The 1012923-nt window shown below is 40.7% G+C and overlaps 1 protein-coding gene and 2 long non-coding RNA genes across 8 annotated transcripts; 2 read left to right on the top strand and 1 right to left on the bottom strand.

Moving 5' to 3' along the window:
- Positions 1-68032: 68032 nt before the first annotated feature.
- On the bottom strand, positions 68033-1002190 carry GALNTL6 (polypeptide N-acetylgalactosaminyltransferase like 6). 5 transcript variants are annotated; one of them, XM_038398387.2, is made up of 13 exons: positions 1001198-1002190; positions 1000578-1000884; positions 649883-649991; positions 577974-578112; positions 517988-518154; positions 208803-208988; positions 202351-202534; positions 162877-162994; positions 147340-147447; positions 119595-119816; positions 106598-106714; positions 80959-81108; positions 68033-75537 (listed from the first exon to the last, which is right to left on the bottom strand). In XM_038398387.2, the coding sequence occupies exons 2-13, from the start codon at positions 1000728-1000730 to the stop codon at positions 75388-75390; spliced, it is 1803 nt and encodes a 600-aa protein (XP_038254315.1). In that variant the 5' UTR covers positions 1000731-1000884; positions 1001198-1002190; the 3' UTR covers positions 68033-75387. The 5 variants fall into 5 exon arrangements, with proteins under 5 accessions (XP_038254315.1, XP_043369351.1, XP_038254313.1 ...); XM_043513416.1 differs by having other exon boundaries at positions 1001493-1002190; XM_038398385.2 differs by having other exon boundaries at positions 1001539-1002190.
- On the top strand, positions 81011-99807 carry LOC119854319. 2 transcript variants are annotated; one of them, XR_006280887.1, is made up of 4 exons: positions 81011-81100; positions 88777-88929; positions 92018-92137; positions 96990-99759. It is a non-coding gene; the product is annotated as an uncharacterized LOC119854319 (long non-coding RNA). The 2 variants fall into 2 exon arrangements; XR_006280886.1 differs by lacking the exon at positions 81011-81100 and having other exon boundaries at positions 87685-88929; positions 96990-99807.
- Positions 801120-822085, top strand: LOC122459910. Its single transcript, XR_006280888.1, has 4 exons — positions 801120-801255; positions 806061-806116; positions 808455-808503; positions 821873-822085. It is a non-coding gene; the product is annotated as an uncharacterized LOC122459910 (long non-coding RNA).
- Positions 1002191-1012923: the final 10733 nt, after the last annotated feature.

The following is a 1012923-nucleotide window of genomic DNA, read 5'->3' as shown; positions in this document are numbered from 1 at the left end:
GCATAAGCTTTCGTGAGCTACAGCTCACTTCATCAGATGCATTCGGTGGAAAATACAGTGGGCTTTTTGTTGTTCAATTGCTAGTGTAGACATAGCCTAAGAGGTTACAGATAGTGACTTACCCCCCTCCATATATTGCATAAACCTCAAGGGCTCAGTCCGATTGTCCTTATTCAGAGAAGAGTCCTAGTGAATTTAGTTAGGAAACTAACTTCTTTGTCAACATACCTCAGCCTAGGTAAGCCACATCCAGTATTTCTATGCAAACATTTCTAAGAAAGCTGCCAAACATCTTCATTTTCTTTTTTAAGCATTGATACATGTCTACTAAGCATTGTATTAAGATCACCAATGCATTTCACATAGGCCTCCAAATAGCTGTCAGATAGTATTATTTTTAGTCATTACTAGCCTATGCTGTACTTGAACCAATGACCTACAGTGACCTAAAGGTGAAGTATCCAATTACCAATCCTTTAAGCCACTCTATCACCTTCTTTCTAAGCACTTGAGGGGACAGTATCAGCCTCCAAGGCTGCTAGAAAATGTCAGTCTCATGCATTTTGCTAGCATCTGACAAAGCAATATTTGGATACACTTGTTAACTGTTGTCCCAAATATTTTCCTCACAGTAAAGCACTTTAGATTTACATGACCACAATTATTGAAAGAAGATTTTAATGAAGTTTAATGACCATAAAAACAAAACCCCTAGTCTACTAATAAGAGGTAAACATAAGGTGCTATAAAAGCTTCCCTGTACGTAAAATTGCAAAGGTGCCTCACTGTGATCCTCTTCAGAGGAACTGATAGGTTTTTTTGTTTACAGCCTTTCATGCCTGACCAGTGCTTTTGGTTGTACCAGGACTTGTTTAAACTCCTGTTTTTATTTATTTAATATATATTAAATATGCCATTTTAATTCAGCACAGGTCAAAACCAAGTTTTTCCCCCCAATGAACTGCCACCACCTCACCTTCCCAAGAACTTCAAAACAGCAATGAATTGTAGGAATTCATCAGAATAATTTTATCTTAAGCACAACATTATACCTAAGAATTTTTGAAATTCAGCTGCCAGAATTTTCATTTACTCTCATTTCACTATGAGATACTGGGGCTTTAGTATATGTGCAACCTTGGAGTTGATGTCTTTTTAAAAAGAAAAGTTGGTAAGTGTCAACTAGTAGACACTGACTTATTTATTTAAATATCCTGTATACCGATTAATGTTTTTCATTATTTTATTATTGTTTCCTGAAATAAGATTTATAAACATTTTAGCCTTTAGTAAGTGAACTGAACGTTTATCTAGCTTCATTTTAACTCTGATTGATATCAATACTGCTATCTTTTGTTGAGATATTATAATTTACACTTCAATAGCACCTTCTACCTGAGGAGTTCAAAGTACTTTTAAAAGTACGAATTAAATCTCACATGTAGAAAGATAACGTGGTTATCCTCATTTTACAAATGGGGAAGGAGGGAAAAAGGTTGTGTCACACAAGGAGTATATGGAACAGAATACATATCTCCTGACTCCCAGTGGTATATTTCAATCATTTGGCTATGCCTTCCACTAATGCTGTTTTGAATCTTATTACAAATCAGCCATCACCCTTGAAAACACACACAAAAACAATCTGACTTTTTTTGGGCAGCATTGGTTCTCAGTGAGTCTTATTACATATTGGTATGAGTCTTCCATCGATTAGAGAGTGGGAATGAAGCTATTTGTGTGAAGAGAGCTATTTGCATTTTTAATTATTGTCTGTGAGCCAGGTCTACAAAGTTATTCATCTACTACACTCAATCCACAGCAAATCTCCCACTGAAAATAACAGATTTACCTGGCCAAGAGGAAATCCATATGTCAGTGCCACTAACACCAAGGAAGATTCCATAACCTTGACAGTATTGATGCAGAGTTGGAGGCAACCCTTGGTGAGTTTCTCAATTACACAAGGTTGTGAGGTTAGATACTAGAGGCAATAGATGGAAAAATTGTTGTATCAAGAGATGATTTCTTAAATACTGGCCAAATTGCGACTTGCTTTAGAGAGAGTGGTAAATTTCCCTAAAGTTTGATGATCTCAGTTATTAGGGTCCCAGTTGCTCTCAATTCACTTTAATTAGCGAAGAGGAGAATGGATTGGTCAAGGTTGGAGCTCAGTTTTTCTGCAGTGCTTCTCAGACTTCCTATTGTGTAAATGGGCTTGAGTTCAGAGAAGGGAAAGTATCATGTTATCAGGCCTAGGATCGTTGCATGATTTCTGCTGTGCAGAGAGGCCTTCTTATATGCAAGTGATTTTCTTTGAGAAAAATGCTGATAGTTCCTTGTAAGAGCAGACGCTGGGTTCTAGAGTTGTGTGAAGGTATTGCAGATTAATAAAGCAGTTCATGGTTTGGAATAATTCAGCAGGCTTCACGTTGGCACATGGAATGATGGAGGAGAGGTAGAATGTCTGTGTCCATAAAAAAATAATAAAAAAGTCTAACATTAACTGAGCTACAGGCTTTTAATTTCATATTACTTTGAATGGTAAATGGTTTTCTGTCTCATTCATACAGATAAAATTGACTGGAAGATACCTTGGTAATATCAGGAGCTCCAGGTCTTGACATTTTATCTAATTCACAAGCACTTCATCTTACCTACCCCGTCTTCCTGATTTAATAGTCTGTAGCAGACACTAACTTAATTCTCATTTACTAGTCTCTCATTCTAATCTATAGAATTTGCATTGCAACTCCTACCAAAATTATCCATTTGTATTTCACTGCTTATATGAATGTTCTTGACATATTCGTCTTGCTACCTTCCTGTCACTTCTATAATAATAACTTTCCGTGTTGACACTTGTCATGAAATTTAGCCCAACATACTCCTGTTGTGCCTAAATCATAATTTCCCTCCTGCAGCACCACCGCTAACATCTTATATTTCAATCCATCACAACAGAAAGTGAGCTGAATATATTGTGTAGAGCCTTGCTTTATACTACAGTACAGTCTTTAGGATGTACAGGAAAAAGACTTAAATTACTCCTAGGTATGATTTTGCTTGTATTGAAGTATCCTCATTATTGCTCATTAATTATCAAGTACTGATGGCTAATACATAGTTTGTAGCACCTATTACATTCCTTTCTGATAAGGAAAGTTTCTGATCCTCTCAACTTTATTTTGTTGGGCCCCCTCTTTGAAAATATTTCAGGCTGTGATGAACTCCCTCCCCCTCAGAAATGCCACCCTTAATATTGTGCTGATACTGGTGGCAGCGCTGCCTTCAGAGCAGGGCACCCAGCCAGCAGTCATTGCTACTCTCCAGCTGCCCAGCTTTGAAGGCAGTGCAGCCACCAGCAGCACAGAAGTAAAGGTAATACCACAAACCCCCTACCATAACCTTGTGACCCCCTTTTGGGTCTGGATCACCAGTTTGAGAAACACTGCTTAAAACACATTATGATGTTTATAGAATGCCAATCTATTTCTAGGTTCTGTTTCACCTATTAAGACTAGCCTGTGTACTTTGATAATTCATTATCCTGTTTTTCAGCCTAATGGCTGTTGGGATAATTGTTAGCCTTTTAATTTTTAAATTTAAAATTACATTAACAGAATACATTGCTGAAATATTATTTCCCTCTTATCATACTTACTGTTATTCAGTCTTAGAATAACATTTGCAACAAGTGATGCATAACTCCTTATTTTGTTGGCATAGTATTAACTTTTGAATACACTTTTAAAATCAGTCTGACTTCAATTTTTGAGCTTCCACCCCTAAACGTGCACTGCGTGTGTTCCAGGAGCAATGGTTTCACCATCTTCGTTTCATAGGACCTGTTCTTGGCAGCACTCTTGTAGGGTAGGGTTGTCCTATTTCAGGTTGCCAAAAAGGACACTGTGGGGGAAGGGAATAGAAGAGCTGGGGGGGAAAAATGGAGAGGGGGTACAGTTAGGGTGTTGGAGGAGGTAACTGCAGCGGGGGCACTCACTGGAGGTGCTGGGCAGTGTCACTCCCTGTCACAGTGGCAGGTGCAAGCCCAGAATGTGACAGTCAGCACCTTCATTCAGGACCCTCTCCCCAGGGCTAGGAGCTGTGGCCTGGGATCTGGTAGGTGTAACTGCAAATGAATGGGCCAATTAGCTGTAGATGCATGGGAGGGACCAATCATGAAGCAGACGAATCAGGGCTCTTTCTGAGCTATAGCATTTGGTCTTTAAAAAATCCATTTCCTGTTTAAGAAATCCGCCAGGACAGAGGATGTAGGTGCTGGTGCTGGCACTGGCACGCTCTCTCTCTCTCTCTCAAAAGGCGATGTCCTGGAAAACTAGGATGTAACCCTAATGTAGCGTCATTCATGAGTTTACACATACATCTAAGCTTTAATGGGACTGTCAAGGTTCCTTCCCCACTCTGAACTCTAGGATACAGATGTGGGGACCTGCATGAAAACCCCCTAAGCTTATTTTTACCAGCTTAGGTTAAAACTTCCCCAAGGTACAAGCTATTTTACCTTTTGTCCTTGGACTTTATTGCTGCATCTAATATATATAACAGGGAAAGAGCCTGCTTGGAAATGTCTTTCCCCCCAAAATCCTCCCCAAACCCTACACCCCCTTTCCTGGGGAAGGCTTGATAAAAATCCTCACCAATTTGCATAGGTGAACACAGACCCAAACCCTTGGATCTTAAGAACAATGAAAAAGCAATAAAAAAAGAATTTTAATTGAAGAAAAAAAGTAAAAGAATCACCTCTGTAAAATCAGGATGGTAAATACCTTACAGGATAATCAGATTCAAAACATAGAGAATCCCTCTAGGCAAAACCTTAAGTTACAAAAAGACGCAAACACAGGAATCTACATTCAATTCAGCACAGCTTATTTTCTCAGCCATTTAAACAAAACAGAATCTAATGCATATCTAGCTAGATTACTTACTAAGTTCTAAGGCTCCATTCCTGTTCTGTTCCCAGCAAAAGCATCACACAGACAGAGAGAGCCTTTGTTTCTCCCCCCCTCCAGCTTTGAAAGTATCTTTATTTATTTAATATATATTAAATATGCCATTTTAATTCAGCACAGGTCAAAACCAAGTTTTTCCCCCCCAATGAACTGCCACCACCCCACCTTCCCAAGAACTTCAAAACAGCAATGAATTGTAGGAATTCATCAGAATAATTTTATCTTAAGCACAACATTATACCTAAGAATTTTTGAAATTCAGCTGCCAGAATTTTCATTTACTCTCATATTTCACTATGTGAGATACTGGGGCTTGTCATTGTGGTCAGGTGCCAGCGAGGTTATCCTAGCTTCTTAACCCTTTACAGGTGAAAGGATTTTTCCTCTGGCCAGGAGGGATTTTAAAGGGATTTTCCCTTCCCTTTATTATTTGACAGGGACTGCTCACATAATTTGTTTTCACAATGGGGCCAAAACATTGTTTTTCCACAAATACCCAGGTACAGATTGGAGGACAGAAGCAAATCTTTATTTTGTACTAATATATACACTGCATAGTATAACTTAACTGTTTTACTTTGAGTTTATCAATCAACAGGGGAACCTTCCTTTAGAAAAAGAGGATTTACAGTGACTAGATATTAAGCTATAGCCTAACTAATTTTTCCCACTTTGTAAAATCCTTGCTCTTGAAACCAGTTTAATTTTTCATCTACTTGTAAGAGAAAAAGAACTGGGAAAGAAGTTACTTGTATTTGCATGACTTCAAATAACAGTAGCAATTAGATATTCATTCTCAAATCTATCCTAAATACTCGAGGGGCTACTCAATGGGAACTGCCCCAATATAACTGATCCCCTTACTGTTTTTAATTTCACTACATTCTTCAAACATAATGGAAAATATGCCTAATTGTTTGTAGAGCAAACCCAATATTGTTGAAATTGGTGAAAGAAGCATTTTTGTTTGAAAATTAGGCCCCTGATAACAAACAAGAGGGCTAAGGGCAAACTGGGGGTTACAGAAAACCATGCATAATGTTAAACAGCCTTCTTCCTCCTTGGGAGATGCATTCTGAACCACTGTTTGATTCACAGCCAGGCCAAGTAAAAAAATTGGTTGGCTCCATATCAGCTAACAAAATACACCAAGAGAAGGCTCAGGTTTTAAATTATTTTTTTGGGGGGGGGGTCTTTTATCTTCAGGCCATCAAACAAGCAGGTTTATCATATAAATAAAAAGGAAAGCAATAAGTTACCTTTCTCTCAGGCTTATATCCCAAAGCCCCTTCTCTTCTGACTCATAGGGCTCAGCTTTGGGTGTCAGAGTTGATTATTACAACAGAGAGCGCCTCCCTCTCTAATATTTAGGTCAGCTCTGACACTCTCCTTAAGTATATCTGGGCCACATCTTTAATTAATCCCAGAAGATTCCATCATTGCTGGGTTACCTCAGTCAGCCTCGCCTAGAGGAACACCTATCTTCATTCCTGGCAGAGATTTTATCTCAGGGAATAGACAACTTCTTTTCTTTACCCCAGGGAAGAATTTTAACTTCCTCACCACCATAAACAATGTATCCTTTATGCAACTCTTCATATAAGCCATACGCAATCCACCTAGCACCTCTGACTGAGAACAAACTCAGATGGTGGGGAGCATTGTGGGGGACACAATAACCCTTGGGGAGCCCCCTTCCATTTGGCCATGTCACTGGTATCCTTGGCTCCAGCACCTCTGGCTCCAGGTTGTCTGTAACTCAGCCCTCTGACCAAGTCAAAGTTCAAACCTCTTCCATGGTATTGCAAACATGTCCAAATTAATCTGAATAAATCTTCTGCTCCTTTGGCTGTTGAGGTCTTCTCCTTCTACTTGCAAAACTCTATCTCAGGGTTTCTCTTTCACTACACCTGTAGTATACTACATCGTTATATCTGGCTGTTACCCTAACCCTGGGTTTTCAGCCAGAGAAACCTGTTTCCTCTACAGTCTCTCTGTCAACTGAGCTCCTTCAATCTATTTATTATGGCTGAGCTCTGCCCCCTCTGGCTGGGAGCCAATTAGCCGCTCACCCCACTTGTGCAGAACATGACTAATTGGGTATGTTTGCTAGCCTAGTAGGTGATGAGGGTTAAGCCCCATTGCACACACACCCCTTCAAGGTAGTACCCATCAGGTTACTCTCTCCCCGTCACTCTACAGGGCCCTGCAGTTGCTCCAGCTCGTCCTCTAAGTCATATACTTGGGTGAACTAACATCTAGCACATCAACATAACATAACATTCCTTCCAGTATTCTCCATCTTGGGTGCGTATATGCAGGGCCTCCTCTACAGCAGTTAAAACTCCTTGATTCGTGTACTCTCTATAACTGGTCTGGCCTCCTGTGGTCACCCTTGGAGTGGCAGGTCAGGGTCTATGATCAAGGTATCTTCTCCTGTCTCCTCACTCAGGATATCCATTCCCTATGAATTCACTCAATTAGTTTCCTCTCCCACCGGGGCCTGTTCTTGGCTTCTAGAGGTCAGGGCCCCCTTGTCACATTTCCATGGTTTGCAGTGCAGTTTGCTCCCCTTCAAGTTGCTTCTGACAGTTCTTTTCATAGACCAGATCTAGTCTCGTCTGAATCAATTCTTGTTTTGTAGCCTTCTCTGTTGTTTTCTGTTGTGAGGTTTTTGCTTCCCCCAGCTATTGGTTTGCTTCTGTAACTGTCTCCCAGGTCTGTAGTTGACCTGGCATCTCTTGTTTGACTCTCGAGTAACTTCCCCCAGTCGACTGAGTTTGCGCACGTTGATCTCACCTCTGGGCTGCCTGGCTCAACAATGCGTGTCCAGGCGAGGGCCACCTTTCAGTCAGTTTGTCCACACAGTACCATTTCTTGAAATAGGGCTGGGAAATTAGGCCAGTCTGTGTCTATAATTATGGGCCAGGGGAAGTTTCTTACCATTTATTTCCACAGTTCCTAGACCACTGTCTCAAACTAGCATCTGCCCACATCAGGAGTCAATCAGTCCTCTCATTTCATCCAGCCATTTTAGCAGTTATCTGGCAGGCTGGAGTGTGACCTCTACTGAGAGAGCATCCCAAGCCCCAGACTAGGCTGTAGTAGCAGTCCAAATATTCTCACTCCATAAATGGGCAATCCTTTCTTATATGACCCAGTTGGCCACAATGGAAGCACACTACAGTATTCTTCCGATTGATTACCAGATTGCTTAAGAATATATCTCCCTGTATGTCCCTCTTCCTGTCCCAGGGTCAGGGCTTCTGTATCAGATTGCTTTCCTTGAAATAGTCCCCTTGAACTAAGCCCTCGTTTGGGTGATCAACATTATCAGCCTCCATATAGGCCTCCACTCTCGCCATGGCTGATCAATAGAAGCCAATTTTGGGCTCCAGCAAGCAAGACCCTTAGGAATTATTCTAAGACTACAAAATCCACCACCTTGTCTAAGGAATTTGTGTCAGGCTGCAACCATCATGTTGCCAGATCCTGTAAATGTGCTGCCTCTCTAGGGAGCACCCTCCCCACAACATAGGAAAGACTCTAATAAATTTGTTAGTCTCTAAGGTGCCACAAGTACTCCTTTTCTTTTTGCGAATACAGACTAACAGGGCTGCTACTCTGAAACCTATCCTAAACCAGTGATGGTATGCTTCAGAGGTCAGTCCCAAACTATCCAGAATGGCTCCTTTTCCAATTTTGTAAGGCTGTGCCTGCTCATCGGACAAAGCTCCATGGACCACTTGAGCTGCTCCTAAGAGGAATGGGGCCACTCAGGCTGCCCAAGAGGACTCGGCCCACCCTTCTGCTGTTGCTATCCTATTGAAAGTGCGCACAAACACCTCTGGCTTATCACCTGGACCCAAGTTTGCCAGGGTGGGTATTGGTCTGGCAGAATTTTCTTCTCCCAAAATTACCCAGGTCCTTAGGGTCCATTTTCTAGGCATTGCAGGAAATGTTCTTGATATCCTTGTAATAGATACAATAAAGAGCATGCAGCTGCTCCTGTTGGGCTGCCAGCATGTGGACTACATCCTCCATGTTCCCCAAAGGAAAAAAAAGTCTTAGTGTGTCCAACTGCTCCTGCCCCTAAAGTAGTTGGTATCTTCCCTTCTTCCTTGGGGTCCCCAGAATCCTACTTCTGGTACCAATATGAGGGGACACATTCACCCTTGAACTGCCACCTTGCATCCAGGTGCAATGTCAGTGGAATCCAGTTCTCTTGCTGGCCATCTGCTCTGGCTCCAGGTCTTCTGTGGCTCAGCACTCAGTCCAAGTCACAAAGTTCAAACTCCTTGCAGAGTATCACAAACAAATCCAAATGAATCTGGATAATTATTCTGCCCCCTTGTGCTATTGAAATCTCCTTCTACTGGCAAAACCCTATCTTGGGACTTCTCTTGCAGGAGCTATGCTGCCCCTATGTGTGCTACCCTTGTTATCTATTATCCTAATCCTGGACTTCTCTCAGCTGTAGAGACCTGTCTCTTCTGTTCCTTCAGTATACTAATTATGACTTAGCTCTGCCCCCTCTGGCTCAGAGCCAATTAGCTGTTCACCTCTCCACATGCAGAGGCTAGTTGGGTGCATTTGCTAGCCTTGACAGTGATGGGGATGGGGGCGAGGTTAAACCCCATCACAAGTCTGCTTTCCATCCTGAGGACCCGGGTCATTCTGCCAATGTGGGTCTCCCTGCTGAATTCATGACTCTCCCCACTGGAGATCTGCGGAAATCAAACTGCTACTCTAATGCTGGTGTCTCTTGGGGAAATAATGAGTAATCCACCCTAACAGTTGATACTGTACTCCCTTCATAAATAAGTACACAATTCTTAAATAACCAAACAATTCCAATAATATTTATTTAAACAATGGAAATTATAAACACAACAAATGCAAGAACTAGTTGTACTCTCTCTCTCCCCACCCTGGAGATGAGTCCTTCAAATGAATTTCTCCCATCAGTTGAGTTTGCAGCTCAGAGCAAAACGGGGATAGGGGAATTAAAATCTCTAATAAGAAGGAACAGGATCTTTATGCTGCTTGCACACTGAGGGGTTTTCTAGGCATAAGCAAGAGAACCAGAGTGCTTACCTGGATTTACCCTAAAGGACATATAGCATTTGCTTATTAAAGAAACTTCTATTACCTTTTGAAACTTAAGATTGTAACTCATTTGCATATGTATGTTTACCTGCTTTTACCTTGTAAATAACTCTTGTTTCCTTTTCCTAGTTAATAAATTCTTAGATAGTTTACTATAGGATTCACTATAAGTATTGTCTTTGGTATAGATTTAAAATGAAATTGACCTGGAGTATGTCACTGGCCCATTGGGACTGGGACTAACCTGAATATTGCTGTGATTTGTGCTGTAAGGGACCATTTATCACAAAGGTAGGCTTACCTGCGTGGCAAGACACATTGGAGTGTTAAAGCTGTTATATTTGCCTGGGGAGTTTACACTTAATAAATGGTTCATGAAATGTAGAACTCTCACAACCCATTTGGGGTTTATGCCCTGATTCTTAACATACTGTCATGAAGTTAATATTCATGCTCTGAAGTCATGGCAGACAGCTTGACAAATATATACAAATATGGCTAGATTTTTAAAATATATGTACATGCCATAACTCTTTGTTTTATTTTTCTGTTCTGATCACTTTACACAATCACCAAGTCCAGGTACTGGTTGGTGTTGCACTTGTAGACGTTGCAGGCACTGTGTGGTCCAGCGTCCATCTTGTCAGGGGGGTCCAGAGCAGTCTGGATTTCAAAATAGCTTCTTAGTTCCAAGGGGTAATCTGACCCCTGCTCATGCTGGGGTAACAAGCTTAGCTATAAGCTTTCTGCTTTCTTCCTGGCTGAGGTAGCTGTCAATGAATCGGCTGTAGAAGGTAGCTGGCTGAACTAGCCATTGGGCAGTCACTCCCTTCAAAAGGGTGTTTCCAAACTCAATGGATTAGAGTTCCAAACTCAATGGTTTCCCAGTTGAGAATTGGGAAAACTGAAAAAACTGTCAATCACTCTGTGAGAGGAACTGGATGTCCCCTGCCCCCCCTCCCTTTTCAACTGACACCCCAGAGGGAGGAACTAAATCCTCTCTCCCAGCCATATGGTCCATGGGGTAAAGAACCAATCAGAGCTCCTCTCTTTTGGGAAATCTGGGACTGCTGCTTTAGTTCCCTCCCTCCAGCCTCCTCTCCGCTTAAATGAGGGTCTCCTAGCAATGGAACAGCAATGCTTCTGGGATACAATCTTTGGCCCTGGCAGTGCCCCGGTAAATTTCACCCCCCCCCCTTAGGATAAGGGATGTGTATATGTTTATAATATATTGCAATTACAATTACATAGACAATCAAGTCAAATGTAATAGTCTAACTGTCTCGGTGACGGGGTTTGCTACTCACGGCTGGGGCCGCCTCCTAGTAATCATCTGGGGATTAGCTCTCAGCTAGTCTGACAGCCCTTCCTTCAGTTGCTTGCCCCATCTCTCTCCGTCTTTCTCTCTGGACGTGGTTGCTCCCTCTTTGTAACTCAGGATCCGTATAATGCAAAGTAGACACTGGAAACTTAGGTTGGGACCCAAGGTTCAGCAACCTGGGGTTGCAAATGAGCACCGACACTCAAGCCCTAAAATAATAAACCCAGCGTCTGCTAACTTGAGTTTTACTAATCCTGGCCTTATGTTGCAATGTAAACATATCCACAGTGTCTGTACATTGGCTTCCCAGATAGAATCAACTAATTTGCTGATCAGGTTGATTCTTGTCTTTATTTTCAGCAAGGTTTTGGTAAGATGTTCCATGAAAATCAAGGTGCACTCCAGTGTAACATCTAGATACACAGCATTGGGGTGTGATCCAGCCTGTGTCCATTCAAAAAGATGTTGAGCTGCTTATTGGCCTTCGTGTGATATAGATGGAGCAGCTGGAAACTGTCTTTTTGATACAAGGTTTTAGTATCCATCTTTTGTAGTAGGGGGACATCTCGTTCATGTCAGCATTCAGGACTTCTTCTAGGTGACTGAAATCCTGGTCCTGTACTGCCAGACAGATGTAATCTGCATAAATTAAACACCTGGCAGTGGTCTTGAGAAGGTCATTTTTGAAGAGGTTGAAAAGTGTTCGTGTTAGAAATGAGCCCTGAGATAGACCATTGTTTTGGGACCTCCAGGAGCTGTTTCTTTGTCCAAGTAAAACATGGAATCAGTGGCTGTAACAGATATGGCAATTTCCTGATTTATCCTTGGGAGCCCTTATTTAATTAAGTTTAAGTATCTTTGGGGTCCATTGTATTAAATGTAAAGTTTATGTATTATTGTAGGCTAGAATTGTATGTAACCTCTCCAGGTGAGGTGATGTGATTCAAAAGACAATACTGAAAATGTGCCAGGCAAGAATGGACTTTTGGGACAATAAGTGTGAAGTTGATTTTGATTTTCTGGGGCATACCTAGGGAGATGTAAATGCAAATTCCCCACCTCCAGTTATGCAAAAAACCTCACCTTTTCAAAGTATGTCCTGAGGAGTGAGTCATTGTCTGCTGATCACCTGTTCCTTGAGATTTGAGATTCAAGGCCTGAGCTGTATAAAGAAAGAGCTGATCTGTTGATCTGTTCAGCCACTGTTCTGGTTCTGAATCTGAGACAGTGATGAACTTGTAACCATGCGGAAAACCCAGTTGTGGGTTTTGAAGGACTGATACCCTACCAGAGCCCAAGGATGGAGTTGGGCTGATCTCACGTACGCACTGTAGCATATGTGTAGGTTCTTTTATTGTTTTTAATATGTTTTCCCTGTAATGCTTGTAGAATACAGGTACTTGTTTAGAAAGAGCTGTGGTAAATATACTGATCATAGCCCTTGGAGAGAAAGCAAAGCTGTCTCCCACTGCCAGAGCCCTCCTCACTGCCAGAGTCTTTCCCTATTTGGGGAAAGGCTCCAGCAATGGGGAGCTGCCAGAACCTTTGCCTGTTGCTGGAGCCTTTCACTTCAGCAGGGAATGGCTCGAATTGTGGGGAGCTGACAGAGCCTTTCCCCACAGCCAGAATCTTTACCTGTGGCTAGAAAAGGTTCTGGTGTGGGGAGGCAGCGTGAAAGGTGAGGCTTTCTCAGATGCCTCCTCCCTGCCAGATTCTTTCCCCGCTGAGGAAGTCTTTTTCAGCAGCAGCAAAAGTCTCCAGCAACAGGGAAGCAGTGGGACGCTACACTGCTAAAAATAGCAGTGTAAACAGGAAGACATAACTTGGGCAAGTAGAGAGCATGTGGGTATGTACTCACATACATACCCATGCCCTTCAAGCATGCCTTAACTTTACTTGCCTAAGCCCTGCCTCACCATTCACACTGCTATTTATACTAGTACTGGGGTTATGCAGGTATGTACTCTACATGCCGCCAAAAGAAACATGGAGTCCAGTGTGGCTTGCTGGAGCTATCACAGTGTAGACAGGGAACTGTGCAGCCTTAAAGAATCTTAAAGAACCCAGTCAGGAGCTAGTGAGACAAAGGTCTCTCCTCAATAGAAGTGATAGCTGGGAGCCAGAAAGCTTTAAGCATGTGTCCTCAAAGGACCACGTAAAAGAAAAACAGACACAGTTACCCTGAAACTGTGAGAGTGGTTTCTCAGTAACAGCTGCACAGCCAGGATATCCCACGTCGATAAGATCAATGATAGCTTGTATGTGGGTCTGTATGCCAGATTGTGTAATATGAAGCAGTAAGATCTAGAAACATTGCGCCTGTCTTCTGCCTGGGCATGGAAGCCATTCTTGATGTAGTTGCTGAGTGCCAGCATTTGGTGAGACTTACTGGGGTTTGGCTGAAATCTGCTTGATCCACACTCAGGACATCATCAGCGATGGGGCAATTCTTTGAAGGATAAGCCTTTCAAGTAACTTATACATTCAACTTAACAAAGAGATGAGGAGGTAAATTATTGCAAGCTGAGGTCTTTCTCAGGTTTTGGCAGGGCTATTACTTTGCTTCTGCACAAGATCTTAGGTATTAGATGATCTAGTGGCCCCTTCAGGCATCAGAGTCCTAGAGTTTATTTTATTCCCCTGGATGACTCTAGAAGAAAGATGGCTAGCATTTGCTAGTTATTCCAAGGTGCTTCAGGAATTTGGGACAGATGTTATCAAGTCCATAGGCTTTACCTATTTTCAGTGTTTAGAATGACCTTTCTATTTCATATGTGGTGAAAGGCTGGAAGTCTTCTGTTTCAGGTATGCACTCTTTATATTGCTGCCATTTCTTCTTCACTTATCCGTCAAACTTTTTGAACTTGTCTGTCTTTGCAACATTTATTAGGTGGGTAGCAATACTGTTTGGAGAAAATGGTGCTGTGCTGGAGGCTTCTGAGCAGCACAGAGTTTTCTGATTATGCCCAAGCTTTGCGGCTGGATCTTTACATGTTTATTTCCACTATGGCCTGCTCTCATCATGTTCTTCTAAAAGCATTCAAGCTGTCAAAAAGATATGTGGCGATGCCTGGATCACCACTCTCTTAATATTGCTTGAGCAGTTCTGCACACTCCTCAACTAGGCAAAGGAATATAGGTCTGATGATAACCTTCTGGAATTGACTTATTGGCAGCTTCATAAATGGCTATTGTGAATTGTATGTAAGCTTCTTCCACAGGGATGTGTGGGATACAGTGATGTAGTGGTCAGTGAATTGTGCAAAACTGGGCCAGTTTGCTTTCTGATAGTTCCAGTGAGTTTTATTACTGCTCGCAATAGGTATAGTTACTCCAACTTCAGTAAGGATTGGATGATGTTGACTATGCGGGAAGTTTTTCAGTACACTGTTTGTAGCTTGAAGTAGATGATTGCCTTTGCTGGTGATCCAGGTGAGGTCAGGGGAGCATCACAGAGGTCTGAGTTAGATGGGAATGGTTCTATGTCAGCAAGATGTACTCTAACATAAGTAGCACAGCCATATTTACTATGCAGAGAATAACTCACAACTCACCTTTGATGTTAAGGCAGTGGGCAGAAAAGGAGTTAATATGCATTTCCTGAAGGCAGATAATATCCATGTTACGTTTGGAGGCTATGAACTGAAGAATGGAGCATTTAGTAGCTGAGAAACCTTCAATGTTTAGCTGAAGTATTTTCAGGAATGGGCCAATGTCCAAAGTTTCTTGATCATGGTTAAGATCACTGAGATCACTTGAAAGTCCATGCTGACTAGGATCTGAAAGATTTGGCCTGCTTGTTGCAGCTTTGGCATATACGATAGGAATGCAGCTGCTTTATACCCCACACAACCCATAGGATATGAAGTATATATGAGGGGTGGAATCCTGACCCATTGAAGTCAATGGGAGTTTTTCCACTGACCATAATAGAGTCAGGATTTCATTTCAGCTTTTATTGGGATGTATTACATCAAAGATGATGCAAAACCGTTGATAGTGGGGTGGGGGGGGACAAGGTTCTGGTGGTCTGCAGAGGGGTTCAAGGCAGGGCATATCATCCCTGGCAGTAATCTGGGGGAGCACATGACTCTGTGTGCCTTCCTCCCCACGCATCACATCTGGATTCCATTAGGTATCCCCAAATCAAAGTTTTTTCTGTTCTTTTTATAAACAGACCTGGTATACAGGATAAAATGTTTAATCAAAATATAGGCCAGAAGATTTCCAAATATACAAGTCATCTAACTCCCATTGAAAGTCAATGGGCACTGGGGGCCTAAATCCCATCTGTGCTTTTTAAAATCTACCTCATAGTTTTCTCTGTTCACTTACTAGAATTATGTAAACATTCTGTTTTGGGGAATAAGTTGATCTGCTCTGTTCTGTGACGTGCCTGAATCAAGCGTGCAAGTTCCCACAGCTGCTATGAAACAGTGGATACACAAAAGGTTAGCGGAGATGCAAAAAATGAAGTCTTGTCTCCAGATCAAAAGTGACCAAGCATGTTTTGGAATGGGATTGAACTAGGAAAATAATATATCAATAATCAGTTACCCACAGTCCATACATGTACTTGAAATCATAACACTAAAAGCAGCTCTAGGAAATGCTCTGAGCGGTACCATGTCTCCACACAGCAACTCTCTCTAGATTGTGTCCAAAAACATAGCAATATGTTGCAACAAACTCTTTTTCAATCTTTGATTTATGAACTCAGTCCTGTAATGAACTGTACATACACATGACTATTTGACACAGAAGTATTCTGTTTAAAGATATGCCACATTTTATAACCTATGAGGAACAAGAAATACCTGTTTTTAATTCTTACTAATAATCTATTAAAATAACAAAAACAACAGTCTGGGCATTTTTCTAGCTAATGGGATTTTCATTTTTTTACCTCACCCTTAGTTTTGAAATTTAAGTCCTTGAAATCTCAAGTTCTCATACATCAAAGATCTTTGTTGTATTTTATACAACACAATTGTCAAGAAAACTTTTAAATAGCTTCAGCTAATAGCTTATTGAATTTCATATTATAAATGTAAATAGGATGCAAATTGTTTTACATAATACTTATATTTTCTCCACGTGACTACAGAGACAGGACATTCTATGAATAAATGCTCAACACCTGCATATTAAAAATATTCATTTTGAAAACATGCATTTTTAAAACTAGTACACTGTTAAAAGCCAGGAGGGATGAATAAAAGAAAGATTAATCATACTGTATATTCAGAAGAGTTTTGCCTGAGTAAGTGGAGAAGTATTTTTTGATCTGCAGGATCTTCCCTCACTGATTTTTTTCATTAGAAAATTACTCTATTATTCATATCATAGTCAGTTTCTTTGGAAACCTTCATTCAGTGACCATCATCCATATTTAAAGCGTTGCACAATTCTTGTGACAATTAATTTTTGCCTTTGATAAGCCAGGCTTCACAGCAAACTGTTTATAGCTCCCATTACTGTTAAATCACTTAGTTCTCCAAGAGCCCTAAGAATTGAATACATACAACTGCTCACTACTATTTATTTTCTATTATTATTTAGTTTCAAGTTCAAAAATGCAAGTATTTTTGGCACATGAAACATTGAACTGTACCTTTTTCTGTGTTTTTTTTTTTAAAATAAGCTTTCACCACTTTTTATTTGTATCCATTCAGACTTAAGCATCATGGGCTCAGCTGGTATAAATCGAGTCACTCCAGTAAAGCCAAAGGAGCTATATTGATTGATACCAGAATCTGGCGCTCTTACATTACTGTCAGTTTTACCAGATTTCACTCCAACTAATCTCCCAGCCGCCTTAACCACATCCACATCCTACTGTACCCCCCTGAATCACTTTCAATGACCTCCTCCTTAATACATAACTCTCAGTAATTCTTTCGTTCCAAAGCCTTCTAAATCCTTTTAGTATTTTTTTTAAACTTAACTGATTGTTAGAAGCATTTGTAGCTCTTTAAAATCATACTTCAGAATGTATTGTGATATGTTGACTCTGAGGGCTAGAGTTTCTAAGCAGCTTTCCAAATAATGAGATTTGTGTGCAAGGCTCCCATAGACTGCTTTGAAGATTTACTTTTTATAGTTAAAAACTTTTTAAAGAATCAGTTTCTTTGTGGTGATCTCTTGTAAACAATGTGCCAAAGCATGCAGTCTTTACAGTGAAGGTTTCCCCCAAGATATTCCACTTTTTTGTCATATATGCTGTACTGTTACAACAATTCTGCTTTTTAACATAAGGATGTAGTACCTTTTCATCTGATATACTGTGTAGTTTTGATGCCAGACTTGCCTGAAGCCTGTTTTCAGCCTTGTTGTATACACATTCCAAACAGAAGTCTGATTCTGCTTTCTCTGCACACCCAAAGTCCCCAATATCTTTGATAAGAATTTGGGCTATACAAGGAATATGTGAGATATACGATGTATTTCACATTGGCAAGCACTTGGATGGTGCAGGTTTTTATTGTTTTAACACTGGAAACAAATGTTGTGGTACTTGCACTATGATATTTTACATGTATAGTGTTTCTTTCATTTGCTGATCTTAAGATGTTTTACAAAGATTAAGTATCTCTCCCATTTTAAAGATGGGGGAAAACTGAAGCACAGAGGGGTTAAGTGATTTGCCCAAAGATAGAACAAGTCAGTGGAAGAGTTGGGAACAGAATCTATTTTCCAGACCCCCCGCTGAAGGTACTAGACTTGCTCACTCAGTTGAAAGTTGCATAGTAAAGTTGAATGTCATGCCTGTCATGAGTCACGTGATTTTCATGTTTGATTTATTTTATACAGTATTTCCATGACTTTTGACATTGTGGAATTTTCAGATGATGATGATGATGAGCAAGAACAAATTGTAATAGTACAAACTTTGGGCCACATTCTGCCAGTGTTACTCCAGTTCATAAATATCTTACTTTACAAAACAGTCCCACTGACTTCAATGAACTACTTATGAAATATGGTACTGCTCAGAGTAAGAGTAGCAGAATCTACCCTTTTCAGAGAACAGCCAATAAGACTAAATGGATGTCTAATAGGGCCAGATTATGTAAAGTGCTAAACATCTCATGAGATATGCTTAGCACTTCAGCTACCATTAAATGTCAATAGATATTGAAGAGACCAAGCATTTCATAGGGGCATTTGATGGGTTACAGGATCAGATCCTTGGAGAGCAAAAGATCAACAATAAAAGTGCAGTGACACAAGGTAAGACTGGTAGAATCTAGACACAAACGCTAGAGTAATAGAGCTTTACAGGACAAGGAGGTGGCAGAAAGACAGCTTTAATAAACACACACAGATGGAAAAGTGACCATCTACTTATATATCAACATACATCTACATATATGCTACACACACAGAGTTACAATATTGGTAAGAGACAGTAGCTAGGTACCCAAGAGCTAACAATGTGGAAACAAATAATTTAGGGGAAAAAATACATGTAGAGGCCTGATTCTGTGGTTTGGTACCCACAAGATGCATTTGTGATGTTTCAGAATTTCTGCCCTGACTTGAGGAGGGTTGTGAGGCCAACCATACGTGACACTGTGATGGGTTGGATCACAGAAACCCCCTTGGGGCTACCAACTGATGTGCCAAGACTACTTCTGTCCCTGCCTTCCCTGCCAGTTTGGGACTCCAGAGCCCTGCCTGGTTGTGCCAGACATGCTTGCTGGCTACAAACACAGACCCAGTCTGAACCACAAACTGTGGCTTAACTGAAAGCAGCGTAAGAAGTGTTCCTAACACTCAGATGCCTAACTCCCAATGGGGTCCAGACTCCAAATAAATCTGTTTTACCCTGTATAAAGCTTATACAGAGTAAACTCATAAATTGTTTGCCCTCTATAACACTGACAGAGAGCTATGCACAGCTGTTTGCCCCCCCCCCCAGGTATTAATACATACTCTGGGTTAATTAATAAGTAAAAAGTGATTTTATTTAATACAAAGAGTAGGATTTGAGTGGTTCCAAGTGATAACAGACAGAACAAAGTAAAATAAAACATGCAAGTCTAAGCATAATACAGTAATAAAACTGAATACAGATAAAATCTCACCCTCAGAGACGTTTCAATAAGTTTCTTTCACAGACTGGACGCCTACCTAGTCTGGGCACAATCCTTTCTCTGGTACAGCCCTTGTTCCAGCTCTGGTGATAGCTAGGGGATTTCTCATGTCTGCAGCCCCCTTTGTTCTGTTCCACCCTCTTATGTAGCTTTGGCACAAGGCAGGAATCTTTTGTCTCTCTGGTTCCCCACCCCCCCCATTCTAAATGGAAAAGCAACAGGTTTAAGATGGATTTCAGTACCAGGTGACATGGTCACATGTCCTGTGAGAGCCCAAGCCATCATTCCTCCCAGCCTGACTCATAAGAAGGCCTGTCTGCCAACAGAGCCATTCACAGTCAATTGTCCTGGTTGATGGGAGCCAACAAGATTCCAAACCACCACTAATGGCCCACACTTTGCATAATTACAATAGGCCCTCAGAGTTATATTTCATATTTCTAGTTTCAGATACAAGAATGATACATACATACAAATGACCACACTCAGTAGATTATAAGCCTTGTAATGATACCTTACAAAAGACCTTTTGCATGAAGCATATCCCAGTTACATTATATTCACACTCATTAGCATATTTTCATAAAATCATATAGAGTACAACGTCACACGCACTTCCAAATATTTGATATGACAGAACAATACCCATCACAATTAACTGTCTGCTAGATCTAGCAGTTTGCACTTGAGTTTTGGAGCTTTTGTGTTTGGCTAATATTGTTTTGCTTGCTTTATTAATTTTTCACCTTTTTATCCAGGCTTTAGCAAGGCTATTTGTTCAACCTTGAAGTCACACTGGCTTATTATGCCAAACAAGGTTTGTTATTGCTGTTGGTGGCTAGTTACTTGAATAGATTTAACTAACAAATGATGACTCCGCCATCCCATGGCTGCTGCTGTGTGTGCACCAGCAAATTACTGCAGGCAAGACTTGAAACTTAAATCCCCGAGGCAAATCAGAAAGGCACCTCTTTATTTGTTTCATGACTTTGGCTCTTGTTCTTTTTTGAAAGTGCTTGTGGTTGTAACAGGACCACGTGCCCCTTTAAGAGGCAGGAGGCCTTGGGCCAGCCAGCCCTGTTTTGAGGAAGAGCCCCTTAAAGAACAGATGTCTTGAGCCAGACCCAGTGAGGAAGGGATAAGGTGATTACAAGTGAGAAGCACCTGATTTCTATAAAGGCTAGAAGAGTTCACTCAAAGTGGAGAGTTACAGGAAGAAGGTTGGAGCCTATGGAAGAGTGACTGCCAGAAAGGCATGCATGAGCTGCAGAGAGCAGAAGAGCCAGGCTGGGCCAGTTCTAAGGGCAGGGGTTTGCCTTTGGTCACTGTGCTGTGCTGCCTTTTTTTCCCTGTCCTCCTCAAGTAGCATTGTCCACCCTAGATGGCAAAACTGGCTAGTGCTGCTCAAGCAGGCTGTGGGGAAAGAAGGGAAGTAACGGACGAGTGATGTGCTGAGTTTGTGTTATTTGGAAGAAATAAAGTTGAAGAGCTGCAACAGAAGGCCTGAACCAGACTCCGGGTGGGGTGTCAGTCCTTGAGCTGTGGGGACAGGTCTACGGTACTCTGACCTCTTATAGCTTTGGGGGAAAATAATCAGAAAAAGAGCTAATCAAGGTGTATGTCAAAGCAATTTGCATGCAGACTATTACTTTCCTTTGCAATTTCACACCTAAAACTGTACACTCCTGTCTACTTAGCAGTTCTAATGTGAAATTATCAATCCTCTTACAGCTAGATTTCTGAAGGGGACGTAGGTGCCACTGGCATTCATAAAACCACAACTCTGCTGCTAGCTATCCCTTTAGGTGTCAAAAGTCCTCATGACACCTGAATTTGTGCTGGTGAGTACATGCACAGCCACATAAGTCCTGACCCCATTGAACAGCTTAGCACCTAACTTAACTTAAACCTGAGTCCTGGTGGAATTCATAAACGAGTCATTCCCCCAGCTATCTCACCAGTGGAACCTGATGCAGTAGATGTGCTCAGAGGCTGCCTAAAAGCCCACCTACCAGATAGGGTCCTGTGTGAAACAAAGCTGGGGAGGTGGTGAACTCCTTGTACATTATAGCCCAGTGATAGTCACCCAGGTTCAAATCCTGACTCCGTCTGACTGAGAGCAGAGACTTGAACTGGGGGTCTCCCAGGTGAGTATGCTAAGCACTGTGTTATTGGGTATTCTAGGGTACGTCACACTCAGTCTCTCCTGTTGAATCTGTTCCACTCTGTATGAAATACGTAAATATTTATTGGAGCATGGACTGGAACCTGTGCACTAGCCACTAGACTACAGAGTCAGTCTCTGGCTCAATGAATATTTAAGTATTCTTACAAAGTGGAACAGCTTCAACAGGACTGATTGAGAGCCCCACCTACAATAACCTCTAGCCCAGTGTTTGGGGGACTCTTTTTCAAAGTGGGAGACTGATTCAAGTTCCTGCTCTGAATCAGGTAGAACAAGGATTTAAATCCAGGTCTTCCACATCCTGGGTGAGTGCTCTAACCATTGGGCTATTGCAGGGGAGGCACCTCTTCTTTGACTGAAACTGTTCTTGAGAAAGGACTGATCTGCTTTAGGCGCCTGTTTCCAGGTGAGGGTTCACAGTTGTGAATCCTGAGCAGAGACAGGTCCAGGATTAGGCATCTAACTCCCTTTGAGGGGCAGGGTTTAGGCTACACCCCTCTCTTAGGCACTGTTTATTGGCTCTCTTAGGCAGCTCCCTGCTCAGCACGATTGCTTCTGTGAATTTTTTTAGGTGCCTAACTCTCACCAGGCATTTTATAGAGAGCTTGGGAGCCTAATTTGGGGTTATGATTTCCACGACTGCAGGATGACTAAAAGTCAGACATTGCCTGCTTAATTCCCCCTTGTGAATGTAGCCATTTTTTTCACTCGGTTTGATTACTGACTTTAAAGGGGTAACTTTGAATTTCCCTTCTCCCCTATTTGATATGAATATAAATCCAGGAGCTTGGAGGAAAGTAGAAAGAGGGTATGAAATTTACGGGAAAAGAGGTTGTCTACAGGAGATATCTTCTTATAGCTCTTCCTCCAGGGCCTGAATAAAAAACAAACAAACAATGAGACAACTTTATCTCACCCTCAGCAAAGAAGTGAATCCCATCAGTGACCACGCAAACTAGAATGACTTACTTTTAATTGTACATTGTTTGCATTGACTCCAGCCTCCTTTAGAACTATATACTATATGAAGAAAAATCCTTTAAAAAAATTCCTTGTTGGATAACTAGATTACTGAAGGCAAGTATTCTCTACTCTCCATTAAGACTCCAGGGGCCACCAATTATACAAAGAATATTAAGGATAATGCTAGTGTAACTATATATACATACTTCCTAGATCCTGAAATTATAGCGCTTACATGTAAAGGGTATTGGAGTGACTAAGTATTACACTTAATAATGGAGACATATATGTCTGGAACCAGTTATAAAAATCAGTGCACTGTGGGGCACATTTTCAATACCACCCCCTACAAGCAGTTCCAGTACATTGTCTCCTCCACATTTAAAATGTCTGTAACCATTTCTTTCAACCTTAATGATCTTCTCATGGGAGGGAGAGACAGTGAAGGAAAATGGGAGGATAGCAGTGGTACAATCACTCTGCTAGTACAATTGCTTCTGTAAACACTTTTTAAATTTTTTGTAAGATGTATTATTTTTGGATCAAGAGCATTTTCCAAAGTAGATATTACAGGAACAAAGGAAAGATGGGAAACTGGAGTTTCTGAGGGCAGATTTAAGATTGTTTGGGTGACCTTAACTGTGCATTTTCATGCTTTAAAATGTTTAGGGTTTTTTAAAGTTTAATCATTAGTCAGAATTGCAGGGTTCTAATGCTTGGGTTTTGGTTTTTTTTAATCGTGACAATATTCTCGTAAGGTTTGTTTTGTTTTTTATCCTTAAATTACTGTAATGTAACTTCTTAAAGATTTTGGCTTGGAATTTAATAATCTTAGTCTTCTTTGATTTCATTTAAAAGACCTGCCGTACTCAGATATATCTGCTTCCTTATATTCACAAGGAGTAGAGGATTCTGCAACATTGCATTGTTATATTCTCACAATCCAAATCCCCATCAGGTTTCTGTCATTTAATTCTCTTCAAATGCTGAGAAGCAGTCTTTGTTGCAACATCTGAGAGCTCGGTAAATAGTTAAGTTAATTGGCACATCCCTTTAACAGAGATGAGCCAGCAGGGACCTAGAAACAGGCTTTTGTTCTTGTGAATAGTTCCATGGTATAGTTCAGTAAGCAAGGGTGTGTCTATTTGATGTATGCCTAGAGCCTCTTGTATATGTATTAACCTCAGCAATCTTAACACACGTCTCAAAAAAAAATAGCATTCTCCCTAGAAAATGGAACTTAAGTTAGCATACATTCAAAGGTAATTTCTACACTCTTAAAGAAATATACCGTACGTAGATGCTTTACATTATTATGGCTGTCCAGAACACCAACCCCCTCAGGTGTCAGCAGCAATGTCAGGTGTACTGCAACTTGGAGACAAGCACAGCAGGTGCTTTACCAGGGTGGCCTTGTAGACACTAGCCTTGGTGCTTCCCCATAACTACTGAGACAGATGGCTAAGGGAAAGGGTGTTTTCCTAGGGCTGGCAGGAAAAGGAAAATTTGTAGATACTCTAGGTACAGAGGTTAATGGTATGTCTTCACTAGCAACATTAAAGTGCTGTTGTGGCAGCGCTTTTACATGGCTGTCTAGTCATGGCACTGGCGCTGGGAGAGAGCTCTCCCAGTGCTGTAAAAAACCCACCCCTCCATGAGGGGAGTAGATGGGAGCGTGTGTTTTTTCACATCCCTGAGCGAGAAATTTTCAGGGCTGTAAAGTGGCAGTGTAGACGAGGCCTAAGACAGTTACAGTTCAAAATGAAAAGAACGAGGAGTATTTGTGGCAACTTAGAGACTAAAAAATTTAATTGAGCATAAGCTGCCGTGGGCTGAAACCCACTTCATCGGATGCATAGTGGAAAATACAGTAGGAAGATAGATATATACACAGAGAATATGAAAAAATGGGTGTTGCCCTACCCACTATAACGAGAGTGATCAGTTGAGGTGAGCTATTATCAGCAGGAAAAGAAAAACCCTTTTGTAGTGATAATCAGGATGGCCAATTTCCAACAGTTGACAAGAAGGTGTGAGTAACAGTAGGGGGAAAAATAAGCATGGGGAAATAGTTTTACTTTGTGTAATGACCCATCCACTCCCAGTTTTTATTCAAGCCTAATTTAATGGTGTCCAGTTTGCAAATTAATTCCAATTCAGCAGTCTCTCGTTGGAGTCTGTTTTTGAAGTTTTTTTGTTGAAGAATTGCAACTTTTAGGTTTGTAATTGAGTGTCCAGGGAGGTTAAAGTATTCTCCGACTGATTTTTGAATGTTATAATTCTTGACGTCTGATTTGTGTCCATTTATTCTTTTACATAGAGACTGTCCAGTTTGGCAATAACAGTTATTGTTTGAGCTCCTGGCACTGTCCAAAGCAAGAGTCAGGGCTCTTCAGGCCTAGTGCCTGGGGTGCCCTCTGCAGTCCAGGCTCTATTTCAGCAAGTCAGTACTTGCAGTGTTCCAGGCCAGGTTCTGTTAGTGTCTCTCATTGGACTCCCTATCCAGCTGCTGCTGCTTCCCAGTAAGTCCCATAAAGACCTGCATCCAGCTATATCATCTGACAGCCACAGCCTGCTCCAGATGTGGCTCTGTCCTCTTCCTCGGGCTTCTCTCCAGCTTCTTGCTGCCACGAGTCTCCCACTCAGAGGTGAAGGTAAGCCAGTACACCCCGGTACGGCATACCGTCAAGAGCCGGTGCGCTGTCCCGGACCAGCTTTCCTAGACGGCAATTTAAAGCCCTGGGATAGTGGCCAAAGCACTGGGGTAGCAGTGGCGGGGCTCCGGAGGGGATTTAAAGGGCCAGGGCGGTAGCTGCGACTGGAGCCTCAGGGCCCTTTAAATTCCCAACGGAGCCCGGCCACTGATACTCCAGGGCTTGGGCAGCAGGGTTCAGGTGGGGATTTAAAGGGATCAGGGCTCCAGCAGATGCTACCACAGCGGAGCCCCAGGCCCTTTAAAGCTCTGCCAGAGCCCAGAGCCCCGTGGTAGCCGTGGCAGCCAGGAGCCCCCAGGGCTCTGGCAGTGAGTTAAAGGGCCCGGGGCTCCACTGCGGTAGCGGCAGCTGGAGCCCTGGGCCCTTTAAATCGCCCCAGAGCCCCGGGGCTCCCAGCTGCCTCTGCAGCTGGTAGCTCGGGGGTGATTTAAAGGGCCCGGGGCTCCCAGCTGCCACTACCGCAGCTGGAGCCCCGGGCCCTTTAAGATTTAAAGGGCCCGGGGATTTAAGGCCCTGCCTCTTCCGGTTCAGGCCACGCCTCTTTTAGTTGAGGCCACGTCCCCTCCTCAGGACTCCAGCGTACCAGTAAGTCCTTTAAATTACTTTCACCCCTGCTCCCACTCCACTCCCATCCCAAATGCAGCCAGCCATGTCCTGTTTCAGAACCTTTCTCCTTACTCGGCCAAGGGAAGTGCAGTTGGGATGGGGCTGATGGGAACTGTAGTTCTCTGCTTTATTTATCATCACAATTCACAAAAGTGCCCAAGAATTTAACTTTTGTAATCATACACAACTCTCACCATTACAAGGGTTGTCATCAGCATTCACATATTTAAAGGCTTTATAACTAAGCAGGGGTTCCTTCTTTGACCTGGGAGGCTGTCAGGGTACCTTCGCCACTCTGAACTCTAGGGTACAGATGTGGGCCCGCATGAAAGACCCCCTAAATTTCTTCTTACCAGCTTAGGTTGAAAACTTCCTCAAGGTACAAACTTTGCCTTGACCTTGAACAGTATGCTGCCACCACCAAGCATTTTTTAAACAAAAAACAGGGAAAGAGCCCACTTGGAGACGTCTTCCCCCCAAATATCACCCCAAGCCCTACACCCCCTTTCCTGGGGAAGGCTTGATAATAATCCTCACCAATTTGTTACAAAATCATCAAAGACCCAAACCCCTGGATCTTGGAACAATGGAAAAATCAGTCAGGTTCTTAAAAGAAGGATTTTATTTTTTTTAAAAAAAAAAAGAAAGGTAAAAATCACCTCTGTAAAATCAGGATGGAAAATACTTTACAGGGTATTCAGATTCAAAACACAGAGGATCCCCCTCTGGGCAAAACCTTAAAGTTACAGAAAACAGGAATAAACCTCTCTCTTAACACAGGGGAAATTCACATAAAACAAAAGATAAACTAATCCACCTTGCCTGGCTTACCTATAGTGGTTGCAATATAGGAGACTTGGATTAGGATGGGTTGGAGAAGATGGATTTCTGTCTGGCCTCTTTCAGTCCCAAGAGAAAATTAACACGTAAACAAAGAGCACAAACCAAAGCCTTTCCCCCCCAAGATTTGAAAGTATCTTGTTCTCTTATTGGTCCTTTGGGTGAGATGCCAGCCAGGTTAGCTGAGCTTCTTAACCCTTTACAGGTAACAGGATGTTGCCTCTGGCCAGGAAGGATTTTATAGCACTGTATACAGAAAGGTGGTTACCCTTCCCTTTATATTTATAAATCACAGATAGGATGAAACACTGGCTGTGATATCTTCTAGGAGTTCTAGGATAAAACAGAGTTAATAAGACACATGCATCTCTAAATATACTACTAACTGTATAAAGAGTAACAATATTTCCCACATTTTAAGGACCATTTGAACCAGTTGATTCTGGGAAACTTTCACGGGAGAGTGCATCAGCCACTTTGTTCAAAGCTCCTGAAATAGTGTTGTATGTCGAAATCAAAATCTTGGAGAGCTAAACTCCATCGAATAAGTTTTTTGTTATTTATTTTTTATATTGACAGTATGAAGCTACTCTAGCGCAACATGGTAGTTTGCAGGTGGAAACACCGTCCCCAAACGTATGGGTGTAGCTTTTCCAGAGCATAGACAATAGCATAACATTCCTTTGCACTGATTGACCAGTGGCTTTCCCTCTCAGACCGCTTCTTGCTGAGAAACACTACAGGATGGAACTCTTGATTCGGTCCTTCCTGCATTAAGACTGCTCCCACACCACACTTGGACGCATCTGTGGTTACTAGGAACGGTTTGTCAAAATCTGGGGCCCTTAGCACAGGGTCAGACATGAGTGTCACTTTAAGTTGGTTAAAGGCCTTCTGACACACTTCGGTCCACTGAACGGCATTTGGCTGTTTCTTTTTGGTTAGGTCTGTCAGTGGGCGGTGATTTGGCTGTATTGCAGTACAAATAGCCTGTAATATCCGGCCAAGGCTAAGAAATATTGGACCTGTTTCTTTGACTTTGGGACAGGCCACTTTTGGATAGCATCCACTTTGGCCTGTAGGGGGTTGATCATTTCTTGACCCACCTGGTGTCCAAGGTAAGTCACTCTGTTGAGGCCTATTTGACACTTCTTAGCCTTAACAGTTAGTCCTGCCTCCCTTATGCACTCCAAGACTTTTTGTAGATGTTCCAGGTATTCTGTCTAGGAATCTGAAAATATGGCCACACCTGTCAAGGTAGGTAACTGCATATTCTCCCAATCCTGCAAGGAGACTATCTACAAGTTTTTGGAAGGTGGCGGATGCATTCCGCAGCCTGAAAGGGAGCACATTAAATTTATACAGCCTACATGTGTGATGAAGGCTGACCTTTCCTTGGCAGATTCACCTGCCAGTACCCCTTGGTTAAGTCCAAGGTAGAGATGAACTGGGCCCGTCTCAGTTTCTCCACTAGTTCATTTGTGCGTGGCATTGGATAGTTGTCTGGGTGAGTTACAGCATTTAGCTTACAGTTGTCCACGCAAAAACATATCCCACGCACTACGGGAGGGGTGGATTACACCCATCTGTAGCATATTCTGGATCTTCCTTTCTATAGCAGTTTTATCTTGAGGAGACACCTGGTAAGGTTGGGCTCTAATTGGATGAGCATTAGCTGTGTCAATGGTGTGGTATGCCCGTTCAGTCAGTCCTGGGGTGGCTGAGAACGCTGGTGCGTAGCTCCTTGATCTGCTGTCGCTGCATATACCTAACGGTCATGGAGAGGTTCACTTCTTCCTTGCCACCATCACTTTTCCCTTCATAGTAGACACCTTCAGGCCACTCAGCGTCATCTCCTCCCTGGGCTGTAAACTGACAAACCTTTAATTCTCTGGAACAAAAGGGCTTTAGAGAATTAATATGGTACACCTTAGGCTTTTGGTTGGAGGTGGAGAATGCTATCAGATAATTAACAGCTCCCAGGCGCTCTTGGACTGTGGAATGGCCCTTTCCAGGACACTTCAATTTTATGGGCCTGGAGCGCCTTTAAGACCATGACCTGGTCCCCTACTTTGAAGGACCGCTCTCTGGCATGTTTATCATACCAGGCTTTTTGCTCTCTTTGAGCATCCTGTAGGTTTTCTTTAGCAAGGGCTAAAGAGGTTTGGAGGGTGTTTTGTAGGTTGGTTACAAAGTCCAGAATGTTAGTTCCTGGAGAAGGTGTAAACCCCTCCCATTGCTGCTTCACCAACTGTAATGGCCCCTTAACCTCGCGGCCATATACAAGTTCAAATGGTGAAAACCCTAAACTGGGATGTGGTACAGCTCTGTAGGCAAAGAGCAATTGCTGCAACACTAGGTCCCAATCAGTGGAGTGCTCATTTACGAATTTACCAAACATGACCCCCAAAGTTCCATTAAACTTCTCCACCAGGCCATTTGTTTGATGGTGGTAAGGGGTGGCAACCAAGTGATTTACCCCATGAGCTTCCCAAAGGCTTTCCATAGTTCCTGCCAGGAAATTAGTTCCTGCATCTGTAAGGATGTCGGAGGGCAACCTACCCTGTCAAAAATGTCTGTTAGTGCCTGGTACACACTTTTAGCCCTGGTGTTGCTTACAGCTACTGCTTCTGGCCATCGGGTGGCAAAATCCATGAAAGTCAGTATGTCCTGTTTTCCTCTGGGTGTCTCTTTTGGAAAAGGACTCAGAATATCCACAGCTACTAGTGGAAATGGAACCTCAGTAATGGGGGGTGGCTGGAGAGGGGCTTTGACCTGGTCTTGGGGTTTTCCCACTCTTTGGTATACCTCACAAGATCGGACATAGGTAGAAACATCCTTGCCCATTCCCTCCCAGTGGAATGACCTCCCCAAATGGTCTTTGGTCCTGTTCACCCCAGCATGGCCACTAGGATGATCGTGGGCTAAGCTCAAGAGCTTTTCCCAGTACTTAGTTGGAACTACCAACTGTCTCTGAGGATGCCAGTTTTCCTGCCCACCAGAAAGAGTTTCCTTGTATAAAAGTCCTCTTTCTACAACAAACCTGGATCTATTAGAAGAGTTGAGAGGCGGTGGGTTGCTCCATGCCTCTGTCCAAGCTCTCTGGAGGTTTTCATCTGCTTCCTGTTTGGCCTGGAACTGTTCCCTTGATGCTGGAGACATCAGTTCCTCACTGGATTGTGGACGTGGGCTTCCATCCTCTGGAAGCGATGCAGGTGATGGGGCTGTTTCCTGATAGTGAACCGCTCTCCACTGGTGCACTATGGGGTATTTCAGGCTCTGGCTGAGCCTCTTGTGTAGGGTCATCTACGGCTGCTGCAAGTGCAGGCTCGGTGGTGCCCTCTGGTGCTGGAGCTGTAGACGGGGTTGCAAGAGCTGGACTCAGTCTGGCAATGGTTCTGGTGCTGGTTGTTTCGCCAGTTTCGGTTCGGGCACTGGCTTTGGCTGGGTCTCTGGGACTGGATCCACTGCGGCCGTTGCAGTCGTTGGCAGGGGATCCGGTTCCACCACCTCCATCTGGGTCTCTGGTAGCACAGACGGGGCCCTGGTGGAAGGCTCAGGAACAGGGATAGGTGTGGAAGCTTGCTTAGTCTGGCTGCAGGTGATCATTCCTACCCTCTTGGCCAGCTTTACCTGGTTGGCCAAGTCTTCCCCCAGCAGCATGGGAATGGGATAATCATCATAGACTGCAAAAGTCCACATTACTGACCAGCCTTTGTACTGGACAGGCAACTTGGCAGTAGGCAAATTGAAAGAGTTGGACTTGAAGGGTTGAATTGTCACTTGGTCCTCTGGGTTGATTAAGTTGGGGTCCACTAAGGATTGATGAATAGCTGACACCTGCACTTCATTCTCCGTCCATGCTGTAACCTTCCTTCCTACCTACACTCACAGTTTCCCTTCGCTCTAAGGGTATTTGGGAGGCATCTGGGCCTGAGGACCTTTGGTGTGACCCCAGGGCAATGAACTGTAATCTGTTGGGATTCTTGGGGCAGTTGGCCTTCACATGCCTCAGCTCATTACATTTAAAACACTGCCCAGTTGACTGGTCACTGGGGCGAGGTGGGTTGCTGGAGAAGGGTGTGGTGGAACGATAAGGTGTCTAGGGTTTTCCTTGGGATGTAGGTGGAGCCTTGGGTTGCCCCAGGTGATAGGGTTTTGTTTCGGGTTGTCCCTTCTGATATTCGCCCCAACTGCTACTAGGTTTTTTCTTTTCTGCCACTTCCACGCATTTGGCTCCAATCTCCCCTGCCTCGATTACAGTTTTGGGCTTCCCATCTAGGATGTACCTTTCTATTTCCTCAGGAACATCCTCTAAGAACTGCGCCATTTGCATTAGGAAGGGCAACTCTTCCAGAGATTTAACACTTGCTCCTGATATCCAAGCATCCCAACTTTTCACAATGTGGTAGGCATGTCGAGTAAATGACACGTCTGGTTTCTACCTTAGGGCTCTGAACCACCGATGGGAATGCTCGGGTGTTAGCCCCATTCTGACTCTCGCCTGGGTTTTAAAAAGTTCATAACTGTTCATGTGTTCCTTAGAAGAGGTGGCAGCTGAAATGCTAAGGGTCCACTGAGCTGTGGCCTCAGCTCTACCATGTATTGGTCTGTAGAGATGCTGTACCCAAGGCAGGCCCTTTCGAAGTTTTCTAAGAAGGCTTCGGTATTATTGCCTGCCTTGTAGGAGGGGAACTTTCTGGGATGGGAAGTGGTACCTGGAAAAGGATTGCTAGGGTTGGTTGGTACATTCTGCTGACCCCCTGCCTTCTCCATCTCCAGTGCATGCTTCCTCCCTTTTTCTTTCTCCTCCATAGCTCTCTTGTGGGCAGCTTCCTCTGCCTCCACCTGGCTTTTTCGGCCTCCATCTCCAAGCGCTTTAAGGCCATCTGTGTATCATGCCCTTTTTGTTTCTCTTCAGCTTTGAATCTGGCTAGCTCTAGTTTATTAGTTGCTTCACTGGTAGTCATTTTCCTGCTTTCTTGTGCTTAACTCTAGCTATACCCGAGAGTTTTGGGGGTGGGGGAACTTGTGAATTTCCCTGCAGGAGGTTAACTACACTGCCTTTAGGTAGAAAAAACTCTAGCTCAAAAAAGAAAAATCCCTTTGTAAAAAAATTAACACCTCTGTCTCCAGGTAAATAGACAGAAAACACTCTAGCTGCTCTCAGCTTTAAAAAAAAAAACTTTTCAGGTCTGTGCTTTTGGTTCAAAATGATCTCTGGTTCAAAATGATCCAACCATGCTACCACCATGTCAGGGTTCCTTCGCCACTCTGAACTCTAGGGTACAGATGTGGGGACCCGCATGAAAGACTCCCTAAGCTTATTCTTACCAGCTTAGGTTAAAAACTTCCCGAAGGTACAAACTTTGCCTTGTTCTTGAACAGTATACTGCCACCACCAAGCGTTTTAAACAAAGAACAGGGAAAGAGCCCACTTGGAGACGTCTTCCCCCCAAATATCCCCCCAAGCCCTACACCCCCTTTCCTGGGGAAGGCTTGATAATAATCCTCATCAATTTGTTACAAAATCATCAAAGACCCAAACCCCTGGATCTTGGAACAATGGAAAAATCAGTCAGGTTCTTAAAAGAAGGATTTTATTAAAAAAAAAAAAAAGAAAGGTAAAAATCACCTCTGTAAAATCAGGATGGAAAATACTTTACAGGGTATTCAGATTCAAAACACAGAGGATCCCCCTCTGGGCAAAACCTTAAAGTTACAGAAAACAGGAATAAACCTCTCTCTTAACACAGGGAAAATTCACATAAAATTTACATATTGGAGACTTGGATTAGGATGGGTTGGAGAAAATGGATTTTTGTCTGGCCTCTCTCAGTCCCAAGAGAAAACTAATACATAAACAAAGAGCACAAACCAAAGCCTTTCCCCCACCCCCAAGATTTGAAAGTATCTTGTTCCCTTATGGGTCCTTTGGGTCAGATGCCAGCCAGGTTAGCTGAGCTTCTTAATCCTTTACAGGTAACAGGATATTGCCTCTGGCCAGGAGGGGTTTTATAGCACTGTATAAAGAAAGGTGGTTACCCTTCCCTTTATATTTATGACAGAGGCAGACTCAATTTGGAAAAAAAAATCTCTTTAAAACAGAGTGTAACACTAGCTTGGTCTCATTCTTTCCCTATACAATACACAACCCCAACTTTTGTCTCTCTCTGCCATTCTATAAGTCACTGCCGTGGGATGCCATGTCACCTCTTTGCCAGTGCAGGTGTGCCATTTTATGGGCAACAGTACAAGGACGTTAAGCAGGAGACGTGGTTCTACTAGCCAGGAGGATAAGTATGGCACAAGAATAAAAAAGGGATTCCTCCAACTCGGGAAACAACCTTCACCCCATGAGCACAGCCTTTAGTCCTTACTAGGAAACTTAGCAGGCAAACCCAGCGTAACTCACTTAACTAATGGGAGCAATGCTTACAATCCAAGGGGGTCCATGAAGCACAGAATAGTAAAATCACAGACTGGGGGCAGTCCACCCTAAATGGCTTCATTTAAACTAACAAAGGAGTAGAAAAGCTGAAGAAAAAGTCTGATTAAATAACTCTATTGGAAATAGTCTAATACTATAAAATCCCACCATCAGACCTTTCCCACAGAGACCTCCCAACACTTCATTCAAGGACTAATTTCGAACACACACGAGGTGGTGGGCTCATTGCAACAGGCAATGGACTCCAGCGATAGGATGGAAGGGAGAGAGACAGAGCAGTGATAGGGAGCAGATACCTCTGCAATCATTAAGGCTGAGTGTGAGGCTGAGGCTGTAGCACCTACTCTAACCCTGGCAGGCTACTTTCAAAAAGGTGAGCTCTTGTTGCTATGGCAATTGGAGCTAAAGCCTGTACTCCAATCAGAAGGCCTGGGGCTGGGGTAGTGGTCCAGGAGTCACTGTTGCAAGTTGGACTGCAATTATATGAACCCCTGAACTCTACAGAACTCACAGAAATATGAAATAAATTCCACCCTGGTTACATGACATAGTGCTTCCGCTATGAGTTTTGCTTATTTAGGTCATATAGAAATGTTACATATAGCACTTTCTGTCATCTTTAATTTCCAGGTTCAGAAACTCAAGTAGTAATTTTTTCCATGCTTGTAATAGTATCCATGGCTTCCTTGTGAGACCTAATTCCTAGTGCTCCCCTATGCCTCATCCATTCACGGTTCTCTAGAATCCCATGCTTCTACTCCACAAAGCTGCTATTTATTTACAGCTATTTTAGAATAAAGTTTCTGATCCTAAATAGATGGTGCTTTTCTGCACTACAGTATGCCCACTCAGCATCCCCACCCTTTCATATTGCTTACATTTGATGCTAGACTATGAAATCTCTCTCTCTTGCTCTTACTTTAGCTGATGCTAAAATTGTCAGTAATTGATCTCTCTTTGTGTTTATGGTTTTCACAAACTCACATTGATCCTTGGTGCTCGAATCTTCAAAGAAGTGAACTGTCAGCAGTAGAGCAGATGTCTCCATCTGTCAAGCTTAAGTATTTTGTTTTTACTCTTTGGCACCTTGGGAACCTCCTCTGCATGCCTTTTTTTATGCAACCAGAGGAACTGAAGGCCCCTCCCAATTTGCCTGTAAAGTTACAAAAGTTTTAAATAAAAATCAATGCACCCTGTTATGTTGTTTACCTGTACTTGTATTTCCCTTGATACAGGAGCTCAACCAAAATTTTTCTATTCATGAAGAATAAAATCATATACTGTAGTTGATTAGTTTTGCCTTCTCCTTACAGTAACCGTATGTGGTAGAGAGAGAGCCTCCATTGTTCAGTTTCTGTTTCATGATCCTGCACTCTACATGTGGCCTTTTTGTCACACTTTGCGCAGCGCTCCCCCTTGTCCATATCTATGTTCTTCACTAGCAATTATTGCTGATAAGCTGCTGCATAAAGGTGGATTTTGTATCAGACTTTGTGAATATTCAGGCTAGGGTTCTTTCTGATCTCCTCTAGGTTGTGTTCAATAATAAAAACCGATCTGCAAGAATGTTGCATTCTGGTTCCTGAAAGTTTCACACTTAACAATGAAGGTTTCTAATGTATCTTCCAAAGGACCTAACTCTGTCTCTGTCCCCAACTATTCAAATTTGGGGAGACTTATACTTATCTATACATGTGTTGGGTGGCCCCATCTAGGTAGTAGCAAAAAACAAAAACAAAAAATCAACCTGTTAGTTTCACAAGATTTTGCATTCAAAGTATTTAGTTGTTAACCTTAGCTTCATTTAATTGCATCTTGACTAGTTGGGCTAATGTTTTATTGCTTAAAAACCTCTTCTTGAGGTATTTATATATGTCATGCATATAACATGTTTCTGTGGATTTTTACAGTAACAATAAATGGAAAACAGGCATAGAAAGGAATCTAAAGAAATTAAAACAACATGTTAACAGTTGTAATGACTGTGCAATTAGGCTCTAAATTCCTGGCCCAGATATGTTGTTATTCAAAGGCCCCTGGAGTAAGGTAACTTTATTATTCAGCTGCCAACCTGAATCCCTGATTACACTGCTATGTAACTGGAAATGTTCAGTTGTCTTCTGTTAGGGTATTTCTAGGGATTTTGCTAGTGTAAGGTTTAACTTCTGTAGAAAGCTTAGGAAGGTTATTATTATTTTTAATGAATGTGTGGCTTACCTACCTATTTTTGTACAGCGACTCAAAGGGTTAACTCCTGCTCAGAGTTCTCCACCCAGGAGACCAGAAAGAGAGGCAATGATCTAAAGTAGGGCCTGCTTAACTAAGCATGGAGAAGCTAAAAGGTAAGGTAAGATTCATGTGTACAGCCTTATGTACAACCCATATCTGACTTCTGTATTCCTGTTGACACATCCTACATTGTTTTTGAAAAGCCTGAAGTGTGTCACTGCATACATTTTCTGGTTACTAAGATCCCAAATACTTAGTCCTGCCATGAGTGCAGGGGACTGGACTAGATGACCTCTTGAGGTCCCCTCTAGTCCTACAATTCTATGATTCTAAAGAAAGAAGACTCTTTCAGGGAACCAAACCTGGCCCTGCTGCAGGAGCCGCAGTGTGAAACAGGGATGCTAAAGCCTAGGGACCCAGTCTGAAAATGGCAGAGTCACAGGACTCCCCCTTTAATGAAGCAGAGGCCCAGGACTTATCACCAGGAAGGGTGCACTCATGAGAGATTGCAGAAGAGTACAAAGAGTATTGTGTTCTGTGATCTGTGACCATTTTTGATTGGTTTCAGAGTAGCAGCCGTGTTAGTCTGTATTCACAAAAAGAAAAGGAGGACTTGTGGCACCTTAGAGACTAACAAATTTATTTGAGCATAAGCTTTCGTGAGCTACAGTTCACTTCATCGGATGCCACAACTACTCCTTTCCTTTTTGATTGGAATTTCTCAAACTGGATTTGTTTTAACTCATGATACCATATACTACTTGCATAATCTTTCTAATCCCTTTTCTTAGCTCTCCTGCAAGAATTAGCCATGTTGATGGTATGAAAAATACTTCTTAATACTCTCAGAAGAGATAAAATGTAACTCCTTTTAAAAAATTGTTAGACTGTTCTATTTTACACATCATGCCAAAATCACTGATGACAGAAGTTAAGTGCCAATAAGATTTTACTTGCATCTTTCTTTTATTTTGTTTTTAAAATCCCCAACAAATTGGAGAAAATTTCTGTCCCACAGACTCTGGTCTTGATTTCATTAAAGCCTGTGTTTAAGCCTTTGTTTTCACTGTTTAAAAATTATGTTCTGGCATTAACTAATAGCCAAGATGTTATCACTGGTTCTGGATGTAATAAAAACAGTGACAAGATAAAAGACTCTTGACTTTAGTAAAATAAACTGTAAAATGTTACAAAACAAATTCAGTTGAAAAGTGGGTAAGGCTTGAAATATAGATCACTTCCCCAACACTCAGCGCAGTGTGTCAAGTTCAGAGAGAGACAAGGTGTGTGAGATAATATCTTTTATTGGACCAACTTCTTTTGGTGAGACAGACCAGCTTTCAAGCTTACACAGAGCTCTTCCTCAGGTCAGGGAAATGTACTCAGAGTGTCACAGCTAAATATAATATGGAACAGACTGTTTAGCATAAATAGTTAACACAGACAGGCCCCCAACCTGAAGCAAATACTCACCAGCAACCACACACCACACAACAGAACCACTAACCCAGGAACCTATCCTTGCAACAAAGCCCCTTGCCAACTGTGTCCACATATCTATTCAGGGGACACCATCATAGGGCCTAATCACATCAGCCACACTATCAGAGGCTCATTCACCTGCGCATTGACCAATGTGATATATGCCATCATGTGCCAGCAATGGCTCTCTGCCATGTACATTGGTCAAACTGGACAGTCTCTACATAAAAGAATGAATGGACACAAATCAGACGTCAAGAATTATAACATTCAAAAACCAGTTGGAGAACACTTCAATCTCTCTGGTCACTCGATTACAGACCTAAAAGTGGCAATTCTTCAACAAAAAAACTTCAAAAACAGACTCCCGTGAGAGACTGCTGAATTGGAATTATTTGCAAACTGGATACAATTAATTTAGGCTTGAATAAAGACTAGGAGTTGATGTGTCATTACACAAAGTAAAACTATTTCCCCTTGTTTATTTCCCCTCCTACTGTTCTTGTAAAGTGCTGGAAATAGCCCACCTTGATTATCACTATAAAAGGTTCCCCCCACCACCACCCCCGCTTTCCTTCTGGTATGTCTGTATGGTAACACCCATTGTTTCATGTTCTCTGTGTATATAAAATTTCCCCACTCTATTTTCCACTGTACGCATCCGATAAAGTGAGCTGTAGCTCACGAAAGCTTATGCTCTAATAAATTTGTTAGTCTCTAAGGTGCCACAAGTACTCCTTTTCTTTTCACATATTTCAAGGGACCATTGAAGTGGAAGTGGCCTGTTAACACCCCTCCAGCCATGGGGGTTGGGAGGGGATGGTGGGGAGGAAAGGAAGGGTAAAAAAGGTTCAGAAAGTAATACTTTTCAGCTCCCAAGCAATTTTTAATCTCTTTAAACTAGTCATGCTCTACCTCTCCCACTTAAGCCATAGCTACGCTCGAGATTCCTTACAGTGGCACAGCTGTACTGATGCAGCTGCACCACTTTAAGATGTCCCATTTAGCTGTTCTGGGCCAACAGGAGAGAGCTCTCCCATCAACATAATTAAACCACACCAACATAGCGCTTCCACAGTGGTGCTTCTGTTGGTGTAAATTATGTCTCTCGGGGTTGTTTTTTTCACACTCCTGAGTGACATAATTTATTCTGACAAAAGTGCTTGTTGTAGATATAGCCTTAGATTTGAGAAACAAATACTGCCTTTATACTTTAAAGCCTACCTGATAACAAGGTCCCGTTATTGAGTCTCTCTATATTAAACATGGAACATATTGCAGCTAATGTGTGTTCTGGAGACATTTTTAAAAAACATCGATCTCCTTGAAGAATTTAAACACAGATAAGTTTGTTACAATAGAATTTCCACTTAGCTTTTTTAGCTGCTCTAATTGCAGGAAGATGGAGAACGTCGCTTACTCAGATATGGCTAGCATCTTCAGACCAGACCATGTTACTGTAAAGGATCACCAAGCTCTGTTTTTCAGTTTTCCCAATTTCTTCCTTATCAATTGAATCTAATGTCAAGTTGACCCGTCCAAGAGCAGCAACTATCTGGATTTCCTCCTGTAAGTGAAATACACCACTCATTGGCCCCTCTGTGGCCCTTTCACAGAATGAAATGTAATGTTTCTTGACCTGCCAAACAGAGAAAGAAGAACGCAAATCAGCCTGCCTGTTGAATTGTGGACCCTGTTGTCTCATGACAGGCTGCTTTGCCTTACCGTATAAGGGGCAAATAGTATGCACTAAGACAATTCTTTCAAATAACCTAAAACAGCCTCTGACAAGTCCAAACCAATATTAGGCATGAGATACCTGTTGCTGTCCATAAAAAATCTTAGTTAATTCAGTAAACATATTGTTTCATTTCACACCAGAAGGGAAATCCAACTGTTTAACAATTCTTTACTACTTTCTCTGATGAAAACAGCAGGCAAATCTACACTACGGTGCTACATTGGTGCAGCTGCACTGATGCAACTGCGCTGCTGTAGGGTGTCTGGTGAAAACCTGCTATGCTGACGGGAGAGCACTCTCTGGTTGGCATAATTACGCCATCTCAGTGAAAAAGAAAAGGAGTACTTGTGGCACCTTAGAGACTAACAAATTTATTTGAGCATAAGCTTTCGTGAGCTACAGCTCACTTCATCGGATGCATTCAGTGGAAAATACAGTGGGGAGATTTATATACACACACAGAGAACATGAAACAATGGGTTTTCTCATACACACTGTAAGGAGAGTGATCACTTAAGATAAGCTATTACCAGCAGGAAGGAGTGAGGGAAGGAGGAAAACCCCTTGTAGTGATAATCAAGGTGGGCCATTTCCAGCAGTTAACAAGAACGTCTGAGGAACAGTGGAGGGTGGGGTGGGGGGAAAAATAACATGGGGAAATAGTTTTACTTTATGTAAAGACTCATCCACTCCCAGTCTCTATTCAAGCCTAAGTTAATTGTATCCAGTTTGCAAATTAATTCCAATTCCGCAGTCTCTCGTTGGAGTCTGGTTTTGAAGTTTTTTTGTTGAAGGATAGCCACTCTCAGGTCTGTAATCGTGTGACTGAAGAGATTGAAGTGTTCTCCAACTGGTTTTGGAATGTTATAATTCTTGAGGTCTGATTTGTGTCCATTTGTTCTTTTATGTAGAGATTGTCCAGTTTGACCAATGTACATGGCAGAGGGGCATTGCTGGCACATGATGGCATATATCACATTGGTAGATGCGCAGGTGAATGAGCCTCTGATAGTGTGGCTGATGTGATTAGGCCATCTCAGTGAGAAGCAGAAGCTATGCTGGCCGGAGAGCATCTCCAGTTGACACCGTGCTGGTGTGGACAGCACAAAACTTGCATCGCTTGCAGGGGAGGGGGGACTTTTTCACACCTCTGAGTGACGTAAGTTAGAATGACTTAAGCAATAGTATAGACCTACTCTAAGTAACACATACCTACATACCTCAGCTGTTTGTTTTGTCCAACCAGCTTTACTTACTGACACATTCTTTTGTGTAATGTGTTATAACTTCCTATTTCCCTTCCTCAATAGGTCCCACCTTTATTGAATGGAGGCCTTCTGTTAGTGAGTGTTGTCCTGTAACTGATATGTTTTTTTAAAAAAAAAAACAAAAAACGTTTCAGTTGTGTGAGCAGCTGCTGTTCTCAACCAGTTCTACAAACATAGTGCGTACACTTCAAAGTTCAAGTTCCCTTAGTAGGTTTAGTGACCCCCACCCCACTCTGCCCTGCCCATAAAAGTTACTCTTAGGAGTCATAAATCTTTGAGACAGCAATCTTTGCTGTCAGACTTTGCCCAATTGCTGCCTCTTAACCTGAATCTTCCCATTCTCGCATCCAGCTTTCCAGACACCTTTTCTCCTCTCAATCTCTGCTTGGTGTCCCCTTCAGGTTCCCTACTTTTGACCCTTTGACCTTCACACTTGTCCTTGCTTTCTCTTTTGTTGTCTCCCGTACTTATTTGAGTCCTGGGCTCAATCGCCCCTCCCCTTAGGCTGGGGGAGGAGCCTTTAGCTGTGGGCAGGCTTGTGGCTGTCCATTTCCTGGAACCCAACAGGACCTTTTCGCTCCTCAAACTGTGTTGATCAAATCATCATCCGTTCATTCTATTCAATTTTCATAAACTTTCAGGTTTTGAACCTCAGATTCTTTGAAAAATTTGAGCTAGATGCCTGGGGCATGGGCCTCCTGCTACGTTTAAGTATAGTTCCTACTCTGTAGGCATCTTTATAACCTTTTCCTGCCCATATAATTCATAGCTTCAGTTTTGGTTTCATTCATTGTATGATTTCAGATAATCCCTTTTGGGACCAAGTAAACTTGGTATAGAGACAGTTGTTTGTAAAATAGGATAAAATATAACCTGTAGAGAGGGATTTTTTGTGTGTCATCAGTGATCCCATGGATGTCTTATTCTTTGTGGATTTTGTTAGCCAATAGTTATAAGGCCATGCAAATAACAAAGGTGAGAGACATTAGCCTACGCTTGTAACATGCTGTAAACTGAAAACATGTGAGCTTGAGTTATTAACCCAACTTAACAAAATGGAAGATAACAAAGAATCTGTTTATTGCAAACCCTTATAGTCTATGGTCTGTAAAAGACCATGCACATTTACAGAATGGTATGCTTCAACTGCTCAATAATAGTGAGATATTTCACATATTTTGTATACATCTAGTCTCATCCATCAACAGATATTATGAAATCTAATCACAGCTACACATTTGAAACTGCTCAAATGGTCAAAACCTAATCTGTGTACTAAAAATGTTGTTTGGTGAGCATATTAATAAAAAGCTACACTAAAAATTTAGCTGAAAACTTTCAGTATATGTATACAGCATAAGCAAGGATCTCAAACTGCTGGAACACTGTTCATATTAATTGCTACTCTTTTGGTACCAGTAATGATTGTTTGTGATTACTTGTAGTGGCTTGTTGCTTCACCATTTGAAATGCAAACCCTGTTTCCATATTAATAATGTTGTTTAACCTCGGTCTATTGCTTTTCTTTATCATTTAATTAGATAGTTTTCTAAGACCTGAAAAATACTACTGTGCCATCAGCTTATGCATTTTTTCATTGGTTGTATGGTAGTCTCATTTCCATATGCATAAGTATGCAATTAAATATTACACTGATGAGTGCCATACAAGAACCCTATGTAGTTCACCTTGTTCTGGATCTGTGATAGAAAATCAAATATTTGACTCTGTATCTCCACCTTGATGGTGTCTCTCAGGGTAACAAAGTGGATATTCTTAATTTTAGCCAAGCCTGGACTTTCTTTTTTTGTTTCACTTCATCCTCCATCCATTTTTGACAATCCAGTATTTCCCATGAGGGAATTGTTACATCTTCAATCCTTTGAAAAAGATCTCGGGGAGGAAAATCTTGATAAATGGTTCAATGAATCACCAGTTCAGAAAGGAGAGGGGTTCTTGAAGGGAGCAGAGACTCAGCAGCAGCATGAGGGAAGAAGATAATTGGACCCTATCTGTTCCCCAACCACATGTAGCATGTACTTTAGGGACACATGGCCCCAGGAGCATCCCTGTCCCTTCCCTGAGCACTATATTGTTGACTGGTTTCAGAGTAGCAGCCGTGTTAGTCTGTATTCACAAAAAGAAAAGGAGTACTTGTAGCACCTTAGAGACTAACAAATTTATTTGAGCATAAGCTTTCGTGAGCTACAGCTCACTTCATCGGATGCATCCGATGAAGTGAGCTGTAGCTCACGAAAGCTTATGCTCAAATAAATTTGTTAATCTCTAAGGTGCCACAAGTACTCCTTTTCTTATATTGTTGACTGGAGCCCTTTGTGGAACTCATGGGAGGGTGACTATTTAAGGATAAACTCATTTGTAGTAACAGCACAGGGAGGGAGCTAGCTGAACACCTTCTTTCCACTATCCCACCTGCAGAGACAGGAATTTGGAGGCACATGGAGTTGGCATCTTTACAGTATAGGAGTCCTGATGATGTCAGCAGTTCTGTGTGCTCTCTCTCAGTGTTGGGAGACAGACTTTGGTGTGATAAGGGATATAATTGAGAGGGGTTAGGTTATGGGCTGACCAGGGTGACACCTCCAACAGCCTTGCAGTGACATTAGATATATGTTTCAGGATCAATGTGCCCTCTTATACCTGACACCTGCAAGGATCTACCCTTGCCCCCTGGGTGCTGGAAGTGGCCTGGGAGAAACCTGAGGACAAGGTGGCTTTCCAGCCTCCCTGTGGAAGCAGAATCTTAAGGGAGGGAGCATAAGGCAGAGTGGGTGGGTGGGGTGGGTGGTACGATCACCTCAGAGTGTTATTGATATAGTTGTTTCTTTGGTAAAGCAATCTAGACTATAAACTCTTCAGGATAGAGGCTGCCTCATAGTGTGTTTTTGTGAAGTGCCCAACACCATAGGGACCTGATTTGACTGGGGTTTCTAGCTTGCACTGTGATATGACTAGTAATCACTACTTGCTAGGTAAAGAAGTGATTGGGGATAGTCTACATGGAAAGGAGAGAGCAATCAAATGCAACATTGTAATTGAGCCTACCTGGTGGGGATGCTGTGAGTATCATGGTGCACCAAACTCTTTCAGGTATGTGGTAGTATGCCAGGTGTACAAGGAGCTCAGATGTAAACATGGAGGCACTTCAGATGCTAGACACTTGGAGGCCCTACAACTTGGTGGGTCCCCTCCCCACTACGCACTCACCTGCATTGCTAGAAGGAAACAGTAGATCAGTTCCTGAAGGGCACAAAAGGAGAAAAGGATAACTCTGCCCCATGGTAGCTCCTCAGACCTAGTTCCTATAGTGCACTCCCTAGCTTAGTCCTTCCCTTCATTGAGGACAACTTACTAGTGGGGTAGATTCCAGTACCAGGGTTCAGTTCCATTAGCTGTGCTTTCTTTGTGAGTTCCTCTGCATTGTCCTTCAGTTATCTCTTTATAAACTCATTCCTGCACGCTTGCAGGTGGCTTCCCTGTATCCTTCTTCAGCTCCTGCTGGCCCTCTGCCAGAATGAATGCAAACCTCATCTCTTTGTCTTGGTGTTCTCTCAATCTACACATACTTACAAACAAACTAATTTCTGCAGGTTGTGAAGGAAGAAAGAGAGAGATTGTGATTTCTGTTTTTAATGCAGGAAAGGTGCTCAGAGATACTGCAGCGATGGGAGCTATATAAGGATTGAGTTAGGCAGCTACAAAACTAAAACCAGCAGTTTCACCCCGTCTCCAAACGAGAAAATAACTAATCAAAGATAAACCAAAGACAAATAAACCCTGCTTCCCCCATGGACACCATCACTATTGTATCCCTCACTCCCTAAGAGGGTAGGCATGCAGTCTGCCTTGAAGGGTCATGGTATTTCAGACCAAGGGGAGGAGTCCCTCTGTGAGAATACCCTGGTGGCAGCATCCTCCCTTTTATATGAAGGGGATTCCATTGTGAATACCTCTGTTGACTAAAGCTGTGGTATTAGCAAATGGGACAGAGAGGGTGATCCCTCAAGAGAGATGACGTTTCAGGTGTGGGGGGGGTCCAACAGATTTAGGTTGATTTTTGAGCTATAATTCCCTATCAGCCAATGCGGAGCATGGAGCAGTGGTTCCCTATGTACCTAGCGCCATATACTGTCTACCATGTGTACTGTTGCCTTCTTGACCAGCTCAGTTTCTAGATTTGTTTAATGCACACACATTGAGCATGTAGACTCATAGACTTTAAGGTCCATCATGATCATCACATTGCAGGTTATCTAGATGGGAGGTGCTAAAGAGAGCTGATTGGAATTTTTTGGTCAAAACTGAGGTTTTCCACTAAATCAAAATATTTTGAAAAACGTGTCTAATTTTGATTAATATTCAGGAAAAAATATTTTTAAATGAACAAATTTATTTTGGAAAATTTTTGTTTCAGAATTCCAAAGTTGCCTTTTAACTTTTTCTTCATTTTTATATTATTTTTACATCATTTCATCATATACACTACTACTGACAAGTCATTATAGGACAGAATAATGATTTAAAAAATAATAGAGTATTTCAACTGAAGAGCAGCTGCTGCTTAGTAATGATTTAAACATTTTGTCTTATTTTCTAGATCAAAGTGTCTTCAGTTCATGTTGCAATGGAACCATTTAATACATTGACACAAAAGTTTCGGAATTCTGAAATGAAATTTTTCTGGAACTGGAATTTTTTCAGAAATTCTATTTTTGCAGGAAAATTTGAAAAGATTTGGCTTTGGGCTACACAGTGTGGGATAAAAAGAAAAGCTGAAATTCCAAGGTTCAATCAGCTGCATTGCCAACATAATGGATTATAGTAATAAGGTCCTCATTATAAAGAAATGCTTGCAAACTCAGGAAACACAAATGCTCTCTGGCATATCATTTCTTGGTATGCTGCAGTTTGCTCCTATCACCTCCCATGGCCTGTCTCCCCACCACCCCTTTGAAGTGGATTCCACAACTGAGATACCAGAAGGAGCACAGAGACTGTCCTGAGTGCAGAGACTATAGCTGTCCTTAATACTTGTATGGGAAGCCCGGTGATGGTAGTGGTAGTGCTCCTTGAAACTCCCCACCATTAATCTCTAGCATCTCTGAAAGGGCTAGGAATATTCTGGACCACTGCGTTTAATATTGTTGCTCCTTTGAACCTGAGTGGCTAGTCAATTTTCAGAATCCTGGGGATGTTCCAGCTGGAAGTAGAAATTGATGGAGTCAGTTATTTTTCTTTAATGCAGTTTTGTTTATTTACAAAGAATGTACAAAGTCCCATGTCTTCAAATGCAGAAGGAACCAAGAACAAAAGGAGGAGTTTCTTAGCTGACAGCCCCAAGCTTCTTTTGACAACAGACCAAAAGCTCTCTGCCTCTCTAGCTTTTTCCAGGGTCAAACTGTACCCAGAGACTACTCCTAAGCTTTCTTGGTTTTTTTCCTCTGCCTCTTCTCTGTGCTGTCTGTGTCCTCAGTTTTTGTATGTTCTTTCACATACCCCTACCCAAAACAATACCCAGTCCAAAAGCTCCTGGGCGGCTTCGCTCATACCTTTTGTCTTAGGTGGGGTTGTGACCAAAAGCACCCCTGTATTCACACCCTACACGCCATTCTAATAATCTTTGTACAAAGCATGCCTTGTGAGGTATCATTTGAAAACTAGTCACTCTCTGGTCAATAATACTATGGTGAAATGTATGTAGCAATACTATATATAAAGTTATGAATTCCCCCTCTGTGATGTTATTAGCACATGTTCAGCAACTTTTGCCTAGGCAGGACTATCTGGTTTTGAAAGGTCCATACTAAACACAGGAAAGTGTGTTTACTTCAGTTTTCATATATGTAGTAAACAGGTGTGATGTTCCCCTGGTGTTATCTGGACTGGTGATCTAGTAGGTCACTCCAATCCTCAACTCTGGGAGCCAGCCTTACCCTGCTCTTCTGTGAGAACCCCCACTCCCGGGCTGTTCACACACAGCCTCTAGCATGTAAGCTGCTCCCAGCTACGTGAGTGAGCATTTTTGGACAGCTGCAGCTTGGATTGTGCAACCGGATGACACTAACCAATATCTCCAGTCCCAGACACAACCCTAGGAACCTCTTCTTGCAGTGTCCAGTTATGCCCACTGGACACTGTAAGCTTATATGAGTTTGTCAATTTAACAAAGAAATTGATAAGTACCAGGCTTGTTATCGCAAGGGGAGTCTCTGACATGCTTCAAACCAAATGCACTGCTTCAGGTAGAACAAACAAACAAATTTATTAACTACAAAAGATAGATTTTAAGTGATTATATGTCAAAGCACAAGAAGTCAGATTTGGTCAAATAAAATCAAAGCAAAACCCATTCTAAGCTGATTTAACACTTTTAGTGCTCTTACAAACTTATATGCTTCTCACCACAGGCTGGCTGGTTGCTCTTCAGCCAGGCTTTCCCCCTTGATCACTGCTTCAGCCACTTGGTGGTGATGTCTATAGATGGAAGAGAGAGAGCATGGCAAAGTCTCTCCCTTTTATCATGTTCTTTCTTCCCCCTTGGCTTTGCCCCCCGCTTCAGAGTCAGGTGAGCATTACCTCACCATCACCGTAGTCCCAAACTGACCAGGGGAAGGGGGGTGACTCGCTCGAGAGTCCAACAGATCCTTTGTCACTGCCTAGGCCAGTGTCCTTTGTTCCTGTGAGGTTGGGCTGGGTTTGTCCCATACATGCCCTGATGCAGTGTGAACTGCCCCTCTGCTCCTAGACAGTTTTGCCTCAGCTTGTTTTAAGCCATGAGGACACATTTGAACTATATACATGAAATTACAACCTAAAACATTACTATAACAACAATGCTCAGTGCATCATGAGCCTTCTGAAGACACCCAACATGATAAACTTTGTATTGTGTACCTCACAATCATATTATAAGGATGAACATGGGGCTGCAGGGTATTCCCCCGAGGTGCAGAGTGTCACAACAGGGTCCTCAAGACTGCAAGGGGAGGAGATGGCAGGAAAGAGAACAATTTGCATTTTAGCAAATACAAGTGGAGGAAGAAAGTACATGGATCTTCCTTTATCACTAGATGCCATATTGCCTTCCTCACTGTTTGGATAAACTTTATTTGGAGGGGCAATCTTCAGAAGAATCCACTTCACAGGGTCACCGGACTATTAAAAAAAGGGGCAGAAAAAAACGGTTATTCACCTCTCGTAACTGTTGTTCTTCGAGGTGTGTTGCTCATGTCCATTCCAATAGGTGTGTGTACGCGCCACATGCACGATCACCGGAAGCTTTTCCCAGTGGTACCTGTCGGGTCAGCAGTGGAGACCTCATGGCGACGTATATATGACCCTGCTGACCCATTGCCCGTTCAGTTCCTTCTTGCTGGAAGACTCCAACAGTGTGGAGGCAGGCGGGATTTGGAATGGACACGAGCAACATATCTCAAAGAACAACAGTTACGAGAGATAAGTAACCATTTTTTCTTCTTTGAGTGACTGCTCATGTGCATTCCAACAGGTGACTTCCAAGTGGTTACCCCGGAGGAGGGGTCGGAGTTCACCTGACTGTCGATTGGAGGACTGCCAAACCAAAAGCAGCAGCATACCTCGCCTGCTGGGTAATGGCGTAATGGGAAGTGAAGGTGTGGACTGAAGACCATGTTGCTGCCTTGCAGATGTCCAGGATAGGGACTAGTGCCAGGAAAACTGCAAACATCACTTGTGCTCTGGTGGAATGTGCTGTAATAGGTGGAGCTGGAATTTTAGCCACATCATAGCATGTCCTGATGCAGGACGTGATCCATGATGAGATTCTCTGTGATGAAATAGGAAACCCCTCATCCTTTCTGCAATTGCAATAAAAAGCTGTGGTGATTTACAGAACGGTTTTGTGCGTTCAATGTAAAAGGCGAAGGCCCATCTGACATCTAAGGTGTGAAACATATGCTCCCTGCTGGTGGCATGGGGTTTAGGGAAGAATACAGGCAAGAATATGTCCTGGTTCACATGAAACTGGGAGGCCACTTTGGGCAAAGATGCAGGGTGGGGGCGTAGCTGCACCTTGTTTTTATAAAATACTGTGTATGGGGGTTCGGAAGTCAGGGCTTTGAGCTTGGACACCCTCCTCACAGAGGTTATAGCTACTAGGAAGGCCATCTTCCAGGACAGATAGGAAAGAGGGCAGGTAGCCATAGGCTCAAAGAGGGTCCACATGAGAGAGGATAGGACCAGGTTTAGGTCCCAGGGAGGGAACGGGCTGACGTACATGTAAGTAAAGTCTGTCAAGGCCCTTAAGGAACCTGCCCACCATAGGGTTACTGAATACTGATCCCCCGCAGCATTCCCAGGTGGAAGGCTGAAATGGCCACCAGGTGTACCTTTAGGGATGATATCGCCAACCCTTGGCTCCTGAGGTCCAAGAGGTAGCCTAGGACAAGGGGAACAGGGGCTGATCGTGGTTCAGATCCTCTTTGTTGGGACCAAATGGAGAAACGCTTCCACTTGGCCAGGTACGTGGCTCAAGTGGAGGGTTTTCTGCTTCCCAACAGGACTTCCCTGACTGAGTTCGAGCACTGAAGTTCCAAAGGGTTCAATTGTGGAGTTTCCACACTGTGAGGTGGAGACACTCCAGGTTGGGGTGCTGCGGCCAGCAGTGATCCTGCAAAATTAGGGATGGGAAGATGGGGAGCACTATTGGTGTGACCACTGAAAGGTTCAGCAATACGGTGAACCAGTGCTGACGGGGCCACACTGGTGCTATCAGGATCAATGAGGCCCTGTCCTGGCGAACCTTGAGGAGCACTCTGTGTATGAGGGGGAACGATGGGAATGCATAAACCAGGTGTCCTGCCCAAGATAGGTGAAAGGCGTCTGCAATGGAGTCCGGGCTGTGGTTCAGGAAGCAGCAGAACTTCTGGCACTTCCTGTTGCCCCGCATGGCGAACAGGTCTTTATGGGATAAGCCCCACTTCTGGAAAATTGAGTGGGTCATATCCGATCTGAGGGACCACTCGTGTCCCTGGAACGAGTGGCTGAGGCAATCTGCCAGCTTGTTCTGCACCCCAGGAAGGTATGATGCCGGCAGGTGTACGGTGTGTGTGATGTAAAAATCCCACAGGGCAAGGGCTTCCCAACAGAGGGGAGAGGAGCGAGCACCACCCTGTTTATATAAAACATCGCTGCAGTTTTGTCTGTGAGTACTGATATGTACCTGTCCCAAAGACAGCTCTGGAATGTCTGGAATGCAGGCGAACTGCTCTCAACTCTCGGACATTGATGTGCAGCTTTGATTGATGGGCATTGATGTGATGTGATGTCTGGGACCAGAGGCTTGGGTTCTGACATTGCCCAGATGAGCTCCCCAACTGAGTGCCGAAGTGTCCGTAACCAGGACCATCGTCGGTTGGGGCTTTGCAAAAGGTACTCCCGCACAGACCATCTAAGGTTGGAGCCAACAGTGGAGGGAGCTGGAGTATTCGTGGGGGGAGAGTCACTATTGAGTCCAATGGATCCCTGCCCTGCCTGTGCACCTGTGCTAGCCACGCTTGTAGAGGTCAAAGGTAGAGTCTGGCGTGTTGCACCACAAATGTGCAGGCAACCATATATCCCAGAAGCCCCACACAGTTTCTGGCTGTGGTGGTTGGAAAACGAAGGAGGGTATGAATAATGTCCATGATTCCTTTGAAGCGTAGCTCTGGGAGAAACGCCCTCACGACCGTAGAGTCCAGGAGGACTACAATGAACTCTATCCTTTGAGTGGGGGGTCAGGATAGACTTGGGTTCATTCAGTATAAGGCCCAGCCTGAGGAATGTGTCTCTGACCAGGGATATGTGCTGCGCTACCCTTGTTTGGGATTCTGCCTTGAGAAGCCAGTCATCCAGGTATGGGAAAACCTGGACCTGGCGCCTGCAGAGCAACACTGCCACTACCGCCAGACACTTGGTGAATACCCGAGGAGCAGTGGAAAGGCCGAATGGAAGCACCCTGAACTGGTAGTTCTGGCCACTTACTACAAACCTGAGAAAACGCCTGTGGGAAGGGATAATTGAAATATGGATTTCAGAGTAGCAGCCGTGTTAGTCTGTATTCGCAAAAAGAAAAGGAGTACTTGTGGCACCTTAGAGACTAACAAATTTATTAGAGCATAAGCTTTCGTGAGCTACAGCTCACTTCATCGGATGCATTTGGTGGAAAAAAACAGAGGAGAGATTTATATACACACACACAGAGAACATGAAACAATGGGTTTATCATACACACTGTAAGGAGAGTGATCACTTAAGATAAGCCATCACCAACAGCAGGGGGGGGAGGGAGGAAAACCTTTCATGGTGACAAGCAGGTAGGCTAATTCCAGCAGTTAACAAGAATATCAGAGGAACAGTGGGGGGTGGGGTGGGAGGGAGAAATACCATGGGGAAATAGTTTTACTTTGTGTAATGACTCATCCATTCCCAGTCTCTATTCAAGCCTAAGTTAATTGTATCCAGTTTGCAAATTAATTCCAATTCAGCAGTCTCTCGTTGGAGTCTGTTTTTGAAGCTTTTTTGTTGAAGTATAGCCACTCTTAGGTCTGTGATCGAGTGACCAGAGAGATTGAAGTGTTCTCCAACTGGTTTTTGGATGTTATAATTCTTGACGTCTGATTTGTGTCCATTCATTCTTTTACGTAGAGACTGTCCAGTTTGGCCAATGTACATGGCAGAGGGGCATTGCTGGCACATGATGGCATATATCACATTGGTAGATGCGCAGGTGAACGAGCCTCTGATAGTGTGGCTGATGTGATTAGGTCCTATGATGGTATCCCCTGAATAGATATGTGGACAGAGTTGGCAACGGGCTTTGTTGCAAGGATAGGTTCCTGGGTTAGTGGTTCTGTTTTGTGGTGTGTGGTTGCTGGTGAGTATTTGCTTCAGATTGGGGGGCTGTCTGTAAGCAAGGACTGGTCTGTCTCCCAAGATCTGAGAGAGCGATGGCTCGTCCTTCAGGATAGGTTGTAGATCCTTGATGATGCGTTGGAGAGGTTTTAGTTGGGGGCTGAAGGTGATGGCTAGTGGCGTTCTGTTGTTTTCTTTGTTGGGCCTGTCCTGTAGTAGGTGACTTCTGGGTACTCTTCTGGCTCTGTCAATCTATTTCTTCACTTCAGCAGGTGGGTATTGTAGTTGTAGGAATGCATGATAGAGATCTTGTAGGTGTTTGTCTCTGTCTAAGGGGTTGGAGCAAATGCGGTTATATCGTAGCGCTTGGCTGTAGACAATGGATCGAGTGGTATGATCTGGATGAAAGCTAGAGGCATGTAGGTAGGAATAGCGGTCAGTAGGTTTCCGATATAGGGTGGTGTTTATGTGACCATCGCTTATTAGCACCGTAGTGTCCAGGAAGTGGATCTCTTGTGTGGACTGGTCCAGGCTGAGGTTGATGGTGGGATGGAAATTGTTGAAATCATGGTGGAATTCCTCAAGAGCTTCTTTTCCATGGGTCCAGATGATGAAGATGTCATCAATGTAACGCAAGTAGAGTAGGGGCATTAGGGGACGAGAGCTGAGGAAGCGTTGTTCTAAGTCAGCCATAAAAATGTTGGCATACTGTGGGGCCATGCGGGTACCCATCGCAGTGCCGCTGATTTGAAGGTATACATTGTCACCAAATGTGCAATAGTTATGGGTCAGGACAAAGTCACAAAGTTCTGCCACCAGGTTAGCCGTGACAGTATCGGGGATACTGTTCCTGATGGCTTGTAGTCCATCTTTGTGTGGAATGTTGGTGTAGAGGGCTTCTACATCCATAGTGGCTAGGATGGTGTTTTTAGGAAGATCACCAATGGACTGTAGTTTCCTCAGGAAATCGGTGGTGTCTCGAAGATAGCTGGGAGTGCTGGTAACGAAGGGCCTGAGGAGGGAGTCTACATAGCCAGACAATCCTGCTGTCAGGGTGCCAATGCCTGAGATGATGGGGCGTCCAGGATTTCCAGGTTTATGGATCTTGGGTAGCAGATAGAATACCCCAGGTCGGGGCTCCAGGGGTGTGTCTGTGCGGATTTGTTCTTGTGCTTTTTCAGGGAGTTTCTTGAGCAAATGCTGTAGTTTCTTTTGGTAACTCTCAGTGGGATCAGAGGGTAATGGCTTGTAGAAAGTGGTGTTGGAGAGCTGCCTAGTAGCCTCTTGTTCATACTCCGACCTGTTCATGATGACGACAGCACCTCCTTTGTCAGCCTTTTTGATTATGATGTCAGAGTTGTTTCTGAGGCTGTGGATGGCACTGTGTTCTGCATGGCTGAGGTTATGGGGTAAGCGATGCTGCTTTTCCACAATTTCAGCTCGTGCACGTCGGCGGAAGCAGTCTATGTAGAAATCCAGGCTGCTGTTTCGACCTTCAGGAGGAGTCCACCCAGAATCCTTCTTTTTGTAGTGTTGGCAGGAAGGTCTCTGTGGGTTAATATGTTGGTCAGAGGTGTGTTGGAAATATTCCTTGAGTCTGAGACGTCGAAAATAGGATTCTAGGTCACCACAGAACTGTATCATGTTCGTGGGGGTGGAGGGGCAAAAGGAGAGGCCCCGAGATAGGACATATTCTTCCGCTGGGCTAAGAGTATAGTTGGATAGATTAACAATATTGCTGGGTGGGTTACGGGAACCATTGTTGTGGCCCCTTGTGGCATCAAAAAGGCTGACAAAGGAGGTGCTGTCGTCATCATGAACAGGTCGGAGTATGAACAAGAGGCTACTAGGCAGCTCTCCAACACCACTTTCTACAAGCCATTACCCTCTGATCCCACTGAGAGTTACCAAAAGAAACTACAGCATTTGCTCAAGAAACTCCCTGAAAAAGCACAAGAACAAATCCGCACAGACACACCCCTGGAGCCCCGACCTGGGGTATTCTATCTGCTACCCAAGATCCATAAACCTGGAAATCCTGGACGCCCCATCATCTCAGGCATTGGCACCCTGACAGCAGGATTGTCTGGCTATGTAGACTCCCTCCTCAGGCCCTTCGTTACCAGCACTCCCAGCTATCTTCGAGACACCACCGATTTCCTGAGGAAACTACAGTCCATTGGTGATCTTCCTAAAAACACCATCCTAGCCACTATGGATGTAGAAGCCCTCTACACCAACATTCCACACAAAGATGGACTACAAGCCGTCAGGAACAGTATCCCCGATACTGTCACGGCTAACCTGGTGGCAGAACTTTGTGACTTTGTCCTGACCCATAACTATTTCACATTGGTGACAATGTATACCTTCAAATCAGCGGCACTGCGATGGGTACCCGCATGGCCCCACAGTATGCCAACATTTTTATGGCTGACTTAGAACAACGCTTCCTCAGCTCTCGTCCCCTAATGCCCCTACTCTACTTGCGCTACATTGATGACATCTTCATCATCTGGACCCATGGAAAAGAAGCTCTTGAGGAATTCCACCATGATTTCAACAATTTCCATCCCACCATCAACCTCAGCCTGGACCAGTCCACACAAGAGATCCACTTCCTGGACACTACGGTGCTAATAAGCGATGGTCACATAAACACCACCCTATATCGGAAACCTACTGACCGCTATTCCTACCTACATGCCTCTAGCTTTCATCCAGATCATACCACTCGATCCATTGTCTACAGCCAAGCGCTACGATATAACCGCATTTGCTCCAACCCCTCAGACAGAGACAAACACCTACAAGATCTCTATCATGCATTCCTACAACTACAATACCCACCTGCTGAAGTGAAGAAACAGATTGACAGAGCCAGAAGAGTACCCAGAAGTCACCTACTACAGGACAGGCCCAACAAAGAAAACAACAGAACGCCACTAGCCATCACCTTCAGCCCCCAACTAAAACCTCTCCAACGCATCATCAAGGATCTACAACCTATCCTGAAGGACGAGCCATCGCTCTCTCAGATCTTGGGAGACAGACCAGTCCTTGCTTACAGACAGCCCCCCAATCTGAAGCAAATACTCACCAGCAACCACACACCACAAAACAGAACCACTAACCCAGGAACCTATCCTTGCAACAAAGCCCGTTGCCAACTCTGTCCACATATCTATTCAGGGGATACCATCATAGGACCTAATCACATCAGCCACACTATCAGAGGCTCGTTCACCTGCGCATCTACCAATGTGATATATGCCATCATGTGCCAGCAATGCCCCTCTGCCATGTACATTGGCCAAACTGGACAGTCTCTACGTAAAAGAATGAATGGACACAAATCAGACGTCAAGAATTATAACATTCAAAAACCAGTTGGAGAACACTTCAATCTCTCTGGTCACTCGATCACAGACCTAAGAGTGGCTATACTTCAACAAAAAAGCTTCAAAAACAGACTCCAACGAGAGACTGCTGAATTGGAATTAATTTGCAAACTGCATACAATTAACTTAGGCTTGAATAGAGACTGGGAATGGATGAGTCATTACACAAAGTAAAACTATTTCCCCATGGTATTTCTCCCTCCCACCCCACCCCCCACTGTTCCTCTGATATTCTTGTTAACTGCTGGAATTAGCCTACCTGCTTGTCACCATGAAAGGTTTTCCTCCCTCCCCCCCCTGCTGTTGGTGATGGCTTATCTTAAGTGATCACTCTCCTTACAGTGTGTATGATAAACCCATTGTTTCATGTTCTCTGTGTGTGTGTATATAAATCTCTCTTCTGTTTTTTCCACCAAATGCATCCGATGAAGTGAGCTGTAGCTCACGAAAGCTTATGCTCTAATAAATTTGTTAGTCTCTAAGGTGCCACAAGTACTCCTTTTCTTTTTGAAATATGGAAATACTCGTTCTTCAAGTCGAGGATGGCATACCAGTCTCCCAGCTCCATTGAGGGAATGATGGTGGCCAGAGAGACCATGTGAAACTTCACCATTTTTTATGTACGAGTTGAGGTCTCACTGGTCCAGGATAGGCCGAAGCCCCCCTTTGGCCTTGAGGATAAGGAAATAACGGGAGTAGAACTCCTTGCCCCTGAATTCCTGAGGGACCTTCTCTATCACCCCTAGTGCTAGGAGTGACTGAACCTCCTGTAAAAGAAGTTGCTTGTGAGAAGGGTCCTGAAGAGGGGTGGGAGAGCGGTAGGGAGCAGAATTGGATAGAATATCCTGCCCCTACTCTGCTGAGGACCCAGCGATCTGACCTGATTTGAGCCCAAGCCCGGTAGAAGCGGGAGAGTCGGTTCACAAAGGGACAGGAAGGATCCGGTAAGGCGGCTGGTGCGCCATCCCCATGTGTAACTTCAAAAGTTAGGCTAGGGCCAGGGGGCTGTTTAGTCGAACCCTGGCCTTGGCCCGCAGAAGACTGTGGGCACCTCCTTCAAGATGGATTCCATCTAGGGAGTCCTTGGTAGAAGTGAGATGGGGGCTGAGGCCTAAAAGGTCTTCTCTGAGGTGCAGGGGTATGCCGCCTCAAGGACTCACAGGCCACGCTGAGTAAACGTTAGTCCATATTTTGGGCAAACAGGCCCTTACGATCAAAGGGAAGGCCCTGTATGGTATTTTAGACCTCGGGAGGGATACCCGAGATCTGGAGCCATGCATTACGTCTCATAGTGATGGCGGTGGCCATAGTTCTAGCTGCCGAATCCGCTGCATTGAGGGCTATTTGAAGAGGAGTTCTAGAGACCACCCTGCCTTCCTCCAGGAGGGCTCCAAACTCCCTATTGAATCAGTCGGGATAAACTCCTGGAACTTGGCCAACACTGACCAGGAATTAAAGGCCTAGCGCTGCCTGTTGGTTAGCTATTGGAAGCTGAAGACCCACAGTTGAATAGACTTTATGGCCGAAGAGGTCCAGCTTCTTTGCATCACATGACTTAGGAGTGGGACCCGGTTGACCCTTCCGCTCCTTATGATTTACTGCGTCTACGACCAATGTACCCGGTTGGGGGTGTGTAAAAAGGTGCTCACAGCCCTTTTGTGGCAGAAAGTAGTGTCTCTCCAAACCCTTGGCCATCGGTGATATAGAGGCTGGAGTCTACCAAAGCACGTTGGTGGTGGTCTGGATAGAGACTTTATGAGGGGCAATGCAACCCTGGAGGGACCCTCCAGGGCGAGGATATCTACTGTGGGGTCTAAATCCTTGGCAACTTCCTCCGCCTCCTAAGTAGGTCCTGGTGGCCCTTGACATCCATTGGTGGTAAAGCGGTGGATGTGCCTGCCACAGCCTCATCAGGCGAAGAGGAGGAAGATGTTCCCGGAACCAGGTCCTCCTGCCCTTCCGGTTTTCTAGAGGCTGGACATGTTAACTCAGGAGACCTAACAATGATCGGCTGAGTGGCCTCTACCATCGGTGGAGTGGGAGCTGTGGCCGACTGCAGCTGATCAATAGTCACATCCCGTGTCGGGTCCTCCGGTGCCCTAGAGCGGCATGCCATCGATGATGCTGATGGAGGGGCACAGGGCCCCAGTACCACTGACACAGGTCTAGAACCTTGGCCTTGCACCTGATGATAGGCTCAGGGGATCCAAAAGAGACATTGTACTGGGCCCTGCCACTGGGGTGGCCAAGTGGCTACCGGCGCCGCTTGCTCCCCTGGCCGATGGTACCAGAAACGATGTTGGGACCGAGATCAGTAATGACTGCATCGGGACTGTGAAGATTTGGCCTCTGACTCTGACGAGTACTCTGACGCTGACCACGGTGAAGCGGAGCCCAACGGTGCTGGAAAACAGTAGCGAGGGGATGGAGACTGGCACCATCGCATCATGGCTTTATAACAGTGCTGGATTAATGGCGTGCCGGCATCAGTGCTGGCATCGCTGTCCCTGACGGTGGCGTAGCCATCATCATCGCTGCCGCTGTTATTGGTGCTGCCGCCATCATCGGTGCTGCTGCCATCATCGGTACCAACATCATGCTGAAGTCATTGGTGGTATAGTGGCGCCCCTCGGTGCTGGGCATGCTACTACAGTTGGTACCAATGCTAGTAGCTGAATTTGCAGGTCCAGGTCTCGCACATGCGGGGCTGGGTACTGCGACGTTATATCAATGAGGTCGCGGGCCGCCTCATAGATGTCCAGAGTGGAGGGGAGGTCGAGCTCTTCTTCCAATTCCCCACGGGTAGGAGACTCCATTCCCGCCGGACTCAAGGTCTCTGCAGCCGGGGCTGAGGCTGATGGCATTGGCTCTTGAGGGCCTTGACAGGAGTGTCTAACCAGAGGACTCACCCCACTGTGATCGCCCTTCGGCTTCCTGACAGGGGAACAACCTCTGTCCGGCTTCCTTTTGCTATGTGGCACCGGAGACTGGGGTCGGTGCTGATGCGAGGCACTGGCCTTGCCTGCCAGGAAACAGTGCCGGTGGCTCCCTGCTGGGTCCTTCCTTGGTGCTGGGACATCCCGCATTGAGGTCAGCACACTTCGTACCAAGGAGACCGGCGCCGGTTCCATCTGTGGCTGAAGGGCCGACTCCCTCAAAAGGAATTTCAGGCGGTAGTCCCGCTCTTTCTTTGCTCTGGGTTTAAAGCCCCATGCAAATAGGGCACTTATCTGTTTGATGATCCTCGCCGAGACACTCGAGACAATCGGCGCACGGATCACTTGTGGGCATAGGCTTCCCACACCTCTCGCACGGTTTAAACCCCTGTGGCCAAGGCATGCCCCAGTAGAGCAAAGGCGGGGAACACCCTGGGAGAATAATAACTACAACTATTAACTTGAATAACTATCTACACTGAAGACAAACGTAATCATTAGGCTAAGTAACTTGCCTAGAGCAAACACTAAACTGTTCCAATGACCATCATGGGCGGTAAGAAGGACCTGAACGGGTGGCAGGTCGGCAGGGTCATATATATGTTGCCATGATGGCACCACTCTAGGGGTCTCCACTGCCAACCCAACGGGTACCACAAGGGAAAAGCTTCCAGTGATCGTGCATGTGGTGTGCGCACACACCTATTGGAATGCACATGAGCAATCACTCGAAGAAGAACCCCAAGATTCATACGTGCTGGTACTAGGGGTGCTGGGGATGCGGTAGTATCCCTCTGGCTTGAAGTGGTTTCCATCATATACACAGTTTACAGTTTGGTTCAATGGTTCTTAGCACCCTCACTATACAAGCTGTTCCAGCACCCCGGCAAAGATCTCTGTCCTTCACCTAAGAAGACAAAGGCACCAGCATCTTTAGGCCTCTAGGAGTGACCCTGAACATGGAAAGGGTCAGTCACCATCTTGCTGGAAGACTGGATGAGAAAAGCCATATTAGACAAAGACTTGAATGAAAGCTTTGCCAGAAGCTGGGAATGGGCAACAGGGGATGGATCTCTTGATGATTACCTTTTCTGTTCATTCCCTCTGGGGTACCTGGAAGAAGACAGGATACTAGGCTAGATGGACCTTTGGTCTGACTCAGTATGGCCATTCTTATGTTCTTATTAACTTTTAGACTTTGACAAGTGTTTTCACTTTTATTGTCTTATAACCATTTCTAACTTTTGTCTCTTATACTTGAAGTCACTTAAAATCCTGTCTTCTTTTGTGAATAATCTCATTTTATTTTTAATCTAAACCAATCCAGAGCTGTATTTAAACTGAACTGTTTAGTAACTACAGTTAAAATAACAAACAAACAGTTGAATATTGACTCCATATTGGGGAAATTAACCTTAATATATGAACTGACTGGGCGAGGGCTGGACAGTGCAGAACACACATTTTTGGGAAAACCGGGGTTTGGGAGGGTGTTGGAGTCACCCTGCAAGTAGTAACCATGTCTGGTGGAAGCCTGTGTGTGACTAGTGTATTGTTGGCAAGCTGCTGGACAAGGACTGCAGCTATACACACTCAAGATGTGATCTTCGTGCTGTAGGCTGTTTGTGAGTGGCCTAGGCTGGGAGCTTCAGCAGCAAAGCATTACGAGGCACCCACGGTTACTCACCACGGCTTGATGTTTAGTGTTATGTTAATTGAACAGTAAGGTCACACCTACCAACCTCAAAACCCATGAAAATGTTTCACCCAGCTAATAACAATATATAATATTGCTTTCAACATAGCTTATCTTAAAGACACCAAGCAAGGCTAAAAAAAATGAAATTGGAAACCTTTTTAATGTTCTTGTCCTACTGCCTATATTTGCATTCTGCATCCTGACCTGATAACGACATATAAGGTAACAAATAGAAAACCAAGAACTTTTGAATTATGTCAGTCAACGTACACTTTAGTCTTACTGAAAATGACACTCTGGCTTCCAAAATGACAGCTGTTTGAATTTTGGGCTGTACCTGCACTTGAAGCTAGTAGTGTGATTCCTAACTCACATAGACATATCTGTTCTAACTCTTATCAAGCTAGTGCACTAAAAGTAGTAGTGTAGCTGTGGTAGCCTAGGCAGAGGTTAGCTGCCCCAAATACAAGCCTATCTGGACTCTGTGGCTAGGCTATTTATTTTAGCATGCTAGCTTGATGAGAACTAGCAAGTATGTCTACACAAGCTGGGAATTATACCTCTAGCTTCAAGTGTAGACATAGTCATATTGCTAATAATGTTATAATGGAAAGTTTACAGTATAGCAATTTCTAGCCCCGTATCTAATAAGATTCTAGTTGACTTCAGTGGGTTTTGGACCAGGCCCCATGCTACCTATATTTTCAGTGACCACACACTCACTTTGTGTCTTACTGCACAGTGGTTTTTAGCCTACGAAGTTGTGCAAAGAGGGACTGACCAACTTCATTTCTCATGTGGTCCAGAAGTTTGGTGACAAGCGGGGCATGTGTTCCTCTTCCCTCCATCTTCAGACAGCCATATGTTCCTCTTCCCACTCCAACTCTCATCACATTCCCCACATATGCCCTGGCCTGCAAAATGCTTTCAAAAGCCTTTTTCGTAGAGTGTCTGCATCTGATACAATGTTCAGATAAGCCTGTCTTGTTTTTTTATACAAGTCCTTTCCTCAGGCTGGGAGTTCCTGACAATACTGAGGATAGAAACTTTAGCTATTCTATGTTCTACTTCAGGCTATGTTGTTTATCTTAAAACTGATGTCTAATTGTTTGGTGGTGGTTGGGTTTTTTTGAGGTGTCTAAAATGGCTTCATGTTCTTTTAATAACTGTCCTTTGTTGCCAGTTGTTCTCTCTGATCTTAACAACTCCCGCCTCCTTTGGGATTCAGAGCTAATTTTTGCAGCTGTCTTGCTATTCAGGAATTCTCTTCATTTAAAGCAGTGATTCAGGGATATTTGTTAAGTATTACACAATTGAACTCCCTATAAAGGCTTAGGCCCAGATAACTTAGTTATTGGATTGGCTAAAATGACAGTTAAGATAATCAATTTTTTCCTCCTCAGCTGGCTGCTAATATTTTTAGTTGGGTTTTGATTACAGGCACCTTTTGTGCCTGTTAGAGAAGCAGCAATCAGTTATTTTAATGGGCACTTGTAGTCTTTCTTGTCACCTATTATTTTTAAAGGGCTTGAAAACCAAAGCTTGCTTAATTGAAGCTTCAGAAGAGTGCTACAATAAACAAATGCTACCCAAAACAAATGGTGCCAAATTAATCCCTGGTGAAACTCCACTGACTTCAGTGGAATGTCAAGTATTAATTCATTGAGAATAATTTTTTAACCACAGCCTATGCAAGTGAAATGTGTGTGAGGATATACATATAAAAGAATAAAAAATGGTAAAGAAACAAAAAATATCATTCCGTGCCTGCCTGAAAGAAAATGAACATACATTAGCAAAAAATACCTTGAAAAGATGATTGACTATTGTCATCTACACAGCACGAGCAATCAATTGCTGCATTGCATGTTCAGATTCGTTCAGTAGGCAAAAAATTCTATTACCAACAAAATGGATACAGTTTCTATTTCATAGATAGAAGTTGGAACTATTTACTGTCTGTTGAGGTGATTTCTGTTGTTATTCATCTTCAGTTGCAAGGGAGTTGAATAAGCATGTTTCAACCAATCTAATGAAGTAATGACATTACAAGAAGAATCATCTCTGATGTACTTAAATAGACAAGTCAAGCAAAAATAATAAAAACACTGGGTAAAATCTCAGCTCTGTTGAAATCAATGGGAGCTTTGCCATTGACTTCAGAAGGGCCAGGAATTCACCTACAGAGCCAGTCTCAGCTTTCACATAGGTGCGACACCATTACTTCAGTGAAGATACTCCCAATTTACACCATTGTTAGATCAGAATCAGACCTCTACTTTCTTTTTCAGCTCCTTTGTTTCTACTTTATAATGTGTTGGCTAGTGTGTATGTATACAACTGCCCTCTATAAAATGTCAGATATATTGAAATGTGTATGTCCATATCTCCTTCTAGTGGGTGAGCCACTGTGGATATCAGCCCTAACATTGCCATTGCTAACAGATTCTCTTTCCGTGATAGAGGCTTGTGTTTTTTGGAGAAGAAGATTCTGAGTTTTGTCCCTGCTGATGATCACAAAGTCCATGGGTTCATGGTGTGTGGAACTGCAAACAGTTATGAATTCCTATGAAGCCACATAATTGTTATACCTGTTATACCTCATGAAAAAAAACTTTTCACATTCTCCATCCACTTGACAGAGCAGGTCATTCTAGTACAGTTTCTTACCATCTTGCAAGTCTTAGGGCAGGGAAAAAAGCACAGCCAAAAAAGCAAAAGAAACAACAACAAAAAGACAGGAACATGCAAAGCACCTTATTTGTGTTTCTGTTCTGTTTAGGTCCAGTAAAGAATAGAGACAACTGTAAATTATTTTTATTACTAAATCTGAAAACCCCCCTATATAAATAAATTACAATGATTTGGATGTGTATATGTGAATATTTATTTGTTTTTCCTAAAGTTAATTAAGTATTTTAGGAAAAATTGTCAGTGTGGCCACCAGCAATAGTTGGTGGCCACACTCCGAGGCTACCAAAAAATTTGTTGTTAGAACCCCTGTAGCAATGTATACAAGGCAAATTGAAAAAAATAAATACTGTGATTTCTGAGAGGTATTTATTCATTCAAATCAAGGTAATTTTTTGGAGACAGTACTTTAACAATCTTTTCCTTTTGTGTCCCATAACTTAATACAATTGAATATAAAACAGGACAGGTGAACAATTTTTATTCCGTATTTCAAGATCTGCATTACAGTCTAGTAATTTACAGGCATGTGCTCTCTGTAAATCCTTTAGGATTGTCACTGAAATGTTATTTTAATGCATTAAGTTTATCAAAGCTTCTACAGCCATGATTAATTAAGATCTAAGCCAACTATTTTAGTTTAGTCAGCACAGAATGTATGCTTACATTTTATTCATTATAAAGTATATATTATTGATCATAGTCCAGTATATAATACCTTAAATGCACACATCTGAAAAATAACATTTTCCCACAATTTCAGGAAGATTTAACAAATTACAGTAATCATTTATTGTACTGTGAACTCCCATGGAATTAGACAACTTTGTCTTACCTGTTAATTAGTCATAATCGATGTAGATTGCCAGTGGCTGGCATTGCCTATTTGCTGACTGGAGTAGGAATATGCAAATTTCTCTCACTGAGCACAAGTGGCTCCTTGTGAATGTCTTGGCACCTTTCAAATTTTCCCCTGTGGAGGGAACAGGGGGAGCGATCCAAAAAAAAAAAAAGGCACCACATGCTGCAGCGCTTTTACTCACCTGGTGGCTCTCCAGGTCTACGGCAGGACCTACACTCACTCACTCGCTCTGGGTCTTCGGCAGCACCTTCACTCACTCGCTCTGGGTCTTCAGCAGCACGTCGGTGGCGGGAACTTCAGTGCCAAAGACACCCGGAGCAGGTGGTGCCTTTTTTTTTTTGAATTGCTCCCCCGTTCCCTCCACCTGGCTACGCGGCTGCAGAGAATATCTGTTTTGGGTAATGTGAAATAGTAAACCTTGTGGGTACACTCAGGAGCAGAGTGGTGGACAGTCCTAGAAGAATGGAAGAAAAGGATCCTTGCAGGAAAGGGTGTCTAACTCACTGATATGTCTGGAAGAGGAGATGGCTGTTACGTAGGTCACTTTGATTGTAAGAAAGTAAATGAAGCTTTTGAGAGGTTCAAAGAGGGCTTTAAACCCGACACTGAGGCTCCATTTTGTCACTAGATACCTGGTAAATTCAGTGTAGGTGTGTCATAAATATAAAGGGAAGGGTAACCACCTTTCTGTATACAGAACTATAAAATCCCTCCTGGCCAGAGGCAAAACCCTTTCACCTGTAAAGGGCTAAGAAGCTAGGATAACCTCACTGGCACTTGACCAAAATGACCAATGAGGAGACAAGTTACTTTCAAAGCTGGAGCGGGGGCAGGGGGGAACAAAGGGTATGTCTGTCTGTGTGATGCTTTTGCCGGGAAAAGATCAGGAATGCTCTTCAGAACTCCTGTAAAAAGTTAGTAAGCAATCTAGCTAAAAATGTGTTCGATTTTCTTTTGTTTAATGGCTGGTAAAATAGCTGTGCTGAATCGAATGTATATTCCTGTTTTTGTGTCTTTTTGTAACTTAAGGTTTTGCCTAGAGGAATGCTCTATGTTTTGAATCTGATTACCCTGTAAGGTATTTACCATCCTGATTTTAGAGAGGTGATTCTTTTACTTTTTCTTTAATTACAATTCTTCTTTTAAGAACCTGATTGTTTTTTCATTGTTCTTAAGATCCAAAGGTTTGGGTCTGTATTCACCTATGCAAATTGGTGAGGATTTTTATCAAGCCTTCCCCAGGAAAGGTGGTGTAGGGCTTGGGGGATATTTTGCGGGGGAAGACGTCTCCAAGTGTGTTCTTTCCCTGCTTTTTGTTTAACACGCTTGGTGGTGGCAGCATAGGGTTCAAGGACAAGGCAAAGTTTGTACCTTGAGGAAGTTTTTAACCTAGAGTTCAGAGTGGGGAAGGAACCTTGACAAGGTGCTAGACTATTTTAAGTAATTAAGGAATGGGATTGCCAAATCATCCAGATATCTGGTTAAGAGATAGATAGAGCTTTGAGGGCTGATGTTTGTATCCAAAGATGAACCCATCCTAAAGGAAATAATGAAAGGAATTTGTAGAAGTTTTAAGAGGATAGAGACCCATGGACTCGAACCACTGGAAAACAACTCCCCACACTGATCAATAGGTTCATATGGTCAAACCTGTATTGGATGTGAAGATAATCTCTATAATAATGGGGGAGTAGCCAAAAGAATCCCAATTAAACTCTGCCAACCTCTTAGTTATAAAGACTACATTGGCAGGAGATAGATAGAGAACGGGACCCTTGTGGAGATACATGATTATAACTTGGAGGGTTACTTGGTAAGAAGGCAAGAAACTAAGATCTTGGAGGCCAGCCCTTGAAGTTAGTCTGTGAGATCTGTTAACCTCCTGTGGGGAATCTTTCTTTCTTGGCCATCCTATGAGATTTTTTAGTGGACAATGTTCATGTATGGCAGTTAGACATAACAGACTTTGTAGAAATGGCATTGTGAAGTTCCATGTTGGCTGTATTTCAGTGATTTAGCTGCCAGCTCTGCAAATTCAGCTTGAGTTCTGGGAGTCTAGCTGAGTTCTTTCTTTTCTGTCATCTGTGACAGCCACCATCTTGGCAGACAACTTGGGACATCCAGAGCTAAAATCATAAGCAGCTACATCTTGAGCTAAGGACCTGTAAGTGGCGTTGTGACAGATTCCTATCCTCTGAAGATCAGCACACAGCGGTACTTATAACACACTCTTTAGTGCATTATACATAGTCATTTCCATTACACTTATATAGCACTTCAATATATTTTCACAGGTGTGTCTTACTGGAATTTAGTACAATTCTGTTTAGAATACACAAGATGGAAAAGCATTCAACTCAGTCTCGCATAACTCAGACTCTGCAGGGTTAATTTTGTCACCAAATTAAGCAAATTCATATTACTCTGAATACACATAAGAAGCAGACCTGTTATGATGCTTTTTTTTTTTAAACACACAGTCCCTTTTCAGAGTAGAACTGTATTTTATAGAGGCAAGAGCAGATACTTGCTTCTAGATGGTGCTGGGCCTATGGAATCTTCCCCCTCCCTCAGTGAAGATATAATGCCACCTGTCCTGCTAGGCTGGGAACTTTTACTTTGTCAGAGACAGACTCTGCAGAAAGATTGAGTTGGAAGGATGGGAGCCCTGAGCTCAACCGCTGTGGTGGGTCACTGGCTAGTGTAGCAAGTGCGTGAAGACTGGGAGACAAAGAAGGCAAAGGCAAAGCAGGGAAGAGGGAAAAAAAGAAAATAGTTGGCGGGGGGAAATATCTACAGTGCAAATGCTGGAAGTTTTGATGCTGGAGAAGGAAGACTGGGGATGAAGGCATCAGCTGACTTTTAAAGGGCTAAAGAGAATGCCTAGAGAGAAACTTGCATAATCTTGCCTCTGGACAGCAAATGGCAGAGCTACTTGGTAGTGATCTGGATTGGCGGCTCCTGGAACACCTGGGTACCGTTTTTTCTCCATTTAGAAAAGCCTGCGATGCAAACTGCTTTCAGAGATAAACCTTTTTATTTTAAGTTGAGATAAGAGCATTGATCCCAGTGTTCTGCTTCAGCCTATTTGATTTGCAACACATATCCACAAAGTTAAAACTCAGTGCTGACTTGGTCACCCAACAAATCACTACTTTAGTTTTACATTTTGTCATTAGTGGATTTTGGACTCTGCAGTTGTTCTCGTCATTCTAAAAATGAACCTGTTGGAAAATATTGGTTACTCATCTGTTCCTGCAGATTAGTGATGGACTAGTTATTAAAAGGTTTGACATGAATAAGCACCCAAAGTTTCCAGTGGTTGACCTTTGAAATAAAGGGAGGTCCTTCTCCCTATATTTCAAAGGTTAGCCTATCTATAATGTGAAGGGGAGAAAAGCTGTGAGATCATGGTGGACTTCAATTTGAATGTCATATGCTGGAGGTCTCATGCTCCCAGTAGTAAAATATCCTTGGAATTTCTAAATATTATAGATGACAATCTTCAAGTTCAAAAGAGTGTTTCACCCAACACAGGGAAATTCTATACAAGACTTCATTTTGACAGATAAAGAGGAACTGATCACAGAACTAAAAATGAATGGTAACTTAGGTACAAGTGATCATGACTTGATCACATTTATAACGAATAAATTCTAGGCCAGTGAGAAAGAGAGATACTTGGTGCTTTAAAAGGAACAATTTCACAAAGTTGAAAATAATTATGAGCCACATCAGCTGGGAAGAATTTAATCAGAAAAATATGAGTGATAATTGGGAATTGTCTAAGAACTCATTACTTGATACTTAATGGAAGAAAGAGGAAGTTGATATTATTGAATATAAATCAGAAGCTAGGAATTGTAGAAAATTGATAAGGGAAACAAAGGGACACAAGGAGAGATTAATGACCAGAAGTGTTAAGGACAATAAGGAGGAGATTTTTCAGGATATTTGGTATTGGTCCATTACAAGATGGAAATAGTAGAATTATCAATAATGCAGAGAAGGCATTATTGTGTGTAATGAATATTTCTGTTCTGTGTTTGAGAAAAAACAGATGATGTAGTCATATTTTATGATAAAACTCTTTCATTTCTACTAGTATCTCAGGAAGATGTTAAATAGCAGCTATTAAAAGTTAGACATTTTAAAATCAGCCACTCTAGATAACTTGCTTCCAAGAGTTTTAAAAGACCTTGCTAAGGAGCTTGCTGGACCATTAATGTTGATTTTCAATAAGTCTTGGAAAATTGGGGATGTTCTAGAAGACAAGAAGTAAGCTAATGTTATGTCAATATTTTTAAGAAGGGTGAACAGGATGACCCGGGAAATTATAGGCCTGAGCAAACTAATAATAGATGCTGAGCAAGATAATGGAGTAGCAGATACATAACTTGATTGATAAATATAATTAATGCCAATTAACATGGGTTTATGGAAAAATAGATCCTGTCAAACTAACTTGTTTTTTTTCTTCATGATATTACAAGTTTGGTTGATAAAGGTAATAGAGTTGATATAATAGGCTTCTCTAAGACATTTGACTTGGTATTGTGTGATATTTTTATTAAAAACCTAGATGGTTATAAAATTAACATGTCACACTTTAAATGGCTAACTGACATTGTCAACATATGTAACTGTAAACATGGAATCATCATCAAATGGGGGTGTTTATAGTGGTGTCCAACAGAGACTGGTTCTTGGCCATACACTTGTGAACATTTTTATTCTAGAGCTGGAAGAAAACATAAAATCATCATTGATCAAATTTGCAGATGACAAAAAAAAATGGGGGAGTGGTAGATAATGAAGAGGACAGGTCACTGATATAGAGTGATCTGGATCACTTGGTAAACTGGATGCAAGGAAACTAGATCTTTTAATAGGGCTAAATGTAAATCTATACATCTAGGAACAAAGATATAGACCATACTTACATGATGGGGGACTCTATCCTGGGAAGCAGTGACTCTGAAAAGATATGGAGATTGTGGTGAACATGAGCTCCCAGTGCAACGCTGTGGCCAAAATGGTGCAATCCTGGGATGCATAAATGGGGAATCTCAAGTAGGAGTAGAGAGGGTATTTAACCTCTGTATTTGGCACTGATGCAACTGCTTCTGGAATACTCTGTCCATTTCTGGTGCCCACAATTCAAGAAGGATGTTGATAAATTGGAGAGGGTTCAGAGAAGAGCCACAAGAATGATTAAAGGATTAAAAAACATGCCTCACTTTAATAGGCTCAAAGAGCTCAATCTATTTAGTTTAACAAAGACAAGGTTATGGGTTGACTTGATTACAGTCCATAAGTGCCCAGATGAGGAACAATTATTTAATAATGGACTCTTCAATCTAGCAGAAAAAAGATACAACATGATCCAGTGGCTGGAAGTTGAAGTTAGTCAAATTCAGACTGGAAATAAGCTATACATTTTTAACAGTGAGAATAATTTAGCACTGGAACAGTTTACCAAGGGCCTTGGTGGATTCTCCATCACTGACAATTTTTAAATTTTTTGGATGTTTTTCTAAAAAAACCATGCTCTAGGAATTTTTTTTGGGGGGTGGAGTGGGGGGGAGAGTTCTATAATCAGTGTTATACAGGATGTCAAACTAGATGATCACAATGGTCCTTTCTGGCCTCGTAATCCATTAATTTACTCCCTTCACATCCAGGGAGTATACAAAGCTTATGTGATCCATGGTCCTTACCTGTTCCAAGCTATCTGCTTCCTCCCTCCTTTTCCAACAAATTGGCAAGACATAACCTCCTCACCATCCAGCTTCTGTATGTAGGCTTGCGACTCATGATCTTCCTAATTTAGGTTTATTCCTGTAAATCACTTCCCTAGGCTAGCAACCTCAGTTTTACTGAATGAATCATGGGCCTAGCAGATCTCTACTCTCTCTTGTAGCCCAGACCATTGTTTTATTTTAGTTTTAGTTTCATTTGGGATTTCTAAGCAAATTGTATCCAATATCATATTGCGCAAATCAGATGGGGATGCCCAGGGCTCAGAAGCAGACAGAATGGACATTTGTCTGTCTGTGATTCTTTCAAGCCAGGGAGTTATGGGCTCAAATTTTTTAAAAAAAGGTTCAGGGATAGGACTGAAGTTACTGAGAACCAAGTTTTGCCTCCAATTGCAAATGTCTCTTAGATACTGGCATCACTTATCTAACATTGACTCATCACATCTCACTTTACATCTCCTCCATTCTACCTATAATGCCAGCCTCAATATCCAGTCTTGTCTCTGCTTCTCTGACAACCATCACTGTGCCCTTTTCCCATGTCACTTGCAACACATGGAACATCCTTGGCTCAGTCCACAAGACCATTTACCTCTCCTCATTCATATCCCCCCAAAGATCCACTTCTACCAGGATGTCTACAAGTAGTAAATCATTAAACACATTTATTTATGTACATAATTGAAAAAATAACCTGTTTCACTGTGTTCTGCACATACCATTACTAATCACCCCACAGTCCTAGTGCTTAGCTCGTGCTTTCTTCACTATCCCCATCCTATTGTCTTCATTCCATCACTGTTTGAAATTAGATTGTAAGCTCTTTGGGGCAAGAACTGTTTTCTTATCTGCACAGGGAGATGCCAAGTACACTATTGGGCAGTGTAAAATAATACATATATATATATATATATATATCTAAGATAGCTAGACAGATGTCACTAAAGGTCTCTGGCATACCTAACCATCATGGCAGAAAGCTCTTCCTTAAAGTACCATCCATGGAAGGAGATACTTTCTCTATGAAAATCACACTGTCAGCCAATCAGTATGCAGAGCGCTGCCACATAATATTTGAAAGTTCCACTTTACTGGGTGATAGTACTGGTATTATTGATGCCTGGTAAGCTTACTATATGAAAGTAGTGCCAAAATATACACCTTCAACAGTTTCCTCTGAACAACACTGAACTTTGGGAAGCACCTGAAATGTTTTCAATTTATCTCTAGCTAAAAGTTAGTTAGTATTCAGTTTAACATTTTGAATGATAAAGTTGCTTTTTCCTGCTTAATTCATTTTCTTGGGTATTGTGCAGACAGAACACTCACAGAGGTAATACGATAAGGTTACAAATACTCCTCTATGACAGTTAAAAGGAGGACAGAGTTGGTTAAAAATAATGCCATCAACTACAGAGGTACCAAACTCTGATTCAGATCCAGAGTACAACTTGTAATTAGAAAATACTGCATAGGGTAGAACCACTAAAGTAGCCATATTACTTACTCATTCAAAGTTTTTCCAGGTGAGGACTTTTGTTTGGGAACAAGAAATCTGATGAACCTTTGACTGCTGTGTGCAGAGGTGCCAGGTATTTTTCCTGTTAAACTTGTATCTCCACCCAGCAGCCACTACTGTCACTACCTTGAATATTATTGTAACTCCATATTGCAACTCCTCATTGGCCTATACCGTGAGATCATTTATGGAAGCTCATTCTTTGTTTCAGAGAAGATGAGCTCTCAAAAATGATGTACAAAAACAATTCTGGGGTTCTTGTGCTCTTTGAACCAACAGATACAGCACAGATTTGTGGACCAGCTAGGCAAGTCAGGTTTCCTAGTCCAGTCCTAGCCAGCCTCTACTTTGTAAGCAGTACATGAGCTGTATTGTCTAGTATCCATCACAAAATTGCCTCAGTTTCAGTTTGAAGGCTTTGAAGTGGTTTTATAGCCACCTTGACTGATTATTAAAATATATTTTTTCTTTTTAATTTTCTAATTTAATGCAGATTTTGTATGTTCATATAAAATGCTGGATGACAGAGGTATAGCATGGGTGGTAGCAGCTGTGCAAACCTCCTAATACTGCCCTGATCTGACTGGATAAGATGAAAGGGGAATGAAGTCTCCATCTTATTCAGTCTTCAGCTTCTGCTGAGACTGCCAACAAGAATGCAAACTGGCATCAATTGTGATGGGAACACCTATCCTTTGTGAAAAGACTGAGACCACTAAATTCATTTCACTGAGTTAATTTGAACCTTTTGCTACTGGTTTTCCATGGCCCTAGAATTTCACTTAGGTTAATGGAATGTAAGCACATACTGGGTTAAGAAATGCATGCCCATTTTCTTTTAAACTGAGATATCTTTATCATGATGAACAGTTCTGAACACTAAACATTTATTTCAATATTTAAGGAGCATTTTGTCTATAAACTGACCTTATTCAGATACAGAAATATGCATTACATTATGCTATTAAACACCCTTACTCATTGTATCAGAATGGGATTGCTGAAAGTATTGTCTCAAAACAACCTGGCCTTTCTGAAATCAGATCAAGACTAATAAGAAGTGAAATCTTGTCACAATGTCAGGACTTTTTCAGCAAGATTACTTCTCTGACATGTCAATCACTCTGACAGATTAAAGAGCTGCTGATGCTCCTGGAAACATTTGAAAATAATTCTGTTTAGAAATAGCTGTGCTGACATGACTTTATTTTGCCTCCCACCCCACTTTTGCTATTTTATGACTTATTTGCATGAAAACAAGACCTTGCTTTCTTAAGAGTTTTAGATGGACCTGTTGCTTATTTCTCTTTCTCTAGTTAAGGTCCTATCCTTTGTTACATTATAATTTTTGCAACAATTACATTTGATGTCACAAATAGATCTAATAACCTTAAAGTGAAGAATGAATAGCAGGAGCTGACGAACTCTTATAAAATAAAGATTTTATTTTCATGACCATGTAAATAGAATCTCTCCTCCCAAAAAGCCTATGTTTTTAGGAACAGAAAATATAGGGACAGTTCATCAGTTGGTGTAAACTGGCATAGCTCCATTGAAATTCATTATATGTAGAACTAACTCTAAATGGTGCTTTTAAAGAGTTGTTTTATAAGATATGGAGAAATACAACATTTGATGTGATTTTTTAGAAAAAAATTAATTACATGTTTAGTGGGAGTTCTCAAAGGACCCAAGTCAGCCATTTTGGAGAGATGCATGCTGACACTGAACAATTCAGTAGGTTCTCTTGCATGCAATAAAGGAGGCAGAATTTATTTTTCATTCTGCCCTTTGAGCTGTGCAGATTTTGGGGGGGGTGGTGGTGAAGGGGATATGGCTGTGAGAAGACTTGTAGAATTTCTATACATAAAATCACTATGGAACTCTATTGTGATCCATGGGAGGCTTTTCTAAGTATTCAAGGCAGGATTTGACTCTCAGTTTAACTTCATGCCTCAAAATCTCTCAGCTGCAGATGACAATTTATGACTAACTTAAGCTTTTTGGTGAAGGAGCCATTGTTTTGGCAGCCATGACCCATTCTGAAGACCTGTTATCACAAATGAGATTGTCTGAAGTATATCTGAGCTACACTTTTTGAATGAATCTTAACTTAACTGTGGAACTAGCTGTAAGTCTCCTACACTCTTAGACCCTTTTTTCCCTGCTGCACCAGAGTTTTGCTCAGCATAGCAGTAGCCAGTAATGGTGTTGGGGAGCTGGGTATGGTTGCCTGATTCTGTGCTATGACCAGCTGGTGGAAAGCATGCTCCAGCCATTCCTCCTTCCCAGTCCTTCCTGGCTTCAACATGTTCCTCCCTCTTCCACCACAGAGGGTGTGGGGGTGAGAGAGGAGCCAGCTATGTTAACTCTAGATCTTTTAGAATTCCCCAGTACCAAAGGAATCTTCAGTGGGGAGGATGGAGCCAGTTTCTGGCCCCTTTGCGCTGGTTCTGGTTATGCAAAGGGAATAGAAAGAGGAAACAAATCTGGCTTTCAACTTTCACTTGTATGTGGTGGGGAAATGTGGTAGAAGTTTTGTCCCTTAGGACCATGTGCCTGAAATCTGGTCATTGATTTAAGCACTTTTTTTTCCTTTCCCATTTAGGGTGTCTTGTTCAAGTCACACCATATACCATGGGCTCCCTGATAATTTCTCTATGTGAAATTGCACTGACCCTCTTATAGAAACTGAAAACATTGTCTGGAGCACCATTATGTTTTGTTAAAAGATCTTAATTTCAATTATGTGGAAGTTTGTTCATGTCAGCACAGCTATTTCTAAACAGAATTATTTTCAAATGTTTCCAGGGGGAATCAGCAGCTCTTTAATCTGTCAGAGTGATTGACATGACGTTATGTTTTGATAAAAGATCTTAATTTCAATTATGTGGAAGTTTGTTCATTGATAAGATGGATTTTAGAAAAACTGTCAGATTTCCCAAATATTGTCTAATTGAAAATAATGGGAAGTTTTCCTGTGGCAGAGGTTAGTTTAGAGCCAGAACAATATTGAGCATCTGGAAGAGGCATAGAATATCTTTGCCAAAACATCAGTCTAGTGCCCTTTAAATATTTTAAACATCAGATGATTAGGATACATTCATACACTAAATGCTATAAGCCGTGCAATGCATTGTTTAGCCAGGTATGCTGGAGCATTTAGAGCAGTTCTCCTTTGCCCCTTCCACCTCAGACATACACTATTGATACCATGGCTTTGAGGGTTTTGGGAAAGTCCAAATAGATATCCTGGGAATTTCATTTTCACCTTCACACTCCAGACATAATTTTTTCTTCTATTTTCAAATCCCGTTTCCTCACGCTCAAGATGCAAATGAATTGTGCTATGAGTCCTGCAGCTGAGAGGGCTGACAGTCTGTAATGACTCGGTGGGGTCTAACTACTGGTAGCTATATTTAAAAAAAAAAGTCAAACCCTTTCCGATGAAAACTCAGATCATCATCAACCTCTCCTGGGCTCAAGTGTAAGAGACCCTAAGGTTAAAATCTGGGGTTTTGTCTTCCATGCTGCAGTGTGGTGAGTCTTCAAATTAAGTCTGAACAGTAACATATTTAAAGACTTAATGGGAATATGTAACTATACAGACAGATTGCTCCTTCAACATTTGCAATAGATCTTTACTCACTTGCTGCAATTCTCCAACATACTGTTGTATTTCATACAATTTTCAGGATATGCATCCTGAAGACTCTAGATCTGACATGCTCCTCCTAAAATGTCCCTGTGACCTAAGGTTTGGAACCCGTAGCCACAAACAGCGCACAAGTGTGGATAACAGTCATCATCCAGGTACAACCATTGCTCTTCACAGATACAGCTGAAAGAGCAATAAACAAAACAAAATCACCTTCTACTGTCAGGCTGGACAGTTTAAATACAAATATTTTGGTTAGCTGGCCACATTTCTAGCAACATAAGAAAAAGTTTTCAGATTAATTACATACATCTTTTTGAAAGTGACAAGTGCTATTACAGCCATCTCTTGTAAGCTTTAATGTCTGCATTCACGGTGCTTTCATCTGTTGGTTCAGGTTTCAAGTAAACCTGGTTTCAGGCCATTTAAATGTGCTCTTAATTTTAGAAATTCCAGAAACTCTCTACTATGGCCCACATTGGTACTCATTGATTTCCACTGAGGAAGAAGAACAGGCCTCTCTAAACACATTTTTAACCCACTAACTCTCCCCTGACCATGCCAAAAATATGTAAGAGCTGATGGGCACTATATGCCAAAACGATAATCAGTGAAAGAAAATTCTGTGGTGGGTTGAATAGTTTTGTTTATGCTACTAAAAGGTGAAAATATTGAACTTTTTTTGATTTTTATACTTGTTTTCATTTCCTAACTCTCCCATCCAGAAATTTACAATGCCTTAGCTGAAAACTGTGGCTCAGTCATGGTTTTTAAAATGATTTCATTACGTTCTTGCAAAAGAGTTAACTAGTTTTACAGGACTCCCCACCTCCTTGCAAAAAACAAAAACACCCCCTCTCCCTAAAACTCCTATAATTCCTGCAGGATCCTGTAAGCTGCAGTGTAGGGAGCCAACACTTGTTAACTGATGCCAGTGTACCAATGCTTATTTGGCTATAAGTTTCTGTGACTTACAATAAACAATTAGCCTGTCACTCCTGATGCCTCTTATGTCTCTGAATATTTTTCTTTGATTTAAAGCAATTTTAGTTTTAATAAAAATACTGGAAAAGTAAATATAGATTTCCAGGGGAAATCCTTTCTGCAAACCTTGCATTGTGCTGCGATTATTGGTGCATATACCTGCTATTGAATGACTTAAAGATTTGGTAGCCTTGTTAATCTTTTGGCCTTTAATTTAGATGAAGGCTAGATTTGAATCACAGTTGATGAGTGTTAGGTAGGTTATATCATATATGGAAATCTGATTTAATTACTTGGATGGACTTATTTTTTTTCAAATGCTGAGGAGAAATGGGACTTTTGAAACCTTAGAAGTCTATTTCATGCTTCATTACAACACAATTCTAAACCCTTATATTTCCTACCATTCCTATTTTGGTAATGAAAGGAATGTAATGGGGAAGTGTTTAAAATCATCATCTGAGGGTTAATCCCGCTTAACCTAACCTTTATTAAGAGAATGGCACCAGATCATATAGTTTGTCTGGAGTGCTGGGAAACTGTTAACATTCCACCAGTGTAGGTTAGTTCTTAACCTGTGATTTCTGCAGGTTCCCAAAGCAGTCATGCACACCATATACCCACCCCAACTAATAGCGTCCATTCATAACTACTCACTACAGCAGGATTTGACCTGAGAAACTCTAGAATTTTGTTTCAATTTATTAACTCAGAATGTTTTGAAAAGTTTTTTTAAATAATGTTTTCCCTTGGCCAGCAAGGGAATTGTCAGCCTGAAGTTCTCAGCAGCATCTGGTGAGGCTCTCAGCCAAGTTCTTCAGATACTGTACATCCACAATGACAGCCCATTGGCCTTTGCCGTGGCATTTGCTTAATCCTCAGAAAAGACTTCCTGGATCTAGGAAATTTAGATTCCTGACTCCTTCGACCCAGATGCTGGCCAAAATGTAGTTTGCAATCTGTATGTAATCTGTATTTTTCCCTAGGAACTGGCCTTGCTGTTAAATTTTTTCTAAAACAGTCATATTAATATGTTCAAAAATCCACTGCTGAGTTTCAGATAAAGGATCACATCTGTTCATGAAAATCTTCTTCTCAGCTGGGTTGCAATCTATGCAGCTGTTGCTTACTGGATGGAACAAAGTTTTGTCCTATGGGAATGAGAAAAAATAGAATTAAGTAATAAATACCAAGTGATTAAAAGTGTTCTCATTTTCTAGAACTTGGATTAACAAAACCCTAGCTCAGATTAGTTAGTTTTCTGTAGATATTCTTTGAGCAATAATCTGGAGTGAAAAACAAAGCTATTATTGGGGAGATATAGATAGCTGAGTGATTTCTTAGGACAAAAAGTGTTTGTCTTTTACCTCAGAGAATAAAAGCACAGAGACAAATAGCAACAACCAATGATCTAGTTTCCTATCTTCCTATCTTCATGAGACTCTAAGAAAAGTCTGATGTGCTTTCTGTATACATCTGACACAGATTCCATGTGGCATTGGCTGGACAAGTCACTTAAATGTTCTACCTCATTGTCCCCACCTGTAAAAAGGAGATGATAATATTTGTTTCCCTGCCTTATGGAAGTTTTGAGAGTATTAATATTTGTTAAGTTGCTTAGAAAACAAAAATGGATATTTATTATTAACTGGGAGTTTTGGTTAGCTGGAGTTTGGTAAAATCAGGACCGCAAGTTCCGTCTCTTATGATTTGGTTTACATCAGTGTAAATTTCAGTTGCACTGCTTGTTAGAGAACACTGAAGACTAACACATTGAATTTGAATCTTAGGTAAGGAAGAAAATATCCACTGGGTGCTAATATTAGATTGCAAAGCTCTAATGTATTTGGATTTTGTGTGGTGTGGGGCTGATTAGATAGCTGGAAAGTTTCTGATGGCTGTACAATACACTTACTCTAGCTGTTGAAATAACATTTCAGATAATCCCTGGTAAACATATCCAGGTTTCTCCCTCTGTGCCAGGCATGACCCTGCCAACATTTAATATTAATCCAGGATGTGAGCACTTGCAGAGCCACAGAGTAGAAGGCAAGAAAGAGAATAAGAGACCAACAAGAAAAGGTTCCTGTAATTTGGTCTGACCTATTTCTGTTTTCAGCACCTGCAACAGACAGACCAAATTCAAAAGTGCAAGACTCAGTTCTGTCCTTCTGACCTTCTTGAGACGTCTCACCTCACATATCACTCCCCAAAGCTGGCAGCTGAATACAATATACTTTTTCAATATATTTAAAGTAAAAATAATTTACAGAGACTCTGTCAGTGCTGACAGGGCTAAACTGGACCTATAAGCTTTATTTGGATCACTTGTATGCAGGCTCCCACCTCGCTTTCCTTATCTCTGCCTGTCCATTCCATTTGTGTGAGCTGGCAAAATATTTCAATTCGCAAGAATCCTGTTCTTTCAGGGCTAGGCTGTGCTATTAAAGCAATGCCCTAAGGAAGAAAGGATGCAGAGCCATGCTGCCCAATGAGAACATGAGACACCCTTGTGCAGGTGTGCCCTTCTCTTTGTGGCTGACCAGCTCTAGCGGTCAGGGCTAAACGGGTGTGGAGATTGACCCTCCTTGCTCCCTCTGTGGCAGCTAGTGCTAGCGCCAAGCAGTCCCTGCAATTAGGAGAGAGCTGTGACTGTAACTGGCCCCTGCTCTGGGGTCTAGGGAGAGGAAGACTCCTTCCTTCCTTCCTAACCTTTTGCACAAGAGCCAACCACAGTCTGGTCCTCTGAGCTTTGAGATATCAGGATCCCTGGAAACTGAAATACCCATGTTGTGCACAAGCAGAAAGCAACCTGTTCCAGCAGGAGAAATGTGCTATTCAAGAGCACTGCTGCTTTCCCAAAGAAAGCAAGTGCACTTCTGGGTTAGTACCTGCAGTGCAAATTTTTGGATTCATTATGGTTGCTGCTTTCCTTTTACAAGTTTTCGTAATTAGGAAGCAGACAGTGTCCCTTTAAGAACAATTTTTTATTACTCTGAAAAACTTCTTGGTTTCTTAAACAAATGTTTATCCATTGTCATCTCTAGTTTTCTCTGGCCTAAGGTTTAATTATTACTGGGTCATGGATTTCAATGGACATGGAATCAGGACCATAAGGGGTAGCAGTAGTTTGTGCTGTAAAGCATAATTTTCCACTTGCAGCCAGAGGGGCATAGGCATAAATCCTCCTTCACAGCTAGCATAAAAAGCCACAAGAAATCCTCCTGTAGATTTCAGTCCTGTTGGGGAAGAGTAATGAGATTTTTTTTCTCTGCATGTGGGCAAGTCTGAATATTATTTTAGAAAGAAAACCTTTTCCATAAGATAATGGACTTACTAGCAGCCCTGGACTGCTCAAGTAGTTGGTTCGATGACTCATTACCTTTCACTTCTTCTTTAACTACAGCCAAGGTCAGTAGTGACTGAAAGTCATTATCCTTGGATGTCTGCAGTAGTTTATTTAACAGGAGGCGGTAGTCTCAGCACAGTTTCTCCCAGACAGGTGTCCACATGATAAAAACCACCATAAGAATGATACACCCATTAACAGACTCAGAGAAGAAGCTAAGGGCCTAATGTACATGATGAGAAAATTCCTCTGACAGTTTGTCCCTGCATCTCTATCGGGCAGTTGGAGCAAAATTCTCTTTGTACTTGCTTTCTGGATAGAAAACTTTAGTTTCTGATGTTGTAAATCTAGCACCTTTCCTAATGTGTAGCATCTTTCCTAATGTGTAGCACCTCTACACTTAAAGTAAAATTATAGTATCATTAAATTGTTTTTTCACAGCTGGCTTTGTTTTTTAAAATCTACTAAATCTATCCCTACTTTGATACTCATAGAAGCTCTACAAATAAAGGTGTCAGAGTGCATAAATTTAATCATGCTGTATCAGACTCAAACCATCTGGAGTAATGCTAAAATAAAAATTGAGGGCAGGTCCCTTTACTGGGAGAAATGGAAAATGACAGGGATTGGCTAATATGGCAAACATGGCAAAATTTGCTTTATCTGAGCATTTTATAAGATTAATGACAAAAACTAAAGTACTTCACGTGACATGAGAAGAATTAAAAAAGAGAATTCTATGTGATCACTAAGAAGGTGTGGGGGAGGGTTGGGGTGGAGTAGAGCAGAGTAACACATGTGGTCTTTGTTTATGAAAATGGGCTGTTTGTTGCCTCCCTATAGGGTATTATTCTTATGGATACTTTTGCACGATTAGTTTAAAATGAATAGATACTTGTAAAAAAAAAAAAAAAAAAAAGTACAGCCAGATCTATGTTAGGAACATTTGCCAGCATAGTAATGTTGGTTAGAGGTGTGCTTTTTTGAGACATTTACATGCCAGCAAAAACCCTAGTACAGATACAGATATACCAGCATAGAAGTGCTTTTGCTGGTATAACTTATTCCTTCAGGGAACTAGTATAAGCACTTTTTGCTGGTATAACTTGCATCTACATTAGGAGGGGTTTTGCTGGTATACTTACATTGGCAAAAGTGTCTAGTGTATACCTGGCCTATATCTGATGTGAGGCAATCAAAAACTATTTAATATACAGTCAAGCTCAGCTGAGAAATCAGCTTAGACCTGAACAAGGGGAATATATTTAACCATTAATTTTGCAATGTCAGCAGATCCTTGTTTTGAAGTTATGTAGCCAAACCAGAGGCACTTGTGTAGCTATGGCAATTAAAAAGGTAGACTGCTACCAGGTTTGTATTATGGTTAAAATTGTGCCAGCACTTTCATTATAAAAAACATTTTCAAGGAATTTCTAATTCAGATGTAAACATTTGACTTGTCCCGAGAATTTTTATGAGATCTCATCCCTCTAGATAACAAAAACAAAACAGGTTTCATAGTAGCAGCTATGTTAGTCTGTATTCGCAAAAAGAAAAGGAGTACTTGTGGCACCTTAGAGACTAACCAATTTATTAGAGCATAAGCTTTACAACAAAACAGTACAGGGGACTTAAAGGGACACACGCTGCAGTGTTTTTGAAAGTGATATTATTTCATTGGCTGTCTACTGGATTCTGTCCACATCAAAAGTGATGAACCAGGTACAGAAGACAGCTCAGGAGCTGCATTTTGTCACATGTAACTGGTACACTAAGCACTAATGAAGTGTTAAAGTTGTTAAAGCTTCTTGCTAGCAGCTTGGATAGGCACAAAGATAAACTGGAAGTGGATCTGAAGCAGGAAAGAACTATCATAGGGTACAAAGTGAGATATTCAGCTGGTATACTTTGGCATAGCTCCACTGACTTTAATGTGCTCTGCTGATTTACACCAGCTGAGGAGCTATCATAGCTGGTGTAGCTGGATTACAGATGCTACCTCAGTTTCAAAGATATCACATTTCTGGAAAACCCTTTGGCACGTCTCTGCTTGCAATGTAAATACTGGATTAAATGGCGAAGGTCAATAACTAGACACCTGAGAAAAATGTCAGTAGCGCAACTATTTCTAATGGTTATAGTTCAGTTTACTAGAATACATCATCTCAAACTAGAAAGTGCTACTGAGATATGTGCAGTAAAATCCAAATCCTTGCCATTACGCTCAGCTCGAGTAAATGTGGGCACACGGGGGATGGTGATTATGTGGAGGTGATCGATGGGTGGGAAGTGATCCCTCAGTATTTCAAAGAAAACTGCACAGATTGCAACAATGAAAGGGTTAATCAAAGTCAGTAACGTGTTAGGTTTCAGAGTAGCAGCCGTGTTAGTCTGTATTCGCAAAAATAAAAGGAGTACTTGTGGCACCTTAGAGACTAACATATTTATTTGAGCATAAGCAGTTGCATCTGATGAAGTGAGCTGTAGCTCACAAAAGCTTATGCTCAAATAAATTTGTTAGTCTCTAAGGTGCCACAAGTACTCCTTTTCTTTTTTAGTAATGTGTTAATAATATTATTTGAAATCCTGTTAGTATTACTGTGGCACTTTTTGTCCTGAACACAGTTTCCAGCATGACCACATATTTTTAGTGATTTATAAAAATGGGTTGAAACAGCAGATCAAAGGGACACCTAAACTGCTTACCCTTGATTTGTAAACTCCCTCTTTTTTGTGGGCTTACAACAATGCTTTTAATGTTCATTTTTTTTGTGATTTATCTGCCAAATATACTCTTTAAAAGTAAAATATTTTAAAATATTTAATAGTAAAATATTAATATTTAACTCATGAGCAGCATTTCTTGCTGCTGTCACATAGAATAAAAATATTCCCTGTGATGCCTTTGTTAAAATGACACACGTCTTAAAGTGTCAAAATGATAAAGCATCTTTCAAGGATTAAGGGCTCACTCTATGTTGGATCAAATCCGTATTAATTTAACTTTGACCTAACTACCTGCAAATGCACACAATGTGCATAAATGCCCTCTACATATTAAAAGAAACATGCTCTACAGAGATTTTCATTTAAGCTAAATTGGAATAAACCATAATGGTTTTTAAAACCAATGTCTTTTAACTGGACAAACACATTGTTCTCCAAATTCCATACAGACTCAAGATAGTATGAACATCTGAAAATGACCCAAGGTGACTCCAACCTTTCTATAGCTCCAGTGCTGGTTACCCTTCATGCCATGACAGTCATACAGTGTGACAGGGCTACTGTGCGAAACGGAATCGAAGCAGAATTTCCTGGTGTGAAGAGGTTCCCCGGGGCGGATGTCTTCTCTCCAACCAAAGGTAAAGAGCTACAAAAACAACCAAGCAAAATAATAATATATGGCTGCTGAAAGACATTTAAAAACAAAAACCAAACCAGTGTATATGCCCTTTCTTTGCATGTCATGGAAAAGGATTAATTAGATACCAGTTGATGATATAGCATTTTCCTTGTTTGGCCCTCTGCTGTACTTATTTCCTCTTTCCCCCAGAGTATTGTTTTACATTTATCTACAGCGAAGGATAGTGGACAGCTTTAACATGGTTTTAAAACCAATCCTTGCTTTGTAAAAGGTTAAGTCATTTTCTGCTTTTCGTTGTGCTTCTTGAACAAAGACTCCCACACCCCCTGCTGAGGTACCTTTTTATGTCATCAGCAGTGGGAGAAGCAGGAAGCACGTGGCACTGCAGAAGCAAGGCTGCTGCTTCAAAAACGTATAAGTCTTAAAAAAAAAAAATTATCACTGTTAGTCTGCAAGCCAAGTTATAGGCCTGTGGCTCAAAATAACCAACGATAGACAGGAATGCTGAGAATCCCAGCTTTCCAATGGTGTGGAACAGAGGTTCTGAAACTCTCTCACTCTATTGACTACTTTGTAAGAGATGGAGCCTCTCATGGGCCATTTTCTAATCTCTCCCTGCTTAATTCTCAAAATATTTCATTCTGCATATCAGCAGGAAGGGCATCACAGACACTGGTGATCTATGGACCTTGAGAATGCATTGATACTCAAATTACCATACAGACTGCATTGATACTCAAATTACCTGCTTGTGTCCCTCATCTCCCACCATTTCAATTATTGCATGATTTCTCTAGATGATTGCTTGGGGACTGCTAGAGATAAATTTTGTGCACCATGTCTTGTCTGAAACCTGAGAATTCTGATTTTCCAACATACAGCTTTCATTTCCAGCCCTAGTGGTCTGAGCAATATTGGACCTTAAACATCCGGGCTTTTTTATTTTCTTTGTCTTCTCAAATTGTTGCCTTTGAAACAATATCTGCTCTTCTTTTTGCAAGTGCTGCCTCTCCCTGGTGTTGCCATAATAAAAGCAATCTCAGTAGAGACTGTAACTCCCTCTTAGAACTTTTCAGGAAAGGAGAAAATTAGATTGGAGGGAGGAGCAACCGCCCCAAAACAACTATTAAAATCCCGTATTCACAGAGACATTTTAGTGGCATCCATTACTCTTTCAATCTCATCACTTTACACTGGTTCATCGTTTTGTGATTTCAGTCTATCTTCCACTGTCCTGGAAATTCTGCTTAGCTTGATATCAAATCTGGTATTTTATCCCCCAGATAATGTGTGAAGATATTACATGGTAATAGTCCAAGTGATGAGCTCCATGACACTCCACTTGTTATTTTCCTCGTAATCTGATGCTGTTGCCCGTTTGTCTCACACCATTAGCCAATTTTGGGGGATTGCAGGATTGTTTTCATGAGGAGGAGAAATGGCTGATAGAAATCAGTCTTGTTTATTTACAAAGAACAAACACTATTTCCATGAACACAACAGGAACAAACAGGCAGTTTCTTTGTTCACAATTTCCAAGTATGCCCCTCCTGTCAATTCTATGCCACAGGGAGCTCTCTCTCTGTGCTCCTTCTCAGGACCACACTCAACTCAACACACACATACCACACCCTGCCAAACAATCCCTTAACCCATTGTTTAGCTTCCCATCAGGAGTTGTGCCAAGTGCCATGCTTCCAAAATTGCCTCAGGCAGAAGCTTCTATTGTTTCCAGCTGTTCCTTCCATTTAACCTGAAAGAAGGATGCTTCGCACACCCATTGGCTTTAACCAGGTCTATGATCTACTTTAGATCAAAGGCCTGCTCATGGTAGTCATTAACAATTTCCAGCATAACAACATTGTTCTGTTAGTAATTACAGTAATTACACTTGTTTATGGTCTGTCAGTCAGTATTGTGTCCACTCTACAGTATTAGCTTTAGCCAGACAGCACATTTCCAATTTTCTACTAGTTTGTGATATGTGACTGTGTTAAAGTCTAGACAGTTATATCCACTGAATTCTCTGCATTCACTAAAGCTGTAATAGTGTCAAGACAGCTAGAGTTTGTTTGGCACAAATATCCTTTATGAACTCATGTTGCTCATCATTCATTGCCTTTTTCTTAGGCCTTGATCTGGTGTGGTATAGGAAACCTTTGTTGAACGCTTTCAACTCTCACTGAAGTTGGTGAAAACATAGCAAATAACATCGAGGGTCTAGACTGTGACTTGGATTACATGCCTATGTAAGGGATTAAGAGCTCCCCCATCCCAGTTTAAGCTGCTTGGTTGTTTGTTCTGGGTGTTTAGGAGGAAGCAGGTGTAAAGTGCCCACTTTCTGCCTGTCCCTTCTTCCCCAGAGCATATGACCAGGGAGGGCACAGAGCCATGACTTTACTCTACTATTTGCTAACCAGCACAGCTGAGCCTGGACAGGCAGGCTGCTGGCACATCCCAGTTTACTTATGTCTGATCCCTTGCCCAGGGCTCTGCCTGAAGTCAGAATCTAGCCTTTAGAAGTAAGAGATGGAAAAGAGCTATTAACTCATCCAGACTGGCTCACTGCCAGTACAACATACAACATATTCTTTTTATTCCTTTTGTTTTCCTTTCCGTTGAGGTTTCCTGGATCTTCATTTTAAAACTCAAACTACAGAGTTGCACATCTCCATCCCTCTGATCTCTCACTCCTCACCAGGAATTTTAAAAAAAATCACAAGCCTTTTTGTCTTCAGTTTTGCCTTTGGAATCTTGCAATGGAAGGTCATTTTTCAGGCTACTGCAGGCTCCATAAAGCTAGGAGTGCTGCCAAGAGATTCATCTTTATTTCCTGCCCCCAGTTACATGATGTGAGTGAAGTCGTACAAAATGTTATATCACTGTCTCACAGCAGGGTCAGCATACATTAACTCCAGGTTATATAGGTCATAGAATCATAGAATATCAGGGTTGGAAGGGTCCTCAGGAGGTCATCTAGTTCAACCCCCTGCTCAAAGCAGGACCAATCCCCAACTAAGTCATCCCAGCCAGGGCTTTGTCAAGCCTGACCTTAAAAACTTTAAAGGAAGGAGATTCCACCACATCCTTAGGTAACACATTCCAGTGCTTCACCACCCTCCTAGTATCCAACCTAAACCGCCCCCACTGCAACTTAGGACCATTACTCCTTGTTCTATCATCTGCTACCACTGAAAACAGTCTAGATCCATCCTCTTTGAAACCCCCTTTCAGGTAGTTGAAAGCAGCTATCAAATCCCCCTTCATTCGTCTCTTCCACAGACTAAACAATCCCAGTTCCCTTAGCCTCTCCTCATAAGTCATGTGTTCCAGCCCCCTAATCATTTTTGTTGCCCTCCGCTGGACTCTTTCCAATTTTTCCACATCCTTCTTGTAGTGTGGGGCCCAAAACTGGACACAGTATTCCAGATGAGGCCTCACCAATGTCAAATAGAGAGGAACGATAATGTCCCTCAATCTGCTGGCAATGCCCCTACTTATACAGCCTAAAATGCTATTGGCCTTCTTGGCAACAAGGGCACACTGTTGACTCGTATCCAGCTTCTTGTCCACTGTAACCCCTAGATCCTTTTCTGCAGGACTGCTGCCTAGCCATTCGGTCCCTAGTCTGTAGCGGTGCATGGGATTCTTCCGTGCTAAGTGCAGGAGTCTGCACTTGTCCTTGTTGAACCTCATCAGATTTCTTTTGGCCCAATCCTCTAATTTGTCTACGTCCCTCTGTAACCTATCCCTACCCTCCAGCATATCTACCTGTCCTTCCAGTATAGTATCATCTGCAAACTTGCTGAGGGTGCAATCCACGCCATCCTCCAGATCATTAATGAAGATATTGAACAAAACTGGCCCCAGGACCGACCCTTGGAGCACTCCACTTGATACCAGCTGCCAACTAGACATGGAGCCATTGATCACTACCATTGAGCCTGACAATCTAGCCAGCTTTCTATCCACCTTATAGATCATATCTTGCCACTGATTTTTCTACTGAACTCCCCAAAAATTTCTATGGCAAGTTATCAAACTGGATCAGTAGCAAATATGCCATTAAAAAAAGACAGACATAGGTACAGTAATAAAATACTCGATAGCCTAATAAACATCTTTGATTTCTATCGGCAAATACAGAAATCAGGATAAAGAGCTAGCAAAAATTAGAACCATGTATTTACAACCCTGCTGGAGCACCCTTTTAACCAGGCCCATTTTCATGGACATTTTCTGACAAATCTCAAGGGAAATTACACGTTTACATTTTCATTCCTTGTGAGACATTTCACTTGGGATATTTAAACTAGAAAATGTACTTAAAGCCTATTGCAGGTACCATTCCTGCACTGGCAATAAGATAGACTAATGACCTAGCAAGTCTATTTCATCTTACATTTCTGTGATTTTCTGATTCTTTTCTTTCTTTAACTGGCAGCTTTGAACAACTGAGTAAAATAATTCCTACCCCTGTGTCACGGGGTGCAGCCCTCATTGCCAGACTGGTGCCTCCTGCTGGTCGTACTGGGGATTAGCTCGAGGCAGACACCCATGTCCATGGTCTGTACACCGTCATTCTGTCTCTACTCCTGCCTACAGCTCCCATGGGTGGAGGGTGAACCTCCCCTTTGGGGAGGCTCCAGCCCCACCCCTTCCACCCAAGGCCCCATCCCCCCACCCTCTGGAGACCTGAGTTTGAAGCCAGAGGACTCCCCAAGCCGCCCCAGTTGTGCTGGCTGGCCCAACCCCGGGCCGCCCCAAGGCACCCCTGGCCACCGGCTCGACTCAGCCCTCCGGCTAGGTTAGCATCTGTGTTTCTCCCTTCTGGGACGGGTATCTCTGTCCAACAGTCCAACCACTTCCCCAGTGGTGAGTAGGGGGGCCTGGGCTTGCCCACTACTCTGGGACCCAATCCAGGGACCCTGTAAATAGCAGCCTCCTGCTGCTCCTCTGTAACCTCTGTCAATGCTGCTCTATTTCCCTAGGCTACTTCCCATCAAGGCACTCAGCTGATCAGTCCTAGGAGTCAACCACTACTTTGTCCAAGGTGCTTATGTTCTCTCTGCCCTCCAGGGACAGAATCTTTACTCCCTGGACTCCCAGCAGCAACTGACCCTGCTCTTCCCTGCAGCTCTTTTTATATGGGCCTGCTGGGCCCCAATTGGTTGTTCCTCACAGCCCTTCTCCTATTGGCTGCTTCCTGTGCAGCCTCCCCAGGGCTATATTAACCCTTTTTGGCCAGTGGGGGTGAAAGCCCCATCATACCCTGCCACAAACACTATGCAGGGTGGATGACCTTCCATCAAGATTCTCAAGATCTCTTAGAATGTATTTGAATCTTTAGCTTCATATGGTCACTAAAATAATCCAGAAACCAGTATAATGTAAAGAACGACTAAGAATAATCAAATAAAAAGCTGCTCACCATTGCAATGGTAAGCACTAAGCCCCCCACTGCAAATATTTTTGCATAGTGAATCTTCTTTGAATCTTCTTCAAAACTGATTTTTTTTAAGTTTAAAAAGAAGAGGTTACTCACCCTGTGTAGTAATGGTTGTTCTTCAAGACATGTGTCCCCGTCGGTGCTCCACTTCACATGCATGTACACCCCATGCGCTTTTGATGGGCGATTTTCATAAGCAGCATCAGTTTGGTCTGTGCATGCACCCTAGACATCATCACACCCCATATCGAGGGAATATAGGGCTACGTGGGTGAACTGCCCTCACTTTCTTCTCCACTGCCTAGTCTCACAAGAAACTCCAAAGCTGAGGGCAGGGGGAGGGGGCTAGTGGAGCACCCACAGGGACCCACATGTCAAAGAAGAACAGTTCTGCACAGTGTGAGTACATTCTTCTTCTACTTCAAGTAGTGTCCTTATGGGTGCTCCAGTGCAAGTGACTCCCAAGCAGAACCCCCGAACAGAAGAATTAGTTTCAGAATCTAGAATTACATCACCAGCTGCTGCATCCAATCTAGAAGCATTGATTAGGGTGTAGTGTCTTGAGACAGTATGTACAGAGGACCGTGTAGCAGTGCTGCAGATCTCAGTTATAGGGACTGTGATGCTGTATGGAATATGTGGGACACTTTATGATATTGTTGATACCAATATTATAAAATTGCAAGGAATCTGACCAGATATACTGTGTGAGGTCTCTGCAAAAAATGTTACAAATTGCCAAGTATGATAATCATGTTTAAATGTTTGTATTACGAGTTATAGATATGGTATATCTGTATTTCCAAACTTGTGCTGTGTTTCAGGATGATACCCCCAGACAGATTGGCACCAGCACTGCCTAGCCTGTTCGATGGTCCATCAAGGGTCATCAACTATACAATGAACCCACTGAAAAGAACTAGGGGATACACTTTATGAATCAGCAAGGCATGTGGTATCATAGGCACTGACTTCCCCTCTTTCCCGTGGGCACTCGACCCCACCCTTGCCCCCAGCTCCGCCCCCACTCCACCCCTCCCTTTTTGGGTAAGATCCAACCTAATATTGACCTGGCAATGTGGCTGGCCCTTTGGGGTCAAAAGAACATTTTGTATAGTTTTAAAATAACTTCTCATTGTACTGGACCTAGGTGCTGATTGGGGACCAGAGAAATGGAATGCAATAAAGGGGCTGTGTGATTACTCTTTTTTGCTTCTTGATAACCAGTGTGGGAATCAGAAGCACAATTTCTGACTGGTTGGGTAATTTAATTTCTGTGTTACTCACCAATCTTGGGAGTATCCTTTTTGCAGCCTGCCCTGACCCTGGCATTTTCAGTGAGGGGTCTCCTTGGCACCCCTGGGTCACAGGGACATTTGTTAACTATGGCCGTAAATGTAGACTGTGATGAGCTTGTAGAATGAGCTAACACTCTGGGAGGAGGTGGAAAGCTAGCAGCACCATAATATGCAATAATACATCTGGAGATCCATTTTGACAGTCTTTGGGTAGAAATAGTAGATCCTTTAGATCTGTCCGCAAACGGAATGAATTTAGGAGATTTTCTGAATGATTTAGTTCTATCTAGGTAGAAAAATAGTGCCCTCCGGACATCTAGAATGTGGAGATCAGTCTATAAAATGGAATTATGATGGTTTTGGAAAGAAAAATGATAGATGAATAGTCTGATTCAAATGAAATTCAGATGATACTTTAGGAAGGAATCTGGGGTGTGGCATAGGAAACCTTGTCTTTGTAGAATTGTGAAATGAGAGACTGCCATTAAGGCTCCAATTTTGTCCACTCTTTGGGCTGATGAAATAGCCACTAAAAAGGCAGTCTTCATAGATAAGTTATATAATGAGCAGGTTGCCATTGGTTTCATGAGATTGCTAAGAACAAGATTGAGATCCCAAACTGAAGTAGGGGCTTTCACCTGTGGAAAAGTGTTTTCCAAGCTCTTCATGAACCTTATAATTGTAGGATGAGCAAAGAGCGAGAACATCTCAATTGTGGAATGAAAAGCTGCTAATACAGCTAAGTGAACCTTGAAAGAGCTAACCGTCAACAATGTTTTCTTTAAATGCAACAGGTAGTCCAGAACCAGTGGAAGAGGGGCAGATTCAGGAACAATTTTCTGGAGGTCACACCACTCACAAAATCTTTCCCACTTTTGAAGGTAGACTCTTTTCTACTATTTAGTAATATCTGCTGTTCCTCTGCAGAAAAGGCTGACTTTAACTCAATGAACCATTGAAGAAGCATGCCTTGAGGTGGAGAGTTCTCAGATTGGAATGCAGTAGTCAACCAGTGTCCTGCAAGAGGAGTTGAGGAATGATTGGAGGATTTATTTCTGGACAGAGAGCTAGGTGAAGCAGGTAAGGAAATCATGTCCGCCTTGACAATGTCAGGCCACTAGGATAATTCTGGCTTTGTCCTGTCTGATCATCTTCACACCTGAGAATCAGAGGTGTTAGAGAAAATGAATAAAATACCTTCCTGTCCATGGGAGGAATCATAGAATCATAGAATCATAGAATATCAGGGATGGAAGGGACCCCAGAAGGTCATCTAGTCCAACCCCCTGCTCAAAGCAGGACCAAGTCCCAGTTAAATCATCCCAGCTAGGGCTTTGTCAAGCCTGACCTTAAAAACCTCTAAGGAAGGAGATTCTACCACCTCCCTAGGTAACGCATTCCAGTGTTTCACCACCCTCTTAGTGAAAAAGTTTTTCCTAATATCCAATCTAAACCTCCCCCATTGCAACTTGAGACCATTACTCCTCGTTCTGTCATCTGCTACCATTGAGAACAGTCTAGAGCCATCCTCTTTGAAACCCCCCTTTCAGGTAGTTGAAAGCAGCTATCAAATCCCCCCTCATTCTTCTCTTCTGCAGACTAAACAATCCCAGCTCCCTCAGCCTCTCCTCATAAGTCATGTGCTCTAGACCCCTAATCATTTTCGTTGCCCTTCGTTGTACTCTTTCCAATTTATCCACATCCTTCCTGTAGTGTGGGGCCCAAAACTGGACACAGTACTCCAGATGAGGCCTCACCAGTGTCGAATAGAGGGGAACGATCACGTCCCTCGATCTGCTCGCTATGCCCCTACTTATACAACCCAAAATGCCATTGGCCTTCTTGGCAACAAGGGCACACTGCTGACTCATATCCAGCTTCTCGTCCACTGTCACCCCTAGGTCCTTTTCCGCAGAACTGCTGCCGAGCCATTCGGTCCCTAGTCTGTAGCGGTGCATTGGATTCTTCCATCCTAAGTGCAGGACCCTGCATTTATCCTTATTGAACCTCATTAGATTTCTTTTGGCCCAATCTTCCAATTTGTCTAGGTCCTTCTGTATCCTATCCCTCCCCTCCAGCGTATCTACCACTCCTCCCAGTTTAGTATCATCCGCAAATTTGCTGAGAGTGCAATCCACACCATCCTCCAGATCATTTATGAAGATATTGAACAAAACGGGCCCCAGGACCGACCCCTGGGGCACTCCACTTGACACCGGCTGCCAACTAGACATGGAGCCATTGATCACTACCCGTTGAGCCCGAGAATCTAGCCAGCTTTCTACCCACCTTATAGTGCATTCATCCAGCCCATACTTCCTTAACTTGCTGACAAGAATGCTGTGGGAGACCGTGTCAAAAGCTTTGCTAAAGTCAAGAAACAATACATCCACTGCTTTCCCTTCATCCACAGAACCAGTAATCTCATCATAAAAGGCGATTAGATTAGTCAGGCATGACCTTCCCTTGGTGAATCCATGCTGACTGTTCCTGATCACTTTCCTCTCCTCTAAGTGCTTCAGGATTGATTCTTTGAGGACCTGCTCCATGATTTTTCCAGGGACTGAGGTGAGGCTGACCGGCCTGTAGTTCCCAGGATCCTCCTTCTTCCCTTTTTTAAAGATGGGCACTACATTAGCCTTTTTCCAGTCATCCGGGACTTCCCCCGTTCGCCACGAGTTTTCAAAGATAATGGCTAAGGGCTCTGCAATCACAGCCGCCAATTCCTTCAGCACTCTCGGATGCAATTCGTCCGGCCCCATGGACTTGTGCACGTCCAGCTTTTCTAAATAGTCCCTAACCACCTCTATCTCTACAGAGGGCTGGCCATCTCTTCCCCATTTTGTGTTGCCCAGCACAGCAGTCTGGGAGCTGACCTTGTTAGTGAAAACAGAGGCAAAAAAAGCATTGAGTACATTAGCTTTTTCCACATCCTCTGTCACTAGCTTGCCTCCCTCATTCAGTAAGGGGCCCACACTTTCCTTGGCTTTCTTCTTGTTGCCAACATACCTGAAGAAACCCTTCTTGTTACTCTTGACATCTCTTGCTAGCTGCAGCTCCAGGTGCGATTTGGCCCTCCTGATATCTTTCCTACATGCCCGAGCAATATTTTTATACTCTTCCCTGGTCATATGTCCAAGCTTCCACTTCTTGTAAGCTTCTTTTTTATGTTTAAGATCCGCTAGGATTTCACCATTAAGCCAAGCTGGTCGCCTGCCATATTTACTATTCTTTCGACTCATCGGGATGGTTTGTCCCTGTAACCTCAACAGGGATTCCTTGAAATACAGCCAGCTCTCCTGGACTCCCTTCCCTTTCATGTTAGTCCCCCAGGGGATCCTGGCCATCTGTTCCCTGAGGGAGTCAAAGTCTGCTTTCCTGAAGTCCAGGGTCCGTATCCTGCTGCTTACCTTTCTTCCCTGCGTCAGGATCCTGAACTCAACCAACTCATGGTCACTGCCTCCCAGATTCCCATCCACTTTTGCTTCCCCCATTAATTCTACCCGGTTTGTGAGCAGCAGGTCAAGAAAAGCGCTCCCCCTAGTTGGCTCCCCTAGCACTTGCACCAGGAAATTGTCCCCTACGCTTTCCAAAAACTTCCTGGATTGTCTATGCACCGCTGTATTGCTCTCCCAGCAGGAAGAAGGTACTCCACCAAAAAATCACAGCCTAAACCGTCCCTTGAGAAGAAGAGGTAGCATTTTTTGTTTGAGGCTGTGAAGAAGAGGTCCAACTTGTGGGAATCCCCAAGTTTGAAATATGTCAATAAGTATCTGAGAGTCCAACTCCCAATCTTAGTCTTGGGGAAGAGATCTACTCAGAGCATCGGCTGTGATATTTTGCCTGCCAGGGAGATATACTGCCAAATTCTTATGCAATCCCATATACAGCAGTTCCATAACTTTATTGCTTTGGTACAGAATGAAGGAGACCCCTTCCCATCTCCACCAGTTGATGTAAAACAGGCAGGCCATATTGTATATCATGACTCTGATAGACTTATCTTTGATGAGAAGCAGAAAATGAAGGCAGGCATTTCTGACCACCCTTAGCTCAACAGGTTGATGTGGAGGGTGGTTTATTGGGGTGACCATCTGCCCTGTACAGTATGAATGGCAAGGTCTGCCTCCCCATCCTAACAGAGATGCATCTGTCATTGCAGTTATAGTTGGCACCAGTTGGAGGAAATGAACTTCCACACCTACACTGCGATGTTTTCTCCACCAGTCTGGGGAGTGTTTCACGTGTTGGGGAACTGATACCTATTTGTATAAGCTGTGTCTGCTTGGTGAGTAAATTGTTCTGAACCATCCCTGGATGGCATAATCATACATGATCTGTCACAAAAGTGCAAGAACATCGTGGGACCCAGAAGCTGAAGACAGTTGTTGACTGAGGTTTGGGGGCTCATCTGAATAGACCTGCTAACATTTAATAGCCCTCAGCATCTGTCCCTAGGAAGAAATTCACTGGCTATCAGGGGATCCAAACATGTCCCTATAAACTGTATATTTTGTACTGGAGTCAGGGTGAATAGTCCCACATTCAATTGCAGGCCCAAGTTCAGGAAAAGGCAAGTGTCCTCTGTATAGCAGAGAGCACCTCCATGTAAGACCAACTGTTGGGGTATGAAAACAGTATCATTGCCTGTCAATGCAAGGAGGTGGCCATTACCACTATAACCTTTGAGAACACCTTCTGAGCCAAGGAAAGGCCAAACACAGGAACACTCAGTACTGAAAGTGATCCTGACCTATAACAAAATGCATACATCTTCTGTGAGATGGGTGACTTGCTCTGTGGAAGTCTTTGTCTTTGGCACAAAGAAGTATTTTGTGTAGAAACCTCTTCTCTTTGTGCTGAGCAGGAACAGGTTCTGTCGCTCAGCTAGAAATAAGGGAGTTTATTTCCTGTCTTAATAAGAGCTTGTGAGGAGGTCACTGAAGAGAAATGGAGAAGGGAGGTAAAGTGAATGGTGTAGACTGTTATTACTTCTAGCATTAATTTGAGGTGATATATGCCCAAGATGGTTGAAAATAGGAGAGAGGTCTCCAAATAGATATAGGGATAACAGAAACATGGTGGAATAATAGTCATGACTGGCCTACAGGTATTGAAGGGTATGTGCTCTTTAGGAAAGACAGAAACAAAGGTAAAGGGGGTGGAGTAGCATTGTATATCAATGATGAGGTAGAATGTAAAGAAATAAGAAGCGATGGAATGGATAAGACAGAGTCCGTCTGGGCAAAAATTACATTGGGGAAGAAAACTAGTAAAGCCTCTCCTACGATAGTGCTTGGGGTGTGCTATAGACCTCCGGGATCTAATTTGGATATGGATAGAGCCCTTTTTAATGTCTTTAATAAAATAAATATTAATGGAAACTGCATGATCATGGGAGACTTTAACTTCCCAGATATAGACTGGAGGACCAGTGCTAGTAATAATAATAGGGCTCAGATTTTCCTAGATGCGATAGCTGATGGATTCCTTCATCAAGTAGTTGCTGAACCGACTAGAGGGGATGCCATTTTAGATTTAATTTTGGTGAGTAGCGAGGACCTCATAGAAGAAATGGTTGTAGGGGACAATCTTGGCTCAAGTGATCATGAGCTAATTCAGTTCAAACTAAATGGAAGGATTAACAAAAATAAATCTGCAACTAGGGTTTTTGATTTCAAAAGGGCTGACTTTCAAAAATTAAGGAAATTAGTTAGGGAAGCGGATTGGACTGAAGAATTTATGGATCTAAAGGTAGAGGAGGCTTGGGATTACTTTAAATCAAAGCTGCAGAAGCTATCGGAAGCCTGTATCCCAAGAAAGGGGAAAAAATTCATAGGAAGGAGTTGTAGACCAAGCTGGATGAGCAAGCATCTTAGAGAGGTGATTAAGAAGAAGCAGAAAGCATACAAGGAGTGGAAGATGGGAGGGATCAGCAAGGAAAGCTACCTAATTGAGGTCAGAACATGTAGGGATCAAGTGAGACAGGCTAAAAGTCGAGTAGAGTTGGACCTTGCAAAGGGAATTAAAACCAATAGTAAAAGGTTCTATAGCCATATAAATAAGAAGAAAACTAAGAAGGAAGAAGTGGGGCCGCTTAACACTGAGGATGGAGTGGAGGTTAAAGATAATCTAGGCATGGCCCAATATCTAAACAAATACTTTGCCTCAGTCTTTAATAAGGCTAAAGAGGATCTTGGGGATAATGGTAGCATGACAAATGGGAAGGAGGATATAGAGGTAGATATTACCATATCAGAGGTAGAAGCGAAACTGAAACAGCTTAATGGGACTAAATCGGGGGGCCCAGATAATCTTCATCCAAGAATATTAAAGGAATTGGCACCTGAAATTGCAAGCCCATTAGCAAGAATTTTTAATGAATCTGTAAACTCAGGAATAGTACCGAATGATTGGAGAATTGCTAATATAGTTCCTATTTTTAAGAAAGGAAAAAAAAGTGATCCAGTTAAGTACAGGCCAGTTAGTTTGACATCTGTAGTATGCAAGGTCCTGGAAAAAATTTTGAAGGAGAAATTAGTTAAGGACATTGAAGTCAATGGTAAATGGGACAAAATACAACATGGTTTTACAAAAGGTAGATCGTGCCAAACCAACCTAATCTCCTTTTTTGAAAAAGTAACAGACTTTTTAGATAAAGGAAATGCAGTGGATCTAATTTACCTAGATTTCAGTAAGGCATTTGATACCGTGCCACATGGGGAATTATTAGTTAGTTGGAGAAGATGGAGATCAATATGAACATCAAAAGGTGGATAAGGAATTGGTTAAAGGGGAGACTGCAACGGGTCCTACTGAAAGGCGAACTGTCAGGTTGGAGGGAGGTTACCAGTGGAGTTCCTCAGGGATCGGTTTTGGGACCAATCTTATTTAATCTTTTTATTATTGACCTTGGCACAAAAAGTGGGAGTGTGCTAATAAAGTTTGCAGATGATACAAAGCTGGGAGGTATTGCCAATTCGGAGAAGGATCGGGATATTATACAGGAGGATCTGAATGACCTTGTAAACTGGAGTAATAGTAATAGGATGAAATTTAATAGTGAGAAGTGTAAGGTTATGCATTTAGGGATTAATAACAAGAATTTTAGCTATAAGTTGGGGACGCATCAATTAGAAGTAACGGAAGAGGAGAAGGACCTTGGAGTATTGGTTGATCATAGGATGACTATGAGCTGCCAATGTGATATGGCTGTGAAAAAAGCTAATGCGGTTTTGGGATGCATCAGGAGAGGCATTTCCAGTAGGGATAAGGAGGTTTTAGTACCGTTATACAAGGCACTGGTGAGACCTCATCTAGAATACTGTGTGCAGTTCTGGTCTCCCATGTTTAAAAAGGATGAATTCAAACTGGAGCAGGTACAGAGAAGGGCTACTAGGATGATCCGAGGAATGGAAAACCTGTCTTATGAAAGGAGACTTAAGGAGCTTGGCTTGTTTAGCCTAACTAAAAGAAGGTTGAGGGGAGATATGATTGCTCTCTATAAATATATCAGAGGGATAAATATAGGAGAGGGAGAGGAATTATTTCAGCTCAGCACCAATGTGGACACAAGAACAAATGGGTATAAACTGGCCACCAGGAAGTTTAGACTTGAAATCAGACGAAGGTTTTTAACCATCAGAGGAGTGAAGTTTTGGAAAGCCTTCCAAGGGAAGCAGTGGGGGGCAAAAGATCTATCTGGTTTTAAGATTCTACTCGATAAGTTTATGGAGGAGATGGTATGATGGGATAATGGGATTTTGGTAAGTAATTGATCTTTAAATATTCAGGGTAAATAGGCCAAATCCCCTGAGATGGGATATTAGATGGATGGGATCTGAGTTACGATAGAAAATTCTTTCCTGGGTATCTGGCTGGTGAATCTTGCCCATATGCTCAGGGTTTAGCTGATCGCCATATTTGGGGTCGGGAAGGAATTTTCCTCCAGGGCAGATTGGAGAGGCCCTGGAGGTTTTTCGCCTTCCTCTGTAGCATGGGGCATGGTTGACTTGAGGGAGGCTTCTCTGCTCCTTGAAGTCTTTGAACCATGATTTAAGGACTTCAATAGCTCAGACATGGGTGAGGTTTTTCATAGGAGTGGGTGGGTGAGATTCTGTGGCCTGCGCTGTGCAGGAGGTCGGAATAGATGATCAGAATGGTCCCTTCTGACCTTAGTATCTATGAATCTATGAATGGGGTGGGGGTGGGGTGGGCAAATGATTGTAGCTGACAGTCCAGAGAATGGGGAGGGTTTAAACTCTTGACTATCCCATAGAAACTAATGATTAGAAGAAGCAGCAGCCTGCTGTGAACTAGTGTCAGATGGATTAGAGTATTTCTCTCTCTGGAAACTCTCTCTCTTTTTTGGAGGTTCCAGAGGTCTCTGAAACCCAGAGAAATGCATCAGTCAGGATCTTTGGGCTGTTTGGGATCTACTAAATTTCCTTTTGTTCACAGGAGCGTAGGTACCCAATGAATCCAATGGTTTCAGAGTAGCAGCCGTATTAGTCTGTATTCGCAAAAAGAAAAGGAGTACTTGTGGCACCTTGGAGACTAACAAATTTATTTGAGCATAAGCTTTCGTGAGCTACAGCTCACTTCATCGGATGCATCAAATGGGAGATCCTCTATTGTATTCTGGACCTCTCTGGGGAACTCAGATAATTGCAACCATTTAATTGCCTTGTACATCACTTCTGCAGTGGAGACAGAACAAACTGATTTATCTGCAGCATTTACGATCCTTGAAGGGCTGTCTTGGCCAGTAACTGTCCCTCAGCAATAATAGCCTGGAATTGTTTCCTTTGGTCTGGAGGAATGTGTTAAATAAAAGAATTAAACCTCTCATAATTCGTGAAGTTGTATTTGGCTATCAACACCTGGTAACTTACAGTGCAGAATTGTAGGCTTGCATACGAGTAGGATTTTTACCCTAGAAGGTTCAGATGCTTCTGGTTTCTCTCACACGGGTTGCACTTATGTCAGTGGTGTTTACTTCATTCATTCACCACATCAAGCACCAAAGAGTTGGTGGAGGGTAGGAGAACAGGAACTCACAGTTCTAGGAGGGAATACAATATTTTTATTGGCTCTCTTACACATAGGTGATATTAAGGTTTACCAAATTGTTTTTGCAGGTTCCAGGAGAGCCTTATTCAGAGGGCAGGTGACTCTGGATGGAGTTGCAGAGTGGAGAATATCCAACCATTTGGATTGTGATTCTTTGATTTGATTGAGAGGTATCTGTAGGGAGTCTCATCTGTTTGACAAGTTCTTGGAATTGCTGAAAATCATCATCCATAGAAAGAGAAGGATACATTGCCACCTCATCAGGTGATGAGGACAAGATGGTAGTCTGAAGGGTAACTTCTTTGCCTGCCCTAGCTCTTGATCCACAAACGTATCCTCCTGTTGAGTGATGTGTTAGGAAGGATAATTTTGTGCCTCTCTATCATTCTGATGGGACAGGGTTGGGGCCCTGGAGAATTATTCGTGATGACTGCCCCTGAGTCCCAATATGGCCACCTAAGGTTGCTGCCACTAAGCAATATGTGCTCTGCTGAAGTAATCCCTGTCTCTTCCATGGCTCTTGATACTGGCAAGCAATGGAGACTCTGGATCAGCAGTCACCGATAAGTTTATTGGGTACCTCAAGTGTTGCAGTACTGCATGTAGTTGTGGCACTGACTGTAGTTGTGGAGCCGAGCAGACAGTGTGCTTCTCCCTGACAGATGGTACTGAAGTTTTTGAGTGCTCTGAGGTAGCTACTGATGTAGACCGGAGCTTGGTCACATGTGGAACCGAAGAGCCTGTTACAGGAGATACAGGAAGAGTGATTATGTCCGAGAGTACTGCTCTTCTGTGCTTGCTCTGCCCATCTCTTCCAGATGGGACTAGTACCTTCTTGGAACCAGGTTTGCTGTTAGAACTACAGGGTTTCCCTAACCCACCAGTACTGGAGGAACCCTTAGCCTCTGTGGCACTATGCCTCAAGGTGGAGGCTTCCGAGCCCATTGATTTGCTTGGAGAGCAAAGTCTTTTCAAGTGGACTCATTAAAAGTTGAGTTAGAGCTTCTGTTCTTTGGATATTTAGAGGAAGTCTCTGAAGCCTTCCCCTCTCTAGGGGAGTGCTGGGCCGAGGTCAACGGGGCACTAGATACTCCCGGAGACTGATGTACAGGGAGTTCTACTGACCTGGCTCCGCACCAGGTTGAACCATCATTAACAATCATAGCTTGATTTCCTGTTTCTTTCTTGTCCTGGATTTGAGGGCTAAACAGAAGTTATATTTCAGCAGAACATGGGCCTCTCCTAAACAGTGAGTACAGTTAGAGTGTCCGTCACTGAATGAGATGGCCTCATGTTATGTGAGGTACCGTTTAAAACACAGTGAACTGGGCATAACCCTCTCTGGAAGGAAGGTCTCCCATGAAGTCCTCCAAATAAAAGTAATTAACTAACTAATTAACTAACTAGAACTAAATGAATCTAATCTAAAATAAACAAAACTAAAATTACCAAAGGCAAAGTAGCGGACATGCACTTGCTGCAGTCACACTAAGGCACATCGCAGGCAGAGACAGCTGAGAAGGAACAGAGGGCAGTTTGACTGTAAAGACCTATATAGCCTCGGTGTGCGACATGAGGATACATGCATAGGCTGAATGGATATCGCTAATGAAAATCTCTGGTCAAAGGTGCATGCACCTGAAATGGAGCACCCATAGGGACGCTACCTGAAGATGAAAAATAAGTTCCTCTTCAGATGAAAATTAGTCTGCATTTGTGTTGCTTTAATTTTCTTTTAGAGATAATCCTCATAGTATTTATACTTTGAAACATTTATTTTATTTAAGACTTTATATTGAAAGGTGGATACATTAATCACAACTCCATTCCCCACAATTGAAAGAATAACTTTTGGTTACGGTGTAATCTCATCTTGAAGAGAAACCTCCAATTCGTTATTGCAAAATAAAATATAGACTACCATTTTAACCTTAGAATCATATTTACTTTTCACCTGAATTTTAAAAGTGATCAACTTTTCCCCTCTTCTGTTGGCCAAGTTTAATTTCTGAAAAGCTCCATCTTTATTGGTTTGAAGGATTGAAAATCCCCTAGAGTTAAAAATTCATTAACCTTTCTATCTTCCTTCACCCTGTATGGTGCTCTGCTTGTCTAGAGCTGCCCTCTGCTGATAAATGTTTGAACTACATATTTCAAATTTCAGCCAATCTATTGAGTGAGATTCTGTGGCCTGCGCTGTGCAGGAGGTCGGTCTAGATGATCAGAATGGTCCCTTCTGACCTTAGCATCTATGAATCTATGAAAAGCAGAGTGGAATAAATACAAATATAAACAACTCAGAGCTTGATTCTATGAGGTGCTGATCGCCTTCAACACCCAGGAGTCCAAGAGAGTTGAAGGTGCTCAGCACCACGCAAAGTAGCAGTCTGCCACTTGTAGGACCGAGCCCTAAATTATTAAATAAAGGTATTTGTACTATATACTTTATTTGAATTTATGCACATTAAATATTTGCACTAGAACTTACCAGTTTTTTCTGAAGCTGTTAATCAATTACTCTTATCTGTCTGATAAAGTTAGGGCTTCAATAGTCCTTTCCCAATGAAACCATACTGTTATTTTCAAGGACATATTCTCTTGCATTGTTATGCGTAATATTCTGTTGTATGAATGCTTATATGATTATGTATCACCCACACAGGAATAATTCAGATTGTCTGTGACGCATAGATCAGACAGTTTAAAGAGACACCACTGTTCTGATTCTATTCTTACACTGGTTTTACATTGGTTTAACTTCATTTACTTTGATGGAATTACTACTGATCATTAATGTTGGGGAGAATAGAATTAGACACAGTATTTTTTAAAATTAAATCTACTTATAGTCACTGTAATATTCAGAAAATCCTACAGGCATTTATTTCCAACCATCGACTCCTTCCAAAAATTCTCCCACCTTCCTATCCCCTTCCCTCCCTTTCCACACAGGAATTTGATTTCAATGGGAGTTAGGGGCCTAAGGGTATGTCTACACTATGAAATTAGGTTGAATTTATAGAAGTCGGTTTTGTAGAAAGCGTTTTTATACAGTTGATTGTATGTGTCCCCACACAAATGCTCTAAGTGCAGGTAGTCGGCAGTACCACAGTACCAAGGCAACCGTCGACTTCTGGAGCGTTGCACTGTGGGTAGCTATCCCCAGTTCCTACAGTCTCTGCCACCCATTTGAATTCTGGGTAGAAATCCCAGTGCCTGATGGGGCTAAAACATTGTCGCGGGTGGTTCTGGGTACATATCGTCAGGCCCCCCTTCCCTCCCTCCTTCTGTGAAAGCAAGGGCAGACAATCGTTTTGCGCCTTTTTTCTTGAGTTACCTGTGCAGACGCCATACCATGGCAAGCATGGAGCCCACTCAGCTAACTGTCACCGTATGTCTCCTGGGTGCTGGCAGACACAGTACTGCATTGCTACACAGCAGCAGTTTATTGTCTTTTGGCAGCAGACAGTGCAGTATGACTACTAGCTGTTGTCGATGTAGTCCTGGGTGCTCTTTTAACCGACCTTGATGAGGTCGGGGCGCCTGGGCAAACATGGGAGTGACTCAGCCAGGTCATTTCCCTTTTAAGTTTCGTCTCATGGCGATTCAGTCAGTGCACTCTTTTAATCAGCAGCCAGCAGAAGATGATGGCCAGCAGTCATACTACACTGTCTTCTGCCGAGCACCTAGGAAATGACGATGGCTAGCGGTCGTACTGCACAGTCTGCTGCCAGCAAGATGCATAAATATAGATGAAGTGGCTCAAAATAAGAAATAGACCAGATTTGTTTTGTATTCATTTTCTCCTCCCTCTCTCTGTGAAATCAATGGCCTGCTAAACCCAGTTTTGAGTTATATCCTTGAGGTTTTGAGTTCTATCCTTGAGTGGGCCATTCAGTTTCTCGCAAAGTCACCTCCTTTGTTGATTTTAATTTCCTGTAAGCCAACCCTGTAAGCCATGTCATCAGTCGCCCCTCCCTCCATCCGGGCAACGGCAGACAATCGTTCCGCGCCTTTTTTCTGTGCAGATGACATACCACGGCAAGCATGGAGCCCGCTCAGATCACTTTGGCAATTAGGAGCACATTAAACACCACACGCATTATCCAGCAGTATATGCAGCACCAGAACCTGGCAAAGCGAAACTGGGAGAGTAGGCGACGTCAGCGCAGTGACGAGAGTGATGAGGACATGGACACAGACTTCTCTCAAAGCACGGGCCCTGGCAATGTGGGCATCATGGTGCTAATGGGGCAGGTTCAAGCTGTGGAACGCCGATTCTGGGCTTGGGAAACAAGCACAGACTGGTGGGACCGCATAGTGTTGCAGGTCTGGGACGATTCCCAGTGGCTGCGAAACTTTCGCATGCGTAAGGGCACTTTCATGGAACTTTGTGACTTGCTTTTCCCTGCCCTGAGGCGCAAGAATACCAAGATGAGAGCAGCCCTTACAGTTGAGAAGCGAGTGGCAATAGCCCTGTGGAAGCTTGCAATGCCAGACAGCTACCGGTCAGTCGGGAACCAATTTGGAGTGGGCAAATCTACTGTGGGGGCTGCTGTGATGCAAGTAGCCAAAGTAAACAAAGATCTGCTGATATCAAGGGTAGTGACCCTGGGAAATGTGTGGTCATATGGATGGCTTTGTTGCAATGGGATTCCCTAACTGTGATGGGGGCATAGATCGAACCCATATCCCTATCTTGGCATTGGAGCACCAAGCCGGCGAGTACATAAACCGCAAAGGGTACTTTTCAATAGTGCTGTAAGCACTGGTGGATCACAAGAGACATTTCACCAACATCAACGTGGGATGACCAGGAAAGGTACATGACGCTCACATCTTCAGGAACTCTGGTCTGTTTCAAAAGCTGCAGGAAGGGACTTTTTTCCCAGACCAGAAAATAACAGTTGGGGATGTTGAAATGCCTATAGTTATCCTTGGGGACCCAGCCTACCCCTTAATGCCATGACTCATGAAGCCATACACAGGCAGCCTGGAGAGTAGTCAGGAGCTGTTCAACTACAGGCTGAGCAAGTGCAGAATGGTGGTAGAATGTGCATTTAGACATTTAAAAGCGAGCTGGCGCAGTTTACTGACTCGGTTAGACCTCAGCGAAACCAATATTCCCACTGTTATTACTGCTTGCTGTGCGCTCCACAATATCTGTGAGAGTAAGGGGGAGACGTTTATGGTGGGGTGGGAGGTTGAGGCAAATTGCCTGACTGCTGGTTACGCACAGCCAGACACCAGGGCGGTTAGAAGAGAACAGGAGGGTGTGGTGCGCATCAGAGAAGCTTTGAAAACCAGTTTCATGACTGGCCAGGCTGCGGTGTGAAAGTTCTGTTTGTTTCTCCTTGATGAAACCCCCCGCCCTTGGTTCACTCTACTTCCCTGTAAGCTAACCACCCTCCCCTCCTCCCTTCGATCACCGCTTGCAGAGGCAATAAAGTCATTGTTGCTTCACATTCATGCATTCTTTATTAATTTATCACACAAATAGGGGGATAACTACCAAGGTAGCCCAGGAGGGGTGGTGGAGGAGGGAAGGACAAAGCCACACAGCACTTTAAAAGTTTAAAACTTTAAAACGTATTGAATGCCAGCCTTCTGTTGCTTGGGCAATCCTCTGGCGTGGAGTGGCTTGATGCCCCCCCACCGCGTTCTTGGGCATCTGGGTGAGAAGTCTATGGAACTTGGGGAGGAGGGCGGTTGGTTACACAGGGGCTGTAGTGGCGGTCTGTACTCCTGCTGCCTTTCCTGCCGCTCAACCATACGCTGGAGCATATTAGTTTGATCCTCCAGCAGCCTCAGCATTGAATCCCGCCTCCTCTCATCATGCTGCCACCACCTTTCAGCTTCAGCCCTCTCTTCACCTGCCACTTACTCTCTTCAGCCCGCCATCTCTCCTCCCGGTCATTTTGTGCTTTCCTGCACTCTGACATTGTCTGCCTCCATGCATTCATCCATGCTCTTTCAGTGTGGGAGGACAGCATGAGCTCAGAGAACATTTCATCGTGAGTACGCTTTTTTCGCCTTTTAATCTTCGCTAACCTCTGGGAAGGAGAAGATCCTGCGATCCTTGAAACACATGTAGCTGGTGGAGAAAAAAAAAGGGACAGTGGTATTTAAAAAGACATTTTATAGAACAATGGGTACACTCTTTCACGGTAAACCTTGCTGTTAACATTACATACATAGCTTTCATTCCAAGGTCGCATTTTGCCTCCCCCAGCGCGTGGCTAACAGCGGGGAACATTTCTGTTCAGCCACAGGCAAACAGCCCAGCAGGAATGGGCACCTCTGAATGTCCCCTTAAGAAAAGCACCCTATTTCAACCAGGTGACCATGAATGATATCACTCTCCTAAGGATAATACAGAGAGATAAAGAACGGATGATGTTTGAATGCCAGCAAACATACACTGCAATGCTTTGTTCTACAATGATTCCCGAGTACTTGCTACTGGCCTGGAGTGGTAAAGTGTCCTACCATGGTGGATGGAATAAGGCTGCCCTCCCCAGAAACCTTTTGCAAAGGCTTTGGGAGTACATCCAGGAGAGCCGGAATGCCAGGGCAAATTAATCATTAAACATGCTGGCTTTTAAACTATGTATAGTATTTTAAAAGGTACACTCACCAGAGGTCCCTTCTCTGCCTGGCGGGTCCGGGAGGCAGCGTTGGGTGGGTTCAGGGGGTACTGGCTCCAGGTCCAGAGTAAGAAACAGTTCCTGGCTGTCAGGAAAACCAGTTTCTCCACTTGCTTGCTGTGAGCTATCTTCCTCGTCCCTAAAACCTGCTTCCGTGTTGCCTCCATCTCCATTGAAGGAATCAAACAACACGGCTGAGGTAGTGGTGACTGAACCCCCTAAAATGGCATGCAGCTCATCATAGAAGCGGCATGTTTGGGGCTCTGACCCGGAGCGGCCGTTCGCCTCTCTGGTTTTCTGGTAGGCTTGCTTCAGCTCCTTAAGTTTCAAGCGGCACTGCTTCGGGTCCCTGTTATGGCCTCTGTCTTTCATACCCTGGGAGATTTTGACAAATGTTTTGGCATTTTGAAAACTGGAACGTAGTTCTGATAGCATGGTCACCTCTGCTGATGAGCTCTGCATGGTCACCTGCAGCTTGCCACGCTGGCCAAACAGGAAATTGAAATTCAAAAGTTCGTGGGCCTTTTCCTGTCCACCTGGCCAGTGCATCTGAGTTGAGAGTGCTGTCCAGAGCGGTCACAATGGAGCACTCTGGGATAACTCACGGAGCCAATACAGTCTAATTGTGTCCACAGTACCCCAAAATCGACCCAGCAAGGCCGATTTCAGTGCTAATCCCCTTGTCGGGGGTGGAGTAAGGAAATTGATTTTAAGAGCCCTTTAAGTAAAAAAAGAGGGCTTTGTTGTGTGTACGGGTGAAGGGTTAAATCGATTTAACGCTGCTAAATTCGACCTCAACTCCTAGTGTAGACCTGGGCAAAGCACCTCTAGGCCTAGCTGTCTTCTTAAAAGATCAGTTCTATTCTCCTTCTCCAATATTCTTTCCATAGGCACTGACTACATGGGTGCTCTGGGGCTGGAGCACCCATGGAAAAAAACCTGTAGGTGCTCAGCACCCACCGGCAACCCCGTGGATCAGCTTCTCCCCCTCCACCCTCCCATCGGTGGGCCCCACCGATCAGTTCCTCTCCCTCCCCCATAGCGCCTCCCACCTGCCTTTGATCAGCTGTTCAGTGGCATGCAAGGAGGCACTGGCAGGGGGGAGGGAGAGGAGCAGAGGGAGAAAGAGGCGGGGCTGGGGTCCAACACCTCTGGAGAAATCACAAAGTTGGCACCTCTGATTCTTTCCTCCAACAAACTCTCTCCCCTGTCACCAAGTTTCTTGTGTCTTCTCCTGCACCCCCTCTAGCTTCCTAGCCTGACCTTCTTTGATTCATAGATTATAAAGCCAGAAAAGACCATTGTGATCATCTGGTCTGATTTCCTGTATAACACAGGCCATAGGACTTCCCTGCATTAATTCCTGTTTGAACTAGAGCATCTCTTTTAGAAAAATATCCAATCTTAATTTAAAAAAAAAAAATCCAATAATGGAGAATCCACCACAAACCTTGGTAAATTGTTCCAATGGTTAATTCCCTCATTGTTAAAAATGTGCACCCTATTTCTGGCCAAAATTTATCGACTTCAACTTCCAGCCATTGGATTTTTTTTAATACCTTTGTCCACTAGATTGAAGAGCCTTATCAAATGTCTGTTCTCCATATAGATACTTATAAACTGATCAGATCAATCCTTAACCTCCTGTCCTCACTCTCATGTCTCCACTGCTCTCAACTTTCTCTCTCTCCTCTTTGTCTGCCCCCTATTCTCAAAAAGCTGTCCCTTTACCCCAACTCATTCAAGTACCATCCCAGCACCCTTCTTTGCTTCGTTTCCAAACAGTAGGAGCAGAAGCAGCCAAAGAAGGATTACTGCACTGGGATAGGAGAGGACAAAATGGGGCTCTGGCCAGGCCCACCCACAGCATCTCCCTGGATTCAGAACTGTGCAGGGACTATGACCCAAGTGGTACCTCCCCCTTTCCTTCCCCTACGCTCCTCCTCAGCATATGGCCTTGGAGAAAAATAGCAGAGAGCAGCTGGCCAATCAATAATGGTAGTAGTGGAAGCAGCCAAACCAGGGATCTTTCAGTGTTCAGAGAACTTCCTACAGTTTTGACTGCACTCTTTCTGCCCTGTGCTGATTGGCTGTTTGCTCCAACCCTCTGCCTCCCTCACAGACTCTTTACCTCATCCTTATTCCTTTTCACCTGTCCCTTTTACCTCTTTCTCTCCTGATCTGTCCTCCTCATCCTCTTGCCTTCCCTTTCCATTTAGCTTATCCCCTCCTAAGTAAACCCCCTAACCCCCCCAAAATATTGGGAACTAATACAACGTTTGTTGCCATCACATGGTTCATCCTCCTCATGTATTGATACTGTAAACTCTTCAGGCAAGAGACTATCTACTAGTACAGTGCCTAGCACAATTATTGATTGGCTCTTAGGCACTGTCCTAATAAACATGATTGATAATAAATTAATTAATTATCTCTTTTCTTGATTGCCACCTCTTCCTTTCTGGTTACTATTGGAAATACATATTGCTTCCTTCTACCCCAAATTCATTTAAAACACAGCTGCTAAGATCATTTTGTTGGCCATTGATCTGACCCATCTTTGAATCCACCATATTTGAAATCTTTTGATCTCATTTCCAGTCATTAGGGTTGTTCAGCTGAAGGGAGAAGAAGGAGACATGTCTGGTAGGCTCCTCTGCTATTTTATAATACAGATGTGGATGTTTCATGACACACATGTCTACTTTCAGAAATGCAGAGAGCTAAATGAATCAAGTCAACATTTTTGTGTAACTAAGCAAAAATCGGAAGCCGAAAGAACTTCTGGGCATAACTCCTCTTTCCATAAATGAAGCTAGGGGAAAATAGCAAAAAAGATGACTAGCAGAAAACCTAAGGTAATATTAAGGTTTGCTTTCTAAAAGCTATTAAGGCCAACAATAGATTTTTAAAAATTCCACACCGGTGTTTAGACTTAGGAGGAGGAGAAAACCTCAGAAAAGTCTTTAGAATCTGGCAAAGAGAAGCAACAATTTTATGCTGCATTTTTCTTTATGTCATTAAAATACCTGTTCATGTGACCACGTCCGTTCTGAGCCGTCCTTCACACACACGTCTAGCCTAAGCTCTGTCCCTGTGGCCCCATGTTTACTGTCCACACAGAGATTGGCTGCCACATTTCGAATCTGCAAAACCAAGCAGCAACATTTCACATTATACAGCAGGCTGCAGAATAGGACTTGTGAGGATGAGGATATTGAGATTTGACTCTGTCTTGGTTCAGTCAGAAACTAGAGATATGGCTATAAGCACATGGCTTATGTATCATCAATAGGGCTTTCTATGTGGCAGAGAGGCTGAAGAGATGGTATCCAGGAAGTGATCTATTCCTTCCTCTGCACCAGTATTTGAAAAATTCTGTAAAGAAATTGAGGTTACATTTTTTATTAGAATAGTTTGGGGTATAAGGACTGGAATGAAAAAAAAATCTTGGGAGGACAAATTTTAGTTTGATTGTTCCTCTCCTGCCAACAAAGCAAGCGAGATCAAGTTCATTCATTGGAATCTCCTATTTGAACCTCTATCAGAATTCAGGGTGATATTTTTCTAAAACTTAGACACACACAGTTCCAGTGCTTGTGTGTGTGTTTTGGGGGAGTGCTGTCTCTTTAAGCAGAGCACTCATGAGCCTGAACACTTTTTCAGCCAGCAGCAGCTGCTGTCAGCAGCACTCACTTCTGAGCCAGCAGCAGACTGGATCCCCCTGTTCCCTGACCCCCTGCTCAGTGGTGACCACATACATGGGTGGCAGGAAAGGGACATCCCAACATCAGCCCACCTCCCCAACCTCCACTCTGCACAGCAGACAGAAGGCAGGCTCCTGGTCCTAAGCAGCTTGGCTAGGGGTGACTCCATGGGAGGCAGAGGAGCAGCAATTGAGCAAAGCGTCAGGAGGAGGGGCATTCCTGCCCCAGAGGCATGCAACGGTGCAGGGCACCTGGGCGGTGGCTCCCTTTGCCACCCATAGGGCCAGCCCTGTCCAGTGGGGAGGGGATGGTGCAGGCAATGGGGTGCCTCCCTCCCCACCCAGCTGCTGCTGAGCCCCATCTCCAGAGGTGTGTGATTAATGCTCACTAAAAAAAAAATGCATTAATTTATTTTGCGTTAATCATGTGTTAACTGCGATTGACAGCCCTAGTATATATATATTCTCATAGCAAAATGACTGACCAAGTATTATTTTATCAATTACAGTTGGTTAACAACATTGTAAAAGCATCCTGATTGGTTAATAACTTAGATTGGTTAATATTTAAATCATACAGCGTTTTAAAATCATGTGCTGCAAAGAGTTTCAAGAGAGACATTAAAGAGCCACTTGTGGCTCCTGAGCCTCAGCCTGAGTATCACTAAACTAGACACTTAATTCCTCTGTTTCTCCCTCTGTAAAATGGGGATGACAGTAATATTTAGCTACCTTAGAATAGTGTTCTGAGGGTTAATTAGTTATTGTTTGTACAATGCTATATACAATTACTATTTTAGTTTCTAAGATGTCTGCAAGGGAAATAGTTGTCTACTGTTACTGTAATGTGTGACCATATTGGAAATCTGAATTCAGGTTCTGAACACAATTGATGACTCCCCAGGAAGGCAGGAGCTAAGCACCACATTAAGCTCTCTAAGAGGATGGAGGAAATCTCTCTTTTAGAATTCCTGCAGGCAGCTCCAGGAGTAGCACTGATAGACTCTAAAGGGAGTCATGTCTAACATGGAAGGATGATTCAGACCTAGACAAATAATTTGAAGGGAATAAAGAAGAAAATGGGCAGAACTCATCCGTTTAGCCTTCTGTGATTTAAATTAGCAGAACACCTTTGAAAAGAATTTAAAGAGAACAAGATGATACTGGAGAAACTTGATTTCAACAGGTCCCTTCTCCTCCACAAGAAGGAAGATATTAAGGCAGATAGAATTTATGGCACCCCAGCTGGGATCAGGAGTTGTCAACAGAATGCTAGCCATTAGTCAGTCAGTTAGAATCCTGGTAACTGATATGTCTGGCTTCATCTGGTGGTAGGTAGCAATTGTGGAGACAGGGAAATATTCTGCAGCATATGGGAAAGGGTAGCTTCAATAATCACACAGAAATAACCACTGTAAAAGGAGTTTACAAAAACAAATAACTTCCACTTATGAAAAATGCTGCTAAAGCTAAGTGCATGGGAGACAGAGTGCATGTCAAATTTCCTTGAAATTACAATACAGAATTAGAGCCTGTTTTTCAAAGATGCTGAGCACTCATCTCTCCCATTAAAGAGGAAATGTGTGTGCTGATATGTTCAGATATACATATCCATCTTCAAAAATCAACTGTGAGATTCTTGCAAACTTAGAAATGAAAACAACTTTTCCACATTTGCAGAGAATTACCTGGGCAAAATGACCTGACTTGCAACTTTGAATATTTAGCTCAAAGAATCTTAGCGCTCAGTCCCTCACACAGACTGTGGAAGACTGAGCTGAAGGCTTGTTAACTGAAAAAGGGTTCTGCAGTTGAAGTAGTCAGCCAGGTTGTCAAAACTCTGCCTTCATTTCACATGTTCTAGAAAAACACAAACTAGCAAGTTCAGGGAAACATTTTAATTTCAAATTTTCAAGGTTTTAAAACTAAAGTTAAAGATCAATTTTAAATACAGTTTTGATTGCTACAGGGCCTCATTCAGACACCTCTAATGTGATTAATTTCACTTAGTTCAAATAAAGAGTACCTGTCCTATTGGAAAACTATTAGCTGTTTTCTTAATGTTTCGCTCTTCATGTTATATACTCAAAGCATAGACACCAACTAAAACAGAGAGGCTATGAAACTAGTGTTAACAGTAAAATAAATACTATTTCAGTGTTTTGCTTTTAAAGCCTTATGGCTTTAAATTAGTAGGGCTTTCATATTTTGTCTGGTGAGGGAATTTTCTTATCCTATTCTTCTACATTTAAGGGATGGATTCAATCTATCATATACTGTTCTGGAGAGAGTTTTCATTTTTAAAGTTTCCTTTAGCTCACTTCCTATCTGCCCAGTTCTCTCTGTTTCCCCTCTTCTCTTTCTACTAATGAAATACTCTTCAGCATTTGTTTCTCTGTTCTCTGCATTGTTGTGTGTGTCTGTCCCAGTGCCATATCTCATCCTTTCTTCGCCTCTATCTACTCTTCCAGTCAGAGAGTATTGTTTTATCTGGGGTAGAGAGAAGGGTTTGATAATAAAAGCATTTAAATCAAGCTCATACTCCTGCTTTGTGGTACTTCTATGCGGCCTTTGCCATTGTTAGAAACTGAATGGAGCCGTTCAAACTGCTGTCAGAACGACAGGGAATATTCTACTGAGAATCAGCACCATGCTGCTTGCAAATCCTACAAGATTCTTTTGTATAACAGGGTAAGGAAAGCAGGAAGTCTCAGACACCATGTGGCATGTTGTTGTTTTTTCTTGATTAAGGAAGCGTGCATCCGAGTCCCCCATTTCCAATAACAGGCTAATATGCATTTCTAAGTTATTGGGCTTTGAGTTAAAACTACTGAAAAAGGCAAGTCTAAATTTTCAAAAAAGTTTTCCTCATTTGTACATATGCAATTATTGAGCAGCCTTCTAATACACAGGGGCAAATTCTAATACTCATTCATACAAAAGATAGAATGGTTACATGCAAAGCGCATTTGTTCACTCCCAGTTTCTGTTACCTGTACACACATAGCTGAGTATGCTTAAAAAAAAAAAAAAAAAAAAAAAAGGTAAGCACTCAAGGGTTTTGTCTAGGCAAAAACATAGACAGAAAAGTGAATGCCTGATTGAGGCCCCTTTAGAAATCTGGCCCTTAAAATCCTCCATGGTAGAATTTGATGTAGTGGGAAACAATGCTGTCATTCAGAAAACATTGCAAACTTGTATTTATGCCTTAATGTGCATCAAGATTCTGAAACACCATCACACTGCACGCTGGGACACAAACACTAGTGAAGTGTGCAGGAGGGCTTAAAAAGAGTCATGCAGCAAAATCCCACAAAGGATCCCAATGCTAGAGGAATGAAGGAGAGGATACTAGGAGTCAAGGGACTGGCAGGCCCTGGCTCTCCCTGCTTTCCTTGCTGCTCCTGCACTTGGGAAAAAGAAGGTATTGATGGGGAGGAACTTTTGCTGCTGTTGCCTCCAGCTCCTTGTGCTTAAACGGTATATCTACACAGCAATAAAAGACCTGCAGCATGGCTGTGGCTAGGCTGGGTCAGCTGACTAAGGCTCACAGGGCTTTGGCGGTGGGACTAAAAACTGCAGTGTAGACATTTGAGCTGGAGCTTGGGCTCCGAGACCCCATTGGGAAGGAGGGAGAGAGTCACAAAGCTTGAGCTCCAGCCCAAGCCCAAATATCTACACTCAATTTTAGCCCTTCAAGCCAGAGTCAATTGACCTGAGCCCTGACACTCAGTGCGGCAGGTTTTTCATTGCAATATAGACATACTCTAAGTGTGCAGGTCATAAAAAGCAGGCACTGGCTCCTCACGGGCCTAGTGAGGGTCAGGTTTTCCTTGACCCGCAAACATGTTAAAGCTACAACTTGCCTTGTCTACACTAGGATTTTAACAATTGTTAGCTAACACATGTTAACAAGATACCTCTTTCGTAGTGTAGACAATACCTAGGAAGAATTTTGCTGAGATGGAAGGGTCTTGGCACACTGGATTGTGAGGTCATTCAGTACATAGATAGAGTGAATCATGGGAGGAGGGACATGCCATGAAGCAGAATCTGAAACCTGGGCCAAAGTGGGATTGTGGAAGGCTTTAGAGGCAAGATGTTTACGCCGTGGCAGGCCTTAAAAGTGAGGATGACAGGACATCATCCCTTGCTAATCTTCTGCACCCTCACGGTCTGAAGCTAGGGATATTAGTCTGTTAGCTATGCAAAAAACAATATCCTCCACCATAACTGATAAATGTTCCTGCTTCTTGGGCACCTCCATAAAATGGAATTGTAAATACAAAATATTTTTGGCACAAAGTCAAAACTGCCAGCTCAACTACAAACTAGTATTGGGTTATTTATCAAATATTAGAATATTCAATTTTACAATCTAGAGTTTTGAATGTTTAATTAAAGTATTTCTCTATTTCTCTTAATCAGTGGGAGGAATTACAATTACACTTTCCACCAAATCTCTTGGGTAGAGATATTTATAAAAAACCCTGCACTTTGTAGAGAAAGCTGACGCATGGGATCTGAAGCACTGGTGGAAGCCTGTGATTTAAGTAAGCATTGTGCTAGTCAAGGTTTTGAATGGTTAATATGCATAAAGATCTGGCTGACAAACTTTAGGTTGCTAAAAATGTCTAAATATGTTGTAAAAGTTAAAGACATATTTACACCCTGGTTATTGAACAAGCCCAAATGAGTTCTGTAGAAGACTGTTCAATATTAAGGACATTTAAAGGATTTTTTCCCTTTATATTGTAACCACTTTCTTATGCTGAAAATTAAATAAGAACTTCTCTTTTTATCCTGGTTTGGGTGGTGATGTATGGGTTGGAAATGAGTGGATGAGGCAGAGTGTGGAAGCAAACATACATATTTTTCTTACTATGCACATTTTGATGGTCCAGTTAAAACAATGCTGATCTGCAAAAATGCTATTTTTTAAAATAAATTCTTTCCAAGAAGATTTGTTATTAAGGAAACCAAAATCTTGATGAATTTTTAAAATGTGCAGCCCCTTTCATGAAAACCATCAATGTTTTCTAACTGTAATTTTCACAAAATATTTCTCTAAAGGAGGCTGCTTCTTTCTCTGCCTCTTTGCAGGCACCTGTCTGTATTCTGCCATGATTTGATTCACAGTTCTCTCAGGTCCTAGTTGAGTAGTTTCTCTTTGTCACTCCTTACATTCATCAAAGCTTAGGGGAGTTTTAAATGGCTCGTCCACTCTGATAGCAGCCCCTATCAGAAGAGAACAGAAACCGGAAATCACTGTTCTCTGAATCCCTGGGACTGAACTGCAGCTATGAACTAAGTAGCATGCAGGATTCTATGCAGAAATTTAACAGCACAGTCTTCTAAATTGGAGTTGGGGAACTTATTTGGAGAATGGGCTGAGGTACTGAGAGTCAGGGGGAGAACAATGAGACTGCAGAGTTCCACTGCATAGTGCAGACACTTTTAAAAAGTGATCAGGAGAGCAGAGACAAAACTCCCACTGAATATTTGCCACAACATCCAAACGTGGAAAGCAGATTTGTTGAATATTTTTGCTAATTGATTAGCTGTGAAGATAACTCATGTGATGTTATTCATGGAGGGTGTGAGTGACGATGCACAACTGATGAGTTTAACTGGGGACATTACAAGACAGAGTGCATCTTCTGTAACTACTCATCATGAAGACCCAGGTTGCTCCAAAACACAGGCTGACAACCAACAGCTATTGCACATTATGCAAATTGCTGCTGCCACTACTAGTGGCACCAAATTTTCCTGAGAAGACCAAAACTAAGGGAGAGATTTTTTCTAAAAAGTGACTAAGGGATTTAGAAGCACATAATACATAGAAAGCTAATGGGATTTGTGCTCCTAAATCCCCTAAGCCGTTTTGAACATATTTTCTTAAATGCTTTCTCCACACTTGGCAAATTTAGAATTGATAATGTACAAAGTCAGTATCTCTTATGTTTAAAAAAAAATGACAGCATAATGACAGGGTAGTCACACCTTAAATTCCTTTATCTATTTTAAAAAACAACATGAAAACTTTTTTTCCCCTTTGAGAAAATTTGCATTAATTTATGTCAAAAAAGATGGTACTGAGATAAACAGAACTTCCAGTGCTAACATAGTGACAATTCCTGCCGTTGATTAATTAAAAATACAGAAAACTATATTATTAAACTAATATCCCTTTTAGGCATTGAAAGCAATGCTCAGCTTTCAGCTCTGACCGAGTTTCACTTGAGACAGAGTGAATTCCTGGCTTCACTGAAGTCAATGGCAAATTTCCCAGTGACTTCCGAGAGCCATGATTTCACCCAGCATGCTTACATGTTCCTGATGAAGGCAAGTGTTGTGGTGAGTCAGAAAGGGAGAGGCAGTCCCTAAGGCAAGTTGGATCTCACTTTTGTGCACTGAAGGTCACAAAAACATCAACTTCTTTTGCGAATACAGACTAATACGGCTGCTACTCGGAAACTTCAAAATAAATATCAGTACTCTTCGGAACGTGTAACCTTAATCTAAAAATAACTTTATGTGGTACTATTGTATAATACCAGTTTAATGACATTTAATAATTGCAAGTGCATGTCTAGGATTCAGGAAATGACTGAAACAGAGTTCTCAAATGAGGTGTTTAAGTTATCTCCAGTACATGAAATGAATGGCAAATCATGTCAGAATTACTGCTCAATTTAATAATCTGTCCAAATGATGTATTGCCCTCGAATAGCAAAGATGATGCCTTGACTCTGTTGTCAGGGTCACGGCAATTCAATACAGCATCATAAGAGGCTTCCAATTGCTACCAATTTACAGAATGCTTTTCACACAAAGTGGTTTAGTGCCCTGAATACCGTAGTGGCTGTATCTCCAAGAGAGAACATGAGCAGCATTCACTTGGGTGCAAAAATGGAAGTGCCCCTGTTCACCCTCTGCCTTTTAAGTAAGCAGAACTTACATTGGCTTTACTACACTTATTAGTGTGAGAGAACAGTATGTCCTTAGATAATCCTTCAGACATCAGAATCTACAGACTGAATGCCAAGCAATGAGCCTCCTTTCATATTAACTGATATGCAGTAACTTAAAAGGTCCTGTTCTTTGTGTGAAACATTAAAAAGGAAAAGGCCAGGTTAAAAGAAGTCAAGCACAGCCTGAATGAAACATAGAGAAAGCAGGGGACTGTAGATCACAGGTTGACACTAACCTTGATGAGAGAATTTGAGTGGTGCAGAAACTGTGCAGTATGCAATATGGGGCTGGGTGAATGTTATATTGCTTTTGTACAACATAAATATGACAAACTGATGGACTGAGATTGACTCAAAGTCATTAAGGATATGAAACAGACACTTCTAAAAAGACATCTGTCTCTCTTTCAGAGAGAAGAGAGTTACTCAGTCCTAAAACTTTGATGCTTTTTCATATAGGCTATTTAGTTTAATTTCAGAGTGTTTCAATTCTGGGATTTCCCATCACTGTTGTAAAGTGGTTCTATAAAATCCGTGAATTCTCAGTGGGGACCAGAAAGGAGTGGGTTCAGGCCCCATGACTTAGCATGAGCACAATGTCAGACAGACTTACTGAATATTGAATAAGCCCTATAGCAGAACAGAGCCAAACTTTAACATTTAAGTTTTGGATCAGGAAAAGGGATGATTGTCCTGCTTTCAAGATCCTACAGGAAACAAAGTCCAGAACCAATTTACTCATGGTCACCATTTTATGTTTCGTCTTTTAAAAAACACATTCCCACAGACAATGTTAAAAGTTTGAAATGATTGTAAATACACATTGGACCATAAGTATTTTGAATCTAAGTTTTAAAACTATTAAATCATTCTCATGACAAATCTCATCCACCCCAACACCATTTTTTACTTCACTGGACAAGACTTCAAGTACCAGCACTGCATGAAATTACATTTCGTTGAACAGAAAGGAGTGTTTATGCGTCATTTAATGGATAGTAGACATACCCTTCAACTGGTAGCACATACTTGGCAATCCAGGACATAATCAGAAGGATCGAACTAAGTTGTTTTAATTTGCATTTTTCCCATGGTGGCAGTAAAAATGGTGTCTAGATACAAAACTAATAGTAATATACTCAGTATATACTAAGTCTCTCCCACATCTATTATACAACTGCCATTTTGCATGCATTTCAGAGCACAATACCAGATAGATCACATACACTCTTCCAGCTACATAGGACAGTGGCACAATTAATTCCCAAAGATCAGGCAACATCAAGGGTGAAAAGGAGTTTGTTTAATTTACTTCTTTTCTATCATGAATAGAGTTTGCCAAGACATTTACCAGTCAAATTCCCAGCAGATGTGTTTGCAAAAAGAAGGGAGAAGTTGCAAAAAGAAGGCTGCACACATCATTCACTTGTTAGGTATTAATATGTTGGAGCCACAGATTGTCTGAGGACTTCATTGTTTACCTTGTCTCAGACTGGCATAGGGAAGCAAATGTAAATCCCTTCCAAGTGCAAGTGGAGAAGGCAGTGAATGACAGTCCGTCTTGGCACAGATGTCCCAAGATTCTTGATATGCACAGCCAGTGAAGTTTTTCTGGCTGCTCGTTTCTTCTAAAGTAATAAGGAGCAATCTGTTTTCCTCCTTTAAATTTCTAATTATAACAGCCATTGGCCTTTAAGTTTGTTCAAAGTCTCTGCAAGCGCTGACAAATTAATTGAAACTTTCCAGGAATGGGAAAGTCTCAAAAAAAATAGAGAGTAGCAGGAATAAAAAAACTTCAGCTCAGGTTAATTTACAGATGGAACATATTTTTAGGGGAATGGGAGAGCCTTTGGGTCTCGGTTCCATTCTGTGGTGTCTGGGGGTATTTTTAATAGGAAAAAATAGATACACAGTCCCCCTGATTCATTTTAAAAACACCTTAATATCATTGTGACGCTGGCAGACCAGGTGCCAGCTCATGCCAAGGCCCTCACTGAATACTCTCAAATCCATAGCTGGAAACCAGGCTTGCTTACGGGGTTTTAGTATTATCAAAATAGATATTAGATGTTAAGTTGATAAAGATGGGTTTAGATTTTATGAAATGCTGGTAGGCTGCTACAAATATTTATCTCACTTATAATCTCTACAGCCCCTGGTATAAAGTTATACTGAGTGTTTGCACTATAAACCTCTGTTATTTTTTAACTCACCAAACAGGAAAAGAAGCATTGATTAAGGTTAAGTGTTTGTCCATGGCCTACTGAAGGCAAATGATGTATTGTGTAGCATCAAAGGACAGAGACTTTGTTGACTGCATTCCTAACTCCTTCCAGGAAGGAGAGGAGGATGCATAACTCAGCCCATAACTTTTGACTCTGGACCAGAGAGGATAAAAATCCCTGACAGGAGAAACTGAATCTTTCTTTCATGCTGTCTGGACTCTGAGGGGCAAAGATTCCTAAACATAAGCAAAGAGATCCCCATGCTGCCTGGCAAGGGTTAGCCCTGAAAGACATTTAGAATTTACAGATTACTATAACCATCACCTTCTGAAATGTAGACTGAAATTTATTTGCTTGTTGTAAACTATAAATAATTCTCATTTATTTTTCCTAGTTTAATAAATCCTTAGTTAATTTACACTAGAATTGGCTACCAGCATGGTCTTTGGTGGGAGATCCAAGGTCCAAGATCTGGGGTAAGTGAGTGGTCTCCTGGGACTGGGAGCAACCAGAATATTTTATTATTTTTCATGTAAGTGACCATTTATCACTAAATCCAGCTTACCTGGGTGGCAAAATAGACTAGCGAGCTCAAGGGGTCTGTCTGTAACTCCATGGTAAGATTGCTATAGTGATTCAGGAGTTGACATTAATTACTGGGTTGGCAAAATCTAATGATAGAACATACAACCAATTTGGGGTGTCTGCCCTGCTTTTTGACGGTCTGCCCTGAGCTTGGCACGCACAGTCGTGAGCCACTCCAGACAGTGTATCATGTAAAATGTGTATTAATAATTGTGTAAAGCATGAATATCTGAATCTCAAAGGTCTGGATATGGTCCTTTTTGCCTCTCTGGAGCATTGAGTGAGGATTGTACAATAGGGCAAGGTAGGTATATATCACATGTTCAAAGTCCTGCAGTTGCAAAGATGTGTCTGAGTGTGGAGGGACAGGGAAGAGTTACCGAACTTTGGTCTTTCCTGACTTCTTCTATTAATTTTCTATTGCCTCTGGGTATAACCAGTTCAAATGAAGTTTATGAAATAAAATGTTAATGAGAAAAAACAAAAATGAGGGAATTCACTGTGTCAGGAGTTTGCATACGTTAATGCACTGGCACCATCAAGTACTTTGAAGTACTGTAGTTGGGGGCTAAAATAAGAGTGCAAAGGCCCAAGGGACTGTAATCTGAGAGGTTATTTTTAAAATCCTGCTACAAAATGTAAAAAAATTGGTTTATTTTAAAGTGTTCTCAAGAGAAAGGGACCAAAAACTGGCTAGATCTCCCCTCCTGGAGAATATCCTGGCATAACGGGGACCCCTGGAGGTTTAGCGGATTTCACCAAAAACATTTGTTCCAATTTAAACACCTTCATTCCTTCAATTCACGTGTAAAATTTTATAATCTGAGAGCCCCAAGAAGTCCTCTAGCAAAACCAGGGAAGACTAGAATTGACATTACTGATACTTGTAAAGTTCTTAAAAAAATGACAGAAAAATATGTTAAAAAGTCAAGCCTTCTTTACAAATCATAATCAAAAAGAAAAAAAATCTTTTGCATCTCTCTTTTAAGGTGGAAGATGTAAAAGACCAATGCAATTTTTCCAACAAGACATATAAATTATATTCCTTTTCTACAGCCTATGTGTATTAATTTATTTCTAATACATAAAGCAACCTGTCGCCACAAGGTGTGCATTAGTAGGCTATTGGTATGCTCCCTCAATATGTTAAGAGGAAGAAATCTGAAGGCAGAATGCATCTGAGAAGCGCCCCAGCAACCTGCTAACACATACCCCAGCATGGCATAATAATATTAAAGTATGGCTCCTTATTTCCTTTTTGTTTAAACTCCAGCTGTGATACCACTAACCAAAATCAACTAGCAATCAGAACATAGATTGAGGCAAGATGGGCCAATTTTTTTAGAAAAGAACCCCACTCATTGTTGCATATTTACATTTGCATGTGCAAATCTGACCAGACAAAACACTAGATAGTGTGACAAAATTCCTCCTTTACCTTGGTGGGTCTTGCACTTATTGGCCGATTTGCTCACCTTGGAGCTTCACAGCAGCCCTCAGTTTGACCATTTTCATGAACCCACAGTCCAGGACAACTCCTCCTGTGTCTGACCAGGAGTTAGGAGGTTTGGGGGGAACCTGGGCCCGCCCTCTATTCCGGGTTCCAGCCCAGGGCCCTGTGGTATGCAGCTGTTTAGAGTGCCTCCTGGAACAGCTGTGCAACAGCTACAACTCCCTGGACTATTTCCCCATGGCCTCCTCCCAACACCTTCTTTATCCTCACCACAGGACCTTCCTCCTGGTGTCTGATGATGCTTGTACTCCTCAGGCCTCCAACAGTATGTGTTCTCATTCTCAGCTGCTAGTGCCTCTTGTTCCCAGTTCCTCACATGCACACCACAAACTTAAGTGAGCTCCTTTTTAAAACCCAGGTGCCCTGATTAGCCTGCCTTAATTGATTCTATCAGCTTCTTGATTGGCTGCAGGTGTTCTAATCAGCCTGTCTTAATTGTCTCCAGAAGGTTCTTGATTGTTCTGGAACCTTCCTTGTTACCTTACTCACGGAAAAGGGACCCACTTAGCCTGGGGCTAATATATCTGCCTTCTATTACTCTCCTATAGCCATCTGGTCTGACCCTGTCACAATAGATACCTGACTAATACCTAATTTATGCATGCAATTTGTAACAACACATATAAAAATGTGCACTGACCTCAGGCCTCCCTTGTCAAAAATCAGATTCTGAAAGCCATCCTGTAATATGCTGTAATGACTATTTGTTCTTTCTGAACCTCCTGTCCTTGTTGTGCATGCACATCATGGTGCACAGAAGATTATAAGGGATTATACTAGGAACAGCCATAGACATCAGATATGCCAGTTTCTTATTTTAGTGGCTGTTTCATAGATCATTCCAATCACTACAAGCTTAATGACACCACTAGTAATAGGAGCCAAACCTCATTTCATAAGGGCTTTGTTATAATGTAAAAAGTTTCAGTAATTTTATATGAAATTCGGTGTTCTACCAAATTGCTTTGCAATAAAGATGGAACATGCTATTAAATTTGGTCTAGCTTGGGTATTCCTTACCTCCCCCCAGGCAGCAGGTGGGGGCTCCACAGGAGGATAATATTTAGGGACATCCCATGCCACTGCAGCCATGAACCACTTGAAGTCCTTGCACTTAAGGTGCTTGCGTAGCTCCTTCTGGGCTGAGATATCGCCTGTTGAGAGATGCCTGTACTCGGGCCGCCGCTGGTAAACGTACTCTGCAAACTCATCCATCCATGTCTCCACCACACGCTTCAGGTTCTGTGTAGCAGAAAGAAAAAGTTATTAACCTGTCCATGCTTTGGCTAGATGATATAATTGACACAAAGTAAAAAAACAACAATCTTGACTTGGAATCTTATCATGTTTTGGATGGTGGTGTATTAAATAAACGGTAAACCTCTTTGGAATTAAACACAGTTAGGAGCATGATTTAATTAGATGGATGGCTTCATGCAGTTTGTTTTTTTAATACTTCAGTGCAATTGCTGAATGGGCATTTAATTAACCAGATACAGTAAAAATTCAGCTAATTATTTCAACTGGAATCTCACTGTGAAGCTCCCATTTTTTTTTAACTTGATTGCTAATGTTGTTTTTCCATAGTTTTGATGCAGCTGAATTTTGAAATTGGAGTTTTGCTTCATACAGTAAAATATTATACACAGTCCAATTTTTGAACAATGCATCTCCTTCAGGGCCCCAAAATACCCACAGTATTTCAGAAGCCAGAGTGACATATCTGCAAAGACAGGCTTAATAACAAGTCTGGTTAGGCTCTCTAGTTACACACAACTAACTGGGCATTATTAATATATTCAGAAGGTAGGATGAATTCTGAATACACAAAATTACATAAACTACTAATGCCTGTAACCAGCTGCATAGAAGGATGAGCTTAGGATAGTCAACAGAGCAATGAAGCCACTTCCTTTCCTTGCATAGGTGTTTGCTCAGGTAGCTTGGAGGGCGTTGAAGACTGCTATTAGCAAATATCTCCAACGACTGGAGATGGGATACCAGATGGGGAAGGCTCTGAATTATTACAGAGAATTCTTTTCCAGGTGTCTGGTTGGTGAGTCTCATCTACATGTTCATGATCTAACTGATCACCATATTTGGGATTGGAAGAAATTTTCTCCCAGGTCAGATTGGCAGAGACCCTGGGATTTTTCATCTTCCTCTGCAGCATGAGGCATGGATCATTTGCAGGTTTAAAATAGAGTAAATGGTGGATTCTCTGTAACTTGAAGTCTTTGAACCATGATTTGAGGACTTCAGTAACTCAGCCAGAGGTTATGGACTTATTACAGGAGTGGGTGAGTGAGGTTCATTGGCCGGCCATGTGCAGGAGGTCAGACTAGATGATCAGGAGGGTCCCTTCTGGCCTTAAAGTCTCTGAGTGAGTTGCATCCCCATAAAATAAGGGTCTCAAACTCAATTTACCTTAGGGCCAGTGCCAGTCCTCAAATCCTCCCAGCGGGCCAATAATGTCACTGAAGATGATGTTCAGAAAAAAAACACATTTATATTGTATGTTTTATTTCAAATTTCTTAGAAACAATAAAACTGTCAAACAACTTTATACAATTCTTCGCCCGCCAGAGAGTTTTTAGTGTTTGCCAGACACCTGGCAATGCTTCAGTTCTGTCAGTTTGTTGATGTTTGACCTTAGTGACTGAGCAGTTGAAACATTCAGGATTGCAGCAAGGTGTGCAACGGATAGTTGTGTTCGGTATTTTGACTTGTTTATATTCATTGTGGAAAAAAGTGATGCTGCCTCCATGGCTGACTCTGCCCGGCAACTAATGATGATGTCTCAGTCCCTCTTCCACAGCCAATGGGAGCTGCAGGAGGCCACGCCTGCAGCAGACAAAGCCGGCAGCGTGGCTGCATGCGTCTCTCTGCGGGCTGAAGTGGGGAGGTTCTCGGGCCGCAACAAAAGCCATCCAAGTTTAGGTTGCATTACCTTTTTTGGATTGTTTCCACAGAGCTGGTGAGAGGATGATATGGCCCCTCTGGACCTACCCGCACCCCAACTACTCCCTGGTCCAAGCCTGCCACTCCCCTCCCCTTCATCTGCATGGATCACAACTGTGAAATCAACTGTGAATTCACCAGGGCTAGAATGCCACTGCCTATGCAACTGACTCCCCCATCTGTGTGGGGCAACGGAAAATTGCATGTGAATGAGGCTCAGTCCAGATTTTTCTCTTGCCTGTCAAAAAGCAGGACATTCAGAGTAGAGGGTGACCCCTTCAACGTACACAGACACTGCAACATGCATGGGTATATGAGAGACCTTAAAATGTTACTTTAAATATTTTTTGAGTGGTTTGTATCTTTTTTTTTTTTTTTTTGGTATTTCATAAAGCCCTCTGATCATTTTGGTGCATGACACCACTGGTTCCAGTACATTTAGATAGGCAAAGGATTAAGTATGTCCTATTACAGTTCTACAAGGGCTAACAGAAATACTATTATGGCTACACATTATACAGACTTGCAGTCTAACTTTGCATCCTAAAATATATAATAAAAACCATGGACAAAGACTGGTAAGTTGTGGGCCAAACCACTGAGATGTTGAACGTGAGGTTTCTGTGAGGTGCTGAGTGCCCTAAATACACTCCATGGGAGTGTGTCTTTTGCCTATTGAGCACCTTATTTTTCATCCTGTTCTTTCTGTATCTTAAACTTCTGTTTGCTTTTCTGACTGTCATTCCATGTTGAGCAGTAGTCTTCATTCAGCTGTTACCTACGATACCCAGAATTTTTCCTTTGTTAGTGAGTTTAGAACCCAGTAAACCAGAGGTGGACAAACTATGACAGCCTGCAGAACCATCCTGCCCAGCCCTTGAACTCCTGGCCCGGGAGGCTAGCCAGCCCCTGACCCCTTCCCTGCTGCCCCCCTTCACCCGCAGCCTCAGCTTGCCGTGCCACCAGTGCTCTGGGTGGCGGGGCCACGAGCTCCTGCCGGGCAGTGCAGCGGCATGGCTGCCAGTCCTGCTGCTCTGAGTGGCATGGTAAGGGGGCGGGGAGCAGGGGGGTTGGATAAGGAGCAGGGAGCCCTGGGGTGCAGTCAGGGGACAGGGAGCGGTTGAATGGGGCGGAGGTTCGGGGGGGGGGTAGTCAAGGGACGGGGAACAGGTGGGGTTGGATAGGCGTGGGAGTCCTGGGAGGCCTGTCAGAGGTGAGGGTGTGGATGGGGGCAGGGCAGGGACATGGAGCAGGGAGGATTGGATAGGAGGTGGGGTCCCGGGGGGGCAGTTTGGAGTGGGGAGTTCCAGGAGGGGGCGGTCAGGGGACAAGGAGCAGGGGGGTTGGATGGGTCAGGAGTTTTGAGGGGGAAAGTCAGGGGGTGGGAAGTGGGAGGGGGCAGATAGGAGGGCGGAGGCCAGGCTGTTAGGGAAGGCACAGCCTTCCCTACCCGGCCCTCCATACAGTTTCAGAACCCCGATGTGACCCTCAGGCCAAAAAGTTTGCCCACCCCTGCAGTAAACAGTATGAGTAGTACAAATTATTCCTTCCAATGTGCATTATCTTGCATCTGTCAGCATTCATCATGTTGCCAATTAACCTGGCTTTGCTACATGCCTCTTAAATTTATCTCAGTTTTCTTTAATCTTGACTAACTGGAATAATTTTGTCTTCTGCAATTTTCATACCTTTGCCTCCTTTTTCATATAATTAATAATGTTAAACACTAGTCCTAGCATGAAACCTTGTGGTAACGTGGTGCTAACCTCCCATGATGAAAGCTGACCATTTATTCCTATATTTTGCTTAGCCAGTTTCTCAACCTATGGCTATTCAATTTTTTTTAAACAATTTGAGTGATAGACTTTGACAAAGACTTTTGTGAAAGTCCAAATAAATAAGTCACCTGGTTCTCCTTTATCGACTGTTTTGACAGATTCAGAAAGAGGTCTTATAGATTAAGGCGGCAAGAGATAATTGATACAACCAAACCTCACAGAGTTAATATTCTCTGTTCAGCACTGGATATGGACTCAAGACATTCATCTCTCCCCCTCACACACTAATGTGCATCTTCACAGATGCCCCCTTTTCCAGAAGTTTCTCTAATTGGCTTTCATTTTCTTTCTCTGTCAAGTTAAAATCTGCACTTCCACAGCTGTCCAACACAAAACAAAAACACCAAACACACATCACATTGGGTGACATTCTGACACTAAACAAATCTTATAGCCTTGCTTATAAAAACAAGATCCTCAAACCATGTAATGTTCTGTTTATAGAATGCTAGAGCTTCAAAATGCTGATATGTTCTGTAATAAGATAGGAGGACAATATACATCTGAAAATCAGCAACAGAAGGTAATGTAGCCTTTCAGAATTGTCTGTGCATATTTGTGAGCCTGATTCCCATTCTGATTTGTTTTCAAGATTCATTTGAAAACCACTCTCCTGAATTTTATTAATTTAGTTTGCTTCAAACATCTGCACAAACCTAGATATCTCAAAACTAATAAGGCTTATCTGAATACAAAGACAGCGAGATACATCACAAATGAAGTACATTCGGCTGGTGCTGTAAGATAAGTTACTGTGTGCTTTGTCTCTGTGAAGCAAACACATTAAAACCTGAAGAATGGGGGCATGTGCAATTAAGGGAGTTTAAGAAATCACAACACTGAAGTCCCTGTTCTGAATGACTTATGCCCCACACAAGGTTGAATTTTGTTGCTATTTCATCAGAAACAAAACAACACAATTCTTCTGGGTAATTTACATGAAATTAGCCTTCAATAGTAAGGGAATGGGGTGTCGCCATGACAAAAGGAAATATAAATCTGATACAAGAATGACAGCTATAAAAGGCAATATGACTCTCTTTGAGGGAACATTATAACATGGAAATCTCCCAACCATGTGAGAATACTATTTGCCCTTGCCTGTGTAGACAGATGCCTGTGTAGACAAAACTAAACTAGTTTTTAACCACATTAATTGGAAAAGGCAGAACTCTGAGTGCTAGTATTACTTTTACAGTAGCACATCATCCCCTCATGTATTCTGTTTATCCCACGTTTTAACTGAAAACTATTTTAGATGTGTTTTAGAGTTTTAAAAGTATTATGATACTATTTTTTTTAAATTATTCCATCCGATCATTGACTTAGTACCAGGAGTCCTACTATACAGGACACCAAGGAAGAGGAAACTGGTAAACAACTGTAGCAGTGTCTTACCTCTTCAGTAGCAAATGTAGCTACTGCCTCAGTTTCCCCCTTCCTTTGTAGACTAGTCTAGATCTCTGACTTAATGAAATATACTCCATCCCTTCTGAAGAAACGAGTCCAGCAAAATAAAAGTCCAAAAGAAGTCCTTTATACCTCCACTTTTTGGTGCAGGGGCTCACAAATGGTCCTTCACCAAGACAAATCGTCATCCTTCCATGCACGGACTCCCAATCAACCTTTACTGTTCGGCTTTTTCACAGCCTTTTGGTGGAAAACCATAAGCAGTGAATTTCTTAAGAGGATCGCCTAATCTTTTAAGGTCTTTCTCTACCCTCCCACTGAGCCTCTGGCTTTCTAGCCCACAACACCAACCTTTCCTCAGGGTACTTTACCCAACTCTTTGATTGTTGTCTTTTATAAGACTCTTTTAAAACCCCGCCCAGGCACCTTGTCTGGAGAGACCCAACAGCTTGCCCTATTACCTTCCATTCCTACCTCTTTTTGAAATGGCAAAATCATAAATCTCTGTCATCCTTCCCAGTATGCACTGCTTCCCAACCTATCATTCCCCTGCTATAACAATAAACCCCAGAATATCTTGATTTTGGACTGAACCTGAAACAGGGTCAGAGCTAGATCTTAAATGGCCAGAGACACCGATACATTTTAGAAATTTCTAAAAGTGCCTAAAGTAGTTTTTCCTTACATAATAATGTCCAACATTGAGATTGACTAGGCCCAAGATTTGTAGGAGTGGGCACTGGGATTCTTTAGCTGAACAAGCAGGATGGCAAGCTCATCATACTCTTGAAATCTTCCTATGACTCATCAGAACCCCTGAAGAGCCTATCTATGTAGTTATTCATATCACCATCATATCTGAGGACATAACAGGAATTTTAACATTCCTTCTGACATTCCTTGCTTGGTACTTAATAATTTTTAATATATAGTTAAATCCTTTCCTCTTAAATTTTGGAATGTGTAACCAGTGGACAATTTTTGCACCTACTCAAATGTTTTCAGATATCTGTTTTAAAAATCTAGGACATAGAAAATAGGTAGTAATGCTTTCTTATTACCTTTTAGTTATAACGTCTTATCTTCTAAGAGATTTCAAATTATATTAATTGAGGGGAGATTGAAAAGTATATGTTTTAGTGGGGAAGAGGCAACATTGGGCTTACAATGGAAAGTAGAATGCAACATTAACCATGGACCAGTTTTCAGAGTAGTAGCTGTGTTAGTCTGTATTCGCAAAAAGAAAAGGAGTACTTGTGGCACCTTAGAGACTAACAAATTTATTAGAGCATAAGCTTTCGTGAGCTACAGCTCACTTCATCGGATGCATTAGTGAGCTGTAGCTCACGAAAGCTTATGCTCTAATAAATTTGTTAGCCCAAATGCATCCGATGAAGTGAGCTGTAGCTCACGAAAGCTTATGCTCTAATAACTTTGTTAGTCTCTAAGGTGCCACAAGTACTCCTTTTCTTTTCATGGACCAGTTGTTGCTCCACAATATTTGAACCATTTCCCTTTAAATTACACAGAATCTCACAAAATAGTGACTAGCTAGCTACAAAGCTTCAATCTAAGAGGGTCTAGACCTTTTAGTGCAAGTGTAAGGAACTTTATTCCCTGGACTCAGCTATCAGTAGAAAGGTCTTTCTGAAGTAGTCAATTACAATGTTCAAATAATACAAACCAGCTTCCTCATAGTTTGACTGCTCTAAAGGAGGTTTGTTGAATCAAGTCATCTTGAGCTCATTATCCTGGTATCTCTACACATGCAGACAATATAGCCTTAATAATTACCTCTTACACACCTTTTTGTTTAAAGGAGTAAAGTCCAATGCTGAAAAACACATTCAAGAAGCAATCAATCTTAATACGTGACTTGAATGCAGTAATGTTTGTTTGCTCTTATGAAAACTAGAGTAAGCTCCCACCATATATTAAAAAAGTAACACAAATGGTTTATTTGTAAATGTTTATAAGACCCATATTAGGGTCTTATCCAAGCAAAAAATATTTGTGCCCTTCCAAAACGCATGAGCTTTGGAAAGTGGTAGATTCTGGTTCTGTGGCTAATATATTGGAAGGTAAATTAGTCACTGGCAGCTCTCAAAAAACCCCCCACCAAAGCTTTTCTGCAGCAGAGAGCTTTTTAGAGCAGCCCAGCAGGAGGAGAACATACATCAGTGAGTACCCCCCTCCCCCTTCAGTGCTCCACTTCTCTGGACTTTCTGACCCTATGCTTATCTCACCTGCAATGTTAGGCAAGCAGGAAATAATCCAACTCTAAACTGGAACAACACACCTGCATGGCTGCTGCTGGGAAACCATGAAACTTGGTTAAATCAAAATTTTTTTTAAAGAAAAAAAAAGAGAGAGGAGTTAATGGTGGGAGGACTGACTAGAAAAGGGGAGGGCAACAGGTATTTCCTCCTCCCACAGGTTGTAGGGCTGCGTTACTTGGGAATTATTCCCAGCCAATGCACCCATTAAAAATGGGGGGTTTAGGAAGTTTCAATTTTAAGATATGCTAATATTGTAATTAAAAAAAGCCTTGTATTAACATGAGAAGACTCCATGGTTCTAAAACTAAACTGGATATTTTATTAAGAGAACTATCTTAGCCATGTGCATACAAACTGATCACTTGGTGTCTTCTTCCCTCCTGCAACCTGTGCTTCTCCCTCCATATTCCATGCAGGTTTCTACAAGCACAGATCTGGGGTTCAGGGTTTTTGCTGAAAGGGACAACATTTGCTTGTTCTATACCAAATTAAAAACTCATTTACTATTTGTTAGACTCATTAAAAAGTTAAAGTATTTAAAACAAAAAATAAATAAATTCACATAAATCATTACATCTCCCTTAGTCCCTCTCTCCCTATTTATAGAGTCTTTTAAATGGAAACTCTGTGTGACAGTCTCTCAAATGGCATCAAATATCTTTGACAAGAAGAAGAGTTAGTTTTTGGTGGCACGGTAGATCTAAGGTCTTCAACTTCAATTATTACAGTGTGATCCTGTCTCCTACAATACACACCTAGGGCGGAGGGAGTAAAAAATAGCAAAAGAAAGGAAAATGAAGCTTTTGTTTCTGGGTTGTAAGTCAGCTACTGGAAAAGCACAGATACAGCACACAGCACTATTTTCAGCATGCCAAACTGATCACAGCAAAGCATTGCTAGGTTAGATTTGACCTGGCTGGTTAAGCCAGACTCAATAAGGAAAACAAATATAGAAAGATTTAAAAAAAGACATAGGAGAAATAAAACAAGGTTGGGAATTGACACATCAGGTAGGGAAGTGGCAAGAATCTTAGGTTTACATCTCAGGAGTTTCTCAGGGCACAGCCACAAAGATAATAATGTCATCTGGGTCTCTCTCCTTGTCATGTCTGGTCAGAACAACTTTCTGGATAAGGATGAAGAAAGCTTAATGGTGTGATGGTACATGCATATATGCTTGTGTGTGGTGGAGACAGTTGTGATCATGAAGCTGACTGATGTCTCCAAAAGTGTTGGCAGTCTCACTCCAGTGAAACTGAGCAATCGAAGCAAAGTATCCAGTTGTCGCATGCATGAACCTCATCTTGTTTTAATTACACTTTACTTTATTGCTACAACTCTTACCGCACTACGAGCCTTGAAAACCCTTAATCACCAGTTCTTTTAATTTAGGCAAACTCACTTAAAATAATTTTGTGACTCTGTTCTATGCTTTTTTTTTAACAATAATTTTACATCACATGTTCGTTAAATTAAAATTACTTTCCCCCTTTCACTTTCTTTGGACAATTCAGGACTTCAGCACAAGGTAGAGTTCAAAACAGCTACAGAGAGAGATAAATGTGCACTTTCTTACTCAATTGCTATTCTTGTTGGAATGTTTTGGGCCATTTTCGGTTCCTGTTTTTTTTCTTTTGTGGCTGACAGATTAATTTCTCCCACCTAATGCCTTATACCTCTTCATTAAACATGTTCAAGCAAGTCCTGTGTGACATTATGATTATGGTGATTCAGGCAACTCAGCCGAGCAAAAGCAGAGACTTTATTCTTGGGAATGGAATGACTGCTTAACAGCTGGGGGCTGCATAGCACAACTGGCTGGTAAACATTACAGGGAAGCAAAATTTAAATGGATCAATCCCTAACAAGAATATTATAGTTTCCTGTTTTAGAGACAGGGATGGCATGCCAGATTGGAATGATAATATTTATGAGCAATACACAGAACCCTCCATGGTGCATAAAATTGCACGGTTCTATCCTATGGATTTTTTTTCAATTGACTTTTTAGACAGTTGTTAAATCATCATAAAAATACTATTTCTGCTCCCAATTTCTCCAGCAGTTATTAGGCAGAAAATGTTTTTTCCCCTGGCTGTAAAGCAGTACAATGCTTTTATTATTTGTGTCATTCTACCTTCGTAACCCATTTCTTCTCCTTTGTGCCTACCTGACTCTCTGCACATACGCCAGCCTGATCTCCAAACCATGCACTTTGGTTTTGTCAATATTAAGCTATTGTATCATATTTGGGTCCTGTAACCAGTTCCTGTTGCTCTAGTGGCAAGCTGAACATTTTTCAGGAAACTAGCAGTCATAAGCAGGACCTCTTTTAAGTAGATTGCGTATCTTACTTATTACAATAGGTTTTTCTCTCATTGGCTATTTATCCTAGACCCTAGTTTTAGTTTATTGTGTCAACAAAGTGTCAATCACCATAGTACACAGGCACTCCTTCACTCAGGGATTCTCTGCAGCTCTGAAATCAATGCCTTGGAATAGAGTTGGAAGACACAGTGCAGAATGAGAGGTGCTGTATTTCAGATGTGAAATACAACAGAGGCCCTGACTGTTACATTCATTAAAAATCTCATGGCACTTTTTGCAAAAAAACAGATATTAATCCTAAATACTGTGGTAGTGCTACTGTTGCAAAGTAGATGCCATGTTTCTCTCCGGAAATGTTTGTGTTTCATTCAGATAGAATTAGTGATATATATTAATTGCATTACTGGAAGAGTAAGGAGCTAGACACTCAAGCTGCTTTCTGTATGCTGGTGAAAGTCACTTTGCCATGTGGCTTTACTGCCTCTAAACACTGCTATTAATATCCTCTGTTATTTTTATTTACCCTCAGTTGCATGCTGTAACCACATCTTGCAATGGAAGCACTGTGCAGTGCATGCAGAGTTTGGATACAGACTGTTATTTACCCTTTCTATTTCCCGGGCCATGAAGCCCTATGATAGTTTAGCAACACCTCCTTAAAACAGGTAGATATTTTGATGCCCATTTTACAGAAGGGCATAATGAGCCACAATGAGGCTAAATGATTTACCACCGGTCACAGCATGGGATGGCAGAGCTAGAAATATAATCCAGGAGTCCAGACTCCCAATATGTTTCTCTAGCTACTAGACAACATTGCTTTGATAATCCAGCAAATAAATTCCAAATAGTAGTTACTGCCATTGCAAACTACTTATCCTTCTGGATGTAATATATTTATCAGTTTTAGTTTTTCCTTTTCAAATGATTAATAGACCACGAATAAGCAGGTAGTTTCTTTCTCCCCTTAAAAACAAAACATTTTTGTTAGCTTGAAGAAAGCATATAAAACTACTGAGATGCTGATTGTATTGTTTTTCTTGTAATCAAAAATTACCATGCAGATATTTTTTCAAACTTCCTTCTTAAAACAACTGAGACCTTGATTCAGCTATTAATTAATTTTGACTATGGACGTATAAATATGTCTAAATGTTATAAGAGGTACTATAATGAAAACTCAGAACTTAAGAGGGAAAACTGCATTGTTATGTTATATATAATTGTGTTACTGCAAGAGGATAATGCCCCAAATGACCTGCTCATTCCAAGCTGATGTTTCTGCCATTTATGGTGACTGCTGGATCACAATTGAAGTTTATTGCTTCTTGCTGGGTTAAAGGACTGAGTGACTGCAAAGCTACCTGTGCTGTCACCTTACACAGGAGGTGCTTCAGTCTCTTTTGTGAAGACGGCTTTAAAAAAAAATACAAAAGGAGCCATCTGTCAGTTTGCATTGAGATCAATGGATAATGTAACTTTATGGACTTGCTTCGTCTAACTCACTGATTCTACTTTGTCCTATAACATGGCTGGAAACGCACAAAAATGTTCAAGTGCTGTTTTCAGCAAACCCCAAACATTGTTCACAGCTAAAAAAAAAAATCATCACGCCTAATGCTCTGGATTTGGGAATCACAGCACAAGTTGGTATGCCTACAGTATCTCGGTCTATAGAGCCCTTTAAAAAGCCACAGAAAAAGGCTGAGCAAGTGGTTCAGCTGAGAATCTGAACCCACCTTAATTCCTGCCTCTTGAACTGAACCCAAACTCTTGCAAGTTCCAATTCAGCAACATAGTGCAATGAGGGAAATGTCATCATGCTGTGCCTGCTGGGTCAGAGGATCACTGGGCTCTGGGATCGCAAACCCTAGAGTGCAGGGAGGAATTCAAGTTAAGGTTAGGATTCACCACATTTTTGCAAAAAGAAAAGGAGTACTTGTGGCACCTTAGAGACTAACAAATTTATTAGAGCATAAGCTTTCGTGAGCTACAGCTCACTTCATCGGATGCATTTGGTGGAAAAAACAGAGGAGAGATTTATATACACACACACACACACAGAGAACATGAAACAATGGGTTTATCATACACACTGTAAGGAGAGTGATCACTTAAGATAAGCCATCACCAGCAGCAGGGGGGGGAAAGGAGGAAAACCTTTCATGGTGACAAGCAAGGTAGGCTAATTCCAGCAGTTAACAAGAATATCAGAGGAACAGTGGGGGGTGGGGTGGGAGGGAGAAATACCATGGGGAAATAGTTTTACTTTGTGTAATGACTCATCCATTCCCAGTCTCTATTCAAGCCTAAGTTAATTGTATCCAGTTTGCAAATTAATTCCAATTCAGCAGTCTCTCGTTGGAGTCTGTTTTTGAAGCTTTTTTGTTGAAGTATAGCCACTCTTAGGTCTGTGATCGAGTGACCAGAGAGATTGAAGTGTTCTCCAACTGGTTTTTGAATGTTATAATTCTTGACGTCTGATTTGTGTCCATTCATTCTTTTACGTAGAGACTGTCCAGTTTGGCCAATGTACATGGCAGAGGGGCATTGCTGGCACATGATGGCATATATCACATTGGTAGATGCGCAGGTGAACGGGCCTCTGATAGTGTGGCTGATGTGATTAGGCCCAATGATGGTATCCCCTGAATAGATATGTGGACAAAGTTGGCAACGGGCTTTGTTGCAAGGATAGGTTCCTGGGTTAGTGGTTCTGTTGTGTGGTGTGTGGTTGCTGGTGAGTATTTGCTTCAGATTGGGGGGCTGTCTGTAAGCAAGGACTGGCCTGTCTCCCAAGATCTGTGAGAGTGATGGGTCATCCTTCAGGATAGGTTGTAGATCCTTGATGATGCGTGGGAGAGGTTTTAGTTGGGGGCTGAAGGTGATGGCTAGTGGCGTTCTGTTGTTTTCTTTGTTGGGCCTGTCCTGTAGTAGGTGACTTCTGGGTACTCTTCTGGCTCTGTCAATCTGTTTCTTCACTTCAGCAGGTGGGTATTGTAGTTGTAGGAATGCATGATAGAGATCTTGTAGGTGTTTGTCTCTGTCTGAGGGGTTGGAGCAAATGCGGTTATATCGTAGTGCTTGGCTGTAGACAATGGATCGAGTGGTATGATCTGGATGAAAGCTAGAGGCATGTAGGTAGGAATAGCGGTCAGTAGGTTTCCGATATAGGGTGGTGTTTATGTGACCATCACTTATTAGCACCGTAGTGTCCAGGAAGTGGATCTCTTGTGTGGACTGGTCCAGGCTGAGGTTGATGGTGGGATGGAAATTGTTGAAATCATGGTAGAATTCCTCAAGAGCTTCTTTTCCATGGGTCCAGATGAAGAAGATGTCATCAATGTAGCGCAAGTAGAGTAGGGGCATTAGGGGACGAGAGCTGAGGAAGCGTTGTTCTAAGTCAGCCATAAAAATGTTGGCATACTGTGGGGCCATGCGGGTACCCATCGCAGTGCCGCTGATTTGAAGGTATACATTGTCCCCAAATGTGAAATAGTTATGGGTGAGGACAAAGTCACAAAGTTCAGCCACCAGGTTAGCCGTGACAGTATCAGGGATACTGTTCCTGATGGCTTGTAGTCCATCTTTGTGTGGAATGTTGGTGTAGAGGGCTTCTACATCCATAGTGGCTAGGATGGTGTTTTTAGGAAGATCACCAATGGACTGTAGTTTCCTCAGGAAGTCAGTGTTGTCTCGAAGATAGCTGGGAGTGCTGGTAACGAAGGGCCTGAGGAGGGAGTCTACATAGCCAGACAATCCTGCTGTCAGGGTGCCAATGCCTGAGATGATGGGGCGTCCAGGATTTCCAGGTTTATGGATCTTGGGTAGCAGATAGAATACCCCAGGTCGGGGCTCCAGGGGTGTGTCTGTGCGGATTTGTTCTTGTGCTTTTTCAGGGAGTTTCTTGAGCAAATGCTGTAGTTTCTTTTGGTAACTCTCAGTGGGATCAGAGGGTAATGGCTTGTAGAAAGTGGTGTTGGAGAGCTGCCTAGTAGCCTCTTGTTCATACTCCGACCTATTCATGATGACGACAGCACCTCCTTTGTCAGCCTTTTTGATTATGATGTCAGAGTTGTTTCTGAGGCTGTGGATGGCACTGTGTTCTGCATGGCTGAGGTTATGGGGTAAGCGATGCTGCTTTTCCACAATTTCAGCTCGTGCACGTCGGCGGAAGCAGTCTATGTAGAAATCCAGGCTGCTGTTTCGACCTTCAGGAGGAGTCCACCCAGAATCCTTCTTTTTGTAGTGTTGGCAGGAAGGTCTCTGTGGGTTAATATGTTGGTCAGAGGTGTGTTGGAAATATTCCTTGAGTCTGAGACGTCGAAAATAGGATTGTAGGTCACCACAGAACTGTATCATGTTCGTGGGGGTGGAGGGGCAAAAGGAGAGGCCCCGAGATAGGACAGATTCTTCTGCTGGGCTAAGAGTATAGTTGGATAGATTAACAATATTGCTGGGTGGGTTACAGGAACCATTGTTGTGGCCCCTTGTGGCATATAGTAGTTTAGATACCTTAGTGTCCTTTTTCTTTTGTAGAGAAGCAAAGTTTGTTTTGTAAATGGCTTGTCTAGTTTTTGTAAAGTCAGGCCACGAGGAAGTTTGTGTGGAAGGTTGGTTCTTTATGAGAGTATCCAGTTTTGAGAGCTCATTCTTAATCTTTCCCTGTTTGCTGTAGAGGATGTTGATCAGGTGGTTCCGCAGTTTCTTTCAGAGTGTGTGGCACAAGCTGTCAGCATAGTCTGTGTGGTATGTAGATTGTAATGGATTTTTTACCTTCAGTCCTTTCGGTATGATGTCCATCTGTTTGCATTTGGAGAGGAAGATGATGTTTGTCTGTATCTGTGCGAGTTTTTTCATGAAGTTGACAGATTTCCACTCTATACGGCTAAATTCAGTGCCTTGCATAATCATCAAGGATCTACAACCTATCCTGAAGGATGACCCATCACTCTCACAGATCTTGGGAGACAGACCAGTCCTTGCTTACAGACAGCCCCCCAATCTGAAGCAAATACTCACCAGCAACTACACACCACACAACAGAACCACTAACCCAGGAACCTATCCTTGCAAGAAAGCCCGTTGCCAACTCTGTCCACATATTTATTCAGGGGATACCATCATAGGGCCTAATCACATCAACCACACTATCAGAGGCTCGTTCACCTGCGCATCTACCAATGTGATATATGCCATCATGTGCCAGCAATGCCCCTCTGCCATGTACATTGGCCAAACTGGACAGTCTCTACGTAAAAGAATGAATGGACACAAATCAGACGTCAAGAATTATAACATTCAAAAACCAGTTGGAGAACACTTCAATCTCTCTGGTCACTCGATCACAGACCTAAGAGTGGCTATACTTCAACAAAAAAGCTTCAAAAACAGACTCCAGTGAGAGACTGCTGAATTGGAATTAATTTGCAAACTGGATACAATTAACTTAGGCTTGAATAGAGACTGGGAATGGATGAGTCATTACACAAAGTAAAACTATTTCCCCATGGTATTTCTCCCTCCCACCCCACCCCCCACTGTTCCTCGGATATTCTTATTAACTGCTGGAATTAGCCTACCTTGCTTGTCACCATGAAAGGTTTTCCTCCTTTCTCCCCCTGCTGCTGGTGATGGCTTATCTTAAGTGATCACTCTCCTTACAGTGTGTATGATAAACCCATTGTTTCATGTTCTGTGTGTGTGTGTGTGTGTGTGTGTGTGTGTGTGTGTGTGTGTGTGTGTGTGTATATATAAATCTCTCCTCTGTTTTTTCCACCAAATGTATCCGATGAAGTGAGCTGTAGCTCACGAAAGCTTATGCTCTAATAAATTTGTTAGTCTCTAAGGTGCCACAAGTACTCCTTTTCTTTTTGCGAATACAGACTAACACGGCTGCTACTCTGAAACCACATTTTTGGGTTAACATCTAAAGTTGACTTTCACTGGGTTTGCCAATCCCTAGTTCAAAAGACCCACAGTAGTGTAATGCTCTGGAGAAGGTGCTAAAAGTCTGATTTAAAATGTTTGCAAAAGAAAAAGATTGCTGTTGACATGTACTGAAATTTTAAGGTCATGGAACAGTGAGTTTTTATTGATAGAACTCTTATGTTGTTTAGGGAATCATGAAGAGAAAAATCTATTAGTGTGGAGTTTACAAAACCTGTCTAATAAACTGGAATGTACCTATAACAAATTGCTGATCTTATTTTAAAATCCGTTTTACCAGACAACTGGCTAGGAGATGATGGCTTACCTAGAATGTATAAAAATGAAGCAATGTTTCTGAATACCAAAGTAGTTAAAATAATGTAGCAAAAGAATCCAGAACTTGTATATTGGGGCAGTGTCTTGTATGAGGTTTCAAGACTTCTTTTACTGAAAATTATTTCACATAAAACCATCAGACAAAAATAGTTATTAGTAGCTGTGATTTTGTGCTATGATAGTAGGGTTTGGAATAAATGATAATCAGTTGGTGCTTCCTTAGGAAGTGGAATCACTGTTAACATCTGTACACCCGTTAATCTTGCTTTATGTGCAATTACCTGTAAATTGGGGACTGACTGTGTTTGGCAGGCAGCAACATCCTGAGGCATCTACAAAAAAGTCCTTTTCTTTAGTAGTTCTCTCTTATTTTGTTTGTCAGAGTCTGCTTTATAAATGTGGTATTTATTTTTCCAGTTTGTTTTGCTCACTTTTTATGGCACTGAATGTTTTCACTGGCAAAATATTTTTACATGGACATTTCCTTGTTTATAGATCACATTTCAGCAAAAAAAGTACGTCTAGGCCTTGCAGGGCTTGACAGATAGTGTGAGAATGTGTGAAATGTGATCCTAAAAGAAAGAAGACAAATGACACCATGATACATACTAAGGTATATAGTATGATACACTAGTGATGGTTTGCAGTCCTTACTGTCCAGATGGATAGGATTTTGATAGGCCAGTTGTTGTATAGTAGAGACTGTGATCCTCATGCCAGTTTTTGAATGAACATAAGAATGGCCATGCTGGATCCGACCAATGGTCCTGCTAGCTCAGTATCCTGTCTTCTGTCAGTAGCCAGATGTGTCAGAGGGAATGAATGGACCAGAGCAATTATCGAGTGATCCTTCCCCTGTCATCCAGTCCCAGTTTCCGGTAGTTGGAGGTTTAGGAACACCCAGAGGATGAGGTTGCATTCATGACCATCTTGGCTAATAGCCATTGTTGGACACATTCTCCATGAATTTATATAATTATTTTTTGAACTCAGTTATAGTTTTGGCCTTTACAACATCTCCTGGCAATGAGTTTCACAGGTTGACTGTATGTTGTATGAAGAAGTGCTTGCTTGTGTTTGTTTTAAATTTACTGCCTATTAATTTCAGCAGGTGGGTATTGTAGTTGTAAGAATGCATGATAGAGATCTTGTAGGTGTAGATCTGCTGAAGTGAAGAAACAGATTGACAGAGCCAGAAGAGTACCCAGAAGTCACCTACTACAGGACAGGCCCAACAAAGAAAATAACAGAACGCCACTAGCCATCACCTTCAGCCCCCAACTAAAACCTCTCCAACGCATCATCAAGGATCTACAACCTATCCTGAAGGACGACCCATCAATCTCACAGATCTTGGGAGACAGGCCAGTCCTTGCTTCCAGACAGCCCCCCAACCTGAAGCAAATACTCACCAGCAACCACACACCACACAACAGAACCACTAACCCAGGAACCTATCCTTGCAACAAAGCCCATTGCCAACTCTGTCCACATATCTATTCAGGGGACACCATCATAGGGCCTAATCACATCAGCCACACTATCAGAGGCTCATTCACCTGCGCATCTACCAATATGATATATGCCATCATGTGCCAGCAATGCTCCTCTGCCTTGTACATTGGTCAAACTGGACAGTCTCTACATAAAAGAATAAAGAATAAATGGACACAAATCAGACGTCAAGAATTATAACATTGAAAAACCAGTCGGAGAACACTTCAGTCTCTCCGGTCACTCGATTACAGACCTGAGGGTGGCTATCCTTCAACAAAAAAACTTCAAAAACAGACTCCAGTGAGAGACTGCTGAATTGGAATTAATTTGCAAACTGGATACAATTAACTTAGGCTTGAATAGAGACTGGGAATGGATGAGTCATTACACAAAGTAAAACTATTTCCCCATGTTATTTCTCCCCCCCACCCCACCCCCCACTGTTCCTCAGATGTTCTTGTTAACTGCTGGAAATAGCCTACCTTGCTTGTCACCATGAAAGGTTTTCCTCCTTTCCTCCCCCTGCTGCTGGTGATGGCTCATCTTAAGTGATCACTCTCCTTACAGTGTGTATGATAAAACCCATTTGTTTCATGTTCTCTGTGTGTGTATATAAATATCCCCACTGTATTTTCCACCAAATGCATCCGATGAAGTGAGCTGTAGCTTATGCTCAAATAAATTTGTTAGTCTCTAAGGTGCCACAAGTACTCCTTTTCTTTTTGCGAATACAGACTAACACAGCTGCTACTCTGAAACCAGCTAATTTAGATCCCATCATTGTGTATGTATAGTTTGGATTATGTTTTCCAAAGTGCATTACCTTGCACTTATCAACATTGAATTTTATCTGCCATTTTGTTGTCCAGTCACCCAGTTTTATGATATCCCTTTGTAACTCTTTGCAGTCAGCTTTGGACTTAACTATCTTGAGTAATTTTGTATTGTCTGCAAACTTTACCACCTTATTGTTTACCCCCTTTTCCAGATCATTTATGAATATGTGGAACAGCGCAGGTTCTAGTACAGATTCTTGTGGGAGCCCACTATTTACCTCTTTCCGTTGTGAAAACTGACACTTTATTCCTATCCTTTGTTTCCTATCTTTTAACCAGTTACTGATCCATGGGAGGACCTTCCCTCTTATCCCATGACTACTTACTTTGCTTAACAGCCTTTTGGTGTGGCACCTTGTCAAAGGCTTTCTGAAAGTCCAAGTACATTATATTGACTGGATCATTCTTGTCCACATGCTTGTTGACCCGCTCAGAGAAATCTAGTAGATTGGTGAGGTATGATTTCCATTACAAAAGCTGTGCTGACTCTTCCTCAACATACCGTGTTCATCTAGGTGTCTGATAAGTCTGTTCTTTATTATAATTTCAACCAGTTTGCCTGGTACTAAAGTTAGGCTTTACAGACCTGTAATCAGCCCCGTCCCTATAAATTATGGTGCTCTACACAGTCAAAGCACCTGCTTCCCGCTCCCGTGGGGGGTCCAGCCCTTCTGCAGGGGGTGCTCACACTCAAGGGCTGCAGAACTGCAGAGGCAGGAGCTGTGGGGGCTGCTTTGGGGGCCCTGGCACCAGCAGCAGGAAGCAGAGCGACCCAGCCCCAGCCCGTTCCACTCCGCATGCCCCAGCCATGTCGCTAGGGTGAGGGGTAGGGGTGGGGAAAGGAGCACCCCCTGCACTCACTGGTAGCGGGAAGTGGAGCGACCCAGCCCCAGCCATATCGCTTGGGGGAAGGGGAAGTACCACCCCCCACACTCACTGGAAGCAGAGCAACGCAGCTGGGAGCTGGGTTGCTCTGCCTCCCGCCGCTGCTGGTGAGTGCAGGGTTGGGCTCGACCCCGGCTGCAGGCACAGGCCCCCTGCTAATCCTCTGGGCTGCGTCCATCACTGGGGGAAGAGGCGGAATGGGGGCGGGCGGGGGGTGGAGCAGGGTGGAAGACTAAGAGGTGGGGCAGTGAGAGTTGTCCTGGGCCCCACACTCTCCTAGGGATGGCCCTGTCCCTTGCAGTGGGCCAGGCCGCAGCGGGGGCGGTTGGGGGATAGGGCTGGCCACCGGAGCTGGTGCTGCCGCATATGCAGCACGCAGCTGCCTAGGGCACCATGAAATTTGGGGCAATTTGGTGCCCCAAATTTCATGGTGCCCTACGCAGCTGTGTATACTGTGTATGCCTAGGGATGGCCCTTCCTGTAATTGCCAGGATTGCTCTGGAACCTTTTTTAAAAATAGGTATTATGTTAGCTACCCTCCAGTCATCTGATACAGAGGGTGATTTAAGAGATGGGTTACATACCAGAGTTAGTAGTTCTGCAGTTTTATAGCTGATTTCTTTCACAACTTTTGGGTGAACACTATCTGGTCCTGGTGAGTTATTGCTGTTTAATTTATCAATTTGTTCCAAAACCTCCTCTACTGACACCTCAATCTGGGACAGTTCCTTAGATTTGTCACCTAAAAATATATCTAAATTGGTCAGATATCACGTACTTGCAGAGGTGAGGTGCACACAGGTATACTCCCAGAGGAGGAGAGATGACAAAGATGACTTTAAACCACCATTGTGCCTTCAGGATTCTGGGTAGGATTCTTAGGTAGACCACAGAGTTGTACCAAGTTATGGATAAAGCCAGTTGAAAATTTTTCAATAATTTTTTAAAAACGAAAATGGCATATTTGTTGAAATCAAAATATTTAGAAAAACATATCAATTTTGACAAACACCCACAAGGGAAAATATTTTAAAATATCATTTTGGAAAATATTTGTTTTGGATGATTCTGCAATTTTATTTCAAATGTTTTGTTAATTTTGATATTATTTTTACATTATTTCATAACATATCAGTAACGGTAGTACTGCATAGAAAAACACTACTACTTCTGATATGTCTTAACTATAGATTTATAGATTCCAGTGCCAGAAGGGACCATTGTAATCATCTAGTCTGATCGCCTGTATAACACAGGCCATACAACTTCCCCCTTCCCTCAAAAGCATTTCCTAGAGAATGTCATTTAAAAAACACATCACATCTTGATTTAAAAATGGTCAATGATGGCAAATACACACGATCCTTGGTAAATTGTTCCAATCGTTAATTACCCTCACTGACAAAAATTTACACCTTATTTCCAGTATGCATTTGTCTAGCTTCAACTTCAAGACATTGGATTGTGTTATATCTTTCTCTGCCAGATTGAAGAGCCCGTTATCATGTTTATTCCCCACGTAGGTATTTGAAACCTCTAATCAAGTCACCCCTTAACGTTCTCTTTGTTAAGCTAAATAGATTGAGATCTTTGAGTCTATCAGCATAAGGCATGATTTCTAATCCTTAAATCTTCTTGGGGCTCTTCTCTGAACTCTCTCCAATTTATCAACATTCTTCTTGAGTTGTGGGCACCAGAATTGCCACATTATTCCACCAGCCAATTACGGAGGTATAATAACTTCTCGACTCCTACTCAAGAGTCCCCTGCATATGCATCCCAGGATCACATTAGCTGTTTTGATGAAACGATCACATTGGATACTCTCATTCAGCTGATTACGCGCCATGACCCCCAAGTCTTTTTCACGGTCACTGCTTCTGAGGATAGAGTCCCCCATTCTATAAGTATGGCCTAAATTCTTTGCTCCTAGATGTATACATTTACATTTAGCTGTATTAACACACATATTGTTTGCTTTTGTCCAGTTTACCAAGTGATCCAGATCACTTTCAATCAGTGACCTGTCCTCTTCATTATTTACCCACTCCCCTAATTTTTTTTGTCACCTACAAACTTTATCAAGGATGATTTTTTGTTTTCTTCCAGGTCATTGACAGAAACATCAAAAAGTGTAGGGCCAAGAATCAGTGGCAGATTTAGAGTTAGTGGGGCCCTGTGCTCAGTTTTATTTTTGGGGCCCCTCCTTGGGACCCAGCCAAGAAAAAGAACATTCTCTCTTATCTCCCTTCCACCACCATTTTTCATTCTTTTTTTCTTCATCCTCCTCCTATAAGTAATAGGAAGTAAATGAAAATAAAGTGAGGTACCTTGATTGTTTTTGTAGTCTAACTTATTTTTTCATAGACCACCTGAAAATCACTGAGGGTCTTGGCGGACCACTTAATGATCTTTCCAAATACTGTTTGTACCATTAGCTAACTATTGTAAAGCGCTTTGCATAAGATTGCTTTATTAAAAAAAATAAAAAAAACATTGGGGTATGGGATCTGGCCAGGTCTTAGAGTGCGGGAGGGGGCTCAGGGCTGGGGGTGCAAGATCTGGGAGGAAGTTAGTGTGCAGGAGCAGGCTGGTGGTTGGGGTGCAGGGTCTGTCCAGGAGTTAGGATGTGGGCGGGAGTTCAGGGCTGGGGCAGTGGGTTGGGGTGTGAAGCGCTTAACTGGGGCAACTCCTGTTTGGTGCGAGGGGTGCAGGTGAGGATGTGGGGGTGTGTGCATGAGTCAGGGAGGACATGGGGCTGGGTGTGTGTGAGAGGGGTGCAGGAGTCATGGCTGGGAGTGTGTGAGGAGTTGCAGGAGTCAGGGAGGACAGAGGGCTGGGAGTGTGCAGGAGTCAGGGCAGGGGGTGTGGGCTGGGATCATGGGGGTGCTCTCAGCCCCTTGCCCTGAGGGGCTCACACAGGGGGCTGGGGAGGTATGTGTAGGGCTAGTGTGGGGGCCCCACCTTTGCTCCACCCTGCCCCGATTCCAATCCCTTCCCCAAGGCCTTTCCCCCACCTCTTCTCTGCCTCTTCCCCCAAGTGCACTGTGGCCTCGCTCCTGCTCCTCTCCCTCCCTCCCAGAATTACCTGAGCACCCTCAAACAGCTGCTTGGTGGAGGGGGAAGCACTATGGAGGGTGGAGGTGGGGTGGGAATGTGGCACGCTTGGGGGGTGGAGGAGCGGGAGGGGAGAGGAGAGCTTGGCTGCTGGTGAGTGAGGAGCCTGCAGCAGGAGCCCCAGGAGCCGGCAGGACCAAGCTTCTGTCCCCACAGCTGCCTGACCCTGGGGCCCCCTGTCATTGGGGTCCCTGTGCCAGAGCACCCTGTGTTTTACTGTAAATTCACCTCTGCCAAGAACCATTCTCTGTGGGACCCCATTGGAAACATACCTGCTTGGTTATGATCCCTTGTTTACAATTACATTTTGAGACTTATCAGCCAGTTTTTAACCTATACAATGTGTGCCATGTTAATTTTATTTTGTTCTAGCTTTTAATCAAAATATCATATGGTACCAAGTCAAATGCCTTACAGAAGTCTATTACAGCAACACTATTACCTTTATCAATCAAACTTGTAATCAAATCAAAAAAAGATTTCAAGTTAGTTTGACAGGATCTGTTTTCCGTAAACCCATGTTGATTTGCATGAATTACATTACCTTCCTTTAATTCTTTGTTAATCAAATCCTGTATCAGCCTCTCCATTGTCTTGCTCAGGATCAGTGTCAGACTGGCAGGCCTATAATTACCCAGATCATTCCATTTACCCTTTTTAAAAATAAGCAAAACATTAGCTTTCCTCCAGTTTTCTGGAACTTCCTCAGTGTTCAAAGACTTACTGAGAAGTCAACATTAACGGTCCAGTGAGCTCCTCAGACAGCTCTTTTAAAACTCTTGGATAACAGCTGATATTTTATTTTTAAAATCATTAGTGGCCATTGCTACTTAATACTGATTAAAACCTCATCTTTTTTCTAGAACAGAGTCTCCTTTTTGTTTTTTAATGAACGGTTTGACAGTTTGACATATTTTTCAAACATTTTCCAAAACCAATTTTTTTTTTAAATTTGGTTTCATGGAAAATGAAAAAAATTGTTTTCATTTTAATTTGGAAATGAAACAAATTTTGAAACACTGAAGCTTCCCATGCATGGAAATTCTGAGTTTTGACCAGCTTTATTTCATAGAATCATAGAATCATAGAATATCAGGGTTGGAAGGGACCCCAGAAGGTCATCTAGTCCAACCCCCTGCTCAAAGCAGGACCAAGTCCCAGTTAAATCATCCCAGCCAGGGCTTTGTCAAGCCTGACCTTAAAAACCTCTAAGGAAGGAGATTCTACCACCTCCCTAGGTAACGCATTCCAGTGTTTCACCACCCTCTTAGTGAAAAAGTTTTTCCTAATATCCAATCTAAACCTCCCCCATTGCAACTTGAGACCATTACTCCTCGTTCTGTCATCTGCTACCATTGAGAACAGTCTAGAGCCATCCTCTTTGAAACCCCCTTTCAGGTAGTTGAAAGCAGCTATCAAATCCCCCCTCATTCTTCTCTTCTGCAGACTAAACAATCCCAGCTCCCTCAGCCTCTCCTCATAAGTCATGTGCTCTAGACCCCTAATCATTTTTGTTGCCCTTCGCTGTACTCTTTCCAATTTATCCACATCCTTCCTGTAGTGTGGGGCCCAAAACTGGACACAGTACTCCAGATGAGGCCTCACCAGTGTCGAATAGAGGAGAACGATCACGTCCCTCGATCTGCTCGCTATGCCCCTACTTATACATCCCAAAATGCCATTGGCCTTCTTGGCAACAAGGGCACACTGCTGACTCATATCCAGCTTCTCGTCCACTGTCACCCCTAGGTCCTTTTCCGCAGAACTGCTGCCGAGCCATTCGGTCCCTAGTCTGTAGCGGTGCATTGGATTCTTCCATCCTAAGTGCAGGACCCTGCATTTATCCTTATTGAACCTCATTAGATTTCTTTTGGAAATCTTTTGGAAATTAGATTTCTATTTACGGCAGTGCTGCCTATACACCTGTCCAGAATCATGTAATAACATGCAACATGCCTCTGACAAGCCCCCTTTTCCCCTCAAGCTCCAGTCTGCATGTCCTCCATGCTGATGCCTGAGAGATGCTTTTGTTGGGAAGCCTATGGCTGTCCTATGCAATACTTGCACTGGGAGACTTTCACTAGTGGGTCAGGGCTTTTCACTGCGGCATAGTGGGTCAGGGCTATGCCTGTGTTTACTGTGCCTCCAGTATGGGCCATCCAGGGAATAAACCTGTCCAGGCAATAAGTCATTGGGTTCCCCTAAATTGCCAGTCAGCACCCTAGTTACACCTACTTCTGTGGGAGGGAGATGTGACAAACTGACAATTTCCTACAATATCCTGAATGAACTTTATTGAATTAAGTTAAACCTTATTGAATTAGTTTTAACATATCTGGAGTTTGTTGCATTGAAAACAATTGTGGAATTGTATGTATTTCCAGGGGAAGGATAAATAGGAGAGCTTGGAAGGGGATGACAACTAGACCAATTCACTCAGGTTATAACATCTCCAGAGAAGCCACTGGTGCACACATACTAGTTCAAACTGGACTCTCCAGAGACTGACAGACAAAGAAAGGGTTTTTTGATAAATAGTCTTGCTTTAAATTGGGTCAGGGCCTTCTTCCTGACCTAGCAAATGGACAGGACCCAAGTCCTTTGGGTAGGGTAGGAAGGACTGGGCCTGCTAGAATCCATGGGATTAATTCTAGTAAATTTATTAGAAACTATGCAGGTTCTTTTATTGTTTTTAATATGTTTTCTCTATTATGCTTTTTACCTTAAGAATAAAGTAGGCTTGCATAGGAAGTGCTGTGGGGTAACTTATAACTATTGACAATCACTCTGTTATCAGTCGCTGAAGAGAAAGGAAGCAGATGTCCTTGGGCAACCTATCAATGAAGGCAGGGAACTGTGCACCCTGGGAATACCGTATTTAAAAGGTTAAGGGGCACAGGTCTCCATCCAGAAAAGCAATGGCTGGGGAGTGGGAAGCTGGGAGTGGGTGACCTTGCTCAACCACTGTGGGGAAAATACAGGTGCAATTGCCCTGAACTGTGAGACCAATCTCACATGATCTTGAACTGGAGAGCAGTTTTAAATGAAGCATCTGAAGGGAAAACAAAACACACACAAAAACACCTGCAGCATCCAGATCATCTCTGTGTGTGCCCACTTAGTTAATACCTTCATATAAGGCAGTTGATTCAGAATCATAGGGAGACTAGCTCAGTAAGGTGGGGCTTCCCTGTTCCTTAAAAGACTATATATGATCTTGATAACTGCTTTAGTTTTGGACTGTCTCCCCAAACCTTTGTTTATCTTTTGGACTTTGATCAGTCAATGGGGATAAAGTTATGCCCATGCTGAATTGCTTTGCTGGATCAGGGGCTGAATGCTCTTCCTTGATTGACAGATTATTTATTTAGATTGATATGAATGCTAAAAAGGGAGTAGGCCTATCCATATGCTCTAGGTGTCCCTGACTCAAGTTAACATTACACCCTAAGAGCAGCAGTACTATTTAAGATAGCCTACTACAAGTAAGCCTGGAAGCTTAATGACTCAAATTCCCCTTCAAACAAATGTCTACCAAGAGGTTCCCCTAAATATCAAGCAATGTATTAGGACCCATTCGTCAAACAGGAAGGATGGAATGTTCCCCATTAGGGCACCAGCTCTTTCCCCATAACATGCTTATCAATTCTGAATGGTGCCAGGCAATCATCCTGTGCATGGTCAGGAACTCTATTCTGCAGGATATGGAGAATTTTAATGTAATATTTCATAGCTGCCTTATTACAAACAGAAAGGCAGAGGAGAGGACTATTTCGCCTAATGAATCCAGATTAGCCATCATGGCTGCAGGGGTTTTGTAGAAGCTAATTAACGGTTGAACTTATAATACTCAGATAGAAAAGATGGCATTATTAACGTATAGTAGAGAGCTTTCTAGCCATCCAAATATTCTGTTCTGTTTTAGTGCAATAGGGAGAAAAGAAACTCATGTTCAAATCTCCAGTTTTAAGGTGTTTATCTAATGTCTCTCTGGGTTCCAATAGCAAGAGACAAGTCACTACAATGTAAAGAGGACTTCTGGAAAGTCATCTTCCTGGAAAAACTGAGAGAATGAACAAGACGGAATTATTCTTAGTGGAGGCATAGATTTAACAACATTTCCTACAGTATGTTTAAAGCATTTAGAGTGGCTCTTGGTTTATTTGTATACTACCTTATCAACTCACTCATGTTCCGTATTGCATCACATATTAGGGCTCTCACTTGCTGTGCTTACTGTCAGCACGCATGCTCTTCCAGGGCAGGGCTTTCTCTCTTACTTTAACTAGCTGAAAGGCAACTTGACTGCATGCAGTTAGCAGATAGGGTAGATAGGGTAGAATTCATTTCTTGTCTCTCTTATTAGGCTTATGGTCTGCTAGGCTGTGGAATCATTATAGTGGGTGTAATCCTGAAGCACAGATGTCAAGAGCTTCTCCTCCTTAAAGCAAGAGACTTATTTTTCATTCATACATATTTTCATTATTAAGAAAAAATATGATTCATAAGATGTTCCCTATGGTGATAAGCAAACACCAATATTTATGCCATTTTATGTTCTAAAAATGGAAATAAAAATGAACCATCTGGTAACATTTTAAATGAAAAAGATTAAAATTAAGGATTAATAAATACTAATATTTTGCCTGGAAGTCACAGTAGTGCCCTTAATTTCCCATTTTTGACATTTCTTGAACAAGCCCCTCATTTCTCTCAAGAAACTTATAGTTTTCATAGGTCCATTTCCTCTAAAGAAGGAAAACCTCATGGATATAGAGATGCTTAATCTCTTTGAAAGAGTATTGTGATCTCATGGTTCCCTACTCTCTCATGGTAACAAGGTGGTTATAGTCCTTACAGAGGTTATAACCAGTCTTTTAAATCACTGCTGATCAATTCTTTTGTTCCAAAGAATATTCCTTTCACAAGATGTAGGCTGCTGGATTAATTTGCTGACTGATCAAAATCCTGCCTAAAAATCAACCATCAAATTCCCAGTGACTTGTCAGATTTTGCTTATAAAACCATGACTGACAATCACAGTGAGTGTTTAAAAGGCAGTCCTGTGCTTCAGGTAATTCATATATTCTTTTGAATGAATGTGAAAGTAATATGCCTCTGTTCTGAAGTCTCTAAATTTATTTTTTACTGAGCACTGTTTTGTTCTTGGAAGCCTTGCCTTTAGAAGGTCGCAATTACAAAAGTAATAGCACATTATATGCTAGTCAGAGAAATGGAGAATTTGATTGTTTTATTCTAAATAAAGAAATCGATCCACAAGGAGTGAAGTGACTGACAACTTAAAGACCACTTTAAAGAAGGAAAATTTCAACGAGCAGCTACTCACTCGTGCCAGGCTGGTTCCAGATGGAACTTTATAAGGGACGTACTTCCTGTAAATGTGTCCAACTCTAGAACATGGAACATCAAACATGCCACCTCCACACATCCAAACCTGAAAAGGAAACAAACAGTGACAACTGAATGCCAGCAGAGAAGATAAAATCCAGAAATCATTCTGCAATGATCCCTCTTAGTGACAGTCCTATTTCATTCTGAATAGCTAGGAATGAAAGATGAAGGAAAATCCATGTTTTGATACTTCGGATCTCACTACAAAAAGAGATCACATTAAAAAAGAACAACATAAATTATAAAGAATAGTAGCTACTGTGTCTACCAATAATGCTTTTTACAATATAAACAAGATGTCTTTATCCAAGAATTTCCAAATTCTGAATACTCCTAATTAAATTAACTAATTACATTCTTAATTCCAAAAAGGCCAAATTTTCAAAAAGTGGTCTCATATTGGCAATATACAGTTAAACGTACCTATCAGGTGATAATTTAGAAGTTAAACTCAGGACCCTTGGCCTACAATCTACAGTATATAATCAGTACAAGGCTTGGTTCTTTACTAGGATGTACTTTTCTAAAGAAAAACTGAAACAGAAATATCAAAATAGATTATCTACCCAAATTCATATATATACAGAAAGTGGCATAAGTCATTTGTGTGTCATCTTTAGTGCAAGCTTCTGATACGGAAAGAAAGTGCGCCAACTGGAATATTCATTTTCAATGTTTAAGGGCCTGATTTACAAAAGTGCTGAGCAATCAGAAGTCTAATTGAAGTTAGTGGAAGCTGTAAGTGCACAGCACCTCTGAAAATCAAGCCACAGATGCGTGTGCTACAGGATGATGAGCGATGAGCAATTTCACTCTTCACAAGGGCTTCAATATTGCTTGTTTTTAACAGATGATTCTGTCAGAGAGGGAGACTGAATCATGCAATAGTCACAGTGGAAACCAGCCCAGCAACTCTGATAGACATGACTTTATATACTTCGGTGACATGAGAACTGGTGTACTTCAGTTTGTCAGCTAACCAGACTACTAATATGGTAGGCTGGCAAAATGGATCAACATACTTGTAGGATAAACATACTGATGTTAATGAGTGTATTTTGACTTTCTACTAACAAGTCAGTGGGAGCATCAGAGACGACAGTAAATAGGATAGCAAAACATATAAATAGGTTTTAAAACTAATCACACTCTAAGGGTTCAAAATGCACTTGTAGACCTAGTGCTGGGGCTACCACAATCATGCAGCAGTCTGCTGAATATGTCAAATAGTAAAATCACTTTGCTTTTCATAATCCTGGCAAAACAACTTTCTTAGCTCCCTGAGTCTGCAAATTGTTCTGTAAGCAGAACACCTACTATTCCGCACTAGTTCTGTACAGAGCACTTGCAGTCTCAGCTTTTTCAGCCTCCAACCTGTGAGATCATCAGCAAGCAAACCACCCCCATGTGCAGAAAGAGAAGGAGGAAACCATTAGCAACAGAACAACAGAGTCTTACAAACAGAGAACTGCAGCCATGGAGTAATGCTGTTACTCAGTTCTTGGAGGTTTGAAGAGCAAAAGGTTTGTGATTAAGACTCTTTTGTTATCTAGGTTAGTTAGAAAAACTGTTTTTGTACAGTGCAAAATTTCCATGAACCCTCACTTCCTCCCCCACATTTTCATGGTACAGTAACTCCCCACTTAATGTCTTTTCGCTTAACGTTGTTTCGATATTACGTCCCTGCTCCATTACTGAACATGCTCATTTAAAGTTGTGCAATGCTCCCCTATAATGTCTTTTGGCTGCCTGCTTTGTCCATGACTGGCAGCCCCCCCTATCTCCCCGCACCTCCTGCCTGCCGGCGGACCCCATGGATCAGCGCCTTCCCCTGCCCCCCCCCCCGCCTCCTGCCTGTGGCAATCAGCTGGTTTGCGGTGTTCAGGAGGGAGGGGGGAGGAGTGAGGACACGGCATGCAGCCTCCCCCCAGCCTCCTGAACGCCGCAAACCAGCTGATTGCCACAGGCACGAGGCAGGGGAGGGAGGGCCCATTCCCTGTCTCCTGCCCATGACAATCAGCTGGTTTGCGGCGTTCAGGAGGCTGGGGGGATGGGGTAGGAGCTAGGACGTGGCATGCAGAGAAAAGTGGGAGGAGATGGAGCGGAGGCGGGTTAAGTGTGGGGGCTTAGAGGAAGGGGTGGAGGGGCGGGCCGAGGATTGAGCCTCACGGCAAAGTCGATGCCTGTGCTTGCACACTATACCTGTATTAAATTGCTTGTTTAAAATTGTTTAAAATGTATATAATGCCTTTTGTCTGGCAAAAAAAAATTCCCTGAAACCTAACCCCTCCCTTTACATTAATTCTTATGGGGAAATTGGATTCGTTTAATATCGTTTCGCTTAAAGTCACATTTTTCAGGAACATAACTACAACGTTAAGTGAGGAGTTACTGTAGATTATGTGGGGGAAATAGTCAAACTTTGGGAAAAGTTCTAGAGTAGAAGAACTTGACCTTTTAAGAGTTCTCCTATTCCCTAAATGTTACTCTGCAGCATCTGCATTCTGTAATCAACTAGGAAAGCATATAAAGACACCTAGCTTCACTGAGAAGTCAAGCATGGTCACTATGACAGTATGTTCTCTATTGACACTGTGTGGAAGCTGCAATAGTATACTTCATAAACATCTGGAGGGATCGCTCTGGAGACAATGAAGAACTCAGTAAGGAGGCATGAAAGACAAGACATAATATAATTAATATCAGAGTAAAAAAAAAAAAGACATGATGCTACATCTCCCAGAATCTTGTCAGAGCTTCCATGTTGCAAGGTTCAGTCTCTGCATATGCATATCCACATGCAAAAGGCCCAGTTTCTGCATTCAGTGTGTTCTGTACACATGAGGCAGAGAGAAAAATGTGCTTGTGATCTAAGGAAAAGTAGAACACAATACACAGACAACAGCAGTGAGATGCTGGTCCTACTGATCTCAATGGGAATTTTGTCATTATTTCAGTAGAGCCAGGAATTTACCCCAGAGCTGTTATGTTCTCACTGAATAAACAATGTGGGATGTGTGGAAACCAGATAATTAACGATAGGAATATGTAGCATACATCATCAGAAAAGGTAGCATAGTTAAGACACCTGTTGTTATGCCCTTTGGCTATTCTAAATATTCCTCCCAGAGAGCAGATTGCAAAAGTGCTCAGAGGATGTCTAGTAAAACTTCCCCAGCTTACAGTGAACACAACAGCATGCATTCAAATTCATACAAGACCAAAAGGTACAACAAATTAGTGCTGGCAGACTAATGAGACAAATAGAGAACCCAGCATGCTGATCACCTCAGCATCATGGTCACCTTAAGTCAGGACAGTAACAGGAAAAGTGAAGGTCTATGTAGACATGTAGAGCCAAGATATAGGATAATGGTGATTTTGCTGGGTAGGGTGAACTCTGCAATGGGGAACACACATTGTGTGCAGCAGCTGAGTAAGGGAACAGTTACCACCACAGCGCTCTCCCTGATTGGTGTTCAGGGGCACCATCTTCTCTATCAGCCTCCAGCTAGCATGTGCCTAATAAATGTGAAGCCCCACCCACTGAAAATAATAACTTTTGGAACAGAGAAGGAGCATTCCCTCTCTATTCTCACCTCCTATCCTGTAGCCTCCCAGTTGCTATGAAGAGGAGGGTTCTCTTTTACTCAACTGCAACTCTAGCTCTCTCTCTGCTTCCTCAACATTCTGGCTACTGAAATGGAAATATTTCCATTACTCTACAACTCCCCTGTTTGTCATTTCTGAATCCATCTCACCAAACCTTTTTCATTTTCCAGGTCTTCTCTACTGCCTGCTGGCTGTTGTGTCTGTTTTTTTCCCAGCTACAGCAGAAAACAAAAAGTGACTTGATTCTTGTCAGCTTCATGACTGCTCACAAAAGTCTGAAAAAACAATAGTTAAAACTGACAGGTTTTCACTCTGAGGTGGCTCGCAGGTTCACCTTGCTTAAACTGTTCTCCTCCTACAAGCCCTTTCTTAAAACATCTCATCAAGGCCCTTAAACCCTTGTCCATCCACTCTCAACTCTCCTAACTTACTGAAAAACATGTGCACAAACATACAAAAATACATAAAGAAATAATGAAACTAACAAGATGTGGTTAACTTCACCATTCCTTCATGTTCCATTATTCCCCTTCCTGACAATCCTTTGACTGTATGTCATGTTGTCAAACTGTAAGCTCTTTGGAGTAGGGACTATACCTGACTGCAAATAACCTAGCACACTGATGGCACTATACAAGTAAGTTAATATTATTTATTACTGTAATACAGTAGCTGGCCTGAAACTGGGCTCAGATCTCCTGTTTCAGTCCAGATGATCCCAGCTGATCCCAGCCAATTCAAAGCCTGGGGCAGCAGCTGGGGGATCTATAAAATGTCAGTCAGGAGTCAAACCAGAACTGAATCAGATAGGAGAAGAGAGTGGCCAGACACAGAAGATGGCTCCTGGGAGATGGCTGAAGGTAGGAGAGAAGCAAGAGGAGTTTGCCAGCTGGTGTCCCTGAGCCAGGACTGGAGAGGGCTGAAGTTAGGGGGAGCAGCAGAGGGAGGTTCCTGCAAGCTCTAAGATGGAGAGCTGGAGACAAGGGCCAGAGAGTACTGAATGAAGGGGGAGCAGAGGAGGGGCTTACCCGCTGATATCTCCTTGCTGGAGAGCTGGACCCAGAGAAACAGCGAGAGCGCCACAGGAACTGAGGGTTGCTCCCCTGGTAAGGATGCTCCCAGCAGACAGGCTGCAAGACTTCCCACTGGGAAAGGCAGGCTTGCGCACTAGAAGGAACGGTTAGAGTGGTCGGCCTGGCAAAGGACAGATAGGAGCCTAAGCTGTGATGGAAGACACTGGGGTACGGTGAGAACAAGGACCATGTGAACGGAGTGTTATGAACTATGTTTTGGGAGTTTTGTTATAGATGATTTGCACAAGATTTTTGTAATAAACTGGTTCCCAGGAGCAGTATTGGTTAAGTAGGAGCCTGAAGTGGAGTCCTTTGGGTTAGCCAAGAGGGAATGTGAGGCAGCGAGGGGCTGCCCTGAGGCCACAAGGTGGTGCCCGGGAGGAAACCACTCATTTACAATTACTATTAATTTTTATTGCAACAATGTTTCTAGGGCATGGAAAGACAATAAAAGGATTAAGGCTGGTCCCTGGAAAATATGACAGCCTAGCAGATAAACTTAGTGGAAGATCAGCTCCCTTTCATGGAGCACATACATAATGTGAGGAAGCAGAAATCTATCTAGGTGCTTTATTACTGTAACATATGTAATGAGAGTTGAAGTACACATATATTGCATCTTCTTGATGCTGCAGGAGATCAATAAAAAAGAAAAGGAATTAGAAAAAGGCTATCAGATACACTGAGGCAATAACAATTGGGAGGAAATAACACTGCATGTTAGGCTTATATTTGATAGATATAAAACTTAATTCGAAAGTGCTGTGCTGCACCTGAGGTGCATTTTGTAGCATAATTGGAATGAATCTCAGGCTGGCTTGCAGGACACTTAGCAGTTGTTCCTGTTTATCTTTTAGCTTCAGAATGACTAATGGAATTTTTATATTTTCTTGGGAAGATCAATGCTGTGAACCTTGTCTTTAGAATGTGTATTTTTATGTCACCTATGCTAAATGCTGTCAGAAATTGGAGAAACAACTTGAAATCTTATGTGTTAAATATTACAGACCTCTAGTGCACCATAAAAGGAATTCTGCTGTTGTGGATCTCCCAAATGCTATCACAATACTGATGCCTCCATTGGCCTAACTAGCAAAAAATAAAATTCTCAAGATCTCTAATGTCTCGTATAATAGCAATGAATATGAGCTGTAGCCAAGATAAAATAACCCTCCCCCCAACAAAACAAGTCAATTTAATTTAGAAAGCTCAGAACAGGAATATTTTATGATGAATATTTTCAGACTAACACGGCTACCACTCTGAAACCAACAGCATTGTGTCTTTTTGGTAATCTGCCATTATACATATGCACCCTCTACTCTGGCACTGAAACCCTAATCCAGTTTGATGCAGAGAGAAGCCCCTGGTGGGGAGAGGCAGGGTGGGGAGTGTGTTCCAGCCAGACCAAACCTGAGTGGTGCTGTGACCCAACTGAGGGCTGAACGTGGGATGGGCCCGCTTTCAACCTTCCCCCACACCCTGGTAGAAGTGTATTTGCCTAGGGCCCAGTGATGGGTTAATGTGGACCTGGATGTGGCAACCCATCTTGAACCTTCCTGTCATCCATGGGTGGGTTGGCTCCTACCATTTGGGAAACACTGCACTAAATTATAGTTTACCACCTCCTTAAGAACATAAGAACAGCCATACTGGGTCAGACCAAAGGTCCATCCAGTCCAGTATCCTGTCTGCCGACAGTGGCCAATGCCAGGTCCACCAGAGGAAGTGAACCTAACAGGTAATGGTCAAGTGATCTCTCTCCTGCCATCCATCTCCACTCTTTGACAAACAGAGGCTAGGGATACCATTCCTTACCCATCCTGGCTAATAGCCATTAATGGACTTAACCTCTATGAATTTATCCAGTTCTCTTTTAAACTCTATTATAGTCCTAGCCTTCACAACTTCCTCAGGCAAGGAGTTCCACAGGTTGACTGTGCGCTGTGTGAAGAACTTCCTTTTATTTGTTTTAAACCTGCTGCCCATTAATTTCATTTGGTGGACCCTAGTTCGTATATTATGGGAACAAGTAAATAACTTTTCCTTATTCACTTTCTCCACACCATGATTTTATAATATCATAAAATCATGATTTTATATACCTCTATCATATCCCCCCTTAGTCTCCTCTTTTCCAAGCTGAAAAGTCCTAGCCTCTAATCTCTCCTCATCTGGGACCCATTCCAAACCCCTAATCATTTTAGTTGCCCTTTTCGGAACCTTTTCTAATGCCAGTATATCTTTTTTGAGATGACGGGACCACAGCTGTATGCATCTGTACTCCTTCCTATAGAGCATCACAGAGCACTTCATTGAGAGGGTCAAAGAGAAAGGCATAAAGGCAAGCTTGAAAAGAGAGGATGCAGTGGTCTGATGGTTAAGGCACTGGTCTGGGCCTTGGTTGATATGAGTTCATTTCCTGGCTCTGCCACAGACTTTGAGAGACTTGGGCAAGCCCTTAACTTCTTTGTGCCTCACCTCCCACTCTTTGTCTATGTAGATTGTAAGCAATTCAGTTCAGGGACTATCTGCTATGTGTAAGTACAGTGCCTAGCACAATGGGGCCAGAGTTTTGGTTGGGACCCTTAGGTGCTACTGTAGTACAAATAAATATAAAGGAAAGGACTCATGGGCTTGGAGCTGTGAATTGGAAGATGCGGGAGAATGAGTTTGATAGATGTGGTTGTACAAATAAAAGAGCAATCCTTCCAATTGCAGAGTGCCATGGAGAAGGGACAAGGAGGAGCCCAAGACTGGAAGAGCACAGAGGGACAGGGAATTAATGGATGCCCATTTTAAGGGTATGGTGGAGTGACCCCAGAGAGACTTTTGAACATTCAGGAAACGACCAGAATTCTTCCTTGCAGTGTATTTTCTATTGATTTGTGCAGCCCTATTTTTTTTTTTTTTGCAAGAATCATGTTACTTTATGAAAATGGAAGAAAGAAAACGAGAGAAAACTAATAATATAAATTTAATAACTAGGTAGTAAATCGTGGGCCTAAAGGTACATGATTTGCAATTGGTGGGGGTGGGGGAAGGGAAGCGAAGTGATTACTATGTACGTTGCTGAGAGGAGAGGGCCCAGGCATAGCTCACTTACAAAGAAGCAGCGCTGTGCCCACTGCTGTGTGAGGTGGCTCTTTCCTGAGGTAACCTGCATCAACAAGATGCAGCATAAACAACTCTTGTGCCCTGACCATGAATCTCATTAAGCTTAATATTTTACTTAAAAGCCCAGTTCCTGGAGTCCTCTGATTTTGAGAGCCTCTGAATATGTTAATAAAAGGAAGTTTCTACCCCTATTATTGTAGCGAGAAGCTGGAAAACATGACCCATTGAAGGCTCAGAACAAGGAAACCAAATAAAGAGATCCCAATTTTATTATTTTTAAGCCAATATCATATATTTTTGGATCCTGACTCACTATTTTTGAAAGCTCAGGGTTTAGAAATACTGCAGAGGGCTCCAGTAAACACCACCGGGCTGGACACTGCTCTGCTCCTCGCCACCGGCAAAGGACCCATTTCACACAAATGTACACCCCATAGCAACCCCGTCAAGATAACTGCCTTCATTTTCCGTTCTTGGAACCATTGGGATTTTACAGATTTGCCCAACAACTTAACTGTTGAGATGCAAGACTGGCATTTTAGGTTGTTTATTGCATCATGTGTAGTGAAAACATACATTTGCATGGCATTTGTAATTTGCTTTTTATTAAATACCTAACTGGAGTGCTATGAAGGGGTTAATTGACAGTTTCACGTAGAACAGATTACACTGAAGTATTTTTCTGTAGAAAGACCAACCTCTAGTTAAATTTCTGAACATACGGTTTATTGGACAATAGTGGTTCCAACATAAACCTAGCTGTCTTATTTGATCAATGTGGATTATAGGAGTATTCCTTGTATATTTTGCAGCATTTGTGTGCGGTAAAGCCACAGGCATTGAAAACTCTCCAAAATTAACGAATTAGTATCACTAATTGTGACTAATTAGCTGCCTCCCAGGTGATGCCATGGATCAGATAGCCTGCAGACTACCTGGTTCTTGGCTTATAAGACTAAGAAACAGCTCAGAGAGAGAAAGCCCTGCAGAAAGCAAGTCAGTTCCTGCAGGTGAGCCTAGGTCAGGGGAAAGAATGTGGCTAGAGATGTTGCTGGAGCTACTTACAGTGATTGGCAGAAACCTTAAGAGAGGCAGAAGCCTTCGTGGAGGAGGGCTGAGGAAATGCCAGGCAGCAGGACCTGGGATTTGTGAGAGAACTTTACAGTCAGCATGAGGCCAAGAAATTGCAGAGTTAGAGAAAGACTTTAGTTCAGTTGACATTTGGACTGTGAAGTTTTAATAAAGCAGATTCCAGATTACAAGAGTCTCTATGCAATTTTTAAGAAGTCCAAGAAGGGGAAACCAAGTCAGCAGTGAGATTCAATGCTGGATCTGTATGACCCTATTGCAATGCTTGCACAGTGCTAGTCTGAGCTATACCTTAGTCTAAGCAGTGGTGTTAGTTCTTTGCTTTCATGTGCACTAAATTTGCTCACAAACTAAATAAATAGTTCTAAAATAGAGAAGGTATAATCATGAAATGTTAGTTTTATGATGTGTTTCAAATAAAAATCGATGAAAGGATTGTACATATACATTTCCAAGGCTGATTCTGGCCTATTCCAGCTAGTAAGAGAAACAGCTTCCTGGAAGCCCATTCCTAGCTCTATCTATACTAACAAAGGAAACTTTTAAAAAAAAATCCTCTGAATATTCCTAACATTATTTCAGGGGTACCAGAACTGGGATCTCTGCTGTAAATGGCCACTGGCTGCCACCAGCATTTTAAACACTAGGATTGAAAGCCTGGCCTTATTGAAATCAATGGGAGTTTGCAATTTGCTTCAACAGGAGCCAAAATTCACCCAGTGTCACTTAGATCTTTTTAGAAGAATGAGAGAACAGTTCTTAAAACAGCAACAGCAGCCAATGACCAGTGTACACAAGAGCTCCCAATATTGCTTCTGGAGCTGAACCAGTGTTAACTATGTTAGGAAGTTATTGCAAAAATTCCCTAGAATATATGAGGCTTCTGAATGGCAAGACATTACAGTAAAACAGGGAAAAGGAAAGTGAGACAGCATGATATAGTGTACTGAGTGCAGGCTTGGGAACCAGAAATTCCAGAATTCAAATAGCGGATCTATCACCAACTCAGTTCCCTTTTACGGTATCATTTAATTACACTGTGTCTACGGTTTACCATCGATAAAATGATATTATTAAGTATCAGAAGGGTAGCCCTGTTAGTCTGGATCTGTAAAAGTGGCAAAAAGTCCTGTGGCACCTTATAGAGTAACAGACGTATTGGTGCATAAGCTTTCGTGGGTAAATACCCAATTCGTCAGATGCCTGTAGCGGAAATTTCCAGAGGCAGGTAGAAATATGCAAGCAAGAATCAGGCTAGAGATAATGAGGTTAGTTCAATCAGGGAGGATGAGGCCCTCTTCTAGCAGTTGAGGTGTGAACACCGAGGGAGGAGAAACTGCTTTTGTAGTTGGCTAGCCATTCCCAGTCTTTGTTTAATCCTGAGCTGATGGTGTCAAATTTGCAAATGAACTGAAGCTCAGCAGTTTCTCTTTGAAGTCTGGTCCTGAAGTTTTTTTGCTGCAGGATGGCTACCTTTACATCTGCTATTGTGTGTCCAGGGAGGTTGAAGTGTTCTCCTACAGGTTTTTGTATATTGTTATTCCTAATATCTGATTTTTGTCCATTTATCCTTTTACGTAGGGACGTCCAGTTTGGCCGATGTACATAGCAAAGGGGCATTGCTGGCACATGATGGCGTAGATTACATTGGTGGATATGCAGGTGAATGAACCGGTGAGGTGTGGCTGATCTGGTTAGATCCTGTGATGGTATCGCTGGTGTAGATGTGGGCAGAGTTGGCATCGAGGTTTGTTGCATGGATTGGTTCCTGTGTTAGAGTTACTATGCTGTGGTGTATAGTTGCTGGTGAGAATATGCTTCAGGTTGGTGGACCTCCCTGGACACACAATAGCAGATGTAAAGGTAGCCATCCTGCAGCAAAAAAACTTCAGGACCAGACTTCAAAGAGAAACTGCTGAGCTTCAGTTCATTTGCAAATTTGACACCATCAGCTCAGGATTAAACAAAGACTGGGAATGGCTAGCCAACTACAAAAGCAGTTTCTCCTCCCTCGGTGTTCACACCTCAACTGCTAGAAGAGGGCCTCATCCTCCCTGATTGAACTAACCTCATTATCCCTAGCCTGATTCTTGCTTGCATATTTCTACCTGCCTCTGGAAATTTCCGCTACATGCATCTGACGAAGTAGGTATTCACCCACAAAAGCTTATGCTCCAATACATATGAAATTATTTGTACTTATTAGCCTCACAGGGACACTATATGGATTAGTGAGTGGTGGGTTGATTTGTTTGTTTTTTTAAAAAACTCAAATCACCATGGAATAGATTGTGATAGTCTTACTCATTATGAGTAGGATCCAGGGTCACATCTTATTCCACAACTGGTCCCACTGAAATGAATAAAACCATTAGTAAAGTTCTATTTAATATAAACAAGAATATCACAATCTGGTTTTATATATATGCTAGATACCATTATTGGGTCCTATTGCTGAGTTGGGCTAAATGTACAGGCAAAACAGACATGTCTCTTAAAAGACTGAAAATTATTGGGGGAAAGCTTTTAAAACACAAAACACTACCCTGCCACTTGGCAAACAATTTTATGATTGTCTATATCCATGTGTAGTGAGAGTGTTAGCAACTCACAAAGACCAAAATCCTGGCATCATTGAAGTCTGTGAGCACTTTCAATGAGGCCAGTATTTCATACTAAGAATTTTCTTCACTCTATGATTTACAATGTCCATTCGTAGTTTACAGTGTTTTTTTGCAAACACAGGAAATGCATTTCTCTTTTATCTTATGAAGATTTTGGACACTTATTTTGGAAAAGACTACCTCAGGGCTCTGTTCTACTAACAGGTGTAAATATAGGAAACACAGCACTTTCCTACTGGTTTCAGAGTAGCAGCTGTGTTAGTCTGTATTCGCAAAAAACCTACTGTAACCTACAGTAACCTACTGGTTACTGAAAAGAGGCATTGTTAATCTGTCCAGTTCCAGCTGTTCACTAGCGTGAAAAATATTATCACATGATGAAGAGTATCAGCAGGAGTCTCTATCTTTTTAATTAAAAAATGATCTTGGGGTTACACTGTCAGAAAAACAAAATATATTATTTTTTATTAAAAAAATTAATACATCATTGCAGTACGCAAATCTTTTATCCACATGCTGACTGGGCTTGACAATGCTTAGCTGTGAGGAAATCATAAACACAAGATCATAGGTGTAATAGAGGCACAGCAAATCAAATTACTATATCAAGTAGTTTTAGAATTTTTATTTTCACTTGTTGGAATGTCTGAGGTTTGTGTTGTAAAATTCCTATTTATTCCTACCCATAGAACATTTGTGTTGTAATAAATTATCCAATAATTTATTGGCTGGGTATGGGCCGGTGCGGTTCTTACTGGTACGCCATACTGGCCCGTACCAGCTCACTTTCATACCTGACAGTAAGTTAACTTAAGCTACCTCAACTCCAGCTACATTATTCATGTAGCTTCAGTTGTGTAACTTAGATCAACTTACCGTGGTAGTGTAGACATAGCCTGATACTATTGGTACTCGTGACTGGGAACATTAGAAAATAAGCCCCAATTAATCTTGAAAACAAAAATCAGCCTTGGAGTTGGTCAGTTTTTGAGCATTATTGGATAATTAAAAAATTAATCTGGAGACTGTTTTCTAAAGACTTAATATGTATAAGACACAAGGCATGGTTCCCTCTCCCCCAAGAAACACCCATTATGCTGGTACACTCTGATTCTGAAATTTCAGTTAATCAACACGATATCAGAGCTGTGATAACTTCTGCCATTTTTGATGATGTTACATGGAGACTGACACTAACAAAAGGGAACCACGTTGCCGCCTGCAAACCGAGAAACAAGTGTCAGGCAAACTTTAAAAAAATCTGAGTGATTACAAAGCCTTATTCAAACTGATTTATAAATAATACATAGGGATCACTTCATCTGTCACTGAAATTAGAGATGGGCCTGAACCAAACTGCTAGATCTGAACACCCCAAACTATGGGAAAATTCAAATTTGACTCCATATCTTCAACTTTGTGACCTTTAACTAACATGCAGTCAAGTCTGAGGTGAAACCTAACAGTTTAACAACACATAGCAATATTACAGAGCCATTTGGGACAGGAAGTGCAAAGAATGCTATATCTAGTTGACACTTCAAGGAAAACTGTAGGTAGGCTAAATATAATTACTCAAACTGGCATTTGGCCAGGATATTATCTATACTCTCATTAAAGATCCCACAGAACTTTTGTCAGTCACAAATTGTCAGAATGTTAGGCTTAAATCTCATGCAACAGTTGGCATCTGTGGGACACATCACTCCCTGTAACATCATGTTTCGCAGCTATTAGTTCAGTACTGACTTCTTGGGAAAAATATTCCTGATTAAGGACCTGATCCTACAAAATGTCTTTGTGCTGAAGTCAATGAGACAGGTAGGGTCCATACCAGCAGAGCCGCCTACAGGGGAGGCAAAAGGGGCAGGGACATTAAAGCGCGGCAGCACTTTAAGGACTGTCCTTTGCCGCAGCAGCAACATTAAAATCCTGTTGTGGCAAAGGATCCTGCAGAGCTTTAATGTCCCTGCCCCTTTTGCTCCCCCCCCCCACTGCTGATGGCCGGGGGGGGGGGGCAAAGGGAGCGGCTGCCCTGGGGCTGGCGATTTAAAAGGGCATCTATTGCAGCAGCGGCGTCTGGAGCCCTGAGCCCTTTAAATCAACACAGGAGCCCTGGGTAGTGTGGCCCGGGCAGCCTGGAAGGGCTGGCTGGGGGATGCTGACCCCCAGCCCCCACCCCCTCTGCCTGAGGCCCCACCCCGGCCCTGTACCGGTAAGTGTCCTGACTTACTTTCACCCCTGCTTACTGTGGTGCCTACACCGCACTGGGTCGATGGGAAAGCGTCTCCAGTTGACTTATCTTACTCTTCTCATTCGGGGTGGAGTACCAGGGTTGACCGGAGAGTGATCTGCAGTCGATTTGGCAGGTATTCAATTCACTAGACCCGCTAAACTGACCCCCAGTACATTGATCGCTGGAGCGTCGATCCAGCAGTAGTGTAGACATAGCCTCAGTTAATGACCTATATATCAAAAAGTATTTCTCTGTTGCTTTCTCTTTCTCTGCTGATCTTATTTTTCCTTTCACTATTCCATGGAAAGCAGGAACCTTTTTGCTTTTGTTGAACATCCACAAACAGAAAGTTGTTATTCCTTCTAGTCAAATGCTACAAAATCCTGTTTAATGTTTTTTTTAACGCTAATAAGGAGGGACAGGGAACCTAAGGTAAATATACAGTAATGAGATGAATGAGGAGATACGACTGAAATAGGACCCAGTGTGACATAGTTGTTTCCAAAAAATCTGTCGCTTAAACAAAACAGGCTGGGTCAATTTAATATCTGAACTTCCAGTGCCGTTACTATGGTTTCTACACAAAGAGGAATGGACTGCATTCCAATTTTATTCTTCACAATGACAAACAACAGGAATATGGGAAATGGTCAAATAAAATTTTTATGTGAGCCTGGCAGAGATGTGATGGATACTAGTGGCAGTTTACATTTGTTTCTGAAATAACCTGAGTATACAGAATGCAGATTGGTGTATCCTAACAACCCGTCCATCCATTTATCTTGTGAGTTTCTCTTGCCCTCCAATCTTATTTTGCTCTCATATAAAGCTGATTCAAATTAACATGATAGCAACACAGTTATGCAAGTCATTTAGCTGTTCCTAAGAACACCCATTAAAAACAGCCTAGCAGTTGGGAGTACAGACTTGCTAGGTTATCTTCTGTGCATTTCGTTCAATACTTTGTTCTCTCCAGCATTGAAACTCAGATGTAGTTAGGTGTACAATGTAGTCTATGACTTATGTACTATATTTCTTCCGTTGTAAATTGGGGTTGTGCTTTGTGGAAGTTTAGAACTCTGCTGGGAATATCCTGAAGCTAAATGTGAACTGTAATGTTGATGTGTCATTTGACTATTCCCTGAAACTCTAGCTATAAGTAGAAAGTTATTATGGTGAAGAGGCTAAAAGGCGAAGTCTTTAATTCCTTGGTTACCTTATCTTTGAACATAATGCATTACATATTCTAAATTAGGTACATTTCCATACACCTACTTAGTGCATACAGGTACCTGATGTGCTTGTAGAAGTTAATATGGCTGTCAACTAGACATGGGCAAACAAGCAACTTAAGCCATAAAAAATGCATGCACACACTCAAAGGACACTTGTGTACATAAGGTAGGCATATGCAAAAGCAAATATGCAACTAGTGGATCATGGGATATTGAAAAACTGGCCTGAAATATGCAATTATTTGACTTTTGTATGGCCTCAGGGATCTGTGGTATGCATTTTCCACTAAAATTAGTGGAAACTCCTTATAAAACAGAGGAATATTGTAGAGAATGAGGTCTGACTATGGAGCAATACGCAGTATGAATAAAGGCAACACGATGATAAAGCGCATCAAAAATCCAGGTTCGGATAACTAAAACCCAACCCTTTAGAGTCATACCAAACAGAGTAAGTAACTATTAAATGGAAGTGACTTGACTTACCTTAAAGGAGATTTCATACTGCTCTCCTCCCCATATTTCTAAGCCTGGATCATAGCCACCCAGCTCCCAAAACCACTTTCGGTCCACAGCAAACAGACCTCCAGCCATAACAGGAGACCTGAGGAATAATTAAAACAAATTGTAAATGACAGGCACCATCATGTCATGTTTGAAAAACAAAGATGATCAACAATGCACATTGACAGACAATGAGGAGGCTGCTAGCAATTGTCGGTATATGTTTGTGGGGGGGTGAGGATAGATGTCAGGTTGTTTTAAATTTCTGGAGAAAGGTGGATCCTAGATCAAAGTTTAGTGATGAATCTCTCAGAAATCATCATCTAGAGCTACTTTATCCTATGATGCTTAGATACTACTGCAGTTGAGAGCTATTTTATGAAGAAAAATATAGTGTGTGAGAACATGGCAGACATCTTTTACAAATAAGTTTTATTATTAATCAATTCAGCTATATTTGCTAAATCAAGATTTTTTTTTGTTCATAGGAAAAGGACTCAGGAAACATGCAAAAGTGCTTCATGTAATTCCCATATTCCATATGAAGTTATGCACTTTTGAACCTTCCCATCCCTTCCCCCCATTAATATGTGAGCAAAATAGGTTAGTTCATTTCAGTTTCACAGTTGCTCTCTTAAAGAGAACAGAACAGTGAAGGGGGCTGGCTGCAGAGCAGTGGTAGTGGTTAGGAACAAAACATCTGCTTGAAATTTATCCCACATAGATAATTTACCTCTCAGGCGAATACCTCAATTTTTTGGGGGGTGAATATTCACATGAATACATTAACTGAATTTTCATTAACTGTTTTCTCACTCTCCATGTTCACTTTCCATAGATGACAGAGCAAATGAGTTTACAGGAGGGAAGTTTTAAGTTAATATTAGAGAACATACATGGAAAAGTGAGTTTTAAATTCACAAATATGAGTATTTGTACTGGAAATCAGACAGTAAGAGTTATAACTCATCTAGTCAAGGAGCAGAGATCCTGATTCTCCAGTGTGTCTGAGTGCATAGGCAGTCACAGGGAATCAGCAATGACTTCCAGACCCTGGCCACTGAGCCATTGTGGAAGTTAGAGTAGAAGGGGGCCTTACTCTTACTTCTGTTAGATGTGTGAGCTCAGATCATATCCCAGCAGGGCATCACATGTAGTGGAACTCTGATCCATCATAATCCTCTCTTACTTCATTCTTCCCCACAGAGCACTTTCCCTCCCCCTTATGCCATGACAGGAAGAGCTTTACAGTGGCTGAGCATCCCCTTACACATGGTATTCTGAAAGCATAATAGAAAATGATTCTCTCCTCTACGTTAGAGATAATGAACAAAGGGATGGATAGATGTCTTATCTTTTGCTTCCGCTAAACAGTTTGTTTTTGTTTGTGCATGCAGTGTTTAATTCTTAAGATTAAATTACATTGTGTATTAATTATTCTGTAAATGATAAGAAGTTGTAGTGGGAAGCTCTCTTTTTTTAAAAGATAAAAAGTAAGGTATTTCCCCAGACAGCACGTTTTTCAAAGTAGTTAGTAGCTCTTTTTGAAAAAAAGATTCAAATAGTTAGCTGGTGAAGCCACATCCTATAACATACTTTGGATATTAATGGGCTTTTTACTTTTATTGACTTTTTGTACCTCAAATATTGACTGTCTGTCCCACAAACGAATAAATCCAGTGAAATCCTATTAGAAACCTTCCTCTGGGGTTTTTCCCTACTATAATACATTTTCAACTCCAACCAAAAATAATTCTAATTACAAGTCCCTTGTGACTTCATGTTCAAAATAATCAAAACACAATGTCCACTTACAAAGTGGAACTTGCACAAAGGAAGCTTATAACTCGATCTTTACAAGCATGTGAAATGAAGCCTCAGAAATCACTGTGGGGCACACAGGCTCTTTAGTGCTTTTATTCAGGTGTTTTTCATGACCATTCCTCTGGATACAGTGAAAAAGGCAGCCTCCCCTACCCCCGATTCAAAGAAGCCAATTAAATTTCATTTGTCTAATTAGGGACTTCATGTTGGGAAATAATTGGCAGGTATTTACTGTACAAATGATACTGTGCAGCAAGAGCTTATATACAGACTTTACACCTATAACATAGGATAAAACTTGCTTGTTTCGTAGATGCTGGTTCATTAAAGTTCACAACATTTATTATAATTAGGAAAACTACTAAGAAAGAGACTGGAACTGCAACCTTGCACACTCAGTCATTAGAGGGCTGAAGTGATAGTCTGGACAATTTTTTTCCATTCAACTGTAATTCCTGGAGCTGAAGCCAATTAGTATGGTTTCCTCATACTGTTTCCAATCATGACCCCTGGTTGGACAGTTTCATATGTGGTGATGGGTTTGGTATAAACATCTATATAGATTGATAGCTTAGTGTGCTAACTAATTTAGCTATGTGGGCATCTTTTCAGGACATCCCTAACATCATGCATTAGGCTTGCTTTTGTCTCCCATCTCTTCTGGGAATAATTTTGATACACTACACCCCAGGGGAGCAAGCTGCTGAAACCCACTGTTCCATCTAAATATGTACATCATTAATGCATATGAAGTTATGAGAATTGTGTTTTATGATTGTCAATAAAATATGGGAAGTGGGTTTGGGAAGTGCCCAGAGACTAGCTCCCGAAAGACAGGGGGATAACCAACCCCCAGGCGGCTGTCGAACAGTCAACTGCCATTGTCCAGCAAGGGAGTTAAAATTCAATGACTCACTTGCACAAGGCCACGTTATGGGAATTGCTCAACCTTGCCCAGTAATTCAGCAATGCCCACCACATGCCTGGACTTGTGTTCTCCAAGCATATAGACCAGCAGTGGGCAAAATATGGCCTGGAGGCAGGATCCAGCCCATCTAAAATTTGTCTGCCTGCCATGACTAATATTTCTGTCTGGACTCCTCTGCCCCCTTGTGATCTCCAAGTCTGGGCCACTAAAAGTCCCGCGGCATAGTGGGGCATTCAGGCTGGCTGCCTGCCAGCCGTGGCCCCATGCCACACCCACAGCGGCTGCACCCTGTTGCTGCTGGCATGTCTCTGTGTGCCCCTGGCAGGGGGAGGGAGGTGGCTCCACACTTCTGCATCCACTCCCAGCACCATCCTCACAGCTCCCATTGGCCAGAAACTGCTATTGTGCTGAGTGATAACCCTGGAGGGGTTTGCTGCTTGTCACTAGCAAAGCATTGTCAGAGACAGCCCAGGCTGGAGAGATAAGGGAGTGCCATGGTCCCAGGTTGCACCCCAGGGATTCCGTCACAGTAATTATTTCTTATCCTATCTTTTTTGAGACAAATTCCAGTTACCTAACCTCACATTTTAATACTTCATCCAGCAGAATTTGGTCCATCAGCTCTAAGAACCAGACCATTACACACACAAAGGTTTTTCTCTGAATCTGCATCGGAGTCTGTGTCCAACTAGCCACATTCAAGTCCTAAAAAAGTTCTGCCCCTTAATGGTATGAGATAGTGAATGAGTGAGACTCGTCTGAAGTGTGGAGAAATGAGCAGTCCTGTGCTTTTCTCTTTGATTTTGGCCTTTTAGAATATTTGGATGTCTTGTTTTTCTTCATGGTTGAGGAGAAATGGGAGACACTCTTGGCACCTCTTGTGGCTGAAATACGATTTGCATTTGGACTTTGCAATCCTTGCCCTAGTCCAATATAAGGAGAAGGATCTGGAGCCCTAGGATTCATGATATGCCCATTTGGTGGGGGAGCAGGAAGCCATGACTTATGGCTAATAAAGGGAGAGATCCTTGACTGCTTTCCTAGCATGGACAGTAATAATTTAAAAAGCTTATAGAAGAATCTTCCAGACCTGGGGGACTCTGGGGAACCCAGAAGTCTCCCATACTTTGAAAAACATTGCTCCTTCTCTTCTAACTCTGCAGAGATAGACAGGTGCACATTGTGGCTCTCTCTTCTCTTGGTGGAGCCACTTTAGCACACCAAAGCGTATCTCTGTTGACCTCTGCTCTGGGGAGCAGGAGTGGGATGACCTGTTCTCTACATGTGCCCGCTCTCCTGATGGTGCATCACCTTTCCTTGCCTGCAGAAGAGTATCTTATAAATGCAAGATGACTTGTATTACGATTAATAATATTCCTCCTAATTATGCATTAATTTAAGAAGAAACTATGATGATTCTTCTTCATGGAAAAGACCAGAATTATTTACTAAGGTCTTACATACATCAGGCAAAAATCTGCCTCTGGCATCATTCTATGCATTAAGTACCTGTAAAAAATGATGTTTCATTGTGATTAGAATGGAACATAGGGCATTAATATAATACTACATGCCATGTAGCACAGATGTTGGAGTCCAAGATTAGCAATGAAGTGTTTTTCTGAAGCCTGGTATGTTTATAATTGTATCACATTGCATTCATTTAGAGCACTTATTTTTTTTCCTGAGAGAGATTCACCAGTACCAGACATCTAAGTTCTACTTAGGTCTAACCAGAGCCTAAGATCTCATTTTTTTTGTTTTTTTATCATATTTTTATACAAAAAACCCTGCTCACTAAGTTTGCTGATTTAATTTGGTTCTCACTACTGTCAGAGACTCTTGTACAGTAATTCTTATATCCTCACTATGAATCTTTCACTGTTGCTTTAATGTTCATTCTCCCATTCACTCCCTATTTTTGCATTAACAGTATGTGTAATTTATTAGTGAAAGTATTTTAGAGCCACTGTCAAACTTAGACTAACTTTAAAACAATTTATATTTTGTATAAAGCCCATGAAACAATCATGTAGTCTTCATTATTTTATCCCTACCCCTTCCATTGCTAATCAGGCAAATTCTAGTGTACAAACAGGAATTCTTTTCTGATCAGTGACCTGACTCTGTGTGACTCTAGCTATTGCATTAATATATCCCATCACCAGACATAACTAAGACTTACATTTTAACTTAGGCCTAGTAAACCCAAATTGACTACCCAGAATTCTGCTGCTTAAGGTCTCAATTCTGCACTAGGATCTCAAGTTTAAGCATGTGCTTGCTGCATTGAGGCCCTAATGAGGATCCACACACTTCTGCAGGGTCAGGGCCCCATTTATTTTTCCTGGCTGTTTCATTCATGGATACCATATCTGCTGCCAATGACCATTCGTCAATATGGGTGAAATTCTCATGTCACTCTTTGAATTGTGACATCACTGAACACAGTTTTCAGGATGCAATCTATAAAGGAGAGATCTTACTTCTATAAACTTATGATTTGTCATTATAGATGGTGGAAATATGATGAAAATGTAACATGATTTTAAAAATGTAACAACAAATTTTTATATTATCTAACAGTTTCTGTAACACACTAGTGTCTTTCATTATTTATAGCTCCACTCAGTCTGACCATCTTGCATCCTTCCCTCTCATACCATCATCTCAATAATTTGGGTAAATGCATTTTTTTTAAAGCTGCAGCTGTAACATCAATTCCATTTCAAGAATTTGCCTTATGTTTCAACCTGTAGCAAATTTTCAGTCCAATGAACTCTTTCCTCTTATTTCATGACTTTGTTCATTTCACAACAATAAGTTTCAGGGTGGAACATAACAAATATATTCTGAAAGTCAAAGCATGGTGTCAGTGTCTGTTATATCTCCTGAGTGTGTTTTGGAAACAATAACCTCAAAGAATTCTACTACAAGTTAATAGACTGTCACGAAGCATGTCAACTGTGCAAGGTAAGAAGCTGCCATAAGTTCAGCATGCTGCCAAGTCCCATAAATGAGATTGGAAGATGCAATTTTGAGGGATTTAAGCAGCCTAAAACCTCCCATACTGACTCTTGATGAGGGAAGATGACGTGCAAGGGATGAGATGGAAGTCCATTCTACGTGACACACAGCTACATCATAGCCATGGGAAACTGGTGCTGCCAGCGCCGCCAAGTCCCACTCCATAAGTGGCTGCACATCAACTCACCAATTCAGTGTTTTCTGACACCCATAAGTACTACGTACAGTCAAAGCAATAGACAGAGTACATTTCCTGCCCTCCTTTCTCATCTTTTGGATGAGTAAAACTGAGGTCCTGATCACTTGAGGTGATGCAAGGTTCCATAGCAATTTTCACATGAGCAAGTGTATGTGAGGTGGGATGGTGGGATGGGGAGTGGCGGGGGGAGGGGGGGAAAAGCGGTGATAGCCCCTTTTTACTGGACCAAATTCTAATTTCTGTACTTCTGGTTTGTGTGATTGTATTCTATCTACTTAGACTCCCTCTGTAATTTCAGAGGACTTTAATATTCTGCACGGCCTAACCTAAGTTGTGTAATGGTATTGTCACTGTTAAACAGCTGCCATGTTTCAATGCTGCTTATCATTAATAGGGGAAACATTTCCGTTTCTCTCTCTGTTGAATTCATCACATCTATCTATCTTATCTACCTATAATATCAACAGCTTTAAGCTCAAAGCCATCCTCTAGAGGCAAGATACAAAAGATTAGATACCTGAAGATACCAGGGGTGAGATACTCACGTCTGCTCTGGCCTCTAAGAGGCACAGCAGAAAGTCTCACCTTATTTTGCTACTGTTGTTTAAACTGTGTTTTGCTGAGTGTTACCTTCAATTTTTTTAAAATTTTTAAAATGTTTCATGTAGCTTAAATAAAAATAATACTGTTAACATACCATAAAATGGCTATAAATCTGTAGTGTTAAATATCCTTCTAATTATAAATTTGTTTTTTAATTCATCCCTAAAGTAGCAGCATTCCCCATTTTGATATTACATATTAATCACCCTTTCTGTACATGGATGCAATTAGATAAGAAACACAAGGACTGATTCTCATCACACTGATCTTACACTAGTGTAATTCCATCGACCACAATGGAGTTACTGTCATGCCTAACACTGTCTAATTCTAATTTGGACCCTTCAATGCATCCTCATCATTGTTCCCTTCTTCAATTTAATAGCTGAGTTCCATTAATTCTCACTATAAAATAATGCTTTTTTGGTTAATTTCATACTTGTCAAAAGATGCTACTATAATAGCCTTGAAGACTGGATACCTCTAGGAACAGGATCTGGAAGGGATAGACAGCAGCCACACACACTTTCCTATAGTACCCTTGCCACTGTGCCTCAGACTTGACCTGGAAGGTGCACCACAGAGTGGGAAGGTAGCTCAGTTTCCATACCCATGTAATCAATCGTGTCTCTACTATGACTGCCAACAAGAGTTCATACTGGTGCCAGTTGTGGCATAAACTTGCCCACTAGGAGCAGAACTGAACAAACATGATAAAACTCTGCATTTGTACACTGACTTTCATCTAAGACTATTAAAGTACTTTACAAACATCAATTAATTTCACCCATGATAGCTTTGTGAGCTGTTATATCAAACTCACAAGTAAATTTTAAGTAAACATTAAATAAACATTGTGGCCACTTTGGCATTTCAGTAAATACTTTGGTATTATAAACATTAAGAAACTAGGAATTCTCTTACATAACTATCACTTATATTCACTAGAACATTGCTGCAATGTGTAAAAGTCAAGCTTATGTTTCTTTAATTAGAATTTAATGAAAATCTAATTATACATCTAACTCATGTAGACGTGTATATATGATACAGACACAGACACAGACACAGACACACACACACACACAGTAAAAACAATAAAAAGCAAGTTTAAATATATGTACTCGTATTCATATGCTCGTGTGTATATTAATATTTTTAAGGAACTGTAAAAGCAATAACTCAAAAAACTCTAACTGATCTAATATGAATGTCAGTCCATTCTCCTGCTCCACCAAAAGCAGAGTGTGTAAAGAAGAGAAGAAAGTCCTTGAGGTGTGAGTTATAAATATTTTAAAGCCTTGTTTTAATAAGGCTTCTTTGTATATTTTTCCTAGCATGGAGCCCACAGTGGATAAACTTTAAAGTTATACTCTGAGTTGGTATAAAAGATACCTGACAAAATCATACCTTGCAGTTGAACCACAACGAGAAATCTAAATACAAAGTATGGGTGGGGGTTTTTTTTTAAACAGAAATAGTCCTCTAAGTGAAAACTGGACTTGGACTTGGACCCTGGCTCTTCTTAATTTACAACACATTTTTTTTTAATCAATGGAAGTCATTTGTCAGGGTTGTTCTCTGTGAAAGTAATCAGCTTTGAAAATTAAAGAAAATTCCATTCGAGGCAAAATATTGCACACTGTCCAAAGCTGAGAACCTACATTTAGGCCTCTTTTTGAAAGGGTTCAGTGTGAGGCATGTCTGAAACTAAACAGCTCTTTTTGAAAAAGATTTGAAAATTATTTACATTATGAAAGGGGACTCCATAGGTCAATAGGAGGCACAAATGAGGGTCATGGTGCAACTACAAGTCTCTTCTCTATTCCCTGAGAGGTACATTGAGCTGGAATTTTAAAGTTAGGCTAGTGTTCTGCCTTAGTATACATCTCATTTTTTTTTTTTAACAGGAATAAAGCTGTTCTAGCTAACAAGAGAGTCTATAGCTATAACAAGTGGTACTTTACGCCAAACTGACATCTTAATAGAGAATAAACTTCTACCTTCAAGTGAAAAGCAAGGCCAGCTATATATCCTCTAGGTCAGTGTTTCCCAAACTTGGACACCGCTTGTTCAAGGAAAGTCCCTGGCAGGCCAGGCCTGTTTGCTTACCTGCAGCGACGGCAGGTTCGGCCGATCGAGGCTCCCACTGGCTGCAGTTCACCGCTGCAGGCCAATGGGGGCTGCGGCAAGCAGCACGGACCAAGGTTGTACAGTAGTTTTAACACCACCTTACCAGTCCTAAAGAATAATGATAGTTCAATATATTCCATCAATATTTTCAAGCAAATGCACTAAGAATATACAGGGATAGAAGGGCAACAGAATTAATATCCATTCACAATATGTACCCTCTTTGTAGACAGTAAATGAATAAATCAAAGAACTATCTTCCTTGTCCAAGGCCTACTTTTGCTTTGTTTGTGTTCTTAGTAGTTTCATAAGCAAAGCAAAGACACATTTTGAGATTCGCTGTTAAAGATGGCTGTATGCACAGCTGATCTACTTCTGATCCATGAGTATGCTTTAGGTGTGGGCTAGCTTCATATGACTTTTCTCAACTCCCAAGGACTCCATACTTAGTAGTTTTCTCTTTCGCTCCCCTAAAATGTTTGAAGATAAATTATTATAACAGGTTCAATCAGCATGGAGAGTTTATTATTGAGTCATTCTTAATTAGTTTATTCCTTTAAAAATGCTAATACTACAAATGTAATATGTTATGAATTTATCCTTCAGATAAATACATGGACCAGATTCTGAGCTATGCCTCTCAGGGAGGTGCAGCACAAGGGGAACAGCCCAAAAAAGTGACTTTTCACCCCCAGAATTCTAGGCTAAACCCTATTATAAGAAATTCTCTGAAAGACAGAGAGATTTGAATGACAAAACTCAAATACTCAATGAAATAGAAACACTTTCCCCTCACCAACCTCCCCTCCTCCTCAGTTTTCAGATCTAGCGTCTCATTGCAAATCAAGGCTTTATATGTATGACAGTGAATATTGTAGGGTGCAAATGTGTAAAGTCTATACTTAGTTGACCAAAGCAGAAAGATGACAAGGGTTTTATTCCCCCCCCAACAAGATCATCTTGAATAATGAAGATTTTTTAAAAAGAAGCCACACAGTTACAATGCCCTGCTCCTTTTCTTCCAATTCTTTAAATCCTTTCAAACGCTGCTGCTGGGCACACTTTTGGATGGAATCAGCTTTTTCTTCAGGCTCCTTGAACATGCACACAGTGATACTGATTCAAGCAGACAGGGACCTTACACTTTGCTAAGCAGATGAGACACACAGTTAATGATATGGCCTGTGATCTGCCATGGAGCAGAGGATGTGGATGAATATTATTCCTTTGATCAACCCATCCATAGTACTGTCAGCATCTGCACCCACACCCCCCCCCTACTGCCCTAATCTAGGCTTCAGGAATGGGCATAAAAAGTCATTTTAATATTTCATTTACTCTAGTCTTTTGGGATTAATATGGAAGTCTACAGCACGTACATGGTGGCAAGGATAAAGACCAAAGCCTACGTAGCTTCACGTCTGTGCTACATAAAGTAGGTCATCCAGTTACCAGTGGACAGCAATTTCCAGAGAATGCTGTAATTAGGTTGTGAAAAGCCAGCAAACATCATGAACTGAAGAGGCAGATATGTGGTCAAATGTAATTTGGGCTCCTGAAATGTGCTCTTAGCCTCATCCTTGCTATTTATTAAAGCTCTATAATATACTATGTTACACTATAATGGAGGGTAATGGGAAAGCAGGCATACCCTATTATGGAGGGTAACGGGGAGGCAGGCAGTTAACTATAATGAAATTAGATTCCTCCTTGCCTGCACCAGAAGCACGACATTTTCTTGTAAAAGCTGTGAAAGCAGTTTCTCAAAAATGGAATTGACAGAAAAATACTGGAATCCACTTCACAGTGAAGGATGAAGGAGCTGAAAGGTGATGAGATTGAGCACTTTGTTGTCCCATAGTAGTGTCTGCTTTTAATTTGATGTTGTTGTAAAGATGGGCAGGCACTGCTGTGGAAACCAAAGGAAATGAACCTTGCTTTTTATCACTCCACAAAAAGGGGAATTGTTTTCTCATTCCCAGTGAATCAAAAGGAAAAAAAAACCCCAAAACCCAAACAAACAATCCCCCATCTCCATGATAATAAAAATAAAATGAAAGCCAGGCATAGGGACATCTCTCTACACTTGCATAGGCTCATTTGTTATATATTAAGAACCCAGGAAAATGTATCTTACCAATATTATATGTTAGAGAGAGACAGAATCCATATTTTGATCTCTGTATAAGAATACCTCTGAGTTTTAACTTCAGGATCCTGAAGTATTTCTGAAAGGTTTCCATTACCTCATTTGTTCCTTCACTTAAATAACGATAACCAGTGTCTGATTTTTAGAATTCAGATGTGAATTTGTCATTCCCTATAATAATATACAGTAACTGATAACAAAACGTTCTGATGGCAAAACAAAATCTTAAACAGCGGTTGCCATTAGAAAGTAAACATTTACCAGTGGAGATACCACAGTTATCTCCTATTTTAAGTGTAGGGAAATAACACAGTGGCAGAGATATAATTGCTACATTATTTATTGGGAACTGTCACTTTTTAAATGTGACCTTGATGCTGTCTCACAGGTTGCCAGCAGACTAATTCACTCACATGGTAATAGAAATCAAAGGAACATTAAAAGGTCATGGTGTGTTCAAACAGATTCACCTGTAAGACATAACTGTAGTGTGAAGCTTGGTTATCTTCTCTTGTTTATTTGCTATTATGCATGCCCGGTAATAAATAACCCTAGATCAAAAGGTACATTAGTGCGAGAATGAGAATTTACTTAGGGTGCAGAACTTCATGAATACTAATGAAGGATACTTGAATTGTTTCCACTTATCCATCCCTATTGTAATGAATGGCTGGCAATTACATTATATATATTAGTGTAACTGGATTACTTGTGTATGCATATGAAGTAGAATGTTAATTTCAAAGCAAGGTTTGTTTCATGTTCAACACTGGACATTCACAGGTCAATTGGCCGCTGCTACTCAACACTCATCCTGGGTGGAGATACCTGTCAGCTTGTTTGCTGTGAGCAAGATCTATAAATACTGGTTTAAGGGAATAATCCTTCATCTCTGAACTGCTTGGATCCTGATGGGGGAATCCATAGTGATTGATTGAGGTCCTCAAAGCCATTTTGAGAAGCCTTGAGAGACTTATGGAAAACTAGCAGATTATTACAGCACTGCTTACAAACTTTAATTGCTCAGACACTGTGACAGTGACTACTATAGATCTAAAATTCAGAATATAGTGATTCTGATTCCAAACCTAAAGATCTTGGCAAGTTGGGACTTGACCTTCAGATGGTGTATGTGGTACACATGCATACACATGCTTGCTCTCTCTCTCTCTGGTATATATATATTTACACACACACACACACACACACACATATATATATATTGCAAATCTAAGTCAAGTGTGTTAGTCTACATGTCTTTTTAGATGGTAGAAGCTAATGTAGCAAAGTCAAGTCAACAGAGTTATGCTATGGATCTGGCCCTTGAAGACCAGATAATGATGAAGAGGAGTTTGCAATAATTTTCTGGCATGCTGGGTAGCTCTGGCACAGGCTACTATTAAAATGAACTGAAATGAAGCATGTCAGTCTAAGAAATGACAAGAATAGCACCTATATACTGCATCATTGGCATCCACTGAAGAGCTGTAGCTCACGGAAGCTTATGCTCAAATAAATTTGTTAGTCTTTAAGGTGCCACAAGTACTCCTTTTCTTATACTGCATCAAAACTGCCCTATATGTAGTGGAATATCTACAGCACATCCATAGTGAAATCTCTGCAAGGAATGTTGGGAACCGTAAACAATAATTAAGAAACCATACTACAAAATTATTGTAGCTTATTAAACCTCAAAGCTCAATGTGTGTTCCTGTGTAGGAGCACAATGCAATGCTAGACTGCTATATAAATTCAGTAGTATTTGCAGAAAATATAATCTTTTTTGTGATTTAGCTAGACAAATAATATATAGCTAAAATAAATATAGATTTCTTTTAGCAAATGTTTGAAGAGCAGGGAAAATTGTGGGCAACCTGTTATCCTGATTCATTTCCAACTAATCCATTAGTGAAAGCCCCATTACTTGGGACATTTAAAACTAGACTTAAAAAAAAAAGCACTGACAAACATCCTGTACAGAGCAATCAAGCGTTGGCAGGGAAATGGACTGGATGATAATAGATCTTTTAAAACCAGCTTACAAGGTTCTATAACTATCGGAGATACAAAAAGAACAAGAAGAGAAAATGTGTGTGTAGTAACAAATTGGCCAAGGAAACTTCAGTTTCCATCACTGTTAGAACTGGCTTTACAGTCACCAGTGGACTACAGGTCACACACCAGGTCTCCTCCATCAAGGTCAAATCCTACATTATAACTGAGTAGCCCTCAATTTGACTGCCCAGTTGTTGAAAGGTAGGGCTCCGTAAGGAAGGGATACTCAGAGGCAGCAGTTAAGAACATTATTTTATAGAGAACCCCAAATGTGGTAGGTGTTTCTAACAGGGCACCATAAGAAAATCTTTCTGATACTGGTGCAAAGATAGTAGTAATAGCTCTTGTAAAGTCCAGGGATCAGATTTAGAGCTGCACACACTTAAACCAAGTCTGAATGCAACTCCAGCCCTTTCTAATGCTTGACTTCACGCAAGGCTTCAATCTGAGCCTCAGTTACTTCACAGTCTAAAATGGTACCGCAGCCATCACACAGTATAAATGCAGGAAGTACAGACTGGTGTCATAGCTTATATAGTTTAACTCTTCTAAGCAGTCAAACTCCTCAGCCTACCTGACACAATTTAATCCTCCAGGCACTCACATCACCATTTTTACTTTTCTGCACCACATCCTTAGTGTTCCTATTGCTCAAAGTGTAGTAGGTTCTATAGTGACAACTGCATGGATCAGAAGGTGTTGGAGTTAGGAGCAGTTAGCTGAGGAAAAACTATCTTCCAGAAGAGCAAAAGCCTTCTTCGGGACCCTGAAGGATTTCCTCTCTAAGGGGAACAGTAAGTTCCAGGAGCTCATGCTACCCTTGTAATGTCCCATTCCCAAACATCTATGGAATGGCAGTGGTGCAAGCAGATCTTTTTAACTTCTGGATTTTGGAAGGGTTCTACCTTTCTGCACTTTCTCCTATACTTCTGAGGGCCGCAGACACCTCTTGCTTTTTTGATTTTTGCCTGCCACTGAAGACATCTATCTTTCTTTGTCAGGACAGGAGGCATCTAGCTGGCTAGTCTACACTGGCAACCCCTATGGGCTGATCTACACTGGCAATGCTAAAGCACGGCTGTGGCAGTGTAAGAAAACCCATCTCCATGAGGGGCATAGCTCCCAGTGCTGGGGGAGCATTTACACTGGTGCTTTCAGCACTGGAACTTGCTGCACTCAGGGGTATGTTTTTTCACACCCCTGAGCGAGAAAGGTGCAGCACTGTTAATTGGCAGTGTAGACAAGCGCTAGGGCTTCCTTCTCTCTTCCTGGATTGGGCAATACTGCAGGAAGTGAGTGCAGCAAACAACAAGTTCCCCCACTCCTACTCAGGAATATCAAGACCTGGGTGAGTGGGAGGGGAGAGGGTTGCAGCTGGAGAAAGAAAGAGAGCAAGAGCTGTAAGAGGTTTTCAGTAAGTTTCAATAACCATTTTGATAATCATTTTGGGGAAAAACTGAAAATGATAAATTTGAACACATCAAAATTAAGTTCTATACACTTCATATTTTTTCACAAAAATATATTTCTATTTTTGACCAACTCTGGTATCAACTTGTAAATATTGGCTGATTGTTCTTAAATTTTCAGCTTCCTTGTTTTAAAATGTTTTACACATTGCTCATTAGTCAAGATTTGTTGGATCACATGGTATTGATTTTGCTCTCTTAAGCTTATTAAGAAAGAGAGCACAGAATACTGAATGCTAAAAAATGCACGTCTGGTACAAATTCATGCCATTTTTGAAATTAGCAGACATTTTCAAGAATACTAGGTAGGTGTCTATATCCTGTAAAGAACAAATGACCCCACAAATAGCAGCAGATTGAATTTAAGTAATTTATTCATGAACATATTTGCAAAGCATTTATTTCAATATTTAATCAGCTATATATTTTTTCCCCAAGAAAACAAAATCAGTGGAGGATTTTTTTTTTAAAAAAAATCACACACAGACACAGACACACACAACTAAATTCAATGAAACAGATTGAAACGTGAAAAACAAGAGACAAATGTTGTGATAAGTTTTGATAGCATCCCTTTAAAATCTTTTCTAGGATTCTGAAGTTATTTAAAAAAGCTCTTTTATTAAATAAATCAAATAAGATACTCCCCCCGCACACACAAAAAAATCTCCAACCCCCTGAACAAGTTCACTAGCTAGTTTTTTCCCCTCACAGTTGCAATTTACAAGGCAACCTCATAGTACCGCTGTAATTACAGAAGATGCTATTCCATTAACAACTAGTGTTGGGAGAAAGCAGAAAGAAAATAAACTAAGGAAGAAATAACAAAAAAAATCCTGTGTATCATTAAACAACCCCATTCAAAATGGCGTTTGCTGTTTCTGTGATGAGGCTTTATCTCTTATTGGAGCCAGAAAAGCAATACAGTCAAAACGAAGTTGTCTTTTGGGGTCAACTGAAGTGGATCTTGACAAGGTCATTCAATCACTTATGAATGCACCTATTCCTAGAGGGCAAGACCTCCATTGGCAGTAAGATACAATTGCTTGGCAATGAATAAGAAAGAGAAAGAGAGCCTGAGTGCATTTCCTTAAAAAAAAAGGATGAGTCTAGCAGAGGTCAGCATTCTGTCTCTGTCTGTTCTGTTCCCAGAACACAGACAACAACTTCAGGCAAATCTGACACAGCATGCTCTGTACTAGTGATTTGCTTCCCTTGTACATCATCCTTTCTGTACTCATACTCTTTAAATACCCTTCTCTTAGTCTGAGAATGGTTCACATACCTGCATTTCCCAAGGTGGCAACTTGACACAATCCATCTCCCCATTTAGAAAAAGAAAACCTCCCTCTCCCACTATTGAGAAATTAACCTTGAGATTTGATTTCACTTCCTGCCAGACTTAATAGATTAGAAAGCAATGAACCAAAGGGTGCACCTCCTGTTTAGGGTCAGTTGCAGAGAAGAATGCTGTAGGATAAGATTTCAGTAAATGTGGAACACAGTGTTATACAGTAGAAACTTCTTCTGAAATAACTATTGAAGAATAATGAAGGAACAGTGAAAACTGCCATCCATTTTTGGCTGCCCTAACTTCAGGAACACTGCAAGCACAAGGTAAATGCCACTAGAGGTCCACTTTTACAATAGTAGAAAGCTGATATGCTGCAGAAGGAGGTCTGTAGCTTGTGTGTGAGATCATGAGAATTATTTGTTATAAGAAAAGGAGTACTTGTGGCACTAACACATTTATTTGAGCATAAGCATCCGATGAAGTGAGTTGTAGCTCACGAAAGCTTATGCTCAAATAAATTTGTTAGTCTCTAAGGTGCCACAAGTGCCCTTTTCTTTTTGCGAATACAGACTAACATGGCTGCTACTCTGAAATCTGTCATTATTTGTTATGTGCACAAACAATAAGCTGTACAATACTCCAGGATATATAAATGCAACACCTACAATCTCTTGCTACCATGAACGGTGGCATCCCCACAATGAACATTACACAAATGAACCAATAATGATCATTTAATAGGGTCTCCAAAGCTCTTCAGACTGAAGTTCACCACACTACGTTGATGTATTTACGTACGTGTGTGTATGTATGTATTCAGACAAAAGACAAATATGCAGCAATGAGTATGAATCATGTGCTTGACAAATAATGTATGTGAACGAGAAGCTTGTGTTTCTTAGAAAGAAGTGTCAATTTATTTCATTTCCCCCCCACCTCTCTTTTCTGTATGAATAGCTTGAAAGTACAGAAAAATGGTTCATTGATGAAGCATGAAGTAGTGCATACTCTAGGTGGAGATTAATGCAATATCTTTCTAATGTAATATATTTTGCTAAATAAAAAGTAATTATTCACTCTATTGCAGCACTTTTTGGATAGAGAAATAATATATTTTCAGGAAGATCACAGCTAGATTTGCCAATTCAAAGGTTTACTTAAATGTAATTTCCTACACATTAGGCTTGAAAACATTTTACTTAATATTCTTTTTTAATTCTTATTTTTATTTTATTTTATTTATTAAAGTATTTTAATTCTTAATCTTTAAAAATATGGCCATCTTGGTAGCCTGACTGCAACACACAAGGTGTAATTGCTATGCTGGGTTTTTCCCCCCTAGGAGACACATACCTGAGTGATTAAGTGATTCAGGAAGATTCTTTCCCCACATATCATCTACTAAATTATGTTCCTTGATCGTGTTAAAGAGTTTAACAAATTGCTGAAGACTGTTCTTTATTCAGGAAAAGGAAGTTTTCTTAGTACAATAAACTGAAGCCCAGTGTGAATGGATCACAGTATTAAATAAATCAAACCTTCCATGTAAATTTTCAAAATCCTACACATGAGGGCAGGATTGGTACTTACATTCATATCAACGTATCAAATGTTATCTTTTGATCAGTCCTTGTTCAGTCAAACCCGCACCAAAAATATTTTTGGGATATTATCCATCAAAGTTTTCTATTGCTAGTTCCTCATCTCTTCTCTCCCCCGCCTCACAAAGAGAAAAAATATTTGTTCAGGATAATATAGCAGATGCCTCTTTCCCTTATTGAGGAGCCTTCTGGATTAAGTATCCTTCACCCTAACCCATTTCCCATGGGAAAACTGCAGCATTTCTAAGGCTGGGTCCAGAGAGTAGCTTCTAGACTATAGGACCATTACCAAGAAGCTGTATGTTAGAAACTCCACTGCTGCCTTACTCCCTATAGAACTGAAGAAAATTGGAGCATCCCCTTATGCTTTTACTGTTTCCATAGAAGTTAATGCAGAGATTGTCGATTCTGCAGGGCTGCCACAGAGTTTACAATCACTATGTCAGTAGTAAACTCCACATTGCCTGAGGAAGCTGTGGAACATCAGGTTCCGTCAAAACTCTTGGAGGGGTGTGTTGTAAAACCACTTTATGCACTCCTCCCACACAACCACTAAAAAAGAACCTCCCTCCCTCACCACCACGCACTTCTTCCAAGAGACAACCATTCTCTAAAATGAAGAATGTAAACTATCAGTAGAGTATACAGATTCTGAATTAACCACTATGGGACTGTAAATTCTACAGGGATGGCGACTGAAGAAGATGCAGAGCTTCTATGTTCTCTCCCGGTTTCATGGGAGCTTATACTCCATGCAGAGAGCAGTGCAGAGATTAAACTCTGCAGGTGCTAGGATGGATCGTAGAACTTCTGCAAGTACTGGGATGTAAACAGTCAGAAAATCAAGACATTTCATGTGTACAACTGTGTCCATTATGTCACACTGCCATCTTGACAAAAACAGCAGATTTTCCAATTCAACAAAATTAAGAAAACGGCATACTGGCAACCATATTTGTTAATTGCACCTTGACTGAGTCAGTTGTGTAGTATGTCTAAGATTTTGCAAAGTCAATAGTGATCTTGTTTATCACATAACTGAAAATGAGATGCCTTTTATGTAGCTGTTGCACTGACTTCTAGCGCCTGACATTATATTTCACAGAAAGGTACTATACTATTATAAGTATTATAGTTGCATCCAGGCACCCCATTGAGGATTATGGCCCATTATTCTAGATTCTGTACATGCTTCCTGCCTTAAAAAGCAACAGACATGAATGGCTTCCACAACCAAAAAAAGATATAGTGCCCTTCCGCCACTGACAAAAACCCACCAGCGTGAGGAACACCCTTGCTTCTGTGCTATGAATTACACTACATTAGCGCCTCCAAAGGAATATCAGAACACAAATTCCACAAATAGGAAGCAAAAAGAAAAGGAGGACTTGTGGCACTTTAGAGACTAACATTTATTTGAGCACAAGCTTTTGTGAGCTATAGCTCACTTCATCGGATGCAAAAGAGACTGCTGAATTGGCTCTCTCGTTGGAGTCTGTTGCATCCGATGAAGTGAGCTGTAGCTCACGAAAGCTTATGCTCTAATAAATTTGTTAGTCTCTAAGGTGCCACAAGTACTCCTTTTCTCTTTGCGAATACAGACTAACATGGCTGCTATTCTGAAACAAATAGGAAGAACGCTCAACTGCCACTGTTCATCCTTGAAAGTTCAACGAATGCTGCCAAATATCAGAGCACCTAAAATTAAAATCTTATCCACCCCCAGAGGCAAACGAGTGGAAGAGCTGATTAAACATTATGAACTTCCATTGGCTGCTACCATTAACACATTAGCTCCTATATACTTCCTTCCTCTCACTGCCCTTGCAGATCACCAAGGTTCTCTGATGCTATGTACTGGATGAAACAGGAAGGAAACATGATTCAATCTAGATTACCTCCAACACAAAGATTTCCTGAAATTTTACCAAATAATTCAGTGATCACCTTACAATAGACCACAGTGAATGTAGAATCCTGCAGCATTTACTGTGTACCTTATGAGACGTGCAGTAAGGACCTGTCCAAAGCCCACACTGAAGTCAATGCAAGTCTTTACATTGTCTTCAGTGGACTTTGGATCAGGTCTCTAAACTAGGCAAGGACTTCTGTTGAATCCCACTTCATTCCCTGTGCATGTTCACTACATATTTTCACTGCACTACTAAGATAGGAATGCACACATGCACAGCCTATCTTTGTTCAAAACACTGCTACAGAGTGTTAAAAATCAATATGCTGTTCCTGCAAAAAGTGTGATTTTCAAAGGATCATGACTTGATCAAACCAAAAACAATTTTCACCACAAGACTCCAGGACATTTCACTTCAAAGAGAGATATTTCCTTATCCAACTTCAAATTTCTTTCCCAGACACTTTGGCACTGGAATTATTAAAAAAAAACTCACAAAAATTAATACAGTTAAAACTTTCAGTTATAAGGCCAAAATAGAGTGAGAGGGGAATTGGGAGTCAAAGGAAAGGAAGAAAGCATTTTAAGAGGAGATTTGGACAGAAAGGGAGTCAATGAGGCACAGAAGCACAGGTAGGCTGATCAAGAAGGGAATAGTTTCAGAAGGGCAGGCTTTTGATCCTACCAGGGTTAGAGAGGAATTGAGTACTAGAGGAATGAAGGGAGAGAGATTGGGTCTGTGAAGTGGGCAAGGATAATACAATGCGGAGATTTTAAAATAACTAAATGTTCAGATTATAGTATAGTTGCTTGGAACTAAAAGTTAGAGGCCACATCTCTGTAAATTAAGGACTGACATAATTAATGTTATACTTAATGGGTTAAAGTGGATCACTTTCAGCTTGACTTGCACTCAGCCATTTGCTGATATTACAAACAGTAAAAGTACATGAAATTGAAAGCAAGGACACAGGCACACAACCTTTTAAAAAAGGTCTCTCCCCCCAGCTCAGTTTTAATGAATCCAATTAATTACATATTGGTTCTGGAGAAAATTACATTAATCCAAGAAACCATTTCACTCAGGAAATGAATAAGTCAATAGAAGAGTTATACCAAAAATCTATCCAAAATCTCTGCCACTAAATTTTAAAAAGATGAATTAATTCATACTCTGTTTTCTTATGTATATTGTACAAGAGACCAATTGGCTGAGATTTACAGAGGTATTATAGTTACTTCAGGGGGTTTTTTTAATGGCCATAAAGACTTCATAACAAGGGAGTATTTCAGCAGCAAATGGATTTTCTTTTAATGACGTAAAGCATGAAAGAATTAGTAAGAACACGTACATAATACACCACTGCAATAACTCAGTATCTGCCTTTATTAGAGACTCTGGGATTGTGAGGTCAAGGCAGGTTAGAAGACACAGTATAACTGCCCTCCTGACAGTCACAGTTTGATTCTACAGTAGTTTATACAGGTAGTGAATGTTGAGATACAGTATAAGAATATTTGCAGTAGATCATTTAACTTTTATGCAAGTAATAATAAATGTAGGTAACAGGGATGATGCCTGGTGTTCTTTTGGCATTATTCTGACCTTCTGTACAGAAGATGATTATTTTTAATTAAAACTCAATTATGTGCTTTAAGGCTTGATTATAGTGTGCAGTTTTTTTGGTTATGGGAAAATGAGGGGAGACTGAAGTATTACTTTGATAGATTTTCATTCAAAAGCTTTAATTAATATGGTCAAGGTGAGCTTCCCATGTTTGCCACATTTTAATTAGTGTTGGAATAGTAATATGCTGGAGTTGCAACATATAGTGCCAAAAGTTGTGTGTTTCTGTGCAAATGTGGGGCAGTATACTTATTTGTAGGGGTGCTATAACCATGAATTATATTGGCCCAATATTAACAAAGAGCCAGGATCCTACAATTCACTGCATGAGGGTGCACTGGAGAGCTCCACTGACTTCAAAGGGGTCCTACACCCCTGCAGAAATGTGCTCAAAGGTGGCAAATTGCAAGATGAGTGCCAAAGCATGTAAAGTATAAAAAGAACCATGTGTGCAATTCATAATGTTTAATATGTTTGTCAAACCAAGTATATCTGAGTGTCTTTGTTATTTCAAAATTATTCAATTAATATTATTTTAAAATTTATCTCTATGGACTAATAAGTCATATTCAAAATGTGAGTTGTGAGGCTTGTCATTGGTCACATGATATAGAACTGTTTCTGCTCCCCGACTGGATGAGTATGCACATAGGTGTGAGAAGAAAGGGTGTGGGGGTGCTGGTCTTGCACCCACCCCAACTGTGGCCCCAGCTTTGGCCTCCTTACCCCTGTCCGGGTCCCCCGCTCCTAGAGACATGGCCCTGCTCCCGGCCCCAGCTCGGGGCGGGGGGCGTGGACAGGGGTAAGAGGGATGGCTTTCAGCACCCCTACTATTAAAAATTTTTCCAGCGCTACTAAGTATTCACTTCACAGAGCTCAGACCCTCGACACTAAAAGTGGAATGGTGTCTTCTTTAAAAAGTCCAGACCACTCCCTAAGACCACTTCTCCCCCCCGTCAATGACCACATTCCCTGTCCCAGTGGTACTTTTAAGGAGCAAATCTGGAATAGAATAGAGCTAGCTGAGAAGAACTCCCCCACAAGTATTAAAGGGCCTGCACATCCAATAATTAGCCCAACACTGGATCAATTTCCAATTCCAGAATCTCCGTCCTAACTTTATTGATGCAATCAGACTCACAATGCTGAAAAACGATGCACCTGAAAGTGTATAAACTTGGGGTATAACCATGTTAAAAATAAAAAGAGTTGAAGAAGACCCGGAACATGTTGTACAGCACACTGAGGGGGCTATTGGTAGGTTAGTATATAGATCATGTCACCTCTCTCTTCTGTTCCCCACTCCTACTCAACTGGTTGCAGCTATTGTACCAACAAAGACCAACCCAGCACCAGGACATAGAATCCTTAATTCAGACCTCACAGGAAAAGACTGAGGATATTCAACTCCAATTCCAACCAACAATGATATGTAGAAAAAATACTGAAGAATAACTGAAAAAATAACTGAAAAATTTAGCCAATTCACAAAAGTGAGAAACTGAAGTACCTTCAGAATGAGATGTGAGACACACAAGTGCTACTGTTTAGTCTATGCCTCCCTGTTCTTACATCTGTTGGGGTGAAATCTTTGTCCAACTGAAGTCAATGGGAATTTTGTCATTAACTTCAATGACTTTTACCACTGGAGTTTCTCTAATCCTGCCGTACAGTTTTCTCTACTGACCTTTTAAACAACAGTTCCAAGTATTCACAAAATAATTAATAGATAATTGGGAAATTTCTTTCTTCCTCATTTTAGCTGTTTGGCTAATTATCATCCCTGGAGATTCTTTGATTTAGCAGCAGAAGCAATAATGAATAATTTAAGCATATGGAAAAATCAAATGTGCAGAAAGGAAACCTGTCATGAAATTCCCCTGATGTTCTCTTTTGGCCAAACTGTCAGTCACAAATACTGCTATCAGAGTAGCAGCCGTGTTAGTCTGTATTCGCAAAAAGAAAAGGAGTACTTGTGGCACCTTAGAGACTAACAAATTTATTAGAGCATAAGCTTTCGTGAGCTACAGCTCACTTCATCATCCGATCATCCGATGAAGTGAGCTGTAGCTCACGAAAGCTTATGCTCTAATAAATTTGTTAGTCTCTAAGGTGCCACAAGTACTCCTTTTCTTTTTGCAAATACTGCTATGTCACAGTGATGAGCTGTCACAGCTCAAGCTGTGGTTCACAACCATAGATTCACTCTTCCTTTCTCTGTCCCAACAAAAGTATCTCTAAAAGAATAAGTTATTAGGATTAATTATCCATGTTGGAAAAACAGATAAAAGACACCCAAAAGCCCACTCACTCTCTTATCCTCTACTTTAAGTCAGTATAAATCAATTATCTATCTATCTGGCACATTACTGTGGTGCAAGAAATCAATACTTGGAGACAATACAAATAATAGACTGAGGGAGATGAATTTACTATTTAATACAAATGGATTTTGACCTTCTAGATAACATTAAAGTTTACTTAAAATTTACTTTGTTTACTTAAACATGTATCAAATTGACAATGAGGTCAGAAATCTCATAGCATGGTTTCAATATCAAAATCATTTTCACCAGTACTAGTCTCCCTAACTGTCTTCAGAATGATGACAGTGTTATATTTACAAAGCACATTTTAGGATTTGTTTACTTACATTTCTTAATAGTACAACATCTCTACTAAATGGTGAATTCTGTAATATGAAGTCTTTAAACCATGATTTGAGGACTTCAGTAACTCAGCCGGAGGCTAGGGGTCTGTCTCAGAAGTAGTTGAGGTTCTGTGGCCTGCAATGTGCAGGTGGTCAGACTAGGATGATCACGGTGGTCCTTTCTGACCTTAACATCTATGAGGTTAAATGAGAATGATCAACTAGTTTAGGCTCAAAGTTTGTTCTTTCTTAAACATTTGTATGGAGAATATGTTCTGAATTCTAAATATCCTTCTAAATGTAGTGCTGCAAGGCATTGAAATTAAAGGTTAGATACTTCAGAAAGTTTCAAATAGTTCAGAAAACAAAAACATTTGGTTATATGGGACCTACCTAAAAATAGTTTGAGCTCCCATCCAGCAGCTAGCTAAATGCTATTCCCACAGCCGTGCTAATATTATCAATGTTGTTGTAAACAAGGAAGCAAACAAAAAGCTGTGTTAATTTCAAGCTTCATTAGAAACAGAAGGGAAAAAAATCGATGTTTGCTGAATGGAAATGGACACAATCATAGCAGAAGAAATGTTATTTTTAAGCTTCTAAAACAACATTTCAAAGGCTGAATATCTTGACTCACATTGTATATATTGCACTTACATTTCAGCAAGTATAGCCCACTATCATGGGTATCATGGGTAACATATCTGATACACACAGCACTACGGTGCTATGTAATACATTTAATTGCTAAAGAGCAATCAGGATATCTTGCCTACCTTCCTTTTGTCCCTATTGGGAACCAACATCAATATGATTCTATGGATCATCTGTCTGGACATTTTGTTAGAGCAGATGTTTTTCATCATTCTCCTGGAACCAAATGATCATAGAACTGGAAGGAACCTCAGGACGTTATCTAGTCCAGTCCCCTGCACTCATAGCATAACTAAGTATTATCTTAATTATGTCACCTTTGTGACATTGCTAAGTTCCACTGACCAATATAGAAAGAAGCCTTTTGAGACATCCTCTAAATCTGGTTCTCTGACATGTCAGTGCATTCCTGCTGACAAGATTCCCAGTCTAACTCTAAATAGAAACATCCATGTTTCTGCATTAGAATATTTATACCTTTTTCTGTATTAAGCCATGACTAGTCAGTATAGATCAATGAATTTAAGGTCATTGGCTTAATCAGTCTGGATAAAGTCCCACTGAATACCCTATCTAGAGTATCTAGAGGGTAAAATCTCTCCTTGCACTGTGCTTGGATTTTTTAAAAGTAGCATTTGAATTGAGACATTATTCCTTTTACCAGTAGATGGAGATAGAAGTCCAGCAATTTCTCCAGGAAGCAACTTTTTGGTGGTCTTTGCCACATTCCAACATTTGTACATATTATTTAACTATGAGGTTAGATTTCTTAACAATAATTATCTAATAATAATAATCATAGATGAGACAGATGGGATTTGTCTACAATTGAAGCCAATCAATCATCTTACTGGGCACAGCCATTCTTATATACTAGTCAAGTATCTCAGCTTTACCCTGGTATTTTTAAAGCAACTTTCATATTCAGAAAAATATTAACGAACTTCAAATAGTGCCAAGTTAAATAGGGGAGAAAAAAGTAGTTTTGAAAAAACTGGACCTTATACTTCAAATTTCTTAAATGTATGATCAGTATTCTATTAATTTACAGAATTGTGATTAACAAAGGAATGACATCATTATAGGATATACGACACCACTGTCCTCAGCACCGTACTGCTAACAAGTTTCTGGTTTTCTCTGTGCCATTAGGGGAAATGGGTAAAATTTTCAGAAGCGCATAATTCATTTAGGAGCCTGATATTGACTGCAAATGGGAGGTAGGTTTTGAAAGGACTTAGGTGATTTTGAAAATGTTACCCAATACCATCAAGATGATCTCAATGGTCCATTAATCTAGGAAAATGTTAATATTGGGATGAATATAAAAAAGCAGCTATTGTAACAATAATGTATTGCATTTATAGCACCTTCAACTGGGAATCTCAAATCACTTTACAAATGTTAATTAAGCCTCCCAATATACCTGTGTGGTAGCTAAATATTATTATCCCTATGTAACAAACTCAGGGTTTGTCCACATGGGAAATTTCTAAAGATACAAGCTAAGGTGTGAATTTAAGCCAATGCAGTTAACCCAGTATAATCCCCCCTAAAAATGCTCTTATTCTGGTACATTTTTTTGGTTCAGCTTGTGGCTTAAGAAGGGGTTTAAACGTAACCAAAAAAAGGACACTTTTATACTGGAATTAAAGCATTCTTATGGTGGATTATAGTGGTATAACGATACCAGTATAACTGGTAAAACTTTCCTGTGTGGACAAGCTCTTGAAGACAAAAGACCATTCTTCCTCCCCTGAATTTGCTTTAAAACATCATGTAAAACATATTCAAATGCACTTCAAACAGCTCTACCATTGAAATCTGTTATTCTCAGAGATAATCATCACAGAATTCTGCGTACTTAATATCCCCCCACCCCCCAAAAAACCATTGCCTGCGTTTTGTCCTGCTTTTCAGCTTTTTTAACCTTTTCTTTGGGTACCCTGTAAAGCTGCTAAATGGCTTTTTATATATTCTAAATGGTTCAAGTGGAAGAATGTAGGCAACGGTTAAAATCTTCTGTTCTCTCCCTCTATTGCTGGTTTGTCATTGACTCTACAGACCCTAATTTACTACACATGCCCATGTATTTGTACTCACAGGAAAACAAAATTGCTATATGCACTTACACAAAAAAGTCTTGAGTGGGACTTCAAAATCAGCTAAATTGTCTGCTGTGTGGAGCCAAGAGAAAGGTGGGTGATGTGCTCTGCTCATTATTTGCTAGCTCTATTGGTGGCTAATTAACTTTGGTAATTAAAAACAAACAATGCCTTGCCAACATTGGAAGTAACAGTTACAACAATTAGACAATGAAAAAACACCAAAGATACTGATCTCCAAAATCATTCACTTGAAGGAATGATTATACTGCATTTTCCTTATATGCATAGAGCCATACACAGTTTCCACATTGGGTCTGAGTATTTTTGGAAATGGGCAGAACTGAAAGAGCAATCTGATTGACTAATAAAGATCACAGCCCTTGAAATTTATGGAACAGCTACTGGCAAACTCTGTTTAGCCTTACTCTTCTTTGTCACTCAAAAAAGACAATGGTAGCATTTTGTAAATGAAATAATGCACTGTAGTGAATGTTGGGGACTTTCATGATAATTATCAGAGGTGTAGCCGTGTTAGTCTGGATCTGTAAAAGCAGCAAAGAGTCCTCTGGCATCTTATAGACTAACAGATGTACTGGAGCATAAGCTTTCGTGGGTGAATACCCACTTTGTCGGATGCTTGAGGCACCTAGTCTTTGACTCTTGCATCACAATGCCTCTGAAATGTGCAGTTATCTCACAGCCACTATAACTATAGCCTCAAAAATCCTATCTGTCACAGGGATGTATACACTACACACTAGACCAGTGCTTGAGTGTCCACACTGCATTATAAACCAAGGTTTACATCTGGTGGACCTAGGTCTCACAGGCATGCTAATGCAGCCATACTGTGCTATGGAGACCTTCTGATTTGGATCAGTGGCTTGACCTGTATTCACACTGCAAAAAGACAGGACTTGGACCTGAGTCACAGCAGGATGTGGGCTCTGACTGACCCCCTAGCAGGGTCCGAGGTTGCTGATCTAAATCAGACTAATTTGTGTGTGAATGGAAGGGGGACTTGGGTTCAAACCTGAGTCACAGTCTGGGTTTAGTGTGCACTATAGAAACATTGTCTAGGGATACCTCAGAAGTTGATCTTGTCTATCCGTCCATTTTATTTCTAAGGCACCTATCACATTGATATCAAAGTGATATTCTCCAGATATTTTTAACAAATGATTTTCATAAGCTTTCTTTTCTGTAGCCTGAGATAAAACCTTGGTACCGGGGATAGCTGCAGCAGTTAAAGTAAAGGAGAGCAAAGTGGGCACAGCTTTCCTGCCAATGCTAAAAGCAGATGGAGAGATGTCTTGGTTGGATAAAGAGTGCTTCCCTACAGCTCCCCCTTCTTCACTCATGTGATGAGAGCTTTCCCTTCCTGTTTCCATCAACTGTAGCCACTGGATACACATGCTTGTAGGGTGAAATAATGAGGGACTATGGATTGGAATCTAAGTTTAGCTCTCACTCCCCCAAACCCCTTAACCCACTGAAAACATTCCTTGCAAGAGGCACACATGCATAAATGAAAAACACTATTGCACTAACAATGTGAATATTTTACCTCAACCATCAATCACATTGCATTAGTTGGTCCCCCTGCCACTCTCTCATCTTGTTTGATAGGTTATGTAACTAGACTGTAAGCTACTGGGACAGGGACCTTGTCTTCATATCTGTCTATAAAGTGCCAAGCACAAAAGAAACAATAATCTGCATTTGAACAAAAAACCACATGGTTTATCTCAGTCATAGGTAAGAGAGCAGGCAATACCACTTGACAGTATTAAGCTGTACTTTTCTGGAAATATTTATACTTTCCCCCTGAATAATATACTGTCTGTATGTGTATATATTAGATACACATTAGCTATCTAACTGATAGGCTCTATCTACATAATTCATCTACTCACCTATGGAATTATATTGCACCCCATCAACATGTAACACAGGGTTTGATTTCTGTGTACAAGATTTGAGAAGTATTTTAAAAATACCTGACTTCTGAAGGAATTTGTATGCCCCAAAGGTAAAATATTTGTTTAGAAATACAGTATGTTTACTAGTCATTTCTGGCATGGTCATCTCTAAATTTGTTTATAAATCATCAGAAGGAGAGACAAGGTGGGAGACAGTGTAAGTTCATCTCTCTAACAGATGTTGGCTCAGTAAAAGATATTACCTTACCCACCATGTCTTTCTAATATCCTGGAACCAACACAGTTAGAACACTATTGCATACAGGAAGAAGTCATCTATATGTGATATATAGAAATTAACTCCCTGTACATTCATGCCAACACTTTCTTCTGTTCTGTTTTTTCATGTTCTTTTCCTATATTGTCCTCATCTCCTTAGTATGTGAGCGCCTTCCAGTATTGTGTTAAGCAATGTGACTACCATCTGTCACATGTGGTTCATTCTGTTTCTCTACCTTTTCCCAAGAAAACTGTATGTACAGTAATAGAATCATAGAAGATATGGGTTGGAAGAGACCTCAGGAGGTCATCTAGTCCAACCCCAACTAAATCATCCCAGCCAGGACTTTGTCAAGCTGGGCCTTAAAAATCATTACAGAAAGAAATTCCAACAGCTCCCTAGGTAACCCATTCCAGTGCTTCAGCACCCTCTTTGTGAAATAGTTTTTCCTAATATCCAACCTAGACCTCCCCCACTGCAACTTGAGACCATTGCTCCTTGTTCTGTCATCTGCCACCACTGAGAACAGCCTAGTTCCATCCTCTTTGGAACCCCCCTTCAGGTAGTTGAAGGCTGCTATCAAATCCCCCCTTCAGTCTTCTCTTCTGCAGACTAAATAAGCCCAGTTCCCTCAGCCTCTCCTCATAAGTCATGTACCCCAGTCCCCTAATCATTTTCGTTGCCCTCCGTTGGACTCTCTCCAATTTGTCCACATCCTTTCTGTAATGGGGGGGAGAAACTGGATGCAATACTCCAGATGTGGCCTCACCAGTGTCGAATAGAGGGGAATAATCACTTCCCTGGATCTGCTGGCAATGCTCCTACTAATGCAACCCACTATATAGTGCAGCGTTTTGTTTTGTTTTGTTTATTTTTGGTGTTGGACTTTTTGGTTTTATTTTAATTTAATTAATTTCATCCAAATATGTTTTTATATTGGAGAGGGCAAGGTTGAAGAAGCATACCTTGTAGTTGGAGTGGGAAGATGGTGTGGTTTATGATGGTCTTCAATTCCTATGAGAGTTCATTCCACAGTCTTGAATTGGCTTCCAAGAAGGCTCTGTTTCCTGCACAAATGAGCTTGAGCCTTATGGTAGAGAATACTACAGGACTGGAGCTGTTTGATGCAGAGTATTCAATTTATTAGTGGAATTTTATCAAGCAGCTCCTGCTTGTCCCCTCCAGCACGACTGAGGTAATCAAGATGTAAATCAGATATTTGTTATCGGTTCAGTGTTCAGCATTGTAGAAATAAAATGATAATATAGCCAGAGAATGTGTTAGATCTACATCATGTTTGTAGATATTGAAAGAAATGATGATTTTTAGGAAACATGGAAGGCTAGGAGATTTACAAAGCACAGACTGATAACTTCTAGTGACAACACGTTGTGTAGACTCTAAGGAATATAGGTTCATTATGGCCAATATTAGCATTAATTTGCCCCTATAAAACTTGCTAAACAATCTGGTTTGGAGGCTATCTATTCCTTAGTGGGGGTTCTGGCTGACATTGGGTTACATCACTTCTCCTTTTGGGAGCTTCTACCATACAAACACGAATGAGATGAAGATCTGTAAATCTGTAATTTTGCAAGAACGGCATTTTACCTGCACAGCTGGAATTTGGTGCAGAAACTGCTCCCAGGCTCTCATACACCGATGAAGTAAGTTATAGCTCACAAAAGCTTATGCTCAAATAAATTTGTTAGTCTCTAAGGTGCGAATACAGACTAACACGGCTGCTACTCTGAAACCACTAAAAGTGAGAAATCTGCAATGGGATTCTGACATTATCCTATGACCCTTAGAAGCACAGGACTTGCAGACCATTAAAGTCTGGGCCAAAATTCTTGTGTCCCTTGAAAAGTATTTTAAGGAAAAAAATAGCTAATCTTTTCTCTTAAACTGATGATAAGCTTAATTTTCTTCACTGGAATTTTTTCAATGGGATTTTTCTTTTTTTATAATTTTGAAAGCCAAGTCATTTAAATCTATAGGATATTTGTTAGGATATAGATATTCAGGCCTGTCTGTAAAGGCCTATACTCTAAGAATTAAGGTGTATTCTTATCTCTTGGCTAGTTCTAAAGGTATAAAAGAAAGAATCAAAATCACTGTCTGCCGGTGTAAGGGCCTTCTCTTACTGTGACAGGCTGAGGCCCTGTGCTTAGGCTAAGGCCTTTGGCTAAGCAGCAGAAGCAGCCATAAGCTGGGAAGAGACCGGTCACATCCTCACATTCCAAACTAGTCAATATGGGGCTGTTAGGAAGGTGATCCGATCTATCACTTCCAGAGAAAGGGAAGAGCCTAGAAGATGTAAAAGGAAATTTAGGTTGATAGTTTTCTGTCTTTTAAGAACTCACTTATCAATAGACACAGCTGGGAAACCCTTATGTCTTTATAGATGTAGTTGTGAAATCCTCACTTCTGTATTGTTTTGTAATTATAGTTCCCATTTTGCGATTGTTTATTGGCATGGTCTCTGTCTGGTTCTGCAATTGTTTCTGTCTGTTGTATAATTAATTTTGCTGGGTGTAAACTAATTAAGGTGGTGGGATATAATTGGTTAGTTAATCATGTTACAATATGTTAGGATTGGTTAGTTAAATTTCAGTAGAATGGTTAAGGTATAGCTAAGAATATTACTATATAAATTAGGGGCAAACAGGAAGTAAGTTGGGATTCAAAAATAAGGAAAAAGGAACTTGGATTTAAGCTTGCTGGAAGTTCACCCCAATAAACATCGAATTATTTGCACCTTCGGACTTCGGGTATTGTTGCTCTCTGTTCATGCGAGAAGGACCAGGGAAGTGGGAGAGTGAAGGAATAAGCTCTCTAACAATATTGACTGATTCAAATGGTTCACCCTAAGGCAGTAGGTAATCTGGTCTCTTACTGATTTTCTTTTTTCTTTTAGAAGGAAATTAAGGTCCTTAAGAATTTTCCTTTGGACTTCTCCAATTTAAATGCATTTATGATGGTTTAAGTAACCCATTCTATAGATATGCTGCTGTGTATAAGAGGAGCTGTGTAGTGTGGTACTTTGTAAATTAATGACAGGTTTCAGAGTAGCAGCCATGTTAGTCTGTATTCGCAAAAAGAAAAGGAGTACTTGTGGCACCTTAGAGACTAACAAATTTATTAGAGCATAAGCTTTCGTGAGCTCACGAAAGCTTATGCTCTAATAAATTTGTTAGTCTCTAAGGTGCCACAAGTACTCCTTTTCTTTTTGTAAATTAATGCAATACTTGTGGGAGGCAGCAGGTTGACAACTGTAGATATTGGTGATTTCATTTGAGATATCCTTTGAGTTTTTGTGTTAAAATCCAAATCCCAAAGTGAAAGTGATATTTGGAGAATGTCAACTCCCACATATTGAAACCAAAGAAAATGATTGCACAGCTCTAGTCATCTGAGATAGGCCATGAAGTACTTGTGAACAGTTTGATAAGTACTGTTTTGGGAGGGATATGAACTGCTTATTGGTGGTGTATTGAAAACTGCATCAAAATGGTAGGCTCCTTCAAAATTTCAGGGATTTTTCCTGGTCCTGCTTATAGGCTAAGGGAAGCATGTAGGGAAGCATGCGATCTGAACCCAGCAGCAAACCATCAGCACACAGCTGGCCTCGCATAAGGTGGGGTAGTTGTCCTTCTATGATTTAGGGAGCAGCCTGATTTGTTTGTTTCTGTTTTGGGGGGCTTGTGTGTTATTCTGACTTCTAAGAAATAAAGTAGTGTTACATTTCAACCTTCCAACAAGAGTATTTGATGTTTTTATCTAACTTCTCAATCAAAATTGCTTGCTGGGGTAACTCTAGAAAAGTCAGTGAAGTCACACCAGTAGAAGGTTTGGCCTTGATGAACTTTACACCTCAGATTAACACAATGTTAATTAAACACACGCATCTGTCTCTTGTTCACTTATTTTTGGAGAAAATGTATTGGGTTATACAGAAATATTGTTCTTCACTCCCACAGGAGGTAGAGTCACATTAACAGGGGGAGGGAATATGGGTTTGTCATAGGTGTGCCAGTTTTTGCCTGTGGTGAGTCAGTTTTTCCATTTTTCATTGCAAAAATCTTATGATCTTCATAGTACCACAGGATTAGGAGAACACAAAAAGGCATCAAAGTTATTGTTGACTGTCTTTGATCTTCTGCCAACCACAGCTTAACTAAAGCAGAAAATCTGGCCCTTAGTCTATGCAAACTCACATGGTCTGGAGGCTGTCTTTATGCTGTATATCCTGTGAATACCCAGCATGGACTAAAACGCAACCGAATGATGCTCAGATAGAAAAAGAAATACTGGCAACAGTTCCTGGTTGTGAGAGGCTTTATGAATATGTTTATGGGCAGAGATCAGTCATAGAAGACACAGACTATAAAGCAGCGGAAGCCATATTACAGAAATCATTGTCCAAAAGCACTACCTAAACTTCAGAAAATGATCATAAAATTGCAAAAAGCAATTGTCAAATGTGAAATACAGGCCTGGTAAGGAGTTTCTGTGAGCTGACATGCTTTCAAGAGAACATATAAATAGTGAAAGCAAGGAGCTGCAGGAAAAGGGTCGAGAAGTAAATACGACTCCATTTCTAAAATAAAATGTGTCAAGTTCAGACAAGACACAAACCTTACCATAGTTTGCAAAAGTAATTCTAGATGCAATTCAAAGAGAAGGTGACTGGCAATCTGCCAGGCTATCAGCAACGCCATCCACTCCAAATTCATATGTCATAACCATCCTGAAGGTCAGTCCCAGAAGAGGAACCAAAGACATCAATACAAATTCAAGGAAGCTACTGGTTTCCTTTCCTTGTGAACATCCAGAATGCAACTGAAATTCTGTCTCTATATAGATGCCTCACTGCCCCAATAGTATTTGAATGTCTCACAATCTTTAATGTATTTAGCCTCATAACACGCCTGAGAGGCATGGAAGTCTTAATATGCCTATTTTACAGATGGGGAAACTGAGGCATAGAGAGGCTAAACGACCTGCCCAAGGAAGTCTGTAGTGGAGTAAGGACTCACACCCAGATCTCCCAAGTCATAAGCTAATGCCCTAACCACTGAACCATTCTCTCTCTCTCATGATCTGAAAAATAACACACTCTCATCCTGTCCAGTAAAAAATTCCAGGAGCAAACAACAGGTTTGAAGGTGGCATATCTACTTGAGTAGCTGATCAGGGCACTTCAGAAAGAACTATGCTGAGGGCAATACGTAGTTCTAGGGCAAAACTGACATGGACTTTCATAGGTGGAAGTCAGCAGTTCAGAGATCAAAGCTATTGACAGATGTCCATTAAGGAGCAGAATAATCCTCTCAGCTGTCAAGTCATTCCAATAATATATTATTATTATAACTTATTTGTATTCCAATAGCTTCTAGTAGCATCTCCTTCCCCACCTCAATCATGGTTGAGGGCTCCATTGTGCTAGATACTGTACAAATATATAACAAAGAGTACCTGCTCCAAACAGTACCCTATTCTTCCTCCTATATATCTCTGTCTGTTTAATGTATTGGTTTTATTAGTTTGTGATTGGTAACTGGTTGTTTTGAATTGATATTTTAATTTATTTGGATGTGATAAAAATGAATTGTAACAGTATCCACTGGTATCGATGGTTACTAATGCCTGCCACGTGCCAGGGGTATGAACATTTTGTAATATTGGGGGAGGAAGACGTTTCCAAGTGGGCACTTCCCCTGTTCTTTGTGTAGCACTTTGGTGGTGGCACTGTTTAACCTCAGCTGGTAAGAGTAAGCTTAGGGGGTCTTTCATGCAGGTCCTCACATCTGTACCCTAGAGTTCAGAGTGGGGAAGGAACCTTGACAGTTACAGATGAGATTTTAAATTTCATTGGATAAACTGTTTTCTGGGGATGTATACAGCTTTGATGGAAGAATTTAGCTTGTAGGGCTAAATCCTGGTCCAGTGAAATCAATGGAAGTTTTGCCATTGCCTTCAATGGGCTGCACATTCAGGGTACATGCATTGGCATCATAAAATCAACATAGTTTGGGGGATGGGCTGCTGGGTCACTCACACATTTCCAGTCAAGGAGTACTTGTGGCACCTTAGAGACTAACAAATTTATTAGAGCATAAGCTTTCGTGAGCTACAGCTCTACAAATGCATCCGATGAAGTGAGCTGTAGCTCACGAAAGCTTATGCTCTAATAAATTTGTTAGTCTCTAAGGTGCCACAAGTACTCCTTTTCTTTTTGCGAATACAGACTAACACGGCTGCTACTCTGAAACCTGACATTTCCAGTCATAACCTTTATGCAAGTTTTAGTCAAAAACCAATTTGTGATGAGCAAGTTACAAAGGAATGAAAATGGGGGTGCCTGATCGAAAAGCTGTCAGATGCACTGCAGCTATGCTCCCAGTTCTGCTCTAATTAGGAAGGAAGCTGCTGCTTAAATGACAATGTGGATGTATGCATAGTAAGACATACCCACACTTTTGTTTCAAATGGCTAAAAGAATCTAGATTCTTCCCAGTCAAGTGGATTTTATATAGAAATACAGTGTCCAGTAGGAAGATGCAACTGCCACACATAATCAACTGCCAAACTGGATGACAGTAAAAACAAAAACAAAAGTATTTTAATTCCAAAGTTACCAGCTCAGCTGGCTATGGAGTTCAGCAAGCTGCCAAATACAGTCACAGCAAAAGCCTACCTGACAACAGTTCTGATTGTTAGTGTAGGGGCTACTCATACAATTTTCTCTGCTTGTGTCCACTGCAGCAATCTTTTGGATTGTGTGCAGACAGAACGCAAGTCTCTTGTTCAAATAATATAGTAGCTGTGCTTTAGTCTTCAGTATTGTGGTCTGCTTTCTGAGGTGCATCACATCTTAGGCTGAGGTGACCTTCCATGCTAAGACACACACTGTGCCAACATCTTCAATAGGAAGAAAAAACAAACCAAAAAAAAAAAAAAGAAAAAACCACCACCACTATTTTCGAATCCATAGCTATTAACTACTGGTATCTTATTTAAAAAGTTGGCAATTTCTCAGTTCATTAAGAATCTGCCCAGATCGGAAACTGTTGGCAAGAAGTACAGCTACTAGAATACCAAGGGCAAAATATTTACCCTAACAAAAACAAAACAAAATAAAATACATACTGCTTACAAAATAGTAGCATGTTGTTGGTTGAATCTGCCTTTAATGTCAGTACACACATACCTAAAGGAAAACGGCTCAACTTCACTGCTACAAAAACTGTCTAGGTCAATTAACTTTCTGATGGTCTAGGCTTGTAATGTTTACCTTGTTTGTCATATGCTATGTATTAAAAGCATCAGATATTTTTAAGCCTGTGCATATAAGTGGGGTAGAAGTTGAATTTTTTCTGCATAAAGAAAAGTAGTACTGGCTTTGAATGACGAAATAATAATCGCTAGTCAAAGCAAAACCATGCTGCTTTTTAGCAATGCTTTTTAGCAATGCTCCATTTTGTTCTTGGAAAGAAAGTACTTCTGAATGGAAGAAATGACCTAGCACAAAATGCCTAGGGTTGCTACCCACGTTCCCTCTAATTTTTGACAGGCCATGTGCGCAAAAAATTTCTTCTGTGCAAATTTTTGTGCGCATGGTGTTTCGCCATGTGCGTGGAGTTTAGGATCTGTGTGTGCGTGCACACGCGCACAGCTTAGAGGGAACAGGTTTTCCCAAGATTGCCCCTTTTTTGAGATAGCTGCTCCAAGAAATATAGAAGTCTTTCCAGGACATTAAAAGTCTTGGTTTTTGTCAGCAGAGTCACCTCTTGAGCAGCTGCTAGTGGGATCTCGTCTTTCTTTTCCTCCTCTGTGGTGCTGCTGCTTGCTCTCCGTCCTTGCTGCTCCATGGCTTTCTGTCAGGAGCCATTAAATAGCCAGTGCTTCCTACCTGACCAATAAGCTGATGGAGAGCAAAAAGAGCTCATGTCAGAAGCTTCACAGTACCCTGTTCCTCACCATGGGGTGGCTGCTTCTGCTCAACAGTGCCCCGCTCCGCCTCCTGGAGCCACCTCCTGTCTCCCACACTGCTGCCCACTTCTGTACTCCCCTTTCCTAGCTCAGAATGGCCCCTCTTTTGTACCTGAGAAGTGGCAGCCCTATGGCTGCCTTATATTCTGCCTCCCAGTTTGTGATGTAAAGTAGTGGTCCCTGGGAAGTTAACAGAAAGACTCCCATTGCCTTTGGTAAACACTGGATCAAACCTGATATTGTCTACTGCAACCAAGAGAACTCAAATCACCTCAGAGGTGCCAAGTACTACAGGCCTGATTAAATCCTTCCTTGCACCTTGTGTAGTCATTTACATCGGTGATGAATGAAGGCAGTCAGTATCAGATGCTACCATTCCGACTGGGTAACATTTTGTGCAAACTTTGCACAGAGCTCTATAACTACACAGGGTGTAAAACCTTGCTTGCACTGGAAATTTGAACCACTTTAACTATACTGGTACAGCATAGTCCCCTAGTGTGGACAGAGTTGTATTGATTTAAAGAAGTTTATACTGGTATAGCTATTTCCATATGGGAAGGAAAATAAGCTGTACTGTTATAAGACACTTTGTACCCATATAACTGTGTCCATACTTGGGCTTGTACCAATATAACTATATTGGCAAAAAAAACAACCATCCCCCGCCAACCATCATGTCTACACTTGGATACTGTGTAGAGTACACACAGCACAAGTATAAATAGCAATGTAGATGGCAAGGCACTGCTTAGGCAAGTAAAGATACACCTGAACCCTAGGATAGGTACCCCACAAAGGCTGTCTATATACCCAAGATGTGCCTCCTATGTCTACACTGCTATTTTTAACAGTGTAGTGTTCTGCTGTCTCCCCACAGACAGAGCCTTTCCCTCACCACAGTCAAAGGCTCTGGCAGTGGGGAAAGGCTCTGGCAATTTTACAGATTACAGCATCTAAAGAAGCTGCCTGTATATGTATGCTATTGTATTTTACTTGTCTTGTGCCTATGTTACAGGTTGTTTTGACATTACTAGACTATGTATATAATGTAGACTGTCGTTGTTTATGATACCTCTTTATAAAAGACATTATACAAAGATAATATTTTTAAAGATAGTGAATAAACACAAGAGTTGTTTTTCACCCAATGCACTTTCTTTTAGTCTTAAATGCACACACCATTTCTTGTCTTTCTTCAGTTACCAGATTTTACCATTGTTTCGGATATAAACTTTTAAAAAACACATTAACTTTTGCAGAAGCAGACTGCATTTTGTTTAAATCGTATATTTTACCATGGAGAACTTTATTCTAACCCATCCCTTTGGAATCCAAAAAAATTCAAAAGTTTATATAGGACTTATAGGTGTCATTACTCTAAGGGTAATATCTGCTATGCAATATTGTAATGCTTATTTTTGCCATTTTATTGACTACAGAAAAACAGTGAAAACTTCCCTTTGACTTGCTAGTATAAAAGCTAGGGTTGCCTGGAGATGCATTAATTATTTCTTTGTTTAGAATAGAACACACAGATTTTAAATGTTTCCCTTTTAATTCTCTTTTTATCTCTCCTTTGAGAGTTGAGTACTGCAAAACATTAGAAAAATGCAAGTGTTACAAAAAATAGCTCTGAACCAGAGCTGGAGGACTGCAACTGGTGGTAGAAGCTATGCGTAAAGGTGGGGCTCAAAACCTGAACTGGACTATTCAAAGTGCTAGGTGACTGCTGGTCTGGAAGCAGGGAATAGGTATATGGCAAGAAAAGATGACTGTCCAAGGGACATAGGAGGAATTGTGGGAAGGCATCGGAGGACTAGTGGCTCTTGAGCATTGTGTTGCAGCACTAGCCTGAATCCACATTACAGAGTAGTCATGTTAGCAGCTAATAAACTGTGGCCACTCTGACACCATTGCACATGAACAAGGGGACTTTGTGTGCAGACAGGCTCAAGATAACTGGAGCAATCTAGTTATAACACAAGTTAACTTTGCAGTGAAGATAAACCAAAGGAATCAGCATCTCTTCCCCCAGGGACAGAACCTGTTAAATCCATGGAAACGGTGCTGCATTCTGCACAAATCAGACCCAATTTTTTAGGTAGTGCTGGGCTTTGAGACCAGAGAAAGTTTTTTTGATGTTTTTAAACTGTGAAAATCTGAATGACAGGTCTAGATACAATGCTGAGTTTCAGTAATGGACAATGAGAGCATCAGAGCAAATCTCATTGCCAGCCCTGCTGGGTTGTGAGCTGCATGACTGATTCTGAAAGTTTAATGAACTAATCCAGGTTTCTCTCTCTGCTGATGAGGATAAATCCCATGTTGTCCTTACCTGACAAGAATAAAATAAAAACAGATCCAGCTTTGTGGAGACTAGTAGGTCATTACTATGAATTATCTGATCCATACAATACCAGGATCTGACATGGTCTTATCAGAGATTATTTACAAATCAACTTGATATTATTCTGCTTTGATAGGACTGTGTTTAAATTATAGCAATACATAGACAGTAGCAATACCATCCATCATAAACAGACCCTTTTCTAGCAGAATGTGGACTCAGCTATTGGTGCAGCTATTGCATTAATCTTCAGCAAAAGAATCAAACTAAAGTATGTTCAGGAAATATTCTGAGGAATAAGAAGAGAATAACTATAGTCACATTTATTTCTTGTCCTCTCTCAACTCTTCTTTCCTGCTAACTACAAGTATGTGTTTCTGTCTTGGCCTCACTCTTACACACAAAGTCCTCTTCCCTGCCCTCCTCCCCCGCATCCTGCTGACACATGCCAGAGGCAAGGAAATTCTGTGCATCCAAGCACACCCTCTGCTATTTCATAACTTATTACATTGACCATTTCTCACTGTTCTGCCATTTGTGGCTTTTTGCTTTTATTACCTTTAATTAGGGCTAATTGGTCTAGAAAGCCTAGGGCTTGGTGTTTCTGTTATCACAGTTACCTTATTTGCTCTCTCTGCCTCTTGCTCCAACTCTTCCCTTTACTGCTACTTACTCAAAGGGGTCACTGGGATCAGATCTCTGGAGCTCTGGAGGAATCGGTATTCTTTTGTAGTACATTTCCCAGTCGAAGGCTCCTCGCATGGCATCCCCCGCCTGTGCCTCATAGCCAAAGTGATTGTGGTCAATGACATCAATCATGGGACACACAATGGTTTTGTGGTTTAGTGCAATCTGGTCTGAAAGATGAAAGCAGAAAATAGGAAATGGCATGTCTAGTCAAGCCATCTATCATATTACTGCATAGCAAATCCCCCAGGTTTTTTGAAGTTTGAAGATTGCCTGCTTAATTCCCTACGGCCCTCAAATCATTTCACTTTTCAAATCTGCATCAGACCTTTATCTAAAGTGGACTTAATGCAGTTGGGCATTGATTAGAAGCAATTATAATTCTTTAAAGCGAGTCACATCCCAGTGAGACCCAGAGAAGTCCAGTCATCTATATCTCTGTCACTTTACTAATCTGGGCTGTCCCCAATCTGTCAACAAAGGAACTAGCCAGCAAATAAAATATAAAAACACTACTTGTTTAGTGTGAGGTCTATACAGTGGAAACTTGAAGAGGAAATGCTTTCCCATTTATTTGTGTTTCAATGTATGAATACTGGACCTTGCAGTAATTCTGCATCTGCTGTTGTGGCATTTTAGTGTGCACCAGTTTCTAATTCAACCACTGAAAATTAAAGGTGAACTCCAAAGCCAAAAGCAACAACATGCAAAAAAGTATTGCTCATTTCTATGAGGAGCGAAGAAGGCTCCAGCATATTCTTTTTTCTCCCTCTCTTTTGAAAAGTGTCAGTGTGAGACTCAACTTCCCACCTTTCCTCATTTGAGGTTTGAAAAAGGGGCAGCTCTGAGATGTCCAGTAGCGTGAAATGGTTACATCGGGAAGTTGTGTTGTCTTTTCAGACTTACACCTCTAACGGTGAAACACAGTAAAAACATGTTAATTATCTCACAAAAATCTCCAGGCCTCCTCCAAAAAGCTGAAATGAGGTTTCCTATTATTAGGATATAATTACTAAAAGTAACAACATGCACTAGTGCGCCAGGTAGTATTGTACTTAATTACCACCACCATGTCAGTTTCAATACCATCTCTTTTCAATGGCAGTCCTGGTAACAATCAACATGGGATTCTGACACTTTGGCCCTGATGCTCTCCTCTAGTTTCACAGATGGAGGGAAGCTAAAGCATATGGGATTGGGCGCATTGGGCAGGTAGAGAGGTGGCTTACTAACATGAGCCTATCCGTTCCAGAAACCTGCAGAAGCCTCTCCCTGAGAACAGATGGCAGGATTGGAACCCTCTGCATCAGAAAAGGGCACAGATAGGCATAGAGAGAACTGGGTTAGAGTGGTGCTCACTCACCTTGGCATCATCTTCCTTCAAACCTGCAATACTGTCAAATGTTGCACTGATCTTTGGAACTCATTCCTCCCTCAAGAGCATTGTAGTGAGATAGCCTGCCCCTCTAAAGCTTAGTGGTCTGCCCCATACAAGTAGCCCTGCCTACCACACCTGGGATGAGGTGTACAGTTTAATTAGTAGAACCAATTGGATAAGGAAGAGCTGATTCTCCTATAAAGAGGAACAGGACACTTCAGAGAATTGGGGGGATGGAGAGAATAGGGAATGAAACATTATAGAGACTGCTAGGAGTGAGTAAGCTCCAGCAGGAAACCCTGAGTCTTCAGGAAAAAAAGACTCCAGGGAGGGGAGGCCTCAGTGTGAAAGACTGAATGAGAGTGAAAGAGTGAATGAGAAAGAGTTGCTGAAGATTTGGGACTTTTGTTTTGGGATAGATTTTGTTATGTTAATAAACTCAGCTCCAAGGAGGGGTGTGTTGCACCAGAGGAAAGTTTGTCTCGTAGTTTCAGGGGCCCTGAGCTGAAGAAAAGTGGGAAAACTGAGGCAGGACTGCTGAAGAGTGATCTCAAGCTATAAGGGCATGCTCAGGAGGCATGCCAGCCCATTGACAGGGCTCTTTCATGGCAGTATGGCTCTTGATGGAACCATATTATTGCGTGTGCGCGTGAGGAAGTACCGATCTGCCGTTCAAATTGATCAGCCTTTTGCAGAAGGGCTGAGAGTAACTGCTCTCTCTCTCACACACAAAGAGGTACTGTAATGACTGCTGAGCTATGGTTGAAATCCAGTGCAACTCCCTTTTCAACTGCTCATAATTCTCTCAAAATTCCTTTTGGTCTGAAAATTTCTGTGCTCAGCTTTTGCACAGAGGCCATTTCTTTTGTAAAGTTTCAACAAAATCTGTTCATTTTTAAATTGTGCATTTAAAAAAAATGCACCAAAAATACCCCAAAACCAAAAAGCGTATGTGCCAGTAATCAGAACATTTCATTTTTGCTATACTGCTCCTGTGGTGAGAGAGAAGTCCTGGTCTATATGAGAACACTGCACTGCTTTAACTAAAGGTACAAGGTGGGTCTTTGTCTCTCTAATGTTCTGGGACCGACATGGCTCCAACTACACTGCATTAATTAAAGGAGTGACTTTGAACCGATCTGGTTAAACCACAGCAAACAAACCTTGTGTGGACACTCATTTCAGTGTAAGAGTGGCTTATTTCTGATTAGTGTAATCGATTAGGAATCAGTTTAAGCTAACCCAAATAAGCCACTCTTATTTTGTATTAAAAGTTTCCATACATGGGCTTGCACCAGTTAAAACACAATTTGACTTAAAATGTTGCAACTTTCTCATGTTATAAAACCCTAAGTGATTATTCTTTTCTTAGCCCTAGTATTTGTGAGGTCTCAACAGAGGAACTGTTCAGAAATAGGGGCAGGGCAGGCTGATAAACACAGAAAGCCTTCACACTAGGACACAGTTGAGTTTGTCTCACTGTCAGGACTTTTCAACATGCTCTGCAGATCCATTCAGACATAATAAGGGCAGCCTTGCTCACCCTGTGGATGCAGCATCAGAGCAGTAAGTGCCAAATGTGCCATCTGCTTCACTAGAGTTTCATCTAGTATCGTTCAAAAAATGCAGGATGCGTTAAAAGAGCTACGAGGTGCTTCCTTCGCTTAAAAACGTACAAATAGGTATTTAGAACCACTGTCAATAGAGGGCCAGATGCTGCTACCATTTAAGCAACTAGAAATTTTTCATTTACTTTAAAGGGAGTAAGACTGGTCCTGAAATGGTTTATTCCTCTCTTTAGGAAGACATAGTGCAGGCTGCCCTTGAAACTTTTTTTTTGTTCATCTTGTGTTTGCTTTGCTTTATTTTCTGTTTCAAGTTCCAAGTCTAATGGGTGATTCTTGGGTAGGGTTGCCAGGCATCCGTTTTTTAACCGGAATGCCCGGTTGAAAAGGGACCCAGTTGGCTCTGCTGACCAGGCCATTGAAAGTCTGGTGGCCGCCTGCAGTGGGACAGACAGGTTGCCTGCATGACTCCCAGAAAAATACTGGCATCTTCCTCTGGCTTGTAGGCTTAGCGGTGGCCATGAAAGCTCCACGTGCTGCTCCCCCGCTCCAGTACTGGCTCCGCAGCTCCCATTGGCTGTGAACTGTGGCCAATGGGAGCTGCAGAGGCAGCCCCTGCACCTAGGACACAGGAAGATGCTGACAACTTCCTGGGAGCTGCCTGAGGTAAGTGCCACCCAGAGCCTGCACCCCCACACACACCTGCCCCAATCTGAAGCCCCCTCCTAAACCCCAAACACCTCATCTCTTGCCCTGCCCCAGAACCCTCACCCCCAGCCCAGGGCCTTCACCCCCTCTCACACACCAATCCCCTTGCCTCAGCCCGGAGCCCCTCCTGCACCCTGAATCCCTGATTTCTAGCCCCACTCCAGAGCCCACACCCCAACCTCCTGCCCCATCCTGGAGCCCCTTCCCACACTCCGAACCCCTTGGCCCCAGCCCAGAGCCCTCTCCTGCACCCCAAGCCCCTCATCTCCAGCTCCACCCCAGAGCCTGCACCCCCAGCTGGTGAAAATGAGCAAGTGTGGGGGAAAGTGAGTGATGGAGGGAGGGGGATGGAGTGAGCAAGGGGGGGCCTTCAGGGAAGGGGTGGGGCAAGGGTGTTCAGTTTTCTGCAAATAGAAAGTTGGCAACTCTATTCTTGGTTTCTGCAAATAGAAAGTTGGCAACCCTATCCTTTGTAATATTTAAAAACCAGACATACCAGCAGTAGTTCTGCAATCTCTCCTTCCCTTCCCATCTCTCCAAAGCCCCTGACCCTTCCCCTAGGGCCCCGCCCCATTCACTCCTCTTTCCCCATCGCTCATTGCTTTTCCCCTCTCCTTTTCTCCCTGCGTGGGCTGGGAGGGACTCGCCTGCAGAGCTGGAGCTGGGACCTGCAGCCACCCGATCAGGTAGGAGGCAGCACTGGCTGAGTAGTGGCTGGTACAGGTGATGACTCAGTGCCTCCCCCCCACCCGCAGTAACTGGACTTTGGGTGTCCGGTCCAGACAGATCTACACCATCAGGTCCCCTTTTCAACTTTCTGGTCAAAAACCGGACACCTGGACATCATAGCCTTAGGTCTCAGTAGGTCAGAAGCCTAAAGATTTTTGCACTAGTTGAGGGATGCACTGAGCAACATCAAGTTAACCCTTAAACCCCAACAGCAGGCAGAAGACTCCCATCTGTGCTAGATAAGGTGAGCACATCCAGTGGTTTCAGCAGTGACCTGAGTGTAGCTTGTGGAAGTCTACTGGTCTCTCTGCTTCACACAACCAGCAGCTTGAATTTTACATGAAGATGGTGGTGCTACTTAATAAAAGATTAATGCTGATGCTATGAATAAGGAAAAGTGTAACTAGGAAATAGACTGGATACATAATTTGGGTACCCTAACAGGGGTACTATTTCAGATTTCAGGGAGGGGGCAACTTTAACTGTGATTCCAAAGGTTACGTAGGCACCTGAAAGTTATTGGGTTTTTTTTTTCAGATAATCAAAAATTATAACTCAAAGGGTGTGTATGTCTCAACTCAAAAGGTTTGAAAACCGCACAGGGTGCAGGCAGGGGGTAGCTAGGAGCTGGGAGGGGTGTAGCTCAGGGTACGGAGAGGGGCTGTGTCCGAGGGAGGCATGCTGCTCTGTGCGCTCAGTCCCTAGTTGGCACAGTGGCAGCAGCTCCGCAAGGCAGGGACTGTGGTGAGGGGCACGCTTTGCTTGCTTGGCTCCACAATGGGTAGGGGAGAGGGGGACACCACAACATCAAGCCCTGTTGGCTCTGTGCAGGAGATTGGGATTCAGGCTCCCGGTTCCAAGCAGCTCTGCCAGCAGCAGTTCTATGTCAGTGGCAAGGGGCAATGCTGTGGATGCAGATGGCAATGGGAGGAGAAGGGGCTGCATCTTCCCCCCTGCTGAGAACTTCACCCAAATATGGTAAAAAAACCAACTCGGGGTCTCCTCCTGCCTTCCCTAAATGGTGCCCCTGTAATTCTAGTCAGAAAGGGCTTATGGGCTTAAATTTTGTGGATTATGTTGGTACTGATCTGACAGGGATATTTAGGGAGACTGGTTATTGGCCTTCTGGGTTATGTTGCGTAGTTCAGAAACAGAACTAGGCATTTTGCTGCTTGAATATGTTTAATCAGCATGTTTTGCCACAAAACCAGTTCCAGCAGCAAAACTCAAGACATCATGACCATTCACTGAGGACAGGCTAAACTGCAATCCTTATGAGAGATGCTTTTACTGAAAAAAAGTTTCTTGTCTGTACTAAAGTAAGGAAGCACTCATCTTTGTCTGAAGGGGTGAGTAGTCAGGTGTGTAGGGAAGGGAGCATTGTTTCCTGACTTAAATCCTAGACTACTTACAACTGTTTCTTCGCATGCTTTGACTAATGGAGCTTCGCTGGTTCCAGCTAGAATCCAGCACAGCAGTCAATAGCAAATCATCCTTTCTGAGCTTCCTATTGTGAATGTAGTTATTGGGTTTAACTCCAAAATCTGGGATATATTTACAACAAAAGCTGATTTAGTGGACCGTGAAAGACTAAGAGGTACAATAGTGCATACCAAACATTCCTTAATGCTCTTAGGTTTACAGTACATTCCTTACTAGTACTAGATTTAGAAGTCTCTTATTAAAAAAAGAAATTAAACTACAGGAGAGCAGAACTATGTTGCAGAAGTTCTACTAGTCATCTCCGGAATAAAGTAGCTCAGATTCCTGTGTTTTGCCAGACAAACAAGCTCTTTCTCATACTGACTTTTTAATTTCCAGGTAACCAGCATATATGTCTGTCCAATTACTGCAGCAAAAATCAGTGGTGTACTGTATATGAAGGTCTAAAAATCTCATGCTGTGTGTGGGATATCAGAATTGTCACAGGCCACCTGTGGTACAGTACTAACCTTTTTATATAGTGCAAGGATCTGCTTATTTTGGGGCACAAGTTTAATTCTTGGAACTATACCATGTGTTCTGACATTAATGGCCAATTAATGTTCAAGCACTTACTAAGCAATGGAGGTAGCCAATTCACGTTGACTTCACAATGGGAGTCCAGGAACGTCAAGACTTCTCCTTTAGCCATCGAGGCTCCCAGCAATCTGGTCCGAATCAGCCCTTCTCGTTTCTTGGTGCGCACAATCCTCACTTTGGCAAAACGGGCCATGTATTCCTCCAACTTCTCTTTCAAGTGTTCTGGAAAGGAGGGGAAAAGGGTAGAGGTATCAGCTGTGGAGGGCCAAACTAAGAATGGGCATGTGCAGATATTACTATAAGCATTCAGCGTCCTTTTATTTTTTGTAATTTCAAATCCTTCAGTATCTGCTGTAAACCCTTTCTGAGGTTCATAAATTGCAAATGATCTTTGTTCTAATACACAGAGGAAACCACTGACATTCTAGACCTTTTACTGCTACTAAACTGCTACTGGCAAGTTGCCATGCACCATATAATCACAGCCATAACAACTGCAGAATGTTCACCCATTCTCTGGTTCCTGCAGCCCAAGGCCAGATGATCATCCTGACATATGGTTTTACAAACAATGCCCTTTCCAAGCGGGCATTCTACTTTTATTAATTATGTAAGAAGATGCATGGAAAGCAATTTTTAAAAATGAAGTGTTAAATCAGCATGACTAAATTATTTTTTATGAGGAGGGCAAATAAACTTGCAAGTGGCAACTGACTAGCAGTTTAAAGCAAATGGATGGCTGACTTGCAAATAAAATTAGCTGTAGAAGTACAATTGATATATTCTGTACTATTCTGTCTGTTTAACCTGACTGTGTATGCATCACATAACAGCACATTTGGAATATATTTTCTTCTAATTAGAAATAAACAATAGAAGTAAAATCATCTCCTACAGTTTTCCCTCACTGTAAATAAATTACTGAAAATACTACAATAGGAAAAATAATCCACTGCCTATGATGAAACACTTCAGTTTGTCATGTTCATTCCTGCTCTGAATAAATTCAGTAACTATTTGGCAGGGAAAGGAGGAGGGAAAAGCTTAGTCTCCGATACTTAGCACTTTTGAAATGTTGTATTCAGGGCCATCTCTAGGGGAATGCGAGGCCCGGGACCAATCAGCCCCCGCTGGCTTGAGGGCCCCACTCTGCATCGGTGGTTGGGCCGGCGGGATGGATCCAGCATGGTGCTGGGCCACCTGCTGCTGCTGGCAGTTGTCGGTGCCTACCATGGGGCTATTGTTGGCCATAGTGCCATGGCGGCTCAGGGCTCCGGTCAGGTCGGGGGACTTGCTGCACCGAAATGCGGGCGGCCGAGCCGGCTGCTGTCTCCCGCTAACTACCAACAACAGGCCAGGCCCTGTGGAAGTGACAGATTCGTCTTCTGGGACCAACTGCGCTGGCCAATCACACCGGCCAATTTGCCCTATCCAAGGGACGGCTCTGGCTGTATTTACTGATGCTAGTGGATACAACCTAATGCACATCAAAAATGACTAAAACATTCTGATTGTTTGTCTTTGTTATGCTGTGGAATTTGGAATTATTCTGGAATGTTGTTGTTCCCAATAGGCTCATGGACTTTGAATCAGGCCCTATATTATTATAGATTGTAGGAAATTTCCATCAACCAGGATTTCTTTGTTTTGATCTGATGCAGATATCAAGGTGGTGGGAGGGGATAGCTCAGTGGTTTGAGCATTGGCCTGCTAAACCCAGGGTTGTGAGTTCAATCCTTGAGGGGGCCATTTAGGGATCTGGGGCAGAAATTGGGGATTAGTCCTGCTTTGAGCAGGGGGTTGGACTAGATGACCTCCTGAGGTCCCTTCCAACCCTGATATTCCCTGAAAAAGGCCTTTTATTCAGCAGTAACCTCAATCTGAGGATGCTTCCTATTGTTTGAAGAAGCCTACACTGACCATGTACAGGCTGGGTAATTGCATGCACAATGGAGCACTTAGATGCACAGTCATCTTCTTTAAGTTCCATTAGCAAGGGAATAAAATTTGCAGAAGCACATTCTCCAGTACATATCTCCTTTAAGCAATTCCTCACCAGGCTTCTATAAAAAAGGATCTATGGATATTTCCATTCTAAACCACTTTTGGGGGTTTATGATATAGCCTTTACAGTTTGCTTTGGGCATGTAGGATTTTAATCTGAAGAATAGTGCTTTACCAGATGTGGTATAAAAAGAGCATTTTTCTTTATTCCTTATGCTCTAAAAACAGGAAAAAACAGGGACTTCTGAAAAATGAATTTTTTCAGGTGTCTTTTTCCTTTGAACCTCTGTTTCTTGGTAACTAGGTCAACTGAATTAACATTGGAATATTGGCTACAACAAGTCCTGATCTTTTTATTTTACCAATTTTTATGCTGGAGAATGCTCTTAGCATTTAACAGCACTACTATCTCAGTTTTGTAACCATACAGCATTCAGATGTCCCTCTTGTTCTTCAATAAGTGTATTTTGTAGCACAGATACAGCGATAGCAGAAGCATTAACAGCAAAAGCAAGTTCCACGGAGCTTCAGTTGGATATAAACATCATTCTTGGCTTTTAGGCACTAAGCCCCACCAGTATTGTCACAATTCAGTGTGGCAAATATGCAGTACCACCTTGTACCACTAGGAGACTCTTGGTGGACTGTGGAGGCTGCAATACACCTGATGACACCAGAGTCCTTCCTACCCTACAGCACAAGCAGCAGAGAGATGAGAGAGAGCAGGAAATTCAGATGTGTGGCAGTAGCCCCACTTAAGCAAAGTAAACAGCTGTCTCCACATGCTCCCTGCTACCTCTGTTTCTGTCTTTGCAGACCCACAGGTTGGAGCTGGGGACTTCTGAGCCTCAGTGTCAGGAAGGAAGAATTGACTCTGGGGATGAGATGTCTAACTTGGAGGCGTACGAGTCGGGATGAGTGTTTTCTGAGCTTGGGACCATTCATGTTGAGGGGGTAGTTCTGAGCTATGAAGAGGTTAGATAGGAAAAGGAGAGACATTGGCTTGTAGGTGTTTCTGAGCAGGTGGAGGTTGAGTTAGAGCGGTGCTGAACTAGCAAGAGAATGGGTTGAGTGCAGGAGGTAACAGAGTCAAATAGTGAATGACGATGTGGGCAAACTGGTTGTGTGTGTGTGTGTGTGTGTGTGTGTGTGTGTGTGTGTGTGTGTGTGTGTGTGTGTGTGTTGGGGAGGAGGAGATGGTGGGATAAGATCTAGATTGGAGGAAGAAAGACTGGTGCTAGGAAAGGATAATAAAAAGGATGGAAGAAGGATACATACTGTTTTCTCCCATCCAGTCCTTGACTGTAAAGTATCCCAGTTTTTCATTCTGAAAGAGGTGGAAAGAAGCTGCCTCCTTCCCCCTGACTTTGCAGACTGTCCCAATTTTTCACTTTGAAAGTATGATCAGCCTCCATTCATAGAAGCAGGGGTGTGTGTAGATTACTACCTACATCCCTAGCACTTATCTTGGGCACCAGCTGACACTAATCACACCACTGGCAATACTCTCTTTACCTGCTTAAGTAGTACACGCTTATGATTTGTCAGCAAACCACCTGGATTCAGCATCATGACTCCTAAATTCAAAGTTATCATTGAAACATTTTGTTTCCACTTGTAAGACCCTTTAAAGTGTATATTTACCCCTCTCCTTCCTTGGCTTTTAGGAGCTCTCTTCATAGATACTCTTTGAGCATAAGAATACAGGAAAAGGTAACAATACCTAAGAACAAAGACCTGCCTTACAGCAGAGTAAGAGAATTTTTAAAGGGTTTCGAACCAGTTTTCTCTATGTGGTAATTTTAATCACCCTATAGCATTAAGAAATTAAACAGCTTTAATGCTGTTGAGAATTGCAAATTTCCATGGTAAATCAAGCCAAAGTTAGTTGGTACAGTGCTTCTGTGAAATTCTGAAAATTTACCACAACTCAACGATCACTTCACCCCGCACCTCCACCTAGAAGTCTTGTTAAACTTACTATGATTTTTTTGTATGATACTATTGCTTAGGAACCCCAGTCTAGGATCTGGGTCCCACCGTTAGGTACTGTACAGACAAGTAGTAAGATGACAGCCCCGGCCTCAGGGTGCAAACAACCTACATTTCAGACAGGATGAAGTAGACACAAGGTGAGGATAACATTAAAGATGACAGGTTTCAGAGTAGCAGCCATGTTAGTCTGTATTCACAAAAAGAAAAGGAGTACTTGTGGCACCTTAGAGACTAACACATTTATTTGAGCATAAGCTTTCGTGAGCTACAGCTCACTTCATTGTAACAATAAGATAAACAGAACAGCTGTTAGGTGGACTAACAATTTCTATTTGAGGACAATGTAGAATGAACACCTTCTCTTTAATTGGCACAACTGCACTAGTAAGCAGCACAAGCAAATAAATCATTCATGAGTCCTACCATCCCAGAGGAGAAAGGAAAAGATAGAAAGGGCAGTTGGGATTTGGAATAAGAGAGGAAGACCAAGGCATTCTTCCTTGTCCTCTGCAGGATCCTGCTTTAATTCCTCTGAGTTTAAACAAAATTTCTTCTTTTGATTAACCCTGAAATTGTCTCTTGCCTTGGTTAAGTACAAATAGACACCCAGTACAAAGGACTTCATTCTATTCCCCATGTTTTGGTAAACCAGGGTTTCCCAAACTTTTAAGAGGTGCACCTCTCTTCAGGAAAATGAAACCAAATCACATCCTCTCTGCAATGCTGCCATGCATTGTCAGTGCCTAACATCAGAATTTATCCACCTTCCACCCCCCCACATCCTCCAAAAAAACAAAACATCCCAACAAAACTAAATCCAAACACTGTGGGAAATGCTGATGCTTCAGTGTAGACACTATTTACACTGACAGGCAGGGTTCTCCCATCAGCATAGGCAATCCACCTCCCAGAGGCAGTAGCTAGGTCAATGGAAGAATTCTTCCGTTGACCTAGGTTCTGTCTACATGGGGACTTAGGTTGGCTTAATTATGCTACTTGGGGGTATAGATTTTTCACACCCATGAGCAACATAATTACACTGACCTAATTTTTTTTAGTATAGACTAGGCCTAGGTCAACAGAAGAATTCTTCTGACAATCTAGCACTGTCTACATCAGGGTTAGGTTGGCACTGCTATGTCTCTCAATCCTCACCCCCGCCAACCTAAGTTCCCAGTGTAGACCAGCCCTAAGGTACTTCTCCTTTCTCACCCCATTTGCTAAGCAGTGAAAATGTTGGGGTTTATAGTATCTTCATTGACATCTGAGTTAGCAACCACTGAAATGAAATCCCAGAGCTATAGTTTTAGGCTCCCTGCAAACTCATTCAAGCATCTCTGCATCAGTTGTGCTCTTCATATTTTGAAGGTTTCAGAGTAGCAGCCGTGTTAGTCTGTATTCGCAAAAAGAAAAGGAGTACTTGGGGCACCTTTGAGGCTAACAAATTTATTTGAGCATAAGCTTTTGTGAGCTACAGCTCACTTCATAGGATGCATTCAGTGGAAAATACAGTGGGGAGATTTGTATACATAGAGAACATGAAACAATGGGTGTTACCATACACACTGTAAGGAAAGTGATCACTTAAGATGAGCGATTACCAGCAGGAGAGCGGGGGCGGAGGGAGGCAGGGAAGAAAACCTTTTGTAGTGATAATCAGGGTGGGCCATTTCCAGCAGTTGATAAGAATGTCTGAGGAACAGTGTGTGTGTGTGGGGGGGGATGTGGGGGAAATAAACATGGGGAAATAGTTTTACTTTGTGTAATGACCCATCCACTCCCAGTCTCTATTCAAGCCTAAGTGAATTGTATACAGTTTGCAAATTAATTCCAATTCAGCAGTCTCTTGTTGGAGTCTGTTTTTGAAGTTTTTTTTGAAGAATTGCCACTTTTAGTCTGTAATCGAGTGACCAGAGAGATTGAAGTGTTCTCCAACTGGTTTTTGAATGTTATAATTCTTGACGTCTGATTTGTGTCCATTTATTCTTTTACGTAGAGACTGTCCAGTTTGACCAATGTACATGGCAGAGGGGCATTGCTGGCACATGATGGCATATATCACATTGGTGGATGCGCAGGTGAATGAGTCTCTGATAGTGTGGCTGATGTGATTAGGCCCTATGATGGTGTACCCTGAATAGTTATGTGGACACAATTGGCAATGGGCTTTGTTGTAAGGATAGGTTCCTGGGTTAGTGGTTTTGTTGTGTGGTGTGTGGTTGCTGGTGAGTATTTGCTTCAGGTTGGGGGGCTGTCTGGAAGCAAGGACTGGCCTGTCTCCCAAGATTTGTGAGAATGATGGGTCATCCTTCAGGATAGGTTGTAGATCCTTGATGATGCGTTGGAGAGGTTTTAGTTGGGGGCTGAAGGTGATGGCTAGCGGCGTTCTGTTATTTTCTTTGTCGGGCCTGTCCTGTAGTAGGTGACTTCTGGGTACTCTTCTGGCTCTGTCAATTTGTTTCTTCACTTCAGCAGGTGGGTATTGTAGTTGTAAGAAAGGTTGATAGAGTTCTTGTAGGTGTTTGTCTCTGTCAAAGGGTTTGGAGCAAATGCGGTTGTATCGTAGAGCTTGGCTATAGACAATGGATCGCTCAAATAAATTTGTTAGTCTCTAAGGTGCCACAAGTACTCCTTTTCTTTTTGCATATTTTGAAGGTTTTTTTCCACAAACTAACAGCTAGAGACTTAAAGTGAAAGCTGAGACTGGAGAGATCTCGATGGGCCATTCTCCCAAGTAGCCCTTCATGCCTACCAGACAACACAACTCACACTTTGGGAAACACTGTGTTAAATAACTGAGCACATCTTTGAATGTCAGGATCCAGTCTTCCTAAGTTGGGCTTTCAAAAGGATAAAACTATTTTTTGTCCTGTGACTTAGTCGTTTTATTAGATTTATAGTGTGGCACCAGGAGCACAAAAGAGTTAACTATACAAATGTATACTATGTACATAGTATTCTAAGTATATCTTTACTTAGATTTGTACCTACAGAGTCATCCTACTTACTCAGAAAGGAAAAGTACTGGATGTCAGAGAATACTCATGTTTAAAGAGATCAGTTTGACTGATGCCATCAAGACACGGGAGCTGTTTCAAAAATTTGAGAAAATTAGTGATTGCTAAAGGCATGTAAAGTGTCTAGACTGAGTAACCCTTGAGCACATTAGGAAATTAAATCCATATAAGCAACATTCTAATCCTAAACATTAATACAGAAGAAGAGAGTATCAATAACTACATCTAATACATGTCTAATTTTGAGATTTTACAAAGATGAAAGATTTAGTACATAATCCATAATCTCTTTACTATAAAAGATTCATGCAGAACCCAGTTTCAACAATCTACTATAATATGGTTTAGAGAATGAAGATTTCTCAAAACAAAAAAAAATCGGGTTCACAGATAATAACGCTCCTCAAGTTAAATCAGTATGAAAGTGCTTCCATACTGTATTTCCATTTCAAATGTATGTCTCAGGACACTCGGTTCCAGTCCTGCCAATCTCAGACACATAATGAGACCTAACACAACAGATGGCCCCTCTCGGCCACTGCCCCAATATTTTCTAAGGTTATATAAATGCTAAATATAAAATCTTGATTGTCAGTCACCGACATATAAGCAACCAATGCACTTCTCAAAGTGTTGGCAAGACTCTTGGAAAAAATCATGCTGCTGTTTCTGCAAGAGCAGCACTTTGTGGTTTGTTTTCAAGAGTTGCCCCCACATAAAACACCTCACAACCTAGTGGTCATGAAGGTCAGTGCCTAGAAGACAAAACTGTGAAAGCCCCTTTGCCTAAGGATCATTGAAAACTAGATAGTACAAGCATTTGATAATATGCTATAGGAAATAACCCTTTCCTAGCAAGATCTCATCTAGTAGATCTGTTACTGTTTTCTGTTACTAATTTTTATGAGCTTTGGCTTTTAACCTCACATTTATACATGATATCAAAATAAACTGCCCCTTTACCACAGAACTCCAGTTGAGTTTCCCTTCATAGTGAAAGGGCGGGGAGTGGGGTGGGGGAGAGGGAATCTGATTTTTACCACACACATCTCAATTTAATTTTTATCACCAGCCTGATAGTCTATTCTATTGCTGTAGATATCATCTTCCAAGAAAACCTCCTGTATACACATGCCCTCTGCATTATCCATGTATGTTGAGAAGCCAGTAAGCTGCATCTCCAAACACACACACATATCCTTCAGTGTCAAGGCAAAACATAATTTCAGGAGAAATTCTCTAAAGAAATTCCAATGCGATGCACAAAATAGAAAACAAAATGAAATGAAAGGCTTTTATATTTCCAAGAGACAACACATTCAGGCCATTTATTGCCAGCGGAATCAGTTCAAGCAAGCTTGCCATGACAATAAAACACTGAGGTAGGATGGCTTCATTTATATGCGGCAATATTACATAAATTTCACTTTCAGAGGCAGGCATGAGAGAGTATTTAAATTCTTCACTGAGCAATAAATGGGGCACCTCAGATGTAAAAAAAGCCAGCAATCCTGTCACTAAAAATAGGGGGAAGATGCCTAATTTGTAATTTAAAAAGAAAAGATATCACTCTTTCTTTCACAGTGTTGATTAAATGAGGTAATAAATCATATGTCTGATACATGCCAGGCATCTGCCAGGGCAGGAGCTGGCGCAGAAGGTGACAAAGAGTTGTGCAGGAGCAAGAGTTTTATAGGCTGTCACTAGTATGACAAGTGATGATAAAGGGCAGCATTATGTCAGCACTGCTGATAGTCTATAAACAAATTCTCTATTGTAATTCTTTTGTGTGGGTTCTTTATCTTCATTTAAAGCCTGGAAGAGTTTTTCAAAAAGGGCAGCGAAGAGAAAATTGTTTCGTCCTAGTAATTAAAGGTCTGCTCAAACAGAATACCCAATTGCTAATTCAGTGTTCAAAAGTATACACTTTAAATTGATAGGGATGACAGAGGAGGAACTTGTTTTTTTAAACAGAATTGTTGTTCTTCCCTCTTCTTTGTGTGGCTAAAAGGCGTAATTTTTTTTACTGATTCCTCCTGCAGATGTGCTAAGTGAGCAGAACCTTCTTCACCTAGACCCCCTAAGTTTCCCAGGAAGAGCATGGAGAGATTTTAGAAAAGACACCAAAGCCACAGATCGTACAGAACCAGGGATTGATTACATTCTTCTTTTCCGGACTTAGGGACTAGTGCGGCTACAGTGCAGACATATGGTGAGGCCAAGAAAAGAGGAAGTTACTTACTTTGTGCACTTCGAGATGTGTCCCCCAAGGAGTGCTCCACTGTAGGTGTGCTTGTGTCCGTGTGCTTCTGATCAGAGAACTTTGGTAGCAGTATCTGTTTGCCCGCACATGCGCTGTCCCCCCCCCCCCCTTGTGCTCTGCCATGAGGCTAACTAGCACTGCACAGGTTACCCATCCTCAGTTCCTTCTCCACTGAAGTCATTGACATGAACTCCAGTAGAGGGGAGGAGGGTGGGTCGTGGAGCACCCATAGGAACACACGTCTCAAAGAGCCATTGTTACTGCACAAAGTAACTCCCTCTTCTTCTTTGAGTAGTGCCCCTATGGGTCCTCCACTGTAGATGACTCCCAAGCAGTGTTCCCAATGGAGGGCTGGGGCTTTGGAGTTGAGTCTGTTATGGATGATAATACTGAGGTGCCAAAGTTGACGTGGGAAGTCGAGTCACCTGTAACCACACAGTGTTCTGTGAAGGTATGTACAGATGACCAGATGGTTGCTCTGCAGATTTCCAAAATAGGGACATTCTTGAGGAAGGCAACTCAGGTGGAAATTGACCTTGTGAAGCGTGTATGGATTTCAGATGGAAGAATGACTCTGCGAATCTCGTAGCATCGTTTAATGCAGTTCAAGAGTCTTTGTGCACATATTTGTGTACCTTTTGATTTGTCCGCAATGGAAAGAGAGAGCTTAGGAGAGTTTCTAAAGGTCTTTGTCCTGTCCAGGTAAAAGGCCAGAGCCCTTTTAACATCTAATGCGTGTAGAATAGCCTCCCTGTTATATCGGTGAGGCTTGGGTAAAAAGCTGGGAGGTGAAGCAGTTAATTCACGTGAAAAACCAAAGTCAACTTGGGGACGAACTTTGGGTATAGCATGAGAGCAACCTTGTTCCAAAAGAATACTGTAGAAGGGGTGTGTGCCTGACATCATTGCCACTATCTTCTCTATTCTCCTCACCGAGGTGACTGCCACCAATAATGTGGTCTTCATTGACATGTATGTGAGCAAACAAGGAACCATAGGTTCAAAGGGCAGCCTAGTCAGGCTATTTAGTATTAAGTTTAGGTCCCATGTTAGGGTGGGATGTCTGGGTTGGGGGACAATGTTTATTATACCCTTGAGGAGTTGCTTTGTAGTTGGGTGCAAGAACACTGAGTATCCCTCTGTTTGTTGATGGAAGGATGTTATGGCTGCTAGGTGTACTTTGAATAAACTAAGAAATAGTCCTGATTTCTTGATAGTCAGCCTATAGTCTAGGATCACTGGGAGAGTAGCAGATGCCAGGGAAATTTGTCTAGAATTACACCAAACCTGAAACCTGGTCCACTTCTGCAGCTAAGTATGACTTTACTACACAGAAATCAGCTATGCACTTCCTGTACCTCCTCAGAGCAGGATCTTTCTATGTGTTGAAACCATGAAGGAGCCAGGCCTTGAGCCACCGTATCCACAGGTTGTGATTGAGCGTGCATCCTTGGCTGTGCAAGAGGAGTTTGTGAAGAATGATCAGTGGACACTTTGCCAGCTGTGACTGGTAAGGGTACTATGTCTGTCTCGGCCATGTGGGAGCAATCAGTATGACGTTTGCTCTCTCTCTTTATTTTTAAACAGGACTTTTGATAATAGAGGGATTGGAAGAAAGGCATATAGAAGGCCCTTGTCCCACAAGAGAAGGAGAGTGTCCCCTGAGGAGTGTTGTCTGAGGTCTGCCCGGGAGCAGTAGAATAGACATTTCTTGTTCAGGTAGGTGGCGAATAAGTCTATAGTTGGTGTTCCCCACCATCTGAATATCTCATGAAATACTGCTGAGTTTGTCTCCCATTGTGTGGGAACTTGTGGCTGAGACTGTCCACTGTCGTGTTCTGTACTCCTGGAAGGTAGACTGCTGATATTGTGACACTGGGAAATGCACTAGTTCCACAGTTTTAGTGCTTCTGCACAGATCCACCCCGCTCCCCTTCGATTTATGTAGTACATGCACGCTGTGTTGTCTGCGATGACTCTTGTGTGTATACCTCTGATTAGTGGAAGTGACCACAAGCATTCCTGACTGCTCTGAGTTTGAGGAGGATGATGTGACGAGACATCTCCATGAGGTTGTTGAGATGTGCACCCCACACCTTGAAGGATGCATCAATGGTGAGAAGTAACAATGGAAAAGGTTGTGAGAAGGACATCGCCATGCAGACATTTGCTGAGTCTTTCACCAGTCCAGGGAGTGTTTGACTTTGGTGGGCCGTGAGAAAGGTTTGTCTAGTCTGTCTCTGTTTGGCCTGTAAACCAAGCTGAACCATGTCTGGAGCTACCTCATGTAAAGCCTGGCACGAGTTATCATGGACTTGCCCGCAACCACGTGCCCCAGAAGTTAAAGGCAGTGATATTTGTACTGACTCTGAGCATGGACAAGTTGTGAACCTGTGCTGTGGAAGGAGCACCCTTGCCTGTAATGAGTCAAGATCAGCTCCTATGAACTGTAGGTGGTGTACAGGGGTTAACATTGATTTTTGGATGTTGATCTGTTGGCCCAGCTCCACGAACAAGTCCATAGTTATTTGGGTGACCCGAAGGGCCTCAATGAATGACCAGGCTCTGAGGAGACAATTGTCCAGGCACGGGGTAGATCATGATCCCCTGGGAGCACAGGTGAGCTGCCATGTCAGAGAGGACCTTGGAGAATACTCTTGGAACTGATGAGACGCCAAAAGGGAGTACTCTATACTGGTAAGGATTCTGGCCCAGGGTAAATCTGGGGAGTTGCTGTGGAAGTAAGCATCCTGCAGGTCGAGGGCTGAGAACCAATCTTCCTGTTCCAAAGATGGAATAATCATTGCTAGTGTGACCATTTTGAATTTTTGAGCTCTGATAAACTTATTCAGTGCTCCAAGGTCTAGTATGGGACTCCAACTTCCCTTCTTCTTGGGTATCAATGAGAGTAAAAACCTATGTCTCATAGATGCTGAGGCGCAGGTTCTATGGCTCCTAAACAGAGAAGGTGATCTATTTCTTGTTGCAACAGACTCATGAGAAGGATCCCTGAAGAGGAAGGGGGAAGGGTGTTGATGGTGAGGGAGGTGAAGTACCCATTGGATGGAGTATCCATTGCAGATGATTTCCAGAATCCATTTTTTGGAGGTTATTCATTCCCAGTTGTTGTGGAACGAAGTAAAGCAGCACCCAAATGGATATGATGGGTTGATCAGCTGCAGTTGGTGTTGAGAGGAGTGGTCACTTAGTGCCCTGACCAAGGTGTCAAAACTGATGTTTTGAGATGAATGGTTGTGAAGAGGAAGACTGTGGGCCTGATGGTTTGCATTTTGAAAACCTGGATTTTTTACTTTGAGGCTCATAATAGCACTGGAGTGTGGGGCGTGTGGGATTTATGCAGAGGTTGAGGACTAAATTTTCTTTTTTGTCCAGGTATATAAATCCCTAATGACTGAAGAGTAGCTCTGGAAACTTTGAGCGTTTGGAGGGATGTGTCAGTCTTTTTGGCAAACAATTCGGTGTCCTTGAATGGAGGTCCTCTACAGTAGTCTTCACTTCCTTAGGGAAGCCAAACAGGTGCAACCATGATGCTCACTGCATAACAGCTGTGGAGATAGATTGGGCTGCTGTATTGACTGCATCAGGTGCTGACTGGAGTTCTGTCTTGGCCACCAGTTGTCCTTCATTAACAACGGCATGAAACTGTTCTTGATGTGACTTTGGGAGATGATCAATAAATGCGTTGAGCTTAGAGTAACTGATGTAGTTGTATTTTGCTTACAGAGCCTGATAATTTCCAATTCTAAATTGCAGTATAGCAGATGAATAGGGCTTTCTCCCATATAGGTCAAGGTGCTTCCAATCCCTATCATAGTGGGTGGATTTCACCCGGTGTTGGCAACCTCGGGAGTTCAGTGCATCCACAACTATCAAACTAGGGAGGGGATGGGAAAAAAGAAATTCCGTATCCTTAGCCGGGATGTAATATTTTTTATTGGTCCATTTGAAGGGAGGCATGACCGATGCTGGAGTTTGCAAAATAAGCTTGGCTGGGTCCAGAAGGGCCTCGTTGCTAGGGAGAGCTATTCTGGAGGAAAAGGAAGAGTATAAGATGTCCATGAGTTAATGATATGTGTCTTTCCTCTCAATAGGAATCTGCTAGAGACAGCAGAGAAGACATCACTACCTTGTCTGGAGAGGAGGAAGAAATGTTGGTCTATGGTGTGACCTCCTCCTCAAATCCAACCAGTGGTGCTAGAACTGGGAGTGCTCCTGCTTGAAGCAACAACAACAAACGCATGGTTTCCATCATTGGCATTCACCTTGTAAAAATTGTTCCAGCATCCCTGAATCTGATCTCCTGTTCTTCCAGGATTTTTTTGAGAGGTTCAGAGACTCTGGATACCATGGCTGAGGGAGAGCGCCTCAAAGGCTCACGGTGGGCCACGCTAGATGTTTAGTGTGGAGTCTATATGCTGCCTAGGGACCCCAGTAGGGCTACTGGGGTGTTGTAAGGGGTCATGGTGGTTGGGCTCATGGCTGGCCATACCATGGTGGTTGAGGAGCAGAGGAAGGGTCTGACTGAGGGGACCCAGATTGGTAGTGGGCACTATAAGGAAAGTGGGAGGAGTGATGGGAAACAACCTCCTCCTGTTTGCTCTACAATTCTCCACTAGAGGTGCACAACCCAGTAGTGGTGGAGATTCCTGTGTCCGACATAAACTCGGTATCAGGGCCACAGTACAGAGCAGGGGAGACTCTGGTATCTCAGCTACTGTAAGGTCCTTTGAGTGTCTGAACTCTTATGGTGCTGTCATACTCGGTACTGATGGTGGTTGTTGGTGCTGGGTCAATGGCATTGAGGGGATCAGATCTGGGACATACTGAGTGCTCTGAGGCTGGATGGCATGTTGTTGATGGTGCCAATGGTAATGCCTGTACTGGCAGCATCTTCCCAGAGGTGGTGCAGTCTCTATCCTTACCTTTCCTTGTTGGTACTGTTGCTTCGGTGCTGATGCCCATCACATCCTTAGGTGCATCAACGGTACCTGTACACCAGAACCTGGTGAGCTATGGGTACCGTGTTTGGATGGCCTTAGTGCCCTTGACATTGAATGTGCCAGAGATATTTTTTTTTGACTAGCCTGAAGCTGACTCTAAGGACTCATGACTCTCTTTTTTGAAGCCTTATGTGAGGGTTCCGCAGCCGTTTTCTTCGACTCATAGACCTTAGATGTTGAGGACTTTGGGGAAGATTCACACCATCTGGATAGAGGGCTGTCTCCATGAGGAAGAGTTTAGTCTCAGTCCTTCTGAGATCTGGACTTTAATTGTTGGCAGAGACCACACTTTTAGGAAATGTGGCTTTCCCTGAGACAATGGATGCAGCAGGAACATCTGTCCACTACTGGAATGGCCTCTTTGCATGAGAGGCACCTCTTAAACCCCAGTGAATCGGGCATACTTTGCACTAGGGCAAACCCCAGACAAAGGGAAAAAAGGTTCATTTTTTTAAAAAAGAGAAAAAAAACCTAGAGGAACTCCAAGGCTATGTCTACACTACAGCTTATATCAGCAGAACTTATGTCATTCAGGATGTGAATAAACCATCCCCATGAGCAACATAAGTTACAAGGTTGTAAGTGTCACTGTGAACAGCGCTATGTGAACAGATCTTCTCCCGCCACCATAGCTTCTGCTGCTTGTGGAGGTGGTTTTATTATGCCAAAGGGAGAGGTCCCATCAGCCATAGGGTGTCTTCACAGACATGCTGCAGCACTGTATGTGTAGACATGCTCTGACTAACTCTTTGAATTTCAATAGGGATAATAATCTGATAAATGGACTGCTAATGGCTCCGTCTCTTGCTGGGGTGGTTGAAAAGGAACTGAGGTAGGCTCACCTGCGCAGTGCTGGTTAGCCTTGTGGCAGAGCACAAGGTCGGGGGCAGTGCACATACGAGCCTAACAGACACTGCTATCAAAGTTCTCTGATCAGCAGCGCAGGGATGCAAGCACACCTACAGTGGAGCACTCACAGGGACACTACTTAAAGAAGTAAAGGCACGAGACACACACCTGGGAAATCAAGCCCCCTGGCTCTGCAGATTCTGGCTAGTCATACATATGGTATATTGTCTGTGATCTACTCAGCTTCTCCCCCAACCAAACCGCTCTCCAAGACAGCACAGCCAGCTCCCACATTTCCTGTCACGGTATTATTGATAATTGGGTCACCAGCGGACAACTCATCTGAGGGCAGTCACATGCTTGGAGGATTATTTAATGCTCCTCTGCACAACATTAGCTAAATCTGTTAATATGTTGATTTTATTTTAATTGGAAAAGTACAATTTGAACTGATTTGATATTCACCGGGTGTGTTAAATGGATGCTGAGCCAGGGAACACCACTGTGTTGTAAAGTCAATGTAGCCATATATACACCACCGTCTCCGCCTCTAAACAGAGGAACATGTTGGGGGGCACATAGGGACATGACTGAGTGTGTGGTGCTCTGCTGATTTTGGGTCAGAAAATTAATCCCTAGGGGGACTGTTCCATTAGGTGCAAGTTAGAGCAATATTATGGCTGCTCTAACTTGAATATAGAACTGTTTCAGCCCTTGCCCAACCCTAGGATCAGGAAGGCAGAAAGGTGCCTTGAGGACACCTTTTTCTCTTCCATTAGTTGCAGAGATTGTGAGCTCAGAGCAGTTAAAGACTGAGCTCAATATACACAGTAAGGATTGCATACATTTACATAATTTATTGAGCTCCCATTATTGAAAAGAGAATTGGAATACTATGAAAACATAATACAACAGCTAAAATCCTGTTTCACAAGCCAAAGTTAAATACAGAAATCAACAACTGATCATTAAATTTTAAACCCTTTTAGAAAGGTTGCAAAGGGAATGTAAGCTGTTCTTAACTGAAAGTTTATTTCATGTCATCCCTGTAATGAGAAACCTTGCTATTTTGTACTACCCATTTCTGCTAATTGTGCTGACTGGCAGTCTTCTTTCATTGGTGTTCATGATTGACAGCAAAATATGTCCCCAAAAAGAAAGACAGTGATGCGAAGAGACTTGAAAAAATGGTTTTAGCTTGTTCTTTGTTACAGTAACTTAGCAACATTCAAGCATATTATCCTTTAATATACACCCTTAGCCCTGTTTGTGTCTATGCTTAGGGAAAGTCTTTGAAAATGACTGGGAAAATCCTCTCACCTTCTTTACTTTAAGCTTGCCTCTACCTTTCACTGTATATTTCTTGTTATGTATAGCAAACTACAAGTTCTCTTTCTAAAGAGAGATAGTATATAAATATAAAATACTCTTTAGTTCTGTTCATCCAGAAAGATCCAAAATTCCTTACTAACTACTGGTACAGAGGAATCATTTTTCTCACCATAGCAATGGTAAATTGTGAAATGCAGCCACCTCTACTCAGAATGAGGCACACAGGAACACTGCAAAACCACCTAGAACAGGAAGTTAAGAATAAACTAGCTGATAATTTTCTTTGCAATTAAGCATAACAATTACCTTAATTAGATTATGGGCAGGAGACCAGGACTAACCAGTGGTTGAAGCAGACTGGAACAGGAGGGGAACTCTCACCACATAAGGCAGGGGGAAAGGAGAACTGTGCTCCACTCTGTTCCAGTGGTGCTAGAACAATTTGTATAGTATATAGTATAGTATAGTATAGTACAGTATAGTATAGGGTGATGAAAGCGGGAAACCATGCATTTGGGTTACTACTTCTATTTCAAGCCTGGGAGTGTGGCAGCACCCCTAGTTCAAGCACTGAGGCTCGGTGTCCCTCCATGTTTTAACTTCTGGGGCTAATACCCCTGTGACACAGGCAAAACAGGTGCCAGCTCTGGCCAAGGCTGTAGGAGCATGGACAGTTGAGCATGGACAGATTCATAGCTGGAAGCCAGACCAGCTCACCTGAATATGAGTATTGTTCAAGTTAAACTTGTCTTGTTAAACTAGTCTTGTTAAACTTGAAAGAATGTTTTTAGGGTTTAGATTCTATAAAAGCTTGTAAGTTGCTGCATGCATTAATCTTACTTGTAATGTCTGAATCCCATGCTATAAAGGTAATATGAAAATTTCGCATTATAGTTGTAAAAATGTCTGCTCTGAACTTGTGAACTCAGACTGGAGGAGTGGTTTCCCCCATCCATCAAGAAGGACTATCAAAACTAAATTGACCATTGTAGGATAAAAACTTTGTTGATTGCCCCATCCACCCCTGAAGAAGTTATGGGTGCAGGAGCACTCGTCCCATAGGTTTGAATTCTGGGGGAAGGGCATATAAAAATGCTCACCAGAAGAAATAGTTATCTCTTTGTTGTTTGGATTCTTACAAGGACTGCAGCTAAGAAACAAGCAGAGATCCCCAGGGTCAACCTGGGTTAGCCTGAGAAGACATTCCATGGACAGATTACTACTGCTCTGTCACCTTCTGGAACCTAGGATTGTAACTCATTTGTGCATATATGTTGCCCACTTTAACCTGTAAATAACTCATTTCTTTTCTTAATTAATACATCCTTAGTTAGTTTACTATAAGATTGGTTGCCAGCATTGTCTTTGATGTGAGATCAAAGGTACAAATTGATGTGGGGTAAGTGACTGTCTCTTGGGATTGGGAGCAACCTGAATATTTTGTGATTTTTGGTGTAAGTGACCATTTATCACTAAGTCCAGCTTGCCCAGGGGCAACATAGACTGGAGAGCCCAAGGGGACTGTCTGACTCCATAGTAAGATTGGTATAGTGATCCAGGAGTTCACATTGGGTGAACTGGGTTGGTGCAATCTAATTATAGAATGTACCACAGTTTGAGGTATCTGTTCTGCTCTTTGACAATCTGCTCTGAGGTTGGCACTCACTGTGAACCACTCCAGACAGCATGACACTCCCAACAAATGTAACAACAGTACTGAAGACAAACGTATCAAAGCTCATTCAGCAATCCTTGGTCTGCTGTGTGAGTGGCTGGTCCCCTGATTTAAATTAGAATAGCCTAATTTACGTGGGCTGCTAACTGCTTCAAAAGCCCTTGTGCCAGGTGGGGATCAGCAGGGCTTACAGAAACTCTGGCTGTTTGCCTTTTCCCATGTCCATGACCCTCATGTCCCCACAAGGAGGGAAGTGAAATAGAAGAGGTTATAGATTCATAGATAATAAGGTCAGAAGGGACCATTATGATCATCTAGTCTGACCCCCTGCACAACGCAGGCCACAGAATCTCACCTATGTATGAGCTATTGAAGTCCTCAAATCATGGTTTAAAGACTTCAAGGAGCAGAGAATCCTCCAGAAAGTGACCCGTGCCCCATGCTACAGAGGAAGGTGAAAAACCTCCAGGGCCTCTTTCAATCTGTCCTGGAGGAAAATTCCTTCCCAACCCCAAATATGGCGATCAGCCTGAACCCTGAGCATATGGGCAAGATTCACCAGCCAGATACTACAGAAAATTCTTTCCTGGGTAACTCAGATCCCACCCATCTAATATCCCATCACAGGCCATTAGGCCTATTTACCATGAATATTTAAAGATCAATTAATTACCAAAATCATGTTATCCCATCATATCATCTCCTCCGTAAACTTATTGAGTTTAATCTTAAAGTCAGACGGATCTTTTGGCCCAACTGTTTCCCTCCAAAACTTCACTCCTCTGATGGTTAGAAACCTTATTCTAATTTCAAGTCTAAACTTCCTGGTGGCCAGTTTATATCCATTTGTTCTTGTGTCCACATTGGTACTGAGCTTAAATAATTCCTCCCCCTCTCCGGTATTTATCCCTCTGATATATTTATAGAGAGCAATCATATCTCCCCTCAACCTTTTTTTAGTTAAGCTAAACAAGCCAAGCTCCTTAAGTCTCCTTTCATAAGACAAGTTTTCCATTCCTCGGATCATCCTAGTAGCCCTTCTCTGTACCTGCTCCAGTTTGAATTCAACCTTCTTAAACATGGGAGACCAGAACTGCACACAGTATTCCAGGTGAGGTCTCACCAGTGTCTTGTATAACGGTACTAAAACCTTCTTATCCCTACTGGAAATACCTATCCTGACGCATCCCAAGACTGCATTAGCTTTTTTCACAGCCATATCACGTAGGATGACTACGAGCTGCCAATGATCAACCAATACTCCAAGGTCCTTCTCCTCCTCCGTTACTTCTAATTGATGTGTCCCTAACTTATAACTAAAATTCTTGTTATTAATCCCTAAATGCATAACCTTACACTTCTCACTATTAAATTTCATCCTATTACTATTACTCCAGTTTACAAAGTCATCCAGATCCTCCTGTATGATATCCCGGTCCTTCTCTAAATTGGCAATACCTCCCAGCTTTGTATTATCCGCAAACTTTATTAGCACACTCCCACTTTTTGTGCCGAGATCAGTAATAAAAAGATTAAATAAGACTGGTCCCAAAACTGATCCTTGAGGAACTCCACTGGTAACCTCCCTCCAGCCTGACAGTTCACCTTTCAGTAGGACCTGTTGTAGTCTCCCCTTTAACCAATTCCTTATCCGCCTTTCAATGTTCATATTGATCCCCATCTTTTCCAATTTAACTAATAATTCCCCATGTGCCACGGTATCAAACGCCTTACTGAAATCTAGGTAAATTAGATCCACTGCGTTTCCTTTGTCTAAAAAATCTGTTACTTTCTCAAAGAAGGAGATTAGGTTGGTTTGGCATGATCTACCTTTTGTAAAACCATGTTGTATTTTGTCCATTTACCATTGACTTCAATGTACTTAACTACTTTCTCCTTCAAAATTTTTTCTAAGACCTTGCATATTACAGATGTCAAACTAACTGGCCTAAAGTTACCCGGAGCACTTTTTTTTCCCCTTTCTTAAAAATAGGAACTATGTTAGCAATTCTTCAATCATACAGTACAACTCCTGAGTTTACAGATTCATTAAAAATTCTTGCTAATGGGCTTGCAATTTCAGGTGCCAATTCCTTTAATATTCTTGGATGAAGATTATCTGGGCTCCCTGATTTAGTCCCATTAAGCTGTTCGAGTTTCGCTTCTACCTCAGATATGGTAATAGCTACCTCCATTTCCTCATTCCCATTTGTCATGTTACCATTATCCCTAATATCCTCTTTAGCCTTATTAAAGACTGAGGCAAAGTATTTGTTTAGATATTGGGCCATACCTAGATTATCCTTAACCTCCACTCAATCCTCAGTGTTTAGCGGTCCCACTTCTTCTTTCTTTGTTTTCTTATTTATATGGCTATAGAACCTTTTACAATTGGTTTTAATTCCCTTTGCAAGGTCCAACTCTACTTGACTTTTAGCCTGTCTCACATGTAGGGATAATGTTCTGACCTCAATAAGGTAGCTTTCCTTGCTGATCCCTCCCATCTTCCACTCCCTATGTGCTTTCTGCTTTTTCTTAATCACCTCTCTCAGATGCTTGCTCATCCAGCTTGTTCTACAACTCCTGCCTATGAATTTTTTCCCCTTTCTTGGGATGCAGGCTTCCGATAGCTTCTGCAGCTTTGATTTAAAGTAATCCCAGGCCTCCTCTACCTTTAGATCCATAAATTCTTCAGTCCAATCCACTTCCCTAACTAATTTCCTTAATTTTTGAAAGTCAGCCCTTTTGAAATCAAAAACCCTAGTTGCAGATTTATTTTTGTTAATCCTTCCATTCAGTTTGAACTGAATTAGCTCATGATCACTTGAACCAAGATTATCCCCTACAACCATTTCTTCTATGAGGTTCTCACTACTCACCAAAACCGAATCTAAAATGGCATCTCCTCTAGTTGGTTCAGCAACTACTTGATGAAGAAATCCATCAGCTATCGCATCTAGGAAAATTTGAGCCCTATTATTATTACTAGCACTGGTTCTCCAGTCTATATCTGGAAAGTTAAAGTCTCCCATGATCATGTAGTTTCCATTAGTATTTACTTTATTAAAAACTGCACTGGCTCTCAGATTTCCTTACACTGGTAGTGCAAAAGTTTGTCCTTAAGTCAGTGGAGGATTTGGGCTAATATCAGTTACAAGGAAAACTATATATTAAGTGTGCAGTAACAAATAAATCTAAGGCTGCCCTACAGATAATTCTGCTGGGCATAATTATACAGTTCAAACCGGTCAAATGGATGACCTTGTTGCATTAAAATTTGATTCTTTTAACACTTCTGTTCATTACACAGGTATTTATACAGAAAACTATCTCCAAGGAATGAAAGTCTGAGGTTCCTCCTAGGACACAACTAAATGAGGTTACTGAGAACTGAAATAGAGAAAGCATCATTTTCTTTGATAATAGTAAATTAGTCATAAATGCCATCCTTGTATTATCAGTGTAACATGACTGACTAAACTGCATCATGACAGCATTAAATTGTTAACAATTATAAACTATACTTGACAATAACATGTCAACAAGGACAATTTCTAGATATTTATAACACAGTGAAAAGTCTTGCAGATTTGAGACCTGTCATTACACTGACATTTTCTCTGCGTTGCCTGAAACTATCTAACATATTTTTAGTTCTTCCTCCAAAACATACCACTGGCTTCTATACTAGACACTGTCATCTTAGAAAATTGTATTTTCCAGCATTGCTCTTTTTAACCCCTCAAAAGCCCTAGACACAGCATGCTGGAGAACTTTTGTATAAAGGATACGAACACAGGCACTTTCAAGGGTGAAAGGAGGTCATGTAGCTCATGTAATCCCTGCACCTTTTTATTAAAATTAGCGCTAAATTCAGATTCCTTTACTCACACTGAATAGTACCCTAGGTGCTACTAAACGTGGATAAGGGTATCGGAATTTGTCCCTTAGCATTCTGCTAACTTTCTGCCTAACAATGGACATGTATGCTGCCATTTTTGTTGTCCATTCCACATACTAATCATAGTGAGACAAACCCTTAAGTCCTTATTCAGCCTCTAGTCCTTTTACTCAGGCAACGTTTCAGTGGATGTTTTCCCTGAGTAAGGATTGGCTGTCTGTGAGCAAGAAAATTCCTTGCATGTTCTCTTTGAGCCCAGAACGGTCCGAGGTTCAGTTTAAACCATCCCCCATCAATCCTTGTTCTAGAGCAGGGATATTCAGACTGAGGCTCGGGAGCCACATGTGGCTCTTTAATGTCTCTCTTGCAGCTCTTTGCAGCGCATGATATTAAAACACGGTGTGATTTAATTATTAACCAGTCTAAGTTATTAACCAATCAGGATGCTTTTACTATGTTATTAACCAATTGTAGAATATTTGGTCAGTCATTTTGCTGTGAGTATATACAATAATAAATGAAACAATGAATTCACACTACTGTGGCTCTTTTGGGTAATGTTGATCACTAATTTGGCTCCTGAACCACTGAGATCTAAGTATCATTGTTCTAGAGTTTGACATCAGGTCAAGATGTTGCTTTGGCTTTACAATGACATAACAAAATGCGTTTCCTTCTAAGGTAGTTTCTAATACATGATCCAATGCTGCACAGTGCTGAGCCCCTGCTCAAGATACTGTACACCTTCAACAGATCACAAATTGAGGATGCATAATACCTTGCAGCATGGACTCAACACCACACAGCATGGCACCCTGACTTTCTAAGCAATATAAATCCTAGAACTAAACACCACTTTTCAAAGATATTTAAGTGTACGGATATGTTGCATCTTTCTTATTTCTTCAATATCTTTCCTAAAACATAGCTCCCACATTTGAGAATAACACTTTGGTGGTCAGAAGGGGCACAAGCTTTGAGAAATTGTGGTAATTTATTTTATTGCTGAATCTAAGAACCTGGTTAACTTTCTAGATTGCTTCATGCTACTTTCCTGACTTTCTCTTCCTCTCCTTTGTCCGTGTTCCAAATCTTTCTTGATGAACTTCTTGCCATGTGGGATTGCTCAGGGAAGGTGCATTCCCTCTTCTGACACTTTGACTCAGTTCTCATTAGCTAATGTTTTTACAATGCTGTGACTGCATTAGCTACTTGTTTGCTTGCACACCCAGTCTATAGTGGTCTTCCTGTATCCAGTCGCTTCCTTTTTTTGTAATTGTTGAACTTCCCACCATCCTGATTTCTCCCCCTAAGCTTTTCTCCCCTTCACCTCCCCAATTTGAAAATGTTAACTCTGCTTTAGGCATTGCCTTTCAGGATACTGCTATATAATGAACCACAGTGAATGTAGCAGAATCATGGGACACAATGGATTAATGTTGCTGAGAAAGTCTTTCAAAATCTGCAGCTGATGGTATTCCTCTGAAAACCTGCCCTAACTGTAACACAGGAAAGTGATCTGCTCAAGATTAATTCAAGCAATCTTTCTTTCGTCATTTGCCGTGAAGAGTTTGTCTTCTAGGCTAGGTATTTGGGGACGTTACATAGCTACAGAGCTAACCTGTTGTTCAGATTCAATGCTGTGTTTGAGAAGAAGGAAAGGAAGCACAAGGAATAGCTATCAAAAAGGTATCGGTTTCTCAATTCACAAACTAAGCTGCCATCATGTTGATTCACGACATAATGAGGCAAACACTGATGCATAATTAGGCATCAAGTAATGACAGTACGAGCAGTTAATCAAACAATAATTCCATAGTTTTTCCAGGGATGGATGCTCAGCTCTTTTTTGAGAAAACAAGTGAGCTGCTGGGTAAATCAAGCTTGGGAATAAAGGCATTAAGTATTTTTTGTCTTCAGGATCTTTTCTTTCTTGTTTATCCAACTGAACCAACCTGTTCATTCATACTTCTCAGGTGCCAATATTGTTTTGGAGTGTCATTGATGTTCTTCATTCCTCCCTTTAGTCTGGCAGGGACCCTCATTAAGGATGGGAATTTGAGAAGCAGAAAAAACATTGAATTTTAAATTAACAGCTGAGGTCTGGAGTTTAAAAAAAGATTAACTACAGGGTCCAGTTCTGCTCCAAGTGAAGTAAACAGACGTTTGCTGCTGACAACAATGGGAAACAAGATCAGACCCACAGTCATAATTTTCTAAATTTTATACAACTTTTTAAAAATAAAAAGCCCCAGGAGACTGCATCAGGCTGTAGTCTTCCTCTTTTTTGCCATGTCCAAGAACACAGAGTGCTAGAGTACCAGCCACTGGTTTTCATTTTATTTGGTGCAAAGGAAATTTTACTTTTAAATAGAGTTACTAAAGAGCTTAGGCACTGAAAGCAGGGAGTAAGACTAGCATGGAAGATTATTTTGAATTCCTATAGGTAGCTGTCTGTACACTCCCTCTAGAATAGGTCTACAAAAATGGATGACTGCTTCGGCCAAACCAAAACCCTACATCCAAATGCCACAAACATTTCTCAAAGGTCTGACCTTTGCTCTGAACTTTGTCCTACCCCAACAGACTTTTCAAAAAAACTTCCTTTAATAAAGGTTTCACGGAGCTGTGCTGGGAATTGGGGGAATAGATTGTTAGAGGGCAATGCAGCTTCAACACAGCACAAGTGTGGATGCTTAGCTAAATATCAACCAGCAGAGCATGGCTAGCATCGACATGTTGCACCATTGGTTCTTACACCAGCACTAAACCACAGGTTCAATTACCCAAACTAGGAACAGCTCATGTCCCAGGACTATACAATAAACACTGCATCTTTGTGAGAATCTTGTACTCACCTGTATATATTCCCATAAATCACAAAAAGATATTTACAGTCTTATGTTACTGAACCTCCATAAAGCAATCCTATGCACCGCAATACTAAAAGAGTATGACAAACTGGAGAGTTCACAGAACAACCACAAAAATGTTTGGGGCCTGAAAGGATTGACTTAAGAGAAAATGTTAAAAAAGGCAAATGTGGTATTGTTTGGTAACTGACTGCAAAGGGAGGACATGATAATTGTGTACAAACATCTGAAGGATAAAAAACATGGAAACCAAAATGGAGAGGAATTATTTATGATGGTACCTGCCAGCATAAGTAGAAATGAACCGATGATATTAACAAAGGGGAAAAACAGAAGAAAGATCTCTGGACCCATTAGATTACATAACCTGTCAAAATATTAGGAAAATGTTGGAAAAAACATCACTTGGGATATTTGAAACTAAACTTAACAAAACACTAGCAAATGTGCTACAGAACAATCCTGCATAGCCAGAGGGATGGATTAGATGATAAACATATTTTTTCTCTCTTCTTTTAATGATTCTATGAACCTTTAAAGGGTTAAATGACATGCAGTATCAGCATTTACCACCTTTCCTTCCTGAAGACCTGGACTGGGTCATAAGAGATTCAAATATACCATCTCAATTTAATTTCTGCTGGAGATTTGTCCACAAAACATAGCGTTTTAAAAATCTTTGTTCAGAACTGGGCCAGCCTGGATGGATAATAGTATGGATAACACATTGTGAGAACTGCAAGGGGTAGCACGAATCATGTCTGTCTCTGGATAATACAGCTACAGTCCTTCATAGATTCTAAGGCCAGAAGGGACTAGTTTGACCTCCTGCATAGCACAGGCCATAGAACTCCCCCAAAATAATTCCTAGCATAGCTTTTAGAAAAATATGCAATCATAATTTAAAAATGGTCAGTGATGGAGAATCCACCGTGCCCCTTTGTAAATTGTTCCAATCGTTAATTATTCTCATAATTAAAAATGTACACTTTATTTCCCATCTGAATTTTTCTAGCTACAGCTTCCAGCTATTGGGTTGTATTATACCTTTTTCTGCTGGAGTGAAGAACCTATTATTAAATATTTGCTCCCCTCATAGGTACTTGTAGACCAGGGGTTTTCAAACTTCATTGCACTGCGACCCTCTTCTGACAAGAAAAATTACTACACGACCCCAGGAGAGAGGACTGAAGCCTGAGCCTGCCCGAGCCCTGCCACCCAGGTATGGAGCCCAATGCCAAAGCCTAAGCCCCCTCGCTCTGGGTGAGAAGGCCAAAGCTGAAACCAAAGGGCTTCAGACCCAGGCAAGGGGCCCGTAACCTGAGCCTTGCTGCCCAGGGCTGAAGCCCTTAGGCTTTGGGCCCGGGTGGTAGTGCTCAAGCTTCAGCTTTGACCTTGGGCTCCAGCAAGTCTAAGCCAGCCCTGGCGACCCCATTAAAATGGGGTCCTGACCCATAGTTTGAGAACCGCTGTTGTAGACTAATCAAGTCACCCCTTAATCTTCTCTTTAAATTAAATAGATTGAACTCCTTGAATCTAATCATTATAGGGCATGTTTTCTAGTCCTTTAATCATTCTTTTGGCTCTTCTCTGAACCCCCTCCAGCTTATCAGCATCCTTCTTGAATCGTGGGCACCAGAACTGGACACAGTATCCTGGCAGTGGTCACACCAGTACCAAATACAGAGGTAAAATAAGCTCTCTGCTCCTACTCAAGATTCCCCGGTTTATGCATTCCAAGATCGCATTAGCTTTTTAGGCCACAGCGTCTCACTGGGAGCTCATGTTTAGCTGAATATCCACTATGACCCCCAAATCTTTGGGGCCTGCAGTCTTTGTTGCCAGATATATACTGTTACATGAGCCATATTAAAAAGCATATTTTCTTTGTCCCTAGTTTACCAAGTGATCAGCTTGCTCTGAATTAGTGACCTATCTTCTTTATTATTTACCATTCCCCCAATTTTTGTGTGATCTTCAAACTTTATCAGTGATAATTTTATGATTTCCCCCAGATCACTAATGAAAAAAAATGCTGAATAGTGTGGACTGAAGAATCAACCCCTGTGGGACCCCACTGGAATCAATGACGATTCCCCATTTACAGTTACATTTTGAGACCTCTCAGTTAGCCAGATTTTAATCCATTAAATGTGTGCCATGTAAATTTTATATTGTTATAGCTTTTTTAATCAAATGTCATGCTGCACCAAGTCAACTGCCATACAGAAGTCTAAGTATATTAAGTCAACACTATTATCTTTATCAAACAAACTGGTAATCTAATAAAAAAAAAGATATTAAGTTAGCTTGACAGGATACATTTTCCACAAGCCCATGTTGATTTGCATTAATTATATTACCTGTCTTTAGTTTGTTATTAATTGTGTCCCGTATTAGCTGATCCATTATCTTGTCCAGAATCAATGTCAGGCTGACAGGCTTGTAATTACCAGGGTCATTTTGTTTACCCTTTTTAAAAAAATGGCACATTAGCTTTCTTCCAGTCTTCTCAAACTTCCCCAGTGCCTCCAGACTTATTGAAAAGCAACTTAATGGTCCAGTGAGTGACTCAGCCAGCTCTTTTAAAACTCTTGAATGTAAGTTATCTGGACCTGCTGATTTAAATGTGCGCAACTTTAGTAGCTTCTGTTTAACATCCTCCAGAGATATTGTTGGAATGGAAAGAGTTATCTGCAGTTGATGAGACCACATCACCTGTTTTTTTTCCTTAAATAGAGAATAGAAATATTACTAAGCACCTCGGCCTTTATTGCATTATTATTCATAATTCTACCATTTCCATGTAGCAGTGAACCATTGCCAGAATTCATTTGCTCCTAATATATTTTAAAAAACTTCTTATTGTCCTTAACCCTGCTGGCCATAGAGCTCTCCTTCTGTCCCTTGGCTTTCCTTATCAATTTTCTATGATTCCTAATTTCTGGTTTATAGTAATTACTTCCCCTCTCTTCCATATTTGTTGTACATTTTTACAGCTGCCTTCACTTCCCCTTTAAACCAGGTTAGTTTAACTAGTGCAGCCTTCTTTGTGGGACTGTGGCTTTTGAGGCATCTAGTAACGCATTCTTAAATTATCCCAATTATCATTCATATTTTTATGATTAGTGTCTTTCTCCCAGCTGATTTGGCTCAGAATTTTTTTTCAGCTTTGTGAAATTGGCCCTTTTAAAGCAATACATACATACATACATATTATATATATATATATAAAATCTCCACATCACTGGTCATGATCACTTGTATCTAAGTTACCATTAGTTTTTAGTTCTATGATCACTTCTTGTTTATCTGTCAAGATGAGGTCTAATATACAACTCCCCCATGGGCTGCAACACTTTGAGTTAGAAAATGGTCATCTATAATGTATAGAAATTCTAAGAATGTCTTACTATTGGCAGTGTGAGACCTCCAGTATATGTATCACTCAAATTGAAATTCCCAGTGATCAGAGGCTTTCCCCCCCGCCAACCTTTTCTATAAATTGTAGATAGGTGCGTAAGGAAGTGATCATCCTATTCCCTAGTGTAATTTGGTGGCCTATAGCAGACACCAGGTGGTACCCCATTTTGTGCTTTATTTGTTAGGATCCATAAGAATTCAAGATTATTTTCTTCTGAGTTATTCGTGACTTGGAAACAGCTAATGCCATTATTGACAAAGTGTCACTTTCCCTGCCCTTCTGCCCACTCAATCAGTCCTAAATAGGTTATAATTGATTTTAACATTCCAATTGTGCGAATCATCCCACCAGGTTTCAGTAATACTAATTAGATAGAATTTATGCTCATAAATGAGCAATTCCAATTCCTCGTTTGTTACCCTGGCTCCTAGCATTAGGGTATAGATCATTCAAGAATTCAGTCTCTTCATGTCCTTTGATTCCTTGATTAATTTTGTTCTCAAATCTCAAATTTGTGCTGAGTGCTCACATTGTCCCTATTTTTACTCTCTCCTTTTGTTGTTAGTTTTACCCCCTCCTGACTACTCTATCCAGCCTGTCTCCAAGGAGAGTGGTCCCCCTTCTACTGAGGTGGAGGCCATCCAAATTATAGTTACCTCTCCCCATAGAAGATGGACCAATGTTTCACAACACCCAAGTCCTGCACCCTACACCACTTATTTAGCCAATGATTCACTTCCAGAATCTTCTGTCTTCCATCTTCCTTTGCTTGTGGGACAGGAAGGATCTCAGATAATAGCTTGGATATTCTTCTTTGGCATGCTTCCGAGTTCCCTGAATTCCCACAACACAGTGTCAATTAGTGCCAACATGAACTATCACCAATGGATCCTTTCCAGTAGAACTTCAGAAGCCTATCCAATCTTAGAGTGACATCTCTTGTCCCTGCTCTGGGAAGGAAGTGCACGGTCCTATTGTTCGCCTGTCCCTTGCAGAATGTTCTTTGAATTCTTCTGACTATTGACTCTCCACTAAGTATCATCTGTCTACCATGGACAATTGGAGAACTCTTTGAAGGTAAGCTTGATTTTCTTACAGGTTGGTCTAAGCTGTCATCCACATGTCCTGCACATCTCAAGATCCAACGGAAAGGAAAAAGACATCTTCTATAGCTTTCACCCTGAGAACCTGATATCAATTTCAAACTTCTAGCGAGGGGGAATTCCTGTTAGTTCTCCTCTCTCTGATGACCACAGTATGCCTATCATCATTTGTCTCCAGCCACGTAGAATACTGCCATGACATCTTGCTTCTGATGATTATGAAGTGCCAGACCTCCTCTCTGATTTCCTTTCTCACAGATTTATTTGTGACCATTCTTACTTGAACCTGAGGTACAGATAGATTCCCAAACATGAATGTCTAGAAACTCCTCAGCTTCTCTAAGTTTTAGCAGAATCTCAACTTGCCCCTCTAGTCCAAGAATCTTTTCTTTCAGCACAGCCACCAATGCGCACTTCATACAGAGAAAGTCCCTTCTGTCTTCAGGCAGGAAACAACATGGGGCATTCAGTGCAAGTCACCATCTCTGTTCATCTTGATATCACATGTACTGTATAACATTGAAAGGAAGCCTCTCACGTTCCCTCTCTCAACTCCCTCTGTAACTCCCATTAGCTGCCTTTGTTCATGCCTCTCCCATTTGCTTAGCAAGTGACTTTTTATACTACGTCTTAGCTACTTAGCTCAGCTCAGGTTTGCCCTTCACTACCAGGCAGTGATTAACTACTCAGACTTTAAACAGCTGGGCTATCAAAGGCTAGTGCTTTGTGACCTTTACGAAGGCACTGATCAAAGGTCCAAGGGTTTTTTCAGGGCGGTGTCACAGAGGACTGCCCCATTCGCCCAGTGCAGGGTTGGTACCCCCGTCACTGTCTTTGGGACTCCCTATGGAGTCAGGTAATTGCAACAAGGAGGGCCCAGAACCCCTGGTGGGGCTGAACAAACAAGCAATCAGTCCATAGCCTCCAAGCGGGGTGGGGCAGAGCAAACAAAGAGTCTATGGCCCCCGAGCCTCCTGGCTGGGGTTCTGACGCTCTGGGTAGGGCAGAACAAATAGTCAGTCTGTAGCCCCCCAAGATGGGGCAGAGCAAATAAAGAGTAGCCACACCTAGTGGCAAGTGGGGTTAAGGGAACCTGGGACCACCCTACTCCACTGGGTTCCAATCCAGGGCTCTATGAAGCTGGGAAACTCCGCATTAAGGATTTAAGCATCGGCTTCTACAACATTTCCTGGGTCACTTCCTACCATAAGGCCCACCTAGGGAATCTCCTTGGCTGGCAGTGTCTTGGCATCCCAGTCAGTCTCTGCGATCGGCTGGTCATCCACAGCATAGTCTGGGTCCACGGTTCCCACTGCTTGGAGAGTCACAGGCACCTCTGCAGGAGCCTGCAGCACACGTCCTTCCTCCTCCTTAGCCAGCCCAGTGTGACCTGGGCTGCCTCCTTTTACCTGTCTCTTCCACCTGGAGCATGAAGAGCACCAGCAAGGGAGAGTGGCCTCCTAGGCCCACAGTGATTGATCCCTGTTGGTCCAATGTGGGCTTAGTACACCCTGTCACAGGCTCCATGGCCTAGCTACATAGCCTGTATACAGAGAACAAGCAACCAATCCACCAGTGGATGAAATTCACCACTCACCAAGTCCTGCTACCTCCAAGCACAGAGTTTATAGCTGGACCTACTCCAGCTGACAATTCCCAGTTAGCTGCCTCTCTTCACTGCTTTCTACAGTGCAATGCCACACAAACCTATAGTAGGTTTCAGAGTAGCAGCCGTGTTAGTCTGTATTCACAAAAAGAAAAGGAGCACTTGTGGCACCTTAGAGACTAACAAATTTATTTGAGCATAAGCTTTCATGAGCTACAGCTCACTTCATCGGATGCAGTCAGTGGAAAATACAGTGGGGAGATTTATATACATAGAGAACATGAAATAATGGGTGTTACCATACACACTGTAACCAGAGTGATCACTTAAGGTGAGCTGTTACCAGCAGGATGTGGGGGGGGGACCTTTTGTAGTGATAATCAAGGTGGGCCAATTTCCAGCAGTTGACAAGAACATCTGAGGTACAGTGGTGGGGGGGGGGGGGGGAGGAGGGAGGAATAAACATGGGGAAATAGTTTTACTTTGTGTAATGACACATCCACTCCCAGCTCTATTCAAGCCTAAGTTAATTGTATCCAGTTTGCAAATTTATTCCAATTCAGCAGTCTCTCATTGGAGTCTGTTTTTGAAGATTTTTGGTTGAAGGATAGCCACCCTCAGGTCTGTAATCGAGTGACCGGAGAGACTGAAGTGTTCTCCGACTGGTTTTTCAATGTTATAATTCTTGATGTCTGATTTGTGTCCATTTATTCTTTTACATAGGGACTGTCCAGTTTGACCAACGTACATGGCAGAGGGGCATTGCTGGCACATATCACATTGGTAGATGTGCAGGTGAACAAGCCTCTGATATTGTGGTTGATATGATTAGGCCCCTGAATAGATATGTGGACACAGTTGGCAAGGGGCTTTGTTGCAAGGATAAGTTCCTGGGTTAGCGGTTCTGTTGTGTGGTTGCTGGTGAGTATTTGCTTCAGGTTGGGGGGCTGTCTGGAAGCAAGGACTGGCCTATCTCCCAAGATCTGTGGGAGTTATGGGTCGTCCTTGAGGATAGGTTGTAGATCCTTGATGATGCGTTGGAGAGGTGTTTGGGTTTTTGGTTTTTTTTGAGGAATTAAGAGTCTCATAGGAGTAGAAACTGAGAAAGCACATTTATTAAGTTCATGTAGTCACTCGTTATTACTACTTCAGAGAAGAGAGTATAGTGAAATTGGACCAATGGCTCTTTAAAAGGTCTTGTCATATATGAAGTGAAAAATACAAGCATCTGAAAAAACAATGTTAAAGAATAAGCTGCACACTCAATCAAAGAGCAGTTATACATTAGCAGTGATCAGCTGATGGATATATTGCTAGTGTGACACTTTTATTTTGAAGATCTCACATTTTTCATGGTTCTTGAAGAGTAATCAAATCCATTTCAGAATCAGTCTGGTCATGTCTGCTTTAAAGTAACTCAGATGTTCTCTGAGATAGATAATATTGCTTAATTTTAAAAGGATAATCCTTATACCTTTATTAATATAAGGACATGTAAATTAAATTAAGGATACAGATCATAATTTACATTTACAATTAAACAATCTGATAGTATGAAATATACCCTATCCAAGACTGCATATTTTAAGTAGCTGTAGTGGATGTACATTAATTGAACCATGTACATTTATTTTCCTGAAATTTTAACATTATTAGGTAATTGCATCAGGGTGTCCATGTACCTGAAATCCCAGTCTTCACTGCTCCAGGGGCTCCCAATCTGCGGAAACTCAGCCCATCCCACAAGTCCCTGACCTAACGTATCTCTGAAGCCTGCTTCCTCTCTCCCACCTTGTTCCAATCTTGAGATTGTTGGTTGCATTGCAGGGAATGGATAGCTCTAGCCCATTTATAACATACAATTTATAACGCTTCTTGCATTAGTCCAGTGTGCAGTTTTCCAGCCACCAGAGGCTAATCAACAGATGAAGGAAGAAAAAAAAATAAAAATAAAGGGAAGATGATCTTCAGTGCAAGTTATATACCTTAGAGATTTTGGTTTTTACTTCTTGACTTCAAGCTAGTTGGTTTTAGTGCATCAAGGATTATTTGACCTCAGCAAGCTCCTGTCCTGATCACAAACTGTGTGAGCATGTGTGTGGCTCTTGTTAATGCCTTCTGAGGTACTTGTATTTGATGTCCTCCTGGGAAAAGTGGATCTGTTCATAGTGTTGAATAAGAACAAACATTGGCTAAACAGAACTCCCAGGACAGCCTTCACTGTTCCAAGACAGTTCCTCACAGCAGGCATTCTGATTTTGGATAGGGAATTACTAGGGGGCAGAGGGGACCCAAAATAACAATTATTAAAAGTCACATTGAATGACCAAACTATGTGTAGCCATCACCATACTAATTGAAAGATCATATGTATGCATATGATCAGTGGAGCAGCATTGTTTCCTTTTATTTTGTCTGGGAGTGCTTGAATGCACTTTAGAACAAAGCCACTTGTACAACAATACACAACAAGCATAATGACACAGTGGAGCTTATTTCAGTAAATATAGTATTTTTACAGGGAACAAGTCCCTTAAGTGAATAGACTTTCTGAATCAACATGATGGATCCCTTTTCCAGGGATAAAGCACTAAGAGGAATATGTTTTTTTTCAATGCCAAAGCATGACACATTGAAACAAATATTCTAAGAATTCTTTTTCCAAAGACTAAAGCTGGCAAAAGAGCATTTTCTCTGCCTTGTGCTTTTAACTGGTGCCCAGTCCAAGCATTAGAGTGAACAGCAAGAGAAAGATCTGTAGCATTCAGGACTTAAATATGAAAGCAGAAAATATTCTCCAGATGAAGTTTTTTCAACTGAACCACATATGAATAGACAGATTTTATGCATGACCTCTCTTACCATTCACAATCTCACAGGCAACCTCCCCTTCCCATTTGCAATCATGCAACATCCCTGTGGCAACTACAGCAATTGCTTGCATGGAAAAAAAAATACCAAAAAAATTTCCTATTACATCTGTCAATCTGACAAGTGTTTTGTCCTTTCTGAAAATCTCAATCACACTCTGCTTTTTTGCTCTCTCTTTCATCTCTTCCTCCCATTTGATCTGTTCCCCTCATGCCTGTGATCTACCAGCTCTTCCACACCAGCTGGAAGTATTTTTCTGGTACCAGTGGTCTATGGACCACAGTGTAGAACTGCTGCTATAATATAGATTTGTTAAAAAAAAAAAACAAAAATCCTTAGAGTCCAATTTTTAGAAGTGCTAAAACACTCATAGCTTCCACTATCTTTCATGAGAGCTTCAGGTGCTCGGCACCTTTGAAACCAACATTTTTTTACTACATTATTTATGGATCAATTTGTTTTGGTCAATTTCAAACCTTGCTTAACACAGCAGCTTGGAAGTTTGACTCAAGCTCAAATGTTTTTGGGTTCGCATTTTGCTTAGGAGACAGTAAGGAAAAAAAGCAGTGAAGAGAGGACAAAAGAAAATAATAAGGTGACAGTGGAGAATGTAGTGGGTAAAACTGAATAAGAGAAACTAAAAAAGAACAGAAGGGCTTAGAGAAAAAATGTTTAACATACACATAGAATGTACTGTATGCCATATATAGGGCACCTACTCTTACCAGACTAACATTTTACTGTAGAAAATGGAAGTAGAAGGGGACTTTTCTCTCAACTGTATAGTCCAGATTTCCCTTAGTAGTGTTTTTTTTAATTGGTTCTTTTTTGGGGGGAAAACAAACCAGCAACTCATGATATTAAAATATAGGATAAAAGTTTTCAAGTGAACTAGGTTTGCAAAACAAAAACAAAGAAACAAACAAAAATATATTTTTTAAGATGTTCAGAACAAGGAATGCATACATTTCCTACTGATGCATGGGGAATTAATCTGCCCAACTTGCTTTGTACTAACAGGAATTAGTTGTATAAATCCTTTACCCATTAAGAGGAAAGGAGTCCCTCAGGGTGAAATTTATCCCAGCACAGACAGCCACTAATGTGTATTATGCAAGACCTCTTTAAGCCAAGGTCTTTGCACAGGCGTGAATTTCACCTTTGGGGAGTTGCAGTTGTTCATTCATATAGGAATACTGTGTCACAATATTACTTCTGAATATGTGGGAAAAGCTAGAAATTTGTAACATATAACCTTTAAGTCTATTTCAGTTTCCTTGGAACTTATTTCTGAGTTTTCAAAATTGCTTATTCCAATAATCCTACAGTGTTTTTAATGTCTCTGCTATTGTAGGAAAGCTCTGCAGAATATTATGAAAACAACAAAGTCAGCAAGACAGTATTTTACCTAGTCCATCAATGTCAACATTAGCTCCACTCTAAGAGCCTCTATACACCAGTGCTATCTGTTTAATTAGACAATGGTGGGGTGGGATCAGGGTGCTTGTTCGTATCATACCATAAGACTAGGGTAGGTTTATGAAAACAATTTATATATATAAAACTTTAAATTGAAATGAAAATTTACTTTTGTTTCAAACAAGTGTCTTTTTCAAGAATCTTGTAGTGCTTGAATTCAGTGCAGATAATTTGTAAAACATAGTGGGAAAATCTGAATACAAAGAGCTAGATGGTGACATTTATGCCCCTTTCTTGGTGTAGGGGCAGCTTTTCATTGGTGGGGGTGGTGGACAGATGAGCAGCATTAGGATGGAGCAGATCACTCTTCTGGTGTGTTGGTCCTGCTACTTGAGTTGGTGAGGGAGCAGGCCCATTCCTCCTCACTCCCTTTTTCTGGGACTCGCTCCACCAGTAGAGCAGGGAGCACAAGGGCTGCTACTGTGGAAAGCCTTGCAAACCTTATTGATGAGTGGGGAGGAAGGATCTTCTCGCATTGCCCCTCCAGGGCTATTCTAACCCACAGAGTATAGTAGTAAGAGTTGGACATGTAACTAAAAACAATGTCTGCAAATAATTGCTTGAATTAAAAATGGAACCTGCTTTGCCCGATCATGAACAATCTATGAACAATTAACTTTGCAGAAAATGCAAATTTTAAGCAAAAATTAGAGAATCTTCAGAAAAGAATGTTGAACTAGCATTTGCAAGTACATGCACCTGACTAAGTTACATAACAAGTGAACAGAAACAATACCCTCACATCTATATCTTCAGTCAAAGTCAACCAATAAAACTTGACTATCAGGTACTGAGTATTTGCAATGAACTTGCTCATAAACACATCAGAGACAAAACCTGTTCATAAATATTGTTTGGTAAATGATTTTGAATAAGAAATAAATTAGAAATAAATTTAAGTTAAACTTAAATATGTTTAAAAATCTGGCCCTTAGGCACTTTTGAAAATTTTACCTCGTGTAAATTTGTGAATCCTCTTGAAAAACTGGTAAAAATAAGTAAAGCATCAGCACATGATCTAGGATCCATGTTTTTGGTCTCATCGTACATACTTTTCTATTGTCACTGTCATGGGGCAGCTGGTCTTTGTGGATAAACTGAGCCCAGCTCCCCTGGAGAGCCTAATCCAGCTCATTAAAGAGGGCTGAGCTACATCTAGACCTGATAAGGGGCTGCTAGCAGGCAGCTGGAAGGAGGAAGGACTGAGGCAGGTTGAGCCAAGGGAGGAAAAGCTACACTGGAATGGAACTAACTCCTATGGTGGGTCCAGGGGGGAGCAGAGCTGACTGAGGCTGGGAGGCAGCCAGGAGCTGGAGTGCCAGACAACAAGGTGGGAGGGGAGGTAGCCCTGAAGCCTGGGGCCAACAACTGAATTAAAACTAATTTCTGTTTGTTTAGATAAAAAAATAAACCTTCTTGACTGAGACTGGTTGTGGCAGCATAGGCTTTGGACCCATGGAGAAGCAATGGCCTTAGTGACAGTCACTTATGATAACAGCATATAAAGAACAACTCATTTCTTTATAAGTATTGCAGCGTTCTAACATTCAATACCATTTAGCATTTTAAACCATTAGTATGAACTGAATCTATGTTTTGAGGAGTTTTATTTTCTCTGAGTCATTGTATTTGATATTTACTTACTTTTCATGTCATCTGCTACCTGTTCAATGCATTTTTCCTTTAATTGCCACATTAACACCTGCTGTGAAATCAGAACTGTCCACTAGGTAATATACAGTTCAAAACTACAGGTGCTGTTCCCACAAATCAAGGCTCAAGGGAACTATGTAGCACTTCATCCTCTGGTAGCAATTAAACTACTGTGCTAGAGACTAAAAACATCTCTCTAAATATAATCCAGATCCTGAAAATGTTCTCATTGAAGCTAAAGTGTGAAGACTATTTTAAATAAGACCTTCCTGATAGACTCATGAACTTTTCTCTGGTACAGTTCACCCCTGCAAGAATATCTTATGAAAGGCTGGTTAGCTGCAGTTCCTTACATTAACAACTGCAACCAAATGTGAACTGCACCCTAGGCAGAAAGGTTTTTCTAAATAATCTAAAATATTCTTTCACAGTTCACCCGCATTTTTAAGAACATTAGAAATAAATATGCCATTTCATATGATGAAATGATTCCATTTCTTAATAAAAAAAAGCTACTTTGTGTTACTTGTAGAGAGGCTTTTATGTTTTCCCGAGCCCAGTACAAAAACACTCAGGCTTCTTACTTTACAGACAGAGGGATACAAAAGTAGTTTCAATATTTTTTAAACTTGAAAAACTACCACATGGACCAATATTGCCTCATTGTTGACTTGTACTCCCATCAATCTCTAGCCATCTGTTGTCTCTTGTCTTATGCTTAGATTGTAAGCTCCTTTGGGGCAGGGACTATCCTTTTGTTCTGTGTTCAGACAGCACCCAATGGAGTCCTGTCTCGTGACTGGGATTCCTGGGTACATAAAAATTGATAAACATTCCACAAAATACATGATAGTGTGGTGTAGGCTAAAGATTATACTGACACTCATCTGGGATGACCTGCATGATTCAATAGTGGCTTTATCTGTTGTGAGCAATACAGACATGCAAAGTGGAAGCTAGTTAAAGTCTTTATACCCGACTAGTCTTCTGTATACTCCATATTATGTCTTTTTATATGCAGATACAGATACATATGTAACATCCGTGTGTTGCAACTTCAATTAACATCTAAAAGGATTTCTTCAAAACCAGCTGTCAGGGTTCCCTCCCTACTCTGAACTCTAGGGTATAGATGTGGTGACCCGCATGAAAGACCCCCTAAGCTTATTTCTACCAGTTTCGGTTAAAACTTCCCCAAGGCACAAATTCTTTGCCCTTGGACGGTACGCTGCCACCACCAAAGTGATTTAAACAAAGAATCAGGGAAAGGACCACTTGGAGTTCCCATTCCCCCCAAATATCCCCCCAAGCCCTTATGCCCCCTTTCCTAGAGTGGCTTGAGAATAATATCATAACCAATTGGTTACAAAGTGATCACAGACCCAAACCCCTGGGTTTTAGGACAATAGAGAAATCAGTCAGGTTCTTAAAAGAAGGATTTTATTTATTTATTTATTTATTTAAAAGTAAAAATCACATCTGTAAAATCAGGATGGAAAATAACTTTACAGGATAACAAAAGAGTAAAAAACACAGCAGAACTTCCTCTAGGCTTAGTTTCAAAAAGTTACCAAAAACAGGAATAAACCTCCCTCCAGCAAAGGAAAAATTCACAAGCAAAACAAAAGATAATCTAACATGCCTTACCTGGTTTTTACTTACAATTTTTGTAATATGAGAGACTTTTAGGATGGTTTATAGGAAAAGGAGTTTTCTGACCTGATGCTTCTCTTCTTCCCAAGAGAACACACAAAACAAAGCCTCCCTCCACCCCCCAAGATTTGAAAGCATCTTCTTTCCCTATTGGTCCTTTTGGTCAGGTGCAAACCAGGTACCCCCTCACTCCCTGTCCCCGATTTTTCACATTTGTTGCCTGGTCACCCTACTCAAAAGCTCCCGCAATACGTCTGTAAAACAATTTGTAATTTAGTGTATGTATTATTGCACTTAAATGGATTTAAGACATATACAGGGATGTGGATTGCTAATGCTTCTCAAAAGGAAAAGAAATTGGATTTAAGTTCTTACAATAAGTCGAGTGCAAAGTGGTGCTATTGAGTAATAGAAAAATCAAATGTGACCATGCAAAATCGTTCTTTCTACCCACACAAGTTATGGTTATATAGTCAACATGTGGAATTCCTGATTAGACTGTCAACATCAGGAACTCATGTATAGTACCTTACTATTTAATTAAATACTAGAAGCTTCAATTTTATGACATTCAACTTCAAGCACCAAGGAGTGAGATAGCTGCCCTTTGACTCTGTGCTTCCACTGCACATACAAATTTCTTCCTTAATAAATTTCTTCCTTAATGCATCCGATGAAGTGAGCTGTAGCTCACGAAAGCTTATGCTCAAATAAATATGTTAGTCTCTAAGGTGCCACAAATACTCCTTTTCTATTTGCACTAATGAACAACGAAACACTGTTTATTGCACCAGTTGATACAGTTACCCTTCTAGCTGATAAAAGGTATGGATGGTAGTTGGGAATGTTTATGTTTTTCTTCATTATGAGATGTGCTGAGAAAATGGGTTCAAGGCATAACACATTTTTTCCTAATACGGCAGATGGTTGAAGATATAAGCCATAAACGACAAATAAAATCCAGGAGAGGTCAAAGCGTTAGATGATAGTAAAATACATACAGCCACTCCCATGTTCTGAGAGTAACTTCCCTTCCTAAAATAATAATATACTCTCATAATGCAGTTCATGCCAATGGACTCCCAAGTGTTAAAAAAAGTCTGTATGAGAATCTTTTAACCATCTTCAAAATCTCTCTCTCTCTGTGGGAGGTAAAGGTGGAGCACTGCACAGCAGCTTAGAGCATAAAATGGAAAAGAATACTGACTCTGACACTGCAGGGTAAATTTCAGTAGTAGGATGTGGTGGAATTTGACTGGAGCATATTAACAGTCCCAATCTTGTGAAAAGTGCTATGGATCTTTAATGAGAATGAGTTGTCGGGATGTTAATGTTACTTATCTGAGAGAAGGCATTTTCAACAGAATACTGCTCCTATGCATCCAGTCTTTCTGAATGTTTGTGACTGCCATTTGCATCTCTCTATTTTGGAAAAATAAGCTGAACAGTAATTTGGCAGTTACCTTTATGAAGTAATAGACTTATTACTATTTGTTCCAGATTTATCCAGTGTTTTACAAGGAGGAAAAGGGAAGCTTACTACACTTGAACTTTAGTCTTCAGTTCTCTTCAAGTGTTCATTTTCCTTTAGTAGCTTTGTATAATTTCCTAAGTAATGTCTGAATAATCAGATCTAACACTTTGTCTTTTGATGATCATGTCTAAGCAGCTTCCATTCTTCTGTAAGATGAATGTCTGAGTCTTTTGTTAAGTTCTATTCATCTTCCCCCTTCACTCTGAGACCTAGCACTCCTTGCAGACAAAAATTGTACTCTGAAATGTAGTATTCACATTGGTTTCTGTTTGCATTTTCATAAGATCTATTGAAGTAATGCAGATTTTGGTGCCTTACTTAGCACCAATACACTTTCTGAAGAATAAGATGAAATGAATTATTTTTAAATGCTGCAGAAAATATTGAAGAAACTACACCTTGAGTTACTAATAAATATAATTATTCTAAAAAAAAATCACATCATCATCAGGCATTTTTAAAGGTAAGACATGTTCTTATGAGAAACATGCATAGAATTGGCACGTTATGACATTACGGTCAAATTTGTTTCTTTTCTGTTTTTCATATATGTTAAATAAATTAAAGATCAGCACAGAACCCGTCACTGTTGATTGTAATCGGTACAGTTTATATCTATTTAAAATATTGCTTTAATAAGGTAGCTTTAAGGCTTTGATGATCTTGAGCAAGTACAGTCTCCAGTCAAAGACATGTTTCTGAACCTCCTACCTAGTAATGGTGCAGTGTTATGACTACACATCAGTCTCAGTGTAAAGGTGTAAAGTACATGTTGTGTAGATAAGCAGTTACATTATGGCACTGAACTCTAGCATCTAATTCCTGATTCTGTACTCACTGATTATTACCCAATTTCTCTCAGTCTGTGTTGGGTTTGAAAACAAATTAGGAGCTGTCTGTATCTTGCCTCAGTTGTCAGAGCAGCTCAGTCAATGTTTCTGCTCCATGAAGCTCAAAGACAACTCAGAGAAGCATTAAGAAATATAAACTACAGTGGCTCTGTAAACATTTTCCATAGTACTAGGTCAATTAAGAAGAAATAAATACATCTAACTTCCCCGTGACAGAATATACCCCTGCGTTTGCACCCTACAATCTATTGTAATAATGTTCATACAAGGTATGCTTTCTGAAGTATCATTTAAAAACTCAATTTCCTGATAAATATTATCATGGCAAAATGCATGTAGCAGCATTATATGAAGTTAGAAACAAACTGAAATCATGACTAATATTAGACTCTCCAGATAAATCTGGGGAGCGGTCAAACGAGTTCCTCAGAGACAAAGGGCAAGCTGACGCCTCAGCCAGGCATATGGACCATTACCGGGTATTTCTTGTCAGGAAAGAGAGCAGAGGAAAAAAAATATCTACATTTTAGCAAAGAAACAGCATGGAGTTTCCTTTCACACAGATTGCCTGTCACCTTGCTCACAACTGGAAATGCTTCTCAAAGGGGAACCAGGACTATAAAATGAAGGGGCAGACACTCAAGACACCCTCCTCTGTCTGCCAATTACATTATCTACACCTGAGAAGAAAACAGCCGTTGGACTTTGGAGGAGAGCCAACCTGAGAGTTTGGTCAGTAATCTGCTGGAGCATGTGGTGAGAAAGTTTTCTTCACAACAGATAGTTTAAGATACTAGTAAACAGTTTCTTTATTTTTCTTGTAACCATTTCTGACTTTTATGCCTCATTACGTCCACTCAAAATCTATCTCTGTGTAGTTAATAAACTTGTTTTACTGTTTTATGTAATTCAGTGGGTTAAAATTGGAGCATGTGGATACTCTATTTAAAATAATAAAATGGCATATTATTCCCTTAAAGGAATAGTGGACTTAATATATTTGTACAGTTCAGGAAAGGGCTGTGCAGGAAGGACATACATTTCTGGGGAAGACCAGGGACTGAGGGTGTGTCGGTGTCACCCTGCAGCAGAACCAAGATTGGTAAAATTCAAGGTGTGGCCGAGTGGCTGCAGCACACACAGACATAGCTGGGAGTGATTTACATGCTGGAAGCTGTTTGTGAGCAATCCAAGTTGGAGGATACAGCAGCAAGGCATTGTAAAGGTGCAATAGAGAAGCTTTTGGAGTTAAACTCATCTTGGAGAGACTTATCAGAACCAATCCAAATGTTAAAAAGAGTTCATGATTAGTTCGGTTTCATGTGAAGTTTGAACCAATTCTTCTCCCCACCTTTAAAAACAAAACAAATGAACAATTTTGCCAATCTTTATTATTTATCCTAAAAAGGTATTTAGGAACTTATTTCCTGTTGATTTCAGTGGCAGGTAAGAGCCTAAGACTTTGTCTACACTACAAAGTTAGAGTGATGTAAGCTGCCTTGCATCTGCCTAGTTGTGTACAAGTACACGTGTGTACACTTACATCGGTGGGAGACAAATTTAAGTGTCCTGTTATGGTGACATAGTACCACCACCTCCAAGTGGCACTGATTCATGGTCAACATACACAGGTTAATGAAGTGCAAATGTAGGCTCTGTGTTACCTATGTCAACCTCAACAGTCCTCCAGGAGCTGTCCCACAATTCCTGACACTGACCGCTCTAGTCACCATTATGAACTCCACTGCCGAGCGGTCACGAAGACCAGAAACCCCCTCCTTCCTTTTTAAAGCCCCATGGATTTATTAAATTCCTTTTCTTGATTGCCTGGCTTGGCAAACACATCTAGCAGCTCACCATCCTTGAATGCAATTACCCAGCTAACTACATTGGCTGCACACGTTAGACACTCTCCTGCCTGGAGTAGTTGAGATATTGGATCTCCTGGTTCTTGTGGGGCGAAGAGGCTGTGCAGGCACAGCTCTGAATCATCCATAGAAATGTGGACATTGATGAGCGGATTGTTTGGGGGATGCAGGAGAAACGGTACAACAGGGACCAGCAGCAGTGCTGTGTGAAAACCAGGGAACTGAGGCAGATGTACCAGAAGGCCAGGGAGCTAAACTGCAAACTTGCTGTTTTTATAAAGAGCTGCATGCCATACTCAGCGGAGACCCCACCTGCACCAGCACTGGATAACTGTGAGAAGCCTGAGTCACAGGCCCTACTTTGAACAGTGAGGAGGAGAAAAAAATAGAAAGACAATGGGAAAAGGTGATCAGGGGTCCACCTCTGTAGTGAGACAGAACCTCTTTTTGTCTCCACCACAGTCCAGAATAGGCAAGCCTGATGCAGGGGAAGGAATCTCAGGTAAATGTGTAGATAAATTTTCATTACAGGGAAGGCACCCCCAAATTAACTGGACAGAGCATTTGTCTTTTCATTAATTTACTCATGTTAGAAGAGGAGGTAGTGGTACAACCAAGGGAGGTAGGGTTGCCATCTGCTTTTCAGTCACATCTAGATTTAGGTAGGTGGGTGGGCGGTGTGAGGGAGTCCACAGTTATGTCCACAGTGATGTCCCTTGAAAGATCTTGCTGAAACTTTCATGGAGGTACTCTGCAATCCTATCCCAAAGGTTTCTAGGGATGGCTGCCTTATTTCGTCCTCTGTGGTAGAACACTTTCCCATGGCATTCAGTGATTACTGCAATTGTGCTTGTCTAAGTTAACAGGTTAACAGCCTATAGGCCTGGCTGGCTTCAAGACACCACCAGCACCTGTGCTCTCTGCCTTTGTTGCCCTCAGGAGAGAGATATCAGCTTAAAATCACTGCTTGTTGGATACAGTGCAAGTATTCAGTGCCATTGCCTTATATTGGAAGATTCATGCAACTGTGCAATTCTTTCCTTACTTCCCCTAACCCCCAGAGGGATATACTCACCATATCTGGTGCCATGACTGGCATATTGCACAAGAAATCCCAAGCAAAAATGATAGTGTAGTGCTTAAAACTTTAGGGAATCAAGGGGAGTGATTTCTGCATCTTAAGTTTTGCTTTCCATAGTGAATAGACTGACCATGGTACCTCTGTATGTTCTATCTGCAGCTGCTGCCAGTGTGGTCTTCAGGTCTCCCCATTCACACTCCCAGAGCACCTGAGTCAGATGAGGAGAAATAAGAGGACTTGGGATGACATGTCCAATAAGATCCTGCAAGCACTGGGCCATGAGCACAGGGCCTGGAAGATGAACATAGCAGACAGCTTTGACAAGGAAAGAATGGAGATGAGAAAGGCCCAGGATTCCCAGCATCAAAAGGAGAAGGAGATGCATCAGGACATAATAGGGCTTCTCAGGTAGCAAAGAGATGCTGCAGACTCTGGTGGACCTGCAGATTCTGCAAACCCAGGCTCACCTCCCTCTGCAGCCCATTGAGAACTGAATGCCAGACCTCCCCTATACAACCTCCTCATCATCCCACATGGCATCAGGGATCACTGCCCTACCCCTACCAGTTCACCCACTGAGTTCAAACTCAGGAGACAGCCGTTCCACCTCCACCAATGTGGAACTATTCCCTCTTGCTTCACATATATTATACAGGGCACAGCAGACAGCTATAACCATTGGGATATTTTTCTCAGTAAGATCCAATGTTTTGAGTAAACAATGCCAGCATCAACCAAGAGCACATTCAACTGTCATTCTGCACCTGCTGATCCCGTATTTGAATTGTTCCTTGGTGCTGTCGAGGTGGCTGGTGTATGGCTTCATAAGGGAGGAAGAAGGGGTAGGCTGGGTCACCCGGGATCACTATTGGCATTTCAACATTCGCAATGGTAATTTGCCAGTTGGGAAAGTTCTTTCTTTCAGCTTTCTGAAAAGTCCTGTGTTCTTAAAGATCTGAGCATCATGCACCATCCCTGACCAGCCCACATTGATGTTGGTGAAACATCCTCAGTGGTCCACCAGCACTTGCATAACCATAGAAAAGTATCCCTTTCTGTTGATGAACTCTGGAGGAAAGTGGCCTGGTGCCAAAAGAGGGATATGCATGCTGTCTGTTGCCCCACCGCTGTTCAGGAGCCCCATTGCTGTGAATCATAGAATATCAGGGTTGGAAGGGACCTCAGGAGGTCATCTAGTCCAACCCCCTGCTCAAAGCAGGACCAATCCCCAACTAAATCATCCCAGCCATGGCTTTGTCAAGCCTGACCTTAAAAACCTCAAAAGGAAGGAGATTCCACCACCTCCCTAGCTAACGCATTCCAGTGCTTCACCACCCTCCTAGTGAAAAAGTTTTTCCTAACATCCAAGCTAAACCGCCCCCACTGCAACTTGAGACCATTATTCCTTGTTCCGTCATCTGCTACCACTGAGAACAGTCTAGATCCATCCTCTTTGGAACCCCCTTTCAAGCTGAAAGCAGTTATCAAATCCCCCCTCATTCTCCTCTTCTGCAGACTAAACAATCCCAGTTTCCTCAGCCTCTCCTCTTAAGTCATGCATTCCAGCCACCTAATCATTTTTGTTGCCCTCCGCTGGATAATTTCCAGTTTTTCCACATCCTTCTTGTAGTGTGGGGCCCAAAACTGGACACAGTACTCCAGATGAGGCCTCACCAATGTCGAATAGAGGGGAATGATCACGTCCCTCGATCTGCTGGCAATGCCCCTACTTATACATCCCAAAATGCCATTGGCCTTCTTGGCAACAAGGGCACACTGTTGACTCATATCCAGCTTCTCTTCCACTGTAACCCCTAGGTCTTTTTCTGCAGAACTGCTGCCTAGCCATTCGGTCCCTAGTCTGTAGCAGTGCATGGGATTCTTCCGTCCTAATTCCAGGAGTCTGCACTCGTCATTGTTGAACCTCATCAGATTTCTTTTCGCCCAATCCTCTAATTTGTCTAGGGCCCTCTGTATCCTATCCTACCCTCCAGCATATTTACCACTCCTCTCAGTTTAGTGTCATCGGCAAACTTGCTGAGGGTGCAAGTCAATGCAATCCTCCGGATCATTAATGAAGCCAGCTTTCTATCCACCTTATAGTCCATTCATCCAGCCCATACTTCTTTAACTTGCTGGCAAGAATACCGTGGGAGACCGTATCAAAAGCTTTGCTAAAGTCAAGGAATAACACATCCACTGCTTTCCCCTCATCCACAGAGCCAGTTATTTCATCATAGAAGGCAATTAGATTAGTCAGGCATGACTTTCCCTTGGTGAATCCATGCTGACTGTTCTTGATCACTTTCCTTTCCTCTAAGTGCTTCAGAATGGATTCCTTGAGGACCTGCTCCATGATTTTTCCAGGGACTGAGGTGCGGCTGACTGGCCTGTAGTTCCCTGGATCCTCCTTCTTCCCTTTTTTAAAGATGGGCACTACATTAGCCTTTTTCCAGTCTTCTGGGACCTGCCCTGATCGGCATGAGTTTTCCAAGATAATGGCCAATGGCTCTGCAATCACATCTACCAACTCCTTTAGCACTCTTGGATGCAGCGCATCAGGCCCCAGGGCCTCTGTTCACTATTTCCTGCACTTTGCTGAGAATCACAGTCCTGCATAGCAGGAGATGATTAATTGCTCTGCACACTTGAATGACAGCAGCCCTTGTTGTAGATTCCCCAACACCAAATTTATTTCCCACTAACTGGTAGAAATCTGGTGTTGCAAGTTTCCAGAGTTCATTCACCACTTGCTTCTTCATGTCAGTACAGCTTTCATTTTGGTGTCCCTGTGGTGGATGGCTGGGGTGAGCTTGGCGCACAGATCCAGGAATGTGGCCTTGCACATCTGAAAGCCCTGCAGCTACTACTTGTCATCCCAAGCCTGCATTATGATGTGATCTCACCAGTCAGTGCTCTTTTCTCAGTCCCAGAAGCAGCGTTCCACCATCAGCAGCTACTATATGAACACCACCAATAATTTTGAATGCTAAGTCCCAAAGCAATCTGTCCTCCAAGAAATTGTCATGCTCACCATTGATTTGGTTCTTCTTGTGGCTCTGCATATATAGATGGAGAAAGTTGCAAACTGGGAACTTGATTCCATGCTCCCAGTAACCCCAAGAGACTTATTTCAGGCCCATCATCCATTGCCAAAACTTCTCAGACGAGTGCTGGACGGTGGTGAGTTGCACACTGGGATACCTACCCATCATGCACAGCACTGTGCATCAATACAAGCACTTCTGGTGAGTACAGACAGCGCTGACACAAGGAGCAATGTACTAACTGCAGCGGCTCTATGCAGACACAAATTATGTTGGCATAAGTTTGTAATGTACACATGATCTAAATATCTTTGACGATCAGGGTCTTAATCCTTTTTACTAAAAGTCGGTGGGTGAAAAGTTGTAATCCTTACTTAGGCAAAATTCCCATTGACTTCAAAGGGGGCTTTGACTCAGTAAAGGCTGTGCTAAGTGGTATGACCCTGCAATTCTGGTTACGTCTTACTAAAACCTCAAGATTCACAATGCAGTTAAATATATATTGCCACTTTCTCTTCAATATATACGGTCACTTGCTATGATACACCTGTGGGTTAAATCTATACTACTTTGTCCAGAAGGTACCAATATTCTATTTAAGAGTATAGAAACTGCCTTTCATGGGAATTCCCCTTGGGTGAGGGAGCCACAAGGCAAAGTACTGAAAGAGTCAGTTAAAGCAATGGCGATAAATTCAAATCCATTTAAAATCCTAAATATGGAATTGTGTAGGTTAAACTGAGTGTGGATTATAAGATTTTGTACAAACACAAAATCTGTGTCAATTATTGGAACTATTGCTATCTAAAAAATGATCTGCCCCATTCTGAAGCTACTGCATCATTTCTGATAATATAGGCCCCAATTCTGCAATGAGATGCTTGTGTTTGCACCACTGGACCCACAGAGTTCCACAGGCTTCACTGGGGCCTGGGCACATCCCATTGCAGGACTGGGGTCAAAAATAGCCATCTCCTGATTGATAGTAAATTACTTACAGTGTTTCTCATTCCAGTATATTATGACCCCCACTTTGAAGACAGAAAAACAGAAGCCCAGCCTGACTTACCTAAGGTCACATATGAGTAAGAAACAGGATCCTGATCCTGCCAAAATGGATTATAGGTCTTATTAAAAACCTTAAGATTCACAATACAGTTCTCCATGTCCACAGACTGTAGGACAAGCAATGACTAGCTTAATTTGCAATGACAGATTTAGATAGCATATTAGGAAAAAGTTTCTAACTATAAGGGAAGTTAAGCACTGTCACAGGTTACCTATGGAGGCTGTTGAATTCACATCATTGGAGGTTAAGAACAGGTTAGACAAACACCTGTCACAGATAGCGTAGGTATATTTGGTCCTAACACAATCAGGGGAGATACACTCAATGACTTATTGAGGTCCCTTCCAGACCTACATTTCTATAATTCTATGACCTTAAATTAATGCACTCTGGGTAGTCCCAATGACTCCAATGCAGCTACTCATGATGCATAAAGTTAAGCACATTCATAAGTTTTTGCTAGATCAGAGATCATGTTTCTCTGCTCCAGTCACATGAACTAACCATTGTCATTGTCACCTACCTAGTGTAACAAAATACTAGTATCAGAGTAGCAGCCGTGTTAGTTTGTATTTGCAAAAAGAAAAAGAGTACTTGTGGCACCTTAGAGACTAACAAATTTATTTGAGCATAAGCTTTCGTGAGCTACAGCTCACTTCATCAGATGCATTTGGTGGAAAATAGAGGGGAGATTTATATACACACACAGAGAACATGAAACAATGGGTTTTATCATACACACTGTAAGGAGAGTGATCACTTAAGATGAGCCATCACCAGCAGCAGGGGGGAGGGAGGAAAACCTTTCATGGTGACAAGCAAGGTAGGCTATTTCCAGCAGTTAACAAGAACATCTGAGGAACAGTGGGGGGTGGAATGGGGGGGAGAAATAACATGGGGAAATAGATATGTGGACAGATTTGGCAACGGGCTTTGTTGCAAGGATAGGTTCCTGGGTTAGTGGTTCTGTTGTGTGGTGTGTGGTTGCTGGTGAGTATTTGCTTCAGATTGGGGGGCCCCGTTGCCAACTCTGCCCACATATCTATTCAGGGGACACCATCATAGGGCCTAATCACATCAGCCACACTATCAGACTCGTTCACCTGCGCATCTACCAATGTGATATATGCCATCATGTGCCAGCAATGCCCCTCTGCCATGTACATTGGTCAAACTGGACAGTCTCTACGTAAAAGAATAAATGGACACAAATCAGACGTCAAGAATTATAACATTCAAAAACCAATTGGAGAACACTTCAATCTCTCTGGTCACGCGATCACAGACCTGAGGGTGGCTATTCTTCAACAAAAAAGCTTCAAAAACAGACTCCGACGAGAGACTGCTGAATTGGAATTAATTTGCAAACTGGATACGATTAACTTAGGCTTGAATAGAGACTGGGAATGGATGAGTCATTACATGAAGTAAAACTATTTCCCCATGTTATTTCTCCCCCCCCATCCCACCCCCTACTGTTCCTCAGATGTTCTTGTTAACTGCTGGAAATAGCCTACCTTGCTTGTCACCATGAAAGGTTTACACATGTGTGTATATAAATCTCCCCTCTGTATTTTCCACCAAATGCATCCGATGAAATGAGCTGTAGCTCACGAAAGCTTATGCTCAAATAAATTTGTTAGTCTCTAAGGTGCCACAAGTACTCCTTTTCTTTTTGAAAATACTAGTACATTTTTTTTAAAAAAATCTCATCTGGTACCGCTTTTTAGCCATGGGAATCCATTCAAAATACATTTTTTAAATTTAAAATCAAATGCAGGTACAAGTGAAAGAGAAAGAATCACTAAGCCCCATGAGGGGGGAGGTGTGGAAGTTGCCACTTCTTCTTAGACTGTAATGAAGGAGTATGTAAATCCCATCTAAAATGAAGTGGTATAACAGAATGGGAGGTTTTTTCCCATTTGTGGATCTACCAAGGACTCAAAAGCTCAGCACGCTATATTGTCACAAGTGTGTAGTAATATTAATCACAATTCTGTAAATATGCAGCATATGTAGACCAGTAAACTTCTCTAAATAAAGAAATATACTACATCCAGCCTGCTTTCCTAGGCACTCCAACTGCAATATTTTTGTTACCAAGCAACAAAATTATCCCATTATACAAAATCCTAATGCTACTGGCAGAGTATGTTTGAAGTAAGGCTTAATACAACTTTTATTATCTCAGTTGCTGCATTTGCCAAGCATGTGCAACAGCAGATCAGGGATAACTGGAAAGGGAGTGGATGATTCTACAGTGCAGTCACATCCGGAAAAACAAATAAAGTATTGATTTTGATGATTCCACTGACAGCCATTTAATAAGCATAGCTAATATTATTTGAATTGACATGAGTGCAATCGAAATCATTGCTAAATGTGTCCGGGGTTTTGGCTGAGCAACTGATGTTCAGCCTTCATGACTGTGAATCATACATGGTTATGAAACAAAATTAAACAAACAATGTGAAGGAAAATATTATGGTTGATACATCTCACAAGCATGTAATTTTAGGTGTCAAAAGGTACTGAAATATCTGGGAACTAATGTGGCAAATGAAGGAGACTATGGCCAGTTCATATCAGAATGTCTTATACGATGATTTATATAGCACTATTCACACGCATTATGATGTTTTTTTCATAAAGGTTACAAATGCCTTTTCAAACTACCACACACACACACACACACACACACACACACACACACACACACACACACACACAGAGTGAAATTCTGCTCTCAGTTACACCAGTGCAAATACAGAGCAACTCCATTGAATGTAGTGAAGTTACTCTGGATTTACACCGTTGTAAATGAGTAAAGAATTTGTGTCTCACTCTGTAGGAATTGCTTCACTCAAGATGAAGTACAGCTCTCTTTCAAGTGAAAGAATGGCAAATGTTTAACAGCACATTGCATCCTTTTCTGAACTACTGAATAAAGACTACCGCATCCAGTTTAAAGTACAAAGTAGAGTAGAATTACTGCAGATGGAATTTGTCCAAAATAGTAAGTTGAATGCCCTTATTATTGTAAATCTTAAAGAAATGGACCAGATTTTGAAATGATTTACACTGGTGTAAATGCAGATTAATTCCACTGACTTCACATCCTGAAGCCACGTAATTTCTTTGTCTTCAGACAAGAAATTACTTACACTGGCGTCAATAAGATGAGATTTGAGTCCCTGGAACTTCACACCATACCCAAATGACAAAAGAGTGAAGAGAAAAAACAACATCCAAGCACTTGTCAGTCTGTTCCTCAATATTAAGATTATGTAAACAGTTTCACTGGAAATGGGGGTAAAAAGGAAATGAAGGAATTCTGTAGGACAAAAACTATCTGTATTTTATTAACTCTGCCTCCAGACAAAAGAGACTGGACGCGACTCCCTTTAGAGGTCTTATATCAACACATCACACACAATATTCTAAATAGCAATAGTGTAAAATAGTTTTAGAAAGGTCCTTTTCTCTGTAACTTATTTTGGGAATATATGATTATTTGGTAATGCTGGTAGTGAGGAATAATACACACTTGCATAGATGACCAAATTACAGTGGTATACCTACAGGTGGTCTCATATAGGTAGGATGTATAGATTAATTACTGGCTCCAAATAATGCCTACCCAGGATTACATACTCGATTACTGAAGGGGTGGGACAGATACTTCTGTATGCACCCTTTCAGATAACACACACCATGCTATAATGTTTCTGTTTTACGCCATACATAAATCTAGAGGTATTATGGACACTCATTTTTCCATCATCGCAACAGAAACAGACATTAAACAAAAATGAACAGAAAGGCTATATATGTTCAAACAAAGTGGGTCGTGTAGTTCATGACAAGAATTCCATGTATACAAAACAATGAAAATCCATTGTGGCATAGAATCCAAAGCCAGAAGGGACCATTGTGATCATCTAGTGTGACCTCCTGTATAACAGAGGCCGTAGCACTTCCCCCAGAATAGATCCTAGAATGTGTCTGGGCGGGGGGAGAGGGGAACAATGACTCTGGGTAAATTGTTTCTCTGAGTCCTCGCTGTTAAAGAGTATGCCTTATTTCCAGTCTGAATTTGTCTAGTTTTAACTTCCAGCCATTGGATTGTGTTATGCCTTTGTCTGCTATACTGAAAAGCCTGTTATCAAACATTTGTTCCCCATGTAGGTATATATAAAACTGAGATTGAGTTACTTCTTAACCTTCTCTTTGTTAAGATAAATAAATTGAGCTCCTTGAGTCTATCCCTATAAAACGTGTTTTCTAATCCTTTAATCATGTTCATGGCTCTTTTCCTATCCCTGTCCCAATTTATCATCAACATCCTTCCTGAATTGTGGATACCAAAACTGGACACTGTATTCCAATAGTTGTCAGTCCAATGCCAAAATACAGAGATAAAAATAACCTCTCTACGAGATTCAAGATTTCCCTGTTTACACATGGTCTGTAGATTCTACCCCCACTGATTCTTGTATAACCCACTGTCTTCTGTAGGCTTGCAACAGCAACTCATTGGAACTTAGTGAAACAATTCTGTTAATACACAAGGAATAGATTCTAGTTCATTCACTCTTAGGTGTGTTGGCTCAGGAGGGCTAACAGAAGTAAGCAGATATGTGGCCACACAGGAAGCCATTTTTGTTTAGTAACATTTTAGACTACAACAGCAATTTAAGTTCTGTTTTTAAAACTACATTATAAAGCAATGCTTACATTAGTCTGTTATTTACCAATGTCACAAGAAATAATATTGCAATATAGGAAGTACCACATTAACCCTGGCAACTGTTGTCTTGCGCTATTCGTCTGTAGAAGCCAATGTTTCATATCAATTTAATAAAGTCTAAAGATTTGTTGTTTTTAATCCTTTGAGTCATAACCAAATTAAGTCATGTTGAATACTTCAGTTTAGAGAGCCTTTCACAAAGAAGGGAACATTCCTTTATGCATTTCCTCATTCAGCCTCATTTTTCTTGTTTCTGTTTTAATGCCTGTTTTTTAGTTGCCCTCTAATATTCACTTCTGTGATATTAAAATTGGTGCTTTTCTGGACACTTTGCGAATCAAAAGACACACAATGGGTGCTACTAAAGGTACTGGGGCTACCAAGTAGCCTACACAGTGGGAATAGTGCACTACCAGGAGGGATACCCATCCTGAATTCCTATTCTTATTTTCCTAAGGTTGGAAGTTTATGCTATTGCAGTATGTTCACTGGGGGAAAAGAATGATTAGGACTATAATTTGGCTTTCTTGCACATATAGGGGAGCAGATCATAAGCCATTTTAAATGGGCAGAGCTCTGTTGACTCCAGTGGAGTCAACATCAGTTTACACTAGCTGAGGATCTATCCCTATAGCATTTTGAATTAAAGTATATGGTAGTGATTTTTATAGATATAAGAGCTTACGTATACAGGAAGATTGTTCCAGAAGAGCTATTATAGTCAGCTTCCCATGTGGAAACATTTATTCTGGAATAAGAGTGTTCTCACACAGAGCTATTCCAGAATAGCTATTGCATTTTAAATTCATACCATACTTTATTCTAGAGTAACTTCCCCATGTAGACAAGCCCCAATTAGTTATCATGGAAATCTTTTTAAATCTCTCCTCAAATGCAGTCTTTCCATGCCTAGGTTCAGAGTTTGGTTGCCTCTCTCTGGGCCTTTCTACTGTGTCCTTTTTTCAGATGGTCTGACCAAAAACGCTAGCCAAGATGAGGACTGCCATTGGTTTAGATAAAGACCTTATAATACTGGCAGCATTACTCTATTCCAACGGTTCTCAAACTGTGGGTCTGGATCCCAAAGTGGGTCATGATCCCATTTTGATGAGGTTGCCAGGGCCAGCATCAGACTTGCTGGGACCTGGGGCTGAAGTGGAAGCCTGAGTGCTTTAGCCCAGGCAGCGGGGCTCAGGCTCTATCTCCCCTCCCCACCACAAGGGTCATGTAGTAATTTTTGTTGTCAGAAGGAGTCACGGTGCAACAAAGATTGAGAACCACTTCTCTATCCTTTTCTCAATGCAGACTATCATCAGTTTGCTTTTTTGATGGCCACTATTCACTGAGCAAAGTTTTTCCTTAGGTCTTCTTCTTGAGTTATTGTTAATTTAGAACCTATGTGTGAGTATGATTGAGGTCTATAAAATCATGGCTGGTGTGCAGAAAGTAAATAAGGAAGGGTTATTTACTCCTCATAACACAATAACTAGGGGTCACCAAATGAAATTAATAGGCAGCAGGTTTACAACAAACAAAAGGAAGTATTTCTTCACACAATGCACAGTCAACCTCTGGAACTCTTTGCCAGACGATGTTGTGAAGGTCAGGACTATAACAGAGTTCAAAAAAGAACCATCTTAATTCATGGAGGATAGGTCCATCAATGGCTATTAGCTAAGATGGGCAGGGATGGTGTCCCTAGCCTCCCAGAAGCTAGGAATGGACAACAGGGGATGGATCACTTGATGATTAGAATCATAGAAGATTAGGGTTGGAAGAGACCTCAGGAGGTCATCTAGTTCAACTGCCTGCTCAAAGCAGGAGCAACACCAATGCCAAGGCTTTGTCAAGACAGGCCTTAAAAACCTTGAAGGATGGAGATTCCACCACCTCCCTAAGTAACCCATTCCAGTGCTTCATCCTCCTCCTAGTGAAATAGTGTTTCCTAATATACAACCTAGACCTCCCCCGCTGCAACTTGAGGCCATTGCTCCTTGTTCTGACATCTGCCTCCACTGAGAACAGCCTAACTCCATCCTCTTTCGAACCCCCTTTTCAGGTAATTGAAGGATGCTATCAAATCCCCCTTCACTCTTCTCTTCTGCTAAACTAAACTACTAAACAAGCCCAGTTCCCTCAGCCTCTCCTCGTAAGTTGTGCGCCCCAGGCCCCTGATCATTATCATTGCCCGCTGCTGGACTCTCTCCAATTTGTCCACATCCTTTCTGTAGTGGGGGGCCCAAAATTGGACACAGTACTCCAGATGTGGCCTCACCAGTGTTGAATAGAGGGGAATAATCACTTCCCTCAGTCTGCTGGCAATGCTTCTACTAATGCAGCCCAATATGCCATTAGCCTTCCTGGCAACAAGGGCACACAGCTGACTTGTATCCAGCTTCACATCCACTGTAATCCCCAGGTCCTTTTCTGCAGAACTGTTGCTTAGCAAGTCAGTCCCTAGTCTGTAGCAGTGTATGGGATTCTTCCGTCCCAAGTACAGGACTCTGCACTTGTCCTTGTTGAACCTCATCAGATTTCTGTTGGCCCAATCCTCCAATTTGTCTAGTTCACTCTGGACCCTATCCCTACCCTCCATCGTATCTACCTCTCCCCACAGCTTAGTGAACACACCTGCGAACTTGCTGAGGGTGAAATCCATCCCATCATCCTGATCATTAATAAAAATGTTGAACAAAACTGGACCCATTACTTGTTCTGTTCATTCCCTCTGAAGGACCTGGCACTTCAGAAGACAGAATACTGGGCTAGATGGATCTTTGATCTGACCCAGTATGGCCATCCTTATAAGTAAGAATTGTTCTTCCAATGCACATTACTAGTGCTTGTTTACATGTAATTTTATTAGGAATCATGCTGCCCAATTACCTAGCTTGGTCAGCTTCTTTTAAAGAGCCTTATAATACCCTAGATTTGAGTAACGTAAATAAAATTTGTTCCATCTGGAAAGTATGCTGTCTTGCTGTTCAACCCTCTTCCAGATCATTAATATAGTAAATGATACCAGTTCTACTTTGCTCAATTTAATTTCTACATATTACTTCAAAAGTCGAAAAGAAAAATCAAAGTAACAAAACTGCATTTACAAGGAAAAAATAAAGCTGTCATATTTTAAAATAGATTTTTATAGAAGTTCCATATCCCTCATTAGAATGTTTTGTACTATGAAAACAATTTTCTTCCCTGGAAGAAGAGATGACCAATTTCATAGAACTGTTAACATGACCTACACAGAGAGTTATGCTCAAATAAATGTGTTAGTCTCTAAGGTGCCACGAGTACTCCTGTTCTTTTTGAGGATACAGACTAACACGGCTGCTACTCTGAAACCATAGATTATGACAAAGTCTCATGATGGAAGGACCTACCATTTGAAAGGACTGTGCCACCATACTGCCAAAAAAGTATCTTTCATTCTCCCAAAAGGAGGAAGGCGGGTTAAGTGCTTAAGGCCCAAGACAATGGAGACCCAGGTTCAATTCCCTGCTCTCCCATGGACTTCCTGTGTGATCTTGAGCAAGTCACAGTCTCTTTATGTCTCAGTTCCCCATCTGTAAAATGGAGACTGTAGTTTGTCCCTACATCACAGGGAGGATAAATACATTGAAAAGATTGTGAAGCACTTTGAGATTTACTGATGAAAATTGCTATAGGTTCACTATAGGACTGGCTAGAACCTTTGCCTATGGAGTGAGATGTAAGGTACAAACTGACAAAAAGACCTCCTCTCTTGGGACTGGGAGCAACCTGAATATTTTGTGATCTTTACTGTATAGCAACCATCTACCATTAAGTTCATCTTGCTGGGTGGCAAGATGGACTAGAATGTTCAAGGGGGATTGTCTGTGACTCCGCAATAAAACTGTTATAATGCTTTAGGAGTTGACACTTGTTACTGGTGTGATGGGTTGGACCCCCATTCCAGGGTGCCACCTGATGTGCTGGAGTCCCACTGAGCCCACATGTCCACCAGCCTGGGCTCCCCTTACTCTGTGCTGCTGTGACAAGCTCTCAAGCCCGCTTCCAGCACACACACAGGTAGGGACACATCCAGCTGCAGAATCACAGAGTCTGCAATCAGCTCTGTATGGGAGGACTCAGCTCGGAGATTCCCCAGCGCTCAAGTGCACACACCCTCTGAAGTGTAAACCCAAAATGATATTGTCTTGGGCTGTATAGAGATCTATACAGGGTAAACTCATGAAATTCGCCCCCCCCTCCCTCAATGTGGAGGAAGATATGCATAGATTTTTGCTCCCCCCTGCCCTAGTTATGAATTGCACAAATTGGGTTTTAGAACAAAAACCAAGTTTATTAACTATAAAAGGTAAATTTTAAGTGATTATAAGGGACAGCAAACAGAACAAAGCACATTACTGAGCAAATAAAAAACCACACAAACTAGGCTTAATACATTAAAGAAATTGGTTTCAAATAGTACTTTCTCAGCCTAAATGTTGTTTTACGCAGGTTCCAGAGTTTCTTGAAGGTAAACTGTACCACTTGCAGCTTAAATCTCTAGCTATACACTTCACAAACTGACCTTTCTCCCCCAGCTTAGTTCTTTTGTTTCTTCAGGTGTTTTCAGCAGTCTTCTTTCTTGGTGGGGAGGCAGTGGAGAACAGCCATGATTAACTCACTTCACAGCCTTAAACAGGATTTACATATGGCGGGAATCCTTTGTTTCCTTGTTTGACCCACACCCCCTTCCACTGGAAAATACCAAAAGTCCAAAACGATGTCCAGTACCAGGTGACATGATCACTTGACTCTGCAGTGTCAAAACAGCATCCCAGGAAGCTTCTCGGGGAGCGGAGAAGATTAGTACCTTCCAAGTCCCATTGTCCTTCCTAATGGCCCATCCAAGCTGTTTGCCTACTGTCTGGTGGGTGTTCCCTAGCTGCAAGCACTTTTGTAATTGATACATAGTCCATATTCCTGACTTCAGATACAGAAATGATACATGCATACAAACAGGATAATCACATTCAGTAAATCATAACCTTTCAAATGATATCTCACATGACCCATCTTGCATAAAACATATCTTAGTTATACCATATTCATATCATAACAATATTTCTATGAAGACTATGGGGCATAATGTCACAAATGCATGGGTGAAATTTAATTATAGAACATAACACCAGTTTGAGGTATGTTCTAAATCTTGTGGCGGAGAAATTTCAAAAATTTGGAATTATCTGAAATTTATTACTCTCTGGAGAATTAGGTTCCTTTGGCCCTGAGAGACCCTCCAGTTCACATCTGATCGTGGTTACCTTTTGACACATGGCTACTATATGCTTTGTCCCAACTGTGTTAGTATTTCTATAAACATCTTTTATAGCATGTACCTTTTCACTACAACACACACATGCACAGTATGCTTCTAGCGTGATATGCATAAAAATTAGTCCTCAGGGTTCCCAATTCCGATCACTAAAAGAAAGCTTAGATTTCCAGCAAAATGTTTTAGCGTAGAGGGACCAGACAACGCTTGAGGAATTATTCTACTTTAACTAGTGCTAAGTGCCAGCAGAACCCTCAAACTTCAGCAAAATTTTCTTATTGCAAAATTTAGTCATTTTGTCCATTCATACAGCAAGTGTTTGAGAGTAAGAGAAGGAAGGAGAAAGATGCCTAGGGTTATTAGGAAAAATATAGTTTGGAAACTATGACTTCCCTTGAGGTTACAAGATTTTTTATTTTATATACACACACACACACACACACACACACACACACACACTCCACAAGCGCAAGCGAGAAGGAGACAGCAAAAGGGCACAAGTGCACCCACACTAGTTTTTGCAGCTAAGATATGGAGCCCTTTAAAATACTCCCCACACTTTACATATCTTCTTTACAAATCAGTCCTAGGATTCCCCTTCCCTCAGCTTCCTCCCTCAACATTCTAGCTGCAGAAAACTGGGGACAGACTCTGCAGAGTCTGTCATTGTCAGTTGGAACACCAACCAGAGGAAGATGGTAGAATGAGAGAACACAGGACAGAATTTTTTTTTCTTGGATTCATGTTATCCCAAGAATACAATTTAGTACAATTTTAATTGTTATAAATACACTTAACTAAATTGTGCAAAGTGGGTTGAATTATTGCTGTGGCGAGGAGAACATACACTTTATAAGCTTCAATAAAGAATTTCAAAATATGCGGTTGCTGCTGAGTTTAACTTCAACAGTGAGGAAGAGACTGTAAACATTAAATCAGGGGGTGACTGGATTAACACCCAGAGCAATTTGGATGAGAGGGAGGTGACAAGAAACAGTATTAATATTGATTTATTTCACTCTGCACATCAATGAGGTGGAAAAAGGCACTGGCAATAAAGTGATAAAATGTGCTGGCAATACAACATGGGAGGGATGGTCAATGCAAACAAGAGGAGTCAATAAAATAATTACAGATGGATTCTGCAACCCTTATTCATGCAGTAAGACTACTCAACCAAGTAGTCTCATTGACTTCAGTGAGTAAGTGCTGCTCAACAGGAGTAAGATTTGCAGAATCTGTTCCATAATGACTTGGATATAAATGAGAATGGTCAGATAAGTGGCTTATGCAGTTCAGTATATTGAAAACTAAAGTGATGTTACAGTTGTAGCAAAGTATTAGAAGAATGGACTCAATGGTTATAGACCATGAATAGGAGAAGCAGCAAGATTGAAGGGAAGTGAAACTCAAACAGTATATAATAGCAGCAAAAAATAAAAACAGTTCCAGGAGTGCAAAGAGTTAACTAGACTTGAAAAAACACACTTTTTAATATTGTATAAAGGATTCATGTGTGGAGATAGGAAGCATAAAATAGCCAATGCATCAAGAATCTTCCAACAACTGATTTACATGGGGGCACCCTAAACTCCGAAAGTTAAGTCACTTCAAGAAGAACAGCCTTAACAAAAAACCAGTACCTCTGATAGGGGAATTAATAGAATCAACAAGTTGTACCTGCCAGTATTAAAGGCACTCCTGGAAACACTACTTATTTATTTCAACTTTTTGCATCTAATCCAAGCTCTAGACAATTTATAACATTTAAAACTAACAATGTTTTATACAAAAATTAAAAGATCTATAACTCAAAGAGACATAATCCAACCTAGAGATAGTAAGCAGCAATTTGAAATTAAGTCAAGTACTCAGGAATCTATGAAGACCTCTACATTTGCCACTTGATGTCTCAGATCATTCCAGCTTTAGCAGGGCCATATTCTAACTTGTCGTGAACTGATCTTTTTCATTATTAAAAGAATATCTTAGAAATGGGGAAGATGCAGAAAGGGATAATCAGCATAATCTAAAAGGGTGAAAGATCTTTAGTCCAAAGAGTCGGAAAAGATGGGTCTGTATTCCATGGGGGAGGGGGAGAAAAAAAGGAGATTAGGAGGGATCCAAATTAATAAGAAAATAGCTAGTATAGATATCACTGCACAGAGCTATCTGAGCTAGGGTCTAATATGAGAACAGAACAGTGTGAATTTCAGATAAGGCAGGCCTGACCTAAAAGGAAAATATGCCAAATTTCTTTACACCAACACATTAATTTATGAAATAAACCACCGCAGACAGCAATAATAGTATGTGCTTTAGGAAGAAGTCTGAAAATAACTGCCAGGTCAAAGGAGAGAAAGACCTAGATAGGACAGAATCAGGCCATGAAGCCTATGTTCTTACATTCTGTATAGGAAACATGGAGATTTTATTCAGAATAGCAGCAGGTATCTAGAGTTAACTCTCAATAAATAATTAGGATTATACATTTCTTTATGACCCTGACATTTCTGTGAAATGGTGCACCAGCTGAAATGACTTATATCTTTCATAAATTGCATTCACAGTCTGATAAATGCAACCCCCCCCTACTACTATCTAGATTATGGGTAGGTGAACCAGCCCTCACAAAAACTGATTCATACCATATAGCTGAATCAAACTTGAATCCTTTTAAAGGTTTGGAGGAGGGACACTCTCCCCTGACAAACATTCCTGCCTTTGTCTAGATGAAGCATCTAGTCAGTTTTCCTTTCAACAGACTTCTCTTTTTTCATCAGGTGCCTCTTCCACTTACTTTTCCACAGAATTACTCTCCTTTTTTATGATTCCTCCCATTTTCTCTGCAGCAATCTCTTCTATCTTAAGCGCTCTGTGTGGCAATGAGCATCAAGCTATGATTTTGTTAGCATTGATTCAACTATTAAGTGTATTAGGGTAGATGAGTTTGTCTGCATGAGACAAACTGTATTTTACTGGCTAGACTGATAGTTATACTGGTGAAACACCTCATATGTACAGTGGGGGAGGAGGCTGGCTCTACTTCCAGCTGCGAGGAAATAGGGAAAGATCAGAGCTTCATACCTCCTTGATGTAAGAAGTGGACTGCTGAGCTGGCTCTGTGTATGATGGAAGGACCTTGTTTTACTCTCTTCTGCAACAGCAGTATTCCTTCACTTGCTGATGCTTTCTTATTGGTGAAGAGGCTTGATGTGTCCCTTTCTTCCCTTCACCCATCTCTGTCACTAGTTACGTGGGAAAGATACAGTATATGGACATGCGTTTTTAGCAAGCTGAATTTACCACCTCTGAGGCACAAGCTTGGCAAAAGCTTCATCATATATCCAAGGTTTATGAATTGCTCCAGCAAAAAAAAAACTGATTAATGGTAACCTCACCACATTGTTTTTTGCTAAACAAAAGATTGTAACAATTAGTTCAATATAAAATACGGTTCAAAGCAAACGGTATAGGACCTTCCAAGGAACTAGGCAATTGACCATGTATATTACTTATTTCATCAGTCCTCTCAGAGTATTCTGGGCATGATTCTGGTACGTTTTACCCTGGTGCATACCGGGAGTAATTTCACGGTTGTCAAAGGAGTTACACAGATGTGTAAAACCTGGGTGAGGTTTGAATCAGGCTGTTGCTCTTTCAATTCTATCTGATTGCATTACATTTAAACAAGAACTCTTTATAGCCAGTTGACTGGGTGAAAATATCAGATGCAGACAAAACAATGGAAGGGTATTTTGCCCTTAAGAGAGCCATTTCAAAATTTCTATCTAAATATAAATATCAAACAGCATTTTAATTACCACCATTTAATGCCAGATCCAAATGGCTCCCCTCCCCAGATTTGTGCTAAGGAAGGCAATCAGATAAAGCTCCTGCCGTGTGTACTCACAGCTCTGTTTATGGGCCTGAAAAATACATATTTTTTTTTATACTTTACAGAGGAAATCAGGGATTTTAATATTTATGATGCTTTGAATATACCACAGATTATTGCTGTCCCCAAGTGCCTTCACACAACCGTAAGGAAAGAAATATAATATTCCCTTAGTATCAGGCAAATGCTGTAATACACTTTTTTGCATCTTAGCATTCCCACTCTCTCGAGTAGTTTGTACAGCCTGGAGGAGCAACCACAGAATTACAAGCTCAACAAGTTCTCAGCAGAATGTCTGAACCCCTTCTGTGCCTGCCACAAACCTGAGACATACACGACATGGCAAATGAGCATTTAAGCCTTAAAGGTGACCTGCGTGGGGAGGGGAAAGAGGGAAAAAATGGCTTGAGTCTTTGTTTTGCTTCCTTTGATGTTAAAGGCAGCCTGACAGTGATTGTTTTACTTTAAAATTTTAAATAAAAATTAGGGTTTTGCTGATTTTGATTGTTTATATTAGAAATTTAAGTCTTTCTGGCCATGAAAAATTCTATGATGGTGGCAGAACTAGTGAAATAATGTCATAACAAGAGTCAGAAGAGTGAAAGGTGAGTGTCTGAGAGAAGGGATTTGTAATCAGATTTATTAATGTTCTTAAGGTCAGATCCTTGGCCCCATTCTAGCCCCTTTACACTACTCTAAAATTTTCCAGGGACCAAATTGGTTCCTAGCTAACCCCAAATTCCAGGGGCCATAATGGTGGCATACAATCCTTTACTCTTTTTCCACTGAGGGCCTCAGCCTCCACCAGCATGCAGAACAACAGAATGGGATCACAAATAGAAGCATGGATCCTGCTAGGCAAGGCTAGGGTGACCAGACAGCAAATGTGAAAAACTGGGACGGGGGGGGGGGGGGGGGAAATAGGAGCCTATATAAGAAAAAGACCCAAAACTCAGGACTGTTCCTATAAAAATCGGGACATCTGGTCACCCTAGGCAAGGCAGATCACCACCAATTTGGGCCACTGAGAAAAGCCTGTAAATTATATTTTAATCAAAGAATTCCCAGCGAGTTCGAACTGCGTGAGTGTTTAATCAAGAAATAGGAGATGTGATTTTCAAATCACTTCTTTTGGCCAGGCTTCCACCACCGATTCTCACCTTACCCTTCAAACTCCAATACAGAACACACAGACACACATTTTAATTCAAGGAGGTTGAATAAGTGCTAACAAACTGCATTTACAACATGAATCTTTCACTACTGACTCTCTCATCAGCCCATACTGTCTCCTTAATTTGTAATCCCTTGCTGAATTAAATCTAATGTAGCTTCTGTGGGCCAAATTCAGCTCTCAGCTATATTTATGTAAATTTTGGATAATTCCTTTTAGCCCCTCAGGGAACAGACATTTTATTTGTTTGCCAAGCACCATAGCACTGTATAAATGCAACTAATGAGGATATGGATTCACTATAGTAATTAAGAGGTTAGCCAGCATTCTATCTGTAATAATAATAGTAAGTCAATAGGTAATTACTAATAAGTCTGTTGGAGAGGACATTTAGTTTATGGTAATGGCACTGTGTTGGGACTCAGGAGTTCTGTTTCTGGCTATGCCCGACTTCATATATGACCTTCAGCAAGTCGCATGTTCTCTGAGCCTCAATTCACCAGCTCAAAAACAGGACTAGTGATAATATTTTGCTTTCTCACAGGGATGTTGTGTGTATAAATTCATTAATGTCTGAGGTGTTCAGATACAAAAGCGAAGAGACCATAGAAAGCCTGTAAACAGATAAATACAATTCACAGATTTTTAAGGCCAGAAAGGAAAAATACAATCACCTAATCTGATCTTCTGCATAACATAGCCTATATAATTTCACCTAGTAATTCCTGCACTGAGCCCAAATAAGGGTAGGAATATCCTCTTTCCAAGAATTTATAGACAAACCAGTTTGGGATATCAGGCTCTGTAATATAAACTTCTTGCTATTTCCTTTTACTTTCATTATCATCTTAAATTCTAATCATAGTTCAGTTGAATTTAATGGTAAACTGAGTTCCTGTCAATGGTTCAGACTTAGAGACTAAAGACCAAGTGGAGCAGAGTAAGCGGAAGAACGAGTCTCCCCATACTTTTTCACCAATCAACTGAGCTGTGGCATCCACAGCTAGGGGGTCCCTCGGTCTATTCAGACTAGTACCTTGGCACTAGCAACTGGTCATCTGACTTTTGTGATGTGAACATCTGGAGTGAAATCTTAGCCCCAGTGGGAAATCCCCTCCCAATGGGAGTTTTGCCATCAACTTTAATGAGGTCAGGATTCAGACATGTTCACTAGGAATTGGATTGAGAACACCAACTTGTGTCAATTAGGCCAGCAAACTGCCATATCACAGTAACTGCTTTCAGCTGAAAAGCTCCATGTCCCATTATTTCTCAAACACTGAGCATACATGAATGCAAGATGGCCTTCAAAAATTTAAGTGTCAGACCATTAGATCATATAGTCTGACCAACTGTATACCACAGGCTAATACATTTCACCCAAAAATAATGAGGAGTCCTTGTGGCACCTTAGAGACTAACAAATTTATTTGGGCAAAGACTTTCACAGTAAGCAGTATATATATCACAGCACATGAAAATGCTGTAATATATATACACTGCTTACTGTTTTTTTCCCCCACTCCATGCATCTGATGAAGTGGGTTTTAGCCCATGAAAGCTTATGCCCAAATAAATTTGTTAATCTCTAAGGCCTCCCCGTTGTTTTTGCTTATAAAGACTAACATGGCTACCACTCTAAATTTCACCCAGTTACTCATGTATTGATTGAGTCCAATAACTTTAGAGTCAAATTTAAAAACAAATATTTCTGCAATGCACTTTTCTTTCTAAAATAGAGTGGAACACTTTAAACCTAATGTGGAAGTAGAGTCAACTTCACTGCAGAGTCAACTCCACAATTTATTTGATCAAAAATTACAATGAATTTGCCCAACTGTAATGTACAGCACTATTCACTACACAAGATACTGCATAATGGCCCAAGTGTTCACAATTTGCTTAACAGACTAAACTAAAAAAAAATTACAAGAATAAGGCGTTACACTTATCCCATTTCTATTTCTGAATTGAAATAGCTTTGGTTGAAATTAATTGCAGCATCTGTTGCTGTATCAGATGGACAAACAATTAGATCAGTATCTTTTCTATTAAGGGAAAGAAGGATTATTTCCTCCCAAAACTGTCAAAATAGATACAAATTCTCTCTTAGAGACCATGTCAGAAAAGTGAAGATAGGGTTCTGTGAAAAGATTCGGTTACATATATACCATACAAAGTTATAACACAGACAATGTACTGTAACATACTTTGGAGGCGGATGCAGCTCCAAGAGCTAAAGAGTGTGTGGTATGACTTGTATTTTTACTGGCTGAAAAATGTCATAATATTTAATATATTTGACCCAAATGTATAGATTTGTAGATATTACAGTGATGGGGTACAGTACAAATTATGTAGCCAGACAACGTAAGTGTTCTTTGTTAATCTCTTGCAGCATTCTGATAGGCTCAGTCATCCCTTACCTTACCCAGGCCCTCTCCCCACAGCTAGGCTTTCCCATACAGGTATTAAGCCTATAGACATGAGTCCTAGTCTAACAGATTTCTTCAGTTCTATCAGTTTAGATCTATTGGTTTTGCCTAGGTAGTTGCAGGATGTATTACAGAGAGCAGTGGTCTCCAGAGCAGAATTATTAGCTTTTCTTGTGAGGCATCTGGAAGTCACACATCCTGCCATGACCTATTAGGGCATAGGCTGGACGCAGAGAGAGGAGCAGACTTGCAGGTCAAGATGTTTCAAGGAGCAGAACTCTGCTCTGGAGGCAGCTTCTCCAGAAGTTTAGCTTCTTGTGGATTGTCAGACCGGAGTCCCTGTCTGAGGGACCTAAGGGGGCCTTGTCAAGCTTGAAGTCCTACTAGGAAAGGTTAAAACTCCCAGGAAACCTTGAAGGCATGATTGACATTCCCTCAATCCCCCATTTTACTGCTCACCTCATATATAACTGGTCTCTCTCTCTCTCTCACACACACACACACACACACACACGCTTTTCCCTTTCCCCTTGCACCTCCCTTCTTTTTCCTCATCCCTTAGTATACCCATGGCCTAAGAGGAGGAGAAACAGTTCAGATACTCCCCCCACAACAAACCTCCTATGATTCATCAGAAAAAAGTATGGTGTATACTTGTGTTACACTAGAAAGTTTCACCCTAAATATCTAGAAATAATTTTGAGTCAATACAATTAAGAGAGTGTTGAGACTAGAAAATTCATTGTGCTATAGCAGGAAACTATAATTATAACTTCTAAAAGAAGCTGAGCTTACTTGCATAAAAAAAACAAATCAGGTCCAGAGCAATTAGGAGTTAGCAATTATTTTCAGATAACACATGATCTGTGATAACGTATGAGACTGACAACTTCTAAGGCAAGAGACAGAATCTTGGATTATTAAAAGCATATGCTAAATAGTTTACTAATGGTTTAATATTTAGTTTAAGTAATTTACTATAAGATTTTAAGTATTTGGTTTGCAGGTGGTTATACCTATTGTGAATTGCAAGAGAAATCAGAAGCAGTTTTGAATTATTAACTATATACCCTGGGTTTGTGTGAGACATTTGTACGTGTGGGATAAAGAAAAAAGGCTTAATTGTGAATTGTCGTCTTTTGAATTATACTGATATTTCAGTAATTAAGTAATTGTTTAAGCTTATAACTTTAGAATTACTTTTGGTTTAACTTTCACTGACAGTCATGTAATTTTCAGTTGACTGATGCATTGATAAGCATTTGTGTTAAGGATCCAGAGACCCATACTCGTATGTAAATCACTTCCTTAGAGTAGTACGTTGACAAATTTGTGATAAGAATTTATTATGATTGAATCTATTACTACTTAGTAAAAAGTTTTAATAGCCTGTTAAATTCCTTCATTTAAATTCTGTACTCAATAACATGTATCCAACTTTATTTCACTTTCTCTAAATTCCTAATTATCTTTACATTCCATTTTAATTAATAAAAAACTGATACATTTATAAGAATTCTCAATTCTGTAAATTAACAAAACTCAAAATTCAGTCAACTTATGAGAAACCTGATTAATTACAATTACTTAACTATTTCATACATATTTATTTTAATTATCTCACACTTTAAAATACTGCACATTCTAGTATGGTGATTTTATACTAGTATTTAAAATAAACATTCTTCTAATGAACAGATAACCACTCTGGTACTGTTGCTTATAGGTGACGTATGCTATCAGTGAAATAGTTTAGCAATTAATGGAGTGAAGCAAGACCTAGTTTTCATGAATACCACTTTGCAATATCTTTGTAGGTTACAACCTGCAAGCAACATGAGCAAGGCTGGAAACATAGCATTATGGGAATGAGTTAGACTTGTGCAAAGGATCTAAGGAACTGAACAGCTGCATTTCATGTAAGTGATTGTTAAGATTCAAGTCTCTTTCTCAAACAGCATTTGTGCAATAGAACAGAAAACATTTCTGCTTCATTATTTGTCAGAAATTTAAAGCTGATTAGTTATGCTTGAGTACCAGTCATCACTTCCAGAGAAGTAGCCCCAAGAGAATCAGTAGCAGGCTCAAAGGTAGTTTACTGGTACTAGGGAAAGGCCACCTAAGGTTCTCTTCAATCAGAATGGTAACCTGCTGAGTTGGAGCAGACATGCAAGTACCCAACAGTAAAAATAAGATTTATTTTCATTCTCTCTCTTTCTCCTCTTCCTTTTTTTCTTCTGCTATATTTTTAGTGCTTTCCAAAAGAAGTCTAGCAGTTGCCGATTGCAATTTTGGAATGAAATATATTTATTCATTTCAAAGAATCATTCTGCCAATTGATTGTTTTATAATCTCTGAATTCTACTAATTTCTGATGCATTCTTCCCAGGTTGAGTCTCCAGATGGATTACAGCTAGCTCTGCTGGCTCTCTGCCACCCTCCTCACCCCTGTAGAAACCCTCAATGCAAGGGAAATGTGGGCAGCATACCCCAGGAAAAGAGATGTGAGGTGCTCTTCACTGGCAATTCCCAGCAGCCTGACCTATTCCGGGCTGTAGTGAGGTGGGTCCAAATTAGGGCAGCCTTCAGAAAGTAAGGGGTCTGAGAGGAAATAGAGGGGCTGAGGCAGGAGGAGAGGTTGCAGAAAGGAAAGAAGAGACTAAAAACGTTAAGAATAGTTAGTAGTTGTACAGAGTCTGTAGAGCACTGAACATTCTCAACCTTGAGGTAAGTACCTTTGTGGAGAAGAGCTAGTCAGCTTCTTTCAAGTGGGGCAAATCCTTGGTTGCACTGAACTCAAGGTGAGCTTTCCTGTTGATTTCAATGGGACCAGGAAATGGTCCTGTGTGTTCAAAAAGATTTTCTTGTTCTCCAAGCCTGTTCTATCAATTCAAATATTCCCTGAGTTCATGCTAGAGGTGGTTGCAGCAACATATACACGCACCCAAAGAAAAGGAAAAATATATTTCCAGATACCTATATTTAGTAATTGATGTTAAGTTTAGTAAATAGTTTTCACCATCTACAAGTAAAATTACAGTTATGTTTATTGCTCTAAATAATATTTTAGACACCTATAGCAATTTCTGAGGATCTCATAATTTACTAATGCTCGTAAATCACTAAGACTGAACATCCCATGAGGTACAGAAGAATTGTTTTATATATGAGAAAACCAAGGCACAGAGGTCCCAAAAATTAGACTGTAAACTTATGACAGAGTCAATAACAGAACCAAGATCTCCCGACTCCCATTCCTGTGCTTTAATCACAAGACTACCCTTTCGTCCCCATTAGTAATAGCAGCATTTTGTTTATATTAAACTAATTAATTCAGTTACCCATTAACATACTTACTTTATGGCACTTACAGGGGTTTCTTATAGTTTTATTGATTACAATTTACTAAGTAATTTCCTGAAATATCAGAATATTCTAGAGAATATTAGGGTTGGAAGAGACCTCAGGAGGTCAACTAGTCCAATCCCTTGCTCAAAGCAGGGCCAACATCCACTAAATCATCCTAGCCAGGGCTTTGTCAAGCTGGGCCTTAAAAACCTCAAAGGATGGAGATTCCATCACCTCCCTAGGTAACCCATTCCAGTGCTTCACCACCCTCCTAGTGAAATAGTGTTTCCTAATATACAACCTAGACCTCCCCCACTGCAACTTGAGACCATTACTCCTTGTTCGGTCATCTGCCACCACTGAAAATAGCAGAGCTCCATCCCCTTTGGAAGCCCCCTTCAGATAGTTGAAGGCTGCTATCAAATCCCCCCTCACTCTTCTCTTCTGCAGACTAAATAACCCCAGTTCCCTCAGTCTCTCCTCGTAAATCATGTGCCCCAGCCTCCTAATCATTTTCGTTGCCCTCTGCTGGACTCTCTCCAATTTTTCCATATCCCTTCTGTAGTGGGGGGACCAAAACTGGTCGCAATACTCCAGGTGAGGCTTTAGCAGTGTTGAGTAGAGGGGAATAATCACTTCCCTCCATCTGCTGGCAATACTCCTACTAATTCTTAACAAAGAAGTAATTGCTTTACTTTATGTCAGTAGCTAAAAATGACAGATTTTTTTTTCTTTTAGTATAAGCCTGCTGTTCTTTATTGACTTATGCTTGAGTGGCAATATATAACTGAACTGATTTGGATTGAGAGTTCACCTCAGGAGTCTGCGAGGAGAGCAGATATGATGATATAAGCATTTTTAGTTTAGAAACTTTAAGGAAGATTTTTTTTTAAAATCAAATAAAGTTTTTATCTAACATTTGATTTTCAGTGTTTTAATCTGCTTTCCATTTTTTCTAATGCTTAACTCTAGGGTAAGTGGAAAAAATGAAAATATTCATTTTAAGGAGGTTAATTCTGACACGCTACTAGTGATCATTTAAATGTCAATATAGCTTACTAGTTTTGCTAACCAAGCACACGAGAAAGAAGAGGCATGATCTTGTACTGAAGATTATGCATAAGTGACTGAGTTTCATTTCATTTTGGCATCATGTGTAGGCGGAGCTTGGGATAGTACCACCACTTTTCCCTACATATGCTCCTATCTCTCCTCCTCCTAACTACTAATCCCCAGACGGAGTCTTCTCAGGATTGTTGTTCAGTGTCTTGTTTCATCTTATTTATATGGTAAACTGATGCAAAAAGGCAACATGCCCTGAGAATAAAAATTTGAATGATCAGGCATAGATGAAGCATCTAACTTTAGTTGAAGTCAATGGGAATTGTGCAGAGAAGTAGTGACAGCTGCAATTGGTACACAATCCCATGCAGTACTGTTAATGGGCCCGATTGTCCACTGCACTATGCTAGTTTTAGGCTGATGTAATTTCTTGGATTTCAATGAGTTACAGTGTCATGATGTGCAGTTGAGTCAGACTCATCCATCATCTGAGTCGGGGCCCTTCCCTTTGTTTCTTCTACAGCCTTACTTCTCATGTCACTCTGAGGTTTGTGCAGACCACTGAAAAGCGGGGCAGGTTCTGCCTACTCTGGACCAGCTACCTTTGGCAAACAAGACCCACCAAAGTCCACCTGACAGTGGCAAGAAATGTATACTGTGTAATAAGCATACCTGGGATGTTGACTGCACAGAGTTTGAAAAGTATTTGTATTGTACAATTTTCTTTGAAAAAAAAAGAAGTTGGAGGGGGGGATATATTTTTTTGCCCCAAGTTCCAAAACATTTTAAGAAACTGCTCTGGGTGTTACCCACTTTTATCGTCCACAAAACTAATTGCCCAGTTGTGTTTTATGACTAAAATGCATGGACACAGGTAGATGCAAAATCATTAACAAATGCAAACTGAAAATCAGTGATGGTGGTTGAGGCTTAGATAGATGAACTATATAAAGTACACTTCCTCACTGGTTCCCAAAACCTAGGATCTAATGCTCAACTGGGTTTTCACTAGTGTTAGAAGTACAAACCACAGATTTTTTGGCTCACCAGAAAATCTGAAAAAAAAATCATATTGGGTCGAACTAATCATTTTATCTTGACAAAAACAAATTCAATTAAAGGAAACGTTGAAATAGTCATTTTGAACTATTTTTTTTAAATTGGAATTTGTTTTTAACCAAAACAATTCAACAAAACCCACAACAAATTGGTGAAACATTTTGGTGTTGTCTAATCTGCATTTTTCCTTAAACCTTAAGTTTTCTATGAACATTTTCACCCAGCTCTAGACAGACAGAAAGATGTTATGTACTTAATTACTATTAAAAAGTACATTACACATTGAATAATATGTATCCAATGCTTGGTTCATCTGAGATTGCCATAGCATAGAATGCAATTTGATTTATTCAGTCACTTTTGCTGCTAAATTGTTTAGGTACCATGGAGAAAATGAACACAAAATCATATATGCCTCTTTAAACTGAGGAGGGGGCAGTCACATATTTTTCTGCTCTTGGATCACTGCTGTGCAACATCTAATATGTACGGCCAGTGCCATCCATAGAGTGCCTCTAAAATTCAGGTTAGTTGATAAAAGGGTGAATATGCTTTCTGGGGAGGAATAGTAGTGGAAAACCTGAAATTAGTGTTCAACCAAATAAGCATCAAGTTTGCACTGAGTTAATGAAGATTTCACAAAAACACTTTTAGATCAGTGACAATGATGATCTCCAGTTTGACATTTGTCTGTGCTCCTATTCCACTTTATAATGGTCCTTAGGATACTCTCTTTAATTATTGATTATAAAAAGTCATTTAAAAATAAAATATGCTCACATGGCTAAGTAGTACAAGTTTAATTTAAAAGCAGCAGACCATGCCATAATTTTTATTTTAAAATTAACCTCCTGGGCTGAGGCTAATTAAACTAACTTCTGGGTCACAATGTACACACTTCGCTACTTAAAAATACTACTTAAAATTATAAATAGCTTAACACATTTTGCCTTTAGGCTATTATATTTTATATAGAAGAACTCTGTTTATCAGAAGAGATTCACAGCATTCTGTGCTCTATTTTTCAGACAAAGTCCCTAAGACTGGCTAATCTAATCTTTCAGTAACTGTCTGTTTCGGGAAGCCACCTTCTTCTATAGACTGAGCCACAGGGCAGAATGGAGGTGGAGAAATAAGGGGCCCGATTCTCCACGATCTTGCACATTGTGTAATCATTAACACCAGCACAGAGTGAATGCAAAGCAGGTGTAAAATGCTACAAAATTAGAATGCTAATGTTTTATGTCTGCTTTGCACAGGTGTCAGTGATTACACAAGTCAGACACACACAGAAAGGAAATCAGGCCTAGTGTCTCTATTTTTGTTGTTCTTTCCACTGGACTCAACAGGGCCCTTGCATGACTGGGAAAGGAAATGGAAAAAAAAAATCTTAGCCAAATTAAGTGATATAGAGCAACAATAAAATACATCGTGGTGCAATAGTAAAAGTGTATCATTTTTGTGGACTGATATCTTTCAAAACACATTGTTTTTCTGCACAAAAAAAATTGCTCCTCCCCCACTTTACCAGTATCACAACAGCCATACACCACAGAGCACATACTACAGCCAGAACTCTGACTCCCCCTTTACCAAATTACCTTCCACCACCATGCTAAACTCCCACAAAACAAAACTTACTGGCTGGGAGCACAACCATAGGCAAAAATCCAGTAGATATCTAATGTATGTAAAATTTTTATAAAAATGTTACATACATGTATAAATTGAAATATCTAAATCTAGAAATAAAAAGTCAAACCTAAAGGATGAGAGGGCAATGGAGGGAGTGGGAGACTCCAGCATTTCATTTTTTTTCCCCAAAGTATTCCATTATTTTTCCATCCTAGAATCAGCAGTTCATTCCAACCCACCCTGCTTGCAAAACCACCTCTTGTCTACTCCCACTTCATTGCAAAAGAGGGAAACATCCAGCCAACATCTCGGTTGGGATAGAAAGAACTGTATATTTTTGCAGTGGAGTTATTATTAAAATCTACAATAGTGATGCTGCTTTTCTGCTCTAGGGAGTTAGAGGGGAGGAAGGACTACAATAAGGAGATAAAGGGCAGTTTAAAGTTGCTATTTTTCTTCTCCAGCCCTCACTTTGCTCTCCTCTCCCCTAAATTCTTAAGAAACTGACTGAAGATCTTAAATCCAAAAATGTAAGACCCTACAAGCAGCTCTGAGCTTACACTAAAATTTAGATTCAAAGCTGCTCTTCCTGAGTACCAGCTGGGTTTGGAGGTGAAATATGAATCCACCATTTCCAAGTCCTACTCTTAGAATCCCAAACCCTCAGAAATATACCCATTTCTTCCTTCTTCCCCAATCTCCCCCCTGCAAAACCCCCCTCCTTAGCCCTAATCTCTGAAGGAAACATCTGCAACATCCTGGGAGGCCCCAAGTTTTGCCTTCTACCACCCAGTCCCCAGGTATTCAGCTCATCCCCTCCTCAGCACACAGATTCCAGTTTTCTCAGGAACAAAAACCTGGATCCCCAAATCCCTTCTCAAGGGTTGCTTTGCTCCCCTTCTGAGAAAGCTACAGGTATTAGGGAACACATTTTTATAATCAAATACCAACACAAAGTTTCTTTGTAGTACAATTGCCATAATTATGAGCTTCAAGGGCCACAGGGTGGACACCCATGTTCTACAGCATATAGAGTAATAAAATAATGATTCAGGTTAAAATGATCAAATATATTTTCTCCTCCAGAGGCTTTAAAGGTCTGGTGCCCTTGCTGGGATGATTTAGTTAGGGTTGGTCTTGCTTTGAGCAATGGGTTGGACTAGATGACCTCCTGAGGTCTCTTCCAACACTAATCTTCTATGAGTCTATGATATTTTGAAAAGATTATATAACAGAATATAATTAATGGGAACCTCTTGTAGCTAGCAAACAGAGGGAACAATTAGTATAAGTTTCATCCTCCAACAGAATGGGCAAATTCTTTGCCACAACAAACAGCATTATTTATCGTTAAGGCTGAAAATCTTTCACCGATTCCGTGATTTCTGCAGCTGCTGACGCCACCCAAGTCAGTGGCAGCGCCCTGGGCTGTCTCCCTGCCTAGAGCAGCAGCGGCAGGGCCTGGGGCTGCCCCCTCCCCCCCCAGAAGCATCCACTGGAGCACCCCTGCCCCCAGCATCTAAGATTTAGGCACGGGTATTTTTATTAAAATCACAGACAACTCACTAGCCATAACTTTTTGGTTATTGCCCGTGACCTGTTACTTTTACTAAAAATACCTGTATCTAAATTGTAGCCTTATTTATAGTTTAGACATAACTCTGATTTCGTGCCAAATGAAGACTAATCTTTTAGTGTAGTGATGGACAGCAACTCAGTAACTTGGAAGAAGCATTGTGAAAAGCAGATTTCTTCACATTTCAAATAGGATATACAGTAGTAGGCAAAAAATATTTGATCTAGTGCAATGGGACACTACTATGAATATATTTATTAATCTTTGAGCTTGGTAACATCCCTAAGATTTTAAATTCCTGTTAAGTTTAATGCTACAGTATCTGATATCCTTGTTGTATCCAAAGTCTTCCCAAAACTCATCCCTCATTCACTTACTTTATGAATCTTGTGTTGAAATTGATGCCAAACAGCTGGGTTGTAGTCTGAAAGTATTTTGTGGCTGTCTTCTCTATTATAAATTAAAGACACTATATTAATTCATACATTTATAAACTCAAGATTTCATCCATTCCATTCTGTTTTCTGGACTACAATATACCAACTTCAATTAAAGTGGCTTTCTTGAGGTCAGAGTTTTGCACACTTGCTACACTGCTACTTTAAGAGTCAGCTCACTTCATAATGAATTATGTGATGATCCCATTGTAGTGAGACCAGATGAAGGGCAGGGAAGTCATCTTCAAGAGGTAGCTCCTTTTTGTCTTGGAGTGATGTTAACAATCGAGAATTTTGAAAACAAGTAAGAGAGAGAGTGTTAAGTTTCCTTCCCCACTCTGAACAGTAGGGTACAGATATGGGGACCTGCATGAAAACCTCCTAAGCTTACTTTTACCAGTTTAGGTTAAAACTTCCCCAAGGTACAAACTATTTTACCCTTTGCGCTTGGACTTTCGCTGCCACCACCAAACGTCTAACATCAGTTACTGGGAAACAGTTCTTTGGAAACGTCTTTCCCCCCAAAATCCTCCCAAATCTTACCCCTCCTTTTTCTGGGGAAGGTTTGATAAAAATCTTCACCAGTTTGCATAGGTGACCACAGAATCAAACCATTGGATCTTAAGAACAATGAAAAAAGCATTCAGTTTCTTAAAAGAAGAATTTTAATAGAAGAAAAAGTAAAAAGAATCACCTCTGTAAAATCAGGATGGTAAATACCTTACAGGGTAATTAGATTCAAAACATAGAGAATCCCTCTAGGCAGAACATTAAGTTACAAAAAGATACAAAAGCAGGAATATCCATTCCATTCAGCACAGCTTATTTTCTCAGCCATTTAAAGAAATCATAATCTAACGCATATCTAGTTAGATTACTTACTAAATTCTAAGACTCCATTCCTGTTCGGTCTCCAGCAAAAAGCATCACACAGACAGACACAGACTCTTTGTTTCTCCCCCCCTCCAGCTTTTGAAAGTATCTTGTCTCCTCATTGGTCATTTTGGTCAGATGCCAGCAAGGTTATCCTAGCTTCTTAACCCTTTACAGGTGAAAGGGTTTTTCCTGTGGCCAGGAGGGATTTTAAAGGTGTTTACCCTTCCCTTTATATTTATGACAGAGAGGAAGAGACTGAGAATCACAGAAGGGCTCTTTGAGTGAGTGGGAGCTAAGAAGTTTGAAACTAATTGGCAGTACTACTCGCTGATTAGGACTAAAATGAGCAGGGCTACAATGAAAATCTTACCTTTCATCAGGTGATGATTTCTTTTGTAAGTACTTATTGCAAGCTCCCTTTCATTAAAGGGAAATGAGATTAAAGAAATCCCATTGAATTCAACTGTAAAACCTCACTGACTTCAATGAGAGCAAGATCACCTGTCAACCTATGCTCATCTGCCAAATTTTGTGGTTTCTAATTTTATTTTCTGCTCTCTGTGTTGTGATATTCTCAATCTGCACTTCTTTCTACCTACAGATATTACTTGCCATGTGGTAGGGACCCAGTGACCCCAGCTATAGCAGGTTGTCCCTGCAGAGCTAGGACCATGGTGGTGGTGGTAGTAGTGATGCTGGCAGGTGAGCAGGGCACTGAATGCCACTGGCTCCCTGGCCTGGGAAGGGGAAGGGACCTGCGTCCTGGGCCTGTGCCAGCCACCCTAACCCTATGGCAGGGAGTGCGACGCTGCTCCCTCTCCAGTGCCACCTCAAATACCCCCTGCCAGTACACACATACCCCTCCAGTGCTCCCCACACATACCCCATTCAGCACCCCCGTTCAGTTTCCCCTCCCTCTATCCCTTGCAGTGTCCTCTATTTGGGAACTTGAAATATGGTAACCCTAGGGGTTGCTCTATTCTCAGCACCTTAGTTTCCAGAGCTGGCAGGAGTGAGTCCACCCTGGCAGCAGCTACCTGACCCTGGTCTGGGCACTGGGGTTGGGCTGTGTGGCCATGAGCCCAGAAGCCATAGGGCTGGAGCAGGGCAGCCAAGGGGAGTAAGGGGTGGTTCCACTCTGCACACAGGGAGTATGGGAAGAGTGAAAATAGACTGCAATGGCAGGTCCCTGGGCAGAAAGCAGGGTGTGAACAGGCTGCCAATTTTGGTTGGACATACTCCTGGAGGTTTCATCACAAGACATAATCTTTAATTAAAGATTAATCCTTATTTCCTGGAGACTCCAGGACAATCCTGGAGGGTTGCCAACCCTAGCTGAGATGCAGGTGCCCCCAGGGAGATAAGTTCTTCAGGGAGCACCTCGGGGAGCATCTCATGATAGCCAAGCTCCATGGCAGAGCCAGCTCCAGGGGGTATCACTTGGCCAGCACCAGGCTCCTCTGGGGCAGAGGCAAGAGTATGTCAGGGACACAGCTTGGATCTGTACTTCCCTCCCTGCCTGGCTGTGCAGAGGCAGCTGGCTTGGGGAGTAGGGCAGGGAGAGATGCTGGGCAACCAACCAGTGCCCCGGGTCCCATAGCATAGAGAGTCAGGGGCCCGAGCAGCCAAGTAGCTGCCACCAGCTTACAATCCGACGGCTCCTGGCAAGACAACTTTTCAAACAGTGGGGTGCATCCCACAGTTTGAAAGAGCCTGTGCTAAATGGAAGTCAGAAACTGGGTGGGGGAGACAGGACATAATCCTGCATGTCTCCCCACCTGCATGTCCCCACACAAATATGCTTGCTTGCCCCAAGCACTAAAATGTTTAGTTACAGTTCTGCAGACAGATAGCGATGTGGATAGGGGTGGTGAGTAGGAGGCTCAGATATCAGAAAGCGAGCACGAGTTGGATGGTAGGCAGTAGCTCCAGCTTCCCTTGCTTAGCCCTTATACGATACCACTTTTCCCACACACAATACATAAAAATCGATTTCAGCCATCTCTGCCACTTTTCCAAGCTGAAAAGTCCCAGTCTTTTTAATATCTCCTCATATGGAAGCTGTTCCGTACAGCTCATCATTTTTGTTGCCCTTCTCTGTACCTTCTCCAATTTCAACATACCTTTTTTGAGTTAGGGCAACCAGATCTGCGTGCAATATTTAAGATGTGTGTACACCATAGATTTATATAGAGGCAATATGATATTTTCTGTCTTATTGCCCATCCCTTTCCTAATGGTTCTGTTAGCTTTTTTGACTGCCGCTGCACATGGAGTGGATGTTTTCGGAGAATTATCCACAATGACTTCAAGATCTCTGAGTGGTAACAGCTAAATTAGAACCCATCATTTTGGATATATAGTTGGGATTATGTTTTCCAGTGTGTATTACTTTGCATTTAACAACATTGATTTCATCTGCTATTTTGTTGCCCAATCACCCAGTTTTGTGAGATTCCTTTATAACTCTTCGTAGTCTGCTTTGGACTTACAGAATTATTCAAGATAGTTAATGTCTGCAAATTTTGCCACCTCACTGTTAATAAAAATGATCTAGAAAAGTGATAAATACATTGAACAGCACTGGTCCAAGTACAGACCCCTGAGGGACACCAATATTTACCTCTCTCCATTCCAAGAACTGGCATTTATTCCTACCGTTTGTTTCCTATCTCTTAACTAGTTACTGATCCATAAAATGACCTTCCTCCTTATCCCATGACAGCTTAATTTTCCTTAAGAGCCTTTGATGAGCATCTTTGTTAAAGGCTTTCTTGAAAGTCTAAGTACACTGAATCCACTAGATTACCCTTGTCCACATGTTTTTGACCACCCTCTCCCCAAAAGAGTTCTAAAAGATTGGTGAGACATTATTTCCCTTTACAAAAGCTGTGTTGACTTGGTGATCATTTTGGTGCAAACATCTGGACAAAACAATAGAATTTAAGCTTTTGGGAAATGACATATCAGCATGGCCCTCCAGCCAGGTCAAGCTTTATTTAGCATTCCATGAAATGGACAAAAGGGGTGGAGTCCTATCTGATCTTCCTGCTATGACTAAACTGTACCTTGTAGAGATGATGATAGGCCATAGTAGTGAACTCACTGCTGGCTGCTCCGGATTGGCTCCCAGTTTAGCCCTTCTATTGATTTGCTTAGTTCACTATAAATCAATAGAGCCATCATGGGGCAAGGGTTGGACATCTTGTGTCCAGTGGCAGAAATCCCAGATGTAAAGATGAGCTTGCACAAATGAGAGCTCCGAGATTGGTCAATTATTGACAAGAGGTCAATATTATGGCCATATATTTTACGATACTTTTCAGTTATCCCAAAAAAGTACACAATCTGCAGGCACCATCTGCCAACATCAGAGAAGGGTAGAACAACAGTTGAGTAGGGTGCAGAAGGGGAGGGAAAAGAAAAAAGGAACAGAAAAAAATATAAATATATGGAAGGACATGAGGTCACAGGTGACTAAGGTCTTCAAGACATTGTATGAGAGATGGTAGAGTGTTGGTGGTACTTTGGGATCACAATAATGAATGCTGATGCTCCTTTCCCCTCCTCCATGCACCTTCCCTACTACTACCTGTGTATCTGCTGCCCTATTCTGGGAACCACTACATTTGCCTGAATCTATCAAAGGTGATGGGACACTGCCAGTGCTTTACTCCTGTAACTCTGATGTTGCAGAAGTACAACTGCATTGCTGCCTGGAGGACAATGGCTCCACAAGAACCAAAGAGAAGTCACATAACTACCAAGTAGCTGCAAGCGCTCTAGTGGGTTTGACTTCCCTTGCTGCCTGTAGCCAGTTGCAACTCCAAATGCCTTGGCATCTCCATCCTTGTTGGGGATAGTGCATTCAGTGTCTCAATGTGGATGAAATGCTGGGGTATCAATTGTCCTTGGATACATTGAAAAAGTATGGTGACAGGTGTGTGTGTGTATATATTTGTCACATTATCCAACACATGAAACTTCTCCCTAGGCAAACAGTATATTTAATAGCAATGGCACATATAAAAGATGCTAGGGTGTTAATTTTCATCTCCAAGTAGCCCTTTGACTCCAGAAAATAATTGGACTTAATAGTGGCTGGCAAGGATCGCATTCTCACAATCACTTGTCTAGCAACTTATCATGAATGAACACCAATCATTAACATACCCAACTGCCTAAGAATGAGAAGTAGTCCAACAATGAGGACAGTTTCCAAAAAGGGAGGCAATTGCATTGAACATTTCAAGGTGCATGTACCTTACACAGCTGTATATTTAACCTCAAATATAATAAGCCAAGGTCCAACATGGAGCTTCATCATGGTAGAAGACAAAAAGCTAAAATCTTCAGTAAAGTATAGTGCTCGGGACCAGAGGTGGATTAAGGTTTCCTGGGGCCCTGGCCCAGAACAAGCGGGGGGGGCCCTGGCCCAGAACAAGCGGGGGGGGCCCTGGCCCAGAACAAGCGGGGGGGCCTCCCCATCCCTTCTGCCTCTGTCCCTACTCCCCATTCTGCCCACAGCCCTACCTCTTTCTGCCCCTTTCCCGGGGCCTTCCCCTATTCTCCCTGGGGCCTCCCCCATTCTGCCCCACAACCCCCTTTGCTTTCTGCAGCCCCAAGACCAGAGAAGCTCAGTCCCCACACCACGGCCCCGGGGCCGCAGCAGGCAGTAGAAGCTCCTCCAATTCCATGGCCACAGCAGAGGTCCAGGTGCTGGGGCTCCCACCCCCCACATTTCTGCAGGGAACCAAGGGTGGGGCTTCTCCTGCCCTGTCTGTGTATGGGGACTGGGTTGGGAGCCACGGGGGGGGGGGGGAAGGGGGTGGAAGGGCTTCCCTCACCCTGCCTGCCGAGTGGCTGGGGTTCCAAGCTTCCACTGCCTGGAAGCGAATTTTTTTATGAGGCCCCCCCCAGTTGGCCGGGACCTCTGGGCACAGGTCCCGTTGGCCCAGTGGCTAATCCATCATTGCTGGGAACTATCCATGGAACAGCAAAAGGAGGCCAATATTCATTAGGCCTCAGGTCTTATCGGTACCACAGCACTATGCCATATGATCCAGGAGCTAAATGGCGACTGAAAATTTAAGAGGAAGCTTTCATATATCTTGCAAGGCAATTACTTCCATGAGACTACTGCTTTTTGAGTATGGCAAGCAATATTTGGCTCTCTCATGTTCAGCCCTAGTATTATTTCCTTTCTCCCCCATCCCAGAACTATTTGAACTATGCTATCACTTTAATGCAGGATCCAATTCTTACCTTCCATTCCATACTAAAAAGAAATGTATTAATAATTAAGAGTGCTAAGAGAGCTCTTCAAATGGTTCCCTCCCCCCACCCTGATCCATTATCAATTCTGTGAATTATTTCATGAGGCTCTGTATATGATTTTATAAGGGAAAAAATGGAAAGATTGATTGGTAAACAAGAGCTATCATCTATAGACTCATTATTCCTCATGCTCTAACCCTGTACTGCTCTTTAGAAGATAAATTGCCTCTCTGCTGTATAACTGCTGCTCCATGATTAATTACCAGCAGCCACACACAAAATCCACCATGATGGATTGTCTGCAGGCATCAGCATAATTACCCACTATAAGCATTGACAGTTCTTGTCACTTGAGTAGCCAACCATCAGGACACAGAACTAAAAAAATGCCTTGTAAAAGTGGGTAAAGAGAAGCAATTAAAAAAAAAAGCAAGACCCATCCACTGTAGTTGACATAGTCTCTTCGCTGTAGGGATCAACTCTTAGCTGACAGCTAAAGCTGTGCGAGTAATTCATAATGAATAATTTTCTCAAACTTAGTTTCTTTTTCAGCTTGCAGATCATGCAGGAGCAAGCTGAAGTTTCTGCAGCTGTATTAATTTGATAATTAAACAATATTTTACAAGACTTAATTCTGTGATTTGATCATGAACAGTTAGTATCGGATAACAGAAATTTCAAGTATGTCAGTTAATGGTCACAAAAAAAATCGTGTGATATTGTTTCTGTTCCTTGATTGAATGAACAAGTGTAATCTAAGGGAGGGTTTGAATAAGTGCCTGGGCTTCAGAGCTTTCAGAGTGAGCAAGGATAGCAGTTTAAAGATTAGTATTGTTTATAATTCTCTTTCTCCAACAACAAACTGTAAACCCCTCGACTTTGAGTCACACAGGCTTCGTTTAAAGCTTCATTTCTAGAAAAATTAGGGTGTAGTAGATTTAGGGTCTAAATCAATGCCCATTGAAGTTAATGGAAAGACTCCTAGTGATTTGGTTTGGACTGCTTTCCCCATCACACTCCCACGAACAGAATGTACGTGTGGTCCTAGTGTCAGATTTTTTGTCTGCCTTGTTTAATTGCCTCTCTGCTGGACCCCTTACAGGGGGTTTTGGGTATTCAGTTCCCTTGCTGTGTCAAATGGTGTGCCATTCCATATACAATATACCATTTCCACTGTGATCAGTAATATATGCAGGCTTTTACTTCCCATGAACATTCATGGGAGTAAAACGCAATCACTTGCGTATTTGCAGAAAGTGAAGTCAAAAGGGCACAAACATAGCTGAAGGGAATTTTGATGGGGGAGGGAAACCCCTTGTATTACATTCTCCTAGCCCTACCGACAACAGTCCTTATAAATTACAGCAATGGTCAGAAACAATTTGCTCTTCCATAGAGTTCAGTTTTCCCAAAACATGGCCTATTATTTCCACTTCTATTTTGGACTGAAAATTGTAAAAACAAAATTCTGGTTCCTGGTTTGAGACTGGAATGCAAGCAAAAGAGAAGTAAAAAATAAAAATAAATAAATAAATAAAAATAAAAGCACAAGCGATTGAGATTACTCTAGAGAAAGTTACTTGTATGCTTTCTATTTTTTGACACAATACAATGTACCATATTCAATATTATATTGGCTGTGTGCCACTGAGTCACAGATTGAGACTTAACTGCAAAACTGTGTCAGGCTAAAATGAGACAGATGTTAAGGAAACAACAATGGAGTGCCTTTGGGTGCTTTTCTGTTAATCAAGGCCAGCCACAGGATGAAAAACTATAACACAGGAGTCACCAATTTAAAATAGCGTGAGTGATGTCACTAGCCATCAAAATGTCCCTTGAGGTTTTTCTATGACTGTGCATTCAAAATATCATACATGACACATGCCTATCACAACATGGGATGTACTGCATCCAGTGCATCAAATGCCCCTACAACAACTATGTGGGTGGAACCAGACAATCAGTATGCTGCCGAATGAACTCACAGAAAAATGAGAAAAGACAAACATACTGTAGCACCTGTGGACAAACCCTTTTCACAAAGGGATCACTCAATATCAGACCACTCAGTACTTGCTCAAAGAAAACCTACACAACACCTTCAAAAGATGAGCGTAAGTACTTGAATTAAAAAGTCTGCTGGACATTAAAAACCATGGACTTAACAGAGACACTGGTTTTATGACTCATTACAACAATTTATAACACACCCTACTGCCTGCTAACCTGTAATCACCCACTTCATTTTAAGGGGTGTACTACAGCAGTGGTTCTCAACCAGGGATCCCTGGCCCACAAGCAGGTTTCAGGGGGGCCACCAAGCAGGGCCAGGATTAGATTTGCTGGGGCCAAGGGCAGAAAGCTCAAGCCCCATGGCATAGGGCTGAAGCCCAGGGCACTAAGCCCCGCCACACAGGGCTGAAGCTAAAGCCTGAGCAACTTAGCTTCATGAGGCCTCATGTAGCATGGGGCCTGGGCAGTTACCTTGTTTGCTACCCCCTAATATTGGCTCTGGTTTTTATACGCATAAGAACAGTTGTTGTGGCAGAAGTGGGCCGTGGAGTTTTTACAGTATGTTGGGGGGAAGCTCAAAGAGGAAAAGGAGAACCCCTGTCCTACAGCATGTGTGAACCCCTTATGCCTACCTACCAGTCGGTCAGTCATGAGTAGAGTGACCAGATGTCACAATTTTACAGGGACAGTTCTGATATTCAGGGCTTTTTCTTACATAGGCATTTATTACCCCCCCCACTCTGGGTCCTGATTTTTCCTCACTTGCTATCTGGTTGCCTTAGTCACAGGGTGCTCTACTCACTGCTGGAGTGCCTCCTTCTGGCCACATCTGGGGATTAACTGCCAGGCTGAAGGTAACTCCCTGCAGGGTCTTCCTCTCCCCAGGGTCTCTCTCTTCCTCTAGGATTCAGGGAGCTCCTTCAGGATTCAACCCTTCAGCCAGGTCTTTATATTTTTCCCCTTCCAGGGTTCTGAAATCCCACTAGAGCATAGGGAGTCTGCTCCATTGCCTCATCTGTGCCACTTCCCCAGTGACTGTTGGGGAACCTTGGCCCACCTGCTTTTTTGGGTTTCAGTCCAGAGATCCTTTATGTGCAAATGTGTCTGCTTTCCCTCAGACCCTGTTGCTCTTTCCCTGGACTCCTTTTTACAGCTTCTGGATCCCCCCCACCTCTGAATGTACCAGCTCAAACTCTCTCCTCCCAGGGAGTCACTACAAACTACTGATCTCCCTAGCCTCAAACATCCCCTCCCTACTCCCAGGGAGTTGACTGCCGTCTACTTCATCTGAATCCCCTTTCTTCTGGCTTTATGCCAACTCCTTCTGTTCCTCCCCAGCTGGGCTGCATCTTCAATCAGTGCTTCAGGCCTTGGGTCTTCCCCAGGTGCAGTTTATCAAGTTAATTATCCTAATTTACCAGCTCTGCCTTGTCTGGGGTGAACACCCTATCATGCTGTCCCACTTTGTATTTAGCTCAGACGCTCTAGTTACTTTCTCCAGACTTGAGAAAAAGCTTCTAGACGGTCAAAAGCATGTCCTTTCCACCAACAGAATTTGGTCCAATAAAAGATAGGTCATCAGGGCTAGCCTTAGGGAAAATGGTGCCCTGGGTGAACTTCCATTTTGGAACCCCTGCTCCCCATGGACACGGTGCCCCCCATTGTCCCGGCCCATGTGGGCTCCCCACCTTCCTGCTCCCCTAACCTCTGCACTGTGCCCCTTTGCCCCTAACCCCTGCACTCCCTTCCTCCCTGCTCCTCTAACCCTTGCACTGTGCCTAATTCACCCCTAACTGCTATGCTGTGTCCCCTTTGCCCCAACCCCTGCAACCCCCCTCATGCACTCCTAATCCTTACACTCCTATCCTAAGCCCCTAACTCCTGCACTGTGTCTGCTTTGCCCCAACTCCTACAGTCACCTCCTGCATCCCAACCCCTTACTGTGCTCCCTTCACCCCAACCACTGCACCCCATTCCTATGTCCATGCAGAGAAACTGACCTGGATGTACAGAGCAGCTCCCCCTCTTGAATGCTGCTCCTCAATGTGCACCCCTATGGAGCTGTGATGGAAGGAGAAATGTAAGGGCACCCTGCCTCCTGGTTACTTTCCCCACCTAGGCTGCATAAGAGCATGGCAGGAGAGCAGCAGCTCCTGATGCTTGCCTCAACACCACAGCCCAAGTGGGGAAAGTGACCTGGATGCACGGAGCACTTGGGGTTGCTCCTTATTCCCCCCACCCTTCACAACCTCCTAGGGGGCCACAGGGGGGAGGGGGCGACAAGAGCAGTATCTGTACATTACCGCTTCCCACCCCCACACCAAGTTTCTCTGCCAGGAGAAAGCAAGGATAAATCTAGGCACCCCCCACCACGTGATGCTTCCCTGCCAGCCAGGAGCAGTTTCCGAGTCCACAATCCACACAACAGAAGAAACTTTTTTTTTTTTTTTTTTTTTTTTAAAAACAAGCATTATTGAAGGGTTTTTCCCTTTTCCCACTAAAATAAATGACATCACTGCCTGACATTGTTGGCTAATCAGCACAGCAAGGCTGCAGCACTGAGCCAGTGACTGCTTGAAATTGCTAGTAATTCAGAAAGCAGTTCAGAATACTTAATCACACTTTATCGCAGGCATCTGATGAAGTTTCAAAATGATAACATCTGGGACTTTTACTAAGAAAATGCCAACATTTATTAGTCAATATCCAATGTTTTTATTGCCATTCAATAGGGATATCCTAAACAAGAACAATTTTGAAATATAAATTATTCTGCAGACACAATAGATTAAGAAGTGATCATGAGCTAATTCAGTTCAAACTAAATGGAAGGATTAACAAAAATAAATCTGCAACCAGAGTTTTTGATTTCAAAAGGGCTGACTTTCAAAAATTAAGGAAATGAGTTAGGGAAGTGGATTGGACTGAAGAACTTATGGATCTAAAGGTAGAGGCGGCCTGGGATTACTTTAAATCAAAGCTGCAGAAGCTATCGGAAGCCTGTATCCCAAGAAAGGGGAAAAAATTCATAGGCAGGAGTTGTAGATCAAGCTGGATGAGCAAGCATCTTAGAGAGGTGATTAAGAAGAAGCAGAAAGCATACAGGGAGTGGAAGATGGGAGGGATCAGCAAGGAAAGCTACCTAATTGAGGTCAGAACATGTAGGGATCAAGTGAGACAGGCTAAAAGTCGAGTAGAGTTGGACCTTGCAAAGGGAATTAAAACCAATAGTAAAAGGTTCTATAGCCATATAAATAAGAAGAAAACTAAGAAGGAAGAAGTGGGGCCGCTTAACACTGAGGATGGAGTGGAGGTTAAAGATAATCTAGGCATGGCCCAATATCTAAACAAATACTTTGCCTCAGTCTTTAATAAGGCTAAAGAGGATCTTAGGGTTAATGGTAGTATGACAAATGGGAATGAGGATATGGAGGTAGATATTACCATCTTTGAGGTAGAAGCGAAACTGAAACAGCTTAATGGGACTAAATCGGGGGGCTCAGATAATCTTCATCCAAGAATATTAAAGGAATTGGCACCTGAAATTGCAAGCCCATTAGCAAGAATTTTTAATGAATCTGTAAACTCAGGAGTAGTACCGGATGATTGGAGAATTGCTAATATAGTTCCTATTTTTAAGAAAGGAAAAAAAAGTGATCCGGGTAACTACAGGCCAGTTAGTTTGACATCTGTAGTATGCAAGGTCCTGGAAAAAATTTTGAAGGAGAAATTAGTTAAGGGACATTGAAGTCAATGGTAAATGGGACAAAATACAACATGGTTTTATAAAAGGTAGATCGTGCCAAACCAACCTAATCTCCTTTTTTGAAAAAGTAACAGACTTTTTAGATAAAGGAAATGCAGTGGATCTAATTTACCTAGATTTCAGTAAGGCATTTGATACCGTGCCACATGGGGAATTATTAGTTAATTGGAGAAGATGGAGATCAATATGAACATCAAAAGGTGGATAAGGAATTGGTTAAAGGGGAGACTGCAACGGGTCCTACTGAAAGGCGAACTGTCAGGTTGGAGGGAGGTTACCAGTGGAGTTCCTCAGGGATCGGTTTTGGGACCAATCTTTTTATTACTGACCTTGGCACAAAAAGTGGGAGTGTGCTAATAAAGTTTGCAGATGATACAAAGCTGGGAGGTATTGCCAATTCGGAGAAGGATCGGGATATTATACAGGAGGATCTGGATGACCTTGTAAAACTGGAGTAATAGTAATAGGATGAAATTTAATAGTGAGAAGTGTAAGGTTATGCATTTAGGGATTAATAACAAGAATTTTAGTTATAAGTTGGGGACGCATCAATTAGAAGTAATGGAAGAGGAGAAGGACCTTGGAGTATTGGTTGATCATAGGATGACTATGAGCTGCCAATGTGATATGGCTGTGAAAAAAGCTAATGCGGTTTTGGGATGCATCAGGAGAGGCATTTCCAGTAGGGATAAGGAGGTTTTAGTACCATTATACAAGGCACTGGTGAGACCTCACCTAGAATACTGTGTGCAGTTCTGGTCTCCCATGTTTAAAAAGGATGAATTCAAACTGGAGCAGGTACAGAGAAGGGCTACTAGGATGATCCGAGGAATGGAAAACCTGTCTTATGAAAGGAGACTTAAGGAGCTTGGCTTGTTTAGCCTAACTAAAAGAAGGTTGAGGGGAGATATGATTGCTCTCTATAAATATATCAGAGGGATAAATATAGGAGAGGGAGAGGAATTATTTCAGCTCAGCACCAATGTGGACACAAGAACAAATGGGTATAAACTGGCCACCAGGAAGTTTAGACTTGAAATTAGACAAAGGTTTCTAACCATCAGAGGAGTGAAGTTTTGGAATAGCCTTCCAAGGGAAGCAGTGGGGGCAAAAGATCTATCTGGTTTTAAGATTCTACTCGATAAGTTTATGGAGGAGATGGTATGATGGGATAATGGGATTTTGGTAAGTAATTGACCTTTAAATATTTAGGGTAAATAGGACTAATCCCCTGAGATGGGATATTAGATGGATGGGATCTGAGTTACTACAGAAAATTCTTTCCTGGGTATCTGGCTGGTGAACCTTGCCCATATGCTCAGGGTTTAGCTGATCGCCATATTTAGGGTCGGGAAGGAATTTTCCTCCAGGGCAGATTGGAGAGGCCCTGGAGGTTTTTCGCCTTCCTCTGTAGCATGGGGCATGGGTGACTTGAGAGAGGCTTCTCTGCTCCTTGAAGTCTTTAAACCATGATTTAAGGACTTCAATAGCTCAGACATAGGTGAGGTTTTTTGTAGGAGTGGGTGGATGAGATTCTGTGGCCTGCGCTGTGCAGGAGGTCAGACTAGATGATCAGAATGACCTTAGTATCTATGAATCTATAAGAAAGATTAAAATATTTAGATCACTGTAGCATGGCTCAGCAGTCAGAGGTCAGGACTTGTCAAGACAGTATCATAATGTGACAATAACTAGGCTGCACAAAGCAGCCTGATTTTTATCTGAATGATACCGTTTCTGTACAAACCTTACATCAAATGCAAAAATAGAAAATACTCATATCTGATTATATTTACCTACCACACCATAAGCTTGCATAATAATATGGAAAAGATTAGGCAATGCGGGGAATTCTTCCACCATTATGTTGAATTTGTGTTTATGGAGATTCTTGTATATTTGTGATGGAATGTCTAGTGACTGGTCCATAATTTTAAGCAAAGGAAAAATTGCTTGGAAGAGAAATTGATTTAAAAACAAAAACAAAAAACAAAGACCTGAATATGTTGGGTTCCAACCAGACCAAAAAAAAATCTGTGGAATGAGGTCTCTTAATGAAGTAGAGAGGCATCTATCACCATTAAGATTCATCTCTTAATAAGCATGATACTCCCCAAACTCTTGTGTGTAGATAGCTGGAGAGAACTTATCTGGAGAGCAGGGGGAGCTACTTGAGATATTTGGATACTCAAGGTGTCCCAGTCATAGGGACTTGATGAGAGAAATCTCTGGCCACAGCAAGGAGTTGCTATTTAGACAGCAGCATGATGCTGACTGGCAGACCAGAGTTCTCATAGAGAGATAACATTGCTTTCAAGGGATATGTAGGCAAATTTAGGCAATTCACTTTTTTTTCCCTCTGTAACAAAGATGAGAATCTATTGTATAGTTTAGCTTATGAGAAGTGTAAATGTAGGTATGTTAAGCAAATAGTTTAATGTAAATGTTGTTGCCCCCTTTGAGCCAAGCAGTTAGGCAAATATTTGGGATCCAATGGAGTGTTCCAGTTAGGAGGAGAAATTGATGACGATCAGGTATTCCTCTGATGCAGTTCCGTTTATTTATAAATAATGTCCTATGCCTCTGAATACAGAAGGAATCAATAGCAGGAAACAGCTGTTTTTGCTCTCAGCACCAAGAGCACTTTTCAGCCTGCCAAAAGCCTTTCCCCATATTTCTTTCAGGGTCAGCTACCATGTTTTCATCTGTTTCTCTCGGTCTTTCCCAGGTTTTTTGGTCTGCTCTGCCTCTCCCATGGCTACCCAAAAATAATACTTCACAAAAGCTCCTAGGTGGGTTCACATACTCCTTTTGTCTCAGGTGGAGGCTTACAGTTACGTTAACTGAAAAGCGAGTTCACACCTGTCAATCTCAATGGGGGTTTAACTCCACCCACAACAAAGTTTCACCCAGCTCATAACAATATTCTCTATCTTTAGACTTCTGGATGATATTATACAATTGTATCATGAAATTACTGTGCCATGGAAAGCCTTTATGTATGTGAATCCAGTGTTGCCGACAGGACATACACAAGGCACACTCCAGACTGAGGACAACAGGAAAGTGCTTCAGGTTAATTACAGTGTTTTGACCACTGAAAACTTATGCAAAAGAATAACTGCATTCCAAGGGAAGAGACCTCCTCTTCTGTATGAGTGAGGGGTTGTTTGGAGCAGTGGAGAGGTACCAGGGACTGAATAAAGAAAGGTAGGCATTGGAAGGAAGGGGATGTCACTGTGCCTCAGTGGGTCACAATTGAGAATGTCAAATTCAGGACAGATTGAAAAATAGGACATACTCACCCCAAACTGGTGGTTATTTTATCCTTAGATAAACCAAGCCAGTAACAAAAGTAAACTTCTGTATCACCACATTGGTTAACAAGAAATAAAAAATTCAGTCTCCTTTGGCATTCCAGCCTTTGGATCATCACTTAGCCACTGGACTTTATGATGAGTGGTTACAGAAAACCAATTTCATCAGATATAGAGCCTTCCAATCCCAAGGGATCAGCCACTTAGCCAGGTCAATATATAAACCTCAGATCATACCCGATGATCACACTGATCCACTACTTCAGAAACTAAAAACCAAAGGTTTAAATAATAAAAGCAGAATAGAGAGTCAGAAACTCTTAATAGATCTTATACATACAAGTGATTTTCAATGTTCATAGATCAGGATCATAGCAGTGATGGAATAAACTGCTAGCTTTCAAAAGTCTCTCTGGAATCACCCAAACACATTGGGGGTCACCAGTGCTTGTTAGAAATCCAGTCCAGAGAAAAGAAGTGAGAAATGAAGACAAAATGGAGATGTCTCAGGTGCATTGAAATTTACTGTCCCAAATGAAGTCCATAGCCCCTGTTTATAGAAAGTTACTGGCTCAAGATGGAGTCCAGTGTCACATGAGCATATCACATGTCCTTGCATGTTTTGCTGAATCACAAGGGATGGCCATTGGCCCTTTGGAGCCTGAGGCATGTGCAGGAAAACCTACTGGTCAGGTTTCTTCAATGGCCCATTGTTAGAATGAAGTTTTCTTAATGGGCCAACACCACATAGCTGTATAGCCTACAGGTGAATGTATTTGGGGGATGTCACCGAGGAATACAACACATGTATAAAATACAAGTACCTAGCCAATATTCATAACTTTTGATACAAAGACGATACATGCATATGAACAGGATAACCATACTTAGCAAATCACAACTTTTCCATTGACACCTTATATGATATACTTTGTACAAGATCTGCTTTAATTGTATAATGGGTGGTAGCAACAATGATACAAAACAGTCATCTTTCTTATATACAGCATTGGGGGAGAAACACAGAAAGAGAAAGCACTGGGAAGAAGAGAGCAAGGTCACACATCTAGGGAAGAGAACTGCATGAGGGAGAATCATCCTAGAATGCAGAAGTTTGATGAGGCAAAGGACCCATCTTGTCTTTCTGGACAAAGATGTTTCCCCTGCCCCTTACAAGGACTCTTAAGGGAGGAGTGAGTTAGTAAGGAGCCATTGCAGTTAGCATGTTTATTATCTTATAGGATCTTTACTCTTTATATGATTAAGTAAAAGAGCAATCACATTAGACTTGTTCAAAGTGTCGTGTGTTTCATATACTTCACAACCACCACATTGCCTCCCTGAGAGAGTTAAAAAGTAAACCAGAAGGTTCATACCTTGTGGTGGGATTGGTATGTTTAAGAGATGTGGGAATCTGAAGGGTCAGTGCTGCACCCAGAGGGCTAGGTAGCTGGACAGAGTTCTAGCTTTCGGAATAGAGAGTGTTAGACACAGGGAATGGCAAAACTCAATTGACTCCACTATGGCGAGAATGTCACATTTGATGCCTTTGGCATAAATTAAAAATACAAATGAACATGAACAACAAAAGCAAACAAAGCAATTTCCCCAAATCAGAAAAGAGAATGGGGATACCTTCCCTCCTCCCTAACACTTGTGGTACTCTTCTCAGCACACAATATATCCACACAGATCTCAATTCCCCCTAACATCTCCCAAATTTGGGCACAGAAGTTTACAATTGAAGGGATGGAATTGATTACCTTACTGTAACTTTTATTGTTTGGATGGCTGGAGGTATTTGGTCTTTCCTATTGTGCACTAGAATGCATGCACCCAAAATTTTACAGTATCCAGAGTACTACACACCTATTATGTATAAATACTAAAATAATTCAATACAATCCATCTGTGTTTGAGGGAGGAGAGGTTGGTTTAGTAGTTATAAAATATTAACCCAATATTGTTTTATTTACGTATTTATTGCTTAAACACATCTCGGTGCGACAAATACACCAGAAATGATCATGTGAAATGGTTAGAATGGTCAGTGTTTCAACTATTGCTATCTGATCTACTATTCTAATAATATTTATTAGAGCAATCATGCCAGACTAGTGGATTTAGGCTTTTGGCTGTAAGAACAATTATGACTATTTATGGGTGGCTTACTACAAATCTATTCTTATCATATACAAAACGTGGACACCTAAGATCTTCATTTCTTCATCTATAGAGCAATCAGGAGTGCAATTTACAGCTTGTGTACCCAGCTATCTTTAATCTAACTAACTAAAACAGCAGTGAGGATGCAGTAGAATGGGCTTTAGTATGGGTTAGCAGTATGAGTACGTACCCAAGGGGGGCTTGTACAGCCCATACTGAAAACCACACTGCTGTTCCCTCATTGCTATTTTTGGAGAGCCTAGCTAGATTAAAGCTGGTGTGGGTATATCTATGAGCTGTAAATTACACCACCCCGGCTATAGTGTAGACATAACTTAATAGGAACATACAAACGGGGGTGAGGGGAGAAGAGCGCTGTGCCCTTTTATTCTTATTTTATATGCATGTAAAAGAACTGAAAGGTTATTCATTTTGTTTATGAAAACTTTCTCCTTGGTTTTTACATTGGAAACTCAAAAATTTTGTGTGCAGTTTTCTTTTCTGGAAGATTCTATGGATGACTTGAAAAATCAGTGGGATTATATCACATCACGCAGATGTAACTTGATTAATAGAGAAGGAAAGTGACTTATTCAGATTTTTTAAAACTTTGTTATTCAACTTTTCAATTTTTTACTCTTTGCTATTCAACTCAAACACCCTGTAAACAGATGAAAGAAAAGAACATTTTGTTAAAGGTTCAGCAATGTGACTCCTTGATTATGGTCAGAGAAAGCTCACAGTACACATCTGAGACATCCAACGAGTCCTCCAGCAAAAACAGGGAAGAACAAACAGAAATATTTCTAAGGTAAGAAAATGAATAAATTATTATTAATAATAATGCATATACTGTCTGCCTATACTTCATGAAGAAAACAAGAGAAGTTCCTTTTTCCACAAGACTGAAAACTAAAGTGCATAATCAATACATTCAGGGAGATGAGTTCTCTACAGCTTGGCTACATTCAAAGACAAATATGTAGATTATAAAATTAGAGAGAATGGCAACTATAAAAATATAAATTCTCATATTCTGTACTATACTAGCCCAATAAGAATTTCTACTCACAGCTCTGCAGAGCTTACAAACCCAAGCTTTTATTACTTAAAATGATCATTCTGGGCAATTGAGTGTCATTACACTAGGTAGAAAGAAGTGTACAAATATCATATTTTAAAGAATCTATTCTTAATGCAATTATTTCCTTAAGCTGGTCAAATATATTGAATTCAACTTTAGCAGAAACTACTGAACAGATTGTAAAATTTAATGATTAAATTTACTTTTAAATTAAGGAACGGTTTTAAATACTCCACAAGTTTTTATCTTCAACACTAAACCTCCCTGCCATCTCTTCTGAAATCGTTACTGTGATAAATAAAGGGAGGGGAGGGGGAGAAGAGGTAGCTCCATTTGATGAACACCCAGGCAGCCAGTTAGCTGTAAAATCCCTCTTGGTAGCTATTCTCTGCTTTACCTGTAAAGGGTTAGAAGTCCCACAGGTAAAGAAAAGAAAGTGGGCACCTGACCAAAAGACCCAATGAGAATTTAAAATTGGGAAAGAAGCTTCCCCTTTGCCTATTTTCCAGAGAAGGAGACACTGAGCAGCAATGCTATAAGTCGGAATGCTTTGTAAGGCTTGAACCAGGTATAAAAATTTATCTTCCATATCTCAAAGAAATCATTGGACAAGGCATGTTTAAATAGATGCGATTAGGTTTACTTCTTTATTTTGGTGTGTGTATTTCTTCTGTGCTAACCCCAGATACTTTTGTTTGCGTGTAACTTTTAAGCTAACCCCAAAGAAAGCTATTTTGGGTGTTTAATGTTTGGAATTGCTCTTTTAAAATCTAGTAAAAGCCTAAGTTCTAGATATATTTTCTTCCTTTTTGTTTTTAATAAAATTTACCATTTTAAGAACAGGATTGGATTTTTGGTGTCCTAAGAGGTTTGTGCATGTTTGATTAGCTGGTGGCAACAGCTAATTTCCTTTGTTTTCTTTCTCAGCTCTTTCCCAGAGGGGGATGGGGTGAAAGGGCTTGAGGGTACCCCACAGGAAAGAATTCCCAAGTGCTCCTTCGTGGGTCCAAAGGTTGTTTTTTTTTTTTGGCGCGCATTTGGGTGGTGGTAGCATTTACCAAGCCAAGGTCAGAAAAAAGCTGTAACCTTGGGGAGTTTAATACAAGCCTGGAGTGGCAAGTATTAATATTTAGAATCCTTGTGGGCCCCCACCTTCTGCACTCAGAGTGACAGAATGGGGATTCAGCCTTGACAGTCACCCAACAACCTTATACAATTTTAAATGTAATTTTTAAAGCTAATGGTATCAAAACACAAATGATATTCCAGCTATACTAGGGCATCCTAGCTTGAATAAAACTGTGGGAGTGACAGTAAAATTGTAACTGAAGAAAAAGTCACTGGATACTTGAAAGCAGATGGCCTTATTGGACTCACCGTATTACATTTTAAAAGGTTAGTTTAGGTCTTGCTTAACTTGGGATACAAGTACATAATACTTGTTCAGAAAAAAGCGTCAGCATATAGCTCAATGGTACTTGAGATACAGTTATTTCTTCTAAATTGAGAGAAATGCAGTATGACCTTAGATATCACTGTAGGGCAACACTGACATTTTGATGGTGACCACTGTACCAAGTGTTCTAGGGCTATTGCTTCTCCATTATAACAATAGCTGATTTTAGAGTCCAATCCAAAGCCTACCAAAGTTAACAGGAGACCTTCCAATGGGCTTTGGATAGGGCCCCTAATTATTGTTTTTTTACGTTATACACACACACACACACACACACACACACACACACACAAATTAGGAATAATTATTAATGAAATATTTAATTTAAACCATTTGATGTCTTTCCTAGTTAGCTACTGGAAGTGTCCTGCAGCGCTAAAGTGACAGACATGATTTGAGTCCTGTTATTGTTTCTCCACTCCCTCGGGTGTCAGTCAATAAGAACCATCAGCAAACAGTATCTTGCAGTCATATAACTACAATCTCTAATTTTGTCCCATACGTAAAGCAAGAATGAGGTTGGCCCACATATAGTATCTTTTACCAATGAGAATGCAGTTAGTATTTAATCACCTACATAAACTATTCCTTCAATTCTAGTTGAACCTCAACTATTCATATTTTTCTTTTCACACTTCTTGAAAAAAATTATATGCAAACAACTACATTAATGCTATTGTACAGATGAGAATTGCACAAGAATCAGAAATTCAGAGTTAATATTGTAACCTAACTCTTCCTCCATTGGTACATACAGTACATGTTTTCATTATGTAATCATGGGGCAATGTGGCACACTGATCACCAATACTACTAGTGTAACAGGGGGAAAAAAAGTGTGCCTTTCTCCATAAGCGTACTGTAGATCCACACATGTAGCTTTTCCTATTTTTTGCTTAATTTTAAGTTTTTCCATTAAGACCTATAAAAATGAACAGTGTAGGCACAATTTATGTTTACATTGCAGCTTTTTCTATTGCCTTATGTAATATAAATAATATTTTAAATAACTTATATTCACTTTATTCTCTCACACTGCAATGAAAGGTCTAGTCACAGTTCAAGGCAACTGTATTTGTACTTCCCCTTAGTGACCTACCAAGGGCACTCCATCTCATCTTCCAGTGCTGAAGCTGTTGCCTCTTTTGGGCAAAGACATGCTTCCCTCACCCTTCTGACTGGGGTATTTTCAGGCTGCACAGTGCCTTGCCTGAACAGCGTTATTCCCAGCACACACAGATTGCCCAAAGATACTTCCTTGCTTTGTCTCTAGATATGATAAGCAAGGACTGGCCTGTCTCCCAAGATCTGTGAGAGTGATGGGTCATCCTTCAGGATAGGTTGTAGATCCTTGATGATGTATTGGAGAGGTTTTAGTTGGGGGCTGAAGGTGATGGCTAATGGCGTTCTGTTCTTTTCTTTGGTCACTCGATCACAGACCTAAAAGTGGCAATTCTTCAACAAAAAAAACCCTTCAAAAACAGACTTCAATGAGAGACTGCTGAATTGGAATTAATTTGCAAACTGGATAAAATTAAATTTAGGCTTGAATAAAGACTGGGAGCAGATGGGTCATTACACAAAGTAAAACTAATTTCCCCATGTTTATTCCCCCCCACCACCACTGCTGTTCCTCAGACTTTCTTGTCAACTGCAGGAAATGGCCCACCTTGCTCATCACTACAAAAGTTCCCTCCCCTCACCCCCGCTCTCCTGCTGGTAATAGCTCACTTTACCTGATCACTCTCGTTACAGTGTGTATGGTAACACCATTGTTTCACGTTCTCTGTGTATATATATCTCCCCATTGTATTTTCCACTGAATGCATCCGATGCAGTGAGCTGTAGCTCAAAGCTTATGCTCAAATAAATTTGTTAGTCTCTAAGGTGCCAAAAGTCCTCCTTTTCTTTTTGCGGATACAGACTAACACGGCTGCTACTCTGAAACCTGTCATTATGCAAGGCAAAAATTACTAGAGTTAATCTCAACCTGAACATGGAGTCTGTGCCTCTCTCTGGTAGGGTGTGGCTTCAAAGAGCTGGTAGTAGATGAAGTACATTAAGATCCCCCTCCCAACTACAGAAGGTATATACAATGCCCTAATGTGTACAATGTGACCAAAGATATTAACCCTAATTTGATATGGTTTAATTTAATAAATAACATTTATCTTAATTCCATATGAACCCCCATCCTTCAAATTCCTAGAATATGTCTTCTAGACAAAATATCCAATCAGGATTTAAAAATTTCCAGTGATGGACAATCCACAGTAACACTTGGTAAATTGTTCAAAAGGTTATTTATATAATTAAAGCTTGTCAAAATGTTTTGACTTTTTGATGAAAATAGTTTGCATTTTTGATCAGTTTATAAATTGGTTGAATTTTTTAAAAAATGCTAACTTTTCTGCATGTTACAACAAGCTTTATGAACAGCAACTGCACAAAATTACATGGAACTCAACTTTGTGACCTTCCAACTACCTGTGTATTTAACAGAAAGCTGTGTGGTAAATCTTTCAAAAATGTTATTTGATCAGTGTCAAAATTGCCTTCATCCAAGTTACAATAGGTGACCATTAGATAACCTTCCTCCCGCTTCACTTTTAAGAGTAATTAAAAGAAATCTCATTCTTTCAAAGCCCTGGAAACAGTGATTCAATGTGAATTCAGCCAACAGCAGGATTAGAAAAGTCTTCAAGATGGACAAGCCCAGAATAATCAATAGTTCTTTATGTAGCCTATAGTTGCCTATACAAAAGAACAAAGAATAGCAAGAGAACTGCAGGTGTTCAGTGACTGCCCTGTGAGATCAAAGAGAAATGCTGTAGCTGATTTAAAAAATATAAAATACCAGCAGGCTAATTTTATGATCATGCATAACATTTATATCTATGCAAGCAAAGATAATAAGGGTAATCAAATCTCATGCTTCAGTGTGTCAAATGATTGCCTAACGGTCAGAAAGACATTCCCTCCCCATCCATGCCTACCAATGCATAGAATTGGCTAGATGCATTATTGGGCTGTAGTCTGAATTTTGTTTTATTTTCTGAGGGGAGGTTTACGCTTAAATGTTGAGAATGGTCTGCTTTTGAAATCAGGATGCCATATGTTAGATAGGAATCATCATTCCAGATCAGTTTATGTCCCTATACATTTTTAACATTCCAAGTTAGGAATGCAAGACTCCACAAAAATATTTCTTGGTTCTTTAAGGTGTCCATATATAGCACTTTATAGGTGTAAGCAGAGTCAGGATGAGCTCTACCCTGACATCTGGTGGCGAGTCATGGTGGGTTGTGGAAAAGAACTTAAGGGGCTGATCTCATTTGCATAGGCACACCCACCCTGCCTAGATGGTCACTTTGGCTGCTGTAGGAGCCCTAGTTTCTCTGTTATTGGAGCAGGAACAAACTATTATCCTGATTATGTGAATCAAGGACAGCGAAAATGTACTTGGCCTTTTGTTGTGATGGAGGGACTCACCATCAACTAAGCAGCACTCACTAGGCAAGGGTCATGGGTTCCAAAACCCAGTGAATGGAGAGAGGCTGGGGATAGGTATTAATACCTGGTGGTATGGGGCCCTATAGTTAGGGCCTTACATGTTAATTGCACTTCCTCCTCTCTCCACTGTAGAGCAACAGCTATTTTTGATTCTATTAGGAGTCTAGTTACAGGCTGCTGAGCTGAATTTACTTTGGGCCAAGGGTGCACCAGTACTAAGGCTCCACTACTACAAGCTGAAATCACAAAAGAGCTAAACTTACTAAAAGAGCTGAAATCACCGAGTGTTGTATTAAGTAGTGGGGGAGCCTGAAGGTATATTGCGGAGTAGTTTGCAGGATGGCTGGCAGAGCAGAGCAGTTCGTGGGACGGCTGGTAGAGCAGAGCGGCTGGTGGAGCAAAGCAGTTTGTGGGATGCCTGGAGCAGCTCATGGGGGTGGCTGGCAGAGCGGAGTGATTCATGGGATGGCTGGTGGAGTGGAGCCCCATGGAGAAGTGGGGCAATCAGCTTTGGACCATATAAGGTTCTCCTTAACCCCCTCCCCCCATCTCCACCCAGTTTGGGAGGTAAAACTCTGCAGATAAACTTTTGAAGTCTGGGGCTGCACTGACCAGGAACAGAGACTTTTGGGATGTTGGACTTTTGGTGATTTTGGGTTGCTGGACTCAAGAACCAAAAGGGAAAGAACATGCCCCAATTTGCTTGGGGTGGGTTTTTTGCTCATGGGTTGTGTTATGAATCCTGTTGGTGGTGTTTCCCCAACATAATGCCACATTGCTACACTCAGACTCTGTGCTTGCGAGAGGGGAAGTATTGCCCCTTAGAGATGCCCAGCGGGGGTGGTATATATTTGTCCCAGGTCACTGGATGGGGGCTCGAGCCGCTTTTGCGTTGTGTTATTGGATGTAACCCCTAGATACTGAACGCGGCCCTTATTGCTGCCAACTCTGATGGACAGAAGGGTTACATAGGTCTCCTAAATTTGTCCAACTGTTTCACTACTGTTATATGGGTTTTCACCGACACCTTGCTTAATATGAAACATTGTGCCTGTACAGAAAATTAGAGCAACTTTTTTTTATTTTCACAGTCATAGATGCCCAAGTTTTTGTACCCAAATAATAAATTTGGAAAAGGAAAGCAAATAAACCCCTCAATGTATGAATAAGAGTCACTGCAAAACAAGAGCCCCTTCTCCACAAACAAAACAAAAACAAAAACATACCCTACCACCATCACCATTTTCTTCCTCTGTCTTTCAGACTAAACTTTATAGTTCAGAGGACAAAATATTTCAGAGGATGCCAAGTAGAAACTTATCTGTGACCAAAGAAGTTGGTTCACCAGCATCCAGTGAGGTGCAATGCAGGACTAAGTCTCAGTCTTCCAAAATCTACACAGAGTTTACTAATAAGCAGGACCTTATATTTTATGTAATACGTATTAGAAATAAAACTTCTTCCCTTCCTGTCCCAATTCATTTAAACAAATGATGATTTTAATAAGCAACACATTTTTAATGAAACTTTCCTTTAACCTCTACCCTCCCACCCCCCCCAAAAAGCAGCTTCTTTTGTAAAGGTTAAGCAGTCTCAATCTGCAAGTTAAAATAAACCACACTTTGCATTGATTCTGTCTTAGTCTCATGTAATAACCACTATCTAGCATACGGTTCTAGGGTAAATTAACACTATACAGTTCAAGCTGGGATTCATTACAATAAATATAACCATTTCCACCTCACCCAGAGAGAGATGGATTGAAAACAATCAGAACCTGTCACTAAGACTATATCAATCCATCTGTGTTAAAGTCCAGAGTGGGATAGGGAAGATTCCTCATTGCAAAACATGGCCAATGTAACAGCTGTAAGAGCTGTGACTAGATATTGGTATCTGACATGAGAGGAGATTACTATTTTGCCCAGTTTCTGTTGAGTACGTAAGTTATAGAAAGGAGGAAAAACTTGAACACAGCCCCCACCCCACCACTGGTGCCGTAAGAACTTCCATGACATAACTTGTAGTTTTAAAACTATGAATAAATGTGCCATTCAATTTTGAGCTAATACAGGGACTCTTTGTATTTTGAGTTTCAGGCTTCTTCAGACTCCCAGACCATGACTTGATCTGTTGGATCAAGGCTGCTGTTTCTCTGGGTTTGTGGAATGTATGCACTACATCATCCTCTAGACCTTTTAGCACTGCTGGATACAGGTGGGTACAAAAGCCCTTTACCCATCAGGGAGTTTTTGACTTCAGCACATGCCACCCTCTTTATACAACTGGGGAGAAAAATCTTGAACACCAATGTACGGGGTTCACTACTCACTGGCATGCCTCCTCATTGCTCATCTGGGGATTAGCTCCAACAACGCCTATTCCCTTCATCACTCAGCCATTGTTTTAGTCTCACACTCCAGGACTCAGAGTAGTCATCTTCTTTGTGACTCAGCCCTCTGGCCAGGTCACCACAGTCCTCTCCTTCTGGGGTTTGTCAATGGTTTCTGGATAAGCTGTGTCTCTGCCATTCCAGGCAGTCCTCCATTCTATATCCAAGGTTGTGCCATTTCCCTAGTAGCCAGCAGAAAAACCTGGTCTTACCCTCTACTCCGGTGTCCAGCCCAAGGACCCTGTGCTTCACAACTATAATTTACTTGTTCCCAAACATGGTTGTTATCTCCTTGGGCTCTGTCCTACTCCCTCCTATCCTCTAGCACCTCTGGGTTTACCACCCATCTAGGCTTCCTCTGTTCTCTGTGGCTACTTTGCCCTTTGGCTTCTTGCTAGACTCATCTCTAACAAACCTCCCTTCTGTCAGAAAATGACTGGACACAATTTGTTCTCAGCTTTATCAGAGCCCCCCCACCAGTTCCCACCCAGGTGAGCTTCATACTTAATTAAGCATTATTGAGCTCTAGGCTCCCCTCCAGGTGCAGCATATGAGGTTAACTGGCCTATCTAGCCTATGCTAACCCCTTCAGGACTGGTGTGGCATGGACACCTCAGCACAATCAAAAAAAACAAGCAAACTAATTTTACCCTTGTGTTCTCACTGCTCTTGTATCCATGATGCTGCTAGGATTTTCACCTGATTTGTGAAGCCATAGTACAACAGCTCTTGGCCAGTGCATGACGACACTGGTTGATTTTAAATGAAGTGATGTGTGTTTGCATTCCAGATTTAAGATCTCAGGGAGTCACTTATCCAAAGCAGGTTGTATATTGGGGCCTCCTGGAGACCAACAATGAGCAGTTTGCTCCTTCTATCGCTGTTTTTCTGTCACGTAGGTACTTTGCCATTTTTACAACCTCTTGCAGGAATTGGGGCAAACTCTGATGAAGTTGTAGCCTCCCACTCTCTAAATTAGAGATACTTTTCTCTGCCTCCATTTTCTCCATTCATTTATTAATTTTGCTAGCTATCTTTTCCACCAACTAACAGTAACCAGAGGGAATCTGAGATTCCCCTGCTGTTGCTGTCTGTTGTGAAGCAGGTCAGGGAGCAAAAGAAAATGGTGGATCTTTCTGTGGAGAAGCAGCTGGGGGGTATCCATATTCTCTGCCACTGGTCTTGAGATGCTTCTGCTAGCAGAGTATTGATTTAAAGCATATGGAGTCTGGCCAGAGTTGAAAACAAAGTCATTTGAAAAGAACTTTGCCTTTAAAAAAAAAAACCTTGATTCTATAAATGCTATTGGTTTAATCATTCTATAACACTCTTCATAAGGATTTGATGTAATGGAGTCTAAAACACAAATTATACAATAGCCTAAAAGAAATTGATATTTCAACCTGGGCAAGCACATAAAGGAAACTTAATATATTCTGATTCTACAGGCGGAACATCCTGATTTTGGAGCTCCATATAAAAGTACAGAAGACAAAACAGGTGGTGCTGCTCCAGGATCAGACCACAGACAGATCTAGAGCAACAAAACATGTGATCAGCATCTTCTCATCTTTGCTGATTGATTGCATTGGTAACTCTAAGCCAGAGTGTTTGCCTCTAAAAGGCCATTCCATTGCCAGGGGGATGCGAAGATGGGGACCAAGCATGCTTTTTTGTACATCAGCATTTGACAGCTTCTTTTCATGAGTATGAGTAAAATGCGACTGATTTGTGCTAATTTGGTTTGGGAAAGTAGCCAAAGTCAGATTTTTGTTTTCAATGGATTGCACAGAAAATCTGAGTTTCCGAATTAAAGTGTATGACCATTCCTTTGCAAATGCTAATGGAGTCTTTGTAACTAAAAAGTCAGACTGTCTTCTGAATTCAATCCTATAACAGAATCATATCCAGTGAAATATGGAACACCTCCCGTCCCGCAAAAATAATATTCTGTACTTAAAGCTTTTGTTTTAACCTTTCATTTGGAATCCTGACTGTTTAAAACTATATTAAAATGTTTATCTTGTTTGTTTTCTATATTGCTGGATGATAAGAGCTAGTGTTCTCAATAAATGGAGCAAATGAGTAGAGAGCAAGACTGCTACAAATCTTCAGTAGCAATCTTTAAAAATCTGTTATAAAAAGCTTAACAAGGGGAAAAATTATATGAGAGTGACTTCTGTACCTACTGAGTTATCTGAAGCTGCTGGCCTTTCTGATAGAACAGGCTCATTAACAGATCCCTATACACAGAGGATAGTTTATAATGCATTTTTTTATTGATCAAGAATTGACATGTAGGAATGGAAATTTACAAGGGTTCTTACTGACTGCATTAGCAGGATGTAACATTTTAATGGTAATACTAGGTACTGTATGGTTTCTATTGTTTATGATGGAGTTACAGCATAGTCATTGCAAAATACTGAGCTTATTTACACCAGCATAAAATTGGAGAAAACAGACTGATGGGAGAGAAATGTCAGGGGGTGATGCTCACTGATAAATCAAAAATTTAGAGAAAACCTAGAGAAATTATATGCCAAAATAGTAACACACAGCTTGGATAGGATTCCATAAGTGCTTGAGATTTTGTTAAGGTATGGTTCTACTCTCAAAAATAACTATTTGTGTCCATTATTTTGACATATTTTCTCAGTTTACAAGTTTAAGGAATTTGTTTAACTGATAAAGTTGCTCAGAGCTGGAAGTTAAGCTGTATTCTCTCATCTTCAAGAATCTGCACACAAAATTGTGCTCTTTGTGGACACCAGTATCTTTAATAGGGTTGTTCAGGTGTAAAGTTTAGATAGCATTTGACCCTGCATTTGGAATGTAGGGAACAACTGCTGATGGCTCATGAGCCAGAATAGAATCCAATCCCACTCCAAGAGCTATGCTGGCTCAGCGGTGCTCAGGGGAAATAAAAAAAACAAACATTTTTTTCCTCTAAAGGAAGAAGTTGTGGCTTAGAACACTCAGGGTAGATTTTGCTAATAGCACTTAACCCACAGCAAGGGATAGCAAGAAGCTGGACAACCCTATGGACACCAACACAGGCATTTTGCCTCCGAGTGCTCAAGGAAGCAGAATACTTCCCAGGGCTCTCTGGTTGCACCAGAGCAACTCAATCTGTGACAGCTCTTTTAGGAGTGTGTCATACTCCCATTCACTCCTCACGTCTGGCCAACGATTGGAGGCTTCATATATTCCCCAGCCCCTTTCAGGAGCATCTCTGTTGCAGTCCCTGTGCTTCTCCTTACTCCTATCCCCATTCCCATTCCATGGTGCAGACCTAGCCCACAATGCCATATTTCCCCAGTAACTGCACAAAAGAATTTCCTTTTGGGCAGACCTTATAGTCCTTACTCAAGCAAACCACTATTGATTTTAGTAAATGTTTGTCCCATTGTAACTCCTGCCTGACTAAGAACTCAGAAAGGACTTCAGGTTCTTTAACTGTAGAAAATAACTGGGTTTTTTTGCGCTATAACTAGAGCATGACACTGGTAAACCAAGACAAGCCAAGGCCATAGGCGTTAGCTAAGAATTGACACTCATACCTGAAAACCAAACCAGCTCACTTGTATGTCAGTTTTGTTCAAAATACATATAGTCTTATAAGAATGTATTTATTGTTTAGACTCTATGCAAATACTTGTAAATTGCTGCATGCATTCATTTTACTTGTAATGTCTGTTTTTTATGCTACAAGGTAAAAGATAAGTTTTATAATTGTAAAAATGCCTGGTCTGAACCTGTGAACTCAGATGGGATGAGTGGCTCTCCTCACTCATCTAAGAGGGCTATCAAAAATGAAGCGGACCATCACAGGACAGAAGCTTTGTTAATTGCCCCATCCATCCATGGAGAAGTAAGGAAAAGGCCTTTTTCACAATCAATTTGAATGCTGAAAGAGGAAAATGGAAATAGCTAACATGATTTTTCCATCTCTTTGCTGTTTGGACTATCAAGGGCTGGAGCTAAGAAACAAAAAGTAGAGATCCCCAGGGTCAATCTGGGTTAAGCCCTAAAAAACCCAAACATTCAATGTAGACAGATTACAACATTTGTCAATTTTTGAATCACAGTCTGAAGCTCATTTGAGCATATATGTTTATTTTAACCTGTAAATAACTCTTTCCTAGTTCATACATCTTTAGTAAGTTTATTATAGGATGGGCTACCCGTGTTGTCTTTGGTGTGAGATGTAAGGTATAAATTGATCTGGGGTAAGTGTCTGGTCTCTTGAGACTGAGAGCAACCTGAATATTTTGTGATTTTTGGTTTAAGTGACCATTTATCACCAAGTTCAGCTTGCATGGGTTGCAAGACTGGACAGCCCATGGGAACTGTCTGACTCAGTGATAAGACTGTTACAAAGATCTCGGGGATCACATTTGTTACTGGGTTGGTGAAATCTAATTGAACATACCACCAGTTTGGGGTGGCTGCCCTGCTTTTGACAGTCTGCCCTGAGGTTAGCACTCTTGCTCCTGAGCCACTCAAGACAGTGTGACTTGTGAACTAACAGCATTCAAAGAGATGATTAGCCCAAAATTAGCAATGTAAACAAACAAAACCTTAGACCAACAGAACTGCTACCACAAACAATCTAATGAAAGCAGCAACAAACAACAAACATGGTCTGAAGCCCACAAATTGGGGCATTAGGAACCTGGAAATGCAGCTGAGCTTAAACTAAAGTGAAAATCACTATTGATTTCCAGTGTCTAAGCTGACAAATGCAAAAAGTAAACAAAAACATTAGGCAAGAATATAGATAAATTAATGTGTTTGTTTACAACATACCAAGGTGACAGCTTCCCATTCATTTTACATAGTTATGATGTGCATGGAAAACAAATTCTAGTCAGATACTCCATTTCCTTTCATTTACTATATTTGCTGATTTATAAAATACCCCCAATTAAGAGGAAAACAAACCGCAGAAGAAATGGAAACTACATATGGGTTTAATTTTAACACATAGTTTGAGAAGTTTAACACATACTGGTACTATATACGATGTTTTCTGTACCATTATAATCTCAAATTCATATTGCAGCATTTTGGCTGCCAGTAATTTATAATTACGAACACCAGGCTTGTGCAGAATAGAAGATAAATGTGGAGTTAAATGGTGTGCTTCATAACTAGGTACTATAGAGACTAACCTTCTGACAAGCCCAGATTAACCAATGTGCACTTGGTGAACTTGAACAAGAACCCCATTTTAGGGGGAATTCTGACCACTGGGCAGCAAACAAAAAACTGAGTGGTTCTACGAGCTTGTGTGCCAATTCACAATGCCACCCACTCAAATCTGGCCTGGCTGCCCATCTGTCAGTACCATGCCTTGCAACAACATGAGTAGAGTGGGGCTGTGTGAATGCGGGGCAGGCAATGGTAGTCAATGGAGTTGGGCATCTGAGATTGAGAGGGACAGCCCTAGCATGGGATTGGAGCGGAACATTGAACTTGGAGCAGGGTAAAGGGTGGGGAAGGGTCATACTGGTAAGTGGCCAGAAAGGTCCTGGGGCAGTGGGTGAGGGGCTAGGAGTGAGTGTAGAAGGGCGGGGGGGGGGTCAGTGGAGGGGATGCTGGGGCTTGTGGTGAGTGGGATGTATGTCAGGCTGCTAGGATATGTGGGGGACTGTCAGACTAAGTGGGGGCTAGGGGAGGGTTGTTAGGGTATATGTGAGTGGGCAGGCATTTGGGAGGGTCTGTCTGTGCACGTGTGGCTGAGGTGTTTTGCTGAGTGGCTGTGCAGGAGCTCAGCATAGGGTTCATGCTGTGCAGACCTGGCAGCAGGTGGAGCAGGGCTATAGTTTAGGGAAGATGTGGTGTGTGTGTGTGATAAACATACAGCTAAGGGTATTATAAAATCCCTCCTTACCTGTAAAGGTTAAGAAGCTCAGGTAACCTGGTTGGCACCTGACCAAACACCAATAAGGGGAGAAGATGCTTTCAAATCTGTGGGGGAAGGTTTTTGTTTTGTTCTCTTTGTTCGTTTTTTCAGGGTCAGTGAGGAATTAGGACAGGGAAAATACATCTCCCAAAGCCCTATTTGAACTAAGCATCTAGATTACAAAAATTGTAAGTAAACTAATGCATTTCCTTGCTTTATCTTTTGTTTTAGCTTGTGAATTTTCCCTGTGCTAGAGGGAGGTTTATCCCTGGTTTTTGTAACTTTGAAGTTTTGCCTAGAGGAAAAGCCTGTGTTTTGAATCGGATTGTCCTGTAAAAATTACCTTCCATCCTGATTTTACAGAGGTGCTTTTTACTTTATTAAAGTTCTGTTTAAGAATCTGATTGGGTTTTTAGTGTCCTACAAACCCAAGGGTCTGGTTTGTGCTCACCTTGTTTATTTTTCGAGCCTCCCCAGGAAAGGGGGTGTAGGCTTGGAGGGATATTTTGTGCGAATAGGAACTCCAAGTGGTCCTTTCCCTGATTTTTTGTCTAAATCACTTGGTGATGGCAGCATACCTCAGTCCAAGGACACAAAGAGATGTGCTTTGGGGAAGTTTTAATCTAAGCTGGTAGAAATAAGCTTAGAGTGTCTTTCATGTGGTTCCCCACATCTGTACCCTAGAGTTTAGAGTGGGGAGGGAACCCCCAATTTCCATAGCACACAAGACCCCACAATTCTTTAACCTGGGCCTGACCTCTACGATTTCACCTTCACTTACAGATAAAGTGATTAAAAAAATAAAAGCAGGCTCCACTTGAGCTGCAACAGGAAAAAATTCAACAGCAGGAGCTGGCCCTGAAAGTCAACCTGCAGTTTCTGATGTAGCAGATTTTTTTTGTTGTCTGTAATTTGCAGACTATTAAAGGGAGTCAGGTTTAGCATGTATATTTTGCATGAAATAATCTAGATCATAGAACTGCATAAATTGGCCACAAGGAAATAAAATATGGCATTTACAGATGAAAATCTTCCTACCCACCTAAGAACTCAGAATTTTGAAGTGAAGTTAGAGAACATTAAAATGTAATACATGGTTACGTAAATATACATTATAAATGTGTGGAATCTACATTGTAACTAAAACATTTTGTATGTATGCAACCCTACCGTGGAGAGAATTTTATTAGAAAATAGGTCTAAATTCTTCAGCATTGACACATGGCAAATGTCTTTAAGAAAACAATGAATACAGAAAACTACATTTCCCCTGGAACAAAAAGAGATAATAAGCTGTATGTGTTATGTTTGAATGAAGCATAAATGCTCTTAAATTAGGCCGATCTTCAAGCTAACACTCAGGTACCAATCTGGACAACAGATTGTATGTTCTATTCAAAATAGAAATACAGCTTGTAAACCATCTATACACAAAATCTTTACCTTGCTCAGTTCCTGCTTCTGTGCATATAAGACAATTGCTGAAGATGCCTATCACTAATACATTAACAGTGCAAGTATGTTGAACAAGTTAAATCTGATGACGCAGAAGGCTGCAAATTATTGCCAAAATGAGGTGGTTGCATAAAACAGATTTGGCTTTGCTCTTACAAAGTGCTGCTACTGTCTTCCTCTTTTAATCTAATTTTTGCTGAAGTAACTTTTGATACTATTTTCATGCAGGTTTCAGTCAGCAGGAAAGTAATAAATGTATTTCACTACAATATCCGAGTCTCCAAAAGCAGGTTTTATAAACTGTAGCTCACCCTGCACAAAGAAAATGAAACTTGGATAATAAAAGCTCTAGTGTTAAAATATGTCATTGGTAAAATTCTTACTTTTTCTAGCAAAGATGTAATTGAAGTCTCTTGTTCCTGGTCATTATCAGGACATGGCCATCATATGGAGAAAAGACACTATAATGTGAATGTTACTTAAATAATGCTACAATAATTTGGGTAGCATTTGATGTGACATGTTCTGCAATTCTTGGCTGAAACAGAAAAAATAAAGCCTTGCATGGATATTAGAATTAGGGTATATAGTTATTCTTATTTATTAACTAATTTGATTGCAGTGAGGTTCCAGGCAGGCACAGGGAATCCCCTGGACAGACCTGATCGCAGGTGTTTAATCTATCGGTTTTATACTGCTGCACATCATCATAATATCCAAGCACCTTCAATGTAAAATCAAAAGCAATAGTGAATAGTCCCTATTGTATTTCATGAGTCTCTGGCGTGTCTTCCTTTTTGGGTCAAAATTCTGCTTTAGATAGGGTATTTTGTTCATTTTGAGGGGTTTTTTTGGTGGGGGATGTGGAAGGTTGGTAGAGATGTGGAAATAGAAATGGATGTTTATATTGTGAGATTTGTCAAATTAAACAGCCATGACTTAGAAAAACATACATGAACTGTTATTTGAAAACACCTCAAAATTTATAACCATTATCTCCAGTGACTGGCACCATTCCTCAGCATAGGCTGGGCAAGAGCATGAAAATAATTTAGTGTTACATTGTGGTAAGCTTCTTTTGTGCAAAATAAACTAAAGCTAAAATAAACTTTCTATAGTACTGTCTGCAGAAAAATCCCTCAGTTTTTAAGATTCCATTTGTTTTACCTGCCCCCCTTCTCTTTTCTATATCAAGCTGCAGAGATTTGTACTCTCTACTATGAGGTGATTTACTAAACAGTGCAATGCACTGGAACTTTGTTTCAGTTTTACTGTTTATTAACATGCATATTAAACTCCTTTATGTAGCAAGTACTGTATCTCTTAAAAGTGCAGTGTAACTTAGGCCTGGTCTACATTAGAAAATTAAGTTGGCTTCACTCCATCATTCAGGAGTGTGAAAAATTCTTCTGTCAACCTAGCTACCACCTCCTGGGGAGAGAGATTACCTGTGCCAGCGGGAGAACCCCTCCCACTGGGGTATGTACAGCCTACACTGAAGTAGGACAGCAGTGCTGCTAAGCATTTCAAGTGTAGACAATCCCCCATATGGATGCTGTGGGCACGAACTAAAAGATTAGTTTGCATTAATGTAGTCCTGTTTGAAGAGAATTACTTTAATGAGAACCAGAAACCTTTTAGTTCACCCCAAACATCCATACAGGGGAGTTACAGAGTAGCAGTTGTGTGCTGTGCTGTTCTCACCCCCATAATCTGAACGCAGGGCAGTGTAGACAAGCCCTTAAACTTGCCATAGGAACACTATTGGATCTTATGGGTTGTCACTGAGATAATACATTGCTAAATCAATTAGAACCGAGAGAATGAACTTATACTCATTAGTAATTTGGAAAGTGGAAAGTTCCCCTGGAATACACATTTTTCATAATTTTGGATCATGCTTGACCTCACCAATTTTGTTTAAACAAGCCCATTAATAAAATACATCCAAGAGGCAGCTCATGATCTTTCAGAATTAAAATAGAAGCAGAAAGTCAAGGGCAGCACAAATTGATCCACATTACCTATCTTATTAAGGTTACAATGCTGACAATGCTTCCCTCATCTTACTCAGAATTGCAGCCCGTCTGGCCTGCTGTTTTCACAATTTAAAACAATTTACCATACTAATTCCCAGACTGCATAATAGTTTTGGTCTTTGCACAAAGATAATATATAGTACAGTACACCCCCTATAAGATATGTTGGAGCTTTTTTTCTTCTTATGCAAAGTTATCATAATAAGATTCTCTTTTAAGCGACTCTGAAAAATGCATTGTGCTATAAAGGCAAAGGGCCAAATTCTTCCTGGGAGTACGCTGACTACAATTGTGTTACCCCAAGATGAGATTGATCCAAACTGTTCACTTAGATAATTTGCTAAGAAATTGTTTTCTGTAGAAAGTTTCAGGTCATTAGGCTACCACTTACAGACTATATACTGATAACTCTTCATTCTCCATGTATCCCTGTAGAATTTTCTTGTCATATGATCAATAAGTTGAAAGTACAAATGGTAAAATGAACAGATGAACAAAATATGAATCGAGAGGATGACTGACCAGTACTACTGTTCTCCATGTACCTTACAAAGCAGCACACCCTGAAGCTTCTTAGTATTAGGTTTGGCAAAATAGGGAAGTAGGACAATTTTTAAAGTGAGGCTTCTTGAGAAGGAAATCCCAGAGGGGATGAGACATTCATTGCTACAACTTTTGTAGCGGTCTAGAGTTAATAGATGCTGTCAATGTTTCTTCCCCACTCTGAACTCTAGGGTACAGATGTGGGGACTTGCATGAAAGACCCCCCCTAAGCTTTTTCTTACCAGCTTAGGTTAAAAACTTGCCCAAGGTACAAATTTTGCCTTGTCCTTGGACCCTACATTAACACGCTTGGTGGTGGCAAACAAAGAACAGGGAAAGAGCCCACTTGGAGACTTCTTCCCCCCAAAATATTCCCCCTTCCCTCCAAGCCCCTACACCCCTTTCCTTGATAAAAATCCTCACCAATTTGCATAGGTGAGCACAGACCCAAACCCTTGGATCTTAGGAACAATGAAAAATCAATCAGGATCTGAAAAGAAGAATTTTAATTAAAGAAAAAGAATCACTTCTGTAAAATCAGGATGGTAAATACCTTACAGGGTAATCAGATTTAAAACATAGAGAATCCGTCTAGGCAAAACCTTAAGTTACAAAAAAGACACAAAAACAGGAATATACATTCCATTCAGCACAGCTTATTTACCAGCCATTTAAACAAAAGGAAATCTAACGCATTTCTAGCTAGCTTACTTACTGTTACTTCAGAACAGAAGTTCTGAAGGGCATTCCTGACCCGGTCCTGGCAAAAGCATCACACAGACAGACAGACCGACCCTTTGTCCCCCCCCCCCCCACCAGGTTTGAAAGTATCTTGTCTCCTCATTGGAGATTTTGGTCAGGTGCCAGTGAGGTTGTCTTAGCTTCTTAACCCTTTACAGGTGAAAGGGTTTTGCCTCTGGCCAGGAGGGATTTTATAGCTCTGTATACAGAAAGGTAGTTACCCTTCCCTTTATATGTATAATAGATGCTGAAATACTGCTGTAGTGAAAAAAATCTACTGTTTATATTTTAACAGTATAATGAGGAAAAGAAAATATAAAAGAACATTGCTCTGTGCATCACAGGAATAAGAGAAATGGATGACAGCACAATTTAGGGGCCTACCATATGCTATATACAATATTGGTTATTGTGGCAAGAAATGATTAGCAGAGCAAGGGAAAATACAAAGAGAACATGAGAAAGAGAGAATTAAAAACATTACTTAAAGAAAACAGTGGTGAGACATCTTAACTTGAAAGCATAAGTAGTAATATAAAAGCAAACCCGCAAGAAGTTTAAGTTTGAAACAAACCCAAATTAAAGCAAGAAACTTATGAAGCCATCAAAAGTCATCCCATTGTTCCTTAGTACAGTAGCTTGCATTGCAATGCCTATTCCAAAGACAGATAGGGAACTACATGTGTTATAATACAATGTAATTTGTATACGTTATACAAGACATAGAAGTTTCAACTCATAATATGCTTTATTTTATTAGTCTCCACCTTGCCATTTTAAATAGTGTTTTTGCTTTTCATTTCCTTGGTCCCCCCCCCGCCCCTTCTGACTTCCATTCAACTGCTCTTGCTATAGTAAAAGGTGAAAGTTAACTGCCATTCATGCTCAGTGACTAATCAAGCTAAAATAAACTGGCAGTTTAATATACATAAGGAAGAGAGGCTGTGTCACAGACCCTGCGCTGGGGAAGCATATTGCTGTGCTACCACAGGACAACCCATAACTCCATCTCAATCTCCCTCTGAGTCGCCTCACTGCTCTGGGGAGGAGATATGCTCCACCAGGTCTATCTCCAGTGCAGCAAATGCTCCTCAAACATTTGCTCAATGTTGTGGACAGATCCAAGGCTCTGTTTGCTCCCTGCTCTTCCTCCCTCTCTTCTCCCACTCTCATGCTGCTACCACTGATGTGGATAGTGGGCACAGGATCATAAGGGAGTGCCTTCACCAGTTTTTCCACATGCACAGCAAAACATTTTAAATCCTTTTTCCTATAATACTTAACTGCCTCCTTAGGGTTGAAAATTGCATCTTCAAATGTTAAATTTATAGCCTCTGAACTGATTTTCTTTGAAGATTGCTTGATTTTTAATCTCAACAAGACCTACATGACAAGAAAAGTTTGAAGAATACAGATTGAGTAGACTTAAGTTACTGACATTTGGAAGAGGTACATGTGTATTGATCTATGAGGTTCTCACAGGTGCATCCAAAACTTCAACATGGGCCATAATTTGTGATGGCCCAGTGTTTGAGAGGCCTTCAGTATGAGAGCTTCAGTATGGCCCAGAACTTGGTTTAGTCAGGGTGAAAGTAACAATAGACTTACTGGGATGGGGGCCTGGCTCCAGGCCCCCAGAAGGGGTGGCACTGGGAGTCAGCCTCCCCCAGCCAGCCTCTGCCGCACCACCTGGGGCTCTGGTGACAATTTAAAGGGCTTGGGGCTCTAGCTGCTGCCATGGTAATGGCAGCTAACAGGAGGGAGGGGCAAAAGGGGCAGTGACATTAAAGCGCTGCCGCTGCAACATTTTAACAGTGGCTGTGTATGGGCCAGTACTGGCGGCTACTTCTTACCAGTACTCTGTACTGGCCCACTTTCCCCTCTGGATTGAGTTAAGAATGGCTGCATTTATGAAGCATGAATTAGAGAAATCCCACATCAAGCAAATTGGATTGGGGGGTGGGAGGGAGGAAGCTAGTATTTGTCCAATAGTAAGGTTGAGAAATCAAGCTCTCAAAATCAGGAAATTGCAAAAATTAAGATTTAAGGTGCAGCCTTATTTTTCCTCTTTTGCATTTCCCTTAATATAAGCTCCTGATGTAATACTGTATGGTACTTATCAGATAACACAGGATATAACTCTAGGCCAAAGTGCAGGTTGATGCAATCCTGCTGGCTCTATTTTAAATACCAGACTGTAAGGATCTGTCTTTGTATATGTTTGAACAGCACCGACTGTAATGGTGACCTGATCCAGATTGAGGCCTCAATCTAAACTATTTAGTGTTTTGGCTCTTGAGTATGACAACAAAATAAACCAATCCCAAACAATGTTTTTAAAAAGAGTTAGAATGAAAAAGATATTGCATAATATATTTAAACTTTTTTGTAAATAAAAGGAACAGCATGTGGAATTACAATTTATGTACCACAGTGTGTAGTCTCTCCTAATATATACACAAAGTAATTACAGAAGAGCAAATTATGGACCCTATTTAAGTCTAATATGATTTTAAACCAGAGAAATAGGTTTAAAGGGGTAATGTCCATTTAACTTGAACTATAGCTGCCAGTACCACTAGAATTGCATTGAATTAAGCAATGATCAAATTACTTTCAGTATGTTTCTTGAATCAAATGAAAACAAATGGAAGATGGAGAAGGTAAGCAATAATAGTAGTAATACAGGAAGAAAGGATGCTCCGGAATAGTAATATTCTGGGACTTGGGAGACCTGGGTTCAATTTCCTACTCAGCCACAAACTTCCTGTGTAGCCTCAGACATGCCATTTATTTTCTCTGTGCTCCAGTGCTCCATCTCTAAAATAGAAGTACTTCCCTCCCTCAGAGGAGTGTTGGGAGGATAAATACATTAAATACTGCTCAAATATTACAGTAATGAGTGTGTGGTCACAAAAGTACTTAATGTAGATAGATTGAAATATACTGTCATACCTGTAGAGGAGTATCTCAGGATTTTCTATAGTCAAAGTGCCTATCACCATTTAAATGCTTACCAAGTAAAATGAAACCTGCCTAAGAATGCCCTTAATGGACTAAGCTGAGTGTAAAAAGAAAAAAAGGAGTACCCATGGCACCTTAGAGACTAACAAATTTATTTGAGCATAAGCTTTTGTGAGCTACAGCTCACTTCATCAGATGCATTCAGTGGAAAATACAGTGGGGAGATTTATATACACAAAGAACATGAAAGAATGGGTGTTACCATACACGCTAACCAGAGTGATTACTTAAGATGAGCTATTACCAGCAGGAGAGCGGGGTGGGGAGGGAGGGGAGGAAATAGGTTCTGGGTTAGTGGTTCTGTTGTGTGGTTGCTGCTGAGTATTTGCTTCAGGTTGGGGGGCTGTCTGTAAGCAAGGACTGACCTGTCTCCCAAGATCTGAGAGTAATGGGTCGTCCTTCATCAACCGTTGGAGAGGTTTTAGTTGGGGGCTGAAGGTGATGGCTAGTGGCGTTCTGTTATTTTCTTTGTTGGGCCTGTCCTGTAGTAGGTGACTTCTGGGTTCCTTTCTGGCTCTGTCAATCTGTTTCTTCACTTCAGCAGGTGGGTATTGTAGTTTGTACCTTCAAATCAGCAGCACTGCTATGAGTACCCGCATGGCCCCACAGTATGCCAACATTTTTATGGCTGACTTAGAACAACGCTTCCTCAGCTCTCGTCCCCTAATGCCCCTACTCTACTTGCGCTACATTGATGACATCTTCATCATCTGGACCCATGGAAAAGAAGCCCTTGAGGAATTCCACCATGATTTCAACAATTTCCATCCTACCATCAACCTCAGCCTGGACCAGTCCACACAAGAGATCCACTTCTTGGACACTATGGTGCTAATAAGCGATGTCACATAACCACCACCCTATACCGGAAACCTACTGACCGCTATTCCTACCTACATGCCTCCAGCTTTCATCCAGACCACACCGCACGATCCATTGTCTACAGCCAAGCTCTAAAATACAACTGCATTTGCTCCAACCCCTCAGATAGAGACAAACACCTACAAAATCTCTATCAAGCATTCTTACAACTACAATACCCACTTGCTGAAGTGAAGAAATAGATTGACAGAGCCAGAAGGGAACCCAGAAGTCAACTACTACAGGACAGGCCCAACAAAGAAAATAACAGAACACCACTAGCCATCACCTTCAGCCCCCAACTAAAGCCTCTCCAACGCATCATCAAGGATCTACAACCTATCCTGAAGGATGACCCATCACTCTCACAAATCTTGGGAGAAGGCCAGTCCTTGCTTACAGACAGCCCACCAACCTGAAGCAAATACTCACCAGCAACCACACAACAGAACCACTAACCCAGGAACCTATCCTTGCAACAAAGCCCATTGCCAACTCTGTCCACATATCTATTCAGGGGACATCATCATAGGGCCTAATCACATCAGCCACACTATCAGAGGCTCGTTCACCTGCGCATCTACCAATGTGATATATGCCATCATGTGCCAGCAGTGCCCCTCTCCCATGTACATTGGTCAAACTGGACAGTCTCTACATAAAAGAATAAATGGATCAACAAATCAGACGTCAAGAATTATAACATTCAAAAACCAGTTGGAGAACACTTCAATCTCTCTGGTCACTCGATTACAGACCTGAGAGTGGCTATCCTTCAACAAAAAACCTTCAAAAACAGACTCCAATGAGAGACTGCTGAATTGGAATTAATTTGCAAACTGGATACAATTAACTTAGGCTTCAATAGAGAGAGGGAGTGTATGGGTCATTACACAAAGTAAAACTATTTCCCCATGTTTATTTCCCCCACCCCACCGTTCCTCAGACATTCTTGTCAAGTGCTGGAAATCGCCCACCTTGATCATCACTACAAAAGGTTTTCTCCCCCCCCTCCAGCTCTCCTGCTGGTAATAACTCATCTTAAGTGATCACTCTGGTTACAGTGTGTATGGTAACACCCGTTGTTTCATGTTCTCTGTGTATATAAATCTCCCCACTGTATTTTCCACTGAATGCATCCAATGCAGTGAGCTGTAGCTCATGAAAGCTTATGCTCAAAGACATTTGTTAGTCTCTAAGGTGCTACAAGTACTCCTTTTCTTTTTTGCGAATACAGACTAACACAGCTGCTACTCTGTAAGCTGAGTGTCCTACTCTTCTTCCTCCTTCTCTGGTTATAGGAAGTTCTGCTTGGGGTGTGTGTCATTCCTGTTATGATACAAAAAACTATCAATGAGGAAGGTGTTGCAGCATGCTTTAAACTTGCTCAGAATCTAGAAACATAAAGCAGACTAAGTTCTGTGGAAGCTTGTTTCAAGGCCAAAACTCATAAACCAAGAATGTTTTATTTCTATCTCTCACAGGCTTCATCCTTGGCCTGGTGAATGTCCCTGACGATATCAATTATATGGCAGGATTATGGATGGAGATGCAGTTGCTGATGTAGCTGAGCCTAGTCCTACTGAAATCTTTGAAGATCATCATTTTGGATGGAGTGTTGACAGCAGGATAGACTTTGCATGCAGTGAAGGGGTGGAGTTGTTGGGGAGGGGGGGGAGTATGAGTGTATGTGTGCACCTTTAAGAAACAGCCATTTAGCCAAGAGTAGTCTACCTCACAGGGGTCTTTTAAGGTTTACTGCTTGTAAACAGTTTGAGTCCCATGAATGACCAGAGCTATATGCAAACACATTACCATTAAAATAAATAAGGATGTGATCTTGCAAAGTCACTGAGTATTTGATCTAAATAAGGTCTTGCAAGATTAAAATTAAGGCTGATTTCTGTTAACCCGAAACACTGAACATTAGTAGAATTTCCCCAAACCTAGTTCCACATAGCCTGCCAAGTAAATACTTCCAAATTGAATGGAACTATTTGTTTAAAACTATTTATCAATATTTTAATCCTAACAGCTGGATGGTTCATTCCCAAACAAGGTACCATATTACACATAGCAAAAAATAACTTATTTAATGGTACTAAAGCTCTAGTAGGCCATTGGTTATTCCTGAAGCATTTCTCAAGGGATTAGTAAAATACAATATGATTAATAATCTGCATTAACACAAGTATAGAGATGGTAAGTATTTATATTAGTGAGTATCATATCAGAGGCTGCACTATAGTAATTTGATAGAATGTAATTTCTGGAATTGAATGAAAAGAAATCAAGTTACAGTAAAGACAATTGAACAGGGATGTGTGTAGAACCAAAGCAGTGTCAAGCCCAAGTAATGTCCCCTGCTAGCAAATTCATTAGTTTTGTGACTAGAGCCTATGGAGATGGCATACTAATAGGGTGGTGGAAATATTAATTATGTGTGGCAATATTTATATAGCTAATATACTCATTTATATCACCAAACAACAAAGTTAGCTATTCATTTTGACTTAAGGCTAAAAGAAAAAGCTTTAGCAAAATAATATGCTTCAGAAAAATCAGTTAGATGTCACAGAATTGTGAAACTATTCAAAAGAGCTGACTCAGCTTCAGAACTGTGGGCTGCTTCATAACTGCAAAAGTTTTGCAGCCCTTTTTTCTTATAATGAGCACCACCTCATTAACCAAACAACAAATACAACCTAATTACAGGCACAGGCTTAAATTATGAACTTCTGAGTCAGTTAATTGAAAACTTATTCTGCAGGATGGTCTTCCTTTACAAAGCTGATATGAGGAGACATTTCACATGGTTTCATTATTTGAATCTTTTGTATCACCAGGGTAATTCAAAAATATCCCTCAGTTCATCAAATTACTTCTCTTTTATTAGTTAATATTTGAAGAAAACCAAACAAAAACAGTCTAAGAATCAAATCCTGAGGAGTTACTGACCTCTTCTATAACCTCTTCTCATGGTGAACAGCAATTACTTGCACCAACTGTCCCATTCAAGTCCACTGGACAACTGGCCTAAGCAATACTTGACATCAGTATAGGTTCTAGAACTGGACATTCAGTTTTTATTCAATCCTTACTGGGACACATTTCCATGTGTCTAGCGCAAGTGTATAGCACAATGTGAAAAAAATGGTTACTGAGCTTTTTCTCAGTGAGTATCAGAGTGATAGCCGTGTTAGTCTGTATCAGCAAAAAGAACGAGGAGTACCTGTGGCACCTTAGAGACTAACAAATTTGAGCATAAGCTTTTGTGGGCCAAAACCCAATTCATCGGATGCATGCAGTGGAAAATACAGTAGGAAGATACACCGAACATGAAAAAATGCCATATCAAGTATAACGAGAGTGATCAGTTGAGGTGAGCTATTAGCAGGAGGAAAAAAAACCTTTTGTAGTGATAATCAGCATGGCCCATTTCCAACAGTTGACAAGAAAGTGAGTAACGGTAGGGGGAAAAATTTTTTTCAGTGGGCTAACTTCTGCTCTCTCCTGAAATAATTGTCTATTTCTTTCAAGTAGAATCATCAGGGGTGTGCAGAGAAATTTAACTTTGACCCCTTTTGGAGCACACATGTTCTGTGCTCCCCCTCACCCATCCCAGCCCCAGAGGAGTGCTCTCTTCCCTCCCCCGGCAGAAGCTTGCTCTTCCTTCTCCCCACCCTAGCCTCGCTCTTCCTTCCCCTGCCTCACAGCCCTGGGGCTGGAGGAGTTCTGTGCCCCTGACTACTATTGCAGGCCTGCTTGCCACTCCTTGTACACGCCCCTGCACACCCTGATTTTCTTGGAAGGCGTTATAAAGCATGAGAGCAACCAACTAGGAAGCTGAAGGCTTGGGAGACTACCAGCAGAAAAACGAACAGCTCTAACGTGTTGACATTAGTATGCACTTTCTATCCCCTTAGATAGAACTGTATGAATAAAGTGACAGAGATAGGAAATAAAAATTGTTGATGTAGAAAATAAAATGCAGCTGTGGGTAGTGGTCAACTCCTAATTAAGAATCCCATTCATATTCCCTGCATACCCCCTTTCTCCATCAGCAGACGGCAGCTAGTCTTTGTGGTACAGCTGGAGGAAAGGGACTATTTTGATAAACACATCCCCAGTGATTAAAAAAAGTTAAAGGACAAGCATCTGTCCCTTCCTCCCTCCAATGTTTCTACCTATGCATATCCATGTTTTGCAGTGAAAGGCTTTTTCCTCTTATCACCCTCTCAATACGCAGTCCCTGAAGACAGATAGGTAATCATATAGGTCTTGCAATCTGTTTTATAGCTTCCTGAAAAGGAACAATATGTGCATTGATGGAAGACTTGAAAGCAGGAGCAAGAAGAGAGAAAGATGGTGGAACATAACAATTCATGTCAAAGCCCAATCACCCTCCACCGAAGAGAGAGAAGCACAAATAGAAACAGAATATAGGAGACTCTGATACTGAAGGCTCTTCTATGTACAGAGCTCTTTGGGTTAATTAGGAAAAATCTCACTATATATTTGCAGCAAGCACTAACATGGGATAAGATATAGGTAGAAGCTTTTAAGCACTTAACTCTCCAATCTATAGAAGCAGATTTTGAATTAGCTACTTCAAAACAGAATTCTGAGCATCAGTGAGGCTAAAAGAGGCAGGGTGAAAGGAGGACTTATTTTCTTCAGTGGGAATCACTTTGCTAATCTTGACTTTAAAATATCATTACATCCTAGCCTATTTGTATTTAACTTTATTACATATTACTTGATTTCAGCCTTTCTGAAGTGACCACTCAATGCATCAGATGTTGAGCCTTCATTTTAATTCTAAGTAGCAGCTTTTGTTTGTACCATTTATATATAACAGTCTTTAAAATGAAAGTTCAAAATTGTACTTAATGGGCTAAGCTCTGTGCTGAATATGCTGGCCCACTGAACTATAGGCAGAATTCATTTCAATGACCAAGTCTAATTTCTGGCTTCTGAGCTCTCTGGGGCAGCAATCATCCTTGTGTTGTTTGCCTGTCTAGTGCCTACTACAAAGGAATCCTGATCTCCGACTGGGGCTCTTCAGTGCTACTGGTACAGAATTAACAGTCATTGTGAACAACTAACCATAGTGTATTTCTTGGTATAACCCTCTCTTGGGTAATGGATTAATAAAAAAAAGTTGAATAGAGCTTGAGGTCATGAAAATAAAATGCTTTTCCTGTTTTAAAAATTTACTTTGGAAAAGAAATGGCACCAATCATTTTTACAGCAAACTATCTGAACTTTCACAGCATGTATTTGATTTAGAGCTGTACGAATATTCTGGACATTCTATATCTGCTTATTCAGTGTTGTGCTCATTCTGATCTCCTATCTGTCTGTACATTTGGGAATTGCTTGATGGTGCACAAGGCAGTTACTCCATACTTGCCACGATGTACACCATGTACCATTGCATTACACACCATTTATGAGCTTATTAGCTTCTATAGAAGCTATTATTTCTCATTTGTAAGAATAGTACTAATTTTTCAAAGCAGAAAAAGAGTCTAGTAGCTCTTCATTTGCATTTCAGAGGCCTTATTTCTGGGCATTTACTGTAAGTAAACAGATTTTAAATATTAAAAATCCATTTGGTATGACTGAAAACTTAAACACCTACAATCCCCCATTACAGAATCTTTGAGTGTGAAATTGAAAAGTATATTATAATATTCTGTCAGAATGAAGTTTGTCCAACACTTTGTTAAACTGCAAAGAACCTTATTAAAAAATGCAATCTTAAAAAGAAACACACTATGTAGGTAGTGAATTTCCCCTTCAAGTCCTTGTCCAAATAAATTAGATAAAAATATATCGGGTAAAATATAAATCAAAGCAATTTTTTTTAATTAAAGAGGCAGCAATTAGAGGTGGTCAGAAATTTTCTGACAGAAAATCGCCTGTGTGTAAAATCAAACTTTTCTGTGGGATGATTTCAAAGATATTTTTTTTTTTTGGAGGGGGCATTTTGAAATGACGACCACCCACCTGGCAGGCTTTTGTTAATTCTACTTTCCGCTTGCAGGGAAGAAGCAGAATTGATGAGAGCCTTCTAGACAGGCAGCCAGGAAGCTGTAGCCAGGCTGGGGGGGGGGGGGGGGAAGGCAGAGAAACTGAGCGTTCTGCCTCTGTCTTCCCAATAGGCCAGAGGCCTCTCCAGCAGCCAGGTGGTTGGAGTGGGGGAGGTACCAGGGTGCTGAATATTTAAATCTCTGGCAGCCTGCCTGGAAGGTTCTTGTTAATTTTGCTTTCTGCTTGCAGGGAGAAAGTGAAATTGACAAGCACCTTCCAGGTGGACAGCAGGGAAACTGAAAACATCCGTTTCAGTTCTCCGGAAATATAGTTTATCTGAAAATCAATTCCCATGAAAAAAAATTGACATTTGACTTTGTCCCAAATTGGGACACAAAAAAGTACAAAATTGCATTTCCTGCCCCCTCCAGGAAAAAGTTTCCATTTTCTAGACAGCTCCAACAGGAACATATACTTTAATGTAAACTCCCAACACACAAACTTGATGTAAAGGACCCATATTCCCTTTTTCCTCATGTTTCCATAAATGTTAACACCCGACTTACTTTAAACACAAGTAAATTCAGAATATGGTATGCTGAATTAATTTTACAAAGCCTTCATCTCGGAATATATTTGGTATGTTAGATCACTAGGTATTTGAAGACCCAAACACAGACATATATAATCAACACACAGATTTATTAGTGCTCTGTAAAAACCTTACTTTATCTAAGAGTTGAGAATGAATCTTAACTTTAAGTTGTAATGTATTCATCTTTAGGTATTAAAAGAGACACAGAGTCAGACATGTTAATGCAAGCCATGTACATGGACTGAGGACATAGCCCTTTATTCACAAACATTCATGCAAATTTTTAAAAATTTGCGTTGACAGTGTTTGCATTCCGTGTGTGAAGGTATCCTAGCAAATAAGTATACTGGCAGGAATGCCTGCCAAAACAGCGAATTTGAACTGAATGTTTTCTACTAATATTCCAAAACATTAAGTTGAAACTCCTAAACATAAGTATTTACATTGGAAATCTTATTCTAAGAGTTATTTTTGCCTAATCAGGAAAAAGTACATCATGTGATTTATGTCTCCATTCAAAATAACTTGAACATTGAATTTGGAATATTGACTAATCAAAGCAACACTCAAAGCAGTTTGTGAACAATTTTCAAAGATAAAATTTGTTGGCATAAAACATTCATGAAATAATTTTGAATAGTGAACAAATGATACAACTCAGTGAAAAGGAGTTTATGCTAAGTTTTCCAAATAAACTGTTGGCAGCCAATTGTTTGTTCAGTTCTTTATTTCCCTATACATTTTTGTAATTTAGGGTTTTTTTTTGGCATTTAGATTTAATATTCCTGGTTTTGAAGTGTCATAATAAAAAGGAAAAAATAAGGAAACTTTCCAATAGTGTATACCTTTAAGCAATATGTAGTGTAAATTTTGTAAAAAAGGCCAGTATGGTCTTCCATGTATAACTGTACACAAAACCATTACCCAAAAAGTTATTACTTGTCTGGATAGATCATAAAGCCTTTTAGTCATTACATTGACTTGTCCGTATCTTGAAATATATTGTAGCATTACATTGTGCTGAACCCTCAGAACGTGCTCAGTAGTGAAAACCTTGCTCTGTCAAAACTCCATTTGAGTTCATAGAAGAGATAATTACTTGACCCAACACAAACAACAAAATACACATTAAAACATGACAAAAAGGGGGGAGGAGCACACTGAGCCTTCCATATACATTGCTGAAGGCTTGAGGCTGATGCACTAGCCCAAAAAGCTGCATTGTCATCTTAATCCAAACATTCTGTATTGCAGAATAGGGTGCAACATTATAGAAATCTTTTTGCACACTTGGGTAAAAATGTTTTAAGCTGTTTTTGTACAGATTTCTGTGAGGTGCTGCTGACCTTTGTAATTTTGCTGGAGAAAAGTGAATCTTGATCTCTCAAAAAGAAAAGGAGTACCCGTGGCACCTTAGAGACTAACAAATTTATTAGAGCATAAGCTTTCGTGAGCAACAGCTCACTTCATCGGATGCATTTGATCTCTCAGACACATGAAACAATAAGAACAAGGCCATTTCTTGGTTATTTCAATGATACACTGTCAAAAACAAGACTTATGAGTTTGAGGAATGTGCATTCATGCAGAATAGGGAAAAGGCCACATTTGCATTAAAATTAAATTTTTAATTGTTTTTTATTGATGCTTGGTGAATTGGATCTGTAAAGAGCCAAATTTAAGTAGAATGAAATTTGACAAATAATGTAGCTGTGTAAACAGTTTTAGCAATAACAGTAATTACACACTACTCCATCTTTCAGTAACATAAAGAAGAGAAGAAAATGAAACTAGATGTACTTTAGAAATCCTGGAGAGTTCATCGTATCCTGAAGGCCAAATAAACTTGTGTACCAAAATCTGCGCAAGGTAGGTTTGGTAGAGATAAACATAATTCATGTCCAGTGTTAAAAAGGAAATTGAGAATCTGGCTCTTAGGGCAATCTACAGAAACGAATCTGTTTAGCATCTGAAGTATTGCTGTCCACCCAGTTAATTTTTGGTGTTTAAACAAAGGTGAAAAATAATTCTGCAGTCAAAATATTCTCAGTGTTCTTATTTTCTACAATCATACAGTTACTGTACTTTTTTTTTTTTTTTTTTTTTTAGAAAATCTGTCACTCTTCATGTTCGCCATGGAGGACCCCACAGGCATTCAAGGTATGTTTAGCCTATTTGTCTTATCGGATAGAAGGTCAAGAGTTGATCATGCTCTGTAATTACCTAAATGAGGAGATGATTTCTCATAGCAGAGGCTCTATAATGAAGCAGACAAAGGCATAACAGGACCTAAAGGCTAGAATTTGAAGCTAAACAAATTCTGTCAGACTGAAAGTTTAACAGTGAGGGTAACTAACTATTAGAACAACTTACTTTAGTTGGTTCTCCATCACTTGGAGTGTTTACATCAGATTGAACGCCAAGATTGGATTTTAAAAATATATGCTTTAGCTCAACCATAAATTATGGGCTAAATGCAGGAATTACTAGGTGAAATGCTATGCTAAGATCTGTGCTATGCAGAAGGTCAGACAATAATAGAACAATGATCCTTTCTTGCCTTAAAAAAATAATCTATGAATAATTCATTATCCAAACTTTAACCATTCTGTCCCAACAGACCACCACTTTCCTCCTTCTTGCTCCTCACTAACATAGGATTGGGCTCACTGGGAGTCATGCTATACCATGTCCATGGAAGATGATTTGCTCCGAGGATGCTAAGTGAACTCCACACCAGACATGGGCGCTTTGAATCCAACCAATTTATAGGAAGACAAAACAACCACCGCTCCAAGATGCCTAAAGTCCATCCCACCCATTAAAATAAATGGAATAAATAAAAGTACAAAATGAGTCTTAGTAGCAAAAAATGATATACTTAAACAAAAACAATGGCTCCTTCTGATACTTGGAGACAGCAATATGAAAAAAAAGTCTCTGAAACCACAAAGACTTGTTCAATCTATTGCAGAGTAAGTCACTGATAGGAAGTTACATAAGTCACTAGCTTTTCTTCCAACTTCTTGTGGCTTTCTGAAACTTGGAGCCACCCAATGTGGAGAAAAGCAAATTTCTATGACCTGACCATTCTGAAGATAGTGGGCTGTTGGACATGTAAGGCCACAGATCTCATTTAGCACATACAACCAACCCTCAGTCATTTCATTTCCTCTCAAACAATACAGAAGATTTTAGCAGTGCTTATTGCACAATTCCTTTACTTATTTGTGTAAACATGGGCCAAATTCTGCTTTCACTTAGAAAGTAACGGCCCTACCAGGTCAGACCAAAGGTCCATCTAGCCCAGTGTCCTGTCTGACAAAAAGACAAGGAGTACTTGTGGCACCTTAGAGACTAACAAATTTATTTGAGCATAAGCTTTCGTGAGCGACAGCTCACTTCATCGGAATGCATTCCAATGAAGTGAGCTGTAGCTCACAAAAGCTTATGCTCAAATAAATTTGTTAGTCTCTAAGGTGCCACAAGTACTCCTTGTCTTTTTGTCAGAAGACAGACTAACACGGCTACTACACTGAAACCTGTCTTCTGACAGTGGCCAGTGCCAGGTGCCCCAGAGGGAATGAACAGGTAATCATCAAGTGATCCATCCCCTGTTACCCATTCCCAGCTTCTGGCAAACAGAGGCTAGGGACACCATACCATACCAGTCACCTCCCCTACCATTCCCCATCACTCAGCCACAACTCCCCTCCCATTGATCAATTGCTAACATGGAAAAGTAAAAGTATTTAATGCATTTTAAAAAACTTAAACCGTTGGAAACAAGGAAGAGAGCCAGCACCATGTGCTCAGCCAGACTTCTTTGGAACACCGGATCTGTGGACCCTATTCCAATACCTTATTGGTTTAATTTTAACTTAAGTTACTGAACTATAAATTAAGTGGGTTCAACCCCACTGACATCATTAGGAGTTACACCTGTGTAACAGATATGGCCACTTATCGCTAAATAATTAAGAGCCAGATTATGCCTTTAAGGTATAGATAGCTTCACTAGGGGTTGTGCTGGGCAGGGCACAATGCTGCCTGAAGATTATGGTGCACAGGAAAAAAAGACACCTAGCACAAGCCCTTATGAAGGTCAGGGTATACTCACCACTGCAGCCAAACAGCTTTGCTGACACAGTTGGGAAGGGAGTAGGGCATTCGCCTCAGTTCCTCCCCTCCTTTAGAAAGCCCCAGGAGGTGTAGATAAGAAACAATCAGTAAGAAGAAGCAAACACAGCAACTGCAATAGGTCCTGACTCATGCAGAGGAAGACTGGGGGGTGCCCCGTCTGTTATTACTGAGGTCCCAATCAAGGATCAGGGCTTCAATGCACTAAGCATTCTACATCACATAAAGAAAAGATGATCCCTGCCCCAAAGAATTTATAATCTAAGCATAAGACAAGAGCTAATAGGTGGATACAACAAACAGATGGAAAGAGCACAAGGGACTATTGACACAGCTGTGATTAATGTACTAAGCAAAGCACACCAACTTCTCAACCACCAAGTGCTTTGTAGGCATCACAGCGTAGGTCACTGTGGAGAATTATTAAGTTCCATACCATGACTTGATGGGATATGTTACCAATGCACAGCTGCGAAAAAGTAGATTGAAACAGATGAGTAACTTATACAGGAGGCAGAAGACCCGCCCTGTTCAGTGCAAAACAGCTGACAAATCAGTTGCTTTTCTATTTGCTCTGGAGACCCCTTTGTTTTCCTTCAAACTGCTGAACTCCTTTCAATTCCTAGAGTGTAACAGACCTACTTTCACTTCATGGACAAGCTGCCTTCTCTGAGATGGATGCCAGTTCTGCCCCCATTAAATCAGTCATCAGGAGGTACCAGTAAAGCAGATGGTTGTCACCTTCCCCCTCAGAGTTCAACCACATCCTCTCTGTAATATAGAGCTCCTGGACACTACCCCACTGCCAGATGAGAACACCTTACCTTTATACTTTCATGTTATTAATTACCTTCCTAGATTAGCAATGAAGATATTTTTAAATTAGCACATAAGTGGGGACTACTTCAAGAGTAAAACTTTTGAGAGTTGATGCATCAGAAATCTAATGGTGGAAAGTAAAGCTTAATGAAGCACAGTTAAGCATAAGGGAATGATATCACAGAATAACGAATAGACTATAATATTAAGAACAAGTCTAATTACTTATACTTTTGCATTTTGAATATTAAAATGATCAGAAAATCTATCCAAGCTCCTTCTTCCTAGCAGAAAGATAGGATTTCCTTCCTTCATCCCTTCCTTCTTCCCTCCCTCATTCTCCTTTAAAAAAAAAATCAGTGGACCTAATTAACGATGTTTTTATTTTCTAAATATAAGATTCTCTGCATCTTGTTCATGGCCACACTTTACACACCTTCTCTCATAATTTCATTACATTTGTCATTTTTATCATGACAATCCATGATTCCCTACCATGCAGTCTGCCACAGTATACTCTAAAGGTCTAAATATAATTCCCCCCGCACCTCTCCCCCCAATCACATTTTGTTCAAGTGTATGCTCATAAGACTTTCGTAGTTTAGCAGCACACCTTGTTTTTAAGACTCCCACTTTCAAATCAAGATTTTTATTCCTCATATGACATTTACAAAAAGGTTTCCTTCACTATTTGTTTGGCAGTCAGATGCATTAATTATAATTTACTTTCTTAACTGTGTAAAATATAAATGCAAACTAAATGACAAACACAGCAAAGCAAACAGCAGGGAACGTTCTCTGATATTTATCATTCTTTTACTAGCACTAAGATGTTAACTAGTTCATTTAATTCATCCAGCCAGTGATCTCAAGAGCTAAGTCTTCTGGTTTCTATTTTCTAACACCATTTTAAATGTCATTAACTAAGGTTAAAAGTGATATGGGCGACTGGTGGGATTGGTAGTGTGGTACATTGGCAGCTGCAGTTACAGCTAAGTCAGTCAAGGCCTGGAGGGACGTTGCAGAACACAAATTAACCCTCACAGAACTGAGGGGCTGCAATATTTAATAGAATTAAATGCTTGATTCTGTGAGCTGAGTACTCTGTAGGGTTGGACTCTAAGAGTTTGAAGGAAAATTAGAAAAAACCAACTGCGTTTTAGGTGTTTAAGTGAACTTCATGGAATTCAATCCCCCAAACTCTCCAGCAAGCAATCAAGTGACAACATATTCAAATAATGCCATATGAAGTTATAACTATTCCATCTCACAAAACCACAAACTTTCTTTGAGCTCAGACATTGCAAGAATTACAAAGTAAAGACTTCACATAACTATTCTTGCTTAATGCCGGAACAAAAAGCAGTTTTGATCTGGTTAAAAAAAAAAACCCATCAAGAGCAAATATTTGCATCAAAAACAACAAGCCTGCATAGTTGTGATACCAGTTTCACCAGGAATATAGAATATAAGCTCTTTAGGGCATTAACTGTCCACACTACGTGCTTGTACAGACCTTAGCAACTGATCCTCAACTAGGCCAAAGTAATGCTATCCAGGTTGCAAAGTCAAGCATTTGAAAGTTAGGAAATGCCAGATTTATAATTTAATTCTGTTCCTTTGTGCATCCAACCTGTACACTGAGTGAGGCAGAGGTCCTATGGAAATAATGATAATCCTAGCTTTTTTTTTTTTAAAAAGGTAAAAAACAATTCTATGTCTACAGTCCCCATGAACACACATCTACAGGGTGTGGTCTCTGAGCCTTACACAGTGTAGCATAGACTGCTACCATTTGCGTTACTGGCAGCACGAGAAGGCAGTTATCAGTGATGGGGAGAGTAGGATGACAGGGGGAGATAGGGGATGGGCTGTTGGCATCATGTGCTGGGTCAGGATGAGTCCAATCTGACTCTTGTTTTCCCATCCTGGAAGGTTAGGGTCTCTTGTCCCTATGAGGTACTGGGTCCAAGTGCTGAGTCTGGGTGGTTTGAGTGGAGCCTGGCTCAGCTCTTTCCCCCATCACCCTGGGGAGAGGTGCCCCTGGGAAGGAGAGGGGAGGATAAAAATCTGGGGCCTTATGCTTTGGAGGGGGATGAGTAATAGAGGTGCTTGTCTTTCTCTTGAGCTCCTAGGGGTTGGTGAAGATCATGCCCCTTGTAGTGGCCTCTGAGGGAGAATAGGAGGCTGGGCTCATGTGCTGGCTGAGGGCTGATGAAGGGATTGTGTATGTGTGTGTGGGGGGGGGCAAGAAACCTGTTTCTCCCCTCCCACTACAGCTGCTCTTGCAGCTGACTGGTATTCTGAGTGCAGTGGCAGATGTCCCAGCCTTGGAATGGTAATTTCAAGAAGTTGAAAAAACTGTTTTGTCTCAATTTCAAAACATTTAAAATAAAATTAAAGGAAAATTTTTAAACAAAGTTGCCTCAAACAAAAAAAATATCAAAAGGGGTAGAAGAAAAGTGGGAATTTTTACACTATTTCTAAGCCAAATCCAAATGAAATTTCACAAGACAAAAGATGATTCTCAGGGCCAAATACCAGAGGGCTGCTGTAAACGACAGACACATGAGAGCTTCTGAAAGAAAGGCAACCTAAATATAATGGTAGCTCCAGAGACACCCTTTTCCCCATATCAATGTAGAGGTACCCCAGAAAAGTAAAAACAACAACAAATGGCAGTCTTTTTGCACAGATTTAATTAGTAACTTGCATGGTCTTCAGGCAACAGTTCTATCAAGTCAGATAAAGAGAAGTTCCTTCCGGTTTGACCTACATTAAAAGCTATATGGCTAATCTTTTTGAAACTGGACAAAGTTTTGAGATAATCAGAGTCATTACACCAAAAATGAACGTTCCTCCAGAACATAAGCTTTTTATTGGGTAGTTTTCAGATGTGTTCCTTACTGAAATATTTACAGTCAGTTTTATTGGCTGCATATTTGTGACGGTGCAATTGAAACACACAAGACTGAATTATCAAACCCTGACTATCTAAAGAAACGCATACAACACCAAATTAGTTAGGTGAATTAGGCAGTATGTGAGCTACTTAAAACTGTTTTCATTCTAAATGCCAGGAACTAATTTCATAACCATGTCCTCATGCAATGGCCACAGTAAACACCTAACATACACAAAATAAATGCTTCAGAAACAGTTACTAGACAACCATCAGGGAAACAAGAGTCCCAAAAAGATGCAGGAATAATAGAGAGTAAAAAAGGAGGAGTTTAGTTTACCATTCACTATTGTAAAAAAAAAAAAAAAAAAAGCCAGTATATGTGTGTGTATATATATTATATATATATACATACACACACACACACCACAAGGGAGGTAATACTACACTATCAGTCAATAAAGGCCGGGAGGTTCATGTTTTTACTCAGTCCTGTAGCAAGTTAAGTAGTGCAAACATAGTTCTAATCCTCTCTGCGTACTTCTCTTGTAGAATGATGTGAGCAATTCTGGTCATCAGATAAGACCAGCACAGGAAATCTACAGAAAATGCAGAGAATATCAACCCAGTGGTGTGAAGACAGGATGATCTGACCTATGAAATTTATTCCCTCAGCTTCTCCTATGAAGAAGGACAAGTGGGGCACACTCCTGGGAGGCACAATGAGGTAATGACAGAAGTGTCAAGCAGCACAGAGCAGAGGTGCTTCTGGGTCAATCACATCTTGCAGGCTGCTGCAGGCCTGCCTGGTAACACTGACAGGAAACTGCTTCCATCTCCTGATGGAAAATTTTGCCTGGGCTCTGGGAAGGGGTTTTGCTAAGTTTGAGTTAAGCAGGCTGAAATCGAGGAGGAGACACCATCACTGCAGCTATTCAAAGAGGTTAGGTAGAAAATGAGTGGGAATGAGATTATGAAAAATTCATGATCCAAGCAGGCTTTTTTGTCCTATTTTGAATGATTTGGTGTTCTTCTAGAACAATCAAAGTCTAGAGAATTATTTTAAGAGGAGTTTAAGTAAGTTACACACACACTATATATGTAACTTTCAGTTATTCCTCTGTGTGACAGGGTTAGGACTCACCACCACAGCACCTCCTGCTGGCTCATCAGGGAATTAGCTCAGTCCAGTGTGGAGCACCCTTCACTGGTGGCGTCTCATCCATCTCTCACCCTCCCTTGGCACCTAGACGCGTGTTGCATCCTCTTTAAGACACTGCCTTCCAGCAGTACCCCTTAGTCCTTGCTCACCCCCTTCTGAGGGTTGGGGGGGAAGGTTATCAGCAATCTTTCACTTCACCCAGCCACAGCAGCCACCCACACCCCAAAGTTTAACCCGTTGTGCCAGGGATCTGGTGCAGTCCACTATTGCCACATCCAATCACTGGGTATATGTGCAGGGGGGAGGGATACAGGCCCTCCCTCTACTCTGGGTCCCAACTAAGGGACCCTTTGGCAGCAGCCTTCCTGCCCTTCTTCTCTCCCCTTGTTCCCCTCTCTCCCTGAGGCACTTCCTCTTTGGCCCCTTTGTACCAGCGAAGCCCTTCCTTCAGGGCCTGCAGCATGGCAGATAACAGGCTTGAGTTCCCTGGTACTAGTCTCTTCCCCCCCTCCTCACACAGGGGGCAGACCTTCACCCTCTAAAGGCCTGAGAGAGATTGATTACTCCCTTCCTGAGCAGCCTTTATATAGGGCTGAGCCTGGCCCTGATTGGCTGCCTCTTACTCGGCCTCTGATTGGCTCCCTAGCAGGCCTTCTCTGATTGGCCACCCACTCGCACAGCCTCTCTGGCCTGCTGACGTCCTATCTATTATACGAGTGGGGCAGCCACCCCACTACACTCTGCAATGACTTTTATATATACCTGCGGGTAAAGTTACAGACATGTGTACATCCCCTTCGCCCCCAGAAGTAGAGGTATGAAAATAGCTTGCCTCCCCAACACCAATTGATTGTTGATTCTATTCGTAAGTCTTTGATTTTTCCTGTTTAAGGGATCATCTCTATTACTATATAGCAGACAAGGCATCAAACAGCTGCTGCAACTGACTAAATTAAAAAAAAAGAGAGATCTAATCAATCACCAGGGCTGCTTATTGTAAGTATACAGCAAAGCAATTGAGATATTTGCTATTCTAAAAAAAAAAGGCATAACAGAAAATATACATAAAAATGGCATATTTTCAAAACCTGTATTTTCTGTGTAGATGAATTGCTTTAGATTTAGCCAAACAATAAAGAAATAAAGAAGAATGAAATATTTATAAGAAAGCAAGGTGTCTCTCTCAGTCTAGTTTGAACTCCCTTACAGCCCTGCCCTCTCAGGTACAATATATGTTTAGTGGTGGTTTGTGACTTTCTTAAATATGTCAGAACACACACATTGAGGCACCTGAATAAGTTGTCAGAATAGTGTTAAAAAGGATAGTATTTTTAAGGATTGACGAGTCAGCCATTGGAGTGTTTTATTGAGTTGCTGAGTAAAGGATTGACTTGCAGTCAATGGGCCAAAATTCTCATACACTTCTTTGTATTAAGTAATACCATGCTGCTTGAAAAGTCTCACTAAAATCACTAAGACTACTCAAGCACTAAAAATTGGTCTACAACTAAACTTAAGGCAACCTAGCTACATTGTTCAATGGTATGAAAAACTCACATCCCTGAGAGATGTAGTTAAGATGACCTAAACTCTGGTATGGACATTACTAAGTCAACCAAAGAATTTTTCAGTTGATGTAGCTGCTACGTCTTGAGAAGGTGAATTAAATACAGCAATGGAAAAAACCCTGTCACAAGTGTCTACAGTGCAGTGCTGTAGTGGTGCCCCTGTAGGTACATCCAAGTCCTAAGGTACAACTAAGACATGGTATACATGAAACAATGGGTTTTATCATATCATAGTATGATATCATATAGTATGATAAAACCCATTGTTTCATGTTCTCTGTGTGTGTATATAAATCTCCCCACTGTATTTTCCACCAAATGCATCCGATGAAGTGAGCTGTAGCTCACGAAAGCTTATGCTCAAATAAATTTCTTAGTCTTTAAGGTGCCACAAGCACTCCTTTTCTTTTTGCGAATACAGACTAACATGCTGCTACTCTGAAACCTGTCATTTAAACTTTAGTTTGACATAGCTGCATTGGTCAGGGGAGTGAAAAATCCACACCACTGAGTGCTGTGTAGATGCACCTACGTCAACGGAAGAAAGCATTTGTCAACCTAAGTATCATCGTTGGAGGAAGTGGTGTTCCTTCTCCAACTGAAAAGCCCCTCCATCAATTAGGCTGTGTCTACAGTATGGAGTTACACAATCATAGCTATGGTGATGTATCTATGTTAGTATAGTCCCCATAGCCTAGACATACCCTGAATGTATGAGATTCTAATCCAATATGAATGAAGCAAGCAAGTCTGTTGTGAAAAGTGATAGCTAGCTGGGAGGCTGTGAAAAGTAACAAACATACAAATCTCACTTTTCACAGCAGACTTACTAGTGCCTCATTTCACCTTTACTTCTGCGCTGCTCCTGGCAGTAGGCATTGGCTTAAGAGCTGGGTGGTGGAGAGTGGCGGCGGCAGCTAGCTGAGCCCCCAGCTCTGAAGGCAGCACCGCTGCCACCAGCAGTGCAGAACTGCAGAAATAAGTGTGGCAATGCCAGACCATGCCACCATTTTGCCATTTGACTCTGGGCTGGGAAAGGTTTGAGAATCCCTGTCTTAACAGGTGCTACTAGTATCTGCTCGTGCTACGTCACTTTTTACCTTCAAAGCTCTTCAGAGACATGAACAACTTAATTCTCACGATACTCCTGTGAGATTAGGATACATTGAGGGTGAACTCCAACCATTAGGCCAGGACCTATGCACAGGTCCACATACCAAAACAAGTTTCAGAGCAGCAGCCGTGTTAGTCTGTATTCACAAAAAGAAAAGGAATACTTGTGGCACCTTAGAGACTAACAAATTTATTTGAGCATAAACTTTCGTGAGCTACAGCTCAAGTGAGCTGTAGCTCACGAAAGCTTATGCTCAAATAAATTTGTTAGTCTCTAAGGTGCCACAAGTACTCCTTTTCTTTATACCAAAACAAGACACCTCATACAATACACACATTTTGCAGTAAAGAGTTTCCATGCAGTAGTCATGACAGAGTGGCATTTGAGCTCATAATATGCCAATGGGAAACTATGAGGGTTAGGTAGAGGAGCTGCTGATCCACCACAGATCCAGAAGCATACAAAGGGAGGGTGCAGAAGGGTGTCTGGCACTATTCTCTTATCTTTTTAAAATAGCTTCTGTTCTGCATGATTCTTGATTCTTTTGGATATTTTGACTTCTTATTCAAGAGCAAAACCAGGATAACCCCTGAAAAATGTCTGTTATTATTGTAGTGAAGTGTTCAAAACCCCATAAAAGTTTTTAAATTGCATATCATTATATTCAGAAACATGCCTTTCTTCTGTTGTATATAATGCACCTTTCTCTGAAGCATCTGCTGCTAACTATTATTGAGGCAGGAAACTGGGCTAAATGGCCCCCTGGTGTGATCAGACATTGTATTCCCTGTGTTCCTATGTATTTATGAAGATTACACCCCTCAAACTGTATGTTAGTCAGAGTCTTATCCTGAGTGTGATGATTCTCGGGGTTTTTTTTGGACAATTTGGAATTCTACTCTTAGGGAAATACAGTTAGCCAGACCCAAACAGCTCTAGGCTATCCTGGTGTGAAGAATGCAGAAACTAATTACTGTACTGTACGTCATCAAGTCCCCACTGAGAAATTACTACACAGTCACCTGTGGAAGCTGCTGCTGAGATTTTTTTTTAAAAAAACCTCTTATGTATATCAACAGAATTGCAATTCTGGCAGTTATCCAGCAGGCTAATATAGCATTTTATTGACAGCATCTAGAATACAACAGGTTCTAATACTGTTGTGTCATAATCTTGTTTACTTATCTACAATATAACATCACATAGAATTTTTTGTCAGAAACAATATCTTTTCATAAATCTATGAGTTATAAGTTGTATAGTGCCATAAAATATTTACCCGTTCCTTTAGATTCAGATTAAAAAAGTATTATTGTCTCACATTAAATGGAGAGAACTGATTTGGAAGAAATCAGTTATAGACCACACTTACAGTTTGTAGGATTCAGTTGAAGCAGAGAATTTTGGGCCTGTCTTCATCCAAACCGCATTCAAGCAATCTTTGTGTAGTAAATATATGCTTTCAGTGTTGTAGCTATGCTGGTCCCAGGATATCAGAGATACAAGGTGGATGAGGCAATTTCATTTATTGGATCAACTTGGGATGGTAAAAGAGAACATGTAAGCTTGAAAGCTTTTGTCTTTCACTAACAGAAGATGGTCCAAAAAAAGATATTACTTCATCCACCTTGCCTCTGTAGTAAGTACTAGCTCTCAAATGATAAAAAATGGAAACAGAATCGAATATAAAATTTGCTTTGGGTTTATGATTAATATAAACCCATTATTGGTATTGATAACATCTTTGTTTTAAAAAAATTCAGATAGAAAACCAAAAGGAGTTATTTCACCTGCAAACCAAGATTAAGTGTATTTGCAGCATCAGGACCCAAAGGCTCAATCCAATGCCCAGGGACATCAATAGATTGGATCAGTCCCACAATTACTTGTGCTATGAATAAGAGGAGAGGGAGAGAGAGGTTGCAATAGAGGCCGCTATTCTTATTGTACATTCAAATCCTGTATGTGTCCCATTACAATTCTGTTAGGTAGCCTGAGGTATGATTGTGCTCCCCCCCATTACTACGAGTGCAATATTCACCAGCATATAGAAGCTGTTGTTCAAAATGTAAAAACAAGAATTGGACAGTTTATTAACTCTCATTACTTATTTGGCTTTTCACAGGTCTTTACAAAATACAATTTAACAGTAGTGAGGGTTTTCAGTGTTGTTTGCCTGACTGCAGCTTGATTCTCCTTGACTTTGTTAAGGAATGTAAAAAACAAAGAAGAAAATCTCCTTTTGTCTCTATCATGCATTTGGAGTGATTTCTTCTCCATATTCATAGGCATGCATAAAAATCTTCATAATGACAAGGTAAAAACATAACTGCAGTGCATTTGAATTTCAAAGCCACATACACACTCTGGTCTTCCAGGTAAATGAGGATGCCCATCTCAGAAACAAATAGCTTGTTAAATATGGCTGAGTGGCTGCCTGATTACCAAGAGGAAACATCCAATTAATGTGCAGGAGAATCAAAAGGCAATTTATCTTACTCATTGCTCCTCCTGATAGTCATTCATAGTATTTAAGGGCCTGATCCAGCAAGGTGTTGAGCATCCTCAACTCTAAGCACCTACAATTGCAGTTGTGACCTTACAGGACCAGCCCTAATTACTACTATAAAATATGAAATTCAGTGTTTCTTTAGCAGTAGGGAGAAGATTTAAAGACACAAAGCAAATCACTTTGAAGTCAAGGCCAACATTAATTCAGATCTCTGTGGAAAAGCACAAAACATGATTGTCTCAGTTAAGAGTGGAGTGCCAGCTTTGTCTGCTTAAAGAAAACCCTTAGTGTTACTTAAATGCCATCTTTACGTACTTAGTTGCATCAAAAACATTTGAGAAAAAAAATCATGAAAAGTTATAAAATATATATTACTCAAGAGACTAAACAACCCCTATGCACAGTATTTAGGCTTCTATTTTATTATGTATCTGAGACTCTAATGCTTTTTTATGAATCAATCTAGCATGTGTGGTAAATAGGCTTTATAGCTGTTTTTAAAATACCTGCATCATATATTTGAGGTATAGAATCATAGAATATCAGGGTTGGAAGGGACCTTAGAGGTCATCTAGTCCAACCCCCTGCTCAAAGCAAGACCAATCCCAACTAAATCATCCCAGCCAGGGCTTTGTCAAGCCTGACCTTAAAAACTTCTAAGGAAGGCGATTCCACCACCTCCCTAGGTAACGCATTCCAGTGTTTCACCACCCTCCTAGTGAAAAAGTTTTTCCTAATATCCAACCTAAACCTCCCCCACTGCAACTTGAGACCATTACTCCTTATTCTGTCATCTGGTACACTGAGAACAGTCTAGATCCATCCTCTTTGGAACCCCCTTTCAGGTAGTTGAAAGCAGCTATCAAATCCCCCCTCATTCTTCTCTTCCGCAGACTAAATAATCCCAGTTCCCTCAGCCTCTCCTCATAAGTCATGTGTTCCAGTCCCCTAATCATTTTTATTGCCCTCCGCTGGACTCTTTCCAATTTTTCCACATCCTTCTTGTAGTGTGGGGCCCAAAACTGGACACAGTACTCCAGATGAGGCCTCACCAATGTCGAATAGAGGGGAACGATCACGTCCCTCGATCTGCTGGCAATGCCCCTACTTATACATCCCAAAATGCCATTGGCCTTCTTGGCAACAAGGGCACACTGTTGACTCATATCCAGCTTCTCATCCACTGTAACCCCCTAGGTCCTTTTCTGCAGAACTGATGCCGAGCCATTCGGTCCTTAGTCTGTAGCAGTGCATGGGATTCTTCCGTGCTAAGTGCAGGACTCTGCACTTGTCCTTGTTGAACCTCATCAGATTTCTTTTGGCCCAATCCTCTAATTTCTCTAGGGCCCTCCAGCGTATCTACCTCTCCTCCCAGTTTACTGTCATCTGCAAACTTGCTGAGGGTGCAATCCGCACCATCCTCCCGATCATTTATGAAGATATTGAACAAAACCGGTCCGAGGACCAACCCTTGGGGCACTCCACTTGATACCAGCTGCCAACTAGACATGGAGCCATTGATCACTACCCGTTGAGCCCGACAATCTAGCCAACTTTCTATCCACCTAATTGTCCATTCATTCAGCCCAAACTTCTTTAACTTGATGGCAAGAATACTGTGGGAGACCGTGTCAAAAGCTTTGCTAAAGTCAAGGAACAAAACGTCCACTGCTTTCCCCTCATCCACAGAGCCAGTTATCTCATCGTAGAAGGCAATTAGATTAGTCAGGCCTGACGTGCCCTTGGTGAATCCATGCTGACTGTTCCTGATAACTTTCCTCTCCTCTAAGTGCTTCAGAATTGATTCCTTGAGGACCTGCTCCATGATTTTTCCAGGACTGAGGTGAGGCTCACTGGCCTATAGTTCCCAGGATCCTCCTTCTTCCCTTTTTTAAAGATGGGCACTACATTAACCTTTTTCCAGTCGTCTGGGACTTCCCCCGATCGCCATGAGTTTTCAAAGATAATGGCCAATGGCTCTGCAATCACATCCGCCAACTCCTTTAGCACTCTCGGATGCAGCGCATCCGGCCCCATGGACTTGTGCTTGTCCAGCTTTTCTAAATAGTCCCGAACCACTTCTTTCTCCACAGAGGGCTGGTCACCTCCTCCCCATGGTCTGCTGCCCAGTGCAGTAGTCTGGGAGCTGACCTTGTTCGTGAAGACAGAGGGAAAAAAGCATTGAGTACATTAGCTTTTTCCACATCCTCTGTCACTAGGTTGCCTCCCTCATTCAGTAAGGGGCCCACACTTTCCTTGACTTTCTTCTTGTTACTAACATACCTGAAGAAAGGCTTCTTGTTACTCTTAACATCTCTTGCTAGCTGCAACTCCAAGTGTGATTTGGCCTTCCTGATTTCACTCCTGCATGCCTGAGCAATATTTTTATACTCTTTCCTGGTCATTTGTCCAATCTTCCACTTCTTGTAAGCTTCTTTTTTGTGTTTAAGATCAGCAAGGATTTCATTGTTAAGCCAAGCTGGTTGCCTGCCATATTTGCTATTCTTTTTACACATCGGGATGGTTTGTCCCTGTAACCTCAATAAGGATTCTTTAAAATACAGCCAACTCTCCTGGACTCCTTTCCCCCTCATATTATTCTCTCAGGGGATCCTGCTCATCAGTTCCCTGAGGGAGTCAAAGTCCACTTTTCTGAAGTCCAGGGTCCATATTCTGCTGCTCTCCTTTCTTTCCTGTGTCAGGATCCTGAACTCTACCATCTCATGGTCACTGCCTCTGAAACCGCAGAAAAACCTGATGCATCCGATGAAGTGAGCTGTAGCTCACGAAAGCTTATGCTCTAATAAATTTGTTAGTCTCTAAGGTGCCACAAGTACTCCTTTTCTTTTTGAGAAAAACCTGAGAGTCTCTGGATTAAGTTTAGAAGTGTGAGCAACAAGGGTGATGTCATGGGGGGAGTCAGCTATAGACCTTTCTTCCGGCGACTAATGGAAGTTACTAGATCATAGGCCCTGGTTCTCATGGGAGACTTCAATCACCCTGATATCTCCTGGGAGAGCAATACAGCAGTGCACAGACAATCCAAGAAGTTTTTGGAAAGTGTAGGGTGCAAGTCCTGGAGGAACCAACTAGGGGCAGAGCTCTTCTTGACCTGCTGCTCACAAACCGGGAAGAATTAGTAGGGGAAGCAAAAGTGGATGGGAACCAGGGAGGCAGTGACCATGAGATGGTCGAATTCAGGATCGTGACACAAGGAAGAAAGGAGTGCAGCAGAATACGGACTGTCATAAAAACAGGGATAAACAATGACACCATCAACATGTTAAAATGATCACTTTGGAATATTTGCATGTGTTTCTATTAGTTTAATGACTCTATGTATTATTTCAAGACATAAAATTGGATTTCTTTGTGACCTCAAAGTGTCACAATAAGAATCTAAAGGATAAAACAAAGTCTAATAAATGTGTACAGGTATCAATGAAATGTAATAGTGCTGGTGACATTTCTAGTCAATCATCATAATCTTGTTCACTATTATGATCTTTGTTGGTGTCCATGGGTAACCAGAGTCATCATTGTTGCGGCATGTATGCAATTCTGTGCAGGAATGATTGTTTGGAGAACAGACAATTGATTGTGCAATGACTCTTACTGGTACAGACACATATAAGATCTTGCAGAAACTCAGATGCCATTTAACCCTTGAAGAATACAGGAAGTAGTTCATCAACATTTTTCTGTCCATGTTGCAATGGTGGTCCAATATCTGGTTTACTTGTGTGTAAAAACATCCAAATCTCTGTTTGATAAAATGCTCTTTTGACATGCTCTTCAAAAGTGTCCTCACAGGTGGAAGAATTGGTCAGTGACTTGTCCTTTCTGATGCCTACACTGAGGTGCAAACTATTCTGGTTTCTGAGAGTCTTCTTTTCTTTCTCACTCTGGTCATGCAGCAGTCCTAACCAACCTTTTTGCTGCAGAAATTTCAGCTTGCCTGTCACTCTCTCACAATTTGGCAAGATCTCTTAAGTGGTTGGTTCTCCCTTGGTTTTAACAATATTAAATACAGATCCCCCCTCCGCCCAATATCTAAGGAAGACACAGTCTTTTGATGCATGCACAGCAGGAAGTATGTTGCAGAAGTCAAGAATGAGTGCATCACAAATTGCATCCGCAAGTATGAAGTGACACTTGTCAGTTGTGCTGATAATGGTGCCTGTTTCAATCCACATTACCTGTGTGTTTCATTTTTGGAAAGTAATAAACTGAAAGGACCAAAACATCTATATCAAGTGAACTAATTACTATCTATTCTTTAAAAAAAGAAAAGGAGTACTTGTGGCACCTTAGAGACTAACAAATTTATTAGAGCATAAGCTTTCATGAGCTACAGCTCACTTCATTGGATACATTACGAAAAGCTTATGCTCTAATAAATTTTAGTCTCTAAGGTGCCACAAGTACTCCTTTTCTTTTTGCGAATACAGACTAACACGGCTGCTACTCTGAAACCTATCTATTCTTTGACACACAGAAAGCCAGAGGAATTTTACAACTGATTGCTTGTTGCATTCCACATTTGGAGACTTTGCTGACATGGCTGGTAAGAGCTGTAACTTGCTCTTCATCCCACTTAGTGCAGAGGCAAGGACTTGTTCTTGGACTTTGTCATCATTACTTCTTGTTAGGCCACTTTTTTCTCTCATAACTTTGCATATTCATAATATGAAGCTATGTATTGTCATGTCTAACACTAACCTTCCTTTGTGTCAGTGAATTAAAAAGCTAGTTTCTAGAATATTTCAAAGGCTAATAGTGCATGCACAAGCAACCACAAATTAAAACCTTCTACCCGCAGACTAGATACTACATTGTAAGCTTAAAAATGGAGAAGCATTACATTACTAATTTTAGTACATATATATCTACCCACTATGCAGTACAACTATGAGCATGCAATCTATTGCTACTGGTGCACAACCTTCACCTGAGACTGATCTGGTCTGCACGTTAAATATAGATAACTATTACAATCACTTGAGAGACTTTGACAATTCTTATATGCACCATGAAAACATTTCATGTTAGCATATTGCAAAATGTTGCCAGTTGCCACATACTAAGCAGCTTCTTCATTTCTGGAAACAAAAAATCTTGCCCATGCAAATCCAGTAAAAATAATCTTTTAATACATTGCCATTTGATAGCTTTGACCAATAAACACCATCATTAAAATGTTGAAATCAACTGTAGTCAGTCATGTTGCAGTGTTCCTGGAACTGTGCAAAAAATGACACACACACTTATTTTGATCTCAATTTATGATCTGTGCAGATGCCAAATATATGTATGGTGGAAGGCTCCCTGCATCTTTTTTCTGTATGTACAAGGCGAATGGGCAGCCTCTTACAGCACCACTTCCCAGCTCCACATCATACTTCACCGAAACGTATTTAAAATAAGCTTTCAAATACTATGCAATGCAGATGTATGTAGTGTGAGTGCAATAAACTCCCAAAATATTACCCTTTTTAGAAAATTGCTGCACACTTACAATATACTTCCTCCTGTCCCTGGAAACACCAGTACTCAGGGGGCTGAGGAAGGTTGTATCCTATGCTGGAGCAGCTCCCCCAGAAGCCCTCTTGGCCCCTTTATGGACTCCACACTCCATTAGAACAGTGTGCTGAGCTGGGATCAGAATTTGGCTCTGATGTTGAAAGTTCAGCTGGGAGAAGCCAGAGGCACACATGGCAGCGTGGAACTGAGTTCTCCATATGCTCCATTTCCCTGGAGCTAGAAACAATCCATCTTTAGCACAGTGCTCTCCAGTGGTCGTCCTCAAACATCAGAAAACTGTCCAGTCTCCAGTGTGGCTAATCACTGTCCCCACCTGGGTATTATCAAAAGTCCTAAGGGTTAAATTGTTTTGTGTTATTTTCTGTATTTGAGCAACGTACTCTGACAATACTAAGGGCTGTGTTCTGGCTTTGATTGTCAAAGTCCATGTGGGTGGCTGGGTGTATACACAGGCGATCTGACTGAGCAGCAGATCTTAAAGGCATGCTGGTCAATTCAATGTCACTCAGCATGCTAGAGTGAAAGCTGCAATACCCTCTGAAAGGCCTCAACATGTCTTCCTATGCTAACTCTGCACTGGAAACCTGGAATGCTGGACTGAGATTATGGCTGCCCATTGGCCTTGTAGGTACAGAAGAAAGATGCAGAGAGCCTTCCATCATACATATATCTGGCATATGCAGAGATCATAAATTGAGATCAAATCCAGAGATTTTTTTAGCTGTGAAAACTCCAGCCTTAGTTAAGAATATAAAAATTGTCATATCTCTTTCTATTGAAGATATGAAACCAGAAAAGAGGGAATAAAAATTTCAGTGCTAATTACAGACTGTGAAATAAAAGGTATAGTAATATGAAATAGGTTGTGAGTACAGATATGACAAGTTGTTTTTTTTTAATTGTTCTTTTGACATATCATGGCTGGTGGTGGTATGGGTATAGTTGGATCATATCCAAGTGAAAGAGACATAGAAAGTCATTAACTATTTTAATTAGAATAATTTTTGTGTGGCAAGGCTAAAGTACTTGAATCCACAGTAATCAGATTCCTCAAATAATAATTCTTGTTAAGTCCTAAAGATTCAAGAACAGGGTGTATATTTGTGATGCTGCACCCCATAATGCTTTATAGAAATATGCTTATGAGTGTAAATATGACATAACTGGAATATGTTTTATGCTAGATATGCCATGTAACATATCTTTGCAAAAGTTATGGTCTACTGCATGTATTCATCCTATTTATATACATGCATCATTTTTATATCTGAAGTTATGAACGTTGGTTCTATGCTTGTATTGAAAGTGTTTGCTGTAGAAAGCACCTAAGGCAAATTTGGTCAACATAGTGTGAAGGGATTATTCAAGTAATTGGGAGTACTTGGCTAACAATGGACCTTGATAGATGGCAATCCACATCTGAGCTTTTCTGGAAATGTTCTTGGCTAACATGGGCAATGGTGTCAGCCTGTAGAGAACTGAGTCATGCATGGACTTGTGACTCCAAAACTCCATCTTGTAGCTGTGATGCTACACAGGGGGAGAGAGGAGTTTCCACCCACAAGACAGAGACTATATAAATCCCTGGAAACCCCTCCATTTGTCTTCAGCTGACTCAAGAGATAGCCTTTCCACTCCAAATAGATAGCTGAAAGAAACTGGAACAAAGGACACTAACTACAGGGGTGTGAGTGATTGCTGGACACAAAATAGGAGGAAGTCTAGTCTGTAAAAGAAGCTTATTGGAACATCTCTGAGGGTGAGATTTATCAGCATTTAGTTTCTTACTGTATTAGGCTTAGACTTGTGTGTTTCTGTTTTATTTTGCTTGGTAATTTACTTTGTTCTGTTTGTTAATACTTGGAATCACTTAAATCCTACTTTTTATATTTAATAAAACAACTTTTTCCTTATTAATTAGCCCAGAGCAAGTAATTAATTCCTGGGAGCAAACAGCTATGCATCTCTCTCTATCAGTGTTACAGAGGGCGAATAATTTATGAGTTTACTCTGTACAAGCTTTACACAGTAAAACGGATTTGGGGTTTGGATCCCATTGGCAACTGCGTATCTGGGTGTTGGAGACAGGAGCATTTCTTAAGCTGTTTTCAGTTTAGCCTGAAGTTTTTGGGGGACGTTCAGACCTGGGTCTGTGTTTCTAGTAGGCTAGCGTATCTTGCACAACCAGGCAAGGTTCTGAAGTCCCAAGCTGCCAGAGAAAATGGGCTCAGAGGTGGGCTCAGCACATCAGGTGGCAGTCCCAAGGGGGTCACTGTGACTCAACCCATTACAATATTCTTTAAACTGTGTGTACAGTCAACCTTTTATTAAGGAACTGTAAAAAACAAATCACCAGGAATGCATTCACGCAATATTATTTACAAAATATGGAAAGTAATTGGTCCTTGCTACAATCAACATTGCTAATAAAACATTGCTTATACTTCATTATAAGTGTATCTATTCCACTGCAGTTGGTGCTTGTCTTTCTCGTGACATCAATCAGGATTTAGTAATCTTTATTTTGGTGCTTCTTTATCGAACACTATGACCTGTGAGTGTTAAGTTATACAAACATCTTACCGAAGACACTGTAGCTTTCTCTTTAGACGGTCTTTCATTCATCAACAAATGTTACTACGATTTTTTAAAAGGACCTTGCATTTATCAAGTGGACTTGTACAAAAGTAAAGAGTACTGTGTTATTTTACCATGTTGTTATGTAACTGTTAAAACAAAATACAACATATTCACCTGTGGAAAAGAAGCAAACTGGAAACAAACTGAATTAAAGCCCACAAGGTGCTGAAAAATTAAAAAAAGAAAGGCACCTCAATAAGGAATTTATTTTTAAACCTTCTTTCAATGTCACTGTCACTACTGAAATTGAAATGTTAGTCACTGAACAGTCTCCGAGTATGAATATTTGAGGAGGAATGGATATAGCAGTGATTTCAAGAAAGCAGGTTTACAGAGTGTGACACATCATAATCCTGTAATTTTCCTGCTAGCTAACAAGCAGCAGTTAACATTTTTCTAAAATTGCAGTGCAGTGTTTCTGGGAATAAAATGAAGATAAGAGGATAAGAAAAATTATGGCAAAAAATTGTGGTTAGCTTTCATTTGCTTGTTGCATGAAAAATATAGAGGGTTATTACAAATCTAATGCAAAATAACAACAATAAAAATGCTACAGCCTCTGCTATATCAGCTTTCAAGCTCTGGTTATTAAAAAAGAATCCGAGGCTTTTTGGCAGTGTTGTTTTGATGCATGAGATCTCATCATCATAACGATGAGAGCTTTAGTCTCTGAAAAGATTACGGGCATTTCTTCATTGGTCAATTGCATTTTATTGCAAAGACATGAAATTAAATGACTCTGATACACACATTAGATGAGAGGATGTGGATATGTTAGACTATAGCCATGTTTCAAAAGATAGCCCACACGTTCCATGTACAGAACTCAAAGGACAATATTTTTTTTAGGAAAAAAGAAAGGAGAATGAAAAGCGTTTAGGATGTTAAAATGGGTTTATGACCTGAGAGACTCTTTTGATGTTTGGGGTAGTAAAAATATTGGTCTATAGATATGGGCCACTTAGCACTGACAGATTATTCTTTGATGACTAGTTAACTAAGATTCTTTCCGTCTTCTGCTTTTCTTAGTGGCCAGCAATGGTAAAATAGTGATAGCTGAGATTCAGTATATGATAAATATGAATTCCAGAGGTGAGGTAGTTGGATTTCAGGCAGGGTAAATACAGTTGATGCACAGGGTACTGCAGCCCAAGGCTTTTTCTCAGAATGGGTGCATCAGGCCTGATGCTTGAAGGGGTGCACTCAGAGAGACTGGAATGAGGACAGAGGTGCAGCTAGTTCTGGAACAGACTATATGACAGAAAATTAAGTATAGAGCAGTCACCATAAAAGAGTAAAATTTCAGTCATGTCAGCAATTTCTAAAACTCCTACAGTAAGTTGTTTATATTTTATATGAAATGCTTTTGTTTACCATATCAACAATAATTACAAATGTGCATTTACATTCATGGTTTTATGAAGTGTAAACTTTGCCTTAGTCACCCTATTCAGATATGCTTCAGTCTATAGAAAAAAGAACAGGAGTACTTTTGGCACCTTACAGACTAACAAATTTATTAGAGCATAAACTTTCGTGGGCTACAGCCCACTGCATTGGATGCATAGAATGGAACATATAGTAAGAAGAGATATATATATATATACATACAGAGAAGGTGGAAGTTGCTATACAAACTGTAAGAGGCTAATTAGTTAAGATGAGCTATTATCAGAAGGAGAAAAAAACTTTTGTAGTGATAATCAAGATGGCCAATTTAGACAGTTGACAAGAAGATGTGAGGATATTTAACTTAGGGAAATAGATTCAATAAGTGTAATAACTCAGCCGCTCCCTGTCTCTATTCAAACTCAAGTTAATAGTATCTAGTTTGCATATTAATTCAAGTTCAGCAGTTTTTTGTTGGAGTCTGTTTTGGAAGCTTTTCTGTTGCAAAATTGCCACCCTTAAATCTTTTACTGAGTGGCCAGAGAGGTTGAAGTGTTCTCATACTAGTTTTTGAATGTTATGATTCCTGATGTCAGATTTGTGTCCATTTATTCTTTTGCATAGAGACTGTCCGGTTTGGCCAATGTACATGACAGAGTGGTATTGCTGGCACATGATGGCATATATCACATTGGTAAATGTGCAGGTGAACGAGCCTCTGATGGTGTGGCTAATGTGATTAGGTCCTATGATGGTGTCACTTGAATAAATATGTGGACAGAGTTGGCATCAGGCTTAGGGTGGCAATTTTGCAACAGAAAAGCTTCAAAACCAGGATGAAACTGCTGAGCTTGAATTAATATACAAACTAGATATCATTAATTTGGATTTGAATAGAGACTGGGAGTGGCTGGGTCATTACACATATTGAATCTATTTCCCTAAGTTAAATATCCTCACACCTTCTTGTCAACTGTCTAAATGGACCATCTTGATTATCACTACAAAAGTTTTTTCTCCTGCTGATAATAGCTCATCTTAACTAATTAGCCTCTTACAGTTTGTATGGCAACTTCCACCTTCTGTGTGTGTGTGTGTGTGTGTATCTATATATCTTCTTATTATATGTTCCATTCTATGCATCCGATGAAGTGGGCTATAGCCCACGAAAGCTTATGCTCTAATAAATTTGTTAGTCTGTAAGGTGCCACAAGTACTTCTGTTCTTTTTGCGGATACGGACTAACACAGCTGCTACTCTGAAATCAGTCTATTGAGAATACCATCCAGCTCTGAAGAAAAAAAGTCACTAAAGGTAGCAATTGAAAACCCAAGGAGTTTACCCTGCCTAGCTCTTTCAGCGACTAACAATTATGTTTAGGAGAAAATAGATATCAGGTAACTGAATTGAACTGAAGAGCTCGGTAATATTTCGTGACCCCCACAGCAGTCTAAAGACAAAAGCTATGTGGTGGTTTAGGTACAAATAATTAATGAAAATCTAAAGGAAATTACAAGCAGGTCTCCCCTGTGTCTTTTGAGACAGTCTACACAGATTGTTTTAAGTCTTTTCATTTACTCCTGCATAACCACTTTTGCCAAGTTCTATAGCTCCTTGCTAGCATGAAGAATGCATTAGCCACAGATGATTACAATAAGTATTTTTCCTAAGAAACATTTAGAACTCTGACTGAAATATAATAGACTTTCTAAAAACCCATTAAGATCCTTCAACTCTTCCAATCTGCAAAGTGATGATAACTTTGGCTGCTATGCTGTCACCTTACGTTGTCCAATTTTACTTGCTTCACAAACTGGCAAAGACCTTCCTATATCAGTTTTCAGTGATGTACAGTTGTTACACATTAGTTTTCTTGTTCAAAACAAACATTGTTGGATTCATCTCTATGTTCATCCAAAGTACATTTTCCATAAAAGAAAATATTTATCTTTATAAAAAGTGCTAGTTGCTTGGCTTTTGAAAGTTTTTTTCCCCAACCAGTTCACAAAATCATTCTTATATTGATCAAATGCATCCAGATAATCACCTCTATTCTCTCAGATTTGTTTAGATTATTTAACCTAGCAGGAGAGATTAACAGTGCACAGAAATTAAAGAACTCTCCATTACACAGGAGTAAGAGGTTCAAAGGACTTTAAAGATCACTAAACTAATTGAGCCTGGCTTTCATTTGTTTCCATGGACATTTGACTTCTGGATTATATGAAGTGGCATTTAGTGGTTCACTACAAATAGAAAAGAGGTTATTATACTTGTGCATTATTCATTTATGACCACCTTGTCCATATGCATTATCTATTTTACTTAACGTACATTTTATTACTAAAAAAAGCATGTCAGAAAAACACTAAAACTTTAAACACATAGTGATTCAGCATATCATCTTTTAAGGAATCCAGTTATTGTTTGTTTCAGGGATGTGACATAATTACAACTCCCATAAAAACCATAATATCATAATTAAAATGTCAGGCAGAAGGAATGCAAATCATAATCTTTCAGGAACTATTTGAATGGCACTAATTCTCACTTTGCTAATCTGCAAACCTACATCTCACAAAAATTCTTCAAGAGTCTCTATCAGAAAATGATTTTCTCAGGAACTAAAGAAAAGATAGTCATTCTAGGAAAACTGTGGGTGAAATGAAACAAATCTTAACACTACAATTTCCCTTGCCTTTCAAAAGGAAGACTAAAGAAAAAAACAAGTCAAAATTAAAAGGTTTTTCCATTCTCTCAAAAATTGCACAATCCAGTGGTAACCAAAACTAGAGCCTCAACTCAGTAGATATCTGTCTTTGTAAAATGGATGAGTTCAGGACAATGATTTTGTCCTTCTTATGTTTGTTTCTATCTAGGGACATTAGAGAAAGAGGTGCTTATTGATGAGTACATGCCTAAGTAGATCATAAATTAGTGAAGATAGGAATCTCGTCTTCTTTTATATTTATAAAGCAATATGCACTTACGTAGTGTCATAAAACAATAATATAAATTAAGTTTTATCCTATGCCCATTGCAACATGATAGTCCTGCAAATAAGGCCTACTATTGGGAACTAGGCAATTTTGATTGTGTTTCTGGTTCTTCTACAAAAGCCCTTTGGTCTTGAGCAAGTCACAAAACCTTTCTTGGTACCAGCTTTTCTAGGGATAACATAATATTACAGACCTACCTTGCTGTGTGGCTAATTCACTAATGTTGGGAGATGCTCAGACACTACAGTGACAAGCACATTAGAAATGCCTACAAATTAAGATAGTATAGGTGGACTAGTTGCACCATCTATTAAGGTGGCATGACACATCCCATTATAAGACTATGTTTTCAGTGACTTATAATTTTGCCAAACTTTAACCATCTGGGCTGAAATTTTCCATATGCTGGGTGTCTGCCTCTTATTTTATTTAATTTATTTTATATATAAAATAAAATTTCAGCTCAGATGGTTCGGTTGTTTCTGAGAACAAGACTAGGGGAAAATGTGCTCTTTCCCCCATGTAAGGGACTGCGGAAGACTTTGTTACGGCCTAGCCAGGGAAGTTCCACTTTCTCAAGCTGAGAGGTTACTGTGGGACATAGATGCTTCGTTATTGTGGGATAGAGATAGTTTTTGAAGGACACAGCTGCTTTGCATGGCCCTTCGCCAGGTAGTAGAAAGCCCCCCCTTTAAGAAGCACCTAATTTTATATTCATGAGCTGTTTTTGTGTAATGCTTATTAATGCTGACTGTCTGCCCCTCCATTGGACTCTGTCCCAGGCAAAGCTCTGGTGTGCTGGGTTCCCCGCCTCCGTGACTGCAACGCTTGGAGTCCCCATTGTGGGTGGGTCACTAACCTTCAATAAAGCCAATAACTCACAGCTGTGTGTAAGCCTCGTTTTTCTCAGATTACTCCTGCCAGGCCTGTGGTGCTTTGAGCACCTTGGCCCAGAACATTTGGTGCAGCGAGCAGGGTACTCTGAGAAGCGATGCCACTTTGGCCGAAGGTAGGGGAAGTGGGGAAGCCGTCGCTGTCCCTACAGCACATACCAGGATGGCCCTCAACAGAGCGCTGGGGGACAGTACTGCAAGTTATGGCTGGGTGGGCTGCCCCAGAGGACTGGCCGGACTTCCAACAGGCTGCAGGGATCACGCCCGTGCAGCTGGTTGAGGCATTACACCGGTTGCGAGCGAACTGGCCCTCTGGGATGGAGAGGTTGGCGATGGGGGAACTAGGGTGGCTCCTCCTGACCACCGTCCGGGCCGAGGATGAGGAGGTGCTCTGCTTACAGCGAGCACTGGAAGGGAAGACTCAGGAATGCACAGCGCCGTGGCTCAAAAGGTTGTTACCTCCCAGGCGGAGCGCGCCCAGGAGCTGACATGGTGCTGCGAAGTGTTGGTTGCCCGGGTAGCAAATAAAATGCACCTCAGGCATGGATGGCAGCTGGTAACTATTGCCCAGGTGCGTACGGTGACTGCTGCCCCCTCCTGGGACCCTGAGACTTGGGATGGGAACATTTGGGACTCCTCATCCTCGGACGACGGGGGGGAGGAGTCCCCTGCTGTGGCTCTGGCACGCCCGGTCCAGGAGTTGCGAGTGCAAGGAGGCACCCTACAACCAGAAGTTGTCCACACATTTAAAACAAGTGAGTTGTACGAAATTGTGAAGACGTTCTGACAGGAGCCTGGGGAGAGCATCCTGCAGTGGCTTGTGAGGGTCTGGGACAATGCAGGTAACACGGTTTTGTTGCTTTCTTGTGAATTTCAACAGTTGGGGGTCCTATCTCAAGACTCTCAGGTACGTGCACAATTGGCAAACCCGCCATGGCCGCAGGACAGGGGGCAAGACATCGAAAGCCCCTCTTTGTACCGCTGGCTGGCGGCTGCAATGGAGGTGGCCTACTCCTCGGTGGGGGAGTTGGAGGCACAGGCATGCCCCTGGAAGACCGTTCCGGAAGGGGTGCAAGCCCTCCATCAATTGGGAATGGCCTGGGCTGTCTCCATGGGTGGGGAGATGGGGCCGGACGATGTACCGGTGACAAAATCGATTAAAGCCACAGTGTTACGCCTGGCACCTGATAAGTTAAAACCTTCCCTCCTTGCCGTCGTCATGGTAGAGAATGGGTGCGTGGAAGACTTGGCAGCCACCCTTATGCAACTGGAAGCCGCCTTGGCGGGTGCTAGGCCAAGAGCTATACGGGCTGTGAAAGGGCAGCAAGGTGGGAGACAGGAGAAAGGGGAGTTGTGGGTGCCCCGGAAGATCTTGTGGCTAGATCTCTTGTAGGCTGGTGTCCCTCGCGAGGAAATCAATGGTAAGCCAACGGCGGACTTATACAAATGGTGGATGCAGCTGCCCCCTACTAAACGTAGTGCCGGAGAAGAGTGTGGAGCGAATCAATCCCGCGGAGCCCTCTGCTCCACCAGCCGAGTGGAAACTGCCGTACCCATACTGAGGGCGTGGCAGGTCCTCCATTCTGTGTGTCGCGGTGGCCGCACACGGGAGGGAGGCGGGGGACGGGGGCACAGGGGCCCCCTGAACTATTGGCTGGGATGTAGGTGTAAGCAGTCCTGCCACATAAGAGAAACCATCCTGTACTTTCGGCGGGGGACCAATGCCCCTATGTACCCCTAGCGATTTGCTGGCCGAGGGGAAGAGTCCAACACTTGTTGGCATTGATAGATACAGGTGCTGAGGTCACCACCTTGCACTCCGCGCAGATCCAGGGCCGAGCCACTGTCGTTAAAGGCCTCGGAGGAGCGGAGACCCTGGTGTTTGAAATTACTGTCACTCTGACCCTGGGGAAGGCTCCCCCATTCCGGGCCACTGTTTTGGTGGCCGCTATTGGAGAATACATACTGGGCATCGACGTCCTGCAGGGTCGCTCTGTGGATACCCAGTACGGCCTCTTTGCGTTCGGACATCCCCAGTATGTAAGTGCGCCTCGGGTACGGGAGGTACGGGCATTGACAATCCTACGGAGCTCATGGTGTTGCCTCTCCCAACTGCTGTAGTATCTAAACAACAGTACTGCCTCCCTGGAGGGGAGGAGGAGATCACCCAATTAGCGCGCTGTTAGAGGCCAAGATTATTCAGCCCACCTTAAGCCCGTACAATAGCCCCCTTTGGCCAGTGCAGAAACGGGATGGGACTTGGCATATGACAGTAGACTATCGCGAGTTGAACAGGGTCACCCCTCTGCTGACGGCAGTCGTGCCGGATATGGTGACCCTGATCGAGCACATCGCGGCAGCTGCCTTGCCCTGGCATGCCGTAATTGGCCTCGTGAATGCCTTCTTTTCTATCACCATCGCCCCTGAGAGTCAGGAGCAGTTTGCCTTTTTGTGGCAGGCCTGCCAATATACTTTCTCTGTTCTGCCACAGGGCTGGAAGCATTCCCCAACTATTTGCCACCAGTTACTGAGTGCTGACCTTGCCCGAATACAGCTGCCGGACGTGGCCCGTTGTTACCATTACATTGACAACGTGATGGTATCCGGCCCCTCCCGTGAACTGGTGGTGGATGCGTTACACGCAGTCGTTACTGGCTTGGAGGTGTGCGGATGGACTCTGAACCTGCAGAAAATACAGGGCCTCGCTCAGACGGTAGTCTATCTAGGTATTATGTGCGTGGGACCAGATCAGCAAATTCCTCGGAAGGTGCAACAAACGGTGCAGGGTTATTCTCCACCCCAGATGAAGAAAGAGTTGCATGCTTTCCTCGGTCTACTTGGGTTCTGGCCTGCCTTCATTCCTCATCAAGCCTTCCTTATGCGGCCTTTACGGCCTTAGTACGAAAGGCGGCACCCTGGCAATGGCAGCGGAGCCATCAAACTGCCTTTGATCTTTGTAAAGAGGCCCTGCTCACTCATGCTCGGCTCCACACTCCACAGCCTGGAGTCCCCTTCGAGCTCGAGGTCAGCACGGTGGCGGATGTGGCCTCTTGGGGGCTATGGCAGCAGGTAGGGGCCCAGCAAAAGGAACCGATTGGGTTCTGGTCCCGTACGTTGAAGGGGGCTGAACCCGGATACACCCCCCTGGAAAAGCAGATCCTGACCGTGGTCTGGGTGTTGCAAGATACTGAGCGCATAATGGGCCCCACCCCAGTCATTGTGTGCATGCCCATTCCCCTGGGGCACTGGGTATGGGCAGAATCGGCCCAAACGCAGACGGGGGTTGCACAGATCACAACCCACTTCAAGTGGAAGCATTACCTGCAACAGCGTATGCTGTTGAGCCGGCCCTCCCTTTCTACCCCACATGCCCTGTTACTGGGGGCCATCACGTTTGAGCATGTGCCCTCCCTCACGGAGGAGCTGCCCCCAATGGAAGACCCCGTGCCCACCTCTCCAGTAGAGGAGGCCCCCTCAGTGGACCAACTGTCCACCGAGGACCAGGAGCATGCATGGTTCACTGATGGGTCAGCCTCCTATACAGCGCAGGGAGCCAGGCAATGGCGGGCCATAGCCTATGCCCTCTATGCACATGTCATGGCAATGGCTTGGGGAACGGCCGGCTCCAGGCAGCGGGCTGAATTGTGGGCTGCCACCCTAAGAATTGAGGGCGCCCCACCACGGGTTTACCTTTATATGGACAGCTGGGTCTCTGGACCTGGATAACTGCATGGGAGGTGAAGAGTTGGGAACTTGCAGGCTGACCCCGTGGGGAGCGGTGCTCTGGCAGCAGCTCCTGCACTATGTCCAATGGGCCCCTCTGGCTGTGCGACATGTAGACACCCACACAAAGGCTAAAACCTCCGAGGCCCATTGGAATGTGGTGGCCGATGCCATGGCGGGGGGGAGGTCTTGCAGCTGTCGGAACAGTACCATGTGGAAGGAGGCCACTGAGGAGCCCAAGCAACGCAAATCACGGCCCTCCGCCAAGGCGCCTCCCTGCTCTTGGCAGCCTGTTGGACGGTTCATGCCAGTTGTCCGGTTTGCTCCCGCTTGGCGCACATTGCCCTCCTGGGACCAACCGGCAGAATTGCTCGGGCTGCAGGTCCCATCAGGATTGGCAAGTGGACTATATTGGCCCCTTGCCTCAAGAGTGGCACTGGCAGTATGCCTTTACAGCTGTGGATACATATACTGGCCTGCTGTTTGTATATCCCAGCATCACCGCGGCCACAGCTACTACGTTGGCTGCACTACAGCAACTGTGCTCCCGCTACGGAACTCCACGCACTCCACAGAGCGACCAGGGAACCCACTTTACGGCCCAGACTGTACGGACCTGAGCCGCAGACGTGGCAGTGGACTGGCACTACCATCTTCTGTATATGCCTACAGCGAGCGGCCTTATTGAGCACCTGAATGGGCTCTTGTAGGATCAAATCCGTCACCTCACTCCACACCCATACACTCCGCGGATGGTCTGGGGTGCTGGAGCAGGCTGTCTGGCTACTCACAATCGTTCGTTGGGTGGCCAGACGCCCTTCCAGCATCTGGTCTTTCCCCCTGCCATACATGCCCACCAATGGGTGAATCTCATACAGGCGCCAGGTGTGATTGACCCCGCGTAAGCCGTAATTACCTTTTACGCACCACACCCTTATGCCCTGCAGCCCGGACAGGAGGTGAACCTCTGGTCCGCCCAGTCGCAGCTCCAATATGAGCCACCATGCTTATTTTTCATCACACCATTGGTTTCAGGCTTACGATTTTATCCCCTATATTGGTTAAGTTCGGACCGCTCGTTGGGCGACCTCTCTTGCACCAATGCTGCAACAGAGCCACTGCAATGGGAGCGAGGGGAGGCCCTGTGTAACCCATTTCCTTTACCTCCCGCAGGCCTAGAAACCAGCGCCCTGAGCGAGACCGAGTGGCACGTATTGGCTAATGTGTGGTGGACGGTACCGCAGCGGGAATCGCAAGCCGCCGTAGTCCTTACCACCGGGGAAGGATGGGCATACATACTCCCGGAGGGGGAAGACTATCCTCGCATGGTCTCACTCTCCCGCTTGTCGCGGTGCTCCTTATGAGCCTCACCGCTGAAGGAGCTGCCACCTCCTCCATGAATGCCTGATTGGTGTTAGCCCAAAGTGCTGTTAATGCAACATCGTTTTGCTTACCACGTACGTATGCCGTGGGTGCCGTGACAGAGACCTGTTTCATCAGTGTCTGCACCGACCTGACCCTCATCCAGCACTATTCCTTACTGAAGACAATTGATAAGACTATTACATATATGGATTTGTATGCTTTGGGTCCCGCCCAATATAATCTAGACGCATCTATGTATTCGTTTCGTCTGGCCAATGTAACTGTTGCCTTCTTTTGTATGTTCTTTGTAAATGCCAGGCACGTTGGGGCAGATCACACCAACGTGGAGTTAATCTGTAATGAAAGTACTGAGGTTTCATTTGCATACGGCCATATGAAATTGCCCACAGAATGGTTTCTCTTATGTGGCAGGACCGCTTACACCTACATTCCAGTCAATAGCTCAGGGGGCCCCTGTGCCCTTGGCCGTGTGGCCCCCCTCATTTTTCCACATCCTTCACAAGTCTCTGCCCGCCACCGGAGAGACACCATCCCTTTTGACTCCACCTGTAAAGCCGACATGACATTATTTTCTGAGGCAGAAGCTGCGACCCTTGCTTTTTCGTTAATTGGCATTCCTGGGTTGTTGGTGCATAATTATCATGCGGTGGAACACCTTGCGTGTACTGTTGCGAAAGCCATCAACCTGACCTCTACAGTCCTTGCACTCCTTTCACATGAGTTGGGTGAGGTACGCCAGGGAATGCTGCAAAATAGGCTAGCTATTGATTATTTGTTACTCCGACATGGCAATCTGTGCCAGGAGTTTGCTGGTATGTGCTGCTTTAATGTGACGGACGCCGGGCCCTCCATTGGGACCGATTTACAATGACTCCGTCAGTTGGTGGTGGGGATCCGCCAACAGCAAGGGGACACCTGGCTTTGGTCCTGGCTCTTCACATTACGGGGTTGGGCCGCCCATCTTGTTCAAGGCCTATTTATTGGCCTTATTTGCCTTATTGGCTTATATTTTTGCTGCCTTTGCGGTCGTGACCTAGTTTCCCAATGCTGTGTGCGGTTTTCCCTCTGCACTGCATCCTCATGGTCCTTAGCGTCGCTCGAGAAAGCGAGGGGAGGAGTGTAAGGGACTGCGGAAGACTTTCTACAATGAGCTGCATGAGATTCTTGGGAACGACCCTACCAGCACCCCCACAAGCAATGTGGACATCTCACAGGTGTGTGAGTCTAGGGACAACAAGGAGGACGATATGGTAGATGAGGAAGAGGAGGAGGAGAATGGGAGACTGGTGAGCGATGGGTCTATTTTCCCCAAGAGCCAGGAAATATCTTTAACCCTGGAGCCCTGTGGGTCGCAGGACACCATGGTGGCTGACCATGTTGCCAGGGAAGGCAGCTCTGGGAATCCTCCATGGCTATCTCTAGGAAACCTTGATAGAGATACTCTGCAATCCTTTGCAGAAGGTTTCTGGTCAGGGCAGTCTTATTTCTTCCACCATGATAGGACACTTTCCCATGCAACTCCTGAATTAATTCTGCTGGCATCATTGCGGTACACAGCATAGCAGCATAAGGACAGGGTCTATACCCAGACACTTGCATCATCTCCTTCCTTTCTGCCTCTGTTACCCTCCAGAGACTGATATCACATAGGGTTGCCTAGGGGAAACAGGGGGGTTCTCATTAAAACTCTTACAAAAAAAACAAAGGGCATGTAGACCTACCTCACCCCCCCACATTCCGGATCACCAAACCATGCAGCCGCTAATGTGCCTTTACTGTGCTTGGCATGGGTTGGCAAGTAGTTTAAAGTGGCGGACAGGGAACTGGGACCTCACATGAGAGATTCCGCAATTTGGGAGTGAAAATGTTCGCCCCAGGCCCGTTCATAAACAACTTTCCATGGTGCTTTGGGGAAGGGACATTGTTTGATTAGCTACTTCTGCTCCTGACATGAGCCTGCCATAAACTTCTTTAAAAGTGATGTCCCCCATGACCCAGGGGGGCCTATTCATCAGGGCTGGAGCAGCAAAATGGCACAGTGAACAGTTACGGATTCTGATTATGTAATGGCTTGCACCTACTGTAATAAGGGTGGGGGTTTTTTGTTTGTTTTTTTTAAATAAAAACAGCTTTGCTATGGAAACATTTTATTCATATACAATGGCTCCTTTATTTTTTCCCATGACTGACTGCTGGAAATGTGTCCTTTGGCATGTCATCAACACCTGAAAGCAGACTTTCGCTGATTGGAAGGAGGAGAAAAAGAACACGGGAGGACATGTTCTCCGAGATAATGAAAGCTTCTGGGACAGCTGACACAGAACTGAGAGCATGGAGGATTTCATTGTCTGAGAAGTTAGACATGGACATGGAGAGCAGGAAAGCTTCCAATGAGCAAGAGCATGCGGCGCAGGATGAGATGCTTTGGAATGAGGGACCAAGCAGACATGTTGAGGAGTCTGGTTGAATTGCAGGAACAGAAGCATGAGGGTAGAGTCCTTCTGCAGACCCTGGTGGACAGCCAGCCAGCATGGCCTGACTCAGAATCACCGTCCCACAAGCATTCCCTGAGGCATGGGCGAAAAATCAATTATCCCTTTCCCTTAACTCAGGGGTAGGGTACAAGGAACAGACCTTTGATGGTCTGGAATGCGGTATTATGTTACACAGCTGAAAATGTTTCTCCCATTCCAACTTTACAACCCCTTTCCCCCAAGGTTACCTTTTTTTTCTGTTCTCCCTTTTTACTTATGTTTGTTAAATAAAGAAAATGGATTCGAGAAAGAAATGTTCTTTATGGAGTAGAAGCAGTGGGCTTGGGCGGGGGGTTGCCTTTACAGGGACAGTGATACAATCCAGGTGAAGGTTTGGGAAAGCAAAATGGAGACAAGCAGCTCACATTACTGTGACTTATTACTGAAATGGCTTCTCAAAGCCTTGCAGATAGGCAGCGCCCCTTGCTGTGCTCTTCTTATTGCCCTGGTGTCTAGCTGCTTAGAAATGGTTGCCATGCGATCTGTCTCACATGCTCACCCATGCAGACAAATTTCCCCCCTTTTTTTACACATATTATGGAGCACACAGCAGGCAGCTAGAACCATAGGGATGTTCTCTTCACTAAGGTCCAACCTTGTTAGTAAATATCTCCAGCACCCTTTTAAAGGACAAAAGGCACATTCAATCACCCATTCTGCACTTGCTGAGCCTATAGTTGAACCATTCCTTACTGCTGTCCAGATGGCCTGTGTATGGCTTCATGAGCCATGGGAGCAAGGGGTAGGCTGGGTCCCCCAGAATAACTATAGTCATCTCAACGACGTCAATGTTCGTGGTCTGGAAAGAGAGTCCTGGTTTGCAGTTTTTTGAACAGACCCGAGTTCCTAAAGATGTGTGCGTCATGAACCTTTCCTGACCATCCTACTTTGATGTTGGTGAAATGCCCTGTGATCCACCAGCGCTTGCAACACCATTGAAAAGTATCCCTTTCACTTTAAGTACTCTTTGGAAAGGTGGTCTGGTGCCAAGATGGGGATATGTGTGCCATCTATTGCCCCACCGCAATTAGGAAACCCCATCGCAGCAAAACCATCCACTATGTCCTGCACATTTCCCAGACTCGCTACCCTTTGTAGCAGAAGTCAATTAATGGCCCTGCACACTTGGAGCATAGCAGCTCCCATGGTTGATTTACCTACTCCAAATTAATTCCCCACTGACTGGTAACTGTCTGGCATTCCAAGCTTCCAAATAGCGATTGCCACTCACTTCTCCACTGTCAGGGCAGTTCTCATTTTCGTGTTGCTGAACTGCAGGGCAGGGGAAAGCTTGGCATAAAGTTCCTGGAAGATGGCCTTCTGCATTTGAAAGTTCTGCAGCCACTGCTAGTCATCCCAAAATGATGCAGTCTCACCAGTCAGTGCTTGTTTCATGGGACACCTCAACAGAGTGCAGCTGCTCTGCGACTGCCAGCAGAAACTGTGAATTGTTTTTTTCAATGGCTTGCAGCAGGGCTGCTTGCAGGACATCACTATGTTCCACACAGCGGACACTACTTCGGCTCTGAAAATACTGCAGGAGAAGGCGCGAGGTGTTTGAAATGCTCACAGCAAGAGCACAGCTGAGCTGGCTCCATGCTTCTGGGGTTATGGAATACATGTGGTGGTTTTAAGGCATGTAAACCACTGGGTTGTTTGCTTTTGAGCACAGTGCATCATGGGATGCCGATGCAATGTTCCCATTCTCCCCTGTGACAATGTTTTGGTCCCTTGAGGCACTGCACAAACTTCCCAAAACACACTGCAGCAAGTTGCCCTTTGGGATAGCTACCCACGATGCACTACTTTGTGCATCAATGCAGGCACTGCTAGTGAGGATGCACTCCATTGAGACAATGAGCATTGTGTGGTCATGCATAATCGACTTAATTAATTCACAGGTTTCAGAGTAGCAGCCGTGTTAGTCTGTATTCGCAAAAAGAAAAGGAGTACTTGTGGCACCTTAGAGACTAACAAATTTATTAGAGCATAAGCTTTCGTGAGCTACAGCTCACTTCATCGGATGCATTTGGTGGAAAAAACAGAGGAGAGATTTATATACACACACACAGAGAACATGAAACAATGGGTTTATCATACACACTGTAAGGAGAGTGATCACTTAAGATAAGCCATCACCAACAGCAGGGGGGGGAAGGAGGAAAACCTTTCATGGTGACAAGCAGGTAGGGTAATTCCAGCAGTTAACAAGAATATCAGAGGAACAGTGGGGGGTGGGGTGGGAGGGAGAAATACCATGGGGAATTAGTTTTACTTTGTGTAATGACTCATCCATTCCCAGTCTCTATTCAAGCCTAAATTAATTGTATCCAGTTTGCAAATTAATTCCAATTCAGCAGTCTCTCGTTGGACTCTGTTTTTGAAGCTTTTTTGTTGAAGTATAGCCACTCTTAGGTCTGTGATCGAGTGACCAGAGAGATTGAAGTGTTCTCCAACTGGTTTTTGAATGTTATAATTCTTGACGTCTGATTTGTGTCCATTCATTCTTTTACGTAGAGACTGTCCAGTTTGGCCAATGTACATGGCAGAGGGCCATTGCTGGCACATGATGGCATATATCACATTGGTAGATGCGCAGGTGAATGAGCCTCTGATAGTGTGGCTGATGTGATTAGGCCCTATGATGGTATCCCCTGAATAGATATGTGGACAGAGTTGGCAACGGGCTTTGTTGCAAGGATAGGTTCCTGGGTTAGTGGTTCTGTTGTGTGGTGTGTGGTTGCTGGTGAGTATTTGCTTCAGATTGGGGGGCTGTCTGTAAGCAAGGACTGGTCTGTCTCCCAAGATCTGAGAGAGCGATGGCTCGTCCTTCAGGATAGGTTGTAGATCCTTGATGATGCGTTGGAGAGGTTTTAGTTGGGGGCTGAAGGTGATGGCTAGTGGCGTTCTGTTGTTTTCTTTGTTGGGCCTGTCCTGTAGTAGGTGACTTCTGGGTACTCTTCTGGCTCTGTCAATCTGTTTCTTCACTTCAGCAGGTGGGTATTGTAGTTGTAGGAATGCATGATAGAGATCTTGTAGGTGTTTGTCTCTGTCTGAGGGGTTGGAGCAAATGCGGTTATATCGTAGCGCTTGGCTGTAGACAATGGATCGAGTGGTATGATCTGGATGAAAGCTAGAGGCATGTAGGTGCTGTCATCATCATGAATAGGTCGGAGTATGAACAAGAGGCTACTAGGCAGCTCTCCAACACCACTTTCTACAAGCCATTACCCTCTGATCCCACTGAGAGTTACCAAAAGAAACTACAGCATTTGCTCAAGAAACTCCCTGAAAAAGCACAAGAACAAATCCGCACAGACACACCCCTGGAGCCCCGACCTGGGGTATTCTATCTGCTACCCAAGATCCATAAACCTGGAAATCCTGGACGCCCCATCATCTCAGGCATTGGCACCCTGACAGCAGGATTGTCTGGCTATGTAGACTCCCTCCTCAGGCCCTTCGTTACCAGCACTCCCAGCTATCTTCGAGACACCACCGATTTCCTGAGGAAACTACAGTCCATTGGTGATCTTCCTAAAAACACCATCCTAGCCACTATGGATGTAGAAGCCCTCTACACCAACATTCCACACAAAGATGGACTACAAGCCGTCAGAAACAGTATCCCCGATACTGTCACGGCTAACCTGGTGGCAGAACTTTGTGACTTTGTCCTGACCCATAACTATTTCACATTTGGTGACAATGTATACCTTCAAATCAGCGGCACTGCGATGGGTACCCGCATGGCCCCACAGTATGCCAACATTTTTATGGCTGACTTAGAACAACGCTTCCTCAGCTCTCGTCCCCTAATGCCCCTATTCTACTTGCGCTACATTGATGACATCTTCATCATCTGGACCCATGGAAAAGAAGCTCTTGAGGACTTCCACCATGATTTCAACAATTTCCATTCCACCATCAACCTCAGCCTGGACCAGTCCACACAAGAGATCCACTTCCTGGACACTACGGTGCTAATAAGCGATGGTCACATAAACACCACCCTATATCGGAAACCTACTGACCGCTATTCCTACCTACATGCCTCTAGCTTTCATCCAGATCATACCACTCGATCCATTGTCTACAGCCAAGCGCTACGATATAACCGCATTTGCTCCAACCCCTCAGACAGAGACAAACACCTACAAGATCTCTATCATGCATTCCTACAACTACAATACCCACCTGCTGAAGTGAAGAAACAGATTGACAGAGCCAGAAGAGTACCCAGAAGTCACCTACTACAGGACAGGCCCAACAAAGAAAACAACAGAACGCCACTAGCCATCACCTTCAGCCCCCAACTAAAACCTCTCCAACGCATCATCAAGGATCTACAACCTATCCTGAAGGACGAGCCATCGCTCTCTCAGATCTTGGGAGACAGACCAGTCCTTGCTTACAGACAGCCCCCCAATCTGAAGCAAATACTCACCAGCAACCACACACCACACAACAGAACCACTAACCCAGGAACCTATCCTTGCAACAAAGCCCGTTGCCAACTCTGTCCACATATCTATTCAGGGGATACCATCATAGGGCCTAATCACATCAGCCACACTATCAGAGGCTCGTTCACCTGCGCATCTACCAATGTGATATATGCCATCATGTGCCAGCAATGGCCCTCTGCCATGTACATTGGCCAAACTGGACAGTCTCTACGTAAAAGAATGAATGGACACAAATCAGACGTCAAGAATTATAACATTCAAAAACCAGTTGGAGAACACTTCAATCTCTCTGGTCACTCGATCACAGACCTAAGAGTGGCTATACTTCAACAAAAAAGCTTCAAAAACAGACTCCAACGAGAGACTGCTGAATTGGAATTAATTTGCAAACTGGATACAATTAATTTAAGCTTGAATAGAGACTGGGAATGGATGAGTCATTACACAAAGTAAAACTATTTCCCCATGGTATTTCTCCCTCCCACCCCACCCCCCACTGTTCCTCTGATATTCTTGTTAACTGCTGGAATTAGCCTACCTGCTTGTCACCATGAAAGGTTTTCCTCCTTTCCCCCCCCTGCTGTTGGTGATGGCTTATCTTAAGTGATCACTCTCCTTACAGTGTGTATGATAAACCCATTGTTTCATGTTCTCTGTGTGTGTGTATATAAATCTCTCCTCTGTTTTTTCCACCAAATGCATCCGATGAAGTGAGCTGTAGCTCACGAAAGCTTATGCTCTAATAAATTTGTTAGTCTCTAAGGTGCCACAAGTACTCCTTTTTTTTTTAATTAATTCAGAGGATCGAGGTCAAATTAGATAAAGTCGATTTAATTTTGTAGTGTAGACAAGCCCTAAGAGTGCCTTAGTGTGCACTAGCTTAATGCACTTCAGAAGTGTATTAAGTTAAGCCACCAGAGTGCACTTTTAGTGCACAGTAAGTGTCTCCACAGTGGAAGTTAGTGTGGAGTAGCTAGTGTGCTGTAAATTCACATCCTGGATCTGTGTGCACTAACTTCCCCATGCAGGCAAGCCTTCAGTTAAGCCAATCACCTGCAGCAGCTTTAACCTCAGATCACTGCACCATGGAAATTAATATTATCCTGAGTCCTTAACAAATAGATGCCAGATAAAAAGGAAAGATGCCAACCCCAAATGAAGGTAGTTTGCAAAAAACTTTTAAAACTATTTCTGAAGTAACATTTAAAATTCTTTCAGAGAAATGCTGGCTGTTTTCTGCCCTCCTGCTTCATATATACACGCATCCCTGCAAATACACCACCATATTCTGCTCTGACTTATACCAGTGTAAATGCTCTATAGTCATAACAACTACTTCAGATTTTCTACAGCATAACTAGGAGCAGAATTAGGCTCACGTTCCCAGAACAGGTGGGAAGGTAGTGAAATAGTTGTGCTAAAGCAGGGGCGGGCAAACTTTTTGGCCTGAGGGCTGCATTGGGTTTCGAAAATTGTATGGAGGGCCGGTTAGGGGAGGGGGGCGTGGCCCAGTCCCCACCCCCTACCTGCACTCCTCCACTTCTTGCCCCCTGACAGCCCCCCCATGACTCCTGCCCCATCCAACTCCCCCGTTCCCTGATGTCCCCCCGGGACCCCTGCCCCATCCAATCACCCCTTCTCCCTGTCCCCTGACTGCCCCTGCCCCCCCACCCCGTCACCCCATCTAATCCCCCTCATCCTTCCTGACTGCCCTGCCCAGGACCCCTGCTCCCATTCAACCCCCCTTTTCCCTTCCCTCTGACCACCCCGACCCCTATCCACTCCCCCACCACTCCCCTGCCCTCTATTCAACCCGCTGTGCTTCCTGCTCCCTGCCCCAGGAGCTCACAGCCCCGCTGCACCGCCCAGAGCATTGCACTGGCAGTGCAGTGAGCTGAGGCTGTGGGGGGAGGGGGGACAGCGGGGGAGGGGACCAGGGCGAGCCTCCCGGGCCAGGGTCTGGGCTGGATGTGGCCCACGGGCCATAGTTTGCCCACCTCTGTGCTAAAGGTTACTAAATACTATTCATTGAAATATTTACACTGTTATAAAGTGGGGGAAAAACACCACACAACAGCCACACAGACCGTCATATTCTCTTGTTGTCAAAATTTGATTTTGTGACACCACCACAAAAGTCAATGTGCAACCATATGACAAGTATTGTCATACTTCTTGTAATTCTGGTTTCAGGCACCTGATTATACCATCATTGAAAAGTGAATTCAGTGTCCTGAGTTTAAAATACTCTTCATTTTGTATAAGGCTGGCACTGTATTATCCATTTCTTTTGTGGAAAGAATGAAAAATGTATCTGGAAGCCATATCGACATCTGTATGATAGCCAAGAACTCAGTTCCAAACTCTCACAGATGCTCACAAGTATGTATTAGTACTGCTGCATTGCTGCTCAAATTCCAGAGAACTTCATAATTGCCTGCAAGTTAGATGTCTTGCTTGGTCTTGCAAATGAATACATTTGCAGAGCAGACACTGATTTAAATTGTATTCAGTGAAGGTAAGCTTAAACTGGAATTCTTTTCATGTTGTGCTGAAAATCAATTTGCATAATCTATTTACATATTCTTAGCAACAATATGCACTTTAAATAATACTAACTAGTAAATTAATTATATCATTTTAGAATCAAGTGAAATGTAAACATACAGTTTACAGAATAAAATGAATATCTGAACATCATGAGAAATAATATATGAATGCCAACTTTAATTAATAAATGTTTATCCTTTGTCCTGTACTTAGACTTAGGAACAAGTCAGACTTTTACGAACCGGAGTGTTAAGATGAGCAGAAAGCAGGGGAGAAAGTAACTTAAAGGACTTACTGGTTCTCAGGAGTCCTGAGCAGGGGGTGTGGCCTCAACTGGAAGAGCCTTTAAATATCTAGGCCTTTTAAATCAAGATTTAAAGGCCCTGGGCTCTGGCTGTGGTTGGGAGGCCCAAGGCCTTTAAATCACCCCCGGAACTACCAGCTGCAGAGGCGGCTGGGAACCCCTGGGCTCAGGGGCAATTTAAAGGGCCCAGGGCTCCGGCTGCCACTACTGCAGTGGACCTCTGGGCCCTTTAAATCACTGCAGAGCCCTGCCGCCACTATCCCAGGGTTCCGGCAACAGGGCTCGGCGGTGCTTTAAAGGGCCCATGGCTCCCCGCAGCCCTTTAAATCTCCCTGGAGCTGGAGCCTCTGGCCCTTTAAATCACCGCTGGAGCCCTGCTGCCGCTACCCCGAGGCTCCGGCAGCGGGTCTTGGGAGGCGATTTAAAGGGCCCGGGGCTCCAGCCGCTGCAGGGAGCCCCGGGCCCTTTAAATCGCCAGCCTGGGGAAGCCAGTCTAGTCCGGCACGGCGTACTGGCTCTTGCCGGTATGCCTTACCAGACCGGACCGGCTTACTTTCACCTCTGGCAGCAAGTTACAACAGTATAGCAATGGTCTACACTGAAGGCAATTTAGAGACTCAACAAAGCACAATCTCCAAAACTCTATACTATATGAATTCTAAATTGGGAAGATAACATTAATCTAAAGATTACTCTACAAATGACATTCTGCTTCAGACTTCTTCCCTCACATTGGAGAATCAGTGTGACTGGTGAAGCCAAATAACTACACAAAATGAAGTAGGCAGATAGGCTGGAATGCGTATGGTACAAGATTCACTCAACCAAAACGAACAAATAGTTCACGGCCTACATAGAAACAACCATAAAGCTAAAAAGTATTCCTCTTGGACACAACTGCATCAGCCAAATGACAGAATGGTGATGCTAAAGCAGTTAATCAATCCAGAATATCTACACATTTTTCCTGATTCAAGTGTGACCTCACACAGTGATCCCCTCAAGCTTACTTCACAGACAAAAATCACTAACATTATAGTGTACTTATTTCTTTCTTTACTAAACACAGTGAACTAGGAACTTCTCCCAGACCATTTGACTTGATGGAATTTTGATTGTCATCCTTCATGACACTTCGAGATGGCTGCATTCCACGGGAACACTGCAGCTTAGAGAAAGCCTATGTTTGACTGTGTTCATGCCCAAATGTACGACATCTTTCAAAAAAGTTGTTTATGTATTATTTATTGATATTGTGGATGAGACGTTACTACCACCATATAACCACTGAACATTTAAATGAACACACTTCTAGTCATGATGGAGCAAAGAATGGAAGGAATAATATAATTTGTGTTACAGATTTTAACATATCTTTTTTATTTTTACAGCACTAGGATACAACATGAGTCTTAGAAATATGATGGCTAAAGAGAAGTTTATGAATGCTCATTATATTATTAACATAAGTAGAAATCTCAGACTGCCAGAGAAATTTTACTCACTATTATCCACTGATTGGCCTAAATAAATGGAAACCTAAACCACATAGTTCTGGCTGGCTCCATCCTTTGACCAAGCCTCACTTTGTACTCATTATGTTACAGTATTATTTTAAAAAGGCACCATTCAGAAAGAATGATTGAAAAATAAATCCATTAAATTATGAGGGTTAGTCCCATTACATAGGGAGAGCATATTTTTAAAATGGTATTTGGCATTTGTCATAAATATAAAGAGAAGGGTAAATACCTTTAAATCCCTCCTGGCCAGAAGAAAAACCCTTTCACCTGTAAAGGATTAAGAAGCTAAGATAACCTTGCTGGCATCTGACCAAAACGACAAATGAGGAGACAAGATACTTTCAAAGCTGGGCAGGTGGGGGGGAACAAAGGGTCCTCTCTGTCTGTGTGATGCTTTTGCTGGGATTAGAGCAGGAATTCAGGTCAGAACTCCTGTAAAGAGTCAGTAAGCAATCTAGTCAGATATGCGTTAGATTCTGTTTTGTTTAAATGGCTGATAAAATAAGTTGTGCTGAATGGAATGTATATTCCTGTTTTTGTGTCTTTTTTGTAACTTAAGGTTTTGCCTAGAGGGATTCTCTATGTTTTGAATCTGATTATCCTGTAAGGTATTTACCATCCTGATTTTACAAGGTTTTTCTTTTACTTTTTCTTTAATTAAAATTCTTCTTTTAAGAACCTGATTGCTTTTTCATTGTTCTTAAGATCCAAAGGTTTGGGTCTGTGTTCACCTATGCAAATTAGTGAGGATTTTTATCAAGCCTTCCCCAGGAAAGGGAGTGTAGTGCTTAGGGGGATTTTTTTTGGGGGGGATGTTTCCAAGTGGGCACTTCCCCTGTTATTTTTGTTAGACACTTTGGTGGTAGCAGCATAAAGATTCAATGACAAAAGGTAAAAGTTTGTACCTTGGGGAAGTTTTTAACCTAAGCTGGTAAGAATAAACTTAGGGGGTCTTTCATGCAGGTCCCCACATCTGTACCCTAGAGTTCAGAGTGGGGAAGGAACCTTGACATGCATAGGGAAAGCACATTTTTAAAATGGTATTTGGCATAATGATGGTGTTTTGTGCTAAAACTGTAATGCCAGACAAACAGAAAATGTATCTATCTGGAAACAAAGTGTTTACCTTCTATAAACTTTGTGATGGACCTGAAATCAAAAGATTGTGTGAAAAGTGCAAATACAGGTGAATGAGCTAATTAACTCCAATCCTCTATTCTGTGATTTAAGTAGTACATTTTCTTTACCCTTTATCAGCCTGATCCAAAATTGATTGAAGTCAGTGGAAAGACTCCCCATTACTTCACCGGCTTTTGAACCGGCTATTTGCCCTTCAGTCTATTTACTATAATTAGAAATATTATCAACACTATCTTCTGTTATTTATAAAATCTGATCTATGCCCACCCTATCATACATCTTAAATAGTATTTAAATGAATACAATGCTGTATCTACTGTAACTAAAGAAGTTAAATTAAGACTTTGGAGATCAAACACAGAATGAGAGATTATTGTTTTTTGCGTACCTTTATAACTGAAAAAACAAACAAACGTGTCACTTAGGATAAATCAGCTTCAGTGAAAAATAGGATTTTGATGAAATAATTGCATATGGGTTTGTTTAAAATAATTTTATTTTTGCTTTAGTGAAGAAGGCTTTAGAGCAGATTTCTTCATTATTAAAACTGTCTTTCTTGAAGAAGCTTAATTTTATCTTCTAACTACCTGCATTTGCTCAGCTGTTTTAGGCATTTTCTGATTTGAATTTGTAGCTTTTTGCATAGAAAGCACATCCCATTTCCTCTTTATTATTTAGGTATATATTTTTAAAATTAAAGTAATAATGGCAAATTAAGTTTTGTATTGATTCTTGCTAGTTCCTTTCAGAATTAAATGCCAGTCTAAAAATCTGGTAATACAGCACAGAATATAATTGCTTTCTTATAACACCGTAATGCATAGAATCAAATAGAAAGAATTCCAGTGAAAATAATGAATGGCAGCCATCTACTTTACCTTATATTACACTGACTGCTTCATATAATTTCATTTCAACATAACATAGAGAATTCTATTGTCTTCTCTGCTGCCATTTCTCTTGATATTTGAAATATATTTAATTATACAAGGTCACATCTGAATAGGTAAGGCTCTCTGGAGAGAATGAAATTGAACTTTTTCATATCAGATCACTTCTTTCTCCAGAAATGAATTATTTATTACCCTAAAATTACATGATATTACACTGAAATGACATGATATGTCTTATTTCTTGTCTAGCACATTCCTGGAATTAGGCTGGAGTATAAAAGAAAACTAATGGTTCTGAGAATTGGCTGCTCCAAAAGGTACACTCCTTCATTACTTACTCTTAATAATTGGCAGTTCACATCAGGAAAAGCTGTAAGGAATAAGCCAGTTGCATTTAGAGATGGGAGTTATGGCCTTTTCTTTATGATGCAGCATAAAAAATTACAGCAAATTATAACAGCTGTTACGGATGTGTTAAATCTGCCAAAGTTCTGTTTGTGCTAAAAGGTTCCATTCCAAATTGTAAATTAAGAGAATTCTCCAATTGTTCACATACCGAAAGGCTTAGAAACACTGTTTGCAGAGAGATGTCATAATTAAAACAAATCATTATGGTGCAGAGAAATGGCACTAAAGAGCAATGAAGGCTTTTTTCCAAAATTTTCTTTAGACAGTAAACTTTTGTTCACTGCAACTGAATAGATGAAGTAAAATCCAAAGCATCAAGGATTTATGGTTGTAAATATTAGCAATTTGATGCATTTTCATCAGGAAACCCTCATTTTCTTGTCTAATTATGCAAAGTGAGTGCATCTGTGTATGTCTGATTAAAATAAATGGCTATTCCCCTTTTTGCCATTGGAATTCATTGTTAGATAGTATTTATTATAATTTTATCAGGAAACAATTATATTGGTTCTGTATTACCAGATTTTTAGATTGGCACTTAATCGTATTAACTCTGAAAGAGAACTAGTAAGAATCAATACAGAATCTAAGTTTATTATTACTGCTTCAGATTCCCAAACTTATCTGTCGAGTCTTCCAGATTATGTGGAGAGGGTTTTTGTTTTTTTTCTTGTTTGTTTGGGTTTTTTTTTTTTTGCATAGAAAGAAAAGAAGTTTCAAAACAGGAAATACCTAAAAACAGCTGCATATACACACCCTGCCCCCCAGGTGTCTGTAGGCTTGTATATGCCAGCATGCACATCTATAGTGGAATCTCATTAGAAGATTGATTTTGGAACAGCTTTGGTCATCTATGTAAATGGTTACTGCATCTATATCTATAAAACAACCTCCCAAATCAGTACATAAGTAAAATCTCCACCTTGCAAAGACAATCAAATTCTAAAAGGCATTTTTATGCCCTGAAAGGTCAAATGGTTTATAACTGTCTCTGTTTGACAGTCTCATCTTTTGTAAATTCGTTGAGTGAAATGCTGGCCCTCTGAAATCAACAGGAATTTTACTATTGACTTCAGTAGGGCCAGGATTTCATCTCAACCCTGCAGATAGGTTGCACATTAGAAAATACTTTTGTATCTTCTGTTGTACCTCTGATAGCATGAAAGAAAATGAAAGTATCATTTCCAGTTCTAACCTCACCACGCAATGCCTCATGAAGTAATATGAAAGAAGACAAACAACAGAACCAACAGGCAGTATCTATCAATATTTCTAATTCATCACTAAAACCAAGATGCTAACATTTACAAATTGAGTTTTATAATTATAAATAAATGGAATCTGCAAGAATTAATTGGGGAGATTTTTAGGGATACTCGAAGAAGTGGGTCCTGAGCAATGTTCCCTCTAATTTTTGACAGGCTGTGTGCGCAAAATTTCTTCTATGCAAATTTTTGAAGCAGAGTTCAAATTTGTGCACCATAAGGCAAATGCGTCCAAGTGAGTAAAATGCTTATACATTTAAAAAATTTTAATTTGCAATTTGTGTCAATTTATATGGGTTTTCAGATTGACACATAATAAGTAAAAAAAGAAAAACAAAAGTTTGTGTTTTAAATTTAAAGTTTTTCTAAAAAATATCAATAAATTATTATCAGCCAAGAATAAGATATGTAATTACAAGAGAATTTTAATTTCTTTATTGGTCAAAATGTCAAAGACTGCTAAACTAACCTTACTGTTTTTCCCTATGATCTTTTTCATTTGCCCATCAATATAAACTCTGTCCAGATCTATCAGTTCTCCATCCAGCTGGTAACTCTTAATACACATCAGCATGTCCAAATGATCTACTTGTAAACGATTCTGTAGTTTGTTTTTTAGAATTCATTAAGCTAAAGACACACTCACAGTCTGCACTTGATGCTCGGAATGTTCCTCCAATATCCATCAACTTTGCAAGATCCTGAAACTGTTCGTTCTGGTGAGCAAATGTAACCATATCCAGGAAACTTAAAACCAATTGGCTTTTGATTCTTTCGGCTACTGCAAACTTGAAGTCATTGTACTGACTGACTATAACAATCTCTTCAGCAAGAAAGTCTTTGTATTTTGAACATAGGGATTTGACCTGATGAAATCCAAATCTGAAGTCACACTTAACTATTGCTGCACAATCAAAAGCGGACCACTCCTGGACCAAAACCTCCTCCACTGCCCAGCACCCTCCACACCCTCACAGCCCAGCACCCCACCACAGACCTCCCAGACATTCACTCCATCACACCCTGCCCCCTTCCCTGGCCGCACTCACCAGCCCTGCTGGGAGATCTCTGGTTCCTAGGGTCAGAGCAGTGAGGGACAGGGGGGAGTGTCTCCAGACTCTCCACGTGCTGCACCTGCCACAAATGTGAGCTCCGTGGCTCCCATTGGCTGGGAAAAGCACCAATGGGAGCTGCCGGAGCTGGGCTTGCAGGCGCCAGCAGCACGCAGAGACTCTAAGAGCCAGCAGGTCCCTCTGGCTCCTAGGGTTGGGTCGGGGAGGGGGAGGGCGGAGGGCTCTCTACCCGATGCCAGCACCTGCTAGCCCCACACCCGCAGTTCTGATTGGGCAGGAGGGGGCCGGTGTAGCACACTGAGACCCCCTCTGCCTCTGTGCCTTGGGGCTTTTCACACTGCAGGCTCCTGAGGGGAGATGTGAGAAGGTAATGACATCACTGATCTATTTAGGAAAGATGTTCCACATGTAAGAGGCAGCAAGGAATAAGTCATGGAGGCATCTGTATGAGAAACAGATAAGGGGGCAAATGGTGCTAGTACCATTTTGTAAATGTAAATACTTACCATTTTGTAAACTGTAAATACTAACTACAGAAGCACATGTTTGAATATCGGCACAAGAAAAAGAAGGAGTTTGAAGAAGGCACGGAGGCATTTGTATGAGAAGCAGATAAGTGGGTAAATGGTGCTAGTACCATTTTGTAAGCATGAAGAGCTGCATAAAATGTAAATACTAACTACAGAAGCACATGTTTGAAGATCGTTTGTGCACACACTACTGTGGTTAACTTGCTAGGTGACATTACAGCTGGTCACAAAATCAAGATTTTTCTCTATGGAAAATTGTGACTTTCCAATAGTAGTTTTCATCCACAAGCAGATAGGACAAACAGAAATCTATAGCCAGCTGAGTTAAGAATACTTAAAAGGGCTTTGTGAATATATTAGGCACAAAAAGAATTCTAACAAAGATATCGGTCCAATATTAAACAGAAACAGTAGAATTGTCAATAATAATGCCAAAAAGGCAGAAATGTTCATTACATATTTCTGTTCTGTATTTGAGACAAGCCAGGTGATGTAATCATATCATGGATGAAGATGAAATACTTTCTATTCCAACAGTAACTCAGGAGGATATTAAACAGCAGCTACTAAAATTAGATATTTTAAAATCAGCAGGTCAGGATAACTTGTGTCTAAGAGTTTTAAGGAAGCAGGCCCAAGACCTCTCTCGATCATTAATGTTGATTTTCAATAAGTCTTGGAACACTGGAGAAGTTCCAGAGGACTGGAAGAAAGCTAATGTTGTGCCAATATATTAAAAGGTTAAACGGGTGACCCAGGTAATTATAGGCCTGTCAGCTTGACATCGATCCCAGGCAAAATAATGGAGCAGATTATATGGAACTCAATTAATAAAGAATTAAAGGTTGGTAATATAATTAATACCAGTCAATTTATGAAAAATAGATCTTATCAAACTAACTTGATAACTTCTTTGATGAGATTACAAGTTTCACTGATAAAGGTAATAGCATTGATGTAATATACTTAGACTTCTGTATGGCATTTCACTTGGTACCAAACATTTTGATCAAGAAACTAGAACGATACAAAATAAACACAGCACACATTAAATGGTTTAAAGGCTGGCTAATTGATAGATCTCAAAATGTCATTGTAAACGGAAAATCATCACTCATCGGGTGTGTTCCTGGGGTCCTGAGGGATCAGTTGTTTGGCCTACAATCCCTAACATTTTTATCAATGACCTGGAAGAGAATATAAAATCAATAAAGTTTATGGATGACACAGTTTGGGGGACATGTTAGATAATAGAGAACATATAGGCATATGATACAGAGCAAACAAGATTGTTTGGTAAGCTGGGCATGAGCAAACCCTGTGTGTTTTAATATAGCCAAATACCAAGTCATATAACTAGAAACATACTTACAGGATTGGGAACCTTATTCTGAAGAATCTGAAAAAAGATTTGGGGGACCATGGTGGATAATCAGTTGAGCTTGTGCTCCCAGTGCGAAGCCATGGCCAAAAAGGCTTATTGGTTGTATAAAAAGGGGAATCTCGAGTAGGAATAGGAGGTTATATTACCTCTGTAATTGGCACTGGTGCAACAGCTACTGGAACACTGTGTCTAGTTTTGGTGTCCACTCTTCAAGAAGGATATTTAACAGCAGGAGAAGATTCAGAGAAGAGCTACAAGAAGGATTGGATTAAAGGATTGGAAGGATGGTTAAAGAATTGGAAAACATGTCTTATAGACTGAACTTCTTTAGCCTTTCATTATCAGCTTATCAAAGGGAAGGTTAAGGAGCAATTTTATCAGCGTCAATAAGCATGGGGAACAAATATTTGATAATAGAGAGCTCCTCAACCTAACAGAGAAAGGTATAACAAGATCCAAAGGCTGGAAGTTGAAGCTAGGATGTCTATAATCATGGGGAGAGTTTTGAGAGACATGGGGGGGGGGAGGAGCCCCCCCACCCCCAAACTGCAGTGCCATAAACAGAGCACAGCAGCCCCAGGGGTGACTCCAAACCCCCACACCTGCTCTTTTCCCCACACCCATGGCCCTGCCCTCTGTCCAGGTCAGAGACCAGAAACCTGAGCCGGGCAGCACGGGGCGTCTGCTGCTCTGGCTGGTGCTGTGGAGTAGGCAGCCTCGGTGTTCTCCCAGCTGGGCCCAGGGCTGTGGATACTTCTCAGCTCCCTGTCTCCTTTGACTACTTGCACAACTGGTCAGAGCCACTCAGGTGGGGAGACCCAGCTCCAGGGCTGGCAGAGCCCTCGGGGCCTCAGTGGGAGACTCTCCCGACACACAGTCCCTAGCTACCCCCTGCCTGCACCCTGATCAGTTTTCAACTTTTTGAGCTGACTTACCCGCCCCCCCCGACCCCGCTTGAGTTATAATTATTGGTTGTGCTCCTCCCCCTCAACCCAGACAAGCTAGGTGGGCTGCTGAGGCAAATCAGGAGTAAAGGTGGCACTCCCTCCCCAGACCCCACCATGCAGAGCTGGCCTGAGCCCCACTGCGTCCTGCTCCCCCCCCATATAGAAGTCAAACTATGCCTATATGTCTATAATGCAATCACAGGGTATGATTGCAGCTTGAGTAGACATTCCTGAGCGAACTTTAATCTAGCTAGCTCAGGTTCTGGAGCAGTAAACTGGTGGCATGCAAGCACCAGTGTGAACTGTACAAGAGCACCAAGAATCTAGGGTTACGACTTACGGTGCTCACCCACATTAAATGTGGGCTGCTGCAGCTTCCCTGTTCCAGGTCCTGAGTTAGCTCAGGTATGACTGACCTGTCATTACATCCTGTTATTCTAAATAAAGTATAATTGCTTTTTTTAAACAGTGAAGGTAATTAACGATTAGAACAACTTGATAAGGATTGCAGTGGGTTTGCCATCATTGGAAATTTTAAAATCAAGATTCCTAAAAGAATTGCTCTAGCTCAAACAGCAATTAATTCAGTTAGTCCTATGGCCCATGTTATGCAAGACATCAGATCAGATGATCCCTTTGGCATTATCCATGAATTCTGAAATAAAATTTCTCACTTTGTTTCAATTAGAAATGACATTTTCAAATGAAAATATGCTGAAAAAGCAGTTCAGCCAAAAATACAAAAAGTTTTTTCCTCCTAGAGTTTCACATACACTCAAACATTTTCCTCCTTCTTCTGCAGGAAGAGGAAGAGGGGATGGAATTAAAAGACAGGAGGAAAATATTTCCAAATTCAAAAACTGAAAGGAGATTCCCTCCACATCCCCCTCAAACGGAAACAAAATGATATGTTCAATCAAAATGAAAAAAAAAGTTTTATCTTGAAGTGTCAGTTCAAAAAGTCATAGGGCTAGAAGGAACCTTGAGAAATCATATAGTCCTGTGCTTGAGCAGGACCAAGTAAACCTAGAACATCCATGACAGGTGTTTGTCTGAAATCACCTGTTCTTTAAGTCTCTACGACAGGCATTCCACAACCTCCCTGGAAACTTGTTCCAGTGCTTACCTATCCTTATAGTTAGCAATTTTTTCCTAATATCTAACCTAAATCTCCCTTGCAGCAGGTTAAGTCCATTACTTCTTCTCCTACCATCAGAGGACATAAAGGACAACTGATCACTGTCCTCTTTGTAACTGTCCTTAAAATATTTGAAATTTATCAGCTACCCTCTCAGTCATCTTGTCCAAAGAATAAAAATGCCCAGCTTTTTTAAAAGCTTTCCTTGCAGGTCAGGTTTTCTAAACCTTCTATCATTTTTGTTGTTGTCCTCTGGACTCTCTCCAATTCGTCCATATCTTTCTTAAAGTGTGATGCCCCGAACTTGCCACTGGCCTAATCAGTGTTGAGTAGAACAGGACAGTTGCCTCCTTTTCTTACATATAACACTTCTGTCAATATTTCCCAGAAAGACATTAGCCTTTTCAGCAACTGCATCACATTGATGACTCATTCAATTTGTGCTGAAGTAGATCTTGAGGTAGTAGAGGGATAGCTTCCAGATCCACTTCAGCAGTCTACTGCCTAGCCAGCTATTCCCCATTTTATAGTTGCCCTTTTCATTTTTCCTTCCTAACTATAATACTTTGCTCTTCTCTTTACTGAATTTCATCTTTTTGATTTCAGCCAATTCTCCAATTTGGCAAGGTAATTTTGAATTCTAATCCTGTCCTCCAAAGTCTAAGCAACCTCTCCTAGCTTGGTGTCACCTGCAGATTTTATAAGCACACTCTCTGTTCCATTATCCAAGTCATTAATGAAAATATTGACTAGTACCTGAACCAGGAGAGGCCCCTGCAGAACACTGCTAGATACACCCTTTCAGTTTGACAGCAAACTATTGATCACTACTGAATGAATTCTTTTCATTTTGAATTTTCCAGTCAGAGAATCAGACTGGTTCAATGCAATTGACATTTTCCTACTGAAAAAGTCAATGTTAATGAAATCTCCTTTTCTACAGCGAATATTTTTCATTCAAAAATTTCAAACAGCTCCAGCTGAAACCTTTCCATCTTTTTATTACACTAGAGACTATCCTGCTTCCTTTGGATAATGAGGACCAAATTCTGCTCTCATTTACATCCATACAAAACCAAAATAAATCCATTAAAGAATGAGGCAAGGATTATTATTTGCATGTTAGTAGCACCTAAAGATACTAATAATTAGGGCCTCATCATGCTAGAAACTTTAGGTAGCAGGCTCTTGAGGCAAGAAGAGTGTAATCCTATATGTCTCTGTTGTGCCCTGGACACTTGAGGCACAACTTTAAACAAATTATAAAAATAATGCCTGAATCTGTGTGTGTTTGTAAGCCAATGAGAGTGTCTGAGTAGTCAAAGCATTTGCAGTTTCCTAGTGCTGAGTAAATGCTGTACATTTTTTATATTAACAAATTTCTTGACAATACAAGGTATCATCTTATATATGTAGAAAGGGTATCAATTATACAATATGAGAATACAGAAAAATTGAGTTAGTAAAAATTATGAGTTATATTAAGTGTATGCTATAAAAGTTAGATCAGTTATTTGCTTTTAATTAGTTCACCCCAATTTCTCCTCTCTTCTATTTTTAATTTCTCTGCTCACACCTTCTGTGCTTTCACTATACAGTAGGTTTTCTTTATCCAACTTTGAGCCCCCTCAGGCAATTGAATTCAATTTCAAATCTCCGTTAAGACTAGTTCATGATATTTTTGACATGTTATTCCATTTCAGCAGATCCAGAGCAAAGACAAAAATGAACAAGTAAAGCCAACACAACTGCCACTGCTTCGTAGAAATGAAAAGGGAGAAGACTTCTGAGGAATAGTTTGCCAATGATTTCTACTGTTGCAAAACAGGGAGAGGGTAAAGGGTGAAATACATAACATTTTGTAAAATGCAATGTATGTTCTAAGCTTTCCTGGAGCTTTGAAAGAGAAACTGCTTTGGATTAGTCTAATCCACCTAATTACAAACAGGAACAAGGTTCAAATTCTTCTCTTTAATAAAGCAAGGGTAAAACTGGAATAATCCCAGAGACGTCTGTGGAGTTATTACAGATTCACACTTAAGAACAAGAGCAGAATTCGTCCTGAAATCACTAACATTTACAAAAGGGTTTCTTAAATTTAGTGCATTGACCATTTTAGGGGAAATTGTCATCATGACAGTCTGATGACATAGTTGGAGACGCAAGAAATGTTGAACTACTCTTAAATTTAACTTCTTAATTTCCTTAAATAATATAATTTATCTTGCAATACTTGCTCTTTTCCTGTTACGTATTCAAATACTAATTTGTATTTTCTGTGTCTCAAACTATATCACCAGACTGGATTTCCTGTTGGAAAGTTACAGTAAAGTGATAACTCACTGAACTGAACTTGACCTTGCAGTCATGATGTGGGAAAAATTCCAATTAACATCAAAGGAAGTTAATACACACCAATGCTTTAGGGCTCAGCTATGTTCCCAGATGACAGAAACCAGCACCATTAATAGGGAGAGACATTGAAACTAGTATTTCTAAAGCTGGTTTTAAAATTCATTTTTAACATATACATTGTAGGCCTCTATTCTGACTTCCATGGAACTCAGAGCAAGGGCTTATATATGAGTGGGCCCTAGGGCATGATCCTTACCCAATAAAGTCACTGAAAGTTTTCAATGGGAACAGTATTGAGCCCTTGATTAGTAAAGGCAAACTTCTGCTCCTAGTTCCACACAGCAGATCTCACCTCGAGACATTCTGCTCTTTCTTCTTGTGTGGATCTCCCATCAAGATGATTGATAGTTCCACAAACACACAGAGAGTATACTATCCAAGCTGAGAACAAACACTGCAGATGTGAAAAAAAATGAGGAGTCCTTGTGGCAACTTAGAGACTAACAAATTTATTTGGGCATAAGCTTTCATGGGCTAGAACCTACTTCATCAGATGTATGAAGTAAAAGATACAGGAGCAGGTATAAATACATGAAAGGATGTGGGTTGCTTTACCAAGTGTTAGGTCAGTTTAACAAGATAAATCAATTAACAGCAGGATACCAAGGGAGGACATATAACTTTTGAAGTGGTAAGAGAGTGGCCCATTACAGACAGTTGACAAGAAGGTGTGAGTAACAGTAGGGAGAAATTAGTATTGGGGAAATTAAGCTTAAATTTTGTAATGACCCTACCACTCCCAGTCTTTATTCAGGCCTAATCTGATGATATCTAGTTTGCAAATTAATTCCAGTTCTGCAGCTTCACGTTGGAATCTGTTTTTGAAGTTTTTTTGTTGAAGAATTGCCACTTTGAGGTCTGTTATTGAGTGACCAGAGAGATTGAAGTGTTCTCCTATTGGTTTTTGAATGTTATGATTCCTGATGTCAGATTTGTGTCCATTTATTTTTTTGCGTAGAGACTGTCCGGTTTGGCCAATGTACATGGCAAAGGGGCATTGCTGGCACATATCACATTAGTAGATGTGCAAATGAGTGAGCCCCGGATGGTGTGGCTGGTGTGGTTAGGTCTTGTGATGGTGTCCCTTGAATAGATATATGGACAGAGTTGGCACCAGGTTTGTAGCAGAGTTTGGTCCCTGGGTTGGTGTTTTTGTTGTGTGGTGTGTAGTTGCTGGTGAGTATTTACTTCAGGTTGGGGGGCTGTCTGTAAGCGAGGACTGGCCTGTCTCCCAACGTCTGTGAGAGTGAGGGGTCATCCTTCAGAACAGGTTGTAGATCCTTGATGATGCGCTGGAGAGATTTTAGTTGGGGGCTGTATGTGACGGCTAGTGGCGTTCCGTTACTTACTTTGTTGGGCCTGTCTTGTAGTAGGTGACTTCTTGGTATCCTTCTGGCTCTGTCAATCTGTTTCTTCACTTCACGCAGTTTTAAAAATGCTTGATAGAGTTTCTGTAGGTTTTTGTCTCTGTCAGAGGGATTGGAGCAAATGTGGTTGTATCCTGCTGTTAATTGATTTATCTTGTTAGACTGACCTAACACTTGGTAAAGCAACCCACATCCTTTCATGTATTTATATCTGCTTCTGAATCTTTTACTTCACACTTCTGATGAAGTGGGTTCTAGCCCACAAAAGCTTATGCCCAAATAAATTTGTTAGCCTCTAAGGTGCCACAAGGACTCCTCATTTTTTTTGCTGATACAGACTAACACGGCTACCACTGAAACCCGTCACACTATAGATGTAAGAGTAGAATGTACAAACCCCATACTGAGCAAAGGTAGAAGGAAGAAGAGAGTGCGTTTTCACTTCATACCTTTAGTTAGTTCATCGTAACTTTCCTGAGTGTCCCTGTGTAGACAAGCCGTCAGATACCCTAATGATGAACAGAGTATAGGAACCAAGACAAGTAGATTAGGGAGATAACACCAATTCTCTCAACCTTCCCTTCTTTTACAAGATCACTGCTTCTTTCAATAGTCTCTCCCTCTTTCTTATTTTTTAACCATGTCCCCAATTTCATATCAGAGTTAAATTATGTCGTATAGGAGTTAATCTCTTAAAAATTAAAAAGGTAAGTAAAATGCAAGCAATTAAATGAAAGGCTTTCTCACAGAGAATGTGATCTATGGGGTAAATATAATGTTGAAGGAATAGTAGATAAAAGAGTTATATATGCCACAATGCTCCAGGCATTCTACAAAAATTCTACAAGGAATTTTTTTTAGTCATCCTAGAATCATTTTTTAGTCAGCAAAATATCAGAGGGCATTTTTAAATCGCTAACGATTTCTGCAGCCAGTTCGTTCTTGCTGATCTATTAGATAATCTCTCTTTGAAGAAGTTCTCAACATACTAAGAGTATCTACACTACGGCTATTATATCAGCATATATACTGCACTGTAGCTATGCCAGCATAACCCATAAGGTAGATACAGCCTATACTGATGGAAGGGATTTTTCTATCGACGTAGAGATATCACTCCCCACCTCCTCCAAGTAACAGTAACTAGATCAATGGAAACATTCTTCCATTGACCTAGTTGCGTCTACATGAGACATTAGGCTGGCATAGATACGTCATTTAGGGTGTGGATTTTTCACACCCCTGACTGACGTAGCTATGTCAACCTAAATTGTAAGTGTAGACCAGGTCATTATGAACCAGACCCTAAAAACAACTGCTAGAACAACAACAACCACTATTTAGCAAAAAGTGTGTATTTCCCTCTGAGAAAAATCTCACAGCATCATGCTCAGTTCAGCCATTAATGTATCGTTATCGTACACCACTTTCATACATAGGGAAGGTGAGTGGCTGTTAATCCACCACCACACAACAGCCCATACTTATTTCTATTGCTTTCTCTCACAGCCAGAGCTCTTATACTGCCCCAGTCTGTTCCCACAGACCATCCTACCAGCTCCTCCTACCTGGAACTCAGACTTCTGGAACCAGCCTCCAGTGGGCTCTGGGGTGCTGCTGCTGCTGCTCCAGGCGGCCCTGGGACACCACTGCTCTGCAGGGCCCCAGGGGCTGACGGCTGCTTCAGCAGTGGGGGCTGACTGCCCCACCACCCGCTACTCCGAGGCCCCTGGGGACCACTGCTGCTTGAGTGGCTCTGAGGCCAGCTCCTCGGGCAACCCTGGGGACAACCGCGCTGGCATCTCCAGAAGTCATAGAGGTCCCAGAAAGTCATGGAACCTGTGACTTCTGTGACAGACTCACAGCCTTAATAATAATAAATAATTACTTCATCTGTAGAATAAGGTAGTATTCAATGTGAGTAAAGATATTAAAATCAGGCCATTATTGGGTTGATAAGAGGCTGAGATGTCTGCAGCAAGGTATCAGAATAACTCTGCGTACAAACATATATCTGTGATCTGCAGCAGGAGTGAACATTTGCTAATTGGAGCTAGAAGAACTACTGCCATGCTGTGACAAACTTTAAAAATGGTAATTCCTTCTTAATTTCTTTCTCTTTATAGAACAGTTACAAGGATATGTGTGCACAAATATCCTTGATTTTTGCTTTATCATCAATCTGTTTTAACTGCCCAGTTCCCTCAGTGATGTTGCTTTGTGATGTTTATGGCATCACAATTCAAACAGTGGAAGTGGCTGAGCTGTCAAAATACCAGACTACTGAAATGGTGAATGAGTCAGAGAAAGGAACAGGTTGGTTTGAAAGATGACAGTTTCTGTTCCCGCACATCTTGTCACAGTCATCAGCAGCAATAAGAAAGCAACATGACAATTTAATGGAGGTTTAAATAAAATATTACATTTTGTAAAGTTTGCCAGAGCATGGCTGTGTTTTATTAAGAGAACAGTGATATATAATTAGCTGATAAGTTGCAAGTATTTCCTTCTTCCCTAAGGGCGTGTGGGGTGGGAGGGGAGAGGGGAGGAAGAGAGTCAAAGGAACTTAAAATGTCTAAACAAGCCTTGAGAACATAAAGGTGTTACACATCCTATGTCACAAGCACTATAAAATATTTTTAAAATATCCAACACAAGTAAATTATTTTGCATTAAAGAGTTGTTTAACTCTAATTGTTTAACACTACATTGGAACTGACATTGCTACACAGAAAGAAAACAGTGAAAGCAAGAACTTTTCTCCACTCTAGTTATCTAGAAAAACCAAGAAAACAAAAACAACGCCCCCCACCCCAAAACAGATATTAGTTAGATTTTTACAAAGAAGGTCTTCTAGTAATACTACAGAAAGCAGAAATAACTAAATAAAACAATGCCCAATATTGCATGGGATTCCATTTGGGGAAAGGAAGGGAGAGAAGTGATATTTTGAGATCCAGAGTTAAAGACTCTTTGATTCATTGAGCTTTTCCAGATAGAAGTGGCCAGAAAATAATTCCTCAGACCACCAAGTTTAGAGACATTCTTGGAAAAGTGGTGTGTTTATAATAGGTATAGAGGTGTTGCATCTCCAGTATCTCTGACTCAGAAATACTAGGAGAGATTTTTAATATTTCATGAAACTTTAAAGAGAACAGTGTCTGGGGTTGAAGTGGCAGGGAAATGAAAATCAGAGTCTTGGCCGCATGCTTAGAATCATAGGCTACAGGCATATAATAAGGATGTCACTAAAATAATGCATTCTCAGGAGCTGAGGTCTAGCATGTATAACAAACACCCTTTCCCTATCATCCTTCAGGATAGTATTAAAGCACACGTTCATTCTGAAAAACAGCGGCAAAAATGATATTGTCAGGATCCATATATACTTTTTCCAATTGACTTTCATATCTAATTTGCTCAATTTATAGATGCAACATTTTCCATAATATTGCATAATATTTCTAACATTGACCATAATATAATTAAATTTAAAACCCCTGTGGTGGAGAAAACACCATAGCAGTCCACTAAAATAGCATTTAATTTCAGAAAAGAGAACTACACAAAAATGAGGAAGTTAGTTAAACAGAAATTAAAAGGTACAGAGCCAAAAGTGAAATCCCTGCAAGCTGCATGGAAACTTTTTAAAGACACTATAATAGAGGCTCAACTTAAATTTATTTATATCCCAAAGTAAAAACCATAGTAGAAGAACCTAAAAAAGTGCCACCGTGGCTAAACAACAAAGTAAAAGAAACCGTGAGAGGCAAAAAAAAGGCATCTTTTAAAAAGGAGAAGTCAAATCCTATTGAGGAAAATAGAAAGGAGCATAAACTCTGGCAAATGAAGTGTAAAAATATAATTAGGAAGGCCAAACAAGAAGTTGAAGACCAGCTAGCCAAAGACTCAAAAAGTTATAGCAAATTTTTTTTTAAGGAAGCCTTCTAAACAACCAGCAGGTCCACTGGATAACTGAGATGATAAAGAAGCACTCAAGGACGATAAGGCTATTAAGGAATTAATAACTAAATAAATTCTTTGCATTGGTCTTCACAGCTGAGGATATAAGAGCGATTCCCAAACCTGAGCCATTCTTTTTAGGTGACAAATCTGAGAAACTGTTCCAGATTCAGGTGTTTATAGAGGTGGTTTTGGAACAAACTGATAAACTAAACAGTAATAAGTCACCAGGACCAGATGGTATTTACCCAAAAGTTCTAAATGAACTCAAATGTGAAATGGCAGAACTACTAACTATGGTATGTAACCTATCATTTAAATCAGTTTCTGTATCAGATGACTGGAGGAAGCTAATGTGACGCAAATTTTTTTTAAAAAGGCTCCAGAGGTGATCCCGGCAATTACATGCCAGTAAGCCTAACTTCAGTACTGAGCAAACTGGTTGAACCTATAGTAAAGAACAGAATTATCAGACATACAGATGAACATGATTTGTTGGGGCAAGAGTCAACATCATTTTTGTAAAGGGAAATCTACCCTTGCCTCACAAATCTACTGGAATTCTTCGAGGGGGTCAACAAGCATGTGGACAAGGGTCATTGAAGCACTTAGAGGAGAGGAAAGTGATCAGGAACAGTCAGCATGGATTCACCAAGGGAAGGTCATGCCTGACTAATCTAATCGCCTTTTATGATGAGATTACTGGTTCTGTGGATGAAGGGAAAGCAGTGGATGTATTGTTTCTTGACTTTAGCAAAGCTTTTGACACGGTCTCCCACAGCATTCTTGTCAGCAAGTTAAGGAAGTATGGGCTGGATGAATGCACTATAAGGTGGGTAGAAAGCTGGCTAGATTGTCGGGCTCAACGGGTAGTGATCAATGGCTCCATGTCTAGTTGGCAGCCGGTGTCAAGTGGAGTGCCCCAGGGGTCGGTCCTGGGGCCCGTTTTGTTCAATATCTTCATAAATGATCTGGAGGATGGTGTGGATTGCACTCTCAGCAAATTTGCGGATGATACTAAACTGGGAGGAGTGGTAGATACGCTGGAGGGGAGGGATAGGATACAGAAGGACCTAGACAAATTGGAGGATTGGGCCAAAAGAAATCTAATGAGGTTCAATAAGGATAAGTGCAGGGTCCTGCACTTAGGATGGAAGAATCCAATGCACCGCTACAGACTAGGGACCGAATGGCTCGGCAGCAGTTCTGCGGAAAAGGACCTAGGGGTGACAGTGGACGAGAAGCTGGATATGAGTCAGCAGTGTGCCCTTGTTGCCAAGAAGGCCAATGGCATTTTGGGATGTATAAGTAGGGGCATAGCGAGCAGATCGAGGGACGTGATCGTTCCCCTCTATTCGACACTGGTGAGGCCTCATCTGGAGTACTGTGTCCAGTTTTGGGCCCCACACTACAGGAAGGATGTGGATAAATTGGAAAGAGTACAACGAAGGGCAACGAAAATGATTAGGGGTCTAGAGCACATGACTTATGAGGAGAGGCTGAGGGAGCTGGGATTGTTTAGTCTGCAGAAGAGAAGAATGAGGGGGGATTTGATAGCTGCTTTCAACTACCTGAAAGGGGGTTTCAAAGAGGATGGCTCTAGACTGTTCTCAATGGTAGCAGATGACAGAACGAGGAGTAATGGTCTCAAGTTGCAATGGGGGAGGTTTAGATTGGATATTAGGAAAAACTTTTTCACTAAGAGGGTGGTGAAACACTGGAATGCGTTACCTAGGGAGGTGGTAGAATCTCCTTCCTTAGAGGTTTTTAAGGTCAGGCTTGACAAAGCCCTGGCTGGGATGATTTAACTGGGACTTGGTCCTGCTTTGAGCAGGGGGTTGGACTAGATGACCTTCTGGGGTCCCTTCCAACCCTGATATTCTATGATTCTATGATTCTATGATTCATTCAGTGGATATAGTGTACTTAGATTTTCAGAAAGCCTTTGACATAGTCCCTCACCAAATGCTCGTAAACAAAGTAAGATGTCATGGGATAAGAGGGAAGGTCCTCTCATGGAGCAGTAACTGGTTAAAAGATAGGAAACAAAGGGTAGGAATAAATGCTCAGTTTTCAGAATGGAAAGAGGTAAATAATGGTGTCCCCCAGGGGTCTCTTCTGGGACCAGTACTATTCCCCATATTCATAAATGATCTGGAAAAAGGGGTAGACAATGAGGTGGCAAAATTTGCAGATGATACAAAACTACTCAAGATAGTTAAGTCCCAAGCAGACTGCGAAGAGCTACAAAGGGATCTCAAAAAACTGGGTGACTGGGCAACAAAATGGCAGATGAAATTCAATGTTGAGAAATGCAAAGTAATGCACATTGGAAAATATAATCCCAACTATACATATGAAATGATGGCGGTCTAAATTTGCTGTTACCACTCAAGAAAGATCTTGGATTGTGGATAGTTCTCTGAAAAAATCCATTCTATGCGCAGCAGCAGTCAAAAACAAACAAACAAAAAAAAACCTAACAGAATGTTGGGAATCATTAAGAAAGGGATGGGCAATAAGACAGAAAATATCATATTGCCTCTATATAAATCCCTGGTATGCACACATCTTGAATACTGTGTGCAGATGTGATTGCCCCATCTCAAAAAAAGATATATTAGAATTGGAAAAAGTACAATAAAGGGGAACAAAATGATCAGGGCTATGGAACAGCTTCCATATGAGGAGAGATTAATAAGACTGGGACTTTTCAGCTTCGAAAAGAGATGACTAAGGGGGGATATGATAGAGATCTATAAAACCATGTTTGGTGTGGAGAAAGTAAATAAGGAAGTGTTATTTACTCCTTCTTATAACAAGAACTAGGCGTCACTAAATTAAATTAATAGGCAACAGATTTAAAACAAACAAAAGGGAGTATTTCTTCACACAATGCACAGTCAACCTGTGGAACTCTTTGCCAGAGGATTTGTGAAGTCCAAAACTGTAACAGCGTTCACAAAAGAACTAGATAAATTAATGGAAGGCAGTTCCATCAATGACTGTTAACCAGGATGGGCAGGATGGTGTCCCCTAGCCTCTGTTTGCCAGAAGCTGGGAATCAGTGAGAGGGGATGGATCACTTGATCATTACCTGCTCTGTTCATTCCCTCTGAAGCACCTGGCATTGGTCACTGTCAGAGGACAGGATACTGGGGTAGCTGGACTGACCCAGTATGGCCGTTTCTATGTTCTTATGTATTATACAATACAATAAAACCTTCATTCTGACCAATTTTCACCTAGCCCATCATCTTGCATAATCTTTTACCTTAACATTGGGGCTACTTGCTTGAGCAAGGATTGCTTGCAGGAGTAAAATTTTGAGGAACGAAGCCTCCATTCTGTGTTTGAACCATGTGTCAAGAGGCTGGAAACAAAAGTGAACAACTGACAATGCTAGCAAAGGAGAACTAAATCCTCACATCTTAACTATCTTCACCCCTTTAGTGGAAGCAGTTCAATTCTTGAAAATGCAATCTTCTCTTGGCACTTTGCCAAACATCTTTCAAACATTTTTTATTAAGCTAGGTTCCCATATTGTTTCTATTCTGTATGTCTTGATAGTGTACTCCAGCTAATGGCACCAAAGTATTCAATTCCTTTTTAAGTTTGTAAATGCTTTGAACTGAGAAAAGCATTTGTTGCTATTAAATAAGAGACATGATTTTTCTTTCAAATCCAAAAGGTCTCCATTAGGATATTTTATTTCCAGTTAAAATGTACTTGACTTTTAGATAATGTGGGGGAGAGACAGACAGCAAACAAACAACAGAGAGGAATTTGGTGAACTATCATACCTTTAAATGGTTGTGTCAAATATTATTGCATGTAAAACTTTGCAATAGATTTTGGTCCACAGAAATGCAACAGGTAAGTCTGTTAGATAGAGAAAAACAATAGTTTGCAAGATTAAATCTGGTTTCTATTATAACTCACACTGAATAAAATTACTATTATAAAATAAGTGCTGTATTTTGGAAAGGAAATTTTCATAGTCACAAAACTCAGTTCTATAAGAGGCATTAAATATGGCATCCTAATTCTTGGATTAACTCAATAAAATCATATGAGGTTGCTCGGATTTTAAAATACAATTGTTTCAAAAAAATTTTTTAAAAGCCAGAATTCTGAAATGTTAAATAAACTTTCTGCCATTCACCCATGAAATACACTACATATGGAAACACAAAACTGCTTCCATTTAAATTGTGTGCTGAAATTTTATTTTCAGTTCAACCTCTAAAAAGCTTATTTCCTTCTGATGCTGTTCCAGTCACTTTCAGTGGGAAACAATAGAGTTTATATATTACTCATTCATTTAAAAACCCTGAGGCAGGACCCCTGTGGAGTTTCTTCAGTAATTGGTCTCCAGATGCTGGTGATGTATAGGGGGCAGTACAGCTGCGCTGGAGGAGCTGCTAGCATGGGGGGGCCCAGTGGCCCCACGTTCTGGTCTTGTGTCTTTCCGGTATGGCATACTGGCAATAAATATCTTAATGGTGCAGCATAGCTGACTGTACCACCCTCCTTGCACTACTGGCTGGGATTGAAGGAATATTGGGATATGGGATCTGAGTTACCCAGGAAAGAATTTTCTGTAGTATCTGGCTGGTGAATCTTGCCCATATGCTCAGGGTTTAGCTGATTGCCATATTTGGGGTCGGGAAGGAATTTTCCTCCAGGGCAGATTGGAGAGGCCCTGGAGGTTTTTTGCCTTCCTCTGTAGCATGGGGCATGGGACTTGAGGGAGGCTTCTCTGCTCCTTGAAGTCTTTAAACCATGATTTGAGGACTTCAATAGCTCAGACATAGGTGAGGTTTTTCGTAGGAGTGGGTGGGTGAGATTCTGTGGCCTGCGCTGTGCAGGAGGTCGGACTAGATGATCAGAATGGTCCCTTCTGACCTTGGTATCTATGAATCTATGAATCTATGTACAGCGCTCTGAGAATCCTTAAACATCATGAGAACACAATTCCATTGGCTTCAAAAGTTGCATTTGTTTAAAGCAACAGCAGATTGCTCATACATGTTTTACAGTGCTCTTACAGTATCTAATTATTCAATACCTTATAAGTAGTGTGCTACAATTTACTAGTCTAACACAACAGTGTAACAGTTTGAAAATTAGGTAATTTGTGTATTATTGACTAAAGATATAGCATAACTGAATACTTCATCGAGAAAAATCAGTATGTGTTAGAAATTAATGGTCAGGTGCCAGAATAAACATATTCCTAAATATCATTTAATTCAGTGGGCTATTAGCATGTACTGAAGTAATCTGTTGAAGCAGGACTAAAATTATTTTATTTAAGATTATAATGATTACATTCAATCTCCATTTTCACAAAATAACTTTGCAGAAGATAACTGAATTCTTCGTAATATTTGTTTGATGAGATATTTACCAACATTTGTAGAGTTAACATTTTAAAATTTCCTTTTCATAAATTTTCCCTGAGCCTGACATATTTTTGTGTTCCTGTAGTTAAACCATCCCTGTCACCAAAACATCAAATTTCACACGGTCTCATAACATCTCAGATGTAGGCAAAATTTTATACTTAAACATTAAAAGAGTTATTCCATAACTTGAATTGAGATCTGCAAAGCAGAGCTGACAGCTCTCCAGAATCACCAACAGAATGGCTCTACTTGCTGTACTAGCCATTCTGACCCACCTCACTCCTGGGTTCCCAGCTACAGCCAATACCCAACTTGCTTCTATGCTTCTCTCTACATCCATACCCCTTAGTGACCTCCCTGCAATGTGACAACCTTTAACAGTGAGAGTCCCAGTCTGACAAACCCATTAAACCCTGTAGGGAGTTGTTCTTTGGCTAAGAACAGGATATTCACCAGACTGAGAAGCTGTTGAAATAAAAGAGCGGCAATTCCAGAAAGCTTTAGCTGCAAGTCTCCCCTCTATGCATTAGTCTGTCTCCTCAGTGCTCCCTGTAGGTAGTGTGGGCCAGGAATGGTGCAGGGGAGGTATAGACAAATTTGCCTGAAAAACACTGCTGAAAAGTCCACCATGGTGGCAGCTTCTTTCTTTGGTAAGCCTGTTACATGTTCTGACCAACCTCAGTAGGTCTTTTAGGCTGGGAGTACTAATACAGTCAATGGAGGCTTGGTTGGAGGACTACTCACATGAGCAAAGTTTAATGAGTGTTTGTATTTGATGGCATTTACTTGATGACATTTGGTGGCCCTCACTTGATAATAATCTTTCATCTTCACAATATAAGCTTTGTCTGTTTGTTCATGATAATTATTTTTTACACTCCAAAAAGCCTGGAGAAATTTCCTCCAAACCCTCCACTCACCACAAATACTCTGCATTAACCTGGAGTAAATGTTGCTGACATCTGTTCCTAAATCAAAATTCACATAAGCAGCCTTAATTCTGATCATGTTTACATTACTGTTTCTCCTAATAATGTGACATTGTTTGTTATTTATTCCAGGATAAGGCAGTGTTGTGTGTGGGAATACACCAAACATAATGGGGGCCCCACTCCTGGATGGAGCTTTTAAGCATTACTGGAGTATAAATAATAATCTTCAACTGTTGTAAACTATCATAGCTCCATTGAAGTTAATGGAACTATGCTGATTTACAGAATCCAAGGATCTGGCCCTTAATGCCTGCATTTTAAGGTTATACTTATTCCATGATTTTAAAAATATTAGATGTTTATATAAATTTATTTCCTTTCAGTTTCACTAATATTTTTTTATATACGATCAATGACAGGGCAGAATATTGAGTGGATGGATCACTGGTCTGAACCAGTATTAGCAATTCCTATGTTCAAAAGGTCAATGAATGTGTTAACCATGTTGGTTATCCTCTGATCTTGGGAAAAGGCAGCGTATGGGGGGAAAGAGTAAGGAATTCTGTAAAGTAGACTTTGCATCAAAAAGACCTTCAAGACTTGGTGCATGTGCTGAGAAAATGGAAAATCCTTCCTCCTAGGACCCCGAATTTTGAGGACAATCTGTATTTGAGTGGACAATACTGCAAAGGGAAGATGGGAGAGAGACAAAGAAGTCGACTTGTTTTTGTTCACATGGGCAAGAGTGGAAATCTTACTGAGGACAGAGATAAGGACATCTCCAAACAGTCCTGGGCTTCGGAAAAAAGAGCCAAGGATATGGATTTTAAAGACATGGCCATCCCAAGAACAAACACCAGTAGAAGCAAGCTATTACAAAAGAAACCAGGATATTAGCTCATAGCCAAACTTGCCATGCAATCTGTTGACCATTTAGGGTTTGAACTCGGGTTCAAGCTTAACACCCCTTCTGTTTAACACAAATTGTGCTAACCCAGGACTTAGACCCAGGGTCTGAGATGAGTCAAGTCGGAACCCAGAGTTCAAACCCTATTGCCTTGCAGCGTAGATGCAGTCTTTTCTTTGTCCTCTAGACAGTCAAGTTTTTAACAGTCAAGTTTACCAAGACTGTACGACATACAAAAGTCTAGAATGCTCACTTTTTGGGAGGGTACTAAGAAGTCGGGTGGTTGGATTTGAGCCCACATAATGCAATGTAGATGTTAGAGCCACAGGTTGGAATCCTGGGTTCAGTAATTCCTAATCAAATGAGTGTATATGCTCATTCCTAACCTAACTCCTTACAAATGAGTGTATATGCTCAAGCCGTCGGGAGACAAACTCAAGATTTGCTAACCGGAGTTCTACCCTGGGCTTACATTGCAGTGTAGGCACAACTTAGAAGACACCTGAGTAGATTCCTGTACATCAGTTTGGGAAGTCTGAATTTCAGTCAGTCCTCTGGGTGAATAATATGCATATATATCCTATAGCTATACGGGTAGGCCCTAATTCAAACTTTCTCCTTACAGTACTTCACCAGGCACCAAAACCTTTATCAACTGGATTTGCTGTGTGAGTCACTGCCAGAAAAGGGAAGGGAATTTAGGGCTAGATTTCCCTTTCATTTACACTAGTAAAATCAGGTTTGAGAAAGGAATGTAGTCCTTAAAGCCTGTATCAGCAGAAACTACATACCAGAAACATTGCTATTTAAACTACATTTACATATCTGGAGGTAAGAATTAAAAGATACAAGCAAGCAAGCCAGCCCTTTGTTATACTAAATACTAATTTGTCACTAATTGCCATTATTTCTTAGGCTGTAGCTTTAAGTTAAAATTGCTACAAGAGGTGCTTTTTACCTACACTTCTCGGAGCAATATTGGTCAGAGTATAAACTGTGTATTTTTTTCAGTACAGGGACATTGCTGTGACTATGTGTGTGAGAGGGCATTTGTTATTACAGAGATGTTAGTACAGTATCACTATTTTTTAATTTACAAAGATATTAAAAATTTTAATAAGATCCTCTAGAAAGAGTGAGATAAGGACAAGGTTTTCATATTGTATTAGTGAACTCTGTCTACTTCTAGTGACTTTCATTTCCGTTATGAAATCTGGCTATCCACTTTTGCTACACTGTGCCGATAATATTAAGAAAAAAAATACCCTGGTCAGCCAGCTTTACATTCATGAAAGTATCCCAACAAAAAAACCCACAAAAAAAGGAATCAGGAGGCTACCATTAGAGGAGAGATTATATATGACAGAGAAAATATGGATAGAATACATGGCCTGATTTTAATACAAAATCAGGCCCTCAGACAGTAAAAGAAATCCTGGAATGTCTTTTATTTCACCATAATAATAAAAAACTAAACTGATGCTTCCTTTTTCACGTAGCAAACTTAAAAAGCAACATTAATCTTGACGTCCAAGACTGTAATTTACTCTATGTCTTCCAGTGACATGGAATGAATCAAAGGCTGTCCCTCTACAGAAAATCTTAGAGGGCAGTGGTTCATTAGATGTTCCATGCTGTGGATGTCTTCTCCACATTTGCATACCAGGCCATCTCTGAGTTTCCATTTGTGTTGTAGGTAATTGCAATGACGCTGGGAGGTTCTGATGCAATTTACTGTGACCCATATCTTGTATGCCATGGTGAATCCCAGTGGTTGAACTATAGGATCTATGATCTGGTCTTGATTCTTAACCCCACTATTTTCCCACAACTTCTACCACAGTTGACAGTCCCAAAGTTTTGAGGGTTTTGGTCACTAACCAGAAGGGGGGTTCCTGGACTTAAGGCGGCACCTTGGGGATGGGAGCAGGGGGTGGAGATCTTTGCGGATGGGGTAAGTCTGGAATTGTTATCATGCAGTTATGTTCTTGTATTATTGCTGGGACAGGGAGCCACCCGTCCGTGTTTATTTTAATTCTCCAGTGACAGTTCTCATAGTAGCATTCAAATGCATGTCTACAAATTTTGAATATTTCATGTGAAGCATAGAAAAAGTGGTTTGCCAAATACCTATGAATATAGCCACCTACAATATTTTTATTAACCTCCTTAAATTGGCTGCAAAAAGGAATACCTCCTATGGCTACAGGAAACCCTGCACACCTTACTGCTCAGCGGACAGTGAGGCACTACTATAGAAGTACAGGATAACAGGTAATCCTGTTGCTGCAACCACTCTCCCAGAATCACTGAACGAGAATCACATAGACGAGAGCAATGGGCAAAAGCTATGCAGAGCTTAGATTTTACTCACTCAAACAGGAAAGCCTGGAGGCTTTTCCATAACTTCTGCAGAGCTAATCTTTCCCAAAACAGAGTGCTACATGTTACAGCTGATGCCACAATCACTCAAATTCTCCTGAACTCTGTGGTCCAAACAGAGCATCATCACAAAAGGAAAGTGAAAAATGAGCTTCATCACTCTCTATCCAGCTGTCCAGCAACATAAAATTTATCACAGCCACTCAGTAAAGAAGAAATGGACAAGACCATAACACTCACCAGACTTTGCAAAGCTTCAGGCTCAGATGGCATCTTCACAAAATGTCTGAAAAACCTAGATCATCATGACCACAACTGACTGACATGTTTCTCTACCAACGTGCATGCCCTTAGCCAAATGACAAAAGTATCGCAGCAGTCAACAGTCACTGCCATCCTGAAACCAGGAAAAGCCAATGAGCTGAAAAACTACTGGCTGATATAATTACTACACTTTATATAATCTTGGAAATCTGCTATTCCAGACACTTAACCCTGTTTTTGAGGACTACATCCCTACAGAGCAATTCAGGTTCATACCAGGATGAACCACCTGTGATCAAATAATTGTACTAACAGCCCATTTTGAAGCCCACTATCAATGAGAGTTCAAAACAGCAATGGTCTTTGTGGCTCTGTCCCTGTCAAACACAGTTTGGCAGGATGACCCGCTCCTGAAAGTGTTGAAAATAGCACATTGCAGAACAACACTGAGCCTACTGCCAGTTACGTTCACCAACCACAAGTTTTGTGTGCATCTAAGGGAACAGACCAGCAGATCTCACCTACTGAATGTAGGCAGGGCTTGACATGAGTAATTAAACATGGGGGAGGCCTCATTTCATGGGAGACAGGCTTAAAGAGGTAAATAGATTAGCTGAAAACAGAATGTCTGTACTAGTTAAAATAAGGGGGAACACCCAGGGAACCATTTACAATGGACAAGATAAAAATGGATGAGATAAGCCAGGAACATAAGATGAGGTAAAGAGTAAATTCTGCATGGACAGAGCATGGTGTACAGTGATGGGTTCCTACAAAGTGTCCAAGCCAATTCCAAAACATGTAATGCAATGTGTAGTAAACATGATGTAATGTGTAAATGTATATAAGAAAAGAGGTTTGCTGTGTACAAGAGAAGAGGTTTGGATGTGTTGCATGCCCTATACCCACCCCCATATTCTTGAGCCTGATCAACTCAAGTGTAATTTGATTGTATGCCCATAAAGAAACCTTAGTTATGAGTTTAGAGTAGAACTGAGTTCTCGGGGAAGCAAATGGAAGAGGTTTCTGAGGCTACCCCAATATATATGCCATGAGTCAGATCGGATCCATTAGTCTGCAAAAGGTAACATATAGTTTATAATCCATCAGTTTAGCAATGGCATTGGAAGCTTTTAAATTTGGGGAGGTTACTAGGGCACTGGAGGAGTAGGTTAAATCAAAGAGTGGACCCTATGGACTCCTCAGAAAGGTATTAGGGGGAGACTGGGGCCAAGTGGAAAAGAAACTCCAGTGAATAATGTTGAATAAAAATACAAAAAAGAAAAAGAAAAAACTTGTTATTGTAGTGACAAATCCTGGGAATAGAAACTCTGTGTAAAGAAATAAAAGAGTTAATGATTATATTAGAAATCTGGAGGGAAAAAATGAGCTGGAAGAGCAAAAAGAAATAAATACTGTGCATGCCAGGCAGTCTAACCAGACATTTTTAACACAAAATAAAAACTGTAAGAAAATTAGAAAGGTACTTTAAATACCTGTGTAAAAGAATGTTTGGCAAAGCACAGCAGAGGACTGTTAAATGACACTAAAATGTTCAAAAATAGGATCCATAGGCAGGCATAAAAATTTTTTTTTTTATCCTATGGCAAAGAAACGACTGCAGCAGTTTCACAAGGATTATTTCAGGTGACTAAAACATTACAAATGAAATGTGCCACCTTAAGGAATGAATGAAAAGAAAATCCAAGTTGTAGAGAAGGAAACTATCTAACTAAAAATAATCCTGAAAGTTCGAGGGGGAAAAGACCAATGTTACCTATTTACATAAATCTGAACTAAAAAGCAGCTGTCCTTCAAAGACTACATTTAGTGAGTACAGCTTTGCAGGAAAAAACATAGTGAGATAAAAAAATAAGAGCAAAAATGTATAAAAAATAAGCTTAAAGTCACCAAAAAATTCAGCTGAAAAAGGTATCACCAAAAGAAAGTGTATATTTACAATTAGGAAAAGCTTTTGCACAAACTAACACTCCAAAATTTGGAAGGAATTAAACAGTTAATATTGTAAAAATGTTAAAAAAATAACTGTTGAAAAAGGCAATAAATTAAGATGTTAAAAAATTTTAATAATGAAACCTAGTTATGGTTGCATAACTCGGTGCAGCCATGCCCGGTAAAACCCTTAGTAATAAAACAATTTTTGCAAAGGGGAGGTCAGGTGGTAACAACTACCATCACTACATGCTTATTTCTCTGAAAAGCCTTTACAGCTATTGTGTAAGAAATAGGCCTTTTCCAATAAATGTGTCTGTAAATAATCAGTCGTGCTAGCTGCTGCAGGCAGAGTAACAACCTAATTTAAATTATTACAATATAAACAGTTTAATCAAAATCACTTAAAAATAGAAATCGATATATTGCTTAACTGCTTCCAGATATACTAGTGGGAATGTAAACTGAGCATAGCTGTATAAAAAAAAATTAAAGGCAATGCAAGGGGTGTTAATTAGCTCAAATAACAAATGATTTTTTTAAAAAACCCACAGGGATCTGTCTTGGCACCACCACTCTAATATTTATGTAAGCAATATGCCACCATCCATTTTCATGGAAATTTGGAGATGCTGATGATCTTTTCCTCTCCATTCAAGTGAGCACTTTCACTCAAGTGGAACATATGTGCTCAGAAGATCTGAAAAAAACTGGAATACCAACATTGGTCATGGCGACTCCAATCGAACCCTCAAAAAACCAATTGTCTCCATCTTCCACCTGAACACCACCATGCGAAGAAGTGCCTGAATGTCACCTGCTGTGACTCTAAACTCAGACATGTGGATTTTCTGAAATATTTCGGCGGGATTCTGGATTGCAGCTTTACATATCGCCAACATTTGACAAAGACTGCTGCCAAAATAAAGGGTTAGGAATAATTTAATCTACCAACTAGCCAGGATCAATTGGGGAGCAGATAGTTACACTTTGCGAACATTCACATTGCCCTTTGGCTTCTCAGCAGGGTGAATACTGAGTGCCGGTATGCCAGTGCCATTAGCACACCCAGGAAACTGATGCTAGAAGCAACCTAATCATTTACAGCGTTACCAAATCATAAAACATATAGTAATGACGGCAACACATGGCTCGGTGCAAGTTTGGGTAAGTATCCAACAGTAAGTTTTTCATATAAAATATAGAAGTAGCAAATATTGAAGGAAAACTTGGAAATAATATTGCTACTGTTACAGCTTCAAGGTTCCTGGAAGTGCACCTTAACTGAATTTTAAAATGACTTGTATTTCCACAAACAAGGGCAAGAAACTTTAGTGAAACTGAACCACTCTCTAGGCATCCAGAACTTGTCTCAGAGCTATAAATACCAATCAGAGCCATATTATTATATTATAAATGAGTTTTTAAACCTATATAAAAGAAAGCAGCATACTGCTCAAACTTGTATGCCTTATTAATGTATGTAATTTCCACTATGTACTGCTATGTACTGCTGACTCTCTAGAAATCGGTTAACTGTAAATAACTACTGTGTCAAAGCTCTGTCCTTGCCTCCGTGGGTCCTGTGTTTCCTGGTGAATTTCGCTAGCCTCAGAGGCTCACTGTGACCCTCCACATAACCCTTCTTTCTCTAGAGATAAGGGTCACAGTCTACTGAGCCATTTTCATCATAAGCCAGCGAGGGTGGTGAGAAGAAGTTATCCTTCCTTGCACAGTCTCTGTTGTCTCCCAGTCTCAGTGATTAAACAGAGGGCAAAGGTGGGGGGGGGGGAGCCCGGGCCCACCCTCTACTCCAGGCTCCAGCCCAGGGACCCTAATAGTATCAGCTATGGTAGCTGACCTTTTAGAAACATGACATGTACAATTCCCTGGGCTACTTCCCCCACAGCAGCCCTCATGTCTTCAAGCTCCACTTCACCCTTACCTCAGGGCCTCCTTCCTTGTGCCTGATATGGTGTGTACTACTCAGCCTCTCTAACAGCGCAACTTCTTCCCACAGCTCCTGACATGCACCCCCACCTGACTGACTGGGAGGCTTTTAACTAGTTTCAGCCAGCCCCCGATTGATTTCAGGTGTCCCAATCAACATAGCATTCTCCCTGCTTTCTGAAAAGTTATTAATTGGCCCCAGGTGTCTTAATTGACCTGGAGCAGCTGCCATTTCACTTATCCTGGTACCAGGGATTTGTTTAGCCTGGAGCTAATATATCTATCTCCCACTACTCTTCCATAGCCATCTGGCCTTGCCCCATCACACTACTTTTAACAGCACTGCTCAATTTTCCTCAATGCATTGCAAAGCAATTTTTGTTTGGAAGTTATAAATGACTGTCAGCCAACATTTTGCCAATCTATTGCTTCATGGCTTGTACAATCAAATATTTTCACTTTCTTATAAACTCCTTAGTTTCTATTAAAGTATTAATGATACCACCACTTTCAATGAGATGTGAAATCAATCACAACTGCAGTAGGTTATGTTCTCAATATTACTTAGTTATCTATTAAAATCATTAAGCAATAATCAACAGCACTACAGAGGTATTACTGCATATTCAATTAGCTTCTGCAATCAATACTTTCTCATTAAGCCTTTTTTGATTGTACTTCCTATCACCATAATTACTTATAGGTTTCATTTTCATGAAGTGAAAGGCAGATATGGAAAAACTAAAATATTAGCACATCCTAATTAAGGGTCAGATTATCACCAGCCCAAATCAACCATCCAGGATAGTGAGGTGCCAGAAGAAGTGGGTGAGGAGAAAGCAGTTTCTTTGAGGCCACTGCTCCACTCACCCTGGCAAGCAAGTGCATGGAATGGGGTAGAGAGTGATGGAGCATGTGCGGGGGGAGAGTCTTGACTGTTCCTCTGTCCTCGCACAGTGTACCACCTTGCAGAATCTGGTTGGATGTAACTGGGAAGTGTGATGTATGTTGTAAAGGGCTGTAGCAAAATACTCCTTTCGAGGGGCAGCCCAGGAGGAATTATGAGTCACAATTCCTTCCCAAATCTTCTTTTAGATTAGTACAACTGTGTGTCATCTTTATTCAGGGATAGTAGCAATATCTCATATAGCCATATATTAAAATCTTCTAATAAGTGTGATTAATACTTATTTCAGACAATTTATAGAAAAATATATAGAAATATCTTCTCCCAGTTTATTTGAATTATTTTTGAGAATGTTTCACCACATGCAAAACTCTAGCCCCTTGCAAAAACAAGTATCAGAACAGGTGGAGCTAAATAAACCCCTTTTCCTGTCTGGGTTGCAAATGTTTATTTAACTGAGGTTAAGAACATAAGAATGTCCATCTAGCACAGTATCCTATCTTCCTACAGTGCCCAATGCCAGGTACCCCAGAGGGAATGAACAGAACAGGTAATCATCAAGTGAACCATCCCCTGTCACCCACTCCCAGCTCCTGGCAAACAGGTTAGGGACACCATCCCTGCCCATCCTGGCTAATATTCATTGATGGACCTATTCTCCATGAATTTATCTAGTTCTTTTTTGAATTCTGTTATAGTGTTGGCCTTCACAACATCCTCTGGCAAAGAGTTCCACAGGTTGACTGTGTGTTGTATGAAGAAATACTTCCTTCTGTTTTAAACCTGCTGCCTATTAATTTCATTTGGTGACCCCTAGTTCTTGTGTTATGAGGAGGAGTAAATAACGCTTCCTTATTTACTTTCTTCACACTAGTCATGATTTTATACACCTCTTTCATATCCCCAATTAGTCATCTCTTTTCCAAGCTGAAAAGTCCCAGTCTTACTAATCTCTCCTCATACGGAAGCCATTTAATACTCCTGATATTTTTTTTCCCTTTTCTGTACCTTTTCAAATTCTAATATATCTTTTATGAGATGGGGCAACAACATCTGCACACAGTATTCAAGACGTGTGCATGCCATGGATTTATATAGAGGCAATATGATATTTTATGTCTTATTATCTATCCCTTTCTTAATGATTCCCAACATTCTGTTAGCTTTTTTGATTGCCGCTGCACATTGAGTGGATGTTTTCAGAGAACTATCCACAACGACTCCTAGATCTTTCTTGAGTGGTAACAGCTAACTTAGGCCCCCATTATTTTATATGTATAGTTGGGAATGTGTATTGAATCTCTAACGTGCATCTCTAATGTGTATTACTTTGCATTTATCAACATTAAATTTCATCTGTCATTTTGTTGCCCAGTCACCCAGTTTTGTGAGATCCTTTTGTAGCTCTTCACAGTCTGTTTTGGACTTAACTATCTTAAGTAGTTTTGTATCATCTGCAAATTTTGCCATCTCACTGTTTACCCTTTTTTCCAGATAATTTATGAATATGTTGAATGATAGTGGTCCCAGTACAGACCCCTGGGGGACAAGGTTCCAGATGTACTGGGGGAACTTCATCTCACCATTTGCACTAGAACTTTGCTGTTTATACCTGGTAGAAACCAACAGATATGAGAACTGTTAATAACTCAGAGAGAAGCCAGTATGTCACTAATAAAAATATGGTTCTTAAACTCTCCCTTAGGAAATTATCCTTTAACATTAATATTTTTCATAACCACTACTCAATCTCTATCCTTTCTTTTCAGAGAAAATGGTGTTTCAAGAGCTTCAGTTATATCTAAATGCTATTGCTATACTTGATCCCCATCTGTCTGATTTCAGACATGGCTGTTGTACCAAGACAGTAATAGTATCTTATTGACAATCAGTTGTTAGTGAGGAACACAACAGAGGTAAGGTATCTGTGCTGATTATGTTACACCTAAGAGCAGTTTTTGAATCCACTGACCATATGGTTTTGCTGATTCACTTGTGGACCTAAGTAGGGATGTTGTAATATTCCAGGGGTGGTCAACTTGCTTACTGTGATAAGCTTTTGCTATCCCAGTGCCTGATAGACATGGTACATAGATAAGGCCTGGTGTACACTACAAATTTAAGTCATCTTAACTACATCACTTAGGGGTGCGGATTTTCCCCAGAGTGGTATAGATAAGCCGAATTTTTCCGTTGACCTAGTTATTGCCTTTCAGGGTGTTGGATTATCTATGCTGATGGGAGAACCCTTCCCGTCAGACTAGGTAGTGTCTACACTGAGATGCTGCAATGGTGCAGCTGCAGCAATGCAGCTGTACTACTGTAGTGTTTTAAATGTAGATCTACCCTAAGGATGCTGAAGCTCAATACAGGTAAAATCAAATCATGCTGGCCTATAGGGAAAAATGTATGGGGATTATGCCTATTCTCACTAGTGTTTATAAATTCACCATTTGTTGGCACAGTTTGAAGCCAAGTAGTCACATTCAATTCTTTTATGTTTCTGGATTCTCACCTAATAATGATGACTCAAGTGGTTTTGTTCTGGAGTTTTTTGGGGGTCATTTATGGTTCACCAGGAAATTGAAGCAAATTGCTCTGAACCTTCACTATCATTTCTGCAAAAGAAATGTGAATTTTTCATGTATAAATTGTAACTTCCCCAAATGGGAAAAGTCAAGAAATGTTTTACTACCTATGAGAGGAATCTCAAGCAATTTAATGGAATATGTGACATTCAGATTTCCTCAGATGTGGCAGATATAGTAGAAAATTAAATCCGTTAACCAGTTCATTGTTTTAGTCTTTTGCAGCCTCTGCACTGCAAGTGAACATGGCCATATTTTCTGTTATATGTTACCACTTTAAGGCTCTGAATAGCTCTTAGATGTTCCTAACAGCACTTTATGCTCCATATCCACAGTTATTAGATCCGCCAAATTGGATATAGGAGATTGGAGCCTGTGCCTTCTGCATTTACATCAATGAAACTGTTTGGTAATTCAGGCCATGATTTTAAATAAAAATTGAAGTTATTCCTTTAATTTTTCTGCTTGCATTGGAATGACACTCAGAAACTTTCTGCAGAGGGTCAGAAAAATAATATTATTATGTGCCAGTACCCCACACAGATAGTGGCACTTCACCAAAATATACAGCTTACATCGACAGCATTAGAAGTGAATTGCCCTAAATATCTGGTATGTTAGATAGTATGTAAGTTATTAAAACCCTGAATTATGACTCACAAAATGAAGTTTGAAGAGATTATATTTATTTTCCTAGAGTAAGTCATTGTAGTACTATGAATCAGCAATTTCATATTTACAATTTAAGAGAAATGAACAAGTGAAAAATCCTAGGAGGACTGGAAACATGAAACAACTATTGCTATAGGCAACTTTACGGATTTCTGCTTTACAGACATTATATCTCAAAATTGCAGTGAATAAGGAGAATTTCCAAACATATTTGCTAGAAAATGGATGTAAAGAGACAAAATATTAAAATATATGAAAAAAATAAAATAAAAAAAATAAAACAGGGGTTCTCAACCTTATTCTTTCTGAGGTCCCCTACCCAACATGCTACAAAAACTCCGTGGCCCACCAATTCCACAATAACTGTTTTCTGCATATAAAAGCCAGGGCTGGCATTAGGGGCTAGCAAGTAGGGCAAATGCCTGGTGCCCCATGCCACAGGGTGCTCCCACAAAGCTATTTTCTCAGGCTTCGGCTTCAGCCACAGGTAACAGGGCTCAGGAGCCCAGGCTGCAGCCCGATGTGGTGAGGCTTTAGCTTTATGCCCTGGGCCCCAGTGAGTCTAATACTGACCATGATTTTGATTTAATTTGGGTGTGATATTTTCATACATTTTATGCTTTGTTTTCTTTACATAAGAGACTCCTGCAAGTAATTACTGTAATAGAAGAGTGAGTTACAGAAAATTCATTCATATGGCGTGATCACAGAAGCTAACTGAGTATATTGGTATATAGTGTTTATATTTCTTTCTCTTACTCTAAGATGGACAAAGTGTTCATCAAAGACCCCAGAATGACTGAAATGGAAGCAAAAGTCCTCACTATTTACAGGTCCTGTGTAGCCATAAGTAATGACAAGCTTTTCTACACTGCACTTACAAAGTAAATTACTTCTGATTTGTATGAACTTTCTTCAGAGATAAGAAAATAGTTTAGTACCCATGGACAATTCATTCTTTTAGTTCCCTGTTGAGAAGGCCAACCTGGGTGCAACCTGCAATAAGATGTAGTAGTGGTGGTTGTATTTGGGATGTGGACTCTTTCCACTTCGATAAGAACTAAGACCATCAGCTTGTGCTGAATGACTTTTAGTAGAGGACTAAGAAATTGATGTTGATGAGAGAGTAGATTGAAGAGGTTAATCTCTTCATATCTTTTGTACGGTGATGATGTCAAGATTTCATGAGTGGAAACCACGTGTCTTATAAGGGAATGAAAATATTTAATGATATAATCTCTCAAGGAGGGATATTTGCAAAATATGATTGATGGGCATTTATATTCCATGTAAGTATAGATTTAAAACACATGAACAATTTACAAGCAGCTCTGTTTAGGAATAGGAATCAACATGATGGCTATGCCTGAGTTCACAAATAAGTTTTAACGTTTTGGTTTAACTGTTTCCCTGTACACAATGGGCTGGATTCTAATATGGTGTGAACTTGTATAGCTCCATTTAAGTTAGTTGAAGCAATGTGGTTAAGTGGAATAGGCACTGGACAGGGATCGGGAGGCCTAGAATTTATTGTCTCTGTGCTACTTACTTATTGAGTGACTTTGGATAAGTCACTTCACTTCTCTGCCCCTCTTCTTCCTTTCTCATAGTTTGTCTGTCTGGTCTATTTAGACAATAAGATCAGTAGGGGCAGTCTTTTACTGTGCATATGTAACAGTGTCTAGCACAATGGGGCCCCATCTTGGTTGAGGGCATCTATGCACTACCATAATACTAATAATAATTATGTAGAAAAATATATTAAAAGAATGTAGAGCACAGGAGAGAGAGTCTCCCTGCTTTGTGTTCCTGGAGCTGGCTATCTGAAATGTCTCTTCCCAGCAAGTCCTAATCATTCACTGCATCCCTGGGCTGAAGCATGTTCAGTACAGATAGAATCTTGAAAGACTTTAGCTACCTAATTCTAACAAGTGTCTACTGAGCATGCGTGAGCTGCAATTTTTCCAGAGGCTTATAACATTGCCAAATTTGAGCACATTTTCAAAGGCACAACCCTAACACCAGTGCAATATCCCTGACAAATATCAAGCTTCTACTCCAAAGCATGGAGATGATAAAGCTTCTGAATGAAATGATGGCAAGAATTTTTTTAAATGAACAAAGTAATACATTTTTTCTCTAATCTGATTCTCAGAAAAGGTTGAGCCACTTTTGCTGAAGATTTTCATACAAAATTCAGCCTGAGGCAGATATCCAGTGTGGAAAATTTTAGCTCAAGCAGTTAAAGTCTGACAAAGCTATAAGCAACTGAAAATAGGGTCTTATAATGGAAAGTCTTAGGGAGCTTTAAATATAGGCAGCACCTGTAAAAACTAAAAATACTTCATGTGAATATAACAAAAGGAAATGAATCTTAAGTTTGCCTCCAATCTTGCCTACTTGTTTTTGATATCTCAGGTTTGGCCTGACTCAAATGGCGCAGAAAGGAAACTGTTTCAAATGCCCTAAAAAACTTAAACCCTCATCATAGAATTCCTAACTTCACAAAGTTCTCCCACTCTCCTGGAGTCAATCAAAGGACACATAACTTGTTTTTGGCCTCTCTTTTATCGCAACTGTGCTCATCGATTTAGGAAAGAGCCATAACACCATAAGACTAAGCTGACCATTCACAGAGTAGTAATAATCAATAATGAATAACAAATACATGCGGTGAACATAGTTCACAAGCAATACATAGGCTAAAATGTATGTGCAAGAAACACTGTAAAAATTTCAAATGATAAAATAAAATAAGTATGTTTGAAAAAAGAGCAAGATTTATCTTATTTTTTTGTTTTTTGTTTTGCTATGAATAGCATGGCCAGCTCAGCTAACAACAATAAATTATTTAAATCAAAAGCAGTCCACGTTTTCTTTTTAAACTCAATGCACAGTAATGATAATTGTGTACATAATTTCACAAACTAACTACTGAAAATGGACTCATGGGAAATAAAGCAGTAAAATAAAATTGACCTACTAGGAGGTATTTGGTGCTTTTGAGAGCACTTCAGTCTATTGACAAAAACAGTTTTGAAAATAAGAATCTATATTATGTTTCATTCATATATTTCTCAAGGTTTGCAAAAACTGATTGGATAAATAAAATATAAAATAGGGAATTTATTAATATAATATCCACACAATTGTATTTAAAAGCAATGTAGAGCTATTTAATAACAAAATATATATTCACAAACACTAGCCCTGTCTAACATGCAAGTTCATTAGCCATCACTTGGTTGTTAGCATCAAGTGCTTATCCTGGCAATGCTAATTTATTCTGTATTTTGAATTCCCATATGCTAAATGGAATAAAAAGTCTAGTATCACTATAAGTGAACAGAACAATCATAAGGGTTGGACTAAATGATTTAAGTTTGAATTAATTTATGTCCAATTTGGAAGGCAATATGTCCATGATTGAGTAATCCATTGTTACCTTCCTAAAAGAAAAAAAGACATATATGAAGTCTCAACATGGTACAACTAGTTAACATGCAATCTTGTTTTTCTAGTATTTGTCACTCTTGTCTTCCCCTCCATTGTGGTCTACTCCCACCTATTTCTATTGTGATCTCTATGGCATAAGGCCTATCTTTTAATTTGTTTGTTCAGTACACAACATAAAAGAGAGCCATAGAGAGCCTGACAGAGGCTACTGTAATGCAAATAATAAATATAACAATAGCAACAATTTACCTAGGGAGGTTGTGGAATCTCCTTAGCTGGAGATTTTTAAGAGCAGATTAGACAAACACCTGTCAGGAATGGTCTAGATAATACTGAGTCCTGCCATAAGTTCATAAGTCCTACAACTCTATGATTCCATGAATTTTAAATTGTAATGGTAATTAAAATGTTAAATAGAATGTTTAACTACATAAATGTAATTACATTTTGTAATCCCTGTGTATTTGTAAACAGGGAATAGTCATTGACCAGGTGTGTTTCCAGTGGGGTCCCACAGGGATCAGTTATTGGCCCTATACTATTTTTGTTAATGAGCTGGAAGAAAACATAAAACCATTGATAAAGTTAGCAGATGACATAAAAACTGGAGGAGTGGTAAATAATGAAGAGGACAAATCACTGAATCCGAGCAATCTGGATTTCTTGGTAAACTGGGTACAAGCAAACAATATGTATTTTAATAGGCTAAATGTAAATGTATATATGTGGGAACAAAGAAGGTAGTCCATATTTATAGGATGAGGGACTCTATCCTGGGAAGCTGTGACTTTGAAAAAGTATTGGGGGTTGCGGTGGATAGTATTGATATAGTAGATTTCTTTTTTGTACAAATCAATGGAAAACATCTTACTGAATCAGAGGTCAGATAGAGAAAAACTATAAAAACCCACAATTCCCCATTATAGAAGCACTCATCTTTTATCACTGAACTTTAATTGAAAAGTTAAGTTAGGTTTTGACCCTCTAAATAGATGGAATTTTTCCCCTTCCCATTCCAGAGGATCAAAACAGAATCTAGAGTCAAACAGGAGACACTTGGTCAAATCCCAAAGTGATAACAATATGTAGTGAATGTATTACAGACATGCTTGATAAGGACATGCAGACAGAGCACTACTCCTGTCCCATAGAGAATCCACCAGAGAATAAACATAGAAACATCCCTGTCATTCCCAAAGTATGGCAAATCTATTTGATCAGCAAAATCTTTCCTTTTCTGGACTTTAGCAGTTAAAGGATATAATCTCTAAATGGGATCACTGATGTGCTAGATCAGGGGTGGGAAAACTTTTTGGCCTGGGGGCCACATCAGGGTTGTAAAACAGTATGGAGGGCTGGGTAGGGAAGGCTGTGCCTCTGCAAACAGCCTGGCCCTTGCCCCTGCCCCCTATCCATCCCCATCCACTTCCTGCCCCCTGATTGCCCCCCTTAAAACCCCCTGACCCAGCCAACCCCCCCACTCCTTGTCCCCTGACCGCCCCCTCCCAAGACTGCATCGCTAACTGCCCCCCCCGGACCCCAACCCCTATCCAACCCCCCCCGCTCCTTGTCTGTCCCCCCCCGGGATCTCCCAGGATCCCACCCCATATCCAACCCCACTGCTTCCTGTCTCCTGACTGCCTCCCCCACCAAACCTCCACCCCATCCAGCCACCCCCTGTCTCCTGACTGCCCCCCGGGACCTCCTGCCCCTTATCCACCCCCTCTCCCTCCACCCTCTTACCTTATTGGAAAACATGGGAGGTCGGCGGGCACAAGCCGCGCTGCCCATGCGACGGTACAACTACAGGGGAGGGGGGATAGTGGAGGAGGGGCTGGGGGCTAGCCTCCCCGGCCGGGAGCTCAGGAGCTGGGCAGGACAGTCCCGCGGGCCATAGTTTGCCCACCTCTGTGCTAGATCATCTAAAAATCCTAGCTATGCATGATACCTACTTTTTGACCATGACATATGTGGAAGGAACTAAAACTAGAATCAGAGACAGATTTTCTTGAACACAAAAACCTTATAGTTTGGAGGGAAATCAGGGTTAGTGGGATGGTCAGAGTGAATAAATCACTCAATGATGCCTTAAAAATGTTTTTAGGCCTGACTTGCAGTGAACCAGTGGCTCATTTTATTTTCAAATATATCTTCTTTGTATCTTGGCCAAATCCCATATTTTCAGGACCTACATCATCCCCTTCCACTCCCAACAGTTTGGCTGAAATTATTTTTACCTGACCATCAACAGTGTCCAATCAGTCTCTTACTCCCACAAGTATTTGATGCACTAAATTGTAACTGATTGCTGAGTAATTCTTGCAGACTTTACTCTCCAACCAGTGTCCTGTGGTGAAAAGATGTGCTGCTTCATTTTGGGATTCAGACCCCTTCTGGTTTAGCGACCTTGGTAAAAAAGCTTATCTTTAGGCACTTTCAAATATCTGTTGTTGCAAGAACTACTGCAGACTTCATGAGTGCTGATGTTATCAGAAAGCCAATCTCATGAGGGTCAAACACAAAGCAAAAAGGAGCAGGCAGGCTGGCAGAGTTCAACAAACAGTGGCTTCTCCCCTGCCTTTGTGTGCATTTCATTTTACCTCCCCATTCCAGATTTTTTTTGTGTCAATAGGAACACTGTTAAATCATTGAATTCACCGAAGAAAACCCCCTGTAGGACACAAAGGAATTTTAAAGGGTTAGGATTATAGTGTGTAAAATTACTTTATACAGATTAAACTTTTGACGGTGAAGTAAATAATTATCTATTGTCTCACTGTCAGACAGATATCCTGTAAACGTTTCTGGGCCCCCAGAAGGTGAGTGTATGAGAGGAAATTCATGTACTGCAGGAGCTGAGTGTACTCAACACTTCTGAAAATCAGGCCAGCCATTTAGGTGCTAAAATATGGACTTCTTAAATACCTAACTTAGGCACTTCTGAAAATGTTGATCTCAACCTAAATATTGTATAAATACAGAATATAAAAAAGTTAAAATAATTTAGATACACACTGGAGTCATGCAACTGTAAATTACTTTAATCTGATATGTCCAGTATAATATGGTTATTAGGAACAACAATAATAGAAAGATATCTGAACAGGATCAGAGAGAAACAGAAATAAAATGAATAAATAAGGCACAATGTAAGACAACTTAGAAGAAGGGTGTTGTAACTGTTTTAAACCTTTCAACTTGTAGTATTATCCAGTTCCTTCCTTCCATGAAAGCTCATTGTCTCAAAGACAAAGTGCTATCAGGAAAGGATTAAGAAAATGAACAAAAACCAGCCCAATGCCTAGAGGAAAAACAAAAAAATGATCAACAATGTAAAAAAGACAGGGCTATGCAAATCAGGAAAAGACAAAATATGTTCGAAGTACAATAAAAGACTTAAAAAACTCCAGGAAAAAAAAACTTGTTAGAAATGCAAAACACAACTGATAGGGTTTTTTTCCAAAGCTTCTAAAGGACTGGAGTATATTAAGTAATGAAAGAGGAAATGGTAATTTTATAGGAAAGAAAGTCCAAAATAATCACATCACTTAAAATATCATTTCAAAACTGAATTTTAAAAATGCTTAACAGATACTGACTGCTTTTCTACTCTTCCTAAATCCTTTCCAGGTCAGTCAGGGATCGTTGATATGTATATTTTGGCAATGCAATATCAATGCAAATTTAGCTTCTGTCAGCCTACTTGCCAAGTGCCCCAAATTTGGCAGCAAATGAAATGTTCCAATGCCATATCCAAATCTGAATATTCATTTGTTGATGCTGCCACATTTCCTTAATAGGCAACAGCAGCTGCACGTATGAGGTACACTGTGGTTGCATGAGGGAATGTGCTCCCTCCACTCATGAGGCATTTGGCAGCATATACACCAGCAGTTCCTGAACAATGACAGGAAATCCAGTAACAAATCCAGCCATAATGTAGCCATGGGGCTCTTTGCTAATCCCTCTTCTTCTGATACAGCTGTCACGAGCCTCCATCTTTTCTTCCTTACCATGCAATTCCTTCTCTGTCTCAACCAATCCTTTAATATAATAATTTATTGTTCATCTGTCTTCATTCATTAGCCTCCTTTTCTCCCCAAAAATCTGAAAGCCTCATAATGTGCTTCCAAGATAAATTTTTTTTGTCCCTATTTTACAGCTGGGAAAACTAAGGCACGTAATTTAAAATTATTTTTCAAGGTCAACACAAGGAACGAACAGAATATAAGAACTCAGTGACCATAGCTCACAGGCCACTGCATAAACTGCTTGCCATGCTGTTTTCTCATTAGCATTCACCTAGAGTTCCTCTTGAATGTGCCTTAGATTCCTTTGTGCTGGCTGCTATAGGGTTAACAAAGAAGGGCATCAGGAAGGTACTGAAAAATCTAGTGCAAAAGATCCTGGAGCAGATTTAGCAGTATCTGAGAATGTGAGACAGAGAATTGAGTGGGTTGCTGATCTGGATGTGGATGGGAATTAAGAAAAGATTAACAGCATTGATGGAGACTTGTGTTGCGAAAAAGAGAAAGGGCTAATGTATTGGGTATGAGAAAAGGAAGAAAATAATACACATGGAATAAAGGAAAAGGCACATATGAACTGAGAAGGAAGAAGGAATTTCATTACTTCATTATTTTCAGGGCATTGCATACAGGCTTTTCTAAATACATTTTCACCATCTGGATAAGTGGCCCCATTTCTGGATTCAGTTTTGGCAACGAGATGGTGTACAGCTAAAGTGGCTGTTAGATAGTTGGAAGAAGATCTGGGTGAATATTGAGGGGAGGGGAAGATTTGTGAACACGTTCTGTAAATCTGACTCACAATTTGGGTTTGATTTTCTGCAAACGTTCGCATGAGCAGTTTTTGTTTTCACAAATGTTTGGGGAAGAGTGACAACAACAAACTGCATGTAAACTCTGCTAGACAGTTCTATTTTTACATCTTTTCTCTCCCTTAGTCAGGAAGGAACACATCTTCAAATCTGGGGCCCTTGTACGTAGTCAAGTAAAGTACATAGTCAAGAAGAGAAGAATGAGGGGGGATTTGATAAATGCTTTCAACTACCTGAAAGGGGTTTCCAAAGAGGCTAGATCTAGACTGTTCTGAGTGGTAGCAGATGAAAGAACAAGGAGAAATGGTCTCAAGTTGCAGTGGGGGAAGTTTAGGTTCGCTATTAGGAAAAACTTTTTCACTGGGAGGGTGGTGAAGCACTGGAATGGGTTACCTAGGGAGGTGGTGGAATTGCCTGTAATTGGTTTATCTGCTTTGACACTAAAGTATTTGTCTTAACAGGATGCCTTCTAAAACAAAATATTGGGCAATATGGTAATGGATTCCACTGAGCGAACAGAGTGTCTATTTACTTTAGAAAAACATGCACACTCATTCTAAAGGGAAAACCAGATAGGAGAAAAGCAGGACGGCTGTCAGCTGTGACCAGAAGGGTCACAAAAAGCTCTTTTGCATATAGGAGAATGTAAGGTGGTTCTTGATTTTCTGCAACTGAAACAGAGAAGAGCCTACCCTGGGTAGTCTTTGGGGCAATGCAAGTTTTTGGTATGCTGAGATGTGCGATTGCTAAATTAGTGGTTTGCTATTTTCCTCTATGCTTTTAAATCTCTAAATAAAACTTTCAAGAAAGAATTATTGACTTGCTCCATCCCAGTGAAAAGTGAGCAGCAAAAGCCCCCTCACCATGTGTGACTCAGAGAGGTACAAGTGGTACAGAAAATATGACTATGTTCACTTAGTGCAGAGGCTCCAAAAGACTAAAATAGTCTACTGTTTACTAAAAAGTATACTGATTTTATCTTGCTCTTAGCAAAAGCAGATGTCAGTGCTATCATTAGCATTTTGTGACATGATGACTTTGCCCTGAATATATTTGCATGCCAATATAATTGCTTCCTTTTTACTTCTACCTAGCTTGGTTCATTTGGGGCATTTCAAATGGTTCTTTTTTAGGTGTGGTAAAATTGGCACCTTCATTAACCTTTTCAAAAAGCATGCTCTCACTGTTTGAGTGTGTTCTAGCTAAAAATCCCCAAGCATCTTACGCTGGGGAAGATGTTGGATTCCCATGCTGTGTGGTCTCTCAGGCTGAGAATAACTACAGACTTTTGGGCTCGGGTACATATTGAGAGAAGGCATGTAGATAAGAACATTAAAAATTATAACTATGTACAGTTACTTGTTACACTGGTACTCAGAGTTCTCTCCTTCCATCCTGAACTGGTCTGTTCACTGCTCTCTGTTATTTGTATTGTGGAGCCCCAAAGATGGACCAGGACCTCATTGCACTAGGCACTGTACAAATATAGGATAAGAAGACTGTTGCCTTGTCCCAAGAAGTTTGCAACTTAAGTACAAGTCTAAACTATGCTTCTCCCATTTCTAAAAAAAGGTTTTAAATACATTTCTTGAATTTCATCCATCACTTTTGACACTCACAAAGTTACAGAAAAGATGTTTTCTTGCCCTGAATTTCTGTCAGGTTGCAAATGTTCTTGTTTCTCGATCACCACATTTTCATGTGAACTTGTTTCTGGCATCCATCTCTATCAATCTATATATATAATGAGGCAAAGAGAATGTATGCAACATCATTTTAATAAGGACTATTTTTTAAATCAATGACCAACATTTAAAATCATTTTGTCTCCTTTACACACAATCTTTTGTCTCCTTTACTGACCTCATCTTCTTTATTGATTTGAACAATTTTTCTTTATCTTAATCTCTTGCACAACTAGGCAGGCTAAATAATGAGAAAAGTTTCAAGCAGATAAAGAAAAAGAGGTCAATGAAGAAGACAAAAGGGCTTAAAAGGACTGTAAATGTACTTTATTAATTAAAAGGCATAGTTCTTCCTCCATCTTTTTTTTTTAAATGAACACTGAGAAGCAACTCACATTTACGTACATTCCATCTTATGGTGTGCATGATGCTGTCAAACCTCACAAGCTAAGAAAGAGCAAACCTGGATATATGTGGATGGGAGACCTACTAGGACCACCTGGAGTAGGTGCTGCAGGATGTGATGCTAGTGATTTAGTATATTATGCTTTTCCCTTTGAGTCACTACATAACCAATGCCCTGGCACAGCATTTAAAGAGACAGGGTGCACAATGTCTATGGAAAGACCTCATAGATTTCATGGGATTTGGATCAACCCCATACTGCTTCCAGGTGTGCCATCATTTGGCTGTTGTACAAGACTAATGCCTTGCCCTCATGTGGTCACTGAAGATCCTTTGACATTTTCAAAGCATAGGGGTGAATTCCTGGAATCTTAGTAATTACATTCTGTCTACAAAAACAATAAGGAGTCTGATGGCGTGTTGTTTTTGTGGATACACACTAACACGGCTACCCCTCTGATACTTGATTCCATCTACAGAAAGCCTCCCTGAAGTTTATTTGCATATGGTACTCTTTACTTCCTGTCTTAAACTATTGAGAAGTGCTGCTGTTAAAGAGCTATCAGCCAGTAGGAGAGACATGATCCCCATATATCATTAGACTACCAGGTGTTCTGAGGAAGAACTATTTAATATTTGTCATGCTTGGATGACAAGCTCTATATATCTGCAAAAATGTGTTACTTGTATATTTTTTTCCAGTAGTGCAGAGACTGGATATCATCTGCAAAGATCTAAAATATGTTGCAATTAGTGCGAATTTATTCCCTTGTAAATCTGCCTATTTACACCATCATTCTATTTTTTGAATAAAAAGCTGCACTTATACCACATCAGCATTAAAAAGCATAGCTCTTCCTTATTGCATGGATATTAAAGATACTTAATCCCCCCCTTCTTTCCCACCTTCTTGGGTATTTTCATATGCAGGGACTAAAGTATGTCTTTATTAGCTGCATTAACATTCATAGGCTGTAGTAAAATCTGACAGTGAAAAGGTCTCCCTATCTTACCTATTACCCTTACTAATACCCCAAGAATTTATATCTGCTAATGTCTCAGTTAATGCTAGTTTTCTTTCTTGTGGATATTGGAGTCATGTCAGTAAGAGAAGGTAAAAAAAATAACTTAATATAGGTGTGTGTGAAATCCCCCCACCCCAACATTGGGCCAAAATCTCAGCTGGTGCAGCTCCATTGAAGTCAACAGAACCGCATTAATTTACATCAAGTGAAGAGCAGGCCCTATTGTTGCAGAACATAGAGAATATTCTGAACTTAGAACATTATACTCCCATTATCCCTGTGTGCACACACTTGCCCAAATCACAGGTAGGGCCAAGTTCTGATCTGAGTTATGCCAGGCTAAATCCAGGAAAAAAACCCACTGTATTCAATGGAGTTATTTCACTGGTATATCTGGAAGCAGAAACTATACAGCATATTGCTGTGTTATAGCTGACTTTATTTCTTATAGTTTAATCTATTAAACATTGTAAATGACTTATTCATAAAGCAATGTTTCACATGTTGCCCCATCTGAAGACTGCCAGGACTCATAAGATTATGTAATTATACAATTAGAGGGGGTTTTTTAAATGTAAAGATTAATAGTTCAGAATAGGCTATTGTAGCCTATCAAGTTTATATATATTGAGAGACTTGTGATAGTGAGAGACTTGGGTGAAACAGTAAAAGAGAGGGAAAAGCTTCTGAAACTGTGTATTCCCCCTTTCCTCTCCCCCCTGCTCTCTCTCACCTTTTTTAAACAGATGCCTTAGTCCATATTTAAGCATCTACATAACTGGCCTGATTTTCAGAAGGGCTGAGGACCCATCAGCTCCCATTGATTTATTTATTGGAACACATGGATCACTGGTCCAATCCAGTATGGCCTAAGAATTCAGAATTTTTACTAATGTAATTGCCTTCTTCATGAGGAGTCCACCCACTGCCCTCTGAGTAAGGGTGCCATATTTTGTATAGCGGTCTTTAAACTTTAAGCAGGAGACAAAGATTTTAGGACCATAGTGCAAACTCTCCAAGAGGATAAGTCTTGTACCAGATTTAGAAATGTGACGTGCTTCCACTTGGAAAGAAATCTTCACATACTAAGTGTGAGGCTTAAAGTTTCCCTTGAAAATATTATGGGAAACACAAAATAAAGTAGTAAAGGAAAAAGTTACTTTTTCTGACTTGAGTCAGAAAAAGCAAATTTAGATGATGAAAACAAAGATGATGAGCAATCTACCTTGAGATGTTCTATGTAGGGATTTAGAGCCTGAAAATTTTAAGTAAGACTTGATAAGCAAATGAAATGCCCTTAAACTACTAAACCAATTACTTTGAGCATTTACTCAAAATAACTCCCAACACACTATTATGAGTTATCTAAGACATTTAAAGAAAGTCCACAGTAGCCAAAAACCATTAAAACATTTAACAGTGCACAAATGTTGGTCAGCTAGTAGTAGTAATAAGGATGAGAAAGGGCAGGTCCTTATCTGGTATATAGTATTGCCATGACTCCATTGATTTCAGAATCTCTGTGTGTGTAAATATTAGTCTCAGACAAAAACTACATTAAAGGAATGTTAAGGTTGCAAAGTGAAGCACTCAAACGTTTGGAAATAACCAAGTTTGTCTCCTGCCCAAACCTTTCGTCCCTTCAGGGCGGGTGCTCTATCTTCTTGGAAAGGGTTAGGCAATTGTAACTATAAGCATTGTTCTGAGCTCTGCCTATGAAATATATTTACACCCCCCACCCAGCTTATGTTTACATTAGGCTACCTAGGCTAAATATACCTCTGCTATAGCACCATTGATTTCAGCTGACTTATATTAGGAACAATATAGGTCCCCATAATATGTTTAACTGATTGCATTGGGGAGGCTGTCTGGAAGATCACATAAGTCAGCAAGTTTCTCTGTCAACTTTATCAGGAGTAAGTCAGTTGGCTTGATGTTTGAAATGTGCTAATGCATTCCCAGAGGACAAGCTGGAGCAGAGGGAAAGACAGAATAAAAAGATTTAATTTAGGTTTGATCCCTATTAACTGAAAACTAATTTGTGGCAAAACTGAAAATAGCAGTGGTGTTCAATTAGTTAATTTATTTGCTCAAGAAAGGATAAAAGTTTTTTTCCCTTCTATTCAAAATTTCTGTTCCAGAAGAGTACATTGATTATCCTAGCAAGGAAAACAGAGAATTGGGAAATGAAACTCAACTCTTGAAGAAGAGCTGCATAAAAATGACAAAGGGGCAGTGAAAGAAGAGTAGAGCATTTTCTGAGAGAGAGAGAGAGAAAGAGATAGATTTAAAAACATCTTTGTTTCAACTTTTTAGAGTGTCTGGCTGAACAAAGAATTTAAAAGTTTTACTGATGTTTTTTAAAGGAAGGATCTTGCTGAGGAAAGCTCTGTCTTTAGCTGCAGGCATCCCTGACCCTACACTGAGCAGCTGGGAGAGAACTGCAGGCTGGCACTTTGATCCCTCATTGGAAACTGCTGCTTAGTTGGAGAGATCTGGGATAGATTTGGAAGTAGAATAGAAGAGCCCCACAGAGTGCTATCATACCCAGAATGCTTTCAGCCTCCCTCTCTTTGGAGCTGCTGCTTCTATGGACAAAACAGAGGAGACAATAAAATATTGATAGAAAAGCACTGAAAATTACAAGCATTAAAATTGCCAAAATGGGAAGAGTTGCCTCTTCTGCTCTGCCCTCTAGAAAGCTCATTGGAGAGATAAAGAAGAGGGGCACAACCTAGGTAGCTAGAAGGGTCGAACATTTTGGAGATTCTGCCTAGATGTTATTTTTGGTTGCAGCTTTGACACAAAAATGCCATATAAAGTAATAGCAGGGCTCTCTCTCAACAGAGAGTGTTCCACACAATTAAATGTTTTCTACCATTCAAACTGGAAAATGGCTACTAGTGGTACTGCCTACTACATTAATTTTATTGAGGAACTAGACAGTTGGCAGGGGCTGACAGCCCACCTGTAATTCTTCTAGCAGTACCTCAGTGGAACAGCTGATCTGATAGTGAGCTGCTCTTTCTTACCTCAGATGTGATGACTCTCCTATGCCAAAATTTTGGTACTCATGGATACTGTTCAAGTGAAACAGTATTTCTACAACCACTTGGGTCATTACTATGACAGAGAACATGTTGGTCTTGTTTTTATCATCATAATTATTTTGTTGAGACAGATTTTTTTTAAAAGTGCTGAAAATTATTGAATACTTTATGTTTGTTTGGTGAACATTTTGTCTTTCTGTAAGGGCAACAGCACACTCCTGGTCACTTGAAGTTTTTCCTTTGTATTAAATGAGCTGTGGATCAAAGGGCATTTTAGAGGACGCTAAGTTTCAGGCTGTTGAATTTACTTATATAAATTTACACTAGCAAAATATTTTAATCTTCAAGTTGTTTAATATGAGTATCCCCCTTTACTATGGCAAGATGGAATATAACACCAACCAGGGAAGTGACAATTCCCAATTTGTCTTGCAAACTCAAATATTTATCTTAATCAATACAAATATCCGTTTAAAATGTTAGAAGCTTGATTCGTTTAGGACTAATGAAAGAAAAATGGCTCAGTTCCCCTATAGCTCTGATCATACAAGCTGGTACATCACTAGCAGTATGAGCTCCCTTGTAAAAGGACTAACCTGAATACAGCTTTCCAGATTAAGCAAATGGACAAAAAGACCAAAAGTTATATGAATTAATTCCACATGGATTTTATCATTACTTTTACCAGGAAGTTTGTACAGTATTAATACATTAAATCACAGACTTATGATATTTAGAATGCAGAATTGACGGCCTTATTGATTAACTGATGATCAAGAGTTGCATGATTATTAGGTAGGAATGGTTTTCAAAGTCATCACAGTTCATAGTTTAAATAGTAAAAGCCTAATCCTGCAAGATGCCCAGCCCTTTCTGAGTAGTGCTGAGCATCTATTTTTCCCAATGACTTAAAAATAAGTCAAAGGTCCTTAGGGTCTGATCCTTCACCCACTGTAGTCAATTGCACTTTTGCCATTAACGTCAACATATGAAGGATCAGATCTTTAAAGATGAATGCCCTGGTCCTGCTAACTTTTGTGCATCTATAACTCCTCTGCTTCAATGGGAATCAGCAGTGCTAAATACCTCACAGAATTGGGTCCCACTTATGAACATTTTAAGGGTAACATACTTGCAAGTACAGTTCACAGAGTACTTGAAAAAGTAATCAGTGTCACTTGCTTTATAGGTCTCTCTTGGTCTAAAAGAAAAAAATACGCTTTCCAAGGAGAAAAGGACTACACTTTAATTGGAGGACTAAATTTATTCAGAAGTTCTGTGGAGGTCCCAGATTCTTCTCTGTGCCATGAATTATTAGTCTTGAAGGACTCAAAGCATTCCTGAGTACTGCCCCAAAACCATCTGTAAAATGGTCTGTAATCTGCAGAAAGAAATTACTGACATGAAAAACACTCAAAGATAGTGAAGAAATAAGTGCCCTTAAAGTATACACCATTTTTAAGTCTTTTTTTCTAAAATTTTAGTTCACAAATTCTTTTGATAAGATTATCTCTGTTAGTTTGTTAATGGGAGAGGTATTTTTTTTTTACAGAGGAATACAGAGCTAAGACAAACTGACTTAGAAGATTCTGCCAGCACTGAATAATGAAAACTCAGCTGCCTAGAGGTTGAGCATCTAATTGTTTACCCACTCTTATCTATTGTTATAATTTTTCTTGTTCAGATTACACATTTGAGCCTGCAAAAGACAACATATGAGGTACACCAAAGTAACAATTTAAGACTGCTCTTTACTTCAAACACCACACTATTATGGAGTTAATGAGAGCTTGCAGAAGCCATCCACACCCAGGCTGCTCCCTAAATCCATCTCCTAATCCACAAACTCAGCATTGGGGTCTGCTTCATCCCTACAAATGAAAAACAGGTCTCTATGCAAGATCCTTTCTAGAGTGACATTCCCATCCTTCATTGGGAGGGGAGCTGGCAGAAGGTAGTAAGGGCGGCATTTCTGGTCAGTTCTCCAGCCAGCTAGGGCTTTGTGGGAAGGTTAGGAAGGACCTACTCTTTCTACTTCTGCCCATTCCATAACCAATCAGAGCTCTAATTACAGGGTTGCCTTTAACAACGACAGGTTTCAGAGTAGCAGCCGTGTTAGTCTGTATTCGCAAAAAGAAAAGGAGTACTTGTGGCACCTTAGAGACTAACAAATTTATTAGAGCATAAGCTATCGTGAGCTACAGCTCACTTCATCAGATGCATCCGATGAAGTGAGCTGTAGCTCACGAAAGCTTATGCTCTAATAAATTTGTTAGTCTCTAAGGTGCCACAAATACTCCTTTTCTTTTAACAACAATGTTGCTGACATATGGAGTGGGCAGGAGTGTCACAATATTTTTTCTCTTTCTCTGCAACAGCTCTATGATTCCCCTCTCCTAAACCAAGGTGTTCCTCACTAGTAAAATACACTTGATAATGTGTATAAGTACAAAACATTTAGATCTTCTCTCTTTGCCTCCCACCCTGAATGAATCTATATTGCTTTCTTTTAGTATATAGGCATATAACACAGACACTAGACTATACCATAAATATTCAGCTCACCTGCATTTCAGGCAATGTAATGCTTATATTTCACAATTACAGAGTATTTTAGTTGCTGAGAAAGGTGTTATTTTTATTTCCATTTCAACATACCAAAATAAACTATGCAGCTACTAAATTGTTTCATATAGTGTATCTTGCTTGATAGCAATTTAGAACATCATCAATGGCAATATTATGAAATAATATAGTAAATAAAATAGTATATGAAACAAAGAATAATTCACTTGTACATTACATTGAAGGTGTTTGTTTGCCACGGCAGCATTTGAGCTGAAAAACAGTATTTTCCTCTGTTAGAATTTAGCCTTCTCCGCTATAAGCAAGACTTGGATTTAGATCATATATGGAATCAATATTGATTGAACTGAAAAGCTGCAAATCCCGTCAAACTGATTATTCAAAAATTTACAAAGAAAACAGAGGGTATGTCTACACTATGAAATTAGGTCGAATTTATAGAAGTCGATTTTGTAGAAAGCATTTTTATACAGTCGAGTGTGTGTGTCCTCACACAAATGCTCTAAGTGCATGTAGTTGGCGGACTGTGTCCACAGAACTGAGGCAACCATCGACTTCCGGAGCTTTGCACTGTGGGTAGCTATCCCACAGTTCCTGCAGTCTCCACCGCCCATTTGAATTTTGAGTAGAAATCCCAGTGCCTGATGGGGCTAAAACATTGTCGCGGGTGTTCTGGGTACATATCGTCAGGCCCCCATTCCCTCCCTCCCTTCGTAAAAGGGCAGACAATCCTTTTGCCCCTTTTTTCTTGAGTTACCTGTGCAGACGTCAGACCATGGCAAGCATGGAGCCTGCTCAGGTAACAGTCACCGTATGTCTCCTGGGTGCTGGCGGACGTGGTTCTGCATTGCTACACAGCAGCAGTTTGTTGCCTTTTGGCAGCAGACAGTGCAGTATGACTGGTAGCCATCGTCAAGGTAGTCCTGGGTGCTCTTTTAACCGGGTGCCTGGGCAAACATGGGAGTGACTCAGCCAGTCATTTCCCTTGTTTTGTCTCATGGTGATTGAGTTCTACCGGCAGTGCACTGTCTTTTAATCTGCAGCTAGCAGAAGACGATGGCCAGTAGTCATCCTGCACCATCTTCTACCGAGCACCCAGGAGGTGACAATGGCTAGTGGTCTTACTGCACAGTCTGCTGCCAGCATGATGTATAAAGATAGATGAAGTGGCTCAAAACAAGAAATAGACCAGATTTGTTTTGTATTCATTTTCTCCTCCCTCTCTCCCTCCCTCTCTCTGTGAAATCAACGGCCTGCTAAACCCAGTTTTGTGTTCTATCCTTGAGGTTTTGAGTTCTATCCTTGAGGCGGCCATTCAGTTTCTCGCAAAGCCACCCCCTTTGTTGATTTTAATTCCCTGTAAGCCAACCCTGTAAGCCATGTCGTCAGTCGCCCCTCCCTCCGTCAGGGCAACAGCAGACAATCGTTCTGCACCTTTTTTCTGTGCAGACGCCATACCACGGCAAGCATGGAACCCGCTCAGATCACTTTGGCAATTAGGAGCACATTAAACACCACATGCATTATCCAGCAGTATATGCAGCACCAGAATCTGGCAAAGCGAAACTGGGTGAGTAGGTGACATCAGCGCAGTGATGAGAGTGATGAGGACACGGACACAGACTTCTCTCAAAGCACAGGCCCTGCCAATGTGGGCATCATGGTGCTAATGGGGCAGGTTCATGCAGTGGAATTCTGATTCTGGGCTCGGGAAACAAGCACAGACTGGTGGGACCACATAGTGTTGCAGGTCTAGGATGATTCCCAGTGGCTGCGAAACTTTTGCATGCGTAAGGGCACTTTCATGGAACTTTGTGACTTGCTTTCCCCTGCCCTGAGGCGCAAGAATACCAAGATGAGAGCAGCCCTTACAGTTGAGAAGCGAGTGGCAATAGCCCTGTGGAAGCTTGCAACGCCAGACAGCTACCGGTCAGTCGGGAATCAATTTGGAGTGGGCAAATCTACTGTGGGGGCTGCTGTGATGCAAGAAGCCAATGTAATCAAAGATCTGCTGATATCAAGGGTAGTGACCCTGGGAAACGTGCAGGTCATAGTGGATGGCTTTGCTGCAATGGGATTCCCTAACTGTGGTGGGGCCATAGATGGAACCCATATCCCTATCTTGGCACCGGAGCACCAAGCCAGCGAGTACATAAACCGCAAAGGGTACTTTTCAATAGTGCTGCAAGCACTGGTGGATCACAAGGGATGTTTCACCAACATCAACATGGGATGGCCAGGAAAGGTACATGATGCTCGCATCTTCAGGAACTCTGGTCTGTTTCCAAAGCTGCAGGAAGGGACTTTTTTCCCAGACCAGAAAATAACAGCTGGGGATGTTGAAATGCCTATAGTTATTCTTGGGGACCCAGCCTACCCCTTAATGCCATGACTCATGAAGCCATATATAGGCAGCCTGGAGAGTAGTCAGGAGCTGTTCAACTACAGGCAGAGCAAGTGCAGAATGATGGTAGAATGTGCATTTGGACGTTTAAAAGTGTGCTGGCGCAGTTTACTGACTTGGTTAGACCTCAGCGAAACCAATATTCCCACTGTTATTACTGCTTGCTGTGCGCTCCACAATATCTGTGAGAGTAAGGGGGAGACGTTTATGGCAGGGTGGGAGGTTGAGGCAAATCGCCTGGCTGCTGGTTACGCACAGCCAGACATCAGGGTGGTTAGAAGAGCACAGGAGGGTGCATCAGAGAACTTTGAAAACCAGTTTCATGACTGGTTAGGCTACCGTGTGAAAGTTCTGTTTGTTTCTCCTTGATGAAACCCCCTGCCCCTTGGTTCACTCTACTTCCCTGTAAGCTCTCCACCTCCCTTCGATCACCGCTTGCAGAGGCAATAAAGTCATTGTTGCTTCACATTCATGCATTCTTTAATTCATTAATTCATCACACAAATAGGGGGATAATTACCAAAGTAGCCCAGGAGGGGTGATGGAGGAAGGAAGGACAAGGCCACACAGCACTTTAAAAGTTTAAAACTTACTGAATGCCAGCCTTCTGTTACTTGGGCAATCCTCTGGCGTGGAGGGAGGCCCCCCCACCGCGTTCTTGGGTGTCTGGGTGAGGAGGCTTTGGAACTTGGGGAGGAGGGCGGTTGGTTACACAGGGGCTGTAGTGGCGGTCTGTGCTCCTGCTGCCTTTCCTGCAGCTCAACCATATGCTGGAGCATATTAGTTTGATTCTCCAGCAGCGTCAGCATTGAATCCTGCCTCCTCTCATCACACTGCTGCCACCTTTCAGCTTCAGCCCTCTCTTCAGCCTGCCACCTCTCCTCCCGGTCATTTTGTGCTTTCCTGCACTCTGACATTGTCTGCCTCCATGCATTCATCTGTGCTCTGTCAGTGTGGGAGGACAGCATGAGCTCAGAGAACATTTCATCATGAGTGCATTTTTTTCGCCTTCTAATCTTCACTAGCCTCTGGAAAGGAGAAGATCCTGTGATCCTTGAAACACATGCAGCTGGCGGAGAAAAAAAAAGGGACAGTGGTATTAGAAAAGACACATTTTATAAAACAATGGGTACACTCTTTCACGGTAAACCTTGCTGTTAACATTACATACATAGCACATGTGCTTTCGTTACAAGGTTGCATTTTGCCTTCCCCCACCATGTGGCTAACAGCGGGGAACATTTCTGTTCAGCCATAGGCAAACAGCCCAGCAGGAACGGGCACCTCTGAATGTTCCCTTAAGGAAAGCACCCTATTTCAACCAGGTGACCATGAATGATATCACTCTCCTAAGGATAATACAGAGAGATAAAGAACGGATGATGTTTGAATGCCAGCAAACATACACTGCAATGCTTTGTTCTACAATGATTCCCGAGTACATGCTACTGGCCTGGAGTGGTAAAGTGTCCTACCATGGTGGATGGAATAAGGCTGCCCTCCCCAGAAACCTTTTGCAAAGGCTTTGGGAGTATATCCCGGAGAGCCACGAATGCCAGGGCAAATTAATCATTAAACATTCTGGCTTTTAAACCTTGTATAGTATTTTAAAAGGTACACTCACCAGAGGTCCCTTCTCTGCCTGGTGGGTCCAGGAGGCAGCTTTGGGTGGGTTCGGGGGGTACTGGCTCCAGGTCCAGGGTGAGAAACAGTTCCTGGCTATCAGGAAAACCGATTTCTCCGCTTGTTTGCTGTGAGCTATCTACAACCTCCTCATCATCGTCTTCCTCGTCCCCAAAACCTGCTTCCGTGATGCCTCCATCTCCATTGAAGGAGTCAAACAACACGGCTGGGGTAGTGGTGGCTGACCCCCCTAAAATGGCATGCAGCTCATCATAGAAGCGGCATGTTTGGGGCTCTGACCCGGAGTGGCCGTTCGCATCTCTGGTTTTCTGGTAGGCTTGCCTCAGCTCCTTAAGTTTCACGCGGCACTGCTTCGGGTCCCTGTTATTGCCTCTGTCCTTCATGCCATGGGAGATTTTCACAAATGTTCTGGCGTTTCGAAAACTGGAACATAGTTCTGATAGCACGGATTCCTCTCTCCATACAGCGATCAGATCCCATACCTCCCGTTTGGTCAATGCTGGAGCTCTTTTGCGATTCTGGGACTCCATCATGGTCACCTCTGCTGATGAGCTCTGCATGGTCACCTGCAGCTTGCCACACTGGCCAAATAGGAAATTGAAATTCAAAAGTTCGCGGGCCTTTTCCTGTCTACCTGGTCAGTGCATCTGAGTTGAGAGTGCTGTCCAGAGCGGTCACAATGAAGCACTCTGGGATAGCTCCCAGAGGCCAATACCATCTAATTGCATCCACAGTACCCCAAATTTGACCCAGCAAAACCAATTTCAGTGCTAATCCCCTTGTTGGGGGCGGAGTAAGGAAATTGATTTTAAGAGCCCTTTAAGTCGAAAAAAAGGGCTTCATCATGTGGACGGGTGCAGGGTTACATCGATTTTACACTGCTAAATTTGACCTCAACGCCTAGTGTAGACCAGGGCTTAGGCACACTGATAAATTTGTCATTCTTAAGCACTTCCATGATTGTAAACAATAAAACCTGCTCTGATACAGAAGCATTCACACTGATTCATCAGATGAATACATTGTCATGCACTGAGCAATGAATATATTGCTCTTTTCAGGTTTATGTTAACAACAGACTTGGCATGAAAAGTCATTTGGGACATACGGTGTAGTTATCCCAATAACTGGGGACTTTTATGCTGTTCACAAATAATTATTCTAAGGTTATCTCCGTTTGTTCCTCTTTTAAAAGAGATAAAAGCTTTCAAACTATGGTTTTGGAAATGCCTCAGACATTTCAATGACATTTCAATGGTCCTTACAAAGAGAAAGATCATATTAAATTGCAAGCCTGCGCTCTATGTGTATGCATGTGGGGGGTACATACACATATGCAATAGGCACACTAACCGCTCTCGCTGGATCCCTGGATGCAGAAATGTACCTGACAAACAACAGGAATGGGAAGAAATGATTGGTAGGAAGATCCCCACAGTTCTAGCATTCCAGCCAAGTGCTCAGCTGTTCAGCTAATGTTTCTGTTAACTCAAGCCTGCAGGGAACCTTCAATCCACATAAAAAAAGGATAACCCTCATGCCAAACCTGAACTTCAAATTAAGAGTTTGGTGCCATTCTAATTCTGTTTGACACAAATCACTCTACAGTTTCTCCGAAGGGGGGGGGGGGGGGGGAAGAACCCATGTTTTATTTGCTGAGTTTAGGGCAGGTTTATACCACAGGGTTAGGTTGACTTATTGCAGTATCTACAAAGCGCTGGGTCGATGGGAGAAACTCTCCCGCTGACTTACCTTATGCTCCTTATTCGGGTGGAGTACTGGAGTCAACGGGAGAGTGATCTGCAGTTGATTTAGCGGGTCTTCACTAGACCTGCTAAATCGACTCCCAGTGGATTGATCACCGCAGCATCTATCCACAGTAAGTGTAGTTACCAAACTCTATCAATAGAAACTTAGTGAACAAAACAGTAAAACCTCTGTTCAATAATTTTTTCTTTTAGTTTGCCTTCACCGTCCACCCCAGGCAGGTAAATAATTTGAAAAGAACCATCTAGTTGCAGGAACCAGAAAATATAGATTAAATGGACCAGCCTGATCTCACACAACAGTGTGTAACCAGAGTAACATCACTGAGTCAGCTGAGTTACTTTAGATTAACAAGGGTGAGAGATCAGACACTAATAGAAGTACTAAATAGAAGTGTTAAATATATTCAATATACAATCAGAGGAGGGCAAAGTGTTTGCAGTGTCACCTGACTGGCTAATTAATGACAGCACAAGTACCACAGCCATATTCAATCAACTTTTCATTTGCCCTCTCTAATAAGGTACAGTAAAATGCTCTGTGATAGACGCTACCAGCAATCATAGGAGAAAAATTCATGGTGTATTTTATAAGAATTTAATGTGAATACTGGCCACAAACTTCTTTAGAAAGAAAATGAAGACTTCCATTATTTCTGAAGAGATGAGCCTAATTCTTTTGACTGGGAATCAGGAGGACAAGGTTGTACTCTCAGCTCTGCCATTGACTTGCTGTGTGACCTTGGTCAAATCATTTCATCTCTCTATGCCTCTACTTCCTCTGTCACCCTTTTTCTGTCTTGTCTCAATAGACTGTAAGCTCTTTGAAGCAAGGACTGTCTCTTACTGGGTCTTTGTACCCTGCTTAACACAATGTGGTCCTGGTTGGGACCTCTCATCACTACTCTAATAAGTAGTAATAATAATTCAACTAGCTATATAATTTTAAAATAACACTATTTTTAGACATTGATGGTGCTGTATAAATGGGGATCACAGGTGCACATATTTGCATGTGATGTCTTGCTTGCATGTACAAATACAGGTATTCCACACGTAATGAAGAGCTTTGCAGATACCGTTTTGGAGGCCTGTTTAAAAAGTTTGCCCTGGAAGAGTCAAGAGTCTGACTTGAAGTTTTAAAATATGGAAGGCGTCTGGGAGATTGGAGTCCTAGATATGGTGATTTTTGTATGGCACTTTCCCCATGTTAATTTACAATTAGAGTTCAAGAGGGAGCCACTCAATCTGCCTTCTATTGGTTTGTTGTGCAGAAGACAAGCAGCATGCACCATAAATGGAGAGAGAGAATGAAGCCTTTCAATAATGTCAATTCACAGCCATAATGAAGACAAAGGGTCATAAGGAAATCTCATTAATACAAAATTATACTTTGGTGACAAAATCTAGGAAAGGGGAAAAGCAAAATAAGACAAGATAAAAGTGAAATAATGCAGATTTTATATTTGTTCCCCAAGGGTGATTGGATGATAGAAACATCATATTATATCCAAAAGCTATACTCTCTCCAAAGCTGATGGAGGGTATCATATTGGAGATCCCATATTTACACATCCAGAGAGAAAACTTAGCATTTCTTGATTGTGCTCCATCTCCAGCAGCCTTCTGGCTCCACAGAGCAACAGTAGTTAAGGCTTCCCAAAAAACAGATCCTTTCCGAAAGTCATTATACAACTGAACGAAATGTACAGGATTGAACAAATACTCACCCTTTGGATTTTCACCAGAAGGAAAGATGATTGTATTATTTCCTCCGCAGATGTTCCCTGGCCCCAGACAAAAGGAAACAGGAAGTGGAAAACTGTTGTATGCCAATAATTATTTTTGCTTCCCTTATCCAGCCATGCTAGAACGAGCAGACTATAATGCATTGTGTGACAAAGTTCCTCCTCTACCTTGGTGGGTCTTGCACTTATTAGTGGATTTGCTTGCCTCAGAGATTCACGGCAGCCCTCAATTTGGCCGTTTTCGTGAACCCACAGTCCAGGTCAACTCCTCCTGTGTCTGATCAGGAGTTGGGAGGTTTGGGGGAAACCTGGGCCTGCCCTCTACTCTGGGTTCCAACCCAGGGCCCTGTGCAATGCAGCTGTCTAGAGTGCCTCCTGGAACAACTGTGCGAGAGCTACAACTCCCTGGACTAATTCCCCATGGCCTCCTCCCAACCCCTTCTTTATTCTCACCATAGGACCTTCTTCCTGATGTCTGATAATGCTTGTACTCCTCAGTCCTCCAACAGTACGCATTCTCACTTTCAGCTCTTAGCGCTTCTTGCTCCCAACTCCTCACACGCGCAGCACAAACTGAAGTGAGCTCCTTTCAAAACCGAGGTGCCCTGATTAGCCTGCCTTAATTGATTCTAGCAGCTTCTTGATTGGCTGCAGGTGTTCTAATCAGCCTGTCTGTCTTAATCGTTTCCAGAAGGTTCTTGATTGTTCTGGAACCTTCCCTGTTACCTTACCCAGGGAAAAGGGACCTACTTAACCTGGGAATAATATATCTGCCTTTTATCACTCTCCTGTAGCCATCTGGCCTGACCCTGTCACAACTGGAAATTGTTCTCCATAATTAGACAGCGGTTGATTGAGAACTTGATAACCACCACTCCCTGTTTAACTAGGCTTTTACGATTAGTTGTTATGTCAGTTTGTCAATGAGGAGTCCAGTGGCACCTTGTTGTTTTTTTGGATACAGACTAACACGGCTACCCCTCTGATACTTGGTAATATGTCAGTTTGGAAACCTTAGAAAAGGGCTACAACAACTTTCACCGTCTATAAAATCTGCCTCCCCGTCTTCTCATGGGAACTCAGAGATGTTATTTGCAGAATCTCTGCTCGCAACTTAATGCAATTGATATAATACAGTTCACCCTTCACCTGCCTGCCTTTGCACCAGAGCAAAATTGAAAGAACAAGTAGGATGCCTGCAATAGACTTCCAAATAATGTATGATCTATTACTTTTCTTTAACTGCAGATATGAGAGAGAATAAAATATAAGCTCATTAAAGAAAACAGAACTTTCAAATTCAGGAGAAGCCTTAGGGAAGTTACAAGTCAAAATAGGAAAAAGAGTGGCAAAAAATCATTTAAAGTGGGTTATCCTGATAAAAAAAAAATCTCCAGCACAATACCCAATAAATATTATCTTCCTTTGGAAACTGAATTTACCTTTTAGTAAAAACTAAACTGAGGAAATGTAATATCTGAAAATAGAAATTTTATTTGGAGGGATAATTAAGTGAACTTTCAAGTTTGCCAACAGACTTTCAGCATTTATCTTTCCTAAAACAGTTGAGCTCTTAAGAAACATTAACTAATTAAACCCCTAATCCTGCAATGTGATCTACACAGGTGGACTGATACAGAACCCCACTCAAGGTAATGGAGCTCCATGTTAATGCACCAGCCTATCTGCATGCAGAATCAGGGCCTTTTGTTAGTTTAGTGCAGGTGTTCTCAAATTTCATTGCACCACAACCCTCTTCTGACAACAAAAATTACTGTACGACCCCAGGAGGTGGGGACCAAAGCCTGAGCCTGCCCAAGTCCTACTGCCCCGGGTGGGAGGGGGCAAAGCCCAAGGGCTTAAATCCCAGGCAGGGGGCCTGTAACCTGAACCCCACCACCCTGGGCTGAAGTCCTTAGGCTTCAATCCCAGGCAGTGGGGCTCGGGCTTCAGCAAATCTAACCCAAGCCCTGGTGACCCCATTAAAATGGGGTTGTGACCCACTTTGGAGTCCCAACCCACAGTTTGAGAACCGCTGGCTTAGTGAAATACTTAAGGCCTATCTAGGACAGTGGTTCTCAGTCAGGGATATGCATACCTGTGGGGGTATGCAGAGTTCTTTCAGGGGGTACATCAACGCATCTAGATATTTGCTGAGTTTTACAATAGGCTATGTAAAAAGCACTAACAAAGTCAATACAAACTAAAATTTCACACAGACAAAATGAGAAAGTAAGCAATTTTTCAGCAATAGTGTGCTATGACACTTTTGTATTTTTATGTCTGATTTTGTAAGCAAATAGTTTTTAAATGAGGTGAAACCTATGGTACAGAAGACAAATCAGACTTCTGAAAGTGATACAGTAGTCTGGAAAGGGTGAGATTCACTGATCTAGGACACTTACCACTGAAGTGCATCAGATGTTTAATGCTGATTTATAAACAACCTAAGAGCACTGTAGGATAAAACACAAACTAAAGTTTAGAACACGCAGTAAAGAATATGGCAACCAAATAATAAACATACTTTGTACTTCTGATGTGCATAATGGCACTGTAGGTAGGTAGGAGTAGAAACTAGAATCTGGCTCAAGCATCACAATTGATACCCATGTCTTAACATTAAAAGTGGTAGCTGTTGACAATGACCTTGATTCTATATGCTATGACATTGGTTCAGCATCAACTCTGAAGGACGAGTGCACAGGAGACTTATGCTACTCAAAAATGAGTAAAACATACAAGGAATACTAAAGTCAAAACAGAAAACGCAAAGCCTTCTCTGAAGAGTGCCATCATTTAAATCACTAACACCACTTTTCTGTAGCATTCTGGAACTAAGTTAAATGCAGCGATGACAATTTACACTAGCAGAGGACCTGCCCAAAGGTGTTTATTTGAAATACGTTAGTGTAATTAATCCAAAACTAAAGGATAGCACTTCTTATGGTATTCAGGAATTAAGATACCTGACTCACATCAATGTTACTGGGAAACAAGAAATTAAATCCATTGAAAATACACCTCTCTATGGGTCATTTTTTCTCATTTGAAGCCTGTCTGTTCTTCCTTATTTAATAGGTTCCTCCTCCCCAACAAGAAATAATTAAAACAATTTAATTTTTATTTTCTTGTTCTATACAAGCATATTTATTATCATTAAGTGACAGTTCCTGAAACGCATTGCTGAGTCTAATACGGCCAGTCCTGTAGTGAAATCACTAAGTTAAACTATTTATTGAAAACTAGCTTTTAAGAATTATCACATTACAATCTAAATATGAGTCAATGAATCCTATTTCAGTACTCCATTATGATTCTCCAAGGCCATCAAAATTCAATTAGACTTTACATCCATACACATTCAAGAGATGTGTCAACCTAAAGTTCATAATTAGTAAGAGATGGAAATTGTCATCCTTTGTCTAGCCATAAAGATACTTATTGGATGACACTATCAAAAGCAGAAACCTATTGTTTAAAAGAGTCAATTATTTTGACTAATTCAAGTAGTCAGTGACTTCAAATTGAAAACCCAGAAGCCCTTTCATTACATTTCATTTAGGATTAGCAACATTTATGATTGGGATTCTTTATAAATGATGGCTGTTCATTAGTCATGGGTATAATTAAACTGTACATAATTGTTCAAGTCAGATTTGAGTAGTGCTATTTTAGGAAAGCTAAAACCTGCAGAGTGAATCTGAAAATGTTCAGCTATGACCACAAAGAAGAATATTAAATGACATGATCTGGAGCTCTGTTACCTGTGTAATTTTCTCAGTTCATATTTTAAACTATAATAAAGGTATGGTACATAAAAGAAATAAACACATAGCAATTGAAATATACCTTAAGACAAAGAGGGCCAGATTCTCTGCTGGTGAACAATGACATAGCTCTACTGTAGTCACTGAAGAGATATACAATTCAGTGTCTCACAAGTATGAAAACTAACTTTACTCTCTTGGGAACTTAATAGCTTGGAAGTGATATAAATAATCACATATATTTGGAAACAGAGCAGACTCTACTTGCAGTGAGAACAGAGACTGCACAAATCTTGTTTTGCTATTTCTCCTTGATTTACCTTCAGAACAAAAACAAACTAATCACTGATCTATTCAGAAGATCAGATTGGATTAATGAGAAAATATGGAATATGGCTTAGAACCATTGCTTAAAAATATATAACCATGGCAAGGTGTGAAAAAATCAAATAAATTAATGTAGTAACTAACACTACAGTGGGATTATAAAAATGTTATGAAAAATATCTAGATTTCCTGCATCTTATTTTCACCTGGTATGAAAATGTGTTTTAATTTAAAATGCACGGTAACAAGTTAACATTATCTTCAGAGAAAGTGATAAACATAGGCTCTTGTAACAGATATTGCAATCTCGTGAAATATCTTTGGGTACCATATTGTATTAAGTTATGTATCACTGATGGCCAGGGATTGTATGCAATTCCAGCGGAGAGAGTTACCATGACTCCTCCAGGAACCAAAAATAAAGGGAGAGATTAAGGTGAACCACTCAAGTTGTAAACTCCTCCAGGGAGGTACTATCCCCTGGGGAGGTTTGCATATACTGGTTCAGCAGGGTTTTCCAGAGATCAACAGACAAAGAAAGGCTTTTGGCATAAAAAGGCTGTGTTTAAACTGACTCAGATCCTTCTTTATGATTCAACAAATGGACAAGATTGTCTGTCCAGTGGTACTTTGGCCTACAAGGGTCCCATAAAACTGATAGGTGACTCCTGGTCTTTTTAGTGTGTGTTTAAATGTGTGTGTTTATTTAAAGATGTTTTTATAATTCTTTTACTTTAAGAATAAATTTGCACGCTTAGAAAGAGCAGTGTGGTAAATTGTAATTGCAGGATCAGAGCCCTCAAAGAGAAAGTAAAGCACAGGTGCTGGTTTATAGGCAGACTGTGTAAGGGACCAGGGTGTAGCTGGTCTGGCCCAGCAGTCATATCTGGGCTGGAGCCCATACATCAGGGATGGTAATCAGTGAGCCAGGGTCAGAGGAATTTCTAGAGTCAGGTTCAATAAGCAAGAATCAAGGTCAAAGGCACACCAGGGTTGGAGACTGGAGATCCAAGGTAGTACCAGGCTAGAGTCAGGAGACAAGAGTCAGTGTCAGAATCAAACTGAGATCAGAGGCTGGAGATCGGGGATGAGATGAGGTCTGGAGTCAGAGCAGGCCCAAAGTCTGCATAGTTGCCCCACATAACTTTCTGGGGCACCTTACAGGGTTAAATGGTGTGGTGAGCCAATCAGAGGCCATGGAGTACTGTCACTCTGATTCCTTTGGGTGGTACTGCCTCTGGCACCTGTTCTCCACAGTGCTTCTTGGCTATGGCTCGGTATGGTCTCCTGGTGGCACTGTGAGAACATCAGCCATCCCACGTACTGCAGACCTGGGTTGTAGTCATGGCATGCTTACAGACTGGCTTGCTGGGGACATCACAGAGTAAAGCAGGGGGCTGTACAGCCTTAAAACCCCTGCTCAGAAGGGAGTGGGACAAGAGTCCTTGCCCAGAAACAAGTAATGGCTAGAGACCCGACTGGGCACTCCTGGACTAAACCATGTGGGGGTGGGGGTGGGTGAGAGGGATACAGATGCAGTTACCCTGAAATTGTGACAACCCTGATTTTGAAAGGTACTTAGTGCAAGCACAAGCACCCATCCACACTTTGCACCCTCCAGGATCAGCACCTACTGCTTTCCTTCACATCTCATAACTAAATATGTGTGTTGGAAGACTTATGTACAGTGATTTCACAAATACTGTATGTGATTCACTATTAACAATGAAAACTTTAGATAATGAGGAAATATATACTTTTTGTATATAATGGAATTTATTGGGGGGGGGCGCTAGGAAGAAGGAAGTGTTTTTTAAAAAGTGGGATTCCATTAGCATCATGCACCTCATAGCAGGGATATAAAATACTGTTAAGACTAAAATTTTTATCCTGGATGCTTATTATATGAATAGTCCTTACTGAATCCAACGACATACCATGTGTAAGGACTCCTCACATGAGTAAGGGTTTTCATAAGCAGACACTACCATTTTAAAATAGTACTCAGCCTAGCCCATAATTTTTACAGGCACAATCTTCCCTGTCTTTAAGTGTACCCACAATCAACTGCAGGCAAAAATGATAGGATTTATTCACAATCAGGTAAATATCGTTTGTTCCTGCAATCAACTGCAGTTGCAAAATTAGAGGCACTCTTTCAAAATCAGACACTTTTAATGGTCTGTGATTGACATAACCAGGGCCCAGGTGTGATTTATCATAAAGCTGCTTGGGAAATGTGAAAGATGCACGTTTTCTAGACTGTAATTTATTATTTTACTTTTAAAAAAATAGTTTTGGACTACCAGAACTGGGTTGGACAAATAAATGCATACATTGGATATAACAAGGTAAAACCTTGTTAGATATGTATAACTATTTACTTGTAGTTATTATAATTTTCTTACTGCTACAGATAACAGATAGTAATTGCTGACAGTTCAGCACTCATGCTCATTATACAAACACTTTCAGCAAAAATCTTGGGACTTATGTAAAAGCAAATCAAAATAAAAAAGAGATTAGATGATAATAGCCATACAGAAATGGCTATATTAGTTTCTGCTACAAAAGTGCGAACTACAGGTAGTCTCAAACTGTAAAATCCATATCTGTGCTCAGGTTTGTATTTTAACCCTCCGCTCTCCAAAGGTTAGGGCTGTTCTGAAATAAATCTTTGGTTCAGCCCAATTCTGGGAGAAACTTTAATTGTGAAATTTGTATATGAACTCAGTTCTGGATTTCAGACGCCCTCACAGTTCAGCCTTTGGTGCTAACTGGATCCTTTTTCACTTTATGCCTGATAAAATGAAGACATTGATTCCTTTTCCAAACATCTTGTTGATTGCTGACTGCTAACTAGCTCAGCTCTAATGGTCTGGATTTCTGACTATGTTGATAGAAAGGGATCAATCTACTATCTTTAGACTTCTGATGAGTTTTATCACATCATTTCTGATGTGTGCGTAAACTGGAAAAATAAATGAAAAAGTTGTTAGGTGAACCACTCAAATGCTGCTCTGCTTGGGAACGCACTGACCTTGCCTGCTTTAGAAGGTCTGAAATATTTTCAGTGGCTTGTTTTAACCAGTAATCCTCATTGAATTCACCAGTTTGCCCTCCACCATAACTCCTAAGAGAGAGTTCACAAGATGGTTTTGGTGGGTCTTGACTAAAAAATATTTTTCCAAAACATTTTTTCAGCTTGCTTTATTTAGAAGTTCAAATTAAATTTGGAGATGGCAATAATAGCTTTCTCCTATTTACACACATGCGTGCTGTAAAGAACACAGGCCGTATCTAGATTTAGGTGCGAGTGACTTTGTTTGACCAAATGAATAACAGAAGTCAGCATTGCTAAGAGATACTTAAAGATACTTTTTATTTGTAGGCAAAGTGTTACTAGCATAAAGGCTATATGCGTGTCCTAGAGAACATGTGGGAACGTGTGAATGCATATCCTTGAATAATTCATGAATGTTTAAACAGTCAAATCTTATCACATGGCTACTTTTGCCATTCTGTTTTCAAGAAACATCTATTTGCAGTTAGTAAAGAATTGGGTTACAACATGTACAGCCTAGCCTGGAAACTTGGATGCAACACCAAGACCAAAGTGTCAAGTCATTGGTCCCTGGTGACCTACACCAACATGCTGGAACCCCTACCTGGACAAGAGTATGGCTGAGGTATTACTGATCTCCAAAACAGATGCCAATCATGTGGAGAAAAAGAGTGTGGGGACTCTCTTGCATCAACAAGATACCTGAAGCTGTATCCTGTTCTGTTCCGTAGACTGGCCACCTCGTGGAGAAGTGAAGAGCTCTGACACTTACTAAGTCAAGCCAGAGGTGTAATCAAGAGAGAGGTAAAGATCAAAATCCCAGTGCATACGAAAACGCAGATCATGTCTTATCAGTTTAAAGCCAAACTTGGACCAATCATGTGCGTTAGAGACATTAAAAAGAAGGTGGTCTGAAGAGCCTTCAAGTATCCTCAAATTGCTCCAACACCCACTAGTGTGTTTGTGCATGTGTGTATCTCTGTGTGTGTTACTAACTGTTCCTCAAAGTAGACACTAAACCCGTAAGTCTGTTATGGAAACAGTGAGGGATCCCTAGGTTACATCAGTGACATTTTAAAGCTTCTCTAAGCCTGGAGTTTAATAAATAATTTTGTGTTTGTGCCAGACTATCAGTGACTTATAGGCATTGTGTACCATGGGAAGGGAAATATATTAGACAAACCAAGCTTAATATAATCTTTGTGATCACCAAGCTAAATGAGAGAGACATAGCCAAAAGGAAGCTACCAGGAAAGCATTGTTCTTCCTTAAAATCAAGGTGAAGTAACAACTGCTGCTTTCAGCAAATTGAGTTAAATTAAATCTAACAATTGACTTTTTGATTGTGTTCCAGCTGCAATATCAAATTGACCATTGTAATGTATTTCTTGTAAATTAAGTAAGGAGAACTAAGTTCACCTAGCTAGTAAAATATTTCACTGAAACTTATGTTTGTTTTATAATTGCCAGCCTAATCTTTTAATTTATACAATACACACTGAACTAGTTTATTTTCCAAATATTCAATGCAGACAAAGTTACCTATAGTGGAGAAAAGGTAAAATCCTTTATAGTAATTCCTGAGCCCATTCTATATTACAATAATTTAAAATATAGCCCTATTATTCCAACAATGCACATAAACATATACATACATGTCTAACAAACACAGTATCACCTAAAGTTGTTTTGGATGCTGATTTTCATTTATTTAGCTATCTATGGTTTATTTTCTGCTGTCTAAAAGCCAAATGTTCCGTATTGCCTAAAATGTAAAATGGTGGAAAAGCTTTTACATTTTTAATTTTGACTTTTTACTGATTTTGAATCCAATGGCTCTTCAGCAATTGAAGCCATCAGATCCTAAATGATGTACAGTATGTTTAAGTAATGCACCATGAAGCTTTAGCCTGAAGTAGTTCTCTAAAATTCTTCAACAGGATCCTGGCAAGTCTTGATAAGACACTAAATAGATATCGCAAGGTAAAAGCCTTGCTTATTAAACCCTAATGCTGTGGATTTTGAAGTGAAATTTCTTTTTTTAAAATGACCAATACGGCTTTTGGAATAATTAAACTTTGTTGTACATTTTCCCTTCCAAGGAAATAATACACAATGTTTTAAAAGTGTGTGTAAAGCTGAACACTGTATTGTGAAAAGAACTTCTCTGTGCCATGGCTGCAGGTAGAACTATTGAAAATTTTTCTAATGGGCATCTGGCTCAAGAGTGAAGGTTTTTCAAAGTAGGTGAAAGTCTTACTTCCTAATAGGCTGCTGTCTTTTCACGGCTGCCCTAATATCTTCATTAGACTCAGTGTACAGATTAAATCTGAAAAGTTTAAAACTATAACCTGCCAGCTGGGTGGCAATTTAAAGATTTGTGTGCATGGAATCCAATGGGGATGCTAGCACAAAATGCCTCTTTTATTACAATGTCACAGTATTGGCAGTCCCAGATATTTGAAAATCATGAGCTAGGCCTTAAAACTCATGTTTAAAACTTGATTAGATTTTTATAAAAATCAGAAATCTGGAAGTCTTTTCCTTTGCATTCTGGTTTCTGAACTTTTGGGGTATATTCACGTTACGTTTTCACATTATTCTCTGCAACCATGAGGGCTAGAAGCTTACTTTTTAAAATGAAAGCTGAGTTTCTCACAAATAACTTTGTGAGAGCTGTGGCATTAAGAAAAAATACCCAACATCTACATACTCACAATTTTTTAACACTGAGGTCATGAATATAATTCTTTTCTCAGGAAGCGGGGGGGGGTATGATAAGGTGAACTTAGTAATGGCTTGAATCAAACAATTGCAATGAAACAGTGTTGTGAATTAAGAGTCTATTGCTGTCTCCTCATATATGTAGAAGTCACTCATGCACTTGGAAATTAAATGTGTGCCTAGAGAAAACAGAACCTACTTTAAGACTTTAAAACAATATTGCTAGATCCCTCTTTTTTTGCTAAAAAACACAGGAAAAACAGTTTAGCAACTGAATATTGGAGAAAGAGAAGAGAGAACACAACAATGTTATTGTTTAAATTTGCTTTCTTTTCCTTCCAGAAATAACTAGAAGTAGTATTTTTCTATTTTGGAATTATCAGGATCATCAATGTTTTGAGCTACCACTTGCATGAAACTTTTTCTATCGAATGATACATTTGTTCTTGAAGAATAAGAAGAAATCCATATACTGCAATTTCTGAGATAAGTATGAAATCTCACAACCTCACTGTTCACTCTGCTTTCCAGATCATTAATAAATATATTAAACCACCTGGGACTTGCTTATTACTGAACCTTGAGGCATGTCATTGTTAACCTTTTGCCACGATGAAAATCAACCATAAAATCCAATCTATTTTCTGCCTCCTAGCCAGTTTTTGATCTAAGAGAATAAGTTCCCTCTCACCCCATGAAAACTTAACTTCTTTAGTAGTTTCTTGCACTAGACTTTGTAAAGGTCTTTCAGAAGTCTAAATAAATTATGCAAACTGGTTTTCCTTTATCCTCATTCAGTAACTGATCCTGCATACCCATACGCTTTAAGTATATGATTGTGAGTAGCCTTATTGACTTCAGTACATAAGTTAACCATGTAGGTATTTTCAGGATTGTACCAGCATAGGTATCTAGTTTTTTTTATTGGTTCTCAATAAGCATAACAAGAATATTAGTGTTCTAATCACTTCCTTTTTAACTTCAGGTTTTTATTCAGATTGAAATCAGAGCCTAATGTTTTTAGCATCAAAGCAAAACAAGAATAACAAAACCAAAACTTTCAAATATATATTATGTTTATGCAAATACTTCCGAATTCCAGAAAGGTTAAAAAATACCACTTTCTCTCAAAAATAAACATATATGTGGCTCTGTGTAACAACATGAGTGAAACAAGCCATTTGTTCCAAACAGAATTTTTTTTCATTATATAAAAAAAATACAATTTTTGTATAAGCTATTCACATACACTAAGTGAACCTTAACCACCAACAGCTAACTTTGCACTTTTGCCTACTAATCCCCACTTTTGATACCAGATGCTGTAGTAATGCATGTGGTTTCATTAATGCAGATAATTACCTAATTCTATATTTGATGTTGAAAGTTAAGCTGCATTAGTAGTAAGTGAGAAAAACTTATCTAAAATTGGCAAGTTATTTCAAGGGAAATATATACCAAATGAGAAAAACCTTATTAATCAACTTTTTGGAATAAGAAGCAATGTATCTTAAATTGAGCTGTACAAGTAATGATAGTTATGCTCTAAGACAGAGGTTCCCACCAGTGGTCTGCAAGCTCCATTCAGATGGCCCGTGGATAGTTTCCTCTAAAGGTACATTCCTGGGCAGCCACACACAAGAGAATGAAGGGCCACCCACCTAATCAGTGGAACTGCACAGGCATGGCTCCAGTAATTAGGTGCCTGGACCCTAGAGAAGACGCACATATAAGGTGAGGTGGTGGCCTTGGGGGGGAATAGGAGGTAGGTGGTAGGGGGCAGTGAGGTGAGAAGAGGGGGTAGAGGGAATTTGGTACGTGCGGGGCTGTGGTGGCCAGAGAAAGAAGCAATTTTCCCCAGCTCCAGGGCTGGGGCTGGCTGGGAGAGACAGCCCTCCTTCCCAGCCCCAGCTCGGGGGTTGCCATGGTGGAGGGAAAGAGGGCACATCCACCACATTAAAAAGGTAAGACTACTGATATTAAAATATGCATTGTGTGCTTTTATTTGTAGAACAAAAAAGGTTAATTATTATTAATTTTTTTATATAGCACTTTTATCCAAAGTGCTTTACAATAGTTAGCTAATGGTACAAACAACATTTGGAAAGATCATTAAGTGGTCCGCCGAAACCCTCAGCAATTTTCAAGTGGTCCGCGAAAAAAAGTTTCCATAACTTGTGGAAAAATATCTGAAGGGCGATACAAATATTAACACTTTTAAATTTAACAGATGCTCATGAAGGTAGCTTAAGATGTTTCAGATAATTTTTAAAAGGACAATGTCAAGGCTGACAGATCCAATATTTAACCGACTCTAAATATAACATCATCAAAAATTTAGCTTGGGCCTGAAAAATTTATCATTCCTTCTAAGAGCTGCAATCATTACAGATTTACTGTATTAGATAAGGCCATTGTTCCAACCTGTCCTGTTCCTTGCTTTCCTCCCTGTCCAAAGCAACCTGATTCTAGAGAGGAAGATTAAAAACACACAATGCATCTAGTCAACTGTGCAATGCTTTACATGAGAGAACAAATCTCTTTGGACCACTGCAGTAATCAGTTTATACTCTGAAGTGAAAGTTTTAATTTACCCTTCCATTACGTTGGCTTGCATAGCTGTGAACATTATTAATGCTATAAAATTAGCCCTACTATTTGACTATGACTTTCTGTATACTGATGCCAACTACACTGCTACTGGGCTTGTCACTAATAAGCATAAAGACTAAATTTGTTTGAGATTTATTAATCAGAGCAAAGAAAAATACACAAACACTTCACTCAATCCTTCCTGCTCCGTAAGAGAAAATTTATATTTGAATAACTTTTACTTCCACACAATTGGAGAAATAAGACCCCCTCCCAAAAAAAACCCCGAAACTGATAATGGGCTAACCAGCAGCTGGCTCTTGTTTAAACCTAGAATATTGCCAGCTAAGGTCCGGTTCTGGGCAGTGATGAGCACCTCACCATCTCCCATTAACTTCGCTGGAATTATGTGTGCTAAGTGCTTTGTAGGATTGGGTCTTTAGTAAACATAAACCTCTTGTTCACACTCTGGGTGTTTTTAAGCTGTGGGCCAACAGCTCCATACAGATGAATAATTTGCATACAAGGTCCTAATCGAGCAAAATGCATAAATTTAAAGCACGGTCATAGTCCCATTTAAGTCAAGGCGAAGTGACAACAGCCTGCAATGCCTATAAGTTATGCCTACAATCATACAACATCCACAAGCTTACAAAATTAATTCTGACAAGCTCAAATTCTATTAAAATTGGGGATGGGAAAACCCACTGGTGCTTTGGGCTTTGCAAAACCTGTGATTTCTGAAACTTAAAAAAAAACACGTGTTTTAAATTTTACAAAATAATTCCTACTTTTAATTTAAAAGTATTCCTTGGTTTCAGAGGAAAAAATTAATTAAAAACAAACAGAAAATCAAGTTTTCCTTTAAGAAGAATGGAGTAACTTAAGGGCAGGAAATGTTCTGTAAAACACTAAAAGCTCAGCAAAACCCCAAACTTAAAAAAATATATTCTAAACATTTAACTGAATTAATTAGAAACTTGTTCTATGCAAATAATAGAGCTTCATGCTTGAAATGAACCCTTTCTTAGGTTTCTTTTGTGGACCTACCAGAGAATAAAATAAGCTTACAAAAATGTATAGGATTCTTATTTTGCCAGAAACACCGTAAACTCAAAACCTCAAAGAATTCAATTGATCATAATCAAGAATCCACCTAAATGAAAACTGCCTAGCAATTAATTGTGATCACACAACTTTTTTGTAGAGGAGAATATTTGTATGTGCAGACACTGAAAAAGAAGAACAACTGCATTTTAAAAATGATGCTATACACAATTATTGCTTTCCAGAGCACTTTTCAATTCATGAGTGACATTTGAACAGAAATATCAGAAAGAAGATAGGTCTCCGTCAAGTTAGTTAGGTGCTATGGTTTGCTGAATGGAAAAGGCAATGGAAGACATTTGTACAACATTCTAGCTATCCATTTGAATTAAGCAACTAAGAATGGACTGCTGCACATAAAAATTATTTCATTCACGTCTGAGGACAGTAGCGTATAAGCCACACAAGAAAGAACTGATATCCCCTAGCTTTTCAGGATTTAAATGTCAAGCATAATAATTTGTTCTTCATTTCCATTTGCAAAGAGTTTTTGCATGGCATTTCTTTATTAAATACTTTGTCAATTAATGTTTATCTGCTTATTTGCTTAAATATATTTATGCTGAGAAATTCCATATCAAAGATGTCTATTTTAAACTATTCTTCACAACGGATCCCAACATTCTGACCATCCTTTCTATATTTTTGTTGGCTTGCAAAACACAGAAAACATGGTGATGCTGGGCTGTGATTATTACGGCTATGTCTACACTACAGGGCCTGTGCAAGCATAGCCCTCAATGTAAATGCAGTTCAGCTGTGCCACAGAAGAAGTTCTGTTGGTATATGAACACAACTTCCTAAACAATGTTTGCTACATTGACAGAAGTGCACTTCTGTCAGCATAGTTGTGTCCACATTGGGGGGAGGGGGGATGGATGGGGGTGGATTGTTGGCAGGGTTATGTCTCTGTGTGTGTGGTTTTTTTTTATTCCACAGCTCTGAATGAAAAGCTCTGCCAGTATAAATTTTTAAGTATAGACCAAGCCTATGAAATACTGGTGAGAAGTGAACTGGAGAAACATTATATCTGCTTGCAGTGGATGACCAAATTATTTTGTTTTTCATTTTGAGAAACAGAGTGGTAAATAGACATCCACCTTCTGATGCTAAAAACTAAAGCCTCTAGGAAGCATTAAAGCATATGCTTTCACTAGATTGGGGCAAAAATATATTCCTAAATTACATGCACAAAATATTTAATTCCATATGAAAAGTAGGTAATTGCATGTTAATTTGAAATTTCCATAAATGCAAGCACATCTTTCATACATAACAGCATGTGTTTTCATGCTAAACTGAGGAATGCAATTATGAAAAAAAGTCCCCAAATGTGTCTGTCTTCAGAGTTCATGAACACAGTGGCACTGTTGAGCTGTGCAGCAAATTTAAGAACTCCAGCCAGAGTAGTAAATGTTCTGCTAAATATATTGTCCTGTATCTTCTGAGATATTTTTCTGCTGCTGTGTATGTATCTGGGGAAACAATTAAAAAAAACCTGACAAATGTTCTTGTCAAAAGAATACTCATGGAACAGATGTTATAATAAGTGCAAAGCCCTTATCCACACATTTGTTATTTGAAGATTCCACTCACCAACAACTTCAGAGACCATCATTGGGTTTTTTGGTTAAAAAAAGCAGCTTTTGTTTCTTCTATTTGAATCAAACATACTTTAAAGTATTTCAGAGAAAATTTAAAAGCAGAAACCCATTACCAAAATATTGTATACAGCAGTCACCAGCAAGTATCACCACAGTCTTCTAAGGTTTTTGAGTGGGAGCCAACGGTCAGCTGTGGGAACACAAGCTATGTTGTTAGTTTTCATTACACAAAGTTCTCCGTAGAGGCAGTGCTTGCTGGACAGTTTGGTCTCTACTTTGGTCTCTGATTAGAGTCAATGCCTTAGGCAAACTAGCTTTGTGGAAATCACAGAACTGGAAGGGACCTCGAGAGGTCATCTAGTCCAGTCACCTGCACTCATGGCAGGATTAAGCATTATCTAGACCATCCGTGACAGGTGTTTGTCTAACCTGCTCTTAAAAATCTCCAATGATGGAAATTCCACAACTTCCCTAGGCAATTTATTCCAGTGCTTAACCCCCTGACAGGACATTTTTCCTAATGTCCAGCCTAAACTGCCCTTGCTACATTTTAAGCCCATTGCTTCTTGTCCTATCCTCAGAGCTTAAAGAGAAATATGTTTCTCCCTTCTTCTTGTAGCAACCTTTTATGGACTTGAAAACCTATCATATACACTCTCAGTCTTCTCTTCTCCAGACTAAGCAAACTTATTTTTTTTCAATCTTCCCTCATGTTTTCTAGACCTTTAATTATTTTTGTTGCTCTTCTCTGGACTTTCTCCAAGTTGTCCACATCTTTCCTGAAATGTGGTGCCCAGAACAGGACACAATACTCCAGCTGAGGCCTTATCTGTGCAGAGTAGAGCGGAATAATTAATTCTCATGTCTTGCTTACAACACTCTGGCTAATACATCCCAAAATGCTGTTTGTGTTTTTAGAAACAGTTACACTGTTGACATATATTTGCTGTAATCCACTGTGACTCCCAGTTCCCTTTCTACAGTACTCCTTCCCGTGCAGTCATTTCCCATTTTGTGTGTGTGCAACTGATTGTTCCTTCCTAAGTGGTGTACTTTGCATTACTCCTTATTGTATTTTATCCTATGGGGCACTGGTGTTAAGCTGAGACGCCTGAATGAAAGGATTGCCCTACGAGCTCTTTGACCATCTTCGTTTCAGGGCTGGTTTTTATGTGTAAATAAAACAAGTTACACATAGAATATACCTAGACTCTGCATCACGGATTCTTCCTCAGCTGGGAAGCCAACCTTCCGACTCCCACCTCCCTTTGACAGAGAGGCAACACTCTTGTTGGAATAGAACACTGGTGTCAGAAGGACCATCAGAAGCAAAACAGAGTATAAAGTATTTCACATAATTTAGAAGAATTCCATTGGCAAAACATTGTAAACGTTCAGCTGCCCAGTTTTTAAAACATGAAATGATGAAAAACTTCCTAATCAAGTAAGTTAAACACTATGGAAATTTGCAGGCACGCTTTTAAGGCATAAGTGCATTCCTAATCATTAATGTAATTTTTAGTACCTTTTCAAATCATTACAGTACCAGTAATAGGCATGGTAAAAGGGTTTCCATATTTTTTTCTTTAAGAGAAAATCACCGGTTGAGCAGTACTTAAGCATACAATCCTCCTCACCCTCATGTGGATTGGGAGGTTTTATAACATTGTCGGGTAAAACTGATCTGTTGTGCAATGACGGAACATATGTAGAATATAACAGCTTACAACTGAAGGTTTCTATGTAGAATATAACAGCTTACAACTGAAGATTTGATGATGCTATTAGTTTTTGCAAGATGTACTATACTTTATGTCCTTAGGAAGGAAACTGACTTCTTTTTAAATGACGTATCTGAAAAGTCTTGTTGCTGATGACTTACTGTTAATCAGGTAATCTATGATGATCCATCTGATGGGAATGTTCATAAAATGTAGCTTCCCTTCATAATGGAAATCTCTCTCATGATATTCAAAGTCTCTTTCAAACTCAAGTCAAAATTACATACTGAATTGTTAAAGAGAAAAGGACATTACTTTAATCATAATTCATAATGCAAAGTATAGCAGGATTGTTAGTGTAATTATAAATTAAAAAGTTGCTGTTGCCTCATGGAAAAATTTGAAAAAAATCATCGTATTTAGGAAAACAAGTTATACTTAGAATATACCCAGACTCTGCATGATGTGTCATATTTTGTGAATTTTTTCCTTGACCTGTATTACTTTTGGTAAGGAATTATGTATCCTAATTGGGGCCTCTGAGTGCTACTGTAATACAAATAGAAAGCATAGCTTATTTCAAAAGAAAGAATTAAGGATTTTTGCATGAAAACAAAATCTAATTTTTATAAGCAGTTGAATTCTTATGAACTGTTTCTGCTCCTGTTTTTTATTCCACACATGAAGTAAAATTCTTTTCATGTTGTCATTTCCATAGCAACTACTTGTAAAGTCAAAGAAGATTATGATTTCAGGTGGGGAATAAAGAAAAGAAGAAACTCTTACCAGTACAGATCTCCTGTATCTGATTTTTCACTACCTTGTTATTCATGTAGTGACTTTCACTATTCAGAATAAGTGCAAAGTGAGTATAGCAGCATTTTTCACCCTCTGGGCACTCACTTTGGACAAGAGTAAATGACTACATATGGTGCAAGACAGTGAGTCCCAATTTTCAGAGATTTACCTAAATTTATCTAAAATAACTACAGAAGGAAAGTTAGCATACACATAATGCCCAATTTTCCAAGGCCTGCCCTACAGATATACCAAGCAAAATGCACACACAACTCGTGAGTGCACAAAACACTATGGGCGAGATCCTCACACCTATTCTAGCCCCTTCATGGTGGGTAAAAGGACTGGAGTCAGGTAAACAGTCTGAACATCCAGGATCTGCCTCAGGGAGAATTCCTCTGGCACAGCAACAGAGGAAGACAGCTTCAGCCTGTATTTTGAGAACCACTCATAAACCCAGGGATGGAGACATGCTGGGGTGGGGCTGACAGTTAGTAAGGCATGGTAAGGCAGAGATCCCGCAAACAACTTGGTGGTGATACTGAACAGTGTTACTGCCAACAGGACAACACAAGGAGACTGCCATAATTTAGAAGTGCCTCATGGTGTCCAAATTATGGCAGGAGCTACAGACAGCACAGAATTGGGAGGATGCAATGGTGGCTTGTCAACCTGTCTCCCTCCCTGGGCTGGGAATTCTGTACTGTGCCTCCTAAGATATGTCTTCATTACAACCAAAGGTGTGAGTGCAGCACGGATAGGCATACTCTTGGTAGCTTTAATCTACCTAGTACAATAGTAGTCACAGTGGCACTTGAACTAGCTGCCAGGGACCCTGGATCCACACTCAGGTTGTTAGCCCATGCTGAAGCCCCTGCCACCATATCTTCATTACTATTGTTACACAATGTTTTATATTGCTAGTTATTTCAAAGAAAGCACGGGCATGCCCAATAATGCTAAAAATCACACCTTTACTTTGTAGTAAAGACATACCCTTGAGCTGGAGGTATAATTTCCAGTTTGGTTAGATGTTTGTACGCTAGCTTGATCATTAAAAACAGAACTGTAGTCATGGATGGGCTAACTGCCCCAAATTTTAATGGTTTTTATCTTTACCTAATTTGTTTGTTATTCTTTCATTCCAACATCAGATGCATCACCTGTGCCACAAGTACTCCTTTTCTTTTTGCATCTAAAATGTAATTACTAAACATTTAGCTTCCTGGCATTACCAGCACATTGTCATATACTGACAAGCTAATCCCTCCTCTAAACAGTCAAAATGAATAATACAAACATATGTTAGACAAACATTAAACAAAGTAAAGGCAGACCAATTGGTGCAGAAAGAAGTTGGATGATCAGGCAGGTTGGCTAGCACCAGTCAGCTTTGTCGCTGCATTTTTTGTTGAACATGACCTTGTCTTTTACTTAAAACTGAGATTGTACCCCTATCTTAGCATATTGTCTTGTCAGAATACAAAGTGCAGATGATCTGTATCTCAATCAAATTTGCATGTCATGAATACATGTATGGGAATGTTCCAAATCTGAGGACTGATGTCATTTTTATGTTTTTAATAATCATAATTCAATTTTATTGGCTTATTCATTTGGAAGGAAACTAATTAACTTTAAATGTAGTGTGTCTTGGAAAAAATGTGTTTTATAGTTTGGGAAGGATATGAGGATATGATCCAGAGCTCTAAGTCATTCTGGAGTAGTGAAGAATTTAATGAAAGTGAAGAGACATGGCAGCAATGGTAAATGAAATTCTGCTTTTATTCTGACCATGCACATTCAAGAGACCCCAAGGGAGCTACCCAACAGTCTCTTGTATGATTTTAACCCTGTTTTGGAAGGACAGGCATGTCCAGGTTAATTCTTTACTCCTTTTTGGAGGACTTAGAGTGAAGAGTGAGGATTCCATCAAATAGCATATGTTGTAAACTGTGGACTGATAATTAGAGACTAAATATGCTGGTACTAGAAAGTACCTGTTGCACACATGCATATATGATTACAATGACTATCATCATTTCAGTTACTCTAGTATTAGAGGCCTCACATGGGTATCAAGGCCCTGTTCTGCTAGGAACTATGTGAGGCAACAGCCCATTTCAAAAGATGATGGTGCAAGCACCAAAGAAATTCAGTTACTATGTGTCATGCTGCAGCATCACGAGTGGTTAAAAAATCCAATTCTTTAGCGAGAGTCCTTGCCACAGATAATGCTGGCGTAAAACGCAGGACAGATGAAGTTGGTGCATTACTAGTGCTTAAGGCTTGCTGCATTTTCCTCTTTGCTTTCCTTTCTCTCAGCCACCTCTCAGCCTTGGCTCTCTGAACAGCCCTCCACTGTGGCCACATCTTCACAGCTTGAAGCGTCAATGTTGGACATTTTTAGCTAGGAACTATAGCTGTTTATAATTAAAATGATTGTCAAACTGTAGATAAACATATAAATGGAGTAAGGGGGGCAGAAGGATGAGGAAACCAGTGAAACAATCCTGTTTAGCTAAATAGTAGTGTCAAAACAATAACTGCATAAGGTCCTAATTCAGCAAAGCACTTAAGCATATGCTTATATTCCATGCCTATAGTACTTCGCTGGATCAGAGCCTAACTTGATATTGGTAAAAATGACTTTTAATCTCTCTCTATATATTCTATTTGATGTTCAGGGAAATATGACACTTAATTTCAATTTATGGGAGAGATGAGATTATTTGTCAAGGGAATCTGAAAAAGATGCACTGCTTAAAAAAAAAAGACTACAGGATCTCATCATGAACCTATCATTACAGACATGGAAACACATTTTCACAAGTGCACATCTCCTACTGTGGTTATTCATCAAGTGACATTTAGTTGCGTTCATGTTGCTTCCAAAGTCCTTGTCTTAAATATTGAGGGACTTGGATTTATTTTTTCTACGTCCAAGCTTACAGGCAATATTGTGGGTGAAATACCAATGACTAAACATTATTCTACATGTAAGGAGATGTGATGTTGATAAAACTAGACATGGTTGACAATGAGTCAATGATGGGAGGATGTGCAACTGCTGAAGAAAATTCTAATTTCAACATTAAAGTTTTAAATGTTCTAAAAATGTTCATTATAGAATCACTATCTGAGAAAAAAAGTGGAGCTGGAATAACTCAACCACAAGGGTGTGCAGGCTTGTGTTTTAGTGGCTATGTTCTTGATTAAAAATGTCCAGATTCTTTCAGGGGATTCAAAAGGAGATGCTTGAGAGTTCATGAAGGAAACATCAGGGATAGCTATAGCATTTTGGAGAGGAAATAATTTTTGTCCCATGTGCCTCTTAAGCCCATGATCATAATATATGGATAAAAAGAACAGTGAGAGATGCTGAAAGGGAAAGAGTTTTGCTAACTTTTTGGCTGAGTGTAACTGAAATGTCAACACAAAGTGTTTAGCAAATTTACAAAAATGGTTGGCTTGTTTATTTATGAAATGTGAACAACAAATAAAGAATGTTTCATTGTAGTCCACGCTGGAAGGAACTGACGTTGCTTCCGCCTTGTCTCAATTCATCCTTAAACTTAATCTTGGCAATCAAATTATATGCACACTGAACTAGTAAAAACATATGAATTATTTTATAGAAAGGCCCCACAGTCCCTGCCAACCAACTCTCCTGCTACATATGCACTTACTGTGTATTTCGAAATGTCTGTTAGTGTTGTAGCCTATTTTCTTTTCTTTTAAAAGCTTAGATGAAGGAAGATCATTCTGCTAGCAAAGTATAATTTATCAATATTTTTCTGGATTAGAAGTCACAGATGATAAACACCAACTTTCCATTTCAGGGGACCTGGACTGAAATATAGATAAAGCCACAAATGAAAATAAAATAAAATAAATGAAAATAAAAAAAAATAAAGCTGGAGGACAGCTGTTGCTTACCCCTAGTGACTTTGTAGCCCATATTACAATTTAGCACAATCATGCCCAGGAGATACTTAGAGATGGAATAGTGAAGGGTTTATACAAAAGGGGCACTGACAGAGCAGAGAAGAGAAATGTGTGCTACATTATGTTACAGAGGTAAAGACTTTAAATATGGAGTGATGTGTGTTTTCACTGTACTCAAGCCTCCACCCAGCCAATCACAGTGTAAAAGGGGAAACTCAAAGGTATCAGCAAGTGGCTCAGAAGAAAAAAAAATTAGCATCAGTAGGCAATAGATATTGAGAAAAAGTGGACAAGTAGTAATTATGTGAGAAACAGCACTTGCTTGTCCAATCTTTGGCTCCAGAGTCAGTCTGGCTCCCTTTTCATTAGCATTAAGATTTAATGGGTGTGACATTGTATGATTATGACCATTTATATCATTGATATTGCCACTGTTATACAATTGTAACAAACTCTTGTACAAAACATGTCACATAAGGTTTCAATGGAAAAGTTATGAATTCCAAAGTATGATTATCCTGTTTATATGTATGTATCATTTTTATATCTGAAGTCATAAATATTGGCCATATACAGACATCATACATATATGCTCTAGTGACACCCACTAGGTAAAATTTATATTGAGGCCAGGCAGCTATGTACTGATGGCCGATCAAAGACTCTTAGCTCTCACAATGAGCCATAGAAAAAACCCATTTCGCCCAGATAGCACTTCCTGTGGGAGTCTCAGCAAAAATATGGGCAATGGCACCCCCTGTGAGTTATCAGGACATGTGATATGCTCATGTGACCCTGGATTCCGTCTTGAGCCAGTAACTTTCTACAAACTGGGCTATGAGCTTTGTTTTGAGACAGTAAATTTCCAGACACATGGCAGAGGACATAAAAGACCCCATAGATATCTCCATTTTGCCTTTTTCCAGTCCTGATTCTTTGGACTGTGGATTTACAACTAAAAGGAGCATTTTGAACTATGGACTGAGGAACTTCAAATCTCTTGGAAGTTACCAGACATACTTTACAAGAGAGCAATCTAGTCCATCACTGCTAAAAACCTGATATGAGGACTTTGCAATTATTTCTATGCATATGATCTATTAACCATTATTAACTCTCTTCTTCTTTTCTTTGATTATTAAATCTTTAGTTTCTAGTTACTAAAGGATTGACCTCAGCATGATTATTGGGTAGAATCTGGGCTATATATTGACCTGGCTAAATGGTTGATCTCTTGGAATTAGAAGACCCTATAGCTGATTAAATTGGTTTCAGTAACCGCACATAATATAGTCCAGTATCTGGGTGGTGAGACAAGGGCTAGAATTCCTAAGGAGACTGCATTTTTGACTTCCTATTTACCAGTGTGGTAAGACAGAAGTTTACTTTTGTTACTTACTTGTTACTTATATAATCTAATGAGAAAACAACCAGTTTGAGGTGAATCTGCCCTATTTTTCAGCAGTTTGTCCTGAATTTGGCTTTCTCAGCTGTGACCCCCTGAGGCATGGTGACAATGGGTGAGGGGAACATATCTTGATTATCCACAGCAACTAAAGGTAGAATCTTCAAAATCAGTTTAACCGTCCAGTTTAACATGTGTTGCCGCAGCAGCTCACATGAAAAACAAGAACTGTATCCTTTATTCTTTGCCACTTGTGCCTGACATGAGTGAATCAATACTGTCCTTGCATTATTTCTGAGAAAATATTTTGTTATACAGGCCAAGAATAGACAACCTACTGAAAGAAAATTCAGCAGAGAATCAATAGAGAGTATATGAAATTAATTACTGATGAATGATTGGTTTATAGTTAGAGCTGGGTGAAATTTTTTCAGTCAAAACTTATTTTTATTTATTTATTTCAACCCCACCCTTGCCCCAAATGTAGAATCAGTGAATTTGTGGCAGTTTTGCCAGATTGTTTCAAAACACTCCCTCTCTCTAAAACCTATCCCCCCAAAAAGTTTAAACATTTTGTTTCAATAGGTTTTAAATTCAACATTTCAGTTTCTCATTTCAAAATGCCTGTTTCAAAATTTCCTTTCATCTTATTAAAAACAATTAAAATGGTCAAAATAAAAACAAAACATTGCAGTTTTGTTGAAACAAAATGTGTTTTTCAAACTGAAAGAAAATTTTCTCAACATTTTGATTCACTGAAAATTTCAAAAAAATTCATTTTGACCCCAATTTTTTTTTTTGGAATTGCCAGTAAACTGAAAAGTACATTATTTTTGCAACTCTCATATCATAAACAGCACCTTATATATACACACACTATTCCCATATTGCATCTGTAAAAACTGACAGATTAACATATGCAGAATTAGGATGAATAAAAAAAGAAGTGTAGCAATAACTCGTGTGGAATAGCACATTTAAAGTTATGAATGATGGGCACCATAAATGGGGAGTATTTGGGCTGAATCAAAAAATACCATATTTAATTAAAGTTCATTTTTAATACTATGAATTATATTTTGGTAGCACCTAGAGATCCATAATAAGAGACAGTAGAGTCCCTACCCCAAATAGTTTACATCCCAAACAGATAAAATGGACCAAGGATGGGATAAATAAAAAGATTATTATCCCCATACTTTACAAATGAGAAAAAAAGATTCACAAAGATTAAGCCACTTGCCAAAAGTCATGCAGGAAGTTATGGAAGATTCTGAAACTGAACCAAGGTTTCTTGAATCCTATTACAGTGCCATAACCACATATCCTCTCTATGTTGTTCACCATTGATTGTGCAATCACCATAAATTAATCTGCTAAAAAAAAAAGTCTCCATCAGACCTAGTTTTAACCCTTTGTCTTTTCCCATGTCAGACTCTGATACTCCATTTACTGTATGCTATCCACGGTACTTCCTTGAGCCAAAATTCCAATAAATCTATGTTACGCACAACATAAAAAATCATAGCCAAGGGCAAATAAGACAATCATTTTGTATGTGTCATTAAAGGTAACACCTGATCTCCAGTTGCATACAAATGTGGAAATTCAATTACAGACTCCTTCTGATATTTATATTTAGCTCAAACTGTGCACTTGAAGTTTATGACATCAGAATTACTACCTGAATTATAAAAAAGAAAAGGAGTACTTGTGGCACCTTAGAGACTAACAAATTTATTTGAGCATAAGCTTTCATGAGCTACAGCGCACTTCATCGGATGCATTCGGTGCAAAATACAGTGGGGAGATTTATATACACCCAAAGGAACATGAAACAATGGGTTTTATCATACACACTGTAAGGAAAGTGATCACTTAAGATGAGCTATTACCAGCAGGAAGGAGGAGAGGAAGGAGGAAAACCTTTTGTGGTGATAATCAAGGTGGGCCATTTCCAGCAGTTAACAAGAACGTCTGAGGAACAGTGTGTGTGGGGGGGGGCGTGAGGTGGGGGGAGAAATAACATGGGGAAATAGTTTTACTTTATGTAATGAGCCATCCACTCCCAGTCTCTATTCAAGCCAAAGTTAATTGTATCCAGTTTGCAAATTAATTCCAATTCAGCAGTCTCTCACTGGAGTCTGTTTCTGAAGTTTTTTTGTTGAAGGATAGCCACTACAGGTCTGTAATTGAGTGACCAGAGAGATTGAACTGTTCTCCGACTGGTTTTTGAATGTTATTATTCTTGACGTCTGATTTGTGTCCATTTATTCTTTTACGTAGAGACTGTCCAGTTTGACCAATGTACATGGCAGAGGGGCATTGCTGGCACATGATGGCATATATCACATTGGTAGGTGCACAGGTGAACGAGCTTCTGATAGTGTGGCTGATGTGATTAGGCCCTATGATGGTGTCCCCTGAATAGATATGTGGACAGAGCTGGCAACGGGCTTTGTTGCAAGGATAGGTTCCTGGGTTAGTGGTTTTGTTGTGTGGTGTGTGGTTGCTGGTGAGTATTTGCTTCAGGTTGGGGGGCTGTCTGTAAACAAGGACTAGCCTGTCTCCCAAGATCTGCGAGAGTGATGGGTCATCCTTCAGGATAGGTTGTAGATCCTAGATGATGCGTTGGAGAGGTTTTAGTTGGGGGCTGAAGGTGATGGCTAGTGGCGTTCTGTTATTTTCTTTGTTGGGCCTGTCCTGTAGTAGGTGACTTCTGGGTACTCTTTTGGCTCTGTCAATCTGTTTCTTCACTTCAGCAGGTAGGTATTATAATTGTAAGAATGCATGATAGAGATAAATGCGGTTATATCGTAGAGCTTGGCTGTAGACAATGGATTGTGTGGTGTGATCTGGATGAAAGCTAGAGGCATGTAGGTAGGAATAGCGGTCAGTAAGTTTCCGATATAGGGTGGTGTGTATGTGACCATCGCTTATTAGCACCGTAGTGTCCAGGAAGTGGATCTCTTGTGTGGACTGGTCCAGGCTGAGGTTGATGGTGGGATGGAAATTGTTGAAATCATGGTGGAATTCCTCAAGGGCTTCTTTTCCATGGGTCCAGATGATGAAGATGTCATCAATGTAGCGCAAGTAGAGTAGGGGCATTAGGGGATGAGAGCTGAGGAAATGTTGTTCTAAGTCAGCCATGAAAATGTTGGCATACAGTGGGGCCAGGCAGGTACCCATCGCAGTGCTGCTGATTTGAAGGTATACATTGTCCCCAAATGTGAAATAGTTATGAGTGAGGACAAAGTCACGAAGTTCAGCCACCAGGTTAGCCGTGACATTATCGGGGATACTGTACCTGATGGCTTGTAGTCCATCTTTGTGTGGAATGTTGGTGTAGAGGGCTTCTACATGTATAGCGGCTAGGATGGTGTTTTTAGGAAGATCACTGATGGATTGTAGTTTCCTCAGGAAGTCAGTGGTGTCTCGAAGACAGCTGGGAGTGCTGGTAGCGTAGGGCCTGAGGAGGGAGTCTACATAGCCAGACAATCCTGCTGTCAGGGTGCCAATGCCGATAATGTCATGGCTAACCTGGTGGCTGAACTTTGTGACCAGTCGGAGAACACTTTAATCTCTCTGGTCACTCGATTACAGACCTGAGAGTGGCTATCCTTCAACAAAAAAACTTCAAAAACAGACTCCAACGAGAGACTGCTTGATTGGAATTAATTTGCAAACTGGATACAGTTAATTTAGGCTTGAATAGAGACTGAGAGTGGATGGGTCATTACATAAAGTAAAACTATTTCCCTATGTTATTTCTCCCCCCACCCCACCCCCCATTGTTCCTCAGACGTTCTTCTTAACTGCTGGAAATGGCCCACAAAATTATCACCACAAAAGGTTTTCCTCCTCCCCCCACTCCTTCCTGCTGGTAATAGCTCATCTTAAGTGATCACTGTCCTTACAGTGTGTATGATAAAACCCATTGTTTCATGTTCTCTGTGGGTGTATTTTCCACCGAATGCATCTGATGAAGTGAGCTGTAGCTCACGAAAGCTTATGCTCAAATAAATTTGTTAGTCTCTAAGGTGCCACAAGTACTCCTCCTCTTTTTTGCGAATACAGACTAACACGGCTGCTACTCTGATACCTGAATTATAGTCTTGTATTCAAATCAGAGATCACATATCACGCTTGGTAATAAGGGCAGACCTTGCAGTGTTTGTACAAATCTCTTCACACTACAAAGAGACAGCCTATATTCCACTGAATGCATCTGATGAAGTGAGCTGTAGCTCACGAAAGCTTATGCTCAAATAAATTTGTTAGTCTCTAGGGTGCCACAAGTACTCCTTTTCTTTTTGCGAATACAGACTAACACGGCTGCTACTCTGAAGCCTATATTCAGTTCAGCAGTGTTATCATGGCATAAATATTCAGTAATGTTGAATCTGTTCATGTCTTCACACTGTAAATATGCAGATATACATTTCATTAGTCAAACTGAACCATGTCAGAACAATATACATTTCACTTCCATTTTTCCTCTCGAAACATCTTTTTTAATCAAGTTTTTGCATTTAAGTTAGAATTATTTGCACACGCTGAATTTGAATTTACTTCTTCCACCCACCTTTACTTTTTTTTCCTGAATATTCTCATTCAGTTCAGAACACAGAAGTTATATAAGTGACTCTTTTCTTTGCTTTATAATAAAGTGCCAAACAAAAATATTGTGGGGAGTACTACAGCCATAACAAGATTATTTGAATTTATATGGACTTGGTTGTGTGCATGTAAACAGAAAGAATCAAAGTGTCACATCATTCCTCTTGACCTCTTTAAACAGAAGAAAATAAAATGAAAAGGAGCAAATAAAGTTCCCAACTGGTATGAAGGACCATGCTAATCTTACACACACATCAGTCAACTGGAATGCTTCAGTGTAATTTCACTTAAAATTTATTCTGGGGCCAAAACAAGGGTGGATTTTAATTAAGCTCCATGATATCAGATGGTTATGAAATAATTTCCTCTGTAGAGTTCTCCAGATGAGACGTCTCACTGAGATTTGAAGGCTTTTTATCAAGCACATTTTTCTGTAAATCTATTGCATACCAATAACTATAATCTCCACAGGTCATCCAGTCACAACATGCTTCTTGTCAATTTGGATGAAACTTTGTAAGAAAAAAAAAATCTCTCTCTTGAGATACCTAATATTTCCATAGGCACCTTAGGAGATAAAAGACAGCATGCATTTTTAAACTTTCTATTTTCATCAATATACTAGAGCAGTATAACTGAGAATTAGTGCATACAAGAATTACAAGACTTTTTTTATAAATATTAAATGAAACTTACAGATTTCATTACTTCAGAAATCTATGATAACTGAATCCAATTCAGAAAATTTCAGAACAACTAGAACTTTGCGGATCAGAAATTTCTCACAGGGAGTGATGTTTCTGAGCTTTGCACTACATTATTAATGGCCTATTTTAGACTAAGAAAAAATAACAGGTAGGGAAAAACTGGTGGACATAAATGTTTTGTTGCAGTTTAGTTAACTCTTTGTACTATACTAGCTATGAGTGTTTGTGTACCGATCCACTGAACAGAATGTCAGACTGTTGAAGTGTCACCATGTAGTGACGGGCCTACAGAGAATGTATGGACCTAATACTACTATTAACAGATATTCCTTGACCTTAAAAGGCCTCTTTTTGCGGAGGGGCTGGAGTTGCTGGGTTTTATTTCCACTTCTGCATATTAGTAGTTTCAGGGGTATTCATGGAAATTTGTGGGTATGGCTTTTTTACAACTTCCCTCCAGCCAATCAGTATCATAGGCAGGGGCGGCTCTACCAGTTTTGCCACCCCAAGCAGTTGCAGCCGAATTGCCACCACTGCAACAGTGGCAGAGCTGCCACCGTGGGACACGGACTGCAGCCCCATTCTCATTGCCGCCCCAAGCACCTGCTTGGAAAGCTGGTGCCTGGAGCCGGCCCTGATGATAGGATAGCAGTCAAACAGCAGAGGCATTAGCAAGTGATAAGGAAAGGAGACCAGGTGGGGATAATGCCAGAGAAAATATACTGGAATCACAAAAGCATAAGAAAAGTTGTGTTACTAGGTGCCAGATCATAACACGTATTCCATTGTATTGTTCTGTGACTACAGAGGTCTACACAGAGCCTAGGGTGACCACCCATCCCAAATTGGGTGGGACAGTCCCGAAATGCAGAATTACTCTGGGACAACATTTGTCCCAGATTTACTGTGTTGCCCCTCTACGCCTGCCCAAGGCTCAGGGCTGGTGCCAGACTCTTCTCAGTGGGAAGGGTGAAGTGGGCCTTAGCCTCCCTTGCCACAAGGCCCCATCCCAGCTCTTCCTCTTTCCTCTGAGCCCCCACCCCCTGGGCAGGACAGAAGCCAGAGTCGGGCAGTAGTAAGAGCCACTCAGGCAGCCTGGGCCACTGTGGGGAGCCCACCTCTAGCCCCTCCACCTGCCCTAGGCAGTGTGACCCAGAGGGCAAGGACATGGGCCAGGGGTGCTCCTAGGCACCCTGGCCTCTTGGCTCCTGGCCTGGCTAGGGGGCAGGGCCTTGTGGAAGAGGAGGAGCAGAGGCAGGGCCCCTGCCTGTGTCCCACTTTTGTCATCTAAATAGGTAGTCACCCTAACACACCCTGAGGGGGGACAATTCTGTGTTCCATGACTGCCCACCTTTTCCCATCTCTCCAGAGACAGACATACAATTTCAGGGTGAGCTGAGACCTGGAGGACAAGTTGGGCCATACAGCTAAAGAACTTTTTGCTGAGTTGTAGAGGGACACCAGATTATCAGTGGCATGTGTTGTGGATTTCCATCAATTAAAATCTTAAATTAAATTGGATGTCTTTCTAAATGATATGCTGTAGCTCAGCCAGACGTAATGGGCTAGATGCAGGGATTGCTTGGTGAAGGCCTATGGTTTATACAATCCAAGAGGTCAAATGGGGTCCCTTCTAGCCTTATAATCGTTGAATCACCCCCACTACAACCAGTAAAAGAGTGTATGTTTCTTCAACTATAGAAGACCCTTTCCAACTCCTCTCTCCTCCCAGGAGTATAATTCAGTGCCTGTGCAGAGAGAGTGGTTGAGAGTTGCTTAGAGGGGAGTACACTTGTACTGGGATCTCTGCTTGCTCAGGCATCTTTGAGAGTCCAGACTATGAGTTCATACTTCTGGGAGCTTAGCTTAGTTGACTCTCACCCAATTCCAGTGATCATAGAAATTTTAAAGCTGATGCTTAAACCTTTCAGTCATCTCCCCTCTCCTGGTAAACCAGTCTGGTACTATGATTACTGTATTTATTAAATAAAGAAAAAGTGTAGAATATACTGTTCTGTCAGTTGGGGCTCTGAGCAATTTTTCTGCCTTTCTGCTGTTGCACTACTTGTCTCCCTTCAATCCATGTGGCTTGCTTCCAGTGAAATGCTCCCTATTTCTATTTTCTTTGGCTTCAGACCTTACACACAGTTAAACTTTACACAGTAGTTATACTATAATCAGTTCCATAAGTGTTCAAAATAAATGAAAAGTCATGGTCCCTGCCTTAAAAATCCCACAATCTAATACATGGAAAATGATGGATATAATACAGTTGAGTAATTTTGTGTATGAAGATTCTGTAGAACAAATGCATGTTAAGGAAAGATCTACTGGTGGGAAGAGAGAGAGACCAATTGGTGGACCTGAAAGAGGAGGATGTTCTAAGTATATGGTTCAGGGTGGTGAAGGGAGATTAAAGGGACATAGTGACAACATGAAGTAAGAGGCTAGTATTTCAAGTAACTCTTTTCGGCACATAAATATAAAAAGAGTATCATGATAGACACGTTTATCAGCACTGTCAAAATAGATGACCTTTCTATAGCAGAGATGGCATTTGCAGCAATATGCAGGTTTCCTCTCTAAAAACATGTTGATTTGGCACCTATTAGAAATGGGCCCCATGCCATCTTCACAGAGGAGTGCAAGTGTTCACCACCAAACTATCATGTAACATACCAGTTGGGAGTCAAGAAGAGAATTCTTAAGTGAGAACATGCACATGCTGTCAAATTTCTATTTATACACTTTTGGTTAAAGCAATCTGCCATTGCTAATTCTGCTCTGAGCTAAATTAACCTTCCAAGTGTGAAAAGTTAATTCTGTAACATATTTGAGTTACAAATAATGATATATGGAGAAAGAACAAGAATTATATTATCCTTAGCAGTCCTGTAAAGAGCTCCTTTGTCCTCAAAGTGATCTACAAATAAATGTTATTTTTAAAATGGGGAAAATGAGGCAGAGAGAGCAAGTGACTTTTCAAAACCAATGAGGGAATTCACTGAGGATAGGAGCTAGAAATGAGGAGTTTTTAACTCCCACTTCTGTGCTCATGCTCTACAAACTATCTTTCTCTCATTCTACATTGTGGGGGTTGTGGTTGCTAAAGTTAGGGATGCCAGGTTCCATTGTAACCCCTTGTGGCATGCATATGTATGTAAGGTTTTGCAGAAAAAATGGAATTAAGCTTAATTGATTTTTACTTTAAAAGTAATAGGCCAGATTATCAGAGTTTAGTCATGCCATTAGGTGTTGGAAATGCTCCTGCAATTACACACTCAATGTGCATGCACAGTTATTGTGATTGTGCATGCACACTTACTCACAGTGAGTGAATTAACTAAAAGACAATAAGAAGAGGTTCATAAACACATTAGGAACAAGAGAAAGATGAAGGAAAGTGTGGGTCATCTACTTACCATCCATTATTAGTTCTCTTTCCCTGTTATCAAGAGAGCTGAGGTATTTAATGCCTATTTTGTGTCAGTCTTCACTAAAAGGTAAATTGTGACCAGATACTTAACAAGTAATAGTAACAGCAAGGGTGAAGGAACATAAGCCAAAACAGGGAAATAATGGGTTATAGAATATTTAGGTTAGATGTACTCAAATAAGCCAGGCCTGATGAAATGCACCACAGAGTTATGTCTATACAGCAACTAGACACCCGTGGCTGGCCCACACCATTGACTTATGCTGGGCTCGTGGGGCTGCTTCATTGCGGTGTACATATCTGGGCCTGGGTTAGAACTCTGGATCTAGGACCTTGTGAAGTGGTAGGGTCTCAGAGCCTGGCACCCTACACAGCAATGAAACAGCCCTGCAGTTCAACCCCAAGTCAGCTGGCACTGGTCAGTTGTGGGTTTTTCTTTTCTGTGTCAATATATTCTAGGGTGCTGCTTAAAAAACAAGCTGAAACAATCTCAGAACCATTAGTGGTTATCTTTGATAACTCATGGAGGAAATCCCAGAGAACTGGAGAAGGGCAAATATATAGCTTTCTTTACAGAGGGGAATAAAGATGATCCAGGGAATTCTAGATCAGTCAGCCTAACTTAGATATCTGGGAAGATACTGGAACAAATGATTAAACAATCAATTTCTAAGCATCTAGAAGATCATAATAGCTAGCACTGATTTGTCAAGAAGAAATCATGTCAAGTCAACCTAATTTCCTTCTTTGACAGGATTACTGGCCTAGCGAATAGGGGAAGCTGTAGACATGATGTATCTTGATTTTAGTAAGGCTTTGACATAGTCCCATGTGACATTCTCATAAGCAAATTAGGGAAATATAGTCTGATAAAGCTATAAAAGTGGGTGCAAAACTGTACTCAAAGGGTAGTTATCAATGGTTCGCTATCAAACTGGGAAGACAGATTTAGTGGGGTTCCACAGGGGTCTGTCCTGGGCCCACTACTAATCAATATTTGCCAATAATGACTTGGATAATGGAATGCAGAGTGTGCTTATAAAATTTATAGATGACACTGAATTGGGAGGGGTTGCTAGCACTTGAGGACAGGATTAGGATTCAAAATGACCTTGACAAATTAGAGATAAAATTGATTGATTACACAGAAACAAGGTGGTGTGTTTTAGACCCCTGATTAGGTGAGCATGAGTCCTAGAATTCTCACATTTATTATTTGAAAAATTCACTTTTGTAAATATTTTATATTTTCTTAAAGTTCACCATCTCTATGAATATGCTTGCTAATTAACTTTTTTGCTAGAAAATTCAGAGAGCAAACACAAGAAGGTGCATGAACATAAACCTCACAAAATTGAAATAAATATTTTTTATAGTGTCTGTTCAGCTCATTTGTAGAGCTGGGTTCATACTAAACTGAGCTATGGAAAGGCTGTAAAGTTAAAGTCAGAAGCTTTAAGAGGTTAGGCACAATCCTCCATTGCTTAAATGAATATAATCTCTTTACCACCTGAAATTCATCATACTCTTTATCATCATCATCATCAAAGTATGGTAACTTAATCAAAATCCTTAATACATTTTGCCATTTAAACTGAAGAAAGCAGACAACTGTAGTCACAATAGTTTCTATTAAAAATTTTAGCACAAATTTGCCATGAATTATGCAGTCCTTTTTGTTTACTTACAAAAACATGAGAACTTGGTATTAGCTGTGTCATAAATATAAAGGGAAGGGTAAACACCTTTAAAATTCGTCCTGGCCAGAGGAAAAAATCCTTTCACCTGTAAAGGGTTAAGAAGCTAGGATAACCTTGCTGGCACCTGACCACAATGACCAATGAGGAGACAAGATACTTTCAAAGCTGGAGGGAGGGAGAAACAAAGAGTCTGTCTGTCTGTCTGATTCTTTGCCAGGGACAGAACAGGAATGGAGTCTTAGAACTTAATAAGTAATCTAGCTAGATATGCGTTAGATTATGATTCCTTTAAATGGCTGAGAAATTAGACTGTGCTGAATAGAATGAATATTCCTGTCTTTGTGTTTTTCTTGTAATTTAAGATTTTGCCTAGAGGGATTCTCTGTGTTTTGAATCTAATTACCCTGTAAGGTATTTACCATCCTGATTTTACAGAGGTGATTCTTTTTACCTTTTCTTATATTAAAATTCTTCTTGTAAGAAATAGAATGCTTTTTTCATTGTTCTTAAGATCCAAGGGTTTGGGTCCGTGGTCACCTATGCAAATTGGTGAGGATTTTTATCAAGCCTTCCCCAGGCAGGAGGGTGCAAGGTTTTGGGGGGAAAGACGTTTCCAAACAACTCTTTCTCAAAAAATAAACCCGGACATTTGGTGGTGGCAGTGGAAGTCCAAGGGCAAAGGGTAAAATAGTTTGTACCTTGGGGAAGTTTTAACCTAAACTGGTAAAAGTAAGCTTAGGAGGTTTTCATGTAAAAGTAAGCTTAGGAGGTTTTCATCTGTACCCTAGAGTTCAGTGTGGGGAAGGAACCTTGACATCTGCTTAAGGTATTAAGAGGAGAAAGATATACTAGACATTAACACAAAGTTCAATTCCTAATTATTTCAGAAGTATAACATATGGCGCACACACACACAGCTTCACACTTCACTCCAGTGCAAGGTATCTTTAGGTTTCCTCACACATGCTCTTCTTCTACTCCTCTAGCAGCAGATGATCTTCTCTGGACAGTAGGACTGAGTAATCTTTCCATTGAGTCTCACTGCTATGGTTCTCTTCAATTTTAATTTTGTTCCTAGGTACTTACACACAATGACCTCTGTGATAAGTAATAAGTGCCAGTAACGTGGAGTACTCCAAGTATGAAGTTCAGGCAGGGCTGGCCTTACCATGAGGCAAACTGAGGCAGCCGCCTCAGGTGCCATATGGGCAGGGGGAGGGGCGCCATTAGGACCCAGAGTGTAGAAAATTGTGTCTGCTGCTAGTCCATAAGTATTCTCTCTGCTCTAGATGCATAGAGATGGTGGAATGCTGTGCTGGAGGAAGGAAGGCACAAGAGACATAACAGGGAGGCAGAAGAAAAAGTGAGAGGGAATAACAGAAAGCAGCAGAAGCTGCAGGGAGAGAGAAGAGGAGGAGCTTCTCATGTATCTCTCTAGCACCCCCAGGAGCCTGGACTAATTAACACCAGCTTCTCAGGGAGCTTCCTGTTGCTTCCCTGAACCCACTTGAGGAGAACAGGCAGTCAACTGAAGTAGTAAGAACCAGTTAGGCCCTTAAGACGCTGATATCTTCCCTCACTCAGGCCCTGCTACCAGCCTGCTTATTTATCCCCTTCAACTGAGTGTTGAGAGCCACTATAGCTGGCACAGAACAGCAGTCATGAGTGAAAGAAGAAAACACCCCTCTGGGGTAGCATTCAGAAAAAGAAACAAAGCAAAGGAAGCTTTTCTATCTAAGCAGGAAGGAGCTCTCCTGAGATACATAGACACAAATGTTCATGGTGAGCCTTCCAGCCCCAGTGAGGATGTGAGTGGTGAGGAGATGCCTGATCTTCCAGTTAGTCAGAGTGCAGGTGACCTGGCAGCTACTGCAGCATCCATATCTCCATCTCAAATGGATGTAACCATGCACATTCCTGAAGAAAAAAAAGTGTAGATCAGAGAAGAGTGTGGTGGAGGTGCAAGAAACAGCTGCTGCTGAGTTTAGTTCCTTAAGTCTAGATGATCCAGGACTGTGGACCCACTTGAGCAGTAGCCTGAGGGACTTCCTTGTACTGCATGGGCCGTAGCAAGTGAAAAACTTCATGTTCCCCAAAGACAATGAAAATAGAAGTTTCCATCCAACACATTACTGGCGTGAAATCCACAGTGGTGACAAAGTGGAGAGGCCATGGCTTATGTACTCAAAATGCTGCATACTGTTTTTGTTGCAAACTCTTCCAGTCTAATATTCCAGCCACATTGGGTTCTACAGGGACAAAGGACTGGAAAAATCTAGCTAGAAATCTGGCATGCCGTGAGAAGGCAGCAAATCACAAGAGAGCATTCCACAGGTGGAAAGAGCTTGAGATGAGACTAAGGTTAAAGGCCACTATAGATGATCAGCATCAAGAGAAGATTGCACCAGAGTCTCTTCACTGGCAAAATGTTCTGAAAAGGCTCATTGCCATTGTAAGAATGCTTGCTACCCAAAACCTAGCACTGTGTGGCATTTCAGATCAGCTGTATGTGCCAAACAATGGACACTTCCTTAAAATTGTGGCGCTGATGGCGGAGTTTGATGCTGTACTCCAGGAGCATCAAAGAAGAGACACCACCCAAGAAATGTACACACACCACTACCTTGGAAAAACAATTCAAAATGAGATCATACTGTAACTGGCAACAAAAGTCAAACAGAAGATTGTGGTAGATCTGAAGTCAGCAAGATATTACTCCTTTATTCTGGATGGCACACCGACATCAGCCATATGGAACAAATTACTTTAATGGTGTGTTTTGTAACAATAGAACCAAGTGAAAATGTCCCTGCAATGGTGTCAGGGTTCCTTCCTCACTCTGAACTCTAGGGTACAGATGTGGGGACCCACATGAAAGACTCCCTAAGCTTATTCTTAGCAACTTAGGTTAAAAACTTCCCAAAGGTACAAATTTTGCCTTGGCCTTGAACAGTATGCTACTGCCACCAAGCGTTTTAAACAAAGAACAGGGAAAGAGACAACTTGGAGATGTCTTTCCCCAAAATATCCCCCCAAGCCTTACACCCCCTTTTTTGGGGAAGGCTTGATAATAATCCTTACCAATTTGTACAGGTGAACACAGACCCAAACCCTTGGATCTTAAGAACAATGAAAAATCAATCAGGTTCATAAAAGAAGAATTTTAATTAAAGAAAAGGTAAAAAAAATCACCTCTGTAAAATCAGGATGGAAAATACTTTACAGAGTATTCAGATTCAAAACACAGAGGATCCCCCTCTGGGCAAAACCTTAAAGTTACAGAAAACAGGAATAAACCTCTCTCTTAACATAGGGGAAATTCACATAAAACAAAAGATAAACTAATCTGCCTTGCCTGGCTTACCTATACTGGTTGCAACTGGTTGGAGACTTGGATTAGGATGGTTTGGAGAAGATGGATTTCTGTCTGGCCTCTCTCAGTCCCAAGAGAGAACAAACACATAAACAAAGAGCACAAACAAAAGCCTTTCCTCCCCCCCACCCCAAGATTTGAAAGTATCTTGTTCCCTTATTGGTCCTTTGGGTCAGGTGCCAGCCAGGTTAGCTGAGCTTCTTAACCCTTTACAGGTAACAGGATGTTGCCTCTGGCCAGGAGGGATTTTATAGCACTACATAAAGAAAGGTGGTTACCCTTCCCTTTATATTTATGACAAATGGTGACTGTCAGAGAGCATTTTCTAGAATTTATTGACATTGATGATACTACAGGAGCTGGTATGACAAATATGTTTCTTAAAAAGCTGGAAGATATGGGAATTCCGATAGCTGACATGAGAGGTCAGGGCTACGATAATGGTGCCAACATGAGAGGAAAGAACAGAGGAGTGCAGACACAGATCCGAGAATTAAACCTTCGAGCTTTTCTGTCCCAGGCAGTTCTAATTCATTGAACTTGGTGGTCTGTGATGCAGCATCAGCTTCTAGTGAGGCTGCTGAATTTTTTAATGTAATTCAAAGCATCTATGTATTTTTTTCTGCATCAACTCATCGATGGCAAATTTTGAAGCAACATCTGGGAACATCCTCTCTGACGCTGAAACCACTGAGTGCCACACGATGGGAAAGTCAAGTAGAGGTGAGAAAGCCTATCAAACACCAAATTGGGAAGATAGATGATGCCATAGTTGCCATTATGAAGGATAATGCTATGACAGGAACTGTTCGTGGGAGAACAGTGGCAGAGGGAAATGGAATCACTAGAAACATACATAACTTCAAATTTCTGTGTGGCTTAGTGTTGTTAGCAGATGACAGAACGAGGAGTAATGGTCTCAAGTTGCAATGGGGGAGGTTTAGATTGGATATTAGGAAAAACTTTTTCACTAAGAGGGTGGTGAAACACTGGAATGCGTTACCTAGGGAGGTGGTAGAATCTCCTTCCTTAGAGGTTTTTAAGGTCAGGCTTGACAAAGCCCTAGCTGGGATGATTTAACTGGGACTTGGTCCTGCTTTGAGCAGGGGGTTGGACTAGATGACCTTCTGGGGTCCCTTCCAACCCTGATATTCTATGATTCTATGATTCTATGACATACTGTCTGAAATAAATGTTGTAAGCAAGAGACTCCGAGGTGTTGACCTTGATATATCTGGAGCAATGGAACAACTGGACAAAGCAAAGTCATACCTAGAGTCTTACCCGTCAGATGAGGGATTTCAAAATGTTCTGAAGAGAGTGTACAGAAGCTGGCAGAGGAACTTCACGCTGAAGCTATTTTCCCACCCATTCAAGAATATAAAAGTCACCGAAGACGACAACATTTTGATTATGAGGTATGGGATAATCCCATAAGAGACCCCAAACAACAATTCAAAGTTGAATTCTTTAACTAGGTGCTAGATTGTACAATACAGTCAGTTGAACATTTCATGAAGCTCAAGGAACACAGCATTATATTTGGGATGTTGTATGGTATTCCAAAACTCCACATGATACCTAAAGAAGGCCTACACCAGCAATGTAGGGCACTAGAAACAGTGTGGCACATGATGACATGAGCGATATTGATGCGAGTGATTTAGGTGATGAACTGAAAGCCCTTTCAAAATACATTTCAGCAGGATCAAATCCAAAGGCTGTTTTGGAATATATGACCACCCTCTTTCCAAATGCTTTTGTTGCTCTGCGCATACTTCTAACACTCCCTGTAACAGTTGCCAGTGGAGAACGCAGCTTCTCCAAGCTGAAGTTAATAAAAACACATCTATGCTCCACAATGACACAGGAGAGGTTGGTTGCAACCATCTCAACAGAGCATGAGCTGGCTCAGACTGTGGACCTTCAGCCGGAAGCAGTTCAAATCTTTGCAACCAAGAAGGCACGGAAAGCACCACTTTGATTATTCAAACAGATAAAAATACCAGTGTTTATTATGCAGACAAGAAAAGTTACATTTGCTGTTCAGGTGTTTGAAAGTTACGTGTTGTTTAACATTTTTGAACAAGGCATTTTAAGTTGTTAGTTCTCTTTTATTGGGGTAGGTAGCAGAGCATTACCATGAGAGGAACAGAACAGTAAGAAGGCAAAATTGAGACCTTTCAAAGTTTTGGCCCAAGTGAGGGGGCATGGGGGCGTCATTTGAGCTCCCTGCCTCAGAAGCCAAAATGTTGTGGGCCTGCCCTGAGTTCAGGCACAAAACCTGTCACCCAGCTGTTGCACCAGAGAGGAAGAATGGGTCACCTCACTCTCTTATTCTCAAGAGACTCTACAAACCAAAAAGGACACAATGAGGTGGCTGCCTGATTCCCCTTGAATATCTGATTATGACAATATAGATTGTCAAAAATAGAAACAACAGCTAACACAAGGTGAGAGTGAGGGATTAGAGTCAGTATGGAGGAGGAAGAGAGCCATAGTAGCCCTAGAGGGATTAATATAAGCAAGAAAGGCCAATTAGCCATAAACTGCACCTGGAGGGAATCTAGGCCTCTGTGAGGCTTAACTGGGGATGAAGCTCACCTGGGCACAAACAGGCAGGGCTTCTATAAAGCCAGGGAGCTGGCAACAGAGCTCAAGAGCTGCAGTGAGAAAGTCTTCAGTTATAGTCTCTAATACAAGGGTGGAGCATTGGAGCCAGTAATAGGAGTGTAGGAAGCAGTCCAAGGAAGGAACAGTAAAGGCTGAGAGAACAGACCATAACTGTTGGTTCGAGGACCCTGGGATTGGAACCTGGTGTAGAGGGTGGGCCAGGGTTCCCTACAAGCCACTGTGGAAGTGGCACAGTTGACATGGCGACTGCATGGAGTGAGACTGGCAGAAACCCTGAATGGGAGAATGATTGTGACTTGGCTGGAGGACTAAGCCATGAAGGAGAGGCACTACAGCTCCTGACCAGTCAGAGGGAGACCACAGAGCAAGTGTCTGAGGCAACAGACTGAATGACTGCTGGACAGGGCATGGAGAGTAGCGAGTTTATTCCCCATATGAGCCATGAGGAGGGGCCATCAGAGCTGTGCAGAGAGTGGTGCCCTGCCACAGGCCTGCTTAACTCAAATGTTGTACAGGTTCAGAGAAGCTTCAGTTGAGAATACTTTTCTATATTATCTGAATTGAACCTCCCAAGCTTCTGGAGTTTGTCTATTACTAATATAACTGTTTACAATTTGCAATCATTTTATGGCCAGATTTTTAAGTGTCCATTAATTTTGGGTTTGACCTCTGTTTTTGAAGTCCATTTTGAGATATGGGGAGATGATTTTCAGAAGTGCTGAGCAAAACAATTCTAACTGAAGTCAATGGAGCCACTGAAAATCAGGCCCTAGATTTCTAAAGTTGGGCACCAGAATTTGAGATACCCAAAAGTACTGGACACTTACAAACAATTAGGTCCATATCTCTACTTCATAAATCACTAGCAGAGCACTTAAAGCGTTATCTGTGATTTACTCCTTTTAGTGGTCATTGTCCATGGCTTTTTTCCAAGCTTTATGCTTCATTTTCCATTGAAACACTGCATTTGAGAATAAGGAATCTCAAACGGCTTTTGCAATTGAAAACAAAAGTTCTAAAACTTAAATAGTGCTCAGGAGAATTCACTGCTGAGCAGAATTAACCCAAGATGATAACCAGAATATCAATTCCCACAGAATTCTTCAAGATATTACCTTGGTACCACAGGACACAGCATCTTAAAGCAATAATGTAATTATATTTTTATATTGCAGTAGCTATGCTAATGACCTCTATAATTAAAGTTGACATGCAAATCCATCAATTTTTCCATCTGTTGTGTTGCAGGGGGGCACAGAAATCTTTTTGGGACATTTTTTTTCCAGCAATCTCAGCCCAGAAATGTGTGTAGATTTTTTTTTTAAGTTTAAACCAAATTCAGTCAGCCACTTGAGTTGTGAATGTGTAAAAATATTTCCAGTTTGGAAACGTGTACATATCACTCAGTGTAACAGCTGACATCTTGTTCAAAGACAGCTTGTTTCTAGGTATAAATCAGATGAAAGATACAAGCCAAATTCATAGGATTTGTCAGACCACGTTATGTGTAAGTGCATCCATTCAGGCATCTTTTGGGAAGGCAACTTTAACAGGGAGAAAGGGCATTAGAACTAAAGTGATATTAATAAAGGTGCCATACTGTGCATTTTACAGTTTTCAAAAATTTCATAAATTATGTAGCCTGTTGCACAAACAGGTATGTTAGTCAAGTAACTGACCTGTTCCTCTCGCTCTTTCCCTTGGGTTTGTGGCTTCTGGCAATGGGACCAGTGCAACTGGTTTCAATATGAAGATGCTCAGAGTTTAAAGTGACTTGTCTAGGAGGCAAGGAAGTCTATTGGATTATCCAGGGAGTGAATCAGAAGAGCAGGGTTTTCTAATCCTACTTCTGAGATTGATTTGTGTGACCTTGGCTGCCATTTACCCTCTCTGTGCCTCGGTCTTCCCAGCTATGAAAAGGGGATAAAAGCACCCTCTTATCTATATCATAGGAGAATTGTGAAGGTTATTTGATATGTGATATTTGAAAACGTAAATCACTATCTTAAGAGTATTAATAATTTCCTCCTACAGTGCCAGGGTTTACTCAGTCCATCTTCTAAAGAGAAATAAAGTAATCTATAGTTTATTATAAAGACTTTTCAGACAAGTTCCTAAAAACTTAAGCTCTGACTACACTGAGCCAATGTTAAAGAGTCTGTGCTGCATATTGTAAAAATGTGTGTTTGCCCCAATGTTATTGTTCAAAATTTCCCCTCTCCCCATTAAACTGCAGTTTCTTAGGTGCCAGTTAGCAGCTGCCCTCTACCACAATGGGAGTTGTAGTCCAATAGTTCTATACATGTGTCACAGAGGGTGGGGGAGTCAGGGCCCTGAACCCTCACTTCCTGCGATTCACCGTGACTCCCAGCCAGCCAGTAACACAGGTTTATTAGACGACAGGAACACAGTTCCAAGCAGGGCTTGTAAATACAACCAGGACCCCTCAACAAGGTCCTTCTGGGGGGGCAAAAAACTTAGACTCCAGACTTGGGGTTCCCTGCATCTTCCCAGCCAGCCCAAAACTGAAACTCCGCTTCCACAGTCTCACTCCTCCTCCCCCTGCCTTTGTCCAGTTTCCTAGGCAAAGGTGTCACCTGGGTCCAACCCCCTCCCAGCTCAGGTATCCTCACTCAAGTGGAGTCATCCCCTGCTCTCCCATCCCCCATGCAAACAGTCCCAGCAGAACTAGATGACATTCCCTGATCAATCCGCCCCGCTTCCTACTGCATCACAATATGTAATCATCATGAAACACTTCAAGAGAAGTGCTGTGTAAGTGTAATAGTCTATTACCAAATACTCTGCTTAATTGGAACATGCTGAACTGGGACAGTCACTTTACTAAGATATCTCCCAGGAAACTGATTTAGCTAATGATACTGAATGGCAATAACCATTGCTTAAACAGGACACTATTAGCACAAATTCAACATAACGGGGATGAATTTAGATAGTGTTAAGTGGTGTTTAACCAACTGATAAATTGGTATGAATGTATAATCTCTTGTCTTTTAATACACAAGTTGCCAAATAAATTTTAAGGGATATATATTCCTGCAGAGAAGGTGTTAATCAAAAACAACTAGATTCATAAGGCCTTAAACCAAGTAGTTCCAGAAAAGAAGGGGGGGAAAAATCAGGAAGCTTCCAGATGATTTTCTCTGTTGCCAAAAAAACAACAGACAAATCATCCAGTAAAGACTATTACGTGTATGGCAACATGAAAAGAGAGAGATATACACCAGTTGCTGACCTCTCTCCTCTCCTCAAATGTTTTATGCCTACTTTTAAAAAACAAAAACACTTGACATACAAACTAGAAATTTTAGACCATAAGGGAAACTTTTAAGGGGAATGATAAATCTAATATATTTTATAAGGAAAACCTTAACTATATCTCATGGTTTAGCATTTTTATATATATTTACCACATGTAATAATTCTCTGCTAGCAAGGATGGGAGCTTTGTCTCTTTTTATTCCTCCAATGCCTTTTATGAAACTACTCATCTACACAGCTCAAAAAAATCAGCCTCCTAGAATAGATATTGGAAATTGAATATAATTAAAATGGTGAGGCACTAAAATATGAAATGACAGTAATGTTCATAAAAGAAATGCCACATTTACACATATTAAACATTAATATAAAAATTCTATGGCATTGTTGTCATAGAACCTGTCAAGCGCATGAATAATCCTGCATTCTCGTGTATCCGTTTATCATCTTCAGCCTTCTGAGTTGCCATGTCTTTGGAATAAACGGTACTTGCTATATGGGCCAAAGCATTTATCACTTGTGTAGTGTCATTCCACATAGTTTTACAGCTGCAAAGAGAACTTTAGGTATTGATTTTGTAAAGTTCACACTAGATGTAATCATAAGCATGGAAATTAAAAGACTGATAAAATCTAAGCAGTGTAAAGTAATGAATAAAAATATAGTACAACTGTAGCCTATAGAAACTGGATGAAATAATGGGTAGAGACCTTGAATTGTATTGTCACATTAACTTCTGTAGGCTGAGGAAGTTTATATGATCCTCTCCAATGAGGACCTCTCACAGAGGGCCAAAACGTAGTGATTAATTACAATCTAGATTTTTGTCATGGCAACAAATCAGGGTAATAAATACACGTGGCAGGAGGTGGAGTGAAAGGGGTGAGACAAGATAAAGGTTCCAAATAAAGTCATGCAATTAGATCAAGCATGTGTACATCTTGATGGTTCTGTTTTTTTCCTGGGGGATGGATGTTTTCTTTAATTCAATTCTTGTAGGGAACACACTTACTTTAAAGGAGAGATATGAATGAGAGCGTGGTAACTTAGTGAAGAGATTGTAAAGACAGGCATTGTTTAAAAGAAGGCATAGGGGCAAGAAAAAGACAAGGAAATGAATGTGAGATTGAGGTTGGTATCACTGAAATAGTAGGGGATGGTGAGGAGACTCTAATGAAGATGTAGACCAGAGCTAACCAATGGAGGTTCTTGAAAGTATGGACCAGGCTAGACTACACGTGTAAGATAAGAATAGAAAACTATCAGTCCTCCCAGCTGAGAAACATTCTTTCAACCAACTTACTACTTTTTCTGATTGCTCTGATGCCCGGTACAGGGCCAACAGAAGCCAGCTGAAAATCCTGGATTCTATTTCCACTGACTTCAATAGGATTAAGATAGGGCCCTTTGGTGAAAAATTCTGTCATAGGGCAGAGATATCACATCAAGATAGTTAAAATGGGTTAGCTACAAAATTCTGCCAGCATTTTTTTGGGTGGGAGGTGAGGGTGGGGGAGAGGGGAGAGGAATCTGTCTTCTGTTGAGGAAGGCACATGACATTTCATGTGATTGAATCAATTGACCCTCGTAAGATGATAAATCAGCTATCCTGAAATTCCAGTACCTTCTTTCTTTCTGCTCCTCTGATGTATAGTCTAGTGTGGAAAAAATAGTTTGCTAAAAAAAAAATGTTTTACATCTCCATCCCCATAGTCTTGGGAAGAGACAAATGGAACATTTTAAATGAGTGAAACAGATAGAAATATGAAAACAACTGTCTTGTTTCATTTCATAAAGATGTAAAAGGAGAAATAATGGCCCGTGCTACAGCCAGAGGTGAAAGTAAGCTGGCACTGTGTACCTGTAAGAAAGTGGCTGCCGGTACAGGCCGGTACACAGCTGACATTAAAGTGCTGCCGCGGCCATGCTTTAAGGACCGTATCAGCAGGGCCACCAAATGCAGGCAGCTGTCCTGGGGCCTGGCAATTTAAAAGGGCCTGGGGCTCCTAGCTGCCACCACTGCTACTGCAGCAGTGGCCGAAACCCCGGGCGGCACAGGCCGGGCAACAGTAAAGGGCTGGCTGAGGGAGGCTGGCCCACTGCCCCACCCATAGGCATGGGAAGTAAGGGTGTTGGGGGCGCTGCAGCACGCTCAGGCTTTGTGCGCAGAGTGGTCCCATGCCTGAGGGCCCCACCAGTGCCTGGGTCCTGGCCACTGGCCCCTCACCCACTAGCCCCGGGGTCCCGGCCCCTCACTGGGTCCTGGCTGCCGGCCCTCCACTGTTGCCGGCCCCAAGATCTCAGTCGCGGGGCTCTACTCCTGGCACCAGCCCGGGGCTCAGCAGCTGTGGTGGTGAGAGGTGCAGATGGGGGGGGGGCTCAGCAACACCACCTCCCTAAAAATTGCTCCAGCGCCACTGGCCCCACTTCTTCCACCTGAGGTCCCACCCCTTCTGGGGGCCTGGAGCAGGGCCCCCCACTCCGCCACCTTGCCCAGGGGCCTGGGAGCCCTGCGTAAGAGATTTAAGTTACTTTCACGCCTGACTACAGCAGATGTGGGCACATTACTTCCAAGGGGAAGATCTAAGCAATAACTCAAACAATGCTCCAGGTTTTAGGTTACAACATGGTGCTAAAGACAAGAACAATATACAGTATCTTTTCTATTTTAAGATACTCCTCTTGTAAACTATTTTTCATAGTGTATGTATACATATAAAGGGTCTGGGTCTAAAAGGTGCAGAATTCAATGGGAGATGTACTCATGACCTCTTGGGACCAGGCCTGTGACCCATAAGAACTATATATTTGAAATGCAGCTATACAAAACCAAAAGCAACCTAGAATGGAGGTATTTATTTATAATTGTGGCACAAATTCAGAAGACAGTCTAAAAAACACAGAATCAGGAATTAGAACACTGATCTGATTTAGCACAGTAAAATGTGTTTTTCTGGAATGCTGAAATTAAATCTCAGAAATCTCTCAAAAATGTCTGAGTTGTATGATTATGCCCATTTCTGCAGATCTGATAAGTATATGCATGGGGATCTGTATTTTGGGTCTTTACCCAAATCAAACCAGAATACCAAGGTTTACCTATTGCTAAGTGGATTTATAAGGTAAATAAGATGACACTGCAGATTCACTACGAAGAAATTGTATTTAGTGCTATTATGCCAGGTTAGAAAGTATATCAGGCAATTTCATAGGACGTCAGGCCAAATGCACCATTTAACTGGTGACAAGGTATCAAAGCCTTTGTGTAAGCTAGTATTCAGTCTACTGTGGGTGCCAGGCTTTTAAAACACAACAAAACGCAGTCAATTGCACACATCTATTCAGAAATAAAGTATTCTGATAGTTTGAAGCTACCTCTAAGAAGGCACACTTCATAGAACTCAAAGAAATTATTTAAAAAAAACAGATTAATAAAGACTTTGGAATAGTCAGAAAACAGAACGTAGACACGCATCAACCCAATGACTGGTTCAGATCACCAACCCATCCAGTTAATCAAGGCAATTAAAAAAGTTCAGATTAAGTGCTAGAGCTATTGCACCAGCACACTGCCATTTCAAGCTTAACTGGAAGAAAGAAAATATCCACAGCCAGACTAGAATCTCTCAGCTAATATAGGGCTGATACAAAAATGAGAATGGCAGCAATCAGTTGTTGGTCTTGTGACTTCCCATTAGACATGTGACATAACAGCAATGGCAAGAATTTTAGAGGTCAGAGCATTTGAAAGCTGACATACCAGACTTCAGTTGTCACCAATGGCATGACACCTGAAACAGCTTCTAGTCAAATATCAATTTCCAGAACACACCTGGCATAAAGTAGCAGACATGAAAGGCTGACAAGAAGGCTTTTTAAATAATTTCTAAAAATGCCATTTAGTTCTTTTCAAAAAAAGTGGCAAAACTAAATCAAATACCATTTTCTTAGTAATTATATGGGAAAGCATGTAATTACCGTAGCCTCCTGAAACAGAGAGAATGGTAGGCTTGCATTGGGCAGTGTTCCACTGGTGCTTTTGTTAATGTACTAATGAGCCATTTTCACACTAGAGCCAACCTGGCATCAACAGTTACAATAAATTTACTGCAAGAACACTGCTGTTTGTAATTAGCTCTTCATTACACAGTCAGGATGATGTAGAGAAACTGTCTTATGATTTGCTCAGCAAATAAAGCAATATAATTACACCTCGCTTGAAATCAACAAATTAGACGGCTGTTTGCAATTGACTATATTATGTATTATTAGCACTCCAGCAATTGCAGACCTGTTGCAGCCGTTGGCACTTAAATAAAGTAAGCCTAATTAAAGTACAGAATATTTTTGAATTTGCAAGATCAACTGCATAATAGTCACTATTTTTTAAAGAAGGAGCCAAGATTTGTGTGTCACATATTCTTCACAAGTTTAAGTCTCGGTCATGCCAATATCTAATAATATATGTAGGAATCACACAGATTAACATTTTATTATATATTATGTATGAGGAAAGGGAAAACATTTACTTTGTAGCAATTTATATTCTAGCCAGACCCAGATGACTTCAGTAAATTCAGATTAAGAGGAAAAGGCATCTGTGAACTATTTGTTCAATTTCAGTTTTTCTGACAGTAAGATGCTTTACTAATCTTAACGCATTGTGACATTTCCCAGGTATTTTCCTTCTGTTTTGGATTTCTGGCTTAGTGCCATGATTTCTGCCTTAAAATAAGATCAATGAGGAGTCAAATGAGCTATTTGAAAGTTACAAATGTGTTTTGCACAAAACAAAAATAGTGAACGTGATGGTGCAAGAAAGACTTAATCCACATATATGAGCACTCACCTTCTTCTCATGGCACAATTACCGCAAAATGGGAGAGATGCTGTTATATCATATTGGTAAATTGAATGCCACAGAAAATATTTTATTGAAGGGGTGACTTTTTTTAAAAAAAATTTTGAATGTAAAATTATGAGAGACTTAAAATGAACATTGTGGGGAGAAAGAGAGATAAAATACAATGATGGTACCCTGGTTACAAAGATCTTCATATAAAAATTCATGGTTGAAAAAGCAAAAAATATAAAACATCCATATAATGCTGTTGGAAAGTTCACTTTCTCATGTTGCTTCATATACTCTTAATACTTTTTAATTCAAATACAGAAGAGAAAATTGAATTTTAACAAATTAATCTGGAAGGAAAAGCCTTGAAGAATAAAACAAAAAAAGCTAACTTTCTTCTGAAATAAAAAGAATAGATAAAACACAAGGATATGAAATTATACAATGAATGCTGTGAAGAAACAATAGGTGTTCACAGATTAAATGATTCCCCTATATTTGGCAGATCATTACCAGAGTTTACCCAGCAGAGAAAATCAGGTGTGAGGACTTCATTAAGAGTGAGGGCCAAGTGTCAAAGCAGAGGCAAACTTGAGACTAGGAGTAGCCGAGCAGTTTGTAGTCCGTTCCAGGCCAGGGTCGATACTGAGAGTCCAAGTCCAAGTCAGGTTTCAGAGTCCGAATCAGGAGGCAAAGTCCAAAAACAAGCAGTGCTCAAGCCAGGAGTTCAAAAGCATAGAATAGGAATAGTTGTGGCAGCCGCAGAAGATACACGCTGTTGCCTGAATATTTCCTGGAAGCAGTGCTTAATTTGTAATGAAAGAGGTGCTGGGGCTGAAGCAATTTTTTAACTTTCAGAACTGACACAGCAAGCCAGAAGTGCCGGGTCTCAGCCCTGGCAAACCCTGGCACAAATTAAACACTGCCTGGAAGGCCCCTGGGGTTAATATAGTGCACAGAGCCAATTAGGAGGGCTGCTGCCTGTAAAACCCTTGACGCAGCACTTGCCATGGTCTGTGTCCATAGGGGGTCATGGGAAGCGCAGCATGCATTGGTTATAGCTGCCACTTCATGGTAGCCTGGAGATGTTAATGGTCTGGTAGCTCTACAGGCCTGGGTTCTAGAACCATGGGGCTTTATATCAGGTATAATTCAGCATATTGCATTTCATTAATGCAAGAGATCTAAATCTTGAGGATGTTAAGAATTATGTTGGCCAACAATAAAATGGCAACCATGCAGCAACAAATCTGACATTTACTCGTTAGACACCAATAATTTTTAATGAAAAGTATAAAACCATAATCTGCTGGTGCATTCAATTTAGGCAGGAGCTGTATTTCTCTTCCAGGATCTGGCCAGTTCATTCTGTACATCAAGAATGAGATGTTTACAGTGTGACAAAGTTCCTCCTCTACCTTGGTGGGTCTTGCGCTTATTGGCAGATTTGCTCAGATTTGCTCTGTGAATTTGGAGATTCACAGCAGCCCTCAGTTTGGCCATTTTCATGAACCCACAGTCCAGGTCAACTCCTCCTGTGTTTGACCAGGAGTTTGGAGGTTTGGGGGGAACCCAGGTCCGCCCTCTACTCCGGGGTCCAGCCCAGGGCTCTGTGGAATGCAGCTGTCTAGAGTGCCTCCTGTGCGACAGCTGCAACTCCCTGGGCTACTTCCCCATGGCCTCCTTCCAACACCTTCTTTATTCTCACCATAGGACCTTCCTCCTGGTGTCTAATAATGCTTGTACTCCTCAGTCCTCCAACAGTACACGTTCTCACTCTCAGCTTCTAGTACCTCTTGCTCCCAGCTCCTCACCTGCGCAGCCCAAACTGAAGTGAGCTCCTTTTTAAACCCAGGTGCCCTGATTAGCCTGCCTTAATTGATTCTAGCAGCTTCTTGATTGGCTGCAGGTGTTCTAATCAGCCTGTCTGTCTTAATTGTTTCCAGAAGGTTCCTGATTGTTCTGGAACCTTCCCTATTACCTTACCCAGGAAAAAGGGATCTACTTAGCCTGGGGCTAATATATCTGCCTTCTATTATTCTCCTGTAGCCATCTGGCCCGACCTGTCACAACAGGTTTATCTCAGCTCATTGTTAGGATCTGACACAATATACCCAACAAAATTAATGTAGGAGATGAAAACAAACAGCCCAAATATTTGCAAGATCATGTTTTTAATCAAGCCTAGCATGTGTAATAAAAGAACTCTTCCACCATACAATTTCACCACAGCTCTTCCAGCAGAGGGACAAGAAGAAGTTATCAATTTAAAGTTGTTTCTTCAAGGTAACAATATAGATGTTATAAGTTAGTTTTAGTTTCTTTACTGATATAGGAGGCAGAAAAATTATGAAGATACTTCCACATCACAGTGCAGTAGCTGGATGTATTTCTGACTGTAAACTGCATATAATGTCATGTGTGCACTGTATATTTAAAGATGATCACTTGCATGTATATTTTTATAAAATCTTAAAGAAATCTAGTACTTTGCTGCTGATTGTGAATATAATTAATGGCAAAATATCAAAGTTGAAGGCATTAGACATATTTCTTCTCAGGTCCTATAAAGACCTCAGCTGACCTTCCATGAAAAGTTGAGACAGAATTGTAATATTCTTAGTGCTAAAAGACTGACCAGTCTTTAGCACAGTTATTGTCCTTCCTGCTGGTAAAATCTCTGTGAAAATATTGTGTTCTTTGCTAATGGAAATTGTCAATATCTCTTTTGAGGCTGATAGGTTACAGCTTGTTTAAAGGAAGTATATATTTGGCCTCTGCTAAATGATTGCTAATGATGCTGACAATCTATCCAGTTATTGACCAGCACTGAATCTTCCATTTTTGGTTAAGATTAGAGAAAAGATGGCAAAACCATTCTCAATGTGGCTAGAAGTTTCCAGTTACCTTGATCCTGGCAATCTAGATTCCAACACAGAGAGACTTCTTTTGTTGCATTGGTTGATAATTTTTTGGCAATGGATAAAGAGCTGGTGTCCATGCTGATATTAGATCTATCAGCTACCTTCATGCTGTTGATGCACTTGTGGTCTCTGGAAGGAGAGGCTGTTCTTCAGTGACTTTGTTTCTTTTAAAAGGGAGATTGCAGAGGGCACTAATAGACAATTGCTTTTCAGGCCTAAGGATCTGTTTTATCACTCCCTTATGAGATGTATAAAAGAAGTTGTTACAAAAAGTATCAGAGAGGTCTGAGACTATCATGGTGGGTTGGGAGCAGCAAGCAGAGGAGCTTGTAGAGGTAATAGCATCCCCCAGACTTCTGTAAGATGCATGTCCATGGTTTGTAACCAATATGAATAATCTAGGGGTCTGGTTAGATATCCAGCTGCTTCTGAATGACTACAGAGATGTGATTCAGGTCTGTCACCTTTAGATTGGATAACTGTAATAAGGTGAGCATACACAACGAGGCTAATGCTCAACAAAGGATCTCACTTTTTAAGTGGGGCTTCTCAACATGAGTAGGTGACAGTGTCCTGAGATCCACCACTGGCTGCCTGTTGGTTTCTGAGGAGAGCTTAAGGTGTTGCTTTTAACATGTAAAGCCCCAAATGACTGGGACATTCCTATGAGAGATATACTCCCTCTTTTCCTGTCATACTGCTGTGATTGTGATCAGACCTGCTCAGGCCAAAAATCCTCTTGATCAGGGATGAGGCTGCAGAATATTCCCTGAGAGTTCCAGGCCTGCTGCAAAATTCATCTTTCTGAAGGGGAATTTGGGATAGGAGAGGCTGGTGAAGATGGATCTTTAGTATGAAAACGTGATGGGTGGGAGTTTGATTGTTAAGTGATTGGTGGATGGGAGAGAACTCTGCTGATGTTTCAGTTGTGCAGTTATTTTGGTATTGTACTTTTAGTTAATTTTAAAGGTCACCCAGACCCCTAGGTAGGAATTTATGTTGTGTTTTAAATTCATCTATTTATATTCACTGCTTTTCTAACATTATTATTGCCATGATAAATCCTACCTAATTACAATGAACTAAATATGTCATTACTTCCCTCAGACAGGAAGCCAACGTTTTAGTAAATATGTTAAAATCTGTATTCTGAAGAGAAATACCTCCATATCTTTCTCTGCAGTATCACTGTAGCCATGTCAGGCCCAGAATATTGGAGACACAAGGTGGGTGAAGTAATATTCTTAGTTGGACCAAGCTTGTCTCTTCACTCTTCAATAAAAGATATTACCTCACCAACCTTGTCTCTTTATATCCTTCTGACAATTTATTCTCTTTAAAACATAATCATAAGGCAAGAGTGGTTTCATACAAGGTTTCGGCCCTTTTATGGATCATTAATGGTTCGTTTAAAGAGTGGGCCAATATAGGTGCTATAGCATAAGCCTGATCTGTACAGCATTCTGGAAGAAACCCATCAAGAACTCTATGAAGAGATTCAATTAGATTGATTCGCAAAAAGAAAAGGAGTACTTGTGGCACCTTAGAGACTAACAAATTTATTAGAGCATAAGCTTTCGTGAGCTACAGCTCACTTCATCGGATGCATGAAGTGAGCTGTAGCTCACGAAAGCTTATGCTCTAATAAATTTGTTAGTCTCTAAGGTGCCACAAGTACTCCTTTTCTTTTTGCGAATACAGACTAACACGGCTGCTACTCTGAAACCTGTAATTAGATTGATTATTTCCTAGGGTAAAGTATCAGAATTTAGAATGTTCAGAAGTGATTTTTGGTAATCGAACCTCATCTAGCATATTGTAAATCTGTCCATTAGACTGATCATAGATGTAAAGTGTTATGGAAAGGATTCCAATTTATGTTTTTATTAACTGATATTGAAGTAGAAGAAGCTTCTATGACTTCAGTGGATTCAATTGTTACTTTAAAAAAAAACGAAAACAGTCATGTTGAAACTTATAATCTTTGTTATTTTTTCCCCACAATAAAATCTTTCCAAAAAACCTCTTATGCGTCTCTCTAAGGCATCAGTTTTACCACAAAAGATTAATACGTTTTCTATCCAGGTGTATGGATTTTTTTAAGGGAAACTTTACATACTTTCTAAAGAATGCAGTTTGCTGTAGAACTGTGGAAGCTTTTCATTTTTTTTTTGAATGTGTAGATATTGACATTTCTCTCCTATTGCTATTTTTGAAGTTTGCTAATAAAGAGACACACTAACTTCCTGTGTATCATTATGTGACAAAATCTTCAAAAGTTGAATTTAGCTCTTGTATGGCTGTTCTGTCATGCAATTTTTTTACAATGGCAGGTAAAAAAATATTACAGGTCATGGATTAACCTAACCGAAACACACACTCAAAACCGTAAACATACAGCCATCATCACAAAGGGAGATTTTGTTCCCACAGCATGCTTAATCCAAAAGATCTCAATCTCCTATACTGGATAAAATTAAGCCTATTCTCAAAAAGAATTTTTGCCTTAAGGGAGAAAGAACAGTTCTTTATATTGGTGGGCAGCTCATCCCTATACATATGAAAGATGGATGTCAGTAATACAATCTTTGTGTAATATAGAGCTTGGTGAGAGAGGTACTGGGAAAGCTAGACCTATTCTCCAATCATAGAACACAATTAAGGTGATCTGAAAAGGTTCTGACAAATTTCCTGTTTAGTGCATATGTAGCAATTATAGTCACATTACATCTGGTCAAAAAGTTTCCAATTCAAAATGTTCAGATGAAAAAATGGGCAAATTTTTCACAAAAAAAGTTTCCCATTTCTCAACAGCTCAAATCTAGATCAGATACGATGACCCAATCTCCCAATATCTTCAGTGGTGGTTTTCATGTATTTAAAATGAATATAATGTTCAACAACTCTAACCATTCTTCCAGTATTTTTGTAAGATGAGTAGGAACCCCAGCTAATCTATGTGCTCTAATTGTTCACGATCACTTGGAGAAGAGTGAGTTTCTTGAAAATCAAAGAAATCTGGTTTAAAGGTATTTAAGGAAGAGAATCGTTTTCTTCTTAATTAGATGGTTTGGCTCATTCACATTTACAGAGACAAACTCATCTTTGGGAGTTAAGCACCTCACTGCCATTTATACATTAAAAAAAAATCTCCCACTACCCATTCATTTTGAAGTTACATTAGTTTAATGTGTGTGGTGTGTGATGTGTGACAAAATGGCTGATGAAAAAAATAATAATTAAACAACGCCTCTTGCCCTGCACACACATTTTCTGGATGATTTCAGAGCTGTCTGGCACCTGAACAATATTTGAAATAGCAGCTGCTAATTTCATGTTTTGCATGTGTGTGTACCCACAGAGGTGTATTCTTTTGCTTCACTTTCATTATGTGTGGAGATGGGGGTGTAAAAAGTGGGGAGAAGCACACATACCTGGTCCCGAGGGAGGGCTATGCTTTCCCTTTCCAACTCTCTCCTTTGTGTGTTAAACAAAAAACCAAAAGGGGGTCACGGTTTGCTCTGCTCAGGTGCAATAACTCCTTTGTCTTTAAGTGGTTTGTTTTTATGTTTTGGGTTTGTTTGTACTGTTTGCTATCTCCTTTTCTGATGTATCAGACCACTCACAAATAAGACCCAGGAGTCAACCACCCACTCTTCCTATACACTAAAAAACAAAAAAAAGCTAAACTGTCTTTCTTACTTCATTTACAGAAAATTATTCAAGACAGTTGAAAATGCTTTGGAAAATTTCACAAATTTACCACCACTTCTCTTTAGGTTTCACATTTCATGTCATATGTAAAACAATGCATATGAAATCCAGCTTTGTGTCACCCTCTCTAGTTGAGAAATATCATGCTGGAGAGCTAGGTGGCAGAATGGCTTAATACTAGGTTTTCTCCTCGAAAGATTTAGCTTTAATCTGGCTTCAAAAGCAAAATGAATTTGGTGGCCTTATTCATTTATCCACATGTCAAAACCATCACAGTGTGTGACAATTCAATACAATTGACAACCTCTGCTCTGGAGAGGCCAAGAACTGTAATTGCAGTGGTGCTGCACTATACAAGGGAGAGTGAAATGCAGTAAAATTTGCAAAGCACTTCCTGGTTCTAACCACCACTGCTTTCTTGAGCACTACAATTTCTCTCACCCACAGAATAGACAGCACCACATACCCTAATTAACAGGACATTTAAAAAGATGACAATGACAGATGGTCAATAATGCACATTAGCACAGAACGAAGATTATCAAGTGCTTAAGACGGCTATTTTCTAGGACTACAGAAAGCCTTGTAGGAGACTTTTTGGTAATTTGCATGGTTCTACATAGATAAAGTTTGCAGAAATTTTCTAGCATGGTCTATTTTGAAGATGTTGGGAGCACATGGCACATAAAGATAGGAAAGAGGTGAAGTTACCCCAATCTGGAAAGCAGAAAAGCAAGCATCCTATTACTCATGGCTGGGGAAACGATCACCCTTGTGTTAAGTGGCCTGAAGAGAAAAAATGATTGTAATCCATTAGAAAGCAATCCTAGTATAAAACAAACAATTCCAGCACTGCTAACTTCCAATGTTTAAAAATCATGTCAGACCTCCCGCCCCCAAAATCATGAGATTGACTTAAAATCATAAGATTTAAACAAAATTACATATTTTGGGTTCTTTTAATTTGCCTTCTGTGTTTTGAGCCTGGTCCCATTGTAAAACTCTCTCTACAAACACAAGGGCTAGAAATTTTCTTATTTTAAACAAAAGCCACAACTCTCAATCATTTGTCTCTAGAAGCAGGGGCTTTAAGTAAAACACCAAATATCATGAGACTACTAATTCAGGATTCTAATCTTCCACTAATACTGAGGTGAGCAGTCTCACTGAGTAACAGTTTTAATGGGACTGAGGAATGGCTGGAAAATCAGGCCTCAATTTAATCAATTATTGTGAAAAACAAGAGTCAGGATGTGGCTTCCCATGGAAGTTTTTGAGGAGTATTGGGGACAACTTCCTGGTGCCAATGCTGGAGGAATCAACCAGGGCTGTGCTCTTCTTGACCTGATGCTCACAAACAGGGAAGAATTGGTAGGGGAAGTAGGAGTGGGTGGCAACCTGGACAGCAGTGGTCAAGTTCAGGATCCTGACAAAGGGAAGAAAGGAGAGCAGCAGAATACATAACCTGGACTTCAGAAAAGCAGCTAACTCCCTCAGGGAACTGATGGGCAGGCTAATATGAGAGGGAAAGGAGTCCAGGAGAGCTGACTGTATTTTAAAAAAGCCTTAGTGAGGGTACAGGAACAAACTATCCTGTTGTGCAGAAAGAATAGCCAATATGGCAGGCAACCAGCTTAGTTTAACAGAGAAATCTTTGGTGAGCTTAAACACAAAAAGGAAACTTACAAGAAATGGAAACTTTGAGAGATGACTAGGGAGGAGTATAAAGACATTGCTCTTGAGCATGCAGGAGTGTAATCAGGAAGGCCAAAACACAATTGGAGTTGCAGCTAGCAGGGATGTTAAGGGTAACAAGAAGGGTTTCTACAAGTATGTTAGCAACAAGAAGGTAGTCAGGAAAAGTGTGGGACCCTTACTGAACTGGGGAGGCAACCTAGTGACAGATGATGTGGAAAAAGCTGAAGTACTCAATGCTTTTTTTTTTTTTTTTTGCACCTCGGTCTTCACAGACTGCTGCAAGGAACAGTCAATATGGATTCACCAAGGGCAAGTCATGCCTGACCAACCTAATTGCCTTCTGTGATGAGATAACTGGCTCTGTGGATATACGAAAAGCAGTGGACATGATATATCTTGACCTTAGCAAAGCTTTTGATAAGGTCTCTCACAGTATTCTTGCCAGCAAGTTAAAAAAGTATGGATTGGATGAATGGACTATAAAATGGAAATAAAACTGGCTAGATTTTTGGGCTCAATGGGTAGTGATCAATGGCTCGATGTCTAGTTGACAGCCAGTATCAAGCGGAGCGTCCCAGGGGTCTGTCCTGGGGCCGGTTTTGTTCAACATCTTCATTAATGATCTGGATGATGGGATGGATTGCACCCTCAGCAAGTTTGCGGATGACACTAAGCTGTGAGGATAGGTAGATACACTGGAGGGTAGAGATAGGGTCCAGAGTGAGAGACAAATTGGAGGATTGGGCTAAAAGTAATCTGATGAGATTCAACAAGGACAAGTGTAGTGTTCTGCACTTAGGACGGAAGAATCCCATGCACTGCTATAGGCTGGGGACCGACTGGCTAAGCAGCAGTTCTGCAGAAAAAGACCTGGGTATTACAGCGGACGAAAAGCTGGATATGAGTCAACAGTGTGCCCTTGTTGCCAAGAAGGCTAATGGCATATTAGGCTGCATTAGTAGGAGCATTGCCAGCAGCCTGAGGGAAGTGATTATTCCCCTCTATTCAACACTGGTTTTTGGCCTCCCACTACAGAAAGGATGCGGACAAATTGGAGAGAGTACATACCTGCAAAAGGTTTCAATTTTGACAAATCGGTATTTCCCAGTGAGAAACCATTTAATAAATTCATGACCAGTTCTAGTCAAACCCTTCAGTGTTTCATTTTTACAATCTATAAAAAGTGGTAATACATATTCACTTTTGGGGAGCAGAGATTCTGGGATGAAAGAGCTCATTGGTACAAATGCCGAGTAGTTAGAGCACCAGGCCTCGCCTCCAGTGTGTTTCACTAGCCATTCACATTTGTGGCAGTCTGCCTTTTGGTGGGTATTGACTCAACTAATTTGTTACCCTGGAGAGGGATAAAACTGAGTGCAAAGATGATATTGGATCCCACGCCCTCACCGTTTGTCTGTTGAGCTCGGTACATGCCCAGTCCCAGCTAGAGTTTTCAAGTCTTTACTCTTCCCTTGCTTCCCCAAGGGGAGCCTGGAAGTGAGGGTTTTCATGCTTTGTGTAACAAGGGTAGTTGGTAGGGAGACCACTCCACCACGCTCTAGCCCAGGGCCCGGTAAGAGGCAACAATGTCCAGCAACCAGGAGTGCCTTCAGGCTGCCTATTTGGGCCACTTTCCACCATCCACTTTCCTACCAAAGTCTTACAGTTTGACACAAAACAGCAAAGAAAAAGAGTAACTAACCTTTGGCCCCTCTGGGTTCAGCAGGTAGGCTCAGTCTCCCGGGAAAGGCTTCTGCAGCACCTTTCTTCAGGAGATCTGTCTCTGCCCTGTCAGGCCCTTTCTGAGTTATCTGGTTCCCTTTTTAAGCTCCACCTACAGCTGGGGCATGCCCTTCAGTTGGGGTCACCTGAACCAGAGTTGCTCTCCTTAACCCCTTCATTTCCAGTGTAGAATTTATACACCCCATCACAGTGGCAAAAGGAACATGTCTCAGTTTCCTTTCCTGATCACATAGTACCGTAATACCAGATGAGCAAGAATCAAGGTTCAGCTCTTGAGGAACACGGGTTGTTTACTAATGAGATTTCTAGTACCATGTTCCAAGATGTATGAGCCAATCTATAAGAGAAATTCAAATTTACAATATAATCTAAAGAGCAGGTATACTCCAGATATACAATGCATATTTTATAATATATTTTTTTCAACCTGTCTCCAGTGTTTTAATCATTTGTTTGAATAGCAATAAATTCTATTTTAAAAGATAGCTTTTAAAATATAATGTATAAAATATACATTAAAATATAATTTATTGCTTTTAAAACAAATGTTTTAAATGTTAAAATAGATGTCTGAAGTAACCACAGTCTTCTTGACTGAAATTTAAGCAAGGATATTGTCAAGAATGTTATAATTCCTTTGTTCCTTTTCTTTTTTCAGTCATGTCTTATAGTCAGTTTAAATCACATCTGCCAGGCTGGCAAGAGAGCTGTAAAAGCACCAATTAGAAGTGCTGAAACTACCCAAATTATTTATTGACACCAAGGGATCAATTTGTGTCAGCTGGTGAAAAATGTTGTAGTCCATCACCTCAAGACAGCCCTGGACCAAGTTATCTTTCCAAGTCAAGAAAGAAAAAGAAGGATATGGTGATGGATTAGGAAGAAAAGAGGGAAAGAGTTTAGCAGGGACTGAGGGCCGTGCAGAATTGTACACAACAATACTTGGAAATGGGATGCATAAACACACAGCAATCTGCTTTCTCTTCTCTAACAAAAGAAAGCCTAGGAGTTACAAAAGCTTTGTTTATATTAGAAACTGCTCATTGCTCAGAAGAAAAATAGAATATAATGTTTGTGTAATGCTAAATGAAGTGTGAAAAAGTCAATTCTAGAAAACTCAAGGTAAGGGATAGCAGTATCAATATAGTCTATTTAACTGTGCAGTATTAAATGTCTTAATCTGCTGCAGAATATTTTAGGTAATTTTTGCAAAATCCTTCCATTCAATCCTGAGTCAAGCAAAAGTGTGTGGGGTGGGGGGGTGGGTCAGTGGAAATAGACCAGGGAAGGAGTCCTCTCCTTTAACAGAGGCTACACAGCAGCTGCATCTCCTTTGCATCCTTGCTCCGCAGGGAACACGGATAGCAGATCTGAGTGGACAGATCCCCACTGTTCTTTCCTATAGCTCCACTGTGACCCTGCACACAGAAAGTCACTGCAGAACTGGGCTCCAGAGAATGCCACAGGTGTACTTTGTGGAGGATTTCTGTTGCCCGAACACATTCAAACACCATGAGTGCAATGGAAGGCATGAAGTTAAAACTACCTGAGAAGACTGTTTGAAAAACAATTGTATCCTTATAAAAAGAAAAAGGAGTATTTGTGGCACCTTAGAGACTAACAAATTTATTTGAGCATAAGCTTTTGTGAGCTACAGCTCACTTCATCGGATGCATGAATCTCACTTCATCAATGAAGTGAGCTATAGCTCACGAAAGCTTATGCTCAAATAAATTTGTTAGTCCCAATTCTCTAGATTACTTTGTTAGCCACAAGTACTTCTTTTCTTTTTGCAGATACAGAATAACACGGCTGCTACTCTGAAATGTATCCTGATAACTGGCACTATAATAGTCAATGTATTACTCAGCTCTAGAAACTTTGCACTTAAAGTTTCAAAATAATACATTTTACATGTCTAACATTTATTTGGCCTTCATATTTTCCACAAATTAATATTTTAACTATGTATTTTATTAGTTGTACAAATAGGTTAATCTCTACTGGCAGTTGCTATTTCTAATTGTTCCATGTAATAGTTTAAAAATGAACAAACAGTCTATTGCCAGTATTGAAATGTACACTGATTCCAGATAAGAACATTTAGACTCACAGCTCAAGAGGGTTAGATTGGTTAGATCATTTTAGCATTCGGGAAATATTTTGTTCCTAATAATTGATACATGTAATGAACTAAGCAATTCTCGCATGTACTTGCTATAGTTGATTGCATGCTGTCATTAAAACCAAAACAGAACTCTGGACATAAGATACACATTTTAGATTATTGTATGCTAAATTACCCCAAGCCACATGACAAAAGAGGCCTGAAAACTATACCCAAACCAAAAATTGACTTTTAGATTTAATCAAAAGCCTATTTTTCTCTTTGCATGTTTCACTTAATTGCAAGTAGTCTGGGACATATGTACCAGCTGGTATGTGAAATTACCCAGGAAGTTTGGTAAATTTTGCCTTGTGCTCACTTCAGATTAGCTGTGGATTAAATTAGCATAATGTACTAGCATGATATGACAGATGCATTCTTAATTCAGTGTTTATCATGCATCCAACATTTTAACATTCAATTATCTAGATTACCAGATAGAAACTAATATGCACAATTTGAATAGTCAACTGTCTGAAGTCATGCTGCAAACTATTAAAATTAATAAATAATTTTTAAAATCCCCAAATAAATATAAGAATCAAATTTAAAAAAAATTGAGAAGCCCTTATTTGAATCTGCAAATAGTCATTTGCAATGGCAAAATGGTTAACTGCAAGCATATCAAACTTCTCATTTAGTGCTTTCAAATGGTTTGAATTTTTGCCTTGCATTTCAAAATCAAGACATTTACACAGTGTATGGTATTCTACATTGTGTACAAATAGTAAGAAAAAGTAAACTTTTTGCCTTGTTTACTAATTGTCAAGGTTCCTTCCCCACTCTGAATTCTAGGGTACAGATGTGGGGACCTGCATGAAAACCTCCTAAGCTTACTTTTACCAGCTTAGGTTAAAACTTCCCCAAGGTACAAACTATTTTACCCTTTGCGCTTGGACTTCCACTGCCACCACCAAACGTTTGACTGGTTACTGGGAAAGCGTTGTTTGGAAACGTCTTTCCCCCCAAAATCCTCACCAAAACCTTGCACTCCCTTGCCTGGGGAAGGCTTGATAAAAATTCTCACCAATTTGCATAGGTGACCACAGACCCAAGCCCTTGGATCTTAACAATGAAAAAAGCATTCAATTTCTTACAAGAAGAATTTTAATATAAAAAAAGGTAAAAAGAATCACCTCTGTAAAATCAGGATGGTAAATACCTTACAGGGTAATTACATTCAAAACAGAGAATCCCTCTAGGCAAAACCTTAAGTTACAAAAAAGACACAAAACAAGAATATTCATTCTATTCAGACATTCTAATTTCTCAGCCATTTAAAGAAATCATAATCTAACACATATCTAGCTAAATTACCTACTAAGTTCTAAGACTCCATTCCTGTTCTGTCCCCGGCAAAAGCATCACACAGACAGACAGACCCTTTGTTCCCCCCCCCTTCCAGCTTTGAAAGTATCTTGTTTCCTGATTGGTCATTGTGGTCAGGTGCCAGCGAGGTTATGCTAGCTTCTTAACCCTTTACAGGTGAAAGGGTTTTCCTCTGGCCAGGAGGGATTTTAAAGGGGTTTACCTTTCTCTTTATTTTTATGACACTAATGCTTGCTGAATATTGTGAAAAATTAAGATCTTTTTCATGTTTACATTAAGACTAAGTTTTCATTACCTCTGTGCTCTAAAAATATTATGAATAACACAGTAATAAATGTCAAAACAGAAAGGCCTTCAGTATGGAAAAAACAGCTCAAAGATAGATAAAGTATACAACATGCTTTCAAAAACTGTAAAGAAAACATTTATAAAACTCAGTTAGTTCCTTTGCTACTAAAGGATAGAGAAAAGTACAAAAGTACATTTACTGAGAAAAATAAATTGACACATTACATTAAAATATGGAATAAAATGCTGCAGATAAAACGAACATGTCAAACTAGTACTTAGTCATTAAAATTTAAAGTACTTGTATAATTTCATCAATATTCTGAAAATGTGGGTATTTTACACACATTTTCTTACATTATGGGCATCAATAAACTGTCTTACCATATTTTGGCTCTGATTCAACAAAGCATTTAAACATGTGCTTATGTCCCATTGAATGGTTTTCTGAACAGTTATGGACATGTGCATGCAAATAAACAATAAATAAAATGCATGCATGCATGCATGCATGCATGCATGCAAGCAAGCAAGCAAGCAATCTGGTCCTTAATTTAAAATCAGAATTATTGAAGTTCTGAGACTGGGAGTAAAATTTTCAGAAGCATTGAAGTGACTTAAGTTCTTAAAATCCAATTTTTAGAAGTGAGTTAGGCCTTTTTTTATACACAAAAGTTGTATCCCTTTAACCATAGCAATATCAATAGGTAAGACCTTCCTAATATGGACACAATTATACTGATGTTAAAATGCTTATGCTGGCATATCTCGTTCTTATACAGAAGAGAGATATGTATACCAGTATAAGGCAACTTTATACGGCTACAATTGTGTCCATGCTGGTGGTTGTACCAGTATAAAACTATCAGCAAAAAATAGCATATCCTCAACTGAAAGAGTTATATAGGTACAAAATCTATGGGTAGAACATGCCTTAGTCTCCTAAATCACTTAGGCATTTTGAAAATTGTATCCCAAGAAGCAAAATGGCTACAACAGGACTCAACTACAGAACTCAACTGAATTTAACAAACAAATCCAACAGTGGCCAGTAAAACAAAAAGTAGCAGCAGTAACTGAGAATTATACAGTCATTCTAGTAATAGTCATATTCCCATGATGGGGGGATAGGGGGCATCTGATAGGTATAACATACTTTAATAGGAAATGAGGAAAAAAACAATTTTCCCACACATTGTTCAAATCAATATAAAAACTTTGCTTATTATTCACTGTTCACACTGGGCCACTAGGGTACAAGTACTTTACACAAATTTTGTTTTCATTGTCTCCCACAGCCAATATATATATATATATACACATATATATACACATATTATATATATATACACATACATACATACATACACACACACACATATATACACACACACACACACATACATACATACATATATACACACACACACACACACATTTACACTGTTCAAATGATGGAGTCATTAACATGTGCTTTGAGACACCACAAATAGGATATTTTCAATTGCTGTACTGTAATCTACTGGAAGGGCAAGAGATCTGATTAGAGAGCCATGGGAACACTGCAAAAGTTTAAAATATAAACCAAGCATAAACATATGATAATCCTGGGGCCCACCTGAGAGCTTTACACAAAGTATCTTCTGCTGTTCTGCTCATATTATGTTAACAATAAGATGCTCTCCTGAGTCTTTATAATACCACTTGTAGAACAACAGTATCTCTTCAGCATAAAGTTCCTCAAATGCACAATCTTATCTGCTAGGTTACAATTCCAGCTGGCTAGAAATATTTTTCAGGCAAATAAATGAATCAGATATTCTCCCAGGAATGAGACAGTTTATTATAATAAATAGGAGTTTTAGGGAGCCAATTTCATTCTCCTCCATTAGGTAAGATATTGTTGGTCTCCCAGTTGGAATATCTAATTAAACTCACCTGTGAAACACGTTCAGTGCACGATCTCAAAATACCATAGCAAGGAAAGACAGACCTCATGCACTTTGCAATCCATAATGTTAAAGAAATTAAAGACAGGACTTGTCTTAAAGCTTAAATCTGGAATGGGGGCCATGTATCACCCACCAGGAGAATCTCTAGTTCAAGAGAGCTCCCTAAAGCCATGAAACTCAGTTGCAAAGTGGTAGTAACAATGAAGAGTGCCTAATGAGAAATTCTGAAGTGTTTGCCAAAAGCTCAGTGCATTTCATCTTTCTCTACCTTTTATTTCTTTTTCTTTTAAGCTTTCTGTAGCACACAGGATACCTACCCATATGCAGTTTACCTTCACTAAGATTCCTACTAAAAAGCACTAAAAATCATAATAGTTGTACTGCGCATGCAGAAAGTACAATTTTTTTTAAAGCATCCACCACTGCCCATCTCAAAAAGTAAGAAACACTGCTCCTAATTCAGGGTAGATAAAAATCAATGATTTTTTTTAAAAATTGGATTTTTTATTTAAATAGGATTTTTTTTGATAAAATGCTTTTTGAAGAAAAAACTCCTATCTAAAGATAGTTTTAATTAAGATACATCATAGCTCAAAGATCTCATCATGGAATAGGGATTATGATTTCTAATTCTATAGTATGAGACAATATATTCATGTAATGTTTAAGAAGAATTTTGTAAATGAGTTCCAATAGTTCATGGATTAGGGACCCAATCTTATGGGGTTCCAGGGGATTCTGTATAGATTATTTAGGTTAATCTTTCTATCTACCTAATGGGACTCAGTGTTCAGTCTAAAAGATACCATCAGAGACGCTTAGTTTTGCAGTTCTCAAACCTTGCATTTGTGTCTTCAGAGGTAACATGCTTGTTAACAGCAAAAATGTTTTTAAATAAATAAATACAGTAATATATAAAGACAGGTTTCAGAGTAGCAGCCATGTTAGTCTGTTCTCGTCAACTGCTGGAAATGGCCCACCTTGATTATCACTACAAAAGGTCCCCCCTCTGCTCTCCTGCTGGTAATAGCTCACCTTTCCTGATCACTCATTACAGTCTGTATGGTAACACCCATTGTTTCATGTTCTCTGTGTATATAAATCTTCCCACTGTATTTTCCACTGTACGAGTCCGATGAAGTGAGCTGTAGCTCACGAAAGCTTAATGCTCAAATAAATTTGTTAGTCTCTAAGATGCCACAAGTACTCTTTTTCTTTTTAATATATAAAGGTGAGAAATAACAGACCTCAACTATATTTTCCCTCTGCAAATTTGTGTACAATCCCTTACCTCTCTCTAAAAGTGCAAAGTTTCAAAAAGTTCAATGAATAGAAGATTGTTTGGGGTGAAATACATTTGGCAGGGAGAAGAAGTCTAGTGATATATGTGAGAAGCGAGGCACATATGCTTGTTTTGTTAAAATATTATGTATTTGCTGTTGAAGAAAAAAATCCAGAATACTTAACATTTTTGTTTTCGTTAAATAAAACAATTTAAATATCTGTCTGGTGATATTCTTCTCCTAATACAACATGGCAAGAAAATCCTCCGAATATTAATGATTAACCTTTTGAACTGGAGATAGTTCACCTCCTAGTGACTTCATAAATATCTGCTTCAATTACCTTTGGTCAATGAGAACCTATCATTCATTTTCTGATATAGCTGTAAACTAATCTGAAAAGTTTTCAAAATAAATCGCTGTTTACAAATGTATAGTGTGTACCTTCTAAAAATGAAACTTGCATCTCTCTGAGTTGTGAAGAATATGTATTGAGGTTATAACCACCAAGAAGAATGCACTTTTATATAGAAAACCATGATTAAATTGAGTCTTCCTGACTACTGATTTAAATCAAATCCACCTATCCTAAACTTCAGTGAAGATAGGCTCTCTTGTTTGAGCTTCCTGAGATATGTAGGAGAGGGCTCCCTCCTTCAGATCACAAAAACTGTGTGGGGTTCCAGTGATGTCTAGGCAAATAGTTCCACATAGGGTCCAATGCTGTCCCCTTTTTGGGCATTCTGAGTAACACCTTATTCCACTGTTCCACATGTTCCATTCCATTGTTGTAAATGGCAATACCTATGGACTAAAGTCCTACTCAACATTTATCTAACACAGGAGAAAAAGATAGCCCCCTCCCAGATCTGCTTATTACATAAGGTAAGAGACAACAGATGGATACAGACAGACTGATAAGGAGTACAAAAAACAACAAAAAACCAAACCAAATCAACGAGTCAGCATGATAGGATGGTTGTAGCACCCCAGTAGCTTTTTGTTGCCTTCAGGGCAAAGGAGAATATTAAGAAAAGATCTGAAGGAAGATAAGGAGTCAGATGTTCACAAAGAGCTTCTCCCAAATTAGAGGGGCAGCATACGAGAAAGCACAAAGGTGTTTATTTGAAAGTCCAACAAATGGGCAATGGAGGCTGAAATCATGGGTTGATCAGAAATGGGAGTTGACCTTTCTATATAGAATGAAAGATAATAGGTAGCGTGGGGATAGGTCTGAAATGACCATGAAAGCGAAGACAAGTAGCTTATGTTTGAAAGGGTAGAGAAAAGGGAGCCAGCGGACAGATGCAAACATGAATGTATGAGTAGGGAGGAAAAGTGGATCATCATATCCTAAGGTTATTTTTTTCCTCTTTAAAATGATAGTAAATTATACTGATAGAAGATTAAGGTTGCCTCTGCCTAGCAGTCAAAAGGTCAGGAAATGTACAACTTTCATTCTGCATCTCTATTATGATAACTTTTTATATCCATTACAATTCATGTTACTTCGTTCATATTTGAATCACAAGTCTAACATATAAAACATGTTACATGGTATTCACAGACATTATATATAGTTTTGTTGCAAGTTAGTGAAACACTGATTCAGGGCTTTTTGAAGATCTGCTCTGCAGGAGACATCAAATCTGCTGTCATTTTGGTTGACTTGACAGTATATGCAACTGACAAGCAATAACATGGCTCCATATCCAGTTAGAAAATAATTGTTCCTGTTGCAATAAATGAATTCTTTATGCTACAAAATGAATATAAAGATGGTTTACTCATTGTTGTTTCCTACAATAAATCTCTCAATTATGCTCTACCCTAAGGTTGTTTGGTTTTCATCATCATCACTTATATAGATTTTTGGCTCTGTTTATAAAGGAAATGGTCTTGATGAATACTTTATTATCTTGGTTAATTCTTCTATCTTACTCTACCTCATGCATAATCAATCTACTTTAAGCCTTCCCTTGCAAAACAACCTATGTACTAAGAAACAAGATGCCTTATGGAAGGAAGATTACATCACCTACTTTTTACCTATCATATCAATTGCTCCATTTCAATTCTCTTTGACAACTACTAGTTCCCTGAAGCCATGAAAAACAGCAAAAAATGTTTTTATAGTCCCAATGCTTTCTCATCAGAGAAACAGAAATGAGCCGTTTTGCCTCTTTGATTTACCATGGCTTAATCCAAGTCTTTTAATTAGCATCTGTACTCTCCAACTCTTACATAGCAGAAAAATCAGATTTGCAGGTCACTATTATTAGTTAAGCTAATTCATTTCCATCTACATATTTAAACACTTACAATATTAATAAAAGTTGACTGTATTTGGGCAACTTTACATGGCAGTCTACAGATAGTCACTTTCCAGAGAAACAGTGAAACAGCTGTTAAAGACCGTTACCAGGAGCCGACCTTGGTCTTGAAGCAGTACAGTTCTGTTTAAAACAGAACAAAAAGTGATTTCCTCAGCAGATTTCAGCAGTGGCACCCACACTCAAGTTCTGAGGAAGCAAGTTCACAGCTCATGGATTAGTCAGCGTAATCCTTCATGCAGTGCATTTCTGTAACTAAATTGAAGCAAAACGGGATAGTGTAGGAAAGTCACAGCCATTTTGAAAAGTTAGGTCCATTTGTCCTTTCAAAAACAGGATGATGATGTTTAGCTTCTTTCACATTTTTTACAACACCAAACCAAAAAATGAATAAACCACTTTCCAAACAAAAAGAACTGTAGTACAGCCAAGTTAAGTTTGAAGGCACATATCAGTCTATTACCAAGAATGTTAGAGTTAAAAAATCCAAAAGACAACAATTAAATAAAGAGGAAATATTAGAAACCCAGGAAATTAAGAGCACTTCAACAAGTTACATGCACACAACAATCAGAACCTTATTCTGTCCCGCCCAACTTGCAACAATATCATCTCATATTGATTCAGTAAGTATTGCATAATTTTTTTTCCCCCACAATATGGTTAAAATATTTGTTCAGTTGGATGTCTTGAATTGAGAGAAGTCAATGCTGTAGTCATTGAGAGTAATGGTCCATCAACTTTGTTTATGGACAAACTAACTCTTGTTTATGATCTTCTGAAATAGATCAAATAGTTATTTGTTATTATTTTCTGTTGGTAAATATTTAATTTAATTTATATTATGCTAATGTCTAGAGATTCTGATCAGGTTTGGAATCCTATTATAATAGGAGCTGCACAAACAAGGGTTACTCTCCCAAAAGCTTTATACTTCAGCTTGCAGAATTCAATTTTCTAAATTTAATTTGACACAAAGTCAAAGTTTATTTTAAGCATTTAATTTCCAGAGTTGCAGGAAATTATGCGGGAAATTATGAAAATTTTTTAATGATAGTAACAATTGATTTTCAAAAGATTAAAGCTTTATAACTATTAAAATACATATTTTCAACATGACTTGTCAAAATATGCAAAGTAAATACCCTTAAATCAAGCTCCGAGTTCTCAAGCAGTATGCGTATATATAGTCGGTCTGTGCGTATGTATTTTGTAAAATTGACATTTAATGACAATACCAATAAAACTCATACTTCCAAGCCTTTTTATACTCCACACACTAACAGAAGAACCAGTGCACCTCCACACTTAAGGGACATACTGAGCTGCTCAAAGCGAAATCACAGCCACATCATATAGTTATATAATGGCAGAAAGAAAATCTGCGTCTACTGTCCAACTATATGGGCACTGGCAGCGAGCAGCACTGTGCTGTGGAAACATGTAAGCGAAACGTTCATAGAAGATCAACATATTTCTTGACATCCAGCTGTCAGACAGATACCTGACACTCCAAGGTTCTAGAGTGACAAATACACAAAAAAAGCCTCACATTCTTCTATTAAAGAAACACTTTGCCTGTTCACAAAAGGTGAAACACAGCCATGTGCAGAGGGCCAGCACAACAAATAGATTGGCAGTTTAAAAAAAAATAAAAAAGGTAAGAGAAAGTTATTTCATATTGACTGATACAAGGACAATAATATGAAAGCCAGTAACTTATCATGCAAATCATTGTGAGCAAGAATATATGCAATAAGCTAGTGTTCTTTAGATTAATATTCTCCCATCACAAAAACAATGCACAGTTGATGTTATAAAGCACAGCGGCTCTATCCTGTGGGCCTCCTTAACAGGCTATTACAGTAAAAATCATCATCATAAAGGAAAAGAATAGTGATATTAAACTCTTTTCTCCCAATTCGTTATTTTCAGAGTCATAATAGAGTATACTTATTTTTTGTAGTGCTATTTAAACATGATCAAAATGAGTTTTTTTCCCATAAGCAGGTTGCTAAAACTCAATGCAGTGTCTGCAAAATTAATTAGATATCCTACATGAGTTGCAAGCCATTTCATCATAGATTTTTCCATCAACATAATTGTTTTATTACCAGGACAAGCACATTCCTTCTAATGGGCTTTGTATGAATTCTAAAAGTATTCAAATAGAGAAAGCAAAAAAAAAAAAAAACAAACCAACATTACAGCAGACTGGAATACAAGTCATTATCTGTGTTAAAGTGAGGAAATGGAAGTGTGAAACCACAGTGGACAAAAACAGTTTATTATTGACTGACTATGTACATATAGCATATTGCTTTGTTTATTGAAGTATATATTCCCCATTTGAAAGGGTTTTAAATTGAGAGATATAACCTCTTCCACAAAAAGAAAAGGAGTACTTGTGGCACCTTAGAGACAAACAAATTTATTAGAGCATAAGCTTTCGTGAACTACAGCTCACTTCATCCGATGAAGTAAGCTGTAGCTCACGAAAGCTTATGCTCTAATAAATTTGTTAGTCTCTAAGGTGCCACAAGTACTCCTTTTCCTTTTGCGAATACAGACTAACACGGCTGCTACTCTGAAACCAACCTCTTCCACAGATGTTCTGGTTTTAGGTAACAAAACAAACAAAACCCAAATGTTGACTTTGTTGGATTCCATTTTATAAAACACTATTTTATGGTCATCTATGGTTAAATCACTTTTTTTTTTTACATGAGAATGACAATTGCCCCTTCTTAATATAGATTGCATAGCAAAAAGCAAGACAATTACATGAAGAGAAGTTGTCCACCGTAGGAAGGAGGCAAGGTACAACTAAATAAGAGAGAACAGTAGTCTAAGAATAGTATAGGTGGTGGCGGGAGAAGGAGAAACCAGTCCAGTTTTCTTGCAGCATGTGTTCAGATCCTAACCTCGACTAGGCTGACAGGGGCTAGAAATTCAGAAGAAGTAGTGCATTCAGTCCAAGAGAAAAAGGTGCCATTTGCTTTCAAGGAATCTTATTTGATTATCTTCATTATTCATGGTAATTATTTTAGCGCACAAGGACCAATCAAGAATGGGCCCCATCATGCTAACCCAGAACTGTAAACACTACTGATTGGCATTGATAGATTTGAGATGGAACAGTATCCAGCCTTCCTTCACTGGATCGCCCAAGGAAGAAGTTCAAGAAGAAAATAGGGAATGAGATTTCAAAAATCTTGGGAGAATTCCATCCATTCAAACAACATATATTTAAATAGCACTCTCAACATTGCAGCATATTAGACAATAATCATAGACAACCGATGATAGCCATTTACAATAATGATGCAACTACCAATGCAAAAAACAAGATGGAAAGGGTTTTGGAAAAAATGAGTGCATCAATTATAGTTTTCAACTGCATATGGATAAGTCAATTGTTTTAAGCATTCAAATATGCTGTTTGTTTGCATACACTATCTTTGCTCTCTTTATTGCTGTAGGCACGAAATAATTTTTTAAAGGAATAACAGTCAATAAAAAGGACTGAAATCAGTTCTGAATTATTCTGTAAAGAAGATTAAAGAATACTAATTTTCATTATATGACTACTTCACTTTCTTGCTCTTTCAATCCCTGTTTCTGTCTCTCTCACACTCACTGATTGGAATGGATACTGCACAAATTGTAATTAAATATATTTAAAAGTTTTAAATAGATTTTTTTTCAAAAGTTTTATTTAAACAGATCAAAAGTATTAACTGAAGTATGCTATAAAGCACCAATTCTTTCAGAAATGGATTCACTTTTTAAAAAAAAATGTAAAATGACCATATCAAAAATAAAATTTCTGAACAATTGTTCATACTGTCAAATATTTTACAAAAGAATAGTCCTTTTGTTTTTTAATTTTTTAAATCAAATTATAGAAATGGTTATAGACAGATTAATTAGCCTTGTTTGAATAAACAAAGCAGAAAAAAGCTTCTATAGGATAAACACAAATCGAAAGTTACGTTTCTATACTGAGCTCTCACCCTGTGATTAGCGTAGGATCCAGGTTTTTTAGTCTGCTGTGAGCACTGCGCTATGGATTTTTGGAATTGGAAAGGAATTCTTACTGTCAGATTGTCTGGGCCAGGGAGGGGTTTTTCTTCTTCCCTACAGCAGTTCGGAGACCTGGTGGGGTAGGTTGGGAAATGAGACGTTATTGTCTAGAAACAGTATGGCCAATCAATGACCACTCACTCCATGGACCTATCCCTCTCTAAACCCTTGAAAATTTGCCATAGAAGAGGTTTGTTTGTGGTCACAGTTAGTGGTTTCCATGATAGCCTGGATCCTAAGGTACATATTAGATTAAATGGACACTGGTGTTTCTGGGAGGGCCAAAGGTTGTATCTGGAAGATCAAGAGAGCAGGGGACACTGGGAGGACCAGTCAATGCCTGCATCTCTATCAGCAGCTCCATGGGGTGGTGGTCCCAGGAGCAAACAGAGCCAGAATATTCTGTCAGCTGAGGTGAAAATGGCTCCCTGTCCCTGAATGAGATGATTAGTTGGGAACGCCACACGTTGCAATTTAAGGATTCATTAGTGCCTTGTTTTTTTTTGTTTTTTGTTTTGTTTTTGTTTTGTTCCCCCCCCCCCAAGATGCTTTGGTCCCAGGTAAATAATGCACATTTTGGCCCACAGTTAACATTACAGGTTGTTGGTTTACTCTTTTCAAAGCTAAAAACTGACATGGAAAAGTGCACAGGAATATAATTACCAGTAAATATTATTAAATCATCCTTCAAAAATCCTGACTCTTAAAGCATTGATGTTTTGAAAATGGATATAACCACAGGCTACGAGGAACCAACATCACCTTAAAGAGTGTACATATTAGAAGCAGATGTTGTGGACAGAATTAGCAATTCATATTGTGTCATCTCTGATCTGACCTTGCAATAAAAAAAGCCCCAGGGATCAGAGATATTGGAATGTGAGAGTTTTTTACACTATATAAAATACTCTCAGTTTACATTTGTTGACAGAAAGCATGAGGCAGGATTTTATTTCTGTTGGGTGGCTATGCATTTTCAGGTTACCTGTGCCACCTTGCCAAATGATGCAATGCTGGCTCGATTCCCCCCCCCCCCCCCAGGTTTTAAATGATATATCCACAGGTTTTCATTAAGGGTGAAATGTATTTTTGGAGATAGACACACTCTGTTCTATACCACCTTGGTTTCAGATCACAATCCTTTTCTTTAAAGTTAAGTTCTTGAATACTGAATTTGGCACTTTTTTTTTTTGTAGTTGCTGTTGAATGAAGGTCACCCTTTACTGTGAGACAAAATAGTACAGCTCAAGTGCACAGCCTGTATCCTCAGGAAAATTCAGAAATTTTTTTTTCTGCGGGACAAAATGTTCAGCCCCAATATGCATTAGCCAGAATACCAGCAGGAATATGCCATTATTTAAAAAGGTAAAGGATTTTTTATTCCTTCCAACTATAAGGTGTTTTGTCTCAAAAGGCCAGCAGCATGCACTAGCCACAATCTGGCCCACTTCTATTCCCCCATGCTTGCTCTTCCTTCTTCTCCATAGCCTTTCCACTATGTATGGACCTGCGCACAGGTTTGGAAGCCTGATTTAACACAGTCCTATTAAAATAAATCATGTACAATTTCTAGCAGCAAGTTACTCATTTTTTTGCACAAATCAGCAACATTTTAAAAACCAGATAAACTGTGTCTGACAGATTGCTAAAGCATGCACATATTTATGAACTTCCTAAATTGCTCATCTGCAGCAGGAAGATACTTGGGCATAGTTTGGGAAAAAAAAGTAGACCAAAATAATTTCTTAAAATCCTGAGAGCCATAAAATATTTCTCCTCTCCTGAATCCTATCAAGATGATAATATTGGATAATATATGGGATGATTTGTAAATAGGACAACTTCATACATTGTTAGTGTCTCCTATGGTACATCTAAGAAGCACATAGCAGTAAACATACATAAGTACTTTTTTGGTCTTTGTCTTCACAAAATACAATCTGCATAAACACATATAAATGCCAAAAGAAAAAAGATGGAGATGGCAACGACCTTCATTTATGCAAAGAAAGAAATATGGTGGAACTGTCTATTAGCTAGGGAAAAGTCATCAAAAACAAATGCTGTCCAATTATCTATTGCATTGCTCTCCACAGGCATACAACAAGATTAATTGTAGATGAATTACAGCTTTTTCCACACTAAGATATACAAAAAAAAAAAAAAAAAAAAAAAGAACCCAGGATATTGACAGGATCAGGACATAACAAACCCCTAATAGAATCAGAAATTGCCTTCAGAAAACAAGGTCATTGTAGCTTTTTAAGCTCTTTAAAATGTCTCTGATTGCCAGGGTTACCAAATTAATTTGACAGAACAAACCTTTTGTCTCTGTTAAATGTAAAATCTTGGAGGCATGCATTTACTACGCATTTCCTACACATTTAGATTTTGCAGTAGTAGTGATGAAACACACAAGTTTAAGAAACAGCCTGCAAAAGGTTTGAACAATAAATTGAGAGACATCTCTGAAAGTTTTACTTTATAGAAAATTCAATCTTCTTATATGTACGTGCATTGCCAAATGAAGTGAACAAGAGCTTTTATTTGAAGATGTATCAGATCTCCCCTAAATTTTCTTCTCAAGACTAAATATGACCACTGTAATATTTTTTAAACCTTTTATCATTTTTTGTTGCTCTTCTCTGAACTCTCTCCAGTTTGTCTACATCTTTCCTGTATTTTTTACAAATGTAGACCAAGGTGCATTCTAAACATCACCATTTGCTTCTTTGCATGTTGGTGTTTTCCCTCACATCCTATCCTTTCTGAATCTGTACTTCATCTAGTTTGACTACTGGAGAGGAAGGATGATCCCATGGCAAGGGCTAGTCTAACACTGGAAACCTGTGGTCAGGTCTCTGCTCTGCCACAGACTTCCTGTGTGACCATGGGAAAGTCAGTTAGTCTTTCTATGCCCTGGTACCCTATTTCTCTGGGGTGTTCTGTGGATAAATACATTACAAATTGTGAGGTGCTCGGATATTACAGTAATAGTAGGTATATGCGAATTTGAGGTAGATTGTAGTCTCTCAGGGGCAGGAATCTTTTCACCTTTCTGTAAAGTGCCTATCACCTTCTTTGTTGGTGCTGAGTAAATACACATAAAAATAACACCATGCTATTTGGTATTAGTGGCAATGTATACACTGGACTTGAATAGCAGGATTATCACAGTTAAGAAGGTATAGTCACGGATGGGTCTAGAAAGTGTACTAAGAACAAATTTTTAATCTAAGTGATTATTTATTCAAGAAATTTAGCATTAGTTGCTATACTTAGTTTATTATTCAATTTTAAAATTTTCATTCATACTATCAGGGAACTGAAACAATACCATGTGCATTAGGTGACAAATTGTATACCTCAGTTACCAACCAGCAAATAGTCAGAGTGAACATGTCCAGGAAGAAGGATGAAAATTGTTCATCCAAACTATTTTACAAAAAAATAATACATTTGCAGAAATTGGTATCCATTCACAATGATAATCAATAGAAAAATATGATAAATCAGTTGAATAATTTATTCACAGCATATAAATTCTACCAGTTTTAGGAATGGTGTCACCCATTTTTAAATAACTAATTTAGCCAGAAATGCAGTATAATTAATTCTGAGTTATTCAGTGCTGTTGTCTGTTCTATTACTAAATTCACTGTGATATTTGTGGGGAGTGGAGTGTTTGTTCTGTCTGTTTTTCAGGGCCTGTAACTCGGTTTTCAGTTGGTGTGGTGTGTGCATGGTGGGGGAGAGAAGAGGCAGACAGAGAAAGAGATGCTCAGTAACTTCAACCACTATAATTAATGAGGCACAGATCAACATTTTAGTACCCAAGAAGAAAACTCAAATCAGAAACTTAATCTGAAAATTGCAAGACAGGGAATACATCTGGAAGCTGCCAAAAGCCTGATAATAAGTAAAAATGAACAGATAGAGCGTTGACCCACATGACCAGGGACAAGTTTCTCATGCATAACATGGCAACTCTGGTGATGAATTGAGACTGATATGGCCCAAGGCTTATTGGATTGGTCACCATTCTGCTCACAGCAATTGAAAGTGTTAACAGATTTTGAGTCTTTGATAGCTCCATCGAAAGCTTCCATGATTTCCAAGATATCACAGTCTCAGCTAAAGCTGACTAAAACATCACATTTTATTTTACCGCTTGAAAACAAATTTAACATAAATCCTAAATGAAAATATGCAAAAATATGAAGAGAGCTTTGTTATAAATACCCTAGGTTTTCTAGCTTTTGGACTATTTCTGACTTATTCATATTTCAGCAATGATGACAGCTGAAGACGGTAACCACGAGTTAATTGTTCAAGCCCATTTTTGGGTTGTTGGATGTTTCAGTGTACTGTCATCATCATTTTCTTTGGAGTGTAAAGCAAACACCTGATGCTGGAGAGAGAAACTAAGCCTGGGTGAGCATTAATTTCTACATTAGCCATTTTCTCATTTTGTTTATGAAATCCAAGTCTAAATATTTCACATGGAGGATTGGGGTATAATTTCCTCTTTAGCTAATCTTATTTTAACTCCATAACACCCATACAAGAGCATTTCAGGATCCATAACTGAATAATTAAAAAAAATAGAAAAAAGTAGGGTGAATATGAATACTACATGAGAAAAAAAGAGTTAGATATACTCTCACAGTATCTTTAGGGAGATATTTCATAACTATGAATTTGGTTTACATTACAAAATAGTCACACAGACTTTGTTCAGAATCCTCACTTAAGTCTTTAGCAGATATCTCAAAAGTCAGAATGAGATCACGTGCAATGTGTGTGCGTGCAGTTTTGGAAGCAGACACAAAGAAGTCCCAGTTGGCAGCATGTTACCACCACCTTGTTCACATCCTCCTTAAAATCCTTATGTTCACACAAGGGAGAAATGCAGCATGAAGTCACCAGTAGAAATTGTACCCAGAAACCAGTACCCTTCATACATTTCAGAGGGTTGGGCAATGGAACTACTCTAGAGACTCTCAGATCCAAAGATCATGGAAACAAAGCCTTCATAATTGTGATTCTACAAATTCTTGAAGTAAAATGACCCATCACTTGCAACTTCTTATGAATTCTTTAATAAGAATGGGTCTTTTCATAACACAGCTGAGTTGGGCTTGAGATACCTAAATATAAAGGCTAGTTTTGCTTTTTCTTCCCCTTTAAAATTCCTTCTCCCTATGCCAGCCACACTCACAACCAGTTCAAAGCAGCTGGACTATGTGATTTCAATTATTTGAAATTGCTTCTTTCCCCTGTCCCAACATGACAATATTCTTCCCCTGTAGGGAATGAAATCCATTTTGAGATTGGCTGCAGATGTTCTCAAGATGACCATCAGTCTCAAGAGTGCAACTACTGTCATCGGGAAAACTCTCCTGTTCCCCACAGGTACACTAAGTCATTCTGCCAAGCAGTAATGCCTTGGTAATGAAACTGATATGAGTGGGTTCACTTACTTGCTGAAGGCAAAAGGCTGTAAGCTTCATTTCAGGAAAAACAACAATAGAAGGATATAATATTAAATAATCAAAATGGGGATGAGGGAGGGAAAGTGTAATGGAAAACTAAATATTCTGTCAATGGGAATTTTGGAATGGAATTCAAAAGCATTTTGTTCCTACTGCTGCTTACATGTCCTTTTATGACACACTTATGCAATGCAGCATTAGCACAAATAACCTACGTTATTTAGACTAGAGATGGGCCTAATAGCAAAATTAGATTTGTAATCTAATTGAAATCAGAATATCACCAGACTTGGGGGCTTGGCCCAAGAGATAACTCATAATCCCAAACTTCAGAGTAATTTGAACCCCATGTCCTGGGTTAGGCTATCAAACCTCTAGCAGTTAGTTCACAGCATTTCCTGTTATTTTCCTCTTTTATTCTCTTCCCATGAATGCGCCTCAGGAAGACTGCATCCTTTTGGCTTAAAAGAACTGTGTATGACCTTCTTCTAGAGTCAGTCAATATTATCCCTTGAATGGCTCTAGAGGTCTATGCTGCAAAACTGAAATCAAGTGCTTCCATCCGCAGGGATAGAGTGCCTCATTCCTGTAAGGTAGCATCTCCTGCCATTCTAAAGCGCCAAACATGGATCTTCCAAGTAGTAATATGTTACTACTAGATCACTAGGCTAAACAGCTTGAAGGCCCACCTGCCGCTAAGGAATTCATATAAGAAAGTATTTTTCAACACATTGTTCAAAACATGGACTAATATTACATTGTTTCAAATTATATAAAATTGTACTTTAAAATTTTGCAATCCTTTGAAGGACCGGGGCAGGGACTGTTATTCAGTGTATATCAGTGTAGTTATATGCCCAACATAACAGACAAAAATAGACATACCAGACTAAAACCTCAAGATGCTTTCCCACACAAAGACGACAAACATGGCTATATCACAATAGAAATTTGCATTCAAATACTGTCTTACACATCAAATCCAAATGATTTGGCTCCGGTAGCTGGAGTAAGTAGCAGCATCATGTTGATTGAGAGATTTATCAATTTGATTGGGGAGCAAAGGCTTAAGGACACAGCTTGCTGGCGGCTAGTCTATTCAATCCTACAGAGCCTGAGGATCTAAAGTTGGCACTCCTATTATGACAAGCTCTCCATCTATGTAGTTTCACTGGTATCCTCCCTTCCCAAATAGCATGCCTCCTACAGGAGGCAGATTATTATTAGTAAGGTCCCTCTATGGCCTATTAGTAGAAACTACAGAGGCAACAGAGATGAACTAAAACTGTTCCAAGTTGCATTAATTCCTGCCTAGATTTTTGGGCAGAAACACAATAGGTCTGCAGGGAACAGACCCACTAAGTAGCATGTCCCCTCCACTGCTCACCTCTTTCTACTCTGCACGCTGCATACCTTAGAGCCATTTGCTTTCTTTGACAAAGGTTTCCAGAGGCTTAAGGAGCAAATTAAATGCCATAGAGGTAGCACCCCCCACTTATACATGGGCATGGTGAGAAATAGCACTAGCCTTTTTTAAAGCAATAGATTCAGAGTCATCTTCTGTTGAAATCAATATGAAATTTCTCTCCCTCCCCGCACCCTTGTACTTCAGGATCTGGCCCAATGTTTGTACTGGTCACAAACTATTGTTCTAATTGACATTACAGTGCTCTCCATGGCACCGTCTCAACTTGCTAGAGTCATGGAGAAGAAATAAGTGCCATGTGTGAAAAGGAGTTATTGCTTAAATGTCATCTCTAGCTATAGCTCACTATATACAGCGTGTCCTTCACTGAGAGGGAAACAGCCATTTCAATCATTTCAGAAACTAAATGAAATAAAGGGCCAAAAGATTAAGAAAAAGTGCCAGCTTTTATCCAGGAATTCATATTAATCCTTCCTTTGCTGCCTTTGGCTAGCAGTTCATTTGGAGTGAATTACAAGATGCTGTCAGGATTTTGGCCTCTCTGCTGGGCAAATATAGCTTTATTAAAGCACTTACCAAAGAAACTCCAAAAACAAACCCCTCCAAATTGTTTTTGGGCAAATGAAACAAAAATACAAAAGAGGTGGGATAAAAGTGATAGCTGAAGGCAGAAGTAGTGAATCTAAGACTCAAAGAGGGACCAGTCCTGTGAATCTGTTACTTTTAATATGCCTCAGGTATTCCACATATTGCTTAGTTCACCCTTACTTATTTGCTGACCCTTTCCTTTTTTAAAAGGGAAGTTATGTATTTTGACATAGGAGAACACCTATTGTGAACAGCGAACATTCACAATATCAGAAAACCTCCTTCTACTGCAAAGTTTTCCTGTGGCAAGATAAACATGCAACATAGCCTTAATTCAAATCACTGAAAGTTATGCCTGCCCAACATCTGAAGCCAAGCATCTATAAACTGGTGTCATAAATGACATCCTACTCAAAAAGCTTCTGCAAGTAAGATAAATGGGATTTAATCTGCCGTAAAACAGATTGAATTTATTATTCTTGAGAAAGGCATACAGTTCTGATGCTGACTACAACTGCTTTGCTTTTAAAACAGGCAGTCCTCAACCTTGCCAAATCACTATTTGCAATCTTGCATGAAGCAATAAAGTCAGATATGTGCTATATGGCCAAACTAGTTGTTGCTGGATATTATTATCTGAACATTGATGGTGCTCTTGATTCTGTACAGACACTGAGGAAGATATAGTCCCTGTCCAAGGAAAGTTAGAATCTAAACAAAATAGCCAACAACTAAATAAACCAGGCAGGAAACCCCTGGAAAACTGGGCATGGAGCTCCATGAATGAATAATGCGTTAAGTATTCCCCCAGGGGAATACAGTGAAGAGCCAGTGAGATGATAAACTACACCTTCTATAACGTACCAGTTTTTATCACTGGTGAGCACTGCATATAGTAGTGGTGGGCAACCTACGGCCTTGTCAGGATAATCCACTGGCGGGCTGCGAGACAGTTTGTTTACATTGACTGTCTGCAGACATGGCCGCCCACTGCTCCCAATGGCTGCAGTTTGCCGTTCACGGCCAATGGAAGCTGCAGGAAGTAGCGCAGGCCGCAGGGATATGCTGGCCACTACTTCCCGCAACTCTCATTGGCTGGGAATGGCAAACCGCGGCCACTGGGAACTGCGAGCGGCCATGCCTATGGGCGGTCAATGTAAACAAAATGTCTCATGGCTTGCCAGCGGATTACCCAGACGGGCCGCGTGCATCCTGTGGGCTGAAGGTTGCCCACCACTGATCTAGACTAGACTATTTTTAAACTCCTGGATGCATAACTTGAAGAGGCTTGCTTGCACTATATGCAAAAAGAGGGCTTGCATGGATCAGGTACTGGAATATTCTTCACCCAAAGATTTTCAAAGATGTTTCACATTTCTTCTGAACAAAATTAGAATTAGATCTCTTTTGCATACTTTTACATATGCAAGATTTAACCTGTTTTCTAGCTTTCAGGAGACAGCAACTTTATATGGCAAAAATACAGTAGAACAATTTGGAAGAAAATATTGTGCATCACCAAAATGATTTTACAGATGATAAAGGTCTTAGAAGCGGGCTTTACAGAAAAATGATCATATATATATTTTAGAAGTATAAGTAGTACAATGACACAGAGCTGGAACACAGTTAAACAGAAATCAGTGCAGTTTTCTAACTGAGAGAACAGACTTCAGCTCATTAGGAGAAGAGAAGCAAATCCCTGATTCTAGAGATCTGCTGTAATATAGTACTATTAGCTCCCAAATCAGTGTCTTTTCAGACAAATCATGCCATGGAAGTAAAACACTTGTCTCTTACGGAGCTTGTTAAAATGACAGTATATTCCTTTTTATGTTTTGTATTTGTATTTTGAATTTCTCTTCCCCTCCGATCCACCCTTTACTTACATTCTTTTAAGCCTCAGGCTCATTTCTCTTTGACCTTGACAACACACTATGTTTTGTATTCTTGTCTATGATCATATAAAACACTATGGTTCACTTAAAGTTTCACATCCCTTTTTTACCCCATTGTTATTAAGACAACCAGAGAAAAGAACTATTTCTACTAAATACATCAATATATTTTTCTTTGATTTCTTCAGATGTAATAGGGAATATATGAAAAAAAGGCTTTTTTAAGACACTGTGCCCTTCTGAGATACACCAAAATGTAGATTTCTGCCTCCGGATTGTGAGAGCTTCTTTCATTCACACAGTCATCAAATACTGAATTTTTTCATAAATAAATATTGCATGGCCATATTTTATAACATTTGTTTAGCTTCCTTTTTTTATACCAGCTCCCTAGTTTCGGTTATATCAAGATTTAAAAGGTGTAGTCATTCTTCCAGTTTTATATCATCTAAATGTCATAATTTATTGCTAATGTTATGCATGAACAATCCAAAGGTTTTGGTACTGATAGCTAAAGCTGAAGGAATAAATGTGAATAAAATCAAGGTACACAAATAACTTTTCATAAATAGTCTAGCCAAATGCTCAGTGGTATGCTATGCACTAAAACATTTTTGTTGTCTGTCATTTAAGACTTTTTATATGCACTTCAGTGTTAGCATTAGGTAAGAATATAAAATAAGAAAAGAACCGACATTCCTTCATCTATTTTTACAGTCCTTTGAAGTTAATTGTTCTCCACTTTTCTAAATAATTGTATTTCCAACTAGTTCATCTGTCGCTTAGTAATCTCTCCTCAACAGTGTTCTGAAGAAGAGTTGATTAATAAAGGACCTGTGAGGGAATGCTAGACACCTACCATCAGTTTTAAAATAATTTGGAAGGGATAAGTACAGTTTAAATGAACCTATTCCTGTCCTGAAGCATATAAAAACTTTAATGTCAGAGTGTACTAATTCATGCTTTTCAGTTCAATACCATGGCACAAATGTAACATTATTTAAACAATATAACTGGCTCCAGAACAAGAGGAACTAGAATAAATCAGGCACCCACAATATGGCACTTATTAGGAAAAAGGACAATGATACTAATGGATACTAGCACATGTGAAAACATCTCCAGCACAGAGGTGATAGAATACAACAATTTGCTCTCTATTTCCATGGATTTCAATAACGGTTACACACATGTAACGGTTACACACACATCCAAGAGATTAATTAGCACTAGACTGTTTTAGATATGCCTTCTTTGCTTCCTCTCCTAGTCTTCCAAAGAGTTCCCGTACAGGATGAAGAACAGATTTTACTAATTGCAGATAAGGTATTTCTACTATTATGGAGCTGGAGAGCCCCCACAGCAATTCAAGTTTCCTTGAAACGTTTAGATATTATTGAATCAGCATTTTCCACTGGAAGATTTTCTTTTTTAAAAAAACCACTATTTTAGTGTCAAGCATCTTTGAGGTAGGAACAGAGGTTTGGAAAGTAATTTCTTTAAACTAGTATTTATTTTTCAGAGGGACACAGTCTTGTACTGTCTCTTTCAGAAGCCTTATCTTTATTCCTGTATTAACAACAAATGTCTTGGTCTAAAAGGTTAAGACTTTCTCAAAGCTGCATGCAATTTTGAACTTTGTGACTCCCGTAGAGTTTGGCTAAAACTGTGCATAATGTTTTGAAAACGTACTCTAAAAGTTGAAATGTGGTGACACTTATTCATACAAAATATTTTCACCCTGATAAAGAGAGGTCTTGCTTACAGGAGAAGGCCATCACTAGAAACAAACCAAACGCACTGAAAACTGCTAAAAGAGAGAGACAAGATTCTTTGATTAATTGTAACTGACTCTCTCTAGTAACCAGGAGGTAGATTTAAACCTGGTAGACCAATCACATTTAATATTATAAAACCTACTTTTATGGTCAGTAAAACCTTTATAAAACACCACTAATATACAACCATATTCTCAACACATGTATATGGTCACGAGTGCTTATGAGAGAACAGGGTCTCAGTAACAATGTTCTCTTGTAGTAAAATTATTCTTTTTAACTTCTAGTATGTTTTCAGACAACCAATAAGACTTCTCTTTACAGGTGTCTCTACAAATTGTTTACTGGAAAAATCACTTGCCTGTCGAAAAATTGCAATGCTACCTTATGATTCTTGTCCCAGAAAACTCTGGTCATAGTATAGAATTCATCAAGCAGGGAGCAGCCAGCGTTACACTTGCTTACTTCATGATTACAGTTAAACTACATTATATGTAGAAGGACAGTTCATCAAAATCTATATGGCAATAGAGATGACAGTGATGAGAAGCCAAGATAGATGCATGTGTCACCATTCCCTCCATCTCCAAATATTATTGTGAAATAAAAATCTTGCTGAGAAATGCTCTGTCACAGCAATGAACCTCAAACATTTTTCTCAGACACCTAAAGGCTTCCTGCCATAATAGTTGTAGGTCAGAAATTTGCTCTGATAAATTCCATACTGAGACAAAAGCTAATTATCTAGAAAACTACCCAAGAATGCAGTTTCCCCTTTACACCACACATTAATCCATTTGCAGATGAGCAACAGCTTTCGTGGATTGCAGTTCAGAGAAATGTTCACCTAAATCAAGTACCCACTGAGTTTTAAAATTCAAAGTTGTTTTCAAGATTTAGGATCAGAAAAATAATGTACATTTGAAAAGAAATAATTTGATTTTTTTATCAAAATCTCAAACTGCCATTGTTGGCTTTTACCAAGAAGAGAGGGGACTTCATGACACTGAATTCAAGACCTAATGATGGAGGATGACTAACACTTTCAGCAACTCAGAGGTTAAGGCTTCAAAACAAAAACAAAAAACAAAAAAGGAGATTTTTTTAGTTTTACTGTGTCCAGACTTCTAGAAATTTCAACTCACTCATGTTCTGAAGCAATTATCCCTTTATAGTCAAAAGACTAATATTTGGAAAAAATTATATTGTCATTCTTTGGTATGGCTATTTTGTACAGTTAAATGGAGCTGCCTCATGCAATAAACAAAGTTAAGAAATCTGTCAAGTCACATCCAAAAGGTAAAAGTTAATAGGTTTTTACTGGAGAGAATAAAGCCTAGAGGAAAAAAAGATGTTTACAACATTAGAATTTGCAGCACTTCAGAAAGATACACCAATTTGATGTATTTTATTAATGGGAAGGCAGGAGAGCTTTTACCTTTTTCTTCTTCTTAATCTAAAATATATTTCACCCTTCATCCATAGTAGCACACAAGCTAACCACAAAAACCTAACTAAACAAGCAGTGCTCAATGCATGAGCAAACTATAACAACTAAACTGATCTTTACTGGGTACAACTGGTCAAACAGGTTGTGTTTTTTTATATTTTCCTCTCCTTTAATTTCTACATAGTCACAATCTTACCCTGGACCTTACCTCTGTCACTGAAGTCATCCACAAGAATGATTTCAGCTATAAGGACGTCTGGAGTCCGGTTGATAATGCTGTATATGGTTCGCAAGAGTGAAGTCCATCCTTCGTTATGAAATGGGATAATTATGCTAGTATTTGGCAGCTTTTCCAAGTATACCTTGTGCTTACAGCTGAGAAGGGGGAAAAAAAAAAGACGTGTATAAGAACACAGAAGAGTAGAATGGACTCAGTATATACAACTCAACTGTTTGCTCTCTTCAGCCATCACATTTTCTGGTGTGAAATGACTCAGTATATCCAAACAGTGTCTTTAACTCTTCGATCACATCACTAACTAAATTATGTATTTAATTAAGTAGCATTAACTACCTACACAGTACCTGCCATGAAACTAATATTCAATAACTACTGGGTCCTTTTTTATTCAAGTACTCAATAGCAAGGATTTTACAAATATAACACTGTATATAGAAAAAATGAAGGTACAATAGTGTAATGCTGATGTAAACTCAGAACTAGATTATCTGGCTTCAGTGGGAATTTTTCCTGAGTAACTAATAGAGGATGTGCATTCTAAATACTATTTCTCTTTATATGGATATATTTACTCAAAATATTTTTGGAATATTATATGAAAAGCAGAATTTGAATGATCCCTTTATTATCCAAAGGGAAGAATTGTAAAATTAGTTCTTTACTCAAAAAGGCAAAACTGGTAGACAATGAAAAGTTATTTTACTAGATGGTATATATTCAAACAAAGACTTGTGCAAGTACAACTCCAGCTCTACATCTAAATATTCAATACAATGGATGCCATTAAATGAACAGTGTTATAAAAATGTGTCTCTGGATATCAACACTAATCTTTTGCAGCTAACTTCAAGACAAAGGTATTTCAGAACTGTTAATCAACAACTGCATTTATATAATGCCATCCAGTAAAAGACATACTTAAAAGCTCATCATTTTGCAAGAATGTCTCAAAGCCCCTTAATTCTGAGGTAAACTTTCAAACCAAATAATGTCTGGCATGGATAGCTACATGTATTTAGTGGGCTATAGAGCCTTTTATCTAGAGGTTAGTGTTTCAAATTCAGCTCCAGTCAACAGTGATGCAAAGTCATTATGATCCAATATCTTTTTAGTAACCCATGGGAAAGAGTTGGTGACCTCAGCCCAGCCCCTAATGGATGTTCAGATCATAGTTGGCATGCCTTCTTATCCATTGCAGCAAAGAAGCCAAAGATTGTATAAGTATGGTACCCGATTCATACCTTCACACACAAGTCTTGGGTGAATACCTTCTGATCCCAGTGAATATTACTGTTTAATTTATCAATTTGTTCCCAAAACATCCTCTATTGATACCTCAATCTGGGGCAGTTCCTCAGATTTGTCACCTAAAAAGAATGGCTCAGATATGAGAATCTCCCTCACATTCTTCATAGTGAAGAGAAAGGTGGAGAAGCTAAATATATTCTTTGCAACAGCCTTATTTTCCTTGAGTACTCTACTAGCCCCTCAAGTGTCCAGTAGCCCCATGGATTGTTTGGCAGGCTTCCTGCTTCTGATGTAGTTCAAAAAAAAATTGCTGTTGGTGTTTTCTTCCATTAGTTGCTCTTCAAATTCTTTTTTGGCCTGCCTAATTACACGTTTATACTTGATTTAGCAGAGTTTATGTTCCTTTCTATTTTTCTGAGTAGGATTTAACTTCTAATTTTTTAAAGAAGTCTTTTGGTCTCGAATAGCCTCTTTTACTCTGCTATTTAGCTATGGTGGCATTGTTTTGGTTCTCTTCCTTTTTTTAAAAAAATGGGATACACATTTAGTTTGTGCTTCTATTATGGTATTTTTTTTAAAGTTGCCATGCAGCTTGCAAACATGTCATTGTGACTGTTCCTTTAAATTTCTGTTTAACCTTATCCTTACAACAGACTCTCTTCTGCAATTGCTACTATTAGTGTTCTTTGAACAATATAATGAAACTTGGTTTTGGCCTTATATTTTCCAGAAAACATTAATTAAAACCCAACAGTCTTGGGAACAGATGCGAGGCACAACTTTCATTATCACATTCTCCTCACAAGTATCCGTGACATTGAGAAGCACTCTTAACTGTTAGCAAGGTACAGCCAGCTCTTAATTTTTTCATTGCCATATAAACTGAGACAAGTATTCCTTTTTCTGCACAACCCCCACTTCACTGGAGGAGAAAGAAATTGGGATGGAGCAGCAGTAAATGCTATAGCTACAGACACTACGGTGAAGAACACAAATAATAAATAAAAAATATCCGTGCCATGGTTGTGGCATTGGAAAGCTTAATCCTCAGAACAGATGGCATGAGGAATGAAGAGGGGGTAGCTCCCTTTTATGGACACTCAGCCAGCCACTTCGCTGTAAAATCCCTCTTGGTGTCTGTTCTCTCCTTGCTTTACCTGTAAAGGGCTAGAACTTTTTTAAATTTGGAAAGAAGTATTCCCTTTGTGTCTGTTGTGTCTCTCCAGAAAAGAGGGGAACAGAGGGCAGCAGGAATGCTGTGTAAAGCTTTAAGCCAGGTATGAGAAATCATCATATCATACCTAGAATTACTTATTTGAAACCTCCCAAATATGTAAGTAAATTAGGAATGTTTAGATAGACGTGAACAGGTTTATTTCTTTATTTTGGCATGTGAATCTCCTCTGCTAACTCCAGATGCTTTTGTTTGCTTGTAACCTTTAAGCTGAACCCCCAAGAAAGCTATTTTGAGTGCTTAATTTTTGGAATTGCTCTTTCAAAATCTAGCAAAAGCCTAAATTCCAGGATGTATTTTTTTTTCCTTTTTGTGTTTAATAAAATTTACTTTTAAGAACAGGATTGGATTTTTAGTGTCCTAAGTGGTTTGTGAATGTTGTTTGATTAGCTAGTAGCAACAGCTAATTTCCTTTGTTTTATTTCTCAGCTCTTCCCTGGAAGGGGGCGGGGGTAAAAGGGCTTGAGGGTACCCCACAGGGAGGAATTCCCAAGTGCTCCTTCCTGGATCCAAGGGTTTTTTTTGCATTTGGGTGGGTGGCAGCATTTACCAAGCCAAGGTCAGAGAAAAGTTGTAACTTTGGGAGTTTAATACAAGCCTGAAGTGACAATTATTAATTTAAAAATCCTTGTGGGCTCCGACCTTCTGTACTCGAAGTGCCGGAGTGGGGATTCAGCCTTGACAGGTGGCCTATCACTGGCATTAGTTTCTGTTCATGAAAACAAGAGGTTATGTTAACTGATCATGATAAGGAAAATATTCTTAGAAAAATGTGTGCTGTCTTCTAATCTGAAAGAGAAAATCTGAAGTTTCATATGTTTAGTGTCCATTAAAAGTTTCCAGCCCCTAACAGTTTGCTTTTCTTCATGTCTATGTAATCTAGTTATTTTTAAAAGGATAAATTACCTGTAATTTTACTTATCTGAAGATATCAGGGCATATCGTCAGCTGGTAAGAATTATCATAGCTCCACATGCTTCTTTGGAGCTATGAAAATTTACATCCTGATGCAGTAGGCTTACTCCTGATCTCATGCATCCAGCATAAATCATTTCAGAAGCTTTCCTACATTTTAAGATTTTTGATCCTCAGACATCTGTAGATTGCTTCAGGACTCTGCCCTGTTGATCATGTTTCAGCTTCAGGATGAAAGAACCTCCTAATCTTTAATTACATATAAAAATACAGGGCCAGGGTTTATTTGAAATGGATACAAGAGCATCTAAATCATTCCTGAACAAGAACTAGATGCTGGACAAATGAGTCCACTACATATCACTTCATCATTCAAGCCCCACACTCTGCAGAGAGAAGAGTGAGTGAATGAGTGAGAGAATCCTGGGAGCTGTTGTCCAAAAGGAAGCAGAGTTACATATCTAGACCAGGCTCTCTCATTGTATGGTCTGACCAGTATTTTGGTGGGACTTGGAACTTTCACCTAGTTATAAGTGGTCCTATACTTAAGGTTGCCCAATACTTCCCATTTTAAGACCTGGTTTACAACTGCTTATAATTTTGCTAATCTTTAACAGTTTGAGTTGAAATTTTCCATGCTCAGTGTCTGCTTCCAACTGATATTACTCCTGGGGGCATTCGGTGCAAAAAATTAAAAATGCTATGCCAAATAATTAAAAATTCTGCAAACAATATTTTAAAATTCTGCAAAATTTGTCAAAACAACACTACATAATCATGCCAGCTTCAATTATTTTGGTAATTTATTTCAAAATACCTGTCAGCAAGTATGTCTGTAACAATACAGACACACACAAATTTCCCCAGAGTACAGTGTTAAAGAAACCCTTATGAGAACCCAGTTCCTGTTTCTCTGCTCCCTCACCCCTCAAGAGCCCAGCTAGGAAGTCACCCCCCACCCCCCAAGCTCACCTTCAGGAGCCCCCGAGCCAATACACCCTAACTGCCTCCTCCCCAGAGCCCAATTGTGGGGGCTCCCCCAGCCCAGATACCCGCACATCCCTCCAAGCCCAGCCACAGGCCCCCCTGGCCCAGATACCTGCACCCTGTCTCCCCCCAAACCTAGCTGCAGGGCCCCCTCTTTCCCAGACATCTGTCCCCCTCAACCCCCAGAGCCCAGAGATCCAGAGGGAGAAACAGCCTGATGCTCAGTCCCAGGCTTGCATGGAGTTCCCGGCATGCTGCCTTCTCCTTCCCTCAGGGCATACTGGGAACTCCAGCAGCCAGGAACCATCTAGCTCCATCTCCCTCCCTCCCTCCCTCCGTCTCTTCGATGTGCAAGCTGGGCTCTGCAGGATCCACTGGACCCTAGTGACTGCTAGCAGCACTGCAGCTCATTTCTGGGGGGGGGAAGGAAATTCTGAGCGCACATTAATTTCTGCAAAATTCTGCATTGTGCAGTGGTGTAGAATTCCCCCAGGAGTATGATATATTTATCTATAAAGTTGCATCTAAAGTGATTCAACTATTTCTGAGAATTGGATATGGGAAAATATTAAACTGTTTAGAAATTTGACAGAAATTTTTTCCATTGGAAAATGCCAGTTAATCCAAAACTAAATGATATGCGAAAACAATTAAACGTCATTTAGAAAAAAACAGGACATTTCAATTTTCCATTTTGCAATGACTTTTCATTTCAATTTTTTATTTTATAGATATAAAATCAGTCAGAATGGGAACATTTTGATTTTATTGCAACAAAGTATCAAAATGTTTCACTCAACCCAAAACCATTTTTTGGGGAGGGAAAGGAATTTTGTTTTGTGAAAAATTTTGATTTTTTTTGGTTTTGTTCCGTTTTGGAGTAGAAAAAAAATGAGATCATGGTATTTCTCACAAAAATCTAGTTTCTGGCCAGCTATATTTAAGTTTTACCCAGGTTAAAAAATTATTACAAACTTCTTTGTTGGGAAGCTCTAATGGCTCCATACATTGGAGCAGGGCCTTGACATTTGTCAGAGGGGTTTTCTTTCTATCTCTGTGAAAATTCACCCAAATCTGGCCAAGTTATGAGTTTCTGAAAAAAAAAAAATCACAGTTCATATATGCTCAATACAGACTTTTTAGAGTTTGACCGCTACAGTCTCTGAAGATTCTAACTGCCCCAAGATGGACTTTCCCTGAAACTGTTGCATCTGGCAACTAGGATCCATCATCTCATGGTAAGATAAACCAGGGACACTGCCTGTCTTGTGCTCTCAATCTCTCATTACTTCCACCAAGGCAGCAGAGAAGAGAAACCGGATGCAGACTGATTTGAATGCAGAGTGGTGAGGGAAAAAAGAGGAAGAATAGGAGGAGGGTTGCAATGAGTCAGAGGTTGAGGTGTGCAGAAGTGGGGATAGGGGGTTGAAGGTGCTTACAGGGAGAGGGGACAGAAGCCAGCTCAGGGAAGGGTGGCTAGGAGAAGATAAGGATGGAGACAGGAGGAGTCAGAGTACGGAGGGTAGCAGAGGGGAGTGGGATAGGAAGATGGGGAGAGGAGTCCAGTGGTTGGATAATAGCAGCAGAGGAGTGGGGCAGAAGAGTGGATAGGAAGAGAGAAAAGAATGGTGACAGGCAAGAGATACAGGGTCAGAAGGGTATATAACCAGTAAAGCATAGAGGATACACACATAATGTCTTTGTGTATTAATATACTTAAGTATCCTAGTATTTCATTCCTTGCACCTATATACAAATATTGCCTCTAGAGCATAGGAAGGCGTGGCCTGAGCTCATTTTATTTAATGAAAATGGGGACTGAAAGTACATTTGGGAAGTACTGCTGCCCAGACTGTCTCTTTAGAGGAGTCTCACTCATGGATGGTAAATATTGTAATTCAAGGGATGTATAAAAGAGATAAAGAAGAAAACTGCTGTAAGCACTGTAAGTAAGATCAGTGTTAAACTACAAAGAAATGGGAGAATATGAGCTCTGCTTCTTTGGAAACATGTTTTGTAAGACTGAGGAACCAAAACAAGGTTCCTCCCTATGATCTGAATGTAAGCAGAAGAGATTTATTAAGTATGAGTGAGGACATGCAGCTGCTTTTGCCTAAAATCCACATTTAAAATTTCATAAGTTAGACAGTAGAAACTACTTTGCCTTAGATAATACAAGCCTTGACATGACCTAACTGTCAGCCAGCCAGGTCACAGCAGTGAAAAATGCAGTTAGACAGCCCTTTAGGTATGGCTTTAACGAGAGCATTTCCCAAGGAATTAGCATCAAAGAGACAAAAGTTGAATGGACATTCTCAGGCCTTTACATCCCGCTCAAAGCAGAATCTCAAGGAGCTTTAAAGCTTGAAGTGTGGCAAGGGGTCTCCCTAGGATGGGCATGGAAAGAACATGGAGCTTTATTTTACAAAAGAACCTCAGACAAGACTGAAGTACCATGTTATCCATGCAAAGGTTATGTCAACCTGTAATTAAGTGCCACCTAAACCCATAAGAGCTTTTGTAAGTTTAGTGTCCTTCTCTTCTGAAATATGTGCTTTATTTTGATCCAAGTTCCCTTTTGACTTAGTGCAAATATAAGAGCAGCCATACTGAGTCAGACCAAAGGTCCATCTAGCCTAATATCCTGTCTTCCAATAGTGGCTAATGCCACTGTTGAATGAACAGAACAGGTAATCATCAAGTGATCCATCCCCTCTCGCCCATTCTCAGCTTCTGGCAAACAGAGGCTAGTGACACCATCCTGCCCATCTTGGATAATAGTCATTGATGCACCTATCCTCCATGAATTCATCTAGTTCTTTTTTGTTATGCTCTTGGCCTTCAGAACATCCTCTGGCAAAGAGTTCCACAACTACAAAGGTTGACTATACGTTGTATGAAGAAATACTTCCTTCTGTTTGTTTTAAACTTGTCACCAAATGAAATTAAGAGGCAGCACCTAGTTCTTGTGTTACGAGAAAGAGTAAACAATACTTCCTTATTTACTTTTTCCACACCAGTCATGATTTCATAGACCTCAATCATATCCTCACCTTAGTCATCTCTTTTCCAAGCTGAGCAGTCCCATTCTTATTAATTCTCCTCATATGGAAGCTGTTCTAGACCCCTGGTCATTTTTGTTGTCATTTTCCAATTCCAGTATCTCTCTTCAGAAGGATTGACCACATCTGCACACAGTATTCAAGATGTGGGCGTACCATGGGTTTATATAAAGGCTTGTGGTTGTGGGAGAGGAGGTGATGTTTGATGTTGTGAATGTCATTCTATTTATGATGGAAAAGCTGAGCCACCAATCATTTCTGTTTTTTTTTAAAAACAAACAACAACAACAACTAAGTGTGAGGCTGATCATGACTGTAGAAAAATATTTTATCTCCTACAACTTACTTTAGGACTATGTTGGGTATTTGTTCTTTCTCAATGAGGATTAAATAGCGTGAGGAACACTCATACTGAAGTATAGGATGATTACATCTGAGTGGTTCTCATCTTTTCCATTTGTTTTAGTTGTCTGAGCAGAAGGCAAAGAACTACTTTTCTGATGACATCCTCAGCAACTTCAACAAAATATTCTGCATTATTGTTTGCTCATCCCAGATTGAAATCCATATCAGTAAGTAAAAATACATGACATTACTGATTACAAGTCACAATAAAAATCAATAAAATTTAGGTTAGGACTCAGAACTTCTAGGCATGAGAATTTCAAATCGGTTTCTTTTCTTACATCATCTCTTGACATAAAAATGTCAATGCTTATTTTATTGAGAGGACTACTATGAATATCAATTACTACTTTAGGTTATAACATTGATTTACAAACATTTTCAGTTCAGTTTGTGTTTTGATTTAAATGTCATTCAGTAGAATCCATTTAGAAGTCAATAGTTGCTGACTTACCACACACAGCTGATATAGTTATCTTGTATTCTAAATAGAGTGGAAACTATTGCTGTTATAACTATTATTATGTGATAAATGCTTTAAATGGCCACCAGTGAATAATCAAGGTTTTTCAAGTTGTTTTAGCAATAAGAAATTGATCTGAACTATTTTTGCTTCACTCATTTGTTCCTAAGACATGGTAACAAAGTTGCCAATTTAACAGCAATCAGTTTGTATTAATGACCCCCTAAATATTACTTTAATCCTCCTGTAGAAAATTTTTTAACTTAGATACAAAACCATTAATAAACACATTTTATAAAATGGAGAAAATGGTTACTTAAAGATTCCAAGGTATGGAGAAAATATTTCTTATCTTCCAGGGGAAAAAAAAAACCATAACAGATTGCACAGATTTTTAAAATTCAAAAGATTTTTTCCAGAATGCAAGCATCAAATATTGCCTTTTTTAAAAAAACAATGCATCAACATTTATGTAGAACAGCATGAGGACTGAATGTAGGTGAATTTTCATTTGTGCTGATCTATAAAAGCATCTTATAAATTGATTTTATGTTCTAGTAGCAGAAGGCATTTCAATTTGCAAACAAAGGAAAGTGAACATGGAACACTCAATGGACTAGACTCCAAGTTTTGTTGATTGTGCACATACAGTTATATTTCCTGGATAAGCATAATTGCATTTCTAAAAGCAAGCTTTTAGTTTAGCAATTATCTAAGACTCTTATAGCTAAAAATTGTGTTGTTCTTCACAACTAACCATTTCAAAAAGGAAAACAGCAAGTTCATCAGTACAGGGTAACTTTTAACCAAGCAGAATAATAATACTAATGAGAGTGATCATATGGTAGACTGTTTACCAGGCACATATACGCCAGCATAGGACTTAATCCAGTTCCTACTGAAATCATGAAAATAGTCCTATTGACTTTAAAGGGAGCTTGATCAGGGCTACATAGAGGTGGCTTAGGTTGGGTTGGATGAGGGGCAAGAATAAGCAGAATTGATGGCCAACACAGCCTGTATAGAGGTTGCATAGTGGTAGCTACTGTTATGCCAGTTTATGGAAATATAATAGCAACATGGAAGGATTAGTTTACTGTGCTGCATTCCTCCCAGTTTGTGAGGAAAATTCCTTCCTGCTCACAATCCTTTCATAGTGTCCTCTATGAAACACCATTGCTTGGAATGTGAGGGGGAAATTTCACTCTAAATGTTTCTACTCTCTCTCTCAAATATTCTGTTCTCATGTTTGCTCCCCCCCCTCATCTTTCCTTTTGATAAGTACTTGCACAAGCTTTAGCAGGAGATGTCTTGCCACATATGAACCAACATCAAAGAGCATAACACTAAGGCTATGGCTATACTGAGACAGGGAGTGTAATTTACAGTTCACATAAACGTACCCATGCTAGCTTTAATCTAGCTAGCTCATTAAAAATAGCAGTGAGCGCACAGTTGCACAGTCTTCAGCACCACCTGTAAAGCCCAGCTATGAACTCACATTTCTAATCCACATTGAAATCCCTGCTATTGCAACCTTACTGCTATTTTTAGAGAGCTGTCTAGCTTAAAGCTAGCACAGGAACATCTAAATGAGCTGAGAACTACAGCCCTGGTTGCAGTATAAATGTAGAAACCTTTTAAATATTTTTCTTCTGAGTTGGGTTGGTTAGGTTTCCCCAAGCCTCCACGATGGATAAAAGTTAGGAGTGCTTCTACCTTAACTTTCATATAAGCACACCAGATAGACTATGAACTATTGGCTGAACTGTACAGTCCTTATTTAAGGTCAAATGCTGGAGCACCATGTAGGTTATATTGTGGTTGGTCAACCAAAGGAGTGTCCACTGTGTTCATAGGCCTGATGCTCTGGGTAGGGCAAGGCTTCTAACACCTGATAGATTGACATAGGATAGGAGGAGGAGAACTAAGAACCTCTGCTTAGAGCCCATTACATACCCTCAACTCTATTCCTTAAAACCTTTCACTATTGCTACCACTCCACCCATTGTAGCAAATTCCCACTAGCTTAGAAAGGGCACAATCATTGTGCCTCTGTGTTCTTTAACCATGCTCAGAGCAGGTCTTGATGAAACAATCATAAGAATGCTGTCAGATATCAGCACTTCCACTCTTGTTACTGCTAATGGAATGACACCAGTGGTAGCAATGGTGGGAAAAGTGTCTTATGAGACAATAGCTGGAAAGGATGATGGGGAAAGAAAGGAGAACAGCATTTGGCATTCAGTCTTGAAAACTGAAATGACTGTGAGGTTTGTCCGATTTCAGTGTAGTTATAGCTGTGTGGGTCCCAGGCCATTAGAGACACAAGGTGGGTGAGGTAATATCTTTTATTGGACAAACTTCACGGACCTCATCAGGCCTGGGAAAAAGGTACTCACAGATAAATCCAAAGTGGAACAGATTTGCATAAGTAATTCACACATTTTGTAAGAAACCATTCAAGGTGAAGTGGTCAGTTAACAGCACTAGTCACAAGACAAAGAAGCCCCTGAAATCCATCCACCAGACAGCAATAAAACAAAACGACAAAGGGGGTGCCATCATAATTCTTCATCAGGAAGATGATGTTAACAAGGCAAATCAACAGCTTTCTTATATAAAGAACTCAAACACAACCCCACACCACAATTCACCCAGGAATTTAAGGACACCATCAAATCCTTTCCCAAACAACTCCAAGAAAAACTCTACAATCTCATTCCTCACACACCCATCCCAGGTATCTTCTACATGCTTCCAAGGAGACACAGACAAGGGAACCCAGGCATCCCCATCATATCTGGCCTTGGCACTCTTACTGAAGGAGTATCAGGGCTCATAGAAACCATCCTCAAATCACTCAGTACACAAAAAGTCCAGCTTATTTCAGAACACAACCGATTTCCTCCAGAAACTCTGCAACATTAACAACCTTCCTCAGAACACTATCATTCCTACCATGGACTTCACCTCCCTCTGCAACAACATCCCTCACAATGACGGGTTAGCTGTCTGTAACAAATATCTGCAAGACAATGAACAATACTCAGATATCCACCCTAAACACACTGCCAACCTCATCCATTTAATCTTCACCCATAACAATTTTATATTCAAATACTTTGTCCAAACCACGGGAACAGCCAAGGCTCCCTAGGATGACTCCCCAAAATGCCAATCTCTTCACCTTGAGGAAGACTTTCTGGATAAAGGCAGAAACTCAATGATATACCTGGGAGAGATCAATGATATTTTCATCCTCTGGACAGACTACCTAAACTCCTTCATAGATTTCCATCACAATGTCAACTACTGCCAGCCTTCCAAACAACTCTCTGGAATACTCCTGCATCAGCATCAACTTCATGGACACCATGATCAGCTAAAACAATTGAACCCTGCAGAAAACTATATGCAAGAAACCAATGGATCACCACTCTTACTTACCAGGAAGGTCACTTACCAGTAACCATACAAAACACACCAAGAAATCTGTTATGTACAGCTAGGCATTCAGATTCACTGAATATGCTCCCAGGAGAAAGTTTGAGATATACACTTTAACACACTTAAAACTGCCTTCACCAAAACAAGGACATTCCAGAGAAGTAGACTGCGTCATGGAATGAGCCCCCCAAAAACCTGTTTCAATACAGAAACCCTGCCCTCCAACTACATGCCCCTACTTGTCACCTATTGCCCCACACTGGAACCCATACAAGGCACCAACGAACAATTACAATCTGTATTGGAAGGAGATGACATCCTGAAAGAAATCTTTCCCAACCCCCACCCCCCTTCAAACACCACCCAACCTTGCCAAACTCATCAGAAGCAAGCTCCACAGAATAAAGACATACCTATTCAAAGTGGCACCTGATCCTGCCAGAACAATAGATGCAAAACCTGCAGACATATCTCCCCCACTACAATGATCAATGCCCATGCCACAACGCACCTTTCAAAATCCATGGGTCTTACACATCTTTATCACAACAACATGTGGTGTACCTCATTCAGTGCACTAAATGACCCAACAACAACTACATTTGGTGAAGCCAGTCACTACACACTTGAATGATCTCACGCAGAAAAATTATAAAAGACAAAAACACCCTATAATCCATAGGTGAACACTTTTCACAAAGTGATCACTCCATAACTGATCTCTCAGTCCTCACCTTCAAAAGAAACCCTCACAACACAAAAGAGAAGTCTGGGAGGTTAAATTCATAACTTTGCTAGACTTTAAAAATCATTGTCTTAAAACAGACACTGGATTTGTGGCTTATTACAATAATCTGGAATCTGCTAACCCTGCTTTTTGTCCTATGACTGCAGAGGTGTTAACTGGCCACTTCACCTTACACGGTCTCTTACAGTATGTGTTAACTACTTATGCTAAACAATCCGTCCCATGTTGTATTTTGCTGTGATACTCTGAGCACCTTTCCCAGATGCTGAAGAAGAGCTCTGTGTAGCTCAAAAGCATGTCTCTTTCAAGAACAGAAGTTCATCCAATAAGAGATATTACCTCACCCACCTTGTCTCTCTAGTTTCATCCGAGTAAGAATTGAAGGGTATGGCCCAAAAGTCTGGAACCCCTGATGAATTTAAATGGGAGTAAATCTGTCAATGCCTGTTGTTCTTGACTTTCTGCATTTTAGAAGAGACGGCTAATAAAAGGTGGACTGCAATGATACTGTTCAACACTATGCAACATCAAGAATTTTGGAATTTCTAAATATTAGAGATGACAATTTCCTAACTCAAGAAGTGTTGCATTCAGCAGGGGGAATTCTACATTATACTTCATCTTGACAGATAAAAGGGGACCAATCACAGAACTAAACATTTATGGTAGCTTAGGTGCAAGTACTCATGAGTTGATCACATTTTTTATGTGCAAACAGAAGAAAGTCCAAATGAGTACCACATACTTGGTGTTTTAAAATGGCCAATTTCACAGAATTGAACACAACTGAGAGTCAAATCAGCTCTGAGGAAGAAAGTAATCAGGAAAAACTGTGCATGATGATTGGGAATTGTTTAAGAATTTTTTTACTTGATGCCTCAAAAGTCATAATACCACAACTAAGAAAGAGGGTTATATGGTTAATATACCAACCTGGTTCATAGGGGAAGTCAAAGCAGATATCTATATAAAACAAATGGAAGAAAGGGGAAGTCAATAGTAATGAATTGCAGTCAGAAGCTGGGAATTGTAGAAAATTGATAAGGAAAAGAGAGACAGATAAATCTATATCCAGAAGAGTTAAGGACAATAAGGAGTTTTTAAAGTATATTAGGAACAAAGAATCGGTCCATTACTAGATGGATATGGTAAACTTGTCAATAATAATGCAGCAAAGGCAGAAGTATTTGATTTTTTTCCCCTATAGTTGGGAAAATAACAGATGTCACACGATGACATTTTCCATGGCAGAGGTGCTTAATGACTTTTGTTTCAATTTTTCACCAAGAAGGTTGGTGGCGAGTGGACATCTAACATAGTGAATGCCAGTGAAAATGAGGTATGATCAGAGTCTAAAATAGGGAAAGAACAAGTCAAAAATTACTTAGACAAGTTAGATGTCTTCAAATCCCGAGGGCCTGATGAAATGCATCATAGAATACTCAAGGAGCTGACTGAGGAGATATCTGAGCCATTAGTGATTATCTTTGAAAAGTCAAGGAAGACGGGAGACATTCCAGAAGACTGGAAAAGGGCAAACATAGTGTTCATTTATAAAAAGGGAAAGAAGGATCAACGTGGGGGATTACACATCAGTTTGCTTAATTTTCTCTATTGTCTTTCTGGGTACAGAAATTAAGCTATCAATTTGCAAACACTTAGAAGATAATAAGGTGATAAATAAGTCAGCACAGATTTGTCAAAAACAAATCATGTCAAATCAACCCGATAGCTTTCTTTGACAGGGTAATAAGCCTTGTGGATAGGGGGAAAGCAGTAGATGAAGTATATCTTGACTTTAGTAAGGTTTGAGATACTGTCTCGCATGACAGTCTCATAAAACAAACAAACTAGGGAAATACAACCTAGATGGAGCTACTATAAGGTGGGTGCATAACTGGTGGGAAAATCATTCCCAGAGAGTGGTTATCAGTAGTTCACAGTCATGCTGAAAGGGCACAATGAGTGTGATCCCGCAGGGTCCAGTTGTGTTCAATATCTTCATCAATGACTTAGATAATGGCATAGAGAGTACACTTATAAAGTTTGTGGACAATACCAAGTTGGTAGGGGTTGCAAGTGCTTTGGAGGATAGGATTAACATTCAAAATGATCTTAAACTGGAGAAGTAAATAGGATGAAATGCAATAAGGACAAATGCAAAGTACTCCAATTAGGAAGGAACAATCAGTTGCACACATACATAGGGTGGCTTAGATTGGACATTAGGAAAAACTTCCCAACTGTCAGAGTGGTTCAGCACTGGAATAAATTGCCTAGGAAGGCTGTGGAATCTCCATCATTGGGGATTTTTAAGAGCAGGTTGGACAAACACCTGTCGGGGTGGTCTAGATAATACTTAGTCCTGCCTTGAGTGCAGGGGACTGGACTAGATGATCTCTCGAGGTCCATTCCAGTTCTATGATTCCACTAGTATCTCAGAGGGATGTTAAATATGTTAGATATTTTAAAATCAGAAGGTCCAGATAACTTGCATCCCAGAATTTTAAAAAAGCTGGCTGATGATCTCATTGAAACATTAATGTTGATTTTCAATAAGTCTTGGAACCCTCCCTGGAGAAGTTCCAGAAGACTGCAAAAGAACTAATGTTATGTCAATATATAAAAAGGATAAACAGGATGACCTGGGTAATTATAGGTCATCAGCCTGACATCGACTCTGGGCAAGATAATGAAGCAGCTGATATGGGACTCGATTAATGAAGGATTAAAGGAAGATAATATAATTAATGTTAGTAACAGATTTATGGAAAGTAGATCCTGCCAAACTAACCTGAATTTTTTAGGGTATTACAAGTTTGGCTGATTAAGTGTATTACATCAACACTGTTGCCTTACTACAGAAGTGAAAGGTATTTGATTTGTTACCTCATGACATTTTGATTAAAAAACTAGAATATAAATATTCACATGGCACACATTAAATGGATTAAAAAGCTGGAGAAGTCTCAATTTATAACTAAATGGGGGATCATAATTGATTGGGGGTTGTTTCTTGGGGGGAGTCTCAGAGGGATCAGTTTGTGACCCTATGCTATCTAAACTATCATCAGTAGAAGACAAAAAATAACTGATACAGTTTGCACATGACTCAGATATTGCAGGGAATGGTAAATAATGAAAAGACTGCTCAAAGATCTGAGCAATCTTGACTGTTTAGTAAGCTGGACAAGCAAACAATATGCATCTTAATATAGCCAAATATAAGCATAACAACTAGGAAAAGGACTGTCAGCCATATATACAGAAGGACTATCTTGGAAGCAGTGACTCTGAAAAAGATTTTGGGGTCATGGTGGATAATCAGCTGAACATGAGCTCCTAGTGCGACACTGTGGCCAAAAGGGCTAATGAGATCTTTGGATGCACAAACAAACAGAGGGTTAGGAGTAGGAATAGAGAAGTTTTTACCTCCATATTTGGCATTGTTGCAGCCGCTACTGGACTTCTACACAACTATGTCTAGTTATGATGTCCACAATTCAAGAAAGATGTTGATAAATTGGGGAGGGTTCAGAAAAGAGACAAGAATGATAAAAGGATTAGAAAATATGCCACATAGGGTATGTCTGTACTGCAGCTGGGATGCTCCAGATCAGGGAGACAGACTCACATTAAGCAGGGCTTGAGACAGTACAGTGAAATTAGCAGTGTGAATATTGTGGCTCTCGCTGGAGTTCAGGCTCTCAAGTGTAGGGGGTCATGTGGGCTTCAGAGTCTAAGCCACAACATTCACATTGCTATCATAGTGCATTAGATCAAACCCCACTAGCATGAGTCTGTATGCCAAGTGTGAAGGCTTGCTCCCACTTGCACTGTAGACATACCCATTTTCATGCTGGCAGACCATGTGCTGGTTCATTCCAAGCTCTCATGCCTCACTGAATGCTTACAAATGCACAGCTGGAAGCCTGTGTGTTAGCATCATCAAAATAAATATGATGCATGTATTATTCTCACCTCAACTATACCCTATAGTTATACTATAACAGCAAACATTCACATTGTATATACCCCTGTAATTAAGTAACCCATCGAATGAGAAAGAAGCCTTGTGTAATGCAAATGATGGTCTCTTACAAGATTATGTTAAATCCTGATAATTAAATGCAAATGAGCCATTGTGTGAGATCAAGGATCAAATACTTTAAGTGTGTTCTTCTCCCTCCTTCAGCACCTAATGAAGAAGAGACCTGTGTGGAAACTGTTGTGGTCACTGTTTCTGTGAGAAGAAGCTATAAATATGGACAGAAGTAATAATTCTTCATCTCTGGACTGTTTGGATTCTAACAGGGCAGAAAGAAAAGGAGTACTTGTGGTACCTTAGAGACTAACAAATTTATTAGAGCATAAGCTTTCGTGAGCTACAGCTCACTTCATCAGATGCATTTGGTGGAAAAAAACAGAGGGCAGAATAAGAGATCCTCAGAATTACTCTGTGTAGCCCTAAAAGACATTTGGGAAACTGGCCAGATTACCACATCTCTGCTACTTTTTGAAATTATATACTATACATACATTTTGCCTGCTTTAACCACTCAATAACTCTTTCCATTTTCTTAGCTAATAAGCCTTTGTTAGCATTGCCTTTGGTGTGAAATCTAGGATGCAAGTCAACCTGTGTGACTGACTGGTCTCTTGGGACTGGTGTAACTTGAAAATATTGTGATTTTTGGTGTAAGTGATCATTTATCACATAGTCCAGCTTGCCTAGATGGCACAATAGACTGGAGTGTCTTGGAACTTTCTGTGGTTCCATTATAAGGCTATTGTAGTACTTTGGGAGTTCACATTTGGTACTGCTTTGGTGAAATCAAATTACAGAACATACCACCAATTTGGGGTGTCTGCCCTGCTTTTGACCATCTGCCTTGAGGTAGGCACTCATGGATGTGAACCAGACAGTGACACACCCATAGCGAACAATTCTGGAATGTATTCAGCTTAACAAAAAGATGATTAAGGGCTGACTTATTACAGTCTATATGTACCTACTCGGGGAAACAAACGTTTGACAATGGGCTCTTCAATCTAGCAGAGAAAGGTATAACATGATCCAATTGCTGAAAGTTTCTAAAAGTACTTTTTGTGAATATAGAAGAGATTGCAGCCAGAGGCTATTCTAAATTTTTATATTATATATATAGACCTGAAAGTGAGTATTAATTTTTTGAAACCTTTAAGAAATAGTGGAGAATGAGGAGTTAAGGTCTGGAGCTATCAAGAAGTGTCCCTCACCCCACTAATTTCTTATAAAGCCAAATAGTACCACCAATCTTTTTATCATTCATTAACACATTTACATTAGTAAGATACAATATAGTGAGGTGTACAGTTTTTACATGGCTCAGTTTTTTATATATATTTTACATTTGTTTAATTTAAACAAGACAGCCAGTTGAACTAAGGTGAGGTAAATTGTGAAAGCCTTGTACAGTGTTCCGAGCTGCCCAATTCAAAATTTACCCAAATACAGGTGATCTCGACAGTCCCAGAAACATAGTATTGATTAGTGCTCCTTAACTCTTCTGTTTTACTTTTAAAAATGAATAAAAAAGTTAGTTAATATTGGAAAGTATTTCCTAAATGCCTGCAGGCAGCACAAAGAATATCTAATACTGTAAATGTATGCATAAAAATTCAGTGAGAGTTGTAATTAAAATATGTAGTAGGCTATGTGACCATCATGGATTATATAAAATATTCTTCAATGCACTTATTTTTATTTGCACTGTAAAAATAGTATTCAATTCACATAATACAAATACTGTAATGAAATCTCTTTATCATGAAAGTTGAACTTACAAATGTAGAATTATGCACAAAAAATAACTGCATTCGAAAACCAATGTAAAACTTTAGAGCCTACAAGTCTCAGTCCTACTTCTTGTTCAGTTAATTGCTAAGACAAACAAGTTTGTTTACATGTACGGGAGATAATGCTGCCCGCTTATTTACAATGTCACCTGAAAGTGAGAATAGGCATTTGCATGGCACTTTTGTTGTCAACATTGCAAGGTATTTATGTGCCAGATGGGCATACAAATGTTTAGCATCTTAATGCTTTGGCCACCATTTCAGAGGACATGCTTCCATGCTGATGACACTCCTTAAATTAAATTTGTGATTGAACTCCTTGGGGGAGAATTGTATGTCTCCTGCTCTGTGTTTTACCTGCATTCTGCCATGTATTTCATGTTATAGCAGTCTCAGATGATGACCCAGCATGTTTTTCATTTTAAGAACACTTTCACTGAAGATTTGACACAATGCAAAGAAGATACTAATGTGAGATTTCTAAAAGATAGCTACAGAACTTGATCCAAGGTTTAAGAATCTGAAGTGCCTTCCAAAATCTGAGAGGGTTGTGGTGTGGAACATGCTTTCAGAAGCCTCAAAAGAGCAACACTCTGATGCATAAAACTACAGAACCCGAAACACCAAAAAAAAAAAAAATCAACCTTCTGCTGGTGACATCTGACTCGAATGATGAAAATGGACATACATCGGTCTGCACTCCTTTGGATTGTTATGGAGCAGAACCCATCATCAGCATGGACACGTCCTCTGGAATGGTGGCTGAAGGGACATGTGAATCTTTAGCACAGCTGGCACAAAGATTTTGAAATGCTGACTACAACAGTGCCATGTGAATGCCTGCTCTCACTTTCAGGTGACATTGTAAACAAGAAGTAGGCTGCATTGTCTCCTGCACATGTAAACAAACTTGTTTGTCTTAGCAATTAGCTGAGCAAGAAGTAGGACTGAGTGGACTTGTAGGCTCTAAACCAGTGGTGGGCAACCCGGAGCACATGGACTGTATGAAGCCCATCAAGGTAATCTGACTGCAGCCATGAGACATTTTGCTGAAGACTATCCACAAGCATGGCCCCCCACAGCTCCCAGTGGCTGCAGTTCACCATTCCTAGCCAATGGGAACTGGGAATCAGCATCTGCAGGCGAAGGGGCCTCAGGAGCGTGCTAGCCACCACTTCCCGCAGCTCCCATTGGCCAGGAATGGAGAACTGCGGCTACTGGGAGCTGTGGGGGGCCATGTCTGCGGATGGTCAATGTCAGCAAAAATGTCTTGTGGCCTGCAATCAGATTACCCTGATAGGCTGCATGTGGCCCACAGGCTGCAGGTTGCCCTCCACTGCTTTAAAGTTTTAGATTGCATTCAAAATTATTTTTTGTGCATAATTCTGCATTTGTAAGTTCAACTTTAATGATAGAGATTGCACTACAGTACTTAAGTGAATGGAAAATTTTTTCCAGTGCAAATAATAAACTAAGCACTAAACACTTTGTATTCTGCATTGAAATAGAAATAGATATTTGAAAATGTGGAAAACATCCAACAATCTTTAAATAAATGGTGTGCTATTAAGTGTGATTAATTGCAATTCATTTTAAAATCACTTGGCAGTCCTAATAAATTAAGCTAAAATTGCAACAAAACTTTCAATAAACTACATAAGTGCTGATTTCTAAAATATTTGATTAGAATGGCACTACTAGTGGAGTTCTTTAAATTTTACTAAGCTGCAGTAGAAAAATGTGTAAATGTACTCATGAGTAATTTCATTAACTGCAATAAGGCACATGTTAAAGATACACATATACAAGCATATGCAGGATTAGGTAATAGCTATATTTTTATTTAAAATTGTTTCTTACAACTCAAACAGTATACTATCTCACTACAAAACAAACATTAATGTTAGTACTAAAGTTAGAGAGAGTCAAATTAACAAAGTACTAAAGTACTTTAAAAAAACTTTATGCTAATCAGATGTTGCATAATGAAATTATTGATGTAGTAATACAACATTAATCCATGATCAAAACAAGTCAATTACCACTGAGTGTACTTACAATGCTTTCAAAATTAAAATACTTGAGAAATAGAACTTCAAGGTTTGTTTTATCTGTTCCTGTGGTTTCTAATCTTTAAGTCCACTAGGTCAAATGATAAATTCTCATACAACATCAGCAGCAGTGCCTCAAATGTTAATTGCCACAGCTACAATTTTCATAATCACCTTGTTTTGTCCCACAGCATTTACTTGAACTGCTACATTGCTCAATATTTCATTGAGGACCACAACTGTGAGGCAAACTCGCAGCCAAACCAGGGCTGCTCACTTAGCTGCTGCAGTGAGTCAGCACTCAGGCATGCAGCATTAACCTATCACTGAGCAGAGCCTGGGTCAAATGACCCCAGATCAGGTATCTCCATAATCCCAGCAGAGTTGCACCACCCAGCCAGGAACTATCCTGATGCCTTGAAGTACACCAGACTCCAGTGACTCTCAGAGCCTTGCCTGAGCCTGGTCCTTGCCCTACACTAGCCTTAGTTCCAGCCTCATCACTGACCTACTCCAGCCTTGCCTTGCCTCGCCTCTTGATTCCCCACTAAACCCTCAGACCCTGACAATCTGTTTTTCAACCTTTGGCACAAATCAGGACTCTGGGGTCAGTACTGACTGGGCTTATCCTTCAATGCTGACCACCTGGCTTCAATGTCTGGCCTGTATCTGGACTCTGGCTATGGTTCATCTACAGACTCTGATCTCAGTGTTGACCCTGGATCTCAAATTCTAGGACCACCCTTGGCTCAGGACCAACCCTATGCCTAGCTGTGATCCATGAATCAACCACTAGTCTTGATTAGTAGAGGCAGTGCATGACAGTTTGCTCAGGCTCCATTACAACTGGACCCCAGGGCCTTGATGGAGAATCTGGGTGCTGTAGCCCTGGAGGCAGAGTCCATCCTCCAGAACCAAGTTACCCAGCTGCAGTTGGAGAATACCTCCCTCCAAGCTCAGGTCCAAAGCCTTCCAGAGCTTGGCCTGAAAATCCCCTTGCCAGAAAGGTTAAATGGGTTAAATCAACCAATGCCCCTTCTGTTCCTGATGCTGCCATCTTTTATCCAGGCTACTGGATGAAACTGAGGCTAGTTATCAGTCTACTGTCTGGAGAAGTTCTAGATTGGGCTTCATCCATTCTGGAACAGGCTGACCCAATGTTGGGCTGCTTTGTAAAATTCATTTGATCCTTCATTAGTATTAGATGACCCCAACTGAGCTTGTGCTGCTGAGGCAGCCCTACAATTCCTCACCTAGGGATCATGACCCATCTCCACCTACACAGCCCACTTCCAGCTCCTGACCATTGATTCACCCTGGAATGAGGTGGCTCAAGTATATCATTTTCATCAGGGATTGAAGAACACCTTGACCTGTGTTGTGGCAAAAGTGACCACTTTGCCTCAGGGTGCCCCCACAGGCCCAGACCTCCTACAGTGCCCGGAAACCACCCCATCCAGCCTAGGTAGGGGGTTGCAGTTGGACATGCCCAGACGGCAAGGTCTGCAACCAGATCCCAACAACCACACCTGCAGGTCCTCCTCCAGATCTAGCCCCCTGCCACATGAAAGCAATTGTACCTAACTCACACTAATAGACACTGGAGCATCCAGCAATTTTATGGACTTGGTCTTTGCCTAGGCCAACCATCAATGCATCCAGAAGAAGCATGTTATGGAGCATGCAAAGACTATGGATGGCAGTATATTGACCTTCAGGCCAGTTGCCAACAAGATGGCCTCTCTCCCGGTCAGGATTAGGGACCATAGAGAAATTATAAAATAGACCTAATTCTGTCGCTGCACTTTTGGGTCATATTGTGCCTCCCCTGGCTCTCTATATACCACCTGAACATTTTATGAGCTGCATGGCAGGTATACTTAACTCTGGATTCTGTCACAGCTGCAATGCCTCACATGACCCTCCCGGAGAAAGGCATCACAAGTTCCAATAGCTGAAAGATGAAATTAGACAAATTCAGATTGGAAATAAGATGCAAATTTTTAATATTACTCATTGAAGCAGCCTTAAAATTTCACTTTGTAGTTCTCCATCACATTCATTCTTTAAGGTTTCAGAGTAGCAGCCGTGTTAGTCTGTATTCGCAAAAAGAAAAGGAGTACTTGTGGCACCTTAGAGACTAACAAATTTATTAGAGCATAAGCTTTCGTGAGCTACAGCTCACTTCATCGGATGCATTTGGTGGAAAAAACAGAGGAGAGATTTATATACACACACACAGAGAACATGAAACAATGGGTTTATCATACACACTGTAAGGAGAGTGATCACTTAAGATAAGCCATCACCCACAGCAGGGGGGGGAAAAGGAGGAAAACCTTCCATGGTGACAAGCAGGTAGGCTAATTCCAGCAGTTAACAAGAATATCAGAGGAACAGTGGGGGGTGGGGTGGGGGGGAGAAATACCATGGGGAAATAGTTTTACTTTGTGTAATGACTCATCCATTCCCAGTCTCTATTCAAGCCTAAGTTAATTGTATCCAGTTTGCAAATTAATTCCAATTCAGCAGTCTCTCGTTGGAGTCTGTTTTTGAAGCTTTTTTGTTGAAGTATAGCCACTCTTAGGTCTGTGATCGAGTGACCAGAGAGATTGAAGTGTTCTCCAACTGGTTTTTGAATGTTATAATTCTTGACGTCTGATTTGTGTCCATTCATTCTTTTACGTAGAGACTGTCCAGTTTGGCCAATGTACATGGCAGAGGGGCATTGCTGGCACATGATGGCATATATCACATTGGTAGATGCGCAGGTGAACGAGCCTCTGATAGTGTGGCTGATGTGATTAGGCCCTATGATGGTATCCCCTGAATAGATATGTGGACAGAGTTGGCAACGGGCTTTGTTGCAAGGATAGGTTCCTGGGTTAGTGGTTCTGTTGTGTGGTGTGTGGTTGCTGGTGAGTATTTGCTTCAGATTGGGGGGCTGTCTGTAAGCAAGGACTGGTCTGTCTCCCAAGATCTGAGAGAGCGATGGCTCGTCCTTCAGGATAGGTTGTAGATCCTTGATGATGCGTTGGAGAGGTTTTAGTTGGGGGCTGAAGGTGATGGCTAGTGGCGTTCTGTTGTTTTCTTTGTTGGGCCTGTCCTGTAGTAGGTGACTTCTGGGTACTCTTCTGGCTCTGTCAATCTGTTTCTTCACTTCAGCAGGTGGGTATTGTAGTTGTAGGAATGCATGATAGAGATCTTGTAGGTGTTTGTCTCTGTCTGAGGGGTTGGAGCAAATGCGGTTATATCGTAGCGCTTGGCTGTAGACAATGGATCGAGTGGTATGATCTGGATGAAAGCTAGAGGCATGTAGGTAGGAATAGCGGTCAGTAGGTTTCCGATATAGGGTGGTGTTTATGTGACCATCGCTTATTAGCACCGTAGTGTCCAGGAAGTGGATCTCTTGTGTGGACTGGTCCAGGCTGAGGTTGATGGTGGGATGGAAATTGTTGAAATCATGGTGGAATTCCTCAAGAGCTTCTTTTCCATGGGTCCAGATGATGAAGATGTCATCAATGTAGCGCAAGTAGAGTAGGGGCATTAGGGGACGAGAGCTGAGGAAGCGTTGTTCTAAGTCAGCCATAAAAATGTTGGCATACTGTGGGGCCATGCGGGTACCCATCGCAGTGCCGCTGATTTGAAGGTATACATTGTCACCAAATGTGAAATAGTTATGGGTCAGGACAAAGTCACAAAGTTCATTCTTTAAAAATCAAGATAGAATGTCTAAAATATATGGTCTAGCTCAACCAAAAGTTAGGAGGTTTAACGCAGGAATTATTGGGTAAAATTCTAAGGCCTTTATTATGCAGATCAGACTAGATTATCCTAACAGTCCCATCTGGGCCATCAAAGCTATGAGTTAGAATTACAGTAAAGTCCCAATTCTGTCAGTGCTGACTAGAGGGAAGTCAGCAGCCCACAATGACAGGCACTAAGGCCCCAGTCTTTCAAATTCTACACAGGAAAAACTGTATACCCAGGAAAAAACCCCACTGATGTCAAACAGGATTTCAGAGGGGTGCAGAGATTCATCTGTGAAGAACAAGTTCTAAGATAAAGCCTGAGTTGGCATAGTTAAGTACTGAAAACAAATCAGGAAATGCCAGAGTTAAGACTGTATTAACTCTGTCATCTTTTCCATATGCATCACAATAGGATTTAGTGATATAATTACATATTATCCTCCAGCTACCATAAGAATATCAATTATTTTTTTACAACCATGGATACGTGTGTACTGTCTCTGTATTTTCAATTCTTTCACATACAGAAATGGAATCATCATATCCAAGGTGGAAACAAAGCTCAGAGTTGAATGTCCTCAAATTAGGGGGAATAGGTAATCTCCATCCCAGAATACTATAAGAACCAACACATGAAATTGCAATTCTGGTAGCAAGGATTTTTAATAACTCTCTCAATTGGGTACCAATGGTACCATATAACCAGCGAATAGCTAATCTATCAATATTTAAGAAGGGGGAAAGTGATCGGTGCAACTTCAGACTCATGAGTCTGAACTCAAATATGCAAGGTTTAAGAATAACTATTCTTAAAGTTGAAGACACAGAGATAAATGGAAATTGGGATAAAATGCAACATGGGTTTACCAAAGGAAGAAAGTGGCCAGATATTTTAATCAAAGAAAGATTAATCTAACTGATTTCTTAGACAAGGGAAATGTAGTAGATCTAATTTTTATTTCAGTAAAACACTTGACACAGCATGGGAAATTAGTTAAAATGCAGAAGATGGAGATTAGTACAGAAATTGTAAGGTGGGTAAGGAACTGGCTAAAGGGGAGATGACAAATTGTGCCAAAAGGAGAACGATTCATCTGGAGGGAGATTAATAGGGCTATGCAGACACTACAGCTTAAGTCATTATAAATTATGTCACGTAGTGGTGTGAATAAACCACCCACGAGTGACATAAATTACACTGACCTAAGTGCCAGTGTGGACAGTGCTACATTGGCAGGAGAGCTTCTCCTGGCGTGGTGGCTGGAGTAATTAAGTCAACAGGAGAGCTCTCTCCTGGCGTAGAGCATCTGCACTAGCAGAACTACAGCAGTGCAGCTGCACCATTGTAAACTCTAATGTAGCCATAGTCTAGTACAGTTCCTCAAGGATCAGTCTTGAGACATTTTTATTAGTGACTTTGGCATAAGTAAGATTGTACTAATGAAATTTGCTCATGACACAAAGTTGGGAGACAATATAGAGCTGGATTGGAATATTATACAGGAAGAATTGGATGACCTTGAGGACTGGAGTGATAGAAGTGAATGAAATATAGATAGAAAGATAGAATGAAATTGAATATTACAAATTGCAAGGTCATATACTTAGGCTCTAACAACAAGAATTTCTGCTATAAACTGGGGGGGGCTCATCTGTTGGAAGCGATGGAGGAGACAAATCTAGTGTATTATTAATCAGTCACAGGATGATTATAAACTAACATAATGTGGCCATAAAAAAGTAAAGTTGATCCTAGGATGTATCGGGTGAGGTGTTTCCAGTACAGCTAGGAAGTATTAGTACCACCATACAAGACAGTGGTAAGACCTCATTTGGAATACCATGTACAGCTCTGATCATCGATATTCAGAGAGATTAATTCAAACTTCAATTTATATAGAAAATGGCTAGTATGATGATCTGACAAGAGGAAACTAAGAACTTTATTTAGCCTAGCAAAATTGAGGCTGAGAGAGTATAGGATTTCTCTATAAAGATATGGGGGGGGGGAAGAAGAGAAAGAGTGTAAACACAAGAGAAGGAGAACTAATTTAAAGAACAATGTAGGCACAAGAATAAAGGGATATAAACAGGGCAAGAATAAAGTTAGGTTGGAAATTAGAAGGAGGTTTTTAACCATTATGGGTGTGAAGTTCTGGAACAGAAAAATTTAAACCAATAGTGGGTGTTCTAAAAGTTGTGCTCTGGAAAATATTTTGGGGAAGTTCTATGATCACAATGGTCCCTTCTGGCCTTGGAATCTATGAATATAGAAGTAGTAGGGGCAGACAAGCTAAATTTTGTGACGGAGCTTGATAATTTTATGAACAAAATTATCCATGAAGCAGGGGACTGAACTCAGTGAGCCTAGAGGTCTCTTTCTGTCAATGTACCTTTATAGGGCTTGTCTACACAGGGACTCAGGAAAAATAATTCAAATTAATTGAAGGTGTAAATTGAAAGTGGATTAAACTGCATTAAACACTGTGTAGGGACACAGCCACAATTAGAATGGTTTTAATTTGGTTTACCTTATTTCACTCTGAGAAACCCTTAAGTTAGATCTACACTACACACCGCTGACAGTGGCGTGAAGTATATGTTTAGCTATACGCTACTGTGAAAAGCAGACTGCATCCATACTGCAATGCATATCTTCACATGTTAGCGAAAGCCTCTTGCAGAGGAATGCACCGGGGGAAAGACTTCACAGCTCCCTGCTGCCAGAGGGCCTTTTCATTGTAATGAGGGAAAGGCTCTAGCATGGGGGAGGCAGCAGGGAAAGGCTGAGCCCCCTGCCATTGAGTTTTTCCCTGCAGCGGCAGAAAGACTTCAGCAGCTGGGAGCCAGCAGAGCCTTTCCCCGTTACCAGATTCTTTCCCTGCAGCTGAGTGGGGAGGCAGTGGGGAAAGGCTAGTCTTTCCCAACTGCTTAAGACTTCTCCTGGGGGAAAAAACTCAAGCAGTGGGGAGGCAACAGGACACTACATTGCTAAAATCAGCAGAATAGACAGGGGCAGGACTTGGGAGAGTAGAGAGCCATGGAGCATATGCTCTCTGGAACATAACCACAACCTTCAGGTATGTCTTTACTTGTCTAAACCCTGCCTTACTGGCTACACTGCTATTTATACCTATGGGGGGGGGAGGGGAATGTGTATGTATGTAAGTACACTACAAGCCACTGAAAGAAGAGTGCATTGTAGAGGTACCCTAAGTGAGAAAATCCGGTGAAAAAATCTATTGTACATGCAACATGATTTTCAAAGGTTCAAAACTGTTAAATCAAAATCAATTCTACCAGAATGCTCAAAGCACTTCAGAATTTTAATGCCAAATTGCAACTTTATACTAAGCCATTTTAGCTGTAGATCTACTTTTTAAAAACCAAACAAATGTAAGGATTTCTCAATACTTTATTTTTTTAAAAAAACATTTTTCCCCATTCTTCTTTTCAATTATTTATTTTAAGAAAGACAAACATTCACCTTCAGCTGGTGACCAACTCTGGAAAATTCAGTCCAAGAGGTGAGTTTCAAGAAAGTTGACTAACTGAAAACAAGGCATTAGAATGATAAACATGATTCAGCCCAACTCTAGTGGTTGCTGTTGCTTGAGGTATAATGAGAAACGTACAGTAAATGTTTTTTCCATAGAAAAGATCCACCTCAGGCAAGAAATGAGAAACTGAGGGCTATTGAATGAGTATTAATTTAACACCCATAATACACATGAGAAAATTCACAGTCCAACAAACCTTAAATTTCCATTTATATTCCATAATGGCCTAGTGTTAGTATGATGGGATTTAATATCAGACATGCAGGATTTTTGACTGGTCAAATAGTTATGATAGGTTTGATAGAAAAGGCTCTCCAAAGATGCAGGATAGCAGCAATTGTGGAAGCACTCGCCAAAGAGTGGAATTCACCAGAAGGAAATATCCATGTACTAAAAGTGGAAAAGACTATAGCCCTAATAGATCAAATGAAAGAGTGGAACCACTCACTATGAAAACCACTCCTAGGGGGAACTTCGTACAGACAGCCATATGGAAGGTGTGGGGATCACAGCATGGCCCCAAACAATGTGTTGCCTTTGGAAAACTGTCATAAATGTGGGGAAAATCATTTTGCAAAATGTTGCAGATCCTAAATGCAGAAAAGTCAAGTGTATTCAGTTAAAGACAATCTGGTTGAAGAATATTTCATAGACCTGGGATCTAGCAAGCCTGATGAGAGGGGCTAGATACTGCCCATCACAGTGAATGGAATAATTATTCCACTGAAACTGGACACGGGAGCTCAGGTTAATATTCTGTCTGAACCTGATTATGAGAGACTGAAAATAAAACCCAAACTGGGATGTTGTCATGACTCTTGAGTCAGAGAGTATCAGGTGCAGGCTGTTGGTAAAGAAAAACAACAAGGGAAAATAGTGTGGTAAAATGCTGTGCATAGTATCCATTTTATGCGTTTCACCTCTCACATGCCCTCTTGAATAGATAAACCAGAAGGCTCACATCTTTGGGTAGAGTTCTGGGAAAGAATGTATTAGCTCCGGGTATAGTCTGAGTGATCAGCAGTGGTTTCAGGGACTGGGTAGTGGGCCATGCAGCTGCAACTCTCAGGATGGAGTGATAGAAGATCTTCACCCTCAGAATACACTAAGATGCCTTAAAATAGGGATGGTGCCTGGTCTCTGGAGTCTTAAAATACACACTGTCCGGTGGCTGGATCACCTCACAGAAGGTGGTGAATAGCCAAGAGAAGATACACTATTGTTAAAATTTACCTTATCTTGAAATAGTACAGCTAATGGTCCCAAAAAAGTTGTTTCCCCATCCTGGAAGTTTCACAGTTTGGAGTGCTCTTTAATCAAAGCACAGTCAATCACTGGAGTGTCTTGTGCTTTGAAGAGGAAAGTGTAGGTTAGGCTTTGTCCTTAAGACTTAGGCCCATGGCTTTTGAGGAAACCTAGTTTATTGACTGTGTGCCCATTTAGTTGCTGTTTATGACTGGTCAGTTTAAATACTGTAGTGTGCTTTTATTACAGGAATATGTGCATTAAAAGGAGAGTGATTACCTATCTGGTCTGTTAGCACCATGGAAGTTAACCAGGGGAAGCAGAGATGCAAGGATTCATGATCTACATTTAACTGGCACAGTTTTTGCAGACTTTATGGTGCAGACTCTTCATTTTCATTTAACATCCTTATTGAATTTTAAAAGATAATACAAATGACATAGGCATAAAGAGATATTGAATATAAAGCTTTAATAAAATAAAATTTAACTGATGTAAAATGGGTTTATATTAATCAATCCTACATTATGGAAGTCTTCTGTTTAATACCAATTAAATCAAATAGTCAGTTATGAGATTTCTGAACATTTGGAATATAGTGTTTAAATGCATGTCTTTTGTACATGTACATCTAAAATATGGGATAAAAATCATCAATCAGTTTTGCAATTTCATTGCCTGCATCTTTACAATGTTGAATATTAGGTTCACGGATTGAGGTTAACAGAATGTCAATTTCTTAGTGAAAGTGTTAATACATTCTCTTAAACTTATTGATTAAATATAAGCTCAAAGTAAATTTTGCCTTTATTATGTGATATAACTGAAATCCAAAATGCCTTGGTAGAGACATTGGAGGAGGAGATAGGTGAGAACACCAGTTGTAACATACCATGATAGTCAGGAATTATTGGTTCATATACATAACTTAATAAAAATGTAAGTAAGCCTTGTACAGTAGAAAAGGGAAAGATAAAGAGTACAAGTATAACAAGATGCATTCTGCATGTTGCCTGCACACTACATGTTGCACCAGTTTTCATAGAACAGTGAAATATTAGTAGCAGTTTCCTGTGTTAAATATAGCCCTATTTACTGACAAAAGAAAATCTAGGACAAGATCTTCAGCTGTTGTAAATCAACATAGTTCTATTGACACCAGCTGACTATTTGGCTGATGAACTGGTATAGTTTTCTTGTCTAAGCAGAGAATGAGATATCAAGACTCCCAGAAATCACAGTTTCAAAATTGTCAGGATTGAATAATTGTTGTCAACCTTCTGTGATAGCTTAATTGAGTTCCACCCCATTAATGTGGGGGTGGGGAGGGTGGGAGAATGGGGACTTTAAGATAAAACTTTGGAAACAGAGGTCCTGTCTGTCCTTTGGAAACAGAGGTCCTGTCTTTTCATGAGCACTACACATTTCATAGCAATTGTCACAGCAGTAAGTTTCTTCCCTGGTATCCTTAGTTAAAATTTATTTTTCTATGATTAGTATGCAACATGTTAAGCCCCAATCAGTTGTGATCCTGTCATTTCAGATCTGGCTGCATTTCAGCGATCTCATATATACAAAGCATAGTTGATCAAGTGCTTTTGGAAACTTTGGCAATATCAAGCTGTTCTATATTGGAGAGGCACAAAAGAGATTATAGTTTTGTTTTGAGAACTTTAATTTCATAAAACTGGAAAAAGTCTATGAATTTGTTTTCAAGTGGCTTAATCTAACAGCCAAAATGTGCTGTTTATTAATTTAAATGGAACAAAGGGCCCAAAGAGTCAAAGATGTTAGCCCAGTCATTTGCCAACATTAATCTGCCTGCTTAGTACCACGACAAACATCATTAAAATCCTTTAAACTTTTTATTCAAGATGCAGAAGAGAAGGAAAAAGGGTATGTAAAGTCTTAAATAAGACTTTCATTTTAACATCCCTTGTTCCCTTTCCTTTTAGCCGAAGAGTTTTTAAGAAGGAAAAAACTTAATTGTTTGACAGTCTTAGATAACAACTGTCCTTTTGGGTAAAAGAAAAGGATAGCTGAGCTATTGGTAAAATCTGATCCCATTTCCTAGCAGACAAAAGAATACAAACGCATACAAAAAGGGAAGAACAGAACAGTAAAGATAGAAACTGCAGCTTCTGTCCTTGGTGTTAATTCTCACTTGCAACCGCACTGCTGGGGAAAAATACAGGCACAGCACATGGTCTTATCAACTACATCAAAACCTGACAGGTTTCAGAGTAGCAGCCATGTTAGTCTGTATTTGCAAAAAGAAAAGGAGTACTTGTGGCACCTTAGAGACTAACAAATTTATTAGAGCATAAGCTTTCGTGAACTACAGCTCACTTCATCGGATGCATTTGGTGGAAAAAACAGAGGAGAGATTTATATACACACACACAGAGAACATGAAACAATGGGTTTATCATACACACTGTAAGGAGAGTGATCACTTAAGATAAGCCATCACCAACAGCAGGGGGGGGGAAAGGAGGAAAACCTTCCATGGTGACAAGCAGGTAGGCTAATTCCACCAGTTAACAAGAATATCAGAGGAACAGTGGGGGGTGGGGTGGGGGGAGAAATAACATGGGGAAATAGTTTTACTTCGTGTAATGACTCATCCATTCCCAGTCTCTATTCAAGCCTAAGTTAATTGTATCCAGTTTGCAAATTAATTCCAATTCAGCAGTCTCTCGTTGGAGTCTGTTTTTGAAGCTTTTTTTTGTTGAAGGATAGCCACTCTTAGGTCTGTGATCGAGTGATCAGAGAGATTGAAGTGTTCTCCAACTGGTTTTTGAATGTTATAATTCTTGACGTCTGATTTGTGTCCATTCATTCTTTTACGTAGAGACTGTCCAGTTTGGCCAATGTACATGGCAGAGGGGCATTGCTGGCACATGATGGCATATATCACATTGGTAGATGCGCAGGTGAACGAGCCTCTGATAGTGTGGCTGATGTGATTAGGCCCTATGATGGTATCCCCTGAATAGATATGTGGACAGAGTTGGCAACGGGCTTTGTTGCAAGGATAGGTTCCTGGGTTAGTGGTTCTGTTGTGTGGTGTGTGGTTGCTGGTGAGTATTTGCTTCAGATTGGGGGGCTGTCTGTAAGCAAGGACTGGTCTGTCTCCCAAGATCTGAGAGAGCGATGGCTCGTCCTTCAGGATAGGTTGTAGATCCTTGATGATGCGTTGGAGAGGTTTTAGTTGGGGGCTGAAGGTGATGGCTAGTGGCGTTCTGTTGTTTTCTTTGTTGGGCCTGTCCTGTAGTAGGTGACTTCTGGGTACTCTTCTGGCTCTGTCAATCTGTTTCTTCACTTCAGCAGGTGGGTATTGTAGTTGTAGGAATGCATGATAGAGATCTTGTAGGTGTTTGTCTCTGTCTGAGGGGTTGGAGCAAATGCGGTTATATCGTAGCGCTTGGCTGTAGACAATGGATCGAGTGGTATGATCTGGATGAAAGCTAGAGGCATGTAGGTAGGAATAGCGGTCAGTAGGTTTCCGATATAGGGTGGTGTTTATGTGACCATCGCTTATTAGCACCGTAGTGTCCAGGAAGTGGATCTCTTGTGTGGACTGGTCCAGGCTGAGGTTGATGGTGGGATGGAAATTGTTGAAATCATGGTGGAATTCCTCAAGAGCTTCTTTTCCATGGGTCCAGATGATGAAGATGTCATCAATGTAGCGCAAGTAGAGTAGGGGCATTAGGGGACGAGAGCTGAGGAAGCGTTGTTCTAAGTCAGCCATAAAAATGTTGGCATACTGTGGGGCCATGCGGGTACCCATTGCAGTGCCGCTGATTTGAAGGTATACATTGTCACCAAATGTGAAATAGTTATGGGTCAGGACAAAGTCACAAAGTTCTGCCACCAGGTTAGCCGTGACAGTATCGGGGATACTGTTCCTGACGGCTTGTAGTCCATCTTTGTGTGGAATGTTGGTGTAGAGGGCTTCTACATCCATAGTGGCTAGGATGGTGTTTTTAGGAAGATCACCAATGGACTGTAGTTTCCTCAGGAAATCGGTGGTGTCTCGAAGATAGCTGGGAGTGCTGGTAACGAAGGGCCTGAGGAGGGAGTCTACATAGCCAGACAATCCTGCTGTCAGGGTGCCAATGCCTGAGATGATGGGGCGTCCAGGATTTCCAATTTTATGGATCTTGGGTAGCAGATAGAATACCCCAGGTCGGGGCTCCAGGGGTGTGTCTGTGCGGATTTGTTCTTGTGCTTTTTCAGGGAGTTTCTTGAGCAAATGCTGTAGTTTCTTTTGGTAACTCTCAGTGGGATCAGAGGGTAATGGCTTGCAGAAAGTGGTGTTGGAGAGCTGCCTAGTAGCCTCTTGTTCATACTCCGACCTATTCATGATAACGACAGCACCTCCTTTGTCAGCCTTTTTGATTATGATGTCAGAGTTGTTTCTGAGGCTGTGGATGGCACTGTGTTCTGCATGGCTGAGGTTATGGGGTAAGCGATGCTGCTTTTCCACAATTTCAGCTCGTGCACGTCTGGCTATGTAGACTCCCTCCTCAGGCCCTTCGTTACCAGCACTCCCAGCTATCTTCGAGACACCACCGATTTCCTGAGGAAACTACAGTCCATTGGTGATCTTCCTAAAAACACCATCCTAGCCACTATGGATGTAGAAGCCCTCTACACCAACATTCCACACAAAGATGGACTACAAGCCGTCAGGAACAGTATCCCCGATACTGTCACGGCTAACCTGGTGGCAGAACTTTGTGACTTTGTCCTGACCCATAACTATTTCACATTTGGTGACAATGTATACCTTCAAATCAGCGGCACTGCGATGGGTACCCGCATGGCCCCACAGTATGCCAACATTTTTATGGCTGACTTAGAACAACGCTTCCTCAGCTCTCGTCCCCTAATGCCCCTACTCTACTTGCGCTACATTGATGACATCTTCATCATCTGGACCCATGGAAAAGAAGCTCTTGAGGAATTCCACCATGATTTCAACAATTTCCATCCCACCATCAACCTCAGCCTGGACCAGTCCACACAAGAGATCCACTTCCTGGACACTACGGTGCTAATAAGCGATGGTCACATAAACACCACCCTATATCGGAAACCTACTGACCGCTATTCCTACCTACATGCCTCTAGCTTTCATCCAGATCATACCACTCGATCCATTGTCTACAGCCAAGCGCTACGATATAACCGCATTTGCTCCAACCCCTCAGACAGAGACAAACACCTACAAGATCTCTATCATGCATTCCTACAACTACAATACCCACCTGCTGAAGTGAAGAAACAGATTGACAGAGCCAGAAGAGTACCCAGAAGTCACCTACTACAGGACAGGCCCAACAAAGAAAACAACAGAACGCCACTAGCCATCACCTTCAGCCCCCAACTAAAACCTCTCCAACGCATCATCAAGGATCTACAACCTATCCTGAAGGACGAGCCATCGCTCTCTCAGATCTTGGGAGACAGACCAGTCCTTGCTTACAGACAGCCCCCCAATCTGAAGCAAATACTCACCAGCAACCACACACCACACAACAGAACCACTAACCCAGGAACCTATCCTTGCAACAAAGCCCGTTGCCAACTCTGTCCACATATCTATTCAGGGGATACCATCATAGGGCCTAATCACATCAGCCACACTATCAGAGGCTCGTTCACCTGCGCATCTACCAATGTGATATATGCCATCATGTGCCAGCAATGCCCCTCTGCCATGTACATTGGCCAAACTGGACAGTCTCTACGTAAAAGAATGAATGGACACAAATCAGACGTCAAGAATTATAACATTCAAAAACCAGTTGGAGAACACTTCAATCTCTCTGATCACTCGATCACAGACCTAAGAGTGGCTATCCTTCAACAAAAAAAAGCTTCAAAAACAGACTCCAACGAGAGACTGCTGAATTGGAATTAATTTGCAAACTGGATACAATTAACTTAGGCTTGAATAGAGACTGGGAATGGATGAGTCATTACACGAAGTAAAACTATTTCCCCATGTTATTTCTCCCCCCACCCCACCCCCCACTGTTCCTCTGATATTCTTGTTAACTGGTGGAATTAGCCTACCTGCTTGTCACCATGGAAGGTTTTCCTCCTTCCCCCCCCTGCTGCTGGTGATGGCTTATCTTAAGTGATCACTCTCCTTACAGTGTGTATGATAAACCCATTGTTTCATGTTCTCTGTGTGTGTGTATATAAATCTCTCCTCTGTTTTTTCCACCAAATGCATCCGATGAAGTGAGCTGTAGTTCACGAAAGCTTATGCTCTTATAAATTTGTTAGTCTCTAAGGTGCCACAAGTACTCCTTTTCTTTTTATCAAAACCTGAGAAAGCTGTACCAGCATCAGGCTGCTTAGGACATTACTATTAATTGCCTCTTTCTTGCCACAGGCTTACAGAAGTTTAGCTAAATATATACTCTTGTCCAGCTAAACAAGACTCATAGAATTAGAAGGGACCACAAGGGTCATCTTCTCTAACACCTATATTAAACAGAGAGGGAAAAGGATAGCAAAATAAAGAAAGCAGAGAAGGATGAGGACACATTTGGGAGGGAGACAGTCTCATATCCCAGATGGTTTTTAAAAATCTAGCTGGAGCCTTTGGAGGTAGCAGCGTCATCTGGGTCTCTTTCTCTGGCCCATTACGATCAGGACATCTCTCAGGATTAGGATGAAGGAGATTGGGGTCCCAGGAGATGGTGGGGTGACAGCCATGATGGTGAAGCTGGTTCCGGTAGCCAATTTCTCACCAAAAAAAACTTTAAGGAATCAAAAAAGGAGCGATGGACAGAATAACCTATTCTCCCAGGATTTTGCCCCTGAATCAGGCCTAGTTTCCAACATCCTAATTTTGGCTCATTGATATTTGGTTCCACACTTTTCTTGTTTACTAAGCATGATCTTAACAGTCTTTGAGTTATATTCTGTAAGCCTGTTTTGTTTGCACTAATTCAGTCTGTCTCCCTTTTGCAACTTTTCCCATCAACACTTGTAGTATTAGAGGTTATTGTGACACTTTCACTCACTTTTTACAGTTTATCTTTAAAATTAAATTTGTAAACTCAATTACTACAACAGTCATCTGTGTAGATAAGAGGAAACTTCATGGGCCAGATATCCAGTTGGTGAGTGTTTTTCTCCCTTTTGCTAGTTGAGCAGAGCATTTGACCCTAGATAATCTCATAAGACTTTACTGGGCATATCATATATGGTCAGAAGATCTTTAAAGGATTATGATCTCATGTTGCAAGTGCAATCTAGATGAGTAAAAGATTGTGTCATCACCTGTTCTGCAACTTTGGGTGCCTCACAATGGTTTGCTATTTTAGGTCCCAACATGGGCCACTCACAAACAGCTAACCAGCATGCAGGTCAAACACTGAGTGTCTGTGTATAACTGAAGCCCGGTCCAGCAGCTGTGACCTCAGCAGCCTGTAAGTAACACCAGCCACACCCGGGTCTACAACAGCCTCACAGGGTGACCCCAACACATTCCCAGTCCCAAATTTTCCCAAAATGTGTGTTTTGCACTTTCCCAGCCCTCTCCTGGGCAGTTCAGATATAAAGGTCCATTTCCCATGTAAAAGGTCAATAATCAACAAATATTCAATAAAATACACTTTTAACTGGAATTACCATAGAGTTTGGTTTAAATACAGTATTGGATTAGTTTAGATTAAAAATAGTACAAATATTAAAATCAGAAACGGTTACCAGGAAAAGACTAAATGCTTCATAGCAGCTAAAACTTAAGCTAGACTTGATTCAAGATAAAATCCTTAGCACAGGTTCCCAGCAACATGGCTGATCAAATTCTCAGCTCAGGATCTGTCCCCAGAGTCAAAGGGCTTGTTCCTTTGTTCTCTAAGGTGGGTGAGAGCATGAGTGTATGCACTTTTGCGGTGTTATGTCCCTCACTTTGATAGTCCAGTCACCTTTTAAAATGCATTTCCTTGAGGGTTATCCCTAGGTAAAGTTCATTCCAGCTGTGAGGACAGAGACATGGAGTCTCAGTGAAAGAGGTTCTATTCTGTTTGCTAAAATGCAGATCAATTTGTTCCTATCCTCTCTTTGCTGCCCAAAAATGGCCACTTGCCAGATGATTGCCAATCAACTTTGAAGATACCTGGAGGCATTAGCTTGTCCTTTGTCTTTGAGAAACCAGTTTACTCCTTCCCCAGACTTGTCTGGGGAACATATTGTAGTCATTTCAGCTTTTGTTCATAACTCTTAATATGCATTTTGTACATACATAACACCAATCATGAATATTCTTGTGTAATTTGTTTTAAAGGATACCTCAAAAGGCATATTTTGCACAAAGATTACTACAATGTGTAGATTATGAATATAGGGGTGCTTTTATTCACAGACATCACTTCCTTACCTAAACTCCCTAGATACTTAATACAATGAGTTCGCCATTCATTCTAAACAAGTTTATTTCCTATGTTTGAATGAGGATTGAGACTCAAGGAGTTTGTTTATAATAGAATATTTTGAAATCAAGTTAGCTGGCCTAAAAGATTCAACAATTACAGGGATAGGGTGGGATTTTCCTGCACACCAATCTGACAAGGAAAACATGAATGCTAAAAAATGGCACCCACAAAACTTGTTAGCAATTTAAAATATAAAAATGTTCCCTATCTCAAATAGAGGTTCTGAAGGGAGGCGGGAGCTCAACCAGCTCACTGAGCTGCACAGGAGCCTTCCGCCTGCCCCCTTCCCCATATGCACATGGAAATCATGCCAAAGTGGGCAGGGATAGGAGGAGAGGTTCCACTGCCTTTCCCTGCTGCCAGTGGCTGCTATATGGAGGGGAAAGCGAAGGGTTGACCGTTTCTTGTAGTCCCCTCCTTGCTGTATCTGAAGCCCTCAGAACATCCAACAATCATTCTGCAGTGGTTAATATCCCACCCTCTCTGCCCTGTAATGGGTGTATACTTTGAACTGTGTTTCTAGGATGCTGCAGTTCTGACCAATTACTAGTCTTGAAAATCAAGAAGGAATTTTTCCCTCAGGGCAAAACTGATGAAGGTGCCTGGTAGTTTTTTCCCCCCCAACTTCCTCACAGCATTCTGTAGGCCTGTTTCTAGATTAATTAGGAGTAAGAACAGGAATTTAATAAGCTGTATGTTTGTAAGTGGAGTCTGTAATATCAGAACTCACCGTTCTGGTGAAGGTGAGAGAATCAAAAGAGGCTGCTCCCAGAGCTATGATGAGACCTGGGAGATAATCAGTGGCCTTGTCATAAATATAAAGGGAAGGTTAAACACCCTTAAATCCCTCCTGGCCAGAGGAAAAGCCCTTTCACCTGTAAAGGGTTAAGAAGCTAAAGAACCTCGCTGGCACCTGACCAAAATGACCAATGAGGAGACAAGATACTTTCAAAGCTGGAGGGGGGAACAAAGGGTCTGTCTGATGCTTTTGCCAGAACCAGAGCAGGAATGCAGGTCAGAACTCCTGTAAAGGATTAATAAGCAATCTAGTTAGATATGCATTAGATTCTGTTTTGTTTAAATGGTTGGTAAATAAGTTATGCTGAATGGGATGTATATTCCTGTTTGTGTCTTTTTGTAACTTAAAGTTTTGCCTAGAGGGATTCTCTATGTTTTGAATCTGACTACTCTATAAGGTATTTCCCTTCCTGATTTTACAGAGGTGATTCTTTTACTTTTTCTTTAATGAAAATTCTTCTTTTAAGAACCTGATTGCTTTTCCTTGTTCTTAAGATCCAAGGGTTTGGGTTTGTGTTCACTTATGCAAATTGGTGAGGATTTTTAATCAAGCCTTCCCCAGGAAAGGGGGCAGGGTTTGGGGGGGTGATATTTTTGGCGGAAGACATCTCCAAGTGGGCTCTTTCTCTGTTCTTTAACACACTTGGTGGTGGCAGCATAAGGTCCAAGGACAAAGATAAAAAAGTTTGTACCTTGGGGAAAGTTTTAACCTAAACTGGTAAGAATAAGCTTGGGGGGGGGGTATATCATGCAGGTCCCCACATCTGTACCCTAGAGTTCAGAGTGGGGAAGGAACCTTGACAGGCCTCTATTAGTCCTGGAGGAAAAAGGGGAGTCAAATCTTTGCAAGCTGACTTACCTTTCATGTGTCCCCTTTATTGTCTGATGGGGAAGGGGAGAGTGAGGAAGAGAATTCAGAATTGGACTGGGGTTTAGGCTGAATGGGGCCAATGCTGAATATTAGTTATTTGACAGATGATATTTAACACTATACAGGATCCTAATAAATGCTTGGTATTTTGGGGCCTCCCCCCTTAAAGTTACAAGTTAGTTTCTGCTTTAAAATCCATCCCTATATCTGTGTTTCATTCTCCTGCCTTTCATGACCACAGGATCATATTTCATACAATTATTAGAGGTAAAATGATCATTAATAAAATCTGTGTAAAAAAAATTTGAAGATGTGCAATATTAAAACTATGACCGTTAGTATCTCTTAGAGATACAAGAAAACTCTGTAGAAAAGCACTGAAAGCAAATGAGCTTCTAAAATGAAGAGAAAGGAGGGCAGTGCAGGCACCATTTCAGTCAGTTTATAGCCAAAGTCAATTCATAAAAGCTGCAATTTGTTTTCCCCTTTGGTTATAACAACAACAACATTTTATACACATTAAGGAAACCAGTGGCAGTACATTGCCCAGCTACCAGATTTTACGCCTTCTAGACTTAACTGCCTTGTAAAACTTCCTGTGCCATTATCCATCAGAAAGGGCAAAGTTAAGTGCAGCAAAGGTTGTCTGCAAAACATTTTAGGAAGCAACCCGCTATAGCAGCTAAGAGATCGTAAAAGTAGACTACCCACAATATTCTCTTACTTCTTATAAAAGCATGTCAGACTAAGTCACAGCAAAGAAGAAAAATAGTTTCAATTTTCTTTTGAGTTTCTGTCTACACATTCTTTCCTAGCTGAAATCAAATTTCAGAGAATACAGTGCCCACCTGGCATCAGGCTAAGGACAAGCATGCAACAAAACAAACAAATGCCAAAACAAAAAAACCCTACATTTTTCTAGTGAAGATTTACATAATTGTCTGAGTGTTAAAATATTCAATTTACAATGGCCAGCTTCAGTTATACTGTGTTTTGTTGTCAGTTGGACTTGATAAAGTAATAAGTGGTAATTTCTATTTCCATTTGATAAGTCTGTAAAGTTACTTTGGATGCAAGCAGAGGGAAGTGGGGAAGGGAAAGAAAAATCTTTATTTTCACTGTAGCTCTCAGCTGGGCAGTGAGCAAGTATTAGTCAGTGAAACCTGACTGAACTTCAGAAACTTCTGTCAACATGCTACCCTCAGAGATTTACCATCATTTTCTGAATGGATACTGGCCTGTACAAATAAGTGCCCAGTGAGGGCAACATATTTGTTATTAAAGCTCTATAAATTCACAGACTCATTCCATGATTGAGTTTACACTTCACATGTGCCTAAAGCCTCTAACACAATGGTGTTTAGGCACTAATACAGTACAAATATAATATGCAAATATATTTATATTTTTAATCTCAACTGTTCTATATATTTTTATTTTCCTTGATTCACAGAAGTTGCTTGCTTACTTGCCTTTTATTACTCTGTAATGGGGCATGTCATTCACCATCACGGCACCTCCTGCTGGCTGTCCCGGGAATTAGCTCTGGTTCACAGGTGTGCCTTCATCTAGTGATGTCTTGCCACTGTCACTTCTGCCATTGGGACTCGTGTAGCTCTCAGGACCATGGTGTCCTCTTCTGGATACAGCCCTCTGTCTGTGCCCCACTCTGGGGGGCTGGCAGTCCTCTGTCCAACCACTTGCCTCAGTGGCAGGCTGCAGTCCAGGGTCTAGCCACCTGAGTCAGTGGCAACTGGGGCCAAAAGGGGAGGGCGAGGGACCAGCAGTCATGTTCTGCGTCACCAATGGCCCCCGCTGTCTGTTTCTTTGGGCCGCTTCCCTACAGCCCTAGCACCTTCTCTGCCCTTCTATCAGGGCCACAGTCTGGCAGCAGTCAGCCAGAGTTTACTCATGTTCCCCGACCCCACCCAACACTACTCGGACCATGGTGCTTTCTCTTCTCTCTCTTTCAGGGCAGCTAGTTCTTCCCCCTTGAACTCCAGGGAGTGACCACCTCTGCTTTGCTCAGCAGCCCCTTCTTACAGGGGCCAGCCTGGCCCTGATTGGCTCCTCCAATAAACCTTCCCCTAATTGGCTGGCACTACAAGCCTTTTCCTTATTGGCTGCCTGCCATACAGCTTCCCCAGGGTTGCTTTAACCCCATATATACCAGTTGGGGCAGCCACCCCATCACACAACCTCCCCCTTAAGACTACACATCCTGGGGGGAGGGGGAGGGTTTCCCCCCCAGCTTCCCTTACAGCTGGGCCCACAGGGTGTCTCTTTCCTGCCTCAGGCTCTCCATCAAGAGGAGCAGCCTGTCTCCCTGTTTCTTGGTCTGTGTTCCCAGTGTAGCCTGTCCTGCTCCTGTGTGGGTTTCCCTGTCTGTCTGGGTCCCCACCATAGCTTGTACTACTCCCACGTAGGTTCCCCTGTTTCTCTGGGTCCTCTCTGCCTCACTCATCTTACCCAAGACCTCCTACCTCCCCCTGCTGGGTATGGTAGATGGCTGTCTGTCAGGGCCTCGGTCCTCACTGCTCCCTCACTCTTGGTCTCTGACCGAGCCCAGCACTCAGGCATTTCCCCCTTCTCCTCTGGGGGCAATACTTTTTATATGGTCCTTCTCATGGGACAGAAAGCACAGCCATTGTCTCCTCTTGGCCATGGCCCTCTCATCATCCTTCTCCTTTTGCTTGTGCCCTTTCCCTAGGTTAACCATACCCCTACAACCCTGAGGGAAGTTCCTCTGCACAGGTCCCTGTTGCCCTCAGGTACAACGTGCCCGGTACCTCCTTGTTCTCCTCACAAGGGGGGGGTCTCTTGCTTTCCTGTTCTCCAGATGAGGCCTCTGTTCCTTGCTCCCATAGGGGCACTCCCTCTTAAAGTGTCCCTGTCACCCACAGACGAAACATTCTCCCACCTCCTGGTCCTGGGGCCTGAATTCCCCTCTTGTTTCCTGTGATTGCTATGGAACCCCCCACCCCGCAGTGACTTAAACAGGTACAGCTGCTGCTGCTGCTTTGCTAGTCCAGACATGCAGGTACTCCTGTGCCTCCCATTGTCTCTGCTGGGCTGTGAACACCTGCTGTAGCAGGATCTGAAGTTGCCCTTGTAGCTTGTTGGCCCCTTTCTGCAAGGGCACCAACATTGGAGTCCAGTTCAGGAAGGCCCCAGAGCCCTCCGCTAAGAAGGCCTCTGACTCCATTTTCTCCACCTTACATGTACCTTAGTCTCGCAAACATCTATACCAGGCAGTAGTGCCCACTGTCCTCTATCTTCCCTGTGTATTGGGGGTGATCATATGCCTGCATTCTCCACCACGCGTAACGGGGTGTGTCACCACCGTAGCACCTTCTGCTGGCCATCCTGGGAATTAGCTCAGGTTTCCTGGTGCACCTTCATCTAGCGGTGTCTCACTGCCATAGCTTCTGCCATCAGGACCTGTGTCACTCTCAGGACTATGATGTCCTCTTCTGGACACAGCCCTCCAACTGTGCCCCCATTGGTTCTCTCCCATCCCACCTTCTGGGAGGGGGTGGGTGGGCAGCAATCCTCTGTCCAGCCATTTGACTCAGTGGCAAGCTGCAGCCCAGGGTCTAGCCACCTGCATCAGTAGCAACTGGGTCACCTCCAATCTCTGCCATCTGTTTCTGTGGGCCACTTCCCTGCAGCTCTAGCACCTTCTCTGCCCTTGTATCAGGGCCTCAGTCTGGCAGTGGTCAGCAGGGAACACGCATGCTCTCCTGGCCCCGCCTAGCACTACTCCTTCGGCTCTTCTCCTTCCTTCAGGACAGCCAGTCCTCCCTCCTTGAACTCCAGGGAGTGACTGCCTCTGCTTTGATCAGCAGCCCCTTCTTTATGGGCCAGGCAGTCCCTGATTAACTCCTCCAATAAACTTTCCCTTAATTGGCTGGCACTACAAGCCTTTTCGTTATTGGCTGTCTCTGGCATAGCCTCCCCAGGGTTGCTTTAACTTCTTATATACCAGTGAGGGGTAGCCCTTGTTTGTTTAAAAACCTTCACAGAATTATTAGAGTAACAGACTCAGGCTTTGACCAGATTAACTCATGTCATAAATATAAAGGGAAGGCTAGCCACCTTTAAATCCCTCCTGGCCAGAGGAAAAACCCTTTCACCTGTAAAGGGTTAAGAAGCTAAAGACAACCTCGCTGGCACCTGACCAAAATGACCCATGAGGAGACAAGATACGTTCAAAGCTGGGAGGGTGGGTACCAAAGGGTTCTCTGTCTGTGTGTCTTTTGCTGGGACCAGAGCAGGAATGCCGGTCAGAATTCCTGTAAAGGGTTAATAAGCAATCTAGTTAGATGTGCATTAGATTCGGTTTTGTTTAAATGGCTGATAAAATAAATTGTGCTGAATGGAATTTATATTCCAGTTTTAGTGTCATTTTATAACTTAAGGTTTTGCCTAGAGGGATTCTCTATGTTTTGAATCTGATTACCCTGTGAGGTATTTACCATCCTGATTTTACAGAGGTGATTCTTTTACTTTTTCTTCAATTAAAATTATTCTTTTACGAACCTGATTGCTTTTTCCTTATTCTTAAGATCCAAGGGTTTGGATCTGTGTTCACCTATGCAAATTTATCAAGCCTTCCCCAGGAAAGGGGATGTAAGGCTTGGGGGAAAGAAGTTTCCAAGCGGCTCTTTCCCAGTTATATTTTGTTAGATGCTTGGTGGTGGCAGCAATAAAGTCCAGGGACAAAAAGGTAAAATAGTTTTTACCTTGGGGAAGTTTTAACCTAAGCTGGTAAAAATAAGCTTAGGGGGGTTTTCATGCAGGTCCCCCCATCTGTATCCTAGAGTTCAGAGTGGGGAAGGAACCTTGACAACTCATTACAAATGTCTGTGGCCTGTTCCCCAGCATCTAAGTTATAATGAACAAGGGGTTGTACAACTGGGTGTTTGGCCACTTGTCAGATGCTGTTGCCATACAATCAGAGTTAAAGCAACTAGAACATGGAGGAGCTCCAATATCCCGGGACCAAATGCAGTTACAACAACAATGCATTGTTTCAGGTTGTTTATTAGATTAAATACTTAGTTGGTATGGATAAAAGTGAGGGTTCCTCTCTCTCCTCCTGCCCACGCCTTTGTTTGGCGATAGCAACAAGACTATTACTGTTCACAAAATATCTCTGGTCCTTTTCAAGAAGGTGCAGATTGAATAGAAATGGCCTGAAATAATAGAAATGTCCAGTAAGACATCACCACATCCACCTTGTCTCTCTGGTCCTTAATATCAAATGAAAACTCAGAAACATTATAGGTAACATCTCCATTTCCAAATCCTTCACTTAGAGTTCCACAAAGTCCGTGTTCTCCATAATATTATTCAGCAACTTCATAAAGCAGTTGGAAAAGCCAGTAAGAAAATTTGGGCATAAATGCCAGCAGTGCAAGGATGACATCTGTGCCTTCATTTTCTTTACATCAAAATGTACTCAGCATTATCTCCCCAGGGTTTCTCAATGCCTACTCCAAAGCAAGACCTGGGTGAAGAGCGACTGGCTGAATCCAGGAAAGACTAAGGTCATGCCAATAAGAAGAAAGTGTTTCTAACATACCTCAAAATCAGTTGGCATTTTACCTCCAATTGCCAGTCAAGCTTCAGTAGCACTTGAAAAACAAAATAGCAATGGCAGCAAAAAAACAAAACAACCCCCCCCCCCATTTTCAGCTGTGATTATCCAAAAGTTTGTGACCCAGATTACCAGACACAACCTAATCATAGAGATCAGTCCACAAATGACTTTCAGGTTTGCTTATTGCAACCTATGAAATCTAGAAGAGCCCTAAAAAAGTTCCCAGTAGTACAAAAGGCAGCCAGTTCTTGCTGTCTAACAGTCACTGCAAAAAACATCATCCATATGTTTAATTCTCTGCATTAATCCCCACTGATTATAGCATCCCGTTGTGTTAAGTGTCCCAATATTCAAACCTGAGAGACTTTCCCTAATTATCTGTGAGAATGCCTCTTCCTCTGTAATCATTCTGTTCTGTGCTGGCTATATTCCACTGAAACTTTGATACTGTGTATCAATAGGAGAAGGCTTGTGAGTATGGGACACAAAAGTTTCCCAGGAGCTGGACCTAGACTACGGAATTCACTCATATAAAAGTTAATGACCACTATGGAACTGACCACTTTCAGAAATACATATAAGACTCATTTCCTCAATAGTCTTCATACCACATTCACCCACTCTCACAAATACGAGCAAGCAAGCAAGCAACCTAAAAACCAATCATCCTATTTCTCTTACAGGCAGGGAAAACAGAAAGCAAGAGACAGATAGCTATTATTCCTATTTTTAAATACTTGGAAGGTACTCTGGTACTACAGAGATGGGGGCCATATAAGTAGTTAAAGATGTAATAATAATTATTTCAAATTACATATCTACTGTTACAAAATAAATCTCCATTTGTCTCTATACCAGTTGTGTGGTGTATCTGGAGTAGAACTGGGTGAACACAGTAAAATTATTTGCCTACTCTTGCAACTAAAACCTAGTAATTTACAATGTATTGCTTTAAAAATATATATTTATAAACTTTCAAATGAGGGAGACTTCTGCCTCATCCCTCTACCAGAATTTTCACAGAAAGCAAAAGCATCACAAATACTTACGGAAATAAATATTTGTGTCAGAGTATTCTGGTGACCATTTTGTAAAGCTTTTTTTTTTTATTAGTTTTCCAATAGATTGAAATAATTACAGACTATTTGCAAACAGTTAATAAATATTAGGTTAATAAATATTAGGTCATCCAACCAGAAGCACTACTATGGAAATTTGCCATCGACTTCAGTAGGACCAAGACTTTACCCCTTGTGCTTTAGGTGACCAGAGAATAAATAAGGAATGTCAACTATTCAGAGTGAATTGTTTTTGAACAAACCATAGGCTAGTTTGCTCATAGTTAATTTGAATAATTATGTCAAATTGAAAAAATGCCTTATTTGCAGATAATTTGAAAACAGAAAAAAGGGCCGAGTTTGTAAGATATGTTATTCACACATATTTCAAGCAGCTCTTACCTTGAGTCACTTAAAACAAAAAAACTCCCTACACTCTCCATACCTAAAGTGGTCTAGATTAACCTAATCTCTGCCCTGTTGTTGTGGGCATATTGGCTGGATTCATATCAGATTGAATTGAACTTGAGGTGAGAAGTATAGTTGATTTTTTTCCCTCTGCTTACCTAGAAACTGATGCTCATGCACATCCTTAACAAATTTTGTCATTCCAAGAAATACCATCCATGAAACTATATTTCCAGGAGGCATGTCACAATGTCAACTTTGTCAGTCAATTGCTCAGTGAAGTAGTAATCTTCTGAGTAGAGCTTCTTCCTAGTGCTTATTGTATTTTGTAGTGCAGTCAGCAATCCCTACCATGACTGCTTAAATTTTGCCTAAGGTGTATAGCTAATCTGGGATCATTATAGGTATTCCTTTATGGCCAATATTTCAATAAAGAGCTGCATTCACCACAACAGATCTTGTCTTTTTCTCCACCATGAACAACATTGAAACCTCACATATTGAAAAATTGTTCCCTATGATTTTGAGGATGTTACAAAATATTGCTTCAGTCATTACTCAAGCAAAACCTCTACTAGGTTTACCTCTATCTAATTTTTTTATTAGATATGGCAGGTTTCAAAAAATCTGACTAGTTTCCCGACAATATCCTTTCCTCTACCCTACCACCTTTAAAAGAAAGAAAGAAAGACACCTAAAATATTCAGGTCATGAATCTGGTCCCACTGAAGCTAGTGACTAAACACCTCAGTGTCTCATGGCAGAGGAGAAATGGGTCTCAATTGCAGTGAATTTCAAAGCGATTGCTTTACTTAAGGTACTAGAACTAAACAAAAATCATGTTGCTGTCCATGGCTCTAATTTCCAGGCTACGTAAGCAGCCTGTGCTGGCTAATGTCACTTAGGGTGATCAGATAGCAAGTGTGAAAAATTGGGACAATTTTTTTGAGGGGGGAGGAGGGTGGTAATAGTTGCATACATAAGACAAAGCCACTAATATGCAAAACTCTGGTTTTGGCCCATTATTGATTTTTTTCAGCTTTTTTAAAGCTCTTATATTAAAATGGAATTGATTTTTCTCTTTTTGAAGGGGAAGTAGAGGCAGTTTTCTTATCCAGTTAATAAAATTTGAACATACAAACATACACAGAATGCCAAAACAAGAATTAGAATAAATTCTTAGGCTATTTAAGTTGTTTTTATCTTTACACCAAAATGTAATTGAAAAAGAAATCTACTTTAAGAATTCATTACATCCAAGAGTCTCATTAAATATAGTTAAGTTTAGCACATGTATATTAGGCAAATTTATTTCCTTTTAAGTATCTTGGAGTTCTAGCACTAATCTGCCATGAGGTATGCAAACCTAGATTGTCAGTAAGTCAAGTGAGATTCAAGGAGCAGAATCTATTGACCTTAAAGAAAAGATTAAGGGGTAACTTGATTGCAGTCTACAAGTACCTACATGGGGAACAAATATTGAATAACAGACTCTTCAATCTAGCAGAGAGAGGTATAACAGTCCAATGTCTGGAAGTTGCATCTAGACAAATTCAGACTGGGAATCAGGTGTAAATTTCATCAGAATAATTAACCATTGGAACAACTTACCAAAGGTCTTGGTAAATTCTTCATCACTGAATTTTAAATCAAGATTGGATGTTTTTCTAAAAGGTATGTTCTAGAAAAAGGGTTGCCCAGAAGGGGGGGGCAAGTGGGGCAATTTGCCCCAGGCTCCGGGCCCCACAGAGGCCCCAGGAGAATTGTCGGCTCCCCCCCTCAGAGTTTTCGGTGGCACTTCAGCGGCGGGTCCTTCAGTGCTGCCGAACACACCCAGAGTGAACGGCCCGCTGCCGCAGACCCACAGCTACTTCTTCTGCTCCGGGTCTTCGGCGGCAATTCGGTGGCAGGGGTTCTTCCGCTCCATGTTTTCGACAAAGTGCCTTGAAGACCTGGAGCAGAAGGACCGCCACTGCCAAAGACCCCAGGCCCCCTGAATCCTCTGGGCGGCCCTGTCTAGAAATTTTGGGGGAATTTCTAGGGACAGTGTTATGCAGGTGGTCAGACTAGATGATCAAATGGTCCCTTCTGGCCTTCGAACCAATAAATCACAGATTTCTGTGGGAATTTACTCTGAAGGAAATAATTTAGCAGCATTTCTAGAGATTTGAGGTAGAACCTCAAATCATTTTTAAAAATTGAAATTACCAGATTCATCAGTATGCTGTGGCTGCTTTTTGCCACTCATGGCTGCTTTGTTTTGCTCCAAACATACTAGCTAGCTAAATTCTACTTACTGCCACTGTTTTGCCAGAGTATTTGGAAATTGCTGGCATGTACACTGTCAAATATAAAGGGAAGGATAACCACCTTTCTGTATACAGAACTATAAAATCCCTCCTGGCCAGAGACTATTAAGAAGCTAAGATAACCTCACTGGCACCTGACCAAAATGACCAATCAAGAGACAAGTTACTATCAAAGCTGTTGGAACAAAGGGTCTGTCTGTCTGTATGATGCTTTTGCTGGGACCAGGTCAGTAATGCTCTTCAGAACTTCTGTTAAGTTAGTAAGTAATCTAGCTAGAAATGTGTTAGATTTCCTTTTGTTTAAATGACTGGTAAATAAACTGTGCTGAATGGAATGTATATTCCTGTTTGTGTCTTTTTGTAACTTAAGGTTTTGTCTAGAGGGATTCTCTATGTTTTGAATCCGATTACCCTTTAAGGTATTTACCATCCTGATTTTACAGAGGTGATTTTTTTTTACTTTTTCTTTATTTAAAATTCTTCTTTTAAGAACCTAATTGCTTTTGTCTTGTTCTTAAGATCCAAGGGTTTGAGTCTGTGTTCACCTATGCAAATTAGTGAGGATTTTTTTCAAGCCTTCCCCAGGAAAGTGGGTGTGGGGCTTGGGGGGATATTTGGGGGGAAGACATCTCCAAGTGGGCTCTTTCTCTACTCTTTGTTTAACATGCTTGGTGGTGGCAGCATAGGGTTCAAGGACAAGGCAAATTTTATACCTTGAGGAAGTTTTTAACCTAAGCTAGTAAGAATAAGCTTAGGGGGTCTTTCATGCAGGTCGCCACATCTGTACCCTAGAGTTCAGAGTGGGGAAGGAAGCTTGACACGGTGGAGGAGTGGTATGATGATTTTAAGGGTTTTTTTTAGATCATTTTGAAGCAGAAGCACAGTAGGATTTTAAAAGGACTTTTTTTCCTTTGGGCTGCTTGGAAACAGGTTTTAGGCTGAAAGCAGTTAGTTTTTTTTGTCTCTGCCTGGGGGCCAAAGCAGCAAGCATAAAAAAGGGATTTGTCTTTTTTGATCTAGAGTTTTCTCTACCTCAAGGCAGGTAGTTAACCTCCTGCAGGGAAATTCACAAGTTTTTCACAGACCTGAAGAGGTTGGGTTTTTGTTTTTTTTTTTAGCTAAGAGCAACTAGAGGGTTTTTTTGTCTATTTGCCTGGAGACAAAGGATTTTTCTGTAGGCTGAGAATAGCTATCAGAGAACATAGGTATCACATTACAGCACACACAAAATTTTACAAGCCAATTTTTTTTTTAAACTCTCGGCTGTAAAGTTAGTTAGTTATAAACAGAGAGGCTAAGATGGCAGAACCCAAGGCAGAAAGAGCCAAAGAGGCTGCCCACAGGAGAGAAATGGAGGTAAAGGAAAAAAAGAGTGGAAGCATGCACTGGAGATGGAGAAGGCAAAGGCTCAGCAGAATAACAATCCTTATCTAGGTACTGCTTCACATCCCAGGAAGTTCCCAACCTACAAGGCAGGCAATGATACCGAGGCCTTCTTAGAAAACTTTGAAAGGGCCTGCCTTGGGTACAGCATCTCTACAGACCAGTACATGGTAGAGCTGAGGCCGCGGCTCAGTGGACCTTTAGCAGAGGTGGCGGCTGAAATGCTTAAGGAACACATGAACAAGCATGAACTGTTTAAAAAGAAGGCGAGAGTCAGAATGGGGCTAAGACCTGAGCATTCCCGTCAGCAGTTCAGAGCCCTAAGGTGGAAACCAGACGTGTCATTTACCCAACATGCCTACCACATTGTGAAAAATTGGGATGCCTGGATATCAGGAGCAAGTGTTAAATCTCCAGAAGATTTGCCCTTCCTAATGCAAATGGAGCAGTTCTTAGAGGGTGTTCCGGAGGAAATAGAAAGGTACATCCTAGATGGGAAGCCCAAAACTGTAATCGAGGCGGGGGAGATTGGAGTCAAATGGGTGGAGGTGGCAGAAAAGAAAAAAAACTGGTTGCAGTTGGAGCAGATACCAGAAGGGACAACCTCAGACCACACCCTACTACCGGGACAGCCCAAGGCCCCAGCTACATACCAAGGAACCCTCTAGACACCTTATCGTCCTGCCACATTGTTCTCCAGCAACCCACCTCGCCCCAGTGACCCGTCAGCTGGACAATGTTTTAAATGTAACAAGCTGGGGCATGCAAAGGCAAACTGCTCCAAGAACCCCAACAGATTACAGTTCATTGCACCAGAATCACACCAGAGGTTCTCAGACCCAGATACCTCACAGATACCCTCAGAGCGGAGGGAAACTGTGAGTGCGGGCGAGAAGAAGGTCACTGCGTGGAGGGACACTGGAGCACAGGTGTTGGCTATCCATGCTTCTTTAGTGGACCTCAATTTAATCAACTCAGAGTGATGATCCAACCCTTCAAGTCCAACTCTTTCAATTTGCCTACTGCCAAGTTGCCAGTCCAGTACAAGGGCTGGTCAGGAACGTGGACTTTTGTAGTCTATAATTATCCCATCCCATGCTGTTGGGGGAAGAATTGGCCAATCATGTGAAGCTAGCCAAGAAGGTGGGAATGGTCACCCGCAGCCAGGCTAAGCAAGCTGTCATGCCTAGCTCTGTTCCAGAAACTTCTACCAGGACTGGTCAGAGGTAATGGAACCAGACCCCATGCCAACATCTGCAACAGCAGTAGTGGATCCAGTCCCAGAGGCCCAGACAGAGCCAGTCTCAGAACCGGAACCGGCGGAACAACCAGGATGAGAACCATTGCCAGCACTGAATCCAGTACTTGCAACCCCAACACCAGCTGGCCCCACCGAACATGCACTGGGAGCAGCAGATAACCCTACACAAGAGGCTCAGTCAGAGCCTGAACCCCAACGCAGTGCGCCAGCGGAAAGCGGTTCACAGTCAACAGAAACAGCCCCATCCCCTACATCGCTTCCAGAGGGACCAAGCCCAGATTCACAATCCAATGAGGAATTGATGTCTCCAGCCTCAAGGGAACAGTTCCAGATGGAACAGGAAGCAGATGAAAGCCTCCAAAGAGCTTGGACGGCGGCACGGAGCAACCCACCGCCTCTCAGCTCTTCTAATCGATCCAGGTTTGTTGTACAAAGAGGACTTTTATACAAGGAAACTCTTTCTGGTGGACACCAGGAAGACTGGCATCCTCAGAGACAGTTGGTAGTTCCAATTAAGTACTGGGTAAAGCTCTTGAGCTTAGCCCATGATCATCCTAGTGGCCATGCTGGGGTGAACAGGACCAAAGACCATTTGGGAAGGTCATTCCACTGGGAGGGAATAGGCAATGATGTTTCTACCTATGTCCGGTCTTGTGAGGTGTGCCAAAGAGTGGGAAAACCCCAAGACCAGGTCAAAGCCCCTCTCCAGCCACTCCCCATCATTGAAATTCCATTTCAGCGAGTAGCTGTGGATATTCTGGGTCCTTTTCCGAAAAAGGCACCAAGAGAAAAGCAGTACATACTGACTTTCATGGATTTTGCCACCCAATGGCTGGAAGCAGTAGCTCTAAGCAACACCAGGGCTAAAAGTGTGTGCCAGGCACTAACAGACATTTTTACCAGGGTAGGTTGGCCCTCCGACATCCTCACAGATGCAGGAACTAATTTCCTGGCAGGAACTATGGAACGCTTTTGGGAAGCTCATGGGGTAAATCACTTGGTTGCCACTCTTTACCACCATCAAACAAATAGGCATGGTGGAGAAGTTTAATGAAACTTTAGGGGCCATGATATGAAAATTCGTAAATGAAAACTCCAATGATTGGGACCTAGTGATGCAGCAGTTGCTCTTTGCTACAGAGCTGTACCACATCCCACTTAAGGGTTTTCACCATTTGAACTTGTATATCTCTGCAAAGTTAAGGGGCCATTACAGTTGGTGAAGCAGCAATGGGAGGGGTTTACACCTTCTCCAGGAACTAACATTTTGGACTTTGTAACCAACCTACAAAACACCCTCTGAACCTCTTTGACCCTTGCTAAAGAAAACCTACAGGATGCTCAAAAAGAGCAAAAAGCCTGGTATGATAAACATGCCAGAGAGTGTTCCTTCAAAGTAAGGGATCAGGTCATGATCTTAAAGACGCTCCAGGCCCATAAAATGGAAGCATCGTGGGAAGAGCCATTCACAGTCCAAGAGTGCCTGGGAGCTGTTAATTATCTTATAGCATTCCCCACCTCCAACCGAAAGCCTAAGGTGTACCATATTAATTCTCTAAAGCCCTTTTATTCCAGAGAATTAAAGGTTTGTCAGTTTACAGCCCAGGAGATGATGCTGAGTGGCCTGAAGGTGTTTACTACAAAGGGAAAAGCGATGGTGGAGTGGAAGAGGTGAACCTCTCCATGAGCCTTGGGCATATGCAGCGACAGCAGATCAAGGAGCTGTGCACTAGCTACGCACCAACGTTCTCAGTCACCCCAGGACTGACTGAACGGGAATACCACTCCATTGACACAGGTAATGCTCACCCAATCAAAGTCCAACCTTACCGGGTGTCTCCTCAAGCTAAAACTACTATAGAACAGGAGATCCAGGATATTCTACAGATAGGTGTAATCCGCCCCTCTGTCAGTGCATGGGCATCTCCAGTGGTTCTAATTCCCAAACCAGATGGGGAGATAAGTTATTGCATGGACTACTGTAAGCTAAATGCTGTAACTCGCCCAGACAACTATCCAATGCCACACACAGATGAACTATTGGAGAAACTGGGACGGGCCCAGTTCATCTCTACCTTGGACGTAACCAAGGGGTACTGGCAGGTACTGCTAGATAAATCCACCAAGGAAAGGTCAGCCTTCACCACACATGTCGGGCTTTATGAATTTAATGTGCTCCCTTTCGGGCTGCAGAATGAACCTACCACCTTCCAAAGACTTGTAGATGGTCTCCTAGCGGGATTAGGAGACTATGCTGTCACCTACCTTGACGATGTGGCCATATTTTCAGATTCCTGGGCAGAACACCTGGAACATCTACAAAAAGTCTTCGAGCGCATAAGGAAGGCAGGACTAACTGTTAAGGCTAAGAAGTGTCAAGTAGGCCTCAACAGAGTGACTTACCTTGGACACCAGGTGGGTCAAGGAATGATCAACCCCCTACAGGCTAGTGGATGCTATCTAAAAGTGGCCTGTCCCAAAGTCAAAGAAACAGGTCCAATCCTTCTTAGGCTTGGCTGGATATTACAGGTGATTTGTACTGCAATACAGCAAAATTGCCACCCCACTGACAGACCTAACCAAAAAGAAACAGCCAAATACTGTTCAATGGACTGAAGAGTGTCAGAAGGCCTTTAACCAGCTTAAAGTGACACTCGTGTCTGACCCTGAGCTAAGGGCCCCAGACTTTGACAAACCGTTCCTAGTAACCACAGATGCATCCGAGCGTGGTGTGGGAGCAGTTTTAATGCAGGAAGGACCGGATCGAGAATTCCATCCTGTTGTGTTTCTCAGCAAGAAGCTATCTGAGAGGGAAAGCAACTGGTCAGTCAGTGAAAAAGAATGTTACGCATTGTCTATGCTCTGGAAAAGCTATGCCCATATGTTTGGGAATTGTGTTTCCACCTGAAAACCGACCATGCTGCACTACAGTGGCTTCATACCACCACAGGAAATAACAAGAAACTCATTCTGTGGAGTTGAGCTCTCCAAGATTTTGATTTCAACATAGTGGCTGATGCACTCTCCTGTGAAAGTTTCCCAGAATCAACTGGTTAAAATCATCCTTGAGATGTGGAAAATATTGTTATTCTTTATACGCTTGATAGTATATTTAGAGGTGCATGTGTCTTATTAACTCTGTTTTCTCCTAGAGCTCCAGGAAGAAATCACAGCCAATATTTCACCCTAGCTGTGATTTGGGGTGTGTGTCATAAATATAAAGGGAATAGTAACCAGTTTTCTGTGTACAGAATTATAAAATCCCTCCCGGCCAGAGACAAAACCCTTTCACTTGTAAAGGGTTAAGATGCTAAGATAACGTCGCTGTCACCTGACCAAAATGACCAATGAGGAGACAAGTTACTTTCAAAGCTGGAAGGGGTCGGGGGAACAAAGGGTCTGTCTGTCTGTGTGATGCTTTTGCCGGGACCAGGTCAGGAATGCTCTTCAGAACTCCTTTAAGTTCGTAAGTAATCTAGCTAGAAATGCGTTAGATTTCCTTTTGTTTAAATGGCTGGTAAATAAGCTGTGCTGAATAGAATGTATATTCCTGTTTGTGTCTTTTTGTAACTTAAGGTTTTGCCTAGAGGGATTCTCTATGTTTTGAATATGATTACCCTGTAAGGTATTTACCATCCCAATTTTACAGAGGTGATTCTTTTACCACAGGATTCAAGGACAAGGCAAAGTTTGTACCTTGGGGAAGTTTTTAACCTAAGCTGGTCTTTCATGCAGGTCCCCACACCTGTACCCTAGAGTTCAGAGTGGGGAAGGAACCTTGACATACACTCTCGGGTAGCTCCTTCTCTCTCCTGTGTCCAAGTTCTCCCTGCTTCTTCCACCTACATACATTTCCCTAGATTCACACATCCTAGTTTGCCCTTCCATCCTACATTCCACATTTTTCTGTACATCGTATTCTCCAAGTTGAGTAGATCTAGTGCAACACATAGCTTTTGAAAATTTGTGTTTATGATTAATGGTCCTTTTGCTGTTATTTTCATAATGGAAAGTTTAACTGTCCAAAGGCCAGTGCATAAAATCTACATCTTCAGGACTCAAGAACTCAACAAATTGCCCTATTTTAAAATGGCTATGTTCTCAGTGGGACTGAGGACATAGGCTTATGCCCTCTTTCAAAATGGCCACCATTTCTCATTTTCAGTTTAAGGTATTCTCTATAGAAGATCCTCTGTTAGTTTCTGCTGAAAAAGAAACTTTCACTTAGGCAGAACAGATTAAAATCATCATTAATTCTAAAACACACCTTCATATGTAGTTTGAAGCTTGAAACATCTGCATTATTCTGTTAAGATTCATGTGTATATTTGTCAGTGCCAAATGTAAAGTAATAAATCTAGGAGTAAAGAATTGAGAGTAACAGGATGACAAACTGTATCTTGGAAAGCAGTGACTCTGAAAGGAATGTAAGGATTATGGTGGATAAGTAACTGAACATGAACTCTCATAACACTGCATGACAGGGATAACAGTCCTGCAAGTGGCACACTGCTTAAGGGTATTTTTTCATGACAAAATCCAAACTGACTAGCTAAAAATATCACTAACTCTACTAATGCTACCCAATTATGAGAACTACATATACTAAAGGTTTAAAGTTGGTTAACTGAAGGAAAAGCTACAGGGAGCTCCAACGCTGACCATTGGAAGCAAGAAGGAACTGAGAGGGACATGACAGGCACTCCTCTTTTATGTCTTCGGCTCAGCTCAGCTCATGACGAGACTGGAGGTAGGAGCAGGCAGCCTAGTGGCAAAGGCCTCTGACTTGAGTGCATTGGGTGCGCATACATTTCACTTCAGATGTATATGTGCACAGTTACTCAAAGGAATACAATTTTTTTTTTCTCCTCTCCAGGAGAGTTCAGATTTCCAAGCTTTTGTAACAAGCCCTGAGCCCTTGTGTTTCAAGCTCCACTTGATTTTTCTTCAAGAAAAAACATGACTTTGCCAAGTTTGAGCTGAATTGCTATAGCTTTATCAGAGTTATAGGAGACAGAGAAAGGAAATAATTTACAGTAGGAAAATGGGCCTGGGTTTTGACATCTGTGTACCTCCAGAAATAGTGCAACAATTTACCTTAATCATTAAAGCAGGAAAAAATCATCTTTGGGCTGAGACCAAGGATGGAAATTACCAGGTTGAAAGGAATATTTTGGAGATAATGTGAGAAACCAAAAAAACATTGCTCAACTTTAATTGTAGTGTTCACTATCCATTAATGCAATAATAAAGGATTAATTTTTAAGTGTACTTCTTGAAGTATCCCTGCCAAAAGCACAAAAGTGAAGATCATTCCATCATGGCTGTTACAAACTGACCCCTCCCTCACCATCTGCAAATACAATGATAAGTCTTTTCAGACTGAGGTGAGAACAAAATTGGTTTGGAAATTAAGTTCTAGCCCCTGGAGAGAAAAGAAGAGCCAGACACTGGAAACAGCTGTCTTATGTTTCAGGGATTAAAATGATGTTACAGTGTGAATATTTAGATATTTTTTTAGTATTTTTCTGAATAGTTTCTAGTTGTCAGCTAGGCTCTGGAGCAGAGCAATGAGTCTGTGGGTCTACTGTTGGTATTCCTGATAAAAACAGTAGAGACCTGTAGGCATGTCCGGCCTGGGGGTCATCACTCTCTGGCAAGCCAGATCACCTCACTACTTCTGTCAGGCGTGTCGGGGAATTAGCCTGCCTGAGCAAAGAGTTCAATAGCAAGGCGCAGGCCCTGGGTCAGGGCAGGGCAACAAACTGTCAGTAGCTCAGGGCCCTCAGGCAGGGGCTGAGCAAAGAGTTCAATAGCAAACCTGGGCTCCTGGCTCCAAATGGCCTGGGAGAGGGGGAGACTGCCACCTGCAAGATGGGTGGCAGGGGGGACGCAGACCCACCCACTCCACTGTGTCCCAGCCCGGGGCCCTAGCAGCAGCAGAAGACCCTCTGCTATGTCAGTGGGGTTCCTGGCTGCAAAACACTAACATTGGCTCTGGCAGTGTTACAGCCTGACTAGGGTCAGCTGCCCCCAGGGCTACTTCCTACCTCCCCCTCCAGAGGTACCTGGGTCCAGCTGGCTGGCATCCTCTAAGGGGTCACACACCATGGGCTCCTCGGGTAACTGGTGCTCAGTTGGCTTGGTGGCTCCTCAGGGTAACTGATGAATGGCAAGCTTGGCAGCATCTCTGGGCTCGGGCTAGCATCAGGCATTGGCTTATCTGGCCAATCCTCGGGTTGGCCACCAATTGCCATGGTCTCATGGCTGGGAGCTCCACCACATGCATCTGGCTTCTCCAGTGGCTGTGTTTCAACTGAGCTCTGGGATCAGGCTTTTATACTTCCGGTACTGTTCCTTGACCTTTGAGGGGCGGGTGCAGAGTTTTCTGGCTCCGCCCACTTTGGCGTCTAGAGAGGCTCGTCCCTCTCCAGGGCAGCGGGGAACCAGACTGCCTCACTACAAAACCAGACACCATAGTCTAATGAACTCTTCAGGAATTTCCACAAGGACATTGCTTTTTTAGCTCTGAAGAGAACCAAGTGCCCCCGTGCACAAAGTGGGTCACTGGCACAGCAGCCATTCTCAAGGAAGAGTTCTACCTATTTAGTCACCACTTATTGCCACATACAGAGTTAGGGCTTGTTTGCAAGACAACATTTACTGGCATAACCATATTCGATAATTATATGTCCGTAGTTATTATTTTCCAGCTCTCTGTGTGGAGACGTTTATGCTAAACTGGAGAGAGACCAGAATATCACTTTGAAAGCAGTATAAACTAATCTAGAAAAGGTTGTACGCACAGGGAGCTGCACAGTTATAACTATAGAGGTATAATTACACTACTATGGTTCTGTCAGTAAACTTCCCTGTGTGGACAGGCCTTCCATTAATCTCCCAGCCCCTGGATGACCACACCCAAATCTGCTTAATTTGTGAGATCTGACAAAACAGGCCAACATGGTATATATTTTTAGGATAATCGCTCTCAAATTGTAGCATGTAATTTATTAATGGGTATAAGAACTATGTTTACTTGGCATAGAGTTTTAGTTTACACAAGTAAATCTATTTGTAAACAAACATATTATTTACATTCCTCAAATATAATAAAATAGTTGGCAATGGGAATGAAAAACAATTTTCAAATTTCTAAAAGACAAGCTCATTCCATGTTAAACACTTCTATTTTAAAAAGAAAAGGAGGACTTGTGGCACCTTAGAGACTAACAAATTTATCTGAGCATAAGCTTTCGTGACCTACAGCTCACTTCATCGGACGCATTCAGTGGAAAATACAGTGGGGAGATTTATATACACAGAGAACATGAAACAATGGGTGTTACCATCACTCTCCTTACAGAGCCCCAGACTTAACTCTTTGCACCAGCCAGGAGACTGAAAACTATAGCTTTTTGCTTGGCCCTGACCAGCAGGGCCTGAGACAGACTACTGTTGCTTGCTGGAGAGAGATGGAGTGGCCTCCCTCCCCTCTGAAGAGTGAGGGATCACTACAGGTTAAAAGTTATTTAGTTAGTCATCTATTCTTGTTCTGAACTTTTCCCCTTACATAGTATCCTTACTTGTTGCTGGTTGCAACTTTTTCCTACCACAGTCTATCATTACTTCTGCTGTTGGAAGGTCAGGAGACCCTATTCAGAGACTGAAGTTTTCATAAATAAGACTTCTCTAAAAAAAATCAATTGCCAAAATACCATATACCAGAAGCAATATGACCTTCCCCACTAAAGATTTGCTGGGATTTTTCAAACTCTTATTTAACAATAGGAGCAGGATGCTTTAAGATACTATGACAATTATCTCTGTCTAATAAAATACTGCCTAATAACTCAGGAGGAAATCATTCTGTAAATAGAAGAGCATTCTGAGCAAAAATGAAGTCCTGGAGAATCATTAAAAAATGTATACAGAGGCATTATTATTTCAAAGATATGCTAAATTATCTTAGAGCAAGTTTTTTAGATGAATTGAAAACATTTTACAATTCTTGCCTCTTTCTGATCAGAAATTATCAGAGGATTTTGATTTCAAATTTATTTTGTCTAAATGATTCATTATTTTCTTCAAATATTTCTTGTAGTGTAGATTGTAAGCCATTTGTTGTGAAGTCAGCATTTGAAATTTGAATTGTAACCAATTCAAATCAATCAAGACATGAGTATATTTCTGTTCCCTGACTAGATGACAGGAACAAATAGAATCAGGTTTCTAGCACAATTAAATGTTTTTGAGTTCAAATTTCACACTCTGACTATTCTACATTATTTGCTTAAAAACATACAGAATAGAACTATTAGAATCAGGTTCCTAGTGAACATAATCAAACAAGCTCATGAGTTACTGAATATTCAGAATATTAACTACTCACTTAAAACTTATAGTTTCTGCAGACATTTCTGCCACGGAACACAACTAGAATATTCAGGAAAATGGGATATGGGCACAAACACAGTGAAAACTTGTTTAAAAATACAAGTTAACATTCACAAAAATTGTTTGTAGGATTCACCAAGATCCAGTTTACAGTATTTATTGTGAGATCAAATCAGATTCGAACAAAACCCCATAAAAACCACAAACCAGAAAACTCTGACCCCCTCAACATAAGGCTGCCAAACTACTGCACTGCTTGCACATTTAACTCCAGCGAATACTTATATATCTACTTTTGGCCAACTTGGACAAAATACCTTCATCACACAGCACCACAGCTACATAGTTACATTTCCTGTTAGGCTGGGCGGTACTTCACCAGAAAGGCACAACAGCTGAATACATAGAGTGAAATATTTGATCAAATATAGTTTACTTACTTTGGATGTCGAATGTCTGGTAGTGATCGTTCCAGGGCTATGCTGTTACTAACAAGTATGTTGAAGCCATTCTCCCTATAAGCAGAATCATCACGGTCTTCTTCTGTTAGAGGATACGGCTTTCCATGCTCACCTTTCCCTGTAACAAAATGAAATAGTTACCAGTCTCTATTATTTGACATCATAGAGAAGGTTCAAATTTGGTACAGTTGACAAGGATATAGTGAGGAGGAATGGAACAGGAATAATCATAGCAGAATATTAAAGAATAGGTAGTGGCATCCAAAGGAAGTGAGACTGGCTGATGAAAGAATAGCACTGAACAGAGAACAAATATTTAATGTTGTATGTAGATAAACACCACAGGGTGGCTGTAAAATAGAGGAGAATGAAGAATTCCAGAGAGCATTGGGCAAGTGATTAGTGAAGTGCCGCAGGCTGAGCACTTGATTATTGGAGCAGATCTCATAGATGTGTGGGAAAATACAGGTCTATGATGATTGTCATAGAGGACAAAGCTTTGGAACCAGAAATGAAGCTGATGCGGATATTTTAGCATTAGCCAAAGCTCATTGTTACCAATATGTACTTTGTATAGAGGGAGGAGTATATTTAATTTAATTATATAAAAAGCGACAGCAACAAGTCCCAGATCAATTATTTTCTAACAATAGGAAGAGATTTAAAAAAACAGGAGAAACTGTAAAGTGACCTTAGGAGAGTAGATTGCAGAACAACATAGATTGCTTGTAATGGATATAAAGATGAAAAGTCTAGTGGGGGGCAAAAGAAAAGTTGTCGAACAAAGGATAAAATGGCAGAGAAGCATGGCTAGAGAAGTTAGTCTGAGATTCAAGGATGAGGTCCTATGGAAGCTGCACAATGACCAAGTCAATTACTAAGATACCAACAAGGTATGGGGGAGAATATCCAAAACTTATTACAGAAAGTGCACAAGCTGCCTGTGGCCAAATTAAAGGAAAGAAATGTAATGAAAAGGAGATGTGGTGTAGAAGACATTGAAAAAGGAGGAAAGGTTTAAGTGATGGCAAAAAGTAAGACTGGTGGAAAGTTTATGAGGAATACAAGCTGGTAAGGAAAACAGCAAAAGCTGTTGTGAAAGCTAAAGATCAGGCATTTAAAATCTTACATGCAGGACTACCAATGAAGGGGAGGGGAAGAATATATAAACTAACCAAGATTAGGCACAGAAGCATAGAGGACTTTGGACCTCTAAAGATAAAAATGGAAGAGTACTGATGGAAGACAGCGAAACCATTAGGAGATAGAAGAGGTTTTATGAGAAACAGATCAATGAAGAGGAAGTGAAGAAACTGTTGAAGGAAATATGTGCAAGCAACAACCTCACATGATGGGAGGAAAAGCAATGGGATTGGACATGTACCAGCTGAGGCTTATAAAGCATTAGGTCATGAGGCAATGGTGGTAATGACAAACTCTCCATATTTGTAAGGATCAGCAGGACTTGAACCAGCTCTCAGAGCTGCCAGGCAACCAACATTTCCATTGACAGCTGTAACCTGGCCACTCCGTGACCCGCAATCCACAGAGGTTACGCACCACAGCAAGCTAACCTCTTGCGTGATCTAATTGACAGTTACCTTAGTGATCCCCAATTGAATCACTGATCCTCTATAAGACCATGCAGCATACCAGAAAGTGTCCAGGGAACAACACGGATCTCTAGCTAGCTGCCACAACTGCTTTGCTTCTCTGTTCTGAATTCCCAGTATCTGATATTGACCCTTAGCCTGCTTCCTAACTCTGTCTCTGGTTTGGACCCTCATCTTGACTTGGATACTTTCTATGTCCCTTGGCTTCAGTTCCTAGCTCCCAAGCCCCTGATACTAATCCTGTCTACCTTTGCTCAGAATCCTGACAGTACTGGAAAAATGCTGGATGAGTGGTGGAAGAGCACATTGGTCCCCATCTTCAAGCATAAAGGTGATGTACAAGAATGTAATAATTACTGACCCATCAAGCTAATGAGTCACATGATGAACTGTCTGGGAAAAATTATCAAGAAAAGACTTTGGATGGAATTGGAGGATTAAGTAAGTGACAGCCCATTTCGCTTTATGCCAGAAAGATCAACAATAGATGTAGTGTCTGCTCCCCAAATATTGCTGGAAAAGTACCAGGAGAAACACCTAGTTTTGGTGGATTTAGAGAAGACTTAGACAATGAAGGAACATACATTTACACTTGTAGAGTTAAGCACAGGAGTTTATTATGTACAGCACTGACTGAGTGCTACCTTGCTTATTAGGCTTAGACACAATTAATTAATTGATTACAATGGAATATATGGATTTTCCATGGGCAGGGGAAAGTGATGGGGTAGGCAGTTTTACACCCCCGGATAGGTTGAGCAGCAAGACAAGATAGCACAATAGCCAATGGTTAAAAAGATTACATAATGTTTTTGCCCATGGTTTTAAGTTAACAAGTTAACATTTAATTAGTACTTTAATAAAATGTATTAGTATAACATAAATATGTTGAATTTTCATTTGGGGTTTATAGGAATGAAGCAACTTTTTGATTGTTTAACAGGTACATTTTTAGGGGTTAAAGCAAAGAAACAGTGAAAGTATGACAAAGATTGAGTTTTTTTGTTTGTTTGTTTGTTTTAAGGCAGGCATTGTTTTTTGGGAAAGGGAGGTGGGAGGAGGCCATATTTTATACTGACATGTTTTAACCTTTTTATAAACTTAAACTTTTTTTTTTTACACAAAAGAAAGTAACACAATAGAACAAGGCTTTTTTGTTTTATTTGCAACTTTGCACAATTATTTAGTACTTAGCTTTAACATTTGGCAATTTGCTCACTAGGCTTATTTTAGCAAAGCAAGGTTATTTTTTGTGTATTTTGCGTTTTTTAGCTAATTACTATTTGCTAGGCCTTTGACCTTTTGACCAAACTTTGGGCCTGTTATAGAGCTGACACAATCCATATACCAGGTTGTTATGTAAACAGCACATGGATTTTAATCCTTCAGACAGGATTCCTAGAGAACTATTATAGTAAAGCATGAGGTCATGCAATCTGCCAGAGACACATGCTCAGACTATCATGGGCATGTACAAGGGTAGCACAACAGAAGCAAGAGGCAGCTGCAACTATAGTGAGTCATTTACAGAAAGGATAGGTCTACATGAAGGATCAGCCCGAAGCCCATTCCTATATGTGATTGTAAATGGGCACCAGGACACAGGAGATTAGTAGAGAGACTCCATGGAGCATGTGTTTTGCTAATGACATGCAGGAAGATAACTATAAACTGGAAAGGGACCTAGAACTATAGAGAGCTGCATTAGAAGAAAGAGCTGCTTACAAATTAGCCAAACAAACATAAAAGACAGAATACATGCAGTGCTTCATTGGAAGGGACTTATGAGAAGCCAGTAAAACTGGATGGTGTAGAGTTAAAGACTATGCAACACTTTAAATAGTTTATTTGACATCTGGCAATTTCCTGGACAAATCTATTGAATTACATTTAATTCCTTTTGGGTCCATTGTATTAAAAATGTAATTGTTTGTATGTTATTGTGAAATTGTGGTTATCAGCCTTTTGATGCTTCATACTGGGGAGAGGACCCATTGTCTGGCTCATTACGTATTCATGGTCTCTTCAAAGGTTCAGACTGGATTCTCTCGGAACCAACAGACAAAGAAAGAATTTTTGAACACATAGGCTGAGTTTAAGCTGACTCAGGGCCTTTGTTTTGATCAAGAAAATGGATAGGACCCATGGAAAATCCCAACCCTTAGGAAAGGCTTGGAATAACTGACTTCAGCCAGAGCCCTTATGGAGTTGGGGATGATCTCTGGCAAGCTTATTAACATGTGTGTAGGTTCTTTTATTGTTAATGTTTTCTTTGTAGTGCTTTTACATTAAGAATAAAGTATGCTTGTTTAGGAAGAACACTGTGGTAACTTATAACTGGGGCAACGACACTGTTTATGGTCTCTGAGGGGAGAAGCAAAGCAAGCCTGCTGGAATAACAGTGAAGTCAGGGAACTGTTGAGCCTGGAAATACCTGATCAGGGGGAAGAAACAGGTGGCTTTCCCCTTGTGAAGGCAAGTCTAGGGGCTGGAAGCCTGACAGTATGTGCCTTGCTGGACCACTAAGGGGAAATACAGGTACAGCTGCCCTGAACTTTGACACCTTGTTTCAGAGTTTAACCATAAGGGGAACGTGGATGCGAATGTTAGAAGCCACATGAAGAGTGGTTGGTGTAAATGGAGGGAGTTGATAGGAATTCTCTATGATAAAAATATGCCAAGTATCCTAAAGAGCAAATTGTATAAGATCATGATTAGGCCAAAGATCTGTGGGTCAGAACAAAGAGAAAAGAACTACTTCATATTGCTGAAATGAGAAGACTTAGGTAGAGTCTGAGTAAGATGAGAGCTAATAGGCTATGCAATAAAATGGTATGAGCCCTGATACAGGTAGCCCTGATCGCAGAAAAGCTCAGAGTATCCACTCAGATGGCCGGGTCATGAGACGATGAGATGTGGAATATGCCGGCCAGGGAGCACAAGGAGTAGCAGACACAGGGCAAAGACCATGAGGAAGACCTAGGAAAGGATGGTTTGAGATGATATGAAGAAGGATGGTGTCAGCTTGAAGATGCACTTAACAAAAATGCTTGGAGCTGAAGAACAAGAGCCACTAACCCTGATGAATGGGAAAAGGAGAAGGCAAGGATGAAAAGGATATAGGAGAGATGGATTCAAACTAGAGCCTCACACCTGAACACTTCTAAGGAAATTTATGATCTAGATATGCATGTTGATATAAACATCATGATTCAGGTCTAGTGCATATAATGGACTGAACATCAAATCAGAACTAATCTGAATTTCCCAAAAGTTCTGGGGTAGTTTAGATTAAGATCCAATTCTGGACCTTAACTTTAAAGCGTGTTTTCATGTCTTGTTTTCAAATTTATATTTAAACTTAGACGTTTCAAAAGCTTTTCACATTTTTTTCAACATTATTGTCCTTGAGATGGCCTACACTTAAATGATGGTGTCATTTAAAGTTGGTGGGAAAATTCAGACAGAATATTTTTTGCCAATTCATCTAAATAGAAATGTTTGATGGAGGCTGTTCGATTACAATGACTTTGCATTGGCTGGTTTCCTCCCAGATCACCTACTTTCCTCCGTTATAAGATCCCTTGTAGGAAAGAATAATTTCCTACAAGGGATGTTATAACGATCTTGCATTATATTGTTTAGTATGTACATGAGGGTAAATAGCTGCCCTCATTTGCACAGTTGTGCAGTACAACTTTGACTAATGGAAAGCCAAAAATTCTCCTCTACAACATAGACAAGGCAGCAAGAAAAGAAAAAAGTGAGCTATGCCTTTAAAAGACAGATGATCTAAGGTCTAGCTTGTCATTCCTCTGAACCTTGTGGGCCTGATCCTCTGTTTCCTCACACTTTCAGTAGTGTGGCATATCTCGCTATATTCCTTTTTTAAAAGGGGAAGGATATTTGGTCTTTGGCATTACAAGACAGTCACAAAGTGTGATAAGGTGTACTAGTCAGAAAATACTGATTTTTCTCTCCTGCCCTTGAGAAGAATATAACTTGATATATTTCAAATGCTTCTTTCAAATCTGTATTGTCGACTCAAAAGAAAGTTTTATATTTCTGGAAACTTAATTTATACTTTTTATTATATTAGGAGAATAGTAAAGGATTGTACATTTTTATTTAAAATCAAAGATCTTTTGGCCAAATGCATAAAAAGTTCCGTTAAGTTCCACAAAATTCTAGTATTCATATCCATAATTCTACAGAGAGGTAGAGTGAGTGAGAGCTAGATTTGCCGACAATGTGAAGATAGCCTCCAAATAAACTGCATTAGGAATTTCTTCACACAGTACTACCACCAAACTTTTTTTAAAAATATTCCTTAAATCCAGTGCCACTGATTCTAAATTTTAAGCTTAATCTTGTAAACACTTATGCATGTGCTTAACTTTACACAAGGGTTCACCAAAATTTTTCTAAGGAGAGGGCCTGTGGAGAGGAGCCATCTGCAGCTGGGCACTTGCTCCGGGGTAAAGACAGTAGGGCACAGAGTGACCTGTGCGCACAGCATAACTGGGCACATAGCTTGCAGAGGGCAGAGCCTGTCACAGGCAGGTTTGCAGTGCTGGAATGTGCCAAGACAAGGCTCTGAATGCCATGGAAGGTGGAGCGCAAAAAGCACAGTGGGAGGTACAGTGCAGCCCAATCAACTCCCAGCACTTCTGCTCCCTATGGAAAGCGCCAGAATCTGGGCTGCCCAGGACAGGGGGCTCGGGGAAGTGCTGCTCCCCTCCCAGCCCACAGCTCCACGACTCGGGCAGCAGCTCCCCAGCCTGTTACCTCCTGTGCAGCTGTCTTGCACTTCTGTTTCAGGCAAGGTTAGGAGTGGAGAGGGCAGCTGCTGGGTCTCTGCTCAGAGCTGGCCAAGGCGGGCAGGCCTAAGTCTCCCTTGCTGTGCCCCAATTTTACACTAGTAGTCCTAATGAACATAAGCATCATTTTTTTGCAGGATCGGGGCCTTCTATATTAAATTGTTCACCACCAGTTTCTTATATGTCCATCTCAGCCCTTTTGATATCTACACAGCACAAACTATCTCTGAGACCCTCACCAGGTTTTAAAGCCCAGGCTCCCACCCATGCAGCAACATCCACACTGTTATTTTTAGCTCCATAGTGTGTTTCCAAGTCAGTTGACCCTGTTTCTGAGACTCGTTGCTGCTAGTGGTGTGTGTGCACGCGTGCACACAATGCCGACTTTCCCAGACTCTTTCTGTTAACTTCAGTGGGCTTGTTGGCTTTGAATCAGCCCCAAAGGGTGAGAGAACCCAGGCTAATTACTCTTTCTGAGCCACATAGCTTTCTCTAAATCTCTCACTTCTCACTCATTCCTGATACTTCCAGGCTGTAGCCAGTTTTTAGAGGGGAAATTCTTGAACCTTTAAGGGAAAATATATTTAGTATGGTGACAGCAGTTAATGTTGCCAGCTCAATCTCTTTGCATTGGCACCAAATACTTAACTTTGCAAGTAAAAATGTGAGGTGCCCTAAGTATTTTCATTATTTACTCTGGCTTCATTTGTAATGGTGCCGATAAATGATTATTTCAGGTTTGGAGATTACTGACATTTAAAGGTTTTGTTATTCATGGTTAACTTATTTCTATTCAAAAGGAAAATATTAAAATCCCTAAAGCTAATATGGACACACAATCCCTGAAATTATGATTCTACGCGAATCTTCATGAAATTCACACAAAATAGCTGTGAGATGAGTAATCATAACAAAAACTGCTAATTTATTGATTACAGTACCCAGCTTTACAGAGCACTAGTCAAAGTCTACCCGTGGATTTATATTAGATCTGAATGATAAAAAATAGCTATATGTTGTCATATTTTAGTCCAACGAGGCATTATATTGTGGTCAATGTGTATAAATCTCTCAGCATGTATCCCAAGTAGACCCCAGCAGTTTTTATTTGGTTGTAATAATTCACAATTTGGAAAGTACTACTGAGGAAATCCCAGAACAGACAGCTTCTATAATTAAACTAGACAGTTCACACATCCTTTTCACTAATTAATGTCCCTTATAATCCCACTGCTTGCTCTCTTTCAAGTCAGATTTTTTTTTCTTTAAAGGAGACTATTTCCTCTGAAGTTTCCTCTAACTAGGAGAGAGAGACAGTTCACAAGACATTGTACCTTTCCTGAAAGACCAGTCACAAAGGGTGATGAATCATTCTTCTACCAAGGAAGTGTCAGCTATTGTACTTCGAGGGGGGGAGCTCTATAAGGATATAAGGGATGGGATCCTCCCCAATCCTTTGCCTTTGTAGCTCTGTTCCAATGTATAGTTTGAAATAGCAACAATTTCTGTTCCCTATATACTTTGTGGTGGTTATGGGGCATGAGAACAGTACAAAGAGATCACTTTAGCTGGGCATCCTAGTTAGTGTAAATCAGCATTGTCAACCCCACATTTTCAAAGTCATGAGTCAGAGCTGCAAAACTCAAAGAAATTGGCTTGAAAATCATGAGCTGTTAGAAACAAGTTTTGTTTTTTTTATTTGTTTTTTAGTTTTCAAGCCTTTGGGGTTCACATTTTCAAGATTCCCTCTGCCACCATCGGAGCTAGAAAGTTAGTTTATTAAAGAACCATGAAAGCTGAAATTCTCAGATGTTGACAGATTCGTGATAAAATGGCAACACTTGATATAAGAGTATAGTATAGAGCAGCAGTGGCCCACTCCTTGATCTTCCCCCAATTCCTCTCTATTGAAATATTTGGGGGATATTTTTAGTAGCTTTGCTCATTGCTAGCACAAAGCTTCCATGACACAGAATGCCTATTACAAGCCCTTCGTTGTAGGGCTTTGGAAGTGTGAATGTCATCCTCTGGACCAAAGACACTTGAAAAAAATACTTCTGAGTTCCATCCTTTGATGTACGCAACAGTCAGAAAGCTGTAAAAAGTAAACTTTTGAGGGCTTCAGTGACATTACATGGTGCATTTACAAAAAGTGTAAACTTTTTAAAAATTAGGTTCTAAATTAGATAGTAGAATTCAAAGGTGAAAAAGTTAACATTGTCTTTATCTCAATTCTAGACCTGAACTCAAGGCAGCATAGGAACAGCAATTTTTTTTTTAAAAAAAGAGAACAAACAAACAAACATTGATTTGAAATTTGATATTTTTCTTCCTTTAGTTTCAAACCTAGAGCCCTTTCCTACATAATTTATACCTCTATTTCCCTCTTGGGTAGGGTTCAGTTACATTTTCTCTGATACAAGCTGTGGCAGAGAAAATATATAGCTGCTCTGAGACACAGCACAGCTTTCCTTTTAAATGCTGTAGTGCTACTCTGGTTTCACATGTTGTTTGGTTTAAGTGAATGTATTTCAGTCAATGAATTGCTTATGAAATATTTGCCATGATGACAACTTCAAATATTCACTATTCATGATGTCATATGTTATAGGTCACATAAGTCAGTGTCATATTTCTACTCCCAAACACAACTTTGGGGACAGATACATTAACACCTTCAGTGGAATTACATATCCACACAAGTATCTACAACTCTTTCACTTTTCACAAGCTTTCTTGGGAAAAAAACCTCTCATATAGATGCCAAGAAAAAGTACAAGAGGTTCATTCATACCACAAAGTTTGGCTCACCATCTCTATCACTGTCATTTTATCAAAAGATCAGGGATGTTCAGATTCAGTACAACAATTCATGGCCATCTCCCCTAATTACTGAAATTCTAGAATTTTATTCCATAAATTAGTTGTTCACCTGCAGCAAAAATGATGGCTACTGATCAAGAAGAAAGTCATTAATAAACCCTATCACTGCATGGAACAGAAAGTGGTGCAGGACTGCAATCTTGACATGTTTCTAGGACACAGCCCAGATATAAAGACTCAACCATTGTTTATTTATTATTTTTTAGATCAGACTTCTCAATTCACTACTCAGGTCTAAACAATCTGAAAATAGAATTTTCTTATTCCCTATCACACAAGGGGTTTTATATTTCCTAAAATAGTGTAATTTTTTTTTGGAATATGGCATTTCTATGTTAGTTAGCAGAATGCTATTGTAAGTATATAAATGCACATGGAACTTAGAATAATAAATACTTTCTAAAAGCCACCAAAACCCTCAGATAATCTGATTGTAAAAGAGAAGGTGTGAGGTTACAGAAATTCTCTAGAAGTCTGCTTTTATCAGAGTGGCACATATACAACGGGGCTGATGTCTCCTTGGAATGGACATGTATTCCAGGGGTTTGAGCTTTTACGCTCAGTTTGTGATGCTAGTAGCCAGAAGTGCCTGAACCAAAACATCTGCATATGATGAAGATGTCAGATACAGCAAAGAGAGGGAAGGCTTTCTTGCACACTAAGACAGCATGAAAGGGGATTGTGTGAGACAAGAAAAGGAACATTATTCTCGGCAGTAAGTACAAATGCACAATGCTGTAAAAATGGCACAGTATCAGCCAGAATGACACAGTTGCCAGATATGCCAATTATTAAGAGAACAAGAGCAAATCAAACTGTACATTTAAAAAGGAGCAGTTCTGTGCAACTTTAATGTGCACTGGATAAAAGTACTGTTGATTAAAAAACACTGACAGGTTTTGTATTTTAAATTTGATGTTATTTATGTTTCCATAGACACAGCAGAAAACATTGGCTTTGCTACTGAAAATAATCAAGGTTCATCAACTGCAAACTTGGCATTCTAGCACATGGGCTAATAGAAGCTAAATGGATAAGGGATATAATCCACTCAATCTCCTAGACTATATACAAACCTCATTGTTTTCTTATATTCCATCTACTGCTACAATATTCACTTACACTGTATATCCAGTTCACTGCACACCAAACCCAGGACTTGATTCACTGAAGCACTTCACCACATGCATGTGTCCCATTCACTAAGGGCAAGTGATTGTATTCTATGATGAGATAACTGGGTCTGTGGATATGGGGAAAGTGGTGGATGTCATATAACTTGACTTTAGCAAAACTTTTGATACGGTTTCCCATAGTATTCTTGCCAGAAAGTTAAAACCGTTAAAAAATGGATTGGCTGAAGTGACTATAAGGTAGCTAGAAAGCTGGGTAGATTGTTGGGCTCAATGGGTAGTGACCAATGGCTTGATGTCTACTTGGGAGCTCGTATCAAGTGAAGTGCCCCAGGGGTCTCTCCTGGGGTTGGTTTTGTTCAACATCTTCATTAATGAGCTGGATTATGGGATGGATTACACCCTCAGCAAGTTTGCAGAGGACACTAAGCTGTGAGGAGAGGTAGATACGCTGGAGGGTAGGGATAGGGTCCAGAGTGACCTAGACATATTGGAGGATTGGGCTAAAAGAAATCTGATGAGGTTCAACAAGGACAAGTGCAGGGTCCTGCACTAAGGATGGAAGAATCCCATGCACTGCTACAGGCTGGGGACCAGCTGGCTAAGCAGCAGTTCTGCAGAAAAGGATCCGGGGATTACAGTGGATGAGAAGATGGATATGAGTCAACAGTGTGCCCTAGTAGCCAAGAAGGTTAATAGCATATTGGGCTGCATTAGCAGAAGCATTGTCAGGAGATCGAGGAAAGTGATTATTCCCCTCTATTTGGCACTGGTGAGGCCTCATCTGGAGTACTGCGTCCCGTTTTGGGCCCCCCGCTAAAGAAAGGGTGTGCACAAATTGGAGAGAGTCCAGCAGAGGGCAATGAACATGATTAGGGGGCTGAGGCACATGACTTATGAGGAGAGGCTGGGGGAAGTTGTCTTATTTAGTCTGCAGAAGAGGCCTTCAACTACCTGAAGCGGGGTTCCAAAGACAATGGAACTAGGCTGTTCTCAGTGGTGGCAGATGACAGAACAAGGAGCAATGGTCTCAAGTTGCAGTGGGGGAGGTCTAGATTGGATATTAGGAAAAACTATTTCACTAGGAGGGTGGTGGAGCACTTGAATTGGTTACCAAGGGAAATGGTGGAATCTCCATCCATAGAGGTTTTTAAGGCCCGGCTTCACAAAGCCTTCCCTGGGATGATTTAGTTGAGGTTTGTCCTGCTTTGAGCAGTGGGTTGGACTAAATGACATCCTGAGGTCTCTTCCAACTCTAATGTTCTATGATTGTATGACTTCAAGAGGACTTAAGCATGTGCTTCAATTTAATCACATGCCTCAGTACTTTGCTGAACAGGGCTGAGGTTATTATGTGTTGAAGTGCTTTACTAAATCCATGTCTTAATGAATGTGTGCTTTCATTAAATCACTTATTCCCGTTGTTTCGTGGTACTTTTAGAAAAATTCTTAAAACACACAAAATATGAGAAAGATGGGGTATAAACCAAACCATAGCTAAGCATACTGCTTAACTGATTACCCATCCTGCCTTTTTAAGGTTCTCTTAATTTTGATTGCTTACCTAAAGATAAAAGCCTTAAGAGTTTAACTTTATAGTGTTTTATTAACTATTCTTATAAACAGCAAATAATAGTATCGGATGCAAGATGGCAAAAATAATATTGGACTATGATTTTGATAAACTAGAAAACTGGTCAATACATTAGCCATCCATGTTTTCAGAATCAAACATCACAACCACAATAGACAGTAACACTTATGTTCAATCACTGTCTTGGGAAGGTGACCTTGTTTATACTTTTGACTAAGAGTCCTTTAGAATAGGGCCTCACTTGTGCCAAGTGGTTATCAACTCCAGTGCTGCTATCACAGAAGGAGGACAATCCAAAGCTAAAGCATAAGACAATTTGGTGAATTATTTACATGCCAGTTCATCAAGGTCTCCTTCTGAGGGAATGTATATTAGCTGATCCTTTTAGCCTATTTCCCCACAAATTATATTTGCCCCAGGGTTTGTTAGATAGTTAAGGATTTTAATCAAACTTACATTTTTATGACAAACTACATAGACTGGGTGCAGGTAAAAGAGGCTTGCACACTTGGTCTCATTTTAGGTCTGTATATACCTAGAACTTGAAAGGCTTTATGAAACCCTTAACTAGGGAGACACATGCAGTGTTCCACAGCCTTACTTAACAACAATAAATTGTTCAGTTTCAAAGTCACATTACAACCACGATGATGGGAACCTGTTACAAAACACCACACACTATAACTCTGACAATCTTTGAAGTACATACACAAAGATTTACACTTCCTTACTACTTAGGTACCCAGTTTCAGGAAGTGGTCAATTGACTGACTTTGGTCTTTACACAAGGGAAAGCATGTGTGCTACTCTACTCAGCCCTCACTCCATTACTGTTCACAGCAGGAATGGACACAGCAAACGTAGGTGGATCAAAGGATGGACACAACTATAATCTTTTCTCTGTGAGCTAGTGGGCAAACCAAATTGCTGGAAAATAGAAAGAGACAGTTAAATCATGTGTCTACAGGAGCTGGGTACTTAATATCACCAGGTTGATTCCCAGGACCAGAGTCATCTCCATTCCAGGAATCTATGGTTTGAGAAAGTGATATGCTGAAGAAGAAAATCATTTCTGCTGGGTAGTCCAAATTGGGTTCTCTTCTTGGTCCATACCAGCATCTCCAGTCAGATAGTGACCCATATTGATGCCAAAAATTCAAAGTGTCCAGCCAAAATGAGAGTTGTCCTCTCACCAGAGAACAAGGCATGCCTTTTGAGTTCTTGCAATTAGGGCTGAAATTTTCCAGTCTCTTGGTGTATATCAGCTTGTGCAAGGCCATTTAGGCCACAGCTGTTCATACAACTATCTTGAGACATACATTGAACACTGGCTGATTTGCTCCAAAAGCAATTTACTTCTGCAAGTCACTTTCTGTGGGCCTCTCTATAGTGCATCCCTTGGCCAGCTTTGCACACCATGCTTACTCAAGTTGCCACTCTGCCAGCTGCTGAAATCAGCAGTTTAAAATTCATGTAGTTTATACAAAGTCTCTCCACATTTTGATACCCTCTAAACTTGTTTTAACAGTTCATTGTACAGCACAAAGTCAAGAATTGTTCTCCAGCAGGCCAGACCAGCTGTGTAAGTCTTTCATTTCAATTCTCCTTGCTTTAACAACGGTTGTGGATTTTTGGTATGTATGCCTAAGCTGTGTCTTTTCCTTGTTGATCAATTACATTTTTGATATTTGTACTCTGTGATCAAGTATCCTTATTGCATTGATGGGTTTGGGACTGTCACCTGATGTACTGAAATTACCTCTGAGTCCATTTTCCCTGCCAGCTTGGGACTCCAGAACCCTGCCAAGTTGAGCCAGACACACTAGCCTGCTGAAACATAGACTCAGGGTCTGGACCATGCCCCCTAAGCTACAGGCTTTAAGTGAAAACAGCTCAGCAGGTTACTTGTCTCCAGAACCCAGATATCCAGTTCCCAATTGGATCCAAACCCCAAATAAATCTGTTTTACTCTGTATAAAGCTTATAAAGGATAAATTCATAAATTGTTCACCCTCTATAACAGATATTCACAGGGATATCCACAGCTGTTTGCCCCCCCCCCCCGGTATTAATAACTTACTCTGGGTTTATTAATAAACAAAAGTGATTTTATTAAGTATAAAAAGTAGGATTTAAGTGGTTTCAAGTAATAACAGACAGAACAAAGTAAGTCATCAAGCAAAATAAAGCAAAAACATGCAAGTCTAAGCCTAATACATTAAGAAACTGATTACAGGTAATATCTCACCCTCAGAGATGTTCCAATAAGCTTCTTTCACAGACTAGACTCCTTCCTAATCTGGGCCCAATCCTTTCCCCGGTACAGTCCTTTTTAATCCAAGAGACATTTTAGGTGATAAGCAGGGGTTTTCTCATGACTGGCTGCCTCTTTGTCCTGGTCTACCCCCTTTTATAGCTTTGGCACAAGGCGGGAATCTTTTGTCTCTCTGGGTCCCCACCTCTCCTTCTAAATGGAAAAGTACCAGATTTAAGATGGATTTCATCATCAGGTGACATGGTCACATGTCATTGTAAGACCCCTAATCTCCATTCCCCATGGGCTGGCCCACACGTACACAGGAAGGCTTACAAGTAACTAAGGCCATTTACTATTGATTGTTTCTGGAGCACCCTTAATGGCCTCCACTTAATATGTTTAAATCAGTGATATAAGTTTATATCTTATTCTCCTAACTCCAGACATAGAAATAATACATGCAAACAAATAGGATGAACACACACAGTAGATTATAAGCTTCGTAATGTTACCTTACAAGAGACCTTTTGCATAAAGCATATTCCAGTTACATCATATTCACATTCATAAGCATGTTTTCATAAAGCATATGAAGTGCAACATCACATACTATTTGCTTCCTGTCTCTTTTAATTACTGTCTTTCAGCATAGGTGAATTTCACTAACTTAACAGAACAAGCGTGCTTGATTCCAAATATTAGCCTTAGTTCTTCACTTCCAACACTAAACTGAAATAAATTAATATGAACCACTTCTTTCCTTAACAGGATTGCCCAGGTTAAACCCTGTCATTAAAGTTTACAATATTTTGCCCAAAGCTGTATCACTTCCCTTTTACACATTTAATCACAATAGGCATTCTAATTCCCTGTTTTTCTCATTATTGTATCTGGCACGTAATACCTTATATTGATATCTATATTTTAATTCATTCATTCACAAACATGGAAGAGAGGGAAGTCTCTTCAGCTGCAAGAGCAGCACACTCTGGTGAAAGGCTGAAAACTATTTGGAAAGTTTGAAGAAGCCTTGCCGTTAGACTTTTTTAATATTATTCTTACAGTCCTCAGCCCTGTCCTTTCTTAAAAGCCTTGATGTCCAGGCAATTCTTAAATAGTAATCAATCATAATTTTGGGGTCCCTAGTCATTACAAAAAACAAATGCAAAAAAATCCAGAAGTCCAAATGAAGAGCCCAGTCCAAACCATCCAAGCTAGATAACATTCCAGAATAACCAACTACAATACCAGACACATGCTGCCTAAACCTACTGCCTAACCAAAAGTTAGAAAACAGGTGATCCTTGTAGCATGCAAAACTGGAATAACAAAAAGTCCTTAACTTCAATGGACCAAAGCAGCAAGCAAGTTCCAGAGCTGAGGACCTCTCACCGAGAATGGTCTGCCACTATTCCCTCTTTTTCATCAAGGGATCTGTTAGTGCAAGAGCTTAGAAACTAATAGTGCAGATTGCAGAACACCAAGCAGTGTGCTGTCTACACACAGCACCATTTGTAAGTGGACAGCCACATTGTGACTTCTGAAAGTTCATCTCCCCATAGTGCTTTATAGTAATTTTAGTGCAAGGAGAAGATTGCCATGTAAAGTTGTAGTGAGTTCCACGTTTGAAAGAAAAAGTCAAACTCTTCTCACCAGGGACAAACAAGAGCCCGGAGTCGGGGGCGGGGCGGGGAAACACCATTGGCCACAAGCTTAAAACTGTCCAGAAAAGAGGCATGTAGCAAGAACAACAACAAACAGGAGGTCGGAACTCGAATAAGACATCCTTTTATTTAATTTACACATCTTCCAGCTCCTTGCATGCAAGAACCTTTTACACTCACTTTCACGAGTCAGTGAGCGTATGGATGTGGGTCTAAGAGTGTCAGAATGCAAGAGTCAAGTTAATGTAAGAGACTCTACAGTACTTTCCTCCTCATATCTGATATTCCCTAGTGAAACTTGGTGATTTAATCTTTTGAAATAGATTCTGTGCACAAAAATAAATCACAGAGTCAGAACTCTGTTAAAGTAAACACTTCAGTGTCACAGCTGGCTTCAAATCTGCCATCTTGTGCATCTGCAATCGAGTGTTGCCTATTTCCGTGATTAATAATCTGCAATCTGTTAGACTTTTTCCCATTGTCAGTGCAGAGTGCCACCATCTTCTAAGATTTGGAAATGTAATTTCTTCTTTGAGGACCAACAAACCACATTCAATTATTTATTTATTTATTTATTTAATTGGAGGCTTTTCTATATCAGTCATCACCATAGTGGAAGAAAAAAATTGTTTTCTGCTGAGAATGGTTGGCCAGTTATCTATGTGGATGGAGAGATCATTTTCTAAATACACAGTATAGGATTTGGTTTATAGGACACAAGTCTTGCATGTTCAATGGGCCTCAAAATGTGTTACAATGTAAGGGATAAATAAGTAATGCAATGATCGGGTGAGTAGGAAGCCTTTATTAAGTTCAACATTAGCTGAAACACAGCCTTAGAAAATATAACGGCTCTGAATAAAATCAGTTCTAATAACCAGGACTCAAGAATTATCATGTGAACATTCAAAAGTAAGATAGAATCTTTTATTTTCATCTTCACAGTTGGATGAGACTTCAGTTTAGCATCTCAGGAGTACAGTGCCACACAAATATATAATGCTATAGAAATATTTTAAAAATTTAGGTTATAATTGTATAAGGTCAACTGATATCAACGACCTGAGTAAAATCTGGGTGAGAGCATCTAGATTTGACCTAATAGAAAATAAAATAGTTTCCATTTTGGACAACAGAAACAAGGAGGTAATTTTGGAAACCACTATTTAAAGTTTAGATCATCATCACTGAGTGGCTGAACATATGATTTTTTTTCTGATTGAAATCCTGCCGCACATATTGTTGCTGCCAACTCCCTGATGAAAAAAATAAATGTAAGACATAAGGGAGAACACATCCTGAAAATTTCAAAGGGATAACCCATATTGTAAGATTGCTAGCAAGAGTGTGACTTGCTGTCTTTTTTAAAGATACTCTGTACAGTACCTGTGTAGTTTAAAACCTCGTAAACTTTTTATGATTAGTAATCAAGTGAACATTTCTATTATCACAGAGACTTGTGCACTTTTTTCTCCTGAAGTTTTGAGCGTAAACGGGGTTTGTGAGTCAACTTTGTTCCTTTCTACTTTATACAAAGATGTGTTGATCAATAATATACTACAATAGAATCAGAAAAGGTTTTAACAAATATAGTCTTATACTGGTTTCCCGTTGGAGGCAAAATCATTGATCTACAATCTGGGTATTCTCTAGGTGTAACTTGTTTCAGTTTACAATATATACAGCAGTTCTTTAACAGAGGTGGTCAAAACCAGCTTGCAGACAGACAATCTCCTCTTTGGTGTTTCAGCTGATATTCATTAATGTTCAGTTCCCAAAGAGCAACTCTGCCTCAAAAACTGACTCTAGTTAGAGACACGAAGGCAGTGAGTAAACTTTCCTGCTGCTCGCAACTGCTCTCCCCCAAAGAATTGCACCACAAAATGCACATTATCTTCAAAGTCAGAACAATGCTTGTACATTACAAAAATATATACAATGATGTATAACAGCACCATCCCATGACTGCCATGATCACTATGTATTTTGAAACGTTTTTATTTCGTTATCTAATATTACTTTCCAATACCTTCCTGGATTTAATTCAGTCCAGGAGATAGCACTGGGGAATAGGTTGGGGAGGCACTGAATACTGCATTGCTTCCTCAATGTCTCTGCAGGGGTTGGATACTTTCCCTGGCTGGCTGATGGTCAACAGGAAAGAACATGAAACAGGAAACTTAGCTGAAAGCTCTGGATGGAAATCAGTCAGCAAAACATGGAGGAACCACTGAATTGAAGATGCCAGAGCCATCAAGGGAGGGGACAGATCTACCCAACACCTGGCTGTGACATGTTGGGGGGAGGGATAGCTCAGTGGCTTGAGCATTGGCCTGCTAAACACAGGGTTGTGAGTTCAATCCTTGAGGGTGCCATTTAGGGATCCAGGGCAAAAAAACAGGGGATTGGTCCTGCTTTGAGCAGGGGGTTGGACTAGATGACCTCCTGAGGTCCCTTCTAACTCTGATATTCTATGAATAAATAAGAAATGCATCATTCTATGACATTAAGCCAGAAAGGATTAAGCAACTAGCTGGCTAAATGACCCAAATTCAACTTTTAGAGATTTGTTAGAAAAGTATGTAAATGGTAATTAGGGCCATTTCATGTTAGATAAACTAGAGCTTTGAAATGCAAACCTATATTGTTAGAGGATTAGAAGTAATAAGTAGACACATACAATTAATATATCTTGTTAGATGTTAACCATGTAGACAGTTCCTGTCTGTTACTGTATCTATTGATTCAGAGATCAAAAGGGAATATTAACTTTTAGATGAATTAAAGTTTAATTTATTAAAGTTTTAATGAAACTTGGATGCAATAATTTCATTGTCTATATTTCTCTTTGAAGTTTGTAGTAATCTGTCTATGAACTGCTTAATGGATAATGACCTTATGCTGATGAATGTAACTAATTACCTATATAAACATAGGAAATAGGTAATTCTACTTCAAAGCCACTATTCTTCACACAAGGAATATCTGCTATCAAGAAGCTAGCTACCAGTGAACTATATAAAGAACTCTGGGCTCTGATCCTATTATCTCAGATTTGCTTAAGCTTCATCAGGGGAAGTTTGAGTCTCAAAACCGACATCCCCAGCTCCAGTCTGGATCACCCTGATATTGGACATGAGATTATGAAACTAATTCAGAAAGAACTCTTTGCAACACTAAAGCTCACCATCACTACTATGAAACTGACCTAAGAACTCTACTCATATCAGTATGTATAATGATCTTTTAACCAATACACTCTCTCTCTTTTCTTTTTAAATAAATCTTAGTTTAGCTAATAAGAATTGACGTGGTTGGTAATGTGTCCAGTCCTTTGGAATTGGTAGAACTTTTTATATGATGAATAAGATTTTCAATAATCCTCCTCATATTTGACTTGGCTCTCTGGGTGGAAGCCCAAGGCTGGGTTGCTTTTAGGGAACTGTGTTTTTGGCTTCTAGATAACCAGTAAGGTATTGTAGAAGTTGTTTCATTGCTGGCTTGGTAAACCACCTTTGGGGATTGTCTGCTCCATTCTTTGCATTTTGCGCTAATTGAGCAATCTCAGCATGCCCCCCCGGGACCCTGGTCACACTGGCATTTGTATAATTTTAAATCTGAGAAATGCCCCTGTTCTTACCCTTCTGCTTCCTACCCCTTTTTCAAACTTGAACCAATGATGATTACTTCAGCCCAGTGGGGGACGGGAGTCTGGATACATATACAGATACCTGAATTGTCATAAGTCATGTACATGAATTTGTCATTCTTGGCAGCTTTGCATGAACCCACCCACAGAGTGGATGGAGGTATCTTCTGTTACCTGTCAGCTCTATCTTCTTGGGGAACCAGGGCAGAGTATCCAGCCTGTTTGACTCATAAAGGACACTTTCCCCCGCATCACACCAACCTCTGCTTGAACCAAAGCCAATCAGAAGAAAGACTTACAAAGAGCAATGAAAAGGAGGTGGGAGATGCATCTAAACTCCTCCATACAAGGGTGACAGGATTAAGGCAATTCCTCTAACCTCATTTGCATTGAAGATGGGATAGGGAGGCATCTCCATTAGCATACAGAATGGAGAACAGAGATTCCAAGGCAAGAACCACACTGAGTTCTGGGACCAGAAAAGCAGGGAAACACTGTATGATGAGGGATCTCTGCTCCAGATGTTAATGAACCCATGCCTGCACACACCCAGCTCAGTAGTTTTCAGACCAATTCTAGTAATAAATCCTTTATTGGTATCCAAAATACTGAAGCTGCCTAATTGCATTATGAGCTCCCTCGAAGAAACACTGCCCATAGCCAGGAATGATCAGTCCCTATTGCCTCGCCTGAACAAAGCAACTTTGGTTTATTCTCGAGCCATCAGTTCACCCATGAACAAATCTAATGTTCTCCCTTGAACCATTGTTGTTTCCCTACAAAAATTCCTACCCAAGCTCAAGTAAGTGTTCTGATGCCTGGATCCAAAATCTGCATCAGTTCCATAGGGACTTCATCTTCTCCAGACTAATCGTGCTGGGGCCCTGCCTTTCTCCAGCACTCCCTCAGCTACCACCACCATCTCGGAATCCCCAACTGGTTCAAGCTTCATGGAGTGGTGAGAACCCAACTCTCTCTATTTTTTTCTACTCTAGGTATAGCTTTGTAACTCTGACTTGTGTGATCAGTTACAATTTTCTAAACCTGACTTTTGTAATCAAATTTAAGCTAGATTTAATATTGTAACTGTTTTGTTTGTTTGGCTCTCCTTGTATGGTTATTACCTGGCAATAAATAACTTTTATGGTTAAGCTGGTTGCTTCCCTCCCTCCCTCCCTCCCTCTTTTGTGTTTTTGGCTTCCCCATTTTCTCTGCAGCAATGCTCCTCTTACCTAAGTTAAAGATCCTTGTGGTGCCCAAAAATCCTGTGGGGTTTGCTCATCATGTGGGTTACTACCAGAACAATTGTACCGTGAAAGTGGGGATAGGGACATGCTGAACCTGTGGCATAGGAGGGTGGCAGCTTGAAAGTGCTGCTCAACCCAGCGTGCTCAGGCATACTCTATTCAGGTGCGGTGCCTGTGGCATATGAAGGTGGCAGCTTGAAAGTGCTGTTCGACTCAGCCTGCTTAGTACAAAGGCATATAAGGGTGACAGCTTAGAAGTGCTGCTTGACCACGCTGCTGAGTCCAGAGACATATAAGGGATCAGCTTGGGAGTGCTGATTGACCCGGTCTGCTCAGATGTGCTCTGTTAACGTGCGTGTGTGTGTTCATCTGATTCTGGGGCTGGAGGAACCCAGCCCTGGGGAACCTAGGTCCTGCAGGATAGCTCCATTGGGAGGAAACTTGCAGCAGGGAGAAGTAGAGCTCTGTATGAAAATGGAAGTGACAGAAGTAGTACATTGATAGAAGTACAGACCTCCCCCACCTCCAGAAGAGTAACACTAATAAATTAGCATACCCCAAAGTAACAGGCAAAACTGCTAACACTTCCTCCAGGCCTTTTACATCTTACTGTTGTGGCAGGATAGGTCAGCCTGGTGCCTAGTAGTTCACATGACCGGTTGAGTCTTACAGCACACCTTCTATTGCAGCATAAGACAGCACTGAGATTCTTTCTTCCTAAGAATACGTAGTCCCAAATCATGCTCACCTTCCTTGCAGTTTATGAAGGATCCAGAAAGAAAGTATCCACCAGAAAACAAAAGCTGGTTTTAAAAGAAAGGGACAGACCAGGAAGGAATTGAACTGGAAGCTGAAGTTCTCTCCCACAAAACCTTCTTCCCCTCAGAAACTCAATGTCTATCCCATTTTAATTGATAGTTGTGGTGGTAATTAAACATACAGATTCTGAAAGAGTAGCACATATAGATATGTCACATTCTCTAACAAACAAAATACTCATTTATAATATTTAGAAAGGGTTTGTTAAAGTACTTGACAAAAACAATAGGAATGTAATCTTTCCTTTAACAACCAGTAAATTTTTTAGCAATAAATGTAAGAGTTAAAGAAGAAAAGAATTAAGGAGCCTGGACCTTCTGTTCTCCTCGGTACACCAGTCATATTTGTCCTCTTTTAATCCTGCTGTAGCTCTCTATGGCCTGGTCTACACTGGGGGTGGGGTGAAGGGCAGGGTGAATAGTGTAGCTGAAGTCAACGTACTTAGATCTACTTACCACGGTGTCTTCACCGTGGTAAGTTGACAGCTGGCACTCTCCTGTTGACTCTGCCTGCGCCTGTCGCCTTGGTGGAGTATTGGAATCGACGGGAGAGCACTCGGCGGTTGATTTATCATGTCTAGACTAGATGCGATAAATCGACCCCCCACTGGATCGATCACTGCCTGTCGATCCAGCGGGTAATGTAGACAAGCCCTATGTTCGCTAGGCTAATGATGCTCTCTGTAACTAGAAACCAATCCTATCATTATGACAGGCTATCATATGTATTCTAAGTGTATCGTAAGTCATGATTTTGAGCTAACAATGGCAAAAACAATAAATGCCAATTCTGTCAACTGAGGTGTCTACAAGCTATTGGGCAATAATTAGTGACAAGCAAATCTCAAGTGGTTCTGCATCTTGGTTCGGAGAAGCTTCCAAAAGTGAATATTTTCAAACTTCCAAAAAGAAGTTTAATTTAGTTCAAGGGTTGGGGGGTATATGTGACGCAGGGCAGGTTTTCACCAAGTCATTTTGCTCTTCTTTACTAAGTAAGCAAATATTTGTCTGAACTATCCCTCCAATATATCTTTTTATGGTCTTATATTTATACTTTATTAAAAACAAAACTAATTGTTCAGATTTTAGGTCTACAAACGTATCATGCATAGCCCCTGGATAAATTATTATCAGAATGTTAAAATGCTGCAGGTAAAGGTTTGATCCTTTAAGATATTGGGCACCTTGCCCCCAATCCAACAAAGCATTTAAGCATGTGTTTAATGTTAAACACTTAATATATTTCAATGGGATTATTCACATGCTTAAATGCTTTCCTGGTTCAAGGCCCAAGAGACTGGATATATGGAAATTTCATATTCTAATCTATTAAGAATCTTTCTATACCTCCTTGCATAATCACAGGTTTCAGAGTAGCAGCCGTGTTAGTCTGTATTCGCAAAAAGAAAAGGAGTACTTGTGGCACCTTAGAGACTAATTTCTATACCTCCTGTTACTTTTTTCAACAAAAGCAGTTTTTACTCAGACTATTTTCAGGAAAAAAACAATGATGTATTTAGATGAAAAAACCCTTCCCCCTGAATTGTGTTGGTACTGGTTCCATGGCACCTAGCTGTAGTAGATGATCTGCTTCTAGCCTTAGGAGGTGCTCGTGAGAAGTGTCCCTGAGGAGGGATGGGGAAGGGGATAGAGTAGGGGGCAAGGAGTAAAGGGGATGGAATGGCCTGTATATAGGATTTCTAAAACCCAACGATCTTGTGTGATGTGCTCCCAAGCCTGGTAGAAATGTCTCAGGCGGTAGCCAAATGGGCACAATGGCGCTGGTGTTAGAGGGAGGTCATTCAGACCGTCGACTAATCCTTCAAATTGGGGTGTATTAGATGGCAGTTGAGACACCGCTTCCTGAGGTTTTGGTGGCCTGGGTAGTGGTGGTCTCTTTCTCTGTCTGCCAGACTTGGACCATCTGAACTGAAGGCAGGTGTATTGTGTGTCCCTGGTGCGGTAGTAGGGTCCCGGGCCCAGTTCACACCAGGCTCTAGCCTTCAAGTTGTTACAGTTAATGCACTTCTGTGGTATGCGTGTTTCTCCAAGGCATCTCACACAGAGAGTGCCCGTCAGGCCATGGCATCGCTTCTCAGCAGGAGCCACATCTCTTAAAGCCAGGGTATCCTGCAATGTTTGGGGTAGTGCCTCTAGGAAACGGAGAAACAGAGAAAATTTTTAGAGAAATGGAGCAGGGAATTGGAGAAGAAACTAATTTTTTTAAACTATTAACTAACTAAAAATTACTATAAATGTATCTAACAACTACATTTCTATTTTGTCTTTTGGGGGAGAAGCTGTCACAGTGCCCTGAGCACTGTCTTCAACCAATGATAGTTGAGAAGGAACTGAGGGGGTCAGGCCCTGTGAACACTAAACAAGACTCCAACGGTGCCACGAGATAGCTACTGCACATGAGCAGCCCAACCGAGCACTGCTACTGAAAATCTCTGATCGACAGTGGAGCACCCACAGGGACAACACTTAAAGAAAATCAACTTTTTATTCCTACCTGCATTGTTAGCATTTTTAGGGGAAATAGATAATATTTCTTTTAAGGACAATTATGAAAATTTATTCAGACTGAATAAATTTTCATTCAGGAATTTGTGTTATGGTTTTGGTGGTTTAAGATGATGTCTTAAAATTTCCTGAGTGAGAAATTAACTCAAACTGTGAGAAAGATGGTTGGGAGCACAGTTCAAGTCAGTTTGTGATCTTCAGTGGAATTAATGATGCAATTTCATTAACAAATTTATATTAACTTTTAAAATGACTTGTAACATCAAATTATGCACACAGGTAGCCTATGTAAGCCATTGTTCTTATGACTTGTATGGTTGTCAGCCTTCCCTCGCTCTCCCTGTTACTGTTTGTTACTCTCCCTTGTCTCTTTTCTTTTTTTTCTTTTTTGATGACCTGAAAAACTGATAGTCAGATACACTACATTAAACACACAAGGCCCTTGCATTTCTTAAGTCTTAATTAAGTCCCACAGATTTAGTGGGACAGAGGGGGTGCATAGACCTTTGGCTGGTCTGCAGTACAGGGGCAAAATGTCACTATTTTCAGTGTTCCCTGTACCTAGTACTATAAGGAATACTGCAAATACTCAGATAACATTATGTAGTTATCCAAGGGTTACCAGTGGATTTCCACCGTCTCTGTTTACTGCTGGGGAACTTGTCACTTGAGCACACCAGCCATCCAGAAACGTACTTCCCTCATTTTCATCACTCAAAACATCTTGATTAGACACCTCCATCACAGCTTCTATTTTTAGCTGAATAGACTGGAGGGCTGGAAGATAGGATGGGAGAGTGCAGGTGGTTGCTAGAATAATTTCTTATTTGTAAATCAATAGATCTTGTACTTGAGACAGATGTTTATTTCTACTGTCTTTCCAAGAGTTCTCAAAGGATCCCACTATTTACACAACTTTCTGAATGCAATTCTGATCTATCATTACACAGGAATCTAGCTGCACTGACTTTACACTGGTGTAAGTGGGATCAGAATCAGGCCCATTGTTTTGATTTTTTTACTACTTTAGTCCAGTAACATATTGGGAGTCTCTGCCAATAAAAGATTCAGAATGCTTTCTAAAATATTTATTATGTACCTTTGTCAAGGCCTGGGGGCAACAGAAGGCTTTTTCTTGGCACAATATCTACTACTGTTGAATTCAAAAGTTGTTTATATTACTGAAAAGGCACATTTTTGCTCAGGAGTTCCTTGACAGAATTTCTGTAAGTGTTTCTGTAATAATTAAAAAATCATAACAGTATTGCTAAGACCTAGAAGAAAAAGCCCTGAGGGCCTGATCCAGTAAAATATCAGTGGCCTCTTGGACTATAAACCCTACAAAGTCACAGATGTGGACTCTGTATCTAAATGGCCTTGGCCAATTTGTTCTGCTGCAGAAGACAAAACAACCAAAAATTCACTCTAGTTACCTGGGAAGAGTTCCTGTGGAAATGAAAAAAGAAAAGGAGTACTTGTGGCATCTTAGAGACTAAAAAATTTATTTGAGCACAAGCTTCCGTGAACTACAGCTCACTTCATCAGATGCATGCAGTGGAAAATACAGTAGGGAGATTTATATACATGGAGAACATGAAACAATGGGTGTTACCATACACACTGTAACAAGAGTGATCAGGTAAGGTGAGCTATTACCAGCAGGAGAGCGGGGGTGGGAAGAAGCCTTTTGTAGTGATAATCAAAGTGGGCCATTTCCAGCAGTTGACAAGAACATGTGAGGAAGGGGAGGGCGGGGAATAAACTTGGGGAAATAGTTTTATTTTGTGTAATGACCCATCCACTCCCAATCTTTATTCAAGCCTAAATTAATTGTATCCAGTTTGCAAATTAATTCCAATTCAGCAGTCTCTCACTGGAGTCTGTTTTTGAAGTGTTTTTGTTGAAGAATTGCCACTTTTAGGTCTGTAATCGAATACCTGAATCTGAATAATCTGTGTTATTAATCTGAATACCGACCAGGGGTATTCTATCTGCTACCCAAGATCCATAAACCTGGAAATCCTGGACGCCCCATTATCTCAGGCATTGGCACCCTGACAGCAGGATTGTCTGGCTATGTAGACTCCCTCCTCAGGCCCTACGCTACCAGCACTCCCAGATATCTTTGAGACACCACTGACTTCCTGAGGAAATTACAATCCATCGGTGATCTTCCAGAAAACACCATCCTAGCCACTATGGATGTAGAAGCCCTCTACACCAACATTCCACACAAAGATGGACTACAAGCCATCAGGAACAGTATCCCCGATAATGTCACGGCTAATCTGGTGCCTGAACTTTGTGACTTTGTCCTCACCCATAACTATTTCACATTTGGGGACAATGTATACCTTCAAATCAGTGGCACTGCTATGGGTACCCGCATGGCCCCACAGTATGCCAACATTTTTTATGGCTGACTTAGAACAACGCTTCCTCAGCTCTCGTCTCATAATGCCCCTACTCTACTTGCGCTACATTGATGACATCTTCATCATCTGGATCCATGGAAAAGAAGCCCTTGAGAAATTCCACCATGATTTCAACAATTTCCATCCCACCATCAACCTCAGCCTGGACCAGTCCACACAAGAGATCCACTTCCTGGACACTACGGAGCAAAAGCGATGGTCACATAAACAACACCCTATACTGGAAACCTACTGACCTCTATGCCTACCTACATGCCTCCAGCTTTCATCCAGACCACACCACACGATCCACTGTCTACAGCCAAGCTATACGATACAACCACATTTGCTCCAACCCCTCAGACAGAGACAAACACCTACAAGATCTCTATCAAGCATTCTTACAACTACAATACCCACCTGCTGAAGTGAAGAAACAGATTGACAGAGCCAGAAAAGTACCCAGAAGTTATCTACTACAGGACAGGCCCAACAAAGAAAATAACAGAATGCCAGTAGCCATCACCTTCAGCCCCCAACTAAAATCTCTCCAATGCATCATCAAGGATCTACAACCTATCCTGAAGGAGGACCCATCACTCCCACAGATCTTGGGAAATAGGCCAGTCCTTGCTTACAGACAGCCCCCCAACCTGAAGCAAATACTCATCAGCAACCACATACCAAACAACAAAACCAGTAACCCAGGAACCTATCCTTGCAACAAAGCCCATTGCCAACTGTGTCCACATATCTATTCAGGAGACACCATCATGGGGCCTAATCACATAAGCCACACTATCAGAGGCTCCTTCACCTGCGCATCTACCAATGTGATATATGCCATTATGTGCCAGCAATGCCCATCTGCCCTGTACATTGGCCAAACTGGACAGTCTCTACATAAAAGAATAAAAGGACACAAACCAGATGTCAAGAATTATCACATTCAAATACCAGTCGGAGAACACTTCAATCTCTTTGGTCTCTCGATTACAGACCTAAAAGTGGCAATTCTTCAACAAAAAAACTTCAAAAACAGACTACAACGAGAGACTGCTGAATTGGAATTAATTTGCAAACTGGATACAATTAATTTAGGCTTGAATAAAGACTGGGAGTGGATGGGTCATTACACAAACTAAAACTATTTCACCATGTTTATTCCTCCCCCACCCCAACCCCCCCGCTGTTCTTCAGACATTCTTGTCAACTGCTGGAAATGGCCCACCTTGATTATCACTACAAAAGGTCCCCCACGCCTGCTCTCCTGCTGGTAATAGCTCATCTTAAGTAATCACTCTTGTTACAGTGTGTATGGTAACACCCATTGTTTCATATTCTCTGTGTATATAAATCTCCCCACTGTATTTTCCACTGCATGCATCTGATGAAGTGAGCTGTAGCTCATGAAAGCTTATGCTCAAATAAATTTGTTAGTCTCTAACGTGCCACAAGTACTCCTTTTCTTTTTGCGGATACAGACTAACATGACCTCTACTCTGAAACCTGTGGAAATGAATTTCCCCATCGCTGAGTTGCTCTTCAAAAACAAACAATCCAGACAGTCTGTTTTCTCACCAGCAGTCATTTCAGTCCACAATAGTTCATATGTCACTTGGTGATGATACAGAGTAGCCCCAGGCTCTACCCTAGAGACCTTAAGGTAACTGGGAGTGGGGATGAACCTTGCTCCTTTCATGACTGCTGGTCTAGGAGTGGGTGTAACATGAATCCTGTTGGTTTTCTTTCTGCCTTCCCACAAATTGGTGAGCAGATGTGTATCTGAAGTCAATGTTTAGGCTTCATGACTGCTTCTTCTATCTGCCTAGTTCATCTCCAGTACAAAAGTAGTCAAGCAAGAAGAGATAGCTGCCCCTTTTAAAGCTCTTGAAGAACATATCTCCCTCAGTATATGGGGATCTACTCTGTGTTGTCTAGGCATCATTCCATGATCCTGCTGATCTAATATGTAGATCATGTGGACAGTATCACAGACTCTGCCACCCCTTGGAAGCAGGTAGCTCTGGGTAGCTTTTGAGCTGTTAATGCCCAACTGTTAATTAAGAGGTGGGAGCAGCCTCTGTGGATGTGCAGTTTCCAGTCTAATTATATTCTGTCAGCAGCCACAGGTGCTCATTTGGGCTAGATAGGGCCTATAGTAGAGGTGGGCAAAGTTTTTGGCCTGAGGGCCACATCTGGGTTGGGAAATTGCATGCAGGGCTGGGATAGGGCGTTGGGGTACAGGAGGAGGTGGTGTGCAGGGGGCTCAGGGCAGGGGGTTGGGGTGCAGGGTGCAGCAGGGAGTTGGGGTGTGGGGTGCAGGAGGAGTTCAGGGTGTGGGATCCGGCCTGGCGCCGCTTACCTGGAGTGGCTGTGGGGTGACAGCGGCACGCAGCGGGGCTAAGGCAGGCTCCCTGCCTGCCTTGGCCCCATGACAGGCTGTGCCACTCCCGGAAGCGGCCAGCACCACATCCCTGTGGCCCCTGGGGGAAGGGACAGAGGGCTCCATGCGCTTCCCTCACCTGTGGGTACTTTCCCTGAAGCTCCCATTGGCCACGTTTCCCCATTCCTGGCATGAGACCTTCCTCAGTAAACTTCTTATCACAAAAGGATGAAGAGAGAGAGAGAGAGAGAGAGAGAGAGAGAGAGACTGAGACTTCACTGCTTTTAAGTGTACCATGAATATAGCCTGTATTTTTTCACATTTTATTTCAGTAGACAGGACACGTGTTACAATAAATTAGTGCTGCAAGCTCATATTTGAAAACTTATATTAAAAATTCATAAAAAACCCAAACTTGAGTGCTTGGAACAACCACTCCCACTAGTACAAAGGAATTACAAAGGAAAAGAAATACTGAAATCTAGACCCTTACCTACCATCATAAGCCTAGATTCCAGAACAACTGCTATACAGTATGTCCAGTGTATTTGAAATACCATAGTGTATAATGCATGATAATGAGCAAAACATACTGTTCTCATAGGAGTTGACCCGCTGTCACCATACTGGACAAGCTATGTCCACAGCAGCATGCTACAGTCTGAGCTAAAACTAATCACAACTCTGTAGCCAGGGGGCTCACAGTACATCTTCTATTTAGTCCAGCTACTTATTACCAAGTGCCACAAGCAGAAGAATGCTTTTTTTTTTTCCTTTCTTCATTTAACATTAGAACAGACTGGCAGTAGACCATTATGCAGAGCCAAGCATTGTAAACAGTGAGTGAGCAAGCATGTGAAAAATACCAATTATCTCAATCATAAAGCTTTGCAATTTTGTTCAATCACATGGATAAAAGAGACCCAATATGGACCTAGATCATCCGAAGAAATTCAGCTAACAGAATGAGGATTTCAGCTTAAATAAAGGTTTCAGAGTAGCAGCCATGTCAGTCTGTATCCGCAAAAAGAAAAGGAGTATTTGTGGCACCTTAGAGACTAACAAATTTATTTGAGCATAAGCTTTCGTGAATAAACTAATTCACAAAAGTTGGCTCACAAGTAGCATTCTAATATTCTCTTTAATAACAGTGTTTCTACAGTAACTAATGTGTGCCTCCATCCTGATTTCTTTCTAGCACTCAAACTAGACTGTCACGAATACTGTATATCATTAAATGTTAAAAACCCTATCTTAAAGTAGTATTACAATCTCAGAGTTACAAGTTAAAGAAGTCAGGAAATGCAAAAGTTAGGATTCCTACACTTTAAGTTAATTTAGCCAGGATTATTGTTTTTTATTCTTTTATTCCTCTCTCTCTTGTTCAAGGTGTTTTATATGTTAATTGCATACCATAATATATACATAAGATATACAGTGGAGCAATGAGGTTGTAAGTTTCTTAACTTTTGGATATTCTGCCTTTTTACACTATTATGAAGTCTACAAACCCGAGCCCCTCCCTTGAAAGAAACTATTGCTGTAACAGCATTTCCCTGGCATGGAAATATGGCTGCTGCCCCAGTTTTCCCTTTTTCCAGTTGGTGGTCCAAAGTGCTCCCACGGATAAATGATTTGGGGGTTCAGCCTTCCAACCAAAACCTGTGTCCTTCCCCGGATCAGAGTCCAAATAAAAGGCTAATGAAAGGAAAAAATGCAGAAGTCTTCTGCCCACTGTGTACTGGGGAGGAGCAGAGTAGGAAGGATCCAAGGCTCCACCCATACACGAGCTGATTGGCCACATGGAGGAGAGTATGCTACGTCCTTAAGAGGGGCATAGCAGTGCATGCACTTTTCCATGCATACCAGGAAAGCCAGTTGCTCCTCCTAGCACAATCTAGCCCTAATGGGTCTAGTCTCAAGACCCATAGTAAGGAATCTATTCTCATTTTACAGATGAGAAAGCCATGATATGGAGAGATTACGTGACTTTTCCAAGGTCATGCAGTAAGTCTGCAGCAGAAGCAGGAAAAGAACCTACATAACCTGATTCCCACTCAAGTGCCTTAGCCACAAGGCCAGCCTTCCTCCCATAGTGAAGGCAATGGGAGTACTTATGTGAGGACTCAAATGACAGGAATTTGCAGACAGGGCCTTAGCTGGTAAATTCTTCTGCATAGCATGTATTTATTTCATTGTCCATTTATCACCAAGCATATTTATAGCACAATAAAAATACATAGGAATGTATTTTAGGCTTTAGTAGACAAAAAATACATTAATATGGAGTTCAAGTTGAGGGAACATATAATTAATCCAGGAGAAAAACAATACAGAGGTGTTGTAATTATGCTCAGAACCAAACATTATAAACCAAGGACATTCAAAGTTAAGATATGAAAAAATTCTCAACATTTTAAGGCATGGTGAAACACATTTATGGCACCTACACACTTAACTCAGCACTGTAATGATATTATGCAATAACCATTGTGACAAAGCTCTGTCCTTGCCTCCGTGGGTCCTGCATTTCCTGGCAGATTTCGCTAGCCTCAGAGGCTTACTGTGCCCCTCCACGTAACCCTTCTTTCTCGAGAGACAAGGGTCACAGTCTACTGAGCCATTTTCATCATAAGCGAGCGAGGGAGGTGAGGAGAAGTTATCCTTCCTTGCACAGTCTCTGTTGTCTCCCGGTCTCAATGATTAAACAGGGGGCAAAGGTGGGGGGGGGGAGCCCGGGCCCACCCTCTACTCTGGGCTCCACCCCAGGGACCCTAATAGTATCAGCTATGGTAGCTGACCTTTTAGAAACATGACATGTACAATTCCCTGGGCTACGTCCTCCACAGCAGCCCTCACTTCCTCCAGCTCCACTTCACCCTTATCTCAGGGCCTGCTTCCTTGTGCCTGATATGGTGTGTACTACTTAGCCTCTCCAACAGCACAACTTCTTCCCACAGCTCCTGACATGCACACCCACCTGACTGACTGGGAGGTTTTTAACTAGTTTCAGCTAGCTCCTGATTGGCTTCAGGTGTCCCAATCAACCTAGCCTTCTCCCTGCCTTCTGGAAAGTTCTTAATTGGCCCCAGGTGTTTTAATTGACCTGGAGCAGCTGCCATTTCACTTAACCTGGTACCAGGGATTTGTTTAGCCTGGAGCTAATATATCTATCTCCCACTACTCTTCCATAGCCATCTGGCCTTGCCCCGTCACATATCCCCCCTCTGCTCAACACCATAGAGTTGGGCAACTTGGGATGCCAGGCAGTATGCTCGTGACAGACCATCAGCGTTGCCATGGTGGCATCCAGCCCTGTGCCGTATGCAGAACTGGAATGGTTGGAGGGATAAGAACCACACTTGCATTCTTTTCCTTATTCCGCTGCATCCACTGGAGGGGTGCATGGTCCATCACAAGGGTAAATCACCGGCCTAAGAGGTAATAACGCAGTGTCTCCATAGCCCATTTGACAGCAAGGCATTCTCTCTCGACTACTGCATATTTCTGTTCTCTTGGGAGAAGCTTTCTGCTTAGGTAGAGGATTGGGTGTTCCTCTTCTCCCACCATTTGCAAAAGAACTGCTCCCATGCCCACCTCGGAAGCATCTGTTTGTAAAACAAATTCCCTGTTAAAATCCAGGGCAATGAGTATGGGGTCATTACAGAGGGCTGTCCAAAGATCTGTAAATGCCCCCTCTGCTGCGTTGGTCCCTTTACCATGTCTGGACCTCGGGCCTTAACCAGGTCCGTTAGGGGATTTGCCCTAGTGGCAAAGTGGGGAATAAATCGTCGGTAGTAACCTACCACACCTAGGAACGCACAGACCTGCTTCTTTCGGGTCGGCCGGGGTCGGCTTTGAATTGCCTCTATCTTATTCATTTGAGGCTTCACTATGCCGCTTCCCACAATATATCCCAGGTACCTAGCCTCTGCTAACCCTATGGTGCATTTAGCGGGATTAGCAGTGAGGCCAGCCCATCTTAAGGTGTGCAGTACTGCCTCAACTTTCTCCAAGTGGATTCCCCAGTCTGGCGTATGGATGATGACATCATCTAGATATGCAGCTGCATAACTAGTATGGGGGCGCAGCAGCTTATCCATGAGGCGCTGGAATGTGGCTGGGGCCCCATGTAGCCCAAAAGGGAGGACGGTGTACTGGAATAGCCCATCCGGGGTGGAGAATGCTGTCTTTTCTTTAGCTTCTTTGGTCAGAGGAATCTGCCAGTACACTTTTGTCAGATCCAGTGTAGTCAAGAATCGGGCACTACCCAGTCAGTCAACCAATTCGTTGATGCGTGGTATGGGGTATGCATCAAACTGGGATATTTCATTCAGTTGGCGAAAGTCATTACAGAATCTCATGGTAGCATCAGGTTTAGGCACTAGAACAATTGGACTGGACCACTGACTGTAAAATTCTTCAATAACCCCTAATTCTAACATTTTCTTTAGTTCGGCCTTGATTTCCTCTCTTTAAGCTGCTGGGATTCAGTAGGGTCTCAATGTTATCTTGGCTCCAGGGATTGTGCGGATATGGTGATAGGTCTCAGTCATCCACCCTGGTTTTGTAGAGAATACATTTCTTGCATGACTAAGCATGTCTCTCGATCGTGCCAAGGTTTTAGAAGATTGATGTGGTAAATTTGCTCCGATTTCCGGCGGCCTGGCTGCCGCACCTTATAGTTCACCTCTCCCATGGCTTTGATTATTTCTCTGCCACTGGGCCAACAGTTTACTTTCTGCTGTGGGCACCAATACCATCACCCGATCCCCTGGTTGGAACCGTCGAAGCTTCGCTTGGTGGTTATAATGGGTTCGTTGGGTCTCCTGTGCTCTCTCCAAGTGTTCCCGTACAATGGGCATAACTCGGGCTATCCAATTTCTCATCTGCAGTACATGCTCAACTATATTCCCTCTGGGATTTGGCTCCTCTTCCCAGGCTTCTCTGGCTATATCCAATATGCCCCGAAGGTGGTGCCCATATAGTAGTTCGAATAGAGAGAAACCCATGGAGGCTTGCGGAACCTCCCGGATGGTGAACATGAGGTAAGGCAATAGGATATCCCAATCTTTCCCATCCCGGCTCACCACTTTCCTGATCATGGCCTTGAGGGTCCTATTGAACCTTTCCACAAGGTCATCTGTTTGTGGGTGGTATACAGAGGTCCGTAGGGCTTGTAGCAATGAACAGAGATCTTTCATCAACTTGGACATGAAAGGTGTCCCTTGATCAGTCAATATCTCCTTGGGTAGCCCAACCCGGGCAAAGATCTGTACTAGCTCCTTAGCTATTGTCTTGGAAGCTGTGTTGCGCAGGGGAATAGCTTCCGGGTACCGGGTTGCATAGTCCAGTACAACAAGCACATGTTGGTGGCCCCGAGCTGTCTTCTCTAGGGGCCCTACCAGATCCATGGCTATCCGTTCAAAAGGAACCTCTATTATTGGAAGAGGTATCAAAGGAGCTCGCAAGTGCGGGTGAGGGCTATGTAACTGACACTCCGGACAAGAGGTGCAGTATCGCCGGACATCTTCATGTACTCCTGGCCAGAAGAACCTCCGCAGGATCCGTGCCTGGGTTTTCTCTACCCCTAGGTGTCCTCCAAACAGGTGACTGTGGGCGAGACTCAATATAGCTTTTTGATGTTTTCGTGGCACCAGAAGTTGTTATATCTCTTGCTCTTGCATTTGCATCACATGGTACAGGAGATCTTTCTTCACTATAAAGTAAGGTCCAGGAACCCGGACCTTCCCATCCATGGGTATCCCATCAATCTTGGCCACCTCTTTCCTGGCATTATCATATATGGGGTCTTCTGCCTGGTCCCGCCCAAAAGTCTCTCTCCCGGGACTAACCTGCCCAAGCTCCCAGGGGCCGGCTTCTGTTTCTTCCAACGGCTCGCCGCCATCATGGCTGGGGCAGCTTCTGGCTCACCTTCTGTGGTGGGAGTTTCTCTGTTGGCTGCTCGCGTCCATCAGCCTACTAGGGAGGTCTTCTGGCCCTGGGTCAGGATCCGGGTTCCCAAGGCCTTCGCAGTCTTCCTCTCTTCTTTTTGTCTTCCGGGTCTTTTGGGGGGTTGAGAACAGATCCTGAGAAATCTCAGCAACCATCGGAGGTTGACATTCCCCCGGTGAAGAGTCGCTGTCCTCAGGGTCCCCACCTCCTTCCAGCCTCTCCGGGGGGGAGTAAATTATCAAACCCTTGATAGTCCCTCCCAATGACTAGAGGATATGGGAGTTTAGGAACTACACCTACGGTCACCTCAATGGGATTTCCCTGAACCTCTGTCTCCACTGGGATGGTGGGGTAATGGCTCACGGCCCCATGCACGCACGTCACTGCTATGCATTTGGCTTGTAGCAGCTGACTATTTTTTACCAGCTTACCCGATATGAGGGTGATAGCACTTCCAGAGTCCACAAGCGCTGTAGTCTCTGCTCCATTTATCCTCACTGGCCTGGTGTAATTATGCGGGGCTAAAGCGACCCCCGTGAGGTGGATAAGGGACCATTGGACCTCCCAATCCCCCAAGTTACATTGCATAGGCTCCTCGGTGCTGGGACACTGTGCTGCTATGTGTCCCCACTCCCCATATGCATAACATCTATAATTGCTTTTAATCACCCCCCTATCCCGGGGGCTAGGGAATTTAGTCCCGGGGTTCCCTCCACTCAGGCCAATCCCTTCCTTCTGGGGTCCCCGCTGGTTTTCAGCCCCCCTTCTTCCACCTAGGACTCCCCGGGGGTTTGGCTGCCCAACCTTCCAGGGTTGGGGTCGGGTGCTTGCTTCAAAAGGGGCCTTCCTTGGGTAGTCGGGTCAGCTCCCTGGCTGTCATCCATCTTTCTACCAATGTGATCATCTCGTCGTATGTGGACGGATCGTTCTGGCCTACCTATTTGCAGAGATCTGGCGGCAGTCCCCGCATGTAATGGTCTATGACCACAGTCTCCAAAATCTCCTCCGGCCTGCACACCTCGGGCTGTAACCACTTTCGTGTGAGGTGTATGAGGTCGAATAGCTGGGACCTCGGGGGTTTGTTCTCCTGGTATTTCCACTCATAGAACTTCTGTGCCCTTACCGTTGCCGTTACCCCTGATCTCTGCTAGGATCTCTGCCTTCAGACAGGTATAGTCAGTGGCATCCATGGCAGGCAAGTCAAAGTAGGCCTTCTGGGCCTCTCCACACAAAAAAAGGGAGAGAATGCTGGCTCACTGCTCCTGGGGCCACACCTCATGCTAAGCAGTCCTTTTGAATGAGAGGAGATATGCCTCGACGTCATTTCCTGACGTCATCTCCTGACGTCATCTTTGGCAGACAACCAGTGGCCCTCGGGTTCGTGTCCCGTCAGACCCCTGGGCCTGGGTGGTGAGGATCTTCAGCTGGTCCACCACCTCTCTCAAGAGGGAATGATCTTGGGTCGCCTGGCTCGTCAATAATTGATTGGTTTCCTGCTGTAGCCGCACAGACTCCTGTTGTACCATTGCCTGAACCTGGGTGTCCTCCTGCTGGGCTGCCGTGGCTTGTACCAGAGCTCTTACCACCTCCTCCATTGTGGTATAAAGCAAACAAACAAAAACCAAAACAAAAAAAATCTAAAACCCCAGTGCACTTTTTTTAAACCTCTTTCTTCTGCCATGCTGTGAATGAAATCCCACTGCTGACACCAGTTGTGACAAAGCTCTGTCCTTGCCTCCATGGGGCTACTTCCCCCACAGCAGCCCTCACTTCCTCAAGATCCATTTCATCCTTACCTCAGGGCCTCCTTCCTTGTGCCTCATATGGTGTGTACTACTCAGCCTTTCCATCAGCACAACTTCTTCCCACAACTCCTGACATGCACACCCACCTGACTGACTGGGAGGCTTTTAACTAGTTTCAGCCAGCCCCTGATTGGCTTCTGGTGTCCCAATCAACCTAGCCTTCTCCCTGACTTCTGGAAAGTTCTTAATTGGCCCCAGATATCTTAATTGACTTGGAGCAGCTGCCATTTCACTTATCCTGGTACCAGGGATTTGTTTAGCCTGGAGCTAATACATCTATCTCCCACTACTCTTCCATAGCCATCTGGCCTTGCCCAGTCACACCATACATTTATGATTAAAATGTTTTTTTGAAGACATTAGATTCTTCCCTCCACCCCAGAGTGTAACACTGAATCACCATGTTCTTTTCCCATGGATCCTTCTCTTTCACATTTTCTTTCAAGTCATTTACTCCCTCTACTAGTGGCATGTGCACAGTACTATTAGCAAACTTACATCAGTAAATCAGAACTTTCAGTAATCGCTTTTTCTATCTTCTCACAAATTACTATTGCAGCAGTCATCAGTGTTTTCCTTCCTCATTTGCTTTTCGTTATTGAAAACAAATTCTTTATCTGAAAAAAACCTTACATTTGAGTTAGTAAATATGCTCTGTGCACTCACTGTCTCTGTCCTGTTGTGGAAACAGCAAAACACATTGATTGAACTACCATGAACACACACAAATGCTGCTTCCAATGCCAGACCTTTTTTCCACTATTTCACCCTTTTCTGACTACGTGAAGTCTAATGATTCCATCACTATTTTCACTTCACCCGTGGCAACACTTAAATTCAGTCCTCTTGCTGGTAAGTGAGTTAAGCAGGGGCAGATCTTGTGGACTCAAGGATCACTCCCTACCACCATATACTGAACAGTTTGCCACCTACTTTATAAAATATACTTTATATCAGAAGCAGAATTCAGCATCTACAGCAAGTGACTAACAACTTTGGTACAGCCCAAATCTCTGCAGAAACTTAATATTCTCTGACATGCGTGTAGCAACATTTTCAGTAAACTGCTGCACTTAACTCTGAGAAGCCTGAATACATCACATTCCTATACACAGATGCATGCGGCAATTACATATCCCATGATAAGTTCTCAATAAGGCTTCTATAAAAGATGAGAGAGACCAGGTTGAATCGTTTATCTTTTCTCTGTAAATGGAACTCCATGAAATGGCAAGTTGAGAATCCTCAGTGAGTAAGAAAGCAACCCCTACCTCCATGACCACAGGCAGAAGGCTAAAGATTCTCTAATCCATGCCTACACTTCAGAGTTTCCTGAAATTATTTAACAAGGTTGTGAGGCACTTGGGAACACAAGGAGGGAGGGAGAGAGAGAGAGAGGCAGGTCCCATGCATTTTTGGTAAATATGGATTATTTTTGCCCTTAAGTCATCTCTGCATTGATGAGATACTCCTCTGGATGAAATTACAATATTTTCTGACGTTTTGTTTTAAAATTAGTCCATCTGTTAATTATTGTAAAAGCATGGTGAGAGTTTTGTGACCCTAAACTTGAAACAGGAGTTAAGCATTATTTAGGACTGTGGTTCGAACTGTGTTTTAGACCACATAATACTAGTTGTTGTTTGAAATGGCTCCAAGGAGTCTGTTAATATGGTTTCCTATCTATTTTTGAAGGTACTTATCACCTTCCTCTCAAAAATCCCACTATATCTAATACTGTTGTTATAATTCAGGCAGAAATAGTTTGGTTTCAATGAAGTTTCTGGACTGTAAAAGGCTCGATGGCCCAATTCAGTACTTGAGAGAAATAGTGGATTAGTTCCTTGAAAAGTACTTCAAGTGTGTGTAGAAATGAAAATTGGGCTTGCTCCATAAACAAGATTAAGCACACAATTAAACTAGTTTTGGAAGGCAGCTGAGGAACTTGAACTGGGGTCTCCTATATGTCAGGCCAGTATCCTAACCACCAGTCTATAGAGCATTAGTGAGTCAAACATGATCAAATCACCTCTAGTGGAAATATTAACACAGACAAAACATAAAATCTCCACAAAATATGATGATAAAAATGTATTATAGACTTAAGTGAAAAGAAAGTGGACTTTTGAGGACTGTCCATTAATTTTCAAAATACAATCTGAAGTAGTACTAAATCCATTTAGTGCTTTGGCACCACTTCTAATGCTGTTGAGATAGAAATACATCTATACAGAATTGAACCACTTACACTAATTGCTAATTAGTATTAGACTGATATCACTGGTTACTATGGGGGAACATTTATTTTTCCCTTCTTAAAAAAAACCCTTCATTTACATAAAGAAAGCAGCCTGGTGCCCTGGGCTCTTCTCTGTCCCTTAAAATACTGAACAAAAAATTGGACCATTTTGTATGTCAGATACTTAAATGTTCTTTTATGCTGGACTACATGTTTGAAAGTAAGTTTGATGCCTGGAAGAATGAGTACTCTAGTTCAGAAGACTCACTTGAGACTATAGTACTTGTCACTCTCGGGCTACGAACATTAAAACAGTGCCTTCATTCTTTCTGCAAGGTACTTAAATACACTTTGCTGACTACAAAAAACCTGTTTTAAAAAAAAATCTAACCCAACTTTCAGTTTTGCTAAGAAGCCAAAAATGTTGCATATTTTTCTCTATGAATCAGTTAACCAATGTAACCAATCTAGATTTTTTGTTCATAAAATGATCTTTAATTAACCCTCATTACTGAGAATTTTAAATGTGCACCAAATTATTTAGATATGAAAATCTGTTCATTAGTTATTCATGGGCTGTTCATCGATAAATCATGATGAATGAAGGTTGTAGTGGGGAAGAGGGGTAAAGAAGGACAGACAATACTTTAAGCAATATGATCTCTGATGACAGTTTGGGCATGTGCACATCTTGATGGTCCACCTTGATGATTTTATTTATATACAAATATTACGATTACTCAACTCACTTCTTGTGGGGATCAGAAGACATGAGTATTAAAGAGGTATTCAGAGTAGATTGTCTTACTGACCAAACTTGAGAGAGCATTTATGTAAGTGCCATAGAGAAATATATCGAGGACAGGTATGAGAGAAGCTGAGGAGAGAGGCCTGCAACAATTGTTGAAGCAGAGCAGTGGGTGAGTGGGCAACACATTAGATCAAGATAGAATAACAAAGCCTTCAGGCAAGGACAAAAAGTTTTAAATTGAGGTAGTTGAGACAAGGGAGGCACTGGAGAGATTCTAAGGAGGAGTGGTGATATGGCAACACCAAAGGATAAGCAGCTCAGTTTTAACAACTGCACTTTGAATGGACTGGATGGGAGGTATGTGTGGAGCAATATGGAAGAGCTGAAGGAACTGTGATGGAAGATAAACAATGCATGGACTACAAGTGGATGACCAAACCGGAGAGGTTGCGAACAAAGAAACTGCAATGTACCAACACAACCTTGTTGAATGGGGAAGAGAGAGAAAAGAATCAAATAAGATAAAATAGTTCTTAGTCTTTGAGATAGAATCCAGTGACTTTCTCTGAAGTGTCATTTCTCTTCAAATCAGGATTTATTATCCCATGGCCCTGCAGTAAAAGTGTGTTTTGGTAACATCTAATATGCTAAGGAGCATGAAATGGTAGTTCATGCTATTAGTACAGTGTTTCATTAAATCAGTTACTAATAGTGTGGCAGAGCTCCGTCCTTGTCCCCATGGGTCCCTTGCTTCTAGGTGGTTTGTGACCTCCACGTCGCCCTTCTCTCTCTAGGGCCAGGGCTACAGTCTACTGAGCCCTTTTCATCATAAGCCAGCAAGGAGGTTGATGAGAGAACTCCCACAGTCTCTGTTGTCCCTATGGGCTTATTCCTGAACAGTTTAGCCTTCTTTCCTGACAGGGGCCTGTCTTCCCCTCCCAGGAGGTGTTTCTGTAGTGTCGGGTTGGGGGAACCCGGGCACGCCCTCTACCCCAGGTTCCGGCCCAGGCACCCTAATAGTAGCAGCTGTTGGCAGCCGACCTTTCACTGCCAGAGTTGCTACATTTCCCTGGGCCACTTCCCCACAGCTCTCCGCTTCTCTCTTCTTCACCCTTATCTTAGGGCTCCCTACCAATGGCTTGAGGGTGTCTTCATTAACCAGCCCTTCAGCCACACTTCCTCTCCTCTACCTCCCTGGCTCTCCTCTGCTTGACTGAAGTGAGCCCTTATCATATCAGAGGGCCTTAACTAGAGTCAGGTGGTCACATTAGCTTAATGGCCTCACCTGACTCTTTGCAGGTTAATTGGAGTCAGGTGTTCTCATTAGCCTGGAGCAGCCCCTTCTCTGGTTAGTCAGGGAACAGAAAACTGTTAATCCAGTGGCCAGTAAATCTGCCTTCTGCTACTCTGCTGTACCCAACTGGCCTGGGTCTATCACACTAGCTATATTAGAGGAAACTATTCAAATTTCAATAAGGGGAGGGGGAGAATTCACCAAAATTGCATTGACTTTGCCATTGGCAGTTGCAGGGAAACCAGGCTAAAAATTACAATCCCTTACTTCAGTTTAGATATTTAAGACAGTGGAGGTAGTTAAAATAGACAATGATTAACAGGAGGGTAGACAATAATGTAAGACACCAGCATTCTACAATGAAGAAATGTAATCTATGCCAGGTGTTGAGTCCAAGTGAAAGTCTCTGAATCTTGAGTAATTAGACCTGAGCATATAATTTACAAAATATTTTTCTCAATGAACATAGCCTTTTGGGGGGATAATGTCTCTGAACAGATCACAGCTCCTAATTTATTCATTATTTAAAAATTACTCAATTTTTGGTGAGATTTTTATTTTTAAAGTCTACAAATTGATCATTAACAAGCATGCTGAAAATATTTGATAATATAATATTTAAAATGAAAGCTATGGTATTTGACAGTCACACCTGGGTCATATAGTATGGAATTTGTTTTATGATTGGAAGAGCATAACTTTTATGCTGAGGAAGCAACTTTAAAGGCAGTACTAATGCTCTGAATCTCCTGGGAAAAGGACAGAAAAACCATTCAGAGAGGTAGAAAGCCAGGCTACTAGAAGCCATTGTGATAATCTATTCTGCCCTCTTCCCTGACACCGGCCATAGAATTTTCACCCCAGTAATTCCTGCATCAAACCAAAGATTTGGGAATTTTATATGATTTTAAATCTTTTGGATTTACAGGGTTCATCTGAGGCATCTTTCCAAGAAAAAAAAAGGTTTATTCGCTGTGTATAAGGTAGTTAAATCGTCTATCATCTTATTTACACCAGTCTAATTGTCCCCAGCAATTAAGGCTGGATCCTTGTCTGCCTTGATTAATTGTCACTGTTCCAAAGCTCTGGCAAGAGGTGTTGTTGGTAATCCCATCTACCTACTTTGTCAAGCAGTGTCACATCCCACATACAAACATTCCTGTGTCATGAGAATGTTTGCATGTACAAGTTTTATATTGTACTGTGAGTATTAGAGCAGGTAAGCTTAAATTTTGTTTTACATCTGCAATTAAAACACAATCAAGATTGTTGTGGAAAGTGATGACAAGAGGTCTGAGCACACTTGAAGCAAGATCACTTGTAATTTCGAGCAGATTCTTAGACTATTTTATTTTAGCACATTCACCTAGCTTGCTACTGGAAAATATCAAAACAAAAAAATGCACAATAATTTTATAATATGCCATAGAATAATCAGCCCTTTCCCTCAGTGTGGGGACCCAGGACTAAATTAGTAGTAGGAGGTCTTGCAGAACAAGGTAAATGTGAGTTAAAAGAGCTGTGCTGACACCCCTCACCCCTGACTTCAGATAGTTCTTTCAGACACTTTTAGGATCAAATTCATTCCAAGAGGACAAAGGAATGGGGAAGTGGTTGGATGTGGGAGAAGATAAACAAGTTCCAGTCTATAGTTTGTAACATACAGACAAATGGTGATTTCATACAGTGGTATACTAGGTTGTTACAAGTGTTTAACAACAAAGTAATTTGTAGGACTTCAGTGTTATTAAAAAAAGTTTCTTAAAAAACCCTACTCTGCAACTCTCAGTTGCAGAGAGTGCAAGCATACCTATTTACAACATTGTAACTACAGTTTAAAAAATGATAGAGGATTTGGCTGGATTAATACATGATGTTTCTGTGGGAAAAACCTGACTTTGCATATGATTCAGTTTTAGCACCACCACAACATATGTGGCTCTGGATACATCAGGCAGAGTTGGTCCTAACTGCTGACTCCAGACATTTTTTTTGGTTTACACGCCTTTCAGAATACATTTTTCAAATTCAGAGAAAGCTTCATGAAAGACTTGAAGCTGGCAGAAATGACTAGTAATGAGCTTACTTCCATAGCAATGGATTCATCATGATGATGATGGCTGGTGAAAATATATGAATCAATTTCAGATCATAGAAGGATCTAGTTCAGTGTGATTTTGTGGGGGGGAGAGGGGAGGGAAGGGCAAGTTTGAATATGAAGGTAACAATTTAATGACCCATCCAGAGAATCTCTCAAATTCTCTTTTGTTGGGGGCCTCCAGGACCACTTCTGTCCATAACAGGGGCTGTAAAAGGCGAAAGAGAGACAGACCCAGAAGAGGGCAACATGATTTTCTCTATGGGATGAGGGAGGTGAAGGTATTTTCTCCAAACGGTATTCTCATCATGTCTTCTTGCCCTCTGGAGGCTGCTGCTGAGCTGGGAGAGTCACCACTATCCACTGTCCTGGAAACCAATCCCCATTATTCTGGCATGTGAGGGCTGCCCTCCGGGTCACATTTTACCTCTGGGATATTAGCGAAAAGAATGTTTGAAAGCAAACGTGTTTTATATGCGTTCTACAATTATTTGGTTAAAAGCAATAATTTGGGAGTTATCTATGCAAAAACAATATTACTTGTTCAAAGCATTAAAGTTGTTTTAATGACTTGAAATGATGTTAGGAAACTTTTTTAAAAAATCTTTATTTTGTAAGGGTGGTAATCAATTTAAAAAATATTTTGGACAATGCAACTTCCAAGTAATTATTTTTGAAAAAAAAAGTTAAAATCTGATTGTTGTAGTCTATTATATTTCACCAGTCCACCTGATGACAGACCATAGGATTTGTACTGCAATAGCACAAAAAGCCTCTGTATAGGCCTCTGGCCTCACTGTGCTACTGTGTCTGAACAGCACTTAAGTAACAACACTTTTGTTTCAGAGTTCTGCGGAACTTCCAAAAAGATGAGTGGAAGAAGTTCCATTCCTTAAGAATGTGTTTTCTCTTTTTTAAAGCATTTTGGTGGCAAAGAGGACAAATTCCTTTACAAGGATACTGCCACGTGGGAAGTGTGGGAGTACATTTAATGGGTAGCCAGGGTCTGCACACAGGCAGTGATGTCAGGAGCTTTAATGAGCTAAAGCTTATAAAATAAATTATAGCATAGAAGCACATACCTCACCCCTCACATATATAGGTCACATGTCAGACAGCAGTATTACATAAGAAAATTGCAAGGCTGGTGAAGCAAAATATATTTTATGCAAACTTAGACCCATAGACTCTATTACAAAAATCCCTCACAAGCTGCAGCAGTAACAGAGACACGGCCTCTTTATCATGTACAAAAGGTGTTATAACCCACCCTTGCCCCCCAGAGTTGATGGCACCAGTTCTATAGTGCACCTTCAGGTCCATAGCCTGTTTGCCTTTTCCCATAACAGAATGAAGATGATCAGACAAGTTTATGCAGAGGGCAGTCACAGGATCATACCTATATATATGTACTTTATGACTAATGTGACTAATTAGTGGTAACACAATATAAAATACAGACCAGTAAATTAAATGTGTCCACTCAGGAATGTATATCATATTTCTGCCATGTAGATCACATAGGATATAGAATTTATAAAAAGAAAGGAGTACTTGTGGCACCTTAGAGACTAACAAATTTATTAGAGCATAAGCTTTCGTGAGCTACAGCTCACTTCATCGGATGCATTTGGTGGAAAAAACAGAGGAGAGATTTATATACACACACACAGAGAACATGAAACAATGGGTTTATCATACACACTGTAAGGAGAGTGATCACTTAAGATAAGCCATCACCCACAGCAGGGGGGGGAAAGGAGGAAACCTTCCATGGTGACAAGCAGGTAGGCTAATTCCAGCAGTTAACAAGAATATCAGAGGAACAGTGGGGGTGGGGTGGGGGGGAGAAATACCATGGGGAAATAGTTTTACTTTGTGTAATGACTCATCCATTCCCAGTCTCCTGGGGTATTCTATCTGCTACCCAAGATCCATAAACCTGGAAATCCTGGACGCCCCATCATCTCAGGCATTGGCACCCTGACAGCAGGATTGTCTGGCTATGTAGACTCCCTCCTCAGGCCCTTCGTTACCAGCACTCCCAGCTATCTTCGAGACACCACCGATTTCCTGAGGAAACTACAGTCCATTGGTGATCTTCCTAAAACACCATCCTAGCCACTATGGATGTAGAAGCCCTCTACACCAACATTCCACACAAAGATGGACTACAAGCCGTCAGGAACAGTATCCCCGATACTGTCACGGCTAACCTGGTGGCAGAACTTTGTGACTTTGTCCTGACCCATAACTATTTCACATTTGGTGACAATGTATACCTTCAAATCAGCGGCACTGCGATGGGTACCCGCATGGCCCCACAGTATGCCAACATTTTTATGGCTGACTTAGAACAACGCTTCCTCAGCTCTCGTCCCCTAATGCCCCTACTCTACTTGCGCTACATTGATGACATCTTCATCATCTGGACCCATGGAAAAGAAGCTCTTGAGGAATTCCACCATGATTTCAACAATTTCCATCCCACCATCAACCTCAGCCTGGACCAGTCCACACAAGAGATCCACTTCCTGGACCTACGGTGCTAATAAGCGATGGTCACATAAACACCACCCTATATCGGAAACCTACTGACCGCTATTCCTACCTACATGCCTCTAGCTTTCATCCAGATCATACCACTCGATCCATTGTCTACAGCCAAGCGCTACGATATAACCGCATTTGCTCCAACCCCTCAGACAGAGACAAACACCTACAAGATCTCTATCATGCATTCCTACAACTACAATACCCACCTGCTGAAGTGAAGAAACAGATTGACAGAGCCAGAAGAGTACCCAGAAGTCACCTACTACAGGACAGGCCCAACAAAGAAAACAACAGAACGCCACTAGCCATCACCTTCAGCCCCAACTAAAACCTCTCCAACGCATCATCAAGGATCTACAACCTATCCTGAAGGACGAGCCATCGCTCTCTCAGATCTTGGGAGACAGACCAGTCCTTGCTTACAGACAGCCCCCCAATCTGAAGCAAATACTCACCAGCAACCACACACCACACAACAGAACCACTAACCCAGGAACCTATCCTTGCAACAAAGCCCGTTGCCAACTCTGTCCACATATCTATTCAGGGGATACCATCATAGGGCCTAATCACATCAGCCACACTATCAGAGGCTCGTTCACCTGCGCATCTACCAATGTGATATATGCCATCATGTGCCAGCAATGCCCCTCTGCCATGTACATTGGCCAAACTGGACAGTCTCTACGTAAAAGAATGAATGGACACAAATCAGACGTCAAGAATTATAACATTCAAAAACCAGTTGGAGAACACTTCAATCTCTCTGGTCACTCGATCACAGACCTAAGAGTGGCTATACTTCAACAAAAAAGCTTCAAAAACAGACTCCAAGGAGAGACTGCTGAATTGGAATTAATTTGCAAACTGGATACAATTAACTTAGGCTTGAATAGAGACTGGGAATGGATGAGTCATTACACAAAGTAAAACTATTTCCCCATGGTATTTCTCCCCCCACCCCACCCCCCACTGTTCCTCTGATATTCTTGTTAACTGCTGGAATTAGCCTACCTGCTTGTCACCATGGAAGGTTTTCCTCCTTCCCCCCCCCTGCTGTGGGTGATGGCTTATCTTAAGTGATCACTCTCCTTACAGTGTGTATGATAAACCCATTGTTTCATGTTCTCTGTGTGTGTGTATATAAATCTCTCCTCTGTTTTTTCCACCAAATGCATCCGATGAAGTGAGCTGTAGCTCACGAAAGCTTATGCTCTAATAAATTTGTTAGTCTCTAAGGTGCCACAAGTACTCCTTTTCTTTTTGCGAATACAGACTAACACGGCTGCTACTCTGAAACCTGTCATAGAATTTATAGTAAGTCTCTAATCCCCTTTGGCCAGAACTCTGCTCCTCAGACTTTTAAATTGACAAGACAAGAGCAACTATACCCTTCATAAATAGGTCTGTGCACATACATACAATCACTGTGTGTCAATTGAATGTAATGTCTGCTAAAGAGACAATAGATTTGGCTTATGCCTGTCTGTCACCCTTGATAGGAGCCCAGACTTTTTAAATGAGGTATCCAGGTATCAGCACAATCCACACAAACTCAGTGTGACTCTTTTTCCCGTTCTGGTAGCTAGATCACATACATGAGTCTGGCCACTGCCACCAGAACGATGGGCCTGGTCCTTTAGTTCAAATACTGCTCACACACATTTACTTCTGAAATCACAAGTTCAGTTCATACAGACCAGCAGGCCAGAGATATCCATATGCAGCAAAATATAGTTTATTTCTTGTGTAAAAGAATAAGGAGAAAAGCTTTTAAAATATAAAATCCCTTAGGCCTGCTCTTCTTACCCTCCATCAGAATATACTCCCATTCTCTCTATGTGGAAAGGCAAAGCCCCACTGAATTGTTCAGCTCTTGCTTACTACAGCTGATTGAAAATTTTCTTCAACATTTAGGCATTTTTCCAACAAGCTATTTGTAAATTTGAAATTTTGACCAAAGCTGTTGGTGAAATTATGTATTTTTTTGGACAGCTCGGCTGTGTATACGACCATGAAACAGAAATATCAGGCTCTTTGGGTGATCAAATAACTAATATCAAAGTAACAAGTAACAAATACAAATTATTCTAGTGAGTAACAGTTCAAGAGCAAGTTATTAGATCAACTTTAATGGCACAAAATCCCTGGTGGCAAGGTCAAGGGTCCCATATGCCATTGCTAGAAGAATGACAACTGAGTGAACTCTGGTGGGGACCTAGATCCGGCATGGTGGCAGACACAAATGCAGAGGTGATGGCATACAGGTGTCCCTACCCACCACCATTGTAATCCCTATAGCTAGATTAGATGGTAGAGCCTGAGACTCCGCATTGAGATGAGAGATTGTGAGGTTACACAGAGAAGATGGTGGCCAGCTGTCCCTAACAAACATCACTAAAATGGTAATCCCTATAGTTGGATCGAGTGGCAGAGCCTCTGGACTGGACAGCATTACATCAAGAGATGACACAGAGACAGCAGCCAGGCATCTCTTCTTGGAAGACAAGTAGCACTTCCTCCTAGAGACTGGAGATGGACCTGAGTGTGAACTAACCACTGGCAACAAACTGTGAATAGGGGGCAAAGAAAAGGATGGAAGTGGCATTGATCCATTGAACATTCACAATGGAAAGTAAGGAACCCGAGGAGAAGAACTACTTCAGAAGAAACTGTATGTAGGTGTGTATGTGGGGGGAGTGGGTTAGTTACTAAGTGTTTAAATATACCGTTATTTATTGTTTCCCCAAATAAACGCCGTGTCCTTTCAATCTTTATATCATTTGCTTGGTTGTATTCACTGATCCAGTACTTGTGAGAGGGGAAATATTGCTTACTAAGGGCATCTAGGCAAGGTATTTCATCCTTCCATTTCCTGGGATGGGGGCTCAAGCCAGAGGCGTTGGCAATTTTCAGAGGAACCCCCTAGGTATTTGAGGCCAGCCTTTCTGATGCAAACAGAAAGGTTATACCTGTTTCACAAGTAATATAAATATATAAAAAGGGCCCCATTCACAAAGTATTCACGGCAAATTGTTTGCTCAATTCTACCATTTAAATTTCAGAGATTATTCCAATATATTTGAGAAATATAGCCATAGACATTTGGCAAAGTATTTAAATTGAAGCTCTTATGCTAGGTCTTTTGAAATATTTCCATGCCCTTATGACAAATAGTCTTTAAAGTTAATTGACAATAGCTTCTTCTGAGATACGAAGTTTTCTTAGACACTAGTACTTAGGGGGAAAACTCTTTTGTAATGGCTGTGAGATGAAAAATATGATCTAGATTGGCTATAATTGCTGTCAAGTTTTTGTACAAGTCCTTTGTCAATATTTATTTTAGGAGGCATTCTCTTTTCTTTTAAAATTCGACTTCCCATATCATTATGAAGAGGATCACTGACTTTTTCTTTGTCTGCTGGGCCCACTCACTACCTTAACTGACAGGGTTGGTAATTTTTTACAAATACTAGCAAAGACAAGTCAACCCATTTGATTTGTCTATAAATAGTGTCCCCCTTCTGATGCCAAGTTAGACATTTTATTTTGAGGAGCTTTCAAAAATTTGAAATGGAGAAGGAATACTCCAGAGAAAGTCCATTCAGGCATGAATGCCCCAGAGGAAGTCCATTCAGTGGTTCACAGTCATGGTGGAAGGGCATAATGGGTGGGGTCTCACAGGGATCGGTTCTGTATCCAGTTCTGTTCAATATCTTCATCGATGATTTAGCTAATGGCATAGAGAGTTCACTTATAAAGTTTGTGGACAATACTAAGCAGGGAGGGGTTGCAAGTGCTTTGGAGGAAAGGATTAAAATTCAAAATGATCTGGACAAACTGGAGAAATGGTCTGAAGTAAATAGGTCTGAAGAAATTCAATAAGGACAAATGCAAAGTACTCCACCTAGGAAAGAACAATCAGTTGCACACATACAAAATGGGAAATGACTGCATGGAAGGAGTACTATGGAAAGGGATCTGAGGGTCATAGTGGATCACAAGCTAAATATGAGTCAACAATGTAACACTGTTGCAAAAAAAAAAAAGCAAACATCATTCTGGGATGTATTAGCAGGAGTATTGTAAGCAAGACACGAGAAGCAATTCTTCTGCTCTACTCTGCACTGATTAGGCCTCAACTGGAGTATTGTGTCCAGTTCTGGGCGCCACATTTCAGGAAAGATGTGGACAAATTGGAGAAAGTCCAGAGAAGAGCAACAAAAATTATTAAAGATCTAGAAAACATGACCCATAAGGGAAGATTGAAAAAACTGAGTTTGTTTAGTCTGGAGAAGAAAAGACTGAGAGGAGACATGATAACAGTTTTCAAGTATATAAAAGGTTGTTACAAGGAGAAGGGAGAAACATTGTTCTAAACCTCTGAGGATAGGACAAGAAGCAATAGGCTTAGAGTGCAGCAAGGGTGGTTTAGGTTGGACATTAGGAAAAACTTCCTAACTGTAAGAGTGGTTAAACACTGGAATAAATTGCCTAGGGAGGTTGTGAAATCTCCATCACTGGGAATTTTTAAGAGCAGGTTGGACAAACACCTGTCAGGGATGGTCTAGATAATACTAGTCCTGCCTTGAGTGCAGGGGATTGGACTAGATGACCTCTTAAGGTCCCTCCCAGTTCTTTGATTCTAGGAGGTTCATTCACTGTCAGATGCCTCACACTTGGGGGGCGGGGGGAAGGAAGCTGGTCTAAAAAAAAAGAACAAAAAACCAACCCTCCATAATGACTTATTAGTATATAGTTTATATCAAATTAGATTTAATTTACTTAGCGGATACAGAAATACTGAAGTGGCCTAGGTAAAATGAGCAGGACAGTAGGGTAATTACCAGATAATTTTAACAGCAAAAATATTAGCAATACCTGATTGATACACAGACTCAGGCCCACGCCAAAATATCAGTGATTAAAAAAAAAGAAAGGAAAGGTTCCCCACCCCTTTCATCTTCTCACTCCAATTACCCATATTCAAATTAAAGAAACTATTGAGTACCAGGCTCTCGGTAATTTTAACATTTGCTGCCAGTACCTCACCACTGCGGAAAAGCCATGATGTTCAGTAATACTCTTGTGACTGCAGATAATCAATCAGTTCATTGATCATCAATGTGTTCCTTATTTTTTCAAAAACTAAATAACTACATTGACCTTGAAATTCAGTAAGTGTTAAAAGGTACTGGAGGGAAATGCTTGGAACAATTGTTGCTCTACAAAAGCTTCTGGCCACAAGAGGTCCTTTTGTTTGTGTAGATAAGAGATTTATCCTCTCTAAATACATAGGAAATCTAGGATGCCTGGAATATTTGAGCAACTTTGATGATTTCCTCACAGAGCTTAAATGGAAATTTAGAAATGCAGGTAAAGGATACTGCAAATTGTGACACATCATTGGTTAATGATGAAGTACTTAGGAAGTATTATTTGACATTTTCTGTGCAAAGATCACGCTAAAAGTCAACCTTTCAATGCCCATCATAAATGTACATGTTCAAGCTTTCAAGACAGTATAAGCCAAAATGAAACCACAAGAATGGCCATATTTGGTCAAACCAATGTTCCATCTAGCCTGGTATCCTGTCTTCCGACAGTGACCAATGCCAGGTGCTTCAGAGGGAATAAACAGAATCGGTCAATTTTAACTGCTCTATCCCATATTGTCCAGTCCCAGCTTCTGGTGGTCGGTTTAGAAACTCCCAGTGCATTGGGTCGCGACCCTCATCATCTTGGCCAATAGCCATTGATGGACCGATTCTCCATGAACTTATTTAATTATTTTTAAGCCAGTTAATCATTCCCATAAATGAATTTCACAGGTTGACTGCTGCCTATTACATTCATTGGGTGACCCCTCGTTCTTGTGTTATGTGAAGGGGTCCTTCCCTATTCACTTTCTTGACTTTATAGACCTCTATCATATACCTCTCCTAGTCCTCTCTTTTCTAGGCTGAATAGTCCCAGTCTTTTAAATCTCCCCTCATATAGAAACTGTTCCATACCCCAAACGATATTTGTTGCCTTTCTGTATTTCTTTTCCACTTCTATGCATCTTTTTGAGGTGGGTTGATCAGAACTGTACTGGGCATACCATGAATGTATATAGTGGCATCATTATTTTTCTGTCTTTTCTTTTCTGTCTTTCTGATATATTCTGTCTTAGTTTCTGTCCCTTTCCTAATGATTTCTTACATTGTTAGCTTGACTGCTGCTGCACGTTGGGCAGATGTTTTCTGAGAATGATCCACAATGACTCCAAGATCTCTTTCTTGAGTGGTAGCAACTAATTTAGATCCATCATTTTGCATGTATAATTTGGATTATGTTTTCCAATGTGCATTACTTTACCCTTTACCAACATTGAATTTCATCTGCCATTTTTTTGCCGAGTCACCCAATTTTGTGAGATCCTTTTGTAACTCTTTGTATTTAACTATCTTGAGTAATTTAGTGTAATCTTAAACCTTTGCTACCTCACTGTTTAGCCCTTTTTTTATATTTATGAGTATGTTAAACAGCACTGATCCCAATACTGATACTTGAGTGACCCGCTTTTTACCTCTCTCCACTGACCATGTATTCCTACAATTTGTTTCCTATCTTTTAACTAGTTACTGATCCATGAGAGGACCTTCCCTCTTATCCTCTGACTACCTCTTTTAGTTAAGAGCTTTTGGTGAGGGACCTTCTCAAAGACTTTCTTGAAGTCCAAGTACATTTTAGTCACTGGACCACCTTTGTCGGCACCCTCAAGAATTTAATAGATTGGGGAGGCATGATTTCCCTTTATAAAACCTCTGTCAACTCTTCCCCAACATGTTTGTTTAGGTGTCTGATAATTCTGTTCTGTACTATATTTTCCAATCAATTTTCATGGTACTGAAGTTAATTTTACCAGCCTGTAATTGCCAGCATTGCATCTGGAGCCTTTTAAAAAAATCAGCATTACATTAGCTGTCCTGCAGTCATTTGGTACAGAGCCTGATACAAGCAATATATTACATGCCACAGTTAGTAGTTCTGCAATTTTATAGCTGTGCTCCTTCAGAACTCTTGGGTGAATACCATCTGCTCCTAGTGACTTATTACTATTTAATTTGTCAATTGGTTTCAAAACCTCCTCTATTGACACCTCAATCTGGGACAGTTCCTGAGATTTGTGACCTGCAAGAATGGCTCAGGTGTGGGAATCTCTCTCATATTCTCTGCAGTGAAGACCAATGCTAAAACTATATTTAGCTTCTCTGCAATGGCCTTGTCTTCCTTGAGTGCTCCTTTAGCACCTTGATTGTCCAGAGTCCTCATTCACTCTTTGTCCGGCTTCTTGCTTCTGATGAACTAAAATGTCTGGTATTAGTTTGGCATGTCTTTTGCTAATTGCTCTTTAAAAAACTGTGGCCTCCCTAATTATATTTTTACATTTCACTTGCCATAATATGTTCCTTTTTATTTTCCTCAATAGGATTTGATTTCCAGTGAACTCCAACTACTGTGATCTCTCTTTGCCATTAAAAGTAATGTTACAGGTTTGATATGAGAAATATCATTGTGTTTGTGGGAAAGGGGTAGGGAAAATCAAGAAAGAAAATCTGAAACTATACGAAGGGCTACATCTTTACTTTCAGCACTGATTTTGGGCAGCATGTACCTGTGCTGTCTAGGAATAGCTCCAAAAAGCAATTCTGATTTAGAGGGATTCTTGTAAGGCAACTCCTCATAATCTCATCTGGGCCCAAAAAATCTCATGTCTGGGCTAGGGTCATCTTGCCACTGACTGGTCTGAATAGTATCCCCGTGTATATTAGGGCTGGGGAATTTTGCTGGTCTCGGTGTATGATTATGGGCCAGAAAAGGTTTTCCAGCTGACCTTGCATCTCCCTCTACTTCTCTTGTCCAATAGAACCAGGTCTTGCCGAGTATACAAGAAATACTTACCAGCATGTGTCTGTCTATTCTTGCTACCTGGAAATGTTTCCCTGACTAAGGGCTGCCCACATGTGGAGTTGATCAAGTCTTTCATTTCCCATCCAGCCACCTTAACACGTACTACATAAGATGGGGTGCACACCCTAAGGAGAGAATGTCCCAAATAACAAGCTTGACTTAAGCTGTCCAAACAGCTACACGCTGTAAGCGGGCAATCCTCTCTTATATGACCCGATGGGCCATATCAGAAACACACAACCTCATTATCCTGACTATCTCCCAGTTCTGTTTCCTGTTTTGTTTTGTTTTTTAAAAAAACAATAAGCGAGCTGATACTTCCACCAGTTTTCTAATTCTACAACTGTACAAGAATTAGTCTCTCCGTTTGTTCCCTTTGCCACACAGGGTCAGGGTTCTCAGTCCTCATTTTCTTCAACATGATTCATTCAATCTAATCCCTTGTTCGGGTGGTTCAGTATCATCAGCTTCCATATACACTGTAGGCCTCTGTTCTCACTACAGCCTTGTTAGTGGAAACCAGCTGAAACCTTTGGACCCCGCTTTGGGCTCCAGCTGGCAGGATCATTAGATATTGTTCTAACACTTGAAAAGTCCACTGCTTACCCAATAAGTTTGTGTCAGGCTGTTATCATTGTGGCACTAGACCTGATATACTTCGTTAAAAATTTAATCTTAACCTAGGTGCAACTGTTTTGTAAGCAGCAGCATATTTTCATGGGGGAGAGGGTGTATGGTACCTAGCTGTTCTATTTATATATTACATAGCTCACTGTGATAGGATTTTATGCTGTGAAACCCACTTGAAATGCTATTTAAGTATTTGAACTTTTCATTTTTACTGCTGTTAGTGAAGAACTACAGGAGTAACTCATTTCATACAGTACTTACAACTTTTAGATTGTAAACGTAACTGCTACACAACAAATATTGCCTTTTCATAACCCATTGGGAATTACATTTAACTCTGCTATCACATTGGTGCAGCATTGTAATACTTCTAGAGGCATCTTAATACTAAGCTTTGCTTTGGCAAAGTTCCTGTACATTTGTAAACAAGCATCATTTAAAAACAAAAAGGATTAACCAAGGACTTTTGAGGGAACGCTTCTATTGCTCTTCACTCTAAAACACACTGTGGGAGTGCTGATGAATCCCCTCAAAACAATAGAAAGTAGGTCATCTAACAAGTCAAATCCCTTTGCACTCTAGTTTAGTCAGAGCTGTACATGAATGATCCTGGCATATTTTAAGTCAGTAATCTGAACAATGATAGTGTTGCACTCCTGGATATTAATCACAAATCTTGTGATATTTGGGGTTGTTTTGTTTTTGTTGTTTAAAGTTCACCTTCTGGAATCGTAGTGACATAAGAATCTTAGCTTTAGTTTGAAAGAGAAGTTTGCAGTCCTCATGGTTGCAGAGAAAAGCTTGGAAACCATGAACCTTCTTTCATGTATTGCACACTAGATAACATAGGATTCATATCCTGGGGGCTTAGTGTGTTGAGTGAGGCAACCCCCGTTGGTCCAGTGTGGGGTTGATTCACCCCAGCATGGTTGTTGGGATACCCTGCTGAGTCAAATGATTGTGATTAGGAAACTCAGGACCCTGGACAAGGCTGAGCAACCAAGTAGTCCATAGTCACTGGGCCGTGGCAGAGAAAACTTTCCAGTCTATTGCTTCCTGAGACACCTGGCTGGGGCAAACAAAAGCTGCTGAGGGCTCTGACCCTCCGGGCAGGGCAGGACACTCTGTAGCTCCTGGGGTGGGGCAAAACAAATGTTCAATCTATAGTGCACAGTGATTGGTCATCCCCTGTTGGCCCAGTATGGGGTCAGTCACAATTCCATATTTCTAAAACTAAAATGGCTCTTTATTAAGAGAACTATTTTACAGAGATGCTGCCGCTAAAATACCAGTTATGTGAATAGACCAACTTCCTGCTTGCTCCCTCCGGCAATCTGTGCTGCTTCCTTGAAGTTCCATGAAGGTGACTACAAACCTTAAAAGCTCAAAAACTAGAAGGCACGTAAAATGGACCCCCTAAAAATATTATTTTTTTTACTTTTAGGACAATCTCATGATTCTTTGGGGTCTACATTGGAATTGGTAGTACTGTCAAGAGGAAAAGGATACTGCTCCCCATTCTGCCCACTGCTTCTTTTGAATTTGTCCTTTGTTTTCTTCAGCAATGCCATTTTAAATGTTTATCGTCTCCTTTTTAAAATGAAAATGGCCACCCTAAAATCTTTCTTTTGCTGAAAATAATGGTCTCTATTTTTATATTTTGTCTCCTAACAATTCATATAAAAAGGCATAAATTCATAAAAAAACAGGCACTACTTCTTTAGTAATTTGCAATTACAGAAATAACTGACACAGAGATCAGAATAAGATTTGTACACAAAGTCTTGATCTTTCCTAAACTCCCTTTGTGAATTTTATGATTAATAATTAACAATTCGTAAGTGTCACCTGAACACTAAACTACCTTTAAAAATCAGACCCTTATGCTGCAGATAGGTACCTAAAGGCATTTTTAAAGGTGCCTATGCACTTTTAAAAACGCCACTAGGCACCTATCAATATTTGGTGGCTAAATAGCTTTAAAAATCTGGCCCTAGCACATTTAGCCTCATTACAGTAACTAGAACATACTAGTCACTAGAGCACAGGGGTGTTGGAACTAGGGGTGCGGAGGGTGCAGCAGCACCTGCAGGCTTGAAGTGGTTTCCATTATATACAGGGTTTAAAGTTTTGTTCAATGACTTTCAACACCTGCACTATAAAAATTGTTCCAACGTCAGAGTCAAATAAATAATTTGTATTTAAGAGGTGATCATGAGATATAGGGGGAGAGATATAGGGCTTCAAAATTTTAAAATATGATTTTTATCTCCAGCATTGGACTGAATACATAGGAGAAGCAGTTCCTTTCCCCCTTCCAACATCTACTTACCTTTAAAAAAAATAAATAAAAGCAGCCACCATAATAGTTCTCACAGCTAAAGAAACAGAGAAAGTTAGAATAGCTGCCAGGTTAACAACTGGGAGATTGAATATGTTTTAAATATCTCTTCCCGAGGGAGTATATTTGTACACAAGAGCAATGTTCAAACACAAACTATCTTTGAAAAAGGCATTTTAAAATCACTTGCTTTTTAACCAACCTCCTTTGAAAGCTAAATCTGTCTTTAAATTATGTTCAATGCTACAGCACAGATGTTTAGCAGTTAGCAACCATGTTAATTCCCACAAATTAACTATCTTTCCATTATACTGAATTTTCTGTGACAGCCATTTAAGAACATAAATGGGGAGAGTAAAAACCCTGTAAAATATGTATCTCCAAAATTCTGAGACAAAGAACAAAGAATATTTAAAGAAAATTGCCTCAAAATATTCATTCAGTAACAATATGATACTCTTATATTTGTAAAAGACAAAGACTTCAGTAAAACTTCAGGGTGTGAGTTTTCCAAAGTCACTTCAATTGCCTTTAATTTTAAGGAGACAGCTCTAAATCAGAGCAAAAGAGAATTGGGTACATCTTTAAAAAGACTTGATTTTTTATTTCCACTAGTTCTGCTTGACTGGAGAATTTCATCAATTTTCCTGTCTTGGTCCTCCAGCATTTCACAATGCAGAAAGCTTGGCAATCAAAAATGGCTCTCCCACATTTGAATCACTAATTCTGTGGCACAAACGTTACTTGGAATCTGTTTGCATTTGTAGTAGCTCACTGAGAGCTAGAGCCTGTATAGCCTAGAGCACCTGATGGACTCTAATTGGCATTTGTAATGCACAGAACATGCCAGCAGCCATCTTTTTAGTTGCGTGTAACTGTGGCAAACTTTAAACATTTGGTTTGTAATTTTCCATGCCAGGCATCTGCCTCAGGCTGCATTTTTTTTTATTTAAGCCAAAAAAGGTTCAAATGTTTCAGAGAACAAAGCTAATGTAAATATGACAAAGGAACTCAATCCTATAAGGAGACGTATGATTTAGGGTGGATTCAGGGTGAATGTGCTGTCATTGTTCTCTGGAGAAGACAAAGCTTCTCCAGAGAGGGTGGAGAGAGCTTGAAAGAGAGATGGAGAGAAACACAGTATGTGAGCAAACAGAGAAATGGGATCGGAGAAGAGGGGGCAGCCAGAGGGATGGAGGGAAACAGAGTAAGTGGAGAGGCTGAGGCAAAGCAGGACAGAGACAGGCAGGAGAAGGTCTCTTTGGTTTAAAACTGGCTGGTCAGGTCAGTCCGTGCGTGATGATGTGTTCCTGAGCCTCGGATTTGCTCGTCCCCAACCACTCAAACCATGTTATCCTGGATATCCAAAATGGAGAACCAAAGGTCCTTCAGATCTTGTGGATCTGGTCTGCTGTGCACCCCTTTGCCCCAGCAAGCAGCACTGAAATCAAGTCCCATCTCTTCTGGAAGAGATGAGATGCTTGAGGCTCAAAGACTAACTTTGGTGTTAAATAGCACCTAGTGAGATATTTAGGGAAAGGTGAGCCTTAAACTAATAACCCATAATTGCCTGTACAAAGAAGTAGATATAATGACAAGGATAGTTCAGTGATACAGAGCAATATAGATTGTTTGGTAAACTGGATGCCAGCAAACAGAGTGAGTATGTGTGTGTATCTAGGAACGTAGGCCTCACTTACAGGAGGGGGGACTCTATCGCAGAAAGCACAAACTATGAAAAACATTTGTGGGTGGAGCTGGACAATCAACTGAAGATGAGCTTTCAGTGCAACACGATGACCAATAGGACTAACTTCTCCCTCCAGACTTGACACCCCTGGCACAGTAATAACAGGGAGGAGCTGATTGAGCCCACAGGGCTCTCATTAACTCCTTTCTGGCCAACATAGGGTCTGTATACCCCCAAACAGTGTCATTCTTATGCTTCATAATCAAATTTGTTCCACCCCCCCCCATTGTATTTTTTTTTAAAACACAAAGAAAATACCACAGAGAACTACTTTAGAAAATCATAATTAAGGTTGCAAAGTGAAGCACTCAAAAGTTAGGAAATGCCAGAATTAATGTTGTCTGGCAATCTTAATTCAGCCCTTGTGTGTATGCATTTTGATACTGTCTGAAATTGAAGTCTTTAAACCATGATTTGAGGACTTCAATAGCTCAGACATAGGTGAGAGGTTTATCGCAGGAGTGGGTGGGTGAGATTCTCTGGCCTGCATTGTGGAGGAGGTCAGACTAGATGATCATAATGGTCCATTCTGACCTTAATATCTATGAATCTATGACCACACTTTTTTCCCCACAGGACTGTTGCATCCTTCAGCGTACACATAACGAGCAGCTAATATTTCGTTTCCCTCCCATTGCTCAATGTGTAGTCCTACACTTTATTTGCTGCACCCTTTTCAAACACTGTTTTAAAAACAAATTTATCAATTTCCTTATGGGGTTTTCTACGGCACTCACTCTAACCCCATGGTAGACAACCTGCAGCCCGTGCCACTTCCCGCAGTTCCCATTGGCCATGCCATTGGCCACTGGGAGCTGCGGGCGGGCGTGCCTGTGGTCAATCAATATAAACAAACTGTCTCGTGGCATACCAGCAGATTACCCTGATGGGCCGCAGGTTGCCCACCACTGCTCTAACCTCTGCCGGCTTCAAAAACATCAATTTGTAGTCTAACAACACACCTGTGAGGTGAGGAGATGGTATTAGCCCCCTTTCACAGATAAGGAACTGAGGCACAGAAAGATTAAGGTCAAAGCATCCACCAATTTTGTATGCCCATACTGACACCTACTACCTGACTTTTCAGGATTTCTTTGCATTATATAGCACTTCCTATGTTCAAACCACACCACATCGACTTCAGTTGCAGATCTGAATGCTCAGCACTTCTGCAAACCAAATCTCAGTGTCTCAGATAGGGAACCCAGAAAATGAGAAACAATTAGAGACCATCAGGGCTGTCCCTAAGGGGTGTGTGGGGCCTGGGACATAGAAACTCGGGGTCTAACCTGTCAGGGGGTGCTCCCCCCTGCTCTGCCCAGGCCCCAACCCTACTCCACCCCTTCCCCCAAATTCCCACTCCTGCCCCGCCTCTTCCTGCCCCACCTCTTCCTGCCCTTGCACCAGCTCTTTCCCCCCCCCCCCCAAGTTCAGCCTCCTCCTCTGAGCGTGCTGAGCTCTTGCTCCTTTCTCCTCCCCAGCATCTCCTGGTACCATGAAATATCTGATCCATGGGAGGCACTGAGAGGGAAGGGGAGGTGCTGATCGGTGGGGCCTGCCAGCGGGCAAGAGGCGCTGCGAGGAGAGGGAGCTTCTGGTAGGGGGGATCCTCCTTGCCCACTGCCTGTCTGCCACTTCTCTCCCTGTTTGCCTCCTCACCTTGCTCGCCTGCCTCATGATTTTATCAAGCATGGGCCCTGGGTCAGTGGCCCTGATTCGCCCTACCCAAGGGATGGCTTTGGAGACCATCGCTGAGAAGTTTGGTTTATGCGACTTGCCCAGCATCACAGAGGAATTCTGTGGCAGAGACAAGGATAGAATCTAATTCTCCAGGGCAACGTTCTACTGCCTTAACGGTGAGAATGGCCTTCCACTTCCTTCAACCCCCTGTTTCATTCACTGCACGCTTTCCAACTTCTGTAACAAATAAGGCAAGGGTCCTAGAGACAACAGTCTACACAGGCCTGATTCATCACAAGTGCACCATTAGTCCTGTGCAGTGGGAGAGAGATCCTCCAGAAAAAAATAAATATGATCATGCAATTAAAAACTATCATAATGCATATGCACAAGGGGGCTGAATTAAGGTGGCACATTTCTTAGGCTTTGATGTTAATGTACTCACATTGCCACGCATCCGGGTCATCTGGAGGGTTGGAACTTTTGGATGCACCACAGAGACCTCTGCCACTTGAGCTAATAGAGTGACTGATAACAGTAGTATGTTGTCATCCATTATGTGCAGCAGTACTAGAAAGGCATGGGACACTTGGCCAGTGTCTTCCTCAAATATTTGCTGACTGAAATGGTGAAACTTTATAATAATTTAATTCCAGGTTCTGGAGGGGGCCATGCTCCAGTGGTTACAGATTCTTTTGCCCTGTTCCCGCCAATCTTTTCCAGTCCCAGACATCTCTCTCCACTCTCGGCTTCTCATCCAGTCTCAGCATGCTGCCTCCACTAGCCAGTTCTGATCTCCACTTATCAGGTGTCTCATACTTATTCCAGTTCCCCTCTCTGGACTCTGTTCCAGTTCTTCCCCTTCCTGGCTCCTCATCCAATCAGTCTCTCTCTATCCTTTGTCGCCTAGTTTCCCCCATCCCCACTGGCTTCCACTCTCCCTCCTTAGGCTTTGTCCAATTCCAGCGTCTCCCCTCCCTTGCCTTGCCTCTTTGTCTCAGGGCCTTTGCCCAGCATGTTAATCTCTCCCTTCCACTCCTTATCTCAATCCACATCCCACCACACACACACACACACACACCCCACCTCACCCTGATCCACCTCTTGTCCCCTCTACATTTGAATCAGACAGCTCCTCCTCTATGTTGTCTAGGCTCAAAAAACAATCAGCCTAAAAGGTATTTGGCATGGAAAATTTAAGCCCAAACTGTTCGTGTTTGGCAGTGTTATAAGCAATTGAAAACAGGATCTTGTAAAGGGAAGTGTTGGGACAACCTTAATTATAGGTGGCAATACCTGCCCTGCCTGTAATACACCCCACATAATTTCACACCCCTGCACTCCACTAAATCAAATGGTAAAAATCAATTTTTGGAAGACCCAAACTGAAAATTTAGGTAAGCAAATTAGGTCTAGTCCAGCAAGGTACTGAGCAACTGCAACAGCCATTGACTTTAACAGGAGTCAAGAATGCACAGCTCTTTTCAGGAGGCATATATCATCTTGCAGGATTGGGATCAGTGTAAAAAACAAGATGAAGTTTGCTAACAGGAGGATTAACATCCCTACTTAGAGGGTGATATTTCCAGTTTGATTCAGAAATGCTGATGTGACATACTGCTTAGTACTCATCTGAACAGAACTGTGCCATTGTACATTTTGTGCCTGTTTGCTTATTTAATGTAAATTAAGCAGGTTCCTCATCAAGACATGTCATCTGTTTTTTAGTTGAATACCCAAAAGAGCTTAAATTAATAGGAACTATTCTTAGCTTAATGCTGATTTCTTATCAGAAATAAGTCATGACACCAGCTGCACTAAAAATCAGTTACTCTGATTAATCTTTTTTTAGCAATTGTAGTCTTTTGACTGCTTTGCTGAACTGCTTAGCGAAAAGGCAACAAAATTAGGCAAAAAGAAAATCAGAAACTGTTAAAATGTCTATCAAAGCTATTTATGTTTTGTTAGGTTTATCAGCAAAACTGACTTATCTCTGAACATACACTCTCCAATGACCTTAACTGATATTTCTATTATAGGTATTAAAGTGCAAAAACAGAGATCCATGCCTTTCTTTGAATACAAGTACTTGGCATGACTAGATGAAACAACACTGGTTTCACTAGGGCTGTACTCAGATCGGCACCATATTTTATTCAAAACATTTTTATACATTGTTTTTCCCTTTCCATCCTTTGCACAGCCTGTGGCTTGGATCACTAGCAGTAACTGGCTACTTGGCTGGTCCCTTTGCCCCAATAGCGCATATTCTCCTGATTTCCTCCTCTCACTGCATGATTCAAGAACTAAAATGAGGAGAAGCATGGGCAGATCTCCATTTGAAAAGAGATTGAGAAGATTAGGATGGTTTTGCTTAGATACATATTAAGAAATGTCTAGAGAAACTAGTTCAGGTATTCCTATTTACCCTCTCATAACACAAGATTGAAACTGAAAGGAAAAAACACTCATACAAACCTCATAATTTACCTGTAGACTCATTCAACAAAAGGAAATTATTGAGGTCAAGAAGTTAGCTTTAGATATTTGTAGGAATAGCTACAGTTACAGAAGACAGTTTTCATTCTTTATGAATATAAAGGGATACAAATGCTCAAGCTTCATGGCATCAGTCAACCACTGAGGACAGTTAGAAAGCTTTCCCACCTATGAGCAACATAACCAAGCACAGCCTTCCGCTTCAGTAAGAGACAGCAGGCTCTGATTAATTTTTTTCTTGAAGTGTCTTCGGTATATGTAGAGGTGCTGTTTTTTGTTTGGCTCTTGCAGCACAACAAGCAAAAAATATATAACCCAGAACAACCCAGAAATCCCCAGGTCACTGTTTCTTTTATAGTCTTTAGTAGCAACAAGTTATTAGGGGGAAGTGTTTCTACAACCATGGCAGACTCATCCCTCCCTGTTATCTGGACCAATATTCTTACTATGCACTGCTTAGCTAGTCTATGAGCTGCCAGGACTTCATGCAGGCAAGGTCAGCCAGCTATAGTGTTTCATACTTGCCACACATGCCTAGTTATTTACTCCCTGGTGATCTGAGAAACACCTGAAGCAGAGGCAGAAGGGTTTCTTTCTAGGGACCAGGGTTGGGGCAGGGTACTAATGGCCAACAATGGTTTATTCCTTGAATACCAGAGGGTTAGTACAAATGCAGCGTGATAGCCTACCCTGATCTGCCAATTCCTATGCTCATATAGTCACATCACATGCTCCACTTCTACTTCCTAGAACACTAAAGGTGAATTAGAGCACAATTTTTGGCAAGTACTGTTGAACCTCTCCAGAGGAACAGGGAGGAATAGGTATCTGTGAGACATACACCTGTCCACCCAGGTACCCTAATTCCATAGTCAAGGGGGGCAGCAGTGAGTGAAGCAGCAAGATGCTAGAGAGAGGCACACTCCCTGAGGCTTGGGAAATAAAAGGGAGTTCTGTGCCACTTCTTTTTGCAGAGGGGGAAGTTGTCTTCAGGATCGTTTAAACCAGTGAATGTAAGTGATGTAACCCAACATCTCTTAAAAGGGCAATAATTAACTAAATACTTTCTGCTTTAACTAACTGAATTATACAGATTTACAAGAATACTTTACAATAAAATAAGAGGCAACCAAAAAAAAAAAAAAGCAAGGGCACACCCAACGATCTTGGAAAGAAGAAAATCTCCTAATACTGTCTCACAACCCCATCTCCAATCACACTTTCTATAAAGTAGGCTTATCAGGAAATACCCAAGGAGAATAGATGAGTTACCTTCTGGCCAACAAAATGGGTTCTGAGAGACCAGGGAAGAAAGCCAGTTCTAAACCCTTGCTGAGAATGCCCCACCACCAGCCCACCTCATTGTGCCAGGAAATGCTTTTAGCTTAAGTGCTTTACATGACCTCAAATGCCACAATCACTGCAATGCCAGAGAAATGTAGTCTCTGAAACATCTGGGACCCACATCATTCAAAGTTTACAGTGAAAACCTTAAACTTCAACAGGAAGTTGATCAATTGCTTATCTGATCAGTGTTCTGAATGGACTATGTGCTCTATAAGAAACTCCACTTAATAAGCAAGACATCGTATTCTACCTCCAACCTCCAAATGGCTTGTTGACAGCCTACGATAGAATACACTCTAGTAATCTAACCTCAAGTTGACAAAAAGCACAGATAATACAGTAAGGTCTGTCTCTGAAAGGAAAGACAGCAACCTCCTTTCCGGATGCCTAAGAAAGATATCACTGAACAACCAGAAATCATGGGTAGGGCTCCGTGTTTGTCATAGAGGTCACGGAAGTCATGGATTCCATGACTTTCTGCAACCACCACGACTTCTGCAGTGGCCAGTGTGGCTGACCCCAAGGCCAGCTGCTCAGGTGTCTCTGGGGACGGCCACACCAGCTGATGCTGGAGCAGCTCTGCAGCCGATGCTCAGGCGGCCCCGCAGACAGCCACACCAGCCACTGCTGGAGCGGCCCCAGGCAGCTGACCCCAGGGACTGCCCGAGCAGCGGTGGCCAGTGCTGCTGGCCCTGCCCCAATGCAGTAGTGGCTCCCTGCCCCAGCAAGCGCCCCAAAATGGGACAGGTCATCGGGGAGTGAATTTTTATTGATTGCCCATGACCCGTCAATGACTTTTATTAGAAATATTTATGACTAAATAGTAGCCTTAATCATGGGAAAAGAACACAAACTGCTTTTTTAAAAATCATGAATATCCACACCTGGGAAGCAATATGGAAAAAGAAACATTTCACATACAGTTTAAGCCATTTGATATTTGCTGCTACCTGTAAATCCAGAGCCAAGTAGAGATCCAAGAATACCATACGGTAAACCACCTTCACTTTTGTTCATATTTATATATCATGTGCCAGATGAAAATTTCAGTCACTATTATGAGAATGGTGAACCATACACCATATTCTTTCAGAAATATACTTTTCCTGCCTGATTTAAATAGGATACTTATGTGGACTAACTCTCCAGGTGCACTGGGTTAACCAACAGCTATCAGCACAACCAGGCATCAGAAGTTATTATTCAGCTATTCTGGCATTGTCAAAGCTCTGGCAGCTGATGAAAACACATTTAATTAGGAAGAAGGGGGCCCAGACATTTACTTATTCATGGCATCATTGTCCAAGCCTTCGCTGTGTTGAACTCTGCTTCGTGAACTGATTGAAATATGTTAAACCTACCACTGGTCTAGCCCCAGGGGAGAAGAAGCTCTGAAAAACCACACAAAATATAGCACGAAATGAACAATGTATGACTCAAAACAAAAGCCTGCTCAATGTCATGGCTGGCCTGATATTTCTCAACACCAATGCCCATACTTCCAGGACAGGACTTTCTCTAATTACATTGATACTCAACTCAAATATGTGTAGTCACCTGAAACAAAGAACTAGATTCCTTGTTCTCCCAAAAGGGACACATTCTGCTACGAGCAGAGCCCTCAGAATCTGACTCTAGAACCTTTGAAAAGCAGCAGTTCTATTTAATATTTAATTTAATGTTGGTGCTGTAGATACATTTTAACAGAAAGAAGATCAAAAAGTGTTCCAAATCAACTATTTTGATCACAGATGGAGAACTGTAGGCAGAAGAAAGTGTAGTTTCTTTTAAAAAATACTACATATTTCCTAAAGTACAGTACACGAGGAAGTTTGGGGTCAAGAACAGCATTATTCTGGTTGGAACAGAACTGTCCACTGGCAAAATCAATGGTACATTTTGCTGTTTCACAGAAGTATGTTTGTCTTAAAGTTTTTAAATGACCATGTTGAATAAAAGTGTAAATAGCGATGTGGGTTAATTTTTGTTTACATAATATCTTTCATCCTAAAGATTCTCAAAGCATGTGTACAAACTATAGCCTTGATCCTACAAGAAAAACCACTAGATGGATCCCAAATCCTAAACGGAGCCCTCACTGGGGCTTTTATGACCCTTGGGTGAATGAGCCTGAGGCAAATCAAGTCTGACTGCCCTTCTGCCTCTGTCAGGTACAAGGGATGGTGTCCTGCACCTGGGCTCATCCTTGAGGTGGTGCTCCTTTCTGTTGATATAACATAGTGGAGAATGAATGCAGCCTTTGAATGGATGTCTCCATGGAGCTCAGGACAGAACAACATCTCACTGATGCACCAAGACTAACCCAATGGCTGAAGTCTTTCGTAGCCTTCCTCTCGGTTTCTGAGGTGGCTGGTTCTGATCTCTCTAAAAGAGAGAGTTCCAGATGTGCATCTTTCACTGTGAGTATCCTGGAAAGGAGCAACAGACTGAACACTACTCAGGGACACGTCCTTCTCCAAGACAAAGCAGACACTGGAAGTGCAGTCATTAATAGATGTTGATATATTTCATAAAGGACAGGTCTTAAATCTGCTATAATGCCAATACCTTGTACATGGGGGTGGGTTCTAACAGACTTATCTTTATATATATTTTTCTTTGTTGGCTGGTATAAAAAGAAAATGACATTTTATACAAGGCTAAGGAAAAATAAACTGCACTATAGGAAGAGCAAGCCAACAGTATAGGGGATTCAGGTCTGCTGCCATAAGTAATAAGAAGGAATGGGGCATGGTTGGGCCTCCTTTGCCCTTTATGCTTCCAGGTGAGTGGATATAAGGGGAACTAGAATGCAGGCCCAGCCCCAATAGACACTGCTGGCCAAAAGAATCCAATCTCGTGCTGCATATGGGTCACATGCATGCAAAGAGTGGAATCTGCGTGGATAATCACTCAAAGAAGAAAGGTTAGTCTCTGAGGAGCTCAATCTCTGCAGGAGCCCTCAACTAAGGGTATGTCTACACTGCATTTTAAAACCTGTGGCAGTAAGTCTCAGATCACAAATCTACAGACTTGGGTTTGCACTGTTGTTAAAAGCAGCAGTGTAAACATTGCAGCCAACGCTGCAGGTCAGGCTCTGGAACCCATCCCCCCACATAGGCTTCAAAGCCCCTCCCTCCAGCCCAGGCTGCAATATTTACACTGCTGATTTTAGCACTGTAGTGCAAGCCCAAGTCTATAGATCTGGGCTTAGACTGGGTAGATATACCCCAGTTCTCACCTTAGTCCTCTGCTACAGCAAGACCTCATCACAGCCTGTCTCTTTCCTCCAGCTCAGAGCCATCCCACACCTACACCCTTCTTGAATATTATCCCTGCTCACAGATGTGACCTTGGAATATAGTTATGAGACCTTGAGACTGTGAGCACACCACAAATAGACCCCTGCAGCTCACAGAGGGCAAACTGATTTTAAAGGGGCAGTACTGTTGAGGAAACAAACCAAATTCTGAATTTACAGGCAAAGGCATTTAAAAGATATGATGTTAAAAAGATGGGCTAGAATATTTTATATAAATTGATATACATCTGTCATGTCTTGCAAATGGCTTGTTTATTTAACCCCAAATTGTCCCAGTTTTCTTCCTGGATAGAGATCCACGAGTGCATAATTACAGGCACATTGGTTTTGTTTCAGTGAAACTAGAAGAGGGTCAAAATTTGGCTTTAGAACAAAACTTGAAACAATAACCTTAATCACAGCTAGACTAGCATCTCCCCATAATTAGATTTATGAAATTAACATCCCCCATACCTTGGAAAATGTGAGCTTTAGAGATAAACAGTGAAGCTGAATTTTAAAAAGACTTCATTTATATTTTTCAATGTAGTGAGCTGTGACTGACATTTCTGAAATCTCAGGAGAAGTCTTTTCATTGCTGCTATTTTCATGTCTTCAGATTGAGAGGATTATTCCCTAGATAATTTTAACCAGAAGTAGATTTCAGATAAATTTTCTTCTGGTAGTAAGAAGAAAAATAATACAGTATGTTCCAACAGAGTGCATTCAGAGTCTCTTGCACTCCAACTTTTCACCTGCTTTATTATATTGTAACTGTCAAAGGAAAGATTTCATTAAAAGTTAATTTTAATCTAATGAATAATAATGAATACTGCTTAGACATTGCCTGCCAAAGTTGACTGTCTAAGGAATCTTGCAGTGATTGCTACAGCAAGGAAGCTAAAGCCATAAATACATCAATATATTTTAATTAATTATTATTGACAATAAGAAAAGATATTAGAATTGTATTTAACTGCTACTGACATTCTCCTAGAGTTAAGCATGCAGATTAGGATGATGACTCTTGGATGCTACAATTACATTACAGTCTCTCCTAATTTCTTAGTTGACATTATACTACAGACTATTATGATTATTAGTATTCATGCAATGCCACAGTTGTGCATGGCTCTTTATAGACAGTTTAGAACTCCAATTCCTTGGATGGGAATTGGTAGTAATCTAATTAGTCATAATACAGCGAATCAGTGACATGCTGCCAAAATATCAAGTGGTTTGTTAAAAATTTTTCCACCTCAGCTAGCAAACATATGACGTTCTTCAGCAAGATAAAGCCCCAACAACAAAAAATAAACACACAAAAATAAAAATACTTTTAATTCAATTGGCTTTTTTGCACTTTCCTTTGAAGCATCTGGTACTCTGTCACTGTCAGAGATTGAATACTGGATGAGAATGAACACTTGTCCAACCTGGTATGTCAATTGCGTATTTTCCGGTAACAACTTTACATGTTCCACTCCTATTCACTTAGGACATACATGGGGAGATTAGAGGATAATTTTTTTTAGAAGTGGTGTTGCACTTGATAAAAAATATCAGTGGGATTATAAAATTAAGCACATTTAAATGCTTTACTGGATTGCAGTGAGTTAAAAGATCAGTTACTGAGCTTAACAACACTGTCAATTACAATAAGCTGTAACGGTACTTTCTGGGATGTGGACACTGAACACTGGCAACTTAATTCAGACAACAAAACTCATTTCACAGCCATACTCCCACAGCATATGGACTTTCAACCACTGTTCTGGTAAGGGCAGGATTTGACTATTGCTCCTCTCCTTTTTGACAGGATTACTGACCAGGTGGATAGAGGGGAAACAGTGGAAGAGATCTCGATTTTAATAAGGTTTTTGTCACAGTCCCACATGACACGGAAGAGGAGAAGGACCTTGGAGTATTGGTTGATCATAGGATGACTATGAGCTGCCAATGTGATATGGCTGTGAAAAAAGCTAATGCGGTTTTGGGATGCATCAGGAGAGGCATTTCCAGTAGGGATAAGAAGGTTTTAGTACCATTATACAAGGCACTGATGAAACTTCACCTAGAATACTGTGTGCAGTTCTGGTCTCCCATGTTTAAAAAGCATGAATTCAAACTGGAGCAGGTACAGAGAAGGGCTACTAGGATGATCCGAGGAATGGAAAACTTGTCTTATGAAAGGAGAGACTTAAGGAACTTGGCTTGTTTAGCCTAACTAAAAGAAGGTTGAGGGGAGATATGTATTGCTCTCTATAAATATATCAGAGGGATAAATACAGGAGAGGGAGAGGAATTATTTCAGCTCAGCACCAATGTGGACACAAGAACAAATGGGTATAAACTGGCCACCAGGAAGTTTAGACTTGAAATCAGACAAAGGTTTTTAACCATCAGAGGAGTGAAGTTTTGGAATAGCCTTCCAAGGGAAGCAGTGGGGGCAAAAGATCTATCTGGTTTTAAGATTCTACTTGATAAGTTTATGGAGGAGATGGTATGATGGGATAATGTGATTTTGGTAAGTAATTGATCTTTAAATATTCAGGGTAAATAGGACTAATCCCCTGAGATGGGATATTAGATGGATGGGATCTGAGTTACCCAGGAAAGAATTTTCTGTAGTATCTGGCTGGTGAATCTTGCCCATATGCTCAGGGTTTAGCTGATTGTCATATTTGGGGTCGGGAAGGAATTTTCCTCCAGGGCAGATTGGAGAGGCCCTGGAGGTTTTTCGCCTTCCTCTCTAGCATGGAGCATGGTTGACTTGAGGGAGGCTTCTCTGCTCCTTGAAGTCTTTAAACCAAGATTTGAGGACTTCAATAGCTCAGACATAGGTGAGGTTTTTCATAGGAGTGGGTGGGTGAGATTCTGTGGCCTGCGCTGTGCAGGAGGTCGGACTAGATGATCAGAATGTTCCCTTCTGACCTTAGTATCTATGAATCTATGACATTCTTATAAACCAACTAGAGAAATGCTGCCTAGATAAAACTACTATAAGGTGGGTGCACAATTGGTTGACAGACCATACTCAGAGTAGTTAATTATCAAAGGTTCACTTTCAAACTGGGATGGTGCATCTAATAGGGATCCACAGGAGTCAGTCCTGGGTCTGGTACCATTAAATATTTTAATTGATGACTTGGACAAAATGCTTATCAAATTTCAAAATTTGCAGAGAACACCAAACTGGGAAGAATTGCAAGCACTTTGGAGGACCGGATTAGAATTCAAAATCTTGACAAATTGGAGAATTGGTCTGAAATCAACAAGATGAAATTCAATAAAGACAAGTGCAAATTAACATACTTGGGAAGTAAAAAACAAATACACAGCTACAAGATGAGGAATAACTGGCTAGGCAGTACTATTGCTGAAAAGTATCTTAGGGTTAGAGAGGATCACAAATTGCATGAATCAACAACATGATGTAGTTCCAAAAAAAAAAAAAAGTCTAATATTCTGGGGTGTATTAACAAGAATGTTATAAGACATGGGAGGTAATTATTCCATTACACTTGGCACTGGTGAGGCCTCAGATGGAGTAGTGTCCAATCCTGTATACCAGACTTTAGGAAAGATGTGAACAAATTGGAGATTGTCCAGAGGAGAGCAACAAAAATGTTTAAAAGGTTTAAAAACCTGACCTATGAGGAAAGGTTAAAAAACTGGACATATTTAGTCTTAAGAAAAGTGGTGAGACTTGATAACATATTCAAAATATGTTAAGGGCTGTAATAAAGAGAATGGTGATCAACCATACTCCACGTCCACTGAAAGTAGGGCAAGTAGTAATGGGTTAATCTGCAACAAGAGAGGTTTAGGTAAGCTATTAGGACAAAACTTTCTAACACTAAGAGTAATTAAGCTTTGGAATAGCCCTCCAAAGGGAGGCTGTACAATCCCTGTCTTTGGAAGTTTTTAAGAACAGGTTGGACAAAACACCTGTTGGAGATGGACTAGGTTTACTTGGTCCTGCCTTGTCACAGGGAGCTGGACATGACTTCGAGGACCTGTCCAGCCCTAAATTTCTGTGATTCTAGTACTCCTTTTAATATAATCCCTTTAATATAGGTAGTTATAAATTATATTAAGCAACAAAAAAGTGGTAAATTGAAGCATATTCCTGTGTTTATGAGTGGGAGGAGCACTTCAAGGAATACCACTGACATTTTTCCTCCATTTGTGGTATAGAGGCATATAACAAGGGTTATCATACTGTTAGATCTCTTTGTGATCTGAAGGCCAAAGTAAATGAGACAGACTAAGACCACAAGTAGGGTCAGTGTTACTGGGTGAGAACTGACCTTCCAACAACAATGATTTTGGAACAGTTCAAGTAAAGCATTTTTTTTGAAACCATGGCTTCTAGTCTATTTAATTATGACATCAAGAGTGGTTTCAAAAAAGAACAGAATAAATCATTTTCACTTATAGCTAGCATGATAATGATGCAACTACTATATAAGGGCTAGTAAAACTTTTTTTTTCCTTTTCACCTACCTATTCTGCCAGTCAAGGTATTATTTCTAGTTGGTCAAACATCTCAACTTGAAATCTCATGTCCTGATGAGATAGTGCAGTGACATGTGAGCAAACATCAGAAAGCTAACATCAGCAAATATTCTAATGGAAAAATGCCTCACTGGAAAAACAAGTGAAAGATTTACATTTACCTGTACGCATAGCATCTTTCTGAATACTTTCATAGTTATGCCAGTCCTTTCTTTTCAAGCCGTCTGTCCAGGTATAGAGGTGTCCATCTCCCAGGCCCAGCGGAAATGTCTGTAGAAAAGGAAGAGAATGATTTTTATTATTAAAGCATAGAGTCATTTATGATCTAATACAGGAATTGTGGCATCCTTTTAACTGAAAGTTAATATAAAATTGGCTTCTAACAAGTTTAATTTTGTACCAGGTATTGTACAACGATACAACTGTAAAAGAGATTAAATATTTTGTAGCACTGCTTTTTGACTCTGCCATTCTTGTCTGCAAGGTATTTGGCTAATACAAGGCACATATTGAACCCCACATGCAGTAAATCAAGTCTAGCTGGACATGAAAATTCAGCAAGAAAGCTACACCATTTCTTTCTTGACTAAATGACTAATAGCCACACAACAACAGTAAAACTGTACCACTGCTTCAGCCTTGTATTTCTCACTCCCATGGATTTTTCATAGCAAGAGGGTATTGTTAAAGGAAGGAAGATGATTCACTGAATATGAGCAGTTTACAAAACACCCAGGACACACAAAACACCTCCCAACCCCGTAAACTCAAGAGCTGTCCAGCAATCTTTTTAACTAATCATTGCTCACAATGGGAGATTTAAGTGCTCAGCACACCTCCATGGGGCTCTTAAATGCAAACTATTGGTACACACAAAGGACCACATTCTTGAGTCTATTCCAGTCCTTTCTCTTTGCTCCACTAATGCAAAAGGCCTGTAAAGCTGGTAGATGAGGCCCTGGTAGAGTGGGAATCAGAGGAGGGGCAAGAGGTACTGCTGGCATATTGGCCTTACATATTCCAGCCTCCAGTTTGTTGGGAGAGGATATTTCTATGCTATGGCTATTCTCAAATGTCAGGCCAGTTCATTGGGATCATAGGAAGCTAAGTGTATTATAAATTAGAACAATTCAGGGCCACTGTAATTTATGTTGGAGGTCAGTTGGCCAGCCTCAGAATTGTGAAGCTTCAAAAAGGTGGCATAAAGCCTCCTTTACTCCCACTTCACTGCCTCAGGACCCTGCCCAAGCACAGCTAATCGACCCCACTTTCAGGGCCAATACATTTAACAGTAGCGAATGCTATAACCTTTCAAGTTATAGTCATGAGAAATAGTTATGAGTTAAGTCGTCACCACAGGACACAATTGTGCCACTGGTTACAAACATGCTATTCCTATTGATTTCAGAGAGTCTCACAGCTGAAGGGCAGAATTTGTCTCAGAATGTACACTGGTTAGCAGCACACTTCCACTGTGCTTAATCACATGCACACCAAACTTTGATCCCTTTTTTCAGTTTTGAATATTATTTCACCCACATAGTAAAACATTTTTTTGCTTTAAAGGATCAAACGAAACGGCAACATAAGAGAGACCACAGTAAACTGACAGGAAATGCTTCCAAAATTTTCTGATAAAGATTTGAGTACCACTCACTAGGCCTGACTTGTAACTGACATACACAGGGCAGGTCTACACTACGGGGCTAAGTCGACTTAAGTTATACAACTCCAGCTATGGGAATAATGTAGCTGGAGTCAACATACTTTAGGTTGACTTATTGCAGTGTTTACAACATGCTGGGTTGACGGGTTATGCTTCTCATTCCGGAGGAGTACTAGAGTTGATGGAAGAGTGATCGGTGGTTGATTTAGTGGGTCTTCACTAGACCCACTAAATCGACCCCCAGTGGATTGCTCGCCACACGTAGATCCCTTGGTAAGTAGAGACAAGCCCCCAGAGATAGGTCTCATCTGGAATAAGTAGATCACGCATGACAATTTCCATGGTGACGATATAAAATCTAGTCAGAAGATTATTGTCCTGCATCTTAACCCCTGGACCATATTGCCCTGTCCAATATGCTATCTCCTACCTATTGAACCATAACATACTCCCCATCCTTTCTTCCTTGGATAATGGAGCTGGAATTTCTATATGGCACTTTCCACTTCCAGTTAGAAGCCAAGTTTCCACCTTACCCCCCTGCCCTCAGATTTCTGGGGTCCTTAGGCTCAGCCATACCCCTCTGCCTGAGGGAATGGAACAGTTAACAGTTTTCATGCTCTCTGCCTAAAAACAGTCAGAGAGAATAGAACACCAGTCAGCACATTTCCTCATGATGTGGAAACTAGCCCAAGCAATGTTCCCTGTCACTTTGTCAAGGCTCTTTTGCAGGTAGTAAGTGTGGTAACAGTACAGATAAATGGTGCCAACATGCGCTAGCCAATTTTGAGCCCTGCTTCCACAATATATTTCACCTGCCTCCAACAGTAAAAGACTTTTTTCTAGGACTCTCTTTTTGGAAAAGGCTCTCACAAATGAAATGGTAAAGTATCATTAAATAAAAGGAGTAGATAGTAAATAAAATCCGAATCTGACAGACTGTATGGCACTGAAAAGGTAATTTCAAATGCCACTGGAGATTTTTTTTCAAACCCTTAATTTAAGAAAACTTGCTCCGAAATTATGTAAACATGGAAATACAAGCAAAGTGGAACATTGTACATTTTACTGCTATCTACCTGATATGAAAACTGCCACTTAAATTGAAAATAAAAAGTGGGTCTGTTCTGTTAATTGCAGCTTCAAGCCAAAAAGTTATGCAAAATGGAAAACATTCATATTTATGTATCTTACAAATGTTTTCAAGTGTGCATCAATGGAAACAAAGATCTGCTTGAAAGGCAACCTTAGGGAAGCAACATTTGATCAGCATTTCACTGAACAGTGCAACAATTCCAACATCTTATATTGTGCTAAAAATGGTTATAAATCTCATATGCTTAAAGTACATGAACTAAATGAACACAGGACTCAGTCCTCTTCCATTAATAATGTAGACACTTAGTGTTACTGGCAGTCCCAAAATGGGTGATACTCAATGGTTTTGCTGTACAAGACTAAAGCATATCCAGCTTATTACATGTAACAGGAGGGTGGAAGGAAAAAAAAGTAGGACAGCTGCATGCATTATCATAGTGATGGTTGATTGCTTTGTTTTTATGTCAGAAATGTGCATAAACATTTTGGCAACCAGATTTAGATCCATCAGTCATTCTTATTTGATTTTCCTTGATTGTTTGATATAGTGTATTTTCTGATTACAGGAAATCAATACTCAAATTCATTGTGAATTTTCCACTGAATGCATCCGATGAAGTGAGCTGTAGCTCACGAAAGCTTATGCTCAAGTAAATTTGTTAGTCTCTAAGGTACCACAAGTACTCCTTTTCTTATTGAGTATCAAGTATCTCTAATTACTGCAGTAGTTTCAAATGTCCTAAGAGTACCTATTAATAGATTGAAAGCTGAGTTGAGGAGGGAAAGGAAAATCTCTTTCACAGAAGTAGTTCACTGTTTTATCCACATTTCTATCATGATGATTTTAAATTCTAACATGACCTAATATAGGTCATTGCTTAATTCTTACAGTATGGGCAAGTAACTTACACATCTATCACTGGAAATGCAATCCAGTCTGAATTACTGAGGTCAGAAAAGAAGTCATTCCATTATATTTTAATAAAAAATGCATATTCTTGAAACTACAAAGCTAGAGGAAGTGTTTAAACTGGTTTTAGCAAAAACAAAACCCAAGATGTTTATTCAGAATCCATACCTTCCACGTATCTGTTCTCTACTCTTAAAGAGAATTGTGAAATTCATTGCAGATCTCCCTTCTATCGAAACCATTTGCTCCTTCACATAAGATTCACATTGCAACTGATTTTTGATGAATGCCAGGTGCAATTTGATGCTTACTTTAGTATTTTCACCAAAATAATAGATTCTAGTGTTCTGGTAAGAGACAGTTTCTATTTGTTAACATAATACAGAGAAAATTGGTTAACAACTGAGAAAACTACTGAACACAGTGATTGCTTGATAAACTGTCACTTCTATAGGTGAAAATGTTCCTACTCGAGCACTGAACTCACTGATATGCATTCTAATAATTCCATGTGATTGATTCAGTTTACAGTCCATATGAGCGTTGAACTAAGAATTTAAAAGTTCATTTTCAAAAGAACATGGTGTCCATGCTGTACATTACCCTAACAAAATTAAGTACAACGCTGCTCTCTGAGACCATACCTTCCTGTGAAACCCTGCATCTGGGGTCATTCTGGCTCACTGAATAAAATTTAAATAAGATCACACCACATTGAGAGCATTGAGTGTTGCAGCCTACAGCTAGTTGTTAGTCTCCAACTTGCATTTAGGCACACTCTTGTTAATTATTTGTATTTACTTTACTTGATAGCATTTACAATTCTAATGTACTATGGATCTTTCTTGCAACCAGAACATAGTTTAATAAAAGTGGCAAAGAGTCCTGTGGCACCTTATAGACTAATAGGGGTATTGGAGCAGAAGCTTTCATGGATGAACACCCACTTCGTCAGATGCATGTAGTGGAAATTTCCAGAGGCAGGTATAGAGGCAAACAAGAATCAGGCTAGGGATAACGAGGCTAGTTCAATCAGGGAGGATGAGGCCCTCTTCTAGCAGTTGAGGTGTGAACATCAAGGGAGGAAAAACTGCTTTTGTAGTTGGCTAACCATTCACAGTCTCTGTTTAATCCTGAGCTGATGGTGTCAAATTTGCAAATGAACTGAAGCTCAGCAGTTTCTCTTTGAAGTCTGGTCCTGAAGTTTTTTTGCTGCAGGATGGCTACCTTTACATCTGCTATTGTGTGTCCAGGGAGGTTGAAGTGTTCTCCTACAGGCTTTTGTATATTGCCATTCCTAATAACTGATTTGTGTCCATTTATCCTTCTATGACTGTCGGGCATTGGTACACTCACTGAAGAACTGTCCAGATATGCGGACTCTCTACCCTATGACACCAGCACTTCCAGTTCTCTCCGTGACACCACTGATTTCCTGAGAAAACTACAATGCATTGGTGATCTTCCAGAAAACACCATCCTAGCCATCATGGATGTAGAGGCTCTCTACACAAACATCCCACACACAGATGAAATACAAGCTGTCAGAAACAGTATCCCTAATGATGCCACAGCACAACTGGTTGCTGAGCTCTGTGACTTTATCCTCATGCACAATTATTTCAAATTTGGTGACAATATATACCTCCAGACAGTGGCACCGCTATGGGCATCCACATGGCCCCACAATATGCCAACATTTTTATGGCTGACCTGGAACAACACTTTCTCAGCTCTCCTCCACTCATGTCCCTTCTCTACCTATGCTACATTGATGACATCTTCATCATCTGGACCCATGGGAAGGAAACCCTGGAAGAATTCCACCTCGATTTCAACAGCTTCCACCCCACCATCAACCTCAGCCTGGTCCAAGCTACATGGGAAGTCCACTTCCTAGACACCACGGTGCAAATAAGTGACGGTCACATTAACACCACCCTATACTGAAAACCCACCAACCGCTATGCCTACCTTCATGCCTCCACCTTCCATCCCGGACACACCACACGATCCATTGTCTACAGCCAAGCACTGAGATACAACCGCATTTGCTCCAACCCTTCAGGCAGAGACCAACACCTACAAGATCTTCACCAAGCACTCTCAAAACTATGATACCCCCACGAGGAAATAAGGAAACAGAACAACAGAACCAGACGTGTACAGAAGCCTCCTGCTGTGAGAAGCCCAAGAAAGAAACCAACAGAATTCCACTGGCCATCACATACAGTCCTCAGCTAAAACCTCTCGAATGCATCATCAGTGATCTATAACCCATCCTGGACAATGATCCCTCACTTTCACAGGCCTTGGGAGGCAGGCCAGTCCTTGCCCACAGACAACCCGCCAACCTGAAGCATATTCTCACCAGCAACTACACACCACACCATAGTAACTCTAACTCAGGAACCAATCCATGCAACAAACCGCAATGCCAACTCTGCCCACATATCTACACCAGTGACACCATCACAGGACCGAACCAGATCAGCCACACAATCACTGGTTCATTCACCTGCATGTCCACCAATGTAATCTACACCACCATGTGCAGCAATGCCCCACTGCTATGTACATCAGCCAAACTGGACAGTTCCTACGTGAAAGGATAAACTCAAGATTAAACAGAGTCTGAATTACTAGCCAACTACAAAAGCAGTTTCTCCTCCCTTGGTGTTCACCCCTCAACAGCTAGAAGAGGGCCTCATCCTCCCTGACTGAACTAATCTCGTTATCCCTAGCCTGATTCTTGCTTGCATATTTCTACCAGCCTCTGGAAATTTCCACTACATGCATCCGACGAAGTGGGTGTTCACCCACGAAAGCTTGTGCTCCAATACGTCTGTTAATCTATAAGGTGCCACAGGACTCTTTGCCACTTTTACAGATCCAGACTAACACGGCTATCCCTCTGATAGTTAAACAAATACATTCACTGAAATTAATTTAGGAAAAGCGTAAATAGAAATCCAAACACAATGTAACAATGTGCTCATTAATCCAATGCATGAGTAAATATGGTAGTTAGCCTATATCCATCTGAAATCCTTTTCTGGAATTTTGATACACCTAGGTGACCCTTCAAAAATAACTAACAGGAAAGGAAAACAAAACCTCACTATTTTATATATATATATATATATATATATATATATATATATATATATATATATATATATATATATATATAGTTGATGCTGTCAAAAGAATAATTGGAATCTGTGTATATAGATCCCCCACCTCCCTTATATCAAGTTAAATACAGTTAAGGGGGAAAAAGATATCACGGTGATTTTTGAGGCTTTATTTTACATGCCTTCATTCATTCTAGAGGAGAATTAAATACAGTGATCCTGTAAGCCATTTCCTAACTGTTGCATTCAGACAGCATAATTTCTCTAATGAAACCTGTTAGGGGACTGAACACGAGAAGTGGTAGGGGATCAGATTCAATTAAATGTACGTGTACAACCATCTGTCCTCCCCTGCCCCCACAAACACCACAGTGTTGCTTATGAACACGAAGCACGGTTTTTGCAATTTTGTACTATTTGAGAGCCAAAATTCTGTGGAAAAGGAGTGAAGGAATTTTGCAGTAGGGCAGATTCTATGGCTATGGAAACTTGAGTTGAAGGACTGCAGAAATCTCCAAGATTTCCCTTGTCAGCAGCTGAGGAAAGCCTTTCCTTTTGTTGTTTCTATACTGCTTAACAAGTTTTTAAAACCATTTGAAAAAACTTTCCTGGACTTGGCTTCTTTTATTTTTATTTTTTTTTAAAGAGGCCAGTGTGACGGGTTGGATCGCAAAAACCCCCTTGGGGCTGCCAACTGATGTGCTAAAACTACTACTGCCCCTGCTTTCCCAGCTTGGGACTTCAGTGCCCTGCCTGGTTTGAGCCAGACCTGCTAGCCTGCTGCAAACCCAAACCCAGGTCTGAACCACGTCCCCTAGCAGCTGTAGGCTTAAACTGAAAGCGGCTTAAGAAGTGTTCCTCTCTTGAACACTCAGATGCTCAACTCCCAATGAGGTCCAAACCCTAAATAAATCCGTTTTACCCTGTATAAAGCTTATACGGGAAACTCATAAATTGTTTGCCCTCTATAACACTGATAGAGAGATATGCACAGCTGTTTGCCCCTGCCAGGTATTAATACATACTCTGGGTTAATTAATAAATAAAAAGTGATTTTATTAAATATATAAAGTAGGATTTAAGTGGTTCCATATAGTAACAGACAGAACAAAGTGAATTATCAAATAAAGTAAAATAAAATGTGCAAGTCTGAGTCTAATACAGTAAGAAAACTGAATACAGACAAAATCTCACCCTCAGTGGTGTTCCAGTAAGCTTCCTTTTACAGACTAGTCTCCTTCTAGTCTGGGTCCAGCAATCATTCACACCACCTGTAGTTACTGTCCTTTGTTCCAGTTTCTTTCAGGTATCCTTGGAGGTGTAGAGGCTATCTCTTGAGCCAGCTGAAGACAAAATGGAGGGGTCTCCCATTGGCTTAAAAAGACTTTCTTGTGGGTAGAGACCACCTACTCTCTCCTATGCAAAGTCCAGCTCCAAGATGTTTTGGAGTCACCTGGGCAAGTCACGTGTCCATGCATGACTCAGTTTTTACAGGCAGCAGCCATTGTTTGCATGTTACCTTGAACATCCTCATGTAGACTTCTTATGTGGATTGGAGCCTTCCAAGGTCCATTGTGCATTAAGTGCTTCTTGATTGGGCACTTAACTTTCAAATTCCTTTCTAAAGAAGCTGACCAAATGTCTACTAAGGCTATTTAAAATCAAACAAGTATACAGCCAATATTCATAACTCCGAATACAACAATGATACATGCATACAAATAGGATGAATATATTCAGTAGATCATAACCTTTACCTAGATATGTTATATGGCATATTTAGCATAAAACATATTCCAGTTATGCCATATATACATTCATAAGCATATTTCCATAAAACCTTATGGGGGCACCGTCACAGCCAGTTACACACAAATTAATGGAATATGATTTTAAGACTGATGAATACTGACTTTTAATCTCATGTCAAGGAAAAATTCTAAAAGGTCAGTATTGCCCCAACAGCTCTTTAATGACTTTAAACAAAAATAAAAAATTCTATCCTACAAAAAAGAAACGTGGACAATTTGCTAAGGTTCATGTGGCAGATACAATAGTTCCTGAAATATTATTGGAAAACCTTAATGAATTAAGTTGAATTTTCCTTGAAGTTCATTGTATTAAATGCAAAGGTTATTATGATGGGTCTGGATGATCAAAAAACTGTACTGAAGAATCACAGAATTATAGGCTTTAAAGTCAGAAGGGACCATTATGATCATCTAGTCTGACCTCCTGAACAACTCAGGCCACAGAATCTCACCCACCCATTCCTGTAACAAACACCTAACCTATGTCTGAGATATTAAAGTCCTCAAATTGTGGTTTAAAGACGTCAAGGTACAGAGAGTCCTCAGCAAGTGACCCGTGCCCCACACTGCAGAGGAAGGTGAAACCCCCCCCAGGCCTCTGCCAATCTGCCCTGGAGGAAAATTCCTTCCCAACCCCAAATATGGTGATCAGCTGAACCCTGAGCATATGGGCAAGATTCACCAGCCAGATACCCTGGAAAGAATTCTCTGTAGTAACTCAGATCCCACCCCTTCTAACATCCCATCTCAGGCCATTGGGCATATCTACTGCTAATAGTCAAAGATCAATGAATTGCCAAAATTAGGCTATCCCATCATATCATCCCTTCCATAAATTTATCAAGCTTAGTCTTGAAGCCATTTACGTCTTTTGGCCCCACTGCTTCCCTTGGAAGGCTATTCCAGAACTTCACTCCTCTGAGGGTTAGAAACCTTCATCTAATTTCAAGTCTAAACTTCTTGACGGCCAGTTTATATCCATTTGTTCTTGTGTCCACATTGGTACTGAGCTTAAATAATTCTTCTCCCTCCATGGTATTTATCCCTCATATATTTATAGAGAGCAATCATATCTCCCCTCAGCCTTCTTTTGGTTAAGCTCAACAAGCCAAGCTCTTTGAGTCTCCTTTCATAAGACAGGTTTTCCATTCCTGGGGTCATCCTAGTAGCCCTTCTCTGTACCTGTTCCAGTTGAAATTCATCTTTCTTAAACATAGGAAACCGGAACTGCACACAATATTACAGATGAGGTCTCACCAGTGCATTCTATAAATAGTACTAACATCTCCTTATCTCTACTGGAAATACCTCGCCTGATGCATCCCAAGACCACATTAGCTTTTTTCACAGCCATATCGCATTGATGGCTTATAGTCATCCTGTGATCAACCAATACTCTGAGGTCCTTCTCCTCCTCTGTTACTTCCAAGTGATGGTCCCCAGTTTATAACAAAAATTCTTGTTATTAATCCGTAAATGCATGACCTTTCACTTTTCACGATTCAATTTCATCCTATTATTATTACTCCAGTTTACAAGGTCATCCAGATCTTCCTGTATGATGTTCCGATCCTTCTCTGTATTGGGAATACCTCCCAGCTTCATGTCATCCACAAACTTTATTAGGTTTCAGAGTAGCAGCCGTGTTAGTCTGTATTCGCAAAAAAGAAAAGGAGTACTTGTGGCACCTTAGAGTCTAACAAATTTAATTGAGCATAAGCTTTCGTGAGCTACAGGAATGCATCCGATGAAGTGAGCTGTAGCTCACGAAAGCTTATGCTCAAATAAATTTATTAGTCTCTAAGGTGCCACAAGTACTCCTTTTCTTTTTTGCGAAAGTTTATTAGCACATTCCCGCTTTTTGTGCCAAGGTCAGTAATAAAAAGATTAAATAAGATTGGTCCCAAAACCGATCACTTAAGGAACTCCCCTAGTAACTTCCTTCCAGCCTGACAGTTCACCTTTCAGTGTGACCCATTGTAGTCTCCCCTTTAACCAGTTCCTTATCCACCTTTCAATTTTCATATTGATCCCCATCTTTTCCAATGTAGCTAATAATTCCCCATGTGGAACCATATCAAATGCCTTACTGAAATCAAGGTAAATTGGATCCACTGCATTTCCTTTGTCTAAAAAATCTGTTACCTTCTCAAAGAAGGAGATCAGGTTGGTTTGACATGATCTACCTTTTGAAAAGCCATGCTGTATTTTGTCTCAATTACCATTGACCTCAATGTCCTTAACTACTTTCTCCTTCAATTTTTTTTCCAAGACCTTGCATACTACAGATGTCAAACTAACAGGCCTGTAGTTACCCGGATGTGGCAACAAGAATAGTCTTTTAGGACAATAGATGTGAACTATTTCCTGGGCAATATTTAAGGAGAGGTGAATACAAATTCTCCATTCCCAGTTATGCAAAAAACTAGCCTTTGGAAGAGTGGGCCTTTGTCTGGTGATCACATGTTGCATGAGGCCAAGATCAAGGCACAAGCTGTATAAATGACGAACTGCTCTATTCATGGTTGTTCTGGTTCTGAGCTAAGGCTGTTATGAACCACAGAAAAACCCGTTGTGGGATTTGAAAGACTGGCTCCCACAGGAGCCCCTGTTGGAGTTTGCGGAGGCGTTGGGGGAAAGGTGTGATCTCTGATAAGCTTATTAGCATGTGTGTAGATTCTTTTACTGTTTTTAATATGTTTTCTCTAATGCTTTCACCATAAGAATAAACATGCTTTCTAGAAAGAGCTGCATGGTAACTTGTAACAGCTAGCAATTACAGATGTTCATAGCCTTCAAAAAAAAGCAAAGCACAGACACTAGCCTATTTAGGCAGTATGGCTTGTTGGGATCAGTACAGGTCAGGAGAGAGACATGGACCTCTGCCCAAGAATGGTGAAGGCTGAGGAGTTGGGAGCCTCAAGTAGGTACTCTCAAGGGATCACAGAGGAGGAATACAGGTGCACTTGCTCTGAATTGTGATATGAATACAAACATATAGGGACAAAATCAGAAAGGCTAAGGCACAAAATGACTTACACCTAGCAAGGGACATATAAGGCAGTAAGAAGAGGTTCTATAAATAGGAGCAGGAGAAAGACAAAGGAAAGTGTCTCTACTTAGTAGTGAAGGAGAACTAACAACAGAGGACATCAAGGACGCTGAGGTGTTTGATGCTGATTTTGCTTCTGTTATCACTAAAAAGGTAAATTGTCAACAGACAACACAGTAAATATTAACAAGAGGGAAGAAACATGAGCCAAAATAGGGAAGGAAGAAGTTAAAGAATATTTAGCTATGTTGGATGTATTCAAGCAGGCAGAGCCTGATGAAATTCACCCTAAAGTGAAGAACTAGCTGAAGCAATCTTGGAACTATAAATTGTATTTGAGAATTCATGAAGGACAAGAGGTCCAGGGAGACCGGAGAAGGGAAAACATAGTACCTATATCTAAAGAGGGAAATGAAGAGGATCCAGGGGATTAAAGACCGGTCAGTCCAACTTCATACCTAGAAAGACACTGGAACAAATCCTTAAGCAATTGAATTGTAAGAATCTAGAGGATAATTACGTGAAAACAACAGCCAACATGGATTTGTCAAGAACAAGTCACACCAAGTCAACCTAATTTCCATTTTTGACAAGGTTACTGGCCTGGTGGTTAGATGGGACATGGTATGATATCTTGATTTTAGTAAGGCTTTTGACACAGTCCCACATGACATTCTTAAACAAATTAGTGAAATGTGTTCTAGATGAAGTTACAAGGAAGGTGAACAACTGGTTGAAAGACTATACTCAGAGTATTTATCAATGGCTCACTGTCAAACTGGGAGCGGGTAGTTAGTGGGGTTCCATGGGGGACAGTCCTAGGTCTGGTATGAGTCAATATTTTAATTAATGACTTGGATAAGGAGGCGGAGAGTATGCTTATAAATTTTTCAGATGACAGCAAGCTGGGAGGAGTCTCATGCACTTCGGAGGACAGGATTAGAATTCAAAACTACTGTGACAAACTGGGGAATTTCTCTTAAATCAACAAGATGAATGACAAAAAAGTCAAGTGCAAAGCATTTTACTTAGGAAGAAAAAAATCGCACAACTACAAAATGATCTGGGGCTTATAGTGGATCACAAATTGAATGTTAGCCTACAATGTGATTAAGTTGGTAAAAAGTCTAATATTATGGGGTGTATTAATAGGAGAGCTCTATTCAGTGCTGTTGAGGCTTCAGCTGGAGTACTGTGTTCAGTTCTGGGCTCCCTACTTTAGGAAAGAAGTGAACAAACTGGAGAGAGTCCAGAAGGGAACAAAAATGATAAAAGGTTGAGAAAAAAATAAATAAATCAGATTTTCCCCACAGTCCTATTGAAGATCTTATCTAACTGTTCATGATTGCTTAACATGAGCCAGGATTTAGTAGATCCCATGTAACAACATTGCAGCATAAGCTCAATGTTCCTCAGCCTGCATACAGAACCTCCAGTTATGAATTGGGATCTGATTTTCTGCTCCATCTGTAGTTCGGCATGAAGTTCTCCCATATGTCAGAGAGCTAGCAGAATGGCTCTACACCCCACTCCCCTCTCTCTCTCTCTCTCTCTCTCTCTCTCTCTCTCACACACACACACACACACACACACACACACACTTGTGGCCCCTAGTGTGTGGGGAAAATGGCCAAATGCTGGGAAGAGGGTCTAGGCCATGGTTATTCTCAGCTGCCCATAGTCCCTAGGAGATCAGGGGAAGTCCAAGAAAGGGTACTCTACCTCATTCTGAGGACTAGGTAGACCCCCAAATGGCTTGAAGTCATTTGCCCTTCCCCATTCCCTAGGGAAGATATTCATAGATTTTAAGAGACTTATGAAAATATATACACACACCAATGAAGGAAAAATTGCCCACCACTAATGTGATACTATAAGAAGTTCTAAAGAAGGATCAGTGAGATTTCAAAAGTTAATGCTATATGCCTTGCCAGTCTCCTTTTTTGCTTTGTCCTTTTCAACTAGGCCTTTTCAGATGCCAAACAAATAAATAAATATCATTAATTTCTGTAACACCTTCTTTTAAATGCTATAGGGCAAGACACCTGCTCAGAAGTAGCACAGGTATTTCTGTGTACTGGTTCCTACTACAGAATTGTGATTTTGTATTACTGCTGAAGAGAAACACAACATCATCTCAACCATAAGTTGATGGCTAAACTGGAATAAGGGAAAATCAAACAGCACAACAAAGCACAAAAGAGAAGAAAAATGGAGAGTGGGAACAAACTGTTAATTTTAACCATCGATCAGTTCAAAGACTGAAAGTGATCAGATATCTCTCCCGCCCCCCACACACAAAGTCCTCTTTAAAATGATTTAACAATCAAGCAAGAGTCTTTAAAATAGTATACATCTGTTTCTGTAGTGTATTTTACTAGCTTTTTCAGAGATCAAACAATACACCTTGTCCTTTATAGGCAGGAATTCTAACTCCCAATTCAAGAGTTGAAAATATCACAATGTAATATGAACCAATTTGTAAGGGAAGCTACTACTCCAGTGGAAACAGGACTAAGTCAGTGGAAGAATTCTTTTGTCAACCTAGCCACTACCCATCAAGGAAGTGGATTACCTACACAGATTGGAGAATCCCTCCAGGCAGGGTAGGTAGTATCTACACTGAAGTGCTGCAGCAGTGCCACTCTAGTGTTTTAACTGTACATATACCCTTAAACTGCAGGTTTGTACTCCCATTGTCTAGGAACCCAGAGATTGGGGCTGTGGCTGGACTCTTTTCAAGCTCTAAAAGTTTAAAAGAGGCTTGGATTCCCCTCACAGCAGTTTGGTAGATGGCTGAAAGGGAGCAGCCAGCCAGATCTGTGGCACAGAGATCAAGTTGTTTTTTTGGTTTGTATGTTTTAAATGGGTGCCAAATGTTAAGCTAAGTCCATACTTAGATACCCAAGTAAATGGCCTGATTTTCAAGAGTGCTGACTGGCATTCAGCACTCCCACTGAAATCAGCCTATAGTGGGAGGATAGAAGGCAGAAGGGAAGGTCTGTTCACCACTGAGGCCTTTAGACAGAAGTTGGGCTTTTAGTTCTCATCTCAAGGGGTTGAGAGTCCTCTGCTGTCATCTTGAATAGATAACTGACTCCTCAAAAGGTACAAAAATAATGTGGCATTTTTTGTCAGTGTATAACTGAAATACTCTGACGTGCATGTCAATGAATGTTTTCTGCACATTCTGAAGTCTGTATGCAGCTCTTATACCTTGGTGTTCTTATTTTATAAATCAGTAAAGTGTGATCCTGCTAGCTACCCTGGATATTAATGAGCCTGAGTATTAGCTTGGGAATTAATGATATAAGGCTTGTTTTGTTTTAACCTATCTATAGTGAAATTTATGAGCCATGAGTACTTATAAATCAGTATTTTAAGCCTGATCTGGCACACACTTCTATACATTCATAGTCCTATTGACTTCAATATAACTACTAATGTGCTTAGAGGTTAACATGTGCATAATTCTTTGCAGGATTGGTGCCTTAGGCTATTATCTTTTCAGCCAAATTTTTGAAAAAAGTGTACCTAAAGTTAAGCTGCTACTGTAATAGGTCTAAAGCTCTTTCTGCATGTGAATCTGGTTTTTGACTGACTGTCAAAGATTCCAGAATATTTTATACTCCAGCTGTTTGTTATACCTAGTCAGAATCTGTAAGCTGCAAATTTTTAAATGGTTTGGTCCATGAGTAATTGTCAACACACAACAGATTACACGCAGTGTCTACCTCACCATTTGGTTTTGATATTAACCTCAAACTGTATGGGATGCCAGCCTGATAAAACACTATATGAATTCAGAAGATCCATCTCCTCTAGAGAAGATTTAACATCTGTTTTAATTAGAGACTATGATGAACAAAAAAGGAGTGTGATTAAGAAAATCTGAATCTTTTCGATGGATGTCACAGGCGAAGAAGCCATGTTTTGTTTCTTTGAGGAATCTAACTTCTTTAATTTCACTGTATGGAGGTACACAATTAGAATGAACTTCTTAGGCTAAAGTAGGTAATATCATGGAAATACAAAATCCTTAAAAAAAGTTATCAAACTTTCAGGGTCCATTTGACTCTCATTTAAAGGGTATTTTAGTGATCTCCAATGCAAATAGAAATACTGCCATAAGCAGGAAGTACAATTCAATGTAGAACTGTAAAAAAAAAAAAAAGAAAAAAAAGTTAAGAGTCTGGGTAAGTTTCACCTGTCTAAAGATATTCTATGCTTACTATAGCTGGGTGACTACTGCAAAACTTTCAGTGATTTTGTTCAGCCTGAAAATGAATTTGCTTTAAATGTGCTTTTTGTCGCTTTGCTATTGTCTAATATTAACATCTCAATGATCATGGATAAGAAACTGATATCACTCCTGTGAGTATTTAGTTATAGGAGATGGGACACTAGTCAATACAGCAGAGTTAAGATAGAATAGATTTTCCCAAAACCACTTACTAAAGCACTGACACAGAGGCAGTTAAAGGAGTCAGATGAAGATCCAATTGCACCTTTTACAGCCAGATCCACATAATATTCTTTTATCACATTTATATCAAATAATTGTAAATTTAAATTCTGTGCCCAATCAGTAAGTGTTACAATAATTTTCTTTTTAGCAATTATATCTTGAGTGGCTCAAAAAGAAATAAAGATTTAAACTTCTTCTAGAATCCCCGATCTTATTTATCTACTCTCTCTCAACTGCTACCTCTCATTGAGAGATTCAGAGCCCCATTTCCTTCAAGATTTCCTCCTGATTATAAAAGAGTTACAATAGTCCAATCAGGAATGGGTTTTATATGACCAACAACAACTAAAGAACAGAGCTAAAAATGTCAAATGCTTACAAGTACCTGTTCATAATCAATCCACAGAGTAAAAAAAAAAAAAAACTTCAAAATTTAGCAGTCCACAAGAAGGGACACAGAAGATTGGGCAACAAAATGGCAAATGAAATTTAATATGGATAAATGTAAAGTAATGCACACCCCAACTATACATACTATATGATGGGGGCTAATTTAGCTACAACTAGTCAGGTAAGGGATCTTGGAGTCATTGTGGATAGTTCTCTGAAGACATCCACGCAATGTGTAGCGGCAGTCAAAAAAGCAAACAGGATGTTAGGAATCATTAAAAAAGGGATAGAGAATAAGACAAGAGAATATTTTATTGCCCTTACATAAATCCATGGTATGCCCATATCTTGAATACTGTGTACAGATGTGGTCTCCTCATCTCAAAAAAAAAAAGATATTCTGGCAGTAGAAAAGGTTCAGAGAAGGGCAACTAAAATTATTAGGGGTTTGGAACGGGTCCCATATGAGGAGGGATTAAAGAGGCTTGGACTTTTCATCTTGAAAAAGAGGAGACTAAGGGGGGATATAATAGAGGTATATAAAATCATGAATGGTGTGGAGAAAGTGAATTAGGAAAAGTTATTTACTTGTTCCCATAATATACAAACTAGGGGGCCACCAAATTAAATTAATGGGCAGCAGGTTTAAAACAAATAAAAGTAAGTTCTTCTTCACACAGCCCAAGGTCAACCTGTGGAACTTCTTGCCTGAGGAGGTTGAAGGGTTTAATGGGGTTTAAGAGAGAACTGGATAAGTTCATGGAGGTTAAGTCCATTAATGGCTAGGATGGGTAAGGAATGGTGTCCCTAGCCTCTGTTTGTCAGAGGGTGGAGATGAATGACAGGAGAAAGATCATTTGATCATTACCTGTTAGGTTCACTCCCTTTGGGGCACCTGGCATTGGCCACTGTCGGCAGACAGGTTAATGGGCTGGATGGACCTTTGGTCTGACCCAGTATGGCCATTCTTATGAATTATTTGCTCAGTTCTAAGTCATATACAATAGCTTTGATTCATTTTGCAACCAAAGACCAAATTAAAGGTAGTTCAAAATCAGCACCTACAATTCAATCCATTGACATTTCTGGACAGTTTCAGTGTTGAACTCAAATCCTTGGCTACACATATACCTCCCTAGTTTTGGTTCCTGGTCAAATCCAATATTGTAAAAAGCCTATTTTACTTTTTTTGTGCAGATACGGCTGCAATCTTATGAGGACAGATAGTTATGGCATTGGCACTCTGACAGCAGGATTGTCTGGCTATGTAGACTCCCTCCTCAGGCCCTACGCTACCAGCACTCCCAGGTTTCTTCGAGACACCACTGACTTCCTGAGGAAACTACAATCCATCAGTGATCTTCCTGAAAACACCATCCTGGCCACTATGGATGTAGAAGCCCTCTACACCAACATTCCACACAAAAATGGACTACAAGCCATCAGGAACAGTATCCCCGATAATGTCACGGCTAACCTGGTGGCTGAACTTTGTGACTTTGTCCTCACCCATAACTATTTCACATTTGGGGACAATGTATACCTTCAAATCAGCGGCACTGCGATGGGTACCCGCGTGGCCCCGCAGTATGCCAACATTTTCATGGCTGACTTAGAACAACGCTTCCTCAGCTCTCGTCCCCTAATGCCCCTACTCTACTTGCACTACATTGATGACATCTTCATCATCTGAACCCATGGAAAAGAAGCCCTTCAGGAATTCCACCATGATTTCAACAATTTCCATCCCACCATCAACCTCAGCCTGGACCACTACACACAAGAGATCCACTTCCTGGACACTACAGTGCTAATAAGCGATGGTCACATAAACACCACCCTATACCGGAAACCTACTGACTGATATTCCTACCTACATGCCTCCAGCTTTTACCCAGATCACACCACACGATCCATTTTCTACAGCCAAGCTCTAGGATACAACCGCATTTGCTCCAAACCCTCAGACAGAGACAAACACCTACAAGATCTCTATCAAGCATTCTTACAACTACAATACCCACCTGCTGAAGTGAAGAAACAGATTGACAGAGCCAGAAGAGTACCCAGAAGTCACCTACTACAGGACAGGCCCAACAAAGAAAATAACAGACATCCTCTAGCCATCACCTTCAGCCCCCAACTAAAACCTCTCCAACGCATCATCAAGGATCTACAACCTATCTTGAAGGACGACCCATCACTCTCACAGATCTTGGGAGACAGGCCAGTCCTTGCTTACAGACAGCCCCCCAACCTGAAGCAAATACTCACTAGCAACCACACACCACACAACAGAACCACTAACCCAGGAACCTATCCTTGCAACAAAGCCCGTTGCCAACTGTGTCCTCATATCTATTCAGAGGACACCATCATAGGGCCTAATCACATCAGCCACACTATCAGAGGCTCATTCACCTGCTCATCTACCAATGTGATATCATGTGATGCCATCATGTGCCAGCAATGCCCCTCTGTACATTGGTCAAACTGGACAGAATACATAAAAGAATAAATGGACACAAATCAGACGTCAAGAATTATAACATTCAAAAAGCAGTTGGAGAATACTTCAGTCTCTCTGGTCACTCAATTACAGACCTAAGAGTGGTTGTTCCTCAACAAAAAAAACTTCAAAAACAGACTCCAACGAGAGACTACTGAATTGGAATTAATTTGCAAACTGGATACAATTAACTTAGGCTTGAATAGAGACTGGGAGTGGATGGGTCATTACACAAAGTAAAGCTATTTCACCATGTTATTCCCCCCCCCCGCCCCACTGTTCCTCAGACATTCTTTTCAACAGCTGGAAATGGCCGACCTTGATTATCACTATAAAAGGTTTTCTTCCTCTCCCCCTCCCTCCGCCCACTGGTAATTGCTCATCTTAAGTGATCACTCTGGTTACAGTGTGTATGGTAACACCCCTGGTTTCATGTTCTCTGTGTATATAAATCATCTCCCCACTGTATTTTCCATTGAATGCATCTGATGAAATGAGCTGTAGCTCACGAAAGCTTATGCTCAAATAAATTTGTTAGTCTCTAAGGTGCCACCAGTACTCCTTTTCTTTTTGCGAATACAGACTAACACGGCTACTATTCTGATTCCTGTAACAGTACAGTGAAACTATTAATTTCACAAAGCTCTACTGATCAGGATGGGGAAGCTATCTTAACATCAAAATTACCTTTCTGCATATTTTTGCTAAATTCTCACATAAAACCACCACACTAAATGTCAGCACAATCACATCTAATTTTGAAATCTAGCCCCAAACTCAAGCCTGGTCCCAATCTAATTCCACTTACAAACATCATCTATTAGGACAAGATAGCTTGCCATTCATGGGACTATAGTAAGATTATGTACAGGATGCGTATTGTACTGTCTGAAAGTGCTGGATGAGAAAACCGCATCTATGGAGAAAGACGAAGCCTAACTGACATGCTCTCTCACTCACTCTCTCTCCCTTAATGTCCAATCACTAAACACTGACTGGTAGGCTTATCACTACTTAAATGTCTTTCAGTTTAGTCTGACAAATGGAACCAAAAGGTTATATCTGAACTGCCAGCCAACTGAGTGGTCCATCTCTCTTCTTAAGTACTAGATCAAGAAGAGTGAAGCAGCTATCTGTTAGGTAATGGGCACTCTATACAGAGGTGAAAGTAAGCTGGTATGGTCCGGTACGGCATACCAGCAAGAGCTGGTATGCCATGCCAGACCGGACTGGCTTCCCCAGGATGGCAATTTAAAGGGCCCAGGGCTCCCAAGCCCTGCTGCCGGAGCCCTGGGATAGCAACGGCAGGGCTCCGGTGGTGATTTAAAAGCCCCAGGGCTCACAGCCGCAGCCCCAGGGCCTTTAAATCTTGATTTAAAGGGCCCGGGTATTTAAAGGTCCTGCCTCTTCCAGTTGAGGCCACGCCCCCTGTGCAGGACTCTGGCGTTCCAGTAAGTCCTTTAAATTACTTTCACCCCTTACTCAACAGGATACATAAGTATTAGATTTAGTGATCTCGATCCACACAACATAGGCCATTGCTGGATTAAAGTTATGTTAATCAGTGGCTTTTTTGAAATCTCAAACAGTTGGCATACAAGGTTATTCTTGTGAGTGGCCATTACCCTTCTGTCTAGGAGGGTATATATTTGGTGACTGCATCGCCCAGTGCCCCACCCATCTGCACTTCTAGTCACCAAGCAACTGCAAGTATTACTTGATTCAACAACACTTTAAATTAACATACAGCATATAGTGGTTACCTAATTTTCCAGGGGACAATAGGAAGTTTGTGGCAGAGATGCAAAAACAAAGATCTTTAATTCACAGTCTGGTAAGCATAAGACTGTTCTCTTTCCCCTCGGGATATCAGGACTATGTTCTCGCCTCATTAGTACCGATCCACATATAGTACCGATCCACATTAAACACAAGATGTGTACAAAATTAAGAGTGAGCAAGTTGCCTGTCTGCAAGCAAATACTGTTTCCTTCAAATTTAGATACAGTTCCCTATGAGCTTAAATAGATTTTGAGGACACTTGGACACAAGCAGAAGTTGCTCAGAACGCTCTGATATCAGGCTCATAACTGCAACCCATTACCAGTAGGCAGCAGTATGGGAACTGATCTTTGGAACCTTAGAAAAGAAAAGTCATCCAGAAAGTAAAAATAATGCTACATGGCATCAAATAGTCCCTCTTAAAAACACTTAAAACATTGTAAAAAGAAATAAATGTAAGGTTGCCAAGATACACACACACTTATTTCCATTGACTATTTGTAGCCAGTTTATTTAATAACAAATTTCTTCACCCCCACCCAGATTTTCTGTCCCATATATTCATTATGCTACAATATCAAGTTACTGTTTATTGCACTGACATTTACATTAGTAGAAACAAAACAAACCAAAAAAAGGGAAGCATTTGATTTCAAAACAGAATGACTCAAGGTTATTTAATTTTTGCAAACACTTAAATCAACGACTTCTGTGTTTTTAGTTTCAGATATTATGGGCACCACTGCAAGAACATCAGGTCATCAAATGCAAATGAAAAGAAAAATCTTTAAAAGCCATTTAGGAAATACCAAGCTCCAGGTCATTTCATTACCATGAAGTTTTCTAAAGACACACACATTATATTAGGCCTATTACTGCAACATTACCATTGCACTGTTTTAAAATCAGAAAAGCAAAAGTAAAGGTTCCATCAGCAATGTTAACTCAACCATGCTGTGTTTTTCATGGTATGGATTTTATTGCAAACAGTAATATAGTATCTTACATAATTAACAAGGAAAAACTCAGGTATTGAAAATACCTTGTGAAAAATATAGTTGCGTTAACTTTTTAATTTCCTGAAATATGGGGATATGGAAAGAGGAACTGGTTTGTAACCTTACTTTAGTGTTTACTTACCAACAACTTACTGCCATATCAATACTATTGACCATGTTGGAAGAAGGGATTCAGTTAAGGAGTACTCTCAGGACATGGAATTGACATGTTAGAATGCATCACTGGCATTTTTTTTTTAACAAATCAACTAACTAAATCTTATCTAAAGCATCTCCTTACTTTCCACCCAAACAAATCTCTCTTCTTTCCCTTAACTCACCTCTTTAGTAAACCTCAACCATATATTACTGTTCTCTAACTCCCTCTTCTTAACACTTGGTCATTAGTGTTCTGAGATTACTAGCAAGTTTCCTGAACATTAGAGTTTGTCAGATATTTTATCATCACACAACCAATTTAACCAGACATCTGAGAGCTCTATCTTATCCAGAATGGAACATTGGGTCAGCACAGTTTCCAAGGACTACATTTTAGGGTATGTTGTAGAGCTGATCAAAAATATTTCGGGTTTTTTTGCATTGAATATTATTTTGTTAAAACCAATAATATTATGTAGAAATGTATTGGTTTTGACAAAAAAAGTTTAATCGGAAAGCTCTCTCTCAGGTCCAGATTAAGTGTAAAGTCTGCGGTTGCAGATGCACTTCTGTTCTCTTGTAACAAAATTATGGCTTTGATGCAACACAGAAAATCTGTAGACCATTTCCCCATCCTTCCTAAAACAGCTTAATACCTTACAACACTTATTTCCATTGCTGTTTGATTGAAAAGCTATCAAGAAAAATCCATGAAGTTCTATCATACCAATGTTTTTTTTCCAGACTACAGCCAATATTCAAAATCTGTGGTGGCAGAGAGGAAGTTTATAGTTGGTTTGTCCTCATCTGCCCTGCTGCTAGTTACATGAGTAAGAGGGGGAAAAGAAGGATAAGTTGCATCCCCACCCTACCCACAATATAATAGGGGTGGGCGAACTATGGCCTGTGGGCCGCATCTGGCCCTCCAGTTGTTTGCATCCGGCCCTCGAGCTCCTGCTGGGGAGTGGAGTCAGGGGCTTGCCCCATTCCGGCACTACAGCCAGGGAAAGAGGTCAGGGGCTTGTCCTGCTCCAACCATGCTGTGGCTCCGCACAGCTCCTAGAAGTGGTGGTGTCCCCCCCCTCCGGGTCCTATGCGTAGGGGCAGCCAGGGGGCTCTTCATGCTGCCCTGACCCTAATCATGACCCCCACAGCTCCCATTGGCCAGGAACTGGGGCCAATAGGAGATGCAGGGGTGGTGCCTGCGGACGGGGCAGTGTGGAGAACCACCTGGTCGTGCCTCTGTGTAGGAGCCAGAAGGGGGGACATGCCACTCCTTCCGGGAGCTACTTGAGGTAAGCACTGCCCAGACCCTGCACCTCTGACCCCCCTCCCACCCTCTGAACCCTTGGCCCCAACCCAGAACGCCCTCCTGCACCCCCAACCCCTCATCCCCAGCCCCACCCAAGCCCACATCCCTAGCTGGAGCCCTTACTCCCCGCCGTGCCCCAATCCCCAATTTCATGAGCATTCATGGCCCCCCATACAATTTCCATACCCAGATGTGGCCCTCGGGCCAAAACGTTTGCCCACTCCTGCTGTATAAGGTCAAACTCACAACTTACCTAGGGTTTTGCTGTACTAGTAACTCAAAAACCCTAACTATCATCCTAGGTTTTCTCCCCAAACCAGCCAATTCCTAACTTCCCTCTCTCCGCAGGTTTCCCTGAACAGTAGAGGACTTAACAAGCTACCACCTGCTGCAATGAGTCAGCTGAATCTACTCAGCAGCTTCCAGAGGACTGTAACTCTTCCAAACATGGTCAATCAGAGGAGCCCCATCTGGGGTAGATCCAGCTACCACTGGTCAATCAGCTCTTCTTAATTTGGCTGCTATTTATGAAGCAGTAATAATGTTTTCACTTAGTTTTTAAATGGGGATGGGGAGAAATGAAAGATATCATTCTTTTATGATTAGAAAAGGTAAGAGGGGAGAGACTTCTAAGATGCAGGACTATAGGAATGAAGGAAATCAGTAACACCAGTACCAGTTCATAGTCTTGGTACCCAGGGTAAGTGAAGGAGATGGGACTGGCAGTTACATTCCCCCTCATCCCTGCCCCCAAAATGACCAATGCTGACAGCAACAAAAATAATGTCGCAGATAAAATCAGCCAAACAGCTAACCGGTTTGAATCCCTACTCCTGTCATACAATAAATAAGTTCTTCTGCCACCACTGCTCTCTAACTCCTTCTGAAAGTGAGCAAGTAGCTCCCGCTTCCACTCTTCTCCTTCCACCTAAAGAAGAGCCAGCAACTGCAGCAGCTCTGCTTCTTTCTCACCTGGTCAGAGTTAGTTTTTCCTTACCAGATACAGGATATGATCTTCTGCCTCCTTGAAGTCACAAGCCACCCAAGCTCCTCATTCCCTCTACCTCAGTTTCTTCTGCACCATTTGGGCCACTGCTGGTGCTTCTATACTAAGGCTTCACTAGCACTCATCCTCTTGGGCTGATCTGATTCTTTCCCTATCTGAGTATTGAAAGAGCAATCTGAGAGCATGCTCTGATTTTAGCACTGTTCACTGGAGAAGAAAACATTGTCTCTTCTTCCTCAGATTGTGGTACACTGCACAAGCTATACCCCCAATCCTTCATACCTCCCCAATTCACTCCAGGAGAAAGGATTTTTTTTAAAAATTAGCCACCACCTCACAAAAGATACAAGATGAACTGTTGAAGTCCCTACCCAGTTTTTACTCAAGCAGATTCCCATTAACTTTACAATTTGTCCCAAGGAAAGAAGTGTTAGGTTGGGATAGGGAATAAAAGTAAAGACACTTATTTCCTAAGATAGCCTGCAGAGTGAAGGTTTAAAAAAAATCTACTGTGCAATTATAACAATAGTATATTCATAAACTCTCATTGAAAGAGCTTTAAAAAATCAATGCATTTAGCCTGTGTACTCCTATCAGGAAAGTATTATCTCCATTTTACAAATTTAAAAATGGAGGCACAGAAAGAATTAGTGAAGTCTGATGCCCTTCCTTTCCACTTTATATTTTCAAAAAGAGTATTAGCACATGCAATAGCTGTGCATACTCAGTACAGTATGCAGGTTACAGGATGAATTTTAAAAACATGTTTCCCATTAACACAGCAAACTAATGCTGCAGTAACCTATGAATTAAAGCTCCCTAAATCTGTATTTCCTATTAGACTCCTGATTTATCATGTCAATTTTTAGAAGATCCCTAATAATATGCATTGACATGATCAACTAACAGATTCATTGGTACAGGTATGGTCTTTTGAGACCATTATCCATGGATGAAGAGCTCTCAGCATGCACTGACATTCAGAGTAGTACTGCCTATTTGGTTAAGATGCTATAGTTATTGGGTAAAGGAATTTGTGAACCTTTCGTTTACTGCATATTGCAGGGTTTCATAAGTATGCCAAGGAGCATCAAGAAAAATGCTGAGCTTTGGTACCCTTTGATGCATGTTGAAAACATCTCCAACATACTTGTGGCAATGTTTTATATTCCCTTTGAATTGTAACAGGAAAATGTTAAAAACAATGGCAGTTTCAATTACAGTGTCATATAAACAAGGCCTGGCACCTTCTGTGTGCGTGCACAAGGGGGGAAAGAGGGCATCTGAAGGCAGCCTGAAAGTTGATTCCTGTGCTCTCCAGCTGTTGAGGATGGGTTGAATGGTGCAGCCAGCAGCATTCAGAGACAGAAAGGGGGCGCTGATGAGTAGGGTGGAGCAATATCAGGGGTCCTCCATGTGCACCTACTCCCACTCAGACTGGTACCTAGAGTGAGCACCTGCGGTAGGCCTAAAAATTATATCTAAGTTACTTATTTGACCCCCACCACCAGCACACTATCTGAGCACCTCACAATCTTTAATGTATTCATCTTCACAACAGTGGGGCTCAAGTCCCAAGCTAGCACCCTAACCACTGGACCATCCTTCCTCTGAAGTAGTATTGAAGTGTATTGTAACTGCTATACCTAAGTGAGCTCCCCACACCTGCTTCTGTCAGCTGTATAGGTCTCCAACTCAGGTATTACATCTCCCTACTGAAAACAACCCTGTCCCGTGGTGAAGGCAATAGAAGTGGGGGTGGGAGGAAAGTGCCTCCCTGACAGCCTTTAGGTGTATGTGTAGTGCCTTTCACATGAGACCTCTCCACCCTCATCTGGCAGCAGTGGCTCCTGTCATGCAGGACTGGACTCATCCCTACCAGAATGGGGCGGGAGCGGGGACAGCATGGCACAGCCAAACCAGAATGTGGTGAGACCTTGTGTGCCAGATATCAGTGCCTGGATTGATGAGCTGGATCTAGCCCCAGAGGACAGGAGCTGCTGCTGCTGCCACCCAGTGAGTGCAGGGTGAGCTTAGTTGACCCATTGACTTCTGGTTGAAAAACCTGGCTCTACCACTGATCTGTCTTTCAAAGCCTGAAGAGAGATCTATTCTTACAAATCCAAATGAAAAAGTAAGAAATTAAACACAAAGCTACTTTAAAATAACTTATGGTTGTCTAATAAACCCAGAGGAGCCAGAGAACACATAAATTAAGGCTTTTTATATTGTCTCATAACATTGCACATGTCTCTTCTTGGACTTGAGGATAGTGTAGAGATACAATTGCATGAGCTAAGGGAAAGTCCACAGAGTGAATATTCTAACTTCGTAAAGTTTAGAATCAAACCTCTAAGCTTATTTTAATATTTCATGATGTTGTTAATAGCTACTTTATTCAGTAATTATTTTTAAAGCAGAAAAATATGAGGGGGGTTAAAGGGGAATTCAGTGGCATTATTGCTATTGTGTTTATTGGCAGCAAGTTCCATTTCTAACAGTAGCTGCACTTAGAATATTTACATATCAAAGTTTTTCCCCTCCACTTTTCAGCATTCTCTATTAAGATTCGTGATGAACATTATCAAAATGAGCTTATGAAAATCTGAGTGATTCTTGGACATGCAGATGAGTAATGTGTTGTTTATGTGATGGGTGATGATAGAATATTAATTTTTCTTCACCATGCTGTGTTGCTATAACAAATTTTAAATAACAGTTTTATATAAGACAGCCTTTCACCTCTCTCTTGAAAAAGTTCTCAACATCAACAGTACAGGACAAAAACAAACATTCTCTAATCACACTGCAAAGAACAAGCATTATACTGACTGGACCTCCACAGTTCACGTCACTGATTGTTTAAATAGCACTAGAAGAGTATGGAAACTACTTGAATTTCCTTATGGTGTTTTCTTAATCACATTTTTAAAAATGTATTATTTATTTTTACAAATAATTGCAAGTGATTAATTTATTAAACCTTCATATCACAGAGGAATGAAAATGCAAATTCAGGCTGCAGTATGATTTATGACAAGCCCAGTAAATATACAATTTGGCAGAGTTCATGTGTTAGGTATTTTGAAAATCAGGCCACTTATTAAGGTGTCCAAATAAGAATTAAAATATGTATAATCCTGGTGGGATCAGGGAAGTAAAATGGAGATAGGAAAGAAAGAGCCTGGGACTTGGGAGACCAGGGTTCAGTTCAGTGTTAATAGCAGACAACTCATATGACTTAGTCTCTCTGCCTGAGTTTTGCATCCATAAAAATGCACATGAGTATACTTCACAGGGATGTTATGAGGATAGTGATTGGGGCCATATAAATAGCTTACACATAGAAAAGCATCAAACAGAAAACAAAAGAAAGAAGGAAATCAAAATAGGAGTTAAGATTTCCTCCAGCATACCAAAGAAGTTTCTCCTCAAGCCTGTAGCTAAAAATCAGGCATCTCTGCCCTGGTGACAGAATTTGTAGCAAGAATTCAATGTAACAATATTTGATGTTTTTTATTTAAAGCTCCAGCTTCTGGACTCAGGTGACTGCATGAGAATCTCAGCTTTTCTTTTTGAAAATAAGTAATTTTATACCATTCATGTTTACGGAGAAAAGCTTGAGAAGGTGACCCTTAAATGTTCAGGAAACAAGGCAAATAAAGAACCCCAAAAGTATTAATTTAAAATATTTTAAACCCAATTTGGTATATGGAGTCCAACTTAAGTCCTGACCACTTGGAGTTGGCAACGATGCAAGAAGGAAGCATCTTGAATTGTAAGAGCACTATATCATAAGCATTTAAAATATGACAATTAAACTATATCAAAAACAAGTATTATGCTTTGTGGAGGTCCAGCAAGGACTTGATTTAATTTGGGAGACACTCTGCATGGATATTGACAGAAGTTTTGTATGTTACATTATACTGTAGTCTATAAAAAAACAACAGAGAAGTCAGATTTGAACATATAAAGTAATTTGCACATATGGCTATCATCCATGTTTTTCCAATAAAAATGAAAGCAATGTTACATACTTTAATTTCCTGCTGCATGCTGCAAATTAAATTTGTCCCTCAGTGGGTATACATGTGCTGACAGAAAATTAGCTTTTACAGTTCCAATTTTTTACAGTGAAAGCAATAGATCATTAAAAACGACTTTTGTCAGCTTAATACCAACTCTTTGTATACATTCTACCATACTGTCAAGTCGTCTATGCACCATGGTGAAACATAATATCCCTGTTCCGTTTCATATCATATTTCAAGGTTTTTGATAAATACTTCAACACAGTAAGAAGCAGACAGTTTAAAAGTGTATTTTGGGCTGTTTTGTTGATTTGTGATGGAATACAGTAGAACTACATATTCCATGGACATTATGCAAATTAATACTAATGTTTCTTTCTGCAGTGCCAAAACCTTCAAGGCTTTAATAGAATAACCAAAATTTACAAAGAAAGCATGGCATTAGAATATTTTTCTGAGTATCAGAGTGTTGGTTTGGCAATGGACACTCTAAATTAGCCATTCTACAAAGTAATCTTTTACACTGGAGAAAATTGAACATAGTACTATTCCCATCAGATGTCTTTCTTCCTGCAACAACATCAACTGGGCATAAGAATTAATTAAATGACATACAAAATTGGCATATTTCAGTACTTAATTTTGGGGCCTGTGGCAGTCATATGGCTTACATTATATTGGAATAAAAATGACAGAAAATTAAAACTGAAATCTCATCTCTGAACAGCAAATATTAAATTACATCTTAAAATAGTCCTTCTAAGTCAAACTAGTCTCTTGCTAAACCCCAAGTGCTGACTGTGCTCAGCATGCTACCAATGTTCCAATTTGTGTGTGATTACTAGATCTCTCAATGTATTCTGTTCCTGCCCTTGTATCAGGCAGCAGTTTCCATTCACTAATAGACTTAAAACACCTTAGACTTCTGAAGAAAATAAGTTAGATCAACTTAATTGGCAGGTTTACATTGTAATTGTCTTTTTAAAGTCTCAGATAGAAAGTGGCTTGATAAGGAGACCTCTTCTAAGCTCACTGGCAAATGTTAGCATGCAAACTGCTGTGTTTTCAATAGGCATTTTTGTGACATTTCTGAAAGTTGGAGATTACTGGCCTGCTCTTGGACCACTGAAACCAATGGTTGTTTTGCCATAGATCCCAGCATGATCAAGGTTGGACCCAGAGAAGTTCCAGAAGTTCCTGCAGCTTCAATTGGCTGGGAATGGCAAACCGTGACCATTGGGAACTGCAGAGGGCCATGCCTGCAGACGGTCAATGTCAGCAAAATGTCTCCTGTCCTGCAATCAGATTACCCTGATGGGCCACATGAGGCCTGCAGGCTACCTACCACTGTATTAGGGATGATCAGAGGAATGGAGAACCTGCCTTATGAGAGCATACTTAAGGAAGTTTGCTTGTTTAGTTTAACAAAATGAAGGCTGAGGGGTAAATACCAGAGAGGGAGAGAGCTAATGTTGGCAGAAGAACAAATGGATATTCACTGGCCATCAACAAATTTAGGCTTGAAATTAGATGAAGGTTTCTATCCAACAGAAGGAGTGAAATTCTGGAACAGGGGAGTAGAGAAGGCAAAGAACCCAACTCTTTTCAAGACTAAGATATATACATTTATGGAGGGGAAGGTATATGAGGTTGCCTACAATGGGATATGGCCCATCCATATCTGCTATTACCAAATATCTCCAATGGCCAGAGATGGGACACTAAATAAGGAAGGCTCTGCATTACTACAGAGAATTATTTCCCAGCTGCCTGACTGGTGGACCTCACCTATATTCTCAGGGTCTAATTGATCACCATATTTTGAGTTGGGAAGGAATTTTTCTTTGGGTTAGATTACCAGAGATTCTGGGGTTTTGCTTTGTTTTTTGCCTTCTCTTCGGTTAGGGCATGGATCATTTGCTGGTTTGACCTAGTGTAAATGGTGGATTCTCTAACTCGAAGTCTTTAAAACAAGCTTTGAGGGTGTTAGGTGGAAATGTTAGTAAGTATTAACCTTTTTTCTGTATGTTAACTCATAATTTTTATGTTACAAAAAATAAAAAGGATTTTGTTTATCTATATATTCAGTGCCTTATACTGACATTGAAAATGTTTGTCCTTCAGTTGAACCTAGTGGGGGAAGGGAAAATGAAGTCTATGGAACGTGTGCCATCTTTTTACCTTGATCTTACTAACAAAGCCCAGATATCCAGGGAAGCGACCCATTGAAACTAATGAAGGGAGCCTACAGAAGTATGTCATAATAGACAAGACTGGGCAATAGATGGTGGGTTGCAATCCAATTATGTTCTGTAATTGATAAAGAGATATTTATCAAATGTTTTATGTGATTTGTGAAATGATGCATTCCCAGATGTTTTTAACTCATTAGGAAGTGTTTATTACACAACAGGTACTCTTAATTGAATTAGAAATTCCTTTAGCTTGTAAAGCTATGCATGCAGGAGCCATAATAAATTCCATAAATAGTGAGGTAAAATGAGGAACTAGAAACACAATGAAATTAATTGTGGGAAAAATAATTTTCCCTACAAAAAAGGAATTTGTCTGAAACACTACAAGAGGTTTTGGGAGTTAGTTTGGGAATGAAAAGAGTCAGCATTCCACCAGTTACAGAGGGAGGAAAAAGAGGCTAACTCTTCAACATACAAAGACTGGTAACATAGATTCTTTTTCTGTATAGTGCTATATTAATCTTTGATAACCTTTGATTAAATAATTCCATTTGCACCTTTTATTTGATGGTCTCAAATTGTTATTAAATGCAACAGAAGTATCAAGTTCATGTCAGAAATATGTCAATCAACAATATTGCTGGAAGTACTCTGACGACTCGTTATTAAAAACATACATCACCACCAAAACCCCGAATTTGACTCATGAGGGAGAATGGATGTACTATATGTCAATACCAAACAAAGCTTTCTCCAGTAAATTAGCTCACCTCTACTACTTCCCCTGGCAAAATCATGAGTAGTAAATGATACAACTTTTCTTGGAATGCTGAGTGTGCACATTGACTGCTTCAAGATCTCCAGTGGACTTATCAATTTCTGAGTCAATCAGATGACGTGAAGCAAAGGTATTTTTTTACAATGCAGTTAAGAACTCTGATTTTTACGTTATTTTATTTGTTTGGATATTAATGTCCTGGAATATCTGAAAAGCTGATATTCTGCTGCCTTTTGTGGAGATTTCACTTTAGGAAGTAAGTATTGCCAATCTGAAGCTTTTAATGGCTGATATGGAATAAAGTAGTTTGTGCTTTGCCTTGTTTGCTAAATTGATTAAAATACTTTGATTATCCTTATCAGGTGTTTATATTTTCTGCATAATATATATTTAAAGGCATTTAGATGGGAGTTCACAAATCTGTACAGAACACCACTATGTACATAGACTTGTTAATTTTTTTTACTTCTTCCCCACAAGTGGAAGATAGGCTGTTTTTGAATAGTTTATATATGAAATGTTTCCCTGTACAATATGTTTTTTATTATAAACCTAAATTTACTGAAAAAAGATACAAAGATTAAGAGAAAAAAAGACAATCAGCCACCATATTTCCAAAAGTAAAAATCACATTCCTTACATATCACCAACAGCTATGTAATTTGGATTTACTACCGTAAACAGATAAACCAATAAGCCAGATCATAACATGGTACAAGTACAAGGAATGTGACTGCATATTCAAACCTAGACAGAATCACTGGCTTACATAGATATTGCCATGAGATGTTATAAGTGACCAAAAGAGACAGACCAAAGAAAGATCAAATACATTGTTCAAGCACCGTGAAATGCAGTATCTATGCCTCAATAATATCTTGTGAGACACAAAACAGCCACAGCTATGCTTTTCCATCACATTTTTTTTATATACACGATTTTTGTCAAAAGTACCTACAGTCTGAAATTTTGACCTGACTGAAGTCAATAGGAGTTTTGGCATTTACTTCAGTGGCATCAGGATTTTATTACATGTCTATATTAGACCTCTATATTAGAGATGGGAATGTGGTACTGTGAGGTCCTACATGAGTTTGGATAATTTGAACAAACCACATTTTGAATCTTTTGAGGTTCCTTCATCCCAAAGTTATGTCCTAACACAAACACTACATTTTGCAATCAAGAAAGCCAGGAATATTTATCAAATTATGCCACTTGGAACTAATCAAAAACTTATAGAAAGCACAATGTTTATCCAACTACATTCAAAAACTTTGCATTATCAATTATATTCACACACAAATACCTCCTCAAAATAAGGGATTAGAGGACTCAGTGGATGAACTGGAGGAAAGGAAAAAATAATGGTATTGCTTTGAAAAGAGGGAGGAAACAGGATGAGAAGGGGGAACAAATTTCAGGTAAGCCAAGAAGTGCTTCAGATAATCATCCAAACTTTTGGGGTCTTAGCTGGACCTTCTTAGGTTTACACGTTACCTTCCATATATATATATATATATATATATATATATATATATATATATATATATATATATATATGTTGAACTTTTTCTACTAAAAATTATGTCAAAAAAGAAAAAAAGGTTAATCACATTTTTCTTAATCTGATGGTATGACAATTAAGCACAAGGAGGATTTGAGGTTGACAGGTTCCAGCGTGAAACAGTCCTGTATCTTATGTCAAGACATTCATTCTTGAGAGAAGAACATGAACATGGAAAGAGCATTAATGTTGCCCATATAGTGGTTTGCAAATCATGTAGACTAAAATTAATTTTACCTCCCCTTCATATGATGTTAATGGGGCATGCTACCTATAGTACAAATTCTATTACTTAGCATTTCTCATTAAACAGGAATGGATTTAAGAAACTTATTTGAAATCCTCTAAGCATAGAGATAATGAAGAGGTGATTAATTTATGTATGGGTATTGTAAAAAGATAATGCAATCCATAGTGTGTAAGTGCACAGAATGGCCTGTTTGGACAACATAGCTGTGGTCCCGCAAAGGAGAAATGCAAGAGGATGATTAAATGGGATAATTAAAACTCATGGAATTGGATCAAGAAACAGTAAGACTCTCCAAGTGGTCCGTTCCTCCAGGTCTTCACAGATATACTTCGATCTTCTGATTCAATCAGAGTTTTATTTTCATTTCAGATCAGGTAGTCCCACTTATCCTAGGGCATCCGAATAGATTTTGCACCAATGATGCATTCTGTATGACGTAAACACCATTGGCCAGATCATTGCATGTAATGCAGTGCTTCAACCATAAAGGTGTACCTGCCTATAAAAATGGCTTAAGTGGTCCAAGGAGGACCACTCCAATGTAAGGTGATCCTTTTCTGGCACAGAATCAGTGCAGAGAGACTTATACTATACTACCCTACATGCTGTCAGCAGGAAAAGAGGGATGATAGTGACATCCGTATACCATGACAGTCCTTGAGCTGTTCTCAGCCTCTTGTGGCCATCCCAGCTTACCAAAAATTAGGGTAGTGTTCACAATAGTGTAACAGTAGAGACAGAATGGCATGCACAGAGCAGCACCATAATTAATGCATTGCTACAGTGAGCTTTAAGCCTTCTGGGAACACTATACTCTTATACTGTTCAATCTGCCTGTAAACCACAGATGTGACCCCATACTTGGAAAGGCATTATTTTGGTAGGTGCATGAGGTAGGGCAGAAGAGGGTAAAAAGTAGATGAAGTAGAGCAAGGGAAAATGTATTAGGCTGTCTATTAGAAAAATCTTTCTGACAAAAATATAGTAGGCTGTGCAATAGTCTCATAGGGGAAGTACTGGGACTGGACAAAACTAGAAAATGTACCATCAGTAATAATCATGCCCTGGCAACAGGATGGATTAAATTACCTACTGTAATAGGTCTTTTCAGTCTAACATTGATGATGCCGCTAACATTTAAACCTACATTAAAATAACCTCAGATACTAACAAACCACTAGTTCAGCCAACTACTCGTACATTGTATGAGCTAGAAAGGAACCTCTCTACAATGATTTTAAAATGGACATACCATTGAAAGTGTTTTTTTAAATAGGTGATTAAAATAATCTAAACATTTTGCTACTACCCTGGAAAGATCTCTTTGTGTTAAAGTTTAATACATGGCTAAGGGTATTTAACATTAGACATGATAGGTCTCTTCCATCTCCAACTTCTGATATATGGGGATTCAAAAATATCAATAAATAGCTGAAAGAGAGCTGATTTTTCTTTAATATTGAGACTATTAAAATAATCCAGGGCTGCATTAAAGCTCTTCCATTTGTGCCAGAGGGTGAGAGAAGGGGGTTACTGGGGGGGGGGGGGCAGAGGGAAAAGATTGAATGAATTGCTTCAGAACTAAAAGTATGGCCAGGCTGTAATTTTAAACCAAAAACTTTAAGACTGAACAAGTAGATATTCTCTCCTTTGTCTTATGCCATTTAAATTGACCTTTCCATTTTATGCTGATATTTTTCAATTACAGAAGCAATCATGGTATATTTCACTAAACAGAGTACTGTGATTAATTAATCTAATTGTATAAACAGCCAGACTGTGAATAGCATATTAAAATAGGATGAAAGAACAGCTTTGATTGAAACTCGGTGTATCAATTTATATTTCCTTGTCTCCTGCACTTTTTGTGGGAATTAAAGGTTACACCTCATTAAACACACTAAGCTACTGTAACTCAAATGGAGCTTTAGACATTTAACCTTCAGCTTTTATCTGACATTTACCCCAACACATAAGCACCAAACTTAGGTTTGAAGCTCTTTCAGTTGCTTATGTCGTAACATGCACAGTGCTTGCACCAAAATAATCTTTAAAAGTAATTATCATAGTCTTTGTGGCACAGGTGCTGTGAGTTAGGAAATCTGAGTTAGAGTCTCAGTTTTGCTACAGATTTCTTGTGTGAGTTGAAAAAGACACTTACAAAATTTTAAAATGCCCAAAGCTAGCACCTAAATCCATATTTATTAATCTATATAAAAATGGCCTGATTTGCAGACAACCACCCCATGGACTGAATTTCAATTGAATTTGAAACCACTGGCCGTGGTATCCCCATTTGTAAACTAGTACATTTCATTTCCTCACAGGGCTATTGCAAAGATTAATTCATTAATGCTTATAATGCATTTTGAGAAATTATGAGCTAGTATCTAGATACTGTCGTGATAAGTGCTTTAAAACTGTAATTAAACACAGACAAATAGTACTGTAGCAGGGGCTTACCCAGTCAGGTTTTTGGTGCCTCCACTGCCTTAGTTTCCATTCTCTCTCAGGGAAAGAAGTTTTGTTCTGCGGATGTTTTCTTAATAACCCTCTCTTTGGGAGAGGCTGGGCTGTTAAAGTTTGAGGCCATTCTGGGTCACACTACTTGGTGCAGGGCTTAACCTTGTCCCTACTAAGGCTTCCCTCAACAGGCTAGCATTCCCCCAGCCTTTCTAACTGAGTCCTATTCCCTGCAGGCTTGCTATCTCCAGGTTCTCTGGTTGGAAGTTAAGGAGAGCCTCTGCTGTTTTCTCCAAGCCTGACTCTATACAGCAGCTTATAGAATACTCCTGCTCCTCTGAATTTCTCCCTGTCCCTACCTAACATCAAGCTGGCCTTATATCCCTCAGCAGGTCTAATTCCTAATTACATACTCTGCTGGCTGAGAGGTTCAATTCAAGGCTCCCGTAAAGGGCCAGCTCACCCTGCAATAAACATAATTACCACCATTATAAAGTCAACATTTGCCACAGGGAAAAATATATGTTCTCAAATACCATTCTGCAGAAATTGTTTCAAATGCTAACTTTTTATTGGTGACTACTGTAAGAACAAAGGATTAGTATTATTAGCCCCGTTTTTCCTGTTCACTCACTATTACAATTTCAAACTCCAGCCAAGATGAACTTTTAAAATGTCCTGGGTCTGGGGGAGGAATTAAAGGGGGGAATGGATTAAGTTGTCAGTTTAACATATCTTAGAATACACAGGCTTTTTACTAAATTTCACTTTCTATCTGTAGATGTGAAGATGGAGATCTCAGGTACAAAGATATTTAAGTAGAATCAGACAAATTTGACAGCGTGAATGAGTGAGAGAGGACCCACACAAGGGTAGTTAATGAAAAGCACATGCCTAGAATTGCCATTGAATTGCCATAAAGTCCAAGCATAGAAAAGGTAAAATGTGATTAAAACTGGTTTAAAAACCAACATTTATACATTTCCATACTTGGAGCTCACATGTGAAATAAAGGAACATGAAATACTGAAAATATTAGAGCTATTCCATACAGTATAGAATGCTACTCACTAGGATTTCTAATTTATTAATATTTAGGCTGATTGGTTTACAGCCAGACTTCTTGTATTTGGTTTCCTTTGGGGGGAAAGGAGAACATTAGCTGGAAGAGTTTATAACACAAACAATGCCATGGAAATGTCTTGCTCCTGTTGCCCTTCCTCCCTCTCTTGGCATATTTCTGAAATGCCACCCTGATGCCATCAGCTATAAATTATAATAAAAGACTACATTTTTTGTGACTCAAATGGTGATATAACAGTTAGCACTCCCTTTGTGAATGCCTATGATCTTATATTGATAACTGAAATTTTCACAGTTGTCAAACTATTTGGACAACCTCCCAGGGTATTTCCCAGCGCTCCCTACCCTCCCTATTTTCTGTATGGGGTTGTTGTGGTATAGGGTCAGAGAATTTAGTTGGAGCCCTGTTTCATACAGACCAGAGTGTCTTTTTGCATTATAGGTGTTTGTACTATCTAAATTAATAAAGATCCATGTACCTTCAAAGAAGAGATTGACTTTAAAATGTGTTACATAAATGAGACAAAGTAGGTACAACAGTTAAGTAGTGTAACTAGGAACCACATACATTGGGTATGCAAAGTACACAGAGAAAGACAGGGTGAGTGGGAAAAGCAACTAACAGTAGGGCTTATTTTAAAATAAATGGGCAGGGGGCAGCTTTATCTTATACATACCTGTTGCTTTTCCTGCTTCATCCCTCTATTTGCCGTCTTAGCTGCTAAGTTATAATGACACTGTATCCACTGAATGCCATACATTATTTCACCTGTTTTACAGCTCACATGTTGCATTTAAAAGCTATCTCTAAAATTTGAGTTGTATTCCCTGTACTTAAAATGAGGAATACCACTTGAGTCAATAATATTCCTAAAAATCTGAACGATAATTCGCACCTCAATAAGTCACCAATGTCTTTGTCCAATTTCTGATTGGAGGAAATTGACCATGAAAACCAGAATATAAGGGTTAATTTTTATGAACCAAGCTATTCTTGCCATATCAGATCTGTTAATACAATATACATATTTGCATCCCTGTGATTTTAGTATGCATATTTGTGAAAGGATATTGGAACATATTGCCAGGTCAACTTATTGCAAATTCAACTTTTGTCAACAAGATGCTTAATAAGCCCCACTTCACTCTGAAACAGGGCATTGTAGAATACCATGTTGATTGTCTAATGACATTTTTCCCCCATAGCAATTTACAAGTAACTTTTTTCCTTTAACTGTCAGTTCTAACACCTCCACCACAGATCTGTAGTTCAGGCTTGACTCTTTGATTCTCTCACTTCCACCTCCAGTAACTGGGATTCAGCAGGTGAAATTATGTGTTAAATTAAACCTGTGCAACCCCACTGTTCTCCACATTAGTCTCCAGAAACACCTATGCAAGTTCATGCCTGTTCACAGGTTTACACAGGTGTAACTAATTGACCCTATAATTGCATTTTAGTAACAATTCTGCTCCCGATACACAGTAAGCAATAAGAAAAGGAGTACTTGTGGCACCTTAGAGACTAACAAATTTATTAGAGCATAAGCTTTCGTGAGCTACAGCTCACTTCATCGGATGCATTTGGTGGAAAAAGCAGAGGAGAGATTTATATACACACACAGAGAACATGAAACAATGGGTTTATCATACACACTGTAAGGAGAGTGATCACTTAAGATGAGCCATCACCAGCAGCAGGGGGGGGAAAGGAGGAAAACCTTTCATGGTGACAAGCAAGGTAGGCTAATTCCAGCAGTTAACAAGAATATCAGAGGAACAGTGGGGGGTGGGGTGGGGGGGAGAAATACCATGGGGAAATAGTTTTACTTTGTGTAATCACTCATCCATTCCCAGTCTCTATTCAAGCCTAAGTTAATTGTATCCAGTTTGCAAATTAATTCCAATTCAGCAGTCTCTCGTTGGAGTCTGTTTTTGAAGCTTTTTTGTTGAAGGATAGCCACTCTTAGGTTTGTAATCGAGTGAACAGAGAGATTGAAGTGTTCTCCAACTGGTTTTTGAATGTTATAATTCTTGACGTCTGATTTGTGTCCATTCATTCTTTTATGTAGAGACTGTCCAGTTTGGCCAATGTACATGGCAGAGGGGCATTGCTGGCACATGATGGCATATATCACATTGGTAGATGCGCAGGTGAACGAGCCTCTGATAGGGTGGCTGATGTGATTAGGCCCTATGATGGTATCCCCTGAATAGATATGTGGACAGAGTTGGCAACGGGCTTTGTTGCAAGGATAGGTTCCTGGGTTAGTGGTTCTGTTGTGTGGTGTGTGGTTGCTGGAGAGTATTTGCTTCAGATTGGGGGGCTGTCTGTAAGCAAGGACTGGCCTGTCTCCCAAGATCTGTGAGAGTGATGGGTCGTCCTTCAGGATAGGTTGTAGATCCTTGATGATGCGTTGGAGAGGTTTTAGTTGGGGGCTGAAGGTGATGGCTAGTGGCGTTCTGTTATTTTCTTTGTTGGGTCTGTCCTGTAGTAGATGACTTCTGGGTACTCTTCTGGCTCTGTCAATCTGTTTCTTCACTTCAGCAGGTGGGTATTGTAGTTGTAGGAATGCATGATAGAGATCTTGTAGGTGTTTGTCTCTGTCTGAGGGGTTGGAGCAAATGCGGTTATATCGTAGAGCTTGGCTGTAGACAATGGATCGGGTGGTATGATCTGGATGAAAGCTAGAGGCATGTAGGTAGGAATAGCTGTCAGTAGGTTTCCGATATAGGGTGGTGTTTATGTGACCATCGCTTATTAGCACCGTAGTGTCCAGGAAGTGGATCTCTTGTGTGGACTGGTCCAGGCTGAGGTTGATGGTGGGATGGAAATTGTTGAAATCATGGTGGAATTCCTCAAGAGCTTCTTTTCCATGGGTCCAGATGATGAAGATGTCATCAATGTAGCGCAAGTAGAGTAGGGGCATTAGGGGACGAGAGCTGAGGAAGCGTTGTTCTAAGTCAGCCATAAAAATGTTGGCATACTGTGGGGCCATGTGGGTACCCATCGCAGTGCCACTGATTTGAAGGTATACATTGTCACCAAATGTGAAATAGTTATGGATGAGGACAAAGTCACAAAGTTCAGCCACCAGTTTAGCCGTGACAGTATCGGGGATACTGTTCCTGACGGCTTGTAGTCCATCTTTGTGTGGAATGTTGGTGTAGAGGGCTTCTACATCCATAGTGGCTAGGATGGTGTTTTTAGGAAGATCACCAATCGACTGTAGTTTCCTCAGGAAGTCAGTGGTGTCTCGAAGATAGCTGGGAGTGCTGGTAACGAAGGGTCTGAGGAGGGAGTCTACATAGCCAGACAATCCTGCTGTCAGGGTGCCAATGCCTGAGATGATGGGGCGTCCAGGATTTCCAGGTTTATGGATCTTGGGTAGCAGATAGAATACCCCAGGTCGGGGTTCTAGGGGTGTGTCTGTGCGGATTTGTTCTTGTGCTTTTTCAGGGAGTTTCTTGAGCAAATGCTGTAGTTTCTTTTGGTAACTCTCAGTGGGATCAGAGGGTAATGTCTTGTAGAAAGTGGTGTTGGAGAGATGCCTAGTAGCCTCTTGTTCATACTCCGACCTATTCATGATGACGACAGCACCTCCTTTATCAGCCTTTTTGATTATGATGTCAGAGTTGTTTCTGAGGCTGTGGATGGCACTGTGTTCTGCAGGGCTGAGGTTATGGGGTAAGCGATGCTGCTTTTCCACCATTTCAGCTCGTCCACGTCTGTGGAAGCACTCTATGTAGAAATCCAGGCTGCTGTTTTGACCTTCAGGAGGAGTCCACCCAGAATCCTTCTTTTTGTAGTGTTGGCAGGAAGGTCTCTGTGGGTTAATATGTTGGTCAGAGGTGTGTTGGAAATATTCCTTGAGTCTGAGACGTTGAAAATAGGATTCTACGTCACCACAGAACTGTATCATGTTCGTGGGGGGGCAAAAGGAGGGGCCCCGAGATAGGACAGATTCTTCTGCTGGGCTAAGAGTATAGTTGGATATATTAACAATATTGCTGGGTGGGTTACGGGAACCATTGTTGTGGCCCCTTGTGGCATATAGTAGTTTAGATAGCTTAGTGTCCTTTTTCTTTTGTAGAGAAGCAAAGTGTGTGTTGTAAATGGCTTGTCTAGTTTTTGTAAAGTCCAGCCATGAGGAAGTTTGTGTGGAAGGTTGGTTCTTTATGAGAGTATCCAGTTTTGAGAGCTCATTCTTAATCTTTCCCTGTTTGCTGTAGAGGATGTTGATCAGGTGGTTCCTCAGTTTCTTTGCGAGTGTGTGGCACAAGCTGTCAGCATAGTCTGTGTGGTATGTAGATTGTAATGGATTTTTTACCTTCAGTCCCCGGTATGATGTCCATCTGTTTGCATTTGAAGAGGAAGATGATGTCTGTCTGTATCTGTGCGAGCACCCTATATCGGAAACCTACTGACCGCTATTCCTACCTACATGCCTCTAGCTTTCATCCAGATCATACCACTCGATCCATTGTCTACAGCCAAGCTCTACGATATAACCGCATTTGCTCCAACCCCTCAGACAGAGACAAACACCTACAAGATCTCTATCATGCATTCCTACAACTACAATACCCACCTGCTGAAGAGAAGAAACAGATTGACAGAGCCAGAAGAGTACCCAGAAGTCACCTACTACAGGACAGGCCCAAAAAAAAAATTACAGAACGCCACTAGCCATCACCTTCAGCCCCCAACTAAAACCTCTCCAACGCATCATCAAGGATCTACAACCTATCCTGAAGGACGACCCATCACTCTCACAGATCTTGGGAGACAGGCCAGTCCTTGCTTACAGACAGCCCCCCAATCTGAAGCAAATACTCTCCAGCAACCACACACCACACAACAGAACCACTAACCCAGGAACCTATCCTTGCAACAAAGCCCGTTGCCAACTCTGTCCACATATCTATTCAGGGGATACCATCATAGGGCCTAATCACATCAGCCACACTATCAGAGGCTCATTCACCTGCGCATCTACCAATGTGATATATGCCATCATGTGCCAGCAATGCCCCTCTGCCATGTACATTGGCCAAACTGGACAGTCTCTACGTAAAAGAATGAATGGACACAAATCAGACGTCAAGAATTATAACATTCAAAAACCAGTTGGAGAACACTTCAATCTCTCTGGTCACTCGATTACAGACCTAAGAGTGGCTATCCTTCAACAAAAAAGCTTCAAAAACAGACTCCAACGAGAGACTGCTGAATTGGAATTAATTTGCAAACTGGATACAATTAACTTAGGCTTGAATAGAGACTGGGAATGGATGAGTGATTACACAGAGTAAAACTATTTCCCCATGGTATTTCTCCCCCCCACCCCACCCCCCACTGTTCCTCTGATATTCTTGTTAACTGCTGGAATTAGCCTACCTTGCTTGTCACCATGAAAGGTTTTCCTCCTTTCCCCCCCCTGCTGCTGGTGATGGCTTATCTTAAGTGATCACTCTCCTTACAGTGTGTATGATAAACCCATTGTTTCATGTTCTCTGTGTGTGTATATAAATCTCTCCTCTGTTTTTTCCACCAAATGCATCCGATGAAGTGAGCTGTAGCTCACGAAAGCTTATGCTCTAATAAATTTGTTAGTCTCTAAGGTGCCACAAGTACTCCTTTTCTTTTTGCGAATACAGACTAACACGGCTGCTACTCTGAAACCTGTCATTAGTGTATGTAGCACTGTTATATGTGAAGTTATGAATTCCCCCTGAATTATGTGGGTGGGTAATGTTCAAACTGAGATAGCAACAGTTAGGCAAATTGAGTCAAGCAGGTCTTAAAGGGATGTGTGTTTACCTCAAATTCACATACAATGGTAAACAAAGTCCGCAGACAATGTAAGGAGGAAAGCAGGAGACAAAGGAGATCTGCATTTCAAGGATGAGAAAAAACAGCAGGAGAGACTCTTCACCAGGAGACTTCATGCTGCTAGGCTCTCTGCTGGAGAGAATTTTTACCTAGAAATCATTCTCAAGAGCTCACACTTTAAAGGGAGAAATGAATTATAAAAATTAGAGGCAAACACTTCAAGGTACCCATCTCTTTGTCTCTCTTTGCATCTAAGAAGACAAAAGAAAGAGCCATTTGACTTCAACCTTTTTGGTCAGGACCTCTTGCCCAGTCAGCAAGGCTGTAGGTATGATCTTTGTTTTAAATCAAGCCCAATTTGTTAAAGTTTAGCATCAGAAAGTTTCTTTATTTTTCTTGTAATTTCTAACTGTAAAGCCTATACTTGAATTCACTTTAAATCCTATCTTCTTTTGTTAATAAACTTATTTTACTGTTTAATCAAACCCAATGTGTTTAAATTAAACTGTTTGGGTAACTATTTAAGGTGGTAAATTATCATGTTGTACCCTTAAAGGGACAATGGAACTAATATATCTGAGCAGTCCAGGAGAGGGTTGGACATAGCAGAATGCACAATTGTGGAGAAATTTGGGATTGGGAGTGTGTTGGGGTCACTCTGAAAACAGCAGCTAAGACAAGCAGGAGCCAGGATGTGGCTGGTGTTTGCTGACAGGCTGCTGGGATCAGAGGTTCTGGACCAGGGCTGTGGCTGCACACAGACACAGTGGGAGTAAATGCCATGAGGGCAGGCAGTTTGTAAGCAACTCGGGGGAAAGCGACAACAGCAAGGGATTGTAAAGCACCCAAGGTTGCAGGGTAAGTGGCAACACAGCATTTCACTGGTCTGGATTGCACCCAGGAAGGTAACAAGAGGTGACATGATCAAAGTGACATACTAAGAGAATGACTTACTATCTTTGCAGCAGCAGTCTGAGTGGATATGAGTGAGGCAAGATTGCATTTGTCTGGCCAGAGTAAAAGATGTTGCAGTAACTAAGATGCAAGATGGGGTCAGTGTCAACAAGAGATTTAGCTATGTAGATGGATAGGAGAGGCTGTATTTGGCGATGTTATGCAAGAATCTCAAGATTTAGATGTAGCCTGGATGTGAGGACCTAATGAGATATCTGAATTAAGGATGACACCCAGCTTATGGGACTGAGTGACAGGCAGGATGGTGACGTTGCCCACAGTGATTGAGAAGGGGTGGGGGACAAGGGTGGCAAGAGAGGCATTTGAAGGGGGTGGGGGAAAAGTTCTGTTTTAGCCATGTTGCATGTGAGCTAATGACCAGATAGCCACAAGGAGATGTCAGAGAGACAGGCAGATATTTTATTTTGGACAGAAGGAGACCTGTTCAGTACGTGCAAACGTGCACACATAGCAAGAGAGCACGAGGCTGATGAGCTGTCAGCATGGAGATAGTGGTTGAATTTGTGTTTGTGGATGAGATTACCAAGCTATAAGGTGTAGTGGGGGGGGAAGAGAAGAGGCCCAAGGATAGAACTCTGGGGGTTGCTCTATGGAACCCTCAGGGAAAGCTGGAGAAGAGCTGAAGATCATCTTCGGAAGGACAGGCTGATGAAGTAATTAGAGAGGTATAAGGAGAACCAGGAGAGGACAGAGTCATGGAAGTGAAGGGAGGACAAGATTTCAAGAAGAGCATGACTGGCTATCAATGATGGCCAACAGATTGAGGAGGATGAGGACTGACTACTAATTCTGTGCTTTGTCTAGGAAGCATTAATTAGAGACCTTGGCAAGAGCGGTTTCAGTGGCGTGGAAAGGATGGAAGCTAGATTGGAGAGCAACTTCAGACTGATCACAAACTACTTATTCACTGAACTCAGGTGAAATGGAGAAGGGAGCTGGAAGAAGCAAGTGGGGTTTTTAAGATGGGAGAGGTTAAAACATGCTTCTATTGTGAGGGGAAAAAAACACGGGAAAGTGTCAAGCTAAGGAGAAAAGAGTACGAGAGGGAATGAGAAAGGGAAGGTGAGCCGCTGGGAAAAGGAAGGTTACATTGTATGTTGTCAGTTCTCTTGGCGGGGGGAAAAACAATGATGGCAAAACTGAAGCAGCAGAGGATGAAATTGTAGAGAACAAAGTCAACCTGCTCATGGGTTAATCGAACAGCATGTAAGGCAAGAACCCCAGTTTAAAAACAAAAAGCAAGAAAATAAACAGCTAAATGTCTGATCTGTTCAATCATCCTGGGATTGAGCACAGTATCTATTTAATTAGCTGGCATCAATCAGGGATCCTCCCAGAGACATTTGGAGACTGCTAGACTGATAGTGGGATAATCAGCAGGTGGGTCAGTCATCCCTAAGAACTGGCATAAAAACCCATCACTAATGCACATTCAAACAGAAATGTGGGCAGTAGCGAGTTAGCCGAACATGAAAACTGAGGGTGGAATCCACAAAACTAACCAGAGTGCCTCAACCCAGATTAAGGCACCTAAATCCCCCACTACAATCGACAATACTCTTGAACCTTGTAGGTGCCTAACCTCACTTGGCAGCTAAATTTTTCAAAGCAAACATTTCCTAGGCTCTTAGGTTTTTGCCTGTCAGCAAACACGCTGCTGCATCATTCTAGGTGTCCAGACACCTGTCTCCTGCCTAAGACAGAGTGATTCATGAACCAAGGGAAGACAGGCAGTCGGCAACCTAACACTCCCAAGGGGTCCAAACTAGTAGGTACCCTCTGAGCACACCTACAGGATCATATCCCATTCAAAATCCAACCAAAGGACGTGATGGTGGTATAACTTTTAGCCTGGTGGTGAGGAAAGTACCTCCCTGCAGTCTAGATTTAGACTCCTATATCTGACATAAATATGGGGCACATCTCCCATTGGCTAGCTTAGGTGGGGGATCCCCCCACCTCCATTCATTGTATAGGGAGCCTAGGCACCTAACTTGGCTTTGTGGATCAATGTTACTCCTGTGACTTTCTAGGCACCTAAAAAGTTAGGCACCATGATGCTAACTGTTGCAATGCCCAAGTCCCTTTGAGGATTCCACCCAGAGTAGTCAGCACACCATGGTGCTAACATTAGACAAGAAATAAAGCACAGCAGCTATGAGACTGAGATAGGTGAAGTTCAAAGTGCACAGTTCTGGGCACCAGCGCAACCGCATCTGGAATACGTATGCACTTCTGGTCAACAGTTCAAGACAGAGGTTAATAAATTGGAGAGAGTTCAGAGAAGAGCCATGAGGATGATTAAAGGATTAGAAAGTGTGCCTTATAGTGAGAGATTCAAGGAGCTCAATTTATTTAGCTTAACAAAGAAGGTTAAGGGGTGATGATTACAGTCTAAGTACCTGCATGGGGAACAGATATTTGATAATGGGTTTGTCAATCTAGCACAGAAAAATGTAACATAATCCAATGGCTAGAAGCTGAAGGTAGACAAATTCAGACTGGAAATAAGGCATACATTGTAATTAATCACTGGAACAATTTGCCAAGGACTAAGGAGGATTCTCCATCATTGAGAATTTTTAAATTAAGATTGGATGTTTTTCTAAAAGCTCTGCTGTAGGCATTATTTGGAGGGAAGTTCTACGGCCTGTGTTACAGAGAGGTCAGACTAGATGGTCAGAATGGTCCCTTCCAGCCTTAGATTTTATTACTTTCTCTTCAGACAAACTTTTGCACAATAACTTGAAGCTAACTAGAACTCTCACCACCTCATGGATTTGTAAAATTGCTCTGAAAGTTTAAGAAAAGAGGTGTCATGAGATGTCTTGTGTGTTGGCTCCCAGCTGCAAATGAAACAATAGTGGAGTGGGTTTTTTGGCACCTCAGATTCTGGTCTCACTCACATCTAGAACCCAGAAGTGCAAAATATGTGCCAGTTAAACAAAATACTATTCTCTTAGGCTTGGTCTACACTCAATATTTATGTCAACTCACCTATGTTGCTCAGGGGTATGAAAAATCCACACTCTGGAGAGACATAGTTAAGCCAATTTAACCCCCACTTTAGACAATGCTAGGTTGACAAAAAAATTCTTCCATCCACCTAGTTACTGCCTCTCAGGGAGGTGGATTATCTTTGCCAATAGGAGAGCCCCTTCCATTCATATAGCTAGTGTCTATCCCTTAAGTGCTGCAGCTATGCTGCTGTATTATTTCATGTGTAGACAAGTCATAACAAAGGCAAAGCTGGGTGTGGGGATGGTTGCATTGCCACTGCACGTGACATTTTAGGGTTAAAAGCAATCTTTATATAAGAGCTAGATATTACTAGTATTATTTATTAAAACATGTTAATGACAGACACTGAGACTATTTTGGACCTCGGTATAATCTGTAAGAACAGATCAGGAGAAAGGATTAAAAGACTTCCCCCCTCAAAGAAGAGGGAACCCAAGAGAACTACTTTAAAAATAATATTTTTTAAAAAGTCCATTCTATCCAGAATAGATATTTGAATGAAGTGCTGCTAAAGCCAATGACATCTCTATTGTAATAAAAAATGCAATTAAAACCAGACAAAATGTTTTTCTGGCAGCTCTAAATAAAGCAAAATCTGCTATTGCTTTGTTGTCCGAATTCATGAAAACAGATAGCATAGAAGTAATCTGGGATAAAAAAAAGTGCTGTTTTTGTTCTTTCACCCTGTAAATATCAATATTTCTAATGCACATTATTGCTAATGCTCCAAGGCTAGTACCAAAAGTGTTTCTGAACATGTAAGAAACAATTTAAGAGTACAAGAATTCAGCTGTTTTAATTCCTCATTTCAAAGAGCCAACCTTAAAAATGAACTAATAGTCTTTTCTGGAAGGAAGACTTTCACCATTGTTTTATCTAAGTCCAATGGGAATTTTAAATGAATGTGGTCTTATTCAATTGCTGCAGAAAATGGCTGTAATTTATTTCTGACATGTTAACATTTATTACATCTGTTTAAAGGATGGGATCATTAGAACAGCAAAGAATGTGTGCTTGATTAATTGCCCGGTTTCTGTTGCTAACGTACATGATGAAAAGAAAGGCCCAGAATTAATCCTTGCTGAACAATCTGATGAATATGTGTAAGGTTTTTTATTATAAAACATATTTTGCTTTCTTTCAATAAACTATTGTTCTAGTTCTGAGACTATTATGACAATCAAAAGGAAATTTTGCTTACTGTAATATCAAAGTTATGATCCACTAAGTCAAAAGATTTTTCAAAGATCTATTGTACACTCAATTCACATCTAAAATTAGAGTGAAAGTGAACCTTGAAAATAAGCAATCCCTTCTTAGCAATCTTTAAAGTAGTATTTTAATGCTCAAGCTTTTAAAACAGAAAACACTACATTATCTACAAAGAATAACTTACTACTTAAATTATTGAATCTCCCTATATTACAAATATTTTAAGATTTCTCCTTTTTCAAAAAGATTAAAAGTGGGTTTGAAATTTTTCAGGAATCCACAGTAATATCTAACTTATAAGAATGACTAGGGATTTCAAACCGTTGGCATCTTCTATAGAAATTTAACTTAAAAATTGTTAAAATATGGAAATAAAATAATCCCACAATGTAAAATAAGAATATACAGTCAATGTTGAGGATCAGCTATATGTCCAGAGCCTCACTTGTGAAATCCAGACAACAGACTTGTGAATTGCAAACTAAGATAAGGATGAACTCTCAGGAAGATCAAAGGTTAAAGACATTGCACAGTGTCTTCCAGAAATTTGCTCTGGAGGACTGAAAGTAGTCTGAATTATTATTTGGACTGCTTCAACAAAATTACCTGCAGAGGTCCATCTGCTCAAGTTATGTGTTAAATGCCTTGTAAGGTGTATGGTAAGCCTGAGGTGAATTGCTTCTGCCCAACAACAGATGGAGGTCAATTTTCTATTATCTTCAAAATTCTCTTGGTGAGCCTGGTTTTACTATAAATGACTTAGGGCCTTCTTCAGTCTGCTTCTGGTGAAGCTACACTATTCATTGAGGTCTGGACTCAGCACAAATTATTTACAAGAAAAACATCATACCGCAAAGGTCATAAAATTCTCAATTATATTAACATACCTGAGAACACAAGCTACAAACATCAGTCTGTCTTTGTGGAAAAATATGATGCTACAAACATATTGTACTACTTGTTAAAGAGGAACAGTACACATAGGCTTATAAATAAAAACAAAGGAAGGGAAAATAATTAAGACACATAGTTTCCACTCTTAGTGGGTCACATCAGTATTTAAACAAATTTATTCTATCAGGATACCATATAAGTTAGCAACATAATAAAACCAGGACTATATGAAAGGGCAGAGAATGGATATATTTTATTACTGTAAAAATATAAGTCTGACACAGCTGATTGATGCTTCCATTCACTGCAGAAAGGAGTAGATTGGCACAAGGATGGAATTTCTGTTTTTTCAGTTTGCTTTAAAAAACAAAAACAAAAAATCCCACAAAATTCTTATCATAGAATATCAGGGTTGGAAGGGACCTCAGGAGGTCATCTAGTCCAACCCCCTGCTCAGAGCAGGACCAATTCCCAATTTTTGCTCCAGATCCCTAAATGGCCCCCTCAAGGATTGAACTCACAACCATGGATTTAGCAGGCCAATGCTCAAACCACTGAGCTATCTCTAGGAAGCTACACACAAAAGCAATGTGACCAAAACATCAAGTTTGAAAAGTCAAGCGCTTAAAATTTAGAAAATATGTAACATTAATTTGACTCCTTGTATGTATGTATGCATGCAATATGATTAGGGCCCTACCAAATTCACGGCCATGAAAAACATATCACAGACTGTGAAATCTGGTCTTTTGTGTGCTTTTACCCTATACTATAGAGATTTCATGAGTGAGACCAGGGTTTCTCAAATTGGGGGTCCTGCCCCAAAAATGAGTTGTGGGGGAGTGAGGGGGTGTCACAAGTTTATTTTAGGGGGGCCATGGTATTGCCACCTTTACCTCTGCTCTGGTGCTTTCAGAGCTGGGCACCTGGCCAGCAGCCACCACTCTCCAGCTGCCCAGCTCTGAAGGCAGCACCACCACCAGCAGCAGCACAGAAATAAGGGTGGCAATACCATACCATGCCACCCTTATTCTGTGCTGCTGCCTTCAGAGCTGGGTGGCTGGAGAGTGGCAGCTGATGACTGAGGGCCCAGCTCTGCAGGCAGCAGCGCAGAAACAAGGGTGATGATACCACACACCAAGCCATCCTTATGTCTGCTCTGCTGCTGGTGTAACCCACTGTGACAAAGCTCTGTCCTTGCCTCCATGGGTCCCATGTTTCCTGGCGGATTTTGCTAGCCTCAGAGACTCACTGTGACCCTCCACATAACCCTTCTTTCTCTAGAGACAAGGGTCACAGTCTACTGAGCCATTTTCATCATAAGCCAGCGAGGGAGGTGAGGAGAAGTTATCCTTCCTTGCACAGTCTCTGTTGTCTCCCAGTCTCAGTGATTAACCAAGGGGCAAAGGTGGGGCGGGGAGTCTGGGCCCACCCTCTACTTCAGGCTCCAGCCCAGGGACCCTAATAGTATCAGCTATGGTAGCTGACTTTTTAGAAACATGACATGTACAATTCCCTGGGCTACTTCCCCCACAGCAGCCCGCACGTCCTCAAGCTCCACTTCACCCTTTCCTCAGGGCCTCCTTCCTTGTGCCTGATATGGTGTGTACTACTCAGCCTCTCCAACAGCGCAACTTCTTCCCACAGCTCCTGACATGCCCACCCACCTGACTGACTGGGAGACTTTTAATTAGTTTCAGCCAGCCCCCGATTGGCTTCAGGTGTCCCAATCAACCTAGCCTTCTCCCTGCCTTCTTAATTGGCCCCAGGAGTCTTAATTGACCTGGAGCAGCTGCCATTTCACTTAGGCTGGTACCAGGGATTTGTTTAGCCTGGAGCGAATCTCTCTCTCTCTCTCTCCCACCCACTGCTCTCCCATTGCCTTCTAGCTTGGAGGGAGGTGGGAAGCTGCTACTCCTGCTGCTGCTAGGCCTTAAGCTCTCCTTGCTGCTCCAGCTGCTCCCCTGGCTGGGCCAGACACCCCCCACCCCGTTCTCTGCTACCTGGTTGCTGGACCCCCCACTCTTGGGTGCTGCTACTGCTCCAACTGCAGCCCTGAGGGGGGGCTGCTAGCCCACTCCCCAGAGAGGAGGAGTGAGGGACCCCAGCCACTGCTGTTGTGGATACCACCACCACCACCACCACCTGAGAGGGGTCCTTTCTGCCTGCCTGGACCACCACCTGGAGTTCCTGGAGCTGCTGCTGCTGTGGAGTCTGCTGCCTGGAGCTGCTGAAGCCCAAGGAGGAGAAGAAGAGGACCATCTAACAGTGGGGGAGCACCTAGAGACTTTGCAGACCACCGTGGAGGAGGCCTAAGACTGAGTAATTTTCAAACTGTACTCTTGTGGTGGGGGTCTTGACTGTGTTTCCAGGGACACAGGGGGTGTGGCGTGGAGCTGCCCCCCAATCCATCTGTGTGTCCCCCCAACCCCCACTACTACTACCACCACCGCTGCCCCCTCCACCACCCCCACTGGCGGTATACCATCTGCCTCAGCTCCTGCCTCTGGACTCAGCTGCTTGTTTGGCTTGCCACGCCCTATTTCCACCCTTTGGGCCAGAAGCAGCAGCCAGCTTAAAAAAGACTTGTGCAAGTGCACGTGGGCACATGTGCCCCCCCGGACTGCCTACACCCCAGCTTTGCCCTTTACTACCTGCCCCATTTGTCACTTGTAGCATTGCCCCCTCTTTTGCCCCAGCCCCCCTTACTAGCTTCAGTTTGTTTGCCTGCCCCGCCCATTTCCTTTTGCAGCCTTTGTTTGTTTGTCCCGCCCCAGCCTCTGAAACTAGCCCCTTGGTTTCCCTGTTCTACCACCAGACCGCTTAGCCCCTTGCTCCGTGTGCCCATGCCCCTCCCATGCGCTTGTGCAACTCCCCATTTTAGTTTTAACCCCTTTCACTGCACCTCGAATGTTGTTGTATCCCCCCCTACCCTAGTGCACCAAGAGGAGCCAGAATTCCACCTTGTGTCGGTGACTGACCCCTAACCCCTGATTGCCCCCCGTCCAGCCCACCCCTTTTGGCGCCCTCCTCCCCTGCCTGCAGCCTAGCGGGGAGGAGTGGTCGACCTGCTTCCCCTCTCCCCTCCTCCTTCTGGTGTCTCTACTTCCCTCCCTGCTCATGATGGAGGGAGATGAGATGGGTGGGGCCCCTCCAGCAGCCCCAGCTACCTCTCCCCCACCTGCCCCTCTGTCACCCCCCCAAGCCTCTACCTCCACCGCCGAACCATCTGCCATCGCCCCCGCTGGGGCACCAGCAGCGACGGGCACTGGGGTGACCTCCACTGCTGCCACATCTCTCACCCCCTCAGATTCGGGGGGAAGTCCCCCCAGCCGGCAAGAAGGGCCAGGGGAAGAAGAAGGGGAAGGGCTCCGCTAAAAAGACCAGGCCCTCCATGGCAGGGGCTGCCCCCAATGCCCCGGCCCCATCTCCAGCTGGGGCGCCCCTCCCCGCTGTTCCCTCCACCAGCTCTGCAGGTATCCCTCCCCGGCCCCCAGAGCATACGCCCAGGTGGCGGCAGCCCCCCGCCCGCCACTACGTCATTTCTCCAGCCCACCGCCTCTGCTACCATCTATAGCGGTTGGGGCCCCTTTCCCACCATGACCAGGAAGCACGGCGTCCGTTGCCTCCTGGAGCCCGCCTCGCCCCACGTGGAGACCTATGTGCGGGCGTTGGCGAGGGTGGTGGGGCCCACGGCCATTGTGGTGGCCTCCAAAATGTAGGGCAAGGTCGTCTTCTTCTTAACATCGGAGGCCGCCACCCAGGAGGCGGTGAAGAAGGGCCTGGCAGTTGGGGGCGTGTTCATCCCGTTAGAGCCACTAGAGGACCTGGGCGTCCGCCTGGTCCTGACCTCCTTCCCTCCCTTTCTCCCCAATGCCGCCCTGTTACCCACCCTTTCTACCTTGGGGAAACCCATCTCTGTCATCAGCCCTCTCCCGTTGGGCTGCAAAGACCCCGCCCTCTGTCACGTCCTCTCGTTCCGCCAGCAAGTGCAGCTTCAACTGCCGCCGGCGGCGCGTGACGGAGAGGCGCTGGAGGGGTCCTTCCTAGTCCCCTACCACGGGGCCCATTACCGGGTGCATTACTCCACAGGGGAGGCCCGGTGCTACCTCTGCCGGGCGATGGGGCACGTCCAGAGGGACTGCCCCTTAGCCCGGCAAGGAGGGGCATCCGGGATCCCCGAGCCCCGGCAGGGCACCGGCCCCATCATCGCCGGTGCCCCTGGCTGCCCGGCTCCCGAAACCACCCCTCCTCCTTCCCAGTCCACCATTGCTCCCGCTCGGGCCCAAGGGGCACCTCCCCAACTACGCCCAGAAGAGCGGGAGAGCCCCGCCCCCGCTGCTTGCAATCTGGCGAGGCCTGTGGAGGAGGGTGCGGCAGGGACACTGCCAGCCATGGGAGAGGGCCCGCCCCAAGGGGAATCTTCCCTCCCTTGTGTTGCCCCATCGTTACCCCCTCGAGTCCCTGAGCCATCGCCTCTGCCCCCTGACACAACCCCTGCTAGCCAGCTCCTGGATGATGCCATGGAGGGCTGGGCCCTAGTCCAGGGGAAGCGGGGCAAGCGGAAGGCTCGAGCTCTGCTCCTCCCATCTGACGCGGAGGCCCCCCGGAAAACCAGGAAGGGGGGCACTGATGCCGAACCTTCCGCTCTACCCACGGGTGTGTTCCATCCACCAGTGCCGGCTGGGGAAGACGTGGCAGCACCGGAAGGCAGTATCTCCCCTCCACGGGAGTCCCTCCCCTCCAAGACCCCCGAGGCACCATCTGAAACCCCAGTGTGCCCCGAAGCAATCGTCGCGTCAGGTGCCGGCGGGGAGAATCCCGGGGTAGCGGAAAACAATTTCCCATCTATATATGAGGAGATCAAGGCCCTGGGTCTGACCCCGGTCACCCAGGGGGAGGACGATCCTATGCCAGCGGGCCTCGATCTGGGCGACTTCACTCCAGCCCCCCTTTCCCCATGTTCCCTCCACCTAACCGTTGCTTCTGCTCCCACCTCCGAGGAGCCCCTGGACTCCTCCATCAAACCGGCTACAGAGGGCACCCCGCTGAGAGCCGCCGAGCCTGCTTAGGTGACGGCCAGTGCCATGTGGCTGGAACCTGAGCCACCAGGGGCATCCCTCGCTGGTGAGGAGCATTCGACCTCCTTCCCGGGAGAGGGCCCTACAGAAAAGAATCCACCTCCTGATGCCATGGCTGCCAAATCCACCAGAGAGCTTGTGCCCGTCATCACTGAGAGCCCTCTCCCCGCCCAGACTCTCACCTCTAACCTTGCCCCTGCCCCGTCCCTATCCCGTCCACATCCCGAGATGTTATTGCCACCCCTGGAGCTGTCTCCTTCCCCTTGCCAAAAGATGACCCCCAGGGAGCGGCCTTTGTGTTTACCCGTCCCGACCTACCTAGGGCTGCTATCCTCCCTCCGCCGCCCCCTATCACCCCAGCATTCAGGTCAACCCATGAAGAGCCCCGTTGGGGGTCCGCACCCTGTCTACCCATCTCGGTGGGCCACAGGGCTGTACCAACGGCCCCGTCGGGGAGTAACCAGACCATAACTCCAGCCCCCCATGCGCTGCGAGAGGAGTTGCGGGAGTTGTTAGAAGACGTCCGTGGCTCCCGCAACAAAGTCCAACTTGCCGTTCAGCGATGGGGGGACTTTAATCAAATCCTCCAGGCCGCAAGGGCCCTCATGGGGGAGGGTAAAAGGACTGGGAGGCAGGGTGCCGCGGCCTACCAGTGGGTCCGCCTCTTCCGTGACTCCTTACTCACCTACGGGTTGGGTCACGGACTGCTGCGCGGCCCGCCGGGAGCCGCAAGCATCCCTGCTGGCGAGGATCCCCCCCAGCCCTCCTCATGGCACCCTTTACCATCGCAACGTTGAACACCCGCGGCTGTAGGATGGGTCTCCGCAGGTCCCAGGTGCTCTCCTTCCTTCGGGAGCGGAGGTACTCTGTGGTTTTCCTGCAGGAGACCCATACGGATCCGACCGCCGAAGACAGCTGGCAGCTGGACGGGGGGGACAGGATCTACTTTAGCCACCTCACAGTTTGTGAGTTGGAGTGGCGACCCTGTTCTCCCCCGACCTACGGCCCGAGGTGCTGGGGGTCGTCGAGGCTGTGCCGGGCCGCCTGTTGCACCTCCGGGTCCGCATTGAGAGGCTGGTAGTCAACCTCGTCAACATCTATGCCCCAGCAGCGAGCCCGGAGCGGCTGCAATTCTATCAGCAGGTGTCTGCCTTCCTTTGCACCTTGGATCCTCATGAGTGCCTGGTCCTGGGAGGGGACTTTAACATCACCCTCGAGGAGCAGGACCGCTCTGGGACCGAGCAGAGCCCGGCCGCCGTCGCCGTCCTCCAGGAGATAGTCGAACACCACTCCCTGGTGGACGTCTGGCGCGACCACCCGCCGGATGACACTTCCACGTTCACCTTTGTCCGGGTGGAGGCCCATCGGTCGCGCCACTCCCGGTTGGACCACATTTATTTATCACGCTTTCATCTTTCACGAGCCCACTCCTCCAGCATCCGGCCAGCCCCGTTTTCTGACCATCATATAGCCACCGTGACAGCCTTCCTCTGCGCGAAGAGGCCGGCCTATTGGCATTTTAACAACAGCTTGCTGGAGGATGCGGGCTTCATGGCGTCCTTCCGGGAGTTCTGGCTGGCCTGGGGAGGGCAGCAGCGTGCCTTTCCCTCGGCGCGGTGGTGGTGGGACCTAGGGAAGGTGCGCGTCAAGCTCTTCTGCCGTGACTACACCCGGGGCGCCAGCAGACGGAGGGATGCGGCGATAGAGCAGTTGGAACGGGAGGTCTTAGAGCTGGAGAGGCGTCTGGCTGCCAGCCCTGAGGATCCACCCCTCTGCGGAGCATGCTGGGAGAAGCGGGAGGAGCTCCGGACCCTCAAGGACAATGGGGCCCGGGGTGCCTTTGTTCGATCCCGCATCCGTCTCCTTCGGGAGATGGATCGCGGCTCCCGCTTCTTCTACGCCCTGGAGAAAAAGAGGGGGGTTAAGAAACATATCATCTGCCTACTGGCAGAAGATGGCACTCCCCTCACGGATCTGGTGGAGATGTGCGGGAGGGCGACAGGCTTCTACGCAAGCCTTTTCTCCCCGGATCCAACTGATCCCAACGCTTGCAGAGTGCTGTGGAAGGAGCTCCCGACGGTCAGCGCGGGGGACCGAGACCGGCTAGAGCTGCCTCTCACTCTGGCCGAGTTCTCGGAAGCCCTCCGTCGCATGCCCACCAACAAATCTCCGGGCATGGACGGGCTGACCGTGGAGTTCTACCGCGTGTTCTGGGACGTCCTGGGCCCAGACCTAGTCACCGTCTGGGCTGAATCTTTGCAGAGCGGGGTCCTCCCTCTTTCGTGCAGGCGAGCCGTGCTGGCCTTATTGCCAAAGAAGGGGGACCTCCGCGATTTACGAAATTGGCGTCCCGTCTCGCTCCTCAGCACGGACTACAAAGTCGTGGCAAAAGCCATCTCGCTGCAGCTAGGGTCCGTGCTGGCGGACGTGGTCCACCCAGACCAGACCTACACTGTCGCGGGCCGCAGCATCTTCGACAACCTATATCTGGTCCGGGACCTACTGGAACTTTGGGTGTAGGGATGGTCTGTCATTCACCCTCCTGTCCTTAGATCAGGAGAAGGTGTTCGACAGGGTGGATCACGGGTATCTCCTGAGCACTCTGCAAGCATTTGGCTTCGGACCCAGGTTTGTGAATTTTCTCCGGGTGCTGTACGCCTCCGCAGAGTGTTTGGTCAGGCTTAGCTTCGGGCGAGGAGTATGGCAGGGGGGCCCCTCTCAGGCCAGGTGTACACTCTGGCGATCAAGCCCTTCCTCTGTCTTCTCCGAAGGAGATTGACAGGGTTGGTGCTGCAGGAGCCGGAGCTGGTCCTGTTGGCGTACGCTGATGATGTGCTCCTCGTGGTCTAGGACCCGGATGACTTGGCGCGGGTGGAGGCTTGCCAGGCCATCTACTCGGCAGCCTCCTCCGCACGGGTCAACTGGGTCAAGAGCTCTGTCTTGGTGGTAGGGTACTGGCGGCAGGCGAGCTCCCTCCCACTCGCGCTTCAGGCCATCCTGTGGAGCATGGGTCCGCTGCTCTATCTGGGCGTTTACCTTTCTGCCACGCATCCCTCTCCGCAGGAGAACTGGCAGAATTTAGAGGGAGGAGTGATAGAGCGGCTCTGGAAATGGACAGGACTACTCCAGTGCCTCTCCCTTCGAGGGAGAGTGCTGGTGCTTAATCAACTAGTCCTGTCCATGCTCTGGTACCGGCTCAACACCCTGGTCCCGGCCCCGGGTTTCCTGGCCAATCTCTGGAGATCGATTCTGGAGTTCTTTTGGTCAGGACTGCACTGGGTCCCTGCAGGGGTTCTCCATCTACCTCTGGAGGAGGGAGGGCAGGACCTAAAATGTCTGCTCACTCAGGTCCATGTCTTCCGCCTCCAGACCCTGCAGAGGCTCCTTTACGGTGCAGGTAGTCCGGCGTGGAGCATCCTGGCGCACGCCTTCCTGCGCCGCTTCCGAAGGCTCCGATACGACCGGCAGCTCCTTTATCTCCACCTCAGAGGTCTTCCGCGAGCCCTCTCCGGGATGACGGTCTTCTACCAGGACCTCCTCCGGACCTGGAAACTCTTTTCAACGACCAGGTCCGTGGCGGCCACCGAGGGAGCAGATCTCCTCACGGAGCCCCTGCTACACAACCCCCAACTCTGTGTGCAGGTGGCGGAGTCCCGCTCGGTGTGCCAGAGGGTGGTCCTGGCAGAGGTCACAAGAGTCGGAGACCTCCTGGACTATGACCGGGGAGACTGGCTGGATTCCCTGATGCTCGCTCAGTGCATGGGGATTTCCAGACCTTGTACTCCCCGGCGCATACTTCTGGAGGTGAAGGCCGCCTTGCCGCCCGCTGCTCGGGTTTATCTCGACCGGATCCTGCACCAGGGCACGCCCTGCCCACCTGCTACCCCAGGCCTGCCGGACCTTTTAATTGGACCCCTGCCCCGTGGACCCAACCGACCCCTTCACCCCTTCACCGGAAGCCGGCTGCACGAGATGCAGCCGGTCTGCTTTCAAACCGCGTCAAGAAAACATCTCTACATGCTCATGCTCAACACCCTTCACACCCGCACCCTCGTGTCCCGCCCCGATACAAAATGGCAGGACCTCCTGCCACCTTTGGAGGGTGAGGAGCCCCGGTGAGCCAGCCCATATTCCACCTTAGTCCCAAGGCCTGCCGGGGATGTCAGTTGGCGGCTCCTTCACGGAGCCGTGGGCACGGGCGTGTACTTGGTGTGGTTCACTTCAATCCAAGACACCTGCCCCTTTTGCGACGTGAGGGATACCCTGGCACATGTATACTTGGAGTGTGCCAGGCTGCAGCCCCTATTCCGGCTCCTCACCAATATTTTATTATGTTTTTGGTTGCACTTCTCCCCTCACCTTCCTATTCATGCATTCCCTATCCATGGCCCCACAAAGTCACGGGATCTCCTGGTCAACCTCCTCCTGGCCCTAGCTAAAATGGCTATCTATGAAACCAGAGTGAGGAGGTTGGCCGATGCAGTCTCCTGTGACTGTGGGGCCTATTTCCGATCCTCGGTCCATTCACGTATCCGGTCAGAGTTCCTCTGCACGGCGTCCTCTGACTCCCTTGATGCCTTTGAGGAGCAGTGGGGGCTGTCCGGGGTTCTCTGCTCGGTGGCCCTGTCCAGTTCCCTTCGTTTGACCCTTTGACCGCACTCCTGTCCCTGTTATTTTATTAGTTGTGCCCCGGAATTTTTTGGGTATCTAGGTCCTGTGGATCCCCCTTTTAGGCTGGGGGGGATCCTTTAGCGGTGGACGGGCTTTGCCCGCCCACTTCCCGGATCCCAATAGGACTACTTTTCTATAGCCATCTGGCCTTTCCCCGTCACACCACACACCTTCCAGGTGTGGTGTTCTGTCCCAGTTAGTGGCATCGAGAGCACTTAGAGTTAAATGAGTTTGATCTATAGACTTAGCTAAGAGACAGTTGACTTTTAGCTCATGCGGTAGAGACTCATGCACTAAGCTCCAGAGGTCCCCAATTCAATCCTGCCCACTGATGAGCAGGGTATTTGGTGTTACACTGGCAGCAGCTCTCCTTCAGAGCTGGGCTCCCAGCCAGCAGCCGTTACTCTCCAGCTGCCCAGCTCTGAACGCAGCACTGGCAGCAGTGCAGAAGTAAGGGTAGCAGTACCACAACCCACCCTACAATAACCTTGTGACCCCCCCCACAACTCTTTTGGGTCAGGACCCCTACAATTACAGCACCATGAAATTTCAGATTTAAATAGCTGAAATCATAAAATTTATGGTTGTTAAAACCTGATGACTGTGAAATTGACCAAAATGGACTATGAATTTGGGAGGGCCCTAATTATGATATGGTCTTTAATTACTTGACCCCAAACTAACACCTACTTCACTACATACCCCTATTCATCCCCAGAACACAGTCAATTCTCTACACTGAATAAGGCATGGCTCTTGTGTAAAAAATAGCTTTAATTACATAATCATGTACTATCATAATGCATATGCACAAGAAGGTGAAATTAAGGTAACACAGACAACCTTAAATTTTGGCATATATTAACTTTGGAGTGCTTGACTTTGCAATCTTAACACTGTGTTACAGGCCTTCCCTTGGTGGTGCCCCCTTGTGGGGAAACTTGGCATTATTCACCCTGTCTTGGGGTCTGACAGTCTATTGCCACTTCTCACATGTCCAGTACAGTGGGTTTTTCCCCTCTAGCTAAGCTACATTTGAGTCCCACTCCTTCCAAGGCAAGGAATACAGTGAACTGAAACCCATGATTATCCAAGAAGTCCTGGTCATGAGTCCACTCTTCCTGCAGGACCTGTCTTTATGCAGCCAATATTTTTAGTCAGTCTTCCTGGGTCTGGTCATCCCACCTATGGGGAGACTCATCCAGGCAGCAAGCTGTTTCAGACTTTTGGCTGAAACCAGGCTTCCCTCACCAAGGGAGAAGTAGAGCTCTGCTTTTCTTCCTGGTCAGTCTCAACCTGATCTGGTCTCCTTCTTTTAAACACTTATCTGTACTCTTGACATCTAATACAGGTGTCATGGGGCCAATCGAATCCAGAGGCCCTCATTAACTCCTTCTTGCCAGTGTGAGGCCTGTATGCCCCCATTCAGATAATTTGTGTTTATTTAGTAATATAAATTATTGCATATTTTAAACTAACAGCAAAGATACACAAATTAATGTATTAAGAGTTGTTATAGTTGTGCACTGAAGTCTTCTAAATCCCATATAGAGCTGATCTGTTAAAATACAAAGATTCTGTGATGACAATGTAAGATATGTAAAGGAATTTGTTCATTGATGAACCTTCAGGTAATTTTAATTGTTTAAATATTAATAAAAATAAAACTTAAACATGTAAATCTTGAACTGTATAAGCATAACAAAATGCTACCACATTAGCTACTTCGATTCTAACCAAAGTAATTAATCAGTGTGATAAAGTAATAATCAAAGCATAAAACCTGAATGCTTCCAACACCTGTTTTTAATTTGTCGAGTGTCAAAGTAATTCTTGAAATGTCTGCTGAAAAGTTTGCAGGAACTGCTAGTAAGGGGTGGTAAGCTGAGGAATACACAAATGTACTTTGATGATTGTGGTTAATTCTCATGGTCACTCAGTATTCTTAGGGGATTTTCATCATTGCTACATTTGAATTCAGATAATGTGAATGTCTGACAGGGTAATCAGATGTTTAATATTCTGTAAGATTTTAAAAGATCACAAAACACATTTATCCTGTTGTCTATAAGACAATGTCTCCTGACAAAGAAATAAAGCCTCTAGTAATGTTACACACCATGTAATGGTTATCTTTAAAAAGTGGTCATTTGCAATTTGAAAGTAAATAGCATTACAAGAGTATTACAAAACAAAAAACAAAAACAAAAAACCACAATGAGGAGCACTTGTGGCACTTTATAGACTAACAAATTTATTTGGGCATAAGCTTTTGTGGGCTAAAACCCACTTCATCAGATACATGGAGTGGAATATACAATAGAAAGAGATATATATATATATATATATATATATATATATATATAGCAGTACATGAAAAGATGCCTTACCCAGTGGGGTGTCGAGACAAATCAGTTAAACTGGGCTATTATCAACAGGATGAAAAAATCAGTTCTGTAGTGGTAATCAGGGTGGCTCATTTCAAACACTTAACAAGAAGGTGTGAGTAACAGTGGAGCATGGGGAGATTAGTTTTTTGCGTTTTTTTTAAGTTCTAGTAGTGATCCATCTACTCATCCAGTCTTTATTCAGGCCTAATTTGATGGTGTCCAGTTTTCAAATTAATTCCAGTTCTGCAGTTTCTTATTGGAGTCTGTTTCTGAAGGGTTTTTTTTTGTTGAAGAATTGCCACTTTTAAGTCTGTTATTGAGTGTTCAGGGAGGTTGAAGTGTTCTTTGACTGATTTTTGAATGTTATAATTCTTGACATCTGATTTGTGTCCATTTATTCTTTTGTGTAGAGACTGTCTGGTTTGGTCAATGTACATGGCAGAGGTGCATTGCTGGAACATGATGACATATATCACATTGGTAGATGTGCATCTATGTAGCGTAAGTAGAGTAGGGGCATTAGGGCACTAGTGCTGAGGACACATTGTTCTAAGTGAGCCATAAAAATGTTGGCATATTGTGGAGCCATGCAGGTTCCCATAGCAGCGCCACTAACTTGAAGGTATACATTGTCCCCAAATGTGAAATAGTTGTGGGTGAGGACAAAGTCGCAAAGTTCAGTCACAAGGTTTGCCATGACATTATCAGGGATACTGTTCCTGATGGCTTGTAGTCCATCTTTGTGTGGAATGTTGGTGTAGAGGGCTTCTACATCCATAGTGGCTAGGATGGTGTTTTCTGGAAGACCACCAATTGATTGTAGTTTCCTCAGGAAATCAGTGGTGTCTCAAAGATAGCTGGGAGTGTTGGTAGCGTAGGTCCTGAGGAGAGAGTCTACATAGCCAGAAAATCCTGCTGTCAAGGTGCCAATGCATGAGATGATGGGGCATCCAGGATTCCCAGCTTTATGGAACTTGGGTAGCCGATAGAATACCCCTGATCGGGGTTCTAGAGATGTGCCTGTGTAGATTTGTTCCTGTGCTTTTTCAGGGAGTTTCTTGAGCAGCTGGTGTAGTTTCTTTTGGTAACCCTCAGTGGAATCAGAGGGTAATGGCCTGTAGAATGTGGTGTCAGCAGTTGCCTAGCGGTCTCTTGTTTGTATTCTGTAATATACATATTACAGATATCTCTATATTCCTATAATTTAATATATAAAATACCTTTACTATTATACCACTGCTAATAATTTTCAAATGGTAAATGAGAACAGCAAATACTGTAGTGATAAATGCACCAAATGTAGTAATGTATGTGCCAACCTATTAAATAAATAGTTAAAAAAGATGAGATTTGTGTGGGAGGGGGCTCTAGGCTGAGGCAGGAGGTTGGGGTGTGGGAGAGGGTATGGGCTCTAGGCTGGAGGGCAGGCTCCAGGTTGTGGCCAAAAATGAGGGGTTCAGGGTGCGGGAGGAGGCTCCAGGCTGGGGCAGGAGGCGGTGAGTTGCAGGAGGGGGGTGAGGGTTTTGCCTGGGGGTGCAGGAGGGGAACCGGGCTGGGACCAAGGGGTTCAGAGAGTGTGGGAGGAGGCTCAGTCAGGTGGTTGGGGTGTGGGAGGAGGTTTGGGCTGCAGGTGGTGCTGACCTCAGGTGGCTCCTGGGAAGCGGTGACATGTTCCTGTGGCTCCTAGATGGAAGCGCAGCCAGGATGCTCCAAGCGCTGCCCCTGCCTGCAGACGCTACCCCTGCAGATCCCATTGGCTGTGGTTCCTGGCCAATGGGAGCTGTAGAGTTGGCGCTTGAGGTGAGCGCAGCACATGGACCTCCCATGGTCACCCACCCCGAGCTAGAGAGACATGCTGGCCCTTCCCGGGAGCTGCGCACAGCTGGGCAGAGAGCCTGCCAGCCCCACTGTGCCACTAACCAGCGGAGCTGCCTGGAGCTGACAGGGTCTCTTTTCGACTGGGTGTTCTGGTCGAAAACTGGACACCTGGCAACCCTAGATGAAAGGCACTATATCAGTACTAAGAATTATATTCTGAAATTATATTTTTTGGCTTTTGACATTTTGCCTTTTATTTGCTCTCACCATTACTTTCCCCAACAATTTAGATGACAAATACAATAGTTTAGTTATTTGTTTTTCAAATAGAAATAATGAATATTTAAAAACAGGACTCAATCATTCTCTTACAGCTGTGTATAAATGTCCCCTAGCTTATTGGGAGAAGAGATTCAGATATGTCCTTGGCACCATTCCCTCCATTTCTGTAGTCTGAATTCTATACATAGGAAAGAAGCAAGGTTGAAGGAGGAACATATATAATCAGAATAACTCTCTTCCAGAAACTTGCAGGGAATTCAGGAAAAACAAATCTAGTAGTCCAGTTCATGGTCATCTCCCCTAAAGATGGTTTCTAGAGGCAGATGTATTCAGGATTCCTGGTTTCTTCATTGAAGCAGTGGAGTCCAGGAAGAAGAGGTTTCAAAGAACATTGTAAAAAATCACAGTTACCTTCTCCTTTACATTGAACAAAGAACTTTAGTTTAGTGAAGAGAACAGTATTATCCTTATATCTACTCTGTCTCTGCTTTACTATAGATCTGTTTGTTGGGCTACTGGACATAAATTTTCTGAAACAGTACACTCAGTAAAAATCTATCATACTTTAGAAATGGAAAAATAAGTATAATTGTTAGCCCAATTATGTGCTTTAGTGAAATGAGGATCAGTTCAGGACAAAAATGTTTTGGTTAGGCATCAGAAGACATTGCTGCAGGACACTTATTTGTTTTAAAGGAAAGAAAAGAGGATGAACATAAATGTCAGAACATTTGCCTCATCCAACCATCTCTGGCATTTCCCAGTTTGCTGGGCAAGCTATCTGGATGCTCAGGACTAGAAAAAGCAGCAGTTAGCACTTAATTTGTAAGCTACAAGTCCCTAAAGTCCCTGATCTCCTGCTGATAATTTAGGGTCCTTTGAGTATTCATAGATTCATAGATACTAAATCAGAAGGGACCATTCTTATCATCTAGTCTGACCTCCTGCCCAATGCAGGCCACAGAATCTCACCCACCCACTGCTACGAAAAACCTCACCTATGTCTGAGCTATTGAAGTCTCAAATTGTGGTTTAAAGACTTCAAGGAGCAGAGAATCCTCCCTCAAGTGACCCGTGCCCCATGCTACAGAGGAAGGCAAAAAACCTCCAGGGCCTCTTCCAATCTGCTCTGGAGGAAAATTCCTTCCCGACCCCAAATATGGCAATCAGCTAAACCCTGAGCATATGGGCAAGATTCACCAGCCAGATACTACAGAAATTCTTTCCTGGGTAACTCAGATCCATCTAATATCCCATCTCAGGGGATTAGGCCTATTTACCATGAATATTTAAAGATCAATTAATTACCAAAATCACATTATCCCATCATACCATCTCCTCCATAAACTTATCGAGTTTAATCTTAAAGCCAGATAGATCTTTTGCCCCCACTGCTGATAATTTAGGGTCCTTGAGTATTGCCATCTGTGCAACTGAGTACTGCTTGGCAAACAGATGGATGTAAAGGCATAACATTTCCATACAAGGTTATCCCATGGGTGCCAGTATAAGATAGAGAACCACAGAATAAAGCACTTTCCTACTTTTTGTTCTGTCTCTTAATTAGATCATTCCCATTAACAGGGAAATTAAACAGATTATATATTAGAATAATTAATATAAAGGCTCATGTTATGTTCAGAGATAAATATTCTGAATTTACTACTGGTAATTTACTATTTGCAAAGCCATTAACCCAGGATCTCATGGGTTTGTTCTGTACCTTATAAAGGTATTTCAGTAAAATACCACATAGGAATAAATGTGAATCTTGACTGAAAAAAAAAAGATGAACCGAACCTAAGCTAAAGGATAAATATATTTGTGCTACAAAAATCATTTATATACAGGCCAAATTCATCACTGTTTCAGAAGTCAGAGTAGCAGCCGTGTTAGTCTATATTCGCAAAAAGAAAAGGAGTACTTGTGGCACCTTAGAGATTAACAAATTTATTTGAGCATAAGCTTTCGTGAGCTACAGCTTACTTCATCGATGAAGCTCATGAAAGCTTATGCTCAAATAAATTTGTTAGTCTCTAAGGTGCCACAAGTACTCCTTTTCTTGTTTCAGAAGTTAATCTCAGGTTATTCCCTTAACTTTCAGCCAGGAGATGGAAAAGGTTAGGGTTAGGGTTTTTTGGGGGGGGGTGGATGAGGAGGAAGAGAATGTGTACCTAAAGACTGTTTAACCCATCCATTGGCCAAACGCTTTTATGTCCATCCTGCTAGGGCTCCCTGCTCCCCTTTTGTGTTTAGCTCCACCATGCGGTTGCTCAACAAGTCCTGCAGAGCACAAGAGACATTGACTGCTGGAAGTGGAGAGAGGCCAGGCTGGACCCTGGGGAGGATCTGATGTTGAAGCTGTCCCCATGGCAGCAATGAGGCAAAGCAACACTGGCTGCCCCATTTCCCTCTCATGTCTGGCACCATTACCCCTCTGTAATGGGATAGTTAGCCAGTCATTCAGATTTGGCCTTTGTGACCTGATGCATGGGGTTGCAGCACTCAGGTTGCTCCCCATTGCCAAGACATCAACTGGGCTCTCAGCATGTGTCTAGTTTGCCTATGCCTTAATATGGCCCTGTGTGTACCTTGTCACCTATGATGGATGGTCTAGACCAGCGGTGGGGAACCTCCAGCCTGCAGGCCAGATCCGGCCCCCTGCTTCATTTCATCTGGCTCGCAGCAAGTCTCCGTGCCACGGGCTGGAAGCCCCAAGCTTCAGTGCACCCGGTGGGGCTAGTGGTGCAAGCACTGGCTCACCCCACTGTGGGAGGAGGTTTGCCAGGCCATTAGAAGTCTGGTTGGCTCTGCACAGCAACTGGAAGGCCTCTGTGGCTACTAGATTCAGGGGTGATCAGGGAAGCTCTACGTGCTACCCCCACCCCCAGCACCAGCTCCGCAGTTCCCATTGGCTGGGAACCACGGCCAATGGGAGCTGTGGACCACTGAAGGGCCAGACATAGCAGCCACTTATGGGAACAGCATGGAGTCAGAGCAGGTAGGATGCCTGCCTTAGTCCCACTGTGCCACCAACGGGAGCTGCCTGAGGTAAGTGCTGTCTGGCCAAAGCCTGCATCCTAAACCTGCTACCCCTTGTCAGAACCCCCTCCTGCCATGCTAACTCCCTCCCGGACCTTGCATTCCACACCTCCTCCCCAACCCCTTTGGCCCTGGTGCAGAGCCCCCTCTTGCACCCCAAATCCCTCATCCCCAGCCCAACCCCAGAGCCTGCACCCCAACCTCCTTGCCCCTGCCCAGAGCCCCCTCCCACACCATGAACCCTCATTTCTGGCCCCACCCCACAGCCTAGGGAAATTTCTGAGCCTCTGTGCCCCCATGCAGAGTTGGAGCTGTGAGTGAAGACTTGCCCCACTGTGGGGGCAGGGGAGAAAGCCATGAGACTCCATGCTCCCCTGTGGGGCTATGTGGGGCACAAGTCTGATTTTTTCTGTGGATCAGTGGCCCTGATAGAAAAAAGGGTTCCTCACCCTGGTCTAGATAATACTTAGTCCTGCCATGAGTGCAGGGGACTGGACTACAGGACCTCTCGAGGTCCCTTCCAATCCTATGATTCTATGTATACACAAGAAAAATAGTTATGTATATTAACATTGAAATTAATCCCTAAACTGGTAGTACTGTGACAGAATAGGATATGTCTGTATCCAATTGCAGACACTGTTTTGTATTACATGTTGAACTGGATTGTACAACCCTGAAGAAACAGTGACCTACCACAAGAGGTGCATTACATCTCCTTGAAGGACCATCAGGGAGAAGGCCCTGAGCCAGTTTAAAACCAGGCTATTTATTCAAAAACTCTTTGTCTGTTGGTCTCTGGAGAATACAGTTGGAACTAGTATATGCACACCTCTCCAGGAATGTAGCTTCAAAGAGCTGCTAATGAGGGAAATACATTAGCATCCCCCTCCCCAGGAGAGAAAATCCATACAATGCCACACCACCATGTACAATGTACCTGTGGGGAGGGCAGGGCTCGCTGGATCCCCCAGCTCCCACTGTCTGTTGTTTACCCTCTTTTCTTCCCCGATTAGCAGCCCTTGTTGGAGCTTTCTGAGAGCAACCACCCACAGACAGGGGATTGTCTCCTCCTCTTCCCTTCCCCTTGCAAGAAAGGAGGGTCTGGCTGACACAAGAACCAGAATCTTCGGAGCCCCAGAGATTCAGCTCTAAGGGCTCAGTCTCCAAGTCTATTGCACCTTCACAAGGTTTACCTTCCACCTCTTCCTGGGGGCAAATTGGTCTATTGTCAGTGAGGGCAGCTTCAGGTATTGTGTGCTTCCTGGCCCTCTTCTCAGCTGGACTACATGTGTGTTATTAGCAGTCTGTGGGTGGAACAACCTTCTTCCTGTTCAACCTCTTTCTGTGCAGATTTTCCACTCTTTTAAACGCCTCCTCTTCCAGACTGCATAACACTTGCAGGTGCATCTCGTTAGCCCAAAGGCGCTCATTAGCCTCCTCCATACCAGTTTGAGGGCATGTCCTTTCACAGTAACCCAAAAGATATTAACCCTAATTTCATAAGGTTTGCTCAAGATATTATCAGTCTGTCACTCACAAGTGCTGATCATTGCCACATGGAAGTAAGATTTGCAGGAGGGACTCCACCCGGCCTGGAAGGCTGACAAACCGTAGACTCATAGAAGGGTTAGATCAGACAAGGGGAAGGTTTCAGAACTTCAATTATTTTCAAATTTCTGTCACTCTTGAATGCTTAAGAGTAAAGTGACTGTGGGTAAGAAATTCCTTTACTAAGCTTGTGTTCCTTGCTTTTCTGCCACATTGTCCCCAACGGGATTAAACTAGAAGCCCAGAGTGCCCACAGCCAAGATGGAGCATTCACAGGCCACTCAGAAGGTCTGAGGCACTGGTTTCAGGGTCTAGGATAATGAGTGTGTGGAGTCTGATGTCTCAAAAAAGGTCTCATCCTGGGAGTTTGCTTGATAGTTCCAGAGCTAGAAACAGTGACTGGACTCTTCCCAGACTCAGCTAGTTTAGATGCATGTGGGAAGTCCCAGTGGACTGGGTCCACTCTCAGAGTGGTGACAGTCCAGTGGGGTACTGGGACAGGTTGTGACAAGTACACAGGTGGAAGTTGTAAAGAGAAAGCTGCCCTTCTAAATCACCAAATGTTATGTTTTACCTCTGCTAGCACCACAAAGCCAATACAACTTTGGCAGAGAAGGTAGATATTACTTATCACTCAACAGGAAGGCTAAATTTTACTTACTTACTTCCCCCTCCCACCCCATAACCCTACATTGAAAACTAAACTTTATGGGTGCTGATTTTGACCCTAATCCTGCTCTTTTTGCTGCAACTAAACTAGAGTTGGAGGAGACTAGAGGCCACATGTAGGTGAGAGATGTCATTGAGGAAATGGGGTGAGGTGAGGTTCTAAAAGCAAGCAGTATGGATAGGCAGCTCATATGTGGTACACCTAAATATACCCACTAGCCAACAAAGCATCTTCCCTCATGATCTTTAGCTGGCAGCTGAAGCCCACTTTGGACTGAAGCAGAAGGGACTATGGACCCTGCTCCCAGCACTTAATTCTCTCTGGAGCATTTCGTACCTATTGCTTCACAAGCTCCCCGTGGGAATGGGAGAGCAACTTAAAAAACCCTCCCCCCTCATTTGCACAACAAAGGTCAGGGTGCAGCAATATGTAAAGATAAAGCATAAACTTAAGTGGATGTGCACTGACATGTGACAGTTAGGCACGTGCTGCTTTGAATGCAAAGCAGGGTCAGGCAAATGAACTGTATTTATAACCAAGAAAAAGAATACAAAAAAAATCAACATTTTTTTTCATGTTAACTATCTTTGAATAACATGAAAGCAGGCAATGAATGTGCCAATAATCAAGCTATGTATAATAGAATATTTCAAATACTAGTGAGGAAATGGGATGAACACCCATTGTTTCATGTTCTCCGTGTACATAAATCTCCCCACTGTATTTTCCACCAAATGCATCGGATGAAATGGGCTGTAGCTCACGAAAGCTTATGCTCAAATAAATTTGTTAGTCTCTAAGGTGCCCAAGTCCTCCTTTTCTTTTTGCGGATACAGCTACTACTGTTACTACTCTGCTACTCTGAAACAACTCTTAAATCAGGGGTGATTGTGAATGTCATCTCCTCTTTACATCATCATCAGGGCTGGCATGGGACCCTAGTCCCACCCACTCCCCTCCTCCACACCATAAGTAGGAGAGAGAAGATAAAGAAGGAGTCATAAACTGCACAAGAAATAGAGGCATCCCCCTCACCAGCCATTGCAGGGCCCAGGATTAATGCCCAGGCAGTCTACTAGTTTACAAGGACCTCAGTCAGACCCTTTCTAACCCATCAACTGCCTTGGAACCCACTGAAATAGTTATAATGCAACTCACCAAAACCAGCTCTTTTGGGTGCCGGATTGCAGGTGAAAAAACCTCACAGCAGTTTGTCATTTTGCCATGTGGGAAAAATCTGTTCCAGACCCCCAAAACTGGCAATTAGCCTTGACCCTAGTATTACCAGAGGTCCTACAAATAGAGGAAAGGGTGGGACTGAAACAGGGAGCCTGCAATGACTACCTGGCCTAAACAGCAAACTGCATCAGCCCCCTTCAGACTGCACCTCCACCAAACGGAACCAGTCACCCTGCCCCAGCACCATCCCCAGCTCCCAATGGTGTCAGCAGTAGTGGGCAAGATGGGTCATAAAGCCTGGGTCCTAGATACAGCATGTGACACCACATTCCATGCTCTTCAGCATAGGAAAAGAAGGAAGAGGGGTTAAGGGGAAAAAGACAAGTAGCCCCCACATGCTGAAAGCAAAGATATGAGAAGAGGGACAGAAAAAAGAAAAGGAGATGGGCCACATAGAACATTGCTTCAACTGCTTTGAGATTTCTCCCCAACTGCCCCAGAAGATCTCTCCACTGCTCCCAGCCCCAACAAAGCCTCACCCCAGCTAGCAAGGTGAGCAACTACAGACAACTATGAATTTAGAGAGAGTTATGTAGATCATTCTGTCATAATGTCATTCCATGCATAGTAACTGTAGTGATTTGAGTAATCACAAGAACCCTGAAATAGAATTGTAACTCAGTCATATAAAATGTAACAGTTTAATTTTATTTCATGCAATACTTGGATTTGAACCTTGCTTCTGAATATGACTGATTTTCCAGAAGTTTCCTCCTAAATAAATTAAAGCTTAATTTAAAAGATTCTTTGGATGTCCTGTTAATGCAGAAGTTAATCAGATCTCTGATTGCTACAGTCTGATTATTTAAATCAGTCAATCTCTACTAAATTTTTAAAATAAAATCTCGTCCAACTGCAGATAGCATAAAAGTTATCACTATTTATACTTACATTAGTATTGATATCATGCAGTATCAATGCTAATATGAACTTTTGGAGTATAAAATGCAAACAGGCAATGATTCATAGATAAATATGGTACCAATATTCTATTGTAAAAATGACATTAACAAATAGCAGTGTATTCATGAGATGATTCCATCTTGAGTTCTGGGTTGATAGTTCACATCTCAGGAGATGGTGCTGAAGTTGACGTGTATAATAGAGATAGGGTGACCATATTTCCCAAAGAGAAAATTAGACACCACCGCACGGAGCTGTCCTGAGCCGCTCACTCAAGCCCCCCTCCCCATGCAGGGCTGGCATCACTGCTCACTTGATCCCTGACCGCACCCCACGTGAGGCTGGCATTGCTGCTTGCTTGATCCCTGCCTGCCCTCCCCTGCACGAGGCTGACAATAGTATATAAATCTCTCCTCTGTTTTTTCCACCAAATGCATATGATGAAGTGAGCTGTAGCTCACGAAAGCTTATGCTCTAATCAATCTGTTAGTCTCTAAGGTGCCACAAGTACTCCTTTTCTTTTGCGAATACAGACTAACACGGCTGCTACTCTGAAAATAGCATCACTGTTTGCTTGAGCTCCGTCTTCTCCCCCTTCCACCCTATGCAGGGCTGGCTTCACTGCTTGCCCCCAGCACTCCACTTTTTGACAAAAGTAGGCATTTGGCACATTTGCTTTTGCCAACTGATCAAGTTGGCAAGAGAAAATGGGACAAATGCCCACTTTTGCAAAAATGTTGGGACAGCCGGGAGAGGGCTTAAAAAAGAGACTGTCCCAGTGAATACAGGATGCATGGTCACCCTAAATAGAGAATATATTGGTGACATCTATTTTTTAAAATTGCTTCTAAAGGAGACAGAATTGAATAAGCCAATATAGTAAAGGTCATGATGAAAACATATTTGGATAATGGTTTGTTGTTACTTTAGCAACGCTATAGATAGAATGATTAAACAAGCCTTTTCCCATCAATATAATATTGCTAAGATATTTCATAATCTTTGTTAGAATGCTGCTGCTGCCTTTTTCACTTAAGATAGTAACACTTAACTATTTGAGTAAACACTTCCTGAGTCACACTCTCCCCATGACAAGGGCTGTGTCCCCTCCCACATTCCCACCTACCCCACCCAATTAATATTTTATACTAATGAGAAGGCAGGGGCTTTGGCCCCTCTTTCCCCCCTTGAAAAATCAATATTGTTCTGGCCTAGAACAGTCCCTGAAATTTTGGAATTGATCAGATGTGCTGTGGAAAGTTATTGCATTACATACAGACAGAGAAATGCTGTCATGTAGAGTGTAAGCCTTCACAGGATCAAGATGTGGCACTGTGTGAATAAGAAAACCCTATGCATTACATTTGCTAAGATAAAAGTGAAAGAGTTATCAACCCTAATGCTTCAAGATGTAAACTGACCTCCAATGACCACGAAGAAGCAATTGCCTCCAGAAGCATTAGAATTTCACTATTTGGGTGCATTACAGGCAATTTATGCCCTTCATCAAGCATATACATGGGTCATGGTGGAGACAGAATACTGGATTAGCTAGATCATGGATGGTAATTCTTACATTAATTCCTGTAAGTGGAGCATCTTAAAACCCTATCTATCAAGTATCTATCAATACATTGCACTAATGGCTGAGTGAAACTGAAGAAAAATTGCTATAATCATAAAGCCACTAATACTATTAAGTGCACTAATGTAGAAACAGTGTTTTATCAAATGCATGAATTTGACCAAAAAAGCATCAAGTGCTGATGAAATTGCTGATCATTCTGAACTGAAAAGTGGTATCAAAATTATGGAAAAAGCCTCCTCCTTTAAAAAAACACAGACTACATCTAGACTACAAGCTAGGGGTGTGATTCCCAGCTAACGTACACTTACTCACACTCACACTCTCATAGATAAGTAGTATAGTTATGGTAGCATGAGCAGCAGCACTGCTTAGTTGTGCAGAGTATAAATCTGCCTGAAACCCCTGGGTATGTGTACGCTGACAGACCCTGGTTGTTGGGCCCTTTAGATCTTAGTGCATGAACTAAAAGCCAACTGGCTGTTAGCTAAGGCTATAGAGCAGACCATTTTATCTCTCTCTCTACGCAGTCTCAGTGCCACTAGCGGGGACAGAACACCACACCCAGGAGGTGTGTGGGTTACATACTTCCCCTACCTGAGGAAGCACATCCTGAGCCTCAGAGACTCCCCAGTTGAAATCCTGGATAAGCTCCCACTTGTAATGCGAAAAGACTCTGGTTGTGACCGGGTGGGATCTAACATGGGGCCTCAGTGCATGAGCCTCTACTGCTTGAGCTAAAGCCAGCTGGCTGTTAGCCAAGGCTGTAGAGCAGATTCATTTTTATCTCTCTCTCTCTAAATGGTCTCAGTGCTACTGGATGGGAGAGAACACCACACCCAAGAGATGTGTGGGTTACATATGAACTCAGCATGGCTTACCCACGCTGCTACTACCTATGCTACCATGGATACACTATTATTTATACTCACACTATCTGAGCTGGGAATCATACTCCTAGCTCATAGTGTAGAGAGTGTCTTTGGGTGAAATCCTGACCCCAGTGAAGTCAATGGGAGTTTTGCCATTGCTTTCAGTGGGTTCAGGATTTCACTCATAGTCTTCACAGTAAAATACAATCAGCATCAGAGATGAAACCACTCAGGTGTCAAAGTGTGGTTCTCCTCTACAGTGTTTCTATTTTAAAATAACACTTTTATATAACACATGTTTACTTGCTGTATATATTCAGTGTCCTATCTGCCTATTTTAATACTAAAATAAGTGTTTACTGCTTTTTATTCTTGTTTCCACTGCAGAGCCAATATAGCTGAGAAGTGAACTGGGTTCAGTTCCTTTTTTGCAAAATTAAGCAGAAATGTTTAAATTCCATTAGTTGCACATTGACCAACAGACTGAAAACAATGGGTTATAAATGTGTCATCTTCATAGACCATCTGAAAACAATGGGATTACATAGATGTAGCAAAGGGCATAATTGGGTTGGAGTAACTTTATTATGGAGGATGCAAAAGGAAGAAAACTAAGCATTACACAGAGTCCAAACTGAGTTTGCAGAGCTAGCAGTTACGAAAAAACATATTTTAAATTTGTAAACAGAAAATAAATATTTGGAAACTAATAAGGAACATAGAACCCTCTAACCTCATCCAATCAGAAAGAACAAAACTCATGTAATTTATTTCTCAAAGTAAAACCAACCAACAGCTTGCTTTTCAAATACTTATAGACCAGTCAGCCTAACTTTAATACCTGTAAAATTACTGGAACAATTATTAAGTACCCAGAGGATAACAGGAGGATGAGCAATAGCCAACAATGCCAATATGTCAAGAAAAATATCATGCCAAACCAGCTTCATTTCCTTCTTGGCAGGTTACTGGGCTAGTGGATGGAGTTGGGGAGGGAAGCTGTAGATGTGACATATCTTGATTTTAGTCAGGCTTTTCACCCAGTCCCACATGACAGTCTCATAGGATATGGATATAGGATATGTGGTCTGAGTAATTCAATGCTTTGCTGTCAAACTGGGAGCACATATTGGAGGCGGGGGGTGTCATGGGGTCCATTCTGGATCCAGTACTATTCCATATTTTCCACTAATGACATGGATAATGGAGTGGCGAGGCAGCTGTACTACTGAGAAGGATGTAGGGATTCCAGAGGATCACAAATTGAATATGAGCCTACAAAGTGACACAGTTGGAAAAAGGCTAGTATTCTGGTGTCCATTTCTGGGTGCCATACTTTAAGAATGATGTGGATAATTGCATAGACTCCTGCTGCTCTCCTGAAGTTAATCTAAAAAAAGATTAGAAAACCAGACCTATGAGGAAAGGTTAAAAATGGGCATGCTTAGTCTTGAGAAAAGATTTTGGGGGGGCGGGAGTCATGAATAAGTCTTCAAATATGTTAAGGGGCTGTTCAGAGAGGATGGTGATCAATTGTTTTCCATGTCCACTGATGACAGGACAAGAAATAAGACAGTCTGCAGCAAGGGAGATTTGGGTTCAATATTAGAAAAATCTTTCTAATTATAAGAGTAGTTAAGCTCTGGAATCAGCTTCCAAGGGAGGTTATGGATCCCCATCATTAGAGGTTTTTAAAAATAAGTTAGGCAAATACTTGTGAGGGATGGCCTAGGTATACTTTGTTCTGCCTCTCAAGGTCCATTCCAACCCTATGATTTCAGAGGGGGTTGAAAAAAATCATACATGAAAGAAAAAAGTTGCTCATGCACACAAACACACTCCCATTGGTGCTCCATTTCAATGAATTTGCTCTTCAAATACAAACAGGAATGCAAGGACAGAGTAAAAGAACACATTCTAGAAAAGTAGAACCATAGAAATAGACAGTCATATATAAATGTCCAGTTTGGAGCAGCATTTAGCTTTTTTCTTGACAAGCTGCAGTCATTTTCATAATCATTCCAATTATGAAGCACATACTGTATCATTCATATGCAGCTATCAACTTAGATATTATTTCCAACGAGTGGGATGAGCTCACAAAAAATGCCATATTTATCAACACATTTAGTTTGAGAGCAACACTTTATTGTGACTCTTTCTGCATTATATATATTTTTATTGTGCACCTGCCACCACAGGACAGCTTTGAGGTTATTTCCTACATAGAAATAGTGTCAGTTGTCTAACTTAGTGTGTAGCAAACTAGAATAATACATTTTTTTTTCAACTGAGCTGGCATCTAGGGCTTATCTTAATTGGAAACATAAATATATACCAAAAGCACACTGATTTATTTTTTAAAGCACTAAGTTTCAGAAATTCTTATGGACTCAATAAAGGTCTACAAAATCTACTACTTTTTTCTGCATCATCAGATGAAGTAGAAATTAATGTTTAGAACTATAAGGTTTGACTGCTGATTTCCTTGGTAGGGGAAAATGCAAATATTCATTAGTACAGGTTTATTCCACGTACCTCCAATTTGTGAATATGCATATAGTGTAGTGAGCAAATTCAAAGACATTCAGTTACAGGATTTAGCTCCAATGAGCAATGCTATACTCAACATGATTTTATAGCACTATTTCAATGCAAAACAAACACAAAGTGAATCTCACAAAGAAGCTGCACCTACTGATAAGTCAGAGAGTACCTATTACACTAGGTCTTGTGATGAAACACTTCTCAATTCAGTACTGGATCCACATCCAGACTCCTAAAGTCCACGAGAGAAACAGTCTGGCACCCTGCAATGACTAAGCCCAGGTTTAAGCATGAAGGAGTGGAACAAAAGCCTTTAGCAACAAGCTATGAGTTCTGCATCACCCTTCTGATGAAGCTCAGGAAGATTCCTATACTCACCACCTTCAAAAATATTTCCCTTATCAAAAACAAAACAGAAGAAAACCTTGGGTGTTCAATCACATCTCTAATGCATAAAACATAGTAAATTCATTATTGAATTGAATAATTTAGTGACTATTTTATTTCCAATAGCTGAGCCCATATACTTTTTGTTTTGGTATAGGCTTGCATCTAACCAGGGGGGGAGATGCAGAGGTGGATTGCTGTTATCTGTTGCCATGGTAGCAGTATCACAGAAATGCAGATGTTGCCTGTAGTAGGTGAGGACAAAATGGAACAGAGATAGAGAAGACATGCAGTGGCTGAGTGTTGCCATGGTAATGGCAGCACCACCATGGTGGAAGGGTGTAGGGGAAGGTAGAGAGCTGATAAGCCTACAGCTGGACACTCACCATACATTCTTTTTCAGCAGATTATACAATAACTGTGAAAACATATTTGTAGAAAAAAATCCCCAGTTCTGTGCTATGTTCTCTTTTTAAAATTTGCATATACGATGAGTATAAGAAAAAGATGCTCCCAGATAAAAAAAATCTTATTAAAGCTCCTAGACTGTGTATCCTACCAGTGCAAACCACAAACAACAGAAATAAGCAATTGACTTATTCAAGGCACCTTCTATAATCTAGTCATCAGTTCCCCTTTTCAGCATCAGATATTTCCTTTCCACCATCCAGAGATCATTTTGTTGCACTGGAACTTCTGTCAGGGAATTTTGGGGGACAAGGAGGGAGGAATGGTTAAGAGGATGAGGCCGGGAGATAGGGAATTGGGTTGAGTAGAGGCACTCCCATTGATTCCCTGGGCCCTGCTCTGCCCAGCCCAGCACAATACACAGAGTAATAACTACCATGATTGTTAGTCTGTTTGGAGATGGAGAACAGCCCTGTAGATATTCATTTATGAAATCAGGCCAATGCAGTTAACATTCTCAAGTGTATCTTGTTCTCAAAAAGTCCAGTTGCTGGCATTGTATTATTATTTTGATATTTTGTTTAATAGTGCACTGAATGCATGATGAAGAGGCCCTAGAAGGCAGACAGCAATTGCTACAGGATAAGAGACAACATTCACTCAAAAAAAAAAAAAGGATGGTATGGTTATGTCTTCAAGATCAAGTCTCTCTCCCTGAGTTTAGCCACTCAGTTGCAATTCGGAATGGAAACTGTGTGGGCAGACCTCATTATTTACACACACACACACACACACCACACACACACACACACGGATTAATTTAAAGGTTGATTAAAGTAACTATTGGCAATATATATATATGAGTAAATGAAGTTAAGGAGGACTCTAATCTTCTATTTATAGCTGTTAAAAGTCTTCTCCGGATGTAGATTAAGATAAAGAGGATGCTTGTGAGTATTAGAAGGCAATATCCCACAGGAGACAAATTTATAGGAACAGATTTCCCTCTTGGACCTCAAGGAAGAATATATTTCCAGTGATACACAGAGATGATAAAAAGACCATTCTGGATGTCTGTGAAGAATTTAAATGTGATTTGTAAAGTCAAACACACAGAGGTCATTTTTTTTCCTTCAGTGGTAGCAATAACTTTAGTTTCCTTAGCATCAGACTTCTACAGCGAAGTAACCAGTAGGGGAATATGCCAATAAACACAGGGGGAAGTAATACTTGTAACCCCCATTACCATTAACTGTAATTACCACATGCATTAAATTAGGCAGGGACCTGTGGAAATAACATGTGATCATGTAATGAAAGACTATACTGTGGTTCATAAGCTCAAAAGAGCAGAGCTAAGTTTACAAGTGCAATCTAGCTTCAACATTTCAGGATTTAAGTGAAAAGTGTACTGATGTGTTTGCAACACAGAGCATTCTTTGAATATTGCAAATCTTTTTTAAAAAGTTCCTTCCATTGACAATGGATCACTCCAATATAAGGTGCTTTGTGTGAGATATCATCTCATTGGAAAAGAAATAAAAACGGGTGACAGAGTGCTCAATCAGTGGAGCTATCTGATCAGACAGTCAGCTTTTCAGGATGACCACACAAACAACTGGCTTGAGCTATAAATCGTGCAAATTCAGATGCTTAGTCATATCAATAATCCTAAACTATCAAAACTTCCAGCACTTTATTTCCATTGTTTTTATTAAATTGTTCTTCATTGTTTCTTTGTGCAGTAGATCAATACAAGCAGAAATCCAGTGCTATCTTCAAAACCATGCTTACAACCTCAAAAACAAATAAAACCATCCTCTCCTCCTCTCTCACAAGTGATATGAATTCATATTGAGTTGTGTTTATGCTTTTCAAAATGTAGCTCTACGTTTTTGACTGTTATTTAGATAATTAAAGATCCTTTATTTGTCCATTTTTGTATTGTCATAGGATTTAATATTTTACTATACTCCCCTTTTCTTAGTGTCTCATGTTACAAATCAAGGAAAGTGTTTAAGCTTATATTTCTAATGTTTATACCCATCAAACTGAAATGATTTGGGTGTCAATAATAGCCTGATTATGATCATTTTAATATCTGAATGGTGCTGTGATGTAGTGCAATTTACTATTAGCAATTCATATTCTAAACAGCTCATCTTACTGTTCAGCCACCTTCAATTATTTTAAAACTACACTGCAAAATTAAAGTACATTACAACTGTAATGCCCCAGTACATGACATGCTACATCTGTGTGGAACGATTTTTCTGGAAATTAAGTCAAGATTAAATTCCTATTATAATTCCCACAAGAGGAACTTTCATGTAAAAAGGACAGACTTATTAAGCTTTTGAGCCCAATGCATCCTCCATAAAAAAAAATGACTGAGACAGACTAACAATTCCTGGCCTACATCACTGGTGGAAAACAATAAAAACAACAAAAGAATTAATCCTCTATTAAGCCTAAGACAGCACAGAAGCTTAGGTGCTACAAATATAGACTGTCATAAATGAACATTTGTATTATAGCAATTATATTATATCCCTGCATTATTAGTTTTAGTGGCAAAGGGATAGGTCAAAATCAGAGTTGTCTCAGTCTTGAGAGCTGTAAAATAAAGTGATACTCATGTTTTATTTCCTTTTTCATTCCATATATCCACATAATCAAGTATAATCAAGTAAGGGGCGGGAAGGAATCACTGACTAAATTTAAAACTGTCCAAATTCTGCAGTATTCATAATCCTTGCTTTCATTTTTTTTTTGGGGGGGGGGGAAATGAAGTGAAGGTGAGATGATCTAGACCACATGTACAAAGTTTAGGAGCCTGTGAAGAGAGAAGGTAGGAGATTATGTAGCTAGGATAGATATTTGGATATGCATTTGATCCATCACATTTCCCTTATTTCTGGAAATTGTCCCAGAAAGCATTGCTGAAAACACCTCCCCCCCCAAAAATCCCAAATCCCACAACTCCACACCCCACAAATACCTAAAGGAAGCATACTACTAAGAATAGTGCCAGCCTGTCAGTATCTGACACTGTTGATTTTCTTTACATTTTTGTATTTGATGGTGTTTTCCTTTTTAGGTATTGTGTTTCTAGGGCTAACTGCTACATTTTCATAGCAGCTTTGCTTTGCAGATGAAGTATTTTCAGTCATGTTTTGGAGGCAACAATAGATACTCTAAACAAAAATATTTTGTGCCAGTTCATTTCTGGATTCTACATTGTCTACTTCCAATGAAACCCTCCATACTGCACACATTACATTGGTGCATGTGTTACAGAAACCTGGTTGAACAACACTGCTGAACTCATTTTGGCAGAATTTATTCCAGCTAGGAATTTGATGTAGCATGAATTGAAAAGTATAAGTGTGTGTGGCTGTGCTGTCTGCATTCAACCTGAAATGCAGGTAGCCTCCCACTACAGAACTGGATTGAAAGCAGATCACCCAGCGTGTGCGAGTTAAATTAATACTGGTGGTTGTGTACTGATCACCCCACTCTAAAATCCTTAAGTGAGCAGCTGGCATTTATGGTCTGTACTCCTGTATTCACAAATTTACAGGATTATGATAAGTTTTGTACAAAGTATGCCTTGTGAGATATCATTTGAAAACTCGATTTGCTAAACATTATTGTCCTGGTAAAATATGTGTGGCAACATTGTATGTAAAGTAAAGATTCTTCTGTATGATATTAATAAGACATGTTCCAAGTCTGGCAAGCGACCACAAACCAGTTTCCCAGAGACAAAAGGCAGACTGAGGAATCAGCAAGGTGTCAGCAAAATCAAATGGACCATCACTTGGTTAAGTGGTCATTCTTTCTTTGGCAGGAGAGGGGTGTAGTAGGAAGACAGCCTGAGACATAAGCCCTTGAATTAGAGGACTAGTATGAGGCAGGACCTACTTACAGAATTTGGCAAGAACAGGGCTGATATTGCAGACATACACGTTTCCAAGAAGTGCTAGTCACAGAATACTCAGGCAAACACATCCTAATATCAAGTGGTACCAGAACATTCCAATATTAAGAATGGTACAAAAACATTCCCCAGGGATAACAGGAACACACTGACCCCTCCTAAAAGATAAGGTCAGGATGACCGTATGCAATACAGATGTTTTAATTGAACCAATATGTACAAAATGATTGGTGATAACTAGTGACATCCGGGGCAGTAACTAACTATGACAAAGGGGCAGTATTAACTTGTTTCAGAGGGAGTGTCTTTAGCCAGCCTAGGGAGCAGTGGAAAGTCCCGCCACTGACTGAGTTGCGTCCATTGTCACAAGCATACATGTCTTAATATCCTCGTGGAGTCTGCCAGATGCTATAACCATGCTTTGTCGACAGTAAACCTGGCTGGGTGCCTTCCCTAAAAATCAAGTCTGTGGATTTATTTGGCAGTTTAATTGAGGTCTGCTATCTCTGCTATCTGCACAGAGCTGGGACAGCACACCGAATGAACACACACACAACCAACATCTGACCACAAGGGGGTGTAAGTGAAAATCCCCATCTTGACAAAGAAACAGCTTGTGGTTCCCATCCACAGACTTTCTCCTGAACTTCAGCTGGTGATGAAATAAGAGAAAGAACTACAAGAAGGGAGAAAAAACTCCCCAAATTAGTCCTCCCTTTCTCTCTACCCATGGAACCCACAACCCTTGAAGGACAAAGGAAGCAGCATCGGACTGGGGAAGGGATCCTAACTGAAAAATGCAGCCAGTAAGACTGCTGAAACATGTGGTGAGAAAGACCTTTGCTTTGAATTTACTTTAGTTTGTTAAGTTAGGCATTAGTTGCATTTTACTTTATTTTTCTTGTAACCAATTCTGACTTTCATGCTTCATTACTTATAATATATCCTTTTGTAGTTAATAAATGTGTTTTATTGTTTTATCTAAACTAATGTGTTGAGATTGAAGTGTTTTGGAAACTCCATTTGGAAACTCCAGGATTTGTGCACATCATTTCTATTAATGAAATGACAGATTTTATATGAGCTTGTATTGTCCAGGAGGGGCTGGGCAGTACAAGACTCACATTCTGGGGAAAGTCTGGACTGGGAGTTTGCTGGTGTTGCTCTGCAGTGTAATTCAAGAGTGGCTGGTCAGAACATTCATACAATATAACTATGAGTCATTTACATGCTGGAAGCTATGTGTGAGCAGACTAGGAATGGTAGCTCTCACAGCAAAGCAGTATAAAAGGCACCCCAGGTTAGAAAACTGAGGTGACACAGCTGTTCATCAGTCCAGATTGTACCTGGGTATGTCTCAGCATTCCTCAATGAGATGGCACTCTAGGTGTATTACACAGTGTGTATAATATCCACAGATGTCCATTCTGATGAAACAGCTCAAAATATTTAAAAAATTCACAGTTAATGAAAACACTTTATATTGTGACAACATAATAATATGGTTCCTACAAACCAAAATCCCTGTTAACATTCCTTGCATCCCTTATTTGTTACTGGCTAAACTAATCTCCATATAACGTGCTCATAGCCATGGTATTTGAGCACAAACATAACAGCTCTAAGACTGAATGTCAGAACATTTTACAATAAAGCATTGTAGTATCAATTCATATTACAGCTCAAAGAGGCACAATGGAGATCTTTTTGCACTCCCCTCTTAGCTAATGATTAATCAGGAGCTGATTCTTTTTTCTAAATTTGTGACATTTGTTAAGGTTAGGTTCCCACTTTTTCCACAAAGAGTTTTAGTCGTCCAACTCATAAAATCCATTCTTGTGCCCTTGCAGTAAAGGTTTCTGCCAGTTAAAAAGCTCTTTATATTGCACTGAACTTTTTTGACTTCTCTTTTAACTTCTTTCATTAGACCTGTGATAATTTATTTGCAATCCTGGCAATACATGTTGTCAGTACAATGTTTTAGAATGCTGCAGCTTAAAACTTGGCAAATAAATCATGCAGAGCAATGACTAGTTCAGGAAACCTCAAAACTATTTTGTCAATTATTTGTTATCAAATTTACATTGCACATCCAGCCTTCAGTCTAGATCAGGGGTTGGCAACCTTTTAGAATTGGTGTGCCGAGTCTTCATCTATTCACTCTAATTTAAGGTTTCGTGTGCCAGTAATACATTTTAATGTTTTTAGAAGGTCTCTTTCTATAAGTCTATAATATATAACTAAACTATTGTTGTATGTAAAGTAAATAAGGTTTTTAAAATGTTTAAGAAGCTTCATTTAAAATTAAAATGCAGAGCCCCCTGGACCGGTGGCCAGGACCTGGGCGGTGTGAGTGCCACTGAAAATCAGCTTGCGTGCTGCCTTTGGCACCCGTGCCATAGGTTGCCTACTCCTGATCTAGATCATTTCTGCTCTGAGCCTGCTCTTAAAATTACACAAAGAAAGTCTAGCACATTTGATATATTTAAATGATTTGTCCTGAATTGCAATTTTTGGTAGAATACGCAAATAAGCAATTCACTACAGTCACAATCCCTCCCGTATGTCTGTGTAGTAACAAATTATTCCTGTGGTGGGGAGAGATTACGGTATTAACTACCACCTTTGAAAAAAGCAGGGTGGCTTTTGTAAACAGGCAGTGAATATTGATTTAAAGCTTACAAGTAAAGGCTTCTGAAAGCACTTAAGTTGAAAATATTTATGGTAAGAATTGGGAAAATGCGTAATCTTTTTTATATATTATAAACTCACTACTTTCATACAAGTGTAACACATGAACACCACATTCACTCCAACAACAAAGCAACTTTCAGTATGTTTCTGCAAGTATTTGTGATAAATGTTTTCAATGAAACTCAACTAGGTGTTCATTTTGGGTTTTTTTTAGTTATTGTAAATTAACAAATACCCAGTTGTGAGCTAGTGGAGTCCCTCCCCAACTCTAAATAAACATAATCTTCACATTTCGCAGAGTCAAAAATGATCCCTTTGGGGGGGGGTCTCATTTTATTAACAAGGTGTTTCCAATATAGTGTGACATGAACCTCAGCCTTCTCTCTGACAGCTGCTGTATGTAGAGGTTCCTTTCCTAACTCCTGCTACCAGAGGGCTACTCCCACCTCCTTTATATTGTTATGTTAGAGGCTGCCAACAAGCAGGTCTTTGATCCATAGGCAAACACAGACCCTGTTGAAACTGATGGGTGTGCTAGCCAGTGGTGGTGAGCATGCTGGGAGTGCTAGCCAGTGGCAGTGAGTGCGCAGCCCAGGTGACATTGGGCTCCTAACAGGGAGCTTCACACAGAGCTGAGAGTCCAGACTCTCAGCCCCCCACACTGCCCCTCTTAAGTAGGTGGAAGTGCTCCTGGTAAGGATATGCACAACCAACAGAAGGAGGGTAGTGTGGACAAGAAAAAATGTGATAATTACTGCAGTGGCTGTAAGTTGACCTAACATAGGTCGACTTAAGTTTGTAGCGTAGACATACCCTGAGCAAGGAAAAATGTACAGTATGATTGTACTGTATTAAGGGAAATGGGATTTGGGTACATACTTTGTAAATTCACAAACAAAAGACAGTTTACTGTTAGAGTTGCTCTAAATCAACTAAGCCACAAAAAATTGGAAATACAAATGAAAGGATTAAAAAATATATTACAAGATTGCAATGTCAATCACGCTGAGGTAAGGAAATTCCAGAATGAACATTGCTATGCAACCTTAATGCATATGAACAAGGGGGGCAAATTATGATACAGCCTTTAACCTCCAGAAACTTTGACAAGTTTGATGTAAGTGACTTTGCTGATATAACATAGGAACTGAGTGGCAGGGACAGTCTCCAAGATAGCGGTCATATTCAAAAGATCATTCTCTTTTCCTGCAGTCCCATGCCTCATTCATTACAAACATTTCAGAGTATGCAACAAAAGAGGGAGGAGTCTTCACTAATGAGTTGACTATCCTTAGAGCACATCCATCCTGTGCATTGACTGAAGCAGGGGTTCTGTGGATAAATAATATGGGGATCATCTAACAACAAATAAGATTGAACCAAAGATATACCAGACTCATATCATCCATTTCTCCCACTAATAGAAACAACCTGGCTAGATCCCAAATATTAGCTAACCGCTCAGGCCAAGGGGAAACAATAGTCAGAGTAGAGTCTAATGAACCATACTTGCCCAATACATCAGCCATAGTTAACAGCAGCTACTCACAGTGTTTCAGCATCTGCTTACCAGCTGGGGAAAGAGTAAAATCTTACCTTCTTGTTACACATACTTAAAAGAAAAACTGCAATTCATAAAATATGTCTTACAGAAGTTAAGCACTCCTGTTCTAAAAACAGAAGATACTGTAGGGTACACAGCTAAGAGTATGTGATTATGAAATTACAGAATGGGTAAAAAATTGAGGGGAAAATTGTAAATGTTTTGAAAGAAAATCATTTTTGGTTTCAAAAATTTCCAACCAGTTCTACTGCTCTCTATAGATAGTCGAAAATGGGAGGAATTTTACAGAAGCATTTGCTGAAAATTCCTTCTTTCATCAACGTTTGTAATTTCAAACCAAAAGTTTGGTTGAAAAAAAAAAATCAAAATTCAGAAAAATTTATACCAGTTCTGTGGAATTAGTTTCACTAAATGTTAGCGTTATTCTAAGTATTACATTTTGTACATATACATTATGAAAACTACTCTTTTCATTGCTATTACTGAACAAAATTGTGCCCCTCTGTACAATTTCTGGCTTGTCTACACATTGGTATTAGGCTACAGCAGAGGGTTGTAAATTCTAGTGTGCACTTAGCACATAGCCTACTGGCACACCTTGAAAGTTTCCTAGTGCATATTGTCGTTGTGCTATTTGAAATGAGACTACATTAATGCATACTTGGGAGCCTTTATTGCATGTCAGCAGGCCCACATGGGCCAGTTAGTGCACCACACCACTAGTGTGCTTTAGAATTACACTCTAAATTCCTTGAACGGCTGTGGAAGTGCCATACTTCTGTTATGTAGGGGTGGTTTATTTCTGAGCTGAGAGTATTGGGATGAAGGAGGAGGATGGAGACAGGCAATGAATGGGGACACTGCAGCCTTTAGCATGCTATAAACTCTATTTACAACTGCTCTATCCATAGAGCGTATAGGAAGAGTTCATAGACAGGCTGGAGGAGAGTTCATGGACAGGCTGGAGAAGTTACAGAGGCTGGTTAGGAAGGGTTGTCATAAGCACAGACAAGCATTTCTAGTTAAGCACTAGTTTCTAATAGAGGGTGGAGGATAATTCCCCCCCCCCCGCCCGACTCTCCAAATAAGACTCTCATGTAAATCCCATTTACTCAGACTTTGTGCTGATAAAATGAAGTTCACTATTCTGTTCTTGATATAATAATAATTGCTACTACCTCAAGTCACACCAAAGTTTGAAGTATGATGAAACTCCAAGTTGTAACTGTGAGAGAGTCAGTAAAATTCCCAGAGCATCATGGCAAAAATCTAGACTTTGTTTTTGTCCCAAATGGTCTTAACTTAAATGGTATGTTCTGAAATACTTTTTCCAGGAAGGGGGAAATCCCTAAACACAACAAATCAATAAAATTTTTATTTACTTAAAATTGCCAAATAATATATTTTAAATTACAGTGATTCCAAGGTGAACTTATTTCTTTTAATAAAAAAGGTACACAAACAACAACTGTTTAAGATCTTAAATAATTAAAAGATCACATACTGTGCCTTAAAATTATACAAATGTGTTGGTAAGAGGGGTTAGTCCCCTCAACAAGTTCTAGCTTGACAGCCATGTCAAAGTTAAAGTTTCTTTAATTAGAATTCTTCTTTTAAGAACCTGATTGATTTTTCATTGTTCTTAGAGCCAAGGGTTTGGGTCTGTGTTCACCTTTACAATTGGTGAGGATTTTTATCAAGCCTTCCCCAGGAAAGGGGGTGTACGGCTTGTGTGATATTTGGGGGAAGACGTTCCAAGTCGGCTCTTTCCCTATTCTTTGTTTAACATGCTTGGTGGTGGCAGCATAGGTTCAAGGACAAGGCAATGTTTGTACTTTTGGCAAAGTTGTTAAACTGAGCTGGTAAGAATGAGCTTTGGGGGTCTTTCATGCAGGTCCCCACATCTGTACCCTAGAGTTCAGAGTGGGGGAAAGAACCTTGACAACTTCTGTGAACTGGCCTGAGACCAAACTTCTTACATGTAGCTATCACTGAACTATCAGAGTCAAGATATTTGATTACAAGGGATAGCAACTGGATTTAAATTGGCATCCTAACCTCTCTTACCACCATTCCCTTGGCCCACAAGTCTTTCCAAATAAATACATTTAAAGTATCTGATTATTTTATAAAAAATAGAAAACAAAAGAACTGTTAAGGCCTAAATGCAGTGATCTTTGTTCTTCTTCTGGAAGCAGCGACATAAATAAACCTCATCAATCAGGGCACAGATTAGATTATGGCATTGTCTCTTTGCAAAAGGAAAAAATGGATGCCAGTTAGGCAGTAAAAAGAAATGATTTTCACCTACGGTGAGCCTAAAAAGCATTATTTGCCACTGAAGTGCCCATATTTGTTAACTATCTAGGATTAAACACTAGCCAGTGTTTTATATGTAAACTATATCAAGTATACTACATCTGGTTATTTTGGGTTTTTTTGTTTGACAGATATTTTATTGCTTCACCTCTAACATCATTTCTCCTTTACTGTCTGCTAAGAACTTTGTTTGTGCCCCTATAGTATATTTCCCAGAAATATTATCTTGGTAGGTAAGAAACCTCTTTTTCCACTTTTACAATTACAAATCTATTGTAAGGTGATACGTGGCTAGCTAATATTATTCATTTTTTCAATAATTTTTTTAATAAAGCAATTTCATTTATCTTTAATAGCTCTTCCTATAAAAGTGTGTTTTTTCTTTGTTTCAAGCGTATTTGCAAAGCATGGGGAAAAATAGTATGTTTGATAACTGTGCACCCACAAATAATTCAACATTATCACAATGCTTCTATTACCATATATCTTAGGTTAATAATCAATCATATTTTATAATTACAACAGCCCATGAATATAGATCATCAAAACAAGGGGCCCCAGTTACAAACTGTGGCTTCACAAATCAGAGCGGGTGGGAGGTTAACTAACTGTAGCAGTATCCTGAAGCAGTTCTCAGAATTATTCAAACACATAAAGTACAACCAGTAACAAAAGGTAGCAAATTAACATCCAGGTTGGGCCTGAATTCAGTTTGCAAAAGTAGCAAATACCGATTATTCAGTCTGTTGGCACAAAACAGGATGTGGAGAGAAGGAATAACTCCTGCAGTGGTTCTGAGTTTTTGGTAAAAGCCCTGTTCAGCCTAGATTCAAAGCACAATGCATGAGGCCCTGATTCATCTAAACATATTTAAACACATGCTTGCTTAAAGTACATGAGCAGTTCCCATGACTTCATCAAGAACTACTCACATACTTTCATGTAAGCATGTTTTGATGGATTGGGACTTGAGTCCATGTATACATACATTTACTGAGTAATATCTTTTTCATTTGCAATTCTCTCAAAGCATTTGTGTGTGTATGCACACATACCACTAACTTCTACTGGATGGGAAGTCAGTCATAATCTAGTTTCTATTAATATATTCCCTCTCTTATTTTTGGCCTAAAGGGAATGGAAACATAGTCACTGGAAATTTCTCCTTTCATTCCACTAAGGGATGGAGGCCTTTGTACCTGATTGTCTCCCTATGCAATTTAGCTCATGACTGTAATGACTACATATACTAGATGCAATAAACTAATTACAATATTTATTAATGGTATTAAACCAATAAAACCAGTCATTAAAATGTCAGTGATAAAAGCCTTTTCTGCAATTAAGAATCAATATTAGAGCAAAAAAGTAAGAATGTTTTGTTGTTGTTGCTGGTTTTTTTTTTTTTAAAGAGTAGGGTGGTAGACCCTCAGAACAGCAACATATGTAAGAAAAGATCTGAAAAAATACCCATTTGTATTAGCTTTAAGTACATATATAAATATTGCACACACCAACACAAATCAATGCTAACTAGATAAAATCAGATTCAATCCATAAATAAGATGTAATGCAGGCAATTTTAATCCATGAAAAAGTTAAGGCTCTCATAGCAAAAAACATTCAACTCTGCTGCCAGGTGAGAGCAGCCTGGATTCATCAAACTATCATTCAACCTCTCCTGGATGAAACTTTGTGAATGGTCTTGCTGAGAAGAAAAACATCTCCTCCTCCACAGTGGACAACACAGAATTTTAATAATGTCTAGCTGTATTGGTTTAGTTTGCACTGCAATAACCTCCCACATACTCTAACTCCTGTCTCACATATTAATTTGTGGCAGGTCCTCTGTATTCCAGGGAAGCTTCTGTCCATCTAGTCACAGAATAGGAAACCAGCAGAATATGAAACAAGCCCAGCCATCTCCATGGTTGTCATAGTACCCATAACATCTTGAGTTAGCTTAGAAGAGCTGTCATCTGACAGACTCCCAAAGTCTCCCAAAACAGTGTATTTAGGCAACTCCAATCTAAATTGCATAAAAAGTCAGTCAGCTCAACTGGATCTTGTGTACCTCAACTATTGCCACTTTAAACCAAAATTTAAGATTTTCATACAGGGTATTAACATTCATATCCACTAACATCTGAAAATTCATGCTGTGCCTATTATCCATTGGAGCAAGTTCCCTGACAGAAAGCCTGCTATATCTTGTAGCCACATCTCAGCTACACAAGAAAATATGCCAGACTAATCCATCATCAAATCAATCAGCAAACTAATCACGTGTTGTATAGTCATTTTCTTGACCACACTTTGGTTCATTACAAAATATACTCAGCAGACTAGAATAAACCTGACTGATATTGGTTATTGCTAAAACTCAAAGTATAGTACAGGAAAAAAGGTTCACATGATACCAATTTCTGGGAAGCCAATTCACGCAGAGTTTTTAAATTCACCTTCCATAGAAGATGCACTTCTAAAGTTATACCCAACCTGCATACAGTATTCTTTTACTTGTAAATATTATCTGGGGCTAGATTTAACTGGTCATCTTTCTACCTTGTTTCTCGCTACTATAGTGTATCCCTTATCTCTTTTTCTAAACACATGTATTCTGGGTGCCAAGATTGTGGAGACATGTCCTAGGCCTGTACTACAGTAGAACACTCACCTTGATCCTGACAGTTTTCCTGTTTACTTAAGACCAAACTTACTTTATCTATGCAAGGTGTTATGGGATACTTAGCATAAATGAACAGCATTATAAAATGACATAGGCCAATTCAGACCATTTAACTGATAGCAATATATTTACACAATATCATGTTATATGGATATATTAATGTGTTAAGCACATAATGTGATATATAAGTCCATCATATGTTAGTCAACATATACAGAAATTATAATACAAATATTAAGGTCCCTGTCATCTGATGCCCTTTGCTCCAGAAATGAGAGCCTAGCAACATCAGTAGGACTGATTATAAATTTCATACCCTTAAGAAAGTTTCTCTTCAATTTTGTCTTCCCATGCCCATTATAGCCTATTTAGGAACCAATCCCTATTCAGAGAAGCATTTAAAGATATGCTTGAAGCATATTCGTTAATTCCTATTGAAGTCAACGGGACTTCAGCACATGCTGTCTGAATGGGTCTCATGAAGGGAGCAAAGAAACCCATACTTCTCAAATAGTGAATGCCACACCCAGCCTTCACAATTGCCGGTGCATTCCGGCTCCATGAACTCAATTGCACAAACTCTTATTGACTTATATGGGACAAGGATTTCACCCCTAATCACAGTATATGCTCAACATTTCAGCCATTTTACAATGACTATTGAAAATGTTCACGGACTTGATTGTATACATGCATGCACATGCACACCCCTATGTTAGAAGAACATTATTAAGGTTGCAAAGTCAAGCATGTAAAAGCTAGGATATGTCAGAATTAAGGTTATCTGTGCAACCTTAATACATCCACTTATATGTATGCATTATGATACAGTCTTTAATTACATGATCACATACTGATTCCTCCCTGCCCCCCCCCCGCCCCAGACTCTTGCCTAATTCACTGCATAGGATGGACAGTGCTCTGGGGCTGAATCAGGATTCTAGAGTGAAGGAGGCTGTTGTCTGTAGAACACCTAACCTCATTTGTTGCAGAAGTGTGCACAGCCAACCTTAATTCTGTCTTTCCTAACTTGAGTGCTAACTTTCCTAACTTGAGTGGGAGACATTTTGCTAGTCAATTTCACAGCTATTTTCTGACAGCAGAAAATGACTGAGATTCAAGAATCTTGGGTTCCATTCCAAGATGAGGAAAGTGTTTTCTAATGAAAACTTTCTTTTGCCTGTCTCCCACAAGCTGTTCTGCCCCATCCCCTCTAAACTGTCTCTATCCCAAGTCTTGTCTCTTCCCCACATTTTGCTCCATGTCCCAATCTCTCAGCCTACCTGTCCATTCTCCATACCTCAAGATTCTCATCCCAGTCCCACCTCCTTGTCTTGCCAGCCCTATTAGGTTTACTGTCTGAATCCCCCATCTCCTCCCCACCGCCATACCTAGTTCCAGTCTCCTTGCCCAGCCAGTCTTATTTCCCCACTCCTGGCTCCTCATGAATCTGCCTGTCCCAGCTCCCTGACCAAGTATCCTCCCCCAGGGCCCTCATCCAATCTGTTTTCCCCACATCCCTCCCCAGCCCCTTTTTCCAGGCCCCTCGCCTTCCCTCCCCTCCCAATCTTTGTCTACCCACTCCCTATTTTCCCCTCACATGCCAGCTCTTACTTTTATGTCTTCACACCTGCCCACCCCCATTTCCCACAAACTTGTTCTAGTCCCAGTCTTTGTCCAGCCAGTCCTACCCCTCCCCACCTCCTCATCCAATCTGTTTTCTCCTCAAAATCTCCCAAATCTCAGTCCCAGTCTCTTCACCCAGCCTAGTCCTAGTTCCTCTCCCCACTGCAGTATGAATCTCACTAGACCATATCATAATTTAATCATTTCCTACCTCTCTGCAGACAAGTCATATGGTTTCTTCCTCCACACTGCCAGGGCATGGAGGTCATTGAGACCATACAGTAGCCTTAGTTACCAAACAGCAACCCAAAACAGTATCTGATAATAGTTTGTGTGGTGAATCTAAAAGCTCCAAGTCTACTGATGACTCACATGGGTGTCAACATGATGGATTTTTTTTTCAAATCTAGGAAATTGCACACAAAAAAACATTAGAAGACCACTATTAGAGTTGCAAAGTTAAGCACTCTGAAGTTAGAAAATGCCAGAATTAAAGTTGCCTGTGCAAACTTCTGCAACTAGTGATATAGAGCGTCCTACAGACAACCCCACTTAATAATTCTAACAACAAAAATCTGTGATAAATATCTTGCTGACATAGTCTGGATCATTAGAGTTCTCTCATAGAGATTGCTAGGTTGCTCTGTTACAGTATTAATTGTTAAAGACCACAAAAGCAGTCTTCTCTAAAAAATATTTTTAAAAATCAGATTAGAGATTTAAAATGATTGACATGAGAACTGCAAATATTTTTACAAAGCAGTGTGCTCTTAAGCACATAAACACTTACAAATTGTACGTTGCTTCACTTAGCTAATTTTTCAATTCCAATAGAGGAAAGAGATAATACATGAAGCTTTTATTTTGTTACATTTTTATATAGACTTCAGATTTTGAAATAATTTACTTATTTTGTTTTAAACTGTTTGGGAACTTAAATTTCTGACGCTGCTAATGCTTTGGTGAAATTTTCTTAATTTAGATGACTTTAAAATATACATGGGCATGTTCTCTTCTCTCTGTGTGGGAAGTATCGTGTATATTTATATGCATCAACAGGAACTTATGCATATCCCCTGAGCTGCAAACAGAGACAAATGTTCGGCTATGAAATTATTCAAAATATTAAAGGAGGCTTTTTCATTGGAAAATAAACCCTTACAAGCCAACAAACACAGACTTCTTTGCGACTTGCAATACTGCAGCAAGTATCTTCCTCAGTTTTGTTAAGGCTAAGGCCAATCTCAAAGGTTAATAAATTATTACCCTCATTGTTTGGCCTTACTAGATCTCCGAAGGCAGTTCATCCATTAAAGAAAGCCGGCAGAGAGAATATTAATGACTTTACCTCTGACATAAACTCAAGCTGTAATAAACAGAAAAACTTCTCTAGCATAACAACAAAGATTAATCAGTATTGCATTCAATAGTAGCATGTACTATACTGTGAGGGAAGAGAAGGGGCATATCAAGGGAGAGAAGAGAAAGCTTAGACATTTATGTCTTGTGAATGTTTGGGTAACAAATAAAGCCACACCACAGCAAAGGAGTCAATTTGGACTGGTTACCCTAGAGCCAAGCTGGAACTGCACCTCCTTACAAGGCCCAATTCTAACCACTAAGGAGATTCTTTTTAAAATCAGTGAGTGTTGTGTGGGGCTGACCACAGCATCAGGCATAAAACCTCTTTCTTAACATTCCTGAGCATTTAAACAATGAATATAACACAGTGAAAAATAAGATCATATTGGTCCTTTAAGCTTACATGCACTCTACTATTGGAAAGTACAAATTAAAATCTTTGTAAAGCTTTAAGCATATCGCAATATAAGCAGATACTGCTGAGACGCAGTGCTTTTTACATTCATGTTCTTTGATGAATGTAACCTCTGAAGAAAGGAGATGATAGAAAATAGGTTGTACTATATACACATTCCCTCTATGGATTTCATGTGGAGATTTGACTTCTGCATTGCAGATTAGACATGTATAAATGTGAGAGGTACCAGACTATATGGGCTAGATTGGGCAAACTTTATACAGGTGAGCTCTTATCACATAAGTATTTCCATTGATGTCAAGTCATTAGCAGCTGCTGGAACAGCAATCCAACATTTTGGAAAGGCAACTCTCTAATGTAGGCACTTCAATATGGATTTAGGATCATAACTTTAGGCACCCATTTTTAATAATCTTGATCTATAAGCATTCATTTCCTTTTAGATTGTAACATCTGTAGTAGGAAGAGAGCCTGAGTCAGAAGCCCTTCTATCAGAAGCTTGGCCTGAGGCCTGGGTTAAATTAGTGCTCAAAGCTTTGCTAATATAAAGCAAAGTCGAGCTGTGAACTAAAGGCAGTCCCTTCTCACAGAATCTGGCAAGAACAGGGCTGATATTGCAGAAATATACATGTCTAAGTAGTGTTAGGCACTCATGTAAACACATTCCAGAAAGGTGGTACCAGAACACCTTGATACCAAATATTCCCAAAAGACAATGGAACATGCCATCCCATCTTAAAGATATGGTCAGGAAGACAGCATGATGGATAGAGATGTTTTGATTGAACAAACATGTACAACGCAAGGGGTGGCCCCTGGATACATCAGAGGGTGGCATCTGGCCGCGTCAGAGGGGCAATACAAAACTTGTTTGTATCGGTGAATAAAGAAGTATCTCAGAGGGAATGTCTTTGGCAAGCCTAGGGGATAATGGAAAGTCCTGCCATTAACTGAGCTAGTCCATTCCAACAGACATATATGTGTTAGTGTACCTGTAACCATTGAGCCAGGACATTAGGACCATGCTTTGTTGACAATAAATCTGACCAACTGCCTTTGCTACGAACCGAGTCTGTGGATTTGTTGGACAGTTTGATCGGAGCCTGCTGTCCAGGTTATCTGGCCAGAGTCAGTACAGCACGCAGAAAACACACACACACAGTCAAACATCTATCAACAACATCTTTAGGATAAGGATGATGTCTTTATAATGTTTATACTGCACCAAGTATAATGGATTACAATGATATAAATAATAAGAAATGCATGTATAAGAAAGGTTAGAAGAACTAAGCATATATATCTTGTCTAGAAGAATATTAAAGGGGGAAAGGACAGTCCTCCATAAATATTGAAAATGAATCCATTTAAGGGAGGTAGAGGATTGTCTTTAGATGAATGATTAAAAGTAGGCCACAGTTTAAGGAGAACTGAGATTAGACATCACGAAGGAGGTCCTAAAAATAAGATTAATTAAAATATAGGATAGTCCTCCAGTGGAAATGGAAGGCTTTTTATTACTAGAATAATTCAAAATGTAAGTTTCAGAAAGCACTTGAGAAAGTTTTGCATTACTAGAATTATGAACTGGAAAATTAAATAGATCTTTACAAACTAAAATTCTATGTTTCTCCAAACTGTCAAATTGCATTCAGAATCTGAAGAATGGATTGTAGCCATGGTGAAATGAAGTTATGCAGGATTAGGAGAACTGGAACTTTGCCTTCTTTCTTCCCCCATTCTATATATTTATTATTATTTTTAAAATTCCATAAAACACCCCCCTTAGGTTTAATGTAATGTTAAGGCTGAAAGCTCAGCTCCAACTCTGCCTCTTTATGTAAGACTAAACATATGGTCTTTTCTTCTATCATTAAGTATGATTTGCTAAACAATACAAAGTAAAATTTGTATACATCCTTTCACACAGTAAGTTACAGTACAGACAGCAAAATTCCACTGTGCATGCATGAGCTGTGCAAATGTCAGTTCTCATAGCTTTATATTTATTCAAATGATTCGGTCTAAACTTTATTTTTTCCTTAACCATCAAGGAAATAGAATCATAAATCACAAAATATCAGGGTTGGAAGGGACCTCAGGAGGTCATCTAGTCCAACCCCCTGCTCAAAGCAGGACCAATCCCCAACTAAATCATCCCAGCCAGGGCTTTGTCAAGCCTGACCTTAAAAACATCTAAGGAAGGAAATTCCACCAACTCCCTAGGTATATGCCAAACTGATGTTTCTACTTTCAACCATCGAATTACTCAAGTGCAAAATTTCAGAGATACAGATGCTTTAAAAATGTACATATGCTTTTTTAAGTATCATATAATAATTTAACACATATAATAGAACCCTATGTATTTGCATGAATGACTGGAAGAGTCATTACAAAATTTTTCAAATTAGAAAACAAAATGAACAAACAAAAATAAACAGGGATAATGCACTACTAACAGTACTTAATTTATTTCACAAGTGTTGTTCAAATGAAATGATTTAAAACATACTTCACTGAGTGTAATGGTAAGTGTTATATAATGAATTTTAAAAGGAATGAAGAATTAGTCATTTAAAGACCTCACCGGAGAACTATGCTGAGAAGTACCATAGGGAGACCACTGTTTTTGTAGGGTCAGTATGATCCTCACGAGTATGTATTCAATGGCAATATCTATATTAATACAGACTTAGGGTTGATTCGTTGTATGTCATCGCCCTTCAGAATTTGAGCTGAGAAAAACAACTTCTGAAAGCCAGGAAATGCACAGTTCAGGTTGCCCAGGCAACCTTAACTCTACCTTCTTTCACTAGTACGCCCTCTTCACACATACAGGCACATTTATCCCACCAACCCCACAGTTGCTGAAATGTACAAGCACTTCTCCTTTTACAACCCATTCTCTCTCATCCACAGAATTTTATCTAACACTACCATTGGTGAGATAAATTATTAGGATTATGTAGGAGCAATAATCATGGAATAATAGAAGTGTAAGACTAGAAGGGACCTTGAGAGGTCTTCTAGTACAATCCCTTGCACTGAAAGCAGGACTAAGTATTAATAAACCATCCATAACAGGTGTTTATCTAACCTGATCTTAAAAACTTCCAATGACAGAGATTCCATAACCTCCTTAGACAATTTATTCCTAATAATAATGGTCAGGCTTGAGTCTGCTTAAGGTCAAAGTGTGACGATGTTTAATGGGTAATTGTATTGATTTAAATTTTAATAGTGCAAAATTATGCATTATATGCTTCTTATTTATTTTTATTTAAATATTCAGAGTTGTGGGAAATTATGGAGGGAGGTCAGACAATTATTTAATGACCTCAGATGTTGAAATTCAAAAAGTTAAAGCTTTACAAGTGTTAAAACACAAATAGTCAACATCACATCAATGTGATGTCAAAAAAAGAAAGTAAATATCCTTAAAAACTTCTCAAGCAGCATTTTTCTTACTTTGCTTGTCCTAAATGTTGATCATCATCAATGGAAATATTTTTTCATTGGTTTGTGCATGTATGATGAAATCAACATTTATCAACATTTACTAATAAAATGTCCAAGCCTATTAATGTTGAGGACAGAAAATTTCTGTGAAAACTGCAAAAGTACTCAAGCTAAAGTTGTATACATAGTTTGCTTTTTAAAAAGCAAGTGCTATAGTTGTATTCCCAGTCAGGTCAGTGACCACAACAAACAGGGAAGTGGGGTTAAAACAGAAATATACCGCTGAGGAAACTAATAATGGGCTAAGTAGTCAATAAATGGTGTGGCTATCATATATGACTTACATATAATTGATAATTAATCAATGAAATGGCAATACTGTGTGTCTAATTTAATTGGAAGGTAACCAGTTCATTATCTTTTTGTATATCTGTTATTGCTTTAATAGTTAATTACAGGGTATGATTTGGTTCAAATAAAGGTTTACATTAATAAACTTAAGTGTTTCAACCCAAGTGGGTTAATGGAGTTGGCACTCGCCAGTGCAAATTATTTGTATAGACTCCAGATGCAGTCAGTGTGTTAAGTGTACCTATGCTAAATGGGAGAGGCAATACTTGGCTTGCTAGGTAAAAAATTTGTGATATGAGGATGTGTGGATTACTTTGAGATGCATGACAGAGCTGTGATTATGATTTGAAATCTATTTTTGCACCCTCTGATGTGTGTGAGGCAAAGGAAGTTCACATGTACCTTCAGAATGCAGTATACATCGTGTCAATACAGAATTGTGTAGATTATGTTGGGAGCACTGGTTAGGGTTTTTCTTACACATGATATTATTAGCAGTGAAGTGGAACATGAGAGAATTCAAATGCTTAGTAATAGTTAAGTGAAAGTGTAGGTTGAGATAGTTTGTGCATATTGAGGCATTATTTAAAGGGGTAGAGTGAAGATAACATGTTCAACCTTCCATCCACCCCGTTTTTGTCCTATAATAGTGTTAGATGGAATCTTGTGAGCAAGAATGTATGAGTTGTAAAGAAGGTGAAGAAGCTTGTACATTTCAGCTCCTATGGTGTTAGCAGAGTAAAAGTTTGTGCATTAACAGAGCCTATTGGAGTACTGCAGAAGGAGGGTGGAGTCAAGGTTCCACAGGACATCTCAGACATTTCAATTTTGCTCAACGCAGCTTTCTGGCAGGGGATGGCATTTCACTGCAGAACCTTAGCTCTGCACTGCTGTAGGTTTTTGCCATTGATTTTCTGAGTTTGTTGAACAGGAAAAGATGCAATAGCCAGGAGTTAGTTTCATTTAGGCAGTTTTACATACCATGTCTTGCAATTTGCATACAAAGCCAAATCAGCCTGTAGTCAGCAGTCCCACATCATGGTGTACTCCTTGCTGTCTTCAAATTTCTGCAACTTCATGATCGTGGAATCACTCAGAATCCACATATTGGCAACCCTGGCCGTACACATTTATTTTCCCTCAGCAGGTAAAGGTAGCTGTACTGCCAGTTCCAAACCTCTGCACTGTGTGTCTTGTGTCTTAATCTGCCCCAAGATCAGGAAGTAACCATTTTCTCCCCTTCTTCCCCCTTGGGCTAGTAAAAATACAGATTTTCCTCAACACCCAATCCAAGGCTTGCCTACCACCACCAGTCCTCATTGTTCAACAACTGCAACCTCTCTCCCATACCCTATCTTCTCCCTATCACCACAAAGTCCTCTGTCTCTGGCTCCTCCCCACCTGATATAACAAAAGCTTTGGTTAAACCGGTTTTGACTATATTGCTGTGTTCACAGTAAATAAAAACTTTTAACAGAGAACTCTTGCTGCTTGCCACAAGTTAATAAGTCTTTATTTCATAGGTGTACAAAGGTTCTGACTAGAAACATCAGAGATGTGTTCACTAAACACAATGCATCAGCACATTCCCTCAAACTACTCAGGTAACCATCAAGTGGCTGCCTAAAATCCTCTTGCAATTTGTTTTCTTTATTGGTGCATGCATATTGTAGTCCTTCCAGACTGCAATTCTACACAAACAAAGGAGTGAACATGTTCTTAAATGCCATTCATAATTTGGGTCCCTGTAATGGGCTCCTTCCTCCACCCTTTCGGACCATTGCAGGCTGGATACTTCTAAGCTTATAAGCACCAGTGTATTATGTATTGGGTCCCCTCCAACAGGTCACTGGTGGAACCTTGGTGGCCAAACTGGACAGTCTCTACGTAAAAGAATGAATGGACACAAATCAGACGTCAAGATTAAACATTCAAAACCAGTTTGAGAACACTTCAATCTCTCTGGTCACTCGATCACAGACCTAAGAGTGGCTATACTTCAACAAAAAAGCTTCAAAAACAGACTCCAACGAGAGACTGCTGAATTGGAATTAATTTGCAAACTGGATACATTAACTTAGGCTTGAATAGAGACTGGGAAGGTGGAGAGTTACACAAAGTAAAACTATTTCCCCATGGTATTTCTCCCTTCCACCCACCCCCCCTGTTCCTCCGATATTCTTGTTAACTGCTGGAATTAGCCTACCTTGCTTGTCACCATGAAAGGTTTTCCTCCTTTCCCCCCCCCTGCTGGGGTGATGGCTTATCTTAAGTGATCACTCCTTACAGTGTGTATGATAAACCATTGTTTCATGTTCTCTGTGTTGTGTGTGTAATAAATCTCTCCAGTTTTTTCCACCAAATGCATCCAGGAATGAGTGTGAGCTCACGATGCTTATGCCTAAAGGTAGTCGCTAAGGTGCCACACTACTCTCTCGCTTGGTGGAACCTGTGCACGCACAAGACAATGGGATGTAACTCCCCAGTAGCCACCTCGGGATGAACAGGGCAAGCTCACCTCCCAGAGACCATACCCTGCTTCCTGTGCTCCCCCCTTCTAGTGAAATAGACTTGACTGGATAGTCCATAGTGGCCACCAAATATATTATTTGGTCCTCTCTGTGTGTTTTAGGTAATAGAGTTATATACCTTTCTAATACTATTCCATTTCCCCAATATTCATTAAATAAGTAATGTAGCTTCTTTTCTCTTTCTTTATCAAAGTCCCATAAAGTTAGGTCCAGGAGTTTCATTCATAGCGAATAACAACAGTTCACTAGCAGCTATCTGTAGTGCTCATATGGGTGTTGCAAGAAAACACTCCACACAACATGTATATCTGTGCTTTTACTAAATCTAATTTTTTGAGTTTTGATTTTGATGCTGAACCAAACGCTTGGTAGCTATATTAAATAAGTCGTCTGATTAAGGCTTGGTATACCATCAGCACTGTTTTTCTTATCCACTCTCCAATTAGTCCTTGCAACAACTTTTAAGTACGTTGATCCTTCTTTGCATTTATGTCTAACATAGGCTATATGATCTTTCCAAAATAATTTAATATAAATATTGTCTGTAGGAACGTAAACCTTTTAACTATATCTATTTGTTCTCCATACAGGTACAGTTTGCATTCCTTTGTAGCTTTTCATTTTGTGAAGATCAATCCTTTGGTTTTAAAAATGGAGAACTTCAAATCCCATGCATTTCCTCAGCCTCCCCCTTGCTGCTCTAGCGCTACATCGAAGACATTACAATGCAGATGGGAGAGAGTCTGCCAGTGTAGTTAATTCACCTCCCCAAGAGGCAGTTGCTGTATCAGTAGGAGAAGCTCTCCCATTGACATAGCCCTGTCTAGATGGGCGGGGAGGGGGCAGGGGGTTAGATCAGTATAACTGCGCCACTCAGGGCTGTGGATTTTTCACACCCCGAGTGATGTCATTATATCCATATAGGTCTATAGTGTAGACCTGGCCTGAGAAAGGTCAACCTTTAAACAGATATCATGATGCAACCTTAACTATAGTGCCATTATAACATGTCTTTATAGTAACCACTTGTTTCAACTATTAGCAGAATTTGAACCTGAGACCTTCAGTAGTAGAGCCTTTCCTCTATGTGGACTAATGAGGGCTAATCCATACATTGTAAAGCAGTGTTTGGCTCTTTAAATAACAGGTTATTCTCAATTTGGTTAAAAAACCAGAATTCATAACAATGAACATTACAGATATGAACAGAACATCTTGTAAATGTAGACTTTGCCACCAACCTGATAAGCCCACCTGACTATCCTTTGTGCTTTACTATATTGACATATATTTCAAAGCAGTTTGGAGGGAATCCAAAGAGTTTCCAGATGCTGTTTCCCAGAGATAACCACAGATTGTCTCATGATAGCAGACTGCAGATCAAGATTAAAAATGTTACATCAAACTCATTTAGGGGATCCATTTGGTTTTTATTTTATTTATTTAATGTGTGTCTGTTTCTATAGGGTTATTTTTCACAGTTGGATTCCTTGGCTACCATATATTCTACCCAAATTACAGCCAAAATATTCTACCCCATGCTAGATTCTGTAACATTATTAGCTGCTGATGTATTTGAACCTAGATTTCTCCATGCCAGTATCTGAAGTGTGAAGAGCTGCTGCCTCCATATTCTGTTTGAAATTCCAATGAGCACCTAGAGTATATGACACTGGACACATATCCAGGATTTTCACGAAACAAATGAAGATAATTAATCTCAATCCCCCCCAAAACATAACAGTTTGAAGGGCATAAAGAACATTACCAGCAGAACTGGAGTTTTAAATAAGACAATTCTTGAACTTCCGCTATAATGCTGTGAAAATGCTGAGGAGGAATGCTGAATAAAAATAACGCTCAGTATTTCTATAACACTATCATAAATATGATAAACATTTTCAAAATGATCAAGTAAAAATTTGGATTAAGAATGTGGTAGAAAATGGATCTATTTGAACCTGTGAAATGGAAAGAACTTCACATTTTCATTTCCCCACTATTTCACCCGCTTTAGTACTGAGTACATGAAACTGCAAGCGGCAGATGCTTAGTAAATTTGAAGATCACACTCTCAGTGTTTCAATGGAGGCACCTAAATTAGTGAAACTTCTGAAAACCGAGGCCTAAAATGACTCACCTCAGGTTACAAAAGAAGTTTTCAGCAGATGTCAGAAGAAAATGTAGGTCATCTCACATCCAGCATGGTTTTTGGACTTATCCATCCTCCATGATTACCGCTCTCCTTGTGGTAATCGCTCACCTTAAGTGATCACTCTCATTACAGTGTGTATGGTTATACCCATTGTTTCATGTTCTCTGTGTATATAAATCTCCCCACTGTATTTTCCACTGAATGCATCTGATGAAGTGAGCTGTAGCTCATGAAAGCTTATGCTCAAATAAATTTGTTAGTCTCTAAGGTGCCAGAAGTCTTCCTTTTCTTTTTGCGAATACAGACTAACACAGCTGCTACTCAGAAATCTGATCCATGATTTATGCCACTCATGCCCGGGGCAGCTTGAACTTGAATGGATTCCAATGGAGTTGCAGTGCCAGGGAATCAAAGAAAGGAGCTTACAGGGGACTGAGCAGTATGGAGGCACAAGACTTCTTTGCAGATAGCCCAGGTTACCATGCAGCCTTGAGGAGCTTCAGGTTTGTGGGTAGATGCCACAGCTACTATTGTACAGTGGGACAAATCCTGTGTCCCATGATATGATGGGTGAAAATCTTTGTGGAGAGAGCTTCACAGAGCCCCTCCCACATTACGGGATTTTGCCTCAGGAAAGGAAATGTGGTGTCTGCTGGCAAATATTGATCCTTTGACATTCCCCATTATAACACATCCACATGCACACACTGTATGTATTTTAGTGATACAGGCCCTTGGAAACATGACGCTGTATAACTTATTAGATTTTCCTTTCTTGAAATTAAAGAAATCTTCCTTCGAAACTGTATAGAACTGAATGATGATAAAATTTGATTAGAACATTCACATAACTAATACTTTCTTGCAGTAGTACAGTTAGGCTGCCACATAGGCCTGGTCTACAGTGGTGTGGGGGGGAGGGCGAGCTAAGTCTGTCTAAGTTACACAACTTCAGTACAAAAATAGCGTAGCTGAAGTCGACGTACTTAAAGCTACTTATCGTGGTGTTTTCACTATGGTAGGTCGACTGCTGACGCTCCCCCATTGACTCCACATATGCTTCTCACTCTGGTGGAGTACCAGAGTCAACAGGAGAGCGCTTGGCAGTCGATTTATCGTGTCTTCACTAGACATGATAAATTGACCCCCGCTGGATCAATCGCTCCAGAGGTACGTGTAATCATGCCCATAGTCTGAGATTCTCTCTCACCAACAAGTGATACACACTAGGCTGTGTAAAATGTGCTCTCTGGCTGCTAGAGATATCGCTGCTACTGGAGAGACAGCACATATTTCCTTGTTGATCCAGTGATGAATGGAATTTTCTCTCTGCTATTTTCCATTCACTAAATCAGCTTATGTATAATGAGTGGTACAGACCTTTGGAGGCTTATTAATTTTGATTTATAAACAGTTTTCTAAATGGTGTCTGTCTGAGATGCTAGTCACCTCTGACACAGGTTGCTACCCCAAAAAAATAGCATCTAGCCGCACACAATTCATACAACTTAACCTCCCAAACTCTTGCAAACTCCCCAACCTTCCCATAGACCTCAACCGCCAGCAAACCTTATCTCTACAAAGTCAAAAGAAGTAGATGTGCTTTGCAGCACAAATGATGGATTATGGACATGGGCTATTTCAGACAAAGATGGAGAACTCGTTCCCAAATTAAAGGCTCCTCATGCAGACTCAGCCACCAGGACCGTCTCTTAAATCAAGAGGGATACATCTCAAGATCAAATTATCCTGAGGCAATAACAACTTATTCCAGAATTGACTAAAATATCTGTGCATCATTGAAGGGCAAGACTTTGTCTCAGGAAGGTTTATAAAGAAATCTGGGCTGACCCTGGCTTCAGGTCCTGAGGTCAGATATTATGTGAGTGGCTGGGACTCCCCAACTCCTTCAGTGGTTAAGGATCAGGCTGGCTGTTGTTGGTTTCAGCCAGTCTCTCTCTATGAGAGCCAAAAACATAGGGCAGGATGGACAATGCAATGACTTCTGGCAAGGCAGGATGGAAAAAAGGGGAGCATATAAACTGTCCACCTTTCCACAAGACAGAGAGCTATCTGGAGTGTGGTGTTCTACCTTCCTGTAATGTGTGGACTAAAAAAGCCACTCACTTTTACTCTTAAATTTTGTAATCCTTTGCTTTATGATGTTTTTGGAATAGACATCTTTGAAGAGTGTCTGAAACAGCCTACGAGACTGTTGGTGCATTTTGCTGTCTACTTGGGTAAACTGAAATAAAGAACCCCCTTACTCCATGGAGGGGAACTTTGTAATTTGTGAATAGAAAGGATGTGTGGTTTTTGTTGTTGTTGTTGGGCCTGTGATACCCCGCCTTGCGGAAAATGTACCACAAACTCTATTGATTCCAGTTTAGTTCACATCTCTGTTCTCAGAACACAATCTACATAATTAGCAAATAGCATGACTTTTGTATCTAGCACACCGGGAGGGTAGAGATATTGTGCTCTTGCCATCATTTCATATGCCAACTTCTAAAACTCTGATGTGATAATAACATACTTTCAATTTAATAATGGTAATGGATGTGCTGAATTCCCTATGCAGTAAAATCAAACGAAACAAAGGAATGCTATGAATTTATTAAGACAAGTGAAGCCTCACATTTAACTTAAATGTCAAGTAAAATTTTGAAAATTGTAATACTTCAAGACAATCACAATAGCTGTTCTGTCACCCAGAATAATGCAAGACAAATGGGACACACAGCAAACTTCTTATAAAACAGCCCATAGAGTATTCGAAGAATTATTTATGCTGAAGTCATAGCTTCCCCCCTCCATCTCTGCATTGTGGAGCACACGTTTATATGCAAGTCTTAGATCTTAATTCCCAGATAAAAGAAATGCTATTCTAAATAGTTCCCTACAAACAAATCTTGTTGGTTCTTCTGATTCATCTCCTCCAAAATGCACCACTTCCACTCTATTGCCACAGCTATAACCCTTTTCCATGCCTTTGTCATTTCATGTATTAACTACTGAAGCTTCCCCCTTCTTAGCCTCCTTACTTCTCCTGTCTCTGCTCTCCAGTTTATCCAACATGCCACTGCAAATATTACCTTCCTCCATTGTTGCCATTACCCTTTTGTTGTGTTCCGACTAGCTTCCATTCCTATTGATTTCCATCTCACAACCTCTGCCTTCACCTTCAAGGTTCTCTGCCCTGCCAAATCTAGTCCTGCCAACATCTCTGCACTTGTTCCTTACTTACTACCATCCATCTGTCAACTCAACTCACCTTGACCATTATTGTTTTATGCTTTCTTATAACCATTAGGGACTCCCTCTTCTTTTGTACATCATGCAACCTCCTCATAACCCATTTCCTCTTCCAACAATATTATTTTATTGGGAGCTGCTGATTGCTTAGCCTGTGCTGCCAATAAAACAAAAAATACATTTGTTTTACAAGAATAAAAAAGATATTTAACTTGACAGCTCAAATGATATATGCATTCCGTCAACACTTCTCAACACATTGATTATTTCTAAGTTACTTGTGTGATGATGCCCCCATAAGGCTTTACAGAAATGCTTATGAATGTATATATGATATAACTAGAATAGGTTTATGCTACATATGCATATACATAACATATCTCTGTAAAAGTTATGATCTACTGAATCTATTAATCCTATTTGTATGCATCATTTTTATTCGAAGTATGAATATTGGCTGTATACTGACTTGATTTCTCAGTAGCCTTCATAGAATATTTGGTTAGCTTCTTGAGAAATGAATTTGCAAATTAGGTGCCCCATCAAGAAACACTTAAAGGACAATGAATCTTGTAAGGCTCCAATCCACATAAGAAGTCTATCTGAGGACATTCAAGGAAGCATGTGAACCATGGCTACTAACTAAGTTCTGAGTCATGCATGGGATTGTGATTTGCCCATGTGACTCCAACACTCCATCTTGGAGCTGGACTTTGCATAGGAGAAAGGAGGGGGTCTCCACCCACAGCAGAAAGTCTATTTAAACCCTGGGGAAACCCCCCATTTGTCTTCAGCTGGCTCAAGAGCCTCTCCACCCCAAGAATACCTGAAGAAACTGGAACAAAGGAAAGTAACTATAGGGGGTGTGAGTGATGGCTGGACCCAGACTAGAAGGAGACTAGTCTGTAAAAGGAAGCTTACTGGAACTGGAGGTTTTATCTGTATTCAGTTTCTTAGACTAGACTTGCATGAACTATTTTATTTTGCTTGGTAATTCACTTTTTTCTGTCTGTTTCTACTTGGAACCACTTAAACTTAATCCTTCTTTCTGTATTTAATAAAATCATCTTTTACTTATTAATGACCCCGATATGTATTAATTCCGGGGAAGGGGGGGGGGTGTATGCAAACAGCTGTGCATATCTCTCTATCAGTGTTATAGAGGGCAAAAAATTTATGAGTTTAACCTGTATAAGCTTTAGACAGGGTAAAACAGATTTATTTGGGGTTTGGACCCCACTGGGAGTTGGGCATCTGAGTGTTAAAGACAGGAACACTTCTCAAGTTGCTTTCAGTTAAGTCTGCAGCTTTGGGGCATGTGGTTCAGACCCTGGGTCTGTGTTGGACAGACTGGGATGTCTGGCTCAGCAAGACATGGTGCTGGAATCCCAAACTAACAGGGAAAGCAGGGGCATAAGTAGTCTTGGCACATCAGTTGGCAGTTCCCAAGGGGGTTACTGTGATCCAGCCTGTCACAACTTGCATGTAGTATTTCCAAAAACGTTGTGTTTTATATAATCACAAACTGATGACTCACTGGCAATGAAATGGTCTCTTGTCAAGCCAAAGAGTGGCAGGGGAGGGGGCTCGGATACACTTAATGAAGCCACACCAGATGCATAGTTAACCAGATTTATTACCAAAATATAAGAAGCTTCCCAGCCTTCACACATTACTAAATATGTGCTTTTCAGCAAGCAAGCAAGAATCAATGTTTATACCCCTTCTGCTATGGACAGTCCCGGACCCTCCAGCCTTGTCCTTGAGGGCTTATAGCAGGCACTGCTCCATGGGGAAATCCTGGGCACCCACAAGGCCAGAGTCTGCAGGTGAGACTATTCATCTAAAGCAATTTGCATAGCTGTTTTAATTATTTCCTTCTAAGAGTGGGGCATGTACATCCACAAGCAGACTCGGGCAGGAAACACTTCTGTTTTTTATTCCCACACTTAACCCTCTTATCTTTTTTCTTGTTTGACCGGCCAGGCTGGCTTGCAGCCACACGACGGGATAAAGCCAGGTCACTACTAGCTCCCCCCAAGTCATTCTGTAACAGCCCCACAAGGTAACTTGCAGTCAGCCCCAACACCTCTTTGAATATTATATTATCTCTGAGATACTGCAGCTAATTCTTGATCAACAATTAAATTGGAGGAGTAACATAATGCTACCAGAATGGGTGTAGTAGAGGGGATATATAGCTATAGATATAGACGATAGATATTATTATTATTTTTGGAAGTGAGACTATGTTCATCTTTGGCAGGTGAAAGTTTTACAGTATACTAGGGGAATATGATATACATTCAACGTCTGGTTTTACCATAACTGTAGTTACTTTGTTAAAACTCAGAAACTAATGCATAACCCTGGAAAGTTTAGAACCTTCATCTGATCCTACTGGGCCTTTGCTTTGGAAATACATTGCAACTGACTCCTGGTATCCCTGACATATTATCAAAGAGGCAAAATGTTTTGTTGAGATGAGTTCTTATTTATTGATTGGCTTTTGGCAATTATTTACTGCCAACTAATAAATTAGAAAGTTCACTGGAATTGATCACATTAAACTTGTAAGTTAGAACATCTTTATTGGGAATCTGAGCTCAGCAACTATGATCTAGGTGTTAAAGAATAGAAAACTTGATTTTCAGTTCAAGCTGCATAAATCTTCACACACCTTAATTCTGTGCTATAAAATTTGTTACAAATATTCATGCTTGTAGTTCTATTAAGTGTCACAATTTTGACATCCCCAATTGTTTCCACACCAGAAATGCATTGAAATTAGAAGTTGCAATGCTGGCACATTTTAAATGGATCACGGGTTCCACAAAATTCTCAATCTATATGATACACAATAGCACACTTCTGAAATTGCTTTTATGCTATTGGTCACTACTACATCTGGTGCAGATCTGTCACTGCATGCAAAATGATAAACCACTTCTTGAATTTACATTTCTAACTTGTATAAATGTTTCTGAACCAATTTAATGGCACACGTCATTTACTGCCTCAAGATAATATCAGTTACATTAAATTAAGTAACATATATATTACTTTCTTAGGGCCAAATGTGCCACTGTACTCACACTAAGTAGTACCTTACTCCACTGAAACCAGTGGGAATAACTTCAGAGTAAGCTATTATTCTTTGTGAGTGATGATGGTATAATTTGGCCCCAAGTGTGAGCAAAGTTTTGTAAAATAGTATACATTTTGGCTTAACTGTCCAAAATACTTGACAAATAACATGGCTTATATTGAAGATGCAATGATAAAAGCTTATAAAAGAAAGAATCACATTTCAAGCATATAAAGGCAAATCTCTGTTGTATTATGTTTTATTGGTTTCTGGTAAGTCCCACAAAGTGCTAAGTGCTGTGTATAAGAACAAAAAATATATATGGTCCCTGCCCTTACACTTTAAAATGACAAAATGGAGGGAGGTGGGAGGGAAAGGTGCAGCATACAAGTAAAATGGTCAAACAAGAATTGGCCACATCCTACAATACAAATTATAACAATAAATATTATAACACATAACTTGTATTTGTTTGTTTTCTCTCTCTTTTTAATTTGGAAAATAAATAGTTCAGAAGCTTGCTGTATCCTGTTTCTCCCCCCCTCCCCGACCCCAGATCATTGTACATTCTACCAGATCACATCCATCAATTAGTGTGCACAACAACTTACCCCGTGTGAAGAAATAATGCAAGCTGACCATACTCTCTCTATGCACACATTCACAAGGTTTTTAAACTGAGATATCCAATCATAATTTCATGCCACATTCAGCAATAGAATGTTACATGCTGTCCTTTTTTGTACACAGCTGATTCAAAAACCAGAAAATACTCAATTTTGCTGGGTTACTTATTGCTTGTAACATCCCAATGTAAGTTTAGTTAGATGTGAAAATATCAATCATTGAACATTTGTTCTTCCTGATTTCTTCTTCCAGTGATTCCTGTCCAGTGAGGTACAGAAATTATCTCCATAAGAGGTTAAAATCTCTCTCCATATCTATAGTACTAATAACTGAATATGTCACTGATTGCTGGTCTCAGAACACAAGTGTTACTCTTGAACAGCATCAGACTCATCACCACCAAGAAGAGTGCTGAAGAGTGCTAATTAAGTATCTTGAAACAGGTGGTAACACCTCCATGCATCTAAATGTAATTCAAATTATACGGAAGCTGAACAGAAGAGCACACAACCAGAAGGCACACTGATTTCAATGTCAATTGTCAAGGAGAGGGAGTGAAAGTAGTGGTTTTTAATTTAAGCACTGAGCCTATAAAGTAGGCAGATGATTATTGCTTCTTGGGACAACTCATTGATTATTTTTCTGTAAAAGAACTGAATCTACATGCTTTGGGTTACTGGCACAGTCACTCTCAATTGACTAGCTCCTTTTCCTCTGCTAATACCATGTTATGACTCACCAACTACATATATATATTTATGTATATAAAGTATTGGTGTGAGGATACACTAGAGAAAGAGGTCTTCAGCTAGTATAAATTGTCAAAACCTCATTGTTATCAATGGAGCTATAACAACAATTTACACTATCAGCTGAGTATCTACCACCAAAATATCTAGAGATAATAAGCACAATAAGCAAAAAGGATGAACAGGAAAGAGAGCAAATTAATATATACTTAATATATCTAGCTGTAATCTTAAGTGCTGTAGTATCTGGATATGCAGCGCATCATGGCAGTATGGAATCAGAGAACTGCTGTTTATGGCCCATTTCAGAAAATTACTTCAGCACACGTTTAAATCCATTCATATTCAAGAAGGGTGATTAAGCACATACTTATTAATAAGCATTAGCTCATGTTCCATTGATTTCATATGACATATTCACTGTTTCATGCCCTTCCCAAATTCAGATATTTTCCTGAATTGGGACCATTAAGGAGCTACATCTCCTCAGTTTTGAGAAGAGAATGAATATTTTTGCATTGAAGGAAGGACTACCTACCTTGGTCCCAAAAGCCATACGTGCTGTGTGATCAGGGACATAGACATGTGTATAAATAATTAATACTCTTTATATTATGGTATCATAGTGCCTAATATGTGTAATAGGAAGGCAATTCCTGCCCTAAATCTGAAGGCAATGAGGGGAATTACTGAAAGATGCATAAAACTGGCTCAAGGATTATTAAACAAGATTAATTACAAGTGTTCTGTCAAATATGAAAGAGAGAAGAACAAGGGTCAGGTTTGGTTTTAATATAATTAAATATCTTCAGAAGTCTTTTAGCACTAGGAGCAGAGTCATGCTGTAACATTTGCTTACAGTGTGAAGAGAGAAGACATGGCTAACACTATGGCCCTGGGATTTTAAACAGATGGAAAAAATAAGTAAAACCATTTAAATGAGCTTTTATCAGAATACATTAAGAGGACATTCATTTACAGAGGAAAGAATCTAAGGGACAAGTATAAAGAAGTGAAAATATTGATTAGGGACTGTATTACAGTAAGTAACCTCAGAAAAATTGGAGACAAAGTACTGCATATGAAATACAATGTTGCCCACAAAAGGCAGTGCTACAGCATACTGAATATATCTAGAGAGGTGTTACATCCAGCATCACGGATGATTATGTTCTCTGTGCACAATATCCATGAAGTAATAGATAGAATCCTGTGTGAAGTTTTGGGACACATTTTTATTTATAAAAAACTACTACTAAGCTGGAGAAAATCCAAAGAACAATTTAAAAAAGGTTAGACAACATAAAAAAAAAAGTAGATAGGAGATTTGAGTTAGTAGACACTAGAGGGAAAAAAAACAAAAACAGTTGAAACAAAACATGGTAATTCTCTATAAATAAACACGAGGAATTAATAAAATTGGAGGTGTTTCAGTAGTTATGAGCGTGTGCTGCAATATGCAATGGCATAAAATAAGGAAAAATGCAGGCTAAATAATTGGATGCATTTTTAGTGAAGTTAATTAATAGCATAACCTGCCAAGGCAGGCAGTGGGATTATCATTTTAGGAAGCATTCAAGGCAAGAGCTAAAAAAGGGAGAGAAGTAATGAGGAGTCTGTTGAAATCCATATATAACTAAAGCCTTGGAATGAAGGAGCTGACCAACGAAGTCGTTACCAATCTTATAATCAATGAATGTAAGTATTCAATTGGACAATATATTCAATTAACAATAAAGGCCTCTCCAAAGATAAGTTCAGTCAGCCAAAACAAAACAAAACAAAACAAAACAAAAAGGTTAGAAAACTGACACACTGAAAAGAACAATAGAGAGTTTGCGATACGGGGTCAGATCCACACCCATTAAATTCAATGGGAGTTTTTACCACTGACTTCAACACCACAACAAAACAACAGGGAAACAGAACGTAATGCTAATAAATGTGAAGTCAGTCTAATTACATGAACCAAACAGAACAGTACTTTTATATATTACAAGTAGGTAATGTAGTTATGGTACATCACCTAATGTGAATGCTTGCTTCAATCCTTTCAAATATGTTACAGTGGCCATGCAAGAAGGATGAATAATGCATTGGTTAGAGTGCTGACTCAGTACTGGATAGATTTGAAGTAAATTCCTTCCTCTGACACAGATTTCTTGTGTAATTTCTTGTGTAATCTTGGGCAAGTCATTTATTCTCTCTGGACTAGGTCCACAAAAGGCATGTAGGGGTTTAATTGCCTCTTTAGGCACCACAGACCTCAAACCGCTATTTGGCTGCCACCTAACCCTGTAGGTGCCTAAAGTCCTCTAGGCTCCTGAATTTCTGCTGGTAGACATGCGCAAAGCCACTTAAGTCAAGGGCACCAGAACCTTTGTTGAAGTGTGGAGTGGGGAGGTGACACATAACTGTGGCTAGCAGCAGGGAAGGAGAAACAGTCCCATGGGGGGAGGAGCTCAGCTGGCACCCGGCAGCGAGCTGCCCTGAGCTTCCTCTCTCCCTGTCCTGGACGCACACACGCGTACACACACACAGTGCAGTTGCTAGAGGAGCGCTGCCTTCTCGCTACTGCTGGGTATCCCATCCAGAGGGGTCCTGAGAAATCTGGGGGAGGCACATGAGCCTGCATGCCCCCATGTGTCACCTCTGCCACAGCCAAGCCCAAAGTAGATTCCTGTGCCCCTTCTCCCCATCCCCTGCATTCCTTCATAGCCCTAGCTCCCCAGCCCCTCAGGCACTTGGTACAACCAGTCTCCTATCTCCAGCAACTGCACTAAGCTCGCCAGGAACAAGCCGTGCAGCCCATCTTCCTCTGCCCTTCCCACCAGTTGCCGTCCAGCACTGTGATCAGCTCCCTCACTGCAGAGTGCAGTCCCTGCTGGCGCTACTCTGTGTCTGCCTGAGACTTGCAATGCCCCCTGAAACTACACCCATGTTAAAAAGTGGGAGTCATGACCTCCTGCTCCTCTCCCGTTCCGGTGCTGGAGACCTAAGTCCCAACACTGCCCCACAGCTAACAAGCTGCTCAGAGCCCTAGCTCATATCTGAGCTCTGGCAGGGTGGGTGAGGGGTTGGGTTGGGGGAGGGTGGGGTAGGAGGGTGTTCCCCTCACCTACCTCCCTAATGGAGCCCAATCCAGAAGGTATTCTCAAAGCAACATGTCCTTTGCTTTGCACAGCAAAGCAAAGGATGGGGCTTTGCACAAAAGAAAGCCAGGGCAAATATGTGAGTGTGCATTACCCAGCACTGTCCTCTTCATGGCTTAGCTCCCTCAAGCCTTTTGAGGCAAACTGTCCCAGGCAGTCTGCTCCCCACTGCCTGGTATGTGCCACTCCACAGTGGCTGGTAGGAGACCATGGGCCCACCCTCTACAAAGGTTCCAGTTCTAGTCCAGGGACCCTCACTCAGAATCTCTGGGCCCTTAACTGCTCCTTCCCTGGACAGCTTCCTACTCTGTTCTTGCAGCTTCCTGGTATTCTCCTTGTATCAGGGAGTTCAACTGCAGGTTTCCTCCCCCAGCCTGCCAACCTCCTCTCTTATAGATCTTACCCTGTTCCTTCCCCAGCTGGACTTCATCTGCAATTAGGCTCGAGCACTTCCTAGGTTTCCTCCAGGTGCAGCCTAAGGTTAATTGACCTAAGTTACCCCTTCAGGCCTTGCGTGGGGTGGACAAAACATCACAGGAAGGTAGAACACATTTCATCTGCACAGGACATCTATTATTACTGTGTATAAAATTGTGTATAAAACAAGAGTATTTAGGGTTTGGACTGGTGTTAGAAAATTGACTTTTTCAAGAAAGATTAATTCATCCTAACTTACTTAAATCCACCTGAGCAAGGTGGAACAGAAAATTTCTGGTTCCATCTTTACAGCTCTACCAATAGGTTATAGATGCACACAGCCAATGAAATGCAGTCTACTGTATATTCATATAGGTCAAATATCATTACATTTCATGACTCATGAATCAGACCATTGAATCCCACAATAATAGAACTTTGTGATCAAAAGTTTAAACATGTAGGGCCTTATTATTTTCTCATTTAGACCATCCATACAAACCCATTAATTCTAGCCTACTATCCCCAAAATAAGATGGGCTGAGCTTAAGAGTTTCTGAGTGCCCTCAGCTCCCTATAACTCCTTTGCAAGAGCCAGCCCTTTGCAGGCACATCCTTTCCATATTTTTTCACCTGCTGAAAAGGAGCAACTCTACTTTGAAAGCATGAATTCTGTGTATATATTGTGTAAACTTGTTTGCTTTCATGCTATCAACAAGAATAAAGCACATTACTTTGAATCAGTATAGATATCACTATGTTCAACTCATATGTTGCTTTGAGGTATCAGCTAGCAGCTTTTTTTTTTAATACTTTAGTAACAGAAAAAATTGCTATTATTCTCTCACCCTATTGTAACTATTCCCTGGCATACTGCATCTCTACTCAATAGGATTTTTAATATTTAATGATTTCAGAAATCATAATACTACTATACAATTATCCTACAATAATTATGTATAATAAACCTTTTCAGTAATATTTAAAGCTTCTAAATACCTTGGGGTAGAAAGACCACACAGCTAAAAAACCACCACCCATCTTAATAAATCCAATGCTAAATTGAAGGATCCTCTGTCACCAGAGAGCTTCAGAATAAGTAAAGAAAAAAAAGCCCCACTTAATGTTACTCTCATGACATCAACATTGTAATATAGACTATGTTACCATTCCAAGTTCCTTGCAAAATCATCAGAAAAAGGCTCATTATTCATTTTAATTATCAGAAACTCCTTATATTAACCATAATCAGAGAAAAAGCATTTTAATTGTCTTTAGACAAGTGTAGCTTAGTGCAAGAAACACTTAAAGCAAGTAATAACTTCTGCCTTCTAGCCTATGATCTTAGAAAGACTGAAAAAAAGAAAAAAAAGAACCTGTAATCATTTTATAAGCTCATTCCTTTTCTTACCCATACTTGTTACATAATTCTCTCTAATTGAAACTGATGTAGTTACAGTGGAGGAAATACTTGATCTTGAAGAATTAGATATGGATAATTAGAAAATTCAGAGTTGTATTACTAAGGATTAAAAAAAAATGTTTGGAAGAGATATAAACACTTATGCTTCTGGACATACGCCAAGCTGTAAATGATGAGTGTCTGAAAGAAATTTCCCTAGTAAGTTATTCTGTTATGACCTACTGTGGGAATCTGGCCCTAGGTACTGTTAGAGGCAGAACAGTGGACTTCAGAGACCCCTGGTCTCAACCACCATGTCAGTTCCTATGCTTCTAGTGAGGCTTCATTTGATTTCCTAAATACAAGTAGTATCAAAACACACCTATAGAATTTAAAAAGGCAGATGTCAGATCAGAAATGTTCTCCCATCCCGATGGGTCAGTGGAAATCCCACTATACTAATTCAAAGATCTGAATGTCAGGAGGGACCAGTGTGATCATCTAGTCTGACTGCCCATGTAATATAGTCTATAAAGTTTCACCACTTAGTTTTTTAATATAATTTTTAGAAATATTGATCTTCTCACGTATCTGGAATTAATCTTAAGTTATTTATCTGGAAGAGGTTTTGAACTACGTTGTTCAAAATTTCAGTTCACTGTAAGCGTTCTGTGAGTTTTCAAAGTTCTTTTCAATTACTTCTCCCTCATTTTCCCTGAAAAAAAAATGATTAGAGTCTAATTTGGGGTCAACCACATCAACCCGTGCCTCTGGTCCCTGAATTGCATGAACTATAGTTTCAAAAGAAACCTTAGCAGTAACGGCAGCAGTTGACCTCAGAAGCCTTACTGCTGAGTTCTGTGGTAATAGCCTGAGATCATGTAGACAATCTGAATATAAGAGAATGTGTCATTGATATTTTCTATGGGTCTTTACAGCAGATTCGATTGTAACATTTTTCCATAATAACCCCATTTCCCTCCCTCTGGAGAACTTTTAAATGTAATACTATGATGGGAAAATATATCCTCAGTATAGCGCTGTACAAGTTAATAAAGGAGAAACATTTCTGTAAAGCCCAAGCTTGGCTGTGTTAGAGGTAGCTGCGCAGTGTTGATAATCAGAATAAGAATAATAACAGTAATAGTAATACAAGGATTATAAGAAATAGGAATTTTTCAAAATACCCCCAATCCTTCCTAACTTGGTTTTAAATATAACAGGAAACAAGGGAGTGATATATCCCTGATAAAACAGCAGAAAGAACAATGGGGAGGGAAAGTAAGTAATCCTTTCTCCCTGATGTCCACTTCAAAGCTTAAGACAATCTTGGCATATTGCAAGGGGCCTTCAGCATCTCTGACAGTCTTAGAAGTCCTTCTGATAACGTCACTTTTTTATGAAGGGATCTTCCTCTTACACTCCTGGGCAACACCATAAGCTGAGGAGACATTTTTTCCCCTTTCCCCCTCAGTGATACTACTTCTTGCAGAGATATATGGCTGAGAGAAGAGGGTCCCTCTAATTTCTAGTCATCACCAGTCTCTATATAGCAGTTTGTAATCTTCTCTGTAGCATCTTATTTCTCAATACTAATGCAAGTTTTGGAAGTAGGCCTGCAATGGCAATTTTCCAGGAAAGTGAGGTCTGTAACAGATTTGCACAGAGTTTACATAAAAGTTATTAACATGAAATGTACACAGCCATGATACTTGATTGTACTTGTATCCTTCTTAATAGATAAATAGAAACTGCTTCTTGTTCAAGTTCACCAGTAACAAAAACCTTCAGACCAGCTTTATTCTAATTTTCATTTATAAATAAGGGATTTGGAAGCCCTGTAGCTTGAGTTCACCCAAATTTAGGCATGCCTTACAGAAGGAGCCAATTCACTTCCTTCAGCTTTGCTTTCCATTTGAACTTAAAAACTCAAAATGCAACTGTACAAACCCACATGAGTTTCTGATTAAGCCAATTTTATCCACCTGGATGCCCTGACCTCCCAGAGAATTTATTTTCAGGATGGCCTGAGGCATGCATGCTTACTGCTCTCCACAAATGAGATAACTGCATGCACAGAAAGAATCATAGAAGATTAGGTTTGGAAGAGATCTCAGGAGATCATCTAGTCCAACCCCCTGCTCAAAGTAGGACCAACACCAACTAAATCATCCCAGCCAGGGCTTTGTCAAGCCGAGCCTTAAAAACCTCAAAGGATGGAGATTCCACCATCTCCCTAGGTAACCCATTTCAGTGCTTCACCACCCTCCTAGTGAAATAGTGTTTCCTAATATCCAACCTAGACTTCCCCCACTGCAACTTGAGACCATTGCTCCTTGTTCTGTCATCTGCCACCACTGAGAACAGCCTAGCTCCATCCTCTTTGGAACCCCCTTTCAGGTAGTTGAAGGCTGCTATCAAATCCCCCCTCACTCTTCTCTTCTGCAGACTAAACAATCCCAGTTCCCTCAGCCTCTCCTCATAAGTCATGTGCCCCAACCCCCTGATCATTTTTATTGCCCTCCGCTGGACTATCTCCAATTTGTCCACATCCAAAACTGGACTCAATACTTCGGATGTGGCCTCACCAGTGCCGAATAGAGAGGAATAATCACTTCTCTTGATCTGCTGGCAATGCTCCTACTAACGTAGCCCAATATGCCATTAGCCTTCTTGGCAACAAGGGCACACTGCTGACTCATATCCAGCTTCTCATCCACTGTAATCCTCAGGTCCTTTTCTGCAGAACTGCTGCTTAGCCAGTTGGTTGCCAGCCTTTAGCAGTGCATGGGATTCTTCCATCCTAAGTACAGGACTCTGCACTTGTCCTTGTTGAACCCCATCAGATTTCTTTTGGCCCAATCCTCCAATTTGTCTAGGTCACTCTGGACCCTATTGCTACCCTCCAGCATATCTACTTCTCTCCCCAGCTTAGTGTCACCTGCAAACTTGCTGAGGATGCAATCTATCACATCGTCCAGATCATTAATAAAGATGTTGAACTAAACCAGCCCCAGTCACTATTTAAAAAAATAAATAAACAGCACTTGCCAGTAGCAGTATTGTCAACCCCAACTCTACAAAATAAATCAAGAATGAGGCCCAAAAGTCATGAGGTTGATGGTTTTATAAAATACATTTTGGGTTATTTTTATTTGCATTCTGTTTTTTCAGCAAGTTAATATGTGGAAGCTTTTCTCCATGATGGCTAGAAACGTATACCTTTTTATAAATGAAACCTGGGATTCTCACATCATAACATGATTTCACGAGATTTAAGAAAAAAATAAAATTGTGAAAGGTGGCAATATTGCAATAGTTACCAAATAGGAGAGCCAGAGATGGGGAGACATCTGTGAGAACTGTAAGACAACAGTTGGCAATACTGTCTTTTGGATGGTTTCTACTGCAGATTAGCACACACTTACCTTAACGTCCATGCACCAATGCCTGTTTGCAAAAAACAAAAACAAAACAAAAAGTCCTCACCCTCAATTTCCATATCTCTAGACAAAGGGAGACTAACATACAACAGTATAAGAATACAATAGAAATATATTTTTGTGGGTGTAGTAAAGTCTTCCTTAGGGAAATTGCCCCTTTTGTCAGCTTGATCTATGATATTTATAAAGGTCATAAGAATAACCATACTGGGTTGATCTAGTCCAGTATCCTGTCTTCCAACAGTGACCAATGCCAGGTGCTTCAGAGAGAATGAACAGAACATGTAAGCATCAAGTGATCAGTCCCATAATATATACTCTACTATAAACACTTGTATTAGTGGTGCTTAGATAGTATGGTGACTGATGCTCTATAAACATCAGAAATTTAATTTGTTGTCCCAAGGACTGAAATACTTTGGTCTACTTAAAGTCATTGGGCTCCATATAGGGGTATGTGGATGAAATGTAATGATTTATGATATACAAGAGCTCAGATTAGATGATATAATGGTTTCTTCTGGCTTTAATCTGTTAGATTTTAAATGAACACTTAGAGAGATTAATATAGGATCAACACATTCTGACTCAGGACTTTGAGAACTGTTTGAAGTACAATAAATAATTACCAAAGATTAAGCTCTTAATATGTATTTTGCATTTCCTTACTTTCCCCATATTCGCCACATTGCTGTGTGACTATTTCAAAGAGAAGGATACTTAACTGTTAGTACTGCAAGTTTTAATTAGAGGATTTCTGCCCACTAAATCCAGTATAATCAGCACTCAAGCCAATAAAAGCCAAAAGACTTGCTCAAGATCTGAGTACCTGATCTCTGGCTCAAGATCTGTGGATAAGGATGGTTCTGATAAGCGGGCTTACAAATTTACACTAATGGTAAGATTAATTGTAAAAATATGAACGCTCATAAGATGTTTGCAAAAAGAAAAGGAGTACTTGTGGCACCTTAGAGACTAACAAATTTATTAGAGCATAAGCTTTCGTGAGCTACAGCTCACTTCATCGGATGCATCCGATGAAGTGAGCTGTAGCTCACAAAAGCTTATGCTCTAATAAATTTGTTAGTCTCTAAGGTGCCACAAGTACTCCTTTTCTTTTTGCGAATACAGACTAACACGGCTGCTACTCTGAAACATAAGATGTTTGTTACAGTAACCTACAATATAAGAAATGTTGATGGAAAGTAGGTCAAGTTGTTTTTAATAATGAATGTTATAAACAGGTGCCAGAGAATGAGACAGAGAGACTAAATTAGGGCAAACAAAAAAGGCCATGCTGATATGATTCAAGGACTATGCTGAAATCAAATTTGGTAAAATCAGAAAATATGGAGCTGGAAATTTATGAACCAAAATTGGTGTGTTGAATATTAGGCCTAACTAGTGGACAAAATAATGAGGTGATGGGCTATTCCATACATTACTCCCTTTATGGGTCCTTAAAAATAAGCAGAAGAAAATTGGAAGAACAGGCAAAGCTTGCTCCAGTAGCTTTGATGATCATGGCTGCCACACCATCTCCTGGGACCCAGCCTTTCTTTGTCCTAATCCTGAGGGATGTCCTGACCAGCTCGGGCTAGAGACTGATATCCATATGACATTGCCACCCTTACTAGCTCCAGCTGAATCTTAATCAACAGCTGAGATTTAACGAGATCTGACTTTAACAGCAGCAGCAGCAACTATTATGCCAGCCCATTTTAGCTAGCTTCTTTTTTCCCCAGAAAGGACAGTTTCAGACTTAAACAGTATCAGCAACAATAGCTCCAGCTCATAACAACTCACTTAAAAAAACCCCACAGGATAGTTATTACCATCTTTAATACCATTTAAGAGATGGTCAAACAAGTGGCTTTTTCTTCTAAAACTCTCCAGCAAAAGGAAAGAACAAAAGATGGTGTTAAAATAAAAGCCTGACTTAATACTTTACTCTTCAAATGCTTTCTCTGTTTTCCTTTCTATTCTGCACCTTTAGTAAAAAGTATAAAGGATTGTTAAGTAGGCTAACGTCTTTGTATACCAAATCTAGGAACTTGTTTAACACTGTTTAATGTTGGACAGTGACTGGGTTATATTAATACCCTTATCCCATATATTCCATTAAAATTAATAAAACAGGCCTCAAATGACCTTATATGGAGAGCAACATTTCATATGCACTATATATATATATATGCATATTTTAAATCTGTAATATCAGATTCAGTGCTTCCACTTCTCTCACCTTTATAACGCTTTAAAATCTAAATCATAATATAGAATATAATTTGGGATGGAGAAATGAGCTATCCTTTCTCTTCCACAGCCACCTAAATCTTCTGGTCAAGCAAATAGCTCAGATGCCAGAGTTGTCCAGGAAGTAGAAACAGAACATAAATCCCATTCTGCATTCTAACTGAAAAAAGTTGGCAAGGCCATAAAAGGGGGTTATTTACAACAGTACTGACAAATATTATAGGTACCTAAACTTCTACACCATGCAATGTTGTAAGTAAATCAAGCATATTAGTCTCTGGATTCTGAAGATTATGTTCTTCCACTAGGAGGATTTGTTCTTCTCAGAGGCTAAAGCAACAGTTACCTAAGATGACTGGACGTGGTCGATACTTTCATTATTTTGTTTACTTTTTATGGGTCAAATAAATGTGGGTAGATATGAGATCTTGGCACTCTCCTTTGCATTAATTAATTCAATTATATTTTTGGATAATCAATTAATCCAAAGTAATACATTAATTAAATTAACTATGCAATTTAAACAAGCCTCGTGAATTTAGACCTTTAAATACTTACATGGTTTAATGTCACAATTGTACAACCCCCCTTCTGAAATTTTTGCAGTAGGTTAGTTACCTGATCACTATACTATGATTCTTACCCTGTGGCAGATCATTGGGCTACAGAAGTTATTAGTTGCCTTTAAAAGGCCACTTCTTGTTCTAGATCTGAAACACAACCCAAACCATGGAGGCAAGTTTGATCCTCTCCTACAAAATGTGATGGGGTTATGTAATTGGGTGCTGCCCTTCAGCAGACTCCCTTGTGTCCCCTCATGGTCCTTCAGGCATATTGCACTCAGCATCCATTCCAGTTCTTTCCATTACCTAGAGCAAATTAATTCAAAGCAAATACCCCCTATATGGGGTTTGATTTATCAACAGTTTCTACAGGGTGTAACTTTCTTCTTTAGTTGCTCATGTTCATGCCCATGCTGGCTCTATATAAGACTCCTGGAAGGTTTTCTTGCTCCTGCTCAGGAGGCCTCAGCCCTCCTCCTGTGGCTGGGTTCTACTTCAGGCAGGAAGTCTCTCAAGACAGGAGTCCCCAGCTTGCTTTCTTTGAGCTGGCTTGTCCTTCTGACTGTCTCTCTCTTTACCCCAGGTGTCTCCAGATAGAATATAATATAATATTAGGGTGGAAGAGACCTCAGGAGGTCATCTTGTCCAATTCCCTGCTCAAAGCAGGATCAACACCAACTAAATCATCCCAGCCAAGGCTTTGTCAAGTTGGGCCTTAAAAACCTCAAAGGATGGAGATTCCACCACCTCCCTAGGTAACTGGACATCGTCATCACCAACAAGGACCGGAAGAAGATCATCATGGTGGATGTCACAGTGCCATTCAAGAACAGGACCCCAGCCTTCCACGATGTCCAAGTTCAAATGATAGAGAAATATGCCCCTCTGGCTGAAACCTTGAGAGCTGAGGGTTACCAGGTCCAGGCACACACACTGATCATCGGAGCCTTAGGTGCATGGGACCCTGGTAATGAGCGAATGTTGCGGGAATGTAGAATTGGTCAATGCTACGCTCAGCTGATGTGGCAACTCATAGTGTCGGACACAAATCAGGTGGTTGAGGGACATCTACATAGAACACATCACCAGACATCGACAATACCAGGAGGGATGAGCTGGAGTGCCGATGAGAAGCACAGTCAGGAAAGTAACTGAAATACTTTCCTCGTGGATTGTTTTTTCTAAATAGATAACCAACTTAATTCTCAATTATTGAGGGACCATCTCCACTCATTGATATATTTTGCTTTCCACAACCAAATTTCTGTACAACTTTTCATGAGTGATGTATCCGACTACTCGGATGCTAATATCTAAACTGTATTTTTAAATCTATTCACTTAAATTTGGATTATTGCTGATTGTGTACTCTACGTATCATATGACTTGTAAAAACGAACTTTGTATTTGTGGATAATCTAAGCACTATACTCAGGTGTAGAGACACTGTTTTCCCAATCTATGTATTATACAATATTTTTAACATTAGCTTTAATAAAAATTGTAACTATGTTCTCAATGTGGCCCTTTTTTAGTTGTTATAACATGAGTTTGTTGTAAAATGCATATAATAAAAATCAATATAAGAAAAGCTTCTTAGAACTAAACAACCCTTTCTTAGAACTAAAAAATCCTAAAAAAATAAATGTTTTCAGGACAAAACAAATGGGACTATAAAATTCAGAAAGAATTGTATATATAACTGTTAAAACCAGACCAAGAAAATATTTTCCTATTCTTTTCATTACCTTGCAATATTCAGTCCAATGGCTTCTCTTATTCAACTGCACTCCCACTGTAATCAAAATAGGATGGAGACATCTGCGAACTCCTATTTTATTTTCCTCTTTCAACTAGTCTTTTTTAAAGCGTTGAACCAATCTCAAAACATCATCATATATTGCACAGTCATTCACGTGCTAAATAAGTATGCATCTTTGACAGGATAGCATCACAGTTGCAAATAGAGAATGCAAGCAGAAGCTTAAAAGCCTTGATGCCTGAAAAAGTCTGCTTGTTAGGGTGTTAGGGAAAAACAACAAAACAAAAACACCTTTCTAAATTATAGTTGATCCAAAAAAAATATTACAAAAGCAGAATCAAAAGTAGCAGCCCCCTAAAAGCTCCTTCTCAGAGTGCCAGCAGAGTTGGAAGAAGCTATTCATTGATGCTCTGTATTAACTGTTTTCCAAGGGTTTGCTAAGCAGACAGAAATATGGAATCCTGGCAGGGAAACGAGAGGTTCTGCAAAAGTCTAAAAATTGACAGCTGTGTGCACTATTTTAATATATAAAATAAAATTTTATCTGAGTTTCCAGCCAATGGAGAACTGATTCTGTAACCACCATAGGCAAGCATCATACCTATTTCCTCCAGCAACAAAGATGTTAAAGACAGATTACTTTCCCTCATCCTACCGCTTTCTGCTTTTTGTTCTTTTCCACTGTACACCTGTCAGAAAGATTGAGAAAGATTGGATGATGCTGGAATACAATGCAATTGAAATTTTTGGCATGGTTATCCTAGTGTTATCACGCTAGAGTGGAAGTCTAGGAGTCCCATCTAGTCCCAAGTCTGCCATTGACTCTGTGTGACCCAGGATAACTGATTTACTCATTTATAACATAAGGCTCATGATACTTAAAAACACAGTGCATTATAAGAGGCTTAGCTAAAGCGCTTGAAAACCTTATAGTGCTAGCTCTTTCGCACAGCAACTGTCTCTTATAATGTGTTTGAACAGCCCCCCCTGCACAATGGAGCCTCAGACCAACAGGAACTTCTGAGTGCTACCATATTACAAATAAGTATAAATAAAATTAACATATATGCAAGCACAGATTTTATATAACTTCTGTTTTCTTTTGTACAAATATCTTTCCTATAATCCTTTTTTTCTTGTACGAATTTTTTCAAAAGTAATCATTTTCAAAGTGATCTGACAATCTGCCTGAATATTGATTCTGAGCCCTGAGGAGTAAAAACATTTGTCTAGATTGTGATCATACTGAGTGGTACCTTATTTCACAAATTGATTGCTTGACTTCAGTGGGACAATTTGTGGTGCACACTACTATTTAATGTGAGTAAGTATATTACAATCTGTCCCTTAAACAAAAGGGAGAGAAAGATAGATGAGGCACAAAACTTTGCAATGTACCAAATTCATCAGCAAGAGGTTGCAAGGACCTCACAATTCCCATGGGCAGCATGCCACTGAAATGAATGAAAAGAGATGACAGTGAGATTAAAAACCTGTGAGTAGAGCTGGTTGGAAAATGGGATACTTTCTGTGGAAAATTTTGACTTCTTTATGAAGAATTGAAACCCAAAATAGTTCTGCTGAAAATTGAAATACCTTAGAACCTGTTTATCTGAGCCTCCATTATCTGGCTTCCCCCATTAACCAAACCACCAGCACACACATAGGAACATGGGAAATTGACACTTCAGCCCCGGGGCAGCAGGGCTCAGACTCTCACATCCCCCCTTTTCTTCCCCCAGGTGGCAGGGCTCTGGTTCTCAGTCCCTCCCCTTCTTCACCTGTGTTATTTAATATCACCTTAACTTAGTTATTATAACAATAAACTTTATAAAAATAAAATATATTTTACAACCTGGATGCAGTTTGTTTACTTTTTGCTCTTCACTCAGCTTCAACAATGAAACTAGCCAGCTGCACTGAAGTTAAGGTATGTCTACAGAGCAGTTGGAGGGTGCTTCTCAGGGTGGGCAGACAGACATATGCTAGCTCTGCTTGCGTTAGCATGCTAAAAATATCAGTGTGGCCATGTGGCATGGGTGACAGCCATGAGCTGGCTTCCTGAGTACATATGTAGGGGATTGGGTGAGACTGAGCAGCTGCCTGTCTGTCAGCCTATGCTGGGAAGCACCCTCCCAGACACTGTGTAGACACACCCTTATGGTATTTCACTTTCTGGAACACAGATTTTGAATGAGTATCCAAGAAAAAGTACCCCCTTTTAAAATGTGGGTTTGAAATAACGAGGGAGTATAGACAGAGAAGTTTGGGGAAGGACATTTTTCTCAGTTAAAAATAAATCCTTTCTAGCAGGTCAACAGGAGGACCTGGGTGATTTTCAGAGATGGTGCCAAACATCCTTCAATTATTCTTACTCAAGTAATAGAGCCAAATTAGGGAGTTTTAGACCAGCTGCTAAGGCAGAGTGAAGAACCACTTTTCACTTTACACCCACATCCTCTTACATGGGGAATGCTGCCATTTAACTAAGTTGGACAGCAACTTTCAGACAAATTTCTAACCATGCCTGTGTGAACCCGCAACAAAGTAAATAGAAATCTTTTCATCTCTCTGTTTCCATGTTTGCACCAATAAACATATCCTGCCATTTTTCTTCACAAATTTTACTTTTAACTAAATCTTATCAACCACATTATACAATCAAGTTGCCATGTAAACAGCCTTGACACCATCCTAAGCCAGTTATAAAGTGTCACTAAAGAGAGTATGATATTTAATACAAACACAAGTTTCTTTCGATTGCATCTAGGCATTTGAGCTTCAGTAAAGAAGTTGTTCTAACACATTCAGTCAGGAAAGAAAGTAATATCCACAGAGAGCTATGTTCTAGCCTCAGTTCTGCTTTCTATTTGTTTTCTTTTCAGACCCCTCATCAGCAGCGCTATGATGGGATAGGATCTATGCTTTAATCCAGCCCTGCTTATCCTGAGTGAAAAGTACATGAAAATCCACTTCTGAAATTTCCTACAATACAAACCTCCACGAGCTATTTTGTACTTCAACTGTTCATATCAATGTGTCTGTTGATAATGGTATTAGATTAAAAGACAAAAGAATAAATGAGAAAATGATTTATAACAATTCACTCTTATCAGATTGGTAGCTTGCTTTTGATATCATTAACTCCACAACTCCATCTCTAATATTTCTCTAACCACAGTTTTCTTATTCTCAGGTAAAAAGGGGCAGAAAAAAAGCTGGGGAAAATTCAACTAATGCATCATTTTGACACATTTGTTGTTTAGCCAGTAGTGTGCAGTCTGCTATTTCTCATATAATAAATGTTTACTGTATTTCAAATTTAATGAGTGCTCTAGGCTACAACAATTGTTTAATATACTTCTCTCTATATATCTCCATTCTGAGAGAATACCACAAGATGTCTGTTTAAACTAATAAAAAGCAAGGTTGAATGGAAAAAATAAGATTCAAGTGCATTGGTGTCAATGAACATTTTCCAAAAAGTCATTAGAGAGCTGCAGAGAATGCAGCAATAGAAAAGTGGCAGTTGATGGGTCAGTCAATTACTGTGGTGGCAGTGGGCAGAAGGAGGAGGAGGAAGGCAGGAACCATTTTTCGAGGTTTAGATTCTATGTAATGATGACTGGGAAGCATTTTATTCTCTTATGGACCCCAGATACAATCAGACTCTGATTATAAGCCTGATCCTGAGTATAACCAGAGTTTAACCTGATTAGGAATTGCAAGGTCTGGCCCTAAAGCGATAGCTTCTGCTCACAGATGAAGACAAAGACTGACTTACAGAGTCCATAAAAACTTTGGAGTGTATTCATATATAGCTTCCTACAAAACAAAAACATTATTGTTAACTTGGACGTAAGGTTTCTCAAGTTCAAATTCTACCAAAGTCATCTAAAAAAATCTAGATCTGTGAAATTCCTCTCTTTTCCCCATTCCACAATAATAATAATACTACTAAAATCTGTCCTTTTATTCACCTATATTTAGGCACTATGCATGCATACCACCTCCATCACACTCTGAAGAAATGTGCAACCTTAATTCTCACCCCAACAACCTCCATCAGCCCCAAAACCATTCCACTTTAAAGAACATTTTCTAAACACAAAATGGTGACTTCTATATACTTTTCTATGTAGACACTCTAATTACACATGCACATCTTAAAAATTCATTGTTATTTCCTGTTATTCCGTTCCTCTGCCACATTAACACAGTTCTAATGCAACCAAAAATGACACTGAAGAAATAAAGAATAACAGGGAGAGATGATGCATTTTGTAAAGTGGGGATTTCCTAGATTTTTAGAGATTACACACAGTTCAAGTGGAGTTTGCACTTGAGCAATCTTATCACCAAATTAACAATGTTTTTTGTTTTGTTTGCACTTTTTTTTAGAGAGAGGATAGAGGGGGGGCATTATGAGTATATATCAGTGTTCTCAAAAACGTATTTGATCGTGCCCTCCTTCTTTGTGTCTGTATTAGTTTACGCCCTGCCTCCCCCACACCTACCTAGACAGCAGGCGTCAGTCTCTGGCCGCCCAGCTGTAAAGGCAGCACTGATACTGATGTAGGGAAGAAGCAAGCATGTTGAATGGCAGGGCTGTAGGGATGTATGTAGGGGAACAAGGATGTATGAAGAGGAGATTAGAACATTGGGTCAATACATTGGGAGGTATGGGGGGCTTAAGGGGAAGGGAGAAAACTTTGCAGTGCTGTGGGAGGACTTGGGGACCATTCTGAGAGGAACATAGATATGTAGGTGATTTGTGTCATGTTTGGGGACATAATGAGTGTGTGGCCTATAGGTAGCAGCAGTGGGCAGAAGTGGGATTTGAGCTAGGCCATGTTCTCTGGTCTGCTAAAACCAACTTGCACCACACTGGCAAAAATGGTATAGCACAGTACATATTTACTTAGCTCATGAAGGTCTTCGGGGTGAGAGATCTAATTCAAATTCCACTTCTGCCCGATGCCCCCACCTATAAGTTCACACCCATTATGTCCCCACACACAGCACAAACCACCCCTACATAGCTATGCTCCTCTCAAAATGGTCCTCAAGTCCTCCCACTGCCCTGCTACAAGTTTTCACTCTTCCCCTCAAGCCCCCAATGCCTCTACCAAACTCATGTGTATTATTAAATGAAATGCATACATTTGCAATCATTCTGTCTGAAAGTTAAATAATTTACAATAAATAACTTTTGTGGATATAAATAAACAGAGAAGAATGGTTTAATTTAATTAAGTGATTATTCAAAATAACACAGCCTATTCAATAAAATGTAATTGAGTCATACTACCTCAAAGATTAATTTTCAACAGCATACATACCTTTTAACACACATTTATATACAGCATTTAGGCTGCTATATCGAATTAAACAGCACTAGATATTGCATACATTGGAACTGAATAAAGATTTCTGAATGCCTTTGCTGCTACAGACCTTGGACAAGCAGGTATAAGCAGCTGTTACCTCCATCACTGTTTTGTTCAGCTCCTCCCAAAACAACAACATGCATCCACATGTTCTAAAATAGTAGGTTCTGTAACTTTGGAAATGGCCAGAGAGTAGCCCAAGTCTAAAAGATCAAAATATAAGCATCACCTACAGTGTTCATCTTAGGTCATGTCCACACTAGCTCCTACGTCTGCAAAACTTTTGTTGCTCATGGGTGTGAAAAAACACCCTGAACAATATAAATTTTGCCGGCTTAGGCTCTCATGTGCACAGCGCTATGTTGGCGGGAGACACTCTCCTGCTGACATAGCTACCACCGCTTTATGTCAACCAGAGAGCTCTTTCCTGTTGGCATAATGCAGCTACAGAAATTCTCTTACAGCAGCACAGCTTTGTTGGTACAGCTGTGCTGCTGTAAGCTGGGAAGTGTAGACATGGCCTTAGTAACTAACATTTCCTTAGTGATTTTTATGAGGCAAATGTGTTGGCCCTCCCAATTAAACCATTGAAATAAATACAGTACCACGCCTGTATGATTAAATGTCTAAGTAAAACTTTCATGAACCAGACATTTTTCTTTTTTATCCCAAATTTCTTCTTTACATCTCTTTTCCTCCACTGTCCAGGCCTCAGTCCTGCAAATGGTTAGAGACACCCTCTTAAATTGACACTAGGAGTATTCTTGTTGACTTCAAGGGCACTACTTACATGTATAAAGTTAAGCACAAGTGTAACCCTATGCAGAATCAGGGCTTAATTTGGTAACATTTTTATTAAACTGTCTAGTGTTTTAGGACACAGCTTGTATGAAAGATGCTATACAAAATGAAGTTACAATCATTGTTTTTAAAAAGAGACAGTCCAGAACATTTAGCAACAGACCAACTGTGATGTTTGGACAAGAAAGAGGGTGTGGCATGTGATGACAGTAGACTGCAGAATTTGATTTTGTTTAAAATAATTAATTGTGGGGTAGGGCTATGAGGGTGGGTGCAGTTATTTGGTCTAGAGCTGTTAACTTTCTTTCACTCACTCACAATTTACTGGAGAGTGTTGAATTTATTCCTCATTTTTGTGCCTCCCATTTGCTTGTAAACATTTTGTATTAAGATAGTTTAGGGCAGCCAGGGATAGTATTCACATCTTTATGAAAAGATACCAAAACTTGCTTTCCCTTAACATTTTTAGTATACATAAACTGTGTATTATTACAATTGATACAGTAAAGGAATGGTCAAATTTGCTATATGGTACTATGAGAAAATTATCTGGGTTCCATCAGTTGAAGGAGTGTATTGATACCAAATCAATTTAGTTTCTCTAAATACTTTTAAATGGAGATGTGCCTTAGCCACAAGTGCTGTGCAGAAATTGATGAAATTCTGGACTGATAAAAGCATTAAGTTTGGTGCCAAACTGAAAATTTATCAAACAAGTGTACTAGCAGTATTACTCTCTGGTCTGAAGCAGCTGCACTTAAAAGAAATTGACATCAGAAAGTAGAGATGACAGCTGTAAAGTGGAATGAATTTTAAGACAAATGAAAAAGTCAGAAGGAAAGTAGGTTGTGAAATCAGGGTACAGATTGGTTATAATCAAAACAATTATAATAGTGGGGACATTGCAGAAGACAAAAAGAAACAGATGATAAGATGCAAAAGAAAATAATATAAACACAAAACCAAGGTCAGTCTAACCCAGAGGCTGGGCACTGACTAAATGGTGAGACATCATACACAAAGATATGACCAGGCAGGGCTTAATGGAGGAACAAGCCATATATAGGAATGCATGGTTACTGTCCTGCTCCGCATGTCTACAAAGATGCTTTGGGATGACAACAAAAGAAATGGTTTGTGGGCGAAATACACATATAATAAATATAAGTACATGTGTCACACAAGGATATAATAAATCATACAAGATGCTAATGAGCACTTGAATAACACTATATTCAAGGTGCTTTGCAAATAATGATCCTCACAACAACTTTGCGAGTTAGGTAAGTGTGTATTTCTAAGACAGAGATGGAGTCAGAAAATTTAAGTGACTTATACTGGGTCAAAGTGGTAAATCAGAAAAAAATTTAGAACTCAGAATCTTCCAATTTTGTGTTCAGAGCAGCTCTCACATGTCGCGAACATGATGACTTGAGTAACGCTGATATGTCTCCCAAGCTCAAACTCACAAAAGTTCAGGCTGGAAGGTGATAGGTTCAAGTTTGCATTTCAACCATTTGCCAAGAATGCCCTTTTGTTTCTACTACCTCCAGGGCTTCTAACATTTGAAATGTTTTCTGGCAAATGTACCTTCTGTCTCCATGAAATATGAAGAGCTACAATACACAATGCAGTTGCCTCTTCTCCCAATTTGTGTTCTCATGTCCATTCAATATTGACGAATCTCCTCAGTAATAAGACTTCATGGGGGTTAGGATGGAGAAAGGTCAAAAACTGGCCCTGGCAAAGAGTAAGCTCTACTGGCTGACTTATCCCACAGTAAATTAAGTACCTCATCTATCTACCAGCATGATTAATGACTTATTATTGATTACTAATATGCAAGTTCACTAAATTTAAACAAATTACCTTGTGGGTTTTTTTTTAAATAACCTAAAAAGGTCTTGTGGATTAAATGCACCTGTCTGATCTGGTAACCTCCTCCCACTTTTTATTTTGTCTGATGTGTGTTTTATTAACCCCTTTCCAATAGACTTGGTGCAAGTAGGTTAAGATGAAAAGCTCAGCAATTTAAGATAACATCAGAGTGGCCAGACTATTAGCACACAATCTCCTGATCTTATTTTAGCTGGCTGTAAATGAAAAACTAAAACTGCCTACTTTTGGTATAATGCATCATCAAAAAAGACTTAAAATGCTAAGTATTGTGTTTAATAGATCCTATTTCCTCAGCTTTCAGCAGGTTTAAAATGAATGTTCTACTGAGAGATCTTGAGACCTGAAAGGACATAATTTACTCTTGAAAGTTTATATTAATCCAAGGAATTTACTTTCCTGAGAAATAGCTCTGGAAGCACGTGTGCATATGTGTACATTTTGAGATTTTTGGTTTTGTTTTAAAATAAGAACTAACTGTTGCAGATTATCTCTGTACCAAGAGCCCCTCACTATGATCAGCAATACTAATTCTATATAAACTGGAATATACTTATAGTGAACTGAAGTGGAGTGAAAGTCAATCATATCAGTGGACTTTCATTCCTTCTGTAGGGAGTATCAGCATTACAGATGGCTGTGTTTGACATCAGATGTTAAATATGGCAGCCTTCCTTCCTCTCAAGTTAGTGTGGGTGCTATGTCGTATACCTGCAATCAATCCGGTATGCTCTGTATGGAATCTGTCATGGTATAGGCTGTATATAAAGCCAACATTCCCCACTAAAATTCTTCCACTTCTTATTTTGAGAATTGATTTGTAATTTGCTGACATCCAGCCAGATTCTGCTAAACATATGCATATACTGAATAGTATTAACACAAGTAATCTCACTGACTTCTTACATTAATATCCAGGGGATTACTCATGTGAATAAAGTTCAATATATGCATACATTTTTATGAGATCAAGCTCATGGCTTAAATACAGATTTTGATATTTGGCTACCACTTTCCTCAGCAAAAACCACCAGGCTCTCTTAATCTTTGACTTGTAGGTGTAGGGCAAAGGTGAAATAATCTGAAGTTTAATCAGTGAAAATTATAAAGAATTTAATGACTGACATAGTGGAAGGTAGCTTTTACTGACATAACTTAAGTGGGAGCCAGATCTACCAGAGATGCAGGCTTACAATAAATTTGACTTCAGTCTTGTGCAAATCAGGGTGAGAAATACTGCCATGTCATAGAATTTCTCCAGTATGGTTCTCTTTGCATAATGGCATGTCACAAGAGAATATTATATTCTCTAATCATCCATTCCTCATCCAAATGATAAAAGCACCTGATTAGCTTCGGAATACTAAACTGACATTTTTGAAAAATGTGCTGATTGCGTAAGACACATAACAACTCTGCACAGTTGCAAAAGTTCTTATTCGAAAAACAAATCTGCCATTCCAACAAATTTTAAAAGAGGCAAAATTATACAAGAGTAAAACAAGACAACAGTATTATTATTTATACAGTGCCTAATGACACGTAAGTTACTGTTATTATTCTGACTGCAGTAACAGGAGGTTCAGCATCATTGACATGGAGGGACTCACACAGGCACTTAATTTCTGATTATTGGGGCAAATGACTGATCATTAGCACAAAATTCACTGTATATACATGGGCTCAGCAGAATTCAATTTTTATTTTTTATGTAATTTCTATAGATAAACATGTGTAAGAATAAAATTTGATATTATTGAGTTAAAGTTTCACAGTCGCACAAAATTATGGCTTTTAAGCTTTTTTATCAATGAAAATTTTCAATTTGGGATATTATGGGGAGTTGGGCAAAAGGAGGAGGGGCAGAAAATTATTTAATGACAATAGACAAATTCAAAAAGTTAAAGCTTTATAACATTAAATCACAAATTTTCAATGCTGGAAAGTGTGGCACCTGGGGAAATGGAAAGGGTGGAAGGGCTGATTGGAGTTGTCAGCCAGGGAAGTTTTCACCCATTTGGGGGAACTCCACTTTCCCAATATGGATGGACCTCCAAGTCATCCTCAACTACCCAATGGATCCTCCCAAAACACCTAAAGATACAAATCGTTTCCTTTCCCCTTCCCTAGTTTAGAGTGTACACTCCTGGTCCCAGTCTTCTGTTGTTGTGCAAGTTCTAAAAGTCATGGAAACTCTAAGGCTGCAATAAACTCTGCAGCCCTGAGTGCAGGATAGAGAGAAGCTCAAGATCTACAATGGGCTGTTCTTTCACATGAGCTCCTCTACTTCCCCCAAGGCAGCTCCAGAGTTTGACTGCAGAATGAATACGGAACCCATATGTTGTAGTACCATACCTGTGGAAAAATAGGTATTGAATTCTTCATTGCTGAAGTTGCAGGTTATGACTATTTGCATATTATGACTGAAATTTTAAAAAAGGGAGTACTTGTGGCACCTTAGAGACTAACAAATTTATTTGAGCATAAGCTTTCGTGAGCTACAGCTCACTTCATTGGATGCATTCAGTGGAAAATACAGTGGGGAGATTTATATACATAGACTAATGAAAGTGATCACTTAAGGTGAACTATTACCAGCAGGAGACCCGGGGGTGGTGGAAACCTTTTGTAGTGATAATCAAGGTGGGCTATTTCCAGCAGTTGACAAGAACATCTGAGGAACGGTGGGGAGGTGGGGGTGGGGGAGGAAATAAACATGGGGAAATAGTTTTACTTTGTGTAATGACCCATCCACTCCCAGTCTCTATTCGAGCCTAAGTTAATTGTATTCAGTTTGCAAATTAATTCCAATTCAGCAGTCTCTCGTTGGAGTTTGTTTTTGAAGTTTTTTTGTTGAAGAATTGCCACTTTTAGGTCTGTAATCGAGTGACCAAAGAGATTGAAGTGTTCTCCAACTGGTTTTTGAATGTACAGAACTACTAACCCAGGAACCTATCCTTGCAACAAAGCCCGTTGCTAACTCTGCCCACATATCTATTCAGGGGACACCATCATAGGGCCTAATCACATCAGCCACACTATCAGAGGCTCGTTCACCTGCGCTTCCACCAATGTGATATATGCCATCATGTGCCAGCAATGCCCCTCTGCGATGTATATTGGTCAAACTGGACAGTCTCTACGTAAAAGAATAAATGGACACAAATCAGATGTCAAGAATTATAACATTCAAAAACCAGTTGGAGAACACTTCAATCTCTTTGGTCACTTGATTACAGACCTAAAAGTTGCAATTCTTAAAAAAAAAAACTTCAAAAACAGACTCCAACGAGAGATTGCTGAATTGGAATTAATTTGCAAACTGGATACAATTAACTTAAGCTTGAATAGAGACTGGGAGGGGATGGGTCATTACACAAAATAAAACTATTTCCCCATGTTTATTCCCCCACCCCCTCCACTGTTCCTCAGATGTTTTTGTCAACTGCTGAAAATGGCCCACCTTGATTATCACTACAAAAGGTTTCCCTCCCCTCGCGCCCCCCCCACGCTGTACTGCTGGTAATAGCTCACCTTAAGTGATTACTGTCGTTACAGTGTGTATGGTAACACCCATTGTTTCATGTTCTCTATGTATATAAATCTCCCCACTGTATTTTCCGCTGAATGCATCTGATGAAGTGAGCTGTAGCTCACGAAAGCTTATGCTCAAATAAATTTGTTAGTCTCTAAGGTGCCACAAGTCCTCCTTTTCTTTTTGCGAATACAGACTAACACAGCTGCTACTCTGAAACCTGAAATTTTAAAGTTGTTGAGAAAGATTTTCTTTACCACTTAGTCTCATTCACATAAGCTAACTAGAGCTGAAAGGACTCACAACTTACCAGTGTCTAGCTGAATGAACATTTTCCCACATGGAATAACAAAAATCATTACTACCTTTAATAAGCTTCTTCTTATTAAGCTGTTGGCTGGAATTTTTTGGCCCTTAGAAACTACATTAGGTTCTTGAGGTTTCTGAGCTCCACAAATGTGAGGATGACTGAATGGATGACACTACGAGTTGAAAGTACCCTTTCTCTGGCAATCACAGAATGAAATTTACACACTTGCTATGTTGGGCTGCCTAGATGAACAGTCAGGCTCCATAGCTTTTCACAGCTCAAAAGGACACACATACATACTATCTGTTGAACTGGATCTATTGTCCGATGATAGTTGAAGGATTGTTGTGAATTCACAATTTAGAAAGAAGCAGTGCACATATTTCAGGTAAATATTAGTATTTATTATGATATTCACATTATGTTTTCTTTTTATTCTTTAGAACATGAAGAATATTAGCTCCCAGGTGGATTTTCTGTGTGTAATATGAAAGTCCATCTTCTATCATAAAGAGCATGGTATTACTATTTAATTTAAATATTAGGACATTTAGAGCTAAAAAGAGGAGAGCAGCCATGTGTGATGGACAAATATTTCAGTTACATATTAAAATATTTTAATAAAAGACATGTGGAGATAGTACATGTTTCAAAGAGATTGCTAATGTAAACATGTTTGGATATGTGGGTGTGTGAGTGGCAGAAATCAAGTCAGATTCCTTCCTGATAAAGCCATTTCTCTAGTTGACAACTGTCAAAAACACCTCAGAAACCCATGAATATTGAAGTGCTGTTCACTGCACATTTGGCATTCTGAAGCCAGGCAAATAGAACTCATGAAATATGAAAGGAGTGGTTCATGTCGCTTTGTAGAAAATGTTGCCATTAAGATGATGTATGGGGAAGTTTTCACCTTCATCTTCTGGGAGTGCTATATTGTATTTTCAATCAGCTGTATTACTTTGCTTTGAAAGTATTACTGTTGGCCTATATTCCTTCTCTTCTGGCTTGCAGGATCTCTATGAAACTAGAGCTATAGTCAGGGTTTTAAATGTCCATTAATACTGATATATGTACTTATCTAAAACAAGTGCATATTTTACATAAAATATAATGAAACTTCCTGCTGAGAGCAGCTTTCTAAACCAGGTGTTTTTATACTTACTAATAGCCACCATGTGGCAGTTATTTCTAAAGCCAGTTTTGTCTCCTCAACTTTTATGATTCAAAACCTTATCAGAAAACAGAAATAAGAAGTGTTGTTTTTCTTCATCTAGACAAGCAGCAAAGAGTCCTGTGGCACTTTACAGACTAACAGATGTATTGGAGCATAAGCTTTCGTGGATGAATAGCCACTTCATCGGATGCATAAGCTCCAATACGTCTGTTAGTCTGTAAGGTGCCACAGGACTCTTTGCCACTTTTACAGATCCAGACTAATGTGGCTACCCCTCTGATACTTCATCTAGATAAGCTCAGAATCAGTTTTATCTATGCGTCTTCTTGCCCTTTTCTTGTTACTAAACATCATGGACCAGTTCCTTAACTGGTGTAAACTGCCACAGTTTGATTGATTATGGCAATTTACACCAGCTGAGGATTTAGCCATTTATTAAGAAGGTGCAATAGTGCCTCTACATATTTATTATGGTTGGTCTCAATTTTTCACTTAATGGATCCAAGCTTTCTGTTTTGTATGAGGGATGCAGTGTATTATCTCCAAATTCACAGCACATAATCTGGGAGAGGGGTGGGGGGTAAGGATTTCTGAGGATTTTCAGCTAAATTTGTTGTCTAGTTTGAGTTAAATTTCATGTAAAATGTAACCTTTAAGACATTTTACAATGTCTGACCTTTTATTTGAAGCTTTTTTTAAAAAAACCATTCACACATTCAAACACATTGCCAGCACTCGTCAAATGTATAAAGAAATTAAGTTGTGATTAAGCAAAGTAATAAATAATTGTTCTCGGTCTTTCCCACTGTGTTTACATTTTCCCTTACTCACAGTGACCGCACCACACCATTTCCAGCAGTTGACAAGAATGTCTGAGGAACAGCTGAGTGGCGGAGGATAAACATAGGGAAATAGTTTATTTCCCCCCCCCCCACACACACACACACACTGTTCCTCAGATGTTCTTGTCAATTGCTAGAAATGGCCTACCTTGATTATCAATACAAAAGGTCCCCCCTCCGCCAGCTCTCTTGCTGGTAATAGCTCACCTTACCTGATCACTCTCTTTACAGTGTGTATGGTCACACCCATTGTTTCATATTCTCTGTGTATATAAATCTCCCCACCGTATTTTCCACTGAATACATCCTATGAAGTGAGCTGTAGCTCACGAAAGCTTATGCTCAAATAAATTTGTTAGTCTCTAAGGTGCCACAAGTCCTCCTTTTCTTTTTGCGTATACAGACTAACACGGCTCCTACTCTGAAACCAGGTATATTATGTTCACCAGATTCTCCCTACCCACTAGACCTGTTATCCTGTCAAAGAAGGAAATCAAGCTGGTTTGACATGACATGTTCTTAGTAAATCCATGCTGGCACTAGAAATTAACCCTTCATCCTCCAGGTATTTGCAAACTGAATGTTTCATGTATTACTCTAATAGCTTCCCAGGCATTGAAGACAGGCCTGAAGTAAACCATTAAAATCCATGCTAAGTCACTGACCAGCCAGTACTTAAGAAATTGTGAAGGCTTGCATTTCACATATGTACTCACAAAACAAGATCAGATAACTCTTACATCAAAACAAGAGTAAAATTCACTAATAGATCCACCCAGAAATATTTTGTCAAAATTGAGGCTTTTTTCACCCTATTTTTTCCTGTTATGTGGCTATAGTAGAGGCTTGTTCTTTAACTGCCTATCAAAGTCAAAATATCTAGGCTACCTCAAGACATAAGCACCAGATTTGTACCATTCATTTTTTGTATATCTCTATCATGTTCCCCTTTATTCATCTGTTTTCTAAACTAAAGATCCCTATTCTTTTTGGTCTCTTCTCAAACACAGTCTGTCTCTTTCTCTAATTATTTTAGTCACTTTTTTAAAAAAATATGGTGAACAGAATTTAATTTGGGTGCACCATTTATTTATGTAATGGTATAAAATATTCACTATTCTGTCCCATTTTTGACACCATTTTGCATATTTTTATGTGATGTGATGTCTTGTTAAAAGTTTTATCTTGAGCTTTCCACAAGGACACTCAAGTCTTTTTCTTGAATGTTTACAGTTGATTTAGAACCCAACTCTCTGGCTTTGAATCCAAACTTCTCGTTTTCCTCCCACTCCATTTACTTGTGTCCTCATTACAAGTCAGGATTCAGAGACAGCATACCATATTAAAGCTTAAAATATTGATAACAGCTGAGCTTTTAGTTATTTATTTTAAACTAAAACATATTTTGAATGATTAACAACTTTTTTGCAGGGACTGCATTGTCTAATTTCAGTACTCTAGATTTGATTAAGTGATGTCCCTGACTTCCGTGTCTGAGAATTAAAAGATGAGCATAGTTGTAGTAACATTTAAGTCATGGTTACCCTGTAAAGGTTAAGTTTGTGTGAGTTTGTCCTTAAGTGGGTTTAACACTGTATCTGCCAAGACTTAATTTGGTTTCCAGTTAAAATAATTCTACAAATTATATCAAATCTAAATATCTATCCATCTATGGCACTGTGTATAAATTATTTTGAAAAGAATGGGGATTAAGATTTCAATTTGCTTGAACACAATCTCATTTCCTTGAAATACAGTACAAGCTGTGTTTAAAAGAAATGAGTTTAATCTTCACATTGAGACAGGAAACTGGAAACTTCACAAGCTAGCCAAAAACTACATGGAGGGAGATTAGAGAGACACAAGGTGGGTGAGGTCATATCTTCTATTGGACCAACTTCTGCTGGTGAGAGAGAAGATTTTGAGCCACAGAGAGCTCTGCTTCAGGTCTTGGAAACTAACACAGACTGTTACTGCTAAATATAAAGTGGAACAGATTGTTTAGCACAGTATTTAAGGGACCACTCAAGGTTAAGTGACCCGTTAACACACCTCCAGTCATAGGGAGAAAAAGAAGGTGAAGAAGTTGTTGGGGGAGGGTGGCTAATGGGTTACAGATAGTTGTAATAAACCATACACCCCCGTGTCTCTATTTAGTCCATGATTTTTAGTGTCTAGCAAAGTTATGAATTTAAGTTCCCAGGTTCATCTTTTGAAAGTGTTGAGCAGGTTTCCTTTGAGGATTAGAATTGATAGGTCAGACAGAGTGATCACTTTTTGAAAAAAAAGTGTTCAGTCACACGATAGGGTGTTTTTTTTAGTCTTTATCATTTTTCTGTGTGCCTTCATTCAAGAGTGTAGTCATTGTCTGGTTTCAACCACATAGTTGTTATTGGGGCATTTAGTGCACTGGATGAGGTACACCACATGTGATAGGTATGTGTAGGACTCATGGATCTTGAAAAGGTGTGTTGTGTGGGAATGGGTGTTGAACATTGTAGCAGTGGAGATATGGCTCCATGTTTTGCATCTGCTTTTCCAGTAGGATCCGATGCCACTTTGCATCAGTGTGTGTTGGTCTGTGGACCACTTGCTTCTGATGATGAGCTGGGAGAGACGGGGGTGGGGGGGCGGGAGGGAAGAGAGGGGTTGTTTGAAGGCTAGAAGAGGAGGTTCAGGAAAGATTTTTTTTTCAGGATTGGTTCCCCATTGAGTATGGGCTATAGTTGTTTGATGATACCCAGTATGGGTTCCAGCGTGGGGTGGTAGGTGACAGCTAGGGTGTGCGGTCGGAAGGTGTTTATTTCAGTACTGAAGCAGGTTCTCTCAGGGCATTTGGGTGGCCCATTCCATTATTTGTTCTACTTCGATTGTGGAGTGTTCTTGTTTGGCGAAGATGGTTTTAAGTGTATTAAGGTGTTTATTCCAGACTTTCTCCTTTGAGCATACTCTGTGATATCTAGTGCCTACCTAGCCATAGGTACTGAAACTACAGGTATGGGGGGTGTTGCAGCATCTCTGACTTGAAGTGGTTTCCATTATATACAGGGTTTACAGTTTGGTTCAATGGCTCTCAGCACCCCCACTATAAAAATTGTTCCAGCACCTCTGCACCTAGCAGAAGAGAATAGATGTCTTGCTGTGTTTGGGGTAGTTACTGGATCTTTGAAGGTAGGTGTGGTGATCCATGGGTTTCTTGTATAAAATTGTTTGTAGGGTTCCACTGTTGAAGGTGATCACGGTGTCCAGGAAGTTGATGCTAGTGTGGGAGTGTTTCAGAGACAGTTTAATGGACGGTTGGTGGTTGCTGAAATTGTGAGGAAGTTTAAGCAGTCTGTCCAGAGGATGAAAATATTCATGTACTTGGGTATATCATTAGTTTCATGGTGCATTTGTCCAGAAATTCTTCTTCAAGGTGTCTCACAAAAAGCTTGTTATATTAGGGATCCATTCTAGTACCCAGGACTGTTCTCATGGTTTGGACAAATTGTTTGTTGTTAAATGTAAAATTGTTATGAGTGAGGATGAAATGGGCCAGTTTGGCGATGTTTTTGGGGTGGATATCTGAGGATCGTCTATTGTCTTGTAAATATTTGAGGCAGGCAGCTATGCAGTCATTGTGAGGGGTGTTGGTGTATAAGTAGGTGATGTCCATGATGAGCTGTGAACTTCAGTGAATTAAAATGGAGCGGGGTGAATACTGCATAAAAAAAAAATCAGCAAAAATGCATTTGACTTTTTAAATGAATTCATTTTGGTCACGCCCACATACTTTTTTTATTTTAACATTCTATGAATAGCTATGGAACAGATGTTACTAGCATGAATGCTCGAATAAGCAAATTTTAAGTTTCCACAATCAAATCCTTGCAAAAAGTACATTTTAAATGCACTTCATGGAGCATTAGCACCAGAAATCTGATCAGAAGAATTGCATTCATGCAGACATTGAACAGAAACAATACTATCTGACTTATGGGACTGATTTCACCTAAACAACATATCTTGAATACCATAGTTTTAATTTTAAATAGCAAGCAATATAGTAAATTAAATGCACAGAAAAAAATCTACATAATATGTAGTGTTTAGCATGGTATCTCTTTACATATTTTGAGAGCCCTCGGGAACCACTCACTGTGTTCTCGGTGTTGGAAAGCCTCCAGAAATGAGTTAGAGAAGCAGTATGTAGATAGGCCTTGTATGTTTTCATATAATTAGTGTAAACAGTTATTTGGAACCCAGTTGCACTGATTCAGCTTCTTCATATTATTGTTTACAGAGCAAGAGAACACAATAATGAATATATTTCAGAAATTTAGTGTGTTCTCTCAGATATTTTGCAAACAGAAAGAGATGCAATATGTTGTATAAATTATTCATCACAAAATACTCACTCTGGAAAAGAAACCACTCACTTTTTACCTTACTGTCAAAAAGTTGCTAGTTTTTCCACGTACTGTAGAATCTAATTTGAAATACACAAAATATGCACCCTAAGAATTAATGAAGTACTGTATAGTATTCAAGGACAATACTGTTCCCTTCATAGTGGACTGTTTGTTTTTCCTTACAATTACATACTTATAAAAGCCTTACTGTTCTCATACCTATGCCTCATTTAACAGTGTGCTGGGTCCTCTTCTGAACTGTGTCTAAACCGGTATTTCTTATACTTGAGAATTAATTTTGACAGATACTTCCAAAGGCTGGAGTTCAACAGCTATTGACAAGCAGGGTAACCCCAAGTTGTATCTACCAAAGCAAGGATGCTATAGTACATATAATATCCGTATATACAAGAGACATCATGTATTCTCCTTAGATAAACAAGGCCATTCCTTCCTTGCGCTGTGAAAGTGAGATGGAGAAGGAAAATGGCATTGAAAGCCCCTTTGCCTCTAGTTCAGCAGCAGGAGAGTACAGGTTCCAATGCCATTTAAAGTCAATGAGGGAACTCCTGTTGACTTCAAAGGGCTTTGGATCAGGACCCTAGTGAATGCTAAGGGGATTGCTGCTACTTTGCCAGTTGGTATATCATTGCAATGACATGGTGTGGTTTGCTGTATGCCTCAATCTCCATCACACAATAGTGAAGGATGCACACTATTCCTTTATAGAGCAGAACTATATTGGAGCCCACTAAGTAACTTATCTCTGGCTGCCCTGATCATAATAAATGACCAACAATGCAGTTGCATTGGGCCCTATTCAAAAATCCCTACTATCAAAGGAGAATATGACCCTAAAAATGTCCTCAGACCATATATTAAATGTGTCATTGTTTTTTAATCAAACCTTGATTGGAAGCTAATCTTCTTTAACATGAACATGTTAGGAGACACTACTCTCATTAAGGAATTACTCCTTGAAGATGCAAGTCACAAGATACCTTTCCCATCTATAGCTATTTATTATGTAAACTATATTGTTCTTATGTTTTGGATCAGGTTCAATAGAGTTACTGTGGTGTGAGAGAATTAATGTGTATAACTCCAATTAGTAGCACCAACAGTTAGTCAAGGTACTCACCATACTGAAAATACAGCACTCCTATAGAACTATTTGTTTTTCACTCTTGTTCTGAAATCAAAGTTTGTTTGTTTGTTTGTTTTTTAAAGTAGTGTTATCTTATTTTCATCTTGATGTAAAATCTCCTTTTTGGGGTCTCAAACTCCATACTCTCAGTATGTGTGTTAGCTACAAATCAATATACCATTTTAGCAATGAGGATTTAATTAAGATAAACAGGCTGCTAAATATTTGTTTCTTTATCTAACTGATAGCCCTTTGAGGATTTGTAATGCCTTCCTGCATGTTTCTGCAAATATGCAGAAATACAAAAACAAAAAGATATGCAGTGAGGTGTTAGCGGATGTTATTTTGCATGAATCAGGATAATTGACTCCAAAGATGTCTTTGTGAACAAAGACACTAATTTTAGCAGCTGGTTTATTAAATCCTTATTGCTTGAACAGCATAAGATTTTGAGATGACATGCTAAAAGCACAAATTTACAGACCTACTGTAAATGCAAATGAAAAAACCCTCCATCTGTAGTCTGTACAAAATGACTCCTGCCCTTTCAGTATGATAAAATGATCTTCAATAAATACTTCTCATGTTCCTATATCGTTTAATAATTCACTTTGAAAAGCCAACAATAGCTGTAGGCACAGTCTATTTTGATTAATGACAAAAGCAATGGCCTTTGTGTAACAATGCTGTACTCATACAAGGAATTTTCAAGGTCATTATTTCTTTCTGAAAAGTTTAACTCAAGTTAAATATTCATAAAACATGACCTGGTTTTATGCAGGGTGCCATATTTGTTGTCTCAGACAGTATGCTACAAGAAATCTCCCAGGAAGCTTAAGATTAATAAAATTCACATGCACTTCAACAGCAGAATGCAATTGAAAGGCTTTGTTATTGTCCTCCATTAAGTGTTGGGGAATGAACCAAGACATGGAAGTTTTAAGGAAGCCTCTCTCCATGGTATCATTTTTCACTGCGCTAATGTTACCTTCAAAAGCCAGAAGCTACATTAAACTACCTTTGGTATATTCTGTTATGAGAGTGAAATGCTAATTAAAAATATCAGTCTGTAAAGAATTTTAAAGAATGCCTCATTTCCTTTAACAAAAGCCACTGACAACCTTTAGAACACAAGAATGCAAGAACTGCCAAACTGGGTCAGACCATGGCCTATCTTGCCCATTATCCAGTCTCCAAAAGTGGTCCACACAATGTACAAAATAGGGCAATTATGGAATGATTCACTCATCTTCCACTGCTGGCTTCTGATATTCAGAGGTTTAGGGTCACCCCAAGCATGAGATTGTGGCTAATAGACACTGTTGGACCTATCTGCCATGAATTTATCCAGTTCTTTTTGAACCCAGTTATACTTTTGACCATCACAACATCCCATGTCAATGTGTTCCACAGGTTAGTTGTTGTGTAAAAGTAATTCATATTGTTTGTATTAAACCTGCTTCCTATTAATTTCATCAGGTAATCCCTGATTTTTGTATTATGTGAAAGGGATAAACGCACTTCTCTATTCACTTTTCCCACACCATTTATGATTGTAGAGACCTCTATCACATCTCCCCTTAATTGTCTGTTTCCAGGATGAGCAGCCCTATTTTTTTTTTTTTTTTTAGTTTCTCTTCATATGAAACCACTCTGTAGCCTTGGTTAGCTTTGCTACTCTTCTCTGAACCTTTTCCATGTCCAAAATATCATTTTGAGATGGGGCAATACTGAACACAATATTCAAGATGTTGACACACCAGGAATTTATATAATGGCATTCTGATATTTTCTCTCTGATTTTGTATCCCTTTCCTAATAATTCTCAACAGACTGTTAGCCTTTTTTGATCACTGCTGCATATTGAGGAGAAGTTTTCAAAGAACTATCCACAGTGACTCCCAGATTTCTTTCTTGGTTGACAATAGCTAATTTAGACCCTATTATGGCATATGTCTACTCAGGATTATTTTTTCCAATGTGCATTACTTTGCACTTATCAATAATGAATTTAATCTGTTATTCTGTTGCCCAGTCACCAAGTTTTGTCAGATACCTCTGTAACTCATCGCCATCAGATTTGGACTTAACTATCTTGAGTAATTTTCTATCATCTGAAAACTTTGCCTGTTCACTGTTCATCCCCTTTTCTGGATCATTAATGAATATGTTGAACAGCACGGGTCCTAGATTCTTGTGGGATGGCGCTGTTAACCTATTTATTTCTAGCACTTTTTCCCTTTCTGTCAACCAAATACTGATCAATGAGAAGAACTTCCCTCTTATCCCATGACTACTTAGTTTCCTTAAGAAGCCTTTGACAAGGTCCCTCAGCAAAGGCTCTGAAAATCCAACTACACTATATCACCCTTCTCCATATGCTTGATGACTCCCTCAAAGAATTCTAATAGATCGTCGAGGCATGATTTCCCCAACATATCATGTTAATCTGTCTAAGACTGTTCTTTACTATGGTTTCAACCAATTTGCCTGGTGCGGAAGTTAGGCTGACCAGTCTCTAAATTGCCAGGATCTTCTCTGGAGCCCTTTTTGTAAATAAAATGGTGTAATATTAGCTACCCTCCAGTCATATGGTACTGAGGCTGATTCCAGTGAGTTTTCATACCACAGTTAGTATTTAGGCAATTTCATATTTGAGTGCCTTCAAAACTCTTAGGTGAATACCATCTGGTCCTGGTGACTTATTGCTGTTTAGTTTATCAATTTGTTCTAAAACCTCTTCTATTGACATCAATTTGAGACAGTACTTCAGATTTCAGACAGTACCCCACACCAAAATAAATAGCTCTCAGGTGGGTATCTCCCCTTATTCTCTGCAGTGAAGACCTATGCAAAAGAATTAATATAGCTTCTGTTCAATGGTTGTGACTTCCTTGAGTGCTCCTTTAACACCTTTGTTGTGGCCCCACTGCCTATTTAGCCATGGTGGCATTCTTTTGACCCTCCTCCTGTATTTCTGATTTGGTGTATACATTTAGTCTGAGCATCTACTATAGTGTTTTTAAGTAGTCTCCATCCTGCTTGCAGGAATTTTATTCTTGTGACTACTGTTTTTAATTTCCTTCCAACTAGTATCCTCATTTTTGTGAAGTTTCCCTTTTTAAATTGTGCTGGTGGATTTATTTTATTTTTGTATTTTCTCCCATAAAATGTGACATCCTTTAACTATACTATGGTCACTATTACCAAGCAGATCAATTATAGTTATCAATCCTGAAGCACTTAGAGGAGAGGAAAGTGATCAGGAACAGTCAGCATGGATTCACCAAGGGAAGGTCATGCCTGACTAATCTAATCGCCTTTTATGATGAGATTACTGGTTCTGTGGATGAAGGGAAAGCAGTGGATGTATTGTTTCTTGACTTTAGCAAAGCTTTTGACACGGTCTCCCACAGCATTCTTGTCAGCAAGTTAAGGAAGTATGGGCTGGATGAATGCACTATAAGGTGGGTAGAAAGCTGGCTAGATTGTCGGGCTCAACGGGTAGTGATCAATGGCTCCATGTCTAGTTGGCAGCCGGTGTCAAGTGGAGTGCCCCAGGGGTCGGTCCTGGGGCCCGTTTTGTTCAATATCTTCATAAATGATCTGGAGGATGGTGTGGATTGCACTCTCAGCAAATTTGCGGATGATACTAAACTGGGAGGAGTGGTAGATACGCTGGAGGGGAGGGATAGGATACAGAAGGACCTAGACAAATTGGAGGATTGGGCCAAAAGAAATCTAATGAGGTTCAATAAGGATAAATGCAGGGTCCTGCACTTAGGATGGAAGAATCCAATGCACCGCTACAGACTAGGGACCGAATGGCTCGGCAGCAGTTCTGCGGAAAAGGACCTAGGGGTGACAGTGGACGAGAAGCTGGATATGAGTCAGCAGTGTGCCCTTGTTGCCAAGAAGGCCAATGGCATTTTGGGTTGTATAAGTAGGGGCATAGCGAGCAGATCGAGGGACGTGATCGTTCCCCTCTATTCGACACTGGTGAGGCCTCATCTGGAGTACTGTGTCCAGTTTTGGGCCCCACACTACAGGAAGGATGTGGATAAATTGGAAAGAGTACAACGAAGGGCAACGAAAATGATTAGGGGTCTAGAGCACATGACTTATGAGGAGAGGCTGAGGGAGCTGGGATTGTTTAGTCTGCAGAAGAGAAGAATGAGGGGGGATTTGATAGCTGCTTTCAACTACCTGAAAGGGGGTTTCAAAGAGGATGGCTCTAGACTGTTCTCAATGGTAGCAGATGACAGAACGAGGAGTAATGGTCTCAAGTTGCAATGGGGGAGGTTTAGATTGGATATTAGGAAAAACTTTTTCACTAAGAGGGTGGTGAAACACTGGAATGCGTTACCTAGGGAGGTGGTAGAATCTCCTTCCTTAGAGGTTTTTAAGGTCAGGCTTGACAAAGCCCTAGCTGGGATGATTTAACTGGGACTTGGTCCTGCTTTGAGCAGGGGGTTGGACTAGATGACCTTCTGGGGTCCCTTCCAACCCTGATATTCTATGATTCTATGATTCTATGATTCTATCTCTTGAATCAGATCCTTCACTCCACTTAGAGCTAAGTCAAGAATTGCCTCGGTCGTTGTGGGTCCTAGAAGTAACTGCTCCAAGAAGCAGCCATGGATGGTGTCTAGAAATTTTCTCTCTGCATCATGCCCTGAGCTGACATTTACTCAAGCAATGAGGATAGTTTCAATCACCCACTATTATTGTGTCTTCTGGTTTTGTAGCCTCTCTAACCTCCCTTAGCATTTCACAATCACTGTAACCAGCCTGGTCAGGTGGTTGGTAATATGTTACTGCTGCTATACTTGTATTGTTCAAGCATGGAATTTCTACCCATAGAGATTTTATGGTACAATTTGATTCATTTAATTTATTTTACTATATTTGATTCTATGCTCTCCTTCATATATAGTGCCACCTATCCCACTAGGTCGACCTACTCTGCCATTCCTATATATTTTGTATCCTGATATTACAGTGTCCCTTTATGTATCCTCATTCCACCAAGTTTCTGTGATGCCTATTATATCAATATCCTCATTTAATGCCAAGCAGTCTAATTAACACATCTTAGTATTTAGACTTCTAGCATTTGTCTATAAGGACTTGCATATTTGGTCAATATTTAATTGCTTGCCTTTGTGTGTTATGTTTAAGTAGGACCCTTATGTGGGACTGTTCCTCACTAGTTCCAACCTGTACTTTACCTACTTCTTGCTATCATCTATGTTAGGATATTGAGTTCCCCCAGAAATAAAATTCTGAGGTTGTCTTTGCGCAAACTGTGCTTCTCCACACCTCTTGGCTTTTCCCTAGCCCTTAAAGGATTTTTTTAAAAAAAAAAACCAACAACCCTATAACCTTCTGATTTTAAATGCCAGCAGTATGGTTCCATTTTGGTAAAGGTGGAACCCATCCCTCCTGTATAGGCTATTCCTTCCCCAAAAGGTTCCCCATTTCCTCATAAACCTAAATCCCTCCATTGTACCCCATCATGTCATCTATGCATTTAAACTATGCCTATCTTACTGGCCCTGTGCATGGATCTGGAAGCATTTCAGAGAACATTACCATGGAGGTCCTGAACTTTAATTTCTTACCTAGCAGCCTAAATTTAGTCTCCATGACCTTTCTCCTACTTTCCCTATAGCAAATGCTTTGTTCTCTGTCTTTATATAGTAATAATCTATGGAATATCACTCAGAAATCACTACCACTTATATACTGCAACATATGTGGTCCAACATGAAAGAAGTTCAGCAACACTGCACTTTCCACCATAAAACATATTTCTGTTGATTTCTGCTCCTCTATAATTTTGTACTAATTATTATACACAGAAGCCATTTAATATGGTTATCAGCAGACTTTTGCAATCTTAAATACAATGCCACTTTATTTTGTATAATGCCTTTCATAAAAAGCACATGTCAAATTAAGAAATACAAGACAACAGAAAACAGTACAGTTAAAGACCACTGTAATCAGGTTTAACCCTCATCACCTGCAAGGCTAGCAAATGCCCCAAATTAGTCCTGCTTTGCATCAGGGGAGGTGAGTAGCTAATTGGCTTACCTCTGCCTCCTCTGGCTGGGAGCCATAATAAGTAGACTGAACGAGCTCAGTTGAGGGAGGGAAGGAAGGTGGGTGAGCGAGCGAGCGAGCGAGCAGAGGAGACGTGACGAGACGAGACGAGACACTGGCTGAGAAAAACCTAAGGTGATGATACATAGAGAAAAGGGGGAAATGTAGGCTGCTGCAAGGGAAGTCCTGAGATTGTAAGTATAGAAGAAATCATTTCAGCAGCCCAAGAGGTTTGGTTTGGACTTGTTTATGATAGCCTAACTTAAGTAACCTGACCAGAGGTCTGAGCTCCAGAAGGCTTGGGGCCAGAGGTAGGGGGCTGTCAGGGGGTGCTGGAGCTGAAGATAGCAGCAACAGCCTGCACTGATGCAAGGGGATGCATATCGAGGGTGAATGAGCTCTGCCACAGTAGTGTATAGCAAATACATTAAAGCCTGCTGTCATAAGTACAACATATGGAGGAAGATATGACTATGTAAAGGAGGAGGTTTAAACATAGATAAGGAACAGCTTAGGTACAAACAACAAAAGCTGTTCTAGATGAGAGGAGCTGCAGAAGAAAAGGTTCTCATCTCCACAGTGGAGCAATCAGATAGGCAGCAGATATTCAATATGCAGTGAGAGTGGATCAAAAGATGCTCTGTGAGATTAAGACTGGTACATGGAGTGCTAACAACGAAAAATGTTTTGAACAGCCTCTGGAAATAAACTGGAAGCTAGTGTAGTTTTGCCAACTCTTGGTTTTATTGGAATTCTCATGCTGTTTGCTGTTTTTTCTTAAAGCTCAACTCTATCCCTGATATGAAGAAATGCTTGAGAACATGACTTGTGTACCCTAAAGGCTCGAAAACCAAAAGGCAAATAAAAATAACCATGCTTTTTTAAAAAAAAGCATGGATTTTTAAACTGATCTCATGGTTTTAGGGCTTGAGTCAGGAGTTTTGACTGCTTGGGGTTGGCATTGCTGCCAGGGTGTTGGGGATGATGTGGTCATGCTTTTTGATATGTCTGTGCTGCTACTTATCTGATGAGCTAGCTGAGTCCTTTTATGGCCCCTTGAGAACCAGCTCCCTCTTCAGCTCTTGGAAACCCTGGCTGGTAACCTTTTTTGTGTGCTGCTTAATTCACACAGTCCACTGGGTACCTCCAACAAGTGTCTTTATTACTGTTTATGCTCCAGGTATATACACAACATAGCAGCAGTAATGGGGAAGCCCTCTCTCTTGTTCCCTAGCCAAGCCTTTTATACTACCTGCTTTCTTCTCAGAGCTATAAGCTGGTGAGCTAGTTACCATCATTCTCCGTACTGGTGCAAAGAATCCCTTCTATGCTTCCAAATCCAGACTAAGTCCCTCCTACACTAAATTACATCCAGTGCCCTGTGTGTTCTACGTGACCAGGGTGCTGGCTTCCAATTTACAGCTGCTAACAGTACCCTGCCACACCTGTTTCCACAATATCTCAGCACCTTATAATCTTTAACGTATTTATCTTCATAATTTACAGATGGTCAACTAAGGAAGAGACTTAGTGGTTTGCCCAAGGACACATAGGAAGTCTGTGATGCAGCAGAGAATTAAACCTGTATCTCCAGAATCCCAAGGTAGTGCCCTACCTTCCTTCTTAAAATGGACCTTAGAGGGGCTATACAGGAGGGAATTACAATTGTTAAGTCTAGAAGATGGATTAATCTTACAGGAAAAATTGAATCAAAGCAAAAGTGGTCATAGGCAATGTCACCGAGACAATGAAAATTGGATTATACACTTCAAAAATATGAGAGAAGGAATGTTCACAGTCAAAAATATGTTCCAGGTTATAGATAGTGGAAAAATAATGGGAAGTAAATTGAGGAGGAAGACCAAGGACATAGATTTATATGAGGTTACCAGTCTTGCCTAACAAAAGCACTTGTGGTTTCATGGACACTTATGGTAGTTATAGTTAAACAATTCTACTCTGAAAAATTACAAAAAAGCAGTAAATTCTTATTTCCCAGACCTGTTCTCTTCAGGTATATTAAGTCATGTCTGCTTATACTACAATAAAAATAAACTGTTACTGCATTTTACTCCTGTTACTATTGCAGGTCCTGCTGAGAGTCTGTTACAGTTCATTTATCAGCAGAACTGTTAAATTCCAGTTGCAGATTTTTTTTAAACTTGTTGGTGCCTTTGCCAGAAAGAACCTAGCTTGATTTTGAGTTTCTAAATGGAGTTTGCAGGGCTTGAGGTTTACAAGCAAGAGGTAGCTTTTAAACAGCAGATTCATTGTGGAGATATTCAGAAATAAATATGGAAACTAAATTTTTTCAGAAAGTTACACTTTAACCAAGTCTGAAGTTTACTTGAACAAGTTAGACAGAAACATTGTGCAGAGTTATGATGAAATTTCAATCATCTCAAAATTCTAACAGGATTGAGATAAAAAGCCAACTAAAATGTGATTATGGGCCACTGTGATAAAATGAGATTTTTAAAAAAAATGCAACTACTTCCAAGATTTCAGGATACAAATTAGATGCAGAAAAAAATGAATGGGCTGGATCCTTGGTGTAAAATGATATAAATCAACTGAACTCATGGGAAGTATGCTGATGATCTGGTCCAATATATTGTCCAGTATATCTCCTGCCAATTGAACCAGTTCATCTGCAAAATCCTCTTTTTTTTTTTAAGTCAGCACTATATTTGTTATGTAGTTTAACAGCTGAATCATGTAGTTCTGATGCAGAAAGTAATATGAAGATTATTCATAAATCCAAAGTAGCTGCATACCCCTTTGTATCTTTCATACCTGCGATGCAACTCTGCAACAAATTTCAACATTGAAAACCTCCACGCAAAATTTCTCTCAGCCTGACAATTTACAGTCCGGCTCCCCAGACTCATCGTGTTTTTATGCTTCAGTTCATGGTGCTTTTCCGGTTTATACTGTTGAGAAACTTGAGGTGTCATTTGTTTAGCGATCGTTTCAAAGCTGTCAAACTGAACTCATAGACCAGCCACAAAATCCTTTAAAGAGCCCACCAACTTCACAGCATTAGGCAAGTCAAGGTCAACAGCCTGAAGTGCAGTGCTTGTTGCTTGAAATCTCTGCAGAACTGTGTTCCAGAGGTTGCAAAGAAAAGCAATTTCCAGCTTGTCCATTTTCATGACTAGTGATTGAGCATCGTTGTGCATATTTGGGTTCTGATTTGGATCATCTGCTAGTTTTCAGAGAGATTCCTGAATACTTTCACAATTCAGCCATAGTACTTTTGTAGTCCGGGCATGTGTGGACCTCCTTGTATCTGAAAGAACTTTCAGCATCTCAATTCGGCTTATTGTCATTTCCTCTAATCCTGCAGTAACAATTTGCCAGTGAATGGTTGATCTTGAGCAGAAATTAAAAAGTGATCGAACAAAGGGGGGAAAAAAAAAGTTTGCCTCCAAGCAGCAGTTTACGCTCATAACCCCAACTAAATTGAGTGTGAGCTGCGCAAGCTACCCACTCTGCTAAGGGGCTTGTCTGCAGTCATGAATTCTGGAGATCATTGTGTGCCCCTGAAATATCACTAGCATTGTCATAACAGTGATCTCTGCAATTTGCTATGTCAATGTCCATCTTCTGCAAAACTGGTTTACAAAGCAATTCTCCAGTATGACTTGTTTTGAGAAATTTAAGAAAATGCTCTTGAATCTCCCCCTCTTGTGACACATAGCGGACAATGAACGTAAGTTGATATATGTGGGATATGTCAGGAAGGGAATCTACAATAATTGAAAAGTATTTTGCAATCTGCAACTGTTTATTTCTGAAAGCACCCTATGTCCATTTATGTTATAAATTCCTCACAAATCATTGAAGAAAGGTATAAAGGCCTTCCTTTACCAATGTTCCCATATTTTTTTTTATGTTCATTTAGAAAAGGATCAAATTGACTCAATAATTCCAACATGCCCACGTAATTCCCATTACTGGGGGATCCAACAGCTTCATTGTCTCCTCTGAAAGAAAACACATGTTCTACCAGAAACCTAACAACCCATCTGAGGACCTCTTTCCAATAAGCAAGGTGAGTTTCAAACTTTTTTCATTTCTAAGTCGATTTGCCCTTTGGCTTGTCAGAAGAATCTAGGTAAGCATTGCATTTCTGTTACAAATGTTGCTCTCATGCTCAACATGAACTGCAGCTTGTTTCCAGTCATTAAAACCATAACCACTAAATGTCGTTATATTAGAAGACAAATTTCCAAACAATCAACACACAAAACCCGCCCCCCCAGATTCTGTTGATGGAGAATAAAGAAACCAATCACAAGGTATAAATTCCCCCATTTTGAAGAGTACATGTGAAGAGAGTTTTCGATAAAATCTTTTTCTGATGTGTGTATTTTTCAGATGCTGAAAAAAAATCAGTTTTTGTTTTGACATAGTGTTGGCCCTCTTGTGATCCAATAAGATTGCACTGTTTCATTTATTGGGCAACAGCATGCTGCATCAGTGCTGTATGGGTCAAAGTTAGCTGCATTTTTACCTTCATCACATGCAGCTATTTCAATCTTGTCCGAAACTGGCTGTGTCTGGATTGTCTTTGGGGTTGCTGTTCCCTCGCATGGATTTGTGATGCTTGTTGGCTTATTTTCTAAATCACTAATATCTGGTGCATTTGGTGGTGGTTTACTGAAATAGCCTGTTAATTTTGGTATTTTGTTTAACAACTGTTCCTCCCGAATCGTTTTTAACTTCTGCACTTTCCTCTTTTGAGCTCTGCAGTCACATTTTCTAAATGCACCATCATCCAACATTTTTATGAAACCCCTGCAGAGGCGCACAGATCCAACCAATAAGAAATGGCACATGGTAGGATTTTATCACGTGATAATTATGATCAGGAGGGAAGTTGTTTTAATAAGATATGTTGATAAAATAGATTTGTTCTGTGCTCTTGTTTGTCTATTTGCACATGTAATTGCAATAATTACCCATATAAATTGGGTATGCAAGGACACATGCTTCCTGCAGCTCCCATTGGCTGGGAATGGCAAACCATGGCCACTGGGAGCTGCCTGCAGACGCCGACGCTCAATGTAAACAAACTGTCTTGCAGCCTGCTAGTGGATTACCCTGATGAGCCACATGCCAAAGGTTGTTGCTAACCCCATTTTTTTCTCATATATATAATTGGATTTATTTTTGCGGGGCCAGGGTCCCCCTTAGCCCAAGGCCCTGGGCTGCAGCACCTAAAGCCCCTGCATTAATCCGGCCCTGGTAATATCCAGGAAATGGATCAGTAGGCAAAGAGGAAATGAACATAATAAATGCAATTTAATCACAGAGTATATTATTTCACATATACAAGTATATATCACAAATGTACCTAGGCAGTAGGCCAGTTTTTAAAAACAGGCAAATTAAAGTACAGTTGCAAATGGGCAAGTGATTGAACAATTATCCAATCTGCACATGTTAGTTCTGCATTTGTAAATACACATGTAAAAATTTGGCCCTGTACATTGATTTCATTAACCTCAGACATGTGAAATCCATCAAAATTAGCCACCATCAGCACTGTGTCTGTACATTGTGGGGTATATAACAAACTGCAGCATAAGAAAAGCAGAGCTACAAATGGTAAGTTTGCTTTTACACATTTAGGGCCCAAAAGAAGCATCTGATCCCATAATGCTTCAGGGTTTCTTTTGAGAAAATATTTAATGTGACCTTTGATTCACCAGTTATTAAGATCTCACTTATGTATCACTTACACTTTTTTAGCAGTCTTTGGGGTTAAAGCAAGATATCAATCTTAATGAATACCTTTCAGACCAAGTATTTCTCCAAGTACTCATTTTCCAGTACTACTCCTCACAGACACAGTAGGTGCTTTTATACCAGTATAAAACATCTCAGGCTGGTGTTGCAATAAAAAATTCAAAAGTTCCCACTGCTCCTTGTAGGCAAAGGGGAGTTGTAAAAATGCCATTTTGTAAACTGCGTACTTTCTACTTCATACAAAATGTGTTTTATTAAGTGACTGAAAGGGCCAGGAGTTTACTTTGCATCCAGCCCTGCCTGAAAAGGAGGAAGAACAATATATCCAAAAAACTATTCTGTATATATGCTAAGAAATAAAAAAAAACAGCCTGCACATTGATTGAAGGATCAAGAGCTATGTGCGCCATATTAAATTTTTTTTTGGCACTATCTTAATTTTGATTCCATGTCTCTTCCAAAGGCCCCTCATACCAGCAACTTTATTAGTTTTAGTTGATAGCTCCTAATGCAAGAACATATTGGTACAGACATGCTCTTTTCTTCTGTGGGAAAGGCAGTAATCAGCAAGTTTCCATGGAGATCTTAAAGTTTACTTCACCTCCACCAACTTGCTTGTAATTTACACCAGAGAGAGATACAGCTTTCTCAACATTTCAGAATGTGGTGTTCTTCTGTGGAAACTACCCATGTTAGCATGACAGAATCATGCTTGAACATCACATGTCTACCTGAAATGTGTGCTTTTATAGTTCAAGTCATACCCTTATAGTAATCTTCTAGGTAAGATGTCGACTATATTCTGTATTTTTTCGGTTAGTTTACTTTGTGTATTTGAGTACAGAGTGGATAGTCAGTGTTACTGTTTCCTTCTACATTCACTGGTTTCTCCTTTACTGCAGAAAAGCCTTTCAAACATCAGCAAAGAATTTCATATGCAATTTTAAAGGATTAAAACAATTTGATATGGACACATTTGAAGGACGCTCTATATTTAAAAAAACAAACAAACTGGCATTCAATGGAAAAATCCAGCTGATGGTGTCCCAGTGACAAAGCTGAGGGCTTTGAAGGATCAAGACCTTTGGCCATAAGAGCAGGAGTTTACATCCATTGTAGATTCAAATGTACTCAAGGAAATAACTATCAGATAAAATAGTTTCTCTGAGGAAAGGAGAGCAAGAGCATCAAAATTTATCTGGGTCCCGGGAGGGTTAATTTTACAACCATAGGAAAGTGAGAGGAATTGTAGTTGAGTAAAAAGTGGTAACCTCAGAACCGAGTTGTACAACAGCCAGATGGATAAATGTCTAAGGAGCAACCAATACAAATAATCAGTTTGATATGTCCACTATCTGAGCAAACCCTGCTATGCTGAAGTATGGAAACAACAAAAACCTTGCTCTTGTCATATGAGATGTGTAATCATCATTAAGAACATTTAATAATCTATATTTGAACACCTAGACAGAGGTTTCACTAGATTGGTGTTGCACAGGAATTTTAATTGACTAATTGATATAAATCCTAAACTGGGAATTTAAATGATTATCTAATTTAAACAGAATAACTGAGGTCATCATATGACTTAATTAACATAATAGCTTTCTCTGGAATCCTTTGAAAGATCGCCTACACTGAGTGCCAAATTTATTATTGCCAACACTAGTTTCACATACAGTAGCAGCAATGTGAAGTGCAGTATCTTTTAGCATAAATCCCTGTTATTTTTAAAATTATATTTCCTACTTTAGTTGCTCTGGTCCTGGTCAGCATGGCCTACAACACTCTAGTTCAATTTCGTCAAGTTAGACTGATCATTTCCACTGTGTTCACTTTAACTTGTAATAGTTTCAGAGACTGGCAATATAACTATAACATTAGCAATCTTTTACCATTGTCAAAATATGAAAAGTTAACTTTGTGAAAATTATGCAAGAGAAGCTACCTTAAACTGTAATAATTGATGCAGAAATGCGGATTTTGTCGGGCCATGTTTTCTAGCTCCATTTTAAGGGTACCCTAATTTCCAGGCAACAGGCCTTTAATTGTCTCTTATGGTCAGAAAGTGACATGGTAAAAATAGCTGCTTGTTCTCCATGTAACTGCTCTTAGTTGTCCTTCAAAAGATACAATATAAAAGGTTAGTTTATTGACACTTTTTTTTTAACTACTAGCTGCAATGCAAAGCTAGTATAACACTCCACTTTCTGCATCATCAAGAACTTCACAAACACAACTGATTCTAAAGTATTTACTGTTGGTAAAACTTTAATTAGGGCTCAAACATTTTTTATAATGGGGAAAGTCTGAATTTGTTGTTTAAAGATTCCCTTAATTTTTCCCTGGAGATTCCCCAATTAAGTTAGTATTAATAATTACACTTCTATCAAGCCTTTCCTATAGGGGTGTCAGAATAATTTATAAACACAAACCCACCTTATGTTTGTGTGTAAACTGAGGCACAAACCAGTAGTATGGTGGTCCGGCATAGATACAGATGTATAGGGGAAAGTGGAGAGCAAGACCCACACATCTGAATAAAAAGAACCACTTCTTACAACTCTACTGTTAGAGTAGACAGAACACTCCAATGCATGTTTTGAACAGTTATTGTAGATATTATTCAATGAAAATGATACATCTGCTCTAGACTGCCAATGAGGTTTTTGATAAAGAAAATGTGACCTGTACCATTATAAAACTTAAGAAGCTGTTAAAGATGACAAGTCCCAATTTATTAGTTTACGTAAAATTGGCATTTCTACCAGCTAACCTCTCTGCTTCCCCATTGTTCAGAAAGCAGAATGTTGGCAGGAAAAATATGTCCATGCTGGCACATTTTAGAAAATGCAAAAAAAAACCAAACAAACAAACCCACAACTCATTATTCCTTTAGAAAAATGCAGATCATGTTGGCCAATTGGGAAGCTAAAAGAAGCATAAAAATGTGCATAAACCCCTTAAAATGGTCCTTTCTTAAGCATGTATTTATCTGCCTTAATTTTATGTTTCAAGGTTTCTTGCTGTATTAAACTCCTTTTTTTTTCCTCCTTTCTTCTCTCCCAGTGTCTGTCACAAGTCTCATAATTTTGTTTTATTTAGATTCCCAGCTCCTTGAGTCCTGTGATTATGTGAAAATCTCAGCACATTTTTAAGAGGTATGTCTCTAGCTTTCACAGTAGCAGAGAAAAGCTTGAAACTGTAACCCAAACACTCCCTAAAGGCTCAGAACCCAGAAGACAAAACAAAACCCCCAAATTTTATTTTTAAAAATTATCCTGATTTTTTTTTTAAGCCTTGATTTTTGGGGAGCTTTGATTCATGATTTTGAATATTTAGGGTTGGCAGTATCACAGATGCTGGAATCAATTTTCAGACTATAACTAGCACTGCTAATACAAAATAATATCTAAAAATAAGAACACACTAGAGTTCTGCAAACGTGTAATTTTTCTACAAGCCAAAATTTCTGGCCCTTCTGCAATTCCTCAGGACTCAAGTTCCAGATGAAACTCTATATGTGTGGAGCCTAGAAACTCTGCAAGTGAGAAAATTCTTGTGGAACTACCAAATTCTGAAAGATGAGAGATCCTCTGCTATTTTCTAATGTAGCTAGAAACTATATAAATAGAGAAGTCATGTACTTATTACATTTTTAATCTTAAGAACATAAGAACAAAGGTCTATCAAGCCCAGTATCCTGTCCTTTGACAGTGGCCAATAGCCAATGCCCCAAAGGGAATGAGTAGACAGGTTATCATCAAGTGATCCATGCCCTGTCACCCAATCCCAACTTCTGGCAAACAGAGGTTAGGGACACCATTCCTGCCCATCCTGGCTAATAGCCATTGATGGACTTACCTTCCATGAATCTAGCTAGCTCCCTTTTGAACCCCATTATAGTATTTGCCTTCACAACACTCTCTAGCAAGGAGTTCCAGTGCACTGTGTGGGGGGGGGGGGGAAGAAAAGGAGTACTTGTGGCACCTTGGAGACTAACAAATTTATTAGAGCATAAGCTTTCATGAGCTACAGCTCACTTCATAAGTGTTAGTCTCCAAAGTGCCACAAGTACTCCTTTTCTTTTTGCGAATACAGACTAACGCGGCTGCTACTCTGAAACCTGTCAGTGTGGAAAAAATACTTTCTTGTGTGTGTGTTAAAGCTGCTGCCTATGAATTTCATTTGGTGGCCCCTTGTTCTTGTATTATGAGAAGGAGTAAATGATGTCATAAATAAATCTTATTTGCTCGTCTTGTGGAGTTCAAAAGTTATGCTTATGCAGTTGGCAAAGTTAAATAGTCAACGTCTTTGATAGAAGTATTTTAAGAAATATCATGGAGTAAATAGAGTATGAAGCATGTGAGATTTTAGTTTGTTAATTTGCATTTATTTCTTTGGGGATTAAGGCTCAGTATGAGCCACAAAATACAGGTCAGTACATGTTTTGAGTTTCTCATGCTATCTCTCTTGATGGACAGAAAATATCTTTTGTTCAAGGTGACCTGGCCAATTCAGAGGCAAGGAATCGGTTGATTTGGGGAGGGAAAAAAGTGGGGGAGTTTGATGAGCCCGGTAATTAAGAAGCTGGGGACAGTAGGAACCCCAACACAGCCAGAGTTCCCTAGTTCCCCCTAATAAGTGGATCCCCTGCAGATATAAGTCTCTGTTAGTAAATAGTAACCCTTTTAGTCCTTTACTTTCTTGTATATTTGATTCATTTATATATCAATGATTTTAGAACCTTAATGATATTAACAAGGAGTATGTCAGAGTTTTAAGGCCCAGAACACTGGTCCTTGACAGATAAGTAACACTATTCATGAATTTTAAGCATTAAGCTGTATTTAATATGTGGTTCACTCATGATAATACTTTAGATATTCTTGGAAACTATCTCCCAGTATATTTTATTCATACATATACATATATAAAATGCTTGCATAAGCATTATATACACTTATAAAACTAATAAGGGTTGATTCTTACAGGACATGTTTTCTGTTGGGCAATTAAGAGGGAAAAATTATTATGGGGGTAAGAAGGACCCACAGAGAGATTATCTTGATGAATTGTTAGTCCTCTCAGCTGTAAATAATCATGCCTTCATATATCAGGTAAATTGAGAATATATAGAAATGACATCAAAACGTGTTTCTTTGGCAGAGGCTTTCTTTGTCTGAAACTCTACATAAGAGGCAGATTACTCTTTTGTGGGGCCCTGGGCCAGAGCAAACGGGGGCCCCTCCACAACCCTTTCCCCTGCCGTGTCCCTTAGCACTCCTGCTGGGGAAATGGGGTAATGGCGTGGGGGCTTGACGCCGCTCCCCTGAGCGGAGCCGGTCAGGGCACATGGGTACCCATTTTTTGGGGGCCCCCAATTGGCCAGGGACCCTGGGCATGGATCCCTTGGCCCAATGACTAATCTGCCACTGGTCTATATAATGACCCTAGTATAGGAACTTAATTGGAGAATGAAACTGTGCATCCTTCCAGATACAGTGAAGGAGAGACAGAACCAGCTTTGATCTGACAACAAGGAGTGGTAACATTTCTATTCTTTCTGTATAGCGCTGTACTAATCTCCGATCAATAATCTTTGATTAAATAATTCCAATTGAGCCTGTGATTTGACAATCTTGAGGTGTCATTAACTCAGACATGCAACATTTTCACCTCTCTTGTGCACCATGCCGCCAGGGTCTTCCCCAGCCATATGGACAAGAAAAAGGAAGAATTCAGCTTCCAGGAACAGAAACCTGCCAGTAGTCACAGGGCACACACAGTGTTTGAGGTTTCACACCTGTGAACTGGAAGTGATCCCAGGCTACAGGTTAAAGGAATTTTGGAAAATGTATTTGAGTAATTAGTGGTGATTTAATTTTGTCCATTGTTAGTAATTGGCTGGATTCAAAGTTCTGATTTTAAGAGATTGTGGGTTTTTCTTTTTTATGTTTTTAATTTAAAGTGTGTAACAAGTTACTGGTTTTCAAGTGCTGATTTAATGATATAACTTTCACAGCAAGAAAGGTTTTGTTAACACTGGAGAAGAGGGTATATTGATTCTCATATAAAGAATAGTATAGGCAAGCAACTATAGCAGGCTATTTTATTAAATCCCATGCCTTGCTGTGGCAAAAAATGGGGTCAGACAGAAATCTGGGTCCAGGAGAGTGCCCCAAGTTATAGATTTTATGTGAGCTATATTTGAGCAGGACCTCTTTAAGTGAATACCTTCTATGGTCTCATATCTGGATAGTCCTCTCTACTTAACTTTTTCAGTATACCTTCCCAGTCTATTTAGTGAGATAGCCCAGGCTTTCATATGGAGTATGAAAGACACTTTCAAGCTGGAGTTACAGCCTTTTTCACCTCCATGTCTCTGGCCAGTAGGGAGTTCCTTGATGTTAGGATGAAAGTTAGGACAGGAACATTGGCAATTTAAAATGAGCTTATATGAAGCCTGAACAGCAGCATATCTTGCATCAAATATCTACTACTTCTTTTTTTCAATTAAATGATGCTTATAGAAACTCCACAAGTTGAAGAAAGGATGGTAGCATTATAGCTTACCCGCAGAAGTCAGGTTACAAGCTCATGGAGGAAGGCAGAGTGACAGAGTAGTGAGCACAACTAATACTTTTAGGGACTGGCAGTACCTTATTTCTCACTGAAGCAGTTGTTCTGCCACAGTTTTTCAAGGCTACAATAGTCATAGGAAAGAATCCAACCAGCCTTCCCTGCCTTATTCCCACACACCTGTGTGCCACCCTAACTTTTAGCCATTAGGCATCTTTGCATCTGTAGGGGAATACCAACCTTTGCAACCTGGACACACTTAATTACACACTGCAGGTTATATATATTTTGCCAGCATGAATGTTTCCTTTTTTCTAAGACAGAAAATTATACTGAGAATGTAAACTCTTTAGGACATGGCCAAGTCTTCCCCTATGTTTCGTACAACACCAACGACATTGGTCAGCATTCAACAAAAGTGTCGCATGTCAGCATTGCGATTTGTGATTTAAAATACATACTATAAAAGTGAACTCTCATTACAGATAAAGTAACAAACAGAACAGATCACTTCCTTCAAATGCAGAATATAATTCCAGATTTTATAGCAGTATCTGAGTCAATCTTAGCCAACAGGCCATGAAGGGCATATGAACTATGATGTGAAAATCTCGGAACTTGAATAAATATCAACAAGTAAAAGGAAACTGTTGAAAGTTAAAGGGACTTGTATTTGAGTATGATCCCATTTAACTAGTCTACTTTGCATCTTGTATAAACCTAAGACAGACTACATGACCGAGTTCCACCAATATTAGTTTTTTGATCTTCCCAGCTTTCTTTCCAATTATTTTGCTTGAATTTAGCCTTGCAAGTATCTTTGCTAAAACAGCATTCCCAATTACCTTAGCTGCAGTACACAAAATATGCATTCTAAAATTGCACAGCTCACATTTATTCCTGCAGAAGGTAACATAGGAAGCTAATTAGTTGCAAACAAAATTTATTTTTAGAAAAGATATGTAGTCACCTATTAAATGTGATAACAAAACATTGATGGTAGTTGTTAGCTGTAGCAGCTGTATAGATAAAAGCCACTGCTGATTTTTCAGCAATGCATGTTGAGTTCCAGAGGTCTAAGATTCTCTAACTCGGTACGTATAAATATAAAGAAGTGCAAGACTGGCATTGCACAAGGGTACTGTATGGGTTAGAAGGGGAAAAAAAAGACATGGGACCTATGTATGTTGTTGTTGCTGCATGGTCAACATTTAATTGTCGACTGTTCTTTAATTTATCTATTTAAAAAACCAAATTCCTGAGGGTGCTGAAATTTGATTCTGTAGCCAGCAATTTCTGTTTAGGTCTGAATTTTGATCTGCAGCCCCTCAAAATCCTATGGGACAAATTCTGTCTTCAGATACATGTGTCCTTTCCCTTGAAATCATCAGAAGTTGTGCATCTTCATTAGAGGGCAGACTTTTGCCCTATTTTAGAGGCTAGCAAAGACACTATTGGAAAATGTGCTTCTATCAGAGAGACATTTGAATCAAGGTGCACTGTGCTCAAGATTGTAGCATTTTAAGTAACTGAAAAATCAACTTCAGGTTATGGTAAAATTCATAATATATCATTTACTCCAGTGTCTGTAAACTTGGCATCACAGTTTCTCCTTCTCCTATATCTGAAACTTGCCTAATGTCACCTTCACCACAAGATCCATAAATCACCCTGACTCCACCTCTGCAGAAATCCTTCACCTGAGATACTGTAGCCTTTCTGCTCTCTACACATTCCAGCCCTCTTGCCTCCAGTATTCTCCCCCATTTGAAGAAGCAAACACACATTACCCCATACATACATGAACTCTTCAACTGCCTAAACATATAAGTATCTAGTTCAAAAGGCTCCAACTTGGTGTGGGTGTAGGTGTGTTTTAAACTTGGACTTCATCCCTAATTATCCTTGTGATTTTAAAGCTACCCTGGACCATGTTACTCTGTCCTGATCACCTACTCTCAGTTTCCTCTCTCTTCCTTTACACAACAGTCTCATCACAGTTGGTGCAAGAATTTTCACTACAATTATTTACAAATAGAACAGACTTCAGTAGCTCTTTTCCTCATCAGCAATCCATCATATTCTATATAGCACATCCTCAGCTGGTGTAAATTGTCAGAGCTCTGACAATTTACAACAGTTGAATACCTGTCCTAAAAATCTCAGCAAAAAACACATTTCCCCTTGCCTCTTAACTAATCTTGTCATTCAGCATACAAGGCATATAAACTACCATTTTCATATGATGATCATTATGGTTAATCAATAAAACATGTTAGTTGTGGGTCTTTTGAAAATTAAGTTATATTTCTATGTTTCAGTTTCTGTTTAGGGTGTTTTGTTGTTTTACCTTCCCACTATCCTTAGCACTGATTTAAGAACTGGCTCAAAGTAATTGCAAAATAATGAAATTCCATCTGTTTCTGCAAAAGATGAAAGGGGAATGACAAAATAAAAAGTAACTCCTCTTGCTAAATACCACTTGCATGCCATCTCTGGCTCTGCTAATGAAACTTGTACTCCGGTGACTTGCTTAAATTAAACAAATTGCCTTCAGTCAGAAATCCACAAACTGTCAGTTGATCCCGTTCATTGTTGGCAAATGGGAGAACCAAAGCCAATTCTGACATGTACTTATCATAAATTTATTACTATGTCTGGCATGTCCAGCTTGGGGGGGGGGGGAGAGAAAAGGAAGTCAATAGGAAAAGTGTAGTAGGAGTTGTGAGTTTTTTATATTTGTTAGTTTTAAAAACTGCTTGTTGAAAGAATAGTTGTTTGTATTACTCAGTTCTCTAGAGCATTTTGGGATCTAGTTCCTATGAAAGATGATATACAAAGCAAAGTTATATAAAGTTGTACCATTTAATACAATTGTTTTGTTACATGGTTTCTAACTTTTTTTAAATTTTGCTTTTTTAGATTACCTCAGGAGATACACATCTATCCTTAGCTGGTGTGAACTGCCATAGCTCCATTGTCATGACTTCATTCAAGTTATGACAATGTATCCCAGCTGAGGATCTTCTAGTTTCCTTCCAGCCATATTACTACAGCATTCTTCAGTACAGTTCAAAAATATAATTTTCATAAGAGCTACTCAAGAAAAAAAAGCAAGTGATTAAGTAATCAATTTATATGTAAGTAATTATTTATACTATTATATTGGACTTTTATTTTTATTGTATTACTGTCTAAGTGGAATGCTCAATTTTGATTACTATAATTGTCAAACTAGTATATCATTTCTCTAGAGAAAATTACAATCTTCAAAGCAAATATCAACTTGAAGTGACCTTGAGTCAGAAGAGAGACTATGGAAATTGGCACTTTTTTGATTCTACAGAGATGCTGCATCTTTGTTTTCCATACCAATCCTGTTTACTTCACTGGCAAGAAAAAAAAACAGAGAGAAAGAAAAAAACAAACAAACAAACAACCACATACAAAAAACTCTAGCCTCATTTTACTTTTGGAGCAATACAGTGATGGAAGAGTAGCTGAATTCTATTCTGGTTCACACATCACCAAACTTAACCAAGTTCTAATGACAGGATTCTTATTACTGGTAATAGAGTAAGAGCCAGAAACACAACAACCTGGTTTTCAGACCCCAGGTTGAGTTTTCAGGGCTGGAAGTGTAGGCCTAAATTCAGGCTGTTCCAACCTAAGAGGAGCTAGAGCCATAGTTATTTGACTTTTTCAAGGAACCTGATGGTCATTTCCCTTTCCTGTGGATCTTAGTACAGGAAAAAAATCCTACCCAATGTCGTCATATAATCCACCGTGCCCGGCGCAACTGCATCCCACTCAACGGAGCCGTCCGCCACAGGAACCGAGACAAGCATCACAGGAAGTGCGGCTACTCCCAACGAGACCCTGCCCCACATCCCATGCAGCTGCAAGCCCCGCTCCAGAGCCTGGCAGCTGCGCCACAATGCCATCCAGAACCGCCTGATGAACACCATCGCACTGTGTCTGGGGGAGGTTGCCATGAACTGCGCCATCTCTGGGACTGACAGCCAGTTGCAACCTAATGTGGTGGTCACCGACGAGGCCCAGAAAAAGATCATCCTCATCGACATCACAGTCTCCTTTGAGAACAGGACCCCAGTCTTCCTCGAAGCCCGAGCTTGTAATCTGGAAAAATATGCCCCCTTGGCCGACACCCTGAGAGCGAAGGGCTATGAGCTGCAGATGGATGCCCTGATGGTCGGAGCCCTGGGTGCTTGGGACCCCTGCAACGAGCATGTGCTGCGGACCTGTGGGATCAATCGATGCTACACATGGCTCATGTGGCACTTCATGGTCTCAGACACCATCCGATGGTCCAGGGACATCTGCGTTGAACACATCACCGGCCACCGACAGAACCAGGAGGTGTGAGCTGGTACGACATCATGCATCAACTATGGGAAAGGGACTGAGACTTTTTCCATTGGACCATATGAACTGGAACCATAAACTCAATGAACATTAAATCTCACCAAATGAGGGTAAATCCATCCTCATCATCCTATCCACTCATTATACTCCACACCTGAAGATAGCCATTATATGAACAACATACCCCCATATCTCAATGTCTGTACTTTGACCCATTAACCTTTTACCCCCAATTGGGGAGATTGCAGATTATGTATTCCATATGCCACCTGTTCCTAAACCGAATTTTGCACCCCTTGATAATCTGTATCTTATTCCCTGATAACCAGAAACTTCTATGCTTAAACTCTGTACAGTTTTCTTTTTACTTCAATATCATCTTAAAAAAAATATTAAATCTGCCCTGGAGGGTTGTTACAGGCCTGAGCAGGGAGTGAGTTCAAGGCCCATGGCCCTAATGGTAAACTTCCTGCCAGCTGCTCCATCTCATATTCTGATTTGGTTTCAGCTCAGGTGCTTCCATCTGAGTTTCATAAAACCTTTCTGAATAAACTTCTAATCTGCATTTTTGTATCACATTTCTATAATTGTATTGCAAATCTCACCTTCATAATTGCTGAACCTACTTCTGAAATCTGTTCAACTGAACAAACTAAAGACACCAATGTTTTTAAAAAGTGCTTTTTTCAGTCAGAACAGTCAAACCAAGACAGCAGATTATTTTTTCTCCCTCAGCTTCATGAAACAAACATGAATCAGGGTGGTGAAAGGTTAACAAAATCCCTACAGAAAAACAAACAATCATGTCATTGACTAATATATTTTCAGTTTTGGTGGCCTGAACAATTTTGATGTGGTTTTTATCCAGTAGCAAATCCAAAGTGATGCTGTTGTTATCCCTACAGCTGATCAATCTTCCCAGTTTCCAAGGGAGGAAATCCTGTAACCCTTCTTTCTGCACATCTATCAGGAAGGCAAAACAAAAAGCAAACTTGGCAAATGCTGCCTGCCCAAGGTAAGCATTAATCTTAATTAGCTGGCTGTAATTAGGGACAAGATGTATGAAGAGACATAAAGCAATAAATAACTTTAAACCAGAAAGGCGGTAAGATTAAATCCACAGACTGAAATTGGTCTGCATCAGTACCGTTCCTGGTATGCCTCTCTCTAGTGGTGTCTAAATTGCCTAGATTAATTGTTCTGGATTATTTCAATTTTTGGATACCAGCCACTGTGAATCATCTCAGGATTTTGTGGACTCTATGACAACCAAAGCATTGGCCCACGTGTGTTTTGTCATGCATGGGGCACTCCGGATTTTGGAGGCCCATTCCACTCCCTTAATAAGATTTAGGAAATAAGGGTGGTTGCAACCCTCATCAGGGGATTCCCCTGTGGCATATCCAGCTCCTACAATATCTTGGCCACTTGTATATAGCACTTGGTAGGGATGGGGAGGCAGTATGGCTGGAGCAAACTGCTCTCTAGTTACATTCAGCTGACAGTCTTTTGAGGACTGCTGCCAGTTGTGGAATGCTAGAACAGCCAGCTGCCCTGCCCATAGTTCTGCACTGATGCCCTCTGTAGAATCATAGAATCATAGAATCATAGAATATCAGGGTTGGAAGGGACCCCAGAAGGTCATCTAGTCCAACCCCCTGCTCAAAGCAGGACCAAGTCCCAGTTAAATCATCCCAGCCAGGGCTTTGTCTAGCCTGACCTTAAAAACCTCTAAGGAAGGAGATTCTACCACCTCCCTAGGTAACGCATTCCAGTGTTTCACCACCCTCTTAGTGAAAAAGTTTTTCCTAATATCCAATCTAAACCTCCCCCATTGCAACTTGAGACCATTACTCCTCGTTCTGTCATCTGCTACCATTGAGAACAGTCTAGAGCCATCCTCTTTGAAACCCCCTTGCAGGTAGTTGAAAGCAGCTATCAAATCCCCCCTCATTCTTCTCTTCTGCAGACTAAACAATCCCAGCTCCCTCAGCCTCTCCTCATAAGTCATGTGCTCTAGACCCCTAATCATTTTCGTTGCCCTTCGTTGTACTCTTTCCAATTTATCCACATCCTTCCTGTAGTGTGGGGCCCAAAACTGGACACAGTACTCCAGATGAGGCCTCACCAGTGTCGAATAGAGGGGAACGATCACGTCCCTCGATCTGCTCGCTATGCCCCTACTTATACAACCCAAAATGCCATTGGCCTTCTTGGCAACAAGGGCACACTGCTGACTCATATCCAGCTTCTCGTCCACTGTCACCCCTAGGTCCTTTTCCGCAGAACTGCTGCCGAGCCATTCGGTCCCTAGTCTGTAGCGGTGCATTGGATTCTTCCATCCTAAGTGCAGGACCCTGCATTTATCCTTATTGAACCTCATTAGATTTCTTTTGGCCCAATCCTCCAATTTGTCTAGGTCCTTCTGTATCCTATCCCTCCCCTCCAGCGTATCTACCACTCCTCCCAGTTTAGTATCATCCGCAAATTTGCTGAGAGTGCAATCCACACCATCCTCCAGATCATTTATGAAGATATTGAACAAAACGGGCCCCAGGACCGACCCCTGGGGCACTCCACTTGACACCGGCTGCCAACTAGACATGGAGCCATTGATCACTACCCGTTGAGCCCGACAATCTAGCCAGCTTTCTACCCACCTTATAGTGCATTCATCCAGCCCATACTTCCTTAACTTGCTGACAAGAATGCTGTGGGAGACCGTGTCAAAAGCTTTGCTAAAGTCAAGAAACAAACTGACCCCATGACTTGGTGACTGCAGTAGAGGAAAGAGGGATTGAAACTGTATGCTTATTGACATTACCTCTCCTGTCCTAGCTTTAGTATGATGACGCACACATTTTTTTTCTGATACAGCCATTGTAGTAGAATGACTCACCCAGCATCTAACAGAAACTGGGGCAGGGTGAGAGTTAGTTGGCTGACTACAGTGGTATAGCATGAGATCATGCTGATAGGATGGAAGAAAAGAAGTTGAGGGAGTTATATCAGCATCTTTGACCGGTGGGATGTGTCTGTAGTTCATTTCCCCAGTTGCTTCTGGAAACTCCAGCATAAGTAATTGTCAAAAATAGTTCTTATCTGACAAGCAAATTATATGTGTCTTATTCACCTCAAAGTTGGATTAATGTAATGTATTCTACATGGAACAACATCTTCAAATCATCTAGAAATGGAAGCTAATGCACATTGAAGAGGCCTTTCATGCAGGAAACACATTATTCCTATACTTAATAATTTGCATCTGGCTACCATTCAGTTTCCAAGTGAAGTTAATATGCTAGTTTTGATCTCCAAATCCCCAATGGTTGACATTCTGTATATTTGACATACTTTCTCTGCCTCTATCTGATTGTTGTGACGTTGCACTCCATATGTTTTATGGAAATATGTTTATAAGTTTGAATATAATGTCACTGGAATATGCTTCATACAAAAGGTCTCTTGTAAAGTATCTTTACAAAGCTTATAATCTACTGAGTGTGTTCATCCTATTTGTATGAATGTATCATTCTTGTATCTAAAACTAGAAATATGAAGTATTACTCTGAAGTCCTATTGTAACTATGCAAAGTGTGGGCCATTAATGGTGGCTTGGAATCTTGATGGCTCCCATTAACTAGGACAATTGGTTGTAAGGGGCTCTATTTACTTGTAAGCCTTCCTGTATATGTGGGTGCCAGCCAGCCAGTGACTAATGAAGTCTCACAGGACATGCGAACATGTCACTTGATACTGGAAATCCATCTTAAACCTGGTGCTTTTCCATTTAGAAGAAAGGGTGGGAGCTCAGAGAGAGACAAAGGATTCCCGCCTTGTGCCAAAGACATAAAAGGGGGTGGAACAGAACAAAGGGGGCTGCAGGCATGAGAAATTCCCTAGTTATCACCCGAGCTGGAACTAACAAGAACTGTACCAGGGGAAAGGATTGGGCCCAGACTAGGAAGGAGTCAAGTCTTTTGAAAGAAGCTTATTGGAACATCTGAGGGTGAGATTTACCTGTATTCAGTTTCTTAAATGTATTAGGCTTAGACTTTGGTGTTTTGTTTTGTTTTTGCTTGGTAACTTACTTTGTTCTGTCTGTTATTACTGAAAACCACTTAAATCCTACTTTTTATACTTACTTAAAATCACTTCTGTTTATTAATTAACCCAGAGTAAATGATTAATACCTGGGGGAGCAAACAACTGTGCATCTCTATCAGTGTTATAGGGGTCGGACAATTTATGAGTTTACCCTATATACGCTTTATAAAGAGTCAAACAAATTTATTTGGGGTTTGGATCCCATTGGGAGCTGGGTGTCTGGATGCTGGAGAGAGGTGATCAGCTAAGCAGTTTTTGGCTAAAGCCTGCAGCTTTGGGGTCATGGTTCAGATCTGGGTCTGTGTTGCAGCAGACTAGCTTATCTGGCTCACAACGTTCCCTCTAATTTTTGACAGGCCATGTGTGCAAAAAATTTCTTCTCTGAAAATTGTTATACTTCTATGCAAATATTTGTGTGCGTGGTGTTTCGCCATGTGCGTGGGGTTTAGGATCTGTGTGTGCGCGTGCACACGCGCACAGCTTAGAGGGAACAGTGCTGGCTCAACAAGGCAGGGTTCTGGAGTCCAAAGCCATCAGGGAAAACAGGCTCAGAGGTAATTTCACACATCATGTGACAGTCCCAACAGGATCTCTGTGACAGAACCCGTCACAACTGTCTGATGTGCTCCTGCTTTAATTTGTAGGATGTTGATGAGTGCTTAGTGCAGGAAAAATTCCAAAATCACTTTTCCAGAACCTGAATTTGGAGATCTTCAGGAGATGCTTCAAGACTCACCTGTTTTCAAGAGTATTTCATGAAGGGGGAAAATTATTATGGTGTCTGCATTAGCTGCCATGTTAATAGGCTGGAACATTTGTAAGACAGTAACCAATGTCCATATCATTGGTTTTACACTGCTTGTATTGGAAAAGCTTGCACAAATATTGCTGTGATTCATTAAAGTCAGATAACTTGATTAAGATACAACCTGGCCGTTAGGCATCAGTGGTTATTTATCTAAAGCCAGAAAAAGCACATTAGAGAAAACTCATATATTTCAGAGCTGTTGTCCGAATCTTGATGGCTCTCAATCTTCAGGGATTGCTCAATTGCTTTGTGAAAGTACTATATCCTGGCACATAGGAGATCTCTGTTTGGCTGCAATTTCAGGAAATCATTTCATAGCCTGAGTGAAAAGAATCCTGTTTGGGGTCAGGTGGTCTTTCCCATAATCATACACTAGATCAGAGAACTGTTATGGTTTCACATGTGATACCTCGTCTTTCAGGAAGCTGGATGTGATTGTGGATCAGAAGGGAGAAATGAGAAACATTATCAATATGGGATTAAAAGGATAAAATGTAGCCATTATATATCTATCTATCTATCTATGGAGGGGGGAAAAATCCCGGACTAAATTAGACTAGCTATTAGTTTTCTTGGGAAGGCATAAGCTTCCTTATAAACTATGTACAGGATTTAAGGGGACGTCAAAGATCAGATAACTGAAAAATGTGCAAGTCGTCTCCAACTGTAATGGTCAATTTGGTGGAGTTATAAGACCTAAGGAGAGAGTTTGCCCTTTTTAGGAATTGCATTAAAACCCAGCAAAGAACACTTGTAAACATGTCGTGTGTGTGTGTGTTTTTTTTTTTTACTTGCACATTAAAGGGTAGATCATTGGAGAGATTGCTGGCATACACAACTGAATCATTTGACCATTCAAAACAAATGCTTTTTATTTATTTGCTTATTGAATATATGATTGTGAATCTGCTTAATTCATTATAAATAAATCCTCTGGGGATATTATGTTCAGGCTTAATCTTATGCTCTTTATGCTTACATAGCCTATTCTTCTAAACAGATTTTACCATGTTGGTTTTTAGACATTATTAGAATTATTTAATATTATGGTTAACATATGTAACAAGGGAGAATATTTCCTGCCAAATCTCCAACAAGCTTTCTGTATGAATAATGCTTTTTTAAAGAAATGTATAAACAAGAAAAATATACTATTGCTTGTGAACTGTTCTATTGAGTGAAGGATTGTTGCATAATGAGTACACAAGTACGGAAAGCTGAAAAGAATCAGAGCATTTACTTGCATCCTATATCATTATTTTGCTTGAAAAAAAAAGTACTTTGAAAACAAAAAAACAGTCTTACTGGAGTGTCATGGGAACAGAGAAATCTAGGAGGATGCCATAGGATTTACTGAAGGACACAAATGTGATTCTTACAGGGAATTTTCTTGGGCTAATAGAACATCACTAGAAAAAAAGTTTCACCCTAGTCTGAGTGTTAATAAAACTATAATCCTCCAAGAATTGTTGAAATCCTGGAGAGTCTGATAGGGTCATTAGAACAGCAGCTGGAAGGGCTTATAAAAATAAGTTAGAACGACAGCCAAAGCCCCAAGATCGAACAAAAAAAAAAAAAAAGCGCGTCAGGCAGTTTGTGACGAGCATGAAGTCAAAAATTCCCAAACCAAAACACACCTTATAATTTTTTTTTTTCAGAAAAATCCATGTAACTAAACCAACAGCTGAGTCACATAAATTAACTCTGATTGAAAGTTTTCTTCTCTTGATAAAGGAGTAACCAAATAATGCTTCTGAGATGAAGTCCTATGTTAATTCAAATGAATTTATTCCCTTTTCCAGTGTACCTGTAGGGACAGGATTTTATAATTGTACTATAAAAATTGATGTAAACTTTGAATTAATTCTGCCAGCCACCCTTTTTGAATAACAGAAAGGAATGACCGTCTGACACTGGATCTTGTTTCCTATATGCGTTATAAACTTCCCTCTAGTCATTTCTTTGGTTTAAAGTTTTGCGAGTAAAAGACAGGATATTGTATTGTGTCTGTTAATTAGATTAAAGGAATGTTAAAGGCCTGAGCCACAATGTAAAATGTTTTGACCACACAATTTAGTGAAGTTTAATTTACAATATATTCTGCTGTCTCTGTGAGAGATTGTTTGTGTGAATGAGGAATGCATGCATTAGGAAAAGATAAGATGTGAAAGCCATCAAAAATGTCCAGATGGTCAAGAAAAAGTGAGACTTGGAAACACCAGTAGACAATCAGAAAACATCCATTGTATCCGATGCTAAACTTGTTAGCAGCATTGAAGAGCTCAGAGGTGAGGCGACCACCCCTGGAAGGCAAGATAACAAATAAGAAATAATGATGGGAAGCCTGACAATAACAGTCAATTTATAACCCCAAGATTACCACCACTTAAGGACTAATGATTACAGGATGACATTGCAAAATGCTTGGACTCAAATGGGAATTTACAAGTATAAAGCTGGGGTTTTTTGCCATGAAACTCTGGGTTCAGTTTTGCCAAAACCTTGGAGCAACAGATCACGACCAACAGAGCCCAGCTCCTCACTCGTGTTCAATCTAACTGGCCGTTAGATTGACTCAAGCTACAACAGACTGGTAACTATAAAAACATCAACCGGCAGGACTGTGTGCATGATTTGTATCTGTGTGACTAAAAAGCATATGCTAAATGTTGTATTCTCAGTAAATATGGCGTATTTACCTTCTCTCTTATAAAAGGTCCTGTGTGCTTGGTATAGCATAACATCCCTTATTGATGTGAGAAATCTGGGGAGATAAATAGGAGGAGCAAATTAAAAATTGGTTCATACAAAATGATAATCAAGAAACTTGTAGGACTGATGAATTATCCTGGTGGCATGAAGTGCTAGATGGTTTGTTTCGTTAAACTAAACGGCATCAGAAAAAGCTATAAATGTAAGGATATGTTAGTTTTTCTATCTAGTTGGCAAAGCTAGTTTGACAGGCATTAGTGTTCTCTGACAGGCAAAACTCTCCCTCTCTGAGAGAATCTTTTTCTGCTTTTCTTTCTTTTAGGTACGTTTATTCTTTCTGACCACGAAGGGGAGTAAGGCAATTTCATGTGGACCAGGAAGAATCATTGAAGACGTGGCCACTCCGCTTCCTTTCTGTCTCAGTGCTCCAAGTCCCTGAAGAGCCAAGCAGCAAGATCTCAGAATCTGGATGTCTGTTCTACATCTTGCAGCTAATATGTACCGATAGCAGCATATAAAGACTTCCAAAGATTTACCATGTTCAGTGTTTAACTGAAAAATCAATTTACCTGAAGGCATGCTATCCTAAAACAAAGTGTTTAATGGTGGTGTACACTTTTTAAGACTCAGATGGGCAAATTCTCTTGTCAGCCACTGGAACTGAACGGATGTAAGTGAAGACACTATTTGGCCTCATTTTTAATAGCTTTCTGTGTGAGAAGATTACTTTATGAGAAAGCTTAATTAAAATATACATTATTGTGGCACTGCTGAGGTCAAAGAGAACCTCTTCCTGCAGTACAGACTTCAGATTGTAATCAGCTTTTAGATCTTAAAAAATAAATAACTCCGACATTAGCAGTTCAGTTCCAGTTTAACATTAAAGACCGTGCTCACAAATTATCTGAAGTCGGCTCAGGTCTATTTTTTCCACTTCCACTTTATAGACATCTATACTGTAGGAGAAATTTCATAAGCTATGTTAAGAGTCTTCCAAGCAGACTCCTTAACCATTGTTATTTTGAAATAATAAGGCACATGTAAGCTTTTCTAAGGGGGAAGAGGTTTCAGTACACGCAGGATTACGGAAGTAGTTTAACTGCAATTTTTATATTTGATTTCCTTAACATGACTTTTTCTATTTTTGTAAATATGCATGATCCCAAAAGTTCCTCCATAAGATAATGGAGAGTGGTTCGCTAGCTGTCATCCTGAGGGAAGCCAGTAGTGCAGTACTAAAAGCTGCTACTGCCAGCTAAAGTAAAACATTTACAAAAGTGCCACAATCTGCACTCTCTTATGCTTTAAAATATCCCAGAAATAACTGAAGTAAAGCATGATAAGTTAAAACTTTATTATAGTAATAATGTCAAAAGTAATAATTATGGTGTTGTTTAAAACTGAAATGCAGTAATGAAAAAGCTGTGAATACTGGAAAAAAAAGACAAAACAAACCCCCTAACTTTTTTTTTTAATGCAAATAGATGAGAAGCCTGAATTTCACAGTGGTGTAACACTGCTTTTTCACTGGAGAAACTCCCATTTATTTCAAAAGAGCTATTTCAGATTTACACCACTATAAGTTACATCAGAATCAGGAATGCCTTGCCTGCTAATGCTGGAGATGGGCCCAAACCATAATCTTGAACTTTAGCACACAGATTTCAAAATACTACTTCCAATCTCTCACCTCTTGTCAATTTTTTTTTTTTAAAACAGGACAGTTATAATCAGGAAAACCCAGACACTAGATCTGGCCATCCTATTTAAAATGTATAACTATACATGGCCAGAGACCTTTGTAAAATGTGTAATTATACATGGCCAGAGAGCAGGACACCGAGACTTACTTGCGACTCTCTAGCTACCAGGTAATAGAATGGATGACCAGCATCAAAAGGTACTGCATAGAATGACCCAACAGTACACCACTCAGAAGGTTTTCAAAGAAGTTTTAATAGTCCAAACTTTGAGTACTATTTCTATGCCAAGGTGAAGCAGTCAGTAAAACTGTTGGGTTTGTTCAAACAAGGAGAAAATTCTAGCACGAAGAAGCTGTTGCCAACCAAAACCAGTCTACCTACCCTGCTTGTGCTGCCTCTCAGTTTTACCACCTACTATTCAAAAGTTATGAACAGAGCTCTCAAAGGAGGATAACAGCACTACCCATGACATATACTGAATTAAAAGAGCTTTTTAGAAGGTCATAGTAGAACAATGACAAACACTGTAAAATATGGACACTATCCCACTGTGAAGGGGAACTCACCAGCAGTGCTGCCTAGTGGTAAGGCCAGCATGTAACATAATGTTTTCCTCTCAGACATTCCCCTTTCTCACTGTAGATCTACTGCGTGGGGGTCTGTCCTTTTAGCAACGCCGCCTTCTGGCTGGGTTACACAGTCGAGCCCACCCCTTTAGGGTACACAGAGTACAATGAGATGGAAGTCTGTAGAACTCAGCAAAGGGCTTCCCCCTTGAGTCAGGATCTTAGGGTCTGAACTCTTGCAGCTTCAGGATCTTCCCCAACTTCTGTCATTGTTCCCAGTTTAGGGATTGGGAATGGAACCCAGGTCCACCCTTTCCACTTTCTACCTTTTCCAATCACTTCTTACCCATGTCCCCTCTTTCTGTAGGGTAAAATAAAGACCAAACACAAAATTAAAGTGTCTAACCTTCAAAAGTCACCAGTCCCTCCTCTGCAGGCTTGGACGGGTCAGCATTTCCAAGTCTCAGGCAACAAGAGATCCTGGGACACTCCTTCACAAGAGCTCAGGTCTGCTCCCTTCCACTGCCTGCCTCCCTCTCAGCTGCTCTGCTTCCCTTTTAAGCTCTGCCTCCTGCTTGTGCAGGCTTTGCAGGTGCAGCAGGCACGGCTACCTGGGCCCAGAATTGCTCCTTAACCCCTCCTTCTTCAGTATGGGGTTTGTATACCCTGTCCACCCCCTAAACAGCAGCAGGGTTTATAGAACCATAGCACTAGAGATGCATCTCCAAAGCACTATAGAATAAATCTGTCATAAAATAGTGTAGGTTTCAGAGTAGCAGCCATGTTAGTCTGTATTCGCAAAAAGAAAAGGAGGACTTGTGGCACCTTAGAGACTAATAAATTTAAATATAACTAATAAATTTGTTAGTCTCTAAGGTGCCACAAGTACTCTTTTTCTTTTTATAAAATAGTGTAGGTACTTTCAGAGCCATTAATGTATAATGCAAATCTGTACCACAAATCCTGCTACACATTTATATTATTATTATATTATATATATTAAATTTCAGAACAAAAGGGTACTGTACAAGGTATACTACACACATTCATATACAGATTTTTGGAAAAAAAATCAAACTAACTACTTTAGAGCCATTAAGATATATGTGTGTCTATTTATGCAATGGAGATACTAATACAGAGATCTTTTACAAAGTATAGAGCTCTAGGATTGTTAGCTTTTAACATGGCCATTAAATGGTTAATAGAGGGAAACAAATTAGGGAACAGTTACTGTACACACAGAATTTGTTTTTTTTCCAAAAGTTACCAGGGTAGCTGATTCACTTTAGCATTATCAGAGTACTCTAGAATATGTTATGAATTATTATGATCTGTGACTATATCACTGGGAGGGGGAAAAAAAGGTGTATTTACTAAACCCAAGGCAAATTCTACTGTGTCATCTTTTAAACCTTTAAAAGGCAGTGTCCAAAGCACTGAAGATGCTACCTGAAGTAAAATGCCACAGCCATTGAGGCTAGTACCACTAAACCTGATGAAGCATCATCATGATAATCCAACCTCAAGATATATTGTCCCGGGATGGATATAAATAATCACTATTCCAATTCTGTTCTGACTTTTTCACTTCTAAAACATAGACTGCTAATTGTTCTTGTAAGAAAGCTAGTTAAGCAACTTGAAGAGGTATTTGTAAATTTAAAGAGCATAAATTAAATTAGTATTAAAGAGCTAAAATAAGGATGCCCTGAAGCTGAGTGTGAAGAATGGGAATTTAGCAGTAGTGAACTAGAGGAAAATTGAAGACTTATTCAGTTTACAGCTGAATAAGCCTGGAGCGCTGTAAAGCAGCCCTAAATCATCACATTATCTGTCAGCAGTTTGAATATTACAGTACCTTGGGCTTCTGAATAATTGGACGGCAGAAGAATTCTGTTAACTGGTTGCCTAACAGTAACAGTTCAAGTTACATGAAGAACGAAGCAGACACTGTGAAGCTCAAGAAGAGGAACCTTCAAAAGGAATTACTACAGCTAAGCTACACAAAGCATGAAGAACGAATTTTCACCTTACTTCCCTTTCACAACAAATCCCATTTTGACTTCTTGATTTTTTTTCAAATTTTACTAAAAGATTTATTTCTCATTTTAAAGCAGATATTGTCAGAATGAAAGCAGTATTAATAAAGTCATTTCCCATGCAAATAGCACCACAGGTTACTAAAAGAGAGAATTTTTAACATGCAATTTACTTTTCCCTTAGATTTTTTACTTTTTGTTGTGTGTGTTTGTTTCATTCAGCCTGGAAGGTGAAATGACGTTGAGTTGCTTTGAGGATGTGCAGGTGGACATAGAATCATAGAATCATGGGAATATGGGCTGTGCCAGGGTTCTGGGATTGCCGTGGAGCTGCCTGAATCATTGTTTCATTTTGTTTATTTTTATGACAGGTTTCAGAGTAGCAGCCGTGTTAGTCTGTATTCGCAAAAAGAAAAGGAGTACTTGGGGCACCTTAGAGACTAACAAATTTATTAGAGCATAAGCTTTCGTGAGCTACAGCTCACTTCATCGGATGCTAATGCTAATGCATCCGATGAAGTGAGCTGTAGCTCACGAAAGCTTATGCTCTAATAAATTTGTTAGTCTCTAAGGTGCCCCAAGTACTCCTTTTCTTTTTATTTTTATGTTGATTGTTTGCTTGCTTGTTTTTAAAGCTGCTAGTTGCGCTTCATGCAAGTAGCAGCAGAGGGCGCCTGAGTTCCAACCACCAGACACTTCATGACTCTCCCTGTAGAGGAGCCAGCCTGGATTAGAGCTGTCTGATGACTCTGAAAGGTGTACTAAAAAAATCCAGTCCCTGGGCAGGGACAGGCGAGAATGATTCCCAATCCTTGCAAGCAGCATGCGATAACAGGAGGTTGAGGAGGAAAACCTGGAGGGGATATGTAGGGGAAATCCTGCTGCTCCAGCTTTTGGCTTCACTAGGAAATAGAAAAAAAACTCCTGCTCCCTGAGGTAAGTGAGGTCCTCCTCGTCCCCTCAAAATCTGCAGTGTTGTGGTGGAGGTGACTGGGTGAGGAGAGGTGTGTTTATGAAGGATGTGACTGGAGGAATAGGTGGAAGTGAAGCGGTAGCTAGTTGAATGGAATGTGTCACCATGGCCAACAACTTTACTCCTCTGGCACAGTGGAACTCTCTGAAACAAGGGTAACATCTGTGTGGGAGGCAGAATTTTCTTTAGGGCCAGTCCCAGACTACTGGAATGAACTACCCCAGGAAATAAGGACCTCACAAACATTATCATCTTCCACTCCAAGTGCACATTTCCTTGATTTTACCAAAATGAGTAAAAAGCAAAAGATATATTTTAAACATTAAACCCTAAAACATTGCCAAAACAAGGCATCCTACTGCACATGCTTCTTTCCCAGGGGAGAAGATGAGAGATCAAACAAGACCTGACCAATGTTAGTCACATTGCTTAATGCATGACAGGTAAGGCGCTCAGATACTACAGAGATAAGTGCGGTATAAGAACTTGAATAGACTACAGTGTGTGGTGTTCGCTGGGTGAGTGGTGGGTTTAGGAGGGTAACTAGGAGATGATTGGGATATGTGGTGATGTGCACATGGTTTACAGGTGGGAAGGTGTGGTGTATGTGACACATGGGAGCGAACGGTGGTATTTTTGGTTATGTGAATTTATTGGGATTGACTAGGTGAGTTAATGAATGGTGAGGGGCATGGGTGGATGTTTAAGCGGTTGACAGACAGTGAATTAAATGTCTGAGTGTTCTGCTTAGGAGAGAATAGGGATTTACCCAACTATGTTCTACACCATTTTCTTTAGTGACTGGAAGAGTGAGGAACTACCTCACTGGAATCTGCTGGAGTGGTCATCTGCCTGGAGTGCTGCCCCTGCCTCAATCTTAACATGTGCAAATGTAACCCACACACCTTCTGGGTGTGGTGTTGTGTCTCATCTAGTGGCATCAAGACCACTTAGCGAGAGAGATAAAATGAGTCTGCTCTACAGCCTTAGCTAACTGTCAGTTGGCTTTTAGCTCATGCAATAGAGGCCTACGCACTAAGTTCTAGAGGTCTCCGGTTCGATCCCGCCCAACAATGACTGGAGTCTGTCAGCGTTACACAACTACCAAGATAAATCAGGATACAAAAAAATAAGAGGGAGACTAAATTATTGAGGATAGATAATTATGTTTAAATATAAGAATGTAAAACCTACTGGTTGAAGATGACAAAATCATGGTGATGGGAACAGGGAACCATGGAGATGAAAAACTGCAGCGGGAAAGCAGGAAAATGGTGAAGGGAAGGTGGGGGGGGGCAGCGGGGAGAGAGGTTTCAAAAATTGTCCCAGTCTCTGACGCTCCTGAGCATGGTCCTGCGCTGGTTGGTCAGTTTCATTTTCAGGTTCTCAAACATAGAGAGTTATTGTGTCTTCAACAGAATACATTTTAAAGCCTTCCCCCCAAACACATACACACTTTTGTGTTTCTTTCGTGACCACCTTTTTGTTCAGTTTACGTTTTGTAAAGCTTCAGTATTTTTTTTTTAAACAAAAAATTAAATTTGGGACAGTTCATTCTGCCATTTTAAAAAATAAAACAGGAATATTTATGAAAGAATGGGAAGTTTGGTGAATGAAATGGATTCATTTTTCACACCACAAAAATGTTCAGTAAAATTAGATATTTATGCTTAATCATGAAAATGTGTTCCACCTCTAATCTTTCATAATGTACCACTGACTGGGCACAGGTACCAACTATTTCACTTTAAGCAAGTAAAGGTGGCCTGTCCCATCCTTTGAATTCCATCCCACCTCCCCCTCCAAAATAAAGTAAGCATCATAACAATGACGTCTACATTGTGCAACTTGCATTATGTCAGCCTTTTCATTATAAACTCTAAGGGGTTCTCTCACTTGGTTGTAAAATTTCTCTCTGGGTTGTGCCTGCTAAAGTGGCTTTTAACTTAACATAAGAATGGCCATACTGGGTCAGACCAAAGGTCCATCCAGCCCAGTATCCTGTTTACTGACAGCGGCCAATGCCAGGTGCCCCAGAGGGAGTGAACCTAACCGGTAATAATCTAGTGATCTCTCTCCTGCCATCCATCTCCACCCTCTGAGAAACAGAGGCAAGGGAATCATTCATTACCCATCCTGGCTAATAGCCATTAATGGCTAATAGCCATTAACCTCCATGAATGTATCCAGTTCTCTTTTAAACCCTGTTATAGTCCTAGCCTTCACAATCTCCTCAGGCAAGGAGTTCCACTGGTTGACTGTGCTCTGAGTGAAGAGGAACTTCCTTTTATTTGTTTTAAACCTGCCACATCAAATTTCATTTGATGGCCCCTAGTTCTTATATTATGGGAACAAATAAATAACTTTTCCTTATTCACTTTCTCCTCACCACTCATGATTTTATATACCTCTATCATATCCCCCCTTAGTCTCCTCTTTTCCAAGCTGAAAAGTCCTAGCCTCTAATCTCTCCTCATACGAGACCCGTTCCAAACCCCTAATCATTTTAGTTGCCCTTTTCTGAATCTTTTCTAATACCAGTATATCTTTTTTGAGATGAGGGGACCATCTGTATGCAGTATTCAAACTGTGGGTGGACTATGGATTTATATAAAATATTCTCCATCTTATTCTCTGTCCCTTTTTAAATGATTCCTAACATCCCGTTTGCTTTTTTGACTGCTACTGCACACTGCGTGGAGTCTTCAGAGAACTATCCATGATGACGCCAAGATCTTTTTCCTGATTAGTTGTAGCTAAATTAACCCCCATCATATTGTCTGTATTGTTGGGGTTATTTTTTCCAATGTGCATAACTTTAAATTTCATTTGCCATTTTGTTGCCCAATCACTTAGTTTTGTGAGATCTTTTTGAAGTTCTTCACAGTCTGCTTTGGTCTTAACTATCTTGAGCAGTTTAGTATCACCTGCAAACTTTACCACCTCACTGTTTACCGCTTTCTCCAGATCATTTATGAATAAGTTGAATAGGATTTGTCCTCGAACTGACCCTTGGTCACCACTAGTTACCCCTCTCCATTCTAAAAATTTACCATTTATTCCTACCCTTTGTTCCCTGTCTTTTAACCATTTCTCAATCTATGAAAGGATCTTCCCTCTTATTCCATGACAACTTAATTTACATAAGAGCCTTTGGTGAGGGACCTTGTCAAAGGCTTTCTGGAAATCTAAATACACTATGTCCACTGGATCCCCCTTGTCCACCAGTTTGGTGACCCCCTCAAAGAACTCTAATAGATTAGTAAGACATGATCTCCCTTTACAGAAACCATGTTGACTTTTGCACAACAATTTATGTTCTTCTGTGTGTCTGACAATTTTATTCTTTACTATTGTTTCGACTAATTTGCCCGGTACTGACATTAGACTTCCAGGTCTGTAATTGTCAGGATCACCTCTAGATCCCTTCTTAAATATTGGCATTACATTAGCTATCTTTCAGTCATTGGGTACAGTAGCTGATTTAAAGGCCAGGTTACAAACTAGTTAACAGTTCCTCAATTTCACATTTGAGTTCTTTCAGAATTCTTGGGTGAATGCCATCTGGTCCTGGTGACTTGTTACTGTTAAGTTGCTCAATTTCAAAACCTCCTCTAGTGACACTTCAATCTGTGACAATTCCTCATCTTTGTCACCTACAAAAGACGGCTCAGATCTGGGAATCTCCCCAACATCCTCAGCCATGAAGACTGAAGCAAAGAATTCATTTAGTTTCTCTGCAATGACTTTATCATCTTTAAGTGCTCCTTTTATATCTCCATCTTCTATGTTTATGTGTTTGGTGGTGTTGTTTTAAATAATGGGCCGTTAGGTGTACTCAGTTTTGAAGTTCCTTTCATTTGGATCACACTCTTAACATTGTTTATAGGAAACAATACATATTTAGTAGACAGAAATGTGGCTATGGCATTGATTGCACACTCAGTGAACAGCTGGTTCAGTTAATCTAGAAAGATTAATGTTTTCCAGAAAAAACTGAATCACTTACTAAGTACACTGTCCAAAAGGGTTCTAGTTTGGATACAATACCACGTGGTACATTCCCTCACATTTTGTCATATTACTTCTTCACATATCCTCCTTAACTCACAGCATTGCATAACATTACAGAAATCAACAAAGCAAAATTATTTAATTCTCACGGCTTTTAGGTCTAGTATTTTGCTAGTTTAGATATTTGAAGACAAATTATGGTACCCTTACTCATGTTGTAGTCCCATTGATTTCAATCAGAAGTACTGCTCAAGACAAGTAAGGATATCACAATCCAGCTATTGAAATGCTGATTAATTTTACAGTGGAACGTGGAAGTAGATAACGGATGTAAATAAGTAAGCTTCTAGCATCCTTACCTGGTATAAAAAAAATAAGATAAAAAGTAATTGTTGACTTCCTATTAACTGAAATAAACGTCAGGAATAACAATATGAAGATGCCTCTGTGATGGGTTGGACCCCTCTTCCAGGGTCCCACTTGATGTACTGGGGTGCACTGAGCCTGCCTGCTCCACCCAACCTGGGCTCCCTTTCACTGTTTTGTTGAGCTAGGCTCTCTGGCCTCCTGCAGCGCACACGCATAGGTAGGGACATACCGAGCTATAGAACCACACAGAGTCTATAATCAGCTCTGCATGGGAAGACTCAGGCTATGTCTACACTACCATGGTAAGTTGACTCTACTCTACAGAACTCCAGCTATGTTATTCAGGTAGCTGAAGTCGACGTACCTTAGGTCAAGTTACCGCAGGGTCTACACCATGAGGGGGTCGATAGGAGAAAAATCTCCCATCGATTTACCTTACTCTTCTTGTCTTTACTAGACCCGTTAAATTGACCACAGGTGGATCGATTTCAGAGCATCGATCCCGGCTGTAGTGTAGACCTGCCCCTGCCCTCAGCTAGGAAATTGCCCAGTCCTCAAGTGCACACCCCCTGTGGAGAGTAAACCCAGAATTGTATTGTCTTGTAGTGCATGGAAATCTATACAGCATAAGCTCATAAACTCTGCCCCCTCCCTCAATGTGGAGGAAGATATGCACAGCTTTTTGACCCTCCCCACTCCCATTTATGAATTACACAAACTGGTTTTAGAACAAACAAAAACAAGTTTATTAATTACAAAGGATAGAATTTAAGTGATAGCAAATAGATCAAAGCAAATTACCGAGTAAATAAAACAAAACATGAAAACTATGCTCAATACACTAAATTAACTGGTTAATAGTAACAAATTCTCACCCTAAATGTTGTTTTATGCAGGTAGGAGAGTTTCGTGAAAATAAACTGCACAGTTTGCATCTTAAATCTCCAGGTATTCCTTTCACAGGCTAGTCCTTTCTTTCCTGGGCTCAAACCCCCCTCCCCCCCAGCTTAGTTCCTTTGTTTCTTCTTCTTGGGCCAGGAGGTAGTGGAGAAGAGCCCTGATTATCACTTCCCTGCCTTAAATAGGATTTATATATGGGAGGAATCCTTTGTCTCTCAGTGTGATCCCACCTAGTGGAAAAATACCAGAAGTCCAAGATGGAATCCAGTACCAGGTGACATGATCACATGACCCTGCAGTGGCAAAGCAGCATCCCAGAAGCTTCTAGGGAAGGTAGGAGATTAGCATCTTCAAAGTTCTATTGTCCTTCCTAATTGTCCATTGACTAACCAGTCAGACTGATTGCATTTTGTCTGATGGGCATTCCCCAGGTGCAAACACTTTAGTAATTGATACATAGTCCATATTCCTAAATTCAGCTACAGAACTGATACATACATACAAAGAGATAATCATAACCTTTCCAATGATATTGACCCATCTTGCATAGAACATATTAGTTATGCCATATTCACATCATAAGCAGAGCTCTTTGAAGAATATGGGATGTAGCATCACAGACTCCAACTAGGTAGTGATATCAAATCAGAATTTTACTATAAATAATTTACTTCTGTAGTTACCATACTGAGAGTTAATCTTTCTGGTTTAAAGCTGTCTTTCCATATCTATATTGTACACTGAGAATCTTATATTTTTAGTTGTCAAAAATATTTAAAATGTCCAAGCCCCCATCTTTTTCCTCTTTCCAATTTGCACTCCCTCAGTAATTGTTGGTCCACATTTTTTCCACATGTCTTAGAGATTCAAAACCAGATTAAGGCTTGCTATGTCTTGACATAGAGCAATAGGGAACCAAGACAACAAAAAAGAGAATGGTACCCACTAACAACATTTCACTGTTCTTTGGATTAACACTAAACCCAAGGAACAGGGATTTATTCTCCAGTATCTAACATTGAAAGTAACCTTCCTTAGTCTAGCCATAACCCTGACAGAGCTACCATCCTTTTTTATTCCCTGAGAACTAATTTAGATTCTGTAGCTCAAAGTCCTCAACAGCATTAATGCGTTAGGCTTTCAGTATTCTAATACACCCTGACTTCTCTGCACAGTGGTTCTCAGAACAGAGGTATTAGAAAGATATATCATATTAGCAGTGTGCTTATCAAAGGGTCTTTATATTAAGGAACCTGATTAACTTAGGGGTCAAGGATCCAAAACGAATTGAATTCTAGCTTCTCCTAGAAGACAAACCATTTCTTAGAATGCAGACTTGAAAGTGGCAATGTAACCACACATGGGGTTTTTTCCACTTTAAGTTAAATTTAACAGAAGCTGTCTTACACATCTCTCATAAAAAAAAAGTTATACTGCAGAAGGCAGGTGTATCAGTTTACAACTGGTTGTGCAAGGAGCATAGTGCCATTAACTCACATGGATTTCAAGGGCCACTCAGGAACTTGCAAAATTGAGCCCAGGCTGTATGTTAATCTATTGAAGATCTTTCTGGTTCCGTACACCTATGTCACTTGTATAGAAATGACGCAAGACACACTACTGGAATGAAAAAAAGAAATAACTGAAAGGCAGGTTCTTTTGTCAGTATAGCTGATCTCTGAATTGAACTGTTTTAGAATTAATCCATCTTGTGTGTAAATTGAAAGAGCATAACTTTAATTGGCAGCCAATTCATGGCCTTCCATTAGATAGCTATCTGCATTATGAATTGTAATGAGGGTTTGCTTTCCGGCATCTTATCTAAAAAGCTATACAGGTAAAAGAAAAAAGTTTCACACAACATGCTTTATATTTAAGGAGAGGAACACTTTCTCATAATTGTTGGTTAGTCACACTTTTCAACTACTTAAAAGCTTCACTTACAATCATAAGGAATAGTGGATTTTTATTGACCCCCCCCCCATAGCAGTGAAGCTGTTTATAAGTTTAAGAACACTATTTTTTCTTGCTTTTGCCATTTCCCCTTGTATACACTTACAGTATGATTGCTGTGTCCATTCATCAATTCCAAAGAGCTAAAGCACAAAACAACAAAAACCCTTTGTAAGAAACAAAAACAAGGATTTTGTTCAGGCATGAAATTCAATGCACAAGTAATCAGATTTCCTGAGAATTCAAGAATATATTACTCCTCTAAGTAGAAGTATGTTCCTTTGGAGAGATTTAGGCCTGGTCTACACTGCAAAACACAAGGCAGCTTACAATGACCTAGTTGTGGAAGTGTCTTCACTTAAACTTGGCTCCCGCCAACATAAATGTCCCACTACACTGACTTAACACCACCACCTCCTCAAATGGACTTGCCTCTCTCTGCATCCCATAAAGGACTCTATATTGGGATCTCCCTATATCCTACCTCAACATGCCATGTGGCATCTGGGATCAATGCACTACCCTAACCATTCTACCCAGGGAGACATTAAAGAAAAGAACAGCTTCATATACACTGACCTGTGAAAGACACGGTTGGTGTATGTACACCTGAAATAACTTTTCTTTCCCCTTCGTAAGTTTGATCCCTTGTTTAATTAAGTTCTAAATATGTTCTTTTTTAATTTTCCCGGTTCATGTTACAGAATAAAATTCTGTTTTTTTGGAACATAATTTATCTTTGTTAGTTCACAACATATGATGGCTGGTGATGAGCAGGTCTGACAGCAATTGATTTCTTGTGTTTCTGCACTGTGTCACAGAACTCATAACATCATTCACAAACAATATCAATAGGTGCATTGACAATGTTAGATTCCTACATATACAGCAATGAGTACAAGATTCATTCCAGGCCGCAAAAGAGAGAGGCCCGGTAGAGCATACTACAGCAACTCATACCACTCTAGCTCACTATTAAAATGGTCTTTCAAAGCCTCCCTGTATAGTTGTATAGCTATGTGTTGAGCTCTTGTATCTGGGCCACTCAAATTCATCAGCCTGCCTCTACATCTCCACCTTAGCAGAAAATTTTCTCCCTTTGTTTCACAGATATTATGCAGGACACAGCAGGTAGCTAGAACCTTTGGGATATTTTTCTCACTGAGATCCAACCTCATAAATAAATAATGCCAGTGATCCTTCAAATAACCAAAGGCACATTCACAACATTCACTTTGAGAAAAATGTTCATCCACAGGTATTGTGGGTTTTTTGGTCTTTTAATAATTTTCCTACATAAGTCCATTCAAGAGGGCATTGGATGGGATATAGCACATGCTGTGATAATGTGTAGGATCCGTTGGTCTTGAAAGGTGTGTTGTGGAAGGTGTTGATCATTGTAGTAGTGGAGATATGGCTGCAGGTTTTGTATTTGTTTTTCTGGCAGGGTTTGATGCCACTTTGAGTTGGTATGTCCTAGTCTGTGGGCAGCTTGCTTCTGATGATGAGCTTGGACAGGTTGGGGGCAAAAGTGGTGGTTCAGGGAAGATCTCTTTCAGGAAAGGGTCCCCCTTGAGTATGGGTTGTAATTGTTTGATGATACCCCATATGGGTGCCCGTGTGGAGTGGTACCAGTGGCTGTGACAGTCTATTCCTTGAGGGTATACCCTGTAACCCCCATGTTATTCATTATCCATTAATTGTGATATTGGATATAAAGCATGCCATGTAAGGTATCATGGGAAAGGTTATGATCTGCAAAAGCCATTGTTCCATCTAAATGTGTGTACTATTAATGCATATAAAATTATAAGAATTGTGTTTTATGGTTTTCATTCAAATATGCTGTGGGTTTGGGAAGTGCCCAGATACTAGCTCTCCAGAGACAATAAGAAGGGAAGAGGTAACCAATCCCCAGGTGGGTGCTGAACAGAAATCACCAGCCATTGTCCAGCAGAGTTACAATTCAATGACTCACTCACAGGAGATACACTGGAGGTATAGCTTCACCTTGTGACTCAGCAATGCCCAGGAGACATGCCTGGACTAGTGTTCTTCAAGCACATGGACTAAGGGTATAAAACAGATCACAGGGGCCCCATGCTTGGTCTTATCTCCTCCCCCACCTATGCTGCAAGCAGCAAGGACACTCAGAAGACTGAAGACTCCAACAGAGGAGACTGGCCTAGGTTTCAAAAGTGAAACTTGTGTACTATGAACTGCACTATCCAGTGGGGTGAGAAAAACTGCTTAATCTAGATGTTGCCCAGTCTAATAGGGTTGAGAATTTAGACTGCATGCTTATATTTTATTTTGGTAACCACTCTGACTTTTTGCCTATCACTTATAAATCACTCAAAATCTCTTTTGTAAGGAATAAGCTTGTTTTTACTGTTTATCTTTACCAGTGAGTTTGCCTGAAGCGTTTGGTAAATCTGCTCAGGTTTACAAAGGCTGGTTGCGTATATCCACTTTCCAATGATGATGATGTGAACCAAACAAACAAACTTGCAATGGTCAAGAAAAGGTCTTGAACCGTGCAAGATGGTACACTCCTGAGGTGCAAGGCTGGGAGCTGGGGTGATTTGGCTGGTGCCTTTCTCTGTGTGATGCATGAGTGGTTTTGAGAGCATTCATGCACTCTAGCTGGGTGTGGGGCTCCACATGCAGTTGTGCTGAGTGACGACACCACTTGGAGGGGTTTTCTGCTTGTCGCTAGCAAAGCATTGTGAGAGACAGCCTAGGCTGGAAAGATAAGGGGGCACAGTGGCCCCACAGTCCCAGGTGGCACCCCAGGGATCCCATCACAATGGTAGTTAGGAGTGTAGAGTCAGAGGGGTTTTATTTCTGTATTGAACCAGAGTCTCTTAGGGTATTTGAGTGGCCCATTCTATGATGCAATCTACTCCTCTTGAGGGGTGTCCTTGGTTGATGAAGGTGCTTTTGAGTGTCTTAAGGTGAATATCCCAGACTTTCTCCTTGGAACATATTCTGGTATCTGAGTGCCTGGCAGTAGATAAACAGATTTCTTGATGTGTCTGGGATGGTTATTGGATCTATGAAGATCGGTATGGTGATCTATGGGTTCCTTGTATATAGCTGTCTATAGGGTTCCATTGCTGAAGCTGACTGATGTCCAGGAAGTTGATTTTAGTGTAGACGGGGGGAGGGGGGAGGTTCCAGAGAGTGTTTAATGCATGGGTGGTGGTTATGGTGACCCTAAGTCTGGATTTTCCTGGACTTGACCTCATTTTCGGTTCGCCCATCTCCGTCCAGGCAGATTTTTAAAATATCTGCAACTGTGGGGGATTTTCCCCCTCCCATGAGGGGGCTGATAGTTGGAGTTGCAGCCCCCACATCAAATACCACCTTCTTTCCTCCCTCCCACCCCCAACCTCCTCCTCTCTGGCCCCGTCTTATTTTGGAGAACCTGAAATATGGTAACCCCAATGGCAGTTGTTGAAGTTGTGGTGGAAATCTATGAAGGAGTTTAAGCTGCCTCTTTAGAGTATGAAAATATCTATGTATCTCAGGCTTATCTCTGGTTTCATGGTGCACTTGTCCAGAAATTCTTCTTCAAGGTGTCCCGTGAAAAGTGTGCCATGTTGGAGAATAGAACCTTACAGACAATCATATACAAGAAACCTGCAGCCATATCTCCACTGCTACAATGACTAACATCCCCCCCACCTCCACAACACACCTTTCAAGATCCATAGATCCTACACCTGACTATTGAAATAACTTTGTGGGTGAAACCAGATAATCACTGTGCTCTTGAATGAATTCATGCAGGAAAACGATAAAAGACAAACACCACATCACCTGTGGGTGAACACTCTTCACAAAGCGATCACACTATCTCTCTATCAGTCGTCATCCTCAAAGGAAACCTGCACACTTTCAAAAGACGAGCCTGGAAGCTTAAATTCATTACTCTGCTAGACACTAAAAATCAAACTGAACAGAGACACTGAATTTATGGCTGATTACAGCAATCTGTAACCCACGAAGCCCCTCTTTTTGTCCTATGCCTGCAGAGGTGTTAATGGGCCACCTATCTTGAGTGGTCCCTTACAATATGCACTAACAACTTAAGCTAAATCTGGTCCATTTTGTATTTTGTTGTAAGGGTAGGAATACCTTTCCCAGAATTGAAGAAGGTCTCTGTGTGGCTCGAAAGCTTGTCTCTCTCACCAACAAAAGTTGGTCCAATAAAAGATGTTACCTCATCCATATTGCCTCTCTATCATTGTGGAAAGAAAAGGAGTACTTGTGGCACCTTAGAGACTAACAAATTTATTAGAGCATAAGCTTTCGTGAGCTACAGCTCACTTCATCGGATGCATTTGGTGGAAAAAACAGAGGAGAGATTTATATACACACACACAGAGAACATGAAACAATGGGTTTATCATACACACTGTAAGGAGAGTGATCACTTAAGATAAGCCATCACCAACAGCAGGGGGGGGAAGGAGGAAAACCTTTCATGGTGACAAGCAGGTAGGCTAATTCCAGCAGTTAACAAGAATATCAGAGGAACAGTGGGGGGTGGGGTGGGAGGGAGAAATACCATGGGGAAATAGTTTTACTTTGTGTAATGACTCATCCATTCCCAGTCTCTATTCAAGCCTAAGTTAATTGTATCCAGTTTGCAAATTAATTCCAATTCAGCAGTCTCTCGTTGGAGTCTGTTTTTGAAGCTTTTTTGTTGAAGTATAGCCACTCTTAGGTCTGTGATCGAGTGACCAGAGAGATTGAAGTGTTCTCCAACTGGTTTTTGAATGTTATAATTCTTGACATCTGATTTGTGTCCATTCATTCTTTTACGTAGAGACTGTCCAGTTTGGCCAATGTACATGGCAGAGGGGCATTGCTGGCACATGATGGCATATATCACATTGGTAGATGCGCAGGTGAACGAGCCTCTGATAGTGTGGCTGATGTGATTAGGCCCTATGATGGTATCCCCTGAATAGATATGTGGACAGAGTTGGCAACGGGCTTTGTTGCAAGGATAGGTTCCTGGGTTAGTGGTTCTGTTGTGTGGTGTGTGGTTGCTGGTGAGTATTTGCTTCAGATTGGGGGGCTGTCTGTAAGCAAGGACTGGTCTGTCTCCCAAGATCTGAGAGAGCGATGGCTCGTCCTTCAGGATAGGTTGTAGATCCTTGATGATGCGTTGGAGGGGTTTTAGTTGGGGGCTGAAGGTGATGGCTAGTGGCGTTCTGTTGTTTTCTTTGTTGGGCCTGTCCTGTAGTAGGTGACTTCTGGGTACTCTTCTGGCTCTGTCAATCTGTTTCTTCACTTCAGCAGGTGGGTACTGTAGTTGTAGGAATGCATGATAGAGATCTTGTAGGTGTTTGTCTCTGTCTGAGGGGTTGGAGCAAATGCGGTTATATCGTAGCGCTTGGCTGTAGACAATGGATCGAGTGGTATGATCTGGATGAAAGCTAGAGGCATGTAGGTAGGAATAGCGGTCAGTAGGTTTCCGATATAGGGTGGTGTTTATGTGACCATCGCTTATTAGCACCGTAGTGTCCAGGAAGTGGATCTCTTGTGTGGACTGGTCCAGGCTGAGGTTGATGGTGGGATGGAAATTGTTGAAATCATGGTGGAATTCCTCAAGAGCTTCTTTTCCATGGGTCCAGATGATGAAGATGTCATCAATGTAGCAAACAAATCCGCACAGACACACCCCTGGAGCCAGGACCTGGGGTATTCTATCTGCTACCCAAGATCCATAAACCTGGAAATCCTGGACGCCCCATCATCTCAGGCATTGGCACCCTGACAGCAGGATTGTCTGGCTATGTAGACTCCCTCCTCAGGCCCTTCGTTACCAGCACTCCCAGCTATCTTCGAGACACCACCGATTTCCTGAGGAAACTACAGTCCATTGGTGATCTTCCTAAAAACACCATCCTAGCCACTATGGATGTAGAAGCCCTCTACACCAACATTCCACACAAAGATGGACTACAAGCCGTCAGGAACAGTATCCCCGATACTGTCACGGCTAACCTGGTGGCAGAACTTTGTGACTTTGTCCTGACCCATAACTATTTCACATTTGGTGACAATGTATACCTTCAAATCAGCGGCACTGCGATGGGTACCCGCATGGCCCCACAGTATGCCAACGTTTTTATGGCTGACTTAGAACAACGCTTCCTCAGCTCTCGTCCCCTAATGCCCCTACTCTACTTGCGCTACATTGATGACATCTTCATCATCTGGACCCATGGAAAAGAAGCTCTTGAGGAATTCCACCATGATTTCAACAATTTCCATCCCACCATCAACCTCAGCCTGGACCAGTCCACACAAGAGATCCACTTCCTGGACACTACGGTGCTAATAAGCGATGGTCACATAAACACCACCCTATATCGGAAACCTACTGACCGCTATTCCTACCTACATGCCTCTAGCTTTCATCCAGATCATACCACTCGATCCATTGTCTACAGCCAAGCGCTACGATATAACCGCATTTGCTCCAACCCCTCAGACAGAGACAAACACCTACAAGATCTCTATCATGCATTCCTACAACTACAGTACCCACCTGCTGAAGTGAAGAAACAGATTGACAGAGCCAGAAGAGTACCCAGAAGTCACCTACTACAGGACAGGCCCAACAAAGAAAACAACAGAACGCCACTAGCCATCACCTTCAGCCCCCAACTAAAACCCCTCCAACGCATCATCAAGGATCTACAACCTATCCTGAAGGACGAGCCATCGCTCTCACAGATCTTGGGAGACAGACCAGTCCTTGCTTACAGACAGCCCCCCAATCTGAAGCAAATACTCACCAGCAACCACACACCACACAACAGAACCACTAACCCAGGAACCTATCCTTGCAACAAAGCCCGTTGCCAACTCTGTCCACATATCTATTCAGGGGATACCATCATAGGGCCTAATCACATCAGCCACACTATCAGAGGCTCGTTCACCTGCGCATCTACCAATGTGATATATGCCATCATGTGCCAGCAATGCCCCTCTGCCATGTACATTGGCCAAACTGGACAGTCTCTACGTAAAAGAATGAATGGACACAAATCAGACGTCAAGAATTATAACATGCAAAAACCAGTTGGAGAACACTTCAATCTCTCTGGTCACTCGATCACAGACCTAAGAGTGGCTATACTTCAACAAAAAAGCTTCAAAAACAGACTCCAACGAGAGACTGCTGAATTGGAATTAATTTGCAAACTGGATACAATTAACTTAGGCTTGAATAGAGACTGGGAATGGATGAGTCATTACACAAAGTAAAACTATCTCCCCATGGTATTTCTCCCTCCCACCCCACCCCCCACTGTTCCTCTGATATTCTTGTTAACTGCTGGAATTAGCCTACCTGCTTGTCACCATGAAAGGTTTTCCTCCTTCCCCCCCCTGCTGTTGGTGATGGCTTATCTTAAGTGATCACTCTCCTTACAGTGTGTATGATAAACCCATTGTTTCATGTTCTCTGTGTGTGTGTATATAAATCTCTCCTCTGTTTTTTCCACCAAATGCATCCGATGAAGTGAGCTGTAGCTCACGAAAGCTTATGCTCTAATAAATTTGTTAGTCTCTAAGGTGCCACAAGTACTCCTTTTCTTTTTGCGAATACAGACTAACACGGCTGCTACTCTGAAATCTATCATTGTGGGACACACTTCCCCGCCCCCGCAGTTATAACTATATTGCGCAGGCAGAATATATTCATAGCAAAGAACTTTATAGTGACAGCAGTGTTCCCTTTTAATGCCATGAGGTTTCCATTATAAAAAAAAAACACTCATGCACTTAGTCAAGACTACACTGAAATTCATTATAAACTCACTTTTATGATTATATACCCTACTTATTATTAGAGATGGTAAAATAATTCATGACGAGCAATTTACAAGTCAAACTGAACATGTCACAATTTTTACAAATGCATCTGTGATGGATGATCTGGGGTCTGTTGCTAGGAACCTGCCTACACTTAAAAAGTCTTGCTGCTTTAATTATGGCTGCATAGTCAAAGTGACAACTCCCACACCTACCCTACCATCTTACTGTAGATGCAATTATACTGGTTTAAAAGTGCTTATACTGGGATGGCTTATTTCTGTTCAGGAACAAAAATAAACTATTCTGGTGTAACTGCACTAGGACTTTTATCAGCATAACTTTGTCAGAAAGAAAAATCACATCCCAGCCAACATAGTTATGCTAAGAAAACTTTTTTAAGTGTAGACCAATTGTTATTTTATAATAAGGGATAACGTGAAAGAGGGCTGGCTACAGGAGAAAATACATTCTGCCTGTTTGAGAGACCAGAATTAATCAAATAATCTTTGAATTACTGTATTTAAACCAGGTGATTAAGCATTTCAAAAGGTAGCTATTTAATAGTTCTAATTGGCCTTCTTTCCTGCCCTTATAATCTCCTGGTGACAGGGGAATCCAAATGATTACCAATCCTTACTGTGCATACTTATCTTCCAAAAAATATTTATGAAAATGGGAGCCTGTCTGAGATACTGCCTGATCCAGTGCCGATTGAAGTCAATGCCCCTATTTATTTCAGGGGTGCAGGATCGCACTCTAGCTGACTCTGGGAGCTGCTTGGATTGAAAGACTTCACGAGGAAGTCCTGATCAGGAAAGTTTTTAGATACAGCATAGAGGGCTGTCAGGCTGAGGGAGGGATTGGATTTCAAGAGATGGAAGATTTTCTTGCACTCTGTAACTAAGCTAAGGGCAAACATCCACACTGGGCTTCGTAGAGTATTCAACTAAAGTGAATGTTACACAAATCGTCTTTTCTTTTACTACCATTGCAGTGCCTCAAGGGGGTTATAGTCCAGGTGCTTCATGCACTCATTTTCTACTTTGAGCTAGGTTCTCTACATTTGCCATGATGCACCACAATGGCTCAACAAGAGAACGAGACTCTGGAGCATCATGGGAGAAGTCACCTGACCATGGATTCTAGTCCATAGAGGAGAATGGGAGCATGAGGCACAGTGACATTTCCAAATCAAAAGATTTTGTTTAAAAACTTTTGGTGAGCAGCCAAATGTTTTCAGTTTTTATTTTTTTCCTGAAAGATTAAATTTTTCTGTGGACAAAAAAAATCCCATCAGCTCTAGCTGAGAAAACAAAAATGTGCTTCTGAAACCCCCACACTCTTAGTTTTGGTCAAATGAGCCATGGAGAGGCTCTCCTCTCCTATGAAAGTTTAATGCAAGGAGCTGTGGTGGGTGAATACAACTCAGAAACCAAAAAGAAGGTTTCAGAGTAGCAGCCGTGTTAGTCTGTTTTTGGAAAAAGAAAAGGAGTACTTGTGGCACCTTAGAGAATAAATTTGTTAGTCTCTAAGGACCCACAAGTACTTTTTTTCTTTTTGCAAAAAGATGAGCGCTGACAAGAGTAGGAGTACCTGTGGCACCTTAGAGACTAACAAATTTATTAGAGCATAAGCTTTCGTGAGCTACAGCTCATGAGCTGTAGCTCACGAAAGCTTATGCTCTAATCAATCTGTTAGTCTCTAAGGTGCCACAGGTACTCCTTTTCTTTTTGCAAATACAGACTAACACAGCTGCTACTCTGAAAGCTGACAAGAGTGTAGATGACAGTACTCCTAAATCAAGATAGTTTACTGGATGATTTATGCAAATAATCACCTCATGAATTGTTTTCTATTTTGCTGCAATAATTGTAGTATTTGGAATTTACTGCTTGAACTATGTGACTGGTTATCTAACTCACATTGTTGTTTTTCCCCCCCTGCTCCAAGATTGGATGACCTAACCTTTATAAAGAGGAGGAATACATGAAGAAAATTTTGTGGTTTGATCCCACCAGGTAAAAGGTGGTAAGGAGATACAGCACCTAAGGAACAGATTGCAAGAGATCCAAATAAGTAAGTGATATAAAAAAATGTTTTGGGGAATGGTCCAACACCCACGGAAATCAATGGAAAGACTCCCATTGACTTCAAAATCAGCGACGGATCAAGCCATTATTGAATCCCTCGTGGGGAGGGATAGATCAGTGGTTTGAGCATTAGCCTGCTAAACCCAGGGTTGTGAGTTCAATCCTTGAGGGGGCCATTTAGGGATCTGGGCCAAAAATTGGGGATTGATCCTGCTTTGAGCAGGGGGTTGGACTAGATAACCTTCCAAGGTCCCTTCCAACACTGATATTCTATGAATATAATGGTCTCCCAATTTCTGTCACCACCTAGCACCATATACTACATTCAGTTACACACACACTGACTGTGTGTAGGTGTGTGCATACATACACATGCCTGCTCCTTGGAAAAAGCATAGTCAGATCCAGGAAACACTCTTGGTGTTGGGACTCTGTATAAAGATTTGGGGAAATATCACAAATTTGTCCTCCTGCAGTGGTAACTAAAGCAATGTCTCATTCCCATTTGTAACTGCCATTACTTATCAGCACATTCATTACCACTCTGAATATTTTGAGTATATTGTAAGAAAGGTTTGGAGGGAGGAATCTGCTAAAAGGGCCAGGTTAGATCATAGACAGAAATTTGGAGTCAGTGTTATATGGTCACCGCCAGCACAGGTTTATTCTCACAGCTAAGCACGTCTGCTGGTGGAAGACAATGGTGATTTACTGCAAAGAAACAGCTTTTTTTTTTTTTTTAATTGGACAAAGATTAGGAAAAGCCCGCAGTTAGAGGCCAGAGATAACTGCTTAAGAGAAGTACAAGCTGTTGTCTAATCTCCAGAGAAGAAATATCTGTGGTGGATCAGAATGACAGGTTTTCAAGTGAACTGGTGATAAGCAGGGATCTGTGATAAAATTTTCCATGTAAAAACCCAACATTTTCTCTGTAAAAAAAACAAAAAACAAACACTGTGCTGAACTTTAGTTTCCCTAGTCACAATATATATAGTATCAGATGAACACTTACTGATATATTCACTATTTAAGCAAATTTGAAACCTACCAGTGACATCAATTATAATAATAAAATAAAATAGAATGATTCATTAACAGTGCATTATTTCTTTACTGTTGTTTATGGCCCTGCTGTTTCAGCCTCATTTTCATTCAATTTACGTTTAGTGCTTTCCATGTGTTCTACAGTTGTCTGCCTTTGAATGTAACCTATACCCTTGCTGCCTCTAGTAGAGAACAGCACATTACTATAATGTGAAATTTGTCCTTGCCAAAGACTCAGTGACATGGTCGTTAGGGGTGATTTTTAAGGTTTTCTGCATCTTTTTGTAACTTTAGTTACTCATGTCTGGAGGCTAAAGTGAAATAAGAGATGCATTAACATATGAACCCCTATACACCATTGAATAACCTCTATATACCAGAAGCAGTTTACTGTGGTACGTTTAGCTATGTAAATTTAAAGAGCATTCAAAAATCAAACCACAAGAGGGGGACGCTGTGTGCATTGAATACGTGACACTGGTACTTTCGGTAAAATTTAATTAATAGTGAATATATGGGGGTTTTTTTCCACAAAATTTACAAGATTCTCTGTAAAAAGGCAAATTCTGCCTTTTTCAGTGGCAAATGGATTTCTAGGATCTCTGGTGATGAGGATGACCAAGCTAACAGTGGAAATTATTCCTGATAACAAGGAGGAGCGTAGCAGTCATCTTGCTGAGTGCAAGTGCTAAAAGCAGGCTGGGAGGAAGAGCTCCCCATAATAAGCTGCTGAAATTTTACTTGCTCAGTTTCCTAAGAGAAAGAAAAGAACACCCACGGGAGAATTAAGAAGGTAGAGAATGATCGTGCACCATTGAAGTCAATGAAAGTTTTACCTTTGAGTTCAGTAGGGCTGGGGTCAAGCAGTTAGTGGATCAGTGGAGACTGCAGAGAGCAGTAAGGGAGATTCCCAGGTGCTGTCTTTGCACATCAACAACTAGCAGCAGCAGCACCACAAGATACAGAACTGGGCAAATTGGCTGGAAAAATATAATCAAGTTTCTAGCACTTGGATTCCTTTCCCTTAAAAAAAAAAGGGGGGGGGGAACTGGATTCTCCAATAATTCAGAAAAGACCCCATCCATACAACAATAGGCTGAGTGCAGATAATTGTGATACTTATTCTGCTTGCACAATGATGCTTGCTCTATCAAAGCATTGTTTATTTTAATTTAAGCAATTTAATTTATTTTCCCGATGTCACTGCTGAAATGACAAGAACATTACTTGGAGGCTGATGCTTGCACTATGAAAGAACAAGCTATAGTAATTTAAACAGTAGTCATTATGATCTAACTGTTAACAACAACATTGGTTCCCTCACCAGTGATTTAACTATACGTTAAATGAAAGAAAACATTCCTACTCTAGTAATCAAATAATTATATCCACATTTTCTGGATGTGAATAAATAAAAATCACAAATATTTTATTGCATCCATTGCCCCTCCACTCCCTTAAACAGAATTTGTTGAATGTCTATTGATAAACATTGTACAATTAAAATACCTTTTTTCAACTTTATTATTTTAAAAAACCATTAAGGCCCTGACCCTGCATTGATCCCTATGTGGCGGCAGGCATCTGCCTATGTGGTGGCCAGTGCAGCACCAGGGCCTACATAACTGCAAAATCAAACAAGCAGAAACTTGTGGACACTTCTGAACTCTGAAGAGGCTGGCTTGTTCAGCAGAGAGTAACTGTTCTAGGAACAGCAGGAGTCTTGGAACACTAGAGACATCCATTTATGGTAGTTACATAAACAGAAGTGTCCTCCTAGCCAGCATTAAGAGGAGCAGCATCCACTACATCCATCAGAACGGGAGGGGCAAGTAGGGAATTGCAAGAAACCTTTGTTCAGGGCTTCATTTCATGCGTAGCTCGTATACAAAGGTCAGATCTTTTAGACTGCTACAGGACATGAACTAGAGCACAGCCTATTGATTAGTTAAACTTTTGCTTGTTTATTAGGTGTCAGTTTAAATATTTTAAATTGTTTGCTTCCTAGCGTACTGCTCCCACTACAGATCAGATTCAGGTAAGAGCTGGTATATAAGATATTATTAGAATATTAAACTTTTGCTTGTTTCTGACTCAAATGCAGTTTATGTTGGAATAAGAATCTCCTGTTGATTGTTTAAGAGTTAGTCTTAATTTATTAACACCCAATTTTTTTTTTTCAGGATCAGCACACTTATCTAAGAGAAGTAATACTTAGCACAATGGTGTGCTAAAAATTGGATTCTGCAGATGGGAACTGAGTAATAAGTGATTTTACTTCAAATAGTTGTTTAGGTTAGTCAAGTTATTTTTAAAATTTTTGAAAGTGGATTTGCATTTACGTAAAGCTAAAAAACAATCATTCTCTCTCATTTTCTTTGGACACTTCCCACTCCCTCAACTCCTACTGAAGACAAAAAATTTACCAGGGTCATTCAGGAAGTTGTCAAGAAAAACTTATAAATTATACCTATGAGTGCCTTTCCTGCCATCTCAGGAAAAAAAAAAACCAAAAAAACCCACCCATATGCTTACATAGTCATAGCTACAACAAAGATCAACAATTAACGTTGCCTTTGATAAACGGCAAATGGCAACTTGATGGCTAAAATAGTAGAAATGTTTCCAATTGGAATATGAATCTCATGCTGATTTCAAGATAGATTTATTTATTATTTGTTCATGGTAGTGCTAATGAGTTGCTAGGTTCTTTCCATAGATGAGGAAGGGATGATCCTTGTCCCAGAGGCCTCACAGGTCTAAGGACAGACAAATAAGCAGACGAGATGAAGGGGACGTTAGATAAAGGGGAACAACAAATAGGGATTTTTAAAGCGATACAGGTCACCTAGATTCATAGGAGGAAGCACAGAAGAAGTGGGTTCCTTAGTAGGGATTTAAATGTGGACGGGGAGATATCATGCAGATGAGCACAAGAAGATCATATTATGAAAGTGGTATGGGTTGAACTAGACTGTGTTAAAAAAAAAAGCGATGCAATGATGTGACAAGCTGGCAAACGGTCGGTCAAGCATGAGAACAGTTGCCGAGCAGAGGTGGTGATGTAGGTAGTGCACACAGTTTGATATAGGAGAAGCAGAGAGTTACATAGGGCTTTGAAAGTGCTAAACTTGGATTTGTTGCAATAGCAAATGGTGAGACAGTGGACATGTTCAAGAATCAAAATCACATGATCAAGTTAATGGGCAAGGATGATGACTGAATTTTGTATGGATTGATGCGGGAATGTGTGTGTTTGGGAAGCCAGAGAGTAGGATATTACAGTTGTCAAGGAGAGAGATATCCTTGATTCATCTAGGAATTTAAGCATGAGAGTCAAAGGTGAAGAGAGTACAACAGAGGGAGTGAACAACTGACTGTACTGATCTCAAGCAGAGGACAGTTTTGAGGAGGGAGATGAGGGTGTCAGAGAAATCAAGCACATTGAAGTATGGTAGATCATGGTAGGCTGAAGTGGAGGGAGAGACAGGTATGAATGACTAATGTTGAATGCAATGAGTTGACCACCAGAAAAAAAAAACTTTGATATTGAGAAATCAGAGAAAGACCTGTGTTTAGTGTAAACAAGGTTGAATAAGTGGCCATTTTGGCATGTGGAAGAGTAATCCATGGCTGAAAAAATGGGAAGAGGTGAGGATGAGGATGCAGGTGGCTAATGTGTTGCAAGGGATGTCAATATGGAAACTGCAGTCAGCAAGAGTGATAGCAAGAGACTGAGATCAGAGAGAAAGTTGATTGGCAATGGGGTGAAGGGTAGGTGACAGCTACTTGGAAGGGTAGATGAGAATACAGTCTGATAGGGTGTTGGTCAAAGGAAAAGTAGTGGGAGGAAGTTAGATGTTATATATATATATATATATAGATATATATATAGATATATATATATAGACAAAGGCTCTGGAGTTAACATGCTTTCTGAAAAAACAAAACAGTTTTACTAACAAAGAATGCCTTAAAATTGAAGTGACCAGTTAGCGGAGGGCTGATTTAGTTGGGAATTGGTCCTGCTTTGAGCAGGAGGTTGGACTAGATGACCTCCTGAGGTCCCTTCCAACCCTGATATTCTATGATACACTATACTGGCAAAGATAATGAATTTGTGTCATTGTAGCATTAGCAAAGCATACAATTGCTATTTTATTCTGTGCTAGTGGAATATAAACTTTGCTCGTTATTATACCAGACAATCAGTAATACAATAAAGGGCTAGATAATAGCTTTAAGCCACAGTTTTGGGTATGGAGCTGTCCCAACTCAGGAGAAAACCCAAGAAATCGTTCCTCAGATGAGCACAAATCACTCAGAGGCTGTCCTTGAGCATGGGATGCTGCTCTATCCATTCAGATAGGGAAGATTGCTCCCTATGATGAACTGGCTACACTCTGCATTATTGGAGGAGAGAACAAAAGCATGGTCCAACCTTGCCCAGTCTGACTCCCTTTTTGGCATTCTTCTCCCCAGGTTTGTTGTAGGGACAAGCAATCCCTAAATTCCCCAGGGCATAGGGACTGTCACTGAGAGTGATCTTTACATACCTGTGCAAGGAGGTTGGAAGCTTTTTGTCCATCACTTGGCCCTTGCACATCCATACAAGGTGTATTCATGATCCAGCCTGAAATATATAGTTCTGTCTCCTTAATCATAGCATCATAAAAGCGGAGGGCTGGAAGGGACCTTGAGAGGCATCTAGTGTAATGTTTCTCAACTACTGGTCCGTGAACTGGTGCCGGTCACTGAAATCTCCCAGACACAATTTAGGAGGGCAGCAAGCCAATCCCTGGTGTCAAAAAAAGGTTGAGATACACTGATTTATAGTCCATCTCCCCACTCTGGGGCAAGACCAAGTATACTTAGGCCATGCTCTAATGAACATGTATAATCCTGTAGCAAGACAGACTCTGAAACAATTACCGAGGTATTTAACTTGTCTTACTTTACTGATATACTGCCTGATACAATGTCAATGCACAGTGAGTATACTGGATCCAGAAAAATGAAGTAGTCCATGGGCAGTGCTAAACTAAACACTAAAATACAGCAATATATGTTAACACTGGCATTTGGGGAAGTAAAGCTAGTCTTCCATTTTCTCTGTTCATACTTCATCTCTCTTTTAAGGCATCTAAAAATCACTGAGTGTCATCTACACACTCATTGAACACTGCACTGTTACTAGAAAGGAAAAAAAAAAAAAAAAAAAAAGAGGACCAACCCTAAACTTCTGACAGACTGCTGAAACATGAAGGAAAAAAAAAAAGGAGTAGAATGGATGTGAAAATTTAAAACAAGTCACCCAATGGCCATTATACTCAGCAACAGCACACTGCAAATTATAGTAACAGACCTGCTGTTGTTTCCAAATGCACTAAAGACCTTGCTGAAGGCTTATGCTGCAGAATTACATTACCATTTCTAAAATAAAAGTGCTGATGACATACCCAGTTTTAATAGTAAACTGGAGTTAGAGACTCTGGTTACTGACAGTTAGCAGTGTTGATGCACCAACCAAGCTACAACTCTGGTAAAAAAGGCTCATTGTTCTTAATGTTCTTGAGGGAATATGAAAACAGACACAGGATGACAGAAATTAGAAGAGGTGCCTGTATGTTTTCAGATAATTGACTCCATAGTATGAAAACAATTTGTAAAAGACATTCCCTGACGGTTGCTTCATTCACTCGCTTCTTACAGACAAAAGCATGCAATTTTCTAGATGTGTGTATAAATCTAAATTGTACTACATTGTGTCATCGGTCTTTCGCATTTCACTGCAAGTCTCACTATCTGCTGAGTTTACAAGTAAAAATAGACTCTCCCCGCTCCCCTTAACGGCCAATGCTGAAACTTATCCTGGGCTCAAAAAATCAAGATGCATTGTCAGCAAAAACATAGGTTCTGTAATCCAAGTGACACGTGTGTGGCACCATTGAAGAGACAAACTGCACAAGTGTGACTGATTAGGTCTTAGTTAATCATTCTGTGATGATGCACAAAATGGAATAGAATCCACCTCACTCACTCAAAACTTAGATTAATTGTGTAGATGTAACGAATTGAAACCCTAGGCTGTGCCTGTGGACAGTCAACGTCAACAAAATGTCTCATGACCCACAATCAGATTACTCTGATAGGCTGCATGCGACCCGCAGGTTGTCCACCACTGAAATAGAGCCACACTTTGAGAATGACCCAAAACCCCTTGAAATCAATGACGGTCTTTTTGTTGATTTCAATGGGTTTTTGATGAGGCCCTTCAAAGATTGTTTCAAATCAATTCTTCCTTTTGCACGATCTCTGGCCATTTAAAAATTTTTACAGAGTGTGATAGAGCAAAGCCAAGTGGCACTGATGAAAAACCCGCAAACTATGTTTTTCATTTTACATGGTACAGCTACTTAAGATATGCCACCTTGAGCTTTGCACATTCCCCTTCATTAAGCATCACTTAGTGCTGATCATTTGCACAAACTCTGAATGTAACAGTACATATGGTATTTTATTCTTGGTAGCACAAATACCAGAAAATAGCAAATTCAGCCACATGTTGTAGTCAAAGTTTTATATTTCTGAGACCAATTCTTGGTGGACTTTTTGCCTTATTTCAAAACTTCAAGATCCTGACATTTTTGAATCACAAAGATATTACCAAAACAAACTCAGTGTCCCTGGGTTATGACAAACATGTACTGGAAGAAATACTCATTCCTCCCCCAATCATGGGCATTGCTGGGGGCCAAATCAACTGCCAGAACAATTTTAGGACCACTCTAATTTGTGCCAGCGGCTAGTGTTTCCCTAAGAGCCACTCCACTGGCTAGGACTGCTGAATCATATTGCACTTCTGCCCTTTTCTTTACATGGCCATTCCACGTCTCAGGGCACAATGTAATAAGAACATAAGAACCGTCATAGTGGCTTAGACCAATGGTCCATCTAGTCCAGTATCCTGTCTTCTGACAGCAGCTAATGCCAGGTGCTTTAAAGGGAATAAACAGAATAGGGCAAGCATCCAGTGAACCTTCTGTTGTCGTTCAGTCCCAGTATCTAGCAGTCAGAGGCTTAGGGACACACAGAGCATGGGGATGCATCCCTAATCGTCTTGGCTAATAGCCATTGATGAACCCATCCTCCATGAACTCATTAATTCCTTTTGAACCCCGTTATACTTTTGGCCTTCACAACATCCCTCGCAATCAGTTCCACACATTGACTCTGTGCTGTGTGAAGTGCTATTGTTTTAAACCTGATGCCAGTTAGTTTCACTGGGTGACCTCTGGGTTTTGTTAGGTGAAGGGGTACATAATAATTCCTTATTCACTGTCTGCCCACCATTTATTACTCTATAGACCTTTACCATATCCCGTTAGTCTTTTCCAAGCTGAATAGTCCCAGTATTTTTAATCTCGCCTCATAGGGAAGTTGTTCCATACTTAGTCATTTTTCTTGCCTTTCTCTGTACCTTTCCCAATTCTAATATATCTTTTTTGAGATGGGGTAACCAGAACTGCATGCAGTATTCAAGGTGGGGACATACTATGAATTTATACAACATTATGAGATTTACTGTTTGATCATTGATCCCTTTCCTCATGGTTCTTAACATTTGTGTTAGCTTTTTTGACTGCTACTTCACATTGAGCAGATGTTTTCAAAGAACTATCTAAGATGACACCAAGATTTCTTTCTTGAGTGGTAATAGCTAATTGACATCTCATTATTTTGTATGTATATAGTCAGGATTATGTTTTCCGATATGCATTTGGCATTTATCAACACTGAATTTCATCTGGAATTTTGTTGCCCAGTCACTCAGTTTTATGAGATCCCTTTGTAACTCTTTTGCAGTCTGCTTTGGACTTAACTATCTTGAATAATTTTGTATCATCCGCAAACAGCAGTTGCCACCTAAGTGTGAGCAGCCAGATACTGAAGTATCAACAGCTTTCAGTATCAAGAAGCTGGAGGGTGGGAAGTGCCATCTTGGCAGGAGTAGTCTTCATGGAGATCTCCATGGAAGGAAGGGGGACTATCTTGCTCTGGATGCTGGTGAGAGAGCACACAGGGAAAGGACTGTAATGGACTGCTTCTTTTATTGGGATGCCTTGTGAGAACTTTTGGACTCAGACTCACATCTGTCCGAAGGGCTGATGAAGGCTGAAGAGCAACATACCTCCCCACCACCACCACCAGGCCAGAGGTCCAGACTGAGTGGCTGCAAGCAGAACAGAATGCCTCACCAGGTTACTGCATCTCAACTTTATGTGCACCACGAGTAGGGTTGGAGACTTTAGTTAGGGGCTAAAGGTTTTAGACAAGGAAGGGATTGTGCTACTGTTTCACTGTTGTTGAATTCCCTTTAATCTTCTATTGACTTACAGCCCACATCCATTGCCTTACCTAATATTTTTATATAAATGGTTTCAGAAATCTTATGGTTCGATTGAGTCTGTATGACAAGGGCATCTGGAGTCATGTATTCAATGGGGGCCAATGCCTGCCATGAAGAGGAATAGGTGGAGGAGGCTCTTTACTTTAAAAGATCTACTAGAACCTGTGATCAGTATGAAGGAGTGGGGATTGCATAACTCTTATGCTTGCTGAAGACTCCTCTATATGCAGGGCAATTCTTCCTTACTGTTGTGAGGCAGTTTTATGGGATTGGACACAAGAACTAGATGATGTTTTTATGATTTACGAGCTGCAGGAGATTAAACTAGATCTTAGTCGTTAATGCTGTCCTTAAAAATCTATGAATCTATTAACTCCCCTTGGGCTTCTGCTGCAACTGGAGAAAAATCCCTGAAAAGTAGAGGCAGGAAGTGGAGGAATGGCAAGAAAAACCTGTCTTAAAATGAGATGATCCATGAAATATGGGGAACTTGAGAGTTCTAGGTTGTGTTCTTAGTTGCCAACAGCCACTTGAGTCTGAAGATAAGGAACTTGTTTTGTGACAACAGGGTTTTAACATTTATAAGCCTGATCCAAGTGAGGCTTGGTGCCAGGCAATAAAGTTCTGTCATCTCTTACCAGTATTCCAGCATGGCACATTTTTATCATAGGTAGATGAACCATGTATGAAAAAGAAAGGAATAAAATAAAATTATAATGTCTAATTTCTAAAACACTTGGACAAGACATCCTGAAAATCTGGCATATTTCCTTTGGGCCTATTCAATGGCAACAACCACAGATCTTCTGTACTCAAGGTCAGATCTTTAAAGGTATTTAGGTGCAAAAAAGATGTAGATAGGTACCTCCCAGAATTTTCAAACACACCTACGCACTTCACTCCCACTGAAATCCATGGGAATGCAGCATCAATGCCCATCTGATAATCCCACTAGATGCCCATCTGCATCTGTGGGTATCTAAATACCTTTAAAAACTGACCTTAAGTGTCAAATGATGATGATGTACTGATTCATTCTGAGTTTTTCTGAAAAATCTTCAGGTGCTCAAGTTTTGTTATTCACCAAATGGTCAGCACCAAAATCATCACACAATATTAAATGTTCAGGAAGTAAAAACACTGTAGAACAATGCTTCAGTCTTGGTATACAGGCTTTTTCTGTTGCTTGGGCTTGCTCTATAAAATGGTTCCAACTAGAGTCTATTCTTTGAAAAGTTTTACACTAAAACCTAAAAATAATTTTTATATATATATATATCACACACACACACACGGAAATTACTACACGTCACATCAACAGTATTCCTGAACTTTGCTGGAAAAAGCAGTTTGTTAGCAAGATTATTGATCATCTCTCAAAGCATGTCTCATTTACCTCACGATTAGAGGATATTAAAATCTTGATTGCTAATATTTACTTGCAACTGTGGCTAAGTCGTGAAGTAGGATGGCCTTATATTCTTAAATAGTCCTTCCATTTCTTTTATCAGCTATTATATTTCTGGAGATACAATGTAGATCAAAAACAAAAGTGCAAAATGTATTAGGTTAGATTTGACAAGGGACTAGTTGTGGTAATGTGGTAATTAAAACCTGAACAGATGTCAGCATTAATAAGAGACTCAAATGAGGTGTACGGACATAAATATACTCCTTTGGCTATGTTGGCAGGCCAGACATCATTGGTAGCAGTGGATGGCACAGATTCAACAGTTCTTCGATTGAAAAAACTTTTGGTAGGATCTTTGATAAGCAGGAGCTCTGATATTACTAGCTACTGTATATGCCATGACTACAAACAAAAATCAGGATGTGACCAGATGTGAGACTTTCAGACTATCTGGTATTTATGCTAGCAATGTTAGCAAACAGAAATAAATCACCAGGACTAGATGGTATTCACCCAAGAGTTCTGAAGGAACTCAAATGTGAAATTGCAGACTACTAATTGTAGTCTATAACCTATCATTTAAATCATCTTCTGTACCAGATGACTGGAGGATAGCTAATGTAATGCCAATTTTTAAAAAGGGCTCCAGAGGTGATCCTGGCAATTACAGGCCTATAAGCCAGACTTCAGTAACAGGCAAACTGATTGAAACTATAATAGAGAACAATATTGTCAGACATATAGATGAACATAATTTGTTGAGGAAGAGTCAACATGGTTTTAGTAAAGGGAAATCATGCCTCACCAATCTACTAGAATTCTTTGAGGTGGTCAACAAGCATGTGGATAAGGGTGATCCAGTGGATATAGTATACTTAGATTTTCAGAAAGCCTTTGACAAAGTTCCTTACCAAAGGCTCTTATCCCGTGGGAAGTGCTCTCATGGATTGGTAACTGGTTAAAAAATAGGAAACAAAGGGTAGGTATAAATGGTCAATTTTCAGAATGGAGAGAGGAAAATAGTAGTGTCCCCCAGGGGTCTGTTCTGGGACCAGTCCTATTTAACATTCATAAATGATCTGGAAAAAGGGGTAAACCAGTGAGGTGACACAATTTGAAGAGAACTATCTTTAGTAATTTTGTATTAAGAGACAGACTGCGAGGAGCTACAAAAGGATCTCTCAGAACTGTGTGACTGGGCAACAGAATGGCAGATGAAATTTAATGCTCATAAATCCAAAGTAATGCACATTGGAAAGCACAATCCCAACTACACAGATAAAATGATGGTCTAAATAAGCTATCACTCATGAAAGAGATCTTGGAGTCATTGTGGATAGTTCTCTGAAAACATCCACTCAATGTGAAGCAGCAGTCAAAAAAAGCAAACAGAATGCTGGGAATAATTAAGAAAAGGATAGATAATAGGACAGAAAATTTCATGTTGCCTCTATATAAATCCATGGTATGCCCACATCTTGAATACTGTGTGTAGATGTGGTCACCCCATCTCAAAAAAAGATGTATTGGAAAAGGTACAGAAAAGGCAACAGAAATGATTAGGGGTATGGAACGGCTTCTGTATAGGAGAGATAAATAAGACTGGGACTTGTCAGCTGGAAAAGAGACGGCTAAGGGGAGATATGATTGAGCTCTATGACTGGTGTAGAGAAAGTAGATAAGGAAGTGTTTACTACTTCTCATAACATGAGAACTAGGGGTCATCAAATGAAATTATAGCAGCAGGTTTTAACACATATAGGAAGTATTTCTTCACACACACACAGTCAACCTGTGGAACTCCTTGCCAGAGGATGTTGTGATGGTAAGACTATAACTGGGTTCTAAAAAGAACTAGATAAATTCATGGAGGATAGGTCCATCAATGGCTATTTGCCAGGATAGGCAGGGATAGTGTCCCTAGCCTCTGTTTGCCAGAAGCTGGGAATGAGCAACAAGGGATGGGCCACTTGATGATTACCTGTTCTGTTCATTCCCTCTGGGGCACCTGGCACTGTTGGAAGACAGGATACTGGGCTAGATGGACCTTTGATCTGACCCAGTAGGGCCATTCTTATGTTCTAGGGAAGAAGGAGGGTTGAGTGGGTTGTCCCCAGCTGCCTTGGAGGAGACATTGACAGAGACACCCTGAGGCTATGTCCACACTACACAGCTTTTAGTGACATGGCAGTGTTACCACAGCCATGTTGCTAAAAGTCACGCAGTATCGCCGCTGTTTTTTGGCTCTCCTGCCATCAAAATACCCCTATTCTCAATAAACGGTGAATGTGTTGTTGGCAGAAGAGCTCTCATGCCAACAACGTGCTGTTCCTACTGCCACTTGTCACAGCAAAACTTTTGTCTTTTGGGGGGTGGGGGGAGGAAGACACCTCTGAAAGACCAAAAACATTGTGTCATTCAATTGCCAGTATAAACATAGCCTGAAAAAGAGAAACTACAGGAAGAAAGCGGTCCCTCCCAGGCAGATATAGGGGTAAATGGGTGAGGAAAGCTTAAAAAAGCTTTTAAGGAAAGACAATATAGGTAAAACCCAGGCATATAGCCTTTTATTATTGTTTTAACCCTTTGCTCTTTATACTACTTACCTTTGGGATGAATACATTATGGTTTGTTTTGAAGAAATGTTTTTGAACTCACTTTAATCAGCTGCTGTCTCAGACTCCTGGAGGAAAACTGCTTTAAGGTGCCAAACACTCATATTTACATGGTTGATAAACAGGGCTGCAGCCCACAGATCCAGTTCCAGAGCAGTTGAACTGTATGGATCCACCCTTGAGAGAGGTGAATGAACCTCATCCTATAATCTGAGTGATGCACTTTAGAAGACTAAAAAAGGGAGCTAAAACGCAGCTTGCCCTGCAATTCTGACAGTTGCCTTGCCATATACACATTTTATTTTACTTGAAAAATTACTAAATTTCATATCTGGTAGAGGATAACCAACACTAAATGTACAGAAATAAATGGAAGTAACATGGCTCTGTCTCGCTGGAATACAATATTTCCAGAAAGCATCATAAATACTAGATTTCTGATTGTATCTTCTGTTACAGAAATTCAAGGTACAGCACACTGCCAGCAGACAGTTTAACAATATTATTGGAAGAACCCTAAATCCATGCATTAGTATCAGTTTTCCAGCATCATCGTATGAATACGTAGAACTGAATTCAGAGTCGATATTTTGGAATACATGCACACAATCTGTATATTAGTAATTTGTAGGTGCCCCTCCACTGCAGTGTTACTTACACTTCCCAGTCAGGAAACAGATTAAACTAAATTAACCTGGGAATTAATTTGTTGCAAGGTGTTAGATAAATAACTGACATCCCTGGTACTGTGCATTTGCACAGCTTCAGGTTTGGACAATAAACCTATCTTGAATGTTTGAATTACACTGTCTACACTTGCTTCAGGCCCTGATCTTACACTCCCTGGACAGTTTTATGTACACTATGACTGCAAGGTGGGACCCTTGGATTATAAACTTTTTGGGGCAAGAAGAGTGGGCCAGATTCTACACTGCTATGTGTCATGCAGCATCCTTTCCACCTATGTAAGTGAGTGCAAAGTGTGCGTAGAATACTGCCATTCTGATATGATAGCATTTCACATCCTAGGTTTTCATACTTTATACAGGGTGTAAGACAGGGCAGAGTCAGGCCCCATGTCCTCCTTTCCTTTATGTTTTCTCATAGCAAAATGGTCTGATGAGATTCAGTAAGTAAAAAAATAAAACATTAGTATTTGTATAAATTTTTTTAAACCAAATTAGCCACTCACAGAATAAGCTTTCCATTCACTGGTTTGGTAGACTCTTTTCTCAGTGGGCCCTCTGAAGCACTGGCATCTTGATCTGCCATCTGAAAAGCAGGCTGATCACAGACTCAGAACAGGTCTACATTTAAAAAGCTGCACTGGTGCAGCTGCACTGCTGTAGAGCTTTAGAGAAGACACTACTACACTGACGGGGAGCTTCTCCCATTGGCATAGTTAATTCAGCTCCGTGAGAGGCAGTAGCTATGTCAACAAGAGAAGCTCTCCCATCAACCTCGTACTGTCTACACTGGGGTTAAGTCGATATAACTGCACTGCTCTTGGGTGTCAATTTTTTATACCCCTGAGCAATCTAGTTTTACCGATGTAAGTTTATAGTGTAGACCTAGCCTCAGACTTCCAGGCTTATGGCCAAAGGAGACATGGTGCCTATTGCATCATAATTGTAAAGTACTCTGTAGATAAGAGCAGTCAGGAGAGCACTGGCTGCAATGCCATTGTACAATATATCCTGTCTTCTGGCTGTTCTGAGGAAAAAAAGCCCAGGACAATTAGTGCAAAATAGCTACTGTTGAACAGATATGCTGCTGTAGCTTCCTGTGCGGACACTCTTATTCTGCATTAAGAACGTGTCAGTGGTTTGGATTAATCCACTTTGAAATTTTGTATTAACTTCCCTGTGAATTCTGCACAAAGACAAGCCCTAAGTAGGAACCCTGTATGCAGCCATGGCCCCAAATAAAAATGAATGCATATGAAAAACTGTTTATGGCATTTCGATAGAAAGCTACCAGGTGAAAGTCTACAACCCTGAAAACTTCTCTACCAGTTAGTAAATAGGACCTTCTCTCCATGCAGTAATAGATTACATTTGAACCATCTCTGATGGTGCATAAAACAGCATTCAGAAATAAAGGGCTGTGTTCACAAGCCCTAACTGACACTTCTAAAAATCCAAGTCACTGTAATCTGTAATTCATGTATCATGTATTGAACTTTGGTAAATGTTTCAGAAATTGATCATTAACTGACAAAGATTAAATAAAAAGTTGATAATTTCATTTGCAATTGATCATATGTGGTTCCACAAGAAGTCCTGTCTTATTGCCTGGAGTAATGTATATATCTTTTTAAAAGATAAAAAAGTTATATTTAATAGTGTGCCCAATTACATGACTCTGAGCTGCCAAAAAAAAACTAGACTTATTTTTCTACCTACTCTTAACAGAAATCATTCTTCTCTTTTGGAGCAGAGTGCAGAAAAAACGGGGCTTTTAAACAGTAATTTACTGCTATTTTTCTCTTCATAAATTAATAAAAAATAGAAACAGCATCTGTTCCTCATTACAAGTTCATGATGTGCTTATACCCTTAGGGCCTGTTGCAAAGAAACATTGAAGACAATGGGAGTCTTTCCATTACTTCAACATGCTTTGGATCGAGCAAACCCAACTCATTTACCCTTACAGTTCAATTTTGTGATGAAATATTTCACAATTTTATCTGCTTCATTTCCTTAATATTAGAGCTGTGTAAGGCTTGCATTAAGAGCCTCTTTCAACTGAAAGATTACAAGTTTCATTAGAAACTCAAAATGCAAGTAAGATCCATGATTGCTGGTCCTCTTTTAAGGAGACCAGGATGGAGTTAGGGTTTTACACTGAACTGGTTGATTTGATTTGGGGAGTGGGGGGCGCAAGACACTGCTCACTGATTTTTCGTATTTCTTCTTTTTATGAATGATTCACAAGCTTAATTTGATGTTTATAAATCTATTCTTTATTCTTAATTAGTTTATGCAAATAAATTCCAGTCTATGGGGCATTCATGAAGCTTTTGTAACAGAATAATAATGAATAGTGAACAACAATTAACAAATAATTTTGTTCTCATGTAAATAGTGGCATGTATCTACAGAACAATCTTTCTGCAGAGTTGCAAACAAAAAGCAGCTTGTGCAAATGATATTGGATATCCACGATATCCAGTAGTAAGGACCATGAAAATGGTTGGATCAAACAGCTATTCACAGTTTGCAAAAGTTTGCAAACCTTATTTTAGATTACTCTATTAATTGTGGTGCGAAAGTGGGTATTATCTCAGTTGTTCTACATCTGTGTGACTCCACTGACTTCAGAGCTGTGTTGATTTATATCAAGGATCTGGACCCAAATATTAAATGAAGCTGATCAGAATATGGAGATAGGGGATTATGAAGTTTTAAAAAGAGGTTTTATATTTTTTGAAATTTTCTGACCAGCTGATATTAAATACCAGTAATCAATTATATTAACAAAAAAATCAAAGCAAAAGTTCAGCTGGATGTAGATACATGCAATTTGAAAAATGAAGAAAAAAAGAGTTTTACAGGCAACTCTAGAAAATGAAATTTCTGAATAAGCCAGAGACCTGCTTAATATCTCTTAAACTTTGGACAAGGACAACGGGCACTTTATATTTAGAAATTTGAGTGTCCTTCAGATTATTTCGACCATATGCATTTATAGTAATTTTTTTGTTACTGTTCTATGGTTTGTTGCCTTACATCACCATATCTGTCTCTCCTTTAAAAAGCTGAATCAAAATGACAACATTCAAATACAGTTAGTCACACATAGGTCCTTGAGAAATAGTGCTATTTCTTGCTCTGTGTGAAATATTCCAAATCCCAAAACAACAAAAAGTGAAACTCTTTGAGAAAACAGGAAGGGGGTCTGTCACAGGGTGCACCACTCACCACTAGCGTGGGCCTCCTCTTGGTCACTCTGGGGATTAGCTGTTGAGGTCAATGACCCCTTCCTCAGCTTGCATGCCATTGCACAGCCTCTCTCACAGGTCTGTAGCTCCTCTCTCATCCCAGAAACTGCACTGTCCTCCAGCTGGCTCAGTCAGTGTTTCTCCCTTCCAGAGTAGCAAAATCCCTTTTCCCCAGCAGTTCTAGGTAGTCTTCCCTTCCCCTGCCTTGGTGCCACTCCTTCAGTGGCTGGTAAGCTCAACTCAGCAGTTTTAGGCTTTCCTCTTTTAGCCCTCACTGCTCCTTCTCTGGACTGCTTCTTACCTTACATGGTTCCCCTTCTCGCTCTGGGTTTCACCAGCTACAACTTCCCCCTTCTCCCCTCTTCCCAGGGAGTAACTTTCCTACGGCCTTCCCCAACAACTACCATCTGTTGCCAGCTACCAGTTCCTGCATAGCTGAACCTGCTTCCAATTAGTTCCTTGCTCCCTGGCTCTTCCTCCAGGTGCAGCCTGTGGAGTTAATTGGCTTGCCTGGCCACCTTAACCCATTTCAGTTCTGTGTGAGGTGGTCACCCCACAACAGGGCCCTCCATGAAACTTATGTAATAAGAGAAATATTTGTTACGGTCTATCACTGCTACATAAAGAATCATAATCATTTAAAAATCATAGTAATTTCCACTTTTATAGCTCTTTCAGTCTCAAGCTCTCAAACAACATTACAGATATGGATTATTTTAACTTTATCACACCCTTATGGAGTTTTAGTTGCATTAGCCCCAGATTGCAGATGGGAAAACTAATGCATAATGAATTTGAGTAATTTTTCCAGGTCATGCTTCGAATCTGTGGCAGACCTGAAAATGAAACCAATGTTCTCGATTCCTAAACCTGTAAACTACCTAATGAATGTTCTGATTTATATATGTGTTAACTTTCAGCTGTCTGTGATTGATCAATTTGCTGACAGATACATATTTATTTTGAGTATGGTCAAATAGCAGTCATTTGACTAGCTAATCTAAATTGAAATAACTCTAGAGAGGATTTCATGCAGCTTAAAACTCCCAAAAGGAAAAAAAAAGTCACTACAAGCAATTCTCAAAAACTGAAAGAAAATATTAGAAATAAATCAGAAAGGATATCTGCTGGTAATTAATATTGTAACTGAGAAGAGTATTTGATTTTGCTTCTCTAGCACTAATGTGCTACATAAGTATAAAATCTTTTATTGCAGTGTTTATGCTTCCATTTTTCTAATGCACTTGCTCTCACACTGTTTTAGTCAGGTTATGTATGTTTTATATTCTCAGGGTACAGTTCTCATATAATTATATTTTATAGCTACTTTTAGTTAAACTAAGTTAAAGAAAAACAAAAGAAAAAACAGAAAGAAGGGAAAACAGGCTTTGTTTTGAATATTGCCTATTTTAATGTGGATTGATTTGTTAATACAAAACAATAAAAGTGCTCAAACTAAACACTGTGGTGTCAATAGTAAAAGTTATTTTATAAGCAGATTTATAAAAGTACAAAAATAGTTATAAACATTCAAAAGATGGTAACACGATGCTACATTATGGTGGACTACAACATTTTCTCTCATGTATTGCTCTTTGGGGGGTAGTTTTGAGGTGGATGAAAGATTTCTGTGGAAAAACACTTAAAGCATTGCCTAGCATATCTCCCCTAAAAGTGGTAATTCTAGTTGTTAAGGGCCAAAAGCACAGTGTCCCTGCTGGGAAAATAGATGATCTGCAAGCTAAGAACCTACGGATTCTTTTCGTCTGAGGCTATGATCCAGACCACCATATATTGATTGCAATGCCAAGCCACAAAAGTGGTGCACCTCTTACATTCAGCACAGCATTCTGTACTCAGGAGTATTTTAGATAAGCTAGCAGCCATTTATCAAACTGAAATATGTGTGATACAAAAAGACATCACACAACCAAATCTTAGCAATACTTGAAAGAGTAACAGGAAAATGTAAGCGGTTATGGGATGATTGGTGTTGTAATACATTTGAGTTTTGTTTTGTTTTGTTTTAAAAACCACCACCTACTATTGTTCATACCCTTAAGAGTTTTTAGACTCCAAGAAGCAGATTATTGTTGTGGCATCTGTTTTCATAGAGTTCTTTTACACAGCCGTCCTGCTAAGTTATATTCTAACAACTCTTATCTTTTTGGCAAGTTAGATGATTGTTTTAGGAGATGATTCTTATTTCTCAAGCCTCCATTGTATATGGACAATTCATCTCACTTGACAAAGGTGATGTTTATATGCATTCATATCTTTTATTTTCTCTCACTAAATTCAATATAGTCATCAGAGTAGGATTTCTATTCAGCTTAATCTTGTGCTCTGTGTGCAGACACAAAGTGCAAGCAAACTAACGCATGCTAATCCTCTTCTCCTATTTGCTTGATCTACCTTGCTCTTTGCACCCTTTTTAATATTAATAATAATTATACCTGTTTTCCTCTTCAAATGTTCTTCTAAGCCTCCTCCAGCAATGATTGTAGCAGGCTGGAGTCTAGCTCGTTTGGATACAAAAAAGAGCACAACTAGAGCTCTGGCTGAGTAAGAGCGAGGAGTACATCCATTTACAACATGATGCTGCAATGTCAAGACATTCTCAGTCTCCCAACAGCATTTTTGACATAATCTGATAAAGTTTCTCATGTTTAAAAACCGCCATTTTTGTTTCTGAACTGTTTAGAATAAAGCACATTGGGATGTGTAACAGTCTATCACTGATGTCCCCAGTTGGTTTCCCCTTCCTCACACTATCTGTAAATGTCAACAAAATCATCCTTAGTCAATTATTTTAATATATAAAAAAGGGGAAAAAGAGAACCCTCATTCCCTACCCTTCCCCCTTTTTTCTTGTGAACAAAAACAGTGAACAGTTCTGTAAGATCTATGTCTATAAGTGAACTGAAAGTTGTATTCCTGGGTTATTGTAGCGAGGCAGTGTGGTTCCCTGCCGCCCTGGAGAGGGATGAGCCTCTCTGGACACCAAAGTGGGCAGAGCCAGAGAGTCCTGCACCCACCCCGCAGAGGTCAAGGTGCAGGACATGAAATATAAAAGCCCAAATATAAGAGCTCACCAGAGGGGCAGTTGCTGGAGAGGTCAGACACCTGTGGCCTAGCTCCTGGGTGGGAGACCCTGGCAACCAGCAGTGGACCCAAATACAGGCTTGCCCGACCAATCCTGATGCTGACGAGAGCCCGGAGGAACCACCAACCCTACCTCTTGCCAATTACCCTGAGGAAACCATGGTGCTTGACCCCTCCCTCCCGGACGACACCATCCGGACCCAGGTACCTCTTAGGAAGTAGCCATCGAGCAGCTGACCCTAGTTTGGCTGCAGCACTGCCAGAGCCTGTCAGTGTGTTGCGCCAGGATCCCCACTGACTCAGCAGTCAGCCATCTGTTGTTTCTAGGGCTCTGGGCTGGGATGCAGTGGAGTGGGTGGGTCTGCGTCCCCCCACTCCACCCCATCACCACTCAACTTGTGGGTAGCATTCTCCCCCTTTGAGCCAAGAGCCTGGGCTTGCTGTTTACCTGTCTTTGCTCAGCCTCTGTCTGAGGGCCTGAGCTATTGACTCTCTGCTGACCCAGGGGCTGGGCTGGCTAATTGCATGAACTGTTGCTCATCTCTGGCACAAATAACTGCCTGTGTTTGACCCTATCGCTGCCATGGTGAGAGACTCCCATGGCCCAGCTTATTCCCCATCAATCACTGGAAGGAAGTAGCGAGTAGTTTGGTTCCCTGCCGCCCCGGAGAGGGTACAGTTAATCATATGGGGCTACTAATTCTTACCAGTCTCTCTGGGGTATTGAGACTCAAACTAGGGCCAAATTCTGTTCTGAGATCTTCTCAAATGATCTATTTTACATCTTCACCATTATGGCCCTGAGAAAATTCCCAGAAGTAGTTAGTGCTGGGCATGTGCAGTATGCCAAAGCTATATAGTTATAGGGACTCTCAGGACCACTGAGCCATATTTTCAGTTTGTGTAAATAGGTGGGGTGCCACAGTGAGTTAAAATGATTTACATCAGTTGAGAAACTGGCCCCCTTTTGTTTGCAAAGCCTGTTGACATGCTTGGAAGCAAAGTGTTATGTGGGTGCAAATATTTTTGGCAGCAAGAAATGAATAACCAGAATGATCATGTGACATTTCATGAATAAGAGAATGTAATTTGAGTTATGCTATATGACTTCACTATGGAAATGCAGTAACAGTAAACAGTGTCCCTTAACTATGTTATCATTCCATATACAATACCCCAGTCTGCCTGTGGAATGACATCCGCGAGTGACCTATATGTTATGAAGCAAAAAATACAGATTAAGCTGGTGTTCAGAAATTCTGGAAGACACAATAAACTTCCCAACATGGCTCTGTATTTTCCTTTTAAATGGCAATGTTTTACTCTTTCTTCTGCAATAACTGTTTGTGTGATTCAGGCAAGCTTCCCCTGCTTGTGTTGGCTTCGCAGCACAGAAACTAGCTGTATTTTTGGCTGAATCTGGCCTTAAGTGATTAAGCATTCAGACCATCTGTATGTAAAATACTTTCACACAAACACAACATATGGGGGGGAGGGATTTTTTTTTGGCCATTTTGTGGCATTTAAAATCATGATTTGAAAGAGGTATTTCCAAATTATTCACCAAATGGTCTTTTTTTATATACAAGTTTCCCTTAATAGGGGAGCAAGTGATAAAGCAGAAATGCAACAGGAAAAACACTTGATTTATATTATGTGCATATTCATATTGCTATAGAATAATAAAAATAATAATTAATAATGACATAACTGTATATGCTTAGAGTTATGGCCCCCAGCCCTAACAGTTAGCAGGTTGTATTTAGTCATTAAAGCAAAATATAATACACAAACCGATGAAAGAATTATGCTGAGCACATGGGGAGCAGAGAGATTAAAAGCCTTTAGAAAAGTGATTGTATCACTGATTACAAATGTACCAGATGCAGAGAAAATGCCTTCTTATATCAGAATCTATTATACAGCAGCCTTATTTTTTATGTCATCATGAAGAAGATTTGTATATTTGATTGGATTTATGGGGTTTATTTCTGTTGGCAAAAGTAACTGGTTAAAGGCTGGCTCTGTCATGCTTTATGCTCTAGTCCTAAAGCATCTGGCAATCTCTAAAACACCAATTAAAAGTTTGCTTTTATTTTTGTTGTCCAAACTACTGTCTCTCAGGAGCCAGGCTTTCTGATTATTATTTTTTTAAACGTTCATAAGTTTGGTGTATCTCTTAACAGAGTAACTTTGTGGTCCTAATACAACTCATCTGACTGTCATTTTAATCCTATGTAATACTTTCTATTAAGGAGGGATCCTTGTATATTACCACAGTGGTTGTAGTATAGAATGTTTTTCCACACTTCCAGTTTTAGCCTGAGCCTGTTAGTAACTCATGGGTGAGCAAGTAAAAGGTGTTTTGTATTTTAAGTTTTACTGCTCTGTTTATTCCTGTCCTTTTTTTTTGTCTGTCCTAAAGTTCTCTTTGGTTCACTTTTATATTGCAAGGTCCTCAGGGTAGAGACCGGGGGCAGAGCATGCAATTATGTCCATCATCTACACTGGTTGAGGATCTGACACTAAAGATCCCTCTACAATGCCAGATAGCGTTATAGTTCTATATTACAATACTCATAACAAAGTATAACAACAACAACAGGATAGCCAAGGGCTTAGTTTCTACCAGTCTGCTATGAAAGGGCTAATCTCATTCTATTTCTTTTTTTAAAAAAATCTGAGTCTCTACCCAAAAATAAATGGAGAACAGAACAAAAAAAAGAGACAAAAAGTAAAGAAATGAGAAGGAAAGATTTGAGAGAGAACTCCAAATAAACACAACATAAATTTAATTACTCCTATAGTAAGAAATAATAGGCAGAATAAACAGTTCTCTTTTCCCTTTTAACTATGCTAATAAAAGCTAGCAAACAGTTTGTCATTTCAAGTTTAATAGATTGGTTGGTTACCTGGTCAGTTTACGTAACATACTTTTTTAAGGCTGATTAGTTGTGAGAGTCTATTAGTCAGCATTAAACTATTTACAGCTTGGGATGATTATGTTAGTACAGATGTAGTCTGAACAGGATGCTGATGGAAGAAAAGAATTCACAGCAGTTCTTGTTAAAAAGTCTCAAGTCATGCTGCTTGTTTGCATGCTGTTTGTTAAATGATTAGAAGGACACATATGTTGCAATGACTCTTCCATAAGGGTGACTTCTTGGAAATCAATATGTACTAATCACTCTATGTTCTCCAAAGGGCTACATGAAAGATTTGGTAATTTCCTTTTATGCAAAATTACAGATTGAAATGGTTTATTCAGGAAACATTTCATCCCAAAAAATTTCACATGAACATCAGAGTTCTTAAGGCAACCACTGTATTATTGTACTTTGATGGCTAGCAAGTTCTGTTCCTGAATTGCTTCTATTCACTCTAATTCAGATTTTTAGTGGATTTTTTTTGCAAAGACTTCAACTGAAGAATAGGCAAGAGATGGTTTGTGCCAACACATTTAGCTTTGATAGCAGTTAGATCTGGATAGGGTTTTTTTTTTTTTTTTTTTTGTTTTGTTTCTTATGGTTATGAGAATCACCGCTTCCATATTGAGCATACTGTGGAGGTGAGAAATACTACCTTTAGTTAAGGCAAATACGGAGCTATACTGGGGTATTAAATAAGTCATACAGTCTAAATTCAAAGGACTTAAATGCAGCAGAAAGTTCCCTCACTGCCATACTAAGGATTGTTGACTAGTCCTTAGTGACCCTGAGAAGGAACATGATCCTGCAGAAGCTTCTTTTCCCCTGTCATAGGCGTTGTCAAGGTGAGATTCCAGATTTGTCTCAAACAACCCCTACAACCAAGACTCCAGAGCAGGAGATGGTTACATCTTTTGGGTCCCAGGAACCTCTACTGGATCCCTCCAATATAATAAGGACACTGTAGAAGAGAGGTACCTTAGCACTCAAAGACCCATATTGGCCATGAAGCAGTGAGAGTCTAAGTCAGACCAGTATTTGCAGACCAGCTGGAAGTGCTTTCAGAACTGAATAAGATGGAACAGAGACGATAGACCCACCCATACACTCCCAAATCCACTTTAACATTTGTTATCTTAGAGCTGATCATTCTTAGAATGATTTTCCAACAGAAAATCCAGTGTCCACAGGAAAATTTCAATTTTGCCAAAAAAATTCTTATGGGAAAATCAAAACAAAATATTTGGTTTGGCTCTGTTCAACCCAAATTGGAATATTCAGTTTTACTGAATGAAAACAATTCAACAAAACATCAACACGCTGTTTCATGAGAGTTGCTCCTGTGGGCTGTGGTCACTGGAGGGGATACATCTCCTATAATGCAACTTCTATTCCTCTCTGACCAAGCTGTGTGGTGCATCAAAGAAGAGATAGTGGGTCAAGGAGCCTGGCTACGGGGGTGTGTGTGAGGAGAAATAGGGGTATTAGGATCCCACATAATTTCCATAAGGCAACGTGTTACCATGAGAAAAGAGAATTTAATGTTGAGGTGACTCAAAACAGTGTTTGGGTCAGTTCAGCAAACTGAAATGGAACATTTAAATTTTGGAATGTCAATGCTTAATTTCAACATTTCTAATTAGAAATTTTTGGAATATTTCATTACGGAAAAGTTTTTGATAATTCAGCTTTCTCCTGATTTAAAAAAAAAATTATTTTGTTCCAAAATAAGAATTTCACATGGGACAAATTCTGAACTCCACAGAGTTTAAATTATTCCTTCCTTTGGGAAGCACCACATTCACTATTTTAAGATCTACTTCCTCTGTCATTATGCTTGAGCACAAAGGAAAGTGGAACTGATGCCGCTATAGATGTGACCCCAGATCCAAGCGAAACTCAGCACTAAAAAAACATGACACCATCACCCCTACCTGTGAAGGGGCACAATTAATTTCCTGGCACCTACAGTTACCTATCTATAAAGTCTAAAATACAGATTTGGGGTTAAAACAAAGAGAAGTCTCTCAAGGTAGAACTGCTACATTTGCACCACAATCTAAAGTTTTTAAAAAAAGAGGCAGTTCCTTGGCCTCTTATAACCTCAGCTACAAACATCAGTGCCACAAGGCCTCAATCCCATTACTTTTTTAGCAGGCTGTCAAAGCTCAGGGTGCTAGGCAGAACTGGGGATACATCTGAATAATGGGAATATGTAAAGGCCACCTTGAGGAAAAATTAATTTGTCCTAATTTCTATGTGACAGACATAGTCACTCAAGAAATGTTTGTCTCAGGCTTGTTTCTGATTGAAAACTGCACCAATTTCCCATGAATGGGGCCCTGTTTTTGTTTAAAGTATTTGCACCTTGGAAAAAATTCTGCAGAAATGTCTTATGTTCAAGTCCATAGTGAAACATGATGAACCTCAATTTATGTAGTTTGACTTTGTCCCTATAAATTTGTCAGACCTCTGGTGGTGAGGGAAAAGGGGTCCACTTAGAGGGGTGTACTTGTAAAAAACCTCAACCTTCAAGCAACAAGCAAGTGTTAATTCATTTCTAAACTTAGTGCATTGAACCTTCCAAAGCTCTAAGTATACACCCAAATTTGTTTACTTTTTATCAAACAGAAAACATCCTTTTAAAGGTTTGGGCTTTCTTCAGTTTTCAGAATATAAAAATAAAGTTAGTAATGTTTGATTTTTTCACTTCATTTCTGTAAAAAAAAAAAAAAGGTAAATATACAAAAATGTCAATATCACAATGTAAAAATACCTTTGGTTAGGCAAACAAGAGATTTTCCTCTGTTACAGCTCAAAGCCTGTTACAACCACATGTAAGAATATGAAGTGAGATAAGGGATATACTGCAAAAATTTTTGAAGAGATCAACCCATTAGTAACTCTAGTTTGAACAGTGCTGAGTATGGGTGAATTCAGGTTAGTGAGTGACTGCCTCTGTTGGACAGTAATTTGAAGTAATGATTGATTTCCACCACAGCAATGATGGCACTGATTGAGCTGACAGTAGAGAAGACCATTTTGACCTTCAACCTTGAAAATTTTTATTGGAGAAATAAAACTGGAAACTGTGAATTACTACAACAGGGTTTGACACTGATGCCTAAGACATCAGGTGCACTGGCCCTGTGTTGACTAGGTACAATAATAACAAAAGTTTTAAGGTGGTTTCTTTACAAGGAAACGAGACAAAAGGGAAAATAGCTCTATATTCTGTAAAGAATCCCACCAAAATACATAGAGCCAGGAATTTTTGTCCACTATCACTTATATTACAGGATAAAACCAAAAGATTTACCATCTTCTTAAAATGGCAGAGTAGCTTTATTTTGCAAAACAAGAAGTCATCTGCGTACAGGAGTTGTGCTATTATGTATTTTAGTTAAGTCAGTCGAAGAAGGATTAATTTACAATACATGATAACTAGGTTTGCAGGTTTTTAGTTAGAACATACACCTGAATTTATACTTTAGAAGGACAACATAAAGGATGGTGGATCAAAAATTTTACCTACCTTTTTTTTTTTTTAAAAAAAATCTATTTATAAAGTCCATAAAACTTTGTGTGTCAGATTTCTATGGGTTAATTAATAAACAAATTCAATGGCAATAGGAAAATACTTCTGACTAGGTCTTCAGTATCAAATCAGTGCACATCTTGGAACAAATCACATGTCAGTAAGAAATAGATATCAATTTCAAGTTTCCAATGGGTTATTATAAATCAACAGTAACAAACAATTCATTTAAAAATAAGTCAAATACCTTCACATCCTTTGAATCAAACATTAATTTGGCAATACTCTCCTCTCTCCCAGAGTAGTAAGTGGGATCTCAGAGGATCAGTCTTGTAAGGTACTTGACACCTTTTGAGATACTAAACTCTCTGAACTATTACTGATGTCCAAGGGTTTAGTACCTTGCAGGTCCAAGCTTCCACAGATAAGTAACATGTCCCTTTATCACTTAACAGAGTGACAAATTCAGCAAAGGCATTTAAGCACATAATTTTAAGCAGGGGAATTCTATACTTGAAGTTAAGCAAGCATTTAAGTGTTTTGCAGAATCAGAACCCATATTAAGTGATACTTAAATAGTATGTTTTATTTGAAATGCCAGCATTCCAAGGAGTGCAGGCTCTTGTATGTGGACCACCTTTCCTGCCCAGGAGTTCTGGCAGTGGCGAACAACAGAGATGTTAGAAACAGATATTTAAAACTATTCAGTGCCTGACCCTGCCGAATTCCCACAACCAAAATGTCAGTGAAGTCAAATTAATTCCATCTTCAATTGTGCATAATGAACTTCAAATCTGAGCACCAAATTTTCAAATTATATGTGCAACCACTCAAAATTAACCATCCTACCACCCCAGTTCTAGTTATTACCAAAGTTAGGTAATTGTTAACTGGGTGAAAGTTAGGCATTCAGTTGTGCAGCTAATTTGTCTGAAAATGTCCCCCATAAAGTTTTGATTATTACTAGGACACCTTTTAAAAAAGTTTAACCAAATGAATAACCAACCATCTATTGTATGCTCATGTAAGAGTTTAACCACTGTTACCCCAATATTTCTGAAATCACATTTTAAATTCATTTGCAGTACTCAATTTCCTGGCACATACAAATTACTATATATGCTACTTGTTACAGTTTAAAATTGAAGCCTCCCATACTGTCAGAGCTAATAAAACATTCTGTAAAGACTTTTTATTCCTTCCAAGTACCACAGGCTAGCACACAGCTGTGTGTGTGTGTGTGTGTCCGTCCGTCCTACTGGTTCAAAAGATATAAACAAATATCTGTCCTATTCACTGTCATTTTTGCAGGATATTATAACTTTATAACTTTATTTTTAACTTTGATTCTCTTTGTAAAGCCTTCACAAACAAAGAGAGGAATAAACTGCTGTATAATTCTTCATTACCTGTGGAGAAACTTCCTTTTTTCTTCAGAAAATTAAATTAAACAGATATTATACCAACCAAAACAAACAAACAAAAACCAACAACAACATACTTTTCATTTTCTTTTAAAGATGCTGTGTAAAAATGTAAAGCTGGACCTGAACCACAAAATTAAAATGTGGAACCACATTTCAGAGAGGTTTGGATTCAGAGCCTTAGTTGGCCCTTGCATACATATGGGCCAATCATAAAGTTCAGATCGAGCCTGGCCAAAATCAGAGGCTGTCTGGATGAAGGATTTTGGTTTAGGCCCATCTCCAGTACAAACATTGTATGTTGTGATTGTGTTGGGCTGCCTCCTAATATTTCATATTATATGAAAGTTCATGACTCTTTTATGTATCAGAAAGATTTTAATGGGTTAATAAATAAATAAAATCAATGGCAACAGGACACTTCTGACTGTGCCTTACTCCTTAGATGGACACATGGAAGAATTAAGAATGAAAGCTTTGAGTTTTGTGTAGTAACCCCTTTACCATTCAATGGTAGAACTATTAGTCACATCCTGTCATCAGACTTGGAGGACAACAGCCATAAGGGGGCCCAGAATAGCGCAAACAAAAGAAAACCTCAGGGATCTAGAAGGTTTGCAAAAGAGCCCCACAGAGGGGAAGGAAAGGCTTCTGTACTTTCACACTGCAGTCTTTACATAGGTCCCAAGCTAACGTTAGTTTTATTTCAGATATTCTGGATCACTCAAAAAGCATTAATTGTAGCATCTTTCTCCTTAGAAACTTATGAACTCTTAGATTAAGAAAATAAAACAAATATTAAACAATTTCCAACATTTTTCCTTAAAGATTTTGTCCTAACTCCTTTTTAATTAGAGTAAATTGTATCTGGTTTTCTTCATTCATAACATGTTAACCAGAAAATTAGATTAATCATATGTATAGACCCATAGGATTTGACCATTTTCACAGTGGTCAGTGCCAATGTTCTAGTAACTACACATGACCAGATGCAGCAACTGTGATGGTAGCACTGGGTGCTGGTTACAATGGTCATACACATGTCCTCTTCCCACACACATACACCATGAAACTCGAGCTAGCATGACTGTCGTCCTCTGACCTTTCTGTGGTAGTGCCACTGGGAGATACAGGCTGGTGAATATGCAGTGATGCCGGTGATATATGTGGCAGTTTTTAGCTTTCCCACAGCTACAACTAAAACCAACCAAGATGAAGAGGGGAAAAAGAACACAGGCATATAAAGACAGAATAATGAGGAAGGAGGAGGAACTAAAACCAATGAGCTATATTGCCAGGGGTGCTGGAACAATTTTTATAGTGGGGATGCTGAGAAACCCTGAAAGCCCTGTATATAATGGAATCCACTTCACGCCAGGGGGTTCTACAGAACCCCTAGTTTCAGCACCAATGCATATTGGAAATGCAGAAATAGAGAAGAAATCAGACACTGGCCTGTTGTGATATCTCTTGGAGCTGTTCTAATAGTACAGTGATGGGCATCATTACATAAAATGATTGAGGTATATAGAGAGAGTTTTAAGTATAATCTAGAAATCTGACTAAAATTTAATGGCAAGTTTAACATTTAATTCCCATCCCCTCAAAAGAAAGTAGAATAACTGCAATTCACCAGAAAAAAGGTCAAGGTTCCAGGCAGTGTGTTGTCTGAGATGCTAACAGCTATTTGAGCAAGCAATCAGGATCCTTACCCAATGCCAGGCTTGGAAAGCTCACTCATCCAGTTGCTAGTGGTGAGTGAGAAGCTCTTCCTGGTGAACATGTGGTCTTCAGCCACAAATTTCTACAGAATGTACACTTTCATTAAAAATATTTTTATCCCTGACGGTTACAAAGAAATCAGATATTAATTAATGCACTGTCTGATTCTACACTCAAATAGCCCCAGTACTTATGGTTTTGCCAAATGGCACCAAAGTTTAAGACTCTAGTCAGTCCCACTGCTGCAATTCAAAACTCTGTAGATAACACTGAAGCTGTGAGGAATCATGATGCAACTTGGGAAAGTTATGAACAACAATGGGCAGGCACTGGAATTACTTTACATTCTTCTTCCCTATGGAAGGAATAAAAGGAAGGAAGAGGCAAAATAGCAGAACTCTTGGAAATTCTAGGGCACAAATAAAGTAACAGAGACCTTCCCACAAGCGGACTCCAGAGAGACTGCCCTTTCTCTTGTAAAGCTTCGCCTTTATCAGCTATCTGTTCAGCCAGAGGCTAATAAACAGAATTCCTAACACCTCAAAGGGACAGCAGCCTAGTAGAAATGCCAGCACATTTCCTCTTACCTATCATCTACTGGTAGCTGGTGTAATGGCTCTCTCATTGCTAGAGCTGCCCTATTCTCATCTGTCCTATTAATCACAGTTAGTCTTTTTTAAAACCTGTACAATGAGATGTGTCATGTGTTCCAGATGCAGTTAACAGGCAACTTTTGGAATCTAGTCTTGTATACTGATAAATTTCAGGTCAAATCTAAAATAGATTACAGCCATTTTTACTAGTTGTCTTGTATCCTTATATCTTTTTTCCAGTGAATCCTTGCTGCTCACCACATAAAATGAATCGTCTGATGAATCATTGAACACTCATTTTTGTTGCCTATATTGATATGGAAGGGAGTGCAGTAGGCTACACAGAAAAAAATTGGTGTTAAGAAGTGCATTATGAAAAAAATCCTTGATATTTCATGGAGATTCAAGATGGCAGTGTCACTCAGAACTCGGGGGCAAAAACAGATGTTTAGCATATGTGGAAGATCTAAGAGTCTATCACAGAAAGACAGGTGCAAATAGTAGCATTTACTTCAGCAGGCAGAACAGTTTAGAAATTTAATTGGCAGCCTTGGAAGCAGAGGTAGAAAATAAGAAAAGAGGAAATCAGTTTATCAAACCTATTTCGTCATGGACAAGTAATGATAATAATGAAAATAATCTGAGTGAGAAAACAGAATACAAGGGGAACCTGTGGAAGGAAATAGTGTAACCAATTTGGATCTTGTAAATCAATCGTAGTTCAGTTAAAGTCAATGGAGTCCTTTCCAGTGTAAAGGAAATCAGAATGAGGTGTATAGTTTACATTGTACCTTTTTGAATTTATTGTGAAAATGTATTTATTAAAAAAAAAGTAGTTTACTTTCCTGCTGATGATGGACACTAGCACAGACAATTGCTAGTATAGCATGATTCAGAGGAGGGAACTTTTATATTCATTACAATATCGCGGGTGAAGCAGGTTTGGGTTATGTAACAAGAGCCCAATATAGTATAGGAGCCTATATACATTCTATATATTGTGCATAATTCCTATTATTTTATATGCTTTTCTTTTCTCTGTTGAACAGAATGTAACCTTCAGGATTAAGCGATATACAGAAAGCAAAGAGGGAGTCTAAATCTAAGCAATCATGATTTAGAAGTTTGCAAGTTGTTAGTGACTTCCACAATATACAGAATGCAAGATACATAAAGTAACAGTCTGTTAAAATTGAATATGAGAGCTAACAGAAAAATAGGATCTCTGTCTCACAGAAAATTCTGGTATTTTGACATTTTTTTTCATCCCAAATTGGAACAAAATGTCAAATATCAAAGCTTTCCATGGAACAAAAGTTCAAAATAATTACAATTCAGAAATGTCAAAACTCTTCATTTTCATGTTTTTGGCCAAAATGTAACATTTCAACATTCCTGTTGAATGTTAACATGAATCTCTGCAACTGCCTGAGCAACATAAGGTTTTATGGGAGGCCCCTCATGCGTTGTTCTCCACATTTTGACTTGGGCTATGCTCCCCAACTAGATTACATCTCCCATGATGCCCAAAGGTCTTTTCCTGAGGTAGAGCTTCACTGGTTCATCATGGGAGAATTTTTTCAGAACATAATGTTGCAGCTTCAATCATATTTCAAATGAGGTCTGAATTTCTGAGGCACATTTTTGTTCTTAAACATTTAGCAGTATAATATTTAATTAAGAATTAATACACTTTAATTTAATTAAGAATTAATATGCCACTATCAGACCTCTCTGAAACCTACATTTTGAAATACATAATTTACTAAATATTTAATTAAACAAATCTAATCTTAGTCACTCGTTTTTCCATTTGTAAGTGCACTCTACATCTATTTTGAATGTCATATACTGTACAAAATAACAAACTGATAGTGCTCTAGGTATCTCCAATAGAAATGTTGCTTGTGGATCAGGAACAATGGATGCTTTACATGCAGAGTAATGTTATACTTAATTAAAGTTTAAGGAAAACGTAAAGCTTAAGCTTTTCATTTTTTCCTATAGAATATTTTCCCAATTTCTATGAGTGTACAACAAACTTGCATTCACCTTTCAAAATGTTCAGCTTTGTTTTTAACAACTCAGTTATCATTACTTCCTAATTACTACTTGTGACTTGTCATTGCTGTTGGGAAATGAGCTGAGCTGTCCTTTTTTAAAGAGCTGGAAAGCTGCATATTTTTGGCTCAGCAATGGAGAAGTGTGAGATTAAGGTAGTGACATTCCAAACTCATTTCTCTGTCACTCGTGTTCTTGAAAGCAGGAATGATAATATTCAGTTCAGACAAGAAGATGGCCACAAAATCTTTTGGAATTATAGAGTAATGGAAATATCAGGGAGAGCGATCCACAGATCTGGGGCTGGATTCAGCAAATCTGTATTTCCCACATTCCCAAATAATATTTTTATTTGTCCAAAAGCAGAAATTCTTGATCTGAACTTCTGAAATTTCAGAGTTCACAAATAAAATGCTAATAAGCAAAATGTAAAACATCATGACAGGAATATTCAAAATACCTAAGGGCCACCTGCTGAAACATTTCTAAATCTGTCTCTCGTAAGACAACACTATAGGAAAATTCTGCTCTTACTGTAGCTTTCAGCAGTTAGCTTTTACATTTTCAGTCAGAGGCTCATTCACCTGCGCATCTACCAATGTGATATATGCCATCATGTGCCAGCAATGCCCCTGCCATGTACATTGGCCAAACTGGACAGTCTCTACGTAAAAGAATGAATGGACACAAATCAGACGTCAAGAATTATAACATTCAAAAACCAGTTGGAGAACACTTCAATCTCTCTGGTCACTCGATCACAGACCTAAGAGTGGCTATCCTTCAACAAAAAAGCTTCAAAAACAGACTCCAACGAGAGACTGCTGAATTGGAATTAATTTGCAAACTGGATACAATTAACTTAGGCTTGAATAGAGACTGGGAATGGATGAGTCATTACACAAAGTAAAACTATGCATCCGATGAAGTGAGCTGTAGCTCACGAAAGCTTATGCTCTAATAAATTTGTTAGTCTCTAAGGTGCCACGGGTACTCCTTTTCTTTTTGCGAATACAGACTAACACGGCTGCTACTCTGAAACCTATTTCCCCATGGTATTTCTCCCTCCCACCCCACCCCCCACTGTTCCTCTGATATTCTTGTTAACTGCTGGAATTAGCCTACCTGCTTGTCACCATGAAAGGTTTTCCTCCTTCCCCCCCCTGCTGTTGGTGATGGCTTATCTTAAGTGATCTCTCTCCTTACAGTGTGTATGATAAACCCATTGTTTCATGTTCTCTGTGTGTGTGTATATAAATCTCTCCTCTGTTTTTTCCACCAAATGCATCCGATGAAGTGAGCTGTAGCTCACGAAAGCTTATGCTCTAATAAATTTGTTAGTCTCTAAGGTGCCACAAGTACTCCTTTTCTTTTAGTCAATGAAATAAATATATTTTTTTAAAAAGTATCCATACTGCATATTCAGAAACGTCACCAGATAAGAAGGCTGACATAGGTGCTGGAACTAAGGATGCAGAGGGTGTTTCAGCACCGCCTGGCTTGAAGTGGTTTACATTACATACAGGGTTTACAATTTGGTTCAATGGCTCTCAGCATCCCCACTAGAAAAATTGTTCCAGCACCTCTGAAGGCTGACAATTAATAATGCTTGATTAATCAATACAAAAGGATTTAAATGCTATTTTTTCCTCTTAGAGAAGAGCCAAAAGAGTTTGGGGATGAAGTGGTGTTCAACTTTAACACATTTTCACCACCTCAATGAGGATGAAATTTATCACCCAAAAAGATAATTAAAAATACTAAATAGAAATCTCAAAAATAACACAACATATAATCTATTTAGGGATTTATGTGGTCAGATTGTGCTTTCACGAACATCAGTGCAAAGCAAAACTTTGATGAATCCAGATGTGTTCTTTCAGATTTACACCAGGTAACTGAGCAGAACTGGCCCATAATCTTCAAGATCCATCTATGACACGAGTTAACTTTTTTTAAACACACACACACACACACACACACACACGGTGTAGTCTAGATAAAAATAATAAGTTTGCCTCAAGTTACTAATTCCAGCCTACACAAATTTATAAACTGTGGATTGTCAATGGTATTTAATTTCTTCCTCTTCTTTCTTTTCCTTATGTTGAAAATAAATATATCTGTCTGCTTAAAACACTGAAAAGCTTTATATTACACAAGATCATGGGCAGATAACTTTTTATAGTAGGTATTTTGCAGAAATCTGGGATATTATCATAATTTCAGAATGACATCCATTCCACATTTCTACAAATAGAAAGGATGTGTGTGTGTGTGGGGGGGAGTTTCTTTCCTCTTCAATTTTAGGAACTCACAATGAACACCTTTCTGGGGTATTTAGAAGATTGAGTCTGAAAAGTGGCCTTTGTTCTGATAATAATAAGTGGGTTTCTAGACATGTGGCATTAAGAAGGAAGAACTTTGAAGATGACTTACTGACATCTTAGAGGAAAACTGTCAGTGTAAAGTCAATGAAATAATAATAAAATGTGTCCATACTGAATATCTAGGGGCATCACTAGATAAGAAGGCTGACAGTTATTAATGACTGCTTAATCAATAAAAACATATTAAATGTTATTTTTTGTTTGGAGATATTCATCTTCTACTGTGTAGGACTTGATACAAAGAAGGCACATTGAAGTGATTAAAGTGAAAATAGAATAAGTCCACCTGCTCATATTTATGTGAAACTGGAAAATTGCCAGATTATCATGTGTGAAAGTATCAATTTGAAATAGACTGCTATATACCGAATTTGCACCTCAACAACTGGGATAAAGGGGAATGATGGCCACGCCTCAGCTTTTACATGTTCCTGAGACTTCTCAGGATTTGCAAGTTTAACCTCAAAATATTTGCTGTGCATGTTACGGGTACTAGAATTTATTCCAGATTCTACCCTTTGATTTTTGTGATTATGTGCATGTGGCTCTGCATGTTGAAAGGCCTATCTGTTCTTAAGTGACCATCTAATATGCAGACAGGCCCACTTAAAAGTAGTATAAGTATACATCCATAACTCCAGGATGGTCTTTGTTTCTACTGATAGGCACCAAACTGGATCGCTGTTCATTTACCACTTCACCTACAGTGACACAGATCAGGCTCTGAGGTGAGAACTCATATTGTTATAGGCAGGACTGATATTAAAGTTGTGTAACATTTCCCATTATAAGATCATATTTTCAGTTGCTTATAACTTTTCCAAACTCTAACTGTTTGGACTGAAATTTGCCATGGTGCATATCTGCCTCAGGCTGATTTCCCTCCTGTCCATGTTCAGCAAAGTTACAAGCGTTTGAAAAAAAAATCACAATTTGCACATTCTTCATTTTTAAGAGATAAAACCTCCCAAGATTCCATGTTCACTGAGAGCACCTCAAGCCCACCCAGTTTCTAGTGCTGACCAGATTTCACATGTGCCATCCCCAGACAGTGAATAAACATGGTTCAGACCAAGGCTACATGACTTTACCTCTAATGGCCTTCTCAGGGCTGAGCACTGGAATGGAGAGCAGGGAGCATGTCTCTCCTGTGCACTCAATGTCTCACTCCACTCCGTGAGTGGTGCCCAAGCAGCATAGAGAAGGAAGCCATCCATCTTAATGCATAAGGGACAAAACCAGTTGAGTGGGACAGAAAGGAATAGATTGGGACAAGAAGTCTGGTTAGACTGGGACTAGAGAGAATTGGGGGAAGAGAAACTGGGACTGAAATTGGTTGGGCAAAAGATTGGGACTGAGACATGGTGGGTATCAGATAGCTGGGAATTCTTGGGCATGGAGACTGGGACTGGGAGTTGTGGGGAGGTGGGTATGAAGAGAGGAAGCTAGAACTGGTTGGGCAAGGAGAGGTGGTAGATGGGAGACTGAAATTAGATAAAGAGTCCAGAGAGGGAATTTAGGACTGGGAGTCACTGGGGAGTTGGAGGGGAAGAGGCACAGAAACCTAGGAATTATACACAAAGAACCGCATTAAAAGGAATAGTATTAATGTTGCAAAGTCAAACACTCAAAAGTTAGGAAATGTCAGCATTAAGGTTGCCCGTGCAACCTTTATTTGATTCTGTTGTGCATATGCATCGTGATACAGTCTTTATGGTCACATACTATTTTTTCCAGAGAACCCCTCCCTTATTCAATGTATAAGACAGACCTGCTCTGGCGATAAATAAGAGTTGTACAGAAGAAAGGATAAGAAGCGATTATTTTTAAAATAAATACATTGGATATTTTATTTGAATAAAATATATTCTTTCAAGATAATTTCAAAATTAAAATTCAGTTTATGACAACCTATAATAAGGCCTTAATGGAGATTGTCATAAACTGAATTTTAATTTTGAAAAAATCTCACTAGGCATATATCTGCATCGTTAGACACAAATACCTTTGAAAATCTGGCCCATGACGACCAGAAACAATCCATGAATTCACTAACTACAGTTAATGCTTTCTTTATGTAATAAATCCAGCATGTTTAAGTAGTTTCATTTAACTAATAAAAAATTTAAAATGCTATTTCGTGCTTTCAGTTGAATTCTAATTTCCATCCAAATGCAGCTTAAACACAAATAATGAATAAAATATAATCTAGTAAAGAAGAAATGTGTAATTACCATTTTGTTACATAATAAAAATGTGTAATAAGGATCTGGATAAAGGTATGTTGAGATATATAATAGTTTAAATAATTGTGTATAAATATAGCATTTTCTCCTGGTTAGCAAAAAGTAGTAACAAATTTAGTGTAAAGGTTACATTTAGTTGTGAATCAACAGGTTCTAATGCTTAAACCAACCAATATACCTTTCTTTAGGAAAATAATCAATATAAATACAAACAGTATTTTAATCAATGTTTGCTGTTTTGGTGATTTAAATTACCTATTTAAATCAATCCACCCTGTTGTATATTAGAGGAGACTTTGAATGTAGGACCTCTACCTTATTTGTTGTAGATGTTGGAAGGTGTCTGGTGAATGCAGCAGGAGATTGCAGGAAGAAAAAGGATGGTCTCATGGTTTAAGCACTTGAATGCTGCCCTGGAGAACTAAATTCTATCTCTGCTTTGATACAGAGCTCCTACATGATACTAGTGAAGTTACTTAAACTGATTATTTCATAGATGGTCACCAATTGTATGTTCCTCATTTTTTTTTCTTCCCAATTTGATACCCTGGTGTTGGAGGGAACAGCTTAGGGAGTCCACACCACTACCTTTAAAGACATAAAATGTATGAAGCCCCCGTTCACACAAATCTGATAGTGATGTGGGTAAAGGTATCAATTAAGGTATTTATCATTATTAATTTTTAGTTGGATTCAAAGAGTTGAATAATTTTAGCATCTCTACATCAGAAATCAAAGCGGTATGGTTTCTTTGCCTCACCTGAGCATATGGGGTAGTCTCGGCCCATCAGAAAACTAAAATAAATACTATAGAAACTCATTCATCACTATTATTGTATATTTCAGTAGAGGCCAGTCATGCACCAGGACCCAATTGTGCTAGGCCCTGTACAAACAGAACAGAAAGTTAAATTATTTATGACAGATTATAAAAAAAACCCGACTACGAGTGGATACAGTCAGGGAGCACAAGGTAACAATGAAATTGAGCAGCAGGATAGACAGCAATCTCAAAACACCAGCAGCCTAACAGATCTCCATTTTTTTAAGCATTATGTCAAAAGTGTTTTAAGGAAGGACTTGAAAGTGGAGAAAGAAGTAGTTCGTGGAAGTTTATGGATCCCATCTTTCTTGTGAAAACTCTGCATCTTTTCCTTTAACTTGTAAATATGGGGGTTGGGAGGACTGGATGTCTCAAGGCAGAACTCAGAAGTTTCCTGCATTTCACAATACATTGGGCTTTGAGACTAAGTTCCACCATACTACAGGCACTTGGTCTGTTCTTCATCTAATTACTTCTCCTCTCCCATTTCTGTATATTATGGAAGGGTCCTGGTCCCTCAATAATTAAGGTTGGAATTAACTTTCCATTTTTAGTCAAGGATACACAAGTAGCCCCGACTCAAAAAAAATCTCCTTAATTGGCTTGTGTTTCTGGATATGGACCTGAAGCTGGATTAATTTGGACTAGAAAATAAAGTGCACATTTAAAAACATTGTAATGATTAACCATTGGCACAACTCATCATGGGATGAAGAAAAGGAGTACTTGTGGCACCTTAGAGTCTAACAAATTTATTTGAGCATAAGCTGTAGCCCACGAAAGCTTATGCTCAAATAAATTTGTTAGTCTCTAAGGTGCCACAAGTACTCTTTTTTTTTTTTTTTTTTTTTTGGAGAAAGAGATTAACATGGCTGCTACTCTGAAACCTGTCACCATGGGATGTGCTGGATTCTCCATCATGTGAAGTATCTAAATCAAGACTGGATGTCTTTCTAAAAGAAACTCACTAAGTCAAGCAGAAGATATAGGATTGATGCAGGAATCACTGGGTAATGTTTTCGGGCCTATGTTATAGAGGAGGTCAGACTAGATGATCATAATGGCCTAGCAAACTACTTGTCGGTATCTCGCCCATGAAGAAGAGTTTCTAATGGTCTCAAGAAGACCATTTGTATTCCATTCTATCCTCGCCCTGACTCCAAGCATTCTGGGAAATGATGTCAGAGGGTTCTAGTAGCCATTATTATTGTAGTCCATGGGGTCAAAATTGCCCCTTTCATCCCTTCTGTCTTTAACAATCTATTTCATCTATGTGACCAATCCCAATTCAAAATTCTAAGCATACTGCGAACAAGTACCTAGGGAAATCTTGCTTAGTGTCAGAGAGTGGCAAAAAAATAAATAAAAATTATATATTGAACTTCTTCAAATGCTTTACTGGATTATTAATATTAAATATTGTCTAGCAAACATGCCATGTTTTGCAAGTGGCTCAAAAATTAGAAGCAAGGACTTTGAGTACAACATTTTACCAACTGTACTCCTCTCATGATCACACTCTGTCCCAGGAACCATATAAGTCTTCATGAGTCTATTTCCCAACATACTTTATTAACAGCTAGTAGTCCCAGATCTTCTATAAAAATAATTAACTCCAAACTTTAAAAAACTGACTAGTTTTTTAAACTAGTGTCAATACTGCAGTAATCTAAGGGCAAATCCAGCCTGTTGTGTTTCTCAGCAAGATCCTGGGGATCACTATGAGGAAAGGAATCAGATACAACACATCCATAATTCTGAGTGTGGGTAAGAATTTACTGTCAGAGACTCACCATCCTGGAGGCAGCCTCTCCTGGCTGGCAGTGGCATAGCAGGTTCTCCTTTTCCTGCAGCCCCCTGTCACAGCTGCTCTGGCCCTGTGGTGTGTGTTCATAGGACTCCAGCACTCCTGCCTGGTTACCACCATCTTCCAGTGTTAACAGAGAATCCAACAGAAGTCCAATGGCTTCATATTGAGTCTTTAATCCGAGTTCAGAGTCACTAGTCCTTCCTTTGCATCACTTTTGTTGGTGGCTTGCAGGATCCCCCTCTCTAGCTAATAGTACTAGCTCAACTAGCTAATAGTTGTGGGTAGCCCTTGCAACCAGAGCACAGTTGGAGGATAAAGACTGGATCCATACGGTAGTGGTGGATTATCCAGACCTAATCTGAACACATGCTGTGTGCACTGTGCACAGGGAGCCCTAGGTAGAAATGGGCTTCTATGGCATCTCCTTGCAATGCACTTCATATATTGCTTTCCAGCAGCCTCCAAACTGAATCAGTTCCAGTCAAGGACATGATACATACATTTCATAAAACACAGTTTCAACAGAAAGAAAAGGAGTACTTTGTGGCACCTTAGAGACTAACAAATTTATTAGAGCATAAGCTTTCATGAGCTACAGCTTATGCTCTAATAAATTTGTTAGTATCAACAGAGACTCTGCAGAATAAGCTTTTGTGATACAAGAAACATTCAAGACACAAGAAAAGAGAAAGCAAATTATTCATTTTTTGTCTTATCTGTAAGTATGAATCTTCTAAAAATGTTACTGAAAATGATTAATTACTGAGTCACAGTGGCTCTAACTTAACACCAATTCATCATACTTCATTTGATTACAACATGACGGGTAGTATATTTACCTTCTAGCCCTGAATCAGGAACCAGGGGCACGAGGAGGAGGGACAATGAAAGGGAAGAAATACAAGCAAAAAAAAAATAACGGTGAGGTAAAAATAAAGCACAATCAGCAGTATTTTATTTAAAGAATATGCCCTTTGAAAATAAAACACACACACACAAAAAATCTGCCAGTATTACTGAAATGGTGCGCTTGCTGCCAACTTTACACATTTGCAAAGGTAAATGGAGGACCATATGTAGATGCTTCTGTGAACATTATAAAATGCAAGTCCCATTGAGGAATCAAATGATTTTTAGTAAATGTCAAGGATTTCAGAACATTTCAGTATGTTTTTGTAATAGTTCCAGCTGTCCAATAGTTGTTAGAACATAACAGCATTTAACAGCCACTATCTTATGTTCAGGAAGATACTGTAAAGACTGTTCACAGATGTACCATTTATTGATTTAGGCAAAGGAAAATGACTTGAAAACTATTTCTACTTCTAATCAAAAATATCAAGAATTTTTTCCCAGCAAAGAAATATGGGCCATGTCAATAAATAACTGGTACCACCACTTGGAGTTTATCACTCCAGCTCCTAGAACTCTGGACTGGCCTATTGGGGGAGAAAGGGGCAATCTGACCCAGGACTAACAATAATAATGGCTATAGTGTAGAACCCTCTGACATCATTTCCCAGAATGCTTGGAGTCAGGGCGAGGATAGAATGGACTACAAACTCCTCTTGAGACCATTAGGAACTCGTCTTGATGGGGGTGATACCAACAAGTAGTTTGCTGGGCCAGTGATGAGACAGCTTCTCAGCCCCCTCACTGAAACAGGACAGCCTGACTGAGAAAATTAGACTAGTTTTAGTTTCAGTGTTGAGCTTGGGAGCTGAGACAAGCAGAACAGCTCAAAGAATCTCTGTTTAACTCTCCTCCCCACAAAAGGAATCTTTGAACTGTTGTGGGAGCCCAGTGCATGGGTCAGGCAGTTCCAGGCCTGCTAAGGTCCAGCTACTGAGAGCCAACTGAAATGTCCACAGGACTCCAGAACAGGGAGCCTGGAGAGGACCCTGCACCTCCCAGGACTGAAGACACTAAGAGGATCCTCCTTTTTTTTGTTTAAGGCCAGCCAACATTCATTCACAGCGCTGCAGCAGTCATCTCTGGACTCATCCTCAGTAAGCCATCTGCCTGAGAAGGTGCCAGTCAGGTAGCAGGGGGTTTGGAAAAGTTAAGTGTTGGGAGATGAGAAATTTGTTGATGTGTTAGTATTTATTAGTTATCCTAACCCTTTCCTTCCCCAGATGCTATTTTCCTGTTACCAATAAAGCCCCCTTTTGTTACATTGTTATTTTGGGTGGGTCTATTCTTGGCTGGGTTTGTGTTGATGCACTTTATTGTTTCTTATGTACAGTATTTATAATTCTTGTCCGCAGTGGTAGCATTATTCATTTTCCCAAGAGACAGCACCCTTGTGTTTCAAGCACAATGAGAAGTCACCTTTGGTGGAGGCACCAGACATCACAAAAGAACCCAGGACCCAACCCATGTAGAAGGGAAAAACCACTCTTAGCAGCAAATACTCTGGAGGATTCTTGTGCCACAACTCAGAGCAGGAGCTACATACTTCCTGGTTCACCATAAATTCACATTCGTTTAGCTAACTGTATATAGATAAAAGTAGAATGAAAACAGCAGGAAGAGAATCATACTGAAAGACTAAATACAAAGAGAATTCAATTAAAACAGCAGTTTCTCACAATCCCTATTTGGGAATGTTCAATGTTGAAAACAGCTCTGTACCCATCTGGTTTATTTATACTAAAACATGTCTTATTTATACTAAACTGCCTATTTAAAGGAGACTTTGAGATGGAAGGAAATGTAGACATCATGACACTCTCCATCCCAATCCTACAGGTTAGTCTATTTCAATGGTGTCAAAGCCTGTTGCTCATATAGCCTCAGGTTTTTCTGTTCTCAAATACTCACTGACTTTAAAGTGAGTTCCTGTGTATGGAGCAATTTGCAGTGCCCCTGTCTACGTAACATAAACAATGCACATACACAGTATGTTGTCTTATTATTTGCCTTCAGTCATGCCCGTATGTTTGGATGGGATGTTGCTTTCACACGTTTGATTTTTTAATAATCCAGGTAAAAAGCTTTTAGGTTCAGCAGGAAAGGATCACAGGATAGGCATATAAGAGCATACCACTGGCCTCAGCTCAGAATCACGTGATGACAACAGAATTTAAACTCTCCTGTTGAAAAAACATTATGTTTCTAGCCAGAGGCACTGACTTCCCCAGTTCCTGGGGAATGCTCAACCCCTGCTCCCAGGCCCAACCCCTTCCCCAAGCCTGCACCCTCACCCCATCCCATCCCTCCCCTGCCTCTTCCTGCCCCCCAGCACCTCCTGCAGGGACAGGGAGAGCTGATCTGTGGGACTTCTGGTAGGTGCTGAGCACCCACTATTTTTTCCTGTGGGTACTCTAGCCCTGGAGTGAATGTGAAGTTTGATCCGTGTAACATTAATTTTGGCATTTCCTAACTTCTGAGTGTTTGATTTTGCAACCTTAATAATGTTCTTTTAACATCTTTTTTGTGTCTATAATAGCAAATTCGTACTATATAGAGAACATTTTATGCCCAAATGGAGATATTATGGGTTTTTAATTTTAAAATATTATATTTAATGTTTATATATACATATTAGTAGAGAGAGAGAGGGGCAAAACTTCACATTAATTGCCTCCCCTACCGAAAACCAGACACTTCAAAATAGCCACAAAATATGCCTTCGGGGGTAGATGCTCCACAGTTTTCCTTTAAAGAAAATACTATGGTAGCTACTGTAATAAACATTTAAGTAGGAAATAAAATGTTTGATTGAAAAAACATTTTTTTCCAAATCACTCCAAAAAGGTCCAAAGCTCACATGGCATACTGTTAAATGCTTTTCTTTAAGGTGTTTTGTACCTTAAAGATGACTGAAAAATTACAGTGTGTGATATGGCAGTTGTTATGGGAAACCATTGCCATTGAATAGACAGCTAGAAGTCATATAAAAATCAGTACATTGGATTGGTAAATAGAACTCTTTTTACAAGGATACGTTAATTTTCTCTTGCTACTAATTAGAAGCAAAAATTTGATAGGTTGGCATGTTACATAACATATCATTTACTTCCCCACCCACAAAAACACAACCACTTATCACATGGGCCTACTAAGATTGGACCAAATATCGTATAACCAGCCTTCAGCACTACTATCATAAGATGAGATAAAAACTAGAAATAAGAGGGGAAAAGAAAACACTTCTGAACTCTTATTGAGACATCCCTGCTCTTGATAAAACACAAACTACAGTATTTATGGTAATATCCCAAAACACTGTGGTATCACTAAAGTAGTGGAACATGCACTATAGAAAATTGTTATATTTAAACAAATTACAATGGTGCTCTTGTCAGTCATTGTGTTATAACTCAATTTTCCCATGATAAACAATGTCCAGCAAATGGCTACTTCTACTCTTCATATTTAGACCAGTGGCAAAAAAAAAAAAAAGTTAAGCCTTCACCTTGGTGTCTTTGTGGAACCCTAACACAACCTTTTGTGTGGGGTTAGGATCACCAATGAGGTTGTATAAATGTTGACCCAGAACCACAAAACCAACTGGGTAGGTATTATTGAAACTTGAGCTGGGTAAAAAACACGGGGAAAAACTGAATGCAAAATGTAGATAAATTGTGTCTGTTTCCTGAAAAAGCTTTGAGGAATTTTTCAGTCAACTCTAATTACAATCCTGAGTCTCAATCCTACAGTTTTGAGATGCCTGCTGTGCTTTACAGATTGAAATGGGGCTCAACCATAGCTCTAAGGGTCTGTCAACTTTGATTCAATTGCAGGACCAGAGCCTTGAGAAACAGCCCAAGCCTACAGAATTTCAATGAAACAGTCCTAGTTGAGTTCACACACAGCATGCCCTATCCATACAAATAGCTTCCTTTCCTGCAAGTATCCCCCCTCCCACAACACTTTGGTTGTCTTTGCAGTGGTAGTAGCCACCTCTCTAGGTAGTGCACCAAAACTTCTGGGCATTATTTACTGCTAGAATTATAGTGAAGAAAGAAATGTATTTCCTTTAGTGCTAGAAGAAGAAAGAAAAAAAATCCACACGTACTCATTCCCGTTTGGGGAATTCACAAAGCAGGGTCTCAGCCAACCTTAGTTGAAACTTATTCTTTATAGATATATCTACATGTTGTGGTGTTAAGCAAAGTGCTGGTCCCTAGTTGAATCTTACAAGCTGGTGTGTACTGTTCCTTTGGGAACAACAGTCCTGATAATTCTGTGTTTAGTGGATAAGGGGCTCAATGCTGAAGGGAATGCTTTCAGTATTTGGGGGTTGGTCTGTGCCTGTCACTATCTGTGCAGACAGAACAAGGTCTGCGGAGGCCTGGAAGGCAGTTGTTTGTGTTGCTAGAGGCTGTTGGTTTTAGGGAGCAGTTCCACTGCAAGCACAAACAAGACTCCTTCAGGCTAAGGGTAGGTGGTGGGCCTCACAAACCTGGGACTCCTGGGCATATCACAATGTGGAAATGGGTATAAATAATTCCTTCCCTTCAGTACCACCAGCATCCTCCCCTCTCACTTATCTGGAGGCTCTCTAACCCAAAAAATCTTGTTATATTTTAATCATAATGGGCATTTCAGGGTGCAGCCATGGAGGTATCCACCTTGCAAAAAAGGTAAGTTAACTGTGACACTAACAATATGAGAACACAATGGAATAGACTATAAATGGGTGTCCCACCTACTTAACAGCCAGCAGAAAAGCTTTACTCTTTATTGAGATGGCCACCTTCTCTGGTAGTTGGTTAACAGGAGAGATTGCAGGATCAGTTTAAGCAGGGACTGTTGGACATTGATAATGTCAGAGTATTTTTTACAGTTTTGACTGGACATTCTGTCCTGTGTGCTGATTTGCTCTAGTTCCAACCTCCTCTCAGGTACTCCATCACAGTCTCTTCACCTTGGCCTCACTTTACACCTGCCTTTCATATGCTTCTTGTTTTTCCGCTGCTCTGTTTCTCCACCTCCCTCCTTCCAATGTCCCCACTTACATTCCATGTCTTTCCCATTCAGTGTGTCCCTTCCCAACTGAATCCCAGTACCCAAATAAAACTTGTGGGACTAGTGACATTTGACACCATCATATGTTCTCTCTCTTGTATGTCATACTCCTCCCCTTTATCTTTCCTCTGTTCTGTCTATTTAGATTGTAAGCTCTTTGGGGCAGGGACTGTCTGCTACTCTGCATTTGTACAGTTCCAAGTACAATGGAAACCCATTTCTGTTAGTCCCCAAGCGCTACCATAATAAACATGATTACTAATATTATTAAATGTTACACTCATTTACATCTTAGATTTCTTCAATTGAATGTTGCACTACTATTTCCATAATACCTTTAGTATCTATTTATTAAATCCTCATCTTTACTTTTAACTTTTATGGAATTTCTCCTCTCTTCACACACAGGGGTCACATTAATATTTTTAATAAATTATGCCAAGAATGCCACAAGGGCATTCTGCCTGCAAAACATTTCTTTGAACAGCTGTGCAATGACCCCTGTTGCATAGACAAGGCACCTCATCTACCAATTGCTTCCTACATAGGACAGAATTATTCTCAGAAAGATGCCGCAGGCCCACTGACTTTGAGCTGCTCACCATTGTTAATGAACTGTGCCAGCATTCTCTGTACACAATACCAGGCTTTCACCAATAACAGTCCACCCACTGGCTGCCACATAGACAACGAGGACAAATCTTCTGTCAAATGCAGTTCCTTGTGCAAAACTCCAAGTAAATCATTCTGATCTTACTCCATTGGTGACAATTACAAGAAGGCTTCCTTGTGATTAGTATTATAAATGGAGAGCATAAATGGGCACATTTGAGTGAGACAAACTCATATTAAACAAAGAAACAGATTTACAATTCCAAATACATTTGTACTATGTTTTATTTGAAGGGTACTCAGTGACTTCAATGTAGTACATCAGGAACAACATGTGGACTATAAAGCAATCCTCATCCCTACATGGCTATATATAGAATCATAGAACTGGAAGGGGCTTAATGAGGGCATGAAGTCCTGTCCCCTGCACTCATGGCAGGACTAAGTATTATCTAAGACCATTCCTGACAGGTGTTTGTCTAACCTGCTCTTAAAAATCTCCTATGATGGAGATTCTACAACCTCCCTATGCAATTTATTCCGGAGCTTAACCACCCTGATGGTTAGGAAGTTTTTCCTAATATTCAACCTAACCCTCCTTTGCTGCAATTTAAGCCCATTGCTTCTTGTCCTATCCTCATAGGTTAAGAACAATTCTTCTCACTCCTCCTTGTAACAACCTTTTATGTGTTTGAAAACTGTATCATGTTCCCTCTCGGTCTTCTCTTTTCCAGACTAAACAAACCCAGTTTTTTCAATCTTCCCTCACAGATCATGTTTTCTAGACCTTTACCTCATTTTGTTGCTCTTCTCTGGACTTCTTCTATGTGGTATTCAAACTGCTTTGCATTGCAACAACTCTATTAGAAGAGCAAACAGCTGAAAGATCCAAATGAAAGATAGCAAAAGAAGAAATTAAACAATGACTGTGTAAAAAAGATCTGAATTAAACCTTATTCAGTCTGGAAAACTCAGACTTCAGAGCAACTATCCATTTGTATTTAATCATAATAGTCACTGATTCACAAGAACTATAATTTGTCTTTTCTACCCTGGTTTAGTCTGGAAACAAGTATTCACTGGGAAAATAAAAACATGTGACTGAATTTTTCAACTTCATTCACTAACGGTATATTTATGCTAAATTATTCTTCTGTGCATTGCACAGAAATCAGATTCAGAATATCATACATACATGATAGAAATTGTAGCTGGAAAACTAATAAAATACAGTTATCCCCATACATTTTGATAGATATTTCATGTCATCCAACTGAGACAGCAAGCTGAATTGCATTCAAAAGGCTGAGAATATTGTCACCGGTCTGTAATATGAAAAGAATTGCTAATGGTGTTTTGTAATGTTAATTCAATAAATACAGAGGAAAAAAAGTGCTAAATATAAAAAGGTTATAAATAAATATTCCAAGTTTAGGCTCTGATTGTGAAACTAAAGGAAAATAAGATTTGCCTGGATATTCTCTAATTAAGTTTAAATGGAGTTATGTACATGAATTTGGTCAATGTAAATCAATCCAAATTTATTCACTTTCTATATCTTCCATTCCCTGCTCTCAGCATGCTAAGCATTTCTGTGGTTACTATACATCAGGAGGATCACTACTTTGGGTTTCTCAGAATACAAGCTAACCAGATCAAATACAGGATCCTTTCTCTCCTTTTATATTTTAGAGATTCAGATCTTTAAACTGCATAGCCAGGAAAAGTTCATTCATGTCCTCAATATGTGAAATGTTTTTTTTTTCTTTTCTTCTCTTACAGTAACTTCTTTATACAGCCCCTGAAGAGTTCAATTCACACCTATGTACAATACTTACACTTTCATACATCTATGTGGAGTATAATAATTCAATTTTATTACTTCATTTCCTCATTTTAGCAGAATAGTATGCTGAAACCTATAATACTGGTGGGAAGGGAGTATTAAAACATTTTGCTAAATTTTAAAAAGCTTCACTAAAGTGTCTCATTAAAAATCTCCTGTATAATGGTAGAATCTAGCCTTCAGCAAAGGCCCCACAGCACTGATATTCAGGTGCCTTCACGTTCATATTTCTACAGACTCCTTACTAGTATCTTTAGATATACAAAACCTTATGAACAGTAGGCCTAAAATCCTTAAATTCACATTCAGAGCCAGATTCCACCATCCTTACTCATATTAAGTGGTTCTTTACTTCATGAATAGTTCCATTAATTGTCATGAATAAATGTGATAAAATTGTGCCTTCAGTTTTTACTCAGCAATAATTCAGGCAAAACATATGCTCCACTCCACAAAACACCATTAAACATGAACACAGGACCAAGGTCTGCCTATCTATGGTCCTTACATAAGCATGCAGAGGTTGAAAGGAGAATGTAAGGCCTCTGCCACCCCTGCATTTTGTACTGCTAGTGTAAGAGCAGGAGGAATTCCAGTTCCTCTGGTCCGAGACGTCTCTCCCCACAGCTCTCTCTTGGCAAGATTATTGCCTATCAAAGTAGAATCTGTTGGAGGAAACTCAGGGATACGTGGGAGGGAAATATCTGCAAGGATGGTGTCATCCAGAATTTCCTACTCCCATCTCATTGAAAAGGACATAGGATCTGCTTCAAACTTTTTAGTGTTTCAAAGAAGGATGGGGGGAAAGTAGGACTACCAGGTGAAAATCCTTTGTCTCTGCACCTGCACTGGCCTCCCTGGCTCAACTGTAGCTGCCTATATACGGATTCCTCCTGGTTGCACTAACCCGCAGGGAGAACTCTGCAGAAAAGATAATGCAGCCTCGGGCTATGTTATCTTTCAATTTACACTGTGTAAGGACAAAGAAGCGGGGGAGGAGGATAATGTGTCCATTTCCAGATCTGCCTTCGCCCATCCACTCACTCCTCCTTCCCAATCTACCCAATTGCTAATCTCTACCCAATTCTGATCTCCAAACCTCTTGACTTCTTGGTTCCCAGAGGGAGGAAGGGCATGGTGCCTCAGAAGTAACTGAGCCTCCCCTTCCATGCTGTATAAAGAGAAATTAGGATGGAAGGGGCATCATCTGTGTTTTGTGTGAAGCTGCATAGTATTGCATGCTGTGTATTTCTTTCTGTTTACTCTGCAGCAACACTAATGCTGGCTGGTTCAGTGTCTCAGTCAATAGGAAGGTAGCCACATTCAGACATAATGGTTCAAAACTAAACTGTACATAGCCAGACAGCAGTAATCTAACCTAACCTCAGTACAGTACATAAATATATCACAAGGTCTCAGAATTAATTTAATTCAAAATTATTAGATAATGAGTAGAAATATATTCAATTCATTCTTTGTTGTTCGCAATTCAAAATGGATTCCCATTGCAATTAAAATTAGGATTGCTATAATATTGCAACTAATATGGTATCAAATATTAATTCATATTATTTTATCTATCAGTGTTGGTATGCCTTTTTTTTTTCAAGTGTCCTATAGGAGGTGGGTGGGGGGTTTCCTAACAGATTTTATTTCCCTGACATGTAAAAGGGAAAGAATAGATAAGTCCTTTCGAAAGATTCGTACAAGTACAATAAAAAAAAATTTACCTGAAGATTCATTAGGGAATTCTTTGACATGACAACTTAAAATGAATATATTTTGGAGTGTGCTGTTCCGGACAAACAAGCATGCAAAAAGTTGCATGAAAGAATTTATGAAAGTGATATGTAGATTGATTTGCTATCCCAAGTTTCCCTATTAAGTATGCTCCATCTGTTTATGGCATAGCTTCCCTATTATCTCAGTGCTGTCTATTTTGAAAGTTATTTACAAAAAAAGAAAAATGTCCCATGAGACTGGATGAAAGTGGAAATTTTCCTGCTTAGTAAAAGTTTAGCAATGAGATTTAAAAAAAACACCAACCCCCGCCCCCCCCCAAAAAAAACAAAAAAACAAGCCACAACTCTTTAGAGGGAGCATCTTTCTGAAAAGAAACTTAGACACTAATGTCTTTTTTATGGGTGAAATTCACCCCTGGCCAGAACACCAACACAAAGCCTATCCACACTGTGGATCACTTACATCTTATCTTGGAGACTAAGACCTCAGTCTTGGAAGCTGCTCCATACAGGCAGACCTCAATGACCCTGCAGAGTCTCACTGACTTCAAGAGGTCTGCCTGCATGAAACAGCTAGCAGGATTCAGGCTGTAAGCAGGACTTAAGTCGCACATAGCTGATGCCCTACAAAGGGGTGAAATGCACCCTAATGGAATGAATACTGTGTCCTTCCATAGAGAGAGAATTATCTGAGCATTTTGTGGTGTAATAAAATTTATTTTCAATGTAAATCGAAGGACACATTACTCAAGAATAGCTAATCCCTTGTTAGTTATGCAGGTCACCCAGTAAAGCAGCAATATGATTTTTATGCATCATTATCATGCACTCTGTATATGCCACAGTTTTTACAGCAAACCCATTTTTAGGTTATTAGAGTTATTAGGGTTTTTTTGTAATTAATGTAATGTATATATAATTTAGACTGAATGCTCTTCCAGGCAGGGAAATGCATCTTACTGTATTTTCTAAAGCCTGTTTTGGGGGCTTGTTCTTGTAACTTCTTTTCCTGTAAAGCCAGCTGTCTTAGTAGTACAAGTCCAACTGTTCACAATTCTGAAGAAGTGGGGAAAAACACATAGTTAATAGTGTAGGCGACCCTAAACTTCTGACTGCCAGATGTCAGGAGAGAAAGACATAGATGGATGTCTCCAAAATTGCACTATTCTATACAGTTCCCATAAAGCCCTGGTACTGGCCACCGTTGGAAGACATGATACTGGGCTAGTTGGACCACTGGTCTGACCAAGTACGGCCGTTCTTACGTTTTTACTTTAAAACCTCTAAAATGCACCCTAAAATAGCTTTTCTATATACAAATATATCAACATTTTGATGCCATTTTTTTCAGGCTATTCCAGGGATAGAAGCTTGTGCTTCTTACCCTTTGAAGCTGGGAAGCCTCCTTTTTCAATGGCATAAACCTCTCATTTTTCACCCTGAAAGTTCTAATATATATGACCTTCAATCGGTCACTGTTCCAAGTACTAAATATTGCAAATCTTGCACAAATGTAATTTTTAGGAGAAATTTCACATTTGGGAAAGGAGTAAACATTTCTCAGGCAGGTTGATTTTTCTTTGAAAATGGTGGCTGTTCGAAGTTACTCAGAGGTATGTGGTGAAATACTGGCTCGGGTGACAAAACTCGCCTTGATTTTAGTGGGGTAGAACTTCACCCATGGAATACTGGACATAATCCTGGCGGAGATGCTTTAGTGGGAAGAGGGCTAACAAGACACTCAAGGGGGGTGATTTATTGCATGGCTCTGTAATATATCACATAGATATCACCAACACATATGTAGTACACATACACACACTGTTTCTCTCTCTCTCACACACATATGCACCTGTGAACCACAGACCATAGTAGTCAAATGGCTCACCAAGAAAAGCCATCAGGCTGCCTAGGGCCTTTTAAGCAGCATCAGGGCTTCAAACAAAATGACCCTGCTTAGCTGAGCTTTAAATTAAAAGAGCTGAAGTGCATCACTTTACGCCACAAAAATCACCTGAACAAAACTGTCTGATCAGCATTTTCCCTGAAGTTCCACAAGCTCTTGGAAAGTTAGAAGGGAGGCCTTTAATTTTCAGTCTGGAAGATAAGAGACATATAAGCTCAGATATCATATAAGCCCTGTTAGTAGGCTCAGAAAACCTACAATTCTGCTTTCATACTGTGACTGACTTATGGTACATTCTTCCACAGATGCAGATATGAAAGTACAGAGGTTAAGTGACTTACCCAAAAGCCATGATCCAGTTTTGCTCAGTAATTCAATGTCAGAGCCAGGATAAGAATTAAGGAGCTCTTCCCTTAGTACAAGCTGCCTTTCTGAATTGAAAAGACAGTTTGCTATCTACTCAAAGGAGGAACTTCCCCTTCTGAAGCGACCACATAATGGCTGCCATAATGTCTAAACCTATCCACACCTGCCTCCCTTACAGGAGTAGAGAAATATGGCAACCATGCTCATAGGAGTGACATTGGGGGATGCACAGTGCAATCACAGACACCCTCACTCAAGGGCAGGTTATTCTCTGGCTGATTGGAAAGACATTTACGTGAAAGGGATTGCATAATGCAAAGAACCGCCCAGTGGCTGACAGCTCTGAAGTGCACATTTTATTTCAGAAATAAAAATCAATTAAAAAAAGGGAAAGTGCATGAGTATTATCTAGTGTGGTACAATGGTGTTGTCTATGGCTATAGTAGACGAGTGAAATTAGGTAAAATGAATAATTTAAAATAAAAATAACGAACTGAAAGCCTAACTTTATAAAGGATCAATTACATATTAAGAAAAATGCATGTTATGAGAAAATTCTACCCACATTTATCTTTTTCATTCTGGTCTTACTAACGGGAATAAAATCTATTCCCCATCTATTTTTTTTTCTCTTCTGTGACATCTGGAATTTCCCAGGAAACCACATTAGGTCTTTTAAAATTTCCTTTTTACATGTCAGCCGTAGGCAAGATTATGGTTAGTTATGCCCTCCAATTTCATTGTTATGCTGATGACACTCAGATCTATTGCTCTAATGATCATTTCTTTTCAAATGTATTTCTGGTAGTAGAAAATTCAAATATCAGGGCCTATTAATTCTTTATGTCTTAATGCCTGGAATACAAAATTACTCACAAATAAATCTTCTGAAAGGCTCTATTCTGTAACACTTTTGTTAACCACTTGAAAACAAAATAATGTCTATATTTGATGACAATATTGCAAACTTCTTTTTCCTTTAATAGTCATCCTATGGTACCTGTTAAAGACACACACAGAGGTATCTGCTCCCACAGTAGCCCCTGAGGCCCAAGAGCAGTACATTCAACTGTATTTTAATGAGCAAAGACTCAAAAGTTGCAGAGATTTGGGGGTTTTTTTATTAAAAATGATTAATAGTAGTAATATCTTGCTTCATTAAAGTGCCTTTCTTGCGAATCTCCAAACACTTTACTAATAATTATTTAGGAAAGGGGTATTGTTTTGCTCATTATACAAAGAGAGAAATTGAGACACAGAGAAGTTAAATGTCTTGCTTATAGTTACATAAAAAGAGTCAGACAGAGCTGGGATTACAGAAGAGAAATCTTGATTCCCAGTCCATTGGACCACATTTCCTCTCTATTTGGTTGTCAAATAGTTCAGGGATTGGTCGTGCTGCATGTCCAACCTTGCCAATTCCTCAACCTCAGCAGCATATCGGTTTGCCTCGTCTCTTCAGTAATCTTTCATAAAATGTCAAATGCAAATACTTTATGGCTATATCCTGCTCCCATTTGGGTCATTGGCAATACTCTTATTGAAGTTAATGGTGCAAGATCAGGCCCTTTACCTCGGCTTCTTATCGGTCAACCAGCATCCAGGATTCCCCAAAAGTCAGCAGCAATCTTATTTTCTTAAGAATATCGTTTCACGTCACCATCAGACAACTGAGGAATCCTCATTGATTGGCAAGTTAAAGGAACATTATTCCTTTCCAAAAAACCCAAACAAACATACAAACAAACCTTAAACAGTAGTGAATGTTAATTCATATAAATGTTTCCATTGATTTATCATTAGGTACTAAGAATAATAGAAAAATTATATTTTTTTAAAGAATCTGGCAAGGCTGAAAGTATGGAAGGGGTTGCATTAAAGTTCATTATCTACAAATGCTTAAAAAGAACTTGACTATTCAAATAATTTCTCATAATGCCCTGGATCTGGTTTGCTTTCCAATTTCCATAACAATATCATGACAGGTTTCAAAGTTTCCCTCTGCACAATTTCACACTTATTGGGCTTGATTCTCATTTACATTAACATCCCTTTATACTACTCTGAAAGAGAGGGCTTAATAAAGATGCAAATTACAATTATGCCCATTTTAAGGCCCCTTTATATGGCCAGATTGTTGTGAAGAGGCCTTGGTGTTACTGAGAAATCAGGCCATTTTCTCTTATGACAATATTCATTGCACTTGAGATTTGGCATTCCCTGGTGGCAGAGAAAGTCACTGTTTGCTCAAGTAAGGACACTGCCATCCTTACACTGACTAATACCGTCCTCCATGAGTAGTCCAATTCATTTTAATGGAACCATTTGTGGAGTAAGGTACTACTCAACTTGAGTAATGATGGCAAAACTTGGCCTACAATGTTTTTCTCTTGTGTTTGTTGTATATGGTTTTTTTAAAACACGTTTTGTGGGTAAGGAGAGTTCAGTTACTGTTAGTTAACCCTGATTTCTACCATAGCAAATGAATACATTCTCTCTCTCTCTCTCTCTCTCTCTCTCTCTCTCTATATATCTTAGAATATGAGTGCCAGTGTTTCCAGTTCTCTCATCTACTCATTACACAAACAACTAATTCCATATTTATTTGAAAATTGATAGTATGTAGTATTCTAGTCTCCTGTTTACTTCAAGCATTCATCATACTTATTTGTCTTAAGCTAATATGTATTACATGTTCTTCTGGTCTTGATCTACATTTCAGCAATCACATACAGCTCTTAACCAGAAAGTTTGCAGTGTTTTGCTTCACAGTCTGATAAAAACAGAGGGAACAGATTTATCTATTTACTCTCCTAGGTTTTTGTCCCCACATCAGTAAGATCAAGATACTGTACTACCTAGTAAAAAAACTGAGACACATGGATCCACTTACTGCCTCTATTAGATAAACATGTGAATTATATTAGAAACAATTTTAACCTGATATATAAACAACAAAATCTATACTTATGGTGACCATAACTTATATTGCTTGGACTGCTGTACTTCCTTATCATACCTATCTTGCATGCTCTTTTAACTGCTTGTTTAAGCAAATAATTTGTACTCTCAGCAACTCTGTGTATCTTCAATATAACAAAAGAAAAATGGTCCATTTTGCCCCTCCTGTATTCCTTAGCATTGTAGCCCAAGCAATTCCCATAAGAGAAACAATTACCTTAAAGGGACCTGCAAAATATAAATTGCATAAGATCAGTCAACATAGGTCTGTTGAACAAATTCAGTGGGACAACTCACGTGCATACTCATAGGAAGGCACAAGACAGTGTTTGTAGGGTCATCATTTTGGACAGAACTATTTTTGGTAGACTTAATGGATACCCACCCAGTTTTAACTGATTTGAAAGATCCTGCCATTTCCAGCAGAAGTTCCCATTAGACAAATAGGGAATAATGATGGAAATAATAGAAGTTTTCTGCTTCTCCACATTTGTAAGCAAAATATATTGTGAATATAGATTAGAAAAAAGAGGGTCACATTACCATCCCAGCAATAACTGTTACTCCTAAATTTTGCCCATTACAGTAGCATCCAACATTTTCATTCTAACAGTTGTGTGTGTGCCTGAGCATGAGTGTGTGTGTATGCACACACACACACACACACACACACACAGTATATTAAATTAAGAGGACACAGTCAATGATTTGGGGAAGTTTTTCTGCCTATTTTGCTCCCATTTTGGCTCTCAGAAAGACAAAAGAGAGCAAAAACCATAGTCAAGTCCCGTGCTGGTGATTCACAGCCTTGTCACAGCAGGTATGCTGGAGTAGGGAGGAGCATGTTGGGCAAGGGGAAGGGAATGAGTTTCCACCCTGAGATTACTTCAACCAGTCTGCCTATGCAGTTCACCTTGCGGGATCAGGCCATAGATATGAATCTCATTTACATTATGTTTAACAAAATATACAGACTGTATAATTACATGAGAAATGTATATATATTTGCATAAAAATCAATGCATTACACAGTTATACCACTGTGCTACTAAAGCAAAGTTCAAAACTCTTATAATTCCAACTTTCAATTCTAATTCACAATTCTGTAGCTATGTCTAGTGTTTGTGTTTTTCTCCAGCACAAAATGTTCCTCCCTGCTTCACCTCTCTTTAATGAGGATTTTGTTAGTTACACAGACCTAGGCTCTTCAAGTCACTGTCTTCTGAGTTTGACTTCAGCAACATTAGAATTGGGACGTGAAAGAAGACAGTACAGACAGTGGCCTCATTATCTCATGATCCTCCGATGGCAACGATCCTTCCTTAGTCACAAATCTGTTGAAAGTAGAATGCTTTACTTTGTCCATGCCAAGAAACAAACGACCTCTCCTTTATTTTAGTGATAAATAATTCAGATAAAAATTAGATACTGAAGATTTCTCTTGCCATATTTTTCCATAGTTCTCTTATGAAAACAGTTGAAGACATTCTATACCCACAACTCTGTTTTGCTACTATTTTCTCAACAAATAGGACTGTTTGAAGACTTTCCAATTTGTAAAAGTCCTGCTTGCCATATTCTAAGGTAATAGCAACGGGCGAACAGCAAACAAGTATAGAATAAAATCTATTTACATGAATCAGTGTCAGTATTCTGGAAGAACAGCTGTTCCAAGTAGCATTTAAGGTTCCTATGAAATTCATTGTGAGAACCCATCAATTTAAGAAAATTAGAAATTTAAGGATTAATTGGCAATAAAGAATCATTTTAGCAATAATTGTCAATCAGCTGATGAAGTTCATGCTTAAAGTTGTTCAGGCTGCTAATTGCTGCAGTTTTGCCCAGAATACTATTTATAGGATGATTATATCTTATAGCATGTTTCATTAACCAGTATAATGGTAATCTCCCATATAGCCTATTACTTTGTGGCCTACATAGCTTAACTAAGTTTTCATAAATTTGAAAGAAAACACATCTGTGACTTACTAAAAATAACCATGACAAAAATCTTCACCTTAAGTATCATGTACATCTTAGTTTACCTCTGTAATATTATCCTGCCCGAATGAATAGAGTTAAATCAAGGAAGGTATAAGAGGGACAACAACAGAAAAGGTGACAATGGTAAAGATATCATAAGGGGGGTCCATGAAGAAATGATGGGGAAGCTATTAAGTGGAAAATACTCCCTGCCTTTTCACACACTAGGCTGGCAAAGTTCTTTCTTCCCAGGGCAAATCAAAGAGCATACTAAAACCTTAAAGATGCCGAGCTAGGCAGAAAGGGTAGTTGAGTGGGCTGTCAAAAGTAGCTGGAGCTGGGTCTCTGATAGAGAGTGTCACAGGCTGCTCCTACCAGCCTAGATATTGAGGTAACTGGGGTGAATGGAATTTACCAAAGTTTACAAGGAAAGTATAATATGTGGGTAAGAGGAAATATGAATATAGGCCTTTAATTGTTTTTACCCATTGCTATGCACGTTTGGGTAAACAAATAATGCATTGTTTTGAAGAAGCAGTTTGTGTCACTTCAAACTTATTCTGGTCATAGACACCAAACCCAGTTGAGACTGTTGGATTAATATAGTAAATAGGATAGCTGCAGCCCAGAGATCCAGTCTAAGAGTGGTAGGACTGCATGGTTCCCCCTTGAGAAAGGTGCAGGAAGCAAGACCTGTCACTAAGGCGTGCATTCCAGAGGGACTAAATGGATTCTAAAGCACAGCTCATTTTTAACTAAATGGTGAAACAGCTTTCCCTAATTTTCTCTAAATCTTAGGCACAAATTAAACATCTCCAGCAGAGATTCCTGCTATTGTCTTAGCAGGAATAAAAAAAAAAGACAAAATATATAAAAATATCGGTTTTATTACCATACCACCTAGGAGCTCTAAGTCATGGACCTGGATCCCCACTGGCTAGGAGATGTACAAACTGGAATAAAAGGGTAGAGATAGCAAGAATGAGATGATGTCTTAACTGAAGCTGCTTTTGAAAGTGTATTCTCTCTTCTTCTCTGGGGAAGCAATTAAAATGTAAAACATGTAAAAACAGAACAAAATATAAATAATATTTTGTACTTACTTTTATATCTTTAGAATTATGGTAAAATTGTCCAAAGAACTTAAGTGATATGGAAGTCCCATTTTGAAAAAAAAGACTTACGAGTCCAAGACCCACTGACTTTCTGTAAAAGAGACTCCAGAGTACCTCAGTAACTTTTGAAAATGGAATATAGATGCCTTCTGTAAATATCTTATGCAACAGTGTCTGACCCTCAATAGATACTTATCTCATGTTCCAGGTGCCCATATGACAATTAACTTTGCTATCTCACATAAAAACATAATAAATTATTCATCCCAGCATGAATACCTAACACCCCAATTATCAAGATAAAAGCTCCCCAACCCCAGACAATTTCTACCCAGATGCTTAGGAGGAAAAATGGGCCTTGAACCCTGTGTGAAAAGTTAACAAATCTGGGCTCTGGCATTCTAGAACAGAGAGGCCTTCACAGAGAATGACCTTTTGTTATCTCTGTTTAGCTCCATACAACTACAGCTTTCATTCCTCAGCTGATCAAAACTTGAACAGTATAGAACAAAGCAGAAAGTCTCTCAGGTAACATGATCTCAAGCCATTTTAGGGTATTAAAGGCTAAAACCAACACCTCGGATTCCACCTGGAAACTGAAAGGCAGCCTATACAGCCTCCAGAGCATTGGCATTATGTGCTCTTAATGTGGTTGAAGTGCTCTGAAACTGTACAGTAAGAGGATTGCCATATTCTGAACAAGCATCTTTCTCAAAGAGGTATGAAGATATAGCCCTATGTAGGAGCTCATTCCAGAAGTCTAATCTTGAAGAGACAAAAGTAAGCATAGCAAGATTCTGATCCAGAACCAACAATCATATTCATCTCACCCAATAAAGATGAAAGAGCCTTATTGGCTACAGCGGCTGCTTGAGCATCTAATAGTAGCCTGGAGTCTATCAAACCCAGAAACTGTGAAACCAAGACACAAATATCAGAAGCACTGCCTCAGTCAGGGTGCTGATATGATAGTTACATGAAATAATAAGTGCTTCCCTCAATTTACCAACAATATCTCTATCATATATGGATATAATCTCAGCCAGTTAACTGTATCTAGATCCCATGATCCTGCAGATTCTAAGTAATTTGTTCCACTGCATCAACAGGATCAATTGAAATAGAGATGTAGAGCTGAGTATCAGTGTTCTGAAGATATCTCACAACTGTCTTTCAGATGCCTAATATAAAAAGTTGAGCAGAAAGGAGGCAGAATAGTATTCTGTGACACTGGCATTAGAATACCCTCAGGTCAACTAACCTATACTCCATGATTATCCTGAGTTCTCTCAGTTGCAAAGGAATGAGCCACTCTAAAGCAATCCCAACGATAGTCTATGGATCATAGATATGTGACGAGGGAGCAACGGTATCAAAGATTGATCTGATAAAATCAACTGAGACATCAACTACTATTAGGAAGAAGTCATCAACCAGTATGCCTAATGATGTTTAGCTGTATCCAAAGCCATATCTAAAACTGGATTGACGAGCATTAAAGAAATGAGGATTCCAGATATTACCAGAGAAGCTTTGCCAGAACGCTATCTCAATAAGATTTTCCCAAAAAGAGAGAAAAGTGGCATAGCTAACATAGTCAACAAGATTATAAAGATCAGATTATAGATTACCAACTGAAAACTTCACCAATTTTTGAGAGGACCTGCCACTCTACCCTCATAAAGGGAGGTATTGATAATCTCATTCAACAAACGTCTTCCCACTGGGTTTAGTCAGCTATGATGGACATGTGTCCAAAACCCATGTAATGCCCTAAAGGGCTCCCAATAATCAGCAAAGGCACTGACCTTAAGCAGAGAAGCCGGTGTGTTTGTCCAATCAATATAAACAGAGAAATACATCTGAGCAATAAGTGAAGTTAATAGAAAATTTCTCACAGCAAGAAAAACTTCATTTTGTAATTAAGTCAAGGCAGCCTGGGTTAACTTGGCTCTTCTCCCAAAAGTTCTGCTGTGGATAATTTAGAAGATGCTACGGTAAAGGCAAAGAACACTTTCTTCTACTCAGCCTTGCACATTACTTAAAAAATACTTTATTCTAAGATCAGACTCAGCACTAGCCTACAATTACCAGGATTCTAGCCATCTCCCTTCTTACTTCTTTGATAACTCTTCTTTATAACTTTCTATTCTAGACATCTGCTAGCTGTTTAAGTGCACATGCAGTGAATATGCCTATGAGTAAGAGTATGAGCCAAAGGGTAGAGGATGTGCATCATTTTTTCCTATCAGTGAAAATGTCATGATTGCTCTTTGTCATGGCTCCTCAAATTGTTTGACATCTTATGTGATCATGGATCAAATGCTCTACTTGTCCTCAGAGCTGTCCTTGGTTGCAAGCACATCTCTGAAAGAGACAAACAGTGCAATATGAAGGTCCACTGCATTGCTTAATAAGAAGTGCCAGCATTTATCCTATTTCTAAGTTGAGTAGAGCTGGTCAGAAAATATATTCTTCCACATAGAAAAGGTTGGCTTTTTTGTGGAAAATTGAAAACCAGGACATTTTTTTGAAATGGAAATGCCATTATGGTCTCTTATGAGAGTTGGAGTTAGGATGACTCATGTCTCCATTGCCTTGTATGCGCTGATCTTCCTGGCCAAACTATTTTCCTGTGATGAACTATGGTCTGCCCTTTTGGTGTGCTGCTGAAGTATATTATGGGAGCCCCTGCCCATGGTGCATAAGGAACCCATATCTCACTCCTGTCAAGCACTGTGGCAGTATTTCCAAATCAAAATGTTTCAATTTTTAGCTAATGTAACCCTTCTGCCAGATGGAGTAAGCAGCAACAAAGTCCAGGTTCAATATCTAGGGGTTCCTCTTAACATTACAAAATAGAACCAGCTTGAGCCTCCACCCAGTAATCTGGGAAAATTAACCACAACTTCAGGTGCCTCTAAAAGGCAATATTTCCCCTCCCACAAGCCCTGAGTCTGTGTATAGCAAACAAAACTTTTAATAAAGAGGGCGAAGGTTTCCCCCAGGTGGGAAACAGAATCATGAATCAGCCAAACATCTACCCAAAAGTACATTGGGCAGCATCCTTTGCCTCAGCTTCTCACCATGTGGAGTGAAAATTTGACAAACAAATGTTCCCTTAACATGCCACTCCCCTCTCTCTCCATTGCACCCCTCTCAGAGTTGCAGTCCTTGGTCAGCGAAGACTCAGAATTCAGAGGTGCATTTATATGAATTCACCTCCCACCCTGGGTGGCGGAGGAGGCGTTTAGCAACACCTCAGCTGCTGAGGCCGCTGCTGCAACTGGCTCACAGTTGCCACCATTCACTCTGCCACCGTTCCTCTATCATCACTCTCTGCTGCAATGTCACTTTCTGAGATTCCATCACTTGACGCAGTTTTCAGTGATTTTGGCATGGAGTGGAGAATCTCACAGCCAGTGTAGACTGAGCAGTCTCTCTCACTTCAAGACTATCTGAAGCCAGGTGTAAGGCTCAGCACCTGGTTATCAGTGATTTCACTCTAGTGATCGCTGAACAAAGCAAGGACTCTCATTTGAGTCTAATCAGCCCTGCCTTTAAACAGTGGAGAGGGGAGGTTCAAATGGCGTCTAGGGTTGCATAGGCAGAGCCAACACCACCACATAGTCCCCATCCTCTCATCCACAACACTAGTCCCCATCCTCTCTCCCCTTCACTGGGATTTGGCATCCCTACTCCCTGCCTAGCAAGTGAGATTCAGTTTAGGCTGACCCTCTCAATCAGGGCAGGCTAAGTACAGTTCTGCTGCCTCCCATTCATACAAAGTATAACATTTCTTTATCCCCACACTCAATACTAAAGTGATTTGCAACCCAACAACAGCCACAATTGATCACTTTGGCAAAGCAGCTACATCATGCTATGCACCTAGGCAGAGTAGGTGTGTTTATGCAAATACAGTCTGTTCCTGAAGTCTTTCCCCCGCAGCTCACCGCTGGATGTAAAGAGGGTATAAATGAACTCCCCCTTAAACTAAGAACTCTTTTTTTTCCAGTTTTTGGATGTTTGGTTTTTCAATGAAAGGTTGCTATTTTCTGCAGAACACAGACATGTTTCATGAAAAAAAATTGTTTAGTTGAAAACCTATATGTAAAAAAAAAATGTTTCAAAGGAAAAGTTTCAATAGGCCCAATTTTTTTCTGGCTGCCAAGAGAGAAGTAATTCTATCTGTGACCATTTAACAGAGGAAACAAACAATATGAAATAACACTTAGTGGGAGGAGTGGTCATTATAAATCAAGAAATACTACTGGTTTAACTCAATCTCTACCCTAAACCCAGCTGTTGTGCTTAAGAAGGACAAGTGGTAAGCAGCCATTTAATGTTACTGTTGAATAATACATGTATACAATTGGAAAGTATAATAGAGCTTGACTCCTACAAAATATATTGTGTACTGCTTGACAAAAAGATTAAAACCTTTTCATGTGTTGTGCTCTTAGACCAAGAGGTTATAAACATAAAATCTGCATCACAAATAACTTTAAAAGTTTGTATTTTAAAACATTTCAAAGACTTAAGCAGATCAAATTGAGGACACAAATCTATTCTTGGTGTTTCAAAGCCAATGTGTTCTTGATGCTTCAAACATTAAGATGGGTGTCTGTTGCCAATGTACTTGCACCAGTTTAGATCAAAGTTAACAAAATCCTTTGATGTTGTCCAGCAATAAAAACAGCATTTCTAAGAGAGGCCAACAGTTATTCTATCCTGTGTCAGGAGAGGGAACTACTTTAAGAGGTCATATGTTATACTGGGAAAAATGTTGTTTTCTGTCTGATAGGGGAAGAAATTGAGAGGTCAGTGGGAGCCTGCTAATACTGCAACAAGTAAATATGAATCCCTCCTATAAGGTGTCAAAACTACAAGGATAAATATTTTTGCACAGTTATTCCTCAGCATATTTAAAATTTCCAAAGGACTAAAAAATGTCTTTTTAAAATCCTAAACCTCTGATTTGAAAAAGAGAGATTTCTTAAATTAGAACAATCTCTCAATGTTCCATTGCTACTTTCTTTGTTTACAGTAGGTTTCTGTGCTATGCATATGCAAAACATGAACTTTTGCAATAAAACATTAAAGGAGTTTAATTATCTCATCTGGAAGCTGCCTACAGAGTCGGATAATGCGTAGGCAGGGAGAAAAGTCACTGTGCATAGTTGAGTATAGGGAACCACTGGCAGCTGGACACATGAGCATACTATGCTGTCAGGGAGCAATGGGATTGGAGGGTGTATGAAAGGTCTTCAGCTTCATGCACCTGCTTGGGGATCCATGGTCTTTGGATAGCCTTGCAGGCATCTCCATCCTACATGGGGATTACAGGCACCAGCTCTTGCCTTCTAGAAGCCTTCAAACCTGCCTCACTAATGATATAATGTAGCAAAAAAATCATTACTAGCATCTCATGGATTGTTTCAAATCAGTTTTACTCTCTCAAGAAAAGGGAAGTAACTAGAAATTAAGGATCATATTTGATTTTGTTCTATAAACAGCACTTTAAAACGAATGTTAGATGTCTTCTAGAGGCCTGGTCTACATTTAAAAAGGTCCATTGGCATAACTATGTTGGTAAGGGATGTAATATTTTTTACACATATAGCGTGCCAGTAAAATGACTAGAATAGAGGCAGTTATACAAATATATGGTGCTTTATATTGGTGTAGCTTATTGCGCTTTGTGGAGCTGCAATACACTATATTGGCATAACTATGTCCATACTAGAACAATTGCATCTACATTAAGAAAGTTTTGCTGCTTTAAATATGCTGGGAAATAGTTAGTGGCAATATTTAAGTGCAGACAAGGCTTCACTTTCACTAGTCACACTGTTTGTTTACTTTGTACAGTTTGTGGACATTGAAAACAAACAAGTTACTGTTCCTTTTTACCTGAGTCTATTTCATTTTCAAATTCTCAAGAACAAATCAATATCTGAAGTGCTTGTTTTCCAACACTTTGTGTAAATATTTGGGAAAAACTGCTTTCATCTTATATTCTGATTAGATCTCAGTGAATAGTTGGGGATTTTTGTTCAAGGCCAAATATTGAAGCTAATTCTTTTTGGTTTCTCACCAAAATGAAAAAGAAAAAAAAAATCACTCTCAACTAAAATAATACCCAAAACAAAAGAAGAAAAGATTTCATTTCATTTCCAGAGTGGTTTTCACCCTTTTTTGGTGGAACAGATTGTTTTTGTTTGTTTTTTAAATATAGCTAAATTTGTAAATGAAATGTTCTGACTTTTTTAAAAAAATTGCAAATACTTTCAGCATTCCTGAAAATGCATTTTTCCAGTGAATTTAATATTCACCCAAAAACTTCACCTACTTCTGATATGTAGACACTAACAAACTTCTGTTACTTCATTCTCTTGAGTAGTCCTATGGACTTCAATGAATAAAGTGTATAAAGTTCACATGAATAAAAACAACAAGGAATCTGGTGGCACCTTAAAGACTAACAGATTTATTTGGACATGAGCTTTCATGGGTAAAAAACCCACCACGAAAGCTTATGCCCAAATAAATCTGTTAGTCTTTAACGTGCCACTTGACTCCCTGTTTTTGTGGATACAGACTAACACGGCTACCCCCTGACACATGAATAAAGCTACTCATTTGTGTGTTTGCAGGATCAGACATCTAGATTATTTTAAGGTTTTCAAGATAGAGACTTTGTCTTGCTTGGTATATGAACAATGTCAAGAATATTGACGTTAATGGGTTTTAAACACTTCCTTAGAGTTACAAATATATTTAAGATAGACTAGATGACTCTTTTGGTCCCTTTTAACCCTATGATTTGAAATGCTGTGTTGAATGTGGATCTTTGAATCCTCCTGCTTACAAATCATACACATTTAGGGCCCAATCTTGCATTTTACACAATGACAATGGGACTTCTGCCTGAGTAGAAGAATGCAGGACCAGGCCCTTTTACTCAAAAACTACCATGGGAAATGTTTTGTTAGAAGTGAGACAAAATGCTCTAGCTTTTACAAGAAGACTTGATGTTATAATTATGATGTCAAAGTAATGAGCACATCACTGAAATATTTCAGATGACAAAACATCATTCTTCATCTTCATGTTTCACATTGCATTTTAAACATTGCTGGTTAAAGCAGAGATTACATCTTATAATACTTTTCTATCTTCCCTTTGAATTATTCAGGAAAGGGCAGAGGCCTCCATTGCACTTTGGTGGAAGAAAAACAGCTGATGTCTAGAAGATCAGCAGTGTGTCCCATCATTAGTCCTTGAATGCACAGAATACATACCTTTTCAAATATAACATTCAGTACTTAATTAACAAAATTAGATAAACCAAAAATGTGGAATGTAGTTTTATTACTGTTAGAGATATATAATGATAGAACTGCATTGACATGAACAATGAATGCATTCACAGCGAGCAAAACCCACCTACTCCATTGGGATACAGATTACGATTTGCAGAGATATTTTCTCTCTCCAGACATGAAGGTTATATCTCTAATTTAATTCAGATCACAGTGAAATTATCTTTCCACTCTCTGAATACCTATAAAATATTAGTCATTATAAACAGGAATTAGTCATTGTGGCCTATGTCATTTATCTCAATGACCCTCAGATCTAATTAGTTAGGAGTTTCAAGACAATTTTGACAAATGAAGAGAACATTATGTATTACAATTTTAGGGCTCTATTCCCTTATTATAAATCCTGTAGAGTATTGTCAGATTTGTGTAATCTGAACAAAAAAAGACATTAGGCTGGCTCTCATTCAAATTATGTAAGATCAGTACATTTACTTATAGAATTTATGAAGCATTCCCAGACAGATGTGTGCATGTGTGTACGTGCAAGTGAGAGAGTATGCGCACACATGCATATGATTTCATGAAAGGGAGGAGAAAACAATCCTTTTAAAATCGGTAAACTTGAAAAAGTATACCATCTTGTACAACATTTTTCATAAATCAACATTCTGCCCTCCACATTAATTTGTGAAACAAGGACTTTTTACTCAAAAGATCACAATAGATGTCACTAATTTTCAAGTTAGCATTCTGCCCCATGCACATACTGTATTTCCATTAATAGGACGAAAAGAGGTGGGCCTGCAGAGCCAGACAGTACAGTGCTGTGAAAAGCATGGTTAGGACACAATGTAAAACCCTCAAATCTCTCTCTCTCTCTCTCAAAGAAAAGTTAACATGTCCCAAGTACCTGAGCTGGGAATTAGAAAGATGTGTCAGAGGATGAATGTTCTTTGGTTGGACACAGAGCTACTTTGTGGAGACAGCAGCAGCTCAATGGCTGGAGTAGGCTCTGCAGTCCTTAACACACCTACGCAAGTCAACTTCACAGCTATAATTCATCACCAGTGGTACCAATAGAAAAAAACACATTGTAGAAAGGATTTGGGTGTTTTTACCACCGTGACATCTAACCTGCAAGATCAGGGTTCAAAGAGACCTCAGGAGGTCATCTAGTCCAATCGCCTGCTCAAAGTAGGATCAACCTCAACTAAATCACCCCAGCCAGGGCTTTGTCAATCCGGGCCTTAAAAACATTGAAGAATGGAGATTCCACCACCTCCCTAGGGAACCAATTCCAGTGCTTCACCCTTCTAGTGAAATAGTTTTTCCTAATATCCAACCTAGACCTCCCTCACTGCAACTTGAGGCCATTGTTCCTTGTTCTGTCATCTGCCACCACTGAGGACAGCCTAGCTCCATCCTCTTTGGAAACCTCTTCAGGTAGTTGAAGGTTTCTATCAAATCCCATCTCACCCTTCTCTTCTGCAGACTAAACAAGCCCAGTTCCCTCAGCTTCTTGTAAGTCATGTTCCCCACCCCCCTGATCACTTTCGCTGGACTCTCTCCAATTTGTCCACATCCTGTCTGTAGTGGGAGGCCCAAAACTGGATGCAATACTCCAGATGTGGCCTCACCAGTGCCGAATAGAGGAGAATAATCACTTCCCTTGATCTGCTGGCAATTCTCCTACTAATGCAGCCCAATATGCCGTTAGCCTTCTTGGCAACTAGGGCACACTGCTGACTCACATCCAGCTTCTCATCCACTGTAATCCCCAGGTCCTTTTCTGCAGAACTGCTGCTTAGCTAGTCTGTCCCCATCCTGTAGCAGTGCATGGAATTCTTCCATCCTAAGTGCAGGACTCTTTCTTTTGGCCCAACCCTCCAATTTGTCTAGGTCACTCTGGACCCTATCTACTTCTCCCCCAGCTTAGTGTCATCTGTGACCTTGCTGAGGGTGCAATCCATCCCATCATCCAGATCATTAATTAAGATGTTGAACAAAACCGGCACCAGGACCAATCTCTGGGGTAGTCCACTTGTACCAACTGCCAACTAGATATCGAGCCACTGATCACTTTCAGTTTCTTCCAGAGAAGCCTTTGAAAACTGCTCCTTCATTTCTGCTGTTGCTGAGCATTCTCTCATTATTGCTCTAGCACAGATGTAGATCCATTGGTTCTAGCAATGGGAGTGCTAATGCAAATCAGCTGCTGGTGTTTTTACCACTCTCCTCAGGACAGGTCTAAAGGATGTACTGATGAAATTGCCTGTGATTGCTCTATCACTCAGCTTATTGTGTCTCACACATACTATTTAAAAGCAAAGTTTACTTTTTCAATGGAAATATGAAATTTAAACAGGAATATTGCTAGTACCAGTAGTAGCAATGCAGTCAAATTGTCCTTGATTAAGCCTGGTAGAATCAGGTGATTAACCCTTTGAGAAGACTACTGAAAGAAAGAGAGCTACTTTGATGCTTATTTGAACAGTTGTTCTCTTGTTGAAAAGCACAGCAGAGTTCTGGTTGGTTATGTAAAAGTGATGGAGCTACAGTTGCATTTTTTCTTCTTCGGTGCAGGCCCTGAACGATGCAGAGACATGTAAGGTCTTCCTAGAAGTAGAAGATCTCAGGGTTGCATACGAGAGTGTCATGAGTGTCTAAGGACTCTCCTAAACCAATTTGGTTCATTCTAAGTAGTGACCAGCACCACTTACAGAACCTGACTGGACTTCAAAGAACAAAAGCACCAGAGAAGAGTCTATACATTTTCTACTGGCATTAAGGCTAATGTCTTCATGTATTCATTTCATAAATATGGCAGCTTATGCACAGAAAAAGATTTGTAGTGGTGTGAAAAAATTATATTGCAGTAGTAGATCAATTATTAAAGAAGCTGCCACTGAAGGACCAAACCAGAATTTAGTGGTGCCTCCTCCTCTGAAGAAGACACAGTATGGTGACCAAACCAATCATCTCCTCCCTAGGAAGTTTCCCACACTAGTTTCCTTTGAGGCAGAGAAGGAAAATTCTGCCATAAATTGAATGAATGTCAAGTGTACTTACCTCTGGTCAGACTTTGGGAAAAAACAGATGTGTGGTGAGGCCAAATATTTGCTAAGAACAGAGCAAAAAGGATTATGCAAATGTATCCATACTGACAAAGAATTGTTGACTTTGCCAGATAAGCAGGCCAGTGTTGAATGGGTGTTTTCAGATACACACAGAAATAAAATTGTGTTCCAGGCATGGGTATCTAGTGAACTAGTATGCCCAACTAAATCTGCAAAACAGACTGCAGTGATATTAACTGTTTTGAGTGTCCTTCAAATATAGAATTGATACAACTGGCAAACCAAGCCACCAGATAAAATCTTTAGAGCTATATGACTAACGGTATTTAACAAAACAAATAAATACAAATATATACATTTGCCTCATCAGCTGCTCTTTCCCACCTCCGTGTTTCTATTTCTTATTTTTCTACTGCTGAGAATTTTTATACATGAACAAGATATCAAATGACCAGAATAAATGTCTATTTGCAAATATTCTGGAAATGTTTCCTCCAGCACTGATAGTGTTCTTTAAAGTTGCCGAACATAATGATTTCTCCTGAACCCTGCTATCAAGATAAATGATCATATATTAAAAACAAAGGCCAGATCCTCCACTGATCTATGTTGACGTACACCACTGAAGAACTAAACCAAAATCCTAAAAAATATGTGGATATACTCTGCACTTTGCCCACACTGCTTGAAATGAACTGTATACAATTATAAGATATTTGTTAGGTCTGGTGTAAAATGAATTGTTGGGATTGGCAAGCATATGGCAGCAAGATTATGGTCTTGAACAAATCAAGAAATGAAAAATTAAGATTTCATGGTAATTTGGTAGCATCTTCTATAGCTGCTTCTCTCTCTCTCTCTGACCTTCAAATATACTTTTAAAATAAAATAATGTTAGAATTAGGTACAACATGTATCAAACATTAGTATTCAGCATATTTGCCCTATAAAATTTAACTTTTGATTTTCAGTCCCACAAAAGTCAGATACATTGCTATTTGCCACCCCCTGCTCAGGATGACATCTTTGACTCTTTTGTGACACACTGTGCAGAATCCTACTAAAGACTATGGGTAGATTCACAAAGAAACATAGGAGTAATAACACTCAACATTGTCGTGTATAACTTTTAGGTGTCTAGAAAAATCAATGGGATTCACAGATCCTGGATTGGGCACAAAGGCTTCCTATACCATAAATGGGGAGAGATAGGTGTCTCAGAAAGGGACTCACAAAAGCCAGCATGCTAGGTGGCTCCATGCCTAAACTAACCGATAGGAGGTACCACACTGAGAGGTGAGTGCTAATCCCTACTGCTCTCCCAGTGATAAGCACCTAAACCTGGGCTGCAAGGAGGCACCTACATGTGCTTCAGTTTTACAGCTGCAAATCCTCTCTTGAAGTTAACATCCATGCTATCTTGCAAGGAGAAGGAACAACTCCCTCAACATTTTTAGCCCAGTAGTTAGGGTCCTCACCTAGGATGTGGTAGACTGCAGGTTCAATTCCCCCTCTGCCTCAGTGGAAAAGGAATTGGAACAGGAATAGCCCCGCTCTCAGGAGAGTGCTCCAACCACTGAACTATGGGATATTTTGGCTCCTTCATTCTTTCCTATTGAAGTTATTCCACTGTGAATAAATAAATCAAAGAATCACAGGTGATGGGGCGAAAGAGTGAGAGAAACAGAATATGACTCTGTAGCCTGGGGGTTAGATAGTGGCCTCACCAAGGAGGCAAGAGACCCAGGATCCAGTCCCCCTGTGCCAATTAATTTTAAATAATATTTATCCACAGTGGACCAGCTTCAATAGTAAAGAATGAGGGAGCCCCACATCAGCATACCCCCTAATTCAGTGGTTAAGGCACTCTCCTGGTGGGAAATCCCTGTTCAAATCTCATCTCCCGCAGTCAGAGGGGGGAACTTGAACAGGGATTTTCCAATTCCCAGGTTAAGTGTTCTAACCACAGACTTATGAAGAAGTGTCTCCTCTTCTTCTTTCCCCTTCTGTTTTGTGTAAGCTTCTCTATAGTGACCCAATATAGTAGGCAAGCTCTGAGAATGCTTACCAGGTCAGGCCCAGCAGGAGAGTTAGGGGGAGAAACACCCATCTTCCCCGCAGTTAATGGGTTTTAGGTGTCCAGATGCCTGTAGTGGCACTGTAGTATGCGTGTACACAAATAGAAACACGGGCTCCTAGAGAACTTTTACTGTAAATATTTGGGCACTAGGAGAGTTTAGCTGCCTATAGAGTTTGGGGGCAGCTGAGTGAGAGCTTTGTGAATCCCTGTGGGGCCAGTTGCTGGGATTTATTGCCCTACAGTGGCAATTAGGTGCCAAGTGTTTGTGAATCTATCCTTACACATACATAAAATTCCCTGAGGAGAGAATGGGAGAAAGAAGGAAAGAACCATCCATGACAGTTGCTAGTCACATAACTTAATGCTGTACTGGAAGGCACTCAGATACCACAGTGATGGGTCTAAGATCCTGAACAGAACAGAATACACCCCTGTAATGAGGTCAGCACTCAATTCTCATAAGTGCCCACTCTGGTTGGGTGTTTCCATAGTTAAACTAGTCTGAGCCCTGCCTTCAGGCCATATCCCCAGGGCTTCTTCTCCGGAGGCAATGTTTTTGCCCTCCTAGTCTGTTTTGGCCCCAGTCTTCAGCTGGGACTCCTGACAGTTCAGTCCACTTTTAGGGGTTTACTGATGTCCAGTTGTAGGCCCTTCCCTAGCAGCCTATGGGGGTGACCCAGGCATGCCCACTACTCCAGGCCCTGGCCTTCACCAATGTCTTATGCTTAGCTCAGGGCTCTTCTAAACTCAGACCCAGTAGTCAGCCAGGAGCCTTCCTTGCTCCCCCAATCCCTACTAGCACTGGAATGTCCATTGTGTTGCAGTTTCCTCAGCCATCCACACTTCTCCAGCTCTAGTGAGGAACTGTCCTGTCTCTGTAGCTCCTTTTATGTGGCCCTCCTTGCCCGATTGGCTGCTTCCCCTGCAGTCACTCTACCCTACTTGGAGGACCTCTCTTCTGCTCTTTTCCTGGGATGGTTAAGGCAGAACCCTGAGGCCTCCAGCAGGGGGCCTTTCAGCCTAGTCCACCCCATCACAATCCCTTAAAAAGAATTATTAAAAAAATCACTTAAAAGTATAATATTTTAATTTTATATGGCATATAAACTACATGAGGACTTCAGATTCACATAAAGAGGATTTCTCAGATTTTACTATTTGAGTTCATCTTGGTGTCTTTCTGCATTTTTCTACAGCATCAGCTTTCCCTGTATTAAAAACAGGAACTAGCCCCCTTGTGGCAAAACATTAACAGCACAGTCAGACAAATGAACAACACACTTAAATATGGCGTTTTGTCCCCTTTTGCAACTATAGTAATTACTAGTGCACTCCAGAACAGAAAAAGATTAAATTTGGTGCTCCATTTTGCAAAGTAATGATCCAGCTCTCAGGTGGATAAACTATGAAGCCAAAGGCCAGATAGTTCATTGCCATGACAGAAGTGGATTACTGCTGAATGCACAACTCTTTATATCATGGTTAAACTGCAAATATAACATTAGACATTTATTAATGGAAATAAATTTCTCATTTACCTGAGTACCCAATTGCATTTTAAACACCATCTCATAAAGACTTTTGCTAACGTATATAAAGTATTCAGCCATTCCCTTTAGTTCAATAGTTCTGTTTGAGACTAATCTAACAAAATGTAAAAAAATTAAATCTTGCCCATTTTCTTTTGTCTGGAGCTCTACTGTGCTAAGTATGTTAAATGCCGTTATAGCATTCTTTCATTCAATCATGTATAAAACAGATTTTAAGAATAACTGTTTAGACAATACAAAATAATTAAGTTTATAGAAACCAGTGAAAGCTCCTGAAATAAATATACAAACATCTAATTTGTTCATGTTTCTAGAATTTAAAAATAGCCTAACAATTTTTATTTAAAAAGAAAAGGAGTACTTGTGGCACCTTAGAGACTAACAAATTTATTAGAGCATAAGCTTTCGTGAGCTACAGCTCACTTCATCGGATGCATTTGGTGGAAAAAACAGAGGAGAGATTTATATACACACACACAGAGAACATGAAACAATGGGTTTATCATACACACTGTAAGGAGAGTGATCACTTAAGATAAGAAAACCAGTTGGAGAACACTTCAATCTCTCTGGTCACTCGATCACAGACCTTAGAGTGGCTATACTTCAACAAAAAGCTTCAAAAACAGACTCCAAGGAGAGACTGCTGAATTGGAATTAATTTGCAAACTGGATACAATTAATTTAGGCTTGAATAGAGACTGGGAATGCATGGGTCATTACACAAAGTAAAACTATTTCCCCATGGTATTTCTCCCTCCCACCCCACCCCCCACTGTTCCTCTGATATTCTTGTTAACTGCTGGAATTAGCCTACCTTGCTTGTCACCATGAAAGGTTTTCCTCCTTCCCCCCCCCCCCCCCCCCCCCCCCCCCCCCCGCTGCTGGTGATGGCTTATCTTAAGTGATCACTCTCCTTACAGTGTGTATGATAAACCCATTGTTTCATGTTCTCTGTGTGTGTGTGTATATAAATCTCTTCTCTGTTTTTTCCACCAAATGCATCCGATGAAGTGAGCTGTAGCTCACGAAAGCTTATGCTCTAATAAATTTGTTAGTCTCTAAGGTGCCACAAGTACTCCTTTTCTTTTTGCGAATACAGACTAACACGGCTGCTACTCTGAAACCTGTCAATTTTTATTTAGAAAATCATAAATCTACATACTGCACATAGCCTGCTTTCAGGCTAAGAGAGAACAACTTGAGATCTATTTAATTAAAGAAAAGAGTTAAAGCAGTTTCAGGAAATTTGCCTGCCATCTGAGTCTGTTTTTCCAATTATATTATTTTAGATATACTTCTCTGTTCTGTTGCTTTGTGAAATTGACTAGCAGAAAAAAAACAGCAAAGAAAGATTTTTCCCCTTACATTTCCTTCATTTATAATGATCTTTCGTGCCACTTGTAACAATGGGTAAAAAGTTTGCAGACATGATTTTTATGTTGATGGTAAACAAATTAAAGTCATTTCAGAGAGAGAATTGCTTCAGTTACATTCTCCTTACTTTCCAACTCTCCTGTTTTGTCTATATTCCCGTGACAATAGTCCTGGAATAGACTCTGTCCCAGAGACCTCTGTGGGATAATGATTTTGTTTCTTTTCCTATCTTTCCTTAGTTCCCCATACTTCTCCTTTAAAGTTGTCGGTGAAAAGGTTTTTCCTTCTAGTGCACCTTCTTTCCCATCATTTGCCATTTCATCCCCTCAAGCCCTTATCCCCACCTTTTATCTGTCCATTTCTTTCTATTAGCTTTTTCTCTTTCACTTGTTTAGCCTGCTACTGGCAGCTTCATTGCACCAGGAACTGGCTTTGGGCTAAGCAAAGGATCCACTGTGGATGATGGGAAATGTATAGGATCAACCCAAACCACAGAAAGCTTTGTGTAAGTAAGAAATATAGTGTTATGTTAATAGTTCTGGCCTTTGTAGAAAGTAGCTTGCATTAGATCTGGAAAGAAGAAATAAAACCTAGAAATACCTAAGCTGCTGTTTCTGTTGCACCGGTTAAATACTATGCATATAGTATTTCTTGTATTTTATTCTGATCAATACACTACTCAATACCACATTTGTCAGTGGTGCTTCTGTGACACTGGCAGACTAGTCATATCAGTGTATATTCAGGCCAATTCACTTATGTTAAATGTACAACTGTTTCAGGTGTTTAAACTTCATAAAACTAATGGGATTTTGCATGCATTGTTTTTACTTATCTGTATCCTGTCATAATCACAGGTTTCAGAGTAGAAGCCGTGTTAGTCTGTATTCGCAAAAAGAAAAGGAGTACTGGTGGCACCTTAGAGACTAATGAAGTGAGCTGTAGCTCACGAAAGCTTATGCTCTAATAAATTTGTTAGTCTCTAAGGTGCCACCAGTACTCCTGTCATAATGTAATGGCAAACATTTACATTTCAATACCCCTGTAACTAAATAGATATCAAAGAAGCCTTATGGAATGCTAATGAAGGACTTTGTTAGAAAAGGTGCTAATTCCAAAGCAAATGGCCATTGTGTGTGATGACCTGAGGTCAGAGATTCAAAGTGCATTCCTCACTCAATATCATCAAAGGAAAAGCCAGGTTGGTAGATTTCAGAGTAGCAGCCCTGTTAGTCTGTATTCGCAAAAAGAAAAGGAGTACTTGTGGCACCTTAGAGACTAACAAATTTATTAGAGCATAAGCTTTCGTGAGCTACAGCTCACTTCATCGGATGCATTTGGTGGAAAAAAAAAATTCCACCAAATGCATCCGATGAAGTGAGCTGTAGCTCACGAAAGCTTATGCTCTAATAAATTTGTTAGTCTCTAAGGTGCCACAAGTACTCCTTCAGGTTGGTAGAGACACTGTCAGCTTGTCTTCTGTCAGAAGAAGACATAAGAATGGATTCAAAGAAAGATCCTTCATCTCTGAATGGATTGGATTCTTATAGGGAAGTGTACCAGATGCAAAGCAGAGATCCCCAAAGACAATCTGGGTACCCAAAAAAGACTTTTGGGAAACTGGCAGTTTATTACATCACTACTGGCATCTGGACTTATAAACTGTGACTCCCGTGTACATATATTGTACCTGCTTTAACCTCTCAATAATTCATTCTTTTTTTCTGAGCTAATGAATCTTTAGTTAGTTTACTATAGAATTGGCTGCCAGAATTATCTTTGGTGTAAGATTCAGAATACCAGTTGATCTGGGGTAAGTGACTGGTCTCTTGGGACTTGGAGAAACCTGATGCAGTGTGATTTTTGGTTGAAGTGACTATTATCACAAAGTCCAGTTTGTCTGGATGGCAAGATAGGCTGGAGATTCTAAGGAGTCTGTGACTCCATGGTAAAACTGGTATAGTGATCCAGGAGTCCACATTTGTTATCGACTTGGTGAACTCCTATTAGAGAACATACTATGAGTTTGGGGTGTTTGCCCTTGTTTTCTGACAGTCTGCCCTGAGTCTGGCACTCATGGTTGTTAGTACTCCACACAGCATGACAGCTTCATAAACCATGTGTGTTGCATAAAAAAACCCTTGAACACAGGATTGTTAATTATCCCTTTTTGTTCCTCATTCATGATTCACTGTGATAGTGCCTCTTCCCTTATTTTCTATGCTACCCTTACTCTGCCTCTCCACATATATTCATGATGGCAGCTTCATTACATGATCACATTATCCTGGGAATGGGACAGACAACTAAATAAATATTTATTTTACAATCTTGGTTGCACAGGACGGAGGTGTGGAAATATTTCATACGTAAACCAATAATCCAGTGTAATCAGTTTAGATAGATAAACTGACACAGGAGAGGTGCTCTATAATGTTTTGCTATATCATGCATGGCATTAAGAGAGAGAGAGAGACAGACAGACCAAGGTGAGAAAAGGATCAAAGGGAATAGAGAAGAGGAAGATAGATGAAACAATCTTATCTCCTTAACTTAAACATGGGAAAACCCCAGGTCTGGCTGCCTTTCAAGTTGAGTTTGTAAACTGATGCTATCAAACTTGGCTCTCAAAAGTATTTATAAAAAGAAAAGGAGTACTTGTGGCACCTTAGAGACTAACAAATTTATTAGAGCATAAGCTTTTGTGAGCTACAGCTCACTTCATCGGATGCATTTGGTGGAAAAAACAGAGGAGAGATTTTTTTTTCCACCAAATGCATCCGATGAAGTGAGCTGTAGCTCACGAAAGCTTATGCTCTAATAAATTTGTTAGTCTCTAAGGTACCACCAGTACTCCTTTTCTTTTTGCGAATACAGACTAACACGGCTGCTACTCTGAAAAAAGTATTTATAAATCTTTTGAAAAAAGGACTTTGCCATTCCCTCTAACACAGCATGTATCTCTTTAAATATTAAAGCCCAGATGAGGATGGGGCTTAATCCATTTTGTTTGTTAATAAAGATGTTACTTTCCTTCACAAAGATGCTGACTAGCCATTTGGATTCATTGCTCTCTTTTGTTTGGTCCAATCAGGTAAATTTAGTGAAGCTGCACCACTTACTTTTACTATTCAGCATCTCGTAACATATATGAGTCCATATTCCATATGTCCATATTCAAGGGGTAAACTGATTTTGATTATATACCTAGAGACAGCAGAAGCCTTTGACAGGCATTACTAGACATCAGAGGAGACCAAGCAATTGAAAATGGGTACTTGTTTTATGTGTTTCCTAGGGGCCACAATGTGCCAATGATTTATGTTCAGCTCTTTGTTAGGTGGGACTGAGGAAGTTGGCCGTGTTCTCTCTGCAGTTGGGATGGGCTGCTTCCTCTCCCTGAATTATCATATGGCAAGATGGACTTCAAAGATATCTGGATCAGGGCATACAGGAGAAGAGTTTAACTGTCAGGGAAATTTAGGGGCATGTTTTCAAAAGTGGCCTTTGATTTTGGGTTCCCAATTTGAACGCAATAAGTGTCTCAAGTTGGGCACCCAAAAAGTGGCGCATTCAAGTCACCTACTTGTGGTCTGAGAATTGAGAAACTTTATTGCCATTTTTAGTCCTTTAAGTGTAACTTTTCCTGAAAGGAGGACAAATTATTCAGTAGAATTCACCCTGCAAAAAGTTTTCTACAGGACCCATGGAAATTTAAGTCTCTAAGACAGTAGAATTGCCCTATTGTATACATACACATACAATACATAGGTTTCAGAGTAGCAGCCGTGTTTGTCTGTATTCGCAAAAAGAAAAGGAGTACTTGTGGCACCTTAGAAACTAACAAATTTATTTGAGCATAAGCTTTCGTGAGCTACAGCTCACTTCATCGGATGCATTTGGTGGAAAAAACAGAGTGCTCAAATAAATTTGTTAGTCTCTAAGGTGCCACAAATACAATACATAGATAGGTTGTGTTTATTCTGGGTACATACTCCTACAATTAAATCTCCTTTTTATTCTAACTAGTGAGGTACCCTAGTCAGATACAGTCTTCTCCTTAAAAACAGATTTGTTATAAATGTTATACATCATGGTAAAACTGATGGGAGCGACTGGCTAGATCTTTTAGCCCCAATCCTGCAATCAGGATTTTTGCAAACAAAAAAATATTACAGCTTTGGTAATGAATATCTGTACAGACTTGATTTTACTCAACCACTCACACACTTTTCTTGTTTTTCAGCAAGGTGAATCCTTATCAGAAATACTTAGATCCACAGATTAAATCACAGGTACTACTTTGTGTAATTTATAGTAGTTTTGCATGTTAATGATTCTGATAGGGCCTTTAGAGGCCAGCCAGCCTAGTGGCTAGATCATTGGTTAGGGGGCTGTATGGGAACCTGACCCCTCCTTCTCCCTCAGGTCCTGGTCCTGTGACTCAAACCCCTAAACGGGGGAGATGGTTCTTTCTCCCAGTCAGGGCTGACGAGGTTCAGGACCTGTTTTTCTGGGCTGGTCTCTATGCAAATCCTTTGTTTGGGGCATGCCCCCGCTAGTCTAGTTTCCCCGCAGTTAAGGCTTAGCTGCAGGCTATCCTTGGCAAGGGAAGACTTACCGTCTCCTGTGGCTGTGTTTGCAGACAAGTTGCCAGTCCGTACCTTCAGGCAGGTGTATAGAGAGCTCCTGCCTCTTCATCAGTCAGCCTCTGACTGAGCCAGGCTCTCTTCTTTTCTCATCCCTCTAGGCCTGGCATTGGCTGCAGGTATAAGGGGGCGGGACTAGCTGAACTCACAGGTTTTCTTTAACCCCTGCTGTACCCAGCTGCAGTCTCTCCATGCCTTCACAATGATATTTTGGGTTTTTTTTCTTAAACTTTAGAAAAAGTACCTTATAGGATGAAATTTAATTTCTTTACAAGCTTTATAATTAATTTTATAATATGGAAGATGCTATAGATTTGTGGTAGCGGACACAAAGCAGAGTCTAGCATTTTATTAGTTATCTCCTCATCCAGGATATAAATCCTAGACATGATGATAAAAAGAAAAGGAGTACTTGTGGGACCTTAGAGACTAACAAATTTATTAGAGCATAAGCTTTCGTGAGCTACAGCTCACTTCATCCGATGAAGTGAGCTGTAGCTCACGAAAGCTTATGCTCTAATAAATTTGTTAGTCTCTAAGGTGCCACAAGTACTCCTTTTCTTTTTGCGAATACAGACTAACACGGCTGCTACTCTGAAACCAGACATGATGATGTTACCAAAAATACACTACATTTGTTGCTATGTCTCTATCTTTTTACATTTTGGAGAATGCATATTCTAAAGATAGTAATAATACTATGTCTACTTTATTATTTGCAAATTCTTCCCATAGGGCTGAAGAAAAATGAAATTTGAAAAGAAAGGAAAAAAAAAATCCCTGCCAGTTTACCTAGTGAGAAAAGGAGCTAACACCTATATATATTAGATTAGAAACTTCTTGAGGCAGGGAATGTCTCTTTGTTCTGAGTTCATACAGTGCCGGTACATGACGAGGGCTGCTAGGCATTGTCACAATACAAGCAATAAATAATAATCAGTTAGGCTTGGCTCCTCTGACCCTATTCACGCAACCGATTGCGTTTAACTATTCACCCACATCCACTGTTCCTTTTAGCTGTGCACATATGCGCGCGCACACAGATCCTAAACCCCGTGCACACAGCGAAACAACAATTTGCACAGAATAAATTTTTTGCGCACACGGCCTGTCAAAAATTAGAGGGAACATTGCCCACATCTCCAGGCCTTTTATGATGATTCCTCTGAAGCAGCTTCCTTTTCCCTGTTTGCTACCTCTCCTTCAAATCTGTGCGGAACGTTGATTCGCCATGGGTTACTTACCATCGCTAACTGCCACTCTGGTGCTCTCCTCTCCCTGACTCCTGCCTATTCTATTAAAATTAAATGCAGCCACACCAACCACAACAGAAACATGCAAAAAGAAACAGTCTGTGATGAAATCCTATATAGAGTGCACTCCCTACAGCACTTTCCTTTCCCCTCATTTCCTAACATCTCTCTGTTCTCTCTCGCTGAGCTCCATTCTCCATTATGGTTGACCAGTGCTCAGGTTTAAGGGAGAGAGGGGAGGAGCCCACCACATCTCCTTGGAACTCAGTTATCCAGCTGCAATGTAAATTAAAACCCTAGGGCATAGCTTTAATTTATGCTACCGGGGGGAAACCTTCAACCAGCAGAGAGTTAGGCAAAGCAGAGCTTTCTTTTGCCATGCCCTCTCCCAACCTAAATAATCCCTTTTCCTCCCATCATGCCCCTCCCCACAACAATCCCCTTCCTCAGACTTATAAGGAGTGCATATCTGGAAGAGCTGGCATAGGAGGTGACAGAACTGCTTCTCCCACCTTTATATTGGCCACAGAATCCTCCTGCATTGTGGATTTGTCCTAGGGGAAGTCTCCTGGTGGCGTCAGTTCATGGAGAATCTGGCCCAATATATTTATCTGCCTTGCTTTGGGCTAGAATCTTCAACTGAGGTATATGGCTTTTTATACGTCTGCCCCCATTGACTTCAAAAGGGCTCCACATGTGCTGGGGGTGCCCAGGCAGCTCCAACTCTAGAATCTAGCACTTAAGACTGTAAACTCCCTGGGGCAGGGAACTTATTGTATTCATCCATAAATGGTGTTATATAATCATTGTAGTTAATAATGATGGCACATCATTAATATTGGACCACATGCACATTTTAGAATTTTAGCTACGTTTTACTCTGTCTCTTAGACAGAATAGTAGGGCCCGCTGACAAACATTTTTGGAAGAAGTAAAGCAAAGTTTTGCCTCAACAAAGAGTGAGTATCTCCCAGATTCTATTTTAAAGACAACTTTTAACAGCCACATATTCAGGTCAGACAGCACAATAAATATTATATACCATTGTCCAGATCATCTCCGCACACAAATCTCCTGCCTCCTGAATGGAAAGGATGCTTAGAGACCTGCACAGCATTTTTCCCCTCACCCCCCATACTTTGCCTCTGCCCATTCTCTGGTCTCTATAAATGGTTCTCCATGGGCCCGGAGATAGGACAGACAATGGCCAGACTGGGATGGAGAGGATTGTGTATGTGTCGGTCCCTCCCATCTGCCTATGCAGTGCTTACCCTTAAAAAGGCAGGATATTGTATTGTATTGTAGTGGGGGGCGAGAGCTTCCCCCACCCTGAGGAGTGAGGTCATAGGGCCAGCTATGGTCAGGGACTGCTAAGTGACTGCAGTGGAGGTGCCCTATCATAGAACTGGGATGGGGTGGCGGTACTACTGGTAACCAGAGAAAGTTAAGGTGCATAGCGCCTTTGTGTGGCCTCCTGTGGATATCCCAGGAGACACCATATTTGGGAGAAGGCTCCATGGCCTTTTTCAAAGGTGATAGGAGAGCATTTTCATAAGCGGGTCCTCACACAAAGTTCCCCATCCATCCATTTCAGAAGTTTGGAAAAGGGCAAATATGGGTGCCCATCTATAAAAAGGGAAATACGGATAATCCAGGGAATTACAGACCAGTCAGCTTAATTTCTGTACCCAGAAACACAATAGAACAAATAATTAAGCAATCAGTTTGCAAACACCTAGAAGATAATAAGGTGATAAATAACAGCATGGATTTGTCAAGAACAAATTGTGTCATACCAACCTGATAGCTTTCTTTGACATGGTAACAAGCCTTGTGGATAGGTGGGAAGTGGTGGATGTGGTGGTATATCTTGACTTTAGTAAGGCTTTTGATACTGTGACTTGGTATTATCCTCCCCCTTATACAGATCGAAAAACTAAGTCCAAGAAGAGGAAAGTCATGGCATACATATGAAGAAGTGAGACAAAAAACATCAAATACCGTTGCTGGAAGGTTACAAGGCAACATGACTATTTCTCAGAATTCAGAACCATAATACACCATCCAAAAACAGAGTGACAAAGCAGGCTGCTCCCTAAGGCAGAGAGGCATATCCCACCTGGTTCTAGGTAAGTTCCTTCCAGACTGATTCTCATCACACACTTTAATGCAGAGCCCACCCCCTCTCCATGTTCTTAAAGTGAAAATTTGCAATTCCAACACAGTCCCCAATATACCACAGGACAGTGCAAGGATCATATCAATGAGTCAATGACAGTAATGTAAAGAGAATTCAGGAGCTTTTTCCTTCCAGTGCCTTGCTGATTCTTTTAGGCCACTCTGGCAAGTAAATAGAAAAGGAGTACTTGTGGCACCTTAGAGACTAACAAATTTATTAGAGCATAAGCTTTCGTGAGCTACAGCTCACTTCATCGGATGCATTTGGTGGAAAAAACAGAGGAGAGATTTATATACACACACACAGAGAACATGAAACAATGGGTTTATCATACACACTGTAAGGAGAGTGATCACTTAAGATAAGCCATCACCAGCAGCAGGGGGGGGGGAAGGAGGAAAACCTTTCATGGTGACAAGCAAGGTAGGCTAATTCCAGCAGTTAACAAGAATATCAGAGGAACAGTGGGGGGTGGGGTGGGAGGGAGAAATACCATGGGGAAATAGTTTTACTTTGTGTAATGACTCATCCATTCCCAGTCTCTATTCAAGCCTAAGTTAATTGTATCCAGTTTGCAAATTAATTCCAATTCAGCAGTCTCTCCTTGGAGTCTGTTTTTGAAGCTTTTTTGTTGAAGTATAGCCACTCTTAGGTCTGTGATCGAGTGACCAGAGAGATTGAAGTGTTCTCCAACTGGTTTTTGAATGTTATAATTCTTGACGTCTGATTTGTGTCCATTCATTCTTTTACGTAGAGACTGTCCAGTTTGGCCAATGTACATGGCAGAGGGGCATTGCTGGCACATGATGGCATATATCACATTGGTAGATGCGCAGGTGAACGAGCCTCTGATAGTGTGGCTGATGTGATTAGGCCCGATGATGGTGTCCCCTGAATAGATATGTGGACAGAGTTGGCAACGGGCTTTGTTGCAGGGATAGGTTCCTGGGTTAGTGGTTCTGTTGTGTGGTGTGTGGTTGCTGGTGAGTATTTGCTTCAGATTGGGGGGCTGTCTGTAAGCAAGGACTGGTCTGTCTCCCAAGATCTGTGAGAGTGATGGGTCGTCCTTCAGGATAGGTTGTAGATCCTTGATGATGCGTTGGAGAGGTTTTAGTTGGGGTATTTCTCCCTCCCACCCCACCCCCACTGTTCCTCTGATATTCTTGTTAACTGCTGGAATTAGCCTACCTTGCTTGTCACCATGAAAGGTTTTCCTCCTTCCCCCCCTCCCCCCCCCGCTGCTGGTGATGGCTTATCTTAAGTGATCACTCTCCTTACAGTGAGCTGTAGCTCACGAAAGCTTATGCTCTAATAAATTTGTTAGTCTCTAAGGTGCCACAAGTACTCCTTTTCTTTTTGCGAATACAGACTAACACGGCTGCTACTCTGAAACCTCTCCTTACAGTGTGTATGATAAACCCATTGTTTTATGTTCTCTGTGTGTGTGTATATAAATCTCTCCTCTGTTTTTTCCACCAAATGCATCCGATGAAGTGAGCTGTAGCTCACGAAAGCTTATGCTCTAATAAATTTGTTAGTCTCTAAGGTGCCACAAGTACTCCTTTTCTTTTTGCGAATACAGACTAACACGGCTGCTACTCTGAAATCTGCCAAGTAACTCTCTTAGAGGTCGCAAAAATTTTTGATTAACTTTTTTTCTGGGGGGAAAAATGCAGAAACATTTTGAGAACCTGTGACAATTTGGTTCAATTGTTTCAGCTCTGAAAAAAACAAAACATTTCATCTGATATTTTTTAAATGAAACATTTAAATATTTCAATTCAAAATTATTTTTAGTTTTGAATTTTATTTCAATTTTATTAGAAAAAAGGATAAAAAACTCAAAGAAAACATTTTCCTTTAGGACAAATGAAACATTGTTTGACTCAAATATACTGTACACACAAAATATATTTTTATTCACTGTTTTTTGTTTCACTGAATTTTTTTAAAAAAATATTGACTGGAAATGATTTAAATTTTTTTTTGGTTTGACTGTGAACCAAAAATTGGTTACTTTCACAGTTTTAGTCTCCTCTAAACAGAGTTAGCAAAATACTATTTTTATTTTATTTCACATTTGAACGATAAGTCAATGCTTATAATCGCTTTAGATTTTATTGCTGAAAATATACATTAAAACTCAGGGCCACGAAAATGTCTTAGATTGTTATTTTGAGTGGAGAATGCAAGCTACTACTTCTGTGTTGTAGGAAACAAGCACATACCCTCAGACTCTTGCTTTGATGTAATGTGTTACCACTTATATCCAAATGCAGGATCAGGGTCTTATATACTCTCTCATGCCTCAACTTCAACCCAGCTTCAACCTTGCCTTCAGACATCTTACACTTATCTTTAAGCTTATGTAAATGATCAAAACATTTTTGTTGCTTTGCATTTTTATTACTGAAATTGATTTTCATCGGTTTCTAATTTAATTGTATTTACTAATTGAAATCAAATCCTACCTTAGACCAGTTGTTTTCCCTATGAACAAAAACTCCACTCTTGAGTCTACATATTATAGGCATCCTTCTCATTTACACTCAGGCCACTTTATATTGCTCTGGCAGCGCAAAATGGGTGCAGATTATGTTACATTTTAGCCAATTTTAGGTCCCCTTTTCACGGCCAAAATGATGCAAAATAGACTCACAGTAAATGAGAATCAGGACCTATTATATTATTATTTTTTTAAAAGAGGTTTTGCTCTACATGGGTCTGATCTGAAGTCTATAGAAAGGAATGGGACTCTTTCCATTGACTTCAGTGATCTATGGATCATGTCCACTGTGCTGAAGCTTCAGTTACTCTCTGTGAAACATCTATATTTTAGCTGACAAGAATACATCAATAGTGGAGCTCCATCATGAGTCATCTAAGATAAATGCAAGAACAGACAGATCATTTTCCACACATTTTACAGCTTTTCTTCTCTCTTTTACTTTAAAGTCTTGGTCTCCATGCTATAACATCTTACCCCTGTGAGTATTCCTAATAATTCCAATAGGGCTACTCCTGTGTGTAAGATTTTACAGGATAAGTTTTCCTGGGTGTATTCCAACATCTTTATTAACTGTGTTACTTTTTTGGATCATTTTTGCTTCCTTTATTCAAGTCTTTTAATACTAAAAAATATTTATTTGCTAAGACTTTGGATAGCAAGTTTCAGCCAAAAGTGAATATAGCTGAGTTACTATTCTTTAGAAAATAGGGTTTATAATGAAAGGAGTAAGGTCGCCTTATTTATCTCGCTTCTATTACGCCCTGCTGCATCCCTGAAAGGATTTCCCTGCTGCTAGGAAAATACCACACAGTGCTGACATTTTCCCCTCTTTTATTAGTTTTCTAATCTTGTGCCCATGCTCTCCAAAGACAATTTGACAGGGAGTTGATTCTCAGATTCCTTGATGTGAGAGTCTGTAAATAAGCAAAGCAATATTACAGAGTAATCAAATGCTTGAGGTCCTCTTTTTATTAAAGTAATGAAAATTTTTAAAACCCTTTCATTTCCCTAAAATTAACAAGTTCAGAAGTCTAAAGCTACACCATTTGTGCTCAGACTTAATAGCTCCCTAGTTCTAACAAAACTGAATTAATTTCCCAGTTAATTTAAATCTGTTGAAAGTTTTTCATATCTTTTGGAATTATGTAAAATTTAAATCAGATAATGGTGAATTGCTTTCCAAATGTAGTTTGTGTAAATATTTAACATAAGTGAAACAAGGAAGTAATGTTAAAGTTAAAATCCACTTTAACAATTTCAGAAAATATCCCTATTCAAGACAGTACTTAAACTTTGTGAGAGACAGATAGGGCAATTTCATTTAATATTCTTGGGAGATCTTATGAATTAATTTTAAATATGTTTGGGGTCCATTGTATTAAATGCTTAGTTTATGAATTATTGGGGGTGAGGATTGTATGTAACCTCCCTTAGGGGAGCTGAATGCAAATTGCCACATCTGTTTCTGCAGAAAACAGGCTTTTGAAGCTACGCCCAGAGGAGGGGACCACTGTCTATTGATTACTTTCTCCTAGAATCTGAGAATCAAAAGATCTAAGCCAAATAAAGGAAAGACTGAACTATTCATGGCTATGTTGGTTCTGATCTAAAGTTGTTATGAACTTTTGAACACAAAAAAACCCATTGGTGGGATTTGAAGGACTGACACCTACCAGGGTCCTTGTTGGAGTTTGGGGCAACCTTTGGTAAGTTTATTAGCATTTGTGGACTTTCTTTTATTGTTTTTAATACGTTTTCTCTGAAATTCTTTCACCTTAAGAATAAATATGCTAGTTTATAATGGGCTGTGTGATAATTTATAACTGCTGGCAATTATGCAGTTCAGAGCTTTCAAAAAGAAAGCAAAGTGCAGATGCTGACCTGTATAGGCAGTCTGGCTTGCCAAGACTATGTGTGCCTATCACAGAATAGGCAGGGAACTGTGCAGAGTCTGGAAAACCCCCAGTCAAGTGGGAGAGACACATCTGAGGGGGGCACCTGAGGAGACAGGAGCCCATGGGTGGTGGGTATTGTAGGCCAGGGGAGGCTAAGCCTCACCCAGCCCAGACCTGTGGCCCCACCCTCGCTCCCCCTCCCACCTCAAGCCAGCGGAGGCTCTGCTCCAGCCAGTGGCAGGGACTGAGGTGACCGGCAGCCCAGAGAAGCTTGTCCTGGCGCTCAGGCCCACCAGCATGGCTGGGGCAGCTAGGGTGGGAGGGCCAGGGGTCCTCCAGCTGCGGTGGGAGGGGGTACCAAGGGAAGAAGGGGAGGGGCTGGGGGGCTAGCCTCCCCAAAGGGGGGGTTCATCCACTCCCCATGCTGAGAAGCCTGGACCATGGTGTGGGAATATAGGTGCCATTGCCTTGACCTTTGACAATGTATATAAGCCATTGACATAAGGGGGTCTTAAACAAAAAAGAAAAAAAGAGAAAGAAACCACCAAAGCAATGACAAATAATGGTACTGAAGGAAGATTTGTTGTTAGGATGGCCACAAAGAAAAACAGGTGGGAAAAATTCTCTTATCACCTCCTTGGGGTGGATTGATGGAGACATTCTGACTTCTTATTCATAACATGCACATGTTGCTAAGGTTTAAAAGTAGAACATTGGAATAGAAATAGCCCTCAGTGAAGAGTAATGCACAGCCCAGTTCCAGAGGAAACTGGTTTTCATGTGAGTTATGAGTTTTTGAAAACAACACATCAAATGATTTTTTTTCCCCACCAAGCTTGTTAGGGTGTGATCCAAAGCCCAAAGTTTGGATCAGGCCCTTTAAGTGCACTAAGCCTGTACTGTGTATCTATGAATAATGAATAGGCAAATCATATGGATGAAATCAATAGGATGATTTCGTGTTGAAGAAATAGGACCTTGTAAGGCATCATGGCAAAGGCTTCACAGCCCTTGTGGATTTTGTGAAGTATGAAGGAGGTGGAAAGGTTGCTGTTGCTGTGAAATGTATATGGTATGTAGGAAGGAGCCCAGCTCTGATGTACCTCAGGAGCTTGCATTTTGAAAAGCTGAAAAGTGCAACCTTCATTTTGGCATTTCCTGATTTTGGAGTGCTTATGTACATAACCTTAACTTAATTTCCAGTCAAGTTATGGGTATTTTGTATGGATTCTATATACATTATGACCATTCAGAAACTAAAGCAAGTGCAGAATGTACCATGACTCTTGAGTAGAGTTTCATACCTGAAGCACACAACATCAGCACTGCAGGATCTGCACTGGCTATCAAAAGATCTGTGTGGAAGTCATGGTATTGTTTTTAATTTATAAGGTCTGCATTTGAGATCTGGCCACTTATTATTATTTTTATTATCATAGCACCTAGAAGTCGCAATCATGGATCAGCTTTCAGAGTAGCAGCCGTGTTAGTCTGTATCCACAAAAAGAAAAGGAGTACCTGTGGCACCTTAGAGACTAACAAATTTCGATGACGTGAGCTGTAGCTCACAAAAGCTTATGCTCAAATAAATTTGTTAGTCTCTGAGGTGCCACAAGTAATCATGGATCAGTGTCTCAGTGTGCTAGGCATTGTACAAACACAGAACATGATTCAAAGTCCATCTTCTATGCCCTTACATAGGTTCTGGGCTAAGAGTGGGAGGAACACAATGTGCTGAAGAGGTTTTTTTTTTAAAAAAAAATATGTCTCACACTGCATATTTGTACATATGTCCAGTGATGTTTTACTGTAAAAGTATGTTAATGTGCCTACAACATGAGGTGGGTGCGTGTCTATATGTTATAAATTGAAAAACTTATAGTAGATCCTTTTAAAACCTCCTTCAATCAGTTATCAATTATTAAGTGAATAATACCACGTGCATTTTGCAAAACCTGCAATTATATTGTTATCCTAAAATTCATGAGAATATCAGATGGGCCATTACAGCCCATCCACAAATTATATGCAAATCAAGCTGGACATAATTACTTAATTATTCTAAAGCTAGGTATACTGTTGTACTGAGGGGCATATTATAATACTTATATACACATATTCAAAGATGATATAGGCTATACGCATGTCCCTGCATTACATTACAAATTCTGATTTAATTTAATTTATTTATTTATTGCTGCTATAGGTTTAAATCAGACCTGGTTTTAGCTTGTTATTATACATTTTCCCTCCTGTGTTTCTGGATAAATGTTTTCAAAACAGAATCTGTTTTGTTGATTTTCAAGGATAGTGGAGAGTGATATTTTAATGAGACAGTGAAGGCGTGGCTCCAACAATAAACAACAACCACCACCACCACCCTCCGGTTTGTGCTGTTCCTTATACAGACAAGCAAAAGGAGTGGAGAAAAAGTGGTTTGTATGTTTCTGAAGTCAGACATAGAGATTTGCTTGACCATCTTGCAAGCACAGAAACTGGTTTGGCAAAGTACCAAAATTGATTAACTGTATGCCCAAATAAGTTGTGCCAATGATCAAAAACAAACACCTCCCATCCCATCACTCAACTGAACCAGGACTCTGTTGGGTTGGGGGAAGGAAAGGGAGCACACTTCACAGTAAAAAACCCACTCAGGAAAAGTGTCCCATCCCTATCCCCATAATTTAAAAAGGATGAAGCTATTAGCTCAAGTGACTGCACCTATCACAACTGTCATGGCATCACATGGACAGAGAAGTAGTCTCTCAAGTAGCCAGGATTAAAACAAATTAAGCTTGGTTTACTGCTGTTTTGAGTCATTGGAGCAGAGCAAAGCTCATATCTCTTAGCTATCTCTGGGGAAGCTATAGTAACTATTTGTTACAAAGGAGAATTAGAGGATTGTCCAAAGAAAATTGCACACTTATTTCTCTTGTAACATAAATCTTCCCTAAATTATACCATGCAATTATACTATTATTCCATAACATTATTATGTTTACAGTAAAAACGAAAGACAAGGAAAAATGGAAGCCTTGTAAAAATGACAGTGAATGATATTCCAAAATAATAACCTAGTCAATGCTTTCTTTATATCTTTGGCAGCTTTTGCAACTACATTCACCGTAATGATGTTTCAGCCGCCTCATCTTTGGTAAATTTGATTTAACAACATTTAACCTGACATCTTCTCATTTTTCATATGTTGACCTTTCCATACCCCTAATTGTGGACTTTGGCTGTGAACATATGAAATGATAACTGGATTAGACTTCTTTCCTTACCATGAAAACCATTTCACAGGAGCTAAAACTAGCCTTTGATTCACAAAAACACTAAGAATTATCAATCTCTTTCTCTGTCTGACCTGAATATTCCTGTGTGATTATAGAAAGCTGTGATAGTCTATTGGTCTACATTCTATAAAACAAAATTATTAATCATTATTTCAGTAGCACGCACCAACTATCTTTCAAGTCTGCTATCACATGGGAAATGAATGCATTCTTTACTGAAACCACTGTTGTGCTCCATTGGGGCTGTTTGTCAGTTCCTCCAGAGTGACACTAAATCAAGTTGCAAAGTACTGTAATTTAAATCTCAGTTTAATTTACTTGTCACTGTGTTGTGACACTTGGTTAAAAATGCTTTTTAATTGTGTCTATAAATTATACATTAACAATTCTTAGTGGCAGTCTTAATACTGCATCAGATTATTTCACTCAGGAAAAAATTTGAACAACAACGGCAAGTTATTATAGAAAATTTTTCAATTCTAATTTTGTACGGATCGATGGTGATGACAACGATGAGTTCTGTTCCTGCACAAGCCCTCCCAAAAATAATTGAGTTTTTTACGTTCTATAACCCATAAAGGAAAATTACTATCTTCTTGAACCCTTCAGATCACTCCAGTTTCTCACTTGTGGATTATTAGTCAGAATACCTAAAGTAATACGAAGTGGTTCTCAGTCATGTTGAGAAATCAGCCTGTTCGCTCTTCCATAATCTAGGGCAGAAAAATGATTACAGATAGAACAAACAATTTAAAAAAACTCCTGATTAGTATTTTCTGTTTTTGAAAGTTGCCAGTACTGGGACTAGAGGTCTCTCTTCACAAATACATACAGCACCAGCAATGAGAAACCATACTTCCAGTGATGAGCTGCCAAAATCTTAACAACGGGTTCCCTCCTCACCCCATGAGGGGGTTGTTACCCACCCCCGCCCCCCAATACTCCTGCCCCATCCAACCCCCCCATGTTCCTTGACACCCCCACAAGACCCCTGACCCATCCACCCCCCTCCCCTGTCCCCTGACTGCCCCCAGAACCGGGAAGGAGGGTCTCTTGGGCCACCGTAGTGGGTGCCCACCCCACCCCTAAGAGCCAGAGGCACCTGCCAGGGGACGAGGTGGGGAGTCCCAGAGATGCTTACCTGAGGCAGCTCCCAGGAAGCATCTGGCAGGTCCCTCTGGCTCTTAAGGGTAGGGGAGCATAGCTGGGGGCGAGCGGGGGAGCGGCTGCTCCCCCCACTGATCACATCAAAAGTGGTGCCTTATGTGCCGACTCCATGGGTGCTCCGGGGCTGGAGCATCAATGGGGAAAATATGGTGGGTGCAGAGCACCCACCGGCAGCTCCCCATGCCACCCCCAGCTCACCTCAACTCCACTCCGCCTCCTCCCCTGAACATGCCACCCCGCTCTACTTCTCTCCCCCTTCCCCAGGCTTCTTGCGAATCAGCTGTTCACGTGGGAAGCTGGGGCAGACTGAGAAGCAGGCCGCGGCTTCCTGCTCAGGCCCAGGGAGGTGGAGGTGAGCTGACGTGCAGAGGGTGGGGCATGAGGAGGGCCACCCAGGCTGCAGCAGGTAACCGGGGGAGGGGGGGCGCGCAGGGGAACCGCTCTTCACCCCAGCTCACCACTGCCACCCTCGGCCTGTGCAGGAAGCTGCCGCCTGCTTCTCAGCCCTCCCAGGCTTCCCGCATGAACAGCTGATTCGCGGGAAGCCGGGGAAGGGGGCGGAGAAGCAGAGCGGGGCGGTGCATTCAGGGGAGGAGGTGGAGGTGGAGGGGAGGTGAGCTGGGGCCAGGGGTGGGGTGGGGAGCTGCCGGTGAGTGCTCTGCACCTACCAAATTTTCCCCTTGGGTGCTCCAGGGCTGGAGCACCCAGGGAGTTGGCGCCTAAGGCGCCACTTTTGGCTGATTAAATTTAGAAGCCCTTTTAGAACCGGTTGTCCCTCGCAGAACAACCGGTGCTAAAAGGGCTTCTAAATTTAACAACCGGTTCTAGCTCATCGGTGCGAACCGGCTCCAGCGCACTACTGTATACTTCTATATATGTATGCATCTCGCAGTGACTCCTAGAGGGCTGGGGAGGCAGGGAATCTCTGTGCGCCATTGCCCACAGGCATCTCCCCACAGCTCTCATTGGCCACAGTTCCCAGCCAATGGGAGCTGCAGAGTTGGCACTCCGGGCGGGCGCAGCCAGTGGAGACACCCCTCCCTCTGGGGCCATAGTGCCGTTCTGGCCCCTCCAGGAGTGGCGCACAGCAAGGCCAGGCAGGAAGCCGCCTTAGCCCTGCTGTGCTGCCGGTGGTGGCGCCGGCAGCTGTGGGCTCCAGGCCCTTTTAAATTGCCTGGGAGGAGGCAGGTGGGGCCAGGAGTCACGCTGGGGCAGGCACGCGGGGGCAACAGGCAGGGACGGGGGAGAGACCCAGCCCTGAACATTGGTGGAGCCGGGCCCCTGGACACCACAGGCCCATATAACTTGATGCCACTGTAATTGACACAGTCATATCATATAATGATGATGAAACACTTCCCATTCCAATACTAATTCAGAATTATGTTAAATAGAAAATGCTAAAATTAGACATTTTAAAATCAGTATGCACTGAAAACTTGTGAATGCAAGTTATCTAAGAGCTGGGAGAGGTGGTCACTGGACCATTAATGTTGATTTTCAATAAGTCTTGGAACACTGGGGAAGTTCCATAAGACTGGAAGAAAGTTAATGTTGTGTTAGTATTTAAAATGGGTAAACAGATGACCCAGGTGATAACAGGCCTGTTGGTTTGACATTGAACCTGGGCAAAGTAATGCAATGGCTGATATAAGACTTAATTAATAAAAAAAATTAAAGGAGTATAATATAATTAATCCAATCCAAATGGATTTATGGAAAAATAGATCCTGTCAAACTACCTTGATATATATTTTTGATGAGATTACAAGTTTGGTTGATAAAGGCAATACTGCTGATATAATATACTTAGAGTTCTCTAAGGCATATAACTTGGTACTGCCTGACATTTTGATTAAAAACTAGAGCAATATGAAACAAACATGGCACACATTAAATGGATTAAAAGCTGGCTAACTGATAGGTTTCAAAATACAGTTGTAAATGGGGAATCATCAGTAAACAGGTGTATTTTAGAGAGGTCCGGCAGGGATAAGTTCTTGGCACTACGTTACGTAATATTTTTGTCGATGACAGGAAGAAAAAGTAATCACAGATGAAGTTTGCAAATGACACAAAGATTGGAGGAGTGGTAAATAAAGAAAAGGACAAATCACTGTCACAGAGCGATCTGGATCACTTGATAAACTGGATGCAAGCAAACAATATGATTTTTAAATGGCTGAATGTAAAGTCATACATCTAAGAACATGAAATATAGGCCATACTTGCAGGATGTGGCATGCTATCATAGGAAGCAGTGACTCTGAAAAAGATCTGAGAGTCATGGAGGATAAACAGCTGAACATGAGCTCCCAATGCATTGCTGTGTCCAAAAGGGCTAATGCAATCCTGGGATACATAGGCCAAGAGAGAGTCTCAGGTGGGAGAAAGATTATTTTAGATGGCACTGGTACTACCACTGCTGGAATAATGTGTCCAGTTTTGGTGTTCACAATTAAAGAGAGATGTTGATAAATTGCAGAGTGTTCGAAAAAGAGCACTGAGAATGATTAAAGGATTAGAAAACATGCTTTATAGCGGTAGACTTAAGGAGCTCATTTTACTTTAACAAAGAGGTTAAGTGCTGTGATTACAATCTGTAAATACCTAAAGGGGAACAAATATTTAATAATGAGCTCCTGAATCTAGCAGAGAAAGATATAATATGATCCACCGGTTGGAAATTGAAGTTGGACATTCAGACCTGAAATAAGGCATACATTTTTAAAAGTGAGATTAATTAACCATTGGAACAACAAATCAAGGGTCATGGTGGATTCTCCATCATTGGCAATTTTTAAATCAAGAATGGATGTTTTTTTCTGAATGATATGTTCTAGAAATTATTTGAGGATGTTCTATGATCTATGTTATACAGCGAGTCAGACTTTATAATCACAGTGGTCCCTTCTGGCCTTGGAATCTAAGAATTTTCTTGCGGGGAACAATTCTATGGCAGTAAGTGACATAACGTCACTTCCTAGGAAGGAAACAGCTAGGGATTCCTTCCCCAGAAACTGGAGGAGGGGAAGCTTATTTGGAACCATGCCCAACAAAAGGGAGAAGGGGTCATGGGAAGGAGAGGGAAAGACTTTTCCTCATTCTTTTTACACTACGAGCTTTGAATCCTCCCTCTCAAGAAAGAGCAACCTAAATTTTCTTCCCAACTGCATCTGGTCTGCTTCTGTGCAATGCTCCTGGATTTCTGTGTCGCTGCAATCACTGAAATTCTTCAGTAAGTTGAAATGCATACAGTCACAAAGCTATTGCCATGCATTTCATACTACTTCACAAATTTCAGATTTATGCAGAATTCAAAAGGCTCTTGCTGCAGGATAGTCCTAATGTTCCATAGACTACAAAGAACTCTGTCAATATTTCAGTGGCTAATAGAATTTATGAGCAAAAACAACTTGGTGACCTTTTAAATACATGACTGAGTTAGTGCTCATTACTGAGAAATATATAGATTTTAAGCCTATAAAGTGTATGTTGTAATCCAACATTCACCCTATATGGTCAGGCATATCTCATGGTGCTTCAGATTATGAACGTCCTGGGTTTTGTTTTGTTTTTGTTTTATTTTTTTTGGGGCGTGGGGGGAAGTCCCACTCTTTTTTCCTGTAATTTGAACATTTCATCTTCCTCTCTCTCCTTCTCCCCATACTTGGTAAGGACTTTCCAGCCGAAGCAGAATAGAAAGGGCAAACTGACACACTGGGTACCCTATATGAACACACCATATTTATTTCTTGCTTCTCCTGCACCCCGACTCTCCCCTCTACATTCGTATTTCCCTCTTTGCTGAACATGAAGCCAATAATGTTTGGCTCAGATTTGGGGGACTATGAGATTTAAAAAAGTTTACAAATTAGGCAAAGCAGGTTAGCTCATTTTTCATGTGACTGGCAAGAATATACACAAAGGACAATATGCTTTAGGAACACCTCACATATATTGGGACATATCAACGTATCAGGCTAATGAGCAGGGGTAGCTAGGCAGAGGATATACTGGGAATGTGACTAACATCAAGGGACACGAATGCAGTTCATTCCGAGGGAATTCAAAAGGCGAGGAGTGCATAAGTGTATCTGAAATTAAAGCCTATGCTTGTATCCCCCCCAACCACACCAGGTTCCATGAAGTTACACCACGGATGGATTTGGTCCCTTTATTAGTGGAGGGGGCCTAGAAATCAAGCCTGAAATACAAAGAATGCTGTACCAACCTAATGAGAGTACTTTGGCCTCGTCCCACTGCCAGAGTAGCACGTGCCAAACCAGTGGGCAATATCACTGGGCCTCACTAACCCCCCTTGAATCACTCAGGGCACAATGTGGCCCTATGGGTTTGAGCTGCTTTCCCAGCCCAGCATGTCAGTTCCCCACTCAGAAAAGAAGGTTAAGGGGGGGACTTGAATACAGTCTATAAATACCTGCATGGAGAGCAAAAAAAATGATAATGGGCTCTTCATTTTATCAGACCAAAATATAATAAGTTGAAGCTAGACAAATTCAGATGGGAAATAAGGTATAAAACGTTAAGGGTAATTTACCATCAGAACAACTTACCAAGGGTCATGGTGGATTCTCCATCACTGTCAATTTTTAAATCAAAATTTGGTGTTTTTATAAAAGAGATATTCTAGTTAAAATAGGAATTAATTTAGGGACATTCCGTGGTCTATGTTATGCAGTCAAGATCAGACTATATGCTCATAGGGGTCCCTTCTGGCCTTGTAATTTTGTTATTCCTTACAGTTATTAATTTTGCATAGTTCAGCATGTTAATTGAAAGCATATTTACTCATCATCCCAGAAAAAATTTAGTATCATTTAAACTTAAATCATTACAATCATGTAATTTCAGAGCAAGAAAATTCCCAGGTTTTATCCCAGTTACGACAGGATCTAAAATAGACTAAACAGTAACTGTTAAAAAATTCTCTACGTAAAAGAATAAATGGACCCAAATCAGACGTCAAGAATTATAACATTCAGTCGGAGAACACTTCAGTTTCTCTGGTCGCTCGATTACAGACCTAAAAGTGGCAATTCTTCAACAAAAAAAACTTTAAAAACAGACTCCAACAAGAGACTGCTGAATTGGAATTAATTTGCAAACTGGATACAATTAACTTAGGCTTGAATAGAGAATGGGAGTGGATGGGTCATTACACAAAGTAAAACTATTTCCCCATGTTTATTTCCCTCCCCACCCCCCACTGTTCCTCAGATGTTCTTGTCAACTGCTGGAAATGGCCCACCTTGATTATCTTGACAAAATGTCCCCCCCCCCCCCCCCGGTAATAGCTCATCTTAAGTGATCACTCTCCTTACAGTGTATATGGTAACAACCATTTTTTCATGTTTTCTATGTACATAAATCTTCCCACAGTATTTTCCACTGAATGCATCCGATGAAATGAGCTCTAGCTCATGAAAGCTTATGCTCAAATAAATTCGTTAGTCTCTAAGGTGCCACAAGTCCTCCTTTTCTTTTTGTGAATTCAGACTAACACGGCTGCTACTCTGAAACCTGTTAAAAAATTAAAGTTTCTCTCTCTGGAGATTTTTGTTGCAGTTTCCACCTTACACTGACTGAAGATTTCAGTTTATTTAGGAAATTATTTACTATATCTTGGTGTAACCTGTATTAAAATAATTAAATAAGTCCAATTTGTGACTTGTAGATTGTCCATTACAACAACAAAAATTTATACAAGACATTCATTTTATATATTCTTTTGCCTGAGACAGCTTTTTTTTTTTTTGCTGGTTGAGTCCAAAAAAACCTTAAATATACTTCTAAGCTAAAGCTGCCCAGCTACGCAGAAACAAAAGAAGTTATATCAGCCGTTACCAGTTTTGAAAGATTTATGCATATTTTAAAGTAACTAAGGTACATACTGTACCTTTTTCCTGTACTGATTCTCAGACTCCATTTGGTATACATACTGGTGAGTTAATGCACATTGATAACATACACTATTACAAAAACTCAATACTTCTCTAGATTTGCACACCTCTCATTCTTCTATTCACAGACTTTTTACAGCAGGTCTGGAAGAATGTTCCTTTTCTCACTCAGAAATCATTATTGCCAAAGAAAAATGCACAGGGGAATTGGATGGCTCAGGGAACTGGTAATAGAATATAGATATAAGTAAGCTTCTGGCTTTCTAGGGACCTTCCTGGTAAACTGAAACATTCTCATTAGCTTCAGTGGAAGCTGGATCATGCCCTAGGTCAGTGGTTCAGGGGCAGACAGGTTTCAGGGCATCCGCCAAACATGGCCCAGGGCAGAAAACCAAAGCCATGCTGCACAGGACTGCAGCCAGGGACCCCAAGCCCCACCACCTGGGGCTGAATCCAAGCCTGAGCAACTTAGCTTTTTGGTCTCCCCTGTGGAGTGGGGCCGTGGGCAATTGCCCTGCTTCCTACTCCTTAATGCCAGCCTTGACTTTTATATGCGAAAAAAAAAAACCAGTTGTGGCCATGGAGTTTTGATAGCATGTTTGGAGGGGCCTCAGAAAGAAAAAGGTTGAGAACCGTTGCCCTAGGTGAACTGTTCTCACAGACCTAAAGACTGCAAATTCAGCCTAATTTGGATGTGACTGAAAATCTCTGGTAACTGTTTGGTAGTCTATGTTCACATCAAAAGCAGAATCAAATGTTGAACTAATCAGCACTATTGTCATTCTCAACTCTGGAAGTGATCCTTCCAGATCAAGTTTGAGGCACATTGGCCAGGTGGTATGGAGAAGCTGGCACTATCATTCTTTTTACTGTACCTATAAGTATCAAATTAGCTCTGAGGGAGCTCCCCACAACTCCCTTGTGGTCACTAGAATTTTGCCCTCATTTTTTTGTTGTTGTTCTTTAAATTATGGGGCAAAGCCTGGTGTGAACTGTCATAGTTTCATTGAAGTCAATGGAGTTATGACAATGCTATACAGCAAATATCTACCCTCATATCTTTTATAGCTAAATTGACAGAGTTATGTTCAAAGATTTGCTATTCTGGAAGGGAGGCAATAAGATCAGTGCAAGTGGCTTTCCTTTCCCTATCACAGTTCTTCAGCAAACATGAAGCACGACTTAAATAGGAACCATAGCTGCTTCTCAGCACTTAGATGCCTAACTCTAGGCACACAAGTTTGAATATTTGATCTTAACTTTCCTTAATTAACCTATCACCACATTAATTGATCTATTCTGGTTTCAGACACAGTCCAAGTCCAGATAGAAAGATCTGTCACTGGCTCTTTAGGTATCTCTCAAAAAATGCACGACACTTGGGAGGACAGATCCAGTTTCTGAGGGTCAAAAGAGGAGTTTGACTGAAACAAAAAGGGAGAAGTAATATCTTACTCAAGCAATGCTTACTCAAATAAAAATCTGCATGTATGTTGCACTCAAAATAGAATGATTCTTCAAGGCCGAATTCTAGAGAGAGGGAGAATACCACCACCAAATTCCATGTTAACTGCTTGTAAATTTAGAAAGAATGTTTCTCTTGGTTACTCTAAGAAGCATTTGCAAGTTTGTGTTGCTTAACCCTAAAAATATCTGCTTAAAAATATCTGCTCCCAGAAACGGGCTCCTCTCTTTCTATACATAACTTGCATTCAAAAACTTTGAGCCATTTAGAGCCCACTCCAGCCAAGCACTTTAGAGCTGAGTGAAAATCATTTTCTGTATTCCCGGCCTATATAAAATACAGAGCATGTTGGAGGAATCTGTTGCAGGCAGAGTCATTTGTTTTCCTTTGTGAACAAGTGTCATATTTGGAGGATAAAGCTATATTAACACATGCTCCACCTAACCACACAGGGCTAAATATTCAAAGCATGGCTTCTAGTTTTGCATACATTCTCATTAACCCACACAAATAACAGAAGTTCCATGAACACCTGATGTTCGTGTATTGCAAGCAGAGGCATTATCATTTAGGTGTTCACTTTCTATCCTTTGGACATACAAATGATAAAATGGTAGTGCATGTAAGTTGGCGAGCACAAATGTTTTGATTCCCCAGCTTCCCCTAGAATTAGTGGCCATGTTGAGGTCACACAAAAATGTAGCTCAAATAGTTTGTAGGTATGTCACAAAAATATGCCCTTAGCTAAAACTTGACAGTAGCTAAAGCTACAAAGGTCTTAGCCAGGGAGAATAATTTCAAAATCCTAACCAGATTTGCCTTTTTAAAATAAACTATTTAAGTTACTGCATTAGGGCTTTATACTGTAATACACAAAGTGAATTCAGCTCCTCAGTTCAATGGAAGTTGAGCACACTCAGCACTTCACAAGACTAAGTCTTCTTTAACCCTTTATTTGGTTTATTGATTTTGTGCCGAACTATTGTGTGTGGTAAAACAGGTCACCACACATAAACAGTAAAACTTTTAATAAATATTTACAAAAGGAATTTTAAAACGCAGACTTACTGTGCATGCCAGGCAACCAAATTATTAGCTCAATCGTTCAGGGCCCAGTCCCAATGGACTTTGGATCTGGGCCTCAGTAAGTGAGTTAGGCAATTTTTAATGGGAGTAAGTCATTTAACCTGACTAGGTGCTTTTCTAAATCCCACCAGGTGCCTTTCTACTTCTTTCGATTAATACCTTTGCAAATATTCAATCACAAAAAAAATCACTAGGGAAATGAGAAGAGGAGGATGCTATCGGTACAGTCACTGAATGTATTTCTAAGAGAAAAATATTCTGATTGCTCTTTATGATAAAAGATTCATATTGTAATATAAAGCTGCACATTTGTCTGCAGCTTATGGAGCCAAATTGACAGAAAGATCTTCTCACAAAAGGATTACAGTCTGTGTTATCAGAAAGGATACATACAGTTGTGCAAATTTTAGTCTTTTATACTGAGCCAGAAAAGACTCTGAAAAAGAATATTTTTATTGTGTGTCAAAAGGGGAGACCAATTACAACTGCATATTTGACAACTAACTTTAATTGAGCAGTCAGCAGCTTCATTATTGTTGAGTGTACCAGCATATTATAGTTTGCATAAGATGCCAACTAGAAAGGGATATTATACAGATCCCAAGGTACTTCTTGCACATGCAGGATGTAGGGCTGTAGCTGAACCTGCTTAATCTAGGGTTGATTTTGGTCTGTTAACTCCAATGTCCTAACCAAATCCCAACCTGGGTATCTACCTACCTAAATAAATAATATAATAATAATTTATATTGGATAAAATATTCCTCATTTCCTGTTCTAAAACTATAATTTATACATGCTACAGATGATACAACAGGTGCCATATCCCCAATTCTGTGTAGAGAGGATATTTATTAATATATTGTATTAGATTTATATAACAAATTACTTATATTCATAGTAATGTCCAGAGGCCTCATTCAAAATCGGGACTCAATTGTACTTGACACTGTAGAAATACTTAGACATAGTCCCTGCTCTAGTGAGCTTTCAACAGAAGAAATAAGATCAGTAAAATAAACAAAATCTCACCAGCATGTGGACAATGTCAGAACATAAGTACATGGGAAGAACTGGAAGGGAAAGGGAAAAGGAGACTTGGACTGAGAATGGCCTCAAATAGCACAAAAGAAACTGAAACAACTTAGGGCAGTGAAAGGCCTGGGAAAAATAAAAGAAAGTGACTGGCCTGACATGGGGAGTACAGAGAATGGATCTGAGCGAGTAGGTTGAAGTGGTCAGTATAGCACAGAATAGTATCAAAAGACCTGACTAATTATATACCAATTTTACACTGGTGTAATTCCATTGCTCTGGATTTACAGCGGTGGAATTAACGGAACAATCAGGTCTAAAGTGTCCAGGAAAGCAGTGAGAGAAAAGGACATATAGTAAAATCAGAGTAGCTTTCACAAGCTCAATGAGCACTGAAGGGACCAGGACCCAAAACAAAAACAAAAACAAAAACAAATATTTGAGGACAGCCACGAGAAGTCGATACAGCAAGTGCAATGTCATTTCTGCTCACAGGAAAGGAGAAAGGGGGTGGGAAGAGGGAGAGAGAGAATCAGAGTAGTTAAGATGGCATCTAACAGACACACAAAACAGCCCAAAGGGAGTCAAATTTTGCAGTGGCCCAGGAAAATGCCGAGAAAGCATTGAAACAGATAAAGATGCACAACAAGGGCATGAAAGCAGGCAGGAAGTTCAATCAAGGAGAAAAGAGAAACTCAGAGCTAGGTGGGAAGCACAAAGAGAAAAAAAAATCACAATTATAGTGTGGACTTGCTGCTTAAACTGAGAAAAATCAGAGCTTGTTTGAAATAACTTACGTTAAACACAATCTCTCCACAGCTTCTGTCTCCTGCACAGTGAGGACTTTAGAAAGAGAGAAATAAGGGGAAGCATAAATAGATTACACCATATGTGCAAGCCATTACCTGTGACTACATTCAAATATACAAACAAAATGTAATTTCTTGAACACTTATCTTTTCTTTTCTCCCCTCTAGAGGTTAATATAATGTGTGGGTGCATGTGTACCTGCTAAGCTTACTTCTAAATTAGACAACACAGTGCTTTTTTCTTTGCAAATGAATTGGCTCATTTGTCTTTAGATGACCTAATTTAGACCCAAGTTAATTAATAACCATTCTTGTACAACTGGACACGTAATGCTACAATAAGTGAGCTGTAGCTCACGAAAACTTATGCTCAAATAAATTTTAGTCTTTAAGGTGCCACAAGTACTCCTTTTCTTTTTGCGAATACAGACTAACACGGCTGCTACTTCTTGCTATGTCATATACAAAATAGGTGAGTGGGACAGCCACTGCAGATTCACTCAACTCATTACAAAGTTCAGTTAATGCCATAATTAAATGAGAATAATTATGCCTTCAAACAGGAAGCATACTTAAGGGTGGACATGAGTCCTCATTTTAATGGTGTGTTTACACAGTACATTTCTTTCAATGGCATGTAGTATACATACCTGTAGTGCCCCTAGCATAGGTATAGATAGATAGTAGACAATGAGCCATGGCTTAGGCAAATAGAGCACAGACACACCTGAAGGGCATGGGTTGGTACTCGAGGACATACCCTACATGGCTCTCTAGTAGCTCCGGCCATGCATCCCTGTCCAGATTGCTATTTTTAGTGTCCCCCTGCTGCAGTCTTTCCCCAGAAAATACTCTTGCTGCAGGGAAAGGCTGTGGTGGGGGAGGCAGTGGAGAAACGCTCAGACTTTCCCTACTGTGTCCCACCACTAGAGCCTTTCCTCGCCACAATGAAATCCTCACCACTGCCGCAAATCCTCCAGCATGGGGAAGTTGCTGAAACCTTTCCCTGCTGCTTTGTCTTCACCACAGCCTTATGCTGACACAGGTAGCTGCACACCATAGTGTGGACATGGAGTGTTTTTCATTGCAGCATGTAGCTGCACGTACACTACATGCTACCGTCAGTGGTGTTTAGTGTAGATGTAGCCTAAGGGAAATGGTTTTTTGCTTTCAGATGGTCTTTTTGTGCTGCCAAGCAGCTATCAGCAAGAAAGGCAACACACCTGCCCAACCCATTGACTATTCCACATGCTTCAGGAGTTAGTACTACTGTGGCTTTGTACATTTGTAGCACTATAAGTGTATGATCACTTGTTTATTGACAGATCAGGAACATGCTTATCACCATATCGTCCAAATATATGTCAATGGAAGGAGATGCGTGTGGTGTACACTTTGCTTGGCATCTCTGGTGGCACACAGTTGACATATTACCTACCTTCCAAAAGAGAGGTCACTGAATGTCAAGGAATGGAACCAGAAGGGGACAAGATGCATCTAGAATATTTCCAGTACATTTTACTGGTAGCAGACAGCTGGATACTAATAATCAGCTGACAAATATGGGGGTTCCTCGCCAGAAGACAGTCCACATCTTAGAGACACATGTATCTGCCTTTATTCTACCACTCTAGCCCTCTAATACAGGGGTCTCAAACTCGCAGCCCACAGATCATCTGCAACCTGCGAACCCGCCCGTGGGGCTCCAGCAGTTTTGCAGCTGGATCTCTCCCTTGGCCCCACCTGCCGCCTCTTAACATTATTTCAGGGAGCAACATAATAATCAACCTCAGCTCTGTCTTAAAGATTTTTGTCTTGGACTATTCTGTTGAAACAAGCTACTTGTTCAGCCCTGCATCAAACAAGAATCCTAATTCTTAATTATCCAAATAGTTACCAGACACAGATCTAGTTACAACACATTGCTAGCTTAACACACAAAAAAAAGTCTATTAAAAAGTTAGCATTCATAGCTAGTGAATGACTATTAAAATCTTGACAGATCTGAAGAGAACAGGGGGGATTATGAAATGGTCAAGGGATGCACCTTTGCGGATTAAACCAAATTCCTCTGCTCTCACAAACTCTGCAGAATGTCATCAATGGAAATTAAAAGGAAGTATTATTGCTAGGAGATTTGTTCTTAGAGATGAGCATGAAGTCTTCTGAACAATTAAAAAAAAAAACAATTCCCTCCAAACATGATTTTATCAATATTTATTCATTAGGCATTGAATTTCTACTGTACTAGGGAAACCAGAAATAGAAAAATGAGAAAAATATTAACACTGAGAAATTCATATCTGAAGGTACATAATGTGCCTAATACTATGTCAACAAAAATACCTTTCCAAACAAAACTGGACATTAACTCAAATTCACAAAAGATATTGGAAGGCTGATAATAGATGTGCGTCTTGACAAATACAATTACAATTAACCCAAAGAACAGAATGTACTATATAGGATTTGTAGAGCTGATTGAAACTTTCACTGAAACTTTCACAAGCTAATTGAAACACATTTAATTTCAGTTTGTGTTATAAACTCCCCCTACTGTCCATGTCCAGAAGGTTGCCATATTTCACCAACCCATTGGGTGAACTTGAGCTAAGTTTCAAATAAATGTGGACCTACGTAGTGTCAAACACATTTGGGATGAACTTTGTGAAAATTTCTGAAATATATATAACTAAAACTATGTGGGACTGGATGGTTTGGGCACAATTGACTTTCAATATGACAGATTCCTAAGTGCCCAAGTCACTTATGAAAATGGGTCTCAGGTTATTAAGATACTTAGGTGCTTTTGAAAACTTTACCCAGTATCTCAGACTCTGATCTTTCACACAGTTATGTACGTGCTTAATTGAGTAATCCTACTGCAACCAGCTTTACTTTTAAATACAGTAATACATGTGCTTACATGTTGGCAGGATCCAGACTTGATAGTTCATTTTCAGTGGGAACTGATATGGATACTTCTGGAATTCAAATCAGTGATGATGACCAATTTTTACATATTGTAATATGTCTGTGTGTACAAAAAATGTGTAATTCAAAGATGGAAATACATCAACTTCTCCATGTGAAAAGTACCCCTCCCTACCTTCTGGAGAGAGAAAGACTCTGATAAGTATATGAAAAAATAATCTAAAACAACAGAAAAAAGTGACAGGGCATTTAAAGCCATGTGAAACCCACTTGATCTTTATTTGATTAAACTATAATTTAATTCAGGACAATATAGCTCTTTAATATTAAGCCATTATCCAAATAACCTTTGGAGAAAAAACATATATTAAAGACATTTTAGATTAAAGACTCTGTAGCAGGGTGGCTTGTCCCATAGACTGAAAAGCCTGGAGCTAGTGAACCCTGATTACAAAATGAGCCTTATGAAGAGCAGCAGGAGGCTGCAGTGAAAGGCGGGGATGTTCAGGGAGAGTAGAGACTGCTAAGAGCGAGGGGCTCCATTTGGGATTTACAAAAAGAAAAGGAGTACTTGTGGCACCTTAGAGACTAACAAATTTATTTGAGCATAAGCTTTTTGAGCTACAGCTCCCTTCATCGGATCTATTTGGTGGAAAATACAAAGGGGAGATTTATATACGCACACAGAGAACATGAAACAAAGGGTTTTATCATACACACTGTAAGGAGAGTGATCACTTAAGATGAGCCATCACCAGCAGCGGGGGGCCCTATGATGGTGTCCCCTGAATAGGTATGTGGATATCCTTGCAACAAAGCCCATTGCTAACTCTGTCCATATATCTATTCAGGGGACACCATCATAGGGCCTAATCACATCAGCCACACTATCAGAGGCTCATTCACCTGCGCATCCACCAATGTGATATGTGCCATCATGTGCCAGCAATGCCCTTCTGCCATGTACATTGGTCAAACTGGACAGTCTCTACGTAAAAGAATAAATGGACACAAATCAGACGTCAAGAATTATAACATTCAAAAACCAGTTGGAGAACACTTCAATCTCTCCAGTCACTCGATTACAGACCTGAGGGTGGCTATCCTTCAACAAAAAAACTTCAAAAACAGACTCCGATGAGAGACTGCTGAATTGGAATTAATTTGCAAACTGGATACAACTAACTTAGGCTTGAATAGAGACTGGGAATGGATGAGTCATTACACAAAGTAAAACTTTCCCCATGTTATTTCTCCCCTCCATCCCACCCCCCACTGTTCCTCAATTGTTCTTGTTAACTGCTGGAAATAGCCTACCTTGCTTGTCACCATGAAAGGTTTTCCTCCCCCCCCCCCCGCTGCTGGTGATGGCTCAACTTAAGTGATCACTTTCCACCAAATGCATCCGATGAAGTGAGCTGTAGCTCACGAAAGCTTATGCTCTAATAAATGTGTTAGTCTCTAAGGTGCCACAAGTACTCCTTTTCTTTTTGCGAATACAGACTAACACAGCTGCTACTCTGAAACCTCTCCTTACAGTGTGTATGATAAAATCCATTGTTTCATGTTCTCTGTGTGTGTATATAAATCTCCCCTCTGTATTTTCCACCAAATACATCCGATGAAGTGAGCTGTAGCTTACGAAAGCTTATGCTCAAATAAATTTGTTAGTTTCTAAGGTGCCACAAGTACTCCTTTTCTTTTTGCGAATACAGACTAACAGGGCTGCTACTCTGAAATTTGGGATTTAGTTTATGTCAACACTGCAATTAGACACCTGTGACTGGCCTGAGCAGGTTAACTCAGGCTCATGGGGCTCGGGCTAAGGGACTGTTTAACTACAGTGTGACATTTGGGCTTGGACTGCATCCTAAACTAGAGACCCTCCCACCTTGCAGAGTCCTGGAGCACAGGTTCCAGCCTGAGCCCAAATATCTAAACTGCAATTAACCCCTTAGCCCGAGCACAGTGAGCCCAAGTCAGTTGGCGTGGGCCAGCCAGTGGATTTTAACTGCAGAGTAGACATACTGTAAGATTCCAGCCAGGAAGGGCTTGGAGTAGTCTGTTAAGGCAGGAGACACCCTGAGTAAGCAGTGGAAAGACTGCAGTGCTCCCAAGGCAGAAAGGACAGGGAATAGGAAGAAAAATGTTTGTTTTATGGACTTTATTTTGGGACTGAGATTTCTTTGGGGGTTATTTTCTGTGAATAAACACAGACTCAAGGAGGGGTATTTTGACCACAGAGAAAAATGTGTGGAGACTGTGCAAGGGGGCCTCAAGAGAGGGAAACAGAGGTCGGGTTCTGCAGACTGACTCTGAGCCACGAGGGGGTGCTCAGAAGGCATCTGCCAGTATTACAGATATAAAAACAAGTAACTTATTTTCTTAAATGCATCAACTAGACAGTTAATAAAAACACTTAATTAGGAACATAGGACAGGAAGGGACCTTCTGGGTTATTGAATCCAGTCCCCTGCAATCACAGACAACCCCATCATATAACCCGGTTCATAAACTTATCAAGCTCTACACTAAAACTAGCTTTCAGAGTAGCAGCCGTGTTAGTCTGTATTCGCAAAAAGAAAAGGAGTACTTGTGGCACCTTAGAGACTAACAAATTTATTAGAGCATAAGCTTTCATGAGCTACAGCTCACTTCATCGGATGCATCTGATGAAGTGAGCTGTAGCTCACGAAAGCTTATGCTCTAATAAATTTGTTAGTCTCTAAGGTGCCACAAGTACTCCTATTAAAACTAGCTGGAAGGCTAATTAAAACCTGTTGGGAGGCTGTTTCAGAACTGCCCACATCTGAATGGTAGAGACTGTCTTCTAATTTCCAATCTCATTGTATTCACACACAGTTTATATCCATTTGTTCTTGTGCCAACATTTTTCTGTAGCTTAAATAGATTTTCTCTCATCCTGGGGTTTACCTCAGGATGTATTTATAGAGCTCAATCGTATCCCTTCTCAGCCATTGTTTTGTTAGTTTAAACAACCCAAGGGTCTTTTAGTCTCCTCTCATAAGACAGGCTCTCCATTCCCTTGATCATCCTAGTGCCATTCTCTGCATCTATTTTAATTTGAATTAATCTTTCTTGAACATGGGTAACCTGAACTGGATACAGTATTTCAGATGAGGTCTTGTAGTGCCTTGTACAATGACATTAATACTTTTCTATCTCTACTGAAAATGTCTCATCTGATAAATCTGCAATCTCATCTGCAATCTTGGGATGTGTCTTTCACCACCATACCACATTGTTGGTTCACAATCATTGTGTGGTTGACTAATACACCTAGGTATTTCTCCTCCTTTGTTGCTTCCAACTGATGAGCCCCAGTTTATAGCAAAAATTCTTGTTATTATCACTAGCACTCTGTACAATTACATTTTATCCTACTTCTATTACTCTAGTCCTCTATGTCATCTATTTCTTCCTGCATAGTATTCAATCCACCTCTGTATTGACAGTGCTTCCCAGCTTTGTACCATCAGAAAATTTCATTAGAACACTCCTACTTCTTGTGCCAACATTATTAATGAAAATATTAAATAAGATGGGCCACAGAGATAGATCTTTGAGGAACTCCAATAGTAAGAGTCCTCTAGCCTGATAATTGACTTTTGAGCACAACCTGTTGTCTCCCTTTTAGCCAGGTCCTTATGCATGCTGTAATTCCCGTACTAATCCCCATTTTCTCCAATTTAACTAATAATTTCCCATGTGGTACTGTGTCAAATGCTTTACTGAAGTCCAGCTAGATTACATCTATTGAATTTCCCTTATGTAAATAATCAGTTATTTTATCAAAGAAAGGCATCTACCTTTGGTAACACCATGTTGCATTTTATCCAGTATTCTATTTACCTACATGTCTTTAATTATTCCTTCCTCTGTGTAGTCAGACAGAAAGAAAAAAGTACTAAGGGCCCTTCATGATTGGCATACACAGCAGTTAAAAAATTCCATTTGTAATGAACTGAGTCTAAATTTTATATCCAAGCATGCAGTTTTGAAAATAAATGAGACTGCTACATTCCTTTTTGTTTAATGTCATATCAGACTCAACAAGTATTCATTTACTATTCTCATCATTTTGTGACAACCTAGCATCACAAAAACTGCATTGGAAAAGCCAAATTAACTTGAGAAAATAATTTTTAAAAATAAGTTTGGGTCTCAGAGTTGCCCTAAGATTATTTTGATTAGTTCATTATTTTTCACTGCGTGGCAAAACAGGAGGCCTAGGGTAATAAATTCTATATTCTCCTTAAAGTATTTGTACTAAATTATGAATGTGACACAAGAGAATTCATCTAGGTTTCATTAAAATATTTTGATTAGTGCCTGTGCATGTTGTATCATTCCTTAAAGACCAATAGTTGCCATTTAGTAGAGAAAAAACAGTTTATGATGGTGGACAGCAGGATGGCTACCAGATTATACTCTTTCATAAATGCAGAGCTCAGTGTGGGTCTGACCATGGAAATGGGAGCAGCCACTGGGGAGGGCAGTGGGACTTGTCCCTCCAACTTCCCTCCTCCTAGCAATGCAACTGAGTCAGACAACACAATTTGAAGGGTGGCAGAAATTAAAGTTTGGCTTCTTCTTCCAATGTCTCCACTCATCCCATTCTCACTCATCCCGAACACCCAGTGCTCCTTCCACGCTGCCTCTACGTCCTGCTGAAAGTTATAGCCACTATTCCCTTTCTCCCTTCAACAGGCCAGTACAATGTCAGAAAATGTTTCTTTATCACATTTTGTTCCTCTAACACATCATCAGTTTGCTCCTCTATATGTTAGAATCAAAGACTCAGACTTTAAGGTCAGAAGAGGCTATTATGATCATCTAGTCTGATCTCCTGAACTTTTCAGGCCACAGAACCTCCCCCACACACTCCCTAACCTCTGGCTTAGTTACTGAAGTCCTCTAATCATGGTTTAAAGAATTCAAATTACACAGAATCCACCATTTACATTAGTTTAAACCTGCAAGTGATCTGTGCCCCATGCTGCAGAGGAAGGCAAACCATGCCCCCCCCCCCGTCTCTACCAATCTGACCCAGGGGAAAATTCCTTCCCAACCCCAAAAATGGTGATTTAGACATTGATCTTGTAGGTGAGACTCACCAGCCAGACACCTGGGAAAGAATTCTCTGTAGTAACTCAGAGCTCTCCACAGCTAGTGTTCCATCACTGGTTGTTGGAGATCTCTGCTGCTAGCAGTCACAGATTGGCAGTCTCATCTTACCATCCCCTCCATAAATTTATCAAGCTCAGTCTTGAAGCCAGTTATGATTTTTGCCACCACTGCTCCTCTTGGAAGACTGTCCTAGACCTTAACTCCTCTGATGATTAGAAACCTTCATCTAATTTCAAATTAAATTTGTTGATGGCCAGTTTATATCCATTTGTTCTTGTGTCCACATTGGTTCTTAACTTAAATGACTCCTATCCCTCCCTGGTATTTATCTCTTTGAAGTTTTTAGAGAGAGCAATCATATCGCCCCTCAGCCTCTACTAAACAAGCCAAACTCTTTGAGTTTCCTCTCATAAGGTAGGTTTTCCATTTCTTGGATCATCTAGTAGACCTTCTCTGCACTTGCTCCATTTTGAACTAATCTCTCTTAAACATGGGAGACCAGAGGAAGTCTCACCAGTGCCTTGTATAATAGTACTAACATTTCCCTCTCTCTACTGGAAATACCTGATGCATCCTAGCGTTGCTTTAGCCTTTTTCATGGCCACATCACATTGAGACTCAGTCATCCTGCGATCGACCAATGTATCAGATCTTTTTTTCCTGCTCTGTCACTTCCAACCAATAATTCCCCAGTGTAAAGCAAAAAAAATTGTTGTTAACCCCTAAGTGCATGACCTTGCACTTTGCACTATTAAATTTCATCCCATTTCTATTACTCCAGTTTTCAAGGTTGTCCAGATCTTCTTGTATGACATTCCTGTATTCCTCCGTATTGGCAATGCCTCCCAACTTTGTGTCATCCACAAATTTTATTGTGCCAATGCAGTAGTAAAAATGTTAAATAAGACTGGTCCCAAGACAAATCCCTGAGGAACACCACTAATAACCTCCCTCCAGTCAGACAGTTCACTTTTCAGTATGACCCTTTGTAGTCTCTGCTTTAACCTGTTCCTTATTCACCTTTCAGTTCTCATATCAGTCCTCATCTTCTCTAATTTAACTAATAATTTCCCTTGTGGATCTGTATCAAATGCCATACTTTAATCCTGGTAGATTAGATCTGCTGAATTTCCTTTGTCTAAAAAAAAAAAAATCAGTTATCTTCTCCTCCCTAGGACCTGAACATCTTCTCATCTCTTCACAAAGGATCACCACCACCAATGGCTAAACAGACACCTATCTCTTATCAGAGCTGAAAATTGCTAAACTAACCAAGTCTGATAAGGACCAGGGGTGTCTACATGGATGCAACAGGTTCTCCAATCTATTATGACAGTGGCAGAGCCTACAGGGGAGAAGGAAGTACGAGGTGTTTCCTTCCATAAAGAAGCACAGTGGGCAGCCTGGATGGCTGGATCTAACCAGATATAATAGCAATACTATAAATACTATGAGGGTTTTTTTTTAATTTTTGAAGTCTTATATCACCATGCAATGAACAAAAGTAAATTAATTACAATAATCCTAGCACAACTCCGAGACCCAGCTTGGTGTTTGGAGTTCCACAAACTACTTTCCTTAGTAAGTGGCAATGAGTTCTAGTTATTAAATATGCTTTCTGCAAAGAAGGAAGGATTTCCTTTCATCATTTCTAGTTTTGTTGTCATTTAATATAATCATACATCCTCCTTTTCTTGTATTATGGAATAAGAGAGAAAGGTAATGTGTGATTTGGGACTGAGTGCACTGCAGTGTCATATTGTTTGCTTGGATATAAAAACTCCCAACATGAGAACATTTACATGTAGATTAGATAGGATTTTGTATATTTTAGAAAGATATAAAGTTTTCCTATCCACACTAAAGTTTTCAAACATGTTAAAGCCTGCTCATAAACAATCCACCTTTCACTCTGATATGGGCAGGCCTTAACTGAGGAGTGTTAGGAAGAAATTTCCCATATGGACAGGCTATTCCATAATTATCTGCTATAGACATCTTGCAGCATCTTCCAAATCATCTTGTTCTGGCCACAGGCAGAGACAGGATACTGAACTAAATAGGCAATTCTTCTGCAAAAAGATGGTGTTGCCACTCAACCAAGCTATAGTTAATGTTTCGGACTTTGCAGGTCACATTTCCAGTGAAGGAGAGCCTGAGTATATTTTAAGTATATACAAAGCCTGAGTATATTTTAAGTGTAACTTGTTTTATTCACATATAAATACCAGTCCTGGAACAAAGGTGATCAAAGAGCCTGCAGGACAAACCATTTTTGATCACGTTTCAGCTCAACATCAATGCCTGGGTCCCAGGAAGCATCCATGCCTTAAGAATTGATGCTAGTCAAAAACCATGGCAGACCAAACTCTCCTGTGACTCATACAGTTCTCTCTATCGAGAACCCCCTGCATAACCAAAACTGACACCAGAGCACATCTGCCCAAAGTTGCACAGTTGTTTGAATACTAAGAAGAAGAACTTGGAAGAGTAGATGTAACACTGTCACATAATAACACTTTCCATAACAATGTATATTCTCTGAAACTAAGGAATTTGCAATTTATTGTTGTATTCTATCTCTTGGTCTAATAATGAATGGATCATGAGACTGGGTTCTAATCCTGGCTCTGCCACTAGCCTGCTGCGTGACCTTTGGACAAATCACTTCAACCCTTTGTGCCTCTATTTCCCTTCACACCTTTTATATGTATTGTCTAAATAGACCGTAAGCTCTTTGGGCCAGGATGGTTCCACACAGCATTTACAGACTGCATTGTAATACAACTATCAAATAATTATTATTCTCACATACAGATGTAAAGAAGTTCTTCCCAACTCATTTTGTTACCCTTCCTTTAGCCCTTCCTATTTCTGCTAGGAAATAACTGCACAGGTACAAATGTTTAAGTGTGTGTATTATACCAGACAAAGTCAGCTTTAAGGTATGCTCCAAATTTTCCTCACAGCTTTGATTCAGCTTTGAGCCAATTTCTGCAGATTCCATTCATATTTAATCAAATGTTGCTCCCTTTTGTAAGACATGGGGAAATGGAGGTCCATCATTTTTGGTGGACTGAGCAGAGATGCACTAGCGAACAGTGCAGAGTCTAATGCTGACCCAGTGAATATTTATATAAATTCAGATTTTGCATATCCTCAGCATGGATCTGATGGTATCATATAATCCTAAATGTTTTTTCTTACACATATTCTGCAAGCCCTTTTCACAACACCTTACTTGCCCTTTACTTATATAAAACTCCCCTAAAAGGTGGCCCTAAATTATTAAAATACCATTAAGCAAAGCTAGGCACAAAGCCACTTACATAGTCAATTATTTTAAGATGATTTGTTTTTCTTAAAAAAGAAAATCTGATACAAATGTCTTTGAAATGCCTGGGCTTGATTTCCCACAGCTTTGCACCTTGTGAAGCAAGAATAAAGTGGGTCTAAAACCTCACCATATGGTAGCATTTTTGTTCCCACTACACAGGTGTAATATGACTACACAAGGTGCAAGGGGAGGAACAGGCCTTTTGCATTTAGGTGGCATAAAAAACCCTACTGGACTGATGCTAGCCTTGAGGAATGTGTGGACTAACTTGTATAATGTGATAACACTGAAAATAGAAATACTCCTGTATCTAGCAATACTCCAATATCTGACTAAACATAAAAACATGTCGAAGTCACCTTCCCTGTTATACCTTGATTTTCATCTGCTGACTAAATCAGATGTTTCATTGTCATAAATTATTTTCCAAATAATTACATTGCTTTATTGCGTGTTGTCCAAACTTAGCCAGTAAACAGTATGCTTGGCAAGACATTAGCTTTTCAGTCAGAATCCCCAGATCTGAAATTGTATTACATTTCAGGATATATTTTTATAGGAATTATAATTCCTAATTTCATCAAGGTTGTTCTCTCAAGTACTTTAACTACCTAAAACAATTATGCAAAAGATGTGAATCACACTATTCCATTTCCTAAAATATTCAAATTGTAGGTTGATGTCTTATGCAATAATGATCGAGGTACAGAACACTTCCTAGAGATTAATTTGCAACTAGGAGGCATAGACAACCTGAGGTGTAGTCAAGAGCTACTAACCCACAACTGGTCATTAATCCTATGAAATGCCCTGTGCCAAAGTTAGCATTACTATCATCAACTGAAAATGATAAAGAAATACGGATACTGTTTCAATTGCTTTGTATAGAGTGATTCTAGGGAATCAGGACCATCTATATTAACCAAGCAGGTTTCTTGAATCATCTCTCATCATTCTACTCGTTATTTTACTCCCACCATATTATTGATTAGACTTATCAAATTGTGCACTGCACATAAATTACCTGACAATTTAGTGCTTTTTCTGTCAGCAAATCATTCACAAACTGATCCTGCTTTGAAAGAATGCATGCTATTCATCAGAATCCATCAGACAATTTGGACAAATAAATTTCATCCTATGTGGTTTATGTCAGGTATCACTTTGACTCTTATTCATGGTAGAGAATTGGTCATCTTAAGAAACATGTTTTTACTCCAGGATTGGATGATTTTTTTTTAAACAGGAGAAGAATGAACAAGGAGAGAAAATATCTGCTGGCAATATTATGGCCCCATCCTTCAAACTATTCTGTTTAGGCATAAAATAACTTCCAGGAAATATGTTTTTTTAATACTGTCATGAATATAGGGGGAAGAGTAGCAACCTTTATGTATGCTCGGCAGCTGTACTGGATTGCCTTACCTGTAAAGGATTAAGCAGTTCAAATAATCTAGTTGGCACCTGACCAGAAGGACCAATGAGGAAAGAAGATACTTTCAAATTGGGGTGGGGGAGAAGGATTTGTTTTGTTGTTCTGTGGGTTGTTCTCTCTCCAGATGGAAGGAAAAAACAGCAGGTACACTAGCTCCCAAAAACCATACCTGGAATAATTCAACTAAACCCACAGAAACTGTAAGTAGGGCAAGGAAATGCGTTAGGTTATTTTTTGTTCTGGCTTGTGAATTTTCCTATGCTAAAGAGGTAGTTTCATTCCTGTTTTACAATTGTGAAGCTGAGCCCAGAGGGGAATCCTCTGTGTTTTAAATCTTTTGATTACCCTGTAAAAGTTACCTTCCATCCTGATTTTTCATGTGTGATTTTTTTTTTTTTACTTTTTTCTTTATAAATAAAGTTCTTCTTTTAAGAACCTGATTGATTTCAGTGTCCTGAACACAATGTGTCTGGTCTGTGCTCACATTGCTAAGGCAACTGATTGGTATATTATTCTCAAGCCTCCCCAGGAAAGGGGTTGAAGCGTCTTGGGGGGATATATTGGGGGATAGGGATTCCAAGTGACCCTTCCCTGAATTTTTGTGTAAATCACTTGGTGGTGGCAGTAATATACGGCCCAAGAACAAGGAAAAGAATTTATGGCTTGGAGAAGTTTTAACCTAAACTGGTAGAATATAAGCTTAGGGGGTCTTTCATGGGGGTCCCCAAATCTGTACCCCAGAGTTCAGAGTGTGGGGGGAATCCTGACAAATACCTATCCTTAATGGGGAAAAAATCATCCTAATGGGCAAATTCTTGCTGCTCCATTCCTTTTGTGGGGAAGGGAGTTGTGGGGAAGGGCTGATCACATGGGGAAATCATGGGTCCACTGTTTTTTGCTGGATTGGAGACTATCAGAGATAGTGATGCAGAGACGTATGAGTAGAGGTGAAAGTAAGCCCATACAGGCCGGACCCATGCACTGGTAAGAAAGTAGCCACCGGTACAGGCCAGTACACAGCCAACCGTACTGGCAATGCTGCTGACTGGTGGAGGTGTCGGGGTGTAGGAGGAAGGGGCAGCTGCTCCAGGGCCCAGCGAATTAAAAGTGCTCGGGGCTCTAGCTGCTGCTGCAGTAGCAGCTGGAGCCCCAGGCCCTTTAAATTGCCGCCACAGCCCCAGGTGGTGCATGAAAGGCTGGTTGGGGGAATCTGGCCCCAGCCCCATCCCTTCCACCTGAGGCCCTGCCCCTTTCGAAGGCCCAGAGCCACCCCTCCACACCCACCTGGCTTAGGACCCCATCCTTCCTGCGTACCGGTAAGTCCTTTAAGTTACTTATCTTAAGTGATCACTCTCCTTACAGTGTGTATGATAAACCCATTGTTTCATGTTCTCTGTGTGTGTGTGTGTGTGTGTATATAAATCTCTCCTCTGTTTTTTCCACCAAATGCATCCGATGAAGTGAGCTGTAGCTCACGAAAGCTTATGCTCTAATAAATTTGTTAGTCTCTAAGGTGCCACAAGTACTCCTTTTCTTTTTGCGAATACAGACTAACACGGCTGCTACTCTGAAATCTTTCACCCCTGTGTTTGAGTGAACAGTGCAGAGGCTAATGTTAGCTTATCAGCTGCCTACATGAAGCCAAATAATGGATATCTGCAAATGCAGGGGAGCCTGCAGAGCAGACTCTTTGGGGAGAGGGCAGGGTGAGAGGCAGTGCCAAAGATTTTAAGGCCAGAAGGTCCTACTTGATCATTTAATCTGAGCTCCTGTATAGCACAGACCAACAACAACACCCAGCACTCACCAGTACAAATGAAACCAATTACAACCCACAGGAGACTAGACTATTATGTACCACAAGCAGAGAATAAGAGGGACCAAGGTGCATCAGTGCCCAAGGCCTCTGGAATGGCAGTGGCTAGGCCACTTTGGAGTTGGGGGGAGAGGGGGCAAAGTGGCCATGGAACATTTATATTGGAATTCTATAGCCTGTTTGACATGATCCCTCCCCCACAGCATCCTCCTCCACCAATCCAAGTGATTCAGGATCACTTCAGGCTGACAGGATTTTAGCTTTAAGAAAGTGGTTATGTTATAGGGCCCATAACACCACATCCTTGAACGTCTCTCTCATTTTTATTTGCCTGTTTATGCCACACATATATCTTCCTTCATTTAGAAACTCAATTGATTTTCTGTTGAACTCATTGAAGCTCGTTGCCTCTGTTGCCCTCTTTGGTAATTTATTCTGTACCCTTTATTACCTTTCAGTTTAAACTACCTTTTTCACTCTCACATTCCTAATTTTAAGATCATGTAATCTTGGCTTCATATTTGTGTATTCTTGGCAAGCAACCAGAGTTTGTTTCAATCAATACTATTGATCCTTTCCATCCCTTTAACAACTTCAGTAATGTCACCATGATGCTTTATGTTTTCTAACAAAAAGACAAAAATCCCTCACACTTTGCCCCCAAAACCAGTTGAAATGTGTGAGATTGGACATTTTTCTAATTACTCCTCATTGCTGGTTCCCCGTTCTGCTCTGTATTGAACCACTGGGGTTTCAGGTTTTTATGACTGGCATTCTAAAGCATACCCTCTCTACCTTAGATGTAGAGACTTCGAGGAACTAAGTGCCCTCAACTCTCATTCACTTCACTGGGAAGACAAGGGCAGTCAGTAACTTCTAGTGCTAGTCTGTGTGGAGCAGCACTGGGCCTCTAATGAGTCTCTGTGTTAGGCGTTAGAGCATCAATGCTGACCACCTCCCACTCATGCTCCAAACCTCAACAGAATTAGAGCCATTCCAAACCCTAGTATGCACCAAAGTCCAGCAATCACAGGACTCACTGCTGGTGAGAGCAAACCCAAACGAAAAGGAGATGGCAAGTATTGCCTGGTGCAGACAATGTCAGTTCCCTGATAATGTTGTGAACCCACTGGTCTGTACTGCCATCCACTCTCACCTGACACCATCATGTTCTTTTCCTTTTTAAGAGAAGGTCTAGTATATTATATACACAGTACAGAGCTCTAAGGTTTAAGGGGGGCTTCAGTCACAGTAACACTAGTTTTCATTTTCATAGAGTTCCTTTGGCAAAATAAAAGAGAAACTTGTTTTTTCTTCAGTACGGATGCATGTTGGATGTAAGGCTTTAGGGCATTTTTCTCTCATGAAATGTCCGTGTCTCTTAAAAAAATTTAAATCCTGATTTAATCTGATACTACAAATTGTTCTGACAAATAATTTAACACCAGAGCCCAGCTCTTTACTATAGCCTGTAACCACCTTTAGATATTTTCATAATCTAATAAACAACATTTTTGCACATTCTGTACTTGCATTAGTTTGATATTAAATTTATGCACATACTTTTCTTTTAATCCTGAGTATATGACACTCATCAGCAAGGGAGAAACTGACTTTATAGTTGGGAAGTGAGTTGACCAACAAGATACCCATGAACTCCCAATTTCCGGAGGAGAGAAGTTTTCTTCCTCTAACTAGCAACAACTCCAGACCCCCTCAAGGCTTTCGTCCAGGATTTCTCCCAAAACTTATTCCTGTTCACTCATGTAAGATCTGATACACACCTTTCCTGACCCAAAAACTCACTGATAATAATATGGATTCCCAACTGATTAGTTCCCCTTCCCACTCCAAACTCATATCCCTTCCCCACACACCCTTTCCTCCAGATCTCTAGTCTATGCTTTCTGCCTCTGTCTCCAACAACTCTGAATCCCTGATTACCACCCTGGTCCCCTTTCCCAATTCTTCAGGAGCTAGAGGTTATGTCTTTTGTGGGAAGCCCACTGTCAGGGCTCCTCCCAGGAGAAACAGAGATTTTCTTTTCGAGAATGCCCATGGCTGGAACTGTTCCAACACCAGGATGCTGGGAAGACTGGCTAGAAGCAGCTCTTCTCTCCCTGAAAGAGGTAGAGAGACATATCAGACTCAACAGATCATCTTCTCCCTCTGCAGGGAAGGACAGGAAGGTTTGAAATGGCTGCCTCTCATTTGCTCTAGCCCAGGCTCCCTCCAATCCTTCACATGTCATGGTCACAGATTAGAGACAGAAAAGATCTATTGCTGTAGGTCATTTTTTCCACCCCTTCATCAGAACAGGAAGACTGCCAGAGGTGGAGCAGAGGATCCAGACACAGCATAAATGAGTACCATCATTTGGATCACCAGCTTTGAGAGGACATTCCTGGTATGGAGATATAACCCTTTATGCTTTCAGGTGTAAAGTGTGAAAGACTTAAAATCCCTATAAACACTAACAATTATTGATAAAATAATAACAATAAAGAATCTCACCATAAAATGAAAACAATTTCCTTAAGAAGTTAAGTAAATTTAGTGCTCATTAAAGTTCTTCAACTGACAGATCAGAAGACAATATTTCTACTTGTCCACAGAATAAATATTGCATGGGAAGTGCAAGCTGTATTCAGGCCAAACAGGACTTTCTGTTGTGTTTGGTTATGAATTTATACCATGTTCCTGAGATGCTAAGAAAATTTTGGATAAAAGCAAGGAGGTAAAATCAGTAAGGCACAAACCAGTTAGTGTCTCAGTGGAAATTTTCAGTTTCAGGGCTGTTCTAAAGAGAACCCGTATTGCTTAGGCTTAGTTTAGATCACTTGCACTTACCGTCTGAAAGTGAGTTTGAATTTTTAAACTACCCTCTTCACTGCTACTAGAAACTTTTTTGGGGTGGGGAGGGGGAGGTGTTAAAATGGATCAGTTTAACTGAGGGAATCATCCTGAAAAATGCAGAACACTTCTGTGAGCCACTGAACTGCTTCATTATCCACCGAAGAAAATGGCAATTTAGCACATGCAGCACTTCACAGGATAAGGGCCAGATTCATCTAACCAACAATTAAGTGAATTGCCACAGTTTCTGTTAAAACTAATAATCTAATCATGCTGAACCTAGAACTGCTCAGAGACTACTGGGAATGCAAACAGGTTACACTATGTTGGTCTAAGATGTTAAAAAAAAGAGTAAATGGAAACAAAATATGTCTAGAATATTCTCGCTGCATTTTTGCCTGATGTTTTCAAAACTACATTAAAAAGGATCCCTAATATATCATCACAGCTTGGTAACTACTAAAAGGATAATTCTCCATCACTATGATAAGGCAGCATACCCTAGCTGGAATTGCACAATGCTCCTTTTTAAACGAGCATCTTGCAACCAGCATGCCACTCTTTGCTCAGTAGGATTTGCAGAGCAGAGGAGGCATCAGGCAGTGTCTCTGCTTGACAGAACAGGATTTGGATAATAGTTGGGAACGTTTGCTGTATAGCAAGAGGCACCAACTGAAAGCATAAGATAGGGAACAGACTATAGATTGGCTAATGACTGTCTATATTCACAGGTATTGTTTCTATTCTAACCAGAATATATTAAAAGTAGATATTACTTCTAAAACACTACATTAAAAAAAATTAAATGTGGCAAAAACTGAAGCACACATAAATTAGGAAATGCCAGAATCAGGATTGCCTGAGCAACTTTAATTCAGCCTCCTTATGGGTTATGCATCATGATACAACCCTTAATTACACAATCATATAATATTTTTCCCCCACAGGACGTCTGCTTCATTCACTGCACAGGATAGTTGGTGCTCACATAATAGATATTCAATATTTTGGTTCAATGAGATCCCATGAATTATTTACTGCACACTATTCAATGCCTGCTCAATGTGCCGCCCCTTCAGTTATTAACTTCCTCATGGCTTTTCTAAGGTGCTCATCATATAGTATCTGAGTGCTTCCCAGACATTAAGGGATTTCTTTTCACAACACCCCTTTGAGGTGAAGGGCATTATTATCCCTTGTTTACATATGGGGAACCGAGGCACAGAAATTAAGCATTCTATATAAACTTTCTATGTTTGAAAAACATTGACTTCAGTCCCAGCTCTGAGTGCTCAGCACTTCTACAAATCAGACTCCAGGGTCTCAAGACGGGCACCTAGAAAATGAGGAAAACACAATTAGTGACCACCTGTGAAAAGTCTGGTTTAAGTGACTTGCCCAATATTCCATAGGGACTATGTGGCAGAGGAAGGGGTAGAATCCAGTTCTTCAGGGCAGCATTCAACTGTCTTAACCCTGAGGCCATTCTTTCATTTCCTGCAACCCCCTGCCTCATTCACTACCCATCTTAAATTACTGCAACAAATGAAGCAGAGTTCCCACAGTAGGGTGACCAGATGTCCCAATTTTATAGGGACAATCCTGATTTTGGGGTCTTTTTCTTATATAGACTCCTATTACACCCCACCCCCATTTTTTACATTTGCTGTATGGTCACCCTATCCCACAGACAACAGTCTCCTTTACTAGCCAACCCTGATTCATTCCCTGAACATTGTCCATCACACATATTGATTGAAGCAGGAGTCCTGTCCAAAAATTATTATGTGATTATTTAAAGACTGCAGCATAATGCAAATGGCCAAGAGATCATATTAAGGTTGCAGAGGTGACCTTAATTTTGACATTTCCTAGTTTTTGAGTCCATGACTTTGCAAACTTAATGTTCTTTTCACATAGTTTTTTGTTTGTAATTCCTACTTTAAAAAAAAGTAGACTAAAAAAACCAGAAAGTGCAGTACATGGACTCATATTGACCCACAATTTGGGTCATCAGCACGGTTGGAACTAGAGTGGGCAGAAAACTAGTGGAGGTTGAAACACACACACTTTGTCAATGGATTTCACAGCTACTTGTTGACATCAGAGACATATAGTGATTTAGGACTCCAGGTTTCAATTTCAGGTTCTGAGTATGTGTCAAGTGGTTACAAACTATTTTACCCCTGGACCCCAATCTTATCTGTATCCCCTTCTGCTACTCTACACCCCCCAGCTCCTGATTCTCTCCCCCTCTGGTCCTATCCACCTTCATTCTGGATGCTGGTCCAATTCCTCTCTACTTCTATCCAACCTCTCCCCCACCTTACCCTGGCTCTGGCCCTGTGCCCCCCATCTCCTCTGCACCTATATAACCCGCTAGGCCCTTTACTTTTTTTCCATCCCACCCTCACCCCCAGCTTCTGCCCCCTTCTCCCTCTTGCAGGCCTTCCCCTTCTCTACCCCTCTGCGTTCAAGTCAGGTTCTTTAACGTCGTCTTCTCCTTGCTGCATGGGCACCAGCAGGTGCATTGAGAGAACAAGACTGTCTCCTTGGTCTCAGTTGAAGTACCTGGTGCCACAGCAGCCCCTTGCAGGTAGGGACAACAATTGCAGGGAAACACCTGTCCAGAGCCTACAGCTGCAGGCTGCACATGCTCAGTCACTCTGTGGGGATGGTACAAATATAGTCTGGTTGATACACAGCTCTGAGGAAATGGAGCATGCGCAGTATAGATGGACTCTTCGGAGAATTTAGCTACCAAATGCTAACATGTCTCTATTGAGCTTGTCTCAACTGAAATTTTTCGAAAGCTTATAACTTGGCCAAATGTAAGCACTCTTTCACCAGAACAGCAAAATGAAAATTCCTGACTCCACAGCAATACTCCTACCACCCCACCTTTCACTTCCCACCAAATTTCTAATCCCTGCCCCAGAACATGGATGTGCTAGAGGTTTTCTACAAACCAATGAAACAGTGAATCCATTTTTTTTTCAAAAAGCCTGACAGACAGCCAACATGGAAAAATTCAGCACAAACAGTCTAGCAAAGTTATAAGCAACTGAAAACAGGCTCTTATAATGGGAAGTTTGGGGCAACCTTAAATGTAGGTGGCACTACTAGCTCCACCCATAACATTTTATCTCTGCATACAAGGATCAGGTATTTGTGCAACTCCTGATGGTCATCATCTCATTAGCGGAAGTGTCCAGCATTGTAGAGTTTCCACCACAACTGTTTGGTTGTTTGAACCAACAACAACAAAAAATCTGTTTCAGATTCCAGTATTTATATTTCTTTGTTAGCCAATACATATATGTTAGGCAGTGTATACATCACATTAATGGGTATTATGTGAACAGGATTAATAATAATATAAATTATATAAGTTTTGGGAACGTTAACAAAGTATTATGCTCTCCAACAATTTTGTTCAAATATCTCACAACACTCTGAAAAGCTGAAGTCAGCTTTGACATTAGAAAACAGGAAGTCTATCAAAGCCAACATACATGAATGCTGTGTCCTGGCACAGGCTGGGATGTACCTCTATGTCCAACTGGTCTGGAACGTAGTATCCAAAACAAAGATAAGAAAAAAGTAAAGGACAAAACAACAAGTTAAGGATGTTTAGGTGATGGTGGGTTGGATTTTAGTGATGGAGCTTTGTAACTTGTAAATATCACACTATAAATACAACTAGCTGAAATGCGTTATCTTTGAAATACATTTTCTGTGAAAGTTGAACATGCTGAAAGATAAGAATTGCTTCCTGGAAGGAGGGCCTGCAGCTGTTCTTTCCATATTGTACTGCTTTGTCTTTAGACAATACATTTGGCTCAGTTTAATCTCTTGAACATTTTTAAAGAATGACCCATGAGTATAGTCAAACAATTGGTTACATCTTTCAGTCTATATTACATTTTTTATTTTAAAAAGGATCTTCTATGATGGTTCATTTCAGTCAAGCCATTTCTACATATAGTACATCAAATTATTTTCTCAATCACAGTGGCACAACTCTGAGGTCAGTGGGATTACACAGATGTAAATGATAGCACACTTTGCCCTATTATGAATATACAATACTTATTTGACAGAATATATCAGGCTATTGTAGAGATTGACTGTTCCTCAGACAGTGACTTAATAATTACCAAATTTGATTCTCTTTCTAAAACTATGATAAATTTGACAAGCACCATTTTGTTAATGGATTAGACAAAAGAATCTGACAAAATACATTCTAGTAACAGAACGAACTGGGAGTTTGACACAATGAGTTTTTTCCACAGCATCTACTAAGGCCTTCACAATACAAATTTGGTTGATACATCTAGTCTGATACGCTGGGAGAAATTTATTTGATTGTTGCCAAACTGACAAAGAAGTCTGACATCTATTTCTTCAGAGTCAATAAGATTTTGGCATAGTGAATGCTCAGTAGTGTCTAGATCCTGTTCCTACTGAAGCCTACTGAGGTTTACCCACACCAGAAGCCCAGACTTTTCTCAATGACTCTGAAGTTGGGACAATAATTTACATCCCCCCTCCTCCCCACACACACACCCTCTTTATCCAAAACCACTTTAGTAGCCTGATTTTCAGAGTTGCTGAACACCCACATCTCCTGTTTCCATCAACTAGGAGAGGTGCATGCTGAGCACTTCTGAAAAGTCAGGCCATCTATATACAGCACCACATAAATGAAGTTATGCCCTTAGAGCAGCAACCAACTAATTCACAGTGTGTTTCACAACAGCAGGGAAAAGGTAAATTAAGACAAAGACACTTGAGCAATGCTCTGTTCTTATACAAAGTTCCATGGACTCTTTAATATTCATACAGAAAGGAAAGGATCCCTGGTTTGAAGGTCTCATCCAAAATATCTCAACACCATAAGTTTCATGGTACTAAGCCAACTTATACTCTTCTATTGACTTCAGTGGGAGTTGGATAAAGCTTTGTACATACCTCTGAAGGATGAAGGGCTATGTCAGGCTGTGAATCTGTAGCTCCGAAGTGGGCAAAACTTCCATTCACTTCAATGGGGTCAGAATTTCATCTGAGGAATCCAGATTGGCCTATTCATCATGTTTGTCCTCTAAAATATTCCTCTTATCATGAGCTCCAGGACACAAAACACTAGAATCTCACATTTTGAGAAATAATTGGGCCACTTTACTCAGCATAATTCAGGGTCCAAAATTAAGCCTTGAGGTTTTTTCCAGAGGATTATCAGAAGTAACTGGATGAGAAGTGTCCTGCCTTGACTTTTCTAACACATTTCTTTAAGAAGCTTTTCTTTCGAAGAGTCCAATGTGTGTGTCATAATCATACACATTGTTTCAGGTGAATTTACAAATTGAACTAACATAGACCAGAGATGAAATACTGTATTCTTCTGCAATAGGTTATTAAAACAAGTTTTTAAAGCTTATATATGGAATTAAAAAGGAAGAAGAAATCACAGAAGACTCCATGTCAAGGAAACGAGACCTGAAGTACTTGAAAAAATTGATGGTTTAATATGGTCAAAATGAGAAAAATATAAAAAGCCAATAGGATTAGCTTACTACTTTTGCCAATAAGCATACATTTGACAACCTAGTCACTTTTCTAAGTAGTTATTAAACATACTTCCTTCGAAGCCTGTTTTTGATATTTTAGATTTCTGACAACAGTCTAACATTACTATATCCAAAATCGGCCCAGGATCCCTCCTGAATGTGCACCACTATGTCACCCTTACACTTCTGTTGAAAAATACATTGGCTGTTAAGAGGTGTTAATCACAATTCCACAATGGTGTTGTTTAGCTGCTGCTTATAAGAAACCTGACAGCTGTTATAATACATTAATTGCTTTGGCAAAGTAGAATATACAAAATGACAGCTTTATTTTCTGATTTTTTTTACTTAGTCATGCATCTCTTTTCCCTATAGACATTCTGTCAAAGGACAGATTAATTTGATGCATAGTATTCTGCTGTCGGAACATATCATAGAGGAAAAAGAAAAAATCACTTATCTGTTTTAGTCGGTAGTATACAAGATGGTGTAGGCCAGATATTATGGTATGGCTGAGCCATACTTCAGTCAGGATTGAAGGAGGAATTTGCAAAGGCGGCTTTAAGTTATCTTGCAGCTCCTGGATAGAATCTGGCCAAATGAGACACTTGGTACAATTAAGAGCAGCCTATAGGCTACTCTAATTTATGGCAGTTGCCTTCACCCCCAAGGATGTGGGGATTGCTAGGGTATAGAAATGACTTGACCACAACCCCTTCTCCCTAGCTACACTCCCTAGCTACACTACGCTGGCCAGAAGGGGTGGTATAGATGTTGGTATGATGCTTTTACACCACCCCAGGATTCATCTAAACAAAAGGATTTGCTGATCCTGATCTGCCAGCTTTAATGTTGCTTTTTGCCCATGGATAAGAAGGTATGAAATTCACTTGGAAAACAGTGGGAGTTGCATATATACATCCAAGAGCAGAATTTGGACCTCATGTATTAATATTTTCAAAATTACAGTAGTTAAGAAAAGACAGCACATGTAACTTGTTGCTTCGCTCACTCTTTTCTATTTTCTCTGCTATTTGGATATCCTACACTGCCAGACTTGACCCCCACCCCTCCACACCAGCCAACCAATTACTCCTGACATTTTCTGAAGTATACATCAAATTCTAGGAGGGAAACCAGTAACTTCATATTGTTTGAAAAGAGCAATTCCCAGAATCAAATGTTCATTCAAATTATGTGAAAATCCAGGATATAAAGGTAAAGATGGCTCAGAATTTCATGGATTGAGAATTCTTAAAGGTTCTGGACTGCATTCCATTTTGCATTTCCATTTATGTTTACTGCTCTATGTGACATGAACCTAAATGATGCTAGTAAAGCGAAAGCATATCACAGCAATAAAATAAAATGACTGGCAGTTGGAACATGGAAGATGACAATTCAACCAAACAGAAATATCCAATGTCACTTTCTGAATCTAATTTGACCATCTCAGTATAGTTCCTATTAGAATTTATACTCTAAGAAACATCTACTTATTAATTTCCAAGGTACAGGTGTACTGATATGCCTTAAGACTATCCGTAACTTTGGTTTTCTGGTTCAGTTGAAACCCATATAAGCTTTCCCCTCACTTTTCTGTGAATTAAAACAGTTATAGCAATCTGAGTTTATATCTTAGTTCTGATCTATGTTAAAAACAAAAAAGTACTCATCTTCTATAATTCTCTATTACTTGTATTAAGAGCAGTTCAAAGACACTAATTAAATAATTTGATCTTCTAACTATTTAGCTTTGAAAAGTACATTTGTCTTTTCAAGCTTATTAATATGGAACTAGCCTAGTTCCTGAGAACTTTGCATTTGAGTAGGAAATGGAATGGCAGAGTAGGTCAATCTCAGACAAATAAATTTCTGAAATTAAATGAAAATGATTTTTCTTTTTATGTACTTCAAAGCAAATCATTAAAAAACAGGGCAAGTGACATTATAGTCCTTGCTCATACATGTCATTAAAGTCTTAATAAAAGACACAGAGATTTTCAGTATGTGCGCCCTCAAGCAGCCAGTGATTCTTGTTATAGTTTTTCCTCCCCTCCAAAAACCAAAATGTTATTTCCGAAGAGATCTTTCAGCTCACAGTCCCTTACAACAAGAGAACAATCTTTTTCCCCTAAATTTAAGCACTGTTGGGAAGCGTTATTGCTTTCTTCATTCTGCAGACTAAGTTTAAACAGAACAATAGGTTCTAAAAATAAACATAATATATAACAGTCTTTCAGGCAATGTCAAATGCAATGGAAAAAGAATGATGAGCGTTCTTCAACATGAGTTTTAATGAACCTTCTCCCTTGATTCAGTGCAAGTATCATTTATTTTTAAAGCAATCGGTCACAGCTTTCTGTTAGAATGATGGCCTCTTGACTGAATCTGCCAAAGTGCAGAACAATAAGGAATAATAATATTCCCAAGCTGGGAATCAGTAATGAACAAAGTTTGATGTCAGCTAAAATGAAGTTCTGGATGAACTTGGTTGTACAATATACATGCTATAAATCCTCATGCTTCAGGATATAAACCAACCACTTAATGACAGGGGTTAGGAAGAAACTTCCTCTATGTGCAGGGGGGTTATTCCATAATTGTCCTTTATGGGAATTCATAAAGCACCTTGTACCAGCCAGTATCAGAGACAGAATACTGGTCTAGATAGCCCAGTCATCTGTTCTGGTTTAGCAGTTCTTATGTCCCCTAACTGAGAATGCTCATTCCTTGTGGAATGGCGTAAATGTAAATGGTGAATAAATACCAATTGTAAAACACAAAAAATAAAACAACAGTAGTAAGTTAACTTTATCTTTCTTTCTATTTTTTACATAAATTTTACTTCTATTTTTGTCCTATTGCTACAATGGTATCTCACTCTCTGTGATAGGGTATACAAACCACACCCAAGGCCTGAAGTGGTTAAAAAGCAATACTGGGCCCAAGTAGCTCCACTCCTACAGGCCTACTGAGCATACGCTAGATGGAAAGGGATTGAAAGGAGCTCAGACAAGGAGTGATGGACAGGCTGCAAGGAAGAAGAATCTTTTTCCAGGAAGCCAGACAGAATGTGAAGCCTGAGAGGGGACCACATAGTGGGCAAGGCCCCCAGAAGTGCCTTCTCCAACCACCACCCAATTCAAGATGCAGCAGATCTTGCATGCCCCACTCATTTGGGACTTTGTGAAGCTCTTGACTATTTGGACTACAGAAGTCATGCCCCATATTGAAGGGGCACATAGATGGGAAGCTGCCCAGGGTGGCAGATTTAGGCTTTCTATGGGGAGGAACATGCTAGTGTTACTTCCTACAGGATCCTTGACTAGGACCCCATGGAGAGGGTAGAATGAGGTCCTAGGTCTCTCTTCCATGCCCTGCTTAAGGACAAAGACAAAGTGGGGAGATCCAAACAAACATTCTTGGTCTGGGGGCATGGACCAGACATTGCTACCAACTCTCCCCCCATTTCCTCCCACAACAGCAAGACAAGGGGTTGGAGGTCAGGTGCACTAACCACTAGGCCATCAGGCCCTCCAGGCACCCTATCACATTCATATAGAACTTTTCACAGTAAAACACAAAATACTTTACCTGGGTTACAGATAGAATAACTGTGCTTCAGTTTCCCTATCACGCCCCAGTAGGCCAGCAGCAGAATCAAGAATGGAACCAGGTCTCTTGAATCTGCATCCAGTATTCTTCTGCTAGGCCTTGCTGCCTCCCAGTAGATAACGGAGTTATTTCATGATTATAGTAAAACCAGTAGCTAAAAAATGCCATATCAAAGCTCCAAAATATAAAGATGTTTCTTACAATAAAGTACTGCTTGAAACTGCTTACAGTATTTATCCATCATTTCTTATGAAAGCTTAACTTTTGTAAGATAAAACCAATTTTTTCCTTACATCCAATCTTTCCCAAAAGATATTAGAACTTTTTAAAGCTTTTCAATTTTTTTCATGTATTAGTACTTACTAAAATAAGATAAAGCCTTTTCAAATCTGTACATTAATCAGGAACTGTAGAGTAAATACAAGCAGTAAATTCAAATCTGAACATCTTGTAAAGAACTGTTTTAGATTTTGGAACTAATCTGTTTTTCTTTAATTCCTGTGTCCACTGGAACTGAGTGACCTGAAAACAACAGATGTGCTTGGATGTCAATTCCAGTCTACATGTCTGGTATTTAGGACTCCTGTATTTGCTTATAATACATTTTGTGGCAAACAATACCTTTGTCCAGAGCCCCAATTCTCCATATGCATCCACAAGCATCTTCCCTTACTCCTCTGTGGGGAGACTCACTGAAGCAAACCGATGGGTCACTGGCTTGGGAGGAATCTTACTAAAGATTGTTAAAGATTACCACTATTATTATCCAGGTTTTTTTAAAAAACTATCCTATGCACTTTTCTAGGCTCCATTACTGTAGTGACTAAGTGTCTTACAATCTTTAGTATATTCATCCTGCCACTTTCCTGTGATTACGTGACTTGTCGAAGATCTTTCTGTGCCTTGGTTCCCCATCTCTGCAATGGGAATAGTAGTACTTCACTACATCAAGACAGAGAAAATCTTAGGCTACGTCTACATCGCCCTGAAGTTTGAAGTAGGAGATGTGAATAGCAGCGCACACCAAAGTGCTGCTCTGTAACTCCTCCGTGTGGACGCTGAAGGCATGAACTAAAAGGTTCCTAAAGGACTATGTTAAAACACAAACTAGGAACCTATTAGTTCGAATCCGCAGCATACACCTGGGGGAATTACAGTGCAGAACTTTGGTGCATGGTGCTAGTCACGCCTGTGCGCGCCAAACTGTGGGGCAGTGTAGATAAGCACTAAATGATTTGACCAAGATCACAGAGGATCTCTCCGATAGAGTAGCAATTGAACCCTGCTCTGCCAGAGCCTGGCTAATACTTTAATCACTGGACCATCCTGTGCCAGGTTTGGAGCTGCTCTGTAATAATTTATGAATATTGTATGTTGTCCTGGTTATTGGGATGTTTACTGTATAACATTTTGATTTAGTTTAATAGAGAGCTGTCAGGAAAAACAGGTAGGAAGTGGAAAAAAAAGGCTCACCAGAAGCCATTTTTCAGCACACACTTGACGGTTGCTACAGAACAATGCCAGAACCACTGGACCTGAAGATTGTGCCTTGATCTCCTGATTAGCCTACAGGAGGGCCAAACCCCAGGAACAAAAAGGAACTTAGCAGGACTTTAAAATGGTGTCTCTCTCTAGACTGCAGGACGTTGTTTGGGTAAACCAGACTGAGGCAGAAGTACCCGAGTAAGTTAGGACTGCCAAGGTTACCATCAGGGAATGGTAAAACTTGAGGTGAGATAGATAGACATATGTGTAGACTGTTGTAAAATCCTTTTTCATGCAATCATTTGTTTCTACTGTTAAAGAAACAATAGCATGTTTTAAGAAGGAAGCCTGGTCGCTATATAAACCACTGGTTACAGATTCCTGAAGGGAAGTACGGCAGGTTTCCAAACTCAGTCAGACCCTGCTGATACTGTAGCCCAGGGCCCAGTCTAGGCATTGGACAGGTGTGGAAGTCTGACCCTGGATAAGTAAAGGCATGCAGTCTGACACCTAGAGGGCTGCACTTGGAAAGATTAGAAAGGGGACTCAGGTGCAGCTAGCACTGCAACCGTGACACAAACTCTCAAACTCTAGTTCCTTAATTTGAAAACACATCACTCTGTTTGTTTAGTTTTAAGTGACAGCAGCCAACATTTTAATTTTACAGTGGTTGCTGTGTGACAAAATCCTGTATTTGAACAGGTCCACCTTACCTACAAAATGGCCTCACAAACTAACTGACCAATCAGAGTAGTAGCAACACAAAAAACAATTAAAATGTATGGAGGGAGGCATTTCAGTAGCAACATAAAAGGTGGTATGAGAATGATTGCTGCTCTGTTTAATTTCTGTCAAGAACAGAGGAGCTGAATCAGAGAAAAGAGTGTGTGAGACAGATAGAAAGAAGCCAAACTGAAGTGCTGACAGGCTTCACTGTTTAGAGTTGAAGCTGAGCCTTCACAGAGCTGCTGAAAGCTGACATAATAGGACCAGATTCTGCCACCTTTATCCATGCTAAATAGCATAGCATCCTGTGAGCAATACCCCTGGTTTCACAGTGAACAGGCTGTAAAGAGATCTGATATTCTCAGTTTTGGAAGACTGTTTCAGGCATAGGAGAAAACGTGAGGGAAGGTACAACGGCAGAAGTTGGGAAGGAGTCAAATCAAGTAGTCAAACAGATGCTACCCAAGAAAAGAAGAACCCTGTATTGGGGAACAAGAGGGAAAATCAGCCCAAGATGGTGAGTAACAATTATAACTGTTCCTATTGAAATCAACGGGCATTTTACCAATTATTTCAATAAGTGCACAGTGAGGCCAATGATGAGTACTTTTGAAAACCTCACTCCCAATTGTTTTGGCAAGAGATAGACTGAAAACACTAAAAATGACTGAAGTAATCCAAGACTCAGAAGTCTGGCAATTCTAAAAAACTGCAAGGCAGGCACAGTGTCATACTGTGAGTCATTTACATGTGAGCGAGAACTGAAAACTATATACATGTTGAAAAAGAAACAGGACAATTTTTGTCCTCTATGTAAAGCTTGATTTTTCTAGTATATAAGTAGGTTTTAGCAAATGAGCATTCAAACTTAAATTCTAAAACAGATCTTAGGAAATTCCTTTTTGTCTTACGAATTAGGTGCACTCTTCTGTGCATTAGCAACTGCACACTGTGTTATTCACTGGAAAAATATCAGCTTTTATTTCCACCAGTTACTGTCAGCAAGCTTTAAGTAGTATTCTGGTAAGCACCTGGCAAATCCCTGACTAGCACATCCCATACAGAATTCTAATGAAAAGGTTTCCAGTAAGTAAAACATGCACTTAAGGGAAAAGATGTTTTTCTTTATTCTTGAATAGTTGAGTTGCATACTTCTGGGATAGATTCCATTCATTCAATATATATATAGCATCCAATATACATTCTTGTATATCTAACAAGGTTTAGAGCTGAAGAACAAACATGTACAAGGCAGAAGTAACAGAATATCATTCAATTGCATAAAGTTCTCACTACAGTCACACATGTACAACTCTGCCCTACAGCATAGTCTAAACAAAATTTTGAGATCCTGAATTCACCCCATACAATTATGCATTGATGCAGACAGACTTTTCCCTATACAAGAAGAATCAAGCAACTGTTTCACTTGTACCATGCTAAAGCAAGACAACAACTTGACCTCTGGTTGCTGCCTGGCCATCAGTCCTGTCTAAGATTTTTCTACTTTACTCTGGGAAGGGAGGAGCAGGGGAAATGATATTGCACCAATATTAAGTTGGTTTGTACATATTCTCTCCACTTTTGCTGTCTTTTCTAATTAAGCATGCATGTAGATTTTGGAGGAGATATTGCTAATGCCCAGCAGAAAATGGAGAAGATTTTCAAAAGCAATAACGATTGGTGATGCTCAATTCCCATTGACTCTCAAAGGGAGTTATGTGCCTACCTGCCATTTGTGCCTTTGAAAATCTCCCCCAACCACCCCTGCACTTCAGTTTTCTGCTGCTTAGGTTTGTCTCTCTCTCTCTTTCTCTGTCTCTGAAGCAGTTTGGCACACAGAAATACTTTTTTAAATATGAAAATGCATATAATTACAGCTACGTTCAGTCGACTGTAGTTCCACATCATCTCTCAATTTGCTACACCTCAAATTCACTAAGAAACTGCAGCACTATGAATCTTATGCCAACTTTTACCATCCTTTCTGGAATACCTGGATATTTTCAGACATCCAGATATTTGGTGTCTGAAAAGATATTTTCAGACATCCCGGTAATGAATTTAAAATCTCTTCACTCTGTGTGGCCTGATCTCCCAACACCACCCATTACATGTAATCTGAAGTTACATGTTACTCATTTTAAGGCAAATTGTTCACTCTGAGGGCCAAAGTCATGGATAAGTGCTAATGAGTACCACAACTTGTTTTTTAGGTTTCTTGTAGATTCTGATTCTGCTCCGAAGACCCAATCTTTACACATTATATAAATGTGATCGATGAGAGAATGCATGCTGTAGTTAGTGCACTGAATGTAGGGTTCAAAATTTGGTAAGGACAGAAAAACAGGTGGGCAGGATTCTAAGTACAACTTAAAAGTGAGGATCCTATCCTACACAACTTTCTGTCTGATGCTCTGTCCCTTCCTCATCTATGGAAAGAGCCCACCATAGTGCCCCTCCACAAGTGGCTATTGGTTTCCACATTGATTATTTACCTATCCAGGTGTTTGCACCACACATCATTGTAGTGTCTGAGCACCTCACAAAGAGTTAATAACAAAAACAAACAACAACAGCAACAAAAGACAGTGGTCTACTTTCCCCTCCCTCCTTCTTCTGTGGTAGCTGGGATTAAGCTTTTTTTAAAAAATAATGTATTCATTTTTTTCCTCCACTGACTGGGTCCCTATAGTGACTCTTAAAATCCCTGTTGGTCTCTCGTGGGCCTCAGTCAGCACCAAATTCCCTGCTTCCTTGACTAGTAAACTGAGTTCCTGGCCTCATAACTGGCTACCGTATCCTTTCCTCATAGTCTGGCTGCTCCAAGCTGGTGGAAAAGCCTAAAGTTTCTCTTCCTCTTCCACTGCCGAGATGGAAGGTGGGATTATTATAGATCTGCTTGGCAAACCTCCAGCATCATTCTCCCTTCTTTTACAGGAGACTACCCCGTTTGTTGTCACTTGTTATGTGCAGTAGTAGGGGTAGAGAGTTTTGTGGTGGTGATAAGAGGTTATAACTTCTCCTCCAAGGACTGCTCCTCTTCTAGATCTTGAATAAGAAGAAACACCACCACCGCAGTTAAAATTACGTGGGTCATGCTGACTCTCCAAGACCCGTGCCTGCCTATAGTGGGTGGTGCAGAATGAGGGCAGCCGGCTTCAGCAGTATTAATGAGCATGCTCAGTCCATTTGAACATGCTCAGTACAAGCCAACCAGCAAATCTGGGGGATGGGGCGCACATGACCCCACATGCCTCCCCATGCTTTGCCTCTGGCAAGACCTGTGAGTCCCCAAAGCATATAGGACTTGCAAACAGTGTTATATAGCTGGGACTACCCGATTATAAAGTATAAGTGAACAATCCCAATATCATTGGAGGGTCAGCTTTGTTGTCATTAAATGCTGCCATTGAGATGACTTTCTATCTGTAATATAGCTAACCACAAGACCTGAAAGGGAGATGAATGCTCATAGGAGGAACAGCAACACATCTCTATATTCAAAAGTAAAATCAGTTGAAAAATGGGGGGGGATTTACTGACAACAAATAAAATGACTGTGAAAAATTTGTCCCTTTCTTCAATCAAAATTATTTTAAAAATGTAATTTTTCAACCAGCTCCACTCAAAAGCAAATGGAAGTGACTCCTTTCCAAAGGAAGAAAGGGAGCCATGTCTTCTGCACATAATTACCTGTATAATCACTAATGTGAACTTCACCACAAGAAATTAGATGTACTGTTTTTGTGAATGAAGCTTGGGGGAGCGGGAAGTTCTCTGATGCTCTGTTGTTGCACAATAGTCTTACACAAAGTCCATTACCGCCATGACAAAATCTTATTCTTAGTAATGAGGGTGAATGTGAAGAGTGCTAGGAATTATGAACATTATGAATGTGAACAGTGCTAGGAATCATTATCAATGTGATTATGAATGTGAACAGTGCTAGGAATTATCTTTACTTCCCATTCAAGTGCCAGCACATGATGGTAATTCACCTTCTTATATCTCTTATGATTTCCTATTTAGTGCACCTCATAGTCCATCTCAATAGCAATATCACTAAGCATTTAAATTTGTTCGTGACCGGAGTCAATTTGCCCAAGAGAGATCTGGGTTGTGTTTTTTTCAGTACACTGCCCTGCACTGTGTGACTGTGGAACACATAAGTCCATGTTTCTGTCCACACACAGTCACAGATGCCTTTGCTACCCCGGAATTTGAGAGGAATTGAAGGCCTGCTTCTACCCACGAGCGTCAGAACAATCTGATGATTCTCCATTTTGACATCATCATCTGCAAACCTGTAGCTGTCTGCTGCTGTCTGAAAAGGCACAGCATGTCAGAAACATAATAAAAAGTCATTCAGAATCCCTGTTTTGCCTTTGACTTGATTTTAGTAGGAGTTTAAGGAGTTGTTACCAACAGTATAGTAAAAGTTTGGGAATCTTACTTTTACCTCAAGTTACACCCACTACCAAAAAATAAGTAAATAAATAAAACCCCACTCTAAGCTACTCAAGCTATTTCTCCCATAGGCTGGGAAGGAAGAAGAAGAGATTATATCTATTTTTAAATACTTGGGAGGCACTCTAATATTACTGAGCTGAAGGCTATGGAATTGGAAAGAAAATGCAGGATTACCTAACTGACCATAAACGGCACCTGTGCCTCAGTAAATTTTGCCTTTTTATCACAAAGGTCAGACAAGCCTGCTCTACTCGGAATCAGCACAAAAACAGTGACCACATATATACTAGAATAGAATGAGACTGTAGAGTCTGCCTTCTGAATGCCAAGTCTGAGCAGAGATTTCAGGGTTTGGTTTTTTTAATGGAAAAAAAGAGTTTGAAATATGCTATTTTGAATTCAGTACAACATTAAAACCTCGCAGGTCATGTTTATATGATGTGGTTAACATAAAACTAAGAGTTTACTGCAATCAAAATAAAATATTCCTCACTGGCACTATTTCAATAATTGACCTCGCCTGGGGTCATTTTAAAGCAGTTTAAATGCATCATTAATCCATGGCATTCCAAAACAGCTTTACTAATATACTTTAAGAAATTACAGTGGAGAATTAAGGTAGAGCTGAGCTGTGCATACACACATTAAAAAGTCATCAAAATGATATGGAAAACATAAATGTGAAATAAAGAAAGGAGGTTAACAACAAGACGTGGCGATTTTGGAACATATTTCCCTTGTGTAATATGTCCTCCACCCCGACACTGCTTTTCCTCCTCCTCTCTGTTACTTTTATGCCTGCACTGCTACCCCTTTCTGTGTTTTTCCTCTTATTTTCCTTTCACTCCCACCAGCAGCTTCCCTCTCACTTTCCAGCATCATTAAACAGAACAGCTTGGCTCTCCCAAAGAGTAGGTCAATAAGTTACAGATCGGCTTGTATCCTGAAAAAGGTAACTAAGCTGAGAAGATCAAGTCAATTGATTTTGTTAGCAAGCACACAAGGAGGAGAGAAGGGTGGCAGACAAGATCTTTGAAACCTTTTCTTCATGACAAAACTGAAGATGGACTTCATGACTGAAAGGGAGAAATAAAAGGTAGAGTCCACGTGCAAAGAGTAAAGATAACTAAATGTCAGAAAGGAATGAGTAAGATTAAGATTTTGTCATGGTTACTTTTAGTGAAAGTCATGGACATGTCGTGGGAAATAAACAAAAATTCGTAGAAGCCTGTGACCTATGACTTTTACTAAAAATAATGGAGGTGGGAAGGCTGACTGCTGGTGGGGAACTGAGTGCTCCTGAGCCCCAGCAGCAGATGATAGCTCCCAGACACCCGCTGTCCTGGGGCATGGGGCTGCAGCTGAAGCGGAAAATATCATGGAGGTCTCTGAAAGTCACAAAGTCCATTACCTCCATGACAAAATTTTATTCTTAGTAATGAGGGTGAATGTGAAGAGCCAACAGCTCCTCTAGGAGATGATTCAATAGCTCCATATCTTACAGAACATCAAGATAATCAGAGAGCTGAAGCATTCATTAATAGCAAAGATTCACAAAAGCATAGTAAAGAATCCATGACAATCCCTCAGGTAAATCATTGTATAGAACAGTGGTTCTCAACCAGGGGTCCAGGGCCCTTGGGGAGCCACGAGCAGGTTTCAGGGGGTCCGTCAAAATAAACCAGAGAGCAAGACCAACGTTGGACTCACTGGGGCCTGGGACTGAAGCCGAAGCCTGAGTCCCACCACTCAGGGCTGAAGCTGAAGCCTGAGTAACTTAGCTTCACGGGGAGCCCTGTGGCATGGAGCCCCAGGCAGTTGCCCTGCTTCCTACCCCCTAATGCTGGCTTTTAATCTACTGGATATGCAGAAAAAGAGTTATTGTGGCACAGGTGGGCCGTGGAGTTTTTATAGTATGTTGTGGGAGCCTCAGAAAGAAAAAGGTTGAGAATTCCTGGTATAGAGCGACCTTTGCAAAAGGAGATGTGTATAAATAGTCTGAAGGAGCAGGCAACAAAAAACATTATGTAACATCATGTGAGCAGAAAGACCCATTGGCAAAGGGTCCCCCTGCTCTTTGTAAGCAGCTCTCACCTCACATCTGACAAATTCATTACACCAAACAAATATCTGCCAGGGTATTTATCCCTAAAGGATATCATGTGTGGTGTCTAAAGAATGCTTGTAACTTGTCAATGTATGGGTAATATTTAAGAAATATTGTATTTATACTGAAAGCACGCTTTATGGACTTGGAGTAGAAATTGGTCTCCAGAGATAATGTGTCTGGGTGATGACTCATTCAGGAAAGGGGAATGGTCATTCCCCTCCCTAATCAGCTGGTGAGATAAAAAAAGGCTCAATTGAACAGCCTTGCTCCTTCCAAAACTATCAATGGAAAACCATGAGAGGTACACTAAACAATTAAAACCTCTTAGGAGGTGAAAAAGGAACAGCTTTGCCGTTGTTTTGAAGAGAAACAAAAGATTGTTTTCAGTGTAACAGAGCATAGGAAAAAACACTCTGAGTCCATTCACTGAGGAAAACCCTGGCTGAGAGGAGGTTTCTTTCATGAATGTTTTGGATCCCATTTCTTGAGAAATCAGCCAACTTTGTAAGAGACTGCTTTTTGGGGGGAGGGGGAAGAAGTGGGGAGTGAAAATCTACTTTATTGGAAAGGAAAGTTAACTATTGATAAGTGTAGCCCCAGGTTTTATGATTTTGTTTTGTATTGTAACCAGTTGTTTCCACCACTCACTCTTGTTTCTAGTTAAATACTCTCTCTTAAAATCAACCTACTTTTGGTTGGTTGTAAGTGCTCACCTGAGTGCTATGTGGTTTACAGGAGCAAGCAAAGGTTTAAGGTAAAACTGGTCAACTGGGCTACCCTGCACCTTTAGGTGCAGAGGAGCTAGAATTTCTGGGAGTAGCCAGTGTCAGGGGTAGATATCACAGGGGAACAATTCAAGGGGGCTCAGCGATTGGGGTGCACCTATTGTTAACCTGCAAGGCAAAGTTAGGGCTGGCATAGCCCAAAGAAAAGTGCTGGAATGGCTAAAATGCTGGTAATGTTAGGGAGCTCACCCCCAGTTACTCCAAAAGTCCTCCTCACTGGAGGTAAGGAATAACAAGGTGACTCACAGTCCTGGGTACCCCAAGAATCATCACACATGGATAAAAAGGTAACACTGCAGAATGCCAGAAATAGGAAATAGCATTCTGGATGTTACTAAAATTAGTTTGCAGGCTCTTTGAGGACAGGGACAATGTTTTTCCTATACATTTGTATACTATCTAGCACAATTGGGCTCCATTCCAGTTGGGACCTTTGGGCACTCACTACATTAATAAATAAGAATAGCACAGAGGACTAATAAGTATTTCTGTAGAGTCCACTCTTGTAGTGGATCAAACAAGGCTGAAAACAAAGGAGAGCTTCAACACATTGAGTCTTATTCTGTTTTCAATTCAATATGACTTGAGTTGCTATTCATACCAATAAAGTGTTGACAGAGTGGAAGAAAACCACAGGCCCATCAAGTACATTTCCAAAGGCAGGTATAATGCACCCCAAATAGGACAGTACACTCTGTTTGGGTTCTGGCCCCCTCATGTCCATTTGTCATTGCTGACCACTGCTGATCTGGTGGCAGGTTGCTATGTAGCACAATGACATCTGCGTGCTCTCTCTCTCTCTCTCTCCTAGCACCAGACAGTTTTTCCTCATCACTTTTGGATGAGATATCCTAAGGTTCGAGATCATTCGAGGAAATATTTGTCTCACTTCCTCATATTTGAGACACTGGAACAGAAAGGTCGGTCTGTCTTAATCTGTCCTCTGTTACATGGGCCATGCAATCACACCTCTCTGGGTTTAGACTGTGCTTTCTATATCTTCATTTCCACCTCTTGTTTGTGGTCACTGATTTGGTGAGAATCTGCCTTAGTTTTGCATATTTCATTGAAGTGAGGTGGTCTCCTAGTATGATAGCTCTGTGCAGGGATCTGAGGCAGGTTGCTTGCTGCTGCTTATGATTTATCCCTCCCAGTAACTTATCTATTGGTGGCTTAGGGTGTGGGTCTAGCATTTTAAGCATCTTCCAGTTTTGATTGTTTGATCTGCTGGTCAGGAGTTTGGATTTGTTAAGCCCAGAGAGTGATGACAAATGACATTTTCATTTGGGTACAGCTTTTGATCCTCTAGTGGTTTGTGGTGAAGGAAGTGTTTGCTCCTTTGATTGAGGTGATACCAGAGCCTGAATATTCTTTTCTTCTTTGATTAGCATGGGGCATCAGCCCCATCATGCTCTGCAACTATTGTAGCTGGAGTTTCTGTACACCTGCAGTGTTTATAGAACTGCAACTGTTGGGTTACTGTTGGGTTTTATGCTAGTTAGTGCAAGCTATTGTTAGAGTTAGATCCAGATTTCACTCTCATATACTAGAATGAGCTGGATTATGCTGACAAATGTTTTGGCAGTAGTTTTATTGGAGGCTTTATCTCTTTATGGGCCTTCTATGCCATAAGGAAGATTCTAAAGCTTTTTCTTGTTGGTCTTTGATAAACCAAGAAGGAAAATAAGATTTGACCATTATAGGATGGAGCTTCTGGACATACTTAGAGAAAATTCCCTACCACTCAACATCTGTTGGCAAAATGTGTCTGACAGTTTCAATTATTTTTCCAGGATGCCCTTCCTATTCTTGGGGGATCTACTATGCTGAACAAACTAATTCTGTATGCAACAAAAGTTAAAAAAAAACTATTCAATATTTTGCTGCGATGCTTTCATACATCAGTTTATATAAAGGGTTCAGGTAATTCTTATAACTATCCCAACTCCTTTTTATATATATCCGTTTCCTTGTTGTGCTTTGTGATCATTATTTTAATAGCACACTCTTGGCTTTCTTTAATGTCAAAAGTTCTGGATATACATTTTTATATTGATGTTATAATTGCAAAATTGGGTCAGCAATTTGATTGTCACTTTAGTTTATATTGACACATTCTGGATAAACAACATCCGTTCAAGCTTGTCATTCATTTTGTGTATATATCAAAGATAACTTAAAATGTGGTTGTTTATCAGAGCCTGTAAGATAGCAATATACTTCTTGTAGTGTGGCATTAATGTGTGTTCTGCATGCACGCTCCATGCTAATCTGTAACAATCAGTCCTTAGAAAGGCAATCTACAGAGTTACAAGATTCAAGGAACAAAATATAATAATTTTTCACAACACTCAAATGAGAAATCCAAACAATAATTAATACATTGAAATGTATTTCTTTTTAGAGAGAGAGTGGGGTATGCCTAGAGACTGAATAGGGGAGATCTTTCCCCATTACACGACCAGTGTGTTTGCTTAACCTTTCTTAAAAATATTTAGTACATGTTTAAATTGCCATAAAATGGTTAATAAAATCAACAAGTGTGTTAGGCTGTGACTTTAAGAACTACCCTGTGCTGGAAGACCATGCAAAGTAGCTGAGTCACAGCTGGAGTCCCAGGAAAAAAATCCTTCTGAGGCATTCTGGCTGGCAGGAGATCAGGTGCAGATTGCACTCACCTCTCTGGCTGACTAGTTTTACTAGCTGACCCATGAGCTGAGAGAGCATTTCAGAGTTGGGTGGCAGGACTGTGCAAAAGGTAAAGCTCTTCTGTGCAAGAGATGGAGCTTTTTGTGGGGTCACTACCAGGCTGTGGAACAAACTCCCCCAGGAACTAAGGACCCTAACAAACCTTCCAATTGCATGGTTCACTTTGACCTTGCCTTCTTTAATATAAACACAAAATAGCCGTGCATGCGCACGCACACACACACACACACACACACACCCCTGTGCTTAATTTGTGCCAGGGCTTGCTGGAGCTGAGCCCAGGCACCTCTAGGCTTGGCATTTCAGAGACCTCTGAGCTCCCGGTCAGCAGCCACCACTCTCTGGCTGCCAGCAGCAGTACAGAAGTAAGAGTAACAATCCACCATATCATGCCACCCTTCTGTGCTGCTTCTCGCAGAGGCACTGCCTTCAGAGCTTAGCACCCGGCCAGCAGCCACCCCTCTCCAGCCATCAAGCTTGAGCCCTGACACCTCTTTCATTACAAATTAAGCACTGACACACACATATTTAAATAACCACTATCAAAACCAAACACTGAACACACAATTTTCTCCTTAGAGAGAAGTTGAGAGAACCACACAGGACCGATGTTAGTCAGACCACCTAGTGGAAGGTGCTGGGATAGTCTACTGATGAGAGCAGTGTAAAAACATTTAGATTAGAATATCCTCATCTCATCGATCCCATACTTCTTGGAAGATTAGCACTGCTGACAAGGATATCCGGCCACACTGTCATTAGATCCCAGACAGGTACACAAGGAATTGGGAATGCTCCTTGCTTCTTCCCCACCTTGTATAACCAGTCAGGGGCCCATCACAATCTGGCTATAAGGTTTAAGTACATATGCTATCACTAACCACCTGTTTTCATACTCTTATTTCTCAAAATACATTCTTTATAATGCTCTTTTGTGGGGTGAAGGAGGAAGAATGGGTCACAAAAACAGATTAACCCATTTTTCATTTTAAATAGAGCTGTGAAACATACGATAAATTCTGACTGTAGTTTCCTGTTCTGTCTTAAACTTTTGTACGGTGTTGATATAGGTTGTTAAATGGTCACTATGTTTTAGCCCAGAACTGGCTGTTTTTCAGTGGTGGATGAAGTAATGTATGAACTGTATGGGCCAGAGGATCTAGTCCACTAAGACCAATTTGCACTGCATAAGCAATATGAAGGGGCCTTAAATTCAGCCAAAGATGGCTAATGGGAAAGGCTCCCTCTGTATGGGAACTCTCTGCTGCTATAAATCTGGTAGAGGTGGCTCTGCTATCCTGTATGAGAGCTATCCATTCCTTCGCAGTGTAGCGATAAGGGGAGAGCATGTTGGAGACATTCCAGAAACAGGGTGTGCGGAGGAGAGGAAGGGGAGGGGGCATTGCAGGAGAAAGTTCTACTCTGTCCAATTCTCCACTGGTATAAAGTCCTCTGAGGAACCTTACACTGTCCATGTACATCCGTAACTTGTGCTGGGACCGGGTAGCTCTGATTCACGGAGTTACAAACAACTCTTGGACAGAGTGGACAATCAGGGACTATATATCTTGAATACTAGTTCAAGCTTATAGACCACTTGGAATCCTTCAGTAATAGGAAAGGCATTACGGAAATGTAAGTTCATAATTCATATAGAACCACTTTGTACAGTTCACTTTATATTTCTTTTTCACACAGTGCAATTGTATGGGGCTTGGCAGCTGACATGATTGTCAAGGCAGGTATTTGTCATTGGAGAAATCAGGTCAGGTCAGTGGTTGAGAAACTAGATATGAATAAGTTTGGAGGCCATCATCGAATCCATTAATTCAGTATTTTTTAATAAGAGTAAGAAAAACTCAGTTTAAGATCTGTTGATGCCATGTTAGAGAACTTATGAATGAGAAAGGCAGACAATTCTCAGTTAAATTCCTACTTACACGATGTTTGCCTCCTGCCCCCTCCTAGTATGGTATAGCTACATCTGTTGAGCAAGTTTTCTCCTCCCCTTCAGAATACTACTCTATAAGTAATGCTTGACAAGCTGTACAAATGTCCTCAAAGAAGAGAATTCATTCGTTCCTCCATAATTGCAGAAATATTTTGAGGAAGGTTCCAGCAGAAGAAGCATGTACAGCATGTCTAGCAAGCCATAAGTCATAAGAGACTTGGGCTTGCCAGTATACCATGTACTCTGAGGTTACTCTATTAAAACATTTTCAGACAGGAGCTGGTATATTAGGCTGAGATCATGTCAACCAAAGACAAGGGAAAGAGTTTACTGGACTGGTTCCACCGCCCCTACCCCTGCCCAGAAAAAAAGCATCCCATTAATTTTGAGGGAAGGGCAAAGATTTATGCTGTAGCTTACTTTAGTCAGCCTAGTCTGCTCCACCTAACTGGCTGGGGGTGAGATGGGGTAGGTGTGGGAATCTTAATTGAGAATTTCCTCAGTTCCTTTGTGATTAAATTATCAACCTTCAAATTCACGTTTCTACAGTGTTTTTTACATTGTTTAATGTGACCATTCAAGCATGTCCCTCTCCTAGGCCCCAATCAAGCAAAGCATTTAAACGTGTGCTTAACTTTATGAACATAGAGTTATATCACTGAAGTCAATACATGCCTAAGTGTTTTGCTGGATCAGGGCCATAACGTAGCTATTTTTTGACATTCTTATACAGCTGAGCTGTTCTTTTTCTAATTTAGATCCCAATTCTGTACTGTGCTCCCTGTGAACAGACACCTGAGCCCACAATAGCTCATTGACTTAAATGGATCTCTGTATGGATGTAGAGGTCCACCTGCTCTGAGTTCAGTGCAGGATCAGGGCCTTAGATTCTTCATGGGGAAAATGTTTTGGATTATGTTCCTAGAAAAAAAAAGTCAATAATTAATTAATCTAAAATAGACAGGGGAAAATGTTAACAGGATTTGTAAAATAGACATACATAAAATTTAAATTGGACTGAAGTTTAGATATAGAAAATAGTCATTTTATCTTCAAAATTATGCCCTTCTGGGTAATATCCGTGCAAATAGACAGGTATCAGATTAGCCACAGGAGGACTTCCTCTGATATGTTGAATTCAACATAAAAATATTGTTAGGTGCCAAAAGTAAAGGTAATAAAAGTTCTATCATTTTAAAATGAGACTTTTTAATATCACACCAAGATGTACAGGCATGCAAAAGTAGATTAACACGTTTTCCTCCTTTAACTTCATTTTTAACTATTTATACTGCAGGTGAAATTCACCCCTGTACAGACAGCCAGTAGACAGAACTTTATACCATTTAACCTCTGATTTGTGACTGCCAGGCAAGCTAGGAGTCACTGGATCTGCATTTATACATTTGCAAGATTCATCTGCATTAACATTCTCTCTCTCATTCACTATCAAGATACTGATTCCTGACTCCAATCAGTCCATGATGCCAACTTCCAGTATCCATTCGTTAAATTATCAAACAAGCACCTATGTGCTTTCTCCCATAATACTTTGCAGGCTGGGGAGCAGCTCCCCATAAACATTGCCAAAACTATCTCATTATCCTGCTTCAAAACTTTCCTTTTCCATGATGCCTGCAAAAATCTGACAAATGGTTAGACCACTGGTACACTGAGATCACAGCCTATCATGCTGACCAATATTGTCTCATTGTTTCCTTCTATTTCCCCATCTACCTACCTTTTATCTCATCTTATACTTAAGTTGTAAGCTCTTCGGGGCAGGAACTGTCTTTTTGTTCTGTATTGGTAGAGTGTCTAGCACAATGACTGGAGGTCCTGGTGCTTTGATACTACAAATCAATAAATAAATAATTTTGAAGGGATGTTCCATATGAAAAAGGCTGAAAGTTTTAAATATGCAAATATCAGTGAATATTCTATCACACTTGGGGAGGAAAAACTATTATTTCGTTAACAGAGAATCAACACTTCTCTTAGTAGGCCACAGGGTCATCAAAGATCAACACAAGGGCCCCTTGCAGGTCAGTAGACAGAGAAAATGAATTGCCAAGTAGTAATGGAATGTGCTACCCAGCTTCCACTATACCAGTAATAAAAAGAATATAAGATGGCTCTTTTAATTGAGATGTTTGCTATGGGCCATAAAAAAATAGGGCATAAAGTGGTGTTTTCACTCAACTTGCAGGTTCCCTGTGGTGCAGGCAAGACTACTTTGTAGAAACTCTGTAAAGCTTGTTCCTGTTTTCATGATTTTCCTTGTGGCTTACAATAGTATCTTATATTAGAATATAAACAACAAATCCAAGCACAATAGAAAATAAATTACTGCAAACATTCTGGACATTTTGGAAAATCCCCACTAATTTTTCTACAAATTTGTGAAAAACTATCCCAGCATATTTCTCCAAATGCCCTGTAGTTTTCTATTTTCCCTGGCTATTGCTGAGTTCTCAACAGCTGTCATATTTGCCTATACAGCCCTGAGTTATTATCTCACCTGGAGCTTTACAAAATGTTTTGAGATAAAAAGTGGCTAGGGAAAGGGGAAGCATAGACTCATTGACACACAAAGTTGTAGTAATTTAACTAAAAGTGTGACTTAAAACTGTATGTGCATACTCTTACATTGCTTATATCCTTATATTAGAGAGAAAGGACAAACTAGAGAGGAAGGCTATTTGTGTTGGACTTCAGAGACCCAGACTCATTTCTTTGCTCTGCCACAGATTTCCTGTGTGCCCTTGGGCAAGTCAATTAGTCTATGCCTTAGTTGTCCATCTGGGAAGTTGGGACAGTAGTAGTTGGGACAGAGGTGTTGTGAGCATAAATACCCTAAAGTAATTGTGATGTGCTTAGATACTCTGGTGATGGGGATCATATAAGTACCATAGACAGACATATCAGTTCAGCCTGCCCAAGCTAAACTGACATAATCAATCTGAAACTCACATAAGAGTTTGAACCAGTTGAATTAAACCAGTGTAAATTTGCACAAGATATTAGATTTGGGACAGATGCAGTGTTGGTGATGGAGGAAAGAGCAAGAGCTGGGAGAACAAGGTGACTTCTTTAATGACCCCTGCCAACCTACCTTCCTTACCTGCTTCACTTATGACAAAGCCCTGCTTACTAGTGTACTGGTGGGAGAATGGAGTAGCCAGTGCACCTAGGGAGCTAACTCAAGTACCCACTCATTTCTGATCTGTTCTGCTCTTGTACACAGCAGAACATTGTGGAACACAGGCAGGTGCAGTCTCCAGCAGCAGATGCTGGACACCCAGAGAAGCAAAAAAGTTGAAGCACTCTTTCCTATAGACTCTCCAATGTGGGGAAGTCAGACAGATAGATTGGGAAGGGGGAGGAAAAGAGAGAAACAATGGAAAGGGTATGCAAATAATAGGAGGAGGGGAATGAGGTGAGAGACTAGGGGCGGGGGAGGTGGGGAAAGAATTCAAGTCAGTAGGAAAAGGATATTCGAGCAACCAAAAGGAGGGAGACTTGGAGGTGAGAGAAGGATTTAAACAAATAGAATAGGGGTGATAAGAGGAGTTTTGTAGCAAATAAGAATAAAGAGGAGTGACTTGTAAGTAACTTGAGTTCTTCAAGATGTGCGGTTCCTATCTATATTCCATTATGGGTGCACTTGTACTTTATGCACCTGAGACCAGAAGATTTTTTGCTAGCAATGTCTGTTAGTCCATGCCTGTGCCCTTCTCCTTCTTGTGCCCCAAAGAGGACACATGGCATGGTACAGAACCACCATCACTCCGGTTTCTTCTCTACCATGAATCTTGCATAAAGGATCCAAAGCAGAAAGGAACACAGAGCGGGAACACACATCTTGAAGAATTTCAGTTACTTCATGAGGTAAGTAACTTCTCCTCCCCTCCAAGCGATAGTCCCTCTCTGTATTCTGCTGTAAGTGACGGACAAGCAGAGCTAATTAAAGGAGGGAACAAGGACTTCTGTGGTATCAATGACTGGAGGGCTTGTGTGCCCAAAGAAGCATCAGGTGAAGAAACTTGCAACAGGGTGTAATGTCTCATGAAGGTACAAACAGAATGCCATGTTGCAGCTCTACAGATGTCAGTAAGAGGAACATCTCAAAGTGAGATGACCAAAGCGGTTTTGGCCCTAGTTGAGAGTCTAAGCAATTTCCTAAAAGATTTTGTTCTTTGTAGGTAGAATGCCAAACCTTGATGGATCAGCTCACCTACCTCTCTAGCTGAGGTGATGGTGACCAGAACCTTCACAGATAGGTGGATTAAAGAACATGGAAGCCAGCTGTTTGAATGGAGGCATTGTTAATTCTGAAAGGACCAGATTGAAGCCCCATGATGGAGTAGGTTTCATTATAGCAAGGAAAGGCTATGACCAGACCTTTCAGACACTGTACAGACATTGTACAGTGGTTGTAAGTTAGGGAATGCCAGGCAGAAAAAGCTGTTGTGTGTACCCAGATCTAAAGTCTTTAAAGAAAGGATATATTAGAATATCTATATATTCTAACAGAATGGGGATGTCAGAGAGTCATCAGATAATACTGACACCAGACAGAATCTTTTCCACTTCTCTACGTAACACTTAGAGTCTAGTGGACTCCTTCCTACTGTAGTTAAGGATAACCTCAACCATTTGTGATTGTGTCCTTTTTAGAGAGTCAACACCCATCCAAATACCAGCCTATCCTGTGGTGGGAAGCTGTATTGAGATGTCTGACCTTGCCTGTCCTAAGAAAACAAGTCCAGGGAGGACTAGATATCGGTGTATGAACATGCTGACATCTGAAAAATATTGGGAAGCAGAATGGTCTAGACCATCTGGGAGCAATCAGGATGACCAACACTCCATCTAGTTTGAGGCATCAGCTGTCCCAAACAGATGACTAGGAGTGAGTCTCCCTGAACTTGAGGTCCTCTGAAACAGTAGATCATGCATTTTCTGTCCTCTTGAGATGCAGACAGATAATAGGATGGAACAGGCACTCCCCCAAAATTGGGAAAATATGTCTATACTATGGAATCATGTAGCTCCCATTCATGCTCCTTGGAAAACTGTCCATGGAAGCTGCCTGCCAGTGTGTTGTGTATTCCTGAGAGCTGCACAAAGTGATCTGGTGGCAAATACACCGGTTTTAAAGATTGACAGTTTCTATACATAGAGGTACAGATATCATACCCCCTTGTTTGTTGACGTTGAATACTGTAATCATGTCTGATATCACCCGACTATACAAGGTCTGTATGAATGGCAGGAATCACTTGCAGGCTTCACAGACTGCACACAGTTATAGTTTTATGTGCAACCAGGACTCTTGGGAAGTCCATGTCCTTTAGGGTGGGGTGCCTATCTAGATAAGCATATAGCACAAGGAGGCATCTGTGATTAATGTCTTCTGAGGCAGGGGGCCTTGTTCTCCCACCAGGCTAGAGAAGCTTGCATTGTGTGTGGAAATCAATGCTAGCTTTTCCATACTGTGTTTGCTCAGCACATATACTGTTCAAAGCCAATCCTGGAGGCAACAACTGCAAAGTCCCATGAAGGGTGTCACACAGGTGCAGGAAGATATGTGACCTAGGAGAATAAGAATGAATGGATTGATGCCTGTGGGCTCAGCTGAAGTTGAGTGACAAGTTCTTTATAGATTGGAATCTGTCCTGAGGAAGGTATGCCTTGGCACTGATAAGAGTCCAATATTGCCTCAATAAAATCTAGTCTGTCTATAGTCGAAAATGGAGTTTTGTATGCAAAAAATTTTATGCAGATTCCCAGTGAACTCAGAAGATTGACCAAAGTTGAGGTTGCTGTCAGTTCCTCTTGATGAGATTGCCCCCTCAGTAATCAGTCATTAGAAATGAGCTGCTACGACAAAGTACTTTTGTAAATATCCTTGGCATAGTTGCAGGGCTGAAGGGAACCACGTATATTGATAATGGTATGAACATACAGTGAACCTTAGGAATCCTCTGTGGGAGGAATGGATGTCTATATAGAAATAGGCGTCCTTTATACTGAGAGTTGTGAATCAGTAGTATTTGTTCAGTGAGGGAATTAGTCAGATACAGTCATGCAGATCTCAGTCTGCAGATACAGTCATGGAGCTGTCTGAGATCCATGATGAGACTCCATCTTACCTTCTTTTTGAGGACGAGGAAATATTTTGAGTAAAAATTCCTTTCCCCAGTATTACAACAGTACTGCCTCTATTTGTCACAGATGAAGCAGAAGATCTAGTTCTTGATTGTGCATCCTTTTGCAAGAGGGGTCCCTGAAGAGGAACAGGGAAAGGAATTCTATAGTGTAGGCAGTATGAATGATGTCAAGAACACATTTGACTGTTATCTGACAAATATGGAAGAAAAGAAACAGATGGTCATCAAAACTGGATATTATAAGTTTGGGTAGATGGACATGGTATCTGGAGTAGTTCACAGCTCTCTGAAGTCCGAAAGTGTTTCTTAGTGGCAGGTTAGGGTTGGAAGGAGGAAGAAGGAGAAATGTGTTTGTTTTACTGCAACCTCTGTCATTTCTCTGGTGATTCATAAACCCGTTATCATTAAAGTGTTGAGGTGCGAGTCATGGCTTATATGGTTCTGGCCTGTGGAATTTCTTCCTTGTTGATGGAGTGTAGATCTTGAGTGAGTAGAGGGTTGCCATTGAGTCTTTCAATAAGTGTAACAAATCAGTTCTCTTCCCACTGAACAGATTGTTCCCTTCACAAACAACTTCTCCACAGTAGGTTGGACTTCCTTGGAAAATCCTGAGGACTGAAGCCACAATGTCCTATTCACAACAATAGCTGTTGCCATCAAACAGGAAGCTGTGTCTGCTGCATTGACTGAGGCTTGAAGATGACCTGGCAGCTTGCTTTCCTCAATGGCAGCTTGGAACTGTGCTCTGTTCTCCCGCAGGAGCTTGTTAATTATTCCAAGTTTGCAGAATTTACTAACAAAGTTGTATTTAGCAATTAATGCCCCTGACAGAATGTTACGTAGAACTATAGGTTGGATGAAGCAAAAACTTTCCTCATCAACAGGTCCAACCCTTCAGCTATCTTATCGGAAGGGATGGATTTTGGTTAATATTGCCTGTTTCTTTCAGAGACTGCTTGGCCTAAGGAGTTCAGGGCAGGGCGTGTAAAATAAAAATTCTGCTCCCTTGGCTGGTACAAAGTTTTTATTTTCTATCCTCTTTGGAGTGGGACTACATGTGGCTGGAGAATGCCAGACCACCCTGCCAGATTCTGAAATATCTTCATTAAACAGCAAGGCCGTCCCTTGCTACATCCCATCTGCTACAGAATGTCAAGGAGTTTAAGATGTCTCCTGCATTTCCCCCAGGAGAATGAGGAGCATGTTGATGACCAATCTTAATAGGTCTTGGAATTGCCTGTAATCAGGTGGAGAAAGTGAGGCCAGCACAACCACCTTATCAGGGGATGATAATGATGATAACCCCATCAGTTCCGATTCTTCTTCCCCTTCCATTAGTTCCTAAGCAGGTTCAGATTCCTCTCTCTAAGGAGAGGAATGTTGTGATTTCTGACAGGTTGTTCTGACACAGGATAGCATATGTATCGGTCACATGGTCCTCATTACAGCCATTAAGAAGGGTCAAATGGTGGTTGAGGTGGCCCTCAAGGAATAGATCCCACACCATTGGTCCCAACATGGGTGCATTGTATTATTAGAATGGAAAGGAGCCTAAGAGAAACTCTAAATCTTATATCTGGACTAACCTCCTGACTTCTCCTTACTGCAGGCAGTGATGGTCTCTTGCCCATTTTCGATGCACCTGAGGAGGAAAAGATAGATCCCACTTCCATGGGTGGTGTTATTGGAATCACAGAACTTGTGAGATCATGGCTGGTGGAAGATATCAGGGAGCAACTCTCTCTTTTGTGCCATCCCTGGTCTGGTAGTATCGATCCTTGTGAGGATTGGATGGGAGACTATACATCCTGGAGGATGACAATATCCTCATTGGTACTGTATCTCCCTGCAGGCTTGTGGTGGCATGGGGGACTCCTGTCTCTCTGTCTGGAAGAGACAGCACTGTAAGAACTTTCAGTGCCAACAATTCCTTATCATAGTGTGACTATACAATAGTTGGAGGGTGAGGAGCTTGATACTTCTCTTTCATCAGTACCATGGATGGTTCCATTCCAGCACATGGTGCCTGTCTCAAATTACTCTTGCTCTTTAGAACCAGGAGATTGGCACTGTGTGTCTTGTGAGTGCCTCAGCTTCCTTTTACCAAGGGCGCAGAATCTCACCCAACTTTGATGGCATTGAAAAAGGGGTCATCTTCTTGAAAGTGGACCTAGAGGAGGATTTCTTTAATTGTTCAGGAGTGTGTTTTCTACCCTCCTAATGTCCCTGTGTAAAAGAGAGTCTTCAGGTCTACTCCTCTCGGCCTTGGAATCTCAGTGCCTCCACCTGCTGTCTGACCCAGGTCAAACTGGGGCCTCATAACACGATCCATAAGATATCTTCAAAGTCTACACTCATTGACTTGTTGAGTCCTGCTGCGGAAGGATCAGCAAACACTGCACTTCAAGGAGGATGTGAGTTTCCCCAAGGTAGTAAGAGGCACTTCAGATGGTTACTGACAGGGAGGGCCAGGAGAGACAATTCTTGAATCCCAGGCATTCAGGTCATTCTGTTCAGAAGAGAGTGTGAGGGAGAGAGGGAACACCCAAGCCATAAGCTTATTTAAACTAAGTACTAAGAAATAGCTAAAACTATCTAAAAGTATTAAAGGAACTTTTTACAATTTTAACTGTAAATAAGCTGAAGAAAGTATCAAGTGCTGCAGACGCTGAATGGTTCCATCTCAGACCATGGGTAGCAGAATGGAACTGGAGAGTCAGTTGGTCTGCATCGCCCCTTATGGCCTTGGTTCGGAGCAGTAGGGCATTACTAATGGATATCACTAACAAAAATCTTCCAGTCTTAGGCACATGGAGCACATGAGCATGCACAATGGAATACATAAAGACCATCACTTGAAGGTGGGGTTTTACTTTACCATGTTACCCTTCTCCACCCCACCTCTCCCTCAAAAAACAATCAACCAAACAACAATAAAAAATAACACAGCAATTTTCAACATGTACCTATCTTTGGGATACCTTGACTATGAAAGGCATTACAGGAAATTCTATCCCGTGGAATAATTTTTCCTACATTAAAGAATACTTGCATAGAATAAACATGGATAAAACTTTATTACAGGTGCATAAAACGGTGTTACAAAGATACCATTTGTGATAGATTGTCCCCCACTGATGGAGTCCCACCGAGCCCGCCCGTTCCACCAATCTGGGGTCCCTCACCCTGTGCTTTGCCAGGCCCTCAAGCCTCCTCTAGCACACAAGCAAGTAGGAACACACCCGTCTACAGAATGACACAGACACTGAAATCAGCTCTGCATGGGAAGAATCAACTAGGGGATTGCCAATACTCAAGTGCCCTCCCTCTCTGGGGTGCAAACCCAGAATTGTATTGTCTTGCTCTGCACAGAAAACCGTACAGCATAAGCTCATGAAATTCACTCCTTCCCTCAATGTGGATGAAGATATGCACAGCTTTTTGCCTCCAGTTATGAATTTCACAAACTAGTTTAGAGAGAACAAAAAAAGTTTATTAACTACAAAGGATAGATTTTCAGTGATTATAAGGAATAGCAAACAGATGAAAGCAGATTATCTTAGTAAATAAACAAAAACTGCAAACTGAGTTTAACACACTAGATAGGTAGGTTATAAATTAGCAAATTCTCACCCTGAGTGATAAACAGGCTGGCAGAGTCTTAAGGCACAAATTGCCTTTGGTTTCCCAGGTTTTCATTAACAGGCTAAAGATTCCTCTAGTCTGAGACCATCACTTTCCAGGGTGTTTCGAGGTATGTTGTTGCAAAGACAGTGAGGTAGCCTCATGATCGCATTATCCCCCTTTTATATATCTTCTTCACACTTGCTAGAAAGCTGTTTTGCTGAACTGGGTCCAACAGTTCCCATTGTGTAGTGCTATCTCTCAGAGGTCTCTATTGTACACAGTTCCTGGGGTAATCCTTGTGCTTGTGTGCATTTCCTCAATAAGCCATTATCATTGTTTGGCCTTTTTACTGTTGTACCTGAAATGCTGCTTGTGGGTGTTTTCAACCTCACATATTTCAGTAACACATATATAGCCAAACTTCATAACTTCACACATAACAATAACACATACAATGCAATGAGATATTAATGTCTAGCAGATCAAGACTTTTAGAATGATACCTTACAAGCTATACTTTCTATAAAAACATACACTAATTTCATTGCAGAGGTGAATACTGGGGTGTCAGGGTGTCACACCATCCAAATTAACTAGCTCTGTATTAGCACTATATCATAGTGGCTAAAGGAGTAAGCAACAACAAGCACTCCAATAAGAGAAAATGAGAAGTGAAATTAAAAAACGGTGAATCAGAGTAGTTTAATAACCAAACTCCTTTCCTTGGGCAGGTGACAAGAAGAGATCGGACAAGACACTTAAAATAATATATATGAATATTTCAGTGACAAACAATACAAAGGGACAGAATGAATGAGTTACAATAAAGTAACGCCAACTGTAAAAACTGTAACTAGAACTCAAATACACCATGATATGCTAAAGAATTAACAAGGCCATTAAAAAAAAAAAAGAGAGACAGACAACATGGTCTATTACATGTATCTTGTTTTCATGGTATAAAAAGGAAGACTGATTTATAGAGAGTAAAAGAGAAATTCAATTTCATTTTTGAGATTTATATTTAGGGTTTCTTAATTGCCATTTAATTGTTAAACAGGATTTTTAGGGGGAATTTCATATTCTTTCCTGTCATTTTAAAACCCTTGGTCTGTGCCACTGTGCCTTTGGAGTCTGTTTAAATACTTGTGATGATAATTGATCAGTTTGTGTTTATCAGCAGAGTGATAAAGCTACCAAAATGTAAATAATCACTCCAGAAAACTACAAGAGACCAGAGAAATAAAACTGTATGAAACACTCAAGGATTAGTACTGCATATAAAATTAATGCACAATGACTAAAGTGATGATATACTCTGAATCAGTGCTGCCAGTATCATATTTCCAATCTGATTTTCCATTTCCCTCTCATAAGAGCAAGCTTCGATGTTAGCAATAGCTACGCAAGACTTCCATGATACAAGACTTTCACAGTGTGATCTGATTAAGTTTCAGGATGGCCTACTGAAATTCTATTAATTATTATTAGGAACTGTAAAATCATTATTTCACTGTTACATAGTCTATCAGCTCAGGTATATAAATACCATAGATTTTCCCCACATGCAACCATACCATACAGCAGGGCCTCTTTCCTATATATTGATAAAAACAGACACCTCATTTAACCATATGATCCATTTTGAGTAGTTTTGTTGCCTGCTATTGTCATGATGTCAATGCTTCAGTCAGCCCACTATCATTCCTCGCACCCTGTTCTGTAACTAGCAGATTCATAAGGTAAAAATGGTTGACAGAACCTTTATTCAGCAAGTAAGTTGGAGGATGTCTTCTTTAAAAATTCACTGGTAATTTTTATGCAATATATAGAGTCAAAGTGCCATAAAACTATACCGTGCCCTCCAGCGAAGGACAGCTGATGCTTATTCAACATAACGTTATCTTACTTTGTTAAAATTAGGCTATCAGCTCTATAACTAGTACAGACAATGTCAAAATATATTATAAAAATATTGGACACATGTTTTATTCATGACAGCAAGCGTCACTCCTGATTCAGCCAATTGTTCACCTATTATTTTAAGGTCATAATTCTCTCTTCTTTCCCCCTCTTCCCAATCATATCCATGTTGTATAGTAACAGTAATTTTTCCAAGTTATACATGCTTTCTCTGACATCACAACTAAAATACGTCGCAGCTAACTTTTTCGATATTGTACTTAATTAGGCTTAAAATTAACTTGCAGCATTCATTATTGATCAGTTTGGAATGTTAATATAAAAGGTCCATAAGAAATATAGTTTCACAGTTAAACAGTTATTCTCTTTGTATAATTAATAGAAAAATGGGTTAGTAGATTAACGTTGTTTTACCAATTCTCTTCCCTGAGATTACCTTAAAATATAAAGCAAAAAAGAGGATTGTGAGTATTTAAGTTGTTTGGTTCAAAACAATCTGAATCCTTTGTTCCTTTTGTACACCTTTGTCTATAATATAGCATACATTAAATCATGACATCAGCTGGATGAGTTAAATGTACGAAGTAACATTACTCACCTCCACTTCAAACTGCTGTTCTCATTTGTTATGACATCTTCAACAATGAACCTCACTTATGACAGTGATATTGGACTGTAGGCAACTGAACAGATCCAGATCATTTTGTAAAGTTGAAGTCAGGGCTGAAAGTTTCATTGCCAGGTTTTTATTGTTTTTACCATTAGTTTCCCGCAGTCACATTGCTGTTCAATTAGCATTAGAAATAAAACTTACTCAATTTTAAAGTTGCTAAAATCTTATTAGTAAGACTCATTAGCTCTTCACACATTCCACCAGCTGATCTCTCAGAAGTGGCAAGTTCATTCTTGCAGTATTTGTTGTTGTTGTTTTTTTAATTGTTTCCTTTTTTTTCCTTATACATGTTGCTCTACTTAGACTGTAATCTCTCAAACTGGAAAATATATTTCTAGCTATGATTTTTTAGAAAACAGAAACTGTTTTTGTGTGTCAGTCATTGAAAGGTGGATTTCACATAGAACACCTTACCTTCCTTAAATCACCAGCTGAAGAAGAAATTGAAAATAGTGTAAAGTGTTTTTTTCCCCCTTGTACACTACTGATAGCCACCAATCAATATTTTGGACTTTCTTTAGAAAAAAAATATTTCTAGCCCCTATAATCTGAGATCCAATGTATTTTAAAAAATCTGTAAAAGACAAAGGATTCTTCAAATAGAGGAACTGACATTGATTCCCTATTATTAATGAAGTATTATCTTCATTCAGAACATTTTACAACTATACATAATAGGTATGGTAATGTGAAGAGCAAACTTTAGTAGTAGCAAATCTCTTTGATTGTTAGTGATATATGTCATTGTTCAACTGAATAGGATGATAAATACATTAAATATGTGCAAATCGTATGATGTATATGGGTGATGACCCTTGAAATTAAGAATATTAATATAGATGATACATGATGCTGTCTAATAAACTTATATCAAGGCTGTGGAAATGGTAAACAAGCTAAAAGATCAAATTATTATTTTTTTTAAAAATAACCAGCTTTAAAACATACCAAAGATTACAGAGTGGAAACACAGCAGTGTTATGCAAAAGAAGTAATTACGGAATTTAAGAACAGTTAGTGATTAAAAATATTGCATTATAACAACTCTCTCTCTCTCTCTCTCTCTCTCTAATATAATTTAATGAAAGTCTTATTGAGCAATATATAAACCTAATGAGCTGAATCATATTAAGAAAAAAAAACAGGTTATAACAACTACTGCTAATAATAACTGATGACTGAAGGACTGTAAATTTGAAATATTTAAGTGCATATTATGATATCAAACACACAGTCTGATCTCGGTATACATTATCTATGGTTGTAGCAGGCCATATTAACAACATTCAGTAGAAAGGAGAAGACTGACAGTCACTTCTTTAAGTTTCTAGTAGAAAAAGGAAAAGCAGTTCCTAGCAGGAGAAGAACAAATGACAGTTAACTTGATTGGATGATGAGCAATTTTAATAGACACACTGCTGTATTTCCTTCTAGGAGGCATCATTGACTGCATGCTGGCTAGATGGAAGTTCTGATAATGTCTGCACTTTTTGTTTCCCCCAGTGAATATTATAGAGTTTGGGGGCCAAATTTAGCCAGGATATAGCCACTGGACTGTGCCTGTCTACATCAGAGTGTGCATCTGGTCCCAGCTCTTTATCATTACATAGTCAGATTTTGTAATATTCATGCAAGTGTTCTTCTGAGAAACTTAAATCCATAGATTAATTTGCCTTCTACAATATCCTCGCTAAAGTTTTCTTGTATAATGCATGCTTTCCTTTTCTTCACATTATATTTACCATTTGGGATATCAAAGAGGTCATCAAGCTATTAAATATAATTTGGCATTCAAAGCAATCTCAAGTTAAAAATGACACATAAGCATCACTAAGTGCAAACTAGCTTTTTCTAGGAGCCACAGATCAAACTAAATGATGCTTTTAAATCTTAATGGTTGGTTACTTAGCAAACAAAACTATACCCCCCCCCCCCACACACATACACACACCTCACTCACCTGCTGCTCTCCTGGCTCGGGGGATTTCACCAGGTGCTTATCCTTGTACAAAGACCACAGGCCAATATTAGGCAGGAAAATTAAAGCCACCATGAACAACAACGTCATTTGCAAAAATCTCTTTTGTTTTCTCTTCATGGCAAATGGCAGCATATATAGAAGAAGAGGAGCTATTCCTTGCACTCGGGCCGGTTTCCTTTTCCCTCTGTCTCTCCGCGTCACCCCGAAACTGGGAGTCGATTAGAAGAAACTTTTGTTACAAGCCTCGAGTCACCACCATCCGCACAGTTCCCAGGGGGTTTGTAACCTGCGGAACAAACGCAAACACAGATTCACTTAATTCCCCACAAATGCGACTAAAATCATCGCCCTACGGGTGAGGCTTTCCCGCGGAAACTGTGAAGCACAGGATCGATCCAAGTTAATATAAAACAAGAGAGTAAATATGACCGGCAGATAGACTGATCAGAAGTTATTGAGAAATCGATACGACAATAAATGGTTTGCGGGAAATCGGGGGCCACGCGCCGGTTAAAGCACGCAATTCCGCAACCCACTCATCAGAGTGGGGCTACCAGGGAGCAATTTGCAAGCTCTTCCTTTGCGAGATGAAATGCTACCTCTGCCTCTAGCAGGAGGCGACCATCTCCCGCATCAGAACAGCTGCTTCCCACCACGAAAGAAATCCAGAGCTACAAGGTGCAGCTCCAGCTGGGACCGAAGGAGGGAACAGGAACTCCAGTTTGAAAGGCGAGCTCTGAACTCCTTGATCCAAACACACCCCCCTCCAGAGACGGCCTCGGTTTCCCCTCCTCGCCCTCAAGTCTCAACTGCACTTCCTGACAGAGGGAAAGAGCCCTTGAAGGAGACAGCTGACATCATTACCAGCAAAATACCAACTAGTCTGAGACTGACCCTCCCCCCTCCTAGGCACTGTTAGCGTATCGCAAAGTGCATTCACCACCGCTCGGTCTCGGTCTCGGTCTCTCTCCCGCCCGGACAATACGTTCACACTCTGATGCTGTTCGCGTTACCATTCTTCTCCTGGGACTCATCAAGCGGAGAAGAAAGAAAAACATAATGAGCTCACCAGTTTATTAAATAACAAATGCGCAAAGGTACAAAGCTCTAAGTGTGCAGGAGGGACGGGCGAGGGGGATGAACAGCTCCCACCCGAGCCGCCGCCGCCTCCCTCCCTCCCTGATGGCTTTCAGCTGAGATGTGAGCGGGTGCACACCCTGTGCACGGGATCTAATCGGGGGGGGAGGGGGGGGAAAAACAAAACCTCTCCCAGCTCCAATTTAAACAAAGCCGGAGGAGGCGCAGGATAAAACCCTGGATCTCTAGGCTCCGTTCCTCCCGGCCTCGGCCCCCAGCGCCCGCCCCGCCCCGGGCCACAAGGAAGGCGCGAAAGGCCAGAAGTAGCGGCTGTTTCCTGGGCTCTTTCTCGTCGCCTCCTTCATGATGGGCTGCCGGGGAGCCGCAGCTGCGAGCTGGCTTCGCCGGAGAGGAGACCAGGAGGAGGCGGGGGGAGAAGAGGGTTATTGGCCCAGAAAGCTGCTCTTCCCGACGCCTTGGTAGCGGGAGCAATTCCCGAGCCGGCCGAGGCAGGTAAAGCGTCCGGCTCCTGATCTGCTCCGCTCCTGGCCGCAGAAGCCGGCGGCTGGCGCTTCTTGTCGCCCCGAGCTGGAGGCAGCCGCGGGCCCGGCCGGGCGGGCCCCGGGCAGCCCCTGGCTGGCGCTGGCGGTGGCCGCTGGCGAGGGCTGCTCTGTCAGGAGGCTCGCGCCGCAGCCCGCGCACTTGCACGGCGTTAGCTGCGGGGCCGCGCCCCCTGGGAGAATCCGCCCCGCCGCCGAGCTCTGCGCCCCACCGGCCTCGGGGGGCCCGACAGGCTGGGCTGGGGCGGCAGCCCAAACCCCGCGGGGCTGGCGGAGGCACCGCCGGCTTGGCCGGGGCAGCGGGAGAAGCCGGCAGCCAGCATCTCAGGCGCGTTCCGGTAATAAAGGGGCGCGATGCAGCGCGGGGGGCCGGGCCCCAAAGAGTGGGCTTTCATTTCAGTCCCCTTCTGCCCCGCCCCGGAACGACCTGCGCCCGCCGTGTCAGTCACCTTCCCGGAGTCTCCTCTGCCTAGCCCACCCTCGCTTTGTTAGCCTGATGGGGTGGCCCCAAATGGGGCGAGACGCTGCTCCTAAAGCATGTTGTCCTTCGTGTATGTTTCTGCCGGCCACCCAAAACGTGAGCAAACCTGCTTTGCCTACGATGTAAGCCTTTGAAATGCCACAAACCTCCAACCTGAATCGACCATTCTTGGGTACAAGTTTTGCTCAGGCAGGAATGTGGAAGGGGGAGGGGGGGGGGAGACTTTAAACAGGGCTCTGTGCATAGGGCATACGGTGTGCCAGTCTGCCCTTGCTATGCTGGTTGTTAGAAATTCCTCCCCTTCGCTGAGGAGGGTGGGTATTTAAATTTAAATTGCATGAAAAGAGTTGCAGGCCTCCCCTCCTCCCCCCCCCCCCATCAAACAGGACCTTCAACATCTCAAGGCCCATGATTTATGCCTGATTGTGCATAGGGTGAATGTTGGATTACAAGGTATGTTTGACAGGCGCACAATCTGTATATTTCTGTGTAAAGAGCACTAACTCAGTCATGTATTAAAAAAGTCACCAAGTCGTTGTTGCTCATTATTTCTATTAGTCACTGAAGTATGGACCGGGTTCTCTGGAGTCTGTGGAGCAGGGGAGCTATCCTGCAGCAAAACCCTATGCATAAGTCTGAAAATTTGTGAGGTGGTATGAAATGCCTGGCAATAAATTGTGACTAGTACTGTACATTTCAACTTGCAGAATTTCAGTGGGTGGAGTGACAGAGAAAATCCAGGAGCATTGCACAGAAGTAGGGAAGAATCATTTGGAAGGGGTGCAAGTTGTGCTTGCATCACAAAGTGGGGTTCAGGGCTCTTAGGTATGTGAGGAAATTATTCTTTTGCTTCCCCCCTCTCATATCTCTCTTTCCTCTAGCTTCTGGAGAAGAAATCCCCTAGTGTCCTTCCTGGAAGATATGTCACTTACTGCCAGAGAATTGGACCCTGCAGAAATAGATTCCAAGGCTAGATACGACCACTGTGATCATTTAGTCTGACCTGCTATATAAAATATACTATCAAATCTCTCCAAACTAGAGCCTATATTCCATGGAGTTGTTAACCCTCACTGTTAAAATAGTAGACCTCAGTTTATCTAGCTTCAACTTCCGCTCATTGAGTGAACTAGATTCAAGAGTCCATTATCAAATATTTGTTCCCCTGGATGTACTTACATACTGTAATCAAGTCATCCCTTACTGTCCTCTTTGTTAAGATAAATAGAGTGAGCTCCTTGTGTCACTATAAAACATGTTTTCTAATCCTGTAATCTTTCTTAGAAGTCTTCTCGCAACCCTAATTGTGGACACCAGACCTGGCCAGAGTATTCCAGCAGTGATCACAAAAGTGACAAATAGAGGGGTAAAGTAACTTCTCTACTCCTACTTGAGATTCTCCTGTTTATGCATCCAAGGATTAGCTCTTTTAGGATTGCATGGGAAGCTCGTGTTCAGGTGAATATTTACCACAATCCCCAAAAGGTTTTCAGAGTCACTGCTTCCCAGGATAGTGTCCCCCATATTCTGAGTAGGCTCTATGTTGTTTGTTCTTAGATGTATATGCTTACCCATATTAAAATGACTGTTTGCTTGGGTCCAGTTTACCCAGCAATCCAGATTCCTCTGTATTAATGACTTTCCCTCTTCATTATTTGTTTCTCCAATTTTTTGTCATCTGCAAACTTTAGTAGTGACTTATGTTTTCTTCCATGTCATTGATTAAAAAAATATTATAGGTCAGGCTAACAACCCATCGCTATAAGACCCCACTGAAAATGCACCTAGTTGATGAATCTCCCTTTACAATTCCTTTTTGAGCCCTTGCAGTTAGCCAGCTTTTAATCCATTTAATGTGTACCATGTTAATTTTATATCTTTCTAGTTTTTTAATCATAGTGTTGTGCAATAATAGTGAAAGTTTTACAGAGGTATAAGTATTTTACATCATACCATTAACTTTATCAACCAAACTTCTGATCTCATCCAAAGTTTCATTGGATCTATTTTCAACAAACCTATTTTGACTGGCATTAATTTTATTACCCTCCTTTAGCTCTTTATTAATTGAGTCCCTTATCAGCTGCTCTATTATCTTGCCAGGGATCGATGTTAGACTGTCTGGCCTATAATTACCCAGGTCATCCTGTTTACTCTTTTTAAATATTGGCACAGCATTCACTTTCTTCTAGGCTTCTGGAACTTCCCTGGTGTTCTAAAACTGTGTGTAAGGCAACTCGGGGCCAAAATGGAAGTCAAGTGCATGAAGTCTGGTGGGGCTTCTGAGTCTAGTCAGAAGAAGACCATCAAACCCCCATGGATTTTCTGGATCCCCATTTTTGGGAAGCTGAACCTTGAGAGCACATGTGAATAATGTGTCTTTTCTGTTGTGGTTGGAAGACCACCACCTTTTTCCCCCACTTAAATCTGCTCCCTGGCTGATGTTTCTGTATTGATTTCTCTCCCTCACTTCATAGACCATGCTGGTGTGAAGTTTCCATCCCATATGGACACAGGGACAGAGTCTACCAGCTATAGTGGTGGCAGATATTGGCACTTGTGGCAGCAGGTATTGATCCTTTTGATCATGACTTTACCAACATGTTGGTCAGTCTGTAAACCAGGGGTGGGCAAACTTTTTGGCCCGAGGGCCACATCGGGCTCCGCAACTGTATGGAGGGTCAAGTAGGGAAGGCTGTGCCTCCCCAAACAGCCTGCCCCCTATTTGCTCCCTCCCACTTCCCACCCATCCAACCCCCCCACTCCTTGTCCCCTAACCGCCCCCAGGACTCCACCCCCATCTACTCCAAGAACCTCTGCCCTATCCAACTACCCCCCCAGAACCCCCACCCCCATCCAGCTTCCCCCTGCTTCCTGACTGCCCCCCAGGACCCCCTGCCCCTTATCCAATATCCCAGCCCCCTTTCCATGCCACTCAGAGCAGCATGTCTGGGAGTTGTGCTGGAGCCAGACACGCTACCGCACTGCCCTGCATGAGTGTGCCGCCTAGAGCGCTGCCCATGCGGTGGCATGGCTGTGGGGGAGGGAGGACAACAGGAGCTCAGGGGCCGGGCAGGACAGTGCTGTGGGCCGGATGTGGCCTGCGGGCCATAGTTTGCTCACCTCTGCTGTAAACAGTACTGATCAGCTCTGCCTTGGTGGTGGCTTTCTCTTAGGGAATCCACTTTCCAGGGGATATATTCTGTGGCAAAAGCCCAATGCTGCAGACCTGAAGTCACAGAAGACATGGTACTCAGTAATAAGGCACATTATTATAGCCTGCAAAAAGGAACTTGCTCTAGACCATGAATGAACCCTGCGGAGTTAAGATTAATAACCTGTAACTTTCCCATATAAAAATGTAACTAAGTTAATGGAAATAGAGAGAACAATGATTGCAATATCTAACCCCAGTTGATGTGTTAAGTCGCGAGAAAGTGAAATGACCAGATTTCCAGCCTGTTGACCTATTGCTTTAGGCTGCCTAGCTCTAAAAAAGAGGGGAATGCTATGACTTTCAGGAGGGTTTTTCTGTGACCTTTACTACCTAGGTCTGAAGTAGGATTGTTATCCAGTAGTGATCCAGATACTTCTGGGACTGACTTGCTTTTAAAAGGATGCTTCTTCGTTGTTCAAATACTTGTGGGTCCCTCTCAGCCCATTTGTCAATCTCTTATCACTTGTCCTAAGTCAGGCTAATATGAGGGCAAGGATACTTGTGGTGTTGTATTGGTAATAAATATAAGCAATATAAAAAGAGAGGGAACCACTTATTGTAAATACTTACACACACACAAAAGAATGGCCAATCTAGGTCAGACCAAGGGTTCATCTAGCCCTGACTCCTGACAGTAACTGATAACAGAGGCTTCACAGGGAAAGAACAGAACATCTCCTGCAAAGAGTTCCACAGGTTGTCTGCATGTTGTGCGAAAAAAGCACTTCCGTGTGTGTGTGTGTGTGTGTGTGTGTGTGTGTGAGAGAGAGAGTGAAACCTGCTGCTTATTAATTTCATTGGTTCTTGTGGTAACGTTACCCAGAATACAAGCTGGACTAATGAACAGCTCTCTCTCCTCAGTTCTCCAGCCTTTGCTGCCTTCTATACTGCTTTGCGATAAGAGCTGCCTAGGGGACCAGATGTCCTGATTTTTATAGGGACAGTCCCGATTTTTGGGTTTTTTTTCTTATATAGGCTCCTATTACTCCCCATCCCCGTCCTGATTTTTCACATTTGCTGTTTGGTCACCCTAGAGTTACCACTTGTGATCTGCTCCCACAGCTGCAGCATGTAAGTTACTCCCAGATCTATTGTATGAGTACTATGCCACTCATAAATTACACTGGATACTGTGCTTCACATAGGAGCAAAGCAAGAACTGTCTCTTCCCTTGTGGGTTCTAGGACTAGCTGCTACAAGAAGCAGTCATTAATGGTGTCTAGACATTTTATCTCTGCATCCCATCCTGAGGTGACATGCTCTCATTCAATATGGGAATAGTTGAAATCCCTCATTATTATTGCATTTTCTGTTTTTGTAACTTCTGTAATCTCCCTGAGTATTTCACAATCACCATTGTGGTTAGTAGTATATTCCTACTGCTATACTCTTACTGTTCAAGCATGGAATTTCTATCCATAGAGATTCTATGGTACAGTTTGACTCATTTAAGATTATTACTACAGTTGATTCTGTGCTTTCTTTCACATAGAATACCACTCCCCCAGCAGCATAGGTGCCGACTCCTTGGGTACTCTGGGGCTGAAGGGGAAAAATTGGTGGGTGCTCTACATCCACCAGCAGCTCCCTTCCCCACCCCAGCTTGTCTTTGCCACCTCCCCTGAGCGTGCCGTGCGTCCTGCTTCTCCCTACTCCCTCCCAGCGCTTGTGCCGCAAAACAGCTGTTTCACGCGGCAAGCCTGGGTGGGAGGGGGGAGAAGGGGGAACGTGGCATGCTTGGGGGAGAAGGCAGGGCCAGGGCTGGGACTTGGGGAGGGATCCAATGGGGCAGGGAGGGGTGGAGTTAAGGCGGGGACTTGGGGTAGGGGCAGGGCCAGGTAGGGGGCAAGAGCACCCACCGGCGCAGAAAAAAGTTGATGCCTGTGCCAAGCAGTACAACCTAATCTGTCATTCCTATATATTTTGTACCCCTGCTATTACCATGTCTCATTGATCATCTACCAAGGTTCTCTGCTACCTATTATATCAATATCCTCATTTAATAGCAGGCACTGTAGTTCATCCCCTTTAGGATTTAGACTTCTAGCATTTTTTACAAGCATTTATAACATTTGTCAACATTTAGTTTTGCCTTCATGTGATGTAATTGAATGGGATTCTTGTTTGACTGTTTCTCTTCAGTTCCTACCTGTACTTCAGCAACTCCTATCATCCCCTCTTTACCAGAATATAGAGTATGTCTTGAATAAGTCCTCCCTAAGGGATGTCTTTGTCCAGACTGTATGTTCTCCACATGTGCCAGCTTGGCCCCAGCACTCAGTGTAGACTCCTCTATGCTCTTTTTAATTTTACATGCCACCCATCTAGTTCCATTTTGGTTTAGATGATACCATCCTTCTTGTATAGTATCCTCTTTCCCAAAAAGGTTCCCCTGTTCCTAATAAACCTAAATCCTCGTTCCAACACCATCATCTCATCCACACATTTAGACCCTCTAGTTCTGTCTGTCTGTCTGGCCCAGTGTGCAGAGCTGGAAATATTTCAGAGTGCTACCATGAAGGTCCTGGACTTTAATCTCTTATCTAACAGCCTAAGTTTGACCGTCAGGATCGCCCTCCTATCTTTCCCTATGTCACCGATACCTGCATGTACCATAAACACTAGTACCTCCCCAGCACTGAATACAAGTCTATCTAGAGGTCCCAAGAGGTCTGCAACCATCATATCAGGCAGGCAATTCACCATGCAATTCTCCCAGTCATCACAAACCCAACTACCTATATTTTTAATGATTGAATCCCCCATTCCTATTGTCTGTCTCTTCCTAATAACTGGGGTCCCCTCCCAAGAGGGGTAGCCTCAGAGCAAGAGGAGACCATGACATCATCTAGAAGGAGGGATTGGTTTCCTCCACTCCAGCTAAACGTTTACCTTTTCCCAAGACTTTCCATTCTCCTCAATAGCACAGAGACTGTCAGACCGGAACGGGGACCATTGCATTATGTCACTGGAAGTCTCCCCTACGTACCTGTCTGTCTCCCTTAGCTACTCCAGTTCAGTCACTCTGGCATCAAGAGCCCATACTCTGTCTCAGAGAACCATGAGTTGCTTGTACCAAATGCACACTTATGGCACTTGCCCACAAGGCACATGCTGAATTCAGAGCAATGAACTGGATAACCCTCACCTTGCTGCTGGAATTCTGCATGCATTATTATTATTATTATTTTATTCTTGCAGGATCTTTTTTCTGTGTGTGCGGGGGAAGTATTGGCCTAAGTTTACAGTATGTTAGGTACAATTGGCCTTTCATACTCCCTCACAAACTCCCATGGTTGTTGCTCTTGTTCACTTAAGAGCTATTTCACTGAGATACATCTCATATTAGACATATTTACCTGTACACTGAGATCAGTTCTTACTACACTATTGGTTTTTAAAAATTGAAATGCTTATTTTGTATATAAACTCTGGGTTAAATGGTGCCCTGCTCGAAGCAGATTTAACTCCAAAGATATACCCACTTATACTAGGGGTGAATTTGGCCTAATGTTTCACATCATTTTAGGCTTCCTTTGACAGTTTTGTCATCATGTTTTAAAACCAGAATCATATCTTTGCAGTATTGTCAACTCTACCAACTTTCTCACAAATGTCATATTCGGAGGTGAAGGGGGAGACTAATTACTAGACCTCAGTGAAAGAATACAAAGAAATTGAACCCTAAAATTCAACTCAGAGGACAGATAAAAGAACCGAACTTTTTTTTTATGTGATGACTTGGAAGCTAATCTCATGATTGTGGAAACCTGACTCAGTTTTTCAACCGTTGAGGTTAGTGATATTACAGGGGTGGCCAAACTTACATGCCCTCTGAGCTGCATACAATAATCTTCAGAAGTTTGAGCACCACAAGACACACACAACCTGCCCTGTGCGGGGGCACCCACCATCTCCTCCCACCCATGCAGGACTAAAGCCCCCAGAACCTCTCCATGCAGGGAAGAAGCCCCTAGTCCCATCACCCTGCCACAGGACAGAAGCCCTACGCCAGTCTGGTAGGTGGAAAATGGGATGTAGGTTGTGGGGGCTCAGTGAGCCGTACTTTAATTGTAAAAGAGCTCGCAAGTTGCAGTTTGGCCACGCCTGCAATATTATGTTTGGGCCACTGAAGATTTGTTGGAAACTATGTCTCAACACATATTAAAACTTTTAGTAGGAATAGACCTAAAATATTTCTTTCCCAAACCAGTAACCTCTTCCACTTTTGTCTAAAATGTAGTAAAATATCAAGGGAAGAAGTTGGGAATCTATGACCTTAAAAGCTTTAGATAATTTAATAGATATGAAAATAAGATTTTATAAAATCTCCTCTGAAAACCTATAGAATTTAGAAAAGAATGTTATCCATATTAGAGAATGCTACAGGTTGGTTTTTAAAAAAATCCATAGAAAAGTTATTGCTGTATCAAGTTCTATAGGACTCTTACATGAGTAATGCTAAAGCCATGGATTATTTCCACTTTCAAATCTTTATTCTGTCTGACGAGCCAGCTGATAGATGGTTGCTGTGCCACACTACAAGCTCAAAAAAGCAAAAAAAAAAAAAAAAAAAATGCAGATAAACCCAACTCTTTGCTAGTTACCTCACGCTGTAGAAAATCATTGAAAATGTGGTACTAGTCAGATACAAAAGTTGATTTTGTGAGAACATGAGTAAAATGTCAAATAAATAAATAGTTTTTAATTCAGCAAAGTGCTGATCTCTGGAAAAAATTCTGTTTCTCTGCCTTTGAAAGTTTACATAAATCTCAAACCTAAGCATGGAGCATGAACACTCTATTTTCAAGAGGAGAGTTTATATGAAAATACCAATTACAAGAAGAAAAATTAAAACAAAATGGCTTTGGAAAAAAATAAGAACAAATGCACAAAATCCCAGGCTGGAATGCAAACTCAATCTGTATTAACTAGGAATTGTATTAGACTTTCTCCCAGACCTAACCCCTTTGTAGGGCTCTACTACATTTACCAGCACAAACTGAATTTCAAAGAATATACCTGAAGCAAACAGTAACGTTTATGCTATCCTATAAATATGATTGTTTTTAGATCCTTGTCATATGGCTGACTTCATAGTTCCCTGTTCATCTTTTGAGGTTAATTGGACACTTGGCTTTTTATCATTACTTTTTGTACAGCTGGGTGAATTAGCTCCCTGTGTGCTGGTATGCAGGCATGGTCTGTGGACCCTGACATACTCAACCAGCTTGAGTCCAAAGCATTATTGAGTCACTAGAAATAATAGGATAATAAAGCATCTTATTTGTAATGTTTCCACATGAAACTGAAAATATCATTAATCTTGTAAAATATGAAGATGTTTGTGCACTATTTAGACAGTACAGCATATCTGAAAGGCAACCAGATGTGAACAACGTTATCACTGATCTTTTACCAAGGACATTGTGAAGAAACTTGATTTTTTTGTTGGACCAAAACAAAATATCCCCCCCCCCCCAAAAAAAATTATACAATAGATTTCAAGGTCATGCAGAACATTATGAATATCTAGTGTGATCTGCTTCATAATACAGGCAATGTAATTTCAGTCATTAATTTCTTAAGCTAGCTTTTAACTGCTCGTTGAGTTAGAAAATCTTTTAAAAAAATATGTATGTATAAAATTACAGTTGTGCATTTTAACACCCCCAAAAGCTTTTTTTGTGGTCTGGGCTAATTCTTGCCTCTTTCACAAGCTCATACTTGTGAGTGTGCAATGGGGAAATGAACAGCCCACACAGTTTTGGAAGGAGTTTTGTATAACCCAGAGGACTCTAAAAGACAGAAAACACCCACACCTTCTTGGTAGCTGTCTCTAACTATAACAAAGATAATGTCAGTGAAAAAATATCTAAGATAACTTGTTCTGAAAGTTTTCTAACAAACTGGCACAAGGACAACCTGCTTTTTTGAAAAAGCAATTGCTGTTTATTGACCATGCTATGCCTCAAACTTTTATATGGTAATGTGATTGCCCTCTCTCTCACAAAGAGTTAGGAATCTTACAAGTGAGTGATAACTGAGATGTAAGAGTTAATGTGCTTTGGGAGTTGTGTTTATGAAATATTACTGAATGGTCTAACTTCTCTGCTCTCAGCTATTACAAGAAATCAAGCACTGAACTGGAGGACTGGAGAATTTTAATGGCAGAATACTCAACTCAAATGATTTTTTTTTTTTTAGATGTGTTGTCTGGAGACCAAATGGGATGTTTATCGCTCTGACTGTACTGTAAGTATTGGTGTCTGAAGAATGTTAGAAATTTGTTTTAATTAAGTGAAGTAAGGTTTTTTGACACTGTTTGAGTATAATCATTATTCCATGCTTTTCTAAAACCAAACATAGTGAAGGCATATTACTTATCTGCAGTTTATTTTAATCGTTTTTGTAAGATATCAACTTAATCAGGTAAAAATGTTGGTTCTCATATTACCAAGCACTTTACTGTTAATAACATTTAGCTTTTATATAGCATTTACTCTTAACAGAAATTAATCCTTTTAGCAATCTGTGAGGTAGGAAAATATTATCCCACATTTAACAATGAGTGAACAGAAGCAGAGAGGTTAAGTGAAGGCGATAGAAGTAGTCTTTGAAAGAGACGTGGTTACAACTCAGGAGTTTGTCTCTCTGTCCTGCGGTGACATCATGCTACTTCTTAGTGATGTGTAGTTACATGAAAGGCAAAGCAAAGAGAAGTATCCTCTTCATATCACAGCATTATATGACAGCACTTATATTAGCAATAAACAGGCTCCCATATTTAACAGAAAGGCAACATAAATGCAGGGTTTCTATATGTTTTTAATATTTTATTTTTGCTTTTGCTACTTAATGCCTGACAATTAGAAGGTAGGTTCTACTGATTTTGGAAAGTGTTACTTCATCATGAAGAGGAATAAAACAAAGCATGTCATTTTGTTTTATATTAGAAGTACCAAGTTTAGTGATTTGCAATCAACTGTA

This window comes from Dermochelys coriacea, chromosome 4 (genome assembly GCF_009764565.3).
Source record: "Dermochelys coriacea isolate rDerCor1 chromosome 4, rDerCor1.pri.v4, whole genome shotgun sequence".
Taxonomy (NCBI): Eukaryota; Metazoa; Chordata; order Testudines; family Dermochelyidae; genus Dermochelys; species Dermochelys coriacea.
Note: the sequence above shows the minus strand (reverse complement) of the source record. Positions and strands in the feature narration are given on the sequence as shown.

What these genes read in the sequence shown, in the direction of transcription:
- GALNTL6 (XM_038398387.2), bottom strand. Translation starts at nt 1,000,730, where the DNA reads ATGCTGCCATTTGCCATGAAGAGAAAACAAAAGAGATTTTTGCAAATG. An exon ending in GAAAGATGCTATGCGTACAG is followed by an intron (nt 578,113 to 649,882) that starts GTAAATGTAAAT and finishes ATTTTGTTACAG; the next exon opens with GGAAAGGTGAGCATGGAAAG. An exon ending in GATCCCAGTGACCCCTTTGA is followed by an intron (nt 162,995 to 202,350) that starts GTAAGTAGCAGT and finishes ATTATTCCTCAG; the next exon opens with GTCTCCTGTTATGGCTGGAG.